General features: G+C 36.7%; 31 protein-coding genes, 1 long non-coding RNA gene and 1 pseudogene across 52 annotated transcripts; 16 read left to right on the top strand and 17 right to left on the bottom strand.

The window, feature by feature from the left end:
• The first annotated feature begins 38875 nt into the window (after window positions 1-38875).
• LOC112048843 (protein qui-1) lies at window positions 38876-188748 on the top strand. The gene is made up of 31 exons (XM_024086525.2): window positions 38876-39085; window positions 95357-95519; window positions 96076-96155; window positions 101558-101680; window positions 108442-108611; window positions 115123-115277; window positions 116124-116292; window positions 116787-116943; window positions 118294-119038; window positions 119164-119307; window positions 119880-120080; window positions 120782-120960; window positions 121537-121683; window positions 126149-126267; window positions 135771-135949; window positions 156270-156393; window positions 158369-158480; window positions 159604-159882; window positions 167541-167712; window positions 168182-168300; window positions 168822-169082; window positions 169814-169984; window positions 173092-173286; window positions 174198-174396; window positions 175395-175532; window positions 177965-178051; window positions 179063-179207; window positions 179803-179875; window positions 179964-180068; window positions 181682-181757; window positions 182158-188748. Exons 2-31 carry the CDS (start codon window positions 95408-95410, stop codon window positions 182172-182174), a joined length of 4953 nt encoding a protein of 1650 aa, XP_023942293.2. The 5' UTR covers window positions 38876-39085; window positions 95357-95407; the 3' UTR covers window positions 182175-188748.
• On the bottom strand, window positions 166394-166477 carry LOC112048848 (small nucleolar RNA U3; annotated as a pseudogene).
• Window positions 188749-224452: 35704 nt separating the features above from the next.
• On the bottom strand, window positions 224453-262324 carry LOC112048842 (folliculin-interacting protein 2). Of its 3 annotated transcripts, none has more exons than XM_024086522.2 (13): window positions 262108-262324; window positions 259344-259533; window positions 254392-254504; window positions 252701-252876; window positions 242499-242606; window positions 241722-241861; window positions 238530-238648; window positions 236768-236908; window positions 235521-235670; window positions 228660-230122; window positions 227494-227620; window positions 227030-227141; window positions 224453-226514 (listed from the first exon to the last, which is right to left on the bottom strand). In XM_024086522.2, exons 1-13 carry the CDS (start codon window positions 262179-262181, stop codon window positions 226308-226310), a joined length of 3120 nt encoding a protein of 1039 aa, XP_023942290.2. In that variant the 5' UTR covers window positions 262182-262324; the 3' UTR covers window positions 224453-226307. The 3 variants fall into 3 exon arrangements, with proteins under 3 accessions (XP_023942290.2, XP_023942291.2, XP_023942292.2); XM_024086523.2 differs by lacking the exon at window positions 262108-262324 and adding an exon at window positions 261589-262093; XM_024086524.2 differs by lacking the exons at window positions 259344-259533; window positions 262108-262324 and having other exon boundaries at window positions 254380-254504.
• A 359-nt stretch (window positions 262325-262683) lies between these two features.
• Window positions 262684-265197, top strand: LOC112048841 (lysine-specific demethylase 8). The gene has a single exon (XM_024086521.2). It carries the CDS (start codon window positions 262839-262841, stop codon window positions 264048-264050), a length of 1212 nt encoding a protein of 403 aa, XP_023942289.2. The 5' UTR covers window positions 262684-262838; the 3' UTR covers window positions 264051-265197.
• Window positions 265198-266272: 1075 nt separating this feature from the next.
• Window positions 266273-274237, bottom strand: LOC112047141 (isovaleryl-CoA dehydrogenase, mitochondrial). Its single transcript, XM_052882402.1, has 9 exons — window positions 274063-274237; window positions 272667-272793; window positions 271491-271569; window positions 270553-270658; window positions 269817-269978; window positions 269285-269440; window positions 268746-268937; window positions 267433-267601; window positions 266273-266473 (listed from the first exon to the last, which is right to left on the bottom strand). Exons 1-9 carry the CDS (start codon window positions 274186-274188, stop codon window positions 266340-266342), a joined length of 1251 nt encoding a protein of 416 aa, XP_052738362.1. The 5' UTR covers window positions 274189-274237; the 3' UTR covers window positions 266273-266339.
• A 2179-nt stretch (window positions 274238-276416) lies between these two features.
• Window positions 276417-314041, bottom strand: LOC112047158 (bifunctional 3'-phosphoadenosine 5'-phosphosulfate synthase). 2 transcript variants are annotated; one of them, XM_052882703.1, is made up of 14 exons: window positions 313781-314041; window positions 295697-295871; window positions 290993-291165; window positions 289282-289419; window positions 287394-287513; window positions 286927-287067; window positions 286107-286169; window positions 285402-285641; window positions 284651-284806; window positions 283773-283878; window positions 283050-283192; window positions 280017-280178; window positions 279497-279605; window positions 276417-278482 (listed from the first exon to the last, which is right to left on the bottom strand). In XM_052882703.1, exons 1-14 carry the CDS (start codon window positions 313817-313819, stop codon window positions 278373-278375), a joined length of 1875 nt encoding a protein of 624 aa, XP_052738663.1. In that variant the 5' UTR covers window positions 313820-314041; the 3' UTR covers window positions 276417-278372. The 2 variants fall into 2 exon arrangements, with proteins under 2 accessions (XP_052738663.1, XP_052738662.1); XM_052882702.1 differs by lacking the exon at window positions 313781-314041 and adding an exon at window positions 309028-309269.
• Window positions 281766-450376, top strand: LOC112047261 (18S rRNA aminocarboxypropyltransferase). The gene is made up of 2 exons (XM_052882708.1): window positions 281766-281776; window positions 448457-450376. The coding sequence occupies exon 2, from the start codon at window positions 448572-448574 to the stop codon at window positions 449295-449297; it is 726 nt and encodes a 241-aa protein (XP_052738668.1). The 5' UTR covers window positions 281766-281776; window positions 448457-448571; the 3' UTR covers window positions 449298-450376.
• Window positions 314217-328721, top strand: LOC112047174 (putative uncharacterized protein DDB_G0291608). 2 transcript variants are annotated; one of them, XM_024084199.2, is made up of 9 exons: window positions 314218-314572; window positions 315526-315603; window positions 317136-317274; window positions 318723-318858; window positions 319825-319990; window positions 320508-320561; window positions 323918-324225; window positions 325199-325336; window positions 327103-328721. In XM_024084199.2, exons 1-9 carry the CDS (start codon window positions 314464-314466, stop codon window positions 327199-327201), a joined length of 1227 nt encoding a protein of 408 aa, XP_023939967.2. In that variant the 5' UTR covers window positions 314218-314463; the 3' UTR covers window positions 327202-328721. The 2 variants fall into 2 exon arrangements, with proteins under 2 accessions (XP_023939973.2, XP_023939967.2); XM_024084205.2 differs by lacking the exon at window positions 320508-320561 and having other exon boundaries at window positions 314217-314572.
• Window positions 343548-368417, top strand: LOC112047200 (protein FAM13A-like). 5 transcript variants are annotated; one of them, XM_024084245.2, is made up of 11 exons: window positions 343548-343682; window positions 349560-350153; window positions 352029-352128; window positions 354438-354632; window positions 355262-355442; window positions 355944-356086; window positions 358115-358429; window positions 359956-360183; window positions 362408-362524; window positions 364568-364753; window positions 365318-368417. In XM_024084245.2, the coding sequence occupies exons 3-11, from the start codon at window positions 352096-352098 to the stop codon at window positions 365489-365491; spliced, it is 1572 nt and encodes a 523-aa protein (XP_023940013.2). In that variant the 5' UTR covers window positions 343548-343682; window positions 349560-350153; window positions 352029-352095; the 3' UTR covers window positions 365492-368417. The 5 variants fall into 5 exon arrangements, with proteins under 5 accessions (XP_023940013.2, XP_023940006.2, XP_023939998.2 ...); XM_024084238.2 differs by having other exon boundaries at window positions 354366-354632; window positions 358115-358396; XM_024084230.2 differs by having other exon boundaries at window positions 354366-354632.
• On the top strand, window positions 371430-382061 carry LOC112047232 (27 kDa hemolymph protein). Its single transcript, XM_024084273.2, has 7 exons — window positions 371430-371566; window positions 377597-377706; window positions 378641-378753; window positions 379603-379766; window positions 380426-380547; window positions 381190-381321; window positions 381955-382061. Exons 1-7 carry the CDS (start codon window positions 371527-371529, stop codon window positions 381961-381963), a joined length of 690 nt encoding a protein of 229 aa, XP_023940041.2. The 5' UTR covers window positions 371430-371526; the 3' UTR covers window positions 381964-382061.
• Window positions 382464-408429, bottom strand: LOC112047580 (27 kDa glycoprotein). Its single transcript, XM_024084722.2, has 7 exons — window positions 408274-408429; window positions 406034-406206; window positions 396057-396169; window positions 394873-395036; window positions 392417-392559; window positions 390979-391119; window positions 382464-389426 (listed from the first exon to the last, which is right to left on the bottom strand). The coding sequence occupies exons 1-7, from the start codon at window positions 408308-408310 to the stop codon at window positions 389325-389327; spliced, it is 873 nt and encodes a 290-aa protein (XP_023940490.2). The 5' UTR covers window positions 408311-408429; the 3' UTR covers window positions 382464-389324.
• Window positions 413432-414108, bottom strand: LOC112046559 (uncharacterized). Its single transcript, XM_024083243.2, has one exon. The coding sequence runs from the start codon at window positions 414076-414078 to the stop codon at window positions 413449-413451; it is 630 nt and encodes a 209-aa protein (XP_023939011.2). The 5' UTR covers window positions 414079-414108; the 3' UTR covers window positions 413432-413448.
• On the bottom strand, window positions 417781-496862 carry LOC112047247 (calcyphosin-like protein). Of its 5 annotated transcripts, none has more exons than XM_024084298.2 (8): window positions 496750-496862; window positions 442191-442286; window positions 425808-425961; window positions 424477-424573; window positions 423594-423674; window positions 423106-423230; window positions 421039-421123; window positions 417781-418749 (listed from the first exon to the last, which is right to left on the bottom strand). In XM_024084298.2, the coding sequence occupies exons 1-8, from the start codon at window positions 496814-496816 to the stop codon at window positions 418648-418650; spliced, it is 807 nt and encodes a 268-aa protein (XP_023940066.2). In that variant the 5' UTR covers window positions 496817-496862; the 3' UTR covers window positions 417781-418647. The 5 variants fall into 5 exon arrangements, with proteins under 5 accessions (XP_023940066.2, XP_052738665.1, XP_052738666.1 ...); XM_052882705.1 differs by lacking the exon at window positions 496750-496862 and adding an exon at window positions 448059-448095; XM_052882706.1 differs by lacking the exon at window positions 496750-496862 and adding an exon at window positions 447201-447338.
• Window positions 450851-678183, top strand: LOC112047239 (protocadherin-like wing polarity protein stan). 6 transcript variants are annotated; one of them, XR_008250991.1, is made up of 59 exons: window positions 450851-451073; window positions 461602-461632; window positions 530253-530284; window positions 615241-615296; window positions 616389-617572; window positions 619412-619613; window positions 620411-620551; window positions 628402-628628; window positions 629327-629452; window positions 631317-631483; window positions 631947-632089; window positions 632767-632937; window positions 633521-633708; window positions 634656-634893; window positions 635459-635663; window positions 636081-636233; window positions 636722-636942; window positions 637420-637591; window positions 637675-637970; window positions 638097-638229; window positions 638540-638739; window positions 639196-639363; window positions 639978-640152; window positions 640611-640736; window positions 641184-641424; window positions 642175-642397; window positions 643345-643487; window positions 643974-644111; window positions 644466-644620; window positions 645322-645488; window positions 645721-645993; window positions 646360-646473; window positions 646579-646753; window positions 647362-647504; window positions 648871-649057; window positions 649548-649640; window positions 649880-649989; window positions 651037-651246; window positions 651867-652053; window positions 652898-653197; window positions 654008-654235; window positions 654308-654752; window positions 655045-655186; window positions 655509-655730; window positions 656124-656344; window positions 659621-659767; window positions 660156-660353; window positions 660711-660803; window positions 664376-664492; window positions 665409-665527; window positions 666109-666285; window positions 666916-667017; window positions 667884-668106; window positions 669067-669312; window positions 669954-670117; window positions 671000-671065; window positions 671681-671735; window positions 672306-672404; window positions 673100-678183. XR_008250991.1 is itself a non-coding variant. In XM_052882691.1 (58 exons), the coding sequence occupies exons 5-58, from the start codon at window positions 616449-616451 to the stop codon at window positions 673137-673139; spliced, it is 10440 nt and encodes a 3479-aa protein (XP_052738651.1). In that variant the 5' UTR covers window positions 450851-451073; window positions 461602-461632; window positions 530253-530284; window positions 615241-615296; window positions 616389-616448; the 3' UTR covers window positions 673140-678183. The 6 variants fall into 6 exon arrangements, 5 of the variants coding, with proteins under 5 accessions (XP_052738651.1, XP_052738654.1, XP_052738652.1 ...); XM_052882691.1 differs by lacking the exon at window positions 672306-672404; XM_052882695.1 differs by lacking the exon at window positions 672306-672404 and having other exon boundaries at window positions 450852-451073; window positions 643977-644111.
• Window positions 453547-459065, top strand: LOC128198286 (uncharacterized). The gene has a single exon (XM_052882700.1). The coding sequence runs from the start codon at window positions 453773-453775 to the stop codon at window positions 458942-458944; it is 5172 nt and encodes a 1723-aa protein (XP_052738660.1). The 5' UTR covers window positions 453547-453772; the 3' UTR covers window positions 458945-459065.
• On the top strand, window positions 465539-472173 carry LOC128198284 (uncharacterized). Its single transcript, XM_052882696.1, has one exon. It carries the CDS (start codon window positions 465655-465657, stop codon window positions 472027-472029), a length of 6375 nt encoding a protein of 2124 aa, XP_052738656.1. The 5' UTR covers window positions 465539-465654; the 3' UTR covers window positions 472030-472173.
• Window positions 678184-678830: 647 nt separating the features above from the next.
• LOC112047269 (V-type proton ATPase 21 kDa proteolipid subunit c'') lies at window positions 678831-682997 on the bottom strand. The gene is made up of 2 exons (XM_024084339.2): window positions 682214-682997; window positions 678831-680990 (listed from the first exon to the last, which is right to left on the bottom strand). Exon 1 carries the CDS (start codon window positions 682860-682862, stop codon window positions 682245-682247), a length of 618 nt encoding a protein of 205 aa, XP_023940107.1. The 5' UTR covers window positions 682863-682997; the 3' UTR covers window positions 678831-680990; window positions 682214-682244.
• Window positions 682998-683598: 601 nt separating this feature from the next.
• LOC112047277 (protein dispatched) lies at window positions 683599-688266 on the top strand. Its single transcript, XM_024084350.2, has one exon. It carries the CDS (start codon window positions 683782-683784, stop codon window positions 687091-687093), a length of 3312 nt encoding a protein of 1103 aa, XP_023940118.2. The 5' UTR covers window positions 683599-683781; the 3' UTR covers window positions 687094-688266.
• A 1590-nt stretch (window positions 688267-689856) lies between these two features.
• LOC112047286 (IST1 homolog) lies at window positions 689857-701126 on the top strand. 2 transcript variants are annotated; one of them, XM_024084362.2, is made up of 7 exons: window positions 689858-690196; window positions 690679-690841; window positions 691237-691456; window positions 692561-692694; window positions 693616-693744; window positions 695046-695096; window positions 698164-701126. In XM_024084362.2, exons 1-7 carry the CDS (start codon window positions 690015-690017, stop codon window positions 698422-698424), a joined length of 1140 nt encoding a protein of 379 aa, XP_023940130.1. In that variant the 5' UTR covers window positions 689858-690014; the 3' UTR covers window positions 698425-701126. The 2 variants fall into 2 exon arrangements, with proteins under 2 accessions (XP_023940137.1, XP_023940130.1); XM_024084369.2 differs by lacking the exon at window positions 695046-695096 and having other exon boundaries at window positions 689857-690196.
• Window positions 701127-701487: 361 nt separating this feature from the next.
• LOC112047480 (phospholipase A-2-activating protein) lies at window positions 701488-715891 on the bottom strand. The gene is made up of 16 exons (XM_052882701.1): window positions 715664-715891; window positions 715335-715568; window positions 713768-713958; window positions 713363-713504; window positions 712374-712531; window positions 711422-711563; window positions 710454-710634; window positions 709317-709426; window positions 708289-708378; window positions 706541-706708; window positions 705345-705468; window positions 704981-705041; window positions 704233-704358; window positions 703396-703541; window positions 702556-702680; window positions 701488-701760 (listed from the first exon to the last, which is right to left on the bottom strand). The coding sequence occupies exons 1-16, from the start codon at window positions 715798-715800 to the stop codon at window positions 701586-701588; spliced, it is 2310 nt and encodes a 769-aa protein (XP_052738661.1). The 5' UTR covers window positions 715801-715891; the 3' UTR covers window positions 701488-701585.
• An 854-nt stretch (window positions 715892-716745) lies between these two features.
• LOC112052312 (calcium uniporter protein, mitochondrial) lies at window positions 716746-898615 on the top strand. Its single transcript, XM_024091330.2, has 8 exons — window positions 716746-716904; window positions 726237-726342; window positions 879724-879845; window positions 880252-880407; window positions 891463-891624; window positions 893263-893466; window positions 893870-893977; window positions 894544-898615. Exons 1-8 carry the CDS (start codon window positions 716800-716802, stop codon window positions 894697-894699), a joined length of 1119 nt encoding a protein of 372 aa, XP_023947098.1. The 5' UTR covers window positions 716746-716799; the 3' UTR covers window positions 894700-898615.
• Window positions 726366-864466, bottom strand: LOC128198285 (protein javelin). 2 transcript variants are annotated; one of them, XM_052882698.1, is made up of 4 exons: window positions 864192-864466; window positions 814260-814325; window positions 731688-732431; window positions 726366-731196 (listed from the first exon to the last, which is right to left on the bottom strand). In XM_052882698.1, the coding sequence occupies exons 1-4, from the start codon at window positions 864278-864280 to the stop codon at window positions 726630-726632; spliced, it is 5466 nt and encodes a 1821-aa protein (XP_052738658.1). In that variant the 5' UTR covers window positions 864281-864466; the 3' UTR covers window positions 726366-726629. The 2 variants fall into 2 exon arrangements, with proteins under 2 accessions (XP_052738658.1, XP_052738659.1); XM_052882699.1 differs by lacking the exon at window positions 814260-814325.
• On the bottom strand, window positions 739847-744836 carry LOC128198040 (uncharacterized). Its single transcript, XM_052882709.1, has 4 exons — window positions 744189-744836; window positions 743851-743910; window positions 743075-743185; window positions 739847-740871 (listed from the first exon to the last, which is right to left on the bottom strand). The coding sequence occupies exons 1-4, from the start codon at window positions 744248-744250 to the stop codon at window positions 740775-740777; spliced, it is 330 nt and encodes a 109-aa protein (XP_052738669.1). The 5' UTR covers window positions 744251-744836; the 3' UTR covers window positions 739847-740774.
• Window positions 898616-903226: 4611 nt separating the features above from the next.
• Window positions 903227-911109, bottom strand: LOC112052301 (uncharacterized). The gene is made up of 8 exons (XM_024091321.2): window positions 910900-911109; window positions 908169-908306; window positions 907549-907730; window positions 906485-906689; window positions 905232-905333; window positions 904745-904938; window positions 904090-904332; window positions 903227-903666 (listed from the first exon to the last, which is right to left on the bottom strand). The coding sequence occupies exons 1-8, from the start codon at window positions 911028-911030 to the stop codon at window positions 903338-903340; spliced, it is 1524 nt and encodes a 507-aa protein (XP_023947089.1). The 5' UTR covers window positions 911031-911109; the 3' UTR covers window positions 903227-903337.
• An 11992-nt stretch (window positions 911110-923101) lies between these two features.
• On the bottom strand, window positions 923102-950225 carry LOC112052293 (general odorant-binding protein 70). The gene is made up of 6 exons (XM_024091314.2): window positions 949996-950225; window positions 937482-937575; window positions 930131-930231; window positions 928347-928382; window positions 924656-924806; window positions 923102-924004 (listed from the first exon to the last, which is right to left on the bottom strand). The coding sequence occupies exons 1-6, from the start codon at window positions 950071-950073 to the stop codon at window positions 923916-923918; spliced, it is 549 nt and encodes a 182-aa protein (XP_023947082.1). The 5' UTR covers window positions 950074-950225; the 3' UTR covers window positions 923102-923915.
• A 4242-nt stretch (window positions 950226-954467) lies between these two features.
• On the bottom strand, window positions 954468-960053 carry LOC112052307 (facilitated trehalose transporter Tret1-like). Its single transcript, XM_052882632.1, has 6 exons — window positions 959948-960053; window positions 959061-959219; window positions 958206-958345; window positions 956457-956689; window positions 955612-955750; window positions 954468-954473 (listed from the first exon to the last, which is right to left on the bottom strand). The coding sequence occupies exons 1-6, from the start codon at window positions 960051-960053 to the stop codon at window positions 954468-954470; spliced, it is 783 nt and encodes a 260-aa protein (XP_052738592.1).
• Window positions 960054-963686: 3633 nt separating this feature from the next.
• Window positions 963687-992164, bottom strand: LOC112052292 (facilitated trehalose transporter Tret1). Its single transcript, XM_024091313.2, has 10 exons — window positions 991846-992164; window positions 982739-982983; window positions 981966-982124; window positions 980047-980186; window positions 974701-974933; window positions 971805-971946; window positions 969817-969943; window positions 968544-968734; window positions 966917-967055; window positions 963687-965679 (listed from the first exon to the last, which is right to left on the bottom strand). The coding sequence occupies exons 1-10, from the start codon at window positions 991857-991859 to the stop codon at window positions 965552-965554; spliced, it is 1518 nt and encodes a 505-aa protein (XP_023947081.1). The 5' UTR covers window positions 991860-992164; the 3' UTR covers window positions 963687-965551.
• A 7218-nt stretch (window positions 992165-999382) lies between these two features.
• On the bottom strand, window positions 999383-1003435 carry LOC112043515 (palmitoyltransferase ZDHHC18-like). Of its 2 annotated transcripts, XM_052882514.1 has the most exons (4): window positions 1003159-1003435; window positions 1002898-1002955; window positions 1000291-1001389; window positions 999383-999686 (listed from the first exon to the last, which is right to left on the bottom strand). In XM_052882514.1, exons 3-4 carry the CDS (start codon window positions 1001330-1001332, stop codon window positions 999469-999471), a joined length of 1260 nt encoding a protein of 419 aa, XP_052738474.1. In that variant the 5' UTR covers window positions 1001333-1001389; window positions 1002898-1002955; window positions 1003159-1003435; the 3' UTR covers window positions 999383-999468. The 2 variants fall into 2 exon arrangements, with proteins under 2 accessions (XP_052738474.1, XP_023934748.2); XM_024078980.2 differs by lacking the exon at window positions 1002898-1002955.
• A 1423-nt stretch (window positions 1003436-1004858) lies between these two features.
• On the top strand, window positions 1004859-1007017 carry LOC112043520 (solute carrier family 35 member E1 homolog). The gene is made up of 2 exons (XM_024078984.2): window positions 1004859-1005496; window positions 1005565-1007017. The coding sequence occupies exons 1-2, from the start codon at window positions 1005184-1005186 to the stop codon at window positions 1006170-1006172; spliced, it is 921 nt and encodes a 306-aa protein (XP_023934752.1). The 5' UTR covers window positions 1004859-1005183; the 3' UTR covers window positions 1006173-1007017.
• A 1896-nt stretch (window positions 1007018-1008913) lies between these two features.
• On the bottom strand, window positions 1008914-1018267 carry LOC112043586 (endoplasmin). The gene is made up of 6 exons (XM_024079070.2): window positions 1018077-1018267; window positions 1017721-1017810; window positions 1013548-1013708; window positions 1011830-1013170; window positions 1010636-1010792; window positions 1008914-1009585 (listed from the first exon to the last, which is right to left on the bottom strand). Exons 1-6 carry the CDS (start codon window positions 1018120-1018122, stop codon window positions 1009032-1009034), a joined length of 2349 nt encoding a protein of 782 aa, XP_023934838.1. The 5' UTR covers window positions 1018123-1018267; the 3' UTR covers window positions 1008914-1009031.
• Window positions 1013715-1017714, top strand: LOC112043587 (uncharacterized). The gene is made up of 3 exons (XM_024079071.2): window positions 1013715-1013913; window positions 1014432-1014573; window positions 1014971-1017714. Exons 1-3 carry the CDS (start codon window positions 1013760-1013762, stop codon window positions 1015098-1015100), a joined length of 426 nt encoding a protein of 141 aa, XP_023934839.2. The 5' UTR covers window positions 1013715-1013759; the 3' UTR covers window positions 1015101-1017714.
• A 218-nt stretch (window positions 1018268-1018485) lies between the features above and the next one.
• On the top strand, window positions 1018486-1020355 carry LOC128198210 (uncharacterized). Its single transcript, XR_008250943.1, has 2 exons — window positions 1018486-1019453; window positions 1020098-1020355. It is a non-coding gene; the product is annotated as an uncharacterized LOC128198210 (long non-coding RNA).
• A 2840-nt stretch (window positions 1020356-1023195) lies between these two features.
• LOC112043521 (uncharacterized) lies at window positions 1023196-1024197 on the top strand. Its single transcript, XM_024078985.2, has one exon. It carries the CDS (start codon window positions 1023445-1023447, stop codon window positions 1023835-1023837), a length of 393 nt encoding a protein of 130 aa, XP_023934753.1. The 5' UTR covers window positions 1023196-1023444; the 3' UTR covers window positions 1023838-1024197.
• The last annotated feature ends 12161 nt before the right edge of the window (window positions 1024198-1036358 follow it).

The raw sequence follows: 1036358 nt of genomic DNA, 5'->3' as shown, positions 1-1036358 counted from the left end.
TCATATTCATTTCCTTATTCTAAGGTACAAGGATAAATAGAAGCCGTGCTCATTCGCCGTGGAAATTGCTCTGTTTACAACCAACTTTACAGATTCCAGTACATTTTTATTCCGGACGCTTTCGAACATGTAAAATGTATACAAACTCAATTTCAGGAGATGAATGTTCTTCAATTTTGTTTACCTACAATATACTGAAAATGTAGGATGCTTATTAAGTACCCTACAGATATTTTACGGAGTTTTGGCAATTTTTTTACATATATTTATACTTATTGTATAACTTTTATTGAAAGTGTAGGTATCAGACGCTGTAACCTGTAACTACTCTTAGCACGGATATAAGAACGTATAACTTAATCAAAAACAGTTTAAGGTCAGTGGTAACTAGTGTGAGTGTGTTTATTAATTTATTTTCATAATATAAAACTGTACAGTTTGTGCAATTAACACTTATGGCCTGTAGCCCACACTAGGCACTTTGTTATTAAAGATCATTTTCACGAACTTTCTTGTCAAAGGAGATGGTCCATTTCAGGTCCACTCTTGTGCCCCGTATCATTAAAATTTAAAAAATACAAGGATTTTATTAAAATCTAAATAAATAAATAAAATTAAAACCCAAGCTTTTGAGTTATATCAAGATGGCGGCCTTAGAGCAACTATGACATGACAATTGACAGCAAACGTCAAATCGACTACTGCATTGAAAACATGACGTTTCAATTCGCCATTATTACCCATAATAGTGTTGCATTTCTTGGGAGAGAATGAATATTATATCGAAAGAATTAAAGTAAATTCGTAGATTTGTATAATCAAAAATTTCTTTTATTTCCGCCGGGGTACAATGCCTGATCCTGGGCTCCATACAAATTTGGACCAACTCCTTTGATTTTCAAACAAAACCGCAGACTATCAATGTGTTTTATTAGCCGATTTGATCGTTTACTGGCCCTTTACAGATAAGTGTATATTATATATATCGAGAGTTGTTTATTAGGTAAAAGTTGTATATTAGGTAAAAAATAAGTTGTATATTAGGTAGCTATGTGGGTAATATTTTAAAAACACATGAGCTTTTCGCTCTACATTTCAATACTTTTAAAAGTGAAATGCAAAAAAATCGCTTTTGTAAAAACGCCCTTCATCATGTTAAAAGCCCAACGCCGAACGAGGTCAACAATTTCAAAGAAATCAACTACGTTTCATTTGAGAGCCGTAGCGTAACGGTGTATAAAAAATCCGCAAAGAAATTCTGAAGCACAGCTGTTACATGTGGGTGCATAAATTTTATTCCACTTAAGGTTAGGAATTCTGAGGTAAAATACGAAGTCATTATAATATTTATGTTTCATTGTGAATACGATATTTTATATTGCTTCTAATAAGTGCGTTTAGAACGTACTCATATTTTGGTTAAGTTTTTTCAATATGGTCATCGGTAAGTTGTATTGAAGAGTCAGGTCCTGGGTTCGATCCCCGGCTGGGCAGATTGAGATTTTCTTAATTTGTCCAGGTCTGGCTGGTGGGAGGCTTCGGCCGTGGCTAGTTACCACCCTACCGGCAAAGACGTACCGCCAAGCGATTTAGCGTTCCGGAACGATGCCGTGTAGAAACCGAAAGGGGGATTTTCATCCTCCTCCTAACAAGTTAGCCCGCTTCCATCTTAGACTGCATCATCACTTACCATCAGGTGAGATTGTAGTCAAGGGCTAACTTGTAAAGAATAAAAAAAAAAGAGAATTAAGGTATCTAGTTGTCATCAACCCATATTCGGCTCACTGCTGAGCTTGAATCTTCTGTCAGAATGAGAGGAGTTAGACCAAATGTCCACCACGCTGGCCCATGCGAGAATTAGAATAGAAACATATTATGAAGAGATCAGCATTCTCTCTGAGAATGCTGATCTCTTCATAATATGTTTCTATTTCTCTTGTTTTTTTTATTGTGGTGTGCAAATCTATACTAATATTATAAAGCTAAAGAGTTTGTTTGTTTGTTTGCCCATTTATCGAGGAAGGCTATATATTATGCGGCATCAGCTACTAAAGTATAAATAAGCTTTTTATGTTAACTCGAAGTTTGTTTTTTTCACAATTTAAGGGACTGTATAACCGAGTATATGGTTTTAACCATCGATCGTAGATTTATATCTATGGTTTTAACTCAATACCTGCACGCATTCCCAAGATAATGGGTCTTGACAGACACATTTACAAACCGACAGACAACATAGTGATCCTATAAGGGTTCGGTGTTTTTCCGTTTAGAGGTACAGAATCCTAAAAAAATACTTTGATACTGGGAACAACAATTCATTTATCCCCAACCTACATAATATACCTACTCGTACCTATAGAATTATAGATAAGTACTCGTATCTACTTAAGTTAAGTGCTGTGTTGGCTGTTTCCCGAACAATTCCCTTAATAAATTCGATTCTGCTCACATATTAAATTACTAATAATGTTATTATGTAATACGATAGGTATGCACTACGCAATTTAATATGTATTACTTGTATTGTTAGTTATATATTTCTGTGATATTACTGCGGAATGTTGCCTAATTACAGGCTAATCTGTGAAATTAATCGTATCATAAGTCAAAGTCAAAATTAATTTATTTCAATAATTACGCTTAGTTTACAAGCACTTTTTTCACATCAAGTTGACATCAAGTTATGTCATGATTTAATTGATAGTGATAATTACAAAACTTACATTTAAACCAGCCGCATACGAGTACCTACACTCGTTTTTCGTATTCGTTTTCCTAATGCGCTATTTCGATTTGGAATTCCGTGTGACTGTCGCATACTTTACGTTTTTTCTCATTCGGAATGTAATGGAACACTATCGCAAGGGCTCGCAATTGTTACGTACGCGCGGAATTTGTTCCGATCGAAAAAAAACGTACATGTATATACCCTATATATTAATTCACTTTTAGATTGATGTCATCCATTCGGTTTTCCGAACACGGAAAACGGATTCGGAAAAAATGAATATTTGTGGCTGGCCTTTTCTAAACGCGCCTTGGTCCGAGAAGACCTCATAACAAACACTCAGCCAGTATTTATTTTTTTGTTTATCACAGTCAATCAGTTTTTTACAATTTTTATTCACAAAACATTACATTAGGTATCTATAAGTACAAAGTCATATACTTAAGTGCACAGTCTTATGGTCCTGAGAGTTTAGAAATATTGATATGCAGGTGCAGGTGCAGATTGGATGCTGAAGTGACAATGGGCGGGGCACATAGTCCAATGGACGTTGGGGTCCCAAGGTGCTGGAATGGCGACCGCGCATTACATAGAAATTACTAAGCTGATTTTCATGTAAATGAAATGGGACCAATCTGGAAGTATATTCTTTCAAACAAAAAATAATTTTCAAAATTGGTTAAGAAATGATGAAATTATAAGGTAACAAACATTTAAAAAAATCACACGCGTCGAATTGAAGTCCTTGTCCTTTTTTGAAGTCGTTTAAAAAACGCTTCGATATTTGAAGAAGATTAAAACTTACTTTTAGACCTATTCTAATATATAAATTTTTCTATTTGTTTTACATTTAAAATGGAAATTTATTCCAAGTAGGGTTCAAAATTACAAAATACAATAATATTATTTTTGTAGGAATACCTACATTACATGCAAAAAATCGTAAAAATCAGTTGAGCCATTTCTGAAGGAGGGTGACACAAGATTTTACGTGCAGGATTTATAGAAGAGGGAAACGAGAATTATTCGTGACCCAGATACTGGGGCCGGTCGAGAGGCTCTCGCACAGAGCTGACAGGAGACGTCGAGTAGCCTGCATATGTATGTCGTACATGAAGTAGGTACTAAACAGGGGCTTTAATTATTATTAAATAGCAGACGCCGCGTGGTTTTACCTACGTGGTTCCCGTTCCCGTAGAAATACGGGGATAAAATATAGCCTTTAGAACCCGGGCATAGAAGGTTATTGGGAAGTTTCAAATCGGTTTAGCACTTTCGGAGCCTATTCAATGCAAACAAACAAACGAATAAAAAAATAAAGTCATAATTCATTTATTTCAAAAAGGCTTCGTTATGCAACGGCTGACTTTTGAAACGTCAAGTTATGTCATGATTTATGGTGGTAAGTAAAGTCGAAAGTGAAAAGCGTTTGATATCTACCAATCATATGCGTTGGTGCACATAGCTTAGCACTGGTGGAAACGGATTCAACTAAGATATGTTTTTATATGGAAGGATGCGTGCTATGGATGCATTCCTGCTATCGATCATCGCATACTCGTAGCTCGAGCTGCGCATCTTTCTCGCACAGCTACATAGCTTAGTATTGGTGGAAACCGTCACATATTTCGTAGCGTAAATTTCACATCTTCGCACTAATAGCTGCATAGAACATCTCTGGTGAAAGAGCACCCTTAGCATTGATATATTCGTTTAATATGTATCCTGCTACTGCGCAAGCCCGAGACCTATCTATAGGTATGTATCTGTGTATAATAAGTAAGCAGTTTCGTGCATAACATTTGTGTAATGTAAACCTACATAAAGCAAACACATAAATACATATTATATATGAATGGTACCGGCGTCAGACTCATCTCCTGCCACCGGGAAATGGAATCAGATGCGATACGCTTCCAATGAAATTATTTTTGAAAATATACGTTGCTTTATTCGTACAAAACAAGCAACGTTTGTTTATAATTACACAATGAAATTATTACTGTAACTTTTCCTAATTTCTGCTAATTATTTCTTTCATCACAATTTAGCCCCAGTTTAGTTGAAAAGTAGGCCTTAAATTAAGACACAATTTAATGGTTTCCACTAAACAATATAATTTAACTACTGTACGTCATGACCCGAATAACTAACCACAGCTAAGTATAATATTTTAAAAAACCTTTGTAAAAAAATATTATACTTAGCTATGGTCCAAACTCTAATTTTTGTAATATTTTTTTTTAATTAACAAGGTATTTTTAATTGTGCTAATAACATGACCTAATAACTTTTAGCTTGGCACTTACTATAAGAAACGTCGCAGTTTTGGTATTATTAACATCACTTGTGTACACTATTTAATACCGATGGAATCCGATTTTACCTCCGACAGGCGACCCAATCTTAGTTGAAATATAATATTGTCTTTGATATTATACAGACAGACCGCGCCGACGATTATTACAGTGTCGTAAATTGCTACTTAATTCCCTGTGATTTGGATGGGACAATAAAAACATTTACTGCTGCCGAATTATGGGCTGACAATTTATTTTCTATTGGTATGGCGGATTTTATTGGTGCTGTAAAACGAGCTTATTCAGTATTTTTTTAAAATAGTAAAATTATTTGTTCCTTAGACTGAACACTCAATTTTTTAAAAGAATATTTGCTTTCTCTTTTAATATTCTCATTCCTCTCCAACTATAGATTGGCAAATTCTTTCGTAACACTCCCGATGCCCCGCGCGCTCGACTTCATACCCGTGCAGTCCTTCCCTCTCTCCCGCGTGCACGAATTCACACCCGCGCAGTTCTTTCCCCCCGTCGTCCGCATATCATGGGAGTGTCATCAACGAACTTGCCAAGCTATAGTCAGAAAATATTGTGTTGGACTGAGTACGAAAATAGTCCAGCAGGCGGGGATCGAACCACAACCTCTCGGTGATGAGTTCTAGCCCCTTTATCTTTGAACTATTGAGGGTTCAAATAAACTAGTCACACCAACGATATTTTATACTATAGATATGTTACGTGCCTGAAAAATCACCGCAAAAAGTCATCAGAATTTATTTACTCCACAGAGCGCACACATGCACAATTTTGTATTTATTTACAATATATATTTAAGTATTTATATTACATACTTAGTTCGAAGAGCCGATGGCCGTCGGGGTCCCAAGGGCTGGAATGGTGACCCCGCACTAGAAAGCGCAGTGTTGGTCGACCCCCCACCTGGTGGACTGACGACATCAAGCGAGTAACAGGTATTCACTGGATGCAGATGGCTCAGTATCGTGATGTAAGGGAATCCCTATAAAAGGCCTTTGTCCTGCAGAGGACGTCCATCGGCTGACATGATTATGATGATACTATTTACTACTACACTATTTACACTTAATGGACACACAACTCGACATTATAGACAATATTTAGGTATTATTTGTTTAAATAACTTTCGTAGCGAGTAAATGAAATTAAGGCAATTTTGCACATTTGCCCGTCTCAGTTTTGATCTCCTACATCTCTAGCACAAAATATCGTTGAGTTGCACCAATTACAAAAACAAAATCAAGATTGATCTAAAAATTAAAGCCATAAACATAGAATGGCCTCCGTTTCCGATAGAAAATCAAACAAAATTCATAGTAGCTTTTCATAAAACGAAACAGAATTGAAAATTATTTTATTAACTATTGTAATCTTACTTTATGGCGTCGGCAGGGAGTGGAATTTATGAAAATTTAATAAACCGTCTCAGGACCAGGCTGGTATGAGCGGGCACTTGCCAGTTTCAAATAATTTACGATTCGAGTCCTGAGGAACAAAACATTTTTGCAGCTAAAACATAGTAATCTTAATAAATTAAACCAACAAAATTAAAAAAAAACTTGCTTCCGTAGGCCCTGTAATACAATATGGGCTTTTAACTAGAAACCTCATCATCATCATCATTATCTCATTATCATTATCATCATATCATATTATTCTTTTCTAAAGAAAAAAAATACTGTATATCACACTAATATTAATAATAAAGGCGGAAGTGTGTCTGTTTGTAAGTGTGTCAGTATGTTTGTTCCTCTTTTACGCTGCGGGTACTGAAATGAGTTGGCTGAAATTTGGAATGGAAATAGATGTTACTCTGGATACACATAGGCTATTTTTCATCCCGGAAAAATCCATGATTCCCGTGGGATTTGTGAAAAACTGAATTTCACGCGAATGAAATCGCGGGCGTCCGCTAGTATAAAATAAATAAATAATTTTAATTGCATAAGTTGCTAAAAAAATGCTATGCAATAGCTTATCGCGGCAGTCCCCGAGTGCCCAACGAATTTTTTTCTGTAAAGATTAAGTACGGGCTTGTCTGCACTCACTCCTGATGGGCCTATGCCTATTCCCTCTTGACTTAACCACATTGTAGGTGGTAGGGAAAACAGACGGTGGAAGGCTATCCCATATCTTTGAACTATATGGAAAGACTAGTAGATGCCGCGCGGTTACACCCGCGTGGTTCCCGTTCCTGTAGGAATACAGGGATAAAATATAGTCTATAGCCTTCCTTGATAAATGAGCTATCTAACACTGAAAGAATTTTTCAAATCAGACCAGTAGTTCCTGAGATTAGCGCGTTCAATCAAACAAACAAACGAACTCTTCAGCTTTATAATATTAGTATAGATGAACAAAATCGCTCATTACGCATCCACGTAGTCTACAACCTAGCAGTATAGGTAGATAGTAATCTACCTATCTATCTACAATGCCTGGCAGAACTTTTAAAGAACAGTGAAGGAGGATGAAATTGTTACAATTAAATCTATATTTACAGTTAAATTCTTACTCAGCGTGTCTTATACAAAATCTTACTAACTTGTAAAAGTTGTCATTCTGTTTCAATACAAACACAAATACTTTAAATGAAATATATTCAATCGTATCCATTGCTTATTCGCTTCGTCTCAGTTTAATAAGATATTATACGATCAAAGCGTCAGAATTATTCCAGAACATTTATGTTCTTCGACATCGGCTATCTTGTATCTCGTGTTCCAATTGATTGCGTTCTCTGAATAAGTTTCCATTGGACCTTTTTTCTACTTATATCAAATTCGGTAATAAAATGGCACATTCGTAGACATTTTTAGGGTTCCGTAACCTTTTACTCAAAAGGAAAAAACGTATCCCATAAAAGATCTCTCTTCCGTGTGTCTGTATGTCTGATCAGTGTGCCTAGTGGGAGTTTTCAATGTTTTCATACTGTTACTATCGCGTTAACGTAAACGCGAATTTATATGGAATTGAAACAGCTGAGGAGTAGTTCCACTGATAGATGGTGCTGTTTCAATTCCTTAGAAATTCGTGTTTACGTTAACGTGATCGTCACAGTATCAAACTGCCACTAGGCCCTCTGATCTATATGTCTATCAATACCTCTATTTCAGGAATGAAAAGAGGTATCAAATTGAAATGTAAACCGTATACTCAGTTGTAAAAAAGTTAAACCTTTAAATTAAACATAAAAAAGATCGACAGTTTATTCAACAAAGAACGACACTCTTTAGGGAATCAAAACCTGTAGGATACTTTCCGTTGACCTAGAAATATGAAATTTTGCAAGAAAAATGGTTAAATAGACGACAAGTAGGTACACAAATAATTTTTAAAACTATATATTAGAAATCAAATCTATTAACCAAAAGGTAAGTGTTTGAAGCTGAATTATGGGAATTGCTCTGCAAAAGTGCGCAATTTGATTCTTGAACTATAAAAATCGTACCTGCGGAACCCTCGGTGGGCGAGTCCGACTCGCCTTTTGAAGTGATAACTTCTTATGGAAGGTTAAGCCTACCGTAACGCGTTACGGCGCCACTCTGTCTGGTTTCCCTTTCTGTCACGTATATGGCAGCGGGCTTAAGTTATCACTTTTGTTTAAACGTATTACTATACTTGGAAAATTGAGAATCTGGAGCCTTGAAAGCTGCTACCTCCCAAAGCCACCACAGTCCAAATTCCATAAGAGGCTACCGTAGTTAGGAGGTAGGTAGGAGCATGAACTGAAAACTTTCAGCCTTCATAAAATGCGGTATGTCTGGTCTCGCAGGCTCTCGGTCCATCACAAAATGCCCCTATAACTTAGAATACGATTCGAACTCCGTTTCCTTAGCCAAACTATTTAAGATAATCGGAAAATGGAAAATATAATGCTTCGCAATGCATGAGAATGCAAGTAATTTTCTGATAGGATCGACCATTGAATGGCTACCTCTGTTCTTTTTATTCTCTTGATATTTTTCTCATCTGCACTGATTGTAGTAATGAGTCTGAGAAATTTAATTTCTATTGAATATTTTTTTGAATTGGGATTCCCTTTTGCATCCTCGAAAGTTAAAGTGTTCATCACTGACTTCTATCAGGTATTACTGTCATATTTCATAGAAGACAACCCTTCCCGGATTTCGGTGTCCTTTTCTCTTAAGCAGAATATTCTACCATGGCATCTACGAGTAAGATTTCATAACTTTCTTCTATCAGGCATGCCAGCCTACGACACGATGACCTAGCCCTAGACCTAAAAATTTGTTTCTATACTATATAAACAATTGAACTAAAGTACCTACAGATAGATAAGACCGTAATTTCACCAGCTTCTTGGCGGCAGGAAACAGCATACTAGAAGCTAGTACCATCATAAGTTGTTCAAAGATAATGGCAATAAATCCTTGGATGGAATCCAGGACCTAATTTTTAACCTCCGACGCAAAAAGAGGGGTGCTATAAGTTTGACGTGTCTGCCTGTCTGTCTGTCTGTCTGTCTGTCTGTCTGTCTGTCTGTCTGTTTGTATGTCTGTCTGTGACATCATTGCTCCCGATGGGATGAAGCGATTTCAATTTATTTATTTTTTTTGTATTAAAGGTGACTTATGTGCGAATGTTCTTAGACATATTTGATGAAAATTAGTTGAGCCGTTTAAAAGTTCTGAAAAGGGTTGAAAGTGGGGAAGAATAACCGAATGTTTGCAAATATACCCAAGTGGGGTCTCAAATGAAAGCTCACTGAAAGAGAATATTGATGACTTGATCGAGAGTGTAATTAATAATAATAATTTCATGACCTTCGGGGGTTTTCAAAATTTTAAATTTTTTAGATAAATAGATTGATATACTTTATTTGCACACCACAAAGACAAATAAAGTGAAATAAAAACATATTAATAAGAGATCAGCATACAAAAGGCGGCCTTATAAGTAGCGATTTCTGCCAGGCAACCTTCGGATTAGGAAAACTTTTATGTTAAATGTTATGTTTTATGTTATGTGTGTATGTTTTTACCGATTTACCGTTGTTAACTCAGCGGTAAATAATCACATTGTGTTGATAACTTTTTCCGAAAAGCCAAAGCGCGCCGATGTATGTCACAGGCCACGAGTAGTAATTTAATTCTGCTCGAGCTCGAGCCAATAAGACCTCGTGAAAATACCGTCGCCTCACAAAGTCGGCAAAGCCCGCGAAGCTCTGGTTCGGCTCGTAAAATTTTATGTTTCCATACTGAAACATATACGGAATATACGATACAGGTTCTGTAATATATAGTGTTATTATGCTTTAATAGTGTTACGAGAATGTTATTCATGTGAAGTTTTATTGCATTAAAAACCATACCTTTTTTGGGAAGCCATAGAGCAGCCAGCAATGTAGATAAATAACAATTCATATGTCTAATGCTGATTCTAGAATAGCTCGATAGTTTGAGATTTTTAATTTGTTGGATTTTTATATGATATTAATAATAATTTACTAATAGCTGCAGTAGTATAGGAAACGTGGGTCAAAATGATGACCATCGGAAACTATTTAGCCTTATTATATTTTAATCTTCGCATACGTTAGCGTTGGTCTTTTCTACCGACGAAACATATTTTAGTATTTAATTCCTTACTGTATGATGTCACTAATGTTAACAAAAACTAGCAATAATATTGTTACAACATCATTGTACAATCACCTATATTCGGCTCACTGCTGAGTTCGAGTATCCTCTCAGAATGAGAGGGGTTAGGCCAATAGTCCACCACGCTGTCAACGTCACCCAGGTCCGACAAAATACTCTCTATTTTATTAAGAGAGTATTTTGTCGGACCTGGGTGACATTGTCGCATGGGTTCGTCGACTTTTCGCGGATGATAGCAAAATATATAAATCATTATATAATAAGTAGCTTTGTAAGTCTCCGTGTCCCGGTAGTAAATTGAAAATAAATAAAAAGCAAGTCCCCCATCAATGGAAGTGGTAGGACGCTCGTAAACGTCGGCTGTGCACGGGGGCTGGCGAAGGCATTTTCATTTGTGTTATTGAGCTTCCCTGCGTCTCTATTTCTCTTTATTCATTGCCCTTATCCATACTAATAATTTAAATCCGAATGTCTCTTTGTTACATTTTCACGATTAAGCCGCTGCACTGATTTGGGTGAAATTTGGCATAAAGATATTAGACCTTGGAGCAAAGACTACTTTCTATCGCGGGAAAGTCCATAGTTCCAGCAGGGTTTCTTTTTTTTTATTCTTTACAAGTTAGCCCTTGACTACAATCTCACCTGGTGGTAAGTGATGATGCAGTCTAAGATGGAAGTGGGCTAACTTGTTTGGAGGAGAATGAAAATCCACACCCCTTTCGGTTTCTACACGGCATTGTACCGGAACGCTAAATCGCTTGGCGGTACGTCTTTGCCGGTAGGGTGGTAACTAGCCACGGCCGAAGCCTCCCACCAGTCAGTTTGAAGAGAATTTCACGCAAACTGGTCATGGTCCGCTAGTTTTTCCATATATTTCGATAAGTTTTGTAAATGTTTGTAATTTAGCTGAAATAATGTGAATGTTCAATAATAAGAAATTCTTTCCGTCACAATATGAGAACGCTGTTATCTTTGGATTAGTTTCTACATCGTACATGGCTAAGAACCATCTCAAACTAATAAAAAAAAATCGAGACTTTCAAAAAATCCGCATCATAATCGGTCCATGACAGCCCTTTTTTAAGTCGGGGTTTGAAAATACGTTGCAGACAAAATAAAACTAAAGATTTTCTCACCTAATTTTATTAATGTACAAGCTATGTCTTACATTGTCACCCATTTATCCTAAAAATATACATCGGAATATATAAGTAATTTCAGTGGCAGTCTCTTTCCAAATTGGTTTATTGTGGTGTTTGTTATTCTATAACTCAACCAACACATGATTCTACAATACCATTGGCAATTCCTATACAAATCAAATTACATATTTAACTGTAGTTAGTTTCTTAATATACTTCTTAAATCAACTATAATTTCTATCATAAAACTAAAAAATAAATAATCAAAACGATCATACATATTTTTTTTTAATTTTAGCGAAGTAATGAAATGTTTGAGACACATGATATTTAAATTCTTAAAATGCACACAACTGAAAAGTTGGAGATGCATGCCCCGGACCTGATTCGAACTATCTATATAAATACACTGGGCTATCATGGTCTCAAACGGTGAAGGAAAAACGTCGTGAAGAAACCTGCATACCACAGAAAAAAGACTCTGCGTGTGTGAAGTCTGCCAATCCGCATTGGGCCAGCGTGGTGGACTATTGGCCTAAACCATCTCATTCTGAGAAGAGCTCAGCAGTGAGCCGAATATGGGTTGATAATGATAATGATTAAAATGTATTTTAGAGTTTGTTTAGGTATAAAGAAAGTATCGCTAATAATGAGACTACTAGTATATTAGATTTCTACTTAAATACGGTCCGAAAGAGCACTTGAATATGTATCGCATAGCGTATACGGCCCGAGAGGGTGAAATTCGAGACAAACTCGCCACAGCAACATGAATTCTCCATTTAGAACGCTCAGACTGCCAGTTTAAGGTTGGCGCACAATACAACGGACCACACTATAAGTTATAACGTATTGTAATGCAAAAAATCCTTTGACAACAGAGTAAAAATGATACACCACAAGCACCGTGGTGAAGCCGCTGAACCGATAAAAAAAACAAACATCACGCGTCTCCTTGACATTCGCTTATACAAACTTTTTTCATAATTTGTATTTCAAAATGTAAGTAACACTAACAACAATTACGTAAATTAATTTAACAATAAATAATTACTCATAGAAAAATACTCTATCTTATTTCTTTAGTTTTGTGAACAGTTTTTAAAATTTTTAAAACACAAGACGCCATTTTTCTTGAATAATATTGAAAGTTACTGATGCGCCGCTTCGTGTCGCACTGACTCGATATTCGTTTTTTAAAATAATATTTGGAGCGGCTGTTCGGCGGACAATTCCCCTCTGTTTAGTGGGGGGTATAAAATACCGTAGCCGTATAGAATATGAAACGTTTTAACTGCACCTTTTCACATCAACGTCGCTTAGTAATGGACTTCTTTTGTACCGCTCGAGGATAAATCGATTTTGATAACAGGAAATAGAGCGTATGTGTTGGACAAGAACGAATGACGTAAACTTTCGGTTTTTGTTTAAACGTAGGTTTAACTTTGATATTATAGCCTGGAAAATTCATTCGTAACACTCCCGATGGTCCGCGCGGGACGGGAGGCCGGGGGGTGTTTAGCCCCAAGCGTCTTCATACCCGCGCAGTCCTTCCCTCTGCCCCGCGCGTACGACTTCACACCCGCGCAGTCATTTCCCATATGAGTGGAGAGAGAGACGATTATCTTAGCATTTCGTGGATTCACCGTGCGGGTGCCGGGTCCATCGCGTGGATACAGAGAAAAAATCCGAGCAGAGTCGTGAACTTGTAACTACGGGATGTAGGGTTAAGGAATTCCTTGACGATCGATCAACACTCCCCGTTCTCTGCTCGTGTTGTTTTCCAAATTTGGTAAGATCCTATTAAAGCAGCTTTAAATACTCGTTCTAAAAAACTAGCTGACACTTCTATAGAACTAGCTGCACTTCTAGAGAGGCCAAGGTCTTTAAGCAAGTTATAGAGAGATTTTGCTGGTAATACTCTCGCACCTACTTCTACGTCGTACAGACTAACTACATAGCCATGTTAACAAATTAATAATCTCGTAAAACCGCAGCATAACTGCTCTTTATTCTAGGTGTAAAACTTTGTAATAATATCTTCTACAAAGTATTAATTTAAATTTGTTTTTTATCATACAAGCTAAAAGTCACTCGCGCAGTATTTTTGTCAATAAACGGTGCGTGTATCGGCAAATTAGGAGAGTTCTCTCATTCCATTTCGCGTCGCGCAAAATTAAATTGTCTCCCGGTAAAAAAAGCGAAATAATATTTTGACATGAGAGCGATAAGTTCACGTCGCGCGTAATTTCCTCCGCTTTCAGTGTTTCATTTTGGGAGTGATGTATAGGAAAATGGCGCTAAGAAAAATTATTTCACTTACGTCGACATAAATTTTTTATTCACGCAAAAGAAGACGGGTTTAAATACCTACTACGTATGTGAACAAAAATTATTTTACATTCACTTATTACTATCTATAGATTTGATTATATTTACTTAGTGGAGCCGATATACTTTGTTATATCCGGATCGTTGACTTTACAATTTAAAGTTCGGCTCATGAGTTATATTTAACACTAGCGGACGCCCGCGACTCCGTCCGCGTGAAACTCGATGTGAGCTTTCTACTACTCCAATCCTACCCCTACCCTACCCCTACTCCTACTCCTACCCTAACTTTTTATGATTCTATCTTTTATAGTTTAGGCAGCGTACGCAAAATAAGTAACTTTTCTGGTTCATTTTTTACACCTTGTGTCCGAAAAGCCCAAATATCTAACGGAACCCTATTTTTTTCCAAAATAAAATTTAGCCTATGTTACTTGTGGATAATGTAGCTTTCGAATGGTGAAAGAATTTTTAAAATCGATCCAGTAGTTTTTGAGCCTATTCATTACAAACAAACAAACATACAAACAAAGTTTTCCTCTTTATAATATTAGTATAGAAATGTCATCCGGTGCCTACTTACAACCCTTGTAGATATCATACAGTAGGTAAATGATTTCTTAGTTGATTTGATGTTTATTTTTGGTTGTTAAAAAATATCGAATTAGTGACTAGGGTTTTTGAAATATTGAATCAAACCTTCTCAAGAAAATCTTAGTAGCAACTTGAAGGTTGGTTGAAAGTTAGTGTAACTCGTACTTCTTAAAGAACGTTAAGGCGTTAGTTCCAGTCATTATTATCAGTATCAGTGTTCAATCAGACCAAACAACCCCTTTAGCCATGTGGCATGTCGATTCTCTTTCTACGATCACGGAATGACAGATCTTGATCACATGATAGCAAATGTCAATCCCATACATCCTTCTAGTTTTCGAAGCGTTAGCGATCGTAGAAAGAGAATCGATGTGCCAGTTGGCTAGGGGGCAGAGTCACCAGGAGATCTGCAGAGGAACCAAAGTCACCTACATAGCTCATCGAGTCGCGAAGCTCAAATGCCAATGGGCTGGGCTCATTGTTTGTAGAGCCAATGAACGAGTCCCAAGGCGCTGGAATAGCGACCCTGCACTAGAAAGCGCAGTGTTGGGCGACCAACCACCAGGGGGATTGACGACACCAAGCGAGTCGCAGGGATTCGTTGGATGCAGGCGGTTCAGGATCGTGATGTTTGAAAGTCCCTATAAAAGGTTTATGTCCTGCAGTGGACGTCCATCGGCTAATATGATGATGATGATGATGATGATGATGATGAAGTTGGCTATAGTCTAGTGTAGTGGTTGGCATCAGTTGTGACCGGTTGTGACACCGCCAAGCGATTTAGTGTCCGGGTAGGAGGATGCGTAGAAGCACTCAGAGAATAAACTCTTCCAAGTGAGCCCGTCACTTCATGTGAGAATGCAGTCCCATTCCCAGTGCAGTACGATTCCCGGCTAGCCGGCTGGGTCGGCCACGAGGTTTTGGAATTGGCTAGTTACCACTTTACCGGCAAAGACGTACCGCCAAGCGATTTAGCGTTTGGTTTATGTGTATGATTATGGGGTTTGGATTTTTATCCTTCTCCTATCAAGTTAGCCCGCTTCCATCTTAGATTCTATCACCACATACCATCTGATTGTAGTCAAGGTCGAACTTGAAAAGAATAAAACAAAAGTGTTATGATCCATCACTTTCATTTATTTTTTTATACCTACTACTTTACAGTAAACACTGCACTAAAACAGCATAGAGGATAAATACTCCGTATCCTGCTGAGCCATAAGTCAGGCCTTGTATCGTTGTATTGAGCCATTCAAATAGGTTGGATGATCCATGTCATATATTCGTTTATATCTAAACCATTAAAACTACAGTACAGCAAACTGACTGCCTGATTTATTATTCTCAGCGGGCACAGTCGCATATTGTAGCGACAGCTGTGTGTTGCTAGTCTTAATTACTGCGAATGGAGTATTCATGTTGGCCTGGTAGTTATATACCGGATTTTAATGGTAATTCCATAGCGGAACGTAATATCGAAGTTATTGTTTTGACGGTTATACGGATAACTACGAGTACGGACAGTATATCGAACGGTAATAGCTATGTTGAGGAAAATTAGATTAGTTTTTTTTATTTTTGCTAAATGTAACATAATGTCGTCGTCATCAACCCATATTCGGCTCACTGCTGAGCTCGAGTCTCCTCTCAGAATGAGAGGGGTTAGGCCAATAGTCCACCACGCTGGCCCAATGCGGATTGGCAGACTTCACACACGCAGAGAATGAAGATAATTCTCTGGTATGCAGGTTTCCTCACGATGTTTTCCTTCACCGATTGAGACACGTGATATTTAATTTCTTAAAATGCACACAACTGAAAAGTTGGAGGTGCATGCCCGGGACCGGATTCGAACCCACACCCTCCGGAATCGGAGGCAGAGGTCATATCCACTAGGCTATCACTGCTCTTTAACATAATGTATAAAACGTTAATTATGACATTTTAAAAAAAAGGGTTGAGAAATAATATTATTTTCTTTTAAATTATGATATAAAAGTAAAATAAAAATAGTTAAAAATCAAACTGCGAGCTTTTCTTGTTTTTGTATGTTTTTCAATCATAATTAAATAGTTATTACTTACTATATTTATAACTATATACTTACTTCGTCGTTATCAACCCATATACGGCTCACTGCTGAGCTCGAGTCTCCTCTCTCGAGTTCGAGTCTCGATACTTACTTATTATATGCATAAAGGTTTGATTTGTCAAACAATTCATACCGCAAAGCGTTATAAATAACGAAAATTATGTGTTTTGTTGTTTCAGACAACACGTATCAAAAACCGTTTAAAAAAACAATCCATCCAAATCCAAATTTCAATAGAACCGGTGAAAATCATTTTTTATTCTCAAATTACCTATAAATATCTCCCCAATCTCCATACATACATACGAGTAGAAAAGTGTTTAAGATTCTCTCTAGTTCTACTATACTATTAGAAATGGTCGAACAAAGGAAAGCTTTTAGCACGGCGCTATGAAACTCCCAGGTGGACTACTGCCTCATTTCTCATACCTGCCGCATAGCGTTAAAAGGCAAACATATTTTAATTAAACAAAATGAATCCCTACAGTTTAAAATATGGAAAGAACTATTTTAAAACATTTGATGGTTGGAAAATTAAATATGACCTACATGAATAATTAACTAAATCATAATCGCTACCTATGGGCCTCATAAGAAGGCTCAGAGTCACACAGCGGGCGATGGAACGAGCTATGTTAGGAGTATCTCTGCGTGATCGAATCAGAAATGAGGAGATCCGCAGAAGAACCAAAGTCACCGACATAGCTCAACGAGTTGCGAAGCTGAAGTGGCAATGGGCGGGGCACATAGTTCGAAGAGCCGATGGACGTTGGGGTCCCAAAGTGCTAGAATGGCGACCCCGCACTAGTAAGCGCAGTGTTGGCCGACCTCCAACCAGGTGGACTGACGACATCAAGCGAGTCGCAGGGATTCGCTGGATGCAGGTGGCTCAGTATCGTGATGTTTGGAAGTCCTTACAAAAGGCCTATGTCCTGCAGTGGACGTCCATCGGCTGATATGATGATGATGATGATGATGAAATCATAATTGACTGACAGTCTGCAATATTCAGACCTTCCACAGTTTAGGAGACGTGAAGGTTTGTCAGCCTTTGCTCGTATCATAATTTAGTATTATATATTTACCATAAACGAGTATGCATACGGTAAACATAAAACTAAACGGAAAGCTAGCTAAAAGGATTCAGACTCCAAACCCTCAACCATCCTAGTTTAAAGCTTATTTAAGCGAGAGGGGTTGAGTGGTGGGGAGTGAAGGTTCCACTCTCCGGTTCATTGATGTCATCTTAACTTAAATATAGTATATAACTCACAAATAACATGGCTTTCTATTTGTAAAAGAATTTTCATAATCGGTTCAGTAGATCCGGTGATACCTGCAATACCACGAACTTTAATACCTCTTTATAATACTAGTATGAACTTATAGATAATCGGGTACAATAATGACATTTTTATAATCAAATTTTACCTAATACATACAAAAAGCCGTGACGTGGTTGATAAATGGCCCCGCCGTGCGGAAACTCGTGGCTTGCAAGAAAGTTATGGAAATTGCTTTCCAATATACCGACGGAGATTTTGCATATCAAATAAACGAACTGTTTCATCACCGTCCTGATTTATGATAGCGTGCTACAAAAGGATTTCCTTCTTTTGGATTGTTTCGTTTACAAGATAACGATGGATTCGGGACTTTTTGCTTTTATTTATCGTTTTCCGTATAAAACATTTAGTTCTTCTTCTAAACCTCAACTTTTGCTACACTAGGTACAAAATAGCATAATCTATAACCGATTTAGACTATCCTAAATTAACCTGACCTATAACCGATACTTAGGGGTTGTGTTAATTTAGGATTTCGTATATGTATACTTGTATACTAATATAATATAGAGGTATTAAGTTAGTGGTATTGTAGGGGATAGGTAATTTCTAGATCAATTGAACGATTTTAAAAAATCTTTCATCAATAGAAAGCCACTTTATTTTTGAGTGTCGTAGGCTAAATTTTATCCCCGTATTCCCACGGGAACGGGAACTACGTGAGTGAAACCGCGGGTTGTCGACTAGTTTCCTATAGGTAAAGTTACTCCAATACGGTAGAAAAAATCCTATCGATGCGATCCGTATGATGCGGGTCTGCGGGTTGGACTTTTATAGTCTGGCATGTTTGTTGATGACACTCCCAAGATATGCGGGTGACGGGGGGAAAGACTGCGCGAGTGTGAAAACGTGCGTGCGAGGAAGTGAGATGCATCAGTCGTGGGTTTTTCATTCATCGGTACACGCCCCCCGGACCGCGCGTACCATAGTATACTTTCTGCCAAACGTTGGCTGAAAGCAGTCCATCTTTAAATAATTTCATTCTTTTAAATAAATATCGATTTAAAGTAGTAAGCACTCGAAGGATATCGCAAAAATATTTTACGATTTAAAATATTTAAAGTGCCGCTGGCTATTTTAAGCGTTTTGTAAATAAAAGCTTATTCACGCGACACGTTTCATTTAAATTACAGCAATACATCAACTGTAGCCGTACCTACACACTGTAATGTACCCATTTGAATGCGCACTGTACGAGAGAAATTCATAAGCCCCGCTGAATATGGACACGGCTTTATTCTCGACCCTCATAGTAATTAGGGCATAGAGACTTTCTTTGAAGCGCGGTTTTGTATAGTAATTCTTAATTGTGATTCATCATCATCATCATCATCATATTAGCTGATGGACGTCCACTGCAGGACATAGGCCTTTTGTAGGGACTTCCAAACATCACGATACTGAGCCACCTGCATCCAGCGAATCCCTGTGACTCGCTTGATGTCGTCAGTCCACCTGGTGGGGGGTCGGCCAACACTGAGCTTACTAGTGCTTAATTGTGATTATCCTACTAATATTATAAACGCGAAAGTTTGTATGGATGTTTAGATGTACGTTTGGATGTTTGGATGTTTGTTACTCTTTAACGCCGCTACTACTGAAGCGATTTAGCTAAAATTTGGAATGGAAATGGATTTTACTCTGTATTAACACATAGGCTACTTTTTATCCCGGAAAGATCCATGGTTCCCGAGGGATTTTTGAAAAACTAAATTCCACGCGGACGAAGTCGCGGGCGTCCACTAGTTTTTCTATATGATGCTCATTTTCAGCCTATTTTTGATGATTCAGTGCAGAGCATTATGAACTATTAGTCTAACCCCTCTCATTCTGCGAGGAGACCCTTGCTCAACAGTGAGCCGAATAGGGGTTTTTAATGATGATGATGAAGAACTGTTGGTTTTTCTGGAATAAAAGCAGCATAGGTTCTGCTTCAAGCTCCAATTTATCTGTATACCAATAGGTTTCGTGGTTAAGATATGAAAAGGCAACAAACATACAGACTTACTTTGGCATTTAAAATATTAGTAATGATTATATGAAGATCCTACTTAGTTATATTAGTTATACATATTATACCTAATAAATTATTAGTTATTACATTATTTAATCGATTATACAAAAAATTAACAAAATTAAAATTTAACCGACTTCAAAAACATAAAACGTACCGACTAAACTAAAACGCGAAAAATAAAATCGTATTAATAGGACACCGGATTAGCACCGCCTTCAAACTGATCAGTAGATAGAACATAATAAGATTTTATTTTTAGTTTAGTCAGTACGTTTTATGTTTTAGAAGTCGGTTGAATTTTTTTTATTAAAATTTTTTATTTCAAAATCAATTTTTAGTGTAACAAAAATTCCCCCTAGGTATGTTGCTCTGTGTAGTCGTGTTAAAACCCCTAATGACAGTCACAACCTATATCTAGGTGAAATGTCCTCATCAATAAAAATTAATCAAGCCCAATCACAAGATAGCTGCTGTTCATTACTCAAAAGGTTTTTATCTAGGCGCGATTCTTACGATTTTTGAAAGTTCACCTCTATTTCTCCAGGATCATCAGATGATTATTATGGGACCAATTGGAAAACAAACCCTTTCAAACAAAAAAATAATTCTTCAAATCGGTTCAGGCGTCTTCGAGTAATCGGTGAGCATACATAAAACAATAAAAAAAAAGATTCCGACTAATTGATAACCTTTTTTTGAAGTTGGTTAAAAATGTATATAACATTATATTTTAACAGAACTTCTCTAGGCAGGTTGCTCAAGTACCTAATAAAAGAAGAAAATAAAATACCTACATTTTCCTGTACAAAGGAAATGGTATCGCGGCACGCTATACGAAGTATTTCGTCACTAATAACTCACAACAGACAAGAGCCCATTTGAGGGCACTCGACCCTCAAGTGCCCTGAAACCCTGATTCTGTGAAGATTCTCACTTACTATGCCAAAAAATGTATTTAATGACGTCAAATTTGAAACCTCTTCTTACAAGAAAAGTAAGTGCTTAAAAGTTTGCGTTTTTTAAACATAATCGTTTTAGAATTTAAAACTATCGTGAGTATAGTTCATATTAATTTACTATGAAACATGGCTAAAACTCACGTGATACAATGTCGGAGTACCTATGCCAGACTAGTTTCGAACCCATACGGGGCCTTTAGTCATGTTCATGTTTCTTGCGACGTGGTTGGATAATAATCGCGATGCGGCGGCGCGTGCTGCCGCTTGCAGCGCGCGTTGGGAGAAGGTTGAGGGGTAGGGAGTGAAGCTACCGTTACACTCTCCGACGGATTCTGAATGTCATCTTGACAGCTTGTCAAGCTCATGACATAGGACCCCGTATAGGTTTGAAACGAGCCAGGCATACTCCGACGTTGTATCGCGTGAGTTTTAGCTGTGCTACATAATAACTTAATACTTACTCGTTATCATCACCATTATCAGAATATTATATCGGCCCACTAAAAAGTCAGACGTTTCTCTTTATAGGAGAGGGGATATGGAGCTCAGACCCACCACGCTGCTTCAATGCGAATTGGCGGGCTTAGGGTGATAATGTTAAATTCACTAACGAACTCAGATGTTAATGATAATGACCGGGACCTTCTGGGCACCAACTCGCAACTCCGGGCTGAGGATAGAAATATATCTTAGTTTGCATCTCATAGACTCTCTCCCAGGACCTCGTGATCAAAAACCACATAGACTAACCACCGAAGGATAAAATTTAGATGACGGTAAGCTATCCCAAAGAAAATGAAATTCATACAGAGTGATACTAACTCCGGTTTCTCATATATCTAGGTACAGTACGACAATGAATATGCATAGATTTTTAAAGGTATGACGGGAATCGGCTTGCATAACCTCTTCGGCGCTGCTAACCACTGGACCAACTAGGCAGTTATCATCATAAAACTAAATATTTCATATCCAAAACAGGGCCTTTCGATACGACACAGTCTACGTGACCCGGTGATTAAATCCTCCCATTAATGCCAACCCACGGACGAAGCATTGCTTCACCGATTAGACGCTTCGGAATTGTGTCACTAATATCTTACACCACACAACAGGCTATTGTACGCGCAGCCTTTTGTTCTGTAAGCTCCAGGCGTAGTGCCCTATTGTATTCCGAAACGACTGCGAGCTATTGAACCAATAAAAAGAGTCACTTTTATTTTACTGTAAATTTTCTATAAAAAATCTCATTATGCGATGGCAACTAGCAACTGGCAACATACTTGGACGATTGGGAATGTTTGAAATCTTCTACATCTCTAAGCCACTATAGCCTAAAGTCACTTAAGTTCTTAAGTATGGTAGAAGCAGGGCTGACGGTATTCGTGTGGTTTCTTCAGTCGTTGAAACCAATACTCAGTTGGTCGTTTAACCCATTAGCCGTAGCCACGTACTGTGCTGTCTGACCCAATCCTAACGCCGGTCTTGGCAACGACACAACGATCGACAATGCTTCCCAGGCAAACACAAGCTGCACAACGTCTGCGCCGGTAAAGACGAAGTTCCGGACGTGTTTTTTTTTTAACTCACGATGTCGCAAAAATCACGATGGCGCCCGGACCGATACACTCAGTCAGAAACACCTTTAGAAAGGCCCCCTAAGCCGAGGTCCGAGTCTCAGAAGAGATATCCTTAGAGAGTCGTTCCGCCCATCTCTTCTGCTTGTGCCTTCGGGCCCCATCAGGCAATGTTTCTGCGCCCACCAATAATCCTTGCTGACGCCGCTGAGGCCCTATTAGGGAGCCTTCGGCACTTACACACTGAGAAGGAAAAACAAAATGTACTAGGTCCCGTAGTTATTTGAAGGGCTACTTGAATATGGACTACTTGAACTTAAACAAATTAAATTAACATAAGTACTTTAAATAAAAAGCAATTGCCGCAAATTGTTACTGAAGTAATGGTCCAAAAATTGTTGCTGAAGCACTGCTAAATGATTCAGAAGATTCAGAAACTAACATATCAAATCGCAGTAATTTGAAGGGCTACTTGAATATGGACTACTTGATATCAAAGGGATGAAATTAACACAAGTACTTTAAATGAAAAGCAATTGCCGCAAATTGTTGCTGAAGTAATGGTCCAACAATTGCTGAAGCACTGCTAAATGGTTCAGAAGATTCAGAACTGTGTCACTAATAACTTACACCACACAACCTGCTATTGTGCGGGCAGGCTTTGTTCTGTAAGCTGCTCCGGGCGTAGTGGCCTATTGTGAGAAGCGGCAAGTTGCTCAATCACTGGGAGAAATTATTTTTGCGAGACCATTGCCCTCATCCGTGCAATTTCTATGACTGTTTATCAATATTTTGGAAAATTTTGTTAATGTACAATGTACGAGTAGTTCATCTCCGAATCGTTGAGATAGTATCATGAAACTTTGTTCTAAAATTAGAAACAGCATTAATAGCCCTTGGGTTAGAATATATTTGTACATAATACTAATTATTGTGTGATATTCATGGCGAGTCGGACAAAATTATGAATGTGGCGAATCATATTTGTAGGGCGTTTACCTTTCAAGCAATTTTCCAAACTTCGGTGCAACAAAACAACTAATAATATACCCCCAGAAAATTGTCCGACAAATCCACTACCACTTCTTTTATTGAGAAAGAATACAATAACGAACTTAAGCTAACTTATCCTAATAACCGTGCAAATCATACCCACGTGGTGGCAAGAATACTGCCTACATTTCCGCGCTAGACAGCCAGGCTTTGCGGAAAAAAATTAGCCAGCCCTTCTGTCACCAGTCATGGCAACTACCGCGGTGAAATTATTCGGAAAAGGTTACCACTTGACTTTAAATACCTTTCTTTATCTACGAGTATTCTGCAAAAATCTAGAATCCAAATAAATCTTGAATATTTATGAAATTAATATATTAATTTCAAACATAAGAATTATAATTAATTTAATTGATATAATACATATAATACCTTTTAAAATCCCTGTTTTAATTCATACCTCGAACATTTCCGCTAACCGTAAACCGATTTCCAGTGCGTTGCGGACCAAAGCTGAGGGTAAAACAATTTCACCTTGCACAAAGCTGAAGTGAAATTACATTGGCTTTGAGAAATTCGATGAACGTGCGGTCTAAAATTAACCTACCGGTACTTTGAGATCAAGTTAAAGTAAAATAGCATGCCGCCCTCTTCACTGCCTTAATATATGTCTAATTTACGACAGAATCAAGACCGGAAGCCGCAGCAGAAAAAGCTGAAACCGTTAAGTGGCTCAAGTATGCGTCTCTGACAGAGAGTTACATATTTGTACCTTTTGCCGTGGAGACCCTTGGGCTATGGAGTCGCAGTGCCAAAAATTTTTTCCGTACCATTTCACCGCGGCTTGTTGCCTCGACTCGTCGCTCATTTTTTGCGCAAAGGATCAGCCTGGCTGTCCAGCGCGGAAATGCAGCCAGTATTCTTGCTACCATTCCACGTGGGCATGATTCGTATAGTTATTAGGATAAGTTAGCTTAAGTTCCTTATTGTATTCTTTCTCAATAAAAAAAAAAAACTTAACTAAAATATATTTATATCATCATCAAGCCATATTCGGCTCACCAATAAGCACGAGTGTACTCTCAGAATGAGGGGTTAGGCCAATAGCTCACCACGATGGGCGCAATGCGGATAAGCAGACTTCACACGCGTAGAGAATTAAGAAAATTGTTTTTCTCAGGTTTAGGCAAATAACTGAAAAGTTGGGAATGCATGCCCCTGGGCGTATTCTAACCTACACTTTCCAAAGACGAAGGCAGAGGTCACATCCACTGGGCTATCACGGTTCTGTAATTTCTATAAGAACCCCATATTTAGTCTACTAGAGCAGTGGCAAACTTCTAAACATTTTTAGGACGGAAGAAAATAGACGATATTGATAAAATAAATGAATAAAAATTTGAAAAAGATAGCTAAAGCGGTAGCTTAAGTGGATGGAGAAGGATGTAATTTTTGCAAGCCAAAAATTGTAGTAAATCCTAACCTAAAAACGTTAATAAACCTAAGTACGTTGTCCCGTAAGAACGGGTTCTACGCGAGTAAAACCGCGGCGTACAACTAATGACCTAATAAACTGGATGACTCAACAACAAAACTAAATTCATCCAGCGGGAAACTTTATCCAACAACCACTTTTCATTGAAGTTCGGCCACATTGTGGAGTTTAAACAATTACTCAGCGCAAACTGTAAAACTATCCGGTATTGAACAAAGCCTGGCTTAAATTCAATGCTTTTTGGAAGTTTAACGTATGCTAAATTAGTTCAGTATTCCCAAATTTAGAGCTGTTTACTTGCCTACAGGGATTATGTTCAGAAACAAGCACTGCCATGTTGTGTCAGTGATTAACTATTAGCCTGTATGGCGGATAATGAAGTCCTCGGTTCGAGTCCTGGGTCGTGCCATGAAATAATGAACTATTCATTCTTAGGAAACAATCTGAGTTCTTCTGAGAAATAAGATTATTACCTGATGTTTCGAAAGTGCTTGTACAGTAAGCTTTATTGAAATAAATTTATTTTGGTTTGATTCATAAATCACAGTAATATAAATCTAATATAACCTCGTAGGTACTTTATTAAGTCACTAAAAATCTAAAAGCTATATCACCAAGATACACGAGGAAATTTTAACCATTACTAGAAGTTAGTTATGCGCTGTAAAGTTTCCCCATTACCGTCTTAAACATTTCCATTTAACTTTACACGAGTAATGCCTTAGATGGTGGAAAGCTAAGACGAGAATCGCTAACAACGAAACTTTTGTGTGGCGAGTGACCATCAATTAAGTAAATCAAATAACATATAGGTACTGCCAAAACTATTTTAAGGGAAACTGGCACTTTGTGAGATTTATATTAGGCTAGCAGACGCCTGCGACTTCGTCCGCCCTTAGACCTCCTTAATCCAGCCCTCTCGCAAAATCCGTTCTTAGCGGACCTCCAATTACTATAAACTACCTCCCTACCAAATTTTATTTCATAGTACGTCAAGCGGTTTTCGTGATGACCTTCCACATTTATATATTAAGATTTTAACCGTGTAGTTCCCGTTCCCTTGGGAATATAATATGCTCTATGTCAGGGATAATGTTGGATTCTGAATGGTGAAAGAGTTTTTCAAATCGGTCCAATTCAAAGAAACAAATCGACAAGTATTTCCTCTTTATAAGTAGTACAGATTACGGAAAAAATCCAGATTGATCTTCACATTTGAATTACACTCTGATCATAAAGATATCCATCCAAAAAGTCCATCAATATTAGCCTATTTTTTTTAGGATACGAAGTCACAGATACGTAAGCCAAAGCTACCTGAGTTATAATCTCTTTTTGCGTCGTTGGCTAAACAATATTTACAGACAATATTGAAAGGGAGTACGAAAGAAAATACTATATTTCATGCGACCCTCGATAGCAGGGTCTACAGGCGTCCGGGGACATTCCATCACTATATTGTGTTTGCCGACCCATCGCTTATAGACGTCAATAGAACAAGGCGCGGTACATTTTTTATACACTTCTGGGCCATTAATATCTATTCATAATATGATGACAAATATTTATAAAACTGTTCCTAACCATATTCCTAAGGTCAGAGTTCCTAAGATTTACATGATGGAAGGCCCGGGTTCGATCCCTTGTACTTTAGAAGCCTTTTTTAAAGCCTCAATAAATTAACTTTCTGCCTCTGTGGCGCAATGGTGTGCGCGGTGGATTTACAAGACAGAGGTTCTGGATTCCCCGGCTTGGCCGATAGAGATTTTCTTAATTGGTCCAGGTCTGGTTGTGCTTCAGCCGTGGCTAGTTACCACCTTCCTGGTAAAGAAGCGCCAAGCGATTTAGCGTTACGGTAAGATGTCGTGTAGAAACCGGGGTGTGGATTTTCATTCTCCTCCTAAGAAGTTAGCCCGCTTCCATCTTAGATTGCATCATCACTAACCATCGGGTGAGATTGTAGTCAAGGCTAACTTGTAAAGTATAAAAAATAAAGTTGAACATTTTGAAAACCTCCGAATGTCATGAAATCATTAGACTCTCGATAAAGTCATCAATTCTTTCCCACTTTCAACCCTCACAACTTTTAAACGGCTCAACCGATTTTCATCAATTAAGTCTAAGAACAGTCGCCGTAAATCAAGTTTTTAAGCGTCGGGGGTTAAAAAAAATCTTTGCGATAAATACTATGAAGGTAGAAGGGCCGGGTTTTCCATACCGACAAAGCCGCAGGCGTTAAGTATATGTATAAACGTCTCTATGTACATAGTACACTGTAACAAGAACATTAATCATCATGAGGCTCACGGATGAAGATCCATTGTAAGACGGTTTCACGGCGGTTTGACAGCGCCTGTCGTATTAGAATAAGCTATTACTCAGGCCATTATTAAATTATTTTACCTTAAACTTTTATTAAACTTTGGCGGTCTATAGGGATTTTAGGCATACGCCCTACCCGCAAAGACGTACCGCTAAGTGGTTCAGCGTACCAGTACGATGACGCGTAGAAACCGTCAGACGTGACTAAGCCCGGTTCCTTCTTACTTTACATCAGCTGAGGTCGCAGTCAAGGCCTAATAGAGTAAAATTTCCAGAGCTATCTGAGACAAAGATGGAACCTTTGGTTTTTAGTCCACATATTCAAAGCACATGAGATGCTACTGAAAACCTTTGTGAAAAAAAGGTGTCAGATCGCTCTGGGATCTTGGTCTATATCTTGTCATTGAATAAATAAAGTGATTATAATATAGGTACAGTGTATAATACGCTTTGCTTGAAAAGACTAAGCTGGCCTGTTCACTATTTTCGTATTTATTATTAACCTATTAAAATAAACAACAAATCAATTAATAAAATGTCATATTACATACTATTTGATATCCAAGTAAGCACTGGATGCCATTTGTATTTTGTATCACTGTATGTAGATGACATTGTCAATTGATTTTTTGTTTAATTTAATTGCTTGATAATAAAGACCAATATAGAAAATAGGCCAGATGAATGGACTAATTAATATTATTAACATTACATCGTGAAACCTGCATACCAGAGAATTTCCTTAATTCTCTGCGTGTATGAAGTCTGTCAATCCGCATTGGGCCAGCGTGGTGGTCTATTGGCCTAAACCCTCTCATTCTGAGAGGAGACTCGAGCTCAGCAGTGAACCAAATATGGGTTCATAATGAATATAAATTAAAACGTATGCATATTGCTTGTACTGTAACTGATTAAGATTTCTTGGAGAACGAAATCTACATTTTGTGACAAACACAAATGAATGTTTCTAACTTTTGTGTTATTCATTATTCAATATTCACCATAATTAATAGGTGTTTTGTATTAATTGCTAGTGTAATAGTCGCTAACCTGCATTGGAACAACCTGTTGGACTTTAAAGCTCTATTACAGGACTTTGCCTCAAGGATTGAGGCAAATTTGTTGATTGTAATATTGTAGTGACTAGTGGGCTGTTAAAATATGATAATAATGATAATGACTGAAATAGAGAGGTTTCCAGTTCCAGTCCTATAGTATTTGTTCTAATTAAAAACTTTTAATTAAAAATAAATTTACATAGACCATTCCTCTTACGTCGGCGTCGTCTCAATTACTTGCAAGAAATAAGTTCCCGCACTTATTCTCAAGTTGGAGTCGAACTTCTAAACGATCCGACTAACTTTTTTCATTCAAGCGTGTAAACAACAATTTCAAACAGAAAACTTTTAAAAAGGGCTTTCTTGGCGAGGACCAGGACAAGAAAAATGTTTACTATAAAACAGTTTCAGTAAACTATGAGACACTGAAAGGATTTCTTTTTTTTTCATTAAAGAGAAAGAACACAATAAACTAACTTATCCTAGTGACTATATAAATCATGCCCACGTGGAATGGTAGCCAGAACACTGGCTGCATTTCCCTATACAGCCAGGCTGATCCTTTGCGATAAATATGAGCCAGCCCTTTTGTCACCAGTCGAGGTGCCGCGGTGAAATAATTCGGAGAATTTTTTTGGCACTGCGAATCCATGGCCCAAGGGTCTGTCTCTACGGCAAAAGTACAAATATTTGAATAATTTTTATCAACATTAAATTGTTTAATTAAATAATATTAATTAAACAATTTAATGTTGATAAAAATAATAAATATCTACAGCTATTAAGCAAAAGATTACGTAACTTCTAAGTAGATACCCTATTACGATCTCTCAAAGGAGGATCCTTTTTTCAATTATCTATATTAATTTTGGAGACTGGGTCTCAATGGCCTTTTTTACAGATTGTATGCTCGTATTTGATAGTACCTTTTAATAGAATTTAGGAGGATTTTCATTGACATATTTCTAAGATTGGGTTTATAAAAAGTAACACTTTCTCATCCACCGTTTAATTGCCAAGTAAATTAATCTACTATTACTTGATAGAATCAGCAGATAGTCCATTCTATCAACCATCATCTACAACATGAAAGTTACACTTAGCAGGGTGTAGGTACACTATAGAAACTTGCTACTCAGCCCCTTAAGCCAAAACGTACTAGTTTAAACATTTATAAGTCATTTCATACCCTTTACTTGCCAATTTGCTCGGAGGAAGTTATATTTTTATGATTTTTTTATTTACTTGATGATTATTTTCAAAAAAATATGCTTGCCGGCTATACTCAGATGAATTTGCCTATCTACTAGTCCTTATTACGAAATATACAAATGGTTAATTGTCGCCAACCCTCATAGGAGCAGCAACGTAAGTTTTAACTACAATTTGGCTTTAAAACATTGGCTGATGAATTTCATTAAGCGTAAATAATAATACAAGCCATTATAATATTTAGTTTATCTTAAAATTGAGTAAATAAATAATTATAAAAAGTAAAGTGAATAAAAAAACATTTCGGGGGCACAATTAATTTCCGTTTAAAGCTATAAAAATTACAACAGTGTACTTTAAAGTTGAATACAATCGCTTTTTCCACAAGAAACTTAAAGAGGCTTTATTCGATAAATAATTCAGAAAGCGTTAAGGGGAGTCAAAGTTTATCCTTGATGGCGTCTTTTTGCGCTGAGGAATCCCAATTAAAGTCCAGTTTCGGAAGATCTCGGAGAGTTATGGCTGATGTTTTTATGGAATACGCATCAATTGTGATATCTTTAAATAACTTTGAGTGACAATTTTTTTTTTCAGTATTACTCGTAGTCCAGGATCCGTTCGAACATTTTTACAATGCATAATAGAATAGGGCTGATGACAATTTTTAAATCTATACTAATATTATAAAGAGGTAAAGTTTGTAAGTTTGTAAGTTTGTCACATTTTTTAAATGGGGTAATCTTTGGAACTACTGGTCCGATTTTAAAAATTCTTTCACCAGTAGAATGCTACATTATCGGGGAGTGCTATAGGTTATATTTTATATTGGTATCATATATATTAGCCGAGTTATCACAGTTTTTGTCATACAGGTCGGACTGAAAATCCTCTTATACAGACTTATTCGCATGCGCTGCCTTAACTATTGTGTAAAATTGAAATTAATATATGGAGACTTTATGTATCTTTAAAAGTTCTACAAAAAAGTCCGCGACACCATATATCTATCTTCTATATATTAGCTGATATATAGAAGAAAAAAGGCCTTTTGTGTTTTAAAAATTATTAATTTTATATACTTAGGTTTACGTCATTATTTATACAACTAAACTTTAATCCTTATTAAAATAAATTATTTAATAATCACAAGGGTATTATGGAGATAAGATTTGCCCTTTACAGTATGTTAATTACTTAAATAGTTTCGGAGATAATACAAAATTTCTAAAAGACGCAGAAATTCCACTATATGACGCCCGGCGCTTTCATTTACGTAGTTCCCGTTCCCGTGTGAATATGGGGATCAAACATAGCCTTGGACACTCGCAAATAACGTAGCTTTCTATTGGTAAAACAATTTTCCAAATCGGTCCAGTAGATCCAGAGATTACCTCCTACAACCACACGAACTTTACCTCTTTATATTATTAGCATAGAAGTCTCTATTTCCCTTGGTCATACCACCACTCTCGAAGGACTGGACCGATTTTGCTAAGGGTAGGAGTAAGATAGAGAAGTTACAGGGTAGGTTAGGGTACGGGTAGGGAAGCGTAGGGGGAGTGTAGGGGTAGGGTAGGTTTAGGGCCGGGTTTAGGGTAGTGGTAGGGTCGGGGTAGAGGTAGGGTAGTGGTAGGGTAGAGGTACGGGTAGGATAGGGAAGTGGCAGGGTAGGGGTAGGATAGGCGTGAGATAGGGGTACGGGTGGGATAGGGGTAGGAAAGGGATAGGGTACGGGGAGGGTACGGGTAGGATTGGGGTAGGGTATAGGTAAGGTAGGGGTAGGGTAGGGGTAGGGTTGGGGCAGTGGTAGGGTTGGGGTAGTGATAGGGTAGGGGTATGGTAGGGGTAGGGTAGGTTAGGTTAGGTTAGGGGGTAGTAGTAAAATTGACATCAAATTTTACGCAGACGAAGTCGCGGGCGTCCGCTAGTTATATATAAATTAAGTATGCTAATAGTAAAGGAATTTTGTAAAAGTAACAGGGTACCTGCGATCATTACTTTCGGACCTACCGGCATTCAGAAGGGTCAGATTTACGGCACTGTCGCGGATCCCTGAAAAAAGCCCCATACAAAATGGTACGAATTAACAACGTCGTAGGTACATAATGATCGTTAGATTTGTATGGGCGTTCAAACAAAATTTCTAATATCTTTGTTATTTGTGCGTTTATGTTTATAGTTCTTGTATTAAAAAATGTCACATTTAATGTAAGGAAACTTAAACTGTATGAATTTTCATCTAATTACGATAAAAGATTTTTAATAGATTTTGAAACTTTATAATCTTATTTATTTTGCAAATATCCAGACAATCTTGCTTTTTATGATAAATTAGTTAATTAGTTAACATTGACCTTAATTTACCCGAATGTATCATAAAAATCAAACCAAGTCATCATCCCCATTAAGCTAATTTTCCGTGAGTATCTTCATCTTGATGAGACGCTCAACTTTTTTATTTACTTAATACTCGTATATCAATTGTGGTAGCTAACAGGGGTACTAGGGAATAAAAATTAAGAGTAGGCCTTTTGTAGATAGGCGAAAAGTAAAAGTAATTATATTATGTTAATTTACGCCTGCTTTAAATGTTACTTGCTAGAGACATGTTCTAGTAGCTAAAACATGCCTAGTATATCCTTTTATCCTTTAGCAGTAGTAGAGCTCTTTGTTTCATAGCTCGTCCGGGGAAGAACTACCATCATCCTTATTACTGCCGACAAGCAGTATTCTGTACCGGTGTGGATGATTGCCGATGTTTTTATTTTAATCTTTACAAGATAGCCTTTGACTACACTCTCACCTGATGGTAAGTGATGATGCAATCTAAGAAGGAAGTGCTTGTCCGGAGGAGGATGAAAATCCACACCCCTTTCGTTTTCTACATAACATCGTACAACACTAAATCACTTGGCGGTTTCTTTGCTGGTAGGGTGGTAACTAGCCACGGCTGAAGCCTCCCACCAGCCAGACCTGGACCAATTAAGAAAACCTCAATCAGTCCAGCCGGAGATCAAACCCAAGACCTCCGTCTTGTAAATCTACCGCGCATACCACTGCGCCACGGAGTCCCCCTAATTACAGACACTTGAGGCTTTAATATCATTCTATGCCTCATGATGCAGGGCGGCGCATTGTAGGGTATATTCCTAGAAATTCCTGCGATGTATTATTGGCGAAGGTTTTAGATAGAACAAGACATAAATGTCGACCAATAGCGGCGCAATCTCTTGCGCGAAGAAAGCAATATTAAGTACATTAAAAAAAACCACCTTGCGGAATGAATGTCCAGTTTTTATAAACAACAATAAATTTATATTTTTCACTTTATAAATGGAACCATAATGAGTGCCATTCAATATTATTTTGTAGTAATTGGCTATTAAATATATGGGCAGAATTATATTGATTGACATATGAATGGGCCGTCCATAAAATAGCTCGATTCAGGTATCATATTTACGATGCGATATGAGGGCTGTTAAAACAGCTTTTGATTGTTATGCAGTATATTTACTTACAATACGTAAAACCTCATATATACTCAATAGCTTCACGGTAAAGGGGCTGCAGGTCGTGGGTTTGATCCCCGCCCGTTGGGTTATTGTCGTACCCACGCCTTACATAGTCTCTTTCGATTAATTAGGAGTAGAATGTTGGTCAATTTTGATATGCCAAATATTCTTTGTTAAAAAATAGTTCGACGAACCGTTCTCATGGGAGTATCGGCATTAAAATTCTTTATTTACAACCACATTCGTTTAGCCATTCTGGACCTTTAAAATAATGTTGTACTTATAAAGCTAAAGAGTTTGTTTGTTTGTTTGATTGACCGCGCTAATCTCAGGGACTACTGGTCCGATTTGAAACATTCTTTCAGTGTTAGATAGCCCATTTATCGAGGAAGGCTATAGGCTATATATTATCGCGTGGCATCAGCTAGTGTAGCAATGTTTTTGAAAGTAGCGGACTCAAATCCAAGAAGTCTGGATTTCCATTCCTATTCGTTCTTAAGAGCACCTATTGGCTTCTCCTAGTACAGACATTTTGCTCAGTTTTAGAAAAAAAATGAAATGGTTCTTTAAACCAATCAAAACGCCCTGCTAATAAAAGGAATATGACGTGGCCAATATTCTGTTAAGAAGCAAAAATAATATTTAAGCTTCGATTCTTTGAGCATTATTCCGAAGCATTTACAAAAGTTATATTGATCGGTTATTCCGTACATATGGGACCTTTGTACCAAATTCATATCGACATTGATGGACGAGTAAGTGTAGGCTCCATACATACGCATAACATTAATCATTCAAAGTAAGTACAAATTCATTTTCCAAAGTTAATTTAGCATACACGAATGTTTTCTATTAAGCAATTAAATTGTTAAGTTTAACGCAAAATTGCAAACGTATGAGCAACGTAGAAAGCGCTTAAGCGTAGCTTAAGTGGTGTTTTGTGGTTGGTCTGTCTATCGGATATAATAATTTATTTCGGAGAGGGTTTCGATGATCTAAAGAACTTTCTGAAGAAGTATATAATCATTCATCACGAGGGCGTGATAGCCCAGTGGATATCTCCTGTACCTCCGATTCCGGAAGGTGTGGGTTCGAATCCGGTCCAGGGCATGCACATCCAACTTTTCAGCTGTGTGCATTTAAAAAAAATATATATTACGTGTCTCAAATGGTGAAGGAAAAACATTGTGAGGAAACCTGCCCAGAGAATTTCTCAATTCTCTGCGTGTGTGAAGTCCGCATTGGGCCAGCGTGGTAGACTATTGGGAAAACCCCTCTCATTCTGAGAGGAGACTCGTGCTCAACAGTGAGCTGAATATGGGTTGATGATATAACTAATGAATGATGATATAATTAAAACTATAGTAGGTACCTCATTTTGCCATAGATCATAAAACTCCTATTCCCTTTAAAAGTGGTGGATTTGGAACTTGCCACTGGGACGAGTTATGAGACGATGAATAGAAAGGTCGTGAGAAATAGTCTGTAAGACTCTGTAGTCTCCTTGCCTCTCCGTGGCGAGAAGGTATTTCTAGGATTGCTAGGGACTTGCCTACGGAAAGAAGGATAATAATATCACTTACTATTTGACTTCGTAAATATCACAATCAGATTGTAGTAAGAATGGTGACCAAGATCAGCTTCACGCACCATTCAAGGTACAGAGATGTTTTGAGAGAATTTCTTGGAATAAAGAAAAGTACAGTATTTCAGAGTCCGACGTTGCAACGCATTCACCCCTCCCCGCCTCATCTCGGTGGTTGCAAGTCCGGTGCGACGCCGAAGCTCATCGTGTGACATGCTAATATTTCGTCGTTGCGACGTTGGAGCGGCACCGCTCAGCTATTTATGCGTCACAACATTACTTTATTAACAAACTGTCCTAGTTCAGCGCTGCTGCGACATAACAATGTTGCGGCGCCGCACTGCTCGTGTGCCAGCTGATACGGTGAAATCTTTGCGATGCGGCGCCGCAACCATTCGTGTGCCCCCACAAGCTCGCACAAGCTAAAGAGCGGATAGAGTAATTAGCCATAAGCTAAAAACGAATAATATTTTTGATTATTTTATTAATATATTAGCGATGAATGAAATACCCACAAGTGATGCACCTCACTTCCCCGCACACACGATTTCACACCCGCGCAGTCTTTCCCCCCGGCGCCTGCATATCATGGGAGTATCATCAACAAACTTGCCAGACTATAATCGATGGGCCAACGAGGTATTAATAGCAGGGATTATAATTATTGGAATTGCCTTTTGTAAACTCAGTGAGTCACAATTTTCCGATATTGTTTTTCACATAGCAGCACGATAAAACGGCAATCAACCGTTACTATCAGCAAAAATATCTACAATGTAATAGTGTGGAAGCCGAGTGTCTGTATATTGATTACGATTACCACATTAGCGTGATAAAAAATATTATAAGAGCACTTAACATCTGTTAGTACCTTCATAAACATTATAATACAAAGGTCACCACCGCGTCTGTCTGTGGTGAACTGAAAACTACTAAATAGATTTTCATGCGGTTTTCATCAATGGATAGAATGGATCGTTAATTGTCTTGTTGACGTTGTTAAATAGGTTGAAATATAACGTAAATCGTAAAGTGTCGCAAAATGTTAAGCAGCCAAGCATATTGATCGACTGGCGGGATTTCAGCCCCTTTGTTTTTTACTCGTTACAAAAACTTTATAGAAGAGGGACTCGAGGAAAGTCGAGGGTGGCTGCCAGTTAACTAGATATATTATGACTGTCGCAACGTATTTACTGTTATACTGAAAATTACCATATGGTTTCCTTTTGCATAGTAGGTTTTTTTTGTTAGGGGAAATGGGTTAGGAGAACTTTGCATGTCTTTGTTTTTAAAGGTGGAAACAGGAATATCTGAACTTTAGTTACTGAGCGTGAACTGACGATTTAAGTATTTCAGACTTATTTGCAGATTTTTAGGCAAATGCCAGGAAAAGAGTATTTAAAGGAAATCATTGTTCGTTGAATGTATCTAATTGTACAGAGCCGTCTCTGTGGAATGTTAAGAGCAAAGAATATTATGACCGTGATAGAATAAACGAAATATTGCTGTCGAAATACAAAGAGATGTTTACATAGGCAAGCTAAGACGATGTAAAGAAATAATTTAATTCTCTGTGGACTAACTAACGGAAGGAGCTCAAGGAACACGCTAAATATTGCGCTGTTAGTATTATTCAGAGGATCCTCGAGTACTTCGGTCACATTGCCAGGAGAGAAGGAGATAACTTAGAGAAACTTGTTATCACTGGCCAAGTGGAAGGAAAGAGACCTCGGGGACGTAGCCCGATGCGTTGGTCAGATCAAATCCGCACCACTCTTGATACAAAAGTACACAAAGCTCTACAAGTCGCGAAAAGCCGAGCCGCATGGCGTGACATCGTGCGGGAAAAAGTCGTGAATGTGAGATAGGGGTCACGACCCTCAGTAATGAGGAACACGACGCGGAGAGAGAGAGTATTATTGTGCAATATAATTTCGTTCTAAAACATGGATCGTTTGAATTCCCCCCATCATCAGACCCCGAAAGACAGTCATAATCCATCTTGGTACAAACTTCTAAAGCAATACAAATTAAGCCCAAGCACAAGGTAGCTACCGTAAACCGTTAAGGAGTTCCCTTAATTGACCTTGGTCTTCATCACCAAACCCCTAAATGACAGTCACAACCTATCTATATGGAAAGTTCTCATTAATACAAATTAATCAAGCCCAAACACAAGGTAACTGCTGTAAATCGCCGAGGAGTTCCCTCGTCTGTTTTATGGCTCCATCATCAGGTCGATTTTAAACCTTCATAAAATTGTAGTGCTTAAAAGTACTTAATGGAAAAGTTTACGAACACACTAGACACCCATATAATTTTTGAAAGTTCCCTTCAATTTCTCCAGGATTCCATCATCAGATCTTCACATGATGGCAATGGGACCAAATGGGGACTATACCATTTCAAACAAAAGAAGAATTTTTGAAATCGGTCCAGGCGTCTTTGAGTAATCGGGGTACATACATAAAAAAAAAATACCGACCGAATTGAGAACCTCCTCCTTTTTGAAGTCGGTTAAAAATAGGATAAAACTTTGTATGCGAGTCTGTCCTTTAAAAGGTCAGGGTTTCCATGTGGGTAAAGTCACGTGTGTCTGTTAGTCATAAAACAAATGACCATTATTGTGTATCGTTTGATTGATGGTCTGCTCGGCACGGCTATTAGTGCGCTCTGTAATGTGTTGCAGGAACGAGACCACTACCGTATGAGCCGTGCACTGATGGCTTTCCGTGTTTAATGGTTACAGTAATGTTTATTGGTTTTAAATAATCATTAAAACATGATCATAAAAGGGAAGAATAGTAGTGAAGAAATAGTGTGAGTCGGACTCGCCCATGAACGGTTCCGCAGGAGCAAGTAATATAAACTTCTTGCTCAATAATTACATATACACATTATATATATAATGGGAATAGAGCATATTTCCTCGACCTGCTCAGAAACAGCTCCAATTTTGAAGATTTTTTTTTGTTTAGTTTGTTTTTTGACATTATTTGAAATCAGAAACCTTTTGGAGTGGGGACGGAATGATTTATATATATAAACAATGTATATGCTATTTAAATAATAAATAATTAAAAAACAAAACACAAACTTATGCAGGAAACTAATAAGCAGAAGAAACATTATAATATTTTCTATTTACTGATTACTTTGAACCCGGTGCCAATGGTACAATTAATGCGTAGACAATCAATCGTACCCTCTTTTTTAACCGACTTCAAAAAGGAGGAGGTTCTCAATTCGGTACCTTTAAGATTGGAATTGTTTTCCCAAATTTATATGGGACCTAATTCAAAATATACCCTTTACAAAAAATAAAGTATTATCAAAATCGGTCCACTCAGTAAAAAATTACGCATAGTTTTACATTGCAATTAATTTGAAAACCATCAATCATCTTCTATTTTTCTACCCTTACGGTTAAAATTGCTTCTTCAAATTTATATGGTACCATTTTCGGATTATATTTCTTTTTTGAATATTTGTAACTCAACAGACGCCTTCGTCTTCGTCTGTTAGTTACAAATATTCTTTACAACATTATAAAAAAAAATCACACGAATTTCCCAACAATTTTCTTTTCCAGTATAACTGCTCCAGCTTATTATCCAGGGAAAGATAAAGGGGAAACGAAGGCCTGGTCGTAGACGTACATCTTGGCTCAAGAACTTACGCCAATGGTTTAATATGAGTACCAGATCACTCTTTCGGGCTGCAGTGAACAAAGTTAAATTAGCCTTAATTATTGCTGACCTCCGATAGGAGATGGCACTATAAGAAGAAGAAGAAGAAGTATAACTGGACACTGTTTGGATCGTTACATAAATATAAAGATAGGTCGGAAGCAATGACGCGTAGCGTGTTGATCCACCTAGGGCGGGCGGCGCGGGCTGGAGCCACGGGAACCCCGCACCTTGCCTGCCTTGCCGCAGTCTACCTCCGGCGCTTGAGTGGATATCACGTCTCGCTCGCCATAAAAACACGCGTATGCCGCGTAACTGAAAAATTCAACGTATGAATTAAAACCTATAAACCATCACATAAAACTAAGTGAAAAACATATTCTTTGTTCAGTGTTAGTGATTGGCGGAATATTGTAGTGAAAGTGTGCTTGTGAACGTCTTAAAAGCTCTTTCGGGCGGGATTTATGTAGGTAAGGATTTAGATAAGTAGCTTAGTTAGTTCCTTAGATTTACGTTTGCGTACGTTCTGTCTTTAGAGACGCACATTACACGTATATTTATTTGTTTATGTAATAAAACTACACGTATATAATCTCGAGATATTTTAGTTTTCTAAAACGCATCGCAGATTGTAAAATTTTTGCATTTTAATTGTTCAAATAAAGCGAATTAAAAATAAAACTTTTCTATTAAATTATTTTACAAATTCAGAAAGGAATAAGAAAGGGCTCATTATCATGATGGATTTTTTTTTTTAATTTTCAGTTTTTTCAGACTTACTGTAGTTTTTACAGCTTCGGTTTTAAGCTACATAATATGTATTACTTATGAATAATTATAGCGTCTATGTTATATTTTTTTGTTTTTTTTGTTACGAATAGGCTCCGAAACTACAGGACCGACTTTAAAAAATCTTTCACCAATGAAAAGCTACATTATCAGCGAGTAATCGGCTATATTTTATTGCTGTAATTTAACCTATATTACGGGAATGGGAACCACGGGGTCTACTAAGTACGTAATGTATTTGATTATTAAGTACTTAGTTAACTAAATGTATTCGTTCGAACTCGATTAAAGTACATAATATAAAAAAAAACTAAACAATGAGAACGCAAATTTAGAATAATAAATTATTGCCTTATCACTCAACACGAATTGATAAAAATGTTTTATTGTTGTGTTTTAGCTACATACCAGTACCAGTGCCTAATAACTGGGTCATCGTGGGTTAGAGATTCGGGTCAATTGTGATTTGCTAATCGGGATCGTCATCACGGTTTGTTTCGAAGCAAACGATGTTAAAATTATTTTGTGACCCTACTGACGTTCGATATCAATAGGCATTTTAGTCTAAGAGCCTGACATACCTATTGCGAACCTCGTCATTAGCAGTTCGTTAGCAAGGCAGCTAGACAGACGTGTTCTGGAGGAGAGACCAGACCAGATGGTCCGATAAGAAGGTATTGGAAAGTGGCTGGATGAGTAAGGCGTAGGATCATATGTGATGGCGCGCAGAAGTGAACGAATATAGGCTGAATGATGTTATCATAAAAAAACAACACTTTGTCTGACTATGGAATAGGCTCTTCTCGGACTTAGGTGCGTTTGGAACCCTCGTATCTTTATTTTAGACTTTACTTATCACCTAATTGTAACCTGGCAACTAAAATTGCTTGTAAAATAACCTAAACCATAAATGAAATTTGAATTTGAATGCAAGCCTCCTTTTTGCGGCCTTCGTGGCGCAGCGGAATGCGCGGTGGATTCACAAGATTCGTGGAGTTCCTGGATTCGATACCCAGTTGGACCGACTTAGGTTTTCCTAATTGGTCCAGGTCTGTCTGGTGGCAGGCTTCGGCCGTGGTTAGTTACCACCCTATCGGCAAAGGCGTAACAGGAACCGAGATCACGTTCCGGTGCGATGTCGTGTAGACACCAGAAGGGGAGTGCATTTTCATCTTCCTCCCAAGAAGTTAGCCTGCATCTTAGATTGCATCATCACTTACCATCAATATGAGATGAGTCAGGTGAGATTGTAGTCAAGTGATTTCTTGTAAATAATGAAAAAAAACTGTATGTTTAAGTATTAAAACTAGGAATAAGAGCTGACAAATCAACTTTTATCAAATGACAACGATTTATCTATCACCGACTCCTAGAGTAAAAGTTAAAATAATTTCGTGACGAACGTTTACGTTGGATATCAACAGGCAGTATATCCAAACATTTCACTGTCAGTATGTACTCGTACGAGTACAGACAGAGTTCCCGCATGAAACAAATTCAACAATTTCGTTTCTTTTTTGTTTTATTTCTTCCACGCCTACAATATTTTATACTATAGATATGTTTCGTTCCTATAAATTCACCACAAAAAGTGTTGCGAATTTAGCTACTCCACTGAGCGCACACATGCATAATTTTGTGTTAAATTTATTTATTTACTTATTTATTTATTAAAAAACAAAACATAAAAAGGTAAATTAAACGGACAACCACAAAAATCACAAAGATTTGACCTTGGTGTCCATCTGCAACTAAGCTTAATAATAACTTTAACTAGGTAATATTTTCTTAAAAGTAACTTTAACAATAATAATAAACTTTAACTATAATAATTAATTCCGTTATATATAGTTTTTACAGTTCCTAAACACACTACTCGACATTGTATACAATATTTAGGTAGGTATTATTTATTTCAATAACAGTTGTTGTTTACTATGCGACAAGTAGCCGCATTTGTTCCCTCAGCTTTGAAGCGCTAGTGCCATATCTCTATTACAAAATCTTTGGTTCACGGTAATTGTTTTATCAGAGACTAGCTGACCTGGTGGACTTTGTATATTAGAATTATTTTTACCAGCATTTTCATACGCTGTGCTTTGTGTCTATGTATAAAATCAAAAACACAAAATCGAAATTCGTTTATTTCAAGAATTTCGAAATTTCAGGTTTGAGTATTTGTTAAGATTCTACTACAGATTTAGAAGGCAGGTTCTGTTTTAAACTCAACTTTAATTTAAACTTTAATTTGTTCTTTTAGAATCATTATTCTTATATTATTATTTGTGTAAGTAACGTCCGTTGTTGATCACAACTAACATTGAGTTGACTATAAATTTAAATTTCCTCTTGTGAGCGTCTCATTTTTCATGTTCTAGTAACACATCTAACACTATTTAATATCATTGTTCTTGGAGTATTATTGTATTGAACATAGATCTAATCACACTAATATTATATATGCGAAAGTTTGTGTGTAAGTGTGTAAGTATGTTTGTTCCTCTTTTACGCTGCGGCCACTGAAGTGATTTGTCTGAAATTTGGAATGGAAATGGATTTTACTCTGGATTATCACATAGGCTACTTTCCATCCCGGAAAAATCCATGGTTCCCGCGGGATTTGTGAAAAACTGAATTCCACGCGGACGAAATCGTGGGTATTTGAATAAATTTCGAAACCGCCATGAAGCTTCACTGTGACGTGCCCATCCTGTGCCCATTCACCCTTTAACCGTCAATAAATGTCACAGCCAGACCTGACAGTGCCAGGTAAACCGAATGTTCGAATTATTACCGCATTATTGAATATCTGTCAATTTTACGTACATAGAACAAATTGACAAGTGGGAAGTATTAATAGTCTGTGTTTGTAAATATTTGTATGCTTAGTGTAAACCGGAGGTCCTAGGTTCTATTCCCAACTTAGATAGGTATGTTAATAAGAAATATAAATTTTGTTTTTATAGCTGTGTTTTCTTTTTCATCTTTTTGTTCAGCAACCCTACAAAGATAGCTGACGCAGCAATCAGCCATCATCATTATCGGCCTATTATAGCCCACTAAATTGCCAGTGGTGCTAACATGCGACCAATGAAGAGAAATATAGACAAAAAAAAATGTCGTCCAATGCTTCGGAGTTGTCCAAGTCCCATCTCTTTCGTACCAACGCAATGTGAGCGGTATTTCCGTTTTAAAATACGTAAACTTCGCTACGTCATAATTATAATGATGCGTATAAGGGAACACAATTTAAGATCTATTTACAAAAGACATATTTTTTACTCCGAAAATATTCATTTTAGAAGACATGATCCTTAGACATTTTTAATTAATTTTCCTTAAAGAATATATTTAATTTTCCTTAATGAATAACCCTAGAGCACAGTATACAAAGCCAAGAGTTATGGGAATTATTCTCGAGCATCCTGTATATTCGGTAGGTCTGAGAATAGGTTGTCTGTTTTTCAATTTATAAGGCAAAACAACGTCTGCCGGGTTAGCTAGTTATAATATACTCGTAGATCGAGACGAACTTATCGTATTTGATTTAAACTTATCGAGAATATTGAGGTCTGCAGGTGACGATGCTCTGTCGGTGAACTCAGAAGATAGATTGAACATTAAATCGAACTAGTGCCGTCTAGTGTTATTAATAACATACTATTTATAGATTAAATTCTAGTTTTATATTGTTCCCATTTATTTTAAGATTTATTTAACGTAATTGTTAGATCTTGTTTTAAAATTGTAAAAAAAATAAATAACTACATGAGTAAACAGCAAAGTTTTAAAAGCTAGTAGGTATATAGCCTGACCCAAATTATAATACGTCACTATATTCCGTTTCTTACTTTGTAGTTACTCACTATATTCCGTTTATTACAAATTTGTAGTTATATTAATTGATTATGAAACACGGCTAAAACTCAGTTTGGATCGTGCCGCGATGCAAGAACCAGCTCATGACTAAGGGCCCCGTATGGGTTCGAAACTAGTCGGGCATACTCCGACGTAATATCACGTGAGTTTTAGCCGTGTTTCATAATCAATTAATATGAATAACACTCACGATAGTTTAAATTCTAAAATTTGTAGTTACTTGAAAAACTAATACGTATGTACCTATTTAAAATTAATATTATATTTTTAAGATAAAATTAAAAATCCACTTAAATAATTTTCATATTTTTCTCTATACTTGTAGACGGTAGTATTTGCTAATACTTCTAGGTCAACGGAAAGTAAATTCCTACGTTATAAATTTTGTTTCATCTAAACAGCCCGCTAAATAAAAAATTGCACAGCCGGCTAAATAAAAAAACACCTAAAAATATAGTTATTTACGCAGGCTGTATAAAAAATATGTTACGTTATAAGCTACGAGTACGTATAGATAAAGTGATACGTACAGAAGATTGCACCCTTTGTCGCTAATGCCGCAGGGCATGGAAAACTGCGTACATTATTTACACACCAGCGAACATGTGAAGAGAATGTGGAACACATCCAATAAACTGTCACAGGGAATTGAAAACTTCGAGGCAGACTGGAACGAGTGGTTAGGGAAATGCTGTTAGCGGTATACCGATACATATATAAGAGAAAATACTATATTGGAGAAATAAATGAATACGAGCTGAACAATATTTTATACTAGCTGACGCCGCGCAGTTTTACCCGCGTGGTTCCCCTTCCCGTAAGAATATAGGGATAATATATAGCCTATAGCCTTCCTCGATAAATGGGCTATCTAACAAAGAAAGAATTTTTCAAATCGGACCAGTAGTTCATGAGATTAGCGCGCTCAATCAAACAAACAAACTCTTCAGCTTTATAATATTAGTATAGATTGGAGAAATAAATTAATACAATTGAACAATATTTTCTATTTAGTTTTCTATTTGTTGATAAAGGTTTTTCTGGGATAAAAACTAAAACATGCTCAAAAATTTCATTTTACTTACAGTGAAAGTCCCGTTAAAATTTTGTTCCAGAGATTAGAACAAATAGGCAGTCTGACATACGGAAAATAAAAAAATAAGTTCGTAAGTTTTAATTTTATTTTAAATTATTTAATAAATAAAATTAACATTATGATACGTGATAGCCCAGTGGATATGACCTCTGCCTCCGAATCTGGAGGGTGTGGGTTCGAACACGGTCCGGGGCATGCACTTCCAACTTTTCAGTTGTGTGCAATATAAGAAATTAAAAATCACGTGTCTCAAACGGTAAAAACATAGTGAGGAATCCTGCATACAAGATAATTTTCTTAATTCTCTGCGAGTGTGAATTCTGCCAATCCGCATAGGGCCAGCGTGGTGGTAAACTATTGGCCTAACGCCTTTCACTCTGAGAGAAGACTTGAGCTCAGCAGTGAGTGACTTGATATTCCAAGTTACAGTTAATACATACACATACATATACAGTTAATTTTAAATCACAAACAAACACTTCAATTTTGTTTATATTGTATTGATTAAACTACTCGTGTTTTATTTTACTAGATAGTCTTGCTACTCCAACCACTTGGACATGTTGTTCGTTGGTAGATAATTGACGTAAATATTCTACTATGATACGAGATAAGATAACGATTAGATTGTTTAAATATTTCTTTGCAGACGTCCGCGCCATCGTCTTTTGTTATAGTGCCTATTTTTAGTTCTGTTGAATTGAATATCGTCGTCATCAACCCATATTCGGCTCACTGCTGAGCTCGAGTCTCCTCTCAGAATGAGAGGGGTTCCTCTCAGAATGAGAGGGGTTAGGCCAATAGTCCACCACACTGGCCCAATGCGGATTGGCAGACTTCACACACGCAGAGAATTAAGATAATTCTCTGGTTATGCAGGTTTCTTCACGATGTTTTCCTTCACCGATTGAGACACGTGATATTTAATTTCTTAAAATGCACACAACTGAAAAGTTGGAGGTGCATGCCCCAGATCGGATTCGAACCGACACCCTCCGGAATCGGAGGCAGAGGTCATATCCACTGGGCTATCACGGCACTTGAATTGAATTGAATATAATGGAATATAATGTAACTTAGGTTTTCAGCTGAATGCTAAGCTTTAAGGGACATCTCTAATGACCTATAGAAAAAGAACCTAACTACCTTGACTCTATATATTACCGTCCATATTATTCCTTTTTTTTATTCTTTAAGTTAGCCCTAGACTACAACCTCACCTGATGATAAGTGATGATGCAATCTAAGATGGAAGTGGGCTAACTTGTATAGAGTAGGATGAAAATCCACACGACTCGTACGGGAACGTTAAATCGCTTGGCGTCTTTGCCGGTAGGGTGGTAACTATTGGCGGACAAAGCCTCCCACCGACCTGGAACAATCAAGAAAATCTCAATCGGTCCACCCAAGGATCAAACCCAGGACCGTCTTGTAAGTCCACCGACCACCACTGCGCCACACGGGCAGTCAAATTTCTTTTTGAAAGGGATTTCTCCCATAATGCAGCATCACTGTGGCTGAAATTATAGTCGCGTTAGATTTGTGCTTATACTTCAGGTTGACAGCGCAGTTTATTATGTAGAACCTATTTTAAGGCGGCATTGCATGATAGTGTTCAGATATTATCAGACCATTTTCAATTACCACCATAGCTCCAGATTTCTTTGCACCGATGCGGGTTGGGCGATTACTCCAATATACTGGGGAACTTACTCACTTTAGATCAGCGATTTGTTCCGGCCATTTATATCAAACAAAAGGTGAAACCCCCATTGAAATCCCATAAGCAGTATTTATGTGATATTAGAGAGACAGACTCTCTCATCATCGTCACAATTACGCAATATACGTATTTTTCAACCAAATAATATTGTATTGTGTCTCGAGAATGATTGAGTACTGAGGTCCATCTTCAGTCTTGTTTATGTTGTAGAGAGAGCCTGCGATAGCTAGACATGCCTCATTTTGTAGGCCGACACTTTGTCTATGCTCCTACCATGAGTAACCATGCCATCAGGTGAGATCGTCAAGTGCGAGCTTATTCCATGTAAAAAAGTACGATTATTATGGATCCAGATAGAATTTGGACTGTGGTACCTTAGAAAATTGGATCTGAATCCTCAATTTTAGAAGAAGCAAACGTAATTTATCGACAGGTTTAAACGGTCCAGATTCTCAATTGTCCAAGAAAAAAAAACCTTATTATTTTCAAAATTTTCAAAAAAATGCATTGTGCTATTTTCCAAAGCTTAAAGAAAGATAAAGAAAATTTATTTAACATACACATACACACACACATACGCAATATAGTTAAGATATTAAAAAACAGTAATTAAAATGAAAAGATAGAAAACGAAATAGAAAGATGATTAACAAAATGGCATCTACTCAGGACTACCTTAATCTCATCTTAAGAGCATATGCTGACAATGTTTCAGCCTTCACAAAATGAGGCATGTCTAGCAATCGCAGACAGGTCCATTATAAATGGCGAACAAAAATGACGGCGCGCTTTCAAATAAATTGAAATTAATCGCCGACGCATCAGCGGAAACGCAAACAAAGATGGCGGGGAGCAGGAAATCTGGTCACAATAATTTATTAAACGTTAGATAACGTTTTTTAAATGTTTTTGTTGTATCGCAGTTTATTTGCCGATTTGAGAATAATTTATCTTTATTTTATACACCACTAGCGGATGTTTTTGTCCGCGTGCAAGCTTAGGAAGGATTTTTCTACAAACTTTCATCCCTTTTTTCACTACCGTAACAGGTTAAACTACTTACTGTTTAAAGTGAACCGTTTGCCAATTTTCATAGTGTATTTAAAAAAAAAAATAAATAAATAAAAATAATTTATTTCAGTAACATTAATCAGTAACAAATAGTAAAAGGCTAGAGTCTTCTTTTAAGAGTTGTAAACTCCTGGCCGGTACTGTGTTGATATGTCAGTCAATTTCTTTGATAATAGTGATAAGTATTTGTATACATTAGTAGATTGTATTGGCTATTCATACAACTTTTTGAGTCCTGCCTGGGATATTATTGTGGATCTAATGAGATAAATCTAGACCAAGACGCCGTGAAAAATATTATACTTTTGTTGTCGACGTTTTTTTTTTATTCTTTACAAGTTAGCTCTTGACTACAATCTCACCTCAAGTAAGTGATGATGCAATCTGAAATTGAAGCGGGCTAACTTGTTAAAAGGAGAATGAAAATCCACACCCTTTTCGGTTTTTACACGGCATCGTACCGGGACGCTAAATCGCTTAGCGGTACATCTCTGCCGGTAGGGTGGTAACTAGCCACAGCCGAAGCCTCCCACCAGCCACGTGACGTGCAGTCAACCCGTACGATATGATAAGATGTGGAATGCCCTTCCGGCGCCTGTGTATCCTGACACGTAAAATTTGAACACTTTCAAGGGAATAGAAGAGTAAATAGGCATCTTCTAGGCAAGCGAGCCTAATCATCATTGCTTACCATCATGCATGATTATAATCAAGCGCAAGCCTAATATAATTATTACAAGTTTTTAAAAAATATGAATATTTTCGCGGTAGCGTCATAAACTGTACTAAAGATAAATATCCGTTTACGATTATTATCTGAAGATTCTTTGAAGTTTCGGAATCCATAATTATTTTTAATTTCTTACGATGAACGAGTGTCTGTTCCTATCATAAGAAAATCATTTTCAGTGTGTGTGTGTTTTGAAGATCTCCGTGGCGCAGTGGTATGCGCAGTTGATTTACAAGACGGAAGACCTGGGTTCGGTCCAGGTCTGGCTGGTGGGAGGCTTCGGCCGTGGCTATCTGCCACCCTACCGACAAAGACGTGCCGCCAAGCGATTTAGCGTTCCGGTACGATGTTGTGTAGAAACCGAAAGGGAGTGTGGATTTTCATCCTACTCCTAACAAATTAGAAGATGAAAATCTTAGATTGCATCATCACTTAGCATCAAGTGAGAATTGAGATTATGGTCAAGTTAAAAAAAAAATTAAAATAAAATGTTGACGACCTCTCTGGCGCAGTGGGTAGCGCTATGGTTTTCAACTGAGAGGCCCAGGTTCTATTCCCAGCTCGGGTCAGTTTAGTTTTTTAATATTTCTAAATTGGCTCGAACATAAAGCTTCTTTGTGGACTACGGAACCCTAAAATACATTTACAGAGATTGTACGCGATCAGTCGCTATCGTTAGTACTCAGTATTATGTCATGTGCGAATGTCCTCGGCTTTGATTATGTAAATTGAGATGGTAAATACATGATAATTATGTAAACCACGACGAGTAACTCGCATTGAATTGAAAATAGAGCATTCTCTGTAACAGTAAGTATATTTTATATCTTAAAATTATATTTTTGTTTAATTTGGTGAATAAGCTAGAGCTTAGCTGCAATCAGGCCTGTTGAAAAGCGATGATGCTGCCTATGATGGAATGCGCTTGCCTAGAAGTTACCTGTTTACTCGATTTACCCATATTTGTAGGTGATGGGGTAAATGGAAGCTGAGGAAGAGCATGAAAAGTTGATGGGTTATCTTTTTCTCTACTTTTCCTTTTTTATGGATGGTTGTTAGTTACTCTTTCACGCAAAAACTATTAAATGGATACGGCTGTTAGATGTTGAAATTAGAAATGAATATAGATTTTTGAGAATTTTTTAGAGAATTTGTGAAAAGTTCAATATTTGGCAGGCCTCTATACATTTTATTGAAGCTGCAATATATATAACTTGCAGATTCTGAATTCTTGCTTGGATATGAAGTTGAGTAAGGTGGTGCAGACGTACAATCAAATTATAAAGAGAATTTTATTTTTCTTTAAATTCAAAAATTTGATTCAAATTCATTTATTTCAAGTAGGCTTAATTTACAAGCAATTTTGTAAGGTCAGTGGGAGTTTTCATACTGTTACTATCGCGTTGACGTAAACGCGAGTTTATATGGAATTGAAACAGTTGTGTAGTAGTGCCACTAGATGGCGTTGTTTCAATTCCATATAAATTCGCGTGTACGTCAACGCGATAGTAACAGTATGAAAATATTGAAAACTCCCACTAGGCACACTGTTGACTATTTGTAGAGATTCTACCAACGATTCGGATTAATGTGTGTAAGCAAATAAGTCACATCCTCATTCCTCAGCCAGTCATTTGGCTTCCTAACAAAGGCTCGAATACCTTTAAGTAAAGGTATAAACTTTGAGTTTCTGTAGGTTTGTTACCTACTATCTCCGAAAGCCACCCTGAAACTCCATAGTTACTATATTCTCAATAGCTCAACGGTAAAGCCAAATTAATCACTGAGAGGTCCTGGTTCGATTTCCACTCGCCGGACTATTGTCGTACCCACACCTAACACAGCCTTCCCCACTAATTGGAAGGGAACAGGAATATTGGTTATATTAAAAGATATGGCAAATATTTTTTTTTATGTGACTCTTGTCCTATCATAATTTTACCATTCCGTACAATGATATTAAATACTGTTAGATGTGTTACTAGCGCATGAAAAATGAGGCGCTCAAAAGAGGCAACTCAATGTTAGTTGTGGTCAACAACGAACGTTATTTAAACAAATAATACCTAAATATCGTCTACAATGTCGAGTTGTGTGTTCAGGAAGTGTAAAAACTATATATACATAAATATATAATGGAATTACAGACAAAATTTTGCATGTGTACGCTCAGTGTTGTAGCCTATTATTCGGATACCTTTTTGCGGTGATTTTGTAGGGATGTAACCGATCTATAGTATAAAATTATCATCGGTTCCGTACCGTTACGTATGTTTCCACATGTAAAAAAACGTTTTGCAACATTTTTGAATGCACCTTGTATTATACGTATTTAGCTAGTTTGTGTGTATTCGGAGACTAGTGAACAATAAATTATGTATTAAATCCGCATATCGCATTCAAAGTACGAGTAGGTGTCGAATTTATTTTAAACGCGTAATCGCTACCCATACTAAGTATGTGGCACTTCCGCCTACAATCTACATACAACATCAAGTACATCAAAATCAACGTCATCAATATAACTAGTAAGTACTTATCTGCCTCCTTGTTCCAGTCCTTGGTTAGCCTATGTGGTTTGGGATCACGAGGTCGTGGGTTCGAGCCCTAAATCGAACTCTTATCTTTCTTATATGAAGTTTTCTGTAAAAAATTTCACTCCGAAGTTGGAAAATTTACACCTGTCCATCGAAGAGCACATTAAGCCGCCAGACCCGGTCATTATCTATGTTTGTGTTCATTAAAAGTTAAACATTTTTTTTTTTTTAAAGAATAAATTTAAAAGAATAAATGTAAGAAAACATTACCGCCAACCCGCATTTTAGCAGTTTGGTGGGTCTAAGCTCCATATACCGTTTTGGCAGTGCAGTTTAAGCAGTGGCGTGCAATTGATGGATGCAAAAGTGCTCTGCTTACCCCGAGGACTTTACAAACCTGTATTGGAGAAAGAAATTTCCATTTTGTACGTATCTACAGTGCCTTTAAGGAGGGAAGCAGAAATTTTTTGTAATACAAATAAGAAAAGAAATATCAAGAGTTTATCTCTTATAATGACGTTATTATAACCCACTGCTCGGTTTGCCTAATGACGGGAACTAATCCGAAGGCTGAGTCGGCGCCGAGCTGAATCTAGTTATCTCGTTATGTAATAATTTACCAAAGCAAGGAAGAATTGCCCTCATTTTAACAAACAAAATTGAAAAATAAAGGCTTTTGAAGGTTTATTTCATGCAACGTTGCACTCTCTGCCTAAGAACAACTACAGATGTTCCAATTAGCCATCCAATCAAAGAGTGGGGTGATTATGCAAGAAAAATCGTTGTTTATTGTTGCATGGCTTTAGTCATGAAAAGTTAATACCAAGCTTACTTTAATAATAATATCGATTATTGCGTGTTAGCCTTGCAACATAATTTAATGTAATTAAATTAATATAAATAATGTAGGGGAGACCGGGGCTGGTTGACCAAATTTCAGCTTAGACGCATATATTTTTTGAGTTTTAACATTTAGTACTATAAAAACCAAAACATCTGATAGGTAAACTATTAAGCTTTAAAAATCAATTTCACTAATCCCACAATCAATAACAATAAAGTGTATAGACATGATTTTGTAAAACAAGAAAAATTTGAGTCAACCTACCCCATATCTGGGGCAGGTCAACATTATCTCGGACTAGTTTTTGACAGATAGTCAACCTACCCCTATAGTCAACCAGCCCCGGTCTCCCTAATGTAATTTATCTTAATTCAGGGGAGCCTTCTTATTTTTGGTAGGTAAACATAGCAGCATCATTACTATGATTTGCAAACAATATCAAGATATCACACCTATTCATGAATTGTTTTTTTAATATTGGAGGACAGTTAAGTAACGACGCCCATACCAAAAAATTACACTGGAGACAGGTGCGAGCAACGATTTCAGAATTATAATATAATAGGTACTACTATAATAGGTACGAGTATTTTTTTAAGTCGAACCAACATTTAGACGTGCTAACAAGTTGCCTGCCATTTTAAAATAGACTGTAATGGCATGTCTGTAGACAGCGTAACGCCGGGAACTAATCTTATCTGCGAGGGTTGAGTCGCTCTGAATGGAATCTTATTATGTTCGTTACGTAATTTGCATTTGAATACCCCCTGTTTGTGCTTGTATGACTGTTAATACATCAGTAATTTGCTATTTACGTAGTTGGTAACAATAAATGAATGTTTAAATGCGAATTCAACATTTTATCTATATCCATATGGAAACTCTCTGTGTATAAAATTAAAAATACTCGTGTAATAGATCAATTCGTTCGTTATCAACCCATATTCGACTTACTGCTGAGCTCAGGTCTCCTCTCAGAATGAGATTGGCCTGCAATAGTCCACCACGCTGGCCCAATGCGGATTGGCAGACTTCACACTCGCAGAGAATTTAAGAAAATTCTCTGGTGTGCAGGTTTCTTCACGATGTTTTTCTTTAACCGTTTGAGACACGTGATATTTAATTTCTTAAAATGCACAACTGCAAAGTTGGAGGTGCATGCTCCGGACCGGATTCGAACGCACACTCTCCGAAATCGGAGGCAGAGGTCATATCCAGTGAGCTATCACGGCTCTCTTATTCTTATAATTATTATAAAGGGGTAAATTAGTTACTTTGTGAGGTTGTAGGGGGGGGGGTTGTTTTACTGTACCGATTTTGAAAATTCTTGTACTAGTAGACATATACGTCAAATTTTTAATAAAGATTCTAATGGAATACTTTCACTGGAAGATAGATATGTCAGTCAGTTACATAAGCTACTGTTTATCCCGAAAAAATCCATGGGATTTGTGAAAACCAGGGGTGTGATTCAGCTATTTTATACTCGTATATGTAATATCCATCTGTAACAAGTTTATTAGAATTGTACTTTGTTTCTATAAGATGCCAAAAACAAAATGTCACTAACAACGTACTTGCCATGGCAATGAGCGATGTCACATCGCTGAAACTCTACAGAATGCAGGGGCTCATTTTCACGCAAACGTAGTCACGGGCGTCAACTAGTCGTCGTTAAATAAACTTAAACAAGAATATGATATACTGCTATGAAATATTAAATTTCTTCTAAAACTTAGTCTAACTTAATTAAAGCTATCCGAGCTCACACAAAATTAATAAATGTCCCTTTCAAATAATAAACTTCGTCTCTACTTCTCAAAGGGGATACATTTTTAATAAAATGTGAACAAAGGAGTACCTATATCAGGAGGTATATCTCCAAAAACTCGAAGTAGGGCGAAGTAAATAAATGATGAGGTGGCACGGGTATAGCATGAGAGGGCGTGGACATTTTGGAGGGGGTGTTCAATAACGTTGAGACACTGTAATGTGCTCCTCTTACAGCCAGTTTCTTTATGTAAAGCTAAAGTAACAGTAAAGGTAGTAAGTAGTAAAGAAGACTTTATTTTTCCGTGATAAGACCGTCACTTTTGCTTTATGACGTTACTTTGACTGTTACTTACGATGAAGAAACTGGCCGTTAGTATTGATAACTTGCTTGTGAATGTTTCGCAATGCATCAAGAGTATCGTCTTTTTTCTGAATGAGAGATATCCTAATTCCTGACAACCTGTACCTATGTAGAATTTCAGTTGAGTATCAATATATTGAATTTTGATAGGTATATAAACAATGTTTAAAACAAATTTCAAATAATAGTTTTGAAATTTAAATAGGAGTATAAATTATCAAGTTACAGGTTAAGGAAAAATGCTGATTTCTTTTGATTGGTTTACTTTATCATAATATAATATAGCTGAACTACGACTATCTAAATCACTTCAGCTTTCAAAAAAACGCAACATAATTTGTCTATTCTTTTAGTAGCTCCTACACCACATACAGACAGAGACATTATGTCAATCTTTATTTTTACGTAGTTTAAAAATAAAGAACGAACAATAATTCCCCTAATTACGAGCCCATCTAATTATAATAATCATAACATAAAAATGTTTTATGTTTTTATAATAATTAAATAAATAATAAATAAATTGAGAATACCATTAGGACATAAACGACATTAAAAATATTTTAATAAAATGAAGTTTTAAACAGTATTATTTTATCACAAACGAAAACTACTAAATTCCACGTGGACGAAGTCGCAGGTGCGGACGCCTGCGACTTCGTCCACGTGGAATTTAGTTTTTCACAAACCCCGCGGGAACCATGTATTTCTTCGGGATAAAAAGTAGCCTATGTGTTAATCCAGAGTAAAATTTATTTTCATTCCAAATTTCAGCCAAATCGCTTCAGTAGCCGCTGCACAAAGGAAGAACAAACATACACACTTACACACAAACTTTCGCATTTATATATTAGTGTGATGTGATGTGAAGTGTAACGTGATGTGTTGTGATGTGATAACTCGTACTGTAGGTACTCATATTATAATGTAGAACACCATTCGACTTTGATCAAACACCCCTTCTAAACAGCCTGCGGGCTCTAGGAGCATCACATCAATTATGTACGGGGTACGGGAATAGGGAGTGCTTTATTTTAGCCACGATTCGTAATCAACGTGGGATTAGCCCGCTATTGTGTTGAATGCGGTGGCTCTACTGCCAACTGAACTCGTAAAAGCAAACCTTAATCAACGTATGATCATTAGCTTTAGGATAACTAACAAGGAAATAATAAATACTACGTAGCACGTGATAATATATTACTAGTGTTAGCTTTTAGCGATGTCTGTTCTGTGATATTACTTATGTTGTGTAACGCAAGACGTAAAATATCCAGCATCACAATTGTATTGTAATCGTACCTCGTAGTGATTTGCAAGTGTAGAAATGTGTTTCATAATATAACTCACTTGCTCCAAAAATTACCATTCACTCCAGTGTTTTCTTAACCATGTCTGTACCAAACCAAATTAGAAGCGATTTTCGTCCACCTCTACCATCTGTTTTTTGATGAAATGTTAATTAAAAGGTTACCTAAAACCTAGCCCAAGTATCAATCATTCAAATAGTTAATAATGGTTAAAAATAGTTCAGCCAGGACTATTTTCATAGTACACTGGGACGACAGACCGACACAACCGGAAAGAGAAATTAGACGCAGGTCCAATGCTTTACGTACTCTCCAAGGCACTAGGATGTACCAAGACCATCGATTGCCCAAGAGCTACTTTTGTCAATGTTAAGCAATGATATACCTATCTGGGAACAACAAAGGACAATGGTCTATTTCCAAACAAATTTTTGCTGACATTTTTTTTAAGCGTCTATGAATGAAAAAAATATAAAATAATAGATAATTTTTTTCTTAACAATTTATTCTTATGGTTTAATATTATGTGAAGTCTGGAATTCGAGATATTTATGTTTGAAGTTTTAGAGGTTATGTTTTGTCAACAACGAATAGAGACCTACTTTTTAAATTGAAGTCTTAATTATTCCATGATTATGAAGCCGGGTATATGGGTTCGATCGAAGAACACAAAAAGTAGGTTTGATCCCCATTTTTCTCTTAGACATGGATAATATACATACTTTATAAAAATGAACCTTCCTAATTAAATCTAAAAACCAACGTGGAATTTAATACAATAGTGTTTTAAGTCAGTAGTTTAGCGGGAGAATCGGTGTCCATAAACATAAGCGGTCGTTAAAAAAGAATGTAGGTACAGAAAATTAGTTGATAAGTATCGAAAAAATGCAACAAGATTTACAAGACGCTTAAGTACGCAAAACAACGAAATTACGACGTGATGTGACAACTGACTGACAGTTCACAGTTGAATTGTTAGTACATGACTTGTCATAGGAACACGTAAAAGTATCGATACTTTATAGTATAGATTAATGATTATCGATCTCATTCCGATACTGTTATTTTTGTAATCAATAAGTAATCTTCAGGAAATTACTTACTATTTTTACTTACGTTTTACCTTTATTTAAAATCATGACGAACATACTTAAACGATAAATACGTTTGTAAACACTTGTTCCTTTCCTTTGATTATTAAAATATATCATATGGCTTACTGTTGGTAATAATTGTTATTAACATGTTTGACTATTATATTTTGTTTATTTTATTACTTAAATGTAAATTGCCGCCATTTAAGAGTGAACTTTAGCAAAATTTTGTCATGATTAGAAATAAGTAATTTAAATTAAATAGGTGTACCTATTGCATTTAAATTAATTACTATTACTTGTTTGAAAATCAAAATATTTTATATATATTTCAAAATAATTATATTAATTCGTTATAAATATTAGTTTATATGTTTGTTCTACTGAAATTAAACTGATGTCATTGAATACGTGTAGTTCAATGACGATATTTTATTCGATTCGATACTGGCTTTTCGGTATCGTGCGCGTCCCTAGTTGTCCGATATATGCAATATTGGTATAAATAGTATGATTGCCATACTCAATTATTTAAATGTAATTGATGTGAATATATTTTAGTTTTTGGACTTAATTAGACCTTTTGCTCTGTTTCAAAAAATTAAATAAATTATTTTCTACAAACTGTAATAGTTTACATTAGTAGACGCTTATGAATTCTATCAACAAACACCAGACCATTGTCCTTTGCAGGCTCGGTAGCATTCTCTAGAGTTATCGTATTAAAAAACGCTGTGATTTGACATTACGGTCACTGTGTTCTGGTATATTTCTAACACCAGTTAATAGTGCAGCGTTCGGTCGAGAGCCAAATTAATGCCTCCTTCTTCTTCTTTATTGTTTTTTGAACTGGCAAACCTGCACAAAATGCAATTCTTCTTCGAGAAAGGAGACCCGAAGAAGATGACTACAAACGATAAGAATAATGTGATTCGAGTTTGTCTATATGTACACACGGCTGAAAGTGAGCAGTCTTCAATCAGCGGCTAACATTGCGTCACTTAAAAAACTCCCTAAGGCACGTTAAGAAAGTATCTACTATATATATATTTGTTCTTTGGAACGAGCGTTTAGACAAAGGGTGGAATTGTTTTTGAGGAAACAAACCCTGAAAACTCACAAAGAAATAAATAGGGGAAATAATTATCCTTTTAGACTGAAAAAGGCGTGCCTTCTTTTAGGTAAGTAAGTATAAATGGTGTTTCAATAAAATTATTTAGTTTCAATTAATATTATTAACCCATTTATTGTTTAAGTATTCAGTCAATAATAAGATCTCTCAGTTAAATTGACAAACAAAACATGTTAAAAGACATGGCCATTAAAATTACCAATTTCGCTGTCTAAAAGGTACATTATTTAATAAAGGAACTATAAAAGCATTCTTTAAAAAAAATCATCATCATCATCATTATTAACAACCCATATACGGCTCACTGTTAAACACGAGTCTCCTCTCAGAATGAGAGGGGTTAGGCCTCAGTCCACCACGCTGGCCAAATGCGGATTGGCAAACTTCACACACGAAGAAAATTCTCAGGTATGCGTTTCCTCACGATATTTTTCCTTCACCTCTTGAGACACGTGATATTTAATTTCTTAAAATACACATAACTGAACTGTTGGAGGTGCATGCCCCTGACAGGATTCGAACCTACGCTTTCCAATTCGAAGGCAGAGGTCATATCCACTGGGCTATCACGTCTCTCTATACATAGTAGTAGTAATAACTATAGTGCATACCAGCGGCGAAGAGTTCATGCAAGCCGCTTCCCGCCGGGTTACTTTTAAAAATCCATGCATATTCATTGTTGTACTGTATCTAGATCTATGAGAAACCGGAGTTTGTATCACGCTGTATGAATTTCCTTTTCTTTGAGACGGCTTACCTTCATCTTAATTCCATCCTTCGCCACTGGTGCATACACTAGCTACAAACCTTGTTCACGCCACTGCTATGCTTACAAGACTTGCCATCACACTCATGACGAAAAAAAACATTATGAAAATAAAAGTAAACAATAAACATCGCGACCCCACGATGTTTGTAGAGCCTGATACGTCACGCTTGGTGAATTCGTTGTACAAACAACATAATATATTCGGGCCATATACAAATTGATAATTTACATTTTATAATTTGACTTCATTTAAATTATGAATACAAATGAATGGAAATTAATCTTAGTATAATTGAAGCCTTAATAGCTTCACGGTTTACAATCCAAACTTTGGGAGAGGTCCTGGATTTGATCCTCGTCTGCTGGAATATTACCCGCTCTACAGACGTTCAGTTTTAACTATGCAGTTTTAATTAAATCGTCCGTATGTAGTGTTTGTCAGTTTTAACTGAACGTACAGTTTTTTTTAATGATTTTGATTGAAATTTCGATTAGATAAAATTGTACAGTTAAAACTGAAAGTATGTATGGTTATCATGCCCAGTAAAATTTTGTATCTTGTAATTTTGTATGTAATACTTTCACATTTATGTAGTACATATTTTGACGTATATTTTTTTACTGAATTCTTGAAAATTATAGAGCCTGCACAGCATGCATATCTCATTTTATGAAAACTGTTAGATCAGCCTGAGCTCCTAACATGGGTAACTACATTAGCTAAGAATTTCTGACTGTAGTGACTCTGTTAGGAGGGACTTTGAAGATCCCAGACTCTCAACCCAAAAGTACGAAACTAACCGTCGAAGTATTTGATCAGCCAACCAACCTGCGTCTACTTTCATATCCCCTCTTCTTTAAGGAGGAAGGTCTGTTAAAATAAACATCAAATCAATTGCGATATGTCATCTACCTTCTGAACGATAGCAAAATTAGCCTGCTGGTCCTGTATTGGGCTCTTAAAAAAGGTTAATAATGATACATAATAAATCTATTAAATTTTCTAATAAATATCCTTAGTAAAACAAACAAAGTCCACAACTTTAAAAATTCAACCCAAAAATGTCGCAAAGATGTTTCCAAATTGATAAACCATTAGGCGTGCAATTAGGCCTCCGCTAACAAAGGTCGAACGGATTCGTCAGTTTTAGACTTATTAATTAGTTCGGCCCGATAAATTCTTCAGCGGTTTTTCCGACGAAACTTAGAAACAAATTTCTTAAGGTCCCCGGTCACCCGACAGGGTGTGGATCCACAGGGTGTGGATTCGAATCCGATCCGGAACATGTACTTCCAACTTCAGTTGTGTGTATTTTAAGTAATTAATTATCACGTGTCTCAAGCGATGAAGGAATAACATCGTGGGGAAACCTGCATACCACAGAATTTTCTTGATTCTCTGCGTATGTGAAGTCTGCCAATCCGCATTGGGTTAGTGTGGTGGACTATTGGCCTAACCGAGCTCGAGTCTCCTCTCAGAATGAGCTCGAGCTCGGCAGTGAGCCAAATAATATAATATTTAGATGTTGATAACGATATTTAGAGTATCATCATCATCGTCATATCAGCCGATAGACGTCCACTGCAGAACATAGGCCTTTTGTAGTTACTTCCAAACATTACGATCCTGAGCCGCCTGCACTCAGCGAATCCCTGCGACTCGCTTGATGTCGTCAGTATACCATTGTACCAGTCCGATAATAAATTAGTCCACTGATAGTTAATTTTAGCCGATCTAACCGATCTTTTCCCATTGTTAAGTAAAAATATTTAAAACATTTTTCTTGTAGCTTTGAAGGTCTAGTTATTCCCCCAGTTAACACCAGGTTTTTATTTCATTATTACATATGCCTCACATCAATGTTATTTTAATAAACATACTTTTAGAATTGTAACATCGAATAAAAATGGCGATGGTACTCGGCGGGAGGAAAACGTAAGAGCCTTGCAATCCAACCTCACTTCAAAGTATCAAAAGAATTCTTGTAAAATCCTTTGCTAGCAACATCAAAAGCATAACATATAAAAGTTAAATAAATGGAATAGTTTCCGGAAATATCCAAGAGAAACATTAGCAAATATTATTTCTGTATTTATAAATACAGAAATAATAAACTATTGGAAAATGTTGTGGAAAATCAGCTATTCGAATGTTCTACTATATCTACTCGTAAATAGTTGATGGATCAAGCAGATGGCTCAACTAACATCAAGTGAAATGTTATTTCCTATACCAACACTTGGCAGAATACAGTAGCTAGAAATACCTCAAACGATGCTAAACTCCTTTCCTAAACCTGAAAAATCCTCGTGGACACTCGTGTTGGGTAGTGCCTGACTTTTATAAAACCCATTCTACCTTCTAAATACTGGTGTCCCTGCCATAGTGACTACAAAACGTAGCGAGTCTCTTTTACCTCCCATTCTCTCCTTCATTCTTCTCCTTGATCTTGATTATGACTTCCAGAAAGTTCTTAGCTACATTTAATTTCTCACTGCATTCCAGTATTTTATTGATTAGATTTTCTACTGTCAGCTCTTGTCACAGCCCCTTCGTTACTTCCTTTCTTTCAGCTCGAAACCGTGAACAGTAAAAACATAGTAGGTATGTACTGCATAGGTGTTAAGACTAATTTGTTTGTAATTTAACCAGATCACACCAATGCTGGGTAATTGGCGGCAGATTAATCAGAGGTGTACTATTTCCCCTGTCGAACTATCTCTATCTATCTCAAAGAGCTCTTGATTCATGTAAACTATGACGAACTATTTAGTTATCAATTCTAAAGAACTACCCTACTTTTACTTATTTTAAATACATATGTAGAATCAGACATACATTGCAAACAAACATGACGCAAACGAAAGTTCGTATCCACGATTTAGCAGCAACTTGGAAAGATCAAAGGATTATAGATTACACATCTTATCGGTCGTGCAAAGTCGTTCTGAGCCGAGCGAAATCTCTTTCCAAATATTTAATGCTAAAATGTTACGAAAAACGTACAACGCTGACCAGAATTAGCAATGTTAGGTCATTTACAGAGGACAAACATTCAAATATTGATTTTTCTTTAACTAGAAATAGATCTTTTGCATTGTAAAAAAGATATCTATTAAAAATATTTAATTCTAGTAAGTAAAAAATGTTTTAACATGTAACACTCAAACTCAAACTAGGGTTTATCTATTTTAGTTAGTCGTATGTCCAACTTACATCAGTACCTTTTTTTGTATACTTTATTGAAAAACATATTAATAATGAAATTAAAATAAATTAAATCTAAGAATTAACAGTACAATTTAAATTCATCAGTATTTCATTTTCACCGAAGATACCTAAGTATAAGCATACCGAAATTTGAGTCCATGCTAATTCAAATTTAGCATCCAAGATTTCTGTAAACGGCAAGTAAAATGAAAGTTTTTAAAAAAGTATGTAAAAATAGATTAAAAAGAACGTCAGTTAGGAAAAACAGCACCGTTTGAAAATCTTGAAAATGCATATTTTCGCAATGTATTCAACATAAAACTGAGAACAATTCCTCTGAATTTCCTATCAGTTTCGCTCTAGCGAATTTCTATTTAAATCTTCAAAAGATGCATTTCAGAAAACCATTCTCATGGATGCACTGCATCCCTGCATTAGCAATAAAACTAAAATAGAAATTCAGGATTCGTGTTTGCATACACCAACGAGTAGGCATAATATGTTATCCATATATTTATCTATTTATTATACCTACATACCTGCACAGGTATAGATGGTGGTTGGACTATGTGGTAATCTATAGACTAACGAGTATAATGACTTTTTTATATTTTCTTCAGCATAATATTAAAAAAACTATAAACAATGACCTTGAAATTTTCTTCGATCTTTTTTTTATATTTAGACAAAATCTATTACATAAATTCATATACCCAGAGAATTAAAAAAAATCTCTGGTATGTAGGTTTCCTGACGATGTTTTTCCTTCACCGTTTGAGACACGTGATATTTATTTTCTTAAAATGTACATAACTGAAGAGTTGGAAGTGCATGCCCGGACCGGATTCGGACACACCCTCCGGAATCGGATAGTTATGTTAATACCACCACTATTTTTCTGTTTTATAACACACTGTCTATCTAGATCTATATATACACTTCTATCTATACTAATATATAAAGCTGAAGAGTTTGTTTGTTTGATTGATGGAACGCGCTAATCTTAGGAACTAATGGTCCGATTTTAAAAATTCTCTCAGTGTTAGATAGCCCATTTATCGAGGAAGGCTATAAATAGCTAAATTTGTAAATTATCCCCGTTAACGTCAGCTAGTGTTTTATAAAATCAAAGTGTTTTATATTATAAATCATTTATTTAAAGATTTCAAGTATTCGTAGGCTAATATTTACAAGCACTTTTGAAACGTCTAGTTTGATTATTTGTAAAGACCCTATAACCGTACTTACTACATAGATACGTCATTAAATTTCCACAAGGATTGGGAAGGATTATTCCGCTTTGATTTCTAAATCCTCACTACGTGTGAGATGTATGCGCAATTCACGCTTAGTTACTTTTATCGTTGAATAAATATGAAACATCTCGGAGGCCTTATCTTGCAGGTATTCAAATATTACCACGGCGCTGTTGCGTAAAAGGCTTGTTTGTTTTGTATCTTTGTTAGGATGTTATGTAGGGAGAATTATACTATACTAGCGGACGCCCACGCCGCGTGGAATTCAGTTTTTCACAAATCCCGCGGGAACTATGGATTTTTCGGGGATGAAAAGTAGCTTAAGTGTTAATCCAGAGTAAAATCTATTTCTATTCCACATTGCAGGCAAATCGCTTTAGTAGCCGCAGCGTGAAAGAGGAACAAACATACTTACACACACACAAACTTTCGCCTTTATAATATTAGTGTGACTACCAGACGCCCCGTGGTTTTACCCGCGTACAGGGGCGTAGATACCGCCGTATCAATTCATATCAATGATACGGGGCCCCCGGACTGCAGAAGCCCCTTACGTGTGAAAGCAAAAATTAGTATAGTGTAATCCACAATCTCACTTAATCTGGTGCTTCGCGGAAAAAATCATAAAAAAACTAGAGAGTTGAGAGGGACATTCTTGACATTCGTATGCTACAAAGAATCAATATGTCAAGTATACATTATCAACCCATATTTGGCCCACTGCTGAGCTCGAGCTCTCCTCTCTGAATGGGAGAAGTTAGACCACCACGCTGGCCCAATGCGGATTGGCAGACTTCACGTACGCAGAAAATCAAGAAAATTCTCTGGAATGCAGGTTTCCTCACGATGTTCTTTCTTCACCGTTTGAAACACATGATATTTCCTAAAATGCACACAACTGAAAAGTTGGAGGTGTGTGCCCAGGGTTGGATTCGAACTGACATCCTCCGGAATCGGAGGCAGAGGTCAAATCCACTGGGCTATCACGGCACTATTTCTATGTCAAGTATAATAGCATTGAATCTTGGGCATTAAAGATACTTTGTAAGCGTGGTAGATTACCACGTGTAGATACGTGGATAGCGAGGAAAAATAGGAAGCAGTTTGTTAAAGTGGGAACTAACCTCGTTTATTTCGACCTACCCACCGTGATCTTATTAATCCTGCTCTCTGGACCGCGCCTGAGTGCTCTTGTAGTTCTTGAATGCCGGGCCTTGTTACAGGCAAAGAACAATCGAATAACGTAGAGAGCGAAACTTTATCAACGCAGTGAGAGCTCTGTAATTGAGTGAATACTTAAATAAACACTAGCTAACCCGGTGTTTTGCCATGCAATTTGATTTTCATACGATTTTTTATAAATTATGACTAAGGAATGGGGGGATATGAAAGAAAAATACAATAGGTTTTATGCGACCTAACTCGCACTGCCTCGTCACTAGGCGTCCATTTGTCGTCGACAGGTGGACCACGGGTGGACGCCGCATTGTCCACCAGTGATCCTCGCGTTGTCCACGAATTTCCGAGAGCGATCGAGGCGATCCGGTGATGGCTACATCCGTGTAGTGAGCGCGTGCCCATACAAATCCATACGAAGAATATCATCCCGGGTGGGTCTAATGAGCTACGACCTTCAAATTGTCAAATCGTTTAGCCGTGGCTCGTAGATATTAGATGATAATTTTAAAAAGCGACAAATTTATTGTTTTTTTTTATTATTTGCCGATCCGACAGAGAATCCTCTACGCCCGTTTAACCCTGAAACTAGCGTATGCTCAGAAGATATTGACTCTGCAATTAGTTTTTCGCGTAAAATAGCAAAATAAATAAGTCAGTAGTCTATCTTTTTACTCCGCTCTGTGGAACAGGACGCAATCAAGACATTGATGTCGCAGTAACTGTTTTATATTATCTCCCTAGTTGTTGGAACTATATTCTAGTTAAATAAAATGGTCTAATCTAATCATTAATAATAGCCCAAGCATCAGAGTGACCGAGGCAAATGTATTATAAGATATAATTTTAGGAAAGATTTTTTAAATTTAGACAGACAAAATTAAAAAAAAACTGCCCAAGTGCGTGACTGGCCACGCGCAGCGTAGGGTTCCGTAGAATAAATTAGCAGTTTAAACCCTTATTTAATGCACAAAAATACCGATAACGATACCCTACACTATGGAATACACGAAAAAAAAATCATCCTCATTTCGCATCATCATTTACCATTTTAAATAGACGAAATTAATATGTATTTTACCGTTAAATTGTATAATACGTTAGTTTACAATCTCACTCGCGATGTTGTAATCTGTCGTTATATTGTGAACTGAACATACCTACTGATTACAATTTAACGTGTTATTTTTCGGTATATTATAATCTATCAAAGTGTAATCGTTAAATTGTCAATCAGGATAAATTTACCATAGAGTTCCAAAAAAATTACAGCGGGCATAATAAAAATAGTATAAACAAAAACAAACACAACAAAGAAAAAAGAAAAAGAACGAAAATCGGAGGGGTGGCAAGTGCGTTTAAACACTGTTCTTCCATTAGTAAATTGTTGTTATTGTTAACTATTAGTATAATTTTGTCAAATCTAGTTAGGTTAGGTTAGAACTTAAAAATTCGGGTTAGGTTAGAACTTAAAACTTAGATCAGTTTTTAGGTATTGTAAATCTATCTATATCTATACTAATATTATAAAGAGGTAAAGTTTGTAAGTTTGTAAGTTTGTAACAATTTTTTGAAATGGGGTAATCTTCGGAACTACTGGGCAGATTTTAAAAATTCTTTCACCTGTAGAATGCTACGTTATCGGGGAGTGCTATAGGCTACTTTTTATATTTCTATCATATATAACTACTAAGATATCGCGGGTTTTCTCTTACAGGTCAGACCGAAAAACTTACATATTCGCATGCGCTGCCTCAACCATTGCGTATAACTGAAATAAATGTATAGAGGCTTTTTGAACCTTTAAAAGTTCTACAAAAAAGTCCGCGACACCATATATCTATCTTTTATATTTTAGCAGATATAGTACCTTAAGTACTTTAATAAATTATTTAAATTTTAAACTAAGGTTTACGTCATTATTTACACAACTAAACTTAAATTCTTATCAAAATAAATGATTTAATAATCACAAGGATATTATAGAGATAAGATTTGCCCTTTACAGTATGTTAATTAGTTATATAGTTTCGGAGATAATACAAAATTTCTGAAAGTCGCAGAAATGCCGCTATATGACGCCCCGCGGTTTCAATTACGTAGTTCCCGTTCCCGTATGAATATGAGGACCAAACATAGCCTATGACACTCGCAAATAATGTTGCTTTCTATTCTTAAAAGAATTTTCCAAATCGGTCCAGTCGTCATCATCAACCCATATTCGGCTCACTGCTGAGCTCGAGTCTCCTCTCAGAATGAGAGGGGATTGGCCAATAGTCTACCACGCTGGCCCAATGCGGATTGGCAGACTTCACACACGCAGAGAATTAATATAATTCTCTGGTATGCAGGTTTCCTCACGATGTTTTCCTTCACCGATTGAGACACGTGATACTTAATTTTTTTAAATGCACACAACTGAAAAGTTGGAGGTGCATGCCCCGGACCGGATTCGAACCCACACCCTCCGGAATCGGAGGCAGAGGTCATATCCACTTGGCTATCACGGCTCTTCGGTCCAGTAGATCCAGAGATTACCCCCGACAACCACACAAACTTTACCTCTTTATAGTATTAGCATAGAAGTCGCTTGGGAAGTTATAGTCTTTTGGTCATTGCACCACGCACAAAAGGCTGGACCAATTTTGCTGAGGGTAGGGATAGGATAGAGGTAGGGAAGGGGTAGGATAGAGGTAGGGTAGGGGTAATTTAGGGAAAGTATAGGGTAGGGTATGGTAGGGTACGGATAAGGTAGGGGTAGTGTAGGGTAGGGGCAAGGTAGATGTAGGGGAAGGATATGGAACGTATAGGGTAGGGGAGGAGTAGGATAGGGGTAGGGTAGGGGTAGGGTACGGGTAGGGGAGGAGTAGGATAGTGGTAGGGAAGGGTAGGGGTAGGGTACGGGTAGGGTAGGGTTAGGGTAGGGATAAGGTAGGGGTAGGGAAGAGTTAGGGTTAGCGGTAGGGTAGGAGTAAGGTAGGGGTAGGGTAGGGGGTAGATTAGGGGTAGGGTAGGATAGGGTATGGATAGGTTACGGGTAGGGTTAGGGTAGGGTAAGGTGGGGGGAGGGAAGGGTTAGCGTTAGCGGTAACTAGGAGTAAGGTAGGGGTAGGATAGGGTAGGGTTGGGTAGGTTTACGAGCAGGGTAAAGTAGAGGAAGAGAAGTTTACGTCAATTTTTACGCGGACGAAGTCGCGGGCGTCCGCTAGTAATAAATAAATACGTGACGTCTCAATTCTTGAAGTATTTTATTTGACTGACATATGTTTTTCATTCCTAACTCTATGGACACAGAACGGTCTGCTGTAAGGCCGACCAATCAGGGGCAAGTTCAGTCAGTTTACGTTTAACCTCTCATTCTAAGAAGAGACTCGAGCTGTGCAGTGAGCTGAATATGGGTTGATAATGATAAACACAGACTAAAAGACAATTTTAATGCCACTTTTGTTTAAGCCAGTTTTTTATTTCATTGCTTCCAACAATGTTCCAGAGTTTGCATAATCGTGTTATCAACGCTGTTTGAGCGCGAGACTCGGCTTTGTTTTGTATTCGAAACTTGCTTTGGTTATATTGCTGCGTATTATCGTAAACAAATATTGTATACTAGCGGACGTCTGTGACTTCATTCGCCCTTAGACCTCTTTTATTCAGCCCTTACAGTAGTATCGCTGTAAAAATGTAGTAACTTCTCCCGTTTTCCCAACATTTTTTTTCACCGTTCTGCTCCTATTGATCGTAGCGTGATGAAAAGTATACTATAACTTGCCCAGGAGTATGAACAATAATTACCAAGTTACGTTAAAATCCGTCGAGTAGTTTTTGTTTCTATAAAGAACATACAAACAGACAGACAAACAAAAGGAGATAGTCCATTTCAGGTCCACTCTTGTACCCCGTATCATTAAAATTTAAAAAAATATATAAAAAAAATGAAAAAACACAAGGATCTTTTTAAATTTATTAAAATGAATAAATGTAACTAAATAAAAAGTAATAAATAAAATTTAAACCCAAGTTTTTGAGTTATATCAAGATGGCGCCCTTATGGCAACTATGACATGACAATTGACAGCAAACGTCAAATCGATTACTGCATTGAAAACGTCATCAATCCGCCATTATTACCCTTAATAGTGCTGCATTTCTTGGGAAATAATGAATATTATTTCGAAAGAATAAAAGTAAATTCGTTGATTTGTATAATCAAAAATAGTTAAAAAAAAAATATTTTCTTTCATTTCCGCTAGGGTACAATGACTGGACCTGGGCTCCATACAATTTTGGACCATCTCCTTTTACTGATTGTATTTTTGGCATCAATATCGATCACTAATCACCCCCTGAAATTATTTTGGAAATATATTTCATGTACAGAATTGACCTCTCTACAGATTTATTATAAGTATAAGTAAGTAGATAATATAGATAGATGGAAAAAAATATTTCTATGTCCTGCAGTGGGCGCCGATAATGATGATCTGACGAACTTATGAGGAGACAAACATTCGCATCAAAATGATAACATTTTTTTTTGAAGTTGTTTGAAAATTACATAGTATGCACTAACTATTGATTGAAGGTGCCTAGCCGGTGGTATTGCTAAGCCGTTTATATCATAAACATATAGGTTTAACGGACAGTTTTTCTTATTTGAAACTCACACATACGAGTTAAAAAAACATCGTTACAAAACAACGCTACTGTAATACTAATTTGCACCGGTAACTCCACGTGGTAACAGTAATTAAAACTTGTATAAATATTTAAGTCGAGCTGGCTCAAACCCAAAACACGGGATATAGTAAGAATTATTTTTCTCGCTTTAATCCACGTTTTTATACACGCCATATTCTTTATACTTTTTATAGACACATTAAAAACTGAATAGATACACGGTAACCGTAAATGCAGGTGAAAATATGACTGTAGCAAAGATAAAAATGCTTGTGGACGGGAAAGAAAAGCCTCTTGCCATTTTTCACAAAAGTAAAAGTTTTCTTTTGTTCTAAAACAACATACGTACTCGTATGTGATCAAAGCTTTTCTTTTCTATTTCGTGAGATATTCTCGAGAGTAGTTGACCTAAGCCATGATTCCGGAGACTTATTGGTAAGGGTTCTTGTGTTTTTTTTGCTCTTGATTTTGTTATGGACGGGTATAATATATTCGACTGTCGGACAACTGTAGATTCAGTCCAAATAAATAAACTCAAAAACAACATCAGACCAATTTTACTTTTTAATGTTTAATATGTTTATTAGAAAGCCGTAATAGCCCAGTGTAATATGACCTCTGCCTTCAAATCAGAGAGCTTCATTCGAATCGGTCCGGGGCATGCCAACTTTTGAGTTAGATGCATTTTAAGAAATTAAATATATCACTTGTCTCAAATGGTGAAGGAAAACATCGCGAGGAAACCTGCATACCTGGGAACTGGCCAGCGTGGTGGACTATTAGCCTAAGCCCTCTCATTCTGAGAGGAGACTCGTGCTTTACAGTGAGCCGAATATGGGTTGTTAATGATGTTGATTATGATGATGATGTTTAGTAAACTATTCTCACGTTCAATAGTTTAGGCTCCAAATCAACGTCAATGCAATGAAAATTTTATATTTTTAATTGAACACCTATTCATTAACTAGGTAGCTGACGCCGTGCGGTTTCACTTGCGTTCCCGTTCCTGTAGGAATACGGGTATAATATATATCTTATAGCCTTCCTTAATAAATGGGCTATCTAACACTGAAAGAATTTTTCAAATCGGACCAGTAAGTAGTTCTTGAGATTAGCGCCTTCAACCAAACAAACAAACTTCAGCTTTATATATTAGTATAGATTAGTACACTTTTCACTATATTTCCGGTAGTAATAATCTAAATGCGTTAGCTTATATCGATGTCTGTCCTGTGGTAATACTTTAAAGCACTAAGTGTTATTTGTTGTATAAGTGTAAGTTGGTACATTTTTTATAGTAAGTACCCATAATATAGTTGATGGAACAAGCAAATGAGAGATGCAAAATGTTAACCCGTCGCTTATAACAGACCAATGCGCTGTCCTGTACCTGTCAAACTCAGGCATCGGCCTCATGTGCCTGAAATTTAATCCACAACCAATCCTTTGAAATTACAGAAATTCTGTTAGGCGGCAGAAATAATCATGGTCCATTTCACTAGCTCTAACAAAAAACTAGGTACTACTAAAATAAAGTGGGCATAGAAAAATATCATATTGGAATATTATTGACTTCCCGAGATAATAACATATCTACTGTTCTCAAAATCATGCAAAGATTGCCTACTGCAAAAACCAAAATTGAGATCCAAAATTCAAAAATAATTCAAGAATGGTCCAGTTTGTGTATTTGTATCAACTAGAGACCTTACCGTCGAAAGGCTGAAGGTATATGAAATGAATCCCCAGATATTTTATGATTTAATGTTATTTACAACTAAAGATTAGCTTTACGATGAAAACTCATGAATTATATCGCAGGGTACCCAGATAACCCTAGTAGCGAGCAGATTCCGCTTCGAAATTCAAAATTCGGTTGCAAAATCTTCCTCGAGCAAGCTATATTTCGGTTCATTTTAATGAATTCAATCATATGCCCGAAGCGTTAAAGTTTAATTTGGATTACTCATCGCATATGCCAGCGCAGACATTATTTATGGGCTATCTCCAAAGATTTATGGTAACCTTCTTTCAGTTTGTTTGTGTACCTTATATTTAATTCCGCAGACTGGGATAAATTCCGCATCAGTGGTCAAATGAAGACGAATGTAGATATTTAAAAAGAAAAATCGCTACGTGTTCGAATGAGTAAGAATATGCTCTTTGGTGTTGATGTGAGGAATTTATAGCTATCATTTAAGTGTTAACGGGCGGAACATGCAGCATATTAAATCTTTTGTATGCGTCTTTGAGAGTAATTGCAACCAAGATGCGTCTTCTATTTTTTCCTAGCGTCGTCCCAGAATGTGGGGTCTGGTGACCGGCATAATCTCACCCACTTTTCCCGATCTTGGGCGTCCGACTTCTTGAGTTTATTGGCTCTCAAGTCAATGATGTCAAGCCAGTACTTTTCAGATTGACTCAATGCTTATCAGGTCATGGGGTTGTTATCCAGTACATAGCTAACACGCAAGAAAAAAAGGAACTGCGCCAAATATACTGTAATAATAATGATATACTGTATAGATCCAACGACGATGCCGAACACTGTTTTGATGTCGGTGGAAAAATTAATTAATATTATGTTGGAATCAAACAAGAATGGGGGTAAAGGAGAAGCATGAAAAGAAACTTGCAAAGTCCAATGGTAGGCATACCAGCGTTCTGAAGGTAGGAGGATTTTTTAGCCGGTACTGCCCAAGCTGGTGTCCATGAGAATTTTCCTCCCTACAGAAAAAAAATGGGTCTGCGGTGTTAATACATTATTACCCACGTAGCTCTGCGGACGTCGTGGAACGTGACCGTACCATCTCAGACTGCAGGTTATCTCGTACCATCTAAAACGGACTCCCTGCAGCTTATCTCCGATGTCACGGACACTGAGCCTACTGCGGATGTGCTCGTTACGTTGTCTGTCACAACGTGACGTGTGACGTTACACATCCATCCGTAACATTTTCATCTAAGTGACTCGGACACTGACGATTGGCCTTATCCACAAATTTAAAGTCGCTCAGCGAGCTACGGAAAGGGCTATGTTAGGAGTCTCTCTGAAGGATAAAATCCGGGACGAGGAAATCCGTAGGAAAACGAAAATAATTGATGTAGCCCAAAGGATTAGCAAACTGAAGTGGCAGTGGGCGGGCCATATCTGCCGTAGAACAGATGGCCGCTGGGGCAGACGTGTTCTGGAGTGGAGACCGCGTACTAGCAAACGCAGTGTAGGACGTCCTCCAGCTAGATGGTCCGACGACATCAAGAAGGTAGTGGGAAGTGGCTGGGTGACGAAGGCGGAGGATCGTGTGTGGTGGCGCGCTCTCGGAAAAGCCTATGTCCAGCAGTGGACGAATACAGGCTGTTGATGATGACTCGGAGTTCCTACAATCAAGGCTGGTCAAATCTCACTACCGTATAAGTCAAGGCCAAGTCTGAATACTGTATACTAATAGAAGTTAGGTATACTTGCACTTACGAGTCTCTCTCGAGCCAGCCCCTCTAGCCAAGTGGCACGTCGATTCTCTTTCTATGATCGCTAACGCTTCGAATACTAGAAAGATGTATGGGAATGACATTTGCTATCGACAGGTTACGTGATCAAGATCTGTCAGACCGTAAAAAGAATCCCGTGGTACTTGGCTAAGGGGGCAGGAGTTAAATATTTGCGGTTAAATATTTGTTTCATTTTGAAGAAAAAAATGCCTAATATTTTCTCTCTCATTTCGTTAGTTAAAAGTAAAAAAAATTGTCTTTAAGGTGTGGTTTTCCTTACCGCTGAAAGCGAAAATATTATATTAGGGACCGTTTATTATTCCTTTCATCTTATCTACCAAATCTAATAGGTCACTTCGACGCTCGAGTAACTACATTGCACATTTAGCATCATGGACTCCCCTACCCGGCGTATGAAATAAAATAGGCGCCGCAAAAACGTTTGGGTTCTATTTTGGTTTTTTATGTAGCGCCGATTTCGTCCCGCGATGATTCACCATGTAACAAAACCCAGATGTAGTAGTAGATTATTTTTAAATAACTTATGATATATTACAACATAGACGATGTCTTATTTAAGCGATAATCTGTAACTAGGTCAATCTTATGCCTTAATATTCTTTAACTACCTTTAGCCTTGACACGCCTTTATTCGGATTGTACGAAAGAATATTTTCCATTGCAATTCCGGGCTTTTTTAATGAAGACTTTTTCAGTCCATTAAAGTAGTTTATTATCATCATTATTGTCAACCCATATTCGGCTCACTGCTGAGCTAGAGTCTCCTCAGAATGAGAGGGACCAGGCCAATAGTACACTACGCTGGCCCAATGCGGATTGACAGACTTCACACACGCTCTGGTATGCAAGTTTCCTCACTATGTTTTCCTTTACCGTTCGAGAAACGTGATATTTAATTTCCGTATTTTTAGTTTCTTAATAATTTAAAGTAGTTACAAAAAAATACCTAACGGTGAAGGAAAAACATCGTGAGGAAACCTGCATACCTGAAAATATTCTTAAATCTACGTGTGTGAAGTCTGCCAATCGGCATTGGGACCAGGGTGGTGGACTAATATCTAACCCATCTCACTCTGAAAGGAGACTTATGCTCAACAGTAGGTAAGCCGAACATGTTAAAGATCTAAGAAGATCTGTACGTCACTATGCAAGTGAAACAATGGCACTTCTACTAGCAATTTTATTTATTTAGCTTTAGGGGGAAAAAATGCACAGTATGCTGGTTCTACATTCAGCTTTAGGAGCAAAAATTTTAATCTTATTTTCGGGACAGTAATGGCCTTTTAGAGAATTGCACTGGCAGCGGCCGCAGCGTAATCCTATATATGCTTTTTGTGCTGTTCGCTAAAAACTGGGACTGATTCCATTAGAGAGATTGCAGCGCAAAACGCAAAAACGCCGGATCGTAAAAATCGAGCTATTCCGTGACATGTTTTATTGAACGCAAAACTGGAAAACATGAAATTTTTGGAACGCATTTTTAATTGTACTAAAATAATCATCATAATTTTAATGCAACGGTCATCCCATGATATGCGGGCGACGGGGGAAAAGACTGCGCGGATGTGAAATCATGCGTGCGGGGAAGTGAAGTGCATCAGTCATGGGACTTTCATTCATCGCTACACGCCCCCCATCCCACTCGGACCATCGGGAGTCTTAAGAACGACGTTGCCAAGCTATACTGTCTACTGTAATAAATATAAGATTTAGAGCTTATACCCACCACTCTGGTCCAGTGCGTGTCCAGTGGGTTAATAACAATCATTTTGATACCATATATCAAACACTAAGGTGTATCTAATAACGATTTGAACTGATGGCTTGCGCTTGGCAAGCTCTTAAAGACAAGACACATACCACGACTTTGATAATGTATGCCTAGGTACTTAAATTTTGTGGAAATTAAAAAAAAAACTGAATAATTTCATAGCCCATTAGTACCCAGGACCCCATGATTCTACGCCTAATGGCAAGCGTCCACAGATCAATATCAAAATGTTTAATTTTACAGTAGATAAAATACGTTCGATGCGGCCCGTACGACTCGGCACTTGTATGACTTTCTATACAAAGAATATTAAAATAAGTTTGATGCGATACTTCCGATACGTACGATGCGGATCAGTGGACGCCTGCCATAATAGATAAAACGCTAGACGCATTATATTTCTATCTATTCCGTGTTTCCGTCAATAAAATCGATTTCCCGTATTTCAAGCATCTGTCACCAACAAGTATCATCTCGCTGTAGCTAACATTACATTTTATATAAAATATTTCAGTCTAGCCTTTGACCTATTTCCACGTGTATTTTCGATAGATTGGACAGAATTTTAAATTGGTTTCAGCTGCAATGTTTTTTTTTTATTCTTTACAAGTTAGCCTTTGACTGCAATCTCACCTGATGGTAAATGATGATGCAATCTAAGAATCGGTCTAATTTGTTAAGAGTGGGATGAAAATCCACCTCTTTCGGTTTGTACACGATCGTACCAGAACGCTAAATCGCTTAACGGTACGTCTTTGTTGGTAGGGTGGAAACTAGCCACAGCCGACGCCTCCCACCAGCCAGACCTGGACCAATTAAGAAAATATCAATCGGCACAGCCGGGGAACGAACCCAGGACCTTTGTCTCGTAAATCCACTCAGACCAATTATTGTATAGGACCTGCCTCGCTAGACGTTACTTTTCTGTCAAAGTATATGATCAACGATCTAATGCGATTATAAAAACTGTCTCTATAGTATCGATGTTAAATAGGTCCTTCTATAATTGGTCTGAGTAAATCCACCGCGATTACCACTGCGCCATGGAGTCCGTTAATTTCAGTGGAACGTTCTGTTAACCATTTAAAACGACTGTTATGCAGACAACATAAAAAAAAATTAATAAAAAAATACAATCGACTTCAAAATTATAAAAATGATTTTACTAAACTAAAAAGCGAAAAATAACATCGTATGTAAGTACCTTCTCTGTTTGCTCAGTGCGATCAGTATGAAGACGGTACCAAGGTGCTGATTCTGAAAGAACTGTCTGAAAATCCTAAATCTTTATTTCGTCTCCAAACCAACTAATTTAGTAATTTTTTAAAGTACGGTGTATCTTCAAAGATACTTTGTCAAGTTAAGGGTTAAAATCAATGCGTTGAATCGTATAATTTTACAAATATATCACAGATGATAATAGTCAGTGCGGAGATGGCCTAGTTCGTCAGACCGACAGTCCGGTTATCACAGTAAATATCTCATTTGAATACAAAACGACCTGGACTTGCGTAGGCTTTATGTCTATTTATAAACTAACCTAGACAGATTTCGTTATGGCGTAGATCGTTTCCTAAAAAATAAGTAAATAAACAAAACAAAAGATTCTAAGGCAGACGATGTAGAGGTTGTGGTTGAGTGTAGGTATTATTGGATGACAATTTATAGTGTATGTCTGTCTGTGTGTCTGATATTTTTTCATGGCGGAACCATTGAACAATCATTATTATGATCATAATCAGCCTATTACAGGACCAGGGCTCCTTCATCATAGAAAAGAGGGCAATTATGGAGCTAAGTACCACCATGCTGCTGCAATACGTGTTGGCTGGCTTAGGGTGATAATATTGATAAATTAATTTATAAACTAATCACTTGGCCTATCTACTAATTTGATATTTATAAACAAACAATTATCGCCATTATAGGGGTCGCCATTCAAGCACTTTGAGACCCCAACATTCATCGGCTCTTCGAACTATGTGCCCCGCCCATTGCCACTTCAGCTTCGCAACTCGTTGAGCTATGTCGGTGACTTTGGTTCTTCTGCGGATCTCCTCATTTCTAATTCAATCACGCAGAGATACTCCTAACATAGCTCGTTCTATCGCCCGCTGTGTGACTCTGAGTTTTCTTATGAGGCCCATAGTTAGCGACCAAGTCTCGGAACCATAGGTCATGACTGGCAATACGCACTGTTCGAAGACTTTTGTCTTCAGGCACTGAGGAATTCGAGACGAAAAGAAGTCGCGAAGTTTCCCGAATGCAACCCAGCCGAGTTGGAAGCCCAGCCGACTACGTCAAGGTAGTTAGTGTATTAGCCTGCAGATGTTAATGATAATGACCGTGACCGACGGCTTTACTTGCATTCCGAGGTTCTGGGGTGTGAACATTTTGACTGAAATTTTCAGAAGAACTTTGTATCTTATAAGATCACCCAGAATTTAAACCCAGGACCTATTTATGCTAAATCACATAGGCTAACCACTCAACTAACGAGGCAGAACGAGATGCAATAAATAGAAATATTGAAGAAACAGTAAATATTTTTGCTTGACACCTACTTACGATAATATCTAGGACGCAATTCCATACACTCTTCTAGTCCTTCTACTGTAAGAAAAACAAATATAAGTAGATAAATACACTCAAGTTTTCTTTTATGAAGGTTAGCGAATGGCGACAGTGAAATAAAAACATAAAAACTTATCTTTCAGTTCTCATACTATTGAAGAAAAAGTTTCACGAAATGTATTTTTCTACCTATATGTAAATGTCAAGCTTAACTATGAGCCATAAACATGTGTGACGTCATAAATATGATCATAACTGAGACAAAACAAGCTCAGCCATTTTCAACCGGGTTATCAGTGAAACCTCTTTTTACGAGTATGTATTTTATACGGCTATGTTCTATATATTAGATAGGTACTTGAATTCTAGACCTGGATAACTGGATGGCATTAAGTGAAAATTCTTCAATGTGGACAAAGTTGCAGATGTCCTGGGCCTTTTTTTTACTCTTTTACAAGTCAGCGTTTGACTACAATCTCACCTGATGGTAAGTGATGACGCTAAATCGCTTGGCGGTACGTCTTTGTCGGTAGGGTGGTAACTAGCCACGGCCGAAGTCTCCCACCAGTCAGACCTGGACCAATTAAGAAAATTCGAACCCAGGACCTCCGTCTTGTAAATTCACCGCGCATACCACTGCGCCACGGAGGCCGCCTCTACTCATGTTACATCCTTACCCTATCACTTTCTACAAACTCTAACGCTTCGAAAACTAATGAATGTATGGGTATAACATTTGTTATTGATAGGTCACGTGATTAACCTATCAATTGAATCTATCTTAACAATTGAATCGAAGATAGAGTTGGTAGAAACAGATTTAAATACGTCCATCCATATAAAGATTCGCGTTTATAACATTAGTGGGGTAGTAAACAGTGACATGTTGCTGAATTTGACATAATTATTTACAACACAAGTGCGCCTTGAACACTGAAATAAGCTGAAATGGTAGGTATGAAAGCTACGGTAAAATTAGACTTAGAGACGGACTATTCGGACGGTAGATTTCCTAGAACGAAAATCGCGAAAGTTTGTATGGATGGATGTATGGATGTTTATTACTCGTTCACACAAAAAGTACTTAATAGATTTAGCTGAAAATTGGATTAGAGTTTTATCTCTTTTATCTCGGAAAAAAATAATGGATCCTGAATGATATGTGAAAAACTGAATTTCACGATGAAGTCGTCCTTCCTTGCGTCCTTTAGAAGATGCTCGCTCTCCTTTCCAAATTTCAGTCAAATCCATTCAGTAAATTTCACGTAAAAGAGTAACAAGCATTTATACTCGTACATCCTTCCATACAAATTTTCGCGATTTAGTCTAATTTTACCGTAGATTTCATAACTACCATTTCAATTCATTTCAGTGTTCAAGAGGCACTTCTGTTGTAAATATGTCAAATTCAGCATCATGTCACTGTTTGCCACCCCACTAATATTATCAACGCGAATCTTTGTATGGATGGACGTATGATCACGTTTATAATATCAGTGGGAAGTAAGATTTCTTCTTTTTTTTTCTAATTGTCTAAGTGCCGTAGGCTCCTTATGGGACCTTAGCGGCGTCTCCGGGGGATCTAAACCGAAAATCTATACTTACCTCTCAGATTCGAAAATTTATATTTACCCGTCTCTTAGTCTAATTTTAACGTAGTTTTCATAGCTCCACTATTAATATTTCAACATTTCAGCTCATTAAAGGGGCACTTCTGTTGTAAATATGTCAAATTCAGCATCATGTCACTGTTTACCAACCCTTTAAACTTATAAACGCGAATCTTCGTATGGATGGATGTATGTTCGCCTTTATAATATCAGGGAATCGAATCTATAGTTACCCGTCTCTTAGTCTAATTTTAGCGTAGTTTTCATAACTCCATTACAATCATTTCAGCTCATTTCAATGTCCAAGGAGCATTTCTGTTCTATGTCAAAGTCAGCGGTATGTCACTATTTACCATCCCACCATAGCTCGTACACTGTAGCATGGTGCGGGTAAACTTACCTGCACCATGCTACAGCACACGAACTGTAATATTATAAACTTGAAGCTTTGTATAGATGGATGTATGTTCGCCTTTATAATATCAAGGAATCGAATCTATATCGTCTCTTAGTCTAATTTTAGCATAGTTTTCATAACTCCATTACAAACATTTCAGCTCATTTCAATGTTCCAGGAGCACTTCTGTTGTATGTCAAAGTCAGCGTCATGTCACTATTTACCATCGGAATAGCTCCGTCGGGATCAATGGGAGTTAGCGTTTCAACGTAAATCAAACGTGTTTGCTTACATCAGTGAAATTCAGCTTTGTGTATTTGTGTTGCTCTTTTTGTGATAGACATACAGTGGTGTGTAAAGGTTTTGAACTAGGGTAAGCACAGATTATAAAAAAAATAAATATCTTTTGCCAGGGTAGGCAGAGTGTTGTTGCATGAGGCTTATTTTTGTTGAATTTATTTTCCAACCTATACTTAATACTTGTAGCATTTTAGAATTTAAGCTACCGTGAGTATTATTTATATTAGTTTATTATTAATCATAGCTAAGACTCACTTGGTAGAATATAAAATTTGGGGCCCTTAGTCATGAGCTGATTTTTGCAACGCGGCACAATCCAAACTACGAATCTCCGACGTTTTTCATAATAAATAACTTGTAGCATTATCTTGCTACTCTACACTAATATTATAAAGAGGGAAGATTTTGTTTTATTGTAGCGAATACAGAATAGCAAGACGACCAATTTTTTAAATGATTTCACCAATGTAAAGTTACATTATCTGTGAGTAACGTAAAAGTATAACACTACAATAGGAATCAATACTACTGGAGCGATTTAATATTCTTTCACTCTCGCTAATAGGTTTGACGACTTCCAGCCTCCCGAACAAGCCGGTTTCCGAAAAGGCTTTAGGCACATCCATACGCTGCGGCAGGTTATACAGAAGACTCACGAGTATAACCAGCCACTATGCTTAGCGTTTGTGGACTATGAAAAAGCCTTCGATTCGGTGGAAACCTGGGCTGTGCTAAGGTCATTGCAGAGATGCCGAATTGATTACAGGTATATCCAAGCGTTGAAGTGCTTGTACGAAAACGCCACAATGTCAGTCCGTATTCAGGATCAGACTACGAGGCCAATCCAGTTGCAGCGAGGAGTGCGTCAGGGAGATGTGATCTCTCCGAAGCTATTTACCGCCGCACTGGAAGACGTCTTTAAGCTTCTGGACTGGGGCGGACTTGGCATCAACATCAATGGCGAGTACATCACTCAACTGCGGTTCGCGGATGATGTAGTCATCATGGCACAGACTCTGGATGACCTTAGTACCATGCTCAATGACCTCAGCAGCGTTTCTCAACAGGTGGGCCTGAAAATGAACATGGGCAAAACAAAAATAATGTGTAATGCTCATGTATCGCTCCACCCAGTTATAGTTGAGAACGCTGCACTCGAAATTGTAGACGAATACGTATATGGGCCTCATAAGAAGGCTCAGAGTCACACAGTGGGCGATGGAACGAGCTATGTTAGGAGTATCTTTGCGTGATCGAATCAGAAATGAGGAGATCCGCAGAAGAACCAAAGTCACCGACATAGCTCAACGAGTTGAAGTGGCAATGGGCGGGGCACATAGTTCGAAGAGCCGATGGACGTTGGGGTCCCAAAGTGCTGGAATGGCGACCCCGCACTAGTAAGCGCAGTGTTGGCCGACCCCCCACCAGGTGGACTGACGACATCAAGCGAGTCGCAGGGATTCGCTGGATGCAGGTGGCTCAGTATCGTGATGTTTGGAAGTCCTTACAAAAGGCCTATGTCCTGCAGTGGACGTCCATTGGCTGATATGATGAATTGAAAATTACATTGTCAATAAATCACACAGGGGTATAACCACCAACTTCCTAACTCCGGTCTGAAAAATTTTGATCTCTCTATCCAGGTCTTTTTAGGCCTATGTTATTCAACGTCACTCAGCTAATAAGGCTATTTATAAGGATATTTATAGGTTTATTGCGAAATCGCAATTGTCATAAATCTAAACAGGCATAGGCTAAACATATAATTTTAAAGCCAGTAGAAACTGAATGAGAATTCATTTTATTTCTTACAAAATCCTACTAAACGACAAAGTATTACTACGCTTTAATCTTATCTGCCGATTTACATAATAAATATTAGCATAAACGAAACTCCCTAATTTCAAAATGCCTCCGCCTGTGAAGTTATAAAATATACGAAATACCAGAAAGTACATTAATTTTAATCGACATTTGAAAACCAACAGAACACGGCCCAATTTTCGGCAGGGCTCGCAAAACAATGCCTCTACAAAGGCGGATCAATATTTTATCATACACAACACGTTTCAGGTCAGGTCAAACTAAATTGAGCTCTTTAAATTTCAGATATAAAGAACACTTTCCTTTGGTGTACTGTTTGAGATTTGACCGTTTCATTTAAAGTTTTGCAACAGGTGCGCCGCAAGGACTCGCCGATAGCTCCAGGGCTGGCAAACCCTCGGTTTTATGTACAATCAAAAGTTGGATTACGGGCTTAGAGGTGGGTACAAAAAGTCTCAAATATTTGGGATTCATTGGGAACCGCATAATGGATTCTGGAGGTATGCCTTTCCTACTTATGCGGGCTTTATTGTTGTGATTGAGTTTAGCTAAAGGGAAACGGGTATAATTTAACCACCCGTAACGAAGGATCCATACTGAATAGAAAAGTTTTCTGATAGAAACTTTGTCTTGAACAGCTTTTTGTTAACCGTCAAAGGTATTCCTTCAAACAATATAAAACCTACTAGTTTTCCGTATTCCTTATTGATAGTTATAGATTTTACTACTGCGTAGCAATAGTTTATTTATAAAATAAAAATGTTTTATCTCTATTGTTTCTATTTTGACATGACAGGACAAATTAAACATACATAACGAGGCCACGTATTACATCTGCCTGTGTTTACTCGTGTGACTCAATAGACGTGATTTAAAATTCAATTTGGACAAGTTGTGCACACTGAGCGCTGTAATCGTATTCAAATGTACGTTATGCATACTAAAATGATTTACACGTGGTGTGTTTTCGAGTAAGTCATCATTAACTGTACTATATTATGAGTGCTCTGTCTGCATTACATTTATTTCCTTTTAGCATATTATGCTTACTTATATATTTTATGTAAAAGAAAATAAAATTGATGCAGACATGCCACTAGATGAGTGTCGTGACTAAAATAAATTTGAAATCGTTAATTGAAATCGTGAGTTAAAAGTTATTCAATATACTCGTAGTATTAAATAGTTAAAATGTTTTGTAGCCCTGAAAAGTTTATTGAGTTATTTACTTTGTCCATACGAAACATATGTACGTAAGTCTTTATTGACAAAATTAATCTGTAGTAAATATTATGACACGATGTTTTTTTATACTTTTTAACGTGTTATCTTTTGTCTGGTTCATCATGGAAAACATAGAAAATAATTAATTTTCAATCTAACGTATGGAAATGCTTTGCTATATCACTGAAGTCGTATATTTTCCATAGAACTAAGTAACGTCTGATTTCCTTATTTTTCAACACATTTTTTACGCACCTAATCACCCTGGACCGTCATTTTACAGCAAAGTTTCATACATAAAATACGAATTTATGGGCGGCCCTAATGACATCGGTTCGTTAGCCGTAAGGCCGCGTTTATAATAGAGTATGACACGAATGTAGGTACGATCATAAAGTACTTTTTCGTAATAAAGCATTTTTGCCAAGTACCGAAAGTCTAATCTGCCAATTTATAACAACTTTTTGGCTGGTGGGAGGCTTCGGCCGTGGCTAGTTACCACCCTACCGACAAAGACGTACCGCCAAGCGTTTTAGCGTTCCGGTATGATATCGTGTAGAAACAGAAAGGGGTGTGGATTTTAATCCTCCTCCTAACAAGTTAGCCCGCTTCCATCTTAGATTGCATCATCACTTACCATCATGTGAGTTTGTAGTCAAGGGTTAACTTGTAAAGAATAAAAAAAGCCTAGGTATTTCGAATAAGTATAAGAATAATAATAAATTCGCTAATTAATTATTTTTCCGGTTAAAAGACGAACTCGTGCACTAAGATCTGCTAAAGAGATTTTTGGGATTTGCCACTCGTCTATTAGGCCCCCAACTAACTTTGATACAGTGCTACAAGCTACGCCACTGGTTAGCGCTGCAGGCTCGTGGACTTATTGGATGGTGAGTGACTAGCATAGTGTTCCCACTAAAGGATGAGGTACAAATACGCCGGCATTGTGATCGTGGTCTAATACTTTGCCATGACTACAACATGAATACATTTTCGGTCACGCGACGATAGGAATTAGCAACACCCCAAATTATGCGTCATTTCCTTATTACTTTTCGGGTATTTCCTGTGACGTTTAATATCAATTACGTCTAATCATCACCTACATAATCGGGTAACTTAGTATTGATAGCATCTCATACTAATGGTGCAAGAGTAAGTGACCCGCCCACTTGAAACATTTCTTCAAAGTATTTTAGATTGATCGACTGAAATAACATGAAAAACTTCAGATTTTCTTGATTTAAAATTAGCTGTTATCTATTTGAAAAGTTATGTCGATATTTAATAGCTATATTCATCACAACCGCCCGCGGTTTCATCTGCGTAGCTCCCATTCCTCTCGGAATACGAGAATCAAATAAAGCCCATATAAATCGCTGATAATGTAACTTTCTATTGGTGAAAGAATTTTTAAAATCATTCCAGTTGTTTCAGAGCCAAATAAATAAACAAAAAAACAAATCTTACTTCTTTAAAAGGTTAGATATCTTCGTAAAATACATCTGAACCTGTGGTAGATAGAGTCTTTACAAATAGTCGAACTTGACGGCACAAAAGTGCCTGTAAATTGAAGTAAAAACTTAGGTTTTTATGCAATGAAAACCGTTGTTTTTTTAAGAAGGTACAAATATCTCTGGAGGTATTTATATGATCGATTATTACCTTTCTTTCGAGCGAGTCACTTAACACAACTGAAGATTTTACCACAGAGAACTATTCACCATCTCTCAGCCTATAAGTAACATGGCAGTGTTGAAACTGTGGCTAAGACTCAATCAATCAAGTGGATTAATTGGGTAGCCGATTTTAACTTTATCGACTGGACTTTAACCGCCGGTTCTTGAACATTTCTTGTACAAACTGGCTAATCTAATTTGCTTTGATCGAATAGAAACGCATTACTTTGGAAAGTCGATGATGTCAATAAATTAATTTCGAAGGTGTGATAGAGTACCCTCATTGGTACATTCAAGTGTTGAAGTGGATCAGACTACGAGGCCAATCTAATTGCAGCGAGGAGTGCGACAGGGAGATGTTATCTCCCCGATGCTATTTACCGCTGCATTGGAAGACGTCTTTAAGCTTCTGGATTGGAACGGATTTGGCATCAAAATCAATGGCGAGTACATCACTCAACTGCAATTTGCCGAAAATGTGGTCATGGCAGAGACTCTGGATGACCTTAGATGTTTTTTTTATTCTTCATAAGTTAGCTCTTGACCACAATCTCACCTGATGAAGTGATGATGCAGTCTTGATGAAAGCGGACTAAATTGTTAGGAGTAGGATGAAAATGGATACCTCTTTCGGATTCTACACGACATTGTACCGGAACGCTAACTTGGCGGACGTCTTTTGCCGGTAGGGTGGTAACCAGCCATGCCGGAAGCCTCCCACCAGCCAGACCTTGACCAATTAAGAAAATGTCAATCAGCTTGGCCGGGTTCAAACCGAGGACCTCCGCCTAATTGAAATGAATGAAATTTGACTTTAAATCACAGATGAGAGGTCATATCCACTGGGCTATCACGGCTTTAAAACTACTGGGTACTACATGAAAACTCAATAAGTAAACAAGACGGAATCTCTTGATTATGTTAACGTGGATAACGTAGCATAAAACCAAGCTTTTGATAAACAAAACAGATTTATCGGGGAGCGATGAATTTCGATGGATATAAATCAAATGTATGGAGTTAAATGAATACGAGTAAGACCTATATAATGGAACGAGAGCCTGCGGCAGTTAGACATCCCTCATTTTATGCAGGCTAATATTTTTTGACAGCCTCCGTGGCGCAGTGGTATGCGCAGTGGATTTACAAAACGGAGGTCCTGGGTTCGATCCCCGGCTGTGCCGATTGAGATTTTCTTAATTGGTCTAGGTCTGGCTGGTGGGAGGCTTTGGTCGTGGCTAGTTACCAACCTACCGGCAAAGGCTTACCGCGAAGCGATTTAGCGTTCCGGTTCGATGTCGTGTAGAAACCGTAAGGGGTGTGGATTTTTATCCTCTCCCTAACAAATTAGCCCGCTTTTATCTTAGACTGCATCATCACTTACCATCAGGTGAGATTGTAGTCAAGGGTTAACTTGTAACATGTATAATGAATAAAAAGGCTAAAGCTTGTGAGCCCATGTTCCAAATAAGTAAGTACGGTAGCTAATGAAGGAGTTTCGACCGTGGTGGCTTTAGGAAGGTCGCAATGAACATATCGCAGTTAACTCATATCAAATTGAATATAAACAATATTAATTTATGTAGTAAATACATGGACTATGTGTCCGAAATTAAATAAAAACGTCAAACTAAATTGGTAACTAATATTGTTGTCAAACGCTCCGGCTGTAAGGAATGTGTGACGTCACTACATCATGAAACAGTTGAAATATAGAGCATCATTGCCGACAGGCGTATTGTCAAAAACATATTCAACAACATAGTCAACAATAATGTACTAACAACAAATGACGAAGTTATGACGTAACAATCATTAAAAAAAAAAATAGAATACGCGTCCAATTGAGAACCATCTCCTTTTTTTGAAGTCGGTTAAAATAAAACAAAATTTTACAAAAATAATTAAGTTAAATATCTGGCAAAAGATATGGTGTAACGGATATCCAGGCAACCGACCAGTCGTAAAAAAGGCTTAAATTGGGGTATGTCTAGCTATTACATGCTCTTAGTTCATAATATACGAGGCTCACCTCTCGGATCAGTTGATTTCGCGTTTTTCATTCAGATTCCGTTCGAAAATATCGCGTCCATCAATCCAATCGGTTGTACTTAAAATAAATAAATCATTGGATCAACTGGAGTATTCAACACTTTTCACGTACTCTTTATTTTTTTCTTTTACGAAATACCTTTGCATTTATTATTTGCTTATAATGTGTACCTGTCGACATATATGTATTTTATTTCTCTAAACTAATATTATAAGGATGAAAGATTTGTATATTTTTATGTAACGGGTAAACTCAAAACTACTGGACCGCTTTGAGAAATTCTTTCAACAATAAAAAGCCACATTATCAGGGAGTAACATAGGCTATATTTTATCCCCGTATTCTCACAGCACTTGGTTACTACACGGGAGAAACCGCAAGGTTCTGCTGGTTATTACAAAGAAACTACAGGACCTATTTTAAAATACTTGTACCAATCTATATTTTCAACGAGGAACACAATCAATTTTTTCCATGTTGAGCTACTAGCTAAAAATATTTCACACATTCACATAATATACTTTGCTCTTCTAAGAAGTGAAATGGCTGTGGCATTTAATATATTGCAAATAATAAAGTCTGGTTTTGCAAATAAAGGTAACTTTGCCTACTACTTATTACATTCTACATTTTTTTTTTTGTTTCTTATTCTACAATAGTATAACTGAACTATTTTATAGCAAGAAAGCAATTATAACAAGAATTATTGTTTTAAAAAAGGTCAACTAAATGTAGGTAATTCAAATAGCGTGCCGCTAGGTCCATATATCGCAAACAGTTTAAGGATTTCATATACAGCGATAAATAAACCGTGACATGGCAATAAGCACGCGATACCGCCATTGTGAGATGTTTTATTGGTATAATTTACTTTAAAAATAAAATTTACCTGTAATATTCAACAGTAGGTAGGGCCCGCCTCGTTAGGCTAGCCTACGTAGTTTTGTATCAAAAGGCACTGGGTTCGAATCATAGGTCGGGCTATGCAATCCTGAGTATTACTTGCTCCTAAGTTAGTGTCCGACCGAAAGTTCGGTTTCAAAAAAAAAATCAAAATTCATTTATTTCAATTAGGCTTGGTTTACAAGCACTTTTGAAAAGTCAGGATTATGTCATAATTTAATTTAATCTAGTAGTGGTAATAATAGTCGAAAACTTAAAATTACAGTTACAAAGGTTCCAAACTTGCCTTGGTCCGAGAAGAGCCTACAACAAAGTCAGTTTCGGTTTCGGCCAAAAATCAAGTTTCGGCGGCAATTTCGGTTTCGGCCAAAATAGGCCGAAACTTTTGCCGAATCCGAAACTGATTTCGGAAGTAGTCGTGCACGCTCGCCTAATTTCGTGTGTAGCGGCAACGCTTTGGCGGCCGCTGGCGGCCCTGTTCGGGAATTGGGATGATGACAGTTTTTTAAATTGTATATAAATTAAGAGTATGCTAATAGTAAAGCAATTTTGTAAAAGTAACAGGGTATCTGCGATCATTACTTTCGGAGCTACAGGGATTTAAAGAGACAGATTTGCGGCGCTGCCGCGGATCCCTGAAAAACGCCCCATACAAAATGGCACGATTAAAGAGACGTCGGTAGCTCGCTGATCGTTAGATTTGTATGGGCGTTCAAACAAAATCGCTAATATCTTTGTTATTGCGTTTATGTTTATAGTTTATTTATTGAAAAATGTCACATTTAATGGAAGGAAGCTAAAACAGTATGAATTTTCATCTAATTACGATAAAAAAAAATTAATAGATTTTGAAATTTTATAATCTCATTTATTTTGCAAATATTCAGACAATCTTTGCTTTTTAATGTATAAATTAGTTAACATTGACCATATTTACCCGAAAGTATCATAAAAATCAATATATTCAAACCTAGTCCTCATCTCCATTGTCGTGCGCCGTTCGGATAGCTACAAAATGCTGTATGTAACAACAAAACTTAGTCAGTTCTAATTAATGCAGAATTTTGGGTGAAATGCACCAAACTTCAGTATTTTAAGGAATTTTATACTTGACCACGTAAGTTTCGGTTTCGGCCGAAACTGAAACCACGGCCGAATATTCGAATTCGGTTTCGGTTTAAAACCAGTTTCGGTCGGACTATAATTTTTGACTCGGAGTTGCAAAGTTAAGATTTAAGTTTTCATTTGTTAATTTGTTTGTTACGATTTAACTCAAAAACTATTCGACGATTATACAATTCTTGCAGTATAGTGTATTGCTAGTATTCGCTGTTAATATTTCATTTTACCGACTACAAAAAGGAGGTTCCCAATTTTCCGAAATCAGTTATCAATAGTAATTTTAATTATAAAAAATAAATTAATTAAAAAAAATAGATTGTCATCGTAACCTAAGACACAGTGGAAACTCAGTCCGCGTCGGAAAGGCAATTTAAGAGATAAACTGCGTCATTATTTCTGAACACAACGTTTTATTTATTTTGTACGTGTTTTATAAGCTTACTAAAGTTTTTAAAATAAAACAGCTGCCTCGACCGGATTTATGTTACTTTCTTTGCCTACAGTGAATGCATTAGCATACTTAACCGTTCTTACAGATTTTTTGACTGTTTCTATTAGAACAAGAGAATTTCTGTCTCTGATGAGCCAGAACTATTGTTATAAAAAGGTAAAATTAGTGGAAAAACATCGTGAGAAAACCTGCATACCTGAGAATTCTCTTAATTCTCTACGTGTGTGAAGTCTGCCAATCCTCATTGGGCCAAGTAGTGCACTATTGGCCTAGCCCCTCTCATTTTGAGAGTAGACACGTGGTCAACAGTGAGCCGAATATGGGTTGCTAGTGATGGGAGGACTAACTGTCTCATTGGTCCCGTGGTTAGCTGGTTCAGCTACGGACAATGAGGTCCAGGGTTCGAATCCCGGGTCAGGTCAATAAAAAAAGAGGTTATTGGGATTTTTCTTACAAGAAAAATCTTAATAGCAGCCTGGAGTTGGGAAGTCGGCTCCTGCGGTGTTAGTACACCCCCGTGCCTCGGAGAGCACGTAAAGCCGTCGGTCCTGCGCCTAATCTCTCACCGGTCGTGTCGGTCTGCCGTCCCATCGGATTTTGAGAGTGAGGGAAGAGAGAGTGCACCTGTGCTTACGCACACACTTGTGCACTATAATATCTCCTGCGTACATGGCTAATCTCACCATGAGTTTATCCGCCGTGACCGAAAGTCGGTCGCGAGCAAGTGATGATGATGATGAAAGTTTGTAGGTAATAATAGTAGGTAATCTCTGGATCTACTAAAGCGATTTTGAAAATTCTTTTAACACTAAAAATCCACATTATTTATGTTATAAATTATACATAATTTATTAAAAAAATATATATATAAGCTGAAAGTTTGTTAGCTCATGCAACTCTCATAGGTAAGTACCTACGGTTTGCAATCATAATGGAGTTTGGTAATTCGGGGGGTAGCAAATTTTGAGGGTCCTGACCCACAACCGCTCAAGTATAACTTACCTACACATTCTGTTGAATATAAAATTTATGGAAAAATCTGCGCCCGGGAAAAAGTCGCATTGCTTTTTGACATTATTCATAGAAGTTAAACCTTTTTTTACAGCAATCTTTTTCACTGCCGTAAAAGAGGCAAAACTCATCATGAATTTGCTGCGAACAAAAAATATGAAAGAGATTTATTCAAACGAATATGTAAGAGCAACTCAAAAGGCTTAATACTGTCGCTGACAAGGAAGCTAAATTATCTGATGAATTATTCATAGCGTTCAGTGCGCCGAAACAAACTACTATGAAGCATATTTTCACTTAAAGCTTGCGCGATGCATGAAAATTGTTTAAAACAAACTTACCGCTACACAAATTGCCATATAAAAGACTTAAAAACTTTCTTTAAAGATGTTTCTTGTAATTTTGCTGAAATAGTTGACGTATGTGAAGTAATTTGATTTGATTTAAGTAATTATGATGGTTGAGTCTTTGCGTTAAACAGCACGTAGTACTGTTAAAAACTCGAGAGAAATCGTGTTAAAGAAATCAGGTGTTCTACCCAAACGTTTACTTCAATACAATTTATAATTTTAAAAGGTCCAGGTTTATCCACGAAGGCTTTTAGCGTGTGATAATAATATACATTATTATCACATGCTGTGTCATAAAGCATCACACTAGGACCAAATAGGAGCAGTGTATTGGTGAAAAATGTGTAGGAAATAGGAGCAGTGTATCGGTGAAAAATGTGGTAAAAAAGGGAAAAAAATATTCCTTCTGAGAGTCTCCGCAGCGCACGCAGCGCTTAAAATTACTCAAAAATCATATTGTACGAAGGAATTGTTCATCTTCAAAAGTTCAAAAAAATATCTCTATTAATATTAATATTGTCAGGATACTGAGTTTGACTTACGGTAAATATTTTAGGGTAATCGAGTGTTTCAATGTTTACGAAATCGCAAACGTCCGCTACTTCATAATATTGAGAGAGATCCGTCGTGAATGAAATAAATAACTATATACTGTCATCTACTTTTATGTCAGAAATTCTTTCTAGCATAGAAAATGCAACAAAATTAAATAGACACTTATAAATTCGGCTCTCGTAGCTTATTGAATCTTCAAATCATACCTACGAGTAAAAACCATATCGATTGCGTCAGCAACGACGGCCTCCGTGGCGCAGTGGTATGCGCGGTGGATTTACAAGACGGAGGATCTGGGTTCGATCCCCGGTTGGGCAGATTGAGATTTTCTTAATTTGTCCAGGTCTGGCTGGTGGGAGGCTTCGGCCGTGGCTAGTTACGACCCTACCGGCAAAGACGTACCGCCAAGCGATTTAGCGTTCCGGTACGATGCCGTGTAGAAACCGAAAGGGGTTTGGATTTTCATCCTCCTCCTAACAAGTTAGCGCGCTTTCATCTTAGATTGCATCATCACTTACCATCAGGTGAGATTGTAGTCAAGGGCTAACTTGTAAAGAATAAAAAAAAAAGCAAATCTCATCAAAATCGGTCTATTATTGTAGAAGCTGCGATGCCACAGACAGACAGATACACATACTGATAAGTAAACTTAGGTACGAGTATATTTTGACGGCTTCCGTGGCGTAATGGACTTACAAGACGGAGGTCCTGGGTTCGAACCCCGGCTGTGACAATTGAGGTTTTCTTAATTGGCCCAGGTCTGGCTGGTGGGAGGCTTCGGCCGTGGCTAGTTACCACCCTATCGACAAAGACGTGCCGCTAAGGGATTTAGCGTTCCGGTACGATGTCCTATAAAAACCGAAAGGTGTGTGGATTTTCATCCTCTGCCTTACGAGTTAGCCCGCTTCCATCTTAGATTGCATCATCACTTACAATCAGGCGAAATTGTAGTCAAGGGCTAACTTGTAAAAGAATAAAAAAAAAGTATAGCACATCTATGTCGGGGCTTAGTGAGGATTTAACTTTTAAATTAACTCGTCTTTTTAAACATCTGGTATAATGCAGTGGCCGTTTCTAGCCCCTGGGATACATTATGGACGTATACTCAACATTATGAATAGGGACCAACGATATAAATGTCCACACTCAGGGGAAATTACAAAACTCGTCAATTCAATGACATTTCAAACTTTTCCAATGAAATTTAACGGGAAGGTTTGTATTCGACACTGTTACTGTAACTTTATTCCATATGGTTTTACCACTTTACATAAATTTAAATTAATCGTTCCATTCAAGAAGGTCTCTTTTTACACGCTTCATATTAACTTCTCTTGTAACTATGTATGTAAGAAAATCCTGGAATCTTAATTTGACTCACTTCCCGGTTTTCGATTAGGATGAAATTTTGCACACGCTCTGAGTTCTAATGACAATACATGACTAGCTAAGAAACGTCATTACAAATTCAATATGGCTGCCTCCCCAAGATGGCGGACTAGCTGTTTGAAATCCACCCCCATGATATGGATACTAAATTAAAGGGTTTGCTGTCAGAAATACGAAAAAAACAGTCACGTGATTAAAATCCAATATTTGTAATTTTTAGTGCATGCTAAAAGCGTTTTTTTTTAGTTTCTTAAACTATTTCAAGTTATTTATTTTACTAGCACTTAGAAGAAAATTGGAAGGTGCTGGCTCGCTTAGCTGGTCGAATGGTCTCCAATAACCATAATCATTAAGGAATTGCTCAGCAGTGAGCCAAATACGAGTTGTTAAGGATGATTATGATGGTACCATGTTTCAAGTGTCCAGATAGATAATCTCGCAAAAAAAAAACAAAAGAATAATGTTTGATACTCGGATAGTTATTCTATCTAAGATGTATTAAACGTATTTTTTTATTCTTTTTTTACATGGCAACTTGGCAACCCTTCGTTAAAGACTTGAAGATTGATTATTTACCGGTGTTTTTCGCTAGTAGTACAAAAATTTCTGTTCTTAATACTATTAACTACTGGGACACTGGACTTTATGTTAATTCAAAAAGGCTCTATAAAACACGGCATTGTTCCGTTAATTAATGTTAATTAATTACGCCAAACCACAACAATATCTCTATTGTATAAGCGCATTTTGTAATTGACAGACATAATTGGTTTTGCATAAATTCGCCGTTTGTGTAAATTTTACCGGCCGATATTAAAATAAATTACTGCGTAAAGTTGTATTTATAAATCATCCTACTCTTTTTAGTGTACCTATTCTAATAGATACTAAACGAATCTATAGTAGTAACTCCAAAATAATAAGCTGTAAAGTAATGAAAAATAATAAGTTTTATATCTATACTAATATTATAAAGCTTAAGAGTTTGTTTGTTTATTTTTTTGTTTGTTTATTAGTTTGATTGAACGCGCTAATCTCAGGAATTACTTCCGATTTGAAAAATTCTTTCAGTGTTAGATAGCCCATTTATCGAGGAAGGGTATAGGCTATATTTTATCCCCTTATTCTTACGGGAACGGGAACCACGTGGGTGAAACCGCGTGGCGTCTACTAGTCTAATATAAAAATTTCAACCTGGGCTACATAATATATGTATATTGTATATACAATTATACATGTTTAGAAGTCGCAGTCTTCCATTTAGAATAGCGGACTAACTAACTATTTGTACGCATCTCAGACAAATTATTGTATAGGACCTGCCTCGCTAAACGTTACTTTTCTGTCAAAGTATATGATCAACGATCTAATGCGATTATAAAAACTGTCTCTATAGAATCGATGTTAAATAGTTGTAATCGTGTTCGTCGGTTAAAGAGCTCCGTAAAAATACCTTTTTGTGTAATTGAATTGTGTAAAAAACGGGCAAAAACTTCTAGTTTAGTAGAAGATATATATACCAAATATAAGCTCGTTTTCTTCAGAAAATGACAGACAATTTTGTTCGTGACTATGAGTGCGATACAGGTCCTTCTATAATTGGTCTGAGGTACGCATAGACCGTTCTTTAAAAGCCGTCATTGATGAAATAGCTAGGCCGATGGTTGTTTGAACTATAATCTCTTAGCGTTAAAAACTGTGTAATAAAGACTCTACAGACCAGAGCTATGGTAACTATGAATTTCACCTAACGCTATGGGATATTACTGAAAACGTTTAATGAATGGCCTATTTAATAAACTGACTAATTCTACTATATGGCTGCGACATATATAATACCTATGTCGCGTTCAATCATGGCTTTTCTTCATTGCCACAACGCGTTGATATCGAATAGCATGTCAGCCACGACATGAATTTCGCCATGTGGGTGTTTTGCTGTGACGATAACGCGTTGTAAGCTATTTTTCCGCTCACTGAGCGTTTTCGATCTTTTAGCGTAACTTATATACATATATATATCAGTAGGTACACCACACGCACACTACCATAATTTATCATCATAATTAACAGCCGATGGACCTCCACTGCAGGGCATAGGCCTCTTGCATGGACTTCCAAACAACACGCTCTTGAGCCTCTAGCAACCAGCAGCTTCCTGCAATCCGCTTGATGTCCTCAGTCCATCTAGTGGGGGTCGACCAACACTGCGCTTTCCGCTGCGGGGTCGCCATACTTTATTGCGATTAAATTCTGAATGCATATTATCAAAGCACTGTCCATGCAAAACAAAGCAATACGATAACAGGATCACAAATCAAATAAATGATCGTTAAACCATGTTCAATGCGGATAGTTTGCAAGCCGTTACGTTTGTTTTAACAACAATGTACTCAATGTCTAATGAAAACAAACGGCGGTACTTCTATCTCCATTTCTCTCGCAACGATAGGTCGTAAGTACTTGCTATCGGTACTATCAATAAATCTTTGAGATACGGTGACCATAATGTACGACCTTTAGATACAAACTTTCTTTCTTTAGATAGATTTCTGTTTTTTTGCACTTTTCAAACTTAGCATATATTTATTCATATAAAAGTTGTGACATAAAAGCTTACTAATGCTTGGGTCCAGGAACAAAATTTTTATTCATGACCGAATACTGCTCAAACTTTATATTTTTTTAATTCTTTACAAGTTAGGCCTTGACTGCAATCTCACCTGATGGTACCTAAGTAGGTGTTTGTAATACTCATGGCGGTTCAGACAAAATTATGAACGTAATGAGCATTATGGTCATGAATAAATAGTTTGTTCAAGGACTAGTAAAAATAATTTACTAAAAGCTAAAATATAATTAGGTAGATTCAAGATTTCAGTCATAACACCACTCTCCATTAATATAGGGCAAATAAATAAGTACGAAACCAAGAAATAACCAAGTTTAAAAAGGGTCGAAAATGAAGATGCTTGCTCACCCTGCTTCCGAGATCGCTATTCAGCGAAGGAGGCTCGCTATAAAAAGGCGTATAATAATAGCCATTCGAGTTGCTTTTGATTAGAACCCCTTTGTGACTACAGCGCCATCTGTGAGATCGCTCCCTTGTTATCAGGCTTTTGTTGCATTCCGTCAAAATGAAACATTTACATTTTATATACTTTGGAAATTACACATTTGCTTGTATTATTTATGTAGTAGCAGGGGCGTAACTACCGCCGTATCAATGATACGGGACCCCCGGACCACGGTTACAAAACTGTAGGTAATAGGTACCTAACGTTTTTTTTCTTTCTAATCAGCAATCTCTTTTTCCCTGGTCAAGCGAGCGCCCAAAAGTTGAAACATCCTACATAGATTAAGTAACTATCATATTTATTTTAAGCGAGTATTTTTGTTTCTTTTGTGAGAAATCTTTACCTTGTATTTGGGCCCCCAATTAATTTTGGCCCCTCTTTTAGGGCCCCTCCAAGGCACGCTACGCCACTGTGTAGTAGGTACCTTTCTTTCCTTTATCTGTTCCGGTTTTCTACCGTACATCTTTCAAATGATTTTGTGTATTTAGTAATGTACGGAATATTTTTTATTTTCAATTATCAATGAGCGGGTGCTGTATTTTCGATTACGAATTTATTTCTGATTTTGTATTTTTTTTTTATTAACAACGCGCTTTTTTAACTGACTCTAAAGCTTTCGCCATTAATTTGTTCAAGCGTTCAAATCTACGCTTGTACAAATTAACATCATAAAATATTGATGGATTGACCACTTTTTTCGAATAAATATTAAATGTAATAATTTAGCATTTTAACATGATCCTATCAAATTAAATAATAATTAATCGACTCTATTACGAAAATAAATATTTAAGCTTATTTATAATATAATATGTTGCTAAACATTTTGATGGATCTCAGATTTATAATGTACTAATGTAATATTGAAATGTCTGTCTGTGATTTCAAAATACATAATTATGTAATTCTATCTAATGCTTTTTAATTATTTACACGATACTAAAACATAAATGAACTTTATTTTTATTTTTGCCTGTTTGCCAACTTCTAGAACGGCCGAACCGATTTAAATGGGACTTTCACTGGAAGATGGACAGGTTTTTTTTTATTCTTTACAAGTTAGCCCTTGACTAAAATCTCACCTGATGGTAAGTGGTGATGCAGTCTAAGATAGAAGCGGGCTAACTTGTTAGGACGAGGATGAAAATCCACACTCCTTTCGGTTTGTTCACGACATCGTACCGGAACGCTAAATCGCTTTGCGGTACGTCTTTGCCTCCCACCAGCCAGACCTGGACCAATTAAGAAAATCTCGAAAAGAAATCAGATTGACCCTGACCTCCGTTTTGTAAATCTACCGCGCATACCACTGCGCCACGGAGGTTGTGGAGCAAAATATTACTATTTTAATATCCCTGAAAATTAACATGGTTTCCGTGGGATTCGTTAAAAACTGAATGTCACGCAAACGAAGTCGTAGTCGTCGTAAAAATACGTCATAAAAATATTGTTTTTCAATATTCATTGAATATTATAAAATAATTAAAATTTCATTGACTTTATTCTTTGTCCCCAGAATGGCGTGGTGGATGAGCGCGGGGTGAGGTGAGGCGCGAGACGGGGCGCGATGAGCGCTCCAGAGCCTTTAGTGCTTCAAGCGCTGCAGGGCTACACCGAGCAAAGCGACAAGTGGCCCGGGCCTAGGGTCGTCAAGATATACGTCGCTTCCGTTTACAATGGTAAGCGCTTTCATCGCTTCATTATCACATAACAACAGTATATAAAAAGTAAAACATAATTTTTAAGCGATCGAAAAAAGCATGTTTTTGGAGCGTAGTTATTGGAATGTCAGAGTATCTTATGTTCTCAGTCGCGAGTGCTGCATTGACAATTTATGTGCAGTGGTATACAACGCTTTTTCTACGACCATGATTAAAGAACTTAAAGAATTAACAAAACTTGGTAAATAATATATAATTAGCATTGGGCATGATCTCCTCGATTTTTGTAATGTATTCCTTCTTTCAGAAGGTAGCAAGCACATAGGTAAGATGTTATTTTTTTGCTTTTTAGTTTAAGTTAATTTTTGAATTGGAAGTTGGTTGAATTTTTTATTAAATTTTTTTTATGCATATGAATACATCACGAGACTAAAAGACAATGTAATATTTAATACGAAAACTGCAGTTTATCGGTGCGATGAGCTGGGGCTTATTTTTAGTCAAACTTTTACAAAATCTTTTGCTTTTGAGTTTAGACGAAAGTTCTTATAATACTTAAGTATATTTCTAATAGATTTTCGGGAGGAAAGACGCCAAGTCCTCGAGTTGGTGGGCCCAGAGCTGCAGTCCACGTACGATGACCGACATATCGAGGTAAATATACGCCCTATGCTATATTAGGTAGTTTTACTGTGGATTTTTAGTTCTACATTTTTAAATACAGTAAGATGGTAATAACAAAACAATTGGTACCAGGTGATTTTTTTGTGGGCTTCTCAAAATGGGCGTATCTAGAATTGTTGTTCCAGATACGCCCATTTTGAGAAGCTTTAATTTTGAAAGATAATAATAATAATTATTATTATTAATGGTAAAAGCACCCAGTATACATATTACATAGTAATATAAAATAATAATAATTAATAATATAAATAGGTATAAAACTTACTTACTAACTGGGAAGGTTAAAAGACTCTTCCCAGGCGTCATTCTAGTCCGGAGTATTTAATATATAATATTACATGGTAATAATAAAACAATTGTACCAGGTGAGTTTTTATGGGCTTCTCAAAATGGGCGTATCTGGAACACAAAGCTTTAATTTTGAATTGAAGACTTTAGTTAAGTATTGTCATTTATTTACAACAAAATAAAAATTGACGAATCTATTTTTATATTATTGTATAGAATACTTTTGACTTTAAACTTTCATATCTTGATTAAAATTAATAAAATTGTATTTAATAAATATTCCTCAATAGGTAAACTCTCATTTGACAGATTTAAAAAAATGTGGTTAGATCGGACTCAGTTTAGAAATTCTTCTCAGAACAGATGAACTCTTCAACATTACTAAATTAGCAAAATTCGGACGCGTACTAAGCGATTTAGTTCCTCTTTCCTTATACGCACTGCAAAGATGTGGAATGCTCTCCCAGCTTCAGTTTTCCCCACCACCTACAATATGGGTATTTTCAAGTCAAGAGTGAATAGGCATCTTCTAGGCAAGCGCATTCCACCATAGGCTGCATCATCGCTTACCATCAGGCATGGTTGCAGCTAAGCGCTTGCTTATTCAAAATAATAATAAAAAAATAAAGTAGAATTTTCAAGATAAAAACACCATATAATTTTAAATTCTAGTGTAAAAGATTTTCACAAAACTTTATCCAAAGTTACCTACCTACATTACTGATACTCTCAACTACTAAGTACTCGTTCTATTTTTTCCATCGGATTAATTTTTAAAAGCGCTTTTAAGCTCTATGCTTCATAATGGAAAAGGAATTTCCTTGATAACCTGCACTTTGTGGAAGATAACGGGAAAACTTCATTACCCTCATGCACTCTGCATATTGAAAAGCGCTTTAATTCCATTTACTAAATTAATATTGCAACTTGCTTGGAATATTAGAATGGTTTAGCCTTCACAATATTGATCATATATGGCTTACTTCAGTAGCCTTTTATAAAAACTTCAAAAGCTTCTCGGTAAAGAGGTCGGACTCAACATCAAGAGGTCATGGGTTCGATATAGTGGCGTGCACAATGTTTCTAACTAGGGTATGTACCCTTATAAGAAATTTTAGTAAAAATTCTCAGCCCAGCCGTCGGCCCCGGTCATCAACATTAACATCTGTCAGTGGGCGTTAATTTAACTTAAAGTGTTGAAGACCATTAAAAAAAGTGTCAACTAGCCTATTAAACGCCTCTGACTTCGATCACTGCCCGCTATTGTCGTACGTTTGTTAGGCAGCGCAGACGCCGTCACGCTGCCAGTCGCGTTAGTGATTTTGTGCAAAATGTTTTGTGTTGTTATTATTGTTTATCATAAATTGTTTAGTATGGGCAGCGGCGTGCATAAGTTGTCGATCAGGGTATGCAGTAGTAAGAAAAGAAAATCTCCATTAAATAAGCATTAAGAAAACAACCCTTAGGGTATGCAGTACTTTAATGCATGTATGAAGTTCAAGCTACTGAGTATGGGCATGGAGAAGGACATGTTCTCCATGCCCAGCCAGCCAGCCATGCCCATGGCAGGGAAGGTGAGTATTGGCTAGTCGGAAGGGATCCCTTAAACCTACTCTCAAGGTCACAACGTCCTGGGACCTGCTCAAGGTGTATCTCTACCACAAAATAATGGTACAATCACTGGCGCTGCTACCCGTCACGACACACTAACGGTAAAAGGGAATGACATTCGTTATTGAATAGTCATGTGATTAACCTATCACTTCGATATGTTATTCTGACCTGACACGGTGCTGCGTAGAAACTGACAGAGGTATGGGTAGACACTTGTAACTCTTCCACCTTAGAATGCATCGTCATTTAACTGGTGATATCGCTATCAACGAATAACTTTAGGTCATTGAATAAAAAAATGACACACCCGAATGGAACGAAGTTCCTTTCGATTAATTAGTAAAGAAATTGTAATATATATTTTTTTTAATAAAATAATATTTTATTATTATTAACAAATATAATGTAAAATTCGCGACGATTATTTTTGGAACTTCGTTCACCACACTGTTAAATGCAAAATAGAAAGACGAAACGAAAATAACTGGCTTACTTTCTACGAGAGAGAAAGAGAGAGAGACATACAGACTGAGAAAGACGCACGGCTTACAACCATAGCAAAAAGTGTCGTTACAACTTTTGGTCTTAATTTCTTCCGTTTAGGCCCTTTTCGCAACGCGCGATAAGGAACTTCGTTCCAAAACTTATTCGTCTCTCAAGTTAGCACAGCTAGGAGGTAAATAAGGTAACATTCAGTTACTGGCGTGTTATTAGGTCGAGTGGTCCCGAACGTTATTGATCCCGCACCGCAGTTGTGACCGCATGCTCTTGCCCGGTAAAGGCATCCGTACATTTTTGACATGAGCGATCTCACGACGATGTAACTAAACGCCAGCCACTCACGATGAAGTCTTACCTACCTTACCTTCAAGTCTGCAGAGTGCTTAGGATATAACAGTGAAAAAAATTATTGAAATATTTTTAATTTTGTTTTCGGTATTTTTCCACATTTTACGGCAAACTCAATCATGAGCGGCTGGCGTTAGTATTGTTTTTTTTTTTCAAATAATATTTGACATATATATACTAATATTAAAAAGCTGAAGAGTTTGTTTGTTTGATTGAACGCGCTAATCTTAGAAACTGCTGGTCCGATCTGAAGAATTCTTTCAGTGTTAGATAGCCCATTTATCGAGGAAGGCTATAGGTTATATATTATTCCCGTATTTCTTCAGAATCGGGAACAACGGATAAAACCGCGCGGTTTCAGCTAGTCTTTCATATATCTGAATAGTTTTATATAGTACTAGCGGACGCCCGCGACTTCGTCCGCGTAAATTTCGATGTCAACTTTACTACTACCCCTACCCTACTCTACCCCTACCCTACCCTACCCCTACCCCCACCCTACCCCTACCCTACCCCAAACCTACCCCTACCCCCATCCTACCCCTACTCTCCCCGTACCCTATCCCTTTCCTACCCCTATCCCACCCGTACCTCTATCTCTACCCTACCCCTACACTACCCCTACGCTTCCCTACCCGTACCCTACCCTACCCTGTAACTTCTCTATCTTACTCCTACCCTTAGCGAAATCGGTCCAGTCCTTCGAGAGTGGTGGTATGACCAAGAGAAATAGAGACTTCTATGCTAATAATATAAAGAGGTAAAGTTCGTGTGGTTGTAGGAGGTAATCTCTGGTTCTACTGGACCGATTTGGAAAATTGTTTTACCAATAGAAAGCTACGTTATTTGCGAGTGTCATAGGCTATGTTTGATCCCCATATTCACACGGGAACGGGAACTTCGTAAATGAAAGCGCCGGGCGTCATATAGCGGAATTTCTGCGTCTTTTAGAAATTTTGTATTATCTCCGAAACTATTTAAGTAATTAACATACTGTAAAGGGCAAATCTTATCTCCATAATATCCTTGTGATTATTAAATAATTTATTTTGATAAGGATTAAAGTTTAGTAGTATAAATAATGACGTAAACCTAAGTATATAAAATTAATAATTTTTAAAACACAAAAGGTACTATATCTGCTAATATATAGAAGATAGATATATGGCGTCGCGGACTTTTTTGTAGAACTTTTAAAGATACATAAAGTCTCTATACATTAATTTCAATTTTACACAATGGTTAAGGCAGCGCATGCGAATAAGTCTGTTTAAAAGGTTTTTAGTCCGACCTGTATGACAAAAACTGTGATAACTCGGCTAATATATATGATACCAATATAAAATATAGCCTATAGCACTCCCCGATAATGTAGCATTCTACTGGTGAAAGAATTTTTAAAATCGGACCAGTAGTTCCGAAGATTACCCCATTTAAAAAATGTGACAAACTTACAAACTTACAAACTTTACCTCTTTATAATATTAGTATAGATTTGGAGGAGTGGGTACGATATCATTCCACCCTTTAACGTGGAAATAATAACTTTTCTTGTATAAGGAACCGTTTAGCTGCAATCACGCCTGATGGTAAGCGATGTTGCAGTCTATGGTGGAACGCGCTTGCCTAGAAGATATCTATTCACTCCTGAATTGACTTGATACCCATATTGTAGTAGGTGTGGAAAACGGAAGCTGGAAGAGCATTACACATCTTTGCAGTGCGTATAATTATTATAGTGGTAAGCATTATCTTGCAACCGTTCCCGTCACCAGACCGGCGTTCGACCTGAGTGGTCGTGCGCGGTCTGCTTTCCTTACCAGTGTCGAGATAAGCCAGTGTTTAGCTTCTCTTATAATAAGGACGAGGGTCCTTACAATGTCTATTTGTCTTGACCCAAGATTCAAACCCAAAACCTCAAACCACTTTCGTTACGAGATAACTCATATATCCCGTTTATAGATATGTTATTAATTTTGCTGGTAAAAATATCTACGAAATAAAATATATATTTTTTTAAATAAAATGTAAATGTACAAAACATGGACGGAAACCATGCAAAAACTACAATGTAGATACGCTTCGTTTTCGAAATTCAAAAACCGTATGATTGATTGTCGATACTGAAGTTAGGCGAACGAAATTGGTAAAAACAAAAAATAAAATTCAAAATTCGAACAGACGTGATTCGTGAATCCAAATCGAAATGGAATGTTTGTTGCATCCAAGTCCTACCTTTGTCTTTTTTAGGAATCCGTAACTCAAAAGGAAAACCTCTTATTATTATTTTGTTGTTAGCTGTCTTTATAGAGACAATTTTATGAAGTATGCTATATGGTATCAATATGAAATTAATTCCTTATTTTAACAAGGTTAATATATACGACATTTTTAGCCTAACTTATAACTTTTAGACTTAACAGTTTTCCCACCACTAAACACTACCCTTTAGGGTGTCCATGAGGATTTCCCCTCCTGAAGAAGAAAAAAAAAAAAAAAAAAAAAAAAAAAAAAAAAAAAAAAAAAAAAAAAAAAAAAAAAAAAAAAAAACAGTTTTCCAGAGACCAGAGTGGTGGGTTTAAGCTCCAAAATCCCCTTTTACATTTATATTGTACGTACAGTTTGAGTTCGTGGACATGCACTACGGGACGGACGGCGGGGACGAGACGAATCCGGCGCTGCTTCGACACCATCTGGATGAAATACGATGCTGCAACCGGACGTCGAAGGCCGGATACTTTCTGGTAATCAATATCTATATAAATTGTTAGATGGGCCCCTCCATACTAAAGAACGCACAATTTTATGTCATTACCCAAAGACGTGCACGCACATCTTATCTTAAGTAAGTGGCTGTGGCCTTAAAAAAATATTTACTGCTTTTTTTTATTTTAATGCCATAATTATGCCTTTGTGTTCATTTTGGGAGTGTAAAAACACAAACAAAAACATGAATAAAGAGAAATGTGTTACGAGTGACGACGTACTCAATGTGCTAAACCAATGAGAATTCTGCGACGCTTTGAGGCTCATCTAACGATCTACGATCGATGATCATAGTATAAACAAAATTGAAGTGTATATCTGTGAAAATCAGCGCTGTACTCTACGCCGATGCACAGCATAAGGAAAAACCAAAGATCAGAAGGATAAAGTGGCAAGCTTCCGCTAATCATTAATTAAAAGCGAACTTTACTTTGCCGAAGTTCGTTATTACAAAATCAATTCATACTTGAACTCTCCAAGTTAATCAGACATAGAACTCACCAGCTCTTTTTTTCAGTTTTACATTCTTGGAGATCTCGAACATTCTGAGAACTTTCCATTAAGCGGATATTTCAGGTGTTTTGAACGACGAAACAAGAACTTTGCTTCGACATATCGAATATTGTTGGAGCATTTTTTTCACTTAGTGTCTATAAACACAAATAAAATGCTTATAAATTAATTACTTCTTTTATCAATTATAAATTAATTATGTTGATAAAAAAAGAGTAGCCGAAAACAACAAATCTGTCTATGTTTTGGCACTAATTTATTTAATGGATATAGCAAAATAAATGAATTATATAAGATCAAACGAACTTAGTGAAGTTCGATCATTATTATATGAGTCGCTTTATTCGAAGATACAATATTAACTAGGTAGTTACTTTTATCCGATAGGCATAATTCGCACTTTAGAGAATCGATTTTCAATCGATACAACTCCTTTTTTTTTTTTTTTTTACACTGGCCACTCTAGCGAGCCGCCACTTGCCAACTCATTCTTTTTAGAGTTATTCGTAAATAAATAAATGAAAAATTTTCATTTTGGTTGTGGGTGGGTGGGTACTTTGTATCTTCGAATAAAGCGACTCATATAATAATGATCGAACTTCACTAAGTTCGTTTGATCTTATATTATATGTTCGTCGCTTTATTCTTCAGATACAATATTAACTAGGTAGATGTTCAGAGAAGAAGATGTTTTCAGATAAAACATTCAGTTATTGAAATGAAAAATCTTCTATTTATTTACCACTAGGACAAAAAACATTCGCGGTTACTAAGCGAATATTACATAAATAATGAAACCGAATGGGAGTACATTAATCAGAAAACTTACAAAGTTAAGATGAAATTAACATTAATCAACTATTTATGAAGTTTACAAACTGATCGAGCAAATGTTTCTTCATCGACCAATGGGCGGTTACATGAACCGGGCAAAAGTCGAGGAAGAGCTCGTCCAGTCAACAGACTTCCGTATGGTGTCTTATGCACACCCCTGCTAAGGCTGCCACCGAAGTGGAAGTGTGACGAGTGCTGTGTACGCCCAATATCAAGATAACGATGCCGTTCTCATCAACTTTCTGCTTTAATTATAGCATGCGACGTTACTTTTTAAAAATCAAATAACTGGTTATAGTTGACTAAATATTTCCGCATTATTTGCGTAGTAAGAAGGTAATTTTCTAATAAGGTTTAAGCAGGTCATAATTATGTTAGACTTTTCAATGAAATACGGAAAGAAACGTATTGGCTGCTTTAAGCTCTTTAAATTATTATTAAGTCCGATATAAAGATTTTTATACACGGCTTTTACTAAATTTACTGGTTTACTATTCAGTGCAAACTACACGCAACAATAAATTATTATTATTTGGATAGTTAGCTAATTCCAAAAACCAGCATTATTTTGCATTCATTGAATTTTATGAGCAATGTTACCACTACTTTGTGTGGTCGTGTCGAGTACTGCTTTATCGTATTGGCTGAAATCGATGGTAACATTCATTCAAGTATTATTTCAGGGGTTCAAAGTGTAACGAATGCAGCGCCCAGTGAAAGACTACAGCGAAGCCAATGACATGTTCTTTAGTTTAAACGTAAACGATCCCAGCGAGGTTCAAGAATTATATATTTTTTGTAATGAGCACTCTTTTTAAAGTACCAGGCTAGTAAGGAAAGAATAAAGTTCCCGTAGCTTTTTATTGCATTACAGATTAAATCATATTATGGAAATGCATTAAACAAATTAGAATGCTAGCATTTTATGGCGTCTGTAGACTTTGCTTAAGGTTAGGCTTCAATGAAAAATATTGACGGCACTTTACATTGGTTCAGCATGCAAATAAGTCGCGTTTGGTGTGTCTAAAAACAATAAACTATCTCTCATTAACAGTGGGGACTGCCCACTCAGATATAAATCCATTCCATTAAATTAATTTTTGTTGTGATTCCTGATCGGCTTCTGTACTTTTAAATTTATTGGTATAGAATGCAAATAAACATTTATTTCGCATCTCGCAAATTATTAAGTATCTATACTTTAAACTGACTAAAACTTTACGTCCTTATCTCTAGACCGGCATACTAACTGCGACATTAGTTCTTAACTATACAGGCTACAGTGTTGCTCCCAAATGAGGGAAGTGAATCCACCCCCCATGCGAGTAATTTTATATGTAAGCGGGTAAAAAACCTTGTTTGTCGCCAATGGCTTGCTTGCGCAATATGTCAACGCATAAAGAAATCGAGCATTAAGATGTCGTTCTTGCGAAAGTTTTTATCCTACAAATGAAAGAACAATAATTTTAAATGTATTTAAGTTGAAAGTTAATTCATTAAGAGTTTTTGAAGCATTAGTGAAAATTTCACATTTAGAATCTTTCAGATTTCTAAAATATTAGTCTAATTCATCAAGTCGTTCTGTTTCTACCAAAAAGACGTCTGGTAGTTTAATTTTTCTTCAAAATTAATGGATTGCTCATGAGCTCAATACTTTTGGCATTCGGGGCTCAAGTATATAACCAATACTTTACATATATGCAAACAGCTGCAATTACATAAAAATTGTGCGATGACGATGATGATTTTATTAATTAACTGCATAATATCCTAACGTTTTTATTAAAATCATATTAACGGCATTATAAAGAAAACCTCAAAGACCCTTTTGAGATTCTAGATTACTTTTAATATAAATAATAACAAAATGAACCCAGGCATTAAAGCAAACGTAGAGTTTTTTCTGATATTGCCTTGTACTTCTGCGTAAGTATTTTCTATACAAAGCTGGAAAACTTTCAATAAGTCTGACTTTAACCTGAATTCGCAATAAATCAAGCAATCTATTGATTGATTGATTTGATAGATACATAGTATATCGTCCAGATATACCTGTTATTATTGATTTAGGGTATTCCTTACACAAAAAATTGTTTTATTTTAGTAAAATTCTGTGTGCTTAAAAACAAGCCGTAAGGCATTGCAAGCTTTGAGGATCAAAATAAATCTCTTTCACATTGCACTTAGGAGCTAAAATATTTATAACGAAATAACATTTTTAAATCTAATGCATGTAGATATGGCACCGAGTTCTAGAAAATCATTAATCGAGTCGAACATATTCTCTATGTGATCAGTTTCTGCAAGTGTGTTAAAAGGAGTTAAAACTTGTTTTAACTATTTTGCAAAATGGTATAAAATAACCATCACACACTTCAGTATTTCATGATTTTAAGTAATGGAATATCTGGCGAGTTTGGGTCGCTGATTAAGGCCGTTGACCTAAGGTACTGTTGCCCCTCTGCTCCCCCCCCCCCCCCGTCGCTTTCTCGAGGAGAAGCGAGGATGGCCTGTTCAGTCTCCTTGCTGATGGAAACGATTTCTCAATTGATACTATGCAGATGTGGACTTGGGTGGTGTTTATTAACTGAAGGAGCCTTTCTATTTGCAACACTAGTTTTTCTTTAACAACTGTGATTAGCTATTATTTCATTATTTTTTGAAAAGTTAATTTCCTTTCCAGCTCCACATCTTGTCGAATATTAAGGAAAGATTAATTATTCCTACTGTGATTAACTTCTTTCAAACATCTGTTTCTGTATGATGCAGATTGCATAATATGAATGACAGCTGCCATTCAGACTTTAATGGCTAGAAGCTAAACTATCTTTTCCATAGTTCAATGTTAATTGTAAGCTATACCTTGCCCTAGTTGCTATTTAATTGTTTCAATTACACAATTGCTTTACTGAGGGCATTTTCAGCTTTTTTAATAGATATTCTATACTCTAATTGCTAAGTCATGTTATAATAGTGATCATCATATACGATCCACTTCCCGGTATAGCACTAATAATAGTAAACTCTCTGTGGCGGTGGTTATGAGAATCCCAAGTGTTCAACACACGGTTAACCTCATGAGAATATGACCCATCCCCAACCTCAAAGATATTTGAAACGAGCCTTTATTGAAATCAATAACAAGTTTTGAATGTGATAAGTAAAATCCGTATATACTAGCATTGCTTATACATACATACATGCATACAAAATGGCGATTCCTTCATTATGCAATATACTCATATTATTTTAGTGTTACATGATTGCTTTCGTGAGGGTACACGACCCACCTCTAAGCCACGTGTATTAGATATTATGAACTCTAAAGCTATGCTATATGAATTTACCATCGTGATCGTGGATACACGATCCACCTCCCGGAATATAATACAGTAATCGTAAGTATGATGGAAAGGCCTATGTTCAGCCGTGGACGAATACAGGCTGATGATTGAAGTATGATGGTACGATGGTTATTATAAAATCTAAGGTAGATATGCTATAAGAATTGACTTCGCATAGCATACGGTAATCATACGATAGTTATTATACAATCTAAGGTATGCTATAAAAAAAAAATTGCCTTCGTAAGTATACACGATACACCTCCTGGCATAGCATACGAGAATCATACGGTGATTATTATAAAATTTAAGATATGCTATAAAAATTGCCTTCGTGAGTATACACGATACACCTCCAGGCATAGCATACGGCAATCGTAAGAGTGATGGTATGCTATAAAAATTGCCTTCGTGAGTATACACGATACACCTCCAGGCATAGCATACGGTAATCGTAAGAGTGGTGGTATGCTATAAAAATTGCCTTCGTCAGTATACACGATACACCTCCAGGCTTAACATACGGTAATCGTAAGAGTGATGGTATGCTATAAAAATTGCCTTCGTGAGTATACACGATACACCTCTAGGCTTAACATACGGTAATCGTAAGAGTGACGGTATGCTATAAAAATTGCCTTCGTGAGTATACACGATACACCTCTAGGCTTAACATACGGTAATCGTAAGAGTGACGGTATGCTATAAAAATTGCCTTCGTGAGTATACACGATACACCTCTAGGCTTAACATACGGTAATCGTAAGAGTGACGGTATGCTATAAAAATTGCCTTCGTGAGTATACACGATACACCTCTAGGCTTAACATACGGTAATCGTAAGAGTGACGGTATGCTATAAAAATTGCCTTCGTGAGTATACACGATACACCTCTAGGCATAGCATACGGTAATTGTCATAAAATTTAAGTAAGGTATGCTATAAGAATTACCTTCATGTGGATATATGATCCGCCCGGCATAATATACAAAAATCTCACTGTTACGATGGTTAACACTAAGTTTTTAACGCCCGATTAACCTTAGAGGTTAGTAATGATACGTGGTCAACCTCTAAGATTTTTAAAACGAGTTCACTGGATTTAATAAATACTTTTGAATAAAAGAGGGTAGGAACTAACCTGATTCGCAAAAATCTTCTTTTTGTTCTCGAAAAAACAAACACATGCCATGGCTAAGAACCATGGTAAGTACGTTGTTACACTTAGACACTGCTACGCTTAGACACTGTTACATTATTACACTTAATTTTTTAGAATTTAAAAATGAGTACGTGCGAACGATGCCACGCTCGGAAAAAGAATGAGTTGGCAAGTGGCGGCTCGCTAGAGTGGCCAGTGTAAAAAAAAAAAAAAAAAAAAAAGGAGTTGTATCGATTGAAAATCGATTCTCTAAAGTGCGAATTATGCCTATCGGATAAAAGTAACTACCTAGTTAATATTGTATCTGAAGAATAAAGCGACGAACATATAATTTACTATTTATAATGAATTCCCAAAGTAAGGCTTGCAGACTAATTCACTATCTTTGACGTACGCTAGTTGATATACACTAAATTGAGATTCTATGTAACAAATGTCTTCCGGAGCCTACAGGTGGATATCATAAAGTCACATACAGTAGGTAGATGACACCTCTCAATTGATTTGATGTTTATTTTAATGTTTATTGGTTGATAATAAAGATCAAAAATAGAGAATAGGCCAGCTGTTTCTTCATTCATTTATTTTTTTTATTCTTTACATGTTAGCCCTTGACTACAATCTCACCTGATGATAAGTGATGATGCAGTCTAAGATGGAAGCGGGCTAACTTGTTAGGAGGAGGATGAAAATCCACACCTCTTTTCGGTTTCTACACGACATCGTGCCGGAACGCTAAATCGCTTGGCGGTACGTCTTTGTCGGTAGGGTGGTAACTAGCCACGGTCAAAGCCTTCCACTAACCGAAAAAGCCTCCCACCAGCCAAAATTAATAAATTATTTAATGAAATGCATCGTATTTCTAACAATTAATGTTTGATTTAGTGTTTTATCGGCGGTGAGGGGTCCGCTTACCAACCAGTCCTACCATTCAAGATACCTGAAGAAACGTTCGAACAGATGGTGAAGTCGGAATCAGCCCAAACAGCACTCCTCCGCGCGTGTTACCGACTCAACGGCGACGGTACTTACCACTTGGAAGGCGATGAGAAATGGTAAGCTTATTTTATTTGCCATATATTTTAAATGGCGACCCCGCAAAGCGCAGTGTTGGTAGACCTCCCACCAGGTGGACTGACGATATCAAGCGAGTTGCAGGGATTCGCTGGATGCAGGCGGCTCAGTATCGTGATGTTTGGAAGTATCTACAAAAGGCCTATGTCCTGCAGTGGACGTCCATCGGCTATGATGATGATGATGATGATGATGATGATGATGATGATGATGATGATGATGATGATGATGATGATGATGATGATGATGATGATGATAATGATGATGATGATGATAATGATCTTTTAAATGTGATCAATATTCCCTTTCCCCTTCAACTAGTCGGGAAAGACTGTATTAGGAGTGGGTACGACAATAGACAAACGGGGCGGGGATCGAACCACCACCCCTCGATGATGAGCCCAACTACTCTTACCGTTGAGCTGTTGAGGCTTTGATGGAAATTTTAAGAATCTAACTTAACTAACTGCACTGTGCCACGCGCCTGAAGATATTGTGCATATTTTCATGGAATGTGCACGGAACGATGGTGACAGACGAATTTTATAGGAAAATATAGTTTCAATTCTGTAGGTTATTAGGTATTAATATTATGCTGTCATTACCACTATCCTATATCCTATATAGAGCCATGATAGCCGAGTGGATATGACCTCTGCCTCCGATTCCTGTATACCAGAGACATTTCTCAGTTCTCTGCGTGTGTGAAGTCTGCCAATCCGCATTGGGCCAGCGTGGTGGACTATTGGCATAACCCCTCACATTCTGAGAGGAGGCTCAGCAGTGAGCCGAATATAGGTTGATAACGACGACCACTATCCGATAATGCGATAAAAATTGTACAAATGGTTAGGACTGCAATCGACTTAAGTGCTAATCTATTGCTATTACCGTTCTAAGAATAATTATTAGAATAGCTGTTTAACTGTAGTATTATTATGTTAAAATTATAAGAAGCTTCAGAGAGTCATATTCGCGCAGCTAAAATAATCTCTTTAAATTAAGAAAAAAAATTAGGAAAAAAAACCTTACTTACTACAAACGTATTTATTTTCCTGAGACAATCTTACGGACTCGCGATGCGCTAAGTAAATATTTTTTGGTTTTTTGAAAAAAAGAGATACCTAAATAGGTAACATAAACCACATTCGAAGTTTACAAGTGGCACACAAAAATTTCAGCGGCGTTGTCAACGCGATGACAGTGCGACGACTGAGCTGGTTTGCTAATTAGCATAGTTTTAACGTGCCGCTATCGGTCCGCGTATAACCTATCTACCTCTTTTTCTAACATCACTGACTAGAAAGCCACATTATTTGTGAGTGTCATAAATAAATAAAATAAAAAATAAAAAAGCCTTTTATTTCTTCTTATTAACAGTTTACAATTAATTAGATGCTAGGTATTTGAATTTCTTAATTGTTTAATTTAAGTAAGTTATTATAATTAACTGTTTAACAAAAGTTTCATTTTTTTCCTTTTATTTAAAGCCTTCACCGTAAAGGGTTCTTCCCTTTACGGTGAAGGCCTCCTCCAGGTGTTGTCATTTTGAACGGTCTTTTGCCTTCTGTAGTCAGTTTTTGAAATGTGTGAAATTCATTATGTCGATACCCATACTGACTGAGTGTCATAGGCTATATTTATCTCCTTATTACCATATTCTCACGGGAACGGGAACTAAGCGAGTGAAACTGCCGCTAGTTAAATATACATTTACGGTTCGGAAACAGCTGTTGATATAATCAATTCCGATTTAATGAAATTACAATCCTCTAAAAATTATAAGACGCGAGCGTTGAACTATAAATCCCCGTCTTTATTTGCGGAATAATTTACGATCGTTCGGACTTGCTATTTTTTTTTAATTAAAACCTTTTATTAATTTAACACGTTGGGGTAATCCAGCTTATCTTTACGGGGAATTGAATTAACTTATCAACGTCACAACGATTCATTGCTACATTCCTTATTGTGGAATTATGTTTTTGTACTGCCCGCCGGGAATTAGGTGCAATTCGTTGGAATTGAGGCTATTTGTCGGTAAAATTTGTTTACAAAAGTGTGTGAAAAAAAAACAATAATTAAGAGTGGATAGGGATATAGATACTTTTTTTACTTGTTCTGTATGAAAGTGTGGGTCTTTGAAATATAACTCGCTTGGTATATTGACAATAGATTAAAATAAAAGTAATATTCAGAAAAAAAGTTTCAGAATACTTCACTTCATCATCATCATCATCATCATCATCATATCAGCCGATGGACGTCCACTGCAGGACATAGGCCTTTTGTAGGGACTTTCAAACATCACGATACTGAGCCACTTCACTTCACACCACACTAATATTAGAAAAGGCGAAAGTTTGTTTTTTACTTCACGCTACTATAACTAAACCGATTTGGCTTAAATTCAATTTGGAATATAGATAGAATGAAACCCTGGATGAACACATAGACAAATATTTATCTCAGGAAAGTCTATGGTTCCCTCGGGATTTGTGATTTTTTGTTACACTGTTGTTTTGGACACACTAAAAACAGAAAAATAATACACCGCCTTCAAAGTGATCAGAAGGTAGCCCATACATTGTTGTTTTTCACCTTTTTGTTTATTTTTGTGATTTTGAAGTCGGTTCAATTTTTTTGTTATGTATATATTGAAAAAGAATGATAATTTTCTACAAATACTCGTACCTCCTATTTATTCTGTTTTATCTATATCTATTATATTTGTATCTAGGTAGATACAAATACAGTTACTGTAATAGGTTTAAACGACAGACGATACAAATATAAGTAACAAATTGTATATTTTACCACATTCGCCTCTCGAACCCTCTATTTGGCTGTAACAGTTTACGATCATTCTCTGGAATAAGATCCGATTACTCAGTGGGATCGTAAAGAAAGTAATTTATAGAACGACCAGAGTCCTTTGTACCTTAACAGGGTGACCAAAATTTATCAACGACATACAAAACTGTATCCTGATAATAATCCAATAAAGACCTACCTACATGCCTATATTATTTATTTAATTGTTTATTTATAGCATTCATGTACAAATACTACATATACTAAAACACAAGTAGTTTTAATGTTAATATTTTGGCCCTGTCAGGGCATTGCTAATGCTTATTAATATAATTTCTATTCACACAATATACTAGGTTGTACTAAATTCAGGTAACATTTTAATTAAATTGATTAGAAATTTTATTATAACTAAGATGTAGGTAATTATATTTAGTTGTCAATCTAACAATAATTATTAAGAGCCACACTCTTCTTTATAAGAGGAGATATGGAGTTTAGAACAACCACACTGCTCCAATGTGGATAAGCGGGCTTAGGATGATAATGTTTCTTTAACGAACACTCATCATCATTATTAACAGCCGATGGACGTCCAGTGTTGGACATAGGCCTCTTGCATGGACTTCCAAACAACACGGTCTCGAGCCAGCGCCTCCCTGCCACCTGCTCGATGTCTTCAGTCCACCTAGTAGGGGGTCGACTAACACTGCGCTTTCCGGTGCGGGGTCGCCATTCCAGCACCTTTAGCTGAGAATTGTATTGAAAATCCTACTTCCTACTATCATACTAATATTATTAACGCGAAAGTTTGTATGGATGTTAGTTACACTTTAACGCCGCTACTACTGAAGCGATTTGGCTGATACTGATAATACTGATATGGTACATAGGCTACTTTTTATCCCGAAAAATCCATGGTCTCCCGAGATTTGCGAAAACTGATGCTTTTGATGATTTGAATGTTTGTTACTCTTTCACGCCTGGACTACTTAACCGACTTAGCTGGAATTTGGTATTAACATATGATATAGCCTGGATTAACACACAGGCTACTTTTTATCCCGGAAAAATCCATGTTTCCCGAAGGATTTGTGAAAAACTAAATTCCACGCGGACGAAGTCGCGGGCGTCTGCTAGTTTCCAATAAAGAATCATAGCCTGACCCAGGACCTCGAAATCAGAAGCCACAGATGTCCAAAAAAACGTGCTACAAAATGCTGTTATGTATCCATCAACCTAAGACATAAGTGGTAAGTCTCATGAGGCTGATATTTTACCAGAAATCATGCCCTTTAGGCCGGAATACAGCACTGCTTACGAGCTTTGTCGCAAACAAGAAACTATTCATTCTGATTAGTTCAAATTGTTCAAATAAGTTCAAAATGTGCATCTAGCGTCCGCTAGTATAAGTTGAAAAAAATTTATCGGATTTGATGATAACCTAATAATATATCCATATTCGGGTGATATTTTAAACCATAACAGGGTAAAATAAAGACGTCAGACTATTTAAATAAATCCACTGGGTTGTAAGATTACGTGCATTATTCAATAAACGTTGACCCTTTTTAGGTAGTCTTAGGTATGTCTCATACTATATGTACGCAGGGTTTGTAAAAGGGGATCACGAATCGGTTCGTATAAACTATTTCGGTCACGAAGAACCGCGCGAAACATATAAATTTCATTCGACCTAGATGTATTGTACGAGGTATGAGTATATTAACATTTTACCCTTATAATACGGCTCGTAGAATGGCCAATGAATTGGCGGAATATTAATGTATTCTTTTGGAATGTTGCTACTTATAGACTAGGTCACAGTAAAGATATCTTTACTGTGACTAGGTAGAAATAAACCTGGATTTAGGCGCCACCTTTTCTTTTAGCAGTCTGAAATTTATGAATATTATTTAAACGGGTACATACCACGATAAAACGACGAGATTTTTAATGTCGATATTTCAACCCAGTTGCATGGATCGTGGTCACGACGGCACTGAAGACAAAAATCTCGTCGTTTAATCGTGGTATGTACCCGTTTAAATAATATTCATAATGAACAACCACGAAATAAGTTTAAAATCATTAGTCTGAACTTTGTTTGCTAGTCATCATCATCATTAAAAATCCATATTCGGCTCACTGTTGGGCTTGAGTCTCCTCTCAGAATGAGAGGGGTTAGGCCAATAGTCCACCACGCTGGCCCAATGCGGATTGCGAAAATGCGAAATTTCTTAATTCTCTGCGTGTGTGAAGTCTGCCACTTCACACACGCAGAGAATTAAGAAATTTCTTTGGTATGCAGGTTTCCTCACGATGTTTTTCCTTCACCGTTTCAGACACGTGATATTTAATTTCTTATACCTTAAGACTCGTTGGTCCAGTGGTTAACCTATATGGCTTAAGATCACCAGGTCTTGGGTTTCGAATCCGGGGTCCGGTCATGGAAATACCTACTGAGCTTTTCTTTCTTATAAGATATTTTCAGTACAAATTCCCGTGTCTTGCAGAGCAAGTTAAGCCGTCTGTTCTGGATACTATCATTAACATCTAGTGATAGTAAATAGTGGACGTTAACATTATCACCCTTATCCCGCCGACCCGCATTAAAGCAGCGTGGTGGGTCTAAGCTCCATTCGAGTACTTCCTCTTACTCCACTCTCCTTTGTGGAGGCAGATTTTTCCTTGTAATGGGCCGCAAATTAGGTTATTAGATTATGATGATGATGATGATGATGATGATGATGATGATGATGATGATGATGATGATGATGATAAGAACTTAGGGCTCAAAAGAACTACATCTATACCAACCTTTAATTATTGTCCTAACTCACAAAAGCGCGCAAACGATGGTCAGACTTATCGCAGCTTCTTGTAGATTAGCGAAACAGACCGGGGATTCCTTGATAGAATTCAGAACAAGGTAAAAAAAGAAAGTAAGGTGAAAGCAATTAGGTCGTGCTCGCTTAACTACAGTTCCAAAATGGCCGCACGCTGTCTGTCAAACTGACGTTCGTGGAGGCGATGACGGCAAATTATAATGATGTCATAATATTATTGAACTACCCACTAATGTCCAAAATATCTAATAAAAGTTACAATTTAGATACCTCGTTTGGTCACACTTAACACCCTTTCTAATATAGAAATAATATCCTACTAATATGATAAACGCGAAAGTGTGTATGGATGTTTGTTACTCTTTATCGCCGCAACTACTAAACCGATTTAGCTGTAATCTGGAATGGAAATAGATTTTACTCTGGATTAACAGACTTTTCATCACTGAAAAATCTACGGTTCGCAAAGGAATTGTGAAAATCTAAATTCCACGAGGACGAAGTCGCGGGCATCCGCTAGTAACTAAATAAAGCATTGCATAAAAATTGAAAAAAAAAAGAATATAACTAAACAAAATACGTTAATGTCAAAGTCAAAATCATTTTACGAGACATGGAAAAATAATGGCCACGCTCACGCAGCCTTGTGCGCGCAATGTTGCCAGCGTTAGCGATCTCTTTTACGCGCCAAGAGATAGATAGAGATGGACGGCATCTTTGAATAGTTCCGATTTTGGCCACGCGCAAAGTTATCGTGCGCGCAGTTTATATAGCCGGACACATTTCCTCCAACTACCTTCAATATCTAAACGAAAAATAATTCCACCAGGTACAGCGATTTGCTCGAGCGGGATGAACAGCGGAAAAAGCTTTTAACAGTGCAGAAAGTATTCAACTCTCTCGCGTTAGAGGTTCTGGAGGCGGGTGCTGATGTGACTGATCTACTGCGGAGTCCTTTGGAGATTCAGTGTGAGACTGCTCTTGGTAAGTGCTCTGTTTTTTCAATATCAAATCAGTCCTTTTCCAAGTTAGGCATTTCATCTTATGTTATGCGTCGATGCAGTGTAAAATGGAGGGTTTGTTTGAAGAGATTCAAGTTTGTTTTACCGTACATATGATTTCCACGCAGCGTCATACGGGGTGGTATCTCTTTACTTGAGCCAATTTAGAAAACATATATCCCCAAATGGAGGTGGTAATCGAACCCAGGAGTCAAGACTGTATATTGAAAACCACAGCTCATGATCATGATTATGATCATAAATGACAGTTTTCAATTGTTTATCGATACTTTTTATAATCTGTGTAGTTTAATATACATTTGTGGGTAGTCGTTTAAAAATGCCAGTGCTAGACAGCGCGCTACGAGAGAAGTCACGCGGCTAATACCTGAACTAAAATTAACAGTGCCCTACACAAATGACAATAAGACCACCATTATCAAATGACTATGAGCGCCATTATGACATTAGCGCCGCGTCTACGAGACTTATTTTGTGGCGCGGAGTATATAGACAGCTTGCCTGTTAAGCACAACATTGATTTGTCATTGCGTCCTTTAAAAACTCATTGTATCCTCTAAAGTGTTTTTCAGATAGCATGGGTATGGTGACAGTCACCTGTACGACGTTCATAATACTATTATCGTGAATCGCGGCAAACTTTCAAGAGTGAAACGAACTGTCACCCGCACCATGCTACATGAAACGAACGTAATTTCAAGTAAATATTCCTTGCAAAAAGAATGTGCGTTAGTGTCGGTGTTACTAAGTGAAACGCGGGTGTAGGAGCGTTTAAGATGTTTTCACGAACGGATCAAAATTGTTTCAGATTTGTTGAAAAATGGAAAACATTCGAAGGGTGTGATTGTTGTGTTCCGAGACATTCCAGATTTGGAGGCGGACGACTCCAAACTAACGGCATTAGTGCACGAAAGATTAAAAAAGTTAAGGAAAAAGTTGGAAGACATTTTACCAGAAGCTCATATTATTAGATTAGAGTAAGTATTACAGTTTTAACCTTTGTTATGATAGACCCAGGCTCACCTGGTTTATTCTATACCTCTGACGATATTTACGTGACATCGTACCAGAATGCTAAATACTCGTACATCTTTGCCTGTAGGGTGGTAACTAACCGCGGCCTATGCCTTCCCTCAGATAAGACCTGAGCCAATTTAGAAAATAACGCCTCGCTCTGGTGAAAACCACAGCACTACCTAATGCGCAAGAGAGATTGTCAAAATTGTAATTGTAAAATCGACCTCTCCTTGTTGAACTGAAGACATTAAGCGGGTTGCAGGGAGTCGCTGGATGCTGGCGGCACGAGACCGTTTTATTTGGAAGTCCATGCAAGAGGCGTATGCCCAGCAGAGGACATCCATCGATTGTTAATGATGATACAAAGTACTACAATATTTGATGCGATGCGTCCGATACGTACGCTGCGGTTATGTGGACGCTTGCCATTACTCAACAATTGTATAATTGTTAGAGCAACATCAGCGGACTCGTCGCGCGCGGACGCGTCAGACAACGAGGAGAAGCTGTCGCCCTTCAGGGAGCAGGTGCAAGCGGCGGTGTCGACGCTGGTGGACGACAGCCTCAGCACCGAGCCCGACCAGGGCAAGGGCAGGAAAAAGACTGTACAGGTATCCTGGGGATATCGTCTTTAACACCAACATCGTTATCAACCCATATACGGCAGCTGAGCTCGCGTCTCCTCTGAGAATGAGAGGGATTAGGACAATAGTCCACCGCCCTGGCCCAATGCGGATTGGCAGACTTCACAAACGCAGAGAATTAAGAAAATTCTCTGGTATGCAGGTTTCCTCACGATGTTTTCCTTCACCGTTTGAGACACGTGATATTTTATTTCTTAAAATGCACAACTGAAAAGTTGGAGGTACATGCCCCGACCAGATTCGAACCCACACCCTCCGGAATCGAAGGCCGAGGTCATATCCACTGGGCTAACACGGCTCTTCACCAACATCACATCACACTAGTATATAAATGCAAAGTTTGTGTGTAAGTAAGAATATGTGTATGTGTATGTGTAAGTGTGTATATTTGTTCCTCCTTTGTGCAGCGGCTACGGAACCGATTTGGCTAAAATTTTAAACGATAGATAGACAGATAATACCCTGGATTAACACATAGGCCACTTTTCATCCTGGAAAAATCAATGGTTCTCACGGGATTGGTGAAAAACTGAATTCCACGCAGACTCTAAACACCAAACACTACTAACACATAGTAGTAGTTGGTGTCTGAAATTAAAACAATAATAGGCTTCTGTACCCAAAAGGTAAAGCGTGAGCCTATTGTTAAGACTTCTGTCGGCCGTCCGTCACCAGGATGTATATCATGAACCGTGATAGAAAGTTGAAATTTTCACAGATTATGTATTTCTGTTGCCGTTATAACAATTCAAAAAAACATAATATTAAAGAAATACGCACTTGGCCGGATTTTATCAGATGGTAAAACACTCATGATGAGATAAAATAATAGTTCTTTTTTTTTTTTTATTCTTTACAAGTTAGCCCTTGACTACAATCTCACCTGATGGTAAGTGATGATGCAGTCTAAGATGAAAGCGGGCTAACTTGTTAGGAGGAGGATGAAAATCCACACCCCTTTCGGTTTCTACACGGCATCGTACCGGAACGCTAAATCGCTTGGCGGTACGTCTTTGCCGGTAGGGTGGTAACTAGCCACGGCCGAAGCCTCCCACCAGCCAGACCTGGACAAATTAAGAAAATCTCAATCTGCCCAGCCGGGGATCGAACCCAGGACCTCCGTCTTGTATATCCACCGCGCATACCATTGCGCTACGGAGGCCGTCTGGTGGTTTTACCTACAGAAAAATCATACTGGTTTCTTTAAGCTTCCAAAAGAAGTTCATGAATATTAACAAGTTATAATGTCAAAATAAGTGATGGAATTTGCGACTAGAACTAGGTCTACTATATTATTAAATTCATCTTTTGTTCCAGGAAGTATTTTTGGAACACATCACTCACCTTAGAATATGTATAGAACATAATAGTCTTTATAATGTAAATGTTAAGAAAATCGAAGACGCAGCTAGAGATATATTAGATAACGCCAAAGAGAACTACGAGAATAGATGCCGGCATCCCCCGGTGCTGATATACGGGCCCGACGCCTCGGGAAAAACTACATTGTTGACGCATCTTTATTACAAATGCGAGGAAATATTCCCGAAGCCAGTATTGAGGATAATTCGCTTCTCAGCTGCGACGCCGAGGTCGGCATACAATTTAGAACTGTTGAGGGTGATGTGCCAACAGATATCCATTATCTTGAACATTCCAGAAGGCTATCTACCGAAAGACGCGAGCTTCGATCCACTGTACATAAACAATTGGTTCCAAAGCTTGCTCAAAAGATGCGAAGAAATGAAAGACGAGATTTTATTAATATTCATCGACAATGTCCACAGAGTGAATCCGTTAGAATGCGACATTGTGACCGGCCTATCTTGGTTGCCGATGTCTTTGCCTAGAAACGTTTTTCTATTTTGTACGAGCGCAGTGTCATTAGAGCAACTGCAACTGACCCCGGCACAAAAGGAAAAGTTCAAAGTTCAGAATTGTTACTACTTGTTGGACGCGATAGAGGAGTCACCTGAAAATAATAGCTCCGGCGATAACATAGATGGGGTATTCGATAACTTGGAAGTCGTGTTCGGTTCAAAATCGTTTAGTAAATTGGCTGGTAATTGTTTTTCTTATCTTTTCGAGTTTCTCATGTTCCAGTAATTTTAGAAGTACGCCAGCGCACGAACGAACGTTCTACTTCACAAATGACATTAGTAGTTTGACCGGAGCTATACGTTTCAGGTTACATAACTTGTTCGGAGTTCGGTCTTACGGAATTCGAATTGCTGGAACTTTTGATGCCGACTAGCAACAGCGACGCAGTTATTACACTGAAGGATGCCAACTTCAACTTTTCCACTTTATGTGTCGCTAAATATATGATGAGTAAGTATGAAATACGTATTTAGATTTCTCCTTGCAAAGTTACTCAACTTAGATTGGATTCTTTTCAGAAGTTGTAGGTACTCGATTACTTGTATTCAGCGTACCCTTTTATGTTACCCTTTCTTGTTTCAATTTAACTTTTGGAATTTTACCGAATAATATGATGGAAATTTAGTTTAATAGAGTATTATGATAAACTCGATCTTTCGTTTGACTTCTCTTGCTCAATAAAATCTTCAATTTAGCGAACTAAAGTGGAGATGAAATAGAATATAAGCTTCAACATAATATAATGTTTTTAGGCTCACAAAAGAACAGTCTAGTTTAAGATTATAACAATAATGATCGCCGCTTTTGAGGAAATTGAACGTATCAGGACAATCAACTCACAGCCATTTTTTTTCGAAAGTGGCGATTCTATTATGCCAACTTCTAAACACAAAAAGTTCGAACCCTTTTATAGAGTTTTATTGTTTTTTGTGTCGCAATTAAAATCTTCCAAAAATACCTTATCAAATATTATATTTTACTTATAATATTTGACAAGGTATTCCACTCCTCACTCCATACAGAAACAATAATAGTGGAGAACGTAGTCTCTGGTCGCACAACATGGCGGTGGCGCGCGGCGGCTGCGAGCGCGCGAGCCAGGCGGCGCTACGTGAGAGTGCAAAGCGCATTGCGGGACGCGCACTCCGACCTCGCTGCACTGCACTTCGCCAACTTCCTCAACGACGCCGACGATACTGACACATCCGAGACGCATGAGCCTGGTGAGTTGACTACAGCAGAACATAGCGTCAGGTCACACAACATGGTGTCGGCGCTACGTGCGAGTGCAGAGCGCGCTGCGGGACGCGCACTCTGACCTCGCTGCACTGCACTTCGCCAACTTCCCAACGACGCCGACGATACTGACACCTCCGAGACGCATGAACCTGGTGAGTTGACTACAGCAGAAACAATAACAGCCGAGAACACAGTGTCCAGTCCCACAACATAGCGATGGCGCGAGACAGCGCTACTATCGAACGGATTGTACCACGGCCCCTTTATCTACTGTCTTACCCTATGTTGAATTATGGGTCTCAAAAGAAGGCTCAGAATCCGAACCTTCTTTTGAGGATTCGGAAAATCTATGCGTGATGGAATAAGACATGAGAAGACCCGCAGAAGAGTCGCAAAACTGTAGCACTGGGCGGGATAAGTACTTCGAAGAGTCGATGGACGTTGGGTACTCGGTACTAGATTGGCAAAGCGCAGTGCTAGTCGTGGCCCGCAACAGTGGACTGGATAGGTAGATTGAGAACATTAAACGTGCCACAAAGAGTTGCTGTTAAAGCTGGTGGCTTACATCGGCTGATGTGATGATGATTATGACTAGCTTTACTTCGCATCACCTGTATCTTTTAAATAGAGTATTTTCCAACAAATCTAATTTTATGTTCAAGTTAATATCATGAATATTGTCCAGGTTGTGTAGACGATGACGATGCTCTACTGGACTCTACGCCATTCCACTCGGCCAGTAGGACGGCCGCTGCGTTCACTCAGAGGCATGTAGAAGAGTCGTGGCTACACCTACTGCTGGCTGGGGACTTCTCCAAACTGAAGGACTTGACCGTCTGCAACTTTGACTTCTTGCTCGCTGCTGTAAGTTATTATCTTATAGCAGATTTTTATTTTGAATGGAAGATAGAAGACGTAACGTAGTTTCATCCGCGTAATTCTCGTTCCCGTGGAAAGACGGAGATAAAATAAAGCCTTCGTGGAAGATTTTTTAATATCAATCCAATATGCCTACACTGGGAATAATAGGCAGCAGCAGAATTTGGCATACAATTTATATACAGTAGCATCACAGAAAACATATTATGTACAAGTAAGCATGTAGAAACCGAAAGGGTTTTCATCCTTCCAACAAGTTAGCCCGCTTCCATCTTAGATTGCATAATCACTTACCATCATGTGAGATTGTGAGAGCTAACTTGTAAAGAATTAAAAAAAAAACATTATAAAGAAGCTTATATACAACATGGTGCCGGCTATACTAGCGTAATACCAAGTGTCTGGTTTGCTACGTATTTTAAATATGGTGTCGGTTATCCTGGAATTTTTTGTCAGTTTAGTTTTGGAGCCTATGTATAATCTAACAAACAAAAAATAAAATCTTACCTCTTTATAATATAAGTTCAGAACCGTAATATTCACTCAGCTGTACATGTGTAGGTACAGACGGTGACGATATCGTATCTCCGCTGCATCCTGGAGCACGTCCGGTGCTACATCCTGGACCGCGATGTGGAGCTCGTGTATGGCGCCGTCCGGAAATCCAGCGACATCCTGACGAGGGATCCGATGCAATTGGGTGCTCAGGTAACACTTATATATTTAAAGGAGATGATCCAAAATTCTATGGAGCCCAGGATCAGTCATTGTACCCTGGCGGAAATATAAAAAAAAAGAAAATATTTTTCGTAGCTATTTTTGATTATACAAATCTACGAATTTACTTTAATTCTTTCGAAATAATATTCATTCTCTCCCAAGAAATGCAAAACTAATGTGGGTAATAATGGCGGATTGATGACAGAAGTCGATTTGACGTTTGCTGTCATTTGTCATATCATAGTTGCTCTATGGGCGCCATCTTGATTTAACTCAAAAACTTATTTAGTTTTTATTTTACTTATTTCTTTTTATTTAGTAAGATTTATTCACTTATTTAGATTTTAATAAAATTTTAATGCTACGGGGTGCTAGAGTGGACCTGAAATCGACCATCTCTTTTCCGGGATTTTTCATAAAAAAAGAATAAGTCATACCGCGATGTCGTCTAATCATGTTTACTTATGATTCAAAGCTCAATTCAAAGATTCAGCTCAAAAAAAATTGGAATCTTATAGCTAAATATGAAAGCATCTAATAATAATTAATTGTATTCCGAGATGAATTCCGTCAAATTAAACGAAAGCTTAGCAAATTAGTCATTAAATAATATTCAGCAAATGGAGCTTCTGAAAATTAAATATTGATTGCCAGGAATATTCTCGTTCAAATAATTATGAAAATATCTTAATACTGATAGACAAGATTTTCAATCACGAGAAACCCTTTTGGTAAATATTAATTGCTTTTTAAATGAGTAAGTAAGATGAAAACATTATTGATGGTTATTTGTTAGTACAAAAGTTTAACTTCCACGGCTCAATTGTGGTAAATATTTTTAGTGTTTATGGTATGCATACTTGCAGTCTGGCTTGCGTAGTCTAAGTAATCATGCCTATATTAGTAGGTATATTACAAAGTCGATTCTCGCCACCCAAACGTAGTAGGTCTATTACAAAGTCGTTTCTAACCATCCAAATTTAGTAGGTATAGTACAAAGTCGTTTCCCACCATCCGAACGTAGTAGATATATTGCAAAGTCGTTTCTCGCCATCCAAACGTAGTAGGTATATTACAATGTCGTTTCCCGCCATCCAAACGTAGTAGGTATATTGCAAAGTCGTTTCTCGCCATCCAAACTTAGTAGGTATATTACAAAGTCGTTTCCCGCCATCCAAACGTAGTAGGTATATTGCAAAGTCGTTTCTCTTCATCCAAACGTAGTAGGTATATTGCAAAGTCGTTTCTCGCCATCCAAACTTAGTAGGTATATTACAAAGTCATTAAAGTGTAGGTGGCAACCCTAACAAGGAAGAACAAAGCTCCGGTAATATCCAATACATTAACTGTGTATTGGACATTACCTCATTATTAATTATTATCAATTCGAGCTTATAGCGCGGAATTACATTCAATAGCTATTGGTGGTAATTATCCAGTCAGTGTAATATCCAGCTATCATAGTCAATACACACTAACAAGTATATAATTTCAAATTACCGCGACTGCATTTCGAAACACCTCATAATATGGTGAATATACCTCTTTTGCTTGCGTAATCCGTAGTTTAACTAATTAATTTTGGAATTTAAAACGAAGGTAAAACATATTTAAATTTTTTTAAACCAAAACCTTAAATATCATTTACAATAATTTCAAAAACAAATCTTTCTAAAATAATAGCGACTTTAAGTTATTTAAAGAGCTATCACTAATTATAGATACAAATTCCTTGCGAAACTTCACCAATCTCAGGCTATAGATAAATCCAACCGACTTTAGGTATTAATTCAAACTTGGATCAGCCTAGAAATAACGGAGGCTGTCTAAGTAAAGCTTGCTTTAGTTCTGCCTTAAGATCGTAGCTCATTCGAACATCGGCGTCGCTGCCTTCACTCTGCAGTCATTGATAAAACACTAAATCGCACCCATCTACCTTGAATTCAATTAAAGAGTCTCACTTCGATAGTTCTTACTTACCTTTCTTGTTAAATGGCTAAGCTTTTCTAAACTCCCGGCGTTGCGGATGTAGTTCCATCTATTGTACTAAATCTAAAGCACAAATTCACAACAACAAAAATGTAAAATGATCTTATGTTGTCTCAGACCAACTATTGTATAAGACCTGCCTCGCTATACGTTAATTTTCTGTCAAAGTATATTATCAACGATCTAATGCAACTATAAAAACTGTCTCTATAGCATCGATATTTCATAGTTGTAATCGTGTTCGTCGGTTATAAAGCTCCGTAAAAATCCTTTTTGTGTAGTTGAATAATGTAAAAAACGGAAAAAAACTTATAGTTTAGTAAAAGATATATACCAAATCTAAGCTCGTTTTCCTTAGAAAATGACAGAAAATTTCGTTTGTGAATATGGGTGCGATACTAGTCCTTCTATAATTGGTCTGAGTATGTTGTACACACGACGAGAGCTAGCTGACAACTTACTATCAATGCGCATTTTAATCGTTATTCCGCTCGCGACTCTACTGCCGTAGACTCGAAGCCTTACTTCCTTTGAGAGTCCTTACGTCCTCCCTTCTGGCAAAATGTCTAAACTTCCCTAAACTCCCGGTGGTGCTGATGTGACTTCATCCCTTGTACTAAATCCGAAGCATCATACGCAAATAAAATGATCTTAATATGTTGTACATGCAACTATAGCTAAGACAATTTGTTGTCAACACGCATTTCGATCGTTATTTCGCTTGCGATTCTAATGCCGTAGACTCGAAGACTTAATTGAACCTCACGGTAAGTTAGTCCTCAATCATCACGTTTGAATGAACGTGGTGAAATTGCTGTAGACGAGTGAACTGTATTCGACAGCTCATTTGAAGTGTACAGTAAGCTGGTCTTCAACTATGTGCCATTTTCAGTTGTACGAGTAGAGTGATGTGTACATACCCAAAATCACGTGGTTAGAGCTCAAAAATTAAATATTCCTTAATTTACCGTGCGGTGTCGTCTAAGTCTGTTATAACCCTTATAATCCTTACGTTAAGTATCTAAACATAAATTACGAAGTTATGTATCGAAGATATTAATACTATAGATGGATTAGGTATAGGTATATCAATTGCAATGCTACAAAGTGGAATACTATAGTATAGGCGAAGTTAACATGTTGTTCCTAAAATGCTAACAATGCCAATTGGCTAGTCAATAAATAATCTGTTTATTTTTCTATCATCCGCGAAAGAACATCACCAAGTTCCGAAAGAGCATCCTCGCAGAATATGCTGACAGTACAAAGTTCGTTTACGAAGAACTGAAGAAATGCTTATTGGCCTAAGTGGCCGTACCTATATATCACACAAAGACTAGGTAGTCGTGGAGAGGCTCTCAGCTCAGCACATGAATAAAATAAGTGGGTACATTTCATAAAAAAAATATATACTTAGTTTCATAATTATGGCTTTATTTAATTTAATGAAGTATCATTAAAATAAAAACATCAATTATTGCCCGGAACATAATTTCAGAGAATTAAGTACCCAGCTCGAGGGCTACGTCGTTTAAATCAAATTTTGTGCTCTTTGAGAACAATTTCATTGTATTTCCCTTCCAAGATTGCTATTGTCCTTTCACAATTTAAGACTATTCCCATTGTATCAGATTGTTCCTCGTTTAAATCTTATTCGAGGCGGATAATTATATTGTACTCAGCGTTATTGCGAAGTAGAAAAGATTTGTTTATTTTTTAGTATATTAATATTACTAGCGGAAATCAACGACTCAGTCCGCTACCGAGATTCTTAGCTTAATGTGCTATCTGAGCCAATAGGAGAATACCAATTTTCTAATTCTTAACTGCTGTTGAATAATGTTAAATTCATCAACGACCATTATCAGGTGGTAATGATAACCGGAAGCGACGGCTAACGTGCTCTCCGAGTTTCGGGGTTCACACTTCCCAACTTTGTTTGGATGAAAAATTAACCTAAAAATTTCATACAAGAAATAAAAACACAGTATCTCATATAACCCGACTCAGGATTCGAGCCCAACACATATGCTAAACACTGGTCAAACTAGGCAACTTTGTATTATGGGTCGTCATCATCATATCAGCTGATAGACGTCTACTACAGGACGTAGGCCTTTAGTAAGGACTTCCAAACATCACGATCCTGAGGCACCTGCATATCATGATCAACACTGCGCTTTCTAGTACAGGGTCGGCATTCTAGCACCTTGGAAACCCAACGTCAATCGAATCTTCAAACTATGTTCCCCGCCCATTGCTACTTTAGTTTCGCGACCCGTTGAACAATGGCGGTGACCTTGGTCCTTCTGCGGATCTTCATTTCTGATTGGATCTCGCAGAAATACTTCTGGCATAGCTCGTTAAGCCCACTGTGTGACTTTGAGCCTTCTTATGAGGCCCATAGTTAGCGATCAAGTCTCGGAAGTGTTATGGGTACTAAGACAATATATTTGTTGCACAGATAATAGCCTGGCTGCGGCCGGCGGTGGCCCGGAGAGGCGTGCTGGCGACGTTGGTGACTGCAGCTATGGCGTGGTGCGACGGATATGACAAGCCTCTCTTGGTGCCACTTAACGGCTGGTGAGTTTTAGATAACTATGTCGTTATATATGGATTTACAAGACGTAACATTCAATCCCCGGCTGGGCTGATTGAGGTTCTCTTAATTGGTCTAGGTCTGGCTGGTGGATAGGGATTCGGCCGTTACTTTAGCTTCGGCTAGTTACAACCCTACCGACACAAGACGTACCGTCAAGCGATTCAACCGTATACGATGTCGTGTATGCACGCCATTAAGCACGGTGGTAACAGCCTCGGCCGATGCCTAAAACTACAACTAAAGATGAAATTTGGCAGGGAGGTAGTGTATACTTTGTAGGTATCCACTAAAAACAGATTTCGTGATAGGACCGGATTAAAGAGGTCTAAGAGCGGATCAAGACGCTGGCGTCTGCTAGTTATGTATAATGGTACTACATTACTAACAGTATTATAATATAAATATAAAATGTGTATTGAAATAACGCGAGCACGATTGTAGCATAATTCATCCATGCTGAGTGCGCAGAAAGCTGTGAGTGGAAATATGAAGCAGTGCTCAAATGTATCATTATATTCCGCAAAAACAGATTTAACATCTACTTTTCAAATTAAGCTGAGCGCACATTTTATCTGTTCCATAATGAAAAATGTTGTGTAACCGTAATAACATTTTTAAAAACGCCATTTCAAATATTGGATAGAAACAGGCGTTACTTTGCGGAAGTTCATCATGATTATATAATGATTGCTATAAAGTCGACGAACCCATGCGACGACGTCACCCAGGTCCGAAAAAATACTCTCTACGTACGTTTTACCCCGAAACCGGAGCATCCTCAGGAGATGTTGACTGTACAACGTGCAATTGCAAACATTGCACGGATGGACGGACCTGGGTGACGTCGTCGCATGGGTTCGTCGACTTTTCGCGGATGATAGCAAAATAAATAAATCATTATATAACGCCATTTCATATAACTTTAAATATCTAAAAAAATATAGTGAGGAACTTAAGTTACCTTATCCTAACAGCTATTACAAATCATGCTCGCGTGGAATGGTGGCAAAACTACTTATTGGCCGTATTTCCGTGTTAGAAAGCCAGGCTAATCCAGTGCGTAAAAAATGAGCCAGCTTTTCTGTCACCAGTCAAGGAAGTTAGCCGAAATATCTCATCAAATGATCGTTGTATCTTGTACATTCAACGATATTATACTATAGATATATTACGTACAAGCTACAAAATCATCACAAAAATATTATTATAAAAACATAAAACCGACTGCTTAATGAACTGAAAAAAAAAAATTAATAAAAAAATTCAACCGACTTCCAACTCTAAAATTAATCTAAACTAAAAAGCATAAAATAACATCTTACCTATGTGCTACCTTTTGATCAGTTTGAAGGCGGTGCCAAGCCAGTGATGTTTTAATTCAAGCCGTTTAAATTACAAAATTACTGTGGTTCTTTCAATAACGGTTTTAATTAGAACATGACACTGGATTGGCACCGCCTTCAAACTGATCAGACGGTAGCACATAGGTAAGATGTTATTTTTTGCTTTTTAGTTTAGATTAATGTTAGAGTTGGAAGTCGGTTGAATTTTTTTATTGAAATTTTTATTTTTTCATTTTTAGTGATAGCATACCTACTGAGTGTAAACAAAAATTAAAAAGCAATAAGCTAAAACGTTATTTTTTTATGATGAGTACTTAATTCGTACAATTCCAATTTTAATATACAAAATTTCACTCCCCCTTTATCCACACGTCAGACAATATTCAGGTATTATTTGTTTAAATAACTTTCGTTGTTTAATAAGCGACTAAATGAAATGAAGACAATCAGCCACTTTTTCCACCTCAGTTTCGATATCTAATAGTATAAAATTTCTTTATACATTCAGACTAAACTCTATGGAATGTTGGTAGAATTTTCTATTAATAAATATGATTTAGTTAAAATACAAATTCTCGGACAACCAGATATAAAATAAGTGATGCATTAAATCATTGTTTAAATGTGCGACCAACTTAAGAAGATTTAAAATGAAGCTGTATTTACTACAGTGCAATGTAAACCTCTTCCTAAACCTTTTACAAATGAAAACCTTACAGCTACGTTAACATAGACAATACATAAGTACCTACTGTAAAAGCTTTTATTCTCTAAAACTAATGACCTCCATTAGTACGTCTGGTAGAAAAACTGCTACATTATATTTACTACATGACATTTATTTTCAAATACACTCTATTCTGGTGTAGGTATTATGATAATTGTATGCTGTGTTTACTTGTAATTGTTTGGTATACTTCGTTCGTCATCAACCCATATTCGGCTCACTGCTGAGCTCGAGTCTCCTCTCAGAATGAGAGGGGTTAGGCCAATAGTCCACAACGCTGGCCAAATGCGGATTGGCAGACTTCACACACGTAGAGAATTAAGATAATTCTCTGGTATGCAGGTTTCCTCACGATGTTTTCCTTTACCGATTGAGACACGTGATATTTGATTTCTTAAAATGCACACAACTGAAGTTGGAGGTGCATACCCGCAACCGGATTCGAACCCACACCCTTCGGAATCGGAGGCAGAGGTCATATCCACTGGGCTTGGTATGCTTAGATAGATGAAAATTTAAAGTAATTGAATTACAATAACTTTGAATTTTCATGTTTTTTAAATTAATATAAGTGAACCAAATGAAAAAATAGCCCAAGATATGTACAAAAAATTGATTAATGTATCACTATTTTTTTTCAGTTAGATCTATATTATGATACTCTTTACCTTTCTACTCAACAATCGTACGGTAAAGGAGCATAATTGTATATCTAGAACTTTTGATCAAAACCGGCTGTGACAAAAAAGTTACACACAAAAACATTATTTCATGCGTACCAAGTTGTAAGCTGGTGGTGTTCTACTCTACTATACAGCGACATTTTCCTCGAATTCACGCGTAAGAACTAGTTTCCTAGAAATAACCCCTAAATAAAATCATTTTTGCGGCGTCTACGCGTCGAAACTTGGGAAAATAATAAAGGCCGCGATCGCCCATTCAGAAAAACCTCGTCGCTATACCGCCGTCTATATTCGCACACTGAAAAAGGTCCCATTTCGTTACCGAAACCTTTTCTTAGAAATGTTATATTATAGTCTTAGTGTAAGGGTATCAGTACCGAATCGTCGAAGCCTTCATTGGCCCGAAAAGGTCGATTGATTTCTTTTTTATCCACAAAAGGAATCGGTGGTACGAAGTTGAATTTAAGGTAAGTATTAACCTCAGGTTTCCTCACGATCAGGGCCGGACCGTCCATACGGCGAACGGAGCGGTCGCTCCAGGCGCCAAATCCTAGGGGCGCCTGGAGTGACATTCCGATATACGTTAGGCTACGAACTTTTCAAACGTCCCTAGTATATAATGTTAGGAGCAAACAGGAAAGGCGCCATAATTGGATCTCGCTCCATTCTAAAATTTACCTCGGGCCGGCGCTGCTCACGATGTTTTTCCTTCACCGTTCGAGACACGTGATATTTAATTTCTTAAAATGCACACAACTGAGAAGTTGGAGGTGCATGCCCCGGACCGGATTCGAAGCCACAATCTCCGGATTCGGAAGCAGAGGTCATATCCACTGGGCTATCACGGCTCAAACCAGACCAGATACAGACACAAGACTCTCGAAATATTTAGAGGCACTATTGACTTTTTAATAATTGAAAATCTTTTTAACATAAACATAAAAGTCTTTATTTTCTCTTTAAAGAAATCGCAAGGCGATTTCGATGCCTCCCATGACCAGAAGGCTGGCCTATATTTAGGTCAGAAAATCAGTATTGTCATAAAAAGTAGCCTCCTAGTCACTTTACAAATGAAAATCGAATGAATTCTACGACATCTAGATATAACATAAATCATCTAGATATAACATAAATAATTTAGATATAACAATCACTTAGATATAACATATATGTAAGTTTAATATTTCAGAAAAAACAAAGGACATAGATAAAGATAGTACATAGACAAAAAAAAACATACATACAGCCGAACGTAGAACCTCCTCCTTTTTGGAAGTCGGTTAAAAACATCATTATTCCCTTAGCGTAGCTTAATCTAGAGCATTCTATTCGTGGGCGGCACAAATAGTTTTTATTAATACATTGGGACAGAAAAACTGCGAAAGGCTATTATTAAAAAATATTTCCCTTGTATTACAACCCTCCAACCCTCTTGTAGTGGAGCTATCCTTTGAATCAATACTACCTACACTCGGCGTAGAAGTTTATAATAGGGTTGTAACTTTTTGGAAACATTTCGTTAGTCGTAATGTATTCTAAGAGCAGTGATAGCCCAGTGGATATGACCTCTGCCTCCGATTCCGGAGGGTGTGGGTTCGAATCCTGTCCGGGGCATGCACCTCCAAATTTTCAGTTGTGTGCATTTTAAGAAATTAAATATCACGTGTCTCAATCGGTGAAGGAAAAACATCGTGAGGAAACCTGCATACCAGAGAATTATCTTCATTCTCTGCGTGTGTGAAGTCTGCCAATCCGCATTGGGCCAGCGTGGTGGACTATTGGCCTAACCCCTCTCATTCTGAGAGGAGACTCGAGCTCAGCAGTGAGCCGAATATGGGTTGATGACGAATGTATTCTGTGGTCGTAGTTAATAAATTATTTAACGCAACGTGAAACGTTAGACAATCATTACTTGAATACCTATAGACTAACGGGCGCTCGCGACTTCATCTGCGTGAATTCCAGATTTTCACAAATCCCAAGGGAATAATGGATTTTTCAGAGATAAAAAGTAAAAGCCCAAAATGTTGCTCAATAATCTCCTCTGTGAAAAATCCGTTAAATTTTATTTGACAGACAGACAAAAAAATTAAGAGGTCCGGTGAATTTTATATAGGTATACTAATTACTTGAATACCTATGTAGACAGGCACCCGCGACTTCGACTGAAATCCATTTTTTCACAAATCCCGCAGGAACAGTGGATTTTTCCGAGATAAAAAGTAAAAACCATAATATTATGTCGCTTAATAACCTCCTCTGTCTTTCACTGAAAATTTCGTTGAAATTTATTTAACGGATCAAGAGATTAGCCCGGACAAAAAGACAGACAGATAAAAAAATTAAAAAGATTTTGATTGTGTCGTAATATCGTGTAAATAAATATAGCACTTCAGAAAACAGTGTATTGAAGTCATAGACAGACACTTCAGCTTATTTAAATACTACACGACGCCGCGCGGTTTCACCCCCGTGGTTCCCGTTCCCGTAGGAATAAGGGGATAAGATAGAGCTATAACTTTCCTCGATAAATGGGCTATCTAACACTGAAATAATTTTTCAAATCGGACCATAAGTTCCTGAGATTAGCGCGTTCAACCAAACAAACAAACAAACAAACAAACTCTTTAGCTTTAAAATATTAGTATAGATATAGGTACTTACTATTAGATTGTTAGTGGATGCTTATTGAATTATTCAACGCAAGAGGTCCATTGAACATTAAACAGAACCAATAATTACTTGAATAGGTATTCAAGTAATTATTGGAACACGAATACCTATAGTATTGTGATACATTTAATTTATTATTATTATTTTATTTTTATCTTTACCTATAAAAATTAGCCTTGATCTTGTTGGCCTTGACTACAATCTCACCTGATGTTAAGTGATGTCGCAAGCTAAGATGGAATCGGGTTAACTTGTTAGGAGTAGGATGAGAATCCAAACCCCTTGCGGTTTCTACACGACATCGTACCGAAACACTAAATTGCTTGGTGTCGTCTTTGCCGGTAGGATGGCTAACTAACTAACATGACTAACTAACCATGGTCGAAGCCTCCCACCAGCTAGACCTGGACCAATTGTATCATAAAGTATACTTTAAATAAATAATAATTAAATGTATCAATTTTATTTTAATTTATTAGATTTAATAATCAAGATATCGATTATCTTTCTAAACACGAACTTACACTTAGAAACCTTAAAAAATTAGTGCAGATATTGGTATATTTGGCTCAAACAAACGAAGTAAATTGAGATTCTCATGCAGAGAATATACTACAGAAGCTCAACAAATATGAAGGTAATATAGATACAATTTTTCGTGACAACAATTCGTACATTGTTCGCCACAACCCTGGCTTATAGAGATTGCGGTTTCCGACCCAGTTGCCGTCAGCTGAACAAAATTCTGACCGCACCTGTTTCTCCGCTCTTTTGTACAGAAAATAAAACCACATGTCGGCTGAAATTGTTCGGATAAATGTTTTTAATAAAACCAACGTTTTATTAACGTTTTGTTGTTTCTACATATTGATTAAAAAGTGAAACTGTCTGAAACTATGTGTGTGAGTTTCAAGGATCAATTCCTGATTGAGTGAGTGATTAAATACGGAACACATAGGTTTTTAATAAATATTATAAAAGCGAAAGTTTGTGTGTAAGTGTGAAAGTGTGTAAGTATGTTTGTTCCTCTTTTACGCTGCGGCTACTGAAGCGATTCGCCTGAAATTTGGAATGGAGATAGATTTTAAAGGATACTTTTCATCTCGAAAAATCCATGGTGAAAAATTGAATTCCACGCGGACAAAATCGCGGGCGTCGGCTAGTTGTTTATAAAAATACTTTAATAAAATTTTAGATTGATAAATAATAATCAGAAAATGGATTGAGTTATTAAATACGGGTATTTTTTATTGGTGTGGCCAATTACTTAAATGTTACGTGCATATAAAATCACCGCAAAAATGTATCCAAATTTTGCGACTCCACAGAGTGCACACATGTACAATTTTGTGTTTACTTACATTATATATTTATGTATATCTAGTTTTTACACTTCCTAAACACACACCTCGACATTGTAGACAATATTTAGGTATTATATGTTTAAATAACTTTCGTTGTATAAGCGCCTAAATGAAATTAAGACAATTATGCACATTTTTGAGACGTGATAGCCCAGTGGATATGACATCTGCCTTCGATTCGGAGGGCGTAGGTTCGATTCCGACCCGGGGCATGCACCTCCGACATTTCAGTTATGTGCATTTTAAGTAGTTAAATATCACGTGTCTCAAACGGTGAAGGAAAAACTGTGTAAAGTCTGCCAATCCGCATTGGGACAGTGAAGCGAACTGTGGCCTAACCCTTCTCATTCTGAGAGGAGACTCGTGCTCAATATTGAGGCGAATATGGGTTAATAATGATGATACACATTTTGTCCGCCTCAGTTATGGTGCGATAGTGCCCTATCTCTAGTATAAAATATCATTGGGTGTGGCTATAATAAATTAAATACTAATTGATTATGAAACACGGCTAAAACTCACGTGATATTAGGTCGGAGTATGCCCGACTAGTTTCAAACCCATATGGGGCCCTTAGTCATGAGCTGGTTCTTGCATCGCGGCACGATGTGCACGCGCCGTGTTTCATAATCAATTAATAAGAATAACACTCACGATAGTATAATTCTAAAAAAATTAAATACTCTATTAGATACACCGGCCTATAAATCTGACAAGATCATTAGGATATAGCAGCAATTTAGTCAGCTTTTGAATATTAATTTAACTAGAAAACGGATATACTTTTTAACTATTGTCACTATTAATTAGCTTAATAAGCTCGCTACTGGTTAGCTTGTTAAGCATGGCAAACATTGAAGTCAGTTAAAATTGTTAATCAGTAAATTGGGAGGAGAATATACCTACTTTTTTAATTGGTATAGCTATAATTAATTAGTAACCATACGAGGCAAACTTTTATACATAACTGGCTGGCTTTTATGGTGCCTAAGAGCCCGTGAACACCAGACCTTCGTCATTTTGTAACAGTTAAAAGTTTGCTCTACATACATAGGTAACATACATAAGTAAGTACGGTAGCCAATTATAGAGCCTTGGGCTTTGGAAGGTTTTAAGAATCCAGATTCTCAACCATCTAAGTATAAAGTGTAATTTTTTTATGTTTTCCTCGGCATAATATGAGAAATTATATTCCTAGTCGCCAGTCACTTAGATTCGCGATAACTCTTCGGAAAACACTAATTAATTTGAAACTGCAAGGTTGCAATTAAGCTTGAGTATCTGGCGAAAGGAGATATCTATCGGCAAAAAAAATATACATTATTTACTTAGATGGTCGAGGTTCTGGATCCTTGAAACCTGCTACTACGGTCCAAACGTCATATTTGGTTTCGGTACTCATCTATAGTAGGAGCATGAGCTGACAAACTTTCAGCTTTGACAAAATGACGAAGGTCTGGCTGTCGCTGGCTCTCCGTTTATATATAGCAAACATGTCAGTCGAGATCCTTAATGAACCGAAAATCGCAAGCGATCCATTACGAGCCATTCTAGTGTCGTGGTGTAATTAACTCGCTAATCGATTCTTTATCATCTCGTTAACTCTCGACCCATGTCGTCGGTGCTAGTGAACATCTATAATACATATACATTACACATGTACTTATTTGCAGAATTCGATCAGTAGTAACTGTGAGTATGATATTTGGGGCTTATGTTCGTAGCTCATTAGAGCTACCCCGGACCCTCACCGCCTCGTCGCTAGGCGTCCACTTGTAGTCGACAGGACGTGGACGCCGCATTGTCACCAGTGAACCAACTAATCTCCCTACTATAATCGTTTGGTCCTACGTGACGTGGTTTGGTTCACGCGAGGCAAGCATGAAAACAGTGAGCTATCATCGAGTGGTCCACTCGTTCGAGCGAGGCGATCCGGTGATGGTATACGAAGAATACTAGCTACTCGAGGCGAGGCGGTGTCGGTCGGGTCCCGGGTGGTTCTTATGAGCTACGACCTTTAGGTAGTACAGACTTGTTCCAACGTGATCTTTTTTGGAATTTGTTTGATGTATTTCGCTCAGCATTTTATCATATCTTTAAATTGTACTGTAGCCTTTTGACAACCTTCACAATTGACAACCATCTGAATGGTTTGGTCTAGTCCCAAATAGTTAGTCTTTCGAGATCATAAAGTTGCGCTGGTCTCTCGTCATAGTCAGACTTTGAAATATTGAACTATTCTTTATTCCAATAAATCCTCAAACAGCTCTTAAACATTTATTCTTAGCGGACGTTTCATAATCATCATCATCGTCATCAACAACAACCTATACTTGCCTCACTGCTGAGCACGGGTCTCCTTTCAAAACGAGAGGGGTTAATAGTAAAATAGTACACCACGCTGGCCCAATACGGATTAGTTGACCCTCAGGTATGCAGGATATCTCACAGTATTTTTCCTTCACCGCTTCAGATACGCGATATTTAATTACTTAAAAATGACTGCATTCAAACCTACGCCCTCTGGAATCGAAAGGTAGAAGTCATATCCACTGGTCTATCACGGCTTTAACGTTTAGCTCTAGCGGTTAGCGGACGTTTATTAACTATAAACTACCGTTCCTGCCCAACTTGGTACCTACATCAAGCGTTTTTCGAGATTTCGCTTTAACAGAATTGTTTTTTTTTTAACAGGCTCCACCCCCCGATAGCGTCCACAGTGCGGGTCGTGTCGGTGGGGGGGTCGACGCCGGGCGCAGGGGTGCGCCTGCTGCAGCTGGCGCCGTCGGGGCAGCACCTGGTGCTGGCGCCCTCTGCCGGCGACCCGCAGCTCTGGCACGTCATGTCCAACTCTAAAGTACACACTTTCAAAGGTAAGAGTTTATTATAATCATTATATTCAACCCGCATTGCGTTGACAGTGCACATGGTAACGGTGTGGGGTTAGGGAAGGGGGTGCTCGACGCTACTCATGTCCAACTCTAAAGTACATACTTTCAAACGTAATTTTTTTAAAATGAATATCTGCCATACGTTTTAAATATTACCAATGTTCCCGTTCCCCTCGAATTAAAGTGTTTTTCAGATAGCATGAGTACAGTGACAGTTGTCTTATGTCGTTCATAATACGTACTATTATCGTGAATCGCAGCAAAATTTCAATAGTGAAAAGAACTGTCACCGTACCCATGCTATCTGAAAAACACTATAGGCGGAAAAAACTGTGTTAAGAGTGGATACGACAATAGACCAGCGGACGGGGATCGAACCACCACTTCTCGGTGATGAGTCCGGCCACTTTAACACTGAGCTAAACATCATAATTATCACCATCATCACCATCAGCCTATTTAACCATTCGCTGCCCGCGAGTATTTTATCGGTGAGCCCGTCTGCGTTGAAGAGGCCGACAGTCAGGGAATGCGGTTTTAATCTACCGTTGTGAGCCATTTAAAAAATCTTTATATTCCTCTATCGCACGCAGCATGATACTGTGCTCGCCTATTGCCCTTAGTGGTTATATTTTTTTACATGTCACGTAACGGATACGATGGACGACCGGTCGTCCATTTAGGAGTCTAATGAGCCCACTAAAGGCCCAGAAGTATTCGTCAACGACATAATTCTCGTGAAGAGACAAAGATATATTGTCAACCAATAATCGCGGAATTGAATTATCGATTTTACAGTGATGATGTTTGGCTAGCAGATGTTAATGATAATGCTCGGGAGTAACACCTAAACGTGCTCTCCAAGGCAACTGACTTCCGGGGTTGTAACACAAAAGACTTTCCTACTCCAGTGCTGAAAATGTTCAGAAAAATAGCTCGCTAAGTGTTAAGTGCTCGCTAGTAACTCTACCGACGACAGCAGTCGACTGCAGTCAGCGACGTCTCGGCGGCAGTCAACGGCAGTCGACTGCAGTTGTCGGTAACAGCTACCGCTCGTGTAAATGAACCCTAACTTATTTATTGCTAATCTGCCTGGCTCTACATGGTCATCGTTCATAAAGTGATTCTCATTGCTTGGTCATCCCATATCAACTTAATTAACAACCTAAAATGCTCTGTTGGCGTTACTGGGCACATTTCATTGTGTGCCATCAAAATATGTATTATACGAGTACGCACATGATTAATTATATCTGCTCTTTGTTTAAAACAATTTGTACTATTTGAAATTAATTCTGCTGAAAATAATAATAAAATAAATAAAAACAGCCTTCAGAGAAACACACTGTAACGAATGTACCTATGTACACATATCCTCATCATACGTATCGAATGCTTCGCATATAGTGGATTATGACTTTCTGTACAAAGATTACTAAAATCCACTAGATGCGTCCACTGATCCGCATCATATAGATTGCATCTAATGGATTTTATCTACCGTAAAATTAAAAATACGCCGATACGCTAGATGCGGATCTGTGGACACCTGTCATATAATATGTGGAGTTTTAGAGTATTATATACTGCATATCTAAATAAATCAATTTTATTTCTATTTTACACTTAACCAAAAAACAACAATCACTACAGTAGCCGTTATTTATGTTAATAATCATCATCGAAGTTGTCGTCAAAGCCAAAGCAAGAAATGAGTTCTTTTGAAAATCTGATATCGTGTATTAAATACTAGCAGACGCTGCGCCATAACCGCTGCCAGAGCCAGGAATAGCGGGGCTGCCGGGGACTAGGGGCTGTGTTTTGTTTTTGCCGTCCATACAAAGTTTTGCCCAGTACTGACCACGCTGGGCATGCGGGTTGGTCAGCGCAGTGCTAGATTACTCGCGCCGGTGTCGCTGCTGCCCGACACCGGCCTGAGGCATTTCGTAATCTAGCCTGTGGGAATGGATATACCGCCATTCGTCGGTCGCCAGAGCCTCGTCGGTCCATCTGCAGGGTGCACCACGAGCAGGTGAGGTTGGCAGTTGGGGAGACTGACTGGTACTAGCCTCCCCCTTACACCCCCAAGGGCAAGGGGCAAGGGGTGTTAAGAATCTCCGGCAGAGATTCCGCTGCCAACCCCGACGACTAGACCTGGCAACATACAACGCACGCACTTTGAGGTCCGACGAAAAGGTCATCGAGCTGGAAGAAGTTATGAGCAAGTTGCACTGGGATATCATAGGATTGTCTGAAGTCCGAAGAGAGGGGGAGGGCTCGATAATCCTTGAATCCGGCAACATGCTCTACTACCGGGAGGGCGACCAACAGTCCCAGGGTGGTGTCGGATTTATCGTTCACAAGTCCCTCGTGAACAATGTTGTAAAAGTCGAGAGTGTGTCGAGCAGGGTAGCGTTCCTGGTCCTCCGAATTACCAAACGGTATTCGTTGAAGGTTATACAGGTTTACGCACCGACCTCGACACATCCCGACGAGGAGGTAGAGGTATTGTATGAGGATATTTCTAAAGCCATACATGCCTCAAACTCTTATTACAATGTTGTGATGGGGGATTTTAACGCAAAGCTGGGCGAACGTAGCGGTTCAGAGTTGAAAGTGGGACGATTTGGATATGGGCAACGGAACGATAGGGGCCAAATGTTGGCTGACTTCATGGAGAAGGAGGGCCTCTTTATGATGAACTCCTTCTTCAAGAAGCCACCACACAGGAAATGGACCTGGATGAGCCCCGATGGTTCCACGAAAAACGAGATCGACTTCATCTTGTCTACCAGACGGCAAATATTCAACGATGTTTCTGTGATCCATAGGGTGAAAACCGGTAGCGATCACCGAATGGTTAGAGGCACGTTGAATATCAACATTCAGCTGGAACGGTATCGACTGGTGAAGTCTACGCTCCGACCTACTCGTGCCCATATTCAAAACCCCGAGTCCTTTCAACTAGAACTGCAGAACCGCTTTGATTGCCTAGCAAATTGCGAAACTGTGGATGATCTGAACAACAGGTTCGTGGAAACTGTCCATTCCGTTGGGTCTAAGTTCTATAAGACCCACCGTGCGAAAAGAACCAAAAAGTTCTCGGACCAAACACTTAAACTCATGGAAGAGAGGCAAGAAATGAGATTACAGTCTTCAGCAGATGCGTCAAAATACCGACAAATCAGTAGACAGATCTCTAAGTCGCAAACCAGCGACTTGCGAAATTTCAATACCGAGCGTATTAAAAATGCGATTGAAAATAATCGAGGCTCGAAAGTTTTCGCCAGAGATCTGTCTATTGGACAGAGGCAGCTGACGCGTTTGAAGACCGAACACGGTAATCTAATTTCTTCCAAGCCCGAGTTATTAAGTGAGGTCGAGAAGTTCTATGGACAGCTATACACGACTACTCAGCAGCCTGTTGCCAATTTGGCTAAAGACCCCAGAGCCAAGTTGACCCGACACTATACCGAAGATATCCCGGACGTCAGCCTATACGAGATTAGTGTGGCTCTCAAACACCTGAAGAACAATAAGGCGCCAGGTGAGGACGGAATCACAGCAGAACTCCTGAAAGCGGGTGGAAAACCGATACTTAAAGTCCTTCAGCGATTGTTCAATTCCGTCATTCACGAGGGCACGACGCCTGAGGCGTGGCATAGGAGCGTGGTGGTTCTGTTCTTCAAAAAAGGTGACAACACCTTGCTGAAGAATTACAGACCCATCTCGCTGCTAAGCCATGTTTACAAATTGTTCTCGAGAGTCATTACGAATCGTCTCGCTAATAGGTTTGACGACTTCCAGCCTCCCGAACAAGCCGGTTTCCGAAAAGGCTTTAGTACCATAGACCACATCCATACGCTGCGGCAGGTTATACAGAAGACTCACGAGTATAACCAGCCACTTTGCTTAGCGTTTGTGGACTATGAGAAAGCCTTCGATTCGGTGGAAACCTGGGCTGTGCTAAGGTCATTGCAGAGATGCCGAATTGATTACAGGTATATCCAAGCGTTGAAGTGCTTGTACGAAAACGCCACTATGTCAGTCCGTATTCAGGATCAGACTACGAGGCCAATCCAGTTGCAGCGAGGAGTGCGTCAGGGAGATGTGATCTCTCCGAAGCTATTTACCGCCGCACTGGAAGACGTCTTTAAGCTTCTGGACTGGAGCGGACTTGGCATCAACATCAATGGCGAGTACATCACTCAACTGCGGTTCGCGGATGATGTAGTCATCATGGCACAGACTCTGGATGACCTTAGTACCATGCTCAATGACCTCAGCAGCGTTTCTCAACAGGTGGGCCTGAAAATGAACATGGGCAAAACAAAAATAATGTGTAATGCTCATGTATCGCTCCACCCAGTTATAGTTGAGAACGCTGCACTCGAAATTGTAGACGAATACATATACCTAGGACATATGATCCAGTTAGGTAGGTCCAATTTCGAGAAAGAGGTGAACCGTCGAATCCAACTCGGCTGGGCTGCATTCGGGAAGCTTCGCGACATCTTTTCGTCCGAAATTCCTCAGTGCCTGAAGACAAAAGTCTTCGAACAGTGCGTGTTGCCAGTGATGACCTATGGTTCCGAGACTTGGTCGCTAACTATGGGCCTCATAAGAAGGCTTAGAGTCACACAGAGGGCGATGGAACGAGCTATGTTAGGAGTATCTCTGCGTGATCGAATCAGAAATGAGGAGATCCGCAGAAGAACCAAAGTCACCGACATAGCTCAACGAGTTGCGAAGCTGAAGTGGCAATGGGCGGGGCACATAGTTCGAAGAGCCGATGGACGTTGGGGTCCCAAAGTGCTGGAATGGCGACCCCGCACTAGTAAGCGCAGTGTTGGCCGACCCCCCACCAGGTGGACTGACGACATCAAGCGAGTCGCAGGGATTCGCTGGATGCAGGCGGCTCAGTATCGTGATGTTTGGAAGTCCCTACAAAAGGCCTATGTCCTGCAGTGGACGTCCATCGGCTGATATGATGATGATGATGATGGAGACGCTGCGCGGTTTCACCCGCGTGATTCCCGTTCCCTTAGAAATACGAGGATGAAATATAGCCTACAGCACTCAGGGATAGTGTAGCATTTGACGGCCTCAGTGGTATGCGCGGTGGATTTACAAAACGGAGGTCTTGGGATCGATCCCCGGCTGGGCAGATTGAGATTTTCTTAATTGGTCCAGGTCTGGCTGGTGGGAGGCTTCGGCCGTGGCTAGTTACCACCCTACCGGCAAAGACGTACCGTCAAGCAATTTAGCGTTCCGGTACGATGTCGTGTAGAAACCGAAAGGGGTGTGGATTTTCATCCTCCTCCTTACAAGTTAGCCCGCTTCCATCTAAAAAAAAATAAAGCTTCCCAACAGTGAAAGATGAAAGAGAGTTTCAAATCGGTTCAGAAATTTCAAACAAACAAACATACAATCAAATATTTCTTCAATATTAGTCTAGAATAGACAGGTAAGTCGTAGCTTAGCTGTGGCGATTCATGACCTTAGAGAGAAAGTAATCTGAGAGTAAGACAGAATCTCTCCTTTACAAGAGACTCTGAAAGCAATTATATGATTGAGATCAGCTAGTTGGCACCGCCTCTCGAGAAGGCTTATTTATGTCAACCGTCAACTCGGTAAACACTTTTTTGCAAATGTCTCGAGAAAAGTGATCCTGACAAACAATTAATTTGTTTACGAGAAATACTTTTTTCGATCGTCTTATTTTCATGAATTTATCTCTTTTTAAGATTTTTCATGATGGAGCATTTTAAATAATCTGTTTTGTTCCGTAACTTTAGTGGATATCTGCAGGTATATATATGTATATTACATATACGAAATTGAGATTCTACAAAATGATATCCGGTGCTTACTGGTGTATATTACACAGTAGGTAAATGACATCATGAGGTCCCTATCTAGTTGGGTTCTGGGTAAGTACATCATTCGCTGAATGATCGTCACGGTCTAAATAAATAAATCTTTCTACCTAAGCCTTGATGGCTTCAGATCTCCTTTTCTATATTTAAAAGAGGACTGTTAGGTTAGAAGATATTGGAACATACCAATTTATAGGTTTAAGTGTGTTTTTAATTCCCTTGAAAGTGACACGCCACTGTACCATATAATTTTAATTTAATTAAAACACTTGCAATGTTATAAAGTTCAGACTGTTGAACAGTCTTAATTACGCAATTTGCACGTAGGTACGAGGTTACTAAGTAAGAACATGTCACAGATTATATTGCCGTATAGCATCGTAGTATTCAGTTACAGAGATTATTCGACACACTTTTTAATCTGCATTTATTATTATTGGATAATAAATATAGTTTTATTTTTCCTTTTTTCCCCAATCGATTGCCATGAAGTTGTTAAATACCTATGTGCCTTGCCCTAAAAAATTTGCACCAAATATTATCAACCCATATTCGACTCACTGCTGAGTTCGAGTTTCCTCTCAGAACGAGAGGGGTTAGGCCAATAGTCCACCACGCTGGCCCAATGCGGATTGGCAGACTTCACACACGCAGAGCATTGAGAAAATTCTCAGGTATGCAGGTTTCCTTACGATGTTTTCCTTCACAGTTTGCAACAAATGATATATAATTTCTTAAAATGCACACAACTGAAAAGTTGGAGGTGCATGCCCGGACCGGATTCAAACTCACACTCTCCGGAATCGGAGGCAGAGGTCATATCCACTGGGCTATCACGGCTTCAATAGAATCCCTTAACAGATATATAAACAGATGTTTATATAACAGATGTTGGTATGGGAGAGGTGAAATGATAATCTAAGTTCTAAATTCACCTTTACATTCATATTTCATTTCAACCTTACTTATACAAAACAAGCTTAACTTTAATCAACTTGATTTAATATCGTGCAAAGATAAGCCAGTCGTGAGCAAAACGCCTCACTGTCTGTAGAAAATTGACTTTTATGATAAGTATAAGACTAAAGCCGTTATTACAAAACGTTTATGAATAAGCAGTAGCTTATTTTCCAAAATTACATTAGCTGTGTTGGTGTTGTCTTAATATAGTCCTAATAGTAGTAAAATGTACTAGGGATTTGTGTAAATTATTAAGACAAAACTTATACTTTACATTACTAGACGAAACGGTAGTCTAAACCGAAACCGAAAGAGTATATTTTGAGGGTGATCTTAAATTTAAAAGAAAATAAAGCATTTAGAACCCTAATTGTAGGATAACAAAGGACGATTGATTTTCCCATTAATTGTATACCATTGTAACCGCCTTCAAAGTGATCAGTAGATAGAAAAAATTAAAATGTATTTTTTTCGCTTATTAGTTTCATACGTTTGTTTTTAAAGTCGCTAGTATTTTTAATTATTTATTACATACATGGCATAGATATTGTTTAAACAAAATAAATCATCGCACCGAAAGGTTTCTGATTTCAAATAAAACAAAAAACATCATTAAAAAAAATCATCAAATCGCAGCTGTTTTGAGGACTTCTGAAATGTGGTTGTTTTATGTTTTCATTGACTCTTCTGTCGAGATGGTTTGACTAATCTTCATTGTGCACAGCTAAATAGACGATAATGACCATTATATGTATCAATTCGATTGTAGATTATGAAAATTAAAAATATCCTCGTTCGTTGATATCGTCATCGAAAAAGTATCAATTCTATGATTTTCAATTTACGTTACATATACATACAGGTGCGAGTAACGAGCTAAAGCTTTAAGGTGCTATTCCACCTACTCAGGCCTTAAATGTTTTTTTTTAGGTGTGGGTGCACAAATTAAAAAAATGGCCGATACTCTTACATAATAGTGTGAAACGTTTATGTTACTCGTAATGTTACAATTCATACTATTTGCAATACGTCAATCTAAATATTTTCTATCATTTACTTCTTATCTGAAACTAGCTGAAGCCGCGCGGTTTCACCCGCGTGGTTCCCATTCCCGTAGGAATATAATAATATAAAGCTTATAGCCTTCCTCGGTAAATGAGCTACCTAACACTGACAGACAGACAGACAGACAGACAGACAGACAGACAGACAGACAGACAGACAGACAGACAGACAGACAGACAGACAGACAGACAGACAGACAGACAGACAGACAGACAGACAGACAGACAGACAGACAGACAGACAGACAGACAGACAGACAGACAGACAGACAGACAGACAGACAGACAGACAGACAGACAGACAGACAGACAGACAGACAGACAGACAGACAGACAGACAGACAGACAGACAGACAGACAGACAGACAGACAGACAGACAGACAGACAGACAGACAGACAGACAGACAGACAGACAGACAGACAGACAGACAGACAGACAGACAGACAGACAGACAGACAGACAGACAGACAGACAGACAGACAGACAGACAGACAGACAGACAGACAGACAGACAGACAGACAGACAGACAGACAGACAGACAGACAGACAGACAGACAGACAGACAGACAGACAGACAGACAGACAGACAGACAGACAGACAGACAGACAGACAGACAGACAGACAGACAGACAGACAGACAGACAGACAGACAGACAGACAGACAGACAGACAGACAGACAGACAGACAGACAGACAGACAGACAGACAGACAGACAGACAGACAGACAGACAGACAGACAGACAGACAGACAGACAGACAGACAGACAGACAGACAGACAGACAGACAGACAGACAGACAGACAGACAGACAGACAGACAGACAGACAGACAGACAGACAGACAGACAGACAGACAGACAGACAGACAGACAGACAGACAGACAGACAGACAGACAGACAGACAGACAGACAGACAGACAGACAGACAGACAGACAGACAGACAGACAGACAGACAGACAGACAGACAGACAGACAGACAGACAGACAGACAGACAGACAGACAGACAGACAGACAGACAGACAGACAGACAGACAGACAGACAGACAGACAGACAGACAGACAGACAGACAGACAGACAGACAGACAGACAGACAGACAGACAGACAGACAGACAGACAGACAGACAGACAGACAGACAGACAGACAGACAGACAGACAGACAGACAGACAGACAGACAGACAGACAGACAGACAGACAGACAGACAGACAGACAGACAGACAGACAGACAGACAGACAGACAGACAGACAGACAGACAGACAGACAGACAGACAGACAGACAGACAGACAGACAGACAGACAGACAGACAGACAGACAGACAGACAGACAGACAGACAGACAGACAGACAGACAGACAGACAGACAGACAGACAGACAGACAGACAGACAGACAGACAGACAGACAGACAGACAGACAGACAGACAGACAGACAGACAGACAGACAGACAGACAGACAGACAGACAGACAGACAGACAGACAGACAGACAGACAGACAGACAGACAGACAGACAGACAGACAGACAGACAGACAGACAGACAGACAGACAGACAGACAGACAGACAGACAGACAGACAGACAGACAGACAGACAGACAGACAGACAGACAGACAGACAGACAGACAGACAGACAGACAGACAGACAGACAGACAGACAGACAGACAGACAGACAGACAGACAGACAGACAGACAGACAGACAGACAGACAGACAGACAGACAGACAGACAGACAGACAGACAGACAGACAGACAGACAGACAGACAGACAGACAGACAGACAGACAGACAGACAGACAGACAGACAGACAGACAGACAGACAGACAGACAGACAGACAGACAGACAGACAGACAGACAGACAGACAGACAGACAGACAGACAGACAGACAGACAGACAGACAGACAGACAGACAGACAGACAGACAGACAGACAGACAGACAGACAGACAGACAGACAGACAGACAGACAGACAGACAGACAGACAGACAGACAGACAGACAGACAGACAGACAGACAGACAGACAGACAGACAGACAGACAGACAGACAGACAGACAGACAGACAGACAGACAGACAGACAGACAGACAGACAGACAGACAGACAGACAGACAGACAGACAGACAGACAGACAGACAGACAGACAGACAGACAGACAGACAGACAGACAGACAGACAGACAGACAGACAGACAGACAGACAGACAGACAGACAGACAGACAGACAGACAGACAGACAGACAGACAGACAGACAGACAGACAGACAGACAGACAGACAGACAGACAGACAGACAGACAGACAGACAGACAGACAGACAGACAGACAGACAGACAGACAGACAGACAGACAGACAGACAGACAGACAGACAGACAGACAGACAGACAGACAGACAGACAGACAGACAGACAGACAGACAGACAGACAGACAGACAGACAGACAGACAGACAGACAGACAGACAGACAGACAGACAGACAGACAGACAGACAGACAGACAGACAGACAGACAGACAGACAGACAGACAGACAGACAGACAGACAGACAGACAGACAGACAGACAGACAGACAGACAGACAGACAGACAGACAGACAGACAGACAGACAGACAGACAGACAGACAGACAGACAGACAGACAGACAGACAGACAGACAGACAGACAGACAGACAGACAGACAGACAGACAGACAGACAGACAGACAGACAGACAGACAGACAGACAGACAGACAGACAGACAGACAGACAGACAGACAGACAGACAGACAGACAGACAGACAGACAGACAGACAGACAGACAGACAGACAGACAGACAGACAGACAGACAGACAGACAGACAGACAGACAGACAGACAGACAGACAGACAGACAGACAGACAGACAGACAGACAGACAGACAGACAGACAGACAGACAGACAGACAGACAGACAGACAGACAGACAGACAGACAGACAGACAGACAGACAGACAGACAGACAGACAGACAGACAGACAGACAGACAGACAGACAGACAGACAGACAGACAGACAGACAGACAGACAGACAGACAGACAGACAGACAGACAGACAGACAGACAGACAGACAGACAGACAGACAGACAGACAGACAGACAGACAGACAGACAGACAGACAGACAGACAGACAGACAGACAGACAGACAGACAGACAGACAGACAGACAGACAGACAGACAGACAGACAGACAGACAGACAGACAGACAGACAGACAGACAGACAGACAGACAGACAGACAGACAGACAGACAGACAGACAGACAGACAGACAGACAGACAGACAGACAGACAGACAGACAGACAGACAGACAGACAGACAGACAGACAGACAGACAGACAGACAGACAGACAGACAGACAGACAGACAGACAGACAGACAGACAGACAGACAGACAGACAGACAGACAGACAGACAGACAGACAGACAGACAGACAGACAGACAGACAGACAGACAGACAGACAGACAGACAGACAGACAGACAGACAGACAGACAGACAGACAGACAGACAGACAGACAGACAGACAGACAGACAGACAGACAGACAGACAGACAGACAGACAGACAGACAGACAGACAGACAGACAGACAGACAGACAGACAGACAGACAGACAGACAGACAGACAGACAGACAGACAGACAGACAGACAGACAGACAGACAGACAGACAGACAGACAGACAGACAGACAGACAGACAGACAGACAGACAGACAGACAGACAGACAGACAGACAGACAGACAGACAGACAGACAGACAGACAGACAGACAGACAGACAGACAGACAGACAGACAGACAGACAGACAGACAGACAGACAGACAGACAGACAGACAGACAGACAGACAGACAGACAGACAGACAGACAGACAGACAGACAGACAGACAGACAGACAGACAGACAGACAGACAGACAGACAGACAGACAGACAGACAGACAGACAGACAGACAGACAGACAGACAGACAGACAGACAGACAGACAGACAGACAGACAGACAGACAGACAGACAGACAGACAGACAGACAGACAGACAGACAGACAGACAGACAGACAGACAGACAGACAGACAGACAGACAGACAGACAGACAGACAGACAGACAGACAGACAGACAGACAGACAGACAGACAGACAGACAGACAGACAGACAGACAGACAGACAGACAGACAGACAGACAGACAGACAGACAGACAGACAGACAGACAGACAGACAGACAGACAGACAGACAGACAGACAGACAGACAGACAGACAGACAGACAGACAGACAGACAGACAGACAGACAGACAGACAGACAGACAGACAGACAGACAGACAGACAGACAGACAGACAGACAGACAGACAGACAGACAGACAGACAGACAGACAGACAGACAGACAGACAGACAGACAGACAGACAGACAGACAGACAGACAGACAGACGTCAGATTATACCTAGGACCTTTGTGGTCTTAATCTGAAAACACCTTTTATAAACCGTTTCATTCTGTCATTAACAGATTGAAAACCTATGAACAACAATAAAGCTGATTTGTAACTATTAACTGTGCCATATTTGGTACAATTCGGAAATGTTAATGGAATAGAAGGATCTAAATAATTAATTTGTTTTTTTTTTTTTTACAATAATCCAGCCATTCCTTAAAACACCCATCGTTGATACGTGTTAATAGTTAAAGAAGCTCACATAATCTCGACTGAATTAGGTAACATTGATTTGTTTAATAAAGCTTGCCAGAATATGTCACGGCAACCAGAATAACCCTAGAAGAAATTTCAAATAAACTAATACGTGGACCAAAATAAATAGGATCTTTTACTGTATTTTTTTTTTTTTTTAAGGATAGGTTACCACGCTTGAGTTGGCCAATAGGGCACAAATACTTTGCCTTCTGCTTTATCGCATATTATTTTTTGTAACACTTTCAAAATAAAGGAGAACGGAGGGAATGCATAAAATGATAAATGAAACCATGAAACAGTAAAGGCATTGACAGCCCATGCATTGAGAACGTTTTTCGAGAAATGTAACGAGAAGTGGCACATACATTACATCAAGTAAAGAGGTCTATCTCTGATTTACCGAAAATATAAACTATTTTTAAAAGAAACATAAGAAACATATTCACAAAGTTCCTATGTCCCTATGCCTTATAGAATAGGCTTCAAGATTATCTTTATCATACAAGGGAAACTATTATAGTATACGAGACAATCACTGTTATATTTCTTGTTTCACACTACTGCCATCTTGCCATCTCTCTAGCAATTTCATTCAGATGTATGATATAGCAGGAACAATATCAATTCGCAGTAATACTTCGTTACTATTTAAGCTTTTTAGCACAAACTTTCAGACCAAAGCAAGCTACTTTCATTTCAAGATTGATAGTATTTACACTTATTCTGATTAATGTATTTTATTAATGATTCTTTAATCTCTTTTTTTTTTTTTTTTCAATAGGTAACTTTATAGTTATTTCTATCGCATCGAACATAAAACCTAAAAAATTACAAGTTGTGAGTTGTAAGTCCCAAGTCTTTCTAATAATTTAGAAAAAAAAATAGGCATGCTTCATATATCAATTTTTGTCATATAATAGTTGTGTGTAATAATGCTTGGAGATATTTCTATAATCCTCCATTTTAAAAATGTGATTACAAATCTATTTATGCAAAAGTAATCTTTTATCGCCATTTGGTTTCGGAACTAAAAATATGTTTAAAATAAATTCGCCATTAATGTGTGCGTGCATCTAGATTTTGCATTAATATATAACAGACATTAGATTGACAGATTTATATAGATATAGATATAGCAATTATATCTAACAGACATTAGATTGATTAACAAAGTCTGAAGTATTATTCCGAATACGAATTGGAAATGAAGTAAAAGGAATTTCATATCCATGTAACCACGATGAAATGATGGGATCATCTGTAATATCACTCCAACATTTAATATAGCGCTGCAATCTAACTAAATAATTTTAGAGGTACTGTCTCGGGTACTTGTAAGTTCTCGGTGCTGGCTGGTCGGATATCCCCCGCTGTTGAGAGCTGTTCAGCGCTACACGATGACCCTGGCTGCGGCGAGGCTTCTCTGTTTCAGACTTCAGCCCCGTTTTCCAAGGCAGGGTTTTCGAGATTAATCGATTATTATTAGGATTATTATTACTTCTTAAGAAATCTGAAAAACAAACATCTTCAATATTTTTGTGTGATTTTCCTTAGCTAGTGATAATTCAATAGCTTAATTAATAGCCGCAACGGCGTTTCTGTTTAGTCATTAGTGATGAATCCCTCTTGACCATTGCCTGCCTTAACCTCAGGGTTAAAGACGGGCGCGACCAACAAATCGCAATTTTCGGGTATTCAATATTCTTGGAGTATCTTATCTTTAACCTCCTTTTGTAGCCCCTTACTAAGTATTTCAAGCCATCATGATGGTCTTTAGGTCTTTATGGATAGCCTTCCCAAATTTGTTGTCTACAATACAATCACCCAATAGAGCGAGCATCTCTTCATCGATCTCTGGCTCCTGGGACTATGCCGGTGCATCACTTGAGACTAGCACGATCGCAGTGGCTGGTGTCGGGCTCCGGGCGCAAGATTGATTACCCGCTGAGCTTGGGCTCGGCGTACTGTTCGAGGTGGTCAAATAGGGATCGCTGAAAGATTTGTGGTAGAAGCCACAGGCATATTCTGCATGCTAGGGTTTGATTTATATTCGTCAGGCTGGTCAAGGAGTGAAGCCATATAAGCGATTAAAACCGAAATGTTTATCAATGCCATACCATTATCAGTTTTTTTTTTTTTTTGTGGTAACAAGAAGTATAAGAATGCCTAATAAGTGTTTTTTACGTGACCAGCATTTTTTAGCCCAGATGGCGTCCCGCACTAATTTACATTATAAAAATGTAACAAGAATCGTAAATATGATCTTTGAGAATGGACTTAGCCCCAGTTGGGCTAAGTGAAAAAAAGGTTTTGCGACAGGGATAGCCCAGTTGGCGTCCCGCATCACTAATTTACATTGTAAAAATGTAACAAGAATCATAAATATGATCTTTGAGAATGGACCTAGCCCCAGTTGGGCTAAGTGAAAAAAGATTTTGCGACAGGGATAGCCCAGTTGGCGTCCCGCATCACTAATTTACATTGTAAAAATGTAACAATAATCATAAATATGATCTTTGAGAATGGACCTAGCCCCAGTTGGGCTAAGTGAAAAAAGATTTTGCGACAGGGATAGCCCAGTTGGCGTCCCGCATCACTAATTTACATTGTAAAAATGTAACAATAATCATAAATATGATCTTTGAGAATGGACTTAGCCCCAGTTGGGCTAAGTGAAAAAAGATTTTGCGACAGGGATAGCCCAGTTGGCGTCCCGCATCACTAATTTACATTGTAAAAATGTAACAATAATCATAAATATGATCTTTGAGAATGGACCTAGCCCCAGTTGGGCTAAGTGAAAAAAGGTTTTGCGACAGGGATAGCCCAGTTGGCGTCCCGCATCACTAATTTACATTGTAAAAATGTAACAAGAATCATAAATATGATCTTTGAGAATGGACTTAACCCCAGTTGGGCTAAGTGAAAAAAGGTTTTGCGACAGGGATAGCCCAGTTGGCGTCCCGCATCACTAATTTACATTGTAAAAATGTAACAAGAATCATAAATATGATCTTTGAGAATGGACTTAACCCCAGTTGGCCTAAGTGAAAAAAGGTTTTGCGACAGGGATATCCCAGTTGGCGTCCCGCATCACTAATTTACATTATAAAAATGTAACAAGAATCATAAATTAATATGATCTTTGAGAATGGACCTAGCCCCAGTTGGGCTAAGTGAAAAAAGGTTTTGCGACAGGGATAGCCCAGTTGGCGTCCCGCATCACTAAATGTCATCATATTACGTATGAAATTAAATTATGATAGCAAATCGTTTTCTTACAAGAAAATGTGGGTATATTAGATGTTGAACTGACCTGACGACTTACTCCCTGAATAATGATGTTTTTCTTCTAACATTATCGCCCCTGAAGATACGGTTCGACGCCGCGTTGGCCTATCGAGTCTTGCCTCGATTTTCCGTAATTTTTTCCTAATATCTGCATATTTTTCATTACTTTCACGTTTACGTTTGCCTTTTGGCATGACTAACTAAATAATTTTATTTAAATTTTATAAATTCTAAGATTTCCACGATTAAAATTATTTTTATTTGAATTAGCGTGTCTAGGCTTTGAACACAGAAACACAGAATGAAGATGGCGACCTATGGCCGCGCGGGGGTGGTGTTTGGGTTACCATGGTGATATTTTGAAAAATTCCTATTAACTTTAAAAAACTGTGTCATTGGCTGTAGCATAGGAGTATACTACAATATGTTAATATAAAATCGGGTCGAGTGAAGCTGAGAAATATAATATTAGTATAGATAAAGATGAGGGTATAAATTTTTAATGCCGGATCTCGTACTACATGTACGTAGTTTTTGTTTGAATACCTACCATTTGCCGGCAAGGTCGTCTTCGTCGTTATCAACCCATATACGGCTCACTGCTGAACTCGAGTCTCCTCTCATTTTGAGAGGGGTTAGGCCAATAGTCCACCACGCTGGCCCAATGCGGACAGACAACTTGGCAGACTTCACACACGCAGAGAATTAAAAAATTCTCTGGTGTGCAGGTTTCCTCACGATGTTTTCCTTCACCGTTTGAGGTACGCGTGATTTAATTTCTTAAAATGCACACAAGTGAAAAGTTGGAGGTGCATGCCCCGGACCGGATTCGAACCCACACCCTCCGAAATCGGAGGCAGAGGTCATATCCACTGGGCTATATCGTATCTACTGGGCTATCACAAGGTATGGGCAAGGTATTTGATGCGATTTTATTAATAAAATGTAGATTTATTTATGTTCTCGACATTCAATAATCACTAATATGGGTCACCTTCAATTTAACTGCGAAAACGTTTACATTAACGTTAAAACGTCCGTGTGTAGGGAAATCTGAAAACAGAGGGCGTAGTGGCAGTTTGATACTGTTACTGTCACGTAACGTAAACGCCAATTTCTAAAGAATTGAAACAGCGCCATCTAGTGGCAATTCCATATAAATTTGCGTAAACGTCAACGTGATAGTAACAGGATGAAAATATTGAAAACTCCCACTAGGCACACTGTACAGTTAAAACTAAAGGTATATACGAGTATAGTGTCGCCCGCATTATGTGTCACCTGTGTAACATTCAAACAGCAGTGTGTAATGCAAAGACTTTTCATGTAAAAATGTTTATTTTAACACAATCAAAGGCTAAAAAAAGTTAAATTATATTAATTGTAAAACATGGCTAAAACTCACGCTACAACGTCGGTGTATGCCCGTCTATTTTCGAACCCAGATGAAGCCCTTAGTCATGAGTTGGTTTTTGCAACGCGGCACGATCCAAACTGAAATTAATATGAATAACACTTACAATTTTCTAAAAAAATTAATCGATCGAAGACTGAAGACTCGTATGTTACGTGTAGGTGGAACTGGTGGAAACACATCTTTATTTACCTATTGAAAATAATTGGAAACCCGTGAGTTTCGCCCTGGCTACACCGAAGAATCCAATAACATTAATCGCTTTAGGGCGGGTCGAAATTGTAATTTTACGCTGATATCGTTTTTCTATAACCATTTTAGAACATAAAGAGATTTCGTAAAAGACTTTTTGTCTCGTCTAAGTGAAACAACAAACGTATAATTTTAAAATACTTAATCTTTTTAGGTTTTTTTATGTTTTTCGTTTATAAATAGTAATAATTAACAAATAACATCCACTTAGTTGAGTTAGAGGGAGAATGTATTCGTAAGTATAACCCTGTTTACCCACTTTAGAAGAAGTAAGAGAATACTTTATTGCACACAATATAAATCAAATTGAAAATTAAAAAATAATAATTACTGAAAACTAAAAATTACTAGATACTAAAAATTAGCATGCACAGACGACCTTATTGCTAAAAGCAATATCTAACAGACAACCCCTGACGACAGGACCCACTTTATAACATAATGTACAATTATTCTGTTTCCTTAGTACAGTATATTAACAAGAAAGGGACAAACGTAATCCGGGCTAAACGTGTTTTGTGAAACGCAAACAAACTTGCCGAATAATGCGGATGAGAGATTTAGGCGGGCTAATTAAAGGAACGTGGGATGAGACAGCAAGAGCCCTTGCTGCTGTGTTGTCATCGCATAAACAATATTCTATACATTGCTTAGGCATTGTATAGAATGTAGGATTATACACATTGCCGGTAACATATACAGTGACAAGGAATATAATATTAGAAGTTGTAGGCAACTTTACGCAATACTAAGTTACTTAATCCCTTTGCAACGACCCCTCACTTCTCATAACGCTATTAAGTTCTCAATCTTCATTAAACGACGTAGCTACGGCACAGGCATAATTCATTTTTACGAAACTCAACTCTACGACGTTTACTAAAGCATTGAATAAAACATTTTCTTGTTGAGTATAACGATTTTAAAAGAGAAACAGTATATTTCTGGCCTTTCATAGCAGATCCTGCTTTCCAAACCAGTCTCTACAAAGTCAAACTTAACATTTCAAAAATGGTTTTGATTTGACTTGTATTATACTTCAAAAGCTTCATTTTTATACCTCTTTGTTAGCTGTGACTAAAACGCATGAGGAACTCTCAACTTATGGATCGGTTAATGAAACATGTATTTCCTTTTCTACTGTATCAAAACTGAAAGCTGAGACGTTTTACCGACTACGGCAAAGCCAAAAGGAAGAGCTTCTAATGATTTTAGCAAAATGTATGAATGTTTGTGTTTACGACTACGTTCTTTCGTAGCGTTTCCGTTATTCGCAGCACCTAAGCTATGCACCCGATTTTGATGATTAAGGTGTCATCCATTCGGCATATGAAGGCTCGAGTAACAGACTAACGTAGAGAACATTTGCAAGAGGTTTATGTCCAGTAGTGGACGTCCATCGGCTGATAATGATGATAGACAACATTTTAAAATGACTTCAACAATCGAAAACAAAGCTCAAGCAAATAAAACAAGACACAAAAATACTTCACCAATACGGATTATAAAATCCTGTAGTGCATGCAATGCTCTTTTAAGTGTATACTCGTACATATAGTGCATAGCGCTGTATTAGGTATATAATTATATGGTATCTAAGCGGTACGGCTTACATTTATAATTGAATGAATATCGATTTCAGAACTATCTTCATTAATATTTGATGATGCTGTTTGCGTCTCGCCTTGATCATCTTGGAATACAATACGAGTATGTACTTACCTACATTACACAGAGTGTAACATCTTTAGGTCTTCTAAATTAGCAAAAAGACTCCTTTTTTAATATAATTGTATCCAACGCAAATTGTATCCAAATAATCCCACAACGTTTTCGAGACAATATCATCAGCATCATCATTGGCCTTCTTCAAATTGAAGTCTGGCGGTAATGTGTAAAAAACTCTTACGGTCATTTACAAAATTTTCAAGCTGTGTGTTGTCCACTTAACTCTTTGACATTATCTATCCAATTTCTCCGCTGTCTTCCTGGACCACGTTTTCCGGATATCTTGCCTTTTAGGATCAACCTATGAAACTCATAGAGGCTACAATATAAACGGTCAAAGATTCCATTTGATCCCAAAATTAGCTTTCCAAATGTCGACACGTATAAAATGAAGAAATAAATCCCCAGTATTACGCATTTTGGAGCACATACGTCATTCGCGACGAAAGTTTGCACAATAAAGTTTGTTCAGCTGGACTTACTTCGTACCTAAACCTCAGAGCCACAAGTTGTAAACTATTTACGATCGCATAAAAACTCTGTATTAACGCCATTCGTCTAGATTTCTCCCAAAATTTCTCATATTGTAGTTACTATCGATCACGGATATTAATAGTGGAACTCAAGATGAAGATGTGTGTAATCTGTCTCGTTCCAATATCTACAATAACCTATTAATTGTTGATTTCCATTATATCACTCAGCAATATAATGCGGACTACAGACCTGCAGTTTTAATTGAACGGAACTGTTCAGTTAAATCGTCCGTGTGAGGCAAAACTGAGAACTGTACAGTTTTTGTAATGAAATTTTGATTGGATAAAACTGTACAGTTAAGACTGCGCATGTCTGTAGCCCGCATTACTTTGATATTTAAAATATAATGAGTAATTTTCAATTAAGAGTACACGAAAAAATAGCCCTTTGTCTTTTTACTTGAAAATTGGAAGCAAGATTTCTTCCAAGATTAAATAATTGAATTTTTATAACTATCATTTCCTTTTAGGTCACTCTGGGCGGATACTGTGTATGTGCGTCACCAGAGAATCTCAGTATCTCTTAACTGGCTCTGAGGACACCAGTGTCATTGTATGGGACCTACACACCTTGGCTGTCAAGACGAAAATTCTGTAAGTAGCCTCTGTGACAAGTTTTAATGGTGTAAATGTTTAAAGAGCATTATTATTTGTGTATTTTTTTCGGGATAATCAACTGTTAATATATTCAAGACCATGGTTATTACATTATCTGTAACAGTGAATACTTAGCTATTACCTAAATGATTTTAAAGCTTGCATAGTAAAAGCTAGAATAAGTCTTTTATTACTTAAAGTTAGCTTATTTAATAATGATTCCAACCAATAAGTTTATTTAAATAGCTCCCATACAAAACTTTATTGAAATTGTCATTTTAATCACGCGTGACCTTAGCGCGTGTGGACACTCGACGGAAGCCTCACAGATTCGCGAAATTGCGCGAAAATGAGTACTGTTTACCAACAGACAAACTAAAAATGAGGGTATGAATCACTAGTCATTCCACACCAAATAACAACTATAATTAACTTGTTCTTAAATAATGAAATGAATTTGATTAATAAGCTTAGAACAATTAGATATGGTTAATATATTTTAGATAACGTTTTATAAACAAACCATACATAATTTAAAATAAAAAGTTATGAAATGAGTGTGAGTATAAGTTTTCTACCTTCATTTCTAATTTCATTGTTGGTAGCAGATGAGCGAATATAACTTCTAGACAAGCGTCTTCTACTACAACTGCATGACTGTTTACCATAATGCGTGATACATAAAACGCTAATACTTATATATTACATATAGTTTAAAATGTAAAACTGCAGACACAAACAAATAAAATTAAAATAATTTTATGAAACGCTCTTGGTTAGCGGAATACTTTGTGACACAGCGAATAATGGATAGATGTAAAATAAATAGAACTTCTCCTAAAAGGGAAACACAATAGCGTAAACTCCACAATTTAATGGTTTTGTGTGTTAACTTATGAAATTTCCTTTGAAATGTAATCCGTATTTGACTTGCTGTTCAAACACCTAAATGAATACGTTAGTGTTTTCAACGATGAAGTTAAATAATTATTTTGTATTCGGGAATGTTTTTGTAAGTTGCTAATTAGAATGGAATTTAATTATAATGTAAATTATTTAAAACTATCAGAAGAGTTTTTGAGGTTCCTAAAGCCCAAAGGATATAACCAGTAGCGTAGCGTGCTTTCGAGGGGCCCTGTATCAAAATTAGTTGGAGGGCCCAAATGAAGGGTAAAGATTTCTAAAAAAGAAGTAAAAATGCTCGCTTAAAATAAATATGACTGTGACTTAACCTATGTAGGATGTTTACAACTATTAGGCGCACGCTTACCCAGGAAAAAAAAAGAGATCGTGGATTAACTTCATTTTACAAATTTTTGCTTTCACACTTACCTATGGGGCGCCGTATCATTGATACGGCTGATACGGCGGTAGCTACGCCTGGATAAAATGCATATTTACCCTTGGACCCTTTACTAAGACTTCGCTATCCGTCCGTCCGTCTATATCTAGCTGTAGGTATCTCATGAACCATGATAGTTAGAGAGTTTTCACAGAAGATGTATTTCTGTTACCTCTACAACAACAAATACCTACTAAAAACAGAATGAAACAGAAAGAGGGCTCCTATGCAACAAACGTGATTTTTTGTCTTTTTTATTAAAAAAAAGGAAGAGGTTCTCAATTCGCGCATATTTTTTTTTGTTTGGTACCCCATATTTACGTCATTTATTGACCAATTTTGACAAATATTTTTTTGTTTGAAAGAATTCTACTTCCAGACTGGTCCCGATGAACCACTCCATTGGTCCAATGAACTAATCTTCACGAATAGAGGTTTAGTAATTATGTGTTAAAATGAAAATAACTGAATTAAGGGAACAAAATTGCCCATACTGTGGTGCATAGGGTCACTATGCTAGACACACTAAGAACAAAAAAATAAAATCTTTTCTACAAATTCCTTTAAGCGTCTGAAAGTCTGAGTCGCACTTATCCGGTTTATAATTTTTTTATTTGTTGTTTTATTTAGAGAGCACATAGCACCAGTACTGTGTGTGGCAGCAATTGTGAATCGGTCGTTGGTCATCAGTGGAGGAGAGGACTCTGCGGTTATTGTTACGTCACTAGTTGATGGTGCATTGGTAAGTATATAACTATTAAAGTACCTATTAAACGTACATCCGTTGCCTACTGATAACCCTTCGTGGATATCATACAGTAGACAGATGACATTTCTCAATTAATTTGTTTATTTTAATAAAATAAAGACCAAATTAGTGAATAGGCAAGCTGGTCCAATTTCCACATCCTTCCAACTTTGACTAATGGATTTTTTAAACCATTTTTTTTTCATTTTAGTGAAACTGAGTTATTAAAAGGAAGCCATATACACCCTTGCAATTTGTATATACACTATTTTCATTCACTGAGCAATCAATTGCCAATACCAACAAGAACTCTCGCAGATATACAGATATAGGTTGGCCGTCCGTAGAATATACCAATAGGTATCACTTATATGTGTATATGCAAGCCCGCATATCTCCAACAAAATAATCAAATAAACACCAACCGTATCAGAATCAAGATTCACTATCAATTACGCACAAATTAATCGTTGTCCAGTAAAATTATAAAAGCTCTGAATTTAGTTGTTCGATATCCAGCCAACTCACAATAATTGTATGTCTGCTGGAGCTTTGGCCAAGGCCAAACCAACGAACGCGTCCAGTTCACATCGACGGCACGGCGTTGATCAGTGTAATATGCGAACTTGCAGCAAAATGTTCAAATCGACGCGTCCTCTGATTTTATACATTACATCTGCGGGCTTATTAGGTATGTATCTTGATGTACCATTGTAATAATGAGTCACATCCTTTTTTTATCGTATTTTTGTTTTTGTGATCATCTAACACAGTTATTTCAACGAAATAACCTTAACTGCACAATTTTACATTAAGCGGTATTTGTTTTTGTTTCAACGATTATCTACCACCATACCAGTTTTTCGTTAAAATAAAGTTACCTGCTAGCACCATCACTATACTAACGTTACTTTGAGTAAAATGACGATAATTGTGTTATTTCGTTGAAAACATAATGTTACATTAATGCAAAAACAAAAATACGATAAAAAACGATCTAGTGATTGATTACTTGAATGGTACACCGAGTTACATAATGAGGCTGTTGATCGCCACCGTGTAAGCTACCACGGACGCGACTCGGATTTAATATTTGCTGAAACATCTCTTTTCTTAGGTAACAAAGCTCGACCATCACCGTGGTCCTGTCACGACGATAAAAGTGATCCAAGATGGCGACATATTGGTGACGTGTTCCCAAGATGGCACCGTTTGCACGTGGAATGTCGACAGCTTCACACTGCTCAGCACGGTGTCGACCGGCGTTCCGATCCACGCTATGGAAGTCACCGAGGACAATGTATTCCTGGTCACGCTTCAAGGGGAAAACGAACTGCACATACGTACTTTCATTACTGGCACGCATTTACATGTACTGAAGAGGCATAAGGCTAAGGTGAGATTCTTTAGTGTTATTAAATTTCCTATAATATACTGTTTATTTATCTTGCAATCGAACTAATTTCTGTTCATCATCGTCAACCAAGTTCTGTATAGGAGAGGAAATTTGAAGGAAAGACCCAAAGCGGATTGGTGAGCCGGTGATAATATTTGATTCTGTGATAAGTTCTAAGTATATTAATGGCGGTTTAATGTAGGTACTCTCCGAAGTACATAAAGTGTCCTTCCTTCTAGCTAATATTTTTTAATTTAAGTAAACGCCATATAGACCGGCCCAGAACTACTAATTCACATTCTTCAGAAATAACTTCTTGATTGTTTGAGTTCTACGCATATTTTAATCAACGGACTAAAGAGGATGTAAAGAAATTTAATATGTTTGTTCTTAAACCGTTCCTCTATTTATTTTAAACTTTGACAACTTGTTCTGCAAACCCAGTTCTGCAAAGCCTCCAACCCAAAAAAACTACGCTTTTCGTGGCATTGTTGAAAAATATAATGCTTTTGTAAAGCATTCTAATAAATCATATAATTGAGAAATCAGTCTAACACCAAATTAGGAACGTGCGGTAATAATCCAAGAGCCACATTACAATCACAAATGTCTCAAACAAGGCAAATGAGGGTATAATGAGGGCAAATGAGAATTCCAGAAATTGTTCTCACAGTCATTGGCGGTAATTGAGGAATGCCGTATTGTTTCAAGACTTACTTACGGTTTGGGAGAATAAATTACTGTTGATTCGTAATAAGGCGAAGACTTCAGCAACATGGCAATAACGCGCAAATTTGATTCTGGCGTAAAATGAATAAGAGAATATTTAAATGAGGAGATCCGCAGAGGACCAAAAGCCATCGTCAACTACAAGTCAGCTATACGTCTCGCCCATTGCTATATGGTATGCAATAGGCGGGACGTTATAGTTCGAAGAGCTAATGGAAGATGCACTAATGGCCTACCCACACTAAAAAGCACAGTGTTCGTCCACTAGGTGGACCGACGACATCCAGCGGGAGCCAGGAAGCCGTCGGATGCTGGCCGAATCGAACCCAGAAACCACATTTACTCTATATTGAAAACCACAGCATCAGTAACCATGTGTAAGCAACTAAGGATCAAATACTCGCTATCATTTCAATCGTATACATCAATTTACGTAAACATTCTAGAAACAACAATACAATGTCGCAAAAATGGAAATATCAAAATTATTTCTGTCTTCGCTTTGACGTAGGTAACTGAACCCTTAAAAACGTTCGATCCAAAAACTCGAACGGGTGCTTTTATATTATGAGCGTTTTCATCAACTTTTGCCTAATTTTCGCTTTGAAGATTGTTGCACAATCATTATTTGACGAAGTAACTGTTTCTGAATGTTTTGGACCAAGAGCTGCCAGACAAACCTCATTTTAAAAAGGCTGAAAGTTTGTCAGTCTATCCTAATAAAATAGGTAAGTACAGTAGCTAGTTATTGAATTTGAACCGTTGTGCATTTGGAAGGTACCAAGTTGTGAGTTTTGTGATTCTCAATTAACTAAGCATAAAGCGTAATTTTTGGTATTTTACAGGGTATTTTAAAAAGGAAACATGTCTCACGTCGCCAGACCGTTAGCCTTGTGGCAATCCCTGTCTACCTTTAAAGTTTTCTTTAAAATTCTTTAACGGTGTTTTTCGAAGGGTTGCCGCGAAGCTCATCGACTGGCGACTGGGAATATGAATTTTCATATTATGCCAAGAAAAATAAGCTTTATGCTTGGACAATTGTAGGTCTGTATTCTTGAAACCTGCTACCTTCCAAAGCCACCACGGCCCGTGCGGGCTAGGGGACGTGTAGGGGTGAATGAAAAACCCACGACTGATGCACCTCACTTCCCCACACGCACGATTTCACACTCGCGCAGTTTACCCCCGTCGCCCGCATACCATAGGAGTGTCATCAACGAAGTCAGTCTGTAGAAGCATAGGCTGACAAACTTTCCATTCTAAAATGAGGTACGTCTCGCTATCGCAGGCTTTCGTTCTAAAAACTTTGTAATGCGAACATTATACCTACTCGAACTGGCGCAACTCAACTCCAAACTGAACTAAGTTGATTGTTGGTTTGGTCTTTGTTGTCGTCATTATTTTGTACCCAAGTGATTACGGCGTATATTGCAAAACGCTTCAAAAATTCAGTGGCCAATTAAAAAAACTTATAATGGGGATGGTAACTAGGTTTGAATACCTATATTGATTTTTATGATACATTCGGGTAAATAAGGTCAATGTTATCTCATTGATACATAAAAACCAAAGATTGACTGGATATTTGCAAAATAAATAAGATTATAAAATTTCAAAATCTATTAAAAATCTTTTATCGTAATTAGATGAAAATTCATACAGTTTTAGCTTCCTTACATTAAATGTGACATTTTTGAACTATAAACGTAAACGCAGAAATAACAAAGATATTAGTAATTTTGTTTAAACGCCCATACAAATCTAACGATCATTAATTGCCTACGACGTCATAAGTTCGTACCATTTTGTGTGGGGCGTATTTCAGGGATCCGCGGCAGCGCCGCAAATCTGACCCTTTAAATCCCTGTAGCTCCGAAAGTAATGATCGCAGACACCCTGTTACTTTTACAAAATTGCTTTACTATTAGCATACTCTTAATTTATATACAATTTAAAAAACTGTCATCATCCCTATTGTGATAAATATATCAAAATTAAATAAATATTCATGTATAAAATTTAATTTATACGTATATAGGTACGTAATGCATGATTGAGAAACTACCAAATTAAATTCTCGGCATACCTAAATGTATTTGGTCTGGTTGGCATTTTAATATAAAATAGAGATGAAAAGAAAATAGTTGTGGTTCTTTTAATTTAATTAAATTAATTTAAATTAATTTAACGCTTAATGACGAAAGTCGCCAATTAATTACAGGTAGATTAAAGAATAGTCTTTCAAATAACTTCTTTCACGTTCCTACGGTAAGCTACTTACTACATTTAATTTAATGTCCTTCAATTACTTGAAAAAACATGATCCAATTACGGAACGATTCTAATTGACTTGAATTCTCGGAATGTTGATTTAAAGATGAACGAGGAATTGGCTTCAATGGAAAAAGAAGAATTTAAATTCACATATTTTATGAAATTTGTGTGGAAGCTTTCCATTGCTAAACGTTAAAGATACCTACTTATTCTCTATCTATAGGTAATAATATTATAAAGATGATAGATTTTATTGTTTGCTTGTATTAAGTTCTGAAATTACTGGACTGACTGCAACTTTTTAATTGATCTACTCTTTACTCGTAAATCTATACTAACTATAAAGCTGAAAAGTTTGTTTGTTTGAACGCGCTAATCTCAGGAACTACTTGTCCGATTTGAAAAAGTCTTTCAGTGTCAGATAGCCCATTTATCAAGGAAGACTATAGGCTATATATTATCCCCCTATTCTTACGGGAACGGAAACAATGCGGGTGAAACTGCGCGGCGTCTACTAGTCTTCTATATAAGTATTTCAAATCCCTACTTTGTTGGTTCATCTGTTACGTTTTCACGCCTAAACCGCCCAATCGATTTTAGGGGCGTTCACTGCTGGACAAAGAGCTCTTTGATGGACTTCCAATCACCACTGTCTCCAGCTAGCATCCAGCGGCTTCACTGCGCTTTCTAGTGCGAGGTTGGCATTCCAGCACCTTGGTGCCTCTATATCCAGCAGCTCTTCGAACTATGTGCCCCGTTCATGCCACCTCGACTTTGTGATTCACTTGCTATTATATTGCCGGTGACTTTGGGTAATGTGCGATTCTCCTACCTACGCAGACAAAGCCAAGGGCACCAACTAGTGTCAAACAACCATGTAAAGAAAATGAATAAATCGACGTACCCTTGAACTGTTTCAATTAGTAATAAGTTAAATATGTATCGCAGATTGTTCGCCTCAGTCCAACTTTATTATTGATCGGTTGTTTGTTTAGGTATAGTTTCTTATTGAGATTCATCTTCTGTACCTACTTGAGTACAGTAATATGTTACTCCTACGCTTTAAATTACAAACCAAGACTACGAGTATTTGTAGCTTTAACCCTGTATCTCATTTCTGAACAATACTAAACTAACGTATTAGTTATTAGAGTAACGAAAAGTTTGAAGTGCAAATAATTGACACGACATAAATGTTTTTCTCTGATCTATTTATGAGTCCTTTTTTTTAAATTTTGAACAATTTTAATAAAATATAATACAGAACACTATCAAAAATGTTTATATTAATTGATATAAATAATATTCATCATCATCATCATCATATCAGCCGATGGACGTCCACTGCAGGACATAGGCCTTTTGTAGGGACTTCCAAACATCACGATACTGAGCCTCAGTCCACCTGGTGGGGGGTCGGCCAACACTGCGCTTACTAGTGCGGAGTCGCCATTCCAGCACTTTGGGACCCCAACGTCCATCGGCTCTTCGAACTATGTGCCCCGCCCATTGCCACTTCAGCTTCGCAACTCGTTGAGCTATGTCTGTGACTTTGGTTCTTCTGCGGATCTCCTCATTTCTGATTCGATCACGCAGAGATACTTCTAACATAGCTCTTTCCATCGCCCACTGTGTGAGTCTGAATAAATAATATTATAGATAGGGAAATAGAATTATATAAAATAGTTACATGAATTATTAATGAAATGTAGGTATAATATACATACAAGCTTTTTTAAATAATTTTTCTTCTAGAATTTAGGTTACAAATGGGGTTGTCCACTTTTCCTCTGGGAATATATTTCAAATGTTTTTGCTGTAAATGGTTTCCAAATAATGTCGCTCTTCTAACAAGGGTTTAGACCCAAAATCTTTATAATTTAATAGAAGCAATTATCACCTTTCCAATTCTATCTACTAAAGTTTTAGGGCTAAATTAGACCTAAATCGTAGAGTACAAATTATAAGAGAAGGAAAAACCTTCCTTTATAATGTTATCATATCTAGATACTTTATAATTAAAGAAATAATGAAATATAGTTGGACGTTTAACATTTGAAATTTCAATAGCAGTAAGATTTTTATGTAAAATGTATTTAAATGAATTTTTACAATTTGAATTTACTTTTCATTTCATAAGAAAAAAGGAAGCTTACAATATTAATGATGCTAAGAAAAGAGTAGGCAACTTGGCGAACTGCTAAATACTGCAAAAATACACAAGTTTCAATGTTGTTAGTACAAAGTTTATTACGAAACAAGCACGTAAAATCGGTAAATCACAAAGGGTTCATCAGATATATCATCTTTAACTGTGCTGGCGTAAAAACTTTTACCATCATAAAGTATTTGTAATAAATAACAAAGGGAAATTTGTAGGGCGAAAAGAAAGAGTTAGGTACGAAGTAATTACGTTGTCAATAAATTTTATAATAACAAAACAAAACATGGCTGGTGGGAGGCTTTGGCCGTGGCTAGTTGCCACCCTACCGACAAAGACGTACCGCCAAGCGATTTAGCGTTCCGGTACGATTTCGTGTAGAAACCGAAAGGAGTGTGGATTTTCATCCTCCTCCTAACAAGTTTGCTCGCTTCCATCTTAGATTACATCATCACTTACCATCAGGTGAGATATTAGTCGAGGGCTAACTTGTGAAGAATTGAAAAAAAAAACATTTTTATAATGATCAGTAGAGTGGAGACCACTTTATACTTGTAATGTTTTTTTATTACAATTACTATTACCCTATGCCCACAAACCTGTATTAAAATAGCATGGTGAATGTAAGCTTCAAATCTCGTCTGATATGGGGGGGAGAGACCAGATCAATTCACTAACTTTGAAGTGAAAATTAATTTAATATTTGTGTTTTTGGGCCTATGAATATAATGCTGAAGTCAAAATATATTCATTTAATTGCGAAAATTCCAAATCCAGTTTTCCGTATAGGTATGCAAAGCTGTGTGTGCCATAGCTTTTCACAGAAGTACTACAAAGTTCATTTCTGCTGGACAAACAACATTGCTGTGGTCCAATCTGAAAGGTTGACAACAAAACACCTTAATACATCATGTTCCTAGAGTATAGTTTGTGTCGCTTTGTTGTTTTAAGCGACATCATTTTACTTAACATCAGATGAGCTATTACATAAATTAAGTATTACTATAAAAAATGAGAAAGTTTTACTTCATAAAATCTCTTTAGGACTCCGTTATGAGCAGACTACGTCTCAATGATATAAGGGATGAAACGGCCTGAGAGGCCACTTACTTTATTTCTCCCATCCAAGTGTAAGTAAGAGCTAAAACAATTCAGTGATCCTCGATTACTATACCCAAGAGGGTAGGCCGGAATGAAATTATCGACTCTGTCAGTAGTCTTAGGGTGAATGCAGACAGTTAATAATAATATTATCTATAGTTTTAATGTGTAATCCCACTCCCATATACAGATGTCTTTCAGTTTTCTAACACATACCTACTGTACATTTATATTTTAGGTTAAGTTACCTACTTGTTAGGTTAGGTCTCACATATTGTGTGAGTCTCGTGAACAGCTTACTATAGAAATGATCCTATGAAGTAAGGACCAATAGGCATAAGGGAGAGAGGCCGCCCAGCTGCTAGATGGGCAGCTGAAATAGAGGCGACAGCGGGAGTCAAATGGCAAGCTGCAGCTAAAGACAGGGAAAGGTAGAAAACATTGGAAGAGGTTTTTAACCTCAGGGGGTCCACATAAAAACTTTAATTAAAAAGAAACAAAAAATCTTGTAAATAGTAAATTTAGATAAACAACTTTATTTTTTATACGTATAATTTAAGATCATGTATTAGTTTTTAGGATTATATGGAATTCAATAAAGCTTTGTATATTAAGTGGCTTTATTGGTATAAGCAATCACTAGCAGGCAACCCCTCATGACATAACTTGCGAAAAATAAGCGGTAGACTAAGCTAAGCTCAAAATCCCCTCTCCTGTAAGAACGGATATCTGCCCCTGCAACGGAAAACTATAGGCCTCATAAGAAGTCTCAAAGTCATTCAGCGGGCGATGGAGCGAGTTATGCTTGAAGATTCTCTGCGTGATCGACTCGAAAAGATCCAGTGAAGAACCAAAGTCACTGACATAGCTCAGCGAGTCGCGAAGCTGAAATGCCAAGGGCATAGAGCCAATAGACGTTGGGGTCCCATAATGCTGAAATGTCGACCCCCCCCCCCTAGGTGGATCGAAGACATCAAGCGGATTGCAGGGATCCGCTGGATGGTGGCGACTCGAGACTGTGGTGTTTAGAATTGTATGCAATAGGCCTATTTCCATCAGGGGTATAATAAAACGACCTATGTTGAACCGGAAGGGAACTAACTTTATTTCATTATCTTTGACACACATTATTACACAGATACAAAATAGCACAGATTAAATACATATTGGTAATATATGTTATAATAATATACGTTGCTAGTTATAAATAATAAATATTGTATCTCTTATATAGATTATTTAGATATTAAATTATAATAAGGGGACGTCCGTCAGCTATCAATGATGATGATGAATGGAAAACACTGCCTCTACCTTCCTTATTTCTTCTACTACTTTCTCCATGTTTCGATCATTCATCACAATATTTCATTAATGTCTTTTCTTTTAACAGATAAAGTGTTTCTGCGTTGGCCACGATTCGTCAAGGGTCTCGGTTGGGTGCGCTGACCAACGTATCTACATCTACAGCTTGCACACTGCCCAACTGCTGCGTACGCTGGCAGTTGCTCACGATCTCGCTGCTCTCGCTATTGCTGACAAAGACCACTTCCTTTTAGCTGCTGGTAAGAATACCAACGAATTGGCACCAGCAATTTTATACCAAGCTAACTCATTAAGGTATATATACCTCACAGTAGAGGCTTATAAAGATTTGTAAAGGTAAAAACGTGACAACTTGTTTCAGTTTTGGTTCTTTTTTTTTTAAATTGTTGTACCCAAAAATACTGAAACTGAAACAAATAAAACTACTAACGTTTTTAACTATAAAACACCAGTAACCTAAGATAACAAAGTTGCATTTTAAAAACAAAGATATTTAGTAAATAATCAGTAACAAATAGCGTAAAGTAAAAGCAAACAAATCACTAAATTTTTGTTAAAACTTAAAACGGTAAAAAACTTTTGGTAAAAAAACGAAGAGATACGAAGAACGAAGAGATATGAAGATTCTAGCAGAAAACAACATGCTCGTCAAAACCTCACAATTTCAATCGTTTCACCATGTTTGTTAAAACGTGTTTTGTCCCCTAGGTGGCAACAGAGTGACAATATATTCGTTCCACACAGAGGACAACTTAACCAACTTCAGGCCTACGAAACAGTTGAAGCGACGACAGACAAAGTCTACAACAAACATTACATTATTGCAAGTAAGTCAATACTCTATCATACAATTTTTACAATATTTTTTCTATTTGGAAAAGACAAAGGTATTAAGCCGTACAGCCATGTCTTCTATGTTACAAAGGATAACATTAAATATAGTCGTTAAATATAGGTAAGGCAAAGGCAATCTTACCAAAACTTTTTAGATAGAGTTCAGCGAAAAATCAAATTAATTACTCAAAACACTCTTGCTTAGCCTCTATTTCACTTTAAAAAACTTTATTGAATAAAATTATGTGTGCCACAATTTTAAAACAAATAAAGTAGTAAATCCGAATTAGAAATTACCTTCACCCATCTGTTTCATGAATGAAAGTATTTTATTTCAAATTTAATATGTTAAAGAAACTTGCATGCAGACAAAAGTCTTTAATGAGTATGTCTTGCCTGTGATGACGTATCGCTCGGAAAGGCCTATGTGCAATAGTGGCTGATGATGATGAAGCTTGCCTAAAAATTTTATTAACCATTATCAACTGTCTTACACAATTTTTCTTTGTGATAGGCAGAACAGAGCGAGCTTATCCCAATAAGCTGTTTGGAAGTGTCCCGGGACGGTCAGTTAGCGGCGAGCGGTTGTGCGCGCGGTTTGGTGCGTGTTTGGCAATTGTCCACACATCGGCTACAAACCACGTTGAACGGACATTTGGGCCACATCACATGTGTAACGTTCAGCCCGAATAATTTGCTCGTACTAAGCGGTTCGGAGGATCGCACTGTTGTTGTGTGGCAACTTGCAGATAACTCGTCTTCATTGACTTACAAGGTTAGTGTTTTTTTGTAAAAGTATGTAGTTTAATATAGGTATTAATTTATATACGTGATCTGCCCATGCATTTTGTAAAGCAACAGCGCTATGAAATTGTTCGTTTCCATGGCAACTTCATTGTTAGTGACAGTTTAATTTTGGCATCTTATAAACATAAGAGCTGTGATATCACCTCTGCCTCCGATTTCGGAGGGCGTGGGTTCGAATCTAGCCCGGGGCATGCACCTCCAACTTTTCAGTTGTGTGCATTTAAAGAATCACGAGTCTCAAACCGTGAAGGAAAAATATCGTGAGGAAACCTGCATACCAGAGAATTTTACTTAATTATCTGCGTGTGTGAAGTCCGCCAAATCCGCATTGGGCCAGCGTGGTGGACTAAGGCCTAACCCCCTCTCATTCTGAGTGGAGACTCGAGCTCAGCAGTGAGCCGAATATGGGTTGATAATGATGATGATGATAATAAACATAACGTTCAAATTCGAATAAGACTTTTAACACCTCTTGTTCGAATTAAATTAAAATAGATAGCGGAATTGCACCACAGTGTTGCTAAAATATGACTAAAACTTATTTTTGAGAAAAGCAGTGCATATTATTTTTAAGGAATGTTTAATTAAAAGAAAACCATTGACGGAAATCATCAATGAGGACAATAATTCCCATGGGAACGGGAACTACAGTGGGGGAGGTCTGGTAACAATATTACTGAGCAACATTTCTATACCCAGGGTCACCAGTCGGCGTTACAAACTTTACTGATGATGTCGGACGGTCGCCGGGCCATGTCCGGGGACCGTGGCAGGAACGTGCACGTTTGGCTCGTCGACTCCGGCATCGTGCTTCATTCTGCGACTTGCCCCACTACCAGTGTAGATGTTACTCTCAATATGAAGTTTGCGGTAAGTAACTGTAGTGTACAGGTAAACCATAGACAAGAATACGTAGACGGGCTATTAAAAAGTTAATAATATCAAGAGTAAGAAGGCGCGATTGAGAAATTATTAAGGTGTTAGCAGGACGAGACTTTAATGTTTTGTCTCCATTATCGTATGGGCTTTCTGTATCAGACAACTTTTTCGTGTTTCGAGTTTTGCTTGAGAAAACTTTAAGTTTGGAGAGTTTTGCTTTATAGCGATTACAGACAATATTATTTAGTAAACATGTGCTCTGCAGTGTTGGTGAATTGCAGTATAATTGACTGTACTAGCCGTGGTGAGCGAAAACATCCAAACATAACCTTTCATCAGTAATATGCATTTTTTGTCTCACCTGTATACGCTAGCACCGACTCCATAGTATTTTCTCTCCACGAGGTAAACAGACTGTAGAAGGCAGTCATAGATTAACAAGTAAACGTGCTATGTATGCAGTCCAAACCAAAGAGATTATAGAATTCTAAGATGACAGTCAGGGCATCACGTGACAAAAATGTTTGACATTCACCGGATAGTCAAATGCTCTGAAAAAGGGCATATATGACGGAACACCGAGCGAAGCGGGTTTAGTTGGAGTGAACCAGTGAGCAAAACATTACAATAACTGTATTGATCATACATTACTTGGGAATTCACTTTTATATTACTTTATTATTTCAGCCGATAGATGTCCACAGTTTGTTATAAGTCTCTATTAGATTAGACTTCCAAACAACACAGTTTTAGCCACCTATATCTAGCGGCTGACTTATTTAATTGACGCTAAAGGATACCGATTATTGTATACCATTGTAATGCACGAAATATTAATGTTTTCAAATCAGGATTCAGCTTTAGAATAAATCCACTATTGACTAGACAGTAGATTCATCAATCAAAGCACTGTACAACTTTAGTGTTATCGAATTTTTGCATAAACTCTCCCGAGCTCGATACCTAATAACAAGTGACGATCTTTAGATCCCATGCCATCAATCTCATAGATGAGTAATGGATGGGATTTTTATTGAAGAAAATGTTACCTAAATATTCGCTATTACATAATGTCATACTTCGTCATATACATTTACTCGTTATACGTTTCCTGAAGCATAATTCTGCTTTTATATGCCTCGGTGCTTTGTGTATTTCAAAGTAGATTTTTCGAACTTATCTTATATAGATATTATATTTTGACGGTAGATAGGTAAGGTGTAAAGCTAGGTAATGTTCATATATGTTTATTCTATTTTGCAAGACGGTTTGCATTGGTTGTAGACTATATGATGATAAGTTGTTGAAAAAAAAAAAAACACATACAGCCGAACGTAGAACCTCCTCCTTTTTGGAAGTCGGTTAAAACTGAGGCGTAGGGTGTGAAACTGATGGGGGAGCGGAACATATGTTTATCATGGGTTGTGTGTGTTGTTGTTTAGCAACCAGTTGTTTATGAAGTAAAGAGGTTTCGATATTATACACTTTCCCATGTATCATTTTAAATAATTGAATGCGTTTCTGCTGTACTGACTTAATTTAAAGGAGAATACCCACCGGCTAATACAACTGGTCGGTCTTTGAGAATATCCTGCATAGAAAGCGAGGTATAGGTAGAATAAACTTGTACCTCTTTCATAAGATAGCCCGCTTCCATCTTAGACTGCATCGTCACTTAACATCAGGAGAGACCGCAGTCATTCATCACTATCAACCTATATTCGGCTAACTGCTGAGCTCGAGTCTCCTCTCAGAATGAGTGGGGTTAGGCCAATAGTCCACCACGCTGGCCCAATTGGCAGACTTCACACATGCAGAGAATTAAGAAAATTCTCTGGTAGATTTCCTCACGATGTTTTCCTTTCACCATTTGAGACACGTGATATTTAATTTCTTAAATTGCACACAAATTGAAAGTTGGAGTTGCATGTCCCAGACTGGATTCGAACCCACACCCCCCGGAATCGGAGGCAGAGGTGAGGTATCCACTGGGCTATCACGATTCTAACCGGTTAATCAAGTCAACTTATCATTACTTATCATTTGATGAAAAAAAAGAACCTTTCGCGCACATTTGCATGAAAATAAATGACTAGGTACCGACTTTATGAAAAACATCTTTTTGTAAATAAAGTTTTACTATACTAACTTTGCCATTCTCACTGGATTAGTTGAATAAAACGTGTAAAGTCTGCAGGGAGGCAAAGTAATTTGTCTCTGACAAATTCACAGTAGAGTATTAAAAAGTGTTATTTGAAAAAAACTGAGTACGACACCAAAGGACTTCATTCGAGACTTTATAAAAAACAGTAATTTAAAAATCTCCATCTTGATGTAACGTTTCTGCTTTCCTCGGAATAATTTATCCTTTAGACCTCCTTAATTAATACCTTTGTAATCTTAAATACTGCTTTAGTTCTTATTTGAATATTTCGAAGGTTTTAAAAATAATTGGATGTATAACTTTTTTTGAATGTTGTTAGCAAGCTCTAAAATGTTTTCTGGTCCAAATAGTCTTAAGTAATTCTTAAAGTTTTCTTTTAAATATTTTTATGTTCGCCTTTACGCACGATTCGAACTTTTCCATTAATGTGGATTCAGACGACACTTTATGGGTCAGCTTTGAAAATTTCGCTTGTAATAAATATTTTATGTAGATGTTTAGTGGGATTGGTGTCTCAAAATTATTTTATTTCGTCTGAGGATTCTTTCCACACAAATAACTACTAAAAGGCGCTACGATAACGGATTATCCCATTTTTTTTATTTATTACACTGTTTTTATTTTTTTTTATTTTTAACAATATTATAACAACATTCGTGATCGATAGCTTACGTGATTACCAAACCCATACATTTTTTTTTAATTTCAAAAGCGTTAGCAATAACCTGTCGCCCTGACTTCCGGCCGTTTGGTCTCCCTGCCGGGGTTAATCCTCCGCCCGGTGAATGAGGCGCTGCCTCAGCTCTATGCTACAGCTAAGCGCTGATTTGCAGGCATTTATAGAAAGAGAATCGATTTATGAGATAGCTAAAGGCTCTGCTTGTATTTCTCGCTATTATCATACAACTTTCTCTTATCTATCCTTTTTCCTTAGGTATTATCTGATGGTGACAATTCAGTGCGGATCTGGGCGTTGGCTGAAGGCGACAGCGGGGAAGAAAAGCGCTCAGTCTCTCACGCAGAGCGAGTGACATGTTTCGCGTTGACGGCTGACTCGCAGCACGTTGTAACTGGCTCCATGGATATGTCCTTGAAAGTTTGGCAACTGGACGGTGGGAAATTGTCACAGGTATGTAAAACTTCTTTAGTTGGGTATAGGTAACAAAATACGAGAAGGATACACTTTCTAAGATTCCGCTGTAAACTATAAATTTAATTACATAAATTAAAACTAAAGAATGAATACTAAAATGATTTCCATTAATAGTTTCTGCTACAATTCTCTTGAATTAATTACTTCGCATAAAACTTGAACAAACAAAAGTGTAGTTTACCAGTTATAAGAAAACTTTAAGGGCTTTTACATACTGACGACGCGCGTTTTTTTTTGCGCTTTCACTGTGCTTTATGAGTGCACAATATCAGATTCTACTCGTATGCCTTTGTTATCGCTACAGACGCTTGTATCGATAAAAACGCGAGTGTCTCGTTCTTGTGCAAAGTTCACAATATGCCGTAATGCCGATTGCCTTACGTTACCTGAACTTCCTAAACGCGTACAAGGCGCGTCATCGGGACGTTTGAAAACGTCATGTGCAACGGATCTTGTAAAATCTCCGTTGCTGACATGTTTCTTCAAGCATTATCTACTTGTTAATGTACCAAGACCACGACTCTATCACGATAATTTTAGTACCTATACATTTCTCAATTTCCATCTGAAATATTTTCTTGTTTTGTCCTTTTTAGGTTTAGTACGAAGGAGAGTAATAGTTATAGACCTAACTAAAAATCAGTGCTGCACACTTTTTTTTATAGGAAGTATGTGGCAAAAAGCTGAGTTGGGGCCTTTTTCTAGGTTATGCCACATATTGCAGGGCGTTCTTCTTTTATTGTTCTAGCTATAAGCTATATAATTAGAATTTAACATTGTAATATGTGGCTACCTAAAAATAAAGATATTTCTTTCTTTCTTTCTTATAGTTATAAAATTTATTTTTATATATGTAGGTATTCTATTTTTACATACCTTTTTTGTAGGTTTTAGTGGGTCACTCAGACATAGTGACCTGCGTTGCCGTATCCATAACGAATAAGACGCAAGTGGTGTCTGGATCATGGGACTATAATCTGATTGTGTGGGACATTAACACCGGCTCCGACGTGCATCTGCTGTCGGGGCATTTGGGCAAAGTCACGTGTGTTAAGGTCACCGGTGATGGATCGATTGCTGTTTCGGGTAAGATTCTTGAATAATGCATGAAAACATCTGTTCTGAGTTGCTTACCAGTTACCTACTGTTTTGGAATTCCGTACCCAAACGTTAAAACGGGACCCTATTCATCATTATCAACTAATATTCGGCTCACTGCTGAGCTCGAGTCTCCTCTCAGAATTAGATGCGGATTGGCAGACTTCACACACGCAGAGAATTAAGAAAATTCTCTGGTATGCAGGTTTCCTCACGATGTTTTTCCTTCACCGTTTGGGACAGGTGATATTTAATTTCTTAAAATGCACATAATTGAAAAGTTGGAGGTGCATGCCCCGGACCGGATTCCAACCCACACCCTCCGGAATCGGAGGCAGAGGTCATTTCCACTGGGCTATCACGGCTCTCGATCCCTGTTACTAGTATAATTATTACTCCGCTGTCCGTCCGTCTGTACCTATATCATCAGCCGTGATAGTGAGACAGTTGAGGATTTCTGAGGAGTTTTAACACCAAATACTGAAAACAGAATAAAATAATTAATAAATAATTTAAGGCTCTCTAGATAGACATGATTTTTTGCCATTTTATAGGTAACAGTACCCTTCATAAACGAGTCCGTGGCACATAACGACAACATACTAAATTGAAAAATTTTGTTACTTAAGTAGAAACCCAAAGTTGTGGTATATAAAGGCAACATTACCTTTTTTTTACATTTTTGCTTCTTTAAAGTAGGTAATGAATTTACCAAAATCGTATGTAAGTTGAATTTGGTATGTCGAATGTTGAATTATGTATTTCGAATGCGCAAAAACTAGTATTCGGGTGATAATTAATAACGATGAAGTGCTACGCATAAACAATGTCAAACGACGTCAGACATCTTTAATTTTCTGGGCCCTACGCGTCTAACATATTTGTTTATAATATTTGCGCAGCCTACCCCCATTTTGTAAGTTGACTAACTTACTTACCATAGTCAGTAGGAAGTTCCTACTCTTAAAAACATGATATTCCATTAGGCGCAGAGGACAAGACACTAATAATCTGGGAGACGAAGCGTGGCTTGGCGCTGACGTCACTGGCTCTCCACGTGCCTTTGTCGGGCTTTCAGATCACCAGCGACTGCGCGCGCATCGTCATACATCTGATGGACCGAGGTAATGTAAAACATACAGTGGAATTCATAGACGTTGCAGGGGCACCCCCAGGGGACCATTCACCCGCAGTGTGTTGAATTCTCAAACGCATAGAAGTTAAATTCGACCCACAGCGGGTGAACGATCCTCTGGAAGCGCTTCCACGACATCTATGAATTCCACTGTAAAAGAGTTTAAAGTAATGGTATAAAGACGTAAGAGGTATTTGTTTGGTTGTTTGTTAGTCACGAATTAACGTATTATTATTTCAAAATTCTACAAGACTACTTTTCAAACACATTTTCGTTAAAATGTACATTATTATACGATTACCATTTAAACCCATAAGGGGTAGGAACTCCCTAAGAATAAGGATTTAGTACACGATCATTTTTTTTTTAAAGCATAATAAGGCGTGACGGGTAACATGACATAGACAGTGATTGTACCATCATTTTGTAGTAGAGGGAACACCTTGAGCAGGTCCCGGGACTTATGAACTTGGGTGTACATTTAAGGGTTCCCTTTAGAATGCATAAACTCTCACCTCCCCTGCGCGACATATTCTCCATGCCCACACTAAACAATTTATGATAAACAATAATTACAACACAAACAATATTACACAAAATCACTAACGCGACTGGCAGCATAACGGTGTCTACGCTGCCTAACAATAAACTGAGTTCAACACTCCTCTTATTTATACCAACACTGATACCTCCCCTCTACAATAACATAAATAATAAATATTAATACCACCTGTGATCGATGAACTTGTAACACTAGTTAATTGGGAAAATTCCCATGTATGACGGTTTCCCTACAATGTTTTTCCTTCACCGTTTGGGATATGTGGTATTTAACATTTAATATTATTTCAAAATTCTACAAGGCTACTTTAGACACATTTTCTGTTAAACTGTACATTATCATACTATTGTCATTTAAACCTAGAAGGGGTTTGAAGTCCCTAAGAATAGGGACATCGTACACGATTTTTTTTTTGTTTATATAGCATAGCATACTAATTTAATCGCAGCGTTTATCAAACATCGTTTGACAAGCAAGTATCATGAAAAGTTCAAGTAGGCACCTACCTACTGGCGTGCACTTCATACATGCATTAAAATACTGCATCCCCTAGGAATAATTTGTTTTCTTAATGAATAAATTGTTAAATGAAGATTTTCCCAGTTTGGTTAATTTTTCTTACAAGTCCATACCCTGATCGACAATCTTATGCACGCCACTGCTAACTAACCCCTTATGTTTCGTACATTCATCCAATAAGCGTAGCTCTACTATAAAAACTTGCTTTCACCTACCATTCATCCATTTTGTTATCGCAGAATTACTTAACAAAGCCAACACGAAAAGGCTCACGTCTGGAGATTTGCAAATGCTAAGCGATAACTTTTAGAATATTCTCTGAAAAGGCAAAATATTACCGCAACTTCTCGGGATAATCCCTCGGCGTCCTAGAAATACTAAAATGGAATTGCTATTTTACGAATCAATTTTCATACAAATATTCAATGTTTCATTTTTGTATCTTGCAGAATGAAATTCGATTTTCTAGTACGTAATATTTTTCTCCCATATTCTTTGGTGATTTAGTTGTTACAAGAGAAAGGCACTGAGTTCAATTCGTAATGCAGAATTAGGATTTAATAATAATATTTACTTACTCTAACCCAATATATTTAGGGGTAAAAACGTATCGCCACGTTATTTAGCGTTCTGGTACGATGTTATGTAGAAACCAGTCGGTTCATCGTCACTTCATATTAGGTGAGATCGTAGTCATTCGTTAACTTCTCGAATTGGAAATACTAAGTAAAAAAATCACCAGGGTCTACCTTCAAAGAAAACTAACACATATAAAAAAATAAGTAAATAAGTTTGTATAACAGCTTAAAATATTGTAAACTTCGCCCGTGAACAGATCTGGCAGTTGTAACACAAAATCTTTTAAATATTTTAGCGCAATACCCGCTTCGACCTGTATTTGTATGCAAAATGTTTTAAAGTCTTTGTTTTTTTTATTTTGAATATTAATAAATAATGATACATTATCAGCGAGTAATATCGGCTATATTTCGTTCGCTATCACTTACGAGTACGCTCCAATGTACATATACTCGTAAAAACTAAAACAAAACTGTACAAATACAATAAATTGTATAAAATAATCTTAGAAATAACATGTTAACATAATAGATACCAATATCACACAATCAGAATGTAATTCTAAATAATTTCCAAGCAAATATGAACGTTTGCTAAATTAAAACATAGACAGATAATATTTACAAGGGAAAATACACAATGTTTGCTCCCTTATACAGAACAAAGCGTTGTTATACACGAAGCAGTGAAATTATTTATTATGAACCATTAATAACAACTGCAACAACAACATTAATAACAACAGTGAACTGTATCAACAGGTTGCTTGCCGATCATATGCCTACACAACACCCCCGCAACCTACGTCAAAATACCTACCTACGCGGCGCCGACCAAGGACGTTGATGGTAAGTCAATTATCTTCTATATAAAGAGTGTCCCGATATTAATGGATGTATGGGAATTATGGGAGATAGTGAATTTTCTACATCATCATCATATCAGCCAATGGACGTCCACTGCAGGAATCAATACAAAAAGAAAATTTCAGAGTGAATCAAAATCGTTTATCGTAATTAAATGAAAATATTACATTTTTAACATGTGAAATATAAACTTAAATGCACAAAATAACAAAGATATATTAATTTTGTTCGAACATCCATACAAATCTAATGATCACTGTGATCGATGACGTCATTCATTTGTGCCATTTTATATGGGGCGTTTTTTAACGATCCGTGGCAGTGCCGCAAATATGATCCTTTAAATCCCTGTAGCTCCGAAAATAATGTTCGCGGATACACTGGTACTTCCACAAAATTGCCTTTATATTAGCATAGTTTAGTTTATATAGAATCTAAAACGTAAACATGCCATTAACGCATCGGGATGCAGTTCCGTTCGTTCAATAGCAAAATAATTTAATAATTCACTGTGCATTTCTACAATGTAACGCCTGATGCTATTGAATACATCTATTCTAATATATATAAGAGGTAAAGTTTGTTAGTTTGTAACAATTCTTTGTAAGGGGTAAATTTCTTAACTACTGATCCGCTTCTAAAACTTCTTTCAGCAGTAGAAATTAGAATGCTACGATATCGAGGAGTGCTATAGGTATGCTATATTTTATTCTCGTATTCCTGCGGGAACGGGAACCACGTGTGTGAAATCGCGCAATATCTGCTAGTCTATACTAGTATTATAAAGCTGAATTTGTTTGTTTGATTAATTAAACGCGCTAATCTCAGGAACTACTACTGGTCCGATTTGAAAAATTCTTTCAGTGTTAGATAACCCATTTATCGAGGAAGGCTATAGGCCTATATTATCCCCGTATTCGTACGAGAACGGGTACCACGCGAGTAAAACCGCGCGGCGTCAGCTAGTAACTTATAAATCAAATGTCTATGCAGAGTTACGGCCGTTAGCTCCAAAGCGACCAATGAGAAGGTTACTCAAGAAAGAAGTCTCCTTGGACACGTACACGTGGCAGAAGAAATACGGACATCTCACCTCGGCAGCCATGATGGCACAAGTGGACGAAAGACTGAAAAGACGGTAAAGACTTATGATTGATGACAAACTTCTCCCGTTTTTCCAACATTTCCCTTCACTGCTCTGCTCCTATTGATCGTAGCGTGACAAAAATTTTACTATACGGCGAAAGAGTATGAAGAGTAATTGTACCAACTTTCGTTAAAATCCGTGCAGTAGTTTTTGTTTCTATAACTAACATACAGACAGACAGACAAACAAAAATTTTATGATTGACTGATTGCATTTTTGGTATCAGTAACGATCACTAATCACCCCTGATAGTTATTTTGGAAATATATTTCTTGTACAAAATTGACCTCTCTACAGATTTATATATTATAATAGTTAAATTCATCCTACCAATAAAAATTAAACAAAGGTAGTTTTATTTTTGTGTAGCTTTTCATTTTATTTAGGTTTTTATAAATTCTGATATTTCGAATACTTAAAATTAACTCTACAGTACCTAGTCAATTATTTCTTAGATTAAAATTACATTTATTAATTAAAAAAAATTAAAATTGAAAGTTTTATGTAAATTATTTTTATAGTGTTTTGTTTTACTGTTGGTGCACCATCCATATATGTTTATTAAGCCAGATCTTCCTACTTTTAGATTCTCCGTATCAGCATCAATGGAAGAGATATCCAAGATACAGGAAGCGAAAAATAAAGACTTGGGCTCTCAGGTAATTGTTTTATCTACTAGTCGCTATAACAGTAGTAGGAATTTTAACATTGCGTAACTATTTATAATATTTTTTTTTAAATTCATAGGTAAGCCTGGGTCCTGAACAAGCAGCTATAGCACAATCTCAACACTTCGATCAGTTAGAAGCATTGTGGAATAAAATATCACCTCCGCGACGCCGCTCGAATAAGGTACCTACATGCACATGCATACGTACATACATAAATACATACTCACATAATATCACTGCGCCCCATTCATGCAAGGGTAGGCAGAGCACAAGTCTTTTCCCTTTCTATGATCACGGAACATCTCCCTTGCTTCTTCCATCTTCGTCAGTCTTTTCATGCAAGTTCATCGATTGAAGTATTCTTGACCTGGCTTATAATGTGAATGTCCTGGATCAGATTCAGGAATGTTCGCCTTGGCCCTCCCTACCAACATTTTTATTTACCCTTGCCTTATAAATCCCTAATGTTATCTCCTCATATCTCCATTCATTCATCCTCTACGTGCCTAAAGCAACTAAGCATGCCTTTTTCATATGGGTTTTTCTTTTTCCTTCTTACCATTCGGACAAATAGCTCCATATGAACCTTATCAACAATATTTTGTTTTAAATGAAATCTGTCTTTAGTAATTTCAAAACCGGATCGGATTTAGATTCCTACATTTAAGATGGACAGCCGAAAGTGAATTCCTAATTTTTCTGGTACGTTTAGGGTCTTGATGAAATAAAATCTAGTTGTTATGGTTGTTCCTACTACTACTAGGTACTACTATAGCAAAACCGTATTTATCGTACTCATAATCAAAACAAGAAGTATCTTGTTCAGGCTCAATAATATTTTCATTTTCTTATCAACTTAATTAATCTACATATAAAGAAACTTAAGGCATTACACACATACGTCTAGCCATTCGAGATATTTTAATATAACTTCATTTAATAAGAAATTTCTTCCAATAATATGGATACCTCCATTTTCTAAGAAAACTTATTGAATGCGTTCGATAAGTTCAAGCTGAAGCAATCGCTGAAGATTTCCATTGGAATTGAATAATAACTTTTATAACTGCTGAAAGTTTTCAGAAATATAATAACTGTGTTCAGTAGCCAATTAAAATGAGAAAACTTTTTACTTGCAAATTGAAAACTGAGTTTTATAATCTATTTTAAATCATACCTATTAAGTACCTACTAAGACATTGACTGAGATCTATAGATACATTGTGTGTTTATATTGTGCTAAAGTCTCACAGATGTCATCTTATCAGAATTTAACACGTCATAATTAATACTTACTAGCTTATGTACTACCAAATGTAATTTGATAAATTAAAAATAGGTATATAACTATTTCAGTCATATTCATATTATACAAGGACAATTGAAATAATTGAATTTTGAATTTGGCTTTGATTTTGACTTTGACTTGGACTTTATCAGTTTCTTTTTGGACTCATCAAAACCTGAATTCACTAACTCGGTGCCTTTTAGAAAATAAATATAAATCATACTAATCTATACTTCTATACTATTATTATAAAGCTGTAAAGTTTGTTTGTTTGTTTGGTTGAACGCGCTAATCTCAGGAACTACTGGTCCAATTTGAAAAATTATTTCAGTGTTAGATACGATTTATCGAGGAAGGTTATAGGCTATATTTTGTCCCCGTATTCCTGCGGGTGAAACCGCGCGGCGTCTACTAGTATAAATATACTTGGTTGGCTTAACCCTACGAAGGACACCGAATCAGAGAATTTTATTTTTCTTTTATTGATATTGAAATATTTGTTACAGTCGTTATCAAAACAAAGCTCACTCATCGAGAGGGTTGACTCATCTGACGAAGATCACACCCCAGTGGAAGAACAAGGTACGTGTGGTAGTCTTTAAAAACAACAAAGCTTACAGCTCGTACGGATTAACTTGACACTTGACTCGAATGATGTTTGTACTCTGTTTGTACGCACGAGTAATACATACTACATAGTCCAGCGATTTGAACTGTATAAATTGCAGTTACGTTTCATAAAAACAGCGCCATAAGTCGTTCTCAATAATAATAGCGGGGAGCTACTATTTGACAAGTTTTAACATAATCTTTCGTCAAATTTATGACCAAAGAGTAAATTAATTTAGAGGGTAGGTACATGAGCCGAGCGATTATCGAGTCTTTGGATATCTATAGTCCATAGTCCATATATATCTCTGTGATGATGATCAGAAACTAACTACAACAACGACTTTTATTGACATTTCTATTTCTTTTTCAGAACATATGGTGGAGTAATGTTAAACCAAATCGAATTAGCGTAAATAACTTTAATGAGCTGGTCTCGATTTATTTGCCAATTCATTAATTAACTTTGTTGTATGAATTGGATTACTTAATATAATTTGTTGTATAGCTGTTCTATTGAAATAAATTAATATTGTTTACCAATTATTATTAATTAAGCTACAAATAAATCGAATTTTTTGCTATATTATTTTAGAGTTTGTTGATATAAAATTATTGTGTTTAAATAGTAACAGATTATATTGAATATTAACTAAAATATGATATTTACTTGAATTGATTCTTCTTGATTGATTCTTCTCGATATTTCATTTTTATGTATGTTAACTTATTATGTACGTTAACATACATAAACGAATCTTAATCCTTAGCATTAAACTTGAAAAGTTAAGAGCGCGTGCAATAAAGCACAAAGTTTTTCTTTTAAAGCCAAAATCATATATCCGAGTTGTATTTATTATCTATACATACTTTATAACTTTGCTTTTTTAAACTTATAATAATTTTGTGCCATATTTTTATTGTTACCAATTCCATAATTTTGTCCATTTTCTATTTCTATTTACTTTGCTTTTCCAAATTTCTAATAATAATTGTGTGCCATATTTTTATTTTTACCATTTTCAATATTTTCTCCGTTTTCTATTTCTGTAGCTTCTTTTCTATATTTTTTTATATTGTCTTTATCTTTGCAACAAAACTTTTTGTAAATTATTGTCGAAATACTTTCCCTAATGTCTTTATATTATTAAAGTTCGTATCTGTTTCTGCTTTATGGCGTGTAATATTTAAAATAAGATTATAAGTCATTTAGAGTAGGTATCTAAGTAATTCTAGACTTCCAAGCCTCTATGCAATGTGATCTTGTAGTTTTAGCTTAGTTTTCAGACCAGTTTCAAATACTTGTATCTATCAATTTCATGACTTGATACTCGTAAAATAGATTTAACTTCATATTAAGAATATTAAGTCTCTTTTATATCATCTTATCCAGCAGCATATTTCCAAGTTACCGTTCTTCTGTTTTTCATTCAAGAAGGAATGAAAACTGTCTAACTGTTAACATGTTTCTTGTCTATTATTTTAGTGTCCAGGTATAAACTACTCTAGAAAGATAGTATTTACGCAAAAATAAATGTTGTGCATTTTTATAATCCGACGGAATTTCAATTTGGCACGAACGGAGAGAGATGTATCCCGCACAGTAGGTAACAAATTATTAAAAGTGCGTTCTATGAATGTTGAACATCTAGAGGCCAATCTGCGACAGTGAAGACGAGGTCCTCGTCTCACATTTCCCGAACGTATATTCTAACCACGATATCGCCCGTGGCTTGGCTATCAAATTATGAACTTTCATTATATTCACTTCCTTCAAATTCAAATTATTAGTTTGCATCAAAGCATGTGTACAATATGTCAACAATTTAAGATTAGGTAGATTAAAGTTAAGTTAAAACAATACAGCAGTGACTCGGTAAGTAGCCGGCAAGGAAGCGTACACTGAGAAAATTTTCCTGGAGCGGCATACGTAAAATACGTAGCAAACCAGAAAACACAGACGCTTGTAGCCGGCACCATGTTGCATACTGGTACGGGTCAAGTAATACAATACACCAATAGTGAACCTATCGGGGATAATTTTACAGAAGTTTTTACGTTTAAACTTACTGTTCTTATGCTACACCATACGAGTATCATGTGAACGCGAAGTTTTGAAGTTGGTCGTAATTCCTAAAAAATAAACGCATTTTCATGCTAATGTTTAGATTAGGTTCATAATGTAATTAAGTTAGTTGTATTGATAAGATTAATTAGAATAGATTCCAGTTGTAGCCACTAATCCTGACAAACACAAAAGTTGCTGAAAATTAAGGTTTATTAAGCTTGTCTTGGATTTTAAAAGTTGTATGAATACAAAAAGGCCAACACGGCTAATGGAGAGTAATTTTAAAGACCTTACGCATTAGCTTTATTCTATTGTCGTTCGTCGAAAGTGTACACTTCAGCACACGACTACAACATAACTAGTATCACTAACGTAAAATTAAATACATGATATGCCTTGAAAGCATCCTTTACAATATATTCTCAACGCATCATGTTAAATGACGATGTAGTCTAAATCTCAATTTACAATACTGCGGAATCTATGGCAAATGGAAGCATTAATTCATTCATTCTTCATTGCGTGAAAAGGCGCGTTTATTCGCGGGAATGCTTGATAATGCTCGAGAATTTCGCTTCCCTTTCGCTTGGCACCGTACTGCCGACCGACCGATCATCACACCGTTTTCCGTGAATGACTTAGACGTCACTGATAGTAATGACGTCACTGGTAATTGGAAATCTCGAAAATTCGCGAGGATTTCCCGGAAGACACACGAATTATTTTTTGACCCGAACTACTTAGTTTTTATGTTGTACATTGACATAGGTACTCGTAAAGTCTTTGATACTTTGTACAAAAAATTCGTTTCCATTGCATTCCACGGCAGTCAAAACAATACTCCGTTGTATTTGTTATGTGTTGATGAGGAAATGCAAATTTAAGCTAAGATGGTTAGTTTTACGAGTTATTCTACCCATACTCCTGAATGTTGTCTTCGCGAAATCATATGGATGTTGTCGTGTAGTCTGTTGGCACACTTTCGTCTAAAGTTCACATTAGAAAAACTAATGTGCAGGGGCTCTTACATGAAGCTCGACAGACAAAGCTTAAATTACATTTTTGTCAGAAAAATAGGTGTTTTGCAGTATTTACTTGTGTCTGACAGATGTGGATTTTGAAAAGTCGTATCGTAGCTAAATGTTATTTTAAAGTGTCATAATTGCAAAATTCAAAATTTCTATAATATTGAACAGTTTTTTAAAAATCCGTTCAATGCGGATCAGTGGACGCACTTGTATGACTTTCTATACAAAGAATACTAAAATCCGTTTGATGCGATGCTTCCGATATACGATTCGGATCTGTGAACATCTGCCTTAAACTATCATTATTGACTATTTTGAGATACCAGACTATACGTGTAACAGCCAAAACTAAATATTTAACTACCTAGCCACTTGAAATTCTTATTATTATTGTAATTTCACGCATTTTTTTCTAATTTCACCAGCTTTTTTTAATAAATTGAAAGAAGTACTAAACTTTATGATAAGCTTAAATAATAATTAATCTCCCCGATCATCGTATCGAACTAGTTTTCCAAACTGTGATCCCTTATAAAGACTTTTTATTAAGTACATTTAAAATGAAATAATGTTAGAGTACATTAATTCTAGTGAACACCTAGTCTATAGTTATTAATATTTACACTAATAAATAAAATGTCTTTTACAATAATATTAATTACTTAATTTCAAAACATTTTTCTTTAAATTTATTATTATACATCCTCGTTTATGTAAATATGATAATTTAATATTTCTCCTTGGATCGATTATTTAAGAATTATACACAATTGTGAAGAAACTCATAATTTATAAAAAATACAGTGTGTTGAACAAACAGCAAATGTAAGCACATTTTGTAGTCAACACACACTTACATATTTAATTTTAGTAATTAAAATTACTAAAATTACACACACACTTACATATTTAATTTTAGTATTTAATACCGATCTAGAATCGGTATTTATTATTCTGTAACGCTATTTTTGTAACTCGAAATTATGAGCTTAGGATTTAATTCTACATCACTATAATAAAAACGAGAGTAAATTGGAGGCTCACAGTTTCAAATTTTAAAAATTTCCTTAGAGAAAAGCGCTACAGAATAATTTCGAAATGTTCGAGTAACTATAAATTATTATTTATTTGAAATACGCAATGAAGGACAAAAACAACCATGATAAAGCTCTAAATATGCATCAAATATTTTTAAAACTCTTTACATATTGCTATTTTCTAGTATAAAATATTTTACACCAAGATGTTTTGAATACCGTTTTTGTTTAATAATTATATTATTTATATAACGGTATGTTTTATTATTGAAAAGTTATTTTTGACAGTCGATATTTTATAACTATTGTTGGTACTCAACTGATTTAGCTATTTGAAATATTTTAATGATTTTGATAAAGTTAGTTTTCATCTAAATTACTTAAATTTGAAATTAGATGTTATTAATTAGAAAATGCAATAATATCTTATAGGTAGTTGCACTTATTTGTAGATATTTAAGCTAGATCTTAAAATTATATTTTTAATTTGTTCTATAAATTTATTGTAGCAATGTATCTGATTTATCTCTTAAGAACTCTCCCGGGATATCGGCAGATCGCTTTAGCTATTGAAATCCTTATTGAATCTCATGTCCCCTGTTATGGAAGCGTTAGCTTTAGTATTTTCAAATTCAAAATTATTAAATAAAGATACAATTCTCGATATTCCATCTAACTTGTTCGTTTGTTTTTATATACAGAAATTACACAAAAACTATACAAAAATGCCAAAGGACATATTTAATATACGTTCGTATCATATTTAATACACACACATATATATATATATATATATATATATGTTGTTTTGTAACAGTGATAAAAAATGTTTCAATAATTGCAATATCACGGAAATAAAACTAAAACAAAGTAGAATTGCATGAGGCCGTAAGAAGATAATGGAAAAACAATGAAATTTAAATAAAGAAGTGCCATTAAAATCTAAAGTTGTCTGTCGATTCTATACTAAACTTGCATTGGATTCAGATTTAACTTTCATTTTATCTACATGATAATGGTTTATTTTTATTAAAACCACCATAGATAATATTATATGTAACAGTTTTACTGTAGACCGTCGTACGTTACACTGTAAACTCTATAATCTTGCCTTTAGTAAGCTAATTTTATAAACCTCAAGGCAGAGTGCACACATTAGAGTATCGCATGCGGTTACCGCTACTACATTGTCGAATAATCGTAATCCGTAATCTTTTGAAACGAGTACAATATTATGCATTTATGTTACCGTTCTAAAACACCTTTGACACCCTTGTGACGAAAGTCATCATTATCATCATCAACGTGATTTTATAAGATCACTGCAAGACACTCCTCCTCTCTTCAATATTAAAGGGGGTTCAGGCAGTTAGATTCACCACGCGACGCTAAAATTAAAATAGTTTATTTTCTTAATTCTTATGTAGATCGACACGTTCTGGGGATTATTTTTAACACTGTAAAGACCACTATCAAAATATAAAGATAGAAGACCAACCAGAATACGCTTAAGAGAAATAAGGTTATTAGAACCTCATGATCCGAAAGTCTAGATCCAAGTCTAAACCTTCATCCGAAAGTCTAGGTCCAAGTCTAAATCGCGTTGTAGAGTTAATCAGATCGATGCAATAAACGTCTCGCTTGTTTGTTAAAAACTTATAAAGTTTCTGTTCGCTATAAATTTCCGATTTACCTATGAATATTTTAGATGGAACTAACAGATTATCTCGCCATTATTCACGGTTCATTGAAACAAAACATAATAAATGTTGGAATTCAAAGGCACATTATACATTTTAAGTTTATGTTTTCAAAATATAATCAAAGAAATTGAAAGAAATTTTGATGATGCTCCCCAAAATGTTTGGTTTTCTATATCCATGAGTATTTTTAATAAAAATTCTAGATCTGAAGAACTTTTCTAATTCTATTAGTACTGAAAAAAGACAGAAGTGAAGGATTTTCACACATCACATTGTTTATTGTGCCAGCTGCAAATTAGCGATATATGCTTGGCTCAAACAGCATACTGCGAGTGGTTCTTGGTGCTTTTGCTTATTAGGTTCTGCAGCGTTATTATGTATTTCGATAGACCATTCAAATAATGAGTCACTGCATCATTTTTCATCGTATTTTCGTCTTTGTGATCATCTAACATAGTTATTTTAAGTGGCAGTGGTTTTTTGTTATTTCGACCATTTAACATGAATATTTCAACTAAATTACGTAAATACCGGTTTTTCGTTAAAATAACGTTCGTAAACTAATGCCACTTTTTGTAAAATGGCGATAATTATGTAATTTATTTGAAAACACATTATTAGATGATTTTTATTTAAGTGAGAATAGTAATAGTTCTTCTTCTAGTGCCTCTCCGACTAGCGTAAGTTGGTTTGTTAGATGATTGCAAAACAAAACTACGATGTAAAACGACATAGTGACCCATTATTTGGATGGCACACCGAGATACATAATAACCCTGCTGGTGTTGACATGCCCAAGTGGTGAAGGCAAAAGAAACCATATTGGAGCTAAGTTGGCAATGTATTGTGTGGCGCAGCTTTCATTTCCTCTACTTATATCCCAGCCCGTGGAATAGTTACAACCGCACGCGGTAAACTGATGTATGCACTCCACCTTATCTCTGGCGTAAGGTCACGTTTACACTAAGTACGCAATAAATTGTATCGTAATGTTAGACACTCACCTTGTTAACTATTTGTATAGAGTTTTATATATTCGTGGTTTCCTATTCCTCACTTGAAGTGAAGTGAGTTTTATTTTGGACCTGTCGTGATGTTATATCTGAAATATATTCTCTGTGTTTCTTACTATAATGGTTTTATTTCTTTAACTAAACCTTTCCAAAGTAGTATAAATACTATATAATATTAGGTACGTAAGTGATTTTAATAACCGTTCCATTATTGTTCTGTCGTTTCTGTCAATGGTATATAAAATGAACGTCAAGCAACATCTTAAAAATCTTAATAAAAAAATAACACATCATCTATACTAATATTATAAAGCTGAAGAGTTTGTTTGTTTGATTGAACGCGCTAATCTCAGGAACTACTGGTCCGATTTCAAAAATTCTTTCAGTGTTAGATAGACAATTTATTGAGGAAGGCTATAGGCTATATTTTATCCCTGTATTCCTATGGGAACGGGAACCACGCGGGTGAAACCGCGCGGCGTCAGCTAGTCTAGAATATATATAAACTTAAGTCTGTGATTTCACTTGGATTTCATCACTTCCTTTCATCGATAAACTATATTGTCAAGTAATAAATAATTAAGATTTGAATATAGGTATATCTATTTCAGAATACCTATATCGTATTTACAATAACATATATAACATCAATAGTGCGGTCTCAGTGCGTTTGCTGTTAATTGACGCTGCGGTGGGCGCGTGATACAATTGTATGTAGATGTTTTGCTAAATTGCATCGGCAACCGCACGTTCTCACGTGGTAATATTCAATTAAGTTGGCATGCATTGTGTCTTTAATTAAATTTTGACCTCCTGTGATTACGCACATATATACCTACTTACCTATTTACTAGCGAAAGACCGAATACCTGTATCATAACTAAATGGAACAAAGTTTTTGTAATATTTCTTAAACTAATGTAAAACAGGCAAGAATCGCTAGAAAACTGGTTTAGTGAGAACATTGTATATACTTTTAAATTAACAAAATTCATTAAAATTCATCTATATATATAAAAATAAATTGCTGTTCGTTAGTCTCGCTAAAACTCGAGAACGGCTGAACGGATTTATCTTATCGTGGTCTTCAAATGTTCGTGGAGGTATAGGGAATGTTTAATAGGTGAGAAAAATTAGAATAATTGCCGGGAAAATCATAAAAACAACCCTTTTCTATTTCCCATACAAACGTTTAAGAGTCAAGGGGTAGGGTATGGTAGGGGTAGAGTAGTGTAGAGTAGGGATAGGAAAGAAGGGTCCACTAGTTATCTTATAATTAACTGATACACTAATTTTCATTTTTACAAGAAATACGAAAGACCTACTTATTTACCTTATGAGCGAAATGAAAAGTTCTGAAACACGAATTTAAACAATTGCCTACCAGTCTTTGGACCCAATCTTCAGAAATACAACTCGCAAATGACAGATCTTGGTATAAACTTTTAGCTGTGTTAGTTCTGTGTTAGTATGGAGTATTAATTAATTAGAACTATACTCAAAACTAATTATTGAGGAGGCTATAATTTCTCAGGACTTTAAGATATAGTCTTTATGATAAAAATCAAATTGTCCAAATATAGTTTAAAAATTAGATAATTACTACACTCGTAGGTTCATCATCATCATCATTATCAACCCATATCGGTTCACTGCTGAGTTCCTCTCAGAATGAGACGGATTTCTTGGCAAACTTCACACACGCAGAGAATTAAGAAAATTCTCAGATGTGCAGGCAGAGGTCATATCCACTGGGCTATCACGACTGTAAAACTCGTCGCGTCGTAAGTTACCAGGTTCGCTGCGGCACTGATTTTTCTGTACTGTCCTCTGGTGCGTTATGAGGTTTTTGACCTCATACTAAAACGTTGTGTGATACGAGGTCCATTGACCTCGTAACTCTTGAAGACGCTAGACTTACGAGGTCAATTGACCTCGTACCGCAGCGAACGTGTTGATGATAAATTTTGATTATGTCAACAAAAAAAATAGGTTATTAGAAGCGTACGCTTTGTTAGGATCAGCGTGCTGCGGTGTTTCAGTTGAAAGCTGAGGGTAGATAGATGCTCTCGGCTCATTAAGTGCTGTTTGTTTAGGACGGGCTGGATGAGGCGAGGGCTTTCATGCCTGAGCACACATTTCAAAAGGAGGGCGCGATTCTGCAGAGCAGTGTGCACTATAGCTAATATATATTTTTTTATTTTACTCTTTTTTTTATTCTCTACAAGTTACCTCTTGACTAAAATCTCACGTGATGGTAAGTGGTTTTTGTAGTGGTTTGCAAAACTGACTTAACCTAACTTCTTAAGCTTCTATTCATCCTCATGTAATTGCCTATTCGAAACAAACACAATATTGCTGACATTGGGTACATATGACAAAATATTAACTTACTCTAAATAAAAAGAAAAAAGACAAACAAACAAAAAGATGAAGAAAAAACCAATGTGAAGAAGTAATCGATCAATAATATTTAAGGAAACCTGGTCCTAATATTACTAATTGAGTCACTGAAGATATATATACGGTCTCGGACACTGTTTGCAAAAGATTGCATACGGTACATTGGCCTATGCTGATCAAGGTAGGTCTTAGTACACGGCAAACAAAACGTTTTACGGTTATGTATTTATGTGATGATGCAATCTAAGATAGAAGCGGGCTAACTTGTTAGGAGTAGGATAAAATCCACACCCCTTTCGGTTTCTACACGACATCATACCGTAACGCTAACGAAGGTACGTCTTTGTCGGTAGGGTGGTAACTAGCCACGACCGAATCCAGCAGCCACCAGCCAGACCTGGACCAATTAAGAAAACCTCAATCGGCCCAGCCAGGGATCGAACCCAGGACCTCCGTCTTGCAAATGCACCGCGCATACCACTGCGCCATGGGGGCCGTCATATTAAACTCTACCAATAATACAGTCAGTGTTAATTAACTAGGATGCGTCCTATTCCTACTATACATTAACGATCTTCCAAAGATCCTGCAGGATCCGTGCGTATTGTTTGCGGACGACATTTCTATACAAACCACATGTAATAATATTGAGGGCTTAGATCTTAAATTAAATCATATTTTGAATAATGTTAATAGTTGGTTAAGCGACCATAACCTAGAAATAAATTTCCAAAAAACCAAAATTATGCAATTTAGACCTTATCAAAAACCACCACTAACTTTAAATATTTCATACGATGGAACTAACCTGGAATGCGTAAACTCGTTTACCCTACTCGGAATAGATATTGATAGTAATTTAAATTGGAAAACACACATTCAAAAAATTAAAACTAAACTATCTCGTTTCACATATGCGCTAAAAGAGCTAAAAAAATCGACTGACATGGAATCGACACTATTAGCCTACTTCGCGTACGCAAATGCCTACCTGACTTACGGTGTCATTCTATGGGGCAATAGCACAGATGCACAACAACTATTCACCCTACAAAAGAAATGTATTCGCATTATAAAAAACGTTAAAAAAACTGAAAGTTGTGTACCCCACTTTAAATCATTAAAAGTTCTTACCCTACCAAGTCTATATATCTTAGAAACATGCAAATTCGTAAGGAAAAATCCAGAATTTTTTCAAAAATTAAATGAATTGCCACGAAAAAATAAATTACGGAGCGCGCGTAATTTTAACTTGGTACAGCCAAAATCAAATTTAAAGATGCACAGTACTGGCCCGCACAAAATGTGCATAAAAATATATAATAAATTACCGCAAAACATTAAGAAAAAGGAAAACATTAATGAGTTTTTATTAACATTAAAAAACTTTTTGCTTGAAAAAGTATATTATAAAATTAATGATTTTTTGACCGAAAAACGATAAATCCGCCTCTCTACTTATCTTATCTTATGTTATGTTAAGTTAAGTTAAGTTTTACTTTGTAGTTACAACACCCTCACTGGGTTCCATTTGTAATAATTATAAAATTTTATTTATGACATGTGGAAATGTAACTTAAATGAATAAATAAATAATTTATAAACACGGCTAAAACGTGATGCAACGTCGGAGCATATGTCCGACTAGTTTAGAACACATACGGGGCCCTTAATCATAAGCTGGTTAACACGATCCAAACTGAATGTTAAGCACAGAAAACATAAGTAGTTAGCTATATTTTATTCCTGTACTACTAGGTACTGTTTACTATTCCACGAATTTGCTTAGAAGTAAGTTACAGCACGCAGTATCCAGTACACAGTAATCGGACCAGTAGTTCCTAAGTTTAGCGCGTTCAAGCAAACAAACAAACTCTTCAGCTTTATAATATCTATATTTTGTTTGTTTACTTGAACGCACTAATCTCAGAAGCTACTGGTCCTACTTGAAAAATCGTTTCAGTGTTAGATAGCCCATTTATCGAGAAAGGCTAAAAACCTCGTATTTCTACGGAAACGGAAACCACGCGAGTGAAACCGGCGTCTGCTAGTATTAAGTATACATTCCATAAGAAACTTGCAAAAATTAATAAATTTACAAGATAAGAATTAAGATTTTGAGCATATTATGCCTGACTAGGCAAAAAATTCTTTACAATAAGTCCTTTTCAATATTATATTCAGCGAACAAAAGCGACTGCCAAATTACAACATGCTTTAAGAGGCATTCGGGTTCGGATTTACTAGAGGGAGTAGGGTCCTCAATATGTACTTTACCAGTAGAAAAAAGGCCCCTTGATAGCTAATTTTGGCTTTAATTAAAAATAGCCTTTATCTTTCAGCTTTTAGCCTATTTGAACTGTACCTACGTAGGAATATACATATACTTGTATTTGTATATACCAAAAAAACATCTAACTTTGGATGTAGTAGTTTCTCAACCAGTGACTCTACCACTGGTTGAGAAAGCAGATGCAAAAAACTCACGAGTTGCTTTTTTCAGAAATACCTATTAAATCTAGGTCTATATACATAGTCAAATAAATGATTTATGTACCTTCTCTGATCAAACGTAATTGCCTGTGTAACTTTATGATTAACTTTATACCTAATTCGATTTAAACTAATTTCATTTACGAATTACGAGTTACGACATCATTAAAAAATACTATATTAAAGACAACAGGATAAAACACGGCTTAGCGTGGCGTTTTAATGACCCGGTACGATGCTATTTGGAAGTGGTTGAGAAATTTTACTTAAGTACGTGTAAAAAAATCCATAAAGCATTTCTTACTTAAAGTACATCATTATCAACCCATATTCGACTCACAGCTGAACTCGAGTCTCCTCTCAGAATGAGAGGGGTTAGGCCAATAGTCCACCACGCTGGCCCAATGCGGATTGGCAGACTTCACACACGCAAAGAATCAAGAAAATTCTCTGGTATGCAGGTTTCCTCACGATGTTTTCCTTCATTGTTTGAGACACGAGATATTTAATTTCTTAAAAAGCACACAACTAAAAAGTTGGAGGTGCATTGCCCCGGACTGGATTTGAACCCACACCGGAATCGGAGGCAGAGGTCATACCCACTGGGCTATCGCGGCTTTTACTTAAAGTATTTAAAGTACGTAGGAAATGAAAAAAATATGTTAATGCAAAATTAGCTGAACGAAAAAATGTTTAGGTACAGGTAAAATGGAGATGAAAAAGGTCAAGAATACTGAAAAAGACATCTTATAATCCGGGACATCCAATCCAGCCCCTGAAGTGTCCTTGTCACTCGTCTCCGGAGGCTGTAGAGCTCTTATCTAAATAAATTTTATTTAAATTCGCCCACTGACGAGGTATTAAGGTAACCAAAGGCCTGTCATAGCTTTTAACATCGGTGCGCACGGATTACCTTCCTGACGCTTGACGTTATAAGATTATTTCTGATTTAAATACACAAAAGAAGTGCAATGTTTTTAAATACATACCTACTTGGGCTTAGGGCTTGTAGTCTAATATTTCGTATATTAGAAAAAAAATACCTGTGAAATGAATCAACGTGAATAACGCTTAGAAGGCTGTTACTATAATATTTGTGCCTGAAAAATTCCATTCACTCGCGTACTCACCTGTACCGCTCAGAAGTGACGGCATAATGCTCAGAGTTATTTTATAGTAAAAGCCTTCTAAGCGTTATTCACGTTGGTTCATTTCATAGCTGAATTTTTTTCAAGGGCTTGTAGTCTATAAAATATAAAACAAAGTACTTGTTTTCAATTTAGTTATTGTCGAGAACGCACCACCACGAAAGATATCTGAATTGAATTAGTATTAGACGTATTAGCAAAAGCACAATGGCAATAAATTTGAATTGAACAAAGCTTGTGGAAAGTAGGTACTACTGAAAGTATGCACATTTTCCATTATATACACTTTAAAAATTTCAATAAAAACTGATAAGAGTAAATTGAACAGTAGGAAACTATGTGACAAAAATCTAAAACGCTGAGTACCCTACCCTCTTAGTTTGTAACAAAACAATGCATGGTCCTAATGGCATATTTTTAATTACGTAATACTTACCCGTATATAAATATTTATTTATTTTATCTTCCAAGAAGAAGGCCACGTTCAATTAAAGTTTACACTGAATTTCTCGTAAACGAAGTCGCGAGCTTGTGCCAGCTTATAATACTTTTACCATTTTTAACACAACCGTGTAATCTAAACAGCCATGCAAGCTAAAGTAACGTGCATAATAAGAGGATAAACCTTGATGCAAAATGGGTTCTCGTTCGCCTTTAAGTAGGTAAACATTATTCGATATTGAAATATCTATATTTTAGCGGTTCTGAGGTGGATGATAACCTGAAGGAGACAGTTTGCTATAGTCTGGCAAGTTCGTTGAGAAAACTCCCATGATATGCAGACGACGGGGGTAAAGACTGCGTCGGTGTGAAATCGTGCGTGCGGGGAAGTGACGTGCATACTGATGCACTGATGACTGCGTGGGTTTTTCACTCATCGCTACACGCCCCGACCCGCGCGCAATATCGGGAGTGTTACGAACGAAGTTGTCAAGCTATAGTGCGGTTTGCTAGTGCGACAGTATTATTATTACAGTGTGGGATACAAATACAATACAAAAAATTTGTAACGTCTGTTTCCATTCTACTTTTATCATTACTAGCTGACGCCGCGCGGTTTCACTCGCGTGGTTCCCGTTCCCGTAGGAATACGGAGATAGGCCTATAGCCTTCCTCAATAAATGGGCTATCTAACACAGAAATATTTTTTCAAATCGGACCAGTATTTCCTGAGATTAGCGCGTTCAATCAAACAAACAAACAAACTCTTCAGCTTTATAATATTAGTATAGATCACACAGAAACTCTAACTTTTTCTAGGATATAAGTATTCCAAATAAAGTTTCAATTAAAAAAAAAAACCCCAAGTACACTTTAACAATGTCAACCATACCCTGTACGTTTGACCGGGTGCAAAAATTAACGCAACGGCTTGCTCTCGCTTTAGCTATTTCGTGAGATGTGGAACACTACTTAGAGAAGACTAAATTTAATTTTACAGCCCAGTGTAGCACTCAGGCCATCGAAGGCTCTCACATCCACTTAGCGGCCGGGGTCGTCGCTGGCAGCAATTTGGCACTAATTACGAACCAATTTGGGTTGCCATTAACCGCATTTTCACTCTAGTTAAGACAGAGTGAAAATGCGGTTCTGTCCTTCGTAACTCTGAGCTCAGATTTTATAATGACACCAGCCCCTGTTGCCACGTCGATCCTATTTCTACGATCGCAAACGCTTCGAAAACTAGAAAAATGTATAGGAATGACAGATCTTGATCACGTGACCTATCGATAGCAAATGTCATTCCCATACATTTTTCTAGTTTTCGAAGCGTTTGCAATCGTAAAAAGAGAATCTACGTGACGTTGTAGTATTATTTGGTAAGCTTTATTCCATCCTTCCAAACTTATGTAAGTAAGTATATAATTAATCGCATCTAGATAACATTTAAAAATCTTAACAAATAAATAGATATTTTGATTTACCCATTATCCGGTCATAAAAATTTAAAACAGACTCTTTCCTATTTTATAATTTTTATTGATTAATTTGCAGATACAATAAATGTATTAAAATAACAGCAATTATTATTACAAAATTTACTATTACTTATTTATTATCTACTTATTTTTATTACAAAAAATTTAATATTTAGGCAGCTCTGCATCGGTTGACGTACATGACTCTTCCGATGTTTTCTCCTTCGAAAACCCCCAAATCGTTCTCGTCCTTTTGTTTGCGAACAACCAAAATATAATCGAGAAAGCACAATGATATACTGTTATTATATTTATAAACACGAACATTATTGGAGTATAGGGATGCGTGTACTCGAATTTGAATGTTACGTAAATAAATTTGTAAACGTCGCTAATAGCCTGTTGGAAACAGAACGTGAAAATCAGTATAATCATCATCAGAACGATACGGGGATTGTTCTCAGTTTTGCTTTTGTTTGTGCTTATAATATTTTTCAGAACTAAAACTAAGAAAATACCGTTAGCGAACAATACCGGCCATTTCAACAAGAATAAGTACATCACAAAAAACATCACATCCCGACCATCTTGCAGGTTGTAACCGATGAATAAAACACCAGCCACCAAACCTGGTATTAGCCATGCAGCCAGCGATACCTTCAACAAGCTGGGTGGTTCAACGTTGAACACTTTGACGAAACTTTCGTACATCAGTTTGCTAAAAATGCACATCCAAGTCACTAGAACCATTTCAGTATACGCTAGCGGGATCGCGTCCAAGTAAATGGGGTGGAAATATGAGGAGCGTATATCAAACAGTTGAGTCAGGTCGTACAAATATCTCACGGACGAGTAGAAAAATCTTGCTATCATAAACTGTATGAGGACTTGGTTCTTGTATATTTTTCTCCATTCGGTGAAAAGTAAGGCTGTCAGAAGCAACAACACTAGAGCGACAATGCTCAGTATCATCCCAAAAGTGCTTATTGCGAAGGTGAATATCGACAAGAACCGCGAGTGTTTTTGGTGTGACAACACTATTACCCAGTTGATTGATGTTTCGCATATTCTACACATTTTCATATTTTCATTAATATTCATGTACGTTAGTTATTCATATATTTACACAGTTTACTTCACTAATGTATCATGACACTGTATTTAAAGAAATGTCACGGTTGCCAATTTCAACCCGTTTTTGTCCGTTTATTTTGAATTCAGTAACTTTGATTGCGATAAGGTTAACAAAGATGGAACTTCACTTCTTAGAACGCTAATTATCAAGTCTGCCATTGTATTTATCAGATTTATGTTCTGATTTTTTACTCTTTTTTGATAAATAGTACACACAGTAGTAGACACGCGCTATTCTCGGATAGGTAACATACGTTATATTTTCCTCGTTAACGAGTATATTAGTAAACATAATATCTACATATACGAGGCTGCACAACAGTGTGTCTTTACGTAAATGGTTATTTAAAAAAATGATTGACTATGCAATTTCTAAAAGGGCACATGTCAGATATTCTGTACATAGATGTCACAATATCTAATAACATCTTAAGATAAATTTTAAAATTTTAATTTTAGTAATTTTCAAAAGCTAATTAACACCAAAATGTAACACATTAGTTACTTCTAGAACACAATAGTTAACTTTTTTAGTTTGCATAATAATTGGATTATTTTTTTAATTTTTGGACACTTTCGACACTTACATTTTCAGAAATGTGCCCTTTTCGAAATTGCATATTCAATTAAAACTGGCTATACAGTTGGATCTGTAACCAAAACGATATTTTAGTACATAGTGCGATAGCTTTAGGTCCAATTTAATACAAGTTATGTTGTTACTAATTCTTTTTACTACTGGAAATATCTACGCAAAAGCAGCCGCGGATAATAGGTAGTGTTGATAAGGATTATCATTAAAAGATTAGGAAGCTCTCGAAAAATTCATTATTGAAATTATTTGATGTTATGCAAACATTACTGGTGCGAACTTTGTAGTAAGTACCTTAACGTGGATGCGTAGTTATTATTCTTTGAAATTGTATTTGTTATTGTTTACATATAGAACCGACGACAGATCATTCGAAGAATTTGTTTGAATTGTTTTGAAACTTCCCAACTTTGACCTGAGAATGATTATTGAGAATTTCTTGGTAGAAAGAAAGGCTCAGGACTTTCTGATCTCTTTCTTTGATCTGTTAAGAAAGAAAAGTACAAACTTTCATAGCTCGTCCCTTCAGATCTAGGAAAACGTAACTTGGATAAAATAAGATGTTAATGATGATTTTTTTTAATTGTATGTAGTTTTTAATGGTTATGATACTTATTACCTACTCGTATTTTGAGTTTGAGACGAATAACTTTGCTATCCATAGATTCACCGTGTGGTTGCCGAGTCCATCGCGTGGCAGAGAGAAACCTTCGTGCAAAGTCCTAGGACTTGTGACCAATGGATGTAGGGTTAAGGAATTTTTTGACGATCGATTAACACTCCCCTCTTCCGCTCGTGTTGTTCTCCCTGTCTATCCAAATTTGGTAAGATCCTGTTGAAGCAGCTTTGGATTCCCGTTCTAATATAGAACTTGCTACAGTTCAATAATTTATCGAAAACTCTGTAAAGAGTGAGCGGCATTATCGGGTTTCTGCTCTGGTTCAAAAACATTCTAAATCCGCCTTTCTTAGTAGAAAACGCTGTGAATAATCATTTTCGATTAAACTACAAATGTCTACAGGAATCGCGGCGCTGAAATGGCTCGGATTTCTACACAGGTCGTGTTTTACAGAATTTATGAGAGCGAGACCTCCATTACAAGGGAGGAGCAGTCACTATCAGCAATTTGACTCTGAATAAGTGATTTGAGCTTGCTGAGCGTTTCTAATTACAGTGTCAGCATCTAATTCTTATTCATGCTTATTTAAAAACTAGTAGACGTCCCGCGGTTTAACCCGCGTTGTACCCGATTCTATGGGAACATTGGGATAAAAAATAGCCTACGATTCTCACAAATAATGTGACTTTCTATTCGTTATAATATAGTAAAACAATTTCGAATTACATACAAACATCCAGGTTTTTGTAATATAATAGAGATAGGGCATCAAAATCATCAATATCATCGAAGCCGTGATAACCCAGTGGATATGACCTCTGCCTCCGATTCCGGAGGGTGTGGGTTCGAATCCGGTCCGGGGATGCACCTCCAATTTTTCAGTTGTGTGCATTTTAAGAAATTAAATATCACGTGTTTCAAACGGTGAAGGAAAACATCGTGAGGAAACCTGCATACCAGAGAAATTTAATATAATAATGAAATTAAATACAAAATTGTGCATGTGTGCCCTTAGTGGTGTAGATAAATTCGGATCACTTTTTGCGGTGATTTTGTAGGAACATAACCTATCTAAAAACCTATCTAAAGTACAAAATTATCATTGAAAAAAGCTGAACAAATTAGAGGAAGATTGACGTGCCTTTGAACTTTGGGACGAGCTTAAGCTGATAAAATAATTTCAATCAACTTTTTGTTTATAGACAATTTGACACGAATTATTTTGCAATTCCTTTTTATCTTTATGTTAAAGCTAATTTTGCAGTCAACCCAATAGATAGTGAAAAATTGAATAAGCCATATTTACGTATATGTAGGTACAATTATTTGTTGGTTCATTATTATAAGTGAAGAATTTCCTCTCTTCGTACCTTTGGCTATTAGAATTAGGTTATACCTTTGTTAATACGAAATACGGTATTAGAAAATGAATAAAAAAAATATTAAAAAATTAAGGGTTATAATTTTAGCAGTCTATTTATGTATGTTTGTATTTTCGTAATGCCTAAATTATTCATCCAGTTTTGTTGAATAGTCGATTATTTTTTTTTTATTTCAATCGATTCATGATAACATAGACTCCATTTTGTAGTTTTTATTTATTTATTTCAGTAAAATAATGAGGTCTAAAATACTACTTATTTGTTGGAGTCCAACGACCCTCTGCCATTCTCAAGAGTATTTAATGGATACAAATCTTACAAGTAGTAGACAATAAAAGAAAACTATCATATCTAAGTTGGAATTAAAATAAAAAATGTTGGTCAACCAAAAACCACCATTTTGTCATTAGTGACGTTCACAACTTCACATAACCGCTTTTTGTTTTACTTAATTTAAGGCTATGCCTTAAAACCAAGGTTTCCATTGCTATATTATTGTCAGACTATGTAAAGTAACTATCAATATACCTTTCCATCTATCTTCATAGGATAAAATTAGACTGTGTCTGGCAGAAAACGTCTTGGGATCATCTGTTTGCACAACGGAGACAACAGTCCTTTGCTCAGTCCTGTTTTAAATGGATGCCTATTTGCATAATCAACATCTGTAGATCCGAACGACGTTTTGACTTTATGTAGATTTCTATCTCAGATCTTACTTACGAATCAGATAAACAAGGAAATTGAATTCTTTTATAATTAACTAATATTAGCTAATTTATTTCTTTGAAAAGCTCTTTAGGTGTTTTCAAACTGAACTATACAAAACTTTAAGGATTTATTCATAACGCCTTATCGAAATAAACTTACACCTTATTAGGGATCACGAACTGTCTAAAAATAGCCTTCAACCTTCCAGCCTTTAAGCTACCAGCCTTTAACCTTCTGTGTGTGTGAAAAAAAAGTTTTAATCAAATGGAAATGGTCCCTATACCAGCTAATTTTTTTTTTAGTAATAAAAATTACATTTTATATGGCAACGTTTACACTTATGTGGTGTGACATGTCGCGATGGGTTCTGATGTGCCGCATACAACACGACACGTCAGACAAATATAAATCCGGCTTTAGCGTGTATGTTACCGGCAATCTCTATAATTTAGGTATTTTTTACAATGCCTACGCAATGTATAGAATGCCCACCACTCTATACTAGCAGCGTGGTGGGTCTAAGCTACATATCTTCTATTCTATAAGGAGTGGCTGGCCCAGTAGTGGGCCGATAGTAAATTAAACCGATAATGATGAGGCTCCTTGGTATTATTTTTACACTTCGGCATCCTCCTACTATTCTCTTCTCTAATCATTAACAATCCATATTCGGGCTCACTATTGAGCACGAGTCTCTTCTCAGATTGAAAGGGGTTAGTCCACCACACTGGCCCAATGCGAATTGGCAGACTTTACACACGTAGTGAGTTATGAAAATTCTCAGTTATGCAGATTTTCTCACGATGTTTTACCTTCACCGTTTGAGACACATGATATTTAACTTCTTAAAACGCACATAACTGAAAAGTTGGAGGTGTATGCCACGGATCGGATTCGAACTTACGCCCTCGGTATCGAAAGCAGAGGTCATATCCACTGGGCTATCACTCTCTCGTCTCTACTGCCACTTAACCTCTCGCTTTGGAAACTCAACACCCTTTGATATTTTTAATTCAATAGCTTGCATTGTGTACACTCGGTACTCAAAGTTTTATTTTACGAGACCATTCGGAATATTTAAGCGATGTCATAAACTTTTATTGTAAATTCCAAATCTAAATAAAGCTCGCGTATAATTGAATTGCTGCAGCATGAAATGAGAAATTTCTGATTGAATCTGAAATAAGGTTTGCTTTTGGCGTAATTCTAGGCACTTTTATATTAGGTATACGAGTGCTCCGCAGTTTAGCCCACGTAAAAAAAACTTGAGAGGTGTCAAGCGACCCGGATGGAACGAAGTTCACTATAGCTATCATCGCTATAGCTATTATCCCTATCGCTATCGTTATTGCTAACGCTATCGCTATAAATATCGTTATCGCTATCGCTATCGCATCCCATCCCATCCCATCAAATCTTAACATCTTAAATAAAGACCTGCCTCGCTAGACGTGACCCATCTGTCAAAATATAAAGTCCACAATCTAACGCGTTTATAAAAATTGTGTCTATACTAATCCACCTTTCATAGTTGTTATCGTTTTCGTCGTGGTTGCATTTACACGAGCAGCAACTGTCGACTGCCGTTGCTTGCCGCTGAGACGTCGGCGACTGCCGTCGCCTGTCGCCGAGATGTCGCAGTCTGCAGTCGACTGCAGTCGTCGGTAGCGTTGCTGCTCGTGTAAATGAAAACTAAAGAGCTCCGTAAAAATGCCTTTTTGAATAGTTAACGATATTAAAAACGGTTAACAACTTCTGTTTTACTAAAAGGTGTTTCGTTTCATTATTTAGTAGGTAAGTATTTCTAACATATTTATTTTTTTACTAAATTTGTAATAATAAAAATATGTAAAAAGAATCGATTCTTTAGTCGGAATAACAAAACATCGATTAAGTAATCGCATGCTCTGTGTAACAGAATAAACGTTGTCTTTGTTTAAAAAAAATCACGTGTTTCGTGTGTGTGTGTGTAGTGTAAGGACACAAAAATATTTATTGGTGATATTATTTTATATATGTGAGTTTACCTCCTCCCCCCAAAAAACGATAGACAATGTTGTTCGTGAATTTAGGTGCGATACTACGTCTTACGTAATAATAATTAGTCTAAGCTCTGGAACTATGTGTAACTGACCTGATTTTGTTTAATAACATAACGAAGGTTAATTATCAGGGTGTATTGGTATTACCAAAGCAAAATTACGCGTATTGGAGTTAAAATAGCCATACCCAGCCCTATCACGTAGGACTATGCCGTTGTCTTAATTGCGAACCGTATCAAAGGATGCTATCGAGCTTGTTTCGTGTTCCTGGCACTTCAAACCGACGTACTTGGAAGTTTACTTACTTGCACACAGTGTACAGCAAACGGTATTACAATTATTGTATCACGTAAAATTATTAGCGGGACTTCGCTATCGATCTTCGATTGTGATCCACTTTTCAGAAGGATACAGAACTGAAAAATGTACGAAAAATCTTGTATATTTTACTAGATTACTCCATTACAATCTTAGCCGAAATAATTTGACTAGCTAGGCAAATATAGATTTCTTTGAAAAAATAAGTTTTCCTTAATTGTCCTAATTTCCTATAGCCAATTTTCAGCTCTGTGTCATTTGTATGATTTGGGCTCGAGTTTTTATGGAGACTGGGTTGCTCCTTTGGATACCGTATTCATCCTCTTATAGAAATTAGGGACTTCAGTCGTAAATCCGCGTGTGATGTTTGATCATTATTTTGGTGTGGAGTTATATTAAAACTATATCTCCTAAGATATTCATTGTAAGCAGATATATCAAGGGCAATTTTGTTAAAAATTGTGACAAATAATACTTATTTGGATAAGGATTAATACAATGTTAATGCGGATTATTAATGCCTACAAACCTTTCCTATATTCTAAATCTAAGGCGTTCCTGTCATAGGATAGAGCCTATAATATCAGCGTAGAAAGACTATTTTACATCACATTTTCTTTTTCATCCTGCATTGACACTTTATCAACCATAAAATAATATATTCCGAAATTGAATATACTTATTACATCTACACTGTGGTACCGGCGGTCAAGCGAAGCAATGACGGAACGGTTTTGAGTGCACAAGTGAATATTTCTACAAACAAGCCCGTCCGAACTCAGCGCAGTCACGAACCACTCATCTGTTTGGGACAGCTTCTCTCAAAGCTCAGAGTGCTTTGATATACAACGTCAGTAAGCTAGCAACATACCTATATTGGAAAAATAGGAATTTAATCGATCCAGTATCGACTTCTTTAAAAAACGGCTATTGGACCATTATGGATGCATGGAATTTTTACGACTCTCATAAAAGCTGAATCGATGCCGATGTGTAAATAGGTACAGCGTATACATACCCGTATATCAATCATAATTGGCCTACCGATGTCCGACTAAAAGCATTTTTTGAATTTGACATTACAATAATTCAAAATGTACCCTTTACTTGTACCTAGAAAATCATGAGGTTAGAATCCTAAGTACGAAATCTTCTGTCCGTGAAATAAGTCTTTTTTTTTTTTTATTCTTTACAAGTTAGCCCTTGATTACAAACTCACCTGATGGTAAGTGATGATGCAGTCTAAGATGGAAGCGGGCTAACTTGTTAGGAGGAGGATGAAAATCCACACCCCTTTCGGTTTCTACACGGCATCGTACCGGAACGCTAAATCGCTTGGCGGCACGTCTTTTGCCGGTAGTCTTCCAAGACATTGACAGCGACAACCAGGTACGACAACCAGCGCGTTTTTTGTTTATTTTTAACAATGTTAAAGTAGCCAGTAAAATTTATTATACAAAATACATATTGAAATTTTTTACAAAAATTAAATTAAAACTAAGAATTAAAAATTTATAATCTTAATTTTAAATTAATGAAATAATTAATAAACAAATACCATACATACATACACACCATCTAATTGTTCACCTATAGGCAAGGTACACATTTTGCTGGCGCTGTTACCCCTTTGGATGGCAAGACTTACCCTTTGGGTGAAATAAGCGCCAGCTCTGGGTCACCTGACGAATAGATCAATTTGTAGCCAGTCATATTTGAGAAGCGGGAGACCCACTAATTCACAAATAACCTCTCATCTCCTGGTCCTCTAAATAAGGTAGATCTTGGCCTGCAGTGATGGTAGAGATAAACTCTATAAAAAAGACTAACGCCATTACTTACAGTTACATCAGAATGTGTTCCAAAGCTTTTTAGTATATTTACTTTAGGTAAATAAACCTTTTCAATATTTTAGCATTTGTAAGGAAACAATTTTCATAATGCACGGCCCCGGTCCGGGAATACGTAACTGTCACCTAAAATATTGGATTCGCGAGCGAAAATAACAGTTGAGAATATTCACAAAACGCCAGAAACACCTTTCATGTTAACGTTTACCTGTTTGATTTTGTCGATAGCTGAAGGCTTGATGCGTGTAAGCCTGTTATAATTTAACTTGATGTTTACAGTGGAAGCTTTTTTAATTAATGGAGCGGAATCGTTTTTTTATTTTTCTTTACAAGTTAGCCCTTCTACAATCTCACCTGATGATGCAATCTAAGATGGAAGCAAGCTAACTTGATAGGAGTAGGATGAAAATCCACACCCCTGCCGCTTTCTAAACTAGCTAGGGCCGAAGCCTCCTCCAGCCAGACCTGGACCAATGAAGAAAATCCTCAATCGGCTCAGCCGGGGAGAAATAAATATCATAGAGAAAAAATAACTTGTCAAGATGGCATGGTGGTGGAATAATAAAATCTAGATCTTTCTCGATTAAATCTATATTGTTTCTCATATTAGACTCATTTCTTTTTCAGCAATAACGAACTGCCTTTTAATAACATTTTTAAAATATTTAAGTGCAAATAACGCAAACCTCATAGCCTACCTATAGGTACATCGGATCATCGCCTAGTTTTGTGAACGTTGAAGACTTACCAAGATATATATACAAAGGGTAAAATATTCCTAATTTAAGCAGTCGGTTAAAAAAGTTCGCAGAGAAAATGAGCAATAGTTTTGACAAAATTAAAACTTAAGGAATCGCGAAATTTACATACCTACTTATTGTTATTAATGAGGAAGTTGTGGAATATTCTCGTTTGTTGTACAATTCGTAGATTGGAGATATAGAGTTGACGTTAATGAAATTGTAGAGTTTTTTTCATTATTCATACGATCCTTTGACTACGATCTCACCTGATGTTAAGTGACGATGCACTTTAATTAGATATGAACGGAATTACTTGGAAGAGTACTTACGAGTTAATAACCCATACCTCTGACCGTTTCTACGCGGCACGGCATCATACCGGAAGTATCGCTTGCCGGTAGGCTGGTACCACAGCCGGAGCCTACCAGATAAAAACTGTAAGTACTTGTCACATGTACCTACGTCCTACATAAGTAGAGTACACTATTCTACTTGTACTTGTCATAATTTCCTGTCAGTAGGCATTCCTATTTGGTCGCGCCATGCGGTCGATACCGCACAATACCGCACTAATCGCGTTAGCCAGGTAATGGCTCTTGGTGGCATACCCCATTTGCACATCTATATAGCCATCCGCGGCTTTGACCTCAAGATGGCAAAATTACATAAAATCCGTCTATTTATCCTCTGATTACTCAATGACCTCAAAAGGACGCACAATCATGTAGAAAATTTCACTTAAAACTGGCTAATTTTGCTTTGACAGTTTTAGAATTATTAGTAAAGAAAATTATACCTAAAGGCCTTTAAATATAGTCCAATATTCAATAAAATCCCTACTACTTGAATTGAGTGCCATGAGGTTATGTTTGGCACTCATTGGTTTGTTTTTTTGGTCGCTGATTGCGCATCCACTTATTAATAGAGATCGATGTGATTACTACTATACTCAGACTACGTTATATGTGGATATAGGGACCTGCCTCGCTAGACGTTACCCCTATGTCAAAGTATATTAAGGTCAACGATCTAACGGGTTTATAAAAACTCCTTCTATAGAATCGATGTTTCATTGTTGTAATTGTTTTTGTCGTGAGCTCTTTACTCTCTAAAAATCTCGATTTGTGTAGTAAATGGCATGAAAACTGTCAACAACTTCTAGTTTACAAAAATATGAACTTACGTTTAGTTTTTAAGAATTAATAGGATAAAATATAAAAATTATATTTTGTCCTATTAATAGGATAAGATAAAATAGGATCCAAACGTACCTTGGTCCGAGAAAGCTCACAACAAACTCAGCCAGACTTTGAATCATGAGATCCCGGAACGAGCTATTCACGAGTATAATACTAAATTTTTTAGTAGAAGAAATTATAAATAGAAACGCATTCTAATCACTAATTTTAACCCTTTAATGTAGAAGTCCAAACTAGCTAAATACTGCCCAAAATGATTCCTTAACCTTCCTTCTTCAAAAGTCTAATCAAATACACATCGAGGGAAAGACAATTAAGAAAATTGTTTCGTAATTGGATTACCCTAATCCAAAGAATAAAAGAACATTAATTTAAACGAAGTACCGTTTTAATGGCTTTAGTGGATCCAGGTACCCTTTCAGCGCGGTAATTGGAGCGATCATTATTATATTCATAAATACTCTTCTTTGTTATTGATATATTCATTTCTATGTATATGTCTAAAGTAATATTATAAAGAGGTAAAGTTTGTAGTACTGTATCCTGGGGTAATCTCTGGATTTACAGAACAGATTTTAAAACTTCTTTTACCGCTAGAAAGCAACGTTATCTGTGAGTGTTATATACTATTTTTATCTCCGTATTCTCACGAGAACGGGACCTAAGTCAGCCACTGACGATCCAATAAGACTTGACAGACAAAACTGATCGTGTGTTGGTCGCTCTCGGCATGATGTCATGGACATCGCGACCAATACACAATCAGTTTTATCTGCTGTCAAATCGTTAGCGCTGCAGGCATGTGAGTTCATCGGATGGTGAATTGCTAGAACTACGTCGCGTCGACTAGCTATGTTTTTTTTTCGATTCGAAGAGATTCGTAGAACGAACTTTCTACGAAAGCCTACGCCAGTGATACTCCAATATAATCCGTAGGTATATCGTAGAAGTACCATTAATCTGTGGTTAGATACATTGTTGTGCGTTGAAACCGCTAATTAATTTACTTTGGAGTTACAAGTGACGAATTATACCAACACACATTAATTTACAAAGTAGCCGAGTTTCATGCAAACCATTAAACTGTGGATTCTAATTACCAGTAGTTGATACAACTACGGCGTAGAGGGCGGATTTAGAACTTTATGTATGTTTGCAACATTAATAATTATTTGTAGTTGAATAATGTTTTTTTTTTTATGCTTTACAAGTTAGCCCTTGACTACAATCTCGCCTGATGGTAAGTGATGATGCAGTCTAAGATGGAAGCGGGCTAACTTGTTAGGAGGAGGATGAAAATCCACACCCCTTTCGGTTTCTACACGGCATCGTACCGGAACGCTAAACCGCTTGGCGGTACGTCTTTGCCGGTAGGGTGGTAACTAGCCACGGCCGAAGCCTCCCATCAGCCAAATATAATATGTACTTAAGTATTTTTTTTTTGGTTTTATATAACAAACAAGTTCAAATTGTAAATTTTGAAAATCCTCCGTCACTCATATCCTACTAATATTATAAACGCAAAAGTTTGTATGGATTTTTGGATGTATGTTTGGACGTTTGTTACTCTTTAATGCCGCAACTACTGAACCGATTTGGCTGAAATTTGGAATGGAAATAGATTTTACTCTGGATTAACACATAGGCTTATTATACTTTTTATCTCGAAAAAATCCTTGGATTCACGAGATTTACGAAAACCTTATGATTTTGATGATATGAGTGTTTGTTACTCTTTCACGCCTCGGCAACTGAATCGAAATCGAAATTTGAAGTAGAGATAGATTATAATCTGGATTAATACATAGGCTACTTTTTATTCTGAACAAATCCATGGATCCCGAGGGATTTGAAAAAAAGTAAATTCCACGCGGACGAAGTCGCGGGCGTCCGCTAGTTATACCTATATATTATCTACATAATACAGACCCCAAATCAGCAATCTCTCTTTATCTTTTCAAAAACTGCTTAGCCTAAAACAGGCTGGGCTTTGTTTTATTAAGACCGGAAACAAAGACAGCTAGTAATAAAGAAAAAAAAAATGGTAGCTTTGATTATTGCAGCTTTCTTTGATCTGGTTAATTAATTTTCTCATTATAGGAGGTTTTATAATCCTCTCAGATTTTGCACCGGCTTAGCTGCCGATGTAATTAACGTCGACGCTTCAATAAACTGCTAGGGAGTATTCACACGTACCTACTATAACTACCACATCGCAATGATAAAAACTATATTTTTATGACTAGTTATCTATATTTAGTTAGTTATAGAATTATAGTTAGATCCTCAAAACAAATAAAAACCTACCAATGCAAGAGATTAAACGAATTACTTTGAGGCTAAATAGTGATGTGTGTATTGTTTAAGAATATTTATTTACTTAGTAACTAGCGGACGCCCGCGACTTCGTCTGCGTGAAACCCTACTACTACGCCTACACCTACTCTACCCTACCCCTACCCTATCACTACCCTAGCCCTATCTTACTCCTACCCTACCCCTATCCTACTACCCCTATGGTAGGGACCATGCGATGGCGACGGAAGCTTAAAAAATTGAGTAACTTCTCCCGTTTTCCCAACATTTCCCTTTACTGCTCTGCTCCTATTGATCGTAGCGTGATGAAAAGTATACCTGCCCAGGAAAATGAAGAATAATTATACCAAGTTTCGTTAAAATTCGTCGAGTAGTGTTTGTTTCTATAAAGAACATACAGACACACAGACAGACAGACAAAAATTTTACTGATTGCATTTTTGGCATCAGTATCGATCACTAATCACCCCTGATAGTTATTTTGGAAATATATTTCATGTACAGAATTGACCTCTCTACAGATTTATTATAAGTATAGATTAGAAATAAGTTATAAAGTTAATCTTAATCTTATAATCTTAATCTTATAATAATATTCTTCATTTACATCCACTGGGTTGTTCATACCGGAACTCGACATCATACCGTTAAAGCGATTTAGCGTTCCGGTACGATGCGGTGTAGAACTGAAAGTCGTGTGAACTAAGCCTTAAGTTAAACTATTCAATATCCACATGTATGGGTTCAAAATTAAGTTAAACTGATCGAATCAGGTTCGCTTTAATCATAGTGCCTTTTGTTTCACCGTTGGACGTTAATTTCTGTATAATTAATATTATAAATTTTCATCGTTAATGTTTAAGCAACATTAAATTATAAAATTCAATTCATTAAACCTGATTTCCGATAAGATACAGTAGATTTTGGTTTCGGTTATTTCATATCCATAAAATCTTTTTCTTTTTATAGTAGATAGTTATAATGATAAATTATTATTATTCGTCAAGAACTTCTTAAAACTTCGTCGTTATCAACCCCTAACCGGCTCACTGCTGAGATCGAGTCTTCTCTAAGAATGAAAGGGTTAGGCCAATAGTCCATCACGCTGGCCCAATGCGAAATGGCAGACTTCACGGAGAATTAAAAAAATTCTATGGTATGCAGTTTTCCTCACGATGTTTTCCTTCACCGTTTGAGACACGTGATATTTAATTTCTTAAAATGCACACAACTGAAAAGTTGGTGGTGCATGCCCAGGGCCGGATTCGAACACACATCTTCCGCAAACGGAGACAGAGATCCTATCCACTGGGCTATCACGGCTCTAAAAAACTCATTTATACTTTCGGTTAAATCTTATAAATAGAAATTGGAATACTTAAATAAATAAGTATTCCAATTTCTGGCTATAAGTACTAAGCTTTTTATTGTTAGCGAAGTAGGGTAAGGTTTTGTGTGATTATACCTACCAGCAACAATTTTAATGAAGTATCATTTTTTTTATTTTAGGGTTCTGTACTTAATAAAAGAAAACGAATTTTTTTAGTTATTAGACTCTATTAGTAAAATATAAGTGGACTTTTTTAAACTAACGTTAAAAAGGGGTATATTCATCCCTGTGTCCAACATGATTTATCAAAAAAGATACCAATTTAATTTATAAGTAGGCTTATTTCATTAAATGTAACTATAAATAAATATATCAAGTTCAAGGATTTGTTTGAGTAAAACCCGATTGTATAAGATTTTATGATCTTAACAAATGAGTCTGTTTCGTTCGATACAAATCTATCGAATCGAAACAGTCTCATAGGAGGTATTTGGTTTGATTCCCTGCCCTTAGACGAAATGTTATAGGTACCTGATAATAATAGTATACTTATGTAGAGAGGTAGAGAGAAAAGAGTTATTAAAAGAAATAAAGATATATAAAATATATAAAGAGTTATTAGCAAGTCAAAGGCTCTTAGAACTATATATTATGTCCCGCCATTGCCACTTAATCTTTGCGACTCATTGAGTTATGCCGGTAACTTTGGTTCTACTCATTTCTGTTTCAAGATATTCTCATCATAGTTCGCTGCATCATAATTGACTCTAAGCCTTCTTTTGAGGCGCATAGTTATAGCCTATATAATAAACCAGCTAATATTCAAAAAAAAAGTAAAATGTACCTACAACTACAGAACCCACTCAGATAATCCTAATCGCACTTTGCATCTGTTTTTCAATTAGACGCAGCAAGTATTGTGAGCTGCAGCATTACTCTGAATGCTAATTGGAAAGCCTCGTTCGGAAAACTGAAAGGGTGTAATAACTCTAACTTTCATAACCGGGTTTTTGTTTTTATTCTGTTCGCAGTTATGGGGAACGTTCGCAGTAATGAAGGGGGTTATGGGTTGTGAAAACTGTGCATTGTACTCTGCAATGGAACCCAACCCACCATGCTGCGATAATCTGGCCATATTATATCAAATAATATGCCTAATATGTCATTAATAATCTTAGAATGCTGCTGGTTTTTTGGTTACGATAACGATAACAGTTTCTTTTGGGATTTTGTTAGCAAAATCTTCTATTAGGTATATATCCTTACTCAACATTTTGAAGGATATTGTCAGTCCTTCGGGGCCCCCGTTCTCAGGGGGCCCCGAAGGACTGACAATATCCACGGTATACACGGGCCCCGTGTGCCTTTATATAGTATAAAGTATATAAGTAGTATAAAGTATGTATAGGTAAGGTAAAGACGGTATTGGTTGGTCGACCCCCACTAGATGGCCCGAGGACACCAAGCGAGTTGCAAGGAGCCGCTGGATGAGGGCGGCTCGAGACCGTTTTGTTTGGAGGTCTACACAAAAGTGTACATCAGTGGACGCCCATCGGCTGTTAATGTTGATGATTATGATTAATTAAATAATTGGAGTGTCTGTCTGTGATTTAAATATAAAACACGATACTTTTATGCCCAAAATAACTGTGTTTCCTAATTTCCTAAGAAAACATAGTTATTTTGAAATCACAGACAGACACTCCAATTTTTTTAAATAATCATAATCATCAAAAAACCTTTTTTTTAATTTCTGTTTATCTGTCTGTTTATTATGGCTAATCTGACAGAACCGATTTTAATCAGACTTTCAATGGAAGATAGAGGTGGTTAGTAAGCAGCATACTTTAATCCCGAAAAACTCCATGGTTCCCGCGGGATTTGTGAAAAACTGATTTTTTACGCGAACAAAGCCGCTGGGGTACCTACCTATAGTTAAATTATAAAAATGAACACAATGAAACACGTTTCTTTTTGAAGAAGGTTTTAAAATATAAAGATGAAATTATAGAATTGTTTATTTAATCTCAAAAGGAAATCCTTTCCGTTCAAGCGAGAAGACAGCGAGAAAAGCTCGGCTTTAAATACAATTTTATACTGAAGAAACGTTAAAGGAGGTATCAAAGAAGCCTGCCGGTTAGTGAGCCATAGCTTGAGATAGCGTTTGATATTGCATCCTAGAGGTTCATTCAATTTCCGGGCTGGGTCAAAGAGCTGTAGCGTATAAAATAAAATTATTTATAACTAGCGGACGCCTGCGACTTCGTCCGCGTGAAACCCTACCCCTACCCTACCCTACCATACCCCTATTCAACCTCAAGTACCTTACCTTTAACCTAACCTAGGGACCATATCCCTATCTTACCCTTGCCTTACCCCTACCCTTTCTCTATATTTAATATATTAAATTGAGTTAGTTTAGTACCTACAATAGAAATTTACAGTTTTGTTAGCACACCTGAGGATATGTTATAAACGCTGTAATATAAGGTATGAAACTTTTAATTTAATCGGTCGACCAATTAATTATCTTGATTAAAAAGGGAACAGGCGCATCCCTTTCGTTAATCCACACCAATTAATTTTGACGGTTCGTTACCATGCCTTTAAATTGAACTTGTGAATGAGGGTCCTTGAAAGTACCTACCCTGGATAACCAGGGGGTTCAAGTGACAACAAGTGTTGGACAATTCTGCTAATTTTCAGTTTGCACAGTCCAAGACAGTCAGAGAGAGAGATGAGAGCTTTGAGTTGTAGGATTAACACTGAATGTGATTGTAAGAAATATATATATATTAGTATTGTAGGAAATAGTGGTCTGAGACGGATATGACGTCGCTCGATCTCGTATTGGCTTGTGCCGACGCTAGGTGTTGCAATTTGTTTCCGTAAAGAGTAGGGAGTTAGAGAGGGGTAGCGATCGGTTGGCGGGAAAGTCTTGCTATATAAGGCGCTCGTCGTCTTCGGCTTCAATATGCTCGTGGTGTTCGAGCCATCCACATTTCTCGGTATTAGGATAAATTGGACCTTGGAGCAAAACTAATGCTACTTTTTATACTTACCTACTGGAAACTTCCGAAAAAATCCAGATCTCACGTTTTTTACTAATTTCCATGGGATTAGTAAAAAACGTGACATCGTCCGCCAATAGTAAGTATAAGAAAACGTTGCTGACTGCTGTAAAGATGTATGTAGTGAATAAAATCGAGTTAAAAAGGTATGCCTCGACCGTTAGAGCATGTAGATACGATAGCTTTCAATCAATCGTCTCGAGGTACATCTTTAAACCAGGTCTAAGTACTGATAATCTTCTAATTATCCGAACCAATTTTCCAGACACTTGATCTGCACAATATACCGAAGGTCAAGGAGATTCAACGACGCATTAGCTCTTCGCTAGCAGGGAATCACTGTCTTAATCTGTTAGGGGTGGCCATTGAGCGGTAGGTATCTGACGGGTTGGGATTAGGTACAATTTAAAGTACTTTGCTCTGTGGGAAGTTGGGAAACTATTTGAATATACGAGCCAGTCTATTTAGCTTGAAAAGGAATTATTATTTTATAGGTAGGTACATAATAACTTGAGAAATTAAATATCACGTGTCTCAACCGGTGAAGGAAGAACATCGTGAGGAAACTTGCATACCTGACCATTTTTTTTTTGGCATTACGTATTGAACCAGCGTGGTGGTCGACCAGTACCCACGACTATAACTGATCGTGTATTGGTCGCTGCTTGCATGACGGCTCGACTTATGAAACGTCTTCGCTGCCGTTTGCGCTACAGAAACGTGAGAATAATTGACCGTCAATGGCTGACTCAAGTAAGTCCGTTACCATCGTAAAAAAACTTGACCGACACTGAAACCACAGTAAAAAATTGTATATATTTTTACTGTGCTGAACCCAAGACTTCCGCGACAATCATTCTATAATCTAGTGACTTGAGTATAGTATATACAGTAGTATATAATATAGTGGTTCTTAACATGAGAACTCACACAATATAATATCATATATTAGACTAGACGGTCTAGTCTAATATATCCTAGTGACTTCAAGCTAAGAATGACACCATCTTACCAGGTAAAAGGTAGTTCTAAAGTGCTACTGTTATTTCATCAGTTTTCATCTCGCGAGTAGGTTCTCGTACAGAGCGCGGTGCGGGGAATTTAATATTTTATGAACCCGGCGCCCGACGCTCTTACATTATGAAAATTGTTTTCAAGCCATAACCAAAATGTAGGATCTACCGCGCGATGTTTGAAATAGTTGTGTAAAAATAAAATTCACTATGCTATTCCTTTTTATGGCTGCGAAGCCCAAGAGGTTATGTTATGACCTGTACCTATATAACTACCCTCGTAATTCTGATCCTGTTGGAATACGAGCATATAAATATAGACTCCGTACCACGGAAGAAGTCCTGCGGCTAAAACATAAACAAAAATCGACAATGCCTTACACAATAGACAATAAGAGCGCCATTACCAAATGACAATGAGCGCCATTGAGACATAAGCGACGATTACTACGGGACTTGTTTAATGGCGCGGACTCTATGCCATGTTCAGTTAGCTTCTGTCGACTGACGTTGATTCGACAACAGTCACTTGATAAGAACATGAAAAATTTTTCGATATTTTTAGCGACTGTTATGCAAAAGATATGTTTGAATAAATTTCTTTTGGTGTTTTAATGAAATTGTTAAATATGCATAAATATTTGGATAGCCTGGGGCAAATTTTTATGATATCCTTTATGTAAATAAGGCTTCAATTTTCAAATTAATTCTAATGAATTAGTACAGTTTGTGGGCGGTAACAAACCTGTCCCAATACTGACAATAGCACAGCTGACTCAATAATTAAGGGCACAATAGTTACCTCTCATCTATATTGAAATGGTGACCATGTATATAAGAAATGCGGACAAAACTGTTTTTATAGGGTTCTGTATCAGAAAAAACTGGACATTTTGTTATTCGACAGTCTGTTCGTTCGTTTTTTATAATAAGTCATTTTAGAGTTACTAGAGCTTTTTGTGACAGAGTTCCTCCGAGAAAATGCTTATTTCTGCCATTAAGTAGCATGGATGTGTTCGAACTGAACTGTGACATGTCTATAGTATAAAACAGAGTTTCCTAAACTTTTTTGTGTTGCAGGCCCCTTGCCATGTTTTTCCGCGTTGGGTAGACCCCCTAATTATTTGATATTGATTTTCTGTATCCTACAACTTACATAATTTTAAAGCAATTTTATAAACATAGATAATATATTTTTTACTTCATAGTTACTTTTAAAATAATGTATATGTTTTGATATAATAAGATATTATGATGAAAAAAATAGGTACTATCAGTGTATGTGTTATGATCCACTATCGTGGAAACTATTTTCATTTAATGCACCCCCAAATTTTTTTTCGCTGACATAGAACCCTTGCAGTTTGACATAGACCCCTAGGGGTCGATATAGACCACTTTGGGAATCACTGGTATAAAATATAGTTCCTATCACGTAGACGTGTCCGCGGCACCCAGTTGTGCCTTGAGGCTAGCCACTGAGGAGGTATTACACTATCAACCCATATTCGGCTCACTGCTGAGCTCTAGTCACCTCTCAGAATGAGGGTTAGGCCAATAGTCCTCCACGCTGGCTCAATGCGGATTGGCAGACTTCACACACGTGCGAGTTATATTGTTATATTTTCTTTTTCTTTTTTTTTATTCTTTACAAGTTAGCCCTTGACTACAATCTCACCTGATGGTAAGTGATGATGCAGTCTAAGATGGAAGCAGGCTAACTTGTTAGAAGGAGGATGAAAAACCACACCCCTTTCAGTTTTTATACGGCATCGTACCGGAACGCTAAATCGCTTGGCGGTACGTCTTTGCTAGCCAAGCTTAGCAACGTTTAACTAGCAAGCTGGGGATCGAACCCAGGACCTCCGTTTTGTAAATTTACCGCGCATACCACTGCGCCACGGAGGCTGTCAATTTTTTTTTCCGTTTCTTGTTTTTCTTTCTACATTTAACCTTCTTAATTTACCCAATAACTTTGATTCTAAACTCGAATCTTGTACATCACGATCCATTGCCGTACAAAGTAACTACTGGACAAAGTGAACTTTCTAATAGTTAAACATATATTAGGAAACACACCAATGCAAATAAAAAGATCCTGAACTTAACTACTAACCGTAATAAAATTTTATTTCCGACGGTATAATCTTGTCATGTAAAACGCCTATAAATTTGCATAATACGACATCGACGGAATATTTTTCCTAGAAACAAGCCAAACAAACGAGTAAATACTACCCGTACCTATAAGTACCTACTACCCTTATTTACGTGGAGAAATCTTCACGTACAGTTCGTTTCGATTAGGATGGTGCGGGTGACAGTTCGTTTCACTCTTGCAAGCTTGCCGCGATTCACGTTAATAGTAGTATTATGAACGTCATACAGACGATTGTCACCGTACCCATGCTACCTGAAAAACACTTTAGTATAGAAACTTCGTCATTATCAGCCGATGGACGTCCACTGCTGGACATAGGCCTCTTGCATGAACTTCCAAACATAACGATCTCGAGTCGCCACCATCCAGCGGCTCCCTGCAACCCGCTTGATGTCTTCGGTCCACCTAGTGGGGGGTCGATTAACACTACGCTTTCCGGTGCAGGGTCGCCGTTCCAGCACCTTGGGACATCAGCTCTTCGAACTATGTGGCCCGCCCATTGCCACTTCAGCTTCGCGACTCGCTGAGCTATGTCAGTGACTTTGGTTCATCTGCGGATCTCCTCATTTCTGATGCGATCACGTAGAGAAACTCCAAGCATAGCTCGCTCCATCGCCCGCTGAGTGACTTTGAGCCTTCTAATAAAGCCCATAGTTAGCGACCAAATCTCGGATCCGTAGGTCATCACTGGCAACACGCACTGTTCGAAGACTTTCGTCTTCAGGCACTGAGGAATTTCGGACGATAAGATGTCGCAGAGTATCCCAAACGCTGCCCAGCCGAGCTGGATTCGGCGATTCACCTCTTTATCGAAATTGGACAATGTGTACTTACCTACTACCAATAAAATACTAAAAATAATGTCAAAAAATAAAATCAATTTTAATAAAAATTCTACCCATATGAAGAAGGGGTTGAATTCATATAATTAGTTATATGAATTCACCCCCATCAATAGGGGTTGAAAGTTTACATCCATTTCCACGCGAACGAAGTCGCGGGCGTCCGCTAGTAAATAATAAAAGCATTTATTAGTTCGCGCGAATTTCGCTTTTCAAATAGTAGTAGGTAATTCCAATATAATCGGACCAGACTTTAATCCAATTATTCTGTAACAAATAGCCGTGGCCTCGTGCCTTTGTGCATTTAATGGACATGATATTTATTTAAGGATTATTGTTACAAATTTTGGCAGCGCTGTTTGTTCGAGCCAAATACCAATATGTACTCGACAGTACCTGCTATAGATTCCAGCTTGTATGTATGCATCTAAGTACTTAACCAGTGGCGGATTCAGTTAGGGGCTAAGGGGCGCAAGTTAAAAAAAGTCGTAACATTTCATCCGGGGCATAATTATCATGTACGAAGTTGATATTTATTATTTTAATCTATACTAATATTATAAAGCTGAAGAGTTTGTTTGTTTGAACGCGCTAATATCAGGAACTACTGGTCCGATTTGAATAATGTTTTCAATGTTAGATACGTAGCCCATATATCGAGGAAGGCTACATATTATCCCCGTATTTCTATGGGAACGGGAATCAAGCGGGTGAAACCCCGCGGCGTCAACTAGTTATATTATTGTTATGTGGAATGTTGAGTTAACCATTCGATGCGTATTGTTCCGATAGTCGTTTCAGTTTATGGTCACAGAGCGTGAACTGTTTAAGATAGAACTGTTTATTCCATCAATATCTTAATAATGTAATAAATTAAAAAAATATATGAAATTTATTAAATAGGTTCTTTTATTTAATTTTTTTTTTTATTTTTTAACATTAATAACATACCTATTGATCGAACAAACAATTCATATCGATCAAACATAATAACTAAACTTTTAAACAAGACACAATTCAAGTACGATATATATAGTAAAAGTATTGAGTTAGTATGTACCTAGTTACTACCTAATATTGTTTTTTTACTGTTCACTGTCAACATAGCCAAGCCACTCTACCGACAATCCAGGCTACGCCACTGGTTTTGAGAATAGGTTCGAAATCCACACTAATATGATGATGCACGTTTTGCAACGGTTAACTGAAACCACATAGGTACCTAACTGTTTCTACGAAAATTCGAATTGTAATAATACCATCTGATGCAGAGATCAATGGTATTGCAAATGATGGCAGATACTTTCTGTACTTACCTACTATAATTTATAGGTAGGTATGTACTTTCTTTACAATAATGTTAGAAGAAAAAAGAGGTAGATTGGTTGGACGCGGATCGCAAGTGGCACGTAACTATGCTAATTAGCAAACCTGAGCTCAGTCGCCGCACTGTCATCGCACCGTTGACAACGCCGCTGAAATATTTTTTGTGTGCCAGTCACAGAATGAGCCTTTACAAGCAGCGTGGTGAAGCCGGTGAAACCCATAAAAAACCCCACACGTCTCCTTGACATCCGCATATACAAACTTTTTTGGTAATGCAAATTAACACTAAAAAATTACCTACTTATTACGTTAATCTGTGGTGCCAGTTGTAAACATCGAATGTGCTCTATGTAACCTATCTATCTCTTTTTTCTTTTAACATCATTGTTTCTTTACATATAAACCTTCATCTTAAAAACACTATCTATAGAACTGAAAACCTACTCCTTTTTTGTAGGTGGTTGAAAATTGCATTAAAATTCATTGAATCGTTCAAAATATTTAGACAAAGAAGATTAATAGTATAAATACCTATATATCATAGCATTTCTTCCTCCAAAACAAGCTGATAAGCAAAGTTATCCTTTCCTCCAAGTTTATCTCGACGTTAATTACAATACTCACAATGTCTGGAGGCGTTTATTTAGATTTACGTCACTAATAGTGAGGACGGTGTTTGTGTACGCCATTAGACATTAAATACTGTGGATTTGTGGAATACGCCGGGCCGGAGCAAATCATGCTTATTTATGATACGGCTGTTGCAACTTGGAATCCAGGGATTATAAAGGGAAAAGCACAACCGCCTACCAGATTTGGGATGTGAAAATTAAAAATGTAGTGACAGTCACGGTTGTAATTAGCCAGGTAGGGTGTTATTGATTGTAGTGCATTATCACGCCTAGACAATGGGGAAGATGAGGTTTGAATATATTGATTTCTATGATACATTCGGGTAAATAAGGCCAATGTTAACTAATTTATACATAAAAGGTTGTCTGGATATTTGCAAAATAAATGAGATTATATATTTTAAAAATCTATTAAAAATCTTTTAACGTAATTAAATGAAAATTCATACAGTTTTAGCTTCCTTACATTAAATGTGACATTTTTGACGTGACAACGTCTTATAAATTGGTTTGCCGGGTGACATTTAAAGAAACTGCGTTACGCTCCGCTCACGTTATGCGCTCACAATGAGAGCGAGTGAATAAAATTTTGTTAATATGAAATTCAGTGCGAGATTCTTTGTATAAATTAATGTTTTAAATATAATTCTTTGTATAAATAAATGTTTTAAATTGTTACTATTATTTCATCCTTTTTCCTACTATACGAATGAATATTCACATTAAAATTATTTTACCACTCAAAGTCGTTGTCACGTAAAACTTTCGCCCGTATACCGACTTTACAGGCAACCAATTTTTTTTAATATTTGAACTATAAACATAAACGCACTAATAACAAAGATATTAGTAATTTTGTTTGAACGCACATACAAATGTAACGATCATTACATTGCCTACGACGTCATTAGTTCGTGCCATTTTGTATGGAGCGTTTTTCAGGGATCCACGGCAGCGCCGCAAATCTGACCCTTTAAATCCCTGTAGCTCCGAAAGTAATGATCGCAGATACCCTGTTACTTTTACAAAATTGCTTTACTATTAGCATACTCTTTATTTATATACAATTTAAAAAACTGTCATCATCCCTATTGAAAACACGCATTACTCATAAACTATTTTGGAATCAAAATCACGGTCGTAGATGCACAAAACAGGGTGACCACCCATGACCTACTGCTCCACAAAATTTTATGTCCTATGTTCTACCTCGTATAATAAACTCAAATCTTGCAATGTTTCATTTGCATTCATTCAGTAGTTTTAGCGTCAACCAAAAAGACGGATAAACAGACAAAAGGTAGCTTTCTTTTGTCTGTCTCCTTTGTGTATTGAGCTTCAAAAATTTTTTAATTTAAATTAAATCTTTAATGTCCTACCTAGGTAGGTACATAAACATAGCTAACGTGTACCCTACAACATAATTTTATCTGTAGATATTATCATTTGATAAATATGTTTGTTTATTAACCCCTCGCATTCTGAGAGGAGATTTGAGCTTAGCAGTGAACCGAACCGCCGCAGTTGAGTTTTTGTGAATGATGAATGGCCTGCCTATATATTTTTTTTTAATTTACAGGATATCACTCTGGAAAGCTTGCAGGAAATTTAAATTATGACTCGCCAAAAAACGTTGTCTGTTACATCGTTTTTTGGCGAGTCTTTCATCTTTGCGAGATGGTCGTATGCGTATTCTTACTGATCATCACGGTTTTGACTTACTGGGGCTAATGTACATGTCCTTTTATATGGACATTATAAAGCTAAGGTATTATTGAATTATTCTCCATTTTTACATAATTTATAGCTTTCATGTACCTATTAATTAGACGAAGACCAAAATTAGTGATGATTTGTTGATATTTTAGGACTAGGCGTTAAACCTATTTTAAATAGGGTTTTAAACAGATGTAACAAAATATTTGGATGAATAAAATGTACCTACTTAATGTAAATGTAGCTATAAGTTAATTTTTCGTATGTACCTATTACCTACGTAAATGTAATAATTGGTAAACATCAATTTACCCAGGACGCTGCATACTTACTGGAACAGGGTAACTTTTACGTTTTGTAATTAGCTTGGCTCAAAATTTCGTTCCAACTCCCTTAATTTCTGCGCACAATTCGTGAGTTCGCATATTTTAAATTTGGCGTAGATATTTTCCGTAGTATCCCGATCGAAGATATTTAAAGTGTAGATGAGTTGCACAGAATAAAGATCTTAAAGAACAAGTCATTACAAGCAGCTTGGTGAAGCCGGTGAAACCCATAAACGTCACGCGTCTCCAAACATTTGACATCCGCATATACAATCTTTTTTTAAAATTTGTATTTCAAAATTAACCACTACCAACTATTACTTAAATAATAATCACCAATAAAAAATATTCTATCACAATTCTTTATTAGTTTTTTTTAAATATTTAAAAACATAAGACGCCATTTTTCTTGAATAATATTGAAAGTTACTGATGCGATGCTTCGTATCGTACTGACTCGAGAATGTATTCGTTTTAAAAATGTTATTAATCTATTTAATCTGTGATAGCAAACTAGCAAGCAACTAAAACACACAATTTGTTGGATGTGTTTCTTGCGTAAAACGTCACATTTTCTCTGATCTTCGGTGAGGCCATCGTGTTTTATATTTTCGGCAGTAAGAGTAGGTAACGAGCATAATCCGAGGTAGTGGAATCGTAAAACTATCGTAAAACTTGTCTGCTCCACGCATAAACACTATAATGCTATCTTTTTACGGAGACCTATTGCTATAAAATTTACTATCTAATTAAAATAACTTTTAATTAATCGTCCGCTTAATTAAAAGAACTTCTATAGATAGACCATTACGATAAATAAATATATCTCGTCAAGCTTCTAGTACGCTTTGCAGGCTTATTCACTATCTTTGACGTAGTAGACGCACTAGTAAACATATAATATGTATTGAGATTCTGTGTAACAAATATCATCCGGTGCTCACTGGTGGATATCATACAGTAGGTAGATGACATTTTGTCAATTGATTTAATGTTTGTTTTAATAGATTGATAATAGTGTATAGACCAGCTGGAAGAGACAGGAGGCGTATTGATTGTAAGCTTTTTGACTACTTCAAAGCGGACTATAAGTTTGGCGCCGACTATACTCGACTTGGAGTAACGTTGAATAATATAATAGTTAGAATAATATAACAATCGTATTAAAAACAAGATCTTTGCAGTGTGTAATATTATATTGATTGAAATAAAAATCTTGGTTACTTTTGCCCCTCTTTTTCTTCAATATTATGGCAACACTGCAAGCTATAACGAACTATATTTTTATTCTGGCAAGGTGTGGTACTAGTAGCAATAAAAAGGCCGTATTCAATGTGAAAAAAATAATTTATTAATTGACTAAGTATAAAAAAATATTACTTCAAAATTACATCACAATAATAATAATTAAATTATTTGTAACGTTAACAATATCACGTTAATTAATTAATATCAATTATGCTCAAGATACGTAGGTACATGTAATTTTTGATTTTTTTTTAGAGTATTTTATTTTAGGGTGCTAAACATATGTACAAAATACAAATATATACAAAGTCATTTTATTGTGTGTCATTCACATTTAAATATCAAAAAGTTATATTCATTTAAAAAAGTTTTTTAACTATCACAACTGCGTTTATGTGAACTAGGTCTTGAAGGCGCACTATGTGACCTTATAATTTTATAAATTTACTCAGAGGCACAATTATCCGCCCACTTTAATATAATAGCGTCATATTAAAGAGGGCGGATTGTGCCAATTTTTAAAAACTTAAATTAAGCAATAAATAGATATTTAACAGTATCGAAGTTTTATATTTCAATGTATTTATTTATATTAAATTAAAAATATACAATTATGTGAATAATTTCATTTTTAATCAATTTCTTGTCAATCACAGATGCAAAATAATAAAGGGGTTACAATATTGACCAATTAAAATCGCGAAATCGTATTATAAACGCAAAAGTTTGTATGGATGTTTGTTTGGATGTTTGTTACTCTAACTTAAATACTGAACCAATTTGGCTGAAATTTGGAATGGAAATAGATTTTAATTTGGATTAACACATAGGCTATTTTATATCCAGGAAAAATCCATGGTCCCGATGGATTTGTGAAAAACTAAATTTCACGCGGACGAAGTCCGCTAGTATATTATTAAATATTAATTTTTGGAACAATTAATAAATTCATAATTTATTAATTGAACGTCATAAAATAACATCCGGCTGATTCACCAACTCAGTGTATTTTCTTTAACACTGAGCATTTTTGACAGAAGTTCATATTACATTGCAACTTGACTGATATAAGTGACACAAATATGTATTTCCTAGCATATAAATTTCAACTAACTTCGATAAATATCAAATATAAATAAAAATTAAAAACATTAGGCAAATATTTACTTAATTATAAACTTAATACTTTGACATAATAAAAATCACACGAAAATATACAATTTCACACTAATTTCATCAATTTTTTAAATAATATTTTTTACCAAAATAGACACTCTAAATAGGCGATCTCTCATTATTATAACCCATTTATTATTAAATAAGTATAACTTACATAATAAACATTAAAGCGATAAATTGCAAAAAAAGATCCACTCATTTGGGGCCATTTCAAAAATAATGTCACACAATCTTCGCGATATTACGTCACTCGTATAATTCCAAAAATTTATTGATGGCCCCTTTTACCTTGAACAACACTGAATGTTTCACACATTATAATACTTTTTACTTTAACGATATAAAACAATATTACATTATATTTGGCTAGTGGATGGAATAAATTAAAAATATACTTTATTAATAAAAACTCGTAGTATATACACTTGATTACAGACTTTAAGCAATAAATAATAATATTAAACAATCGCATTATTTAATAAGTTAGCCACAAGTTGTAATGAATGCTCATAGATACAAAGTTTAGACAGATTTCAAAACCCTTTCTTTATAAAACTTGATAAGTATTACCGTCCAAATAAACAAAAAATAAACCTGTGCTGAGAGTACTGAGTAGGGACAAAACAATAAGACCTCAACCATGAGTCTGACCCCTTAAATGTGCTTATGTAGCTTGTAGGTTATATTGGGAGACATTAACATAGGTTATATTGGGAGACATTAACATTTACTTAGTCGAGGTTACTACAACATTGATGAGTTCCTTAAAGATAAAAGCGCTTGGAGGCCATTGGATCAGCTTCCACCTTCACACAGGAAATAAAACTATAAGAAATTGTAATTGTTATCAATTGTAAATTATAATACTGTATGACTTTTCAAAAGAGCAACTGTTGAGTTTCTTGCCGGTATCTTCTCAGCAGAACCTGCCTTCCGAACCGGTGGTAGAATCTTTACAAATAGTCAACTGACGTGTCAAAAGTGCTTGTAAACTGAGCCTACTTGAAATAAATGATTTTTGACTTGATTTAATTTGAGACTCGGTTTTCCTCTAAAAACGCACCATTACTTATAACTGATGCCTTATACGAGTATCCTTGTGACAAAAATAGACCAGCGGAACCCAGGTCCTCTCAACATTTACCCTTAACCTTATCCTTTCCCTTTCCACTCTTTCCCTATCCACCCTTTCCCTTAACCGTCATTATGTGGCTTATACATATATGTGCGGTCACATAAGGAGACTCTGTCTTCCAAAACGATACCATTACTACTGAACTGATCCTACTGATGCCTTATCTCCTTGTGACAAAAATATACCAACGGAATACGAAACCTCTCAACATAGAGTCTGAACCGTGGCTATGAGGCTTATACGTTATATTGTGAAACACCGTAGTCTTCTAAAATCGCATCATTAACAAAACTGATGCCTTATCTCCTTACGACAAAAATGGACCAACACAGGACCTCTGAACATTGACTTTTGTTTCCTTAACTGTGGCTATGTGGTTATATTGAGACTCCATTCTTCTAAAAGCGCATCATTACCTACAACTGATGCCGTATTCCCTTGTGACAAAAATAGACCAACGGAACACGGGACATTTCAACATTGAGTCTTAGTTATGGTCATGTGGCTTACTAGTACATATTAAGAGACTCAATTTTTCTAAAAACGCATCATTACCTAAATCTGATGCCGTATCTCCTTGTGAGAAAAGTAGATCAACGGAACACAAGACATTTCAACATTGTCTTAACTGTGGTCATGTGGCTTACTAGTATATATTAGGAGACAATTTTTTTCTAAAAAACGCATCATTACCTACAACTGATGCTGTATCTCCTTGTGACAAAAATAGACCAACGGAACACAGGACATTTCTACATTGAGTCTTGAACAGAACTGTGTTTCTGTGGCTTATATTGGGAGACTCAGTTCTACCAAAAACGCACCATCACCTGTAACTGATGCCGTATCTTCTTGTGACTTGCGGCGTATGCGTGGTCGCCACCGCCAGCAGTAGCGGCACGTCGTTCTCGTCGATGTTCAGTGACCTGGTGAGAGTGGCGATGTCGCAGAAGTCCGTCGACATCAACATGTCGGCCAACGTTTTGGAAAGCACGCAGAACTCGCGAAGCTTGCTCTCCAGATATGTGAGACACTGTAAATGTAAAAAGTGGTCTATAAAGGAAAATAGCCGGAACAGTTCTTCAATCAAAAAGGCTGCTAGTTTCTAAAGCCACCTTTCTTTGTTTACTATTAGTTTACGGAACACAAATGGCCACTATGTGTTAAGTGGAAAACGCTTGCTCCACGCGAGGCAACTTGTTAGACACATGCCTTGAAATGTGCATTTCCTGCTCCCGTTAACTTTGGTCATACTCATTTGACCAAAGTCATACCCTGTCATACCCTGGCCTATATCTAAGATGCGCACCATGACAAATCTCGTGAAAAAAGTCATACCCTGATCCGCGCGGGCGAATACTCATATATGGTTTACTAATAGGCAAACCACACATGAATAAACTAAGCTAACGACATAACATCAATCAATCAATCAATTTATTTATTTGCGGATACATGAGTAGACATCGTAGCTTTCAGCAATCCGCATGTTAAGGTCGAAGAGCATTTTATCGGTCCTTCGAGCCGGATAAAGCAGATTATTATTACCTGTTGTGGCGGTATTTGTGATCTGCGCATGGCTGTGACCGCGTCCAGCATGCCGCCCACGAGCGGGGAGAGGCCGCCGCTACCGCACGCGCGCCCGATCAGTCGCACCTCCCTGATAATGCATTTCTATCAACGATCAGCTTACCCGACAGGCGATGTCTAACTCGCGGTTTTATCCATGTAGTTCTCTTTCCACGGAATTCGGGAATAAAACATAGCCTATGTTAGACACTAATAATGTAGATTTCTATGGGTAAAAAAATCGGTTTCAGAGTCTATTTTTCTACTTTTCTACAAGCAAACGACCAAAAATACTGTGTACAAAACAGTTACCTACAGCCCTAAGATGTGCGCTAAGAAATATTTCGATCGATTCGATTCGACCAACTTCGCGAGCAGTGTATAGGCCTCAAATAGGTCTACTAGACATTGATTTTATATTAAAACATCCATGACATTCTCACCACGTGTTAGTGTCCCCTACGATCGCGACGGACTGTATCGGCGCGTCCACACTCTTGTGCAGATACGACGACAAGTCCAGGTCTCGCCTCAGCTCCGCCTCCCATGTGCTAGGATTTGCTAACGTCCCTGCGGTAAAACACATTTCAATTAAACAAAACAAATATTCACAGAATTAAGTCATTTAGGGTTTCCCAAAGCTTGGCATTTTCGATTCCACCTCTACTGGTTTTTCTCTAATATTTTTTTTCACGAGATTTGTCATGGTGTGCATCTTAGACATAGGCCTTGTATAGCTATAATGACCCACTCTTACTTATGTATGTTGCAACAAAGGGTGAAAGGAATTGCACCGCTTTGCGTTGGAATTCGAGATACTCTCCCTGTCTGGCTGCCCAAAAATCAATCAAAGACATCAATCAAAAATCAACCAAAGACAGACAATTAGCATGAAGAGTTACATCAATGGACTATTCCTACTAGTAATCTAGCCGCTATCACTTAAATCTTCTCGGCGGACTCCCTACCGGCAAAATGCGAACTCAACCTAAACAAAATTTTCTCTGGAAATGCAAGTTCTCAGTGACTGTGAATCGCATAGTATACGGAACCCGCAGCAAAGAAAACGAACACATGACAAGTTTGAATTTATGCGTTGATGCTAATTTCAATAGTAGACTCGTGCGTCGCAAACTTTTTTGTATTTAATGTACTTTATCAATTAGCTCCACTTAAGCTTTTCATATAGCAGTGCGTAATAATGACTCAAGGAAAACAAACAATATGTTTGCTTTCATCTTATTGTTCGTTTTATTTGTATATTAAATAATGATGAAATTTCCTATATGAGTACGTCATTGTATTTAGATTCAGATATAATAAATTACGCACGTAATTCGAAAGACAGCATGTCTTAGTTGAATAAACTTAAACATATAGGTAACTTACATAATGAAACTACCTGACGCCGCGCGGTTTCACCCGCATGGTTCCCGTTCCTGAAGGAATAGGGGATAAAATATAGCCTATAGCCTTCCTCGATAAATAGGCTATCTAACACTGAAAGAATTTTTCAAATCAGACCTGAAATTAGCGCGTTCAATCAAACAAACAAACAAACTCTTTATAATATTAGTATAGATAGTAGATAAGTAAGACAACCCCTCACCTTGTAAAACTAAATCAGGTACATAATGGTTTGTGAGTCCACTGAATAGAGTGACGTCATAGCCGGAATGCATTTGCGTGCGGAACTGCGTACTCATCCGCGGCAACGGGAACTCTATCACTCGCTTCACTTCTAACTTATCGTCCTCCTCCGCAGCACTCTCGCCCTCTAATTTAACACTAAACGTACAAACGTTCCGCGAGACACATTTATCGACCTTACTCTTAACATTCACTACAACTGTGTTCTCTTTACGCTTCCTGATGAACGTTTTCGGTGACATCTCCCGATATTGTTCCGTATCACTCACTATGGTTTCCTTCGCGTACTGCGGTTCAGTTTGCCGCGGCATGTCGTTCATGTACTCCATTTCCGAGGCGTTGGTGGGCGTTTGCAACATCGACTCCAACAGCTGGCACTTGTAACAAGTCTCGCATCTCTCCTCCTGTATCGGGGGAACGAAGGTGGGGTCGAACTGAAAGTTCTCCAGCTTCAGATTCCCCGGCTTTCCTATATAGTGCCTATCTAAAATCTCTAAGTTTTTACTCTTCATATAATTAGTGACTATCTGCGGGTACTTATCGAACTCGAACTTAAAACCGGAATGTTTTATTGGCTTGGAATGTTGTAGTGTTTGCGCGCAGCACTTCGAAGGGCTGTCGGGACTCCTGGACTTCTCTTTGACGTGGTCTTCGGTACAGGCTCTCTCGGTGGTTTCCAATTCGACCTTAGACGACTTCTTAACGCACTTCCCTCCGTTAGACTTGTTCTTCAACCCCACCAGCTTTTCATCATCGCCGAGTACGAAAAGAACTTTATTATCGCTGTCGGCCGACGTCGACAAGTCTGAATTGGAGTCCGCAGAGTCCTTCAACGAGATCATCATCGTCGGCTGTCTCCGCAAAGTTTTGGGCTGACAATCAGCGCTAGTGCTGCCATCTATCGCATCCGAACTAGAGAGCTTCCGACTTAAATTCGCGAGCGTCGTCGACTTTCTCAGACCACTTTCACTCGACACTAAAGTACTAACACTACTTCCACTGCTTCTATTGAACGAGGGTACTCTTAAACTGTCTCTCGTGCACTCTTTCACTTCCAAAAGTTTGGCAGTCCTGTCCGAATCGGAACATTTTTTATTCACCGGCACAACTTTAGCTTCACCGAAAATGCAGTCTTGATACTCGTAACTGTTTTTCTCGACGTCGCCGCAACGTATGAAGTACGTTAGCACGGCGAGAAGTCTGTTCACGAATTGTACGTCGGTGGAGCCGATTATGATGGTCCTGGCGGATCGTGGTGGGAAGCCAACGCTGCCGCAGAGGTCGGTCAGCTGTGCCCACAGCGCATTGTACGGTCGTCGGCTTTCCTGCGTACTGTGCGGGTCAACAGTGTCGTACGGACTGACGGTCGTGACCCAGCCGAGGTGATGCGTGAGGACGTACGTTAGCAACGTGCTGATGAAGCTGAAACAATACGTTTAGAATTGAATACAATGTTTTTACATTCTAAAACTAGAAACATATTAAATAAACAGAATGATATTTTTAACATAAAATTGGAAATTTTCTACTGTATCTAGTAGTTGATAGTCTTACTACTACTACTCAGTACTCATCTTGCACATTTTAAACAGATAACATATCAACTGTCCTATTCAAGCGACTACAATCTCAACTGATGGTAAGTAATGATGTAATGTAAGATAGAAGCAGGCTAACTTGTTAGGAGTAGGTTGAAAATCCACACCTCTTTCGATTTCTACACGCCATCGTACTGGTACGCTATTCTGAAATGCCTTAAAATGTATTATCAAGTACATAAGGATAGAATTGAAAGAGTACAAAAAAAGTTTTTACGACATTTAGCATTTAAAGATAAAATATTGAAGGAAAGAACCAAGTATAATGATCTCTTAAAATTTTATAAAACGGCTTCACTATCTAACCGTAGAGATTTGATAGACCTTTGTTTTTTGCACAAAATTGTTAATTTTAAAATAGACAACTCGGAGTTGCTGAATAGGGTAAAACTTGCTGTGCCGAACAAAAATGCTAGATCTCACATTAAAAATAAACTAACTTTTAGGCCAAGAATCACAAAAACTAATCTGGGGAGAAATGCACCTATTGAAAGAATAGTGAGATCGTATAATAATATTTTTAAAATGGCAAATCTGGATATTTTCAATAGCGGTTCTAATTCTTTTAAAAGTAAAGTTAAAAAACATATGTCGATGAATAATGTACTTTAAATGCATTCTGTTTTTGTTTTAAATGTAATTTCTTATTGTTAATTCCCATTATTATTGTTGTAATTACATTTTTTTTATGGGTTCGAAACTAGTCGGGCATACTCCGACGTAATATCACGTGAGTTTTAGCCGTGTTTCATAACCAATAATCAATTAATACATTTTTTTTTCTTTCCTTCTTTTAGTTTCTTTTTTTTATTTTTAGTGGTAGGTAGATTTAGTTTTTGTTTCTTTTTTTTTAATGGTAAATTAAGAATTGTATTAAAATAAACGCATGTTGAATTAGCCTGTAAGTGGGGTGTACAATGTAGCATATTACTTTTTAATGCATGTTATGTTGAATTAGGTATAAGTTTTTTGTATACAACGTTGGCTTCCGAATAAATAAATAAATAAATAAATAAATGCCTTATTTCAGTAAATGAACCAAAAAACATTACATAGACAAATCCATAATGTTGTAATTTAGTACGAAATGCACACCGACCTACGTTACATAACTAGATCGCACAAATAGTAAGCGCGTGGATCCATTGAACGAGCGATCACGTGAGGAACGCGTATACACTACGCAAAAATAACTATTAAAAATACATGTACTAAAAATAACATGTTGCACTTGACTGATTTCATTCACACATGTCAGTAATTATCAGGGGGTACGTCCAAAGACAAAAGTTTGTATAATGGACGCCGACGCATATCAAATGGAATTCTTTCACTGTAAACAATTTGAGTCTTTATTGCGTCTCAATAAAAGTTGAAAATCAAATGGAATACTCCATAGCTTACTCCAGACACCATGGACGCACACTAAATAACAACTTTATGCAAATGGAATAAGAACAATTTTCCATTAGCTATGGCAAAAATCGTCTAATTGATCTGCGCTGACTCTGAGTCGTATACTGAAAGTGTTGGATGCGTTTCAAGAAAATGTCAGAAAAATATCTTCTGTCTTAGAGACGGATTAATGGTTCTATTAAAGCGATTAATATAGCAAATGTCAACGGATTTTTTAGGTTACGAGTAGATACTTATGTCTAGTTTGTTTCTTTTTTATTATTGCACCAAATAAATTCAAAACACATTTTCATTCTTTCGACTAATCTCCGTGAGCCGGGGTGAGAATTTTTGGATTTACTCTAGCGAGGCACGAATTTAAGGAAGGGTACCGTGCATGTTGTAGAGTAGGTAACTCCACCAAATATAAACCATTCATATAATTAGTAAGTACGTTTAGGACAACCCAAATAAAATACTCAACCAGCACATAGGTAGGGTAAGGTTCGTTAGTACAAACGTTATTAGAGCAACAAAGTATGCATTTCAAAAATCCGACGATTTCATCGTAATCTAAGGGAGTGGGAGGGTTACAAAGTTTCTAAATAAAGATTTTGTATTTGTGTTCTCCAGCATCTCATGCACAAATACAGAACAAGAATAGAATAACAAAAAACAATACTTTCTTCAGACTTCCGCAAAACGAAGTAATAAAAATGTCCTTAGAGTCTGTTGTTTTTGGTTCTAATCCACAGATATCTCTAGCTTTAGCGGTTTGTCTATGGAACCAATTACAACTACACTCATAAATCAAAAGTCTCTTTATCGCCATACTTAATCTATTCTATCTTTGTAATCATTAGTCTATCTTTGTCGCCATAATTAATAAAAATATTTTTAGAATTCTGGTCAGTTCGGTTAAGGAAATGTTTATTACCATTTAATTAGCATATTTAGCTATTACTAGTTGTTTTACCTACACCAACAAAAAACTATAGCATCTAAAAATATCATGAAAAATAAATATGATAATTGAAAGATACTCAAATTTTTTGGACAACCTTTTATAGATATTTAGCACTGACAAAACGATAGTAATATTTAAACCCTGTTATGTTTAGGAATCTTTTAGCGTCAAATTAGCACAATTGATCGCAAAGAATGTTTTTTTGGTTTTCACAGCTTATTTATAATCGACCTAAAAATGTAGAGTTAGAATAAGCATTTCTTTTATAGTAATATATAATTGAATATAATAATACATAATTGACGGACCGAGAAGTAGGTCTACTTGTCGGTAAGTGGAAAACCATTCCTCAACATGCTCTAAGAAATGATGCCTTGTGTCCATCAATCTGGGGCAGAAACAGACACAATATTGTATAGACTGAATTTACTTTTCATAGAAACGGCTCACAAAAGTTGCTCCCAATGCTAAGCGGTGAGCAACTATTTGACAAGTTTTCATATAATCTTCTGTCAGTTCCGCGAGCCGTGCGAATAACAGTGAGTCGAGTCTATGTACCGTAAGTACAGTGCCCGCCACAAGATATTATGTTTGTGAAGTTAGCAACAAATGACTGCGCAATTAATCAATAACGTTACGAACGGCAGGGGCGGGGAGCCGGCTCGACGCAACCGCGATTCATACCGCAGCTAACTTCACAAACATAAAGATTCTTGGCGAATTGTGATTATTTCAACTAGTAGGCCATACTAATTCCACTGGCAACAATGCCCTTCAGACCGGAACTCAACAATGGAAATAAGAACAGCAACGAATTCCACCCAGGAGTTCAGGCAAGGAATTACTGAACTTCTTTCTTGTAAAAAAATTTCAGTTAAAATTCTCAGGCCTCAAGTGGGAAGTTGATGATGTAATAGTCGGTCTTCGGACATCACGTGGAGCATCCAGCCCCGTTAATTACCATTAACATTAATAGTGGTCGTTATAGAATTTCACATTACTACCCTAAGCTTGAAAAGCCGAATCACTAAAGAATGAAAAAACATCGTAGCAGCGTAATAAATTAAGTTTCTATAAGGAGAAAGACTTGGCTCTATAGTGGGCGTTAAATTACGCTGATAACGATGAATATAACAACTTATTTATAGCACAACCTTATAATACAATAAACAAAAAAAATATGCTAATTGACTTGACTGATTTTAGGACTTCGTTTAGCATGTCATTGTGTATTGACTATATTGTTTATTTTGAACGCTTTCAATTCACACTTTAAATATAGGACGAGAGCCTGCAATAGCCATACCATACCATACTTCGTTTCCTGAAGACTGATAGACAGACTATTTTGGGCCCAGCACGTTGCAGAAATGAAAAAAAACGAAAAATCCCTTTATAGCCCATACTCCTGCTATAGGTAAGTACGGTAGCCAAATATGAAGTTTGGACTGTGGTTTCTTTGCAAGGTAGTGGTTTTTAAGGGACCAGACAGTGAGCCGTCCAAGTAGAAAGCATTTTCTTTAATGTGTTCCTCAGCATAATATAACGAATCATGTCTTCAGTCACTTAGCTTTGTCTAAGTATATTTAAGCTAGAACCTTTAGTTAACCTGCTTTCTAATGAATTTAATAATTAATAAGACACGGCCTTACCTAGTTTAAGGGTCAGGATACCATTGTAATTCTACACTGAGCTTCATTATCTTATCACAACTAATTGAATAATTAGTCGTTATTATTATAATTAGTAGTTGAGTAATTTATCTCATCTAATTTTCTGACCAAGGCGTATTTGGAAACCTCGTACCATTATGTAATTAACGTTTCAAAAATAATTGTAAACTAAGCCTTAAATTGAAATAAATAAATTTTGACTTTGACCTTGACTTTTGTATTTACTTTTGATTTTGATTTTTGACTCTGACATTAACTTTATTATCATTCGCGGCAGTCTGACTATCGCAGACTCTTAGTCCATGAGTCTTAGTCATGTGATTCGTTTTAACACCGGGTGTTAGACAAGTAGTAATAAAATTAGTAACGTCACTCAGCTAACGGTATAATGGTCTCGGTATAAAAGTAACGAAATATTTATATCAGCTTCTCACATCACGTGCTTTCTGTGGACTGTAACGTGGTGTCGAGTTAACGCGATTTGTATAAATTTAGCTCCATTAAATACATTTAATGACATGATGAGATAACTGTATTTTCAAATACTAATTACCCGACTGCAAGAAGGGTATGTTTTTCGCGCGTATCTTGTATGTATTACGTAAGTTTTTTTTTTTTTTTTTATTCTTTACAAGTTAGTCCTTGACTACAATCTCACCTGATGGTAAGTGATGATGCAGTCTAAGATAGAAGCGGACTAACTTGTTAGGAGGAGGATGAAAATCCACACCTCTATCGGTTTCTACACGGCATCGTAACAGAACGCTAAATCGCTTGGCGGTAAGTCTTTGCCGGTAGGGTGGTAACTAGCCACGGTCGAAGCCTCCCACCAGCCAGACTTGAACAAATTAAGAAAATCTCAATCTGCCCAGCCGGGGATCGAACCCAGGACCTCCGTTTTGTAAATCCACCGCGCATACCACTGCGCCACGGAGGCCTTCAAAAAAGTAAGTATGTATGTATGTAATGTTCTTTATTATCTCATATCTTCCAAACAGCTGAACGGATTTACGTAATTAAGATATTGTTAGATTTGCTTTATAACCCAAGTGTTCTTAAATAGGTGAAGTTAAAAAAATCAACACGATGACTGTGAGACTCAGACTCGTGGTAAAAAAAAAATTAAAAAAACACGCGTCGAACAGAGAACCTCCTCATTTTCTTGGAGTCGGTCAAAAACTACTCACAAGTTGGTGTGTTTGGTGTCGCCGACCGCTAGCACGGCGCACAGGTCGGCGAGCAGCGTGTTCGCGAGCTTGTTGGTGCGCTCCGGCGCGCTGCTGAGCAGGTCCAGCCACACCGACTGCAGCCGCGGACCGAACATCAGATCTGACAACCTGGAGTACAAGGAGTTATATTATATGAAAAGACCCGAGACCGGTCATGTGCGTGTCGAACAACGCGCATTTTTTTGGAGTTTACTCCTTGAGAATCGATTACTCATTAGCCCCCGGTATGAAAAAAATATGGGCAGTAATATTCGGTGAACTAATGACGCGTTACGTTTTTGTGCGCAACCTATTCTGCGCACCTTTCGGCGTGCGCAGAATAGCATGCATGCACACGTATGTGCACGCAGCGTACATAATGTAGGTATGCTGCGGTGCAAAATACACCTATTTAGACAGTCGATCTGAGAGAGTAAACTCCATTCGTGCGTCGGATCTGACACACACTTTTATATTTTATTAGTCTATACAATCAGATTGTAGTCAAGGGCTAACCCCTTGACTACAATCTCACCTGACGGCAAGTGATGATGCAATCTAAAATGGAAGCGGGCTAACTTGTTAGGAATAGAATGAATACCCACACCCATTTCGGTTACTACAAGACATCATACCGGAACGCTAAATCGCTTGGCGGTACGTCTTTGCCAGTAGACGCATAATTAACAACCTATATTCGGCTAACTGTTGAGCACGAGTATCCTCTTGGAATGAGAGGGAATAAATAGCCTACCACGCTGGGCCAATGCGGATTGGCAGACTTCACACACGTAGAGAATTAAGAAAATTCTTAGACATGCAGGTTTATTTACAATGTTTTTCTTTAACCGTTTCGCATGACACCTTCGCAGGCACAAGGCAGAGGTTATATCCGCTGGGCAATCGCATCACGCTTCTTAGTTGTGCTATATTAGCTAATGGTTGCTTTTGGTTTATCGACTACACTAATTCCTACTTGTATTAATTAATACTTGTTACTTTTCTGAATTTTTTCACATCTGTAAATAACCGTTTAGCTGGCTGACAATTAATAAAAACAATATTATCTATTAATTACAAATTTAAACATTAACATCTCACAAAGAAATCAAAAAATTCAAAACCAAACATGAATCATTTAAGTTTTTTTTAGCACCACCTTCCAACCGATCAGTGCATGTGATATGTATTTACAGATTACACCATAATGGGTTACATTAACTCACCACACCGCCGCATCACTGGCAGCCTTGTGTAAGGTGGACACGAATGCGTTCCCCACGCCCGCCGCCAGCGTGGCGAGCCGCAGCCGACACACTAGCGCCTGCAGCTGCGGCGAGTGCTCCAAACACCGACGTACTACGTCCCTGTCCACGAGGAACATGTGCTATCATCATTAACAGCCTCAGACCAATTATAGAAGGACCTGTATCGCACTCATAGTCACGAACAAAATTGACTGTCATTTTCTGAGGAAAACGAGCTTAGATTTGGTATTTAACTTATACTAAACTCGAAGTTTTTGCCCGTTTTTTACACAATTCAATTACACAAAAAGGTATATCACGGAGCTCTTTAACCGACAAACACGATTACAACTATTTAACATCGATTCTATAGAGACAGTTTTTATAATCGGATTAGATCCTTGATCATATACTTTGACAGAAAAGTAACGTCTAGCGAGGCAGGTCCTATACAATAATTGATCTGAGTTAACAGCCGATGGACGCCCACAGCTGAACGTAGGCCTCTTGCATGGTCTCCCAAACAAAACGGTCTCGAGCGGCCAGCATCCAGCGGCTCCCTGCTTGATGTCCTCGGTCCACCTAGTAGGGACTCGACCAACATCGCGCTTTCCGATGCGGGGTCGCCAATCCAGTACCTTGGGACCTCTATGTCCATCGGTTCTTCGAACTATGTGGCCTGCCCACTGCCACTTCAGCTTCGCGACTCGCTGAGCTGTCAGTGACTTTAGTTCGTCTGCGGATCTCCTCATTTCTGTTTCGATCACGTAGAGAAACTCCAAGCATAGCTCGCCCGCTGAGTGAAATTGGGCATTTGTTAGTATAATATAGCCATTAGCATTAAAAATATATAGTTTTGTATAGCATATTTTTTAATGCTAATAGTCGCGGAGCTGAAGTGGCAGTGGGCAGGCCACATAGTTCGAAGAACCGATGGACGTTGGGGTCCCAAGGTCCCTGGAATCTAACCCCCCACTAGGAGGACCGAGGACATCAAGCGGATTGTAGGAAGCCGCTGGATGCTGGCGGCTCGAGACCGTTGTGCTTGGAAGTCCATGCAAATGCCTATGTCCAGCAGTGGACGTCCATCGGCTGATAATGAACCTCAGACCAACTACTGTATAGGACCTGCCTCGCTATACGTTAATTTTCTGTCAAAGTATATGATCGACGATCTAATGCGATTATAGAGACTGTAAAAGATATATACCAAATCTAAGCTCTTTTTCCTTAGAAAATGGCAGAAAATTTCGTTTGTGAATATGGGTACGATACTGGTCCTTCTATAATTGGTCTGAGTAATGAAATCTGAGCCGCAAGAAAGAGTTTCTGACGGCCGGCCACTGGTCTCTTATCATAAATGTGCGTTTAGTTACCTATTTCAGCATTCTTTTAATTCAAAGTAATTTCAAAACGGATATACCTCCTAAGATATTCATTAAGAGCAAAAAATATCAAAGGCAATTTTGTTCATAATTAAATACTTTTGCCGAATATACTTATTTGGGAAAAGATTAATATAATTTTTATAAAATAATGCATTATTTCAGAACAAATTTTATTGTCATAAAAAAGATAGACGTACGCAGTACACGTAAGGCTCATCAAAAGTCATTGCATCGTTTGTCTATTATTGATTTCCTTCTTTTGTATCAGTTTTTTTGCCGAGAGAATATTTTAAGGTATAATAATTGTTATTTCATTCGTTACAACAAAAAATAATCAATACAAAAAGACTTACATATCGACAGTTTCAGCCACGCCGATGAGTAGCGCGAGGCCAAGCTTTCCCCTTCTGGTTGTAATCGGAGAACTTGTCAGATACTCCGTCGTGCCGCTTGAAGAGCTATTGCTATACAGCTGTGTACAAACATTCCTGGATTATGAAATCAAATCAAACCGAATTCATGTATTACATCAGATTTATCAGCCCACTCTGTAATGAGCCCTGTAAGCCAAGCCTTCCTCTCTATAGAAGATACGGATTGCCGAGCTTAGGGCGATAATGTTTGCCTATTGAAGATCAGCATGCAAGATTTAAGTTAACGATAACGCCCGGGGACGGAACTTATTATCTAAGGAAAACTTCTAGGAGGAAAAAAAGCTCAATTTATAGCCCAATCCAAATCTGGAACCCAGAGGCCTTGTGATTCGAAACCTAGCTAAAACTATGGGCTACCCACTGGAACAATAAGGCAGTCAAAGTCGTTTATTATAACCGGAAAAAGGGAGACGACTTTTTGACGTCGGTTTCATTCTAAATATTGTCACTTGGTGGTTATGATGAATAGTAAAGTTGAAAACTTAAAATTAATAGAACGGGGATTACAATAAATCGTTTAACCATGTGGTCCAATTGGTGTAAGAATAAGACATGACATGATCGGCATAAACTTATTTGATTTTCAAATAGTCAACACTTATTTTACAATGAAGATGTTTGTCACATAATATTTAACTTGTCAAGTAAATAAAGCTCCAACTTCGAGGTTGTCTAATTACAAGTCGCTGTGCAAATTATCACCGCTAATTATATTAGTATTGTCCAATTATCATCGCCCCTTGGACACTAATCTCGTGTTTTGTTCAATGGTGACATTTTGGGTGAAGGTAAAAGCAAAATTTACCGTGAATACGCGAAGTACTCGGAAAGCTCAGAATAACTTTGTAGGAGGCCAAGAGTTTTAGGAGGGAGGAGGAAATCAACAGGTTTAGGACGGAGGAGAAGGCCAAGACCCACTAAGGGTTGTAGTGCTGATGGAACTGAGTAAATAAGTATATAGGTATAATGAAATTAAACGGACATTCATACCTATAAGTAAATAAATTAGTTGACCAGCCAAAAATCACTGTTCTCATAGCGTCTCATTCTTATTTTAAGTCATTAGCGACAACTACGGAACGCGATACTGCTCGTGGTTTGAAAAGCACCTGGTCATCAATTTCTCCTAGTAATCTTATTTGAAAAAACACACAAATAAGATTACTGGAACACGGTATCCTAAAGCACTATCTTAAGAAGTTTCTCATATAAATCTGCACTCAACACGTAAATGCCTAGCTTAAAGGCGAAGCTCATTTGAATAGTGTCGCCGCTTGCACTTTTACAGCGGCGCAATGCGACATAATTATCATAATTACGAGCGCTGCACCGATAAACGGTCACATGACACAAGCGCCGGTCACTCATGTGACATGTACGTCACGCGCTAGATAAGGGACTGCATGTGCCAGTTCACACGACAGACCTGATAACTTTCGGCTGGCTTACCAACTTCCAAGTTCAAGTTCCTATGACTAATCCATACTCAATACTGTTCATGATTGACACTAGATAGAAATCCTCAGACTTACAGTAATAAAATCTCTAATATAACAGTAGAACGAGAGCCATTAGCCAGACCTATAATACTCGTATCATTTAATGAAGACTGAGAAATTGTCAGCAAATGCTTCATAGGTAAGTACGGTTTACAGCAGTCAAGTATGAAGTTTCAAGACCCCAGATTTTCAATTATTATTTAACTAAAGATCGTATTTTTTAAAATATTTTCTGAGGGATATCATAAAGAATCTTGTCTCCAATTGCTAGACACTAAGCCTCGAGGAAACCCTTCGCTAGAGATCTTTAAAGTTAGATTTCGGTGTTATAAAAGCTATGATTAAAACATTTAAGTCAAAATTAACAAAAACCACATTCATCGAGCGTGATCACTCACACACAATATTTGTCTTAAAAATATTATTACAGTTTGTCAAAACTACAATTCAAAAAACCGTAACATGAACAACAGATTGCTTAAAAATAAAGATGACGCTGTAGGGACTTGTCCATGAATTCCAATTATTTGTATTGACCATAAATTTTAACATAATCGACAAAAAGTAATCAAACAACAACATTTGGAGAGATAAAATTATTTCGCAAGGAATTCATCGAGTCTGAATTGTTCCACCTTTTTAATATGTATCTGGATTCTCAACGAATTCTTTCCTTGTGGTTTGGCAACCTACCAATTGAAGAATCGATACCGGTGAGAAATCAAAAAAAATTGGCAAACATTTACACATAAACAGTTCTTTTGGGCCTTCAATGGTAATGACCGTTGTTTTCTTTGGATCAGTATTATAGATCGGGTTACTGCTGCAATAACCACTAAAACTGCTTGCAGTTGGAGCGGAGTTGCGTTCTGTGTCTGTCCACCGGAGCGGAGTGAGGTTGCGGGGCAGAGTTGCAGACTATGCTAAGTAAACAAATGTTAAATTTAATTTATTTAACCCCGGTCCATTTCCCCGCTCCGCTAACCGGTTTTATATGAATTAAACTAGCTCGCAAGTCCCTCTCCACTTAAGAGGAGCGGAGATTTTGTGTAATCCTTTAGGTTAATATTTCTCCATTTCTCGGCTCCACTGTCTCGCTCCTCTTCGGTGGTCTGGGAGCCTAAGATTGTGTTTGCTAGGCTACTTAAAAGAACTATAGCATCGTCACCCCGGGATTTAAGTGATCACATCAATGCCAAAGTAACGCTCAAATACAAGAAGAACATTGAGGGACTTCCTAGTCTTATTAAAAAAAATCCAAGGCCTAATAAAATATAAACCTAATAAGATATTATCGTCGGCATCTATATTAATAGACGTCCTTCAATATCAAACTGGAAGTTTTAGCAACTTGAGTTCATAATTGTGATGTTTACTTATAACACTCAACACTGAACTCATATACGTGCTCTTAACACGTTCGCAGCGGCACTGATTTTTCTGTACTCACCCCTGGTGCGGTACGAAGTTCTTTGACCTCGTACTAAAACTTTCAGTGGTTCGGAACGAGGTTTATCGACCTCTTAACTTTTGAAGACGCTCTAAAATTCTTTTTTGCTGGTACGAGGTCAGAGCAACGTCTATTAATACAGTCCCAAATCAGCGTACTTACCTGAGAATCAGAACTCGAGATGGTGGTAGACGTGGGCACTTGCAACGAACTGTTAGTGAAGTCGAACCTCGTGGCCATGCTCTGGAAGGTTCTGCGCTGCCAGCTGCCACTGCTCGAGCTGCTGAGTTCACGGCTCGGCGCTAAGGACACCATACGCCTATTAATATAACACCCCCAATAGTCTACACAAGAAGTTAATCGAATACATATAGTGTAAAGCCTGATATACACTACTCGCTTCGACACTTCGACGAAGTCCTTAGTTAGCTGAGTCTTTTGACTTTGGCAAAAACCGACAAAAATTGAAGCTTGAGTGCCACGGAGATCACATTAAGCCGCCAGTCCTGGTAATTGTCATTAACATCTGATAGTTTTCAAACATCATCATCGCAAGCCCGCCAATATGCGTTGGGCCAATTAGAGAGAATGGCCTGGCCTTGTAATTTGTCTTTAAAATAGGCTACTAATGAATCAATTCATAATATTAGAGGACTTATTTTAAAACAATAAGTCCTCTAATACTCTGATATCGTCACTATTCAATTCGTTTATAAATGAGTTTAAGAGTACCTATTGCTTTTTAAAAAATGGGACTCGAGGAATATGGGAATTCGGTAATGTAAAACTAAAATATATCAGTTTCGTGAGCGATTGAGTTGTGATGTCAAAAATCTCTTTTACTTTTCGCTTGATCGCTGGTCATCTACAACACACGACAACTGTACTTTCCATAAGACTATGAATTGTCAAAGCTAAAATGAATAATTGAATACTCACAATAAAAGCAATAGTCATCGGACGAATTCTGCTCCCACGTGTCGAACATGGAGAAATAGTCGCACGTTGATCCCACACTGCTGTATGGCGATTGTTCACCATAAAATCCTGCAACAATGCTCTTTATAAATCAATCATCAACCTGAATCAACAACTGGACATGGGCCTTTCAGAGTTCGCGCCACCACCCATGATCCTCCGCCTTCCTCAACCAGCCTTTATAATTACGTTTGTACAACTTAATAATTATCGGATGTTTTTAAAAATGCATTAATCAATAAATTAATGCTTATGAATTTCTTGCAATGAGATCTACATTCCAAAGCATGGCAGTTTTATTATTCTGCAAGTAGGTGATGCTGTCTTAAGTGGACAAATTTATAAGAGAGGCTATGTACATCTCATATGATGGTCTCTGATCTAAACCACTGATTGATTTCTTCGCTGCTTCCATTCTTTTTATTTTTTATTTTCTTCCGTTCCACAAGAACGCTAAATCGGAGATACGTCTTTGAGGTTGGATAACTGGGAAAGACTGAAAAGTCTCTACTCGACCTAAGTAGCAGGCCAAGACCCATCTAGGACCAATCAGCTATAAAGCAAGCCATTCTTAACTGCGACAGAGGAATCCGAAATCCAGCGCATAATTTATGCTAGTAAATATCATTAAAAGAATGCAAATACCACAGTAACAATCATCTCAGTCGAGGAAATACTTTAATGTTTGTTTAGTAACTTGTGTGCTTATGGAAAGCATTATTTAGTGAAGTCAAACTGAGGAAGACCTTAATTTTTTTTTAATTGTGTTCATCATATCAGCCGATGGACGTCCACTTTGTAAGGACTTCCAAACATCACGATACTGAGCCGCCTGCATCCAGCGAATCCCTGCGACTCGCTTGATGTCGTCAGTCCACCTGGTGGGGGGTCGGCCAACACTGCGCTTACTAGTGCGGGGTCGCCATTCTAGCACTTTGGGACCTCAACGTCCATCGGCTCTTCGAACTATGTGCCCCGCCCATTGCCACTTCAGCTTCGCAACTCGTTGAGCTATGTCGGTGACTTTGGTTCTTCTGCGAATCTCCTCATTTTTGATTCGATCACGCAAAGATACTCCTAACATAGCTCGTTCCATCGCCCGCTGTGTGACTCTGAGCCTTCTTATGAGGCCCATAGTAAGCGACCAAGTCTCGGAGCCATAGGTCATCACTGGCAACACGCACTGATCGAAGACTTAATTGTGTTCAACTTACACTAATTCCAAAGCTGAACTTGAGAGTGTTCCGTCTGCATCTGAGGCGTCTGCGAGTAGGTCCGCGGCTAGCACTGTTCCCAATCCTAGTTCTAACTCGAATGCCGCTGGTACTCTTAGAACGAAGCGAAACCCGATTCAAACTGACCGCGCAAAGCGCAATAATAGAAAGTGATTAAATTATTTGGTTTAAAAGGTATCTATGGATAAATTACTATTTTTTGTTTTAGAAATAATTGTTTTGTAATTCACTTTGCAATATTTTGTTGTTGTACTTTGTGACGGTAATAACAATATTTTATTATTATGTTACCCTCATATTTAATGCTTAGAGTATTATCACAGATACTGTAGACAGAGTAACATAGAATCCATTTTATAATCTATGATTTGACTATGATATTATTTTGTTGATAAATGACAGTTGTCTATGTCCAATTAAGCGATGTTTACACATTCCAATTTGTGGTGTACTCAAAGTTGCCAGATTTATTATTGCTGATGCTAACAATGTTTGCTTACTGTTTTCTAACCAATTAAATTATTGATTTGTTATGCGTAGTGTTTCATTGCTTGATTGGACTATAGTTTATAATCTTAAAATTAGCATTGCAGCAGTAACTAAATAACAATAATATTTGTGTACGTATTTTTTTTAAGTGTTTACTGAGTTTATTTTTATATATATTGATTTTAGTAATCTGTATAAGTAGTAATTAATTTTATTTTTATTTTCTTTATTTCTCATTTATTTTTAATAGCTTTGTTTACTTTGCCTGTACTGTGATTAATATAAAGTATTTTCGTTTTAGTTTAGACTTTTTAATTATTATTGTAATATGTAGATTGTAAGTTTGTAGTGGTAATTTCTATTTATCTAGCTGGTGGGTGAACAAATTAGGGTTTTACTGTTTTTGTTGATTAATTTTTTTTTTTATATATATAAATATATATTTATAGTATATACATATATAACTATTGTGTATATTTTTATTTATATATTTTTTTTTTTAATTTTTTTTTTTATTTATTATTATATTACATTTGTAATATATTACAAAAATAATGGACAACCTAAGTAGTAACTCAGATGACGACAACAGTACGAGTATTTATTTCCAGTGTGGTTCCGATCCTTCTGAAGACAGTTTCAAAAGCACTGACATTCCTCTTAACGAATCGCTTGAACATGCTTTCTCGCCATACCCTAAAAGCTTTAATGTTGTTCACATTAATGCGCAAAGCATTCCCTCCCACTACCCCGATCTTTTAAATTCATTCGATGTAAAAGATATACATGCAATCCTAGTCTCTGAATCTTTCCTTAAGCCTTGCCTTCCTTCTACTTCATATGCTTTACCAGGATTTCATTTAATTAGAAATGATAGAACTGGAAAGGGGGGTGGAGGGGTTGCTATTTATTTACGCAGTCACATCCCTTTCTCAATTCTAGATAAATCTCCTTCTCTGTATACGGAGTCATTAGAGTACATATTTATTGAGGTTCTCTTTGGCACAAGAAAGCTACTGCTAGGAGTTTGTTATAGTCCATCTTTACACATTGACTATTTTAGTAAGTTTGAGGAGTTGCTTGAGAATTTTGTACCGGGAGTTGACCACGTCATTCTCATGGGTGATTTTAACACGTGCTTAATTAAAAACGACTATAGATCTAAGCGTTTCTCTAACATCATCAACAGTACTAATTTAAATATTTTGAATACCACATCCGCAACACATTTTTTCCCTAACTGCACACCATCTTTACTAGATCTTATGTTAGTATCCTCACCTGATCGTGTCAATGTGCATGGGCAAATGGCAGCTGAAGGTTTTTCATATCACGACTTGGTATATTTGTCATACAAAATTCGACCACCTAAAATTAAGCCTACAGTTGTGATGCGACGAAGTTTCAAGCACTTTGATAAAAATAAGTTTATGTCTGACCTCAGTATGATCGACTGGAGTACTATCCTGAATGCTTCGTCAACGAATGACAAAATTATTATTTTCAATTCTTTGTTGACGGAGTTGTTTGATGTTCACGCTCCACTTAGACCCATAAAACTGAAGCATCTACCGGCTCCATGGCTGACAGATGACATCAAGGCTCTCATGGCGAAACGAGATAGGTCTAAGACTAAGTACAAGCAGAATCCTTCTGCCGAGAACTTTGTAAAATATAAAGATCTTCGCAATAAATGCAATAGGCTTTGCAGGAATGCTCAGCGCTCCTATATTCACGCATCTGTAGAAAATAAGGATGCAGCAAAAGTCTGGAGGTTCTTTGACGCCTTGGGCATTGGTCGGGAGCGTAGAACATCATCTACTTGGAATCTCGACATAGAAGCACTAAATAATCATTTTACAAAAGTTACCTTAATAGATAATGCAGCTAAAGTACATACATTAAACACGCTTTCCTTACGTCCAAAACCAAATTCCTTGCCATTTCAATTTGCTTCTGTCACGGATGAGGAAGTAAAAAGAAATATTATGGCCATCAAATCAGATGCTATAGGGTGTGATCAGGTGAGTCGAAAGATGATCCTTTTAGCACTTGACGGCATACTAGATATCCTTTGTCATATCTTTAACCACTCTCTCTCTACAAATACATTTCCTAATACTTGGTGTTTAGCATACATTGTTCCTATTCCGAAATCTCACAGTCCTTCAACTTTCTCTCAGTACCGTCCTATTTCTATTCTTCCTTTTCTATCCAAAGTTCTAGAACGTATAGTGCACAAACAATTATTATTATATCTCTCTGAATTTAATATACTAAATCCATATCAATCTGGATTTCGCACTGGGCACAGCACTGTCACTGCACTTATCAAAATTTGTGATGATATAAGATACGCCATCGATAACCAGCTCCTTAGTGTTGTTACCTTACTTGACTTTTCGAATGCATTCAATACTGTCGATTTCGAGATTCTCCTAGCAGTTCTTAAGTCAATTAATATTTCTCCTGAAGCTTTGGGTTGGTTTCGGTCTTATCTTTATGATCGTAATCAATGTATTCGGGTTAATGAGAAATTATCTTCTCCGAGTATATTAAATGCAGGTGTTCCTCAGGGCGGTGTGCTTTCTCCGTTACTCTTCTCTATTTATATTAATTCTATTACTGATCTCCTCTCCCTCTCCTTCCATTTATATGCTGACGATCTGCAAATTTATGTATCATCACCCGCTGACTCGCTTGACAATGCAATAGCCAGTCTAAATACTGATCTTAATACAGTCAGTGCTTGGAGTAAATCCTACGGATTGTCGGTAAATGCAAGTAAATCACAAGCAATTTTGATAGGGTCACGTCAACAAATTTCGAAAATTAATACTTCATCTCTTCCTCCCCTTTTATTAGATGGAACTGAATTAAATTTTAACAGTTCAGTCAAAAATCTCGGCCTAGTTATGGATGAATGCTTTTGCTGGACACCCCAGGTTGCTGCTGTCAGTCGGAAGATCTTTGCGGTGATTAGCAGGTTGAGAAGGTGGAAGAACTTGTTTCCTCTTAAAACTAAGATTTCTCTTGCTCAATCGCTTCTTCTTCCATTACTCGATTATGCCGATTCTTGTTACTGTGACCTACCACAATATCTCCTTAACAAGCTTGAACGCCTTCAAAATTTAGTCATTAGATTCATATTTGGGTTAAAAAAATTTGACCACATTTCTGAATTTCGTGCTCAATTAAAATGGTTGACTATAGCTCAGCGTCGTAATTTTCACATACTTTCCTTGCTTTATTCTATACTTAATCACTATCATTCTCCTCCGTACTTAAAAGAAAGGTTTCACTTTCGCGGTTCTAACCACCTTCTCAATCATCGATACAGCAATGATAATAAGTTATCTATGCCATTTAGTCGGACTCACCGCTATAGTGAGTCGTTCACTGTTAAGGCGGTAAAACTATGGAATGCCGTGCCGCGGGATATTCGTCATTCTCAGTCGATTCATATATTTAGACGTCGTCTTAAAGACTACTTTTTATCACAGTAATATATTTAGGTATGTAATATCAATTTAAGTAAGTTTATTTTATTGTATATATATATATACATATATATTATTAATGTTAATATTGGTATTTATGTATTTTAATTTTCTTAGTTTATGTAAGTATATTTCATTTATTTTTTTTATTGTACAGTATTTTAAGTCGATATTTGCGCACCAACCACTTCTCTTTGTAAACGTGAACTCCTTATAATAACGGTTGCCTGGAAGATATCACTTTAGAGATAAGGCCGCCGTTACACCATTGTTTGTATTTTACTTGGTTTGTTTTTGTAAAATTTTGTTATTTTGTTTTTGGTGTAATAAAGTGTTTTATTATTATTATTATTATTACTAATTATTAACTGACGAAGTCGCGGTCGTTAATGTAAATTAAATTGATCGTAATTTATAATACCAATAAAATGGAAAATTGCGTTGTATTGGCGCGAGGCGACGAGTATGAGTCAACTTTCGTACACATCACGTGAGATCTACCCATCCGCCCGTAGGCTCGAATAGATCAGTGCAGTCAAGGCTGACACTAACTCACTAACTCAGCGTCATAAATCGACCATTAATCCATCGATACAAATAAAGAAAAAGGAAATTAAACTTTTTAATTTTGATTTAATTAACTAACAACAACTCTATTTCTGTTTGGTTGTATCTATATATTATATAAGACAAAGATTGTCTACTGTTTATACTATTTTTATTCCGAATTTAGCTACTCCACTGATCGCACACATGTACAGTTTTGTGTTTACTTACATAATATATATTTATGTATATATGCCGTTGCCGAGCGCCGTTTGTACCTGGTTATTACTTAAAGCATACACCTAGGCCTACAAATGTACTGGGAGGTCGAGGAGGTGGAGTGGGCTTTTACATTCGTAAAGGCATAAGTGTGCGCATTCGCCCCCATCCTCAACCAGTATCATCCTCAGTTGAACAGTTGTGGTTGAGCTTAACTATTAATAAATATCGTCTTATTATAGGTACTGCCTATCGTCCGCCTTGGCTTAATATAAATGAATTTTTTGAATCAATGATGCAATCAGTTAGTTCATTTTCAAATGCCGATTTTTTAGTATTGCTAGGTGACTTTAACATAAATTTATTGAATCGCGAAGATAACAAGGTAAAAATATTTGAAGAGTTTCTACATTGTACAAACTTAAAGCAAATAATCACTGAACCGACGCACTTTACCGAACACTCGAGTAGTGAAACGCTTATAGACGTTATATGTACCGATGCAAATATACGCAACGTTTCAGTTAATTATATACCCGAGTTGGGTAGACATGCGCTAATAACTACTACCTTAAACCTTAGAAAAGATAAAATTCCACCACATTATATTACAGTAAGATCACTAAAAGATATAAATTTATCAAAATTTAATAAGGACTTAATAAATGTAGACTGGAATAACTTAAATAATAGCAATGATGTAAATAATATAGTAACAAATTTCAATAGCACTATTTTGAAAATATTTGACCTTCATGCTCCATTCAAAAAAATTCTCATAAAAGAACAACACCCTTGGATAACTGCTACTATTAAATTGATGATTCGATTAAGAAATAAAAGTCAAGTGAGAGCTAAAAAAACTAAACAAGCATCACATATAAAATTCTACAAAGATATGAAGGCTGTGGTTTTAAATGCTATTGAATCGGAAAAAATAGCTTATCATACGACTTATATTAATACTTATATCAAACAGCCAAACGTATTATGGAAGAACCTAAAAAAATCAGGTTTGGTAACAGATAAAAAGAAATTAAGTGACATTCCCGCTGCACTAAAGAACCCAGATTTAATTAATAAACATTTTCTTGACGTACCCGGTAGTAACTTAGTTACTATGTCAGACCTCACTTTCTTCGAATTTCATAGATATTGCGATAGTTCCTTCAGTTTACAAGTTGTAAATGAAACTGTTATTGCTAAAATTATTCGTAACCTCAAATCTAATGCTTCAGGTGTTGATAATATTACACTTCAAATGATTTTGTTATCATTACCACAAGGTTTACAAACCATTACAAATATTGTTAATTTCTCAATACTAACTAGCACATTCCCAGACTTATGGAAAGTAGCCAAAGTGCAACCGCTACCAAAATGCAACAATCCTTCCTCATATAAAGATCTTAGACCAATTAGTGTTTTACCCTGTATTTCTAAGGTCCTAGAAAGAGTAGTCTCTAATCAAATGACAGAATACATTGAAAAAAATAAAATCCTTCCCGTTCATCAATCGGGTTTTAGGAAACATCATAGCACGGCAACAGCGCTTACTAAAGTCGTTGATGACATTTTAACAACGCAGGATCAGGGAATGTGTACCATTTTAGTTTTACTTGATTTTTCCAGAGCGTTCGATGCTATAAACATCACTCTACTTCTGTCTAAATTAGCTTTCTATGGATTTGATACTTTAACGATTAAATGGTTTGATAGTTACCTTACTGGTAGATCTCAGTTTGTTGAAATAAAAAATAGTGATAATACCAGTACGGTATCGGCTACATCTGGAGTTACGAGAGGAGTACCGCAAGGGTCAATATTAGGGCCGCTGCTCTTTGCTATTTATTCGTCGGATATTGTAAATTGCTTTCAATACTGTGATTATCATATTTATGCGGATGATGTGCAACTGTATATATCTTTTTATCCTAAAGACCGTGATGCAGCTGTCGCCAAATTAAACCATGATCTGAATCGAATAAGTAACTGGGCTAAAAGGAACTGTCTTGTTTTAAATCCTGAAAAATCTGTGTTTTTGCTTCTGGGTTCTAGGCATAACATTAGTACTTTAAATAATCTAAATTTTAATATAACTGTTGATAATAATAATATACGAAGGGTACATGAAGCTCGAAATTTGGGTGTCATTTTTGACTCTTCATTGCATTTTGAAAAGCACGTGTTAAATGATGTACGACTTTGTTTTTATAGACTTAAATTATTATACAGAATCAGGCAGTATATTGGCATAGAACTAAGGAATAAGCTGTGCGAGTCGCTGGTGTTGTCAAAACTTAATTATGCTGATACAGTATTTGGTGGTAGATTGCTAGTTAGAACTAAAAAGCTAATACAGCGTGTCCAGAATGCCTGCGCTCGCTATTGTTACAATATTCCGCCAAGGAGTCACGTTACACCGTATATTAACAACGCAAACCATTTAAAAATGGATTCGCGTCGAAAACTACATTTTGCTACTTTGCTCTTTGGCGTGATAAAGAACGGTGTCCCAGAGTACCTTGTAAATAAATTGAGGTGGATAGAAAACCGGACAACAGGTCGATTACGAAACACCTCTATAGTTTTATCGATGCCTCATCACAAAAGCGCTGTGTTTCGTGGTAGTTTCAAGTTTGCCGCCACTAAGTGTTGGAATGACTTACCTCCACCAATGCGAGATATACGTACTATTGGGTTATTTAAGACTAAATATAAAGCTCTTTTATTATTGGATCAGCAAACAAATAACCCCTAGTACTAATTCCTTTTCTCCTTACTACTACACTATGGTGGCGGCAGATCGTTCATTTTACAGGTTGACTCGTATTAATTATTGTTTGATTTTCCTTGTTAATTTAGTTTCCCATAAATGTTAATTTTGTTATTTTATTAATCTGTTCGTTCTTGTTTCATTATTTTATTTTACTTTGTATTCATGTATAAGTTTTAAGTTAAGACACGTCACGTAGACACGTCCGTGAACTCACAAGGTTTCACCTGAAAACCAGCGCCACAGCTCGCTGTGGCATCGTGCTGAGGTGGATACCTGTTTTGTCCACGACCAGATATTTGTATGTTCTGTTTGTTTATTTTATTTTATTTTATTACTCGTGTGTGGACAAATAAAGATATATTCTATTCTATTCTATTCTATTCTATATGTATATAATTTTTACACTTCTTGAACACACAAGTCGACATTGTAGACAATTTTTAGGTATTATTTGTTTTAATAACCTTTGTTGATTAAAATGCGACTAAATTAAATAAAGACAATTACCCGCTTTTGTCCGCCTTAGTTTAGACGCGCTAGTGACATATCTAATAGTATAAAATCTTAGTATACTATTTACTATTTAGATGTAATAGATACATGGTAAAATGAGCTATCTTGGTACTTATAACACAGGCTATGCTTAGGTAAACTGGAGCTAGATAGTGATGTGTGTTTAAGAATACTTATATTATTTACAAAATAGATTCAAAAAAAAACAAAAATATAGTTTATGTGGACAAGAAGTTGATTCTACGAGTATATTATTACCAAAAAAAATATTAATAAAACAGATTTCAAGTCCTCTGCAAAAAGGAAAAACGAACACACACTATATCGAAGTATCAATCTCGATGAATATTTTTACTTGGTGAAAGCAGTAATTCAAACAACAATAGTAGATTATTCTCGCGACGCAGTCTACCGCCTCTTTGGCAGAGTTGGTAATGTGTGGTTCTTATCAGACCGTTCCTGAGTTCCATTCCCGGCTCTCATTAGTATACGATTTTATATTTTCTAAATTGGCCTAGGTCTTCAACGGCCTCCGTTGCCCAGTGGTATGCGCGGTGGATGTACAAGTCCGAGGTCCTGGGTTCGATCTTCGGCTAGTTACCACCCTACCGGCAAAGACATACCGCCATGATTTAGCGTTCTGATACGATGTCGTGTAAAAATCAAAATGGGTGTGGATTTTCGTACTACACCTAACAAGTTACACAGCTTCCATCTTAGATTGCATCAACACATATCATCAGGTGAAATTGCAGTCAAGGGCTAACTTGTAAAGAATAAAAAATAAATTGGAAAATGTCTGTGACGATAACATGAATAACACTGTGAAGAGAAAATAGACAAATTGTCGTTCAAAAGCATGACTTCTTTTAAGAGACTTACCAGAATCACCTCTATCCAAAGAGAAGCTCAAAGAAACACCTTCCTCCTTCAACTGCGGCACGTTCAGTGGCTTGGAGCTGCCGTTGAGGTTGCCACTGCTTCTCGTCTCAGTGATCTTGCGCTCGTGTCGCGACGCGCGACGCGATGGCACACTGAACAACTTCGTGCACATCAACCTGGACAAAATCAATGTTCTTTAAGTTTCAATCTAATATTGCCTGAATGACAAAAATAATAATCGTCTTTATAGAGTTTCGTACCTCAAAAAGGCCAATAATCGGATACCTATCTACCAAGACCCTCTTGGGAACGCGTGGAGGTATCGAGTTGAAAGAAATATTGTTCTTAAACTCCTTGAAGGTGTATGCTATAGCTTGTGATATCTTTATTGAATGCTGGGTTGCCTTGTCAGGTTATTGCGAGATTTTTTATTGATAGGTACTCTACTCCTGGTTAACTTGAAGTTTCATATTCTTTAGTACTTCAATGTAGATTGTCGTCTATGTCATAAGCAGCATCATTATCAACCGTCCACTGCTGGATATAGGCGATTTGTCTGGAAATAGGCTTTTCAAAGGCCTTCATTTAACCCCTTTGATATCGTCATCCCACCCAGTGGTAGGATCGACCAACACTACGCTGTCCTGGACAGGATCGCCATTTCAGCAACTTGGGACCCCAACGTCCAGCTCTTGGAATTAGGTATGTTCCCTGCCAATTTCCACTTCAGCATAGCTCGCTCTATCGCGCGCTGAGTTATTCTGTGCCTTACGAAGCCCATATTTAGCGACCAAGTCTCGGATCCTTAAATCATCTATGTAAATGAAAATATTTTTTCGCGAGTTATACAAATAGCGGATGTTTAACTAAGAGACTTGATTATTATGATAAGCATCAAGGAAAATCTAGTACAAGTCGCTTCCATGCGGAAACAACAAGTACATATGTACGCAGTATTCAATGCTAAATACTCGTTGTTGGAAGACAACAACTTTTTGATTAAGAGATGCAATAAATAACATAGCAATATATGTATTATTAGCCTATTCTCGGCACCTCTCCGACTCGAGGTTGCTGAGAATTTCTTACAAGATGAAACCTCAATATGTTATCTACTTGAAGTGCCTCTTCATTACTGAAGGTCGGTCAGTTTTTTAAACTTCCCCTTGGCTAGGCATAACTCTTCTCTGACTGTCTCTATGCCAATCCACTGCATTATTCGTACCCTTATTCCTACTCTACGAGAATATTTCCCTGCGACCTTTTTTTTTCATTTATATTCTTTACATGTTAGCCCTTGACTCTCAATCTCACCTGATGGTAAGTTGTGATGCAATCTAGATCTAGATGGAAACATATTAACTTGTTAGGAGTTGGGTGAAGATCCACAACCCTTTCGGTTTCTACACGTCATCGTACCGGAACGCTAAATCGCTTGGCGGTACCACTGTGCCGGTCAGCCAGACCTGGACCAATTAAGATAACCTCGGCCCAGCCCAGATCGGATCCAGGACCTCTATATTGTAAATCCTACTATGCAGTATTGCGACACGATAGGTCGCAATACTGCATAGTCCGACGCATAATTCGAAAGCGGATAGACCATTGGAAGATCCAGCTTTATTTATTTATTAATACTGATACTAATATATACATTATATACGAATTTATGTGATTACCTAGTCAATTACCTTTTCGGGTCGTTCATAATGTGAATCTTCAATGATACGCTCTTGCAGTTCATGGCGACCGCGCCGAATATCATCTCACCGAGCACGCCCGTATCGCACGCTTGGCCTTTATACTGTACGGACAAAAAAACATATATATACTAATATTATAAAGCTAAAGAGTTTGTTTGTTTGTTTGTTTGTTTGAAAGCGCTATTCTCAGGAACTACTGGTCCGATTTGAAAAATTCCTTCAGTGTAAGATAGCCCATTTTATGACTATATTCAAAAGTAATATAACAATTAACTATTAATCATCATCATCATTATCAACCCCTATTCGGCTCACTGTTAACCACGAGTCTCGTGAGTCTCAGAATGAGAGGGGTTAGGCCAATAGTCCACCTGCACGTTGGCCCAATGCGGATTGGCAGACTTCACACAAGAAACCTGCATACCAGAGAATCAAGGAAATTCTCCGGTATGCAGGTTTCCTCACGATGTTTTTCCTTCGCCGTTTGAGACACGTGATATTTAATTTCTTAAAATGCACACAACTGAAAAGTTGGAGGTGCATGCCCCGGGCCGGTTTCAGTCCCACACCCTCCGGAATTGGAGGCAGAATTCATATCCACTGGGCTATCACGGCTTCATAATCTACACAAGAAACAATAAAGTACGTAACGGACGTAAGTACGGACGTAATCACGGGCGTCCGCTAGTTCATTATAAATCGACGATTTTAAGATTTTAAGTGTAAAGCACTTAGACAACCGAAATGATCAGAGTCACGTGATTGAGTCACCGCGACGCCGATGACGAACACCATAAATGTACGTGCTAAGTGTTAGCGGAGCGTAAAAAAAGGGATAGCAATATTTCTTGTTAGCTATTGGTCGACTGTTTTTTTTCACTAGACATGTTGCAGTTTGACATACAAACGCACCTTAGACATACAGACCTCCAATCAAAGTACTAAGACTAAGGCAAGCGAGGTCATGATGTCTCATCACAAATCGCTTGTAGATCCGCGATCACAGTGCACCTACACTCAGAAAGAGGTTGATAAACCGCCAAAACGCTTACCTACTTATGCAACCCTACCAGTCGGAGCGGGCTTATATCCATTTTTCACGCACACAAAATAAATCTATACTAATATTATAAAGCTTTATAATATTAGTATTATTATTTATTACAAAGGAAGAGTGTGTTTGTTTGGTTGTTTGAGCGCGCTAATCTCAGGAACAACTGGTCCGATTTGAAAAATTCTTTCAGTGTTAGACAGCTCATTTATCGGAAGGAAGGAAGGCCATATGCTCTATATTATCCCCGTATTCCTACGGCAACGGGAACCACGCGGGTTAAACCGCGCGGCGTCAGCTAGTTCACAATAAATTTATAAGGAAGTGACATTTACAGAATTATTTATCACAGTCACATGAGTTTGAATGAAACCGGTAAAGGTTTATTTACTTAGCAACGTGCAATGTCTGTTGGAAACGTAAATCGTATATACTCGTAAATCACAAAGATACTTCCGAAGGATAATAGCTGACTATTATAGAAATTGCAATAAAGTAGATCACTCAAATGGCATTTACTACAAAATTCATTGGCCGCACAACATACAGAATTTTATATAAAATCTCTGAAAGAATCATTACATTTGTTAGAAAATATATCCATGATGATAAACTATAACGTAATTTACCATCAGTGAAATACTTGAAATATAAAAGCCATTGAAATCGGTTCACACCAGATTTTCGCTAAACCTGAATCGTTTCAAAATGATCATACAGCTTATAGCTACCTGGGATCTATTATCTTCCGTTTGAGTTAAGTCAGTTGAGAAACTTAATTTCAGAATATTTTCCCGGGAAATTGCACCGCCTTGCCCCTGGGTAGCTACGCTATTGGATCGATCAATCCCTTTTTAATTCAATTTAATCTATACTTTAAATTGCTTTGTAACTATTTTATAAAGAAGTAAGAAACTAAAGAAGAACAGGCTCACAAACTACTGGACCGATTTAAAACAATCTTTCACCAATGGACAGGTACATTATAATTGAGTAACAAAGGCTATATTTTAAATCCGTTTTTCCATGGGAATGGAAATTACGCGTTTTAAACCGCGGAGGTATGCTTTTATAAATTGATTGCGCAAAATTCCATCCAAAAGTTCGCAGTTCGCGTCGCTTCTCTAACCTTTCGCGTCACGTGAGTCGCATAATGTAGGAACCGGTCCATTTCAAACGACACACACCTATACACGTAAACAGTACATCGGCATCGCTTCTAAAAACAGAGTCAAATTAATGACATCACGAGACTTAGGAATACGCGGTGAACTCTGAGACGACTTTCAGGATCTCATCTCATTAAGTTCAGAGCAATCGTGACATGTGATCGTTATGCAGAGGATATCCGTTATATTTTACATATTATATATTTTAATTAATTACCCTTCGCGACTCGCTGAGACAACGAGTCGCGAAGCTGAAGTGGCAATGGGCAGGCCGCATAGTTTTAAGAGCCGATGGACGTTAGGGTCCCAAGATGCTGGAACGGGGACCCCGTAAAGCGCAGTGTTGTTAGACCCCCCCACAAGGTGGACCGAGGATATAAAGCGAGTTGCCATAAGTACCATTGTGCTTAGATGTCCATACAAGAGACCTACGTCCATCGGCTGTTATGATGATGATGATGATGATGATGATGATGATGATGGTGATGATGATGATGATGATGATGATGATGATGATGATGATGATGATGATGATGATGATGATGATGATGATGATGATGATGATGATGATGATGATGATGATGATGATGATGATGATGATGATGATGATGATGATGTATCAATTACACAATATTAAGTATAATTTTGTTTTAAATTAATTGGATCTAAAGATAAATAATTCTAGAATATTAATTTGTTTTTACATAGTTGATCAACATCAACCCACTTTTAATGTCGATGCAGGGCCTGGCTACACTTTAAATGTCGATTACAGGGGCTAGCTACACTTTAAATGTCGACACTCCCCAATTCTGAAGCATTCTACTGGTTAAAGTATTTTTTAAATCTGATCAAAATTTCGAAGATTAACATCTATATTCAAACTTAAAAAACTAATCTCTATAATATGTTTATAGATTTAATCAAAATGAGACAACTATTCAAGATGATCAGATAGCAATACAAAGATTTATCGACATATTATTGTATTACAATATCGCAGATAATAAGAAATCTTATTACAATAATAAAAGATATTAAAATAAATTAATCAACACAACGACAATACTAATTGGTGCTATTCTAAAATTACAGTCCCACGATAGTTCGTTAGACCCACTTACTGTCTCGGTCTTAATAAATGGCTAACGTATAAAGTGGTCTAAATATAGAATCGCAATGCGAATAAACTGTGAATAGGAATCCTCGTGACGGCTCAATTGTTGTGTTATTTATAAATTGTTACAGTTACATTCGATAAGGTAGCCCACTGATAGTGTACACATAATTTATATTGTGTACATTGGCAATCAGTTTACGTTTCACAACGATTTCCGTACAAATAAATGCGTAATAGGCTACTTGCCTGTAGTACTAAAACAAGAATATTTTTTGCATATAGGCAGTTTACATGGCTAGAAAATCGAATCACATTTTTATTTATGAAAATAATCTCGTAACTGTAGGTAATATTTTAATAAAAGAAAATTGTATTTTTATCACGTAACCGCAAACGCCAATTATTAACTGTGACGTCATTCACTATAAGGCATCGGTTTGTGATTGGCCATTGCAATGACGTGATATATTACGCTGTTATCCAGTCTGCGTTCCATTTGGTTCCTAACGATCTTACTTTCGACTGCAGTTTTTAAAGTACGAAGAAGAAACTAAGCTTAAACGCTTAAGTAAGAAACGTAGCCTTATGAATGACGTCGATTGTTCATTTGTTGCGTTTCGGTGGCAAAAATTTCAACACAATTGCCGTTACACCAGCAAAAGAAAACATCAGAAGTGGGATCCAAGTAAGGGCTCTATATAGCTAATATCTCAAAAGGTCTTAGTTAATGATAGTAGAAGCTAAAAATATATAATAAGTAATTAATCATTACAGTACCCTTAAATTAAACGCAAGAAAACTCAATACCACATGTTCCATTTTTCAAGTAAAATAATTGTCATGTCAAACAAAATTAAGAAAAAAGTATTGTAAGACAAGGAATAATTTAGTTTGCTAATGTATGCATCAAAACTAATTGACATTTCCTGTTAAGATATATTCTGAACTTATTTTTCAACTATGGCTATGTTGAAAAACATATTTAAAATATAATACTGTTTTATCCTATTAAATGACAACAGAATATATGACTGCCAGGTTCAAGTAGGTCAACAGTAAAAGTCTATAATAGCTCAACGGTAAGAGCTGATTAATCACCACATGGTTGCAGTTTGATCCAAGCCCATTGATTGGTCTTTTGTCATACCCACTCCACTCCTAAAATAGTCTTTCTCGACTACTTGGAGGGGAATGAGAATATTGGTCATATTTCAAAGATATGGCAAATATTTTTTGAAAATAAAAATAAAAGTTACTATCTGCCACTAACATACATAAATTGAGATTGTTCCTAATGTTTGATTATATTTACATAATACATGTGAACTGTACATATTTGGAAAAATAAAAATCAAATTGGAAATAGTGTCTCAATCGAGCCAGGTAACTTATTTACAAACGATGACTCTGAAATGCAGACTCACCATAGTTAAGCCCACTTAGTTCCTGTTCCCATGGGAATACAGGAAAAAAATATAGCCTAGTTGTTGTTGAAGATGTAGCTTACTAAATATGAAACAATTTTTAAAGTGAAACATGAGTTGAATTGTAAAAAAATCAAATATTACCACTTAAAGAAAAAGCAACAATTTCTACTTACAATATATGTAAATCCCTCAGTAACCTCCACAATGCAGGGGACCTTATCCGTGTCTCTGAAGTCTGGTTTGTCATTTTTGGTCGCAGGCACTCTTTCAATAGTCGAAGAGTCAAACAAAACTTTTCTTCCTCTACGATCACACTCTTTGTACAGAAGAAGCCGCACTTGCTCCAAAGCTATGTCGCAAGACCTGATGACAATTGATGTAATTGTAAAACTAAGAATTCAATATTAAACAAATCAATGTATCAGTTATAAAGTGTAACTTTAATCAAATATTGTACTGTTATGCATTCTGTGGTACTATTCAATATTAAAACTTTAAGGTAGTTGGTTAATTATCTGATAGATTTCCAATGGAGAAGAAATGGCTGAATTAAACTATCATTATGTGAAATATGGTTAATTTTTTACGTCTTCATAGCTATATATTTAAGCTGATACACATTCCACCACTATTTTCAGCAAAAAAAATTTTTTCAGCAAGATAAATATATTATATAACTATAATCTGGTAAATTTTGAAGCATAAGGAACTAACTGATTTTTTTTAATACATTGACAACCAACCAACAAAATAGCAGCTGACTATTCTTAAGTTGAGTAGAACAACAAAGACAACTACAATTTTTGGGCTGGGAGGAAATGACTAAGGAAAACTATTTTATCATTATAAGTAAGTGGTCTACAAATAAGAAATTAAGACAAGAACAACATTTCTATAAAGGCTTACTAACTTTAACCACTTACTGCAAGACAAGATTTTGTTAACAGAAATTAAATGATAATTTTTAACAGTTGCAATACATAACAAAAAAATTACAATGGACATTTTTATTACAAAATTTTCTTAGCCAGCCCTTATACTTAATTGGATAATCATAGTTGATAATGTAATCAGTAAGTATTAATCAATATTGATAGCATTACTCACTCAAACTGTGGTATTAAACTAACATCAATACAATTTATAACACTTAACTTTTAGCTATGTGCTGTCACATGCCATCCTACTAATATTATAAATGACAGAGTTTGTATAGATTTTGTTTGGATGTTTGTTACTGTTTAACACTGCAACTACTGAACCAATTTAGCTGAAATTTGGAATGGATTAACACATAGGCTACTTTTCATCCCAGAAAAACCAAGGTACCCGTGGGATTTGTGAAAACTAAATTTCACACGGACAAAGCTGTGGGCGTTCACTAGTAATTATATAAATAGATAGTTTTAAACGATTTATACCCATTTGTCAAAAGATTAGTGAAATTTGATTTGTTCCAGAGATAACAATGTTCAAATGAATGAACAACAAAACAAACAGAAAAATTATGAAGCTTTACTTTAATATAATTATAAATAATACTATGTAAAACTACAGTTGCATATTTCTGTCATCAATGCAAATTAAATATAATGAACAAAGTAGATTTTAAAAACCTTTCTCAGCATTGTTACAGTATTGTCCAAATCCCGCAGGAACTTTTTTTAGAACTTTTAAAGGAGAACAACTCTGTCATACATGATTTTTGTGAAACTTTAACCTTTTAAGCAAAGTAAGCTCTTTAAGCTCTCAATAGGAAAAAATCCCCCAATTTTGACATATTCTTCATTGGTGGTCCGCTCCTATCCAGCCATCCTCAGTAAATGGGCTATCTAACACTGAAAGAATTTTTCTAATTGGACCAGTAGATTATCACATTCAACCAAACAAACAAACTCTTCAGCTTCATAATATTAGTGTAGATTTATTATAATATAAAAGACCTGCAACTTCTTCTCCATGATATTCAGTTTTTTACAAATTCAATAGGAACAATGTATTATCTGGAATATAAAGTAATCTGTTTGTGAACCCAGGGTATAATCAGCCTTCATTCTATATTTCAGACAAATAATTTTTGCATATTTTGTGTGAAAGAGTAACAAACATCCATACAAACTTTTGGTTTTATAATATTAGAGGGATTTCTATTTGTAGTAATAAATTTTGTGCTCTTTTTATTCATAAAATTAGCTTCAATCTTTAGCACAAGCCTCATGTAAATTTATAAATTGGCCCACATGATTTCTTTAATAGGCATAACAGTATACTCAAGACTGAACTGCTTTAAACCTATGTGCTTTGGTATTACCACACAAAATAACACTTTAATTCTTATAGATTCCAGAAATAACTCATTAGGTACCACTTTAAACATAGAACAGTTATCTAATGATATACAATCAGCTGTTGTTTTACCTAAATTTCATTTTATTTCATAGTTGCTTGAATATACACAGCTGTTCACTGAGAATGCAAACTGGGACAGTTCACCAACAAAACTTATGCCACATGCACTCACAGTACATGAAATGCAACAAAAGAGGTTTCACTTTAAATGCACTTAGACCGACAGACAATAGACAAACGGCCGAGTGGGTTGGAATGTGCGAGTGTACTAGCGCGGTTGTAAATAACAAGTAAACATTGGCCGAAGTGGTCGCCCCTCTTCCTTGATGACGTGATCGAGATCGCCTACGCTTCCCCCCGCGGCCACCGCGCTTATCACATGCTCTGAGCCTTCCTCTGAGCTAGTCGGTGACGGTGATGCCGCCAGCCACACTGCCAGAGTCGTCAGTCGTGTGCGTCACCGACTCCTAACTTCGCAACTCAAAATTCCGCCCTACGAATTGTCGAAAACATCGTGCGTCAGTCCCTAATAATGCCCCTCACACAGAAATAGAAAACAATGAATAATATGCACTCGTTAAGACGTACCTGACCCTGTTTTGTGAGTCCCAATAATCATTAAGTTTTCTCTTAGTTGAAAGGATTTTTTCTAACAATGCCATTGTGTCACACGCAACATTCCACCTCAAGCTCGGGCTCTGGGTCAGCAGGCATCATTATGGTTTGTTATCAGATCAACAAAATAGTAATAAATTAAAACTAACGATTTTGGATAGCATTTTGGGAAACACTTCAAAATTTTGATTGTAAATAATTTGTCAATTTGACAGATCATGTGCGAAAATCATATGATTTGCCATAGACAATTGTTTAAACTTTTACGCAAAGGTCAAGGTCAAAGAAATTTGTTGTTTTTAATCTGTAAATTTTTATAAAATACAAATTTGATTGTATTTTAAAAATGATAATAATTAAGTATTATTAATTGCAGATTCAGAGCATTAAAATATAATTTAAGTTCGAAAATTTTAAAATCAATATGTCATAGATATTAAAGACCAATTATAAAATGCGATCCTTTACATGCATAATAAGTAGATTCTATTACTCTTCTGTTGTAACCCTAGAACCAATAAGATGTAACTATTTCGGCTTGAAATGGAACATTTCTGTCAGACTTTAGAAGTCAAAACAAAAATAGGGCTCGTTTTTCTTAGAATTTATTATTTCTCTGGAAAACATAAATTGATGAAATAAATCATTTAATAAAAATGTAATTGAGAATTCATACACAGCTGTGCAACAAGTAATTGGTTATAATGTCGACACTAAAGGATATTTGTGAAAAAATCGAGAAATATAGATCAAAAGTTGTATCCTCTTTATCGGAGATTTCTGACCTAGACTTAGCATGTAAAACAGTGATAGAGCAAAATTTGAAAGATCCAAAGTTACCAAATCCACTGTCCGCTGTGAAAATTCAGGCGATCATTGACTATATGTATGAACAAGTTAACATTGGTAATTGGAAAGAAGTGAGGTTATTTTTAAGAAAAACTATTACAATAACTTCGTACGTGCGTCTTTTGGCGCACTTGAAATGCATTGATACCCTATCTAATGATAGTATTAAAGAGGCTCTTAGAATAATAGATTTTGGCATACTTTTTGGCTGCCCCGTTGATGCTGAACCAAAGTTGTTACAAGCTTGTGCAACAAGCCTACATTCCGCTCTAACAATAGTCTGCGAAACCTCTGGAGTCAGCACCAGGAGCATATTTAATAATGATATTGATTTAAAAAACAATTACCTTATTAACTTAACTATCTTGGATGTTATAAGTTGTCCTACAATGGAGAGTTTCTTCAGGGAACATATTTTAGCAGAGAAGCCTGTAGTGTTGGATAATTGTATAAGCCACTGGCCGGCTCTCACTAAATGGCAGGACCAGAATTATTTTATTAAGCTTGCTGGATTGAGGACAGTTTCTGTTGAGCTAGGAAAAGATTACACTGATTCCAAATGGACACAAAAATTGATGACAATTGAAGATTTTATAAAAAATCATATATTTGTTCCTAGTAGCACTACTGGATACCTGGCGCAGTACCAGCTCTTTGATCAAATCCCAGAGCTAAAGAATGACATCACTGAGCCTGAATACTGTTGTTTTTCTGACAGTGATGATTGTATCGACATAATGGCCTGGTATGGACCGAAAGGCACAGTTTCCCCGCTACATCATGATCCAAAGAAGAACTTGTTGGCACAAGTTGTCGGTGAGAAACAAATTTTTTTATTTTCTCCCCAGGAAACTGAGCGTCTGTACCCTCATAAGCATGAACTGTTGATTAATACCGCAAGAGTTGATCCACGCAAACCAGATTTGGAAAAGCATCCTAAATATAAGGAGGCTAAGGGTTACATCTGTGTGTTAAAGCCGGGCCAAATGTTATATATACCACCCAAGTGGTGGCACTTTGTTGAGTCATTATCTGTCAGTTTTTCTGTAAGCTTCTGGTGGGAATAGACTTTAAAAAACTTTGTGTGTGTCAATACTGTAAATTATTTAGTGTAAAGTGTCCTAATTCCTATACATTTATATAAATTTTGTTAGATATACTTAAATAATAATCCTATATTAAAAATCTGATAGTTACACATTTCAGATAGATTTATGATATTTTTTGCTTCAAAAGCAGTTTTTTTTTTATTTGTACATGGAAAAATTATTTTTGTATAATATAATATATTATTTAATGATAATAAATATTGAAACTAGATTATTTATATGAGTAATTTTGACAACTTTAGGTTGTGGAATAATTTTGCAGTGGTGTTTATAAAGTTAATCTATTGTATTTATATTATATATAAACTAATTGCTGTTTATTATCAGGTCTGCTATTTCATAATAAAATATACTTCAAAAGAGTAAAAACTATTTGCTGACAACAATACAAAAGATAATGTTATATTTCTACAGTCAGCTAGAAACATTATAATTATATTTTTTATAATATTAGCTATATTTGTTTTCTTCAAAAATTTGTACAGCCAAATAGCCAAGCTGATTTGCTTCTACTCTTTACACAGACTATTTGTTAAAATAGAGAGGAAAGACTAGGATGTAGACAGTTAAAAATTGATTAATTTTCATTGATTGATTTAGTTTAATGCCAGTAAACCTGTACAAGCTTGACACCACTGCATTTATGAGTCTATATATCCCACCATCTAGACAAACCATTGTACATCTTATCACATTAAGGTAGAAAGCATTCAAAATACAACAACAGGAGAATATAATATATGTCACAGACTACTGAAAGTTTGAGGCTAATGCCACCATAATTGACGGCCTCCGTGGCGCAGTGGTATGCGCGGTGGATTTACAAAACGGAGGTCCTGGGTTCGATCCCCGGCTGGGCAGATTGAGATTTTCTTAATTTGTCCAGGTCTGGCTGGTGGGGGGCTTCGGCCGTGGCTAGTTACCACCCTACCGGCAAAGACGTACCGCCAAGCGATTTAGCGTTCCGGTACGATGCCGTGTAGAAACCGAAAGGGGTGTGGATTTTCATCCTCCTCCGAACAAGTTAGCCCGCTTCCATCTTAGACTGCATCATCACTTACCATCAGGTGAGATTGTAGTCAAGGGCTAACTTGTAAAAAAATAATATTGTGTGTCACTTATTATTTTCATTATTTGAAAACAGCTTTCATGATTATTTTATATAGTGTTTTAGAATAAATTATTTAGATTATTCATGTAAAAAATAAATACTACTATGAATACTATATTTCTACTTAAATATAAGAAGGAAACTTTACTGAATGTAAAATATATTTACAAAGTATTGAAAAAAAAAAATAACATTTTGGGTACAAATGTATGTAATGTAATTTTTTCTCCATAATTTATATATTTTTTTCAAGTTACAAATTGTTTATTAATTTAATTTCTTAATTGTTTATAAAATAAAATAAACAAAAGCATTTTTCTTGAAAATAATCATAAAATGTCATTAGTGTAGGATAGTTTTTTATGATGTTCTAGTCCCAAACTACATATACATATAAACATTGGTGTATTGATGTTTGATATTACACAGATAATAATATATTAATTGTAATTTGTAAATATTTTGTGAATATGTGTGACAGGTAGTTGGTAGGTTAAAATATTCATAATATTATTCATTTAATTCTGTTAAGACAAGAAGTTTTCATCACTTAATTAAAAAGATCATTCCTCATGAAAATATTCAGCAACTGGAAAATGATTTAATAAATTGTTTGAACACACGAAACTTTACATTAAAGTCTACCAGTAGGCAAAAATTCATCTTTATTTTACTTTAATAATAATATTTTTAGTAATCTGTTGTGTTATAACAAACTTTTTTTTCTGAACCATTTATTATGTTCCAAAATAGACTAATTTGATTTGATCAAATCATATTATTATAATTCAGTGTTCAGAGATACCATATCTATATTTATATACTGGTAAAAATTAAAATTGTGAAAGTCCTATAGCAAGCATCCACTGATCAGCATTGTACGTTCCGTTTATTAAATCCGTTTGATGCGATGCGTTCGATACGAACGATGCAGATCACTGGACGCCTGCCATTAGCGAGTTGCACAGCTGTATCAAATTACCTAAGGAGCGCATATCAGGTAGTTATATGCTCTCCGTCCGTTCCGTCTACGTTTTTCAATTAGTCAGTGTATCAAAATCAATGTATGTAGTATTTAATAAATAATTATTTATTCAATAAAAAAATATATATTTGTGTCAATAATTTTGTTTTTTTCATTTATATTCACTATTCAAAGATCTTCCAATAAGCATTCTTCTGACCTCCGAAGTACCAGCACCAATTTCGTAGAGCTTCGCGTCCCTCAGTATCCGGCCAGTGGGATAGTCGTTGATGTAACCGTTACCTCCTGTAATAGATGAGATTTTTGACGACCTTTGGCTGAGTTGGTAGTCATGTGGTTCTTAGCAGAGCTACAGTGGTACCTGGACTCCTGGATTGCGCTAATTCTTTTTTATAGACTAAAACAAAATTTTCTCCCATACAAACGATTCGTATGTTCTATACAAAAATGAATCTTGAATCTTCCTAAGCGCAAATCTCGAGAACGGCTGAACCGATTTCGCGAATTACAAAATTTACTTAGTAATATTGGTATAGAGTATTCCATTATAACATCAGATAGATACTGTTATCGCAGTCAAGAATGAGTTAAATGTTATTCATTATGGGAGGTAAATAAAGCAAGCTCCAAACCTATTTGTACCTATGCTTCTACTACTCCTACTACGTCTAGTGCAACAACAAAGGAAAATAAGTCCCATGCGATCTTTTAAAGGGAAATAGAGCAAGACTTTGACGGCCTCCGTGGCGCAGTGGTATGCGCGGTGGATTTACAAAACGGAGGTCCTGGGTTCGATCCCGGCTGGGCAGATTGAGATTTTCTTAATTTGTCCAGGTCTGGCTGGTGGGAGGCTTCGGTCGTGGCTAGTTACCACCCTACCGGCAAAGACGTACCGCCAAGCGATTTAGCGTTCCGGTACGATGCCGTGTAGAAACCGAGAGGGGTGTGGATTTTCATCCTCCTCCTTACAAGTTAGCCCGCTTCCATCTTAGACTGCAATATCACTTACCATAAGGTGACTTCTAAAGAATGAAAAAAAAAAAAACTTGCTCTATCTCTAGAAGGTATTAAAGCGACTTTCAATGGGGTATAATAAACGAAGGAAAATGAGTTACATGCGATTCATTAAAGAGAGATGAAGCAAGTGCAATCACGTGACTTTTCAGCGCGCTATTAACTTAGGTATATAATATGAAAATGAGGCATATGTGATTCATTGGAGGAAGTTAGAGCATGGTCCATACCCAATATTTGAATAGCGTCTAGGGCAACTTGAGTGGCCTTTTCAGCGCAGTAGAGAATAGCTCCGGCGCAATCCTTGCTGTTGACATGTCCGTCGTCGCAAGCTTTAGCGACGTTGTACAAATAACTCCTACACGCGCTCAGTGTTGTGTACATATCAGCCATTTTACCCTGGAACCAAAATATAATTCACACTAATATTGTAAAGGCGAAAGTATGCCTATGTTTGTTCCTCCTTTGCGCTGGGGCTACTGAAGTGATTTGGCTGAAATGTGGAATCGAAATAGATTTTTCTCGGGATTAACACATAGGCTACTTTCATGCCGGAAAAATCTGTGGTTCCCGCGGGATTTGTGAAAAGCTTAATTCCACGCGGGCGAAGTCGCAAATGTCCGTTAGTATTAAAATAAACTTAAGTTGCTTAATTACAATGTTATCTAAATGTCTGCCCTTATACTAGTTAAGCCTGTATCTTGAGAGTCAGGGTCTGTTCAATTAAGTGTTGCACCTAGTACATAAACAAATGAAAATAATAATAAAAGAAACATCATGATTTATTTATTTTTTTGACTAAAAGTAGCTTCCGTACCTACCTATATAAAAAATAGTTCTTGTATGACAAACAACGAAAAAATATAGAATTAATCTCATTATGCGATCGTAACGGACTTGTCTTTAGGTACGTACCGTACCTACTCGTAGATCAAGCAAACGTGTCCAAAAGAGTACCTAGTGCTTATTTATGTTGCAAGCGTTTTTATATAAGTACGTATAAAAACGCTTTTTATTTCGTTTTTTTTTTAATTTTTAATGGACTTCACCAAGGTTTTTAAATTAGGTAGGTTTTTAAATTACCTAGATCAGCTCATCCTTGAACATAATTATACCTACTTAATCTGTAGGTATATATTCAAGAATTAAATGATCTAGGTATCTACCTAGATCTCAGACCAATTATTGTATAGGACCTACCTCGCTAGTCATTACTTTTCTGTCAAAGTATATGATCAAAGATCTAATGCGATTATAAAAACTGTCTGTATAGAATCGATGTTTAATAGTTGTAATCGTGTTCGTCGGTTAAAGAGCTCCGTAAAAATACCTTTTTGTGTAATTAAATTACGTAAAAAAACGGGCAAAAACTTCTAGTTTAGTATAAGATATATACGAAATTTAAGCTCGTTTTCCTCAGAAAATGACAGACAATTTTGTTCGTGACTATGAGTGCGATACAGGTCCTTCTATAATTGGTCTGAGACCTAGATAGATCTAGATATCTGGCACACTATCAGTACATAGAAGCAGAATTACTTACCTGTAATAGTTGGAACTCTCCTATTCTGGTTCCAAACTGTTTTCTGGTGTGAGCGTATTCAAACGCGACATCGGCGGCGGCTTGCATCAACCCTACTGGCCCGGCAGCTAGTACCAACCTCTCTAAATCCAGCCCTGACATCAGAACGTATACTCCTTTATTCTCTTCTCCTAGTAAATTTGTTGCTGGCACCTATAAAGGAATTTAAAGGTCACAAATGGCCGCTACTACAAAATGGCAAATTACAATTTTTTTCACAATTCTCGCAATATTTGTCAACCACCTATAATATGGGTATCAAAACATGAAAGAGCTTGACTAGTAGAATAGAGTACGGCTGCCAACCGTTCAATTGGTTTTTAAATAAATATTTTATTTGGTTTACTCCAAGTTTGACTTTGCTGCAGGTATGAGAACCATCGTTGTCATCACAGAGCCAGGACAATCCGGGACCTAAAACGTTTAGGTAAAGCCGTACTAAAAAACATTCATTCCTGGAATTAGAATAGGATTTCTTTACTTCAGTCATGTTTTATTACCTTACAATCTTCAAAAACTAATTCACCAGTGTTTGATCCCCTCATGCCAAGTTTGTCTAGTTTTTGTGCTGTAGAAAATCCGGGATAATCTTTTTCTATTAAGAACGCTGATATACCATGTTGGGGCTTGCTTGTAAAATTTGTTTTTGCGTATACCTGTAACCAAAAGCAACAATAAAGAATGAAATGTGTGAAGAAATGTGGTCTTCTGATTGGGTCTATTGAGTTTTATTTTTGATCAGTGCGCCAAAATTTATAATAATTTTCTATTTTTAATTGTTTCCTTTTCTTAGAATTATTCTCTCTTCTTAACCTATCTCAAATGACTAACTATTTTATAATTAGAATACATACTCACTTATGTATTCCAATTAATTATTTAGCAAAATGTTACCTACTTCGTACCTACCTACTAATATGTACGCTATGCATATACAGCTGATACTAATTACCTACTCTACGTCTTGATGGTATTCACCTGAAGACTAAAATCTCGTGTAATCTTCAAAGACAAAAGGCCATGCCGTCTTACCACCAAAACGTCAGCATCCGGTCCGTTCGTGATCCAAAACTTGCTTCCATTGAGGACGTAATAGTCTCCTTTCTTCTCCGCTCGCAACCTCATGGAGACGACGTCGCTGCCGGCGCCCGGCTCTGACATCGCGAGGGCACCCATGTGTTCGCCTGAACAGAGCTAAAATATTTCAAATTACAGATACTTCGTTAAAATCAGGTCTATTTTAACGTGGCCGCCACACACTGCACGAGTGGCGTGGGAAGTAGCGAAAAGTAGGCAGAGACGTCGTGTGGACACGTTACTCCTCCGCCCGCCGCTCCCTATTTTGTTGGTTTTGAGCGCGAGTCAAAGGGCTAGTGGCAGGACAAGGAGCATGACGAGTAAAGTAGCCACACTAGTTCACTTCCTTATTTTCTCGCTACTTGCCACGCTAGGTACTTGTCGATTGTGTGGCAAACACATAATTCGTTATTACCTCATATTTTCCAAGCCGCTGTGGGATGCTATACTAGACTATGTATTTTTTTTTCGAATACTACAATATGGGTATCAAATTAAAGGCCTCATCGTGACATGCATGACACGAGCAAATAACATACAATTCTCATCATCATCATCCCCTTATCCTTAACCACCAAAGGACCACCTAAATGGGTTAAGCGAAATATTAAGTATTTCAGTAATAAAGACGATTACTACTAAGATTTATATTTTAACTGTATTTTGTATATTAAAGTAAACTCAAACTTACCTTAGGAAGATATTTGCTTTTCTGTTCATGTGTGCCATTTCTGTTGATTTGGTTGACGCACAAGTTTGAATGTGCACCGTACGACAGCGCTATGGAACCACTGGCTCTGTAAAAGTAACTTTGCTGTAGACAAATGGAATACCTCAACATGGCTCTTAGATAAGTCCTCGTCTGCGCGATACAGTTGGGATCAACAAAGTGGAACGTGACGGAGACGTGCGGGCGGTTGGCGTGATCTTTATACATTGCCTATCGCAAACCGTTCGAAAACTAGAAAAATGTATGGGAATGACAGATCTTGATCACGTGACCTGTCGATAGCAAATGTCATTATACAGTTTTCAAGTTTTCGAAACGTTTGCGATCGTAGAAAGAGAATCGACGTGCCACTTGGCTACAGGGGCTGAAGCTTAGAAGGCGCCACACGTCCATTTGCAGCATAAACGTCTGCATCTTTTTTTATGTTAACTAAATTTAATTTTACAGATTCAATGCACTGTTGACCGGAGTATTTCTATGGTTTTCTCTTCTAACTCTTCAACTTCCGTCAACTTCCTCACGTTTCCGAGATATACAGACAGACAGACAGACGTCAAAGTAATGAAAGTTTCGGTTTATTCCTTTTGAGAAAGGTACAAAACCCTAACATCGATCTATGTACCAATCACTTAATTTTCATTGGTAACTTGAATTTAGTGTGGCCGTGATAGATATGACCTCTGCTTTCGATTCGGAGGGCGTAGGTTCGAATCCGGTCCGGGGCATGCACCTCCAACTTTTCAGTTAAGTTCATTTAAAAAATTAAATATCACGTGTCTCAATGACTAAGGCCTAACCCCTCTTATTCTGACAGGAGATTTGTGATCAACAGTGAGTCGAATATGGTTTGTTGATGATGATTATGACTTTTTCATCATATTGCAAGATAATGAACCAACCTTGACAACTCTTCCATGATGACGCAGTGGTCGGTGTATTTCCCGCCTGTTCCGCCATAGTCTGGATTTGCCGTTATACCTATGAAAATATTGTTAATTTTTTATAGATTAAGTAGGTACGATTTTAGCGGACTCAGAAGTGATTACAAAAATAACTAATGTCGAACAAAGGTTTCATTCACAAAATTTATCAGGACAACTTAATTAATCAAACTGTAACGAAAATAAGACACTAAAATGCCAGAGAGAGCACCTTGAGTGAAGTCACGCACTTGTGAACGATGTGTGTAGGGTTAAAGGCGCCTTTGACAGACATCTAACACTCCCCTTTTCCACTCAAGTCACTCTCCCCGCCTATCCCAAGTAACCCATAAAGAATTACACAACAAGAGATGTGGACAGCTGGATCGCCACGAGCAGTGAGCACACTGAAGCCGTCCGTACCGCAAGTCGTTGCAACGCGGCGATAACACTACGTGTGATGAAATTTATTTAAATTACCTATCGATAGGTTATAAAGTTTTAATGTTTTATGTGCATTAAACGTATGAAAACTATGGATGTTAGTAGTAAGTAGTACTAATAGTAGTAGTATAAAATGGAGGTATATATGTGGCACGTCGATTCTCTTTCTACGATCGCAAACGTTTCGAAAATCAAAAAAATATGAAAAATAATATAATAATAATAATAAAATGACATTCGTCATCGACATACCACGTATTCATGTTATAGATCTGATCGACGTGCCACATGGCTAAAGGCAACTGGTAGGTAAATGATTCTATGTGGCGTAGGTGAGTTTTTTTTTTATTCTTTACAAGTTAGCCCTTGACTACAATCTCATAAGTGATGATGCAATCTAAGATGGAAAGCGGGCTTGTTAAGAGGAGGAGGAGGAATCCCTTTCGGTTTCTACACAACATCGTATCAAAACGCTAAATCTGTAATCTGGCTGTGCGTCTTTGTCGGTAGGGTGGTAACTAGCCGATCGAAGCCTCCCACTAGCCAGACCTGGACCAATTAAGAAAACCTCAATCGGTCCAGCCGGGAATCGAACCCAGAACTGCGCCACAGAGGCCTTCAGAATTAGTAAGTATAACTATTTAGATATACTTACTTATGTATTACCTAATAAGTAGGTAATACGTGTGATAGATATAATCACCAACTAACCAAGCAATCCAAGGTTGCCGAGTTTCTTCCAAAAGTCTCTTAACTCTTTAAAGTTGTTCTCTCTGTCGATGTCAGCTGCTTTGGGCGCCAGTTCTTTTTGCGCGAAATCGAAAACCAGTTGCCGCAGCTAAAAAACAAAAATTAACAAAAAACATACTTAAAAATAATAAGAAGAAATATTTTATTCCACTCAAAAATTAGGTAATAAATAAAAACATTAAAACGACTAACTAACTAACTTAATAAGTTTATCAAACAAGCTAGGTATTAAGTTAAGGCTTAATTTGACATCATGAATACCTATCTAGATTAATGATTTAAGAGCCGAATTTCAAAAAGTAGCAGCTTTTATGTTAGACTGTAGGTATGTATGTTTGTTTTTCCTCTTTCTAGATATTTTCGAAAGACGGTTTCGATCTGAATGTACCTAGTGATGCGGTGTAGATAAGGATGTGTTTGATAGGCATCTTGGTATGTAATTAATTACTCTGCCTGTGAGAGGTTGTTAACGATGGCATCCACAGATCCGCATCGTACGTATCGGACGAATTGCATCAAACGTATTTTAGTATTATTTGTATAGAAAGTTATTCAAGTGCGTCCACTGATCATCCATACGATGATCGCATCTAGACGGTTTTATCTACCTTTAATTAAAAATCTGTTTAATGCGATGCGTTCAATACGTACGATGTGGATCAGTGTAGGTACATCTTCCATTGTGGCAGGCGTCCACAGATTTGCATCATACGTATCGGATGCTTTGCAGTAAAAGAATTTCAGTATTCAGTTATTATTTGTATAGAAAGTCATTCAAATGCGTCCACTGATCCGCATTGTATGGATCGCATCGAACGGATTTTCTCTACCGAAAAATTAAAAAATCGTTTGATGCAATGCTTCCGATATGCGGAATGCGGATCAGTGGACGCCTGCCATTAAGCAACGGTTTTTAATGAACAGATTTCAACGTCATAATTACGTTTCCCTTATCATTAAAAAAATCAAACAACGCGTTCCTACTGTGTTAATGTTCCCTTGTTACACTTATTACTTGCCTACTAGCTGATGCCGCGCGGTTTCACCCGTATGGTTCCCGTTCCCGTAGGAATACGGGAATATTATATAGCCTATAGGCTTCCGCGATAAATGGGCTATCTAACACTGAAAGATTTTTTAAAATCGGACCAGAAGTTCCTGAGATTAGCGCGTTCAAACAAACAAACTCACCAGCTTTAGATTATAGTTTATACATTTATGTAGAAAGTTTCGACTTCGTAACTATCAAATAAATTTTCCATACAAAATTCGGTCGTCACTTTATATTAGTTGGTAGTTGATTAAAAATCAGGAATTAATTTTCTTTTTATATTATGTATTGTAGTTAATACTTTACCTGCTGTTGGTCGCTATTGAGTCCAAATATCTGTTCATCTATAGGATAGTGCGACATACATCGAAAACCTGTTACATTGCCACATTTTACGAGTAATTTATTTATTTTAGCCAACCGCACGGCCATTTTAATAACGTACTTCCAATATAAACACCGAGCCAGTACTAAAGTAACAGAACTTATATGATTAGTTTACTTAAGTACATTCTTTTACAGTATTTTTATCTTTAATTCATTTTACATTAAGACTATTATCGCAAATCAAGTTTATTCATTAATGATAATTACATTCACGTCACATTGATAACATGATATCAATTTTGTTATGTACGAGGCGAGTTTATTTTTTTCGCGTGATAAGTAATTCGTTTCTTTTAAGAGTGTGCAATATGTAATTTGGTGGTTACAAATAGTTCTGGATCTCAGATTCTGGAAAAGTTAGGAGCCTGATATTTGGGTAGGTATATGATATTTCAAAGTGTTAGCTTCGTTATGACTATACAAAATACACAATTTGTAAAACTTTTCTCGATAGTTTATTTTTTTGAAAAATACATGTTTTGCTCACAAATACATGTTTGCTTTCAATCTCAGGAAAAGCAAACTTATTTTCTTAAATTTTTGTTTTGTATAGAAAATTAGGTACGTATAGATCTTGAACATGGCCATTTTGTTTTTAGTTATGTTGTTTAATTTACTTGCAATTAGGTAAAAATGGTTTTGGCGCTAACGTCATAAAATTTGCGTCGCGCGTCAATCGCCGTGCTTTTCACTCACGTGAAAGTCATAATTCGGCGTCTCGTTTGCTCTTCGAATTTTATCCATATCGTACCGACGCGCTGCGCGCTCTTAATACGCTTTATTTCAATATTGTCACAAAATGTATCAATTTCATGGACAGCGAGGCAATCATCGGTTAGGTGTCCCATCCACGATACCTATTACTACAATATTATTGTACGTTGAAAGCTTTTTGTATGGTAGGTATATGATATGGATAAACGGGTTACCATTTCTCGGACTCCTGTCCCGTTTTCTCCAAGAAAACCTCTGCAAAACAGTGAAAAACAACGCAATGGTTGGTAATATTACGTAGGTACTAATATAAAGCACAAATGATTAAAAATCGGGTAATGTTAATTTTTGTTCAAATATTTGGTCGTATAATAAAATATCGCCCGTGCGCAATTCACAATAATGCCTATGTTGGTGTTAGCAATTTTCAATAGTATAAATTAGATTAACTTTCATCTTCTACCAATTATAGCCTTTAATTGTTTATGTAGTCACCACATTCCAAACTCCATACGTAATTGAGAATTAAACTAATTTTGAATTCTTATGAAACTTTCGGAAAACATTACTAAATAATTCATCTTATATATAAAATTCTCGTGTCGCGGTGTTCGACATTGAACTCCTCCGAAACGGCTCGACCGATTTTGATGAAATTTTTTGTGCATATTTAGTAGGTCTGAGAATCGGCCAACATCTATTTTTCAAAACCCTAAATGTTAAGGGTAGTCCACCCCTAAATTTTTTTTTTTATTTTTTAGGCAAAATTTTTTGTTTTTATTTTTTTATGACACAGCATACAAAAATACATACAACCCTAAATTTTCACCCCTCTACGATCAACCCTTATATTTTATTTGTTAATTAAAAACGGTACGGTAGGGTAGCGGTAGTTGAAAGTTTACATCGAGTTTCACGCGGACGAAGTCGCGGGCATCCGCTAGTAGTTACATAAAAACAAGAGAGCTCTGATAGCAGTGGATATGACCTCTGCCTCTGATTCCGCTTGTAGGTTCGAATCCGGTCTGGGGCATGCACCTCCAACTTTTCAGTTGTGTGCAATAAGGATGATGACAGTTTTTAAATTGTATATAAATTAGGAATATGCTAATAGTAAAGCAATTTTGTAAAAGTAATAGGGTATCTGCGGTCATTACTTTCGGAGCTACAGGGATTCAGAGGGTCAGATTTGCGGCGCTGCCACGGATCCCTGAAAAACGCTCCATACAAAATGGTACGATTTAATGACGTCGTAATGTAACCATACAATTTGCATAAATAAATTAAAATTAGAACCGTTTAGCCGGTAGAGAGTGGGGACACTTGACTCTGACAAAAATTAACTCTTAAAAGCTTAATATTTTACAAACGGGTCCCTAAATCGAAAAAGATCGGGGTGAATTCTAAACTTGCGCTAGCGAATTATAAAAATATCGTTACAGAATAGAATAGACACCTGCCCCTTGTTAGAAACTTTTTTTTTTATAGACGTATCTATCAAATAATTATAGAAATATACAAAATACCCTTCAATTCACAGGACACATTAAAACAAACAATTAAATATCTCATCACATTTATTGGTATTGTATATTAAATAAAATATGTATAGCTAATAAAAAGCACCATAATCATTTTAAAAATTGCAACAATAAATTTTTTCTTTTAAATTCTCTTATAAATTAACAAACTCCTGCCTATTAAAAGCACTATGAGTAACTTTACTATTATAAAATAATACTATTTCATGTCGGTAACATGTTTCTAACACCCGACGTCGCCACGCTGCGGAACGCTACACGACGCCATTTTTAAACACCATGCCATTGTACAACATCACGCCATTGTAAAACACAATGCCATTGTACAACATCACGCCATTGGAAAACACCATGCCATTGTATAACATCACGCCATTGTAAAACACCATGCCATTGTACAACATCACGACATTGTGCAATACCACGCCATTCTAAAACATCGAAGTAGCAACGCGTAAGGCTCGGCGCTCACTGACGACTTGGCTACGAATATTTGAGTGATGGAAAGTAAGCATTATTTTTTTCAGAGCCTTATTTTTTCCAGTGGTAGGCCAAGATTCAGTCTAACATTTATATGTTTAAGAAGTCAAATTTGAAAAACTTGCTTGTTAAACTTGACCTTTTCATTAAGCAATGTTTGACAAATACTTCAAACAAAGTCGAAGACGATCAAATTATTTGACAAAATGAACAGTTTGAAGAAAAGTTTGGTCGTTTCCTCTTTTTTAACCAACTTCAAAAAAGAGGATAAATTATGATAATGACCAATACACGTTATGTATATTATGTGACATTAAACTTGAAGTTATATTTCAGTTATGAAAATGCCGCGCAGTCAGTAAGCGTAGACCCTTAGTTTATCCAGAACATTATTGTATAGGTATAAGAGACCGTTTATACTTTCATGCATTCTTAGACATATAAAAATAATAGGCATTCACTAAAATAACGTCACAAATCCGTCAAGAGACGACGAGTGTACACTTATACTAACTTAAATAATATGAAATTAAACAAATTAAAATAAAAGCTATATAATATATAAAACAGAATAGCTGTTAGTTTGTATGACTAAAACTCGAGAATGGTCTGATCAGCTAATTTGACAATATAATTTCAATCATTTGTACTGACTAAAAGTAGTTGAGTATTGTATTTGTGACAAATAACCGATTATGTACCTAATGGTAAACATTCAATTTTGTGGCGTTATTTATATATTTTTTTGTTACACATTATATTTAGAGATTTAATAATTAAAAAAAAAGGTTTTGTGCTCTTTGATCTCATTTAATATTTTATCATTGTGCATAAAATATATTTTCATTTTTCATTTATTAACAGTATAAGAAACAATATAATGTTTGTGTATTCTTAAACAGACACAGTTAAATTCTCGATAAAAATTGTAAATTCATTACTAATAAAATTCTATAGGAAAGTAAAATTGTACTTTTGATAATATTAACACAAAGTCGTTAAAAATGATCAGCATGATAGTATAAACAGGCCATAATATAAAAAAATCTTGATAATCTCACATTCAATAAAATATTACTAATAAATACAATAAAATTGGAATGTGTATTAATTACACATAATAATTAAATTAATTTATCCATAGTCAACACAGGAATGTAGGTACTTTGTGATTATAGTATAAGAGCAGTCATTCGGAAAACTGTATGAAACAAACACAAGCTCTTCAAATATTTTTTTTTGGAAGTATTGTATTATTTACATATATACCAAAACATAATATATAACCAGATATATTCCTTTTATTTAAGTATCGTCCTAAACCGATAATATTCAAAATTATTCATCCGATAGATATTCATCTATCAAAAAAAAAATATTGCACTATAATTTACAATTTAGTAGGCAATTTTTACATACTAAAATATTTTTTTTTGTTTTAAAATATTATTTGTTACGTAACTAATTTAACATGATATCGTTATAATAATTATATTAATTTGTGTCCATTTTGGATTTCAATGATTGGTAATATTCTGATAATACTTTCCATGCGCTTGGTGCCATGAATCCTTTGGGTGGTTCCTTACCCGATTTCGCCAGACCTACAATTAAAAATATTATTATTCTTAAATTTTTCTTTATTCTATACAAGTGAGCTTGACTACAATTTCACCTGATGGTAAGTGATGATGCAATTTAAGATGGAAGCGGGTTAACTAGTTAAGAGTACGATGAAAGTCCACATCCCTATCTGTTTCTACACGACATCGTACCAAAACGCTAAATCGCTCGGCGGTACGTCTTTGCCGGTAACTAGCCACGGTCTACCACCAGACAGATCTGGACAATTGTTGGTAGGTATGTATGTATATTCGTATGTCTTTATTTATATATATATTTTGATTTTGATTTAATATATTATTATCTAAGTGTAATGTATCTTCTACTTTTCTTTTTATGTGTACACCCGTCATTATTCATTATTCATTACTCCTTGTATTTATTTTCTCTTTTTCGATTGGTTGTCTGGAAGAGATCGCTCATTAGCGATAAGGCCGCCAATTGTACATTATTTTTTAAGTTAATTTATTGCTTGTTATTATTCTTTTTGGTGTACAATAAAGTATATTTCTTTTATTCATTCATTCATTCATCTGGACCAATTAAGAAAACCTCAAACGGATCAGCTGTACACTCGCAAAATAATTATGTAATAATAGGATAGTTGACTCATATCAAATTTAATATAAACAATATTAATTTGGACATGGAATAAGGGGCCGAAATTTTTTAAAATTTTCCAAACGTCAAAAACGCTGTCGTCCCTTTTGTGACGTCACAATGTTACTTGATGATACAATACAAACGAATTGTTAACTAATATTTTTATCAAACGTCCTGTTTGTAAAGGATTTGTTAACGTGACGTCATGAAACAGTTGAAATATAGACCATTATGGCCGACAGGCGTTTTGGCTTGTATAGTCAAAAAAAATTAAAATTTTCATGCTGACCTTGCAATGGTTGATTGAAGAATAAGTTAGGAAGGTAGGTAAGCTTAGGAAGCTTACTTAACTTATTCTTCAATCAACCATTACTATTTAAAAAATACTGTACCTCGCATCCTAGTTCCGGAGATGAAATCAAAATCTTCTTTGCGTGTGGGGTCGAAGAAGGCCATCTTGCCAACTGAGCAGTCATACGCTGCCACACGGAATGGGATTATCTGTGGACGTCAAAATATGTATTAAATATTTTTTGATGTTTGATCTTTAACCTGCCTTTCGAACCGGTGGTAGTCTTAACAAATAGGAGAACTTGACGCTTCAAAAGTGCTTGTATATTAGGCATACTTGAAATTAATTAATTTGGTTTTTCATTTAATTTTGAAAATTACGTGAATATGTGTGGTTTCTTCAACAGGTTTTCAACAGGAGGTTTCTAAATATAAATCTCAATCAAAAAATGTAAAGCTAGGGTGTTTTTTTCTGTCTTTGCTAAGAGTATCATTGGATAGGTCTTTTTGGCAGGATTTGGGCATTATTAACGTATAAAGTGCAAATTTAACTAACGAAACCCTACACCACCCGTGACCCGACTCGACTTGGCCGGTTTTTATCTCATTCAATATATTTACCTCTAAATCGTTAAGTCCGGGCGCCATCTTCAGAACCATAGCGCCGTGGCGGGGGTCGTATAGATCCCCTGAACCGTTGGGGTGCGGGAGACCCGCCGGGTCCCGACCCACTATGTAGTGGTTGGCACCTGCATTCATACGACACTTGGCGTGCCATTGGACCTGAAAATAAACAAAATTAAGATAATATATTCGAATTGCAACCTGTGACGCAGAGCGAAGATTTGACCAAGTTGCAGTAACTTTACACGTTTAAAAAAAAAAGAAAAACGGAACATTGTGTCAGTATTCTATAGAGGAAACACAACATATATATATGACTTTTGCTTATTTACATAGTTGGTGCTAAGTGTAGTTTCCTAAGTTTTATATAGCGTACACAGTCAAACGCCCCGCGGTCTGTCGTATATCATAGGTGAACCTAATGATGAGCCTATGGTGGAATGCGGTTGCCTACAAGATGCCTATTCACTCTTGATACCCATGTTGTAGGTGGTACGCAAAACGTAAGTTGAAAGGGCATTCCATAACTTCGCAGTGCGAATCTGGAATGAAGCCCCAAAACGTTTCGTACGTTTGCTTACCATCTCAAGAGTTGGTTCATATTCACTAATCTAAGTTGGCCCAGCGTACCTCGAAATTTACTTAGATGACTTTTTTACACAACAATAATGGCCGACTATGAATCAAAGACAATCAGTAGGGTTGAGAAGTTAACGGCGGGCATCGGAACGATATCAAGTAGGTATCGTTATAACTGAAATACCTAAACTAAAACATCCGTTACTATACTACGTTATCTTAAAAGGGAACGTATAGTAACGTTTGTCAGTTGTGTGAATTTTAAGAAATTAAATATCACGTGTCACAAACGGTGAACGGTGCACGGTTTATGCCTATGGGTACGCGTGGTTAAGAAATGGGGTAATCTTTTTTTATTATTATTATAAATATACTTAAACAATACACATCACTATCTAGCCCCAAAGTAAGCATACAGAGTAGCTTGTGTTATGGGTGCTAAGATAGTTGATATTATAGTATTAATATACAATTATATACTACATATAAATACTTATATACACTCATGCTCATCACACAAATATTTTCCAGTTGTGGGAATCGAACCCACAGCCGTGGATGCAAAAAGCAGGGTCACTACCCACTGCGCCACGCGGCCGTCTCTTTCTTTAATCTTTTGAGGACGTACTAACGTCCAAGATTTGCTTATACTTCAAAAAAGTGTGCACGTATCCACGTACATACTGGGTGTAAGGGACATGATACCGAAAACTGCGTGAAGAGGTTAAATTTAGTTTCCACAACGATATTTTAAATAACAATTACGTGGGAAATGAGAAAATTCAGATTTTGAAAATTTTGAGCACGCAATGTACAGCTAACAATGCGATAACAACGCTCCGCAATCTACTGTGTACGTACGAGTAGGTACGTACGCATCGACAGCAAATCGGCTGGCTACACTTACCTATCTAATACCTATTTTTTATACTTTACAAGTTTTTAACTAGGTACAGGTAATTAACTTACTTCAGGTTGTTTCTCGTTTACGAGACGTTCTGTCGTCATAGTAGGTACAATATTCATGAGTACTGAATTGATTTGATCTAAGCATTTCAAGACTTCTCAGTCAACACACACAAACACACACAATACAAACGACACAATTGTATGAGTATTCGTTACAGAAAATCACTACTAACATAACATAGAACATACACAAAGGTTTTTGAATTTTGGTTTGTTTGTCAACAGACCGCCGAATACGAACTAAAGAAAAAATAGCGTAGCGTCTAGCGAAAGGACCTAAAGTTTCAATATTTTGAAAATACCTATTAACCACGCCGCGCGGCTTAGGTTAGAGAGAGATAGCAATTATTTTCCTCGGCACCGGCGGCGGTCGGCAATACAACGTCGCGCACTTCCTATTAGTCGTGACCTGCCTATTTGACCTCTTGGAAAACAGCTGATCGCGCGCATTTTGCAAATTAAATTTACATTGCTAGTTTTTGTTAAAATCTTGATTTGACGATTTTTATTAAAAATCGTATTGAGATAATGTTATCCATACCAGTGTTTGAATAATGCTACTATTCGTAAGATATCTTTTACGCTATAGAATAACGTGAGCATATGTATTGTATAACATTTTTATTAAAAAACTATTTTTTAAAATAAAATGATTATAAAATATTTCATTTTCCCATCTTTAAACTAACAACATATCAATTATTAAAGAATCATTCATTATCATTTATCGATAAGTTAACGCTCGATGTTATTTACCCATCCTTGCTTTTCATAGACAATCTAGCGTTACGAAATGTCAAATTGCCGTAATCGTAGTTAAGCTGTGCAAATTAATCTCGTTGTGATTTTGTTTTTCAGAAAATAAATGTGAATAAATCGTAAATTCGGTGTAGTTTTTGGTGTAATTCGTACTGTATGCGTATAATAAAGGATTTAGACACTTTGTTCTTTAGAAATTACGTATAACGTAAGTGAAATATGTGATTTTAGTGACAAGACGGGTTTGTTTTGGTGATAAGACTTCTAAGAAAATTTTCGGTATACATCATGTATTCATGGGTGACGGGAACCTGATGGTGATGGTAAGCAATGGTGAGCCTATGGTGGAATGCGCTTGCCTACAAGATGCCTATTCACTCTTGATACTCATGTTGTAGATGGGAGGCAAAACGTAAGCTGGAAGAGCATTCCATAACTTTGCAATGCGAATCAGGAATGAAGCCTCAAAACGCTTCGTACGTTTCTTTACCTTGTTGTGAGTCGGTCCATATTCACTAACCTCAGTTGGCCTGGCATACATCATGGGTGAAGGGAACCTGATGGTGATGGTAAGCAATGATGCAACCTATGGTGGTACGCGTTTGCCTAGAATATGTCTATTCTTGACTTGATACTTATGTTGTAGGTGATAGGGAAAACGTAAGCTGGAAGAGTATTGCATAACTTGAGCCTCGAGGTCGTCGACAGTCCGTATTCACTAACCTCAGTGGGTCCGGCGTACATCATGGGTGAAGGGAAGATGGCGAGTACGGTGGAGTTGGGGTCCAGTATGCCCTCGTTGAGCACCGCCTTGTGTTGGTTTATGCGGGTCTCTAGCGGCACGTCGTCGTCCTTCGTCCAACCACCTGGTTATAAGCAATGACATTTTACTAATAGGTTATACGTTAACTAACTAACTCCTTGTGATAGTTGGAGTCATAAACTTAAATAGATTATGGAATGTTTTGAGCGTTGATATTTATTATTTATATTTATATCATCAGACTTTGAGCCTTTATACGAGACCTATAGCGATCAAATCTCGGATCCGTAAGTCATCGCTGGCAACACGCCCTGTTCAAGACTTTTGTTCTCAGGCTGGAGAGTGGATTTAAATAATACAAAATTCTCCATCCTTAGGCGACGACTTACCTCTCCAAATGGATCGAGAGTATTTCGTGAATCAAATTAATGACGTCATTAGTGACGTAATGACGTTTACGTTGCGACCACAAAGACCGCGGTCTTGCGGAATGGCTACTTTAGCCTACGTCGTAAATAGTAGTAATAATATTACTACCTTTCTACCCTTTTTTAATATTCAATGATATATTAACTAGTGGACCAAGTCAAACTTTGATTTGACAGTTACGCAAGCAAACACAAGAACGCTATCGGTGACAAACAGAGTTTATAGCCGCATACACATAAGGACATGAGTTTTACCCAATGGATGTAGAAGCAAGACTGGTTTCTGGTATCCCCGCTCTGTGAGCTGCCTTTGCGTATCTTGCATCAGCAATGCGTGCCCGTTGTGGATAGGGTTGCGGAGCTGCAACCAACGACAAACAATGATAATAGAGACGAAAGAGTTTATTAACGTAACCTTAAATTAATTTAAAAAAAAATCTCTAACAGCATTCTGGGAAATTCTTTAAGAATCTGTCATATTACATTTTTTGATGATCTCACAAACCTTCCAATCTAGATGGGGATAACTGTTTAAAAAAACAGTCGCATAATTTGCCCGAAATGAGGGTCATTACTTATCCAGTCATTTTCCAATTTCCTCCTTCAACATTAAGGTTAAAAAGTATACCCGGTGAAGATGACGATCATTGTAAGTATTCTTCTGGTGGTTTATACGAAACACTTAGCTTGCAACCTAGAAAATCCTGGCTCTGGAAAGTTGTATAAGAGTTTAAAAAAATGGTCGGTCCGAATCGGGTGTCGAGCTCTTTGAATGTGAGGCGGTATTTTATTTTCCATCATCAGCCTGTATCTATCAGTCATCTGCTGAAGATAGGCCCCGAGATCGCCCGAATCTACCCACTTTCAAATACGATAATGTGGTACGTAAGTTAAAATAATTTACTTATTTTCCTAACTTCAAGTGGTAGGGCCGGCATATGTCAGCAAATATAACAAACATTGTGTTCTTCAGTTTATTTACACATGTCAAACGCCTTGGCTTATAACTTAGAAAATCTGTATCTAGAACGTTTCAGAGCTTAATTATTTATATGAGCTTAATATAAGGATTATCTAAAATACTAGCTTTTATACAAGTTACATATTACAAGGCTTATAAAAAGATCTGTCACCTGGAATGCGAAGACCGCGTCAGCGTCGAGCTCCTTGAATTTGTTCCGCAGCTCGTTGGGCGTGAGGCGGTACGCGTCAAGTCCGTCATTCCAACGAACGCGCGCAAACACCTCTAGGTTGCCGCCCACCAACCAGTCGCCAGACTCGTCGATCATCTGTGGATTTTAAAAAAAAAAACGAGTGTGCTTTAGACCACACGAATAATAATGCGCCATCTATGAGCATCAGGCATAACTGCGTCGCAACAGGTTCACGAAGTGTACAAAAGGGATTGTTTCAAAGTTTTCTAAAAACGCCATCTACTGGTAGTTTAAAATAACAAACACTGTTTCACTATGCCTGTAGATGGCAGCACGCATCATTCGATTCCAATTTTCGAAACGCATTCAACAGCTCACTACCCAAGTGGTGGTTGAAGGTTCTAGTAATCTTTAACATCTATACTAATATATAAAGCTGGAGAATTTTTTTGGTTGAATGTTTAATGAAAAACAAATGGCATCCACATTGCAATATTCTGTCAGTGTTGGATAGCATATTAATTTTGGATGGCTTTAAAACATACGCGAGAAAAAGATATCAAAAAATCTAGTAGAATCCTCCTCTTGAGTGTTGACACATGTCTTAGGGACCCCTTAGAGTTATACTCATATCTTAAGTTTCTTAAGAGTCTGCTTAGAGTTTTTTCACGGAACAAAGGCACACGCATGGTGAATCCATGGAACGCAAAGATGCTCATCTCACACTAACCTTGATGTAAGGATGTCCAGTGTGGAAGATGCCGAACTGTCGCGCGCACCTCTCCTGCTTCCTGTGCGGGTAGAACTCTGGCGCGCGGAGGATAGCCACCGCCTTGCCAGAGTACAGGAGTGCTATGGCCGAGGCTCCAGCCAGGCGCTCCTTATCCTGTGTAGACACTGGCAGCACTACTGGCACCGACTGGTTCACCAGCGAACCGTCCGGTAGTGATATGCAGTTGGAATGGAGAGCCTGTTGATAAATATATGCTTTAAATGTTCATTAACAACCTGTTTTCAGCTCACTGTGGAGTAAGACTCTCGTCTCAGAATGAGAGGGGTTAGACTAAAAACGCTGACAAATACGAATTGGCAGACTTTACACATATAGATAATTGATAAAATTCTTGGGAATGTAGGTTTTCTCACAATGTTTTTCGTTCATTGTTTGATACACGATATTTAATTTCTTAAAATGCGTAATTGAAAGATTCGAGTTCAAGGCCCTGGACCAGATTTGAACCTACGCCCTCCTAAACAAATGCGGAGGTCATATCCACTATGCTATCACGTCTCTACCGGGATCAGTCTTTATCTGTCATTATTATAGGTCATTAAGTATTTTCACCCTCTCCTTATTATTATGCTCATTTAAGTATTGTTGTGAGGCAGAAAAGTTTACCAAATCAGCTAGTATATAATATGAATTTATACTCACTTGAAGGTACTCTGTTTCTCTCATAAAACCTTTCAGAGGATATGCCCAACCCTCGGATAAGACCTGTAAATTAAATTTTTAGTTATTAATGAGCCGTCGATAATGATACATTTTTATACTTAGGTAATGTTTTTAAGGCATGATCAATGGCAAAAATCCGTACCTAAATGTGAGGCGGTGTATTATAAAATATGTAGTTTTATTTGAAGTAATTTACGGGATTTCTCCTAATAAAATAATAAGAAGGCCTGAACCCTGCATGGGCCAATTATATGGTGATATGTGATCGTTAAGGGTAAAGAGGTACACAGGGAGAGTGCAAATAACATAATTTGCGCATGATTATTTTTGTTATTAAGGTTTGTTGTTAGGCTATCGCAGACACAGTCGATTGCCAAAATGGTACGAGCTCCTCCAGTACGTGTGTTATTAACATTCATTATTTATATTATTATAAACAGGAGGTATTTGTATGAATTTTTACAGCAATTATAGTATAAATAAGAGGGTATTTGATGACTTGAGCTCAATTCTTTGTTAGGCAGCGTGAACGCCGTCACGCTGCCAGTCGCGTTAGTGATTTTGTGCGATAATGTTTTGTTGTTTTTTTTGATAATGTTTTGTGTTGTAGTTATTGAACATAAATTGTTTAATGTCATGGAGAACATGTCGAGCAGGCAAGGTGAGTGTTAATGCATTCTGAAAGTATCCTTTAAACCTACACCCAAGTCACAAGTCCCGGGACCTACTCGGTGTGTTTCCTCTACCACAAAATGGTGGTACATTCACTGTCGTTTCTACTATCGTCATAAATACTCACTTGCACCCACTGTAGGTCGAGCGCAGTGATCTCCACTTGCGGCAATCTGCCGGCCTCCTCGATGGCGCTGCTGAGTCTATTGCCGTATATGAACAGTTCTTCCACTCCTGATACTGTGTTCTCCACTCGGGGTATGATGCCCTGTGAACAAAGAATATCAATACATCCTTAATCTCTGTCTGTTTGTCTGTGATTTCAAAATTGAGTTTTATCAAGTGCTTATATACTCAGAGGCAAAATTATCCGCCTACTTTAGTTTTAGGCTTTGTCGCTTCATATCTTACTGCTCAACAATCCACTAAATAAAAAAAAACAATCGAACCTATAAATAAAGTGGCCTGACGGTGTTTGGACTTTGGAAGTCCAAAATATGACTTACATCCAGTAGTTGACATCCACCGGCTTATATAATGATGAATATGATACCTGCGCATTATCCATCGAATTTATTACACATATAAACTTACCTGTGACTCCAATAACCGGATAACCTCCATGGTGGACTCCTCGATGGAGCGGCCGACCGTTTGTATGACCAGCTCGGGCGCTTCCGGTCGCTCATACTCTTGCGTAATGCCAGTGAAACCCTAGGAAACAAAGTTCAACAACTAAAATACTATATTTTGACCATAAACAATAGGAGCATAATTAACAACTTTTTCGAATTTCAATTACAAAACAATTCCAATTTATACTACAGCCTTCTTGATGAGTACTGTTAACTAACAAACAAATTAAAAATGAGGGTATAAATCACTAGTTTTTTCACACTTAATTATAATTATAATTAACTTGTTCTTAAATTTATGAAAATAAATTTGATTAATAGGCTTAGAACAATATATATGGTTAATGTATTTTATATATCATTTTATAAAAAACCCATACATAATTTAAAATAAATAAGTTATGAAATTACATGCGTTTTCTACCTTCATTTCTAATTTGTTTGTTGTTAAACAGTACTCATTAAGAACGGCTGTAGCATAGGTAGATAGTCATATTAAAATTTTAAATTGTATTAGTAGTTTAAAGACGCATTAAATGATTTTTTTCTTCTTAAATGAAGAAGTCAACAGCAAATCATTCTCATTCGCTAGAATATTACTGATCATTTTGACATTACTATTAGACAATTAAAATCTTCATAGAGGCCTACCTGGTTAATAAGATGAATGAATGAATAATTATTTAAAGTTTTATGAAAAGAACATTTAAATGTAAGTACAGAATGACAACTGCAATTGCCAGTAAACAATTGAAACTTGTGAAAGTTAACAGTAGAAAGTATAATAATTATATTATTATGACGTGGGAGCTTTAATTAAAATACTATTGTTCAACTTATTAACTACGTCAGTAAAAACTTCTATCCAAGCAATTGAGTATTAAGTACTATATGAAAGTTGAACTATATACGATACTCATAGATATGGCGATTGGTTCAATGCTCCCGCGGTTAGCTTCTGCTTCTTTGGTTATTTGCCAAACAAAAGCAACCCCAGTACATCACTGGGGTTGCTTTAGTTTGGCTATAAAATGTTGAGTATTTTTTATTTCAAAAAAGTATTTCGTGAATTTATCTTTAATTCAGTTATAGCGGTTTTTTTTTGCATTTTGATTATTATTTTTAAGACATTTACATTTATTTAATTTATGTGCAAAATTTCCTACTACACACTCCTACATTTAGTTCATACTGAAAATATCTTTTATAAAAGAAAAGCTCAGAAGCCTTAAGCCAAAGCCAGAAGCTTAAGCCAACGACTGGATTAACAAGACACTTATAAGAGCCGTACTCGATATGTACTGTTTACCAACAAACAAATTTAAAATGTGAGTATAAATCGCAACAAACAAATATAATAATTATAATGAATGAAAATAAATTCGATTAATAAACTTAGAACATTTAGACATAGTTAATATAATTTTAATAAAATTTTATAGGCAAAACAATCTCGTCATCAACCCATATTCGGCTCACTGCTGAGCTCGAGTCTCCTCTCAGAATGAGAGGGGTTAGGCCAATAGTCCACCACGCTGGCCCAATGTGGATTGGCAGACTTCACACACGCAGAGAATTAAGATAATTCTCTGGTATACAGGTTTCCTCACGATGTTTTCCTTCACCGTTTGAGATACGTGATATTTAATTTCTTAAAATGCACACAAGTGAAAAGTTGGAGATGCATGCCCCGGACCGGGTTCGAACCCACACCCTCCGGAATCGGAAGCAGGGGTCATATCCACTGGGCTATCACGCCTTTCATTTCTAATTTTTTTTGGTATACAATACACATCAAGCAGGGCTGTAGTATAGAAGCAGGGATTAGGAACATAGAATGAACGAACCTTAATTTGACCTTCCCTCGCCTTTTTGTACAGGCCCTTAGTGTCCCTCTGTTCACACACTTCCAGCGGTGTATCGATAAACACTTCGAAGAAGGGCAGGTCAGAGTCTGTGTGCGTGCGACGAGCAACTTCCCTGTCCTAAAATAAGCATATAATAAATATATTGTCATAATATAAATATATATAAAGGTAACTATATACATACTACTTCCTAACTACCTTCAGAAATGATATACATAATCTTTTTTACAAAACAATTGAACCCACTTCAAAGATGCATTACACTAAAAAAATCATAAAATAACATCGTATCTTTGTCCTTTCTAATGATCGGTTTGAAGGCGTTAATTTAATTTATCATAGTGTATTGTAGTATACATAGTGTGTATAGTATAATATATAGTATATATTTGAAATCCAATATGGCCAGTGCCACAAAATGGCAAGTCGCATTTCTTTTTAACCGACTTCAAAAAGGAGGAGGTTCTCAATTCGGTCGGTATTTTTTTTTTTTTTTTTATGTATGTACACCGATTACTCTAAGACGCCTGGACCGATTTCAAAAATTATTTTTTTGTTTGAAACGGTATAGTCCCCATTTGGTCCCATTGCCATCATGTCAAGATCTGATGATGGGATCTTGGAGAAATTGAGGGGAACTTTCGAAAATTATATGGGTGTCTAGTGTGTTCGTATACTTTTCCATTTAGTACTTTTAAGCACTACAATTTCATGAAGGTTTAAAATCGATCTGATGATGGAGCCATAAAATAGACGAGGGAACTTCTCGGCTATTTACAGCAGTTACCTTGTGTTTGGGCTTGATTAATTTGTATTAATGAGAACTTTCCACATAGATAGGTTGTGACTGTCATTTAGGGGTTTGGTGATGAAGAACAAGGACAATTAAGGGAACTCCTTAACAGTTTACAGCAACTACCTTGTGTTTGGCCTTGATTAATTCGTATTGCTGAGAACTTTCTACCTAGATGAGTTGTGTCTGTTATTAGGGGTCTGATGATGAAGACCAAGGTCAATTAAGGGAACCCCTTAACGGTTTACGGTAACTACCTTGTGCTTGGGCTTGATTTGTATTGCTGAGAATTTTGTACCTAGATAGGTTGTGACTGTCATTAGGGGCCTGATGTATTCATTTGAGATGAAATTTTACACTAAAAATGGAAAAATAATAAAAATTTTAATAAAAAAAATACAACCGACTTCAAAACCTAAAAACGTTCCCACTAAACTAAAAAGTGAAAAATAACATCATAATATATTCTACCTGCTGATCAGTATGAAGGCGGTGCTTAGCCGGTGTTGTCTTGATTTAAGCCATTTCTGACAGGACCACATGAAACAACACTGTCTGCAAAATCTAAATCTATAAGATATTCTCACATGGCTTGAATTAATACATCACCGGCTTAGCACCGCCTTCATACTGATCAGCAGGTAGAATATATTATGATGTTATTTTTCACTTTTTAGTTTAGTGGGAACGTTTTTAGGTTTTGAAGTCGGTTGTATTTTTTTTATTAAAATTTTTCATAACTTTGATACTCATATTTAGGCCGATATGGGTATAAAATTAAAGGGTTTGAATAGTAAACAGTATGATAAATTACATATGCAAGATGAACACCACCACAAAATGGAGGCTTTTAATTTTTTTATATATTATTTACTACGTGGTTTTAAAGTTTCCTACCTCAGCGAAGGGCGACACGAAACTGCACAGGCAGACGACGCCACTGTCGGCGAAGAGTTTGGCCACTTCTGCCACTCTTCTGATGTTCTCTTCTCTATCCTCCTTACTGAAGCCGAGGTTCTTATTGAGGCCCGTCCTGATGTTGTCGCCATCGAGACCGTATGCCGGTATACCTGGAGAGTAAAAATACAAGTAGGTAATTAAACGTTTTGATAACCTCAATAGTTTAGCTAGAATGACTACTTTTGTGCTAGAATGAAAAATGCTTTGACGACCTTTCTGGCGCATTTGTTTGACCTGTGGTTATCAGAGATGTCCTGGGTTAAATTTGCATCGCAGTCAGTTTAGGATTTTGTACTTTCTTGATTTGCTGAGGTCTGATGTGATGGTAAGCATCACCCATGGTTAGTTACCAGTTAGTTACCCTACCGTCAAAGACGTATCGCCAAGCGATATAGCGTACCCGTAAAATGCCGTGTAGAAAAGATATCTACCATACCGTCAGAGATATTGGTAGAATTAATTCATACCTCTTCCAAGTAAGTCTGCTTCCATCTTAGACTACAGCGTCACTTAACATCAGATGACATCGCATTCAAGAGCTAACTTGTCAAAATAGTGAAAACTCTTCCAAAAAGGTCTATTCGTTTGTAAGCTGGGTACGATGCACAGAAAGGCATACAGATACACAGAAATACACGGTATACTTGCAAAACTCCTTTCGCGTGTAGGTTTTTATTATGAGTCTAAACAAAACGGGTTTATCTTGTATAATTTAGACGTTCCTATGGCCAACTTCAGATTCCAGCGTTAGACAAGGTATTTGGTATATCAGAACACTCAATGGCTCAACGCTAAAGCGGCCTGAATGACGACAAGAGGTTATTGTTCGATGTCTGCCATTTAGACTATTGTCGTGGCCAGTCCTGACACAGCCTTTTCCGTCTAATTGCAGGGGATCCGGAACATCCGGTCATATTAAAAAAATACGTAAGTATTCCTTCGAGTTTCTCTCATATATTTTCCAAGAATTGACCCACACCTAAGTACTTCAACAATAGTTTGTAAAACAATTAACGATCAAGGATGGAGGAAGGGAATGTTATTGGGCGGTACAGACAACATTACAACCTTCTCTAAATAATGACAAACCGTAATTTTCCCTCCGCCCGATACTAATAGCAATATTGATAAAAAAAACCAATGCCAAATGAATGTTTCGGTATTTTCCGGATATAAAAAAATAAAACGCGGCGTATCTAAATGCATTAGAACGTATACAAAAGCGATAACTCGACCTACGAATTGGAGATAAGAATAACTGTTTACTATTTTATTTATTTTAATGATGATGGATTTTTAACTATTATTTCTAGTACTAGATGACTCGGCTAACATCTTTAAGCCCAAAGAAGAAATAAAATCGTTGGTTCAGCCATATTTTCGCCACCACGGTTTTTCTCACGTACGAGTAAAATCCCTATCCCAGATAAATTCTGGGAAAATAATTATTAAAAAAAAAATACAACCGACTTCGAAGCATTAGCAGCGTACCCACGAAAGGGAATAATAACATTATAATATTTTTTACCTATTGATCACTTTGAAGAAGGCGCTAAGCCAGTGATACTAATATTCAAGGCGTACCTATTATAAAGATTTTTGTTTGTCAGACATTCTTCTTTACTCTCATGTGTTTTGTCAAATCAACACCACACGGGGTTGGCACCGACTTAAACAAAGAGAAAGATTTTAAAGTTTGTCATGTTATTTTGAAATCACAGACAGTCACTTGTATTTTATTTGTATATATTGATTTGATTTGACGACCTCGCAGTAGGTGATGATGTCGTTTTCAATAGAGGTCCAGAGTTCGATTGCGAGACTCTAGCATTTTAAACATCGCTCGTAAAGTTGTATCATTATCAACCCATATTCGGCTCACTGCTGATCTCGAGTCTCCTCTTAGAATGGGAGGGGATAGGCCATTAGTCCACCACGCTGGCCCAATGCGGATTGGGAGAATAAAGAAAATTATCTGGTATGCAGGTTTCCTCACGATATTTGCCCTTCACAGTTTGAGACACGTGATATTTAATTTCTTAAAATGCACACAACTGAAAAGTTGGAGATGCACGCCCCAGACCGGATTCGAACCTACCTCCGGAATCGGAGGCAGAGGTCATATCCACTGGGCTATCAGGGCTCTTAAAATTTGTATATGAACGACGATTGATATCAGCCTCTTGTGACAGCTATAAATAGATCACTCACAGAGTCGTAAACATAGCTACGCAGCATATTATATAATTCTACAACAGAACAGCACGTGGACGGAAACCTCTGTATAAGTGCATTCACCTATTGCATATCGCATTTGTGTCAATGTAAATTGCATATTAATTGTTTCATCTATACTATACTAGCGGCTCGCGGCTTTGTCCGCCCTTGGACCTCTTAAATCCGACCTTCTTGCAAAATCCGTTCTTAGAGCTTGTCTACAAACAGTAAACTACCTCCCTGCCAAATTTCATCTTTGTACGTCAATTGGTTTTCGAGATTTCGTGATGAATGATTTTTCGCATTTATATATTAAGATTATAAAGAGGTAAATAAAGTTTTTGGTATTTTAGGGGATAATATGTCGATGTACCTACTTAACCGATTTTAAAAATTTTATTACCACTAGAAAATTACACGTTATTTGTGAGTGTGAAAATATAGCCTATGACACTCACAAATAAGGCTATCTATTGGTAAAAGAATTTTCGATATCAGTTCAGTAGATCCAGGCATTACCCCGTACAACACCACAAAATTTACCTCTTTATAATAGGTAGATTAAGCCAGCTCGATCTGCTGGATGAACTGGGTTCAATCCCCGGCTGGGCCGATTGAGGTTTTCTTTATTGGTCTAGGTCTTGGTAGAATGCCTCGACCGTGGCTAGATCCCACTCTACGGGCAAAATACGTACCGCCAAGCGATTTAGCTTTCCGGTACGCTGTCGTGTAAAAACCGAAAGGGGTGTGGATTTTCATCTTCCTCCTAACAAGTCAGCCCGCTTCCATCTTAGACAGCATCATCACTTACCGTCATGTGAGATCGTAGTCAAGGGCTAACTTTGAGAACCTCAATAGCTCAACGGTAATCGTCGGACTCATCATCGAGGGGTGGTAGTTCGATTCCCGCCCCGTTGGTCTATTGTCGTACCCACTCCTAATACAGTCTTACCCGACTAGTTGGAGGGGAATGGGAATATTGGTCATATTTCAAAGACATGGCAAATATAATTGACATTTTAAATATTTAATTTACATCGAAGTTTTTTATTTGCATTGCACTAATGTGTAACCTACTAATTCTTTAACATTAAATTATCGTAAGAGCATTTGATACAGTCATTATAATTTGTTTTTCTTATCTGGTTTGTTAGTGAACAAGAAACATGATTATTTAATGTGATGTATAATCTTTATGAGTCTTAAAATGTTAAATAATAAATAGCACATTTTAATGCATACGAGAGATATGTGAAGGTGACAATATTAATCGAACCTACAAGTGGTATGCACAAAGTTTTTATCTAGAGTAACTATACGTATTATTAAAAAAAATGGGAAATCCTCTTTCCAATACTTGGTGGTAATTTAGTCCTTGGGGTATACGCATTTTTGGCATCTATGAAGTGCAGTCCACTCATATGACCTTATTTTAATGGACCTCTGCAGGGGTAGGCTATCACCCTACAGGAGAGGGAGTTTGAAGCTTACACGCTTACTTAAAGTGGATTCTAATGTCGTCATCATCATCATCATGTCAGCCGATAGACGTCCACTGCAGGACATAGGCCTTTTGTAGGGACTTTCAAACCTCACGATACTGAGCCGCCTGCATCCAGCGAATACCTGCAACTCGCTTGATGTCGTCAGTCCCTGGTGTAAATAATTGTAACTCTGGTGGATTATAATGTGTAACTCAGTAAATATTACTATCAATATGATTGACAGGCAGGCCTCCACAGATCCGCATCGTACGTATCGAACGCGAACGAATATCTTAACATTCTATAGATTCCCCGTGCCGGGTCCATCGTGTGGTACAGAGAAAAACTCCGATTAGAGACCCCGAACTTGTGACCGTTGGGTGTGGGTTAAAGAATTCCTGTATAATAGAGTATACGTTACGAAAATATTCCTCTGGTGCGATTTGACCTCATGATCTTTGAGCCAATTGTTCGATAAACTCATTGAACTACATACATTACTATATAAACGAGGTAGTCCCGAACTCTTCAACTTGTCGTTGGATAAACAAAATAAAAACCGGGAAAATGCGAGTCGTATTTGCCCACTTAGGGTTCGGTACAAACCTTTATTCGTCGTAAATCGTAAACAATACAAGAGGTAAAGTTTGTGAGTTTGAGAGGTTGCAGGGTGTAATCTCTGGACTGAAAATTCGTGTACTAATAGAAAGCCACTTTTCTAGTTAGTAGTTAGTTTCTTTGGCTTTATTATTATTATTTGGTTTACTAGACCTATTCAGAATACAAAAAAATATATATATTACACCCGTATTTCCAACGGAACTACGCGGGGCTTCTACTAGTAGGTACCTCTATAAAGTTATACAAGTATACTCTCCATTCATAACTTATTAAGTTCTTACGAGCGAATCAGTTTTTATGAATAGACAGCAATACATACCTTTTGAAACGAGGTACGCCTCTAGGGCGAAGGCTATGCTGGTCTTGCCAGCACCGCTGAGCCCCGTGAACCAGACGGTGCTTCCTCTGAAGGCGCGACTACCCAACGCCCGGCTCCGTTTGGCTCTGGATACTTGGTGCTTCTGCTCTACCACGTTTGTGGCCACTTGAGCGCACTGTAACAAAACAGAGAGAGGTAAGAAAGAAAGAAAATAAAATTCAAATCAAAAGTTACAGACGTACCCTATCCTAATGTCAGCATAAATCTGTAACCCTTAAAAAAAAGGGTGTATAGCTCACAGTGGCGAAGGATGGAATTTAGATGAAGGTAAGCCGTCCCAAAGAAAAGGAAATCCATACAGCGTGATACAAACTCTGGTTTCTTATATATCTAGATACAGTACGACAATCAATATGCATGGATTTTAGGTAACCTGACGGGAATCGGCTTGCATGAACTCTTCGCCGCTGATAGCTAGCATATGTCGTGCACTACATACAAGCATAATACACGGCGCTGACTTTCAGCTGAGACCCTTGTGACGTCACAGCTCATATAAATCTATCCTAATATCATAAAGCTGAAGAGTTTGTTTGTTTGTTTGTTCGCTTGAACGCGCTTATCTCAACAACTGGTCTGATTTGAAAAATTATTTCAGTGTTAGATTGTCCATTTATAGAGGAAGGCTAAAGGCTAAATATATTATCCCCGCATTCCTACGGGAACGGGAACCACGCAGTAGCTAGGTAGCTAGTACGAGTTTTCTGAATAAATTCAAATTAATTACGAGTAAATAAGATTATGAATAGCAGGTGTTATTTGAGGTAGTTCATTTATACTAATATTATAAAGAGAAAAGATTTGTACATTTGTATGTAACGAATAATCTAACTATTGGACCGATTTGAAAAAATCTTTCACCAATAGAAAGCTACATTATAAGGGAGTAGCACAAGCTATATTTTATCCCCATATTATTAACTACGTGGGTAAACCGCGAAACTACTTCAACCTACTACACAAATAAATATTTATTTTATTAACTTATTCCTATAGTCATTATGTAACGTACTATTGAAAGTTTATAGCAAGTTGATAGATGACATGCCGAAATTTTTGTGAAAGTAAAATTCCACGGATTCAATCCCTGAGCACACATTAACCCAGTTACGAATTATGATTATGGCAGTAATATTTAATTATTCAATAATTACACTCCCCTGAGTATAATAACTTATCCTGATCAGCTGTTTAATTTTCTATTCATATTCATTTTCCATCATTTTTGTCGTTTGGTACAATGTTTTCAATAACTGTGTAGTACTTGCTGTTCGATCCTCAGACCAATTATTGTATAGGACCTGCCTCGCTAGACGTTACTTTTCTGTCAAAGTATATGATCAACGATCTAATGCGATTATAAAAACTGTCTCTATAGTATCAATGTTAAATAGTTGTAATCGTGTTCGTCGGTTAAAGAGCTCCGTAAAAATACCTTTTTGTGTAATTGATTGCGACAAAAACTTCTAGTTTAGTATAAGATATATACCAAATCTAAGCTCGTTTTCTTCAGAAAATGACAGATAATTTTGTTCGTGACTATGAGTGCAATACAGGTCCTTTTATAATTGGTCTGAGGTTCAATCATATATCTATACTTATAATAAACTGTAAAAGGCCAATTTTGTACATTGAAGATATTTTAAAAAAATTTGGTGGAGGGCATTATATAATCGATACTGAAGCCAAAAATATTTTTTTTTCGATTTTTGTCTGACTGTTTATCCGTGATTTTCTTGACCGGGCATCACGCTGAAACTACTGAATGAGTTCAAATGAAACTTGGCACGGTTTAAGACCATAATACGGAAAAGGTTACAAGATACTTTTTATTGCGAAAAGGGGGCGAAGGGGTTGAAAGTTGGATGGAAAGGATGGAAAGACCTTCATTTTTAGAGTTAAAGTTTTAAAAATTTGTTTATAAATCATAAAAAAAAATAACCCTAAATTGGTGAAATAGGGCCAGGTTGATGTTGTTCAAAGTTGATGACATTGATTTCGACGGACGAAGTCGCGGGCGTCCGGTAGTCTATACTAAAATCAAGATATACTTGCAATAAAACTGTAAACATTCAATTCCATGAGGAACAGGAAATCATCAGTATTATTAGTAGTTAACAATAAAGCTATTACCAAAACATAATAGTTTAGTTAGTTTATGTTAAGTTAACCTTTGCTTTAAGGTCAGGTTTAATAACGTTTACTGTTACTTCTGGTTGAAATGTTTAACGGTTAATTACGATTTAGCCATGATACATTATCATCAGCCTACTTCTTAATGCCCACTACGGGGCACTGGCTTCCTTTCTTTGGAGCTTAGACCCACCACGCTGGATCCAATGAATTTTTCTTCGCTTGGTACACAGATTAAAGAATAATATGCAGATAGAGCGCACGGAACACGGCGGCAAAACATTCTCGAGTCAGTACGACACAAAGCGTCGCATCAGTAATTTTCAATATTCAAGAAAAATGGCGTGTTATATTTTTAATGCCGTTTGATTGTTAGCATTTCACTCAAAAACTTTATAGATGTAAAAAAATTCACCGTCAGAAAGCTACATTTTCACCGAGCGACACCGAGGGTATATTTTATCACTGTATTCCCACAGGACGGGAGGAACTACGCGGGTGAAACAGCGAGAAGTCTGCTAGTGGTTTCGAAGTTTACATTACAACTCCTGCAATGTCGATATTTTTTTTTATTTAGACAGTAACATAAATAATCTTTTTAACTTATAAATGGAACCGACTTCAAAGACGTATTTTGATTTTAACACAAAATTACTAAACCGATTTTTATGAAAATGAAATAGGACCAATCTAAAAGTATACTCTTTCAAACAAAAAAAGAATTTTCAAAATTGGTTAATAAACAATCTATCTCATTCTATATTCATTTATTTCAAATAGGCTTAGTTTACAAGCTCTTTCGAAACGTCAGGTAATAATATTATACTAAAGATAATGGTGATAATAATTAGTCTAAAACTTAAAATTAAAGTTACGAGGGCTCCAAAGCGCCTTGGTCCAAGAAGAGCCCACAACAAACTTAGCCAGGTTTTTCACAAAACGACGAAGTTAACAGTTATCAAACATAAAAAAAATCATACGCGTCGCAAAATGGAGAACCTCCTCCTTTTTTTGAAGTCGGTTAAAACACGCTGCATTTCACAAGGTATGCGCAAACATTAACAAAAGCATTCAAATATTTTTCAAGTTCAGTGAATATTTAATTAACCGGTACCAAACAGTACGTGCCCGTTACAGATAGATGTAAACAATTCAAACGCAAATCGACTGTGAATTTTCCGCGTTCGAATTATATTGTAGTGGCCCTTTTTTATGTCACCTTGAAGGTAACGTTGAACGGAAAAATCGTAACGGTCGTAGTTTAGGGAAAAGGATTAGGTCTTTGTTAGGAATATACAATGCAACGTGACAAAAAGCTTAATAGATGGAGAGCTCGTCGACACTTTTGGGTACGTTTTGGAGTCAGACTAAAACTTGTCCTGTTCCATCTCTTAACGCAGAAGTGGAGACGGGGTATTTAATTATTTCTGCAAAATAATTTTGCGAGAACCTGACAATGTCAAGGAACTGACCGAACTCAAATTTGATTTGGACTCGTTGTAAACAAACCACAAATTACCAAAATAAGCAATCGGATGAATAATAATAATAATAACAAATAATAATGTCTAGTCTGTCCTCTCAACTGATAAATTAAAGCCTTGTCAGAAAATTGCAATGTCTAATCACCCTTATTATGAACCCTATTTTTATGGTACTTATCATCATAACATCAAAGGTTTTAATGCAACTTTGGTGCGCTGTGCTATAAAAAGTGATATTGTGTTAATGTATATTTTTATAACCTATCGTTTCGAAAGTGTTCAAAAACTAAGCCTACTTAAAATTTGAAATAAAACAAATATGAATACATAAGAGAGATAATTTGGAACGCAACTGTTCTCAAATATGGGATGGACATCTCCGGATCAAAAATCGAGTGTAAGAACACTAAACAAACTTCGTCTTGCTTTTGTTAATATAATAGTTATGATAATTACCTATTATAAACATCATTAATCATATTTTCATAACTTCCATGCAATCAAACAATGCGATCAATAACCCAGTTTTAAGACAAAGACCGCTTTGATTAAATGTTAACTAATAACGCCGATTATATCGACAAGATTATAATTTATTTATTTTAAAATTGCGTTAAAGTTAATTAGTTTTTAACACTATTTACTACAGCACAGATGCTGACCCTGGTAAATCGGGAATCTATATCCCAATCAAATTGAGGACATTCTTATCCTGGGCTTCAAGATAATGCTCTTTCGCTGGAAGAGGCGGTTCAATAAAGTAATTTTGGTTCATAAAAGCGACCTATGTCCAGCAGTGGACGTCCATCGGCTGATAATGGTGATGATCCAACTTTATCTTTCCGTTATATTTCCGTTCCACTAAACAACCATCAGCCTCTAGGGGCTAAACTATGTAATCTAAAGTAATTTAGTTATATTTTTGCCTACGATAAAACGAAAAAGGTTTAATTAGTAAATAGATAATCATACTAAAATAATGTACTCTATAAAACGAAGGAGAGAAATTTTATTTGTAAATAGAATCATCATAGGTACATAATAATGTAATTGATTTTTGTTGAAATTTTAAAAGGGAACGAAATGCAGCATTATTCTGTGGAATGCATTTTAGGATTCCTATAGTACGTAGTACAAAAACGGAACCCTTATTTTATTTGATGTTTATTGAGTTGCGAGCTGTGTCTGCAAAAAGAATTTAAACATTTAATAATACTATAGGTACTGAATTATTTTATTTTCTCGCAATCATATTGAAAAGTAGAGTGTAACAAGCGGGGCTAAAGCCATTATAAGTAACTCGGTTTCTATTTAAAGGTCCTCGCCTTACGGCTCGTGCCCCAAAAATACCTCGTATATAATGGGTCTTTTTAGCCCCTTGTATAACAATCTACTATTAATTAAAGTATCTTGTTAAGAAAATAATACTGTAACCACATCATAATATAGATAGATGCACGTGAATAATTATGTCGTTGAGATTATTTTTTGCAAAATAATTTGGGTTTTACGATACGTAGTAGATAAACAATCATTGAATGTCTGCTTATGTCATACTTCATGTTTAAAAGTCGGTTATTGGTCTCTTATCAGGTTAATAATGACACCTTATTATGGAAACATATCAATATTAAGATATCAAACGATATTACTATATCGCAGAAGTACGATCAACATGATCATCATTATCAGTCTATTTTAACGGCCTACTATTAGGGCCAGGTATATCTCCTTCGAGAAGCTTTTTCCGACCAAGTGAGAGAAAATTTACCTACTATTTTATTAGTCGCGGACGCTCCAACCTACTCGGGTCCACTTTTTGGAACGATACAGAAATGAAAAAATGTACTAAACATCCATTACGAGTATAATCTTGGCCGAAATAATATTCACAGTCGATTGGTTTAGTCGTGAAATAACAGACAGACAGACTTTTGTATTTATAATATTAGTATGGATAGAAGATTCTCGGAGACTATAACTTGGCATATGAAAACAATTAACCCTGCACAGTTATGACAATCATAATCATACCTATACATATATATATACCTATTAATTCAGTGTTTAGTTAACACTTTTAACAAATTATGGAAGTTGCATGATTTTTTTATCAATAAAAACAATTTTATCACCTACACAAATATTTAACTAAATTGTATCTTATAAAGCTACCGTAATACCGACAAGGTTACTGGTATTTTTTTTATTACAAGAAAAGCATATGGACTAACTACTCAAACAATACCTAAAGCCGTGGCCTAGTGGGAGTTGTAATCGCTCAGGCGTGCGTGCACTTCATAGATGCAAAACTACTACATACCCTATGGCAGGGTAGGCGAACCTTTATGCATCAACGTGCCATTTTTTCTAAAAAATGTTTAATGGGGTCATTGGCGTGCCATCAAATAATTTTGACTTTCTGATTATTTGGAGAATAACAATAATAAATACTATCAAAACTCTTTATGAAATAAAGTAAACAAAAGAGGTACATTTTGGAATGTTTTTATTACACGCATAAATTAAATTATTGTAAAATTAGTGTGACTTCTGTTGCTGCAGGTTAGATGACAAATAATTTATGTCAAATACCTACTTTACACATGTTTTATGATCGGCGACGTGCCCAAAATATTGTGTCGCGTGCCATTGGTTCGCCTACCCTGCCCTATGGACTTATGCGGGCAACAGACCTTCAGTTTTAACAGAGGGTCTAGTGGCAGTTTGATACTGTTACTATCGCGTTAACGTAAACGCGACTCTCTAAGGAATTGAAACAGCGTTATCTAGTGGCACTACTGCACAACTGTTACAATTCCATATAAATTTGCGTTTACGTCCACGCGATAGTATCAGTACGAAAATATTGGAAACTCCCACTAGGCACACAGTACAGTTTTAGCCGAAACTGTTGTAAATATTTCGATTAGATTGTGAGTTCAACTGTCAACTGATGCAGTTTTCTATTTTGGCTACACTCGGACGATTTAATAAAGTAAACAGTTCGACTTTAAAGTTAAAATTAAAAAAAAATAAAGACTACGCAGTTAAAATTGAAGGTCCGTTGTACTGGAGGAGGAATTTCCCTCTTAGTAAGAAAAAAAAAAAGAAAAGAAAGAAAAATGCATTTGTTTCAACATTATGCCATACAGCACAATATATCCATTACATCCAGGAGAATGCCCTGCAATGTGTAAAATACCCTTTTAAAATAGGTCATTTAGCGCTGATTTAGTACAATTGTACGTCTAGTGAAAACCCTAGTTAAAAACCTTGTGCACCATTCGCTATAGCTTGTCAACTTCGTTCGTAACACTCCGGATGGGCCGCGAAAACCCACGACTGATGCACCTCACTTCCCCGCACGCACGATTTTACACCCGCATAGTCTTTCCCCCCATCGCCCGCATATCATGGGAGTGTCATTAACGAACTTGCCAAACTATAGGCCTAACATGCGACCCATGACCTAATCTACTTAATAGCGCCGAACTGGAATTATTGCTCTCTCTTTCGTTGCGTTGGGACGAAATAAAAAAGTTCAATCGCAATTTGTCTTCATCAGATAAGTCGTGACGCGCAAGTTAGGCCTACAGGTGATAGTACTTTACGCTACGCATTGAGTCTGCATCATGCAGAGCGGCGGAGAAAGTAAGCGGTTTACGTAAATAAAGCCGATATAACTAGTGGTAATGTGTTTAGTTGCAACTACGAAGGTGCTTAGGGTTGTCAAAAACAATAGCGATCTTAAAATAACCGAATAAGTGCAAGTCGAACTAATATACTTGCTTGATGATTTATTACGTTACTACTTACCTTAAATAAAGACTATATTTTTTCAATATTTAATGTATACTTCTAGATTTTTTATAGTTGTAGTACTTATAGGACAGTACAGCTATTGCAAAGAAAAAGTCAACGGAATGTATCGAAACGTGCAGTTTTCCGCGGCATTAACGACTGTATCTTATTTACGTTGAAAATTTGAATTTTGATTTTTACACAGCTTTAAAGGACTGTAGACCTTAGTATACATATACGTACATATATGGTTTTAATTTCAACTCGTTACCTTTATGCGTTCCCGAGATAGATAACAGACAGACAGGCAGGCGGACAACAAAGTTATTCTATGTACATAAGATATATCTTTTAAACTACCTTCGCAATTGATTTTAACGCAGTTTTAATTATTAGATATAGAGTTTATATAGATATAGATTCACGAGAAAGGTATAAACGTATAGTTTAACATTTTTTTACATGCGAACAAGTCGCGAGCGCCAACTGTAATATAAATTTTACAAGTACATTAATACCCCTATCAAGGAATGTTCTATAATTGAGACTTGGCAAGTGGCAACCCTGGCTTTCGACGACATGCGTGCAGATATCGTAAACACAATATTACATACAATTACAAACCATTCCATATTATCATAAATATAATGACAAAAATACATACATATGATATTACTTATTCCACGTACATATAAAATCAACGATAGGTGTTATTATGTAAAATAACTTAAATGGAAGTATGGATGATGATACATGAAACGGCAAATATTTTGGTGACCTCCACGAGTAATAATAGAGATACAGTATGATTAGAACTGAATATAAAAGAACTTACTGCACACATAACGCTTGCCACTCACGATCAAGTTAACCGTCAAGTCATCAGGACACTTATGGACTACTTTAGTATTTTAGTTGAGTACGAACAATTTTTTACCGCCCAAAAATAGTTCGTAGTATGTACGGCCTCTAAGGGTTTCGGGCACGGGCAGTGAAAGAAAATATCCAAATACGTAACGGCAACATAATATTATATTGTACCAACTGTTTATACGTCGCTGGGTTATAGACATGGTATGGTTTTTCGAAGTGATAACTTCTTATGGGAGTGTAAGCCGCTTCTTAATGTGAGCCCCGGTCATTGTTATTAAAGTCCAAAGATCCACATCGTACGTATGAAATTGGTTTTCAGAAATCCCACTGACACCATGGATTTCTAGCACTATGTTTTCTAAGGTATCATTCGCGATAAAATATAGCTTATATTATTCGCTGATAATGTAGCTTTCTATTGTGTAAGAATTTTAAAAAGCGTAACAGTCCAAAGATTCACATAGTACGTATCGGACGGATCGCATCAAATGGATCATATTATTCTTTATATAGAAAGTCATGTCAAGTGCGTCCACTGATCCGCATCGTACGGATTTTATTAACCGCAAAATTGAAAATTTGTTTGATGCGATGAGTCCGATACGTACGATACGGATATATGGACGCCTACGTTATAGAAATAATACTACCCTAACCGCTCTATTTTTACCCATATTAAATAAATATACTTAAACAAATAAATATACTTAAACAATACACATCACTATCTAGCCCCAAAGTAAGCATACAGAGTAGCTTGTGTTATGGGTACTAAGATAGTTGATATTATAATATTCATATACATTTATATACTACATATAAATACTTATATAATATATAAATACACACAGACACTGGAAAACACCCATGCTCATCACACAAATATTTTCCAGTTGTGGGAATCGAACCCACGACCGTGGATGCAGAAAGCAGGGTCACTACCTACTGCGCCACGCGGCCGTCGATATTGGAGAAGCGTGGTGAATCTTTGCTCCATATACCCTGTTACCAAAAGGGAGGCCTGGCTCTGTAATCGGCCGTTACAATAGGCGAATAAATAATTATGATGAGATCCCTAAGCTTGTAAAACTTATTGGCTTGTTGGCATGACTTGTAAACTTGATCGTGAGTGGATGGCGTAACCTACTTTACCAAAAAAACGCAGTAACTTTAGAGTATTTTTTTAAGATAAGATTAGAACGTACGGTAATAAGAAAATATAAAGACAACGTGATTAGATAGAAAGATCCAAGATAGAGATAACAATTTTGGCATTTTCCCTTGTTTTGTTATTGAAAAAAAAAAACATTGTCACGGTGATGAGAGCTTATTTATTAAGTATTTATTTACTAGACGACTCCCGCGACTTCGTCTGTGTGATAGTGGTTATCAGAAATTCCTCACATTTATATTATATTTAAGGACTAGCAGAAACCCCGCGGTTTCACCCGCGTAATGTAGGGATTCGAGGGCAAAGCATTTACCGGTACAGCCAATTAACTCGGTGACGTTGCAAGCTTTCGAATGGTCAAATAATTTTTAAAATCGGTCGAGTAGTTTTTGGATTAAATCGCAACAAACAAAAAACCAAAAATCAAATCTTATCTTTGAACTTATATAAATTGCGGATTCCGCGATAACAATTTTTTCCCTTTGATCTATTAATTTTATCAGTGGAATTTACAAGCTGTCAAAAGCTATTGAAACTTTCACTAGCACAACTTTACCTGCGTAAAATGTAAGTAAGTCTTTACTTGGTCAAAGCCAGTGAAATAAAATTCTCATAACTGACCTAACACATGAAGTGCCGAGCGGTAATAGTGTCTTCACTATTTCTTATTTTTTTTATTAACCGACTTCAAAAAGGAGGAGGTTCTCAAGTTGACCAGTATCTTTTTTTTTTTAATGTATGTACATCGATTACTCGAAGACGCCTGAACCGATTTGAAAAATTATTTTATTGTTTTAAAGGGTATACTCCCCATATGGTCCCATATTCATCATGTCAGGATCTGATGACGGAAACTTGGAGCAATCGAGGGGCACTTTAAAAAATTGTATGGATGTTCGTAATTTTTTTTAATTGAGTATTTTTGAGCACTACAATTTAATGAAGCTTTGGAATCGATCTGATGATGGAGCCAAAATACAGACGAGGGAACTCCTCAATGATTTACAGTAATTACCTTGTGTTGATTAATTTGTAGTAATGAGAACTTTCCACCTAGATGGGTTGTGATTGTCATGAGGGGTCTGATGATGAAGACGAAGGACAGTTAAGGGAAGGAGTTCGACGGCTTAGGAATTTTCGAATTTTGTGTATGAAAGTATTTTTTTACATGTAGTATCTATATATTTTACACTAAAAATGGAACAATAATAAAATTTTAATAAAAAAAAAATACAACCGACTTCAAACCTAAAGACGTACCCACTAAACTAAAAAGTGAAAAATAACATAATATTATTATGTTCTACCTGCGGATCAGTGTTTTTAGGTTTTGAAGTCGGTTGTATTTTTTTTTATTAAAATTTTATTCAACGCCTGGTACCGCAAGCAACAGCTTTGTTGGTGCAGTGGTTAGTCTATGTTGCTTCGGATAAAGAGGTCCTGGGTTCGAATCCGGGTCGGGCTATATGACATGTTACTCTCTTCTTTTTACAGTATTAATTGTCAAGACGCAATTGGGAATTTGGAGATGTTACACCCCCGTGTCTCGGTTATTATCATTAATATCTGATAGTGATCGTACATTATCTCATACATTATGTATACTATAATCATCATCAAAGTCAAAGCCAAAATTAATTTATTTCCAATAGGCTTAGTTTACAAGCTCTTTCGAAACGTCAGGTAATAATATTAAACTTAAGATAATGGTGATAATAATTATTTGAAAACTTAAAATTAAAGTTACGAGGTTTCCAAACGCGTCTTGGTCCGAGAAGAGTCCACAACAAACTTAGCCAGGTTTATCCTTTTTTAGTTTATCACCATTTAACAATAGGTATATAAGTAGCCTGTCATGTAATACATTTCATTTCCAAGCAATTTTGTCATTTACGTAATCATTGACACTATAATATGACTTTTCTACAAGCTTACGTTTAATAAAAACTTTGAACTTATTGAGAGACTTGCCAGTGATTTCATGTGGCAGTTTATTATAAAAACGTATGCAATTGCGTTTAAAAGAATTACTAATTTTTTGTAACCTAGTGTGATGTGCAAACAATTTTATTTTTATTTAATATTATTGCAATCACACTTTCTTTTAAAATTGCCTACGTTTTTATGTGCATATACTAAATTTTCAAATATATACTGACTATGCACAGTCAACATTTTTTTCAACATCATCATTATCATCCAATGGACGTCCACTGCTGGACATAGGCCTCTTGCATGGACTTCCAAACAAAACGGTCTCGAGCCGCCAGCATCCAGCGGCTCCCTGCAACCCGCTTGATGTCTTCGGTCCATCTACTACTCCCACTATGTGGATGCATATAATATTAATGTAGATTTATTATTTTAGTTTATAACCAGTAACTTTACTCGCCATCGCAACCATAATCACCACTTACATGACAACTATATGAGTTAGACTCAATTGCACCGGCATTCACAACTAAACAAGGCAAACCAGGTCCTCAACAAAGTATAGCGGAAGTGACATTAGCATTGCAATGATGAGGCGGCCTCGGTTTCATCTGTAACTAGCGTTTGCCTGCGACTTCGACCGAATTCAATTACTGATTTCCCGTTATATTCAAAGTTAATGTCGCGATGGATTATAGATATACTAGATGACGCCCGCGACTTCGTCCGCGTGGAATTCAGGTTTTCGCAAATCCCGCGGGAACTATGGATATTTCCGGGATGAAAATGCCTATATGATAATATATCTCTACTCCAAATATCAGCCAAATCTACTGAAGCGATTTGGCTGAAATTTGGAATGGAAATAGATTTTACTCTGAATGAACACAGGCTGCTTTTTATCCCCGAAAAATCCATGGATTCCCAAAATTTGCGAAAACCTGATGATTTTTTAATTCTCTACGTGTGTGAAGTCTGCCAATCCGCATTGGGCCACCGTGGTGGGCTAAGCCCTAACCCCTGGCACTCTGAGAGGATACTTGTGCTCAACAACGAGCCGAATATGGGTTAATGATGAAGCGTAGTTAAGAGTGATTCTTGAAAAAATTATTATATTATTTTTTCAATGAAGATAATTGTTTGAAGTGTCGGAAAAGGTCAAGCTGCTGAGGAGATTCCATCGAAAATGCTGCTTATAAAATAAGATGCGGAATTTTAGTTAAAAATCTCACGTATTCGAGATGGTTTTTCTACATACGCTGTAGATCCGATCCGAAGATATCGGCATGTTTTCTAAAGATTTTCTAACATGAAAGTATTATATAAAGTCATTCATGACTAACAGGAGATTTTCAAAAATTAATTTGCAAAATTTCATTTTTAGATATTTTAAAAAATAATGCTATTTATGATAGTATAGATATTAGGCTCGAAGGCAGCATAATACTTAATTAAATTACCTAATTAAGCGAATACATTTCACAAATTATTATGAATACGTCGGGCGATCCCACACAAAAATAATGAACACGAGGAAATACAACTGGTGAAAGCAGAAACGCTAGTGTTAAATTGCGGAATTACGTCGCCATGTAAGTAATAAACCCACACATGCATCGTCCATCATTATAAACAACCTGTATAATACAAAATCATGTAAAAAAATAATAATAGCTATGGCTGAGTTTTGTTTTGTGAGCTCTAATTACGAATATGGAACGTTCATAACTTTGATTTAAGGTTCCGAATCATAATTTCAAGTTTCCGAACATAGTTAGAACCATTATTATTTATAAAAATGTATCAATAATCAACATATACTTATATTCACAAAAATAAACAAAGTTTGATTTTATAAAAAAAATTCAACTAACCGATCTTATCAGGTCGTTGCCCCATTGTGCGATTTTAAATTTTTCAAAGGTCTCTGCGACCTTTTTATTGCGTTGCTCCAAACTCATTTTAGAATTTGAATAAAGAAAAAAAAAAAGAAATGAAACTCGATGAACAACACTTTCCCGCCAAATATTGCGTTCGAAATTCAAAAACCGGTCGCAAACGGCAACACGCGCGCCGCGCTACAGAGCACTGGCACCGAATGATCGTGTTTGCTTACAACTGTTGGCAGTTTGCTGTTCTCGAATATAAATGTAATTTAATTGATAAAACCCACTGAACCGTATCATAGGTGAGGTACGTGCAGTTCAAATTAACTAGGTTGCAATTTTTACCTTGATTTAATTTGTCACCAGGACATAGACTATTGTTCCTATTATTTTCTCATTTCCCTGGCGTATCAATCTATCAGAAAAACAATCTACCAGGGTTATTCCAGATTCGGGCATTTGGTATTGATATAGCAAATACCTGATGGGATGCTGATGCTGATTCTTGCAGATCAATATCAGGGGATGGTGATAATAAAAAAGACATATCTATACTAATATTCTAAAGCTGAACAGTTTGTTTGTTTGTTTGAGTGAACGCGCTAATCTCTGGAACTAATGGTCCGATTTTAAAAATTCTTTCAATATTAGATAGCCCATTTATCGAGGAAGGCTATAGGCTATATATTATCCCCGTGTTCCTACGGGAACGGGAAACACGCGGGTGAGACCGCGCGGCGTCAGCTAGTCTTAGGATAAACTTGTTAGCAAATAGGACATAATATTATGCATGCCCATATTAGAAAGCTTTTTTAAATGCGATATCTCAGGAACTTCTTATAAAACATATGTTTACAAGTGAGGCCTTTATTACTCTTTTCAGGAACGCCTAGTTAAATAAAATTGAAATAATAATGCACACCATACTGTAGAGCTGTGAAAAATTTGAAAGATTTCTAAGACAAAACAACATCAACATCATCATCATCATCATCATCATCATCATCATCATCATCATCATCATCATCATCATCACCATCATATCAGCCGATGGACGTCCACTGCAGGACATGGGCCTTTGGTAGGGACCTCCAAACATCACGATACTGAGCCACCTGCATCCAGCGATTCCCTGCGACTCGCTTGATGTCGTCAGTCCACCTGGTGGGGGGTCAACCAACATTGCGCTTTCTAGTGCGGGGTCGCCATTCCAGCACTTTGGGACCCGAACGTCCATCGACTCTTCGTACTATGTTATGATTCAAAACATACAGCCGTTAAATGTCTCATAACAATAGTAAGGCACTCTAAATCAATAGAACTTTCCGTCGACCTAGTTCTTGATGTCCTAGAGTTTGAATTTGGCAAGAAGCAATGTGTACTGAACCCTCGACACGACAGTCCGACTCGCACTTGCCCGAGCTTTCTTGCTTAAGCTTAACGTACGCGGTACGCGTAACTTCGCGTAATGACGTAACCCTGTCTTCCGAACTAGTGGCAAAGACTACAAATAGTCAAACTTGAAGTTTTAAAATTGCTTGTAAATTGGACCTATTTCAAACAAAAGATATTTAATTGATATTGTAGTAGTCTGAGATGGATATGAAGAGACGTCGGGTCTTCTCCGACCCGTGGTACACGGGGCGGGGGTACGGGCCTCGAGGCAATGCCTCCTTGCCCGGGCGTGTCGCGTGGGAACTTTCTCCCCCGGTGATTTCTTCCAACCCCTCCCGGGGTTGAGGCTTTTCAGCCTAGGGGATTGGGCTTTGAGCCCGTTGACCCCGCGCGGACTGCGATTCCTCGCTATCCTGCGTCGGGGCAGAGCCGGGTTCAATGGAGGTCCCTGCGCGGACTGCGATGTCGTCGCTATCCTGCGCAAGGACGGTGTCAAGTCCGGTGGTTGCGGAGATGGATATGACGTCGCTCGATCTCGTATTGGCTTGTGCCGGCGTTAGGTGGCGCGACTTATTTCCGTAAAGAGCAGAGAATTAGAGAGGGGTAGCTATCTGTTGGGGAGAACGACTTGCAATATTAGGCGCTCGTCGTACGGTCGGCAGTATGCTCGTGGCTTTTGAGCCCTCCACATTTCTTGGGTAATTCTTTATAGGTTCCTTGGAATAGGTGGGGAAATTGACTTGAGTGGAAAAGGGGAGTGTTAGTTAACCGTCAAAGCGACATTAACCCTACATACAACGTTCTGTTCCCTTCTAAGGTATTATTTTGAAACCAATATAAGATTTGTTAATTAAGTTATCCTGACAATTATTGAGAATCATTTTGTAATCCACTTCTGAGTCTATTAAAAATATAATTTGTCTGTAATAGAAGTAAATAACATTTACAGTTAACATGCTTATTATTCTGACCTGCAAGGTGACCCACAATTTAATATCTAATTGCCCTTAATATCAGCAACCAGTTTTTGGACACAATCTACATTTCTGTGAACTGGTTAACTTTGTAAATAGAGGTACCTACATATAAAATTAGTAGAGCCACCCAGCACCTAATCAATACTGTGCCTAGTTAACTTAGAAATTCTTTATATACTCAGAGGCACAATTGTTATGCCTCTGAGTATATATTCTTAAAATACGTAGTGTGATCGAATCGCGATTGATAATTAGCCGTTATAGTTTTTATGGTAATTTTATTATATCCTGCTTTTGTAATTTTTTTTATGTATCCATAAATAACCATTTAGCCGGTAGAGGTAAAGGTGGCCTATCCAACGATACCTACAATGAGATAAATAGCCAAGTAAAAAAAAAATATTCCCACTTTACATGTTGGGGAGGAGTTTAGACTAATCTTAACTTTATTGACAATTAAACTAAAGCAGACTAAAGTTAGTTACTAAACATTTTATTATGACCATGAAGTTAAGATACCATTTTCAATGTTTTTACATTACTATTTCATACAAGAAAATATAAAAAATACATCTCTATTTTCATATTACAATATTGTACTCATTTGAAATTAATTTTGTTTTCATTGATTATTCATCAAATCTGTCTCATTGAAACTTTCTGTCAAACAGATCAAAACTTAAAATTCATTAAACACATCGAAGATATGTATTTATTACTTAGTGGAATACAAAATCAATTAAATTTATCACTCTATGATTTGCATAAATCTGTGATAATTATGCACATTTTGTGCATTTTATTATACAATTTATGCAAGGGTCAGTGACTGGTCAATGTCCTCTTTAATTCAATGTCAACCTCAAACAAGCAGGTTGCAGGTAAAATATGTAAACAAAAGTTGGCCAATGTAAGATTAAATAATAAAACCAGTAATACCGGCGCAATATTAACAAAGTCATTTTTTCAACTCACTATTTCTTTTTATTTGAATCAGGCTTTTATACCACCACTAAGAATGTCAAGTCTGTCAGTATGCTATGACTCTACCAGAGGTTTAGAAATCAGATTCTGCTGAGAAGAGCCAGCAAAAGCAGTTAGTTACTCTTGAAACAGTGAAAATTTTACAATTTTTCAATTACAATAAAATTATGATAATTTGCTATCTTGTTTTGTATCTCTGCGTGATCAAATCAGAAATGAGGAGATCCGCAGAAGAACCAAAGTCACCAATATAGCTCAAAGAATTTGCAAAGCTGTAGTGGCAATGGGCACATACTTCGAAGAGCTGATGGATATTGGGGTCCCAAAGTGCTAGAATAGCGACCCTGCACTAGAACGCGCAGTGCTGGTCGACCCCCCAACCAAGTGGACTGATGACATCAATCAAATCGCAGGGATTCGCTGGATGCAGATGGCTCAGTGTCGTGATGTTTGGAAGTCCCTACAAAAGGCCTATGTCCTGCAGTGGCTGTCCATCGGCTGATATGATGATGATGATGATTCTCTTGTATGCAGAACACCCACCTACTAATCTGAAGCAGTCAAAGTGACAAAAAGACTGCATGAAGATCTGCAGAACTGCTACATCAAACAGAAGAAGACTTTGAGAATAATAATAAGTTTAAATGCAAAAATGCAGTGCAACTAAATTGACTTATTCCCCAACAAACGTATTTTATTTCTTTCAACTAGTTCAATATTTTTACATAACAAACTAGACTCAAAAAAAACTATACAATTCTATCAATATAATAATAAAAAAAGTATTTTGGGTATATGTAAAGGGCGGCAAAATTTATCTTTGCCCGGAACAGAACTATTACTGGATCAGCCCCTGAATGTAAGTAAGTACAAAATTGTGCATGTGTACGTTCAGTGTGGAGTAACTAAGTTTGGATCACTCTTTGCAGTGATTTTGTAGGCACCTAACATATCTAACAGTAGAAAATCTTTGCTCAGCCATAATGTAGCTTTCAATTCCTGAAGGAATTTTTACAATAAATTTAGTGGTTTATGTGTAAAATCTTAACCAACAATCGAACTCACTTTCATAATATAATTATCAATTTGTATCTGACAAAAATTATAAACTGCATGAAAAAAGCAAATTTTAATTAATAATGAAATATTTTCTGGCAGATGGGACTAACTTCTTAACTAGTTTATTATCACTAACATTTCATTAGAATAAGAATAACTTAATCTCCCCCGTTTGATGAATAAACATTATACTTAGTAAACAGTTATCATTTGGCCTTAGCATAGAAACGATGTACCCAATAATGCTTTTAAAAAAATAGTACCTAAATGGAAAGTTTTCTAAAGTATTATTTAATAAAATAATTAATAATTTTTTGTCCACTTACGATTTTGAGCTTTTTCTTAGGTCTGGAAGGTCCGTCCATGGCTACGAAGTTCGATCAAATAAACGCAACGTCGACAGTGTCTTTATTTAAAATGCAGCTTAAACTGACCGCGCCTAGTTTACGCGCAAACAGTACATAATCTGAGCATTTGCTTGGATTGGAAACGATTAAAATTCTTAATTTATTGTTATATTATTTACGACAATTATTTTTATTGAACTTTTTGATTACGAATTTGTGACACTGTGACGTCAGACTCATAGAATATAGATAATACAAAAATAATAATGCAGCACAGATATATAATGCAGCACTGACACATAATGCAGAATACATAATGCAGCACAGACTACTAAATACTACGATTAAGCAGTATGCACAGACTTCATTTGACGTTTGTGGTGTCAGACTTTGAGAGTGCTCTAGGGCTGTCAGTGTCAAGTGTCACCAGAGAAATGAAGAAATCTCCAAATCAATCAAACCAAATCGAAATCAAATATCCTTGACCCTTGTTATAACTTGAAACTTGAATTTGTAATTTGTATTGACTTTTTGTAAATATTCGAAATAATCTAAATAATAGCTTTATTTGAATCAACAATACAAACTGGACTATAATAGCAGCCATATCTTGATAATCAAAGCACTAAAGTTCTAAACCCTCGATCCTCACTGCAGGCCAAATGCCCGCGGTCACATCTACAACGCCTGAAGAACAGAATGATGCAGATCAGAAAATGTGGAATGCTCTTAGAAGATACATAATACGAGAAAGGCAGAGAAAGAAAGAAGGTATGATTTCAAATTTTAAAAAAGCACTTCAGTTTTTTGCTACTTTGCCTTTTCAAATACTTTATATCTAGTTATCATAAATATAATGCATAGAAATGTGCATTTAAAGTCCATCATCCTATAAGTGTTAAATGTTTGTGTTTAGTCCATATTGTAGATTTTTATGTAAATATGTAGAATGTAATATGATCAAATGTGTTAATAGTATGTATAGCCATGATAGCCCATTGGATTGAGATTCCAGAGGGCGTGGGTTTGAATTTGTTCCGGGGCATGCAGTTCCAACTTTTCAGATGTGTGCATTTTAAGGAATTATATATCACATATCTTAAACTGTGAAGGAAAAACATTGTGAGAAAATCACAAAGAAAATTCTCTGGTATGCAACCAGAGAGTTTTCTTAATTCTCTGTGTATGTGAAGCCTGCCAATCCGCATTGGGCCAGCGTGGTGGACTATTGGCCCAACACCTCTCATTCTGAGAGGAGACTCGAGCTCAGCAGTGAGCTAAATATGGGTTGATAATAATGATGATGATGTAAATTGTTTTCTATGATCCTCAAAATTTAACTTGTCAGTCTTCAGGGAACAATCTCCTTTGTGCCTTCTCCATCTATTTCACACTGGCGAGATGAACCTTCTCCAGTTGGTACAAATGAAAGCCTTATAGACAAATTTTATTGAATGCATAGAAACATTTTTAGAGTCCCACTGAATGTTCTGTTTCGGCCAAAAATCAAGTTTCGGCAGTAATTTCGGTTTCAGCCAAGATAGGCCAAAACTTTTACCGAAATTGAAACCGATTTTGGAAGTAGTAATGCACGCTCGCCTAACTTTGTATGTCGCTGCAATGCTATGGTTGACGCTGGCGGCCCTGTTCAGCCCTTTTAAGGTTATGATTTGATGGAACTGATTTGTTTTTTTCATTTTTCTAAGTACAATTTTCTTTTTCAGAATATGAAGCTGAGGTGGAAGAAGAGCGATTGAAGAAAGAGCGAGAAGCTAGAGAGAGACAGGATGTTATGACTTTGGGTCTGTTAACTAGTTCACTACATCCAGTTTTATAATTAACAGGGAATGCCCATCCGTGGCCCTGGCACCCTAACCATTTGACAATATACTGATGTCTAAAAAATCTTGATAATTCTACTTTAATAATGAAATTATTACTTGTTATTTTTGTCTTTTTTATAATTAGTCCAGTCAAATTAGGGTTAATTTGAAATGGAAGTAAGGTTACAATAATTCCCATAGAGATAAAAGTTGGCATGAATGTTAAGTATAATAAAAATAAATGAATTGTGAAAAGTCCACATCAATCCCCCTTGTACAAAAAATTTTATTGATGGTGAAAGTTTGCAAAAATAGGTTTTTCGCGTTTTTCAACTAAACGGTAAGTTTTACAGCAAAAATAGTTCAGACAAAAATTGAATTAACATATCATCACAACCGTACACCAGACATCAGATGAGATTGCATTCAAGGGCTAACTATTTGTTTTCAGCTTTGTGTATTTGTGCTCAGCGACATAAATTATATAAACAGCAGTTAGGTGCTCAGCGACATGAACTGTATATATAGACTACAATTACATTTTATAAAAATGGCACACAAAAATTGTTTCAAAATTGTTACATTGTTCGAGAAATTCACAATGAGGGGCAACTATTTGACAAGTTTTAATATAAGCTTTCTTCAAATCAAAGAGCCAAGCGATTGAAATGATCATAGAGTCTATGGACCACAGTGTAATTTATTATGTTGGTGTATGTGCATGTGCTATACCAAACTATCAATATATGTTTCAAGAAACATTCCATTGTGTTTTTTGAGTAATAGTTATAAAACTTATCTTATTATGAATGTATGTCAATTACACTTACATACATTATTAAGTTTATAAAATTTTCCAATTTTATGTGCAATCATCACATTTTCTTTTCATTAAAAAGTTCTACAAATTAATTATTGAAAACAAATAGGAAAGATGAATGAAATTGGTTAAATTGTTCTTCTTAAATTGTTGTAAAGTTATGGTGTGACCAAGGAAAATAAGGATTATATTTTGTGTACATTCATTATATTTATGGTTCAATTGACAAGAATACATGACCATTAATTTAATAACTAATTCATAGATATCAAGCTCAAGCTAAGTGATAGAAGCAATACAATAATAACAAGCTAATATTTGGGTAGCCAAATATTTTTTTTATTATTGTATTGCTTCTAGCACTTAGCTTGAGCTTATAAATACAAACAAACAGTAATACAAATACAAACAGTATCAAAGGAGGGCATTTATTCATTTGTCTTTTAGGCTAATATAATTGTTTTTAAATATCATCATCATCATCCAGCATTCAAAACCATGAATGTGAAATTTGGTTACAAAAGAGAAAAGACTGATATTTCAAATGTACACTTTTTTTGGACAGATTTTTTTCGATTTAAGAATAACATTTTATTTGTCCATGGCATTAATTTAAGAAACTGTTTTGTGACAAATTTTCACATTCTGTTTTTGAATGATGAATAAAAATAATAAGAAATATAAATTATAGAAGAAACAAAAGAACAAATTGATCAGCTGGAACTGAAACTGAAGCAGTTGGAGAAAGAGAAGCAGCAGTTATTCATGCAACTAAAGAGAGTGCTCAATGAAGATGAAATAAGGAAACGCCAACAACAGAAAGAAACCAAGTAAGTGGGTGAACAGTATCATAGCATGTAGGCTTGATTATTTTCAATATATTATAAATTATCTTAGAGTGTCTCTCCATTACTGAAGGTCCTCAATCAGTTTTCTAAACTTTTCCTTGTCCATGGCTAGGCGGACAAGTTCTTCGACTGTCTTAACGCCAGTCCACTTCGTTTCGCCAGTCTTATGTTTCGTATCCAGGACTTCTTTCTTCTTCCTACTCATCTTTTGACTGCAATCTTGCCCATCATGATAGTTTGAAGCAAACGATATCTATCGTGTCGCAAAATATGCCCTAGGTACGATATCTTCCGCTTCTTGGTGGTTTTAACCAGCTCAGTCTTCTTCTGCATTAGGGCAAGAACTTTGGTATTAGACACCGTCGCCGTCCAGCTTATGCGGAGCATTTATTCAATATATTATACATGGACAAACAACATTACATTTGATGACATAAAGCCTGACAATGCTTCCCAGACACCACAACCCTTTTCATGATAGAAGCCTCCCAGATGCGGTGCTAATGTCTTAATGGCGCTCACTGTCATTTGGTAAAGGCGGTCTTATTGTCATTTGTGTAAGGCGCAGTCAATTTTAGTTTAGGTTTTAGCCGCGGGACTTTTTTCATGAATAGGACTCTACACAGTGTATTCGCTGGTGATGACGAGGTCTCCAATATCTGACGTCACCCAGATGTCACCCACAATCTCGAGGTTAGGCGGCCCTCTAAGCTGAGAACCTAGTCTCAGAAGTAATTCCCTTAGAGTGTTGTTCTACCCACATCTTCTGCTTCTGCCTTTGGACCTCATCATGCGAAGCTTCTGCGCTCGCCCAAAATCCTCGGTGACCCCGTTGAGGTCCCATTAAGGGGCCTACGTCACTTACACAATCAGAAACAACAACATAACAGTGTCAGTTTTGTGGGGCACTCTTTTTATTGGTGGCCATGGTTACGCCTCCTGAGAGCTAGCCATGGTATGAAGTTAACTGTGATTGGCTTTAGAATATAGCATGTTTCAATGGACCACGAACAAAGCATGTATTTTTTTATATTTTCATATTATGAGACATTAAGTCCCCAGTTATCAGTCATTTAACTTTGCGGAATAACTTCCACTTCCACTGTCGAAGATTTTTTGAAAAGAACTCTAGCGAAGGGTTGTCACAAATCCATCAGTCCCGCGACTGGAGACATGATTCCTGTAGAATATATTATCCATAAATTATGTTTTATACTCGGACAAATGACGATCTGGACTTTGAAACCTGCTACCTTCCACTATGATCCAAGTTCCATAATTAAACTCTGTGTTTATGGTAAAAGCATGGACTGACAAACTTTCAGCCTTGCCTTCCTAAAATGTGGTTAAGCCTGGCTATGGCTCTCGTGTCTTTAGGAGGGTCAATTATTAAGGTCCACTTATTTATTTAACTTTATTTCTTTTTCCAGTGAAATGCAACCAATGAAAATACCAATGGGCAACATGCCTATGCCGATGTTCCCAATGCCAACGTCTACCGGACAGGGTGAGACGCCTCAGACTCAGGGCAGACCTCCACCCCTTACGTCACATGGACTCAATAAAGTAAGATTAAACATCCCAGTACTTAGTAACTTTAGTCATCATCAGCTTTCTTTAATGGCAGAGAACTACCTCTCTATGTAAAGGACATAGATGAGGGGCTTAGACCAACTGCACCAATGCAGGTTGAACGGCGTAGGGTGAGAATGTTCAATTGTTTAACAATCCATTATCAGATGTTAATAGGGTAGTTGAGTCATATCAAATTCAATAGGTATAATATTAATCTCGTGTACATGGAATAAGGGTCTGAAATATATTAATTAATCTGAATTAAGGATTTCATAGAAAACTTAATTTAAAAATTATCTATGTCCTGTCATAGGCCTCTTGCATGGACTTCCAAATAAAACGGTCAAGAGGCCTATGTCCAGCAGTGGACGTCCATCGGCTGACAATGATGATGTCCTGTCGTCCATTTTGTGATGTCACGATATCACAAACGAATAAACGTCAAACTAATTATTAACTAATAACACACACTCCGTTTGGTTAAAGTTTAGTGTATACGTGACGTCATGAAACAGTTCAAATATAAATCATCATGGCTGACAGCGTTTTGGATCATTTTGTCATAAAAATTCAAAAATTAAAATTTGTATGTATTTATCTCAAAAAAAAAATTATTTCAATTTAGTAGAACGCTAATAAACAATTTAAGTTTCTTGAAAAATGTGTCACCGGAATCAACGGCTGACCGTGCTCTCCTGAAAAAATTCCGTTCTGACGTCACAACACCACACGTCACACAAATATAGACTCCGCGCCACGAAAGAAGTCCCGCGGCTAAAACCTGAACTAAAATTGACAGCGCCTTATACAAATGACATTAAGACCGCCATTACCAAATGACAATGACCGCCAATAAGACAATAACGCCGCGTCTACTTGATTCGTAGCGCGGAGTATAATTTCGGCCTCATTTTACTTTGCACATATTTATTCACGCCATGTTTCTCTTTGTTCTAGAACAAGCACTCGAACTATATGTTCGTTTCGCAACAGCAGAACATGGTTCGGGGCCCGATTCAGTCAAGTGTGAAACGTCCCCGCAGCCCGTCACCTACATATGCTCTGTATACACACAGGCTGCACCAACCTCCGATAAAGCATCACCAAGTTTACTCTGACCATAGTGAGTTACGTATACCATCTTATGACTTTTATTAAGTTAATTATATGAAAAAAAAATGTATCTTATTGCTTCCAAAATAGTATAACAAAATATCTGTGAGTTACAAAATCGTAAGTTCAAAAGATAGTAATATTTCTCACATTTTTATAAAATTATTTTTTGTATAACACTCATGCGAATATTTTTATAATTTGGTCAGAATCACATAATGAGAAGGGAATGAACATGTACCATTTTTATAATCCCTTTTCAATCATACAAATAAAAGTGTTTTATTTATAATTGGTATTAGTAATGACAAAGTAAAACGAAAATCAAATACAAATAATCAAACTACAAGATTTTGCACATTTAATGTCACAATTATCAACTATCTTCACAGATTTTATGCCACATATTCTGTGATTACATATGTATAAGGCGAAATGTACGAAAAATAATAAAATTGTGTAAAAAAAACCATCGAATGTGTGTGTGGCGTTATTTTTGATGCTACTGTAAACTATATTTTTTACAGAGGTAGAGGATGGTCGAATGGGCCGCCAAATGGCGCGCGCAGTTCTTTGGAACAGTGAGTTACATTCACATAGGATATCACTGTCGCTTGCTATGCACGCAAATCATCCATTTTCCTATTTCACCCATATTAGTTAATCGATTAACCTGTATGTGAATTGTCCCAATGTGCATAGACCAATCAGATACAAAGTGGATGGTGTTATTATATCACGTGATATAGATATTCTATTTTGAGATGATGACGGTTTGGTTTTCATTGTAGTAGTTTTTTTTTTGTAATGTAAGCTCGTCTGATGGCAAAAAGCATTAATGCGGTCAAGTTGTACGCGCTTACCTAGAAGATACCTATTCACTCTAGCTTTAACAGTAATTTAAAGTTATCTTTAAATTTTATATATTTAATACTACTTCTTTGGATAATAATAATTTGTAAATATTTAATTGATACAATATTATAATCCTTTAATTAAAAAAATATATATTTATACATAGCAAACAAGTAGCTTGATAAAACTGAAACAATTAGATGTATGTTAGAAATACTTTTTTTTATTTATTTAGTTAAAAATATTAATAAATTAGGCAAAACCATCACTGTTAATTAACATTGACGGTTACAAGTGAAGTGAAGTACAGTATTAAACTGAAACTCAAACTGTTTGAACTTAAGGAACGTCAACAAAGCAGACATTTTTTTTAGATTTTGCGTTATTTTTAATTGTTTTGAGTAGAAGTAATTACTTGATTTCGATTCACTGAAATTTTCATTCATACTCATCAAAACAATTAAAAATAACGCAAAATGTAAAAAAATATCTGCTTCGTTGACGTTCCTTAAGTTCAAACAGTTTGAGTTTCAGTTTAATACTGTACTTACAACTAAAACCAATCCTATATTTTTAAATGGAATAAATATATCCCAATATTCTGATTGGTTTACAATGCACTTTTTACTTTCACTATTATTTATATAAACTGAAACTTAACAGTCAATTTTTCTTAACATTGGCGTGGTTTTAACATTTTCATAAATTCGCCATTTCGTGCTCACAGTAATTTTCAGTAATCTGGTTTTTATCTTCAATGCTTTGTTTCTCTTGTTGTGATCATAACTTTCTTTTGTTCACATATGTAGCTTCTTCCTGACCAAACCATGATTAGCTTTTCATGTTTTTGTATTGACTTTTCTGTCTTTTTGTATAGTACGTAGTATAAACATGTAATATGTAGAACATCATGACCAGCCGGAATAACGGCCCATTACAGGCCATATTCCTTGTAGGAGAGGAGATATGGGACTTAGACCCACCACGCCGCACCAATATGGTGATAATTTTTAATTCTATAAAGATCACTATCAGGTGTTAATGATAATGACCGAGACCAATAGCTTAAGCATTACCAAATTCCCAACTCTGGGCTCAATTTTTACTTGCAATTTCTTAGAAGAAAGAAAGCTCAATATTTTTTAGGCTAGATCTAGTACCTCGCGATACAAAACCACTTAAGCTGACTGGACCAATGACATGAGTATAACCTCGTTGAACATGGAATCAAGGCGATATCATTAAAATGTACCTACTTTGTTCAATAAAATATTTATTTATTATAATATAAAAATCATTAATATAAAAAATACATACAGTCGAACATAGCTCCTCCTTTTTGGAAGTCGGTTAAAAATGAATTAGAGGTACTATAAACAGCAAGTTACTTTGTATAATTTCTTGCTAAATATCAATATATTATAACGATCTTCATGGCACAGATATTTTAAATGTTAATGATTTGTCTTATAAATGTGTCCTTTTTAAATTTCGAAAAAACTCCAACACAAAGTCAATTAAGTAAGAACTTTCGAGTGTTTTAAATTGTCTCTGGTCTGGTTTTTTTCATTTTCGAATAATGGTTAATATCGCCGAGTAATTTATGTAATAGTGCCGCGGAACCATTCAGGCATATTTAGGCAGGGTTGAAACTCCCCCTAAAATCTATACCCCTCCTAAGATTGCGCTTGATCTTCAGACTGCATCGTCATCGACTCACTTGATGTTTATTTATAGAATTCTAGCACTCCTTAGAGAATTGTTCTTTCCATTGCTGTGATGCTGTAATTTATTAGGTTGATTGTGATGTAACTGAACTATTTTATAAGCTCTCTTTGGCTACTCGTAACATTATCACTTTCTTACTGTTTCTTCATATTATTAACCGTTCTAAACTTATGTACATGTTATAATGCATTTTAATTACATATGTTCATAATTTTTACTGCTATCAAATAGAAGGAGGTTATTCAAATAGAGGTAACGAACGTGAGTATTTATATACATTTCTAACTAACCTGGTGGACTTCACAACCTGAAATTCCTGAAATGCTATGAAAAAAATAGCCGCTTGAAATTGTGGAATAAAAGCTATCCTATCTCGCAAGCACACCAAACTGCACAGTGTGCAAAGTTTCATTCAAATCGGTTCATTAGTTCACGAGTTCATTGCGGATAAACGACATGAAACTACTTTTTTTCATACACTTGAGTATTGAGACGAATATCTTAGCATTCCATGGATTCACCGTGCGGGTTCCGGGTCCGGAAAAACACCAAGCAAAGTCCAGGACTTGTGACTACTGGATGTAGGGTAAATTACTAAAAAAACTAAATAGACTAAATTCTAAACCCTATTCCGAGTAGAGTCAATTTGTTTATTTAAATATGCGTATCTACGTTTCCAATGTACTTGACATTCTTATTTGTTTTATTGAGACACAATATATTTAATTCGTTCAATTAAGGATTTGCAAGATTTTCCTATAAAATAAACTTGAAAATTATCGTAACTTGATCTATCAGTACAAATATGTTAATATATTTTCTCCTATGTCTAGACAAATAATAATGGTTACCTGTGTCTCAACATTGTCTAGATTTAAACTTTTCTAGTAAATCTACAATCGACGTGACCATTAGGTAATTGAATATTATCTATAACTATATCATCATCATTCTTAGTAAATAACTCATCTTATCAATGATAACATTATGATGACAATACAAAATATATTTATGAAATACTAGCTGATGCTGCGCGGTTTCACCCGCGTGGTTCCTGTTCCCGTGGGAATACCGGGATAATATATAGCCTATAGCCTTCCTCGATAAATGGACTATCTAACACTAATAGAATTTTTCAAATCGGACCAGTAGTTCCTGAGATTCGTTCAATCAAACAAACAAACTCTTCAGCTTTATAATATTAGTATGAACAGAGACTGAAATTTTTTATACACTGTTTAATAATCTGTATAAATTACATCAGACAACATGTACGTAAATGTAATTTATCTGTGTGGGGTCTTGTGATATTTTATGAGTACTATTCTAATACAATCATGTTGAACATTAACAGAATCCTCCCAATACGGGTCGGGCGTGAGCGGATCCAGTGTCCAATCAGGAGCGTACTACGCAATGCCCACGTCGGGGGTGGTGGTGACGGAGCGGCCGCCGCCATTGTTGTACGCACAGCATCCGCACACGCCGCACCCGCACACGCCGCACTCGCCGCACACGCCGCACACGCCGCACACTCCGCACACGCTGCACCAGCCGCACCACTCGGGCCTGTTGTATGCACCCGCGCAACAACACATGTACTTGGACAACATGCTGAAGAGAGAAGGGCAACAACAGCCGGAACCGAAAAAGGAACCTCAGGTATTTTTTACAAAGCAATAGGGATGATGACAGTTTTTTAAATTGTATATAAATTCAGAGTATGCTAATAGTAAAGCAATTTTGTAAAAGTAACAGGCTATCTGCGATCATTACTTTCGGAGCTACAGGGATTTAAAGAGTCAGATTTGCGGCGCTGCCGCAGATCCCTGAAAAACGCCCCATACAAAATGGCTCGAACTAATGATGTCATAGGCAATGTAATGATCGTTAGCGCATGCGCACTCAAACAAAATTACCAATATCTTTGTTATTTGTGCGTTTATGCTTATAGTTCATATATTAAAAAATGTCACATTTAATGTAAGGAAGCTAAAACTGTATGAATTTTCATCTAATTACGATAAAATATTTTTAATAGATTTTGAAATTTTATAGTCTCATTTATTTTGCAAATATCCAGACAATCTTTGCTTTTTATGTATAAATTAGTTAACATTGACCCTATTTACCCGAATGTATCATAAAAATCAATATATTCAAACCTAGTCATCATCCCCATTATATTTCTCGGGTAATTTTCTGCAACACAGCAGGTGATGAATGCAACTCATTTTTGTACACACACCTCACTATACTATACACTAGGCATAAACTATCACCTAACCACCACTATCAAAATAATGTTAACTTTAAGTAACTTGGGCAAATTTTGCCAAAATTGTGCAAGTCATATATTTCTCAATACATGCATTAATTTTACGCAACTTGGGCAAATTTATGTTGATGTTCTCAATACACCCACCACTACACTATACACTTAGCATGATCCACTGCGATGTCTACGTAACGGTGGTAAAAAATCGAATATGAATATCATGTCGTTTTGTCGTCGACAGTGAATGCCCTTGCCCTGTGCGCACATTTCCCACCCCCCGCAGTCATACGTTCCCCGTCGCCAGCATACCATGGAAGTGTCATCAACGAACTATAGTCAAGATTTTCATATTTGCAGCCGCAAGTATTGATAGGTTTGAGCGAGGCGCACCACCCATCGGTGAGCAGCGGAGTGGTGTACGCGCAGCCGCCGTCCTCCAGCAGACATCTCTCCATACACCCCACTGCGCCCGCGCAGCAGCATTCCAACATTCAGGTACCGATATAATTTATTTACTAGCTAGCAGACCCGGTCAAGCTTCGCGTTGACTTGTGTGCACTTCTTCGCTATCCCTATCCTACCCGTACTCTATCCCGTTCCTTACCCTACCCTACCCCTACTCTTAAATAGAAAATTGCGGAATGTTCCATACAAACTTCCACCCTCCATTTTAGGGAAGTGGCGTGTTAGAAAGAGACAAAAAGTAGTTCAACTATCTCCACTTAAAAAATGACGTCAATTCGTCGCTCCGTTTTGCCGTGAAAGACGGACTAACAAACAAACAGACAGACACTTTCACACATTTATAATATTAATATAGATGTGTAACTCTACTGAGTTCTTTATCAGCCTATTTTATTGGCCTACTATAGGGCTTGGCTTTCCTCCTTATAGGAGAGGCGATATGGAGCTTATAGCACTAGTTGGCAGGCTTAAAGTGAAAATGTTAAATTCGTTAACCACTAATGACCGGGTACAACGCCTTAAAGTGTTCTCCGAGACACGGAAGTGGAACATCATCAACTTCCCAGCTCCGGGCCGAGAATTTAACTAAAAATTTCTTAGAAGAGAGAAAAACTCAAAATCTTTAAATCAAAATTCAACACAAAAACATTTGCCCGACACAGAATTTGAACCTTGGACTCCAGGACAGGATCCACTGGACCTAGACAACCAATAAACAATAAAGTACTTGTATTACTATAATATTGTAATTATAGGCCCTTTAAGAAGACCCATATAGACAGGTTCATAGTAATAGAGAGTCACTGAAGCGAGCTATGCTCGGAGTATATATGCGTGATCGAATCGGAAATGAGGAGATCCGCAGAAAAAACAAAGTAACTGACATACTTCAACCTTCCTAGATGCAGGAATGTCACGATTCATAGACATCAACTTTTATCAACTTCAGCTTTACGACTCATTGAACTTTTTCGGTTTTTCTGCTGATCTCCGCATTTCTGATTCGATCAACGCTGCGTTTTGACCCCACACCGAAAGACGTAGACGTTCGACCCCTCATTATGTATACATAAAACGAATTGCATAAAGCGCTTGTATGCAAGCCGCTCAGTGATGTTTGGATGTGTATGTCGCAGGGTGTAACTTAAACAGTGCCAAAAATGGTTTTAGTAGGGGAGCCCGGGATGCTAAATTTGCAGTTACTCGAGCGTCATTGAGACCGATTACATTTGGTAGATTAAATTATAGGAAGAATAAATGGTTATTTACTTTTTCCGCTTTTAGCGGTGGAAAAAAAAACTACAGACCTTAAAAACAATTTTTATTACTTTGGCTTACTGAAATTGTAAGAAAATTTTAGCAATTAATTAGGAGATTATTTCCATAAAAATAAGTAAAAAATTAATCGCACTCGTACCTCGAGCACTAAAATATAAGAGTTTAATTTTGTAACTTTGAAACTCTCCCATTCCATTACGTTACGCTCAAATCGTCAGATTTTCGAAATGTGCAGTTTTTAGCTATCAACTCACCTACCTTATCTTAATCTGACGTGCTGGTTGAGTATTTATGAAGTTAGTTTTTTTTGTTGGTTGCCCTAAACGTACCCACCAATATTAAGGGCTCATACTCGGTGGAGGTACTCGACAAAGTGTAAGGTATAGTCCCTTATGTTTATCTGCCGCGCTCGAGTAACTGCAAAAATCCCCTCTTCGGCTCTTCTACTATTTGATGTTATGTGAATGGCTTCTTTACTGTGGAGCTTTTGTGTATTAACACTTTACCTCTTTTTCCAGTCCGCAAAACCGGGTAGCATAACCCAGGGTTACCCAGTGCAGCAGTCTAACCCGAATGTACAGAACCCGAACATGTATCCCAACAGACACCGTTACTAGCAGCAACTTCACAGGCGCCACCACAAACGCTTCAGGCGGTGCGCTTATAACTGATACAATATTAGGAAATGGACTTTTACAATACTCTTTTGAAGTGTTACTGAAAAATTGTATCAGTTTTTGATAGTTGTTCATGTTGTAATCTCAAGATATATACAGGATGCTGGGGAAAATTTGTCATAACTTTGGGGTTATATTCTTTACCGAAAATTATATAATATGATCAAGAAACACGTGTTCTAAAATGGGGTAAATAATATTTCTTTTGTAAATAGATCTTAAAATGTGTCCCTTAAAATGGATAGTCAAAATTATTTTAAATAATATAAGTGGACTCGTCAACACCTTAAAGTTATGGGAAATACTCCCGAGCACCCTGTATATCTCAAAATATATATAGAAAGTATTTTGGAGTGCGCAAATTTTTTAATTTTGCATATAAACGAAATTTAATAGACACGTATTTTATTAACTAAAATATATCCAATATGTCGTTAACTGAAGATATTTACTTTAAAACGGGTTTTTAGGAGGCCCGCCGCGGCGGTAGCGGTTGAATTTTTTTTTTATTATATTATTTTTGGATTCAGAATTTGAAATAATACATTATAATATAATAAGTACTGTAAATCTATATAATAATAATAATATCTTATTAACGATACAGAAGCATCAAGAAAAATTTGCACACTGTAAAAGGTATCTCCCTGTATATCATATGATATATTATTCATTTTTATAGTATGTAGTTTATTGAGAATAGGGTAATTTCCAAAATAAGAAAATATCTATAATTGTACATTGTAAAATGAAATAGTTTTAGTAATAAGCTATCGGAAAATGTAAATTTTAGTTTACAAAACCATGAATAATTAATAAATAGTTGTAAATAAATGACGTCATTATTTAGTGTTTTTGGATATGGAATCTTTAAGGTAAGGGAAATGGGAGTAGGATGTAGGTAGTGTTTTGTTTATTTAGATTTCATATTTATGTTAATTTGAATATGTATAAATAAACAAAGACGTTATTTCTATAAAATTAAACTTTTCAGTTACGTGCATTTTATGAAATTAAATATCACTTGTCTTCTTGTTGACCAGCGTGGTGGACCATCAGCCTAACCCTCTCATTCTGAGATTAGACTCGTTCTCAACAGTGAGCCGAATATGGGTTGTTAATGATGAAGACGAAAAGAATAAAGTTATCTGAATAACTTGTATTTATAGAAGCAGAAAAGAAATCGCGTGAGTCCACTTAATAGTGTTATTAAAGGTCTATAAAAAGTTGTATAAAACTATATAGATTATAATTATATTTATTGTAAGATGATACTGTAAGAACAGTAAAATGTTAATTTCATAGTAATTAAAATAAGTTCAAAAGTGATTAGGAAAGTTAGTTTATTAGTAGTAAGTGTAGTAATTATAATTACATATTTAAAAACATATAAATATATTTCACTTGATTATGTAATTAACATTAAATAAGTAATTATATACATTTTATAACTGTATAAACGAACTCTTTTATTTACGACCCATGGTTCTTTATAAATATGAAGATTTGAATTGTTTGTTTATTACGATTTAGCTAAAAAATACTTGACCGATTTTAAATTCGTCCACCATTATGGAATGCTACATCTACAACGAGTAACACATGTACTCGTAGGTTATAATTTTGTCATAGCCTACATACAAGTATTTATTTATTACAGGCTGTATTCTCACGGGAACGGAAATTACGCGGGTAAAGGTAACGATGAAACTCTCGGTTTCATCTAAAATTCAAATATTCAAAACAGGAATTAACTAAGCCAAAGTTTCTTTGCACATGGCATGGATTTGTAAAAAACTAAAAAAAAAAACTGATAAACGCAATATATAAAAATGAATTGCTGTTCGTTAGTCTCGCTAAAACTCGAGAACGGCTTAACGGATTTATCTTATCTTGGTCTTGAAATGTGTTCGTGAAGGTATAGGGAAGGTTAAAAAGGTGAGAAAAAATCAAATAATTTCCGGGAAAACCCTAAAAACAGCCCTTTTCTATTTCCCATACAAACGTTTAAGAGTCAATCGGTAGGGATAGGGTAGGGGTAGAGTAGGGATAGAGAATAAGTGCACTTATGTCAAAACGAAGCTTGACCGGGTCCGCTAGTAAATAATAAAACATCCATTGAGATAGGCATTGCAAAGCTTTTGAAGCCTAAAAACTTGAATGAACTCAACGGAATACAGGGTTGGCAAACGCTTTTTATTTGAATTGAATTACAAATCAACATCTGTTTTAGGCTTCCGTAGTCAACGAGGTATTTTTAATAGTTTCGTAATATTCGTCTGTCCGACCGTTTGTTCCGGCTTGGCTCTGAAACTATTCGGTACTACTAGAGAGCTGTAATTTAGCATGAGTATTGAGCCGTGATAGCCCAGTGGATATGACCTCTGCCTTCGATTCCGGAGGGCGTGGGTTCGAATCCAGTCCGGGGCATGCACCTCCAACTTTTCAGTTGTGTGCATTTTACAAAATTAAATATCACGTGTCTCAAACGGTGAAGGAAAAAGATCGTGAGGAATCCTGCATACCAGAGAATTTTCTTAATTTTCTGCGTGTGTGAAGTCTGCCAATCCGCATTGGGCCAGCGTGGTGGACTTTGGCCTAACCCCTCTTATTCTGTGAGGAGACTCGAGCTCAGCAGTGAGCCGAATATGGGTTGATAATGATGATGTACTCGTATATTGTGTAGTCGGATGCAATTTTCATGACGTCTTTGAAATAAGGTGCCGGAGTCCCTACACGCAAGTCAGACATAAAGTACATACGCTAAAATCAAGACGCGCGGGGTGACGCCTCGCCGCCGCGCTCCTGCGCTACCGGCGTTACCTAAAATCTTATATTGCTTTCGGTTTCTACACGATATCGTACCGGAACGCTAAATCGCTTAGCGTTACGTCTTTGTCGGTAGGGTGGTAACTAGTCACGGCTGAAGTCTCCCACCAACCAAAGAGGTATGGGCATAATAACTAATATTATTAAGCTGAAGAGTTTGTTTGTTTGTTTAATTGAACGCGCTAATCTCGCACTACTGGTCCGATTTGAAAAAATATTTCAGTATTAGATAGCTCATTAATCGAGGAAGGCTATAGGATATATATTATTATTTTTCCACATATTCCTACGGGAACGTGAACCACGCGGGTTAAACCGCGCGACGTCAGCTAGTACCTTATATAGTTATACGAGTATACCCACCTTCCTACATACGAGTAGGTAGATAGGTATTATGAGTATATTTAATTTTTTTTTAAATTAAAGTTAAATTTTAACTGCCTCATTGGTCTCGTGAATAGCTGGTTCAGCTACGGACAATGAGGTCCAGGGTTCGAATACCTGGTCAGGCCAACAAAAACAAAATAGGTTATTGGGATTTTTCTTACAAGGAAAATCTTAATAGCAGCCTGGAGTTTGGAAGTTGGCGGTGTTAGTACACCCCCGTGCCTCGGAGAGCACGTAAAGCCGTCGGTCCTGCGCCTGATCTCTCACCGGTCGTGTCGGTCTGCCGTCCCATCGGGTTTCGAGAGTGAGGGAAGAGAGAGTGCACCTGTGCTTGCGCACACACTTGTGCACTATAATATCTCCTGCGTAATTGGTTAATCTCACCATAAGATTAACCGCCGTGACCGAAAATTCGGTCGGGAGCATATTATATTTAAATTTAATGGTTAATAATAGTTTTAATATGATCTCCGCCAGCCCTTACGGCTCGGTGCGGGGGTAGAAAGTTGCAAGGGAGGCGGTTTGACCTGCAAGTAGGTCGTGCGATCGATGCACCTCTGCATCTTGCTACCACAACGCTACAACCTGACTGTGCAATACTGTATCTATACTAACATTATAAAGAAGAGTTTGTTTGATTTAACGCGCTAATCTCAGAAACTACTGGTCCGATTTAAAAAAATATTTCAGTGTTAGATCATCATCATCATCATTATCAACCCATATTCGGCTCACTGCTGAGCATGAGTCTCATCTCAGGATGAGAGGGGTTAGGCCAATAGTCCACCACGCTGGCCGAATGCGGGTTGGCACACTTCACAACCACAGAGAATTAAGAAAATTCTCCGGTGTGCAGGTTTCCTCACGATGTTTTTCCTTCACCGTTTGAGACACGTGATATTTAATTTCTTAAAATGCACACAACTGAAAAGTTGGTGGTACATGCCCCGGACCGGATTTGAACCTCCCTCCATGCCCTCCAGAATCGGAGGCAGAGGTCATATCTACTGGGCTATCACGGCTCTCTCATGGGAAGAAAGAGCGATTTGTTCGACTCCGCCGCCATTGGACGACGACATGACCACTCTCGCCACGATCACAATTTTGTTCATAACGCATCCTTACAGGTTCGGTATAGTGGCAAGCTTCAATTATGACTAAAGTGTTTTTCAGATAGCATGAGTACGGTGACAGTCGCCTGTATGACGTTCATAATACGTACTATTATCGTGAATCGCGGCAATCTTTCGAGAGTGAAACGAACTGTCACCCGCACCATCCAACATGAAACGAACTGTAGTTACCAGCAAAGATTAAGACAAGCAGACGCCGCGCGGTTGTATCCTCGTTGTTCCTGTTGCCATAGAAATACGGAGATAAAACATAGCACAGTGCAGCTTTACATCAGTGAAAGAATTGTTCAAATCGGTTTAGTAGTTTCAGAGCCTATTCAATACAAACAAACAATAAAATCTTTCCTCTTTATTATATTAACCATCATCGGCAATCCATATTCGGCTCACTGCTGAGCTCGAGTCTCCTCTCAGAATGAGAGGGGTTAGGCCAATAGTCCACCACGCAGGCCCAATGCGGATTGGCAGACTTCACACACCTAGATAATTAGGTATGCAGGTTTTCTCGCGATATTTTCCTTCACCGTTTGAGACACGTGATATTTTTTTCAGAAAATGAACATAACTACTTTTACATATCTATGTTTTTTGTGACATAACTGAAAAGTTGGAGGTGCGTACCCCGAACCGGATTCGAACCTATGCCCTCTTAATCGAAGGCAGAGGTCATATCTACTGGGCTATCTATTGTATAATAATACAGTATAATTATATACCTAATATTAATATATTATAGAATAATCAAAGGGTTCCGGTATGATACAGCGCCTAAACAGGCAGAAGTATGAGTAGGATAAACTTGTATCTACATCTTCGAAGTGATTTCCATTTAGCTACTAACATTTACTAATAAACTAAGAGCCCGTGAACCCTCGATCTTCATCATTTTATATAAATAAAGCTGAAAGTTTGTCAGTTCATGCTGGGCCAAAGGGCAAAGCCACCACGGTCCAAACTCCATAATTGGCTATCGTACTAACTTATGGTAGGAGCATGAGCTAACGAACTTTCAGCTTTTAATAATGACGAATGTCTGGCTGTCGCTAGCTCTCCGTCTACAACAAGGCAAGTCAAATAAACAAGCCTGTAAAAGCAAATACAATACCAACAATTATATTTAATGTCGAATACGAAATTTCACATTCACATTCATGTAAGTTGTAATGGTTTGGACGAACTACAAGGCTTGTCTGGCTCGGTTCCAGCAATAGCTGTCAATAAACTTGCTAAAACAACGGTCATGGAGAAACAAAACAAGGCTGAATTAGGTACAGTTACTTGCCTAATACCATATTATCTATACTTATAATAAATCTGTAGAGGTCAATTCTGTACATGAAATATATTTCCAAAATAACTATCAGGGGGTGATTAGTGATCGATACTGATGCCAAAAATGAATTCACTAAAATTTTTGGCTGTCTGTCTGTCTGTCTGTATGTTCTTTATAGAAACAAAAACTACTGGACGGATTTTAATGAAACTTGGTACAATTATTCAACATACTCCTGGGCAGGTTATAATATACTTTTCATTACGCTACGATCAATAGGAGCAGAACAGTGAAGAGAAATGTTGAGAAAACGGGAGAAGTTACTCAATTTTTTAAGCTTCCGTCGCGTGTACAGCCTTAATGGTTAAAGCTACATAGAAATCATGTATGACGGAAATGTTCTCCTTAAAATTATGTATAAAAACACAACAGCATATATAAGTCTATTTTTTATGGTTGACTCACAATAACACGTGTAACTGCCGATAGCTTAGCAGTTCGGAGCTTTGTGCTAAGAAGTGCAGCCTTAATGAGTAGGGTAGGGGTAGGGCAGGGGTAGGGTAGGGTAGGGATAGGTTAGTGGTAAGGTAGGGGTAGGGTAGGGATAGGGTAGTGGTAGGGTAGGGGTAGGGTTGGGATAGGGTAGGGTAGGGGAAGGGTAGAGGTAGGGTAGGGTAGGATAGGGGTAGTTGAAAGTTTACAACGACTTTCACGCAGACTAAGTCGCGGGCGTCCGCTAGTACCGAATAATAAAGACTAGCAGTTTCCATTCCCGTGGGAATACGGGGTTTAAATATAGCCTATGTTTATAGCCTATATTAGTTTAGATATGTCAAATACATACACGTCTGTAGGCATCGCGGCAGAAACATTTTCACGGTCAAGGGCTGGTAAGGCCATACGGCAAAAATCCATGGGGAATTTGGCAATACATAATAGTACAAGTACTTGGGTTTGATATCCTCCCGTTGGCGGTTTGACCTTGACATGTACCTACTAACTCCTACCATTTTCTTTACCATTCGCTTTTTGTCTAACTGGAGGAGAAAGGGGAAGATTGACCACGTTAACAAAATTTTCTTGATAATTAAACTAGGAATAATTTAATGAAGAAATAATTAGTAAAAAACACATACAACTACGTATATAAGTAACTGTATTGAAAGTAACTAACTAACGAAATCGACAATGAAGCAAAAATAGGTACAAGTAGCGTCCATAGACATTTATATGAATGGTCGATTCAATGTTAAAAGTTCCGGTAATAGGTAGTAAGTACAAATACATTTAGATAAGAAACGAAGCAAATGCCTATGTAATACTTGTAACCTACAGTGCTATGCTGACTGATATCCAGTATCTAAATGTCACCTAGATAAATTATTACCGTGGAAGTTTAGAATTAATAAATGCTATATTTATAAGAAGCAACCTAAACATACTTTTACAAGATTCATTTAAGTCATCAAACGGTAGCTAAACGACATAATTTAATATTAACCTACAGTAATATTATCCAATACAACGCATAACTCTCCAGTAAATATGATTCATAAATTAGGTTTACAAACGCAATTCTCCTAAACCTATCATCCATGGTTCAACAAGTTTACCGTCAATATGAATTCAACCCTAATTCTATGGAACAGCGCCTCTGAAAGGCCTATCGAGCATTATCTCATTTGATATCTGATACGGCGGAGGATACGGCTAGTACGCACGCGCGACGGTATCGACTTGCCCCTTCCTCCCCCCGGAACATGAGCGTAGTGCTCACAGGACTCTGATAAGCGCAGGGATAGGTATAGCCTATGAGGCCTAACTGGCGCTATCATATAGCTAGGAGTTATCTATCTAGGTAAATGTAGGCATCTGTAGGTAGGCGCGACGGAAAAGCGGTTTAGTACCAACAATACTTTTGTTGTTGTTTTTTTTTTAAAGTTCAATCTCGCATTTTTTTTAAATGCGAATACAATTGCTCGAGACCGATTATAGTAGTAGGTGAGTCACAAGGAGGCCTACTGCCTTTCTTTTACAATCTCACCTAATGGTAAGTGATGATGCAATCTAAGATGGAAGCGGTCTAACTTGTTAGGAGGAGGATGAAAATCCGCACTCCTTTTGGTTTCTACACGACATCGTACCAGACATCGCTTTGCGGTACGTCTTTGCCAGTAGGGTGGTAACTAGCCACAGCCGTAACCTCCCACCAACCAGACCTGGACCAATTAAGAAAATCTCAATCGGCCCACCCGTGGGATCAAAGTCAGGAGCCCCGTCTTGTAAATACAAAGCGCATAGGTACCACTGCGTCACGGAGGCCATCGTTATCAACGGTTAGAAAAGTTTATAAGGTCCAAACTTCGCCGTATTTTCGAATGCTTTTTTCGCGAGAGAACCTGGATTCGCTGATCGGTACAACTCGGATCAATTTATATTTTTATATTTTCACAATTGGGGTTTTTTTCTAATATTGCCAAGCGATTTAACGATTCAGCAGGATGCTGTGTAGAAACCGCAGTCTTACACACAGTCAATAGTCATACAATATGGGTAGAATGAACTTGCACCTCTTTCTATTATTTCCCTAACCCTCCATTATTTTTTCTCTTTCTACAGTCGTTCCTACATTACTGAAGATCGTGGTCCTGGTAAGATCTCAACCTTACCTTAAATCTTCACTTCCCTTGTGAGATTCCAGTCAAACTTTAAAAATCAACAAATAGGTTGGCATCATGACATAATCATACGTCTTTAGGTTATCCTTATGTTATACCTAGTAATAATAAATACCTACCCAATATACTAAAGCTCCTAAATTTAGGTATTCTCGTGAGATGTAATTATAGGTACCTCGGTAGAGGCGAGCGTAGATTTATCTCGGTATAGCAGGTAAAATTAAACGCCCTCGATGCAACTCCCGAAATACACCAACATTCCCTAGATTATATTGATTGGCTTTACTGTATTGTTGTGCTTCTACTTTTAGTTTAATCCATTACTAGCTGACGCCGCGCGGTTTTACCCGCGTGGTTCCCGTTCCCGTAAGAATATGCGGATAATATATAGCCTACAGCCTTCCTCGATAAATGGTCTATCTAACACAGAAAGAATTTTTCAAATCGGACCATTATGCAGCATGCAGTAGTTCCTGAGATTAGCGCGTTCAATCAAACAAACAAACAAACAAACAAACTCTTCAGCTTTATTATATTAGTATAGATACATCATTTTAGCAATCATCAAGTCTACTAAGCGTTAAGGGTCCACTTAGGTATTATACCTTTTTCTAAGGACCGTGAGAGGGGTAAACGATACTTAAAGAGATTTAGTAATTTACGAATTGCTACTACAAGCAAGAACTTTTTAGAATTAACATGCGACTAACGCTGGAGCTAAATTATATCTCATGAAGAGAAACAGACAAATATTAACCAATAGCGGCGCAGCCGGAAATATCGCAATATCTTTCATTGCCTTGGGACGAAAGAGATGAGTATGCGACAACTCAGCCGCTATTAATCAATTATCTATTTCTCTCAACAAGATAAGTCGTTGGTCGCATGCTAGGATACTCGTAGAGGATTTCCTGTCGAATTTGGTTGGGATTTGGGTTTTGATTCGTCGGTTTTTCACCGATAATAAACAACAACAATAAAAAAAAAAATAGGCCTCTTGCATGAACTTCCAAACAAAACGGTCTCGAGCCGCCAGCATCCAACGGTTCCCTGCAACCCGCTTGATGCCCTTCATTGGTCACCATAGTGGGTTCATATAATAAGTATTATATGAGCAAGATAATATTACATACCAACGTAATGTCTGTTACCTAATCACAGATCGTCTGAGCATATCGAGTACGAAGCTATAACAGTTGTTCAGCTGTATAGTTAGGGTTGCCAGGTCGCCAAACCTATTAGCCGGACAGACCGGCTTGTTTGGCTGGACATTTGGGTAAAATGCCCGGACACTCTAGTCTTAGTAGGTAACTGTATAAAAAAATCAAGCTTTTGTAAGACTACCAAAACTCTGATTAAATTCTAATAAAATATCAAAAAAGACCCATATATGAGGTATTTTTAGGGCACGAGCCGTAAGACGAGGACCTCAATGTTAAAATTATTTTTGCAGACGCAGCTTGCAACTCAATAAAAATCAAATAAAAAAATACGCATTCCACAGACAAGAACGCTGCATTTCGTCTCAATTTCAAAATGAGGGGCTTACTTTTCTTTATAATATTATGTTCTTACTCGTACCCACCTATGATGATTATATTCACAAATAAAACCTACTTCGTTTTATAGAGGTCTTTATTTCAGGCTGATTAAACTATTAACGAAACCTTTTTCGTTTTATAGTAGCCTTTTTCGTTTTATCAAAAATTAAAAAAAAAACAAATTTACTTTAGCCCCTAGAGGCTGAAATGCTTGTTTAGTCCCGCTGTGGAGTGGTAATATGACAGTGTTTTTGAAAGTAGTGAAAATAATATTGGGTTAATCAGTCAAATAAAAACATCAGTTAAAATTAAATTCTTGAAAATTTTAAATCTTAATTTGATAAACAATCGAATGACCTGCGCTCAGTCACGCTCGTTAGCGAAATATAAAAAGCCTAACAAAAGCTGGACAAGCCGGACAAGCCGGACAAGCCGAAATAGCTGGACACAGTTTATTTAGGCCGGACACGCAATCAAAAAGACCAACTATGTCCGGCGTTATCCAGACGCCTGGCAACGCTATGTATAGTATGATCCCGGCGCACTGCCAAGGTCACATCGATTATGCGAGCGAGAAAAGAATAAGCCCCTCTCCCTCTAATGAAAAACCCCAGCTGAGTTTCCCTAATGTTTGTAAACAATGGAAAACTAAAAATACTCGGCTTTTTTGTACAACTTTTCTTTGGTGGTTTATTTTTGGCACATCTTTATGTGCATTATTTTTAAATTCCATCGAAATTAAGTAAAGCTCCAAAGAAGAAAAACAACATCATTAACAACCCAAGTTATGCTCACTAGTGAGCACGAGTCTCCTCTCAGAATTAAAGGGGTTAGGTTAACACTCCACCACGCTGACCCAACGAGGATTGGCAGGCTTAAAGAATTAGGAAAATTATTAGGTTTGGTTTCCTCACGATGGTTTTCCTTCACCGTTTAAGACACGTGATATTAAACTTAATTAAAATGCACTTAAGAAAAGTTAGTGTGGGATGCCCTGGATAGGATTCGAACCTACGCCCTCCGAATTGAAGGCAGAAATCATATCCACTTCCACGATATAAGGGCAATAAAAAAATAAACATTATTCATAACTTACCTACCTTGCGTAAGCTGTTAGAAACGGTTCAACGATTAAATTTTTTTTTCTACATAATAAACATAACAACATTTTTCTCGTTTTCTATTTAAAGTAAGTCGTACTTATCTATAGGTAAGTACTAAGTAGATACATAAGCTCATTAACTGCAAAGTAGGTACTCCCACAGTACTTTAGTAGGTTTCTCTTACAAATCTACGTTATTGATATTAAAACTGTGTAGTCTACGCAATCACAAATTGGGGTAGTAGAGGGTAATCTCTGGATACACAGAACTGCCCCTGTAGCCAAGTGGCAAGTCGATTCTCTTTCTACGATCGTAAACGCTTTGAAAACTAGAAAAATGTATGGGAATGACAGATCTTGATCACGTGACCTGCCGATAGCAAATGTCAAAATGTTGGTTGGCTACAGGGGCTGACTTTAAAAATTCTTTTACCAATAGACAGCCGCGTTATTTGCGAGTGTCATAGGGTATACTTTATTTCCATAGTCTCACGGGAATGGGATCTATGCGGGAGAAACCGAGGGACGTCTGCTAGTATTTAATATAGTTGTGAACTTTCAGTAACTTCCTAAATCACAGAAACAAATTAGCCTTTTTATTGAAGAGGGAAGTTTGCAACTTCAACATCAAACAACTTAAATATGTGTTATCAATTATCATTCCGGAATCGGTATTGACGAAAACGTGCTAATTAAAACGTGGAGTTATGTATTCCACCAACTCCTTAATTCCATGCTGGTATGTACTGAAATATGTATGTACGTACAATAAAAATCTACTTCACTATCTGCCTCAGAGGCGTCTCTAGCTCTCGTAGCGCCCTCTCGCACCTAAGCGTGCTGAGCACTGTTAAAATGGAATATGTACAAACATCAGTAGTTACCTATTTGCCTCTCTCACTATAGACACATTTATTTAAGAAGAGCTCTAGATTCCATGCAAAATGTAGGTGTGCGAACCAGAGTATTTTTACGTGAGGTTACGTTTGGTTAAGTTAGGGCCAGCCATCATTTGCGGAAGATTAGTTTTTGTGTTCCCGGAACTCAGGCATCAGGCGAGGCGATGGAACCTTGCTGGGTTTTAGTGGGTATTCTGGCTGACTCGCAGCCGGTGAGTCCCACATACTCCCTCGAAAATAGTGCCAGCGTATGCCGCTCTATTTCTGGGGGAGATGCGTAAAAGCATTTCCCAGCATGAAAAAAAAAGGGCCAGTCATCAAAACCCGCGCGGTGAGTAGCTCTTGGCCGCCCCCGGAAAGCACCCCCTGCACCATAGGTAAAGACGACTCTGATATGCCTATTGCAATATAGGCCCAGACTATCTGTTGTTTCTGTTTAATATGAGGATATCCAGAGGGTTGCAGGGAGCCGCTGGATGCTGGTGGCTCGAGATTGTTATGCTTGGAGGTCCATGCAAAAGACCTATATCCGGCAGCGGACGTCTATCGGCTGATAAGGTAAGGTAATAAAATGAGAAAGATATAGCGGTGAATTCGAAACTCGCAGTTGCGAGTTATACAAAACATGCATGTTGATAATAATGACAGGGACCGACGCGACGTATGCTCTCCAAGGTATAGGAATGTACTCTGTGCCTTCACCAACTAAACCCACTCCGAGCTAAGGCCACGTCCACAGAAGCCTCGTAGGCTATCTGGACTGGACATGGGCAACATGGCAATGAAAATCTTAGTATTTTTATATTAATTAAGTAGGTTACCTACTTACTTATCATTGACCCGGTCTAGGAGTCAGTTCCAGGACGTCCTGATCCGCAACTGAGGCCAGACACGTACTTACTTACTTAAATTATTTAAGTAAAAACATTTATATATAGTTTTATAGAGTTAACAAGATTTTGATGACTAAACAGATGAAACCGTACATAAATTAAATATTGAGTCATAGAAAACGAGACCTGAAAATGTTTCTTTAGTGCAACAAACCTTATAAAGACATACCTACTAGCCGCTGTCTCGCAGTGTCACCAACATTTCTGTGAGAAAATAAGTATGCAAGTAAGTATGTACTATTTCAGACTCTGGGGCAAATTGTATCAAAATCGATTCAGACGTTCTTTTATAAAGATAGAGCGAAGTTTTGAAGTTAAAATAAATAATAGTGATCTTTTGCCCCATTCCTTTATTGGGGTACCTACCTAAAACAAACAATTATTGTAGGTATGCCTCATTATACAACCCAGCAGGCAGGTCATCTCCTCCCAAATGATAAATCTGGGTGGGAGTACGCCGTACAGGCTTCGAGGCTTAGCCTATTTGCCCGGGTAAGACACCTACAACCCGGATAAGACAGAAGAAACTTTCGTTTAATTGTTACGAACATGCATCAAAACACTTGGACCGATTTTAAAAATTCTTACACTAATGAAAAGCTACATTATCAACGAATAAAATAGGCTTTATTTTTATACATAATAGGTATCCAATTCCATACGGAAACGGAAACTATCCCGTGAAACCGCCGTGCCGGGCGCCTACTAGGGTAATAAAAGGAAGAATCGTTTACGTAGAGATTTGTTTTGCGCAGCTCACGAGAATTTCAAAGCTTCGCTGTAGAGCTTTTCACTTCTTTGTTAGTATTTCGTGGCTGAATGGTTCTACGTTTATTCAGTAACGAAAATAAATAAAAACGTAAACATTTTGGTAACCCTTGAACGAATTTCACTCTGTAAAATTTTCACATCGGAAGCCTTGCCAATCAAAATGGATTTTTAAAGAGAAGAATTTTTAAAGTTCAAAATAACGATTGATTAAAAAGAAAATTATGCTAACTGTTGTAATTTTAGTAGATATCTAGTATAACTTGTGCTCGTTCGAAAATAATATCGCCATGTTTACCTATTTCCATTTTCCGCAAAGAACTGTTGTTTCGGACTCATTATCATTATCATTGACAACCATTTACCTCTTACTAAATACGAATAGGAGATCGGTGTTAACAACTCATATTCGGCTCACGTTGATCACAAGTCTTCTCTCAGTATGAGAGGGGTTTGGCTAATACCACCACGCTGACCCAAAACGGATTGGCAGACTTCACACACGTAGAGAATTAAGAAAATTCTCAGGTATCCTCACGACGGTGATATTTAATTTCTTAAAATGCACATGCTTAGCTGAAAAGTTGGAGTTGCATGCCGTAGACGGTATTGAACCCACGGCTCTGTGCTTACGGCACTGTGTTTCGGACTAAGTATTTTTGGATGGATTTCATAGAAGGGTTCGATCCCCGGCTGGACCGATTGAGGTTTTCTTAATTGGTCCAGTTCTGGCTGGTGGGAGTCTTCGGCCTAGTTACTAAATACCGACAAAGACGTACCGCCAAGCGATTTAGCGTTCCGGTACGATGTCGTGTAGAAACCGAAAGGAGTGTGTATTTCATCCTACTCCTAACAAGTTAGCCCGCTTCCATCTTAGATTGCATCATAATTTACCATCAGGTGAGATTGTACCTACACAAGGGCGTTACGTAGAGAATAAGAAAAATCAAAGATTTCAGTTTCCATTGAAATAACAGGCACTGCCAGGCCAGTTTTGGAACTGTTAGTACTGCCAATAGCCTCTGCCTTCCAAACCATTTGACGTTTCAAAAGTGCTTAGAAACCAAGCCAATATTATTACAATACAGAAGTGGTGTAAATAATTAAATAAATAACACGAGATTACATTAAGTATCACCGTCTAATTAATCAAAACAATTCAATAATATTTTAACGAAGACAGAACCTTAAAGTAAAGTAAGTATGACCGGCTCAAACATTCGCATCCCACTTCTGATGTTAATTATATTATTTCCCTAGCATTGCTGTTCATTGAAAGAGCATAATAATATAGCCTACCCCTATAGCGAAACGAGCGTGCGTTCCACATAATACTAAATGTCGTCACCCGGAGGCATTTATAGTGCGTAGCCTTTGCCTATTAAGAACACCTGTTTAACCACCCAGTAAGAATCCTCTAATAGAGTGGAAACACGTAACAGAAAAGTAAATCTACCCGCGAACCTCCTAACTCCATTTTAAAACGATCATACTCCGATGAAAACCAAAAGTCAAGTACTAATTAATTAAATTAAGTAGGAATGGAGTTTTCTGACCAATGTTTTAGGATGCACACAATCTGAACGAACGAATTCTGACAGTTAATTTCCATTCCCAAGGCAATATGATAAATCATCGTGCCGGTTGTCATGACAATTTGTTTGTGTGATTATTTTGCTTTACATAATGGCTCATTATGGTTACCTCTTGAGAAGTAAAAATATTCATACTTCGTCAGGTTTTTTGTTCTATTATGTTTATAACAGCTACTGTTAAAACAAAGGCTGATGTTTGAAAGAGGTTCTGTAGTTGGTACCTACGAAACATTTGGTACGTGCTACGCCGACCGACACTAGGCGTACCTATTCAATGGGTAAGTATGAGTCGATGAGAGATGGGAAAATCGATTTTTATCGATAACTAGGTACCTAGTCCCACGCAAACACTAAAAATAAACAATGAATAATATATTTATTTGGCTATTCTCTTCTGGCTACTTCACTAAGGCTCGACAAAGGAAATCGTAGCAGCCTCAGGGGATGTTGATTTTGTTATTGATTGATGTTCAGTTGTAAAGTTCTTGTAGAATCTCTTTAGTTCACAGAAGGTAGTAAGTTTCTTAAATTTCATACAAATTATAAGTATAAAGTAAAATTAAGAATGATTAAACAAATTGGGTTAATAATAATACAAAAAGAACAATAGTCATAACATGCACACCATGATATTATATCTCTAGAAAAAATAAAGACAAATGTCGACCAGTAGCGGCGCTGTAGAAAATATCGTTCTTTTTTGAATGAAATGAAAGAGAAAGCGATATAATGCGCTGCTATTGGTGGATATTTGTTTTCTTTCGACACGAGTTGTCATTATAAAAAGATAAGCCAATTCATGATTATCGAAGTAACATAATAACAGTTATTTTGATATACGTAATAATAATCTAACAATGAACACGTAAAAAATTATACTATGCAAAACTGGCCAGTTGGACATAATAACTATATTACTTAGCAATTTTACAACAGATTATTGAAAATGAATGAACAGGGGAATGACTCACTTACTTGTCTCGCTAGTCTTTATCCAGGAAAATGTGATGGGAAACTTAATCGTATCGTGTGCAGCGAGTTATGAAGTTTAACTATCTATCTCCATCTTTAAAACCGCAAGTCCTTAAATTGAAACGCAATTCCTAGACAATCTTATCGTCGAAGCTCTTCCCATCACTACGCTCACCCCGCCCACCGAACCTCCCTCGACCCTCAGTTTCAGTCACTCTACCCGAGCGTTGCGGTGTGGACATTTTCAGTCGCCATTTCGTGTTGCAACGCCATTTTCAATTCCTCTTCCTTGTTTATATTTGAGTTTTATCGACAAATAATCACCAGCACCGCCCTAAAATTGGATAACCGGTAAGATTTTTTGAATTTATAGTTTTTACACCATATATTCTGAATGTAGCTAGCTCTCAGTTTTACGACTTGTTCAAGGACGTCTTTCTCTACGCCACTACGTACTGTAAATAGTACGCAGTTGCCGGCTTCCAGCTTCCTCATTGTTTTAAGTGGCATCTTATTGAAAAGATGTCTTTATTAGCAAATAGAAATGCTCTCAAATAATATTATCTTCTTTCTTATTTCAATTTACAAATATTTCGCGTATTTTATAGTCTTTATCTCGACAGTAGAACGTCGGATTCAATGTTTTTTTTTTGATAGGGCGTGCCGTTTGCCGTTGAATTTTTGAGGGTATTTGTATAATTTAAATATTTGTATTTTATGCGTCGTTAGGGCATCTCTGAAATATTGCAAAAATGTCCTACAACAATAATAATATTTTGTTAAGTAAATAAATAATCAGAAACTTGATCTGCCTATTTAGCTATCACAGAATTTATTAGGCATGCTTTGAAATCAAACTAGGTATTGCAAGCGGATTCGCTCGCGTTACTAAGTTTTTTTATCTACCCTGAAAACGTGTACCTATGCAAGGTTTTGTGATCATCAGTTGAGTAGTTATTATCCCTGGAACACTAAATCGCTTGATTATTTGCCTTGGTCGTGAATAATGGGCCTCATATAAAGGCTCAGTGTCACTTAAAGGGCGATGGAGCGAGCCATCGGAGCAAGCTATATTCGGAGTGTCTCTGCGTGATTGAAACGAGGAGATCTGTAGTAAAACCAAAGTCACTGACATAGCTCAACTGTTGCAAAGCTGACATGGCAATGGGCGGGGCATTAGCTTCGAAAAGCCGATAAGAATATGGTCCATAATATTCCAAGACGCTGGAATGGTGATACCGGAAAGCGCAGTGTTGATCGACCATCAAAGAGGCGGACCGATGACATCAAGATCAAGAGGTTTACAGGGAATTGCAAGATGCTATGCTTATGCTTAAGACTGTGCTGTTTGGAAATCACTGAAAACTTATGTCCATCAGTGGATATCCATCAGCTGATGATGACGTCATTGCCATTGGAGTGGTACTAGCGACAGCCAAAGCTAACAGCAAATTTTGAAAAATGCAAGTTTTTTTTAAGAATACATATTTGCGTTAACCAACCAAATTTTTAACCGATTTCAAAAAAAGGAGGAGGTGCTCAATTCGACGCATATGTTTATTTATTTTATTTTTTATTATTTCGCCATTTATTAACCAATTTTGAAAATTATTTTTAAACAAGTAGGTAGGTATACTTCCAAATTGGTCCCATTTAATTTTCACGAATTCTGTTGACTAGTTGTGTTAAAATCAAAATAAACGAAATAAGTGAACGGAATTGACCTTATACTGTGGTGTTTAAAACCAACATGCTAGGAAACACACAAACACAAGTTTTGAAGGCGGTGCCAAAAAAACAAACTGAACGTCAACAGCCTTTTTGGCATAGCACCGCCTGTAAACCGATCAATAGAAACGGTAGGTACGGTGCTATTTTTTGAATTAAGGAAGTTAAAATAATAATGCATCAAGTCGGATTATTTTTTTTGCAAAAAAGATTTTATTTTTTAAATAGACCAAATTTTCCCTTGGCTTTACCTCTCCGATTAGACAGACTTTAGAATGAAAAGTGTTAGGACTTATGAGTACCACAATGGTCTACGGGCGGGGTTCGAACCCATCACCTATCGGTGTAGACCGTGGAGGTACTGAGACTATAATTATTCTTAATATAACCGATTGGAATAAGAGCCGGCGTACAATACAAATTACCTACTTCCAACTGTATCGGGGTTGCCATGCTCGATTGAGATCTCGTTTGATGTTAGATGATGCTATAGTATGTAAGATCCTAGGTTAATGCTTGCCACTCACCATCCAATGAGTCCACGTGCCTGCAGCGCTAACGACAGGTTCGTGTACTTATTGAATAGTGAGTGACTAGCTATAATTTGAAGAGGGTACAGCTTATTTAATACTAGCGGAAGCTTGCTACTTTGTCCGCTTGCAATTTAGTTTTACACAAATACCGTAGTAAGCCTAAGTAGCCTATAATAGGGATGATGACAGTTTTTTAAATTGTATATAAAGAGTATCTTTATAGTAAAGCAATTTTGTCAAAGTAACAGGGTGTCTGAGATCATTACTGGCGCTGCCGCGGATCCCTGAAAAACGCCCTATACAAAATGGCACGAGTTAGTGACGTCACCGTTGGCTCACTGATCGTTAGATTTGTATGGGCGTGCAAACAAAATTACTAATATATTTGTTATTTGTGCGTTTATGTTAATAGTTCATGTATTGAAAAATGTCACATTTAATGTAAGGAAGCTAAAACTGTATGAATTTTTATCTAATTACGATAAAAGATTTTTATTAGATTTTAGAATTTTTATAATCTTATTTATTTTGCAAATATCCAGTCAATCTTTGCTTTTTATGTATAAATTAGTTAACATTGACCTTATTTATCCGAATTTATTATAAAAATCAATATATTCCAACCTAGTCATCATCCCCATTATGTTGTTCAATAACCTTTCAATAAACTTTTAGTAAAAGTCTTATAAAAATCGATACAGCCGTTCCAAAGATTACCCCGGAGAAAAACATATTAAGTAGTTGTTTTCCGCAGACAAATCCGCGAATAAAGTTATCTTTAACCGCAAATATAAATTTTGGGATCATCATCATTATCAGCCGATGGACGTCCACTGCTGGACATAGCCTCTTGCATGGACCTCCAAGCACAACGGTCTCGAGTCGCCAGTATCCAGCGGCTTCCTGCAACCCTCTTAATTTCGTCGGTCCACCTAGCGAGAATCGACCAACAACACTGCGCTAACCGCTGCGCTCTGCTACCCTAACTCTACCCTACAACTGTCCCTATCTTTCAAGTTGGATCAAACTGCACACGGTGTGCAAATTTAATTAAAACTGGTTAAGTAGCTTAGAAATCCATTGAGGGCAAACAACGTGACACGTAATTTATATATGACTAGCCGACGCCCGCGACTTCGTCCGCGTTAAAATCGATGTTAACTTTCAACTATCCCTCCCCTACCCCTACCCTACTACTACCTACCCTTACCCTACCCCTACCCCTAAACTGAAAAATTCAAGATTTTTAAATAAGAAAATGATTGTTGTGCCTCACTCGACATAGATTGGGATAGTGTATTGCGGATTTTTTTGTAGATATTTATAAGATCTACAATTAATTTGAACATTTTATGATTCTATCTTTTATAGTTTAGGCAGCGTACGCAAAATCAGTAACTTTTCTGGTTGATTTTTTACACCTTGTGTCTGAAAAACCCAAATATTTTGCGGAACCCTATTTTTTTCCAAAATAAAGTTTAGCCTATGTTACTTGTGGATAATGTAGCTTTCGAATGGTGAAAGAATTTTTAAAATAGGTCCAGTAGTTTTTGAGCCTATTCATTACAATCAAACAAACAAACAAACAAACTTACAAACAAAGTTTTCCTTTTTCCTCTTTATAATATTAGTGTAGAAAATGAAAAATGAAAAAATCTTTATTCATTTACAAAGTCTTATAAACAAGTAGCAATATGTATATTAAGATATAAACATAAATGATATAATAATATTAGTTTAAATGACGTATTCTTAGGTATAAACACCGCATGACCCGATTCCTTGGGTTCGATGATCGCGAGTGGGCGTGTCCTGACTACGTCGACGTCAATGAAACCCTTCAGTTCGCTTCAGGCAGAATTGCGAAAATTTGTTGTTTTAAACTACTAACTAGCAACCTAGGTTCTAATAGTATTACAGTCTAAGATCCTAATTAAAAACGACCTTCACCCATCTGTTTAATGGAAGTGTTTAGTTCGTTAAATACATTGCCAGTAGGTTGCCTAAAAAATCTTCTGGTCAAATTATCATTAACTGTCGTTAATGATAGTTTGGCAATGGGTTTTTAGGCAACCTACTCGCAACATATTTTTAACCGACTTTAAAAAAAGGAGGAGGTTCTCAATTCAACCCGTATGTTTTTTTTAACATACTAAGTATTACCTATTAGAAACGACCCTTTACTTGTACATGTATGTTTTCTCTGCCTTTACCATTTATTAGATGGATGATGATTTATTGGATGAAAAGTGTATATTTTTAAGGGAGATTTCGTGGAGTTTTTATTGCTGAGCCCAAAATTTGATGAATGAACCGTTACAATGTCCAATTTAGTGTCATTTATTAATTTATAACACATTTGCTCGTAAAGTATCGCTTATTTCACTAATTTCAATATCCTAATGTATCTCATTACGCACAAGTGCCGTAATGTAATATAAAACCTTTATCATCCGTCTAAAAACGAACGGTACTTTTTTAAATCTTGGTAAAGAGCTTTTATGTCAGAAAAGTGCTCTACGTTTTATGAATAAAATAACTTTGTGAGATAAAATATAATAAAAGAACATTTAATTATTTCATTTTAATAATTTTGACAATAAATGTCAACCATTTATCTGTATCAGAAACACAAAAATATTAATTTACTTTATTAGTTATACTGGCTGTTTTTGGTACATTTGTCTAAATAAAAAAACAAGCGCTGGTGTGCGCACTTCGTTATCTGTGCAAAAATGACAAGCGTATCAAAATGACATCAAAAGGAAAACAGGCAAAGATGCAAATTCATTTTCAGAAAGTGTGTTCAAAGTGTGTTTTCTCCCAAAAGTGTTATGACATATGTGCGCTTTATGTGCAACACACATAAAAAAATGAGAAAAAAGCATACATACAGCTGAACGTAGAACCTCCTCCTTTTTGGCAGTCGGTTAAAAAAATATTCTTCTGTCCATTCCCTTTTTAAACGACTTTCTTTGGCAACATTCACTTTCCATATTATGTTGGTCGTCAAATGGAATTTCAGCTTTTTCTATTGTATTCGAAAAATACAATAGAACTTTAGTTGAACACAACAGAATGGTTGAAAACTTTACCGGTGCTGTAAACATAGCACTGTGACATAGCGCATGAATAGTTTGTACCTACCTTTATAATTAGGTACAAACAAAGAGAATAATTCTGAATGAGTGCAGCTTTATAAAATAACTCGCAGTTTTACGCGCCCCGCGGTTTTACGCGCAGTTTCTGTTCCTGTAAGAATTAGGGGTTACAATATGCCTATGTTACTTGGTGAATAGTTTTCTGAATGGTGAAATAATTTTTGAAACCGGTCGAGTTGTTTTTGTATAGCCGTTCGCCTCGTTTTCGTAACCCATTCACCAGCAACTTCCCAAGTCGAGCGTGCGTCGAGAAGTTTTAATTCATAAATTAAATCTTACCTCTTTACAGTTTTAGTTAGTTAGTTTAGATATTGCTGTGAAATAATATTAATTTTACTAGGTATATTTTTTTATTTTACTAAAAACTCTTTCAGTTTTCTACTTGTTTGCATCTCAATACCTACTTATAGTATAAGTAGGTATTGAGATGCTGGGATCTGTACTACAAAGTAAATGACAGATAATATTCACAGTGACACATTGCAAATAGATTGCCTAGTTAAATTGCAATGTGTCAATGTAAATATTTCCTATAATTTATTTCTTATCTCAATTAAATAACAGATGAGGGTATATATTTCTTATGCCGGATCTCGTACTACAATAAATGCACGCTAGCTATTAATAGAGCGTATAGACTTGCTAAAGCGTTAGCTTTAGCGTTCTACACTTATTTTGTGGTGTAGCCCAATCAATACCCATGTCTATTTCCTCCGCGACACTTTACCTTATCACATTTTTTTATTTGTGTATAACATCTTAATAGTCCAAATATTTTTGAATAAAAAAACGTTCTTTTGTTTCAGATTACGTCAACGGCAAAACTTCACGAGTTCGCCGGTTGTGATCAGTGAAACAATTCGCAAAAATGATAGACGATAATTGAACAAAAGACCATCTCCATATTTTTTCTAATAAATAAAAAGAAATAAAATCCAACGAAAATGAAGATAGCGCAACACAATTGTTGAGAGCTAAACAGCTCGTAATAACTTCGTCCTAACTTTCAATGCTGAACTATAGACTGGTGTCAACGCATTTTCTGAAGCAACCGTAAATTTGCAAACCGCAAAGACTTTGTACAGACTGTGTGTGTCGTGCCAGCATGTGCAGAGATCGCGATATGTCGGTGCAACGTAGCGACATCGTCAAATAAATCGGCACAGCCTATTCACAGTTTTCCGTCAAAACGGCGCGCGTTTACGCGACACCGTTTCGTTTTGTTTCTTTCAATTTGTTTTATATCAAAGGTTAAGCAATAGCCCGGGTGTAAGTGTTAGTTCTCTTCGTTAGGAGGGTCTCGGAGAGCTTCGGGACCCAGCAGTACCCTGGCCAATCAGAGTCGGCACAACATATCCAGATTCTTCGACTCTTTAGTGGAAGCTGCTAGATATTGCATTGTGAGTATTCAATAGTATTTCACTATTCATATGACACACTCTCAGAATACAGAAAACCACCAGAAGGAGTGATAGCGCAAAGAAGTGAAGCCATTTAAACTACACATTTTACGATTACTCACTCTGTGTTTGTCGTGTTGTTTGACGTGCTATACAGGTGACAAATTTAATTAAATTAAGCCGTCTTGTGCCATTTCTTCGTGTAAAAATGCCGTTGGTAATAAAAAGAAACTGAATAGGATCACATTTCACGTATAAGTAGCACAAATAAATATTCTTATGTTAAAATAATGAATAATTTTTACGTGAATTTAGTTGTCATAGAAACCGATGACTTCATTTTGTAAGTGTTGCCAATGTAATTGTTTTGATTTTCCCTACTTTTAATTTCAATTCAAGGATTTATTATTTATGTAAAATATTAATCAACTAAATAGGTAGGCATAGGTTCCGGCAATTAAGTTGAAATAAAATTGTGGTAATCAGCGCAGATAAAGAAAGTGTAAAATAATCTTAAAGCTTTAAAATTTTACAAATAACAATGGCGTGCTATACTATAGTAAGTTCGTTCGTTCTTGTCTGTTTGTGTGTTTGTTTGCACATTTGTTTGTTTTCGTGTGCTTGTTTGGTCTTTTGTTTGTTTGTGTACCTACTTGTTTGCTTGTTTGTTTGAGCAAGAGGATTAAATAAAATATTTTTATCTTCAAAACACATTCTTAAAAGATATTAAACCAATTAAATGGCCTTATTTATACTTGAATTTTAAGAGACATAAAAATTAGAGAAATAAGACGAGATAATAATAACTGTGCACGCGATTGAAATACATATTTATAATAATAATATAATTATATGGAATATATAAAATTATTATTGTAAATATGTATTTCTTTAGTTTGTTAGTTGATAAGTTTTATAATAACCGTCTTATTATATCTATTATTTATTTGTCCTTGTCTTAAATTTTTTAGAGTTCATTTCCTTGCTGACTCTTAGCAATCACTAGAAAACCGGTCCCACTGTTTTTATTATTTACCATACAAGTTAACGTTTAATGTGATGAACTGTACACTTATTGTTTTCCTTTTAACATTATAAATTTTTACCACAAAATAGGGAAAAATTTAACAGCCTCATATACTAGCAACATTACGCGGGCGAGAAGTGCGACGAGTGCAGGCTGTTGTGTACAATTTTTGGACCCACTGCGCACTATAGAATGACATCTAAACGTGGCTTCTGGTGGTTTTCTGTATTCTGAGGACACACTGAACACTTGAGCTAATCGTGTGCTAATCAATCGTACATTTACACTGACGTCAATAATATGCATTTACCTAAAGATTTTATACTATAGATATGGCACTAGTGCGTCGCAACTGAGGCGTACAAAGGCGCCAATTTGTCTTAATTTCATTTAGTCGCATAGTAAACAACGAAAGTTATTGAAACAAATCTAATACCTGAATATTGTCTACAATCGAATTGTGTGTTCAGGAAGTGTAAAAACTAGAAATGTACATATAGAAATCTAAACAGTCCGCAATTAGAAACTGTTCAAGCGGACTGTTTCGATTTATTTGATGAGAAGTTACTTAATGTAAGTAAACTCAGTGGAATAGCCAAATTCGGATGACTTTTTGCGGTGATTTTCATCTACATATAATATCTATAGTATAGAACATTGTTGTATTCACCCGATTCTCAGAAAATTATAAATTTCATATAATGGACCATGCACGTTGCATTTCCGTATCATGCATTTAATATAATAAGCATACTTAATATGCAATAAAAATCTGAAGTACCTTATTCAAATAAGTAGGAAACTAGATAGTAGATTTCGTGCTCCAAATCAGGTCAAATATTTTTCAGAGTCGCGTTACGGCTGAATCCGTTTTGGATATTCAAAAGTTTCTTTACTTTAAAATCAGAAGTTAACATGGTTCTATCGAGACTCCTGCTGGAGCAGCAGGTATTTGTAAACATTACTAGGCATAGGCAGTGGGGTTTTCATTAGACAGATAATATCCATAATGCTAAATAGCCACACACCATCCGATAAGCCCACATGCCTGCAGCGCTAACGACTTGACGTCTGATAAAACTGATCGTATGTTGGTCGCAATCGACATGATGTCATGCACATCGCGTCCAACACACGATCAGTTTTATCGGCTGTCAAGCCGTTAGCGCTGCATGAATGTGAGCGTCATTGATCGTCAGTTGCTGACATTAGATAGTGGCTATTCGACTGCGCACAAATCTCTCTACCTATACCAAACCTATACCTACCATATTTTTTTGGACTTGCAAAAAAGGTAAACAAATATAATATGACTGTACTGCCGGCCTATTATGTATCTTGGTGTACCATTCAAATAGTCAGTCACTGTAGTGACTGATTTTTTTTTAATGTTTTGAGATCATCTTACATCATTATTTCAACGAAATGACCTTGATTACGTAATTTTACATCAAGTTACAGTGATATTTTGGTTTTATGATCATGTAATATGATTATTTCAACGAAATTACGTAAATACCAGTTTTTTGTTTCAATAAAGATATACTAGGTACGTGACTGCTACCAAAGATTATTATAGTGTATTATACTGCTACCACTACTACTATTGCCACTTTACATAAAATTATTATGCCATTTCATTGAAAATACAATGTTAAATGATTGCAAAAACGAAAATACGATGAAAAACGATGTAGTGACTTTTTCTTTCAGTGGTACACTAAGATACATAATAACCCTACTGAACACTGTGACGTGATATTATTTTGACAAAACCTCTAGAGATGGGCCTCTATCGAAAATTTTTAACTGGCCTTATTTTCAATATAAGTTTTTTAGATTCGTTCCATTGTTCCTAACGATAGTCGGTACTTATTTTTAAAATGAATTCGTCATAAAATGTTTCAAAATACGGAACGAGAAATAAGAACTTGGGAAAATAAAAGAAACATGCACCACCTCAGAACCTTCGTCCGTCTGTATTTTAAGTACGTACGTACTTCAACTGGAGTTCAAGTGAAAAGAAAAATAAATTTTTGGTTTGAATGTTGAGATTTGTGTGCAACTAATATTTGAAATCTAGTTATAGTATTGTAGTTGTTTGTGATATTGTAAATGTAATTTTCCGAACAAAATGTATATAGCTTTGTATTCGCTTCGCAGTAAAATGATGTGTCCATGAGGTTACTAAAAGAATTATAGTATTAATAAAAATAACCACTAAATATTGAGTGAGTATTATAACACGAGCTTGTCTAGTCGGCAGCGAATCCAAATAGGTATTCGTTATTAGTGACGTGTGTATCATATGAATGAAATGAATAGACTCGATAGAACTTTCAGTAGCCTTGCTTAATATTAAAGTCGTGTAAAATATTTACGAAAGCTTAATAAACTGTTTGAGAAATCGAAGCTAAGCCACAATAATAGAGTCGCTTTAGTCAGATTTTAATCACACTTTTACCCTATTTACACTACACTAAACATCCAGTGTCAAGGATATCAGTCATTTTCTTATTATACCGCTACCGCAGGCTTTTTCATCGCCCATAAACAATGAAAAGCGTAGGGTTGCCAAAACTTTTATTGGAGTTTTATTTTGTCGTTAGCTATGGCGTCGGAATTATTTATTTTTAAGCTTCATTCTAGCAGACCCCCGCGGTTTAACCTGCTTTCCCATACTCGTACGAAAACAGGGATAAAATATTTTACTCGCTGGATATGCATTCTGGCCTTCCATTGGTTAAAGAATTTTTAAAATGGGTCTAGTTTTGGAGCCAATTCATAACAAACAAATGAGGAAGATTACAATCAACGGAAACAAACTCTGAATTTTAGTTCAGTCCAACATTGAACATGTGAACAAAATACTGCGATATTTTTATATTATTTCAACAGATTATTTTCTTTGTTATTAATATTTTTTATGTTCAGTAGACCTAACATACGCACCGCGAAATATCTCGAATCTAGAAAAAGATAAATGCCGATCAATAACGGCGCTACCAGTGGTATATCGCTCTCTCTTTCATTGCATAATAGATGGTATGCTACTTCGCCGCTATTTGTCTATTTCTTTTAACGAGATATGTCGTTGACGCATGATGGGCCTAATTGGCAACCCTATTTTAAGGTTACCACAGCCTAGCATACAGTACACTAATACATTCGCATCCACATGTTAGGGTTACGGGCACGATTCCGAGTGCTCGAGCCAGCGTCGGGTTGTAATATCTGGACTCGGGTGGCGTGCGCAGTGCTGCGAGCGGAGCGAGGCCGAGAAAGAGAGGGAAGATATGGCGGCGCCCGAGTGCGAGCGGGAGGCGCGCAAGCGACGCGAGCGCAGGGACTCTGGCTGCGCGCACGAGCGAAAGGAGCGCAGGCCGCATAGCGAGGAGCGCCCGCCTCCGCCACCGCCTCCGCCTCCGCTACACGACTATAACCGCCTTGAGGTCTGTCCTTCCACATGTCACAGCCAAGCTCCTAGTCCTCTCTGTAGTCCTATTACATGTCTCGGCCTATCATCTATACCGAGATAGATGAAGAAGGTTACAGATAGTTGTTGGATGTAGGCTCAAACCCCTGATGTTTGGAAATCTTTCATTAGGAGAATGAAGCTTAGATCCACCATGCTGCGCTAATGCGGGTTGGTGGAATTAGGGTGATAATATTGAAATAACGCAAGCTTCTAGTCCGCTCTGTATGTGTATTATGTACATAATAAGCTTGCAGAGCAGTGTACGATGCAAATTATAAGTCATATCGTTTTTCACCTTCATTTTGTTTTTGTAATCATCTTATATTTCAACGAAATAACGTAAATAAAGATTTTTTGTTAAAATAACGTTAGTATTTGCTACTACTGCCACTACTGTATTAATGCCACTTTGCGTAAAATGACGATAATTATGTTATTTCGTTGAAAATAGAGGATTGCAAAAAAGGAAATACGATGATAAACGATGTAGTGTCGGCCCTTAAGGATATAAAGCTTAAAAATAATTTTTAATCACCTACCCCCGAGTTCACCGTAGCACAGTGGTGTAACGGTCCCTAAAAAATTTCAATTGCTCATTCGCAGTCGGAACGCCGTGCGGAGCGGTTGTCCCGCGCACGCCGGCCGCAACACGGCGTCAAGCGGCGCCGCGCCACGGCGCGCGTGCCCCGCCAGCCCAAGGAGAACGACTGCAGCGTACACGCCGATGACATTCGCAGCGGCACTCCGCCACACTTCGAATATGTTGTGCAGCAGAAACCAGAGAGTTAGTAACACAACCTCTTTTGACAACCTTTATTGGTGCAGTTGGTGCTGCTTGATTCTCAACACAGAGCTTTCAATTTCCAGCTCGGGATAGTGTAGGATTTCATAATGTCTTTGGTCTGCTTTGCTGGTTGGCAGCGGGAGTGGCCGTGGCCAGCTCAAATGCCGCGTAGAAGGTATGAGTAGAATAAACTTGGAGTCTCTTACAAGTAAACCCGCTTCCATCTTATAGTTCTTTCCATCATAACATCTTAAAGAATCATCATCAGATGAGAAGGCAATCATCAGGTGAGAAGGCAATCAAGGGCTAGCTTGACATTGAATGAAAGAAACATTTGGAGTACCGCCCAATCTACTTGCAATTTTCAATATCATTATTTTTGTAAATGTGTGACAATCTATTCGCACAATCATGACAATACCAAGGTCAAACGTAGCATATTTTCGCGTTTATGATACATATTAGTAAAGTATGGATGACGGATGTATTTTGGCGTCACAGTATGCGAGGAGACGGAGACCTCGCCCCTGGACGGCAGCGCTCGTCACGAGGAAGCCGAGCGAGCGCGCCGCGGCGAACGCAACGAGCCGCAGCGCCGCGCCCAACCGAGCCCTGACCGGCGCCTCGACAAGATCATCAAGAAGGTAAATACATATTATGTGAGGTGTCTGAACATACGTGTCTGAGCGGCAGCGCTTGGACGAGGATTAGAGCTACGTTTAATTGCTTGACTACTTTAATAACAACTCAAGGCAAGGAGTCCTTCTTACCTTGAGTTGTTATTAATGTACAGACAACGCTTTTAGACAAGACAACTCTTCCAAATATGCCCAGCATAGACCTTTGTTTTCACATAAAACAATATTCTTTGTCTTGCTTGTAGAACCACAGCCAGCGATAGCTTCGAGGCAAGCTTTCGCAAGAGTACCTTAAAGTTTGATCCTGAACTGTGTTTTTCGAAGGGCGCGTAGCTAAGTAATTGGCGACTGGGGGCATAATTTTGTCATAGAATACCTACAGAGGAAATTATGAAATAAAATACGCTTTTTTTTGGATGATTAAGGGGTTTGAAGCCTTCCAAGGCCTAGCCTAGATAATACATATATTTATATTATAATTATTGGATAGCCACCAGTCTAAACTCCATAATTGGCTACTGTACTTGCAAGATAGCAACACAGACTGACAAACTTTTAGTCTTTATAAAACAAGGTACGAATAGTAAGGCTATCACAGGTTCTTGGTCCATTATTCAAAAGAAAAGATGAATAGGTTAGGTACTACTAATACCAGAGAATTTCTTAATTCTCTGCGTGTGTGAAGTCTGCCAATCCGCATTGGGCCAGCGTGGTGGACTATTGGCCTAACCCCTCTCATTCTGAGAGGAGACTCGAGCTGAGCAGTGAGCCGTATATGGGTTGATAACGACGACTACTAATAGGTTATATACTTTTAAACTGTATTGAAGAGATAAGATGAATATAATATAAGAAAGTAGGTACGTAACGTTCGTGCTTTTATGACCAATTTCCATTTTCATGAAAACTGCTTTTTAGCTTTGGATTGTCGGTCCCAGTTACGTAATCACTTATTGTTGGAGGCAATCTAAGAGATAAGAGATCACGGCCATCGATTATAAGTTGTCATTGTCTTGCCCTTGACCTCGTATCATGTGCGTTGTGGTAACGAATCGATGGCGTAACGATGTATTGGGTTTCCTAAAGGTAATAAAATACCATTATTATGACTACGAGTTACATGAATTTTCTCTACTTACATAGAAACAATTATCTACGTTATTTAGAATCGATGATCTTATTAAATAATTGGTAGATAAAATACCCAGTTTAGATACCTATATTTTATTTTGATTTTCGTTTTATTTTGATTTTGATATTATATTCAGTGATTTTTGATGTTTTGATTTGTTTTTTTTATATTTTTGTAAAAGAGCAGCTGTTGAGTTTCTTGCCGGTTTCTTCTCAGCAAAATCTGCCTTCAGAACCGATGGTAGAATCTTTACAAATAGTCAACTGACGTATCAAAAGTGCTTGTGAACTGAGCCTACTTGAAATAAATGAATTTTGAATTTATAAAAATGGTGGTATTTGGTTTATTGATTTGTTTCGCATAAAATACGGCTGTAGTAAATCTCTTCGTATGGGAGCAAGAAACAACAGTTTTTTCTTTATTTTATCACTTCTATTAAGAACTAGCGGACGCCCTCAAATTCGTCTGCCCTTAGACCTCTTTAATCCAGCCCTTACAGTAGTATCGCTGTAAAAATGGAGTAACTACTCCCGTTTTCCCAACATTTCCCCTTCACTGCTCTACTCCTATTGATCGTAGCGTGATGAAAAGTATACAATAACCTGTCCAGGAGTATGAAAAATAATTGTACCAAGTTTCGTTAATATCCGTCGAGTAGTTTTTGTTTCTATATCGAACATACAGACAGACAGAGAAAAATTTTACTGATTGCATTTGTGGCAGGTTATTGTAGGTTCATTATTTTAATTTCCACGTATTATTATGCTTTTTTCGCATGAAGAATTCCCGCCCCATTACGGAAAGGCTATTATTATTTAACAATTCTCTATTCAGAGTTATAAAGCACCTAAAAATATATAATAATACTACAAACAAAAAATGACTTAAATATTTTGTTCCAGATCAACACTCTAAAGAAAAGCATCACCAAGTATGAAACCGAGTTCGAGTCCCAAAACGGTCATCCAGTGACCCCCGGCGACCGCATGACAGACGCGCAACTAATTCGCATGTACGAAGCGCTCAGGCGGTTGCAGGCCGAAAAGCGCTGCATCAAAGCGGACCCCGTGGAGTATGCGCTAAAAGTTCAAGCGGCCAAGGTGCAGAAGGAGAGAGACGACAAGTTGGATGCAGCGCTGAAAAGTGATAAGCCCATGACTGATGTCGTGAAGGATATTGAGGAAGTTCGTATTATGAAAGAATTTTGTAGTGAATTGGTAATTTTATAAGTTATCTGCTCGTTGTGACCCAGAAAATATACGTAACAGTCCTATCATATTCATCTGACATTGTGTTTTCAACTAAATTGCTAATTTATCGCCATTTTACGTAAAGTGGCATTAGTATAAAAGCAAGCAGAAACATTATTTTGACGAAAAATCGTTATTCATGTAATTTCGTTGAAATAATGATGTTAAATGATCGTAAAACCTATAAACCACTATAAACCATTGCCACTTGATATAAGATGCGGTAGTCAATGTTATTTCGATATAATACAATGTTATAGATTAAAAATTAAAAGTTAGATTCAAAATTACGATTTAGTGATTTATTATTATTTATAAATTGCACCTTACGTCCTGCAAGCCTATTAAGTACCTATATCTCGATTCAAATTATGAGTCACTACATCGTTTATCATCGCATCGTATTTTCGTGTTTTAAATCATCTAACATTGTGTTTTCAACGAAATGACATAATTATCTTAATTTTACGTAAAGTGGCTTTAGTATAGAAGTGACAGTAGCAAGTAGGCCCCGAAACTACTGAGCGATTTTATAGATTTTTTAAATGATCTCCATATTCCAAATGGAATGGGAACTACTGAAATCACGGGGGGTCTGCTAGTACCATGTACCTATTCATTAATCTACCCCATGGTTCGAACCAAGACTTGATCCGTAGCAGAAAAGATATGAACTGAACTGGCTGGCTGACTGAACTACGGATTATGTATCTCAGTCTTAGACCAATTACCATAGGACCTGCCACGTTATATCGTGATCATTGATCATGATATAACGTGTTTATACAAACTGCGTCTATAGCATCGATGTTTACAGTGTACTGTGTACTGTGTTTCGTTGTGTGTGTAATACACACACGTGTAACTAACACTTGTGTGTATTACGATTTAAAGGAGATCATTCATTTTGGGCCCTTTTTGAAAGTGCCGGCTAACGAAAAAAATGGCACGAATCGTTAGAACTAATCATTTGAAGTAATAGCTAATATGGCATAAAAGTTGTCAGGTGACTCTGAACAAAATTACACAGGTTCGATGATTCGTTATTTCCATACATTTTGTCAACTTTTAAAAGTGCCCGCTGAGAAAAAAAAACTAGAAATATAAAAATAGGATATTTGTGCCATACTCCAAATGGGCAGTTCTAACGATACGTATCAGTTTTTTTTCTTGGCGGGCACTTTTGAAAATCGACGAAATGTATGGAAATAACGAATCGTCGAACCTGTATAACTTGGTTCAGAGCCCTCCTACAACTTTTATGCCATATTAGCAATTGCTCTAAATGGCTAATTCTAACGAGTCGTGTCATTTTTTTTTGTTGGCCGGCACTTTCAAAAAAGAGCCCAGAAATGTATGGAGCGTGAATGATCTCCTTTATAAAATACAGGTGAAATTGAGTGCGATACAAGTCCAAAGGTCTGAAATCTCGATGTACGATTCAAATATTTAATCACTGCATCGTATTTTGATTTTTGTAATGATCCACTTAGTGGGTGGACGGGTGTCGCGCGGCGACGGGTCGCGCGAGCGTGCCCGAGAGCAGCTGGTCGCCGGCGCAGCTCGCGGCGGAGAAGTCGTGCGTGCAGCGCGCGCTGCTGCGGCTGGAGGCGGCGCGCGGCCGGCCCCCCGCGCACTCGGCGGAGCGCGGCGCGGCCCGCCATCTGTACGAGCGGTACCGACTCGTCAAACGGGCTCTGGCGACCTTCAGATCTGATGTTGTAAGTAATAACTCAAAGTCAATTTTATTTTTTTTATTTTTTTTTTTTAATGAGAAAGAATACAATAAAGAACTTAAGCTAACTTATCCTAATAACTATACAAATCATGCCCAAGTAAAATTCATTTATTTCAATTAGGCTTAGTTTACAAGCACGTTTGAAAGGTCAAGGTTATGTCATAATTTAATTTAATTTAATGGTGGTAATAATAGTCGGAAACTTAAAACTAAAGTTACGAGGGTTCCAAACGCGAGGTCCGAGAAGAGCCCACAACAAACTCAGCCAAGGTTTTACCACCATTTTACAAACTTATTTAAAACTAAGCACACAGTTTAACGCCAAGCTTTTTTATCATTAATATAATCATAAACACTATAATGAGCCTTTCCCAAAAGCTTGCGTTTAATAAACACTTTGAACTTTTTGAGAGTATAAGTAGAATAAGTTATCGTATATGTTTATACCCAGCCTGGATATGACCTGTGCCTCCTATTCCGGAGGGTGGGTTCGAATCCGGTCCGGGGCATGCACCTCCAACTTTTCAGATGTGTGCATTTTAAGAAAATTTAATATCACGTGTCCCAAACGGTGAAGGAAAACATCGTGAGGAAACCTGCATACCAGAGAATTTTCTTTATTCTCTGCGTGTGTAAAGTCTGCCAATCTGCATTGAGCCAGCGTGGTGGACTATTGGCCTGCGGCCAGCGGTGAGCCAAATATGGGTTGATAACGACGATATGGTTTTAAAAGCTACGTATTTTATTAGAAAACGAGTTTTGTTACTTCCACGACGAAGAATATACCCCAAGGCATGTGCACTTTGAATGGTCAGGGCCTGTAGCCATGTGGCACGTCTATTCTCTCTCTACACACGTTAACGCTACGAAAACTAAAAAAAAATATATGGGAATGACAGATTCGATCGATAACTTGAGCACATGACCTGTAGATATAATATGTAAGTCCTATACATTATTTAATTTTCGAAGTGTTTGCGATTGTAGAAAGAGAATCCACTTGCCACATGGCTACAGGCCCAGGTTGTACAGACCTAAGAACAACTGCCAAAGGAACAATCAAGGCTAAACTCACGAATCTTCATTGAGCACATGCTGGCGAGCAAAGACAAGTGGCAGAAGTATGCCCGTATGCTCAGAGCCATATGAGAACAAAAAAGAAAGAAAATGAAAAATCACACAACCCCTAGCCAAGTGGCACGTTGACTGTCTTTCTACGATCATTAACGCTTTGAAAACTAGAAAAAAGTATGGGAATGACAGATCTTGATCACGTGACCTGCATTGCCATATATCTTTCTAGTTTCGAAGCGTTAGCGAGTGTAGAAAGAAAATCGACGTGACTCTTGGCTAGGGGGAAGGCCAGCACGAAGTAATGTTACGTGCTGACCAAGGTTTAGGGGAAGTTATTTTTTTTCTCCGTACAAAAGAAATGTTTTTCATCTCCAGCACAAAAGAGGCTTACCGTGTGATGTCTGTTGACTGCTGTGTGACCATGTGTAGATGTGTCCATGATATTTCTTTATATGTAGTACAGTAGCGTCATAGCTCCCGAATGATAAGTGAATTTCTGTTAGCTAGGAGATCGGATAACAAAATTTGCTTATCTAAAAACTGCCTACTGGACTTGATATTCATTGTACATTGTAGGTAGCTATTAGAATATACGGGAAAGTCCTCTAGGGCAATGCAAAATAGGAATAACAAACCAAATCAACAATGCAGATCTCGACTACGTAAGAGTTGTTACTTTTCGTTATTAGTTTAATAACTATTTTATATTTTGACGGCCTTCGTGGCGCAGTGGTATGCGCGGTAGATTTACAAAACGGAGGTCCTGGGTTCGATCCCCGGCTGGGCAGATTGAGATTTTCTTAATTGGTCCAGGTTTGGCTGGTGGGAGGCTTCGGCCGTGGCTAGTTACCACCCTACCGGTAAAGACGTACCGCCAAGCGATTTAGCGTTCCGGTACGATGCCGTGTAGAAACCGAAAAGGGTATGGATTTTTATCCTCCTCCTAACAAGTAAGCCCGCTTCCATCTAAGACTACATCATTACTTATCATCAGATGAGATAGTAGTCAAGGGCTAACTTGTATAGAAAAAAAAAAAAAAACTATGATAATCGGGTAATAGAGAAACTAAATCGAATAGTTGCTAAGAAAATAAATATTTTCTTTATATTTAGTGGTGAAATTATCATTACAGCTGATTGGCGGAACAAACGGCGAGCTGGCGACCATACACGAGCACGAAGCCATGCTGTTCAACAGCAGCGTGGACAGCTCCAGCGACTCGCAGGAGAAGCCTTCTGACTCTTCGCAGGTCAGTATAACTCACTAAATTGCCAAATACGAGTACTTATACTACAGCCTTTCTTGAGGAATACTGTTTATATTTTATTTATTTTTATTTAATACACTTTATTTGTACACCACAAAAATAAAAGAAAACAAGCAAAACAGAAACACAAGAAAAAGTAGAATACAAAAGGCGGCCTTATCGCTTAGTAGCGATCTCTTCCAGGCAACCTTAGGCTTAGGAACTTATTAGGACAACTGTAGGTGGTGTGTACGTAATAATATTGTACATATACATACATACAAATAACTACACACTAATACATAAACCATAATACACAAATTATATAATAATTATAAATATCATAAAATAAACTAATATATAAATATATCATTATGTCGTATGATAAATATTCTAATAAAATAAAATATGTAACTATATTTATAGTAGAGGAGCCGAAGAGGGGATTTTTGCAGTTACTCGAGCGCGGCAGATAAACATAAGGGACTATACCTTACACTTTATCGAGTACCTCCACCGAGTATGAGCCCTTCATATTGGTGGGTACGTTTAGGGCAACCAAAAAAAAAACTAACTTCATAAATACTCAACCAGCACGTCAGATTAAGATAAGGTAGGTGAGTTGATAGCTAAAAACTGCACATTTCGAAAATCTGACGATTTGAGCGTAACGTAATGGAATGGTTTCAAAGTTACAAAATTAAACCCTTATATTTTAGTGCTCGAAGTACGAGTGCGATTAATTTTTTACTTATTTTTAAGGAAATAAATCGCCAAAATACTTACAATTTCAGTAAGCCAAAGTAATAAAAATTGTTTTTAAAGTCTGTAGTTTTTTTTTTCCACCGCTAAAAGCGGAAAAAGTAAATAACCATTTATTCTTCCTATAATTTAATCTACCAAATGTAATCGGTCTCAATGACGCTCGAGTAACTACAAATTTAGCATCCCGGGCTCCCCTACTATTACCAACAAATAAATTAGAAATGAAGGTTGAAAACGCATGTCATTTCATAACTTATTTATTTTAAATTATGTATGGTTTGTTTATAAAATGTTACATAAAATTTATAAACCATATCTAATTGTTCTAAGCTTATTAATCAAATTTATTTTCATTATTTTAAAAACAAGTTAATTACAATTATTATTAGGTGTGAAATGACTACTGAGTTATACCCTCATTTTGAATTTCTTTGTTGGTAAACAGTACTCATTAAGAACGGCTGTAGTATAGTAAGACTATTAAGTACAAAGTGAAGTTAAATTAAGGTTGTATGTTCACTTTATTGTCCTTATTTTACGCTATCTCAGTGATCCATTGATGAGTTCCTTAATGATAAAGATGCTTGGAGGCCGTTGGATCAGCTTCCACCTTCACACAGGAAGTAAAACTATAAGAAATTGTAATTGGTATCAATTGTAAATTATAATACTGTATGACTTTTTCATTTCAAAAGAGCAACTGTTGAGTTTCTTGCCGGTATCTTCTCAGCAGAACCTGCCTTCCGATCCGGTGGTAGAATCTTTACAAATAGTCAACTGACGTGTCGAAAATGCTTGTAAACTGAGCCTACTTGAAATAAATGGATTTTGATTTTGATCCTTCTCTGACATATGAAATCCTCTTTCACACACTATAACTATGTCATCTATACTCCTTCTCTCTTCCAAGTCTTTCCACTTGACAAGACAATAGAAAAAGAAATATACAACCTTAATTTCATTATAGCCCTGGACCAGAAATTCAGAAAATCCGGGTTGATGGTGCCACAAATGCCTACTTTGTAGCCAACTGACCTTAGTGTGCTAGTAGAAAAGTTAATTCCTTTTATAGTTGTTTTTTTCTGGCCTACTGGCCTTAAACGTTTCATCCAATAAAAGCTCGGTGAAGAGCAACATGTATACTAGAATCCTTTATTATATTTATGTTACAGTATTAAAGTATGTATATACGGAAACATTGCCTATTGCATATTCTAAATCAATTGTACTTACTTGACTTTTTTTCAGTTTTTTTTTTTATAATAAGTTATATTTTTTTAGGAAACCATAGAAACTCCCCTCCAGTCGCCTCCAACGCGCGAGGTTTTGGAGGAGATGCCGTCATCCACTTCGTCTGCGAAGTCGGCCACTACCAGCGAAGAAGTCACGCCTTCCAACGAGGGCCTGCACTGTATGGGGCTGGAGGACCTCACTCGAGCACTCTCAGAGGCCAAAACGCTTAAATGTGTGAGTTTAAATTGAGACTCGATAAATTTGGATATTTCTGTAGCTATAATTTCAGCCTATTTTAGCCTAATACATGTCCAGGCCTCTCGCCCAGTAGGGGAGGGGATATGGGTCGACCATGCTGCTTCAATGCGGGTTGGCGGAATTAGAGTGATAATGTTAAATTAACGGACACTATCAGGTTAATGATGGTGACCGGGTCCGACGGTTTAACGTGCTCTCCGAGGTACAGGAGTAACACCACCAACTTGGGCTCAGATTTTTTACTGAATTTGTCTTAGATGAAAGAGAAGCTCAGTAGGTGTTCTATAATCCGACCCAGGATTTAAAGTATTTTAAATTTAATGTTGTAGTGAGATATTTTTAATAGTACTAATTAATTTATAACATAGAATTTATTTTTAGTAATAGAATATATTTAAATCTCATAATAGAATATATTAGTTTAAAGTAAATATATCCTCGCTAAACGATAAGTTCGGTATTTTTTCAGTAAATAAAAAAAATATAAATAAGTGTCTATTAAATTTATTTTAAGAACAAAATATATTGAACTGTAAACAGGTACTTCGGCGCAGTATCAAAGAGTACGAGGTGAACTTCGAGCTACTCAACAGCAGGAAGGCTCAGCGCGACGACAAGCTGGGCCGAGAGGAGGAGTACAAGAAATACAAAACCGTTAAAGCAAAAATTAAACTCATCAACGCCTTGATCAATAAACAGAAGTCAGCCACTTGAATGACCAAAATGTTTTGTGCTGTATATTACAAAATACGCTGATGACATTTATCTTTTCATATAAATTTAAAGTCTATAATTATTAATAATGCTCTGGATTGATAACGAAAATGGGAATATTCTGAAAAAGGTTTTGTTTAGTAAATTAGTAAATAAGACCAATGAAATGAAGTCATAAATGTTTTTATTTTTTAACACAGCAAAAAATATTTCCTTATTTTTGTTATTTCTTCAAAGCGCCTCAAAATGGTTTTCTATTTATATAGGCTGATATTTTGAGACTGCCATAATGGTCTAAGCTGGCATATGACAGTTTCCAAAAAAAAAAATATGTCGACAATTCAACTGAGATTTTTTTTTAGATTATATTATTTAATCGTCTCAAAAACTCACTCTATGTAAATAATAGTTACATACTAATTAATTATATTATATTATAATTATTATAAGGAAAATTGGAAATGGTGGACATAACATTATTTTAGCATTATGTAGAATGTTAAAATTGCAAATTATATAAAGTGATAAGTAATTTCATAATACCTTTTGTTTGTGCTGTTCAATACTTACCTAAATTGGAAGTGTTAATCGAATTTAGTTGTAAAATAATACTATGGTAGCCAACTAAGAGAGACATCCTGTATAAAGCGATTATTTCAAAACCATTTTAGCACTTATTTAAGATTTTATTAAACGACGTAAAACTTGTAGAAATTCGTCAAATTAGAAATAAAAAGAACTGCAACCCGACTACGGTTCTGGCAATGTTTAACCAATAACATAATTTTTTATCTCCGTAGTCAGGTATGTACGTATAAAGATTATCAGTATGTACGAGTAAAAATAATAAAAGATTTTATGTTCGTACACCAATTTCAAAGTGTACAAAAGAATGGACAAATTGAATTTTTTTTATATATGTTATTTATAATATTCTTCCCATTCGGTTTAAGATTGTCTGCGCAATGAACAATTTTTGCATCTACCAGTAGTATCTATTTACCTATGTAATTGTAAATGCATGTTAACTTATTGTTTAGTATTTATTTATTTCATATTATTATGAAGGAGTTAGATGGAAAGTGGACAAAAGCTATCAAACTGAAAACCACATTGAAAATTATGTGCGTAGACTTAATCTACGCTTCCTTTAACTACTAACAGGCGTCGCAGCTCGCATTTACGTATATATGTATAGTCGAATGCAATATTTATGACATCTCCGAAATGAGCTACGGTCTCAGACTAATTACCTAAGGACTACTAGTAGTATCGCAAGTAAATTCACGATCAAAATTGTCTGTAATTTTTTGTGGAAAACGAACATTAGGTATCTTATATTAGAAATTGTTGACCGTTTTTTCACATCATTCAACTACACAAAAGGCGATATTTTGAAGTCCACCGCTATTGGTCGAACTTTGTATTTGTTTTATCTCGAGATACGAGTATGTCGTGGTACAGACCTGCAGTTTTAACTAAACAGTCGAACTGTTTAGTTATATTGTCCGTATGTAGTGTCCGTCAGTTTTGACTGTATTTTCTTTCAAATGGTTTTGATTGAAATTTCGATTAGATAAAATTTAACGTCTGTAACGCCGGTTAGGTCTACTGATCTCCCACCAGTTGTGTTGTTCCTTCAGACTATGAGAGTTAGGAAAAAAATTGTACCTGTATAAACTTATATATCTCTTTCGGAAATGGCTAGAGATTTGCCAGCGTTACCGAAATTTGGACAAAAATACGTCACCCATGGAGTTTTGTAATTTGTAGTATTAGTTTAGTAATATCTTATATACCTAGGAATTAGGTAACATTCTTTAAAATATAACACATGAAAAAAAAAACAAAATTTAGCAAAAATCGGTCAGTGCGCAGAAAAACCATTTAAAGACATTTTCGTTAACTTCGGTACCTACTTTTCTCAGAGAGAAAATGTGTATTTTAAACGTGTATAGTCATAAGTAAAATTACCTGTGATTTATAAATTATTATCTTAGTAATTCTTGTACGACAAGACTTTGTTTAGAGTTACATATATGCCTATTAATAATATATTGTATTGTGTATTCTATTTTGATTATATTTTAATAATTATTACTTAATTATATAATAATTATTATTAGTTTAATGCAAAATATATCACATATATACTCAGAAGCACAATTATCCGCCCTCTTTAATATGACGCGAGTATATTAAGTGGACGGATAATTTTGCCTTTGAGTATATATTAGGTCGCCGAGGCATGTTCTCGCTACAGTTAATACTTGGAGTAAAAATTACTACATAAAATCGATTCATATTTAAATATCTAATCTAAAATCATTTATATATACCTACCTTCAGGTATAACTTTAGCCTGAATGTGCCTTAATGAGGAAAATTATAATTTTGCGAAATTGGCTGTTTTTCGGAGGGAAACCCATTACCCATAACGATGTTATTGTCGTCCAATTCATTTGTTCTATTATATCAATAATTTTAATTAATTCGTAGAGATTACACGGAAGTAACTAACTAGTTTTAAATAACGAACCGTCAAGTTAATCGCAATTGCCAAAGTTACAAAAAGTATTAAAAAGTTAAAATTTTACGCTGACAAGTGTTCTCAGCTAGTGTCGACGATAGATATGACTGGCGTCAAAGTGACGTCTGATGTCAGCACGTCAAAGTGACAACTTTGCGTCAATGACAAGTCACTTCTCGCTCTGCTTCACTGACGCGTCAGTGACGAAGACGCTAGCTGCCTGGTGTCCTTTTTATATGACAAAACATCGACTGGCTAAGTCTGTGCCGAGGATAATATTATATTATACTATGAACCTACCTATCACATTTACAGCAATATAGATAATATACAAAAACATATGTAGCATTTCATCAATTTTATTATTGGATGTTTAAAATAAAAACATTACCATCATTTTGTGTATTTTATTTCAAAGGAGGAAGCTCGAATATGGTCAGTGGCGGATTTACAAATTTGCCGCCAGTAGGCTATTGAATTTTTGTAGCCCCTACTCCAAAATTCGATAGGTCTCCTAGTTCGCAATCAATACAACTACCTACAAGTTCACACTTGAATCTTGCCGCTTGGAGATAACTCCAAGCGGAAAGATTCAAGTGTGAACTTTAGAAACTATAACATATTTTTAGTGTTCCGTTAACACAAAATGTCTGTCTGTCTGACAAACCTATCTCGGGAACATCGAGTTGAAATGAAAACCACCATTATACTAGATCTACAAAACCCTTGAAACTGAAAATAAAACTTCCAATTTAACATAATAAAAAAAATCATCATCATCATCAACAAGCTATATCCGGCTCACTGCAGAGCTCTTCTCACAGAATGAGAGGGCCAATAGTCCACCACGCTGGCCCAATGCGGATTGGCAGACTTCACACACGCAGAGAATTAAGAAAAAAATAATATTCAATATTATGTAATCAATATGATTACGTCTGGAAGGTTTGCAATCGCTAGTCAATGAAGTACCTATCCTCCGCCAGCAATTCTTATGACATCAATATTAACTGCAGAAAGATAAAATCATAGATTTACGATTCGGTACAAGGATAAAAAACAATATGACCATCAGCCGAAAGCCAATAAGGTGGAAGTCTGTGTATGATAAAATAATAGAAAGAGTATACCAATATCGGTACTTATGATGTATGTTTGACGAAACCGGGGATAGTCTGGAAATACGATGCCGAAAAAATGCTTTTGTTAAATTAAAAAAGTTCTCTGTGACCGCAATTTAAAAATATCCCTGAGGATGACAGTAGAGCGGTGTTTCGCTTTCTCTGTGTTACTTTATGGGGTTGAAGCTTGGACACTAACGCATGCGATATGTAGTAAGCTTGAAACGTTTGAGATGTGGGTTTACCGGCGGATGCTGCGAATATCATGGAGGGATTGTGTACGCAATGCTACTGTGCTGAAAGAATGGCAAAGCCAACAGAGGTTCTGCAGTAAGTTTAAATTAGGAAGCTTGAATATGGTCAGTGGCGGATTTACAAATTTGCCGCCAGTAGGTTATTGAATTTTTGTAGCCCCTACTGAAAATCTGGAAATTCGATAGGTCTCCTAGTTCGCAATCAATACAATTACCTTAAGTTGCAAGTTTTAATATTTTAGTAAGAGAGGACTAAAATATTAAAATTATCGATACATTTTCTTTATTTCTGTAGAAGAGAAAGTTTTTTGGGTCAAATTTGCCACCCTAGGCTCCAGCCTACTGAGCCTACTGGCAAATCCACCACTGCATTTAATGCGAAACTCCGAATATGACCTGCTTCAGCTTTTCATCTAGGGAAAGATAAAGGGGAAACGAAGATTTGGTCGTAGACGTACATCTTGGCGCAAGAACTTACGCCAATGGTTCAATATGAGTACAAGATTACTGTTTCCGGCAGCAGTGAATAAAGTAAAATTAGCCTTAATGATTGCTAATAGGAGATGGCACTAACAGAAGAGAAGGTATACACATATACAGGGTGATTCGGACTTTAGTGCGGACATTTTTTTTCGTGGTTCTGTATCATTAATAGAACATAAATCTACAAACAGTTCGATACATTTTATGTAATTTTTTTTTTCAATTTATGTCTCAGAAATAACAAAATAATGGACACATTCCCAAACAAACTGCGCAACTGCTGGCGGCACTTTGTAAGACGCCGACAAAGAAATACCGGCAGTAGTCATATCGCTTCGGCTTCGGCTGACGGGGGTGGCAGGGGTGAGGGGATCGAAAAATCCCTGAGGACGCCTGCCGAATTGCCGATGGGCGACCAGTGACAGACAATCTGCCGTCGCTTGCGCATTTAAGTCGAATCATCCTTTAATGCAAAAGTTTGCGTAATAATAATCATCATTTGTATTTGATTATTCCAATCGAAAGTTTATAATTTTTATTATTACTACGCATTATTGATGGTCCTAAGCCCAATAAAGTATGAAGGGAAAATCGATACTCAACTCAAAAGTGACGACCTTTAATTATTATAAAAAATAATAGGTACAAAAATAAACGTAGAAAGGTCAACGGCCCTCGGCGCGGGCGCTCGCTAACCTAGTACCTACCAGCTGATTTTGTAGTTGCCTATTACTGTGCTATTACTTAGTACAGCGATAGGGTGACCCTTAAATTCTGTTTAAATGTTTAAACTTTAGCTAACGATAACTTTGTTATTGTTGAGTTAAAAAAAAAAAGAAAAAATACGTGTTCATTGAATTTTGTTTATGTACAAAATATAAAAATATCCGTACTTGAAAAAATTTCTTCCTGTATATACTTAGGTATATAATATATTATGATGTTAAGTGAATACAGCCACCCATATTACTTCCAACACGAAAGGCTTCGTCAATTAGGTAACCCCATAATAAAACTGTTGGAAGAAGCAGCGGAGAAAATTGTTTCTGAGTGATCATAATTATAAGGTTTCCGTTTTTGTAATCGGACGTACGGAACCCTAAAAATGATAAGGTTATTTTGTTTGTTAAGAATAACTGAGAAACTCAGCTTTATCGGATTATAATAACAACTGTATGTTTGTTAAGGCACCTTCAGACTGATGACGGCAATTTGAGCAAAATGAAATCCGTAATTTATCTATAGGTAATTCTTTATTAATACTTTATAGAGGTCATGTTTGTGACTGTGAGGTTGTAGGGGGCAATTATTTTTGGATTTAGTGATCCGATTTTGTAAAATATTTTACTAATAGATATTCCCGTTATCTGTGAGTATATACTTCGGCTATATTTTATCTCCGTATTCTCACGGGAACAGTAAATAAGCGGGCGAAACCGCAGGTAAGTATAATAAACAGTTTGGTCTTCCTTGAAAAAAATAACAATTTGAATACCAAACGTCGCGTGTGCTAACATGACGGTGTGAATGCGTCTTTAGGTACTCTGCCCACGAGTTTACTATGTAGTTTATATAGTGTTTGGTCATATGTAGAGCTTCAGTTAGCGACGACCATCGGAGAGACGCGGTTTATAACAATCCAACAAAATGTTCTGGAGAGCGATCCTGATAACCACCCTAGCGATTGGTAAGATTTCTCATACTTATCAACAATTTTATTTCCTGTTTAATTTGAACTTATTTCATTTTTAAAAACCTATTTTAATTATCAATAACTTACAATTATATAAGTTGTGATAAGTAAAAAAATCAAGTTGTGATTATTCCAAACTTCTTCGTCTTATTATAATTGCCAACGTGGGCCAGCGTTGTGGGCCTATTAGCCTAACCCCTCTCATTTTGAGAGGAGATTCGTGCTCAACAGTGAGCTGAATATGGGTTGTTAATGATGATGATAATGATCATTATAATAATACCAGTGTAGACTTTCACCCCTTTTTTAACCATATTAGGTACATTTTATTGATAGATAAAGGACTAAGCAATTACCGTTATCGAAACTTGAAAATTGACAAACTTTCATAATAAAAAATCCACTTTAAAAAATAACGATACTAAATATGTTTTTTAATTTTTGAAACAATGTTTTCTTATCTATATAGGTACGTATCAATCTAGCAGTTTTCGAAAATATAACTTGAAAAACGGCTGGTTAATATTTATAGACTTTTCAACACCTTTCAATTCTTTAATGGTGGAATTATAAAAAGTCTTGCCCACATCACATTCACAAAGATGTTATAACCTACGAGTACATTTCTATAAAAGTATTACTTGTAGGTCGTTGTCAACCCATATTTGGCTCACTCGCTCGAGTCTCCTCTCAGAATGAGAGGGGTTAGGCCAATAGTCCACCACGCTGACCCAATGCGGATTGGCAGACTTCACATACGCAGAGAATTAAGAAAATTCTCAACTGTGCAGGTTTCCTAACGACGTTTTTTCTTCATAGTTTGAGACACGTGATAAATTAACTTCTATAAATGCACATAACAGAAAAATTGGATGTGCGTGCCCCGGACCGGATTCGAACCAACGCCCTCGAAGGCAGAGGGCGTTGGTTTAACTAGTTTCCTACATTCTATCTAGACCGACTGAACAAAGCTAGATATATCAAAGTATATAGATAAAAGGCGATCAATATTTGGGCTGATACCATGACTGATACCTCATGGTGTTAGAGATAATGCACTGCAAAATTACAAAGTACTTACTACCTACCTACCTTGGTCAAAAACTACTAAAATATAGAAAACTAGCAGACGCCCCTCGGTTTTATCGGTGTAGTTCCGGTTTCCGTGGGAATTTGCGAACGAAATTATATACCTGCGACATTCACAAATAACGTGGATTTCCATTGGGAAAATAATTTTCAAAATCAGATCAGTAGCCCCAGAGATCCCTACAACCTCACAAACTCATATCTCAGCATTAGGTACCTACCTACTAGCAAACAACCCGTAGGAACCATGAATTTTCCGAGGTGAAAAGTAGACTATGTTCTGCTTCAATGTCCAATTTATCTTTATATACCAAATTTCATCTAAATCGGTTCAGCGGCTTAACCGTGAAAGGTAACAGACAGATTTTATGTTGCATTTATAATATTAGTATGGATACATTCAGAAAGAAATTATCATCTATCTATTATCTTTAGCGTTTTCTACACGAATGTTAGCGTTAACTGTAGCTTTTTCTACACGGATGCAAGCGTAAGCTTTAGCGTTTTCTTCACGGATGTAAGCTTTAACTCTATAGCTTTTTCTACACGGATGTAAGCGTTAACTTTAGCGTTTTCTATACGGATGTAAGCGTTAGCTTAAGCGTTTTCTACACGGATGCAAGCGTTTTCTGTAGAGTTTCCTCACGGATGCAAGCGTTAGCTTTAGCGTTTTCTACACGGATGTATCTAAGCTTAAAAGTCTCCTATGTTTTGTGGTTATATCTGTTAACGCCTTCTTGTTGACAAATTGATCTTATTTTATACATTCTTTAATTTATGTAATGACTAGTAGGTAGGTATACATTTATGTTCTAAGTCTAACATATGTACATATTAATCACAAAATGCTGCTCAAATAGGTATTTATTGATATAGATTTTCCTTAGAGGAAATATTTTATCTCGTAGCTACATTCTCATACATAATTAGGTATATATACAAGTATGTATTATATATAAGCTTCCAGTTAAATAACAACAATTAGAACGTTTTAATTATTATTATCAGCTCGGATGTTTATTGGTACTTTTCCTATCATCTTTATTGTTTCGTTTGAACATTCTCTTATCTTAGTGTAGTATTACTACTATCTTAGTAACCCGATAAGCTCATACAGTGGCAGCATTTCATTTAAGCGTTGTGGGCTTTAACTGCATATCCTGCTATAAAAAGAGGCCATCAGTGGATAGACAATACCCACTGGTAAGATTTACTGCCTGCCTCGTTCGTGCAGTTTAAACCACGAGGTCCTGGTTCAAGCTATCATACTGAGTTTTTTTTTCTTCTAAGAAATTTTTATTATCCGTGCCTCAGAGAGCACGTTAAGCCGTTAAACATCTGTCAGTGGTCGTTAACAATGATTAAAACCTACTTACTTATCTTTGATTGTTAACTAATTTACATTATCACCTCGCCAACCCGTATTCGAGCATCGTGGTGGGTTTCAGCTCTGTATCCCCTCTCCTGTAAGGTGAGGCTAAGCCTCATGATTAGGCTCCCTCTTTAAAAAGCACTTTTGAAAGGTCAGGGTTTATCAGTTTGTATCCAGTGGCGGATTTGTAGTCTTGGCCGCCCAAGGCCCCAAAGTACTGCCGCCCATTCATTCAGCACTCATCATAATTTACGACATTTTAGTGCCTTTTATCAAAATCAATTGATTTTGTAATATTTTTTGAGGTCTTGGAGTTAACTGCACATTTAAATACTCAAAACGATTTTAAGTGTTAAAATTAGAAATTGTAGGTACCTAATAGGTGAAATTTAGTTATTTTTCATTAGGTAGGAACTTATTCCTAAATTTTTTATCACCGCTAACATCTGGCCTCCCTAGGCCCGGGCCTGCGGGGCCTTAGGGTAGATCCTCCACTGTTTGTGCCTACTGACTAGTAGCTTTCGGACCGGTTCGGAAGGCGGGATCCTGATCCTTGATTGTGTCTATACAATACGCTGTTAACATGCGGAACCACTTCTCAGGACGGTGACACGCTCGACGTACGAATAGGTATATACAGGTATATACCTATTACCTACCTATGTCTATGTATGTAGGTATATCCTACATTAGTCTACCGCACAATCGATGTTTCCGGTAGTTTCTCGTATACTTTAGCCTTACGGTTAAAAATAATACTTTCGACGGCCTCCGTGGCGCAGTGGTATGCGCCGTGGATTTAGACGGAGGTCCTGGGTTCGATCCCAGGCTGGGCTGTTTGAGGTTTTCTTAATTGGTCCAGGTCTGGCTGGACGTACCGCCAAGCGATTTAGCATTCTGATACGATGTCGTGTAGAAACCTTATGGGGTGTGGATTTCCATCCTGCTTCTGAAAAATTAGCCTGCTTCCATCTTAGATTGCATCATCACTTACCATCAGGTGAGATTGTAGTCAAGGGCTAACTTGTAAGCAATAATAAAAATACTTTCTTCTCTCGAACTTCGAAGTTCAAAGTGATGCGCAGACGATAAAAAACGTCAAGACAGAAAAACAAAAATTACAATTTTGTATCGATTATAGTGATCTCCAATAATTTCAAAATATATTCAATGCACAGAATAGTACCTACAGATGTTAAAAGTGTTTGAACGGACAAAGGGTCAAGGAAATAGCCGTAAAATAGTCCTGTTTAGCCGTTCGGAGAGCATTAGGCCGTCGGCGTCGTTTTGACGAGGTAAATTGGTAAATCGTCCGATCAGTTGCACAGGAAGAGGGGACGTCGGCAATATGCAGCGCCGACGAGTGACGTCACCGTCAGTGCTGGTATTCTCAACGCAGTCAACGGCGAGCTCGACTTCGAAATGCGTTCACGTTCACATAATAACTTCTAATGTTTGATATTTATTAAATTTGATTTATGTATTTATGTATAAAGATCTCAGGTATTTTCAACGCAGTCGGTATTCGACATGATTTATTTTTAAAAGTGCGCCCAGGAATTTTTCGAAAATTTTTTTTTAGTGAATTTTCCTTGAAATTTTCATCATCAAACTGTCAGGCAGTATTGTACATCCATATGATGATAATATATCCCTTGGACTCGTAGGTATGAAGCCTTTCGGCTCTTCGTTCCTGATTAGCATTGCGAGGTTTTAGAATGCCATTCTAGTTTCCGTCTTCCCTATCAGCAACTACATGGATAACTTTAAGTCACGAGTGAATAGGTAGGCATCTTCTTTGCAAGCGCTTTTCACCATAGACATGCTAATTCAATGACTTGCAGCCAAGCACAGGCCTTGCCTTTGGCCTGGCTTTGATATTTAAAAAAAATCTACGGCGAGCTCGACTGCGAACACGTCGACAGAATAACTTTTAATGTTTTTATATTTATTCAAATAGATTTACATAATAATCTTGCCCTCGGGTATTCTCAACGCAGTGAACAGCGTGCTCGACTGCGAAGTGAGAACGTTTACAGAATAACTTCTGTTTACATCCTTCCTGGCTGTCAATCATGTTAAACCCAGACAAACTGAGTCAATTTAGAAAGTACAAAATCCTAAATTGAGAATCCCTTTTTCGGGAACCTCTCTGTTGTTAACCATGGATCTACCAACATAACTAGCGGACCCCCCGACTTCGTCCGCTAACTTTGGAACTGGAAATACTTGATAACCATAAAAAAGGTTATAGCGAGTCAATCATAACAGATAAATATAAACATACTGTCACGGTTTCTTTAGACCTTTTTTAAAGAAACAATTACATCATACAAGATTTTATTGTATGAGCGCACGTAACGGAACAATATTTTTTCCCATTCTGATGATATGAATGTTTGTTACTCTTTCACGCCTCAACTACTGAACCGAATTAGCTGAAATTTGGTATTAAGATATATTATATACTGGATTAACACTACTTTTTATCCCGGAAAAATCCATGGTTCCCGAGGGATTTGTGAAAAACTAAATTCCACGCGGACGAAGTATTCCGCTAGTATTACAATAATTAGAATCAGTAGTTCCTGAGATTTACGTGTTAAAACAAATAAACAATCTCTTATTTTTTATACTCGTTGACAAGTAAACACTTGTTGTTGATCCATAACCATAATTCACAGAATCGTACACGATCGACAGACGTGGATGTTTGTTGGAATAGATAATTAAGCAATTACAAAGGTTACGAGGTTATAATATTCGTATTGTTTACAATTAAAACGATAAACCATTGTTGCTACAACGAATTGATAACAAGCTTTACGATGGAAAGTTATCACGGATTTAGGTATTTATTACATAAGCTGTTAATATATTTAATTAATGATTGGCGTAAAACATGCAGATAATAATTAATAAGCATTTGCGGGTAGTTACCTAGTTATCACATATAAATAAGTGCGTACATGAAGTGTACAAAAAGTTGCGTAAAACACACGGAAAAATATGACGTCACGGGTAGCAGCGACAGTGATTGTACCATTATTTTGTGGTGGAGAAAACATCTCGAGCAGGTTCCAGGACTTGTGACCTTGGGTGTAGGGTTGAGGGATCCCTTTAGAATGCATAAACACTCACCTCACTAACGCGACTAGCAGCGTGACTACGTAATCGAGGAACTTGTAACAGAAAGTCGCGGGCGTCTAGTCAAAGTCCTAGTATGTGTACTTAATATAAAGCGGCCAATGTTTTTGTCTACCCATTAGCGGTGAAAAGGATCAACAGCCTCAATACCTCAGTGGTAAAGAGGCCGGACTCATCATCAGGGTTTATGGTTCGATCCCCGCGTGCATATATATTTTCTTACTCACTCACCATTCACAAGTAGGTAAAGAAGGACAATTAGCTACCTGTATATTTACATAAAGTTTGCGTAGTTCAACGTTTTGAAAATTACACCTTTAATGTAGTTAAATAGTGGATGAAAGTTGAAACGGAAGTTAGTGGTTAAGCAGGGGATGAAAGTTAAAAGAAGAAAGTTTATGCTTGTTTACTTTCAGGGGCACTCGGGCAGTACCAAATCACTGAAGATCAGAAGAATCAGTTCAAAGAAGTGCTCACAAAATACTGCAAACAGAATGGCGCCGAAGATAAAGTGGAAGACGTACAAGTACGTGTTATTATTAATAATCTATACTTATAATAAATCTGTAGAGAGGTCAATTCTGTACATGTACCTAATATATTTCCAAAATAACTATCAGTGGGTGATTAGTGATCGATACTGATGCCAAATATGCAATCTGTAAAATTGTCGTCTGTCTCTCTGTATGTATGTTCGATATAGAAACAAAAATTACTCGACGGATTTTTAGGCAACTTGGTACAATTATTTTTCATACTCCTGGGCAGATTATAGTATACCTACTTTTCATCACGCTACGATCAATAGAAGCAGAGCAGTGAAGGGAAATGTTGGGAAAACGGGAGAAGTTACTCCAGTTAAGGGCTGGATTAAAGAGGTGTAAGGTCGGACGAAGTCGCAGGCGTCCGCTTGTAGATAATAAATCAATCTAGACAAATAGCCTATTTATTGCCTTATTGCGTTGAAAACTACAAAAGGCCTATAAGTTAGGTAACATCGTAAAATGGAAAAGGGAAACGTTTGCGATTGTAGAAAGAGAATCGACGTGCCACATGGCAAAACGAACAAACAACAAACAGCCAACCAACCAACAATTTAACAACCTGCAGACGTACTGACTACTGGCGACCGACTAATGGCGGTATAACTATTCTTAAATGGCTGGAATTTGCAAATGGCACAGACCATCAGCACTGGCGTGGAAAAACACAGCCCTGCGAATGACCACACCACGTGCCCAGGCAATAACTATATGGATAAACAAACAACATAACATACAAATAAGAAAAAAAGAAGGCAATCTCTGGAACCTGGAATCAAGACAGTTTATAATCACGAATAGTTAATGTAATAATGACTAATACCTTTGCGTCTACTACTAGGTACTAGTAGTACCTACTTACTATGAATACTCAGCCTACAGTCAACCTACAGTATAAAAATACCTTAAAATTTACAGAACGCAATAAAGAGCTTCGTGGACTGTGTAAAAGGTATCTTCGATGCTGAGACTTTGAAGAAAGAGATCGAGGACGCCAAGCCCAATGGCGCTCTTGATGAAGTGTTTAAAAAGTAAGCAGATTATTTATACCTATATCTTTTTTAATTTTTTTTTCTTTACTAGTTAACCCCTTTTCGGTTTCTACACGACATCGTACCGAAACGCTAAATCGCTTGGCGGTACGGTGGTAACTAGCCACGGCCGAAGCCTCCGACCAGCCAGACCTGGACTAATTAAGAAAATTTCAATCTACCCAACTGGGGATCGAACCCAGGACCTCCGTTTTGTAAATACACCGCGCATAAAACTGCGCCACGGAGGCCGTCAAATCTTGCCTATCACTAATGGACTAGACCTCTATTAAGCAGAGTAGAAATTCCGGAGCGGGTTAACAGACTTAGGGTGAATTTGAATATTGAATGTTAACATTGATGATTATCCTAATAGAAAATATACTTCTCATCAAAAAAACCGAAACAGTCCGTCTAAACAGTACTTGGGGACCATTAAACATCGAACACTATAGCTAAATGCGGACTGTTTCGACTTTCCAATGAGAAGTATATTTTCTATTATGCGAAGGTGAAGCACCATCGACTTGCATTTTTTTTTGCACGATTAACTGAAAAGTTGGAGGTGCGTGTGTTGGAAAAACGAGTTGACATTAGAAGCACATTTACAGCCAGTTTCTTCATGTAAAGCTAAAGTAACAGTAAAAGTAGTAAGTAGATAGTAAAGAAGACTTTATTTTTCCGTGATTAATACCGTCACTTTTGCTTTATGACGTTACTTTGACTGTTACTTACGATGAAGAAACTGGCCGATAAAGAGCAACACGCGGTTATTGATAGGGAACATCGTACCAGAATGCTAAGTCGCTTAAGTTTGCATCAGACTGACAGACAGTTTACTGGTTGCAGGTACTGCGCAAAGTCGCCTCAGCTCAAGACCTGCATCCACAACGCGTTCACGGGCGTGTCTCCATGCCTGGACAGCAACGTGCGCGACAGGATTAACATCGCCGACAACGCCACCGACCAGCTCATCGACTTCGTGTGCTACAAAGACGGTGACAGGATAGCGCGTGAGTAGTTTCTGCATTTGAACTGTCAATCATTATCAGCCTATATTATTAACTAGTGGACGTCCGCAACTTCGTCCGCGTGAAAGTCGATGTAAACTTTAAGCTACCCCTGGCCCTACCCCACCCATACCCTTCCCCTACCAAACCCATTAAGGCAGCACACGCGACGGAAGCTTAAAAGATGGAGTAACTTCTCCAGTTTTCCCAACATTTCCCTTCACTGCTCTGCTCCTATTGATCGTAGCGTGATGAAAAGTATACTATAACCTGCCCAGGAGTATGAAGAACAATTATACCAAGTTTCGTTAAAGTCCATCAAGTAGTTTTTGTTTCTATAACGAACATACAGACAGATGGACAAAAATTCCAACGATTGCATTTTTGGCATCATTATCGATCACTAATCACCCCCTGATAATTATTTTGGAAATACATATTTTCATGTAGTACAGAATTGATCTCTACAGATTTATTATAAGTATAGAAGACAGAAGATGGTTCCACTACAGGGCCAAGCCCACGGATTTACAAACATGCCGCATGACTGTTCAATTTTTGTCTTCCTCTTAAATTCGCTACAGAAGTCACGCAATTCCGAGCCGTATAATTAAAAAAAGTAAACAAAACAATAGCAATACTTATACCCGTCATTATTCCAGTGTTCATCGCTGAAGGCGGTCCCGAGTGCTTCCAGACGAAAACTAATGAAATCCGGGAGTGTGCTACCACTGCGAGAGGATCCATCTCGTCCGTAGAGGACGCTAAGAGACTTACTGTCAGCGTAAGTACCTATTGGTACATAACTATCGTTTAGGGAGGTTTCAGCCGTGGCTAGTTACTACCCTTTCGGCAAAGACGTGCCGATAAGTGATTTATCGTTCCTGTAGGATGCCTTGTAGAAACCGAAAGAGAACTTGATGTGGATTTTCATCATACTCCTAACAATCCGTCTTAGATTGCTTCATAACTTACCAAGTTACCATCAGGTGAGATTGTGGTCAAAGGCTAACTTGTAGAGATACGTATTGAACTACGTTAAATGTACGGTAAGCTTACCATACGTACCATACCATACAAGCGTACCACAGCAACACCTTCGGACTTAACATGTGACCGACATATCTCTTGAAGAGTCACCTAAGCCCGTCCCGTATATGTTCAATACTCGTCAGCGGAGAAAAGGTCCTAAAATGATTAATAACAAGAGCCTGGAGCTATGTGGCACGTCGATTCTCTTTGTACAAACGCTTCAAAAATTAAAAAAAATATGTATGGATATGACAGAACTTGCTCACGTGACCTGTCGAACCAAATGTCATTCTCATACAATAATTTATTTTAAGCGTTTGCGATCGTAGAAAGAGAATCAAGGTGCCACATGCCAAGGTTACTGTTTCTATTCGTTTAAAAACGTCGGTTACAGGAGCAATGCGCCAAGTTCGACGAGATGACATCGTGCATCGTGACCGCGCTGGAGGGCTGCGAGACGCCGACACCGGGCAACATGGCCGAGTCTCTGTTCCGTTTCGTGCGCCGCAGTAGCCCCTGCCCCACGGTAAGTATCACGACTTAGGATACTGAACGCTCTAAGAAAATTGTAATCGGACGATTCGTGCTGCCATCTACAGGCATAGTGCAACAGTGTTTGCTGTTTTAAACTACCATTAGATGGCGTTCTTAGAGAACTTTGAAACAATCCCTATATACACACGTTAAGAACCTGTTGCGATGAAGTTATGCCTGAGGCTCATAGATGGCGTTTTGTTTTTTATCTTTGAAAGAAGTTTTACTTCATTGGTGTGGTCTAAAACACTCATAATTTTCCCGAAATCAAGATAGAGCTGGAATTTTCTGAACCAGAGAAATATCTATTCCCCGTAGAAGTCTTGTAGCGACCATTTCCCTGTGGTTTAGGTTCACGAGGGTTCAAATCCTGGATTGGGCTGTGAGATACTGAGTTTATTCTTATTCAGAATAGAAATTTTCAGTTAAAATTCTCAGCCCGGAGTTGAAAAATTGGTGGTAATTCCCGGTCATTATCATTAACATCTGATAGTGGTCCGAGTTCCTTATCGTAGTGGGTACTTAAAATAGGCTGATGATGATGATGATGATGATGATGATGATGATGATGATGATGATGATGATGATAATGATGATGATTAATTGTAATTATTTTCTATTTCAGGCCAACTAATTCGTGCCAGACTACCGTCATACCTACATACTTATTAGGTACTTGAAGATATTTGTGCCATTCATTAATTTTACTGCTAATAAATAATTAAAATTGTATTTACTTTTTCTTTAATTCCAGCATATCCTACCAATTTTATAAACAAACAGACAAGTACTTGAGACATGAATGAGAATTTAAAAAAATGGAGGATTTTTAACTTTTTTTAGTGTCGTAAAAACTGAGGCTTGACAACGATATAAAATACATCTATTTGATGTCAGTCAGTAACCCATAATTATTCGACTAATCAATTCAGGGTGTTGTTACCTCATAACTTCAGTTCACCATTGATTAGCAAATTTTGAGTTGCTTTTTCTTTAAAATGACATATTTCACCCGAATTAGTTCGCAATAGTTCCGTTTTAAAATCAAAATTAAATAATAGTAATTGTGTATATCAACATATCTTACCTCTTCTTAATCTGTGGTATCAAGATTTTAATAAATAAAACACAGTATAACATTTAACACCATTTTTTTATAGCAAACTTAGGTACAACATTCGGATAACAAATCAAAAACTACACCAATTACAATTAATATGATTTATGTGAAAAGGCATTCATATAACTCACTAGGCATAGAATATAATTCAAAAGCCAATATACAAAAAATATTTAACTAGGAATGTATAGGTAAATTCAAATTGCATTCATTAATATAAAACAAGAAAATAGCTTATAATATAATTGAATATGCAATTTCGAAAAAGACACATGTCGGATTATAGTACATACTTCACACAAATATAAAATAGCTAATATCATAATATAAATAAATTTAAAAATAAATAATTTTAGTAATTTTCGAAGGCTAATTAACACTAAAATGTAACGCAATAGTTACTTTTAGAAAAAGTACACTGGTTTGGAAAATAATTGTTTTTTTTTAAATTCCTAGACATTTTAAATTTTCAGACGTGTGCCCTTTTCGAAATTGCAAATAAAATAAATAAAACTTGTGTACCTTATACATAATTAGGTCATGTTGTGCATACTTGACTAAGAAAAATGGCAAGCACCATAAAAAAAATCATATCACTATGTCGCGTATCTTCACAGCATATTATGTCGCAGTCAGCGCAGTTAAATTGGGCATACTTAAGTTATATGGCTTAAGTTTACCAAAAAACAAATTAAAAAATGAGGGTGTAAATCGCTAGTCATTTCACTCCTAAATAATTATAATTAAGTTGTTCTCAAATTAATGAAAATAAATTTGGTTAATAAGCTTAGAACAATTAGATATAGTTAATATAATTTTGAATAATCAATTAAAATATTTTCGATCCACCGCTATTCGTCATCAATTTGTCATATTCTTTTCACGAGTAAAGTCGTGGCGCAAGTCTAAGAGTTTGTTAAACGTCAAGTGATTCTAGTTAAATTAACTATCAGCCTTGTCATTTCATTGGAAGCCGCCTTTTAATGAACAGCCTAGGCGTTTATTTAACTAGCTAATTTAACTGCATGGCTACGACATAATTTACTGGATATATCGGCATAATAAAAATTCTCGAGCAAATAATTTGGGAAGAGTATTTTTTTCCTTTATCAAAAAAAAAAATACCCTGAGAAAACTAGTATAGCCGTACCCTAATGTAATAAAATATTGAAGCTTATACGAATAATTGTTTGTATTGGATAGATAGGTTAAAAACCAGTTAATTATTTACTAATATTTAAAATTAAAGCAATTTAAAATTAATATTTAAAATTTTAATTTATATTAATTATAATAAAATATAAGTCTTTCAAATATACCCTTTATAAATAATATGTATTATGTAGTTTATCTCATGACAGACAACAGAATTACTATAAAAATATTTTAGTCTCCAGTCATTTGGTAGTCAAAGTGGGAGGTAGTTTTGAAAACAATTTTTTTCAAGTACACATATTGAAATGGCAATTCGAATGTCAAAGAGAAATTCTGAAAATCTATAAAAAGGAAATAGTGGAACACATCACTTTGAAACAACACAACACACTGTTAAGTTAATACAGGTCTTAAAACCATAAAAGTTTGGACCAATTACATTGAAAAGAGGCACATCTCAAAATAACTTTGAAATAAATTACCATTTAGAATAGAATTGTTATTTTATAATAACAGGCTTTAACTACAGTACATTTTTAGTTGCCCCTCTGTTTGCATTAACCAAAGACAAGTTAAAATACATTTTTAGTTGCCACATTGCATTAAGCTGCCAAACTCAAACCTATACCTAAACCAAATACCTACATGTATTCGTCAATAAATAAATGCTAAATGCAACCACGGTGTCGATCAGATGAAATGTATGAAATCAAAGAACGCATACACATCTGTAGGGTTATTAATTATTATGTATCTGGGAGTACCGTTCAAATAAAGAGTCACTATAAACATTTCGTTGTTATGATCAACTAACAACGCTATTTTACATCAAGTGACATTAATTTTTTATTTTTACGATCATCTAACATATTTATTTAAGCGAGATGTGCTTTCACATTCATTTTAAAATAACGTCACTACTTGCTACGTAAAATGACGATAGTTATGTCATTTCGTTGAAACACAATGTCAGATGATTGTAAAAAGGAATCACGATGAAAAATGATAGAGTGGTTCCTCATTTGAATGAAGCACCGAGATACATGATAACCCTGCAGATCGCCACCGCGGACGCATTAGTTTGGCCTTGCTTTAGGCTAGGTCTAGAAGTTTCATCTATAAAAATACCATTTTTAAAACACCTAAAACCCTTTTGATGTTAACCACCAAATGACGACTCAAATATTGATTTTTTTGCCACACCTTTAGCAAGATTTTGTCCACACTATAATATCTATAACTGACTCTTCCCTACAGATGTAAATATATGAATCTGCCTCAAACTTAAATTAAGCTTATAATTAAAAACCTTACTTATAAACAATAGTAATAAATCAAGAATCACTTAAGGATAATAGACTAAATTTCAAGGGGCAAAGAACAATTTTAAGCACAAAATCAACCCCATGCCATTTAGATTCATTTTTCATTTCCATAAGCCCTTCAGATTATTTTATACATTATTTATAAGTAAGGCGGTAAATCTGTACAAAATAATTATAAAATCTTATACCACAAAGCACACGAGTGATTTAAAAATGTATGAAAAAATATAGCTTTAAAATGCGATTACTTATTCTAGTTCGGATGGAGGCGAAGATTTGGCGATACATTGGCAATACGATGTCACAGTTCAAGAGATGACCGTTAAAGTCTTGTTTGTAACGAAAATAATAAAAATCATTGAACGTTTCCATGGAAATCTTAATAACAACTAACTAGGCTTTTCTTTTATTTTACTGTTATAATAGATTTAGGAATTTAATTTAGTTAATAGTTTTAGTTAGTGTTAATAATCATTAATTGTACATATTTGATAACAGAATTAAAAAAAATGTGGAAGGTAAGAAAAATTAGGCTAAATAAGTGGCATGCACGCTAAACAGACGAATATCGCTGAGATATCTGGCTCTAGAATCTCAAGCGCAGAAACTCGATGCAACTTCAGAGCGGACTAGAAGCGTGGCGTATACGAGGTGTAATGTATATTTCATCATCATTAAGGCCTAATTCGGACTACTTTAGTATTTTAGTCGAGTGCGAACGATTTTTGGATTTACCGCCCAAATATCGTTCGTACTCGACTAAAATACTAAAGTAGTCCGAACTAGGTCTAACTATTCGGCTCATTGGCGGCACGAACTGGGTCCTAACTGAAAATCAGTGCTGCAATTTTTTTTTGTATTGAAAGTATGTGACAGGGCTTTCTTTGTTGCTTCACTGTTTGAGTGGACAGTTAAGCCATAATAATTTAGATTTTCATAATCTGATATGTCGCATTACTTAAAAATAAAGATCTTTCTTTCTTTCTATTGGGCACGAGTGTTCTCTCTGAGAGGGGTTAGGCTGATAGTCCACCACGCTGGCCCAATGTCACATAATGGTAGGCGTCCACAGATCCGTACGCATCGCTTCAAACGGATTTTAGTATTCGTTGTTTAGAAAGTCATACAAGTGCGTCCACTGATCGGCATTGTACAGATCTCATCAAACGGATTTTACGTAACGTAGAATAAATAATCCCTTTGTTGCAAAGCGTTCGATACGTACGATGCGGATAAGTGGACGCCTACAAAGAGGCGAGAGAGATTACCCGAGAAAACCGTTTTAAATTATTAGGTTATATATATTTATTGTTATTTTATATTCCTGTACTTTGTTTTACTTTCGAAATGTTAATGTATAAAATAATAATTTAGATATTTAACCATTCGCTGCCCGCGAGTATTTTATCGAAAAGCCCGTCTGCGTTGAAGAAGCCGACAGTCAGGGAATGCGGTTTTAATCTACCGTTGTGAGCCATTTAAAAAATCTTTATATTCCTCTATCGCACGGAGCAGGTTACTGTGCTCGCCTATTGCCCTTAATGGGTTTTATATTTTTTCACATGTCACGTAACGGATACGATGGACGACCGGTCGTCCATTTAGGAGTCAAACAAATAATTTAACGGTCACCTTATGTTACACATGAAGTTATCATGGATATGTTAATTATTTAGCTCTATAAACTTACTAGCAATATATTGTACGCATTGATATGTAAAAACTAGATGCAACATCGACGCTTATAAGAAAAGTTGCCTAAATATTAACAATTAATTAACTCTCTCGTCAACTATACTCAAGAATTTTAATAAATAAAGTGCAAAAATATATTTAAATTTGATAAAGCCAAACAGTTTAGAAATGATTACAAAATTACATCAATTAACAACTTCATTATCTTGTTCAACTTCTTCATAACATAAATAAATGTAATTTTTTTTCATCAAAAATAAAATTTAAGTTTAATACCTTTTTCTCCTCTGTATGCTGATTTTCATTTTTAGGTTATATGAATAAAAAAATAATGTCAATTAATATTTTTTTTGAAATGGTAAACATTCAGACCATTCCAGCATATCTATGTCTGTACGAATCAAATAAATAATTTGGCTCAAATATTGGAAGTTTTCAAATATCAAATTGTAGCGAAGCTTTTGTTCGAAACAACTACTTTAAACAAATAAAAAAAAGAAAAAAGTATTAGATATATTCAAAATAAGCATAGTCTGTGTTATGGGTACTAAGATATTAATTGATTGCTAAAACTGTCGCTTCGCAGTTTGGATCGTGCCGCGTTGCAAGAATGCTCATGACTAAGGGCCCCGTATGGATTCGAAACTACTACACTACTCGGGCATACTCCGACCTTATATCAAGTGAGTTTTAGCCGTGTTTCATTATCAATTAATATGAATAAAACTTACGATAGTTTAAATTCTAAAAAAGGTACTAAGATAGCTGATTTCATCATATATATTTTTATATACATACTATAATATATACTTACATTACACACCCAAACAACCATTTTAAGCACACAAATATATTTTAATAGCTACGCGTTAAAAAGCTTCGCTTCACAAATTAACTATTTTTCATCATCCTTTTGTTAGATGCTTCTATGGAATGCGCGCCATTGCAAATGAGGCTTAGTGTTTTCGCACAAGGGAACCACGCCACAGCCGAAAAACGCCGCAACCGACCTCCAACAATAACTTTCATACATTTTACATGGACTCGCAGCACACGGCCGGTGACGCCGGTGCCCTCACCATGCCATGAAACGTGGCTTCTAGCTATAGGGCGTATTCACAATGAAAGCAGATTGCCTTTTTTTTTAATTCATCATAGACTTGCGCTTGACTACAATCATGCCTGGTGGAAAGGAATGATGAGATCTAGGCGGGAGCGCGCCTAGAAAATGCCTATTCACTCTTGTCTTGAAGGTGCACAAATCATAAGTGTTAGGGAACACAAAAGCCGGAAGGGCATTCCACATCTTCGCTGTTCTTAATAGAAACGTCGATGCGAAACGTTTTATGCGAGTCGACTGAACATCGACAATAAAAGGATACCTGCGCCGAATAAGCGTTTATCGGTATTGGCCCGCCCAGGACCAATATAGCACTGGTAGCAGGCATTAAAACTGGACATTGTCCGCTTAATAGACACCTGAAGATACTGAAAATCAAAAAAGGTTTTTTTTCGTGTTGAGAAAATCAAAAAAGGTTTTTTCTCGTGTTGAGTAAGTGCCGATGGCTCCATGTGGGACCACTACGACGTCACTGGGGGTTGTGGTGAGCGCAGAAGCATCGCCTGATGAGACCCGAAGGCTGAAATAAAGATAGAGGACGGAACGACTTTCCAAGGGCGTCTCCTATGAGACTCGGACCTCAGCTAGAGGGCCAATGGAGCTAGCCAGAGGAGGTGAAAAAGGTTACTCGTGTCCAGATTGAGGTAAGGAGACCTGCTATCATTTTATAGCTGAGTGTCCCATGTTCGCGCTGTTACTAGGCAAGGATAGATTAAATAAAGCAGACCCAACGAATCTATAGGGGATAATGTTAACATTATCCCCTATAGTGAGTGAGTGAGGATCACGAAGGCTACAGAAAGGTTTGAGTAACGCTGTCGAGAGACTGAGATAATTGGGTGGAATAGTCCCTTCTTAGGACTGGCCTCGTCAGACTTCCTGTCTGGAAATACCTATATATTAGTCTGCACAGAAAGTCGTCACTGGTAGTCCATACTTGTGCCAAACCAGCACTGAACGTGGCCGACAAGCTCCGACCTGCCAATCGGCGTTGACGTTGCCGTTAGCGTTGACTTGCTTAAGTGGTCGAAGTATCAGTTTTTCTTAACGTTAGTACGCTACTCAGACCGCTATCTGTACATATCCGCATGCTTTATGTAGCGGTTATCTGCGAGGACTAGTGCCGATAAACGCTGGTCGTGCAAGTAACCTACTTTCCATGTGAATACGCCCTCAGGTGGACGCCGAAAGGTTGCCTGTCTATCGGTGATCTACAAGATATATTTCGGGGAGTTTGCTCAGGAACTGTTTGATCTTGTGCCACCTTCGCCGTTCTACCACAGTACTGCTAGGCATCGCAGAGATCTACACCGCTACATCATCGATATTCCTCGGATGCGTACTAAGCGGTTTAAATCCTCTTTTCTTATACGCACTGCAAAGATGTGGAATGCTCTTCCAGCTTCCGTTTTTCAACATGAGTATCTTCAAGCCAAGAGTGAACAGGTTTTTCTAGGCTGCATCTAAGCGTGATTGCAACTAAGCGCTTGCTTATACAAAATAAAAAAAAAATCTTGGTGGCGTGGCTCCCGTATGCGGCGACTTAAACGCTAATGGAATGTTAGCGGAGACAATAAAGCTTATACAAGTAACGCGAGCGCTACTGCGCCCATTGCGAATGACCTCACTAGCGGACTGTTGGCGGCGCTCGGTGCGTTCTTGGCTCTTATTTCGTCGACGTCCTGTAATACATAACGGTAATATCTTCATATAAAACTAATAACTAATAGTTGTTTGACTTGCCGCTCGAAGTTAGTAGTGATATGCCAGATATAATATGTATCCGTATCCGCGGATATCCGAAAAATGAGAATGATCCGTATCAGTTACTTTTCTGCTTATCAGATCTTTATGCGATCTTGTTTATTTATTTATTTTTATTTATCTTTACTTTCTTGCCTATATCCGTGGATCTTGACACGCAATATCTACATATTTAACGATCCGGCACATGACCAGTACTTATTACTAAGTATAGGGAATTAAAAAATCGAAGCATAAATGAGTCTAATTTTAAATACTTGCAAACAAACCAACCAATCTTTTTCGAGCTTCTTGAATTGAAAAAGAAATTGTCATGAGAAAAAATAAAAATATACGAAAATACTATATTATTTTGTTACACATACAATCTATATCTACATTAATATTATAAATGCGAAAGTCTGTCTGTCTGTCTGTCGATCAAGATAATTTTTGGTAAATTTATCTTGATCGGTTAAAAACTGGAAAAAACATTGGACCTTGGAGCAAAACATAGGGTACTTTTTGACTCTAAAATAAAAATAGAAGGTGAAATAGGTTGAAAGTTGGTCCTTCTTCCTTCATTTTTAGAATTACAGTTTTAATAATTTTCATGTTCATAAATCATGAAAAAATACGAAATATGTGAAAGTGATTTGTGACTAAAGTGGTGAAATAGGGGTCCGATACTAGCGGACTTAAAAGAGCCTGATTAGCTCAACGGTAAGAGCGGTTGAACTCATCACCGAGGGGTGGTGGTTCGATCCCCGCCCCGTTGGTTTACTAGTCTTTCCCGACTAGTTGAAGGGAGGGGGAATATTGGTCATATTTAAAACAAAACGGCAAATATTCTTAAAAAAAATATAGACTGAAAAAGTAGAACTACAGTCTACAATCTACATACACTACAAGTGCTACAAACTTACGCTTTCCTCATCGTCTTCGTCAGCGTCCTAACAGAAATTACAAAATAAGTTGACATCACTGAAGTTTCTGTGCAAAAATGTTAAATCTTTGTCTTCAAATTGCATTTCTTGTATTAGCTTAACTTTTATATTTGGAACTAGCTTTTAGCTAACGCTTCAGAAGTCAACGGGTCCAGAAGTTTGTGACGTAACAACCCTGTAACTAGAGACTGATAACCATCAGACTCGGGCCACAGATTAATCAATAATAGGCAGGGAAAAAGTTTTTTCAGCCAACTTTAATATTTGATATCTACTCACAGCAATTGATTCACAAATTAATTTATTTAGAAAACTCCCCATTCTGTATGTAACCAGATACGAAATGTATCTGGTTACATACCGTCGACCCCAGCTTCCAAATTGTGAACTGCCATTTTTTGTCACGTCAACGTTGACCCCCGCCGAGTCTTCCGTAGACCCCTGGGGGTTCACCTGGACAACTTTGGGAATCGATGTTCTACATCAAGAAGAAGAATCACTAGACCAATGAAGCAGGCAAATGATGAAGAAGAGTCCAACTCACCGGTATATCCTTGCAAGGCGTCGCTTTGCGCGCGAACTTGAACAGAGACTCCACGATGTTGGCGGAGGTAGGCGCCGAGCATGTCTCGAGAGCCGACACGATGCATATCTGCAGCTCACCCAGTTTGTTGCACTGTTCCTCCTGACATATATGTATGATGATCAATAAGGATGATGACAGTTTTTTAAATTGTATATACATTAAGAGTACGCTAATAGTAAAGCAATTTTGTAAAAGGAACAGGGTATCTGCGATCATTACTTTCAGAGCTACAGGGATTTAAACGGTCAGATTTGCGGCGCTGTTGCGGATCGCTGAAAAACGCTCCATACAAAATGGCACGAACTAATGACGTACTAGATAATGTAATTATCGTTAGATTTGTATGTGCGTTCAAACAAAAATACTAATATCTTTGTTATTTGTGCGTTTATGTTTATTGTTCATATATTAAAATATGTCACATTTAATGTAAGGAAACTAAAACTGTATGAATTTTCATCTAATTACGATAAAAGTTTTTTATTACATTTTGATATTTTATAATGTTATTTCTTTTGCAAGTATCCAGACAATCTTTGCTTTTTATGTATAAATTAGTTAACATGATACATTCGGGTAAATAAGGTCATTAATTTATCCGAATGTATCATAAAAATCAATATATTCATACCAAGTCATCATCCCCATTATTTTAGAATTTAAACTATCGTGAGTGTTATTCATATTAATTGATTATGAAACACGGCTAAAACTCACGTGATATTACGTCGGAGTATGCCCGACTAGTTTCGAACCCTTTAGCCCTTAGTAACCAAACTAAAGAAAGTTTTCCTTGGGGACCCCATCACTGACGGATTTACTTAAAAGAAATTGTTTTGCACCTTTTGTATTTTTTTTGGTATTATTTCATTTTATAATATTAAATTCCTAGGTTACCTTAGTTTTAATTATCTTATTAAGATTAGATTTAGCAATTACTTTTAAAAAATAACTAGAATAATGAGCGTCAACTCGCCAAAAACTGCCTGTACAGTTTGGCGAGAGTATCGATATGTAAAATAATTGTTATATCTTATCAATAAAATAAATTAAAAAAAAAAAAAAAAAACTAACGCTATCTTGTTCTAACATATATTATAGTTCGGTTTGCATACAAGAAGACGAGTCTAATGAAGAAGACATTAATGAACAGTCGGAGAGTGTAACGGAACCTTCACTCCCCACCATTCAACCCCTCTCCCAGCGCGCGATGCGAGCAGCGGCGCGTCGCGCAGCCGCTTCGCAGTTTGGATCGTGCCGCGATGCAAGAACCAGCTCATGACTAAGGGCCCCGTAAGGGTTTAAATTGGCATGCTAAACCAATATCTTCGGAAGAAGGAACTACGCGGGTGTAACCGCGAGGAGTCTACTAGTATGAATAATAAACATTACTTACGTCGAATTTGATAGTAGGCAGGTTGTCGAGGCTCATGTTTTTGGCGTCAAACTGCATTTTGGTATCTATGGTACTGTTGAGACACTTTTCGATCTCTGCTTGCTTCTCTTGAATGCACTGCGGGCCGTTTTCTGAGATGAACACTGAAATCGATACATATGAATGAAAATTTAAGTGTATATTTGTGATATCAAAATAATTTTAATTTTAATTTAATACACTTTATTTGTACACCACAAAAATAAAAGAAAACAAGCAAAACAGAAACACAAGAAAAAGTAGAATACAAAAGGCGGCCTTATCGCTTAGTAGCGATCTCTTCCAGGCAACCTTAGGCTTAGGAACTTATTAGGACAACTGTAGGTGGTGTGTACGTAATAATATTGTACATATACATACATACAAATAACTACACACTAATACATAAACCATAATACACAAATTATATAATAATTATAAATATCATAAAATAAACTAATATATAAATATATCATTATGTCGTATGATAAATATTCTAATAAAATAAAATATGTAACTAGTGACTAAGATAATATGTCTTAACGGATTTTTTAAACATATCAAGGGATTTGGATTTCCGAATGTCGACTGGGAGTGCATTCCATAGCTTAACAGCACGAACAACAAATGAACACTTATAAAATTTACTCCTATGGAAAGGCATACACAGAGTAAGAGCACGACATGTTCTTAGCTCTGATTGCACTCCCAGAAATGTGAATTTCTCCTTAAGATAAGGAGGATATTTTGGATTAAAGAGCACACAGTACAGAAGAGAAAGTACATGCAGATCCCGGCGACGGCGAATAGGAAGCCACTTGAGTTTCTGACGAAATTGAAACTGTATTTTCTGAACATTATTTTTTGAACATTATTTTTGAGTTTACATGATACTAAGCATCAGCGCCGACCCGAGGTAAATTTTAGAATGGAGCGAGATCCAATTATGGCGCCTTTCCTGTTTGCTCCTAACATTATATACTAAGGACGTTTGAAAAGTTCGTAGCCTAACGTATATCGGAATGTCATACATTTTTAACTGACTTCAAAAAAGGAGGAGGTTTCTCAATTCGACCATTCGATTCAAGCCGTTTAAATCATAAAGATTTTAACTGGATTTTCAGACACTTCTTTCAGATACGGCTTTAATTAACACAGCACTAACTTGGTACCGCCTTCAAACTGATCAGAAAGTAGATGTTATGTTTCGCTACAAAGATCGAAAAAACAAGATCGAAAAGAAATAAATTTCTTTTCGATCTTGTCTTTACCATTTCGGCGCCCCCTAGGATTTGGCGCCTGGAGCGACCGCTCCGTTCGCCGTATGAACGGGCCGGCCCTGCTAAGCATGAAGGCACGTCTGTTGGCATGGCATGACCGTTGCCGTGATTTCCCAGTGGATAGATCTGCCTCCGATTCCGGAGGGTGTGGATTCGAATCCGATCCGGGGCATGCACCTTCAACTTTTCAGTTGTGAAATTAAATTTCACGTGTCTCAAAAGGTGGAGGAAAACATCGTGAGGAAACCTGCATACCAGAGAATTTTGTGAACTCAGCCAATCCGCATTGGGCGAGCGTGGTGGACTATTGGCCATACCCATCTCATTCTGAGAGGAGACTCAAGCTCAGCAGTGAGCCGAATATGGGTACCACTATCACGGCTCTTGTGATCCTTGCTTGCTTCATGTGATCCTACGATATCTAAACTTCGCCCTCAAGTCGCCTTGAATTATTTCGCAGTACAGTGAACTCAAGTATTATTATCTCACGAGAAAAAAACTTTGCTATCAAAAACTTGAACAATTAATTTGTGTAGAAACAAATTAGTATGTAATTATTGTCGGTTTAACTTGTACTCGTATACGTACGCGTGACCTTTGCACTTGGATAACAGAACCGGTCGCTGTGAAATCTAATGTTATTCTGTTAATTAACTATGATTTTATAAAAAGTCTGAAGGTGACATGCTATTTTAGTAAACGGAAAACTCTGTAGCTGACTTTGACTTTATTGATTGTCAGTGATTTTTCAAAATTATTAATTTTAATTAGTTTATTGTATATAGGTTTGTATATAGGTTACCGAAACCTATATACCGATAAGGTATATAGGTTTCGGTTTTCGGTATGTAGGTTTCCTCACGATGTTTTCTTTCACCGATTGAGACACGTGATATTTAATTTCTTAAAATGCACACAACTGAAAAGTTGAAGGTGCATGCCCCGGACCGGATTCGAACCCACACCCTCCGGAATCGGAGGCAGAGGTCATATCCACTGGGCCATCACGGCTCTCATCGGATCTCGGATATACCTGGGTTCCTGGGGCCGACGTTGTATTGGCCGTTGGGCATTTCCCTTTCGTGTAGTCCTCAAAGTTAATGAATAGGTCTGCTGGTGTTATTTCTGATAATAATTTCAAAGTGTTCAAAAACTTACGCGCAATTCTGTCGCCTTCCTTGAAACACACAAACTCGGCGAGCTGCTCGGTGATGTTGTGGACTGTCTTCAGGTGCTTCTGCTCCTCAGCAGAGAAGCATGGCTTCACAGTCTCCGTTATGTTATTGAAGCAACCCTTGAACTGTGGCGTTTTGTGGCAGTATCTAGAATCAATAAATATAAAAATGTAAGTCTGTCTGTGATATCAAAAGTAACTTTTGTTTTATCAAGTACTTTTTTTTTAATTGAGTAAGAATACAATAAGTAACTTAAGCTAACTTATACTAATAACTATACAAATCATGCCTACGTAGAATGGTAGCAAGAGTACTTAATAGTTATTTGCGCGATACTAAAACACAATCGGACTTTTTAAGGTCGATACTGATCGACGTTACGAAGCGTAATGTAACGTGTTACATAGCGAGCGTCCGTGCAGTCTGTTTAGTTTACAAGGCGCTCGCAGCGAGCAACGAACGGCTCGGTGGTCCGTTGTCGGTTTTTAGCGAATCCTTTTGAGTGTTACGCGCTTCAGTCAGTACGTTGCAGCGAATCTGGATGAATGGTTTGCAAATCTGGAGCACGGAGCAACGAGCATGTTACACGGATTTACAGATATTTAGCAAACGGCGTAACGTTACATGCTCGCTGCAAATGGTACATTACGCTGCGAAACTTTGGTCAGTACCCACCTTTAAAATTTTTGCTTGTGTGTGTGTTCGGCCTTTGGAACGACTGAATCAATTTTATTGGGGACTTTCCCTGGTAGATACAGAAGGTTATTGATTTGTGAAAAAAATAATTTCACGATGATTTCAAGCTGTCAAATTGGCAGACTTCTTATCACATCACAGTAATATTGTAAAGGCGAAAGTTTTTGTGTGTGTCTAAGTGTGAAAGTGTGTAAGTATGTTTGTTTCTCCTTTGCGCTGCGACTACAGAAGCTATTGGGCTGAAATTTGGAATGGAAATAGATTTTACTCTGGATTAACACATAGGCTACTTTTCATCCCAGAATCCATGGTTCCCGCTGCAATTGTGAAAAACTGAATTCCACGCGAAGTCCGCTAGTTTAAAATAAAATATAAGGTATGAAATGACATGCGTTTTCTACCTTCATCTTTATTTTTTTCGTTAAAAATTTCCCATTAAGTTTGGTTTTAGTAAAGGTACATTAGGCTTACTCTTTAAACACCTCATCTACTTTGCCATTGGGCTTGGCATCCTCTATCTCCTGCGACAGTTTCTCGTAGTCCACCAGAGATTTCAGACAGGTACTGAACTCCAGGAACGCTTTCTGAAATTAAAAAATAAGCCACATTAGTGAAAAATTTGAGAAAAAGGGCAAGACTTCCATAATGAGACCGTCTTATCGTCCAAACAACGTTCTAAGATTAATGCACGCCATTGGCGATCAATTATTCTCACGTTTCTGCAGCACCCACGACTATAAAAGATCGTGTATAGACTCGACTTATAAAAGTCTTAGCTGCCGTTTGCGCTGCATAAATGTGAGAATAATTGACCGTCAATAGCTGACTTAACAGTAATACTTCGCGTTATAAAGTCAGTAGCTTGCATTCGAGAATTATCATAAAGGCGTAACTATTGTAGATCATCATCATCATCATCATCATCATCATCATCATCATCATCATCGTCATCATTATCTGCCGGTGGTCGTCCACTGTTGGACATAGGCCTCTTGCATGGATTTCCAAGCACAACGGTCTCGAGCCGCCAGCATCCAGCGGCTCCCTGCAACGGTCCACCTAGGGAGGGGTTGTCCAACACTGTGCTTTCCGGTGCGTGGTCGTCATTCCATCACTTTGGGACCCCAACGTCCAACGGATATTGTAGAAGCAAGTCTTATTATGTAACCCATTAACACCTACATTCTAAAGCTAGACTACAATTTGAAAACACCATTGAGGTGCGTGTCACAGTGTCTGTGGTCACGTTAGAAGTAGGGTAGGAGTAGGGTAGGGGTAGAGTTGAGTAGGGGTATGTTAGGGTAGGTGTAGGGTAGAGGTACTGGTTCACGCGGACGAAGTCGCAGGCTTTCGTTAGTATTATTATTGAATAAAGATGGTACCTAGAACTAAGCTAGCTTCATTTTAAGTATTTAAAATAGTAGATATATATTTTTTATAACTTAATCTCAAAAATACTGTATTTCTATTTAAGAAAACTTGGCAACCCTATCTGCGACTAAGGTAAGATATTCGCAATTCTAGAACACTTACGCTTACGTAAAGCGAATGCTATAACAGAGTTATAACATTATGCGCGCACAAACTAGCAACAACTCTGTAAACGATAACAACGATCATTAAGTTAATTAGTTGGTGCTGATTTGATTACTTATTACTTAGAATAAAGGCGCATATTCACTAGGCGACATTCACGTATGTAAAAATTGTCCGACAGGTGGCGTAGCGTGCCTTGGAGGGCCCTGTATCAAAACTTTAACCTCTATGTTAGTCCTGATTCAACCTTCTATAACTTTGATATCTTTATTTGCCCTGATTCAACCTTTTAAAAGTCACTCGAAAATAATATGTTACTTATTAATAATATCCGGTTTTGATATGCGGAAGCATCAATCAGTGTTATATGTATATACAGGATGTTATATGTTTTTACAGGATGTACTTACATATAATAATTACTTACAAAAGGATTTTTTTATTTGCTTGTATATCTAAATATAAATACATTTAATTTCATACATAAGCGAAAATATATAAAATTGCACAGCATCAATTTACACATTTCTTTAAAAAATCATATTAATATGTAATTTTATCGCACCAATCTTTCGTGACAGATAAATAATGGTGTATACTAGCTTCTTGAAATATTATTAAAACCATTCATCATTATCATCATTAGCAACCCATTTTCGGAACACGAGCACGAGTCTCATCTCAGAATGAGAGGGAAAATGGGAAGAAAATTTTCAGGTATACAGGTTTCCGTTCTCAGATATTTTCCTTCACCGTTTGAAACACATGATATTTAATTTCTTAAAATGCACATAACTGAAAAGCTGGAGGTACATGCCCCGGACTGGATTCGAACCTACGCCCTCCGAATCGAAGGCAGAGGTTATATATCTACTGCCACTGGGCTATCACGGCTGTATAAAACCATATAAATTAAAACCATTATCTGCTGGTTAAGACATTGTAAAGCAAAGTAAGACAAAAACTTTGTGTAATTTTTATAATATTTGTGTAATAGCCATTAAAATTACTGACATCACTTAATTTTATGTTGTAGGTACGAGTTACTTAATTCTATGCAAAATTCTTGTTATGTAACAACAAATAAAGCCATTATAAAAACGCAATTAAAACTGGTTTTGTGTTTGTGTGCCGCGCGTACATAGTCCAAGTACCAACACAATATTTTTTTTTACGTAAAATAATAATTTAACAGCACTTTATAATGATGCCATGAGAGAAACTATCGATTACTAACGGACCCGGTCAAGCTTCGCTTTGACTATGTGCACTTCTTCCCTAGCCCTACCCTACACTATCCTACTCCTACCCCCATCCTACCCCTACCCTACACCTACCCTACCTGATAAAATTGTTTGATAATGATCAGACACTATTATTAAAAAATACATATCAAGTTGAGAACCTCCTCCTTTTTGTAGTCGATTAAAAATCACGTCAGATAATAAACAGTATAATATCATGACCATCTCGTCTGCCGATGGACGTCGACAGCTGAGAGCTTTTGCAGGTATATACCACTCCATTGGGCTCTGAAACTGATTTGAGATTTCATTGACCAATGGAAATGCTATATTAGGCTCTGAAACTGCTAGACCAACTTTAAAAATTCATTGACCAATGGAAAACTATATTAGGCTCTGAAACTGCTAGACCAATTTCAAAAATTCATTGACCAATGGAAAGCTATATTAGGCTCTGAAACTGCTAGACCAATTTTAAAAATTCATTGACCAATGAAAAGCTACATTATCAGCGATATTACTAGCTATATTATATGCCTCGTATTTCCACGAGAATGGGAACAACACGGGTGAAATAACAGTGGATCTGCTATATACGTTAAAGTAACATCCTGTATATACCTCCTACGCAAATTATAGTTAAATATTTGTACATTATGTTGTTATAGTTACGTATGACCGGCTTCCTGTATCATATCACAGAACCAAAGGGCGTCAATTATTATTGAACTTTGACTCGTTGCATTCCTACTCGGACAGTTAATTATAGTCACTATCTCGACTTCCTTTCTTTATTATTATTGACCAAGAGAACGAAGGTCTTGGAAATTGGGTCCATTCGTTTTTACGGTTCCGTAATGTGTGTGTAATGTTCCGCTAAGTTCGTCTTTCTGTCCGTCTATCCGTCGCGGTTTATAAAGGGACGAAGTATTCGAAAGCTGTAATTAAAAAAAATACTAACGTCAAGTGTTTCACAAGACTTGATTTTTTTTTTAATTCTTTACAAGTTAGCCCCTTGACTACAATCTCACCTGATGATAAGTGATGATGCAATCTATTGTAAGATAGAAGCGGGCTAACTTGTAACACCCCTTTCGGTGTCTACATGACATCGTCCCGGAACGCTAAATCGCTTGGTGCGCCTTTGCCGGTAGGGTGATAACTGGCCACGGCCTCAATCCGTCTAACAGTGTATACACAACAGTAAAAATACCTTTTTAAAATGTTTGTCTCTTAGTCTGAATTAATTAATTAACTAATTCGTTTGTCTCTTTGTTCGGGCTAATCTTTTAAACGGCTGAACCGTTTTGAATGGGACTCTCACTGGAAGATAGATGACATTATTGAGCCACACAATTATAAACTACTTTTTATTCTAATCCATGGTTCCCGCGGGATTTGTGAAAAACTGAATTTTCGGAGGCAAAGTCGCGGGGCGGCCGTATGCTAGTGTATGATATAGTTGATATAAATATATGTCATAAGCTATTCGTATTATTAAGACACAGTAGAGTTTTAGCGACATTTTTGTCCCACTGCATAGCATACGTAGGTAATACAGAGGCTTTCAGTTTTCCGGTGAAAAGGCATTTGGAAACGAGCCAAAACCTCCCGTGTCTAGCTAGATAGAATATCTTTGTACGGGCATATATGCTTTAAAATTGCCTAGGTAGTTATTGCTTACTTTGTGTGTTGATTAAAAAGCAAATTCATAGCCTTTTGTATGTGCCAACTAATGTCTTCGGTATAATGGTTTTGTTTATTCATGAAGTGAGATTATTTTATTATTACTATTATCAAACAATTTTTAATGAGAGTCACTCAGCGCGCGATGGATATATGCTCTATGAGTATCTCTGCGTGATCGAATCAGAAATGAGGAGATCCGCAGAAGAATGAAGATGCAGGCTCAAAACATTCTATATAGGTTATATTTTATACCCGTATTCCCGGGAATGAGAACTATGCGGGTAAAACCGTGGGATTCTACTTGTAGAAAATAAAGTCACTAATAAATATTTTTATGGTATATACCTGATGGTAAGTGATGATGTAGTTAGATGGAAGCGGGCTAACTTGTTAGGAGGAGGATGAAAATCCACACCCCTTTCGGTTTCTACACGGCATCGTACCGGAACGCTAAATCGCTTGGCGGTACATTTTTGCCGGTAGGGTGGTAACTAGCCACGGCCGAAGCCTCCCACCAGCCAGACCTGGACCAATTAAGAAAATCTCAATCTGCCCAGCTGGGGATCGAACCAGGACCTCCGTTTTGTAAATCCACCGCGCATACCACTGCGCCACGGAGGCCGTCAAAAAAAAATATTATAGTATAATAAATATTAATAGTACCTAGACAATTAAATTTTTTTTTAAATAATTAATGTGACAGCCTAATTTTGTCCACCGAATCATGCGTGACCCTCTTCCATATATCGTTAGGGAGTGTCAGCAGTGACCTACATTTTTGTTACCTACCAACTGCCTAAATGTTTTCTTTTGTCACGCTACCTATGTGTATACAACTATCTAGAGATATTTATTTATATTGTCCTCATAATTTATTTCCGACCATAAAAATATTTGGGTACTGTAGTGTCTCTGGTCTACCCACATTGTCGTGGATGTAATAGAAGTCGAGCACGAGTGACAATGAAGTGAAAATTTTACCCGTGGTATGGGACATAGTACAGTAACGAATTAAGTAAATCACTCTAAATTAAATATTCTATTATATACCTTAACTGACGCCGCGCTATTTCACCCGCGTGGTTCTCGTTCCCGTAGGCGAACGGGGATATAGCCTATAGCCTTCCTCGATAAATGGGTTATCTAACACTGAAATATTTTTACAAATCGGACCATTAGTTCTGAGATTAGCGCGTTCAATCAAACAAACTCTTCAGCTTTATATATTAGTATAGTATAGACTATAGAGTATAGATATAGATGCAATATTTGAAAGCCTTTTAATTTCCGTAAGAATATTATTTTTTCGTTTTAAATAACTTTTAATTTAAATAAAATTAAGCCTTATTTGCATCATGTGAGCCACTGACGATCAAATCTCACATACCTGCAGCGCTAACGGCTAACCGATAAAACTGATCGTGTTTTCAGACAGGATTAAAGAAATAATGAGTCTCGTATAACCTCGATATTTAGTTTCAGGGCAAGTAATCGATAAAAATTTTAGGTATTTTTTTAAGATCACGAATTAAGATAAGATTAATATACCTATCGCACCTTGCAATAGATAACCATGTCGATTAATTGTTACGTTGAAGTAATTTTTAAATGACCTAGCTACAATTAATTTGTATATGTAGTAAATATTACAACACTGACTTAGAGGGTTATATCTTCAAAAGAGAAAACCTCTGGTTTAGTTGATAAAATAAAATTTATTTAGTTAGATTTGTTAACTTTAATAAATTTTAATAAAATCCTTGTATTTTTTAAATTTTAATGATACGGGGTACAGGAGTGGACGGTGGACCTGAAATGGATCATCTCCTTTCATTTAATTCCATTCACACGAAATAATTACTTAAAAGCCACCCAGCAATTAGTAAGTGGGCGTAATATGACACAAACACACCTTTATTTGATGTCATTATTTTTTTTGTTAGTTTAGTTTAGTACTTTGCGTGTATATCATATTATACCATTATGTAAATTAGTTTATACTTATTTTATTGTTTGTACGTACATACTTGCTTATTATATTCACCTAATGAAATGGTCACTTTTATGCCTCATTTATTTGGTAGTTACATTATATCAGGAAACGAACTTTGTATGTGTAAACAGCCTATCTAAAATTTTAATTATATATTTAGTACTAGCGCACGCCCACGTATTCGTCCGCGTGGAAATCGATGTAAACTTTCAACCCCTATTTCACCCTCTTATATTTCAGCATGTTTTATTTTTCTGGTAGTACACATACCAATGAAAAATGAAGGACTATCCATACAAATGTCACCCACTTCTGCATTAATTTTCGCGACAAAAAGTATTTCTATAACCTTTTACGAATCATAGTCTCAAATTCTGCCAAGTTTCATTTGAATTCATAGAGTAGTTTCAGTCACACTCGGTCAACAAAAAAGTAAAAACACGGATATAATTTTTAAAAAAATATCTTCAATGTACAGAATTTTACCTGTTACAGTTATAATATAAGTATAGATGTGGGTAAGTAATTTATAGTTTCTATGTATAAGAACGCTTCTATAAACTAGGAATAATTTCGTTATTTTTAGGGTGCCCTTACACGGGCATTTTATGAAGCAATTATTGCAACACCAATGGATCAATCTAGCAGAGCAATCTAGAGCAATTTCAATAAAATTCGGCATAATTGATTCAATTGCTCCATGTATTCCATATTGCTCGGAGTAGGAGCAATATGGAATACATCGGCTAACTTGTTAGGAGTAGGAAAAATCCTCACCCTGTTTGGTTTCTACACAACATCGTACCGGAACGCTAAATAGCTTGGCGGTACGTCTTTTTCCAAATTGCTCGATGTCGTGTACATTTACAACTTTTTAATCAATCATCTACATTTTTCTTCAATAAAAAGTAAAGGTTGAAAATATTCAAATGGGCCTGCTACACACTCGTCAAAAAATATAGAAAGTAGCGAGGAAAGGAGGCAGAGACGGATTGCGGCATTGTTACCCGAGAGGGGTTAGGCCAGTAGTCTACCACGCTGGCCCAATGCGGATTGGCACATTTCACACACGCAGAGAATTAATCAAATTCTCTGGTATCCTCACGATGTTTTCCTTCACCGTTTGAAACACGTGATATTTTATTTCATAAAATGCACACAACTGAAAAGTAGGAGGTGCATGTCCCGGACCGGATTCGAACCCACACCGTCCGGAATCGGAGGCAGAGGTCTTATCCACTGGGCTACCACGGCTCTATGACTATCTCATCATGACTATCGTTCTCTATTTTGTCGGTTTTGAGCGCAGACAGTGTGAGAGGTCAAAAGAGAGGACAACTTCGAGGCAGCGCAAGAAGGATAATGTGGTGGGCTCATTAGAACTAAAATCTTATAGCTATAGTCTGGCAAGTTTGTTGATAACACTCCCATGATATGCGGGCGACAGGGGGAAAGACTGCGCGGGTGTGAAATCGCGCGTGCGCGGAAATGATGTGCATCAGTCGTGTGTTTTACATTCATCGCTACACGCCCCCCGGCCCGCGCACGGAGTGTTACGAACGAAGTTGCCAAGCTATAACTACAGTTTCTAGTCTCTACTATGTACAGTATATCTGTGAAGTCAAGAGTAGCTAAGATCGCTACTGGACATCCCGTATGCATTTCAATGTGTCACATTTCCTCCAATCTATTTGAGTCACACGATATCTTCGTTCGGTATGATGACTTTATTCACTTTAATCTTGTTATCCCTCACATGGTCATACAGAGAAGTACTTTTTTATTAATTTACAAGTTATCCCTTGACTACAATCTCACGCGATGGTAAGTGATGATGCAATATAAGATGGAAGCGGGCTAAATTGTCAGGAGGATGAAATCCACACCCCTTTCAGTTTCTACACGACGTCGTAACGGAACGCTAAATCGCTTGGCGGTAGCCACGGCCGATACCTCCCACTAGCCAGACCTGCACCAATAAAGAAAACCTCAATCGACCCAGCCTGGAATCGAACCCAGGACCTCCGTCTTGTAAATCCGCCGTACATACCACTGGGCCACAGAGGCAAGTCAATGTTACGTGGACATACCCGTTTGCATGATCTTAAGTGGATAATGTATATGGACTGTGCCGATTGAAGGTTTCTCAATTGATCCAAGTCTGGCTGATGGAAGGCTTCGGCCGTGGATAGTTACCACCCTACCGACAATGACGTACCGCCAAGCATTTAGCGTTCCGGTACGATATCGTGTAGGAACCGAAGATAGTGTGGATTTTCATCCTCCCCTAACAAGTTAGCCTGTAGCCAGCGTCCATAACTAAACATAAAAAAAAACATATAGGTCGTTTTGGTTGTTTCATCAACTTTAGTAGGTAGGTAAATAAAAACCATTTTTTTTTAAATAACTCAAGATGGAGATGTTATTTAACAAAGATAAAATAATTTAAAAATCCCTAACTAAAACTAAATCTTTAGGTAATATAATGTTTTCTAAATAAGTAAAATAATATCAATAACCTTAAAAAGCATAAAATATACTAAACAAATGTGGTTTTATTGACGTCACACTTAACTTACTGGTTAGACTTTTGGCCGCAAGGTTACATTGGACAATTTACTGTGACTGGTTTTTTTTTTTGACAAACGCCACAATCTATACCTATCTGTACTGTAGCAGGTACAATTCTGTTTTAATGTGATCAAAGAATTTTTAAAATTTAACCCCTAAATGGTCGAAAGCGGTTGAAATTTGTCAAAAAATAAAAATCAGCAATTTTTCAAGTTATATTTTGCGCCTTACGCCTTTAGTTTTGACGCCCGAGTACATATCTATAGTATAAAATATCGTTGCCAAAATGCCTAAGTATAATAAACATTAGCTAAAATATAAACAAACAATTAATTAACTAACAGAATGATAAAATATTTATAATTACAACAATTAATGATAATGAGATTATTGCCATTATATTCCATGTACAATAAACTGTATAGTTCAAGAGACATTGAAAATTTTGTCCCATAGTTAATTTTTCTTAATCAATTAGATTAACATTTCATTACCAAGAGTTAATGTGTAAACAATTAAGTTTTATCACTAAACCTTCACTGTGTAAGTGTAAAATGCAAATACAATTGTCCAGCGCGGAAATGCAGCCAGTATTCTTGCCACCATTTCACGTGGGCATGATTTGTATAGTTATTAGGATAAGTTAGCTTATGTTCCTTATTGTATTCTTTCTCATTTATAGAGTAAAAACTTGTCTATCTAAAGACTCGTATACATACAAGTATAATATAGCAAAAGGTCACTCATCACGATATCTCAAAAAAAAGCTTACCATACAAAAATGAAATTTAGCAGGGAGCTAGCTCACTAGCTTGCCTATTCACTAATTCAGTCTTTATTAAAAAAAGACATCCAATCAACTGAGAAACGTCACCTACCTACTGTATGATATCCACAAAGGGTTGTTGGTAGACACCGGATGACATGTGTTACATAGAATCTTATTTTCATATGTAAACTAACATACACCAAAGATAGTGAATTAGCCTGCACGTGGACTGATGACATCAAGCAAGTTGCAGGGATTCATTGTATGCAGGTGGCTCAGGATAGTGATATTTGGAAGTCCCTACAAACGGCCTATGTCTTGCAGTGGAAGCCCATCGGCAAATATGGCTGGGGAGGTTTCGGCCGTGGCTAGTTACCACCCTACCAACAAAGACGTACCGCCAAGCGATTTAGCGTTCCAGTACGATGTCAAGTAGAAAACGAAAGGAGTGTGTATTTCATCATATTCCTAACAAGTTAGCCCGCTTCCTTAGTTTGCATCATCACTTACCATTAGGTGTGATTGTAGGCAAAAGCTCACTTGTAAAAATATGATGATGATAAATGTAGGATATATTTTATCCCCATATCCCCACAGGAACTATGCGGGTGAATCTGTCTGATATTTAGTATGACATTCAACTCACCTCAGCTTTTTGGTAGGCACCAGCTCCAGCGTTCTCCTCACATTTCTTTTTGAACACTTCTACTGTTTTGTTCTTCATTTCAGTGACTTGATTCTCATCAAGTTTCCCTTGAAGTTGTGGAGGTGCTTTGTTTAAAAGGTCAGCTACTGATTCTGTTTGCGCCCACACTATACCTGGAAGAACAGAGCCTAATTATTATTATCATTCATCATCATTATCAACCCATATTTGGCTCAATGATATCCACAAGTCTCCTCTCAGAATGAGAGGGGTTAGCCCAGTAGTCCACCACACTGGCCTATTAAGGATTGGCTTAAAATACATACAGAATGCTCAGGTATGCAGGTTTCCTCATGATATTTTTCTTTTACTCTTTGAAAAACATAATATTTAATAGATAAAATTGGAGATACCCATTAGCCATATTAGAATCACATTGAGCAGTTCTTCACACTGTGAATTTGAAATATTAAACCATGTGCCTCGTGGTCCTATTGAAGCAATAAGCTGAGGACTTTTTTCCAGGTTGCATAGTAAATATTCTAGTGGTGATTTTGTTGCCAAATATTCTTAGTAACAAAATCACCAGCAATTAAGTGGTAGAGATACTTGGTTGAGAGGTAGAGCCTGTGAAGAGAAATTGTCATTTGGCACTGTATAATGTATATTAATGTTATTCTCTTTATAGAAGGTTGATGGTAAAATATGCATATGAGGCTTAAAACCAGTGACTCATGTTGAAGATGTATTTTAGTTTTCAGCATAGGATTATGTGGTTCCCTCAACTAAGTAATAGTAAGAGCCTCAATAGCTCAACAGTAAGAGTGGTCGGACTCATCACTGAGGGGTGGTGGTCTTCCAAGCAGATATATGTTATGGCATATAGCAGACATGACAATTAGACATTGTTTGCTCAATAGACACCTGAAAATAATGAAAATCAAAGAAGATTCATCATGTCCAGATTTTGGTGAGACCAGCTATCAGTTTATAGCTGAGTGTCCCATGTTCGTGCTGGTAAAATAGGAGTTACCAGGTAAGGATTCATTAAATGATGCAGACCTGACAAATCTCAACATAAGCGATATTATCATGTCCACAAAGGCTAATGTTTGAGCGGCAAAACATCGAGACACCAGTGAACCTGTGTCCTATACCACAGGAATTGGGTGGAATAGTCTCTAGTTAGGATTAGGACTAATCAACCGTTTGTCAGAAATGCCTTTTAGAAATATACATATACTAGCAGACGCCCACGACTTCATCCGCGTGAAATTCACTTTTTACAAATTCCGCGGGAACCATGGAAAAAGTAGCCTATGTGTTAATCCAGGGAATTATGCATCTTCGTTTTAAATTTCAGCCAAATCGGTTAAACAGTTGCCGCGTTAAAGAGTAACAAACATCCATACAAACTTTCGCGTTTATAATATTAGTAGAACCCTCTCTAACAAGAAGGGAGGCCTGGGCCTGAAGTGCGCCTTTGTGGATATGACCTCTGCCTTCGATTCGTAGGGTGTATGGGTTCGAAACCGTTCAGAGGCATGCACCTCCAACTTTTGAGTTACATATGTGTAAAATACACTTAACACAAAAGTTAAATTTCACGTGTCTCGAACAATTAAGGAAAAACATCTAAGAAAGTTAATTTTCTGTGTGTGAAGTCTGACAATTCTCATTGGGCCAGCGTGGTGGACTATTGGCATAGCTCCTAGCTCATTTTGAGAGGAGACTTGCTCAACAATGATGATGAATGATAAACCTACCTAAGGTGACTAGACAATCGAGTAGGAATTACATTTTAAGTGTGAATCAGTAACACATAGGTAATAGAGAGATAGCGCTTGGCCTCTTGCTATAATTAACAAAACTGTCTGATGCCTCAAAAGGAAAAAAGTGAAACAAACGAAAGAAACCAGCATCACTTTGTTGTCCGACTGTTTGTGTGTATGTTTTGTAAAATATACCTACCTACTTTTTAAAGACAAATATTTTTTTTCTGTTCTGAGGATAGCTGGTATTTTAATTTTTTATTGTAATGAAAGTTTTATACACAAAAGTATGTTATCGGCACTCACATAAGCTTATTCATAATTAATTTTCTTGTTATTTTTAAAGCGCTAATTCCTATTTGCTACTTTTAAACACGGAAACAAAACAATCATTTGAATTTAGAAATATACGAAATTACGAAATATTCAAAAGTACCTACGCAACAAAAATCATTTTTAAAAGCTTACCAATGCACATAACGAAGATGATGGTTTTTAAATCCATTTTAAATGTTGTTACACTAACAAACAAAGCCAACAATTATTAAATAAAGTTCTAGATTAAAATCCAATGCACAAGCAACAGACGTGAAAAATAGCGATTGACTGAGTGAGATTGAGAATTGAGATTGTAAATTGTAATTGACTGAACGGCTGAACGCGAGTCGCGATCGGTGAACGACGAACCGAACGTAACTGTAAATCGTGAACTGAAACCTCAGACGAGTTATATAGGGACCTGCCTTGCTAGAAGGCAAAGTCAAATCAGACCGTGCATTAATTAAGATCAGATAGAAAACATGTCAAAGCCTAAATTTTAGCCTAAAGTTAATAAATTCATACCACATTGATGTTAAATGAATCGCATTATAATTTTTAACAAAATATCTTTCTACAAATAACAAATATAAATATAAACGGACAGAGACAAGCAAAAATACACAGCATATGAATACATTGACAGCAAATACAACAACATTTACAACAGTCTTCGCATACATTCGTAGAATTTATTTTAGAGTGATGATTCACTAATAGTTCGTTGCAATCGATATAGCCTTCCTTAGTTTCTCTACGTCTATATGTACTTTTGCAACCACGGTGCCTGCATTGAATTTTTTTCGGAAAACAAATCAATGCACAGCAAATATTCTCTTTCCAGGTCCTATTACACTTGGTTTTTTTTTTACAAGCATGTTGCAAACAACTCTTTGATGTACATTTCGTGCAATTGTTTCTTGGATGTTTTTTACATACTGGTTTTATATTTATTTTATGGAGTTTTCTAGGTGATACAGATTCAGAACATTGATGACTTGGATGCTGTGTATGACATTTTCTATGAAAATTTATTTTGGGCGTTCGAGCCTCACAATTTTTGTGATTTATCTTACAGGTTTGAGATTTGATGGGAATTCTCCTAACATTTCTTAAATATATATCATCACAATCTCCACATTGTGCTTCAGTAGAAATGACTTGAGTTTTCGAGTACGTAGAGTGTTGAGTGTAAAGAGATTTGGGATTATTCATACATTTACAGCACTTGTATTCACACACATTGAGATTCATCAAAGAGTTTCTTAGATTTACATTTGATTTAATTTTATTGCAGAAACTTATATCATTAGTTTTAAACACATTTTTAGCATTATTGCTTTCTTTAAATACTGGTTGGAATTGACTAGATTTTGATCTCATTATAATTTGTTTTATCTGCTTACAACTTCTGGGATTTCTTTTAGAATCTGGTATTTCAAAAGTATTAGTATATCCTTTGCTGTGTCTGATGTTAGACTTTGATTTATTGTATACTGTACTATTTCCTAATTGGCGTGTATGTTTTTGTCGATGATTACAGTTAGTCCAATGTTTAATAATGTTTATTAGTCTAGGCTCCAAATTATTTTTTGCATACCCATTACGGGCTTTTATATACTTTACATCGAAACAGGTTTTAGAAATCTTATTCGATTTGATTCTCTCAGCACGTTCATGATTTTCATGTAATTTTGGACAATTAATATGTTTTTTATTGAGATCACTACCAGTTTTAGTCATATTACCAAGTTTCAATGTTTCGTTTTTTGTGCATTGACAATCGTCGTGTTCTAAATTTTCAATATGTTCGTTTAGTTTTTTCTTATGGTGATTTACATGATTACGTTTGAGCTTTTTTCTGGTTTTAAATTTCTCACTGAATTCTATTACCTTACTATTTGAACATTCTTTACTACACGATTGTAAAAGCCTACTGGTATTTTTCTTAATATTATTTCTAGGATGACCATGATGATGACGATGATGATGTTTTTTTGTAATAGTTTCACATATTTTAGTAACTCCACTCGATTCAATTGGTTTGTTACATATACAATCGTCATGAAGTTCAAAACATTTTCTAGTATTATTTTGTATATTATTGCCATGTCCTATTTGTTGATCCAAATCTTTACATTGTTTGGTAGTTTTACCATGTTTGCGCGCATTAGCATTTTTAAATCTACAGCAATTACATAATTTACAACTTGTTTTATTTTTAACTGTACTCTTCCTCAAATATTTCTTGTTGTTTTTTCCAATAATATGTTTATGTTTAACTTTTACACTGTTTGTCTTATGTTCAACTTTATTTACACATTCTGTCTGTGGTAATTGTTTTTCCCTAAAACTAATTTGCCTGTTTAAAGTTCTAGTAAACATATTAGAAAGTGAATGTTTGTTTTTCCTTAAATGTTTACATTCGTTTGCAGTTTCTATAACAGCATCAATGCTTGTGGACTTTTGCTTTTTATTATATTTTTCATTATTATCACAAATATTTAGGATTGACTTTTTAACTTGCTTGCCATTGTTAAATTTTTCTTCGTCACTCTTAGACCGATAACAATCACACATTGTGTTCTTATCCGAGAGCTTTTTACTAATTTTTAAACATGATCTTTTGGATTGGTTGCTTCGTGGTGTACATATTTTATCTATTAATTTAATCAGAACATCAAAGATTTTTGATGTTGCATAATGAATATCACAGTATAATAACTTTTTTCTATTACAATTACAACATGGTATTTTATTACCAAATGTACATACTTTGGAACCTAGCTGCTCTGATAGTAGGCAAAATTTCCGTGTTATTTGGTATATACATTGTGGTAATTTTATATTATTTAAGTTTTGCTGTGTCTCTTCCTCGGTTGCAGGAAAGTCAATAACTGGAATGTTTATACAATTTTGACTTATTAATTCATTACTTTTTCTTATTACTTTTTGACGTTTGTTGTATTCTATTAACTGATTTACTTTAACAGACTTCAACATAGGAGAATCGCTATAACATTTTTCATATATATCGTCATTTTGACTTTTACAATGCATAACCAAAAAATTATTTCTCAAGATTCTTAATTTTGTGTCGAAGATAGTGCTTCGTGTTTTTTTATTTTTAACACCTAAATTATTCCTCCTATTTGAACTATTTGCATTGTATCTTACTTTTGAATTTGGATCTAAAATATGTATTTGACTTATTGTTTTTGTTAAAGACATCATCCGATGTTTTATCTTCTTCCAAAGACTTTTACCAGTTATCTGCATATGCTTACAAAAAATTACTTTATTTTTTTCTTTAGTAACTCTATCATTAGCATCAACTTTTGTGCTTCTTTCTAGAAGGCCTGATAGACTATGCATGCTTTGTAGTTTTTCTCTTCTTCTTTATCTGCTAATGGCTATTTGTTAATATTTCTGCACTTTTCTTATAGGTAATATTCATTCTGGCGCTTTTTGGCCTCCTCCTATAACTGATTGATTAATAATGACAATATAAATCGACAGAAACATATTGTAAGTGGTTATTATTTATTTCATATACATACTGGGCATTAGAAGTTCATTACTCATGTATTATCAATGAGGTAATATTGAAATTGTTTTTACATAAATTCCTGTAGAATAATCAATAAATTATGTAGCTATTGATTCTTTGAATAAAATTGTTTCATACATCGGTATATGGTCTCATAATATAAAATCCTTGTAAATTACTGTATTTGTTCGTTCTTTTAAGCCACGTTTAGTTTAGTTGTAATATGATATTCTCATTGTATTGAAAAACTTCCGTGATAGATATATTTTAAAATAAGGTAAAATAATTTTCAAAATAAAAAAATTGTAAGTATTATTTCATAATAACATTGACAGGAATAATATTGCCCACAGAATAATGATATAGAATTATTGTCAAAGCAGTAAGCAGATAAGTTAATGACGTTATTAATATAGATCTAACAAGGATACTAGGTCCAGAGGTCCATGAAATGTATGTTAAGGTAAATGAGATACGAAGAATTCATTCATACACAAAAAAAGCATTTTTACGGAGTTCTTTACAAACTTCGGACAAAAACGATTACAACTATGGAACATCAATTATTTAGAGACAGTTTTTAAAAACGCTTTAGATCGTTGAGGCGTTAGATCGCGAGGCAGGTCCCTATGTAATTAGTCTGAGCACGAATCGTAATAAGCCGTATAGTCGAGTACGAACAATTTTTGGGCGGTAAATCCAAAAACTGCTTGTACTCGACTAAAAAATACTAAAGTAGTCCGAACTAGGCCTAGATAAGTGACCTTACGTTCCAAATCCAAAGGCAATACGTGGGAAAAAGGTAGTAAAGTCATAGACATCCATACACAGGGTGCTCGGGAGTATTTCCCATTACTCCAGAGTAAAAATCTTTAAAAATGTCTAAAGAACATGTGTTCTAAAATGAATATGTTCGGAGTGAAAAATATTTCTTTTGTAAATAGATCTTATATTGTTAATTGTGTCCTCTAAATCGCATCCATAAATTATGACCTATCCAATGATTATTCATTGCTAAATATCATGAAGTAGCTTACTAGTGAAGTGCGAAGTGCCAGTTGCAATATCTCGTCGATATCAACAGTCTTACCTTTACGTATTTTAAAATGCAAGTATAAATAAAGGCGTGGATGATCGGAACCACAGTAGATTTTACTGTGTCGGAACTATGTACCTATTTGAATTACTTCGTATAACAACATAAAATGTTTTTTTTTTAGTTATATGGACTTGTCAACTCCTTGAAGTTATGGGAAATACTCTCGAGGACCTGTATAATTCCAAGATCTATGCTTGTAGGTATGGTCATAGAGCATGATCCATACAATTGTTCTGCCGCAGTGAAAGTTAACCCATAGAAATGAATTTACCTTATTATACCTGAGAGGTCGTCGATTCGATTCCCAGATTAGAGCAATTTAAAGTTTTGTATGTACATATTTAGTGAGTCAGGTCTACGGTGATGAATACGGTCAAGACGTATTGCCGCCGCTGGTACGATGCCGCATACAAACCTTTTTTTTTCATCATCATTATTATCAGCCGATGGACGTCCACAGCTGGACATAGCCCTCTTGCATGGACCTCCAAGCACAACGGTCTCGAGCCACCATCCAGCGGCTTCTTGCAATCCGCTTGATGTCTTCGGTCCACCTAAGGAGAGGTCTTAAGTTTAGGTAAATTAAAAAAGCGACATAAAATAAAAAAAAATATAACAAACTTTTATTTTTGAAGATAAAAGACCTAAAAGACGTTTGGTATTCTGCTGGTTTACATTAACCCGCTGTAGGCACTTCCGCTTGAGTAATGGTGTTAATGATTGTAATTTCTGTGACATTGACGATATCAGTCGGTAGAGTTATCAAACCCTCTATGGTACTTATCGTAACGTCTTCATCTGTCAGATACGTCGCAGTAGAGATCTCAGTGTAGTCACTCCATTCTTCACGCATTCTAGTGATTTCAGTATACTCGCTGTCATTTCTGGAACACTCTGTGATGTCACCTGGCGTTGGCGAGAATTTGTACGTCAACGTTTTCGCTTTAGTGTAGCCGAGGCTGTAGAATATCTTGTCGAGAACTCCAGTCGCCCGGAATATGAAGAACATAATGATGATCGCGACAGCTGACATCAAACAATCGCAGGCGCCGCCACCTCTGTTATTAACCGGACACGCTCCTCCACCACCACACACAAAGCATTTCAGTCTAGCCGCTACAAGGAACACCGCGCAGATTGGTATTAGCGACAGCAGTTGTAGCACAAATGATACGAAATTGTATAAAGTTTGCAGTATCAAACGTAAGAGATTCTCTATCATTAAAATGGTGGTCATGAAGACCCGTGACAACATCTGAAGTCCGCATACTAAGGTTTGCAGCAATGAATAGATGCTGTGACACATTTTGAGGCTTCTTGGGGTAACCTAAAAATATTGATAAGGTAAGACTGGTTTTTTGAATACATTCAAGGTGCTTTACAATTATATCTCACACGCGTCAGAAATTAGGAACCAACTTTGATCAAATCCCTGGTTTTGTACAAGTAAGTACTAATAGATATTTACGTGTCTACAAAATAAGCTAATATGCGCCCACATGCACAATTTTGTGTTTACATTATATAAATAAATACCTATATTTTTCTTTTTAATTCTTTACAAGTTAGCCCTTGACTACAATCTCACCTGATGGTAAGTGATGATGCAGTCTAAGATGGAAGCGGGCTAACTTGTTAGGAAGAGGATGAAAATCCACACCCCTTTTAGTTTTCTACACGACATCGTACCGGAACGCTAAATCGCTTGGCGGTACGTCTTTGTCGGTAGGGTGGTAACTAGCCACGGCCGAAGCCTCCCACCAGCCAGACCTGGACCAATTAAGAAAATCTCAATCGGCCCAGCCGGGGATCGAACCCAGGACCTGCGTCTTGTAAATCCACCGCGCATGCCACTGCGCCACGGAGAGTGTGAATACTTATGCAAATATAGTTTTCAACGCTGCGCTGGCCCAATGCGGATCGGCAGACTTCACACACCTAGAGAAGAAAATTCTCAGGTATGCAGGCTTCCTCACGATGTTTTTCCTTCACCGTGATATTTAATTTCTTAAAATGCACATAACTGAAAAGTTGGAGGTGCATGCCCCTGATCGGATTTGAACCTACGTCCTCCTTATCAAAGCCGAGGTCATATCCTCTGGGCTATCACAACTCTCACTGGCGAGCGAGGCTCACTGCGATATTAATTTGAAATAAGTACTTACGGGTTAATTTAACTTCAAGGGTTGTTTGGTTTTAGTGAAACTTACGGAGCTTTAGTCATTTATATATTTTGTAGAAAGTGATTCTACATTAAATCAAAAATACTTAATAAAATAATAAATATATTTCATCACAATTTAGGTACCTAATATTAGATAACCTATAAAATTAATGACATCAATATTTTTTTATATTGACAGAAATTAGTAATAAGGTTCTAAGGTACACCCAACGATATTTTATACTAATTATGCTACGTGCAAAATCACCGCAAAAAGTGATCCGAATTTAGCTACACTGAGCGTACACATGCACAATTTTTTGTTTACTTTCATTATACAAAAAATCATCATAATTTTTAAATACAGTTTTTACACTTCCTGAACACACAAATCGACATTGTAGACAATAAAAACTTTCTTTATTTACTATAAGACAATCTTTTGTTGGTCTGAGTTTCGCTAATAGTATGAGATCTTTGGGTACACCTAATTTTTAGGAATTTTAAAAACAATAAAATCAATAGGATGGTTATCAACCATTTTGTTTGACATGATATCAGGCTGTCTGTGCTTTTGTACTTTTCATATACACTATAGCTTGGCAAGTTCTTTGATGATACTCCCATGGTATGCGGGCGACGGGGGAAAGGACTGCGCGGATGTGAAGTCGTCGCAGAGGATTAGACGTCAGTGCGATATCCTTTGACAATATAAAGGCGATATCCCTGAACTCTATTCCGCAATTGGAATTGCTGAACAAGCACGCTCATAATATTTAATAGAACCTTGTCTCGAATACTAAAGGTAATCGATCATTTGCACCAAAATGCCCAAGCACTCGATTTTTCAATTACAAATCGAGTGCTTGGGCATTTTTGGTGCAAGATTTGTCATTTACATATCGAGTGCTTGGGCAGTTTGGAGCAAATGAGCGATTAACTTTAATATTCGAGACAAGGTTCTATATTTTTTTACCAAATACTATCGTGTGTTATAAAAAAACGGGTCATTGGGTTCTGTACAAATTCTAGATTTTTTAATTTAAATATTAGTAAAGATAATATTTTTTAAGACTTATTCTTTAGGCTAAAGTACCTACCCCTATTTAGATTCCCTTAAGAGATGTTTTTTGCGAAATTATATGAGGTATGTTTTTTTAAACAACCGTATCTTTTTAACTTGAAATAGGTATATGGTATTTTAATTTTAATATGACACCTCTACTCGTTGTCGAGATAAAGGATCTTGACAGACATACAGACAGACAAACAACCTACAAAGTGATCCTAAAAGTCACCAAAACTTTTTCCTTTTTGAGGCACAAAGCAGGAAGATTAGGGCATAGGAAAAAATAAGATTGGATAGATAGGTAAATACGTAGTTTAATGTTTTATACATAGGTATATTTCAGGCACCACAATACTTTATTATAAGGAAAAATAAATCAAATACCTTTTATACTTTCCCTTACTTGCTTTCTTGAATGTAGGTAGATTTAAGTAAGCCTGTAAGTTGAACTATGTGGAGTAATACATTTTCGAGTTTTATACTAAGGCACGCGTTATATTTATACCTGATCATTAATGGTCTAAGACCTGATCAGACAACTGTGGTTCAACTTACTTGCCAGGCTCTATACCTACCTATACCAAACTTTGTGAGTTTCTTATTAAAAATTCACAAACGCACGTTTATTCACTTGCATGTTTTCATCCTTAGTATATCCGAGATAGGAGAAAATTTCTTCCAGACCACCTGTCGCTTTGAGTATAAAATACACTATCACTAAAATACCTATCGAAATAAAGCAATCACAACAACCGAATCTGTGTGGCATACGAAACCCACTGCAGAGCAAACATTTTAACTTCGATGTTAAGATGAACACACAACATATTGGTATAATCGAACATATTTGTAATATGAACGATATGAAATTATATATCGACTGCAGTATCATTCTCGTTATGTTTTCAACCATTAGCAAAACTGACAAGACGATCCTGTTAAGCATTTGTAAGCTGCATATTATAAATTGTTGTAGCAGATATACGATATCACACAAACACATCGTTATATCGGAATCACTTGTAGATGCTGTGCCAACAAAAAATAATGTTTTTTATACAATAAAACATCTATTAATCTTAAAAAATAAATTCCAATAAATCCAATAAACAACTAACGTGACATTACTATTTTTTACGGTTTTGATCATTTTGATGTTGTTGGAGTAAGGTTTAATCTGTGGCCCATGATGTTGTTTTATCGAAAACTGTACCGAAGTCTCGTAAATCTATGTTATAAACCCATATTGGGCTCTCTTCTGAGCTCGAGTCTCCTCTCACAATGAGAGGGGTTAGGCCAATAGTCCACCACGCTGACCCAATGCGGATTAGCAGATTTCACGCAGGTAGAGAATTGAGAAAATTCTCAGGTATGCAGGTTTCCCTACGATGGTTTTCCTTCACCGTTCTGAGGCACGTGAATAAAATGCACACAACTGAAAAGTTGGAGGTGCATGCTCCGGACTGGATTCGAACCTACGCCCTCCGGAATCGGAGACAGAGGTCTTATCCACTGGGCTATCACGGCTCACAAACGAACGAATATGCAATCGCATTGTATCATTTATTTTCGGAGTCTTATAAATAGGGAGTAATAACTGGACCATCTTAACAGATTTTGATAATTCTTTTACCACTAGAAAGCCACAATATTTATGAGTACCATAGGCTATATTCTATTCCCGTATTCTCGCGGGAAGGGGATCTACGCGGGTCTACATTAGATTCAGTTGAACCAAACAATATTGTTTTCTACCAAATTAAAAAAAAGCACAAGACGTTAAAATATTTATTGAAATGCAATAATCATCACCATACATTTATTTTTTGTTAATAAAATATTATTATAATACATTAACAAGAAACAAGAAAGCAGTGCCTTTTAAACAACACAATAATATTATTATGTTTCGTCTCTACCACTCACGTTCAGTGCATGTTTTATGTGAAAGCAAGACAAAGATTATGGTCGCAACTTACCTACACAGCACCATTCAAGCACAGCACCACAGTCAAATGCGAGCTTGGTTTAACCAGTTTTCAGTAACCCAGAAATTTTGCGTGCATATTGGGTAAGTCTTTGAATCGGTCATCGTTCATTTTCATGCCCATTTGAGCATAATTTGTAAAGCAAAACAACGATTTTAATAAATATTTTGGGACAATACACACATCGCTATGTTATAGAGTTCTAGACCTAAAGTAAGCTTACCTTTATGGGTACTAATATATCTGACGAATATACATTACATAATTCCTAATACTTGCCCTAGGTATGTGTATAAATCACCAAACACTGGAAAACACCCATAATCATCATACAAATATTTTCCAGTTGTGGGAATCGAACCCACGGCCGTGGATGCAGAGAGTAGGGTCACACTACCCACTAAGCAACGGGGCTGAACAATTTATTTCCAAGGTTTAAATTTTGTATAAAGAAATTGATCTTAAAAAGTACGCCCCATTAACAAAAAAACAATAATTTTAGTAAATACAAGTACCTAATAATGACATATTAAAGAACTGAAAAAGTTAATAACATTTTGCCAACTGGGGTTAATTTTTTTCGATCATGTATAAAAAAGCTGTGCTGTGCTTGGTTGGAGCAGCATGGGCTAGTGGGTGTAGACCTTTACAAAGTTAGAGCTTGTAGGCCTGACGCATCATCAGGTCGAAATAGCAGTCATTGTCGATAGACACGCTGATACCGCTGTAGTAGTTCATGAATTCTTCCAAAGTAATCTGGAAATATAGAAAAGTATGGGTAAACGGCCTGTAAGTTGAACTATCCGCAGTAGCACATTATCGGGTGTTAGCGACGTACGGTAAGGTGCCACGAGTAGCCATATTAATAAGTTGACACTTACAGTTAACAGTAATTACAGTTAACAGTAACTTAAGTTGACAGTAATTATGTACGAAATTTTTATTTAATTGACTTTTTGATTATTTTATTTTATTTATTTTGTAATTGATTATTTAATGTAACATGGAACACGCATTTAACACTTGTTTATAAAACTTACGCTATATACAGGGTGTTCGGGAGTACTTCCCATAGTTTCGAGGTGTTGATGAGTCCTCATATAGGGGCCGAACTGCATAACTAATATTTTTTAACTAAAAAATAAAAACTTGTTATGTTTTCATACAAAGTAATTCAAATGATTCCTACTATCCAAGTAACACACGCCTTTATTTATCATGCATTTTAAAATGCGTAAAACTTAGCTACATCATAATTCTAAGGATGCGTTTAAGGAACACATATCAAGATCTATTTACAAAAGAAATATAATTTACCTCGAAAATATTAATTTTAGAACACATATCCTTTGAACATTTTTAATTAATTTTCGATAAAGAATATAACCCCAGACTTATGGGGTTTTATTATAATACTCCCCAGCACCCTGTATATAATAGGCATTTTGGTTGATCTTACTTGCCGGGGTCTATACCTACCTACATGAAGGATATTGCAACGATCGCACGTTTGACAAACGCTTCAAACAAAGCAGAAAAATCCATAGTTTGGATTTGCGAAAACTGAATTGTCATCTTCATCCTCTAATATCTCTAATATAATAAAGACGCTGTATAATGCGTATGTGCGAAGTAAACTCGAATGTAATGCCATCATTTGGAGTCCGTTTGAGTACAAATACATAGATATGATAGAGAAGATTCAAAAAAAGTTCGTCCGTTGGCTTTATAGGAAACAATATGGGTACTCAGTGGGTTATCCTACTATTTATCCAAGCGTCTTTCTTCTGGGTATGACAGGGTACAATAAACTTGAGATAAGACGTAAAGTAGCACTGCTACAGTACATAATAAATTTAATGAGAGGTGAAAAAAGTAACTCTGTTATATTAGGGTCAATAGATTTACATGTTCCCGACAAGTATGTAAGTTGCCGACGTCGCCAGTTGTTTGCGGTGCCGTGTGGCAGAACTAAAGTGAGCCAGCATGCGCCGCTGGCTCAAGCGCTGCGCCTGCTCAATGATCTCACTAGTAGAAATTTAGAATTAGACATTTTTCACACACCTGTTTATCAGCTTGTAAATAAAATTAAATTGTTACTAGAATAGATTTTATGTTTAGGATATTTTTAATTTTGTTTTTTGACTAGTTAATTTTTTTTTTTTTTTTTTTGTGTATTCTAATTCTTGATTATTGTTATTAATTTATTTGATTTGTTTATTTTAATTTATTTGACTTGGTTAATGTTAATTTATTCTTAATTTTTAATTTGAATTGAATTTATTATTTTTAAATTATTTTGATTGTTTAATATTCATTTTGTAATTTTAGATTTATTGTTGTAATTATTATTTCTGTTTGCTCGAGAAACGAATTGGGAAACTGTAATGTTTCTCTGGGCATATTTCATGTGTATAAATAAATAAAATAAAATAAATAAATAAAATAAATATATATCTGCTAACATTATAAAGTGATAAAGTTTGTGGTTTGTGGAATTGTAGAAGGTTGACTGGATTTACTACTATTGAACCGATTTTGAAAATTCCCTAACCACTAGAAAACCGTATTTTTAATGTAAAATGTAAAAACGTTATTTTTAAGTGTACCTATATATTTATTCCCGTATTCTTACGAACGGGAACGGGAACTAAGAGGGTAAAACCGCGGCTTGTTGGCTAGTACATAAATACTTGGATATTCATATACATTTTTTTTAGTCTAAAATAAAAATAATAATTTGTATTTGAAAATTTAACACTAACAACAATTACGTAAATTAATTTATTAATCAATAATTACCAATAAAAAAATACCTCATGTTATTTCCTTACTTTTTGTAAACAGTTTTTAAGATATTTAAAAACATAAGACGCCATTTTTCTTGAATAATATATAATTTACTGATGCGACGGTTCGTGTCGTACTGACTCGAGAATGTATTTGGTTTTGAATTTTGTATTTGGAGCGGCGGCACCATAGGTTCCGTACGCTCTATCTGCCTTTTATTGATTGATCTGTGCATATACGCTTTAAATTCCTCACCTTTCCATCTACGGTGCCCTCTGTCTCGAAGTTAGCGAGGAACCTTTTCAGGATCACGTCAGCGCTCTCCTCGCCGCTCATGTATCTGGAAAATAATACATTAATGCATAGGTACATATAAAAAAAATTTAGTGACTGTCTGTGATCTCTAGAGACCAAACTCACTACCCACTATGCCACATGGCCCTCAAATGACCGCGATCAACGATTTAATCTTAAGTCAGCCACTGACGATCAAGTAAGCTCACATGTGATCGGCATGATATCATGCACATCGCGACCAACACATGATCAGTTTTATCGGATGTCAAGCCATTATGGTAAAGGCAAGTACAATGCCTCGGGGACCACATTAAATCGTCGGTTCCGGTCATTATCACAGCGGTGCGTTACAGAATTAGTTGCCGGTAGACCTGGCATTTGTCCTATTATTTCGTGAAGAAAAGTAAAATATTGTCGACCAATAGCGGCGCAATTAAAATATAGTAACTGGTGTAAATAATTGACTAATCTATATCTATACTAATATTATAAAGAGGTAAAGTTTGTAAGTTTGTAAGTTTGTCACATTTTTTAAATGGGGTAATCTTCGGAACTACTGGTCCGATTTTAAAAATTCTTTCACCAGTAGAATGCTACATTATCGGGGAGTGCTATAGGCTATATTTTATATTGGTATCATATATATTAGCCGAGTTATCACAGTTTTTGTCATACAGGTCGGACTGAAAATCCTCTTAAACAGACTTATTCGCATGCGCTGCCTTAACTATTGTGTAAAATTGAATTTAATGTATGGAGACTTTATGTATCTTTAAAAGTTCTACAAAAAAGTCCGCGACACCATATATCTATCTTCTATATATTAGCAGATATAGTACCTTTTGTGTTTTAAAAATTATTAATTTTATATACTTAGGTTTACGTCATTATTTATACAACTAAACTTTAATCCTTATTAAAATAAATTATTTAATAATCACAAGGATATTATGGAGATAAGATTTGCCCTTTACAGTATGTTAATTACTTTAATAGTTTCGGAGATAATACAAAATTTCTAAAAGACGCAGAAATTCCGCTATATGACGCCCGGCGCTTTCATTTACGTAGTTCCCGTTCCCGTGTGAATATGGGGACAAACATAGCCTATGACACTCGCAAATAACGTAGCTTTCTATTGGTAAAACAATTTTCCAAATCGGTCCAGTAGATCCAGAGATTACCTCCTACAACCACACAAACTTTACCTCTTTATATTATTAGCATAGAAGTCTCTATTTCTCTTGGTCATACCACCACTCTCGAAGGACTGGACCGATTTTGCTAGGGGTAGGAGTAAGATAGAGAAGTTACAGGGTAGGGTAGGGTACGGGTAGGGAAGCGTAGGGGTAGGGTAGGTTTAGGGCCGGGTTTAGGGTAGTGGTAGGGTAGAGGTACGGGTAGGATAGGGAAGTGGTAGGGTAAGGGTAGGATAGGCGTGAGATAGGGGTACGGGTGGGATAGGGGTAGGAAAGGGATAGGGTACGGGGAGGGTAGGGGTAGGATGGTGGTAGGGTGTAGGTAAGGTAGGGGTAGGTTTGGGGTAGGGGTAGGGTAGATGTAGGGGTTGGGTAGGGTAGGGTTGGGGTAGTGGTAGGGTAGGGGTAGGATAGGGTAGGGGTAGTAGTAAAGTTGACATCGAAATTTACGCGGACGAAGTCGCGGGCGTCCGCTAGTGACTTATATACGTACTTGTATATACTGTGCTCATATGAAAGTATGGTCAACCGTTGCTTGAGACCATAATTCCTATTATTATCACACCTCATCATTGCAGTCAATTCACTTACCATCGGTAAGTGATGATGCAATCTAAGATGGAAGCGGGCTACTTGTTAGGCTTAGGATGAAAATCCACACCGTACCAGAACGCTAAATAGCTTGGCGGTACATCTTAGCCGTTAGGGTGCTAACTAGCCACGGCCAAAGCCCCCCACCAGTCAAAACAGTTCCAGAGGAGATTCGGGAGACTCAGAGTGTCGTTTCGCCCATCTCTCCTGCTTCTGCCGCAATAGTAGAGCTCACCGAGGGTTGGAAGCAGCCGAGTACACTCCACGCACGTCCTCGATGCTGATCTCACCGTCCCCGGTCTTGTCCAGCTTCTTGAAGGCCTGCTCCACTATAGCGCGGCGGGATTCTGACATCGGCGGCTGAAAGAGCAATCGTTTAGTCAATAACACAGGAAGATTATTTATGTTGTACGCAAATTTTTATATTTTGTATAGAAATGTTTTTATGCTAGCCACTCATCATCCGATAAGACCACGTGCCTGCAGCGCTAAGAGCAGAATTCCAATAAAATAAATGGTCGTGATCTGAATGATGTAATGCACATTCCACCAACACACGATCAGTGATTTAAAACGGATATTCTGCCGTAAGCGCCGCAGACACGTGGACTTATTGGTTTGTGAGTGGCTGGCATAACACTCGTATTTTTATTTTTTATATATTTATCTACTTATGATAATATCCACGTATTTAACTGTTTGCTTCTTTATGTAAGTACTTACTCGGATCTGCCTTAAAAATTCATCAAGACTAATCGATCCACTTTTGTCGACGTCGAATTTTTCAAACAGCTCGTCCGCATCCTGTATAAAATGAATAAAGAGGGTAGATAAAAAATATATAATTAATTTTGCGAACATTTGTGGTTAATTGCTATTTAAAACCTTCTTCAATTTCGAAAAGAAGCATGCGTTACTTTAAGGAAATTCATTGTGAACAGTGTCACAGAATATAGATAACTTATATTTTTACTGTGACAGTGTATAGTAAGTTTATTTTTTTTAATACTTTAAGTACGAGTATGTTACCGCATGTGACAAACATAATTTTGGTAGATCATTCTTTGTTCGTAGGTAAGAAAGTATTGTTTGTACCCGCCTACAGCATCATAAAGTATTTAGTTAGAATCTAATACAGATATTGTATTTCTTGTTTTTTCAGTTTATTACGCATAGCAGTCGGATTTTATTGTTTTAATAATAAAAAAAATTCGGGCTTTTTAGTTACTTCAAGATAGAACTTCAATTTGAATTATAACTTAGTACAGACAATAAAATTCCTGACTTGAATACATTCTTGCTAGAAAATGTTACTTCGAAGTTTGATGGTCCCAATATAGGTAATCGGTCCGTTTTTTGACAATTTGTGTTAAAACAGAAACATGTACGTAATACGATTTACATTCGCTATTTTAAAATTACATAGCCTATGTCACTACCACAGTTTTGACGAACTTAATGACACCTCATATGTCCGTCCGTCCATTTTGGGGTGTAGGGCGTGCCAAAGAAATGGACATACATACGCTGGAAAAACATTAAGTAAAAAAATACAATAGCTCGCTGAATAATGAACTGTAACAACATATTAATAAACAAAATATACCTCTTTTGGAAGATCTAAGCCGGTCTCTTTGATGCCGTTGAGAAACTCTTCCTTGTTCAGCTGCTTGCTGCCATCGTCGTCCATCCTTCGAAAGATTCTGTGAGAAAACAATATGGAGCTTGCAATATGCTTCATTTTATAAATGTTTGTCATTTATTTAGTGTAATATAATATATATGTAATACATACGTAAATTATGATTACATACGTAAATTAAATATTTATATTTAAAAATATAATTATATTCCCTTCCCGCTCTTTCTTCGCAAGTTCTCTCGTCAGGAGTTGCCTGGGTAATAAGGTAGCATGGGTATACGTAGAAATTGTGCGAAATGGGAAATACTTGATACACTTTAAACCTTCTGAAAATTTGTTATAAGCAAAATGTGTAATAAGGATAGATTCTTAAAAACTAGTTTATTTAAAAATGTAATTTTCAGAGCCAGATGATGGTCTGGTGATCTTCAATTCTACCTTAACCTATTTATTAACCTACCGGCCGGTCAAGATTTACCGTCGATCGTTTTGGTAAACTAATATGTAGAAATCATACATAAGCGGTAAATAAAACGTAACAATACAATTATTTTAAACTGCATCTTCACTTGGCATCAGATGGAGGTTATCGCTAAAATAAAGGTCGCTACATACGGAACGGTAACTACATTTTTTATTCCGAATACATTCAAAATTTATGTGATAAATTATACAAAGACGGTCAAAATATGTTGACCTATTCAAACAATTTTGGGAAAATCCCTTTAAAGTAACACTACGTTAATAATGTCAATATTTATGATAAATATACTGAAAAAACAAAATGTGAAAATTATTGTGATTGCACTAATACCACGAAGCACGAAACAAAATTTGTGCAGCAATTTTATCCTACAAATCACAACTCGAAATACGTATCTATATATTTTTAAGACATTTATGCGAAAATTTTATCATTTGTCTCCTTACACGAAATTATCTCAGAAACTATAGCAGACACTCGGAGAACAATGTGAGCTAAATCAATTTTTGTTATATTTTTTCTGATAATTTATAAGAAAAATCTACAAACTGGGTACAATTCAACTTAAATCACTCTTCATAAGAGGCACAGATTTAGTTTGGCGAGAACTAATAAGAGCGTTAATTTCTCAGCAGAGGCGTGCACAAGGTTCTTAACTAGGGTAGGCACTGTAGTACAAATTGTACATAATGAGAAATTCCTCCTCCAATACATGTACGTAATAAATCCTCAGGGTATTTTGCGTTTAACATTGCGTTTATGCATCTATGAAGTGCACGCCACTGTTTCCCAGTGTATGTAAAGAACATACCTCCCCAGACCAATGATGCCGGACGCGCCACGGGACAGACATAGCAGACGCAGCTTCTCCAGCGGATCAGTGGTAGAGTTGATGGCTCTAAGACTCTTCTGGATGAGCTCTTCATCCACGCGAGAGGACGGAGACTGCGGACGGTGCAGTGCAACTGCAAAAAAATGAAAATAATTCAAATTAGCAGCAGCTGCAGCAATAGCCATTGCCAGTAGGAATACAAGCATACCTTAAAATCTCTAAAATAACTCTAAGTTACTTGTATGTAGAACTAGCAAACGCGGTTTCGCTCGCGTAATCCCAATTCCCGTGGGAATAAAATGTAGCCTTTGTTACTGTTATAGTTAAGCTTTATAAAGATGAATTTTTTTTTTAATCGGTCTAGTAGTTTCGGAGCCTATTTGTAACAACCAATCAAATAATTACATCCCATATCTTTAATATTACTTTAGCTGAAACTGTAGATGGCCTAATAAAACTGTTGAACTAAGTGATCCGACAGTCGCGCCGCATACCGCAAGGTCGGTAGTAATCGCACATGTGTAGCAGACCTTATTTCCAGGAAATCAATAGGTATACGTTACCTATTTCTATGCCATCGCTTCATTATATATTAACAATACGATACGACTGTCAAGGTTTGTACAACTGATTCCTTCTAACATAAAAGACGTAATTTTTTATAAAGCAAAAAAACAGCAAACTCATGGAAATACATAGCACATTATGTATTTACTAGTGATCCGCCCCAGCTCTGTTCGGACCTTTTAATATAACCTTATTTTTTCAAACATAACATCTTATAACCTTATTTTATAAAAATAACATCATATGTGCTACCTTCTGATTACTTTGAAGGCGATGCCAAGCCAGTGACGTATTAATTAAAGTCGTTTCTGAAAGAACCACGGTCTTTAAATCCTAAAAGTTTATGATTTAATCGGCTTTATTTAATGCATCACTGTGTTGGCACCGCCTTCAAAGTGATCAGAAGGTAGCACATACGATGTTATCTTTCGCTTTTTAGTTTATTTGTGTGATTTTGAAGTCAGATAAATTTTTTTGTAAAAAAAGATTTTGTTTTTCTGTTTATCGTGTGCCCTACCATTTAATATTCATAAAAATTACTTCAGTAATTATGCGTTCAAATGAATATTTTTTTCATTTTTGATTTTCATGAAAATTAAAAGGGGTTAAACTGGAAGTATACTCTTTCAAACAGTAAAAGAATTTAATTAATTTTAAAATTGGTTAAGAAATGACGAAGTTATGCGGTAACAAACATAAAAAAACAAGAGAACCTCCTCCTTTATTTTGAAGTTGGTTAATAAATTGGTGTGATTTTAACTTCCTTTTCTGAACGAATTAAAAATTAAGTCATAATAATCATATTTAATCTGTAAACGATGACGTCACAAACTGCAGTTACAATTGCGTTAAAATTTAAATGTTGGAGGTTTTCGTTAAAAAATATTAGGTTTATAGCAAAAAAGTATCATGAATTTTCAGGAAAAAAACGAACTAGAACTATTAGCATTAAATATGAATATTTTAGTAGGAATATTGTAGGTACCTACATCACATAAATAAATACAATAATATCTTTGATAAAATAAATTGTTAATAAATTAAATCGGTGCGCTTCTAAGCAGACAGATAAGTTGAATATTTTTGAGCAAAATGCACTTTTAGTAGGATTTCATTTCCAAAAGCCGGTGAGAATTTTGTCCAACCGGTACAACCATATTATTTACACTAATACTTACTATTCGAATTTGTCGTACACTTATACATTGTTCCGGATATTATAACACTAATTAACAACACGCAATTTATTTGTATATCACAGTAACTGACGGAATGTTTGCTATTTAATTAGTTTTTAATACATTTTTACAGTTAAAACCGCACGTCTCCCCTCGTAGCGTTCGCGACAGATGGGATGGGACAGATGTCAGATGATCTATACTATTTATTACGCGAGCAAAGAGAATGTAGCTATTAGGCCGAGTGCGACCAGCCAACTGCCGGGTTCCGAGTTTTAACCCCAACACAGGCTGCGGCGGCTCGATTCTGCGCAAACTATGTATACCACAGAGCATTTATGACCTCACCGCTTATTGGTCGGTTGGTTATGCGGATACGAAGTCCTGGTTTCGAATCCTGGGGCTATAGATTGAGTTTTTAGCCTCGATAGCTCAACGGTGTGAGTGGTCGGACTCACCGAGGGGTGGTGGTCCCCCGTCCCGTTAGTCTATGTCCACTCCTAATACAGTCTTTCCCGACTAGTAGGAGGGTAATGGGAAAATTTAAAAAGATATGGCAAATATTCTTTTTAAAAGAAAAAAAAAAGGTTTTCTTTGTACCGAGAAATTCTCACAATTTAGGTACTGCCTATTGGTCCTTTGGCTAAGCAGATACGATTATAGAAGTTCTAATTTCTAGTCCTGGAGCTATTATTTAGGTGTTTCGTTGCTGCGAGAAATTCTAGTATACACAGGGTGCTGGGAGTATTTCCCATAGGTTCAAGGTGTTGACGAGTTTACTTAGGTATAGGAGCCAAACTGGATAACCAATATCTTATTTAAAAAAATAATAGAGAGTTTTAACTACCAATAAAACTTACCTATTATTTTTTCATCAATGTCCGGAATCCATCTTGAGAGAAGCACCCGTCTTTCCTTGCCGGATGTCAGCTAAAATCACCTCTCCGATGGTGGCGCCCCCTTGCCGCAACCTAATACCTATGTACAAGTGACCGTAGCGAGCCGAGTGAATGTTCGCCATTATTATACTCATGATGCACCAGGTAGGCCTTACCTGGATTCCGGACATTGATGAAAAAATAATAGGTAAGTTTTATTGGTAGTTAAAACTCTCTATTATTTGTTTCGTATCAATGTCCGGAATCCATCTTGAGTGAAGTGTTTGTTATCACCTGGTGCTCGCAAGGTTGACGCTTTAATGTGAATTATACTGAAAAATATTTTTGAATAAATGAAAATTCTCAATTTTGAAGAACAAATATACTCTTAATATGTATGTTAAGGAATTTGATAGTGGCCTAGGTAATCCAGTTATGTATACCTATTTTGGAATTCATAATCAGTGATTTTCTAGAATTCTAGATGTTAGTAATTAAATCTGACTTCCAAATCCGTCCGAATTTCTAGAAATGGATAGAATCTGATGAAAGATTTGCTTTACAGATCTTGTAAAACAATTTTATTTAACCTATTATTGTACAAGATGCATGCGTAACATAGCTCCTAGTATTATTAAATTAGTTATGTTTTGTCATTCAGTTACAGCAATACAAAGCAGTTGCTTAAACCCGTAAACCATACTTGGATTTTTTACTTTAAAACTCTATATGAATTGCTTCTTAATGATACTCTGCACACACAGAGTCCAAATATGTTAGCTAACAGTGACACGCCCAGGAACTAGGATATGTACCTATAAATAATCTACTTACCACAACCCATCAGACAGATTGTGCCACATCGAAATGTAATTTAATATCATTAGATTCATCATTCTGGCGATAAATGAATTTTAATTACTTTTATTTAAATAATAGACCTCACTGTAGCAGCATGGTGGATTCAAGCTCCATATCCCATAAGTAGGCAGGCCCGGCTGATTATGATGACGGTAAATGAATCCGGTAGAAGCGAATCCTTTGCATGTATGAGGTGTATGATTGATAAAATTATGACAATCCATGTTCAACGGTGAAGAAGCCCTTGCTAAGCTGGGTGTAGAAATTATTGATTTTGTCAGGATCATGTGAAACTATATATGTAATACGGTGGTAAGTTTAGGATACCAATTTAACTTCTCTTCCGATACTGAAATAGCTTTGGAAGCTTTGAAGAAGCATTAATATAAGCCCATCTCACCTACTAGTCAAATTAGTAAATTTTTTATATTAGGTACCGATTTCTGTATTGGCATACTTTTGTCATCCAAGACCTCAGACCAATTATTGTATAGAACCTGCCTCGCTAGACGTTACTTTTCTGTCAAAGTATATGATCAACGATCTAATGCGATTATAAAAACCTGTCTTTATAGAATCGATGTTAAATAGTTGTAATCGTGTTCGTCGGTTAAAGAGCTCCGTAAAAATACCTTTTTGTGTAATTGAATTGTGTAAAAAACGGGCAAAACCTTCTAGTTTAGTATAAGATATATACCAAATCTAAGCTCATTTTCCTCAGAAAATGACAGACAATTTTGTTCGTGACAATGAGTGCGATACAGGTCCTTCTATAATTGGTCTGAGTCCAAGACAGATAGCAAACTATTTGTTTAACATTTTAGAATATAAATTCAATGGTTTGTGGGATACACCATTTCTTTACATCTGTCTCAAACTGGCTTTATCATATGATTGTAGCGCCGGCTGGATATTGATAACTGCTGCCCTTGATCAGGTCAATGGATCAACATTTCTAGTCACTCAAAATCGGTGAGGCTCAGTAGTTATAATCTTGAATCACTGGGGCATGTGCATCTGTTTGTTTTGTGGTGTGTGTGTGATCGCCATATTTAAAAAATTAAAATTTTAATAGCTTTCCGCTCGAAATGATTGGAATGATTCCGGTGGCCGTGTACGATGAGGTTTGGTGGAAGAGACAACCAGTTGTGCTTCTTTAGTACACATAACGTGTTGTTGTGTATAAGGCTTACTAGTCCTGATCATCTGCTCTCGAAAGGCTATTCAGCATGAGTAGTTCCTACACAAGACGCTTGTTTTGGGCGTGTCTCACACTTGAAATAATATAGCTGTCGCACGTCAAAAAGAAAAATCATTCTGACTAAGTTTGCTGACTCGAGAGGACAACTCTGTATTAAACTCGTCCAGGAAATATTGAGCTATTATATAAATATTTTATTTGTCTAATTTTGTTAGGACCTGATGTGACTGCTAGATAACTCTGTTCTGTTTATATAAGCAATCCACGTATCGGTTATAGATCTGAAGAAGCATCTAAGCACTTTGCAATCGACAATGCTGATAAAATATCGCAGCACATTTTCTTGTGGTGTGCGTACCATGCGAGTCATTCGTCCAAGACATCGTGAATTTCATGTCATTGAATTGCGTTTTCAATCCACATCTGAAAGCCAATATGAGTGTGTGTTGGCATGGCCAATAGGTGTTTTGCCATGTGTTCTATAGGTATTCTTGACCTATTAATCTATATCTGGGCACAACGGTATAGGAATAGTCGCCCTGCTCCACCTATGTTGACTTATCGGCAGCAGTCGGTTGTAGTATTGCATTGTCCAACTATGTAGCCTGCTTATCCGTCCTAGGCAGTGCAACAGGCGTGTTGTAAACGTAACCTGTTGACTTAGCTGCTCGAAGGACTGTGGCCCAACACACACAGGTCGCAAAGGTCAGCCTCTCTTTAAGAGATTGATATTTGTCAGAGAGACCACCTACGACTAAGAAGCTGTTGCTGAAGCGCTGTTGCGTAGCGTTAAGCACTTCGACTCCGACAAGGGGACTTTGCGTTGCGTCTTGCGTCCCAGTTTGCCAAGAAACTTGAGGCAAAGTATCGGAGTCAGCACAGACTTCTCGGAGTTGGTTATCCATTCTAATGTTTACAGTCCCTATTGTGAAAGGGTCAGTCCAGTCCATATGAGATTAGCATTGCTTTACCTCTTACGTTTAAGAAGATGTCGCTCAAGTGTCTTGCATAGCGTTAAGCACATACGACTCCTTGCTTGTATCCAAGTTATGCCGACAATCCCGAGGTATTGTGTCAGTACCAGGACTTACAGTCTAAAGGGTGTATTCTAGAAAAGGTACACTTGTTCCTCGATTTCTTGGAATCGTGCAACCCAATTCGTTGTTATTGCAAAGGTTTTTAGGTGCTTATGGACCGAATGTCAATTAGGCCAGCTGAAGTAGCTGCTGTTTGTCTAAACTTCAGTGCTAATCGAGCCTTAGAAATATGCGGTGCAAAATTGGTTGCATAGGCGAAAGCGGTTTTTCTCTTTCCATCAGTTGCGTTCAGTTAAGTCAAGTTTAGGATTGGTCGGAATGTTTGGTTCAGTCTTGGTACCAAAACCAAAATGGACAAAGCTGTGTTGCGCCAGTTCTAAAATAAACATTACGTATACCTGTGTAGCAAAAGTTAATAGGTATTGAGTGTACGTTTTATTTCTGAAACGTTGCATGAGTAGAAACTAAAACTGAAATAGGTATATGATATGGTCTGAAGATATGAACACCATTTAAAAATATACCACCACATATTTCAAATCTCAAATTTTTTTAAACGTCCGTCTTAAAATGTAAAATATTTTCGTTACGTTAGTTTGAATTATCGGTAAGTATAATAGATGTTGTTCTTAAAATGTCACGCTAAAGAAACAAGACAGTTTTGCTCTGTTTCTGGAACTAAATGTATCAAGGGTAAGTTTTTTAGCCCCCGCCCCCTTGTTTTGAAAATCGCTTTGTACTTGGGAGGAATTTTATACAAAACATCATATTTAAAATTTTCATTTCACGTAAAAATAAATTGATAAAATCATTTCATCTACCATTGCTTTGTACTTGTATGGATAGATGACCTTTCAGAATAATAAGTCTAAAGTCTACTAATATTTGTCACGCTTTCTTGTAAAACAACTATTTGGCAACTTGAGAAGTTTTACAAAGCTGCGAAAGAACATTCCAGTATATTTGAATGCAATTCTTTCATAATTATGTACCTCTAAACGTTTTCTTTCGTACTAACTCCGGGTGTGAATGATAAAATGTGGGTACCCACATTTTTCTTTTAAGTGAAGAAAAGTCGTAACAAAGGGAAAATCAACAATATATAGTTTATCAATACTCGTATTTAAAACGATGTTTGAATAAATTCATGAGGTTTATGACTCGCTTTAATAAATAGATTCCTATAAAGTTGCAACAATTTCGTACTAATTTGCAGCCAAGATCAATCGTTACTACCGTCGCTTTGTCTGTAATTGTACACGTATTTTCACTATTTCTATTCATAGGATTTGTTGAAAATGTGTCGTGTTGTAATAAAATTTAAACTGTACGTAACTCACGGTTTGCAAAGCCTTACATGCTCTGCTCTTTACTTCTCGTAGGATCACTGCCACCGCTGCCGCTGGAACTCGACGATGGAGAACGTGCACGTTTTAATATCACTTTTAACAGAATCACTTACGTTCTCCATTTTCGGAGAGGTTTATTCACACAGAAAATATAAAATGTGCACCTAATATGTAGGTATAATTGTTTTTTCCGTGATCACAATGGCTGACATGTGAACGGCGTGAAAAACGACGCTTAATGGCGAACATTCACTCGGCTCGCTACGGTCACTTGTACATAGGTATTAGGTTGCGGCAAGGGGGCGCCACCATCGGAGAGGTGATTTTAGCTGACATCCGGCAAGGAAAGACGGGTGCTTCTCTCAAGATGGATTCCGGACATTGATACGAAACAAATAATAAAAAATACAACCGACTTCAAAATTATAAAAACGTTTTTACTAAACTAATAAAAAGCGAAAAATAACATCGTATGTGCTACATTCTCAGTTTGCTCAGTGCGATCAGTTGCGTAGAAGGCGGTACCAAGATACTGCTGTGTTAATTAAAGCCGTTTTTGAAAGAACAGTCTTAAAATCCTAAATCTTTATGATTTAAACGGCTTGAATTAACTAATGAATTTACTGTCCTTAGATAGCTAGATTAATATAGTAAAGCTCAGTATATTATTTTAGTTCAACCACAGAAAACATTTGTACAAGAAGTTCAACCATGAAACCTCGTGATTCGAAAACGTAATAACCACTTTTCCAAAGAGGCAGTCAGCTACAGCTACGAATTAAAAATTAAAAAAAAAACACAGAAATCTACCTGAAAAATTTAAAGAATGTAGGTGTACTATTGATTTAACAAAACATGCGCCAATGCGGTTCAAGAAAATTGTATCTATTTCCACAAAAGTTGCCAGCAAGGGCATGACTCGGTAATTTTGGACGGAAAAACGTGGAAATACATTTACCTCTATCTATTTCAATCAGGGTGTCAATGACATGCCATAAAGGACTGCGACAGCGAGACATGCCTCATTTTATATTTTATGAACCCTCTTCGTCTGACCATGCTTACACCATAGGTACTTATTAGGCTTTAGCAGGTAGCAGGTTTTCAGGGTCCCGACCCGCGACCGTTCAAGTATAAAGCATGTATTTTAATACTAGCGGACGCCCGCGACTTTATCCGCGTGAAACTCGTTGTAAACTTTCAACCCCTATTTCAACCCTCTTCTATTAATATTGTCGCATGTTTTATGTATAAAAAGTAGCCCATTAATTATTATATAACTCAAAACATGAACGATTTATATGAAAGTAACTTCAATCCCTTTTTAACCCTCTAAGAGTAAAATTTTGAAAAGAACATTATTTTTAGTATTTTTCTAGTAGTTTTACGATTTAGCGTCCCGGTACAATGTCGTGTATAAACCGAAATGCGTGCGATTTTTCACCTCCTCCTAATTCCTTGCTTGCTTGCATCATCACTTACCATCAGGTGAGTGAGGTGTAAAGATTGTATGATTGATCTTTACAAGTAAAGAATAAAAATGGACGATTGAGGATCTGAACCCTTGAAAACTGCTACATTTGAAAACCAGGCACACTTAGCTGTGATAGGATCATAACAAGCTGACAAACTTTCATCATCATCATCATTAGCAACCCATATTCGGCTCACTGCTGAGCACGAGTTTCCTCTCAGAATGAGAGGGGTTAGGCCTTAGTCCACCAAGCTGGCTTAATGCGGATTAGCAGACTTCACACGTAGAGTAATAAGAAAATTCTCAGGTTGCAGGTTTCCTCAAGATGTTTTTCCTTCACAGTTTGAGACACGTGATGTTTAATTTCTTATAATGCACATACAACTGAAAAGTTGGAGGTGCCTCAGACCGGATACGAACTTACGCCTTCTGGAGACGGAGACAGAGGTTATATCCAATAGGATAACACGGTGAGAGCCGTGACAAACTTTAACCCATAAAAAATGATGTATTGGCCCCTTATAAAATGAAGTATTGAAGTACCTTTTTTTTTTTTTTTTTACGTGGGGAAATCCTCATGGATACCTTCTCGCCACGGGGAGGCAAGAAGGTTATGTCGGACTTCAACCGACTAAAACCCCACGGTGATCCGACTCGCCGCCTGATGACTGAGCCACGGGAACATTTCGTAAACTACCGCAACCCAGCCAGCGACACTCGTAAATTGAGCTCTCCTGTAGTTTTATTAAGATCGCTTAGGAAACACTGAAAGCGTTAACGACTCGAGGACTTATCTCCGGTGGGTGACAGATTCCCCGTATCTATCACCCGGAGGTCCTCGTCAAGGAGGCAAATGACGGTCCTGAACGAGCCGCCTGCGTCCGGCTCTCTTACGGCGGATAGGATGAGAATCCACGTCGACCTCTCTCAACCTTTCCGCTGCCTCTTTCTGTGACATCACAATCTCACAGAAGGAGACAACAGCTTCCCAGGACTTCTCATTTTCCGTCATGGCTTTTATGACGCATGGCAGAGATAGATCTCGTCCGATTACAGCCACCAGCGCCTCGCGTGGCTCCTCCCAACTGGAACATTCAGCCAGAGTATGCTGTGCGGTATCAGAAGCGCAGCCACACTCATGGCAAACCTCTGTAGGCTCTCTACCGGCCACCTTCCACAGGTATCTTCCGAAGCAGCCGTGCCCCGAAATAACCTGTGTAAGGTGAAACGTAATTTCACCGTGCCTCCTTTGTATCCACTGTTGGAGTACAGGTCGAATCGCTTCAATTGTTTGTCGACCTGCACCTGGCAACTCTAGCCTCTCTTGCCACTTCCTAAGAACTTCGCCGTGAGCTTTGCGCTTCCACTTGGTTATTATTCCCCGGGAAATTTGTTCTCCTCGTGATTGGGCTTCCACCCTGAGCAGGTGCATTGACGCCAATACCTCCGCATCCAGATCCCATGGAGGCGTCCCAGCCAAAGCGCAGGCAGCTTCGCAGGAGATGGTTCGATAAGCTCTGACTACCCTGGCAGCCATGACCCGCTGCGGCCTCTGCAACAGTGTTCGGTTTTGAGCAGTCAGAGAGTATACCCATATTGGCGCCCCATACAATGCCATCGATCGCACTACTCCAGTGTAAAGGCGACGGCAGGCGACGTTGGGTCCACCCACGTTTGGGAGAAGCCGGCTCAGCGCCCCGGTGGCACCAATTAACTTTGGGACCAGTCGTCGGAAGTGTTCCGCAAATTTCCATCGACTGTCGAGGACGAGTCCAAGGTACTTCATAGTCGACTCAACAGGGATAGATACTCCTCCAACGACGAGGTCAAACTCAACCGAAGGTAACATCCTTGGGCCATGAAAGTATAGAGCCTCAGATTTATTAAGGGCCACCTCCAACCCCAATCGCCGGATCCGTGCCACTACCTGAGCCACACCAGCTGTCGCAAGTATACGCGCCTCTCTGAAGGTTTTGCCACGGGCAGTAACAAGGGTGTCATCTGCATAACACGTGACGTCAACGCCCTGCACGTTAAAGCCCCGTAACACCCAGTCGTATCCGATATTCCACAGAAGTGGACCAAGGACCGAACCCTGTGGAACACCGCATGTCATCTCCCTCCGCGTCCATCCACTGTTAGCTGGGTATGTCACTACTCTTTCAGAAAGGTAATTTTCCACGATTCGCCGTAGGTATCCCGGTATCCCGTGATACCTCAAAGCCTCCCGTATGCAGCTCCATGGGAGACTATTAAATGCGTTTGAAATATCAAGAGATACCGCTAAAACCACTTCGCCTTGGGAAAGTGCGTCTTCCGTCAAAGCCCTCACCCGAGCAATAGCATCGATAGTGGACCTGCCTCGACGGAATCCATACTGGTTTTCGCTCAGGTTTGGCCCCACCTCCTCCAAATGCTTGACAAGCCGATTTGACACTATTCGCTCAAAGAGTTTGTTTACCTCATTCAGCAAGACAATCGGCCTGTATGCTGAAGCTGAGTCAGCAGGACGACCTATCTTTCGGAGTAATACAAGTTTTCCAATTTTCCAAGTACGAGGATACTGTCCCTGCTTTAGACATGCGCTAAAGAGAGCTCTAACTCTAGGTTCCAGAGGGCCAAGGGCAAACACCCACGCCTTCCCAGGGACGCCGTCGGGACCCGGGGCAGTGTTTTTGGATTGAAGCCGTTTCACCGCTGCTTGAAACTCTCCCTCGGAAACTTCCGAAAAGGATGTATCTCCTTCACTGATGTAAGGTGCCATGCTTGGCGGGGTCACATCTTCCCTATTAGGGAATAGCGTGTCCACTACTAATTCCAGGTGCTGGGGCTGGAGAGTTTCCGTTAGTGGTGGCGCCTTTGGACGTAACTTGCGTCTTATTATTTTATAGGGCCTACCCCAGGGATCGGCATCAAGACTGGCTAACATTTCCTCTTTGGCTAAGTTTTTAGCTGTTCTTATAGCCACCTGGAGAGTCACGACAGCCTCCCGATATACCGCGTAAAGTCGCTCTTCTTCTCGCTGATTACGAGTTCGCCGTCGCCTACTCCTCGTGAATTGGCGTCTAGTGGCCACACAGGATCTGCGCAATTGAGCTAGCTCCTCAGACCACCAGTATACAGCATCTCTCGGGGGAATAAAACCGGTCCGTGGCATAGCCACATCGCAAACTTGCGTAATAGCCTGACCGAGCCACTCGGTTTCTTCTTCTACTACTATGGTATCTGCAGGTACCGGAAGCCACGCTTGTACCAGCGCCGCCTCAACTAAAGCATCACGGTTAAGACGCTTAATGGACCAACGAGGGCCAATATTCCGCATGGTTTGGGTTCGAGGTCTTATTGAAATCGAATGGGTAAACACATCATACCTGATATATCGATGATCTGAAAGTGACACCACATTTTTAAAAACCTTCCACCCACTAACACAACGCGCTAGGCAAGCATCGGCGAACGAAACATCTACAATAGAGCCGCCATTTCGCCGCACGCACGTGAATGTTGACCCTCGGTTCAGCACTTCCAAGCCTGTCAAAATTGCCCAATCTTCAAGAGTCTCGCCAGGTGCATCGGTTGCCGGGGATCCCCACGCTACAGATTTAGCATTGAAATCGCCAGCAACAAGCACGCGACTTGGACGGCTACTGTTGATCGTTGTTCCGATCTCCAACAGCAACTGCTCGAATTCGGCCAGAGTACGGTTCGGAGAGAAATACACCCCAATCACAGACACACCGCCAATTAGCGCTAAGACATATCCTCGCCCTCTTACTACTTTTTCAATTGCTGGGGAACCGACAGATGTCCTACTGACGATGGCCACCAAACCGTCTCTGTCACCTACCCAATCATCACCAGAAGGTACAAAATATGGCTCTGAAACCACAGCAACGTCTATGAACCACTCTGCCATAGTCTGGAACAGTAGATCCTGAGCTGCGGCACAGTGGTTGATATTAGCCTGTAAAAATTTGAGAGCCATATTAACACTATCCTACAGACATCGTAACATCTTCGGCCGCACTTGTGGTCGGACGAGCAGACTGCGAGGAGGCCCGGGGGCCATCGTCAATCTTTCCACTGCTCTTCTTTTTTGTGTAGGTGCTTTGGTTGCAAGCACGACTACCTCCCAAATGATTTGCCGGTCTACCAGCATCTTCACATACCCTGCAGTGTGGCGCAGCTGAACACTCCCTCGCTTTATGGCCCGCCTGACCGCAACGGTAACAAGTATCGCTACGGTCAACCTCAGCTGAGCACTGTGCTATTAGGTGTCCTGACTCTAGACATCGGTAGCAACGGCGGGGTCTTTCATCCAGGATTTTTATTTGGACTGAAACCCAGCCCACTAATAGTCTACCACCTTCTGCCACTTTTTTTGCAGCTGTGACTGGGCAGCGTAACCAAAGCGTCCCTAAGCCCGAAAAGCTCCTTTTTATTTCGCCAAACCGAATCTGATCGGCAGAGCAGCCTCCGCGTGACGCTATTTCAGCTACTACGTCATTGTTGGATACAGAATCATCCAGCCCTGAAACACGCATGTCGACGCATTTTACAGGTCTAGAGACTCGAAGGAATTCCTCGCTGATAACTTCCCTCAGTTTGTGCGCGAGAGAATCTGCCATCTTTTCACTTGTGGCTCCCGGAACCTCCAAAATGCGTCCTCCTGTTGCCGCTCTCCTAAACCGCAAAGCAGTAATTCCAAGATCTGAAAGATCTATTTTTTCTTTCGCTTCCTTAAGCACAGCAGCATATGTGGCGCCTTTCTCCTCAGCACCGGGTTGCAGCGTTAGGACTATGGCTGCTGAACGCGGGGAGCGAAGCTTACGAGATTTGTCAGCAGGCTGCCGCTTGCGTTCTTCATTCGCCAGCGATGATGGTTCTTCGAGCGAACCACTTTGCTTTTTCTTCTTCTTTGTTTTACGGCGGCTAACTTTCGCCCACTGCTCCCCATCATGCGCAGAAGGTTTAGCTGTCTGTTCTACTTCAGCAGGACGCGTAAGTGGATTCTCATGAGTGGATTGCTGGCTACTACCGGCTGTATGTTCTGTTGTGCCATGAGTCTTCTTTTTATCCCCAGATAATGGCGGACGCAAACGCTTCTCTGGGAGAAGTCTGTCTTCTAATGAAGCAAGGCGGGCATTGACCATGTCTCCGACCTGTAACATCACTTTGTGACAGATCTCCTCCATGGTAGGCTGCGTCGATATTTTTGCAGATCCTTTGTCCTTCTTTTTAGAATGGGCTACAGCTTGCGGCTCCTCAGTTACATACATAGGGGAGCACGTAGTCTCCTGATTGCGTACCCTATCCATATCTTCTTTTAGTTGGGTTAGTTCCTTACGGAGTTCAACCAATTCAGCTTGCAGACGAACATTGTCAGCCTGCAGCTGCCGAGTCTCTTCTGCGATGGTGCGTGAGCTTAGGACTTCCACGGCCTCCTGAATAGAGGCGGCAGCGTCCCTAAGGTCGCGCACAAATGTTCCCTTTAGGTGGGAGGACGTTTTAGCGATTCTATTAATCAATTCCACATCCTCCGAAACTTGCTTCTGAATTTGGGCTGCGGTCTTATTTATGGACTGCACTCTTTCCTCGCGCCGAAAATTTTCAACAACTGAAGCCCTCAAGCGCTCATCTTTGACTTTATTTCTTTTCTCCTCTTTCTTTTTCTTGAGGGACTCCTTGGCTTTGATCCAGCCATAATTAGAGATCGTAGGCCTGTTTTCTCTTTCGTTAGGCATGGTTGACCCAAGTCTATCCTCATCGGAAGTACCAGAACTTTCATCATTTTCTCTACGAGGCCGTTTGACACCTTGCCATAAGCGACTAGAACCTGACGCAGCCGCAGAAGAGTCAGAGCCTGATCTAAGCCTACTATCCTTCCTTCTATTGCTGCAATCTGACTCCATCATAACCTCAGACTCCTCCTTTTCCTCTCTTATTTCTTTTTCTCCTTCTACTGCTTTCACATTCGTTACTTCTAAAACTACATCCATATCCGCCACTCCCTCTCCCCCCTGCGCATTTCCTATTTCAATCCCCTCCCCATTCTCTTCTTCTCTGTTGCGACAGTTGGCCCCCCCGTATACGATAGGGCCGATGCACGGGCTTCCCAGTGCACCAAGGGATTCCCCGCAAGCGGGACCCTCCCGGGTAGAATTTTTGGCTGATCGCAATTCCATATTATGTGTTTTTTTTTTTTTTTGACGCCCTAGCGGCTGAACTCCCAACAGCCATTCATCTCATCGGCGGGCGACGAACCTTAAGATTGGGGTAATTTTTATAGAGGTTGACTTCCTCGTGACCTCACGCTCCATGATTGAGGCCTCCAGTTCTGCTCAGTGCAGATTACGGGTTGCCCGACGGTGGCCAAAGCCAGTGCTCACGGACCTTTAAGGCCCGCAAGCCCGCCGCGCAGGGCGTTCCCACCCATACTGGTATTTTTAACGAGGTTTCTTTCCTCGGGACTCTAAAGCCTCCCTCCTTGTGTTGCCGTCTGACGCAGATAAGTACTAGGAGCATCTAGACGGCAACTTACAAGCGCAAAGCGCCGCACCCCCCTGCTAGTTTTGGTTCGCGCCGGGTACCTCCCAGGTGTGGGAGGCGTTCCCCTATCCACCACCCGGGGACGCGCCCGATGGGGGACTAACAACCCCACACGGGAAGTATTGAAGTACCTACTCTATTTCTAGGTCGGCACCGTTTATCATAATTCAACAAATACGTTTCATTATTCCCCCAATGTTTGGCCCTCATATTTGGCTTTACATACTAAAAGATACATAAATTAATGAAGGTACCGTACGCAAAAATGAAATCAACAGTCAAGTGACACAAATGTTTTTAATGTAATGCGGGTGTTGGGCTTATAGTTTTGCTAGACTTTGATGAACAGTTAAAAACACAACCGTGCTGTTTTTGGAATTGCCGTAAAGTCCTGGGTTCGATAGTTCATAAAAAATCTCAATAGCAATTAATGAGAAAGTTGGTGTCATCACTTTTATGGCTCGGGGAGCGTGTTTGCATCTGATAGTGATTGTTACGGAGTTAATCTCCTACCAACCCGCTTTGTGGCAGCCTGGTGGAACGAAGCACCTAATCCAGAGCATAAAGTGATTATAACGAGGCTGATTTAATCATCATTATTGAGACGTGATATATGGATCTGACCTCTGCCTTCGATTCGGAGGGCGTAGGTTCGAATCCAGTTCGGGGCATGCGCTTCCAATTATGTGCATTTTAAGAAATTAAATATCACTTGTCTCACACGGTGAAGGAAAAACATCGTGAGGAAACCTGCATACCTGAGAATTTTCTTAATACTCCACGTGTGCGAAGTCTGCCAATCCGCATTGGGCCAGCGTGGTGGACTAATTAAATTAAATTATGACATAATCCTGACTTTTCAAAAGTGCTTGTAAACTAAGCCTAATTGAAATAAATGAATTTTGAATTTGAAGGCCTTACCCCTCTCATTCTGAGAGCAGACTCGTGCTCAAAAAAAAAATTTGGAAGTACATGCAACATGCCTATGCAAGTACCTACTATACTATGCAGTGGGATGTTAATAAAGTAAACAAAACATAAGTAATTTAAAACTTCACATTTCAGAAGGGATGGTCCGTATCAGGTAAATCTACCTATCTTAAAGCTTTTTTTCGAAAAAAGAAATGCCTTATGGCATAACATTTACCTATACTGAAACATATTAGGTACAAAAACAATGCGAATTCCGAAATGCGGGATTTTTTGCTTTTATCCTGTTTCTAAGTTTGAAGAGATGGCAACCCTAAATAAAAAGAACATTATTTTACCAGAGTTCATGATGTTGAGAGTGTTGTCCTTGTCCTTATCCTTGGACTTGTCACCCTTGCTTGCAGCAGGGCCACTGTTATCGTAGTTGAAGCAGGCTGCGGACAAAAAAAACTATTATTAATAATAGTAATAAATAATAATTATACTTAAACAATACACATCACTATCTAGTCCCAAAGTAAGCATACAGAGTAGCTTGTGTTATGGGTACTAAGATAGTTGATATACATTTATATACTACATATAATTATATAATGCTCATCACACAAATATTTTCCAGTTGTGGGAATCGAACCCACGGCCGTGGATGCAGAAAGCAGGGTCACTACCCACTGCGCCACGCGGCCGTCAAAACATTATTAACATGGGTATCTGGTTAGTTCTATGCCATAGAAGTGGTTAGTTTCTATGCCATAGAACTAACGACTGCTAGCAAAAACTATTTAGTCTAAGATACTTACATGACAAACATTTTAATTAGTATGTGTGTATTTTAACAATTAACCTAATTTTTTAAACGTTCGCCGAGGGAAATTATACCTACCTTTGTCACCTTAGTTTCAGTATGTCCGAGCGAAATGGAATATAGGTATTATTTCGTTTTTCATTATTTCATTAATTATTGTAAAGAAACGTTTATGTAAGTGACGTTGCTTTATAACTGGGTGGGGTGGTTCTGGATTCGATTACCGAAATAATTATTAATGAATTAGGTCAGATATATTAAGGAACATACAAGTACCTGTGTGTATTATGTAACTATTATAGTTGTTAAAAAAGTCATTATAAATACAGGAAAAATTTGTCTAGTGAAAAGGGTGTTTCAAAATCACTCCAAAAGATTATTGTTTTAGGAAGATACACATTTGTAATTTAACTTTTTCATTCATCTTGTAAGTAAAGTGGTAGGTATCTACTCGTGAACTAAAATCTAATAAAATCAAACCTAAAAACTGATTTATGAAGGAGTCTCTAATTGTAAGTAGTGACTAATAAAAACAACTTCAATATTGAAATAAAATAATTTTAAGTGTAGAAAATTTAAAATAAATAGGCACCTACTTATATTAAAATTATATAGTTTAAAGTTTCATAACAAATTAAAATTGAAATTGATATGACCTCAGAAAGTTTAGTCATTATAACTTTAGTGACGCGCGCCACAACAAACGGTACCTACCTGTCCTCGTTGTAATTCAGTTTTATTATAGGTAAACCTATCACTTAGGACAAACATTGTTATGTAAATGTAAACCTTGTTTTCAGTGACATAACTGCAGTTTTAAATAACATAGCCACTAACATAACCGTAATGAATTATTAACGATGCCTTCGTATCCTAAATAAATGTCCATATTGGTAGGTATCACGACTGAAGCCTACCACCAATGACTAGTACGGTACGGTAGGGTAGGGTACGGTAGGGTAGGGATAGGGTAGGCATAGGGTAGAAGTAGTTGAAAGTTTACATTGGACTTTCAACTAAAAAATATTCATTCAATTATATTAGGTACTGTAAACTCACTTATTAATCGCTCGAATTTCATCTATTCCAATAATACTTCTATCGATGTATACCATAATATACTATAGATGGTTAATCGTTTAATTTTTACTTAAATCCACAAACCTAGATTTTCCATAAAATCACAAAGTATTTTCGTTCCTATTGTTTGAGCTATGACTCACCAAATATCTATTTTCATGTATATGAGGCTAAACTCGATGATTAGCTGCCACGTTAACTATGTTATTATAGCTATAACTAATTATACTACAATCTAGATTGTAGATAATTGATCTAGTTTTTAAAACAACTAGCTAGACATGTGAGCTTGTTTGCATGGTCTATTGTAGGGTTGTCAACTAAGGATGAATTTCCCGAAAAAGGTTAACGGAATTCAATTTTTTATTTCATATTCTTTTTCTTTTCTCCTGAAGAGAAAATGAATCCTTTATTTATCTCTGATGCAATATCTGTGCTAAGGTGAAGATTAATGTATGCTGTTATGCTGACAATGGGAAAATTCACTTGAAAGAATACTTTTGCATTATTATATACCTTTGCAGAACGATATCTAGGACAGAACTACATCTTCCATATACGACTTGAAAATTTGATACTTACAAGTTATCTTACTCAATAAATATGTTTTATCGGGAATGATATTTATCTACTATACATATCTATAGGTGGTGCAGTACCTAGTAGATATACAGGTATACAGGTATCACGGGAAACAACTAGAAGGCACATGAAGTTTAATGTTTAAGGATGTATTGTTTGTCAATTGGAGACGGTCTATTCATAGTCACGGTCTAGCGAATCTCACTAGGTAGGCACCCAATAGGTATATGAGTAAGCCAAGCCCACGCAATTAATTCCAAATAGGTCAGTCGATATAATGTGGAATAAGGCTAACATACACAATAATTATAAACAAAGCCTCATGTAGGGATATAATTACGAGTATTAAATATGTATGTTACTGAATGATTAAAAAAATTATATATATTATTTATCTATTAACCTTATATTATGATGGAAACCCCTAACATCAGTTGGGATTAGTGGCCTTAGTGGTAGACTAAGTAGGTACCTATATTTATGAATATTATAAAACGAAATCCTCCGCCGCGTCCGTCTGTCTGTATGTTTGCGATAAACTCGAAAGATACTGACCTGATTTCAAAACAATTTTTTACCATGCACCAATAGATAGAGTGAATTATGAGGAAGATTCAAGTAAAATAATTAATTTGTTAAGGATTGATGTAGTTGGGTTTGGATGGATAAGGGTTAAGATATGGCTACTATATAGTTATAAAGTAAATCGATGTTCCAAATTTCAATTTTCTATCTCTAAGTCATTTGAACATGTGCGTTGATAAATTGAGTCAGCCAGGAGAAGTAATATTACGTATTATTGTAAAATATAGTTATTATTTTTCTTATAGGTATATAGGTATTTTTTTATTATTATAGGTAATTAGTTAGGTAAGTAATAACAAAAATAGTCTTTACTTTTGTAAAACCTACTTATACAAAACTTACTATACTACTACAAAATTGTTTCAAATATAAGATTTCGATATTGATACAGATTATTCAACGTGGTTTGAACTTGTAAGTTGGTGTAATGGGTACATATAAAATATTTTTTTAATATTTAACAATTTCAAAATCAAAAAATAAAAATAATAACAAAAATATCCAATTTCCGGGTGCGGAGCTAGATGGCCCAACCAACCAGTCGTGGCTTAGCACAAACTAATTGCATTAAAACAGCTTATATCTAAAATTGTTTAGATACATATTTTAACGTATTTTTTTACATTTACAATTTCATTTTAGAACATCCTGTATAGTAAATAAATAGTACTTAAATATCCTTCAATCACGAGATCGACACAAGAAAAACTAGAGGCAACTAATAAAAAGGCAGCTGATAAATCCTTAATAGCTCAACGGTAAGTGGGTAGAAATTATCACCGAGAGGTAGTGGTTCGATCCCCGTCCGCTGGACTATTCCAGTATCCAATCCTAACACAGTTTTATCTGTTTGTAGCTGAGTGAGCCGAGGGGCGTGTAGCGATGAATGAAAAACCCACGACTGATGCACCTCACTTCAACGCACGCACGATTTCACACCCGCGCAGTCTTTTCCCCCGTCGCCCTCATATCATGGGAGTGTCATCAAAGAACTTGCCAGACTATAGTTGGAGGAGAATGGGAATATTGGTGTATTATATTTGACGGCCTCCGTGGCGCAGTGGTATGCGCGGTGGATTTACAAAACGGAGGTCCTGGGTTCGACCCCCAGCTGGGCAGATTGAGATTTTCTTAATTTGTCCAGGTCTGGCTGGTGAGAGGCTTCGGCCGTGGCTAGTTACCACCCTACCGGCAAAGCCGTACCGCCAAGCGATTTAGCGTTCCGGTACGATGCCGTGTAGAAACCGAAAGGGGTGTGGATTTTTATCCTCCTCCTAACAAGTTAGCCCGCTTCCATCTTAGACTGCATCATCACTTACCATCAGGTGAGATTGTAGTCAAGGGCTAACTTGTAAAGAATAAAAAAAAAATTAAAAGATATACCTAGCTAATAAATAATCTTTAAAAAAAACATTTAAATAAAAGTTGTAACAACAAAATAATATAATCCGTCTACTTACAGGATACTACCAGTATACCATGAAACAAGACCCACTTGCCACGGCAATCGCCCTAGATGTAATGATGGTATACCAGTCCATATGACACATTAAGTAATGTCACACGGCAAAACCGTGTCATCGATCGGATTTTAATAATGCACGCTCAATTACGATTCGGTCTTGAATTGTGGCCCGTTATGTTTTCTATGCAATTAGATAGACACACAGATAACTAAAGCATTGTCAATAACAAAGTCTCTCACTAATAAATGTTTTTATTTGACCGATTATGATAATGGTTTAATACAGTTATAGATAACTATTTATAAGTAAACTCTTCTATAAAAGCAAAATATTAGATGAAAACTTCCCGACGGCTTTACTTTTTCCGTAACTTCAATAACATCCTAATATAAATCTATACTAATATTATAAAGCTGAAGAGTTTGTTTGTTTGATTGAACGCGCTAATCTCAGGAACTAAGTATTGGTCCGATTTGAAAAATTCTTTCAGTGTTAGATAGCCCATTTATCGAGGAAGGCTATAGGCTATATATTATCCCCGTATTCCTACGGGAACGGGAACCACGCGGGTGAAACCGCGCGGCGTCAGCTATCCTAATATAAATATAAAACTTCTACAACGTAACTTTACAAATACCACTATAAATTTGAATAGCTGTATCAATTTTGAAGGAACTTTCACGCGTAAATATAGAAATTAAGTAAAAAAAATCAAGACAGTTTATTTCCGATAACCTAAGTAGAATAGCGAACTATTTTAATTAATTGAGTAATATTTAAGAAAACATATAAGAAGGAGAAATATAACATTCTGATCTATGTAGACCTACCTCACTAAAATTGCCTTGAAGATAAAATCATTATTTTTCTCACACACATAAAAACTATTAACAGGTAAACTTGAGAGTAACGTTTATTGCACAACTGTATGTCAAGACTGAGCCTTTAGATTGACGTTGTATGTTCTACATGACGCATAGTACCTGAATCGCGAATGAGAGGCGGGGGATAAACTCTTTAGGTATGCACTAGGTAACCTTGTTATGTATTTGGTGTAGTCATATTATTCAGAGGAAATATTTGTATATTTTTTATATGTAACGTATAATGAAAAAGCCTTTGATTCGGAGGGCATGCACCTCCAACTCTTCAGTTAGTGCATTTTAAGAAATTAATTATCACAAAACGGTGAAGAATAAACATCGTGAGGAAACCTGCGTACTTGAGAATTTTCTACGTGTGTGAAGTCTGCCCATCCTCATTGAGCGTAGTGGAATAATAGCCTAACCCCACTCATTCTGAGAGGAGACTCGTGCTCAACACTGGTCACTGTGATCCAACGAATAAATTCAAAAACTACTGGACCGATTAAAAAAAATTTAAACCGCGAGTTCTTATCAATCTAAATAAAATGAAAAATATAAATAAAAATCAAGTGGCTGTCTGTGATTTTAGAATTACCTCTGTATTCTCAAATGCTAGTATTAAATACTAGACCACATACTTTTTCTAATGGAACTTTCAGTTCGGTTCATCCGTTTCAAAGATATCTATCGTTATTTTGATAGCGCATAGGTAGTTACACTTGAATTATAATATGTTGATGTTGATTTTTAGCGTGCTAATCAATCAATCTTGTTTAAAAGGTATTTAATCTAATTATTTTATACAATAAAAAATCACATTACCCGCCATGGAAGCGCTGCTCATTCTGCCTCGTGTAAAATCAATCTTGATATTTTTGAATTAATATTATTTTGAAATTAAGTTTATCTGGATCTGGATTAATGCTAGAAAATATTGGAAATTTCAATAAAATTCTCAATATTTTTAGAGAAAAATAAAACTTTCATTGTCACTCTAACATATATTGTTTCCAAGTATTAAATAGTTTTTATACAAACTATAACTACTATGGTTTCTAAATTATTTATGGTGTAAAATAAAAGCTCAAAAAACTAGAAGCCACAACTGTAAAAGCGTTTAAAAGGGCAAAGTCCATTTCATTAGTGTCAGTGTCAGTGTCAATGTTAAAGTGAGCTGTCACCTCAGCTGTCAGTGTCAGTGTCAATGCTGATTCACTTAGGTTTGTTTATTTTTGTTTTGTATCAGTTTTTTCCATACAAAATAATTATGTTTAATTAAAAAACACAACGTAAATTGAGATTTACATTTATATCGTGGATCGTGATAGATTTTCAATGGCACCAGGTAAAAAAAGTTTTCGAGGTAAACGTTCTAACCAACACGTCGAACGAAACTATGCAGAACGTCTTCAAGATTTAAGAGTCCAGTCATCGGACGAAAGTAGCGGTAGTACAGATTCCGAGGATGAAGGCGTGGAAGCCACTTTCGCTGTTAGCATGTGGGACCTAAACCATTGCGACCCGAAAAAGTGCTCGGGTAGAAAACTTTCAAGACATAACCTCATTAAGAATTTGAAACTCGGGCAGAAGTTCCAAGGGCTTGTATTATCGCCTGTAGGAACACAGTGCGTAAGTCCGAATGATAAGGAAGTAATAGAAAAGTATGGTTTGGCTGTCATAGACTGTTCCTGGGCTAAGATAGACGAGACACCTTTCGGTAGAATGAAGTCGCCTCATCCGAGACTATTGCCATTTTTAGTAGCAGCGAATCCCATAAACTACGGGAAACCTTATCAGCTGAGTTGTGTAGAAGCTTTAGCAGCAGCAATGTTCATCACTGGTCACAGAAAAGAAGCTAAATTTTATCTATCAAAGTTCTCATGGGGTCATTCGTTTATAGAGCTCAACAATGAAGCCTTGGACATGTATGCTAGCTGTACAGATAGCAAAAGTGTTATTGAAGCTCAAACAAAATACTTGGAATCAGCGGAAAATGATAAGGATACTAGAAAAATGTGGCCGTCAAGTGATTCTGAATCTGAAAGTGATTCTGATAAATAATTGTGAATACTGCCACATTTGTCCCAGTGTTAGCGTGGCTTGAGCATGAGGTCCTGGGTTGGCCTATGAAATATTAAGCTTTTCTTTTCTGAGAAAATTTTCAGTTAAATTTCCCTGCCTGTAGTTGGGAAGTTCTTGATGTTACACTCCTGTGCCTCAGGGAACACTTATCTATTGATTTCAGTTACTATCATATATTTTGACGGCCTCCGTGGCGGATTGGTATGTGCGGTGGATTAACAAAACGGAGGGCCTGGGTTCAATCCCTGGCTGGGCCGATTGAGATTTTCTTGATTGGTCCAGGTCTGGCTGGTGGGAGGCTTTGGCCGTGGCTAGTTACCACCTTAGCGACAAAGACATACCGCCAAGCGATTTAGTGTTCTGGTACAATGTCGTGTAGAAACCGAAAAGGGGTGTGGATTTTCATCCTCCTCCTAACAAGTTAGTCCGCTTCCATCTTAGACTGCATCATCACTTACCATCAGGTGAGATTGTAGTCAAGGGCTAACTTGTAAAGAATAAAAAAAAAAAATAGTAGTTCTTAAAGAATTTAACATTATCACTCTAATTCCACCAACCCGCAATTGAGTAGCATGCTGAGTTTCAGCTCCATATCGCTGCTTTGATGCATGCAATAAAATTTTTATGATAAAGAAAATTAATATTTCTGTGTTTTGGGGCATAGATAAATAAAGGATCATATAAATCAATCAACTTTTCTTGGGTTGATTTGTGAGAGATAAAAGTGTAAAATACACAGTTTATATCTCAACTTAAGAATAAGCCGAGTATGCTTAGCATGCTACCAAACACATAACTTGACGAGAAATGGACAAAATCTCAACTAATGGTGGCAGATTAGATTAGTTCCAATACCATCTCTTTCGTCCCTATGCAACAGAGATTGTAATATTTCTAGTTGTGCTGCTATTGGTTGACATTTGTCCATTTCTCATCACAAGATAATATATTGTTTGTTTGCATGTTAGCACTGAATTGCCTACTGAACCCAAATTTTGTTTTAGTATAATTATATATATTTATTATATAAATAAAATGTTTGTAAGTTATAAAATTAATGTTTCTTTTATTAATATAACCCAGCCACAGTAATGCATACTTGCAACAGCCAATATCAGTAAATAATGCTAACTGAATAGAATAAGTTGATGATCAAATCGAGTAACTCTTCCTTCCCTCAGCGAAGGCTTATTATTTGTCGTCTGACGATCAACCTTTATCCATCGCTTGGTCAATAATCAATATAAAAAAAACTCGTAAAAACTACTACTTATTAGTTGAGTATTTGAGCAACATTTTGTAATTTAATTTTAGCAAATATAAATAACAACGCCATCTATTGAGGCCCTTGAAAACTCTGTATAGTGAATAATTTGCGGCAGTCGCTGTCTTTTTAGTAAACTAACAGTTACTAAGTGCTTATAGTATCAGCCGCTAGATGGCGGGTATATGATTTTGTATTCAAGTGAAGTAGCTTTCGATACAATGCAACCTGCAAGTTTGAAGTTGTGCTTGGGAATACGATCGCTCGTTTAGCTTTGCGTCTAGTTGGCCGGCTTGGCTTGCCAGTTTGAGTTGTTTCGGTCGGCGGAGTGCTGGTGTGGACTTTTCTGTGCCGAGTTTCGTCATAACTCTCGTTATAACTTATTTATGACTTACTTTTAAAGTGTATATGTGTTGAGATTATTAGTGTAGTGTTTATTTGTGAGTGCATAGTGCTGGAACATTATGGACTACAACTTTTAAACTTTTATGGTAAGTTATTTGGAGGCTTTACTTTTATGCAACCTGTCACGCAGGTGTCTTTACAATGCTTACAAGTTACAAGTCACTAACCTCTAGGATGAATAAACAACTTGAATTTTAGATAAATTTACAATAGAGTTTATTATTTTTAAATATATTATGTCGCTAAATCGCTAATTAAGAATACCTACTTCATTTTATTAAGGCTGAAAGTTTGTTAGCCCATGCTCCTACCAACTTTTTATTCCGGAAAATACATGATTCCCGCGGGTTTCTGAATAACTGAATTTCCCGCGGACGAAATCGCGGGCGTCTGCTAGTAATTAATATTTTTTTCTCAGCTGAATTACCTATAAAGTATTCTTCTATGTTTTTTTTTTGTATTAAGCAGTAAGCAATAAGCATATTTTTAGTCAAACTACACTACTACTACTTAACTTACTTTTGAAATTATGAAAATCCGTTTGTACCGTACCTCGATTTGACTTTAATAAGGCCCAAAGATCTCTTATAATAGTAGGGGAGCCGAAGAGAGATTTTTGCAGTTACTCGAGCATGGTGGATTTACATAAGGGACTATCCTTGCACGTTGTTGAGTACCTTCACCTAGCATGAGCCCTTAACATTGGTGGGTACGTTTAGGGCGGTTTAGGAAAAAAAACTCAACCAACATGCCAGACAAGGTTAAAGTGTGCATTTCAAAAATCTACGATTTGAGCGTAATGTAATGGAATAGGCAAAGTTACAAAATAAAATTATACATCTCGAATTATGAACGCGATTAATTTTTTACTGATTTTGAAGGAATCATATATATATATGATTCCTTCAAAATCAGTAAAAAATTAATTAAATTAATTAGTAAATATTATATAAATATATATATTATTAATCGCTAAAATTTTGCGACAATTTCAGTTAGCCAAAGTAATAACAATTGCTTTTAAAGTCTGTCGTTTCTTTTTCCACCGCTAAAAGCGAAAAAAGTAAATAATCTTTATTATTCTTATCATCTACCAAATGTAGCATCCCGGGCTCCCTATACTGTACTAACGTAATGATTAGCAAACTCTTTGGTAACGCCTAGCATAGTTAAAAGAGTTTGATCTTTTTCTTAGATGATCTTTTTACTGGCTAAAAAAAATATTTTTTCAATGTTTTCAATAAATTCTCAAAATATTGACATGTTTGAAATTCAGATATCTGCGAAAGTCTTGAAATAAATTATTAAATTATTGTGTTTCATTTTTATAGTGTGGTAAAATCTATAGGGAGAAGGATGAGTTGACGACGGAATGGTTTAGTCGAGAACTTTTTGTGTTTATGTGGTGTTTTGTGGTGTTTTTGTGGTGAGAATTTTGTACATACCTACCTAGTTTTTCTGCTGGAAAGGATTATGAAATACAGCAGATGGTATATGTACCTATATGTCTGAGGCAGTGTCATTATATGTATACTGTTGGTGTATAATACCTAGTCAATAGACGGCATTTACGTTTCAAAAAAACGCCGCACATAATAAATTTTTCCCAATGAGCACGGGGAGCAAGTACTTACCTATTTGTTTTTTTCAAATTGTAAGTTATCTCTATGAAATTAAATATCACGTGTGATAATAAAACGGTGAAGGAAAGCATCGTGAGGAAACCTGCATACCAGAGAATTTTCTTAATTCTCTGCCTGTGTGAAGTCTGCCAATCTGCATTGGGCCAGCGTGGTGAACTAAGGCCTAACCCCTCTCATTCTGAGAGGAGACTCGAGCTCAGCACTGAGCCAAATATGGGTTGATAACGATGAAGTTATCTTCCGTGAGCCAAGCGAAAGACAGTGATCATCGAGTCATTGGACCGTAGGTACAATGCATGTCGTTGGTCTACTAGGCCTAGGCCTAACTTGTAGCGGGTTACAGGCAATGGTAAACCAGCAAGCTACTCGTTATACACCCTTTGCTTTTAAGGTTACACCACTTCTGTACCACTTCTTACATTTCAATATATTTATTCTCATTTTCTGCCATGACCCACACTGTAAAGTTACTAACACAGTTTGCAACTTAGCAATCAAATTACTTATTCCTACTGAACATGGGCCTTATAAGAAGGCTCAGAGTCATTCAACGGACGATGGAGTAGCTGGGAGTAGGTATTTCCGCGTGATCGAATAAGAAATGAGGAGATCCGCAGAGAACAAAAGTCACCGATATAGCTCAACAAGTCGCGAAGATGAAGTGGCAATCAATGGGCGGGGGCACATAGTTCAAAGAGCCTATGGAAGTTGGGATCCCAACCCCAAGGTGCTGTTGTTCGGCCCCCAACTAGGTGGATCGATGACATCTGACCGACACAAGTAGAAATGTTCTTTAAATAATGCCCATAAGTCTGAAATATTTCTGAATTGATTACCTATCAAAAATTTTAGCGACATTTATACTCCAGAGTTAAATGATATTTGCAGTTACTTCGTGCGGAAGTTAATTGAAATTATGATTGTGTTTTGTACAGACATTGCATATTATTTATTTATGTCGAGCGGTGAGTCGTCCATTTGGCTTTTTTATGCCCAGCCAAACACTAGTTAGAACTTTATTTATTCCATAACTGAACATGATATAACATATTGAATCATACTTTCAGGTGTATCAATGCTGTGACGTCTTGTTCTAAATTATGTGGGTGGATGTAAAATTTGAATGATCAAACTGTTTTGTAATGTTTTGGGTGGACAAAGAGCAACACAATATGAACACTGTACCCAACAAAGCCGAAGATGAGAGTTGCTTCTGTACAACTAGTTTGAAGAGTGAATTAGACGACGTATCTTTGAGGCGTATGGTTGATTTAGGTTCGCGAATAGATCGTCTTTATCTTGGAAAATATATTCCTCTTCGAGAACAAAAACTTCTGCAGAGATTGGCACGAACAAGAGCGGTATACGATGATATTAGAGCTCAAATAATATCTGATAGTACAGTCAGTCATACAGTCAGTAAAAGCACGAAGTGTGATGACTGTTCTAGACACGAAGTATCTGTTAGAGATTTAGATGACACGGAAATAAGTAGTGCTGTATTAGGCATAATTAATATGGCGGATAGAGGCGAAATTGGAACAAAGAAGCTGCATCATGGTTGCAGCTGCTGTAGTTGTTCTTCTGAAATAAACATTCATGAACCGTATTTTAAAAGAAGAAAAATTAAACGACCATATATTTCTGGAAATGGGAGTAAAGCCAAGGAAAAGCGACGATCTAACAAACAACAGGCAGTGCGGCTTAAGACAAAACCCATAAGGTCAGATCCTTGTACTTGCACATTTGAATCATTTAAAAAACACTCAAAACAAATTCAAGACGCGCACCTCAGACCTCCATCACTTTTTGATTTACAGCCTACGACTGACGAAGAAGCTAAACAAAAACGTAGAACAATTAGTGAGATTGTACGAACGTCGAATCATAACTTAAAACAATTAAATATATGCATCAAAGATAAAATATCAAAAGGAATGACTAAAGTCAGAAAGTCCCATACACGACTGCAAGAGCTTCTGACAAAAAACCAGCCAAAGGATAATATACCATCAAATGTAACAAGAGGAACAAAAGAAAAGATTGTACAAAAATACTCACATGATATAGCTTCGGATCATGAGATTTCTTTACTAGTTAAAAATGATTCTTTTAAAAAATCTAAGGAAGGAGGAAAGAAACAAATTATAAAATACTGCAATTGTGATTCAGAGCCTGAGAAATGCATTCTTAAATTGAAACATAAAAAAATATCTCGTAACAATCAGTATCTTAGAGGAATTAATTATAACATTAGAACAGAAGGGCGAAAAGCTGGAGAGTCATTGCGTCAAATGAATCATAAAATTCAAGCCCAGAAATTACCAAAGGGTAAAATTATCAAGACACGAAAGCCAGCTTTGTTAAACAAACAAACACGACAAATGAATAACATAAGTTTTACCAAACGTCCAAAAATTAAAAAGGTACAAACTTTAGATATTCCAAATACCAAAAAAAACGAATTAAGACATAAATATATTCAGTCTGATAAAAATATACCAGGACTTGAAATATTAACAGATGCCAGTTTAAGGCCATATCAATATTCAAGAGTCACAAATGGTCGCAAAGAGCCGCTTAAAAATACAAAATGGTATTTGCAACAACAGGGCTCCCAAATAAAATTATTGAATGACACTAAAACTCGTGGTAGTGCATTGAAGCGTTGTTATTGTGCCTTGAAACTAAAAGTCAAAACATCCAAATCAAAAAATAAGGGACAAAGAACAAACAAGTTCACGTTCGAAAAACCAGCTTCGACGTTTTTAAATGACGGTCAAAAGATCACTGGCCATAAACGAATGCAAGGCAAAAGCGTGCGTACGAAACCAAACTGTGTATGCCAGTGTGATTCGCATCAAAATATTCAATTAAAAAATGCGCGGAAGGCCAATGACCTTGACTCTATTTTTCAAGTACAAGATATCAGATCGACTTCGAGCTTAACAACAGATTTCAAAAAATCTGAAAAAGATAAGTACGCCCAATCGTTGATCACATTTCATGATAATACTCCTATTCCTGTAGTAAATGGAAAAAATTCTAGACAAGGAGATTCGAGCGGTATTTTATACAAACAGGCTGTTCGAGTTGATTCAAGTGTTAGTTTTAATATAAAGTTTGATAAAGTTAGCGCTTACGGAGACCAAAATGTTACAAAATCTTCAGATATAAAAAGCTTGATAACACCGAAACAAAAAACATATCAGATACCGAAGCTGGATAATTATAAAGAAAATTTAGAAACTTTATATATAGATAGTGCAAATCAAATGAATAAGCGTTACTTTCATACTGGTTTTTCACTTAGAAGATGTTGCAATAAACTAAAATTACATATAAAGAAAACTATAAAAAAATTTAGAAAAAAAATGGTACAAAGTACAAAACGCTCAGGGGTAAAATCAATCGATACATCAAATAAGAGTACCAAAATAGAATCAAAATATTTAAAATCTTCAAAACCGTGTGAATGTGAACCTATTACGTGTATTTCAGGAGAAATTAACCCTTATATTTGTATACAAAGAGCTGCACATAATAAACGTCTGATTGAAGCTGGCTCAAATACAACTCGCTCAAAATCAGAATCAACCTCTAGTGCTACATATCCAGAAAATAAAAAGTCTGTTGAAGTTCGATATAAATTGAGAGAAAAAGAAAAAAAAATGTTGACTAACAAGCAAGACCAAAAGAGATCTATTGAAAATGAATTTATACCAATATTTTCTTCTGTAACAAAATCAGAACAATCTATTAAAATAGGTTCTACGTTGAGCTTCAAGATTGAGTTGTATAAAAATAAATTACCTACTAAAGAAAATAAACTAATGTTAAAAAATACAACAAAAAGAATAAATAATAAGGAAAAAATCAAAAGATTCAAAATTATTAATGTTGGTCAAATAGAAACACAAGTTCAAGGGCCATGGACACATAAAGGTTCTGTTGCAAGTTCTATATTAAAAAGATGTAACTGCTCATTAAATTTACAAAAAAAGAAGCAAATGTCTGTAAGTGAAACAAAAAGAAGCAAAACATTTTTGTTCCAAACTCCTAGAATTTATACAGTAGCAAGGGTAATGATTAAAAATAAACACAACTCAATAAAATCTGGCACAATATATTCAGCCCATTCAATTAGTAGGCCAGTTAGCCAATTTAAAAAATATAGACAGCAAATAAAAGAATTAGTGACGCCCAATAAAGAGACTTTTGAAAATAATCAAGTGGTTCGTATATGCTCCAGCTTGAAAAGAACAGTAAGAACAAAAGTAATACAAGACACTAATAATAAAAGAAAAGTAAAAACAAATACAACAACTACATTATCACCTTTGTATGTTCACCAATCCTCGCAACAACACACAATTACTCGCTTTCTACCTCGATCTAATAAAAGTGTTAGTGCAAGGAAAAGAAACTTAAATTATCAAACGAATCAAACTAATTTTATAAATACAGACGGTAGTGGAGTCCGCAATATTGTCGAAATGCCAAAATTTAGAGGCATTAAAGGTAAACGTGATATAGGAGCTGTTAAAATTGGATCTAATGTTAGTTTTAGTATAGAATTTAACAAGAAAAAATTTTTACCACAGTCTACTACGACTACACCAGTTTTCGATAATTTTTTTTCGATAAAACGAATAAAAAGAAATAAACTTCATGATCGCAGCAAAAATAGTTTCAAACAAACCAATTCACGGAAAACACCATTAAAAAGATGTTTTTGTTGTTTAGACCTTAACAGTAATATGAAACCTAAGGTGCCATTTCATCAAACTATCAAAGTCGGGAGAGTATCTGTGCAAAACAATCCTAAATTGATTACGAAGGAGTTATATTATGTTAGACCACAATCACTTGCAGCAAACCTAAATCAAAAAATCAAAAATGTTACCTTTTCAAATTCACGTAATCAATGCCTCTGTCAAGATAATGAAGATATAGTATCTGAAGACATAAAGACTATTTTACCTTATATGCCTAAAAAAATTAATGGAACTAGTAGTACAACAATACTACCTCCACATAATGAAATTATGAAATCTAAAAAGAGAAAGAAAAAAGGTGGTAAAAGGCTAACCCGTAAGAGATCTCATATTTATTTAAATAACATTCAAACAAAAGGGACAAAAGGAAGAAAAAACATTTTTGGCATCAAATATTTTATTCGTTATTGTACGCAAATATTGCGTAAGAATATTAACAAGAATAATAAAATGATGTTTTCCAATTATGAAAATTCAACCAAACCTAATCAATGTTTGTCTAAACCGAGAATATACGAAAAGACGTTTCATACAAATCCTATTGTTAATTTATTACATCAAAGTATATACACAAAACAAGAGTGTAATGCGAAAACTTGTAAACTAAAAAATATTAAACCTATCTCGTTAAATGTGGAAACGAATACAAAAAGAAAGACTGTCAGTAATAAGAAAACCGGAGCTAATCTAGCTAAAGTAAGGAGTATGAAAGACGTTCACGTTCAGAGGAACAAAGTCCGCTTTTTAAACACTGCAAACCCTACTATAAATCTGAAGAGAGAAAAAAAGAATATCTATACGTTGTCAAACACTAACCATCCCCAGCCAGTTAAGTCGAAACACACACAGCTTGGTCGAATTAAAATAAATAAAGAAGAGTTGTTTAAAGGAGCGGGTGATCGATATTTAAATAATAAAAGAGAGACCTGCTTTAGTAAAATGCCATTATTTGAAATGCAATTAGATTCAGGTAATTATAATATTTTAAACAAGGATCAAGTTATCGATAATGTTATACATTCAAATACAAAATGTAAGAAAAAGCCTTTAATTGAAGTTCAGCTTGACTCGAAAAAATTTCATATACTAAATAAAGAAGAAGTTTTTGATAAAGTTATCAAAACAAAAACAAAGAGAGGTGGGTTTATTGGATCACTGCTGGACGCTGTTAGTGTTATCCATAGAAAGTCATGTAAGTGTCAACGCTGTGATTGTGCATCGCGCAAAATAGTTGGAGAAAAAGCGAAAGGTAAAAGCTACGATTCTTTAAAACACCAAAAATACAAGAATAGGAGAGTCGGTGAACATCTCGACCATACCTGTGATATCTACATGGCGTCCTTGAGGAAACGGCGTTTCCTATCAGTTTATAGAATGTTCCCATCGTTTTACCCACATTTCTTGTCTCTGCTCCACGCTTGGAAACAGTTTATGGAGATTTTAATGTTCATACTTGCAGCCGTTGTGTGGAGTCCTTGTATATTGTGTATGGAGTTATGTCGCGCTTGTATGTGTTGCTTTTTCTGCACAGGGTGAATTTTGTATTGTCGATAATAAAATTTTACATTCTGAAATGGACTTTTAAATTACCCGATTCAAAGAAAAGTCAAACTATGATATTATATTGATGTTTAAACATATCCTGGGAATAGCTGTGAAATACTGACCCAAGTAATTTTCGTTATAAGCTTTCTGCCAAGAGTGGGAAAGTTGATCGTGTTAAATCCCTGTGCTTCGGAGAGCACGTTAAGCAATCGGTTACTATCATTAACATCTGATAGTTTTTTGTTTTTTCTTGTTCTTTTTTTATGCAATATAGGCTTGCGCTTTACTACAATTAAGCCTGATGGAAAGCACTAATGCGATCTAAGTTGGAGTGCACTTACCTAGAAGATGTCTATTCACTCTTGCTTTGAAGGTGTTCAAATTATAAGTGTCAGGAAACACAGAACCTGCCAACCCCTATTGGATCAACGTGGTGGGTCCAGGCGCTATATATTTTCATTCAAGGCCTGACCCTGTAGGAGGCCAATGATAATTTTATACTATAGATAGGTTACGTCCCTACAAAATCACCGCAAAAAGTGATCCGAATTTAGCCACACCACTTAGCGCACACATGCACAAGTTTGTTTTTAATTCCATTATATATTTATGTATATAATAGTTTTTACATTTCCTGAACACACAACTCTACATTGTAGACGATATTTAGGTTTTTTGTTTAAATGACGTTCGTTGTTTAATAAGCGAAATTAAGTCAATTTTCCACATGTATGTCCGTCTCAGTTTTAATGCGCTAGCGCCCCATCTATACTTCTATACTAATATATAAAGCTGAAGAGTTTGTTTGTTTGTTTGATTGATTGAACGCGCTAATCTCAGGAACTACTGGTCCGATTTGAAAAATTCTTTCCGTGTTAGATAGCCCATTTATCGAGGAAGGCTATATATTAACTCCGTACTCCTACGGGAACGATAACCATGCGGGCGAAACCGCGCGGCGTCAGCTAGTCTTTAGTATAAAATATCTTTGTAGTAGACCGTTAAACTAGGCTGATCATGTTATTTCAACTTGATGTCTGTTACTGTTGTTGATTTAAAAACGTTAAAAACATTCAAACTATTTTACAAATTAGAAGGAGACGCGCCTAGTTTGGTGTGCGAAAACAAAAGAGAGCCATATCGACCAAACCCTCAAAAGTGAGAGGGTGGCACCCTCTTTATGACTCAGAGGGGAGGACCCTTGCACGTAGCGCGTGTACCCTCGCCTCAGTGTACGGAGCCGCATGCACTCAATATTGATCTGGACCCAAATTATACTGTTTTTGACCTTTCGGCGTGGACGTACGCATTTTTGAAAATCCTATCGAAGTCTATACTAATATTATAAAGCTGAAGAGTTCGTTTGTTTGGTTGAACGCGCTAATCTCAGGAACTACTAGTCCGATTTAAAAAATTATTTCAGTGTTAGATAGCCCATTTATCGAGGAAGATATATATTATCCCCGTATTCCTACGGGAACGGGGACCACGCAGGTGAAACCGCGCGGCGTCAGCTAGTTATAATATAAACTAATATTATAAAGAGGTAAGATTTTATATTGGTTGTTTATTTGTTACGAATAGGTATGCTGCGAAACTAATGGACTGATTTAAAAAAATCTTTCAATAATTGAAAGCTACATTACCAGTGAGTAACGGGCTGTATTTTATCCCCGTGTTCCCACAGTGAAAATAAGCGGGTGTAATGTAAATGAACCAACAAACGCAAACGCGTTTGTGGTGATGTAAGGGGGTAATATCTGGATCTACTGAACCGATTATGAAAAATCTTTTACCACTAGAAGGCTACGTTATTTGTGAGTGATATCTTTCTACATAATATACTAATATTGTAAAGAGGAAATAATTGGTTGTTTGTTTGTTTACATTGAATAGGCTCTGACTCTACTTAACCGATTTGAACAGTTCTTTCACTGTTGTGAAGAGCTACACTATCCCCAAGTGCTATAGGCTATATTTTATCCCCGTATTCCTACAAGAACGGGAACCACGCAGCGTTTGTTAGTACTAAATAAAGAGGCAAATGTGGTATTGTACGGGTAATCTCTGGATCTACTGAGTCGATTTTGATAATTCTTTTACTCGTACCACTAGAAAACCACGTTATCCGTGAGTATCTTAGGCTATTGTCATAACGAGACTACGCGGGTAAAACCGCGGCGCGTCGTTTAGTATACAACCCGATTGGTAGTCCAGAGATTAGCCGGTTCAAACAAACAAGCTATCTCGTTAAGTATGTAATACGCCACCTGCTGATGTCCTTAAGATTTCCTTAACCGAAGGTTGCCTGGAAGAAATCGCTACTTAGCGATAAGGCCGCCTTTTGTATGCTAATCTCTTCCTAATTTGTTTTTTATTTCACTTGTTATTGTCTTTGTGGTGTGCAAATAAAGTATATTTATCTTTATTTTTAATAATATCAGTACATTTAGGCGGTAATGGCAAAACAAAATACAAGTAGTTTATTAATTTAGTTATTTACGTATGCTGTATTGTGACCTCAATTACTAGGCCGATTTTAGTATGGGTTTATTATTCAAATTCAGTTTGTTATAGCTAGTGTTCTTAACAAAATAATTATTAGACTATACCATAACTTTTTCTTACCTTTAAACTTTTTCTTTCAGATTTTGACTACGTTTACAGATCCATTGCAAGGTAAGCATAAATCTAGTAATTGTAAAAATTGTGTGTAAGTATTATAAATTTTATGGTAGAAAAAATATCTTGATTACAGAATTATTATTTACATTGGAGTATTATCGTTATATATCGTGTCGTATTAATATATAATTCCCTCGTAATATTGACAGAGAAACTTTGAGACAATTTGAAAATTCGAGACGCGGTCGCGCGTCCAGTCAAGTACATGTTACAGTACAAATTAACTTTGTCTGAGAAAATTAACACTCTTTACTCTGATGATAGGTAATCATCGATATAGAATACTAACGGACCCCGTCAAGCTTCCCTGTGTCAGTTACGCAAGCTACCAATCGGAAGAACGTTATCGGTGACAAACGGAGTTTTTAGATACAAAGATACAAACAATAACAAACCATCAAATCTTTCCTCTTTTATAATTTTAGTATAGACTAGCTGACGCCGCGCGGTTTCACCCGCGTGGTTCACGTTCCCGTAGAAATACGGGTATAATATACCTTCCTTGATGGGCTATCTAACACTGAAAGAATTTTTCAAATCGGACGTAGTTCCTGACATTAGCGCGTTCAATCAAACAAACAAACTCTTCAGCTTTATAATATTAATATAGTTATAGATAAGAGAAGAATTAGTAGTCAGTAGTAGAAGATGTCAAGTAACAAAAAAATCACATACTTATCTATCAAATAAACATGAAATGTTCACTTAACTCTGACTCGTAGAGATGATCAACTTTAAAAAAACCCCCAGGCGAGGTGACAAAATGCTCCAATTCAGATTCCCCCAAGTTGACAAGGTGCTGTCGGTTATTCAAACGAATCACGTCAAAAAGAACTTTCGCAAACTTCGTCAGGGGGAAGTCTTTAACCATAACTGAAAGTATAAAGGAGGGTGTTAAAAGGCACTTGGGATGGATATTTTTTTAACAAAGTAAAGGTGCATTAGGTTAACAAAATATCGGTAAATTGTTTTTATAAAAATATGTATATGTATATCCTCAGACAAAAATCTTCTGCAGAGAGCCGTGATAGCCCAGTAGATATGACTTCTGCCTTCGATTCGGTGGGCGTAGGTTGGCTACACCTCCAATTTTTCAGTTATGTGCATTTAAGAAATTTAATATCACGTGTCTCAAACGGCGAAGGGAAAACATCGTGAGGAAACCTGCAAACCGGAGAATTTTAAATTCTCTACGTGTGTGTCTGCCAATCCGCATTGGGTCAGCGCATTGGGTCAGCCTAACCCCTCTCTTCTGAGAGGAGACCCGTGCTCGCAGGTTTATTAATGGTGAATTATGACGTACAATGGAAGCTGTTCTAAACATGTCGCAACATAAGAACAGCGCTGCGTCAGCGCAAGACTACCTGATTGAAATATTTGCTGCAGCGCCCTTTGAGTCTACCCTTACTATTTAAATATTCAACGCTTGATCGCTTATACATATATACATACAATATACATATTCATATATATATATACATATATATACAATATACATTTCTTGCGATCAAAGCGTTTCAAGCGCCATGAACCACGAGATACTGGACCAACGAGGTAGTTAGAGATACTCATCAAGTCATCATCATATCAGTCGATGGACGTCCACTGCAGGACATAGACCTTTTGTAGGGACTTCCAAAAAAGGCGATCCTGAGCCGCCTGCATCCAGCGAATCCCTGCGACTCGCTTGATGTCGTCAGTCCACCTGGTGGGTACCAACACTTCGTTTTCTAGTGCAGGGTCGTCATTCCAGCACCTTGTGAACCAAACGTCCATCGGCTTTTCGAACTATGTGCCCCGCTCATTGCTTCAGCTTCTCTCGTTGAGCTAGACTTCGCGCTACGAAAGAAGTTCCGCGGCTAACATTGACAGCGCCTTACACAAATGACAATAAGACCGTCATTATCAAAAGACAATGAGCGACATTAGCGCCGCGTCTACAGGGCTTGTTTCGTGACGCGGAGTATATGTCGGTGACTTTGGTTCTTCTGCGGATCTCCTCATTTCTGATCCGATCACTATGATAAACTATAAGCAGTTTAATATGCTCGTAAAACTGTTACTGTCCCGTCATTCATATACTCGTTCGCGTAAACATGAACTGTTTTGAATAAAGTCTGCATGGAGGCAGACGAGTCTATTACATGTCCACCCCTGCTATCCTTTATTTCAGAATCCCATTTGAATAATTTCCGCGGGGAATATTAATGCTGGCTTAATCCTTATTAAAATCGAGTCTGGAACTGTGTGGAAGCTTGATTAGTGACACTTCGCCGATTCGAAGATTAATGAATTGTGCGCGGCAAAAATTTCATATTCATAGTTTTGTGGAAGCGCGGGGGATTCGCAGTTCTTTGTCGTTTTCGTTTCAATGATGAAGGGAATAAATTCTTTTTTGTATGTGGCGTTACGAATGATGGATTGTTTCTATTGGTTTATATGTATTCTCAATGTAAATAAGCAAGCTGGGTACTGTTCGTGGTTTAACAGCCACCGTGCTTAGAGCTCCAATCAGCATTGCTTTGTTTTATATCATCATAACCATCATCGTCATCATCATCATCAGCATCATTCTTGAATGACTAGAAAATTGACAACTATGTAGTTTTTTGCTACACACCTTCAGTTTGAACTGTACATTTTATTCAATAATATTTCTATTAGATTGTCAGTTTAACTGTACAGTTTAGATTTGCCTACACACGGACGATTTAACTGAACAGTTCGGCAGTATAGTTTATACTGGGCAGCTAAAACTGATGTAGCCCGCATTATGCATTAAGAGTAAAATATACTATAGTAATATAGTATATTTTACTCTGAAAATCAAAACATATCTATGTGAAAATCGCATAAAAAGACATTTGTACCCATATAGACTTCTTAGTAACACGTATCATAGTTCAAAGAGTTTGATCTTTTTACTGGTTAAAAATATTCTCTCAATGTCAGTAAATTGCAAAAAATTACGTGTTTGTAATTCAGATAACTGCGAACGTTATGAAAGAAATTATTGTGAATTGATCAAAGAGTTAAATAATAGAATTGATCTTCATGTTATGGAGATATCTATACAGACTAGAATGAGTTGACGGCGAAATGGTATCGAAAACTGCGTTTTGTGTCAGAGTGGTGTTATTGTCGGTGAGACTTATACATAAAAGGGAATGCCCATCCCCGGCCCTGGTCTACCCTGACCCCCTGGCTATTTACTTAAATATTACAAAAATCTTGATAATTCTTCTGTAATAATTAATTAAATCACTAAGTACTTTATCAAAAAAAAGTTCGTTACAATGTTTTACGACAATTTTAATTCCTGTAAATATGTCCCCAACGAGGACAAGTTAAGATCGTTGACTATACAGCCTGAGTTTTGTGATATTTTTTAATTTAAGACTTATGATTGGTTTGTCTGTTCGTTTTCTTGTTTATTGAGCTTGTTGATGAGAGAAAAAATTAGAGGCACAGCTTGAAATGTTCCTTCGCCGCTTTGTTACACCGGCGAACATTATGCGCTAGAAGAGATATAATAAAAATAATAATATAATATTTATAAAAATAATAATATAATAATATAATAATATTTTTCTTCAAGAAACATACTTTTATTAAGCCAATTATTTAACCAGATCCTTATTTATATATTATGTACTTTTATACGGTGGTATACCTGGGCTCTTGGGGCCGATATTGTATTGGCCGGTGGGCATTCCTCTTTGTTTTTAGAATGTTGATTGCGCTGTTGTTATACTCGTATTGTAGACAAGCCAACGCCCGCAACTTCTTCCGCGTTATTCTGAGTCGCGCGGCATGGTAGATACTTTGTAGAGCTACCCTCGGGCGTCCATTGCACTCTCATCATAACTGCATAACTGAACATGATATGACATATTGAATTATACTTTCAGGTGTATCAATGCTGTGACGTCTTGTACTAAATTATGTGGGTGGATGTAAAATTTGGATGATTAAACAGTTTTATAATATTTTGGGTGGATAAAGAGCAACACACTATGAACACTGTAATTAAGAAAATTGGAGATGAGAGTTCCTCCTCCACAACTTACTCGTATGTGAAGAGTGAATTAGGCGATCTATCTTTAAATATGATTGACCAAGGTTCGCGGATAGATCGTCTTTGTCTTGAAAAATATATTCCTCTCCGAGAACAAAAGCTACTGCAGAGACTGGTACGAACAAGAGCAGTACACGATGATATTAGAGCGCAAATAATATCTGATAGTACTGTCAGTCAGAGCACGAAGAATGATGACAGTTCTGGACGTGCAATATTTGTTAGAAATTTAGATGACTCGGAAATAAGTAGCGCTTTATTAGGAATCGTCAATATGGTGGATAGAGGTACAATTGGAACGAAAAAGCTGCATCATTGTTGCAGCTGCTGTAGTTGTTCTTCTAAAATAAGCATTCATGAACTGTATTTTAAGAGGAAAAGACTTAAACGGCCCTATACTTGTGGAAACAAGAGTAAAGCAAGAGGAAAGCGACGATATAACAAACAACAGGCATTGCGGTTAAAGACAAAACTCATAAGGTCAGATCCTTGTACTTGCACATTTAAATTATTTAAAAAACACTCAAAACACATAAAAAATGTGCACCTCAGACCTCCATCACTTTTTGATTTACAGCCTACGACTGACGAAGAAGTTAAACAAAAACGTAGAAAAATTAATGACATGGTAGGAACGCCGAATCATAACTTAAAACAATTAAATGTACGCATCAAAGATAAAATATCAAAAGAAATTACTAAAGTCAAACAGTCTCAGACACTACTGCAAGAACTACCAACAAAAATATCATCAGGCGGATACAACCAGCCAAAGGATAAAGAAGTATCATCAAATATAAGAAGAGGAGTAAAAGAAAAGATTGTAAAAAAAGATTCGCAAGCTATAGCTATGGATCATGAGATTTCGTTTCTAGATAAAAATGATTCTTTTAAAAAATTTAAGACAGATGGAAGGCAAAATCAAACTATAGAAGACTGCAAATGGGATTCAGAGCAAGAATGTGTTGAAGATGATAGTTTTTCTGAAAAATGCATTTTTAAATTGAAACATGGAAGATATTTTAACAATGATGTTCATAAAGGCAATAATTATAAAATAAAAACACAAGGGCGAAAAGCTGGTGAGTCATTGCGTCTAATAAATCAGAAAAATCAAGCACTGAAGTTAACAAAGGGAAAAATTATTAAAACAAAAAAACCTGTGTTGTTGAACAAACAAACACGAGAAATAAATAATAAAAGTATTACCAAATATTTAAAAAATAAAAAGATACAAACTTTAATTATTAGTGATAGCAAAACAAAAGAAATAAGTCTTAAACATATTCAATCTGATAAAAAATTATCAGGTCTAAAAATGCTAACAGATGCCAATTTAGGGTCATATCAATATTCAAGTGTTAAATATAGTCACAAACAGCCGCTTCCAAATAAAAAAAATAAAAAACATTTGCAACGACAATGCTCCAAAATGAGATTTGTAAAATTATTGAATAACACAAAAACTCGTCGTCAGGTATTGAAGTGTTACTATTGTGCCTTGAAACTAAGAGTTCAATCATTCAACACTAAAAAAAAGGGCCAAGGAACAAAAAAGTTCGTAATGATAAAAAAATCAGCTTCAAAGGTAAATTTACATGACACTGATCATAAACGAATAGAAGACAAAAACATGCGTACGAAATCAAACTATTTGTGCCAGTGTGCTCCGCATCAATATATTCAATCAATCAATGCGCGGAAGGCTAATGATATTGACCCTAATTTTCAAGTACTAAAAACCAAATCTACCTTGGGCTTTATATCTCATAATGAGTTTGATAAAGATAGAGACGCTTATGGAGACCAACATATAAAAAAACCTTCAAATATAAAAAGCTTAACAACAACGAAACAAAAATCATATCAAAAACTAAAGCTGGGTACTGAAATGCAAATGATTAAGAAAAGCCAATTCTCGCGTATTGGATTTTCACTTAAAAGAAGTTGTGATACACTAAAATTACAAATTAAGGAAATTATGAAAAACTGTAGAAAGAAATTAGTAGGAAGTACAAAAGTTGATTTAAATACACGTCGCTCAAAATCAGAATTAACATCTAGTGCAACATATCCAGAAAAAATCAAGTCTATGTTAGTTCAATATAAATTGAAAGATAAAGAAAAAGAAATGTTGACCAACACTCAAGACCCAGAGAGATCTATTGAAAATGAATTTATACCTTCATCTCCGTCCATAATAAAATCAGAAAAAGCTAAAATAGGTTCTACGTTCAATTTTAATATTGAGATAAATAAAGGTAAATTATCTACTAAAGAAAATAAGCTGATGTACCCTACGAAAAAAAGAATAAATTATAACAAAAAAATCAAGGGATTGAATATGAATAAACTAAATGTTGGCCAAGCAGAAACACAAGTTCAAGGTGCATGGACACATCAAGGTTATATTACAAATTCTTTATTAAAAAAATGTATTTACTCATTAAATTCACAAGAAAAGAAAGAAACGTCTGTAAGTGCAACACAAAGAAGCAAAAAAAAAATATTTCAAACTCGTAGAGTTTATACGGTAGCCAGGGTAATGATAAAAGATAAACGTAACTCAATAAAATCTGGCAATGATTATCAATTCCAGCCAAGCGGTAGAGCTAGGCCCCACAGACAGACTTTTAAAAATAATCAAAAGCAAGCAGTTCGTATAGGCTCCAGCTTCAGTTTGGACGTAAAATTCTCAAAGAATTTATCAACTCCGAAAAATAAAGGTTCATCGAAATATTCTTCACATGTAAATCATTTTCAAAAACCTGTAAAAAGGTTTTCCAAATCGAATAAAGCGCAATCCGCTTTTGTTAAAACTTTGGAAACGGGATCTGTTACGAAGACAAACTTGGAACGATGTTTTTGTACCTTGAAATTACAGAAAAGAGGAAGATTCCATAAACAACTACAAAACCAACAAACAGACAGCCCACCATATTTTAATGACAACATTTATGTGAGCCGAGGACAAAATACAAAAAAGGTTAAGCCTCCTAAATTACCATACGATGTTAAACCTTATGAATGTGTTCCTAATATATGTATTCCGGGTCAATGCGATCCTTATCAATGTTTAAAGATAATGAAAAACATGGGGTATTATGAAGTTGGAACAAGTACCCAACAAAACTACATAACAAAATCTACATCAAGCTTGGCAAGAAATAATCAGGGGAAGTATATACACAGAAGTCAGGGTGTAAGTTTTAAACCCAAACAATACAATAACCCATTACCAAACCAAAAATCCAAACGTAAAGCAGTTCGCATAGAATCAAATTTCAGTTTTAATGTAGAATTTCGTAAAGATCATCAACCGCCCTCACATTTCGATGAACAACGAGAGTCCGAAATAATGAATATAGAATCGAGAGATAATGAATATGTTGAACCATTTCCTCATTTAAAAAAACAAGAAAGGAATAAATCAGAAAGAAGTGCATTCATTACAAAATGTATGTGTTTTTTTAAAAAACAGAAACGTAACGCAGCATATAATACTAATATGAGTACTCGTACAGTACAAACTCAGTGCAAACCAGGTATATGTGTAGCTGGTCAATGTGATTCATATATTTGTAGTCAAATTATGAGCAAATACAGAAAAAAGAACTTTAAAATGTCTACTGCTGATCACGCTAGATCTAAGACACAGTCTGTTTATGTCAGACCTCATAATATTGAAAAGAAAAATGTCAAAACCCTAATAAAAGAGCCCGATAAAGTTAACTTTAAGCAGCCAAATTTTAACGAGAGTGCCCGCATGGAGGAGGAGGAGGAAGAGGCAAATACAAATACTTATCCAAGCCATAATGAAAATGCTGTAAGAATAAGTTCTCAATTTAAATTTGATATTGAATTTTATAAAAATCACCCTGCACCAAACTATAATAGCCAAAAACCAAACAAAGCAATATGGGACACACACAATCACAAAAGAATAGTAAAAACAAAAGGAATACAAGACACCGGTTATAAAAGAGTAGCAAAAACAAATACAAATACTACATTATCACCTTTGTTTGTTCACCAATCATCACAAGTTAAAAAAAAGGGCAAAAAATCGTACGCACATGATCACATTGGGTTAGACAAAAGTCCCGCGAAATTAAAAATACAATCTGGCCAATTGCATGAATTTGAATGTGAACCATTTTCGTGCGTACCAGGGGAATGTGATCCATATGAATGTCTTAAAAGAATTAAAATGAGGAAAAAGAATTTTAAAACACAAGACACTATTACTCGCTTTCAACCTCGATGTACTCGTAATAAAGGAGTTTGTGTATTGAAAAACAACTTAGATTATCAAACGAATCAAACTAATTTTATTGATACAGACACTCACGGTAATAACGGTGTCTCTAATATCGTCGAAGTACCTAGATTTAGAGGTATTCAAGATAATATAAGAGCTGTTAGAATTAGTTCTAATGTTAGTTTCAGTATTGAATTTAACAAGAAAGAAATTCAACCACAATCTACTACGAATATACAAGATTTTGATGAAACAATGAAGCGAAATAGACTTCATGATAGTAGTGCAAATGTTTATAAAACCCATTTAGATCGTGAAACTAATGCACATAAAAAATCACGGAAAAAACCATTAAAAAGATGTTTTTGTTGTTTAGACCTTAAAAATAATTATATGAGCCCAAAGGTGCCATTTCATCAAACTATTAAAGTAGGAAGAGTATCTGTGCAACACAATCCTAAAGCGATATCGAAGAATTTTTATTATGTTAGACCACAACCGCTTACTGCAAAACTAAATAAAAAAAATATTAAAAAAAATACCTGTTTAAATTCACGTAATAATTGCCTCCGTCTAGATAGCGAAGCTATATTTTCTAATGACATAAAGACTATTGCACCTTATTTGGCCGAAAAACAAAATGGAACTAGTAATACAGCAATATTTTCTCCACATAGTGAGTTTCTTAAAAATAAAAGGACATTGGTAAAAAGTGGTAAACGGCTAACTCGTAAAAGATCTAATATTTCTTTGAATGACATGACCACTAAAATAACTAATAAAAGAAAAAGTATCAAACAACTTATTCGATGTTGTACGCAAATATTGCATAAGAATAATAACAAAAATGATGAATTGATATTTTCTAAGAATGAAAATCCAACTAAACTTAGTCAATATTCGTCTAAACCGAAAATGTACGAAAAGACGTTTTATACAAATCCTATAGTTAATTTATTACATCAAAGTGTATATATGAAACACGAGTCTAAAGCGAGAAGTGTTAAACTAAATACGGCAAAAGGAAAAAATGTGTGTGTGTGTATTAAACCGACATATTTGGGAACGGATTTGAATAATAATTTTAACATTAATAAGAGAACGAGAGATCTAGCTAAACTAAAAACTATGAAAGACCGAGCGAACAGAAACAAAAAGCAGCCGTTTCCTACAAAAGTTGGCTTTTTAAAAACTGCAAACCCTACAACTACAATAGATTTTATGAGAGAGAAAAATAATATTTATACGTTTGCAAACTCTAATGAAAAGCCAGTAAAGTCGAACCAAAGATCAAAGCCTGGGAAAGTTAAACTAAATAAAGAGGAGTTGAATAAAGCAGCGGGTGATCAATATTCAAATAAAAAAAATCAAAAAACAGAAGTGTGCGGTGTCCTAAAGGATAAAAAGCCATTATTTGAAATGCAATTAGATTCAGGTAGTTATGATATTTTAAATAAAGATCAAGTTATCGATAATGTTATACATTCAAATACAAAATGTAAGAAAAAGCCTTTAATTGAAGTTCAGCTAGACTCGAAAAAGTTTCATATATTAAATAAAGAAGAAGTTTTTGATAATATTATCAAATCAAACTCAAAGAAAGGTGGCTTTATTGGATCATTACTGGAAGCTGTTGGTATTAATCATAAAAAGTCATGTAAGTGTCAACATTGTGGTTGTGCTTCTCGCAATATTGGTGAAACAGCGAAAGGTAAAAGGTATCATTCTTTAAAATCAGAGGGTAGAGGTGCGTCTATGAAACAAGAACCAAAAAGTTCTAAACTTAAACACAAGAAAAGGAAGTCGACGAAAATTAATGTCGTCGGAGAAGATCCCTGTAATTTCTACATGTCGTCCCTGAGAAATCAGCCTTTTCCATCTGTTTATAGAAAGTTCCCATCGTTTTACCCACATTTCTTGTCTCTGCTCCACGCTTGGAAGCAGCTCACGGAGATTTTGATGTTCATACTTGCAGCCGTCGTGTGGAGTCCTTGTATATTGTGTATGGAGTTATGTCGCGCTTGTATGTGTTGCTTTTTGTGCACCGGCTGAAGCCGGCTTGTCGACAATAAAAATTTTTGTTTTATATTTGACTTTCATATTACCCGATTCAAATTCAAATTATAGATCTTTAAATGCATTTTGTAAAATAGTAGTAAAGATATTAGCCGTGTTCTTACTTTTTGATCATGATCAATATATATCCCTTTATCTTCGCGATGCCAGATGGATATACGAGCCCTATCATCATCATCATCATTAACAGCCGATGGACGTCCACTACTGGACATAGGCCTTCTGTATGGACTTCCAAACAAAAGTTCTCTTTGCCTAGGGATAGCGGGGTAAGTCCCTTATCCACTGCAACGACATCCTGATACATACTCACATTCATCTTGAGAAAATGATCTCTGAGATTGCACACCTCACGATTATGGAGGTTCTTGGCGTTTAAGAAGCCACGTCCTCCACACTTGCGTGGGAGGTACAATCTTATTACAGATGAACGGGGGTGATGCATCCAAAGACTAAAGCATCCAGCTGTTCCCCGCAACCCGCTTGATGTCCTCGGTCCACCTAGTAGGGGTTCGACCAGCATTGCGCTTTTTGGTGCGGAGTCGCCATTCCAGCACCCTGGGACTCCAACGTCCATCATCCATCGAACTATGTGGCCTGCCCACTGCCACTTCAGCTTCGCGACTCGCTGACTATATCAGTGATTTTGGTTCTTCTGCGGATCTCCTTATTTCTGATTCGATCACGCAGTGGTACGAGCAGGGTACCACCCGTAGGAATATTTGGTGGGGATCGTACCCTTGGTTTTGAGTCTGGCACTGAAACCGTAAAGTTATTGAGTCTTTTAAAATTTAAGTTTACACGCTCACAGCCTCCATACAAAATTATCTTCCACAAGTCCCAATAGGTATTTGTGATTTCACATTGGGCTCACGGAATTGTGAGTAGAAACTGGCATGAGCCCACGTTGGGCTCACTGGGCTGTGTACGTGTTAAAGGATAGTGCTTTCCCTATAATACTCAGACCAACTATTGTATAGGACCTGCCTGGCTAGGTGTTACTTTTCTATCAAAGTATATGATCGACGATCTAATGCATATATAAAACACGACGAATACGTGTTTGTCGGTTAAAGAGCTCCGTAAAAATACCTTTTTGTGCAGTTGAATTGTGTAAAAAACGGACAAAAACTTCTAGTTTAGTATAAGATATATAAAAATGACAGACAATTTTGTTTGTGACTATGAGTGCGATACAGATCCTTCTATAATTGGTCTGAGTTATAATACATACAACATCCATCAACTATTAGCTGTCTTGTTATAACCAACTAAATTACACCCTAGGCGGGTTTGATACAAAAACTTTTCTATTTAATAGTTGTTGTTAATTTAACTCCAAGAATTTCTTACTTTGTAAATATCGCCCGGGGAATCAAAGGTGAAAGTAAAGCTCATTACTAACAAAGTTTGAGTTGGTAGGTTTGTGATGTACTAGCTTTTGTCCCCAGCTTCGCCCGTTTTATGCTCCAATTTAGTGATTTGATTAGATTGATCCAAGTGATTTTAAATTCTATTAATAACATAATAACCATGATTTGAAACGTAACTTTTAAGTGAAAGAAAAGCAATTCTTGCACTTAAATCTTCTTGTACAAAACAAAACTACAAAACCTTATTAGTAAACATAGTATTATATTACATCGGTAACTTAAACCGTAATGTATAACATTTAAAAATAGCTATGAGAGTAGATCGACCCAGTTTGGGATGTAAGGATATTCTCGCATGTCTATAGTCTGACAAGTTCGTTGTTGACACTGACATGATATGCGGGCGACGGGGGGAATGACTGCGCTGGTATGAAATCGTGCGTGCGGAAAAGTGAGGTGCATCAGTCGTGGGTTTTTCATTCATCGCTACATGCCCCCCGGCCCGCGCGGATCATCGGGTGTGTTACGAACGAAGTTGCAAAGCTAAAGGTACTCGTACTTATGTCAGTACAATTAATGACACAAAGCTTTCCCGCCAAAACGTAGCCAACATTGCGAGCGCGTCTTTTTACGATCCCACGAAAATTATGACCCCGTACGTATACGTAAAACTTTTATATCCTCGTTCCGGATCCGCGTGGGGTGTTAAAATTATATTATTGCTGTCACCAGAATGCAATATAGTAATTTTCCTTTTCATTTTATTATATTACAGCAACTGTACATCTACTATTTAAATTACATTTGCCAACACCATCTGAATAAATTTTATTTTAAGCTGATGTCAAATGATTTTGGAAATAATTAGGTTCCTTTTAGCGTGTTGCACGCTCTAGAGCTGATAGGAGTTAGGCCTAGGCTAGGTAATAAGATTTTTTTTTACCGAGGGAGAGCTATGTGAGGCGAGCTTGATTCGAAAAAGATTTGATGGTTGTATTCTATGAAGGTATTCTATATATTGAAAAAAAATAAATTGAGTTGAGACATGGATACATAAAAATTTTAACTTTTTAAATATTTTTTGACAATACGAGCCAAAACGCTATCGGCCACGACTTTATATTGTTTACCTGTATCATGACGTTAACACTAAACCGTAAAATCAAAAAAATTGGGCACGCCTTAGTTTGACGTTTATTCCATCAAATAACATCGTGACGATCCAAAATGGAATAAAATTAAGTTTTTTTAAGAAATCGTTAACTTATATTAATTAATATCGAAGTATATATTTCTGACTCCTATTTCATGTACTAAACGAAATTAGTATTGTTTATAATAAATTTGTTATCTATACTAATATTATAAAGCTGAAGAGTTTGTTTTTTTGAACGCGCTAATCTCAGAAACTACTGGTCCAATTTGAAAATTTCTTTTAGTGTTAGATAGCCTATTTATCGAAGAAGGCTATAGAATATATGTTATCCCCGTATTCCGACGGGAACGGGAACCACGCGGGTGAAACCGCGCGGCGTCAGCTAGTTTGTTATAAGACAACTACTCTATTAATGTTTCTATACTTATTACACAGCTGTGAGAGATTATGAGATAATTAAAACTATAAATTAATCATTTAAGTTTGAATATAGAATTTATCTATCGTAATATATCACCGACTTTGCGTTTCTAATGTTAATCTCGAACGTGAGCATTAGAACGGTGGAGTAAGAACAACTTTAGATTTACGCGCAAACTTTATTTACAAGCTCCATCGATTTTTTGTGATTCATTCAGGGCTGCGTGTGCCAACTTTTACGGTTTCAATAAATAAGTTCTTGCTGTCTGCCCGAGTACTTTTGGAATGTTTTCAATGTTTTTCTAGTATTTACTATGAAGGCAATATAATTTGATTTGAATATGAAATAACTGACTCTATTTGTTTTAACGAAATTGTTGAATAGCTGAGTCGTTTGATGTTTCGGAGCAGGTTGTGCTCCGTATTTATATTTTTAAATAATGCAAAAAATGAACCCACTATCTTTTGACCTACTTGAATAGTTGTATTGAATTGAAAAAAAATATATTGTATTAAATTGAAAAAAAAAAATCACTGAGTTATATAAAACAGTAATTAGGAGCGATAAAAGATAACAAAAAACAGTTAGTTTTTTCTACGTTAATTCGCGTTCTTTGTTATGGTATGATATATTAACACTAACTTTATTTTCAAACCTGTAATCAGAATGAACGCGAACATTAGACAGGTAAAAGTAGAAAGACTTTAGATTTACACTCGAAGTTTGTTTACAAGTAGTCTGCTCCATCGATTTTTTGTGACTCATTCATGGTTGGCTCTCGTGCCAACTTTCACGGTATAAACAAATTGGATTCCGTTCAATGCAGTTTTCTTTTGTGCATATTTGATGCCTTTTGTATTTTCCATTCGAAATTTGATTCAGATTTCAGGCTTGAGTAGTTTTGCATCCATTTGTTGTTAAAAATAGAGCTTCTTGATTTTGTCTATCTACTAGCAGATGCATAAGCCCTCTTCGCACGAGAGTTTTTTTAACGGACGTTAAAAAAGCGTTCAAATATAGTATGAAGTTAATTGAAGGTCTGTTTCCAACGCAGATTGAAAATGCAACACAGCTCGAAAAATAGCGTCGTGTTTTAAAAACGCTGTCGTCTCATTTACTTGGGAATGCATTTGTTCTATTTGAACGCTTTTTTAACGTCCGTTTAAAAAGCTCTTGTGCGAATGAGGGCTAAGACTATCGGAATGTAACCAATCCACTTGTTATTGTTATTGTTACTCTTATTGAATCACTCTATATTACACTCGCAGAATAAAGAATCTCTCTACCTGCATGCTATGCTGGCGTAGATTTAAAAAATAAAGGAACGATGGGAAGCGACTTTGTTTGCTATGTTCAGATACTTTAATTCGAATTTGACAAATCTATTGTTAATATTTATGTCTAAGATCCTAATTAGAAAGGGGTAAACTACAGTCCATCAATAACATCCTCTAGACGCCCACTGCTGGACGTAGGCTCTTGCATGGACTTCCAAACAAAACGGTCTCGAGCCGCCAGCATCCAGCGGCTCCCTGCAACCTGCTTGATGTCCTCATTCCACGTAGTTGGGAGTCAACCAATACTGCGCTTTTCAGTGCGGGATTGCCATTCCAGCACCTTGGGGCCCCAACTCTTCGAACTATGTGCCCAGCCCACTGCCACTTCAGATTCGCGACATGCTGAGCTATATTAGTGTCTTTGGTTCTCTGCGGATCTCCTCATTTCTGATTTGATCGCACAGTAACTCCGAGCATAGCTCCCACCATGGCCCGCTGAATGACTTTGAGACTTTTTATGAGGGCTACAGTTAACGATCAAGCTACTATTAGTTGTGTTTAATTCATAACATTATGTCGATGCTTTTTGTTTGCTGTTAATTTCAAATTTATTATTAGTTTAAAGTAATGGGATTGGATATAAGTATATTAATTCAATTAAACTTTAATATATATCGATTAAAATTTCACACCTTCGTGTTCTAAATTCTCTTTCACTGTGTACTTGTATAGTTCTCATGGCATTTCAATACCGGCACTGATATTTGCGAATCGGTATTGGCATTCCAGAGCTTTGGAGCCCGAACGACCATCGGTTCTCTGGCATGTATTGGCCAAGCGATAGCAAATTGTTACTTTGTAGATTTCTAAGATACTTTACACATGTGCTCATATTTGATCATGTGGATATATTGAATTGAAGTTCTCAAATTCCACGGGAACTATGGATTTTCTTGGGATTAATAATAGTAAAGTTGTAATCCAGGTTGTAATAATATCTTCATTCCGTATTTCAGCCAAATCGTTGTAGCAGTTGTGTAGTGAAGGAGTAAGAAACACAAACGCGCACACACATACACACACATACACACACACATACACACACACGTATACGCACACAAACGTTCTCTTTTATAATATTAGTGTGATTATCCGTGAAATACTAACAAAGCCAAGAAATACTGCTTGTCAAACTTGACAATAAGTTATTTTGCGTATGTTTCATTCTAAAACCGGAGCGTCCACAAGACGTTGGTTCTACAACATCACTATCAACCCATATTCGGCTCACTTCTGAGCTCGAGTCTCATCTCAACAACAGGGGTTAGGCCAATAGACCACCACGCTGTCCCAATGCGGATTGGCAGACTTAACACACGCAGAGAATTAAGAAGATTCTCTGGTATGCAGGTCTCCTCATGATGTTTTTCCTTCACCGTTTGAGACACGTGATATTTAATTTATCAAAATGCACATAACTAAAAAGTTGGAGGTGCATCCCGGACCCGTCTCGAACCCACACCCTACGGAACTTTACTTAATTGCAATAATTCGTTGCTGTCGTAATTTCTCCTAAAATACGAGTATAGGGAGGTCCGTTAACGATCACGATAGTAATTACAGCATCAATAAATCTCGAGTTCCATAATCTATTGTCTACAAAAAGCTTCGCCAGTTAATCGGCAATGGACCCGAATAAATGTAACTAAAAGGTAAGAAAAGACACATTTGTCTTTACAATTTTATTACTGCTTTATGACTTATCTTTATTGCCTAGTATAACCGTTGGACTATTTGCTGAGGTTATATTCATATTCATATCCTACTAATATAATAAACGCAAATTTTTGTATGGATGTTTGTTACTCTTTAACGCCGCAACTACTGAACCGATTTTGCTGAAACTTAAAACGAAAATAGATTTATCCCGAAAAAGATTATGGTTTTTGCGAGATTTGCGAAAAACTGATGGCTATTTATATTATAGTTTGTAACTCTTTCACGTCGCGTCTACTGAAACAAATTCGCTGAAATTTGGAATTGAGATAGAATATAGCCTGGATTTACACAAAGGCTTCCTTTTATCCTGCAATAATCAATGATTCCAGCGAGATTTGTGATAAGGTGATAGTTATGATGTTTGTTATCAATGGTATGAATATTTGTTACTGCTTTAAGCAAAAACTACTGAAAGGATTTGCTGAAATTTTAATGAATACGATTTCACGAAAAGCGAAGTCGCGTGTATCAGCTAGTTCATATTATAAATGCGATAGGCTTGTCTGTCTGTCTGATACCTTTTTACGGCAAAACCGCTGAACCGCATTGGGTGAAATTAATTTTTTAAGGATAGAGAGCAGAAAATTGGCTCTTTTTAACCCAAATAAATAATGGTTTGTAATACATATTTAACGCGAAGTCATAGACGTCCGTTAGTAGGTACTTCAAAATATGTGATCACTGTTAGTTTTTCTGTATTCTGAGATTAATTATCTTGCTCACAATATTTTTTAATACATGTTCTTCTCGTTTAATTTTAAAGCTTTATCTTATAACTACTTGGACTATTCAATTTATGAATATTAAACGAGCGCGGCGCGTCCTAGTTTTCGTTTTATTATTGTTTTAATCTTTTCATTTTATTCCTCAGAGCTTATAACAATTTTCTGTTAAATACCCGCAATGAAATCAGAGCATTTTGCCTTGAATTCTATTATCATTATCATCATCATCATCATCATCATCATCATCATCATAATCATCATTATAATTAGGATCCACTACAGGACCAGGACTCCCTTCTTAAGAAAATAAGCGATAAGTTTACTCGTATCTTGTAGAAGAATCAATAACCAGTAATCTTTAGTAAAGACTCGGACTGGACTGACGAGACATAAATTTATTTATTTTTAACATAAAATACAATTTGAAAACATACTTTTTCGCAGAATATAGGTATGTTTTAGTGATGACTACCAAACGTCAAATAGGTTCTAATATAGCCTCCAAAGACCCACACATTCTAACTGGGCAAGATAAATAAAAGCTTGTAACAACTCGTAAAATGATAAACGCGGAAGATAAATACGCGCATGTTTGTCAAGACATCGAATTTATAAGCCGGAAAATTTATGACTTGCGATATTATGTTCGCAACATTACGCCCAAGTGCCGTAATGGCCAATAGTAAATGGTGGTAGGAAATAATGAATAGCCCGTCAAGTAACCGTGCCGGCTCGAGTTGACGCCGAGCACATGACTAACGACCCCGGTTGAGTACACATGTGACTGATGAATTTCGAAAGGGATCAGAATTGAATAGACTCTCGACAAATATTCTGGTGTATTTTGAATGAAAGTGGTAGTCACTACAAACAATCAAACCTGACGTTTCTAAATGCTTTTCTTTACCAGCCTACTTGAAATTCATTTTGAATTTAGAAATGTTGGAATCATTTTAAATACTAAGGGATGTATGTGATACCACTGGCTATCGTTTTTGAGGTTTTACAAAAGAGTATAAGATAAGATAATTCCGCCAATTGATGGATATAAATTGCAGAATGTTAGGAAGCTAATGCTAGCCACTCACCATCCAATAAATCAACGTGCCTGCAGCGCTAACGGCAGGACATCCGATAAAGGACATTAGTTATTTTACTTATTACAAAGACATTAAACAAGACTAAGACTAAAGACTAACTACCCCACAGTTATAATTAGGTGTTTGAATAGTCCATAGGTACAACAGCCCTACGTGTTAACGTCGACGTACAGTCACATGAAAAATGTCACAAAGGCGTTGAAAGTTAACAGAAATGAAGGAATTGTAATAACATTCGCAATAAAACAGTAATGGCGGACGTTAAATACAAAAAATATCGTTATTTCACACGTGACCGAGAGTTGTTAACGCCTGGCCATGACTTTCGGTTGTTATATGAGCGGAGCGGGAAACTGATGCGGATTTGCTAGCGTTTGGACAGTTTAAGAGTTTATTTTAATTGAGGCCTTCCTGAAGGTGATTAGCGAAAAGTATGACTGTCCCATACTGAGGCACTGGATACACACACATACCTGTGTGCCCGGTGTGTCAGTATGTAGGGGCAGATATCTTAAGTAAGTATTATACCTAAATATGTATTGTTATTATTTCTCTTTTTTTATATTATTTTTTTTGGTCTGTATTTACTTTACTAACATATAATTTAAGCTATTGTCTTTTTTTTTGTACACTAACAACTCTGGGTCAAGGCCTGAAATAAACATATTTTATTTTATTTTATTTTATTTATTTATTTTATATTAATGAACTTGCCATAGCTTATATATAGGTCCTCGGGGTTTTGGTAATAGGTACTGACCGAGGAACAAAAATAATTTCTTTATACGAGCAAAACTTGTATGCCATTCTTACAGCTACACGTATAGCTTTGTAAAGCTATAATATAATATTTCGTATAGTCGAACAGAAATATAATGATTTGGATAAAAATTTGTATATTAAGAATTTGATTTTTAAAAGTAATTCTCTAAGCTATAATATAATATTACTTAATAGTCGAACAGAAATGTAATGATTTGGTACAACATTTGTATATTAAAATTTTTAAAATAAATATACGTCTTTACTCATTAACCCGAAATCGGAAGGTCCACTTCAGTCTATTGCAAATAATTTGAAATTTATTACTTGTTTCATGTAGAGAAAGTCCATCACGATTGTTTTTCAGCGTTGTAGTTCGCGGCGTGCCACGAAGTATTGTATAGAGTCTGTTCAACACAATCCATTTATTTTCGCTGCCGCTTTTATCAACACAGTCGTGGCTGCACAGTTCCGAGCACACCGGTGGCAATGTTACGTAATTAACGCGTGACCCCTGCCGTATTCGTTATGATTTTCGTAATAAATTTTGTATAAGCACAAAGGTTCAAGGGCCGCTGGGACACGGAAATTGGTCGTTTCTCATTGCTAGTTATTGTTTAATGGTCCTATTTTCATTGTAAGCATTTCGTTCGTATAGTATAGTGTGTGTCGAAATATGATGAGATTAGGAGATTGCTCGCCGTTTGAAGTCTCAATCCTAGCGGTAGAAGATTCACTTAATAGCAGATGCCCTGCGGTTTCCGTGGGAATACGGGGATTAAATATAGCCTATGGTAATTGGTGAAGATATCTTTTTGTAATGGTGAAAGAATTATTAAAATCGGTCGAATGGTTTTTGTGTTAAAACGCAAAAACATAATAAGCTTACGTCTTACAAATTGCCTTATTTGTAGGCACTTTGTAACCAAATTGTAAGCTTTGTAACAAGTATTTTAATTGTATTAAAACAAATGTAAAATAATTATCACCCGCTGCGTCTTACCATTTAAATAAACTACTACGTCTGTGTTTTCTTGTAATATTCTATTAAGCAGGTTTACCAGTTGTTTGATCAGTGGGGAGTGATGCATGAAGAGTGATTATAAATAGTCATTCAATTCAGTGGGAATTTGTCAGCATAATCGTAATAATTAGTTAAAGACAGTAAGTACTGTGCCTTTCGTAGATGCAAAAATTCACTGCCTGTGCCTGCCCTGAGGACTCTTCACCTAAGGAATGTTCCATTAAGTGCAATTTATATATATGCAGTGTATAAAAACCATGTGCAAAACATTTCTTGTCATTTTATAAAACGATGATGACCCGCGCGAAATCCTCCTCTCCTAAATTGTTCCTAACCAGACTAGCTTATTTTGTATAAACCCGTCGTCCCGTGGATTCACCCGCGTACTTCCCATGAAAATACGGGGATAAAATATAGCCATTCACAAATAACGTGGTTTTCTAGTGGTGAAAGAATCTCTAAAATCGGTTCAGTATATCCACACAGATAACCCAAAACAATACCACAAACGTTACCTTTTTAGAATATTAGTAGATAACGCGTTGGGTAGATAAAACTAGTCTTCAACTATACAAAACTAGTAACTGCATAAAACTGGTCACACCATAAAGGAAACTAGAAACAAATAGAAAACCTAGGAATCCTGCTCGTTACTAGCAGCTGATTCTTGGTGCATAAAACATAAAGTCTACAACAATATCTTTAGATCTTTCTTTATGTAAAGCTTTACTTATTTCCCCACCGCGTTTAGCATCTAAATCATCATTTTAACGCTTCGAGATTTAGTATAAGTACAGCTCTGAATATAAACAGTACTTTATAAAATGAAAAGAATCATATTTAGTTTGAGTGCAGGGTTGTGGTGTTAGGGTGGCGAGGTTAAGCATGGCGTACATATTTTGTCAAGGATTTAGAAATATATAAACAGTAGACACCCACAGTTTATTCTAAAGACTAAGTTTTCATTATAGTATTTCAAAACTATTATCATCATTGTCAGCCATTTGAATTTTTAACTACAAAGCTAGACCTTTAAAAGAGAGGGGATATGGTAAAGGAGCTTACATCCACCACGCGTCTAAAATTAATGTTTCTCGCCTACTCAGTAGTGTGCACTTCATAGATCCAAAATGAACTTTCTACCATGTTAACCTACGCATCTGAACTAGAGAAGGAACTTCTTGATTTGTACAATTTATACGTATAGTGCCTACTCTAGTTGATGCACTTATGCACGCCCCTGATTCCAGCATGCAGTTTCCAGTTTGTTGGCTTTTAAATTAAAAACTGTACGCAAGGGATTGTCTAGCATTCGATACAAGGGATTCGTCTGTCGGCATTGAAATTGAATGTTGGTTCCGCAGATTTGTTCTGCTTCGGTTGGTGGATTTTTAATAACATTTACGCTATTCGTACTCGGGTATGTGGATAGAGTTTTTATATTTTAGTTTTTTGAATAGCCGATATTTTTTTTAATGCAATGTAGGCAAGGTTTGCGCTTGACTACAATTGTATATGCAATTTCGAAAAGGGCACATGTTTGAAAAAAAATGTCCAGGAATTGAAAAAATCTAATTATTTTCCAAACCGTGTATATTTTTAAAATTAATTATTGTGTTACATTTTGGAGTTAATTGATCTTCGAAAATTACTGAAATTATTTATTTTAAAATTAATCTATATATGTTATCAGATATTTTATGTTTGTGAGATGTATGTACAAATTATCCGACATGTGCCCTTTTCGAATTTTCGTTTCGGATCACCTCTTGAGGTTATTTTGTAGGCACGTAACATTCTAATCTATACTAATATTATAAAGCTGAAGAGTTCGTTCGATTGTTTGGTTGAACGCGCTAATCTCAGGAACTACTGGTCCGATTTGAAAAATTATTTCAGCGTTAGATAGCCCATTTATCGAGGAGGGCTATAAGCTATATATTATCCCTGTATTCCTACAGGAACGGGAACCACGCGGGTGAAACCGCGCGGCGTCTGCTAGTAGGCAGTATAAAATAAACATGTTCCTCTTTCAAGTTAGTCCACTGTCATTTTAGACCTCATCGTCACTTTTCAGGTGAGATTGCAGTCCAGTACTGTCTTTGAATAAAAAAGGAAAGAATTTATGATTGGAATTTTCCGCGTGTAAAGTTGATGGTGACAGTTAACTAAACCTAACTACAAAATCGTTGCGGTTTAGTGAAAAGTAGTTAAACTTCGCTGCTTGTTGCCGTGTTCAAAGGTTCTCACGCACAAAGGCTTAACTTTATGTTAATGTTACTCGCAGTTATACTTTGTTAAGTAGTTAATATATTTGGAATTGATTAGGTGTTTTTACTACTTTGTATTTATGTATAAGCCGTGATAGCCCAGTGGATATGACCTCTGCCTCCGATTCCTGCCATTTCCAATTTTTCAGTTGTGCATCTTAAGAAATTAAATATCACGTGTCTCAAACGGTGAAGGAAAACATCGTGATCTCTAATTACTGTGTCTTTTTATTTCATTATTTTAATTTTGTTTTTTTATCTTTTCTCATGTAACTGTACTTAATTATAAAGAAAAATAGAGCCAAATAGGCTGAAATATAAATGCTTAAATGAATATAGACTACTCGTATAGACATAACGACGGTCAAACGACACATTCTACCCGGTAATTGCAACCATGACTTCGACCCAATGTGGCCATGTCTGGTACATTACGCAAATGTAACCTTTATTCGTATACCAATAGAGACCGTTATTGTGTGCTTATAAAAAGGTTTGTGTACGTAATTGCATGCACTCATTTGATACAAGTATTGTAGCCACAAATTTGTGCGGCATTCGGATAAGTCCTCATTTAAATCAAAGGCTTGTTGTTTTTATGTCGGATTGTAAGTTTGAAAAAAGCATTTTTAAAAACATATATTATAGCAAGTTGTTCAGTTAGATTTGGGTATATTAGCGTATTTAATGTGACAAGTCACAATTTTTTTGTTACAGGATACAAATAAAACAGCTTAGGAATTCATTACACTACACTACATAGGTCTAAACAATACTGATTTAATGGTGATAAGAGAACAGGTATGTTAGTTTCAAATATTTTAGATTTTAGATTTGAGAGGTTCGCTTTAATTAGACTACGTTTTATTTTTTTTCTTCAGGGGTTGCCTGGTTTGATTGCTTACAGTAATAAGGCCGCCTTTGCTTGCAAGTTTTAATTATACATTTTGAATTTTTTCAATTATTTTTGTGTGCAATAAAGTATATCTTCATCTTCTTCTTATTGTATCTTCCATTGAAACTATCAGCAGATGGTTACCCTACTTACGGCTAATATGTTTGCGTGGTGAAACCACGGGTCGACGCGTGTATTGTCAAAGGGACAATATTGTAAAGGCAGATGAAGCCTGTTACTGATGCTATAGCTGATACAGTTGCGTGTGTTAATATGTTAGTTAAGTTAATTAACCCGATCCGTATGTGTGCTCTTTGTACAATAGCAATTGTTGTGAAAAATTAAAAAACTTAAAATAAGTATAAAAACGTGTATCCCACGATACTAATAAGTACTTAAAAGTTATTTAAATTGTCTTTATATGTTTCTATTTCATATAAGAAAGATACAGTATACTAGCTAACGCCCGCGACTTCTTCCGCCCTCAAACTTCCTTAATCCAGCATTCTCCTATGAACTACTTCCCTGCCAAATTTCAACTTTGTACGTCAAGCTGTTTTAGAAATATCGCGAGGGTGGGTGACCTTTCGCATTTAATATTAAGATTCTTGGTTTATTTCATCATCAAATCAACTGATGGGTGTCGTTCAGCAGAATAATTCACTAACTTTTCTACCTATAACGTATGTTGACACCTACGATATTGAGATTATAAAAAAATAAAATAAAAAAAATAAATGTTATCCGGTGCCTACTGACAACCCTTTGTGGTTTTTATTTTATCCCCGTATTCCCACGAGAATAACGTTAAGTTATAAATGTAATAGTTAAGTTTGTTTTAAATCATAGTTTTTACTAAAAATGTGAAAAAAATCACCAAATTCTTAACTTTTTTAACCTGTACTGTTTAAAATGATTAAAAGAACGCAAGACCAGCTGCTTTCCACCCCAACCCTCATGAGGTTAAACGAGGGTTGTACGCTGAGGTACAGTCTCGCTTGGACGATCACCACCCTCTCGCGTAAATACAGACTGATTTTTTCAACTCTAACCGTAGATTTCTATATAAGGTTTTGTAAAAGAAAAAGTTGCGTGCATTTTATTCCCTCCCGTTTGTTATAATTACAGATACAAGGTTATAATTATTCTTGGAAAAATAAAAAAACTAAAAGTTTGTTTGCTGGACGAACCTAACCTCTTTTGAGATAAAAATTATATGTATACACGTTAATAAGTGCTTTGTATCTAGCTAAACATCTGACTTTTAGGAGAGAGATGGACTGTGCCTTCAGGGCATTCAAATATACTCGAAGATGGTCATAATTGATTTAAGATTTATATTGTCAAAACAATTTAAGTAAATTTTCCATCTAGTATTTTATTATTAGTTTCTGTGACAAATAACAAACATGTAAAAAGTGAAAATTCAAATTGAAGAATTATTATTTATTGGTGTAAGTTTATGTACACAATATTTGGTTTGCATGGGATTGAAATTAAAAGTCCTACGATCTATATACTCGTAATTTAATAATATTATGTCCCTAAAGGCTGAAATTATAAATCCTTTAAGCATACGTGTTTGATATTTCCAACATTATCCCAATTCTAAAACGTTTAAATCTCCATAGAAATTAGGCTTAACTTAATCCGACCCAATTCTTGTTTGGACCCCAACAAAGGGCAGAATGGGTCCATTCGATAAAGGGATTATAATTTTCAAAATTTATAGCATTGAGTATTTAGGTACGGGAATTGACAATAATCTAGATGTTTTTAATTTGGGCTTTTAAAATTCTAAATGACATAAATATACATGTAACAACATTAAACTTAAAACAAAAAACGAGTGAGATTAAAGGAAGGCTTTTTGTCTTACTATCTAATGATGATCAAATTATGTTTCTGTTTTATATAAAAAGAAAAAAGCAGAGGTCTGACCTTTACGCAATCATTACTTCGACGTTATCGATAAACACATCAGTACCGGTTTTATCTTCAGCTCAGCTAGTTTTATTATGATAAGGATGTATTAAATCGAACAAAGGTATCTCATATCAATTTTGATTATATCCCTTAAGAGAGGAGTGTATATACTATAATATCTTATTTACTCTGTTCCTTTTTGTTTCTTTTTTTTATGGTTTATAGTCAGTCAGTTAGTTTATAGTGTTATCATCAGGTATAGATTTGGTTTGTTGTGAGTTTTAAGTTAACCATAGTCGTAGACACGTCCGTGAACACACAAGGTTTCACCTGAAAACCAGCGCCACTGCTCGCTGTGGCATCGTACTGAGGTGGATACCTTTTTTGTCCACGACCAGATTTTTGTATAGTCTGTTTGTTTATTTTATTTCATTACTTGTGTGTGGACAAATATAAATATTTCCTATTCTGTTCTATTCTCTTAATGTACTATTCTAAATTCTCAAAACTCAATGAATTTGATTATGTTGAAGACGAAGACTTTACCATTTAAATCAAGACAGAGCTATCTGATATCATTTCTGGTATTATATTCATTGATAGGGATATGAATGCTATAGTATTCAACCAGAAGTTCGTGCCCAGTTTGCTCATAAGTTATTTAAGTTCACTCAGCTTTAATATTAATCGAAACATTCAGTTCATCCCTCGAAATCACCCTACCGCGATGGACCCTCCTAATTTCCTTTGTAACCTAGGCTCTCCGTATAATAGGAATTTGGGAAATGGACCCAAACCTAAATTCCGTTAAGTGCCGCTCGAATGCGTGCAGCATGTGTACGGAATAGCCAAGCACCAGATTAAATGGCTTTATCATTTCGAAGATTACGTTGTGTGTAAAAACATTCTGAAGCAAAAAGGTTTAGAGCAATGCTAGTCTATCTTATACTGTTTATCCTTTACTTTCAATTGCTTTTGCGGAGGGTAGGCGGTTTTATAATTTACGCGTGTTTCGTAAGGAGTCCCCTGATGTTGTTAATACATGGAGTTCGTACTTTAGTAGAGTCGCGTCGAACACTTTTTGGCTAATTCTAAACGATTCAAGATTTGTATCATACAAATATGTTTTTAATAATTCCGTATTTTTAGTATTTTACAGCGTTTTGATTAGAGCCATCTCTATTGTATAACTTCGTCAATTCCAATTCAAAGATTCTACTTTGATGATTTATTTTCCATTTTGTGAATTGTTTTCTGACTTCCTTTAATTTAGTTTGTAGTGGTTTGTGGAATCACTTGAGGGTTTTGAAAACGCATCATACTGGCCATACGGCTTCGTCTCCTTTCATGTAGATTTTGTCAATCAAACATCATCTGAACGTTAATTTTCAAAAGTACTTAATAAACAAACTGATATTTGCATTTATAGCATTTTTTTATCACACACTTGTGTTATTTATTTGTTATTTAGCATATTATTATTTATTACATATTGATTACCTATCCATAAATGCTAACGCTTCAAAATTAAAAAGTGTATCGATATAATTAGCGAATCGATATCTAAAATGGCTAGAGCGACAGATATTATCTTAGGCGTCATATATCAAAGGCAGGGGTCCTCAGAATCCCTTCCCAGTAATAATCTCAGACGTACTTGATCTTGTTAATTTACGCAATTTACCAATCTCTTTGACGTGGTTAACTAGTTAGGTATCAAGAGGCACCTCAGCCTGGTCTCATCAATTAGAACTAACAAGTTATGGGGCAACCCTTTATGAATCCTAAATAGATTGGGCAGATTTACCTTTGTAGTTTCTAACGGATTTGCTAACTGGTTTGAGAAAGGCGTGTAGTAACCAGGCGTTATGTCTAGTAGGTAAACTTCAGCGGTTTGTAGGTAATATAGGCAGGCAGGCATTCGATCTGGTGGTAGGTAGGTAGGTGACATTGTCTGAGGTTAATTTCCACCCTACCGGCAAAGACGAATCGCCAAGCAAGTTAGCATTCCTGTACGAAGCCGCGTAGGAACCGTCAAAAGGCACCTTGTACTTTCTCCAAGTAAGCTCGCTTCCATTTTGGACTGTATCATCACTTACTACCAGATGTATATTTTAACTTAAATTGTAGTAGTCTATGATTCGATTTCCGCCCTTTAGAACATTGTCGTACTAACCTTCATCTCGTTTTATTACAGGGGAAAAAGGAAAAAATGGTCAAGTTTCATTTAAATTTAGTATAGCTCTGTCTTTTTTTTTGTAAGATGCCTACGATAAAGAAGAGCTATATAGGTACGTTTGATTTATTAAATATATTCAAAATAAACAAACATATTAATAAAGACAGTGAGATATGAACATAAATGCATCTGCATATAGATACGTAGAAATATTTAAAAACGAATAATCACGAACGAATTTAAAGTAGTCGTTACCAAAAACAAAAAAAAAAAAAAATTCTATAAAAAAAAGATTTATGAAGACCTACGAGGTGTTATTTAGGAGGAATGAAGGTAAGACCTACGAGGTGTTATTTAGGAGGAATGAAGGTCGTCATTAATTCGAGACGGGTACAGGAAGATGATGAGGTGGGATAGGGTTCGGGTAAAAAACAGCTCGAACCTTTAAATTAAGTGGGCGTGGTACCAGATAGTTTTTAATAAACTTTAAAAGTTATAGAGGAATTTTAGGGTTCAGGTACCTTGTACCTGGGAAACCTTTTATACAGTTATCATCAGGTAAAAATGCTTATGTTCCAAATATATTCTCCTTCATAGATACTCTTAGATAATAGTTCTTTTCCATTTGTCATAGTCATATTTTATTCATAAACGTTCATATTAATCGTCACAAAAAATGGCAACTAAAATTTGGTAAATATTAACTTTTAGGAAATGGTCAGGTTTTAGGATAAAATATAGTATAACCTACGTTCATCAGGGATAATGCAGGATTGTATTGGTGAAAGAATTTTTCAAATCAGGTCAATATTTTCAGAGCGTATTCAATGCAAACAAACAATCAAATCTTTCCTCTTTGTAATATTATATTATAGATTAAAAAACGTTTTGGAAACCGTTTCTAATAGTAAATTATTCAAAATGCCATACAATTTCTATCTCTATTGTTAAAAAAGTAATAGAATCGAAAACACTTAATTTAAAGTCACAAAATCGATATAAAGTTGAAAACGCCATCAAATGTCAGAGGAATCAATTATGTTATCACCAAAAGTATCGAGTAAACGGGTTTTGATCCACGTCTTCTTATTGACTCCTCAAAGTTTATTTTATGTGTTCACTATCCCTTACTATCTTGTATCGGGTCGAGCAGGACAGAATGTGTTTAAGCTAGTACCCGTATCAATATTGAGTCGTCAGTTTTAGAACATGACTTCCGATGAAATAAATAGTGGTTGTCAACTGTTCAGTGTTACTTTTTACTCACGAGCAAAAATATTACAAGTTTGATGTGTCAGTCTGTCTCTGACACCATAGCTCCCGAACGGATGAAGCGATTTCAGATTTCAATTTAGTTCGTTTTGTATGAAAGGTGATTTATGTGCGAGTGTTCTTAGACATGTTTGATGAAATCGGTTGAGCCGTTTAAGAGCGCGCAGCGCGTCGGTACGATATGGATAAAATTCGAAGCGCAAACGAGACGCCGAATTATGACTTTCACGTGAGAGAAAAGCACGGAGCGATTGACGCGCGACGCAAATTTTATGACGTGAGCGCCAAAACCATTTTTACCTAATTGCAAGTAAATTAAACAACATAACGAAAAACAAAATGGATATGTTCAAGATATATACCTAATTTTCTATACAAAACAAAAATTTAAGAAAAGAAGTTTGCTTTTCCTGAGATTGAAAGCAAAATGTGAGCAAAACATGTATTTTTCAAAAAAATAAACTATCGAGAAAAGTTTTACAAATTGTGTATTTTGTATAGTCATTACAAAGCTAACACTTTGAAATATCATTTACCCAAATATCAGGCTCCTAACTTTTCCAGAATCTGAGATCCAGAACCATTTGTAACCACCAAATTACATATTGCACACTCTTAAAACTTCTGGGGGTTAAAGTGGGGAAAAATAACCGAATGTAGGCTAAATACATACTCGAGTGGGGTCTCAAATATACTTGTTAGCGCACTGAAAGATAATTCTTGACTTGATCGAGATTGACTAGATCGAGAGTGTAATTAATAATTTCATGACCTTCGGGGGTTTTTCAATTTTATGTTATTTTAAGTACTGTTTCTTTATTAAAAAGATTATTCATTTAGAAACTTTGCCATACACACGTAACAAGTAGTATCATCATCATCATCATCATCATCATCATCATCATCATCATCATCATCATCATCATCATCATCATCATCATCATCATCATCATCATCATCATCATCATCATCATCATCATCATCATCATCATCATCATCATCATCATCATCATCATCATCATCATCATCATCATCATCATCATCATCATCATCATCATCATCATCATCATCATCATCATCATCATCATCATCATCATCATCATCATCATCATCATCATCATCATCATCATCATCATCATCATCATCATCATCATCATCATCATCATCATCATCATCATCATCATCATCATCATCATCATCATCATCATCATCATCATCATCATCATCATCATCATCATCATCATCATCATCATCATCATCATCATCATCATCATCATCATCATCATCATCATCATCATCATCATCATCATCATCATCATCATCATCATCATCATCATCATCATCATCATCATCATCATCATCATCATCATCATCATCATCATCATCATCATCATCATCATCATCATCATCATCATCATCATCATCATCATCATCATCATCATCATCATCATCATCATCATCATCATCATCATCATCATCATCATCATCATCATCATCATCATCATCATCATCATCATCATCATCATCATCATCATCATCATCATCATCATCATCATCATCATCATCATCATCATCATCATCATCATCATCATCATCATCATCATCATCATCATCATCATCATCATCATCATCATCATCATCATCATCATCATCATCATCATCATCATCATCATCATCATCATCATCATCATCATCATCATCATCATCATCATCATCATCATCATCATCATCATCATCATCATCATCATCATCATCATCATCATCATCATCATCATCATCATCATCATCATCATCATCATCATCATCATCATCATCATCATCATCATCATCATCATCATCATCATCATCATCATCATCATCATCATCATCATCATCATCATCATCATCATCATCATCATCATCATCATCATCATCATCATCATCATCATCATCATCATCATCATCATCATCATCATCATCATCATCATCATCATCATCATCATCATCATCATCATCATCATCATCATCATCATCATCATCATCATCATCATCATCATCATCATCATCATCATCATCATCATCATCATCATCATCATCATCATCATCATCATCATCATCATCATCATCATCATCATCATCATCATCATCATCATCATCATCATCATCATCATCATCATCATCATCATCATCATCATCATCATCATCATCATCATCATCATCATCATCATCATCATCATCATCATCATCATCATCATCATCATCATCATCATCATCATCATCATCATCATCATCATCATCATCATCATCATCATCATCATCATCATCATCATCATCATCATCATCATCATCATCATCATCATCATCATCATCATCATCATCATCATCATCATCATCATCATCATCATCATCATCATCATCATCATCATCATCATCATCATCATCATCATCATCATCATCATCATCATCATCATCATCATCATCATCATCATCATCATCATCATCATCATCATCATCATCATCATCATCATCATCATCATCATCATCATCATCATCATCATCATCATCATCATCATCATCATCATCATCATCATCATCATCATCATCATCATCATCATCATCATCATCATCATCATCATCATCATCATCATCATCATCATCATCATCATCATCATCATCATCATCATCATCATCATCATCATCATCATCATCATCATCATCATCATCATCATCATCATCATCATCATCATCATCATCATCATCATCATCATCATCATCATCATCATCATCATCATCATCATCATCATCATCATCATCATCATCATCATCATCATCATCATCATCATCATCATCATCATCATCATCATCATCATCATCATCATCATCATCATCATCATCATCATCATCATCATCATCATCATCATCATCATCATCATCATCATCATCATCATCATCATCATCATCATCATCATCATCATCATCATCATCATCATCATCATCATCATCATCATCATCATCATCATCATCATCATCATCATCATCATCATCATCATCATCATCATCATCATCATCATCATCATCATCATCATCATCATCATCATTAACAGCCGATAGACGTCCTCTGCTGGACATAGGCATCTTGCATGGACTTCCAAACACAACGGTCTCGAGCCGCTAGCAAGTAAACTAATATAGTTACAAGTTATAGGTGACTATTTATAATTTTAATTTATCATCTATGGTGAATTATATATTTCTTCTGTTTCTGACTCCAGAAGAGAGATTCGAAATCGCTTCCAAAAATAATTCAACGGTAAAAAAGTGCGTGTCAGCTCCGACGCACGAATGGAGTTTACTCTTTCAGATCGACTGTCTAAATAGGTGTATGTTGCCCCGCGGCATACACTATGTACGTCTCAATACTTACCTGAAAGTGAAAGGTGCGCAGAATAGGTTGCGCACGACGTAACGCTATCATTCGTTCATCGAATTTTACTGCACTTATTTTTTTTATACCGGAGGCTATATATGAAAATCGATTTATATAGTAAACTTCAAAAAAAATATGGTTTTGTTTTAGTTAACTGCGTATGCCGTCGCTTTTAATACAAAATTCCTATCACAAAAGGTGGCTTTAAGCATTTCGCATTACAAGTTTTTGCCTCGTAAAACATCGGGTTCCATGGGAGGGCAATTTATATCGCGTTAGACCTCCACTTTTGGCTTTTTTTCACCCGTACAATACGCATCGCAAAGACACGTTAATTTTGGACCCTTATTCCCATAAGCATAGGGGTTAGATTTGAAAAAAATATGGGATAGAATATTCGGCAGAGGTAAACACTTCCTCGGGGCAAATGTATCCCTTTTTCACGGTATAGGATTGTCGGTGCTACGTTTACGACGTAAATATTGATAGCTTTATCGTGTACTCGGGCATGCAAATTCGTAAAGTATCTACGGACTGAATATAAACCTTTTTGGAACTTACAATTTATATGTATGAAAATATTTAACGCCATTCTGTTTAGTATGATCAAAACATCAGGCATTTTTGGTTACTCATCGTCATCAACTCACTGCTGAGCTCGAGTCTCCTCTCAGAATGAGAGGGGTTAGGACAGTAGTCAACCACGCTGGTCCAATGCGGATTGGCAGACTTCACACTCAGATAATTAAGAAAGTTCTCTGGTATGCATTTTTCCTCACGACGTTTTCCTATTATTTGAGATACGTGATATATAACTTCTTAAAATGCACACAGCTGAAAAGTTGGAGGTGCATGCCCCGGACCGGATTCGAACCCACACCCTCCGGAACGGAGGCAGAGGGTATATCCACTGGGCTATCACGGCTCTCCCGGAACCGAAGGCAGAGGGTATACAGTTACTCATACTTACAAGTATTTATTTAAATGGAACTGTATTTGTTATGAATACTCGTAATGCTTATCAACAACTAAATCTTATATATTAACATAAAATATCCAGTTACCTAAATTGATTTCGTCGCGTTGTGACGAAGTATTAAATAGCTAAACTTTTTTATTTATTACATTCTAAACTGTCAACAAAGATGTAGAATACAAGATGTTCTAACAAGTTAGTTTGTCCAAATATATTTGGATAGTTTAAGTTATTAAATAAGTTATTAAGTTATTAAATTTATAATATTTGGTTGACGAGTGCCATGGTAGAAACTTGGTATAGGTATTCTAATATATAAGCTATTGCATACCTTTTAACGCGGGTTTTGAGCGCGTTGACCGAATCAAGAAATTCCGTAACGAAAATAAACCTAACACCCAAGCCGTTAAGTTAACACATTTCGACGTTATCATAATATCGACTTAAATCGACAAGTGGTGTGAAACTGAGGGGCAAAATTTATTAAACCAGAGTTCGATTCCAGCGCAACGTAAAGACATTTTTTTTTTAATTTAAGTATTTATTCTTTTATTTTTTGTTCTTTTCTAAAAAAATACTGCTAAATAAAATAAATAAGTAATTATAATTGCATATGATAATAAATAATACTATGCGATTGCTTTACCGCGGCAGTCCCCGAGTACCACACGTATTTTTTATTTATTTGTTATCTTAACTTAAAACTAGTCTTACATGAATAATTTAATTCGCTAGCTTAGCACTATACCTATTATAATATAATAATTCTGTAGATACCTATACCTATACATTTTTTGCATTGAAATACAGCCTTGTAACTGTAATTAAAAGAAAAAAAATACCATTTAACCCGACGCTTTGGCATGTCTACAGATGTTTTAACGTATAACGGTACCATAATTGCGTTTTTTAATAGAGCGCTCTCAATTTAATCCGGATCAGAACTTACTCAATATCTTTAATCGCAGAAGTTTCTCAATGAACCGACAAAACCGGTTGCAATCATATATTTTTATCACAACATCTCTGGAATGAGATCGAAACCTGTTCGAACGTATCAAATATGCAGGAGCATCGACCAGTGAGTGACTGCTTCTGAGCAAATAGTGAGGGTTTGAGACACCTGCCTCTGTGACTCTTGGTATGTACTAATTATACTCGTAAATCTTTCGTTGATAATTCACGGCTAATTGAACACTATACTAGCTTAAGCGGCAGCTTTAGAGTTATATATTATGTTATGTAGAATGTGAGAGCCGTGATAGCCTAGTGGATATGACCTCTGCCTCCGATTCCGGAGGGTGTGGGTTCGAATCCGGTCCGGGGCATGCACCTCCAACTTTTCAGTTGTGTGCATTTTAAGAAATTAAATATCACGTGTCTCAATCGGTGAAGGAAAACATCGTGAGGAAACCTGCATACCAGATTATTGTCTTAATTCTCTGCGTGTGTGAAGTCTGCCAATCCGCATTGGGCCAGCGTGGTGGACTATTGGCCTAACCCCTCTCAACCTGAGAGGAGACTCGAGCTCAGCAGTGAGCCGAATATGGGTTGATGACGATGTAGAATGTACTGTATATTAAATGTACTAGTAATAAATAGCCGTTTATCTAATTTATTTATTGGTTTCATTTCAATGTATTTCATTTGTTACTGCAATGATAACTAAAGCTGCTGAGGTCCCATTAAGAAGTCTACGACATCAGAAAAAAAATTATAACTTTTACAAAAAATAATAAAAACTTATAATATTAACTGGAACTTTTTAGTGGATCACATCTTTAGTATATTTAAATTTAGTATATTTAAATCAAAATCAGTTACAGTACACAGGTTAAAAATTGAGTTTCTATCCATAAAATTGCAGTGCATAGTACCTATATATATATATACTCAGAGGCACAATTATTCGCCCTTTAATATACTCGCATCATAATAAATTGGGCGGATTATTGAGCCTCTGAGTTTATATAGACAAACTTATGTTAGTCTTTTACATATCTACGAGTACCTACATACATTTTCAAATAAGTTTTCCTCTTACTAAGATTGGATAAGGATGTTCCTCGAACCTGAATCATTGAACTAATGACGCTTGAACAATGAGCAATTGAACCGTAGAACATCCCTCAATGTGTGCATTAGATTAACTCACGGTCATTTGGAGCGGCCGCGCAGGCTGCCACCAACGCAAACACCACAATAACTTGTAAAGGCATCATTTTCACTACTACACTTGTGTTTACTAAATAAGCTTTATATATAACGGCCGTCACTGCCCACGGCTATTGTTGTGGCTGAGTTCATCCCATAAAGCAATACACCATACAGTAGACAAATGTACATGTATGTTTCGCCTTTCTGTGGATTACTCGTAACTCGAAATAGATTTTCTAGGTGTCACTATTTTTAACTGTACTGTCAATAATTTTATTAGTTTCTTTATTTGAAACTCTGATAAACTTTGTTACATATTTAGAAATGTTATTAAATTGCTTATACACTGCTCTCAAATGACTTAAACTCATTGAAGCCATGATCAAATTATTGCTGAGATTTTACAGCAGGCTAATTCTTTTGACGCAACACATTTTAAATTTATCAACTTGCTTAAAAGTTTTTATCGACATAACCATATTGTAGTGTTCGTGTATATATACACCGGTAGTGGGGTAGTGTTCGTGTATATATACACCGGTAGTGGGCGAGAGCGGCCAGTCTATGGCTGGCATCGAGAGGAGGCGGACGTGTGCAGCTGGCCATTATAGTGTAGTGGTGAGACGGTGACTTACTGCTATTACGGTAAGGACAAGGGACCTTACAAATGGCGACGAGGTGAAAAAAAAAAATAAATAAATAACTGTAAGTAGTTATAATTATTATCCGTAAATTGCTGTGTTCTGTTACTTGGTAATTGGCAAAATCGCTTGCCCAGACTACGGACCCGGTTCTTGCCTGCCGGTCTGGTTTGCAGCGATTGAGCTTAAACTAAGTCGCTGTGTAGACTATGGTCTAGGTTACAGCGACTAAAAAGAAAAAAAAAAAGAAAGAGAATAAGTAAAAAAAGTAAAATGAATACAGCAATGCGGTTAGTCAGTTTTATTTTTGAAAAGGACAGAAGGTCGAAGTAATAATTGCCCTTTTAATACTGTTGAATAAATTTAATGTTGTTTATCAAGACATTGTGTCATTGGTGCCAAATGACATGGCATTTTATGAGTGTACAAGTGATAGACATGTCGTAGCGTGGCAATTTCGTTAAGTGGGCAAGTGATAAGCCAAATAGCTAAATTAGTTACCTTCGTTGAGTCGAGCGATCCGTAAGCCGGGACAATATCCCGCAGCGATTAGCTGGAATAGACATATTCCGTTTTGTGGAGTACGCCTTGCCGATTTGCCTGCTAGACTGTCAAGTTCACTATACCTGAGCTGGTACGGCCAGTACGGTAAGACGGTGTTGTTTGCCAGTTGGAGTGACGGTCGGAGTACGTATTTACTAAATGACGTATACAGGAATTTAAATTTATTTATCGTCACATCAAGTATTACCCTCAAAATTAAAGTTTAATGGGTATCGATATTCGTTGCAGGTATCACATTGTACAAACTTTATGATAAACATCGGGTATGGCCATATTAGTTGTAGTGTGAATTAGCGTTTGAATAAGCGATAGCCTTGTCTCAACGTTTTATGATGAGGAAGGCGGTATTCGTGAGCTCCAACGTTATTTAATGGTGGTCCAGTATTACAGCGATAGCAATACGGTGCTACAGTACACAATTAAGTGAAAGTAATTAATTGAGTGAACAAATTAGTGATTAGGTAAATCGCTAGAGATACTGAAAAGTAGTAAAATTAATAAAATAAGGAGTCGGTTGTGCCATTTAACGGCGGTCAATCTCGGACTGATTTATAAATGTTTTATGTTTACCCTCATAACATTTCAGCTAATACATTACAAACGTGATCTAAAACTAAAGCCATGGTTGATGGTTTGTATAATTTGAAAAGGAATAGAAGTGATAAACTGTGTCAAGCGCATAAGTCGCCCGCGTCGATAAACATTGGCATATTGCAATTTGCGCACGGGTTTGTGCGTGAATTGAATCTATCGTGTGAAGTGTGATAACAAAATATTGTGGGTGCGGCGTGTAAATGGATATGTAGTGTTGGTATATAAGTATGTATGTAAGTGTGTATGTATGACGATGGTGTGGAAAATATTAAATTAAATATTTCAAATAATAATAATATTATAAATAAATAAAATAAATAAATAATGGATATAACCTACTCGTACATCGATCTTTGAGATAAGAAGGAGATTTGATGACAAAAGGGTGTGTAAGTTTTACTAGTGAAAGATAAGAATAATCGAGAGATTTAATTGGGATTTAAGTTGAGCAAAGCTAGTGATTAAATAAAATGTTGGTATGGGGAGTGTTGTGAGGTTGTTGCAGTTGTGTCGTGGTCAAAGGGGTCACTCCACTGCGTCGTGGGTGTTGGTCCTGAGCATAACATGGGGTATGCTGTGATAGAAGGGGACGTTCAACTTGTGGTTAAGGTGGTTAAGTGTTGTGAACGCAAAATGGTGTAAAGGATCTCATAGTAAGAGACCATTCTGAACGAATGTGGACACGGAGATGTCACTAAGAGTTGCTGTTCGATGGTGAGGTGGTGCAGAATTGTTCTGTCATCGTGCAGGTGACACTCAAATAATAATTATTTGTCATTGTATTAGGGTATTAATACTAAATCACTGTGTTAGTTTGAAGTTATAAATAGCCAAGGAACATCCGAAGTCAGGCGGCGTGTTATGTGAGCGACATTGAGGGAGTCGCTAAAAGTTGTAGTTGTTTTACATTTGAGTTATTTAGTATCATTCGATTAAAGATTTGTTGTTGAACGTTGAATTGAAATTTGTTGTCGTTTCACCCTTATGTGTGTGTTATGGTGTATTTGATAGACTTCTTAATTGATCAAGCAGATGCCATTGTTTAACCTGCAAGTTTGTACAACTTGATGAAATTTAGTTTTCTTATTTTCAAAGAGTTTTTATGATGGTGCTCGCAATGCGTTGTGAAGTGAAATTGCACAGGATCATCATTTGGTCGGATTACAACAAGCTATAATTATTGATTAGTCATTTTGCAATGTAGGTTGGTGGAAATACTTTCATCAAGACCTAGCGCAGTTAAGTTTAAGTTTTGACGCAACTTAACTATGTATAGGTGCATGATTGAGTTTAGCAGGTGTTAGCAGTGGACTGTGAATGGCAGGGAGAACAGTCCTATATATATATATTAGAATGAAAAACAATAGCCATTGGTTTGAAGTCAAACAACATTGAGACTAACAACGAATGAGCGGGTCAGCGTAAGTTTCAATTTTACAAAACTATTTGGTACAATTAAAAATATAACAAAGTAAGAGCATTGCGGCAAAGTTAGAATTATCTGTCAATTATTGTGACAGCTTTTGACGGGTACTTAATAATACTTGATTAATGAAAACTGACACTTGTGACAGGTTCAACCAAACGAATGTTCGAAATATCATCAGATTTGCTTTATATGTTGTCTTCTACACAAAAAAAAAAAAAAGATAGTCAAAATGTAAGACCGCTATGTAAAAAAAAAAAAAAAAAAAAAAGAAAGAGAGAGAGGAACTGTAAAATTACAGAAATATAGTCAAAATGTAAGATTTTGCACCGCTATGTAAAAAAAAAAAAAAGAAGAGAGTGAGAGAGAGGGAAACTGTTGAGTTCTCTGTCATCATTGCTTCCAAAGTAATAGTATTAGAGTGCCGTCCAGTGTATTGATAAATCTGACTGCATTAGTGTCACTTGTGGAGCAGGGGGTTCAATTAGTGGTCGATCCTACGATGCTTACAGACTTTCTTACGAGTGTCATCTGTAATACGGAAATTAGTAAAAACAAAAGTATATTGAATTTGAATAAGGAACTCTTAAAGTATAAAACTGTCATCTGGTTTAAAAAAGTACACAGCTTTTGCCTTAACTGGAACTATGTGGTACGGACATCTCTAAAACCAAACAAAAGGATGTTCTTATTTTGTGATGTTAGTAAACATACTGGAATTGTAACTTATGCCTGGTTGATAGTTACGTTCCGTTATGCGAAAATCGCTATCTTAGCGATGTATCATAATGCTCAACAGACTATTTAAGGCGGTGCTGGCGTAATTAATTTTATTAAGTTGCAGATAAACATGTGTGATGGTGCGTGCTCATGCAGACGCATGCTCGTGCAGGCGAGTGCTCATGAAGGCAATGCTGCAGAAGTTTATGCAGAGCGCGGAGGACCGTGTTGTTCGCAGTGGCTCTGGTACATGCTGTGGCACTGGATTACAATGGGCGTGATGAACTCCAGACGTATGCGGTTTATCTATTTTTGCAGTAGGCAGTTCTCTGCCCAATGATCACACAGTTAACTGATTTGCCAGTTCAGTCCAAAAGTCAAGTCGGGCCAAAAGAAGAAGGAATCGGAAGAAGAAAAATGTATTTGGAACTTTGGAATTTCATTAAATTGAAATTGGGTTAAAAGCTTCGGAATTCCATTAAATTGGAATTGGATTAAAACCTTCGGAACTCCATTGAATTGAAATTTGCTTTGGAATTCCATTAGATTGGAATTTGCTTCGGAATTCCTTTAAATGGGGATTGGCTTCGGAATTCCATTAGATTGGGATTAGGTTAAAGACTTCGGAATTTCGTTTAATTGAAATTGGGTAAATAAAACTTCGGAATTCCATTAGATTGGAATTAGCTTTGGAATTCCATTAATTTGGAATTGGCTTCGGAATTCCATTAGATTGGAATTAGGTTAAAGGCTTCGGAATTTAATTTAATTGAAATTGGGTTAATACAATTTTGGAATTATATTCGATTGAAATTAGCTTCGAAATTCCATTAAATTAAAATTGGGTTAATAAAACTTCGGAATCCCATTAGATTGGAATTAGCTTTGGAATTCCATTAAATTGGAATTGGGTTAATAAAACTTCGGAATTCCATTAGATTGGTATTAGGTTAAAGGCTTCGGAATTTAATTTAATTGAAATTGGGTTAATACAACTTTGGAATTACATTAGATTGGAATTAGTTTCGAAATTCCATTAAATTGAAATTGGGTTAATAAAACTTCGGAATTCCATTAGATTGGAATTAGCTTTAGAATTCCATTAAATTGGAATTGGCTTCGGAATTCCATTAGATTGGAATTAGGTTAAAGGTTTCGGAATTTCATTAAATTGTAATTAAAACTTCGGAATTCCATTAGATTGGAATTGGCTTTGGAATTCCATTAGATTGGGAATAGGTTAAAAGCTTCGGAATGTCATTATATGGAAATCGAGTAAAAAACTTCGGAAAGGAAAAAAAGAGGGAGAGTATTGGAAGGAAGATACTTTCGACTACTTTAATCCTGAACAACATGTGGTTGGAAATCAATAGGTGGAGAGCATGGTAGGAGTAAAGGAAATATAACAATAATTAAATTTGTTAAATAGGAAGGGATGTAGTGTTCGTGTATATATACACCGGTAGTGGGGTAGTGTTCGTGTATATATACACCGGTAGTGGGCGAGAGCGGCCAGTCTATGGCTGGCATCGAGAGGAGGCGGACGTGTGCAGCTGGCCATTATAGTGTAGTGGTGAGACGGTGACTTACTGCTATTACGGTAAGGACAAGGGACCTTACACATATAATATTAGACCCAATGGTCCGGCACTTTGATAAAGGAAAATTGAGCATTAAAAAGCGTCTCCCCTCGAAGGTTCAGCAGCATTGCAGATCTAAATCGGCCTTCACAATTGGATAATCGCATCTCATTGTGTTAACATTGTTTAGCTCTGGTTAGGTATACTGTACATCTGTACCTGACCTTTGGTTTAATCATTTGTTTTATACTTACATTGTAAATCGTATCATTCACGCTACAGCTTTTATTGATATAAATGGAACAATCACAGAGACTCAATGAATGAACAAAAACCGAACAAGTGTGAATCTCGCTCACCGAGGTTACGTAATCAAGTACGGAACCCTCGGTGGGCTAGTCCGCTACGCACTTGTATTCTATTAGTGCGCTTGGCTGCAATCATGCTTAACAGTAAGCAATGATGCAACCTTTGGTAAAACGCGCTAGAAAGATGCCTATTCACTCTTAACGTGACTATATCCATTATCCATGTTGTATGTGGTAGGGAAAACGGAAGCTGGAAGGAGATTTCCATAACTTCGCGAATTTATTTCTAATGTCCTTATTAGTAACTCCCGCGACTCTCCGCCCTTAGACCTCTTTATTCCAGCTCTATCCTGAAATCCGTTCTTAACGGATACCTACTAACTATAGACTACCTCCCTGCCAAATTTCATCTTTGTTCGTCATGCGATTTTCGAGATTTCGTAATGAATAAAACCTTTCGCATTTATATATTAAGATTTTAAGCGATAAACTTGTTGTCTTTTGGGAAGGTAGAAAGCTAAAACTTTGTTGAAAACTTTCGTTGCCTCAGTGGGTTGACTATGAAACGATAAGGCTGCAAATTTCTAGTATCCAACTTGCTCTAATACCGAACTGTTCAACATTTAAACTAATATAAAGAGATAAGATTTGATTTCTTGTTTGTTTGTTACGAAGGCTCTAAAACTATTGGACCGATTTTAATAATTCTTGCACCATTTAAAAGCTAAGCTATCAGCGAGCATCATAGGCTTTATTTTATACCTATCGTCGTTATCAACCCATATTCGGCTGCTGCTGAACTCGAATCTCCTCTCAGAATGAGAGGGGTTAGGAAAATAGTCCACCACGCTGGCCCAATGCGGATTGGCAGACTTCACGCAGAGAATTAAGAAAATCTCTGGTATGCAGGTTTCCTTACGATTTTTGCCCCTTCACCGTTTGAGACATGTGATATTTACGACTCCGTTCGAGTAAAATTCTGTGTTATATAAAATCCCGCGGGAATTATGGATTTTTCCGGGATAAAAAGTAGCCTTTGTTTCGCTCCAAGGTATATAGGTACCATATTTCATACGAAACCGTACAGTGTTGTAGCATTGAAAAGTTAACAGACAGACATACTTTTGCATTTATAATATTAGTAAGTAGGTACTAGCGGACGCCCGCGACTTCGTCTGGCCTTAGACTTCATTAATCCAGACCTTACATTAGTATCGCTGTAAAAACGGAGTAACTTCTCCCGTTTTCCCAAGATTTCCCTTCACTGCTCTGCTCCTATTGATCGTAGCGTCATAAAAAGTATACTATACCCAGGAGTATGAAAAATAATTAATTATACCAAGTTCCGTTAAAATCCGTCGAGTAGTTTTTGTTTCTATAACGAGCATACAGACAGACGAAAATTTTACTGATTGTATTTTTGGCATAAGAATCGATCACTAATCACCCCTAATAGTTATTTTGGAAATATATTTCATGTACAGAATTGGCCTCTCTACAGATTAATTAAGTATAGATAGATGGGAGGATTTTTCAAAGATAATTTGAAATAGGATGCATATTTAAATGCTGAATGTTTTAGTACACGCGTTTGATCATTAGCTTGAAACCGGGGTGGGCAGAATCGATACGTATGCGTTGCCAACATCTTTTGTTGTTAGGGATCATCCCCCAGTCGCCACCCTACGCGTAAGGGCTAGCAATACAATGGAGATTGGGGTTTACTTCTGTTGCTGAATTATAAATGTCCGTTAATTTTTTAGTCGTCGGGTTAATGGTTACTATATGTTATCGTTATGCGTGACGTTTATTTAATAACGTCTGCCTTACATTTATGTAAAGAAAGATGGATAAATCATTGTAATTTACAAGTGGACTCTGATTTGCTTTGTGAGTTAAGCGACAGCTATCAGCGACAAACAGAGTTTTTAGCCGCTTAAATATGAGAAGAGGATTATTGAGACGAAGTTCCTTACTTGTGTAACACAAGTGATGAGACTTTTTTCCGACATACGTCGCAAACATCTTTCCGAGCGCCGAAAGACTCGACGACTGTCTTCTTTTCGGCTTTCTTCGTTTAGAGAAAAATAACAACCGTTAGGAATACAACTTTTTTACACCTTTTGGTGTCATTAGAATAAAATTCATAAAAACTACATTTAAAAACACGTTTACAGATGAATACTTAAATATTGTGAAGAACTTCGTTCTTGACGGGGGGTCCCTCGACCGTACTTTTTTTTAGTTGTGTCCTTTTTACATAATCCTACGAGTACTTAGTGACAGCAACAAATCAATGTCCAATACTAAACTAACAAAAAATAACGTTTTGTAATAACAAGAACATTCTAGTATGCGAATTAAGTTTTTGCGCCGCTTCGCGTTTTCGCCGTTTGGATAGTCGTCGTTAAACCTGAAACAGAAATAACTTTTTATCGGTGCTATTTTAGGAGCAATAGTTTAAGAGCTAAGTGAGTAGACGGACAGGTTCTGGCTTGGGGCTTTCAAATTAACTCTACGACTGGTTTCGCAATGGCTATCTGATGGCGGCTATACTGGGACACCGTATATGGGCAATCTCCAGCAGCTAATTGACTCGACGCTTTAGAGAACCCCCCACTGACTCCTGCGGCGTTCACTTCACACAAAAACTCTGCTTTACTTAAAAGAATTATCTGATTTGTATGATCTAATCTTATGTACAAACTTAGTGATATTGGAAACTACCTATTCAGGTAATGCAGGTTTTGCTTTTTAAATTATTATTTATTGGTGGATTTCTTTACAACGAGAGTGAAATGAGGGCTTATCTAGCATCATCTTATTATAATAATTATAATTATTTTGCATTAAGGGTCTTGCAACTTAGACATACCATGCTTCTCCAATTGACGGGCTTAGGGATAAGGTCATATCTAATATGATTTAAATCGAAATATTTTGCTTTTTTTCAGACTGCGAGTGCGAATGACAGAACACTCGGTGCTGTCCAATAAAAAAAGTCAAAGTTTTGCAATTTCCTATAACAAATATCTAAACGTATTGTTTTGTTAATTATGTAATTTAGCGACTAAACCGAAAAAACCTTTTTCGACATGACGACTGATGCTTGGGGCTTAGGACCCGAAAAATTTATTTTAAGCTCCCCTGATGATGAAACAAAATAAAATTACAACATATAATTTGCCAAGGCCCAACGTAACTTTCAAACGGACTAATTTTAAACCAGCCAAGCCAATTTTCAAAACCTATGGTTTTCATAAAAGCCGTAACGTATTCTAGATGCGGGTTTATTGCCCCCCCTCCAGGGAAATGACTCACAAACGCGTAAGTACTGTTTTACGAGCACCCCGTGGCTACGTATTACTGGCGCAACATTTTATCTCGTTTTGCTCGCGTTTTAAAAATATCCTTTTGCTATGAAAATTTATTATCACTTATGTCGTTCCTGATATCGCCCTATTATACCTACCTGCTATATGTACACAAATTCAATAAACACAAAACACATAAACACTCTTTTATTCATAGTGCGTAGAATTTTTCTTCTATCCGGCCTTCTAAAAGGAGGTGGTCTCATAAAATTTTGTAGTTTTACAGTGGGCTATGTTAATTTTGATACTTCAATGGAAAAAAAACATAGATAAGATCACTTTCTTGTCTGTCTCTGCTATGGTTAATCTCAACATGAGATTGACCGCTGTGGTCGAAATATTCGGTCGGGAGTATAGAATGACATTACAGTAAGTACCTAATAAGTAGGTAAATAAATATGTTAAAAATTTAATTTATGTATATAAAAATGCTACTTTTCGTTGTAATTTTATAACTCAAGAACGGGCTCACCTATCTAAACCAAATGTAGGCTTTCGGAAGTTTACACGAAATTGGTCGAGAGGTTCTTCATTTATCACAGTTTTGTAACAAATGTATTCCAGGGTAGGGTGGGGCTACCCCCTACCTACCTCTACAGGAAGAGGGGTTTTAGGGTAGGGGTAGGAGTAGAGTAGGGATAGGGAAGAAGTGCACATAAGTCAAAACGAAGCTAGACCGGGTCCGCTAGTTGTTAATGTAAATAACATGAAAACAACATAATATTTATGTTTAGTTAAGTTTGTGATGGTTGTTCAGTCCGATTTTAAAAGTTAGGTATTCAAATATTAACTCAATAATAAATGTAAAAATCCTCTCTGTTGGATAATAATTTTTAAAATCTCATCGTAAAAAAAGTTCAGGATGCGCCCTGATTCACGACGTTACAGCTATAAAATATTTTGTTTCTCCCCATTCAAAGTTCGCGAGTCAACTTTATCCCATAATTCTGTCGACGACGGAAAAAGTTTACAACTTCACAAGTCAAACTCCACGTTTTCGCTGGAGTTTTGTGTACTTTTTGTATACTTGCTTACGTTCATAATGCATTACCTTTTTACCTATTCTTGGTGGGTACAGAGAGGTCTAGTAAACTTAACTTACTGTTTTCATTGAATTGCTTGACAATACCATTTAGTTATTTTGAACAAAACTCATGTTTGTCTTGTCTTTCCTTTTTCCTTTTCCCTACCCTTTCAAATCTGAATATATCTCAAAACTTTTCGCTCCAATAAAACTAAAAAGCCACACAAATTAATACCCCAATAATTAAAATTAAACTTCGAATAATTATATTAAAAAAATCCATAAATAATATCATTACTACTTATAATATATATCTATACTAATATAATAAAGCTGAAGAGTTTGTTTGTTTGTTTGTTTGTTTGATTGAACGTGCTAATCTCTGGAACTACTGGTCCGATTTGAAAAATTCTTTCAGTGTTAGATAGCCCATTTATCGAGGAAGGCTAAAGGCTATATATTATCCCTGTATTCCTACGGGAACGGGAACCACGCGAGTGAAACCGCGCGGCGTCAGCTAGTAAATTATATAAATCAGCGAAAAGAAGTAAAAATAGTGAATACCAGACCAGTGCGCGGGCGGCAAAGGACCACAATCTCTTTGGATCTCTTATCGATAGTTTCTCAAGTAAATTCATTTTGAAAATCAGGATTAATTTTTTTTTTTGCCAACCAATATTCCCATTTCCCTCCAGTTAGTCGGGAACGACTGTGTTAAGAGTGGGTACCTATGACAATAGACCAAAGGGGCGGGGATCGAACCACCACCCTTCGGTGATCAGTCCGATCGCTCTTACCGTTGAGCTATTGATGCTGCTAGACATAATGATGTATCCGCTGTTATTTCTAGAAATAGAAGAAACTTATTTCCAATATCGTTTTGTATCTTCCCTCGGCATGCACTTCCTAATCAATTCGTAACCGTATCGAAAGTGTTGTTCAAACATTTTGTCAGTTTTAGGAAAGCAACAAAAAGTAGTGAACGCACGAGTGGTTTTGGAGCAATGTACCGGTCCAGTGAGCAACGTCCCATCGCTAATACAGCTACAAATTGCAGTGACACTGCGGATGGAGACAACAGTTTTATAGTTGTGCTAAAAACTTGCCATTTTATTTGATTTTGCGAAAGGAGTTGTTTGTGAAAAGGCACTAATAGCCCAGCCAGCCTGTAAAATAAATACCCCAGTGGATATGACCTCGGCCTCCGATTCCGGAGGGTGTGGGTTCGTATCCGGTCCGGGGCATGCACCTCCAACTTTTCAGTTGTGTGCATTTTAAGAAATTAAATATCACGTGTTTCTAACGGTGAAGGAAAAACATCGTGAGGAAACCTGCAACCTTTTTTTTATAAAGAATATTTGCCATATCTTTTTATAATATGACCAATATTCCCATTCCCCTCCAACTAGTTGGAAAAGACTGTGCTAGGAGTGGGTACTACAATAGACCAACAGGGCGAGGATCGGACCACCACCCCTCGGTGATGAGTCCGACCGCTCTTACCGTTGAGCTATTGAGGCATTTTCTTAATTCTCTGCGTGTGTGAAGTCTGCCAAACCGCGTTGGGCCAGCGTGATGGACTATTGGCCTAACCCCTCTCATTCTGACAGGAGACTCGAGTTCAACAGTGAGCCGAATATGGGTTGATAATGATGATACAAAAAATATCTGCCTGCAGTTTATTGCAGACTTCTCAGAAGATGCTGTTTGGAACACTCATAGCTTTCGCTTATGCTCGTAGGTACTGCACAATGACGAACTTATAGATGAGGACCAGTTACCAATAAGTCTAATATGCGAAGAGGCCAAGAGAGCCGACTAATGGCAGCCGAGCCGGCTATTGCAATGAAAGAGAAAACGATATTTTTCATATAGGCGCAATTGGTCGACGTTCATTGGTTGTCATTTTGTCTTTACGATTTATGTTGTGGGTTGCATGTTAGTTCTACTGGTTAACAAATGAACATGGCGCACATAAAAATGGCTGAATGCATTTGGCTCACAGATGCAGATGATGAATATTTAAACTGGATTAATGCACGACTTTTTATCTGCATCTATTCCTCTTCACGACATATATCATTGGTGGCATGTTAGCACTACAGAAAAAGCAACTTTGATGTGGTTCTAACATTGGCCCCCTAAACTAATGTATTGCATAGTTGCACGAATGTTTGACCACCAAATAAAATTTCGTGTATCATTAAAATATCCCGCAGTTATAATTCAATAAAATCACGCGATGTAGGACCATTAAAATCCGTAGGGCATGGAATTACTTAATTAATTGAATTTCGTTGCTTCCGGCACCCTCGTCTCGATAATGGCGTGTCACATATCGTCAGAGGTACTTATCTTATTATTCTTTACAAATTAGCCCTTCACTACAATCTCACCTGATGGTAAGTGACGATGCAATCAAAGATGGAAGCGGGCTAACTTGTTAGGAGGAGGATGAAAATCCACACCCCTTCCGGTTTACACCATGCTCCTTTAATAGCTATGGATAGCAGACTCCTCGCGGTTACATACGTGTAGTTCTCATTCCCGAGGGAATACGGGGATAAAATGTAGCGTATTTTACTCGGTAATAATATAGCTTTCCATTGGTGAAATAATTTTTAAAATCGGTCCAGTAGTTTCGTAGCCCTTTCGTAACAAACAAAAAATCAAATCTTACTTCATCGAAATCTTGAAAACCGCTTTACGTACAACGATGAAATTTGGCAGGGAGGTAGTCTATTGTTAGTAGGTAACCGCTAAGAACGGATTTTGCGATACGGTCGGATAAAAGAGGTTAAAGGTCGGACTAAGTCGCGGGGGTAAAATATAAATCAAGAAAGATAATTATCGTCTCTACTTTTTGCATTTATTTCAAGTGAATAATTTGATGTCCTCTCGACCAAAACATTACTGTTTTCGACTTTAAACTAGCTAGGTAGTTAAATACATGTGCGGTAGTAGGTACACATATTAAAATGTAGTCTACGCCCCCATATTCCGATGGTACCCCGACACTACCGGAGAGCGGTCCGACGTAGCATCGACGGCTTTACGAGCCCTTCGAGACACGGAGATGTAGCAATATGCCAGACTTCTATACTCGGGCTGCTAAGATAACTACCAACTAACCCTTTTATAACAGACTATATAAAAGTCAGCCGTGATAGCCCAGTGGATATGACCTGTGCCTCCGATTCCGTAGAGTGTGGGTTCGAATCCGGCCCGAAGCACGCACCTCAAACTTTTCTATTGTGTGCATTTTAATAAATTAAATATCACGTGTCTCAAATCGTGAAGGAATAACATCGTTAGAAAACCTGCATATCAGAGAATTTTCCCAATTCTCTACGTGTGTGAAGTCTGCCAATCCGCATTGGGCCTGCGTGGTGGACTATTGGCCTAACCCCTCTCATTCTGAGAGGAGACTCGAATAGGCGTATTATTATATATGTATTACTTATTATCAATAAAGTATTCTGTACAAGTGCAATAAATATAGGTACCTAGCTAAATTTCATCCGTGTGGAGTTTAGTTATTCATAAAACCCGCGGGAAACATGAATTTTACCGGTATAAAATGTATACATGATGTTCAATGAACTTCCCTATCTTTTAGTGAAAGTCTCATTAAAATCGGGTTAGTCGGTACAAAGAAAAGACAGCCGAAAATTAAAAAATACTTGTTTGTATTTTGCTATCGCATAAATAGCTAAAAGCACTTGTGAGAACAAATTCATTTTCAAATAAAAGACACATTGATGTATTGTTTCAAATTGAACTTTTAGGTTTTTTATTTAAATATTTTGAAGCCGAGTTAATTTAAACTTTTTTTCTATTGGCACGAACCGGAGCCTAAATCTCATATTCTATACCCAAATCTAACCACTGAATCATCCAGACAGCAAAATTATCATATCTACTAAATTACCATTACTATCTAGTACATGACGTGATTCCTACGGAAATACGGTGGAAATACGTGCATTTACGGCAATAGCGTGGGTTTGACGGTGACTCATTCGGGATTAGTTTGTTTACCTTCCAAATGTTAAGCTAATAAGTACAGCAATTAGCCTGCACAATGTGCTTAAATAGTAGATTATAAAACGTTTGCATCAGTGGCGTAACTAGACAATCTGGGGCCCTTGGGACTCCAGAAATATCGACACGTATTTTGTTTTTAATACAGCCGTTATAGGCCAGTGTGTATGACCTTTGTCTGAATCGGAGAGAGGGTTTCGAATCCGGTCTGAGGCATGTAAGTTTTCAGTTATGTGCAAAGAAATTTAATATAATGTGCTCCAATCGATGAAGGAAAAACATCGTGAGGAAACCTGCTTGACTGTGAATTTTCTTGATTATTTTCGTGTGTGAAGTCCGGCAAACCGCATTAGGGCTAGCGTGGTGGACTATTAGCCTAACCCCTCTCATTCTGAGAGGAGACTTGTGCTTAATGAGCTGAATATAGGTTTTTAATAATCGCGGACTAGATGCTTGCAGCTGGGACATTTTGTACGCTACTGGTTTGCGATAAGATATTTTAAACCAAGCTACTTGTATATGCCGTTTCATACTTTATTGTATCTTGTGTTAAAGTCTCCATGAAACTTTTAAGCAATACCAATATTATGTTACTTAAACCTATTCCTGTTAGTAAAAGCATGTGATGTTAGGAATACCCTAGTAGGTACTTCAGGAAAAGCGTTATTAAGCAACTATACTGACTTTAATTAACCATTAGGATGTTACAAAGAATCTTAACTAGAATTAAAGTTAACAATAAGCATTCAAACTCTAAAAAAGCTCTATAAAAGCTATTGCCTTCTTTTATACATCTTCTACACTCTTTGTCGTATTTGAAACAATCACAATCCTTTTCTTAGCACACAATTAAAGTCATTACTTTAACATTCTTTATTTCAATTCAATGGCTTTATTTTATTCTACTGTCTAATTCGTTGAAAAATCAATTTAAATATAGCATAACTAGCGACTTCGTCCGCGTGAAATTTAGTTTTTCACAAATCCCTCGGGAACCATGGATTTTTCCGGAATGAAAAGTAGCCTATGTATTAATCCAGAGTAAAATCTATATCCATTCCAAATTTTAGTCAAATCGGTTCAGTAGTTACGGCGTTAATGAGTACTTAATAAACATCCAAACAAACATCCATACAAATATACATACAAACTTTCACGTTTATAATATTAGTAGGATATGTAAGCTCTTGTATTTTATTCAGAAAACTAAAATGAAAAAATCCACTCTCGCTATTGAAATTTGATCAATACGAGTAGAAAGATCGAGTAAATACTGCAAGATGAACTTTAGTCGGTATTCGTTTCCCTAACCTACCCTTGTTTTTTACACACTGTAGGGAAGGGAGACGCCCTTAACATAAAATTTAAATTCCTAACATTACGTCAAGGTTATAAATGATCCCTCATCTAATATGATTAAGTGAAATTGAAATTTCCACTTCACTCGTAAATACATTTTTAAAAAATTGACAACTTTATAAAAATGTACCTACGAGTGAAGTAAAAGTAACAATGAATTACTAGTAATGTCGTCACATTTATGATTTCAGTTATATTCCTTTTAACTTTTCTTTTGTCCGATTTCGATGAAATAGAGTAATTCTCCATGTAAAGTTTAATATAATCGCGAAAACTGTATGAAAATCTGTCAATTACTTTTCAAGTTATGCAGGACCAAAGCTAACACTTTTAAGGACGGAATGTGGTTGCGAACGAAGCCGATAAAATTGTTTTATCGATTTCAAGGAAACCTTTTGTTTTGGTAACCCTAGTGGTCGTTAGGGGGTGGTTAGGGTTGTAATTGCAACGATTCATGGCCAGCGGAGTGTAGACGAAGTTCGATCGATTAGTGTTTTCGAGTTTCTGTTCACTTGAAAATTGTTTACGGGCATATTTTTTAACTGACAGTTAAAAAAGGGCAAGGTTTCTATATTTGAGCGGTGTCTGTTTTCTGCATTTTGTGTGATTTGTAAATCTGATTATTATTATTTTCATTCTTTACAAGTTACCCCTTGACAACAACCTCACCTGATGGTAAGTGATGATGCAATCTAAGATGAATGCGGGCTAACTTGTTAGGCGGAGGATGAAAATCCATACTCCTTTCGGTTTCTACACGACATCGTACCGGAACGCTAAATCGCTTGGCGGCACGTTTATCGGTAGGGTTGTAACTAGCCACTGCCGAAGCCTCACACTAGCTAGATCTGGATCAATTAAGAAAACCTCAATTGGCCCAGCCGGAGATCGAACCCAGGACCTCCGTCTTGTAAATCCACCGCATATACCACTGCGCCACGGAGCTCAACAAAACCTAATAATTAATTATTATTGAATTATTTACGAGTTATATACAGCTACTACTAAAAATATTTCATTAAATTTTTTAATTAATTTCGCTAAATCAGGAACGAGCGTAATTATACTCGTACCCACTAAGAAAAAATTATTTTTATATTTAATAAATAATGCATGATAAAAATATTTTTAGGTCGAGTTAAGAGCTTGTCCATCGTTTTCTTTTCTCATTAAAATAGTATTTATTATTTTATGTAGTCTGTTTTTAATTTTATGAAAAAGTTCATTTGATAAAAATCAAATAAATATACTTACCTACATTTAAACAAATATGAAGTTGAAGTGAGCCTTATACCGCGAATTTTTTTTTTAAATTTTAATGAATACGTCATTAAGCTTTTCGCAAAAATCCAAGGTCTACGTAAATCTTAACAATTGAACATCATGATGAGGGTTTATCATCGGGTATTTGTGTTGCTATGGGTTAGTCGGTTTTTCGCGGAGAATATCAAAAGAAATTAATTACAAAATTGATTGCCAATAGACGAATTCCCTAATGATAAATACGAGTAAGACCTCTACTTGCATATTTGTATATTTTGTTAAAATGCCTTTTTAGTCGGGTATCCATATCCAATAATAATTATCCATACTACTATTACAAATGCGAAGGTAAGTCCGTCTGTTTGTTTGTAAGTTACCTGGTCACGGCTAAACCACTGCACCGATTTGATAGATCATGGAACTAAATATGTAAATTTTTATCCCGAAAAAATCTATGGTTCTTGGGATTTAAAAAAAACAGAAGTTCATTAGTACCTTATAAAGAGTCAGGATATCATTTCTCAGTGTAGCAACTAAGAGTACTAAGTACCCTTCAACTTTATAATCCTTGGCTTCACGAAACACATATCCTCCAAAGGAGTCATTGAAAAATTACTCAACTAGAGGAGCTTTAGGCGTAGGCTTTGCTCTTGAACGCTAAATCCCCACTGAGACTCAGGTCTCTGATAGTGTAAGCGATCTTTTTTTGGGTTCCGCACCTTAAAAGAATCAGAATCATTTATTTGCAAGAAACATTACGTGAACTAGTAAAGGTATCTAGTTGCAATTAATATAAGTAGCACCGTTAAATTAAAAATTAAAATTAATTTTATAGATCCAGTATGCAAATTTTAAAATAAACAATTCGAAACAAATATTGAAATTGTCGATGTAAAGAATAGTCTCGCGCTGCCGCTCTACCATAGATAATAATACCACAGATAATAGGCGGCGATAGTCGAATCACATGACGGTCTACCAAAAAAGTTACTCCTTTTTTGGATGTTGACTCGTAACCTTAAATATGTTGATGTCATTACAACCTGGGCCTGTACCTTGTACCTGCAGATGACCGCCATTTTGATTCAACTGACGTGTCGGGATCTATGCTATTCTTGTAGTGAAACATTTTAGTGTCTGCTTAATAATCGACCACTAGCTATCTTTTTTCTAGGACATGCATAGTCGAGACACTGATCTTTTTCCGATACGTAAAGGTAAATGATATTATAGCCTTCCAGAAGACGTCATAACCATAGAATGGAGTAGACTCCGCGCCGACGCATACTCTTTGCGCGCTGGCTGCATACAAATTGCTTTGTGCCCTTGACGTGTTAGGGTTGCTACTTTTTAACTCGTATTATTCTAACTTTGGCGAAGTTTTTGGCGGAGTTAGTATAACATGTCTTTAATTCTGGGGAAACTTATTCTGGTTTTTGGTTTAGTGGACGGTAATCTAACGCGGTCTCGGTAAAAAATGCAGCTTTTTCGTGTAAATTGTTATCAAAAAAAAATTGATAAGGCTAAACGGAAACAGCTGAAACGATCTTAACGGGACATTACCTGACAGATAAATGATGTTATAAGGAGTATATTTAAAACAAATCACGGATAATAACTAGTAGGACAATTATACTTATACTAGCTCACGCCGCGCGGTTTCAACCGCGTGGTTGCAGTTCCCGTAGAAATAATAATAATATACCCTATAGCCTATATAGCCTTCCTCGATAAATGGTCTATCGAACACTGAAAGATTTTTTCAAATTGGACCAGTAGTTCCAGAGATTGGGCGCGTTCAATCAAACAAATAAACAAGTACAGCTTTGTAATAATAGTATAGATTTGTGCGTGACAACCCTAGAGTATTACAGAAGTTCGTTACTTTTGAAACGCGTCTCGAAACTGAACGACAAGGTGGGAATTATGATTGCCGGCTTTTCTACTTAGTGTGGCGACGAGGCTACTTCGTCTGCAGTCTGAGCGCCTGGTAACTTTGAAATGATTTTTCGAAGCGATTTAAGTTGTAGCAAAAGATTAAAAATCCTTGTCTCCACTACAAATTATAAAATGTAGACATTCGCAGCTTCTCTATCGGTATTTGTTTTAATAAATATTTAACTATTTAGCATTCGGTTATGTCCAGTAGATGACTAATTCAATGAGAAAGTGTTGGATGTATAAAATGAATCTCTTAGGAGTTATTATGAATGAAAAACTACTAAACCCGAAAAATAAGAAAATAATTTTAAATATTATAAACCCGAAAGTATAAATCTGACTGTCATCTTTTCATTTCATTTCAATCGCTGAATCGAGTTAGATGGATTTTGGTCTAGTAATAGATGGGGGGATTTTTATCCCGGAATTTATAGCTCATGCGGGATTTGGAAAAACTTCACGAGAACGAAGGCGCTAGCGGTCGCATAATTAATTAGTAGGTCCACCTGCGTAGTTGCTGTTCTCGTGGGAGTACGGAAATAAAAACCTATGCTATTCGCCAATAATGTAGCTTCCCATCGGTGAAAGAATTTTTAAAATCAGTCTAGCATTTTCGGAGTATATGCGGCGTTACAAACAAATATATTCTCTTTATAATATTAGTGTAGAATACAAAGATGTATTACCACTCTACGTATTTCCAGGCACTATATTAAATTACGGCGAGACAATGTGACAAATAGGTAAGCGGACAGTTTCCAAGACAAATCTCTCCTTTGGGGACACTCTCTATATTTATAACTTGTTTGTTACAGGGACCGTTATAAAGGAGATATATTTACAGATACAATACTATTCTGATATATTTGGAGTAGTTCAGTGTTATATTTATCATCGTAATTATATATTCGTCACCGTAAAATTGTAAATACCGTTAGATTATAATCTATCTCGCAAGATTGTAAACTGTCAATAGATTATGAACCGCAACATAATGCTTATAATTTAACATGTTTTTATTCGGTAGATTGTGATGATTTTTTAATACTTTATTTGTACGTTTACCAAAGAGTTAATGACGTTTACAGATAAAAACATACCTAACCTAACCTAACCTTTGGTTTCTGACAATCTATCGGCACTCGGCGGGTATTTATAATTTTACGGTGTCATTTGCAGAAGCTGTCTAAACAATAAAACAAAATTTAAATCGCAATATAAAAACAGGGAAAGTATATGTAACAATAATAATAAATGTACAACCTTAGTAACTCGATAAGAAACAGCAGGTTGGTAATTAAAGTTCCCGGAAGATTCCCAGTGCGTCATATTCCCAGGCACCGAACCGCGACCGTTGCCCTCTGCGCCATTCGATCTACGTGCATACGAGTATTATGTATGTTTATTTTATACTTCTTGTATTTTATCTTCAGAAAATTCATTATTACCTGAAGACACAAGTCTGCGAACACTGCGTGTTGCCAGTGACGATCTACCCATTTGAGACTTGGTCGCTAACTATGGGCCTCATAAGAAGGCATAGTTCCTCTGCGTGATAGAATCAGGAATAGTCACCGCCATAGCTCAGCGAGTCGCGAAGTTATCGTTTGAAGAGCCGATGGACGTTGGAGTCCCAAGGTGCTGAAATGGCGACCCCGCACTGGAAAGCGCAGCGTTGGTCGACCCCCCACTAGATGGATCGAGGACATCAAGGATTCTGGCGGTTCGAGACCGTGATGATTAGAAGACTATACAAGAGGCCTATATCCAACAGTGGACTGCGGCAGCCCGACAATTGGTCGCTTCACGATCGGTCATGGTCATGAGAGCAATTTATCCCGCAGCCTAATCGTATCTTTAGCGACCACGGCCAACGTTTAGTGGTCGTAGTCGCCTAGTGCGATAGGTGTCTTAAAGTTCATCATTAAATACAGTCTTCATCATTGTAACACGATATCGGCACGGAGTAGTAAAATGTTATCACCATAGTTAAAACGTTAAAATATTCAACAGCACTAATAGCGCGCCATACACGTCTTCACTTGTTCACTACACCCGGCACATACCTTACCTTGCCTTATACTTCTGCATTGTCGTTTTACTTTACAGTTTACACTATCATTTGTGGAATTTCTACCGGAATGTACCAAAAGTATGCGGGTTTTAAACCAACTAAATGTATAAACATTTTTTGTTACATTTCATGTTACATGATCAAAATCAATCTATCTGAGACATCTTAGTGCCTATTTGAGGCACTAAGATATATATAAAAATATATAGATATATATATTTTTTACGGGAACACCCAGTTTATTGAGAGGTGCGAGGTGGGAAACTTATAGCACAAAATGATAATTTTGATGATGAATAATATCCTAAAAGTAATAGCATATTTTAAAATCAATATTTTCTATTAGTGTAAATGCAATGCACTACTACTAGTTACTGTTATTAAAAGTTATTTTATAGAAAAATCTGCTAGTAACTATAATAAATCACCATCATACTACTTACGTAGTATAAAATAAAGTCGCTTTTTCTGTCCCTATGAGTGCTTAAATCTTTAAAACTACGCAACGGATTTTGATGCGGTTTTTTAATAAATAGAATGATTGAAGAGGAAGGTTTATATATATAATAACAAACCATGATTCCCGCGGAATTTGTGAAAAGCTGAAATCCACGCGGGCGTCCGCTAGTATTACTATAAAACATTGTTAATTAGTAGTTTAAACGTCTGTACTTACAGTATTTTCAGCTTGAAGTTGAAAAAATTCCAATGGTGGTCCGCAAAAGCAAAATTGCATGCGAAATGAAGTTTAGTATTGTCGACATTCCTTAGTTCTATGCAGTGTTCCGGCTGCTTTGCCGCGTCGAATACAAATCGCTTGCTTCTAGCGAATACCGATGCCAGGCTAGAGACTTTGCATTTTGCTGTGTGAACGTATTCTAACTAAACTCTCAAAGAATGCTTTGTAGACAACTAGCGGAGGCCCGCGACTCGGTTCTTTTGTAATTCTGTTTACAAATACTTCGGGAGCTATGGATTTTTAGCCTATGTTCTGCTGCAACGTCCAGTATTTTTTTTTTCTGAATAGACTTGCGCTTGACTACAATTATGCCTGGTGGAAAGCAATGATGATGTTTAGGTTGGAGCTCACTTGCCCAGAAAATGCCTATTCACTCTTGCCTTGAAGGCTCAAATCGTAAGTGTTAGGAAATACAGAAGCCGCTGTTCTTATTAGAAACTTAATTATTTATCAAATTACATCCGAATCAGTTCAGTGGTTTAGCCCTGAGGTAATATACAGACAGATAGATTTACTTTCGCGTTTATAATTTTACTATGGATAGCCGTAAGCCGATAGATATAATGGCCGTCCGTCTGTCTTAGACTGACGGGCAAAGACGTACCGCCAAGCGATTTAACGTTCCGGTACGATGTCGTGTAGAAACCGAAAGGAGTGTGGATTTTCATCCTCCTCCTAACAAGTTAGCCCGCTTCCATCTTAGACTGCATCATCACTTACCATCAGGTGAGATTGTAGTCAAGGGCTAACGTGTCAAGAATAAAAAAAAAAAGACTGAGAGTTCGTAGAGCCAGACCGTCGCGTTTGCAAAAGTTGACAGTTCGTCAGCCCACATTGCTTCCATAGGTAGAGAACTACTGGTCGTGATGTCTTTGGGAGGTAGCAGGTTTCAAGAGCGTATACACTAACATAAAGTATAAAACTTTTTTATTATAATTTCTACAATCAAATCTTGGAATCTTAATTTGACTCACTTCCCGGTCTTCGATTAGGATGAAATTTTGCACACGCTCTGAGTTCTGATGAACAATACATCACTAGCTAAGAAACGTCATTACCAATCCAATATGGCAGCCTCCCCAAGGCGGCGGACTGGCTGTTTGAAACCCCCATGATATGGATATCAAATGAAAAGTTTTGCTGTCAGGAATACGAAAAAAAATAGTCACGTGACTTAAATCCAATATTTGTATTTTTAGTGCGTGCTAAAAGCATGTTTTTTTGTATTTAAACAATTTAAAGTTATTTTTAACATCATTTACAAACAAGATCTCGTCCATCTTTAATTTAGTTTCGCCAAGAAGCAATTCAACAAGTAACTACGTCATTGAAGATCAATTTAAAGTTGATGTGGCAACTTTACGAAACTAGAGCCGGTCTAGATTCAGATGCAGGCAGCGTAATGGATGTTTTCAAAACTAATAAAACTTGCACACTCAACTCACTTTTGGCTTTGTGTTTGGTTTAAGATGCAACATGTTTGTTCCTGTTGAACCTAACTTTAATATATGCACATATTTATCCCCGTATTCCTACGGGGAAAGGAACCACGCGGGTGAAATATAATCGATACTGAAGCTAAAAATATATTTCTTTTCGATTTTTTGTCTGTCTATCTGTCTGTCTGTCCGTGTTTATTTGTTCTTCGGGCATCACGCTGAAACTACTGAATGAATTCAAATGAAACTTGTCACGGTTTGAAACTATAATACGGCGAAGGTTATAAGATACTTTTTATTGCGTAAATAAAATAAGAAGGGGTTGAAAGTTTGTATGGAAAGTCGTTCATTTAATTTCGAGTTAATATGTGCACATATTTAATGGCGTGTGTGGAAATGTTTATTTATTATTATCAGATTCCCAGCGGTTTAATCCGTGTACTTCTCGTTCCCGCAGGTGGATAAAATATAGCCTATGACATTCACAAATGTGGCTTTATATTGGTAAAATATTTTTCACGTTTGGTTTAGTAGATTCAGAGATTATCCCCTATAACCTCACAAACTCGCTTTGCCTCTTTTTAATTAAAGCGAATAAAACTCTTATTTCGTCACCTATAACTTGCTAGAGTAACGGTAAAACGGTAAAGCGAAGCTTGACTACATTCGCTATAGAATACAAGTAGGTAAATGTTTTTTCTAAAAACTGACACAAGAATAGGCTACGTAACAATTTTTTATTGTATAGTATTTTTAACCCCCAACGTAAAAAACGTATTTTGACGTGAGTAGATCGCCAGGCCGAGGTTTTAATTTGATTCCGAGATGTGATCTTAGCTTAACTAACATAGGAAGTAAACCCGGTGTTATTTTAAGTTGGTAGAATGAAAGATGAAGGACTTTCACATAAACATGCGAGAGCTTTAAGACCTCCTTAATCCGGCCCTGTTAAAAATTGGTTTGTAAATAACACTTGTTGGAAGTGGTTATGTGTCTCCTCGGTACCTACAGTGTCTGGAGTCCCACAAAGTTATAACTTGCTCATAGCACATAGTTTCACACGTCTTGTTCAAAGCCTGGGAGCACAAATGTGTTAGGAGTTTGCGGATCATCTTAAATTTGTAATCAAGATTGTCTATATAGCTACTAGCTTGAGACAAGTTTTAAGATCGAAACAGACTTACTTGTATACACGGGGTGTGAGTGAATATTATTTCATCTAACTTCCGAATCCGGAAGGAAGAAATTCCGAAATAAATCGGATAGAGAACGTTGTGGGCGATAGCTTTCTAGCGTTTGGTTGTTTGCGTAACTGTCAAAGCGAAGCTTTTTTTGATTGGGTCTGTTAGTATTATACTAGCGGACGACCGCGACTTCGTCCGCGTGGAATTTAGTTTTTCACAAATCCCTCGGGAACCGTGGATATTTCCGGGATAAAAAGTAGTCTATGTGTTAATCCAGGCAATAATATATCTTAATACCAAATTTCAGCTAATTCGGTTCAGTAGTTGAGGCGTGAAAGAGTAACAATCATTCATATCATCAAAATCATCAGTTTTTGCAAATCTCGGGAAACCATGGATTTTTTCGGGATAAAAAGTAGCCTATGTGTTAATCCAGAGTAATCGCTTCAGTAGTAGCGGCGTTATAGAGTAACAAACATCCAAACATAAGTTTTCTTCTTTAAGCTATTGTTTTAAAATTGTATACTATTTTATTAATTTTAAATTAGGTAATAATTAATTTTGACATTTAATCCTTTCTATAAATCTGACATATTATAATTAGTTAAGTGTTGACATATAATTATATAAATGTTATGTGCGCCTATTGTTTATATGCATATCAGAATTCTTTAATATGTGTTATTTTATGTTTTAACGTTTAATATGTGTATTGTTGGCGTGCTTTATAAATAAATAAATAAACAAACATCCATACAAACTTTCGCGTTTATAATATTAAATACGATAGGATTAGTAGGAAGTAGGATAGAATTGCTGGCCAATAATGATCGGTATCGGGAGAGTATTTAAGTAGATAGATTCATTAGGAAATTGAATTATTTATATAATTAGCACTTATGTTTTACTTAATCACGTACGTACTGATTTTTGTGATGTACCTACTTACCGAAAATCACATATTAATTGTTGAAAGCATAAAATTTTTGCGAATAACCAATAAATCTTTCGGGTTTTCAGATCAATGGGCACAAACTCAACCCTCGTCAAGACACCTGCCACCTGTCACGCATTTATACCCAATTTAAAGCAACGATGTGTATATTCATAGAAAAATTGTTTTCGCTGTTTTTACTGTTTTAACTTTTTATAATTCTTTAAGAAATCAATCACAACTTTCTCTACATAGAAATAAGATTATTTGTTATTCTTTGGTTCTTTACATTTATCGACTACTTCAGAATAGACATCCATGCACCCCATAGATGCAAAAATGCACTGTCTACTCTGATTCAAAAACTTGGAGAACGAATTTTCCATTTTTAATTTTATAGGTATATTGTCTACCCTAGCTAAAAACCTCATTGACGCCATTGGTTATCCAATTTCTTAAAGTACTTATAGTAGGGGAGCCCGGGATACTAAATTTGCAGTTACTAAAGTCATGGGGACCTTTACCACCATGGGGAAATTAATAGCGCTCGTAACTCGAGAACTATAAATATAAGGGTTTTATTTTGTAACTTTGGGACACGCCCATTCGCTACGCTTTACGTTACGCTCAAATCGTCAGATTTTTTAAATGTATACCTATTCGCTATCAACTCACCTTATCTTAATCTGACGTGCTAGTTGAGTATTTCTGAAGTATTTCTTTTTGGTTGCCGCGCTTGAGTAACTGCAAAAATCCCCTCTTCGGCTCCCCTACTATTAGTAGGTTACTATTAATGCACACGATATCAAGTGCAAAACCATATTTTACATTTGGGATTGAAGATACGACTGATTAGCGCAAAATATATCAATTTACATCACCATAAATTAATTATTAAAAGCGGAGATAAAATCCCCGAGATCAAAATCATAAGGAATCATGAAATACAATATTCAAATTTCGTCCCACTTATGTGGAACGACGGATCTTTCAGAGCCACATTTATATTTATGATGAAAACATTACGACTAAAGCTCTCATCTAATTATGCTGTATCAGTAAATATCTTCGTCGCCTTCGAAGATTTGCCCCGGACGAATTAAACAGTCGCTTCAAACCCGAAACTGAGATGGGAATGGTCAAAGATTAAACATCGACTTGTAGCTTTTCGCCGTTTAACAGGCGATTCAATACCTACTAGGTAATATCATAAGGTAAGGCTAATTGCCCGTTTTATCGATTTCCCTTGTACGAGTACACCTGGATAATAGTGCACAGACTGCTATAAATATGTTTAATTCTCAAATGTCAATCTGACAATAGGCCGAGACAGGAGTTGAGAAGCTATTTCTGAGCAACGTCTGTACGAATTAGTTATATTCAATGCCTATCAAAGTGCGTAATTCATTGGATATGAAAGACATTCCACATTACGCGTGTGCAATAATGTGGAATGTAGATTACTTACGTACTTCGTGGAGCACAAATCGGTCGGCCAATCACTGGAAGACTGAGAATCCGCGACGCCAGTAGACAACGCGAAAGCGCGTAACTGCTCCATACCATTTGCCATTCGCAGACCACAAGAAACTATAAATCAACAATGCGACACTTGTACTTTTTGTTCGTGTTCACACAGTCATTAAAACACAATACCTTACGAACGTTATTAAAAACCATTTCACTGGTACATAATTGATAGATTTCTTTTTCATTTAATTGTGTGGCGCCGCTAAGCTTTTCTGAAAAATGATAAAATCTATGTTTATATTGAGATATTCTAATTTGATAATGTGCGACCCATTCTTTCATTTCATTATGATTGTTTTGATTAAGCTTCTTATATTAGTTCCGTTAGCTTTTTGCTACTGTTATACGTATATCTCATTAGATTAGATTAGATTTTAATCTCACGCTTGATATGATTTTTTCAATTAAAATGGATTTTAATCAGATTTCTTACTACACGGCTACTAAACAAATATGACAATAAAATAATTTCAATATAAACTGTGGTTTGTTTAGCTTTGCTTCTGTATTTTAGGTAACTTATGTAATATTTAATCCTTATACAACATCTGTTTCTTTTGTTATACTATGTCATCCATTTTAGTCGTTTGGAAGTTGCAACTCCGTAGTCTTGCCAAGCCGCTTATGTTTCGGCCGCAAAATTTGCGCTTAACTTGAAAATTTAATGAACAACCCGAACGTTCCTAGCGAAATTACTTTTTCTCATTTAACTTTTTTACGTGTTTTGTTTGTTATGTTTCGTGCACATTCTCTAGGTACAATTTCGTAAAAATACTATTTCGAGATTGAGCCCCATTTGGGGAGAAATATGATTAAAAAGGTTAAGAAGAACCGCATAGTTTTTTTTTTAATTTTCTTTAAACTAAAAGTATTGCTATTAATTTGCACCTAATGTCCCATGTTTTAAATTTTGGTTGAGCGTAAATAATACCTTTAGAAGTCTCTAAGTTAATAAAGATACAAAGTTTGTACCTACCCCCACTTCATACCCTAGAAAGTAGGAATAGATAGGAATCTGTTTTTACACACATATTCAGTTCTGATTCTGACCTTCTGTATTGCTTATTCTGTCAGCACTGCTGCAGCTTTTATTTATAAATTGGCGAACGCCGTGAAATTAAATTTTTCGCAAATCCCGCTAGTACCATAACTTTTTTCGGGATGAAAAGTATCGTATATATCGCTCGATGACCTCATATATCTTCCAGTGAAGTTTCAAAGACAAGCAGACAGACAAAAATTTAAAATAGTCTGATTGTGTTTTAGTATCGTGTAAATAACTATAAACACTTGATAAACACAGTTATTTCAAAGTTAGAGACAGACACGATTTTATTTATATGTATTGATTCCCAAAACCCGTGGAATCTGTTATCACAATCGTAAATGCCTGTACATAAACATTAAACATACATAGTTATACCTATTTACCTAAATGTGTAACAATGTAAGCCGCTTACCGCACCGCTAAGCCCGGCCAGGCTGTATGGCCACACTAAACCTTCAGTACATTAACGCGAACATAGTATACATTAATATACTAGCTACCAGGTAGGTAAGTACTAAACGATTAGCTACCCATAGTCACGCAGGGTAGCGTGCGAGTAAATCAACCCCGTGGTTCAATAAATTGTTGAATTCTTGGAATTATTTTATAATATCCATTTACTTATTTTTCATGACCATTACATTAATATCGACCTTCGACACAATGTTTTGTTTCAAAACATTGAGAGAGTTATTGACGAAATATTCTTTTTCTTATAAAAATTCAAGACTAGAAAAAGGATATTATTAAATACTTCTAAATTTTTTTCTCTCATTTATTTATTACTTCTTTTTTTTTTAAATTTTTAACAGTAAGTTAAGTATAAAATACAAAACATTATTAAAAATTTATAAAAAAAAAAAATTCACCCTCCCGCTGCGGGACATTTGAGTGTCCAAACAACCGGTGGTCAGGGCTCCAGAGTGAGGAACCTCCTCACAATACGCGCCGTCTCAAGAATCACTGCCTTTTGTATCCGACTCTTGATCCAACAGTTAAGCGAAAGCTTCTTAAGGTGTTGTTCGAAGCTTTTCGCTATAAGACCATTGACTAAAACAACTATCGGAACAATAATAGTTGACTCAACATTCCACATGGCGGTAATCTCGTGAGCAAGGTCCAAGTATTTTGATACTTTTTCCTTTTCGGCTTTAACCAGATTATCGTCATGTGGAACAGTAATATCAACAATTATTGCACGACGCACTGACCGATCGACTAGCACTATATCAGGTCTATTGGCTACAATATACCTGTCAGTGATAATCGTTCGGTCCCAGTAGAGCAATGCACTGCTATTTTCAAGAACTGACGCTGGGTCGTACCTATAGTAAGGCATCTCAAAATCGATAAGGCCATATTGAAGAGCAAGCTGTTGGTGGATTATCTTGGCTACTTGATTATGTCTGTGCAAGTATTCGCCGTTAGCAAGGTGAGAACACCCGGACACAATATGCCTGAGGGACTCCCCAGGACGATGACACGCTCGACAGATGTCTAGAGTGCCATCTTTCATAATGTGTTTCCGGTAGTTTCTCGTCTTTATAACTTCGTCCATAATTGCACAGACAAAACCCTCGGTTTCCCCAAAGAGGTCACCGAATTGCAACCAAGACACAGATGTTATTTGATCTACATCCGGCCCAGTAAGGGCCTTGTAGAATCGTCCATGCAACTCCTTGCTCTTCCATATTGCCACACGATCTGAGTTACTGATTACTATAGGCTTGCGCCAGTTCTCTTTGCCTAGGGATAGCGGGGTAAGTCCCTTATCCACTGCAACGACATCCTGATACATACTCACATTCATCTTGAGAAAATGATCTCTGAGATTGCACACCTCACGATTATGGAGGTTCCTGGCGTTTAAGAAGCCACGTCCTCCACACTTGCGTGGGAGGTACAATCTCATTACAGATGAACGGGGGTGATGCATCCGGTATGACGTCAGCAGTTTGCGGACTTTACAGTCCAGGGAATCCAGTTCGGTTTGAGTCCACTTTAGAATGCCAAAAGTGTATATGAGTAAGGGCATGACCCAGCTATTGAAGGCACGCACCTTGTTACCGCCTGATAAAAGACTTTTTAGGACTTTTTTCAGGCGGCCAAAGAAGCGTTCCTTCACTACCTGTTTCATATTCCCTGCCTCAATACAAAGTGCTTCTGTCATTCCAAGGTATTTATAGGTCTCGCCTTCAAGGAGTGATCTGAGAATGACAGTTTCTGAAATAACTATATTCTCGGAGCTCACTATCCTTCCTCGCTCTACATTGATGACCGCACACTTGTCTACACCAAATTCCATCCTTATGTCATTGCTAAAGGTTTGAGTAATCTTCAGCAATGACACTAGGTCTGTACGCTTTGATGCATACAGTTTGAGGTCATCCATGTAAAGCAAGTGGGATATGAGCTCACCACCCCTGCGAAGGCGAAAGCCTAGCCCTGAATCCCGCAGTAAAGTACTGAGAGGATTAAGAGCTAGACAAAACCATAGAGGGCTCAAACTATCGCCCTGGAAAATACCTCGCCTAATCCCTATCAGTTCATTCGATTCAGAACACTCAGAAGCGCCTGGGTGACGAAGAACTGTCATCCACTGTCTCATACATGACTCAAGAAAAGAGCATAGTGTTGTATCGACCTTGTACAACCGCATGACCTCCATGAGCCATGAATGAGGCACTGAATCATAGGCCTTCTTGTAGTCTATCCAAGCAGCCGTGAGATTTTTTCTGTTTCGCCGAACCTGTTGGCAAATAGCAGTGTCTATGAGGAGAAGTTCCTTTGTACCACGAGACCGGGCCTTACATCCATTCTGTGTTGGGGCCAAAATATGATTTGCATTTATATGCATCGTTAATTTTGATGACAGAATGGATGTAAGGAGCTTATAGATGGTGGGTAAGCATGTTATCGGTCGGTAGTTTTTGGGGTCTGTGGTACTTCCGGATTTGTGTAGCAGGAACGTGACACCAGTTGTTAAAAATGCCGGTAGCGATCCAGTGTCTTTTGAAATTGCACTGCCAAGATAGAATGGGCGCTACGAAACCATTTTAACCAGAAGTTGTGCAATCCGTCCGGTCCTGGGCATTTCCAGTTTGACGCCGGACGAATTGCACAACTTACATTTTCTGTAATAATGGATATCGGAATCATTTTTTCCACCATTGCACACTCTTCCTTGACAGTACTCATCCAATCGCCTTCTGTGTGGCCTACGGGGGCCGACCAGATGCTACGCCAGAAATCTGACATAGCATCAGAAGTCGGAGGTTCCCCATCTGTCACACAGACACTGGATCGTTCCCAGTTCCTGTACACTTTCCGTTGGTCACTTTGGAAGATCCTATTCTGATTATACCGGTCAATACGCTCTTTATAACGCCTAATGCGTTGTGCCCATGCATAGACTTTCTGCTTCAAGAAGTCAATGCGTTCGGTGACACAAGCCAAGTACTGGAACGGACGTGTGTCAGTCCCAGCAAAAGCCTGATTCACAAATCGCATAACTCTAGGGCGATTGTTGCCCTCCTTGAAGCAGATTAGCTTAGCTATGAGAGTTCTAGTCAGTGTGATACGCCTTTCGATTCTGGTCCGCCAAGCTGGTGCTTGACCCGTCCTCTGCGGAGCCGTGCGTGGTTCAGGGAATTTGACACCCGCAATACGACACGCCGCAACGGCTCCACAGAATAGAATCGAATGCGTATCACTTAGGTCCTCAGATGTTACGAGATATTCACCTAAAATCTGATCTAGAACCCCCACTAACGCCATATTTCGTCTATGTACAGGCAAACGAGGCAATTTTGGTCTTAAATTAAGAGGCATGTACCTGTATGTCATAATAGAATCCTCCAAAGTTCTCCTCAATTGCTCATAATTCTGGCTACTTACTTGCATATCGATACCATCCTGTAGTACCTCTGGGATGTTGGTTTGCAATGTTTGCTGGGGTAAGCTACGGATGGTATCGATTTGCACTGAAGTAGAGCGCAGTCGTTCAAGGTTAGCTTCATCCAGCAGATGACGTCGCTGGATTGCTCGCACCTGATCCGATAGTCGCTGCGCAGTCACGGTCACTGTTGGCTCAAGAGTCTGAAACATAGACAACATCCTTGACCGGTACGCAGTAAGGTTAGTTCCCCCCTCTGTTGCCCCATAGTACGCACGCATGACGCTCTCATTGAGTGGACGAGACCATCTCATGCGGCGCACTATACCACCGGTAGCGGGAGCACTCACTGGAGCCCGTAGCTCCACTTGCCCCAAGCTCTCCGGTAGTATATCCTTCTAAATAATTATTGTGTACTTATCTAATTAGTATTGATTATCATATTTTACTATAGTTATCTTCATCAAGTTTTATTCCGCATCAATCGTAAGATTTAAAGTCGGCACCAAAGAATAAAATCTTTGGTCGGCACAATACTTCATATTTTCCATTCACCTCCGTCGTTCATCAATAATTCCTTTTACATACGTATCTTCTTTCACACACTCCAACCATCTCTTCTTACCTTACACCGAGTCTCAGAGGAGACGCGTTTAGAGAGTCGTTCCGCCCATCTACTTTACTTATGCCTTCGGGCCCCATCAGGCGATGCTTCTGCGCTCGCCCAAACCCTCCGGTGATGTCACTGAGGTCCCACAAGGAGCCTACGGCACTACACAATCAGGCAAAAAAAAAATTCTACCTTACAATAATTGGTATATACGGATGCAATTATACCTACATATTAAATACATAAAAAATATATGATATTATGTAATCACCAATACCTGCTTAATAGATCAGTACAGACTTTTTGTAAAGATCGTATTGTAATCCTAGTTTAGGATTTATAGAAAAAAAGTTATGTTTGCGGCTTACATTACAAATATCAGAAGTTGTCGGTGTTGCATAAGCTTTTAGTTTTCGGGATCACGCTTACCATTGGAGTTTGGAATTATTCGATTAAAATGTAGAGATGTTGTTAACTTGGAAAATATATCCGTTAAAAACGGCTTTTCCAAGAATTATCCTTAGCTTACCTTACCTTATCACCAGAGGTCTACTGCTGGACATAGGTCTCTTGCATGGATTTCCAAGCACAATGGTCTCGAGCCGCCAGCATTTAGCCGCGCCCAAGAATGATTAGAGAGTCTAAATCATATAGCTGAACGAACTATTTTTATCATCAGAAAAGTTCCAAATATTACTTTATAAAATAAAAATATAAAAAGACTAATTAGATAAAGACCTGCATCGCAAGACATTATTTTTCTGTCAAAGGATATGATCGACGATCTTATGCGATTATAAACACTGTCTCTATAGAATCGATGTTTCATAGTTTACAATCGTGTCCGTCGGTTAAAAACCTCCGTAAAAATACCTTTTTGTAGTAGTTAAATGGTGTAAAAAACGAACCAAAACTGCTTGTTTAGTATAAGATATGTATGAAATCTTAGCTCATTTTCCTTAGAAAATGGCAGAAAATTTTGTTCGTGAATTTGGGTGTGATACTAGTCCTTATGTATTTAGTCTGAGTCTGTAGCCATTCGCTAAACTCTAAAAGCTCATGTTCTAAGAAATATGAATAAACCGTAAGTTCAAGGGCGAGCGTACCCAAGGTTACTCCCAGGGAAGCCGCGGCGGTGAATTGATGTTGTTTACTTTCTTTTTGTGTTCTTGTCGACCGCCTACTTATTGTGTATGTTTTATTGTTACAGGTTGTGACGTGAATGGTGCTTCTTTTCTAAAGGTAAAATTATGTTTAACTATTAAAGCTGGAAGCTTAATTTATGCGTCAATATATTCGTATATGGTTACTTTTTGAGGTTAGTTTCGTATTCTGTAAAGTTTGGATTGTCAATAGATTCATTTCATTAGTTAATTTATTTATTTGTCCATTCTTTTATTTATTGGTTCATTCATTAAATAATTTATTTAACACACCTTTAACTCTTATTGAAGCTGCCTTAAGAAATGTTAGCTCTACAATAACCTATTCTACAAATGTAACTACTGAAAACTTTCTGGTCAATTAATCTCGAAATGTTATGGAATAGTATGAACACTTTTTTTTTAAGAGACTGGCTGTAGTGTACATACACTGCATGCCAACAGCCTAGACTGTCAACAGACTAGTCTATAAATACATGCCTCTGATAAGAGTGGGTGAGTTGCATTTCGGTGTTACAGTAGTACGTACCACGATGATACTAATTAGATACAGTGTTCAACCAAGTGGAAGTGATTAACCGAGTGATCAAACTGACCACCAGAGTGTGCGCTAACATTACACTGACCATGACTTGACAATATCAAACATTCCACGACAAGAACAAATACAAAATCCCATTTCCCTTCAACTTGGCTAAAAGATATCCACTTTGGACATAAGTCCAATGGATTACTATTAAAGCATCAACCATATTATATCGAAGAATAATTATTGTACGTTTACAACTAATTCTTAAAACTCCATTGTCTGTCGGTTATTGAGTAAGACCAAGAGATTATTTTGAACTTTGCCGACACGATCAAGTATAAAATAACAATTAACGATTACACATTTCACGGATTTTACCATAGACGTAGAATTAATGATTGCATCCGATCGTTATTTGAAACTTTGTCTTCATTGTTTGAAACCTTTTAAAAGATGAGCTTGAAGTTTGAGAAAATCTTTTATAGCCAAAATAAGCTAACACCGATCCGTTAAAACAGGCAACTAACGGGGAAACTGGTTGTAGACTGACAATAATCTTTTAAAGCTTTCTTATATATTAATATTAATGGTGCCTATACTGTAAAACTATACACATCTTTTAAAGCCATATTAGAATCATTTTCTGAAGTTCAGTTGGATACAAAGGGAAATGGCCAATACAACTCCATTCCAGGTACCCCAGGGAAACCCCGTATATAAAAGTATATGGAGATGATCTAGTTCAATAATTGGCTTAGTAAAAGTATGTATTTTTAAAGAAAAATAATTTTTTTTATCACTCTTCTAGGGCAAATTGTTCGCCGGTTTACCAAAGTGGCGAAGTAACATTTGAAGCTGTATTTTTTTTCGGTTACCAACAAGCTAAACAAGTAAAAAAACGAACAAACAAATTAATCATAAGTTTTTAAAAAATATCGTAAAACTGAGGCTGTATGGTCAACGATCTTAGCTGGTACCCGTTGTGGACAAATTCAAGATGAATTAAAAATGTTGTAAAACGTTATAGCAAACTTTTTTTAATAATTAAATTATTATAGTAGAATTATGAAGATTTTTTTTTAAATATAAGTATTTAGTGGTTAGGGTAGGCCTGGGCCAGGGCTGGTCATTCCCCTTTGGTATACTTGCACGTCTTCGTCTTCGGTTAAAATGCATTAAGTAAATGTCTGTGAAATAGGATAAAAATGCTTAAAAGCTCAAAGTGTCTGACACCTTTACCTATGGATTCTGGTTATTTATTTTCAAAATAAATAACTAAGACAACGTGTTCTTTTGCGTTTTTGATTTTTATAATGACGTAATATTTGTTTGTTTTTGTTACAAATAGTCTGAAACAACTGAACCGGCTTTTAATAAGGGTGTGGGTGAAACCGCGGAGGTCTGATAGTTAACTACTACTAAGTATATACTAAGCTATAGGTACATATTATATAGATAGCAAAAAAGACAGTATCGAATTATCTGGACTGCATCCCATTACACTTAAGGCTTCATCAAAGGCTTCGCTTTAATTAAACGACACTTAACACTTTTATGGGATATATAAAGGGAAAAAAAACGATCAAAAACACATATAAAGCTCTAGATGACTAGTATAAGGTCCTAAATGGTTTGTGAAATAAAAATTTCAAGTGGGTGATATTTACCTAGTATCTTTTTTACTAATATAAAACTTTATTACTTGAGCTGTATCACGTATTATAATTGGCTTCTTTTACTGGCTAATATTAAAAAAAAAAAACTAAATACCAACTGCTGAAAATTTACGCTCAACAATATTCTTATCCGTATAAAATATTTAATATATTATTGTATCTAAGTATTTATAACACGACCTACAATCTCTTAATATATAAATGCGAAAGGTCATTCATCACGAAATCTCGAAAACCGTTGACGTACAAAGCTGAAATTGGGCAGGGAGGTAGTTTATAGTTAGTAGGTATCTACTAAGTACAGATATTGTGATAGGGCCGGATTAAAGAGGTCTAAGGGCGGACGAAGTCGCGGGCGTCCACTAATCTTGTATATTTTGAAACGTGTAATCCAGATTATTATTATTTTGTACATATGTATTCTGTTGTAATGTTCATGCTAGCTATATACTAACTACATAATAAATCAAAAGTAGTTACGACTTGCGGATTTCAAAACTATTTTATGTAAGTATAGATTGCGCATTTGTGATATTATGTATGTACTTACAGACTAGTTTTTGATAAAAATTTATATTTTTATGGTAGTTATGGTTTTTTTTTATTCTTTATGAAAATCCATACCCCTTTCGGTTTCTACACGACATCGTACCGGAAAACTAAATCACTTGGCGGTACGTTATTGCCGGTAGGGTGGTAACTAGCCTCCCACCAGCCAGACTTAGACCAAAAATAAGGAAATCTCAATCAGCGCAGCCGGGGATCGAACCCAGGACCTCCGTCTTGTAAATCCACCACTTACACCTCCGCGACAAGAAGGTCATCAAAATCGTCGTTATTATGACCGGATATTATAATGCAATTCACCTCTATAAAGTAGACTACAAAGTTCTTAAGTTATTTACCTATATGTCTTTGTAGCCCAGTAGGTACTCGCAGCTCTAATGTATAAAGGCCTACCGTCATAAACTCAATTTGCTTCCATTTTATCGTATTACAGTGCGTTCGTTCAAGCTACGGTAACTTTGTTCGGTTTTGTAGATCTGCACCTAGATAGAGTTACTGGTACAGTTACTGACCAGTATTTATTTAATTCGAGCTTAAAGCTTGAACTTTGGAACCTACTTAAACAGTCAAAAGGCTCTCAATTCCATTGTATTTTCAGTGTTTTAAGTTTTGCAAAAGCTAACTTAACTTTGTCGCTTTCATTAGACCATAGTTTATGAAAACTTCAGTAATGTAAGTAACTTTGCTGAAGTTTTAATGAACTAATTACTTTTAAAGTAAAGAGACTCATTTTCACTAGCAAGGAATTATACTTTTAAAACATTTACGGATTCCTAAAAAAACGACAAGCAACATATACTTTTGGGAAGTAGTATAAAACCGGCCAAGTGCGGGTTACTGCGTTGGTTTTTGGTAGAAACCAACTTTGCGTGTTTTGGAGTTGAAGTGAAAAGCAGCACGGAGCTTACACACATATTAACCAATAATGGCATAATATTTACTTCTTATATATAACTTACTTCCTGATGATGATTCTACTACAAATCATGAGTTACGTTATACTTTTTTATTGAGAAAGAATACAATATGGAACTTAAGCTAACTTATCTTAATAACTATACAAATAATGTGGAATGGTGGCAAGAATACTGGTTGCATTTCCGCCTTTCTGGACAGCCAGCTGATCCTTTGCGCAAAAAATGAGCCAGCCCTTCTGTCACCAGTCGAGCCAACTCTCCGCGGTGTTTTTGGCACTGGGTCTCCACGGCAAAAGGTACAAATATGTAACTCTCTGTCAGAGAGGCATACTTGAGCCACTTACCGGTTTCAGCTTTTCTGCGGCGGCTCCCGGTCTTGATTCTGTCTCCCTGACATGACACGGTGCTAATGTGTCGATGCATGTAGCGTCCCACATTAGGGCCCGCCCCATTTCCCAGGGAACCAGCGTCAATCGATCAGGTCTCTTGCCATCATCCCGCAGGATGCCGCATGGCCGCAGCGCAGGAATATTTATAGTAGGTAGCAAGAGCCCTTTTTATTATATCATTAAGAGAGCCATGCCGAAATAGCCTGCCGCCAATCCTTTGGCATGAAAGCCCGTGGATTCCAAATGTACTCACCTCTTTTGACCACCGTTATACTTGAATATGCTTACAAGTATGAGCGTTATATTATGTGGGACGTGAGGACGGAACAAAAACCGTTGATCTAAACAACTATTCTAAACATACAATGTTCTTTTGGTTTGCTCATGAATTATATTTATTATTTTTTAATTATGTTTCTATGGATTGTGGTCACACGTGTCAGACTCGCGCAGGGTTCCGTATTTATAAAAACGGCAAATTAAAATCGCGTTTATTATAAGAGAGCTCCCTTAAACAATTTTTTTTTAAATATAGGTAAGTATTCAATTTTGAAGGTGAACAATATACCTAAGTCAATATTGTACTAATATTTTAAACGTCTACCTTTTGCCGTTATTAATATCGAGCAAAAATTAGCAAAAATTACACGTTTTTTGTATGGGAATCTCTTAATTTAATTTGTTTCTTTTTTAGTATGTTATAGCGGCAACAGAAATACCTATATGTTCTGTTTAAATGTCTAACTAAGAAGGTTCTACGAACCTGCTGGCCTATTTCCTATATTTTGGGCTTAATTATCAACCCATCAAAATTAAAAACAAATTAATTGACAAAATGTCATCCACATACACAAATTACAAATGTCTTGTCTTACGGTGAATATCGTAGAGTGTGTATATGACACTTTGTTGTCCACTTCATTAGGTTGATATTAAAGACCTAAAGTGAAAGAAAGAAAGACCTAAAGAAAGTGTATCGCTGTATGGAAATCTATCTAATATTATAAAGCTGAAGAGTTTGTTTGTTTGTTTGATTGAACGCGCTAATCTCAGGAACTACTGGTCCGATTTGAAAAATTCTTTCAGTGTTAGATAGCCCATTTATCGAGGAAGGCTATAGGCTATATATTATCCCCATATTCCTACGGGATTTAGAACCACGCGGGTGAAACCGCGCGGCGTCAGCTAGTAGTGAATAGGCCAGCAGAAAGGAGCCAGTATTTAGATACTAGTAGATGTGCCCTGGCGTTACCTTTTAGCGATGTCTGTTCTGTGGCCCTGATTGATTTCGCTGTCAAGTTGTCCCGCGGACGATCAATCAGACGCACTCGCTGCGTTTGTTTTCCGATCAATTACGTTAAACGTTCTACAATTCAGATGTACCCCACCTAACCATTGTGTCAATGAAACAATGAAATACATCGGCGTGGTATTATCTCCTTAGGCATGAAAAGTTATGTTCTTAATTCTCCGATTCCGGAGGGTGTAGGTTTGAACCTGGTCCGGGGTATGCACCTCCAACATTTCAGTTATATGCATTTTAAGAAATGAAATATCACGTCTACGGTGAAGGAAAAACGTGATTAAACCTGCATACCTGAGAATTTTCTTGACTCTCTGCGTGTGTGAAGTCTGCCAATCCGCATTATGCCAGTGTGGTGGACAATTAGCCTAACCTCCCTCATTCTGAGAGGAGACTCGAGCTCAGCAGTGAGCCAAATATGGGTTGTTATTGATGATGATGATGATTCGCATTAAATATAAAATACCGCAAAATAAAGGTCTGCTCTGTTATAATTTCCATAAATACCATAGTCACTACCATGACGGAAACTTAGGTGTCGAAAGTGGAATTCAAGCCGTGATATATGCTTGGTCGGTTAAGCGAGAAAGCCTTCTGACGTCACCGCATAATGCATTAAACTGTGACGTCACGCTGTCAGAGATCGATGTCCGAGAGCCAGACGGGTAAATCCATTTATTACTAGGAAAGCTATTTACTGTAGAGACTAGTGCTCGTAACCATAGATAGTAACGTACGATAGTAATAGATGAGCAAACTGAAGTCATCTTGTTAAGATTATCGTATTTTTTTGTTTTAGTTTCAATTGTTTTTAAATGCGTACGGAACCCTCGGTGCGTTGTCGGACTCGCACTTAACCTTTTTTTTTGCATCTAAGCCATTACGAACTAATGGAGATGGAGTATTTTTCGCAAAAATAAAATAAATAGAGGCGATAAAAATTTTTGAAAACCACTTTTTCTCAAGCATTTCTATTTACTTGTCATTCATATTTATAATTTTACTAACTAATTTATTATTCGTTATTGAAATATATTTAATCCAAAATTTATATTATAATTCAAAATAAGAATTAAGGGGCGTAAATATTAAGGAAAACAATTGAATAAAGGTTAAAAAAACTAACTTTTGAAAGGAATTTGAACACATCTTTTGGACAATTTCTAAACATGGGAAACTGAGCCATCAAACTAAATCAAGATTCGTACTTTGTACTCTATTTAAATACTATAAACTTATCTGTGGTCTATGTAAAGAATGTAAAAGTACATTGATCAAAACTCGAAAAAAAAACATTATATTATAATTTTTTTCAATTATAATATTTATATAAAGACGCTAAAGGGTCTGTACATTTTATAACGTTATAGAAAGTGGTCGTTATATGGAAAGAAGAAAAATGTACGAATAAAACTTTTTTGTCAATACACAGTGATTTTCTTTTACTAGCCATGTTTACTATTTTAAAGTTAGTGGGAAACTAAGAATATGATCTTCTACTTATTAGTCATGGTCAAGGACAGTGTACACGTGAATTTGTGAACAAAAGAACAAATTTCTTGTAAAGTGTTTTTTTTCACAATGCCGATAGTCGAATTTACTACGGGCTAGGATAATAAAGCCACAAAAGAACGTAGACAGCTGCGCGGTTTTCACTAATTCGCAACTTAGAAGGTACTTTTTATTACTTAATTGTCGTTATAAAGAGTAAGAGTAACACTTTATAGAGTATATCGCTGTATGGAAAGCGAGCTAAACCAATCAAAGCCGTGTGATGTCGACGCTTTATCGAGTTTGGCGTTAAATTGAGTGACGTTACATGGAGTTTCCTCTGTATATCATAATGTATGCTATCGTATTGTGATAACAACAATACAGCTGAAAGCAAGAGTAAATCCATGCACTGCTGACCATGCGAGGCATATAGCACGCGACCTTCATTACCTTCATTACGCTATAAAACATTTCACAGTTATATCACTATTATTAACGGGAGTATGCATATGTTTATTTTAATTTCTACAATATTCCTGACATTGTTTTTGGCCAAAATAAAAGTAAAAGCTTCAATGGCTCCACGGGGCTAAACTCAGCACCGATAGGTGGTGGTTCGATACCCGCCCGATGGACTATTGTTGCACCCACTCCTAACAAAGCATTTACGAAGGGAACAGGAATATTGATCATAATAAAAATAATTTATCAATATTCTTTAAAAAAAATGTTTTAAAGGTTGAGGCCTTGTAAGTAATAGAAATGTCAGACACCTCGCGATTTTACACAGCGATAAAATATAGTTAGTGTTACTCGCTGATAATGTAGCTTTACATTAGTGAAAGAATTTTCAAATTCGATCCATTAGATTCGGAGGTTCTTCCTAGACCAAAAAACACATTTTACCTCTAGAATATTATAAGTTAATGTGATTTCATACGCGTAGTTTCCACTCCCGTTGAAATACGGGGATATAATATAGCCAGTGTTACTCGCCGATAATGTGGCTTTCCATTGACGAAAGATTTTTTTTTAATAGTCCAATAGTTTTAAATATGCTCTTACTAACAAACATAAAACTCATTATAATATTAACTTTAGGTGAACACTGTAAGTACGCGTTCTGAGAATTCACTATGCCGCTCTTGTCGAGGTCTCGAAAAACATTAACACAAGAAAATACAAATCGTTTCCCTTATCTTCAGGCAGGCACAAATAAGGTGCCGAGTGCCTCAGAGCTGGTTTAATTAAATCCTGCTTACATCTCCAGTTGATCCTAGGTTAACGCTGTGCCAACTACTTGTAGCGACCTAACAGATTTACTGAGCAAATGCGCTTATTTTCCGGTTTCTTGGATTTTAACTGCGCCGAGTGTGTTTAATTTAGGAAATGGATTTATTTAGTCTTTGTCGTACAAATGTTTGGATTCCAGAATTGTTTCCTTACCGGAGTGGATGCTGTTTGTATGGTTGTTTGTTCGCATTTAATTATGTTTGTTTTTTGATTTGTTTTATTATGTAGTCGCCGTAATTACTACCACCGAGTTTGGCGGGAAAATCGTAGGAATCGCATGTAGCTCTTGTTTTATTTTCATTTATGCTGCTTTATTAAAGTATGCATTTTATTCAATACAAGTCCGTATGTAATTGGTCTGAGTTAAATACTCAAGGTATCATCCGCTGTCAGTGACGTTTCGTTTGAGTGGCTATGTGGCTATTATTATGACGACTGGAATTTACACAATCTTGGCACTTACACAATCAGAAAAAAAAAATGTAACGTCTTCACACATATATTAAATTACGTTCCAGGGGATTGAGGCTTTTTATGTGACCTTTATTAAGTTATTTAAAAACGGTTACCTGAACTTTCGCATGAAATTATTTTTCACAAATACCGTGGGAACCGTGGATTGAAGTGAATAGATTTAGATGAAAGTAGACTAAGTTCCAAGGTCCAATTAATCTCTAGTAAATTTCATCTAAATTGGTTCAGTGGTTTAGTTGTAAAATGTTAACAGGAAAAACAGACAGAATTACTTTTTCTATTTATAATATTAGTAAGAATTCATAAAGTATCATTAGACGCTCATGTATTTGTTGTTGAGTCAAACAATCCAACGTAAGTGTCCAAATAAATAGAACAGTCTTTTAAAATCTTAGTTACTCCGTAATGGGATAGAGAAAACTAATCTTTTTCAATGCTTTTAAGTAATTATACACTTCAGCAAATTCCAGTGCTTAACATTTACACGTGCGTTTAGCCGGACATAATCCGGTAGCTCGGACGTCTAGAAAGAGCTTATCCGGCCGGCTTAGAATAGGCTTTTTAAGGGTTGAGTTTCTGCTTCATTATTTCCTTACTAAAGGTTGTAGTAATATATTAACTAACATTTACAATTTAATTTGCCTTGTCGGTATGGGTTGAATCTTGCAACTGATTTTAAATCATAGTTCTGAAATGACGATTCAAACCACGTTTAGTTTGAACGACAATGACAAGTAACGTCATTCTAAATCCAATAAGGCAACTTGCATAGTTGTAAGTTCGTTTGCTTGTCACGCCTAAACCGAATGGATTAAAAAGACTGATGGAAAGCTACATTATCAGTGAGTAACATAGGCTATATTTTATCATCGTATTGCCACATTGGGAATGGGAAACCGCCTCCGCTAGTGTATAATAATAATATCAGATGGACGGGCAATGCAGGACATTGGCCTTTTGTAGTGACTTCCAAACATCGAGATTCTGAACCTGCATCTACATGAATCCCTGCGACTCGCTTGACGTCGTAAGTCCACCTTGAGGGGTGAGGGGTCGACCAACACTGCGCTTACTAGTGCGGGGTTGCCAACCCAGCACCTTGGACCCCAACGTCCATCGGTTCTATGTGCCTCACCCATTGGCACTTTAGCTTCGGGAATCGTTGAGATATTATGTCGGTGACTTTGCGGATAGGAGATCCGCATCCTCATTACTGTATTCGCAATAATCACGCAGAGATATTCCGAACATAGACTCCGCGCCACGAAAGAAGTCCCGCGGTTAAACCTGAACTAAAATTGACAGCGCCTTACACAAATGACAATAAGACCGCCATTAACAAAAGACAATGAGCGCCATTAAGACATTAGCGCCGCGTCCAACTTGACTTGGACTTGTTTCGTGACGCGGAGTATACTTCGCGGACGACTGACTCTGAGCCATCGTATAAATAGTAGTAGTAGTATAAAAATAATAGACAGCTAATTGTTTTAGTTTAGCTAATGCTTTTATCTCGCAAGTGAACTCAGTTCAGTAATGCTTTCTATTTACTTGGAAATCCAACACATCATTAAGCCCTCCTAATGTGAAAGTCGATCCTTTAAGCCGGATAGTCGGAGCGTCCGAACGAGATTATCCGATACACACCCTCTGCGTGATGACTGGCCACTTTTCTAAGTTAAACAATAAACTAGTTGGGTATCTTTTTTTTTATTGTTACCTATTTGAAGAGGCAGGATTTGGACACAGAAGCTTATTATATCTACTGTGACAGAAGTGTCGGCAACATTCGAAAATATTACAATACAGGACAGGGCCAAGGCCAATACGGAGCTGGGCCATCCTCATCAAAGGAGATGAGATATAGTCCCTAAAGTCAGCCATTGACGGTCAATTATTTTCACGTTTCTGCAGCGCAAACGGCAGCGAAGACGTTTCATAAGTCGAGTCGTCATGCACGCAGTGACCAATACATGAACAGTGATAGTCGTAGGTGATGCAGAAAGGTGAGAATAATTAATCGTCAATGGCGTGCATAACACGCTGCTCTAATGCGGTATGGTGGGCTACACAAAGATTTAATACTATTAGATATGTTACGTGCCTAAAAAAACACCACAAAAAGGGATTCGAATTTAGCTACTCCACTACTACCTACTCGCACACATGCCCAATTTCGTGTTTACTTACATTATAGATATATTTATGTATATTTTTTTTACACTTCCTGAACACACAACTCGACATTGAAGATAATATTTAGGTATTATTTGTTTAAATAACTCGTGAAGATAAATATACATATTTCAACCAATGGCGGTGCAACCGGAAATACCGCTATCTCTTTAACTGCGTTGGGATGAAATTAGTTAAGACTGGGACAACTTGACCGACATTGGACGATATTTTTTTTATTGCTCTACACTTTGGTCGCATGGTTGTATTGGTCCCGATCGGCATGATGTCATGCACATCGATCAGCATTATCGGCTGTCAAGCCGTTAGGGCTGCAGGCATGTGAGCTTACTTGATCGTCAGTGGTTGAAATTACCTATATCTAAAATTATAGTAGCGGTAGTACCTACCTACTTCCCCAGATAAGGTCTGTTCTAAAGAAGAACAGTACTAAACTAAACTCGAACAATAAACTAAGTAATTCATCGCTAATTAATTTATTTATTCAAACCGGTTGTGCTTGTACAAGGGTCAATCAACTCTTTAATTTATGAAGTCGATTTGAAATTCTTTAATTAATGTTGTCACATCGGCTGCCACTCAAACCGCGCTAAAAATGTCGTCGTCTCGTGTCGTACAAAAACATTGTTCAATTTGCGAATTCATTATAAGCTTCTATATTTGGATTCGTAAGGCTGGCTTTTCCATCTGACATAAGCGAAGCCAAAATTTAGGCTGGTGGGAGGCTTCAGCCGTGGTTAGTTACCACCCTACCGACTAAGACGTACCGCCAAGCGATTTAGCGTTCCGGTACGATGTGTAGAAACCGAAAGGGGTGTGGATTTTCATCCTCCTCCTAACAAGTTAGCCCGCTTCCATCATAGATTGCATCTTCACTTACCATCAGGTGAGATTGTAATTAAGGGCTATCTTGTAAAGAATAAAAAAATGTTAATGGGCAACATTTAGACTTTTAAACCCAAAAAATCTTTGGATCCCACGTGATTTGTGCGGACGAAGTCGCACACTTTCGATAGTTTTAGATATATCACAAAGATTCGATGGTTGTATATACATATAACACAAAGAGGCAAAAAAAGATAATGCTTTTTAAAGAAAAACTATCCTGCATGGCATTTAAAAAACGTTGTTATTATAGTCTAGGAAAAAAGGCAGGCAAGTAACTGTCGTGGAAATTTATACGAAGCTGTCCTTTTAAAATAACTTCGGAAATAAAGTCCTATATTATTCAGCCGTGAATTGCTTAATTTCCGAGCTCTATATAATGCTTTATTATTGAACAAGCTGCATTTTCATTACAATAAGAAGAAAACATAGACGTTGATCCTTTACCTTTGCCTACCTAAACTTACTACATCAGTTTTAGTAATTATATCGTAAATACTGAGAGCCGTGATAGTCCAATGAATATGACCTCTGCCTCCGATTCCGGAGGGTTTGGGTTTTCACACAACTTTTCAGTTCAAACGGTGAAAGAAAAATATTGTGAGGAAACCTGCATACCAGAGAATTTTGTCTGTTTTGTTTGTGTGGGAAGTCTGCCAATCTTCATTGGGCCAGCGTGGTGGACTATTGGCCCTAACCCCTCTCATTCTGAGAGGAGAATCGAGCTCAGCAGTGAGCCGAATATGGGTTGATAATGATGATCGTAAATACTATTCATTTAGCTTGAACTTTTAGATGCGAACCATGTAATACAAAATTAAACAAAGAACCCCAAGTCCCTTTAGTTACCAAATATGGTAGGTTACCAATATATGTAGAAAGTTTGTAACTCGATCGGGTCTAAATATGCCGAACGGGTTTGAATATTTGGTACACATAACCATTGAATAGTTTTCATTCTGAATAACATTTTATTCCCTCGAGAAACAAAATTCTAACGTTTGAAAACTATTTGTGTTTTAGATATAAACTGGTAGACGCCCGCGATTTCGTCGCCGAGAAAATCTATATAAACGCTCTTTGTAGCCTGTTGATGAAGATTTTTATAAAATGGATTTAATAAGTTACCTTTTAAAGATAGATAATTATAACAATTTTGCGTAGATCTATAAAAGATGAATATTCCTCCATGCACTGTAATACTCGTATATCGAAGGAATTAGGCGATCTCGATGAAAGCTTAAAGGTGGGTTTACTCAATACACATAATATCTATATTTCAAAATCTTCCTTATAAATCACTCCATTTATTGGTGAAAACATAATCAAAATTCATTTAGAAGTCTTTGAATTATTGTGAACAGACTGACAGACGCGATAGAGGACTTTGGTTCATCTTTACTTAATATTACAAAGAGGTAAAGTTTGTGTAGTAGGCCTGTAGGGGATAATCTCTGGATCTAGTGAACCGATTTTGAAAATTCTTTTACCACTAGAAAGTTAAATTATTTGTGAGGGTTATGGGCTATACATATATCATCCCAGTATTCTCACGAAAATCTGCTCAGCAGAGTTTCCTAACAGGTGGGCCTGAAAACGAAAATAATGTTTAATGCTCATGACCAATCGCGTATACGTTGGGGTCCCAAGTTGTTTGAGTGGCGACCCCACACTAGAAAACGCATCAGGTGGACTGACGACATCAAGCTAGTCGTACGGATTTGCTGGATGCAGGCGACACAGGATCGTGATATTTGGAAGTACAAAAGGCTTATGTCCTGCTGTGGACGTCCATCGGCTGATATGACGGAACGACGCGTCGGCTAGTAATATTATATAGAAGTTATCATCCCCTCAGTTTGCGTATGTGTGCTTTAATGTAGTTATTACTTGTTAGCAGGCGTGGGTCAGTAACGTTAATTCCATATCGACTGTACACAGCGGCGCTGTGTCGACATTATTCAAATTAAGCTCTTGGCGGGTCCGGGCTTAATGGAGACATAATTTTTGTGCGTGGTAATTTGTTATTCTCATGATATTATTTAATTACTAGAGGATAATATAAATTTTGGCGATTTTTGTAATGGCAGATTAAAGGAAACAATCGGTTGTGCTTTGTTCTGCTCACAGAGACAATGTGTCAAAGACAATGATTAATATTCATAAAAACTTCGAAATTTACACTTTTTTAGGTTCATTGCTCACTTTTGGGATGAGTGGAATGTAGTGAAGTGCTAAGAACGTAAAAGGATGAAGGCGGTAGACCGGAACATTGACGTTCATAAAAAGAGAATTTTATGTAGAAAAATTTGCTCGTATGCATTATAATTGTCTACCCTTAACTAAATAAAATTAGGTAAGGGTCGTCGTTATCAACCCATATTCGGCTCACTGCTGAGCTCGAGTCTCCTCTAAGAATGAGAGGGGTTAGGCCTTAGTCCACCACGCTGGCCCAATGCGGATTGGCAGACTTCACACACGCAGGGAATTAAGAAAATTCTCTGGTGTGCAGGTTTCCTCACGATGTTTTCCTTCACCGTTTGAAACACGTGATATTTAATTTCTTAAAAATTCACAAAACCGAAAAGAGGTGCATGCCCCGGACCGGCTTCGAACCCACACCCTCCGGACTCGGAGGCAGAGGTCATATCCACTGGGCTATCACTGTATTCATAGCTAAGGGTAGACAATTATAATGCATACTTTATTGTTACATCTATTTATGTATAGTTAAAAGCTAAAACCATCTCGGAGCTTATTCCATATTCGGGTCAGGCCTAGCTGAAATGAAATTTAGTATAAATCTACAGTCCCCCGATTGGTAATTGAAGTTATACGGATTGCCTACGTGAGATACATGCCGAGGGCCAAATAATACTTAACTTTGTAATATTTTATAAGCTAACTTATAAAATGTTACAAAGTTAAGTATTATTTAATATAACTATTGAAAAATTAAAACCATTACACAAAATTCGCTGTAAAAATTATGAAATAAGAAAATATTCTCAATTGTGTGTAAACTATTCAATATTTATTGTTTAACAAACAACAGCTTATACGTTAGTCTCTTATAAGCGGCTAAAGTTTCTGTTTGGTTGCGTTAGCTTAAAGGTTGCTTGCATATCTGTTCTAACCAATGGGGTGAAGTTGTCAAGTTGATCAAGTCGAAGTGAATTTTGTGACTGAGTCTGCTATTTTTACCCGACTGCAAGAAGGTTTATTAATACAGGGTGTCCCGTAAATATTGAGACATACTGTGTAAGGTTTTTATTATTTATCTTGACAAAACCAACAAAAAGCTTAAACATGAATAGCTTAATAATTAATTAAACATTATGTACCTCATATATTTTATTATATATGGCTCAAAAACAGGCTATATGTATATATATTTTTTGATTCTGAGTTATTGTGATCCTGTTTATAGTCACCCCCCATTAAATAGCATTATAACAACATCACACCAAAAATGCTAAAGCGAGTGCTAAAGATGCAAATGGTAATAATATTCAAATCCCGTTCCAAATCTCTACTATGCTCGTACATTCCAAAGATGATTGCAGATGGGCTAGTTTTTCAGCAATTCCTAGATCAATCATAATATAACCGTCATCTTTTACCCTCGATTTAAAAAACTGGTGTTGAAATGTCCATGTTTCGGACGAAGCTCCTAAATGGATGGATTGAATATAATATAATATTTTGCAGCTGCTTTTTTTGATAGCTGTCGAGATCAAAATGATTATCTACAGGTACGAGTATATTATAAAGCTCTGTAAATTATGTATCTCGGTTCAATTTTAAATATAACTTACTATATCGTATTTTACTTTTTGCGATCATTTAACAAAGTTATTTCTACGAAATAACGTTAATTGACGGTTTTTGTTAAAATAGCTTTATTACTTGCTACTACTACTTACTTACAGCCAGTTTCTCCATGTAAAGCTAAAGTAACAGTGAAAGTAGTAAGTAATAAAGAAGACTTTATTGTTCAGTTAATAAGACCGTCACTTTTGATTTATGACGTTACTTTGACTGTTACTTGCGATGAAAAAACCGGCCGTTAGTGGCGTTTCTGCTGTTGCTGTTTGTGGTATCGATGATTGTTTTCTTAAAAACGAAAAAAATGCTCAGAAAGCCTTCTACAGCAATAATTATACAGCAAGTACATTGTGCAACTTTGAATTTCTTGGTTAGTGTTGCTGCAATTGTATAGCCCGTCTACCCTGCTTTCCGCCGGCGGCGCTAAAACAACACTCCGTATAAATAACCCGATGACGTCACGCTCTGTTCAGCTAACACTCTGCTGAAAAAAATGTTTAATCCACAGAGCATTGTGTTCGCGATGGTTCGAAGGCTTATTCTGGTAAATGTTTTTAGCGACTCGCATCTCCATTATTTTACGTAAACAACGGCTGAATCTTGGTTGCCAATTGTTTTAGTTAATCCAGCAAAAAATATGTGACACAAAATTTCTTTGAAACACCTTTCTTTGCCGCTTTCTTTTTGTTATTTTTGTAACACAAATATTGATTAAATAATATATTTTTTTTCATAATAAAATACCTTCAAGGTAACTAGTACATGAAGGTTAGAAGAATATATAGTTTCTGGCCTCTTTACTTACATAAAGGAAGGAGCTTAAAAACAACCAACGCCGCTTCAGTGCGAGTTGGCGGGCTTTGGATGATTTTGACTGTATCTCGATGAACATTAGGTTTTAATGTTATGTGATCGTCCTGATTTGTTTTTTTAGGGTAGTGCCGGACTCCTACCGGCTAAAAACCGCTTCTACCCTTCAGAACGTTGGTGTACCTGCCTATCCCTACCACCAACGTCCGATGCATAAAACATTACCGACTGGTGAAGAGAATTTATTAGAGGATTTGCAATTTTTTAATATTTTATATCCTCGTTCCAGGACTCGAATCTTGGACTTCAAACTCCAAAGCCGTCAACGAAGCAGAAGCGTTACATTTACACAAGAGAATCCTTTCAGAAATCACGCAAAAGTTTGCTTCACAAAATGTTATTGTTGTAAAACAAAAAGAAACACTCAGAGTAAACGCACCGTATGAGTTTCCATGAATAATTCAGACACGGCTCCCGTTAACGAATACGAGCGGCAATTTTCAGGGACACCGGCGTGCAATGTTTTATTTTTTTTTTCAAAATAATAACGAAATTTTCCTTAGTGAAAATTCATTTTACCACATAAAAAGTTATCTACCATTCCATTTCTGCTTTGAATGTAGTTCGTGCAAAACGCTGCATATTAAATTTCACATGCGAGGCTAGTTTTTCAAAAATTGTGTGTTGAAAACCTATTTTTAAAGTATTATTTTAAAAAGTACTATTTCATAGGGTATTTTAGATGAAAACCTGTTGTCATTACTATGTAGGTTTACACCGTTTTTTTTTTTAATTTATTTTCATCATAACTTAAAACTAACTTTTGCTTACATAGGGCTAAATGCCAAATTCGCATAATGAGGTTAGTCGTAAATTTTTGGATGGATGATTCAATTTGAATTCACATCGCATGTCTGTGGTGGTCAGTAGACCCAAGATACTCACCAAGACATATCACGAGATAAAAGAAAGACAAATATCGACCAATAGCAGCGAAATAGAAAACCTCTTTTGTTGCGTCGATTCTCCCATATTGGTCGTCATTTGTCTTTTTCTTGTCTAGAAAAATTATGTCGTTGTGCGTATCTTAGGCCCACTGTAGACTTAGCATGCGGCAATGATGTATCCCATGAAAAAAAGAAGACATGTTCGACAAATAGCGAGTTTAAATATCACTCAATTCGTCCCAATGCCAATAAAAGAGATAGCGATATTTCCGTGTCCGCCGCTATTGGTCGACATTTTGTCTTTCCGCCGTCTCGAGATGTAGTGAGTATTTAAGGCGTGAAAGTCAGCTAAAGATATATGGGTACATTTTTCCCGCTCTGATATTTAATGATGCCTATCATACTTGTAGAAGTACCCTTATCGAACTCTATAAAATACGATGGCAATGTATCTAAAGCCTTTTCTTTGTGAGCAAATGCCTGCGGGCTTCATTGAGCCCGTATCTGAAGGCTGGTTTATGTAACCACAACTCTGAGTAATGTAGAACGCTTCCTATAACTTTTGTTATTAAGACTGTAAGATGCGGATTTATTTACATCTTCGAGTACATTTGTGTTTAAACGGTTTTATTTAGTTTGCTTGGCTGAGTCAAAAGTAATTCAAATGTATACCTACGATTTGTTGTCAGATTGATCTGATATTTTGGTACTCACCTTAAGTGCTGATGACAATACAATTTAATGTATTTATTCAGTGTAACTGTGAAACACAGATGGTGCCGGTAAAAAATGGTGGGTTACATAATTATTTCACAATTAAACAAGGTATTCAACTAAGGTATGCATTGTACGGAAAAATTGGATTGGATGAATTGGAAATTCCTTACATTCCTGCATCATCTTTCCTTTGATACCCATATTCAGGTAGCACACCCCTGAATATGGGTATCAAAGAAAAGAGCTTGACGACATCGCGGGCTTCAGCAAGTTTTTATATTTATAGATTGTAACTAATGACTTTCGGAAAATAAGGCTGGCTTTAAATACTGCAAAACCTATTCAAGCGAAAATATGCCACCGACAAAACAAAATAATAAACTACAAGCATCTGCTAGTTATATAATTTTCCGAACCGGTTCGATCCATAGCGTCTCGCGGTCGTGATTGTGGTTTGAGCAACCGATAGTCGGTTATTTGCTGTCACTGTTATCTTATACAATGGCACTGTAATTATTTCTCGTTGACTTACTGTCGTTTGTACAGCGGAGTGCACTTAGTTCTGCGGCGCACTTCGGTATTATTGTCTTTGTATTACAACGACAGACTGGGATAGCCAGACAAACTTTTTTTAATGAATGCTGAATGCTGAATGTCGCTAAAGAAGCTTCTCGAACAAATAAAGCGCACGAAGTGGAACTGGATAGAGCATGTCTTACGCCGATCATCTGGTGTTACACGGGAGTCCTTCCAGTGGCATCCTAGTGCGGGCCGCAGAAGACGTGGTAGGCCAAAGGCAACATGGAAGCGGACTGTTGAGGCGCAGTTGAAGGCAGTTTGTCCTGGAGTACGCTTAAGAGTGCAGTCCACGTTAGATCCTGGTGTTGAAGGACTTGAAGAAGAATGTTAATAACCCCGCACCGGAAAGCGCAGAGTTGGTAGACTCCCCACTAGGTAGACTGAGGACATCAATCGGGTTGCAGGGAGCCGGCGGCTCGAGACCGTTTTGTTTGAACGTCCATGCAAGATGCCTATGTCCAGCAGTGGACGTCCGTTTTTTTTTTTATTTTTTTTTATGGTATTGACCGTGACCAACGTCTCTGCACGGAGTTGTAGGGGAATACCACCAACTTCCCAACTCCGGGCTGAAAAATTCTGAGCTGATAGAAAGAAAAGCAGTTATACAACTAATTAGTGAGCAATTATTGTGTGAATAAGATATTATCTTATAATTAGTTTTCACAGGTTAGCACTTATGTGGTATCGTTGTATAGAAAATTTTAATTAAAGTTACAACTTCAATGACTATAAATGTCGCAATTTTTAGACAAATTTATCCCGGAATTTTAGGTAAATTTATTGCGTATGCGTAATATATTTCAATATAGAGAAGATTTAATTAATTTAAACATTATCCTGCTTTGCTTGTTGGATTTTTAAATTAATTCATACCCATTTATAGAATAGCTTTTATACAAATCAACGAAATATATAATAACATGCTCGAACTGATAACTTGTAGGAAAAGTAATTTGACAAGCATGTATGCCGCATAGGGAATTCAGCAATCGAGGCAAAAGGTAAGATGGTATCGATATCGGCATAATTTGTACCCTTTCTCGATAGTCCCGGAGCATCGAACAATAGTACTGTAGGGGACGTTACAATATCATTGGGAACTTTGGGTCTCGGGAGATATGGAGATGGCCCTGTTTTATTGTCAAATACACTTTTTTCTGTTATTTTAGTGCTTAGTTCTTTGCCATTTGATTACATGATGAAAAAGAAAACAATTGTAATTTGTATTATGATAATTGCGTAGTAGATTTTCCTAGGACGAGTAGATACCTACTATGCGGTTTCTTATTAATCAAAAACACTGCAAAGATCTGAAAAGCACTTCGGCTCTCTCACCCAGCGTTGCCAATGCGTATTGTACGAATTCCCCACAAAACTAAGCGAAATTCCACAAATTCGGGGAAAAAAAAGAGAAAAATATTCCTATTCCCCTAAATTTCTCACACGTAGAAATGAAGGAAAAAAGTGAAAACAATGCCATTTTTACTAATAACAATATAGTTTAACATTTTCTTGGAATATATATTGCATATTACACTGATGCTATCGAAAATAGATGCAGAATTAAATAAATCCTCACATTAGGTTAATGGTCCAAATTTCAGTTCAAAATCCCCGCAATTCGGGAAATTCGCCACAAATTGGCAACGCTGTTCTTACCACTACATCCAAAGCCAAACGGACTTTTCGAAATAGATCACTTATATAACGTCTAACCATGCATTTGGTATATTTTATATCAGCATTTATACTTCAATAAGAATAATTTTCCTTGCAAAATAAACTTCCGCATTAAAACAATAGAAAAGTTCTGCGAATATCGAAGCTTTAGAGGACTATTAAACGGCTGTAAAATATAAAAGTTTCCAAGTTTCAAACCGGCAACTATTCTCGACGCTTTTTTATAAAACTTGTGCACTAAACTTACTAATTGGAGTGGGTATTTTCCACCCGATTTGACGTGAAGTTTATTTTATAGGTAAGAAGTTCCTTCATGAAGCTTTGATCAAGTTTCATCGGAAGTTACGAGTAAAGTTACCCCATACATATCTACATTGGTGTACGTACTTATTGTTAGTTATTATTGTACGTAGGTATCTCTACATTTTTTCAAAATATTTCGGCTTTTTGGATTGAAGCTCTGCGTTTCAAAAAAGACTGGATAAAATCGTCACGTAGCAAAAGCTTGAAATACTATGCAGCAGATAATATAGGAAGATGATATATTGTACTCGTATTTTAAATGTAGGATTTTAATTGTATCATAATGTATTTGATGGAATTCATTTCAAAAGAATATATCACAGATAAACATAGTAAGAAATTACATATCACGCGTCTCAATCGGTGAAGGAAAACATCGTGAGGAAACCTGCATACCAGAGAATTATCTTAATTCTCTGCGTGTGTGAAGTCTGCCAATCCGCATTGGGCCAGCGTGGTGGACTATTGGCCTAACCCCTCTCATTCTGAGAGGAGACTCAAGCTCAGCAGTGAGCCGAATATGGGTTGATGTCGAAACATAGTGCAAAAGTAACAAACTAAGTATCAATAGGTACATATAAATAAAAAATGTCTCTCTGTGATTTCAAAATTACTGTTTTCAAGAGCTTACAGTTATTTACACGATATAAAACAAATTCATTTTTTTTATACTTGTGTCTGTCTGTTTGTCCGGGCTAATCTCTGGAACAACTGAACCGAGTAGTATAAATGGGAATAAAGTGAAGCTTATTGAGCAGCGTATAGGCTATATTTTATCCCGGAATTAACCACGGTTCGCGCTGAATTTGTGTTAAACTGAATTTCACGCGGACGAAGTTCCAAGAATTCGCTAGTAGGTATATACAATAAACACTAAAGCACTTTATGTGGAGTTTAATTAGCGACTGGAATAGGCTTTCGCCGTTTACTCCTGCCGGCCCAAGTTTTACGGTCGGTAAAAGGAGATTACAATCGTAAACCCGAAAAAAGACAAACGTCACAACAACGGATTCGTATTCAAGGCAGATGGGCCGGAGGCCGGCGGGTCACTATTATGGAAATTGTGTTGTTAAACGAATTAAAGTTGTGTACTTTCTTATGTTTTCCGTAGCTTTAGATGGTAAAGTTAAAACATATAAAAGTATTATTATCGTCCTACTTCGCCCGAACTTATATTGTTTGTTCCTATTAATTATGTTAGAAGAAAAAAGAGGTAGGTAGGTTACATTTACCACATTCGATGTTTACAACTGGCACTCAAAAATTATTTCAGCGGCGTTGTCAACGGCGCGATGACAGTGTGGCGACTGAGCTCAGGTTTGCTAGTTAGCATAGTTTTAACGAGCCACCTGCCGTCCGCGTTTACCCTATCTACCTTTTTTTTCTTATAACATCATTGGTTCCTATGGCCACCTTTCGACTTCATCATCAGCAGACTAATTCAGTAACTTTGACATGTTAGCTGACATATACGAAGTTGAGATTCTATGTGACAAATGTCATCAATGATGTCATGAAAGATGAAACTTTTAGGATCGCTAGTATAACATAAACATAGAAAGCAATGGATACTCGCTAAGCCGAAAGCGAGGCTGTTTTACAGATTATCTATCTCAGATTCTGGAAAAGTTAGGACCTTGATATTTGGGTAAATTATGTAACATAGTGTTAGCTTTGATTGAGCTTATCAAAAACACGATTGGTAAATTTTTCTCGATTGTTCTTACTTATATTTTTTTGAAAAATATACATTTTGCTACATACGAGGGGTGTTCAAAAAGTAAGGTGACTTTTTAAATTTTTCACGGGCAACGTACATTCGATAATTGATTTTTTGTTGTTATTGTGCTGCTACACATCTCCCGAACTTACGTTCAGAGTTTCAAATATATAGCATACTTAGTTTGTTTTTGACAGATAAAAAGGCTGCTCGGCGATTTTCTATTATTATAAAAAAGTGGAGCAATGAATTTCAATCAAATTTTTGATAGAGAAGCGCATTGAAGATTGGGAAAATTGTTGGCACAAGTGCATTGTATCTGCGACAATATAAATTTTGATGAATATATAAATATTTTTTCATAAAAATATAAATTCATGATGCGGTAGGAACGCTAGTGTGCAGGAGCTGTTAGTAATTAACATGAACAATACCTGCTCTCCCGAGGGAATACATCACCACACACTGAGCGAAGTTTCTGTCTGGGCCGACATCATTTTTAACCGACTTCAAAAAGGAGGAGGTTCTCAATTCGGTCGGTATTTTTTTTTTTTTTTTTTTTTTTTATGTATGTACACCGATTACTCAAAGACGCCTGGACCGATTTCAAAAATTCTTTTTTTGTTTGAAACGGTATAGTCCCCATTTGGTCCCATTGCCATCATGTCAAGATCTGATGATGGAATCCTGGAGAAATTGAGGGGAACTTTCGAAAATTATATGGGTGTCTAGTGTGTTCGTCAACTTTTCCATTTAGTACTTTTAAGCACTACAATTTCATGAAGGTTTAAAATCGATCTGATGATGGAGCCATAAAACAGACGAGGGAACTCCTCGGCGATTTACAGCAGTTACCTTGTGTTTGGGCTTGATTAATTTGTATTAATGAGAACTTTCCACATAGATAGGTTGTGACTATCATTTAGGGGTTTGGTGATGAAGACCAAGGACAATTAAGGGAACTCCTTAACAGTTTACAGTAACTACCTTGTGTTTGGCCTTGATTAATTCGTATTGCTGAGAACTTTGTACCAAGATGGGTTGTGACTGTCATTAGGGGTCTGATGATGAAGACCAAGGTCAATTAAGGGAACCCCTTAACGGTGTACGGTAGCTACCTTGTGCTTGGGCTTGATTAATTTGTATTGCTGAGAATTTTGTACCAAGATGGGTTGTGACTGTCATTAGGGGTCTGATGTGTTCGTTTAAGATGAAATTTTACACTAAAAATGGAAAAATAATAAAAATTTTAATAAAAAAAATACAACCGACTTCAAAACCAAAAAACGTAACCAGTAAACTAAAAAGCGAAAAATAACATCATAATATGTTCTACCTGCTGATCAGTATGAAGGCGGTGCTTAGCCGGTGTTGTCTTGATTTAAGCCATTTCTGACAGGACCACATGAAACAACACTGTCTGCAAAATCTAAATGGCTTGAATTAATACATCACCGGCTTAGCACCGCCTTCATACTGATCAGCAGGTAGAACATATTATGATGTTATTTTTCGCTTTTTAGTTTACTGGTTACGTTTTTTGGTTTTGAAGTCGGTTGTATTTTTTTTATTATAATTAAGCAGCTTTAACACTATTATACTAAAATAGCTACGTGTTTGGTAATAAGTAGTTAGTCTAAACTTTAAACGGATTTTAATATTACGGAAATATGCCGTGTCTACTTTCATTTGGTTCTACAGAGGTTTGTGTTTGTATTTTTTAGATTGTAAGTAAATACTATAACAATCACTAGTGGACCAAATAAATTAATTAACTGTGCGCAGTAAAACATATTCGGTTGATAGCGACGTACAGTGAGTAACCATAGCAACATGTTGACGCCATTACAATCACGTACGATACTTTCTGTTATTATTTATTACACTTTTGTTTGTAATTGTACGTACGTACTTGCTGGGGTTTATAATCAGTTGCAGATAATGATGAATGTACCTAAATTTTCGATAAACACCTAAAATGTACGATACTTTTCGCTATTACTTCGAATGGAGATGAAGTCGTCGAAAACCTCTATCTTATTACATGACTATATGTATTATAATTTTCAGTTTTTTACGTTATCGTACAATAATAGTGATAGGAAAATTTGATATGCTTACTTGAATTACTTAAAACTAAACTTATGATGGTTTTAAGTGCGCTTAGTCTAAAAATTTCACAACTATGTTTTAAAATTACTAATTTATTATCAATATATTTTGTTTACCTTTTAAAATTATATCTATATGTTCCACACTTACATACTTTTGCGTAAACTAACTTCAGAGAATTTACAATAGAAGTGCTCTTTGAAAAGTAGGTATGAAGAGCACTTTGTTGTACAAACTGTAGTCTACTGCAGAGTCAAAGAGAAATAATAACAGTGTGGATTATGTTTAAAACAAACATCCTTTGTATTTAATCGTCAGTTGTTTATTTTGTAATAGAATTTAGAAGAAAAACACTGGAAACAATACTTTATTATAAGTACAAACACATTACGCATCGCATTAAAAACTTTTGAAATACATACTTTTAAGTGGTATTACGTATATTTTATGCAGGCTTTACAAATAAAAATATTGTAACAAACCATTAAATCATCATATCAGCCGATGGACGTCCACTGCAGGACATCCAAAGGTGACGCCGATTAGTTACCATGTATTAATACGGCAATTATGCGTCCGACGTCAAAATTCCAAATTTGTAGGTAAATACATATCGCACTAACACATCTCACTATCACATCACACTATCACATCACACTAATCACACTAATATTATTATTGCGAAAGTTTGTGTGTAAGTGTGAAAGTGTGTAAGTATGTTTGTTCGTCTTTTACGCTGCGGCTATTGAAGCAATTTGGCTGATATTTGGAATGGAAATAGATTTTACTTTGTAATAACACAAAGGCTACTTTTCTTCCCGGAAAACCCATGGTTCCCGCGGGATTTGTAAAAAACTGAATCCCACGCGTTCGTAGTCGCGGGCGTCCGCTAGTAGGTACATAAACGTATGCGAAGTCTCGATTAGAAGCAAACTTACTTATATGTGCCTCGGCTTCGTCTCGGCCCACATTCACACGTTCGTCTATCAATGGCTCTCTCGCCGGCCGTTACAGTAATGTACTATAGCAGACATATTGTCTATACTAATATTATAAAGCTGAAGAGTTTGTTTGTTTGTTTGTTTTTTTGATTGAACGCGCTAATCTCAGAAACTACTGGTCCGATTTGAAAAATTCTTTCAGCGTTAGATAGCCCATTTATCGAGGAAGGCTATAGGCTATATATTATCCCTGTATTCTTACGGGAACGGGATTCACGCGGGTGAAACCGCGCGGCGACAGCTAGTTATTAATATAATACCGTGTGGTAGACCTTACTAAATCAGTAACACAATCAAACGCAAAGTTAGATAATCAGTTCAGGCAAATCAGATTTCAGATAACGAGATTTGAGGTCCAGCTTAATGCTAGACTGATCTTATTAGGACAGTGACATGTGGACGGACGGAAAAGGGTTGCCCATTAATCAGGTCTGGCGGAATTCGACAGAGAAAGGGATTAGGGTAACGAAATGTCCTCGGTGATAAGTTTCTGCCCTGAATACTATACACAAATAATTATTTTAATGTTGGTTCGGAGTTGTAAATTATTTAATACTCGGATCTGTTTCTGAAAGGAAAAGTTTTTAAAAGGATTTAATGATTAATGCTGCTGGAATGTACGATGGATTACTTACATATGGTAGAATAGAGATTTAACTTTTCAAAATGTGTACGAATCACTGTACATACGAAGTTATCGGTTACGTTTCTCGTAAAGATAGTAGTGGGTTAAATTGAAAGGGGTAACATGGACTGGATTTTTGCCGCGTAAAACCGTCAGAGGTATGGGTAGATAAACTTTTCTTTTTTTTTAATTCTTTTACAAGTTAGCCCTTGACCACAATCTCACCTGATGGATAGTGATGATGTAATCTAAGGTGGTAGCGGGCTAACTTGTTAGGATTAGGAAGACAATCAACACCGCTTTCGGTTTCTACACGGCATCGTACCGGAACGCTACATCGCTCGGTACGTCTTTGCCGGTAGAGTGGTAACTAGCCATGGCCTAAGCTTCCCACCAGCCAGACCAATTAAGAAAACATCAATCGGCCCAGCCGGGAATCGAACCCAGGACCTCCGTCTTGTAAATCCACCGCATATATCACTTCGCCACGGAGGCCGCCAAACTCTTGTAAGTTGATACAGTTATTTTGGAGTAAGCCCGCTTCAGCTTTCTCTTCTACTGCATCGTAACTTTCAGGAGAGATAGCCAAGGGCTAACTTGTCCTTGAATATAAAAAGGGATATACGAATAAATAAAACCCCTCCTTCAAAGTCGATAAAAATTTTTTAACTTCAGCTTGCCGTTTAACTTCAGCAATCAACGTTGTCCCTTTTGCGCCGGTCAAATTCATTAGTGAAAAATTAAATATCTCCATCGGGTTTGGAAAAATATGGCAGGAGTTTCCGACGTCCTTGAGAGCATAGAATGTTCGTTAACGCGGAGCCGGTATGAATAATTTATGGACACTCGCTGTGTGTCGTGCACTTATTCTGGAATCTTATTTATATTGCCACAATTCGCAAAATTCGCAATTGATTTACGAATAAATTGCGAATTGAAAATCATTTTCGGTTATCAAAATATTTAAACAGTGTAGAACACAAAACATAGATATCTATATCTTTATAATTTTTATTATTAGTTTCTTCGTTAGGTTGCCTGGAAGAGATCGCTTTTTAGCGATAAGGCAGCCTATTGTGCATTTTCTTTTTTTCCATTATTTTTCTGTATTGTATGTTTCTTTGTGGTGAAAAGTATATTTTCATTTTATTTCATTTCATTCATTCATTTCATTTCATTTCATTTCATTTCATTTCATTTCATTTTATTTCATTTCATTTCATTCATTCATTTCATTTCATTCATAGATAAAACTAGCGAATCCGATCAAGCTTCCCTACTCTACACTACCTACTCTAGTTAACTTACTTACGTAACTTTAGTTTTAAGTTTTCGACTATTATTACCACCATTAGATTAAAATAAATTATGACATAATCTTGACCTTTCAAAAGTGCTCTCAAAACTAAGCCTAATTGAAATAAATGAATTTTGAATTTTGTATTTTGAATACCCTACCACTACCATTACCCTACCCCTATTTATAGATAGATACGGAATGCATTGCCAGTCACATCACTATTGCTCCGTCGCCGACGACTCGAGTATTTTCGTGCCTATTCGCTAGCGCTGTGAGGTTCGACGCTTTCGCCCGGCTTATGTATCAACATCGTATGTTTCAATAGGTAATTATTGCTGTATACCTTCTTTTTTTCTATATTTTTTTTTTCTAGTAAAAAGCGGATATATCTCCAAATATACCGCAATAATGTTATTTCATTACGTATTAATTTTTATTACGTTTGTTAAATGTTAAAATTTAAATAGTTATAAGTACATAGACGTTAGCTAAAATAGGTGTAAGTTAGCCTTAGTTAGTACCTAATTCTAGTGTTATGTTAACTGTATGTTATTTGTATATAACATGCTTGTGAATAATATTTCTATAGAATAAAGAATTTTGAAAAACAAAAACAAAAAAAACAACCCTACCCCTACCCCTACCATAAGACGACAAAGGGGTACGAGATGAGTGCAGGTGGCATGCACGTGTGTATATGAGTGAAGAATATCCCTGCTGCTTGCTCCATGATTTTTCATATTGTTCTCAGGACCGGTCCAAACTTCATAATTGGTTACCATACTTACTTATGCTAGTAGCAAAGTCTGGCAAACCTTCATAAAAGGTATGTCTACCTATCACAGTCTCTCGTTTTAAGACCTATAACTTGTGCGCATTAACTTGACACCTGGCTATCAAACAACCAAACAAACACAGTACATACATCATTCGAGCCAACTGTCAATCCGCACGAGCTGTAACTATATGTGCTCGCGCGTACAATAACCAAAAGTAAATAGTAAGAAATTCCACCAACAATACATTTTCATTGTAAACGCAATTAAAATGCTACGAAAATGTACATGGGATAGACATTCATCAACTGCCAGGGATTATGGCGGGGTTAACTTTTTTGTGCTCATCCAGAATAAGCCTTCACGTCTGAGAGACAATGGTCAGTGGATTAAACATTTTTCCACTCCCGACATACCCGAACAAAGAGTGACGTTACGCTAGCCACACACGTTCAAGTATACCCTCAATTTTGCAGCGCGCTCAGAGATGTGAGAGTGAAAAAATGCATCTGAATCGTAACTGTAATCATATTTCGATATCCTTTATCACTTTCACATGCCTCAGCGGAACGGACGGTATACTTGATCGTGTATGGCCGACATTACTGGCTTGCACATAGTATTGTTTTAACACGGCTGCGAAGAATAACAGAACAATATAACTGTTAAGGGTAATTTGACCATATTAAAAGTTACTTTATCATATTAAAAGTTGTCTCTGGCCTACGAATATTTTATGCTGTTTCCAATACCGGAAGTATTAAAATGTCTGCTTGTGATTTCAATATAACTGCCTACGATACTAAAAAACAAGCAGACGTCTTTTAAAATTTTTGCCTCTGTATGTCCGGGATTATCTTGGTAAGTATGAAAAATCTGAACCCATTTTAATAAGTGTTTCTCTGGAAGATAAAGGAAGATGTTATTGAGCAACAAGGCTACTTTTAATCCCGGAAAAATCCATGGTTCCCGCGGGATTTGTATAAAAGTTTATTTCACGCGGAAGAAGTTGCTAGTTATAATAAAAAAGATTCCGAGGAATTGATAACCTCCACCTTTTTTTGAAGTCGGTTAAAAATAAACTTATGTAGCAGTGCTGTACCGCCTCCATGAGGTGCAATTTATTGCAATTTCACGTTCCATGTTTTATCGTGGAGGCTTAGTGAAACTTTGAGAAGCGTAATAGTACCCCCAATTAGGGCGGGCGGACCTAGCAGTTACTTGCATAATTTAATGTCTGTATTAAATGCTTGCCGCTCCGTTTAGTATAATAATTTTGCAACAATGTAAGACGTTCTCGGGAAACTCTAAAATACAATGATATTTTATAGTAAAGATAGGTTACGTGCTTACAAAATCTCCGGAAAAAGTGATCCGAATTTAGCTACATGAGCTGAGCGTTTATGTCAAGTTCGTGTAAAATTCTTATTAAAACTGTCTCCTGTTAGTTATACACAGTTAATGCGATGAATTTTATGTCAAAAGGAATTTATTTATTTATGTCAAAACGAATTATTGTCCACCTGTAATAAGCAATTTAACTGATTAGGCAAATATAGATTTCTTTGAAAATTTGGTCTCATGAATTCTCCTTAATTGACATAATTTATGGCGAACTTTTAGCTCTGTACATTCGTATTTTTTGGGCACGAGTATGTATGGTTTTCTCTTTTATATGCATATCAGGTAGGTCTGAAAATTAGTCATCATCATTAATATGAATAATTAAGGCAAAACAACGTTTCCTGGGCCTGCATGTTATCGCCGCGTTGTAACGACTTGCGGTACGGACGGCTTCAGTGTGCTCGTGGCGTTCGAGCCGTCCACATCTCTTGTGTAATTCTTTATGGGTTACTTGGGTTATGCGGGGAGAGTGACTTGAGTGGAAAAGGGGAGTGTTTGTTAACAGTCAAAGGATCCTTTAACCCTACACACATCGTTCACAAGTGCGTGTCTTCATCTCATTCTCTGCCATTCTATGGTCTTATTTTGGTTACAGTTTGATTTGTTAATTAAGTTGTCCTGACAAATGTTGTGAATCATACCCTTTGTTTGATATTAGTTTTCTTATTTTTGTAATCACTTCTGAGTCCGCTAAAATGCAAGTATATAAAATCTAGAATTGACGGGCTTACGCTCCAAATCCCACATTCATTAGAAAAGCTTGTGCCCTACAGTGGGCCATTAAAATGGGCTTTTGATTATGAAAAATATCTTTTAAATACTCGTAACAGGTAAAGTCACCATTTTTTGTACAAAGAAAATTTCATAAATACATTTTCATGGGTCTAATTGGAGAGCGGACTGAGTAATCTTGAGGTTTCTATTGTTGATATAAATGTACCCTCATTATGCGGACATTTTGTGGTCGAGGACTGTCAAACGGTAATTTAACGTTTTGAGTGATACAAAATATGTTCTTATAAAATCTATGGACTTTCAGACCATTATTCATAAAAATAAGTATTGAATAATTTATAATTTGTAAAGTAAAGCCTTACGAATTCTATGTTAGCCGAATCAATAGAGCATATCCTCGACCTGCTCAGAAACAGCTCCGATTTTGAAGTTTTTTTTGTTCAGTTTGTTTCTTGATATTAATTGAAATCAGAAACCTTTTGGAGTGGGGAATGCTTGAATATGCTTGTTGTATGTATTATTTGACTCCACTATATTATGGTAAAATATTTAAAAAAAGATAAGTTATCATTAAACAAACTATTCTTTGTAGACTTCAATGTTAGTCACGTATCCCTTAATATAATACAAACCAATTGATTACGAAACACGGCTAAAACTTACGTGATACAACGTCGGTTTGGATCGTGCTGCGTTGCAAGAACCAGCTCATGACTAAGGAGCCCCTATGGCTTCGAAACTAGTCGGGCATACTCATATCCTCACGATAGTTTAAATTCTAAAATTCTTAAACAACACAAATCATAATAAAATGAAAACTTAGTTATTTGCTTTAATTAATACAAAAATTAGTTTTCATTTCAGTAATGAACCAAAATATACAAATAATAGAAGTCAGAGACGGAATGTACAAAATTTTAGCATTCGCGGCGCGAATTTGATTATGAAATCCGCCGCCCCGCGACGAAATTACGACATTAGCTGGAAAATATAATCAGCTTCCCAATTTTAACCGTGCTCTTTGTGGCTCGGCTAAATTAAGTAAGCTGTTTTTGACTGTGACCTACCTGCATTTTTAATATCTGTACAGGCAGGTATCATTATATCAGCCCATTTTTAACGGCCCAATATAGTCTGACCTCCCTCTTACAGGAGAGGGGATATAGAGCTTAGACCCACTACGCTGGCAAGACATAATTATCGTCATTCTACGTAATGGACCATAAGTAGGTAGTGGTAGTAACTAGTTTTTAACGTTATTTCTGCAAAAAATCGTTAAAAATCATAATTTAGTCAAAATTACCATGTGTCATTATCATATGTATGATACCATGATATGTATGATACCATGATATGATTGCAACAACAAAACTATGATGCAAACTACTTTATTAACAGGCACGTCACTGGATACGTTAGCATACTTGACATTTCAAGACACTGGACATAAACGAACAGCAGATCAATTCACTAACTTTGACGTTTCGACGTCGACAACGAAATTTATCAAGTATTGTTAGTAATTCTCAAATCACGTAATTTCGTATTCACTTTATTTATTTAATGATATCTAATTAATAGTGAAATTAAAAAAATGTTAACTCATGTCTAGATATCCTAGAGTAGGTACTTGACATTTCCCAGATGACATTGGGATTTTTATTAACAATGAGATTTACATAATATGAAAAATGCTGTAATTATTGATTTCATGTTAAATCTATTAGGTAGCTAAATTACGTCAATGTTAGTGAATTGACCGGCTGAAATACCGCAGCATCAATATAATTCAAGTGTTTCGTTCCCGACGCTGTGAAATTTCCCAAATGAATCTTCATTTGTTTACTGAATATCAATGAAGCGAAATTCGTACTGAGTTTTTCGTCCAAATTAGGTTCGAATAAATAATAATCACGTTAAATAAATAATTAGGTACGGTTAGCAGTGATGATAAGAGTCAAAAAAATAAGTAAAAATTCTTTGCTACTTTCAAAGCTGTCTACTGAGTATTCTTATTTTGAACAAAATTTAAAAAAAAGTTTAAGTTTTAGCATCGTTTAGATAACTTTAAGCACTTAAGAAAACACAGTTGTTTTAAAATCACAGACATACACTTTAATATAACATTAAAGTGTAAGATATGCATTGATTTATTTTGTTATGAAAATTATTTGGCTTCCAAGCAAATGAATCGTTTGCTATCTTATGAAACAGAGCAAAACAGCATCATAAATAGGAAAAACTAAGAAAATTAATCATCATCATCATTATCATCATCATCATCATATAAGCCGATGAACGTCCACCTGGTGGGGGTCGACCAACATCGCGTTTTCTAGTGCCCCCACCAGGTGGACTGACGACTGATAGCCTCAGTAGCTCAACGGTAATAGCTTACTTTGGCACACGCAAAGAATTAAGAAGATTCTCTGGTATGTAGGTTTCCTCACGATGTTTTTCATTCACCGTTTGATATTTAGTATCTTAAAATGCACACAGCCGAAAAGTTGGAGGTGCATGCCCACACCCTCCAGAATCGGAGGCAGAGGTATATCTGGTGTCATTAGAATTAATGCAATATTTGTGATTTTATTTGTCTAGTTGTAAACATCAACTTTTTCCTCTGACGGTACAAAAAGCCGGTGTTGATATTGAGTTCGTGGTTCAGTAATTAGCTAACATCAAACCTGTACAGTTTACAGAAGGTACCAACCTACCAAAGCTAACAATTTCCAATTACGCCTCGCGCATCTCTCGCGGGTATTTTTATGTAATTTATCGCCAGCTGTTTATTCTCATTCATTTTTAATTCTTTTTTTTGTATAAATGTTTTTTTAGTATACCTCAACGGCTCTTTGTGGGAAGAGAACACTTGGGAAATATAACAGCCCGGTTAATATGAAATTAAATGAAAATTTAACATGAAAGCCTCTTTTTGAAAAATGTAATTGAAAGAACGCGTTTGTTTAACTCTAAATGGACGCAAATGACGACAAATGCAACGCTTTGTTACCTAAAAACAACTTCGTGACAACACTCAACACCTGGACGTAGATTCTAGCCACGGTTCAGTACGTCAAGAACTCAGGACTACAAACTCATCTCTGAACACCCCTCTGGGACATAAGTCGGTATCGTCATTCATCCTCATGATCATCATCAACCGATAGACGTCCACTGCTGGACATAGGACTTTTGCGTGGACTTCCAAGCACAATGATGTACCTTGATTTGAAGTCGATACCGCTTGATGTTACGAGAAAGTCGATGTACAAGTCATAAAATGCCCTTACAGCTCTTGCTCGACTTTGCCAGAGATTCTGCGCTCGCCTAAAAGCACATTAACAGCTTTTTTACAAAATACAGAATCATCAAACAAAATCAATTTTACAGGAAAATGTTTTCGGTCAAAGAAACTGCTGCCATTTGTAAACATTGTAAGTTTCAACAAAATCGGATTTATATCTCACAAATAGATAAAGCACAAATATATTTGCATAGCTATATTTCGTGAAAAATATGAATTTAGAAGTACGTATAAAGAAAATTCATAAAACACAAAAATGCAAAAGTTTTATTATAGTTTAAAGTTAATAGATTCTACGTTTTATCAGTTCACCGGTTATATTAATTTTAGATGAGTATTTTTTACCCTTTGCAAAAAGAACCCTTGCTATTAATTAAAAACATATATACGTGCTTATCGCTCATGCAATTAATATTGAAGGGGAAAATTTTCAATTAAAAAAATCCCACGTATTGTTTTTGTGGAATGAACATCGTATTTTCTGTTAGCGGGACAATTAAATACTATATTTATTTGCTTTTAACTTGCATGCACAAAATTTCCATTACTAAATACCTCTACATATGATAATGATAGCATCAATAGATCTGCGGTAAAGGGGACAAACTTTAAATCGAAAGGTCGTGTGTACGATCCTCGCCCGCTGGACTGTTAACTCCTTGCTCATTTTTTTAAATAATAAGAAGGAAGGAATATTGGTCATATTTAAAAGATACGGCAGAAACTATTGTGAAGTGTAAAAATTTACACTTTACAATAAAAAGTAAAAAAAAAATCAAATCAAATAATACGGTTTATATTTTACACTTAAACGATTTACAGTTATTGTTCATTTACACGAGAGCGGCAGGTGCTACCGAAGACTGCAGTTGGCGACGCCGTCGCCTGCCGCCGCGACGTCGCCTGCCGCCGAGACGTCGCTGACTGCAGTCGGCGACGCCGTCGCCTGCCGCCGCGACGTTGCCGACTGCAGCCGAGTGCCGTCGCCTGCCGCCGAGACGTCACTGACTGACTAGAGTTGACGCTCGTGTAAATGAACCCTTAGGGTCAATGTTACCTCCCAAGTCCTTATACCTTTCATATTTAGAAGCTCCCCAGTACTTAACTTTGGTGATAGAATGAACCGACTAACTACTTTTACAAAATTAAGGTGTGGCCAAGGCGTTCGCAGTAAATTGATTACGAGTCTCAGACCAATTATAGCAGGACCTGTATCATACAGACATGCACTCATAGTCACGAACAATATTGTCTGTCATTTTCTGAGGAAAACGAGCTTAGATTTTGTATATGTCTTATACTAAACTAGAAGTTTATGCCGGTTTTTTACACAATTCAATTACACAAAAAGGTATTTTTTGGGAGCTCTTTAACCGACGAACATTTTACAACAAACAAAACAACGAATTTAACATTGATTCTATAGAGACAGTTTTTGTAATCGCATTAGATCGTTAATACTTTGACAGAAAAGTAACGTCTAGCGAGGCAGGTCCTATACAATAATTGGTCTGTGATTACGAGTATAAGATAATATAGTTTTTATTTACAGATGTACAGGTATGTCATTACTTAAATCGAACTTCTACCATATATTTTGAGCAGTCGACACATTCTAGTGTTACCGGTTCGTGCTGTGATCTTTGGCTTTTTTGTAATATTTTACAAAGTAGCAGTGCAATAAAATGTTTATGTTTATTTCGCTACCCAAAATATGGTAAATCTTTCCATTTAGAATCCATTATGAGTAACATTTTTCAATAGATAATAATTAATTCTAAACAAATTATGCAAACAAGAAAGCATGACTAAGTTATCTCTTTTAACGATTTACATTTGAATCGTTTTAAACATTGACTATAAATGAGTTTCCAGACACAGTCTCGTAATAAACCGAAATATTTAAAGAGAAATATTTAAATATACCTATTAAAATGTCCTACGTCGTCGAATAATAAAATCGTCAATTTACTGCTGCTCGTTTTATTTATACACAATTAAAATTACATAAAGCTGTCGCTGTTACGTGATCGACTTTATTTATGGAATCACGTTATTGTTTATTTCATTACTAGCGGACGCCCGCGACTTCGTCCGCTTCTAATTTAGTTTTTCACAAATCCCACGGGAACCATATGTGTAAATCCAGAATAAGGAGGAACAAATATAGACACTTACACACACTTGCTCACAAACTTTCGACTTTATAATATATTAGTGTGATTAGTTTGGTTCTAGATGCGAATAAATTTATGAAATGAATTTTGACTTAAAAACTAATTAAAAATTGCTGTAAGTTAGTTTATAGGGCGTTGAAGTGGGTGTAAACGGATAATCAGCAAAATATCTTTATGCTTAACGTCTTTGGGCTCGCAAGAATTGCAATAAGTTCTATATTAGAACGGGTATCCAAAACTGTTCTAGATCATACCAAATTGGGCAGGGAGAACAACATGAGCAGAGTAGGGGAGTGTTAACTGGTTTTAAAGGAGCTCCTTAACCCTACATCGGTGGCGACAAGTCCGGGCTTGCTCGGAATTTTTCTTTCCTCCACACGATGGACCCGGCACCATAATAGAAAATCCATGGAGTGCTAAGATATCAGGCAGATCTCTCATTTCATTAAATTTGTATAAATTACCAGCCCCGCCGGTTTAACCCGCGTAGTTCCTGTTCCCGTGAGAAACTGAGATAAAATCTAACCTACAACTCTAACAAATAACGTGGCTTTTTAGTGGTAAAAGAATTTTCAAAAAAAAAAATTCAGAGATTACCCTACAATACCACAAACCTTTATATCTTTATAATATTAGTAATAAAGAAAGATTCTACAACCAATTTAATTGTCATCAACCTTAACGGTGTTGCTATAAAATTATTGCTGGGTACACTACATCGATATAAAATAAGTCTCGCTACCATTTAATAATGTAGGGCCTAGGCTACTATTAGCTATTATTTTAGCTCGGGGTATATAAATATTCATTGTTCAAATCCAGTTTCACAGCTGGCCAATTAGCTAACATCAACTTGCACTGTTTGTTCGAGCTATATTCCGTTCCGGCTTTGAGTGCCTTCACAAACATACGCACGACGGGTACTGACGGGTATCTTTAGACGATATCGAGGGAGAGATATTCTTAAGTCATATCATAGACGGAATTAGGGACGCTTTTACGTTAGGAGCTTTTGTTTTGAAATGTTGACGAGGATGTCTACAATCTAGACATCCTTGGAGACTATATAGACTCTAGATAGTCTTTTGGCACATCATCATTTATCATCATTATCAGCCGTTAGACATCAGACATCAAGCGAGTCGCAGGGATTCGCTGGATGCAGGCGGCTCAGTATCGTGATGTTTGGAAGTCCCTACAAAAGGCCTATGTCCTGCAGTGGACGTCCATCGGCTGATATGATGATGATAATGATGATCAGCCGATGGACGTCCACTGCTGGACATAGGCCTCTTGCATGGACCTCCAAGCATAACGGTCTCGAGCCGCCAGCATCCATGTACAATGTACATCACAATATTATAATACGTACGGTATTATAATATTGTGAATATTGATAATGTCAATTGTAAGTTTAGAAAATGCCGTCAATGATTACAACTAATAAATACATTTAGCACTTTAAATTTATCCAGCGTAAGTAGTGTCTGGATTAAAAAAAAATACAACATGAACCATATTACTGATAAACGAGATATTGAGAGAGCAATTGCCAATGTATTTACTCGTATAAGATATAGCTAGGCTAGATAAAGTAAGTGCATCTCTATGTAACTCAATCTCCTTGCCTTCTAAGAAAGCTGTTGCAAGATATAATGAGGTAAAGTACAGCGTTAACTTAATACCGACTGGGAGGCGTTGAGTATCAGATTAATTTGAAAACCGGTTACGTTCAGCTGGGAACCATAAATGCATATAATGCAATACAAGTTACAACTGATGATGGAAAACGAACTATCTTATATGTACTGTAATGTAAATGGAAAAACGGTTAACGACATGGGAAATACGATTTGAATTTAATTTCTTCTATTTTCCTTCTCCTTTATAAATTAAGAAAACAGATAGATCTTATTTGCATGTTTTAGGCTGTGTTATAGGTACACGTACTTATAACAAGAACAAAAGAGGTTTAAGGCATTAAGAGTCTAGCACTAAATACCTACTCGTATATGTCTTTGACACGAATAAGTGTGAAGACACCCTAACAATTTTTAATTCCGCTCGTTTACCTACCCTCCACTTCAAAAATTTCATGTAATTTATCTCCATAAATTTTATATGCACTTCAAAATTTTTTTTATTCCAGCAGAGATGAATTTGATGTCGGCATTTTATAGCTCTTAGAGCTTTTACTTTGGATGATAAAACTTGGCAGATTTTTTGCTATTCATCATATTATTTATTAAAAGGCAAGATTCGACCATAATTTTAGGATATTGGTTAGATAGACCTTTAGAGGAAGCAAACTTTTTATTATGTAATTTGTTATCATACCTAATATTTATTAATAATATCTGTTATTGTTCCAGGTACCATCAATTATATTGATCTTCAGCATTTTCTGTTGACAAAAAAAGGTAGGAATTTAGTTAATAACGTCGCAAACCCATTTTGATTTAATACAATTTCAACCTTCACAAAGAATAGAGCAATAATTACGACGAATAAACATAAACCAAGTCTAAACTAATATTATCATACTTTGGTATTGAATTTGAGTATTATAGGTTTTGTTTATGTTACAGGTAATCTCCGAAATTACTCATGAGATTTAAAAGAAATCTTTCAGTTATCCTTATGTTTATACAACTAAGATAAGATTAATAAGATAGAAAATTTCCACCAGGCTATTGTATGGCAAAACGTTTTCAGAACCGACAGCCATAGGAAAGAAATCTCACAAACACTCAATGAAACAAAAAAGAGAATCGTTACTACTAAGGCAGTTTTAATAAATCAAAAGATAAATGATCCCACTCCTGTCCAATTACATGCAAATTGGTAACCGTCTCAACTTATCCGGGTTGGCTGGATGACATATTATTCCTGGTAGCCATCCAGTGCCATCGTAAAAAACGACAGAACCGTAACTTTTCCTTAGCAAAATCTGAATAAGGGACTTTGATCAAATAACTTTGCTTCATCTAACTCGATTGCGTTTTTTGCTTCGAGTAACGGACAACTTGTATGTTTAATTCAAAACTTGTTTTACATTCTTCATGAGTTTTTTTTATTAGTTGAGCAGTAAATTCTACAAATACTTTGTCTGGTGGAAACCGTTTACCGTATCATTAATACCTTGTGTATTTTTTACTACTATACATATAAACTATGACTAAGACGCCCACGACTCTTTTCACGAAAATTCTATTTTTGACAAATCCTGCGAAAAAGGCACTTTTCGGGATAGAAAGTATTAATATCTAAGTTTCAGCCAAATCAGTTGTAAATCTATCAACTGAATTCCATAACTATGACGTTAGATGACATATACTAAATTGAGATTCTATGTAACAAATGTCATCCAGTGCCTTAGGTCATTAGGTCATAGGTCCTTACTTAATACTTACTTACGAGTACTTACGAGATTTTTTCAAAATATTAATAAATAGAATTTTTAAGTATGTAGTTAAATATTCCATAAAAATCTAATTATCTAAATAATCTAATATTATGATCATTAAAGCTTAAAGACTGTAAAAATCGTACTGCGTAGTGCTGACCAATAATTTTATGTAGAGTTCTTAGCAGTAAACACTTTGACGGCTGTTATTGAGAAAGTGGTATCATCTCGTATTAATAAGCCTGTGACCTGACTCCATCCTGTTTGCCAAACTGGCAAAGATGCGGGCTCTCACATTCTGATAATTGCAGGATATGCTAACAATTGGCTAAAGGCCCTTCCTTATATTGGCTTGTTTGAATGCGAACATCATTAATTAAGGTCAGGTAAATCACTTATCCATTGTCAAGCCAATAGACGTCCATTGTCGGACATTTTGTAGTATCCTCTATGAGTTACCACCATCCTAGAGATTCTCTGTTAATTATTTGATATAATCAGTCCAAACTGTAGGGGTTGACCCACACTGCGGTTTCCGGTGGTAGAGTTCTACATACAATCAATAATTTAGGTAAAATTAAGGGGAGACCCTTGTAGTCCTCTTTGAAAAGTGTTGTCGCAAAGCTAAGTGACAAGTGATTAGGTATATGATTTCTCATAAAACATCCAATAAAAGAATATACGTTTTATATTTGGAAGGGTCCTGGACCCTTAAAACCTGCTATCACAGTCCAAACTCCAATTGGCTACCGTAGATACCAATTGGAGTTTGGTGCATTTTACTCGTCAATTTTTAGCAGGCTTTCAGCAGCATTTCCAAATTGGAATATATGGACAATAAAGTGCTCAATAAAAATAGATTTAAGCTAACAACCTAGAACATTGTTTACTGCGTAATAAAGCTTGGCGCTCATTCCGGTTTGAAACGCTCGTATATGACCGAGAGGCCTGCGACAGCAAGACTCATTTTAGGAAGGCTTAAAATTTTGTCAGCCTATTCTCCTACAAGAGGTGAGTACTAAGTACTGTAGACAAGTATGGAGTATGTGGATTGTGGTGGCTTTAAAAGATATCAGGTTTAAAGGTCTAGTCTCCAAGTACAAAACGTAGCACCCTACTAATATTATAACGAGAAACTTTGTATGGATGTTTGTTTGTTTGATTGTTTATTACTCTTTAACGCCGCTATTACTAAAGCGATTTGGCTGAAATTTGAAATGAATATAGATTTTACTCTAGATTAACACATAGGTTACTTTTCATCCCGGAAAAATCCATGATTCCAGCGGGATTTGTGAATTCCACGAAGACGAAGTCACGGGAGTCCGCTAGTATATAATACTTTCCTCAACATAATATAATCATTTTTAAAAGACATAATTATATTATTATATGCTGAGGAAAATAACCGTTAAAGATGTTTGTAAGAGAAATTTAAATGTCTCTATTAAAGGGTTGCCACTAAGCTAATGGTTTGGCGACTAATGGCATGATTGTTTATGATATCTGTAGAAAATATAAAAATTACGTTTTGTGCTTAGACAATTGAGGATCTAGAGCCTTAAAACCTGCTACCTAAAGCCACTACGGTCCAAACTCCACAAATTCCACCAAACTTATGGTAGGAGCGACTCTCTCTCTCAAATCGGTCCCTCATGACTCGACTCGACTCGAGGATCGTGACCTTGGCGAGTTATCTTTCGATAAAAAATGATCCTCCATCTAGTACCTATAGGCAGGCCATTTGGATGGCACTATTAAAGGGACATATGTTTCTTTGAGAAAATAGGAACGTGTCCGACAACATGTTTAGCCTAAATTGAGGTTAGAGAAAGGAGCCCAAAATTTTGCTACTTGTTTAATAGCTAACTTAACTTTTGTTACTTTTGTTTTAACTTTTGTTACTTAATTAATAGTTAAATTAACAGCCACAATGTCTTACAAATTGCGTGGTACATTATCTCGTTTAATTAATAATTTTGACAGACAATAATACAGATTGACAGAGACTTATATGGGTTATCCTATAATGATTCCGTATCTTCCTTTTGAGGTACGGAATCAAACAGCTGTGTCATAAAGTAACATAACTAAGATACTCGTAAAACAGACTCTCAGTTATTGACTAAGTTTCTTACAGATACGATAGAACTTAATGAATGGGTTCATTTAGTTCTGTCCGTAGTTTATTTGCACGTATTCATAATATTATGAGAGCGTGCCGTGTCGCAGTATCAGGGCTGGCAAAACAACTTTTTCGGTTTTAATAATGTAGATAACTGATTTCATTACGTCCAATTGCGTGATATGAATAAAACAAAATTTAAAAAGATCTCAGAAATGTCTCAGCCCCATCTCTTTAGTACCAACGCACCGAAATAGAGAATTTCCTGGGGCTCAAGCGATCGTCTACGTATCGTCAATCAACTTCGACTTTAAATCGTAAGCGCTTATTAAAATTGGTACTTGGCTACCACTTAGCGATCTCTATTTATAGTTTATATTTGTACTAGGAATTTCGTTGGAATCGATATCCAACTTTGACCCCCATACATCTTTTATATTTTCGTGAGTGTTTTCGATCGTAGAAAGTCAACATGGCTAGGCCAGCTGTTGCGCTGCTATTGGTCGACATTTGTCTGTTGTCGCGAGGTATGCATGGTATGGTATGTCACCACGTATATGCCTATAGACAATAAAAATCAGGTATAATTTTATATAGGATATTGACAACCCTAACTAAGTCTATGAGTAGACCACAGACAAATCCACTCGTGACGTTATCCATAAACTATTAATGGTCCCCGCGCGACGTGCCGTGCTGTAATTGAACTCGGATCTATTATACCTGCGCCGGCTATTTGATTAATACGCGATGTGCGGTCAAGTGAGAGTTGTTTACTTCGTAGTGCCTTTCATAGTACGTGGGTAAATATTAGCGGGTAAACATATTGTGCTGCAGACTCTGCTTGGGTCTAGCACGGCTATTCTGTAACGAGATTTTGTATAACTCGTAAGTGCGAGTTTTGAATGCGCCTCTATCTTTCTCTTTCTATAGTATCGTGGTAGACAGAGAGAGATAGAAGTGAATTTGAAACTCGCACTTGCGAGTTATATATGTGTATCGTTACAGAATAGCCGTCCTTGGATTTAGGTTGAGCTAGAGTCCTCGGAGGAGCTATTTGGGCTTTTCCTCTTACAAGAATTTCCTATTCATGTGTCTACCTACTGTCTGTTTAGTTTGTGGTGTAACAACCCTGTGCCTCGGAGAGCACATTATTGTTACAGAATGAAATAAGGCAATAAGCCTGAGAATAAGCCTAATACATTGGAGTTAAGTTGGAGAACAAGCCTAATACATACTATAAAAAGATACCGCGTATTAGGGTGCGTTATTTTTTAAAATAAAGGTCTATTTATTTGGTACATAAATGCTACGAACATCACCCCGTCTTTTGCTTTGTAAATTAATTTAAATAAATAAAAAATATAGATATATTACTTATATGACTTCTTTTTGCATTTTACACTATGCCTATTTCGTAAAACAACCCCCATCTATAAGCCCACAGACTACAAAATCGCTCCTCAAAATACCAACCTGGGGTCGGCGAAGAGCGAGCTCGCAAAGCTACTTAATTAAAGAGTGAATTTGAGAGACTGCTTTTAGCCTGCCACTTTATCATGAGCTCCGACCTAACACATCTTTTGAATGCTTAAACCTAGTAATTACCTTGGTAGAGCACTGAGTGTGATCAAATTAGCTGGACGTGGAAATTCAGGTGAAATTTTGGCTTTTCCTGTCCGCTTTCGACATTTTCTGCTATTCTTTGAATTTGTACGTATTTCTTTTCAAATCTATGCCTTAGTTCTTTGAGACATTCAGCTGATGATAGATACAATCATAGATAGCTAGATAGTAAAGCGTGTTTGGGACAGTTTTAATATTAAATTTTGACTACCTATTCCCACAATAACATAAGCTGACGTTTCAAAAGTGCTTGCTAATTGAAATAAGTGAATTTTAAAATTGATTTTATTATGTATCGGAGCTAGTTTTAGTCATTAAATGAAACAAGTTTTGTAATAGAGTTAAACGCCGGTACCCTAAAAAGAGTTTACAATGACACTTTTATTATTAATGATGTTTTAATAATTATCATCATCAATCCATATTCAGCTCACTGCTGAGCTCGAGTCTCAGAATGAGAGGGGTTAGACCAATAGTCCACCACGCTGGCCCAATGCAGATTGGCAGACTTCACACACGCAGAGAATTAAGACAATTCTCTGGTATGCAGGTTTCCTCACTTTGAGACACGTGATATTTAATTTCTTAAAATGCACACAACCTATACCCTCCGGAGACAGAGGCCGTATCCACTGTGCTAAGTAAGTAAGAAATATTAAAGCATTTAAAATCATCGTTCGAAACCCATTATTCTGGTTACATTCCGAATAAATAAAGAACGATCCGGTCCATTCCATTTTATCATGACCTATGTCTGAACACATCCTTTGCATGTTAAAACCGAGTAATTACCTTACAGCTCTCGGAGTGCGAATTAATTACCACGTCAGAGGAAATGCACTGAAATTTTATGACCACTTTTTAACGAAGTCTTTCTGTTTTTAGATAATGCGTTAATGGGATGATTTTGTCAATCAAATTTTGTGGTGGGAACATTACTCTTTTCTGGATACAAGCCTTTTCTGCACCCCTGAAAATGTGTGTGCAATGTTTTTTCATAGCATTAGTGAGGATGGCCTGCCTACAATAGGGTCAAGCTTCCCTCCTATATTCTAGGGGAGGGTTATATTATTATAGCGGGTTGGCAGGATGCAGGGTGGAGGGTTATTTGATTATGTCACTATCAGTTAGTGACGTGATAGCCCTGTGAATATGACCTCTGCATTCGATTCGGAGGGCATAGGTTCGAATCCAATCCGAGGCATGCACCTCCTTTTCAGTTATGTTCATTTTAAGAAATATCTCAAACGGTGAAGGAAAAACATTTAGAGGAAACCTGCATACCTGAGAATTAATTACCTACGAATGTGTGAAGTCTGCCAATCCGCATTTGGCCAGCATGTTGGACTAAGGCCTGACCCCTCTCATTCTGAGAGGAGTCTCGTGCTCAACAGTGAGCCAATTATGGGTTTTTAATGATGATGATGATGATGATGATGACTATCAGTTACTTGAAGTAAGGATAAATATTTCATTGCAAGACCTATGATTCGAACCAGAACCGACGATCTGAAGTCCTTTAAGCTAACCACAGAACCAAAGAAGCTCATTTACATTTCATCTCCACCATCTAAATTGTATAGATTTTTTTTCTCATGACAGTTATCATTTGGAACATAAAGGAAGGAATGAGGAGCCAACAATAAAGCCCAAATAACTGTGATTTTCTCTTGTTTGTAACAAAAAAAAAATCAAAGAGATTCTCTTTAAAAGTAATTTTCTTGAGATTTCCTTGGAAGTAACTCCGTTTTCCTTTGCGCTCCAATTTACAAGCTTCTTTTAATCAAGTGACGTTTTATTCCAAAGTGGAATGTATAATAGTAAAATAACTATTTAATTGCGACCTGAAGACCTGCCTCGGCATACCTACCAGACGCTCATTGCAGTAGCTCCAGCGAACTTATTTTAGTACTAGCAATTTTCCACTCCCCCTATGTGAAAAATAGCCGAAGAGATGGTCAACGGTTTTGCGACTTCATCTAGTATGATACGTCATTGATAAAGTCACACCTTAACGTTTAACTGGGATCTCATCTGAAATTAAGGAACGACGTAGTCTACTATGGTAGCGCGGTAACTAAGAAGGGGTACAGTTTATTCAACCAATACCACAGAAAACATATGTACAAGTACCAATACTTCTATTTAGTACGCGGCATTTTACTGTTAAAACTAAATTGTGTTGCAGTACCATTTTGACGGTAGTCATGACAACCACCAATCATAAACGTGACGACGATTACACATTTAAGTTAATACGAAAGAGCAAGCGTAGATCCAATTAATGAGAACTTAGAAATAATTCAGAAGTCCTATAAAACAAACATCTCGCTCGCTTTACATTGTAGGCTACTGTCAAAACTTTGTATTGAGATCGATAGGCTCATTATAGTACATTTGTTATGTGTTTTGAGTTTTTTTTTGTACAAACTAAAAAACGAACATTGGAGATCATCTTCACTGTGACCCTAAGTAGGTACCTAATTTGTTTACTGTGTGTATATTGTGTTTGTAAATATGTAAAATGTAATAGACTACATTGAGTCTTACGGAATGCTTTCATACCGTCCTTTCGGGAAATTCAATATAGGGGAGGAGGGGGAAATACGGGCTATCAGTCACAAAACGTAATATTAATAAATCAACGCTAAGCGTTTCATGTCACGCGAATTTTGTGCTTTTTTTGTATCTGAGAGAAGGTGTAGAATGTGGAATGTTACCAAGTCCATTGTTTAGCGATATTTTTGTTTTTTGGTTTGATAGGGTACGTCCGTTATTACTAATGCCTTGTTAGGTTTTTAAAAGCGTTGATTTTGTAAATTTAACCTAGTAACTTCAATTAATTTTTTCGACTAATTATTACCAATATCTAATAACCTGTCTTTTCAAAAGTGCTTGTAACCTAAGTCTAATTGAAATGAGTGAATGTTGACTTTGACTTTTACGTACTCGTATGTATGTGTATAGGATTTTATTCTATAAAGGAAAATGTCACAAATAGGTAATAATGGCCAACAGTTATGGCCATGAGGTTACGAGAAGAATTTCTGGTAATGATTACGCGTAACGGACCGTCTGTTGTTCGCTGCTGATCTTTGACTCGTTAGAGGCTTTGTGGACGTGTTCGTATGTTCCACAATAGACCCAAGCCTTTTGATCAGCGCTGATGTGTAAAATATAACTGTTGTTAAGATTATGAAATCGTATAGTTTGCATGGTTTGTTCCGTCTTCCACCTTTGTAATATAAGATAGTGTAAGGACAGTATTTTAAATGTATGCTTATGTAATGTATGTGGCACGCTCTACAATTTATACCGATTAACGGTTATTTACATGATATGTCATTAAACTCGCCTACTAAGAGTGACGTGGCTATTATTTTCAAGACGTCCCATTTATGTAGTCAAGTTCTTTATACTACTTAAATAATTTTTAGTTAATTTATTTCTTGTTTCCGGTTGATGCTCGTTGTGTTGCCCACTCTTATGGATCTGTGCAGCCATGTTCATCACTCGTACATTATTTTTGTTGTACTCGTGTTTTTAGCTATTGCAAATAATATAGCGCCCATAGGCTTTCCTTACTCAACCTACCCTTTTGTGTAAAACAAACAATTTACATAATAATCATCAAATCATTATCAACTTATTTTATTTTCTAATAGTTACTGTAAGGACAGACCGCGGTGATGGCTAGGTTATTTGTAGTTCAGACCCACCACGCTGTTCCTTTGCAGAGCGCTTGGTGATGATATTAACCAACGATCACTGTCAGATGATTATGAATACCGACGACCGACGGCTTAAGAAAGGCGTCCAAAAATAATAATAGACGAAATAATAAAACAACAATCAGATTATTTCAGAATTCAGCCAGATTTTACAACGTCACAATAAATGTGACAGGCGCCGCAACTAACGCCGCAGGCATCTCATAACGGATATATCACGTAGGATTGGCTGAAAAAACAAAAAGTCAACCAAAAATGCATCCTGTGTTCATGGTAATAACGCATCAATTCAAGTTTTCGAGACGTGAAACATGTTTCAATGTTTCGAATTTCTACGTGAAATATTGTAGTGGAAATTTTGATATGTTATAGAGTAGTCGTGTATGTTGGTGGGCAATTGCGCAACGCAGTTACAATCATATAAATAATACCTATTCTTTCAAACAGAAAATTAATTTCAAATTATTTTTTTGTAATTTGTAATAATTATAATAAAATGTAAAACGACTAAAATTTAATATAGCAAAAATTTACCTAATTTCGCGGTAAAACTCCTAATATAGTATGTATTTTATTCAGCGTGACAATTTGTTATCGGTTCATTATAATTGTGTATTTCATAAATACCTACTGCTCTAACTTAACCAAAACATTTTGTTGATAGAATACCTAATACCGACATAATTAGATGATTTAGAATTAATTTTATTCTTATATAATGATTTATTTATTTTGCTATCATCCGCGAAAAGTCGACGAACCCATGCGACAACGTCACCCAGGTCCGGCAAAATACTCTCTACGTACGTTTCACCCCGAAACCGGAGCATCCTCAGGAGGATGCTCCGGTTTCGGGGTGAAACGTACGCCTGCTTCTATCCAATATTTAATTTTATTCCACATGTCTTGACCAATTAGATCAGTAACATTCACAGTCCTCTTGTATGCAACTGCACTGCGCAATAAAACCCCAGTTGTACTCGGATACACACATTGTTTGATTGCGTTGGAGTAAACTCCGACTGTAGTTATTTGATTAAAATCCTTGTTGAATTGCAAAGTTGGTTTTATCTCTATTATACTGACAGCTTTATTGCAGTTACAATTGCTTGTGTTTTTAGTACCAGTACCTATTTGTATCATACAACAGTTAAAGTTAGTTAATAAATTATGTTGTTTTTGTAATCTTTCTTGCCCCTTCTCCCCCCGACAGACAAAACTATGAACTAGCCGAACCATGATGGTTCTATCTACATAGTTCGTTTCGTTAGTCGTTCATACTTTAGTCCGACTCGAGTTTGAGTTTGATGGCCATTGATCATAAATAAATATTTTGTTTGTAAACAATTTTTGCCGAATAGTAATAATAAACATAAAAAAAAAAAATTCGAGTGGCCGCGCGCGCCGCTCTGCGTCGCAGTTTGGATCATGCCGCATTGCAAGAACCGGCTTATGACTAAGGGCCCCGTATGGATCCGACGTTGTATCACGTGAGTTTCAGCCGTGTTTCAGAATAAGTTAACTTAGATAATCTGTTGGTAAAAATCATGAAAGTTCTTTCAATTATTTTTAGAACTTAATTTTTTTTGTAGATTTTAAATTATCGTGTCGTAAGTTTGGATCGTGCCGCGTTACAAGAACCAGCTCATGACCAAAGGTCCCGTATGGGTTCCAAAATGTTTTAAACTGTTGTAAAATTTATATTCTTTCAACAATATTTACGTTTATTACGAACAGACAGACAGAGTACAGACAGAGTACTTTGTGTTACAATATGTATGGTTTTGAGTATGTGCGGTAGCAAGGGTTTTGAGTATGTGCGTTTACGAGTGGCCCAGTACTCTGAACATGCACACGTTAAAGACGCAGCCTCCTAATTACACACACATATCAGCGGTAATGGAGCCCCTACCACGGGGCGCTCTCGCCGGATGCTGCGGCGTCCCATCCCGCATTTCCCGTCAAACCCGCTCGGCTTCTTGTCGGGACGCGTTTATTTGTGCTGCCTGTGTTTGAATAAACGTTATTGCTTTTAATGGTGACGATTGGTTTGAACAAATAAGTAGCCGAACTGATTTTTGTCTGTCTTGTAACGTGACACATTTTCGACTTTACCTAATCAGATCTGAGGGCCTAGTGGCAGTTTGATACTGTTACCGCCACGTAACGTAAACGTGAATTTCCAAGGAATTGAAACTGCGCCATCTAGTGGCACTATTGCACAACTGTTTCAATTCCATATAAATTTGTGTAAACGTCAACGTGATAGTAACAGTATGAAAATATTGAAAACTCCCACTAGGCACACTGATGATCAAGAGTGCGCATATACGCGAACAATCATAATTTAAAACTGGTAAAATGTTATTTTAAGGGGGAGAATAGCATTAGACAAATCAAACGATCCCAAGAACGGGTATTTTTGTTTAGTTAAATATCCCCATGAACATCTACCGATTCCGTCTTATGAGTAAAACCCTTGTATCACGTAGCAGCAGAATGGTAGTCAAAACATAGCATTACATAGAAGCTTATAAAATAATGAAAATATTGTACGTCCAGGGTACGACATGAACGATGTTCTTCATATCTTATGTTAACCTGGTACTTTTTCATCAGTCTCCCTAGACACAGGCAGATACTCCGACTACGTCAACCTCTTAATATTCTCTGCTAACCTAGTACATTGTTTGAATCTTTTGCGTGACGTAACATTTCTGCCATTGAACTCACTCTAAAGCCATCTAAGAACATCGTTCCAAAAAGAATCCGTAATGTGTAGAGTACACACGGAAACCATAAACAATTTGGTACACCCACAGACCGCAAACATCGACGGGAGAAATCCTCAATTTGTAACAACTCGAAGCCGGGCGACGGTAACTAGCTCACGTTCAGGAGAAAACCAAACAGGGCCACCGCGAACCGGCCTCGACAACATGTTAATCGATAAAAAGTTTTTAGAAAAAATTCTACTCAAAGGCATCAAAGCGTGCAGCGCGCAATCACTTCGTAGGGATCCGTACACTTTATTAAATACTAGTTTTATTGTTTTACTCCGAAATCATTTAAAATAGAATATTATCTAGGTATATTATTAATCCGTAAAGCGAAAAGTTTTCGTACATTTTTAAGACAATTGCACGAACAGATGAAATTGAAATTTGTTGATTTAGAGAAGAAGTGCTCTAAGCAAATTTTTTAATGTTTATGTGAATGCATTAGAAATGCTGTGAATTTATAAACATAAACATTGCACACTTCTGTTTGAATACTACTCAACAACAATGAGTAGGTAATAATTAATCATGTATGTGTGTATACACATACATTATTAATTATTACCTACTCATAAATGTCAATATTAACAATAACTTTCATTGAAATACAGATTAATTTTTAAAATCGAATTTCATCCTCGATTTCGTCTCCTGTATCATGGTTAAACCCTTTATGGTTCGTGGCTTAAGTTTCCCACAGCCCTTCCTTAGTTCTAATTTATTGTGTAAAAGGAGAAAACAAAAAAAGTAAAAAAACCAACATTAACAAATAAAATCAACAAAATGACACTACTAAGGACACACTAAAATTAATTTCTTTGTAAACGTACCACCGACATTCCTTGTGGACATAAAAATAAGTAGGTTTATTTTTCAATGTGCGACGGAACTCTAAAATAATAAATAGAGTAAGTATTCGTGCAGGTAAACGTAGGCGCAACCGGTCCGCGGGGCTTGTATTAACGGAAATTGCTTACCAAATTACTTCAACATCATTCCAATCAATTTTATACCTTACTTGTGTTATGTTAGAACCAAGTATTCATTAATTCGATAGTCCCAAAGGATTCGCGTGCAGCTTTTTGCATTCTTTTCCGGAATTAAAAGCTTTTAGTACAGCCTTCAAAAGAATCCGATTCGGTTCTCAAGCTGACATCTGCTTCCTTCTTTGATCCTCTTTCTGACCCTTTTACTGGTGTCTACCACCTTTTGCTCTACATTTGAGCTCGCAACCTATTAAAATAATAGTTATTATAGTTTGTATTTAGTTTATTGGAGTAAAGCTGAGAATTATTGTCAAGCAAATTGAAAGTTATACGTGAAAATCGACAAAATATTCGCATCTTAATACTTATTTATTGTCGCGCTATAATTTTGTTTCTTCGGGTAACTTTGTTTGTCAATTTTTCCGATCTTAAAAGCCAAGTAAATATCTTGCTCAAAACAAGCAACTGAAATTCCGTTTATTCGGTTTTGGTAAATTCATTTCATTACCTACATGTTTAGATAACGAGTACGTAGCTATTCGAATTGATAGCGTCCTTCAAACTAATTTTAAAAGTTAATCAAGTAATAATTCATGCAGTTGCAGTTAAAATCTCGTTTTACCAATACTCGAATTACGTATTTAATTTGTTGCGGCGAAGCGACTCGCGAGTGACACGTCTCAGGCACATTATACGTAATTTACTGGCATTTACTTCTGCGCAATCCTGCCCAGTCCCTGTAATTTAAGTGCCAATGTGCAATTACTAGATTGCTAGAAATACAAGAGAAGGCTTTACTTCGCACGTCAAGTTATTTCATTCCGGATAAAGAATTTTGACGACATTTTCTGTGCAGTCCGTATGTTCTTATTGGTGTAGAGATTTGACATTTTCTGTGCAGTCTCATTGGTGTAGAGAATTCTCCGATTTATTGCTCAGTCAGGTTTGGAAATTCCCTTTTCAGAATTTAAGTGAACGTCAAAATTGTTGGTAGAGTTTTAGACACGTACAAAGCGCGGTGCGTCGACGTTTTCGAACTTAGAGTTCCGAACGTCCGAGCACATTAACGAAAGCCATTTTCTTATAAGCATGGCTTCTGCCTGGAATGCCTGTCCAGAGGTCTATGTTTTTCGATTCTTACGCTTGTGACCAACGGGTGTTGGGTTAAGGAATTTATTAAAAGTAAACTAACGCTCCCCTTCTCTGCTCGTGTTGTTCTTCCTGCCTAGCTAAATTTGGTAAGATTCTACTAGAGCAGCTTTGAATACCCCTTCTAGTGCCTATAGGACTTACTGCAGTTCTAGTGAGGCTAAGGTCTTTAAGCAAATTACAGAGATTTCTACGGCTTACAAACTACCTACTATATCCATTTACCCACCATAGCCATTTTTAGTAAGTTGATTTGGCAGGTTGATCACAATATTTATTTACTTTTATACTGTGGTCCTTCGGGATGTTAATCATAAAGTTTCAGTAAGAAATAAAGAAATTTAAAAATATATAGGTAATTCAAAATTTTATATATTGGTTTTTCTTTTTATCCAACAAAAATGTCTCAGACCAGAAAAGCAGAAAGTGTTTAGAAAGAAACAACATCAACGACTGTTTCCTTTGGACTTATCTACTTTCGACACTATTTCAGACGATTTAAAACTAGCTCCAAGTTTCTAAGTTTGTTGCAGCCGTGAGCTTCCTTCTAAGGAATTTACACTTGTTTCAAACTAAGTGAAAAGGCAGAAAAGTTAGGGGACGTTAAGAGGTTTACGTCTTACCTGGCTTAGAAAAGCGTTCAACCAAAGTGTTAGTGATGTCAGCATGGTTAATTCGTGCATCGAATCCTTGTAGCGTTGACTGAAAACCAAATGTTGATGAAGTCGGTACGGTATGACACCGTGTAAGAACATAATAAGCAACATCTAGGTTAACTTAATCGCGATGTCCATATGGTTTCTTAAGTTCTTGGCCAGCGTAGACTAGTCTTTGTGACCAAGCTACGTATAGTTTGTTATGAGCGTTCGCGTTCTAGTTCTGTGACAGCGAATGCGGCCCGGCCAGCCAATGCTTCGCAGGCAGACTAACTTACCTTACCTTACCTTATCAACCGATAGACGTCCACTGCTGGACATAGGCCTCTTGCATGGACTTCCAAGCACAACGATTTCGAGCCGCCAGCATCCAGCGGCGGCATCCAGGCAGAATAACAAGTAACAAATTGGTCGCTTTACCATCGGTCGTGGTCGTAAATCTGGCCACAGGCTATCCGTAGCTTTTCCGACCACGACCAAAACTTGAGCCACCTCTAAGTTGCAAGCAGCGCGTATTGGTAAAATATTTAAATATAAATGTTATTTCCTATCGGAGGTTATAACATCATTAAGGGTTATTTTACTTTGATCTCCGCTATCATATAGTGATCTGGTACTCATTTTGATCCACTGGCTTAAGTTCTTAAACTAAGATGTACGTCTACGACCAGGTCTTACTTTTCCCTTTATCTTTCCCTGAATAGAGAGATGAATATCTTAGCATTCCATGGATTCACCGTTCACAGATTCACCGAGAAAAACACCAAGCAAAGTCCAGGACTTGTGACTACTGGATGTAGGGTTAAGGAATTCCTTGACGATCGATCAACACTTCTCTGCTCGTGTTGTTCTCCCTACGTTTCCAAATTTAGTAAGATCCTATTAGAGCAGCTTTGGATACTCGTTCTAATATAGACCTAGCTGCACTTCTAGAGAGGCCAAGGTCTTTAAGCAAGTTATAGAGAAGTTTTGCTGGTAATCCTCTCGCACCTACTTCTACGGCGTACAGACTAACTACATAGCCATTTTTAGTTAGTTCATTTGTTAGGTCATAATATTTATTCACTTTTAAACTGTGGTCCTTCGGAATGTTAGTCTCCCACGGCACAGTAAGCTCTACAAGTACTATTCGCTTTGTTTGTTTGGACAAAAAGAAAAAAGGTAAACTTTGCCAAATATTCGAAATTCCTCCTTTGAACGTGCTGCAGAGCCTCTGTTAGCTTTGTGTATTTAATCTGATAAGCAATTTTATTTATAAATAAATTCCTTTACTTCTTGTTTCATAAACAATCATACAATGTGACTAACATAAACACTAATAACTTACTTCAAATACCACGACGTGGCGCAGTAAAACATTGCATTTCGCAATTTACTAAAGTGTGAAAAGGAAAAAGTTTTAACCTGTCGCAATAACTCCGACGTGAGTCCCCAAGTTTTAGCATCGGGTAGGTTCGTGTTGGATTCACTTTAGCCAGTATTTAATTAAAACTTCGTTCTCTCTGGCGATGTATTTCAGTAACATAGTCACAGAATCAAACTGGAACTCATATTAAAGTTACTTTATTCTAACTGACTTTTGCGAAGTCGTTGTACAAGCTTTTAAATCGACCATTTTGTCTGAAATGAAACTAACTTACATGGATATCAAATGGCAATATAAAACGGAAAGATTTCTCAAACGGTGAAGGTAAAACATCGTGTGGAAACCTGCATACCAGAGGATTTTCTTTATTCTCTGCGTGTGTGAAGTCTGCCAATCCGCATTGGGCCAGCGTGATGGACTATTGGCCTAACCCCTCTCATTCTGAGAGGAGATTCGAGCTCAGCTGTGAGCCGAATATGGGTTGATGATGATGAGGCTCTGAAACGAATGGACCGATTCATCTTTCATCTATGGGAAGCTGTATTATAAGCGAGAAATATAGGCTATATTTTATCCTCGTAATCTCTCAGGAAGGGCAACTACGGGGGTGAAACGCCTATATTTTTGGATTGGTTTATCGGATCTTTATCTACAGCTAAGAAAACCATCTCCAACCTATAACATTTATATTTGTCACATTAAGAGTTAAATGAATTTTTTTAACAAAAAAATTGAACCGACTTCAAATTCTCAAAAATAAACTAAAAAGCGAAAAATAACATCGTATGTGCTACCTTCTGATCACTTTAAAGGCGGTGCCAAGCCAGTGATGTATTAATTTAAGCCGTTTTTGAAAGAACCACGGGAAAGACTGTCTTTAAATCCTAAAACTTTATGTTTTAATCAGCTTTAAATGCATCACTGTGTTGGCCTTCAAAGTAATCAGAAGGTAGCACATACGATGTTATTTTTTATGTTTTTTAGTTTATTTTTGTGATTTTAAAGTCGGTTCGATTTTATTGTTAAAAAGATTTTATTTTTCTGTTTTTAGTGTCCTAGAACGAAAGCGTTACAGTAAGGGCAATTTCGTTATTTTAACACAAATATACTGAACTGATTTTCATGAAGATTTAATGGGACTAATCTGAAAGTATACTCTTTAAAGAAAAAAAAATAAAATTGATTAAGAAATGACGAAGTTATGATGTAACAAATATTAAAAAAGAACATACGCGTCGTATTGAGAACCTCCTCCTTTTTTGAAGTCAGTTAAAAAGAATTCGATTTCCAGTAACAAGACGAAAATCAGAAAGTATAATAATTGTGGATCGGTGCTCAAATGAGTTTCGGCTCAGTAGAGCGGTAATTGAGAACACTCGACGGATAATCCCGGCCCCAATTTGTCAGGCCCTTGACATAAACACACACTACGTCATTGAGCTTGCAATATACGAGTACGCTTTATATATTCCATACATACAAATAAAATTGTAGTGTCTGTCATCGATATAAATCGTTAGATGGGGCCCTCCATATTACAGAACGCACAATTTTATGTCATTACCCAAAGACGTGCACGCACATCTTATCTTAGTACGTAACAAGCGCATGCTGTGAGTGGACGTGGACATAAAAAAATATTTACTGTTTTTTCTTATTTTAATCTCATAATTATTCCTTCTTGTTCATGCCACAACATGAATAAAGAGGAATGTGTTACGAGTGATGACGTACTCAATGTGCAAAACCAATGACAATTCCGCGACGCTTTGAGGTCCATTTAACGATCTACGATCGATGGTGTCTGTGATTTCAAAGTAGCTGTTTTCTAAAGTGCTTATAAAGAGATAAAGTTTTTGAGTTTGAAATTAAAATAGACGCGACCAAATCCCGCGGGAACCAGGGGATTTTCTGGGATGAAAAGTACCTATGTGTTAATCCAGAGTAAAATCTATTTCTACTCCAAATATCAACTAAATCGCTTCAATAGCTGCAGAGCAAATTAGGAAGAAACATACACACTTACACAATTTCATACTTAAACTTTCGCCTTTGTAATATTAGTGTGATTAGCACATGAAAACATAAAGAAGATACAGAAATTTTTAAAATTAAAAACAATAGGCGGTCTTAACCTTTGTGCGGTTGTAGGGGGTAATCTCTCGAACTATTGATACCAAATTTAAAAATTTTTCTACCTATTGACTACCTACTTAATATTACGAGTATAAGCGCGAAAGTTTGTATGTATATTTGTTACTCTTTGACGCCACAACTACTAAACCGATTTGGCTGACATTTGGAATGTAAATAGATAATACTCTGGATTAACACATAGGCTACTTTTAATCCCGGAAAAATCCATAATTCCCGAAAAATTTGTGAAGAACTAAATTTCACGCTGACGAACTCGCGGGCGTCCGCTAGTAGGCTATATTTTATCCCTGTGTTTTCAACGGGAACGGGAACTACTAATATAATAATAGATTGAATAACCCTGGCACTCGGCAGGTTCTATTAAGACGTTTGTCACGTCTAATATACACCGCGCTACTTCCGTTACTTAAGCCACGGAGTATCAGATTTCTTGACCCCATTAGTAAAAAGGACACATTACGGAAAGGAAGTCGCCGTCACTGGATACTCATTTACCTAATTAGTATAACAAGTGGCGAAGACATAACACACTTCCCCCGCTAGGATTTCATTTGATTAAGTCATACAATGAGTGTTTCTAAACTAATATTATAAAGGGATTTTGATTTCATTGTTCGTTTGTTACGATTTAAATCAAGAACCGCTCGAACGATTTTAATAATGATTTCAGTATTAGATACTTAATACTTCACAGAGTAACTTAAAAAAAGTTTTATACTATCAGATACTAGCGGACGTCCGCGACTTCGTCCTCGTTTAATCAACAAATCCCACGGGAAACATGGATTTTTCCGGGATGAAATGCCTATGTGTTAATGAATAAAATCTATTTCCATTCCAAATTTTAGCCAAATCGCTTCAGTAACCGCAGCGTAAAAGAGGAACAAACATACTTACACACTTACACACAAACTTTCGCCTTTATAATATTAGTGTGAAGTGTGATAGTGTGATGTCACTAACGCGTCGAAACTGAGGCGAACAAATGTGACTAATTATTTTAATTTTATTTAGTCGCACAGTAAACAAAGAAAGTTATTTAAACAAACAATACCTGAATATTGTCTACGATGTCGAGTTGTGTGTTCAGAAAATCTAAAAACTATAACTATTTAGTAGATTTAGATAATATAAAATATAAGTAAACACAAAATTATGCATGTGTGCGCCCAGCGGTGTAGCTAAATTCGGATAACTATTTGCGGTGATTTTGTAGGCGTTTAACATATATTTATAGTATTTTATTAACGTTGGCAACATAGGCTATATTTTCTCCAATCTCCCATAGGAACGGGAACTACGCGAGTTAAACTGCAATCTATTCTGAAATAACAGCGACAGTATTTTTTTTCTACGCAATAATGCCACCACAATAGCTATACAAATACCATATAGATAAATATTTTGTTCTTGGGCCCTCTGACTAACATGCAATCTTTACTTTCACCGAAAAAATATACAAATTTATTTTCTTTCTGTCCCTCTTTCACTCTATTTATCAAAATATGACTTATTTTCTCTCCACCACACAAATTAATAGGAGTATTTTCGTAATATATCAAATCTGTCCAATAAAGCTTTCATAAATAACACTCAAGGAACAATGTTTTGTCATAAGCCAAATTAATAAGCTACGGTACTCGGAAGAGCTGGAGTAAAGAGAATATCGTATTATAGACCCACCTGTTACGTAATGCGATATCTAACTTAAATTGTGGGGAGTATTAGGAGCTGCTTAGCAAAATTATTACCTACAGGCTATATTATATTATTACCTACATGCTACATTATATTATTACCTATAGGCTACATTATATTAATAACTGTCCTGAGGTCGTAAGGTCCGAAAACGTTTGATTGTATTTGTTATTTTATCTCCGGCGAACTTTTTAAAGCAGCGGAAGCAATGATAATTTTATACTATTGATCGGTTACGTCCATACAAAATCACCGCAAAAAGTGATCCGAATAATAGGCTAAAAAATCGGTTGTCTATAAAGTGGGTATACTGACGATAGTTGTACGTGACAACGTCTTAGGAAAATAGTGATGGAATGGTTGTATTTTTCATAAAATCTTTCTAAAATACTGTTTAATAATCTTCATAGACCAGAATATACTTTATTTCTTGTAAAAAAAGTTGGCAACCCTAGAGCGAGGGAACGACGCATGACGTCATCTTTTTTCACACATGCACATTTTTGTCTTTAATTCCATTATTTATTTATGTATATATAGTTATTGAAATGGCGACAGGTCTCAGGTGTACTATGTGACCCGCGAATGCCTCTTAGACTTAAGGGTAAAATATACAAAACGGTTGTAAGACCTGTCGTGCTGTGTGGATCAGAATGTTGGGCGGTGAAAGGGACGGATAGTAAACGAATGCATGTAAACGAAATGCGTATGTTGAGATGGATGTGTGGTGTGACAAGAATAGATAAAATAAGGAATGAGTATATAAGAGGAAGTCTGAAGGTGGCGCCAGTGACAGAAAAATTGAGGAGTAGCTTGGTATGGACATGTAATGCGTAGAGAGGAAAGTCATATTACTAGAAAAATGTTGAATGTGCAAGTGGAAGGTCATAAGAGGAGAGGAAGGCCAAAGAAGAGATGGTTGGATTGTGTGAAAGAGGACATGTGTGTAAAAGGAGTGGATGATGAGTTGACGAGTAATAGAGACGAATGGAAAAGATTGACATATTTTTCCGACCCCACTTAAGTGGGATAAGGGTAAGGAGATGATGATGATAGTTATTGCAGTTCCTGAACACACAACTTGACATTGTTGACGATATTTGGGTATTATTTGTTTAAATAACGTTCGTTGTTGATCACTACTAACATTGAGATGTGGAAATTTCCTCTTTTGAGCGCCTCATTTTTCATGACCGAGTAACACATCTAACAGTATTTAATATCATTGAGCGGAAGTAATAAAATAAAACATATTTTTCTTGAAAGAACTAACTCTTATTAAAGAAATTATTTAACAAAATCCTAATTTATTATGTTGTCTTCTTTATACTTATACTTGTAGAGGGGATATACCAGCACCAGGGTTAATAGGTATTGGCTGGTGGGCATTCCCCCTTTTAAAATGTATGACAACTTTTTTGTGGGGTATTTACGAGTAGGGTATATTATTTCTCGTGTTTCCCAATTATTTTTAAATCGTAATACTTTTAGTCACCTATTAAGTGAACTAAACGGGGCATTATTACTTGAGTCTCGAAGTTTATTGGTCATAATCGTTACTGTCCAATTGAATCTCTTTCAGTGGGCGTTCATTTGAGACCCCACTCGAGTATATTTGCAGACATTCGGTTATTCTTTTCCACTCTTAACCCCCGACAACTTTTAAACGGCTCAACCGATTTTCATCAAATATATCTAAGAACACTCGCGCATAAGTCACCTTTAATATAAAAAAACTATATTGAAATCGCTTCATTCGTTCGAGAGCTATGGTACCACTGACAGACAGACACGTCAAACTTATAACAACCCTCTTTTTTCATCAGGGATTAAAAAAGAAAACCTTTATCTAGGAACTTTATCCTAGATAAACTTATAAATATGCCTGTCTCAACTTTATTAAGCGTGAATATAAGCTGTTCACGGATGCCCTCCCACTTAACTTGAGGGGGAAAATCTCTTGACTTTTAAAGGAGTTTCGACGGTGCTTTAGCCTTTAAGAAAGTCTTCGTGAGGTTTTATATAATCTTTGATCCAAGATAGTACGGGAAAATTTTTAGATTACTCGTGATTTATGAAGAAAATCTCTGAAGAATGGATGACCTCTCTGCGTCAGTTGGTAGTTTCAACAAAGGTTCGATTCCCAACTCAGTCGTTTATCCTATCCTACTAATATTATAAACGCGAAAGTTTGTATGGATGTTTGTTTATTTGGATGTTTGTTACTTTTTAAAGAAATATATGAAACTCTGGATTAACGTATAGGCTACTTTTCATCTCGGAAAAATCCATGGTTCCCGCGGAATTTGTGACTGAATTCACGCGGACAAAGTCACGTGCGTCCGTTAGTTGTTTTATATTTTCTAAATTGGCTCACGTCTGGTGTGGTGGTAAGCATAAGCCGTGGCCAGTTACCACCCTACCGGCAAAGACCGCCAAGCGATTTAGCGTTCCGGTATGGGTAGAATAAACTTGTGACTCTTCCAAGTAAGCCCTCTTCTATTTTACTGTGGAATCCATAGTCATTGTAGGAGCACCCCATCGGGTTCATTCAGCCGCTGAGTGTCGAGTTTAACCTCTACGAACGTTGAACGATCCCCTGGGGGTGGCCCTACAAGGTCTATGAATTCCACTGTTAAACTACATCCTTACTTAACATCAGGAGAGATCGCAGTCAAGCGCTAGTTTCCAATTGATAAAAAAAAATAATAATACTAAAATGTGATCCATCAAAGTTGTTTTAAAATTTCCAACATTTTATAGCCAACAATCCCCTGAAAGCTATTTGATAAATGTGTTTACTAGTGAAAAAGGTTTATGAGATTGGTCAGAATGGACCGCGCAGCTGCGGTGCTGCGATCAACTTATTTTTAAGGCTTTTTTCGAATATAGTAATCGATTCGCTATAAGTCTTTAAGATTGTTCATCAAGGAACGTAGATATTTCAATTGTCATCCTGATATTTCTGTTTCTTTGTCACATACGTATGTATGTAACAAATTATCGATTGTATCGAAGGCATTAGTTTATAATGTCCGTATTTTATGTTTTATAATAATACTAGCGGACGCCCGCGACATCGTCCGCGTGGAATTAAGTTTTTCTCAAATCCCGCTTGAACCATGGATTTTTCGGGGATGAAAAGTAGCCTATGTGTTAATCCAGAGTAAAATCTATTTCCATTCCAAATCGCTTCAGTAGCCGCAGCGTAAAAGAGGAACAAACATACTTACACACTTACACACAAACTTTCGCCTTTATAATATTAGTGTGCTGTGTGCTATAATGTGATAGTTTGATTAGTGTGATTCCATAAATAAATTAGTTTTTTTTTTCTCTTATCAGGTTTTTAAGGATTCCTCAGAATAGGCAATGCATTTTTGCATTTATGAATTGCACACCACTGACTCCGATTCACCAATTCCGCGAATTAAAAAAAAGGAATGAAGTCTGTCGGGGCAGTTAGTATATACTAGTATCTACAAAAAATAAAATAGAAGAGAACAAACTTAAAATTGACAGCTTTTCACTAAATCAATATGTATACACGATACAATGTTCTGCGGTTGGTCTTCCTAAATAAATAAATAAATGCTTTGTTCCTATTATTATTTTATTATATTTTTTTTAAAAAAGAATACTTATTTGCCATATCGTTTTAAATATGACCAATATTTCCCATTCCCCTCCAACTAGTCGGGAAAGACTGTATTAGGAGTGGGTACGACAATAGACCAACGGGGCGGGGATCAAACCACCACCCCTCGGTGATGAGTCCGACCGCTCATACCGTTGAGCTATTGAGGCTATTACTACTTATCTGTCCTATATTTTAACAGGTCATCAGTTAATCGCATACAATAAATGTGTGCTATTCACGATAAATATAATGCAAAACTTTCAAATGAAAGCATTCGAATTGGAAGCAGAGGGCGCACAAAGCGAAGATACGCAAAAACTCGTGAATGCCGCACAATAATGGCGGACTTTTCAAATTTACCGGCGCACTGAGCTCTCACAGTTTTACATAGACATTTCCATACGAATCCGAATACGCCCCGCTCTGATTTTTATTCAAAAAGCCAGTCAGTGACCCAGTTTTATAATTTTTTTCGTTATAGGTAATCGCTGTCGTCTATTTTGTCGTCGTGCCTAAAGGAATGAACGTCAAACTATTTAAGTTTGGTTTGATTAAAGTTTAGTGTTTACGAGAACGTCATGAAACAGTTAAAATATAGACCATCATGGCCGACAGCATTTTGGCTCGTATTGTCAAAAAATATTTAAAAATTTAATTTTTTACGTATGCACGTCTCAAAAAAATATAATGTGTTATCGCCGCGTTTGCCGCTTTTAAATTTACATGTTGTTAATAAATAGTGTAGGAAATAGTAGTCTGTGACAGATATGACGTCGCTCGATCTAGTGTCGGCTTCAGTGTGCTCGTGGCGTTCGAGCCGTCCACATCTCTTGTTGTGTAATTCTTTATGGGTTACTTGGGATAGGCGGGGAGAGTCACTTGATTGGAAAAGGGGAGTATTTGATATCAGCAAAAGGCGCCTTTAACCCTACACACATCGTTCACAAGTACGTGACTCCACTCAAGGTCATTCTCTGCCATTCTAGGGTCTTATTTTGGTTACAGTTTGATTTGTTAATTAAGTTGTCCTGACAAGTGTTGTGAATCATAACCCTTGTTCGACATTAGTTTTCTTATATTTGTAATCACTTTTGAGTCCTATAATAAATGATTTTCAATCTAGTAGAATAACGAACAATTTAAGACCCTTTTTAAAAAAAATTGTGAACTAGCTTATTGTGGATATGGACCCTTGAAACCTGGTTCCTTCCAAAGCCACCACGGCCCAAACTCCATAAATAGCTTACCATTAGTATCACTAGTGTCGGTTTGTAACGGAATAGTGAATTGGGTTGGTTTATAACTAATTTTATAAGAAGAAAAAATCGCGAGGAAACCTGCATACCTGAGAATTTTCTTAATTCTCTACGTGTGTGAAGTCTGCCAATCTGCATTGGGCCAGCGTCGTGGTCAATACCTAACCCCTCTCATTCTGAGAGGACACTCGTGTTCAACAGTGAGCCGCATCGTCGTTGTCAACCCATATTCGGTTCACTGCTGAGCTCGAGTCTCCTCTCAGAATGAGAGGGATTAGGCCAATAGTCACTCACGCAGAAAATTAAGAAAATTCTTTAGTATGCTGGTTTCCTCACGATGTTTTTCCTTCACCGTTTGAGACACGTGATATTTAATTTCTTAAAATGCACACAACTGAAGAGTTGGAGGTGCATGCCCCGGTCCGGATAAGAACCCACACCCTCCGGAATCGGAGGCAGAGGTCATATCCACTGGGCTATCACGCCTTACCGAGTGAGCCACATAATATAGGTTGTTACTGATGATGACGATACTAACTAAGTAAGTAATAAAATATTATAATGAATTAGCTCTGATCCCTCGACGTCAGATTACAACACACATCCCACGTCGAGGTATTAAGATAATACCGACTCTTTATATAGGAGTCTTTTGTATTACAACAATGAGTTTTAATATAATCTTTGTAATAATTAATTTTACCTTTTGTCTTGATAACAGGGAATTTCATATTATGAGCAGATTTCTGTATATTTTGACACTAGCAGACGCCCTGAGGTTTCACCCGCGTAGTACCTGTTCCCGTGGGAATACGGGGATAAAATTTACCCTATATACTCGCTGAAGCTGTTGCATTCTATTGGTAAAAGAATTTTCAAAATCGTTTCTGTTGATACAAAATATTAATCAAGACGCACGGAAGTGCTTCAGCCGCAGTGCAATAGAGAGAACGGCTGACAAAGGGAATCAAGTGTAAAGTATAATGTCTTTGCATTTTACTTAGGTGGATTCTTTTTTACAGAAATATACTTAGTCTCTAGCCAATATCCATTTGCCAATAAGAGCCTTTTTGGTGGAAGTCGGTTAAAATCACCAACTCACCATTATTCACAAATATTGTAAATGCCAACCAACACAAAAAAAATCCTATTGTGAGGTAAAGACGCGGATACATTTTGCACCTTTTGTATTGTGTAGGCCGAACAAATTACACGGTGTGATTCCCCAATCTCACTGGACCCCTGAAAAGGCTTGTGTTTCCCTTGTTTCATGTCAAATTGGCCCCTGATTTGGTCAAGCAAGGGTCAGCTGGGCTGGTCGGTGGGGAAATTGCGGTGATTCACGAACGGACAATACATTGAATAGCTCGCACAAAACACAATGGACAATACGGATTCCCGTATAGATCGGGTTTCAGATGAATTTTGTATTAGATTCATGTGAAAACATAACATATTTCTAATACTTACAAAAGTTGGATTTTGGGCAAAAAAAGAAAAACACACGCGGTTTCATCTGCATGAAATCACTGACACTTGGAATTTGAAAGACAGGCAAAGCTTTAAATTCTTCCTCTTATTTTTTCCTTTAAAGTCAATATTTAAAAAAATCCTTTCTATTTAACTACAAACTACTGGTTATAATTTATTTCTGAGTAATCTTTACCTAATCTAATATTACGTACAATAACTATAACTATAACGTTTCTATTTAACTCAATTTTCAGATGTTGGTTCAGCAGGGTTATTATAAAACTCGGTTATTATGTATCATTCATAACCTAACCTTAGGTAAATTAAATTAGTATAGTTGTAGTAGTAGCCAATAGTAACGTTATATTAACGAAAAAGTATTAGTATCTACGTAATTCCGTTGAAATAACTATATTAGATGATCGTAGAAACTAAAAATTATTACGATAAAATGGTGCAGTTAAGGTTATTTCGTTGAAATAAACATTTTAGATGATCACTAAAATAGAAATACGATGAATAAAATAACTTTAAAAATAGTTTAAAAACTAAAAAACACGCTTTTAGCACGCTCCTAAAAATTACAAATATTGGATTTAAGTCACGTGACTATCTTTTTTGTTTTCCTGATAGCAAACTCTTTCATTTGATATCCTTATCATGAGAGTAGATTTCAAACAGCCAGTCTGCCATCTTGGGGAGGCCACCATATTTGATTTGTAATGACGTCTCTTAGCTAGTCATGTATTGTCATCAGAACTCAGAGCGTGTGCAAAATTTCATCATAATCGAAAACCGGGAAGTGGGTCTAATTACGATTCCAAGATTTTCTTACATACATAGTTACAAGTAAAGCTAATATAAAGCGTGTAAACTATGTAGCGACTCATTAATTGAATGATACACCGAGATACATAATAGAACCGCAGGTGGGCGGTGTCTAAGATACTTTAAAAACATTTCACTTAAAAAAAGCATCATTACCAACCCATTAACCTATCGTCGCTTGTTACGAGTAGAATATAAGACGGAAATCCTACCCTACATTCTCGCTTTTATAAAAGAACAAAATACACCTTTCCTTATAGCAAAAGGAAAATAAATGAGAAAAATACTCTCTAACCCATTAGTTAGACAGCACAAAGGATGCTATTGAATGCTCGTCTTGGTGTAGCGCCAGGAGTAAGTAAGGTGAATGAATGAGATCGTATATACTTGTAACTTCTTACAGCTATTCAGCGGAAATCTTTTATCTGATCATTATTTTGCTATAGGTAGGCCATTGATGCATTTATGGATGAAAGAGGAAAATAGATAACTGGAGTCTCGTGTGCAATGTTGAAAGACTTGCAATCGCTTCGATTATGGCGAATATTGTAAAATGATTTTACTAAATCAAGAACCTTCTGAAGTTTCATTACATCGAAAAGATTGAATAGCTTAGAAATAAAAGTTGGTAGAAAGGTTTTTGATATTTATTAAATTTAGAACCTTCTGAAGTTTTTTTTCTTTTACATCGAAAAGGTTAAATAGTTTGGAAATGGTTAAAGTTGATAGAAAGGTTTTTTTGATCTTTATTAAATTAAGAACCATCTGAAGTTTCATTACATCGAAAATACTGAATAGCTTAGAAATGGAAGTTGGTAGAAAGGTTCTTGTTCTCTATAAACAAACGTAGAAAGAAATCGCCTCTTTGCTACAAAAACGTGATATCTCAAAAATACTAAATAACTTTACAAAATAATGTTAAAAAATAGCCTGCTGTAAAATTGTTTGTCGAGATAACACGTTATTGAATCAGAAAAGCGAAATAATGTTCTTTATTTACATAGACAAGATAACGGTAAGATTGTAACCTTAAACTGTAAAACGTGTCTAGAAACCTGTTCTGAGGCGATATTACGTGTATACAACAATGACAATAAATATAAACGACTAAGTATACTGATTATAGGGTAGTTGCAACGAGTCGCGAAGCTGAAGTGGCATTGGGCGGAGCACATACTTCGAAGAGCCGATGGACGTTGGGGTCCCAAGGTGCTGGAATGGCAACATCGCACAAGAAAGCGTAGTGTTGGTCGACCCCCCACCAGGTGGACTGACGACATCAAGCGAGTCGCAGGGATTCGCTGGATGCAGGTGGCTCAGGATCGTGATGTTTGGAGGTCCCTACAAAAGGCCTATGTCCTTCAGTGGATATTCATCGGCTGATATGATGATGATGATGAATTCTACTTTTTTTTTAAATGGTCTTAAATTGTTCATTATCGTTCTATTAAATAGCTTAAAAAAAATAATATGTTTTTTGAGACGTGATGAAAATTTTAATTTTTAATTATTTTTGTTAACAAAACGTGCCAAAACGCTGTCGGACATAATGGCCTATATTTTAACTGTTTCATGACGTCACGGTAAGAAATCTTTTACTTTTATCAATAAATATCGATATATTTCGGGAACTTATTCCATGTACTATACGAAATTAATATTGTTTATATTAAATTTGATATGAGTTAACTACCCTATCAGTTCCCATTCTATAGTAAATAAACAGTTTGGTATACATGCCACTGCACGAAGCTTCTGATGAATTCAGAAACTAGTCAGCAATAGCCGATATGTATTTAACTGTAACCTACATACATACGAGTATTGTATCCTCAACTAAACCAACAGAAAATCTCTTAGCTTACGATTACCTATCTACTAACAATGTACTCCGCAGCGCAAATAAAAAACAATCTACTTTTTTCACAATATAGATAGCGACATTCAGACTACGCGTACACACACCCAGTTTAATCAAGCAGAATTTGCCGCACAAGTGGAATTATTGTGCGAAAACACAGATAAAAAGTGAAAAAAAAAGGAACACAAGCGGAATAACCGTCGAGAGAGGTTCGTTATCTTGTCGCAGACGGCATGTGTCTGAATGGGGCTATTCGACGCGCTTGCAGCATTTGAGTATTGCCCCCCTTAATTAAGAGGGACGTTGAGTGCTTTGGAGCGTCTAGGCGGCGAGGAACTCCTATACGTGTAGGGGTATTTTTGCCTGCATTGTCCTGGGACTCGGTAGTGATGTATTATCGCTATAGCATTGCTTTAGTTTCGGAAGTGCGATTATACTCGTATATTTACAAAGTAACTAATATAACCTGCAATAGCCAGAAATACGTCATTTAAGGAAGGCATTTTTCTACCCACTACCACCCTACCGCCAAGCGATTTAGTGTTCCGGTACGATGTCGTGTAGAGATCGAAAAGGATGTGGATTTTCGTCCTACTCCTAATAAGTTAGCCCGCTTCCATCTTAGATTGCATTATCGCTTACCATCAGGTGAGATGGTAGTCAAGGGCTAACTTGTAAAGGATACAAAAGACTTTTTTCCTGAAAAAAAGAGTCCAGATCTTTAACCGTCTAAGTATAAAGCCTCAATAGCTAAACGGTAAAGGGAATCATCACCGAGGGGTGGAGGTACGATCTGATCGCCGGTCTATTGTCGTACCCACTCCTAACACAGTCTTTTCCGACTAATTGGAGAGAAATGGGTAATGTAAATATTGGTCATATTTAAAAGTTAAGGTCATCATCATTATCATCATACTAGCCAATGGACGTCCACTGCAGGGCCTCTTGGGCCTTTTGTATAGGTACTTCCAAACATCAAGATCCCTGAGCCGCCTGCATCCAGCGAATTCCTGCTCGCTTGATGTCGTCCGTCCACTTGGTGGGGAGTCTACCAACACTGCGTTTTCTAGTGCTACCCTAACGTCCATCGGCTTTTCGAACTATAAAATCGATATTCAAGATGATGCGGTTATTGTATAAACGCTAACGAAGGAATAAGAAGGTGCTTAACTATGATATACGAATTCAATTTGAAATATCTTTTACTGAGTTTACTATCTCTATACAGGAAGAAAATTTTTTTAGTGCGGATATTTTTATATTTTGTACATAAACAAAATTTAATGATCACGTATTTTTTCTTTTTTTTTTTAACTCAAAAATAACAAAATTATCGTTAGCTAAAGTTATTTACTTTTGAACAGAATTTTAGGGTCACCCTATTGTGCGTTTATTTTATTTTCGTTTGATACCTAAAGGACGTCACCAGATCACTTTTAAGCTGAATATATCTTGTTTAGTAATAATATGTACATTATTTTGTTATTTTAGAGACATAAATAAAAAAAAAATTACATAAAATGTACCGAACTGTTTGTAGATTTATATTCTATTAATGATACAGAACCACGAAAAAAAATATCCGCACTAAAGACCGAATCACCCTGTATACTCATTCATTCATTGTTTAAAAAAAACAAATACGACTTCTATTTTGAACGTGACCACGGAATTATATTTTTTGTTGACTTTGTGGTACCGCTCGTTATACACACAACACAAGTGTTTTGTTTGATTGCATCTGTGTTATAATATCAAGTCTTTATTGCGGTTAAACTTGATATTATTGACCGTGAACGATTTACAAATCGTACAATTTGTTCTCAGAATATTAAAGGCAGTCTTAACGAAAATTCTAAAATGTGCTTGTCATTTGAATAGAATATTTCTAAAATATAGGTTACTAGCGGACGTCCGCGACGAACCATGGATTTTTCCGGGATGAAAAGTAGCCATTGTTTTAACCTAGAGCAAAATCTATTTCCATTCCTAATTTCAGCTGAATCGCTTCAGTAGCAGCGGCTTTAAAGAGTAACAAACATACATGCATACAAACGTTCGCGTTTATAAAATTAGTAGGATTTATGTACTGAAGGACTTATTTTTCTTCAAGAAACATACTTTTATTAAGCCAATTAAGTATTTAACCAAATCCTTATTTATATATCATATTATCACCTGGGTTCCGGGGGCCGATGGACATTCCCCTTAATCATCTGAAATTACTCAGGTTTCATATTTGCTCAACGGAAAACTACTCGTTAAATTAATTTTGAACGGAAAATTTAATACAAACTAATCTATTCTAATATTATAAAGCTGAAGAGTTTGTCTGTATGTATGTTGAACGCGCTAATCTCAGAAACTACTGGTCCGATTTGAAAAATTCTATCAGTATTAGATAGCCCATTTATCGAGGAAGGCTAATAGGCTAATTATTATCCTCGCATTCCTACAGAAACAGGAACCACGCGGGTGAAACCGCGCGACGTCAGCTAGTATATCATATTATCATCTCCATATTATATTATTAAACGTGGGTATACCAGGGTTCCCTTGGCGGTGGGCATATCCCTTAATCATCTGAAATTACTCAGGTTTCATATTTGCTCAACAGAAAACTACTCGTAAAATTAAACTTTTGAACGCAAAATTTAAGACAAACTAATCTATACTAATATTATAAAGCTGAAGAGTTTGTCTGTATGTATGTTGAACGCGCTAATCTCAGAAACTACTGGTCCGATTTGAAAAATTCTTTCAGTGTTAGATAACCCCATTTATCGAGGTAGCCTATAAGATAATTATTATCCCCGTATTCCTACGGAAACAGGAACCACGCGGGTGAAACCGCGCGACGTCAGTTAGTATATCATATTATCATCTCCATATTATATTATTAAACGTGGGTATACCTGGGTTCCCGGGGCGGTGGGCATTCTCCTTAATCATCTGAAATTACTCAGATTTCATATTTGCTCAACGGAGAACTAAAGGTAATTTTAAACGCTATATTTAAGACAAGCTAATTGTATACATAAAAATGTTATAAGTTTTAATCACTGGTTCCGCACTGTCGTAATTCCTGTCCTTATAAGGTTATTTGCAATTAAATATTAAACTTATGCAAACGATTATTAAGAGCACTTAAAGCCAAGAAGCAATGAGGAGGCTGTTACAATAAACCCTACCGAGATGACCGCCATGTAAGGCCCGTACTAAGTTTTTTTCTCGTGTCATACCAGAGTCAGCTTTTTTGCTCGATCTTAATTGGTTTTAAATAAAATTACATTCTTGGAAGGACAGACGATACTTGTACATTGGAATTGCTAGGAACCTTGTAGTCTAAAAGCTAGAGACGATATATATCAACTTCTTGAAAACTCTTATTAACCTGCTCGATGCTATTCAGCAGTTTGATGTCACGTATAGTAAGGGTTTTCGGAGCTTCATGGTATGGGATTGCCATTCCACAAGATATACCATAGGACCATTAATATCTACCATTTGTATTTCATTTCCAATGGTTAACTTATGTTCCCGGGTGCCGCTGGATGCTGACGGCTTGAGACCGTTTAGTTTGGAAGTCCATGCAAGAGGCCTATGTCCAAAAGTGAACGTCCATCGACTGTTAATGATGATGATGATGAGCTAGGTGACTTTGGATCACGAGGTCCTAGGTTCGAATCCTGGGTCGGGGTATGTGACAATAAGCTTTTATGTCTTCTAATAAATTTTCAAGAAAAAAATTCAGCCCAAAGTACTCAGTGCCTCAGAAGCCGTCGGTACTGATCAATATGATCATTACGATATTACATACACTGAGAAAAAAATTCTGGAGCGGCATACGTAAAATAGACAGACAGACATTATTACGCTTGTAGCCGGCACCATGTTTTATACTTGTACGAGTCAAGTACAAGAATAATGCATCCTACGTATGTAGATATGTCGCTCAGGAAGCGTAGGTACTGGCTCGCTTCTAGTAAAGCATGGTGCATCCTACGTATGTAAATATGTTGCACAATAATTTTCTTGATGCGAACTAGTACACCACCTTGCTACTACATGCGTAGTAAGCACCAAAATTTACTAAAAATATATTCTGTACTCTGTATATACTTTGCCAGTCTATATTAGCATATAACATCTGATAGTTGCAATTAAAGAATTTAACGTTAACGACCTAAGTTCGCCAACCCGCAAACGCCAACGCGATAAAACTGTACAGAAAACTGCACGTTTGTAGAACTGGTTAGGATAGTTTGACAATGATGATGATAATCGACCCGATACAAATACCAAACTCTACAGTTCACCAGCTCTTGGCCTACACGTGTTACCGTTACGCCTAGCTACACGGACAGGTATGCCGAGCGAGAGCCGTAAAAACCCCTATAGTTTTTACTCCCGGCCGTAAAGCCTTCCTTCGCAGTACAGTGTACAAATAAAGCTTATAGTAAGGGAGACTGGTGGATCAAAAGGATTCCTCTGTTAAAATAATACGAATAGGAAGGACAATAGGCTACTTACCTCTTTTGTAAACAGTGTTTAAACTGAATTATGGAAGTATTATATGTTATATTTTATTTTGTCCCATAAATAATAACCAGTAAAAAATTTAATATAAATGAAAAAAATAAAATTTTTGCCGCCGAAACCCAACACATTAGCACGTGACGTCATTCATAGATTATATAATGATTTATTTATTTTGCTATCATCCGCGAAAAGTCTACTCGAAGATCAACATCTCCTGAGGATGCTCCGGTTTCGGGGTGAAACGTACGTAGAGAGTATTTTGGAGAGTATTTTGTCGGACCTGGGTGACGTTGTCGCATGGGTTCGTCGACTTTTCGCGGATGATAGCAAAATAAATAAATCATTATATAATCATGATGAACTTCCGCAAAGTAACGCCTGCTTCTATCCAATATGTCATTCATAGAGGTAACAGCGTGTTTGGCGTTTGCAGTGATGTGATATATCACGTCACCGCAAGCGCCAATCACAAACCGATGCCTTGTAGCGAATGACGTCACAGTTTATGATTGGCGTTTGCGGTGACTTAATAAAAATACTATTTTATTTTATAAAAATATTACAATTACGAATTTATTTTCACAAATAAAAATGCGATTAGAGTTTCTAGGCATCTAAACTGCCTATATGCAAAAAATCTTCTTAGTTTTGTTCAGCAGGCGAGTAGCCTATTGTTTATCAAAATACATAATTAATAAACAGTAGAAACCAAATGTCAGTAAATAAATAGACCAATAGTTAAGAGAATCATCACAAAAAACAAAAGCTCGTCTGCGTGAAAGCTCCCATTCGGCTTGTTTATTTTCGACACATTCAACTGATTTTCACAAAATATTAAGAAATTATATACTTACCTAAACCTTCCTCATAAATCACTCTGTCCATTAGTGAGATGATTGGTGAGGTTGTCACCGCATGAAAATGTAGGTATATAATATAGACAAGATGCAGAAGACTCCTTAAAAGAATTCCTACCGTCTTCAAACGCTGGAAGTCAGCAAAGCAAACGAAAATGATAAATATTCGTCATTTAACGCCTCGTTTCACATTGTCTCAAAGCGGACGTCGACAAAGAAAAACATGTTTCTCTTTAATTAAATGCAAAATTATTGTTTTGCTCAAATTAGGTAATTGGCGGAATAACATTCGCTACTTTTTACTTGTTACGTAAATTGTGTTTCTGTAATTTCTAAAAGTAGGTAATTATACTTTTTTTTTTTAATTAAAACATTTATAAACCTTGCTAAACATAATAATTAACGAATGTACATCGTTGATTCGTAAGTTAATACGTAGTGCTACAGGCTACAGATCGTGAAGTCATACCTGCCTTTCTCATGAATTAATTATATCTATTGGTGAGAATGGTATGAAAATTTTTAAATTTATAGCGAATAGACAAAGACGAACCTTGTTATATAATTTATGCATAGACTAGCTGACACAGCACAGTTTCACCCCAGTGGTTCCCGTTCCCGTAAGAGTAGGGGGATAATATATAGCCTATAGCCTTCCTCAATAAATGGGTTAACTAACACTAAAAAAACTGTTAAAAAAAGACTTGTGCTATAAAACACTCGAGATAAAAAATTCCAAACAGTACGTATTTGAATGCTGTGGGGTAGAAATATTAGACTATAACATCATAATTATTTGTATATATAGAACACCCTCATCCAACGCAAATGATTTCCTTTATGAACTATCCTCTCTTCTTGAAACTCTAATGCGAAGACGTAATAAAAAAAATATTCTTTGTGGTGATTGGAATATCGACATATTAAAACAAAACTCAATAACGCAAGACTTTATCGATATTTTACATAATAACAATCTACATAATCATATTCTTAAACCTACAAGGCGCAATGCCTGTCTAGATCTTATAGCGAGTAATCTCTCTGATGTTAAAGCAAATATACATTATTTGGGGTTGTCGGATCACGAAACGGGACAAACTATAACAGTTGACGTTATTAAAGATCCCAAGATTAAGACAAAGCCAAAGTTTTGGTTTGAAAATAGAAGGGACTTTTCACGAGAAAATTTAAAAAAATTTAAAGAATGTATGTCAGCACTATCATATAGCGATATGTTAGCTGAAAATAATTTAGACGTTGCGTTTAACACATTCCATGACTTAATAACTCTTTTTTACGATCTATGTTTTCCAATTATTCGAGTAAAAATACAACAAAAGCTTTTAAAAAATAGCTGTATGACCAAAGCACTTAAAAGGGCATGTATAGTGAAACGAAAGATGTACCTCAAATATCTTTACACATCTACCAATAAAAACCTAAATAAAAAGAAGTACCATAAATATACACAAATTCTAAAAAAATGTCTGCTTCAAGCGCAAAAAATTGGAGCTACCAAATATATCCAGAAATCCACAAATAGCAGTGTCTAGCATCTTGGAAACTTATAAAAAATTCTTTTCAAAACGATACCGTGAAACATGAAATTGACGAAATCTTAGTAGATGGAGAAGTGCAGACAGATCCTGACTCTTTATGTGAACATTTTAATAATTATTTTATTAATTTGACTAACAAAAATACAAATACGATTAATGATTCCGCTAATGTAGTCAGGATACCTAATCATAATACGAGTCTATATTTGACACCTATTAATGAATTAGATATAATAAAAATTATAAAATCACTAAAAAACACAAAATCAGTAGGTTACGATATGATTAACACTACAGTATTAAAAGAATGCGCACTAGTCCTAGCATACCCGATTACTTATTTAGTGAACCTATCATTCGAACAAGGAATGTTCCCAACAAAATTAAAGAAATCTGTTGTGAAACCCATATTTAAAAAAGGTGATAAACAATTGCTTGAGAACTATAGACCAATCACACTTATACCAATTTTATCTAAAGTATTTGAGAATGTTATGAATAACAAAGTATATCATTATCTTAACACATTTAATTTACTAAAAAATACACAATATGGTTTTAGAAAAGATAGCTCGACAACTTTAGCTTGCTTTTCTTTAATAAAAAATGTAACAGAATGTTTTAATAATAAAATATATCCCCTGGCATTATTTCTGGACATGACAAAGGCTTTTGATTTCGTGTCCCACAGTTTATTATTGGAAAAGTTATACAGGTACGGCATACGAGGAAAACCTCTTGACTGGGTTAAAAGTTATCTAAAAAAACCGGGAACAATGTGTAGAGATTACTAAGACAGTTGGGAACAAAAGATGCCAATTTTTATCTAAATATAGACATAACGCTTTTGGAGTTCCCCAAGGCAGAATTTTGGGACCTCTATTGTTTACAATATATATTAATGACTTGCCAGATGCGATATCTCATGACTGTATTCAATTTGCTGGCGATACTACATTGATCATTAAATGTAAAAACAAGCATGACATTGAAAAAGAAGCTAACATTTCATTGACTAAAGTAATAGACTGGCTAAATGACAACAACTTGCAAATCAACTTAAATAAAACTAATTACATACATTTTCAAACATATAATAATACTGCTACTGACCTTAATATCAAATATAATGACATTGTTATTAATAATATAGAATCAACAAAATTTCTAGGTATTAATATTGACAAATTCTGTAACTGGAAAGCTCACATCCATGGGGTATGTTGTAAACTAGAAAAGTTTGTTTATGTTCTGAAACGTGTCAAACAAACAACTACTCACGAAGCCGCACTGATGGCCTACCATGGATATGTGTCTTCACTGCTTAGATATGGTCTGATACTTTGGGGAAACTCGGTAGATTGTGATAGAGCATTTAGAGTACAAAAGAAATGTATCAGGGCACTCTTCGGTGTGGATATGCTCCACAGCTGCAGACCCCTGTTCACATCTTTAAAAGTATTGCCACTACCTAGCTTATATATTTTCGAAATGTGTATGTCTGTAAAAAAAAATCCAGAACAATTTATAAGCTATAGATCAATAAAAAATTTGAACACCAGGTACAAATACAAGCTATGTATACCTATGCAGAGGCACAAAGTTACCAGCAAAAATATATACTGCATGGCGGTAACTTTATTCAATCACCTACCTGAATACATAAAAAAATTAGCTGTAAATAAATTTAGGAAGACATTATTTGATTTATTAATGAAAAAGTTGTACTATAGCGTCAATGATTACATGAATGAAAAACTTAAATAGGGACATTGACCATAAAAGTGACATTTATATTGACATTTTTTATTGACATTTATATTAACATTAATTAATTCGAACTTTGTTTTATTTTTATTGTTTGTAAATTTGTTATTTGTAAATTAATTTGTAAGATCTGTTAACTTTTGCACGCCAACTATGGCAGGATATGTGTTAAAATATAATATAAGACCTATGTAAATATACCATATTCTGGCGAAATAAAAATGATTGATTGATTGATTGATAAAAGAATTTTTCAAATCGGACCAGTAGTTCCTGAGATTAGCGCGTTTAATTAAACAAACAAACTCTTCAGCTTTATAATATTAGTATAGATAAGAATAGATCATGAAATAATATCCGATGGCTGCCTACCTAATAATACCAGCGTCGATCAAATCCCTAAAAACCTTCTACAGTCGGACTTTAATTAGTCTAATGATGAATTCAGATCTCTTATTAAAACATTTTCCCAGACTTCAGAATTAATTAATAAAGTGTAGGGTTATTAATAATGGCAGGCACTGTAGCAAACTTGCACACCGCATATGATATGCAAATGACCGATGCATTACAAAATAAAAGCATAAGTAGACTATCGACCGCCAGGTCGCCGCCCTATGATTGCGGCCTGATGACTATGTTGTTATGACCAGTTCATCGCAGACTGACATTGTTGCCGCTACCCGCAGACCGCATAAACAGTGGAAACATTGAAATCAGGAAATCAGCAACATTGTGCATTCTTCGTTACTGAAATGCGTTTAAAGTTAACTTTGCGTTAACGTTTTGTATAAGCAAAATACGCATACATATTATATTCTGCAGCGTAACACAATACAGTAGTTCTCAGTAATAATGTCCTCAGTTATAAAAAATCGATATAGTTAAAATATATAATAACACTGCAATAATGTTTTAGAGAAGCTTAATTGTCCTCTAGTATTTTGGTGTTTTACTTATATATTTCTAGCAAACCAATAAGACCAGAGAGAGAACAAATACAGGAAAGGCTTTACAAAGTATATGCTTACATGAACTACCAACTACAACATAACAACTCACCAAATAAGACAACTTACCTCGATCGACCCATACGAAAATGACCTTATAGGAAATACTACGGCTAAGCAACTTTTTTCGGTTTCGTATTATTGCAGTTTGTGGTAGTCTGCAAGCACATTTAGCGGGAATTTTAAAATAAGTCCATTAGAAATAGTTTCCCAGTCTTCCCAGTATCGATTGCTAGTATTTAGGTTACGCGACAACCGCAGTCCCTTTGGCTATTTGTGTCGACTGTTGTTGAATAGTTAAATTTTAGTTTAAACGCGGTCTACCGCAGTATTGGTAATGTTTCATTAAAACTAAAGTCTATTCTAACAAAGCAAATACATTGATAATTGAAAATATCTATATTCGGTCATAGATAAAATAGATATACCTAGTTAGGTAGGTACGTATTGGAATAAAAATCAGATTTAATTAAAGACGGCCATATCCTGTTGTACTTCTAAATTTAAAAAAGTCTGGGGTTCTATTTACGGTAAAGTTTTGTTAAAACTAAAGAGGCTGATCTAGTAAAGGAAAGTTTGATCTTATATTTTTTAATTAAATTAATAAACAATTTAAAATTACAAAGCCGGTAATGGAAGCTCTCGAATGGAATATTTTTTCTCGGTACTCCACATTTTTCATTGTTGATGAGATTAGTCCGGACAAACAGACACACAGATGAAAAATTTAAAAGTTTGTTTGTGTTTTAGTTTCATATATAAACTGCACTTGCACTTGAGAAACACAGTTGTTTGAAATCACTGACAATTTAATTATATTAAGTGTACCTACGTAAGTGTAAGGAGTAAACGACATAATCTAAGATCTGTTTTAGAAACGACCTTCACCCACCATGGGTGAAGGTCGTTTCTAATACGGATCTTCTACTAACAAGTTGACGAATAATTAAAGAATCGAGTGGTAGAGACTGACATATATTGCCGACCCCACTTGAGTAGAACAAGGTAAAGGAGATGTTGATGTATGGATTATACAGATTAAAGCCGCCTGTTTATAATCTTAAACAAGCAAATAACTGAGCGTCATGTTCGGCGCAGACACCACGTGCACAAGAACTCGTGAGCAATGAGATAAATCAGCACCGTTAATCATCCTACGTCACTTCACGTAGTACTAGCGCTCAGACCAATTACCTTTGAACTTGTATCGCACTCAACCAACGAAATTGTCTATCGTTTTTTGAGGGGGACGAGGTAAACTCACACATCCTACTAATATTATAAACGCGAAAGTTTGTATGGATGTTTGTTACTCTTTAACGCTGCTACTACCTAAGCGATTTGGCTAAAATTTGGAATAAAAATAGATTTTACTCTGGATTAAAACATAGGCTACTTTCATCCCGGAAAAATCCATGGTTCCCGAATTTCACGTGAACGAAGTCGCGGGCGTCCGTTAGTCGAAAATATTTTACACCAAAATATATACCCTGTGTATCACACTACACACAAGTATAAATTTAAATCGTAATTACACACATGTGTAATTTTAAGACAATGAAACATCGATTCTGTAGACGCTGTTTGTATAAACACGTTAGATTGTGATCATATACTTTTGACAGAGGGGTAACGTCTAACGAGGCAGGTCTATGTTAATTGGTCTGAGTACTACCAAGGCTGTATGAGGCATCACGCCTCACGGTGAGTCATTGACCGGTGCTCGGCATTCTCGTAAGGCTCTAGCGTAAACTAGCTTTAGCCTTTGTTTTTAAGTGTTTTCGTACGGAGTGGTAAAGTGTAATGTTTGTCTCTTTGTATCAATAACTCCACGGTAAAAACGCCGGACTCACGCAGATATGTCATAGGTTCGATCCCTCATGGAATGTTTCACATTTTAAAGATGTGGCATTATTTATGTTCCATATAACTAATGGACTTTCACAGCTATACATAATACTTGCGAGCATCACTGTGCTATTTACATCTTTAATTATACTAGTTAGTTTGGTAAGCCTATGATGAAGGCTTATAGTGTATAACCTAGTGATGACTAGGTTATACACTATAAGCCTTGACCAATCATATCACACACATCATGATAACATCAGGTGAGATCGTAGTTAATAAGAGCTTACCTTAATTTATCTATACTAATATTGTAAAGAGGTAAAGTTTGTGGTATTTTAGGGGGTAATCTGGATCTACTGAACCGATTCTGAAAATTCTCTTACCACTAGAATTTAGATTATATTCACTAGAAATTATAATTTAGATTATTTTTTTAGCCACGTTATTTGCGAATGTCATAGACTATCCTCTCAGCTAATGAAATTCCACAGCTATTCATATTGTGAACACGACATTCTTGAGTCGTTTCCATCTTTGCTTATACTAGTATTGTACTAGTTAGTAAGTTAAACCTCCAGCTTTGGCTGTATACCTAGTCATCAGGACTAATATCACACTAATATAATCAGTGGCGTGCACTTTATAGATGCAATAAAACACTGTCTGTAACTGTAAGGACTCAATACAAACCTATGTTGGACCACAGAATACATAATTGGAAAACGAATTTTCCAATTTTTACTTATATTTCATATCCAGTTAAAAACCTTGTGCATGCCACTGCACACACATCACTATAACATGAGAAGTCAGTTAAGTTATTTATTCAATGACTGAGAACTTGAGTGAGATCTCACCTGTTGTTATTGACGATGCAGTCTAAAATGGAAGCTGGTTAACTTGTAACAGGTACAGATTTATTCTACCCATACCTACCTCTAATAATGGAATAAAAATAAAAAGAATACTAAAGGTTCATCAAACAAATGCATATGCATGGCGGCATATCTTTGCTAGTAGGAATTGGAACTGGTATTAATTAATTTAGTACAGATCGTTCCCGAGCTTTTAGAATATTACCAGTGTCGCGACATCGTAAAAGCCTTGCACAAATAAAGCCGTCAAAAGCTCGTAAAACCGAACTGTCGGTGGCGATTAAAACGGTATGCCCGCTTGATATTATAATTATTTGAATTTCCACTGCCGATGCCGGCTCAACGAGCTTTTTTACGTTTTTATTTCGTTCTCGTTGAAATAAACTACTTGTAACCATACTTTAGTGTTTGCTTTTGCTTAATGTAAGGACCGGTTTCAAATGAAATCCACGTTTTGATTGTAAACATTACCGGTAAATTGTTTTAATAGAGTCCATTTGCATGACCATTTGTAAAACCCATACTACTGTATTTGTAATATGATTATTATGTTTATTGTATGTATTAACAACGCGATCTCGTATTCACACATTTCTGATACTATCTTGTACATCTGTATACTGTCAAATTATAGACTTAAATTTAATGAATAAAAGAACTAGATTACAATATAAGTGGGCCTCATAAGAAGGCTCAGAGTCACACAGCGGGCGATGGAACGAGCTATGTTAGGAGTATCTCTGCGTGATCGAATCAGAAATGAGGAGATCTGCAGAAGAACCAAAGTCACCGACATAGCTCAACGAGTTGCGAAGCTGAAGTGGCAATGGGCGGGGCACATAGTTCGAAGAGCCGATGGACGTTGGGGTCCCAAAGTGCTGGAATGGCGGCCCCGCACTAGTAAGCGCAGTGTTGGCCGACCCCCCACCAGGTGGACTGACGACATCAAGCGAGTCGCAAGGATTCGCTGGATGCAGTATCGTGATGTTTGGAAGTCCCTACAAAAGACATATGTCCCGCAGTGGACGTCCATCGGCTGATATGATGATGATGATGAAAGCATCCATCAGTTTTAATACAAGTACTTGGCTGGTAGGTAGGTAACTGTCTAGGTAATTTTCTGAACCCATTACTATTGTAAAGTTTTAGTAATTTGCAAAGTTCAACGAAAGCGTGTCCTATCGATTCGTCGCCACCGGCGTCGTGGTGCCGTTTAGATTTCAGGATTGTGATAGCTGATGATTGATACGCCGTTCCTAATACACACTTTATCTATCTTTTATGCCTCGTTTATTTTGAGCTTGTTTATCTTCATTTTAACTGATGGAAATCCAATGGTAATTGCTCTTTCTAACGGTATCTAATCACATACGGTTATCAATGCAAATCTTAATGACTCCACGACAGAGTATTCAAACCAAACCTTAAATTTCAAGTGAAACTCCTCATCCACGTAGGAATTACGATGTTGGACTCTCTTAAAAGCGGTCGAGAAATCTATTTTTGATTATTTGCAGGGGGAAGAGAAATATTGGTCATGTCTTCAACATGGCTATTCGTATGTTACTTAAAACACTCTTTAAAGTTGAATTTCATTTATCTCTCAAAAAAGATTCTCCAGAAAATTCAATTCAACCCCTTCTGTACCCAAATCGTGGCAGTATTTCTAAATTATGGCAACTCTTAACGCAATCTGTCACTGCATACGCACGGGGCTCAGAGAAATCTGATAATTCAAGGGGGAGATATAACAACCCTGCCCTCTATCAAAGAATACGACCACCGGGTCTTAAATTCCAAGGATAAACCGACATCGTATTTTCGATGTTTGTTTAAAGTACCAAAGTATTCTTCTATTACAAAACTACGGATGAAATTTCAGTTAATATTGTTGTAAGGTTGGTAAAAACTAGCAAAATACATATTTAAAATATTGGTTGGTGAGGGGTTATTATATTCTGATGTATATGTGTATATCCAGATACATTAAACAGATTAATAAATAGAGAACAAGATCCAAGTCACAACGTAACCTATTGAGTCCAAATAAGAACATAAACCACCAGATGCAAACAGATAAGACCGCCTTTTTGTATTTCGTTTTCTTTCTTATTTGTTTGTTTCCTTGTTTTGTATACAGATAAAATGTATAAATAAATAAACCTATTCAAATTATCACAAGGACATTGATCTGCCACTCAGGTTTTGATGTTAGGCGCGTAAATGCTTTAGGCAATAGTTAAATACCACAATTTATAGTTAACTATTAGAGTATAATATTCATTGATTTTACAGACTGAACGTGATCTATTTTTAACCCCCGAAAAAAAGAGAAGAGGGGTGCTATAAGTTTGACGTGTCTGTCAGTCTATCTGTCGCACCGTAGCTCCTGAATGGATGAAGCGATTACTATTTAGTTTTTTTTTGTATGAAAGGTGACTTATGCGCGCGCTTAGACATGTTTGATGAAAATCGGTTGAGCCGTTTTAAAGTTCTGGGGGTTGAAAGTGGGGAAGAACAACCGAATGTGTGCAAATATACTTGAGTGGGAGAGCGCACAGAAACGATTTTGATGACTTGATCGAAAGTGAAATTAATAATTTCATGACCTCCAGGGGTTTTTAAAATTTTCAATTTTATGCTATTAAGTCTTCTCACCGTATTGCTTGTCGCAGGGTGGGTGCGTGGCGATGTGATATTAGTTCAATTCGAGTCGGCTTAGATCGTTCGCGTAAGCTTGACGAATAGTATCCCACAAATGGGAGAGGAAATTTAGAACTCGTTTGTCACGGAGCGTGATTTACTTGCTTATTTCCTACGTCGTGGGAAGGATTGATTTCGATTTTGTAGGATTTATGTAGTGAATTGAGCACGTAGGTAATGGCTGGGGTCTAGAGATTCGTTTTCTAGTTTACTATTCTATGCCAATGTTTGCTCTTACTATTGTTGATTGCGACGCGAAAATACAATACGATTGTTTATAAAAACATTGAATTAACTTTTAAAAGCAGTACATTGTCTCTATGAAAAAGTCGTTTTCTAATGTGCTATTTTTTTTTAGTCGGTTAGTACATGGCGTCACCGCTTTGTACCGATAACTTTTGCGTTAGAAAAAAATATTCGAAATAAATAAGGATTACCGGCTAAAGTAAAATGAAATATGTTGCAAAAATATAATAATTCAGAAAACGTACTATAAGAGCCCAGTAGATGTGACTTCGATTCGGAGGTCGTATTTTTTTTGAATCCGGTACGGGGCAAGGACCTCCAACTTTTCAGTTATGTGCATTTTAAGAAATTAAATATTACGTGTCTTAAACGGTGAAGGAAAAATATCGTAAGGAAAACCTGCATACCTGAGAATTTTCTTAATTCTCTACGTGTGTGAAATCTGTCAATCCGTTTTGGACTATTAGCTTAACCCCTCTCATTCTGAGAAGAGACTCGTGCCCAAAAGTGAGCCGAATATGGGTTGCTAATGATGATTATAATAGTTTCACAGACCTCCAAATTTACCAATGACGACAAATAAAAATTCAGCTTAAGTGTTACCATAAATAAATGGCCGTAATTTATATAATAATAGTAGGACAAGATAATTTCAAATTTCAAAACCAAGAATGATAATTATATAGCTGTAGGGCGATTTAGGGCTTTGACGTGGATGTAATAGAACCAGTGTTAGTAATTACAGTACAGACACGTAACGTAAGCCTTGTTCACACTGTGCATTCAAGGCTGCGTCATGCATCCAACTAAAAGCGTCAGATTTTGGCGTTTGCAGTTCTAGTCATACAATATTAGGCTTTTGATCTCTACCCCTCTCATTCTGAGAGGAGACTCTCAGAATGAGAGGGGTTAGGCCAATAGTCTACCACGCTGGCCTAATGCGGATTGACAGACTCCACACACGCAGAGAGTTAAGAAAATTATCTGGTATGCAGGTTTCCTCACAATGTTTTTCCTTCACCGTTTGAGACACGAAATATTTAATTTCTAAAAATGCACTCAACTGAAAAGTTGGAGGTGCACGCCCCGGACCGGGTTCGGACTCACAGCACCCTCCGAAATCAGAGGCAGAGGTCACAATCCACTGGTCTTTACGGCTCTCTTATATTAGGCTTAGTTTGCATCAATAAATATTTGTTGGTTTTAGAGTCATCAATTTATCAAAATACTTTTAATGGCCCATTGGACTGTCCTACTCCATATTGGAAAAGAGATTTGTAATTTCCATCTCCTTCTGCTTCAATGCGGCTTGGTGAGCTAGCAACCCATTTCACCACAGCTCACTGTTGAACACGACTCTCCTCTCAGTATGAGGGTTAGGCTATTATAGCTTGGCAACTTTGTTCGTAACACTCCCTATGGTCCTTGCGGGCTGGTGGGCGTGTAGCGATGAATGAAAAACCCACGACTGATGCACCTCACTTCCCCGCACGCACGATTTCACACCCGCGCAGTCTTTCTCCCCCGTCGCCCGCATATCATGGGAGTGTCATCAACGAACTTGCCAGACTATAGTCCAACGCTATGCGCTGGCCCAACGCAAATTGGCAGACTTCACACTCGTAGAGAATTAAGAACATTCTCAGGTAAGCAGGTTACTTCACGGTGTTTTTCCTTCAGCATTTGGAACAAATGGTATAAAATACACACCCCAGAATTCGAATCTAAGCACTCCAAATCGAAGGCAGAGGTCATATCCAATGGACTATAACAACTCACACTACCTATCAAAATATAATATTCAAACTTTCGCTAAGTTTCTGTAGCGGAGTTTCGATATAATCTTGTTAGAAGCACCAATAAGTAATTACTTCCAATCTTCATTTCTGTTTATTCTGCAAGACATTATGCTCGCCGCATCATTAATTATTGTCAAAATCTTTCGTTCTTTGTAGTAACTTCTTGTGAACTCTCGCCTTTATTAGTGCTGTGTAGGACAATTTTACGTCTGACAAAATTTTGGTATCAATCATACTGTTAATTTTGGCAAAATTTTGTAACCTAAGTAAAATTTACAAATCAGAAATTCCAGATGCTCAATGGCTTCCTCAATATTACCTTTTCAAGGTTAGTCAACAAGGAACCCTTTATAGTTTCGCAGTTTTGACATGTCCGTCCGTTGATGATTTATACTAGAAAGTACTATTATTAACAGTCTTCAAAAAAGGAGGAGGTTCTCGTGTATGTTATTTTTTATAATGTGTGTTACCTTATAACTACGTTTTACGTTACGTACTTTTTGACGGCCTCCGTGGCGCAGTGGTATGCGTGGTGGATTTACAAGACGGAGTGCCTGGGTTCGATCCCCGGCTGGGCAGATTGAGATTTTCTTAATTTGTCCAGGTCTGGCTGGTGGGAGGCTTCGGCCGTGGATAGTTACCACCCTACCGGAAAAGACGTACCGCCACGCGATTTAGCGTTCCGGTACGATGCCGTGTAGTAACCAAAAAGGGGTGTGGATTTTCATCCTCCTCCTAACAAGTTAGGCCGCTTCCATCTTACTGCATCATCACTTACCATCAGGTGAGATTGTAGTCAAGGTCTAACTTGTAAAGAATAAAAAAAAACTACGTCATTTATTAACCAATTTTGCAATTATTATTTTGTTCTGTAAATAACAATATGTATTGTTAATAAACATATTACTAGTAATTACTATGACAACAATCGAAGAAAAAGAATGGCGGTCTTATTAAAGACGTCAAAGAATTTTTATTCGTTTTTACTGACGGTGTTTTCGTGATATCTTATAAATTAAAGTAACATTTATAATTTGAAAAAATTAATTATATTCATGAAAAACTTGTGACATAACTTCGATTTACTCAGTTCAGCGATACCGCTTTTGCAAATTGTCCTTTAGTGAAATGCAGAACAGAACAGAGTTGGAGTCGGAACAACAGTTTAAAGTTTTAACTAAACGAACAGAAAGACAGATAGACAGACAAACGAAATTAAAAATAAACTTGTTTGGTTTTTTTAAGCGCTTGAGAAAACAATTACCTTCAAATCACTGACAGACACCTTAATTTTATTTGTATGTATTGATTTAATTTTAAAACTATTTATCTTTGTTACAGATGATTCCAACGAAGTAAAAGAAGCGAAGAATCCATTAGTACTACGTTTATAAAAGGTAAAGTTCAAATCTAAATATAAATAACTCAAAGGTGACTGACTGACTGACTGACATAGTGATCTAACAACGCACAGCCCAAACCACTGGACGGATCGGTCTGAAATTTGGCATGCAGATAGATGTTATGACGTAGGTATCCGCTAAGAAAGGATTTTGATCAATTTTACCCCAAGGAGATGAAATAGGGGATGAAAGTTTGTATGAAACTTTGCCAATTTTGCGGCAATTTGGCTGAAATTTGGAATGAAAATAGATTTTACTCTGGATTAACACATAGCTTCACTTTTCATCCTGGAAAAATCCATAGTTCCCGCGGGAAAGGAAAGCGTTTGTGCAATGCTCCATCAGTAAATTCAATGAAGCCGGAAATTGCTAACGTGCCCTCATTAATTGCTGCCATTAATCTTGGACCTTGGCTGATTTTGCCCGAAACTGTGGATACACCCCGTTACGAGCACCAATTATTCGCAAAGTATTTATAAGGTGGAACAAGGATTTCGCTGGCGTGTTGATCTCGGCTTAGCTTTGTTCGCTTTAGCCGCTTGTTGTTTGCTCTCAAAAAGCTATTAATGTTTTATCTTTTAATGTTCCATCTGAGGTGCTTAAACTCATTCTTTTGGGATTACATTTTTAGTATCCTAACAGTTTTGATATTGTGTGTAGCTTCTGTTTTCTTACTGAAACCGATATGCATCTAATATCTAATATAATTTCTTTCATTAATTTCAAATGTGTATTATATAAAGAAAGAAAGCATATCTGTCTGTAACCTTAAAAACTATTAATGGGCTATCTAAAAAAAAGGGGCTGGTCCGATTTGAAAGAATTTTTCAAATCGGACCAGCCCCTAGCCAAGTGGCACGTCGATTCTCTTTCTACGATCGCTAACGCATCGAAAACTAGACATGTATGGGAATGACATTTTGCTATCGACAGGTCTCGTGATCAAGATCTGTCATTCCCATACATTTTCTAGTTTCGAGGTTTTGCCAGTTCCTGAGATGAGTGAGATTAGCGCGTTCAACCGGACAAAGAAACTAACTATTCAGCTTTATAATATATTTGTTAATTGTTGTTTTGTTCTAACAGATGGGCCACGAGCACGTATGTCGGACGAGGCGGCGCTGCTGTAGGTGAACAGGGATCACAATGGCGCGGTGGGCGCACGCCGTGCTGACCGCGCTGGCGCTGTCGGCCGCGCGCGCCTACCTCATCATCGTCCCCGACACCGCTCCGCCCGGCTACGTCATCCTCGACGCGGCCGTCTACAAGCTCGGCTCCGAGCGCGCCTACGCCATCGACGTCCATCGAACCGCCAACTTCGTCCACCACATCCTACGAGTCAACCGAACGTCCGGTCTAGTCACGCTGCGAAAGAGATTACGGTGCGACGGCGTCCTCTATCCGAACCTCTTCACTTTCTACGTCGACTCTACCTCAGAGCGCATCAGGGACATCGATTACTACAGCTTACCCGTCAGAATACTCGTCGCCGGGGAAGACTGCAGCAGACGACACGCTGATCTGTACGATATAGACTTCGATCGAGTGTACGATCAAAACGATGCAGCTCTGCAGTACGAGGACGACCACGAGAGAGATAAGAGAGCGGTTAATTATCAAGAGAGTATAGACTGGAGGTTGTTGGAAGAAGAGGAGTTGGGCGCTAGTCAATATAGTGTACTGTCCACGGCCTATCCGTGGTCCAACGCAATGTTCGAGGATTTCGCGTTTAGAAATAGAAGTAGGAAAAAACGATCTCCATTAGTACCCTTCGACATGGCCATAGATGTTAAGATAGCTGAAGCGAAGCAGTGGATTTCGGAGACGTACGCCAGCTTCGCGATACCGACGACGGATCGGTGGCAGGGAATTTGCCTGAAGAATTCCCAGTTCATTAATTCTCTGACAGCATTTCTGCCGCGGACAGTTCAAAAACAGTGTAGAGTTCAATTCTTAGATGTAAGTGATCCTCGATTTGTTATCGAGAACAGTCAAGGCGATTTGGTGGCGAGCGGTGACGTATGCATTCAAGAGCCTATGTGGAAAGTGTCTGTGTTATTCACGTTCAACTGTGAACGGACTAATATAATTGATTCGGACCACCGATTGAAAATAGTTTATCATCACCAAGAGCTGAATGACACGGATATAGCGAGGCGAGTGAAGAGGGAGCTCCGGAACCAGTCTCCTTATTTTGAACAAGCTCTTTATGTAGCGTCCGTGGCTGAAGAACAACCACCAGGAGTCATTGTGACTACAGTGAGGGCTCGGTAAGTTGTTACTTAAATATTACCTATATAATAAAGAAACCATAAGTCTATAATTTCTTGTACTCTGCAACTGCAAATACGACCTGTCACATAGGTTTAAAGTTCAAGAATGTGAATTCCCTTTCCGAAAAGCCCTCGAACGGATGAAATCCTTTCGAGCTTTGTACGGAACGAAGCCGAGGTCGAAGTTTCATTGAAGACGCCCATACTGAGCCGTTCCGCTTATATTTTCTTCTGCTTCTGCCTTCGGGACTTATTATACCATGTTAAGGCGCTTTCCCAAACTCCCCGGTAACGCCACTGAGGTACCATTAAGGAGCCTGCAGCAATGACACAATCAAAACGAAAAGAACGGTTTCTCCAATATAATAGCTTCTGAAATAATTCGAACACTTAACTAAAATGACGACTAAAATGAAATGGACTATCATTAACGTGCCTCAAGCCCCTCAAGCGATCTGTTGTCTGACATTTTTTGAGCTACTATTAGAAGTGAACGGCGAACCCAATATCGATAAGCTTCGATAGCCAACCGCGATTATACTCTACCGCACCTTTATTAACATTCACGGACACGCCAACTTTCAATTACAATTTGAGTAGCGAGCCAAGTTTTTACCTAATTTTGTAATCAACTTACAGAAATCAAGCAATTCCTGCGACTTATAATACTGGCTTGATTTATAATGCTGCGGTTTGAAGTTTGAATAATCTCTGTAGGTACTACAATCTCGTGTTTACTAAGATCAATGTTCCACCAGAGAAATGCGTCTCAACGATAACGAAGCTTAGCAGTGGAAATTCCCTAACACAAATTATAAACATCATTTAATTTATCCATACTCAAGTTTCGAGCAATCTCGTCGCTTCCATAGATACTTATTGAAATGTCGTTCCAGTAGTTAAGCAGAACAGAAATCTTCCACATTAAATTATCAAGTCGGCCCCCTACTTTAAGGTCATAACAGTCGACAGACTTGTTGGCACATCTGTCAATGCGTTTTCAAATGTCGTTCCAGTACTTAACCAAAATTACCTTAATCAATGAGTCATGAATGTCACGGATCTAACACCCGTCTATAAACCATCTGGCCCGCTTTAATTGACTCTAAGCTGGCTCGTTGAGCTTTTATGATCTCATCTATTTCATGCGGTCCGGAAACAATGTAACGTGACGAACAATGGCCGACGGGCCGTAAAGCTAAAATACCTCAATTACTGCGACGGCGGTTATTGTGACTGGCGTGAACAGCGTAAATGGAAGGCTTTTCTTTTTTTAGAGTCTGCGCTATTTAGCGTACACCTTTGAGTACGTTTATTATAATGTTATTGTCTGACAACGTTTCTCATTAATTCCCCTCAGCTATGATATGAATATGATTCCTCTACGTACGATGGTGGTGCTTCTTTAAAGCATAATTTCATTGGCATCTTCTAGGTCAACGCGTGTTAACTTAGGACTTCATGTCTTATTACGCTACGCTGAAGCTACCGCTTTCATTAATTAAAAGTTTAGAACACTTATAGTTAAGAAACTTTGTAAACCTCAAAAAATCTGTCAAGTAGATAGTTTTAGTTTAAAACTAACGCAAAGGTTAATAACAACAGGTGTCCGCTATAGGAATTATTAATTAACAATTCAAAATTCATTTATTTCAAGTAGGCTCAGTTTACAAGCACTTTTGATACGTCAATTGACTATTTGTAAAGATTCTACCACCGGTTCGGAAGGCAGATTCTGCTGAAAAGAAACCGGCAAGAAACTCAACAGTTGCTCTTTAAAAAAAAATCATACTTTATGTCAGAGTTGTCTAATTATTACTTGTTCTCGTTCCCCAGTGATCCAGAAAGCAGCCCAGTGACTTACTCCATATCGAGCTTGCTGGACTCGCGCTCGGCGGGCATGTTCGCCGTGGACACGCGCAGCGGTGTCGTGACCACGCAGGCGCGGCTGGACCGCGAGCGGCTCGACGTGCACTACTTCCGCGTGGTAGCGCAGGATGACACCTTTCCTCCCAGGAGCGGCACCACCACGCTGCAGGTTCATGCTTAACTCCCCCTCCAGCGCCTAGACAACGAGAGATACAGCGACAGCTTTCGAGAAACTCGGCGACATCTTTACGCCCAAAATTTCTCAGTGTCTGAAGACGAAAGTCGTCGAACAGTGCTGTTGGCAATGATGACCTACGGATCCGAGACTTGGTCGCTAACTTTGGGCCTCATTATCAGAGGAGGCTCAAAGTCGTGTATTGTGATCGAATCAGAAATAAGGAGATCTGCAGAAGAACTAAAGTCAATGACATAGCTAAATGAGTCGAGAAGCTAAAGTGGTAATGGGCAGGCCACATAGTTCGAAGAGCTTTTGGACGTTGGAGTCCCAATGTTCTGGGATAGCGACCCCTCACCGGATTCAGCGCACTGTTCGGCCATCCACTAGGTGGACAGAAGACATTAAGTGGGTTGCAGGGAGACCCTGGATGTTGGTGGCTCGGGCTGTGGTGTTTAGAAGCCAATGCAAGAAGCCTTTGTCCAGCCGTGGACCTCTATTGTGATGACGATGATCTCTGGATCTACTGAACCGATTTTCAGAATTCTTTTACCACCAGAAAGCCACGTCTAAACTACGTGAAACTACGGGGTGGGCTAAATTCCATATAATTTTAAATGAGCATTGCCTTAAACATTGTGTCTTCACAGGTGACGTTTCAATAGACGACAGACTCATTTGTGTTATATCCCCCGCGCCTCACGCAGTAAAGGATGCTAAGCCTTGAGACTTACAGATAACTGGTTCAAATTCTACTCGCAGTAACAAATATTTACGACTTTTATTTCCAGATTAACGTATTAGACTGCAACGACCACGCGCCCGTGTTTGAAATGCAACAATACGAAGCGTCAGTGAGAGAAGGCGCCAGCACCGGCACTACTGTACTCACGCTGAAGGCCACTGATCAAGACATCGGCAAGAATGCTGAGGTACATTCTCTATCACTTAGCTTAGCTTTTAGACCCAGTTTATTTACACTTATTTTAATTTTTTTTTTAAATTATTATTTATGTATTATGTTTATTTTTACAATTTTTCTTTGTGTAAACTACATAATATAATACTAAACAAATTAAAAATTTATATAAATAATCCAGCCCTCCCGTGGGTATTTTGAGTGCCCAAGCAAACGATGGTCAAGGCTCCAGAATCAATATATCAAGAATCAATATAAGACCCGATCCTTGATCCAACAGTCAAGCGAAAGCTTCTTAAGATGTTGGTCGCAGCTTTTCGCTATAAGACTATTGACTGAAACAACTATCGGAACAATAATGGTTGACTCTACATTTCACTTGGCGATAATCTCTTGAACAAGGTCACTATTTAGGTGATTTTAACATTATGATACTAAACACATTTGAGCAGAATGGTGTGTTTAAGCTCCATATCCCCTTTCTTATAAGAAGAGAGGCCTATAGTTAATAGGCTGATAATAATGATAATGATGGATATATGATACTTTATCATCTACTAAAATTTAATCAACAATGAGTACTGCTTCAATTTATGTAAATCATTCAATTAAGATTTCATTATTCTATATATACCATTTAATCATAATGTTCGTATTCCATTAATTTTATGTGATAAAGGAGCCAATGTTACAGAGGCGTAGCTAGCACCGTATTAGCCGTATCAATAATACGGGGTCCCTGGACTACAGGGTGTACCCCTTACGTGTGAAAGCAAAAATTTGTAAAATGTAAACCACAATCTCACTTAATCTGATGATTTCCGGAAAAAAAAAAACATATTGTTAAGAAACTGCAGTTTTCATTAGAGAAATGACAAATGTAAAAAAAAAACAATCTGTTTATTCCCGGGATACGCGTTTTTAACATTCCGGTACGATGCCGTGTAGAAACCGAAAGGGTTGTGGTTTTCATCCTCCTCCTAATAATTAGCCCACTTCCATCTTAGATTGCATCATTATTTACCATCAGGTGAGATTGTAGTCAAGGGCTAACTTGTAACAAATAAAAAAAATACGCCAATATTTGGAAACATCCTCTATACTCGTATATGTTAGGACACTGTCATATTTATTTAAAGCAATCATTTTTGTTTCCTCTGTGAGAAATTTCCCTTCATTTGGGCCCCCAACTAATTTTGACACAGAACCCCTCCAAGACATGCTACGCCACTGCAATTTTACGATAAAACCGGACTTACTACCAGTCACTGACATTATCATTATAACTACGAAGAAACATTTGCATAGGCACCACATAATGGAAACGACTCATCAGATAAAATGAAATTTATAACTTGCGATGAAAAAGCTGAAGCATCGCCCCCTGGTGGTCTATTACATAAATAACATAACAAAAATAATAAAGTCGCTACTTATTTACATTTCTATAGCGCTTTAGTATACCTAGTCTAAACTAATTTTATAATTTAAAGAGTTATGTTAAAAGAGGTAAGTACCTAAGATATGATTTTCTTGTTCCTTTGTTAATCAGTGTAACAATGGGCTCCGAAACTACTGGATCGATTTAAAAATTTATTTCACCAATGACTACATTATCAGCGAGTAACATAGGACGATATATTTCATCCAACGACGTAAGAGGTACAATATAATGTCGTTGATTTCATCCTTGTATTCCCATGGCAATGGGAACAATATTGATGAAACTGCTAGTATTTATAAGCTACAGAACGTTGATGCACTTCTGAAAGTTCTAAGCTTGCAATCGGTTAGCAAGTGGCACGCAATATGCAAATAATCATGGAATTTTCTAGTAAGTACATATACGGTTCTACTAATATTTTTAGGTACACCCATGCAATTTAAAACCTTCAACATAACACCATTATTATAGCTCCACTAGATATACCAATTCAAAATAATATACTCGTATCTATTTACTATAGCTTGGCAACTTCGTTCGTAACACTCCTTCCCCCCGTTGCCCGCATATCATGCGAGTGTCATCAACAAACTTGCCAGACTATAATTTAAGTACATAAAACTTTTCGAAGGTCCCACCGTCATGAATTCTTCATCGACAAATTTGTTACAGTTTTAAATATTATCTTCTTAACAAACTTTTTATCGTGTCCGGTATTTATACATATAATTAAAAAACATGGCCTTTCTCAAATATCTATGAGATCGTTGACTCGAGAACCTTATTTACATTAAGTACGAGTGTGTGATTAGATTACTAAACCGAAGTATGCGCTACCTTATTAGAGCAAAAGACGTATCTGTATGTTAATTAGGAAATGATAGTTAATCTGTTTTTACCGACTTCAAAATAAAGGTTCTTAATTCGACGCGTATGTTTTTTATGTTTGTTACCTCACCTTCATCATTTATTAACCAATTTTGAAAATGATATTTATTTTTAAAAAAGTATACTGTCAGATTAGTCCTATTTAATTTTCACGAACATTGGTTTAGTAGTTTAGTGTTAAAATAAAATTAACTGAAATAAGTCAACGAAATTGCCCAGTGACCGTAAACGCCACACTAAAAACATGTAATATGCTGATTGCTGCTTATTGAAACAAAAGTAAAGTTGTTGCTCTGTAAAGAGAAATTTATTTGTTTTGAACATCAAGTCATTCTTGCAAATACAACTTATTTTTACGGTACAAACAACTAATAATTACAAACCTGTAAAGAGAAACAACATTAAAAGCTATTGCTTCAAATATTCTTTTACAATAGAATTATTTCCAATAAAATTGTTAACGCTTCACTTGTACAAAATAACTTCGAGAATTTTCTGACAGATGAATTATAAACTAAACATAGAATAAAAAAGTGCTGCCACCACAGATAATACTTTGACGTTGATTAATGCGCGGGAAATTCAATTTAAATGTAGTTTATAAGAACTTCATTTACATCTCCCTCCCCCGGGTTTACAAAACTCCTCCGGTACTGGTATTAGTTTTGTAATATGGAACAAGTTTGATTCTAACTTTTTGTAACCCGTACTAATTTTATAAATTGAGTTAGATAACTTTTCTAATATTTTATAAGGTCCAATTTTTAATTCATCTAGTTTTTTTCTATTTAATCGGTTACCATTTTCCACATATACCAAGTCTCCTACATTTAATTGGTTATTTATTCTATTTTTATCAAACTGTTGTTTATTATAATTGTGTGAATTTATAGTTCTCTGCAAAGCTATTTTCCTATCTCTTAATAATTCATTTTGTGTTTTATGTTCTTTCAGCTCATCTGGTAAGATATCAATAACTTTTCCTTCCATTAAATAAGTTGGGGAAAATCCTGTTACTGAGTGTTCGGTATCGTTATAACTCTGGGTACATTTATGAGCGATAGTTGTCCAAGCTATTTTATAATTTTTTTCATTAATTGTACATCTTATCTTGTTTACTAATGTTTGATTTAATCGTTCGTTTAATCCATTGGAGAAAGGTGCATTTACCGCAGTGAAGATGAGACTTATGTTCTCTTTTCCTAAAAAGCTTTTAAATTCCTTAGAATTTATACCTGGGTATTGATCCGATAGAATCATACCAATTTTATTTTGAGGAATAACTTTTTTTATGAGTTTTATAAAATCATCTGCGTTTTGCGTTTTTGATGTCAATATGTAGGCATATCTGGTGAAATGGTCTACCAAAAGATATAGATATGTTTTAGTAGAGCGGGAGCCACCAAACCCACCAATGGTATCTATAGAGACAATTTCAAACGGATAAGTAGCGGGACCCAAATGGGACATCAAACCATATTTAAATTTAGTTCTAGATTTATTTTTTATGCATATTTCACAATTCTCACACATTCTTTTTATATTAATTGTTAAATTCTTTGCCACAAAGAATGGTTTGATTTTATTTCCTGTTTGTATCACTCCTATATGGCAATAAGTATCATGTACATTCTTTATCAATTTTTTACTAAATTCCTCCGTAAGTATAATTTTGTTTTTCTTTCCTATCCTTTTGAAGTAAATTTTATCTTTAAATATTAGTTTATTTTTATATAGTTTTATTTCCTCATTTTCCTCTTGATCGTTTTGAATGTCTTCTAGTTTGATAAAATTCACAACTTTCAAGATTTCTTCCTGATTTATATGTGATTCTAATACTGGATTTCTACTTAGACTGTCTGCTTCTAAATTGTCCTTTCCGGGTGAATAAATTACCTCAAAATTAAATTGAGATAAATAGTATGTGAGGTCTCCTAGTTCCTCATCTGTTCTAGCCTTAATATTCAGTTTTTCTAGGGGTTTATGGTCTGAAAATACTTTAAATTTTTTTCCTATTAGCCAATGTTGCCAGTATTTTACCGCCTCTTTTATCGCTAAACATTCTAAATAAATAGCTTTTTTTCTTTTTTGACTGTCATTTAATTTTCTCGAAAAATATGCACATGGCCTTTCTTCTCCGTCTTCCTGTGGTTGTTTTAAAATAGCCCCTAAACCCTGTATACTAGCGTCTGTATATATATGAATAGGAAGATCTGGATCAAATATTTCTAAAATAGGTTTTAAACAAAGTAGTTTTTTTATTTTATCAAAAGATTTTTGACACTCTACTGTCCAAATAAATTTTTGGTCTTTTCTTAAAAGATTGTGTAGAGGATCTAATATGATTGATATGTTTTGTATATATTTTCCATAGAAGTTTATTTTGCCTAAAAACTGTCTGACATTTTTCTTTGTTTTTGGAACAGGAAAATCTTTTATGGCTATTAAATTATCCTTTAGTGGAGTAACTGTATTATTTTTTATGATGTGACCTAAGTATTTTACAGAGTCTTGTGCAAATTTACATTTAGAAAATTTCAATCTAAAACCTTCTTTTGAAATAGCTTCCAATAGCAAAGATAAGTGTTTAATGTGCTCCGTGAATGTCTGGGAAAAAACTAAAATATCATCGATGAAATTTACTGTAAAATTGGATAATTTGTGTTTTCTAATAATGCTACTTAGTATTCTTTGAAATATTGCAGGTGATGTCTTTAAACCAAATGGAAGACAAGTCCACTGAAAATGATTTTCTTGAGTAACAAAAGCTGTTTTTTTTCTGTCTTCCACTTTTAAAGGTATAGACCAGAAAGCAGAATTTATGTCCAACGTTGAAAAAAATTTACAATTTCTTGTTTTTATCATTAAATCTTCTATAAGTGGAAATGGTTGCGACTGAGGAACCACTATTTTATTTAAATCACGGAAATCTATGCATAGTCTACATTTTCTTCCTTCTTCTTTTTTATAGGCTAAAGTTACAGGAGCTGCAAAAGGACTGTAAGATTCTTCAATTAATTTATTTTGTAATAATTTTGAAACTTGCTGTTCTATTTCTTTTTTGTCTTCAAAATTGCATCGATATGGTCTTTTGCTACAATATGTATCTACTAATAAATCAATATGTGCCTCATAGCCTTTCACTGAGCCTACATCATATTTATCTTTTGCAAATAGGGAGTTATATTTGCTTATTAGTTCACCTATTTTTTTTTGTTGCTGACTGTCTAAATGATTTACTGTAATGTTGAAGTTTGTTACTTCTATGTGTTCATTAAAGTTAACCTTAAACTTATCACTCATATGGAAATTATGTTTCAGTGTTAATTCTTTAACATTATTATCATCAATGAAACAGTGTTTGTTTTCAATATTTTTAACTGTAAAACCAGGTATATTTTCATTATTTTGTGTTATTTCTTTGCCTAGTTTTTGTGTGATCTCTAAGTTTTCATTTTGAATCAGTTGAAAAGATTTTATGCAATCCAATCCAATTAAAAAATCATAATCAAAATTTTGTTTGTCTATAACAAAAATATTCATTTTTTTTTCTATTTCAAAAATCTTTATTTTTAACGTTACTATTCCCATAGATTTTTTTACACCATTAATCGTTTTTAAATTTGCTCGATTACTATTCATGTTGTTGGGCTTGTCTTTTAAGGATAATAATTTCGAATTAATTATGCTTACATTTGATCCTGAATCATAAACCCCGAGCGTTTCTATGGAATCATTTATAATTAACTTAGTTTTGATTAATGGTGGAATAATTAGTTTTTTGGATCTATTTCATTTAAACTCATTTCTAACTCAGAATTATTAACACTTCTAATTAGCTCTTTTTTAGAGTGATCATCAACTTTATTTTTAAACCAACATACAGATTCTGAATGATATCGAGTCCCTCTCTTTTCTTTTTCACAGATTCTGCATGGTCGTTTGTCATGCAAGCTATTTAAGTTTTTTTCTTTTGTCTTATTTTCCCATTCTACTACTTTTTTACCCACTATCTTTTTATCCCTTAAATGTTCTAGGCCCCGGATACTACTAAATAAATCCTCAGTATCTTTCAATGCATTTCTGTCAATTTCATCTGCTATGAAATTAGGTAACCCAATTACAATTAAATCTATTAAAGTACGTGTATCAAGAGATTTATTTACCTCTAACAAAAGCCTTTCTTTCTTTAAAGCATATTCCAGTAATGTACCCTGCCTGTATTTAAATAAAAAAGCATACCTTATTGGTGACCAGCCTTTGTCCTCATATGTTTTACAAAATTTAATTTTCCAATTATCCCATTCTGAATTGATTGTATATTTTATAAGCATAGAATTATACCAATCTTGACAAGAATCCTCTAAAAATAACCGAAACACTTGTATCTTTTCAATACTATCCTTTATACCTAAACGATTACATTCAGCTTCGAAGATATCCATCCACTGTGTTACACTTGATGTTTTTTTTGTGAATTTTTCTATTACAAATTTTTCAGATAACTTTTTTAAACTAGACTGCTTTGACTCTTTGTTTGATTCAGCAAAACTTTCCAGGATTTTAGTAAGAGTTTCTGTTGACATTTCATTCGTTGAAACCTGTTGAATTTTAGATGTACTCTCCTCTAGTAAATATCCGTTGAACTGCATATTTCCATCTTCATCCGCATATGTATCGCGTAATTCTGGTGTTAATGAAATCCATACTTGTCTTTCTTCATGTCTTTTTTGCAGTGTAGCCTTTACTTTTTGAAAAGTTTGAGTTTTAATCAACTCAGTATGCAGTTTTACCGGTTGTAATTTTACCGGAATTAAAAACCTGTTTTTGTCGGCGTCCATAATTGAGGTTATGCAGATGACATTTGTCTTCGGATCTTCACCAGTTTTCACAACAAATTCGAACTTTAACTTCTCCATAGTTTACAACAGCTATAAATAATGTTGTTTTGTAATATGCTGATTGCTGCTTATTGAAACAAAAGTAAAGTTGTTGCTGTAAAGAGAAATTTATTTGTTTTGAACATCAAGTCATTCTTGCAAATACAACTTATTTTTACGGTACAAACAACTAATAATTACAAACCTGTAAAGAGAAACAACATTAAAAGCTATTGCTTCAAATATTCTTTTACAATAGAATTATTTCCAATAAAATTGTTAACGCTTCACTTGTACAAAATAACTTCGAGAATTTTCTGACAGATGAATTATAAACTAAACATAGAATAAAAAAGTGCTGCCACCACAGATAATACTTTGACGTTGATTAATGCGCGGGAAATTCAATTTAAATGTAGTTTATAAGAACTTCATTTACAAACATAAAAATGAAATCTTTTTAACAAATAATTGCCAAAGTGACTCTAAAAGTTTATTTTGTTTGTTGGCACCGCTTCCAAACCGATCAATATAAAGTACATAGTTATGATAATATTTTTCTTCTGTGCTAAAACTAAACTCTTTGTATATCAGTTTTGCAGTTTTGTTGTTACCATTATATTAGTTTCATAAATATAAATATGTTTGCAGGTGGAATACTCAATAGATTCTGTCAAAGCAGAGACCCTGAGCCTGGAACTTCTGAACGATTCTATAGACGCTGACCAGATCGACGCCAGAGAAGTGTTCAGGGTTGATGGTAGAAGCGGCGCGCTGATGACCAGAGCTTCACTGGACAGGGAGAAGGTGTCCAGATACACTGTCATCGTAAAGGCTACTGACCAGGCTAGCCCACTGTCTGATCGGATGTCCAGCAGGTTGGTATATTGGAGAAACCCAGTCTCGATACAAACTCGGGCCTAAATTATACGAATTATACAGAGCTGAAAATTGGCCATAAATTAAAATAATTAAGGAGAACTCATAAGGCCAATTTTCAAACAGATTAACATTAGCCTAATCAGTTAAATCGCTAGTTAGAGGTGAGCAATCATTCGGATCCCTTTTACATAAAATTCATTGCATTATCTGTGTCTAACTGACTGACGACAGTTTTGCTAGGGATTCGAGACTAACTTGACACATTTAGTCAAATTATGGCAATATATAATGTCAAATTCACTGTCAATTTGATAAACAGAATGAAAAGAAACACTTTTCCTTACGCACAAATACGAAAGGCGTATGACTATAATGATATTTGACAATGACATCTCATTCATTGATTGACATTGACAGCACGCGTTTGCAAAGACAACTAACAACCAATAACTATCAGTAAAATATGCATCAAAGAGTATAAATCACTACGATATGCATTTGCAAAGCCGGATCGGTGTGAAAATAATGAATCTTTTTTTTATTATTTACAAGTTAGCCCTTGTCTACAATCTCACCTGAAAGCAGGTTAACTTGTTAAGAAGAGGATGAAAATCCACACGACATCGTACCGGAACGCTAAATCATGTTGAGTATTTGATTCTAATTAATGCTAGTTACATTGTTTTATCTTTAGTGCGACGATTCACGTAAACATCTTGGACGACAACGACAACTACCCTCAGTTCAGCGAGAAGACGTACACAGTCAACATCGACGAAGACATCAGCGTCGCTGACAACCCTGTTATTGCTAGGATAAAGTAAGTAATGCTGTATCTCTCAAAGCATGTATATTAATATTACAAAGAAGAAATATTTGATTGTTTGTTTGTATTGTTCTGAAACTACTGGGTCAATTTGATAAATCCTTTCACCAAGGGGTAGTTACAGTCCTTATCGTGAAGGAAGTCCGCCAGACGCGCTGCTAAAGTCTTAATGGCGCTAATTGTCATTTGGTAATGGCGGTCTAATTGTCATTTGTGTAAAGCGTCAATTTTAGTTCTGGTTTTAGACGCGGGACTTCTTTCATGAAAAGGACTTTACACTATCAAGGAGTAACATAGGCTTGTCATGAATATTTAGCGTTCTAACTTTAAGAATCGATCGAATAGTTTTGATTAAAATCGTAACAAACAAACAAAAATAGTATTAATTTATTTCACAGTCAGTTTTTCTAACCTCCGGCCTTTTCCAGCGTTATTTTTTAATTTTATTATTACAAAGCATTCCATTTCTTATTTTCCATTCTATTCGATATTGCGCCATTTTAATTAACAACTGATGCAACTTTAAAATTGAATTGCAATTCGAAATTTAAATTGCAAACTATAAGAAAACTAATATTTTCGCACCGTTTCCCTTATTTCCTGCTTCTTTTAAACGTTACAATTCAGACGTCTGTGTTCCGGAATTTATAAGGCTGGGAATAAATCCTTGTTTATGGATATTGTGCTTCCTCGATATGTTGTAAAGTGAAATATGTAGCGTAAACTGCGAACGTAATGTAAAATGTCTGTATCGGCATAAAATACTGCTTCCATAGTACTTACGAGTATCTAAAATGTTAAAAAAAGAAATGGACAAATATTAATACTAAAGAACGCACCGCTGTTTCATGTTCTTGTGGGAATAGGGGCATACAGCCTATGTTACTCGATAATATTGTAACTTTCCATCGGTGTAAGGTTTAGTAGCTTAGACGTTGAAACTGGAAGCGTAAGAAATTCATAATAATTGCATAGTAAGCGGTTTTCGCGAAGATTTACAATTTCACGGGAGGGCTATATTTTACACCTGTTTTACTAAAAAAACTACTACTAAATCCGCGGAGCGTCAGTACAGAAATATTTTTCAACCCAGGCAAATTCGAGGCGGATAACTAATAAATATTCGTCCTTTTCCCTAATATATTAATTTATATACGTCTAAGTGCGTTCAGCGTTATGACGTCACGCGCGATGTTTCAACAGACCTCTGTTGCGACGATGCAACGATTCACTTGTTTGATCCGTTGTTGAGAGTGACTTGGTGCGTGCGTCGTGCTCTTGTGCTGTAACGTCGTGTGTCGTCGCAACGCATGTGTGGCATACAATGTTATCTGTTGCAACGTCACAATGGCCGTTTTTTGACTTTGTTGGTGCGGAAGCGGTGCGGATTGGTTTCGCTCGGTGTACGCGGTACCGAAAGCTTGTCGATTGCCTTTATTTAATTGATCGCGGTATATACGAGAGCGGGGATTGATCGCTTCGTTTTACCGTGTCTCGAGATGCGTGTGCAGGCGCCACTTCACATTTGTCGTGCAGTCAAGCAACCAAGATGATGGAGCTATATATTCACCTCGTTTTAGTAGGTACTAGGAATTAAAAAGTATACCGAGAACATACAGATAGGTGAGCAGAAGGCAACGCGATATCGTTTCGGATCAGAGTGCCTAGTGGGAGATTTCAATGTTTTCATACTGTGACGATCGTGTAAACGTAAGCGCGAATTTCTAAGGAATTGAAACAGTTGTGCAGTAGTGTCACTAGATGGCGCTGTTTCAATTCCTCAGAAATTCGCCTTACGTTACTTATAGACGTTAAAGTTCCCGCACTTACAAGACAACTAATGAGGTATCTCCCTTAGAGCCACGGATGCAGATGTTGGCGCCAACGCCGCCATCCGCTACGCTATCATCGGCGGCAACACGCAGATGCAGTTCTCCATCGACAGCCTGAGCGGCGATGTGTCGCTCGTCAAGCCGCTCGACTACGAGCAGCTGCGCAACTACCGCCTCGTGATACGAGCTCAGGGTGAGTGCTTCAGCGATAACATTGATAGACTTAAGCCTCATACTACTCGCGTCGCCGTTTCGACGACGTCTTGAAGTGAGTGTAGTAGGTACCTATAGTGAAGTTGTGAGTTATAGTATAGCGAGATGTGAACCTCGGATCGTTTCGAGTTCTTTGACTCGGCCGCCAAATTCATAAGGATCGGAAGTTGAAGGAAGTGGACGTTTCTACACTATTGTATTCGATTAACTACGATCAACTTCGCCAGTGGGTGGTTAGAGAAGAATAAAGTTCTTTTATGCGTAGGCTGAAATTACAGAATCCTAACAAAACGCAAAAGCTTCAAACAAAATATTAGGGTAGCAGAGAATATTAGGAGAGATACGTAGACGATTATTGATCGCACACCATTTGCGCAACGGCCAACGGCCAACGACTCCGACTAGTCATGGTAGTGGTCAAATTATAATTGTACGTTCTGCAGATGGTGGCAGTCCATCCCGCTCCAACACCACGCAGCTGCTGGTCAACGTGAAGGACGTGAACGACAACGCGCCGCGCTTCTACACCTCGCTGTTCCAGGAGTCCGTCAGCGAGAGCGTGCCCACTGGATACAGTATTGTTAGGGTGAGCTCTTCGACTATATTTAACTAGCTATACCACAGTTGGTCCCAGTGGGTCTCATTGATATTTGAATTTTGAAACAAAAAGTGGCTTATGTGCTATTGCAGGCTAAAATCTATATCTGTGCCAAGTTTTGCCCAGATCTCTTTATGTAACTATCCTGTCTTTGTTTCATATCATATATATATATATATATATATATATATATATATATATTTATCAGCCCATGGATGTCCACTGTTGGACTTCCAAATACCATAGCCCCGAGCTGTGCTTAAAATTATCGTTTCACCTGTAGGCTATGTGAAAATAAAACTTTCTATTTATTTTAGAAAGATTGTGGTTTATGTAATAGGTAGTTGAAAAATGTCATGGAATGGAATTGGAATGACAACCATTACCTGTAACAGAGAAAGATCGTAGGGTATGCGAGAAATATCTCCTACAGTTTTACGCCCTGTGCCTTTAACTTGAGACATGCAGGTTGGCTCTAATGACTCTTATTCTACTGGTAACTATAGCCTTCATATCTGAACAAAGCAAAGCAATGTCAAAGCAAGTCAGTCACGATAAAAATTACCCAAGATCTCTGTCCTTCTAATTCTAAATCTATCTATATATATTTTTTTTGTTTCTAAATTGTGATTCCATTGCGATAAAATAACATAAATAAATTACAGGTGCAAGCTTACGATGCGGACGAAGGCGTGAACGCAGAACTGACGTACACTCTGCAAGACAAAGAGTACAACGGCAACAACGATCTGCCCATCTCCATAGACCCGCGCTCTGGATGGGTCTACACGGCCAGACAACTAGACAGGGAGATCCAGTCAAAATATCAGCTTCAGGTAACAAATAGAATTGAGAGCATTTGTAGCCGTAATGTTGGCTAAACTAAAATTCTTGAAAAGTGATGGATTTTTGGTACAAACTTTGCTCTCACCACAAAGATCACTGTCTTCAAAGTTCATTGTTGCACTTCCAACTAACTATATCTATCATTAAGTAATGTGTGAGTGATACGGACCATTGCCTTCTCATTACTGGGTATGAATGCTGTAACATGCCCTGCCTACGGTATTGATATACGAGTACTTGGCGCAGCATAGCAAAACATAGTCTGTTATTTTATTGGAAACCGTAGGTACACTTCGAACAAAAACTTAGCTATGCCTCTCGGCAGCAGAAATAAACATAGCAAGGTTTACTTCCTTCTTAAATTCACAAATAGTTAGAGATATTTATGAGTTTGTTTTACCTCCTCTAAAAGCAAAGTCAACATGAATAATTTATCAACAATTTAGATTAGTATCAAGCGCAAGTCATGAAAAGTATTGCCTTTATGGTAAGAGAACTAGATGGGTGTGTAAGAGATAGATTTAGATGTACTCGTTTGTAGCTAGTACCTTATTTACTGAATTGTGTTTGCAGGTGACAGCAACAGACAACGGTACTCCGCCGCGATCGGCGACGGCATCCGTGGTGGTAGTGGTGCAGGATGTGAACGACAACGACCCCGTGTTCTCCCCGCCGCAGTACGAGGTGGAGCTAGCAGAGGATGAGCCGCCCGGCACGCCCGTAGTCACTGTCACCGCAACTGACGCTGACGAGGACAACAGGTGAGAGCACTGCCCTGTTCACTGTTAGCACGTGTCTCCTCTCAGAATAGGCGCTAATACCTCGCTAATGCGGATTGACAGACTTCACACACTAAAGAATTAAGAAACTTCGCATAGCTCAGTTAGACTCTCGCCTGGTACTTCGTTTCGCACCTCGCCTCACATCCTCGCCTCGCATCTCGCGATAATGACTTTCATATCCACACTCTCGCGATGCCTTCAGTAGTCTTTGTGTCAGCAATCATGGAGGACGTCGAAATATTAGCGGCATCTACAATTTTTGACATTGGTTATATAATTTTGGCATTTACTAGTGCTGAAGGATGGAATTTAGATGAAGATAAGCCGTCCCAGAGAAATGGAAATTCATATAATGTGATACAAACTCCGGTTTCTCATATAACTAGATACAGTAATACAATGAATATACATGGATTTTTAAAGGTAAATTATGCAAAAAATGAAAAAAAGTAAAAAGAAGAAGTCGCACATTATCACGTTATTCATATTATTACGTTATAGTGTTTAAGGTCCCAAATTATTGACTGTTTTTGAAACAATTAAATCAGGGTTTCTCAAAGTGGGGTACGTGAACCCCTAGGGGTTCGCCATTTGACGGCAGAGGGTTCGCGACAAAATTTACGTAATGGTGACTTGATAACTGATACCGAGTCAGAATTAAGGGTAAAATTTCCAAAGTTACTCCTAACATCGAATCCATTTGCGAAAAAAAAACAAAGACTCCCATCACATTATTATTACAAAGACATTTCTTTTGCTACTTTATGTCCTTTTATTTAAAAAAAAAAATCCTTTTATTTAAAAAAAAAACCTTAGTTTGGGGGGGTTCCATTAGTTAGTAAGGGGTTCGCTGTCACTTGGAAATTTTAACAGGGGTTCGTGGAGTCGAAAGTTTTAGAAACCCTGAATTAAATGAATAATTCCAGGTTGCACTACGAGATCACCGGGGGGAACACCCGAGGCCGGTTCTCCATCACATCACAGAATGGGCGCGGGCTCATCACCGTCGCTCAGCTGCTGGACTTCAAGCAGGAGAGGCGATACGTCCTCACAGTCACCGCCACAGACTCCGGCGGACGGTCCGACACTGCGATGGTCCATATTAACATCACTGACGCGAACAACTATGCGCCCGTATTTGAAAATGCACCTTATACTGCTTCGGTATGATATTTTTATATAAGGATAACCTATATGCAATATGTCAATATAAGTGTGTATTTTATAACCCAACTAGCTGACGCCGCGCGGTTTTACCCGCGTGGTTCTCATTTCCGTAGGAAAACGTGGATAATATATAGCCTATAGCCATCCTTGTTATATAGGCTATCTAACACTGAAAGAATTTTTCAAATCGGACCAGTAGTTCCTGAAATTAGCGCGTTCAAACAAAGTCTTCAGCTTTATAATATTAGTATAGATTTCTTCAAATGATTAATAAATATCCAGGAAACTAAATTAGAACTATTTATGTCGTTAAATTAGTCTTTAATTAATTTATTACGAATCTTGACAATGACGACATAGTCTGAAGGACTATTCTAATCAAGATAAACGTATCTAGTTTGCGCAAATATGACTTAGCAGACTCTGGTGCTCCATATATGAGCATTTTATACCCTTGAGTTAGCAGTCATTTTTTTTTAAATAATTGCGTGAACATCCGGCTCTCAATCAGGTAGCTCGTGAATTACATCTAGTTTTCGAAAGTATTTTTTTTTTATTGTAGGTATTCGAAGATGCACCCGTTGGTACCACAGTGCTGGTCGTCTCAGCCACTGACAGTGACGTGGGAGTGAACGCACAGATCACGTACACGCTCAGCTCAGAGATATCCAACGAGGCGGTGGCTCATCATGAGCAGGAGTTCCTCATCAACCCACAGACCGGGGCCATCACCACTAACAAACTGCTGGATAGAGAGACTATGAGCGGTAAGTAGATCTTTATGAGGCTTTAATGTAGTGTTATAGGGGCTGGTTTCAAGGCTATTGAATCTATATTATCTAAATAAGTAAAAAGAAATACGCCTAGAGGGCAGAGCACAATAAGACTGTTGTTGTGCTCTGCCCTCTATGCGTATTTCTGTTTACTTAATAAACGAGAAAATTTAAAACAATTCGTGATGTTTGAGAAAAATGCTTGAAGTTTTTAAACGCACGCACGAATGGAGTTTGTTATGTTGCCCCACAGTGTACACTATGTATGTCAAATACTTACGCTTGAAAGTGAAAGGTGCTCAACCGAGGAGCGACAGCGCACGGTGAAAGGTGCGCAAAATAAGTTGCGCGCAAAAACGTAACGCTGTCATGCGTTCATCGAATTTGTAATAGTAAAACAATAATTTTCAGGATATCTCCTCACTGTAACGGCTCGCGACGGCGGCGTCCCATCGCTGTCAGACACCACCGATGTGGAAATATCTGTGGTAGATGTGAACGACAACGAACCGATCTTTAAACAGCAACTTTACACTGCTAGTATTATGGAGGATGCTTTAGTTGGTAAGATTATGTTTTTAAATAAGGATATAACAACAAAAATCTATTAGTAATGGTACAACCTCACCTCTTTAACTCTTTCCGAGACACAGAGGCCACTGACTTACCAACTCCAGCCTGCTATTAAAAATATTGTGTGTCGGACTGTACGGAACTAACCAGCTTAACACAGACTCCGCCACTGGAAGCTTTTTGAAGGCCTAGCTACCGGCACATACTACCTCGGACGTTATTCACATAACGTAATGTCATAGGAAAGCGGGGCACTCTCGTTTGTGGATGTTGTGCTGGGGTTTTCCACGATTTCGTAGTCAGAAACTTAAACCCAATAGTTCATAGTCCGATCCAGGATTATGGACTCCCAGGAATTGCTCCCAGGACTGCCAAATAGATTAACTACTAGAATTACGTAGCATTTAAAAAAATATTAATATCTACCCAAATTAGTTTTGTTTTTTCTTAACAATTTCGCTACCATTTGTTATCCACAGGTACATCAGTAACACAAGTGAGTGCGAGCGACGCAGACGTAGGTCTCAACGGTCGAGTGCATTACGAGCTGGAACCTAAAGACAGGGAGGAAGGGTCGTTCGTCATCGACCCTGCGTCTGGTGTTATCAGGACTAACAAGGCCTTAGACAGAGAGTCTGTGGCTATATACGATCTAAAAGCGTTGGCCATCGATGGAGGAACACCGCCGCAGAGTTCCACTGTAAGTGTTTCTTTCTGTTTGTCGCATAGCCAACAAATGATATAAAACATTTTGTGGATTTAGTACCAAAAAGCTTTACTTGCCAGTAAATCAATAACAAATGCCGAAATGCAAGTGTGATTCAAAAAGTAATACTGCTTTATAATTCTAGATCACCCATGTAATTAACGCTTCACACTTCATCGTGGGCACTATTTAACAGATATTTTCAAATTACTATATAGTAACTGATTATCATTAAAATCCGTTTATTCAGTCGTGTAATAGGAGTAATAATCATCCAAATTCTTCAGATGTATCTCCAATGTATACAGATGTAAATTAAATTCAGTATTCGGAAAATATATCGCACGATTAATTTTCACTTCTTCTTTCGCTCTTGTTGATGTCATGGGCGATAAAATAGGAGATTAATTATAGGTTTATATATTTGTGGGCAGATTACTAATTAAATTTTTTTCGGCGTGTCTTTTATAGGTCATAGTCCATATAAAGGTAGAAGACATCAACGATTCCCCACCGGTGTTTGAGAGCGATTGCCTAACATTTTACATTCAGGAGAACAGCCCGATTGGCACCACTGTGGGGGAAATATACGCGCATGATCCCGACGAAGGCGCTAATGCTGTAGTACATTATTCTATTAAAGGTATTGATAAATCCAAGCCTTGTGAAGTTTTTCAGAAAATTGGGTCAATTAGACTCAAGCCAATAACTTGAATTTTTATGCAGGTGGCGATGATTCCAACAGTTTCTCCCTGCAAACCCACCAAGGATCCGATAAAGCAGAACTGATAACCATGGTTGACCTTGATTACGAGAGTCCAAGGAAGAAGTACGAGCTTATCATAAGAGCTGCCAGTCCTCCACTGTGGAATGACGTCAGAGTCGAAATTCTCGTGACCGATGTGAACGACAACGCGCCCATGCTGAAGGACTTCCAGATAATATTCAATAACTATAAGGATTGTTTTCCTGTCGGACCTTTTGGTAAAGTCCCGGCTTATGACGCTGATGTTACTGATAAGGTAAGTAAGATTCCTACTAAAGATACTCGTTTGTGAAAAAAGTTAAAGATCTTCTTGATATGGATACTTTTAGCAGCCTATTTTATATGTAATAAAATTATTAACATCCTGATGTATTATTTGCAGCTGCAATACAGGATTTTGTCTGGCAACAACGCGAATCTCGTACTGTTGAACGAAACCACCGGATCCATGACATTATCGCCTCAATTAAACACTAACGTACCCAAGCTCGCCACTATGGAGATATCGGTCACAGGTAAGTTGAAGTAACACTCATTTTTGGATTTGCAGTTTACTTTAAAAATCATACGTTTGGACCCCGTCCTGCCCTGGCCTCTAGTAGGTCTCTAATCCCACTCAAAAGATTTTGTCTGCACATAGGCTTTTAAGGCCTAGCAGCAAGATCCCTGTGACGTTTCTTGTCCATGGAATAGACTGACAGAGTACACTTCTTTAGATGTCTCTCCATACCGGGGTCTAGGCTTTTCTATTCTCTAATCAGTATCAATTATATCCTGTTGGTCTCAGCGATCAGTGGTATTTTAATCTTAACTTTACTCCAACAGATGGCGTGAACGAAGTGAAAGCAATGATGCAGCTACTCGTGAGGCTCATAACTGAAGAAATACTGTTTAACTCCATAACCGTCCGCCTGAACGACATGACAGCGGAACAGTTCCTGTCGCCACTGCTGGCCTTCTTCATAGATGGGCTTGCAGCCATCATACCCTGCCCTAAGGAGAATATATACATTTTTAGTGTCCAGGTAAGAATTTAGTGGCAGTATATCATTGCTTACATAACCTATCTTCTTTAAAAGCGAAGTTAAATATTTGCGTATGATGATGATCTACCAATACAAGATTTGAATTCTCTCTTATAGTAGGTATACCCACTACGATACGGGGGTTAGAGGTCGAAAGGAAAATACAGCCATTAGCCTTTGATGTTATGCCTAATTCTGCCGCCTGAAATTCTAGGTTTCTATTCTCTTCTAGGTTTAGGTTCAGAATTAATTAAATTGCTGTGTTCCTTTTCTGAAACAGAATTGCCGGTAGCGGTAGCACTTGGCGGACGCAAACCTGTAAAGTTTTGCTCTGTTGTACTTGTACGCGATATTTTTCCTTTTACCACCATGTATACTTTACTGGAATAAAATCTTTCTTCGACGCTTATTCTTCAGTAGCAAATAATCACATAAATATGCATTGCTTCCTCTCAGGATGACACAGACGTGACGGGCAACATCCTCAACGTGTCGTTCTCGGCCAAGAGACCAGACGCAGAGGTCGGCATCGGAGGCGAGACGTCTCCGTACTACTCGCCCACGCACCTGCGCGAGCGGGTGTACCTGCACCGCTCCACACTGGCGCGGCTTGCTACTGTACAGGTGATTATCAGCCTGTTTTAACAGACCTTCTACAGGGTTATGCACAATAGCTAGCCTAGCCTAGCATACGTCAACGACATGTGTCTTTTTGTGGTCTCGAGATATGTCGTGGTGCGCATCTCAAGCATCCTTTAAGGAAGAAGACTTGTAGCTCAGAGCACCATGATCCAATGCGTGTTGGTAATACAATTTTTTTATGGGGTCAATGACAGCTTTGCAAAGATAACTTTTCAAAAGTTTTTTAAAATACTGTATAATTGTAAAATATTAAGGTGGGTGTCATTATTGCGAGCAAATTACGGCAACCTGCCCCTGTAGCTAAGTGGCACGTCGATACCTTTTCTACGATCGCAAACGCTTCTAAAACTAGAAAAATGTATGGGGATGACAGATCTTGATCACGTGACCTGGCGACAGCAAATGTCATTCCATTTCCTTACATTTTTCTAGTTTTCGAAGCGTTTGCGATCGTACAAAAAGAACCGTCATGTCACTTGGCTACAGGGGCAGCTTTTGTACCACGCAAGCATGTACGCGGATTACAGATAATATGTGTTACGATTCAAAATAGCCATTAAATTTAACTTTATTGAATACTCACGATTTAATTCAAGGTTTTACCGTTTGATGATAACATCTGCGTGCACGAGCCGTGTCTCAACTACGAGGAGTGTCTCACCGTGCTCAAGTTCGGGAACGCGTCCGGCTTCATCAACAGCGACACCGTGCTCTTTCGCCCCATATACCCCGTCACCACCTTCACTTGCCAATGTCCGCAAGGATTCACCGGTATGTCATTCCATTAATCAATACATACCTACTATAATTTAACAATAGAAACCAAGCAGGCATTATGCATGTACTGTACATCTTATCTAATGTTGGTAACCGCATTACTTCAAAACTGGACGATGATTGTGTGATTTAAGTGTTGGATAGTCTAATCGTAATTTTTGTCAATTTCTTATTTTATGTCAAATGACTAAAACAAAACTTGTGATTAAGCCATCAAAACCGGTGAAAAAAATCTTTAATCGCAATGTTGACATTGACTTGTTAACAGTTTTTTTTTGTATACCTTGACTATTATACCTACAATCCCAAAATACTTCAACTAATCGAGTCGACTCTGCGTGTCTTTGGAATTTCTTAAATCTTAAACCTGCTGAAGACAAAGATAAATTAATATTTTGGGACTTGCGCTACCATTTCTATTCCATCAATTCCATACAATAGTATTCCATCAGGATCTCGCGAACACTACATGTGCGACACGGAAGTGGACCTGTGCTATTCGTCGCCATGCAAAAACAACGGAACGTGCGTGCGTCGGGAAGGCGGATACACCTGCGTTTGCGGCGCTGGGTTCACAGGTAATTTATTTTTTCTGATTGAATGTGCCATACGCTCCTTAATCACCGAGGGCGATACTATCATTACCTGATAGGACTGGAAGTAGAAGCAAAAGAATTTCAAACCTTACAAGACAGGTGTCACATCAAAATCATTTGTAACTATTGAAGAGCTCTTCATTCTCGTCGCTTTTTAGATTTTCCGTGAAGCTATCTATTTGAATTAGTGTCCGTAACGCAATAGATGACGGAAGGAGAGTCTTGTATAACGTTACAATGCATTACAGGGGCGGGAAGGGAGTCCAAACGTCATGTTCAAAAATGTTTCTAAACTATGTTACTTAATACATAAGGGAACACTTATTAGACGCGACTTCGTCACGTGAAAGCCATTAGCCCAAAAGTCAATATGCTGTTTCAGGCTTTTTTGAAATGTTAAAGGCGGTAGTAATTTTATTTTTTTTATAGGAATAAACTGCGAAACAATCCTCACGAAAGCGACATGCGACATGAACGGCGACGGCAGCGTGTGTCGCAGCGGCTCGCAGTGCGTGGCCAAGCGCGAGGGCGGCATCTTGTGTCAGGGCTGCACCATCGACGTGGCCTACACCACTGCCATGTGCGAGTTGCGCGCGCGCAGCTTCCCCACCACTTCCTTCTTGACATTCCCGGGGCTCAAGAAGAGGCATCGCTTCCATTTGAAACTCAAGTAAGCAATCCAAACCAAAAATTTGATTTTCTGAAGCGCGTTAGGTAAGCCTAAGGAATCATTCACCAGTGTAAAGTACCTCCAGTAAGTAAGCATTTTAATATTAGTGGGTTCGTCTCGCCCTAAGACCGACAGAAACAAATGTTTGCGAGTTCTGGTTTATTGTATATCAGTGTAAAGCTCTTAAAAACCAAGTTATTTTCGGATCACTGACAGACGGCTCAATTCATTTTTAATATATGGATCCAAGTGCCAGCATGAAACCTAGAGTTTCATTCTGGCACTTGTATCCGTATAAGCTGACTGACCGTTATTCCGGAGAAATCAAAAGTAAGGTATCGTGGGAGCTAGATGCAAGGCAGACATGAAGGACGGGCGTGTGTAGTGGTTAATGACATTGCAGTCGTATTCCGTCTCCCATACTGATACGACACCCTGTTCACACATTGCGTGTGCGACAGCACCAATGCGCAGCTATAGTGTGGCAAGTTTGTTGATGTCACTCCCATTATATGCGAGCGACGAGGGGAAAGACTGCGCGGGTGTGAAATCGTGGGTGCGGGGAAGTAAGGTGCATAAGTCGTCGGTTTTTCATTCATCGGAACGAAGTTGCCAAGCTCCATACCCTTCGCGTTTCGTTCAGCGCTAGGCTTACACGCCGCTTCTTGTAAGTTTTGTATAACAAAAAACTTATTCATGTCCTTACTTCTAATGTGTCTTCTAAATCTAAAACAAATATTTTGTTTCCAGATTTGCAACACAAACAACATCTGGTCTCCTGCTCTACAACGGGCGGTACAATGAGAGGCACGACTTCGTGTCGCTCGAGGTGGTCAGTAGCGGCGCCGGCGCCGACGGGGGGCCGGGCGTGAGGTTCACGTTCGCGTTGGGGGGCGGCAAGACTGAGGTCACGGTGGAGGGCAACGTCGCTGATGGGGTCTGGCATACCGTTGAAGTGGACTACTTTAACAGGGTACGGATATGTTTTTTTTTATAGCTAGTATCTATGATTAATTTCCATTGTCCATAAATGTATCCGTTATGGAGAGGGGAGCTTAAATCCACCACTTGGTAGTCAAATGTGGTTTAGAAGGCTTAGGGTGATCGCTAGAAAATTAAAGATCTCAGATCAGATTGTAAGAACGGCGTTGTAACAATTTCCCTACTCCGATAGTGGGAATTTTTCTTAGGATTTCTAGAGAAAATTTTTACTGAGAATTTCTTGTAGGAAAGAAAAGCTTAATGTTTCATAGCCAAATTTAGGACAAGGCCTCGTAATTCAGATAAGCAGTAATCTTTTCCCGGATTATCGCTTCTATCAAAGAATTTCCCAGTGTGCCTACCAGCATCAACGACATAACATATCGTGACGAAAAAGAGATATTGTTAACCAAAAGAATATATTTCTCGCTCTTTTGTTATCAACGCAACGAAAGAGAGAACAATATTTTCGTTTTTGCCGCTAGATTTCGTCACGAAAAATGTCGTTGACGCATGCTAGGTGAACAGGACACACATTTGAGGAAAATCCGGGCCAGTTTCACTGTCTTCTGATAACCTGCGTTATAAGATAATTAAGACAAGTTTTGTCTTTGTCATCTTTACTAATACTATAAAGCTGAAGAATTTTTATTTGTTTGCTTGAACGCGTTAATCTCAGTAACTACTGGTTCGTTTTGAAAAATTCTTTCAGTGTTAGATAACCCATTTATTGAGAACGGCCTTATGGTATATTTTATCCCTGTATTCCTACTAGAACGAGAATCACGCGGGTTCAAACTGCGCGGCGACATTTACTTTGACATGAAATAAGAAAGTGACAAAACCACCTTCTGATAAGTGTTAATTAGTCTAACCGTAAGACTATTTAACACTTATCAGAAGGTGGTGTAGCCTTAAAACTCCTCGTATTATCTACAGACAGCAACAATGGTATTGGACGAATGCGACAAGGCGTTGTCGCTGGCGGGCGCGGCCGAGTTCGGAGTGAAGTACGCGTGCGCCAACTTCACGAGGAAAGCGCTGCCTCCGCGCTGCGACATACCCACTGAGACTTGCCACAGGTATAAATAAGAAAATTATTGCTTTAGTACTTTAAACATTTTCAAATCGTGTATTTCAAGTACTCTTTTAAAAAGCATTTTTTTAAACGACAACTTTTCTATCACATATGCATTGTAGACTATACATTATACAATGCAATATTAATGTACATTATACAGTTTATTTTATTTCTCGTGTTACACAAAGTAGATACAATATCGTCCAAGCCTTTTTGTCAATCAACCAATCAATTTAGAAATTCATCAAATTGCATAGTAATCTTTACTTACTTACAGCAATATGATCGTCATTAAGAAATTCATCAAATTGTTTAGTAACCTCAAAGGCTCAAATTCGACATTATCATGGTCATTAAAAAATTCCAAGAAATTGTACGAGTATAGTAATTCTACTTATTTACAGCTATATCAACTGAATTTAACGTTACTTGTTTTGTAACGGTATCTGTCTTATTTATTTTGTCCCTTATCCTTTAAACTCTCAAGCAGATTTCTCGACCTAACCGGACCTCTGCAAATCGGCGGCCTACCCAACATCCCGAGTAGTTTCCAAGTGAAGAACAAAGATTTCGTCGGCTGCATATCGGATTTGTACATCGATCACAAATTCATTGATTTGAACAGGTAAGAACTATTCAGTAATAGCTGCTAGCATGCAACTTTGTTATGATAGATAGACGGAAAATTTTAAGCGATGGAAAAAAGTTACACATACAACAAATAAAAGAAATGAAACAGTTCTCCTGTCTTTTTATAAAATAGGGGATCCACCCACGTACTTCCAATTCCTGTAAGGATACAATCAAATACGTCCATCAGGGATGTAGGATTGATGGCCAAGAAGAAAAGAAGAATTTTTCAAATCAGTCCAGTAGTTTCAAAGCCAACTCAAGTAAAACAAACAATTGAAACTTTCCTTTGTATTTTAGTACAGATTGATATATTACAAAACCATAATACTTATGAAACGTTTCGCAGTTACGTGTCAGACAACGGAACGTTAGCGGGGTGTCCCGAGAAGCGGTCTCAGTGCACCAGCGCTCCGTGCTATAATGACGGCGAGTGCCTCGACCTGTGGGACACCTTCCTGTGTAGATGCAACGAAGGCTACACGGGGAAAGACTGCGCGGACTGTGAGTTATCAACTTTTTTTTTGATAGTGTCATTTCTCATCGGCGTTTTTGGCAAGGGCAGAAGCATCACCTGTTGGGGCCCAAACTCTTTAAGGGTGTCTTGTCTAAGACTCGAATCTTCGAGATCAATCCAAAAATCCCTGTGATTGTAGATCGAACCCATGGATAATTGTGTTGCCTGAGAATCTTAGACTGTAGTTACATCATCGTCAGGATCGTATAGGATGTATTTCGGGCGTCTTTTTCTGTAATTGGGGTCGGGGTTACCTATAGTTGTCAGCCTCAACCATTGATTGGTTGGGGTGAGTGACGGCTCTTTCAAAATTGTTTTTGAGAGCTTCATGTAATTGAGCTATTGTTGGGTGATCTAAGTCGCTGTGTAGGTCGTTGTTGCGTATGAACTACGGTCTAGCTGTGGCCTGGTAGCATGAATCTGTTTTGGAGATTGTGGACATTGAATATGTATGCTGTAGAGTGCAGGGATTCTACTACCCTATAATAATTTGCAATTCACACGTTCATCATATTTTTAATTAGTCTGAATTTTTATGCTGGCAAAAAATGTAGAGTACTTATAGATTTCAAGCATTTCTGAGCTAGTGAAATAAAAGAAGATGTTTTAGTAAAGACTTAACATTAGTTTATTAACGTGTTTTTTGTAGAACACTTTTTTGTGAGTTTTATTTTTTCATGTTTTATAGCCACATCACCCCCATGGCGCTTCAGCGGCGATGGTATGCTCTCGTTCAATCCCCTGCTCCGCCCCATACAACTGCCGTGGCTCAACGCGCTATCTCTGCGCACGAGACAACAAGACTCCTTTCTCATGTCCGTACAAGTTGGACAAAATAGCAGTGTTGTTGTCACCGTAAGTATTTAATGTCATTATTTTTAAACATCCTTCAGGTCCTTAAGGACCTTCGTCAACCACGTTGTTATTGGTATCTCTTTGATAAAAAGGCACTTCTTTACGCCGTCATCATTTAGTCTCCGTATCATATGACCGTACTAACTCAGCCTCCTCCAAACTCCTTTGCTTTTTCAGAAATTTCTGCGACCTTTACCTACGAAAATTAGTCATTTTACATTGAACTTTACAGTTGAAATCGGGTCTCTTGCACTACTCGTACAACGGTGAAACAATGTTCCTTCCGTCACCCACACTGGCCGACGGCTCCTGGCACCGCATCGAGATCAAGTGGCTGGGCAGCGATATATCCGTCAGCATTGACTACGGCCTTCGCAACGCGTTGCTGCCGATGTTGGCGAATAAAATACAGGGACAGTATATTGGGAAGATACTTATTGGTGGATTGGATACAACAGCTGGTTTATTGGCATCCGATGTTGGGTATTTCGAGGGATGCATTCAGGTGAGTTAATATATTTTATAAGAGTATTATTTATTCACTTGTCAGATTAAGGATATAACTCTTAGTGTTGAATCTCTATCACTTTATTTCGTCCACACACAAACCATCTATTCACCTGTTTTCACTCAGTTTGAAGAATAGAATTGCCTCTTATCATTCCCTTCTCTCATTAATATCAAGAGGTAGCGGTAATTGCTTAAAGTTAGATGATCATGCACGTTGGCTCAACATATAGATAACAATGAATTAAAACTTCAATATATTGATTTAGTGTCTGTACATAGACCATTCTCTAAACTCTTAATTTTCTTGAAAACAATGAACCTAAGAAGAAATTACCTTTTTATATACGTTTAAATTTTCTAGGACGTTCGTGTAGGAACAGCTCAGTCGCTACTAAATCGACCCACTGTTAGAGAAAACGTTAGAGATGGATGCCAGTCGCGAGCGGACTGTATGCTGTCTATTTGTCCGCCTTATGTAAGTACGACTTCTCGCAGCATATTACGCTATCCCTTAAGTATCCTCTGGCTTGTTTCATTAAGATCTTAATATGTAAATGTTGCCCAAATCTTGTGTTTTCAGAGTAAATGCGTTTCGTCGTGGGACAACACGCAGTGCGTGTGTGAGCCGGGGCGGCTGGGCCCGCAGTGCGTGGCGGCCTGCGACCTCAGCCCGTGCGGCGAGCACGCGCTCTGCGTACCCAACGACAGTGCGAAGGGGTACTCCTGCAGCTGCTTCGTGGGGTATATGATGACAGGTATTTCTCATCTGGTTTTGCTATTAAACAAAAGTAGCAGATAGGTATTTATTTCAAAATTAAAATTTCAAAACTTGAGATTTTATATTACTTTTATGTGGTTGTAGTGATCGTAGAAATGTTAATATTAAAAATGATGTTTAGATTTATTGTGAAACGAAATCACTAATCCTTTTACATTTCGTCCTGTCAGGAAACTCCTGAGTGGACTGATAGGTAAACGAGATTAGAGTAATCTATAAGACGAGGCTTAAACGTGATCTATTGACATACTGTCATATATATATTATCATAACATGTAAGATGTATAAGTTATTTAAAAAATGTTTCTTCTTTTTATTCCTTTTCCAAAAAATATTGATGTATAAATTCAACTGAAAAAAATCGGTTGTTTTTTGTTGTTTGAAAAATATTGGTTTCTAAAAATCTCTCAAACTATAGCTAGGCAAATTAGTTGATCACACTCCCATGATATGTGACGGGAAGGGAAGGACTGCGCGGGTATTCCAGCCCCCGCGGACCATCGGGAGTGTTACGAATAACTTTGCCAAGCTATACCTCCGCAGAGGAAATAGAACTTTCAGGAAAGACGTGTTTATTTTGTGCAGCTCAAGGGTGCGTGGAGGAGGACGGCCAAGAGTGTCCCAGCGGCTGGTGGGGCGCGCGGCGCGGCGCGTGCGGCCCGTGTGCGTGCGACGCGCGCGGCCTGCACCCGCACTGCGACACCGGCACCGGGAAATGTCGATGCAAGGTACCCTCATTAAAAATAACCTAAATAGAAAAAGGGAGATGACAAGAATTATATTTAAAACACTTTGAGACCCTTAGGCCATGGAGTCGCAGTGCCAAAAAATTTTACCGAATTTCACCGCGGCTAGTTGCCTCGACTGATGATAGAAGGGCTGGCTCATTGTTTGCGCAAAGGATCAGCCTGGCTGTCCAGCGTGGAAATACAGCCAATATTCTTGTCAGCATTCCACGTGGGCATGATTTGTATAGTTATTAGGATAAGTTAGCTTAAGTTCCATAATGTATTCTTTATCAATAAAAAAAAAAAAACACTTTAACTATCAACAATTGTTAACCCGACATATTCTAAAAGTTTCGACGTCGCTGTCGAACGAGTTTTGTCTTATCTGTAAGGGTGAATGACACCACAAACGCAGCAATTTTTCTTGAAAAATTGCAATATTTTGATTATATTTTGTTATTCATTGACCATAATGGAATTCCGGAAAGTTTGGATATTAAAATAAATATGTAGTGATTGTGAATATATAATAATTTATGTATTTTGCTATCATCCGCGAAAAGCCGACGAACCCATGCGACAACGTCACCCAGGTCCGACAAAATACTCTCTACGTAATTGCAAAAAAATTTACAATAGCACGTTGTAGAGTCAACATCTCCTGAGGATCTCCGGTTTCGGGGTGAAACATACGTAATAATTTGAGTATTTTGTCGGATTTAGGTAACGTTGTCGCATTGGTTCGTCAGCTTTTCGCGGATGATAGCAAAATAAATAAATTTATTATTTATTCATGATGAACGTCCGCAAAGTAACACCTACTTCTATCCAATATGTAGTGATTGTGTTGAATAATTGAAAAATATTTAAAAGAAAAGAAAGAAAGAAAGAAAGAAAAAACATTTATTTCAACAATTGTGCCACTCAATACAATAATTGTAGTGACTAATACTCAAACCGCTTAGTCTAAGCATCAGAACACCACTATGTCATATTTGGCACAACCTTGAAAAAGGTTCCAGCTCAGCATTGTGCTGCATGTACCAAGGAAATATTGGGCATACAGCGCTGATTTTTAGCTGACAACCTTGACCCAAGTGACACCACGGAAGTGCGTAGTCACATAGCGACATAAAACTAAACTAAAACCAAAAACCAAACTAAAAATAATTATTAAAACCGAACTAAAAATAAATGTTACATGATGCGTTAATGTTACTAAACTAAAGTTAATTTATAACACGAAATGGAACTACAAAATAAAAAGAAATAAAAGAAAGAAACATATATATGTACAGAATTAATTACTATAACATTTTAATACAACTACGAGAATAATTTATTTAAAATGTTAATGGTACTGTAGGAGAACCACTACAAGCCGCTGGGCTCGGAGCAGTGCGTGCCGTGCCAGTGCTACGCGGCCGGCTCGGTGAACGGCTCGTGCGAGGCGCTGTCGGGCCAGTGCTACTGCCGCAGCGGCGTCATCGGCCGCGCCTGCGACTCCTGCGCCAACCTGTACGCTGAGGTCACGCCTAACACTGGGTGCAAAGGTACGAACAACAAAACGGGGCACACGATGCGTTGCGGCGGCGGTGCGGCGCCAGAGCGGTGTCGCTGCGTCGTCTTATATAGAAATATTTGTGGCATGTCACACGATGCGCTCCGGACGAACTATAGATATATGATAGATATGTTGTCAATAAATTAGTTTATCTTATCTTTACAGTCTTTATAGGTGTCCCAACTTGGGTTCGATTCCCACAACTAGAAAATATTTGTGTGATGAGCATGGGTGTTTTTCAGTGTCTGTGTGTATTTATACATTATATAAGTATTTATATGTAGTATTTAATTGTATATTAATATTTATAATATCAACTATCTTAGCACCCATAACACAAGCTACTCTGTATGCTTACTTTGGGGCTAGATAGTGATGTGTATTGTTTAAGTATATTTATTATTTATTATTATTATTAAAAACTATAAACCCTATAACTTCAAAGTGTCCCGATAAAATATTCACATTTACCTTTACAGTTGTGTACGACGGATGTCCACGGTCATTTTCACACGGCGTGTGGTGGCCGCAGACGAAGTTTGGTGTCGAAACTATCACTGACTGCCCTCCAGGTGACTTTAAAAATAATTACTTTTGAATTTCCTGTAAAGTTCGATTGATGAACTCAATTCTTGCGATTCTTCAGTGAGAATTCAATGATTTTAAGAAACTGATTGAGGCTAAAGCATAATAAAAAAGTTGCCTTAAGTCTGAAGGTGGCTATAAGAAATCCTGTTTAATATATCCATTAAATATGGACTGACTATTAATCTGTGCCAGATTTTAAATATATATTTGTTTATTTCAATAGGATCTAGCGGCAAAGCGACGCGCATGTGCGACAAAACTCAAGTGATTCCTTGGCAAGAGCCGGACATGTTCAACTGCACCACGTCTACTTTCTACCAGTTGCGGAAGCAGGTTTGTTTGATCACTTTTGCTTAAGGTTCATCAGAGCTACCCAAGCAAAGTCTGTGAAATCTAGCCTCATGTATTTTTCATGACATACATTCACTTCAACTTGCTACAGCTATCAGCTACGGGATTTACGTATAAATCCCGTAGCTGATAGCTGTAGCAAGTTGTCTAAACGCAAGTCTACTTGCATGATTGTATGCATTAATCGTCACCATCGCAAGGGACATGAGTTTGCTGCAGATCGTTGCTAACCGCTGACAGAATTATAAAAAAAAGAAGAAAGACAGAAAAAATCTTTATTTACAAGTTTTACCACACATTACAATATTCTGAATTAAAATTCCAAATTTTAAATTCATATTCAATCAGAAAAAATACTTGCGATGTGTCTAGAAAAAGACCCCAGCTCAGCTTTTTTTGTACTACTTTATAGATACAAGATTATGCAGCACTGATTGTCAGTGACCCCGAATCGAATTATTGAAAATTTAATCCTTAACTAGATACAACATAATAAAAGACAAAGTGCATTTGTGTGCATAAACTGAAGGTTCGTGTAATTAAAGGATGTCCCTTGAGATTTACTTGCCGACACACCAACGTGCTGTTTGTCAACTGTCTACTGTCAAACGCTTGTGTAACGCAATTGCCTTCTACCACTACATCCAAAAAGTTGTAAAATGATACTAACCTACCACTTGTCATCATTACCAACCTAATTTTTAGCTCACTGTTGAGCACGATTCTCCTCTCAGAATGAGTGAGTGTTAGGCTAATAGTCCACCACGCTGGTCCAAAGCGAATTGGCAAACTTCACGTACGAAGAAAATTAAAGAAATTTTCAGGTTTCCTCACGATGTTTTTCCTTCACCGTTAAATGGACGTGATATTTTAATTTCTTAAAATGTACATACCTAACTGAAAAGTTTGCGGTGCATGCATCGAACCTATGACCTTCAATCAAAGACAGAGGTCATATCCACTGTTGTTATAGATACTACTACCATTACTACTACTAAACAACTACTAATTCAAATACTCTTCTCTTAGTTACACAAAATAGAAACAGGCGAGCTTCAAGTCAACACGTTCGTCGGCGTCCGACTCGCTGAAGACCTGGCGACTGCGTGCGCGAACACGCCGCAGCTGTTCGGAGCTGATGTGCTGGTGGCCGAGGGGATCCTGCTGGAGCTGATGCAGTACGAGCTGCGGCAAGCTGGACTGAACCTCACCCACAGCCAGGATAAAGACTATGTTCGCGTAAGTTTTGTATTTGCATTTACAAAGTACCAGACCATGTGATATCACCCGTGTAGTTCTCATTTCTGTGGGAATATGGGGATAAAATATAGACCTAATTACTTGCTGATAATGTAGCCATTGGTCTCTATTGGTAAAAACAGCCTAGTACTTTTACGGCTTACAAAAAAATACAAACAAAAGGTCAAATACTATTAAACTGTTAGATTCTCACTCTCTCTTTCACTATATCATTTCTGAAGATCATGTCCCTGGTAAGACCTCGAATAGGTCAACTTATACCACTGGCTTCTATTAATGATCATCTTTGCTAGCATGTAGAAATTTGTATATTCTGTCTTCCCTCAACAATAGGCCTAAATATGCGCGGCACGATATTTTGTGAAGATAAAATGATATTATCGACCAATAGCAGTAATATCGCTTTCTCTTTCGAAAAAGATCTATTTCAAGGCTCTTTCGTTGCGATAGGACGAAAGAGAGAGCGATATATATTAGGCCTATTGGTCACTATTTATACAAACTTTTCTGAAATACTTCATTTTATAATTTATTTATTTATTTATTTATTACTTAATCAATCAATAATAAATAAATAATTTTTATATTTCATGTTTTAGAACATAATAAAATCGTCGAACACGATCCTAAACGACAAGTACGAGAAGCAATGGCGTCGTATCAGAGAGCTGACGGGCCACGGCGTGGAGCATTTGCTGCAGCAGTTCGACCGGTACATCGCAGTGCTGGCCGAGAGCCAACACGACACGTACACCAGCCCTTTTGAAATCGTCACTTCGGATTTGGGTAAGATTTTTCAGCCTAAATCTGTGCACGATAAAGTAACGCGAATGAATGTTACTTTAAGGTAATTGGGTAAATGGAGACATTCAAAATGTAAGTTCGTTGATGACACTCCCATGATATGCGAAAAACTGCGCGGGTGTGAAATCGTGCGTGCGGGGAAGTGAGGTGCATCAGTCGTGGGTTTTTCATTTATCGCTACACACCCCCTGACCTTCGTGGACCATCGGGAGTGTTACGAAAGAAGTTGCCAAGCTATAGTAATATATTATGACTGAAGTTAGGATGATTAAAATTATTCGGCACATATTGACTAATTAGATACTGAATATTCCCATTTTAATAATTACCACAACATACATCCTATACATATAGTACCTATAACAATTAACAACATTATCTTGAATTTTCCAGGCCTTAGATTCTTTTCTATTGACACATGATCTAATTATACTGTAAAGTATAGTATATTATCTATGGTGTAAAGAATAGATAAGAAAACCCCAAATCTCTAATGTCTTGTCATATATCTATCATAACTACATATTATGTTCAAAAACGACCATGTCCATAACAAAATATGTTTATTCAAAAAATATAATCCTTCTAAATTACGTTTTATTAGACCTTTTAGCATATTCACGTGTGTTGCCTTGTATGCCTAATTTGCTTAACATAAAATAAAAAGATGATAGTTAAATTATGTAACAAAAAGATAAAAGAATTCTTAACTCGCCTTAACCTAGACGCATAAATAATATGTAAATTCTTGTATTTATAATCATTACTATATTTATGGAACAAAATCCAAATTTTGTCAACCTATAATACCTGATAAAATTTCCAGTAATCGGCGTGGACATAGTCACAGCGGAATCTATCTACGGCTTCGAACCCACTACACTGAACCGTTACGGCGACACCTACACCACTGAGCGAGTAGTGCTACCGGACACCTCTTCCTTCATACACTCTCCCATACAAACGCCAGGGTACTACGGCATCGGCAAATCAAAGAACAAAAAGCCTTCAAGTCCTGCTGTCTCGTTCCCGAAATATAATAATTATGTCAAAAATAAAAAGAAGTTTGACAAGTTCTCCAGAGTTCTGCTGCCGTTGGACTTGATTGGAATCAATAGCGCACAAGGTATGTTCAAGTCGTAGTTGCAAATTGGTAATAAAACTTTAAAGATAGGTAGGATTACTATACTTTACCAAAAATATATAACAATAAGTTTCCAGTTACTTCAATTTCTGTGTTGTTACAATTTATTTAAAACTAGCCGACGCCCGCGACTTCGTCCGCGTGAAACTCGATGTAAACTTTGAACTACCCCTATCCTACCCCTACCCAACCCCTGTCCTACCCCTGTCCTACCCCTAGCGTACCCCCAGCCTACTCCTACCCCTACCCTACTCCTACCTACCCCTACCCTACTTTTCTGGTTGATTTTTTACACCTTGTGTCCGAAAACCCAAATATCTTACGGAACCCTATTTTTTCCAAAATAAAATTTAGCCTATGTTACTTGTGGATAATGTAGCTTTCGAATGTTGAAAGAATTTTTAAAATCGCTCCAGTAGTTTTTGAGCCTATTCATTACAATCAAACAAACAAACTAACATACAAACAAAGTTTTCCCCTTTATAATATTAGTATAGATGAAATCAAATGTATGCATTTAGGAGATTTGAGGAAAGGAATTCTTACTTATAGATAGAAAAATACGGAAACAGTAAAAAAACAGATTACCTGCTTTGAATTAAATAATATATTGTCCATAAATCCCCACAATGTATTTTGATGCTGTATGGATTCAATTGTAAGACAAAAAGATTAGTCCATCTAGTTGATTTTCCAGTAACATTTATCAACATTCATTTTATATTACTTGCTAATAAACTATAAAAAATGTTAATGTCTTAATCCTTAATTAATTTTGACCCAAAATTCTAGACACGAACTACGAGTCCAGAGCCGTATTCTCTTACCTACAATATTCACGGAACAGCTCCCAATTAATGCCTTTACGAATGGATGAGTCCGTAAGTCGACGATGGGGAGTCAATATTACGTTAGGATCGCCAATACTGCAAGTGGCTTTATTTGTACCTGAAAATGTGTGGCTCAGGGAAACGAAGGAAAGCGATGAAAATGCTAATGACATAATGGATGACTTCGAAGGTTTGTAGCAAACGTTTTGTTTATGCTTTTATATTATCTCTTTGCGCCTTTTAATACTTCGTAATTTCTCAGGTATAACGTACAGTAATAAAGGCCATCCCCATCCAAACCATTTAAACAACCAAATAACACCCAACACACATTCAAAACAAGATACATGGCCTCAAACAGACGAAGAAACCTCAAATGATAACCACGGTCCAGTAGTAATACAACCAGCGTACAAAAAATCAGACAAATCATACAACGAAAATTTCCAAGAAAACGATTCGTCTTATGTTGCTGAGAGATTAGATAATTCAGAAGGGCCTAAAGTATTAGCTCTTATTATGGATAACGATAAAAACAAGGAAGTTAATTCAACAAAGGAGGTCGGGAAAAAGAAGTTGCTATACAAAGGTTTGAACAACGTTAGACTGAAGAAGCCGATCAGGTTGCAGTTGTGGTTGGATATCAATAGAGAGACTTTCGGTACCAGAACAAATCCGCAATGTGTTCACTGGTCTACTTTGAGAGGGTAAGTGATGTAACCAAAAATTAACCAGCACTTAACGACTAAAGCGTTTAAAATTGATGCAGAACATTGAAATCCGATTTTTTTTTTGAGTTGTTGGTCCCTACTTTTAGCTAGGAGAAGGAAAAAGGAAAAAAGATTAGGGATTACTCCTAACAAAGGCTTTGGTGAGGAAAGATAATTATATCGTTAGGAAACATTTGTGGATATATTTCGCCCTAAAAATTGGTGAACACATAAATAACTCTTCAATATCTTCGTTGGTCATCTTAATTACCTTCATTTTCAATTTCAGGACCGGGGAATGGTCGCGAGTCGGTTGTCACACCGAAATTGACTACGACTGGTCCCCATACTCTGACGAACCCTTGCTTATCAACTGCACTTGCAATCACCTGTCCACGTTTGCTGTTTTAGTCGACGAAGTTGACATTGAGGTAAGCAAATCTCAAAAATCTTGGATCTATGATTGACTCTACTAAATTTTTGGCTTGAGATGAGAAGTAAATAACTTATAGTAGAAAATTTACTCACTCAACTACTATCTAACTATCAATTATAACTATCAATATCTAAATACAAAGTAATTTTATGCAAAGGAAGGTTTATGCAATTTTATGCATTTGTGTTTTTATTCATTCGACTTTTGTAGAAAGAAAAGACATTGTATTTTTCGTTTAATTTACATATTGATTCAGATTTTAGAGCTTTCCTTATCTGCCACGATCGCAATACTTACACTATTGTTTTGTTTTTCAGTTTATTCCAGAGCCTTCTCTCCTAGAATCGGTGACATCCTACACTGGGTTTAGCATATCCCTCCCATTGCTGCTATGGACTTGGGTAGCGTTGTGCCTTATGCGCGGCGGAGCAGCTACTGTATCTAACTCTATACACAAGCATCTGATATTCTGCGTGTTTATGGCTGAATTACTGTATCTAATTGCTCTGAAAGCGCGGAGCTCTTTAGTTCAGAATGAGGTATCTCTTTTTATTAAAATTTTAATCTTATTTAAAAATATTTCTAAAAGTTGAATAAATTTTTGATAGTCAAACTTGTGCCAATCCCTGTTTGATTACGAATAAAAGATTACTTTAAAAAGCGAAAAATGGCATTGTACTTATGTCCTTTCTATTGATCGGTTTGAAGGCGGTGTCAAAAAACAAAATAAACTTCAAGAGTCTATTTGGCCTTCAAACCGATCACCAAAGATCATATTATTATATCGGTCGGTCGGTCGGTCGGTATAAGGTCATATTAGGTTATTTTACGCTTTTTCGAGGAATGCACCTAAATGCATAAATTCGGGTCAATATTTTTGTTAACAATAAAAAGATTTAATGTGTACAAGCCCTAATTCGTTGTTTGTGTAGTTCCTGTGCAAGGTGGTGGCGATGGGGCTGCACTACTGGTGGGTGTGCGCGCTGGGCTGGGCGGCGTGCGACGCGTGGCAGCTGCGCCGGCTGGTGCGCGAGCTGCGCGACGTCAACCACGGCCCGCTGGCCGCGCAGCTGGCGGCAGCATACGCCGCGCCCGCCGTCGCGCTAGCTCTCGCCGCTGCCCAGCACCAGCATCAATACGGGAACGCGCTGTTGTGAGTTCATCATCATCATCATCATATCAGCCGATGGACGTCCACTGCAGGACATAGGCCTTTTGTAGGGACTTCCAAACATCACGATACTGAGCCAACTGCATCCAGCGAATCCCTGCGACTCGCTTGATGTCGTCAGTCCACCTGGTGGGGGGTCGGCCAACACTGCGCTTACTAGTGCGGGGTCGCCATTCCAGCACTTTGGGACCCCAACGTCCATCGGCTCTTCGCACTATGTGCCCCGCCCATTGCCACTTCAGCTTCGCAACTCGTTGAGCTATGTCGGTGACTTTGGTTCTTCTGCGGATCTCCTCATTTCTGATTCGATCACGCAGAGATACTCCTAACATAGCTCGTTCCATCGCCCGCTGTGTGACTCTGAGCCTTCTTATGAGGCCCATAGTTAGCGACCAAGTCTCGGAACCATAGGTCATCACTGGCAACACGCACTGTTCGAAGACTTTTGTCTTCAGGCACTGAGGAATTTCGGACGAAAAGATGTCGCGAAGTTTCCCGAATGCAGCCCAGCCGAGTTGGATTCGACGGTTCACCTCTTTCTCGAAATTGGACCTACCTAACTGGATCATATGTCCTAGGTATATGTATTCGTCTACAATTTCGAGTGCAGCGTTCTCAACTATAACTGGGTGGAGCGATACATGAGCATTACACATTATTTTTGTTTTGCCCATGTTCATTTTCAGGCCCACCTGTTGAGAAACGCTGCTGAGGTCATTGAGCATTGTACTAAGGTCATCCAGAGTCTGTGCCATGATGACTACATCATCCGCGAACCGCAGTTGAGTGATGTACTCGCCATTGATGTTGATGCCAAGTCCGCCCCAGTCCAGAAGCCTAAAGACGTCTTCCAATGCGGCGGTAAATAGCTTCGGAGAGATCACATCTCCCTGACGCACTCCTCGCTGCAACTGGATTGGCCTCGTAGTCTGATCCTGAATACGGACTGACATAGTGGCGTTTTCGTACAAGCACTTCAACGCTTGGATATACCTGTAATCAATTCGGCATCTCTGCAATGACCTTAGCACAGCCCAGGTTTCCACCGAATCGAAGGCTTTCTCATAGTCCACAAACGCTAAGCAAAGTGGCTGGTTATACTCGTGAGTCTTCTGTATAACCTGCCGCAGCGTATGGATGTGGTCTATGGTGCTAAAGCCTTTTCGGAAACCGGCTTGTTCGGGAGGCTGGAAGTCGTCAAACCTATTAGCGAGACGATTCGTAATGACTCTCGAGAACAATTTGTAAACATGACTTAGCAGCGAGATGGGTCTGTAATTCTTCAGCAAGGTGTTGTCACCTTTTTTGAAGAACAGAACCACCACGCTCCTATGCCACGCCTCAGGCGTCGTGCCCTCGTGAATGACGGAATTGAACAATCGCTGAAGGACTTTAAGTATCGGTTTTCCACCCGCTTTCAGGAGTTCTGCTGTGATTCCGTCCTCACCTGGCGCCTTATTGTTCTTCAATTGTTTGAGAGCCACACTAATCTCGTATAGGCTGACGTCCGGGATATCTTCGGTATAGTGTCGGGTCAACTTGGCTCTGGGGTCTTTAGCCAAGTTGTCAACAGGCTGCTGAGTAGTCATGTATAGCTGTCCATAGAACTTCTCGACCTCACTTAATAACTCGGGCTTGGAAGAAATAAGATTACCGTGCTCGGTCTTCAAACGCGTCAGCTGCCTCTGTCCAATAGACAGATCTCTGGCGAAAACTTTCGAGCCGCGATTGTTTTCAATCGCATTTTTAATACGCTCGGTATTGAAGTTTCGCAAGTCGCTGGTTTGCGACTTAGAGATCTGTCTACTGATTTGTCGGTATTTTGACGCATCTGCTGAAGACTGCAATCTCATTTCTTGCCTCTCTTCCATGAGTTTAAGTGTTTGGTCTGAGAACTTTTTGGTTCTTTTCGTACGGTGGGTCTTATAGAACTTAGACCCAACGGAATGGACAGTTTCCACGAACCTGTTGTTCAGATCGTCCACAGTTTCGCAATTTGCTAGGCAATCAAAGCGGTTCTGCAGTTCTAGTTGAAAGGACTCGGGGTTTTGGATATGGGCACGAGTAGGTCGGAGCGTAGACTTCACCAGTTCACTTCACTTGTTGTGAGTTATATCTATACTAACCCAAAAAGTGACCAAACTACGGGACGTATTCTACGATCCGCTGGCCAACGACAATACACAACGCGCTGTTGTAAGTTATACATAAATAGGGATGATGACAGTTTTTTAAATTGTATATAAATTAAGAGTAGGTATGCTAATAGCAAAGCAATTTTGTAAAAGTAACGGGGTATCTGCGATCATTACTTTCGGAGCTACAGGGATTTAAAGGTTCAGATTTGCGGCGCTGCCGCGCGTTATTAAAAATGTCACATTTAATGTAAGGAAGCTAAAACTGCATGAATTTTCATCTAATTACGATAAAAAAAATTTAATAGATTTTGAAATTTTATAATCTCATTTATTTTGCAAATATCCAGGCAATCTTTGCTTTTTATGTATAAATTAGCTAACATTGACCCTATTTACCTGAATGTATCATAAAAATCAATATATTCAAACCTAGTCATCATCCCCATTCTGTACTGTTGGTATAAGAAGATCGCAGATAAAAGATAACACTGCTCGACTGTCTCATTTATTAATTAATAAAGTATACTCAACAGATCAGCAAAAGAACAGTGAATGCACAGATTAATGTGATACTTGAATGTACGAGAATGACAGATTGAACAAACAACAGACACTTAGTCACTGGTTACTATTGTACCTATATTGCAACATGCACTAGCCCAAAATGTGTCCAAAGTGTCCATACTGCGCGACATATACCATGATCCGGTGGTCGCGCGGCACCAACGACAATACGGGAACGCAATGTTGTGAGTTATCGTTAGCGTCCTCGCTAAAGCTGCGAAGTAAAACTACCAATGTCATATTCTTGTATATTTAGACATTTTAGCTCCTTAAACCTATAACAGTCCACTATTTAGGAGCTCTTAAAAGATAGGTAGTTACTGTTTGTCGTCAGTAGCTATCTGTTACTAAAAGCAGGTTATTGAGACAGGCAACAAGGAATTATTGTTGACATTGGTGATGTTGGTTGAAAGAAATGTAGTCGACATTGGTCATGTAGGTACGAAATACCCCTGCATTAAATAAAAATATTTTTTCCGTCAAATGTGTAAGATTTCCAACTCATAGTTATAAAATTGATCTTGGGTAATGATTGTTGGGTACGATTGTGTTGTAGCTGCTGGGTAAGCTGCCACGAGGCGGTGGTGTGGTGGGTTGTAGTCCCAGCGGGCGTGTACGCGTTGGCGGCGCTAGTCTTCCTGGCGGGAGCTACGCGCGCCGCCTTCACCGTACGCGACCATGTCATCGGATTTGGAAACTTAAGGTATTATATTCTATACTGCCATTGTCAGAAACGTTAAGGAGTAAAATGTTAGCTTGGTATGGGCGTACAGGTCCTCCCTCCCTCCGCATTACATTTCCATCATGATGTAAATCATAGAAGAATGTTTAAATTGCAAGAAGAAGGACACAAGAGGTAAAGGAGATGATGTCTACGTTCCAAGTTTTTAAATGCGTGCTGTTGAAATCGAGTTTATTATTTTAAACTACCAGTAGATGGCGTTCTCAGAGAACTTTGAACCCTATTTGTAAACTTGAACCTGTTGCGATGCAGTTATGCCTGAGGCTCATAGATAGCGCTTTATTTCTATATTTGAAAGAAGTTTCACTTCAGTCTCGTGGTCTACAACACACTCGTTGTTTTCGTGTAGGATGCTGCTAGCAGTGAGCATAGTGTGCCTGCCACTACTGTGTGTGGCCTGGGCCAGCGCTCTCATACTGGGCAGCGAGGCGGGCGCACGCCGCAACGTGCTGAGCTCAGTGTTGGCGGGCGCGGTCGCTCTGCACGCTGCCGCTGCCTCGCTGGGCTACATCGCCTTCAACATACGAGTGCGGGACAACTTGAAGAGGTAAGAGTATTCTATCACGAGACACTCATCATTGATAATGCATTATCACTCTCTTTCGTCCCTACACAACAAAAGAAAGCTATATATTGTTAATTCCGCAACTATTAAAGTATTTTTCAGATAGCACCTTATGACTTTCATAATACATAGACTTTCATAATTCGTTTCATATTACCTACTATTAAACTTTCAAGAGTGAAAAGAACTGTCACCGTACCCATGATATCTGAAAAACACTTTTTCTTTCTCGCGTCTCGAGGTATGTCGTGGTGCACATTTAAGCCTACTTGCCTGGCGTTATTATTATCAGCCTACTTCAATATTTTTTTTTAATATTCTGTTTTATTTTTCAAACAGGACAATTTTGAGGTGTCTCGGGAAGAAAGTCCCTCTTGCCGACACTTCTGTCATTATTAGCACGAGTGCCCAAAATCTCTCACAAGTGAACAGGTTTGTAAATTGTATAAACTTTTTAACTAAACTAGAGACTATTTAAATACTAAGAGCTATGTTAAAAGTTAGGCAACTTGACAATACCTTTGTAATATTAATTTTATTAAAAACATAATCCTCCTTTCAATCCATATTCGGCTCGCTGAGCTCTAGTCTCCTCTCAGAATGAAAGGAGTTATAGTCAGATTGAGTAGGTATTTTAAACTATGTAAACAAACAAAAACAGCTGACTCAGGTTTGCTCAACATTTTATCATTATTTACGAATATTATCATGAAATAAAACTTCCTGTGGTAAACAAATATTTTTTTAATTTTATATTCCTATATAATATATCCTGTTATTTATCAAACAGATAATGCTTCACTTATATTAAGGGTTCCGTAGGCAATAAAGAACTCTTATAGTTTTGTTTCTTTATTATGTAGAAGCAAGCATAAGGTTTCCTCGACATATTTAAACACATTAATCAAAACGGTTTTCTCGGAGGACGATAAGGGTGATTGATTCGTACGTTTCTTTTTTGGTGACGGAAACAATAGCAACGCGGAATAACTGCTCCGGCTAGTACCAGGCTCCGGTTCACTAATTTTCGTACTAAACTAAATAAAATTAATTAATTAAACTGATAAAAAACCCGACTGCATAAATGATAAAAAAACTGAAAAGAAAAAAAAAGCTCAGTCCAGAAGTGTAGAAAACAATTAGAAAACAGTCGGGACCTATTATATTGAATAGAATTTCGTCTACATTTTTTATTAGGTCCCGACTTTAGTTTGATCAATTTTTATATCATTTATGCCGGGTTTTTATATTTGTTTAATTAATTAATTTATTTCACACTTTTTAGTTACGATAGATGGTGAATTTCGGATTTATTGGTTACGTTTGTTACAAAGTACGATAATGTATACCTAAGTCCAACCGAAATTAAGTAAATATTCAAAAAATCTACGCAACCCTCGGTGGCCGAATCCGACTCGCACTTGTCCGATTTTTATAATCAATATATTTCTTTTAGTCTATTTTAGGTGTTTTATAACTACACTTCATAAACCCCGCACCTTATAGTCGTCCGCCTCGCGTATTATGTATAGACTTAATTAATATTAGAATTAATAAATAACGTTTTCCTAATTGTAGTTTTTTTAACATGGCCATGATATACTATTTTGAAATTCTCACAAAAATCCCTTGAATTTGATTCGCATGTTGAAATATTCACAAAAAAAAAAACTTCACCCCGATTCTATAGCGTCTCACAGTCGTCTTGTTGGTTTTTTTTTCTAATTTCACCTATCTAAGAACACTTGGGTTATTAAAACAAATCTAACGTTATCTGAATTACGTAAATCCGTTCAACGGTTTGGAAGATATGAGGTAATAAAGAATATTACATACATACATACAAGATACGCGCGAAAAACATAACCCTTCTTGCAGTCGGGTAAAAACAGTAAACAAACAACAAATAAACTATAATTAACAATAACAACGAAACGAGAACAAAACGAAATAACAAAAATTACAAGGGAAGAAAATACGCACGACAGACTGGATTTAGTTAAAGAATCATTAACGAATACTGATATATAAGTAGGAGTATTAGTCATAGACAGCAAATAAAGTAGTGTTCTGTGCTGTGAAGTGTGAACTGTCAAATGTCAAATCTTCTTTCACTTATTAATACAAAATCAAAAAAATTATCATAGTATATGGTAATTCTGCAATAAATGAAAGGTTAAATTCACATTAAAATAAAAGAAATCATCGTTTTAATTACAACTTCTTTCTTCTTTTGATATGAAAATACGACATTTATAAAATAATTAAAGTTATAATTTAATTTTATAAATGCACATTTAATACCCATAAAACTCAATATCTTTATTTTTCATAATGGTTTGTGACTCATGTCTGCTTGGGTTCTTTTTATGTCGTTTGTATTGTTTTTGTGCAAACTCTATATATTTAACATAGAGGAATTAGAAATGGAAATGGATCGCACCCAAATGCAGCAACAAATTTGTCTGTCGTTTTTGAAGGGTACGAGGTAAACTCAGTCATCGATAATATTTAACAAAAATAAATAATAAAATATTTAACAAGAATAATATAATCTGTACACAGAATATTAAATTAATGGATCGATGTTTTGCTGTTTGTTCGTTCGTTAGAAGAATAGTATCTATTTTTCTTTTAGATATGCTTGTTTTTATTACAAATTTATTATTTATTATAATTATGTTTTTGATGACCTCCGTGGCGCAGTGGTATGCGCGGTGGATTTACAAGAAGGAGGTCCTGGGTTGGATTCCTGACTGGGCTGATTGAGGTTTTCTTAATTGGACCAGGTCTGGCTGGTGGAAGGCTTCGGCCGTGGCTAGTTACCACCCTACCGGCAAAGACGTACCGCCGAGCGATTTAGCGTTCCGGTACGATGCCGTAACCGAAAGGGGTGTGGATTTTCATCCTCCTCCTTACAAGTTAGCCCGCTTCCATCTAAGACTACATCATCACTTACCATCAGGTGAGATTGTAGTCAAGGGCTAACTTGTAAACAATAAAAAAAAAAATCTTAGATTGCATCATCGCTTACCATCAGGTGAAACTGAAATCGAACGTCACGTCATCTTTTAGTGAATTAGAAGTTGTTGACCATTTTTCATGCCATTGAACTACTTACTACACAAACCGGAATGATTAGGGAGTTTTTTCAGTCGACGAAAACGATTACAACAATGAAACATCGATACGATATAAGTATACACGCGTTAGATCGTTGATTGATTGACAGAGAGGTAACGTCTTGCGAGGCAGGTCCTTCTATAATTAGTCCAAGATAATTAATTAATTGTATGTGAATCCGGGCTCAAAAGGGCTAGAACCCAGAGCCGTAAAGCTTATTATTAAAAATAAAATGTATGTAAATCGAAACGAAAAGTGTCGCTTAAAAGAACCTTTTTGAGTAGTATTATTGTTGTGTAAAAAACCTAAAGTTGTGGACTATAGGCCAAATAGTCTACCACGCTGGCCCAATGCGGATTGGCAAACTTCACACACGCAGAGAATTAAGAAAATCTGATATGCAGGTTCCCTCACGATGTTTTTCCTTCACCGTTTGGGACACGTGATATATAATTTTTTAAAATGCACACGACTGAAAAGTTGGAGATGCATGCCTCGGACCGGATTCGAACCCACACCCTCTGGAATCAGAGGCAGAGTTTATATCCACTGGGCTATAACGGCTCATAATAATATAAAGATATTTAATTGTATATTTATATATAGATTGACGGCCGCGTGGCGCAGTGGGTAGTGACCCTGCTTTCTGCACCCACGGCCGTGGGTTCGATTCCCACAACTGGAAAATATTTGTGTGATGAGCATGGGTCTTTTCCAGTGTCTGTGTGTATTTATACATTATATAAGTATATAATTGTATATTAATATTATAATATCAACTATCTTAGCACCCATAACACAAGCTACTCTGTATGCTTACTTTGGGGCTAGTTAGTGATGTGTATTGTTTAAGTATATTTATTTATTTATTTATTTATTAGATCGGCGTTGGCCTACCATAGCAGTACGGAGCCAGGCAGACAGCTCCGGAACATAGGGATATCGGCTTCTTCCACCACCTCCAGATCCACCACCAAGACCAGTTCTAGCCCATACAGGTCAGAATTTTAGTAGGCTTCATTTACGTCGTAGGTCCATGTACCAAGAAACGAATCGCAAATAACAGGAAAATCATGGACTCACATTTTCACAAAAAAAAAATAACTTGCTAAAAGTGTACTTACTCGTACCTATTCGATTTGGTAAAAGACAGGAAATGGAAATGGTCATTGTACTAGTTTAGCTTCGAGCTGTGGGGAAATAACTACAGAATTGTAAGACAATTTTTATTACTTTGCCTTGCAACAACACAAAATACCGGCTCGAGAACAACAAGCATTATTTAGCAACCTCGTAACTCCCTCCCATTCCCTTACTTAACGCTCAAATTAGATTTTGGAAATAAACACTAACTTTTAAGTTAACTACTGCTTGAGTATTTCTGTAGTTACTTTTTTTAGCATAGGCATACCCACCAATATCGAGAGTTCCTACTGGACGTACTCAACAGCATGAAATTCTTCCTGTTTATCGAACGCGTTTGATTAAATCCGATATTGCTCCTGGGATTTTTTTTCGTGTTGAGTAAGTGCCGATGGCTCCATGTGGAACCATTACGACGTCACCGGGGGGTTTGGGCGAGCGCAGAAGCATCGCCTGATGAGACCCGAAGGCTGAAATAAAGATAGAGGACGGAACGACTGTCTAAGGGCGTCACCTATGAGACTCGGACCTCGGCTTAGAGGGCCATTCGGGAGGGTGTAACCGTGACCTGAGTGAATCAGTCCGGACGCCTCCGAGATCGTGAGTTAGAAAACCCACGTCCGGGCGACGTTAGATATCGGGGAGCTCGTCTTCGCCGGCTAAGACGCTGTGTTGCTTGTGATTGTGTTTCCCGGGAAGCATTGTCCTTTGGCTCCTGGGAACCCCCAAGCTATAATTGGTAATATGTTAACGCTAGTATTCTGTATGCAGCCGCAGCGACGGCCAACTGCGTCACACCAGCACTTCCACCTCTAACTACAACACCAGCGCGAGCGACATGCCGGCCTACCTGCGCGGCTTTGACTCGTCGCTGCACACTCGGAAAGAAGGTAGTTTATTTAACTTTTTGAAGTAAATGATCTTCGCAAGGTTGACTTGAGGAGTACGTTGGTGAATGCGTTTCGAAAACTATAATCGGGCGATGCGTGCTGCCATCTACAGGCATAATGAAACAGTGTTTGTTATATTTAAGTACCAATAGATGGCGTTCTTAGAATACTTTGAAACAATCTCTTTGTACACTGAAGAACCTGTTGTGTACCTGAGGCTCATAGATAACGCTGTTTCGCTTTCTCTGCTTCACTTCACGCACTTCAGAAGCGTGGTCTACGCCCGTTTCTTTTTATTATTTTTTTTGTATTGGATGGATGTGGGCTTACTTAGAAGAGGTACAAGTTTATTCATACTTCCGACAGTTAGTACACGGCTTCGTATCGGGACGTTAAATAGCTTAGCGGTACGCCTGTCGGTAGGGTGGTAACTAGCCACGGCGAATATATACCACCAGACCAGACCTGAGCCAATTTAGAAAACATAAAATCCTAAACTAGGAGTCCAACTCAGGACCGCTCCGCAGTACTAACTGCTCCAGAAAGGTCGTTAGATCAACTAAAAAAAATTGGTTCTGCAGACGAAGGTCGCCGGCGTCGCAAGAACCGCGGTGAGGCAGAAGAGGCCACAGAAGGCACAGAGGGCACCGACAGCGAGAGCGAGGCCTCCGCACGCAGTCTTGACCTCGCCTCCAGCCACTCTTCTGACGACGACGACACCACTTCTAGGAGATCCAGCCATCCGCCTTCTGCGCACCGTGAGTATCTGTCTTAAATCCATACTGATATTATAATAAGAAAATATGTTTTTGTTTGTTTGTTTGTAGCGAATAGGCTCCAAAAGTACTGAACCGATTTAAAAAAATATTCTACCAATGTGAAGCTACATTATCAGCGAGTAACCTGGGCTATGTTATATCCCCGTATACCCACGGGAACGGAAACTACGTGAGTGTAATAGCACAATACAATACAATCATGGTATCATGGGGCAGATCTTAAGATGGAGTCAGAAGGTGGCCATAGCAACTTTATTATAGCTTGGCAAATTCGTTCGTTTTCAAACAAACACTCCCGATGGTCCGCGCGGGCCGGGGGGCGTGTAAAAAACCCACGACTCATGCACCTCACATCCCCGCACGCACGATTGCACACTCGCGCAGTTTTTCCCCCCGTCCCCCGCATATCACGGAAGTGTCATCAACGATCTTGCCAAGCTACAGCTACATTTTATAGCATTTTTTAAAGTTTATTTTTTATAATATCAAAAGAATTATAATTAATTTATAATCTTTAAATTGGAATTTGTGCTTTGTAGACATAAACGTCGAATGCTGTTAAAATTCACATCAACGATTGAATTCTCAAAGAGTGTGCTTACTTTGTAGGAGACCGAGGTACGACTGGCACGGGAGGAGGCTACCTTCCAAACATCACCGAGGGAGCGCCCTTAGCGATTCCACCGAGATGGCCGTCGCACATTAGAGAAGGTATCATTCTTTATTTATACCTACTCATAAATAAAACATTTGCGGTTAAAACACACAACACACAATAAAACGTATTTTGTATAGAGGCAAATTTACCTTGGAGCAAAACATAGGGTACTTTTTATCCCGGAAAAATCTTTGATCATATAACGAAAAATCCAGGAAATTTCATGCGATTTTTTTTTATAATACTTATTTGATCATTTCATCAGATAAGCACGACAGTATAAAAAGGTGTCAGTAGGATATTAGTCTCTCCCTAATTTCAACAGCTGTTCTGAAGAATCATACCACAGGTATAAAATAAATAATTTGAACTCGTATTATGAAAGTAAACATTGTATGTCTACAGTAAGTTATTTATTGCCTAATTATAAAAATTTTTCCACAGCTACTAATCACAAAAAAATATATATGTAGCAACACTATAATCATCATCATCATATCAGCCGATGGACGTCCACTAAAGGACATAGGTCTTTTGTAGGGATCCTATCCAAATCCCTGTGACTCGCTTGATGTCGTCAGTCTACCTGGTGGGGGGTCGACCAACACTGCGCTTTCTAGTGCGGGATCGCCATTCCAGCACCTTGGGACCCCAACGTCCATCGGCTCTTCGAACTATGTGCCCCGCCCATTGCCACTTCAGCTTCGCAACTCGTTGAGCTATGTCGGTGACTTTGGTTCTTCTGCGAATCTGCCTATTTCTGATTCGATGACGCAAAGACATAGCTCGTTCCATCGCCCGCTGAGTCACTCTAAGCCTTCTTATGAGGCCCATAGTTAGCGACCAAATCGCGGAACCATTTGTGTCATCTCTGGCAACAACATATTGATTCTCCCTAATCCCATTAATTCTTCCACAGAATCAAACCGTCCAGACATGGGCAGATGGTCCCAAGAGACGGGGTCCGAAGATGGTGGCAACCCTGGCGCCGCATCACCATCCCCCAACCCGCTGCCCAATCCAGACCTCACGTCGGACGTGTACCAGCTCAGTCGACACCGTCTCAAGCCCTCCATACTGGAGAACGTGCATGACACTTACGTGGCGAGCGTCGATGCGTCGAGGCTGCCTCTTGATAATAGGTGAGGCTTTTGTTTATTGTTCACGCGCAGACGAGCGACGGGAGCGGTCATTAGGAGCTGCGGGAGGGGGTCATCGGCGCCGGCACCGGGAGGCGACCGGCGCATTCAACATCAAATATTCCAGCCTACCGTACTAGGGTAAGGGTAGGGTAGGGGTATGGTAGGGGTAGGGTAGGGTAGGGGTAGGGTAAAGGTAGTTGAAAGTTTACATCGAGTTTCACGCGGACGAAGTCGCGGGTGTCCGCTAGTTTATTATAAAAATGTGCACTAGGAAGAAGACTGCGAACGAAGTGGATGTGGATGATGTGGATGGACCAAGCTGAATAACATGAATTCACAAGACCGGAAGAGATTTCGTACCTGACAGACCAAATTTAATTGGAAGAAGGCACTCGACGATGATAAATGATAATAATCTATACTAATGTTATAAAGAGGGAAGATTTGATTGTTTGCATTGAAAGGGCTCTGAAACTAGTGAACCTATATAAAAATTCTTTCACTGTGTAGCTTCCACACTATCCCCGAATGATATAAGCTATATTATATCCCCGCATTCCTATAGGAACGGGAACCGCGCGGGTAAAACCACGCAGCGTCTGCTAGTAATTTGCAATGCTCAATGATATCTTGTACTTTGCCTAAATACGCTATTTATCTACAATAAATATTTTATTAACGGTTGAGTTAAGTTTAACTCTGAGAACGGTAAGCCGTTCTCGGTCAATTTCAATAACATCTGATAGCGCTCGTTGAATTGGCAAACGCCTATTCTACATTACCGTCCTGAGCCCGCCAATCGGCAGATAATCGAAAATGTCGCTCTTTGTCTTTGTCCCAACCCTACGAAAGAGCGATATTTTCAACTGCGTCGCTATTGTTCGACGTTTTGTCTTTATCTCTTCTCGAGATATGACGAGGCCTACTTGTCTCGTCTAATCGTCGATACCTTTCTTCCAGATATGGCGCAATGGAAGAGGAACTAATGTACGGGGTGATGCCCAATGATGCAGAGAAGCAAATGCCGTACGACTCGAGCTACCCCATCTCCCCCAGCATGTACCGGCTGCCGGCCAACCCCTACGGCTCCAAGACGTATCTGTCTTCGCGCACTTCAGACTACGGATACAGCCCCACCAAGTACATGACTACTGAACCCAGTGTGTATGGTTCACGAGATTTCCGCGATTCCAGTGTAACGACAAGGTATAAAATAAAAGCTCTATCATCGCCTTGACCTTATCCCACTGTAGTGGGGTTGGTACAATATGTCATCCTAAGGCTAGGTAACTTGCCAATTTAGCGTTCCAGTACGATGTCGTGTAGAAACCGAAAAGGGTGTGGATTTTCATCCTCCTCCTAACAAGTTAACCCGCTTTAATTTTAGATTGCATCATCGCTTACCATCAGGTAAAATTGTAATCAAGGGCTAACTTGTAAAGAATAAAAAAAAATCTTGATGTCACTTATTCCTTATACACAAATCTTCTGTTACTCTCCAACTATCTTCTTTGGTTATCCTCTTGTGTTTTTCTATTTGCAGTTTTAACATTCTTCTTGTAATGTGACTTTTGACCCTCTGAATTATGTGCCCTTATCACGGCTATTTACTGTCACTGGCGCCACTTTCAGAGTAGTTCCATAAGTTGTTCACGAAAATAGGTTCAATAATTTGATGCTAAAATCAAAATAATTTATACTAAATTAGTCCCAAAGTTGAAAGTATGCTCTACTTTCTTGTTTCATCATTATCTGATGAGCAAAGTTATTTTGGGACACACAAATGATTTTTTTTTTGTTATCACGTCATTGAACTTTATTTCATTAAATTCATTAAATTATTAAAGGGATCACGACGGCTACCCACCGCGGGACTTCCGTGACTCCGGCATAGCGACGATGTTGAAGAACGACTACCAGAGGAACATGGAGCACTACGAGTACAGCGACCGCATGTCGGACGCGTCGGACAAACACCAACCACACGACAAGTACCACTTCCCCTACACCGGTGAGTGGCAATTGTTAATGACACGCATTTACTGTGTGCTGTAGTAGACATTTAGGTCCGTACACTGAGAAAAATTTGATACTTACGAGAGGAGCTTGTAAAGTACTATTTACCAGTGATGTATCAGATACCCTGTACAAAGTATTTGAAATACAAGATGCTAAAAAAAGCATTCCAGATACCAGATACAAATACTTTTCTAAATAAGTATCTGAAATACTAGATACAACATACCTATCTTTCAAATAATTTTTAAAGATAAAATTGTTTTGTAAGAAAACAATTTTCACCATATTTTCGGAGACAATATCGACTAAGTTTTTAAACATCGCGCTGCGTTCAGTTGCGTTCGGAAAAAATAGTTTATTTTAGTAAAAGTATCTTGGGGAATAAAGTATCAAAATACTAATATACCAGCAAAATCAAAAAAATCAAAAGTAATTCAAATACAAGATGTAAAAATACGTATTTTGTAACTTGTATCTGTATTTCAGATACTTTTATCTGATATAAGTCACTGCTATTTACTACTGGTGCAGCATACGTAAAATAGATGCCGTATACTTAGTCGAAATCGATAAATAAAAAAAATACTTATGCATAAAATACTGGACGGATTTTAATAAAATTAGAAAAAGGTACATTATAATCTGGAATAACTTAAATTTTATCACGAAGACTAAAGAGTTTTTGTAGGATAAAAATCCTATTTTCACGCAAGTTGTGAATTGTATTATAGTTAAAGAGTTTGCGTTTATTTTCATTTTATTTGCAAAACACGTTTTCTCTTTATTTATGCACATCGATCAGTTTGAGTTTATTATTATTTGCCTCACACAAAAGCTTATTAACTTGGCCTGTTGTTGGTTTTGCTTTGTATAGCGGAGGAAGATCACATGAACGTTCGCGGCGCGCAGTCTCCACATGTCGGCGGTGATTTGCACACAGGTTTGTACAAAGTATTCTAATACCTAAATAAAAAATTGTCGCAGGGTTCCCTTAAATAAGTTATCCTTATTCAAAATTGATAAATGAAGAATCGCTCGACCGATTTTGTCCCAACTTCACTTATACCATCTACTAAATAGTCCGAACAAACCCTAAACATTTTGTTTGGATAGATGAGCCCGTTCTTGAGTTATAAAATGACAAAGAAAGGTGGCATTGATCTTTAGATAGATTTGCAATATCTTTTATATATATGATCAATATACCCGTTTCCCTCTAATATGTTTAGAAATAGACTGTGCTGGGAATTCATACGACAATAGTCTAGCGGGCAGGGGATCGAATTTACCATTTCTCTGTATTGTGTCGGGCATCTTTAGCTGAGCTGTTGAGGCTTTTTTTGAAAAGCAATTTGTTAATTGAACGGTGTTATTGTTCTCAGAATAACTATTTTCCCCATCTTTTTAATAAATATTGTATCTACCAATGTAAACAAAGAATAAAGTAAAACAAAAAAAATCTTCTTAATCTTGAGAAAATTTTGGGAAATTCAATCATTTTTAATAGCTTGGTTTTACGTTTACTATAACTAAAAATTGTAATTTTTTATTTTAGCCGACGGCCAACAACAAATGGGAGCGCCACTAGCGAGCATGGGGGAGACTAGCGAGTAAGTACTTACCACAAAAGATAAAATATACTTTTCCTAAGTTTATTTTCTACTTATTTAATATTTCTGTTCTAAAACACATCGCATGTTTATTATAAAAAATGCATGACAAAAAACTTTTTACATATTAATTTTTATTTCATAACTTCTAGCCATCTCGTTAACAAGCTAATTTTATTTATTTATACACTTTATGTGTACACTACAAAACAAGAGAACAAATAATAAAACACATTAAAAAAGGAAATGAAGTACTTACCTATGTTAATATATAATTTTTTTCTAAATTGCTCAAATTCAAGATGGCTAGAAATATTATGTGTGAGAGTCAGTCAGTATTTTAATTATTAATTTGATCAAGGAATAATAATTAATAAAATAATTGTATTCATTCAGTATTTGTAGACAAAAAGCCTAATAAGCAGTCTACTTAAAATATGCAATTTGAAACGAACTGCATATTTTTAGGGTTCCGAACGTACGTGATACAAAAACGGAACCCTTATTTTTTGATTGGCTGATTTTTACACGATTCGTGTATGTGTTTAATGTAAATCGATATCTCAATAGATGGTGGCGGTTGTATGAGAAACACTCATTATAAAATCATCTTTTGCTTTGCTAACCGGTGGTGTCGCGCGCACAATCATCTGTCGCCGTAGGGAAGAGGTAAGGAGATGTAATTTTAAGCATGCTTTATGTATTCCAATTGATTTTTTTTTAATTTACTCTGGCACTTAACAGAAAATTTAAAAAGCATATAAATATGTATCTACCTAAGTAATTAAGAGAAGAGAAAAATACTTTTTTAATATTTAATTAAATCACTAACATTACGGCCTCCGTGGCGCAGTGGTATGCGCGGTGGATTTAATGACGGAGGTCCTGGGTTCGATCCCCAGCTGGGCCGATTGAGGTTTTCTTAATTGGTCCAGGTCTAGCAGGTGGGAGGCTTCGGCCGTGGCTATTTACCACCCTACCGACAAAGACGTACCGCCAAACAATTTAGCGTTTCGGTACGATGTCGTGTAGAATTGGAAGGAGTGTGGATTTTCATCCTCCTCCTAACAAGTTAGCCCGCTTCCATCTTAGATTACATCATCACTTACCATCAGGTGAGATTGTAGTCAAGAGCTAACTTGTAAAGAGTAAAAAAAATCTTTAATTGCAGCCTTAATTCCTTAATAATTTAAAAAAAGAAAGATTCCACCAGTTTTTGTTTTTTACTTTATAGGTACGTTGGTGTCATGATAGGCCTACTGTAGTATCAAAACTACCTCACATGTTTTAAAGACGTCATATTAAAAAATAATTTTAGACAAGTTTTTAATCAATATTCATCGGAGCATTTTATTACATTACAGGAAATCTACTACTGAAGACGACGCTGAGACGAGAGTGTAAAGACCACATAGTACAAGATTTCCAATGAATCTCAATTAGTTAATTATTTATTTATTGTATTTTATTATGTAAAGTGTAATAGTACTAAACACATACCTACTTGTTATGTTAGTATCCTCTGCGAATATTAAGACTGTCATAATTATAATTCAGATTTCAGTGGTCACTGCCAATATAGACACCTCTGGCTTGTAGTACTGTTTAACCAATTAAAAGTTTGAAATTACACTGTGCGTTTAATGTAAATTTAATTTAATGTAATGCTAGTGGTTTGAGTGTATTGAGAATATTTTACAAGTTTATAGGTATTTCGATTTGGAATTCAACCTACTTAAATTGATATTTCGACCTTGTAATTATGTAACAGTGCGGCCATTTTAGTAGGTCATCGGTAACTGGGATTTAAAGGTGTTATTGATAGATGGAATTGAAAAGTACATGGAAAGCTGTATATTATTCAAATGGCGGTACTTTTCGTTCTATACAATGGCTGAATTTGACCTTGGCCTGCTGTAACGGATATTTTAAATACATTGTCTATGCTTTAAGTAGAATCGTTGCCATTATACAATATGGTAGTTTTAAGATTTAAATATTCTATCTTTAACATAAAATCCACCACTGCACTCTATGCTCAAATATGACAATGAAATTAGATCTCAATTTTTTTTTATTTGAAATTTTTGTAACTAAAAATGCTTTTAAGTAGAATTTTAAATACTAATAAAGTCTGTTCATTTAGTAAGATTTAAATAAACGGGTGTTCAAAATATTTTATTAAGATGTAAATGTAGTATTAAATTAATATTTAAGACTTATTATTTGTAAATAGGAAACAACAGTTTGTATTGTTTGTTAAAACAAAAGAATTACAGTGTTGCCATCTTTCCACACTGCTCTTTTTTTACTACTACCAATTTCATTTTGTGTACCAATTTGGTAAATTTTTATTTAGAAATTAATATTAGAATATCCCTAACATTTATATAATAATGAGACTTCGGCTTTTTAGATTTCGCTTTAAAAGGTTTATTCCAAAGTCAGTAGGTAAATGTATATAGAATAACTACCGTATTTGCAAACATAACTATAAAAAATGTAAGAAATCCTAAAATCTAAATAAATTGGAAAGGCAAATAAATGATGGCGTTATCAGAGCATCACGTCGTCGTCTGTTAGGTCTATAGATTGGTGGAAGTCAAAGATAATACAATATGTACGAGTTGGGTAGTTGAACGTTTTCAATGAAATTTAATAAATATATCTGTTTTTTAGTAATGTTTACGAATGCAACGCTGATATAAATGATATTATGTAGATCTTATGTATTCTAGTTGTAGATTTACAAGATGTGAAATATTTTTATAAGATACCAAAACTTATTTAAAATATGTAATAATTAATGTTTATAAAATAAATGTTTAATTTGTAGATTCAGAGGAGGTATTTTATTAAAAATAATGGTTTGCAAAACTGGAATTACAATTTTTTTTTAATAGTTTTGCAATGAATAGTTAAAACATCTTTTAACTTAAACAGAAGGAATTCAAAAACTAGACCTTAGAATAAAAAAAATATTATAACAAATTTATTACACGCGTAGTTAATCAGTCTTGTTCAACTTTACACAATTTCGCTGTATTATTTAAGGCAATAAAATCTTTGATACAAGGCCTATTTTACTGGCAATTTGAAACGAAGAATCTTTTTTAGTTTAATATTATTACCATCTTATTATTTATGTATTTTATCTCCTTAGGATGGAATTATATTTGTCTGACGTGTCGTGTCGTGACGCATCAGAACAGATTAGGTATCATACATTTTGTACACATAAGAATTCATCACGACATGTCACAACACATAAGTCTTTAAACGTTGCCATACTAAATGTATGATACCGATTATGTTCTGACGCCTCACGACACGACACGTCAGACAAATATAAATTCGCCTTTAAAGTACCTATTTGTGACTAAATTTAAACTAAATTTTTGAATGCTGTTTTGCAATTTTGCCATTAAATAGCAGTGGCGGTCTTACCCATTGCGAGGCTCCGGGCGGCAGGATTTTGCGAGGCCCTTTGTCTTCCATAAAAAGTACTCGTATGTAGGTTTAGGCATTTGTCATGTTTTACGAGAAATGCATAAGTTATAAAAAATATGTAAAAGTTCAGTTTTAAAACATTTTAGAAAATTTAAAATATTTTATAGATTACTAGCGGACGCCCGCGACTTCGTCCGCGTAAATTTCGATGTCAACTTTACTACTACCCCTACCCTACCACTACCCCAACCCTACCCTACCCAACCCCTACATCTACCCTACACCTACCCTATCCCTCCTCTACCTCTACCTTACCTACACCCTACCCCCATCCTACCCCTACCCTCCCCGTACCCTATCCCTTTCCTACCCCTATCCCACCCGTATCCCTATCTCACGCCTATCCTACCCCTACCCTACCACTTCCCTATCCTACCCGTACCTCTACCCTACCACTACCCTACCTCTACCCCTACCCTATCACTACCCTAAACCCGGCCCTAAACCTACCCTACGCCTACGCTTCCCTACCCGTACCCTAACCTACCCTGTAACTTCTCTATCTTACTCCTACCCTTAGCAAAATCGGTCCAGTCCTTCCAGAGTGGTGGTATGACCAAGAGAAACAGAGACTTCTATGCTAAAAATATAAAGAGGTAAAGGTCGTGTGGTTGTAGGAGGTAATCTCTGGATCTACTGGACCGATTTGGAAAATTGTTTTACCAATAGAAAACTACGTTATTTGCGAGTGTTATAGGCTATGTTTGATCCCCATATTCACACGGGAACGGTAACTACGTAAATGAAAGCGCCGGGTGTCATATAGCGGAATTTCTGTGTCTTTTAGAAATTTTGTATTATCTCCGAAACTATTTAAGTAATTAACATACTGTAAAGGGCAAATCTTATCTCCATAATATCCTTGTGATTATTATTTTAATAAGGATTAAAGTTTAGTTGTATAAATAATGACGTAAACCTAAGTATATAAAATTATTAATTTTTAAAACACAAAAGGTACAATATCTGCTAATATATAGAAGATAGATATATGGTGTCGCGGACTTTTTTGTAGAACTTTTAAAGATACATAAAGTCTCCATACATTAATTTCAATTTTACACGATAGTTAAGGCAGCGAATGCGAATAAGTCTGTTTAAGAGGATTTTCAGTCCGACCTGTATGACAAAAACTGTGATAACTCGGCTAATATATATGATACCAATATAAAATATAGCCTATAGCACTCCCCGATAATGTAGCATTCTACTGGTGAAAGAATTTTTAAAATCGGACCAGTAGTTCCGAAGATTACCCCATTTAAAAAATGTGACAAACTTACAAACTTTACCTCTTTATAATATTAGTATAGATAACTTTTATAATTGATGTTTGCGGCTTTTTCTAAAACTAAAATCTTTATTTAAGCCCAATATATGTGTATAACGAGCTATTTTTTCAATCAAAAAAATTTAAAAAATAGCAAAAGCTATCTATCCCATCTTGTGTCATCAAATTATGTTTTAATAATTTTTAAGCCTCGAAAAACTCTTTTCAGCAGACGCAACTGTAACAGGTGTCGTGGCAATAATTATCTCCCTCCGTATAAAGCTAACGCTTTATAAAACCACGATCCGTCCGATCTTAACCTACGCTAGTGTAGTATTTGCCCACCGTCCCAAAACGACCCACAATACGTTTTTAGGCACCACTTTTTTCATCCCACATTTTGGCAACATTAATCCATGACCTCTGCAGTTTTGCAATGACATACCTAAGTAACTGTTCTAATTCTGTGATTATAATATTATTCATCAAACTCTCAGCAGTGGTTTTTTCGACGGCTTAGAAACCAATAAAATGTTTTTCAATTTTGGTTGTATTTGTATTAAGAAATTCTTTCATAATAATTGAAAGTTGCTCAACACAATCAATTATTTACGTAATTGAGTAATATTTATTATTTTTTTTTTTTTCATAAATTTGAGTCACGTGATTTGCTTTTGGTGAATTCACAACACGCACTTGCGCATTGAACAAAAGATCATTACAGAATAGCACTCCTGATCTGAGGGCTATGCAAATATAAAACAAAACAAAAACAGACCTTCAAGTGTTTTGTGTCGCGATGTTTTAGCACTAAATAATAAATTTTCGAGTATGTTTTGAATTAGTTAACTAAAACTATATTTTAATTTATCTTAATAAATAATTAAGCATTAAAATCAAAAGTTTTAAATAAGAAAATTTACTTATTAGGTCTAGGCGCGAGGCCCTTGCAAGAGCGAGGCCCCGGGCGCTTGCCCCGTTCGCCACCCCCTAAGACCGCCACTGTTAAATAGTATTTCGAAATGTAGACAAGATGCATAAAAATAAAAAGTAAAAGAGAAAGTTTAAAATAGATATTACCTACCTATTATAATTTTTAGAATGAATATATGCAATGTAAATACTGACCGTCAAGAGTGTTGTGTGTATTTTGAGCGATTTAACGAAGAGTCCACCTATTTTGTAAATAAATAGACTTTTTACACGTTCTAGTAGTTAATTAGTTTAATTATAAAATACTTATTAAATAGGGGAAGAAAGCTTTACTCAAATTTTCCCTATATTCACTTTGCCATATTAAATAAATGGGTTTATTAAATATGTAGTAAGTAAAGGCTAAAGAATTTTTATTATAATTTGATTGAATATAAAATAAAAATTCTTTAAGTTATTTATGATAGGTCCGCTACAAATTAATTGAATGAAATGAAACCTGAATTATCAATTTTCGTTAAAATTATAATTTCATTATTACCTATTCAAAGTTCAGAAACGATGGATATAATAGCTACATCAGATGTCAGCTCAATTAGGCATTTTAGCATTTCGCTCAGTGACTACATTCCAGTTGTGTAACGAAATTGATTATTATTAGTAGCAGTAGAAAACTACTTAAATAAGTAGCGTCTGAACTGTTTTATATTGAAATAAAATATTTTATTGCTAAAAGTTGTTTTCATTTTTAAATAGGTACCAAGTCCTTTTTATATTTAAATAAAATAAAATATTAGGCGTAAGAATCATTATTACCATTCTAACAGCCTAGTTAAACATTACAGAGCCAGGCCACTCTATACGAGAGGGGATATGAAGCTTATAATGTGTGTAATGTGGTGTATAATGCGAAGTGATAATGTTAAATTCATTAACGACCACTATCAGATATTAATGGTAACGAACGGGACCGACGACCGTGCTCTCCGAGGCACCTCCACACCACCAACTCAGGACCTTTTCTTCTTTACTTTTTTTCCTGTCTGTGAAAGTGCCAAAGGCTCTACACGGGACCGGCGTCTTCGGGTGTAGTGAGCGAGCGGAGAAGCATCGCCTGATCAGACCCGAAGACTGAAAGAGAAAGAGGACGCACGACTCTCTACGACTATGGGCGTCTCCTGTGAGACTTTGACCTCGGCTTAGAGAGCCGTTCTGGAAGGGAGTTTTGGCCTCAGTGATTTCTTCTGCTTTAAAGGCAACTACACAGGTAATGTGATTGTGTAGATGCGCTTATGCGAATTATAATGCTGCTTCAAAGCTAAAATATTGTCTAAATATGATCGAATTGGACATTATCGGGAAGTATAAATAAAGAACACGCAAAACTTTTAGCTATTTATTCATCAACATACATAATATCTACATTTGCACAAATATGTTTTAAATTATAAACGCTTCTGTAAACAGTACATAAGCTGATACCATAATACATCCATCGATTGTTCTGTTCGATTTGCGCACAATTTGTGCCCACGGGTGACGCTAGCTCCTTGTCTATAAAGGCAGCAGTCACATGGCAGCTAATCTCATACAAAGATTAAAGGAAAAAGAGACGTTTACGGCCGTTTTCAATAACCTACCCAAGATCACGGATCCTATCCTCGATTATCAGGAACAGCCAAACTATCTTTATATAGTCAAACTATCTGTCAGTAGGTTATTGAAAAGCAGATAAGAACAGAAAGATAGATTTTTTTAACTTTTGTAAGCGAAATGGCGGATAGATAGGTTATTGAAAACGGCTGTTAGTGTACAAATAGATCTTCAGTAGCCGATTTTGCAATAAGTGCCGATTTATCAGTCTACTTACACTATGCACATGACAATATTTTTATAGCAAAACTAGTGAGTCTTAAACCTTTAATCTGTGATTCAATTTATTAAAAATATTTTTTTTTAATTAATATGGACATAAAATAGAAATAAATTACGAAACATCTTATTTTCATTATAATTCAAAGAAGCAAACTAATATTTACAAATAACAATAAGTTTCATTAAAAATGACAAATTTCCGATAAAAAGTTGTTTAGTTTCTGGAGCACAATTCTAGAATTTCAAGTTAATGTATTTACTTACATTCATGAATGATATGATACTTATTTTTATATCCAACAGTTACAACTAAATGGTTGTAAACAGACAAAACATTATTATTCTCAATCTAAGGGAGTTAGGACATATTTTAAGGAAGTGAAAAAAAATACTACAAGACATGTCGTCTCATAATAGTAGAACCTGTGACTACAGGAGAAGGAGAAGAGACTATATGATATACAAATAAACTTCCTCTACCTTACAGATTGTACATTTTGCGATTGTACTCTCAAACGGCAAAAAACAATTATTACATAAGTGTCATTTATTTATATATACACAGGCTATTACCAATCAAAGCGTTCACAAATGTTGTATTAACATTTCATGGAATGTTTAAGCCTTAAACAAAATGACTACATACATCAGTGCATCCACCCTGGGTGCTATCCCATGACATAATACTTTGGACATGTAAAATATTTTTGTGACATTATTTAATTAAAATTAAAAGTTTCTCCATACAAATGTTATTAAATAATATTGCAATTATATATCTGATGTTAAACTTTACTCACATAATTTGTAAACACAAATTCAAGGTAACTATGACATTTGTTAATATCATAATACTGAGTTAAATGCATAATAAGGATTTTATGAAATTTGACATTAATTCACGGCCTGATATAGGATGTTTGAAATATTATTATAAAATACAACAATGACACAAAATATATTATATAAAATGCACTATTATATCTAGTCAATTTAATATAGGACACTGTGATATGGTATTCAAAAACTATTATTTATTGGTTATATAATTCAAAGTTGTCTAATAACAATCCAATACTATCTAAACTGTAAAATTAAACATCTTAAACCTTAGCACAAAATGCAGAATGAAAAGTTAATTGATTGTAAATTATATGAATTTAAGATAAATAAATACTCTTAGTTATTACGTAGCACAATACAAATGTACCTAAATTGTTAAATATTTTAAGAAATTTCAAACTTCATTTTCATATTCACAATATAAGTTGTAGATAAATATATTAGCTACAATATGATTGAATTACTTTTGGGTATGTGTTCTTAGACTTTCATAGTCATACTAAATATTTGGCATACAGTACAGTAATCGCAGTACAAAAATTCTGTACTGTGTTAAAAATAATTACATTGACAGTATTATCAAAAGAGGTGTGAAAAAATATGTTTCTGAGTAAGTGCTAAGGTAATCAACATTATACAAACAGAAAATAATTGTAAGTCTCGCACCAATTCTGTGATACAGCATTCTGAAGTATAGATCCTATAGTATACAAGTCCAACACTTATTCAAAGCTATGTTGCTTCTTAAATAAATATATTTTTGTTCAAGCACTGGCTGCGTTGGGTCAGGTCAAGGTTGGGGTAGGACTACCAGTGCTCGTGTACTGAAATTAGAAAATAAACATCTTTATATATTATGATTGTGATCAAATAAAATAAATTTTCTACCACATTTGCAGGAACTTGTGAAAAATCCTTTCGCACAGAATACTGTCTGTGTATATTTTAATGCAATCTGTTCAATGGTTTAACTTGTGGATTAATACATCAATCGGTAATCACTTTACTATCATAAGTTAGTTTTATAATTACTAAAAAAACAATATACTAATAAACTGCATCATTGGCAGTTAACAAGTAATGAGTTGCAATTATGCTCTTAAAATGGGGCAATCTTTCCACCTAAGAGATGAATATCTTAGCATACAATGGATTCAGTGTGTGGTGTTCTCTATAACAGTCCATAGGCATAACTGAAACTGTGCTCTAAAGAACTGTGTTATAGGCCATAGAGACTACTTTAGTATTTAAGTTGAGTATGAACAATTTTTGGGCGATAAATCCAAAAATTGTTCGTAATGACCAATCCATAATAAAGTAGTCCGAACTAGGCCTAAGTGTAACATTCTTAAATGATGGTTCAAGAGTGAACCATTACCCTAATCACAGACCACCTACATTTGCTAAGAATATTTATTTATATTCATCAAACATAAATACATACCAATATTAAGAGTTAGTGAGTTATTTTAGAATTAAAACTTTAGGTTTTAAAATTGTAAGTGTTATTAATTAATTATGAGATACAGCTAAAACTCACGAACCAGCTCATGACTAAGGGCCCCATATGGGTTTGAAACTAGTTCGGCATACTCTGCTGTTGTATCACATGAGTTTTAGCTGTGTATTTAATCAGTTAATGACTCTGTGTGTTTCTGAGGTTATAGGGCATAATCTTTGGATGTACTTAACCGATTTTGAAAATTCTTTTACCAAAGCCACATTATTAGTGACTAGGGCCTCTGCTAATAATCATCCAAATTTAAAGTTAACCAATACATAGCAGTATAAAGATTAATGATTTTTCATTTACTTTTTTGCAAGTTTGTCTTCTGGACACAGATTTTGTATGTACTATTAGATATTTAATTAGAATATTTACTATTGCCATTGAAATTATATGCATAACTAACATTAATACTGGATTATTACTATAGTTAGGATGTTATTTTTAAATAAATATGAATTAATAACTCCGACAGAACAACCAATATTTATTAGAATAAATAATACAATTCGCAACATTTCACTAACAAAAAATACTTACACTTAAATTCAAGTATGACTTTCTTCTTAAGTTACTGGTTGCCCATTTTCACTTTCGACGTCATATAAATGCCCACAATAAGGCCAAACAAACCAATAGCAGACCCAAAGATTTCCACAATCAGGATCTTCACAAACAGCGCTGCATTGGCTGCGTCCGCGAGCGCCGCCCCGGAGCCCACGATCCCGACAGAGATGCCGCAGAACAAGTTCACCAGTCCCACGGCCAGACCAGCTCCGAACATCACGTATCCAGCCATCCAGTTGTTTTGCTTGATTGATATATCCAAGAACGGCTCTTTGTACTGCTCCAACATGCCCGACAGCACGATGGCTGTGATCAGACCGTAAATCGCCACAGCTTCACAGAAAATAACGGAGATCAAGTTCTTGGTCTTAATTCTAGGCGCTTTGACACCACCACCCACTATGCTCACTCCGGTGGTGTGGATCCCCATGGCGGCGCCCACGACCGAGAACGACACGGCGAACGCTATTCCCAACGTCCCCCACATGTAGGGAGACGTGTGCTCCAGGAACCATCCGAAACTGATCTGCTCACCCTTTCCATTTAGAAGATAGTATAACGAAAATATGGGTATGGCGAGCGACAACAGCAACACAAACAGGTACGTCAGGAAATATCTCATCTTGATGGTGGTTTTCGTCGGATGGAGCTTTTAAACCAGGAGATCCCGAAAAGGGACGGCCTTTTTTCTCCAATTTCTACCTTGACAGAAAACTCAAAAACGGAGAAGTCTTGTGATCACAAGATGTCAGAGACAAGAAAATGTTGCCATATTTTAATAAAAATACCATAGATTAAAGTAAACTTCTTTATTGGTCAAATCTCAGAATCTTTAAAAGTATTGAAAGCTTAGATTGAAATTATGTGTATATTAAATTTTTTGGTACTGTTTACAGTTTTAGTTTTTGGCCCTTGCTGACAAAATAAAGCAAAATAACAAAAAAAATCAAATACTCAAAAAAGTCAGGTGGTCTGAATTTTTTAATTATTGGTATATAAATTTAAATATAATTATAGAATTTTGAACAAACATACAATTAAAATAATCAAACGATAAGAAACTGCAATAATTGTAATTTAATACATTAATTAAAGTCGTCTTGTGGAATGACTGCTGCAATCTTTTGGACGCTAACGTATGATTTTGAACGTTTAGTGGAATGTGATCACTAACTGCTGTAAAATGCGCTTCTTACCGAATCTATAAAGATTTTTGTCTGTTTGTATCTCTGACGAATTTTTGACATTTGTAAGCAAACTAATATATAATCTGTGTCTGTAAGTTCAAAGTTGCTTATAGACAACTGACATTGACGTTTGTTTATCTTGAGTCATGGACATGAAATTGTGTTCACTGTTCAATTTATTTCAAACCTAAACATAGATTTTTAGAAAAACATTCAAATATTAAAAAAATGTGATCACATAATAACATGTGAAGTCGTCGAACAGCTTTAAGGACATGTATTGGTTCCACTTAAGTACAAAATGGAGTAAGAATGGATTGATAAATATGAAATCAATGAAGTCAAGGTCTAAAAATGTTTTCAGCTTATGCGAGGTTTATTGTTCGTTACTCCTACTTTTTGCTGTTTGCTATCTTAGTCACTTCCACGATCCTCACTGTAATACCTCTAGTGTGCCACGACTTTCCTTCATTTTCCGACCCTATAGTTGGTTTCGAAACGAGAGGTACAACGTTAGCGCACCGTTTCATAGCCTGGGAAAACCTTATTGAGGAGACAAGACCGTCCAAAAGGCTCGCCGTAAATCCTAAAGAAATAGAAGATCAAATTCGTATGAACGAAAGTTATTACAACAGGGACAAAACGAGGTCTGGCCGCAAACATCCTCGAAAACACAAGAAAAAACAGAATTACAATAATACAGGATATGCTACAACATTTTATAGTTCCCCTGATACAAATCTCACTGTCAACCATGTTCATTGGGGATTTGGGAAAAATGTTTCATTTGAAGATGAAAATGCAGTTTATTTAAAAAATCATACAAGGAAACAATGGAAGTCTCTAAAAAACATGCAGCGCACATTTGATAATTTTCACCACAACTATGCTTCTGGTAGTTGTGGGGCCCCAGTTGCTGACTACGCTCACTTGGTGGTCACTTCAAATGACAATAAATCAATGCTCACTTTTGAGAATGTACAGAATGTTTGTCAACTGCAAACCTTCCTTATTGATTTTACTAAAGATGACTTTTATAATCTATGTCAGCGATCAATGCAAGCAGAAGAAATATGTTGCCCCATATGGAGTGTGCCAAACTACATAGCTTTAATGTCTGGTAAGAATTCTTGTGAAAATTTAACCAGAGATGATGTTACTTATGCTGTAAATATACTAAAGAAATGTGCGGGCTACTTTCATAACTTTTCCCTGATGGCCTCTTGTGAAATGGATAGATGTCATGTGCCAAAGTATTGCTCCCAGTATGATGCTGTATACAATTTATTATTTTACATTATAGATTCAAATGCATTTTCTCCTCCACTGTTTTCAGAGACATTTGTAAAAAATGTAATGATATTTTTGCCCTTGCCGACTAGTAGCACCACTCTACCATATTATTTAAAATTACAAGAATCAAATATGTCTTTCAATATTCTTAACATCCCAGCAATGGATTTTGGATTGAAAAATGCTCTGTTTGATTTATGGATTATTGAAGACACTTGGCTCATAGGACTTGGTGGTTTCTTTGTGTTCATATGTGTTTGGGTTTATACAAAATCTTTGCTTCTAACATTGCTGTTGTTTACAGCTATTACTTATTCACTTGGTGTTGCATATTTTTTTTACATATATGTGTTTAATTTGGACTTTTTTCCATTCATGAATCTGTTAGTTATAGTTGTTGTAATAGGAATTGGGGCTGATGATGCATTCCTCTATGTCAAAGTCTGGAATATGATAAGTAAGCAGTTAATAAGAGATAATGTTGTTACAGAAAATTTAACTGATATTAAGAATGTTTCTAGTGCTGGTGAAACTATACTTGTACAAATACTTGAAGAAACTTTAAAGCATTCTGTTAGTGCTATATTTGTCACCACTTTGACGACTGCTGTTGCATTTTATGCATCATATGTTAGCTACATTCCAGCCATCAATTGTTTCAGTGTTTTTGCTGGGACTGCAGTATTAGTTAACTTTTTACTTATGGTGAGTTGGTTGCCAGTGTCAGTATATATATTAGATGTAAAATTGTCTGTAAGTAGGTGGAAAACGTTAGGTGCAATTAGTAAAGTTGTTAATGAAATTGGAGAAGATATCAGTGTTATATTAAATCGATTTATTGTCACTTGTATAATGAGGCTGCACACAGGTTTTGTAGTTATCTTGGGTGCTATTGGAATCTACAGTATAGTTGTAGTATTTTACTCTCCTGGACTTCGGCTTCCTGATTCAAAGCAGTTCCAACTTTTTCAAACATCACATCCCTTCGAGCAATATGACATGAATTATAAAGACAAGTTTCTATTTGAAAGATTTGGAAATGATATTGGAACAGGTGGTAAAATGCCTTTAAGGTGGATATGGGGAATAAAAGCTATCGACAATGGTAATCATATGGATCCATTCTCTAAGGGTAAATTGATTTTTGATGACAGCTTTAGTGTATCAAACCCAAAATCTCAATTGTGGCTGTTGGAATTCTGTTCTAAAATTAAAATTCAACCATTTTATCAGCAAACTTTAGGTCCTTTGTTACCTAACTGTTTCATTGAAAGTTTCAAAATGTATATGAGCAGGAGATGCATTGATACTATTGACAGGATAAATAGAACACCATGTTGTGAGTCATCCCATTTCCCATACACTAAAGAAGTTTTTGATTTCTGTATTATAAAAGCAATGGAGTCTCTTTATGAAACACCTCGCGAAATTTTTATACCAGGTGTGGCTGGGCCTAAATTCTCAAGAAGTGCATATCCACCTGCTGTATCTGCAATCGTAATAGAATTTGAAAGTGTCATTCCCTATTCAATGTCCTATAAGGTTATGGATGATTTTTTTGTTCAAGTAGAAAATTGGACCAAAAATGAGTTAAAAGATGCACCCCCAGGACTCAAATGTGGGTGGTTTCTCTCTGATTTGCAATTTTATGATCTCCAAGCCACTTTAGCAAGTGGAACATTGTTGGCTTTATTTTTATCTGCTGGTTTAGGTTTCATAGTACTTGTACCATCTACATACAATTTCACCGTTAGTATCTGCTCTCTTTTAGCTATAGTCTTCTCTTCTACAGTAACAATAGCTGTGCTTGTTCTGAATGATTGGAAATTAAATATATTAGAAAGTGTAGCAATATCAACATCAGCAGGGTTAGCTGTAGATTTTAGTCTCCATTATGCACTAAGTTTTACAAATGCTTGTGGCACAAAGACTAATAGAGTTAAGTGTGCACTTTCAACATCATCTGGCCCGACTGCTGCTGCTGCATTGACTACTGGTTTTGCTGGAATATTTTTATTACACTCAAATCTTCTTCCTTATTCCCAAATAGGCACTTTCCTAGCTTTAATTATGTCTGTAAGTTGGATATATGCTACATTCTTTCTCTGTTCTTTATTACTACTATTTGGCGGAAATTCTTTTAAAGAAGTATCAACAGAAGACAGAAAATCTTTGTCAAGAGTAAGTTCTGTTTGTTCTGCAGTCCCTAATTTGGAAAGTCATGAGTTGGAGCATTTAGCAGACAGTAATAGGACTAATATCACTTCCCATAGCCCTTCAAGTATGAGTGCAACAACAGTAGTTATTCATGACGATTTTGAAACATTACAGAGTAAAACTGAAAAAAATTCTAGTGAAATAAATAATGACTGAACATTTAATATTTAGATGTGTATTAAGATAAACTCATTTTTGAAGTATTATTGATGAGTTACCCAACAGTATTAGAACCATGTATTTTTTATATTGCTCTGTTTTTAGATCTGTAATTTGTATCTCGTAACTGTCAGTATTTTTTTTTACATCTTTATTGAAATATATTTTGAATATCTGTATTACTATAAACGATTATTGTGACAATAATTATCAGGTACTTATTAGATTCACAGGACAATACAAGATCTAAACGAGCTTGTTACTGTTAAAATATTATATTAAGTTGCTTGTTTCTAATGATCAGTATTTCTTTAATAAACCTCAAGTCATCGATGTTAAGGGAAATGTGTCAATTTATCCCTAGTAAAAATATGGTAAACCTAAGGTATTGTCATAGATCATTTACTAAGTATGTATTTAAGACATGTATGTATGTATGTAATTAACTTTTTTGTCTTTGTATGTATCTTGAATGTTATTAGTTGATTGTAGAATTTGATGTATTTTCATACCTTTAAATTGAACAAAAATCATCTTGTTCATTAAATAGGTAGCATGTATTATGTGTTGTGTCAACATATACCAACCAAAAAACCAAGGGCATTCAATATAAGTACATAACTATTATAAAAAGCCTGAGGGTATTTAGATAAAAATTCATTCAAACATTTTATTTAAGTAAGTACTTACTCAATAGATGTATGTATGTCTACAAACCACTCTGCTAATAAGAATAAAAAATATCACTGTCTCAATGTATTCAAGTGGTGAAATATTTTTGTTATTATTATACAGTGCCATACAAACTAAGATGATATTCATCATTCTCGTTAGATTATTGAGATGTTGAAAAAGATTTGAGGGCACTTTACATAAAGTTATATATTTTGACATGGCCTTTAAAATTAAAGTGCCCTAAAATTTCAAACGTTCGGACATTCTGTGGTTAATAGATTACACAATTATGTAAATAGTGAATAACATATAATTTAAATTTGTGAGATATTTAATATTATTTGCATTTACAAAAAATATTGATATCAGTTATATTGGTGTTAATATCTGTAGAATTTATGTAACTTCTTTATTTTTAAGATTATGTACTTAAGAAGTAAGAATTTGAGATGTAAACGAAATAAAAAAAAAATGTTAATTTTTTAAAAAAAATAATAGTTTTTTTAATTTTCACATATAAAATATAGAATGTAGTATTTACATAGAATAAATTATAAAAACTGAGCTTAGCTCAGAAGAAAATAGCACCTGCCTACCTTGTAAATTAATTTACTCTTTGCACCTGCCTGCAACTCCAGCAGTATAATGTAATTGGAGAATTGGAGTTGCAAGTAAGTGGTTATGAGTAGGGTGTTATAACGTTTGATTCCAATAATAATTATAATCAAATGCAATTATGACTGGAAATTAATGTAATATTGACTGGGACCAACAGGTTAACATGCTCTCTAACACAGGAGTGTAATGTATCTTATTGAAAATTTCGTAAGTATAAAAAACATCAAATCATCAAGGAATCCAGGGATTCAAATCCTGAACTTTGTGATACTTAAAGGATTGAAGCCACCTGCTATTTAAGCAGGCCACTGGGCAACGAGGCAGTTCAATTAGAGTTTGGAGTACTTGTATAATGTACAATAATTATTATCCATGCAATTATGACAATACATAATTTTTGGAAAAATATTATTTATAAACAGGTTTTTTATTCCTCTTACAAATTAAAATGGTTTTCAATAATCTTTTTCAAAAAGGTATTAATAGAAAAATAAAAAAATTAATAATCATTAATTTTAAATTCAAAAACCAACGGTAACCTCGGAAATACACGGAATACTTTAAAATAAACAATAGATAATTGATGATTGATGTCTTTATATATTTTTTTACCAGTGCACAGTAAAACCAACTGTGGTTTTTGTTGCATCATGGTTAAGCTTAATCTAAATATGTATTTTGTAGAATCATAAAAAAATAATACTATGTTTTGTAATACCCGCTATTCATGTGCAAATAGCGCGCGAAAAAACAGTTTCACGCATACTTTGCGCCCACAGAGTAAGTATATAAATAATTTAAACGAGTACATACCACGCTAAAACGACAAGTTTTTTAATGATTTTTTCGACCCAGTTGCATGGATCGTGGTCACGACGGGACTGATCACTGAAGTCCCTTTTTTTCGTTCTTTTTCTTTTTTTGGTTTACAATTCTAAGAGGGCGATTTATATTTTATGACAAACAAAATACATAACCGTAACGTATTCCGACAAATCGCAATAAAATCGATATTTAAAAAGGTCGATTTCATAAAAATTTATTATTTTTCAAGTTTGCCTATGAAATTAAAACATAATTCTATTTTATGAAATACAAGATACATAATCATCTTAGACCATTAATATTATTAATGGTCTAAGATAATCATAAATAACCTGATAAATCGAATACAATATTATATAGGAAAATAATTATTAAATGCAGAAATATAAGATACGTATATAACGGTAACGAAACCTGAAAAATCAATTTACAAAGAACTTTTACTTTTTGCTTTTTTGATCGAGAAAAACAGAAAATGTCGAATGTCGATTTTCAAGTGTGAAATATCGATTCACTGGATTGATTCTCGCTCGAAAATTCGATTCTTCGATTAATCGATCTAAGATCGCCATCACAGACCACATCGCCATCCCTATCTGACAGCTGACAATGACAATTGACACTGACAGTAAGTAAATTATTAAAGTCAAAAACAAAATGAGATGAGTTAATTTATTTTATAATTTTCTATGATTCATGTTCACGATCACTTTACAAACAAGTCGATTGTATTACTCATCATAGAATAATTTTATATCAATAGTTTTTTGTTAATTTCATAGTGCGTGGTCACGAACAAAATGTTTTCAACAAATCCCAATTACACTAAGCTAAAAACTCATTTGAGATTAGCTATAAATCGGCTCAAGTTATTAGAGAAGAAAAAGACCGAATTAGCTCAGAAAGCACGGAAGGAAATAGCCGAATATATCGCAGCTGGAAAAAGTGAACGTGCTAAAATTCGTGTGGAACATATAATAAGGTTTGCATCGAATGTGTTATAATTATATTTGTGACGTCAATAAAGGCAGCTCAGAAAGTCGCCTGTAGGCCATATTTATTTATGATTACATGTTATCATGTATCATTCCTCTATTTGTTGTTCCGTACTTTTAGGAGATCTGTGTATGCTAAGGCCTAGGTATTGTAACAAATTCCAATAGTTACCCTCTTGGAAGGTACAAATCCTAGAGCTGTTGTTCTATGCTTTAGGTTCAACTGAGACAGGTCACTCGTAAGCCCCTTACAGACCATTTTATTTTATGCAATGTATGCACATTTATTTATATGTATTTGGACATAAGCCTCCATCTTTTCCATATTCCCAGATTCTTTGCAAATTTTGCTCAGTTCTATACTATCTGGCTGTGGCATGGTGCATGCAGTTGGCACCACAGCTATAATTTAAAAAAAAATTTGCAATCTAATAAACTCCAGTATAACAAATTTTATTTTGGTTTCAAGAGAGGATTACATGGTGGAGGCAATGGAGATAGTGGAAATGTACTGTGATCTGATACTTGCGAGGTTTGGGCTGGTCACACAGATGAAGGAACTGGACGAGGGCCTGGGTGAAGCCATCTCCAGTCTCATATGGGTCGCTCCAAGGATGCACACGGATGTTCAGGTGCTTAATAACTGTAGCACAATGTTTTATATTTTGAGTGATAATGATCAATGGTGCAAAACATAGTAATGGGCTCTTTTTTTTTTTTTTTGAAATGTTATGAATATATTGTGATTGATATTTATGATATTTGTACTAGAAACTGCAGTATAAAACAAAAAAATTTTGAAGCTCTCATGATGTAAAATTCCAATTAAAAAAATTCAAATATGATGTAAAATTATCTAAATAAAAGTAAATATGAAAACAAATTATTATTTATTTAAATTATGTATGTAATTAAACAACAAATTTAACTAAATATGTACCAACTAATTTGTACAGGATCGTCAGTGAGCCAGTCTGTCTTGTGCTTGTCAATTTTTTTTTAAATTAATTATTATTTATTAATACAGGAACTCAAGATAATATCAGACCTGCTAACAGTGAAGTACGGCAAAGTGTATGCGGACGCTTGCAGGAGTGAGAGTGTGAACACAATAAGTGAAAAATTGAGGCACAAGATGTCAGTGCAGAGTCCACCCAAGATACTTGTTGAGAAGTATCTCATTGAAATAGCTAAGAACTATAATGTTGCGTATACACCTGATGAACAGGTCATGCGTGAGGAAGAAGGTAAATGGCATTGTTTTTTATTTTTAAAGTGAAACTTTTATTACATACCATTTTGACGGCCTCCGTGGCGCGGTGAATTTCCAAGACAGAGGACCTGGGTTTGATTCCTGGCTGGGCCTATTGTTTTCTTAATTGATCCAGATCTGGCTGGTGGGAGGCTTTGGCCGTGGCTAGTTACCACCCTACCGGCAAGAGATTTAGCATTCCGGCACGATGTTGTGTAGAAACTGAAAGGGGTGTGGATTATCTTCCTACTCTTATCAAGTTAGCCCGCTACCATCTTAGATTACATCATCACTTTCCATCAGGTGAGACTAGTCAAGGGCTAACTTGTAAAGAATAAAAAATAAAAAAAAACCTTTTTGCATTATAGTTGGCTGCAGAGTAGGGGTAAAGTAAAAGATGCTCTGTATAGTTAACTTTTTTTAACAGAAGGAACATTTACATTTAACTTTCCTTTTCACTTTACTGTGATGACTTTGATGTCTGTCTACTTTTATGACGTTTAGTTTTTGGCTTACTATAATGTGAGGAAAAGCAGCAACAGGTATTGCTTCCATCATTTTGTAGAACAGGAAACAACTTGAGCAGGTCCCAGGACTTGTGACCATGGGTGTAAGGTTTAAGGAATACCTTAAGAATGTATTAACACTCACTTCCTTTGCCCGATATGTTCTCCATGCCCACACAACAATTAATGGTCAATAATTACATCACAAAACATTATTGCACTATATCGCTAACGTGACTAGCAGCATGACGGCGGTCACGCTGTTAGGTAGTGGAATTTACTAAAATCCTCAAATACCCTTTTATTTATACTATTACTTTCGTAACCTCTTTTTACAAATACATTCTTTTAATAATAATACAAATAATGCATGTAAATACCACCATGTACCATGATGATGGCCGAAGAACTTGTAACATTATGACAAACTAGTTGACTCCGCGTGGTTCCCGTTCCCGTAGGAATACGGGGATAATGTATGTAGCCTATAGCCTTCCTCGATAAATGGGCTACCTAACACTGAAAGAATTTTCCAAATTGGACCAGTAGTTCCTGAGATTAGCTTAGCTGATTTGTACCCATTTGTTCTCCAGCTAGAGACGCGATGCTGATAGACATCAACGGGCCGCCCAATCCGCCCGGCTTCATCGGCTACCCGCAACCGCCCCAGTTGCCGCAAATGCCCAGCCTGCCGCCGCCCACCGTCACACCCTTCAACTATCCATCGGTAAGCTATTCTTGGTGTAGAGGCTATGCAGTTCAAAATCGAAAAATCAATCAAAATTCATTTATTTTAAGTAGGCAAATTTACAAGCACTTTGAAATATCCAGGTTTTCTATTTGTTACTTTGCCCCCAGTTCAGAAGACAGGTTCTGCTAGAAGAGCCCGCAGTCTGTCAGCAGTTTCTGTGTGACTGACCATTAACTAATTTAAATATTGTGATCACATGATCTTACTTGGCCATTAGTTACTTGTTGTGCTTAGGGTGGTCTCGTCAATCACGTATTCTTTTGCGGAAAAATACACCACAGGTGCAGCAAAATAATTGCTAGAAAATTTCATTAAGTTTTGTAACTGCGATTATGATATTGGCTGTTTAAGGGAATCGTGTTATATCTCTCGATATCACACCAGTGAGCCTAGTAAAATGACGAAAATTTTGACCAATGCAGACGATGGAGTTGTCCCAGTCCCATTTTTTCATCCCAACGCGTTGACTGAGATAGTGGTATTTCCGGTTGCTCCGCTATTGGTTAAAATTTGTCTATTTCTCTTCACGATATCGATATGTCGTTGATCGCATGTTAGGCGTGGCAAGTTTGTAAAGTCAATATCTCTTGAGGATCTCCAGTGTCAGAGTGCATTTCATACATGCAAAAATGCATTGCTTACCCTGAGGACACAATACGAACCAATGTTAGAGCACAAAATACATTGTTTGACAAGGTACTTTCCAATTTTGACACCGATTGTTTAGTTTGAAGTGAATCGGGAAGCCCATCAAACTTATTTATCAGCCGATACCAAATCGTCATAGTGTGCGCACTTGCATACTGCCTGCGTACGTGATTAAGAGCCCAACTAAACTATCGGCTGATAGTAAGTCTGGTTTGGGGGACTCTTACTTAGCAAAGTGTTAATATCCAGCAACCTTCGGGGGGCAAGGCGGGCGGATTCATCGCAACGCACCCAACGTACGGTGGGCCCAGCTCACCCATGAACTACAACATGCCGCCCGGCGTCGACTCCAAGTCTATGAACAACAGCTTCTTGCAGGTGATTTCATACTTTGTTTATTTAATAGCTAATTTCACTTTGTAATTAAATATTAAATAGTTGTGTAGTACTAAAGCCTAATTTAATTAAAAAATACTCAATTTGTTTGTAGTTAAACAGTACATATTGAGTATGGCTTTTTTATAGGTGTAGTTGTTTGTTATCGAAATGTCTGTATGTATGTAGTGCCGGATAGACCATGATTAAAAGATTAGTTAGATAAGTTAATTGTAGTTAATTGATATAATATTTTCACTAAGATGGCATGTCACATTTATTTAGTTTAGTTTTAATTGTTATTTTATTTGTACTATACTAGGTATAGTTATTCTATTTCAGAAAGTCTGTTTTTAGTGTCTATGTTATGTTTTACACCCAAATGTGTTGCCAGTTAACTGTGTACTGACAAATGCTTGTTTATACACTTTACCTATATATCCAAGTAAAATGTCTGCCAAAAGTATTTTTCGAAATGTTTTTTTACTTTTATTTTTAGAGCAGAAGTTAAGTAGCTTGATGAATGTTATGCTTGAAATGCTTTAGAACCCTTTTGTTTAAGAAACCATTTTTTTTGAATGTACTGAAATATTATACAATTCAGACTTCTTGTTACTAATATAGGATTACTATGTGACTAACATAAACACTGCATACATTATTTATTTTTTATTCTGCAAAATACACATTGAAATTATGTCTAACCATAATGCAAACAACAGTTGGTTTTACTGTGCACTGGCTATTATAATTACTTAAGTAGGTATACAATATCAAAAGCTAAAAACAAACAAAAACAGAGAAAAAAAAACATATTTTTTTACAAATTTATTGTAGACCAAATGACAAATGAGAGAGCCCTGATAGCCCAGTGGATATGACCTCTGTCTCTGATTCCGGAGGGTGTGGGTTCAAATCCGGTCCGGGGCATGCACCTCCAACTTTTCCTTTTTGAGAAATTAAATATCACATGATGAAACCTGCATACCAGAGAATTTTCTTAATTCTTTGCGTGTGTGAAGTCTGCCAATCCGCATTGGGCCAGCGTGGTGGACTATTGGCCTAACTACTCTCATTTTGAGAGAAGGCTCGAGACAGCAGTGAGCCGAATATGCGTTGATAATGAAATGAAAAATAATAAAAGAGGTTTTCTCTTATCACCAGAAATATTATTTTTTTAATTCTGCACTTTACAAACTATACACAACTATATCGCACAAAACTTTTTGAATGTGAGCTCTATGTCATGCTGTGTAAGAAACATTTTCCAGTGACACGAAACGAAAATATGTTGCCTTTTACAGGAGGAAATGCACAACCTACCTCCCGCTTATGACAGCATTGCGCATGACACGGTAATTTGTACTATGTTTTTATTCAATTTATTTCATGATTCATCATTATTAGTTTCATCAGATACTTGTATTCATTTTGTACTTACTTATTCTTTTGTTTTTCTTATTTTGTGGTATATAGAACTAGATTTTATGTATGTAGTAAAACATAGTTTGGATCATGATTTAGTTAAAGAAGAAATAGAATTGAAATAAATTGACTCGTATTAAGAACCTCCTCCTTTTTTTAAGGTGTTTAAAAATGCTACACATGGAGCATTTTTCAAACAAATTTTTTGGAAAACATGTTACTTTTTTTTATAACAATATCCTTTGTTTAGTGTTTTATGATTCTACGGGCTGGTTTGAATGCATTCTGATAAGTATTAGATATAGATAGCTTATTCACAAGTTTTATCTTTGTTATTTGACCTAAGAAAGTGACTAAGTTTACATTAAGAATATTCGACGACAACTAATGGTAGGCGTCCACTTGCGACGATTCATGACGTATCACATCAAACGGATTTTTAATTTTACAGTAGATAAAATCCGTTTGTTGCGGATCAGCGGACGCACTTGTTTGGCTTTCTATACAAAGAATACTAAAATCCGTTTGATGCGATGCGTCCGATACGTACGATGTGGATCTGTGGACGCCTACGTTTTTCAGACGGTGTTGAAACCAGCTTTAAATTTTCTAGTACTATCTTGCTTACGCAGTCTATGTTTCTAAAGCATTTTGCTGATAACTATTTCCTTTTAAGCATACTAACACAAATTTCGCTACACTATTACTCTTCGATTTATCTCCACTTCTTTATATCATTCAATCTCTCGGATTTATCAGATCTTTGATTCATCTTTTACCCTTCTGGAAAAGCAACAATGTAATTTCATCTGATCTTCAGAATCAGTAATTTTTTGACGCTTGACAATGTCTTGTATGCGCCTGATAGCTATAAAAGTAGAAAGCACCGTAGAATCATAAAACACTAAACAGTGATAGCCCAGTGGATATGACCTCTGCCTCTGATTCCGGAGGGTGTGGGTTCGAATCCGGTCTGGGGTAAGCACCTCCAACTTTACAGTTGTGTGCATTTTAAGAAATTAAATATCACGTGTCTCAAACGGTGAAGGAAAAAATCGTGAGGATCAGATTTGCATATCAGAGAATTTCTTAATTCTCTGCGTGTGTGAAGTCTGCCAATCCGCATAACGTGGTGAACTATTGGCCTAACCCCTCTCATTCTGAGAGGAGACTCGGGCTCAGCAGTGAGTCATATATGGGTTGATAACGACCATAGCTATAAAAATGTTTAAATTAAAGATGGCTTATCCTATAATTATATTTAGATTATGGATTAAATTATATAGGATAAACAGACTATTTATTTGAAACTAGCGGACGCCCGCGACTTCGTCCGCGTGAAAGTCGTTGTAAACTTTCAACTACCCCTATCCTACCCTACCCTAACCTACCTCTACCCTACCCCTACCCTACCCAATCCCAACCCTACCCCTACACTACCACTACCCTACCCCTTCCCTACCCTACCCCTACCCTACTCATTAAGGCTGCACTTCTTTATTTATTCCTCCCACCGCGAGTCGCGTCGAGCGCGGCAACCGTTACACAAAAATAATCCATATAGCATGAATTAGTATTCACGCGCAATGGCTCAGCGTATTTCTTGTATAACTTTGGTGTTTCTTTACCGATTTTTATGATTCTTTTTTTATTGAATAGGTAATAATGTTAACTTTCTTATAAGGGATGAGTGATGAGTGTTATAAACATAAGAGTAAACAAATATAATTAGAAAGCTCCGAACTGCTAAGCTATCGGGAGTTACACATGTTATTGTGAGTCAACCATAATAGATAGACATATATATGCTGTTGTGTTTTTATAGATAATTTTAAGGAAAACATTTCCGTCATACATGATTTATATGTAGCTTTAACCATTAAGGCTGTACACGCGAAGGAATCTTAAAAAATTGAGTGGCTTCTCCCGTTTTCTCAACATTTCTCGTCACTGCTCTGCTCCTATTGATCGTAGCGTAATGAAAAGTATACTATAACCTGCCCAGGAGTATGTAGAATAATTGTACCAAGTTTCGTTAAAATCCGTCCAGTAGTTTTTGTTTCTATAAAGAACATACAGACAGACAGACAGACAGACAGACAGACAGACAGACAGACAAAAATTTTACTGATTGCATTTTTGGCATCAGTATCGATCACTAATCACCCCCTATTGTTATTTTGGAAATATATTTCATGTACAGAATTGACCTCTCTACAGATTTATTATAAGTATAGATAACGCAAGCCATCCATGCAAATTAGAGATACAAGTCATTCTTTTTTTTGAGTGCAATACGAAAACGAAACTAATGCAATTGAATATTGCTCTAGTATTGAAAAGATGCTTTGTTGTCGTCCCGAGTTCGATTCCCAGTTTGGGTCGGTTAAGGATTTTATATTTTTCCAAGTTGACTTATGTCTGGTATTTGGCAAGTTAAACACTAGGCTTTGTTCGTAGCTAGTTACCTACCAGCATTCGAGCAAAATAAGAATACACTTGTATTTCTTCCAAGTTAGGCCGCCACCATCTGCATGCATTGTCACTTCAACATCAGTAGACCTAACATGGGATCCACGACATATCTCGAGACGAGAGAAAAACAAAATATCGACCAATAGCGGCGGACTCGAAAATATTGCTGTCTCTTTCTGTCTTTCGTCCTGTCGTAATGAAAGGGCGATATTTGGTTCGCCCGCTATTGGTCGACAATATGTAATTTTGTCTTCATGAGGTACAGCGCTGGGCAAATATCTTAAACAAAAAGTAGCATAGTGGGGGAAAGTTCGCGCAGGTACACTTTATGACAATGGACAAGGCAGACTGATTGACCAATAGCAGGCGCGCGCGCGCTCTGTATTCCCCGCGTTCCCTTCGCCCCACCAAAGAGACCGACAAATCGACATCTGCGCATTTAAATGGATTGTTCAAGATGTTTGCCGAGAATTATATGTGGTTGTAATCAAGGGTTGACTTTATAAAAAAAAATTGTTGCAGCCTTCACACGTCCCAACTCCATATGTGCAACCACACGTGCCGACTCCACACGCCCCGACCCCACAGCCGCGCGCCCGACCGCCGAACGCGACCAATTACTTCCCCGAACTACCCGAGCTGCCGTCCGTGCCCTCCGACCTCATCCTCCCCTCCGTGCCTCAGAGCAACAACTCCAACACGACCAACGACGGCAACGCTCCCGACGAGATCGACTTCGACGAGCTGAACCGACGGTTTGAGGAGTTGAAGAAGAAGAAATGATTTACTTGTAATCTCTATTTACAAATACATTATTATATTATGTTAAAATATAAAGGCACGTTTATTGGTGATGTTTTGGGTAAATTTTGATGTATAATTTTTGGAGGCACTAAAATATTGGCTCATGAGTACCTACATTAAATCAAAAACGGAATTGACTCTCTAAACTAACTACGAGTAAACTTTTCTATCGTTCTATACATGGGTGCTCGAAAGTATTTCCTATAAAAACAGGGTGCTCTGGAGTATTTCCTATAAATACAGGTTGCTCGGGAGTATTTCCTATAAATACAGGTTGCTCGGGAGTATTTCCTATAAATACAGGTTGCTCGGGAGTATTTCCTATAAATACAGGTTGCTCGGGAGTATTTACCATAACTTCAAGGTGTTGACGAGTCCACTTACAGGAGCCGAACTGCAAGTACTAATATTTTTTCATACAAAGTAATTCAAATAATTCCGACTATCCATGTAACAGGGTAATTTTTTCTATCCTTGCATTTTAAAATGTGTCAAACTTGGTTACGTCATAATTATAAGGATGCGTATATGGGATGCGTTTTTACATCTATTTACAAAAGAAATCGTATTTACCCCGAAAGTATTAATTTTGGAATACATGTTCCCTGAACATTTTAACTTACTTTTTGGTAAAGAATATAACCCCTGAGTTATGGGAAATACTCCCGAGCACCCCGTATAATCAAGGTATTACCGGGACCACTTATAGGAACCAAATTGCATATACTTTATTAAATCCAAAAAAACAAAATAATTTTTCCATATAAAGTAATTCAACATAACTGCTGTCGCCGCGCGGTTCCATCCACGTGGCTCCCGGTCCCGTAGGAATACGGGGATAATATATTATATAGCTTATAGCCTTCCTCGATAATTGGGCTATCTAACACTTAAAAAAAATTTTCAAATCTGACCTGTAGTTCCTGAGATTAGAGCGTTCAACCAAACAAAGAAACAAACTCAGCAGCTTTATAATATTATTTATTGATAATATTTTCCTAGCATATTTTGAATTAACTTTTTTTTAAGAATATAACCCTAGAGTTATGGGAAATACTTCCGAGCACCCTGTATACAGGTAAAATGCAATACATGCATGTATCTTTGCTTATCATACAATCCATGCAGTATGTATTGTAAATAGCGTTTGTGCCTTAATTATGTTATGTACTTGTATGAAATAGCATTCATACTTTATGTCCCTGTAATTACACCATAAACCATACTACCATAACCAAAGATTTTATACTATTAGATATGTCACTAATGTGTCGAAACTTTGGCCGACAATTGTCTTAATTTCATATAGTCGCATTGAAAACAACGAACGTTATCTAAACTAATAATGTCTACAATGTCGAGTTGTGTGTTCAGGAAGTGTAAAAACTATGAATATAAACTGTAAGTAAACACAAAATTGCGCATGTGTGCGCTCAGTGAAGTAGTAAAATCCGGATCACTCTTTCCGGTGTATGAAGTAGTAAAATCATTGTATTTGTAGGCACGTAACTTATCTATAGTAGAAAATCTTTGACCATAAACATAAATACCATTCAAATGAAACGATCGATGCTCCTTGACGTTTGAAAGCTAAATGCGACAGTTTATATAAATAGCAGACCGCTTACGACATTTCACTCGCGCAGTTCCCATTCCAGTGGGAATATCTTCTCGAACCACGGCGCGTTTGGAGCCTTCGTATGTATTTCAAGTTTTCGACTAATTATTATCACCATTATTTAATAATATTAGTAATATATTACTTGACCTTTCGAATGTGCTTGTAAATTGAAACCTTATTGAATAAACGAATTTGGAGTTTTAAATACAAAATAAATAATATGTTACTCGCTGATAATGTAGCTTTCCATTGAAGAATCTGCCCATAAGTTACTGAGAGTATTTGTCACAAACAAACAAAAAATCAAGTGTACCTCTTTAGAATTTTATAGTTCTAGAATCTTTTTTTCGATGAACGTCACGCTGATGTATACACAGAAAGAATAATAACTATCGAATCTAGCAACTGCAAGTCTTGTCTAGTTGCATCTTGAATCTAGATTCTATATGTCGAGTCTAAATTCTAGATCTAGAACTAAGGTGACGTAAATGTTTTTATTTTATCGAATTATCCTTAAGTAATCATTATTAATATTCATATTATAATCATTCTCCCAAAGCATTTAGTGAACTTGACACGCCTTTTCAGTTATTAATTACTAATATTTTATACATTTTGTATATATTTATGTTATGTCTATTTGTAAGAAAATATAATTATTTTTTTAAATTACTTATTGTAAAAATGTGATATGAAAACAACAAATATTATCAGTTTTATTGAAGTAAATTACCGATATAATTTTGCTGTAGCATTATAACATTTATTGAACATATTATATGAACTATAGTTACATTAATTTAACAATAGTTTTTATTAATTGTTATTGTATAGATATAAGTTTTTTTAAAATAAATCATTACATTAATAATGACTTTTTTTAAGAGAGCCTTTGTCAGTCGTTGATAATGTAGCTTTTCATTGGTGAAACTATTTTAAAAATTAGTCCTGTCTAACAAAGATGAATTGAAAGGCGCCTTAAAGTCTTAGGGTCAATTTCATCCAATTCTAACAAAAGTTTTTCTATTTCAATATAACCATAATCTATATATATATAAAAGAAAGTCGTGTTAGTTACTCCACTTATAACTCAAGAACGGCTGAACCGATTTAGCTGAAAATTGGCAGGGAGGTAGTTTAGAGCCAGGAGAAAGACATAGGATACCTTTTATAAAAAAAAAAATAATAAAAAAGTCGGGTTTTCCTTCCTGACGCTATAACTCCAGAACGCACGAACGGATTTCCACGGTTTTGCATTCGTTGAAAAGGTCTCGGGCTCCGTGAGGTTTATAGCAAAGAAAATTCAGGAAAAATTTCAACGTATGGTAGGGGTAGGGTAGAGGTAATTGAAAGTCTACATCGAGTTTCACGCGGACGAAGTCGCGGGCGTCCGCTAGTTATTTAATAAAAGAGGCACAAAATGCATAGAGCAGATAGCTTTATTTATGTTATAATAATTATTGTTAATACATTAAAAAAACCAGCCTTATATTCATATAGTTAAGGTCGTAATTCCATTTCATAACATTTTCAATATCTGTTGGGAGCAGACGCATATCTTCTTGAAGCTGGGATCGACGTCGGAACTGTCTCGCTTCAGTTTGTTATGAAGCTGTATGTTGGAGACTATTTTCGTTTGAACAACTATTTTGTTAGGAGATTCCGCTAATATTGTTCCTAGAGCTACTAATCCTCTGTAAAAAAACGAGATCACTTTAGACATACCAAATGTAGTAAAACTACCAAAAAATAAAAAACACTGAGCCTCAGGCGTAACTGCATCGGTTCTTCAAGTGTAAAAAAAGGGATTGATTCAAAGATCTCTGAACGCCATCTTCCGGTAGTTTAAAACAATAAACAATGTTTCACTATGCCTATGGCAGCACGCATTTAAAAACCTTTTTAGACCTTACAATTGAAGTAAAACTTCTTTCAAAAATAAAAAACAAAGCGCCATCTATGAGCCTCAAGCTTAACTACATCGCAACAGTTTCATCAGAGGATAAAAAAGGATTGTTTCAAAGTTCTCTGAACGCCATCTACTGGTAATTTAAAACAACAAACACTGTTTCACTATGGCTGTAGATGGCAGCACGCATCTTAAAGTCTCGCCCGATTAGTTTTCGTAGCTCACCAAGTCAAGCGTGCCTAAAGAAATTTTAATATAGCTTAGACCTACGCTGTTATAATGTTGGTCTCAAGTGATTATGTAAAATCTTAATAACCACTATCTGGTGTTCATGATAATGACCAAGGTTGACAGATTAACATGGTCTTTGAAACTCAGGCATGTAACATAACATAGCTTTCCAACTTAAGGTTGAGAATTTTTACTGATTTCTTGGAAGAAATAAAGGCTTTGCGATTCGTAGCTCGACCATGGACCTTGCTATCTAGAGCCACATAAGCATTGGACTAAACAGGCAGTTCGTTTCGCCCATAACAGCGAGATTAGTATACTAGAGACTAGTAGTCAGGTCGAAACAAACCTAAAGTAGGCTTCACTGTCGGTGATCCTAGTCAACAAGTGCACTATACACTCCGCGAGCTCCACGCTGTCCGTCTGTTGCGCCAGCGCCACCGACAGGTTCAGGAGGAGAGATGTCGCAGCGATCTGAAACATATTATAGTATTGGAAGAGGGTAGTCTGACAAAATCGCCATAACATCAGCAGGTCTCGGATCCGTAAGTCATCACTGGCAACACTGGCACTGTTCGAAGACTTTCGTCTTAATTTTGGGTAAGGCAGAGAGAATCTCCCTCTGTCTCGAGCAGTAAATAATAATAATAATAATAATTTATTTCAGATTTCAAATCCATACATTGTTAGCATATTAGTAACATTTTTATCTTACTTATTAAATTAGTATAGTTAGTAACATTGGAAATTTTAATTATATCTTAAACAAACAATCATAAACGCTCTATAGCTACTTCCACACAGTGGCCTAGTATCGGGCAGTCGGGCCTAGCAGCCAATACCCTTAGGATGCCATTGCTGCTAGCACGTAATCTCTGTAGGATAGACACCGCTTTTTACACCTTATTGCAAAAAAGTCATTTGTATGCGCGTCTGCGAACATTTTAGAGGCGCTACAGCCTCAACAGCATCCTAAAGGCATTGTTATACTGAACACGCAAGGCGTTATAGGCCCGGCGCGTATATGTCACGCACAGGTCACCCGTATAAAAAGGACTGACAGAACGCTTTAAATAACGTAATGTTCACGTCTGCAGTGCTCCGGGAGAACCTGCGGGCAAGCATATTACCCCTCAGTAAAGCCTGTTTCATTTTGGTGGCTAAGCCACTGCTCGTAGCACTCAGTCACCTGCGTGTTGTTGTTAAGCTGTGCTAGCGAGACGAGCGCGTGCAGCACGCTCTCGCGCGCCGCCAGCACCAGCATCTCGCCGGCCAGCGCGCTGAACGCGTTCACCAGCACGCGCATCGCGAGCATCTGGTTCGCTGGGAGATTATCTGCAAAAAGTAGACATAGTAGTCATCATCATTATCAACCCATATTCGGCTGAGCTGGAGTCTCCTCCAGAGGGGGGGGGGGAGGCCAAAAGTCCACCACGCTGGCCCAACACGGATTGGCAGACTTCACACATGCAGACAATTAAGAAAATTCTCTGGTATGCAGATTTCCTTACGAAGGTTTTCCTTCACCGTTTGAAACATATGATATTTAATTTCTTAAATAAAATAAAAATGCACACAAATGAAAAGTTGGAGGTGCAGTGTCAAAACTAAAAAAAAAGTAAACTCAGGGTTGCCCTACGTTACGATAGACAAGTGACTACAGGGCATCAATCTCCTATTAAAAAGTGGATGCACAATCGGCGACCAAAAAACGTCCCCACTCGCCAACCTGCCAAACACAACTTCTTGGCACTCAATTCAAGTAGTCGCATTTGCAAATTCAACCTTAAACTCAATACTTAAGGTTGAATTTACTCTGAATTTGGGATTTTATTGAATAATGGAGTATATGTAAAGGCCTTTACGTATAATTTTCTTTACCAATAATTCTAAAACTGTCAAAGCAAAATTGGCCAGTTTTTAAGTGAATTTTTCTACATGATTGTGCGTCCTTTTATTATTAAAGGTACAGGGCCCTTATTTATTATCTACTCTTTTGTGTCGCACTATATAAATATTAACTTACCAGGTGTGAGTAAAGACAGCAAATATCTAACAAAGTTAGGTCCGTGATTGGTATCAAATATTTGACCATTGATTTCTGCGTTTCTAACCGCTAGTCTGGTGACATCCAGAACCGGGAATAATATATCTGAAAACAAAATGAAAATATTTTCATGTCAAATATCCTGATATTATAAAATGAAAAAGTTTGATTGTTAAAATAAGTCAATCTCTGATTCATTATATCCATATTCATAAAGATGGACTAAGATGTTGACCTCATTTTTTTTTAAATTAAAGTGAACTTAATGTATTTGTATCAAGGTCCACTTTACTTTAAAGAAAATTGAGTTTTAACTCTTAATTTATGTTTATAAGTATGACCTCAATATTAACAGTTTGATTGTAATAATATCTTTTGTATAACAGGCAGATTAATAACTCTCAACTCTGTTGGCGTGAAATTCTGTTTTTTACAAATCCCGCGAATACCATAGACTTTTCCAATAAACGTCTAAATAGCTAAAACAATTTTATGAATTCTTTAAAAAGGTAAGTTGAAGAACATAATATAATTTTTATATCGGAAAAACTCATGATACCCTCGGAATCCGTGAAATACAGAATTTCCCACGAACGAGTAGATTGCGAGCGTCGACTTTACACATTTGAGATTTCATGTCTTCAAGCTAAACAATATTATAGCATTAAATTTTTAAGCTCTGTAGTATTTTTTTAAGCAAAAATAGGAAAAATTATAAATCAACAACCTTTAGGCCACTCCAACATTCTCTTCAGTAAAGTTACTGTTTCAGCATTGTATATACAGTTCTGAAATCAAAATACAAATTAAGGTTATTGTATCATATTTAATGATAAAACTTCATATAATATGATCATTTATAATTTGAATCTACTCTCTATCTGGTTGTTTGAAAAGGTGATCACAGTACCATCAGCATTAGCATCACTGGTTGAAGCAACTGCTCTTAAACTCTCCAAGAAACTATCCATTTTACCTGATTTAACAATGCTTTCAATATGCTGGTTTGAGAAGACGTTCAGAGCATCACCAGCTGCTGTGACTGTGACTGAAGAAACCACTCTAAAAAATATCTACATAAAGAAACTCACCATTTCACCTAATTTGACGATATTCTCTATTTGCTGGTCCGAGAAAGCGTTAAAGCCGTCTCCCACTTTACTGTTGAATTCCTTCAGCTTATCGTGTATTGCTTTCAGGTTTGCTTGGTCGAATCTGAGGATAAGAATTAGAATTACAATTTATTAGTATTAGATTTAGAATGCCTCAGTGGTTCAATGGCTAGACTGTACAGATTCCCGGGTCTAAGTTCTGGATCGGGTTTTCTTTTTTCCAAAAAATATGGGATGATTCTCACCTGTAGTAGAGAAAATACCTCAGCGTTGCATGGCGCGTTAGGTCATCAATCCTGGTTATTATCATTAACGTCGATGATGATGATGATGATGATGATGATGATGATGATGATGATGATGATGATGATGATGATGATGATGATGATGATGATGATGATGATGATGATGATGATGATGATGATGGTGATGGTGAAAAAATTTTAAAGAAATTAAAGTAATGACTGTGCATAGTCAATATATACATGAGAATTTAGTATATGTACATAAAAACACAGGCAATTTTAAAAGAAGATGTGATTGTAATAATATTAATGTCAGAAATAAAAATAACTCTTGCACACTATACTGGATTACAAAAAATTAGTAATTTTTTTTGGGCAATTGCATACGTTTTTATAATAAACTACCACATGAAGCCACTGAAATGTCACTCAAAAAGTTCAAAGTGTTTATTAAATGCAAGCTTTTAGTAAAGTCTTATTATAGTGTTAATGAGTATTTAAATGATAAAAAGGCTTTGTGTTAAACTGTATACGACTGTGTGCTTAGTTTTAAATAAGTTTGTAAAATGGTGATAAATAAAAAAAAATAAACCTTGGCTAAGTTTGTTGTGGGCTCTTCTCGGACCAAGGCGCGTTTGGGACCCTCGTAACTTTAAATTTTTTATTATCACCATTATCTTAAATTATTACCTGACGTTTCGAAAGAGCTTGTAAACTAAGCCTATTTGAAATAAATGAATTTTGACTTTGACTTTGACTTTGATGGATGATGATGATGATGATGATGATGATGATGATGATGATGATGATGATGATGATGATGATGATGATGATGATGATGATGATGATGATGATGATGATGATGATGATGATGATGATGTTGATACTGATGACGATGACGATGATGATGGTGATGATGATGATACGTACCTGATGTAAGAGTCGTGCGGCACCAGCGGTTTGTCAGTGGCAGCGGCGGCGGCCGTGGTGTAGGCGCCGGCGCCGGTGAAGGGGTCGGCGGCGCTGGGCGGCGGCAGGCCGGCCACCGGGCCGCTGCCGGGCACGTACCGGGCCTCGCCTGTGAACGGGTCTGCGAAACTGTACACCACATACGAGTTTTACGATCATTGTCATCAGTATATTGCAAGTGTTTGTTTAACTTGTATTCAATGCAGGATGGTAAAATGAGATGGTAAAACTAGAGAATGAGACCAATTAAATTTAATTTGAAAACTTTTGGGATAATTATTCACCGTGCTAGTTTCACTGTCTGTAAGCTGTCCCATTAGTCCAATACAAGAAACCCCATAATAGTATTAAAAATGACTTAAAGCTAATTCACACCCTAGGAAAAAAAAAATTTAATTTATGACAAAATTTCAACATCTTGGTTAATTCTATTTTGTAAACATGAAGTCATTGAACTTTGATCTAGTTTAGGCTAAAGTGGATGACCTCAAAGGTACCGACAAGCCACGTAGCGGCATCGCGGCGTACAATTAGGTGTTTCAAAATACAGGGCAAGGCTGCTGATATACATTCTATATTTGTACTTCAAAAAAGAGCAATTCGAGCAATATATCAACTAAAATCACGCGAGTCCCTTCGTCAAAAGTTTAAAGAAATAGGCATTTTAACAGTAGCCTGTCAGTATATATATAACAGTATAGTTTATGTAAGACAAAATATTAATTTGTACAAACGAAAAGGAGATCTAAACCCACGTCTTACTAGACACGGGCATAAGTTAGTTATTTCTGCATATCGTCTCCAAAGAGTTAAAAAATCTTTTGTGGGTTTGGGTGTACTCTTCTATAACAAGATCCCCAAGACTGTGATGGACTTGCCAATGCACAACTTTAAGCAATGTGTTAAAAAACATTTACTTAGTCGAGGTTACTACACTATTGATGAGTTCCTTAACGACAAAGGTGCTTGGAGGCCATTGGATCAGCTTCCACCTTCACACAGGAAATAAAACTATAAGAAATTGTAATTTAATTGTTATCAAATGTAAATTGTAATACTGTATGACTTTTTTCAAAAGAGCAACTGTTGAGTTTCTTGCCGGTATCTTCTCAGCAGAACCTGCCTTCCGAACCGGTGGTAGAATCTTTACAAATAGTCAACTGACGTGTCAAAAGTGCTTGTAAACTGAGCCTACTTGAAATAAATGAATTTTGAATTTTGAATTTTCAGGATGTTCTAAAATAGTCCAGTTTTTAAAGTTTATTACAATCCTTGAATCGTACTGTTTTTTTTATATAATAACACTAATGGAGTAATGGATAATATATATTGGGTACATTATGTGGGATTAAGACCAAGGAAACTTCATAGTGTATATTCTGTGCTATAAATCTTGTTTTAGTCTTCAGTTAAACATTGTTTTGGAAAAACATATTGAAAATCGTTATTTTACGAGAAAGTACTATTTTTCATGAGGTCACTAAGCCAGGGAGTGATTGTTCTGTAAAATCAGTGGCCTACGAATATTATAAACTAAAGATTATAAACGAAAGACTAATGAGTGTCCAGTTTACTGACCACTTTGTATGAGCTATCCTAAAAAAACAGCTAATGATTCTCCAGTCTTAGTATTAAGTATATATAAAATTTGAATAAAAGTATAGCAACTTTATATAGTACAGCAAAATATAATAGAATTTTATACACACCCATTGCTTGAAGCGGGCAAGGAATCCAGTTTGGCGTTCTTTATTATAAAATTAGCAACTTCATCCAAATATCCTTGAGATAAATCGTGTCTGAAATAGTATAACAATGTACAATTATAATAGGGTAGTGGACTCATCAAATTTAATGGGATATGGAATAAGGATCCGAAATATATCGATATCAATGAATAAAAGTTAAGGATTTCTAATAAAACTTAATTTAAATATCACCATTTTTTTAAAATATTCCAAACGTCAAAAACGCTGTCGTCCATTTTGTGAAGTCACTAACACACTTCATGTACTAAACGTCGAACTAATTGTTAACTAATATTTTTGTCAAACGCTCCATTGATATGGGATTTTTTAAAGTGACGTCATGAAACAGTTGAACTGACAGATATTTGGCTCGTATTGTCAAAGACACTAAATTTTTAGTTCAAAAACTAAAATTTCCATGTAATAACGTCTCAAAAAAATATTAAAAAAAAAATTGAAGAACAATCCTACTAATATTATAAACGCGAAAGTTTGTATGGATGTTTGGATGTTTGTTACTCTTTAACGACGCTACTACTGAAGCGATTTGGCTACAACTTGGAATGGAAATAGATTTTACTCTGGATTAACACACATAGGCTACTTTTCATCCCGAAAAATCCATATGAATGTTTGTTACTCTTTCTCGCCTGGACTACTGAACCGAATTAGCTGAAATTTGGTAATGAGATATGGATTAACACATAGACTACTTTTTATCCCGGAAAAATCCATGGATCCCGAGAGATTTGAAACTAAATTCCACGCGGACGAATTCGCGGGCGTCCGCTAGTAATGAATTAATTAAGACCATTTAAAAAAGTGTCAACTAGCCTATTGGTGACACATTCAAGCTTGTTACTATTTTAGATTGAATCATCCTCAACGTCAGGTCAGATTGTAGTCAACTTATCTAACTACTAACTTGTCAGTGAACAACAAAATATAAATGATTATGAGATAGATAAATAGAAAGTGTCAGAGCATACTTGTGAATGAAGGCTTGTGCTACGACCCATGGGTCTTCATTTCTGTTGAAGGGCAGCTTTAATGCCGGAGCACCGTCCTTGATATCCACACTGAACACGAAGTCGTATTCCTGTAACATCATTAAACTGTTATATTACAAGTCAATAGTGGTAGACACAAATCTTAAAAGACTTGGCTTGGAACCAACTTTAAACAAGGGTTTTATTTTGTAACTTTTCCATTGCCTTAGGTTACATTCAAATCGTCAATTTTCGAAATTAACACTTTTTAGCTATTGACTTACGCACTTTACTTTTATCTGACGTGGTGGTTAAGTAAAGGATATGTCCTAATATTGTATGGAGGCTGGGCCTTTATTTCGAATATGAACTAAGCAGAACAAATTATTTTTATATTAAAACACCATAATATATAGGGCTTCAAACCCAAAATAAAAATTTTTTTAGAACCCCCCTTTTTTTATTACTTATATAAAATGTATTTTTTTCATTAGCTGACAATATCAATTAAGAATTTTTATTATGGTAACATGCATAACTCACACCCTGACAGATTGTCAGTGATTTTCGCGTTTAAGGCATTTCTAAAGCAATTTAAGGATTTTTTTTCGTTTACTGCTTCTCAGACTATGATTTAATGTTTTTTAACTTGTGTCTTAATGACATTTGACAATATTACATAACATTGACAGCTTACACTGGATATTAATTCTATTCCAGGTGATTTTATTAGCTGTTTTGAACACTTTTACTGTATTGTCATGTTTAATTACTAGACAAGGGAGCCAAACAAAAAAAAAAAATATCTAATTAATGCGGGTTCAAAAAATTATTAGAATAATTTTCTGAACAGCAATTTGTATCTTGTATCCGTAAAAAATACTACCGACCTGCTTATATATTATAAATAATGGGACATGTTGTTTAAAGTTATATTTTTAGAAACATACTCCTAAGTATCCCTTCAATATCGAGCGCTCATATTTGATGGAGGTAATCAACACTAAGAAAGGTTCTCTCTTAGGCTTATCAGACATGCCCAAGTAAATCCCAAAATTTTTGACGGTACATACTAATTACATATGGTTCAAATTTAATACCAACTTTTTTTGAAATAGGTTAAAATCAATATCAAACCTTTCCCTGATACATAGTCTTCCCATCACTGGGCGGGCTGGCTCCCATCACATCTCCAATCTCATTCCACGTGTTCTGTTCAACGCTCCAGGAGTAACACTTGACATTGGTGCCTCGCCTCACCAGTTTGGTCTGACCGTCTGATTTGCCCGGCTCCAGTAGCACTTCTGGGCCGGGTATCCTGAAAATTAAGGTTCAAATTTTTTAAAATAACAAAATGACCAACACCATTGACCTCTTATAATAAAAGGATGCACAATCATGTAAAAAAAATCACTTGAGAATTGGCCAATTTTGCTTTGACAGTTTTAGAATTATTGGTAAAGAAAATTATACCTAAAGGCCTTTAAACATAGTCCAATACTCAATAAAATCCCAAATGCAGAGCAAATTCAAGCTTAAGGTTGAATTTGCAAATGCAACTACTTGACAGTGCCAGAAAGTTGTGTTTGGAACTCATTAAGTGGGGACGTTTTTTGGTCGCTGACTGTGCATCCACTTTTTAATAGGAGATCGATGGTCAACACATATAAATAATAATTGATTGTTGATGTCTATATACTCGTATCTGTGTTTTCCTATACTTATTTGGTATTGTCAAGCAAACAAGCTTTTTTAAAAAAATTGTCTGTCTATTTGTCTGGGCTAATCTTTTGCTAAAGCCTGAACCGATTTTAATGGAACTATCACTGAAAGATAGTTTATTGAGCAACCTCAATGGTATTTGCGGGATTTGTGGAAAACTGAATTTAACGAAGATGAAGTCGCGGTCGGTCGCGGTCGCGCGGTTAGTCTAAATATTATAGTGATAACATTTGATTTTTGTTTCGTTTTAACTCAAAAACTACTCTACCAATTAAAAAAAAAATCTATCACTATTAGAAAGCTAAATCTTTACAGAGCAACAAAGGCTTTACTTCATAAACTATAGGTATAGGGCCTCTGCTAGAGCAAAATTAAAGACTTACTCAGACAGTTTGAAACCCCCAATCTCCTGTTGTGAGGCAGCTACAACTTTCTGCACCTCATCCTCAAACTGACTGAGGGTAGTTTCTTCCGCGTACCGGTCTGGTTCTTTGGTGAACACGCGTACTATACCGTCACTGGAACCTAAGAGAAAAAGCTCTAGTATGTATATCTAAAGCAGGTATGGGCAACCTTTGACATGTTGTGAGCCAAACTTTAGCATGCAAATGAGTTTGCGGGCCACTTTTAAAAGTAGTGAATTTTAAAGTAGTGTATATGTGTAATTTTGTGCGATAGATCAATGAAATAGTAGGAGAATTTTATATAAGTCCATATTATTAAAATAACAAAAATAAAAAACTACGAACGTTAAACACTTACACTGAAATTATTAAGACACTTGAGGAGACTTATTCGATCACTTAATTCTGTGAGTATAAGTAGTGTAATATTTTTCTATTGGGTGTTTTCAAAATGTCTTGCGGGCCTGTGTAACATATTTTCATCTTCCTAGTAGTTTCAGAGCTCGCTACAATCCCATTAGTGTAGACAAGTATACCAATATAATAGGCTAACATAATGATTAATATAAGTTATATAATAGTAATATAATTTGACGGCCTCCGTGGCGCAGTGGTATGCGCGGTGGATTTACAAGTCGGAGGTCCTGGGTTCGATCCCCGGCTGGGCAGATTGAGATTTTCTTAATTTGTCCAGGTCTGGCTGGTGGGAGGCTTCGGCCGTGGCTAGTTACCACCCTACCGGCAAAGACATACCGCCAAGCGATTTAGCGTTCCGGTACGATGTCGTGTAGAAACCGAAAGGGGTGTGGATTTTCATCCTCCTCCTTGACAAGTTAGCCCGCTTCCATCTTAGACTGCATCATCACTTACCATCAGGTGAGATTGTAGTCAAGGGCTAACTTGTAAAAGAATAAAAAAAAAAAAAAGTTACCAGTGACAATGTCCCCATTGTTTAAGCAAGTCACACTCCACACAGACTCGACAGGCAGCCGCAGCTCTCTGATGCAGTCTCCTGCTGACCACACCCTCACTGCACCGTCCTCACCGCTCGTCACAAACCCTTGTGGGATGGTCGGGTTTATGCAGATACTGGAATATTAAAAATGTTTATTAGAAAATAAATAATAGGCTATTTCACTGACTTTACTACTAAGTACTAAAATTGGCTATGTAGTTAGTCTGTACGCCGTAGAAGTAGGTGCGAGAGGATTACCAGCATAATCTCTCTATAACTTGCTTAAAGACCTTGGCCTCTCTAAAAGTGTAGCTAGTTCTATATTAGAACGAGTATCCAAAGCTTCTTTACCAGAGGATCATACCAAATTTGGCTAGGCAGGGAGAACAACACGAGAAAAGAATGGGGAGTGTTGATTGATCGTCAAGGAATTCCTTAACCCTACATTCTGTAGTCACAAGTTCAGGACTCTATTCGGAGTTTTTCTCTCTACCATGCTATGGACCCGGCACCCGCACGGTGAATCCATGGAATGCTAAGATATCATCTCTCTTTGCTTTTTACTATCACAGAATACATATTTAATATAAGTTGGTTCTATGTTCAATAGCATGTGCATGTATTTTTAGGATTCTGTACTTCAAAAGGAAAAAATGGAGCACCATCTGTCTATCAATCAAAGCCTATTTCTGGAATGGGTATTTAGTTGAAATTAAAATCATATACTCAGTTCTAATTACTCCACATACTCAGTAGTAACTTCTAAGTCTAAAAGATACCGCCATTTGAAATTACATTTTCTGTGGTATTTTTCGACACTCCATGGCAATCAAAATTTATAGGGTAGGGGTACTTACCGTTAATATTCAAGGATGAAGGAAACTATGAAGGAATTTTGCGACAGGGCGGTAAAAAGATAGAAAAACGATTTTCACGCAGACAAAGTCACGGGCGTCCACTAGTACCTGTATATGTAATTTGTGTGCCCATGAAATGTGTTGAGGCATTCTCCGTTGTTGGTCCACAGTCGCACGGTCACATCATTTGCACAACTTAGGAAGGTGTTCGAACTCGCCACTGCTAAACCTCGCACGCAGTCTGTGTGACCTGGAATAATTCTTACTTATATTATGGACTAGCAGTGACAAACATACTTACACACACACAAACTTTCGCCTTTATAATATTAGTGTGATAGCATGATTTCTCTTGTCTCGAGATATTATATTGTTTACACATGCTATGCTTCAGGAGATGTGTTTTATAATGTCATGATTCTTGTGTGTTGCTTATATTTTGCAAATATTAAATATGTGAATAAAGTAAACCTTAATAAGAAGCTTCCACTGTACTTAAAATACTATAATCACCTGTAAGTGAATTGATCTTTCCACCGTCTCTCCTCCACAAATTGATGTGTTTGTCTGCCGATGCTGTAGCGAAAGCGCCATTTGCTAGTTGTATGATGGCCCACACAGCTGCTTGGTGGCCTTTCAACACTGTTGGTGTCATTTGAGGTTTGTTCACATTCCATACTCTAGCAGTGTTATCCCAGCTTGAACTGGAAAGAGTTTTGATTGATGATGAAAAAGAATACATAAAGGAACTTGAGCTAACTTATCCTAATAACTATACAAATCATGCCCACTTGGCAAGAATACTGGCTGCATTTCCACACCGGACAGCCAGGCTGATCCTTTACGCAAAAAATGGGCCAGCCCTTCTGTCACCATTGAAAATTGAACATTTTTAATTTTAAAATGAGTCTTTCAAAGTTCAAAAAACAATTAATGATTATGATTTCATTGTTTTAATTACAAAACAATAAATGTTAAGTTTAAATTATAAATTTCAAAGCAAACTTAACTGGAGAGATGTACCATACCATACCATATAATTTAATAAATTAAAAATGAGGGTACATGAATACATTGCTAGTCACTTCACACCTAATAATAATTATAATTAACTTGTTCTTATGTTAATGAAAATAAATTTGATAAATAAACTTAGAACAATTAGATATAGCTACTATAATTTTATAGCCCTATAATTTTATAGTGATAGCCCAGTGAACCGTGATAGCCCAGTGAGCCGTGATAGCCCAGTGAGCCGTGATAGCCCAGTGGATATGACCTCTGCCTCCAATTCCGGAGGGTGTGGGTTCGAAACCAGTCTGTGGCATGCACCTCCAACTTTTCAGTTGTGTGCATTTTAGAAAATTAAATATCATGTGTCTCAATTGGTGAAGGAAAACATCGTGAGGAAACCTGCATACCAGAGAATTATCTTAATTCTCTGCGTTTGTGGAGTCTGCCAATCCGCATTGGGCCAGCGTGGTGGACTATTGGCCTTACCCCTCTCATTCTGAGAGGAGACTCGAGCTCAGCAGTGAGCCGAATATGGGTTGATGACGACGACAACTATAATTTTGAATAATATTTTAGCAGAAAGCAATACATAATCACACAATCACAATAATATTATAAATGTGAAAGTTTGTGTGAAAGTATGAATGTTTGTTCCTCCTTTGTGCTGCAACTTCTGAAGGGATTTGGCTGAAATTTAAAATGGAAACAGATTTTACAATTTTACACATAGGCTACTTTTCATCCCAGAAAAATCCATGGTTCCCGTGGGATTTTTGAAACACTGAATTCCATACAGATGAAGTTTTGGGCGTCCACTAGTTTAAAATAAATAAGTTATGAAATTACATGCATTTTCTACCTTCATTTACTAGTAAACAGTGCACAGTATGGCTTTATTATAAATACATATTGTTATAAACTTAGTAAGATTGAACTTTGTAATGATAGCTATGATCACAGTGAGATAATATGATTATAATATGATAAATCTTATGCTCAGTACATTGTTAAAAAAGACAAGTTGTAGTACAAGTTGTCTTTTTTACCAATAAAATGTAAAACAAACCTCATAAGTATGCCAGAGTCATTGCTAGGTGCTACAGAACACACAACATTCTCGTGTCCTGTCAAATGGATTTGAACTTTCCCGTCCTGCAGATTGTAGCCCAGTATAGTGTTGTCGTTGCTTCCCGTGATCACCAAGCCTTCAGGGAACGCTTCGCAGGGCGGTAACCAACAGACACATGACACGAAGTTTTTATGGCCTTTATATGTTACCACATTGACAAAGTCTTTCACTCTATTGTGGAATAAACGAAATAAAAATTTATTAAATGTAACTAAAAATGATTAGGACTTTACGTGGATTAATATCAAAAAATATTCTATACCAACCCTTCCGGGTGCCAAAGTTTCGCAGTTCTGTCTCGAGAAGATGATAATATACAAGACTCTGTAGTTGTGGCCACACATCTTACATCCATAGAATGGCCACATAAAACAGAACTCAGTTTATAATCTGGTACAGCCATGTTAAATTACTTTAGAATTAAATATAATAGAAAATAGAAATTAAATTCGAAACAATCACAATCACAACGACAAGAATTACAAATCACAACTGTCAACTGTCAGTTTGACAATAATTACAATGACAAGCTAAAATAAATTATCATTCAAGATAAGCTTCATTTATTATTGTCTTAGTATAAATAATTGATTGTACTATATGAATTAAATAATAAAAAAACCCCCTATTCAAGATAAGTATTATAATTTAGTAGTTATACAAAATACATATTGCAATTTTCACATAAATAAAATTAAAGTAAATTTAAGATAATAATTTTATTCATTAATCTTATACTCTGAATTTGTAATCAAAATACACAATATACTATTTAAATGAAATTGAAATTTTGCTACACTTCTTTGATTTAATTATGTATCGAAAATCAAGTTTCTTCATACAAACTTGAACTTAATAAAATAATTTTAAGGCACGTAACATTTTAATAAGCTCATTTTTCTTCTTTATTAGTTGAAACTATTTATACAATAAACAATAAAGTAAAGAGTATATTTCAGGTTTGTATACATCCCTTTTATGAATATAAAAATATAAAATGAACGCATTTTAAATTGTTTCCATTATAACCAACATTACTGAAAAACCGCGCCATATTCAAACTATTTATGATTAAAAATTGAAATATATTTTTATAAAAAGCTTGAGATTAATTTCGTGAAATATTTATTTCTTGTCTTTTGTTGTATTTTTAATTTTAAATGATCTTGTATACAAATAAAAGGCGCAGGATTTTTTTTACAAAAAATCCAATATAATTGTTCATACATCATTTTATTCGAGAACTACAATAATTTTAGCAACTATTAAAATATTTAGTGAAAAATTAAATACCCTCAATTATTAATCAGTTAGTCTTGACATTGATACCAACCATAGATGACATATACTTGCAGAGGTTATATGATTTGGGCGGGTGTTATGTTATATTGGTAGTGTAAAAATGGCGTCGACGGTGTGTGTGTCTAGGTGCCGACTTTTAGCTAAATTAGAAATAAATCGCGGTTTGTGTTTATCTCCAATATTTAGGGATTTGTCCAATAACAGAGTAAGTACCCATTGGTTTAATTATACCAGCCTATTATATGGTTTACAATTTCATTTAAGATTGCGGCTTTTTTCCTATGCACGTGTATCTAAAATTGTTATGTTCCTTCAGATATTTATTTATAAGCTGTCAAATGTCATTTAAAAGTGGAACTTGATTTAATAAATTGATAGTGTAATAATACCGATACCCTCTCCTGTTTTACCGGTTTAACTTTTACTTAATTTAAAATTTAAATGATATTATTTAAACTTCATATACCAAGGGGCCAATTGATTATAACATTTATATTTTTTTAATGATAAAATATCCACTGAATTAAATATATATATTTTTAATCACCGCCAAATTAATTTATAGGGACTTATTCTTAGAGTATTCCTAAGATTTTAATTTTTAAATGCTTTTTTTTTCTGGAGTATTTGCATTGTATGTGATTTAAAAACAAGTCAAATATTTTGTAAGTAAGTAGTTAAATTATTTTTATTGTTTATAAAATATGCATTTCCTTAAACTCTGTGAAAAATGTAACTTTAATTTGAGTTCATTGTTTTATGTTTATCAAGTGTGTTATTTATATTGATGCATTCAGTGCTCCTTATCTTTCAAGTTATATGGTATAAGGTTGATAATTAAGTAAATATTATTTGATTACCTATTTTGTTGTTTATAATATTAATTCCTATGATATACCCTTTTGAGTTTACCTTTAAATAAGTTAGAGTTTTAGGAACATAAGGACAATAAGTATTGGTTTTTATTATTTTTAATTTGATTTAATGACAGAAACACTTCTGGGCAGCAATTTTATTTGCAGCTAAATTATGATGCACCCTGAAGATCATGGTACGCTAATCAGGCTGCACCTAATAGCTCAGTGTTCATGTTACTAATGCAGGTGTAATCTTTTTCCTTACTAATATCGTCTAATGGCACATAATTCTAATATAACCTGTAAGAAATTAGTCTCAGGACAGGCTAATTTACTGATTTACTTCTCAGAGGCTGTACCAATACTATAAACTTCTCAAATATTGACTTTAATTCGAATTGAAAGAGCAACCCAGTAACTAGGTTTTTTTTTTGCCCTGACCAGGCATTTGAAACTTGCACCTCATTATATGAACATTATCATATATCATCATCCTAATGTCCTAACCCTGAATAAAGATTTACAAGAGAAACTTACACAGCTTATTCCCACCATGTTGTGTCGATACAGTTTAGCAGACCCATAGTTTACTGCAGCTGTTACTCTGTAAAGAGTGTATTTGTCATGTGACATAAATTTGGCTCAATAGTGAGACAGGATAATAATGATTGGTTAGTCTAGCATCATTAATTGCCTGTTGCTGTCATAATGAGCAATTTTCAGTAGTAACTATAATAGTAGGGGAGCCGAAGAAGGGATTTTGGGATTCACTCAAGCATGATAGATGAGCATATCCCTTATGTTCCTCTACCACAATTAAATCCTTATTACCTAGCCTGTAGGTTGTCGAGCACCTCCACTTAACCCTATAATATTTATTGGTGGGCAACCCAAAAATATCAATGTCAGAAAAATTAATCAGTACATCCTATTATGGTTAGGTAGGTGAGTTTATGCTTAAAAACTGGCCAAGTGCGAGTTGGGCCATGGGCAGTGTAGGGTTCCATAGATTATATGAGCAGTTTAATTATGTAATGCACAAAAAAAAAACTGATAACTGCCCCACACAGTGGGATAGACGATAAAAAATTCATCCTAATTTACATGTTAAATGTTTTGAAACACCAAAAAAAACTATTTAATTTTCTCTTTGCCACTTTACAGACGTAATTAATATTATTTATACCCAATAGATTCTGAGTTATCTTACTTACAACTTTATCTTTACACACTATGAAATAAACGTGTAAAAAAAAATATTCAACCTTAAAAAAAAATTCATAATTTTATTTTACGACTTCTTTTTGATGTACATACTCATGCAAATTTACAGCTTTCTAGTAGTAATAGCCTCTGCGCTAAGCCGCGGGCAGACGGATGGACAGACAGACATGGCGAAACTATAAGGTTCCTTGTGGACTACGGAACCCTAAAAAGTGTGCAACTGCAAGTCCAAAATCTGAAGATTTGAACGTTTTACAGCCCAACCTAAGGGAGAGAGAGAGTTACAAAATTAAAAAAAACCGTTGTATTTCGCATCATTATTTTTTTCATTTTGAAGACCATAATAGTCATAGAATAACAAAAATAATTTGTAGTTTTTTCCACCACTGAAAGCAGAAATATTATAAAACTATTTATTCTTCTTATCATTTACTCTACCAAATCTAATTAATTGGTCCTTCCCTGCAATGCTCTACTAAATCGACATTTAGCATCATGGTCTCCCCTACTATAATGTAGTATTACGTATTATAAAAATCATACCGGTTTAGGAAAACATGTGCTATTGATATAAATTACTGTTTATGAAAAAGTAAAAAAGGACAATCGAAGTTGAAATATTTCAATTTGTTCATCCAAAGATTGTCTAGAAGAGATTGCTTTGGCAATAAGACTGCCTTTGCACAATTTTGTGAACTTTCATTGTTATATTTCATTTTTTATATTTGAATATATAATAATAATTTAAACGTAACGAGAATAAAACATTTTTGGGTATTAGAACTTATTGAAATGGGTATGGGTAATGTACAAGGAGATATCAGTTACCTGAATTACCTATGGCATCCTTAAGATGTTATGTTTAAAAAAGAAAAAAAGAATCCAAATTCATTTGCTAAATTTGCAGATGAGATCAATATTCCCGTTCCTCTCCAATTAGTCGAAAGGTCTATTTAGGAATGGGTACGATAATAGTCTAGCGGAAGGGGGGGGAGTCCGGCCCCTTTAGCGTGGAGCTATTAAAGCTTAAATTATAGATAATGGTCTAGCTTTCGACACTTCTCCCTATCCTTAATCAATTAGGCAGCAATATGCACAATACAGTACGAGCAATGATTTTATTCTATTAGATACGTTACGTGTCTACAAAATCACCACCAAACGATTTCCGAATCAGCTACTCCACTGACAATATTTAGGTATTATGCTCAGAGAATTTTCTTAATTGCGTGTGTGAAGTCTGCCAATACGCATTGGGCCAGTGTGGAGGACAGCCTAACCCCTCTCATTCTGAGAGAAGACTCGAGCTCAGCAGTGAGCCGAATATGGGTTGATAATGATGATGATGCTCAAGTAACTTTCGTTGTTTACTATAAGACTAAATGATATTGGGTGAATTTGTCATCATTTGCCTAAATTTCGACGCGTTGGTGCCATATCTAAAGCATAAAATACTTAACTGCAAGCAGTTATCTAGTAATTTGTGCGACTATTGTCTCGCAAGGCACATTATGCCGACAGCATCTGAACGACATCCCGACGAGTCATTTGCATGAACGACCGGCAATTTGTTGTACCTAAGTACTCGTATACCCATAAGGTCGCAGCTATCATATCTTCTTTTAATAAAAACATATTATGCTCTGCAATTTTGTTCATGCTGATCGCGAGAATCGGTAATATTTTGATAATATTTATTTTGCGTTTTCAAATATTTTCCAATGACAAGGAGGAAATATGTTATCATCATTTTTATATCAATCACTTCACAGAATGCAGACGCAGTTCCTGCATTTTGTGAAGGAATTGTGATGTGACATCGCTAATTTCCATGATAAAGTCGTCAGTGACATTTTATTTTTGGCAACCCATAGAAATAAAGTTCCAATTCTAATAAAATTTGTTAAAAGCGAATTACATCGATGAGTATTTAAAATAGCAGAATCACACTTCAGTTTTATCGGATGTCAAGCCTTTAGCTAATTTTTTTAAAAATACACATGGTTACTGTTACCTAACAGTAACTACAGCGGTTGAATTCCTTAAAATATCATTAAGTGATGTAAAACTCAATTGGAGTCACCTGACTAAATTCAGTGCAGAGAATTTGCATGACTGAGCAACTGCTCATTTCATTCATTACAAAAGAGCACAATGACGGTTACTTTAAGAGCCCATGTGCTGTTACTATGCGGGGCTGCATAAAAATTTAATTTGTGATAAAACTATTACACACTTTTCCTAATTTAGAAATTACAGCTAGTACTAGTACTTGAACCATTACTCGTATTATGTTCGTAATTTCTGTATGTAGTATTTATCTGTAAATTACTTAATTATAGTAAGTTGTATTGGACCGTCACGCATGTTTGCACTAGGAGTATATAAAATTCAACAGGAGAGCTCGATTTACGAGTGTCGCTGGCTGGGTTGCGGTAGTTTACGAAATGTTCCCGTGGCTCAGTCATCAGGCGGCGAGTCGGAACACCGTGGGGTTTTAGTCGGTTGAAGTCCGACATAACCTTCTTGCCTTCCCGTGGCGAGAAGGTATCCATGAGGATTTCCCCACGTAAAAAAAAAAGGAGTATATAAAATTAGTTTAAATTAATTTAATCAAATATTTTAATGTAATAAGCTGCATTGTGATATAAAAGTAGTTCTAAAATTTGATACATAACTCAATATATAAACAAAATGGTAGGTAATCGATTCTACCAAGATGAAGTAGCTAAAAATCATAAGTCGTGAAGTTTTTCATAGAGCCGTCTAAAGTCAGAAGATAGCGGGCAGGTTTAAGAATGATTAATGTTAGCACGTGACCGACTCATCCAGGGCTCTTCACATAATATATGTTCAAAAAGTTTTGGAGCATAAGAGTAGCTCGCGTCCGCCACGAGTCATGCATCATCCCTAAGTAACTCTATTATACTAAGATCACGCAGACTATTTATTAAGCACCTCCTGATATATATCCACCAGCTCTCAGGTTATAACTATAAGGAGTCGTCAACCTGTAATAGAGAATACCAATGCGCATTGAAACCATGATGTTTGTGTAAAATACAGTCGCTTTTAAAGAGATACGTGTCTTTACAATTCACATAGATCGTGACTAATTACACGAACACGTAAGTCGTAAGACAAACATACATTCGCGTGCAAACAGAAATGACTATAACAGTTTGGCGAAGCCTACATTAATCACATGACGAGTCCATAATATGCGTTAAGTATTACTTAACTAACTAATACTTAATGCAAAGCAAGATCGAGTAACAAGGTAAAATACTGGTTTAACTAATGACTTTTAAATGCATCATCCCTAAGTAACTCTATATACTTGGTTCACACAGACTATTTATTAAGCACCTCGTGATATGTATCCACCAGTTCTCAGATTATAAGGCGTCGTAATACGAATGCGCATTGAAACCATGATGTTTGTGTAAAATACAGTCGCTTTTAAAGAGACTCGAGAGTCTTTGCAATTCACATAGATCGTGGCTAATTTGATGAACACGTAAGACAAACATTTGCGTGCAAACAGAAATGACTAGGACAGTATGGCGTAGCCTATATTAATCACATGACGAGACCTTAATATGCGTTAAGTATTTAGTTACTATTATAGCAAGATCGAGTAACAAGCTAAAATACTGGTTTTACTTATGACCTTACTACTAATAAGTATTATTCATTGTACTAATTATTTTACTGATGTTAAATAACCTGTGTTTTACATTAGATGTACTTATTTGTTCTAATCAATTTTAAAGGGATTTTGAACTTTATATTTATAAATAATAGTCTTTTAAAAGTAAATAAAATATGGTGGTGTTTTCCATGAAACTTCAACGGGTTTTTACCCGCGTAGTTCCCACTCCCGTGGGTATACATTTCATAAAATATAGCCTATATCTCGTTGATAATGTAGCTTTCCATTGGTGAAACAATTTTTAAAATCGGTGCAGTACTTACTGAGCCTATTCGTAACAAGCAAACAAAAATAGAAATCTTTTCTCTTTTTAATATTAAATTGTAAATTGGTAATAATAATATTAATTGATAAGGAGGTAGGTAATTAAGTATTTTATTGTCATACATTATAATCACATTATTACATATGCGGATAGTGTGTGGTGGCTGCCAGGAATTTAGTCTTTATAATCAAATAACAGATTACAAGATATTTATATTGTCACCTACGTAGTTTTGTCATGTAAAGCTTGCCAAGTACGAACAATACACTCCATGAATACTGGACAGTTGTCTTCTCATACATTACAATTTAAAACGAATCGGCTAACGTATGGGATGTTAGGCGCACTATACACGCAAGCGAGTTGAGAAATTGGCACAGGTTTCTGAAATTGACTGACGGCAGAAGTCAGAGTTTCTGTAGATAGAGTCATATTTCAATATGTACTACAGCGTTGTAATAATAGATAGATACTACTACTTCTTATCATTTTTGAATAGTTTCTGAATGTTATCGTAATTTTTTTTATCTACACGCTATTTTAATTGCCAAGGATAAACTATAGGTAGGTATAACTTGTTAATCAATATCGATTAATTATCGCCTACTTATATCACAGCTAGCAGACCTGGAACTGGCATAAGGAATTTTTCAATTGGATCCCGTAATTCCCAAGTATAAACTTTTTTTATTATTCCTTACAAGTTAGACCATGACTACAATCTCACCTGATGGTGTGTAAGTGATGATGCAATCTAACATGGAAGCGGGCTAACTTGTTAGGAGGAGGATGAAAATCCACACCTTAATTGGTTTCTACACAATATTGTACCGGAACGCTAAATGCAGAATCTCTATTATTTGGTTGGTTTTACTAAACGGTTGTTCATAACAGCATAGTTAGTTGTGGGTACAACAATGCTAATTCCTCACCCGCATAGTGTGTAACGCTCCTAAATATCATAAAAATGCATAAGCATTGCATTGTAAAAAAATATTGTACCTATATCAAGAACAATGACCTTAATGCCTACGTATTATACGCGTAATAGGTATTACTTTGAACTCAAGTTTTTGTATATGTAACACCCCTGACTGTTTTTAAGTGACTTGGTTAACGATGCACGTAGATTGATACGAGTAGAGTAGAGTTTACTCCATGCGAATTCCTCACTCGCTTATGTGTGTAGCGCTCCTAAAGTTCATAAATCTGCATAACCATTGCAATGTAAAAATATAGTGTACATATCAAGAACAATGACCTCAATGCTTACGTTATGAATAATACCTAAGTACTCGTAATTTGGCTCAAGTATTTTTGCAGTCAATTTATGCAGTCGCCCTCTGTTTTTTACGCGACTTCGTTACAGTTTCGCGCACTATGATAACTAGCAACGGCCAAAGCCCAACTACCTGACCATCAAGTAGTCAGCAAGTAATATAATTGGAAATTACTGGGGTTTACTCCAAGAAACAACTATCGTATGATACGGTTGGTGTGATTTTTTTAATCTATACTTCTATACTAATATTATAAAGAGGAAAACTTTGTTTGTATGTTTGTTTGATTGAATGAATCAAACAAACAAACAAACAAACATAAAAAACAAAATAAATGAATAAGCTCAAAAACTATGGACCGATTTTAAAAATTCTTTCATCATTAGAAAGCTACATTATCCACAAGTAACATAGGCTAAATTTTATTTTGGACAAAAGTAGGGTTCCGTAAGATATTTGGGTTTTTCGGACACAAGGTGTAAAAAATCAACCAGAAAAGTAGAGTAGTGGTAGGTAAGAGTAGGGTAGGGGTAGGGTAGCGGTAGTTGAAAGTTTACATCGAGTTTCACGCGGACGAAGTCGCGGGCGTCGGCTAGTAAGAAATAAATTCGTTCAAGAATTAACAAAACGAAACGAGTTTCAGTCAGCCATTGACGGTCAATTATTCTCACGTTTCTGCAGCGCAAACGGCAGCGAAGACGTTTCATAGGTCGAGCCGTCATGCACGCAGTGACCAATACACGATCAGTTATAGTCCTGGGTGCTGCAGAAATGAGACAATAATTGATCGTCAATGGCGTGCATAAGGGTACATACATATCAACTCGGAAAGAGATCTCTTCATTTCTGCTCGATCCATCGTCCGCTGTGTGACTCTGAGCCTTCTTAAGACGCCCATATTTACCAATATCATTTTATTTCGAGGTCATGTCATGTAAGTATGCTTGGAAGGTTGAGGGTCTGAAACTTGCGATCTGCGAAAGCCACTGCAATCCAAACTCCATAATTGGCTTCCGTACTTACCGAAAGGAGAAAAACTTTAGTCTTCCTAAATTGAGGTATAGTCCTTTTCATGAAAGAAGTCAGACGCGTTAATGTCTTATTGGCGCTCATTGTCTTTTGGTAATGGTACGGTCTTATTGTCATTTGTGTAATGTTGTGTCTGCTGCTGTGATTTTGGTTCAGTTTTGAGCCGCATGACTTCTTTCATGAAAAGGACTTTATCAATATCAATTTAAGACTATTGCAGGCAGACTATTATATATACCAAGATATACATGCACATGACATTTGCTATTATACACATATACTACAAGTATAGGGAAAACATCTGAAATTCTAATAAAGTAAATCACAAAACATTATTACGTATAGTAATTTTGTACGGGACCCTCGGTGGGCGAGTCGGACTCACACTTGTCGGGTTATTTTATTTATTTTTGATTACGTCTTAGATTATTATAATTATCGAACGGAAATCTTGCTTGATATACCTATAGGAGTTCCCCACAGCTCCACGTAGAAAGTGCCTGTGATAAACCGATAACTAATGTTGACATTTGCTATCTTATCATGATAGATCCCATGATATTTTTATTTGACTTCTTAACCGATTATTATACTTGCTAACACCTTGTAAATTATTGAATATTTATGTACCTAGGTATCTTTAATTATCATGTATTGATATTATATACTTGAATTACACTGAAATTGAAGGTTTTAAAGTATATCTCTTTGTAGGCTCTACATATTTTATAATATTAGGTATTAATTTAAAACCTTATATTTCTTACAGCACGAAAACGATACACGCTTCAGTATTTGGGGTTAAAGTTTATTCAAAAATTATAAATTTCCAAATTAAAAAGTGATGAAGTGTAATCGAAACTCTGACTTTAAAACTGACCAGTGTGCCTAGTGGCAGTTTTCAATGTTTTCACAAATAAAAATGTGATTCGATTTTCTAGACAACTAAACTGTCCATATGCAAAAAATCTTCTTGTTTTGGTACTGCAGGCAAGTACCCTATTGATTTAGAGGAAAACAAAGATCATTGTTTTCACAAGGAAACGAAAATACGATGAAAATCGATGTGGTTCAGATTTTAAATCGTTTATCGAAATACATAATTGACAGGTTTTCTTGTTTGGAACTGGCGTATTTTTTCTAAACGTTCAATTCGATTGTCAACAGGAATCATGGTGTCGTCGATGGCGGCCGATGCGTCGCTCTTTGTTCACGAGCGTATGCGTGCACGGATCCAAAGCTACTCCCACCAAAATCGACCACGAATCTGACGGTAAGGATGTAAATAAAATAGTATTATCGGAACATTAAACGTAATTTATTACAAAGGGTTGGACCATCACCAGGACTATAGCGTTAACTAAAAATATAAATAATTATAGACGTTTAAATTAAACAGTTTACATAAAATTCTAAATCTAATTAGTTGAGACACTGAAATACTAAAGATATAATTAGATAAATAATAATTATTATTAAATTTACAAGTAGGTAATAAATTAAAAGCGTTTGAAACAGGCACAGATCACAAAGTAAGCGAATAGCTTTTGAATTAATATACTATTTCAAAGACTTATTACTGTTTAAACTATCGTAACAGTTTTCTAAAACTTCGAATTCTTCGAACACCATCTCACCAAATTTTCCGGGTGACACCTTATTCAATTCAATATTATCATTGAGATAGTAAAACTTTTTTTCAAAACTATTAGCGTCGTTTGTCTGTTTGGCTTCTGTTATATCTTGCACGGTATTAAGCACTACTTGTTTCGTTGATTCTTGTTCGTCTGTTTCTGGTATTGTAATGGTATCGTTTGATTTGTTTTCTATGTTACCGTTAATTTTTTTATCTTTTTTGCTGTATGCGGTGATGTTATTATCATCACTGTCCTTGTCCTGAAAAGGACTTTTAACGATACCTTTGTTATAGCTTTCTAAACGGCATATTTTATTCTTTACAGAGTTTTCATCTTCATTTATTAATGGGGGATCTTCTTTAGAATTCTGTTTTCTAAACTTGATTCTGGGATTTTTACTCTCATCAGCACCGGTCAGCTCAAGTCGACTGCTGCAACTATTAGATTTCACAAGTTTAAACTTAAAACCTGGAAAACTATCTGAGCGTTTATTTTTCTCTTGGATTTGATTCAATTCCAATTCTGTTGCGGGGCTATTTCCAACTTTTTCCGACAACATCTGTTCATGTTTGTCTGCTACTAAACAAGAACATTTTTCACCTCGACATTTGGTTTGACATGAATAACAATCCCTACTACAATTTTTTTGCAAACTTTTAATTTCCTCCATTATAGCCTTAGTCATAGGACTAACTGTGGAACCAGGTTTTGAATTTAGAACTTTACCGCCGTAATATGTAACAGATGTTCCACAGTCCCGTATTTTTTTAAGGATGTCTGGACTTACGTATTGACTTTCGCAGCAGAAGTCTTGACTTCCTGAATCGCAAAGATATTCGTCACTAGAACTGTAAACATTATCCTTTAGAGTTTTTTGTGAATATGGACTAAGGCCATCGGTTTCGTATTCGTTGTTTGAACTAAGATCTCCACTAGATACCCCACTCGATAAGCTAGCGTTGTCCCATTTTTTATTACCAAAGTTTGTATCGATAGTTAATTGTCGTGTAATTTTTTTTCTTCCTCCAACTTTACTGCTTTTCGTTTCTTCGCTTAAATTTCTGTAAGATGTAGCTCTTCTTGGAAGGCCGGCATTTTCATCCACCAAAGGAGGATCGTGAGTCATTGGGCTTTTCATTTTTAATGTAACTTCAAATAAATTTCTAACCTTTTTAACTGTATCCGGATTTGGGAGCTCTTCTTCAATTATTTCCTTATTTACTCTTATAGGATGATAAAAAAAATGTCGTCGAACAGCATTTTTTGATTTTTCAAATTGAGAAGATTGTTCATTTTTCTTCAGTAAAATAGGTGAAATTTTACAGGTATCTGTTTTTGTATTCTTCCTTGGAGCTGGTTCGACTTTAGTTCTAACAGGCTCAATTATTACTATGTTATTGTTGACTAATAATTCTTGAAAACTGTAATCTTGTAGATATTGTAAAAGTCCATCAAATTGAGCCTCTTTACGATAATTTGCTATCATACTATTTTTGAATAGCTCTGATTTCATTACCTTATATCTCACGTGATCGAATTCGTCGCATCCTTTTTCATAACCTTTAGCTTTAATAAGAGTTGCTTGGGTTTTTTGATTCTGATTGTCATCACTACTTAATTCAACGATTTCAATTTCTGGTGTATCTCGAGAAACGTCTATCTCAGGTTTCTTAATATATTTAGGATTATCGTATATAGTACCAGTATTTTCTTTTACTATCTTTTCTACAAGCGGTTCATCGATTTCTGAATCACTTTTAACTTTTTCAGTTTCATCCTTCCACAAATTAAGTTTGGTTTGACTTATTTTTCTAATGCTATCTACGATTTTAACACTTTCTAAAGATTTAATAATGCTACCAACTGATACTTCCTGTACACATTTATTATTTTCTTCACAATCTTGCTTAGATTCCCTATTCATATTATCTTGTTTTGTTCCATCTGTAGCTTCTGGCCAGACCGACATATCTGTTTGTTTATTTTGAGTTTTCTCATTTTCTGGAGATTTCTCATTTAATTTGGACCAATAACTCTTAACAGAATTAATTTTTTCTTGATATTCTATATCTGTTTTTATAGCATTATTAAGTTTATCTTTATCATGACTACTGTCACCTTTGTATTCTTTGATATCTTCTTTAGCTTCTCGTTCGGGTTTTTGATAGTTGATGATTTTTTTAGCTTTGTCTGTGTATGTATTACTAGTCTGTTTTTTATTTCTCGAGTCAATAACCTGCAAGACTTGTGGCCGCGTCATTGTAATTTTATTATTCTGTAAATTATTGTTTGCCACGTTCTTTTTATCGCTTATTATAAGTTTTGGTGGTGGTCTTTGTAAATGTTGTTTATTAGCTAAAGTCGTTTCATAAGATATGCTATTCAACTTTGGAATGGTCTTTTTCACAACTTTATTGAGTTTAATTGTTATAAAAGGGTCTTTTGCGATATGACTAATTTGAAAAGAATTATTACCACTGTGACTTACGTTGTTGCCTTCTTCGATTTTTATTAGACGTGGTTCTAAATTGGTCTCTGTTGGAGATTTGGTATCTTGTTTTATTTCTGGTTGTGTGTTTGCTTCTTGATCGATGTTTATTGTATCAGGTATTTCTTGAGTTACAGGTGGATTTATTACAATTGTTTGATGGCCACTTAGTGGTACAATTGAAATATTTGATTCAGCGCAAGTTTTGAAAGATTGCACTCGTGATAGTAATGAATGGTTTTTAATTTGTTCACTAAATGATAGTTTTGAGGTTAATGGACAAGATTTAATTATTTTTTTATCTACACTGTTGGGACTTGGAAGACGAAAGTTTTCGTCTTCAGCGGGATTTCGTTGACGTAAAGAATAATGTTTCTTTATTGCACAATTTATTTTCTTTTCTTTTACTGATTTATTAATGTTATCATTTGAAAGAGATTTTAATATCCTAACTTCAGGCTTGTAAGAAAGATTCTGAGCGATCTTTAAACTTTCCGATTTTGTTATTATTTTATTGTTTCGAATAGTACCTTCGATTTCGTTTATTTCTCTTTCGTTCTGGTGGTGGTCCAAGTGGTAGTAGTGTGAATTTTCATCCGGATTTGAACTGTCAATTGTTACAATAGATTTTAAATCGTCTTCAAGCTTCGAGAAGTTTTGTATAATTTGAGCTTCAGAATTGTCAATATTATTATCGTTATTGTGATAAGTTATGTTTATTTTGTTTAATTGGCCATAGTTTTCGTTGCTTTTATGTGATAATATTTCTCTAAAATGAGTTTGTGCTATTTCGAACGTATTTTCACAAGGTATGTCTTCAGGGTCTTCTTCTCTAAGTTGAGCATCAATTCTTTCTGATTTTCGTAAACATTTGCTTATGTTTAAATCAGGTAAAGAATAGTACTGATTTTCTATAAGAGTAGTCACAAATGGTTCTGTAGTTATATTTTTGGAGGATGTACAATACGTATCTTGGCTGTAATCATTACATCCAATAAAGGTATTGGTTATATAAACTTCATTGGTAGGTGTTTTGATTTTATCTTTGTTAGATGAATTGCTAGCTTTGCTTAAGATAGAATCGCGTCTCAAGTCTGCAAATGTTGTTTTCTTATGAACTGTCGTATAAATTGGATCACTTTCAAGGTTTTGATTTTCAGAAGTTGTGGTCTGCGAGTGCACCAAATTGTTTTCTTGAAATTGTGAATCACAGTACTCATCAATTTTTTCAGCAAGTGAATTTGCCAAGTATTCTAGCTTATGAGACTTGTCTGTAGAAGAAGCTATTGAAATAGATATGTACGATGTTATACTATCAGCAGGACTAGATATAGTTTCATCGTTTTCAGAAAGTACAGACTGTATATCACAATCTTTATTTTCTTCAGATGTAGGGTAAATTTCTGTTTTTATATGTATATCTTTTGAAGGACTAGCACTTGTAATATCATAAGTGTTTGAATCAACAACTAAATCAGATGGATTTGATTTTATTTTACTTCGTTCAGTTTTTGTGGTAGGGATGTTATCATTATTGTCAGTGTTTATAGGTATAGATGTCTCTTGAGTTTCGTTTTCACTATCAGGATCATCAGTAGTTATGTACAGTTCTTTGCAACTGTTAGGAGACCTATCGGTTTCAGGAGAGCTATCTTTGTAATTTTTTCGATGTGCCTCAAAATTATAGTGTTTTCTAACGTAGTTAGAATCCAAGCTATCAATTTCACTAGGATTCCGTGAATGTCCAATACTATCTTCTGAAAGATTTGTTTGCTTATTTTCCTCGTTTAAATTTGGCCAACTGTCTGCTCTAGAGTGTTGACTTTCGTCGCGTGATAAAACGTCTTCTTTATCTGACTTGCTTCCTGCGTTATTTGTTTTTGTAGGCGTGTCTTCGTCTACTCTTGCTTGGTTGATGTCTGCGAAACACGATACTGTACTATCAATATAAATTCCCTCTAATACTTCTTCTTTTGTTTGGTATTTAGCACGTCCGGTTAATCTGTAAAAATAAAAAAATGAAATATTAATTAATATTATAATTTAGGATGTAAGTTTGGATTTGGACAAGCGATTCATTTTTGTTGTGTTTATAGAATACCTTTAATGGGGATCACTTACAATTACAAGGGGATCGGATATAAATATAATTGTAATAGTATTATAGATCAACTGCCTCACGAATTCAGTGGTTAGTCTATGCAGTTTCGAGTCATGAGGTACTGGGATCGAGTCCTGAGTGGACTTATGCAATATTGAGTTTTTCTTCGAAGATAATCTCAGTCTATATACCCCGTTATTGAGAAGTTGACAGGGTTATATACCTGTGCCTCCAAAAGTGCGGTGCCGTCACTTCGAGATAGTATCATTAATATTTGTTAGTGATTGTTACAGAGTCAAACATCATCACCATATGGTCGGGAATCCGCATTGAAGCATCTTGGTAGGAATAAGTCATTACAATGTCATATTAAAATAATAGAGTATATTTACCTGTCTCTGAAGCAAGGCTTGTCAAATAGGCGAGCACGTGGAATGAGCTGCGACCTTTTATTTTTAGTGTGATTTTGTATTTGGAGGTCAGTAAAGGTTTCTTCTCTTATCACTGCCAAGCTTCTACTACGACGTAAGTTAGAACCTTCTATTTCTTTATGCTTGCACAGCCTCCCGTAGCTACCGCTGAATTCAGTGTCCGAATTTGAAAATCGTTTTTGCAAAAATTCTTCTGCTGCTTTCGACCGTGTCAAGTGTTGATAGAACTCGTCCTGTGGTAGTTGTACTGGTAGCTTGTAGTAATCGGCGAGCTTGCTTTGATATTTTTCGTTTTTCTTGCCTTTACTGTCGCACTCTTTGCTCTTCGACAATTTCCGCTTTTTAGGTCGTTCGTCTTGATTTTTCTTTTCTAGAGAATTTCGTGGTTTATCAAATTCCAAGGTTTCTGTGGGGTTCTCAAAATATTGTATGTCAGCGACGGTGTTTGCCGCGGGCTTGTGCTCGTCCTGGCTCGATTTCCTTTCGACGAATTCTCGAAGGCGGCTTCTTGTTGAACTTGTTGAGGTGACGCTCTCCGGCCGTTTGACTGAATACTCTAAATTCGAGGATGACCGTCTGAACAGGCTGGTCTTGATCGACCCGAAGTCACTTTCGTCTTGACAAGAAGCCGCTGAGAAGTTCTGAGTCCTGATACGGTCAACGTGATTCTGACTAGAATACGACGCGACCGAGTCCACCGAGTGCCTGGAACGTAAAAGGACGGTGATTAGATTAAGATGTTTGGTTTCGGACTAAGGCGGAGATACAGCTGTTTGCCGAAGATATGGGAATATTTGATACGATTTAACTCAAGGCTATGGCATATTGTGGGTTAGTGGACTACGAAGGCCAGTTAGCTAACGAAGTGATGATTGATGTAAACAGTCCGTGTCTACTGTCTACGTTTATTTACGGGCGTATTGCCTCTCTATCAATTTATCATATTGGCTTTCGAGCGTAAGCTCGTGTTCATGTAATGTTTGCAGTGACAATGTTGGCAACTAGCCAGGAGCGTTGTGGACGTACAGTTTACGCATATTTACACTAGTGAAAAAAATATATATCTATATTTATCTTCAGAGCACTGACCAAATACATTAGGCGTAGCAAGAGATCATTCTTACGTACTATCTCGGATTTTTAGGGCGTAAACCGTGTCGTTTGCTTTAACAAACTGTTTATTTTATCTTGATATATTAAACATTATAAATAATATCACTACATAATATAAATCATAGTCTTCTCTTTTTATAAATACGAGCACTTCACTTGCATAATATTTTTTAACCCGGTCTAATAATTTTAAAAGGCATGAAATATTAAAATCATTATAGTTTTTTGCATAGGTAAATGTGATGTTTTTAACTCCATAGCATACATCCATAGTAATACATATGTACGTGTAAATACGTCAACTTTGTCAGTTGATCGCGTAGGAATTGCTATTCTCTCCCTGAAGGGTATGATGGACCCTAGTGAAGTTAAAGACATATGAGTTTCAGCACTTTAGCCTCTGGTTGACGCGCAGTGTGTTGTGTTTCATGACGTGGTGTAGATGACACATCGGTGGAGGTGTTCTGATACGTTAATTTTCCACTTAGAGGCCTGTGCGTAGCGGTAGGATAAATATTTATGACTTTATTTATAATACTTAATGTAGGTACTTGGTTTGGTTCTCTTCTATGTTAATGGACTGTCCGCTAGCCTACAATTTCGTCCGTATAGAATTCAGTGTTTCACACAACCAACCAAACCATGGATTTTCTGGGATAAAAAGAAGCTTGTATGTTGCTTAGTAACATTTGCGTAAAAGTCCCATTTATTAGTTTTAAGAATTCCAGAGTCTGTCTGTTTGTTTGGAATATTTTTAAATTTAACCCTTAAGGCGATTAGGGGATAAAAGTTTGTATGAAAATCCTAAAATAAAAAATAAATTACACGCGGACGAAGTACCTGGCGTCTGCTAGTAATTACCTAAATAAAAAAGCAAAGCCAAGCGCTCCAATGATTCAGAAGCATTCAAAGTTTAGTCAGAACGTTTTGAAAGAGTGCCAAGATTGTCGCGCATTCGCTAATGATCACTTGCTTAGCGAACAGCGAGTAACTGGAGGGCACTCGGCTACGAGTGTGTGTTACATAGCAGGGGAGCCCGTGATGCTAAAAGTGTACACACTCGAGCGTCGCTTGGACCTGTTAGATTTGGTAGAATTAGATGATAGGAAGAATAAGTTGGTTTTTTTTTTACAATTTCGTTGTGGAAACTTCAGAATTTAAATACCATTTATTTTATTTCCTCTGAAATTGTTATTTTTAAATTATAAATGTCAAAACAGATTAAATTTAACCGCACTAGTGGCTCGAATACAGAAATACAAGAATTTCATTTTGCATCTTTATAAACTTCCCATTCTCTTAGTGTTACGCTCAAATCGTTAGATTTTCGAAATGCACACAGTTTAGCTTTTAACTAACCCACTTTAACTTGAAGCATATTACGAGCTATTGAGTATTATTACAATTTTTCTTTGGTTGCCTTAAGCGTACCCACGTAACGTAAGTTTATTGAGGGCTCTCAACAGCATGAAAGATTTTTCCCTTAAGAGTGAAACATTTTGTCGCATAACTGTACACATGTGGTACGCGGCGCCGCAACGGTGCCGTATTGCGGCGCCGCACCGAAGCAAAAAGTGTGGCTGCGGTACGGCGCCGGAACGCACCGTGTGGCATATCATTGATTTTTATATGCAGGACGCCGCAGCGAAACCGCTCCGGCGCCGCACCGCTACCGCACCGCACCGTGTGGCTTCTCCCTAAGACCAATCTGACACGTCCAAGTGAATCCTAAAATCCCTTCATCGGCTCCGCATCTAACAGGGAATATGACGAATCGTGTACAATTAGCGTAATTGTTTTAGTGCAACTTTAACATGGCGGACAAAAATAAAGTACTCCATTTATTATTTATAATGTATGTGTGACCTGTTTTCACTGAGCGTGTTCTTTTGTTAATCTTATTTCTAACCGATTTTAATAAAAAGAGGAAGTTCTTACTCGACACATAAATTTTTTATAATGTTTGTTGCTTCGTAACTTTATCAGGTTTAATTAGAAAAATTAGTTTTTTTTTTATATAATATGTAATATCAACGGAAGATTCTTGTAATTAATTTAAGTAGCTTTGTTTTTATCATGTTATTGTCATTGTTAATTAGGGTACGATGGGACTGACATGTTATTTATAATAAAAGTCCCTTAAAACTTATAGATTAAAAAAAAAAAATCAGGTTTAACCGATTTTAAAAATTGTTTTTTTTTTGTTTGGTAGGGTATTCTTTCAGAATGGTCTCATTAAGATTTAAAGATTCAAAATGAGTTTTGTTGTTAAATTGATAGAACTGAAATAACTTAACGTATACTGTGGTGTTAATAGTCATTACAATAGTCCAAATTAACCTATCAGATATCGTCATTATCTGACGACAAAGCTGGAAGCTGACCGGAAACTAATAACTTTTAGAGGCTTTTTGCAGTATAGTTATCCACTAAAAAGAAAAAAAAATATTTTTAACAAAAAGTATCTTATTTTTTTTTGTAAAGGACTTTTTACAACTGTCAGTTCGTCGATAATATATTTACTCTTAACACTTTAAACTCCCAAAATGGTTTCAGCAAGTTATCAGCGATAACTTGCGTAGTTGCATGTAAATACCTTGTTTTACTAGAAACACTGGTCGTCGATTTTCCTCAATAACAATACTATGTTTTTATAGACACTTTCCTTAAAGTTTAAATATTTTGCTCTACATCAACAAACTCAATAATTTTTAAATCATTTGTGAATACAAAATATGAAAAAGGCATTATTTAATTCCCGTCAGCTAGGCTTACGCTGATAGTTAATTGTATAAACCTACCACTTTCTGTCAATGCGGGTTGGTAGGATTTTTGGTGGTTTAATGATAATGCTCAATTCTGTAACAATCATTATTATCAGATGCTTAGGAGTTAAGACAATGGAAGGACATGGAAGAAAGAGAGAGAGAGAGGCACCAAGTTTTTTTACCTGACCCAGGACTATGACCATATAATCCGAACCACGAACTAGACTAACAAGCTAAATGTACAGCAATCTCCAGAATTACCTACTCGTACTAAAGTTCCTCATATCATAATAATTCAAGTAGGCTTTCAAGCAGGTTCTGTTGAGAAGAGCAAGAAACTCAACAGTTGGTCTTTTGAAAAGAAATCATACATTATTATAATTTACGAGTGTTAAAATCATTACAATTTCTTTTATTTTTACTTCCTGTGTTTTTTTTTATTCTTTACAAGTTAGCCCTTGTCTACAATCCCATCTGATGGTAAGTGATGATGCAATCTAAGATGAAAGCCGGCGGAGGAGGAGGATGAAAATCCACACCCCTTTCGGTTTCGACATCGTACCGGAGCGCTAAATCGCTTGGCGGTACGTCTTTGCCGGTAGGGTGTTAACTAGCCGCAGCCGAAGCCTCCCACTTATATACCTAGACCAATTAAGAGATCATCAATCGGCCCAGCCGGGGACGGTGGATGCTGATCCAGTGGCCTCCAAGTATCTTTATCATTAAGAAATTCACCAATTGTGTCCCTCGACTTAGTAAGACTTTTGTTCTGCTGATACTTCAAGGATCAGAAAATGCGACTAACAAAATTACTGCGAAGAAAATACATTATTCAGGCCCTAAGAAAGATGTCTCAGCTAGGAGGATGGTATAAATATTCATAGCCCCTAAAACCGCCTAAGGACACCATACTCCGATAGACCGCATCCGAATCTTGCCGGAAAGATGTCCCCAATTTTGGATACAAACTTAGTTTAGATTTATAGGCAGACCCAGTTTCTTATCAAGCAACGGAACCTATTTCCTCTTGAAATAGCGGTTTTAGAAATCTGCGTTCCTACATTTATGTAGGTATATGTTTTTATGCTAGTATTAGCTCTCAAAAATGCTGTAATAAAGATTTGTTTTTTCTTTCTTTCTTTCAAATATTTTGAAAATTTAAACATGTCATTTAAATTATTATTAAAAATACAAAAAGTTCAAATACGTCAAAGTTTCATTAAAACTTTAAGCTTAAATTATTTTAAACTAGCGGACGCCGGCGACTTCGTCCGCGTGGTATTTAGTTTTTCACAAATCCCTCGGGATAAAAAGTAGTCTATGTGTTAATACAGGCTATAATATATCTTAATAAAAAATTTCAGCTAATTCGGTAGTTGAGGCGTGAACATAATGACACATGATAGAGTAACAAACATCCAAACATCCATACAAACTTTCGCGCTTATAATATTAAGTAGGAAGTAGGATATATTTCGTTGAAAATATAGTACCTATTTATTTTATTTGTAGTAAGTATTTAAATTTTTGAATAAATTTCAAATTAAAATTTTCATTTTCATTTCGATTCCTTACATTCAAACATATAAACATACACATACTCATTGATTTAAATTATAGGTTCGTATCGTTATCAACCCATATACGGCTCACTGCTGAGCTCGAGTCTCCTCTCAGAATGAGAGGGGTTAGGCCAATAGTCAACCACGCTGGCCCAATGCGGATTGGCAGACTTCACACACGCAGAGAATTAAGAAATTCTCTGGCGTGCAGGTTTCCTCACGATGTTTTCCTTCACCGTTTGAGACACGTGATTATTTAATTTCTTAAAATGCACACAACTGAAAAGTTGGAGGTGCATGCCCCGGACCGGATTCGAACCCACACCCTCCAGAATTGGAGGGAGAGGTCATATCCACTGGGCTATCACGTATCAATTATAGGTTAACTAACGTATTTTAAAATCCCTCATTTTAATATTCCACTATTATTGTAATTCTACTATTGTACTACTAATTTATTTAAGGTAAACCGTCGAAAAACGGTTTTGCTGTGAATGTTGTTCATGTATTTCGAGCAATACTATATAGCAAAAAGTTTGCCAAGTTGTTGCTACGAGGCGCGCGGGTTGTTTAAGGCGCTATGAATAGACAATGTTTAGGTTATTACGCGGGGTGCGGGGAGATACGAATTTATCGCGCCAGTCTCGCCCGCGGGCGGTGGCGCGGGGACGCGTCGCTTGAAAAATTCGCGCCTATTCGTCAATGAATAGGTTCCTACATATTATCATTAAAACATTTCCGTAATTTTATTTATAAGAAAATTTTAACTACATAATTTTTAAATTAAATACAAAACACACTTTTTCATCACGACTTCACACACGTAGAAAATTAAGAAAATTCTCAGGAATTAAAGTTTCCTCACGATGTTTTTCCTTCACTGTTTGAGACAAGTGATATTAAATTTCATAAAATGCATATCACTGAAAAGTTGGTGGTGCATGCCCCGGACCGGTTTTGAACCTACACCCTCCTAATCGAAGGCAGAGGTCATATCCATTATTCACCTACTTACCTATTTGGACAATACGCACATTGCGATCAAGTCCCAAAGTAAGCGTGTGCCATGGGTACCTATTTAGTTGATAATACCTACTTGGGTATAAATACTTATACCTAATACAATATTATGTAAACACCCAGACATTGAAAATGCATCACACATATATTTTTGTAGTCGTGGGAATCGAACCACTACCTTGGATCCAGAAAGCAGGGTCATTACCCACTGCGTCATTCGGCCGTCGCCATGAAATAGGTACCTACTACAGGGCCCTTTAGCATTTACCCATTACAAAAGGCTGACCAATAAAATTAACCCTGATAATATTGTACACCACTATAACTACAATGGGTGTAAATACACCCAGATTTAATAATTGGACTAAACTTTTTATACAAATATATTTAACATTTATAATGATGTATACATAAATATTGGTTCTTGCTCTTTGGCCTTTTGATGTATTGATTTAGTTTTTTAACCGACTTCAAAAAGGAGGAGGTTCTTACGTACACCAATTACTCAAAGACGCCTGGACCTATTTCAAAAATTCTTTTTTTGTTTGAAACGGTATAGTCCCCATTTGGTCCCATTGCCATCATGTCAAGATCTGATGATGGAATCCTGGAGAAATTGAGAGGAACTTTCGAAAATTATATGGGTGTCTAGTGTGTTCGTAAGCTTTTCTATTTAGTACTTTTAAACACTAAAATTTCATGAAGGTTTAAAATCGATCTGATGATGGAGCCATAAAAAAGACGAGGGAACTCTTCGGCGATTTACAGCAGTGTTTCGGCTTGATTAATTTGTATTAATGAGAACTTTCCACAATAGGGGTTTGGTGATGAATACCAAGGACAATTAAGGGAACTCCTTAACAGTTTACAGTAACTACCTTGTGTTTGGCCTTGATTAATTCGTATTGCTGAGAACTTTCTACCTAGATGAGTTGTGTCTGTTATTAGGGGTCTGTTAATGAAGACCAAGGTCAATTAAGGGAACCCCTTAACGGTTTACGGTAGCTACCTTGTGCTTGGGCTTGATTAATTTGTATTGGTGAGAATTTTGTACCAAGATGGGTTGTGACTGTCATTAGGGGTCTGATGTATTAGTTTGAGATGAAATTTTACACTAAAAATGGAAAAATAATAAAAATTTTAATAAAAAAAATACAACCGACTTCAAAACCTAAAAACTTACCCACTAAACTAAAAAGCGAAAAATAACATCATAATATGTTCAACCTGCTGATTAGTATGAAGGCGATGCTAAGCCGGTGATGTATTAATTTAAGCCATGTGAGAATATCTTATAGATTTAGATTTTGCAGACAGTGTTGTTTCATGTGGTCCTGTCAGAAATGGCTTAAATTAAGACAACACCGGCTAAGCGCCGCCTTCATACTGATCAGCAGGTAGAACATATTATGATGTTATTTTTTTATTGAAAAAAAAACCAGTTAATTAATTGCCTACGAAAAAATGGTTCTCAATATTATAGTTATTTTAAAGGGGTATGTAAAAATTAAAAACATATATAATTTAAATTAATCGGTCTTTATATTTGGTTAATATGCATCAATAAGCCTTTAAATTGACCTATTACTTATCTTCAATCTACAAAGAATCAACATTTTTATATCTTATTTCTAATGATCATTTTTATATCTAAATAATTTCTAAATCATTTCTATATCTAATATCTAGTATTCTTTTTCGAAGATAGTACAAAGTACAGTAGAATAAATATAACTGAGATATATTGGAAGTAATTATTGTCGACATTTTATATATGTTGATATTCACAATAGACACACAATATCCACTTCCTGTGCTAACTCTATATAAAACGCCAATGCATATTCTACCTTTTCTTCGACCGATCTAAAATAAAAATGGCATATAAATGTCATGAGACTTATGAAATAATACAATTAATAAATAAAGATAAATACAATACATTCAATTATATTATTACATTATTACCTCCATTATTACGCTTTCCAGTAGTATTATAATTCGTTAAAACTAAGCAGTCTGCTGTTACAAGGGTAATTTTCTTTTTTATCACAGAGTGAATTAGGAGGAGGAGGATTTTCTTCTCTTGGCATACCTCGCGCTCTTCGTAAATCAACCAATCCTGGCAATAGCCAATCCATATAAAAATTGAGAAGTATTTCTTTCATTTTTTTTCTCCCAGAAATCATCATCTCTTAAGATCGTTTCTGTTTTGAGAGGCTTATTTTCACTACTCCATACTCCAAATAAACACTTTGCTCTTCGTGAAACGTGTAACTGCCCTTGTATCTGATAATATCAGTTACTATTCTTATTTATACGTTTAGTTTTCTTATTGTAATTCCATATTTGTATCTTATTTTGTTGAATGGATTCTTTAAGCCCATTCTTGAAGGTCACTATCGGACATTTTATTTCCACAATTGTGTCATCTCCTATTAATCTATCGGGTGTAGCTCCAATAAAAGGAAAGTCATGGTCCACGAATAGACCACAAGGGTCAATAACGACTTAATCTTGTAATGTAAGTTGTTTAATGGCAATGTGTTCATTTTTCACACCATGGGCAATTGCTGCTATATTATTTAAGTGAAATGCATAATATTTATGATTCTTCGACCTTGCACTGGTTCATATGTACCTCGATCGATCTTAGTGTATAACTGCTCCTCGGCAACTTCTCTAAAACATAGTAAAATTACATCGACTTTCAGCTAAATTGTATAAATAGTTATGTGTTCTAAGATTTATGAAAAATATCTCACTACTTATTGTTATATTTGAAATTACTTTAGTAGAAGAATAGGTAGAAGTAAAGTAACCCTAAATTTTGTTTATCAAACCATCCCTATTTTTTAATGCCGGCAAGGCAAAACAACTTTTGCCGAGTAGTATTTAATAATAGTCACCAATAAATTGCGACGACAACCCCCAAGTCTAAATATGGCACTGATTAGATCAGCGGTCGATGTCCTTTTTCCTATCCACGACGACTTCTGCCGGATTGCAGAAGATGCTTCTCAAACAGTTGAAGTGACTACAGAAGAGATCAAGTCAGCTGCAAAAAGCCTGAAATTAAAAAAGGCTCCAGGGCCCGACCTCATTTACCTCGAAGTGGTCAAAATCGCGGTTGAGACAATCCCGGAAAAAATTAAGGGCGTTCTAGACAAGGTCTTTAAATCTGGCATTTTTCCGTCAACTTGGAAGATAGCCAGTCTGGTGTTGCTCAAAAAAGCAAACAAACCTGCCGACGACCCAACCGGATACAGACCTATCTGCCTACTAGACAGTTACGGAAAATTGACGGAACGAGTACTCCTAAACCGAATTGAAAACCTACTACCCGAACACGGCGGACTTTCTAATAATCAGTACGGTTTCAGGAAAGGTCGCTCAACCCTGATGGCGGTACAGGAAATAGTACGAACTGCTATAAAGGCGAAGAGTGGTACACAAAAAACCCGAAAATTGTGTGCCCTAATATGTCTAGATGTCAGAAACGCTTTTAATTCTGCCTCCTGGAGAGAGATAGTTCTCGAACTTAAAAAGAGAAAATTCCCCGGGTATATACTAAACCTTGTAAGCAGCTATCTTGAAGACAGACGCGTCAAAGTTAAAGATTGTACGGGAAAAGAGGATGTTATTAAAGTCAGCAGTGGGGTGCCCCAAGGATCAATCCTAGGGCCGACTCTCTGGAACATTCTATACGACGGGGTTCTTCACCTTAAACAGGAAGAGGGCATCCAGCTAGTGGGTTTTGCCGACGATCTGGCGCTAGTAGTTGTTGCAAATACAGAGAAATCTCTCATGACTAGGGCAAACACAGCGCTCCGACGAATCAATGCATGGATGAAGGAAAAGAAGCTTGCTTTAGCACCTGAGAAGACTGAGGCTATTGTTTTTAGCGGAAGGCGGAAACTAGACCCAATAAAGTTTGTAGTTGATGATATGGCAGTTGCTCCTAAAGAGCACGTTAAATACCTCGGGGTGTGGCTCGATAAAAGCCTCAACTACAAAAAACACGTTGAAGAGGTCGCCAAAAAATCCCAAAACTTGGTCGAGGCACTGCACAAACTGATGCCAACAAGAGGGGGACCTAGAGCGAGCAAGAAGAGAGTACTGGCTTCGGTAGCTCACTCCGTTGTTCTCTACGGAGCGCCGATTTACGAAAATGCCATGAGAGTCGAACTGTATCGGAAAAAATTAGAGGCAGTACAGAGGCGGATGGCAATAGGCATAACTGGAGCATATAGAACTATCTCCACAGACGCAGTACTTGTTTTAGCCGGTCTTGTCCCTGTAGACAAACTAATTAGAGAACGCGCGCAATCTTTTCTGGATAAAGAATCGAGTTCACATGAACTACGCGAAAAGACCCTGACGGAATGGGGAACAGAATGGTCCGCGGGCGGAAAAGGAACGTGGACGAGGGAGCTAATTAAAGATCTAAAAAGCTGGCATCAGAGGAATCATGGAGAGATGGACCGATGGCTCACGCAGGCTCTGAGCGGTCACGGAGTGTTCAACACCTACCTCTTCGCAATAGGGAAATCTCCCTCCGAAAATTGCTACTTCTGTGGAAAAGAGGACACTCCGCGACATGCCATATTCGAATGCCCTGCCTATGACGATCTGAGAGGGGCGACACATGGGGTAGATGGCCACGTAGACTCCGGCAGCCTGATTTCGCGTATGCTGTCAAGCGAAGGCGAGTGGCAGAAATATGCACAAATGCTCCGGAAAATAATGATAAGAAAGGAAGAAAAGGAAAAAGAGGAGAAAAAGAAATGGGAAATACCCTAGAGGCAGTTAGCACGATGTAATGCCATGCAGTTCCGTGCTAACTCTGACGATAAAAAAAAAAAAAATTTAATAAACCGTTTACCCATCATAATTTGGTTTCTGCATAGCTCCTGTATCTATTGAGATTGGTGTTGGTTCAGCTGTTGGTATTGTCAGCGATTTTGCAGGGCATTCGTGCTGAGAATTCTGTATTCTAAAATTAAAAAAAACGACCTTTGAAATTGATGCGAAAACTCTTGTAAGGATATTGTTTCTATGTCATTCGTTAATATGATTTTTGACGAAATTGCTATTGAGACCTGTATGTTGTTGGACAATTACTTAGGTGATCAAAAAAGTATAATACTTAAGTAATTTTGTGATTTATTATTATAATTATTTATTTATTAACTGATTAAGATGGGGTGCGATGTTTTGAAAACTATTCAAATAAGTTTTAGATAATTAGGTAGTGTATCTACCATTGGCGTTTTATACATTGATTACGTGACACCCTGTATAAATATTTATTGTGGGTGTTTTTACACCCATTTTAATCATAGAACATGTATGTATTATGATTAAAATGGGTTATAGCATTTAAGGGTTAAAGAATTAGAACAAAACTTATATTAATGGCTTCAGCAATTCAGCCGTGAAAGGTAAAAGACAAACAGACAGATTCTTTTGCATTCATAGGCTTTTGCCAAGGTAAAAAATTGAGAAGTTTGTACGTATAGTGCCCTATCTGATCCAGGTTCGCAAGGAGTACTCAGGGTAGGCTATGCATTTTTGCATCTATGAAGTGCACGCAACTGAGAGTGAACAGGTGATTCTTTTGCATTTATTTAGTTTAGGTCATCGATAATAAAAACTTACTCTTGCAAAACTGGTCGAATTGATGGATTTTCAGAATTAATCTTCAAAAGTCTTTTCCGACTGAAAACAAATAAATATTAAAATAAAAAAAAGGAAAATATGAAAAAATTAAATTACTTTATTAGAAAAATTAAAAAAAAATTATATCATGTAAGTGTCCAAGGCTCGAACTCGCAGAATATAATACTTAGTGTAATCGACATCCCCCTATTCCACGAAACTACTATGAGAAAATTTGAAAAATAGGTACAGTACTCGTGTACATAGACATTCACACATCACCAAATATGTTATTTGTTAAAAAATCATTAAAAAAAAATAGATAAGCAGGTACTTACACAACTTCGAGCATATGCTTTTGTTGTTTTTTATATTGTATATTCTTCAATTTCGGGCGCATTTTAAATAATTTATACTATAATATCAATTTATTACTTATATTTAATTATTATTAACACTATAATTATGTCTATAAAACTTATGCTACACGAATGTCTCAAACTTATAAAACTAAAACAATTTTTCCTGAATAAAATATTATACGTCCGAGAGCACAACTTAGCGCACATCCGTCTAGCAGCGCGATTCAACGCTCACTGTCTAATGGAATACGAGTAACAGAGAAGACGCGATTCAGAATACAAGGACCTAAGTGCCAAATCAATAAATATTTTTTTTTAAATGTAATATTCTTTGTATTTAAAATATCGTTTGGCCAATTTCTTTAGTAACAGATGACAAATAATTATAATATTTTGTAGCGAAATTACTTTAGGTATAACTGAGATATTAAGAGTTTTAAGTATTTTCAGAGGCAATTTTGCAATTATTTTCGATCGAGGAAAGTTCGTAAAATCGTGTTTTGAGACTGGCCATTAGGTCAGAAATACGATCTATTACAACCACAAATTTATGCAGAATCATATGAGTTATACATTTTACAGACAACCCCAATCATTCAGCGTGATTTAGCTGTACATAGCGCCTTAAATATTTAAGTTATTTATGTCGCAATGTGCGTGCATGCGTACATTTTCCGTTTCCGTTTTGCGGTAGATTTTTAGGGATCCGTAGTCAAAGCTTTTGTTTCTTTGGTGGTCACTATCTTATATATTACATTTTTAATAATAAAATAATTGTGTACTATCTAACGTTTCTGCTTAATTTTTTACTTTACTTTCCTTTTTGTAATGTATTTCTTTTTGTAATTAGTCCTAGTCCAACGGAAAGCATTAGAAAATCTTACCTGGTCTCCACGATACAGATCAATCTAGTGTGGAGACCACAGGCAATGTTATGTTTTTTTTTTTGTATCTATTTTTGGTCAATAAAGATTTTATTATTATTATTATAACCTATATTAAGTATTTGAAAATCGCTGTGGACTTCTTTTGAAACGTGCTGAACTTGGACACTCCGTGGAACAGATATAAATACCTATGTAGTTGAAAATTTTGAAATTTCGCGTAATGCAGAATAACGACTTTTACACTCTGTTTTCTCTCTCTCTCAAAAGATCTTTGGATCTTCATTGTATATTTTTTAACACCACATCGTTCATTCGCTTTTCGAGTGAAAAATGGGACTTAATGAAAAATGTTTTACAAAATATAGTGATAGAAGGATAAGGATAAAAGGGATCTCGGAAAGTGAAAGAGTCTGTGACGTTGGTGGTAGGTTAAATGATATACCAGCGTCTTTAGAATTAGAACGGGTTTTAGCCGGTAGGAGTCCGGCATTACCCAAACGGTTGTCAATGAGGACTTTCCCCCCTAGGAAAAAAAAGTTAGCTTTCTAGCAAATAAATATCATCATATTTAGTCCATTATGCTTCAATGCTACAGATATACACATGGATGGATGGAACTGAAAGACAGTAATTCAGTTTCTTCAAGAACATACAACTTTACAATGAAAAAGAAACGAACTACACAGTGAATAAACTTCATTTTAAGATTTTCCTTCTTTATGGATATTTCTGCGGAACCCTACCATGTTGTATCACGCACTTGTCAGTTACTTTTATTTTTATGCGTTGAGCTGGTAATGGCGGAGATATCATAATTCGTTTATTCGAGGCACGCGAAAAGCATATTTTGAGTGAAAATATGGCTCAGTCAATACGTGTTATTGCTATTCCTTTCAACGTAGTACACGTTCTATGTCCACTTACCATCGGATAGGCAATTTACTTTTTGCTAGTGGGAATAATTATCATTTTAATAGATCAGAGTTGTAAAACTTTAGTTTACGTTACTTAAACGTAAGCCTGTCATAGCCAGAGATACCCTATTTTGTGAAGTTTGCCATGACCGTAATGCTCACCACTCACCATCCAATAAGTTCACGAGCCTGCCTCACTAACGGCAGGACATCCGATAAAATTGATCGTGTGCTGGTAGCCGTTAGTGCTGCAGGCACGTGATCTTATTGGATGGTGGGTGGCTAGCATGATTCCTATCGAGTTTGGACATCACGGTCCAATGATGGCTTTGGAAGGTAGGTTTTAAGGGTCCAGATCCTCAATCGTCCATGTATAAAATGTAATTATTTGTTTTTTTTTTCTACGAGGTATCATGAGGAATCATCTCTCCAGTCTGGGGCCTGGGGATGGAAAACATGATTTCTCATAAAATTAGCTTGCGACAAGCCTAGAGACCCTTAAAGTTTTCTTATAAACAAACAAATCTTTATCAGTCATAGGGTTGCCAGGAAGCTAATTGACTGGCGATTGGGGACTTATTGGGAATTATGCCTAGGATAATAATATAAAACACTATAATACAATACAATATTTTCCAAAATCCGCCACAATCCAAACTCCATAATTAGTTTTAGGCTTTATAAAATAAAATATGTCTGGCTCTCAGTTCAGGCCGATTCTAAATAAAATTCTTATTTGTAAAATTATTTAGTAAATGAAGACTCAGTGATTTGAAATGAAACAAAACAAACATTTTTAAATCAGACAAATCTAAAGCTGACTTCACATATAGAAGGCCGACCTATAAAGTATTCTGGTAGATGTCCGATCACAGTTTTATATTTAGCGATGTAGGGTTGCCACGTCGCCAAAACTAATAGCCGGACAAACCGACTAGTTTGGCCGGACATTTGGATTAAAAGCCCGCACACCCTACATTATTGCGGATTTTGGGTCTCAGTAATAATTGTATGAAAAATCAAGATTTTTATTACTAAAACTCTGGTTAAATATAAATAAAATCAAGTTAAGTAATCAAATAAAGTCATCAGTTAAAATTCAATTCTTGAAAAACAATCGACTAACAAAATCCGGACAAGCCTAAAAGCTGGACACAGTTTATTTTGGCCGGACACGCAGTCAAAAAGCCCAACTGTGTCCGGCTTTATCCAGAGGCCTGGCAACGCTATGGAAATACTTTTAGTGTGTGGGCACTGTCTTATTTCTAGACACGGGCGAATAAAAGTCGTTTATGTAAACATTCCGCATTTTCATTGATGTTGGCTTTATGTCAACTTGTTTATTATTTCACTGGTAAATCTCGCCGCCAATGTCAATACATTGTGAGTATGCGATAATTGTTAATCGATAATCTATCATATTTTTAAATATCTTCATCATTTTCATTAATTAATATTCGTTGAGTTCGAACGGAAAGAATTAATTCACTAAACTCATGAATATCTTGAGTGTACAGTACAAGAGTAAATATGTTTCTATCGTGCTTTTAATTTGATTGTAATCGTCGTAATCAACCCATATTCGGCTCACTGAGCTTGAGTCTCTTCTCAGAATGAGAGGGGTTAGGCCAATAGTCCACTAGCCTAATGCGGATTGGCAGACTACACACACGCAGAGAATTAAGAAAATTATCTGTTATGCAGGTTTCCTCACGATGTTTTCCTTCAGAGTTTGAGACACGTGATACTCGTATTTAATTTCTTAAAATGCACACAACTGAAAAGTTGGAGGTGCATGTCCCGGTCCGGATTCGACCACACTCTTCGGAATCGGAGGCAGAGGTCATATCCACTGGGCTATCACGGCTCACATTTTACTTTACTATTAAATTAAAAAAATATTGTAGATGTTATGGGTTGATAACAAACTCTTTCGAGCATATTATTTATTTATTTATTTATTTATTTATTTATTTAATGTACTTGGAGAGCAATATTTGTTATACCGCGGTAGCTTATACTCGTAGATTACACATCAAAGTGGTTGTTAACAATGTGGTAATTTCGATTTTCTCATCGGTATCCGAGTGGCCGACTTTCCTTCGTAATACTCCATTTGCTATTCGTGTTCGCGCTGCATTTCAATCCATCAATTATCTCGTCGATGGCTAACAATTACAATGTTATGTGTATTGGAATATTTACATGTTAGCTACACGTGAAAACGTAACTCAAAACCGTGTTGTTTGGACGTCCTTATAAGAGGCCTATGTTCAACAGTGGATGCCCATCGGCTGATAATAATTAATAGTTATAATGATGACCTACATGTAGACGGTTTAGGTTATTAGTCTTTGGATGACTCGACAGAAGGCCTGTCAACTGAATAAAGAAGCCTTGATTGGAAACTTTATCACCATTACTTTTATTTGTTTTAATGTAAAAACAATAAAATTAATCAAGATTATTTAATTAAGCAGATAAACCAATGTGAGAAAATATCCTCAACGCTCAATTGACTGACATCTCCGTTCATCTTTATCATCATCATTGTTACTCGTTTACTGTTGGACAAGGACAAGGCCTCGTGTTAAGAGCCACCTCCATCCATCGGCTCCTTTACTCTGCTTAATGTCATCGGTCTACTTAGTAAGGAGTCGACCGACAATACCCGTGCATTGTCACTATTCCAACACTTGTCTATTATTCCTGGAGATTTTCCATTGTATATTATAGATATTTTTTTAGATTTAGGTATTTTCATCAAATAGATTTGTAAGAACTAAGCCAAAAATTAAAAGGTTTTCTTTTCTTCTATTTTCTTTCTCTGTTTCTAGTAAACTTTCTCAGTCACGTTTCATAAACATCAACTCTTCCCTATCATTCATGAAAATAGAGGCAATTTATGTCTTAAGTACAATTATAGATATTCAATACAATATATTTTTTGGTATTCAAGGAAATCTATTGAGTTCTGTATTTAAGGTCATACCTTTTTTGTTACGGAAAAACATTCTTCGTCGATTCGTCGCTTGTTTTTCTTATTTATTTTACTCACATTTATCATTGTCGACGTTTTGGATGCAGAGTTAACAAATTTAAGTTGTAAAACACATGTTTGGACACATTTTATTCTGGCTATGTAGCTTTGTTAGGTGAGTATATCTTCAAAGAAAGTTTTACTGGAGCTGTAGACAATGGCCACTAGAATTATAATGCAATCAAATCAAAAATTTAGTAGAAAATTAGGGATATGCAAACACATCTACGAGTAACATTCAGATCCCCCTTTTTAAGTCACTTAGTAACAAAAACAATCAATCTAACAACGAGCTTTAAAGAATATCTAAATACATATAAGCTTGTCTAAAATAATATTATAAAGAGGTAAGATTTTAGTTTTTGTTTGTTGCTAATTAGCTTGGTAACTACTGGTCCAATTTAAAAAAAAAAAATATCAACAATAAAAAACCACTTTATCACAACATTGGCTATATTTTATCCCCGAATCCCCACGGGAACGGAAACTACGCGGTTGAAACCGCGAGGGATTTGCTAGTTTCCAATATCTAAATTAACTTGTAACTTGTGAACACGTAAACGGGTTTAATCTGCATTGATATCTCTCGACTCTCGAGTCAGAGGTGCGGCAACTATTGCAGAACTTTCAGACAGTTTGCAGCGATGACAAACATTTTCAAATGACAGTCTATCTAGATAAGTTTTAGAACTTCGATAATGGCTTGGAAGTCTAGATATCAGTCCGTTAATAGCACGTTAGAGATGCTAGACGAAAGTAGGGCACAATATTAGGACTTAACACTTTAGCTTAAGGAATTGAACGTGTGATATTCAACTGTGCTTATTTTTTATAACTTACGATGACGTCTCACCATCATAGTATCTAAGGAATGCCACGAGCTAAATAAACATTTTAATAACTGCACTTTAAAAGGGTTGATCAATATTAGTAGTTTTAATTTTATAAGATAAAAATTATAAAATTTTATAAAATTGAAATAAAGATAATTTGCAACTTAGTAATTTGGGGCACGCTTGGATAGACAGCTAGGGGTATTTAGATAAGTCCTTGGTATATTATCAAGTGTCTATACGTGGTTTAAAAGTTTTATCGGCTTTCTTTTCTTAAACAATTAACTTGTTTCCAAACAAGTGGAAGAAAGATCTATTATTGTCACGACATTCTAGTAAGTTTCGTGCTACGCTGAGAACCGTTTCAGACAAAGGCAACTAAAACTTTATCGTCCAGTATTAACTAAGAAGAAAGCGACTGTAGTTTCAGATCTTTTTGCGCTCATTGCAAACTGTCAAAGTTCTTTAATATTTCCCACAAGTTTGCTTACGGCCCTTAATTTGATAGTGTTTCTATTTCATAGGCTTTTGAAGATTCTATTGTGGTGTTTTAGAACCTTCAAATATTGAATTGTTTATTTTTTGTTTTTCTAATTATGATGAAAATAAATTCTAATAGTCGTTCTTCCTAGTTTATTGGCATGATTTAAATTTAAAATTTAACTTGTTTATCTAAATTTTTTACCCATTCGGAATTTCTGTAATGTTGATTCCTTACATAAGTTTGTTTATGTACTTTACTAGTTTTAAAATGCATGCATTTATCGCTTTTCAACGCGGAACTAATTCCATCTTGTTTCTTTATTTATTGGCATGATATGTGGAGGACTTTTAAATTTAAAATTTAACTTATTTTAAGTATTTTACGTAGTCAGAATTTCTGTAATGTCGATTCCTTACATATTTTGGTTTATGTACTTACTATTTTTAATATGCATACGTCCTATGATTTATCGCTTTTCACCGCGGAACCGATTCTATCTTATGTTTCTGTCTGTCTCTCTGTTTACGATGATTTCTAAAATTCAGCCGATGGACGTCCACTGCAGGACATAGGCCTTATGTAGGGGCTTCCAAACATCACGATATTGAGCCGCCTGCATCCAGCGAATTCCTGCGGCTCCTAACATGTTAGCCCGCTTCCATCTTAGACTCCATCATCACTTACCATCAGGTGTGATTGTAGTCAAGGGCAACTTATAAAGAATAAAAAAAAAATTGCTCTCTTGATGCAACTCGCTTGATGTTGTCAGTCCACCTGGTGGGGGGTCGACCAACACTGCGTTTTCTAGTGCAGGGTTGCTATTCCAGCACCTTGGAACGTCCATCGGCTCTTCGAACTGTGTACTCCGCCCATTATTACTTCAGCTTTGAACTATGCTATGTCGGTGACTTTGATTCTTCTGCGAATCTCTTCATTTCTGATTCGATTACGCAGAGATATTCTAAATAAACTTAGTTTAAGGCATTATGTATAAGTCTGCTTTTGAAGTTTTTAACGTATAAAATATATCGACTTAAAAATGTATGAGTATATAAAACTACATAGGCTTGTACGAAATTAGCAGCGCTTATTGATCGATCCAGACAGCAGTGTTAGTGCCGACTGCCGACCTGTTTTATCTTGATTAATGGACCATTGGAAAACGTAGAATTCAGCTTTGATTTCGGCTTTCCGAATCATTATCTGAGGTTTGTTGCGTTTGAAATCCTATGTGGCACCTCGCAGTGGTATGCGCGGTGGATTTACAAGACGGAGGTCCTGGGTTCGATCCCCGGCTGGGCAGATTGAGATTTTCTTAAATTGTCCAGGTCTGGCTGGTGGGAGGCTTCGGCCGTGGCTAGTTACCACCCTACCGGCAAAGACGTACCGCCAAGCGATTTAGCGTTCCGGTACGATGCCGTGTAGAAACCGAAAGGGGTGTGGATTTTCATCCTCCTCCTAACAAGTTAGCCGGCTACCATCTTAGACTGCATCATCACTTACCATCAGGAGAAATTGTAGTCAAGGGCTAACTTGTAAAGAATAAAAAAAAAAAAAAAAAACCTCCAAAATATTGTGGACATGTTGTGTGGTATTTCATTGAGCCGCATAGTAAACAACGAAAGTTATTAAACAAATAACATCTAAATAGTATACATATACAATCGTGTTTTATGTGATTTTGTAGGCACGTAACATGTCTATAGTATAAAATGTCGTTGGCGGTACCTACTTGTTGTCAAACCTCGTATAATATTAATGCTTATCCAGCACAAGACACGCTTTAATCCCCACATTCCCTCGACTATGAATTATAATAATTATTTCCATACAAAGCGAAATTTCAACGGAATGGGTGCTTTATAGTATGTATGGCTAAAGTTTCGTGCTCACTGAATCTTTATTATTTTGCGTACCGCTTACTAAGTTTCTATAAATCACAAAGCTTGACTAACGTTTATGGACATTTTGGAAAAATACGATACAGGGTATGATGATATATTATGTGGAATCTTTTAGGTTGTCTATTATTTTTTTATGATTTTCTTTAAAACAATTAATGCTACATGTGAAGCTAGGTTCAATACCATATATAATATATAAAATTCTGTCGCGGTGATTGTTATCAAAGCAAATTTTATGAGATTTTGTGTACATGTCGGGTAGGTCTGTAAATCGGCCAACATCTATTTTTCATACCCCTAAATGATAAAGGTGACCCACCCCAAAATTTGCAAGACAAAATGTTTGCTGGGTCACTTAATTAATTTAATAATAACAAATCTTTAACTTCATTTATACTTCAACATATAATTAATAAAAGTGTCTATCTGTGATTTTAAAATGATTTTGTTTTTTCAAGTGGCTAAAGTTATTTATTAGCGATACTAAAACACAAGCTATATTTTTGTTATAAAAATTTTTGTACTATAATAAAAATAATTTTTGTTACCAAAAAGATTTACCCAACGGTCCGCCACGCTCGCGTGATTTCAGCTCTTTACTTGAGATTAAAGAAATTCTTCCCGAAAAGATCCCTGAGGTATAAAGAACAATGGGAGAAAATCTCGACAGAAATGTTGAAATGTTTGTAGGCGATGCACAATATAATAGAAAATTTACACTCTTATAACATTTTTTTAAATATCACACCATTAAAACTTGTTACATATACCTGCGTATGAAATATACTTAAATAATTAAATTGAAATATCTGTAGGTGATTTTAAAATAGCTGTGTTTCTCAAACGCTTATGATTATTACTTATTTACACGATAAAATAAACGAACGATTTTTTAAATTTTGGCTCTTGTCCGGGAATTATTGGATTTTAATGGTATTGGCATTTCATTCAAACCTGCGCCCTCCAATTCGAAGGCAGAGGTCATATCCACTAGGCTATCACGTCATGTCAGCAAATTATAGTAGGGGACTAAAAATAGCGAACTGCGATTACTGTGAATATTTTATGAATACGGTGTTTCGTCACAGTACGGCAGTATTCGTAGATAGCACACATACGATGCCGGGGCAGATCGCTAGTACTGCAGCAATATACCACCTGCGTGTATGTCGTCAAATTCAATATAGCTTTATGCTGTATATACTTAAGTGTACGCTTACCTTCACCTCGTTCATTTTTAATTGCAACTTCAAAGAGCTTTGAGGCCGTAACGAGATCATTTGTACAGAAAATGCTTAAATTATTTATGGATTTGACCGCATTTATTGTGTAAATTAAATAACAAACAATATATTCGAACAATATTTTTCTTTAAAGTTTAATCTCAGACCAATTATTGTGTAGGACCTGCCTCGTTAGACGTTACTTTTCTGTCAAAGTGGTCAACGGTCATGATCAACGGTCTAATGCGATTATTAAAACTGTCTCAATAGTATCGATCTCAACAGTTAGCCGAATATGATAATTGGTTCTATAATAATTGGTCTGAGAGTCTGGCTCTGGTCTAATCTGATGGTAGGCATCGGCCGTGGCTGGTTACCACCCTACCATTGAAGACGTATTGTCAAGTGATTTAGCGTTCCGGTACGATGTCCTGTAGAAACCACCAGGCGTAGAATAAACTTGGACCTCTACCAAGCCCGCTTCCATCTTGACTGTGTCGTCAATTAACCTCAGGTGAGATAACAGTCAAGGACTTGCCATTCAATAAAAAAAAATACTATGGTTTTTGCTAAGTTAATAGTTTTAAAGTCTAAGTAGCGCTTAGGGAAAATATATAACACAATGTCATGTAGTTAAATTAATGTTTCTTTGTTTCTAAAAATGTACAAGAGATTCACACAAGAACAAATATTATAAAAGGAAAAGGAAAACATTATAAAAGGAAAGATTTTTTTGTTTGTTTATTCAAACAACTGAAAGAAACTGGAAACTGGATTCATTTTAAAAACTCTTTCACCAATAGAAAGCTACATTATCAGAGAGTAAGATAGGCTATATTTTATCCTCGTTTTCCCACGGAAAAAGGAACTACGCGAATGAAACTGCAGGTGTCCTCTAATTGTGTATAAACAGCAGTTTCCACTTTTCTTTGTTTCTTACTTAATTAAAGAAAAGTAGATTACAAGGTTCATGCTCATTTGTTCAGGTAATTTAAAAATATTACACAAGATGTCACAAAGACATTTACCTCATTATAAAAATAATAAAAAAACATGTTACGAATTACTCTCCTTGAAATTAATGCTCGAAATGGCCGACTCGAAAAACCTGGTGACATGTTTAACCTCAATTTACCTTCTGACATAGTGGACCGACGAGCCTGCGGTGGCCACACATACTCGTACCTACCATATTTATGAAGGCCAAAAATTTGTCACTTACCATAGTAAGTACGGTGGCCAATTATGGTGTTTGGGACCTGCGATTGGAAGGTTTAAGAATCCACATTCTTAACCGTCCAAGTGTAATGCGTTTCTTTTTTTAAATATTTTCCTTTATTTTTTTATTTTCCAATAATTCTTATGCTGAATAAGAATTATGAGAATAGTCCTCAGTCGTAGTCACTTAATTTTGTGGCAAACCTTCGAATAATACTGTAAAAGATTTTTTACAAGGAGAACTTTAAGGGTCTCTAGAAACTAAGGGTCTGGCGATTGAAGACGATATTGTTTATGATAATGCCGTAGAAAAAATCAAAAAATAAAAGAGATCCGATTTATACTTGGATATTTTAATTTAAGACTTGAAACCTGACAACTTTCAAAGGCACCACAACCCAAACTCTATAATTTAGTAACGTAATTATCTATAGTAGGAGTAAACCTCCCAACCTTCATAAAATGAGGTATATGTGGCCACCGCATGCGCTCGTTCTATAGCCTAAAGGAATTATCTCGGGTATGAAAATAGCTGGAACCGTGTCGCTTAACTTATGCTGGGTTATTAACGTCCGTAATTGGATTCAAATCCGACCTCGATCGATTTGAAGCGGGAACAGCAGCGCTTTGCTTTGTGATTAATTAAAGCCAACAGCTCTTCTGTGTACTTCTGCGTTTTTGATCTCGTTTTTTTATTCGTTGACAAGGTAACGCTTGATTGCGGATTAATTAGAACAAGGCTACCCAATCTAATTTTGTTAAGTCTGAAAATAATCTGAAAACCACAGTTCAAGCTCTAAAATTGCCTATCTTTACCTATGGTACGAGCATGGCTTGACAATAAAGCTTGGTATTGAACTGTACTGTATTGTGTACGACTATGAAATTAGTTAGAGGTAATTTTGTAAAGTGTTGATAAGCAAAAAAAAATAAACCCCGGCTAAGTATGTTGTGGGCTCTTGTCGGACTAAGGCGCGTTTGGAACCATCGTAGCTTTAATTTCAAATTCCACCACTAAATCATGGCATAACTTGACGTTTCAAAAGCGCTTGTAAACTAAGCCTAATTTAAATAAATGAATTTTAAGTTTGAGTTTTGAGTTTTGACAAACTTTCGGCCTTCATAAAATAAGGTAAGTCAGGCCATCGCAGTCTCTCAATCCATATAAAGGATTTTGATGTATTAGTAATGTTAAGTTCCTCATTGGTCCATTGGTTAACCTGTGGATCGTGAAATCCAGGGTCGGACTGACCCACTGGGGGTTACTTTCATAAAACCATCACGGTGCTACAAACGAACAGCTCGACTTTCAAGTGTTTGTAAAAAGTGCTTATGTAAACGACTTTTTTGCATTTATTATTTTTTTTAATACAAATACAAATTTAAAATTTTATTTCGCAACAAAATTAGAAACGTAACTGATGCTGAAATCTGTTGAAATATTATATTTTCTAGAACACCATTGCCGGTTGTTGCAATGACTCATAAATACGGTGATGCTGTGTCAAATCAATATTTTACGCCGATTGTGACATGACGACGAGCTTTCTTTAAGTGCACTCTCGGTTTCAATATACAACAAACAACAATCTATATTAACTGACGGCCTTCGTGGCGCAGTGGTATGCGCGGTGGATTTACAGACGGAGGTCCTGGGTTCGATCCCCGGCTGTCCAATTGAGATTTTCTTAATTTGTCCAGGTCTGGCTGGTGGGAGGCTTCGGCCGTGGCTAGTTACCACCCTACCGGCAAAGACGTACCGCCAAGCGATTTAGCGTTCCAGTACGATGTCGTGTAGAAACCGAAAGGGGTGTGGATTTTCATCCTCCTCCTAACAAGTTAGCCCGCTTCCATCTTAGACTGCATCATCACTTACCATCAGGTGAGATTGTAGTCAAGGGCTAACTTGTAAAGAATAAAAAAAAATAAAAAATAACTTATATTAAGAACGTACCTACCTATTTGAAACTTTGTCTATATTAGATACGTCTCAGTTGTTACAGTTTCACAATCAAATAGCTGAACCAATTTTGATGTATATACTGGTACAGATGTAAATTAGCCTACTAAGTACATATTGGCGTTCTCCGTGGCGCAGTATTTCATATTTTAAAAAAAAAAAAATTTTTGATGTATGAAAAAATCGTTTTTGCCCGTAAGGCAAAGACACAAAATAGATGATAATACGAGTACAATTTTAAATTTATAAAGAAAGTAATCGTCTTTAGGTTAGTCTTTCTGTGTCTTGCTCCCTTGCATTGTTGATAAATAATAATAATCATGCTATTTTATAGAAAGATATTAGGCGTGAAATAACACAGCATTCAACTTTTTCTTTGCACAAAAAGTCTGCTACCGATGATTTTTTACTAAGCGACAATGGAAAAGACTTTCGATTATATTTGAAGAAAACGCATTCGTCCTACTTCTTTTTATTTATTGAAATCACTATAAGTACACGTATCTTTCATTTATTTACACACAATACTGTCGATTAATTAATTTATTGTCTTCTCTTTTTATTGTATGTAAGAATTAATAGATAGTAATAGTAATCAGTACATAGTTGCAATAGAAAGTTTTGCGCTAGTTGATTGAAGAGGCCGTATTGAAAAGTAAATATTTGTTTTGTTTGAATGTGTGTTTTTGTTACAGAACATCTAAAACGCTTAAGCTGTCGTTTCATCAAGTCAATAAATTAATTTAATTGTATTCCTGTTAAAAATAGTGTAAACATCAAGGTTTCTAAGGGTAGCTTATTTTTTTGTGTGTCAGAAAGTTTTTTTTTCAATCGACGAAAGACAGAGAGAAGGTTAACAATTCGACATGTATATTTTTTTAAATGTAATTTGTAACTGTTTATTGTCTGTTGTAACTGTTAGTCCGATTTTTAAGTTAGAAAGGGCACATTTCGAATTAGGTCGCATATAAATTTGGAAAAAAATATCTAACCTTAAGGGTAGGAAAACAGGGGATGATTGATTGTACACCCATTCATTTTAAAGTAAAACCACGCATAACTTTTTATAGTGTTGTCCAATTTTAATAATTATATTTTTATTAAATGGTTATAAAAAATGTTTCTACAATAAGGATGGGAAAATAGGGGTGACTCGCAGTTTTACTCGCGTAGTTCCCGTTTCTGTAACAATACGAGTATGAAATATAGCCTATAACACTAACAAATAACGGGGATTTCTAATAATATAAGAGTTTTCAAAATCGGTTCAGTAGATCCAGAAATTTAGAGATAGAAGCCAACATGTCACAGACGGACACGTATAACTTGTAACACCACTCATTTTTACGTCGCGGGTTAAAATAAAAGAAAGTAGGTCTGTCACCAAAAATAAAAATCGGTGTTAAACCCGCATGTATCAAAGAAATCACCCACCTACATAAATCTCGAAGCCTTTATCAAAAGGACACGTCGGGACTGTTCCATGAACCGTCAAATTTAATCACCCGCATCAGCGATCATTTATTGAATAATTGTGACCGCGCAAATTCACAACGGTGCTAAGGTCGGCGCCGAATTCGATTCGTAAGCGATTCACAATGAGAACTTGCGATAGCGAGACATACCTCATTCTATGAAGTTTGTCAAAAAGAAAAAAAAAGAAAATAACTTTATTTCAATGTAAAAGTTACAGACAGTACTCCTATCCTAATGTCAGCATAGCTATCTTTAACCCTTTAAAAGAAAGCGCCTAGGCTTCTGCCTCAGGTAAGGACGGTAGAACGATTGTGGATTTTGGACTGGTGGTGGATTTAGAAGGTAGCAGGTTTCAGGGATAGACAAGTATGTAATTAAAAAGCGTGTTTTTTTATAATATTTTCTTTCGCACAATAAGAGAAATTATGTCTCATCAGTCAGTGAGAATCGCGGCAACCCTTAAATTAAAAATGTTTTTTTTTCAAGTAAACTAAGTAGTAGTAAGAAGTTTTTAGTCGTTAAAGTAAGAGAAGAGTTGCCAAACAGGTCAAGCGACTGGAAACATGGATTATTCATTATTCGTTTGTAAATATCAAAAAATCACGTTTTATGTTTGGGTATTTTAGGGTATGGACCCTTGAAACCACGGTCCAAAGATAATTGGTTATCGAACTTATGATAGGAGCAAAGGCTGACAAAATTTCAGCCTTCATAAAATGCGGCATGCCTGGCCATCACGAGCTCATTCCACAAGGCTTGTTGTTGTGTTTTTTATTCGATTTTACGATTTTATTTCTCGGCCGCACTGCGGAAATCTTTGCGCCGTAAACCTGAGAGGTTTTTGTGTCAGAAGCTTGTCACCAATAAGATGAGTTTATACGCCTTTGGCTGGTGACTAGTTTCCTGGTTGCTGGTCTGAATTAAAATTTCCGTTTGTCCTTCGAGTCAAAAGTAAAATAGCAGTGAAACTAATTGTTTCAGAAATTTCAATTTGACTTTGTATGAACGAAATAAAAAATTATTGTCTTATTTTATGTATGTTTGTGCTTAACGGCTCAATGAATATGGATAAATTTTGGAACAGTAGTAGGTGTAGCATAGGAACGTAAGTTCGCGGGTGTAACTGCGGGTTAAAGCTAGTTGTATAAAAAAATCGAATGACATAATTTTATCTAGATACATGAATCAATCAATTCTAGTTAGGTACTTATTAGAAACCTGTATCGATTATTGTCTTATGCTAACAGTTATATAACATAGGTTATTATTAGGTTTCGAAGGAGTAACTACAGAGATTAGTATTAATAAAATCTATTAAGTCGACCTTAGAAAGTAGGCCGTGCTGGGATTAATTGGTCGTGTGAGCTTATAAAATAAATGTCCAATACCACGGACTTATATTTAACTAGAGACAGGTTGTTAGCTCAGTAGTAATATATCTTAACGAGTCGATGATGTAACGAGAGTGATATATTAGATACCAAAAAAATATATTGGAAATAAAAAACCTGATGGCGTAAAATTTATTTCAATCAATCAATCAATCAATCAATTTATTTCTTTGCAGATACATGCATAAAAGAAAAATATAACCTTTGTCAGTGCCATATCTGAAAATCATCTAATTATACCACATATTTTGAAATACCAAATAAAATTTTATATAAGCATGCAAACTAATACATTCTCGTGTAAAAAGTCTTCCGCAGTTTGTAAAAATTATGTCCACTCGTGTTCCTACTGTAGAACTGTAAGCAACTATAGAGATTAGAAATATGGCGTTTTTGGGACGTAGCAGGTTCAAAAGGACCAAATCTTTAATCACCTGTGTTTTTTTCATATTTCTTTTAGAATAACATAAGAAATTGTGCCCTTAATAGTTAGACACGGCTTCATAACAACCTTTCTCTGGCAACCCCTATGATAAAGCTCTGGTCGTCACAGGGTAACATAGAACGCAAACTGAAGAATATGCACATGAGTATTGCATATATGATGCGGTATCTATCTATATATAATATAAGTTCGTCATTCAACGCCTAAGACCTTGTAGGTTATTATGTTTAAAATGTGACTATGTCAATAACATATTTACTGAAAGTGTTGTTTTTCTAGCGTTTAGCATAACCGTGATCTACGCGAGGCTCTTTATTGTGTACCTACCTTCATTTACGAGTACAGTGTGTCAATACAATATTAGTAACTCACGAATATCGATATTGCTCATAGCTAAAAATAGTTACGTAAACTAACTAGCAGACCCCCGCGGTTTCACCCGCGTAGTTCTCGTTCCGTGGGAATACGGGGATATAATATAGCTTATGACACTTACAAATAACGTGTCATTTTATTGGTAAAAGAATTTTCAAAATCGGTTTGTAGGTCCAGAATCAGAGAGAGATTGTAGTAGCGAATGGAGTCGCGGGCGTCCACTATAATAAAGACAACAAGGCCTTTAGCCATGTAACACGTCGATTCTCTGTCTACAATCGCAAACATTGCGAAAATTCAAAATTGTATGGAAATTATATTTGTTATCGACAGGTCACGTGGTCAAGTTATCGATCGGATCTGTCATTTCCATAGTTTTCGAAGTATTAGTGTTTGTAGGAAGAGAATCTACAAGCCATCATGGCTAAAGGCCCTAAATTCGAACCTGACTTTCTAACCGATGGTAGAGTCTACAAAGTCTTGATATTTCATTTTCAGAAGTACTTATAAGCTTAGCCTTTTTTTTTTGCTGCAGTACATAAATATAGAAATACATCTGTACTAATATAAAAAATAGCCGCGATAGCCCAGTGGATATGACCTCTGCCTCCGATTCCGGAGGATGTGGGTTAAAATTCCCGAGCCGGATTTTAACCCACATCCTCCGGAATCGGAGCATCGGCATGCACCTCCAACTTTTCAGTTGTGTGCATTTTAATAAATTAAATATCACGTGTCTCAAACGGTGAAAGAAAACATCGTGAGGAAACCTGCATACCAGAGAATTTTCTTAATTCTCTGTGTTCTCTGAGTGTGTGAAGTCTGCCAATCCGCATTGGGCCAGCGTGGTGGACTATTGGCCTAACCCCTCTTATTCTGACAGGAGTGTCGAGCTCAACAGTGAGCCGAAATTGGGTTGATAACGAATATAAAAAATATATAAAGAGGTAGAGTTTGTGAGGTTGTAGTGTAGGGTTTAATTTCGTTGGCTGATGTAATATCGCAACAAGAAAATAGTTAAAATGCTCGACACTGTGTTTAAGTTACGTAGATACCCGTATAACCTTACGATGAAGTTCAGACGAAGTAGTTAACATTCTAGCACCGTAGTACAATGAAAGTAAAAGTTCCTCTGGCCTGTGTCGAACAGTAGGTATTTAACATGAGTGCTATACGTGATTCAAATCTGAAATAATATCATTTTATTCGTTTCACGATGTTCTGTGATAGGTTGCCCCTAATGCGAGTTTTTATAGTTTTTCAGAACGAAATTTCGTCTGATGTTCTCGCGACTGCAAGGGTCTTCAAGACATTTTTTTTTATTGCTATATATTTTCAAAATTTTCTCTATTATTTATAAAAAGCAAAGATTGGATTTGATTAATTTTGAGACTAAGACAAAGCTATATTACAAAGGATAACATAGGCTATATTTTAACACCGTATGTAGGAATGGGACCTACGCGGGTGAAACCGCGAGGTTCTGCTAGTGACTACCGTTTTTTTTTTATTATTTACAAATTAGCCCTTGACTACAATCTCACCTGATGGTAAGTGATGATGTAATCTAAGATGGAAGCGGGCTAACTTGTTAGGAGGAAGATGAAAATCCACACTCCTTTTCGGTTTCTACACGACATCGTACCGGAACGCTAAATCGCTTGGCGGTACGTCTTTGTCGGTAGGGTGGTGACTAGCCACGGCCGAAGCCTCCCACCAGACAACTATCGTTTCCCTCTAATTAGTTAGTAAAAAGGTCTTTAGCCGAGGTTTGTTTTGTATGTAAAACGTCTAGCCGTAACTTAGTTCGTTTTAAAATTGGTTATTTGCAATTTTCTATCTAACGTATAAAATTTTTGAAAATAAATTATTGTCCATGTTATTATTTCCAATAATGTTTAGTGAATAAATTGTTAAAATATTGGTTCAGTAGTTTTGCAGTCTATTTGCTACAACTAAACAAATTTTCCCTCTTTATAACGTTAGTATAATAGTATGCTAAATAAAATAAAAACCACAATGTACGAATTACTCAATATTGTTACTTAGCCTTGAAACTGAGTCAAGATAACATGTTTTCAATGATAAAGCTTTATGCCGGTGAATCTCTCCCATGAATAACAAACAGTACCTACTTACAGAGGAAAACCTTTCACGGTCATTATGACCAACTGACAGTGTTGTACACGAGGTTTCCAACTAGGGTATGCACTATATATACAGTTGGTACTAAATGGAAAATTCCTTCTCCTGTAGGTACAGGTTCATAATAAGTTTTCAGGGTAGGTAATTTCTGCATCTATGAAGTGCACGCCACTGCCAACTGATGATGACGTAATGTATGACTTTAAATCTTTGACGTAATAAAAACCATTCAGATATCTTAGTATTATCTTATTTTAACAAAACACCATGATTAGCGTTATCACTTCAAGAGATGCTGAGCCTTCTAACCGTTTCGTTTACTATTTGTTAATATTAGAGATATTGCGAATGCTGGTATTCGACTATTAAATATTCACACTAATAAATGCATCATCTTATTTAAATAGAATCGGATTCATATATCTTGAACTTCATCTCTTTGATTACATAATAATTAGAATTACATAACCGATAATAATAAAGTTTGCTTGCTGATTTGTCTGTGAATTTCGGTATTTTACGGCTCCTTTTACGATTCATGTTATCAAGCTGTAGTAGTAGAATGGTAAGAGGTGGTAGGATGTTCAATTTAGCGACGGGGCTTACGGAATATTTGAGGGTTAAGTACATATTTGTGGGTACGAAGTACCAAAGGACTTAAATAAAAAGTCTCAATCAATAACTGCGGGGCGTCTGCCTGTTTAGTATACAGCCATAGCCCCGTTACAGCAAAATACTCGCAGTGAAATGATGCCTGTAAAAACAGTTTCGGCAAACAATTTGGCACAGATATTCGCATTGGTTGCAGTGCACTTGCAGACGATAAGCAAACTAAAAAGTGTGTTAACTTTTTTTAACAGACCGCCCGTATCTATTGAATTGAAAGTCAACGGTGTCATTGACCCAGACACAGCTGTTAGGCGGTTTATCGTGCAGTTTTAAATTCGTTCTAATGTAATGTTTTTATTGTTATGCGACGTGAGTTTTGATAACAAAAACGTTGTTTTACATATTTGTATGCATTTTTGCATAAGTATATTTTTGAAGAGTTTAAGCGCGTTTGGAACCCTCGTAACTTTAGTTTTAAGTTTTCGACTAATATTACCACCATTAGATTAAATTAAATTATGTCATAATCTTGACCTTTCAAAAGTGCTTGGAAACTAAGCCTAATTGAAATAAATGAATTTTGACTTTGACTTTGATTAAACGCCTTGCAAAATTGTCCCTCTTTGCCTGCGTTTATTAAGGGGTGAACTTTGAAACATGTTTACCTATTGTCTAAAAGAAAGTTTTAGAGTCTAGATCATACTCTACGTACTCAATACGTATTTATGTAATCTATACTTCTTATAGAGGTAAAGTTTGTAAAGTTGTTAGTGGTAATTTCTGGATCTACTGAACCGATTTTGAAAATTCTTTCACCGATTTAAAGCCAAGTTTTTTGTGGCTGTATTTTATCTTCCACGTGTACAGAAACTACCTACTCAGTTGAAACCGCGGAGGATCGGCTAGTTTATATTAATATTGAATAGTAAAGAGAAGAGCAGAGTTTGTCTCTAATTACTTAGGGAATGACAGTGTCAAGGATATCACGCGGACGAAGTCGCAGGGATCCGCTAGTATATTCATAAAGTTATACGAAGAGTAAATTTTGTTGACTTAATGTTACATCGTACAATATACTGAGAGAGCTAGGCCTTGAAATCACCCATCCAGATATTAAACGAGCCTTGGAAAAGTGTTACTTTACCTTCTGGTGAGAGGGTCATGATTTCTTAAGTAGCATTAAAACCTGTTACGAGCATCCTTTTTAAACGAACTATAAAAACGGAAGCTCAAATCGTTGAGTATTTTTAAGGGTACCACAGGAAAAATCGTTTATAGAATCACTTTCTTGTCTGTCTGTTAATCTGTCTGCCTGTCTACAGAAATCACTTTTAGTAATTTTATAGAAGTAGCATATTTTTTATATTAATAATAGATTGATTATTTTGCTTGTGAAATTAAGATGAAGGCAACAGTTCTCTAAAGTCTGATAATAGTGATAAGAGTCTTATCGCGGCAGCGTCGCCGCGTCGGCTGCGACGTGCTATATCGCCCTTATTTGACCAGATAACGTCTCTAAATCTGATCTTTGTGATTTTATCTCAGCATGAATAACTTATAAAATATATACTCAATAAAATGTACGAGACAGCATTTATTCGAAAAATTTAGCTAGAATTACGACTTTAATGTCAGCAAATCCTTTTGTCATGAGAAATGCAGGCATGAATCTTTATCGCCCGTAGATATGGATCTTCTACCCAAACCGGCTTTCTAGTTAAAAAACACGCAGCCAATAGGTTGATTTATTTGGGAGCTACGTTGATATGTTACAGAGAGACATTACTACTAACAAGATTTCCGTATAATTATAGGAAAAAGTGTTTAATATTCTTTCTACTATACTAATAATTTTCTTTTTTTTGTATCTGTGAAATGTAAAAAAAATACATTTCACAGATGTTCGAACGATTTCGTTTACGACAAGTAGGTATCTATTGATCGCTCAAGTCGGTACATACAGATAACAGTAAAGTCTAGACCGACTTTTGAATGTACGGGTATATTTGGCTTACAAACGTAAAAGATGAGATACGGGGACATCTTATTTTATGACTTTTAGTTCTCTACGATGTCCATTTTGATATTGGAGTTTTGAAATATTTGTGTAGGTGACACTATGAATGTCAATTTCATTTTGAACTAGCTATGCCCCGCTGTTATTTGCGTAATTCTTGTGGGAATGTCAGGATTAAAAGTAGCCCATGTGCCAGACTGTAATCTATCCCATTAAATATGTATTTGTTTTGTTCTTTTGAAATACGGAACCCTAAAAAGATGCCCATGACGTGACACAAAGTGTATACGAATTCACATACACCAAGGTATACAGCTGCTGTGCAATGGGCATCACGGCATGATAGCGTCGTGCTGTTTGCTGTCACGGTGTTCAAGTCGATTTAACAGGGTATATTATATATATTTAAAAAACAGAGTTCGATATATCTGAAGTGAAGTGTCTGAAGTGTGAAGTAGAGTTGTCGTCTTTGTCTGGTTTTTCCTTTTGTCACTGAAGCACTGTCTCAAATTGCTATAATCTAGAAAGCATTTGGCAAATAACACACACATATATAGGTATATTAAGCAAATAAAAAGACTTCCATTCCCCGGTACGCAAGTTGCTTCGCATTAGTAATCTAATGCAGAAGACATCTGCAGAGCGCGCCAAAGCCTAATGATGCATAAACGATGTGGAAACGCACGGCGAAACACCTGATCTATATAGCCGGCCACTGTTACGTCTGAACGGGGCTTTCGTTATTTACAAATACGGACCTTCATGCTCAGTTTGAATTAAGATATTTTATACTTTCAATGATATAATATCGGCAATATTACTAAAATGGATTGATCGATGTGGACATCGTGAAATCTAAACTAATGTTATAAAGAAGTAAGGATTGGATATTTGTTTGTTTTTTTAAGATTTAACACAATAAATACTCAATTGTTTTTAAAGCTAGTAAAATAGGCTATATCTTATCCCTTATGCCAATTGGAACGGGAAATACGCGGATGAAACCTAGGGTCGTCTGCTAGTAGGTATGTCATATAACCTGACGTTTCAAAAGTGCTTGTAAACTAAGCCTAATTTACGAGTAATTAAATGATTTTTGACTTTGACTTTATATATAGGTACTCGTAAAAAGAACGTACAGAAGTATTTTTTTTTTAATTTTATTAGTTTTCACAGTAATAAAATACATTGAATCACTCTACTCACTTGAAGCTTACTTAGTCTTGTTTAAAGACACACTCGAATAAGATCATTTTTGTTGGGTATGGATTAATTTTACGATACGAAAAGTTTGCGTACATAGTGCTGAATATTATTATTTTATGTCCTTGTATCTTGCTAAATAGGCCTCCTGGCAGTTCAAATAACCCATCAATTTTTGGGCCTGTAGTCTACAACAAAATTATATGATGTAAGTAAAATAACTGAGAATTTAAAACAAAGATTAACCCCGGGTGGTTTGTACTAATTGTTTTTGTTTAACCTACGTAATATCCACATCTCACAGCCGGTAAACTGCTTTTGCGCATTCGCATCGGAAAATTCTAGGAATGTCTATATTATACAGGAACTTTCCGGTCGTATTAAGAACATTTCTGGGAAAGTTCTAAAAAGGATGTTACATAACTTATTTCATATTTCTCGAATAGGCAGCAACCACGTACGTAACTCAGCTTATTAACTTATTAATTGCAGCTAGAATTCATTTCCTGAATATATTTTATACTTAACTTTGATTCGCTTGTAACAATTTCGGGTCATGTTGAATTTCGCCACAATGTAAGGTTCACTTTGTTCACTACTTCATTGTTGTGGATTTTTGTAAACCTTGTATATCGATTGGACACACAACATTTCTGCTGTTACGTATACTATTTTAATTATTATTATTTATTAATATTTAATGATTCACGGCTCTTATCAATCCGCATTGGGTCAGTTTGATGGACTATAATGCTATACCCTCTCATTTTGAGAGGAGACCGGTGCTCAATAGTGAGCTGAATATGTTGATGATGATGATGAATGAATTATTGGTTTATTTGCTATTGTCTGTGACTAACTGACGAATCTAAATGAAAATTCAGACCCGACAAAAAGCCCTTTACGAAACTGAAATATCATCAGAATGTACCTTTTGAATCTACCGGGCTTTACAATATATGTGAAATTGTTTTGCGACAAGAATAATAACTCTTGGTTGCGATTTCACTTGATGTTAAGTCCAAAATAAGTAGCGTGCTAACTTGGCTGGAGTAGGTACACTTCGTTAAATTGATGTTCTGGATGCTTAGTCTCTGCGTAGATGTCTTTGAGGATCATAACTAACAACTGAAGGCTAACACCAAAGCAGACCCAAACCATATGAATTCTTAAATTAATCCTGGGAATCAGCCTAGGTTACAAACTAAGCCAAAGAAATCTAAAAAAGAAACTCTTTAAGATCGCAACGGATATACATTCAAAGATCTTTAAAGAACAATTATTCCGAAAAAATCTATTGCAATGCGGGAAGTTAGCGTCTCAAAATATATAAAAGCAACACTTAATTTTTACAACTATTTAGCTGTATAGTTATTTTGTAACGTTACCGTATTCGGTAACTTTATAGTCGGTAATAATTTTCGAAATATTTAATAACAATATCGCTGTCATTGTACTATCAATCAATGTATTGGAAGTAGATTTGGCACGTATATGATATGGTATTAGTATTGCTGGGCAGTGTTTGTGTAATGCGGAGCTTATGTAAATGTTAGAGATTATGTTGCAATGTAGACATTGCGTACATCTAGACTTAAGTGTAAAGACTTGAACACACTGATGCGTATTTGATATATAAACTTCGTTTTTGGTTTACATATAGTATAACTAGCGTATGCCCTGCTGTTTCACCCGTGTAGTTCCCGTATCCGTGAGAATACGAAATAGAATATAGCCTATAACACACATGTAAAATGGCTGTTTAGTGGTAAAAGAAATTTCTAAATCGGTAAATTAGATCTCGAAATTAACCTTAATGAAATTAGTATAAATATAGAATCATTGATTATTATAATGTTTTATACAACGTCATAAAGTTTACAAAAAAAATAGGTTGTGTTAATACAAGACAGAGAACACGAAATCTGGTAGTTATCTAGTAAATAATGTACATGCATATACGTATTCTGTGATAATACGTGTAATGTGTGTTATATAGGTACTTTAAAAATATGTATGTATCTAATTTACATAGATTAATTTCGAGTTCTGTAAAGACAACAGCTAAAAAGGTAGGTAAATAAAACATCGTTATAAAAGTTAATACGACGCTAATACGTAATTTATGTAGACCTACAAAATGTTATTTTTAAAAAGTGAATTAATTTATCTATTATTAAATAATACCATACACGTGAAAGTGAAAGAGAATTTTAATATAAATAGCTAATGTGATAAAAACTGTAAAAGGTAGTTGAAATTGAATAGAAAATTAAATTGAAAGCATTGACTTAAACAAGCACACGCATAGCAAAAGAACTTGATTGACTTAAAAACACTGAAATAGAGTAATGAGATTATCTTTGTACAAAAAATGTACTATAATATTATTATGTGACAATGAACTGATGTTTTGATGATGTTAACTTACTTGTTAACTCTAACAATAAACAAAACAAAACAATCATCAAATAAGATTGTTACATACTAGCAGATGCCTTCGACTTTGTACCGACGCGATATACGAAATATATTTTTAATGTAGTAAAAGAATTACCTATTTTTTTGAAATTGGTTCCGTTGTTTTGGACTAACTAACAAATATTTTTTATTTACTTGCTGTTGTTAAAATAAAATACAAATATACAAAATAGCCACAAAATCCATTTTACCTATGTGCTATATACTTACTTATCGGTATGAACATGGTGCGAAAAATTTGGGAAATATCACAAAAACGAAAATAAACTTTTGAGTTGTGCCAAGTAGATTGTCATAATATCAGTAAAAAATAGTATTCAAGTTGAACGAACTGTTAAACAAAACAAATTGCTCAATTAGTTAAGAACCGGTACAAACAATAGTCTTTGACATCAAGAAGCTAATGTGATGTCATTGAAAATTAAAAAAAAACATAGTCATTTTAACAACATGAAACAAATACGTATAATTAACTAAAAAAAAGTTGCAAACAATAATAGTTATTAAAATAATTGTAATAAGATTCAAATTTGCAGTATAATTTTCGCCAGTCTTTCGGTTTCACAGCGTAGTTCCTGTGCCATTGTTTCGAGCGGACCCGCCATCGATTATGTGTACGATAAGGTTACGTTATCAAATGTATGGTAAAATTTTGACCATGTGACGCATATAATTAACATATAATTATTTCGAAAAAGAGGTCGTTGTTGTTTGGGTTCACTTTTGTACATAGAACTTTGGCTTTATACGATGCAGCACATCGTGTAAAAAATGTTTTCCGTTTAAATCTAGGAATTAATGAAAAGTATGAAAAGTGTTATATATCAAATTAAGTGTGTTATTAAATATGTTGCGAGTAGGTTGCCTTAAATCTACCATTAATGTTAGTTAATAATCTATACTAATATTATAAAGCTGAAGAGTTTGTTTTTTAAATGCGCTAATCTCAGAAATTACTGATCCGAATTGAAAAATTATTTTAGTGTTAGATAGCCCATTTATCAAGGAAGACTATAGGCTATATATTATCTCCATATTCCTACGAGAACGGGAACCACGTAGGTGAAACCGCGCAGCGTCAGCTTAGTGAGTTAATAACAGATTGGCAATGAGACTTAGGCAACCTACTCGCAATATATTTTGTAACGTACTTTTGATATAAAACAATTTATTATATCCGTTAAAATGATGGGTGAAGGTCGTTTCTAATTAGAATCTTCCACTTGAGTAGTCTTAATTACCAAAGATTGAAGGGTTTGCTTATTTAAAACAACATGCACTTCATAACTATCTATATAAAACAAAGTCATGCGGTTGTCACTAAAAGATAGATTGATTCTTGAGGAAGGTTTAGGTATAAAAATTATCATGGTCTTGTGTAAATTGGTTCAAATATGCCGATAAAATTGTTGGAAATGCCGGAAAAAGTCAAGCCTCCTAGGAGTATTCATTGAAAACCCTACTCTGAATTACTTATTTTTATTCATTATCCACTCACTGCTGAGTTAGACGCTTCTCTCAGAATGAGAGGGGCTAACTAGGCCCTAATGTTTTCGTTCGAAATTCGATGTGTGACTGGGACATCACACATCAAGTGTGGAAGATCGTTAAAGGACGTCTTTCAGGCTCTATTGTGAGATCATCAAATTACGAGTCGATGTTGTATATCAAAATAATTTTCACCAATCTAGGCTTTAATAATACACCCTGGTGGTCAGCTGTTCCACGTCGGTTAACCCTACCCCGTAATGATTCAGTGGATTTCAATGAACGAACAGCGTGCCTAATCAGTTTCATGCGTAAGTAATCACCGAACCACATGTTAGGGGTTAATTGAATTTGCAATTAATAGTGATGTTTTTTATTCGACGTAGCACTTAATTAAGCAATTAATTGAGAGGTTATTACTGAGATAGCTTACAATTAAGCTTTTACATCATCATTCTCAACCCATATTCATGAGAGGGGTTATGCCAATAGTCCACCACGCTGGCCCAATGCGGATTGGCAGACGTCACACACGCAGAGAATTAAGAAAACTCTCTGGTATGCCGGTTTCTGGATGTTTTCCTTCACCGTTTTTGAGACACGTGATATTTAATTTCTTAAAATGCACACAACTGAAAAGTTGGAGGTGCATACTCCGGACCGGATTCGAACCATCCGGAATCGGAGGCAGAGGACATATCCACGGTTTTTTTTATTTATTTACATATAAATACGTATTGTTAAAATTTTTCTTAGCTGAAAACGCTACATGTTCTGTGGTCTTAATTAATATAAAAATATATAATTTGATTTTTTGTTTGTTTGTCACGATGTAACTGAAAAATAAACTCCGTATTAAAAAAAATCTTACTCTATTAAAAATGTACATCTTCACCGAGTAACATAAGCTATGTTTTATCCCCGTATAGGAACGGAAACAACGCGGGTAAAGCCGTGAAGCGTCTGCTAGTTTTACAATACTTATTTTGTTTATAAGCTTCGACGCAGGTTCAATCAATTTAATGAAATCATAGCAAAAAGTATGTACAGTAATTAGCCGGGTCTCGAGGTTTTTTTTTTATTCTTTACAAGTTAGCCCTTGACTACAATCTCACCTGATGGTAAGTGATGTTGTAGTTTCTACACGGCATCGTACCGGAACACTAAATCGCTTGGCGGTACGTCTTTGCCGGTAGGGTAGTAACTAGCCACGGCCGAAGCCTCCAACCAGCCAGACCTGGACAAATTAAGAAAATCTCAATCTGCCCAGCCGGGGATCGAACCCAGGACCTCCGTTTTGTAAATCCAACGTGCATACCACTGCGCCACGGAGGCCGTCAGTCTCTCTCAATCAAACTAAGTAAAGACGATGTTGCCCAAGCTGTGACATCATGTCAATAAATGTGACATACTCGTGTAGTATCAAATATCCAGAATACGCCTTGTTATTAAATTCGGGAATGCAGCCAGCTTTCTTGGCACTGTTCCAGGCGGACCTGTTTTGTATAGCAATAAGTTTAAGTTACATTTTAAGTTCGTTTTAAAGTTTTATTAAAAACAGAGGTCACGTAAAGTATGTAAGTGTTGTGTTACGAAGAAATAAATTAGGAATTTATTTATTTGTCTTTCGGATTTTGGTTCTCAAAAGGAAAAAAATAATCCTTAATAAGATCACTTTGTTCGCGTGTAGATATCGAGTCGATATTAACACTATGTACACTGATGACTGTAAATAGCTGGCCTATTCGCGATCTTGATATTTATTAACAACCTATTAAAATGAACATTAATTGAGAAATGTCATCTACCTGTATGATATCCACCAGTAGGCACCGGATGACATTTGTTAGGATTCAACAAAACAAAACAAAACACAAAATTCTGAGTTAACGTAAAAAATCATTAACGCCTCAAAACTTATATTTCGACACACCCAAGGGAACTAAAATTTATAGGATATATCTAAGCACTAAACCATTGATGCAGGATAGAGGTCTCGCGCCATTCGAGAGACCTATCTTTTATCGACGCACAAAGACCAATTGACCCGTATTCGCGTTTGTCAATGCGAAAAGTTTGTACATTAAAGTGAAAAGTCAGACATTGTACATAGAAAGTACGTTCTCTCTATGCACTTTCAGCGTGCTCTAATTTCCATGTGTAATATTTAATGGAGTAACAATGGAAAATCTTGCTCATTGCTTCAATTATTATTGGAAAGATCATTAATGTCTATTGAACAGTGACAAATCACTTCATATTTTCTTTTGTGTTCGTTGTATGTTTCGTATTAGAAAGCTCAACTTTGCAAGTCATTATGTACTGTTTGATTAAAAATTATTTCCGTTTCAGTTGTTTATTGTTTAATATTTATTCGATCTAATTGGCATTTAGGAAGTTCTATTCCCTGCTCAGGAATTTAGAATTGTTATGTTTGGACCGGTGGTAGATTTCGGTTGTATTTTGAAGTTTACTGGTAAATATGTACCTATCACATTGAACCACCACGAGTGAATTTCTTGTTATCGCTGCATTGCAACGACTTGCGGTACGGACGGCTTCAGCGTGCTCGTGGCGTTCGAGCCGTTCACATCTCTTGTTGTGTAATTCTTTATGGGTTACTTGGGATAGGCGGGGAGAGTGACTTGAGTGTAAAAGGGGAGTGTTTGTTAACAGTCAAAGGATCATTTAATTCTACACACAACGTTCACAAGTGCGTGACTTCACTCAAGGGTCATTCTCTGCCATTCCAGGGTCTTATTTTGGTTACAGTTTGATTTGTTAATTAAGTTGTCCTGACAAATGTTCATCATTGATCATAACCTTTGTTCGACATTAGTTTTCTTATTTTTGTAATCACGTTTGAGTCTGCTAAATTCTATTTTTCACAATCTCGCAGGAACCATTGACTTTTCCAGCATAAAAATTACTTTGTTCTGTTCCAAGGTTGCCTTTGTTATTACTGTACTAAAATTCATCTAAAAAAATCCGTTTAGAGGTTAGACTACAGACTTTTTTATTATAAATTCCCATTTATAATATCTAGTATGAAATATGGATTATTAGAAGCGTTTACGATACAAAGTTGCATATAAACCAATTATGTGCGTGTTATAACTTTTTTATAGAAAACAATTATGGCTTTGACGCATTATCAAGTAAGAATATGTTAAAACTTCTTGTGCACTAAATAAATTCCCAAAAAAAAATCAACCCCCATCATAAAACATAAATAAGTATGTACTACCTACCTACTTACCTACTAAAACGATAAGTAATATCAAACCTATGTCCCATCTACTAATAGTTTTGAAGTAATAGGTCCTCTTTAAGTTTTACTTTGTCATTGTATTCTGCCTTCAAATCAACTTGGGAATGAACAGGTTACAGAGATCTTACATAATTAAAGTACTTATTCTTCAATTATGTAAAAAAGAGCAATCAAACTTGGAAGTTTTCATGCCAGAGATTAAATTTTAATGGAAAAGTTTTTCCTGGTATAACAGAGATTTCAAACAAACTGGCAGCTACTTGGCGTTAACCGTATTTTCTTGAAGTCTACGTAATTATTCATCATTAATTACATCATAATTTTCAAGAGTTAGTATTACATGTTTAGAATGACTTAAGTGTACAGTTCGTGCCGATTAACTTGACGCTCGAATGATATTTGTGCTGAGTATGTTTAGCTGTACCTATTTTGTAGCCAGGTGTCAAGTAAATGTGCATACCCTCTCGGAATAGAAGGCAGAGGTCTTATTGACTGTGTCAACTGGCTTTAAAAATATGTTACTCGGTGTAAATGTAGCTTTATAATGGTGAAGTAATTAAAAAAATCGGTCGAAAAGTTTCAGAGTTAAATCGGAACATCTAAACAAAAAAAAAGTGTTTGTAGCTGCGACGCACCAATGGAGTTTACTCTTTCAGATCGACTGTCTAAATAGTTGACCTGCAGCTACACTATGTAGGTACGTCTCAATACTTACGCCTGAAAAGTGAAAGGTGCGCAGAATAGGTTGCACACAAAAACGTAACGCTGTCATTCGTTCATCGATTTTTACTCTCCGTATTTTTTCCATACCAGGGGCTATATATGAAAAATCGATTCTTAAAGAGTAAATACAAAAAAAAATCGACTTTATAATAGTAGCTTAGATCCTAGATAAATCTATTTAGAGGAAACGTTATAATTTTTCAACGATGAATTTTAATTACATTTAAAATTATCAATTAAAAAGTAATGTAATGATCTTATTAAGCGGAAAATTCAGGCATGACCTAACTTCAAGCGATTTATATTCTGACTGAAGGCAAAAGTGCGTAACACACGGCAGTAAAAGTTAAAACTGTCTACGCATTGGAACTAAATAATTAGCTCGATTGCAATCTACCTCTTCATAAGGTTTTTATTTGATACACGTACGTTGAGACTTTTAATTAAAATTCAATTTAGGTCGTGGCTTGGTTCCACCATACAGGACTTTTTACTAGCAAATTGTTCAATATTAACTTAACCATAAAAAAAAGTTGGTAAAATATGTAAAGGGTGCATCTCGAGCGGCAGGGGAGGGTTCGCAGATGCACTTCGCTAGGGGACAAAGTTAGGCATTATAAAATATGGTGCCTATTTGTGTCCCTTATGTGTAGGTAAGTTTATTTTATATAATAACTTAACATAGGTAATTGTGAACTCGCTGTCCTCACAAAAACGTGAAGTTTATGAGGATGGCTATTTATGTAGCTAATTGTGTAACACTTTTTGTATTTTGTACAATAAAATAAAAAAAAAAATAAAAAAAGGACACGTTTAGCCAACCGTTTTAGCGTTCCGGTACGATGTCGCGTATAAGCTACTAGCTGACGCCGCGCGGTTTCACCCGCGTGGTTCCCGTTCCTGTAGGAAACAGGGAATAATATATAGCCTATAGCCTTCCATTTTTCAAATCGGACCAGTAGTTCCAGAGATTAGCGCGTTCAATCAAACAAACAAACAAACAAACTCTTCAGCTTTATTATATTAGTATAGATACCACAGAAAACATATGTACAAGTTGGCTATATGCATACGGATTGTATAAACTGTCTCTCATATTAGCGCTCTAGCTGTCTCTACTCGTATCTTCTCCAATCTAAACAGTAAACAAATATTATAAAGAGGTAAGATTAGATTTTTTTGTTTGTTTGTTATGAATTAAGCTTTGAAACATTGGTCTGGTTTTAAGAATTCTTTCATTAATATAAAACTACATTACCAGCGAGTAACATAAGCCGTTTTTTATTCTTGTATTCCCACGGGAATGGAAACTACGTGAGTTACAATTGCGGGGCGTGAACCAGTCTCTTGTAATTTGCGTCCAAGGTCCTTAACAGTAGAAGAAGTTAAATAAGTAAGTAGTTAAGGCTTCTATTTTCAAATTTTTTGACTATTATTGACTAGGTATTCGAAAAGTCACCTGCTGAATAAGTTTTCTATGTTCCTACTAGTCTCTACTAGTATTTTGTCGTAATTTTATTTGTCAGCCGTTCCATCTAATTTGGCTGACGCTCTTTTGCGCGTCTCAATTCCACTTGAGTTTACACTTGAGGAAATTAGAATCCTATTTTGATTAATATCTCAAAGCATATCATCAATCATATTTAGTAATGCAAGAGCTATGTATCGTGATCGTTCAAGAGGCACAAACCTCTATTTCTACCCTTGGTAGAATACGTCACTCACGAATTTCAAGATTAATTAAACAAACAGTCTGTAGCAATCACTTTACCAGGTGTATCATACCAGTAACTTTGAGGTGTAATTATCGAGTGTTCATAACCACAAGGCTACCTCAAAGTTACGAGTAGCTTTGATCATTGTATTGGATAATAGATACGTCCTCAAAAGCCTCTTACGGCCTACGTGGCGCAGTGGTATGCGCGGTGGATTAATAAGACGGAGGTCCTGGGTGCGATCCCCGGCTGGGCCGATTGTGGCTTTCTTAATTGGTCTAGTTCAGATTGGTGAGGCTTCGGCCGTGGCTAGTTTCCACACTACCGGTTCCGGTACGATGTCGTGTAGAAACAGAAAGGGGTGTAGATTTTCATACTCCTCTTAACAAGTTAGCCCGCTTCTATCTTAAATTGCATCATCACTTACCATCAGGTGAGATTTTAGTCAAGGATTAACTTGTAAAAGAATAAAAAAAAGCAATTAATGACTAGCCATTGACAATGTGTGTAAATAAGTGATATCGTGGGAACTACTATTATTATAGCGAATCTTTTACGTGAAGGAAATGATAATTAGTATGTTGGAAGACGAAGTAAAAAGCTAAATAAGGTTTTGATTGTTGTGGTGACACCTTGAAGCATTAGGCATTATGTGTACAGTCACATGCGTTTTAAAGATGAATAAATTTATATACTTCCTATATTAAGCCTTGGATCCTGGTTCTTTAAAAAAAATGGTTTATGGTACCTTTTTACTATACAAGTTTAGTGTGTACATGGTTGTAAAATTGTTGGCAAAATTACACGATGATCATTGACGTAGCCAAAGTGTGTAAACAATAGATCATCGGAGCGGGGATCGAACCACCACTACTGTGATGAGTGCGACCGCTCTTACCGTTGAGCTATTGAGGCTCACTATAATTAACTTGGTCTTAAATTAATGAAAATAAATTCGATTAATAAGCATAGAACAATTAAATATAGTTAATATATTTTGAATAATTCGTAATTAGTTCGTAATTAAAACAATTGTATGATTGTGGATAAGTAATGTCTACTCGAACAATTATATATATTGTAAAATTTGCGCACTATTTATATGGCAATACACTATGACTTAATATTTGTATGACCATCTTGTATATTTAAGTGTATTATGACAAATAAAGTTCATTTCATTGGAATAACATTTTATAAACGCACAATACATAATTTAAAGTTAATAAGTTATGAAATGACATGTTTTCTGCTTTCATTTATAATTTGTTTGTTGGTAAACAGTACACATCGAGTAAGGAGTATGTATATACGTATATGTAGTATGTAGTAATAGGTCACACAGCACATCATTCAATTCAATGGTGTATGCGTTTTATATGATGCATCGCAAAATTTGGAGTTTAACGTATCTGATGAAAACCCTAACAAAGTGTCGCTGATTACATATCATAGCTATTATTAATCCGCTAACAAAAAAATACTTCCTGCACGTAATAGTTCAAGGCTTAACAATGATGAGAAAATTACATGTATAGGTATTGGAAAAACGAAAGTTTGATGCGGAGTTAAACAAATAAATACAATTGAAGTGTCTGTCTGTAATTTTAAATTTAAGATTTCACTAATTGCATTTTTTTTTTAACTTTTTTTTATTGAGAAATAATACAATAAGGAGCTTAAGCTAACTTATCCTTATAACTGTACAAATCATGTCCACGTGGAATGGTGGCAAGAACAGTGGCTACAAAAAAGTACTTATATCAAAATAACTATTTTAATATTTTTGTCTATCTGTCTGTCTGTTTGTTCCGGCTAATCTCTGAAACGGATGGAAAATCTGTTGCACAGTGGCTTTCGTACGATTACATTGATATTTCGTTCTAATTTAACCGAGTTGAAAGTTCTGCATTCGATCCGTAGTTGTAAGTTGGTGAATTTCTCAAAAACTGTTCATTTAATTTCTCAAGGTTTTCTCTATTTAAATGAACAAATCAAATTTTATAGAAATACTTACCTTATTTTTATAAAATTTTAAAGCGGTTCGATTTTCATTGAACATTATTGTATTATACATATATCATAGGTACCGTTTTTATATTTATTTAAATTTTGTACAAAATAGCTTGAATTATCAAATAATATTTAGCTACTACAAATTAATCAATACTTTTGTACGATAAAGCGGTTTTTTTGACCCTTTTGATAAATTATTCATGCAAATGAAATGACGTCATACCATATTCGGAAAGGAAAATCTTGCAATCTTGACGATACGTTTAGATAACAGATTAGTAGAGATAAGTTACCTGTGCAGAATATGAGAAAAATTCGATAACATCTGTGAATACTCATTGACATGGATAAAAATAATCAGTTTTATTTAGCGACAAATCCAATGATTCTATACTATTTTATAGTATAATTAAAATAATATCATAAAATATCTATACTAGTATTATAAAGCTGAAGAGTTTGTTTGTTTGATTGAACGCGCTAATATCAGGAACTATTGGTCCGATTTGAAAAATTCTTTCAGTGTTAGATAGCTCATTTATCGAGGAAGGCTATATGCTATATTTTATCCCCGTATTTCTACGGGAACAAAAACCGCGGAAGAAAAGAAAATTTTCTACTAGTATAAAATAATCATTGGGCAGACCGGCCAGTCCGCATTGGAGTTGGTGGGTGTAGTTTTTATAATAACTTTTAAACTATAGGGCTGAATCAGTAAATAACAACCCTTGACCTTTCATTCATAAAAAGGGTTTCTTTAAATTTTCGTGAGTAAAAGTGATTATTTAAATTATATCCGGTATTTGCGACCTAGTCCGTATTGTCTTGATTAACACGATCACATAATCTACTAAAAGTATATTACTTAATAATACAACAATAATATAGTACCGTTATTGTGATTTGTTTTTGTTATTCGAAAAATATTTGCCATATCTTTTAAATATGACCAATATTCCCGTTCAAATAGTCCAAATAGTCCGAAAAGACTGTGTTATGAGTGTGTATACGACAGTGTTCTAACAACCGGGATTAGAACCTAAGACTTCTCGGCATTCATAACAAATCTTTCTCACGATTTGGTGATTTATTGCATAGATTTAAGATTGATAGTGCAGTGCTCGACTGTTCTGAAACAAAAGCACTTACAAAGTGTTCTTGTATTGTTTCGTTCCAATATTTCTACTTTGATCTCAGTTTCGTTTATGCAGGGAATGGTTCTTGGAATTTTTTTCCATACCAATTCCTTCGGATCAAAGGAAGTAGCATAAATTATAAAATGTAAAAATATTTATACCGTCGAAAATTCATTATCGTCCTATTTAACGGTCCACTACAAGGCCAGGCAGCCCTCATTATAGGAAATGAGTTATGGTGTTTAGACCCACCACGCCGTTCCAATGCGGGTTGGCGGGTTTAGGGACTCCACTATCAGATGTTAATCTTACTGACCGGGACCAACAGCTTAATGTGCTTTTAGATACACGGAAGTCTAACATCACCAATTTCCCAATTCCGGACTGGGAATTTTTCCTTTTTTTTTTTTTAGATTAAATAAAGCTCAGTATGTCATAGCCCAACCAAGGACTTGAACCTCGGAACTTACGATCCGAATCCACATAAACTATCTACAAGATAGACCTTAATTCTAGTTATTTGTATTTTCTATATAACATGTATTATTTATAAAATTTGTCTTTTTGTAAATTTTTACCAAGAATAATATTAACTATTGTAAAATAATTTTAGAAAAAGCCTTAGGTTGATTTGAGATATTATTATTTATACTAAACTTTAATTAATAAATCGGTTAATCATTTATGATCACTTAGTTATTTTATAACATCAATAATGAAACCTTAATTCAATAAAGTTAAATATAGAATTTAACTTCAAAGTTAATTTATTCCACAACACATTGTAAGTAAACACCCACTTCGTTAGAATAAAAAAATCAACTGAAAACCAGCAAAGAAAAATTAAAAATCCGTTACAATATTTTTTACACAAAAAGTCAGAGATTAATTACCATGCTAAATATGTTTATAAAATGCAAACACAACCTTGCTCCAGTCAAAGCCAAGTGCGAGGTTATACAGTCCACATAATCCAATTAGCGAAATATTAATTAATTTACCTTCAACAACATGTTGGTGTTCACTTTCAGACACAGTTACACTTTTGGTTATTAATTAAAGAACTGTTTTCACTTTTTGTCACGCGCGTCCAAGTTTGTGTGTGCGGGCGCTGTGCGCGAGGCTTTCGCGCGGCGTCGCTTGTTACTGTGACGTCTGATAGCGGACGATAGGTTGCGCGGGCGCATGCATCACGTGCAGGGTTGCCAGATGTGTAAATGGGAAATAAATTTATTGTATTTATTTTTAAGAAATTAAATATCACGTGTCTCAAATGGTGAAGGTAAAACAAGGAAATTCTCTGGTATGAGGAAACCTGCATATCAGAGATTTTCTTAATTCTGAGTGAGTGTGTGACAATCTGCATTGGGCCAGCGTGGTGGACTGTTAGCCTAACCCCTCTCATTCTGAGAGGAGACTTGAGCTTGGCAGTTAGCCGAATATGGGTTGATAATGATGATGATGATTTATTTTTAATTGAGAAAGAATAAATTATCCTAATAACTATACAAATCACACCCACGTGGAATAGTGGCTAGAATACTGGCTGCATTTTCGCGTTGGACAGCCAGGCTGATCTCTTGCGCAAAAAATGAGCCACCCCTGCTGTCTTTGTCTGTATTCAATTAGTTTATTTTCATGAGCTATGATAGCCCAGTGTATATGGCTTTCTGCCTTAAAGAGCGTTGGTTCAAATCCACGTAATTTCCACGTGGGAATACAGGGATAAAATTTCAAAATTGTAAGAATTTTTCAAAATACAAAATATATAGTTTTTGAGTTCGTTACATACAACAATTTAAAAATACAATTCTTTATTTTTTATAATGTTAGTATAGATAGTAACTGCCTCATTGGTTCAGTGGTAAGCTGGTTCGGCTACGGACAATGAGGTCCAGGGTTCGAATCGCTCAACCAACAAAAAATACGTAATTAGGTTTTTCTAACAAGAAAAATCTTATTAGCAGCCTGGAGTTAGTTGGGCGGTGTTACTACACCCCCGTGCCTCGGAGAGTACGTAAAATCGCCGGTCCTGCTCCTGATTTCTTACCGGTTGTGTCCGTCTGCCGTCCCATTGGACTATAAGAGTGAGGGAATAGAGAGTGCATCTGTGCTTGCGCACACATTTGTGCAGTATAATATCTCCTGCGTATATTCGTTCGGTTCGGTTCGATTGATTGGCCGCCGTGGTTGAAAAATTAGGTCGGGAGCATATTATAAACTAGAGTCCGCTCGTGACTACATCCGCGTGGATTTCGGTTTTTCTCAAATCCCACAGGAACCTTGGATTTTTCCACGATGAAAAGTAGCCTTTTTTATAATCCAGAGTAAATTCTATTTCAATTCCAATTCAATTCAATTTCAGCCAAGCTTCAGTAGCCGCAGCGTAAAGGAGAACCAAACATACTTACACACACAAACTTTCGCCTTTATAATATTAGTATGATGTAGATATAATAACATCTGGCAACCCTGATCACGTGCCCAGTGGCGCTGGCGGCCCGACGCGGCCCGTCGCGGAACTAACGGCGCTTTTCACGCTCCAGCGACAATCGCCGATGAATGATTGCTCTCTAGAAGATACGTACGAGTAACTACTTTATCTGCACTTGGGTTGTAAACGTAAATTGAGTTTTTTATGGTTCCGTACAGGCGAATCTGCCATTGTTAATTATAATTGCAAATTAATCTATTGTGATGTCTTTATTTTATTGAATCTTTTGTTTATTGTTCCTGGACTAGATTCGCGGTCGAGGTCAATTGGAAAAATTGCATGGTACCATTACAGTGAATACCCTCACTAGTAATAAGACCCATATGCCGACGCACGTTTAAATTAATATTAATAATTATAAAGAAATTATTTCATTTTCTGTTTTTTTATTCGTTAAGAATATGCTCCGTACTACGTATACACTATCAGCGAGTAAGATAGGCTATATTCCTGGAACGGGAACTACGCGAGTGAAATAGCAAGAGGTTCGCTAGGAGTATAAATAAATACTAAATATAAGTAAATTGAATCATATCTTAACTAATCATCATCATCATCATTAACAACCCATATTCGGCTCACTATTGAGCACGAGTCTCCTCTCAGAATGAGAGGGGTTAGGCTTTAGTCCACCACGCTGGCCAAACGCGGATTCGCGGATTTCACACACGTAGAGAATTAAGAAAATTCTCAAGTATGCAGGTTTCCTAAGATGTTTTTCCTTCACCATTTGAGACACGTGATATTTTTTTTTTTTTTTTAATAAACATAACTGAAAAGTTGGAAATGCCCCGGACGGGATTTGAACCTACACTTTTCTCAGATAATATCCTCTGGGCCATCACGGCTGACATAGGCTATAATTATGTTATTCCCGTACTCCCACCGGAACGGGAACTACGCGGGTGAAACAGCAAGGGGTTCGCTACGAGTAAACGCAATAAAATTATCATTCTTCATATCTAAGCAATGTGTCTATTTTTGTACTGCAATGTACATTGGACAAGTAAGTAATATTAGTTATATTAGACTTTACAACAAAATATAAACATTATATAATACAATTTAATAATAAAAATTACTAATTCGGGTGCTAATGTTAAATGCATACATGCATTATATATATACACGGAAGGCACTTCGGTATACGACTCATATTGTTAAGAAGAACCTTACACTTGAAGTCTAACCATCGATTGCTTGGGATCAAAATCTCCACCCAAATTGTTAAAATATTTAAAGAATATTATACACAAGCAGACGCCTTATAGTTTCACCTGTTTAGGTCTTTTTCTCGGGATGAAAAATAGCTTATGACACTCTTACTTAACTTAACTGTTTCAAAATCGGTTTAACGGTTTGGTTCAACAACTTTACATACTTTACCTCTTTATATAATTTTAGATAAGTAAGTAAGTAAATAAATAAGTGAATGTGCTTAAGAGTTTCTGTATGTAAAGACCTATTACATACAGAAACTCTTAAGCACATTCACTTATTTATTTAAGCTTATATACAAAATTGGATAAGCGGGACGCGGGCTGTTTGCATTAATTTAACTCTTCACAGCAGCTGAAGTGGAAACGAGCGCCGTTTGTTCTTGTATTGGCAAAGCTTCAAATGCAAATAAGGGCGCCTCTATTGACGTAGCATATCGACTCTACTTTTCATACTGTATATTGGAAAATCTGTTTGAAGGTACTTCAAACATAACTTAATACTTATATTATTACGAGAAAAGTTTGTGAGGTCGTACTGAACCTTATGTATGAGTATCTATTCGACCGATTTTAAAAATTCTTTTCTTAATAGAAAGCCACATAGATTATTTTCGTAATTTAAAGAAAGCCACATTGTTTATGAGTGTCATTGATTAAATTTAATCCCTGTTTTCCCCCGAGAAAGGGAACTTCACCGGTAAAACCGCTGGGCGTCACCTAGTATGACTGCTGATTATAATATTAGTGCTGTAAACAAGTGGAATTGGATTTTTTACTTGCATAAAAATCTGTCCATCCTGTCTGTAAAGCTACGAGTAAGTATAGCTACTATATTGCTCGTATATGGCTGGTGGCAGGCTTCGGCTGCGGTTAGTTACCACCCGACAAAGACGTACCGCCAAGCGATTTAGCGTTCCAGTACAATTTCGTGTAGAAACCAAAAAGAGTGTGGATTTTCATCCTCCTCCTAACAAATTTGCCCGCTTCCATCTTAGACTGCATCATCTGTTTCCATCAGGCGAGATTGTAGTCAAAGGCTAATTTGTAAAGAAAAAAAAAATATTGGCGGCCCAAAGTATTAGTAAACAGTGAAGCGGCTAGTGCAGATGTGTTCTGGAGTAGAGACCACATACCAACAAGCGCAGTGTGGGACGCCCTCCACCTAGATGGTCCGACGACATTAAGAAGGTAGTGGGAATTGTCTGGATGAGGAAGGCTGAGGATCATGTGTGGTGGCGAGCTTTCGGAAAGGCCTATGTCCAGCAGCGGACGGATATAGACTGATGATGATATTGCTCTAAACTAGGCTACTAATTACCCTTTAAAGTCAGGTGACAAACGTTTTATGGTTTCAGAAAAAGACAAACCGAAATAGATATACCGCTGGCTCTTAGTCTATAGGCCCGTGATGGACCGAATGTCTTTTGTCGTCAAGGATATTTCTTGTTTGTTAATTGTCTTCGTTAATGGTCCTAGGGTAATCAGAGGCAGATTCCTCGCCTTAACGACACTGGACATTTCTCCGGCGTTTATTTTCATTTCGCGGAGTTACGGAAATTGAATTGTATTCCAAAAGGAAAAACGGCATGAGGTTGTCACGAAGTTTTTATAGCTTTGTTATAACGCCAAGCGATTATAATGAGTCGAATAAAAACGGAGTTCTTTCAGTGCCCATTAATTTTATTTATAATTCGATAAACGAGTGTTATTTTGTTGTTCTTCCTTGTTGCTTTTTAAATGTACAGTTAGTGTTTTTAATACATGGTTTCTTTGCATCAAAAACAACTAACGTATATAACATCGATAACATGGAGCCGTCAGTCACTCTAATAATAAAATGGTAAATTTTCATTCAGGAAGAAATTATTGACTTTTTACATGTCTTTAAGGGACTCAACAGCAAAATTCAGGAATGGCAACTGACTATTTTCTGGCTGCATAAAACAACATGGAAAATGACTGTACAAGGTTGGCCCGGGAGGCTATTGACCTTGAAAACTGCTCCTGACTCGAGAATTTTGTCCCAGATAGAGTTACCAGGTGTCCGGATAAAGTCGGACGTAGTTAGGATTTTCTATTCCGTTTTTGCTTGCTTGCTTTTGTTACATTTATGACTATGACTTTACATTTAGCAAATGAGCGAACGACGAGTGTGTGTGGGAAAAAAAAAATACGGTAACAATCGTAAATGCTTGATATGACATAAAAAAACGTTGTCATACTTATTAATACTGATGTACACAAAATAATCAATAATGTAGACTGTCCAGCCTTTTTACCCAAATGTCAGGCAAAAGTGGCTGGACTGTCCGGCTTTTATTTTCTGCGACCTGGCAGCCCCAGTCCCAGTCAAAGTATCGATCTACTAGACTCGATTAGATGTTTAAAATCAGCGGATACCTTTTCCTTTTAAAATGTCATTCCACAGTACTTGTAACAGAATTGTTTTATTAAGTACTGGACTGATTTATTTTATTACACAATAATGTACTATTGTGTGTACTTCACAATAGCATATTTGCAATAACACATACATAATTTTATATTATATATTTTGTATGCACTGAAAGATTGTCACGTTTTCATTTAGACGGTCTTCACGTGGCTCACGACCATAAAATACATATACAACATATATATACGTATATATGTAAAACTTACATATGCACGTACATATATTTGTCATTTAAATGTTGTAACCACAGTGCAAGTAAGTTAACATTATATACGAGTGTATATAAATAACAACGCTTTGCCATTTCTTGCGGAACACAGTCATGTCAACATAATTAAGTCCGAACTAGTTGTCGTGAGTGTTTCAAATTTACATAAAGTCGGTCATATTTAATAATATCATTGCATAATAAGTTAACTGTAACTCGCAAACGACACTACGGTTCAAGGTTTTGTACAAACTTACTGAGGTAGATCGCCTTAAGTAATAAGTTAATGAGCAATTTATTTTTGTATTCACTTTTTAGACCATAGCCTGTTGGTAAGCGATGAAATACGGGCACAACTCTAGGTTTTAAACTCAATAAACAATAAAATGTTAAAATATCAGATTTGTCTTTTTGTTTATTACGAATAGAATCTGAAACTACTGGACCGATAAAAAAAATCACTCACCAACGGAAAGCTACATTACTAGCGAGTAACGTAGGCTATATTTTTATCCCCGTATTCCAACGAAAATGGGAACCATGCGGGTGAAAGCCCCTGATGGTCTACTAGTACCACAGACCACAGTACATATTATTTTTTTATGCTAGGGAAAAGTTGAGCTTGAAAATAGGTGCTTAACGGTTTTCCACGCAGAGTCGCGGTCTAGTGGTTGTAAATACAACAGCAGTGGAATACAATTACAAAAAAAATACTATAACTCAAAGAATTTTATGATTTTTGTAATAATTCGGACGTGAGCTTTTGAAACATGCAACGCCGATGGCGTCGAGGCGTTTAACCTCTCGAATGAGGGGAGAAAACAGAAAGTTCACAAATACCTTGAGTAATGAAACGTTATTGCAGGATTATATAATGATTTATTTATTTTGCTATCATTTGCAATTGCACGTTGTATAGTCAACATCTCCTGAGGATGCTCCGGTTTCGGAGTGAAACGTACGTAGAGAGTATTTTGTCGGACCTGGGTGACGTTGTCGCATGGGTTCGCCGAATTTTCGCGGATGATAGCAAAATAAATAAATCATTATATAATCATGATGAACTTCCGCAAAGTAACGCCTGCTTCTATCCAATGTTATTGCAGGATTTAACATGTAACCAAGGCCGGAAAAGAATGACCCTATTTACTTTATTATTATTTTATTACACGCCGAAATATTAAATGGACGGTATAATTGTCAGTTTCTGTTTTTTAGTTCCTTAATTATAAGATTGAACGTGAATTTCTAATGTATAATGCTTTTCTTTATTCATGGTTTTACGGTAGACTTTAAACTTGCAAGTAAAGGCTTTGTTCTTGTTTTAATTAAGGTACGAAAAGCTAAATTATTACTAGGCATCATTTTGACGGGTAGGTACAGGGTACGTAGCACAGTTCTTAACGCGTGTGCTTCGTAGGTCAAAGATGCAACCAACTATCGTGGAAAGAAATAGACAAATGTCAACCAATAGGGTACCTACTTGACTTATATTAAATTTAATATAAAGAATATTAATATCGTATAGAACTTGGAAGACGGGTCCGAAATATACCAATTCTAATAAAAATAGTAAAAGATAATTTAAACAAAAAATAGTTGAAGAAAGTTAAAAATTACTATTTTCCCAAACGCCAAAAACGCTGCTGCCATTTCGTGACGTCATTGCATTAGTGAATATTTACACATCCAACTAAAGGGAAACTAGGTCCAATTTTTTTGCTATAAAACGATCTAAATGCTTTAAGTCACAGTTTTCCTGGATTCTCTCTAAATACAGAGATGGTAATTTCTATAATTTCGGTTAAAATATTTAAATTAATGGGTTTTAATAGAAAACTGTAAGTACTGGAAACTAGTTAACAAAACTTCCTTGACATAATGTGACAGTGGCCGACAGCGTTTTTGGACGTTCAGTCAAAACTTTAATTTAAAATTCAAATTGCGGAGGACTCAAAAAAATTCAATATAATTTTTTACGATCTAATACAGCGATAATGAACAATTTAAGATCGATTTTAAAAAAGTCAACTAGCCTATTGCGGCGCAATACCTTGCGGTGGGACAAAAGAGATGCGACTACTCTGCAGCTATTGGTTGACATTTTGTCTATTTCGCATCACGAGATATGTCGTTGGTCGCATGCTAGGCCTACTGTTGTATTTGAGAACTTGATCTAATCCAAGATGTAAGTGCTGAGTTGTTCTTACCCACAGTCGGTATTTATCTACTTAATTCCTCCTTACTTTGAAGAGCTTCCTTTCCGAGTTCAGAGTGTTTATCTTACACTAAACCTATTTTACTTTCGTTAAGGAAAATCGGTTAACAAGATAAAACGTGACTAATATTTGTAGGCTGATTAAGACCGTGTAGCCATCTTTAATCTGGTGTAACATAACTAGTAGGTAGGTACATACAGTAGTAGGCAAATTGTACAATATACAGGGTCGGGTAGTGGGATGCACCTAATTAGCTACATAAAAAAATATACTTCCTAAATGCATTTTGTAATCCAGCTTCTTGATTAAGTTTCGTAAGTCCTTTGAGTTCACTTTTAATTTTGTTGACTGTTAACACAGTCCTGTTTGTGTATGTTTTTTAATTAATTCAATGTTGTTGAAAAACCTTGGCTGAGTTTGTTGTAGGCTCTTTTCGAACCAAGGCGCGTTTGGAACCCTCGTTTAGTTTTAAGTTTTCGACTATTATTACCACCATTAGATTAAATTAAATTATGACATAATTTTGACTTTTCAAAAGCGCTTGTAAACTAAGCCTAATTGAAATAAATGAATTTTGACTTTTTTTGTTGGCGTCCTCTAAAGTTTTATGTGCCCGTTTTTAATTGGAAAATAGTACAACATACTAAATAACTTTTAAACATTTGTAGTGTACATTTTACCTAATCGTTAGCAGATATAGGTCATCCAAACGCAAACGGACTCGCAAAAGTGGATAAACTACTTATAACAAGCTATAGCCAAGCTATAACTACAGTTTGATTGATTTCAAAGTCCAAGGCGTCAATTATAAACACACGTTAGAAGAACATGACCCTCCTTCTGCAAACGGGTAAAGCCTACAATTAGTGAAACTGTGAAATCTCGGAAAATCTTGAATTTTTAGATAAGTACCTACAGAAGGCGATTGTTTGCCGTGTGATTGTCGGCCGCGAAGGACATCTCTGATGCGAGAAATAAGCGGCAATGACTAGTAAATTAACGATTGCCCCCCTAGCCTGTTACTAACTTGTTATCTTCTTTGATTGATAGGTATACATAAAAACCGGCCAAGTGTGTGTCGATCTTAACCGAAGTCACTTCTGATATGATTTTTTTAGACTAGCGGACGCTCGCGACTTCGACCGCCCTCTTTAATTCAGCCCTTACAGTAGTACCGCTGTAAAAATGGAGTAACTTCTCCCGTTTTCCTATCATTTCCCTTAACTGCTCTGCTCCTAATGATCGTATCGTGATGAAAAGTATACTTTAACCTGCCCAGGAGTATGAAAAATAATTGTACCAAGTTACGTTAAAATTCGTTCAGTAGTTTTTATTTCTATAACGAACATACAAAGAAACAGACATACAGACAAACAGACATAAAATTTTACTGGTTGAATTTTTGGCATCAGTATCAATGACCAATCACCTCCTGATAGGTATTATGAGACCTTCAAAAATTTAGTTTTAAGTTATTAAAATTTAAAAATTATTATCCGATACCAATTTAAAAATATATAATTTGAATTCTATATTTTTACTTAGGAATGTTATAATAGCCGACTGTGAATCTGTAAGTATTTAGCTCTATATTCTATAATCTAGTTCTCTCGTCCTGCGATTGTTCGACATACCTCGTTTCATGAAGGTTGTAATGCTATTAAATATATTTTTTGATATTTTCTACGCAATATAATCAGGTATCATGTTTCCAGAGCCTTACTTGGTGGCAACATTTCGCTAGACCCTTAATTTTTGGTCTTGAAACCGTAAAACGGTTGGATTAGAGACTTGGGACTTTATTCCTCGTACTATGCCGAAGAAAGTATTGAAAAAATACAGGTTATGTAGTTTAGCGTTTGAACCCTTGAAACCTGCTTGCTACCTTTTAAATCTACCACAGTCCAAACTACATTACCTTTGGTAAAAGCACGAGCTAGCCAACTTTCAGCCTTCTTAAATTGAAGTATGTCTGGCTGTTGCAGGTAGTCTACTATGTGGTTAACGTCATATAGATGATCTAATCGCGTGTCATCTTTGTACACGCAATAATAAAATCCAATGACACGACGGAATGGCGGCAGGATTTTTCGCAATTACGCAGTTTTCGAGAGAGTATGCTTTCATCTTTTTTCTCTCATGTATTGTTTGTAGGCCATTAATCAAAGTACTTATTAAGAAAGAATAACTGTTATTGCTATTCAACAATACATCATCAGCGGTTTCGCCGCGTAGTTCCCGTTCCCGTGGGAACACGGGGATAACATATAGCCTATGTTACTTAATTTATATGTAGCTATCTAATGGTGAATGAATTTTTATAATCATTTGAGTAAATTTTGAGGTAAATCGTAACAAACAAACGAATGTTAGTTCTATATAATATTAGTTTCGGTATGCTAGCGAACGACGCTAGGAAGTCCAATCGTATGAAATTCTTATATTTTTTCCAGAATAGCCTATTTGTCATTTTAGATAATCTATTTCCCTGCCAAACTTAATCGAATTATATTCTGTATTTTTTGTGTAATTTAACAAACATATTTGTTTTTTATTCTTAATAAGTTAGCCCTTGGCTACAAACTTCCCTGATGGTAAGTGATGGTGCAGTCTTAGATGGAAGCGAGCCAACTTGTCAGGAGGAGGATGAAAATCCACACCCCTTTCGGTTTCTACACGGCATTGTACAGAAACGCCAAATCGCTTGGCGGTACGTCTTAACCAGCCAGACCTGGACCAATCAAAAATATCTCAACATGCTCAGCCGGAGATCGAACCCAGAGGACCTCCGTTTTGCAAATCCACTGCGCCAAATCCACATGTCCATCAAAAACTTTCACGTTAGTAATGTTAGTAGGATAACGATTGCAAAAACCATAATTCATTCATAGTCGGATAAATGCATCCGCAATGGAGCAGCATCAATATTCATCAGACATAAAATTTAAATTGAGTTCACGTCAAACGTTTAATTCTCGCTTTTTGAGCGCTTTTCAGCCGCTGAAATCAAGAAGCGACTCTGGATTTTAGGGTTCCGTATTTCAATGGCAAAAACTGAACCCTTCATAGATTCGTCATGTCTGTCTGTCTGTCCGTCCGTATGTCACAGCCACTTTTTTCCGAAACTATAAGAGATACACTGTTGAAACTTGGTGAGTAGATGTATTCTGTGAACCGCATTAAGATTTTCATACAAAAATAGAAAGGAAAAAAATATTATGGGGGCCCCCCATACTTAAAACTGAGACTCAATTTTTTTTCATCGAACCCATACGTGTGAGGTATCTATGTCTTATTATCTTATATCTTCTTTTGTATAGTTCTTCAAAAATGATATTGAAGTTTCCAATATCATCTTTTTCTAAACTGAATTGTTTGCGCGAGAGATGCTACGAAAGTGGTAAAATGTGTCCCCCCCCCCTCCTGTAACTTCTAAAATAGGAGTATGATAAAATAAAAAAAATGTATGATGTACATTACCATGTAAACTTCCAACGAAAATTCCTTATTTTAATACATCATAAATCGCAATCGTAATACGAGTATATGTAATATGTATACATATTATATATAACGTGTCTAAGTAATTAATGAGCAAGAAGTTTATGTTACTTGCTGAACGGAACCCTTCATGGGCGAGTCCGACTCGCACTTGGCCGCTTTTATTTCTATCATGAAAAGATTCCTATTACGATTTAATTTTCCGGTTTTTTTGTCTGCACGATCACATAAAAGTCTTTCCCCTTATGAAGACAATAGTCACATCAGAAGAAAAAATGTGAGGATGCAACCTATATATCATTAACCTAGTTATTGTCTTTCTGATGCATACAATCTTCATATGATATGATAGCAGATAAATCACAGGCTTTTCATCGCCTCACGAAGATTACTTGTCGTGAAAACTTTTATCCATTTATCAAATTCTACTATGGCAGCGCAATAAAACGTACTTGGACTGTGATTGGACCAAGTATTTACAACAGAAGCGAAATTCAATTTAATAGGGATGATGACAGTTTTTTTTTAAATTGTATATAAATTTAGAGTATGCTATTAGTAAAGCAATTTTGTAAAAGTAACAGGGTATCTCCGATCATTACTTTCGGAGCTACAGAGATTTAAAGGGTCAGATTTGCGGCGCTACCGCGGATCCCTGAAAAACGCCCCATACAAAATGGTACGAACTAATGACGTCGTAGGCAATTAATGATCGTTAGATTTGTATGGTCGTTTAAACAAAATTACTGATATCTTTGTTATTTCTGCGTTTATGTTTATAGTTCATTTAGTAAAAAATGTCACATTTAATTAAGCTAAAACTGTATGAATTTTCATCTAATTACGTTAAAAGATTTTCAATAGATTTTGAAATTTTATAATTTTATTTATTTTGCAAATATCCAGTCAATCTTTGCTTTTTATGTATAAATTAGTTAACTTATTTACCCGAATTTATTATAAAAATCAATATATTCAAACCTAGTCATCATCCCCATTATTTATGAAACGATCAAATAATGTCATTACACGTCACAATAACGCATTGAAAATAACGCATTTTTCATTGAATATCGCAACATATTTTATATGTCTCCAAAGCGCAAAATTTAAACCGAATACTACCACACAACCTGTAAATAGATGCGTTTCTGTGTGTTAGATCCAAACAATATTGTCAGACTAGCGGACGCTCGCGACTTCGTCCGAGTGTAATTTAATTTTTCACTAATCCCTTAGAAATCATGGATTTTTCCGAGATAAAAAGTAGCTGATGTGTTAATCCAGAGTAAAGTCTATTTCCATTCCAAATTTTAGCCAAATCGCTTCAGTAGTAGCGGCGTTAAAGAGTAACAAACATTCATACAAACTTTCGCGTTTATGATATTAGTAGGATAAACCTAAAAACTTATTGTTTCTTGCCTGACCGCGTTATCTGCTTTTCTTACCAACGCGCGAAATAAAGAAATAAAGAAAGTGTTTTTCGAGGAAGTTTCCCGTTCCGCTTCTGGGAAGTCCTAGTTATCGTTGCATTATTAAATTGGCCTCGGCCTACAGCTATCAATGTTATTATTGATTTTTTATGATAACAGATCGCTTGGATATAATATTGCTATAAAACAGCCTCTGAATAATAGTTTGCCCCAGTTACCTGCGCTTACAATTTTTAATTTTTGTTGTGGGCTCTTCTCGGAACAAGGCGCCGTCGTAACTTTAATTTTAGGTTCTCGACTATTATTACTACCATTAGATTAAATTAAATTATGACATAATCCTGACTTTTCAAAAGTGCTTGTGAACTAAGCCTAATTGAAATAAATGAATTTATAATTTTGAATTTTTTGATTTTTTTTTTAATGACATTTTTTTCAGAATAGGAAAAGCTCATGTTTCATAGCCCGGCCCATATAGGTGCATTTTAAGGCGTTTAGTTGTTTCAAACGTCCCTATTGTGGGTTATATCACCATATTAAATAACCTCTTTTAAGTGGTCTGACTTTGAGAATAAGCCCAAGAACACTAAGATATTGATTCAAGCCATGAATATTGAAAATTTTTCAGACAGTTCTTTCACCGGCTTAGCACCGTCTTCGAACTGATCAGCAGGTAGGACATAATAATATTATGATGTTATTTTTCACTTTTTAGTTAAGTGTCTTTCTTTTTTTAGTCTTCAGGTTTTGAAGTCGGTTGTATTTTTTTTGTTTCTGAAACCTTAGGGCATATTTGTAGGCATGCGTGATTTTGTCGCATGATGCGTGTATGTTTAATGAAACAGGTCAATGTATTAACAGTGTTATTAAACGTGACCCACTGAACTAAGCTTTGGCATGATATTTTCAAGGTGAAAAGGGAAGTTATAGAAATTCAAAAGCCTTTGGCGTTTTCTTTCATACTGGGAATATTAATGAACGGTGGAAATTAATTAACGTGTAGTTCTCAATTTATTTAATTACGTGAAATTATTATTTTATTCTACCACAATAGCCTATGTTACTCCCCGATAATGTAGCTTTAAAATAATTTTGAAAATTGGTTTAGTAGTTTTGGAGCTTATTTGTAACATAAGAAACAAATATCTTAGTTTTCACAGTATTGAGTTACGTAAGATTGTTTTATTCTAAAAGCTGACACGGTTTCACACATTACTTTCATACCCCATGGGAATTTGGAATGTAATTTAGCTTAATATTACTCGCTGGTAATGTAGCTTCCCATTGTTGACAAAATTATGAAAATCACGGCAGTAGCTTTAGAGCCTTTTCGTGACAAAACAAATAAAAAATCTTACTTATAATATTACTCAATGATGTTTTAATATTTATATAGATAATTAATTAATTAATTTATTTTCTTTACAATTTTGCTTTACCTGACTTCGATTTATAAATGACTCTTCGATAGCGATTTGCGAGTGTGCAAACCTCATTGCGGTTTGAATATAAATTGGCAATTAACTTTAATGTTAGCTATTAATTCGCTCCCTATACAATTATTATTGATTAAGCAGAGAAAATTATATATATCAATTGTCCATTTCAGTTCAGATTTCGTGAATTTTCAGCATGCAATTATGTAAATACAATTAATTACGATATCAAACAATGTGCTAGTTACAAATAATGAGTATGAAATTCGCATATCTCTTTAAATAACATACTCTGTGGTGGCAGTAAAATAAACTGAAATAATTTTATCTCCGCCGATTGGTAATAATGATGACAATGCCTACAAGTGTTAAATGTTAATAGTTAATAACCCATAAATTGAGTTAGAAATTCACGTCTTTTGTCTAATGTCTATGTTGTTACAATTTCATGTTAAACTTCGTACCGAGTATTTTCTTCATCGATAAATCACGAAATATACATATATCTGTTTCTGTACTAATGTTTTAGGAAATGTTCTTTATTAATATACTAGCGGAAGTCGCTTCGCTTTGTTTTATTAAACTTGACAACTTAACCCCATTTGCTGGTGTAGTTACACAAGCAACCAATAAGTAAAAGAAAAGAATATATGTTTTTTACCCGACTGCGTTAGAAGGAGGGTAATGTTTTTTAAGATATCGCTTACAAGATAGCTTGTTTAAACTAAAGCGTACCATTAAATCCTGGTAGGTTGAGAATTTGAAAAGAGGTGCATGCTTCGGACCGGATTTAAACCTACGCCCTCCGAATCGAATACATATCACGGCTCAACGTGAGGAAACCATATATACCTGAGAATTTTCTTAATTATCTAGGTGTGTGAAGTCTGCCAATCCGCATTTTGCCTGTGTGGTGGGCTCAACAGTGCGCTGAATATGGGTTGCTAATCATGACGAATCTCTGGACCTACTGAACCGATTTTGAAAATTCTTTTACCACTAGAATGCCTCGTTATTTGTGAGTCTCGTAGACTATATTTTGTCTCCACATTCTCACGGGAACGGGAACTACGCGAGGCGTCGGCTACTATTAATATAAATACATATTATATGGTTTTTAAGATAGCTTTTTTGAGCTAAAACGTCTCGTAAAGTCCTGGTTGGTTGACAACCCTACTTACCTATACTAATTCTATACTAATATTATAAAGCTGAAGAGTTTGTTTGATTGAACGCGCTAATCTCAGGAACTATTGGTCCGATTTGAAAAATTCTTTCAGTGTTAGATAGCCCATTTATCGAGGAAGGCTATAGGCTATATATTATCCCGGTATTCCTACGGGAACGGGAGTCATGCGGATGAAACCACGCAGCGTCTACTAGTATTGATAATTTTAACGGTCTTGAAACATCGTCTCTGTGCAGTATATGTGTACGGCGTTATACGGCCGAAGGTTGCGCCGCAAGTTAACGTATATTTATGTAATTGCTCTTATTATTCTGAAGGCGATTCCACTCCACGCGTGGCCATTATACCCTCTAAATTATTGTCCATTGTAACAGTTTCAGTAAATAAGAGTTGACCCTAAAATATAAGAGGGAATTGTAAGGTATATGGAACTATTTAAAAAAGGATATAATCGGCTCTTTGCTACAATAACGTGATATCTTGTAAAACACAATTTAGTAGGAGGCTATTCTCTTAACGTATAAAAAAATTTCGTGTGAAATCAAATGTGTTTATTCAAGTGTTATAATCTTAAATTTACTTGAAAAACTCATACATTTAAATATATTTTTTTAAAACATGTGAAATCGCGTGGCTAGTCCTACTAATATTATAAACGCAAAAGTGTGTATGGATGTTTGTTACTCTTTAACGCCGCAACTACTGAACCGATTTGGCTGAAATTTGGAATGGAAATAGATTTTACTCTGGATTAACGAATACCCCGAAAAATCCATTGTTCCTGAGGGATTTGTGAAACACTAAATTTCACGCGGACGAAGTCGCGTCTACTAGTAGATCATAAATTGTTGGTTGGATTTCATTTAGGCTGATTTTTTGTTCTAGAAAAATTGTGAGATTTTTTCTATACTTAATAATATAAAATATGGAAAGGCAAAAACGTATTTATGATTGTTTTTCTTTTGTTTCAGGTAATCTCGCAATTCCAAAGAAGGCGTACTGTTCCGTAGACTTTTCAATTTCATAGTGTCATCACAAGTATAGACAATGTATAGAAACTTATATGACACAAATCAGGAAATTTGTTCCGACGTCTCCTCACACGCTGTCAGCTGTCAGCTGTCAGCTGTCGCTTGTCAGACAAGAGCCTCCTTCTTCTTCAAACGCTCAACGCGGCAAGTCGGCGTTCTTCATAGTATCATTACATTCTGAATAAGACAAGTGATTTAAATATTACATTCGTCATTCTTATCGTGCCAGCCATTATTTGAAATTGCCAAGCCTGCAGCTATCTACTAACAGAGGGGTACCCCGGAAAGAGGACAGCGCCAGCAATACAAGGTACGTCGAACATTTTTCCTGGTTTCTCCTACATAAATTCCTACGAGCCGGATCAAAATTACCATGGCTTTTAAATACTTGTGCTGGCACTATATTTCTACATAAACTCTTAATATTTCGTATCCAATTCGTATCTTTCATGTGACTACCTACCCGCATTCCGATCATATTTATTCTTTAATTTTAATTATTACGTATTATTTCTTGAAAATACCTATGCGTGCAGTGTTTTTAATCCATATTCTAACTAATTAAAACAATATTTGAACTTAACATTACTTATTTCCAAATTTTCAATAACTTTTTACCACGACGCGGGTACACGTTTCCACCGCTAGCGTCGTGTCATAAAGGTGGTGTCACACATGCCGAGTAATGAATATACATTAAAATTATATTTTATAAATATTACATTTCGCAATATTTCGTATTGTAACACGTAATTACAATTTAACATACTAGTTTCATACTCCGGCATTACTTACGTACTCATACATAATTACACATCATATCACAAAATTATATTTGTATTTTCGTACAAATATTTATCACATAATTCGCAATACTACATTCACACCCAGGCATTACATGCCGATTTCTTACCCAATCGTAATTTACGAGTAGGTAAATATCGTATCGTATCACAAATCTTACATCGTTTCTGCATCTTCGTGCAGAACGATATCATATCTGTATTTTATACAAATTATTATCGTATCTAATATCGTTTCTGTATTTTCGTACAGAGCGACATCGAATCTGTATATTCGTACAGATTCCTATAGTACCATATTATATTGCTTCTGTATCTTCGTACAGAGCTATATAATATCTGTATCTTCGTACAGATTATTATCGTATCTGAAATCTATATCTCTTTCTAGATATTCGTACCCTTTTGATATTTTTTCATACAGGATATTATCTTAGGTATATCGAATATATATTTCGCACAAATAAATAAAATATTTAGCATAATTGTGACAAATAAACATAAATATTCATTACGTTTTTGTTCTTATTTTTCTATATCAACCTAATTAAACAATTTATAAATATTTATTTTTGAAATATGGAGTTAATACAATTAGTCTTTGAACGAGACGTTTGTATAAATAGTATCCAACGCATGGCTGATTGCATAGACAATGAAGCAGAGTTTCGAGTTCGATCTCGGGAATTAAATAACATAAAGAAACAATTTCAATCAATCCAAGGTAAAATCGAAAAACATACTGCAAAAAAAGGTGAGTTTAACCAAGAAGACCACTTAGCTATTCGCGATAAATTTGACAATTTGTATTACCTGGTTCAAATAGCATTGGACAATTTAAAAATAAATATCAGAAAAAACTCCGCTCATGTAGCTACACCTTTATGTCATAGTCTTCCATCGAGATTAAAGTTACCTACTATTTCGCTGCCAACGTTTAGAGGCGATGTAACTGAATGGAATGCATTTTATGACTTGTTCAAATCTTTAGTCCACGATAACGAGGATTTATCAGATGTTCAACGTTTTCGTTACTTATTATTGTCGTTGCGTGACGAACCATTAAATTTAATAAAATCTTTTCCTGTGACTGATTCAAACTATCAAAACGCCTTGACGGTGTTAATAAACCGCTATCAAAATAAAAGAATCATCGCGACAAAACACTTTGATAAAATTTTTGATGCTGAGCCAGTTAATGATAAAAACTTAAAACAAAGTTTAAAATCTATCATCAATATTTGTCATGAGAATTTAACTGCTTTAGATTCGTTAGATTTTCCAGTACAACAGTGGAGTTTTCCACTTTTAAATATTTTACTTCGGAAAATACCATCTAGTATTCGTCGACGTTTTGAATTATCTTTAAAAACGCCAAGCGAGGTTCCACTGGTTAGCGAATTGCTTGATTTTCTTGAAAAAGAGTTAGCGGCTTTAGAAGTAATGTCGGCCGCCAAAGATAGTGCACCTCTCGCGACTACGTCCGGCAACTTACGCCAACCCGCTGCTGCAGCGCGCATGGTCGGCGGCTCAGCTCATTCTATTTCATCACAGCGAATCGTCTCTTCTACGCCTCCAACATTTACTCGCGCGCATTTTAATTCTAAAATTAATAATAACTTGTATACAAAGCCTCCCGCGCACAGCGTTAGTTTTCATAGTACTACGAAGTCTAACTCAAAAAGACCTTGTTATTTCTGTAATGAATCTCATACATTAAATAATTGCGAATCATTTCATAATTTAGATTTAAAAGATCGTAAAAGTTTTATTAAAGAAAATAAAGTTTGTTCAAACTGTCTTTTCAAAAATCATGACACTGACTCGTGTACATCGCGTTACAACTGTAGAATTTGTTCTCAGCGCCATCACACTAAACTTCACGAGACTAATGACAATCCTACACATAACTTAGTTGCTGAAATTTCTCAATTTTCAAAAAATACTTTAAATTCTTCGACTGTCCTCCTTACTACTGCATTAATTAATATTAAACCTATCAATTCTAATTCTCAGTCGAATGTCATCCGCGCTTTAATTGATCAGGGATCACAGGCGACTCTTATAACCGAGTCTTGTGTTCAACGACTTGGTCTTCAACGGTTTCGCACTTCTACGAGTGCAACTGTCACAGGAATAGGTGATAAGGATAACCAACCTCGTGGTTATGTAATGTGCGAGATAACTCCGTACAACAAATCCGAACCTAAACTTTATATCGAAGCGCTTATTTTACCTAAAATTACTAGTTATGTACCTACAATTCCTAGTTCATTCGAAACTATAACTCATTTACAAAATTTACCGTTAGCAGATCCTGAATTGCGTTCATCTCGACCTATAGAGTTGCTGTTAGGATCGGATTATACTGATCGTATACTGCTTCATAATATTATCAAAGGGCCCTTAGGTACACCCGTTGCCATCAATAGTATCTTCGGTTTTTTACTTAACGGTCGAATATCATCAACGGTTCCTTCACAAGTTTGTGTGAATGTTAGTACTTATCAATTGGATATGCAAATCCAAAAGTTTTGGGAAAGTGAATCTGTGCCTGAAACTCAGCCCCTCACTAAAGAGGAGGTTCTATGTGAATCAATTTATCAAACCACTTATTCTAGAGACTCAACCGGTAAATACACTGTGTCTCTTCCATTCAAAGAAAATGCACCTCCACTTGGTGATTCTCGTGGAATTGCTCTTTCACGTCTTCATAGACTTGAGTCAAAACTCTCAAATAATCATGCGTTGCGAGCTGATTATATCAAATGTCTCCAAGAATACATAGACTTGGGACATATGGAACTTGTTCGAAATCCTTCAACTGCAAATTGTTACTACATACCACATTTTCCAATTGTTAAACAATCTTCAACCACAACAAAGGTCAGAATTGTGTATGATGCATCTTGTAAGACCACTTCTGGTCATTCTCTCAATGATAATCTGTTGATTGGACCTAAGCTTCAACAAGATATTGTTCAAGTTCTTTTAAAATATCGTCTTCATAACATTGTGTTCACATCTGACATCAAAATGATGTATCGTTACATTCAAATTAGAAATGAAGATCGTGACTTTCAACGGATTCTTTGGCGAAATTCAGTAGATGATCCTATACAAGAATATCGCTTATGTACTGTAACTTTCGGCGTCGCATCGGCACCTTTCCTTGCGTTACGAACACTTCGTCAATTGGCTCTAGACGAATCATCAGTTTTTCCTCTTGCATCGCAAGTGTTGTTAGATGACGTGTTTGTCGATGACGTTGTTACTGGAGCTGCTACGTTGGAAGATGCCTTGAAATTACAACGCGAATTGACTGGTCTTTGTAGAGCAGGAACATTTGAACTTCGTAAATGGACTTCCAATAATTCTGAATGCTTATCTTCTATCAGCAAAGAGGATCTTAATCAGGATGATGCACTCATTTTATCTAGCATTGATGATGATAACTCAGTTAAAATCTTAGGACTCCAATGGAACCCTAAAACAGATACATTTTCTTATCATGTTAACATACCTTCTCCTAAATGCACCAAGCGCATTATGCTCTCTGAGATTTCTAAAATCTACGATCCATTAGGTTTTGTTTCCCCTATAACATTACTTGTAAAGCATTTAATCCAACTACTTTGGATATCTGGAGTAGGATGGGATGAACAACCGCCCCAATCTATTTGTGAGCTATGGGCTAACTTTATTTCAGAGTTCTCACTTATCAAAAATATATCTTTACCACGCCATATTCTTCCTTCATACAAGGAAGTACAAATTCATGGCTTTTCTGATTCCTCTGAAAAAGCATATGCTGGTTGTGTTTATTTACGTGTGACGGACCACACAGATAATATTCACACATTTCTTATTATTGCAAAAACAAAAGTCGCACCACTCAAAAGGATTTCTCTACCCCGTTTGGAACTATGTGGTGCAGTACTTGTTGCGAAACTTATCGAAAAGGTTCTCATAACATATGGAACTATTTTACCTTTCCAAAATGTCTATGCCTGGAGCGATTCTTCGATCTCTCTTGCATGGATTCGTTCACCATCTCATGAGTGGCGTACATACGTCGCTAATCGTGTTACAGAAATCACAAGTCGCGTACCGGCTTCACAGTGGCGACATGTTCGTTCAGCAGACAACCCTGCCGATGTAGCATCTCGAGGCGTTCTGCCGTCTCAGTTGAACCAAGAACTATGGTTCACAGGTCCATCGTGGCTTAAACTTTCACAACGTGATTGGCCTGTTTCTCACATAGACTTACAAACAAATGAAGAGCGTCGCAAACACACTTTGGTGTCCCAAAAGGAACCTCAAGATTTAGATTTCATAGAAAAATTTTCATCCCTGTCAAAGCTGCTGCGAGTAGTTTCTATGTGCTTTCGATTTTATCATAAATGTCGTAAATCTAAATCATTTTCTACAGATCAAATTACAGTCCACGAAACCAAATTCGCTCTCCACAGAGTAATTTCACTTGTACAACATGATCAATTTTCAGATGATATATTACAAATAAAAAATAACAAAAACTGTTCTAATCGTTTACAAAAGCTAAAACCATTTCTTGATACTACTGGAATTCTCAGGGTCGGCGGTCGAATTCAAAACGCTAAAATTCCATATGATGCTAAACATCAAATATTGTTACCTAAAAAACACGTTTTTACTAATTTGCTTATCGATCACTTTCATAAAATTCATTCACATGTCGGACCACAAACTTTACAATTTTTACTCTCTCAATATTACTGGATTATATCAGCGCGAGATGCTATTCGCATGCGAACACGCCGTTGCATACGTTGCTATCGTACTCGACCTACAGCACTGCAACCAATTATGGCTCAACTTCCAGCCGCAAGAGTACGTTCTCTTCGACCTTTTCTACACGTAGCTGTGGATTTCGCCGGTCATTTTTATTTAAAATCTAGTCCAATGCGTCGGGCTAGTGTTTACAAATTCTATGTTGCTGTCTTTGTGTGCATGTCCACCAAAGCAGTACATCTAGAATTGGTACCTGATTTATCAACTGCCTCATTTATTAATTCTTTACGTCGTCTAATATCACGTCACGGAATTTGTACTGATGTCTACAGTGATTGTGGTAGAAATTTTGTCGGTTGTGACAGGTATTTGAAGGAACTCGTCCAGTATCTTCAAAACCAATCTCATCAAAACGATATTCAGCGAAAATTAAGTGATCTTTCTATCACATGGCATTTCAATCCTCCATATGCTTCGCATTTCGGAGGTATATTTGAAGCCGCGGTAAAAAGTATGAAATCTCATCTTTATCGCGTTATTGGTAATCTTACTTTATCACACGACGAATTCAATACACTCTTATGCCAAATAGAGGCAGTCCTAAACTCAAGACCCCTGTGTGTGTTAAGCAATGATCCTTCCGATCCGTTGCCACTGACACCAGCACATTTTCTCATCGGAGAACCCTTTACCTCTCTTCCAGAATACGATTTTTCTAACAATAACACCAAACGGCTTGTTCGTTGGCAAGTGCTTCAACAAAGTGTACAGCATTTTTGGAAACGCTGGAGTGTAGAATACTTACAGCAGCTACAACCAAGAGGTAAATGGTTCAACGATAGTAAGCACTCACCCCTCCGTGAGGGTTCCGTAGTAGTGTTGATTGACAACTCGCTACCGCCACTGCAATGGCGTTTAGCACGTGTACACCAACTTCACCCTGGCGTCGACGGTGTAACGCGCGTCGTAACTGTACGCTTGGGTAATACTTTAGTCAAACGATCTGTGGTCAAGGTTTGTCCCTTGCCCATCGAATAATTTATTTTCATGCATCTAAATACTTTATCATTTACTATATATTATTTTATCATATTCATTTTATCATATTATATTATATAATCATTCATTCCTTAATCAGGTATCTATCATTCATTATGTATGTATCAATCTATCACTTTAAAATAAGCTGGGTTATTTTAAGGTCGGCGGCATGTTCCGTAGACTTTTCAATTTCATAGTGTCATCACAAGTATAGACAATGTATAGAAACTTATATGACACAAATCAGGAAATTTGTTCCGACGTCTCCTCACACGCTGTCAGCTGTCAGCTGTCAGCTGTCGCTTGTCAGACAAGAGCCTCCTTCTTCTTCAAACGCTCAACGCGGCAAGTCGGCGTTCTTCATAGTATCATTACATTCTGAATAAGACAAGTGATTTAAATATTACATTCGTCATTCTTATCGTGCCAGCCATTATTTGAAATTGCCAAGCCTGCAGCTATCTACTAACAGAGGGGTACCCCGGAAAGAGGACAGCGCCAGCAATACAAGGTACGTCGAACATTTTTCCTGGTTTCTCCTACACGTACTTTCTCTATTTACGAGTAAGCCTGAAGTTTCAGAGAATCTCGTTTAATAACAACTTTCTCTTATTGACTAGCTAACGGGCAAGCGGCAGGCTTTGATTGAACACCAAAGAGCCTTTACTTAATTAACTTGGAATTTTATTCGCTTACTTATTTCCCGGGAGGGAACTAAGTGCGGGAATTTAAGTCTTAAAAGCAGATTGATAGATAGTTAGTCAAAGAAATTATTAAAATAATGTTACACAAAACGAGCCACCCACGATCCGATAAAATCAAATGCCTGCACATAACAAAGACATGATGAGTTTTACCGGACATCATGCCGGCAGCTCTGCAGGCATGTGGGTATAACGAAGCGTGGGTGGCTAGCATAAGAGGACACTCTTTGTATGTCTGTCAAATGACTGTTGTATATTCGTTGTGGCCATGATTTAGGAAGATTTTCTTTAAATTCATTTTCACGTTAGCCCTTGACTACAATCTCACTTGATGGTAAGTGGAAGCTGGCTAACTTGTTAGGAGGATGAAAACACATCCCATTCGGTTTCTACACGACATCATACCGGAGCGTTAAACGCTTTGCCGGTAGGGTGGTTACTAGCCACGGCCGAAGCCAGACCTGGATCAATTAAGAAAACCTCAATCGGCCCTGCCTGGATCTAACTCAGGACCTCTGTCTTGTAAATCCACCGCGTATACCACTGCACCACGAAGGCCGTCAAGGTGTTGACACTGTTCAAATTGTACATTATTACCTATTATCACAGAAAACATATGCTATTATCAACTTAACAGCTTCGGTGGTCTTACTCGTGTGGATTCCTGTTGGCCTATTCACTAATGTGGTCTTTATTAACAACCTATTAAAATGAACATGAAATCAACTGAAAAATATCATCTACGTACTGCATGATATCCACGAAGGAGTTTCAGTAGGCACCAGATGACATTTTTTACGTAGAATCTCAATTTCGTATGTCAACTTACATGGCAGTAAGTTAGTGAATTCGCCTGCTGGGTTAGACTATGTAAAACTGAGCTTGTCATTCTTCTAAGAAATTTTTGTGCCCTCGGTTCTTCGGAAAGTCTTAGTGAAGGCTAACTATTAAGTAAATATTACGAGACAGCAAATTATATGTAGAGGCAGCTTTCCTTTGCCTCGATGAGCTCGATTTCCCTCTCATTCTGAGAGGAAAATCGAGCTCAGCAGTGAGCCGAATAGTTGATAATGATGATGATGATGAATTATAGAGGCAAATCTTAAAAGAGAGAGATAGAAAAGGTTATGATCTAAAGGTAAAAAATATATTTCTGATTTTAATCCAGCACTCCTGTTGAGCTTTTGAGTAAGAGGAAGATATTGCATTTATCTACTTGCGTCACCGGACATGACAGGAAATTGACGAAGTCTGCCCCAGACTCTTAGCCGATTGCTAGTTATCAGCGGGTGGTTCATATGAATACTAATATTTTTTACCGATTTAAAAAAAGGAGGAGGTTCTCAATTTGACCCGTATTTTTTATAATGTTTGTTACCTCATAACTTCGTCATAATGCTACCGTGTTCCCAAAAAAATTTGATAAAAAAATACAACCGACTTCAAAAACATAAAACGTACCAACTAAACTAAAAAACGAAAAATAACATCATATTATATAGGTATATATAGGTTAGCTAATTACGTAATAACTTGAAACAGAAGATCCCTTAATTACAGACAATAAGGTATCGAATCAGATAAATTTTAATATCTCAAAATCTATTTGTTACAGCTCGGTTATAGCCGTAATATCGGCAATGCCCGTTGGCTATTTTACCGATAAGTTATCTGCCCGCAAACGATTGTGAGTTACACGTATTGTCTTGGAACTCTATCATATAGTGAACATACAGTACGTGATGTTGTGTGAAATTGGTAACTCGGCAGAATTCGGTAGCATAACCTGCGAAGTATTAAGTAGGTAGGTACTCGTATGTGCACTGGTTGTTCCACTGATTATCAGAGTAGCAGACTCCCGCGAATTCGTTCACCCTTAGACAACGGCCCTGTCACAAAATCCGTTCTTAGCGGACGTCTATTTACTATAAAATACCTCCCTGTCAAATTTTTTTCTACGTCGAGCGATTTTAGACCTTTCGCTTTTATACAGGATGTCCCGTTATTAATGGATAAAACGCAAATATTAGAAATATTAGATAGACGCGGGGCGTCGGCTAGTTTAAAATAATCTTTTTAACACTAAAATAGAACCGACTTCAAAGAAGTCGGTATTTCAGTTATTTTGATTTTAACACAAATTACTAAACCGATTTTCATGAAAATTAAATGGGACCAATATGGAAGAAGATTCTAACAAACAAAAAATTTATTTTCAAAATTGGTTAATAATTGACGAAGTTACGAGGTAAGAAACATAACAAAAAACATGTGCATCGAATTGAGAATCTCCTCCTTTTTTGAAGTCGGTTAGTAAAGAAAGAGAAATATATTTTGGCCGTGGCTAGTTACCACCCTACCGACAAAGACGTACCGCCTAGCGATTTAGCGTTCCAGTACGATGTGGAGAAACCGAAAGGGGTGTGGGTTTTCGTCCTCCTCCTATCAAGTAAGCCCGCTGACATCTTAGATTGCATCGTTACTTGCCACTGTAAACAATACAAAAAAAAAGAAAAATATATCTTATGCATAGTTTCGAGATTGACTTAATAATGATTCTTCATCCAGCAAAATTCCTCAGACGCTATGAAAGTTTATCAAAGTCGAACAAAATGTTATCTTTATTTGACAAAGCCGGAGGACTGACGACAATATTAAGTTTACGACTCTAATCCATCCGCCCTACTGTTTCCTTGAATCCAATAAAATTTCCAATGAAATTCGTCCTAAATCCTGCTTCGTTTTATAGTAGGTACGACCGGAAACCAATCATAGAAATTGCCATAGAAGTTGAAATTGCAAAAGCAAGTGGATTTATTGTGTTCTATTCGTTTACTTTGTAAACGTGTTTGCTTTCGACACTAGCTTCACTAGCTTATTTTCTTTGAGATCAAATCAAAAGACAGATTGATAAAATAACTAGTTACCGACGGTTCATCTAGTACGAAAATAAAATGAAAAAAACTGCCACGAGTAGTGTAATGCCACGTAAGCTCCCGTGCCTACAGCGCTAACGGCTTGACAGCCGATAAAACTGATCGTGTGTTGGTCGCGATCGGCATGATGTCATGCATATTAATAGGGCTTACTTCTGTGCTAATAATTGAGCTCAAGACTTCCGGTTGTATAAATAAGTATACTACTTCATCAAAATTACTGATATCAAGAAAAATACACACATGTACGTATCGTTTGAAAAACAGCAAACAGCTTTCACCTTGCTTCTCTTCTTCAAGAGAGCCGTGATAGCCCAGTGGATATGACCTCTGCCTCCGATTCCGGAGGATGTGGGTTCGAATCCGGTCCGGGGTATGCACCTTCAACTTTTCAGTTGTGTGCTTTGTAAGAAATTAAATATCACGTGTCTCAAACGGTGGCGGAAAAACATTGTGAGGAAATTTTAGAATTTAAACTATCGTGAGTGTTATTCATATTAATTGATTATGAAACACGGCTAAAACTCACGTGATATTACGTCGGAGTATGCCCGACTAGTTTCGAACCCATACGGGGCCCTTAGTCATGAGCTGGTTCTTGCATCGCACTAGTCGGGCATACTCCGACGTAATATCACGTGAGTTTTAGCCGTGTTTTATAATCAATTAATATTGTGAGGAAACCTGCATACCAGTGAATTTTCTTAATTATCTGCGTGTGTGAAGTCTGCAATCCGCATTGGGGCAGCGTGGAGGACTATTGGCCTAATCCATTTTTTTCTGAGAGGAGACTCGAGCTCAGCAGTGAGGCGAATATGGTTTGATAATGATGACCTTGCTTTTATTTACAAAATACAGTTTATTTATGCAACAAAAACAGAGTTCCGCAAAGCATATAAGACTATTTTGCCTCTTTATATTATTTGAATTAACTTGAAATTCTGTTAGCCCGTTCTTGCTTCGAATAAGAAACGAAATTGTTAACTATGTGAATTTTATTCTCAATGTTTCCGTAATAAATTCTTCGGAGGCACGATTTTAATTAAAATCCCTCCGTGATAATATTTGTACAAAATTTGTTTTATACCGTGATTTTTTTAAAGAATTCCTCGTTAATTCGTCTTAAAGTAAAAAGCTCGTAAAGGGTTTAATAAATCCTTTGATAATAATTATTTACCTTGTGAAACTTGATTATTATTTTGTTTTATCCTGAAGTTATCGCCTGACCGATTATGTAATACAAAAATATCTGATGTTTTCAAGCCCGCCAATTGTATCGAAGCCTAAATTCAAATCTCGTCTAAATAAAGTGAGATCTGATCGTTCAGTCGATTTAGATATTATCTAAACAACCCTATTTTTTAAACATACATATAATGGTGGACCCTACACTACCCTGGTACAACGTTTAGGCAACAGAACGTCCCCTCGCGGTCATCATCATCATCATCATTAAAAGCCGATGGACGTACACTGCTGGAGACAGGCCTCTTGCATGGACATCCAAACAAAACGGTCTAGAGCCAACGCGACTACCTGCAACCCGCTTGATGTCCTCGATCCACCTAGTGGGAGTCGCCATTCCAGCACCTTGGGACCCCAACTTTCATAGGCTCTTCGAGCTATGTGCCCTGTTCATTGCCACTACAGCTTCGTGATTCACTGAGCTATGTCAGTGGCTTTGGTTCTTCTGCGGATTCCTCATTTCTGATATGATCTCGCTGCATATCTCTCTCTATCGCCCGCTGAGTGATTTTAAACGTTCTTATGAGGGTCTCGTGGTGCATGCCTTTAAATCTACGCCCAACAAAGGTTTTAAGCCTCATTTTTAGGTTATTACATCTGAGCCATCTTTATCATTACAACCAGCAGACGCCCCGCGGTGTTCCCGTTTCTGTTGCTATACCTTATATACGGGGATAAAATATAACCTATCTTACTCGGTGAAGATGTAGCTCTCTGTTGCCAAAAAAAAATCGTTTGAGTAGAACCAAAGATTACCCCCTCCAACCTCATAAAACTTTTCCTCTTATTAGTAAAGATAAAACTGCTAAGTCCTTTCATGACACGGACACTTTTTTGAAAATGTCTAAATACGCGTTATTTCGTTCTAGTCAGCTGAATAATGATACCATTACAGTGAAGCGAAGGTTGTAAGGCAGATAAATTTCCAGTAACATCAGAATAGGCTATTATCAATAATAATTGGCGTCTCACGATCGGTTTTCGTGACCGGAAAATCTCAATCTGTTGTCATGTTCTCATATGCTGCCGACGACAGTCTGTCGTGTGTTGTCATGTGACGGAGACAATATGTGATTACGATAGGTATATTATCAAGTTTCAAGGATTAGAGTGATTTCAGACTAGCGTATTTTTTTGCGCGTATATGCACGGACTCGCGTAAGCGGGTATATTTCGGCGTGTTTGCTGAACCGGTGGTATCGTGTCAGTATCAACATAACATATACGAGCTTAGAAGCGCGTCAACGCTCGTATGAGTTGAGCGTACTTGCTACATGCGCTTCCGAAGACGAGCTCATACGCGCGTATAAAACGCTAGTCTGAAACCGCTCTTATAGAACATCTAAGACCGGCGCTACGTATACGTAGTTCAAATCACTGTCAGTGTTATTTGAAGCTATGTCTGGTACTGGACTTTGAATCTTTAGGTTCAAAGAAATGTTCTTTGCAGAGCAGTGTTGGTTTTGTGCCGGCGTTACACATAGCTTCAAATATTTAAACACTGAATTACTTGTACATATGTATTCTGTCATGAAGGTATATCTAGCATGGGATTTTAAATCTTTGTTCATGTAAATGCACAAAGAAATACGTGTAGCTATGTCTGGTACAGACTCTGGACTTTGAATCTTTGTTCAAATAAGTGCACAAAGAAATGCACTTTGTAGAGCAGTGTAGGTTTTTATGCCGGCGTTACACTTAGCTTCAAACACTTGAACACTGAATGAAGCTATGTCTGGCACGGGACAATGCACAATGATATTTAACTTAGGCGCTACACATAGTAAAAACCAACACTTCGAACAATTGAACACTTCGATGAAGCTTTGTCTGGTACAATACTTTGAATATTTTGCAGAAAGAAATGCCCTTTGCCGAGAAGTGTCAATTTTATGCCGGCGCTACGCATTACTTCATACATTTGAATTGAGTGAATCAGTGAGTCTGGCACGGAACTTTGAATTTTTGTTCAAACATATCCGCAAAGAAATGGAAAATTATGATTCCGATGCAAAAGTAATAATGTAATAGATAAACGGAGCACGTGAATTTGTTGGAATATACCCAACTATTTTCAATATTTTTCAAGACACTCACTTCACGCAGAAATTAGTTACTAAATCCTCAAACGATAAACTTGTCTGTGTTCTAGAAACAATGTTACCTACAGCATAAACAATGTAAAGCCAGCAGAAAGACATTAGTTAAGAAAACTACGGTAAACACCCTATATATAGTGATTACGTCATAATTAACAAAGACTTAGCGCAATCCAAAACATATCTAAACTGAAGTAAATATAAGGTTCAATTTTGACTGAAAAATGGCAGTTAGTATCTCCTTAAACTGTTCCCTGGCGTGTCAACTTTGTAAGCACGTCGTTTGTTACTTTGCAAGGCTCTATTATCTTAGATAAATATGTCATTGCAAAGTTCTTTCGTGTTAGAAGATCACAAAGTAACTATAATTTACTGTTAAATGAAACAGGATATTGAAAAATTCATACTAATATTATAAATGCGAAAGAAAGTTTGTCTGTCTGTGACTTTTTCAAGGCTAAACGGCAGAACCGATTTGGATGAAATTTGGTATAGAGCAGAACATAGGCTACTTTTTATTTCGCAAAAATCCATAGTTCTTGCAAAAAATCCACGCGAACGGAGTCACGATCTTCCGCTAGTCTTAAAAAAGTATGTCCAGTCTAGTCCAGTCATCTTATTTATTTATATTGCAAGAAGCAGATTATTCTAGTTTGAAGGGACATTTGACACCACCTAACCATAGGTAGAAGACGCCGGGCGTCGCGTTATAATACCTATAGGATGTCCTTTTGTTCTACGAAGTTTTGCTTTAATATAAGCGATGGTGACTCCACGTGGTGAATCCACTTAATAGTTGCCCATCTGTGATCTGTATATTCCGTCACCACACTAACTTGTTGCTGAAAGTTCTTAAAGTCGAAGTCGAACGATATGTATAAAACATTTGGCTGGTGGGAGGCTTCGGCCGTGGCTAGTTACTAACCTACCGGCAAAGACATACGATGTCGTGTAGAAACCGAAAGGGAGTTTCAACCTCCTCCTAACAAGTCAGCCCGCTTTCATCTTAGATTGTATCATCACTTACCATCAGCTGAGATTGTAGTCATGGGCTAACTTGTAAAAAATAATTGAAAGAAACATCTATTAGTACAATATTTTGTATTTTGTTCTTTACATTCTACTGCTTTTTTAATAAATCGTGATGGAAAATGTGGCGACTCGATGGCGACAGTTAACCCTACTCGCTTAATCGTATTTGACTCGACGCAGCGAGCGAGGAAAATTATCATACTTAGATATAATATCAAAGGACCTTTAGATAACGTCCCTTTACTCTATTAAATCAAAGATTTTCCGTTGAATTTTCCGTTGTGTTGGATTTTTAATGTCTATGAACCCTTTTTAGTTAACGCTGGCATAACAATCACTATATAAGTCAAAGTATTATTAAATATATGAACTTATTTTAGTCAGTTTTATGGAAAAATAAAAATACATAAATAACTTCACTTTAATGATAGCTGAAGCGCCGTTAACAGAAACTTCGTAACGCTGTGTAATGAAGTTTTATACATAAACTTTAAAAACATCGAAGAAGAAGTTTTTGCTGGCAATTTATCATAAATAATGTATTTATTAGCTTTTACTCCTTAAGAATCAATTTTTATATAAGCCGCTGATCTGAAAACTTGAGGAGTGAAATTTGTTTTGCGTTACCAAAAATCGTTGTTTTTCTGGCCAACGACCCCTTTCTCAACTTTCACTTTTGAGTATTTATTTTATTGTACAACTTGAGGAGTAAAATCATGTCCGTTAAAAATAAAATATAGATAAGAATATCCTTTTAATTTATTTATTAATTTTTAATTGTCCCCTTGATATGTGTAATGTTTGTAGTGTGATCACAGAAACAACATTGGGTAACACGTAATAAGATCTCCGTGTGGCATGTTAATTCTTTTTCTACAATCGCTAACGCATCGAAAATGCGAGCATAATCTAAGGGATAGCAAAATCTATGGGATTGATCCGATCGGTAACTGGATCACGTGACCTGTGACCGTGACCGTAACGAATGCCATTCCCATACATTTTGTTATTTTCGAAAGGTTAGCGTTTGTAGAAACAGAATCTACGCGCCACATAGCTACAGGCCCTGCTCTGTCAATACAATACAGAGGGCCTAGTGGCAGTTTGATACTGTTACCGTCACGTAACGTAAACGCGAATTTCTAAGGAATTGAAACAGCGCCATCTAGTGGCACTACTGCACAACTGTTTTAATTCCATATAAATTTGCGTAAACGTCAACGTGATAATGATGACGTAACAGTATGAAAATATTGAAAACTCCCACTAGGCTCACAGTTCAATACGCGATCTACTGCAGTCATACCCTTCTTTCAAATCGCAACACAGTAATGGCGCGTGGCGGTAAAAGTAAGTGCTTCCCCTGACGAGCTCGCACTTACAAACTCTCTACTGATGATAAACTATCTCCGTATAGATATAATTATGTAAGTTTTTTCATTGCAGTTGAGTTCCATCGAGAGCATTCCGGTATGATGGTGTTAAATAGACTGTAGCGTTCTATTAGTGCTTTCCATCGACAGATCCAATTATCACTTACTGCTCAGAATATATAGATTGTAATACGTAGTGATCATGTGATAATATTTAATGTCTCGTTCGTCCCCGTTTTAGGCTTCAGCTTCGTATTCTTAGATTCGAGTCCTGGGTCAGATTGGTGTGGTGTGTCTACTCTCAAAATTCTGACACTGTGTCGTTTAATATATAATGTTGTGGTGTTTTGTGTCCTTTAAAGTGATAAAGTGCGATTTCTACTTGTAATGACAAGCACAATATTCTTATGGGAGTTACATTGTTTAAGTAAGTGTATTAATCACTAGCGACAGCCCACGACTTGGTCCGCGTGGAATTCTGCTTTTCACGAATTCCGCGGGAATATTTTCCCGGGATGATGTTAATCTAGAGTAAAATCTATTTCCATTCCAAATTTCAGTCAAATTGCTTCAGTAGGTGCAGCGTACAGGAGGAACAAACATACTTACACACATAAACTTTTGCCTTTATAATATTAGTGATAAGAATTTAAAGAAATTAGATCAACCCAAAAGTACAGATGATGACCAATAAAAAATCCATCTAAGGTTAGGTTAACCGTCTTTTCGTTATGTTAATTAGTACCTATTATACAGTTATAGTTAATAGTTAATATTTTAACCTTTTTATATGTCGATACCTAAAAACATGTTATTGAACGTTAGGTAAAATGCATTTAAATTAAATTTAATAATTTCACCTAAAGCTGTCTGTAGGGAGATGATAAAGCTGGCGCGATGTGCGATGTTTTTCATTTAATATTTCACCGTGGATAAATGTCCGGTGGGCGGACATTAATTTTCATACAAATGGATGTCCCAGGTTACGCCGGCAGAGCAAACTTTGTGCATAAATGTTAAACAGCAATTTTACTAGTCATTTTTCTTGATGAATTCAATTGTATGTCTAAACTTAATACTATAAAGATGTAATTGTTTGTAATTTTTTTATTTAAAGACAGAAAATTATGAAAAATGAATTTATTTCAACATTATGAGCTAACTTTGTGCATAAATGTTAATCAGCAATTTTACTAGTCATTTTTCTTGGTGAAATTGATTGTATGTCTAAACTTAATATTATAAAGATGTAACTGTTTTTTTACTTTTTTTATTTTAAGAATGGAAGAAAATAAAAGAAAAATAATTTTTTTTTAACATTACGCTACACATCAGAATATCTCCAATAATTTCAAGACAATACCCTGCACTAGGGTATGGCATAACCTAGAAAATGTCTCCAACTGAGCATAATGTTAATTGACCTATGTCATGCAGCGCTTATTTTGAGGTGATATAACTCGACTGATTTTGAAAAACCTTTTAAATTTGAAAGGCTAAACATCAGCGAATAACATAGGCTATAGCCGAAATAAAGTAAATTTTTTTTTAATAAATAAAGAAAAAATATATACAGTGGGGCGTCGGCTAGTTGCTCTATACAAATAATTGTAAATATAATAAAATGCAGACTGTTTATTCAGAACTGAAAATGTTCTGTAGCTTATATGCCAGTCAAGTTTGTATGCGTTGCTTTATAGCTGTGAGTTTGTGGGTTCGACATACCAGATCTTCCAAGTTTACATCTTAAACTGCATCGTCACTTAACATCGTATCATCTTTTGAGATCGCAGTCTTCTCTAGCTTCAGTAGGTACAGTCGTCTATAAAACTTGGCACAGAAACAGCACTTTGCATTTGGTCATTACCATCTTAGTACAAACTAATTATGTTTACTATTACCTATTAGCTTTGCACAAATGCGAGATCATGTAGAGCAGCCACGCTCGTTCGAAATGATACTTGTACCTGAAATGAAAATTAAGAAATAAATTGTGTTGCCTTTATGCTAGCCACTTACTATGCGATAAGTCCACATGCCTGCAGCGCTAACGGCTTGATAGCCGATAAGACTGACCGTGTGTTGGTCGCGATATACATGACATCATACCGTTCGCACCATCAGTTTTACACTAGCTTACTTGATCGTCAGTGGCTGACATCACGTGTTTATCTATATCTATATTCTATATATATATCTATATATATATATATAAAAATGAATTGCTGTTCGTTAGTCTTGCTAAAACTCGAGAACGGCTGAGCGGATTTATCTCATCTTGGTCTAGAAATGTTCGTGGAGGTATAGAGAAGGTCTAAAAGGTGAGAAAAACTAGAATAATTGCCGGGAAAACCATAAAAACAGCCGTTTTCTATTTCTCATACAAATGTTTAAGAGTCAAGCAGAAGAAGTAGGGGAAGGGAGGGGTAGGGTTAGAGTAGGGATAGAGAAGAAGTGCACATAAGTCAAAGCGAAGTTTGACCGGGTCCGCTAGTAAGAAATAAACCAAAATAACTTAAAATAAATATGCTCGTAAATATTAACAACTCGCGGAATGCCACATCAGCTGGCTTATTCACTTATATGATTTATATTAACAATCTCTTAAAATAATCATTAAATCAACTAGTAAATGTTATCTACCTACTGTGTGATATCCACGAAAGGTTGTCAGTATGCACCGGATGACATTTGTTACATAGAATCTCAATTTCAAATATGTAAACTAACATACGTCCAAGTTAGTGAATTAGCCTGCAGTCCACGCATCTCCAACGAGATATTGGGTATTATACTCGTAGATTTTCTACTTTTAGGAGATGGTTTTATTTTGTTGTACCTAGTTGTATTTAAAATGCGTTTGTACTTATATGAAACTGAAGGAGCGTGAGAAGAAAAGAAGTGAAAACTTTTATAATTTAGTGGTAGAGTGGTTTCTAGGTAGTGGATTTTCGGTTAAACTCCACTAGTTTCGGCAGCACGCACTTTCCTCTGTCGTCGTCATCAACCCATATTCGGCTCACTGCTGAGCTCGAGTCTCCTGTCAGAATGAGAGGGGTAAGGCCAGTAGTCCACCACGCTGGCCCAATGCGGATTGGCAGACTTCACACACGCAGAGAATGAAGATAATTCTCTGGAATGCAGGTTTCCTCACGATGTTTTCCTTCACCGATTGAGACACGTGATATTTAATTTCTTAAAATGCACACAACTGTATAGTTGGAGGTGCATGCCCCGGACGGGATTCGAACCCACACTCTCCGGAATCGGAGGCAGAGGTCATATCCACTGGGCTATCACGGTGATTTTCCTCTGTAGCACTCTAAATAATTTAGGAAAGCGTTTCTGCTGTGCTGGCGGTCAATCAGTTTACACACACAAACGAAAGTAAAGTATTTCGAGTTTTACAAGGCAATGAACTCATTTCTAAAAGTTGAAGCTATAAACCAACATGCAAATGATAATTTCCATTTGAAATAATATTTTCACTTATCCAAAGTACCCCATTGCGTTTTATTAGGCAGTAAATCAAGTGGTACACTGAACGTCTTTCAGCGTTCATAAAGCGTGAAGCTATTTGGTGAACTAAAACATCACTATTTATTAACTTTTTAGTGGGCACGAAGACCTGCACTCTCTATATTCGACTTTTTTTGTTATTCTGCGTCATGGCAATCTGCTTTTAAGCAAGCCACTTTTCTGCCTGATGGTATTATCTTGGATTACTTTTTTTCTTTATACATTTGTACATTTGGTTTAAATTTTCTATCAGCGACTCCCTCTTCGGCTGGTTAAACGAATCTCTTCTTTGGGTCAGGGATGCTGTGTGTCTGTACCCGAGCGAAACAAAGTCCACCCTCACAACTCAGAGCCCGCACTATCTCATTTGCATGGACTGAAAGTTTCTCCTGATACCTCAGGCTGCACTGGGTTATTTCTTCACAAACAGATCGTATGCCGATATCGAAGTACTTATTGCTGATATATAGTTATGCTAAACATTTTGTATATTATATACTCGACTGGCGAAGAAAAGATAGGTGTTTTTCGAGTGTATTGTACCTATATCGTGATTATAGCGATTATTCATATATATAACAAATTTTCAGCACACTCAACCTACAACAAAAATATTTTAATGTCATTTAGATTCGTAGTTCTTTCTCGTAACAAACATTTCAAGAACATCGCTTTAAGCGACACTTTTATTTAAATGCCTTACGCAAAATTAGTGGGATTTTATGTCCTGGAGGATCAACCGTTGTACTATATGTTTACTTTTGATTCTTTTATTTAAATTTAATTTTTTATTATAATTTTATCTTGTTTGTGACAGATCACATGGTCGGTTTTTGAAAACTTTATTACTTTTCCATACAATATACAATGATTTCTTGTTCTGTGAATAAAATATTTATTAGGTCTGTCAATGTTTTACTCCTTAAAAACTAAACCTCCCAAAATTTTTCCTTTTAGGTTACTAAGAAAAAAGAAACGTATTTGACTTTTGAAACTAGTCTTGCTATTTTTTGTTTGTGTTGGAAAAGTTTAAAATGCCAGCTCGTAGAGTGTTTGCAGAAAACTTTGGAGCGTCAAGACGAAATAAATTCATACTGGGAAAGAGAACATTCGGCGTTAACATAAATCTCTTTCTATACTTATTGAAAACGAAAAGTTGATGAGAATTACTTATTTTCGTTCTCTGAATGCTAAACAGGACACAAATTGAATCATTTTAAATACATTAATTTGTTCTGATTCTAATGGAATTTGTTCCCATTGAATATTTGCAAAAAAATATTTAACTTGCTTTAGGCTGAGACCGCATTACGATTTTTTTCAGCAAGCAATTAATCGCTATAACCGCGAAACCGCGATTAAAAATCTTGAAACGACCCGCAGTTTCAACTTCACTATTGGTCGACAATATGTATATTTCTCTTCACGAGATATATCGTTGAAGTTAGGCCTACAGATGTTAGCATACTTTTGTTAAAAAGTAAAAGCTTGGTTTATTTTAAAAATAATATCAGATTCCCCGCGGTTTCTCTAGCGTAGTTCATTTGCGTCTGAAAACGGGCATAAAATATAGCATATGTTATTTGGTAAAGATGTTGATATTTAAAATGGTGAAATATTTTTTTTAATCAATCGAGTAGTTTACGAGTTAATTAAAAATATCAACTTATATCAATGTATTCATATATCTTTATAATATTGGTTAAAATGTACGCATTCGAAACTCTCGATGTTTGTCTTAGAAGCAATGTTTCGACTTAATATATTCGCGACATTTGTAGCATCCATAGTGATTAGTTAGTTGATTGATTGCCAACGGTAGTTTATTTAACAAAGTAGCTAATTGTTGATTAACTCGAAACGTTAATAGACAATTAGCGACTTTATAGCTTTAATTCGGACACAGTCCATTTACCAAACTGTCGAGTGAGATGCGTAATTGGTTTCTAAACAATAATTGACACGACGTCTACAAATAAATGTCGTTTCATTTTACATTTGCGACTGATCAATTAAATATTAGTAAGTTTACCTAGTGGCAGTGTGATTATTATGAGCCGTGATAGCCCAGTGGCCTCTTGCCTCCGATTCCGGAGGGTGTGAGTTCGAATCCGGTTCGGGGCATGCACCTCCAACTTTTCAGTTGTGAGGGTTCACCTCAGAACTCTGTTGGGCACTTTTCAGACAAAACAGTGTTTGTAATTATGACTGACTTTAGTTATTATAGTGTAGAGAATTATAACAAGATTAATGACGATTGTTCGTCGTTTAATGGTAGGCGTCCACATATCCGCATCGTACGGATCGCGCGAATTTACATTGCATCCGATACGTGGACGCCTACCATAATCGTTCTTAGTGAATTTTAACTTTGATAGTTATGGCAACGCGCTAACAGAGATACAGTGTTTAGGGTTCTGTACCCCAAAATGAATAAAAACTTATTTTTTATAGGATTCTTTTGTTGTACGTCTGTCTGTCGGTTGAATCAGGCCTACCAAAGGCAATTCAAAAAATATACATTCCTTATGTTACTCGAGCTATAAAACTACGATTAGTCTAAGACTAGTCTATATGCGCATTAAGCTAGGTACATACTAGTAAGGTTACAATCTGCATCATTAAGATCGTGGAAATAGTGCATTTGCATTGCATTTCATTAATCTACATATGAAGTGCAGATTTAACTTGAAATTCATTTGAATATATTATTTAGCTCTAAAGAATATTTTTATATTTCAAACGGAATATAACTTTTCACGTATTATACTCGTATTTCTATATTTATTCATTCCTCAAAGAGGCGTTGAAACTCGTAACAGTTCGAGCCGTCATACAAACTGAATGGAACTTTCCATACAAATGTTTGGTGCATTTGTATGAAAGATTCACACATTCGCATGTTTCTTGGCTCTACAATTTTTCTCGAATGGATCGTTCGGGGATAGATTTTTAACGGATATCGCTGGATAAGCGTGAATAGTAACAAAATCGTGAAAGATTTTCCGTCAATGTATCGTATCATGTAATTGCATTAAGACCATGATACCATTTGGATTTTAATCAAAACCTAAACGTATCTATCGGAATGACAATTGGATGGCACAGTTACGTAATTACCTATCTACACTAATGTTATAAAAATAAATGATTTGATTTGTGTGTGTGTGTGTTGTTTGTATGTTTTGAATAGGCTCTGGAACCACTAAACTGATTTGATTTGACACTAAAATTCTTTTCATTTCTCATACTCGGAAAGTAGTGTTGTTTTGATCTGAGTATTGGGTGGAAAATGCTCCCTCCCTACACAGGGAGGGAATAACTCACATAAATTATTTCCCACCTAAGGGCCGGAATGAACTTTAAAAATAGAACTGCTGTCATTAGCTGTGAAGAGTTTTATGTTTTTTTTTAATTTGTCCCCAACTAAATTAGGGGACAGGCAAAGATCGTTGACCATACATAGCTATAGTCCGAGTAGGAATTTCGACTTTCCACCCTCGGTTAACAGTCTACTATTCACTGTTGGGAAGCTACACTGTCCCCGAGTTCTACATATACCTACAGTGTTATATTTTATACCCATATTCCTACTACGGCGAGAACCACGTGGATGAAATCGCGCGGCATCTGCTAGTTGTTTTATGTCTCCGTTAAATTGTAAAATCCGTTAGTTTATAATCTCACTCGCGATATTGTAATCTGTCGTTTATTGTGAACTGAACATACTGATTACAATAAAACGTGTTATTTTTCGGTATATTATAATCTATCGAAGTGATACCGTTCATACATAAGGTAATTTCATACATGTACAATGAATGGGTATTAGCCGACAAGACTCGTATTAATACAAATGGTATCATCCCGCACTGGTGCGTACGTTGTTTCATTAATGTGTGACGCGGTGCTTGACTTTAAGTGATATTGTTTGCGTAATCGTGTCGGACTGGGGACGATGTGACGACGATATTGCCGAGGTTACAGAATAATTATGTCAAAATTTAAATTGATATTTTTTTCCAAAAGAAGTACCTATTGTCCGTTTTGAAAAAAAAAGACTGAACTTATGTAATATTGTTTGGGTAATCGTGTCGGAATCGTGTGAGGACGTAATAGCCCAATGGGTTTGACCTCTGCCTCCGTTTCCGCAGGGTGTGGGTTCGAATCCGGTCCGGAGCATGCACCTCCCACTTTTCAGTTGTGTGCATTTTAAGAAATTAAACATCACGTGTCTCAAATGGTGAAGGAAAATCTACCTGAATACCAGAGAATTTTCATAATTTTCTGAAATCTGCTAATCCGCATTGGGCCAGCGTGGTGGACTATTGGCCTAACCCCTCTCATTCTGAGAGGATACTCGTGCTCAACAGTGGACCGAAGTTGGGTTGCTAATGATGAATGATTACTTTAAGATCGGTTGTACAGTTAAGAGCCAGTCTACATTTTCCTGTCCGAAATTGGGATTTTTCAAGCGCCTATACGAATTTAAGAATGTTTTTACACTAGGGTATGGAAAGTACCTAAGAGTAGATTAGTATTTCAAGTTGATTAATCAATAAAAAAAATCTAATACTTGATTATTCTTTAAAAAAAAATGTGTCCCTTGGACAACCTGTGAGTAACAAAAAAAGTTTTCTAAAAGGGTTCCTAATTTACGAGTCATTTTTATCTTGAATACATATTAAAGAGAACCGACCCTGAGGTAGAATTTGACGATGGGATCGTTTTATGGGAGGGTCCTGTGGTAAAATACATTCCCTGTAAAATTGTTGCCATTTTGTGATTTTACTCGTAATATTATTTTTACTGAAAGTGCCTTTTATGGGGTTCTCTATGGAATGGTTATTTTTTGTAGATGTGCTCCATAAAGCAAGTGCAGTACCGGTCTTTAGAAATCATTTGCATCTGAGTAAGTTACAACTCAGAAGCAAATAAATTAAACTTCGTCACCTGAGTTCGCAAACCAGACTTAGAATAGAGTGGTGGATCTAAGCTCCAAATCTCCTTTCCTTAAATTAAAGAGCCGGTGGAAAACATGGACTCGTTCGGATTGGATATTACTCCAGGACCACGATCTTCAGAAATGAAGAAACGAATCCAGTGAGAGACAAAGGTAAACCTCTATCTATAGCACTACCCTGCCATTTAATGGTGAAGGGAACCTTTTTTTTTATCACAGCACAGTTAAGGATTCAAATGTCGGGCATAATTTAACTAGAAGCCGTACCACTTCTACCATTCTACCAGCATTCTGTTCAGAAATGAAGGACGAACTGCCGAAAGACATACATAGAAATGAGCTATGGTAATGAATGAAACCTATTATATTTTAATAGCCCAGCCAATTGCTCGAATATTACGTGTTTTAAACGGTGTAGGAAAACATCGCGAGGAAACCTGCATACCAGAGAATTTTCTTAATTCTCTGCGTGTGTGAAGTCTGCCAATCCGCATTGGGCCAGCGTGGTAGACTATTGGCCTAACCCCTCTCATTCTAAGAGGAGACTCGAGCTCAGCAGTGAGTCGAATATGGGTTGATTTTTAGCCGAACAACTACAGTTCGTTTCATGCAGAATAGTGCGGGTGACAGTTCGTTTCACTTTTGAAAGTTTGCCGCGATTCTTGATAATGTTCACCGTACCCATGCTATCTGAAAAACACTTTAAGTCAGCGTGAACGTTTTACGAAATGCTAACACCGAGTTACTATAATTGTTATCAACCCGGTGGCGGCACGTAGCGCGCAATCTGCTTACGACACGATCCGAAGTGCCGTTCAATTATGTAAATTTCGTATACGAGTATTGCCGTACGATTGCAGTGGCAGGGAAATTTGAATATCTATCTGCACATTTTACAATACACGCCACCTTTTATTTTCATTGTTCAATGGTATGGTAACTTAATCAGAGAAGCTTGGAAAATTTCATTTTGTCTGCCTTTGTTATTAAACAAAAAAAAAACCTTGGCTGAGTTTGTTGTGGGCTCTTCTCGGACCAAGGCGCCTCGTAACTTTAGTTTTAAGTTTTCGGCTATTATTACCACCATTATTAAATTAATTATGTCATAATCTTGACCTTTCAAAAGTGCTTGTAAACTAAGCCTAATTGAAATAAATGAATTTTGACTTATTTTCTTTATGATGGTATAGTGGGCTCCTTAATGGGACCGCAGCGGCGACTTTGGGGGTTTTGGGCGAGTGCAGAAGCATCTCCTTATGGGGCCCAAAGTTGCATGTCTGCCGGTCTGTCGGTCAAGAATATTTATTTCGTGAATGCGTAGAGATATCAAGCTGGGATAAAAACCAAGTAGGTGTATGGTTTTTATTGAAAGAAAGAAAGAAAATTATTTTATTTGGACACACACACATAATAAACAAAAGACAACAAATACTTAAAAAAAAGAAAGAAATTTTAAAAACATAGTAAACTAATAATTTAAAGATATTAAACTAATAATTAAATAAATCCAAAAAATATGTGTGTGGTACCAAAATGGTCACCACTCAGCATGTGCTACGCTAGTGATGGATGCACCAGCGCAGCGCTGGTCTTCAGTGGAGCCATGTGGTGCTGGTATTGCAGCTCGTTACCTCTACGTCTCTTCTTATTGTACGATACGCAGGTCCTTACAGTCCCTTGAAGATGTGAAAATATAAAAACTTTTAAGTTAACGTAAAAAAGATGTGGCTGCTGCAAAAAACGTATATTTTAACACTCTCATGAGAATAAAAATTTATTAGAGTACTTCCCGTTGACTTAGAACCACATTTGTCAACTAATATATCTTATACTGTAAGAAGGTACCTACATAGGTAAAAAATACAACACGTTATGTATTTTTTTTAAGTATCAAATACCTGTAATATAAATTTGTACGGAACCCTCGGTGGGTGAGTCTTACGCGTAATAAAGATAGAACATGGAGGTGAAAAAAAATACGATTCCGACTTCCGATTCTAATCGTGTCACCTCTTCAGTGCAAGTGACTTGCAAAGGACGTGGAATCGTGCCAAGAATAAGAAAATAGGCAAAGATTTTTCGTCGAGTGTAGGTATTAAATCCCAATAATGAGTATAATTTAGTGTCTTCTGTTTTAAACGACTTTGGCTACTTTCAGTCTTAATTATTACTAATTACTGTGTGCATTTGTACTAAAACAACAATCTATATCTCAATAGCTCAGTAATGGGGTCGGACTCATCACAAAGAGGTGGTAGATCGATCCCCGGCCGCTAGTCTATTGTCGTACTCACCCCTAACACAGTTTTTTCCGACTAGTTGGAAGGTTTTGCCGGCCTCCGTGGCGCAGTGGTATGCGCGGTGGATTTACAAAACGGAGGTCCTCGGTTCGATCCCCGGCTAGGCCGATTGAGATTTTCTTAATTGTTCCAGGTCTGGCTGGTAAGAGACTTCGGCCGTGGCTAGTTACCACCCTACCGGCAAAGAAGTACCGCCAAGCGATTTAGCGTTCCGGTACGATGACTTGTAGAAATCGAAAGGGGTGTGGATCCCTTTTTTTTATTGTTTACAAGTTAGCCCTTGACTACAATCTCACCTGATGGTAAGTGTAGATGCAGTCTAAGATGGAAGCGGGCTAACTTGTTAGGAGGAGGATGAAAATCCACACTCCTATCGGTTTCTACACGACATCGTACCGGAACGCTAAATCGCTTGGCGGTACGTCTTTGCCGGTAGGGTGGTAACTAGCCACGGCCGAAGCCTCCCACCAGCCAAAAACACAAATCCAAATATCACAAATCGCACCAGCTTTCTGAAAGATGCATCAAGATATTCGTAACATTAATATCTTCCGATACAATGTAAATTCTCTTATTAAATGATTATGAAACACGGCTAAAACTCACGTGATATTACGTCGGAGTAAATTCTCTTCTGTAGGTATCTCAATAGATCCAACTTAGTCATTGTTACTGTACCGCCTTGCCGGCTAGTCAACAGAATAAACGCTTTTACTCGATAAAAAGGTTTTGTATGAAAGTCTTTAAGAATTCAGCTCGGGAAGTGCAGCTCTTGAGCGTTGTGACTTGCAAAAGATATGAAGACGTGTCACGGGTGAGGGGACGGTAGAACGGCAAAGAATTTTCTCCTTCCCCGCTGGTATTAAGTTTTAATACGGGGTAGTATTCGTAACTTTTACTTTGAAAACTTTACTTACAACTTAAGTTGGAGTACGGTGTGACAATAGCTTAATGAACTTCATTGTCAAAGTCAAATTCAAAGTTTATTTATTTCAATTAGGCTTAGTTAACAAGGACTTTTGAAACGTCAGGTAATAATATTACAAGATAGTGGTGATAATAATTAGTCAAAAACTTACTTAAAATTAAAGTCACGAGTGTTCCAAAGGCGCTTTGGTCCAAGAAGTACTTACAACAAACTCAGCCAGGGTTATGTAAAAGTAAGTTAAATGTATTAAGTGTTTTAATCTTTCTGACATTATCCCACGTTGAGTGAGTGGTATTACAATAACAGATCCTCTTCGATTTACTTTTATCATACGTCTCTTACACACATTTCTTACACACTTCTGCTGCTAGTTACCACCGTAACGACAAAGGCAGTACCGCCAGGCATTACAAGTCATACAAACGTGTCTATACTGATCCAGATCGTACGGATTGCATCGAACGGATTTTATCTATCGTAAAATCAAAAATCCGTTTGATGCTATACGTACGATGCGGATCTGCAGACGCCTACCACAAGCGTTCGTATGATGCCGCATTGAAAGCGTCAGAGGTTTGAATAAACGTATCTCTTCCAAGTAATGGAAGGCGTCCACTAATCCGCATCGTATTAAAATCCGTTTGATGCGATGCTTAATTCCGCCATGGCATTTTCATTTATTGAAGTCGGTTAAAAAGGCTTAAAATTCAAGAAAAAATAACAGATAACACGTAAATAAATTGACGAAAGTAATTAAACCTGAAAAACGTGAAGTGCAAATAACGCCTCGTACTGTTACGGATATTAACTCAAACAATACGAGTATGCCGGGCATTGACCCGGCAGGCCCAGTGCAGCCAATTCGTTTATTTGATTTAAATATTAAAATTGGATTTTTTTATTTAGGTATAACGGAGTGCATCATGGCACTGGATGGATTTTGGCGCAGTTTGAATACATTGGTAATAATAGACATGTCCTGGATTCGATTTTCAGCTCGATTTAGTTGCTTTTTTTATTCTTTACAAGTTAGCCCTTGACAATGATCTCACCTGATGAGTGATAATGCAATTTAAGATGGACGCGGGCTAACTTGTTAGTTTCGGTTTCTACACGACATCGTACTAGACGCGGGCTAACTTGTTAGTTTCGGTTTTTACACGATATCATACCGGAACGCTAAAAGCCTTTAGGGTGGTAACTAGCCACGGCCGCAGCCTCCCACCAGCTAGACCTGGACCAATTAGGGAAACTTCAATCGGGCTATGGGAATCGTACCTAGGACCTTCGTCTTGTAAATCTGCCGCACATACCACTGCACACGGAGGCCATGAAAAATATTAAGAAGTAGTAAATCCAGCCACCCCACAGGCAAAGACGTCCATGCCGGTACGAAGGCACATAAAATCTAGTCTGGGCTAGTCTGGCTGGTGGGAGGCTTCGGCCGTGGCTAGTTACCACCCTACCGGCAAAGACGTACCGCCAAGCGATTTAGCGTTCCGGTACGATGCCGTGTAGAAACCGAAAGGGGTGTGGATTTCATCCTCCTCCTAACAAATTAGCCCGCTTCCATCTTAGACTGCATCATCACTTATCATCAGGTGAGATTGTAGTCAAGGGCTAACTTGTAAAGAATAAAAAAAAAAAAATGTCTTCATATGGTTAAAGGGAACGATGTTACCTACATGTGCTACATGTCTCTTCAAACTAATAATAGTTTGTATGTTTGTATATTATATCGTATATCAATATGAGCGTGGCTTGTATGACAATATTAGTCGGGAAGTAATATAGAACTAATATAAACCGTTGTCTGGTTGTCCGGGCAACAGGCGCCGGTTTTATTAAGTTTGAGCGACACGGGGCGTGGGTAGAACCACTAACCCTGAACCTTGTGTTTACTTCGTTGTTTACCATTTTTATCGTAATACTATAGGTAAGATTTGATTTTTGTTTATTTTGCGAATAGGCTCCGAAACGTCTGATCTTTTTTGCGGGATGGAATGCTACATTGTCAGTGAGTAACATAGGCTATATTTTATCCAAGTATTCCCACGGGAGTAGCTATGCGGGTGAAACCGCAAGGGGTTGTTATCTAGTAAACATTAAACGAGAACCTAGGTACATAAAATTGTACCTTATTCAATATATTTATCCACTTTTATTATCTGGCCTTTGGGGATGTTTGTTTCCCAGAGCACAGTTGGTGCTAGAAATAATATATTATACGTTTAATTCGCTTGGAAAAGAGGATTTTGGTCCAGTCTAGATATCATACCCAAGGCTTGTATATATGTTTGCAAATAGTAACTAAATACTACTTTACACTATAGTTACCTACTGTTATTTCTTTGCGCGGTGGATTTGCAAGACGGAGATCCTGGGTTCAATCCCGGCTGGGCCGATTGAGATTTTCTTAATTGGTCAGGTCTGGCAGGTGGGAGGCGTCGGCCGTGGCTAGTGGCCGTGGTAGACCACTCTACCGGCAAAGACCAAGCGATTTAACGTTCCTGTACGATGTTTTGTAAAGACTGAAAGGGGTGTTGATTTCATCATTGATTGTTGATCAACAAGTTAGTCCGCTTCCATCTTAGATTGCATCATCACTTACCATCAGGTCAGATTGTAGCCAAAGGGTAACTTGTAGAGAATTAAAAAAATCTATAATTTGAGGTAGTTTTCAAATAACCGATCCTTTGCGAATAACCTTGGAATTTTTTCAAAAAGACTAGCTATTTGATAATCCCTACGACAAATACGATTGTTAGCTCCTGTATATCAAAAAATCTATGAAGTTTGTTGGCACATATTCTTAACAATGTGAACGCTCAAAGCAATTGTGTGTGCAATTTAAGCCCATTCATTTCACCTCCGATCCATTTGATAAGCAATCCAGTTAGCCTGCAAATTGGTCACGCGATGTTGTAGGAAAGCAAAATCTTAAGTTCAAAGTTGATCACACATCGCTATTTTAGACATTATAGAACAAGAGCTTCTGACAGCCAGATCTCCCTCATTTTATAAAAGCTGAAAGATTTTCACACCATTTTTCAGTGACGTCGTTATCAACCCATATTCGGCTCACTGCTGAGCTCGAGTCTCCTCTTAGAATGAGAGGGGTTAGGCCAATAGTCCACCACGCCAATACGGATTGGCAGACTTGATACACTTAGAGAATTAAAAAAAATCTTTGGTATGCAGGTTTCCTCACGATGTTTTCCTTCACCGTTTGAGACACGTGATATTTAATTTCTTAAAATGCACACAACTAAAAAGTTCTAGACGCATGCCCCGGACCGGATTCGAACCTATGCCTAAATGCTGCTGCTTTGTTGACGTCATTTATTGCTACTCATACTGCACTGTGTGTGTATGAATGGTACATTGTTTAAAAAGGAAATAATATAATTAATCTGTCTATGTATAAAAATCTTGTGTAACTTCCAGTAACGGTCGGCCATTTTTTTAAATCGGTCCGATTTTAAAGATTCTTTCACCAAAGGGAAGATACATTATCGAGCGAGTAACAAGGACTTCACATTTCAACCCCGTATTCCCACGGGAATGATAACTACTCGGGTCAAACCTCGGAGGTGTATAAATAAATGGCAAACAGTATCAGTGGCGAAGGAAGGAATTTAGATGAAGGTAAGCCGTCCCAAAGAAAAGGAAATTCGTATAGCGTGATACGAACTCTGGTTTCTCATATATCTAGATACAGTACAACAATGGATATGCATGGCATTTTTAAAGGTAACCCGGTGGGAATCGGCTTGCAACTCTTCGCCGCTGGTGTGTATATCGTTGTTCTGTTAAGCACTTAGCTCGCGTGCAGCGCACGGCTTGTTGATTCTCAAACGCAAACTCAACGGCACGTGCTATTGCTACTTTACTTTATTTGCGATATTTCAAAACACTAAACGAAAACAGTTTAGAAAATATCGTTCAGTTTTTATAGTTACTCGCTGGGTGGATTTATAATGTGCTTACTTTGCAAAATTGGTATAATTATATTCATTTAAGAAACTATAATTTAACTTAACTTCTAGTAATTTTACTATTATCCAAAACTCAAATCTTCAAAAATAAAAAAAACTTACTCTACTGACAAAGATGTATTATAATACATGTATTAAAATATAATACATGTATTTAAATATAATACATGTATTTAAATATATGTATATATACTATCAAATATTAAAAAAGTTTAACAGACTTCATAAAACACAAAGATGTTACTACACTTAAATCCTTATCTACCTACTGATATATGTCTTACGATGTTGTTTTTTCGATGTTTGGTGTAGTAGGTCTTAGGTTCGTAAGTAGGTAAGTTCAAAATCGTGTTATTTAGAAGTCCTTAAGAGAGGCAGGAGTGGACTTTCATTCGCTGATAATGATGAGAGAGCCGTGATAGCCTAGTGCCTCCGATTCCGGGTTCGAATCCGATCCGGGGTATGCACCTCCAACTTTTCAGTTGTGTGCATTTTAAAAAATTAAATATCACGTGTCTCAAACGGTGAAGGAAAACATCGAGAGGAAACCTGCATACCTGAGAATTTTCTTAAGTCTCTACTTGTGTGTAGTTGCCAATCCGTATTGAGCCAGCGTGGTGGACTATTTGCCTAACCCCTCCCATTCTGAGAGGAGATTCGAGCTCAGCAGTGAGCCAAATATGGGGTTGATAATGATGATTATGAGGGCGTATTTTATAAAGCCTGTTCAAATTAAAGAAATAGATGATTTTTTTATGACACTGTTTCGTTGCAAGTATTGAACGTAAAATTTCATGTGGATACAAAGTTCAGTAAACTGGAGCTTGTTTTGAAAGCTTAGGCTGCTTCAGTTTGCTTTCAAAACAAATTTTAAAAGTAAACCGTAAGCCGAGAGGGGATTACGAGTTATGTTGTGTTCTTCGAATAAGTTAGTAGGTAAACATTTTCAAAGCCGTGAAATGAAAGCTTTTTGCCGAATATTTTTCTAATGAAAATATAGAAGCTAAGGTGGAAGCTTCTGTCATGGCTAATTGGCTAGTCACCACATTACTAGCAAAGACGTATTTACAAGATGTATGTTTGTTTAATATTTGTTAAGTGACGATACAAGTTATGACGGTGGCACACTATCGTAAATTTTTCTTTGCCTTGCGCATTTTTATTCTATTTTCTGTTTTTTGCAGTCACAGTCCAAATATTTTGCGTATTTTTTTTTTTTGTTTTTAGAAGTGGAAAGTTTTTTACAGCAGACAAATAATCTTTCAAAGGCCTTACTGAATTATTTTCTATTATGTTACCCAAATATTTTGCGTATATTTCCGCAAAAGTACATTTTGAAAATTTCAGTTTTAAGCCTTCCTTTAGTATTGCCTCAAGTAACTTAGATATATGTAATATATGTTCTCCAAAAGTTTTAGAATAGTATATTTTTCCTAAAATTTTCATTGATGCTCCATTCCCATTGGCCGTAGCACCATGATCAACAAATAGTCTATCTAACAAAAAAATAACAATTTTCCAATTCGATCCATTATTCTTAATAACTTAAGATAAATAGCGTTCAAACACAAAAAAAACAAAACTTGCAGAAAACTCTAGCTTTATGATAATTTTAGTGATAATTTTTAGCTCTATATCCAAATTAAAAACCTTTTGAAGAGCATGTAGATTTGTAAATAAATGAGTAGTACATTTGTGTACGGTTTTAAAGCAAAGCCTGGCTCACCTTCAACCTTTTTGTCAATAAGTCGTATGTTCCAGCTGTATACTTAATGAGAGGAATCCCGCGCTAACGACGTTGTGCGGTTTCTGGTGACGCGGATTTCATTCGAATGCTTTAGGTATGTTTTGGATTATGCAGCCAAGTTTCTAGAGGGTATATACGAAAGATAGCAGTAGTGCATCGGTGCATCGTACTGGAACGATATATCGCTTCGTTGTACGTCATTGTCGGTAGGGTGATAACTTCTCTTCTTGGTCGCATTCTTCATTGCTGAAGGTCGTGTCCGCACTGCAGTCCCTTCGATGCGTTGTTAACAATTCGCCTCCACACAGTCCGGTCCTCAGCTTTTCTAATGGCTGTTGTTACAGGAATCCAGTGAGTGACTTAACCTGGTCAGACCAGCGGATAGGTGATCGGCCGCGTGGTCGTTTCCCTTCCACCTTGCCCATCATTATTACTTTATCCAAGTTATCGGTAAGGCGACGGGCTATATGGCCAAAGTAACTCAAAATCATCTGATAACTAGTCTCAGCCTAATGCCTACCACTAGTCCAGATCAGAGTGAATTTAGAAATTATAAAATCCTAAATTAGACAGAGCTAGGAATCGAACTTGGGATCTCTCTATTGAGAACCGTAGCTACCATTTGTAACAGAGAGGTGTTCTACGCCGCTATGCTATTAAGACCTTCAAGCAGTATGGTTATTACGGGCACTTGATGCATAGTACCTACCCATGTCTTTGACCGAAAGCCTGCGATAGTCAGATATGCCTCTTTTATAAATGCTGAAAGTTCGTCAGCCTATACTCTCACCATAGATAAGTCATCGTCATCATCATCATATCAGCCTGATCCTGAGCCGCCTGCATCCAGCGAATGCCTTCGACTCTTTTGATGTGATGATTGACCAACACAACACTGCGCTTTAGTTTACTTTTGCGTTTGGTGCGGGGTCGACATTCCAAAACCTTGCAACCTCAATGGAAGTTGGGGTCTATAAGTACTGCTAGCCAATTATGATGTCTGTACTATGGTGGCCTTGGAAAGGAAGGCAGGTATCAGAATGGTTTCAAGGGTCCAGATCTTTTTTCATTAATAATTGAGAAAATAAACGTCGTGAAGCATACATTTACTTATATCTTTATAGTGTTACAATGTCTTTCTTTTTAAGGTCTGCAATAATATCGAGTGAAAACCCCATTAAGAAATTTTACTGCATTTTATATTGCATGCGGATTGCGGTCCAAAGAGTAGCAGATTGCTTCAATAATATAGCTAATGCCTTTCCTCGGTAAAAACGTTTAAAAGCAATGCGGTTGTCGTTGGTCCATTGAAAAGTGCAGACTTGAATAGAGTCTATTCCAATACCACTAAGTCTATAGAATTGAAGGAATTTAATACGTATTGTTTATGCATTTATTCAAATTCTTTTGAATCATGAAGGAATTTAATACGTATTGTTTATGCATTTATTCAAATTCTATTGAATCATGAAGGAATTTAATACGTATTGTTTATGCATTTATTCAAATTCTATTGAATCATGAAGGAATTTAATACGTATTGTTTATGCATTTATTCAAATTCTTTTGAATCATGAAGGAATTTAATACGTATTGTTTATGCATTTATTCAAATTCTTTTGAATCATGAAGGAATTTAATACGTATTGTTTATGCATTTATTCAAATTCTTTTGAATCATGAAGGAATTTAATACGTATTGTTTATGCATTTAATCAAATTCTTTTGAATCATGAAGGAATTTAATACGTATTGTTTATGCATTTATTCAAATTCTTTTGAATCATGAAGGAATTTAATACGTATTGTTTATGCATTTATTCAAATTCTTTTGAATCATGAAGGAATTTAATACGTATTGTTTATGCATTTATTCAAATTCTTTTGAATCATGTAGGCTTGCGAGTTCTTTTGTTTGTTTGTAGTAACTTAAACATCGGCTTCAAAGGAACATTGTACTACGAAATGAAATTCGGCAGTGGGTCTTTCCATAAATCAACTTAATTTAAATACGCTAAATATAGGTCAAACTATAGGATAAATTTCCTAGTAGTCGCTCCACAGTATTTTAGTTTAAAAATCTTTAACTGGTATTTTAAAACTACGGAGTTTCCGTGTGAAGAAAAACTTGGCACAGTAAAAGCGGGTTGGTACAAATTACAAATATCTGTCTCTAATTCGTTCACTTGCATCGTATTTTAAACGCAAAACACTTTTTCACTTAATGGTAAATAACGCTCCACTAGTAACTACCGAACAAAGATGTTGGTAATACTTCTATGTATGTATGCTGAAATTTGGGCAAGTTTAGTTTAACATGAAATTATTAAACTTAATAGGCTTCTAGAAGATTTGAACACGATGTATAGTTAATGTTATTCTAAAACTACAGTTTAAGGTCAAATGTATTATAATTTTACGATTTACCGGCGAAATTCGTCAGCTTACACGTCTTACGTAATATCTAAAAGTATGTAAATTATGTATTATTATTATAGTATTATAGTGCTGGGCACAGTAATTTAACTGCGTTGAAAAGTTCTGTTAGTCAATCACTTACTTACCCTTTTATGTATTGAAATTTTAAAACAAATTACTGTAAGTTAAAATCTTTAACTGTTACAAGAAGTTATAGAAATAGCCCAACCGGCCTTCCAAGTAACTTGGCACAGGCTTCGGTACTAAACCGAGATGTACGAGCTACGACGAGCTACGAATGTTCGCTACAACTTGGCTATTATTCTACGCTATTTGCTACGACCTCTACGAGTGCACCGGCAAATTGATAAATGGGAGAATATAAATCAGTGTATTCCATATAGATCTAAATCGTTCTTATTCGCACTTCTTTGACACACAATTATCAATCCATATTTGGCACACTGAATGAGAGGGGTTAGGCCTATAGTCCACAACGCTGGCCTAATGCGGATTAGCAGACTTCACACACGCAGAGAAATAAAAAAATCTCTGGTATGCAGGTTTACTCACGATGTTTTTCCGTGAGACACGTGATATTTATTTCTTAAAATGCACACAACTGAAAAGTTGAAGGTGCATGCCCCGGACTGATTTGAACCTACGCCCACCTACCTATCTAATCAGATATCACACTATATACACAGAAGGGTATCATGGCTATCACGGCTCTATTTGATACTACAGCAGGCTAATTCACTAACTTTGACGTATGTTATTTAACATATACGAGATTGTATGTATAAAATGACATTTGGTGCCTACTGACAACCCTTCGTGTATCGTACAGTAGGTAGATGATATTTCTCAATTGATTTGATGTTTATTTTAATATATTGTTAAAAAGACCTAATTAGTGAATAGGCCAACAGAACCGGTTTCTTTTAGATAAAACTGAATAGAGTAATTTAGTTGACTTTACGTTGTTGTAAAATATTAATGTTGTATTATTTGTAGCAGAAAAAGAATATCTTGGATTGAGTAAGCATATTCTAGATCCCAGTAGACAGAATTAAATAATACACCGCGATTGTCGGTGGACATGGGATTATTTATCAACGTCAAGAAATTACCTCGAATACGGTCTTATTTTCCTTGCTTGCCTTGAAATAAAGAAAATAGATTGATATCACAAAAGGCATGATTGGATCACGATTCATTATTTACGTAAAAGTTATCATAACTTGAAATCGAACACGCTACCCGAAAGTTATGTCAAACAATTTTTACGAAAACTTAATTATCTTTGTAAATTATTTTTCGTAATACATTTTGGAACACGGGATTTCTTTGTGATAATACTTATTTTATTCCCTTTAGAAGATTTCTGAATTTATTTTATACATTAAAGTAGAAAGTATTAGTTATACGTAATATATGAAAGATTCAAACTACATTTAGGTCAAAATTTGGTAGTATTTGGCAGTGAAGTAAACGATTTAAACCACAAGTTATTTTGCCAAGTCGGTTGGGTCATTTCGTTCTGTCTGCAATGTATAAACCCATCGATGTAAATCGACTTTAATTCCTTGGAAATATACTGGTTTCAACATTCCTTTGTCTCTTTTTGTACAATCTTCGAGAAAAATACAGTGGAGCATTTTTATTGAAACTCTCAAGTGTCCAAGTAAATTAAGCTTCGTAGCGTTTGATTTAATATAGACCGAGAGCCTGCAATGGCCAGACCTACCTCATTTTAGATAAACCGATTATTTTTTTTTGCAATATTAGACGACGATTAAGCCTCAAAAGCATTAATGTGGTGTAAATTGGAGCGCAGTTGCCTAGAAGATGCCCATTCACTCATTTAAATTATAAGTGTCAGGACTCAAATCAGGACTCAGAAAACACAAACGCCAGAAGGGCTTACAAAATGAGCATGTGGCATACTATACTCTACTTTATCTCCGGTAAAAAGAAGTTCGCGTGTTATCTAACAGAGGTTCAAGTCGTTATTATTATTGTTAATCACAGACGGATACTTAAATTTATTGTATACGTACGACGTACGTATTGTAATAACATCACAGCAGTGGCTTGGAGTGCCCTGCTTTTGTGCTTTAAATTACTGTTAAAACTTTTGCACCAAATTTCATTGCTGTCGCGGCATATTATGCGGCTAATTTAAATTGGTCCTTTTGAAAAGCGAAGCTAGGTTTTAATACTTATAGCAGGAAGTGGCTGAGGAACTGAACTGTGGGTACTTTAAATGGCTTTAGCAGGCTCCCAGGTTTTATTGAACCTTTCTTTTTCGTTGTTAAAACACAGGAATATTTAAACTTAATATTTTAAAGAGGTAAACTATATTTTTTGTTTGTTTGTTACGAATAGGCCCCTAATGTACTGATCGATATTAAAAATTCTTTTACCAACAGAAAACAACTTTACAAAAGAATATTATATTTTACTGTAGTATTTTCACCCGCGTAGTTCCTGTTTCTGTGAGAATACACTCACAAATAACGTGGTTTTCTAGTGGTAAAAGAATTTTCAAAATTAGTTCAGTAGATCCAGAGATTACAACGCTACAAACTTTATCTTTATAATATTAGTAATAGATTCACACTAGAAAAGAAACTATGTGATGCTATGCTATGCTTCTATATTGTTCCCAGCCACATGTCAGCTGGCAAATGGGAGCGGATTGTGTTGTATACATAAAGGATTTTTATATCTTTTGTTGTAAACTAAAAAACGCCTGTCTAGCTGAAATATGACGTTGGCTGAAGTGTGTAGACGCTCCGCAATGCGTAATATTGATGCTGCGGCGTAGCCAAGTGACCGACTTTGTGATAAGTTTATTTTTGAGGGCCGCGTGGCGCAGTGGGTAGTGACCCTACCCTCTACATACAATGCCGTGGGTTCGATTCCCAAAACTGGAAAAATATTTGTGTCATTAACAATGATTTCTAGGTGGTTTATACCTAGTTTATACCTAACCTAACCTACATACACCCTCTAGATTCGGAGGCAGAGGTCATATCCACTGGGCTTATGGGATATCAAAGCTCTGTCGGCTAATATGTTACATACTTGAACAAAATCTAGTTCAAACAATAAATATATTTATTGATGAACTAAATTTTATTCATGTCTAAAGTTAAAAGATAAGATGCACGGCATAACATAATGTATGTAAACGATTATATCAATGTGTATCTAACTAGAGAACACTCCGCGATTTCACTTGCATATAGTTCTCATTCCCGTGGGAATACGGAGATAAAATATAGTCCGGGGTACTCGCTGATAATGTAGATTTTATTAATGAAAGAGTTTTTAAAATTGGTCCAGGAGTTTCGAAACCCACATGAAAATCTTTATAATATTTATATCACATGTAATGGATTATATCAACAGTCTGTTGCATGATTTTATAACATTAACCTAAAAATATTAGGTATTTCTTTTGAATTCACTTATATTGAAAACTTTTCAGCCAAAAGAAACACGGTCACGGTATGTTCAGCTCATAAAAGAAACATATAATATACCTATTGTATTTGTTTTGTAGTTGTTTCATCTTGTAGATAGGGTTAAATTAAAATCTCCAACTGTAATCGTATTCTACTAGCCGACCCCTGCGGTTCGCATATTTACCATTCCCGTGGGAATCATTATCAATTCATGTTCGACTCACTGTTGAGCTCGAGTCTCCTCTCAGAATGAGAGGGGTTAGGTCAATAGTCCACCACTTTGGCCCAATGCGGATTGGCAGACTTTACACACGCAGCGAATTAAGAAAATTTTCTAGTATGCAGGTTTCCTTACGATGTTTTTCCTTCACCGTTTGAGACACGTGATATTTAGTTTCATAAATGCACACAACTGAAAAGTTGAAGGTGCATGCCCCGGACCGGAAATGAACTCACACCCTCCGAAAACGGGGGCAGAGATGACATCCACTGGGCTTTTAAGGCCTAGCCTATGTTACTCGGTGATAGCTTTCCATTACTGAAAGAATTTAAAAAACAGTCTCGGAGCCGATAAGTAACAAACAAAGTACCTACTTACGTATTAGGCATTCTATAGATTGCCTAGGCATTGTATAGAATACCTGAATTAGGTATATATATTTTCGGTAACATATAAATTTTAGTGCTAGTTTAAAAATAACTATGATGTACACAGTGCACAAGGTTTTTAACTAGGGTAAGCGTTATACGTAAATAATGTACATAAAAATTTTAATAAAAAAAATACAACCGACTTCAAAACCTAAAAACGTACCCACTAAACTAAAAAGTGAAAAAATACATCATAATATGTTCTACCTGCTGATCAGTATGAAGGCGGTGCTAAGCCGGTGATGTATTAATTCAAGCCATGTGAGAATATCATATAGATTTAGATTTTGCTGACAGTGTTGTTTCATGTGGTCCTGTCAGAAATGGCTTAAATTAAGACAACACCGGCTAAGCACCGCCTTCATACTGATCAGCAGGTAGAACATATTATCATGTTATTTTTCACTTTTTAGTTTAGTGGGTACGTTTTTAGGTTTTGAAGTCGGTTGTATTTTTTTCATTAAAATTTTTATTATTTTTCCATTTTTAGTGTAAAATTTCATCTCAAACGAATACATCAGACGCCTAATGACAGTCACAACCCATCTTGGTACAAAATTCTCAGCAATACAAATTAATCAAGCCCAAGCACAAGGTAGCTACCGTAAACCGTTAAGAGGTTCCCTTAATTAAACTTGGTCTTCATCATCAGACCCCTAATAACAGACACAACTCATCTAGGTAGAAAGTTCTCAGCAATACGAATTAATCAAAGCCAAACACAAGGTAGATACTGTAAACTGTTAAGGAGTTCCCTTAATTGTCCTTGGTCTTCATCACCAAACCCCTAAATGACAGTCACAACCTATCTATGTGGAAAGTTCTCATTAATACAAATTAATCAAGCCCAAACACAAGGTAACTGGTGTAAATCGCCGAGGAGTTCCCTCGTCTGTTTTATGGCTCCATCATCAGATCGATTTTAAACCTTCATGAAATTGTAGTGCTTAAAAGTACTAAATGGAACAGTATATGAACACACTAGACACCCATATAATTTTCGAAAGTTCCCCTCAATTTCTCCAGGATTCCATCATCAGATCTGGACATGATGGCAATGGGACCAAATGGGGACTATACAGTTTCAAACAAAAAAAGAATTTTTGAAATCGGTCCAGGCGTCTTTGAGTAATCGGTGTACATACATAAATAAAAAAATAAAAAAAATACCGACCGAATTGAGAACCTCCTCCTTTTTGAAGTCGGTTAAAAATGAATTAAATTAATAAATTGATGAAAATTCCTACTCCGATACACTTTTCTAAGAACTTCACAGGGTAGGCAGTGCATGTTTGCATGTATGAAGTGCACACCACTGGGCGTACACCATTAAATATTATCATAATTTCTTTAGGTGTGGTTTGCGTTATTTAATAAATATACAGAACATTAGACCCTTGGCAAGGCCTCAGGTAAACAGGTCATTTGTATAAATAAACGCTTACATTTGTAGAGAATTGCCGTGAACAACAAAATGTTGACTTCTAAATCAAATAAAGTTTCCTTTTATTTTAATTAAAGAAGTCATTTTAGTAGATATTGCTAATGCTTCAGTAAAAGATGAGTAAAAATGTATTAACAATTTTAAAATATGTAATGGTGTTGTGTGTAGATGTCGTAAATTTAAACATATGAACGCGCTGAAGTCAGAGGGCCTAGTGGCAATTTGATACTGTTACCATCGCGTTAACGTAGACGCGAATTTATATGGAATTGAAACAGCGCCATCTCGTGGCACTACTGCACAACTGTTTCAATTCCATATAAATTCGCGTTTACGTCAACGTGATAGTAACAGTATGAAAATATTGAAAACTCCCACTAGGCACACTGATTAAGATCAAGAATTTTGGGTCAGTATACTCGTAGTTTTCTTTAATTATTATCAATTTGTAACTGTCAGATTACAAATATTACAATCTCAGAGCTGATTTTTGCAGAAGAGAAAATAAAAAGATTTTTAAAACTAGTGTAATCTCACATAGAGTAGTCCCTGCCAAAGTTAGAGGTATACGCTCGAGAAACGTAAAAGGTCATAAAAAAAAACTCGAAGTCATACAATAAACGTAAAAGGAAAGTTTCAATTTCCCGTAATATTTTTGAGCGCATGGGAACCGGGTGATAAATCCTCTAGAAGTAGCACTTATTTACAGGAGCTGCGAGGTTTACGAGCCAGATGGCGACATCGATACATGAGGTCACACCCGATTTTATATTGCCGAAAATAGTTACAGATATTGTAGTGAAAAACGCCTCGTTAGTCTAAGCAACGCTAAAACCTGTTTGGCAGCAGCCAGGCTATTCTGTAACAATATTTTTATATCTCGCAAATGTGAGTTTCGAATTCACCTCTATCTCTATCTCTGTTTAACACGATACTATAGAGTGGGAAAGATAGCGGTGAATTCGAAACTCGCACTTGCGAGTTATACAAAGCACCGTTAGAGAAGCCGTGATCCTGAGCTCGAAAGGTCGGGTCCTGCGCATACGTAATTCAATGCATCTGAGTTCAATGCAAAGGAAGGAGGTCATTTAAACTAAATTATTGTAATCAAAGTTCGCAATAAAAACTGTTGTGATTTAGTTGTTAAAGAAAACCATAAACGGAATAAATTTTCTTCTTTTTAAAGTGCCCTCAGTAGATTCAAGGTCTGCAGCTGCTATATCACTACGGATTTCGAATATGTGAACATTATCTATGTCGTATCAATCATTAAATTCGATCAAAAAATACGTGTGGCAGCCGGGGACTGCCGCGGTAAAGCATAGCATTTTTTATCAACTTACGCTGTGTTGGAGTGGGGGGTGTTAGGTTTATTTTCGTTACGGAGCTTCGTGATTCGGTCGCTGCGCTCAAAGCCCGCGATAAAACTATGCAATAGCTTAAAAACAGCTGATGGACGTTCACTGCTAAACGAGTAGATCTTATGTTAATAGTTCTAAATACCTAAGTCTTGAGCCGCTATATCTAAGAACATGATTAATATTCTAAAAAAATCTATATTCTTTACCATATAAGTCTTTGTTCTCAAAGTAAACCTACTTTTTTGTTAAATAATGAATTTCGTCGTGTTAAATCTTGTCAGTCACAATACCTTGCCTTATTGTTTTATACAATTATTCTGGCGCGTGTTAGAATCTCATATGATCTCGTAAATATTCATAGCCTTTCTTTATTCTCTTTGAACAATTGCGTCAACAATTTACATAACACCTTTCGAAATTGGAACATTGAAACACAATTTACACATGTGATTAATTTACGCATAGGTAACACTTGTCTCGAACATTTATACTTTTTATGAAATATAAATATTTTCTTCTTTCAAAATATTAACTACAAATATTGGACATCTGAGATAAGGTTATACAGTCAGCTTTCGGCGACATCGACCCGTATCTCTACTTGCCCGGAAAATTCAATTTCGTTGTTGGAAAGTTTCCCTGTTTTACATGATGCGGATCACAAGATTTGCTGCAGGTTTAGAATGTTTGAATATTTTATACTATAAGTAGCTTCAGTACAATAAATGCTGGAATGCATAATGTGATCTTAGGTCATTCTCCCATGAGACTAATCGACTAGCGACTTGTGTTTTGTACGTGAAGGTAAGTTACATGTTAAGTTAAATTTGAATTTGTTATTAAGGAAGCGCGAGACCTTCTGACACAGGTTTTTACTTAAAAGAAGGTCTCAGCTACATCATTGATAGTAAAACTATAAATTATAAATTTTCATTTTATTTCATTTTATTATTGTTCGTCTATTAATAATTATAAAATTTCGCTATGTTCCACGACGCGATTACGTTGACTATCCGTTTGATTGACATTAAACGGATAGTCAACGCGTAAGCGATTGATCACACACTACCTACTGGATGTGCTGCCCCTGCATTCTGTAAATTAACAGCGATGTGGCATCGCTCATTTAAATGGCTATTTCGTTGTTAGTGAAATAAAGTTCAAATTCTAATAAAACTTGTTGTCGACGAGTGTAAAATAGAATCACACTCCTGGTCACACGCTATAAGCTAACATTCGGTTCTTAGCGACCGACGACAGTGACGCGACCACGACTCACTGCTTTGTATGAAATTACGACCACGTCGCGCGACTGAAGCAGTTGTACGTCCACCGATCACGCGACTTGATCGCTCCGGGAGCGCGACGCAGTGTCTTCACAACCGAACCATCGCTTCGGTAGATGATATGAAAGTGGATAGTTTAAAAAACTAAATTATTGATGTTTGCTAAGAAGTGTTTCCTCATGGTAATATTTTTGTTTAGAAATACAAACGTCTTTGTGTTCGAGGAGTATGATCGTCATTCTACATCAAAGGCTATTGTGTCGTCTTTATGGCGTGCAACGCGCCACTAAAGCTCTCTTTGTGGACACAAACGCCAGTCATTATGCTGTACAATGTACACGCCTTCCTAGTTTACCCTTCGAGCTCGATTTGTACAATTTTTACTTTATTAAAAGTGTAGTATCAAAGAGAAGGATACTTTTAGGTCTGAACGTCCGAGGACGAAAATGAAACCCTTATTTATTAAACTTTTCCTGTGATATTTAGCGATTGCACTATGCATCGCATATCCTGTTGGAATACATAATTGATGTTCGTTAGTCTTGCAAAACTCAAAAATTGTTTGACCGTTTTGAATATTTCGTTTTTATTTTGGTTGCTCTAACACTGGATGGTATAGCAAGTGAAAAATAGGAAAAGCTTAAAAACAAACGAAAAATCGATACAATCAATAATGGTAATTTTGTATGGGAAGAGCGGTTTTCAGCTTTTGTTTTATAAATTCATTGAAAATTGAATTTTTTTAGAAGGTCGATGCTCTTTAGTATGGTATTTTGGTTATATAGAAGGACAAAATTGTCAAGTAACCTATAAACATTGATATAAGTTAACATATTACATATGGATTATGTAATATGTTAACTTATATCAATGTTTATATTATATAATTAAATATAAATAATATTATATAATTAAAAAAAAACTGAGCTAAAATTTTATATTTTTTGTAGCTACGTTTGTCACTTAACCCCTTCTAAACGGAAGGACTGATTTGGTTGCGAGTGGTTTTCTGGATGGTTTAAAAATAAAATTACACCCACGGAAGTAAAGTTTTCAGTAATTAAAACCGATAGATGGCGACCTAATCGTGTTTTCATGGAAAAGCTGTTTTTACAAATTTAGGACAGCACACAGATAGTCTGTCGGGTCCACTAACATTATTATATTAACACACATGCCCACCTCATAAATCAATAACACGGATAGACCATGTTAATGTATGTAGATCATGTAAATACATTAATACACCGTATTTGCGAACTTTATCACAATTAATTAATTAGCTTTTCCACCGAAAATACACGACTTAAATTCTGTGTCCGTTATAAATGAATCTGATTAGCGCTTTCGGGTATTCATTTGCTTAATGTCGGAATAACCCCACCCTTGTTCGTTGTTCTTTAGATTTGTTCATTGAGAGACATTGTTAATTAATTATTTTAATTAGAAAAGACATTTTATGTTGTTACCTCTTAAACAGCTGTGTGTAACAAAAAGGATCAAAGGGGATAACCTTGGGCCCACTATTCAGAACGATACAGAAATGAAAAATGTACTAAAAATTTTGTATATTTTATTAGATGACTCCATTAGAATATTAGCCGAAATAATATACGCTAACGGGGAAAATAAGCTGATTTCATTATTTTCACATTAATGACTGATTGTCAGTTGTCTTTGCCAACGCGGGCTGTCAATGTCAAAGTCAATCAATGAATGAGATGTTAATGTCAAATAATTTGTCAAATGTTCTGTTTATTAAACTGAGAGTTTTCCTAGGGATTTGACATGATATATTTGACTTGTTGTGTTTTGACTAAATGTGTCAAGTTACTGTCAAATCCTGTTTAAAACTCTCGTCTATCAGTTTGACACTGATAATAATTAATACAATGAATTTTATGTCAAAGGGATACTAATTATTGCACACGTCTGCGAGAAGAGCCCGCAATAAACTCAAACCCATGAGGAGCGATTCCTTGCTAAAGTACTCAACTTCCCGATTTATTGCAATAATCGCCCGCGAATTTAAATTTCTGTTTCCTCTTCTATAAATTATACTTTTTTTGTTTCAGGTAAAAATGTTTAACATTTAAAAAAGATTGGCGGTACGTATTTGACGGTAGGTAACTAGTCACGGCCGAAGCCCCAAGTACCTATCGAACTCAAGACCTTTGTCTTGTAAATCCACCGCGCATACCACTGCGCCACGAAGTCTAAAACAGGTTTATGGGGTACGTAATTTGGAATTCTTTTATCAATTGAAAACTACGTTATTTGTGGCTGTGGTATTTGAGGCTTTAACCTCGTATTTTCAAGGGAACTGGAACTACGCGGGTGAAACCGTGCGGCGTCTGCAGTAAATGATAAATATATGGATGTTGGGTGGTTTTTAAATTACTCGTAAAATACAAACGATAGATACTAGTATAGGTATCTACGATTGAATGTAATAAAGTATAATTATAATGCTGTTAGTGCAATAACCATAATTTATTGAAATACTCGTACATATTTCGAATTTCAAATTAATTAATATGTCGGGAAAATGTGAGCAGAATTCCCCGCTCAGTGGCCATTCGTTTGAATCGACAAACCATTAAATGGCTCATGGCTGTGTTAGAACATCCTTAATTTATTTATGAACACCATTAAGGAAATATAAATGCTTTTAAAATATTGACTTTTTCATAAATTTCATGTTAAATAGAGGTTTTACAAGAAATAATGATTAAACAATAATAAAGCTTGTTTTGACGACCTCTCTGGTGTAGTGGTTTCCTGTTGTAGGTATTAGGCCGTGGCTAGGTTACCACCACGCCCAATGACGTACCGCCAAGCGATTTCGCGTTCCGGTACGAAACCGTCAAAGGTACGGGTAGAATAAACTTGTGAATCTTCCAAGTAAGCCCGCTTACATCTTAGACTGCACAAATCAAGAGGATAGTTGTCATTGTGTTTTAAAAGTTAAAACATAAAACTACTATACTACAGCCTTTCTTGATGAATACTGTTTACAAACAAACAAATTAAAAATGAGGGTATAAATCACTAGTCATTTCACACCTAATAATAATTATAATTAACTTCTTCTTAAATTAATGAAAATAAATTTGATTAATAAGCTTAAAACAATTAGATATGGTTAATGTAATTTATATAACCATTTATACACAAACCATACATAATTTAAAATAAATAAGTTCATAATGACATGCCTCTTCTACCTTCATTTCTAATTTTTTTGTTGGTAAACAGTACTCATCAAGAAATGCTGTAGTAATAGGATATTAGCAAAATTCCCAGTTTCTTGTAACTTGCTTTCTAAATCTATACTAATATTATAATCTATACTAATATTATAAAGCTGAAGAGTTTGTTTGTTTGTTTGTTTGATTGAACGCGCTAATCTCAGGAACTACTGGTCCGATTTGAAAAATTCTTTCAGTGTTAGATAGCCCATTTATCGACGAAGGCTATAGGCTATATATTATCCCCGTATTCCTACGGGAACGTGAACCACGCGGGTGAAACCGCGCGGCATCAGCTAGTGTTACATATTTATGCGGGTAAGCTTAGAATAACCTTGTTTAGAAAATAAAACCCATCATCAAACTCTTTTGACTTAATAAAAAAAATTAAAAAGCAAAAGTTTGTAGCGTCACGGCCGCTAGGTTTTGGAGTACCAGTGACCTCGTTACGTGCAAAGTTTTGGGCTTATTGTGCGGTTTTGAGACTATATTTTTGCATGCGGAAGTTAAATGAGGTTTTATGGGCCTTAGGAAAAAACAACTGCGAATAATTCTTTGTTTAATTGCCTTTAAAAACGGTTAGATTGTACGGATGCGTATTATCAAGTTATCATCACTATCAGCCTATTATAACGGCGCACTACATGGACAGGCGTTGCTTAGATATTCTGGCAAGTTTGTTGATGACACTCTCATGATATATGCGAGCGCCGGGGGGAAAGACGTCGCGGGTGTGAAATCATCGCTACACGCCCCCCGGCCCGCGCGAACCTTCTGGAGTGTTACGTACGAAGTTTGCACCACGTACCAATGGAGGTTAAATTCTTAAAAGACTTCTATCTGGAACGACAGTTTAACGTGATTTTCGTGGTACGGGCACAGAACGCAAAATTTCATAGTAGCTCGACCCAGGAGTCGAACCCAGGACTTAATGATCCGAATCCATATAGACTAAACACTTGACCAACACGGCAGAGAGCGTAATAGACACATCAAACTAATAAAGACAAAAGTAGAATATACCTACACCGGTACAATCATTTATGTTGACATACTCATATGTGTTACAAAGAAAGGTAAGGCTACGTTCACACTGCAGTGTCCTGCATACCTACCATCAACTATAATAGAGACTCAACTGCAGACCTAGACTGCCCCTTATGATAAACTAACAATTTAAAGTTAAAACCAAAATTAATTCAAAGTTCGCGCTTTTCTCTTGACTATTTGTAGCGTTGTCTTCCTCAAACATATTGCTATTCAACCGCAGATCAAAGACAAACGCCGATCATTCATTCACAATAGACGATTCAAATGCTATTCAGTTTAGGAGAAGTCATGGTACGAATTAAAAGCGATTCAATATAGGCACCGAAGTTGAATAGCGTCGGATTTGGATCGCTAGGTTAAAGTTGATAGTAGCCCTCCTATACGTGTATTGCGGTGTTCGATTTTAAACATACAATAAGTCGGATTTATAGAGTAGACATCTATGTGTCGCTATTTAAACTTAAACCGAATATTTAATTCGGTTTGTTTGGCAGTTCGGTGAGTATTCGTTTAAACGTATTTAAGTTGTACATGGTAGCGTATACTGTATACGCTACTATGTACAACTTATATACATTTTGGTAGTCCTTGCCACCTTTCTACGTGGGTTAAATTTGTACGTAAATTCGAAAATTTGACTTCATGGGACCGAAGACCTAAAAGTATACGGTTTACAGACAGACCACGTAAAAGACAATTCTGTGTGAAGCTACCCTTACTCATACACGTGTCGCGACGCACTGGCATCATTTTCCTGATATATCGCGCCCCATTGTCACTCTGATGCCACAATAAGCCTCTTTGAACGCGGGAAGTGCTTCCGAGGCAATACAGATTGGCCGATTTCCGTTCAAACCTACGCTACGCATCGTTTGTAAGAATTGTATTACGATTTTCTTTTTTTTTCCGGAACATGTAAGTAATTTTATACATTTTGAAGGTCAAAGGTACGCCGTACTTACGTGTAAACATGTAATCAAAAGAGTTGGTCAATAAGAACTCATAGGTAATGGAGTAAGTAGCGAATTGTTTCAGGGCACGTAGCCATGTGGCACGCCGATTCTCTTTCTACAAACGCTAACGCTTCGAAAACTAATAAAATGTATGGGAATGACAGATCCGATCGACAACTTGATCACGTGACTTGTTGATAGTAGGTCTTTGACGGTACGGTGGTACCTAGCCACGGCCGATGCCACCAGTTTATACCAAATTTCATAACTATATCTAAATTGACTCAAGTCTAGTTTGGTAAGATAAGCTTACGGAATTTAATTTGTAAACCAATTTTCGTATAGATTTTGAGTTGTTAAGTAGACAAAAGTGGCATCAAATGGTTCTGTAAAGACCATTGTCGATTGTCCGATCATACCGTTACCGTAATCTAGAATTGAGCAGTAAAGTGTGGCATGGTGTTGTCTTTTTTTTTCATTTCTTTCTTTATTTAAGGAAATTAATTTCGCTGGTGTTTAGTGAGCGTGAAGCGATGCAGCCGGCCACATGTGTCTCGAGTGGAAAAATGTAGTGTGGAGAAACGCGCGCGGCTTGCACGGTCTGCTGCGCACTTTTTACTGCGTTGTGTTGAGGATAGCTGCGAACGTCTTATCTCGTCATCTGCCTATACTACACAGTTCTAATTCAAAATTCATTTACATATTTAATAAAAATAATAATAATAAACGTTTTATTTAGCGTACCTACACAAAAAACAAATATATGAAATGAAATAAAAAACGCAAGACTCGGTTAAAATAAAACACAGATTAACAATTTAAGAAAGGAAAGGGCTCCTTGGATGGTTCCTCAGAGCTTGGCTCCGGTCTCTTCGTCCATGCTAATTCGATTCATATTCCAATTAATCTAACTTATATACTACTATATATATTACATCAGCTAAAAAGGTTAGTAATGCTACAGTGTTTGCTGCAGGGCTAGTATTCTGCAACCTTTGAGGGCGTTGCGAATCAATTTCAAGTAAAGTTAATTTTCAAGCACCTTTAAAACACCAGTTTATGAAAAAAACCTGGTAGAGTTTGTTGTGGATTTTTTCGGTACAAGGCGTGCTTGGAACCCTCGTAACTTCAATGTTAAGTTTAAAATAATGACATAACATAACCAAGTCTAAACCAAGCTAAGCTAAGTAAAGCACGTAAACTAAGCTTATCTTCTTTGAACATTGACTTTATGTTTTGATGGTTATACTGTTGAAAACCTAAAATTAAATTTACTAGGGTTCCAAACACGCCTTGATCCGAGAAGAGCCCACACAAACTTAGGTACGAGTATCTAAAAGTAAAATTAATTTTGTAACATTTCTGATGAGCATAATTTCTCATGGGATAGTCTAACAATGCTAAAGTTCACGTGTAATCTACTGGTACTTTATAAGGTTTTCAACCCTCGATCTTAAATGAGGAGTGTTATTAAGTTTACGGTATATGTCTCTTTGTGGCATTGTAGCTCCCGAAAGATGGATCGATTTAAACATGATTTTATTTTCAATACTTAACTGATTTTTGAGAGATAGTTCTTAGCCATGCCACAGAATACGTCATATTGCAGATATGTTTTTAATTTATTTAATCTCCTTCTCTCATTAGTTAATTAAAAAATCTAAAAAAAAATAGTGCTAGAGTCTGGCTAATAAAAGTAGAGACAGAAATCGAAATTTTTTTATAAATTTAAAAAAATCATTTAAAATAATTAAAAAAGACATGCGTTTACATAATGTGTTTAAATTATTTTTTTTTGTTTGTGAATACATTACTACCTATAAGTATTAAACTCAGTTATTCCAATATTTGCACTATAATTTTCAGAATTTACTCCTTTTTTTTATTTGGCGGGCTATTTCAGTCTCTACTTTCATTAGCCAAACTCTAGTAGTAAATAGTTTATAGACTATACCCAAAAGAATTGAAAAAGTTAAGTAATATTATTTATATACCCTCATCAGTTATTTAGTCGTCTAATATGTCAGATAAAAGCTTATTATATGCTTAATTTAACTGTTATAGGTTAACCTTTGATCAAGTTCATGGTTTTCTAGATTTTGTATGAAAAATGTGTTTGTTTGTATGAAAAATTTGCTATGTGTCACTGTGAACATTACTCGTATCTATCATTTATTTCATAGCACTAATGAATAACATATGAGATTATATTTCTAATGCCGGCTCTTAGACCAAAATGTACAAGTACATACAATGAAAATTGGATAAGCCGCCAACCTGATGATATCAGAAATTCAATTATGTATCACGAGACTAATTCCTGACAGCGGCGTCGTAACACTAGCTAGATTACCTTACAAACGTAAACCCAAGTATAAATGAGATTATTTTTCCAAGAATACTTGTGGTTTGTGGAGGATCCAGCTACAGCTGAGTAAAAATTCCTGGAGCGCCATATCTATACCAATATTATAAAGAGGAAAACTCTGTTTGTATGTATGTTTGTTTGTTTGTTTATAATGAATAGGCTCAAAAACTACTGGACCGATTTTAAAAATTCTTTTACCATTCGAAAGCTACATTATCCACAAGTAACATAGGCTAAATTTTATTAAGGAAAAAAATAGGGTTCCGTAGGATATTTGGGTTTTTGGACACAAGGTGTAAAAAATTAACCAGAAAAGATGTATAAGATTAGGGTAGGGGTAGCGTAGGGGTAGCGTAGGGGTAGGGTAGGGGTAGGGTAGGGGTAGGTAGGGATAGGGTAGGATAGGGGTACTTGAAAGTTTACATCGAGTTTCACGCGGACGCGTGCCGCACGTAGCCTCCTGCACCCTGTGCTAGCGTCTCATCTGCCTCTCCGTGCGAAGCTGGGCGTCTACAAGGCGTACATCCGCACGCGCCTCACATACGCTGCCCCGGCGTGGTACGCGCTGGTCTGCGAGTCGGGTCGCAAGTCGCTGCGAGCGCAGCAATCTTTAGCGCTGCGCACAATTACAGCCGCCCCACGCTACGTACGCAACCAGGTCATCTCCAGAGACCTGAACATCGAGAGCCTGGACGATCACATTCGCCGCCTGAGCACCTCAATGTTCGCACGCGCCGACGGAGCGCAATCCCAGCACCTGCGAGGGATCGCGCCATACCATCGACGACCATCGGACGTACGAGGCCTGCCACGAGACCTGATCTCATGAACCCCCCAGACACGACCGCTCCCTCGCTGCTGGCTGACGGGCGCACTCCAGCACACATCTGGTGGGCTCCACCTCGCCGAGCAGTGAGAGAAGCCCCACACAGAAGACCATCACGCCGCAGCTCCGCAGATCGCCGGCGACCTGCGCAGGCTCGATCGCAGCGCGGCGTAACACACCGGATATGACACATCCATTCTGGCACCATGGACCGCGACAGTGGTCCCACCCAGTGACCCGCCTGTAGTCGCAGGCGGCGTTTGCAACCACCGTAAGAGGCCATCGCCGAGCCGGTAACCCCGAGACCCGTGAGGGTCTGCGTGGATGATCTCTCGTCGACGCGGACGAAGTCGCGGGCGTCTGCTAGTTTAAAATACAGAGCAAACCAGACACTATTACGTTTGTATCCGGCACCACGTTGTATACAAACTCCTTATGTAACATGATATTGCTTCTAAATGGCACAGTAAGCTGCACCATTACTTGTATATATACTCGCATGTATTTTACATAAATGCTACATCCGTAGTAAGTTGTCATTTCAAGCTTTTTACGTAATTTTTGTCTGTGTAAACAATTATATCTGCTTATTACTATTCAATCTATAGTTCTGTACTGTCTATACTAATTTTATAATGAGGTAAAATTTGTAATCTCTGGATCTACTGAACCTATTTTGGAAACTCCTTTACCAATGGAAAGCCACATTATTCGTGGGTATTATAAGTTATATTTTATTTGAGCAATCCCTCAGGAACTCGAACTACGCGGATAAAACGATCGGGGCATCTGCTGATAATTATAAAGTCAATGCATTGATTCTTTTTATCAGTGGGACCTCTTCTAGACATGGCCAGCGATCCTAAAACCTGCTATCTTTCAAAGCCACCAAGGTCCTCCATAATTGTCTACATTTACCTATAGTGGGAGCATGCATGCATACTTTCAGTCTACCTAAAATGAGGTATGTCTGGCTGTTGTAGTTGTTAAAACGATAGTAATTAAAATTCTCGCTCTGCAAGTGGATGAATGTAATGAAATGTTATCTGACGTTTTGTATTCTAAATGCATGTTTTAGATAGCTATGAATTAAATTCATACTTGGGAGCGGAATAATAAATTCATTACCTGCCACTTCCCCGTGCGTCTCTAATTTGACTTGTTAATTACTTTCGAAGTAGGCTCATGACTGACTAAAGTGAACATCACTTTGGTCGTAACAATAAAATTACTGTAAATTATACTTTGATGTTTATTATTAGTGCGAAATTAGTAAAAATATGTTTTTCCATAGGGAATTTACGAGCTTAACCCACCATGCTTATCTAATGCCGATTAGTATACTTGTGGCGATAATGTACTACTCTACGATAGTACTATCAGATTTTAATAATAATGACCGATGAACGAGATTACCGCCATGTGGAATGTTGACTCAGCTGTTATTGTTTCGAAAGGCTTATAGCAAAAAGCTTCGGCTTTACTGTTGGATAAAGGGTCGGATACAGAAGGCAGTGATTCGAATTGTGACGAGGTTCCTCACTTTAGAGCCTTGACCATCGGTTGCTTGGGCAAAATGTTGAGCACCGTGAGGGCTGGTTTTTTTTTATAGTTTTTTCCCAAATAAATGAGAGACAAAAAAATACCGATGAAAATAAATGAGACGGTTTAACGTGCTTTCTGAGGCTCGGAGGATACCACCAAGAACTTGTCAAATCTGGACTATTTTCTAACCTGATCCAAAATATACCCAGAACCTTTGCAATAATACTTAACTGGCGGACGTGGAAATCAATGTAAATTTTCAATCCCTATTTCACCACTTAAGGGGTTTTTTGAAATTTAAAAATTCTTGTATTACATTCTATTTCGTATATTTTTTATGATTTATGAACAAATTTTTAAAATTGTAACTTCAACAATGAAGGACTTTCCATACAAACTTTCACCCCACTTTTATTTTTATTTTAGGTCATAAAGTAGCCGTCTGTTGTGCTCCAAGGTCCCCTTTACCATTATACCAAAATTCATCTTGATCTGTTCAGCCGTTTAGCAGTGTAAAGGTAACAGACAGACTTACTTTCGCATTTATAATTATAGTATATCGCATTAGTATAGATTAAACTAGCGGATGCCCGCGACTTCGTCCGCGTGAAACTCGATGTAAACTTTCAACTACCGCTACCCTACCCCTACCCTATAAAATATAAGGGTTGATCGTAGAGGGGTGAAAATTTAGGGTTGTATGTATTTTTGTATGCTGTGTCATAAAAAAATAAAAACAAAAAATTTTGCCCAAAAAATAAAAAAAAAAATTTAGGGGTGGACTACCCTTAACATTTAGGGGTTTGAAAAATAGATGTTGGCCGATTCTCAGACCTACTAAATATGCACAAAAAATTTCATCAAAATCGGTCGAGCCGTTTCGGAGGAGTTCAATGTCGAACACCGCGACACGAGAATTTTATATATTAGATAATACCAATACTGTTACAGAAGGTCTAGCTCCAAGTATTCGCCTCTTACACAGAGAAACTTATTCATCCGCAATGCAACTAATATTTAATGAGAGAAAATATTATAGTTGTATTGGATTCAGTTGCGCAAAGCTTTCTGACATGGCGCTCATATTTTGCAGTGTTGTATTTTTCGAATTTCAATCTACAACATTGTTAAATATTTACGGTACATTGTTTATACCAAACATTTCTAGCCAACAAAAATTTCATTGGACGCGAGCAATTACAAAAATTAAAAGAAAATGCACGAAATATAATCCGAAGAAGAAGAAGAAGAAATGCTTTAATGCACACAAAAATACAAAAATAAATAAAAATCATTAAAAAATTAAAATAAGAGTTAGTTTGCAAAGGCGGCCTTATTCTCTATTCTCTATAATCTCTAATACAATCCGAGTAACTAGCAAACTTATAAAAGGTTTCGAACTCGAAAAAATCTGTGCGAAAGTTATAAAGTCTCCTAATAAGAAAGTAAACGTTAAGCTAAAGATAGGATTTATAGGTTATCCCGAAAAGTTTGTCCGTGGAGTTTCACCACACTGCATTTTAGGCAAGCGTGGTAGGATCCCTTAGCTTATTAGTTAGGGTGTGGTCACATAAGACGATATCCTTAGCGTAGTGAAGAATCAACCAAAGAATTACCACTTTGATGTTATTCCAGATTGGGTCGACTTGGAATTTTATTGGGATTCAAATTCAAAGTCCCAAACTTTTCAAAAGTCAACTCTGTCAGTGATTAAAAATGGAAACACGATTTACGTAAAAGTGGATTCTGTCAATAAAAGCTGACAAGAACCTCAGCAGAGAAGAGTCTTTATGAAAGAGATTTTATGAGACTTGAGACAACTTTTAGAACACCAAAGTAAAGGTGTATACGAATTTGCAGCTAATTATCTCTCATTCTGGAGGTAATTTATTTAGTTTCCTTATTTGACTGGGCTGGGTTGCGTTTCAGGCGCATTGATTTGAAATATCTCTGACACGACGCGTCTATTTATTAATTCATATGCAATCAATATAAGTATTTAATATTTAACGATTTTATAAAAAACCCCATGCAAACGTAACACATTCCGTATAGACGAGCTATCTCAATAATAAGCGAGTAATGAATGTAATAAAAAGCTGTTAACGGCGCGCCGCTGGCTCCAGTTAGGATTCGCTCCAGTTGCGTTCGTACCGCTCATATCGAGCTAATCGCATCTCGGCTATATAAAACCTAGTGCACAATTATGCTTTATTGTGGACTGCTGACGCCCCGCGGTTTCACCTGCGTAGTTCCCGTTCCCGGAAAGAATTTTCAAAATCGGTTCAGTAGACAGAGAGAGTACCCCCTACAATACCATAAACTTTATTAATATTAGTAGATATAGAAAGAAATATATCCATTGATCATCACAGATGTTAATGACTCCGAGTATTATGTACCATAAAATAATTTGATATATTACAGTTCGTTGCATGTAGGATGGTGCGAGTGACGGTTCGTTTCACTCTTGAAAGTTTGCCGCGATCCACGATAATAGTACGTATTATGAACATCATATAGGCGACTGTCACCGTACCCATGCTATCTGTCAAACACCTTAGGGACGAAAGTGGTCAAATGAAAGTCCATCGTCCGTCATTGTCCGTTAATCCGTCCTAGTCAAGTCATGTCATGCTCTTAGAAGGCAACTGTATACTGATGAGTATAAGGTTATATATGGTAGGTTCTGATGAGTTCACTGAGAAAATCGAATTAATCACTTAAAACACTTATTCAACCTTCGCTTCACTTGTGCATTACAGAACTATGTTGAATAAAATGCAAAATACTTTAAGAAATGCAGCATATCAATGGAATTGAAACGAGAGCTACTCGTATGTACATGTAGTTCCTTCGATTTTTCCGCCAAAGTCCTCTGTACCGTTTTTCAGAAGCAGTTAGGTGTTAACCCGTATGTGCCTGAAATGTCACATGCGACATTCAGTTCCAACTACGGGTTTTTGAGCCTCAATAGCTCAACGGTAAGAGCGGCCGACATCGTCACCAAGGAGTGGTGGTTCGATCTCCCTGTTGGTCTATTGTCGTAACCACTCCTAATACAGTCATGCCCGACTAGTTGAAGGGGAATGGGAATATTGGTCATATTTATAAGATATGGTAAATATTATTTAAAAAAAACTAATGCATTGCTACTTAGCAGACTAAATAAACATAGTGATTGTACAGTACTGTGTACACAGCATAAGATCTCTTTATGTATACAGGTACGTATTGATTCGTTACGAGATCTCGTAAATTGCGAAGTGACAGCTTTATATCCCCTCGGGTAGTAAAATAAGTGTCCGATCCACTTAAAAACATTACTAATGTATCGTGACGACAGTAAAACGCAGTGAAGTTGTCATCAAAACATTAAACTTCACACGCACTCTACAGTTATCATAAACTAGTAGAACCTACGTGGTTTCATCTGCGTAGTTTTGATTTCAGTGGTGACATAAAATACGGGGGTGATATAAAGCTGTTACTCATAGATAATTTAGCTTTCCATTGGTAAAGAAATTTAAAATAGGCTCAGTAGTTTCTATAATTATCCTCCTCCTAATAAAACTAGTTTATGTACTTATAAATTATATGATATCAGAGAAGTAGTTGTACCTACTGTCTGAGTTTCTGTCATGTCAGGATAAAAACGCCTTTGCCGAATGGCAAACGAATCAGCAGAAAATAAGTAAGATGCAAATACAGGAAATAAGTAAGAAGTAAATAGAATAATGAGCCGTGATAGTCCAGTGGATATGACCTCTGCCTCCGATTCCGGAGAGTGTCAGTTCGAATCCAGTCCGGGGCATGCACCTCCAACTTTTCACTTATGTGCATTAAAAGAAATTAAATATTACTTGTCCCAAACGATGAAGGAAAAACATCGTGAGAAACCTGCATACCATAGAATTTTCTCAATTCTCTGCGTGTGTGAAGTCTGCCAATCCGCATTGGGCCAGCGTGGTGGACTATTGGCCTAACCCCTCTCATTCTGAGAGGAGACTCGAGCTCAGCAATAAGCCTAATATGGGTTGATAATGGTGAAAATACTAAAATAGAATAAGTTTTTTAAGTTTTATTTTTCTTTTAAAATAAAAAAAATGTTATTAACTTATTAGTTAAAATTATCAATACTAATAATATTTTTATTACTAGATTAGAATGCAAAAAAATCTTATTTATCTACTAGTGCAAATGGAAATATGCCAAGCCAGACGTAAAATACTGTATTTCGACCACGGTCGCTAATCTCAGGATTAGCTACGCAAAAGTGTACGTAAACACAGATGTACCTACATTTTCATCCTTCATTCTCATTTTCCGTTAGGACGGGCACACTGACACGACCAACAGCCAAACTTAAAGTATAAATGAAAGTTATGTACTTAAAGGTGAAAATAAATATATCTTTTTGATACGGCACTTTGGGTGAAGTTAGAATAGACCTTAGATTATGATACAGATTAACATCAAGGCAGTGACAGTTTGTAAGGTAAACATGCTTTACAAAGATAAATTATTTTTTTAAGATAAGTAGGAATCTAGGAATCTCTCTCGCAGGAATTATACCAAAAGCAAAAAAAAATCCTTATGTTAAATGAAAATTCAATGATTTTCGAAATTTTCGATTTATGAATTTTTCGCCTATATTTACCAAGGACCTCTTATAATTCATTTTTCTTAATTTTCAGTGTTACGTGTATTAGGAGATCGTAAAGTTTTCGTGGCAGATTGAACTTTTAATTCTTGCTGAGTCGTTAAAATCTCTGTGGACCATTAAATAGTCCCACCTAAAGACAGACCTTCGAATTTTAACGACGTAACTTGGAGTCCCAGTTTTAAGTTGATTCAATTTATTTTATTTGAAAGGGGATTGTTAACCCAAACGTTTTAATTTCCCGCCCGCTACTGCCCAAGATTTCCAATTTCCCATAGGACTAAAGTTCTTCTCGCGATGAAAATTTATTGGTCACAGATAGACAATAATCTGAACTAATCTTAATATATAAATGCGAAAGGTCATCACGAATTTCTAGTATTATAATAAATGCAAAAGTAAGTAGCTATGTCTGTCTGTCTATCGGTTTGTCTGTTACCTTTTTACGGCTAAACCGCTGAACAAATTATTAAAATTTTATCCCGAAAAAGTGCATAGTTCCTGCGGGATTTGCGAAAATAGAAAATGCAAAGTCGCGGGTGTCCGCTAGTGCGTTGTAATTATGTATTTCAGGACACAGTGCATAGACCGTTTTTGTGGCTATTAGGCTTGAACTTAACTACAGTTATGTCATATAAAGGGTTTAAGTTAGGACGTGATTGCAGCAGACTCTTTACAACAAAGATCGTTTGGGGAAGTACTGCTGCAAAACATATCTAAACTAATAAAAAGGGGAGAATTTGATTTTTTATTTGTTGCGATTTCATTCGAAAAATACTCGACCGATTTACAAAAAAATAGACACCTTCAGAAAGCTACATCTTCATCGAGTAACATAGAGTATATTTTGTCTCCATATTCCTAAGAGAAGCGGGAAATACACGGGTGAAATTATAGGACGTCTGCTTATATGTAGGTACGTTGTATTTTCAAAATAGCTTTCAATATTTGGTGAGTGTGCTCAGGAACTTCATCTAGTTCCTCCTTCTCTTTTCTACCACAGAAAAGCAAGACGTCGAAAACGGTGGCATCCATATATTGTGGACATCCAGGCAACTCGTACGAAACGGTCTGTATCTACATTTGTAATTTCTACTTCGTACAGCGTAATTTTGGAATGCCCTTCCGGCGTTTGTGTTTCCTGACACTTATAATTTAAACACCTTCAAAGCAAGAGTGAATAGGCATCTTCTAGGTAAGCGCTCTCCAACTTAGACCGCATTAATGCTTGCCATCGGGCTTAATTGTAGTCAAGCGCAAGCCTATATTGCGTAAAAAAAACTATTTTTAATTAAATACTAGTTTGTGTCACTGGTCGTGACTTTCATCTTAGCAAACATAAACGAAAATTCAATTAATTTATGGAACAAAGCATTAACAAAACTGTCACCAAATCGTAACTTATAGTCGTTCTTTAGCAGCGAGAAAATAAACAAATAGTTTTCCACAGTAGAATGCGCTGTACGAATTTCACAAGCAGTATTTATGTGAAGACGTGTACATATGTGTACAAACTTATATATCTGGTGGAAAATCTTTTTCGCGAAGACATATTACGTTCAATGTGTGCCAACGCCATCCGTTACAGTTTCGAAAGTTGTGGTGCGTCGTAATAAGTGGTCTATGTTTTACTGACGTTTAAGTTAACACTGACTTAGTAAAGTTCATTATTGTAGTTGAAGCATTGCTGTGAAGTGTGAAGTCAAGCTGAGTTAGTTCGTGAACTGTTGCTATGATAGCATAACACCTTTTAACATTTAACATTTGACGGCCTCCGTGGCGCAGTGGTATGCGCGGTGGATTTACAAGACGGAGGTCCTGGGTTCGATCCCTGGGAGATTTTTTTAATTTGTCCAGGTCTGGCTGGTGGGAGGCTTCGGCCGTGGCTAGTTACCACCCTACCGGCAAAGACGTACCGCCAAGCGATTTAGCGTTCCGGTACGATGCCATGTAAAAACCGAAAGAGGTGTGGATTTTCATCCTCCTCCTAACAAGTTAGCCCGATTCCATCTTAGACTGCATCATCACTTACCATCAGGTGAGATTGTAGTCAAGGGCTAACTTGTAAAGAATAAAAAAAAACACACACTTTCCATTAAATTTTGTCATTTCAACTGCTTATCTTATGATTATAAAAACCAAATATCACCTGCTTATTATCCAGTGAAAGATAAATCGAAAACGATGGCCGGGTCGTAGACGTACATCTTGGCTCAAAAACTTACGCCAATGGTTTAATATGGGTACCAGTAACAAAGTGAAATTAGCCTTAATGATTGCTGACCTCCGATAGGAGATGGCACTGTCAGAAGAAGACGATCTTATGATTCAATGTAAATTCTTTTGTTATTTAGGTGTCAGGAACACATTTTAATAAGTAACCATATTTTGTGACGAAGTTTTTGAAAATAATGTACTGATATTTTACATATCATGTTTTTAAGCTAGATGTACAACTTTGCTCAGTACATTTTTTTTGACAATGACAAGCATCGCCCTCTTTTGCCCGACGGTTTGCGCTGTGCAAAGCGGTTTAAGTGATATTAAATATTAGCGTGATAATAATAAAAGGTTAATAAGAAATAAAAGGATTTTATTATAAGAAAAACCACAATAATACAGTTTGAATAGAAAGAAATACGTTTACAAATGCACATTAAAATAAAGTTTGTAATAAGAAAGTATCAGGGGCGAAGAGTTCATGCAAGCCGATTCACCCCGGGTTACGTTTAAAATCCATGTATTTTCATTGTTGTATTGTATGTAATATGTTATTTGAGAAACCGGAGTTTGTATCACGCTATATTAAAAAATTTAGAGACCCCTGCCTCCAATTTCGGAGGGTGTGGGTTCGAATCCCGTCCGGGGCATGCACCTCCATCTTTTCATTTGTGTGCATTTTAATAAATTAAATATCACGTGTCTCAAACGGTGAAGGAAAAACAACGTGAGGAAACCTGCATACCAGAGCATTTTCTTAATTCTCTGCATGTGTGAAGTCTGCCAATCCGCATTGGGCCAGCGTGGTGGACTATTGGCCTAACCCCTCTCATTCTGAGAGGAGACTCGAGCTCAGCAGTGAGCTGAATATGGGTTGATAATGATGATGATGATGATATGAATTTACTTTTCTTTTAGACGGCTTCCCTTCATCTAAATTCCATCCTTCGCCACTGGAAAATATGGTTACATTCAAGAAATTCTCCACCCGTCCCGCGGCTGTGGAGTGAAGAGCTACTCCACGGCAGATTACACTCGAGCGCTCTCGTTATGAAACACTTTTCCCAACGTCTTGTAATGTTGTGGCAAACTTTGCGTTCTTCATCTTTGAACTTTCTTTGGGATAACATCTTTAATTTTTGAGGAACTCTTGATTAGCTCAAACTTTGTAGATTGTAGATATATTACAGTATAATTTAACCAACGTTCATAAACATATACTTAATGGGACTAAAATATGGATATATAACATTTTTGTACTGCGTAGCGCAGTGTTGATCGACTCTTCACGTCACAGTAAACTTTACTCTGACTTGGTGGACTGACGAGTGGGACGACTGACAGCCGATGAATGCTGAAGGCCCGATACTGGAGTTCGGACTTCGAAGTCCAAACAAGAAGCCTCTGTCTAGCAGTAAACGTTAACTGGCTGATGATATTTTTATAGAAAATTAAGGAAACTTAAAGGAGAAGAAAATCATAAATATCTATATTTGAAAAGTTTTAAATAAGAATTTTTTTTATCATTTATTTATATGTCCTTTTTTAATTTTTAGCAATGTTAATACAAAACAAAAAATCAATACAAATACAAAATATAATACAAACATTACGCGCCGTCTCAAGAATCACTGCCTTCTGTTTTCGACCCTTGACCCAGCAGTTAATCGAAAGCTTTTTAAGGTGTTGGTCAATTTAATTTAATTGTACAGCCATTTAAACCATTTAAACCCTATTCCTGTAAAAGAGAAAAGGAAGAAGTTCCGTTTTTATAGAGGGTTCTATTGTATCATAGAAGAACATTTATGCTTCTACCTATATAAAATATCGTAAAATGAAAAAAGCTTGTAATAAAATATCAATATTAGTTCAAAAAAAGGATATACAAATATGAATTTATTTGTGATCCCTTGTCATAGAAGTTATCTAGTTTTGACACCGTGAAAAATGAATTTGGCCCCAAACTATTTGTAATTTCGCTCAAGCGGATACACTTTTTTGTCCCCCGGCACGAAAATTTATAGTTGCTGTCAAGTTAGCGAATAGATATTTGTTATTTCATAAGTAACTGACTGCTTTTGTCCAATTCGGATAATATGCAATATTTAGAGCCTCAAAAGCTCAACGGTAAGAGCGGTTGGACTCATCACCGAGGGGTGGTGGTTCGATCCCCGCCCCGTTGGTCTATTGTCGTACCCACTCCTAATACAGTCTTTCCCGACTAGTTGGAGGAAAATGGGAATATTGGTCATATTAAAAAAAATATGCATTCGTTTATATGCAATAGTTTCAGCTTACTCGAATAAATTCAAACTAACCTTATTAAGAAATACTTACAAAGAAGTCTATGAATTTGTGAGGTAGTAGGGGGTTATCTCTCGATCTACTGAACCGATTTAGATTTTTTTCCACCAATAGAAAGCCACGTTATTTGTGAGTGTCACGGGTTATATTTTATTCCCGTTCTTGCTAGTTCACAATGTTCTCAGAGGCGTCTGAAGTCTACCTAGCCGCACGTCAGATGTAGGACTTTTCCTCCGAGAAGAAATTCGTGTAATGAATAATAATGGGTTGATAAGACGACGATGAGTTAATTATACTCATCGTGTTAACTATTCAATCAATAAATAACATAACTATCTCATAGAATGTACAAACACTTCTGAATCAGGTTTCATAAAAACCACGATATTATGATAACACAATGCTATTCATACACAATGTAATGCGAATACAGTCCTTATTGCTATTGTATGTTGGGTTCATTTTTCCTTGAATTAAAATATCACATACACGTTGTGTACTCTCCCCTTATATCAGTAATTACCAACGTTGAATGGTTGATTGATATCGAGTAGAAAAAGCTAACGCTTCTAACATTCCGTTGACTCGCGCTGTGGAAAATTCTATTTAATTTAGTTCTGATCCACTTAATAATTCCTGGAGTGTACTTTGCTAGTGTTTGTTGTAAAAGTTTGTCTTTGTTGTAATATTGAGTTAGAGCTTTTGAGATCGCGGCAGAAATAACATCATACAGCAAACAGCGGCTTCTATAAAGCCAACATATATTTTTTTACATCTAAAAGTTGTAATTCAACATTTCCGTAGATACTTCGGTTTGAGGATGAAATGTGCGTAGATGGTTTTTCATCGGATCAAGGTGAAGTCGCATGGATTTGTCGGTATTTGGCGCAAACTGAAATGCAAAAAGTACCGCCTCAATTTGCAAAAATAAAGAATTAGATTTAAACACAATTTTGTGCAGTTTTTAAGATTGGTAGTTAATTTACTGAATTCACTGAAAATGTGCATTTTAACAACGAAAACTTTATTTTTATGAAGCATATTATATGAATACATTCATACTCATATTATACAAGACACGCAGAAAAAGATAACCCTTCCTTGCAATGACCTAGAGATTCTGAGAGATAACTGACAGGTTATATAATAAGGCCTATGCAACCTACAACTATTCTCGTAGCACTCTCGCAAAATTCGTAGCGTACACAAAATAGTACACGTTATCTACAGTATGATATTTTTATTAAATAAAAAAAAATACATATTCATTTTATTTGTTTGTTTTTAAGGGATACGATTATTTATTTTATATTATTGGATTTTCTAATTTTTATTCATAACTAGCGGACGCCCGCGACTTCGTCCACGTGAAACTCGATGTAAACTTTCAACTACCTCTACCCTACCCCTACCCTACCCCTGCCCTACGTTGAAATTTTTCCTGAAAGCGTCAGGAAGGAAAACCCGACTTTTATTTTTTATTTTATTTTATTTTTTTATAAAAACTATCCTATGTCCTTCTCCTGGCTCTAAACTACCTCCCTGCCAATTTTCAGCTAAATCGGTTCAGCCGTTCTTGAGTTATAAGTGGAGTAACTAACACGACTTTCTTTTATATATATACTTACCTACTGTTATATTGCTTGTTGCGTTTCATTATACGTTTATCTATACAATATTAATTTTTATGTAAGTTAATTGTATCTTAGCAAAAATATTTCCATATTTAGTTTACCAATGCATATTGTTTGCACTGTAAAAAAGTTAGAGACAAGCTTTTAACTGTACAAGCCTTAACTTAACACTGTGTAACCCTCACGTGTAGTGCTCTACGGAATTCTAGTCTATAGTTCTCAACACGTCATTGTCATATATTGTCTATAGTTCTCAACACGTCATTGTCATATATCTATAGCACCTCGAAAGGAACTTTATAAAACCGGCCGAGATTTATAAATCGGGCCTCACGCAGTGTAGGGTTCCGCAGCTTTACGCCGCTATTGCCGATATAGGCCTATATATTTATAGTGTCCATATTTTACGCAAAATAACCGTTTCGCTGGGGACACTTCTAACAAAAATTTACCTAAATATTGCACAGATACCTAAATCGAAAATTAGTGTATTTGACAATAATAAAATTGTAAGAAGATAGATTCTATCAACCCCACAATATGGTCTAAATGAATTAAAAATATTCATGTATAACAGGTACCTGAAAAAATAATTTATGAAGATTTTTGTAGGACTTTGTCGAAGTTAATGTACATACCTACTTATGCTAAAATACAGCTTTCTAGTACTAATAGCCACTGAGTTGAACCACGGACAGTTGGAAATGGCGAAACTAATGGCATTTGCTTGTTGACTATGGAACCCTAAAAAGCGATGCGATCATAAACAATATTGATTTATGAGACCGATGAATTATTTGATAGGTGGATAATGAACATTTAATAGTTACAAAGTATAAGTAAAATTATATCTCGTACTTAAGCTAAGTTCTCTTTATCACGAATTCAGTCATGCACGATGATGAATGACTGTTCGGTATTTTAAAAATAAAACACTTAACACGAAAATTTAGCAAAAAGAGACACGAAAGAAAACAGATCGTTACAGGTATGCACGTAATAGACTAAAACGAAACATGAAGAGCGAAACATAACTTTTTCTCTCAAACTATGAATCATCGCAGACTTTACAAATCTAAGATAATGACTATCCCTAGTCCCTACGTATATTACGAGTAAATTACTAGATCCTACAATATTCGCTTAAATATTGAATATTCGAAGATGTTCCGGTTTTGGAGAGCAATTTCTCTTCGGAACCAGAGCATCCTTCTCATAGCTTTCAAATAAATCTAGACTATAAAGCTTAGAACACTAGTGTGGGTTAAACAACGAATATTTTAATTGCTTTAAGTGGTTATTTTTTTTAGTAATGTTTATAACTGAAGTCTCAATTAACGGTCACGGCCACTCCTAATAGTCTTTTCCGACATATTGGAGGCAAACGGGAATATCCTAGTAATATTATAAACGCGAAAGTTTGTACGTATGGATGTACGTACAAACTTTCGCGTTTAAATTCGACGTATGTTTGTATGGATGTTTGTTACTCTTTAACGTCGCAACTTCTGAAACGATTTAGCTGAAATTTGGAATGGAAGTAGATTTTACTATTACCCGAAAAAATCCATGGTTCCCGAAGGATGTGTGAAAAACTAAACTAAAAAAAAATTTCACTATTTCACAGAAAAACTAAATTTCACGCGGACGAAATCGCGGGCATCCGCTAGTATTCTTTAAAAGAAGATCATACTGTATAAGATTGTGAAATAGCTGTACAAAAACCATGCATACGTATTTAGAGTAAAGTCATCCGACCGCATGCCCGTCTGTTAGAGAAAGCGCTTAATTGCTCTCTCATTAATTGCTGAATAAATTCTATTCAAGTTTTCCGCAACAGAATGTCTCCTGCAATGCGTTTTGGCCATTGTGTGCCACGACACCTGACACTTCTCCGAGTGTCTGAGAATTTATTAGCCGATTGTAATTATTGTGTTAGGTGTTATTTATTTGCTGATTATATTAGGTATTTATATAATAGTAAGTTGGTAATGATATTAAGTGTTGTACTTATACTGGTACCTATGTAAATTTTATAATATACACTTCCACTTACATTTACATTTAACACTTTTTTAACACTCTAAACTGTTATAATTTCTTCTTCTTCAGATATACACAATACTTCTAATTTATTTGCTGATTGTATTAGGTATTAATATATAAGTTGGCAGTGACAATAATTGTTGTACATACCTATACTGGTAACTATGTATATTTTATAATATACACTTCCACTTACATTTACAGTTTTAAATGTAAGTTTAGGCTAATAAATTATCAGACACTTCTCCGAGTGTCTGATAATTTATTAGCCGATTGTAATTATTGTATTAGGTATTATTTATTTGCTGATTATAGTAGGTATTTATATATAAGTTGCTAATAACAATAAGTGTTGTACATATACTGGTACCTATGTAAATTTTATAATATACACTAATTTACAGTTTTTAACACTCTAAAGTGTCATAGTTTCTTCTTCTTCAGATGTACACAATACTTTTAGTTTATTTGCTGATTGTATTAGGTATTTACATATAAATCGGTAGTGACAATAATTGTTGTATATATACTGGTAACTATGTAAATTTTAAAATATACACTTCCACTTATATTTACAGTTTTTAACACTCTAAAGTGTCATAGTTTCTTCTTCTTCAGATGTACACAATACTTTCAATTTATTTGCTGATTGTATTAGGTAATTACATATAAATCGGTAGTGACAATAATTGTTGTACCTATACTGGTAACTATGTATATACACTTCCACTTACATTTACTTACAGTTTTTAACACTTTAAAGTGTCATAGTTTCTTATTCTTCAGATGTACACAATACTTTCAATGAGATTGTTTAGAGTTATATACATATAGTAAAATGTAGTATAGCCCTATAACGAACATATATATAAAAATCCTTACCTTCGCCTTCTGCAGTGCGATTTCCTGCGACTGTGGGCGGGCGGGTCGCTAGTCGCGCCATCGCACTCCGCGCTATGTCCCGCGCCCATCCTCCATGCCACAACACACACCGTCACTGACACAGACCGTCGACACCCCGGTCTCCCTCTCCCGGCCCTCGGACACTGTCAGACACTGCACAACAAAGTGACACACCATGGGGTGTCGCGGTATACCAACTGGGCCAACGTTGTGCCCGAGCGAGTTGCGATGCGAATGTGAAACGTACCGTACCGCCGCACGCGCATACCGCACGCCCGCCTTACGGTAAGGGTGAGTACATGTGAGCGGATGTCTGGTCAATGAGGCAGTGTTTTTTATATATATACTAATAATATAAAGCTGAAGAGTTTGTTTGTTTGTTTGATTGAACGCGCTATTCTCAGGAACTACTGGTCCGATTTGAAAAATTCTTTCAGTGTTAGATAGCCCATTTATCGAGGAAAGCTATAGGTTATATTATCCCTGTATTCCCACGGGGACGGGAACCACGCGAGTGAAACCGCGCGGCGTCAGCTAGTTATTTTATATAACTATACAAGTTTATTTTAAAATACTAATAAATCTACCTACCTAAATTGGCAGTATTTGTTATATTTAAGCCTCAACAAAAAAGGTTTTCGTGCAAGCGTCGCGTATCGGTGTGCCTGTATGTGTAGTATTGTAATTCGTAGACGAATGTATTGATTAGAATGAGTTTTTTTTTAATAATAAGCAGATTTCAGGAAGATTGTTAGTGCGTACTATATGAAGTTCGGATTTCCAGTATTTTTCCATTAATAATATATTCTGACTTTCTGTCCTCATTCTAGCAAAATCGTAAAATTTACCTATTCTATAACCTTCTACATATTATAGTCTCAAATCATGGCAAGTTTTACTTAAATTCATTCAGTAGTTTTAGCGTGAAACCCTGTCCACTGGAATAGACATACAGACAGAGAGACAGACAGACAAAAAACAAAATAATGTATATTTTTGGTTTCAGTATCGATTAATAGCCCTCCAACAAAAAAAAAAAATATCTTCAATGTACAGAATTTTACCTGTTACAGTTTTATTGTAAGTATAGATAGATTATTATTTTACCATTTTATCAGAATATTTCATGTATTCCTAACTTTTATTTCTTCTATAACTTCATAGCTTACTCTATGTCGCTCCTATTCCTTGCAGAAAGATAAAGTTGAAATGGATTTATTTGCATAATACGAGTATGTATAATGTACAACATTGGAACTACTAGCTAAGTTATCCTAGTTTCATACACTTTATAGTAGGTTTGTGTTACTAATCTAAACTAATATTATAAAGAGGTAAGATTGGATTTTTGTTTGTTTGTTACGAATTGGCTCCGAAACTACTACACCGAATAAAAACATTCTTTCACCAATTGGAAGCTGTATTATAATATTTTTTTTATTCTTTACAAGTTGGGTCTTAACTACAATCTCACCTGATAGTAAGATCTCAATCGACCCAGCCGGAGATCGAACGCAAGACCTCCGTCTTGTAAATCTACCGCGCACACAACTGCGCCACAGAGGCCGTCAATGAGTAACATAGGCTATATTTTATTACCGTATTGCCTAGAATGGGAACTAAGCCGGTGAAGACGCAGGGACGAAGGTAAATGTATTAAATAAATTAAACAGTGCATCGCCAGTGTGAACCGAAGCTTACATTGCTTTTAATTACTCCGAATATTAAACGATGACGCTTCTTAGCTTCTATTGTGCAAATTGAATTATCTTTCGGATATTGAGGGCAATAGTTAATACGTGGGACCAGAATAGATGTTCATGTTTATTATTTATCTTAATATACTATACTAAGTGCAGACCTCTAAGAGCTCTGCCTCATTAAGACGCCATGGCGACGTCGCCAGCGGCGCAGACCTGGCTACTTCTGGCATCCCATGGTCGCCAAATCTCGACAATTTACGTCGTCAGAAATGCTCGTAGGATAAATCGCACTTCTTTGTCATCTACAAACTATGTCCTGGGTCTCACAATCGTCATGTTAGTTTTTCATTCAATTTCATCTATCTAAGAACACCCCAAAATTTTCCATGTATAAATATTTTCTTTGAAGAATGTAAAACTTGTGTGATATTTCAAAAACTTCCCACAAACGATGCAAAGTTGAGTATTAACAAATTTCTGAAAAGAAATATGTCTTTATTTTGATAAAATTACGTTTTCAAAGTGAAACATGAAATTTCCTGCTTTAAGCAAGAACGCGGAGAGATCTCTCTCTCCGCATTTCCCTCCGATTGAATATAATATTGCGGCGAGCGTAATATTTTTCAACATGGTGCCTCCTAATTGAGCAATTCGGATTTGTGAGGGTTTACATTTTTTTTAATTAAATATTTTTCGTCGTTTACTGACTATTGCAGAATTTTTCCAGTGAGATAGTAAAAAAGTTTTCTTTTTGTAACCCAGTTTTAAAGTCGTGTGGCGCAGTGGGTAATGCCTCTGCTTTCTGCACGTACGGCCGTGGAATCGATTCCCACATCTGGAAGATATTTGTGTGCTGATGATTATTCTGGTCGGGCTGAATTTGCTGTCACAGTATATAGTCCGTAAACGCTCATAGCAAACTAGTATATACGTAGCTTGGTCGCAACGTTCAGTAGGCCTAACATGCAATAATAATAATAATAATAATTTATTTATTCATCAGAAAGCAGGTTTACAAAGATTACTTAAATATAATAAGACCCTGATACTTTCTACCATAATAATTTGGTGTATGAAAAATTTAAATAGACTATGTATAATCCTAATTTAAAAGCAAACAAATAAAAAAGAAAACATATGTAATAGCTTATACAATTTAACATTTTAAGATTCAATGATTATGACAAATCTAACTCAAAACTACTATGACAGATAAAATAAAATAATAGTCATAATATATACTGTCAAAATTATTAAACCATGTTAAATTTAGTGCAAAGTCAAGTAATTATTACCAGTTAAATGTTAAAATGTCAATTAAAATTATGTCAAACACACATGTCAATTAAAATTATGTCAAAATATGTATCATACATCAAAAAAAAAAAGAATATCATTAAAATTTGTAATTTAAATACTCATTTAAGTTATAGAAACATTTATCCATAAGCATTTTAGAAACCTTACTCTTGAAACTATTTACATTGTCAATGTTATAGATATCTGGTAGTTTGTTATATATTGAAATTGCACTACAATGTACACTTTTAGCGAACATGTCAAGCCTTTTTGGCGGCATTATTAGCTTATCTTTTCTTCTTCGCCTGACATCACTTAACTCATTGTAACTTTTAAAATATTTAGGATATCTTTTAACTAGTAATAATATTTCTAATATATACAAACAAGGCAGAGGGAGAACATTGAACCTTTTACACGTTTTAAACAAAGGTATGCAACCAAACAACGTATCTCATCCGATGCGGCCAAGCGCGATACTCATGGTTTCTTCAGTTAATCTAGATGTTGCGACCACGTATTCGATGTAGTATAGTGCGTTAGATTTCATATACAGCGTTGATAGTCGCTATACGCGTATCACTTGCACCACGCCGCCGCGGACGGCTAATTGTTACGCGATGCGTTAGAAATCGCTTCGCTCTCGTTTCTACTAATTACACGATCTGCTGCTTTCCCGGTGAAGAGCTAAGCGGAAGGAACTGTATGGCGCCTTGGTCATTTTAGTGTTATATATTGATTGTACCTTTGTACTATTATTATTATTCACAAAATTTTCGTGAAAATATATTTGTAGTGCCTTTACAATATGGTAAGGAATGAAAGAGTATCAAACGGTTTTCGGGCCAACGGGCTTATTCACTATGTTGGTTTTTGTTATCAACATATTAAAATAAATATCAAATGAATTGAGAAATGTCATCTATCTACAGTATGATATCCACCAGAAGGTTTGTTGCATAGAATCTCAATTTCGTATAGGTATGTCAACTAACATATGTTCAAGATAGAGAATTAGCGTGCAGGTCTGTATGGTCAGGTTTATTAATAGATCTTAATGCTTACATTAAAAAAAAATAAACGTAGGGTAAGCACTAATTTACACTTGTAAATTATACGTAAGCAGTTAGCTTAAAATATATTGGTGAAAAAATTGGAAATGTGAAAATCACGTCAAAACCGCCTCTTTTGACTGACAACAGCATGCTAATCAGTGGTCCATTTATACTCCGTCTACGTCGTTTTATATCAGTTGAGCAATATCACGAGTGTGTCTCGCTTCAGAGACCGCTGCTTGCGGAAACCTTCCGCATTATGTTTCGTCTCACACACGCCAGCGATCAAACACTGATGTGCGATAGAGAGGGTGGAGTGCACCGTATAGATATACTGTTAAACTATATATGTGCGATTTCATAAGTGATTTATGCTGGTTACCGTTTGTTGGTCAGTAGTTACCAATGCTTATGTTACAGGCACGTATAGTGAGCGGCATGTAAGTTGAACTATACGCAGTAACACATTTCCGGGTGTAAAAAGAGTTCAGGGTGTAAAAAGGAAGACAACTGAAAGGCAAATGTAGACCTATATGTATCTATGAATGTCAATGAATGCAACTGAAAGGCAAATGTATGAATGTCTATGAAAGTGTCATACTTACATCGTTAGCAAATAGCGTCAGTACTGTCCTTGTTTATGATAAATTACTGAATACCGCAAGGCTTATCTCAAGATTAAGACTTGAGATGTTCCAAATGGTGAGCACTTAATTCGCTGAGGGGAATTTATCGTCCCGCTGAACATTCGGCGTACCGACAATAACGCGGTTAGTAACTTAACGACGACTTACATTTGTTACGACGAAATCTGACAAATACGAAGTGCCGCGGCGTCACGTACCTAAATTATGTCTCTTTCTTACTTAATAATCAAGCTCATGATCATGACGAAGACAAAAGGGCCCATCCTCGGCCATGGCCTACCCTAACCACCCGGAATTTTTCTTATACGAGTATCTAAAAAAACTTGATAATTTTACTTTAATTATGAAAACCTTACTTTATGAAAAAAATGCAACGTTTTACGTCATTTTTAATTTTTCCCCGACAAACAAACAAAACAATCGGCAATCTGTTGACCATACAGCCCGAGTTTTAAGACAACGAGATAATCTTCGTGAAAAGAAATAGACAAAATCCAACCAATGGCGGTGCAACCGGAAATACCGCTATCTTTTTCATTGCGTTGGGATGAAAGAGATGGGACTAGACAACTCTGCTGCTGTTGGATGATTTTTGTTTATTTATCTTCACTTGGTCGCATGTTAGCGCCACTGGTGCGTAATTAAGGCCTACTGGCGACAAACTAAATGCCACAAATTTTGTTGTAATATGTAATTTTTGCTTTATGTCAATTAATATTAAAAATTATAAATTCTTCGAATATACTTTGCCTTCATTTACTCAAACTGCGGATGCAATTTACTACCACTTATATTTAATGAGGAAACTGCACCAAAGACCGGCTGCATTGAGATTTTAATAGTAAAGCATTCAGAAAACACAAATTCAACTTCACTGTTATTGTATTTATCTACACTAACATTATAAAAAGGAAATATTTTTGTTGTTTGTTTGTAGCAAATAGGATCCGTAACTACTGAACCGATTATAGTAATTATTACACCTGTAGATGTATTCTATTGTTTGGTGTGGGCTCTTCTCGGACCTAAGCGCTTTGGAACACTCGTAACTTTAGTTTTAAGTTTTCGACTATTATTAACACCATTAAATAAAATTAAATTATGACATAACTTGACATTTCAAAAGTGCTTGTAAACTAAGTCTAATTGAAATAAATTAATTTTGAATTTGAATTTTATGTTCTTATTTTTAGGTGTCACAGAAATTCATAAACTATGTACTTGTGTACATAGTTTATGAATTTCTGAATTTCTGAAAAAGTGTAGTGTGTGAGGGGAGGGAATAGCTTCAAGGAAGTGGCTTTTAGAAAAAAAATGTGTGAATATTTAATAAAATTATTTCCATGATAATGAAAAACTAACCCACGTTGTTTCTAGTTTCTCTGCTAAACCACGGTTACAAGGATATGGCGAAACTATAAGATTTCCTTTTTGACTACGTAACCCAAACATGGTCACGTATAGTGAAAGTTTACAACGATATTATAGCGGACGAAGTAGCAGGTGTCGGCTAGTTAATAAATAAAGTTAATAAACTCGTAAAATGCCGCGCCTTCGAAAAGTATCTGAAATTCTCGCTCAAACCTGAAATTCAATAATTTCCCAGGTACAATTGTACGATGCATTTTTACACGACGTAAGTGGTTTTCCGTGGGCGATGAGTTAACTTATTTAACGCCAAACGAAAATATGAAAATGTATTTTCAATATTTTCTGCGGTTCTACAGGATTTTTTGTGCTGAATCTATGAAGTTGTTCGCACATGATTTAAGTCTTTAAACGAATGTTGTGATACCGCTTGTGTCTGGAAACTGCTTCGTTGGCCCTTTATTGGGTATCTTCTTAGTTCTCTTGAAATTTTCAGTTTATCAGCGAAGTTTCAGTTAGTGGTGTTGCGCCTCTAACCTCGGAGAGTACGTTAAGCCTTCAGTCCTTGGTCATTGTCAATAACATCTGATAGTGATCTTTTAACTTTATCACACTAAGCCCTAACCCTAAGCCAACCACACCTGGAGCTGTGTTTTGAGTGTGCTTCGCTCAAAGAAAATAAATAAATAAAAGATTATTTTATTTATAAGTGAAGCCACATATCACATTATTAAATTAAAAAAATAAATAAATTATGGCTTAACTGTCTACTCAAAACAGTGGAGCAAAAAAGAGTACACCCTGTGCATTGTATGCGACATGTAGCATAACCTAGAAAAAGACTCAGCATTCTGCCTAACAAAAAACACTGATTTTCGGCTAATTTCATTTAAGACCTGCCTTTCTAGCCTTGATACATATTGATTATATCTTTCAACGCTCCGAAAACTGAAAATGTATGTAAATGTATGGAAATCGGTATAGAAGCAAATAGTAATATCGTATTTGCTACCTGTGTCCTGATCTGTATGAAAGTGGTGCCAAACCGGTGTTGTATTAATCAAGCCTTTCTTAAAAGACCCATAATAAAGAACTGCCTCAAAAACTAATATTATGAAGATGTAAGGTTTGATTCTAGGCATGCAGTGAATCTTTGCAGCTATGAAGTTTCCGCCACTGCATAATTGAGTATTTCCGAAAACAATCAAAACTTTTTAAGATGCTCTGAAAATATCCATTTCCATTAGCTTTTTCCAGGCAATTTCCCTTATTTTTAGCTCTATATCCCGAAACCATTGTTTTACGATCTTACCGATCGGGGAAACTTTTACTCGTTATATGGTGTTTTCCCCAAAGCCATTTTCTCAAAAGCCATAGGGACTTATTAGCTTTTTATGTGAAAGTCGTCGGTACCGTGTACACTTACAGTAAACTTGATCTTTTAAATCTTTTCAGGATCTTTATGGGCTCAGTCACAGTCAAAAACACTCGAATGCTTAATAGCTTTACCACTATGCTTTCTGTCCACATCATGATGTAGGTATTTTGAGCATTTTCTCAAAAGCCATAGGGAATTATGAGCTTTTTATGTGAAAGTCTTCAGTGTCGTATATTCTTAAGGTTAACTTGTATCTTATAATATCTTTTCTAGATCTTTATGGGCTCAGTCACAGTCAAAGATACTCGAATGCATATTAGCTATACAACTATGCTATTCACGTCATGATGTATTTTGTGCACTGGGAGAAAACATTTTCAAGAGATAACAGCGCGGATATTTTATTAGTGAGTGAAATGAGAACTGTCCCCTTCACTTACATATATCAAAAAGCCATTTTGAGGGCTGTCCACAGAACAAAACTCAGAGCAATATCTCAGAATCACACGTATAAGAGTTAATTAGTTAAACTAACTCTTATTATACGTGTCATGATTAGTCGTGTCATGATATACGTCTTATACGTCTTGTCTTTTGTATTTCGTGTCATATTCGGAGGGCGTAGGGTCGAATCCAGTCCGGGCATGCACCTTCAACTTTTCAGTTATGTGCATTTTAAGAAATTAAATATCACGTGTCTCGAACGGTTAAGGAATAAAACGTCGCGAGGAAACCTGCATACCTGAGAATTTTCTCAATTCTCTGCGTGTAAAGTCTGCCAATCCGCTTTGGGCCATCGTGACTATTAGCCTGATGATCTCATTCTAAGAGGAGATTCGTGCTTAACAGTGAGCCGAATATGGGTTGTTGATGATGATTAAAAGATAGAGCGTTGTTTATTGATATGTGACGTCACAGATCACACATTTCACGCGAGTGTTTTCGCGCGAATTTCATATAAATGTCATAAGCCTACGAAAATTTTAAAGTACATTATATATGTTTTCGAAAACTGTCAAGTAGCCAAATTTACGCGAGCTACACTAGCTTACAAGTGTTATAGTGTCCATAAAATATTAGACAGAATACAGAATTGGTAAATCCAAATTTCCCAGTTTAGGTATTTCATCTACGTCCTACATTGTATCTATTGGTTATTGTAATACAAGCCTTATTTCAACGTAATAAACGTTAAAATCTTATAGCAAAAAGAAATGTACGATGCATAATGTATCATAGCCAGCTGTAGTGTTTTAATATCATGACATACGAGATACGAGAACCTCTGCTAACCAAATTAGTTTTTAACTCGTTTACTTTCTGTTTGAATTGCAAACGTTGGTTTAGTTGCGACTGCGGGTAGAATGCAAATAGTCTTTTTAGTCTGTCTGTGGTATTTTGTTTCAAGTTTTAACTGTATTTAATTACATAGCTTATTTATTATGTCAGCCACTGACGATCCCGATTTTTGACGGCCTCCGTGGCGCAGTGGTATGCGCGGTGGACACGCGGTTTACAAAACGGAGGTCCTGGGTTCGATCCCCCGCTGGGCAGATTGAGATTTTCTTAATTGGTCCAGGTCTGGCTGGTGGGAGGCTTCGGCCGTGGCTAGTTACCACCCTACCGGCAAAGACGTACCGCCAAGTGATTTAGCGTTCCGGTATGATGTCGTGTAGAAACCCAAAGGAGTGTGGATTTTCATCCCTCTCCTAACAAGTTAGCCCGTTTCCATCTTAGACCGCATCATCACTTACCATCAGGTGAGATTGTAGTCAAAGGCTAACTTGTAAAGAAAAAAAAAAAGATCAAACGATCAAAATGTTCATGACATCATGACGATCGCGACCAACACACGATCAGTTTTATCGGACGTCAAGCTGTTAGCGCTACATGCATGTGGTCTTATCTGATGATGAATGGCTAGCATTAGGAAACACTTGCTAATATATCAAAAAAAGAACTACAGAATTGGACATTCTCTTGTTTCGTGTTTTAAGCCATTTTCAGGTCTGAAATTGCTATAATGTAAATTAGCATAATCCACATTGATTGATGCATACGAAATAAAATCAATTATTTAAAAGTGTCTGTCTGTGATTTAAAAATAACTGTTTTCTCAAGTTGGTATAGTTATTGGCACGATGTTAAAATACAAACTTTGTAACATTTTTGACTGTCTATTTGTCCGGAACGGTTGAACCTTTTTTGATAGAACTTATACTGAAAGATAGAGGAGGATATACTAAGCAATATTCAAAATACTTTTAACTCGGAAAAATTCATAGTTCCTGTGGGATTTATGAAAACCTGAATTTCACGAACACGAAGTCGCGGGCGTCAGCTAGTATATCAATGAACGCGTCGCAAACTGTAATATCTCTGTAACATGCTATACTGAACATTGAACTTGATGTTATTAACGTATGCAAATCGATGAATGTAGCGTGTTTTAGACTATCTGTAGTAATTTGTCATTGATACGAGCGAGAGTGACGTTCGCGGTGTAATGTACGCGTGTAGAGATGAAGATAAATTGTACTTATTTTGTCTGTAGACTGTGTTGTTCACATATGCAAGAGTAGCTATTAGTGTAGCGATAAAACTTTGACGCAGTCTCATTTGTTCGGTTGCAATGCAGAATTTTGTACGGAACTTTCGGTGGGTGAGTGCGACTCGCATTTGTCTAGTTTCTTAAATTGTATTTTGACTAATCATAATATTCAAGTAGGTGTTATGATAAGGAATTACATTGTAAATCCTTCGATATAGTATATACCTTTGATATCTTGCAACACTCAGTGGATGAAAGTTTTATGCATTGTAAGTACCAACGCACTCTTTACATTCGCTTTCTTACTTAGCACTGCACAAATAAATGGCTAGGAATCATGGACGCACTATCGATAAATAAGATGTAATGTTGGCTAGGTGTGATTATCACGAGTAGAAACTTTTCTTTTTTTTTTCTTATTTTTTTTTTCTCTACAAGTTAGCCCTTTACTACAATCTCACCTGATTGTAAGTGATGATGCATTAAAAGATGGAAGCGGGCTAACTTGTTAGCAGTAAGATGAAATGCACACTCATTTATTTATTTCAATTTGGCTTAGTTAAAACTTTTGAGGTTGTCATGATGATAACAAATTATACCCTGGATTTAACACAAAGACCGCTTTTTATCCCGGAAAACTTCATGGTTACCGCGGGATTTGTGAAAAACTGAATTTCACGTGGACGAAGTCTTGAACGTCTGTTATAAATTTTCGTAACATTTAGACTTTTCAATTACAGTGATATTTATTATCATTCCGACGGCAGTCAGTGGTTGGTTAGTTATGAGATATGACGCCATTTGTTCGGTTTACGCTGGATGCGCTCCAACTTCAGTTTAAATGCTCTGCTTGTGACGGGCGTTAAAAAAAGAATTCAGTATAGTCGTGAATAAATTATTTTAATGACTATGCTTAGCTTAAAAAAAGCGTGTGTCAGCTCCGACGCACGAATGCAGTTTACTCTTTCAGATCGACTGTCTAAATAGGTGTATGTTGCCCCGCAACATACACTATGTATGTTTCAAAACTACGCCTGAAAAGTGAAAGGTGCGCAGAATAGGTTGCGCACAAAAAATGTAACGCTGTCGTTCGTTCATCGAATTTTACTGCCCATATTTTTTTAATTTCATTTTCTATATGAAAAATCGATTCTTAAGGAGTAAATTCTAAAAAGGATTTGTTCTCAAATCGACGGTCATATTTTTTTTACGTTAACTTAGAAATTTGTATAACTTTTATTTCAACTCGATACCTCCATGCGTCGATATCTGCCTTCGCTTCGGATGGCGTAGGTTTGAATCCGGTCCGGAGCAGGCACCTCCAACTTTTCTGTTATGTGCAATTTAAGAAATAAAATATCACGTGTCTCAAACGGTAAAGGAAAACATCGTGAGAAAACCTGCATAGGTACCTGAGAATTTTTTTAATCCTCTAGGTCTTTGAAGTCTACCAATCCGCATTGGGCGAGCGTGGTGGAGTATTGGCCTAACCCTCTCGTTCTGAGAGCAGATTCGTGCTCAAAAGTGAGCGGAATATCAGTTACTAATGATGATGATGATGATGACCTCCCTGCGTTCCCGAGATAAAGGGTCTTGACAATTAAGATTGTCAATAAAGTGAACGAATATGGTTTGCGTTTTTTACGTTTTGTGATACGGAATCCTAAAAAAGAGAATATTAAAAAAGGCACTGCAAATACTTAAAATTGATTGCATTGTTTGTAGTTCCCAACTATTCTAATGAATCGATATTCGTAACGTACCAGAATGTAGTAAATATAAGTCATGTATTTGATGGAGGTTTTGGGGTTCATTGTGTAGCCTCAACGAGCTACGTCGTTGAGGCTAGATCGATGGTTATTGCTTCGTGATAGCTATGAAGTATAGGCTCGTCCTACACTTCAATATTGAGTGATAAGATTTGATATTCATATTTATACGAAATAGATATCGGTGTGGTAGTAAATATTAGCATTAAAAGTAAGTAAATACTAGCAAACCGGGTTTCACCCGCCTAATCCATTTCCCTAAGAATATGGGAACAACCCATATTCGGTTCACTGCTGAGCTCGATTCTCCTCTCAGAATGAGAGGGGTTAGTCCACCACGATAGCCCAATGCGAATTGGCAGACTACACACACGCAGAGAATTAAGAAATTTTTCTGGTATGTAGGTTTCGTCACGATGTTTTTCCTTCACCGTTTGAGACACGTGATATTTAATTTTTTTAAATGCACACAAAGCTTACTACTTGATATTGTTACTCGCTGATACTGTAGCTATCGATTTGTCTAAGACTTTTATAAATAGGTCGAGTAATTTTTTAAAATTCTTTGGCCACATGTCCAGAAATCATGATTCAATAGAGCGGTTGGTAGTGCAAGGGCAAGTCCAAGGCAAAAGATCCAGAGGCCGATCTCCAACCCGCTGGACGGATTTAGTTAAAGCTGCTTCACAATCATCTTTTTCGGAGTGTACTCAAAATGCAGCCAATCGCCAAAAGTGGAGGAGCATTGCACAGAAGGCGTCGCTCATCGCTGCAACCACGACCACTCTGCCAAGAGTGTACGATTAAGAAGAAGAATTTTTTTAAAGTTAAATCGTTACAAACAAAAATCAAATCTTTTTTTCTCTTAGTTTAGATAACCAAACTTCAGTTGTTCTAATAATATTTAGATTGAATTCCAAATACCACAACAAAGTAAGTGGGCTTTAACGGCGAGAGTCCCAGTGGACCTCTTCACTTGGAGAGCCATCCAGGCGTTCAGGGGTCGCCGGGTATCGGACTGCTCCTCGAGGGTCTCACTTGCCCTATATCCCAACGGTCTTGGATATGGGGCATATTGGTGTTATCTTTTCTAATATTATAGAGAGGTAAGATTTGGTATGTTTGTTTGTTACAACTTAATGCTATGGGGATGATGACTTCGTTAATCATAAAATAATAACACATAAAAATCAATGTCTCATAAAATCAATGTTTTTTATAAGACATTCGGGTTAATATTATCAGTTAGGATGTTTGCAAAATAAATAAGATCATAAAATTTCAAAATTTACTAAAAATCTTTTATAATTTTATAGATACGGGGGTGTAACACCATCTACTTACCAACTACCTGCTGATGATGTTTCCTGAGAAGAAGAAAGAAAAGCGCTGTATTTCAAAGCCTGACCTGGGATTCGAACCCAAGAATTTGCCTTGATCTGAATCCACATAAGCTATGTAGTATAGAGGTGTTTACTTATTTATTACCTTATGTATCATTTGTATGAAAGGCATGTTACTAGAAGCTGCAATTATACGGTTGCATATCAAAACAATTGACAGGTGTGATAGATCGGCCGGAGAAACATCGGAATGGCGATAATTAGGAAAGTGACGAGTAATTACAACATGTCCCGCGCGTTTGCGCCTGAGCAGAGTGCTGGTATTGTGGTGCAAGTTACGGAATGTACGTGTGTGAACTTCATCATAGTGTTAGCTGGTGGGAGGCTTCGGCCTTGGCTAGTTACCGCCTTATAGGCGCACCGCAAAGCGATTTAGCGTCCCGTTACCATGTCGTGTTAAAACTGAAAGTGGATTTTCATCCTACTCCTAACAAGTTAGCCCTCTTCCAAGATTGCATCATCACTTCCCTCCAGGTGACATTGTGGTAAAGTAGCCCTTTACTTTACTTGCAAATAATAAAAAAAATCATATTGTGGTGCAAGTTACAGTAGGTAGCGTGTTGTGAACATCATCATAGTGTGGTGCAAATTACAGGAGATAATGTGTGGCGGGGCACATAGTTCGAACAGCCGATGGACGTTGGGGTCCCAAAGTGCTGAAATGGCGACCCCGCACAAGAAAGCGCAGTTTTGCTCGACCCCCCACCAGGTGGACTGACAACATCAAGCGAGTCGCAGGGATTTGCTGGATGCAGGTGGCTCAGTATCGTGATGTTTGGAAGTCCCTACAAAAGGCCTATTTCCTGCAGTGGACGTCCATCGGCTGATATGATGATGATGGTGATGATGACACCATCATTGTCATCTATAGTCTATTTTGAATGATGATGTGATAAGTGATTTTATAAACTTGTACCTGAGCATCATGTGTGCACTAAGGTGTAAGCTCCCAAGGAAACAAAAGGAAATGTGTTAATCGTTGACACAATTTTCCACTTGATTATGGTGTAAGTTAAAGGAGGCAAAATGTAATCCAAACTATTAAAATCATTATCGCCAGCCTATTTTAATGGCCTAACAACGGCAACAAAATTAAACTAAATAATATTTTTTTTTTATTTAAATATTTAATATATTTTTGTAAACGTTATGGCATTAACTGTACGAGCAGGCGAGTTGGTAACTGGAGCGAGTAATTAGACCGGCTCCTGCACATTAAAGCAATTTCGTAGCGACAGTACACTAGGTGATATAAATCTTGGGTGCCATACCAGTACAAGAAAACAGTTAAAAAATGTACTAAGAAAGTAAGCAATATAATGTTAATGAGAAAAAAGTCATGTACTTTTGTTTGTTTTCGCTTCTTTGACATCCATATACCATCAAGACCATAACAAAGCAATGCTGTGAGGTTGGAGAAACAAGCAAAACTGTGGCACTTTGCCGGACGAACTTGGCCATAATGAGCTGTACTATCTAGTCCAGGATCCGGGGAGCATTTTTACAATTGATTGATTGATTTGACGTTCCTACGCTCAGAAATTTTCATTACCCTGAAACCCTGTTAGCTATCAGAATCAAGAATTTTTGTAAATATTAAGGTTGAGCGTCTCTCAAGATGAAGTTACTCACAGAAAATTTACTTGATAGTAATCAAATGTAAAAATGCTCTCCGGATCCTGGACTATTAACTATACCTACATTGACGTATTATTAATGTCAGTAAAGGATACGGTAACAAAGGCATACCATTTTTCACCCTCAATCCTTATTTCCACCTTGCACTACGTATACCCACGCTTCATTACGTTTTTCATTTATTATATATATCGGAATCCCTAAGTCTTTGTGTTGGTCCTAAGCTGAAGTTCACACGAATTTCAGCATTAACGAGCTATCAATAAGGTCTAAAATGTGATGCATAGAATACGTGTGAACGACAACACTTGCAGTTTATGTTGCGTGAAATAAAATCCGTTCGAAACATTTGGCGAGTACTTGCACATACGAGTACGAGTGTATCACCTGTATACAAATAGAATATTTGTTTTATTTCTTTCAAAACAAGTAATTTTGCCACATTTGATGATAAGTGATAATTCAATGTACTAAATTTAAAAGGGTATCGCAACTCCTACTCCGTGACTTCGTTAAGAACATAATAAAAGATTCATTAAATAAATTTCATTATATACCTATGTAATTTCTCGCTTTCTGTCTACACGCGCCCTAAAATGTATTATTTGTATTTTAAACATAATAATTTGTTTTTAAATGACGTATAGGTAAAACGTTTGTTTATAGAGATAATTTAAATGATGATTTTTCATTGTTACAGAAGTGTCGGTGACGTACCGGCGCGGACTACCTGTGATAACGGTGCCGCTACCGTCGCGTCGAGAGAAGTGCCGCTTCACACTCCGACCTGTCTCGCAGACCGTCGGCGACCTCCTGGAGCAGGTAACGCGTAAACTATCATTGTTACAGAAGCGTCGGTGATGTATCGGCGCGGGCTGCCTGTGATAAAGGTGCCGATGCCGTCGCGCCGAGAGAAATACCCCTCCACACTCTGGCCCGTCTCACAGACCTTCGGCGACCTCCTGGAGCAGGTAACGCGTAAACTATCATTGTTACAGAAGCGTCGATGACGTACCGATGTGGGCAGCCTGTGATAACGGTGCCGCTGCCGTCGCGCCGCTTCACACTCATTGAAACACGTAACGCGTAAAGTGCACGGTCTTTGATATTGCCTTGTCTTAATGACTATGTAATAATTTTTGGACTATATCACTGGTCGGATTACACCAGATTTTAAAGAAAATGTCAATTTCAAAGGCATATTTTTAATATTGTATTAAAATCGCAGGTGAAGGCGGAAGACCGCGGCGTGGAGCGCGCGGTGGCGTTAGCGGCCGAGGACCGCGTGCGCATCGCCGCCAGTGACACGGTGGAGGCGCTGCTGGAGAACGACTTCCGGCTGCTCATCAACGACACCGAGTACTACGTCAAAAGCCCGGCGCAGGTACATCAAACTCGTTACATGTTTGGCGTAGGCGGAAGACCGCGGCGTGGAGCGCGCGTTCTTACTGACGAGTCATTATCGTGTGCATATCGCTGCCAGTGACACGGTGAGGCTTTGATGGAGAACAAATTCCGGCTGCTCATTAACGACATCGAGTACTACATCAAGAGCCTATCGAAGGTGCATTGTGAGGCATCACGCTTTGTGGAAGTTATCCTGGATTGGATCGTCTTTTTCTACACGGAGAAAATATAACAGTGACACGGCGTAGGACGGCAGATAACCATCGAGCTATGACGTTCCCGTCACAACTTGACGGATAACCGCCGTCGTCGTCGTCGCCGTCGCCGTCGCCGCCGCCGCCGCCGCCGTATAATGGATGGAAAGCCAGAAGGAAGTTATAGCACACAAAGGGTCAGGGATGGCGAGAAAACCGTAATAATATTATAATCCGTCCACTCTTATTTTATATCGTAAATATAAAAGTAGGTTGTCTGTTACCTTTTTACGCCTAAACCGCTGAACTAACTGGCTTTTGGTTGATATTTGATGTAAAGATAAATTGTACCTTGGAGAAAAACGTAATCTTCTTTTTATCCCGGAAAAAGTTTCCTGCGGGATTTGTAAGAAACAAAATTTCAGGCTAACGGAGTCGCGGGCGTCCGCTAGTTACTTATAAAGTCATGAAGGCCACACCAGAACACACTACGGTCAAGTTGGTTTTTCTGGGTTTGACTTGAGTAACCGCCAAGTTCATGGGTCCATGAGAGGTGGTGGAGATTGACTTCGAGTCCTTAGTCCCTTGACACACGCCACAGATCCCAATTTATTTCATTACTAACTTTTATTTAACTTGCAATATTTGCTTAGGCTTAGGTGAAATCTTGTTAGTGAATTTTAAAACAGTTCTCCCCAAACGATTGGTCAGAAATTTTGGACATGTTATGTTATTATGCCAATTTAATTAACTAGCCGTCGCCCTGCTGTTTCTCCCGCATAGTTTATGTTCCTGTGAGAATAAGGGGATCAAATATATAATGAGATTAACAAATAACGTGGCTATCTGGTGGTAAAAGAATTTTCAAAATCGGTTCAGTAAATCCAGATATATCCCCATACATTACCAGAAACTTTACCTCTCTATTAAAGGCATAGATTAACATAGTGATGACGTTCTAAATATAATAAGGTGGACTCCTAGAAATGTTGAATTTTGTTTTGAACATTTATGTACAAGTTAATTATAATTATCATATTCCACGAAACCTACCACCTATTCGCGAACAAAACCAAAATTTTCAGCGTATATTAGAAAATGTTTTCCTGGAACAATTTTTATTCAACATTTTCCCAGGATTTTCTTATAACATTCGTATCAAGGTTAAAGTGATCTTGAACATTGATAAATGGGCACTTACACAACACAGGTCGAAGTTCTTACACCTTTGTTCGATGTGTTCGATAAGAAAATATATTTTCTTTGTTTTATTATTGGCGTCCTTTTTTTTTTAATTTATTTTATTATATATACTCTCGCCAAACTGTACATACAGTTTGTTGGCGAGTTGACGCTCATTATTCTAGTTATTATTTAAAGCTAAATCTAATCAGATGCTTTGATGATTTTCGCAAGTTGTTTCGTGTACATCGACAAATTTGCTTTTAGCGGAAATTATTGTCGTATTAAAGTCTAAAACTAGGCTTTAGAAATGCCTAATTTGTATTCAGTGTTCCTCTGTTAATGAAAGCTTTTTTGGAGCTCATAATATAAGCCCGTTACCGAAACCCACTGTAATAGCTTTTATGGTGATTTGTTTGATTGTTTATACGCGATATTTTCCCGACAAAAATTTAGTACATTCCAACAGCAAGAGTAGAAGAATTTCTTGTAAATGTAACAAATAAAGCTGCCGTAAAAACGGATTTATATGAACAAATTCTAGCCGCTGGTGAGTTAAGTTGGTCCTTACAAAGCCAACCCGTCACCTTACCCTACTTATATACTAAATATTTTAAGCGCATGCCATTAAAGTTAAGATGAATACATACCTGTAGCGCTATAGCTTGGCAAATTCGTTCGAACACTCCCGAAGGTCCGCGCGGGCCGGGAGGCGGGTAGCGATGCCCCGCTCGCACGACTTCATACCCGCGCAGTCCTTCCCACTGCCCCCCACGCGCTTTACTTCACACCCGCGCAGTATTTTCCCCCGTCGCCCGCATATCATGAGAGTGTCATCTACGAACTTGCCAAGCTATAACGGCTTGACATCCAATAAAACTGATCGTGTGATCAGTTATCTGATGGTGAGTGACAAGCATTAGGCGTTAGATGATGCCAAAAAAACAAAATAAATCTTGAAAGAGCGTATTTCGCATGACACTGTCTTCAATATTTTTAGTTATTTTTTTGTCTTTGAAGTTATTTGAATTATTTTGTTGAAAAGATATTTTAGTGTAATAGGTACATGGTACATTTTTGTGTCTTATGAAGTCTGATAATAAATTATCAGAGGTTATAAAACACAATAACTACTAAATCCGATTGCATAGCTACTTTCTAACATTGTCTAGATAGTAATCGAGCTTCTAAACAACATTAACATTGTAAACCTCGTGAATATTTAAAAGGGCGGTCTTGTTTAGCAGTAATTCATTAATCAGGTCACTAGACACCAATTACGTGAAAGCTATTAGCTTAAGTACAGCTTTCACATGCCCACACATTTTTTCCGCCTCTGACCCGTATTAAAATATTTGTAGGTTCATTTCTGTGCTACTCCAATTGAAACGTTAAGTCTAATATAAATTACTCTTTGCTATTATTGTAATTAAATTAAAGTTCGTTAAAGTATTGGTAGCCCAACTCTACCTTCGATTCGGAGGGCGTAGGTTCGAATCCGTTGAAGGGAAAACATCGTGAGGAAACTTGAAAATTTTCTTAGTTCTCTATGTGTTTATTTTGACGGCCTCCGTGGCGCAGTGGTATGCGCGGTGGATTTACAAGACGGATGTCCTGGGTTCGATCCCCGGCTGGGCAGATTGAGATTTTCTTAATTTGTCCAGGTCTGGCTGGTGGGAGGCTTCGGCCGTGGCTAGTTACCACCCTACCGGCAAAGACGTACCGCCAAGCGATCTAACGTTCTGGTACGATGCCGTGTAGAAACCGAAATGGAACCGGGGTGTGGATTTTCATCCTCCTCCTAACAAGTTAGCCCGCTTCCATCTTAGACTGCATCATCACTTACCATCAGGTGAGATTGTAGTCAAGGGCTAACTTGTAAAGAATAAAAAAAAAATGTGTGAAGTCTGCCAATCCGTATTAGGCCTTTATGGACTATTAGCTTAACCCCTCTCATTCTCTGAAACTCGTGCTCGTCAAATGTAAAGTTGGAATGTAAACACTAATCAGTAATTAAGGTCAGCAATTGTTTCAAGCCGAGCTCAAGATATTGATATTAAAGCGCTATTAAATTGTTCCAGCCGGCGAGCTCCAGCTCTCGGAGATTATTGGAATTTCAATTGAGATATAAAATGGATAAGGACGTAATCGTGACTGACTTTTAAATTAGGGCTTTAGAGATTGCTAGAAGGTTCCCGCGACTTCGTTCTATGGTGCTATTTTTAATACCCGACGCAAAAAGAGAAGGGTGTTTTAAATGTGACGTGTCTGTCTGTCTGTCAGTCTGTCAGTCTGTCTGTGGCACCATAGCTCCCGAATGAAGCGATTTAAATTTACTTTTTTTTTTAATTTAATGCGAGTGTTCTTAAACATGTTTCATGAAAATCGGTTGAGTCGTTTAAATGTTCTGGGATGTGTGAATGTTCTGGGAAGTGGCGAAGTTCGAATTCGTCTGTACATCTCTGTCTAATACGACACTATCTACAGTGTCGTATTAGACACGTGTCGAGAGCGATAGACACAAATTCGTAACTCAACCCAAGTTATAAAAATATCGTTATATAATATACGGATATAATTAGCGCTACTGATATTGCTGATAATGCAATGTGTTCGTTAGTTTGTTCGGGCTAAATTAGATTCCCTGGCTTAGGTTTTGGGAGTTTGTATTTTCTTTGGTTTTAGTCTAGTTTTTGTGATAGTAAGCTTTGACTTTGAGTTAAGCTTTCGTGACCGCTTGTCTTTGGGCACTTACAAAGTCCTCCAAACGATTAAGTGTTATCTAGGCATCTAACGTCAATCTGGCGCGACTATAATTATGACCAGCTAGCAAACAACCGCAATTTCGTCCACGTGATACCCGTTCCCGTTGGAGTAATACAGGGTTAAAATATATTTTAGGAAAAGTTAAAATAAAGTGGTTTTCTATTGACAAAATAATTTTACAAATCGGAACAGTAGATCTAGAGGTTATCACAAACTCACAAACTTTACCTCGTAATATTAATATAGATGAAGCTTATTAATTAATTAATATTCAAAATTTTTTTACCCGTAAGCGTATAATAGTTTTCCCTCTTCAATTCGTATCAGCAATCCTATCAGATATGATCAACATCTATACATTCACCGCAATGATGAATACGGGATATTCAAAATGGATCCGATATCTGAATAAGTAATTCAATTTAATGTAAGTAGGGTAAGGTACGGCTTTTAGGTCCAAGATTAATCCATCTCTGAATGAAACGAAATTTGTATGGTAAATGGTAATCCGCAAATGTATTTCTAAGCTTGAAAATATTGCCCTCCCGAGTTTTTCTGACTACACTAGACTGCGGTCAAGTGAAAGAGGGAAAATGTAGAAAAAATAACAAAACTACGCACGTTTCGTTAAAATGAAATTCTTTTCTACTTCTTATTCTTATTATATTGCTAACGACTTACGCTGCGTTGCTTTGGTTCACGGTGATTGGCTAAATAAAATATAAACTCGATTGTGAGCAGAAACAATCTTTGCTGAAGAAAACGAAACACGTTGTGTATCACGGAAAATTCTACCTTCGAAATTTTTCCTTTTATATTGAATATAAACTCCTTGGTTCCCAATAATACTATAGGAATACGGATATGTTTTCTTACTCAGGAAATCTTGGAAATTTATGTTCTCTTTTTGATTTAGGTACCTATTTCTTACTATACGTCAACACTTCATTAACTACTTTTATGCGGGCTACTAATCTGAGGTTTTCGTACAGTTGTACTGTTCACTGGCAGAGAATACTGAGAACTGTACAGCTTTTAGGGTTCCATAGTCCATAAGGAACCCATAGAGTTTCGCTAAGTCAGTCCGTTTGTCCGTCTGTCCGTGCTTTAGCGCAGAGACTATTACTACTAGAAAGCTGTAAATTATAATGAGTATGTACATTAAAAAAATGTAAATATAGTCGTAAAATAAAGTCTCGAAAAATTTTTTAGGGTACCTCCCCTACATGTAAAGTGGGGGATGATTTTTTTTTTCATATTGTGGGGTATTGTTGGATAGGTATTAAAAGATATGAGGGGTCTTCTACAAAAAATTCAATTTCGAAATCCGTTTGTAAAATAATAAGCTAATTTTTGATAGAGTCAAGTGTCCCCACCCTCAAATCTCGAAAGTAGGATCTATAATTAAATTACAAGGAAAACTATAACATCTAAGTAGCAATTGCTATTTAGAGAGTAATAGTCAATCAACTTATAAAACGTAAACCCAGCACCCGTACGGTGAATCCATGCTAAGATATAAATTAATCTCACGAAAAAATTCGTTCCTGACGATCGACCGCACATTTTTGTTTTACAACTGTTTACTTGTTTATTTACCGCAAAGAAATGTATTCACCGTGTGCTACTACCACGCGAACATGTCCTATAGAAACATTTCAAAGCGCACAACTTTAAGAAGATTGCGGTAACGCCGCGTGCCTTTTGACTTAGCAAGTGCCACTTGTCTTCTGTCGAAACTGAGACTCAAAATAGGACTTCCGAGCTTTGCATTAACTTTGCCTCTGAAAGTCTTAAGTGTTGCGCCACACTTGGTGCTTTCTACTAGTATAAGTTTTGTATTTCATTTGCTTTAAAATTTTAGTTTTTAGGTTAATATTTCGGGCATCTATTTCGTTTAAATATACCTATTCAATTACTCTGCATTCATCTTAATATTATAAAGTGTGTGGTGTTGTAGGAGATAACCTTTGGATCTTCTGAATCGATTTTGAAAATTTTTACCACGTTTTACCACTAAAAAGCCACGTTATTTGTTAGTATTATATAGGCTATAATTTATAACCGTTTTCTCACGAGAACGGGAACTGCACGGGTGAAACCGCGGGGCGTCAGCTTCTCTTATATTATCATTTATCAACCCATATTCGGTTCGCTGCTGAGCTCGAGTCTTCTTTCAGAATGAAAGGAGTTAGGCAAATAGTCCATCACACTGGCCCAATGCGGATTGGTAGACTTCACACACGCATAGAATTAAGTAAATTCTCTGGTATGCAGGTTTCCTCATGGTGTTTTTCCTTCACCGTTTCAGACCTTCCGCATTCATCTTAATCTATGCTAATATTATAAAGTTCGTGGTGTTGTAGGAGGTAATCTCAGGATCTACTGAATTTATTTTGAAAATTCTTTTACCACGTTATTTGTGAGTGTCATATAGGACACAGGATCTTTTATCCCCGTATTCTCACGGAAACAGTAACTGCACGGGTGAAACCGCGGGGCGTCGGCTTGTCTTGTATAATAAATAGCAATTTTTGCTACGCTTCCTTTTATTTGCATCTGTAAATATGTTTAGCTTGTTTTAATGTACCGCATTGCACCTTTTTATATTTTTGTAGGATTTTAGTTATGAATTTAATGTGGAAAACCTAACATTAAACGTGTTTTATTGTGCACCTGCATTGTGAACGTAACTTCTTCACGAGGACGACAATTGTCTAAACTTAAAATGTACGATTTTCAAAGTAAACTCGAGTTTTCTCTTAAACATAACGTTTGAAAACTAAACCTTATCTATTGTATGAATAATTTCAGTAATCTTTCAGTTTATATAATTATTTTCCTGTTACTTAACCGAAATTCCTTTATTCTGTTTAACTAAGTTGAAAGGATTGAGCAATTTAAACTAAAAATGCATTGAAACTAGACATCATTTCTCATCGACACTGGCTCAGCTTAATGTTGAGACTTTAAGAATTGAGTCTTTAAACATATAGTAGTAGAATTCACCGTCAGCATTCAGACAAAGGAAAACGCAAAGCAAAAGCTGTACTGTGCTGCACCGCGAGATTTGATAGCTTTGTTAAATTTCTTAGCAAAAGACGATATAAAATCACAATTCATCTCAATGTAGCTGACTTTCAGGAGCTGAAAGCGCTTTGTGAGATAAAAGTTAAAATGCAAGCTTGTAATTTTCAACGTTCCTTGGATGCTCTATCTTGGTTAAAATTTATAATTGTAGGTAAAAATTGTCTTTAGCTTAACAAGCTCGAAGTCCTTGAATTTATTTTAAATATTTAAACTTTAAGCATCAACCTAATTTTTCATTACAAAAAGATATTGTTCATTGCAAAAATATTTTCAAAGTTTTAGAGACTCGCTCCATCGCGCGCTGAGTGACTTTGAGCCTTTTTATGTGGGCCACAGTTAGCGACCAAGTAATACTTCTACTACGTTATATTTCTTGAAATACATAATTATTTATCTGATGTATGTAAATGTTTGCTTGCTCTTATGTAAATTTAATTGGGTCTCGGTTCTAGTGTGTGATCCTACACTACACGCCCCGAGGTTTCACCCGCGTAGTTCCCGTTCCCATGTGAATCGGTTAATCGGTATCCATATATAGTAGATCCAGCAATTACCCCTTACAACCCAAAGATTTTATTTACTACCTACCTATACCTAGTTATAATATTAGATAATATATGTGGTATAGACGTATAAGAAAATAATGTTCATTGCAAAAATTTTCATACTTTTAGAGGGATTCATCATTAGGTTTCTTGCAAGATGTTTCCGCTTACGCTTTTGGTATGTTTTCATTGACAGATAGATATTTCTTTAAATAAAAAAAATATCACAGAATACATTATTTATTAATCTTATATATATATATATATATATATATATATATATAAGATTCGTGAGGAAACCAGCATACCTGAGAATTTTCCTAATTCTCTGCGTGTGAAGTCTGCCAATCAGCATTGGGCCAGCATGGTGGACTATGGCCTAACCCCTCTCGTACTGAGAGGAGACTCGTGCACAATAGTAAGCCGAATATGGGCTGTTAATGATGATTGTATTATATTTGTTCCCATTTCCCCTAGTTTTGGTCATAAATAAATATTGCATTGTCAGTCGCCTACACAGCTGGTTACCTTCAGTTATACGGTCAATGCATCTGCTTCCTTATTTTATCAGCATGCCCGGTGAATAGAAGTAATCTGTCTTTAACTATACTGGCCGTCATCCAAATACGTGTACCTATGTTATAGAAGGAAAGCTTGCGACAGTCAGACATACTTCATTTTATAAAGGCTGAAGTTTGTCAGCCTATTCTGCTACCATAGGGAAGTAAGGCAGGCAACTATGGGGTTTGTACCGTGCTGGCTTTGAAAGGTCCATTAGTGTCCAGATGCACCTAAAAAGAAATAATTGTGATGTGTGGCATAATGTAGCAATAAAGGTATTTTCTTTCTTTCTTTCTGTATTTCTCTGATTGTCAGTCGCCTTTGCAAAAGTGCGTTTTCAATGTCAAAGTCAATCAATGAATGAGATGTCAATGTCAAATATCATTAATAACAAAATTTGATTAGATGTTTCAAGTTACTGTCAGTCAGTTAGACACAGATAATGCAATAAATTTTACGTCAACGGGGCTTTGAATTATTGCCCAGCTATATCAAGTAATTTAACTGCGTTTAAATTTAATTTAATTTAAAAATTGGCCTCATGAGTTCTCCTTAATTGTTCTAATTTATGGCCAATTTTCAGTTTTGTGGCATTCGTATATTTTGGACCCGAGTCTGTATGGAGACTAGGTATCTCCTTTTCATCAGCCTTTTTATTAAATGAGGTATATCTGGCTACAGCATTCTCTTATTCTATTGTGTAAGACTCGATAATTTATTAACCATTATGTCAATCCTATATCATTGTGATGTCATTGGCGTAATCTGCGGTATCACAGCTTTCAATAGCATCATTAATTATAGACTCGGCAATCAACCATAATACAGTAATTAATGTGAATTTATGTGATAAATCAATGAAGGATTAAAAAAACGTCAAGTGGATTTATGACTAAACTAGGCGACGCTCCGCGGCTTCAATTGCGTAGTTACCGTACCCGTAGTGCCAATACTGGGATAAAATATAGCCTACTAGCGAACGCCCGCGACTTCGTCCGCGTGGAATGCAGTTTTTCACAAACCCCGCGAGAACCATGGATTTTTCCGGGGTGAAAAGTAGCTTATGTGTTGATCTATCTCCATTTCAAATTTCAGCCAAATCCATACAAACAAACTTTCGCGATTGTAATAGGTATTAGTAAGTAATAGGATAGGGTGACACGATGATTAATTGGTGAAAGAATTTTCAAAATGGGTTCAGTAGATCCATTATTTTAAACCCAGATCCAGCGATTACCGTACAACCTTACACATTTTTTTGTTTGTCGTATCATTAATTCCTGACTTTATCTTAATTTGACCAGCTTTCGCTTTTGGATTTATGCCAAATATGCTTGTTGCATTTTAGTCGTCTTCGATAACCCTATTTGATAGGTATATTACTATAGCAGACTCGGCGCAGTTTCACCCGTATTGTTACCGTTCCCATAGAAATATAGGAATAAAATATAGAGTGTGTTACTTGCTGATAATGTAGCTTTCCACTGGTGAAAGAATTTTTAAAATCGGCCCAGTAGTTTCGAAGCCTATCCGTAACAAACAAAATATCATACCTTATCTCTTTTCAATATACTCGTAATATTACATACTATATTTATACAAGGGAATCTACTTTAACCAGCTTTCAACCGAGGAGACAATTTTGCGGGAAATAATAATTTGAGCTCTGGCGACAATTTATACGGTATTCTGCACATGGCAAGAATTTTCAGTGTAATAAGATAACACGTGCAACCTCCTTTGGACCATTTTATAAAGTTACATTTTTTTTTAATTTCAAATATCTTTTCAATTTATTTATTTTAAAAGATTATGTTCTAATGGAATTATTAATTTGGTTCTTGTCTTTCCCAGAAAGTACCTGAAGTTCTCGATTTCGTCTATAACTTGTTTTGATTTGACGTCCTTTTTGACTTTTTCTATAACTAGCATATCTTTGCAATACGTCCTTGTTCCACTTTCCATCTATCCTCATTATTGACATATAATTGAACAGGTTATAACATCTGATAGTGTTAAATAGTTAAATATTATGAAAACCTCAATCAGCCCAGCCGGGGACCGAACCCAGGCCTCCGTCTTGTAAATTCACCGCGTATGCGTCACGGAGGTTGTCAAAAAATACGGGTTATGGACTTCGATGGGATAGGAACGGCTATCAGACTTGTCGCTATTATATAGAAGCAGAAACTTTAGAAAAACTGAAATCGTGAATACATGATTTAATAAATAAATTTGTTGTAAATAAAATTTGTAAATCATTTGGGACCCCAAATAATTATAATACCTCTCCAAGGTACGCTACGCCACTGGGGCCTGGACCTACAGTGGACCGTTTAAATCTAATAGCTGAAGAGTTTGTTTGTTTGTTTGTTTGTTGCTTGCTTGAACGCGTTAATCTCAGGAACTACTGGTCCGATTTGTAAAATTCTTTGAGTGTTACATAGCCCATTTATCGAGGATGACTATAGGCTATATATTATTCCTACGGGAACGGGAACCACGCAGATGAAACCGTGTGGCGTCAGCTTGTAGGTTGAACAAGTTATTAAACAGTTTGTATATATTTTGCCAATCGGCATTGGGCCAGCGTGGTGGACTATTGGCCTAACCTCTCTTTCTCTTTCTGAGAGGAGACTCGTGCTCAACAGTGAGCCGAATATGGTTTGTTAATGATGATGATATATATTTCAGGAACGCCTCAGCATGGAGGAGATCACGCGGCTGAGCGACGTGAGGAACTTAGTGAACCAGCTGTACGAGGCGCTCAATGTTAGAGAGCACCAGGTCCGCAAGGAGCGCGAGCTGAGAGCGCAGTTAGAAAAGTTATCCGCTGAATTGCAGCCGCTAGAAGAGGTAAGACTAGAAATCTACAAGGTGTTTAAAATTGCATTTTGCTTCAAACGGTGTGAATGATCTGATAGTCCACCATTGGTTGTGCAAATAGCGATTGTTTGGTACATCGTATACATTAACATACAGATGAGGCGGTCACACTGACCCCGGCTGTGGTTTCGCATTCAGTGTTGGATGTTTTGTTAGTTTACTGAACGGTAAACATTCATACATCCACCTGTGAAACCTGTGTCACTAATTAAGAAAAATATATTCATTTAGGTACATGATAGCCCAGTGGATGTAACCTCTGCCTTTGATTCGGAGGGCGTAGGTTCCAATCCGGTCCGGGGCATGCACCTCCAACTTTTGTTATGTGCATTTTAAGAAATTAAATATCAGGTGTCTCAAACGGTGAAGGAAAAACATCGTAAGGAATCCTGCATATTTTTTATTTCTTAATTCTCTACGTGCGTGAAGTTTGCTACTCCGCATTGGGCCAGCGTGGTGGGCTACTGGGTGTAGCCCCTCTGATTCTGAGAGGAGACTCGTGCTCGTGCAACAGTGAGTCGTGCAAAATGGGTTGCTAATGATGATGATGATGATGATATCCATTTTTTGTTTCAATATTGCGCAAAAACCAATTTTTAAAATTCTTTCACTAATTGCAAACTACATTATCAACGTACTCGTTGGCAATATTTCAGCCCAGTATTTCCACGGGAATGGGAACTACGTGGGCGAAACTGCTAGTGCAATATATTTAACGTGTTGATCTTCCGAAAGCAGCAATGAATTCGCAAACTGAATTACCTTCAATTTTAATCACTTAAGTCTCCTTCCTTTAAAACAGACTAAACTTTTCGAAAGAGCTTGCGAAGCAAGTTAAGTAAACGAGTTTGTATTTGAAACTCGATCCATGAGCAATTTTACAATATTACATTTAAATTGAGACATATGAAATTAAATAAATTTAAATTAAATACTTTTAAATTATATAAATTTAAATTAAATAATGTCAGCTGGAAATTAACGCTGTATCCAGCATGCAGCTGCTCCAGCATTTGCTTGGTCCATGCAGTATGCTTCAGCATATTTCGTTTTTGATGCTTTTAGTCTTGCCTTGCCCGGGTTGTTGAGACATCGGGCACTACAATAGTGACATTGTGGTGTGTGGCATCATTTAGAAATAATCGTTTTTATTTCTTTCTTCCTTCCAAATAGTCAAACGGTTGACACTCCAGGCTATCTCTGCAACTTTCTGCTAATTTTAAGTTTAAAGCGTTCGAAATACTGCTTATAGCAAAAATGCAATTTGCGGACGGTTGCATCTCATAATTAGTTAACCGTCCTTGCAAAATGTGATAATAGCTTAGGCTGACAAAGTTCCAACCTTTATAAAACGATAGCCTGGTTATTAGAGCCTGTGCACACCACGTTTTTCAAACGCGTGGTCGACGCCAGTTTGTAGCGATACAGTCGCGATGCTAACGCGCGTGTGTGCCGATGCAAACGTCAACAAACTTTACTGTAAGATAAAAGCGCGCAGTCGTCGTACGTTTCTATAAAACGCGCGTTATCTGCGCCTTTAAAAAACGTGGTGTGTACAGGCTCTGAGGCTTAAAACTCGAGGTTAACAAAGTTACCTTAAATTTCCAGAAGCGCCTGTCACTAGAGGTGGAGACTACCCGCAAGACGTCAGCGCTGACGTGGGTGGGTCTGGGGCTCATGGGTGTACAATTCGGCGTGCTGGCGCGACTCACCTGGTGGGAGTACTCCTGGGACATCATGGAGCCGGTCACGTACTTCGTCACGTACGGCACAGCCATGGCCGCGTACGCGTACTTCGTTCTCACTAAACAGGTTGGTAGTCGAGTAAACTTCTTACGACTTATCTTATACTTATCCATACTTTCGAACGCTTAATAAACGAAGATTCTAATCTCAGTTAACGCAAAACGAGTGATTTTTCGAACTTGTACCTCTCTATTTATCTTTTATTTACAACAATCTCACTTCACTCCCTTGACGACTACAATCTCACCTGATGGTAACCTGATGATGAAATCTAAGATGGAAACGGGCTAACTTGTATATCAGGATGCTCGGGAGTATTTCCCATAACTCTAGGGTTATATTCTTTTAGTAAAGTAAATTAAAAATGTCTATGGAACATGATGTGTTTTAAAATGAATATTTTCGGAGTATAAATATTTCTTTTGTAAATATATCAATCTAATATATTATAATCTTTATTACATTTCAGGAATATATCTTGCCTGATGTAAAGGATAGACAACATCTGATAACTCTACACAAGAAAGCGAAAAAGATCGGTCTCGATCTAACTCAATACAACCATCTAAAGGATGAGGTAAGATTTTTCATTTTCTTTCAAATAATTATAATCTTTCAATACTGACTTGTTTATTATCAACCAATGGACGTCCACTTCTGAACATAGGCTCTTAACGATTTCCAATCAACATGGCTTTGAGCCGCCTGCATCCAGCGGCAATTGCGGCGCCTGTATTCAATACCAATGATATTTTATACTAAAGATAGGGCATTAGGGCATCAAAACTGAGATGACAAATGTGCATAATTGACTTAATCTCATTTAGTCACTTATTAAGCAACGAAATTTATTTAAACAAATAATACCTAAGTTTTTTAGTTTACCTACAACGTTGAGTTATGTGTTAGTGTAAAAACTCCTACTTAAATATGTAACTTGAGTAAACACAAAAATGTGCATGTGTGCGCTCAATAGAGTAGCTAAATTCCGATCACTTTTTGCGGTGATTTTGTAAGCACGTAACATATCTGTAGTATAAAATATCGTTATTCAGTACTGTATTCGACTGTTCTTAAATAATTATTTTATGCAGCAAAGCCAAGCATAGAACATAGCTAATATAAGAAATCAACGTGTTACAGGTAGACAAAGTCCAAAAGGATCTCGCCAGACTGCGGGACCCGCTGCACATCCACCTCCCGCCGCTGACCGGCAAGTCGGAAGACTCCAAGCGCTCACCCTTGACCAAAATAAAGGACATGCTCGAAGAAACCACCAAAAAGATGAAAATCACGTAATATATGCTGTAACTGACGCTGCGAGGCGTTCCATAGACTAACCTGTTGTCAAAGGTTTTCGTCGTAGATATGTTCATTGAGGAAACTCATCGATGAGCACTGACCGACTTTTTACTTGTTGAGACGAATAATATATATTATTAAATCCTACTACAAAATATAAGGCACCTAGCACACTAGATTGCCACGCCACGACGAGGGCAGCAACAACCAAGTTAACTAAAGAAACCACATGACTGGTCGTTGCGACCAAGGTACGTATACTTTGTTATGACAATTCGGCGGCCCGATCAGCCAGTATTGAGCACGCAGAATAACCATGACAATTGGCTGCTTTACGACCAGTGCTGGATTTAGGCAACTTGATGCCCTAAGCAATCATCCCCTGTGGGCCCTTATAATAATTAAGTAAACAAAATATAAGTAGGTAAAATATGTATAATCAATTTAAAACATTCATGGGCTCGTTATATTTTCAGATCGTCTCTGATACCCCCCTATAAGGAAAGCCCTTAGCAATTGCTTAAATAGCTTATAGACTAATCCAGGACTGTTTACGAAGAGTCGTGGTTGTGCCCGGAAATCTGGTCGCAGACAAACCGTAGCTTTTGTGACCACGGACTAGCATTATCCGCATAATGTACAAGGTCCCTTATATTGAATGAGATTTAAAATGAAAACTCTAATAAATAAATACGTCTCGTATCTGTTATGCTTTATTCGTGTTAGCAAACAAGCTCATGAATCAGGACGTGATTCAATTTACTTTGTTACGACTGTTTATGAAAACAAGTTGTGAAATAATGACAGGAATGATATAAATTCTTTGTTGGGACATATCTACGATTGAAAACTTTGATCTGTTGTTCATTGATCGGTGCATTTTTTATTGATTTTTGGATGTTGAACTGTATTGTAACACATGTGTGAAGTCTGCTAATCCGCATTGGACCAGCGTGGTGGACTATTGGCCTAACCCCTCTCATTCTGAGAGAAGACGCGAACTCAGCAGTGAGCCGAATATGGGTTGATAATGATGATGATGATGCTGATATCAATATGTCTGTCTTATGATAATGGTGAAGGAGGAACACGCTCAAAAACTAGCTCAGCACGCTCCCTGAAAATACCGATAGATAGGCAACTTAACTGCAAAACCTTCAGCACTCTTACTGCGATAGTACATTATGGTTCAACATGCCGAACTAGATTTTTACATACATTTGCTGTAATAGTTATTAAACAAAGTTACGTGCGGAAACGGAGGTCTGTTTGAATATTAAAAAAAGAAACAGTTATGACGACGACGAGATACCGACCTACAATAACCTTTATTAAAAGCGACCATTCCGATGCTGACGACCAAGTGTCAGACTAATTACATAAGGACTAGTCATCATATCGGCCGATGGACGTCCCCTGCAAGACATAGGCCTTTTGTAGGGACTTCCATATATCACGATATTGAGCTACCCGCATCCAACGAATACCTGCGACTCGCTTGATGTTGTCAGTCCACCTCGTGAGTGGTCGGCGAACACTGCGCTTTCTAATGCGGGGTCGCCATTCCAGCACTTTCGGACCCCAACGTCCATCGGCTCTTCGAACTATGTGCCCCGCCCAATGCCACTTCAGCTTCGCAACTCGTTGAGCTATGTCGGTGACTTTGGTTCTTCTGCGGATCTCCTCATTTCTGATTCGATCACGTAGAGATACTCCTAACATAGCTCGTTTCATCGCCTGCTGTGTACTCTAAGGACTTATATCGCACCCAAATTCACGAACAAAATTGTCTTTCATTTTCTGAGGAAAATGAGCTTAGATTTGGTATACTAAACTAGATGATTTTGCCCGTTTTTTACACCATTCAATTACGCAAAAGGGTATTTTTACCGAGCTAATTAACCGACGAAAACGATTACAACTATGAAACATCGTTTCTATAGAGACATTTTATATAATCGCACTAGATCGTTGATTATATACTTTAAGACAAAAGTAACTTCTAGCGAGGCAGGTCCTTATCTAATTAATCTGAGGACCAAGCCGATTGACAAACGCGACAGACGACTGCGACAATCGCGGTTGCCTGTATAAGTTATTAGTTTTATCTAAAAGTTAGACGATTGAAGTGTATTGTAGGTCGGGAACGTTTTTAATTACATATTTAAAAATTATAGCTATTGTTCATGCACAAATTGCTTTTAGTCTTTAGTGGGTCGAATATTTTTTGTCATATTTTTCGTCATATTTTGCCTTTTATTATTTTTATACCAAGTTTTGATTTGAAATGTTGAATAACTATTTGCAATTTTATAAATTACGTACGTCGTATGTCTTGAGATTGAAATACACGCAATAATAAAATTGTTTTCTTTTAAAATTATAGTATTTTTTTAAAATTATAGAATTATAGTATTCTTGAATAATAAAGCAGTGGTAAAAATATCTGAAAAAGATATTGGCAACCGTTGTGTGTTTGTTTTGTAGTGAAAATATATTTAGTTAAATTTTATTATACTAATTATTTTATTAATAATATTAATTGTTTGTTGGTATTTTTGTAAACTGTGCTCAGATATATTGTTTCCTATAAATGTTAAGGACTAACACAAATAGTTTAACTGTGCCAACACAAAACTGAATCACGTAGACGTAAGAATTTACTGAAATGCAAAGATTGTTGACATACCTAAATGTATTTTAAATTTAAAATATTTTACTTTAATTATTAAAATAAACATTAGTCATATTTTTAGTGAACTCGCGTATATTTTTTGGGAATTTAGTTAATGGTTATTGTTGAGATTTTTATCATAATTATTACAATTGAACTGAATCGATATGTAAATGATAGAAGTAACATCGGCGCCTTAAAAATAACAAGTTATGTACAATATTATTTTCTTGTGACCAAAACGTCCTAAGAGCCGTGAATGCCTACAACTCGTGCGAATCAACTTGACATCTGGTTCGAATAACGTTTGTTTATGAACTGTGGTACGTAGTGCAAAAAAGTATTGAACTTTCTGATTGAACTTTCGGTCTCAGCCAAGGTTCGGTGAAATGGCTCCACTGTAGTTATGGGTATAATTATTAATATTAGCAAAGTATACTTTAACAAAGTGCGTCGATCGCTGCTTAGACAAATCGGTTTATTTATTCTAGTCCTTTTAGATTAAACTAACGTTGGTAAAATGACCCCATGGTTATGTGGAAGTTTTGACTGTCAAGTTAACTCGCACGAGTTACACGTGGCGGTTACACGTTTCGCTCAACAAAGTAAGCTAGACGGCTAGCTAAGTGCGGCGATATCGCCGCAGTTTCAGTACCTACACAATTGTGATGAGTTTTGTCTTCTGTAATACTTAGTACACGTAAATCATAACCAAAATCAATCTAAATGAAATTCCAATATACCTAAATAATAAAAAAAATATTATGTATTAGGCATATTAAAGGTGGTAGTGGACGCTTTTGGGCATGATTTTGTATTGTGATGTTGTTTCTATCTATTTATATATGTGTTTAAACCTGACTTTACTGAATACTTTTAATATTATCGACAAAGGGACCATCTGTCAAACACAAAAAACGTTAGAAAATTATAATGGATGGCCCTTATTATAACAATTTATGTATTTATTTGTAGTTAGTAATTTCTAGTCCTATATAAAACTGAAAAGTAATTTTAATGTGTTCCTTTTTGGCTTGCCCTAAAATATATAAAAAGTAAAATGCATGGCTTTTTCATAAGGAGTGACTTATTGAGTATTAAATTTTTTTTATAATTAAATACTTTAATCGCACAAAATGGAGATTGTGCTTGGAATTTATTTGAATTTGTATTAAATATTGTTATTATATTATTAAATTATGTCATCTGTTTATTTGATTAATAAATTATACATCAATTTTTGCATTTTTTTATCACTAACATGTCTTTTATACTAACTGAATTTAAATACGTATATCTCAGACCAATTAGACACCTTCTATCGCATTCCAAATTCACCAACAAAATTATGTGTCGTATTTTGAGGGGGACGAGGTAAACTCACACATTGAAAAAATTCAACACCAATAAATCTATCCTGTGTGCTTACACTACACATAACTATAATTTTTAAATCGTTATACACACTCGAAGACGAAGTTTGTATGAACACGTTAGATCATGATCATATAGTTTTGACAGAGGGGTAACTCTAGCGAGGCAGGTCCTATAAGTAATTGGTCTGAGACGTATATACGTAAATGATTTAATAGTTCATTATGTATTATATTTGCGCTTTTTGCACTTGTTAATTTTTAAATTTCTATTTAATTACACAAATTAGTATATTTTGGGATAAATCTATATATTATGTTCCTTCAATTATTTTAATTTGGAAGGAATATGTGTGAAATTATTTTGTTGCCCCTTGAACCTATATGACTTGTATAAGTAAGTTCTAAACATTATACATCCATGTTAACAAGGATGACTGTTAATCGGGTTTGCAAAAAGCTTACTAGTATAAAAGGGAATGCCTATCCCCGGCCCAGGCCTACTCTAACCACCCGGTAATTTACCTACAAAAACCTTGTTAATTCTACTTTAATAACGAAATTTTTAAATCATCTTTAACTTGTCCCCATCAAGCAAAGATCGTTCTTCATACAGGCTGCGTTTTACGACATTTTTTGAATTATACTTTTTGTATTGGCCGGTGGGTTATTCTCCTTTTCTACTTAAAAACATTAGCAACAGATGAAGATGATAAAATCAAAAAACTGTTGATTTCTTCAACAGTAAGTTGCTGCAACTTGTTTAATGTTTATAGTTAGATATAACAAAAAAAATCTTTATTAAAATCAACAAGCCGTAGGATTAATAAAGGCTGTGAATAAGAATATGAAAGAGCCATTCTGTCATTAGGAAGATGACTTCACTTTCATGCTTTTCCATTTATTTTTATATAAATTTATATGTGGGATCATTCATTAAAGAACTCAGAAACTAAAGCTACGTATTTGCCAGAGACGTTGGTTTTTTTTTTTCAAAATATCCAAAATATTTGCAAATTTGGTTTTACATTAGCTAAAGAGAATGGATGATCCTTTAAGTTTTAATTTCTGCTTAAAGCTATTGCTTATACTCGTATATGTTAGTTTTTTATCTATTGCACTGTCCATTTTTGAGTCCTCAAATTATCCTAATCTAAGCAAAAATTGTAATCTAGAAGTTTCTTATTAAAAAACTGTTGTATACTTACTTAAAATGTATCTTCACTCTAAACTAAGTTAAATGGCCTTGATATTATGGTCTAATATACTTTGTACATATTCCCCGTAAGTCTAGCTATAAGCACGCACATATTACTATTAGTGTAATCATTTATATTACAATACAAGTACATTTTAAACTATAACACACAAAGCTCCTAGCTTTTTTTTTTTTTAAATTTTGTTATAATCTTTTTTTAATATGACCAAGATTCTTATTCGGAAAAGACTGTCTGAGGAGAGTAATTTCGATCCCCGCCTGCTTGACTATCGTCGGGATCGCCGATCGAAATTACGACCTGTCTGTGTGAGTCCGGCCGATTTATCGTTGAGCTATTGAGGCATACACATTGAACATTATGTTATGTTTTTAAAAAAAAAAAGCAATTTTAAATGTATATTGTATAATATATATAAAACGCATATTTTTTACATTGCAATGTTTTAACATTGGGTGTGGTATGAAAATGCACAAACCTGCTTCAATTATTATTTTATTAATTGTGATTCTTCTTATTAAGAGTGTTGGTGTGAAGTCAATTGTCCTTCTTCCTTTCCTCCCTAAAAATCAGGAATAAAATAAAAACAAAGTCAAAATTACCTTTATAGTCAAAACTTACCGTCGCGTCGGTTCTCTAATGTTTGATAAGTATTGAACATTTTAAAACTACTTTAGCAATTTTCCTCAATCTACTACCTACTAAACCTTTTTCGATGTACGAGTACTTTCACTATTAAAATTATAAAATCTCCTCCTTCTATATCTTACATTGACTTACCAATTTCTATATATCTCACTACCTATTTTTTAATATCGTAATTGTATTGTAATATGAAAAGCTTCCTCTTGTGATTTGCTGGTTTGCCTTTTAGAGTCTTCTCAAGTGTTCTTTCTGATATAACGTTTTTATATGCCTAGATACTAAGTCGGAGCGAAGCTTCTGTTCACTTGGATACTTGTTATTTACTGTAGGGTTATGTATCACCCGGGCTACATACCTTCAGTTTTAACTGTGCAGTTTTATCTAATCGAAATTTCAATTAAAATCAGAAAAAACTGTACAGTCAAAACTGACGGAGACAGATTTAACTGAACATATGTACACTTAAAACTGCACGTCTGTATCGTATTATATACACAAACTGAAATAAATTGACAGGTGTGAAAGATTTCGAACGAACAATTTTTTTCCACCAGAAAATTTTGCTGTACTTAGACAAAACACTGTATCCTTAGATACACTGTTTTTTAGTAACATTCAAAAACGAGGACCTAGCACGTTGTTACTTTTTTAATACTTAATAAAAATGGAAATGCATTGTAAATTAAACAGTACAAGGTATATTTTTCAAATAATAGAGATAAAAAACAAAGAATAGCGCATAAATAACAATATTTCTCAAAAAATTGTGTTTTGACTGTAATTTCGCTTAGCGTTGAGTGTCAATATTAGCGCACTTAATGGTTACGAGAAATATTTATTATATTAAAGCCTTAATTCAGTACGAAAAACTGAATCGCTTTGTTGTTTTGCCAGTTTGACCAAAACTCAATTAAAAATTATAAATGACCAAATTCGAATTTAAATAGAACCTAATGAGTCCTAGGAAGGTTTGTTAATATTATCTAAAGCGTTTTCACACCTGTCAATTTAACACAGCATAAATGTTTGTGTAATAAATGAATACATTTTTGTGTGTTATTTTGTGAATTAACTATATCTTTATATATTATATTTTTGAGAGAGTAAATCAATGTTAGTTGAATTCTAAAATGAGCCGTCACGTCGTTACGTAATTATTATAGTATTATTAATATTTATTTTTACTATTAATATATTTTATTGTCTGTAACTATTAAACACTTTATTGTTACGTGTCTTAGATAACTAGTTATTTATTGTATTTAGTATATGTTTAATTGTTTACTAACAATTAAATTAATTATTACAACTGTTGCGCAAATATAGTTAGTTAGAAACATAATATTTTTCTTTGTGATGATTACGTTTACATGAAAAGGAATTTCAAAAAAATGGAAAACCACCTACTTTCATAAACTCGATCGCTTTCATGTCAAACACACTCAATTGGATTGCGAAATATATGTACTTAATCATTGTATAAACCACCTGAAATATCATTTACTTGCTGGGAGGTCTATGATAGCCGAGATTAAAATACTTTACAAATGTAAATGAAAAATTAATGGTGTGTAAGACCTGACCTAAAGACAACCGGCAACTTTATAAAAGCTCACTTTCAGCCCTAGTGTGCAAGTAGTGATATATAACATAGATCACACTATAGTGGCGTAGTAGAACTGTAGGCACAGCCACCCAGTGCAAGTAAAAGCGTAACAGGTGCGAACGAAAATCTTGTAATGTCATTATCATTAAGATTCATTTTTAAGTGAATGTAACTAACATAATTTCTGTTCTATATTATATAGGGTTATATACAAATATTTTTTTTATTGTATTATGATAATGTAAAATCTAGGCACTGTTCGTTCAATCTCGCAAGTAGTTAGGGTACTTATTGATAAAATATATATTATTATTATAATTATATTTAGAGTTAATAATTTACCCACATATTCAACTTTCCTGTTTATTCACTAACGAAAATTTGCCAAAGTAACCTTCCAATTAAAGCATTTCTTGTTAAAATTAACACCATTCGTAGTGCATGTCTCATGAATATTATGACCGTCTCCACTTGCATAATCTTAGACTTGTATGCAAATAGTTAATGCATCAATACGGAAAGCCATAATACAAACAATTGATTCTGCTCATTTCTATCAAAATTATGCTTTCTAACATACACAAGCAGAAGCCTAGACTATTTCCCTTATCTTCTAATTGTTGCATAAATCACCTTCATATCTTATTATAGAACATATACTTCTGAAAAACGTTCTGTGTCTTGCTACAATATTGTCTTTTAAAACTCTTAATTAGTTGGAGACTGTTTTTTTAAGCTTTAAGTTAGTATTTTGTTTTAAGAATACTACATATTGCTTGCGTTCTTTAAGTAAGTAATGAATATTCGTGAGACACTACTTATAAATCGTTACTGGTGGTAACATATAACAAAACACCGACAAAGCATTACCACCCAGGTCCCTTGTAAAGTTACTGTTTTGCATTTTTGTTAAATTTACAGTCGTGTTCGAATAAATTTATAAAGAAACATACCCCATCTTTCAGTTTATTGTAAATCCTTGATACTATCCTAAAATTAAACGCAAACAACAATATAAAATCTTTATTCACATAATTATTTCGTGGCTGAATGTTTTACAAATTGGATGTGAACCTACCTGAACTTTTGAAACAGACTTAGATGATTTGGTAATGGAGAGTTATGTTTTATCGTTTTCCAGAGCTTCGGAAGGTGAAAGTGGCTTTGAGTTAAAAGGATATAAGTCAATACTTTGTACATGTGCCCTAACTGACACACCAGGAGGTATCCCAAAATAGTCTTCACCTATATTTCTAATGATAGTTGCACCGGGCCTGGTGTGTTGTATATTGAATCCTACCGCAAAATCTGGTTTACTTTGCTCGCCACTCTCAACTTCGAAATCTCCGGGTGTAATAATCGTCCCTTGGGAAGGTTTTACCGGTACATAAGGTTTCTTCGTCGGCCTATAAGGTTTGGTCGGTTTGCTGGTCGGACGCCACGGTTTGCCTGCAAGTTGTAATCATTACTAAGTTCTATGAATTGTTTTGCGTGCTCTATCGCTGTGCGTTGGTGCCGTGAGGTAATGGTGTAATAAAAACCAGTTTGTCGGTGAACAATATTTATTGCGATCAAGCAATTTCTTATAATGTAGTCATTCCAAGTGCTCTCTCCAAACGCTCTGTGCTATTTCGATTGAATATTGTGATCTTGTTATTTAACAGTAAATGGCACATTTCTGAATGTTATTTAGCTTATCCGTCGATCTTTCTACGGAGAAAGAGCGCTGATGTTCGAGGGAACTAATAGTGGCAAAAAGCAATGTTCATCGTACACGATTGTCTTAAACAAGAGTTGATGAAAATCGGTAAATTCGTGTTTCAAACAAGATCACTAACATCAATATTTGCCAACATCCGTGCTATGCATCACCTGGTCCTTGAGTTGGATTTGGGCCTGCGAAACTAGAGGCATCCTCGTCCACATAGCCTAAGTCTTCGGATCCGGTTTCTTGGACGTAGGTAGGTCCTGGCCCGTAACTCTCACCGCTATGTCCGTTGTCTGGTGGGGATTCTTCTATTTCAGATGGGATAATGACCTGACTACTCGGCCTTTCTATTTCGGATGGGAACGGCGGTGGTTTGACATGTCCCGATGCAGCAGTTCCATCTGGTCCTGCAAAAGTTAAGTAGAATCATTCCCCTTACAAATAGTTTATGTTGTCATACATAGGAGAGGGGATATGGAGCCTATACCTACCATGCTGCTTTAATGCGAGTGGGAGGACTTAAAAGGCGATAATGTTAAATTCTTTAAGACCTACTATCAGATGATAATGATAGGTAATGACCAGGACTGACAGCTTAACATAAGGAACAGTAACGCTATCAATTTTCCAACTCTGGTCTGATAGCATAATACTGGAAACATCTTTGAATAAAAAGCTCAGTCACAGATTCGAACCCATAGGACCCCATGATTCAGAGCCACAGACTAATCGCTTTACCAACGTGGCAGTCATAGAATTAGAATAGTTAGTGTATTACAAAATAATCTTAGAAACATCATTTAGCTGCCAAAAACTTACCTTTAAAAACGTCATCCCCTCCTTCATCATTAGAGGTATAGGAAGGAGACACGGACCCACCACTACCGCCGACTGCGTTGAAGGCTGGGTCGAAAGCGCTGGGCAGAGTGGGGAAGTATGGTGGGATGATGGGGTCATTGCTGTTCTTTACGATACGGTACCCGATGCCGGGGCCGGCTATATAATGAACTGTCCTGTAAATGAAAAAAAGAAGACATAAGGATTTTGTCAATACTAGTAGAAATCCGGAGGTTTATCGATTAAATATAAATAGATCTACGTAGACGTTTTTAATTTTTTTTATTGTTTTTCAATTTCAATCAAAATTTTTTTTTATATTATTACCTACTTATAATTGATTTTGGCGTCTGGCTTAATTGAAAGTGTAAATTGTAATTAATTCGTAAGAGGAACTCTTTCGAAATCTTGGTAACAACGGAAATTAGACTATCTATTTTTTTGATACTATATTCGGACGTATTTATACCTTTGTACACCTTTGTCATCCAAAAATGTGTAGGAACCTCTGACGTTACCGTGCGAGTCGCTGCTTTCTGTTCTTCTCTGATCAGGACCAGCTGATATGAATCTAAAATTAGTAAGTATGTTATAATTATAAGTAGTCTGCCCATATATTCTCACATCTGCCAATCATGACCTTTTCATCAGTATTTAATTTAATAACCCCAGCCCAGGACTTGGATTCACGATCTGAATAATCCGAAGTCACATAGGCTACCAAGGTGAACCAACAAGGCATTATCATTATTTATGAGCACGTAGAATTACAGTACCTGTACAGAAATGATTCCAGTTTTTTTTAGTTTTTTAACATAAAACATTAATACAGAGAATTTACTACCTACATCAAGGCTTTCTCAAGATTAATGTTTTGACTCAGTCAACATATTTATCGTCGGTTTCTATCATGTTTCTTAAAATTTAGGGTTAAATTTATTCCTTCGAAGTGGAAAAATATTACGAACACTCAAGTCCTAACGGCAACTGTTACCGTGCTATGACATTACACTGTATCTTTATATACGGTGTTTTATAATATTACCTACTCATCAATTAACATTCTACATTTTCTAGTAACACTCATATTTTACTCCACCCTTATCGCATTTATTGGTATTTTTAAATTTAAAAAATATTTATGTAAATGCCAGTGGATAGGTGCGAGGATATTTAGCAGATGGTACCTAAACTGGCATTTAAATAAACATACTGAAAAAAGTACCTATTAAATAATAGCACTGAAACAAGAACTGCGAACTCAAAGTGGATGTTTTTAGATACAGTGTTTTGTCATACACGACATCGATAGCACGACAGTGTAAAATTAGATCATAAGTAATCTGAAATTGTCTTAATTAGCTGTGCGCAACAAATTCTATATCGCAAGTAGAGACCTGAGATTATTGAGGCAAGGTAGGTCCTGAAAGACTGATCCCGCGTATACTGTTCAGTGAGCAAGAATGGCAGAGATATGAGCAAATGGTCAAATGGATAATATTTAGAAAGGAAGAAAGAGAAAATAAAATAGATATAGAGAGTGGCATGAAAAAATACGTCGCGATACCATGCAGACAGAGTTGAGAAATTTTTAGTCCCTGGGAAATGGACACGCCTTGTCTCAAGTCGTCAAAAGTCTAAAAGGCATTATTCCTCCTCGAAAAAAAGAAAAAAACTGTATAGAGGCGAAATCGTCCACATACCTCCGAACACCACTAATACCTGTAAGAGCCGTCAAGTCCCCGCTGGACAGCGGTCTTGCCTCTGGGCTTGTCCTCCCCCCTGACGAGCGGCGCGCGGTGGAAGGGAGACCCGATCAGGTTGGGCGCGTCCGGGTGAGCCGAGGACACGTGGAAGCCGGTGTCGCGCCCCGCTATGTATGACACGTCGTGTCGCTCGCCTACATCGTCGACGAAAGAATAGTGGCCTGAAATAAATATTGCATTTTTTAAATCTTGAAATTTTTCGCCCTGTAATTGTTATCTATCTATACCAAAGTGGACCTAACACTAAAGGACGCATTATCTCGTGAAAATAATTAGACTCTTTTCAACCAATAGCGGCGCAACCAGAAATACCGGATATAAATAGACTAAACGTCGTCCAATGGCAGCGGAACTGTCCCAGTCCCATGTCTTTCGTACCAAGGTAATGAAAGAAAGAAAATAAATTTATTCAAATGTAAAAGTTACAGACAGTATACCCTACCCTAATGACAGCATGTCTGTCTGTAACCTTTAAAAAGAAAGGGTGTACAGCTCAGCATATGCTGTGCACTACATAGTTATAAGATTATTACATGAAAGAGATAGCTTTATTTCCGGTTGCACCACCATTGGTTGATTTTCTCTATTTCTCTTTACGAGATTATCTTCGTCACCACTGGTCACAAGGTAAGCCTACACTAACTATTTACCCTCTTTTAATTTTGGAGTGTACGAGTTCTCATAATAGGCAGAGGAAAATATTTAAAAATACGCTTTAAATTTGAACTGTTAAGGGTCTGGAGTAAGGATACTTAGGTACTTCGTCTCCCACAAACCTGTAGAGCGGAACTCTACAGGTTACGAGAGGTAGGTACGATGTCATAAAGAAACCAAAAGGACTGTGAATTTATATCCTACTCCTAACAAGCTAGTCCGCTTCCATCTTGGATTGCATCATCGCTTACCATCAGATGAGATTGTGGCCAAGAGCTAACTTGTATAGAATAAAAGAAAGCTACTTCACGGAGAAAGTAATTGCTCTAAAAATGCAGTTATGTATTTCAACATGCAGTTATGTACCTGTAACGTCGCCTCTACTGTCTGCATTCTCATTTTTCGAATACGTCTGTGTGTTTAGCTTGTAGGAATAGCTGGGGTCTTCGCTGGGGTCGAAGTAAGGGTCGTCCTTGTTACCGATGTTGCCTCGCGGTCGCTGATCCAGATCTATCTTGCGGTGGACGTTTGGACCTCTTGCGCGAAATCTGTGAAACACAGCTTAAGAATAACGTCGTACTTTCGATTTCAAAGTTTTTCGAACGATCCGATAGTGTCAAATGTAAAAGTCCAAAGTTTGCCAATTGTTAGTAATTGTAAGTTCCCATTTAGGTCATCTATGGAATATTTGCCATATATCTTAAATATTCCCGTTTCCCTCCAAATAGGCGCAAAAGACATATGTTAGGTGTGGGTACGACAATAGTCTAGTGGGTACGGATCGAACCCACGATCTTGGCGTGAGTCCATCCCCTTTGCCGAGGAGCTATTGAGGCTTTTTGTTGTATTAGCACGGGTTTAAATACATTGTTTACTGTTATTTATGCGTATAGTATTTACAAGTCTTCTTACTTTACATATAAAATCGTTATTAGTAAGTACACATCATTATAAAATAATAAACAGCTGGTAGAATTTCAACTCACCCTCTAGGTCCGGCAGTATAAATGGTTTCTTTGACTTCATTGTTCCCAGGATCCCTCGCTCCGAACCTACCGCCCACGACTCCGTTAACGTTGCCCTGAGCCAAATGGTAGCTACCGCCGACGTCTTTGTTCGTATACCTGTGAACGCATGTAATAATTATATTAGGTGTTATAGATTGATACACAAATTATTATCTAAAACTAATCAACCGCATAAATCTCGCATCGAACTGTCCTCGCATCGAAAAAGCAGACCACAATCCTGTGGTCTTAAGTTGCTAAGAGCAAACCGCATCAGTGTCGCATCGAGCTACAAAGAGCAGACCGCAACACTGTTGCATCAAGCTGCAAAAAGCAAATCGCAACACTGTCGCATCGAGCTGCAAAGAGTAGACCTCAACACTGTCGCATAGAGCTGCAAAGAGTAACCCTTAGCAGCCCTTAGCAACCCTTAGCAAACCTTTGCAAAAATTGTGTGCAATTTAAGAAATTAAATATCACGTGTCTCTTAATTGTCTGCGTGTGTGAAGTCTGCCAATCCGCATTGGTGGAATATTGGCCTAATCCCTCTCATTCTGAGATGAGACTCGAGCTCAGCAGTGAGGCAAATATGGGTTGATAATGATGATGATGAATTATTATGACCTTTTTGATTTCATTACATGAATATAACTTGGTAACTAGGATAGGTCTAATATCGATCTTGACGTGCTGATATCGTAATGAGAGCGCAGGAAGGAATTACGATAAAGCGTTTGAGTTCCATTTTGAGAATTGTGTTTTAAATAATATGATCCTTAAACGACACCGGAAAGAGGGTATCAATTAAATGGTATTACACTTAAGGATGAACAAAACTACAGAGTAGTTACTTACGAGAATTCTGTTACTACTAATCACTGATGTTTTAATTGCTGGCATGGCGTTTTGTATACAATCAAGATGCGAATTAATTACCTACAGCGTAATAAGGCAGATTAAAGATAACTAAAATATGTACACGTAAATAAAAACATACCGCACTAATGGCTGTTAATTTTACGTTGTAATTGATGTAACTATTACCCTCCTAATATATGTTTTGCAAGAGTGAAATGACTCTCGTAACGTTACATAACTAGGCTGGTAGATACCTCCTCGGAGGTTTTACCTACCTGCTATAAATTCAAGTAGGTAGGTGAGCCGTGATAGCTAAGTGGATATGATCTCTGCCTTCGATTTCGGAGGACGTAGGTTGAAGGTTCGAATCCATTTCGATGCATGCACCTCCAACTTTTCAGTTATGTGCATTCAAAGAAAATTTAATATCACGTGTCTCAAACGGTGAAGGAAAAACAACCTGCATTACCTGAGAATTTTCTTAATTCTCTGCGCGTGTGATGTCTGCTAATCCGCATAGAGTGATAGACTATTTGGCCTAATCTCCTCTCATTCTGAGAGGATATTTGAACTCCGCAGTGAGCCGAATATGGGTTGATAATGATGATGATGATGAGGTAGATATATACGAGTAGTTTGAGAATTTATTGAGTAAATATAGAGGCAAATTACGGAATTACGTTTAATAATATTCTTTACTGGCGGACTTAGCCCACAACTTCGTACGCGTAAAAATCTATGTAAACTTTTACCCCCTTCTATTTATAATTTTGAATGCTTTATATACATGTATATTATATATATATATAATAAATAGTCCACTAATTATTTGACAGGAAAAGGATTTAAAATCTTGAATTACATTATTATTCGTACTTTATTTACAATTTTTACAAATTTATTTTAATAAACTAAGGACTTTCCATACAAACCCCTACTTGACCCCCTTCATCTGTTTTTATTTTCGCAAAAGTTTCCCAAAAACCTTCATCGTATTATGGTCTGTAATTGTGCAAACTTTCATTTAAATTGATTCAGTAGTTTCAGCATGATGCACGGTCAACAAAATCAAAGACAGAACTATAGACATAAAATAAAAAATATATGTTTCTGGCTTCAGTTTCAATTATATAATGCCCTCCAACAAATAAATAAATATCTTCAATATACAGAGTTTCACCTATTACAATTTTATTATTAGTATAGATTTTATACTTTCAAATCTAATACTTTTCAAAAGTGTTTATAAACTAAGCTTACATTATACCAAAAGCACAAAATTCTTAATTCGTCTAGAATTCTTAATTCGTCTAGAATTAAGAATTTTGAGCTTTTGTTACGATTTATGATAAAATTTATCCTATTCTACCGTAAGTAACCGAAAACTTATTGCATAAGTATCTATATATTAAACACTAAAAATTTATGAATCTATATATTAAACACTAAAAATTTATGTTTATTGTTATATACTTGTGTAAAATTAAAATAAATATATGTATTATCAACTTAATTAAAAAATAATTTTAATGAAAGTTATTCTCAATGTTAATGTACCCGATCTGAGAGTCAAAGCTGATTAGTTTTTACACTTGATCGATACAATACAACAGTTTAAATTATGAATGATTGTCAGTTTTACGAAATCCAGTTTTGCTGAAACCCTTTTAAATACCTATTTAGTTTAACTGTACTCCAAAGTATAAATATATGTATAATGCATTCAACTAATAATTGACTTCATACTTATATCCTACTTATTTGTTATATAATAGTTATTATGTTTTAGGTGGGTAGTATTCTTTAGATTTATTATGTATGTCTGTGAAAGAAAAACATTTATGGTACTTGCCCAAAATCAAACGATCCATCCGAGTTCACATTGTTAAAATCACCATCATTCGTCCTGGACTTGCCCGGTATCACCTGAGTCCTGACCGAGCACACACAAACAAAACACACGGCATACAATGTCCAGGCCATTTTGTCACTTTGCACTATCGTATCACATAAACAACATAGAGGTCTATAAGACAACAGTTTCGGGGTTCGACTATGGAAATAAAAAAACAATGGCTTCTTATATATGGCGCTAAAGAGGAGCGTTCGCCGCGCGAAAACGACCGGACATCATTGTTATTAATATTGGCCGTGTGAGCCAGTGGTAGCGATTGCTAGCTTTGTATCGCAGCTATTACAACTGTACAAATAAGCTTGCTTTTATATACTAAAATCGGTTCATTTGACCTAAAGAATAACCCTTACAAAATTCAAAATTCATTTATTTCAATTGGTCTTAGTTTACAAGCACTTTTGAAAAGATTATGTCATAATTTAATGTAATTTAATGGTGATAATAATAGTCGAAAACTTAAAATTTAAGTTACGAGGGTTCCAAACGCACCTTGATCCGAGAAGAGCCCACAACACACTCAGCCGAGGTTATTTTTTTTGTTTACCACTATTTTACACACTTATTTAAAACTAACTAATTAACTAATACAGTCGTATAATACAGTGCAACACCAATCTTCAATATACAGAGTTTCACCTATTACAGTTTTATTATTAGTATAGATTTTATACTTTCAAATCTAATACGTTTCAAAAGTGTTTATAAACTAAGCTTACATTATACCAAAAGCACAAAATTCTTAATTCGTCTAGAATTAAGAATTTTGAGCTTTTGTTACGATTTATGATAAAATTGATCCTATTCTACCGATCGTAAGTAACCGAAAACTTATTGCATAAGTATCTATATATTAAACACTAAAAATTTATGTTTATTGTTATATACTTGTGTAAAGCAGTGTGTGTAGAGCAAGTTACGAGGGTTCCAAACGCACCTTGATCCGAGAAGAGCCCACAACACACTCAGCCAAGGGTATTTTTTTGTTTACCACCATTTTACACACTTATTTAAAACTAACTAACTAACTAATACAGTCGTATAATACAGTGCAACACCAAGCTTTTTTATCTTTTATATACTAATTAACACTATAATAAGACTTTTCTAAAAGCTTGCGTTTAATACAACACAACACACTTTACATCTTTATAATATTAGTAATGAGTTTAGATAACATGGGTTTTACTTTATTCCCGTATCCTGCACGGAACTGTAGTCTACACGGGTGAAACCGCGAGATATCGGCTAATTCTATATTATAATCTACGCAATCGTTTATCTGAGGCAGTATTTCGTATGTGTCTGTAATTAAAATTACAACCATACCATTAAGACTTGAGCAGAACAATACTTGTGGGCGACAAACATATGCTTGATAATATAATTTAAATCCTCAAACGAATTTTATTACAGAGTTCTCACTACTATTTCTCATGTAGGTACACCTCCACTTGCATACCCCCACAGTTTCAGCTGCGTAGTTCCCATTCCTGTGGGAATACATGAATAAATTAATATAGCCTATGTTACTCGATGATATGAAACTTTGTATATAGCTTTTGATGTTGCACAAGCTTTATGGCACAGAGATGCAGCCGCATGAGGGCCGCAACATCCTCATCGTCTCCAACACTAGCAAAATGTTGTGAACTTATAAATATGTATGTTTTCGTCATTATAAACGGTCACAGGCCAAAAAACGTGTGCATAAGCAATGATTATGTCGAGCTTGGATGTTCATTGTATCTAATTTCAAATGGTTTTTATTACAAAAAACTTCATTTACAAAACTCGGTTACTTTCGAAGGGTTTGCGAGATACCATAATTATTTCTGCTGGTCGACGCCCACTACGTGGATTGATGACATCATACTGGTTGCAGAGAGCCACTGGAATGTTCCAGCCCAAAACCGTAGAGTTTGAAAGTCCTAACAATATTATGTTGATGATAATGATGCTGATTATGATGATGATGATGATGATGATGATGATGATGATGTTTCTTTTTCCAATTACTGGACCAGTTGGGATTATATGGACGCCAATATAATCACATGAGGAGCTATCATCCTCATGTGAATAGTAATTTTATTCTCTACAAGTTAGCCCTTGACTACAATCTCACCTGATGGCAAGTGATGATGCAATCTAAGATGGAAGCGGGCTAACTTGTTAGGAGTAGGATGAAATCCACACTCCTTTCGGTTTCTACATCGTACCGGAACGCTAAATCGCTTGGTGGTACGTCTTTGTCGGTAGGGTGGTAACTAGCCACGGCCGAAGCCAATTTAGAAAACCTCAATCGGCCCAACTGGGAATCGAACCCAGGAAAAAAATACCACTGCGCCACGGAGGCAGTCAATTTTAAGAGCGCAAGGCATTGAAAGTCCATACTCGCGTGGCCTGCGAACTTTTTTTCACTCTTTCGGTCACGTACTAGGCCACGACCATAACCGACAGTGAAAATCGATGGCCGTGGTCACAAAAGCTACGCTTAGGCTGCAGCAAGAACTTCGACCACGATCCCGGCCGTTCGTGAATCGGACAATTCGGGCTGTGCGTTAGTTGGACCAATTTTAAGATTAAGAGAAAACTACATTACTAGCAAGTAATACAGGCTATATTTTATACCCATATTCCCACGAGAATGGGAAATATGCATGGGATATGCTAGTATTAAAATATTAATGAATATTAATGATTGTTAATATAATGTAAAGATTTTTTGTTGTTGGCTACTAATTCAGTCCGTTCTCTGGTTCGCTAATATCCGCGTCCGGCGTTTGTTTCACTTCCTGGTGCCTTGGGGATGTTTCACAACGTTGTAATAAATGTCTAATTGTGATGAGATCTGCACCGCTCGTTTCCATTGTGACACGTCGGAATGGAACGTCGTGCCGGACCGTTTTAAACGGCTTGGCGGGACGTCTTTTCCGGCAAGTGGTGTGGTTTTTTTATAATTTACATCAACATTTTCAAATAAATTCTGATATCTGATAAATTATAGTATTTATAATAATAATAATAATAAATATACTTTATTTGCACACCACAAAGACAAAAACAAGTGAAATAAAAAACAAATTAGGAAGAGATCAGCATACAAAAGGCGGCCTTATCGCTAAGTAGCGATTTCTTCCAGGCAACCCTCGGTTTAGGAAAACTTAAGGACATCAGCAGGTGGCGTAAAATAAAAATAACCATAATATTAGTAATACACATACATACGAATAATTTACATCCTAATACATAAACAATATTACACAAATACCTACAATAATGAATAAAATACATATCAAAATATACTAATAAATAGATCGTCTTTACTGCATCAGATAATGAGTCTTTACGGCATTTTTAAAAATGTCCAGTGTCTTTGATTGCCGTATGTTTAAAGGGAGAGCATTCCATAACTTAACGGCTTGCACAACGAAAGAATGTTTATAAAATTTCGTCTTATGCACAGGTAAATATAGAGTTAGTAATCGACACTGTCTCAGTTCAGACTGCTCTCCCTGAAACGTAAATTTCTCCTTCAGATACACAGGAGATTTTGGATTAAACAACACACAGTACAAAAGTGAAAGTACATGCAGATCCCGGCGACGACGAATAGGGAGCCACTTGAGCTTCTGACGGAATTCAGAAATATGGTCATATTTGCGTAGGCTAAATATGAACCGAATAGCAAGATTTTGAAGTCGCTCAAATTTATTGAGTTGGTCCTCAGTTATATTTATATAGCTCGCGTCCGCATAATCTAAAACCGAAAGAAGAAGAGAATGTGCTAACATAACTTTAGTAGGAATTGGTAAAAATGATCTGAAACGTCTCAGTGAGCCAAAAGTAGCAAACATCTTTATTAATTTCTTTAGTCAAGTTTATAAATTTATTTGCGTGCCATTTGTTCTGGAAATCGAAATTGGCTAAGTAACATAAATATGATAATCAATATTAGGTATATCAATTGCATTTTGCACATCACGTCTTTTGCTTCGTAGCACACTGTACACAAACATACTCGCTGCGTATAATATTAGTAATACTTGTAGGTATGTAGGTACATATGTTTTTTGTGGTGAGGATTACCACCGCGTCACCGATAACACAGCATGTGTGCACTAAACTGATTTCAAAAAATATTTCACCCAAGCTACATTATCAGCGAGTAACATAGACTATATTACCACAAGACGGAGAAGTTAAAATCGGGGTGAGCGTTAGTTTAAATTAATCTAAGTAATATACTCGTCAGAAGTGAAGGATGGAATTTAGATGAAGGTAAGCCGTACGAAAAGGAAATTCATACAGCGTGACAAACTCCGGTTTCTCATAATTATATCTACTTATACTTGGTTATCAACCCATATTCGGCTTACTGCTCAGCTCGAGTCTCCTCTCAGAATGAGATGGGTTAGGCCAATAGTCCACTACGCTGGCCCAATGTGGATTGGCAGACTTCACACACGCAGAGAATTAAGATAATTCTCTGGTATGCAGGTGTCCTCACGATGTTTTCCTTCACCGTTTGAGACACGTGATATTTAATTTCTTAAAATGCACACAACTGAAAAGTTGGAGGTGCACGCCCCGGACCGGATTTGAACCCACACCCTCCGAAATTGTAGGCAGAGGTCCTATCCACCGGGCTATCACGGCTCTCACTTATACTTACATATTTATATTCATTACAACAATAAATATGTATGGAATTTTAAAAGGTAACCGGTTCCTTGGACTCTTCACCGCTGATACTCGTATAGTAAGTAGTCAGTTATACATAGTTAAAGAGAGACGTTACATAAATGCACCGACACCATGACGGCATCAGACAATGGAAACAGCGCACCCAATGCCCGTTCCGGTGCGATCATCGCTTACAAACCGCCGAATTGTACTCACTGAGATGGAACACCTCCCAAACTTGACCTCTCAAGTGCAACGTCTCACGATCAATTCCGACCGGGCCAGGGCTCAACATACACTGGTTAATAAGACCATTAGCATACGTCCTTCCATCTGACTATTGTTTTGTAACGATATATTAGTTTGTTGGGAGATAGGTTGTACTGGCAGTTGGACCTTTCCGAGACAATAAGCCGAGATGATCGGGCACTGTACAGCTGTATCAATTATGCCTAATTAGGCTTTAATAATAATATGTTTTAGGCCTATTAATTACAACCGCTATGGCTACGGTCCAGGAGGTTATAACTGGCTCGACTTTGAAAGGCATCGGTAGTTAACCACCCTCAGACGTAGCGATTTAGCGATCCCGCACGATGCCGCGTATGAATAAACTTGTACCTCTATCAAGTAAACTCGCTATGCAAGTAAGATAGATCTTAGACAGCATCATCACTTAACATCAGGTGAGATCGCAGTCATAGTCCTGTCATTTTAGGTTTTATATGGGGAAAAATTCCTAATTAGCTAATTTTTTGTATACCTTTATTGGTATTATTAAGAAGATGTGAAAAATTTACATCGATATCGTGGCGGCTAAAAAAGTTACAAAGGTCACGAAAATCAATTTTTGGCACATATTTCGCGACAATTTTATGAGGAACAATTTTTATAATGACCTCTATTGACCTCCGAGCTTGGTGTGCGAAATACGACCTTTGTAGCTTTTTAAGCCGGCACGATATCGATGTCGATTTTTCACATATTTCCTCTTTAACGCCTCTACTAAAGCTATTTGGCTGATATTTAGAATCAAAGTAGATTGAAAAACCATGAATTCCCGAGATTTGCGAAAACCTGATGATGATTTTGATGATATGAATGTTTTTTACTCTTTCACGCCTCGGCTACTGAACCGAATCACCTGAAATTTGAAGTAGAGATAGATTATAGTCTGGATTAACACATAGGCTTCTTTTTATCCCGGAAAAATCCATGGTTCCCGCAGGATTTATGAAAAACTGACGTAGAACGGACGAAGTCGCGGGCATCTGCTAGTATTAAATAAGGCTTGCAGCACTTAGTGTAATCAGCGCAGGCTGTGCAGGAGTAGGGAGTAGGGCGGAGGTCGGAGGGCATACAATGGAGCGGCGAAGGTCATCTTTAGATCTTCACGGTGGCTGCGTCACAGCCTCATAGCTGAGATCGTTGAACAGTTTTTGCGCTTGTTTATTTCAAATTATTTTCCGCCTTACAAGACTGCTCAAAAAAGGAGTGCATTGTTTTCAAAATTCAAAAATTTCAATTACCTATAGAACGAGAGCTTGTGGTAGAGAAAAAATTCAATGAATAAAGAAAAAAAAAAACATCTTTAGGTACTAGATTACTAAGATTGCCAAACATTTTACGAAGATTGAATGTTTATCATTTCGTTTAAAACACAATGTTAGATGATTGCAATAACGAAAACACGATGAAAAACGATGTATTGATTCATTATTTGAATGGTACACAGATCCATAGTCCAAGTCACTTCTGAGTTTCTCTCAGAATGAAAATGAAAAAAGAGGGGTTAGGCTAATAGTCCACCACGCTGGCCCAATGCGAATTGGCAGACTTCACATACGCAAAGAATTAAGAAAATTCTCTGGTATGCAGGTTTCCTCACGATGTTTTTCCTTCACCGTTTGAGACACGTGATATTTAATTTCTTAAAATGCACTCAACTGAAAAGTTGAAGGTGCATGCCCCGCACCGGATTCGAACCCTCCGGAATCGGAGGCAGAGGTCATATCCACTGGGCTATTACGGCTCACCTCTCACTTTGCTCCTATTTTCACATATTTTTTCTGTTTTATTAGCTGCGCCCCACGGTTTCACCCGCAACCCAGTTCCCATTCCCTTGGGGATGAAATTTAATCTATGTTACTCGCTGATAACACACTCTCATTGGTGAAAGATCGGTTTAGTGGTTTAGAAGTGACACAAACGAACACACATTCGCATTTATAATACTTTAAAAATTTAGGATGTGAATTTGATGTTATTTATTACTCTTAACTTATCATTTAAACCCTACGTAACAAATATAACAAAGATAAAAAAACATACATTTTTAGAACAAAATAATGTTGTAGTGTTTATCTTTGAACACTTAATTGCATTACCATGAGAACGTTCATACAAAAAGATGTCGGGAAAAAAATCGCAGTTAAAAATCCTGGATTTATAACCAAAGTGTCTTGGTAGGTAGGCGCAGAGTAATTAATGGTTGTATGTTCTTATCTTCCATACATACAATTGAATTTAGTAGGCAAATACAAACGAATTGGGGAGGTCGTGGGACACACGGACAGACAATCGCTGATAAGGATCGTCAATTTTGTTCACGCTTTGTACCTACCTAGGTACGTACTTTGCGATGCTAATTCTAAGCTAAGAGCCCGCTGAAAAACTTTGGCTGTTTCACTAACTTCTGAAGATTTAAGGATTATTGTTTTTTTTTTAATATTCTGAAAATAAGGTCCTGAGTTTAGTGATATTTTACAACACAAGACAAAAATGTCTACATTAGATAATAGAATTCTCTTACTCCTATATTTATAAAACTTTGAGGTGTTAATAATTCTCCTCTCCGATGTTACACAGGGTGAAAGTAAAAGGTTGGCTGTCTATAACATCACGCATAAGAGCAGATTATCAATGAAAAATGTGGCGGAAACGGAGAAATATTTAGTAGTTTCAGAGCTTCCTTTCCGTCACGTAAACTCAAAATTCATTTCCATTTAAAAGTTCTAAGAAATAATCTTCGACATTATAGGTTTATTTTTTTAAATTCCTTATAGTCTTTCTTAGGAAATTTCTAATAAAAATACATTATTTGTGAAGGTTTTTTTTTATATAAACTAAACAAAGCATCTTGTATTCGATTGATTCCATCGGCCAATCAAGCCTGTATTAGTCTCACAAGAGATATTACATCGGTCTCTTTGCCTATGTGCTTTATGAGTAGGAACATGTAGGAAGCCGTGCTGATTATGAAAATTTTATAGCGTTGTGAATAATGAATGGCTTTGTTGGTACATTATTATAATTAATTAATTGCCTTTGGCGACTACTAATGCTTGTTAAGGTTTATTGTTTGGTTATCTAGGGTTCTCAATGGCGCTATAAATAATAATGTTTGTCATTACCCCTATTATAATCAGAGCCTGCGATAGTTTGACATACTTCATTAAGAATTATTAAGAAGGAAGCCCATTCTCCTATAGACTACAAGCCCTTGAACAAAAATTACCTATGAAATTAACCAACGTGAGTAAGAAGGCTTAGAAGGCTGTTACTATTACAGAAAATAACTCTGAACACTATGCCGTCATTTCTGAGCGGTACAGAGGTGCGTACGCACTACTACTAGCCGATTATGGAGTTAAGAAGGTAGCAGGTTTCAAGGGTCTAACTTTTTCACATGATCTACGGGATATCATGAGCAGTCATAAAGTATTTATTCGCCAGACATATACTTCGTGACAACCCTTTCACGTGTAACCGTACGGTTACATGGACCTACTTTATGGTAGGAGCATAGGATAGGTTAACAAACTTTAAAAAATTAGGTACATCTGGCTATTGCAGGCTCTTCATGAAAATTCAGACTATAAATAGCTTCGATAGTGTTCTAGACACAAGCATTTGTTAGGCTGCTTGTTTCACGAAACTTGTGTTTTTAAATAATGGTTTTAAATTTGGTTAATAGTCTTTAGAATATATCTACTTTATTAGAATATATCTATGTTGTCCTTAGCATATTTGTTGTCTTTAGAATAATTGTTGTCTTTAGAATATTTGTTGTCCTTAGATTATTTGTTGTCTTTAAAATATTTCTTGTCTTTAGAATGTTTGTTGTCTTTAGAATATTCGTTGTCTAGAATATTTGGGTAGGTACTTGTACTACTGTTACGTATTCTGTACCTATGTCTGTATGTGCCTGGTACTTTTAGAGTTCTTTGTACATAGTTATTTAGTTTATTTGACGGCCTCCGTGGCGCAGTGGTATGCGCGGTGGATTTACAAAACGGAGGTCCTGGGTTCGATCCCCGGCTGGGCCGATTGAGATTTTCTTAATTGGTCCAGGTCTGGCTGGTGGGAGGCTTCGGCCGTGGCTAGTTACCACCCTACCGGCAAAGACGTACCGCCAAGCGATTTAGCGTTCCGGCACGATGTCGTGTAGAAACCGAAAGAGGTGTGGATTGCATCCGCCTTCTAACAAGTTAGCCCGATTCCATCTTAGATTGCATCATCACTTACCATCAGGTGAGATTGTAGTCAAAGGCTAACTTGTAAAGAATAAAAAAAATAAAAAAAAAATAGTTTCATGTGTTTTTCGATTGCCTATTATTGATGTTGTATACGTGTATATTGTGTGAATAAATCTGCCAACGCTGCTCGAGCGGTTTACACTGCTTTAGAAAGAAGTTAAGTTTGTAAGGTTGTACGGGTAATTTTAAATATTATGTTTAGGTATCGCAGACTTTTAGACCAGGTATAATTTAATATATAGATTTTAAATTCTTTAATAAATTTGTCAAATGACTCAAAAATCGAATTATATAACTCTTGCGCCTGATATTTTAAATGCAGCAAATTCTGAACAAGAACATGTTGCTTAGTGAATTCCATTTAATGTGAAATGTCACATCGTGAAAGCTTAAATTACTAACTAAAAATATATATGAATGACGAGGGCTACTCCTTCTCAATCCACTACCAAAATTGCACCTATATATAGAAACACTGGAAACGGAAATAGAAATGTCAGAATTCTACGGAATGTGTAAATGGACTATAACTATTTTTACGCTGCTTAAAATATCGTCTTGGACTGTATAAGTTCTGGACTACAAGGGACAGAAATTTTCTTTCTGAATCGGACCAGTGCTAAACCGATTTTAGAAATTCTTTCCAATATTTCAATTCACACTCGCCATAGAAATAAATCCTTTCATCCATTCTCTCGACGTTCCAAAACCATTTAAGCATAACTTTGAAAAAAATAACAAGCTAGGGAATACTAGGGAAACAATAAAATCAATATATCGTGCTATTTACAGTATTTATTGAAGTTAACTTAAAAGTAAATTAATCTATCAGTTCGTTATAAAGCTTTAGGATCTAAGTTAAGATTAAGTAAATTCTAGACGTGCTTTTATTTTCATACATTTATCGGAAAATTTCTACAAAGAAACACCGTAACGTTGACCTCTGAACCTTGATAGTGCTTTCATAATGAGATTATACATTTTAGTTAGTAGGTATAGCCTGACCAGGAAAATAAAAAAATCACCATGATATAAAGAAAAAAACAATGTTTTTTTCTACTACGAGTAGTATACACAGACCCAGACAGCTTAAAAAGTATCTACATGTGGCGTTCTCAATCCAGATTTTTATTTTTCTGGTCAAGCTATTAAAAATTATTAATTATGTAAGATAGTAGGTATAGATGTGCAAATGGTCTAGGAACAAAACCAATTTGATAGAACAGTTTTTTCAAGTTTAAAAAGTTTAATTTTTTAGGCATAAACATTAATTGCGCTCTACACTCGCGGCGCGCATTCACGCCGTGTATTCAATTCCCGCGAACACCTGTAAACACATAGTTCACAGTGTTCGCGCTTGGAGTGCAAAGCGCTTAATAACAACATTACAATAGTTTGGTACTTTGTTTGAATAATCTCTTTAATGGGTAATTTAGTGTGCACACAACTTAGAATATGAAATGAAATGAAATGAAAATATACTTTATTGTACACCACACAGAAACATACGATACAGAAAAATAATGGAAAGAAAGAAAAATGCACAATAGGCGGCCTTATCGCTAAAAAGCGATCTCTTCCAGGCAACCTAACGAAGAAACTAATAATAAAAATTATAAAGATATAGGCTAGGGTGTACAGAAGTAATATATAAAACAAAATAACGCATAAAAAAGAAAATAGTTAAATACTTATGTAACAAAATACTAAGAAATATCAACATATATAATATACAATACCATATAATACAAATTGTATATTTACAATATTTATACATACGTATACGAGTATATATATAAATATAGATATATAAATAATAAATATAAATGTATAAACATGTAAAAAAATATACATAAACATGTCATAAACACAACAAACCATGACGATAATTATTTAAAAAAAAAAAAAAAATATACAAAATTTAAGGTGGAAAGTAATGTTTACCAATGAGCCCCTTGTAATATGTAGTAATAATTTAATTAATATGTAGTAATAATTTAATAGGTAGGGACTACAGAGACAGAGAACGTTTGGGAATCTCAATAGTTTCACTTTAAGACTTGACACTTGATGACGTGCAAGGTTACTGATGTACCTATCTACAAAGTTACTCTCTGCCATAGGGTCGCTAAATATCTGTGTGTATTTTAGGTAGGTATAGTTAGGTAGGTAGGTATAGGTAGGTAGGTACTGAAGATATTGACACATTGTCACGAAATAACTACCTAAATCAATCATTTAGTTTTTATTTTGTTTTTGTTTATGTTGAACTTGGAGTTTTTTTTTTCATTTTGTATATTTTATTAATTTTAAGGACACGTCTAAACTTATAGATAAAAATGGTAAAGCATCACAATTTAGTAGTTTTTAAAACACTTGTTTACAGCTATCTTATGAACTAATGCATACCTACACACTTGTAGAAATAATTGAACAAGTAAGCTTAAAAATAGTAAACACTTTGAAAAATATAAAATACAATTGGTAGCTAGGTAATTGTATGTGAAGTAGGTAGGTACTTCACATACTTTTTGATAAGTGTCTACATAAAAAACTAGGGATAGACCAAGAAGAATAAAGTAGCTAAGAAAGAGTAATAGGTGACATGATCTAACTACTTAAACGAATATCTTTTGGTAAGGTTGGTTAATTTTTGAGCATATAGCTTAACAAATCGTTTCGATCCTAAATCGTAATCTAAGCTGTTTGCTCAACATAGGTATAGATACGTAGGTAGGTACACATCTTATAATTATTTTATTGGTAACTAAAATAAAATATAAAAGTAGGTATGTACTACACCTACTCGCAATATTGATAATGTGGATTACTTATAAGTATCCCAAATTAGTTAAAGTATGTACCATAAAAACATCTTGATTGTGATAACACTGACATAGGTACCTACCTATGTCAGTGTTATCACAATCAAGATGTTTTTATTAAAGTATATGCTTTCAATGTAACTTTGGCAGAATTTCTTTTATTTTTTTTAAATTATTGTCTTTTTCCTGCGTCTGTCAAAATTACATCGAAAGAGTTTCACCAAAGTTATAGGATAAAAGATGTATACATTGCCTGGCACTTAATATTATGTACCTACTTAAAGAAGAGATAATTTAGTAGCTTACTGTGCTTTCATTGATCAAAATGATGTTTTCACTATTTTTAGTTTATATTTTGTCAGTTTTAATAAGCTCATATACCTAGCCGTGTTTCTTTGTTAAAAACAATGTCACAAGCGCGCTCTACACTCGCAAGTAAACTCACACTTGCGATATTTCTCTCAACAACAATGGACTACTATAATTTGGCAGCTGACAATTTCGCTAAAGATCTTATAGCTCAGATACACTCGCGCCTTGTACATCGTCTCATACCTCGACGCGACGAGACGAACTACAAGCGCACTGTTTACACACTCGCCCCATACTTCGCCTCACCTCGTCTCGCTGCAGGCGCGAGAGTGTAAATGAGGTATTAAAGATAAAATTCATAACCTTCGAACGCCTTTAAACTCGCGCTTCACGGCTTTAGCGCCGCGAGTGTAGAGCGCCCATTAGTCAAAGAAATTTTCCTACATTTTGCTAAATGAAGAATTTTTTTCATGCACCGACAAAAACCATAACTATAAGGTAACCGTACATATTATATGTGTTTGTTTATCTATAATGGTATCGTAAGTAGGTATATAAACGATAAGGAAAAGGCAAGGAAGGCGTGTTACTTTCACAATCCTGAGTTCCCGCAGTATTCGCCGATGCGATCGGAGATGCACTCAAATATATCGAAAGAAATGTCGCAATTGCGGCCGTTATCTGAAAAAAAAATCAAATAATTAAGAATTATTAATGATTATTACCTAAGTAATGTTTTACATTTATATTTAAATGATCATGTTAGTAAACAATGGCGGATTTACCAGCAGACCAAGTAGGCTGGAGCCTTGGGCGGCAGGTTTTAGGCAACGACAAAATATTATGTCATAAAAGTTTGTTGTCTTACACTAATAATATGAAAGAGAAAAGGAGTCTTGTAAATTTAATGAAATATAAGGAAAAACTGATGTGATAAAGACGATAGGGCAAAAAATATTAAGTTGCAATTTATTGACATAATAAATGTGTACGGAAATAGCTCTGAATAAGGTTTAATCTGAAGGATATTGCATGTATTCTAAACGTAGGCGGCCACAGATCCGTGTCGAACGCATCATACGGATCGCATCAAAGAGATTGTTGATGATACAACCCGTTTGATGCGATGCGACCGATACGATCGATGCGGACCAGTTGAGGCCTACCATAAGTCGGCAATAGTAACATACAACAGCAGGACAGTACACCGCGCGTTGCCCGACACGCACTTGGCTAGTACATTTATAAAATGTGAGTATGTTTAATAAAAAAACTTAGTAGAGGAAAGTAAGGGAGCTATTGGGTAAAGTTCATGAAGTCATCAGTCCTCACCCATAGGCACAGTTCTCGAGAACTTGTCATGGTTCCTCATGAGGCACTCCCGCGAAGCCTCCAGCACCGCCATGAAGTAGCCTCGCTCGTTGACCCCGTCGGAGTACAGCCCCACCAGCCCCTCCAGTGTCGGGAACCCGTAGCCGTCGACCTGAACACAAATAAACCATACATTTGTCTGGTCTGGTGGTTGGCATCTGCCGAGGATAGTTACAGCCCGACCAGCAAAGACGAACCGCCAAGCGATTTGACGTTCTGGGGCAGCCATGTCACGTCGATTTCTACAATCGCAAACGCTTTGAAAGTTAAAAAATGTATGGAAATTACTATTTTTATCAACAGGTCACGTGATCGCGTTATATATTGGATCAATCATTCCCTTATTATATATATAACTCTAACACTTTCCATATGCGATACCGCATGATGGAAAGCGTTAGAGGTAGAATAACATTGTATCTCTTCCAAGTACCTAAGACCGCTACCATCTTAAGATCGCATCGTCACTTGACATCTGGTGAGATCGCAATCAAGAATAGTATAGAGTGCAGTGAACCGTGTTAAATAATATAGTTTGGAGCCGCCTGTATCCAGCCGCTACCTGCTACGAGTAGATATCCTCGTTCCACCTAGTGGGGAGTCCACTAACAGTACGACCCAACGTCCATCAGCCTATATGTCCCGCCCATTGCAACTTAGCTTAGCGATTCGATGAGCAATGTTGGTAATTTTGGTAAGTCTGGGGATCTTCTCAATTTTGATTTGATCACGCAGAAATTCTCCAAGCATGGCCCACTCCATCGCACGCTAAGATATTTAAGTCATACGAACATTTGTTTTTATTAAATGTAATTGTCCAACAGCTTGTCCAAACAGAAAATAACGATGGGCGTACATATATGCCATAAAAGTCTATAAAAAAACCTTAATAGTTAGGTATTCGTACGTTAATCTCAGGGCTTTTTTACGGCTAATGACTGTCATTTTACCTATTCTTTGATTCTTGGTCAGTTTTTAATAATATAATTGATCAATTACCTATCATTAATATTTAACCCTGGAGAAATGACATGTTTTATGATAATTTTACGACCAAGTGCGCAATAACGAATTTAAGCTGTTTTATAATCCTCGCTTTAGGTTTTATGGCTGCATTTATATTCGTAGGTCTAGTGAACGCTCGCGACTCCACTCGCAAGAATTTCTGTTTTTCTTAAATCCCACAGGAACCAAGGATTTTTCCGGGATAAAAAGTAGAATATATTCTACTCTAGCGTTCCATTTAACACTGTATACCATAATAATTCATCTAAATCGGTTGAGCGGTTTCATCGTTAAATGTCATCAGACAAATAGTCAGTCGTAGTATTTATAAAAGAGCTTTACGTGTGCTAGGTTTTGGAAAATTACGAAACCACCTTCTTCTTCTTGAAATATAAATCGGCCATTGTAAAGTGTACTAGCAGACGAATCGTGATTTCCCCGCGAAGTTCCCATTTTCATGGTAATACGGAGATAAAATAAAGCCTTGGTATAGTTTTCAAATGGTGTAGTTTCTAAAATCGGTCTTTTTCGTTTCCTAAAGTAGTTTTGGAACCTATTCTTAACAAACAATCAAAAAATCGAATCTTGCATCTTTGTAATATTAGTTCTGATTAACTTAAGTTAAGTAACCAATTTTAATGAAACATGTCAAAGGACCATAGCTGAAAAACCAGTTTCCAACTAAATAGGTTTACACGTTTAAACGCTACGGTATTTTAGACAGACATAGAGTCAAATGTATTCCTAACACCCCTCTGTTTGCGTCGGGATTCAAAAATGAAACGGACAAGAGCGAGTCGGACAGTCCACCGAGTGTTTCGTACAAATCATTTTTCAAAAAGTACATACTACTTCCTGTTACATACTACGAGAACCTAAATACTAACTCCTACAGCTTGCTGTATTTCAGTCTGAATTACTGCAGGTGAAATTACAGGCACATGAGGTGTAGTGAAATCAATGATTTGATGTATTTTTATTTGTATTTTTATGGTTTTGAAAACCAATTTAAATTGCAGCAGTTTTTTCGTTTCTTGTAAATCCATAATGCGTGCGAGACCTTGGGCTGGCCTCGCAATATTAATTCAATCTCTTGCCCTAATTACAGGCCGGCTTCAACAGTTTTATGACAGTAATATTTCTGAGGGGATTTTCAAGAACCACAATAAATCTGCGAATTTGTTTTTGAATTTTACGAGCCTACCCAAGTACCCAGGGGCTTATGAGTAGCGCATACTTTCCTACTCGGAGATGGGCTATAGCTTTATGTTCGACTGCCAAAATACATGACCACTGGGTCCAGAAAAATAGACATTTTCACTTGCCCGGTTATGTACGGGTAGTTACGTACTTTGTAGGTAAATAATATTTGCCTAACCTCGATGGTTGATTGATTTCCTAAATAAAGACTATATTTTTTAGGATTTAACACGTTTTTGCGGCATAAAAAGCTGTATCTTTTTTTAAGTTAACCTAGAAGTTTGTTTTTTCTCAGCTTTAAGGGACTATAGACCTGAATGTACTGTTTATTTAATTTTAACTCGCTTTAATTAATTACAACTTAAACTCCACGCGTTCCCGTGACAGACAGGCAAGGTACAAGGACAAGGTAGTGATCCTATTCGATTCCGTTTTTTCCTTTCATGGTACGGAAACCTAATAATTGATTATGCTGAGGCAAATACAAATTACCACCAAAACAACAGTGACAGGCAGTGGCAGTGGTAGTGGTAATAGGTAGGTAAGTATATCGGTGTCGGTACTAGTGGAGATATAAAGAAAGAAAAAACGTTTATTTTGAAATTGTGCCGCACACCACAAAGCCTCAGTACTATTATAGTGTCCGATGCCTGAACCATCTGAGCAAGGCAAGACCAAAATTCAAGTAGTAGAAGCATCAAACACCACACTGTCATGTTTGGCACAACCTTGAGAAAAGTACCAGCTCAGCCTTGTGCTGCAAATGCTGGAGCATATAGCGCTTATTTTCAGCTGTATCCCCTGATCTACCTGACCCTGACTTAGATACATAATGAAGAAAATCATCTCTGAGCCGTGTGTCTCGATGTGAACAGTGAACAAATTGTGACAGGCCACCATAAACCGTTAAACTGGCAAACGGGAGAATGATCGCCGCACCAGCGCGACCTTGGATCAGATCTACATTTTTTAGGGTTCCGAAAGGCTAAGTACTAAACGGTACCATTATAGGATCACTCGTGATCACCTATCTACATTAATAATACATATAAATAATCTAAATCAATAATCTCTTGGAAATAAGGAGATATTATATAGGCTACGTTATTTGCTACTTATTAATACAGCTTGTTATTAGTGAAAACATTTTCGAAGTTGGTGCAGTAATTTCGGAGGACTCCAAAAATACTGCACCGACTTCAAAAAATATTTCACTATAGGCCAACAAACACATGCGTTACAAACATACAAACCAAAACTCAAATCTTACACCTACATTATTATAGTTTAGACAAAACAGTGTAGGTAAGTAATAACCACTAGTATAACCCAATTCCATCCGATCGCAAAACAATAGTTTTCTCTCAAACTAGAGTAAATAAGATAGAGATCACAGTAACAAGTGATTCACTTTTACTTTAAAACAAAAGTAGAAGTAGGTACTTACAGCTTTCACTTTTCTGTACACGCACTGCAGTAGGCACTGGAAAATAGAGGAAAATATTATATTAGTATTGCATTGTTTTCTATGCACAACAGATAACAAATATGACTTGACAATGATTCAGCCCATACATTATTAACTAGTGTCATGGACTTGTATATAGCTAGACACCGCACCAACATTTGGTAACATAAAACAGTAAATCCAACTCCAACATTTAATTCAGATTACTTACCTCGTAACACGGACATATAAGTAGGGCATATAGTTTTTCATAATCATGCCGAAGAAAATATTAAAAAAACGATTTATACTTTAGAAGGTTGACGGTCAGGACCCTTGAAACCTGGCACCTTTTAATAGCTTAACGGTAAAGTGGTCGGATTCATCACCGAGGGTTGTTGGTTCGATACCCGCTCCGTTGATTATTGTCCTACCTCTAATGCAGTCTTTCCCGACTAATTGGAGGGAAAGACTACCAAAAAAAAATTTAAAAAAATAAAAAAATCTAAAAAAAAATCCACCACCACAGAACAGACATCGCTAAAAGCACAGTCTAGGAGCATAGACATATATTTTCAGCCTTCATAGAATGAGTTAAGTCTGGCTATACAAGCTCTCATAACATTGGTTTGCGCGAAATTGCAGCTTACTTAAGGTAGGTATTACTTAAGACTTATTTGCGATTGGATTAACAGTTTGCAAGCTTTAAATAGAATGCAAAATGAAATATGAAATCGTATTCAATTCGAAATTATGCTCAATTCAATTATTTACGAGCTGCCCTAAATAGTTTATCGTTGGCAAATGAATGAATGCAATAAAGTGACGAGTCTGTTAGCTTGATAAGTGGTCAATATAAAATTGGTCAAGTTGACGATGGTATTATATGAGGTATTAGCATACCATCGAGCATACGTACAATTTATTATGATTGCCGCAGATAGACGCCTGGATTAAAGTTTTGTGCACATTTCTTTAGCACACAATACAAAGCGATAGCATCCAAGCACTACGTATACCTACTTGACGTTTCAGAGTATTATTCTTTGCTTATTTTTAACCGATTTAGGTTCTCAAGTTAATGGTATATTTTTTATTTATGTAGATAATTTCTCGAAGACGTCTGAACATCTTTACTCTGTCTGAACCGATTTGAAAAATTAATTTTCTGTTTAGGTATCAATAGTAAAAATGTGCATTGTTATTCTGTAGTTAGATATCTTAGAACCGTTTATTTATAGTTTATTCATCCTCCTGAGAGTTATGGTTATTGTTTTACTGGCAGACTTCCGCGGTTTCACTCGCGTAGTGCCCATGGGAACACATGGATAAAATATAACGTATGTTATAAGTAAGCAGGTAAGTAGAAGTAGTAAAAAATAGTAAGTGCGCTAAAGAAGTTTAACTTCAGTCGTATGGTTTATTTTGTTCGTTTGTTTATTACGAATAGTCTCCGAAACTACTGGACCGAATTTAAAAATTCTTTCATCAATGGGAAGCTACATTATTTGCGAGTAAGATAGATATTTCATCCCAGTATTCCCACGAAAATGGGAATTACACGGGTGAAACCGCATGGTCTGGTAGGAGCCTTCGCCATATGTCACGTCGAATCTCTTTCTACAAACGCTTCGATTATGGGATTGACATAAACTATCGACAGGTCACATGATCAAGTTTTCGATCGGATCTCTCATACATTTTATTAGTTTTCGTAAATAGAATCGACATGTCATATGGCTACATGCCCTGCTTCTATATAAATAAATGAACATGTTATTTACCCCGGCGATCCGCTTCTCGTCATGTGTGAAGGGCACCTCCCGCTTGTTCCGGCGTCGCTGCGTCGGCATTGTGTGCTCTTCCTTGATCACGTCGAGAGCCTCTGAAATGTACAACAAAGAACTCTTTAATTTAACCGACTTCAAAAAAGTAGTTTTCCCAATTAACTCAATTTTTTTTTGTTTGAAAAGAAATTTCTATATGAACCAGATTTCCACGGTCACATATAACTGGTCACATATAACTGGTCACATATAAGTGGTCACATATAAGTGGTCACATATAACTGGTCCCATATAAATTGGTCACATATAACTGGCCACATGGAATTTACACAAAAATTTGTCTAGATACGTTTGTTTTCCAAATAGAAATAACTGAAATAAATATGTCATCCATGTAAAACAAATTGTGTACAACTTTCTGACTTTTCAGTTTGGTGTTTATGATCACTAAAATAGCTCAACTTTCCAAATTATTCACCATTTTTTTTTCAAAAGACAAGTTAACCCTTGACTGCATCATCACTTATCACATTCAGTTACTCACACATATAATTACATGTAGGTACGTCAACACATGGGTACAGCCTAAAATTATATATTTCATCATCTAATTTTATAAAAACCGTCGAGTAGTTTTTGATTCTACATATAACGAACATACAGACAGACAAAAGTTTTACTGATAGCATTTTTGGCATCAGTATCGATCATTAATCACTCCCTGATAGTTATTTTGGAAATACATTTCATGTACCTACAGAATTGACCTCTATACAGGTTTATTATACGTATACCTAATACAAAATTACATGGTTCACGATTTCCGCGAACGAAGTCGCAGGCGTCTAGTACATATATAATCTCGTAATTTCAATGAAATGTTGCACCTCATAGGTCAGTTAGGTATACGTGTTCATAGGTAACACATGAATGAATTCGTTATGCAAGTGGCTATATGGGTCAGGCAGGCAGGTGTCGCAAACAGTTGGTGTGTCCCAACTAGCCGCAACACTGGCCCGAGTGTTCCACTGCAAAAGGAAATCTTATATCTATTGACTAACTGGCTTATGTCTGCATGGATTTACGAAATTGGTTACATTATTCAATAAACAATTAATTGATCCTTTTTACTTGTATAGACAAATTTCAACCAATTGCAGCGCAACCGGATATACCGCTAGGTATCTCTTAAAATTAAACTAAAACTCAGGTTGTCTGTCCGAAGAGCACGTTAAAGTCCGTTTATATCTACAGACACAGTGCGTCGCAGACACCCACAGACACCGCCTATTCACATAGCCCAGCAGGTAGCTAGAGACACTTAAAGTCCTTTTTAAGAAGTCCCCCAGCGGCACTAACGTCTTAATGACGATTATTGTCATTTGGTAATGGCGGTCTCATTGTCATGTGTATAAGGCGTTGTTAATTTTAGTTCAGGTTTCATGAAAAGGACTCTACAGATATGAACCGCACAGACAAAATATTCTTTTCGCGAATACTGGTGAGGCGCGGCCCGTGTCTGTCAATGTCTTTGCGGCTCCCGTTATGATAGATATAAATACGGTAATAAACACTGTATAAAAGAATATTATTTTGTCTGCCACGGCACGTGTCTGCCATGCTAAATGTCTGTAGATATAAACGGACCTTTAGAAGACGTAGATTATATACATAGTAAGTCAACCACAGAGGCATTATATAGCACATAATTATGATACCTTTTAATATGTAGATATAAAACACATTCCGCGATACAATCCGGTTTGTGGTGACATTTCCTCATTAGAGTTCTATTCGAATCCATTGTTTGATAAATAACTAATATACAATAGATAAGCTCCATACTAATATTACAAATAAGGAAGTAAGTAGGTAATGTCTGTCTGTTTCTGTGTTGTTTTGATGACATTTGGTACAGAGATAAATTAAACCTTGGAGCAAACCATACGCTACTTTTTGTCAGAATATAAATAGATAGGGTTCACCCTTATCTATTTATAAGGGTTAAATATTTGTAACATTAAGAAGTAGCTTTTGGCATCCACGACCGTGGTTTCGATTGCCACAACTGGATTTTTTGTGTAATGAGAATGGGAGTTTTCCAGTCAGCCTATGACACTCGCAAATAACTAGGCTTTCTATCAGTGAAAGAAGTTTCAAAATCGGTTCATTAGATCCAGGTCTGGCTTGTGGCAAAGACCCTACTGACAAAGACGTACCGTCAAGCAATTTAGCGTTCCGGTACGATGTCGTGTAGAAACCGAAAGGGGTGTGCATTTTCATCCTACTCCTAACAAGCTAGCCCGCTTCCATCTTAGAACAAACTTTACCTCTTTAGATTATTCGATTCGCTGAATAAATACTTTACCAGTAACACGTTATAGTTCATTAAACCTTTTGATTACCCTTAACGGTTTTATATAACAGAAACCAGTGTTCAGTCAAAAAAATGACACACATAAGCTAATAACTACGCGAAAATGCACTAATGAATGTAATGGCGGTAATTAAAAAATGGTGGATTCCCAAACAGAAGTGGATGACCGTATCAAGCCTTATTCGGTTACTCCAAGAGGGCGTATGACCTTATACGTGACGTCATATCATGTGATGGCCTGAGATTTAGCTTTGAAATATCGAATCTACGTGAATTTTAAAGAGATCTGTCTCCATAATATTTGTCTCGTTGAACCAGTCTGGAATCGAGCTAACAACATCTTTATATAGTATTTCATGCTTTTGAAAAATATTTAAGTAGTAGCAACTGAAAATTGGAAAGTAGAAAGTAGAAGTACAAAATTGGGCCTATTTTTCAGAACGATACAGAAAATAAAAATGTTCTAAAAATCCTGTTTATTTTATTATATTACTCCATTAAAATCTTAGCCGAAATAATATTCGCCAACAGGGAAAATAAGTTGAATTCATTATTTTCACACCGATAGTGATTTATATATTCGTTGATGCGCATTTCACTGATTGTCAGTTGTCTTTGCAAACGCGGGCTGTCAATGTCAAAGTCAATCAATATCAGCTCTGTATCATTTGTATAATTTGGGCCCGAGTATGTTTGAAGACTGGGTTTCTTCTATAAGTAACAGTGCATGGATACTTATGATACCTCCCAAGTTGCCTAACAATCTGATTGATAGATACTTGGTATCTGAAGGCACATAATGTTTAAGAGCTATGCCTCAAGTTGGTCGGTACAGAAGGCTTATTGGTCAACTATATGTCTTTCTCTCTCAACATATTCATATATCTATGAGTTTTCCCGCGTCAAAGGACAAATCTCGACAAAAAAATACATAAATAGTCGACCAATAACGGTAGAACCGAAAAATTATTTGCGATTTCGCCGCTGCTGGTTTGCAGGAGAGCTCAAAATTCAAAATTCAAAATTCATTTATTTCAAGTAGGCTCAGTTTACAAACACTTGATACGTCAGTTGACTATTTGTAAAGATTCTACCACCGGTACGGAAGGCAGATTCTGCTGAGAAGAAACCGGCAAGAAAGTCAAGAAACAGTTGCTCTTTCAAAAAAATCATACAATATTATAATTTACAACTGATGACAACATTACAATTTCTTATAGTTTTACTTCCTGTGTGAAGGTGGAAGCTGATCCAATGGCCTCCTTAACATTGAGGAACTCATCAATGAACCTAGAGATCCATAGGAGTGTTAAGGGTTAAAATTGGCACTTAAAATTTAAATAACTTGAAATTGTCAAATAACCTATTTACAATCTGAAGATAAAGCGTAGTAAACAAGATACAACTACGGAAGCATTTATATTATGTACATAATTTCATTGTAGCATCTAGTTTACATGCAAGTTTGTTTGTGCAGGCTTTAGCAACGTCCGATAATTCGCCGCAAGGTTGTGTAATGTAAACGAGTGTTGCCAATGAGGCCGTTTGATTGAGTTGGTCCTTTCTTGGCAGGATTGCAACTAACGTTTTAATCTGCAAACGATATTGTAATTCTACGCTGAGGTAGGCTGTTATGTTGTAATTAGCGAACAAATAAGCCTGCGATAGTCAGACTCACTTTATTTCAGGAAGGCTGAAAGTTCGCCAGCCTATGGTCCTACTATAAGTACGGTAGCCAATTATGGAGTTTGGACCTTGTTGGTTTTTTAGCAGGTTTCAAGGGTCCAGATTCTAGACCGTCCAAGTAAAAGCGTATTTTTAATATTTTCCTCGGCATAATATGAGAAATTATGTTTCCAATCACCAGTCACTTTTGTTTGTTGACCTTGAAGTTGACCTTCGAAAAAGTTTATTAGGTAAAAATCTTTTAAAAGAACTTTAAGGAAACTCGCTAGAGACAAAGGATTGGCACGGTTGGATAGCGACTAGAGAGTCGCTAGACCGGAGAAAAAATAAAAAAAATACGTTTTTTATTTAGACAATTGGGGGACTCTTGAAACCTGCTTCCTTCCAATGCCACCATGACAAACTCTATAATTACCCTGTACATAACCTATCTATAGTAGAAACATAGGCTGACGAACTTTCAGCCTACCTAAAATTAAGTGAGTCTAGCTATCGCAGGCTCTCCATAAGGTTACTAAATCTGTTAGACCTGCGACTTGGGCTTGTTATCCTAGTCCTACCAATTGCAATCAATAAAATTTCATCATTATGAAAACATTGCTGTCTCTTTCGCCCTATATTAACGAAAGAGCACAATATATACACGCTATAGGCGTCAACTGATCCGCATCATACGAATCGGACGCATCGCATCAAACGGATTTTTACTCTAAATAAACTCCGTTGGATGCGATCCGTACGACGCGGATGGACGCACTTGTATGACTTTCTAGACAAAGAATACTAAAATCCGTTTGTTTTAAAATGCGTCCGATACGTACTATGTTGATCAGTGGACGCAAATGTTTATACGATAAGTTTAGTATGTGGTACATCGACTATACGACTCGGTTTCTACTGTTCATTATGCAAATGGTGAATATTTCTAGTAGTACGAGAGCCCACGACCAAAATTTTTGTCTCATATCAATACGGCCAAAACCGCATCAAATCGATAGATACGATTATCCTGAACTCGAAAATACCAATATCAGACATTTTCCGCGTAGCGTTTGATCTGACCGAATTTTCAAAATTGTCAAAGAATTTTACCGAACTACATTATAGCAATATGTCTGATATATAGACAATGTATTCGAATAGATACAATTTCAAGTTACAACTTACCGCATATTTGTATAAAGTGATTGAAGTGATCAAGTATAACAAGTTAGGTAACAGTTCAATAGTCATAGTATTACGTGCATATGCGCCAGTGTTACTTTCACTCAACCTTGAGGACAAGCACTCAGTTCAAGTTGCGATACAACTATACCAGACTATACTGTCTTTGCAAAAATGTTTTTAGCTCATTGCTCAGTTACACTCGCGCATCGTATATCTTCTCGTACGTCGTCTTGTACCTCGAAGCGTCCTCGCCTCACGTGCCCGCTCTAAGGCCTATTTCGCACTACTTTAGTATTTTATCCAAAAATTGTTCGTACTCGACTAAAATATGTATTAAAGTAGTCTGTACGGCCTTTAAAAGAGTGGCGAGATGAACTACGAGCTTACTGTTTACACACTCGCCCCGTATTTCGCCTCGCAGCTCGTCTTGCCTCTCGCGCGAGAGTGTAAATGAGGTATACCAGCTCAACGGTAGGTGACACACTCATAACGAGAGGTCATGGGTTCGAACCCGGCCCGCTAGACTATTATTGTACCCACTCCCTAAGATTTTATGCTGTTAGATTCATGCCTACAAAATCACCGCAAATAGTGATCCGAATTTAGCTACTCCACTGAGCATAATTTTGTGTTTACTTACATTATAATATGTTTATGTATACATAGGTATTACTTGTTTAAATAACGAAAGTATTTAAACAAGTAATACCTTTGCGACTAATTGAAATGAAGACAATAAGCCACCGTTGTTCGCCTCAGTTTCGACGTGCTAATGACATATCTAATAGTATATTTGCCCACACATACCACAGTTTGAGTGACTAAATTTTGAAAAATAAAAAAGATTTTTTAAAGTCTTTACTACAGAGTTACCCAAGGTCTACAACACCTATAATCTGTCGCCCACCGGAGATAAGTCCACGAGTTGTTAACGCTTTTAGTGTTCCTGACGCGATTTCATTAATATTAAAGGAGACGAGTGCCGCTGGATTCTGGTAGTTAACTAAACGATTCCGTGGTTCAGTCATCAGACGAGATGGAACACCGTGGGGTTATAGTCTTTTGAAGTCCGACATATTATAACCTTCTTGCCTCCCCGTGGCGAGAAGGTAACCATGAGGATTTCCCCACGTTCCCAAAAAAAATGTTCACCAACCCCCTTTGGAAAAGTGTGATTGTCAAACTATTCCTCTCGTTGGTCCAGTAGTTAACCTTTTTTTTTTTAATTTATTTTATTGATAAGATATAACAATTATTTTACATATCGATACTCTCGCCAAACTGTACAGGCAGTTTGTTGGCGAGTTGACGCTCATTATTCTAGTTGTTTTTTAAAAGTAATTGCTAAATCTAATTTTAATAAGATAATTAAAACTAAGGTAACCTAGGAATTTAATATTATAAAATGAAATAATACAAAAAAAAAATACAAAAGGTGCAAAACAATTTCTATTAAGTAAATCCGTCAGTGATGGGATCCCCAAGGAAAACTTTTGGATCGCGAGATCCTGGGTCGGGCTATGTAATACTGAGCTTTGCTTTTTAAGTAAGGAGATGTCCCAGAATGGTCCCAGGTAAAAAAAATACTAAGAGACTTAGGTAATTATGTAATGTATAAACAAGGTCTTAAAATAATTTTAATTTTTAAAGTCTGAGTATGTAGTGAGATGCTATGGTACTCGATATTACGCTATCAAGGCCCTTATATTTATTTTTAACTAGCGGACGCCCGCGACTTCGTCCGCGTGGAATTCAGTTTTTCACATATCCCACGGGAACTAAATTTTTCCGGGATGAAAGTAGCCTATGTGTTAATCCAGAGTGAAATCTACTTCCATTTCAAATTTTAGCCAAATCGCTTCAGTAGCCGCAGCGTGAAGGAGGAACAAACATACTTACACACTTACACACAAACTTTCGCCTTTATAATATTAGTTTGATCTAGGCAGTAAAATAAACCCAAAGTTTATAATTTAATTGTGACGCATTAACTTTTTTATCGAGGCAAACAATGTATGGTAAGCGGGCCACCTCTTTTGCAGTGAAAATTCTCAGCCTGAAGTTGGGAACTTGGTGGTGTTACACAGTAGTCTCGGTGAGAACTCAGACTGTACGTACCTCTCAGTATGGACACTTTGATCTCATCTTGGCAGCGAGTTATCACTTGTTCTATCTTCTGCGGCGCGGTGGACGGACTCCTACATCTTGTTTCCTGGAAATAAATCATTAAAGTTAGGTAAGCAGTAGAGCCTTATGTGACAGAGCTCGTCGGGGAGTACTGCCGCTAAGAAGCAAGTGTTAAGAAATTAAAGGTCATTGTCAGCAGTGGCAGACATGTCCAAACGATAAGGGTTTCTCTTATTGACTAATGACAAATGCATATTGAAAACTTACAGAACCATCCCACTTCTGAGCCACATCTATAAGCTGTTTTCGAGGGTGATTACCAATCGCCTCTCCCGAAGATTCTACTATTTTCAACCTCCAGAACAAGTTGGGTATCAAAAAGGATATTAAGGCAGATTGTACAGGAAACCCAGGAATTCAATGCTCCTCTCTGCTTAGCGTTTTTGGACAACGAAAAAGCTTTTGACTCTATCGAAACCAGGGCCGTTACGATCCTTTACTTGTGCTCTCGAAGATGTGTTCAAGGTTTTGGACAGGAAATGTCAGAGTGTCAACATAAACGCCGAATATATACACTTAGATTTTGCAGATCACATAGTAATATTGGCAGAATCGCTGCATTTCTTGAGGAAATGCTAACCGACATTAGTCATTCCTCCAGGCAAGTAGGTTTAATGATGAATGATGAATATAATATACATTACATTCTATCGCAATTTGAGATTTTACTTATACCATTTGTAGCACCAAACCAAAATGAGCACTTCATTACGATGCCCTAAATTGTCGATAATGTCCGCATCGAAGTTTTTCAGGAATATAACTATCTCGGTCAAATGATATCGGTAGGAATAACTTCGACAACGAGGCTAACAGAAGAATTCAGCTTGCTCGGGCAGGTCGGGAAATTGCGTCGGGTCTTCAAAACAAAAGTGTGTCTTGCCTGTGATGACGTACGGAAACGTGGACACGGACGATTGGCCTTATCCATAAATTTAAAGTCGCTCAGTGAGCTATGGAGGGCTATGTTGACAAAAACTTATTAAATAATTTAATCACTAGATAGTATAAAACAAAGTCGCTTTCACTGTCCCCTTGTATGCTTAAATGTTTAAAACTACGCAACGAATTTTGATGCGGTTTTTTTAATAGATAGTGATTGAAGAGGAAGGTGTTGGTTACCGCGGGATTTGTGACTAGCGTCCGCTAGTATAAATATAAAATAATATTCAGTCTTTATGCAGAAACTACTAAAGTCCTCAATCCCAAACGTTTGGTCTATTTAACTCACATTATGCGCAGGTAACTAAAAGGTGCATCATTCATTGTTGCAATTCCACACGCGTCGAGAATGTAAGGTCAGTGTTAGAGACCGACTGCAGTGAACTGCGAAGATCATTTAACATTTTCAATCCTAACCTAAATAATTTCGTTCACATAATAAGTTTCAATTTAATAAGCGTTCCTCATTTTATTTAATTCCCGATTTATTATCTTAGAAATCGCCAATAATGTCTAAGAATCTTACTATATAGACTAGCGAGCGCGTGTTTTGTTTTTCACAAATCCCGCGGGAACCATAGATTTTTCCGGGATAAAAAAGACTTTACATTGCTGAATGACCTCTATCTTCCATAAAAATTCCCATTCGCCCGTTTCAAAGATCAGCTCGGACTTGCAGACAGAGAAGAATTAAAAAAAATTGTTTAGAGTGCTTATAGTTCGATATACGAGTAGGTACCTACTCGTATATCGAACTTTATAAAACACAGTTATTATCACAGTTAGTTAAAATCACAGATTTAGACACAATTTTATTTATATCATTATTATCAACCCATATTTGGCTCACTGCTGAGTTCAAGTCTCCTCTCAGTCCACTACGCTGGCCCAATGCGGATTGGCAGACTTCACACACACAGATAATTAAGAAAATTCTCCGGTATGCAGGTTTCCTCACGATGTTTTTCTTTCACCGTTTGAGACAAGTGATATTTAATTTATTAAAATGCACACAACTGAAAAGTTGGTGGTGCATGCCCCGGACCGGATTCGAACCCACGCCCTTCGGAATCGGAGGCAGAGGTGTCATATCCACTGGGCTATCACGGTTCGGCTTTATTTCTATGTATTGTTGTATTGATAACCAATACGCCTACGTCATACCTATTCCATTTTACCTCGACAATCGACATGGGAGATTGAACACGGCCATAGACAACTAGGTAGATAAGTATTGTGCGAAACAACTATTAGCTTTATAGGCATAATAATGGTAGGCGTCCACTGATCCGCATCGGATGAATCGCATCAAACAGATTTTTAATTTTACGGTAGAAAACATCCGTACAATGCAGATCAGTGGACGCATTGATATGACTTATTATACAAAGTATACTAAAATCCGTTCGATGCGAAGCGTCCGATACGTCCGATGCGGATCAGTGGACGCCTACCATAAGGCTATCTATACTTTTATATACGTACAGCTACATTCATAGATTTGTAAGTAGAGACCAGTGGATCTCATCGAAATGGAGATGACCCGATTCAGTCAAGATTTTTGCTGATACAAAATTAAAACCGCACTAAAAACACGATAACGTCGTACCTACTTTTAATTCAGATCAATACGAACGTCATTTAGAAAGTCTAGACTTTTTCTCACCTTTCCTACTTTATTCGTTACTTATTTCGTTCATTACGATAATAATATTCATACACCAGTTAGGACTCCTGCCCCCCGCGATGTCATTCCCGTGGGTATTCGGATAAAAAAATATAAGCATAAGTTACTCGCAGATAATGTTTACATAGGTGAAAGATTTTTTAAAATCGGTCCCGTAGTTTCGAAGCCTCTGCGTAACAAACAAACAAAAAACGATAGTGCGACAGGACTGGACAAGACAGAAAAGTATGTGTTGGAAAATCTAATCTTAATATATATATAAATGCGGAAGGTCATTCATCACGAAATCTCGAAAACAGCTTGATGTACATAGCTGAAATTTGGCAGGGAGATAGTTTATAGTTAGTAGGTATCCACTAAGAACGGATTATACGATAAGGCCAGATTTAAAAGGTCTAAGGGCCGACGAAGTCGCGAGCATCCGTTAGTTTATTATATTATTCCGTAGATTTTGTCGTAATTTACTTTTAATGATAAGTTGAATCAATAAGTAGGTACTCTAATCTGATGGATCTTGGATGAACTTTGTATGCGCAGATGAAAAACCTTTATACCATAACATTATGTAGGTATTTACTAATAACCCACCCATGAATGCTCAGAGTATCTCTAAGCGATCTAATCAGAAATGAGAAGATCCACAGAAGAACCAAAGTCCCTGTTATAGCTTAACGAGTCCCGAAGCTGAAGTGGCAACGGGCGGGGCACATGTTTGAAAGAACCGATAGACGTAGCTCGCAAGGTGTCTCAATGGTGACCCCAGAAAGCGCTGAGATGCTCGGTGGACCCCACAAGTGACGGTATAAGCGGGTAATAGACAGGGAACCGCTGGACGATTACGGCTAAAGTCAACGGTGTTAAGAAATCCTAAAGTACAAGAGACCTATGTCCAGCATTGGACATCCATCAATGATAACGACCACCTTATAATATATTTTGCGTAATTATCTATATTAATATTATAAAAAGGTAAAGTTTGTGATTTAGGAGGTAATCTTTGGATCTACTATATCGATTTTGATAGTTCGTTTACCACTGAAGAGTCACGTTATTTGTGAATGTAATAATTTATCCCCATATTCTCAAGGAAACGGGAGCTACGCGGGTAAAACTGCAGGGCGGTTAATTCATTCCTGTAGTCAAAATAAATATAAATAATAATAAGAATCACATAGACCAGCGTTAACCGCATCAGGTGGGTCGCGACCCGACACTGGGTCGCAAAAAAAATACGGGGTCGCAGCATTATGGAGGCAATACTGGGACTAATAATAATAATAATAATAAGTACTAGTAGATGGTCGATTTTATTTATTGACTAACGAGACAATAATAATCGCTCGACGGGCGGATTGTAGGTACTCATTATCAACCCATATTCGGCTCACTGCTGAGCTCGAGTCTCCTCTCAGAATGAGACGGATTAGGTTAATAGCTGGCCCAATTGGCAATTGGCCAATTGGCAGACTTCACACACGCAGAGAATTAAGAAAATTCTCTGGTATGCAGATTTCCTCACGATGTTTTCCTTCACCGTTAGAAAACACGTGATATTTAATTTCTTAAAATGAACAAAACTGAAAAGTTGGAGGTGCATGCATACCCCGGACCGGATTCGAACCCACACCTTCCGAAATCGGAGGTAGAGGTCATATCCACTTTATGGGTCCAAAAAAAAAAAAAAGTAAGTGGGTCACGAAAGAGGAGTATTGAATTTACCGGGTCACAGTAGAATAAAGTTTGGGAAACACGTTAGAACAACTCAGAAAGTGTGTGGGCATGGCTATTTACTAAACTGGTGAAAGTAACTATGCACCATTACTTTAATAATAATAATAATAATAAAATGTTTTATTTAGCTGATTACAACACAAACATACAATATGAAATAAATAAAAAAAAACAATGAATAAAATTAACACATAATTAAAGTAAGACAAAAGTTTACAAAATAGTGACTGCACACCTTGGGTAGTGGCTCTGCAGAGCTTTGCTCCCTGGCGTGCGGTCTCTTCTTATATCTAGATTACACTTATGTTACAATTATTAAATCTACATTGCTTACATTCATGTTAATCTATACAGATAATCATTAAGTTTCATCAGCTAAAAAGGTTACTGCCTCAGCATAATGCTGCAGTGTTTGCAACTGCAGCGCTGATTTTCAGGCGCAACCTTTGGTGGCGTCACGACACGATAGGATAACGGTTGGATACCAATTTGACTAAATTAAATAATATAATACAGTAACTTAAAATATATAACTGGATAGGAAATATAACAAAAATAAATGAAAAGAAAGAAAATCAAAAGGAATAAATTGTAAACAACCAAATCCTAATTTCCATAAAAAACATATACCTAGTCTTTAACTTGCAGTAAATGAATTTTTTTAGGTACGTAACATTAAAAGGTTTGTTTATGTTTGGTGTTTAGGTTTTGTCACACTTCATTAAGGTTAATGTCGTATTTTACTTATCAAAATTTTTGTTTAAATATTTAAATGATAGGGATTTAATTACACAATCTGGTTTTCCATTTTTAAATTAACAGACGTCCCTCGATTTTACCCGCGTAGTTAATAGTTCCCGTTTATAATAGTGAAGACACTAACTTTGTTTATTACACAAGATTTGAACACTCCAGAAGCTTATAAAATACCAAAAGGGGTGTAATTTTTCATCCTATTCCTAACAAGTTTGCCCGATTCCATCTTAGATTGCATTATCACATACTATCAAGTGAGATTGTGGTCAAGGGCTAACTTGTAAAAAATAAAAAAAAGCATTTGTTTTGCCACGCATTTCCATTCCCATAGGAATACGGGTATATGTTTTTTTATTAGAGCATAAGATACTCTCTGATAAAATACAGAAAACATTTTTAAAATCGGTTGGATAGTTTCGGAGGCTATAAGTAACAAACAACAAACAAAAAAATCAAAACTTTCCGTAATAATTTTAGTTTAGATGGTGTATTAAAGTAAAACAGGTACCTGGTACTTACAGAATGGGCTTAAGTCTTGCCTAAGACAGTTTACGGATTAATTCTTAGGTAACCCGTCCGGTTACATTGGCAAAATACCTCGGGATTAAGAAAACTTTGATTTATTGCAGCTTCTTGCAGTCTGCAACTGAGCAATCCGAACCGATACGGCCTTGGTTTATGATATTAATAAATGCTACTCAGCTTACCTACTTTCGACAATATTTACGTAGCGAGTAAGTAACATTTTATGCCATTTTCATCAAAACTGAAGAGGTAAGATTTGATATTTAGTTTATATAGTACGATTACGAAAAACTAGTGAACCAATTTTAATAATTCTTTTAACATTACAAAGTTACAGCTTCACTGAGTAACATAGGCTATATTTTGTCCCTGTATCCCCATGAGAACGGACACTGCGCGGGTGAAACCGTGGGGCGTCTGCTAACAAATTACAATAGGTAAAGACAGTATCTTCATCAGTCGGTTTCTGCATCTTCTGCAAATTGTAGTCTCGATTCCCACAACATGCTTACTTACTTACTATTGCAAAAATGTTTATGCAAGCATGGGTGTTTTCCTTTAGTTCTAGATAGCGATGTTGCAATATTTATATTTATCTATCTTTTAATTTTTTTCCAAAATTTAAAAAAGAGATAAAATATATATTAGATTTCAAACGCCTCAGAGAGGCAACAGGCGAACCTCGGGCGGGCAGCTTTCTCGCGGAAAGAATTTAAATCGCAATTCAACGCGCGAATGCTGCCTGCGTGATGGGCACCCTACCAAGGGCGGCAAATTTTGATAAGTATTTTTAGGTAGTTTTAATTTTAATTTTTTATTTTAATTTTGTAGTTGTTGTTGTATTGATCATCATCATCTCCTTACCCTTATCCCACTTAAGTGGGGTCGGAAAAATATGTCAATCTTTTCCATTCGTTTCTATTACTCGTCAACTCATCATCCACTCCTTTTACACACATGTCCTCTTTCACACAATCCAACCATCTCTTCTTTGGCCTTCCTCTCCTCTTATGACCTTCCACTTGCACATTCAACATTTTTCTAGTAATATGACTTTCCTCTCTATTTGTTGCTGTATTGATATTTCCTTATATTTTATTTTTATAATAAGTTTAGCCTATTTAAGTATTATCTTCATTAATAAAATAAATATATTAGATTTCTCATATATCAAACGATATGTAAAATGTTTTTGAAATATCAACTGTATGCGACATTATGTATTGCTTCGATTGAGTCAGCGAGTGTGGGCGCAGCCTTGCTAACTCATTTATAGACATAAGCCTATATACGGTAGGCTGTGGGATGGTGACGTTAGTTTTGGCTGTCGGATCCGCTACGTTGATGGCTAAAGATCGTGTGATTTTATTATATTTTTTGGTCTATTGCGGGATTTTAAATGTCTAGCCCAAAAAGTAAACTGAAATATATAAATCAGTTATAATAAAAAATAATATATTCATATTATATATGTCTGGATTAGGTGGCAGTGAACCATCATTATGATGTTTGCATACAAACGTTGAAAAAAGTTAAGTGTATTCAAAGATACATTACACTAAAACAATTAAAAAACGAAAAATAACATCGGTGGTAGCTATCCCACTACTGATCGGTTTGAACATATAGGTATCGTAGTGTGTGTGTGTGTTACAAAAAAAATATTAACACAAAATAATATGGTATTATGTCTGGATCAGTAAGATTAGGTGGCAGTGAACCAGCATTATGATGTTTACATAGAATCGTTAAAAAAAAATAATTGTATTCAAAGATACATTACACTAAAAAGCAAAAAATAACATCGTCGGTTCTATTCTACTATTGATCAGTTTGAACAAAAGTGATCAGTACCGTTCTAGTGTGTAGGTGTTACAAAAAAAATATTACGAAATTTCCTGTCATACCTTCCAGCTTTTTATCAGCTGATGATGAAACTGGAAAGTTCATTACGTATAGCATGGTCACTACTGTAGTCTAATATAGTAACCGTAGTATCATTTCAAACAAATAATAATTTTAAAAATTAGTTAATAAACATCGAAGCTATGAGACGACAAACATAAAAACATACGATCCTCCTCCTTTTTTTTTAAGTCGGTTAAATAATTCATTCAGTTAATTATTATCAAAGTCATAGTTCATTTCATTTAAAAAACTAAAATAATACGCAATAATAAAGCCGAAGAACAGTTTGTCAATAGAACATTGCCTTTTACGTAAGCTGTCAGTTACATCAGGCCATGTCAGAAGTCTTCCTAGCTGTGAAATTGCCAATTGCCATTTTACCTACTTCGACTAATTGTATAATTTGTGTGGTGTACCACAGTTTAAATCTTCATGGTGTTTAAGGTGATAGCTAGTAGTAAGATCTCCATGATTCGTACAGACGAAGTTGCCAGCGTTTCAAGCGTAGAATTGCTGATATTTCCTGGCTTGCAATGGCCAGACATCCCTCATATTATGAGGACTGAAAGTTTGTAACATTAGGCCCATGCGACTAACAAAGGTAAGTAGGTACTACAAACCCGTCCTAAAAATTACATGCGCACGAAGTCGAGGGTGTCCGCTAGTTTTTATTATCAAAAAATGCATTAGAAAAAAAATGAAGATCTTTAAAATCTTAATTACAGTAGATACAGCATTGAAAAATCTGATACAAGATAGAAAATTTTGTAAAATCCGAGAAAAACAAATATAACTTGGTCAACCTAACTCCATTTTTTCAAAACTATTAAATTAGTTTTAGACAATTAGGTGGAGTATGGTATAGTATCTACGATTTGCGTTTTGTCCATTTATGGGTCAACTTGCATATATATTTTTTTAATTACAAAAAATATTGATCGACTAACATGGGAGTGCGCTGACTGGCCGTTTAGTTATCCATAAGAACAAACTAGCTGAAGACTGATGGATAAACTACCTATTTACAATTCTTCTAAAATATTTAATGACCCAGTTCGAAACTGACTTCCGGCATTTTTAATATATTAATGTGAATATAAACGATGATAAGGCCTTAAGTGAAACATTTAGAACCGAGGATCGAACTCGTAACCTTTTGTTTTGGAGGCCAATATTAAAAAAATCAAACAATCCGACTACTTAATAATTAAAATAACCTGACCAGTGCGAGTCGGACTCGCTCACCGAGGATTCCGTATTTTGTAGGTATGGGTATATATCCTATGAGATACTGAGCTTTTTTCTTTTAAGAAATTTTCAGTTGAAATTTCTCAGCCTGGAGTTGGGAAGTTGGTTTTATTTTCTACAAGTTAACCCTTGACTACAATCTCATCTGATGGTAAGTGATGATGCAATCTAAGATGGAAGCGAGCTAACTTGTTAGGAGGATGAAACTGCACACCCCTTTCGATCTCTACACATCTTATAGTGCTGGGGAATGAATTTAACATTATGAATCTAAGCCTGCCATTGGAGCAGTATGACCTCCATAGACTAGATCCCCTCTTCGATATATGTGGAGGCAGTATTCCTGTAGTTAGTCGTATATAGGCTGTATATGGTGATGATGGATGAACCGTTTTAGTAAGCAAACAAAACGAACAAGGTCACAACTCACAACACAACATACACTCATAGTAATATTCATAACGCGTTCACTTTCTCCACATTTCCACGCACCAGTTGCTGTGATATCTCACTTTACCAGTGTATCCATCTATAACATCGCTTCCATCAACCAGTGGTCAAACAGGTGGTATATAAGCGCTAGTCCATCACTTCGATCAAACTACTAGTGGTCAAACAGGTGGTATATAAGCGCTAGTCCATCACTTCGATCAAACTACTAGTGGTCAAACAGGTGGTTTATAAGCGCTAGTCCATCACTTCGATCAAACTACTAGTGGTCAAACAGGTGGTATATAAGCGCTAGTCCATCACTTCGATCAAACTACTAGTGGTCAAACAGGTGGTTTATAAGCGCTAGTCTACATTATTATTATAAAAAGGGAAGTTTTTTTAATTATTTGTTTGTAGCGTGTAGGCTCCGAAACTACTGGACCGATTTTATAAATTGTTATACCGATGAAAAACTACATTATCAGCGAGTAACATTTATAGACTATCAACTGTTGAAATGTAGGTACACCATTTCTTACAGTGTTGCAAAAAGGCTTATTACACTTTTTTCGATCTCTCTCCCATCAGCTCATGTGTTTAACGCGCCGTTAGGAACTTTATTCCAAAAATAACTCCTAGGAGTCAAACATTTTTATTTTATTTATTTACTAATAGTAGTTAGAATATGGCGGACCTGATATTACTATTAGTGATAAGGTCGCCTCTTGCACTGCATTTTATCCGTAGTTCTAAGATTTTGTATGTTTATGTTTATATGTTTGTTGCAATAAAGTTATTTAATAAATAAATATTAATAAAATTTTATTATTTTTTATACTAATGTTAGTTAAAGTACTACATTAAAAGGCGGCAGAGAAAATTTTTTATAGGTAGATCAGTAAAATCTGTACTAATATTATAAAGCTGAAGAGTTTGTTTGATTGAACGCGCTAATCTCAGGAGCTAATGGTCCAATTTGAAAATTCTTTCAGTGTTAGATAGCCCATTTATCGAGGAAGGCTATATGCTATATTTTATCCCCCTGTTCCTACGGGAACGGGAAACACGCGGGTGTAACCGCGCGTCATCAGCTAGTATCTAAATAAGTGAGAAAACATTCAGCCTCCTGCGGTGATACTAATTGTGCTAATTAGGTACCACACATGTGTTGTCGATTAGCATTTCGGCACAATAGCTTAAAATTCTAAGCGTTGGTGTTAATATGAAGAAACTTTTAATATTCTTTCAAAAGTCATCTTGTTCTTCACAAAACACAAATATGTGCTAAAAATTAAAAATTAACATCGTACTCCTGTGTGTGTGAAGTTAATTCGCATTAGGTGCATTCCAGCGTGGTGGACTATTGGCCTAACCCCTCTCATTCTGAGAGGAAACTCGTGCTCAGCAGTGAGCCGAATATGGGTTGATAATGATGAGTTTACTTGAACCACGTACCACTCAGACATTACAACGTATGGGCTATTGAGGCATTTTATTACAAGAACATCTAATACCTATATTTTAAGTTAGTTCATAAAGTGCATATTGCTAACAGTATGAGACATACTTCTGAGAAACTAAGTTAACCTTACAAATACCAAAACAATAATGTAGTCAAGATTATATCACTTCACAAGTGTGAGTAAAGTGTCTCAGCCGCGGACTTGCATTCACTAGACGCCGCTAGTTATGCTATAAGTTTTCTTTAGCTAGTTTCACTATGAGTACATTTTAGATTGGTAACATTACAGAGGTTATGAAATAAATTTGTATATACCTACGATTTGAGTATGTTTGTATACTTCCTAGGATTTTTTCAAAAGTCTTATAGAATCATGCATATCTGATTTGGGAGAAATATTCGTTATTTAAATTCATATTTTTAAAGAAATTTTAGAGTATGATTTGAAGGAGGTTTGTTGTACTTATCCGTAAAAAATAGATAACGTTCAACTCGAGTGATATTTTTTTTTAACATATGTATTCTTAAAACAATTCCCGTAATTGACCTATATATGATTCATGTTGCATTGCATATTTTTCAGTTTAGTAATTCACTTTTTCCCTATAAAAATACATTTCACCCACTATAACGGCACCAACGTTAACGTCAGAAGTATTTAGAATACAAAAATAATTATAGTCATTTTAATCGCCACGTGACCCTAGGGAAGTTTGATATGATACAGAATAATTTTCAGCATCGATCAAAAAATCTAAATAAGCGGTAATTTAAAAACCTTGAGATAATTTTAGAAGATTCTGCCTATTTATAATGCTTAAATATTATGAAAGAACGAAGCGTGTGCGGTATCTAATTAAATGTAGATCCGGGGTCACAACAGCCTCCACGTCGTAATTTAAAAACCTTGAGATAATTTTAGATGACTCTGCCTATTTGCAATTCTCAAATATTTTGAAAGAACGAAGCGTGTGCGGTATCTAGTTAAATGTAGATCGGTGGTCACAACAGCCTCCACGTTATATACGCGGCAATCTACCTACGAGTCACAGGCTTTCAAGGTCACTTAAGAAACTAGAGCAGTATAATCTTAAACTACTTCATCTATTTTTAATAGATTTAAAATCAATATTTAATTAGTTCTGTTCGTTTGACCTTCGTTCGGTTTAAAGCTAATATTTGTATAAAAAGGTAAGCACTTAGCCCGAAGAATAATCTAAAAATATTCGCTTACATTTTTTAATATTTTTAAAAAGACATTAGACTGAGGTTTCTATTGATTAAATTCTATCTCAATAAACATTTTGTATTTTATACCACCCCTAAAACTCCAAAATAAAGATATTTAAGTTTAATAAAAACAAGATTTTATTCACAAAAATTAATAAGGTCAATATTGATCCAAGGCGGATTGGTTGTAAGTGAATTTTCCTTATAAATATAAAAGCGATTTTACACACTATGTGTTGTGTAAGTGTGTGTTGTATTTAGTTTAAATCTACTCCAGTTTAGTCGACAATGTATGTAATATTAAAGAAAATATATTATTTATTATTTTTTTATATACCTATTTACATAAATAAAATTTTTAATTAGTATAATATCGTCACAGATTTTATGTTGACTTTGCGTGAAAATTATGACTTTTGAAGTTAAGTTATCATTTGTATAGCAAACATAGACAACCTCTTCAATTTTATATTAATGTATTATATCGACTGCTAATAAGTACATAATCTATTTGAAATACTCACACTTTCGCCCGAAATAGCACTATCACTCAGGAGTACGCCAAAAAATACATAGAGGCAACACAGAACTTTGCGAATCATTTCGAATTTCGAACACAACACATACAACCTTTTACTATTATAATTGCAATCTGTGTAGGTACACGATTTTTAAATATCGAATATTTCCGCACGAAGCGAAAGGCGCGCGAACTCAATATGGAACTCGGGTCGTGAGTGCGCTGATTTTTGAAAGGCCCGCGTAGGTTTCGCGCCTGTATGAAACAGCCTTATTATTATCTGTGGGGACATTGCGTTTTGTTTCTGCAGTACGCAAGAGATTCTGATCTTTTCATGGGAGCGATGCAGTGTTGATGCGATTATGATACGTAATACACTATTGTAACACAACTTGTTATTTACACACAATTTTGGAAAATAATATAATCTGATTATAATTTCCACATCAAAGTAACTAAATCTGTGAATCTGTTTTACTGAAACCTTGACTGAAAAAGACATCAAGTTGACGTTTTTATTAAACAATACGTAAATCCCTGCCGACAATAGTTGGTTCCCATCGATATAGAATAAGTTTCTTTGCCGTGGTTATTACACAACTGGTAGTTTGAAGGAAAAATTGGGGTTAGACATAACTACCACCATATCATCATTTCAACCCATATTCGGCTGACTGCTGAGTTCGAGTCTCTCTCAGAATGAGAGGGGTTAGGCCAATGGTCCACCACGCTGGCCCAATGCGGATTGGCGGACTTCACATACGTAGAGAATTAAGAAAATTCTCTTTTCCTTCACCGTTTGAGACACGTTGTTAATTTTTTTTTATGCTAAAAAAGGTGGAGGTAGACCACCATAGGTTAGTTATTAATACCCCCTTTTTATCCCTAGGGGAAGGGGATGAATTTAATGAATTAAGCGAACATATCGGTGTGGAGTACCTAATTGGGTTGATTTGTATAAATAAATAAAAATACACTAGTTAATAATATTCTTTGATGCAGCTCACTCGACGCAACATAATTTAAACTGATAAAACGAAAGAGTTTCTAAAGATAATTCTCCAAAGATTTTTTATAAATAAATAAATTCGTCGTAAATCTGCTATAAGTTTTTACCTTTAAAATGTCATAAATATATTAAGTAATTAAATATAAATATTAAATATAAATTCAAGAGATTTTTCAAATTGAAAAGTTCGAGTAACAATAGCTGGTAGATACAAAAGAGTCTTCCCAAGATATCTTGATGTGTCTCACAATACGTAAAAGAAAATTGTTAGTATGGGAAAGTTATCAAGTAACAATAATCTCATTGCAAACTAGCAACCGCGGTTTCACCTGCGTAGTTTTCGTCCCTGTTGAAATACGGGGATAAAATATAGCCTAGGTTACTCAGTGAATATGTAGCTTTTTATTAGTAAAAGAATTTTCAAAATCGGTTCAGTAGATCCAGAGAGTACAACCTCATAAACTTAATAACCTGGCCTCTGTATAAAACTATTTTTTTTATTCTTTAAAGTTAGTCCTTGACTACAATCTCACCTGATGGTAAGTGATGATGCAATCTAAGATGGAAGCGGGCTAACTTGTTAGGAGGAAGATGAAAATCCACACTCCTTTCGATTTCTACACGGCATCGTACCGGTACGCTAAATTGCTTGGCGGTTGGCGGTGGACAAATTAGAAATCAATCAATCGGCCCAGCCGGGGATCGAACCCAGAACTTCAGACTTGTAAATTCACCGCGTATACCACTGCGCCACGGAGGCCGTCAAAAACTAGTACACATACTAATATTATATTATTATCATTCTTTCATAATTCTCTTTATTTTAATTAGGTAACGGGATAAGCTCTTCTTCCTTTCTTTCGGATATTTATCGAACATTCCACTAACCTATGAACTTGAATTAACACAGTAAAAGTTTTTAGGAACTTACCTGACTGACCTACTGACAATTTTTAGGGTTCTGAACGTCAGAGTATAAACACGGAACCCTTAAAGGATCATTCACGTGTCCCTTTGTCCTGTTCTCTTTTCTCCAAATGGTCTGGACCATTTACCAAGTATAGATTTTTAAATGTCATCTATACCTACATGTCAGTCGGCGAGCTTAAATTAAGTTTTTAGGACTTTATTAGCTACAGATACCTACACCTATTTACTCTTCGACACTTGGCTGTATCATACATAGTTTTTCCATTGTTGGCTTGCAACTAACAATTTTATTTTGAAGCACCCTATAGGTATGTGTTTACAAAGATTTTACAAAATTTCAGAAGCAATAGTTAGGACGTCTCACATGTTTCAAACCTATGCCCCTATATGTATGTATATCGAAAAAGCTAACAAAATGTATTACATTGATGGTAAATTACACCTTTACGAAATACATAATACATATAACTTAGTAGATAAAAATCGTTATGTATGTAGTAAGAACCGCCTTAACTAGGGCATACATGAAGTCTAGATTTTCTCCTTGTGAAACCTACGTTTATTTAGATTATAGATATGAGCAATATAACACGCGATGATATACCGATAAAACTATGTAATTTAATATTATGGTTACCTTCGTAAATTCTATGTTATCTGTAACGGAGCAAAGTTTGTAATACTTTTACCCATGTTTATTTACATTAATTTAATTTATTCTTAATATTATACGAATCCTTGAAAACTTATGTCTAAACCTTCCTCGTGAATCACTCTATTTATGAGTGAAAACAGCATTAAATTCCGTTAAGCAGTTTCAGAGTTTGTCGCAAACAGACGGACAGACAGACGCGGCGGAGAAATATGATTTATAATATGAACAGTACTAGCATAGTACTATACATATTACGTGTATTTTACTATAAATTTATAGCATGTTTAGTTAAACTCGCGGTTTTACTCGCGTAGTTCCTGTTTCCATGGGAATACAAGGATGAAATACGTGATACATATAGTGATATGTTACTCCTTCATAATGTAGCTTTTCACTGTTTAATATTTTTTTAATCGGTCCAGTACTTTCGAAGCCGGAGCCTATTCGTAACGAAAAAACTTATCTCTATAAATTTGTAAAAATTAAAATACAGACAATGGAAGACATTATTTAATATTCTGTGATATGGTTGAGTGTGTCTTTATCGTTTTTGGATCTGAGGTTTGTGTCGATCGGTAATTTTGGCACTGCTCGGTGTTCTCATGCTCAGATTGCTCATCGCCTGTATAGACCTGAGCCTTCGCTCCGAGGTCAGAGTTGAACGTCTAGAATTGTAGTACTCTTCGATCTCTTGAAGCGTTAGGTCTTTAGTTTCTGGCAGGAAGAAATAAAGGTAGACGGCACCTGATGAAGAGAAACGATATTTTGTATTAGACGACACCTAGTAAAATGTATTTTTCAAGATATTCCCAAGATATTACCTAAGTTCCTAACCTAACCTAACCTAGGTTTTGGTTCCAAGATATTCTTTGTTGAATTTACGTTTAAGTTTACGCCTTACGAAGTTCTCTTCAATGGTGTCCCGTTTGTTAGACGTACTCGAGTTAACTATTTTTAACGCATCTTACCCTATGTGCTAGATCAATTTATCTATTGATAGGCACATAGGGTAAAATGATACTGTATGATCATATTTATACAGTAGGAAGAAGGTAGAACCGAGGGTTTCACCCTGTGATACACCTTACAAAGCAAAAAGTAACAACTTACAAAGCAAAGAAGAGGAACCAAAAGCGATGATCAACTGCGCAAATCCGAGGGAGTTTTTGAGGTGTGGATAAGATTGATTTACAGTAAAAATAAATATATTTAAATTAGAAATCGATATGCCTCCAAGTAAACCTCGAACCTGAAAAAGATTGGGAATTTTACATTTTGACTGTTGTATAGGTACTAGATTATCAAAGAATGCTAATACTAGAGCAGTTTTGTAAAAGTAACTGTGTATCTTCGATCATTGCTTTCGAAGATATCTTTGTGGAAAACGTTTTTGAGCGATCTTCTGTCACTAACACAAGATCACAAAATTGGGTCTGGTTGAAATTTTAACTACGTATAAATTGGGTTAAAATCGGAAAATAGACGTGGCTAAATTGAAGTTATATTCAAAATGTCTATTTAGCTCTATTTAATAAGTAAATTAACTTACAAGATACTTGTAATGAAGAAAGACCACAAAAATTCAGAAACTCGCGATCAACCATGCCAGGCAAATTATTGTTTTAGGATTGTTGACATATATTAAGGCTCAACAAAAGACGTGATAAAGGTTGACGTATGTACAAAGAATAGTAGTAGTTAAATAGTAAGAATTAATAACTCACTTGTAAAGGATAAAGCTCGTACAGAATCAAAGGTGGCAATGTATAGAAGCACATCCCAGCAAACAGCACATAGAACATGAAGAGAATCTGCGGTATTATAGTAGTTTCCATCCAAGACATCGTAAGCACCCCAAGCGTTACGTACGATATGCCAGCGCCTAGAGCTGGAAATCAAAGTCAATTTTAATAATTTAAAAAAAAAAGGGTCAAGTGCGAGTTGAACTCACGTGAAGGTTCCGTACGATCTACCATGTTTTAAGGAATGACCTAATAAATTGTCAATAAAGGTAAAGACTGGACATCTGTCATAAATACTAATATTACAAAGAGGTAAAGTTTTTGCTGTGATTGGTTGGAACTACGCGGGTAAAACACCGATGCATCTGCTAGTCTTACATAATACGTGGCTGTTCTATACCTGAAGTAATGGCCAAGAGTCGTCTTCCACTATGGAATATCAAAAAGCCTCCGAATACTCCAGCAATGATTCTCGTGATGCCCAAAATAAAGTTCCCAATGTCAGCGTTCACGGATGAATAGGTATTCTGTAGACACGAAATTATTATTCTGTCAACTATTTTTTATTATCAAGTACCACCGAGCATTGCTGTCGGTGCCTAACCACGACAAAACACTGTAGGTACTTATCTAAAAACAATATAATACGTATTTGCGAAACTGCAGTTATTTTAGTCCCCTATAATTTGCTAGATGCAATGTACATACTTCTAATTTTCCCTTATTTTTTAGCCATATAAAATAATCCAATTCCAATTTACGTAACCATATGCGATATGAATATCACTATAAAACAACGTATCTTGTTTACCGTGTTTTCTTGTTTTGTAATATCATAGAACGGCAGTTTCTCTGCGATCATTCATATCATTGTGCGTCAATCATTATTATCTTATTAAAAACTAACCAAATGCGTCGGACTACGCGTACTCTATCGTTTCGTAGTTGTATATTATCTGTGATTTTTTTCACTTATCTATAAACAACCTAATAATAATTAATAGTAAGTAAGTATTTCAGCTAATCAGTGGACGGACGGGCAAACAAACAGACACGATGAAACTGTAAAGGGTTTCTTGATGACTACGGAACCCTAAAAATTGATACCCTTCACTAAAGGAGACACACAAGCTAATCAGTGGACGGACGAGCAAACACAAGGTGAAACTGTAGAGGGTTTCTTGTTGACTACGGATCCCTAAAAAATGTTAATCTTCACTAAAGGACAGACACACAAAGAAAAAAAGAAACTAGATAGGTATGTTTTCAATATTATTCTCTTACTTGTAACATATCAACGGTCCATAGTGACACAACGGATGCCCCAGATAGCTCGCCAAAAAGGGTATAGGTTGTCATCAACAAAAACGGTTGGCACGACGAGCGGCTGAATAGAGCTGCCATCTGTTGCTTAAACGTCAATCTAAAATCACAATTAATTTTATAATCATAAATTTATACTATACTAGTGCTTCTTAAATATGTGTAATTGATTAAAAGGAGCACCATATATTTCTTTTGTCGATCCTAAACAATCCTAAAACGTTTTTCATATCAAGCTATAATACACCTGTTAGTGGCTGGACACAATGTCCACGATCATTGTGTACTATTTTTTTATAACATGTACTGTGTACTAACTAGTTGTAGGTGTATCAAATAAATAAACTAATATATAAAGAGGTAAGAGTAAGGTTAGTGGTATTATAATGGCCAAGGGGTAATCTCTGGTTCTACTGAACCGATTTTGAAAATTCTTTTACCACAAGAAAGCCACATTATTTGTGAGTGTTATAGGTTTTATATTTAATATTTAATCCCCGTACGGCTTTCCCCGTTTTACGGCAACTGGACCCAATCAGGTGAAACCGCGGAGCGTAAAAAATATATCATAAATCTTCTTTGCAGCTTCGTATCTTGGGATCAGGGTTCGAGTCCTGAGTCTTATATACCGAGCTTTTATTATTTTAGGAATTTTTCAGTCTGGCAATGGCGGTGCTACAGACAGCTAGCTATACAGAAAAACAAACAGACGCACGACAAAGTGATCTATAAGAGTTCCGTTTTACCTTTTGTGACACGGAACCCTAAAAAGAAGAAAAAAAATAAAAATAAAAGGCACTTTATACTTGCGGATTTCGTTATCGTTTTTGAAGTCTATAAGATCTTCAATTTCTGGTTGGAAATTGTAGTCTTTGGCTCGGAACTTCCTGAGGCAAACTTCTGCCTCTCCCACCGATGCTCGCTTGAGCAGAAAATACGGTGACTCGGGCAGTCGCCAGTTGACTATAAACAGCGTCAGTGAATACACAGCATTGATTGAAGATATAGATGTCCACTGTATGATAGAACCTAAACCGGCCTGAAACATTAAAAGTCCTATTGGCGTATCTAGCATTATATCCTGGGGAGCCTGGTAAGCGGTAGCCCACATATTGAGCAGCGTACGTACTAAACAAATGTTTAGAGGTTATTGGTAAATGACTGAAACTAGACTAGACTGCTAAAAAAAGTTAAAAAACTGTGTTAAGCTGTCAGTATTTTGGCGTCACTAGCGCGCACTTCATAGATGCAAAATGTACTGCCGACCCTAAGGAATAAAAAAGTATGTTGGACCCGCTTAATACTTATTTGTACAATGAATTTTCCAATTTTTACGTACAGTGCACACCCTAGTTAGAAACCTTATGCACGCCACTGTATAACGCCCATCAAAGAATTTTAAATCGGTAGCCCATAATCCTAGGACTGGTCCATTTAAGCGCTTTATAATATTAATTTAGGTAAATCAGTGTCAAAATTAGCTATAATCACAGGGTTATATATACTTCAGGATCTACTGAAGCTTTATCTATGAAATTTGGCATACAGTTTTAGCACTAGTATATGGTTACGTAGGTACAGTTTTAGGGATGATGACAGTTTTTTAAATTGTATATAAATTGAGAGTATACTAATAGCAAAGCAATTTTGTAGAAGCATAAGGGTATCTGCGATCATTACTTTCGGAGCTACAGGGATTTAAAGGGTCAGATTTGCGGCGCTGCCGCGGATCCCTGAAAAACGCTCCATACAAAATAGCACGATTTTGTGACGTCGTTGGCTCGCTGATCGTTAGGTTTGTATGAGCGTTCAAACAACATTACTAATATCTTTGTTATTTGTGCGTTTATGTTTATAGTTCATTTATTGAAAAATGTCACATTTAATGTAAGGAAGCTAAAACTGTATGAATTTTCATCTAATTACGATAAAAAAAATTTAATAGATTTTGAAATTTTATAATCTTATTTATTTTGCAAATATTCAGACAATCTTTGCTTTTTCTGTATAAATTAGTTAACATTGACCTTATTTACCTGAATGTATCATAAAAATCAATATATAACCTAGTCATCATCCCCATTGCAATAGGCACTGAGCTACAGTGGGTCGGAACGGTTCGTGTAAATAGTGCACGACATGCACGCGGCCTGTTGCTAAAACTTGGCCTGCGCACTGCCGTGCGCTTGGATTCCTTAACTAACGCGAACTGGGAATCGAACCCTGCACAACGGCAGTATCCATTTTTACCCAATCTGTAGTTCCAATTGAAAATCAGCGCTACGTGTCCAAATTCAAATGGTCACGTAGCATTATGCTGAGCTGGGGCCATTTTCTGGGTTATGCCACACATCGCAGGGTATTGTCCTGGATGTCATGGTGTACTGGAGAAATTGTGATGTGTGGCATAATTTTGAAATAAACGCATTTTTCTTTCTTTCTTTCTTTCTTTCAATTTTCATAAGAACATTCCGCTTCTAGTTTTATTTTTATTCTTAGTTATTTATCTTTATTTTTAGTAGTTATAATTACTTGTATAATGAGAAATACTTTACCTGGATTGTGATACCAGTAGCCATGGCCAGGTTGGGGAAGGAGCCGACGATGCCGCGCATGTTTGGAAGGCACACCTCAGTCATGTACACTCTCGGAGCACTCAGCGCTAGACCAATGCCGAAACCAACAAAACCTCGACCTACAAATAGTCGTCCAAAATATTTTTCATTACGAGTAATATGACAACCAAAACGAATAATATCTATACTAATATTATAAATGCGAAAGTAAGTCTGTCTGTCTGTTACCTTTTGACGACTATACGGCTGAACCGCTCATGATGATTTTGGTAAAATGGAACTTTGGAGCAAAATAAAGGGTACTTTTTGACTCTAAAATAGGGTGAAATGAGAGTTAAAAGTTTGAATGGACAGTTTTAGAATTTTTTAAATTTGTTTATTAATAATATATATCAAAATCAAAAAATAAATCAAAAAATACGAAATATAATGTGATTCAATAATATTTAAGTGGTGAAATAGGAGTTAAAAGTTTACATTGTTTTCACATGGATAAAGTGGCGGGCGTCTGCCAGTACATAATAGGTATATATCTCTTTTTACAAAAAAAATATATAATATATCCATCGTATATCTACAAATCCGAAAATAAGTCTGTCTGTCTTTTCAAAACTAAACCACTGAATCGAATTGATGAATTCTGGTAAATTGGAACTTGGAGCAAAATATAGGTTCCTTTTTAACCCAAAAAATATAGTAGTTTCACGCTTAATTAAAAAAATAATTTCACGCTTTTTTCCACAAGCACGCATTTCAAAATGGGAATCGCGGGCGACCTCTAACTATATGTTAAATTTTGAAAAAGAAAATTCTGATTTCATACATATAAAGTACCTAAAATAATATCTCCCGGAGTGCTTGCTACAGCGGTATAAGCCCATCCAATAATAAGAGGAACATGTCCGCAGATGAGCATGCTGCGCCGCCCGTATTTGTCTATCAAATACCCGCCCAGGATGCAGCCGATGGGAGCAAAAAGTGTTATAGTGCTAGCTGCAAACAAACATACAGTATTATAAATTATATTCTACGGAAACATGAAAATGCAGCGACATTTTGACACGCTGATTTGAATAGCATCACACTGTATATAATAATAAATATATCAACCCATATTGGGCTCACTGATGAGGTCAAGTCTCCTCTCAGAATGAGTGGGGCCAATAATCCACCACGCCGGCCCAATGCGGATTGGCAGACTTCACACACGAAGAAAATTCTCTGGTATGCAGGCTTCCTCACGATATTTTTCCTTCACCGTTTGGGACATGTGATATTTAAAATGCACACAACTGAAACGTTGGAGATGCATGCCCCGGACCAGACTCAAACCCACACCCTCCGGAATCGGAGGCAGAGGTCATCTCCACTGGGATATTATCCATATGAAAAGCCATACTTGATGTTCACTCTTTACTAATAAACTTTAAAATAAGGGTATAAATACGACAATTTTTGTTTTATTCTTTACAAGTTAGCCCTTGACTACAATGGTGAGTGAAGATCACCTGCTGGTAAGTGATGATGCAATCTGAGATGGAAGCGGGCTAAGTTGTTAGGAGTAGGATGAAAATCCACACCCCTTTTGGTTTCTACAGGACATCGTACTGTAAAGCCGCTTAACAGCACGTTTTTGCCGGTAGGGTGGTATCTAGCCAAAGCCGAAACCTCCTATCAGCCAACAAAATTAAGTAAGCAACAAAAAGTTAACATTTACCCACCGATCCAAGACTCGACAGAAATCGACACATTTATTTTCGAGTCAACTGCTCTCAACTGAGGGATGACAACCGCAGAGAACCCATATGCAAAACCAATGGTCACCATCGTTAAGTTAACCCAAATACCGTAACCCAATTGTATTAAGGAAGTTTTTGTCCAAAAACCGGGATCTGGATAGGTCACATCTAAGCCTCTTGTCGACATTTAGCTGCTTTAGGAAACACATATTAAACCTGCATTTTAATACGGTAAATTACAAATCCTATGATAAGTAATCAACAGATTTCTTCTTTATTTTGACAAATAGAGTCTTGTGTCACATCTTTGTTTTTCTCAAAGAGTATATAATCATGACATGATTTTTGTTCTTTCATGACGCTGTCAATCATCTTCTGGTCTGTAATAGACAGACATTTTATACTACCGAGACCGAAAGGGGTGTGTATTTTCATCCTACTCCTAACAAGTTAGCTCGTTTCCATCTTAGATTGCATCATCACTTACCATCAGGTGAGATTATGGTCAAGAGCTTACTTGTAAAGAATAAAAAATCTCTCTGGCACAATTGGCAGTGCTATGGTTCCCAACAGAAAGGTCTTGGGTTCGATTCCCAGCAAGGGCCAGTTTAGGATTTTATAATTTCTGGTCTGATGGTAGGCATCGGCCATGTTATCACCCCAATGGCAAAGCCGTACCGCCAAGCAATTTAGCATTCCGATACGATGTCGCGTAAAAACTTTCAAAGGTATGGGTAGAATAAATTTGTACCCCTCCCAAGTAAGCCCGCTTCCATCTTAGACTGCATCGTCACTTACCATCAGGTGAGATCGCAGTCAGTCAAGGGGTAGCTTGTCATTGCTTTAGCAGGTGTACCGTGTATCATAAAGCATGTATTGATTGCGAGAAAAGACCTGACTGGGCCTGTCCGAAATGTAAGAGCAAAATTTCAAAAGGTGATATGCAGCGACTCCGGTGAAAGGGTTAACGTCTTTTCTTCATTTCTTCACATTTTTCCAATAGGCATTTTGAATGACATTCACAAATACATTTGTAATTTTTACTCGCCAGTTAGCTGTTACAATAATTACGATACGTATAATATAACATGTTATCGCCGCTTTCCAACGACTTGCGGTACGGACGGCTTCAGTGTGCTAGTGGCGTTCGAGCCGTTCACATCTCTTGTTGTGTAATTCTTTATGGGTTACTTGGGATAGGCGGGGAGAGTGACTTGCGTGGAAAAGGGGAGTGTTTGTATACAGTCAAAGGTACCTTTAACCCTACACACATCGTTCACAAGTGCGTGACTCCACTCAAGGTCATTCTCTGCCATTCTAGGGTCTTATTTTGGTTACAGTTTGATTTGTTAATTACGTTGTCCTGACAAGTGTTGTGAATCATAACCTTTGTCCGACATTAGTTTTCTTATATTTGTAATCACTTTTGAGTCCTATAATAAACAGGAACAATACCTAATCAGAGACCGAGTCGGTCACATAACCGATTTATTACTAAATTACCCACAAACAATACAACTACTTACACATAGGATAAAACATGTGACGTGAACATCGCGACGTGAAATCTACCCACTGTGTGGGTAGATTTCACGTCGCGATCATTTACCTAAGTTTGATATCCAATAATAATAAAAACAATAATAAACGTAAACTATATTTTATTGCACAATATATGTTCATGTATTTTTCATCTGGCATTCCTAAAAGAAGATCTAAGCTTCATATCCTCTCTTCTATATGGAGGAAGGAAAGGTCGAAGGCACAAGGACGCGTTGAAGGTCATCAAATCGAAACTGCTATCCATGGTACGCTCCACGAATGTGCTACGAGAGCTTAACTACGGAAGGAATGGCGAGGGATCGTAAAGCTTGCCACTACCCGTAAATAATAACCACGACTGAAGGGCCAGGCTTAATAAAAACACAGATATTTCTTTGTAAAACGGCTTAAATCGGAAACGTATATGGTGACGATTAGGCACTTGGCGTAAAAGTCAGTTTGTATGTTTAAAAGGTTGTCATAGTATGACGTACGCTGTCACCATATACGTTTTGTCTATTTATTAGAAGGCACAGATTAACCAAAAATAGTGGCATTTCCGTCGCTAACAACGACCACTTTGTCAAGAGTGTACCAACGAAGAAGATATGCAGGAAGGCCTGTCCATTATGTGAGCTTTAAAAATAGACTTTAGGTGTTCCTAAAGGAAGTGTTCCTAAGTCGCTTCTTAGATACTTCAGGATATATAAAAGGCCGTGTATACTTGTTGTTAGCAAAATTTGCTGTAATTATAGGTTGCTCCTTTTTGTTCATACTTCGAAGGTTCTCGTCAACTTCGGCTAAGATTTGTAGAAGAGTGCTTCTAGATATAGAGTCGAATTCGATGCCATCTGCTTTTGTCTTTCCTTGTAAAAAAACAATTACAATGAGTTGAGTTGAGTGAGAGTTTTCTATATCTATTAAAGTAAAAGTTCCTTATTGTATACAAGCAGACCCGCGTGATCCCGTAGGTACTAATAGCCCACGCAATTTGTAGGACATTGTAGCTGTTAAGTTGTAGGTAGGTATAACTATGAATTAAGCAACAGTAAAAAACATCTGGTTAGTAACCAGTTGTTACTAACCAGATGTTTTTTACTGTGTTATTAACTGGTTACAATTTAACAGCCACAATCTTCAAATTGCGTGTCTTCAAAGTGGTATATTACCTCGTTCCGATGCTCAGAAATTTACCCAGGTAGCTACCAGAATCAAGAATTTTCGTAAATAAAAAAGTTGAGCGTCTCATCAAAATCAAGCTACTCACGGATTATTATTAACTTGATACACAATTAATGATGATGAACAAACAAATGATTGAACAATTAATTAGTATAAAACTTACTTCGATTTACAACGTCTATCAAATTCCCATTGCACCATGTAACTATAAACACACAAAGGAAAACAATGGAAAACATGTGTGCTCGATAATAGCTGATTAACGATTGAATCGAAGCCTATGAAAAATCATCGTATTTTTTGTTTTATAAAGATAACATTAACATTGTTCAATTGTCGAATCTGGTCCGGGGCAAGCACCTCCAACTTTTAAATTGTGTGTAAACTTTGAAGGAAAAATCATCCTGGAAAAGGAAACCTGCATACCAGAGAATTTTCTTAATTCTCTACGTGTGTGTAGTCTGCCAATCCGCATTGGGCCAGCGTGGTGGATTATTGGCCTAACCCATCTCATTATGACAGGAGTCACGAGCTCATCAGTAAACTGAATATGGGTTAATAATGAGTGAATGAATACCATGTTTAAATAGTACTCTATATATGTCACATTCTGAGAATTTCGGCTTTCTAGCAGGATATAGATCGAATTTGTCAGAGTACAGAAATACTTCGAGTAGGAACTTACCTGTGCGCTTCTGACCTTCTGTTATTGTGTCTTTGCAAGAACTTCGAGATACCTAATGCTGATACTATATGATTAACATATTGAAGGTACTTACTAGAATATATTTGACACTAGCAGAACCCCGCGGTTGCAAATATAGCCTAGGTTATTTCCTGATATTGTAACTTTTTATTGGTGAAAAAAATTCAAATCGGTCTGCAATAGCTTCAGGACCTATTCAATGAAAACAAACAGTCATACAACCAAATTTTCTCATTATAATATTAGTATGGCTTGCTTACGTTTGTAAAATAACACGACCACTTTATTAAATATTGCTTTTATTATTTAAAACAACTACATTGAAGGCACTGTACATTTGCAAATAAAGCATTTCTAAGTCTCAATATTATATCAAATTATATAAATACAATTACCGCTACTTTGTTCACAAACTATTTAATTAACATAATAAGCTTAGCTGCCATTTTCACTAAAGATAAAATTATCTAAAAATAAATTATTCTTGATTATTTCAAATGGCACCAATTATACTCTCTTTACCTATAAGTATTATAATATACCTATTACCCAAAGATTTATACTATTAGATATGTCACTAGCGCGACGAAACTGAGGCGAACAAAGGTGGCTAATTGTCTTCATTTCATTCAGTCGCATAAGCAACGAAAGTTATTCAAAGAAATAATACGAGTACCTACATATTGTCAATATCGAGTTGTGTGTTTAAGTGTAAGAACTATATCATTATCATCATCATCATCATAATCATCATCATATACATCATCATCAACATCATATCAGCCGTCCACTGCTGAACATAGATAGGCCTCTTGCATGGACTTCCAAACAAAACGGTCTCAAGTCGCGAGCATCCAGGCGGTTCCCTGCAACCCGCTTGATGTCCTCGGTCCACCTAGTGGAGGGTCGACTAACACTGAGCTTTCCTAAAACTATATACCTACTTATACATAAATATATAATGTAAGTAAACACGAAATTGTGTTTACTTACATTATATACTGTGTGAAGTAAAATTTGGATCACTTTTTGCGGTGATTTTATGGCACGTAACATATCTAATAGTATAAAATATCATTACTTAATACCTTTATACAAATTGCAACTATAATTATAATATATATACAAAATCATAATATAACCTTTCGTAGTCGGATAAAAATATTACAAATATAGATAATACTCTTTTACTCTCTTACGATCTATAAAACTCGATTTAGCAAAAATAAATATTAAAAATATTTTCACAGAAAAATAATTAATTATATATTACAAATGTATTTTTTTTTTTAATAAAAAGGTTCATCTATTTCAAGCATGAACAGAATTTATATTAGCACTTCTCGAGTAGATTTTTACAAATGCATAAAAACGTGACATTATTATTTACAAATAATACTATTTTCATCTCACTAGTAAAAGTGTATTTTGCTCAGTGAAATCAGCAAGCAAAAATAATTTTTTGCCTAGTAGTAATAAACATACATAGCACCTAACCTTTGCAGTCGTTTGTAAAACGGGACGAAGTGCGAGTTGAACCCGCGTAGAAGGTTTCGGACGATTTTAATCTATCATGTTTTTTTATAAAATGTGATTTGAAATTCGTAATTATAATTGGGCTCATTTTGAGGGTTCCGTAACTCGAACACTATCGATAGAACTATGAAAAACTCATAACTCGTCAGTTTTAACTGTATAGTTTTTTCCAATGATTTTGATTGAAATTTCGATTAAATAAAACTCCATCAGTTAAAAATGAATGTGTGTAGCTCGGGACCGGGTTATATTGATTTATACCTACTACAAGTATACAGAAACATATAAAAACTATACATTTGTATTAAAATCACAAAAAACTAGAGTCTTCATGCAAGGCGGTCATGTGAATTGTAAGTAAACCGTATATAGACTATCATTTATGAAAGGGCTTCATTGGCACACGCCTATACATATTTTTAATTATTTTTATGATTTAGTTTTCGATTTTATACGGAACCCGGTAGGCGAGACCGATTCGCAGCTGTCCGTTTTTTACATACTTTGGGCGGCTCTTTAATTTGGTATATCTAGCTCATACCCTCTTTATTAGCGACTTATACCTACTATGATTAACAAGTTACATACGAGTATTTCACTATATTCAAAATGCTTGCTTTTCACGCAGTTTCGGTTGGTGGCGTTTTCACTTTCTTTAAAGTTTTCGTTCTACCGCAGAAGTAATCTTCGATCTCTTGTAGAGTTCTCCCTTTAGTCTCTGGGAGGAATATGTAGAAGAACACCAACCCTGAAACATAAACAATTTGTTTATTTATTCATACAACAGCTTAGAGCCTCAATAGCTCAACGGTAAGAGCGGTCGGACTCACCACCGAGGGGTGGTGGTTCGATCCCCGCCCCGTTGGTCTATTGTCGTACCAACTCCTAGCACAGTCTTTCCCGACTAGTTGGAGGGGAATGGGAATATTGGTCATATTTAAAAATATGGCAAATATTCTTTTTAAAAAAAAAAATAATAAAAGAAAAAAAAAAGTGTACAAGTAATTGTCCCTGTGAACCACAGGTTTCCTCACTATATTTCTCCGTCACTGTTGGAGACACGTGACAATTAGTTTCTTAAAATGCACATAACTGAAAAGTTGGAGGTGCATGCCCCGGAGCGGATTCGAACCCACATCCTCCGGAATCGGAGGCAGAGGTCAAATGGGCTATCAATCACTAACTCAATCTGCCACTACATAACTTTAAGAAAGGTGTAAAAAAAACATTTATTTAGTCGACATTTCTAAATGATAAAGGTGCTTGGAGGCCATCTGGATCAGCTTCCACCTTAACTATAAAACTATAAGAAATTCTATGTTAACAATTGTTATTATTGTAATTTACAATTTATTTTATTTATTTATTATTCAACAAAAAACACATTTAAATTAAGCCTAACCATAGTGCAACACAAACCACAGTTGGTTTTACTGTGCACTGGTTATTATTACATAATACAATATTTAGGAACAAAAGTAATTAACAAACAGAAGAGGATAAATACCAAGAATAATCATTATAGGGTAGTTAAATAAAAGTGTGAACGAACCGGTACTGCGACGCTACACAGGCTGTCCCAAAAAATAATTATTTAGATTCCGCTTATGTACGTTCGTCAGTATATTGGTATCTTTTAAAAGATTCTTTACCGCATCCGGAAAATCGTTAAAGATGGTTGGAACAATATATTCCAGCCTTCTCTTACCATACCCATTTATGAAGTACATACATACAATTTAGATTTTTTTGAACTTCTTAGTTGTTTATTGTATGTAATTTCCTGCAGTTTAGATTTTATTTGTTAACATACAATTTGTTTAATTTTTATTGACTTCCTTCCTTACGAGCCGGTGGTGGAGTCTTTACTAACAGACAAAAGTCCTTGTAAACTGCTTAGCTTACTTGAAATAAATGAATTAAACTAGACCACCCAGATTGGGAGTGTCAATGCCTGGCCCTGTAGTGCTATCCAGTATTTTTACCTGCGAGAGATATAACGCCATACAAGCCGAAGGTGCCGTAGTCGTGGATGCCGTACTTGATGTAAGGGAAGGTCTTCACCACGGAGAAGATGGACAGGTGAGCCGCACAAGTCGTCATGCCGCCCACTACACCACGCACCTGGAAAATATTTTATTTTCTACTATTAATGGGGATGATGACTAGGTTTGAATATATTGATTTTTATGATACATTCGGGTAAATAAGGTTAATGTTAACTCATTTATACATAAAAAGCAAAGATTGTCTGGATATTTGCAAAATAAATAAGATTATAAAATTTCAAAATCTATTAAATGTTTTTTTATCGTAATTAGATTAAAATTCATACAGTTTTAGCTTCCTTACAATAAATGTGACATTTTTCAATAAATGAACTATAAACATAAACGCACAAATAACAAAGATATTAGTCATTTTGTTTGAACGCCCATACAAACCTAACGATCAGCGAGCCAACGGCGTCACAAAATCGTGTCATTTTGTATGGAGCGTTTTTCAGGGAACCGCGGCAGCGCCGCAAATCTGACCCTTTTAATCCCTGTAGCTCCGAAAGTAATGATCGTAGATACCCTGTTGCTTTTACAAAATTGCTTTGCTATTAGTATACTCTTAATTTGTATACAATTTAAAAAACTGTCATCATCCCTATTACATTTGATTTTTGATAATAATAAAATTCTTTATTCAGCAAAAAAAAAGTGAAATTACAATCTACTAGCTTACAAACTAATTAAAAATTTCAAACTTATTATTGACTAATATTTATCAAACGTTCCGTTTAGATAAGGTTTATTGTTAACGTGACGCCATGAAACAATAGAATATAGACCATCATGGCGACAGTGTTTTGGCTCATATTGTCAAAAAATATTTAAAAATTGAAATTTTTATGTATTCATGTTGTATGTTATATTTTATTTTACAATCTAGTAGAACGTTTAATGAACAATTTAGGACCTTTTTAAAAAAGTGTCAATTAGCCTATTGTTAGTTCTTTATACAGGATGCTGGGGAAAATTTCCCATTACTATGGGGTTATATTCTGTACCGAAAATTAATTAAATATGTTCAAGGGACATGTGTTTTAAAATAAATATTTTAGGGCTAAATAATATTTATTTTGTAAGTAGATCTTAATCGAGCTCATGGACGTTGGGGTCCCAAGGTGGTAGAATGGCGACCCTGCACCGGAAAGCGTAGTATTGGTCGACCTCCCACTAGGTAGACCTAAGACATCAAGCGGGTAGCATTGAGCCACTGGATGCTGGCGGCTCGAGACCGTTTTGTTTGGAAGTCCATGCAAGAGGCCTATGTCCAGTGGACGTTCATCGGTTGATAATGATGAAGTAGATCTTAAAATGTGTCCCTTATACGCACCCTTATAACTTTGACGAAGCCAAGTTTTACGTATTTTAAAATGCTAGGAATGATAAAGACGTGTGATGTGATACATGGATAGTAGGAATTGTTTGAATTACTATGTATGAAATATTAGTTATGCAATTCGGCTCCTATAAGTGGACACGTCAACGCCTTGAAATTATGGGAAATACAACCGAGCACCCTGTATAGATATATCAAAAATTTTAAAACATATTATATCACCTGCGTAGGATAAACTTCTCCAATCATGATCCAAGGGACGATCAAGTAGCCCAGGGTACAGAATATCGTGAAGAGGTACAGACTGGCCACTGGTATCCAGGACTGCTGCGGCGGCAGGTTGTTGTCCTTCCAGTATTGCACGAAGTAGAGGTACACCGCCAGGGTGATCATGGTGGAGCCACAACCAATGGCTGTAACAGTAAGATGTACATCAACAACCATGTAGGTGAAGTTACAGTTCACTGAAAATGGTGAAATTAGTAGAATACGAAGTTATTTGTATGTTGGAGATTAGACAAAAAGCGCGGTCTATACTTCGCAAACGACAGAATGCCGTGAACTGCTAGTGTAGCTTCGTACTTTATTAATTATCTTTAAAATCTTTCATGAATTCAATGTACATCAACAACCATGTAGGTGAAGTTACAGTTCACTAAAAATGGTGAAATTAGTAGGTATAACAAGTTATTTATATGTTAAAGATTAGATATAAAGCGCGCTCTACACTTCGCAAACGCCACGAAAGTAGTAAGCCACTAGTGTAGAGGCATTTGTCTTTATTAATTATCTTTAAAAACTTTCGTGAATTCGTCAACAGCCAAAACGTAGTCCATTTTCGTTGAGACCGCGAACGACACCAAAATTTTGGACACAAAACTGTGAACCGTTGAGGAGTTCCGTCATCTGTGTTTCTACAAATCCTTCTGTAGAAGGTGAAGGTGTGAAGTTCTATCATCAGATTGACTCCATACCTTCATTACATTGCAGTGCTTTAAAATACTTAATTTAAAAATTAACAAACACACTAGTCATCCTTACGATTTTTGAAAATTTCTTCAGGATCCCATCATCAGATCCTAACATTATGACAAAATGACCACCTCAAGAGTATACCCTATCCAACAAAAAATAATGATACAAATCGGTCCAGGCATCTTCCAGTAGTTGCGTAACATTCATGCAACTTTCTTTTAGTTACCTTTCTTACCTGGTACATGCCCAGCCCCCCTAGCCAAGTGGCATGCTGATTCTCTTTCTACGGTCGCTAACGCTTCGAAAACTAGAAATATGTATGGGAATGACAGATCTTGATCACGTGACTTGTCGATAGCAAATGTCATTCTACGTGTCACAGAGCAAGTCTCCACAAACACGCAGCTATTCAAAGCACATGAAACGCTATTGAAAACCTAAGTTTTCATCTGTGTGAAAATAAGATATTCCAGATCGCTCTGAGATCTTACTCTATAATACCATTATCATTGAGTCTTACCAGAAACAAAGGTCAAAGGCCGTCTCCCGCATCGTCTGCAAAGAATGCATCCGACCACAGTGAAGATAACTCGCAACACTCCCATTGATATAGTGAGCCAGTACTTGTCTAATTGTGCTCCTGAGGCCTGAAAGAAGATTTTTTTTTTATTTTATTTAATATTCTTTATTTGTATACCACAAAAAAATTAAAGAAATCAAGCAAAACAGAAACATAAGAAAAAGTAGAATACATAAGGCGGCCTTATCGCTTAGTAGCGATCTCTTCCAGGCAACCTTAGGCTTAGGAACTTATTAGGACAACTGTAGGTGGTGTGTACGTAATAATAATGTACATTATACATACATACAAATAACTACACACTAATACATAAACCATAATACACAAATTACCTATATAATAATTATAAATATCATAAAATAAACTAATATATATAATATATCATTATGTCGTATGATAAATATTCTAATAAAATAAAATTTGTAACTAGTGACTAAGATAATATGTCTTAACGGATTTTTTAAACATGTCAAGGGATTTGGATTTCCGAATGTCGACTGGGAGATTCCATAGCTTAATAGCACGTACAGCAAATGAACACTTGTAAAATTTACTCCTATGGAAAGACATACACAGAGTAAGAGCACGACATGTTCTTAGCTCTGATTGCACTTCCAGAAATGTGAATTTCTCCTTAAGATAAGGAGGATATTTTGGATTAAAGAACACACAGTACAGAAGAGAAAGTACATGCAGATCCCGGCAAAGTCAAAGGTTTATCAAAGTCAAAGTCAAAATTCATTTATTTAAAGTGGATTTCGATATTTGAAACGTCAGATTATGATAATATTTGATAGTATCAAGGTTCAAATTCATGTAGGAATGACGGTTTTTTATAATGTATATAATAGTACGCTAATAGTAAAGCAATTTTGAAAAAGTAACAGGGTATCTGCGATCATTACTTTCGGAGCTACAGGGATTTAAAGGGTCATATTTGCGGCACTGCCATACGGATCCCTGAAAACCGCCCCATACAAAATGGCACGAATTAATGACGTCGTTGATCATAATGATCGTTACATTTGTATGGGCATAAACAAAATTACAAATATCTTTGTTATTTGTGCTTTTTTGTCTATAGTTTATTTATTAAAAAACTAGTGGACCCGATCAAGCTTCGCTTTGACTTATGTGCACTTCTTCCATATCCCTACTCTACACTACTCTACCCCTACCATACCCTACCCCTTGACTCTTAAACGTTTGTATGGGAAATAGAAAAGGGTTGTTTTTATGGTTTTCCCGGCAATTATTCTAATTTTTCTCACCTTTTAAACCTTCCCTATACCTCCACGAACATTTGAAGACCAAGATAAGATAAATCCGTTCAGCCGTTCTCGAGTTTTAGCGAGACTAACGAACAGCAATTCATTTTTATATATATAGATGATACGTTTAATGTATGGAAGCTAAAAATGTATGAATTTTCGTTAATTACGATAAAAGATTTTTGATAGATTTTGAAATTTTATAATTTTATTTATTTTGAAAACATCCAGATAATCTTTGTTTTTTGCGTATTATTTAGTTAATATTGACCTTATTTACTCGAATCTATCATAAAAATCAATATATTCAAACCTGACTAGGTCATCCCCATAGTATGTTTTTTATGGTCCAAACCTCAAACTCTTATAAAAGGGAGTTGAAGTTAGACCTATCAGGCTATCAATCTACTCCGATGCTGGTCGGTTCGTTAGCCTAGCCTCACAGACATAATATTTTAAATATATTGTCAATAAAGTAGAATAGGAGTTCCTAAACTTTGAAAAGTGAGCGAATATTGAGTGATCAATCGGGCTGCCACGTAACTATAACTAAAGTTATTAAATTACAATAATTATTACTTTATTGTGTGACAACGGGCGAAAAAAATTGAAGCGATGTAATAAAAGTTGCATTAAATAAAAAATAAAAAAATGTACCTCAAAAACTTCAACAGCGTAGAACGTGATAGTATTAACTCCACACCATTGGTATATGAAGAAGTACACAGCAAGAATTCCAAATGGCTTCAAAGTTGATGGTGACAACAGAGCTTTCAATATTTCCTTCGGCGATTTCAAGCTGAAAACATTATGAAAAAAATTGTTTTTATTTTGGTTTAATAGAATGTTAGATTATAATCTTACTAGGGAACTGCATCCGAGAAAATGCATCATCATCAACCATATTCAGCTCACTGCTGAGCTCGAGTCTCCTCTCAGAATGAGAGGGGTTAGACCAATAGTCTACCACGCTGGCCCAATGCGGATTGGCAGACTTCACACTATACATTCTCTGGTATGCAGGTTTCCTCACGATGTTTTCCTTTACCGTTTGAGACACGATATATTTAAATTCTTAAACTGCACACAACTGAAAAGATTGAGGTGCATGCCCTGGACCGGATTCCAACCCACACCCTCCGGAATCGGAGGCAGAGGTCATATCCACTGGGCTATCACGGCTATAAAAAATGCACGCAATTGAGAAAAGCTTGAAAAAGAACTGCGAGACAAATTACGGAACCCTCGGTGGGCTAATGCGACTCGCACATGTCCCGTCTTATTAGATTTCGTGGAAACTCTATAGTGTTTCATATATTGAGGATATATCTGTGTCCGATAAAAGCAGTTCAACTGTTAAGCCAAAAAATTATAATATAGGTATATGCAAATCTATCTAAAAGCAAAAATACATACTAACAACTTTAAAATATCATTGACATACCTAGCCAATGATATTTTTGTTAGTTTAAATGATGATGTGATAATTACTGTATCACTCGGATTCTTTATCAAGGTTTTACGAGTGTATGTACTCAGTCAATAATGTATGGCATCGTGACTTGTGAACTTCATAAGTAACCGAACGCATTATAGTCGACATCTTTAAATAAACATTAATTTCTCATATTGCGAAAAAAAAATACGTATGGTAGTCCATTAAACTCGTGACGTCTAGAAAAATGTGCGAAAATTTCGAACATAATCATACAACACGATCGAAATAGTTATAAAAAAAAAGAATTTTCTACATTTATAGAAACTCAAAATCTATTGACATTAGAATTTTCTACAATAATTAATTTAAATTATGATAGGTACCTACTGCGAATAAAAATACGTATGGTATTCCATTAAACTCGTCATGACGTCTAGAAGAATGTGCGATAATTTCAAACCCACACATAAACCTAACACACTATCGAAAAAGTTCTAAACACAAATATTCTTCTACAATAATGGAAACTCAAAATCTATTGACATTAGAACATTTTTACAATGACAATTTTAAGCAGAGCTGTCATACGTATTTTACCAGTATCAGTAATTAGCACGTTTTTAAGGATGTCGACTAGGCTATTAGCGAAAACCACGGAACATAGATTGCTAAAGCTAACGTAACGCTTGAAAACAATAACAATCCATACAACGTCATGTTTCATGCTGAGTAAATCATGAGCGTGTAAATTGAATTAAGAACAACTACGTCAAAAGGGAAACAATGCGTATGAATTTGTACACAACAAACTATCTGTGAAGCCGTGATAGCCCAGTGGATATGACATCTGCTTTCGATTCGGATTGAGTAAGTTCGAATCCGGTCCGGGGCATGCACTTTTAGCCGCATTTTTCGTGTAATTAAGAAATTAAATATTGCGTGTCTTAAATGGTGAAAGAAAAACGTGAGGAAACCTGCATGTCTGAGAATTTTCTTAATTCTCGTGGAATAACCTACTTAAGAGAGGTTTCTTATTCTGAGAGGAGACTCATGCTCAACAGTGAGCCAAATATCTGTATTATAATCGCATCGTCTCAATTGTTGGTATTTCTATTTATTTCTAGCAAACTCCCCGCGGTTTCACTGGCGTAATTCCCATTTCCGTAGGAATAAGGTGATAAAAATGTAGCTTACTTTACTCACTGAAAATGTAAGAAATGGTCTAAGCTGGCTGGTGGGAAGCTTCGGCCGTGGTTAGTTACCACCTTACCGACAAAGACGTACCGCCAAGCGATATAGTGTTCCGGTACGATGTCGTGTGGAAACCGAAAGGAGTGTGGATTTCATCCTACTACTAACAAGTTAGCCCACTTTCATCTTAGATTGCATCCTCACTTACCATCAGGTGAGATTGTAGTCAAGGGCTAACTTGTAGAGAATAAAAAAATGAAAAAAAGCTAAAAACGCACTGTGCGTATCTTATTTGTAACCTTCCTAAACGCAGCGTTGATGTTGTAGTTGTTAATTTGGTTTTAAAATACACAATCTGAAATCCCAATAGACCTTCCGGTAGATATTTCTGGTTCTGGTGGTAAGCTTGGGCCTTGGTTAGTTACCATGGACCACCCTACCGAAAGACGAACTACTAAGCGATTTTATGTTCCGGTACCAAGCCGCATAGAAATTGTCAGAGATGGGTATGGGTAGAATAAATTTGTACCTCTTCCATCTTATCAGGTGATATCGCAGTCAAGGGTTATTTTTTTTTATTCTACAAGTTAGCCCTTGACTACAATCCCACCTGAAGTCATCCCACCTGAATTTGTCATAAAGTAAAAAACCAAAACACCATGATAATGTTACAGCTGAAAATAGATGCATAAACGCGATGAATACCCTGAGGATTCATCACGTACCTGTATTGGAGGAGGTATTTTTCTATTTAGTACAATTTGTAACCTATAGTGCATACCCTAGTTAAAAACATTGCGCACGCCACTGATGGTGCGGTGTTTATGGCTCCAACGATAGTTCCAATCCATCCTTCCGGTTCATCATATGATGACAGAGCTAAGCAGAGAAATAAAGCAGAATTATATGGAAGAATACACTTACGGCTCAACATGATTCTTCTCTTTAAAAGAGATCATCTTCTGTATTTCATCCTGCAAGTCACAAGTTGATCCCCTCAGTTTCGCCAAAGCTTTTTCAGCCTTTACCGCGTTGTCCTGAGTCAGAAGGTAGTTGGGTGTTTCTGGTAGAAACAGCATTCCCAGAAGAGATAGTATTGGTACCGTTGCACTCAATCCTGCTAGAATGTTCCATGAAGTGACGCTGCCTATCACGTACTGTAACAGAAATATGACTTTTTAACCGACTTACAAAAAGGCGGAGGTTCTACCTTCGGCTGTATGTATGTTTTTGGAGTTTACTTCTTAAGAATCGATTTTTCATATATAGCCCCCGGCATGTAAAAAAATATGGGCAGTAAAAATCGATGAACGAATGACAGCGTTACGTTTTTGTGTGCAACCTATTCTGCGCACCTTTCACCGTGCGCTGCAGCGTACATATAATAGTGTATGCTGCGGGGCAACATACACCTATTTAGACAGTCGATCTGAAAGAGTAAACTCCATTCGTGCGTCGGATCTGACACACACTTTTTTTCATATGTACAGCCATATTTCCGTCATTTGTGGTCCGATTTTAAAAATTCTTTCCCGTCCCGTTCCTGTATGTATGTATGGGGATAAAGTATGGTCTATCACAAAAACGTGAATTTGAAATCGGTTCAGTAGATCCAGAAATTACCCCTTCAACACCACAAACTTTGAACTTTGAAGGCCTCCGTGGCGCACTCCGTGCACAACCCAAATTATTTCGATTGTGCACAATGTGTCATGCAGTTATTGTTTTCCGTCACATGATTAAATAGCTAATAAGATATCGTTAATCTTTTGTTTAATGTTCTAGCATCAGCTGACGATACCGTAAAGTTTGCTATTTCATTATTGTACTAACACGCTTATTATCTAATGAAATAGCCACGCAGTAGACTGTTTGCATTGCTAGCAATTCTAATTTTACGCGAGCAAACATGCGCGCCGTTCAATTACCATTTATCAGCATATGATTATGTTTACACGGAACAGGAGCGTCAATGTACTGTGTACAATTGTCAGTAAACTTGGGTGGCGTGACAAAAATTAATTACCAACTGATAAGTACTTATTATGACAACGAGATTGATTGTCGTAATCTATATACTAATATTCACTCATATATGAGATTGTCAGGTTTTAGTGGGTAATCTCTCGATTAACCCCATATAATATCAATGTTGTCCATCTGTTTATCTCACGAAAAAAAAGGATACGGTCGTTTATGCCACAAAATAATATTCAGAGGGTACTTCCTGTTGACCTACAACAATTATGACAACGAGAGGTTGATTGTCGTAATCTATATACTAATATAGATAGATATTGAGGTTTTAGTGAGTAATCTCTCGATTGACCTTATAATATCAACGTTATCCATTTGTCTACCTCTACAAGACACAGAGAACGCGTGAAGGTATAGAGTTGAAAACCTTATACTCTGTTTTATAGTCCCTTGGAAAAAGTCGAATTTCCAAGTTTACGTAAAAAAGATACGACGGTTTATGCCACAAAAAACGTATCTTTCGACACTTTCAAGGGAATTAATATTGAGAGGGTACTTCCTGTTAACCTACGACAATTATGACAACGAGAGGTTGATTGTCGTAATCTATATACTAATATTTACTGGTATATGAGATTGTAGGGTTTTAGTGGGTATCTCTTTGTTGTCTGTCTATCTCTGCAAGACTCTATTTAGAGAACGCGTGGAGGTAAGGAGTTGTAATTAAAACCATATGCTTCGTTCTACACTCCCTTGGAGCACTGAAAGAATTAAATTTCCAAGTATACGTTTTAAGACTAGCGGACGCCCGCGACTTTGTCCGCGTGGAATTTAGTTTTACACAAATCCCTCGGGAACCATGAATTTTTCCGAGATAAAAAGTAGCCTATATATATAAGCTAAATCGCTTCAGTAGTAGCAACGTTATAGAGTAACAAACATCCAAACATCCATACAAACTTTCGCGTTTATAATATTAGTAGGAAGTAGGATACGACCATTTATGCCACAAAAAAAATATCTTTCTACACTTTCAAGGGAATTGAAATTCAGAAGGTTGTCGTAGGTAATCTATACTATACTAATATTTACTCGTATATGAGATTGTGGGGTTTTAGTGAGCAATCTCTCGATTAACTTTTATAATATCACTTTGCTGTCCATTTGTCTATCTCTATCTAGACTATGTAGAGAAATCATGGAGATATAGTGTTGAAATTAAACCATATACTACGTCCCTTGGAAAAAATCGAATTTCCAAGTTTACGTAAAAAAGATACGTCCGGTTATGTCACAAAAAACGTATCTCTCGACATTTTCAAGATAATTAAAATTCAGAGGGTACTTTCCGTTAACCTACAACAATTATGACAACTCGTATATGAGATATTGAGGTTTTAGTGAGTAATCTCTCGATTAACCCTTATAACATTATCAATTTGCAGTCCATCTCTCTATCTCTATCAAGACTATCTAGAGAAGTCGTAGAGATACTAGTATAGAGTTGAAATTAAAACCATATACTCCGTTCTACGTTGGAAAAAATCGAATTTTCAAGTTTACGTAAAAAAAGAAACGTCCGCTCCACTGTGAAGCCGAATTTCGAAGAACGGCGTACATCCGGCGATGTGGAGCCATCTTTAAAAGTCGAGCGTTCCAAGGTCACGCGTGTTTAAAACGCCCGATTGCATTAAAATGTATTATAGGAGCTATTTAAATATAGTTTTTTGTTGGAATGTTATTAAACAAGCTAATTTTAATTAATAAATGTAATAACGCAGTAAAACAAGTCATTTTCGCGCGCGCGATAGTTGCCCGAATGTCGCACAAAACCCGCTATAATTTGAATTTTTACCTTTATTTCTAGATTGTCTTTGGTTTTTTTACTTTTTCTATACATTATTTTACTCTACCAAAGAATAAAACACTCATAATGTACAAAGATTTAAAAAAAATATGATTTTGAATTGCCACCAAAAAAACGTATCTTTCAACACCTTCAAGTGAATTAAAATTCAGAGGGTACTTCCCGTTAACCTACAACATTTAGCACGTAATATCGTCCTATATTAGATACTACCTATATTAGATACGGAAAAATCTAAAAACTGGCTTTTGCTTGATATTTAATACTATTTGTAATCAAATCACAAACAAACAGGGTCTTTATGCAAGGAGCGGCATTGAGTTAACCGTGTCAAGTGGGGTATCGTATAAAAGGGTTCATTGGCACAAGCAAATAGTTTAGCTATATTTATTACTCATCAAGGGGTAAAATTTTTGTATTGTATTTTTTTATTTCTGAAAATACATGGTACTTACCGACCAATTTATTTCAATGCAACTTATAAAAAGTAAGATAGCTACGGTACACATTTTGGCAGACTGACAGACAGACAAATATTATAAAAAACATCAATATCTTCAATGTATAAAATTGGTGCTGTCACAGTTTTGCGTTGGTTGGTGAAAACGCAAATTATATATTTGCGTTTTCACCCGCGTAGTTTCCGTTCCTGTGAGAACACGGGGACTAAATATAGCCTATTCATAGGAATAGGCTATATTTAGTCCCCGTGTTCAACACAAATAACAAAAGTTATTTGTGAGTATAGACTCACAAATAACTTTTGTGGTAATAACTGGCTTTTTAGTGGTAAAAGAATATTCAAAATTGTTACAGTAAATCCATTGATTATCCTACAATACCACAAAGTTTACCTCTTTAAAACATAAGTATAGACATAGATAAATAGTTTTTTTTAAATTGTAGAAAGATGGTATTGTTTTTACACAGATGTAAACCCAACAATAACATTTAAGCATTGTATGAAATATAAACAGAGATAGAATAGTTTTGTGTTCCACGATCCCGATATTTATAGCCGCACCACGCGTCACACACCTGTAAAATGAGATCTATTTAGAGACGACAAAATACTCATTTAATCGTTTGAACGGGAATCGCACGTGAGTGGAATAATCGATACTTAGACGTGTGTGACGTAAAATCAGCTGACTGAATACGCACGTCAGATTTGTTTGACCTAACCAAATTACTCTATATGTTCTGGTTATCACACATTTTATCATTTTCAAGTGTTATTCGATTTTCTGTCAGATTAGTTTTGATTGAAGCTTATTGGAAAAGCTCATCACGTACAAGTAGGTCCTTATTTCAAACAGTACAAGTCGATTGTATTTATTTTTTGCTACAACAAATGCAATGTTTTATTTAGGTTTATTAAAGTCGTAATTCTATTAATTAAATACAGGGTGCTTAAACAAACTGCAAATAAGAATTTTGTATGTTTAAACATTTACAATAGATACTCGGATTCTTACAAAATTGTATGATTCTAGCTCAACAAAAAACGTAAAATATCCTATTTGATACCCTGAGTATCATCATGAGGCAAAGGCATAGATAGATATCGAAATGGACAGCAAATTATGCTAATAATTAATAAATTTTATCCAAATGTTATAAATCAAATTATCGTGCGATGTATTAAAGAAAAATGTGTCGAAAACAAAAAGAAAATATTCCTTTTGAGAGCTTTCGTTGCATGTGCTGAGTAAAGTAAGTATCTTATTTAATTTTCTTTCTTTCTCTCATTTTTTCTTCTTTTTCAGTTAATAACACTAGTGTGTATGTTCTTTATTTGTGATATTTAAGTTATCTTTTATTTACTGTTCTTCTTTATTTCATGCTGTGTTTATTTGTAAGTAATCACTACACTTATAGTAATTTATAATTTAGTTACATTTTATTATTTTAGTTAGTGTAAGTTATTTTTTTTTATTCTTTTATTCTTTACAAGTTAGCCCTTGACTACAATCTCACCTGATGGTAAGTGATGATGCAGTCTAAGATGGAAGCGGGCTAACTTGTTAGGAGGAGGATGAAAATCCACACCCCTTTCGGTTTCGACACGGCATCGTACCGGAACGCTAAATCGCTTGGCGGTACGTCTTTGTCGGTAGGGTGGTAACTAGCCACGGCCGAAACCTCCCACCAGCCAGACCTGGACAAATTAAGAAAATCTCAATCTGCCCAGCCGGGGATCGAACCCAGGACCTCTGTTTTGTAAATCCACTGCGCATACCACTGCGCCAGGGAGGCCGTCAAAAAAAGAGGAGTGATTGTAAATAAACCTAATAAATAAATAAATAAATAAACAAATACATCAGTCACCTACGCCTAGAGTTATGGGAAATAATTCCGAGCACCCTGTATATTGGTTTCGGAATATGGTAATACGTACATATGTTCTCTGTGGTAATACATACCTGTATCAATACACCAGTAGAAACTCCAACAGACGCCATGGCACCCAGCATGCCGCGGAGATGTGGCTGGGAGACTTCACACGTGTACACTCTAGCGGGAGCGCCCACCATGCCTGAACCAAGACCGACCAGCAATCTACCTGTGGAAATATTCATCATTAACAAATATTCGGCTCACTGTTGAGCACGAGCCTCCTCTCAGAATGAGTGGGCTAGGTCTTAGTCCACCACGCTGGCCAAATACGGATAGGCAGACTCAAGACACGTAGAGAATTTAAAAATATCTCAGGTATGCAGGTTTCCTCACATTCCTCACGGTGAAAAACAACTCTTGTTGATCAATATACCTAAGACACATCTCAGGCATACTATCAATCAATCAACGTATTTAGAGATACATCGTACGAGAGGAAGACATTATGTCAACCAATAGTAGCACTGAATCGGAAATATTGCTTTCGTTGCGTTGGAATGAAAGAGTAAATACTGGGAGGAGGAAAATGGACTGGTACAACCGCTATTGGTCGACTTATTTGTCTTTTTCTTTTCAGGAATACGAAATATGTAAATTACTATTGGATTCGAGTAACTGTAAGTATTTGGTCGGGCTACGAAAAAAATCTCAGTAACAGCCTAGAAAAGGGAGTTTGATATTGTTTTTGTCGCCTCGCTTCAAGGAGTAGGTCCCTGTCATGATTAGGTACTATCATGTCATCCTAAAGATTATCGCCTTAATGCATATTAGACAGCTATGATATGATATCTTGGTGCTTAAAAAATGCATATTCACTGTTATCTTGAAAGATATTATATTTATTCCTTAGAAAGTAATTTCAACTATCTCTTGATAAATATTATTATAAAACTGAAGAGTTTGTTTGCTTAAACGCGCTAATCTCAGGAACTACTGGTCCGATTTGAAAAATTATTTCAGTGTCAGAAAGCCCATTTATCGAGGAAGGCTTATATAAAATAACTGTATTCCTACGGGAACGGAAACCACGCGGGTAAAACCGCGCGGCGTCAGCTAGTAACAATAAAAGCTGTACGTACAGTGGCGGACTTAACAGCAGGCAAAGTACTCGTAGGTTGGAGCCTTCGATATACTCGTATAGTAGATTGTAAGTTTTGTCTTAAAAAAATCGAGTCTTTAAACTTTAAAGTTTTTAATATTTTAGTTTTACTGTACGTACTATACCTATAATATCAAAAACTTAAAGTTGCAATTTTACTTAAAGAAAAAAAAATAATACCAAAATAATTTATTGAACTGTAACCATGGTATCGGATTTCAAGGGTCAACAAGTTTTTATGCTATTAAGTGTCACTAAAGCTTCGAAACGCCAAAGGCAAACAAAGGTCGTCGCATGGTGAACAACGAAAATTGTTTAAACAAATAATAGCTAAATATTGTCTACTAGCCGACGCCTGCGACTTCGTCCGCGTGAAACTCGATGTAAACTTTCAACTACCCCTACCCTACTCCTACCTACTCCTACCCAACTTTTCTGGTTGATTTTTTACACCTTGTGACCGAAAAACCCAAATAACTTACGGAACCCTATTTTTTCCAAAATAAAATTTAGCATATGTTGCTTGTGGATAATGTAGCTTTCGAATGGTGAAAGAATTTGAAAAATCGGTCCAGTAGTTTTTGAGCCTATTCATTACAATCAAACAAACAAACAAAGTTTTCCTCTTTATAATATTAGTATAGAAGTATAGACAATGTGTGGAACTGTAAAAACTTTAATGTAAGTAAACACAATATTGTGCATGTGTGCGCTCAGCGGAGTAGTTAAATTCGGATCACTTTTTCCGGTGATTTTTTAGACACGTAACATATCTATAGTATAAAATATCGTTGAATAAAGGCGATAAAAATACACAGTTTGTGTAATGTATGTGCTACTGCTTACCGACATAAATCATAGGAACGTTTTGTGCAAAGGCAATCAAGATCCATCCCAAAATAAGTGGCACTTCTGTGAGGATGAGTGTTCGCCTTCTCCCGATGTTGTCCATGAGGTAGCCGCTGAGTATGCAGCCAATTGGTGTTCCAGCAGAGCTCAAACTAGCTGCATAAAACATGATTTACTTAAAACATACTCCAGGTGCTTGATTCTTTGTAGGTATAGTATTTGACAATGACATATATGCAGGGACGGAGCTATACCGTATTAGCCTTCTCAATGATAAAGTGCCCCGAATTACAGGGCCCCCTTACTTATTAAAATTTGATCTTATCGGTATTTTTCGGATAGATGCCGCGAAGTTAAGTGACTGTGGACATTGCAGTTCTTAACTAGCTGAAAATCAGCGCTGTATGCTCTTTGCTTTTGGGAAGCATATAGCGATATACTGAGCTGGGACAATATTCTAGGTTATGACATATATCGCAGGGTATTATTCTTAAATAATTTTGATATATGTAGCAATAAAATAAAGATATTTTCTTTCTAACTTTTTCTTCTATTCAAACTCAGCAGGAAGTTGCAGTGATTGCCTGGAGTGTCAACTATTTTTTTTAATTATTTCCCAGTAAATTTCTCATGCATATTACAATTTCGAAAGCGGGACTTGATCTTGTCTAAAAACATTGTTCTGGATCAACTGGCAATGTGCCAAAAAGCTTAACCACATTCGCAAGATACTAATTGGCCAAAATCTTATAATTATAGAAATAGCTTACCAATCCAACTGGCTTCACTATCAGTGACGTGTATACTGGATGCAGCACTCTTCAACTGAGGTAGAGCAGTTGCGGAAAATCCAAACGCCATGCCAGTGTTAACTGTTCCCCAGTTTGCAACAAATGCCGCCAGGACCTGTCGTAAGGCTTCCCCTCTCCCCTCTTTGCCTGTCTTGACAGTTTTCTCGGGAGTCTTTGTGATGGTCGCCGACGTTCCATTTTTGATGAATGGCGCTGAATCACTTCTGAAAGCAAAATATGCTACTTTTATATGCAACTAAACAGAATATAAGCCATGATAGCCCAGTGGATATGACCTCTGCCTCCGATTCCGGAGGGTATGAGTTCGAAACCGGTGCGGGGCACCTCCCTCCACCTCCAACTTTTCAGTTGTGTGCATTATAAGAAATTAAATATCACGTGTCTCAAACGGTGAAGGAAAAACAACGTGAGGAAACCTGCATACCAGAGAATTTTCTTAATTCTCTGCGTGTATGAAGTCTGCCAATCCGCATTTGGCCAGCGTGGTGGACTATTGGCTTAATCTCTCTCGTTCTGAGAGAGACTCGAGCCCAGCAGTCAGCCGAAAATGGGTTGATAATGATCATGAAACAGGATATGCTATTATATCACTTTTCTACTATCTTCGTATTACGTAACGTACGTAGTCACTTTTTTTTAATCTCTACAAGTCTACGAGTTAGCCCTTGACTATAACCTCACTTGGATGCAATCTAAGATGGAAGCGGGCTAATTTGTTAGGAGTTGGATGAAATCCACACCCCTTTCGATTTCTACAAGACATCGTACCGGAACGCTAAATCGCTTGGCGGTACGTCTATCACGGTAGGGTGGTAAGTAGCCAGACATGGACAAATTAAGAAAACCTTAATCGGCCCAGCCGGGGATCGAACCCAGGACCTCCGTCTTGTAAATCCACCGCGCATACCACTGTGCCACGCAGGTCGTCACTACTCACTTGTCACTACAAACACACAGAGTGCCTAGTGGCAGTTTGATATTGTGACGATCGCGTTAACGTAAACGCGAATTTCTAAGGAATTGAAACATCGCCATCTAGTGGCACTACAGCAGAACTGTTTCAATTCCATATAAATTTGCGTTTACGTTAACGCGATAGTAAAAGTGTGAAAATATTGAAAACTCCCACTAGGCACACAGATCAGCCTGTCTTCATTTCATTTTCATTTGTGATTCATCTCGGTGTACGATTCAAAACATAAGCCACTGCCCACTATACATAGTTTTTCGTATTTTTGTGTTTGCGGTCACCTGACATGGTTATTTCGACGATGTGACCTTGACAATGTAATTTTACAACAAGTGCCTGTGACATTTTTACAATCACATGATTATTTAAACAAAAACTAATGGAGAACCTCCCACTTATTTTGGAGTCGGTTAATAAATTACGTTTTTCGGTAAATAACGTTTACTACTAGATACTACCATCACTATCTATACTAATATTATAGAGCTGAAGAGTTTGTTTGTTTGTTTCCTTGAACGCGCTAATCTCAGGAAAAGTGGTCTGGTCCGATTTGAAAAATTCTTTCAGTGTTAGATAGCCCATTTATCGAGGAAGGTTATATGCTATATATTATCCCTGTAATGCTACGGGAACGAGAACCACACGGGTGAAACCGCGTGGCATCAGTAATAAATACGATAAACATGTCATTTCGTTGAATAAACAATGGTTTGTATAATCGCAAAAACGAAACTACGATGAAAATCGATGTACCTACCTAGTGTTTTATGTTTTGAATAGGTACACCGAAGTACACAAAATAAAATTCGTCCACGCGGACGAACTCGCGGGCGTCCGCTAGTAATATATAAAGATAAAAATATAAATGAAATTCGAATTTTTAGCTTTTCTAACTATTTTAATTTTATATGTTGTAAAATAAAAAGATCACAATAAAACTAATTGTTAGCAAAACATATCACGTGAATCGTGAATGAGACAAATACTTCAAAATTAATACCGACTCGTGTGTTACTGATAACTTGTTCTTATCACAATGATACTAAACAAGAAACGAGCATAAGCCCCTCTGTAAACATTTATACTAATTTTTACAAATTTACATGTACAAGAAACTGGTAACTTGTGACAATTTAACTTCATCGTCATATTTTGTCATCTTTTGTTTTGATTCACAAAAAATGTCTTTGTACAAATTTTAAATAGAGTAAATTATCTTTTAACAATTAACATTGACGTGTTACGGACTTTTTAGTTTCACTTCATTTATAACCAAAATCATTACCCTTCGTTTTGACTTCGTAGTCGGGTAACTATTGTGTTTTGTTTGTCAATTAGGATGTTGATAAACATTTGTTTTGACGTTCAAGGTATATCTAGGGTTATCGGACGAGTACATTGCCTCAATGACTAACAATGCAATAACCGACAGATAGATCTTTCTAATAATATTAATCATAATATGAATGGTAGATTTTATGTGTGTGTTAGTGTTTGTAGTTGACGCCGCGCGGTTTCACCCGCGTGGTTCCCGTACCCGTAGGAATATGGGGATAATATAACCTATAGCCTTCCTCGATAAATGGGCAATCTAACACTGAAAGATTTTTTCAAGTCGTATCAGTAGTTCCTGGATTGGTGGTTTTTATGTTAGTGTTAGTTACTAAAAACTATGTCAAAAAGTAACACGTGTGGTTCATAACTTGGATTCACAACTTGAAACACATACGACACTTCCTGGTATACATCTTCATCATTATCAGCCTATGACGTCCCACTAAAGAGCCCTGCTTTCAGCCAGTAAGAAAGAAAACCTTAATATCTCATAAAGATTACCCAGTATTCGAACCCAGGACCTTGTGATCCGACACCACATAGGCTTGGCACTGGATCAACATGGCGGTTTTAGTAGGTACCAATAGGTACCTAAGCCTGTAGCAGTGGCATAGCGTGCCCTGTATCAAAATTAGTTGTAGGTACACTATTTTCTGTGCCATGGTAAAAAAATCTCAAAATAGAAACAAAAATGCTACATGGCGGTTTTAGTAGGTACCAATAGGTACCTGAGCCTGTAGCAGTGGCATAGCGTGCCCTGTATCAAAATTAGTCGCAGGTAGGTACATATATTTTCTGTGCCATGATAAAGATTTCTCAAAAAAGAAACAAAAATGCTTGCTTAAAATAAAGATAACCGTGACCTAACATATGTAGGATGTTTAAATTTTAGGCTGCACGCTAAACCCGGGAAAATATTGTTTTTTTTAATTCTGTCATTTTTGAAGTGAAACTATATAGGCATGCTTTTTATGATTATTTTATGGGAAGCACCAAATTAAGTGACATTGTGGATTACATTTTACCAATTTTTGCTTTCACACGTAAGGGGCCCTGTAGTCCGAGGGCCCCATATTATTGATACGGCGGTAGCTACGCCTCTGGCTTGTAGCCATTTCTACAAATGCCAACGCCTCGAAAACTATAAAAAAATATGGAATCACAGATCTTGATCACGTGATCTGTCAATTGCAAATGTCATTCGCATAGATGTTTTAATTTTCCAAGCGTTTGCGACTGTAGAAAGAGATTCGACGGGTCACATGGCTACAGGCCCTGTTGTGAGTTCGTAAAGCTATCGTTCTTAAGCTTAATCTCTAACCGTTTGCGTCAGATCAACACATCCTCAAGTATTGTTATCTTTGCACTTATTTGGAGAGATAAGGAAAATATACTTCACTACCTTACCGACAGACGTTGTCATGCCAAACAGCATAACATAATACCTATGTAAAAGACTAGCGAACGCCGGTGACTTCGTCCGTCCGACCCTGTCACAAAAACCATTCTTGAAAAAATTACAAGATTTCATTATTTTTACAGAGTTCCTCTTTGTCATTTCCGTTTCTGATGATGAAGCTGGACTGCTGCAACGTATGACAACAAACGTCGCAAAAAAAATTACAGTCTGAGTTTACAATATACGTTTTTGTCATAAATGCAATAAAACGTATATTTCAACCAGCGGCGTTACAAAATTAGTGGGGGGGGGGGGGCTAATAGATGACTCTATAGTCGTACTTTAGACTAAGTTATTTTTTGTTTTTTAGTTTAAGTTAATTTTTGAGTTGGAAGTCGGTTGAATTTTTTTATTATTAATTATTTTTATGATAGGTACCTATATAATTTTTGATTTCTGATGAAGAATGATTTGCATGGAACCCTCGGTGGGCGGTGTCTGTACCAACTTTGTAACAAAATTGCTAACATTATTAGACATAAAGTGGTTACTCAGTAGTTTTGATCTTATTATAGAAATAGCACTTCTAGGTAGGTAAGTACACAAAAATCTAAAAAATATATACTCTACTTATGTTTTATTTTACCTGAAATGTTAAAAAATAGATTCGCTGGTAGGAAAGGGTAAAGTCGTAGTCGACCAAACAAAACAACCATTCTTAGTCGACATTGGTGGCACAATGAACTGTGGAACCTTACTCTATGCGTGACCGACTCGCACTTGGTCACTTTCCAGTTAAACTCACCATAACAACATTGACAAGCGTTAACTACTTGAACGTCAAGGACCGTCCAGGGTTTAAAAGAAAAGGTAAAAATTTTAATAAAAAAATACAACCGACTTCAAAACCTAAAAACGTACCCACTAAACTAAAAAGTGAAAAATAACATCATTATATGTTCTACCTGCTGATCAGTATGAAGGCGGTGCTAAGCCGGTGATGTATTAATTCAACGAAATCGCGGGCGTTCGCTAGTATTTGAAATTAAAATATTTTTGAATGAACATTAACAACGAAATGTCTTTCACTGCTAGTATTTTTAGTAAGTGACCTTCAAGGACATTGTCAGATTTGTAAAATAGGAAATCTCAAATCCATCAACGTCGGTCACGTGAACTAATTACCTTCAAAACCTACCACATGTCTACCGAAATAAATTGACCGAGAGCCTGCGATTGCCTGACTTACCTCATTTTATGAAAAAACTGATAGTTTGTCATCCCATGCTCCTATTAAAGTTAAGTAGGTACCTACTACGCACTAGAGCGTTTGGAAGGTGGCAGGTTTCAAGGGCCGCGAACCTATACCTATTGTATAAACATAAAATGTATTTTTTTTTAGTCAGTATACCTAACATGAATAATCGTGACTCCATTTGCCGGATACTTACTTTAGTGGCAACCTTTCGCTAGAGACTTTTAAACTTCTCTTATAAAAAAAATATTTAACTACCACTATACACTAGTTAGTTATGAGCCGTGATAGCCCAGTGGATATGACCTCTGCCTCCGATTCCGGAGGGTGTGGGTTCGAATCCAGTCCGGGGCATGCACCTCCAACTTTTCAGTTGTGTGCATTTTAAGAAATTAAATATCACGTGTCTCAATCGGTGAAGGAAAACATCGAGAGGAAACCTGCATACCAGAGAACCATTGGGCCAGCGTGGTGGACTATTGGCCTAACCCCTCTCATTCTGAGAGGAGACTCGAGCTCAGCAGTGAGCCGAATATGGGTTGATGACGAAGCGATACACTAGTTGCCACGAAAGTAAGTGAGTGGTGACTGGAAACATGATTTCCCTTATAATTTGTTAATATTATAAATTGTAATCGATTGAAAATAATAAGCTTTATTCTTGGACGGTTCAGGCTCTGGACCCTAGACAGCTGCTACTTACTCGTACAAAAAGCCTATGATTAAAGCCAATTACGGCTACCGTAGTTACCTTTGGTAACAGTATAATTTATAATTATAGTACCTTTACCTTTTGCACAGAAAACATATTGCCTTTGGTAACTTAACTCGTCATTTTTAATCTTCATAAATTTAGGTGTATCTGTCTATCACATGCCCTCAGAAAAAAGAAAATACCTACATTTTTTGACGTGAAAACTTTGAAGTGAGATAAATTCTATTAGCAAATATTTAAAATGTCCAATGTGTTTGAAAATAAATATTACGTTATTTTTCTTGTATACAAAATACAATAACGAATTGGCAACAGTTGGTAGTGAGCGACTCGAACAGTTTTGAGACTTGAAACGCTAGTTTAATACTGTGGTTGGTTGTGGTATAGTTGTAATATAAAAACTAAACTTTGAAATTAAAATATTTTAAATTAAACTATTAATGTTGTCCATTGTAATTGATTTCAAAAAGAAGAATGTTCATAATGAATAATGTTAACTAGTTTTAAATGTTATATTTCTGTATTCTCCGTTGAAAACAAAAAATACTCGTGAAAGAATTATTTCAATACGTTAATTAATTACCGATATATAGAATTTTAAAGTGAGCGCGCGGTGATCAGCTCGCGTTTAACGCCGTGACCACAAATTATTTTATTTAGAAAACTCCTATGAAAACTCGGTATGAAATCAGACAAATTTTCGTGAACCCCCATTTTTATGTCACGTCAACGTAGACTCCTGGGGTATATATAATAGAGTCCACCTTGACCACTTTGGGAATCAATGTTCTAAAACAAGTCTGCTACAGCATGTCTATCTTTTAAGGTGAACTCAATAAATCTTTTTAAATTTTGCGAAGGTCTTTTTATGAACATGATATAAATCCTTATCCAAATAACAATGTTCATCACAAGTATTTCGTTTTGAACAAAATTGCCCTTGACTTCATTTGTGTGACTTGGATATTAAGATATTCATTGAAAGTCACACATCCTCAAATACCTCTGTCAACTGTGATATCTTCTAATGGAGATAAAATAGTCAAGACTCGAGATAGATTTTATAGAGCCTCAAACATTCGAGATTCAATTTTCGAAAAACAGGGTATAATCAATATCTTCCCTTCTTCGTGCCTACTAAATAGGTATGGTATCTATAGCGTAAAATGAAAAAAACATACATACATATAGCCTAACATATAGAACCTCCTTCTTTTTAGAAGTCGGTTAAAAATATTAGGTAACAGTCATGTAGGTATAACATTAATCATCATCATCATCATTATCAGGCGATGGACATCCACAGCTGGGCATAGGCCTCTTGCATGGACTTCCATGGACAACGGTCTCGAGCCGCCAGCATCCAGCAGCTCCCTGCAACTCGCTTGATGTCCTCGGTCCACATAGTAGGGGGTCGTCATCAACCCATATTCGGCTCAGTGCTGAGCTCGATGCTCCTCTTACAATGAGAGGAGTAAGGCCAATAGTCCACCACGCTGGCCTAATGCGGATTGGCAGACTTCACACACGCAGAGAATTAAGATAATTCTCTGGTATGCAGGTATCCTCACGATGTTTTCCTTCACCGATTGAGACACGTGATATTTAATTACTTAAAATGCACACAACTGAAAAGTTGGAGGTACGTGCCCCGGACTGGGTTCGAACCCACACCCTCCGGAATCGGAGGCAGAGGTCATGTCCACTGGGCTATCTCGTCCTTTAGTAGGGGGTCATACTGCGAAAAGACCCGTGATAGCCTAGTGGATATGACCTCTGCCTCTGATTCCGGAAGGTGTGGGTTCAAATCCGGACCGGGGCATGCACCTCCAACTTTTCAGTTGTGTGCATTTTAAGAAATTAAATATCACGTGTCTCAAACGGTGAAGGAAAAACATCGTGAGAAAACCAGCATACCCGAGAATTTTCTCAATTCTCTGCGTGTGTGAAGTCCTCATTGGGCCAGCGTGGTGGACTATTGACCTAACCCCTCTCATTCTGAGAGAAGACTCGAGCTCAGCAGTGAGCCGAATATAGGTTGATAATGATGATGATTGATCAAATCAATGAAGAGCGACATAGGCCTTGTAAAGCCTTAATTGATTTCTTCCAAGTAGTCAAGTACCTAAGTTGGAGTAAAAAGAACTAAGTATAGATAGTTACCCACGTGCGCTGCTTTAGTTATTCATCTAAATATTTTTACGTTCCTAGGTACCAAACCTCTGCATGTAGACTTTTACGTTCTCCATTCCTCCTCTACTCTTCCATATGCCCTCCTTCCTTATAATACGGGGATAAGGAGCTTAGACCCACCACACTGCTCCAATACGGGATGGCGGGTTTAAGGTTATAAATAATGTTGAATTCATTGACGGCTATTATCATATATTACTTAATCTTAATGATCGCGACCAACAATATAACGTGCTCTCCGAGTCACGGGAATCTACCTACCACTACTAACTTCTAACTTTGGGTTGAGAATTTTGGTTGAAAATTTCTTAGAAGTAAGAAAAAGTCAGTAGAATTTTTAGTTACGCTTACTATTGATAATTCCTCCCCTCTTCCACCCCATAACTATTAAACGGCTGAATCGATTATAATCAAACATAGCTTAGAACACTCCCGTATAAGAAATGACGAAGGTCTGGGCTTCACGGGCTCGACGTCTATAGGTCTATATAACAGACTGTGTCTTGTCTCTCATATTTTCTGGTGTCTAATGTAATTTATGTTTCAGGCATCCAGAAATCCCAGGGAAGAACCCTGGGACATGAAAAATCTATCAAAGAAAATCAACAAAGTTGAAGAGAATCAGTTTATCCGTTGAAGATTTAGTTTAGACAAACAGAACGCACGTCAGACTTACAAGTATGCCCCTCGTATTTGCGTTGGGGTTTAAAAATTAGAACTATTAAACTTAATCCTAGGTAATTAATAAAAACTAGCTGATGCCTATGACTTGGTCAAAGTAAAATTCAGTTTTCCATAAATCCCAATGGAACCATTGATTTTTAAGCACAAAAGTAGCCAATATGTATGTTATTCAATAACCTCCTCTACCTACCAGTGAAAGCCCTATTTAAATTCGTTCAGCCATTCAGACAGTTAAAAATGATCAGCTCGATTGTGTTTTAGTATCATGTAAACAACTGTAAGCGCATGAGAAAACATAGATAAGTATTATAAAAATAGACGGACAAACAAATTAACAGACAGACACTTCCATTTTATTTATATGTACCTAATTATACTCTTGATAATAACATATAACTAGTACGTACCTACTGAAAGTATCTGTTCTAAACCGTTGTTAATTCTACATCCCTAAAGTTTTTTAGGGTTGCACCATAATTACAAAAACTAAAAGAAAATCTTAAAAGCAACTTACTTTTCGCTATCCATTTTTATATATAATTTAAATTACTATCAAATATATTAAAGTCCACCACAATATCACAGAAATTATTTACTTATGATATAAAGTATTAGTTTTTTTCTCCAAACCACTATTACGCGCGTAAATTTGTACACATTTTTAATAAACACATGTCCTCTCTCTACGAGAGTTTGAAATGAACTGGAGATATATGCAAATATAAGATTACCACCATATACGAGTATGCACCAAATGTGTAATACACTGCGCGAAAGCGCTTTTGGCGAGTTTTCTTATTCCGCGTTTTTCGTGCCGGCGCTATCAGCAGCGAATGCGGTCGACTCTGCGCCCTTGTCACTAAACTATAAATAACTCGTGTATGACAACGAAACCATACTAATATTATAAATGCGAAAGTAAATGTCTGTGTGTCTGTGAGTTGCCTTTTCACGGCTGAATGCTGAAGCGATTTTATAAGACGGACAGATTCATACAGAGGGCGGAAATCACGGGGCGGGCAAAACTTCCATTGTCTTAATACTTAAAGAAAATTACCGAGGGTTCCGTACAAATCATTCTTCGTCATAAATCGAAAACTATAATAATTAGAAATCTGTATACCTAGGCTATAATCAAACCCTAAAACACGAAAAAAGCATTTTTAAAATCGGTCCATGACTTTACAGGCTGACATCAAGGCCTATTAAAATAACGCAATTGTTAGCCGAAATTTTAAAGTTTTTAAGATAAATTGATTTTTGCACAAAATATAAAAATCCCTACCTTCAGTGCAGTTTAGTCGTACCATTTAAAAATTACTCAAGCGTTGATTATATACTTGTTAATTATTATTTTTGAGTAGTTGTTTCAGCCAATGAAACTTTGGATTTTTCTTCTACGAAGTGAGTTATTTCAATTACTTTTTTCCTGTTTAAAAATTTTTTTTATTTATTTAAAATTTACTTTTAACGATCACGTGGAAAAAAAATGTTATAGGCAAAGTTGTATATCTAGCTTAAAAACATGCTCATTTAATAAAGGTTTCTTTTTTTATTCTTTACAAGTTAGCCCTTGACTACAATCTCACCTGATGAGAAGTGATGATGCAATCTAAGATTGAAGCGGGCTAACTTGTTAGGAGGAGGATGAAACCCCTTCGATTTCTACATACACGACATCGTACCGAAACGCTAAATCGCTTGGCGGTACGTCTTTGTCGGTTTGTATAAAGATTTCGAACATGTAAGATAATAGTACATTATTTTTAAACACTTCGTCACAATTGCTATTTTAGTTCCGAAAGGGGTATCTATATTGTCAAAGGGTGAATACCCTATAAATTAATTTACTCTTTGGGGTGAATACCTATTTTGTATCATATATTTCATATCCCAAATAAACAATACATGAGGGTGATTATTGTATGTCTTATGCCGGATCTCGTACCTACTAGTGGACCACCACAACGGCTAGCTTCGCAAAGATATTTAAAAAATGATTTTTTGAGCACTTTTCATTATAAACAGCAGTACCTACTTACTTAATATAAATTAAAAAATACATTTAGTATTTCTTTTGTTTTTGTTTAATTGCTTCAGATTGTGTCAGTATATTCGTCGTAGCAAAGTCATCTGCAAATGCTGAAGTAACTATTGTTAATTTTAAACCAATAGCGCCATTTATTTTTTATGGCTGATTAATTTGTCTATTAGAATATTAATTTAACTATCTATTTCTATGTATTGAAAACTATTGGAGATAACCGTCTTAAGTATAAAGTGTAATTTTTTTCATGTTTTCCTCGGTGATCACTCACCGCGAAATAACACACTGCACAACTTTTCCGTGTAAAAACTTTTATTATGAATAATTTCTGTGGCCTTATACTACTAGGTGAAAATCATCTTAGCGCGATACAATTTTGGTACAAGTGGTAATAACGCCATCTAGTATGCGACTCGGCAACTACATTTACAAGGTCTGAACATTCCGGCCCCCAAAGGACGGATGGTCCTTTATAGACAAAAAATGCAGTTACAGTTAAACAAACTCTGGTGATATGAATAGTGCAGAAACACAACAAAACCCTAAGAATGTTAACTTTCACAATTTGTAATAACTATAAAACATACAAAAAATAAACATCAGATCCAAGGGATCTAATCTAACTACTCTAGTGGGTAAACAAACAAAAAACAAATATTACACATCGTACAATGTCCGTTGGCAGACTTCATTTTAAGATTTCAGATCATTTCAGAAAACATTTTAAATGAACTGAATCATAAACTACAACAGTGATAAAATCAATCTACCAACTGAGTTGATAGGTGAAGAGTAATGCCTAAATAGGTAAGACATTGTAGAATAACCTTCCAACTCGTAGATTCTTTGCATTATACAATAATTACAACTTAAACTTAAGTGTTAGTTATGGACCGCCACGTAATGGTTGTATGTGAGCATCCTGTGCAATTAAGAGTAAAATGACAATTAAGTAGTGAAAAGACAAACAGGAGTTCTTTTACCTGAATTAATAGATGCATTACGTAGACGTTCCTCCAAATCATACCTCCTTTCGCAGTAGTTAAAGACTATTTATTTTCCAAAATAAAAGACTGTGAGAGACGAATGTGTATACAAAAAGGTTTTCTCAATTCAGATACGGTTTAAATAGCGAGGAAAGGAGTATATGTGATTTTTTTCTAGTATTTACGAGTACTTGTGCTATATATAATTGAACAAATTTAAAACTATTTGCAACAACATGTATTAGTTTAGTACTTTGTGTTGTACTTAAATTCTGTTTGAAATATTGCCAGAGTTTAATTCCAATCCATAAAACCTTAGGTTGTGTTTTACGTTCCAAAGTTACATAAGGTAAGGTACAATATTAACTGAATTTCAAAAAAGTGTGGCCATTCCACCATAGTTTCAGATTTTCTAATCAACAAGAGTTGATCCGCATGAATCGCAATCAGTTGAATTAACTTGTGTGTTTACATGATGCTACTGGTTACTGCTGAGTCTATTAAAATTTCCATTGTGTAATTATCCATAAATGTTTTCAATTATTTGGAGTTTTTCGAAACCAGGCCAAAACTATGGTTGAATCTGTCCAGGTAACAATACGATGATTAGGATTTTTTAAGCTAGTTTTAACATCGTTTAACACATTAGCTAAAAAGAAAATGTTTGACTGGTGCTACTCTCGTCCGAGCGGCTCAAGGTGGGTATCGGTTTCAGTGATTCCTAACCAACGTAGTAAATTTATACAATTCATATTACATATAAACTAGTAAGGTGAGTTTCCATTCAAATTTTAAATCATACAGAGGTTCATCATCCCAGTCTAAGCCAGCTTGCCATAGATTTTGCATAAAAATCTTTAAAAGAAATAAGAGTGGTCCAAGCCAACCTAACGGGTCGAACGTTTTAGCTATCACAGACAGTATGTTTCGTTTCGTCAATGTGAAGTGAGATTGATATTGTGTGTGATGTGTCAGTGATGATTTATAATTCACATAAGTCTTTACTTCAAAAACATCCAATTGTGGGTTCCAAGTTACTCCAAGTGCCTTTACGGATTCGTCTAATTTTATATTAACACTGTTCTGTGATACCTGAAGCGTTTGTGGTATTTTACTTAAGACTAAATTACTATTAGAGGCCCATTTGTGAAAAGGAAGGCCGCCTCGAGCATACGTTTCAATTAGCCGTGTCTGTAATTCTACATCATCCAGTTCATTGTATGTACCAGTGAGCAAGTCATCGATGTACCCATCAGTTTTTAAAATGTGTGATTCATTGGGAAAGTCTTTGCTTTCATCTTTCGCTAACGGATGCAATGAAGTTCTAATAGCAAGATATGGTGTTCTCTCATATGAAGTTCCATAAGTTACAGTAAGTAGTCGATATTCCTGTATCTTGTCATTTCGATGTTCTTCTTTGATAATTGGTATCTTTTGGATTCTTTGATAATTGGTATCTTTTATTTGTCGATACATGCTTTGAACTTGTACGGCTAAACATATTTTGTGACTTCGCCATCCAGTGACGAGGCTTCTCAAATCTTGTTGCAGTGAAGGACCAATTGATAGTTCATCATTGAATGCATTACCATTCACAGGACGAACACTTGTATCAACACTTACTCTGTGCTTCGTGCTAACTTGAGGATCATTAATTACAGCATGATGAGGTAAGTAATATTTCTTAGTGTTTCTTACTTTCTCTTTTACCTCATTCTCTTTTTTATTTTCAGGTTCAGGGATTTCTTTCATGTAACCTTGTGACTCATAATGCTGCAAAAACTGAATGTATGGGTCTTCAAATCTAGAATCATGTGCAAATCTCTTTCCCATCTCAAGCAAACGTCTGACAGCAAGAGGTGTGGGCTCTCTTAGGTTTAGTGTATTTTCCTCAACGTTGAGTAAGTGTTTTTCATTTCCGAAAAACAAGTGTATTTCATTATCAAAAGTCAAGTGTGTCTCATCTTCGACAGATAAATGTATTTCATCTTCGACAGGTAAGTGTATTTCCTCGTAGTGTTTTTCTTTAAGTTTGTGAGTTTCTTTATAGTGATTTACCTTATTTGTGTGAGTTTCTTTGTAGTGTTTTTCTTTGTGAGTTTCTTTATAGTGTTTTTCTTTAAGTTTGTGAGTTTCTATATAGTGATTTTCCTTGTTTGTGTGAGTTTCTTCATAGTGTTTTTCTTTGTGAATTTCCTTATAGTGACTTTCCTTAATTGTGTGAGTTTCTTCGTAGTGCTTTTCAGATTTCTGTTCTAATTGTGTTAAGGGTTTATCCTTTTGTGAAGTTTCTTCGATCTCCCAAAACCTTCTTGGTGAATGATCTGCCTCAACTAGTGTGTTAGTAACTGTGATATGGTGTTCAGGAAGATCATTTAACGATTTAGTGTTGCCGGAAACTAACCAGCCCATTCTAGTGTTTGGTGCAATGAGAGATCCATATTTGTGTAACCCTTTCTGTAGTATTGCTCCTAATAGAACATCAATTGGCCCAGGGCGCTTAATGTGTGGGTCTGAAGGTGTAATTCTTGTGAGCTCTGGCCAATTTGTTGAGTTGAATTTTCTTGGTAGTAGTGTAGGTAGCTCGGTGAGCACGTGTGCACTGATTTGCATAACGTGCTGTACATCTATGGGTGAATAAATATCTAAGCGGACTGTATCTTTGAATTTAACAACGTCTTTGGTGATGCCGGTAACCTTTACTTCGAATTGTTTCTTAGTCAAGCCTAAAGATTGCACCGCTGATTCTGTAATGAAAGTGGCCATAGATCCTTGATCGACTAGTGCTTGGAGGTAAGTCATAATACTATTCTTATTCTGAATTCCTAGTCGAGCAGTAGGTAAACTAACTTGATTATCGCCAACAGCAACTTTCGTGCTAGTCATTTCTTTATCAGGGCCTATTGGTGGCTTGACGTTCTGTTCTTGTGCTACAATCACTGGCTTCTCAACCAGTTTATATTGTGGACATAAAAGTGTGTGGTGTTTTCGGTTACAACGGCGACAAACTGTATTTTGTCTGCAGTTCTTAATTGAATGAAATTTAACCAAGCAGTTAAAACAAAGGTTGTTGTTCTTGACAAAATCTCGACGCTGTTCCATGTTGAGTTCTGTGAAAGTTGGGCAGTGGCATATGTAGTGATTTTTAGTGCAATAAGTGCATTCGGTATTTATTTCAGTAGTGAGGCTTTTAACCAACTCAAGTTTAGGTGCCTGTGTAGTAGATTGTGAGTGAATAACTTCTTTTCTCTGAGTAGTGTTCATCATTTCAATTGTGTTACCTATAATTCTTGGGTTACCATACTTATTAACCAAGCACATCCACGCATGTTCGTAATTCTGTGCTGTTAATTCAATGTGTTGTAAGAGTTGTTCGGCTTCGCCTTTTATACTTGAGCGCAAACATTGATGTTTTTCTATATCACTTAACGTAGGATTGTTATCGATGAGTGAAGTAAACATGTCGTTAAAATAGACCCAATCTCGATAATTTCCAAAAAATGTGGGTAGTTCGATTGGTGGTAAATTATACGAGAAAGCGTTTTTGTTAGTCGAACTACTATCCAACTCTTCTAACAATTCGGTTTTAAAATCTAAATAGAATTCTTCTACGGATCCAAACACGTCTTCGCTAAAGTAATCAGTGCTCAAAGTACGCCGTTTTTTTATTAATTCTACATGATTTTTTGTAAAATCTTCATATTTTGACTCGAGAGCTTGTAATTGGATTTCAATATACTGTTTAGTAATTCGTTCTTTAGCACTATTCTTAAAATTAAATTCAAGTTGGTGAATTTGTGCCTTTAATTCTTCCTGACTTTTTAAAATATCCATTTTTCAAACAAGTTTCCAAATCTTCTTTAAGTATTTTCAAAGTGATCGAGAATAAACAAATGTAATAAAATTTATTCATCAATGGATAAACTAAATTCCATTCATCTTCATCAAAACTTCAGTGAATATTCTATGTGTTTTGCACTTCAAATAATTTCTAAGTTGGAACAGTAATGAATTCTCCAAGTGTTCTGCGTGTTTAGTATGAAATATTTTAAAGTCCGAACTCCGAACACTTGTAAATAAACTAAGTCTTTTGCGTTTGAATATTTTCTAAGTCTTTGCACTGTACCGATTACCGAACACTAGTGAATTTACTAAGTCTTTTGCGTATGAAACATTTTCTAAGTGTTTGCACTTTACCGAATACTAGTGAATTTTCTAAGTCTTTTTGCACTTTACTGTTTGTTGTGTATCACTGTTCACTTTACTTACAGTTTATCCGGCTATCGAACAGGACCAATGATCACTCACCGCGAAATAACACACTGCACAACTTTTCCGTGTAAAAACTTTTATTATGAATAATTTCTGTGGCCTTATACTACTAGGTGAAAATCATCTTAGCGCGATACAATTTTGGTACAAGTGGTAATAACGCCATCTAGTATGCGACTCGGCAACTACATTTACAAGGTCTGAACACTCGGCATAATATGAGAAATTATATTCCCAGCCTTAGTTAGTTTTTCACGGCAACCTTTCGAAAAACACAATTATTTCAACAGAGATTTCAGTCTCTACTTTCATTAGCAAAACTCAAACAATGATTCCTAAATTTATATAATTTATATAATAATCAATAAAAAAATACTCCCATCTTATTTCTGTAGTTTTTGTGAAGAGGTTTTAATATAATTAAAAAAACATAAGACGCCATTTTTCTTGAATAATATTGAAAATTACTGATGCGACGTTTGTCGTACTGACTCGAGAATGTATTCGTTTTTGAATATTGTATTTGTACAAGCGGCTACGACACCGTCGTATTCCGAGTGCTCTAACTGCCTAGATCATGATGCATTTATTGGGGTGAAGCAGCGATATCGTATCAGTATCGATTATATAATGCCCTCCAATTAAATATTTCAAAATATTTTCAATGTACAGAATTTAACCTATTACAGTAGTATAAGTATAGATATACATATTGTTAGGGTGAAGAAGAACAAGAAAAGACAAAATGTTGGCGGAACCATTTATTCTATATATCGGGGGTAGTCGCGGGACATATTTACAAAAGAGTAGCGCCGGGCGGCGCGGGCGTGCGTCACACGGACAGGGCGAGCGCGGGGCGCGTCGCGGGCGGCACCGGCGGCGCCAGCGGCGCGCGCGGCGGCTCGGGGTCGTCCAGGTCCAGCGCCGCGTCGATCATGGTGGTGTCATGCAACAAGCGCAAGCGGGACGCGCTGAGAGCGCCGCCCGCCGCTACCGCCGCGCCGCCGCCGCCGCCGACAGTGCTGCCACCACCCACCTTCAGGCACACCTCTGTGGAGAAGAACGCGTCAATGATAAATTTAAAAACGAATTTTTTGAAGTTGTAGAACTTTTTTATAAAATAAAAAACAAAGCGCCATCTATGAGCTTCAGGCATAACTCCCTCGAAACAGGTTTTTGAAGTGTGCAAAAAGGTATTGTTTCGAAGTTCATTATTAACGCCATCTACTGGTACTTTAGACTGTTTCGCTATGCCTGTAGATGGCAGCACGCATGTATTATTAAAAACCTTGCTGGATTACACTTTTCAATGATATTGCCTTGTTAATAACAACCCATATTCGGCTCACTGTTGAGCACAAGTCTACTTTCAGCATGAGAGGGGTTAAGCCATTAGGCCACCACGCTGGCCTAATGCGGATTAGCAAACTTAACACACATTGTGAAAATTCTCAGGTATGTAGGTTTGTTTCCTCATGATGTTTTTCCTTCACCATTTGAGACACATGATTTTTAATTTCTGAAAATGCACATAACTGTAAAGGGTATGACGAAGGTTGACTGCCCTGGACGGACTTTGAATGTTGTTTTTTATTCTCAGCTACTTTGCAGAACTAAACAACTCTTACAAAGATAAATAAATAACGTCACTCACCGTGCAGTGGCACGGGGTCGAGGTCGAGGCTGTGGTTCATGTACGCGTGGCGCGCGGGCGCGGGCGCAGGCGCGGGCGCGGGCGCGGGCGCGGGAGCGGGAGCGGGCGCGGGCGGCTGCAGCTGCGGCTGGGCGCACAGCGCTTGCGCGAAGCGCGGCGGCAGCTCGTCGCGCGGGTCCAGCACGAGCCCGCGCCGGTCGATGAGGCTGGGCTGCAGCGGGCCGCACAGCACGTGCCAGCAGTTGGCGCACGCGTTGCCGCGCGAGTAGGGGTTGGTGTTGGGCGCGCCGCGGCGAGACGCGAAGGCGCCCTTGATGTCCTCGTTGGTGGTCTGGTCGGTGGAGGCGAGGTAGGTGTGGAAGCCGGCCAACCCCAGCACCGACCACACGGCCAGGAAGCACACGGCGGCCGCAAGCGCGGACGCGGGCGACGCGCGCAGCGCCGCGCCCAGCCCCGCGCCGCGCGCCAGCAGCGCCAGGTGCGCGGCGGCGCACGCCAGCACGAACACGGCGAGGAAGGCCAGCGACACCACGAACAGGTAGAAGTGGCGGTAGTTGCGCTTGCCCACGCAGTTGCCCACCCAGGGGCAGTGGTGGTCGAAGCGCTCCACGCAGTTGTCGCACAGCGAGCAGTGCGAGGCGCGCGGCGGGCGGAACATCTTGCACGTGAAGCAGTACTTGAGCTTGACGGCGCGGCCGCGCACCAGCACCTCGCGCGCGCGCGGCGGCGGGCGCGGCGGCGCGGGCTCGTCCTCGGGCGGCAGCGCGCGCGGCAGGATGCCGGGGTCGGACAGCGCCGTGCGCAGCAGCGCCGCCAGCGTCACGCCGCACAGCGCGGCGCCGGCGGCGGGCAGCGCGGCCGACACGCGCGCCGCCAGGTAGGGCGCATCGAAGGCGAAGTGCAGCGCGCTGGTGCCGCAGATGAGCGCGAGCGTGAGCAGGAACACGCCGGGGTGCGGCGCCGTCATGAGCCGCCCGTCGCACCAGAAGCGGTTCCGGCCCGCGAACACCTCCCACTTGCGCGTCACGCGCCGCCCGGCCATGGCACCATCACCGCGCGGGCGCGCCCGCCCGCACTGCCTGCCCGCACCGACTCACTCCTTCAATGAGATAAATATTGAACAATTACCAGACTACAAGTCTTCAAGATGTACAGGAAATCTTCAAAAAATGAAAAAATCTTCACTACTTCTATATATCAATGAGTATCAAAAGCTGCGCTAGTATGATTAAATATCAAATCTTGCTGAATCAAATCAAATCTCTTTTTTTAAAATGGCCTAAAAGTTAGAAAAATTATGCATAGGTTAAATCATATTTATGCAAGCATTTTTGGTTATTTTGTGAGAAATTTTTACCCTTCATTTGCTTCCCAGCTCATTTTTATTTTGATGCCTCCATGGTGCAGTGGTATTCGCGGTGGATTTACAAGACGGAGGACCTGAGTTTGATCCCTGGCTGGGCCTAATGAGCTTTGAGGTTGATTTCTCTTAATTGGTCCTGGTCTGGCTGGTGGGAGGCTTTGACTAGTTACCAACCAACCAACAAAAACTTACCGCCAAGCGATTTAGCATTCCAGTACAATATGTAGAAACTGATAGGGGTGTGGATTTCATCCTACTCCTACTTACCATCAGTTGAGGTTGTAGAAAAAAAAAACATGCTACACCACTGATCAGATGGTAGTGATAATAGTAGGGACCAACAGCTGGACATGCTCCCTGAGGAAATGTAGAGCTGTAAAACCTAGGTGCCAGTCTGAGAATTTCATTGAAGTAATAAAAAGCTCAATTTTACATTGTTGCAAAATTGCAGACTTTGCAACACGTTTGCAATGTTGCTTGTCTGTTGTTCTTTTACCTGACTGGTTAGTGTGCACAGGAACTTCACCATCTTGTTACATCTTCTTTCTAGGATAGTACAGCAAGACACCAAAAACAGAAGAATCCTTACATTGTGATATCCAGGCCACTTGCATTATATGTCTTTTTTTTTATTTTTCTGATTTTATTCTTTACAAGTTATCCCTTGACTATAATCTCACCTGATGGTAAGTGATGATGCAATCTAAGATGTAAGCGCATAACTTGTTAGGAGGAAAATGAAAATCCACACTCCATTTGGTTTCTACACAACATCATACCATTTCTAATTCGCATAGCTAAAATTTCAAATGCCCTTGCAGTGTTTGTGTTTCTTAACACATTACAATTTAAACACCTTCAATGTGCATAATAAGTAAGTGTTCTTTTAGGTAAGCGTGCTCCAACTTAGGCCACATTACTGCTTTCCATCAGACAAAATTGTAGTAAGAGTAAGTCCATCCTTCATAAAATAAAAACAATAAGGACTGACCAACCAAGTACTAAACCTCAGAACCCTGTGAGCCTAAGCAACATAGGCGAACCATCGGGCCAACAAAGCAGTTCAACAATACATAAAACTTTTAACAATTCATACACTTCAGCCATTGTACACTTGGCGTATATCTAGTTAGATATACGCCAAGTGTACAATGGATGTATGGATGATGGATGGTGTGTATATGTGTAAGTTATGTTTGACATGTTTCTCAGAACTAGTGTTACTGTCTAGTTGTCTACTCTACCTTCTATGATAAGGGGCGGCGGCCCAACTATTGGCTTCTGGTTCTGGCACTGCTTTCACTAAAGAAATTTGGATATTATGTTACAGAAATAGTATCTCATATCTACAACCCTAATAGTACACCAACCTGACTACACAGTTATAGTTATATGAAACACATTGAAGCAAAAGATTATCACTTCCAAAAATTATCTTGGAACCAAGATAAAAGCCGCAATCTACGATGAGTCGGCCGTGGCGCAGTCTCCGGGGTGACACTCACCTGCTCGCGGCTCCCGATAAAATAATCAGATTCCGATAAAAAGTTACTTGTGACCACTTTTATGTTAACTTTGCAGGAAACTCGTAAACTTTTCAGTAGTTTATTCGTAAGTATATAATGTTTTCTGAGGAGTTAATGTTCAAGAAACGTACACAATATACAATCTTGAAAACGAAAATACCACTGGAATAAATATAGAAAACTAAATTTTTGTTAAATAAAGTTGGGGCAATTGCAAACTTTCTCTTGACAAGTTGACATTTGACAAATGAAAATGAAGAATTACGAATGAAGATGAAGAATGAACGAAATGTCAGTAATCACAGAGTAAAGATTCTAGAGATGTTCTCATGTTGTTTTTGATAATCTTGTTGAGTGTTGTTGTTGGATGTAGACACCTCAGACTAAATACATAAGGACTAGTATCGCACCCAAATTCACGAACAAAATTTTCTGCCATTTTCTAAGGAAAACGAGCTTAGATTTTATACATATTTTATACTAAACTAGCAGTTTTTGTTCGTTTTTTATACCAAACTACACAAAAAGGTATTTTTACGGAGGTTTTTAACCGACGGACACGGTTGTAAACTATGAAACATCGATTTTTTAGAGACAGTGTTTATAATCGCATAAGATCGTTGATCATATATACTTTACTTTGACTTTGACTTTGATACTTTGACAGAAAAATAATGTCTTGCGAGGCAGGTCTTTATCTAATTAGTCTGAGGTAGACACCGACGTTGTATCCTTATGCCTCTCGGACCAATTACAAAAGGACTAGTATAGCACCCAATTTCACCAACAAAAATGTGCTTCGTTTTTTGAGGAGGATGAGCCATATTCAATTATGGTATTTATTAATTAAAATTTTAAGAGCTATATAATAATTATAGTCAAAGGGGACGAGATAAACTCACACACCGAAAATATTAAAATAATATTAAAATAAATACATATATGTAGTGTCCATATCTTACAGTACACAATACTGTAAAGATAAGCAATAAACAAACGTGTATAATGTTTACTCAAATTCACAAACACCTAGCTTAGCCTATGCGCAAAATATATACACAGAATATTCGATTACATGATCGATCTTTTGCTATTGCCTGTTCCACCTGAAGAATTGTTTTTTAGACGTGACAACGTCTTATAATTCAATGGGGCCAGCTCTCCCTCGCTCTAGGGCTACACACTTTTTTACAAGAAATAAAGTATATTCTGGTCTAAGAAGATTAAACAGTATTTTAGAAAAACGATCATTTTCTATTGAAAAATGCAACCATTCCATCAGTATTTTCTTACGACGTTGTCATGTTTAACTATCGTCAGTAAACCGACTTACAGACAACCGATCTTTTTAGATATTGTTTATTTAGTTAATATAATTAACTTAGAAATACAAATGAAACGTAGTCTTTTAGTAAAGTAGAAGTTGTCAACCGTTTTTTTGCCATTTTTAGGGAGCTCTTTATACGATGAAAACGATAACAACAAATAAACATCAATTCTATTTAACTTTTTTTTATTAAACATTTTTCATAATATGTAATTCTTGATTTAAATCGTCTAGCCAAGAAGCAATTTTACTCTCTGCGTCTAGCGAGGTCCTTTTTATTTAGTCTTGAGTTTGCAGTAGACACATATGACAATGACGTGACAGATGTGACATGTGACAAGTTGACAACTGACATTTGACAGATTGACAGTGACACGTCGGTCGTTGGCTCGCAGTTTATTTTATTGAAAAGAAATTTAAAATTAGAATTTTCTTGAATTAAAACAATCACACTATATTATTATTATAGCACAAACATCTTACAATAAAGCAAATCCGAATGCTGGAGATTGATACTTTTTATTTTAATTTATTACTTAGCTTATATTTAGAGAGAACAAAATGAGTGCTATGTCTAGAATATGATAAGTATCGCAAGACAAATATCTATAGAAAATGACTTGATAGAAAAGTGAAAAATAATATGTAAAGCTAGGTGAGTCGAACGCGGAGCGAAGATGTCGCAGAGCGAGGTGCTGGTGGTTGGTGCGCTGTGCGCCGCGTGGTACGCGCTGAGCTCGGCCAGCAACGTGGTGGGCAAGCTGCTGCTGACGGAGCTGCCGCTGCCCGTCACCGTGACGGTGGCGCAGCTGGCAGCCACGGCGGCGTTGAGTGTGCCCGCGCTGGCGGCGTGTGGTGTGCGGCGCGCGCCCTCCTTCCCGCGCGCTACCGTGCTGCGGGTGCTGCTGCCGCTGGCGGCCGCCAAGTTCCTCACCACCGTGTGCACGCAGATCTCGCTGTGGAAGGTGCCCGTGTCCTACGCGCACACCGGTCAGTGCCTGCCCGTCGCGTGCACTTGCGCGCTTTCTGTCAATAACACTGTGCGTGCTCGTGTGCAGTGAAGGCGACGACGCCGCTGTGGACGGCGCTGTTGGCGCGCGTGCTGCTGGGCGAGCGCTTGGCGCGTGGTGTGGCTGGCGCGCTGCTGCTCATAGCGCTGGGCGTGGGCGTGGCGTCGCTCACGGAGCTGCAGTTCGACGCTCTGGGGCTGGGCGCGGCGCTGGCGGCCGCCGCGCTGCTCAGCCTGCAGCACCTGGGCGCCAAGCACGCGCTGCGTGACGCGCGTGTGCACCACCTGCGCCTGCTGCAGCTGCTGAGCGCGCTGGCGCTGCTGCCCCTGTTGCCGCTGTGGCTGAGCGTGGAGGGCGGGGCGGCGGCCCGCGCGCCGTGGACGCGACGCGCGGCCGCTCTGTTGGCAGCGGACGGCGTGCTGGCATGGCTGCAGGCCGTGGCCGCCTTCAGCGTGCTGTCGCGTATATCGCCGCTCGGCTACGCAGTGGCATCGGCCGCCAAGCGAGCCTGTGTTGTGGCAGCCTCACTGCTGCTGCTACGCAACCCTGCACCACCACTTAACTTGGCCGGCATGGCGTTGGCGCTGCTCGGCGTGCTAGTCTACAACCGTGCTCGTGTAGCTGCCCGCCCACCGCGCCCTCTACTGCCCGTCTGACCCGCTGGGCGGTACATCACTGATCATTAGCTCAATCAATGTTGTAGTGGTATTTCATCAACAACTATTTATCAAACATAGAAGAATTGAAAGGATGAAAGACCAAAAGACAGAAAATACAAGATGTTTTATCTGCAAACTAAATTATTTTCTGTTTATCCATATCTAGATAAGGAAGGAACCACATTTTTACTACAGAACCAATAGGCCATTTTCACTTAAGTCTACTTCCTGTATTCTATTTACTAAATAGAAACAGCAAGTTCAGGACTTTTTCATTAATTACATGTAGAGTCGTTTCCTTTCTTTCCATTTACACCATAACACTATCAAATGCCTATAGTGCCTGCTGCCAAATACTTGTTGGTAATTAACCCTACATCAGTGTAGATTATAAATTGTTGGGCGACCTCTAGTAAAATTGCTTGACAAGAAATAAATTTTTCTTTAAAACATGAATATTTCGTTAATATAATGCTATAATATAGTGCTTTTTCGAATATTTTGCTAAAGATAGAAGTGCAGCAATATGAATTTATGATTTTACTTATTATTAATTAATTTGAATGCTTGAATTCAAAATGCTAATTATTGTATTTCTTATGATGAATGTTAAAACTGTACACATAGCAGAATCATACATAATATAATGAAAGTACTAGATAAACAGTATTAACAGATTGTATTAACTGAAAATTAACAATGTAAATCTGTGAAATAACTTGAGATTAGTTAATAAGGAATGGTTGGATGTACAACATTCAATCAGAGCCGGGAAGCTTATTTATTCTTGTTGTAGTAGTAAAATATTTATATTTTTTAATATATTTTGTCAACAAACATCACGTTTGTTTACTTTATTTCTTTGAAATTAAAAATGCTGCCCTTGACTTAAAACAGTAAGTACTTAGTCAGCAATGTACCATCCACTCCACTGTGCCTAACCATTTTTTTTTATTTACTTAATCTTTAGACCCTATTATTATACTAGCTGACGCTGCGCGGTTTCATCCGATTCCATGATGAATGGGCTATCTGACACTGAAAGAATTTTTCAAATCGGACTAGTAGTTCCTGAGATTAGTTCGTCGATTGTGTTCAACCCAACAAACAAACTCTTCAGCTTGATATATTAGTATAAAAGAGCTAGTCCTCACCAAGAATAACCAAATATGTCTAAACTCGATGGAATTGCTTCACTTAATTACAGAGTTCCTATGGCCGTCTTTCAAATTACCTTTCAGCTCCATCATCAGATCTGCTCCGTGCTCATAATATTGCATTGTCACGCGATATACAAACGCTTGCGAAATTTCAACTCAAGCAGAAACTAGGAAGAGATTTGATTACACGCAGACAATAGACATCAATAGCCTAATTTTAACTGTCTTCAGGACCATATAGGAGAGAGGATATGGAGCTTGGATTCACCACACTACTCAAATGTTTTAACGGCCTCCGTGGCGCAGTGGTATGCGCGGTGGATTTACAAGGCGCAGGTCCTGGGTTCAATCCCCAATGTCGATTGAGGTTTTCTTAATTGGTCCAGTTCTGGTAGGTTGAATAGTCCGTGACCTATCTAACCCTATCGGAAAAGACGTACCGCCAAGCGATTTAGCGTTGCTGTATGATGCCGTGTAGAAACCGAAAGGGATGTGTATTTTCATCCTCCTCCTAACAAGTTAGCCCGCTTCATCTTACATTGCATCATCACTTACCATCAGGTGAGATTGTAATTTGTAGTCAAGGTCTAACATGTAAATAAAAAAAAAGTGTGTTGACTGTCTAATGGTTAATGGTTATAATGTATATAAATATTCACTTGTTCAGCCCCTCTACCTTGTAAGCAGCTAAAATGATTTTGATGAAACATTTCTGAGAACCATCATTGTAAAACCAGTTTTCCGTGAGTAACTTCATCTTGATGAGACCTCAACTTTTATATTTACGAAAATTTCTAGAAACACTTTTATTATTATAAGAGTTGGGAGGACAGTTCATCAAAATCTCCCTCACATCAGATAATTTGTTCAAGAGCTCTCATCCTTATCAAATTTAACAACCTATGTTTGGCTCACTGTTGAATACGAATCTCCTCTCTGAATGAGAGGGGTTAGGCTAATAGCCCACAACGCTGGCCCAATGCGTATTGGCAAAGTTCAAACACGTAAAAAAACTCAGGTATGCAGGTTTCCTCACTATGTTTTTTCTTCACCATTGGAGACATGTGATATTTAATTTCTTAAAATGCACACAACTGAAAAGTTGGAGGTGCATGCCCTAGACCGGATTCGAACCTACACCCTCAGAATCGAAAGAAGAGGTCATATCCACGTGTCCATCACAGCTCTACCATAACCTATCTTGTTGTAAGTTTTTTTTTTATGTACAGCACACTTAGACCATTAATAATCTAAGACAGCACAGTACATTTTTTTAAATCAGGCTTAATGAAACATTATTTATAAAAATAGTAGTATTGTAGTAATTGTAAGATGGTAATTTATTTCTTAATGTTTTAACAAAAATCAGATTTTTAAAATCTCAATTACAACAGCTGCAGCATAGAAAATACTGATACATATAAAAATAAGAAAAATCCTAAAAAAAATATATAACTTAGGAATTTTTCAAAATTAGAGAATATCCATCCATACTAATATTACAAAATGCAAAAGTTATTATCTATCTGTGTTCATATACAGTAACAGCACAAGGAACCCAAAAATTAAAACCACACATAAATAAATATTAAAGTTTATTTACACTAAAAACGTCACCGGCGCGAACATCGAACCGAACTTATAAAACACGCAGTCTCATATCGCGAGCGTTCGCTCGCAGGCGCCCGCGGCGCGCCTACAACTCCTCGTGGGCATCAGCGTCCACCTCGGGAGCGTCCGCCTCCGCCTCCGTCTCGACTTCTTCGACCTCGTCTTCCACCTCGGGCACAGCATCGGGAGACAGACCCAGCGCACGTTGCAGCATGCCCTCCACACTTTGCGCGAAGTCCGTAGCTTGTCCCTCTTGTAGCAAGAAGCCAGAACGCAGCGCCGCGGTACGGTAAAGCGTCCGCGCAGCATCGCGCGCCAACGGGTCGTCGGGGTCCTCACGCACGCGACGCAGTAACTCACGCACTACAGGGTGGCGAGGGTTGATTTCTAACAGCTTCTTCTGTGCTAGCTGGTGGCGGCGTTGGGCGTCGTCTGCCTTCTGGTGGGCGTTGGACAGTGCCAAGCGCTCCATGTTGCCGGTCCAGCCGAAGGGCGTGGCGGCGAGTGCGGCGGGCGAGCGTGCAAGACGCCGCGATACGGTCGCGCGCGTCACCCACTCGTTAAGCTGCGTGCCGAGCCATGACGTCAGCGGCTCGAACTCGACGCGTGCTGCTTCCAAACGTGCCTTCTCTGCCTCACCTGCACATAAAACAACAAGCTATATAGCAAGCAAACTATATATGCACATAAAATAACAAGTGGTGTACGCGGTGGATTTACAAGACGGAGGTCCTGGGTTCGATTGAGATTTTCATAATTGGTTGGCTGGTGGGAGGCTTTGGCCGTGGCTAGTTAGCACCCTACCTACAAAGACGTACCGCCAAGCGATTTAGCGTTCCGTTACGATGTCGTGTAGAAACTGAAAGGGGTGTGGATTCTCATCCTCCTCCTAACAAGTTAGCCTGCTTCCATCTTTGATTGCATCATCACTTACCTTCAGGTGAGATTGTAGTCAAGGGCTAACATGTAAAGAATAAAAAATAACAGTGCTATACTCGTTGACGACTTCTTTCTGACGCAGTTGAGTGCTTTGGTTCTCAACAGAAGTTCTGGGTTTGATTTCTAATTCAACAGCTTGTTATATAGCAACAGTGGAATAGTCGTTGACGACCTATCGGGCGTAGTTGGTAGAGTTCTTAACAGAAGTAAAAAGAAGTTTTGGATTTTTTTAGTTGGATCATTAACACTCTACTGGGACCTACAGTCGAGCGATTTAGCGTTTCAGTACTATGTCGTGTAGAAACTGTCACGGGTATGGGACAAATACACTTGTACAAGTAAGCCCATTTCCATCTAAGATTGCATCGCTACTTGATGTCAGGTCAGATCACAGTCAGCTTGTCAATTTGTCATATAATAATAAAAATCAGATATGCTGCACATATGAAGTAAAACATTTAAAAAAAAACAAGATTCAGACAAATTGAGAACCACCTCCTGTTATTGAAGTTAGTTAAAAATAAAAAAGCGCGATCTATGACCCTCAGGCATTGGATTCTTAAAGTGTATAGAAAGGGTTTGTTTCAAAGTTCTCTAAGAACACCATCTACTGGTAGTTTAAAATAACAAAAACTGTTGCATTATGCCTATAGATGGCAGCACACATCGCCCGATTACAATTTTCGTAACGCATTCACCATCTTACTCCTCAAGTCAAGAGTGCGTATAGAAGTTTAAAAAAAAACTCACTCTGGTCCAGGTCGAAGATCTCCTTGGCGATGTTCTGGAACTTCTTTCCGTCGTACTCGGGCAGCGAGGACAGGCAGTACTCGTCCACGGGCTCCGTCAGGTACAGCACTTCGTAGCCCGCCTGCACGAGGCGCTCAGCGAACGGCGACTTCTCCACCTGCACATTGCGATTTTTCTATTTTGTACAATTTTCATGTATAGTGCCTAACCCTAGACAAAAGTCCAGTATGGCTTGGAGCTGTGGGGCACAGCCAGTCACTCCAATACTGATATACTCCAGAGATACCAGAACATAGTATTCCGCACAATACTAAACGCCCCCTGGTTCACCAAAACAGCAGACATGCATATCTTCAAATGCCGACAGTCAAGGAAGAACGCTATAACAAAGAATGCTATAAAACACAAAAGCAGACTGAAAGAACACACAAATAGTCTTGCCAAATTGCTAATCACGCCTGGTAAGAAACATTATCTGCTATGAAAAGTTTATAGTCAAGCTACTGATCACTGATAGATGTAACTGAACCTCAGACCAATTATTGTATAGGACCTGCCTCGCTAGACGTAACTTTTCTGTCAAAGTATATGATCAACGATCTAATGCGATTGTAAAAACTGTGTCTATAGAATTGATGTTTTATAGTTGTAATTGTATTCGTCGGTTAAAGAGCCCCGTAAAAATACATTTTTGTATAATTGAATTGTGTAAAAAACGGGCAAAAACTTCTAGTTTAGTATAAGAAATGTACCAAATCTAAGCTCATATTCTTCAGAAAATGACAGACAATTTTGTTCGTGACTATGAGTGCGATACAGGTCCTTCTATAATTGGTCTGAGAACTGAACACAAAAAAAACCCCTAGTCAAAAGCACAAAGTCATTGTGCTTTTGACAGAAGGACCTGTATCGCACTCATAGTCACGAACAAAATTGTCTGTCATTTTCTGAAGAATATGAGCTTAGATTTGGATAGAGTACAAGCAGTCAGTAGAGAATGAGGTGGCCAGTCTCGAGAAGCTGTCGAAAAAATGCATTTTGGATCTGTATTTATTATTATTAGTCTTTAGCCAATATTCAGTACACAGAACTGTTTTTTTTGTAATAAACTCGTAAAAGCACGATTTTCTCGATTTTCACCTGTTAGAAGGTAGTCATTATATTATAATTTGCAGGGTGCAGGGTGCTACTCACCTCAGCGCGGCTGGCGCCCGCGATGTAGTAGATGTGGCTCTGCTTGGGTTTCATGCGCGTCACGTAGTCGGCCAAGAACGTGAGCTCGGAGCCGCGCGACGACTGGAAGCGCAGCAGCTTGGCCAAGCGCGAGCGGTTGGACGGGTCCTCAATGACACCAAGCTTCACGTTGGTCGAGTACTCCTTCCAGAAGTGGTCGTACTCGTCGTCGGGAATCTTCTTCAACATATCGAGCGCCTTCCGCACCAACTTCTTCTTGATGATTTTGATGAGCTTATGCTGCTGCAGCGTCTCTCGGCTCACGTTTAACGGCAAGTCGTCAGAATCCACGATGCCCTGAATGAAGGCTAAGTAGTTGGGCATGAGCTCGTTGAACTCGTCCGTGATGAACACGCGGCGCACGTACAACTTGATGTGGTCAGTCTTGGTGCCGTACCGGTTGAAGGATTCGGCGGGCTGAGCGCGCGGCACGAACAGCAGAGCGCGGAATGTCACCTCGCCCTCGGCCACAAAGTGCGCGCGTGCGAGCGGTGCAGCCGTATCCTTTGTCAGGCTCTTGTAGAACTGCGCGTACTCGTCGTCGCTCACGTCGGCCGGCTTGCGCGTCCACAGCGGCTTGTTGTCGTTCATGATCTGCCACTCCCACACCGTCCGCTCCGTGCGCTTGGGTTCCGCAGGCTCGTCGGCCGCCGCGTCCTCCACCTTGGCGTCCTCGTCTGCGTCCTCATCCGTGTCTTTTTCTTCTTCCGCCGGTTCTTCTACTGTCTCAGTGCGCGAGGCCCACAAGTGGATGGGGAAGTTGATGAACTGAGAGTACTTCTTGACGAGCGCGCGAATAGTGTCAGGCTGCAGATAATCAGCCGCCTCTTCTTTGAGATGCAGTGTTATATGCGTGCCGCGGCCCAAGGTATCACCGCGTGGATCTTCCGCAACGCTGAAGGATGTAGCATCCGAGTCCCACACGTGCTGCTTGTCGTCATTATGCTTGCTGACCACAGTGACGCGGTCGGCTACGAGGAAGGACGAGTAGAAGCCGACACCGAACTGTCCGATCATATCGTTCATCTCCTGCGCGCCACCAGCCGCCGCGCCCGAGTCCTGCATCTTGGATAAGAAGTCGGCGGTGCCAGACTTGGCGATGGTGCCCAGGTTGTTGACCAGGTCAGCGCGCGTCATGCCCACTCCCGTATCGATGATGTGCAGCAGGCGGCGCTCAGGGTCAGCCTTGATGCGGATGCTGAGGTCAGGGTTGGCGGCCAACACGTCTGTGTCAGTTAGAGACAGCAGCCGGATCTTGTCCAGCGCGTCCGAGCCGTTGGAGATCAGTTCACGCAGGAAAATCTACAATAGAAAGATGAGCATTTCTTCAGGGCCAGCTGGGTATAGTGTACATAAGGCCTGGTTCTAGCAAGCCTTAATTACCACTACTAATATTTAAAAATCTTGTTAATTTTTTTAATGTTTTTACTTCAGTTGTGTGGTCTAAAGCACACTAGTTTTTTTATAACACCATATAAGCAACTTTACGTGATCGATTGATTAGATCGTCAATGTGATCTTACAGTCATTTGCTAGTTTACCAACGCTTCGATTTGTTTTTAAATAGTCTGCGTATCAACTAATTAAGTTTGATTAATTTCTGAATAATTTTGTCTTTCAATTTAAATATTTCAATAAATACAACTTGTGACTTTATTTAAATTCTCCTAACAGTGTACCTCCTTGTTCCGGTACAGCGAGTTGATGATGAGCTTCATCATACGGTTGACCTCCGTCTGGAAGGTAAAGTTCTGCGCCTTGTCGCGCAGCTCTCGCTGCTGCGCCACGCTCAGCCCATCAGGGGAGATCGCCTCCTCCTCGCGCAGCACCGCCTCCGCGTCTGCGCAAACAAACAGTCAGACAGTCAGTCAGTGCGGCAGTGCAGCGCAACATGTCGGCCATGTCGGGGATGTCGGCGACGGCGAGCGAGCCCGGGGACGCCGCGCCGGAGCGCTCGCGGCCCGCGCGCTCCTTCCGCCTGCGCTTCGCCGCGCAGCGCGAGCCGGGCCGCTCCGACGTGTCCGCGGTCAAGCCCCTCGGCCTGCGTGAGTTGCTATCGCTTACATCATTAGCTGACAATACAAAGCTTTTGTGACCCGAGCAGCAGAAAGCAACTAACATCATAGCGTGGAATCGTTTTAAGAAATCACTAAAATGACTAAAGTTTCAGTGTCGCCGCACACGGGCCACACGCGACAGTCACAAACGCCGCTACAAGAAGGGGCCACAAAATATGTAGCTGAAGCACGCGACAGCCACTTGTAGCCGGTGGTCGACACTTGTGTTCGGTGTCTGCTACTTTTTAACCCATACATGCAGTATCAGGATACAGCATGGCTGCATTTATACATGATATGAGTGGCGATGTTTGGGGCGGGTGTGGGCCACAAACGAGCAGCGACGATTGTAGCGTGTGGAGTTCATATAAATTGTATGAAAACTACATTAAATATGCCGGTAGCGGCGTTTTGTGGTTGTGGTGGCCCGTGTGCGGGAGCCCTAATTGATGTATACAATGTATCCGTTGCCATGACCACATAGCTACAGTATCGACCGCTTGCAGCGACTGTGGTGCGCGGCGGGATGTACGGGCGCGAGTCGCGCGAGGACGAGGAGCGTGTGCAGAGCGCGCTGCGGCGCGTGCAGCGCATGTTCGACGCCGGTCCTCGCGACAGGCTCGCCGAGCCGCTCACCACACAGCACGAGTATGCACACACATACAGTTTACAGCTCTAGCCGTGTTTCATAACGCTTTGTAAATAGCTTGGTGGTACGTCTTTGGCGTTAGGATGCTAACTAACCACGGCCGCAGCCTCCCACCAGCCAGACCTGGACCAATTAATTAAGGGATCGAACCGAAGACCACCGTCTTGTAAATAAAAACAGAGTGATAGTTTGCCACAAACGGGACTTAACCACAAAAGCTGTCAACCTAAAGCTAGAAGTGACGTTATGTGGCTTGTAGCGGCTACTGGTGTCATCCATATAAAATGTATGAAACCACAGAAAAGAGGTCAATGACCGCATTTTGTTTTGTGGCTGTTGCGACAAAGGAGCCATTCTTTGTGTGGAGACATAATAACAGAAGGTACTGTCGTGCAGGTATGGCTGGTGGGGCGCTCCCCCGCCCGCGCCCCGCGACCCGCGCCTGGAGCACCACATCCGCGACTCGGCCTGGCTCAAGGAGCGCCTGCGGATATTGGCCGCTGACCATGGCCTGTGTCGCCGCTGACTGCTGGACTTATGTACAGCACAAATATACAGTGGACTTTCGATAATGTAGCCCCTACCTAATCTAGCACCTCTTGTTAATAATGATAAGTATTTTCAATTTAACATATTAATTGGTTCGTACAAGATCAAAGATGCTGCTGACTGGACCTTCAATAATCTATTCCATGTATAATCTGGCACTACTTCATCATTAACTCTTCTCAGACTAAATTTTTTATTTTATTAACATTTTTATAAGAATTTAAAAAAATATACTTTGATTTTTAAAATAACTGTGTTTTATTAAAACCCGAGTTCACTGACTTCCATTTAAACGGCGTACGTCCGTCCGTCGTAATGGTCCGTCAAATAGTAAACGTAGCTTAAACATGGAACGTTTTTTTCCTGTTCACCAGACGCTTTTTGACTCTGGTATGTAAACCGAGCGATTGAGAACGGCGAGTAAACGATCTATGAACAATTTATTTATTATCTGTGACAGCATTGCCAACTTGCGAGGAATTCCCGAAATGGCGAGGAATTTCCCAAATGGCGGGGATTTTTCGGGAAATTGAGATATTATCTTTCCCCAATTTGGGAAATTTCCACTTCGATTTGTAGGGATTTAATAAAATACGTATTGACAATTAATGACAATGGTTGATAATTATTTGCCATAGTGATAATTTTTTTTTTTGTTTGGAAATTGAAGTTGGTAGCCTCCAGTTGCATAAAACCTCATAGGAGTATTTGATTTACGGGAGACAATGAATTATTTCTGAAGTGAAAAATGATAAATACTCTTTTATAATTTTACTGGTCCTTTGCATTTGCTAGTAGAGACAGTAAACTTCATGAAACTCTAGTGTTACAAAAAAAAAAGGCCTGCAAATATATCTGTCAAAGACGTCTTAACCAAGGAATAACCGGAGTATGCAAACTCAGTTAAGATAAAACATTATAAAAAAGAAAACGTGAATAAAGGTAGCGTGAATAAGGAGCTTTTACTGTACATATGATATGAATGTGTTAGCACTACAGAACCTAAAAAAAAATATTTTTGCAAAATATTTGTCAGATTACAAGTATAGTCGGTATTTAACTGTTTAACCTTGTATTTCCTGGTATTATTAATTGGAGGAGTAGTTATCTTGTAAGGAAAATAAGACCTATTGACATTTTGTTCATGTGTTCATTGAAATTATGAGGTGTTAATTTATAACAGATTAAGTATATTTTATGATACCCAACTGATACTATTATGATAAAGTATAAAAAAGATAAAATGTGCCTACTTTATCCATTTAGTTTAATCCTTATTTATAATCACAAATTTTTCAGTTTGTGGCAGTGACATAAATGGCATTATCTGTTTTATGTTAACTTGGAAGTTTTGTTTTCACAGCATCAAGCTACAGTTTTAGGAAACTTGATACTCTGGATTCTTAAGATTGTTATCTTGACAGGATTCTGTTTGTCTTTTTGTAGTTTGAAATGCTAAAAAGTAAATTCTTATTCAAATTCAAAATTAGGCTTAGTTTACAAGCACGTTTGAATCATCAAGTTATGTCATGATTTAGGTGAAGTTAATTTACACGAGCAGCACATTGCCAACAGCAGCTGTTACTGCCACCATCAATTGCAATTGGTGGCAGTTGACAGCAGTCAACTGCAGTCGTTGGTAGCAGTTGCTGCTTGTTTAAATGAACCCTTAATGATAGTGGGTTGCAAACATGCCTCAGTCTGAGAAGAGTAATTTAATAAAATTAAACTGACTTCAAAAAGGGTGAAATAAGTTTATATGCAAATTACAATTTGAGGTAGGCAACAACCAAGTAACACAGTAAAATTTATCTTTACTAATGATCTGATCTGGCATTAGAAATATATATGCATATCTGTTATTTATTAGTGATAACAAATAAATCATAGATTATTAATTGCAAATTGTGATAGCCCAGTGGATATGACCTCTGCCTCTGATTCCAACCCCTCTCACCTCTCTCATGATCAATCAAAGATTTGTTTTTGTATGTGACAAATAAACTCAAAAACTACAGGACCAATTTGAAACATTCTTTAACCGATAGAAAGCTACATTATTAGAAAGTAACATAGCCAATATTTTATCTCAATATTTTATCTCTGTATTTTTGTTATTTGGAATGGAAACTAAGCAGGTGAAGCTGCAGAGTTCAGCTAGTTCCAAATATGAAGTCTCATCTGGGCCCCTCCTCTAAAAGATTGTTTGCATATTTACTTATAAACTGGCAAAGTTTTGAAGTCACTTAAATGGTTGTAAATGACTTGTGTGCCAACTTTCATAAGTGTATGTCTGTTTGCAATGCATGTTTCCTCAAAATGAGAAATGAAAGAGAAGTCATATCCACAGTAGGAGAAAGTTAATTATGTTTGTCTTATTATTTGGCCATTCCTTTAATAAACCAAGAATACATAGGGCTCATGTCACTGGATGTGATGCCCTCCAAGTCATGACAACATACAGACCATTTGCTGAATATTTTTTGAATAACAGATTGCAAAAAAAAAAAAAAATTGCTGTCGCAGTAAAAGATATCATTCATTATGTTTGCCATAAATACGCCCAGCATGCGGGCGTTCGGGCGGCGGTCACTCACCAGTGCGTGAACCCTCGCGCGACGCTCCCAGGTCCGCGTCCACCGTCACCTCCTCCACGCTGGGCACGCCCTCCTGTGCGCGGCACCATCCTGTAACATTGTACACAACAAATCAAACTCCTCGTATTCCATGCAACACACTAAGAAACTTCTAGAAGTCGGCATTCTAAGATGTATCGACGTAAAATTAAATATTACCAAGTTTTACCTACAGTTACTGTTATTAGTTGCTTTATAATTCAACACCAATGGTTTAATACTGGGTTTTGTAGGTTTTGAGTTTGTCGAGTTTACTATCGCTATAGCATCGTGGCTTGCGTGGATTTACTGGTAAATGTTGTTTTCTAAAAGCTCACCTGAAAGAAGCAGGACGCCCACTCCGAGCAACAAATAGTTCTTCATTTTTAATTCACAATACTCAGTTTTGTGACAACTATACTAATTACACAAAAGACCGGCGTCGGCCGCCGCTACAAACTTGCACCTCGAATGCGACAACAGAATTAATGGAAGTTTGCCAAAATTCTTCCTCTATAATCCGGTTTCATAGACGATATACGTATGAGGACAGCACAGAATTTCATTTTCTATTGGTTCAAATAAATTTGATGACTGTACGTCCTCCTATTAAATCTATCCACGACAGTATTCCGACAAATAGGAAAAGAGAAAAAACAAATGTCTTTATATGATTGGTTAAAATAGAATCTTAACTCCAAAACCTTTTGAAATTTGAATCAGTTTTGACACTGACATATGTTTGGTGTTGTCAATTACAAATAAGGTCTAATTTATTTTTTAGAGAAGAAAATAATCAAAGAAGTTCCTATCTCGTTTCAGTTTTGTAAGAACATCGTCTTTTGAATCTCAATCATGCCCTCGCAACTTACGAACAAAAGAAAATAGGTATTTTTTAATTTTTTAGAATAGAAGTAATTTGTCGGAAAAAGCGTCACCTTGTGTACAAGTTAAGTTAATAGGTAGTTTTTAAAAACACTAATAGATGGCACTAGAAGTCAAACGTGCCACCAAACGCTTTTAGCCAACGGACGTTAAAGTGGTTAAAAGCACCAAAATTAATTATTGAAATTATAAATTTTTGAGTAAGAATCACTACGATATTTGTTTATTGTAGTTAATTAGTAACAATGTTAGTTGCCAGTCTCTGGGGCTAATTGTCTAACGCAAACGATTGAATTTGACAGTTGAAATCGTACGTTTTTACTTGTCAAACGGCTATTTCGGATTGTGTAAGCCAATGGAAAGCCATCGGTTGGGCATAGTTAGTTCATTACGATTAGATCGTTATTTTTATACGAAGAGTGAATGATTTGTTAAGATTTGACAGTTATTTGCGATTGTCTTCGAATTGTGTAAAGTTTTATGTTCATGGCTTATGTCAAAAACTTACGATGGGTCTTGAGTCACCTTTGATCGTAAAACGGACAAATTGTGGATGTCCAAAATTCCAAAATAATTATTTATATTTTATTAAATATCTAAAATTAATATTTTTTTCCATTCTAAATCTCTCAATTCAGTCTCCCCGTCCACAGTTAGCATTTTTAGGACGAAACTTTGCGAAGTGTTTTGTTTGTAAACAATGAACTCTGTTAAAAAGAGTAATAAATAATATATTCTTTGCAATGAACCTATAAAGTCAAAACAATGAAGTTAATTGAGTGCTATTAATCGATTTATATAGGATGCTGAGACTTGGACTCTGAGAGAAAGTGAGAAAAAGAATATACAAGCTCTAGAAATATGTTGAAGAAGAATGCTTGCATATCCTGGACTCCTCCAAGAACTGGGGATCAAACAGCATCTTTCTTCCAGCATCCAATGTCTTCTTACACACACTTTCTTTGGACGTACCAGAGAAAGAGACGATAAGTCCATAGAGCGACATAAACTCAATACCTACGATATTTAATACCATACCATGTTTTAGATTTCAGCGACATCTTGCATGTTGTTGTATCCAATGTGTTGGGATCTGTGTTCCAGGGCTTATGTGTGTGGTTTAGTTAAGTTTGCTGGTTATTAAGCAAAAAGGAATCGAATTTTATTTTTAAAATTATGATTATGGCGAACAAACTCTTTCGTCATCGCTCATAGGTACATTTACATTTTCCATTGGTGCATGCCCACCCAAGGAATCCTAGGATTCTGAGCTACCGAATAGGAATTAGGAATAGGAAATAATAGTAGATAAGCCAATGGGTGGGAGTAGAATAGGATAGGAATAGGGAATGAGTCAAAGCGAAGCTTGTCTGTCTGCTATATTATCTTAGTACACAAACTACACTTACATTGAGAATAAATGTTGATGTGTGTATTTTATAATATGCTCAATATCAACAATTTTGCTTTACAGGATATTTGGAATATGCCCTATAACTGCAGACTCCAATATTGCAAAAAGCACCTGCAATACAGTGGAATAACATATTGGTGTGCTGAAGAAAAGATGGCAAAGGCTTTTAGCTGATAGGACATTGTACTGATGACCCTGTTATCTGGTCAAATCATAAATGTGTGTGTATTATCAAAATATTTGCATAGATTGTGAAATGCTGATGATATTTGATTTGGTCTTTGATATTTGAAAATAAAAGAATACTTACTTCGCTGAGTTTGTTTTTTGTAGTCTTTTCCAAAACTAAAGCTTTCAGTTTAACATTTTACTATTAATATTTTTTTTACCATTACAATAATTAAATAAATTATTCAAAAAAGTGTAGTTGTAAAAATACATTTATAATACCTGTGTATGTTCACCCCCCTGCAGTTTCACCCACATAATTCCTGTTCCCGTGGGAAGGAATACATGGCCTATAATACTCAAATGTGGATTTTTATTGGTAAAATAATCTTCAACATTGGTTCAGTAGGTCCAGTGTTTACCCCTACAATCTCACAAACTGTATCTTTTTATTACAGTATCTTGACTACTAGTATTCTAAGAATTATGAAAATGACACCTCTGAGGGTGAAATAGGGGTTGGAAGTTTATAAAAAAAGATTTTTTTAAGTTTATTTATTATAATAATAATAAATACAGTAAACATAGACTTTCAGTTAGACATTTTTTAAACCCTGAAACCACAAAGCTTAAAAATAATCAAATATATACTTCTCATCCAAACAGTCGGCCTGTACAGTACTTGCAGACACTGTTTTGATGATTAGTATATTTTCTTAAATCAGAAAAAGAGTCATCATCATGGATTCAGCCCTGCCCACTGTACTTGACAACATATTGGCCATACTTAAATGTTAAAGCATGTTTATTTTTAAATATGTTTTACCGTAAATAAACTATTACAGATGCTATCTTTCTAACAGCTAGCAGAATAGGTACAATGAAGTTACACACTAAATAATCAAATTTATTTTATAATTAACAAAAATGAGTAAGAATATAGATGGATGGCTGACATAGAGAGCTCCTGGAATTAGACACACACACACCACATAATTCTTAAGCTGGCTCAGCTAGTCAGTCTTGTTGTCAAAGCACTCATCTTCATGTCTCTGAGTCAATATCAGTGGTTCATCATAATGGTCTGTTCATAATAATCAATTTAGTCTGAAATTAAAAAAAAAATTAATATTTCATACCAAAAGTTAGATAGAATCTTTGAGAGAAAAACATTAGCAGTGGTGTCCTGGGTTTGATCCCTGGCTGGGCCGATTGAGGTTTTCTCAATTGGTCTAGGTCTGGCTGGTGGGAGGCTTCGGCCAGTTACCACCTTACTGGCAAAGACCTACCACTAAGCGATTTAGCATTCCGGTACGATGCCATGTAGAAACCAAAAGGGGTGTGGATTGTCTTACTACTCCTAACAAGTTAGCCCGTTACCATCTTAGATTACATCATCACTTACCATCAGGTGAGATTGTAGTCAAGGGCTAACTTGTAAAGAATAAAAAAAAAACCTGCTCCAATGTGGATTGGTAGTTATGGTGTTAATATACCACTATCAGATGTTAATGATAATTAATGTTCCGAAGGTCCTGTGTTTGATCCCCGGCTGGACCAATTGAGACATACGGCCAAGCGATTTAGCATTCCGGTGTGATGACGTGTAGCAACTGAAAGGGTTGTGGATTTTCAGTTTAACTTGTAAAGAATAAAAAATAAAATAAAACAGTAACTTTTTGCTCTCAGTAGAGGATTTTGAATGGTATATCTAAATGCCTAGATAAACTAACTCTGCGAACCCATTGTAATTATGGCACTGTTGTTGGCTGGTGAAGGAATAAAACAACCTAAAGAGCTAGAGAACTGTTCAAATCCTTTAATAATAAGTCTGTTTGTGAAGTCACTCATCACACACTTAGGTAAACTTATGTATATTAGTGCCGATTCATACGAGACTTAGAGATTAACACTGGGATAAAAATAACATGCGGACTTTTCTAAGAGACAGAGGAAATGCCCACCCTCTCCTTTTGCGCAGCCCGGATGTGCTAAATACTTCCAAACAAAGAAATTACTGCTATAACTAGTGCAGGGACATATAGTAGACAAGCAGCGCGATCTCTTATTAATCGGGCATTGTTGATTGTTCTTCAGTTGGCTTACTGTAAGTTAACCACTTGTAGTTACACTAACCACCTTAGCCCTGCCTTGCCTGAGTTAAGGGTTGTTTTAATGAGAAACTTCTTAAGAAATGGACATCGACAAAATTAGATAGAGGTAGTTTTCTTTTTTGTTTACTTTTATATTTTTGATTAACAATAACACAAACGAAGTAAACTTTGCTCCTAAGATCACTATAATTTATTAAAACTTTGCTCAATTTCTAAATTCTCTTTAAAACCTGAAAAATAAAAATTTTGTTTTGTTTTGTTAAATTAAAATTTCTAATCCACAGGTTATTAATATGCTATGTTTTACCACAGACTAATAGGATACCCCGTTATTTTGACACTAGCCTACACAGACAACAGGGAGATTACCAAATAGTCCAAATAGCCCTTGGTTAAATTCGTTAATTGCGTTTTGTTACTTGAGTTGCATGTACCATTTTCTCACGCTATTTTCTTCAATAGTAGATATTTTTCGTGAAATTTAATGCTTCTTTAATGTTTTAAACAAAAGACATAAAACTTTGTTAAAATATATGCATTATTATGGAGTTTGACTTAAATTTGATAATATTATTAACGATAGTTTCACTATCGTTTTGCATAAACAATACGCAATCTTCATGAATGATTTCAGTTCATCGTTCACCATCCGGTCTTCATATAATGAACTAAATTAGACAATACCAATGTAAAGTTACGATTGATCGTTGATCGTAGCCGATCGTATGAACTTTACGATCAATGAACTCCGTTAGACAATTAGGCCCTCTGAGGCTGTCTACAATCTCAGTAAAAGACTGGTGTCCAGGGCTGTAATGAAAGTTAAAAAAAAGCAGACATGATTGACAAAAAAAACAAAATGTCAAATCAAATTGTCAATGTCAAATAATGTCAAGTCAATTGAACTGACGTTTGTTTGTTTTCTTTTGTAATTTATTGAAAATAATGTAATATTGTAATACAAATCCAGTTTTTTGATATAAATACGTACAGATATTACGTCCATTCTTTACATACAAAATTCTTCAGATATTTAACTTCGTGTTCGTGCTAAATTTGCCACCAAAGCGGTTATAAGGACAACCGGTTGAAATCAGCTGGTGCAATCAACAACGGTTACTGAAGATGGAAGCTGGCAGCTCCCCGAAGCGGCTGACGACGACACGGCGCGTGAAGTACCGCGAGAGCGCGTGGCGTGTACATGAATTCGAGGTGTGGAGCGGCGAACTGCTGTGCCGGGCGGCCGTGCTACGCATGGATGGATCCGCGCTGGTGTGGCTAGGCGCACAGGATGCACAGCTGGGTGACATGGCGCTGGGTATGCCGCACGAGAACGGCGCCCTGGCCACGGCGTTGCTGGGCTCTGCTGACGACGCAGTGCGACTGGCTAGACGCCTGGCCGCAGCGCGCGCTCGCCCCGCGCACGTGTGCTGCTCGCTGGCGCTGAACCGCTTTACAGCGCCGCTGGTGGAGCGCGCTCTGGCGGCTGAGCTTAAAGCTCACCCTGACTGCTTCTGAGCTGCGGAGCGTGCTGAATAACAGCTGCTGATTGTGTGACTGTACAAAACTTATAGTGTATATGTTGTGTTACACCTTGTATTGTTACATGTTTCAAGGTGATGAAATATCATTATGTTGTATGGTGTAGTAGCCTTGACAGACAATCATAAGTTTCCAGAAGGCTGATATTTCCAAATGCTATCTCTCTCATTCCCCTGACATTATGAGTTGAGCTTAATATGGCATTTTTGGTGTCTTTTCAGTTATTTGTGTTCACCCATGACTGCATGAGACAGTAATGTATTCTTGCAAAGCCATGTTACTACAGCCAGTTATTGTAAATTAAGCCTAATTGAAATAAATGAACTTTAACTTTGATCCTATCACCTTCATTACTTGAGATTGTGTCCCCTCTGATGTTGCCTGTGTTCCCAATTCCCATTGACCACCATTACCAATTTTAACCGACTTCCAAAAAGGAGGAGGTTCTACGTTTGGCTGTGTGTCTTTTTTTTTTAAGTGACATTACTTGTATGTGTTAATATTGGTAATGCCATGTGGCAATTACAGATTAGCTTTGAGGGCAAAGTGTTTATTTAGAGCTTTAACTTTACTTAGCTTAGCTTACAATTTTTACATTTATAGTGCAAAAAGTTTACAGTTAGAAACTTTTTGCATCTCACTGACATAACCAACCAAAGTCAATTAGGTTCACCTTTCATCGTTCACCAGAACGAATCTAGTAAATAAAATGTTATTTAGTAGATTCAGTACTAATTTGTGTACTGCCAATAAAGATGTATATCTCATGTTATTTTTAATTTTGAAGTTATTCAACTAAAGAAAGTGTGTGTCAGCTCCGACGCACGAAAGGAGTTTACTCTTTCAGATAAATAGGTGTATGTTTCCCGCAGCATATACTATGTATTTCGAAATACTGACTCCTGAAAAATTAAACTTAGAAGTAATGCTGTCATTCGTTCACCGAATTTTAGTGCCCATATTTATTCTTATGGAGTAAACTCCAAAAAACCTATTGGTTTTTGAAATTTGTAGCCTGGGTCAGTAGCTCGCCATAAAGTTCTATCGATATTATGTTAATGTACTATATAGTTTTGGGTGCACATCACTATTTTGAAATAAAAATCTTAATAAGCTCAATATTTTATGATTTAACCCAGGATATTGCCTAAAGTTCTCATTACATTGTATATTCCCTCTCGACTTGAGGGTGTTTAGGTGGGAGGGAAAATGCAAGGGAATTCGGCACTCCATATCCGTAGCTTAGCCATAGGTAGAGGTAGGTATGGTCTAAGTTCCGTTATTAGAAATATATACCCTCATCTGTTATTAAGTTGTGATTAGAAATAAATAATAGATAATATTCACCTTGACTCATTGCACATAGGTTGCCAATTGTTACCAAACAATAAAAAATTATTAAATTTATAAATGAAAATTTTTGGTTAGCTGCCAAGCAGATGAGGGACAACTGATATTTGAAAAGTCGTTCACTAGGTATAAGAATATACCAAAACAGAACTAAAAACCTGAAACTGAAAAGGTTGCAACTGTAGGGTTGCCTAGATTTTGTATTTTCCACCATCTTGAAAAAATATTTAAATCCAGTTTTTATTTACTATTATATATATTCGGTTCTCCGTTGAGATACGATACTATCCTATGTGTTTTCAGTGAACAAAGTTTTTATTGTTTGACCACGATTTAACTAGGCAACCTATTCTACTAGGATATTGCACATTGCACATTGTGCAACAAGTCAAGGTGAATATCGTCTTTCATTTAATTCTAATCACTATTAATTAACAGATGAGGGTGTAGGTACATTTCTAATAACGGATCTATTATCTCGCGCATCGTAAGTGCCATACGTTCTGTGGGTATCACTATTTAGTTAATAGGCACCTACTATTACCTAAATAAGGCAGAGTAGTTTAAGTATTAAGTAAACAAATAAGTATTAAGATTTTAATCTCAAAATAGTGATGTGCACCCAAAAACTATTTAATACATTAACATATCGATAGAAGTTTACGGCTAGCTACCGACCCACGCTACGAATTCCAAAAACCAATAGGTGCAGTGTAAGCGCAAGCGTCTCTCTCAACTCAACACTAATTAGACGTATCATCTGCCGCCCGCGTCATTCGTGGCCACCCACGACCGCACTAGATTCCTTCAGTTTTTTACACCCTAATTAAGCTAATTTATCGGGAGTCGGGGGGAATTATCGGCTCGACCCGCCGCTACCTTCGCTTTACGAGAGGTATTAAACCGGCGGTTTTAGGGCTACCGCGCTACCCACTGCTCTTGACGCTCCAATAAATACGACAGATCCTCGCGATAAACGGTGACGGACGTGCGAGCGATGTGCGAGTATAGCGGCAACGGTCCACTGGTAGGAGCGCTACTGTTGCATAGCTTAGCTTCGCTCTACTTAGGGTTCGGGCAGCTAAAATAATACTAAGTACAAGTTCCTTTATTTAACTAAGCTATATGCATAGCTTAGCCCTACTCAAGGATCGGAGAACCTAAAATAACAGCAGCTAACTACAGGTAGGTTACCTACACTTAGCGAAAACTCTAACTTACTAATTACATTGTTTATATAACTAACTCTACTTAGTCAAATAAACAGCGTTTTCCGGTGCGGGATTGCCATTCCAGCACCTCCGATACAGGGGTGCGTAGCACTAACACCACCAACTTTCCCATGCCAGTGATCTCAAGGTTGAAAATGTTTAGGTACTTTTTTTTTAAACTCAGTGGTTCTTATCTCAACTCAGAATTTGAACCTAGGATCTAGGCTAACCACCGGAGTTGGTATAAAATATCTACAGGTAAATGTGAGTCCTCAGGGTATGCAGTACATTTTTGCATCTATTAAGTAGGTACTGACTATCACATAGCAACAGCATCGCTATAATATCACGCTTCGTGTTCTGTGGTCGCTTCCTGTCAAATAGCCAGTAAAGAGTGGCGGCTCCACAGCTCGTCATTAGATGTGTATTTTACGAGCCTGCAGCGAGCGCAGCCGACAGCCTGTGAGCGACTCAACACGGATTCCTCACAGTTTATCTAAATGCTCAGTCACAGCCAACACGTTATCAGTATCTAGGTATGCGGGTATTTGTCACCTGCAGGCGCGCTCGTATTAGAAGGCATTCGTGTAAATGATAAACCTGCTAAAATCAGTGCACGGGTCAATCGTACTTGCTATTCATTTTTTGCTTTGAGATATTTTTGGAAAATTCATATGCGATTGAAGCTCATGTTGACTCCGAGCAAAGAGTTGACGCTGCTCCAATACGTAACATAGGGTGATAATCAATGGCGTGCACTACATAGATGCAAAAAGGCACTGCCTACCCTAAGGACTCGATACAAACCTATGTTGGATCACAAAATATATAGTTGGAGAAGGAATTTTCTAATTTTTACTTACAGTGCATACCCTACTTAAAAACCTGGTGAACCACACCACTGGTGGTAGGTAATGCTTGTCTCCGTAACGATAAATATCACATGTTACCAAATGACAATAGGTGGAACTGACGGCCTTAGCACAGTAGATATAACAAGGCCTTAGCTTATGAATAGCTCAATATTAGGTACCTACTTAGCCGGACCCAGTATAGGTGGGTACCTACTTGAACGCGGAATTTCATGATCCGAAGCGCCTAGGCTTACCGCCTATAGAAAAGCAATGGCGTCACTGTCCCAGGGGCTAGGCGGTGCAATGGGGCCCTCAAGCTCAGGGTCAGGGATCCTCAAACCTTACCACAAAATCAATCGAGTCAGGTTAGAAAATTTTCTACCCATACTTAAAAAATTTCGAAAACGAAAAGGAGATGATGATAAGGTAACTTACCAATAACATTTTTATGTATTTTGTCCTATTGTATATTTAATATTTTTACTTTATAAAACCTAACCAGTCTAGATAGTGTGGGGCCTCATTTTATCATTTGCACCAGGGCCCTTGGTTATCTAGCTACGACTCTAAAAAGGCTATTTATTATGTATATTAGATATGTAATTTTGAACCTTGGTCCAGCCTCCTGAATCCCTCAGCTATTGTGGCTCGTTCAAAGGTTCAAACCTTTAAAGTTTCAACGGGTTTTTTATTGTGTTTATGACGAGGGGTCACGCGGCTACCTGTCGACGGGCGGCGGGTAGCGGGTAGCGGTAGGTAGGTATAACAAGGGACAGAACTGTAAATTACTCGTATCTCGGCCGGATCTCCACAAACGAGTGTTGTAAATTACCTTCGATGTCTCGATGTTGTCATGTTATAAACGTCTTTAGTTTTTAATTTGTGGATCAAAATGGGTTTCGTTTGTTATTTGTTTTTTTGTTTAATTTTAGGGTTCATTACCTGGAAAGGAAAATATCGAAACCTAGCTACTTAACCCTTATAGGTACTCGTAGGATTATCTATTTTGTTGTCCTTTTGTCTGTCTGTCAAGAAACATCACGAGAACGCGAAGGTATTGAGTCTAAACCTCAGATAGTTGAAGCTGTGAAAAAATCAAACTTCTAAGTTAACTTAAAAAATAGTAGTTATTTTGACTTATTAATGAAATCACAATTCATAGGGTACATACAGTACCTACAGTAGTTTCCTTTTAGTAATTAGTACCTACAGTACCTAGTTAGTCTAGATTCTAGAGGCTTGAATTATGAAAGATATGTACCTACCTAAGTAATAACGTCCCATACTACAAGTAGGTATACCTACTGAGGGAAAAATCTGAAATAATACCAACGGTTGAATATGAAGAACGAAAAAAATCATATTTTTCACTCTACTTACTTAAGTAGATATCAATACCTACATAGAAATTGTTACGGAACCTTCGCTTCGCTGGGCGAGTCCGACTTGAGTTTATCAAATATTTTTTTCGAACTACGTCGTGGGAGAATGTGGCTAGACAAAATTACAACTATTTAAAGATAACTTGCACAGTACCTACCTAAGAGGCCAAACCAATGTAACGTGTTATTAAACTTCGGCTTTAAACTGATAGTGTACCTATTACCTATAACCAGCTATAAGTATGTAAGTCTGTGATATATAGATAGGTAAGCACCTATACCTACTGGTAGTGAAATGAGTGGTAAAATCATAACCTAAAACCTCATGGATTTCTTTAGTGCTGCCAGAGAAAAGGTCGTTACAATAGGTAAATGAGTTACAAATAGGTAGATGTCTCACCTATTTAGGTAACTAAATTGGTACCTATATTAGTTAGTACATACTAAGTTGGTACATACCTACCTACTACCAATCTAAATGGAAGTCTACTTACTAGGTACATAAATAATACCTACCTACTTAGAATGTCATTACCTACTGTATGTACTTACATAATCAGGATTTACCTACACAATAACAAAGTTGCTGTAATTAGATAAAATATGTTACAATATCAATAATATTAAACTGCGTGCCTTCCTGACTTCTTTCAGAAGCCGCTTGCGCGTTATTGAGAAACCTATCTTTAAAATGTTTGTATTAGATTACCATACACAACCGCAGCGGCCGATTACACTTTGTTCCATTTTTGATCATCGCTCGCTTAAAAAATAATAAAAACGCCCTTTAAAATAGTTACGGCCATTCCACAGTTATCAGTACAAGTTTACGAGTCGCTCGCTGGCGCGGCCGCAGCGCGCCGTAAATAGGCCGTAATTGGGCCACGACCACATAAATATGACGGATACTGTGACGGAGGCGACCGCCGGGCCATAATTCACGCGATGAGTGCGCGGCGCTAAATCACGTTGTCTGCGATAAGCACTGATAAGACGGAGATAGTGTCGCGTTTATGGCCGTTGCGCTAGCGATGGACCTCGCATAGACGAGGCGACTGCAGTCGTAGCGAACTGACTCCATACTTGCAAATGAATACCGAATTAGCTCGTATGCATAATATGCCTAAATTGTCTAATAAATAAAATAAATAAATAAGCCGTTTTATCCATATTTACATTACATTTCTGAATTACGTTTCAAAAGTTCTTAAATTATGTAAGTAATATTAGTTTTTTTTTATTCTTTACAAGTTAGCCCTTGACTACAATCTCACCTGATGAGTGATGATGCCGTCTAAGATGGAAGTGGGCTAACTTGTTAGGAGGAGGATGAAAATCCACACCCCTTTTCGGTTTCTACACGACATCGTACCGGAATGCTAAATTGCTTGGTGGTACGTCTTTGTCGGTAGGGTGGTAACTAGCCACGGCCGAAGCCTCCCATCAGCCAGACCTGGACAAATTAAGAAAACCTCAATCGGCCCAGCCGGGATCGAACCCAGGACCTCCGTCTTGTAAATCCACCGCGCATACCATTGCGCCACGGAGGTCGTCAAAAGTTAGTATGATCTTTTTAAATACGGACCCCTGAAAGGGAAAAGGAATCCTCCATCTTCTTCGACAACTCCCTGTCTTTGCCAGGTTTCATCCTTTCGTTTCTGGCTATCTGAGTGATATCATCAGCCCACCGTCTGATTGGTCTTCCTACATTTCTTTTTCCTAATGGACCTTTCCATCGTGTTTCAATAGTCCATCTTTTGTCCATTGTTATGTAAATAAACCGGTCCAGGACAGTCTCTTCTTAATAGAGAAGGAATTACGGCCGTAGACAAACCATTGTACTTAGGATTTACTCACAGTTTAGTTCAATTCAAAATCATGACATTCATAGATTGGACTTTTCCACACTCTGGGTGGTTACTTACTGAGAATTTCACAATTACCTAAATGATGCATTGTGATTATGATACATAACATCTCTCTTGGTGGAACAAACCTAGATTGTTGGCAACTATGTATTGGTACCTACCTTACTAACTGTAGTTTTCAATAAGCTATCTATCCGCCATTTCGCTTACGAAAGTTAAGAAAAACTATCTTTCTGTTCTTATCTGCTTTTTAATAACCTACTGACAGATAGTTTGATTATGTAAAGATAGTTTGACTGTTACTGAGAATCGAGGATAGGTATCTATCTGTAATCTTGGGTAGGTTATTGAAAACGGCCGATAGATGAGTAGGTTAGTAGTCACTAACAGAAGTCGGCACGTCTGTAAAGTTCAACTTGGCGACATCGAGTATGAGTGATGGCGTCACGCGGCGTGTCACGCATGTCACGGCGAGTGTCACCGCACTGGGAGAAGCTCAGTGGCGTAGTATGGAATAATATACGCACTCAATACCTGTGGCCATTGGCGTATCTAGGATTATTATCGCGTGGACCTGGCCCCCGATATCAAGTCTATTATTAGTATCATAATAGAATTTCTTAGCGGTAGCCCAGAATCCTAGGGTGGGCACAGGTCCATTATAGGGTGGGCACGGCCCACTTGAACCCCCCTCTATAAACGCATATATGCCTGTGATGTGGCGCTATTCTTTAACGTTGTTTACAACTTGAGGATGTGAAATTCGAATTCATTTCTATCGTTAATCATGGTACTAAAATAGACAAAGAGATAGACAGTAATTCGAAAATCACATTGTCGAATTATAAAAACGTTATTACTGAATAGCGTTACTTTTCCCAAAAATCCACCTAAGTGATAGAAAAATAAGATAGAATTAGTTAGGAACTAGTCGGTTCATTTCATTTGAAAGGCGAAAGCTCACAGTCCCATACAACGTCAGCCCAGGGAACCCAGGTATACTCCCGTATAAAAGTATAAGGAGATGATAATATGATGTAGGTATAAATAAGGATCTGGTGAAATAATTGGCTTAATTAAAAGTATGTTTCTTGAAGATAAATGCATTTATTATCACTGTTCTAGGGCAGCGTTTCTCAACCTTTTTTAGCCACGGAACCCCTAGGAAATCGAGCACAGTTTTCACGGACCCGCTCAATAATATGAACAGCAAAAAAAGTCGATTAGATATTTATTTTAGTTATTAGATACAGATCAAAATAGGTAGGTACTTATTACTGTTTATTTTAAAAAATATGGAAAAAATTTGATGTAAAGGTTGGTGTTGTTTTTTTGCAAATTAATCAGTGATATTTTGTTGATGTTGCTAATAAGTTGTAATCTCAAATCAGTGCAGTAAGCGTAGCGATTAAGAGACATTAGCATTTATTCAACATACTCGCGGACCCCCAGGGGTCCGCGGACCACAGGTTGGGAGTGATGTTCTAGGACAAAGTGCCGGTGTAGATACCAAAGTGGCGAAGTAACAAAGTTTTTTTAACCAACAAGCTTAACAAACAAAAAACGAACAAACAAATGAATTATAAGTTTTAAAAAATATCGTAAACCTCAGACTGTATGGTCAACGATCTTAGCTTGTCCCAGTTGTGAACAAATTAAACATAAATTAAAAATGTTATAAAACGTTGTAGCAAACTTTTTTTGATAAAGTAGGTAATAATTTCATTATTAAAGTAGAAATTTAGAATTATCAAGATTTTTTCAAGGCCCAGCCTTGATGGGTTTAAATAAATTGCCGGGTGTTAAGGATTAGCTTGGGCCGAGGATGGGCATTCCTCTTTCTTCAATCTGACGATTTTAAAGTGAGTTAAATCAAAACCTTTTACTTACCTACTTACCCTATCTACTAGCTACTATAAAGTAGGCTACTTTACCTAGCTACGCCACTGGTCAGCAGTTACGCGGGACGCGCGCGCTATGCGGCTGGACGAGTGAATTAGTGCGATGACAAATAGCCGCTGAAATAGACGAGCGACGTTGTGTGAATGAGACCTGGAACATGCCTGGCAATGCCGTGAACTTCTCCTGACTATGAGAGATAGATAGGGCCTAATGGATCATAAAAAAAAACAAATCAAATCAAATAATTACAAGGATTGATACCTCTGCGTCAAGTTTGTCTGTTCATTGTTTAGGTAAGTAGGTACTTCATACTTGTTTGTAAGCCTGTTTTAGTCACTATAAATTTTTAATTTGGTCTTAGCAGTGCCGGATTTGCCACCCCTAGTGTCCTCTTAAATGAGATACACTGTTCACAATAGCGTTAATTCTTTTTTTTTGGGAATACCTATTTAGTTTCTATAGATTATTTTTAACATCTTGGGTGTGTGTTATAAGCTAAGAAAAGCAAAGCTTTGGTTTACTACATAGGTAGGTATACCTACCTAAGGTGTGGGTGGTGGACAGATAGACCGATAGTGATATCAATGCAATCATACCGACCTAAGAAGCTTTGGCTTTTACAGCTTTTATTGTAAATCCGGCACTGTCTTAGTGAGAAGAACCGAATACAAACTTTAGCAGTTGCTCTAGGAAAACATAGGTAGCTACAACGTAAGATATACCTATAGGTGAATTGGATCTTCGCAAAATTATGACAAAATATTTTTCATACTTTGATCTAAATTACCGTCCACACCTCACTGAAATCCAAGTCATTAAATACCTAGTACACCTACCTACCTACATGCTTACGTACGTAGGTAAGTAGCCTCCGTGTGAACAAGCTAGGTAGGTAGCGATCATGCAGCAGACGAGTTCGCCGTCGGGTCAGTCCCGCTTCTCAGAAGCCGTACTCACAATTACCCATTGAGCTAAACGTGATGCCTCCATAACTCGGCGAGGCTTTATTAGCGGCGGGCGCTGTGTGCGTGCGGGGCATCGCGGGGCAGAGCGGGGCGGCGCGGGGCATCGCGGGGTAGAGCGGGGCAGAGTGGGGCGGGCCGCGGTGAGATGAAAGAGCTCCGCCCGCGCGCGCGCAGTCCCGCCCGACGACATACAATGTTGCTTTGTGATTCTGTGAACAACATGGGTACCCAAGTACCTACGTACACGTGATAAACAAGTAGATACCTATATTATAATTTATTTCATCCATCTTTCACTACCTACATGATCTAAAAATGTTTTTCTAGATCACGACTTTCGCATTGCTTATGTAGCTACTTAGGTAGGAATACTTATGCTAAATTAGGTAGGTAACAGTTTTCTATATTCGCCTACCTGCCTAACCTATTAATAGTCCGCCTACTATAGCTACCTAGCTAATAGTCTCTAATCAGGGGCAGTCAGGGGTTTTTGTTTGAATAGGTATAGATTTACTTCCTACTTAGATAAGGACTTACCTACTTCCGTTCCGTATGTAGTACCTACATAATATGTATTCTGTGCCTATAGTAGAAGCGTGGACTGACTTTCAAACTTTAATAAAAATTAAACTAAAAATAGTCTAGTTACCAACGAATAGGTATGTCAGGTTGTCGTGGGTAAGTAGGTACTTATACCATTAATTTCCGCTTCGGTTGGAACACCTCTGAGGTATCTGGATGCGGAGGTGTTTGCGTCAATCGCCTGCTCCGGGTGGATGCCCAAGCACGAGAACACGTTTCTCCACGAACAATTTCCAATTCTAAACGCACGGTGCACGCCCCAGGTTCTTCGAAAGTGGTAAGAAAGGCTAAAGTCGCCAAATGCAGGTCGTCAGCCTATTGAGGCGATTCGACTAGTTCACTTCAACAGTGGGTTCAAAGAATTCACGGAGTATTCACCTTTCACCTTACACTTGTTATTTCGGGGCACGGCTGATTTGGAAGATACCTGTGGAGGGTTGGCATGTAGAGAGCCTACCGAGGAGTGCCATGATACCACGCAGCATACTTTGGCTGAATTTCCGAGTTGGGTGGAGTCACGCGAGGTACTCATGACTGCAATCGGTCATGACCTAAGAACGAGTGCACACGAGCGGAGCGAAGCCGCAACGTTCTTATGTCGCGGCGGTGCCGTAGCCGTGTTGGACATCATAATCAACCCATATTCGGCTCACTGCTGAGCTCGAGTCTCCTCTCAGAATGAGAGGGGTTAGGCCAATAGTCCACCACGCTGGCCCAATGCGGATTGGCAGACGTCACACACACGCAGAGAATTAAGAAAATTCTCTGGTATGCAGGTTTCCTCACGATGTTATTCTTTCACCGTTTGAGACACGTGATATTTAATTTCTTAAAATGCACATAACTGAAAAGTTGGCGTTGCATGCCCCGGACTGGATTCGAACCTACACCCTCCGGAATCGAGGCAGATGTCATATCCACTGGGCTATCACGACGCGTTGGACAATCTGTTAATAACTCATTGGCATAAACAATTGAGCGGTGCCGCTCCGATGTCGCAACGCATTCACACCTCCCCGCCTCGTCTCGGTGGTTGCAAGTCCGGTGCGGTCCGGTTCCGGTCCGGAACTCTGTCAGGAATCATTAAAGTTATGACGCATAACGAAAAATGCTGGGATGCTGTGGTCTCTTTTGTGAGACTGTAATGTCACAAGAGGCGGCGGAAAGGTCAAGAGAGGTTGACGTAGTTTGTCACCCTATCTGCCTTCGAAGAGCCGTGACGAGGACCTCCGAGTGATGGATACGGGGAATCTGTCACCCACTGAACATAAATCTTCAAGTTGTTGATAGTGTTCCGGTGCGCTTTGAACACTAGAGGAGAACCTGATGTGATACGGGTTCCGCTGGCGGGTTGCAGTAGCTTACGGAACATTCCCGTAGCCCAGTCATCAGGCCATGAGTCGGAACACCGTGGGGTTTTAGTCGGTTGAAGGTTGACATAACCTTCTTACCCCCCCTTGGTGAGAAGGTATCCGTGAGGATTTCCCCATGTAAAAAAAGGTAAGTACCTATACTAGGAACCTTTTTGATGAGTAGTCTGTTTACCCACAAACAAATTAAAAATGAGGGTATAAATCACTAGTCATTTCACACCTAATAATTATTATAATTAGCTTGTTCTTAAATTAATGAAAATAAATTTGTTTATTAATAAGTATAGAACAATTAGATATGGTTAATATATTTTATATAACATTTTATAAACAAACCATACATGATTTAAAATAAATAAGATATGAAATGACATGTGTTTTCTACCTTCATTTCTAATTTCTTTATTGTTAAACAGTACTTATCAAGAAAGGCTGTTGTATAGGTAAGCATTAATTTGTTATAGCATAAGACACTTACAAATTGGTTCAGTAGATCCAGATTTTGTATCGTATAACGAACTTTAAGTACCTCTTAAACCTAATATCTACCTATTATAGTATAGGTAGTATACCTAGATTAGTAGTAGTCCGAAGTAGCTTTTGGCATAGTAGGTACGATGAAACATAGGTATGTAAGTACTTACATATTTACTTATCACTAAAATATTTAATTTTTTAAGTAGACCATAGGTAAGTATTATTATACTTGCCACTTTTAAAACAATATTAAGTCTACTAATTTATATACCTACTTAAAAAAAAAGCTCCTTGCAAGATCATGCCATGTTCCAAACATTTTATAGATGGTACAAATCTATAACTCAGATCTATCGAGTTTAAATTAATTTATTTTCATATCAGGGAGACAGAATCAAGACCGGGAGCCGCAGCAGAAAAAGCTGAAACCGGTAAGTGGCTCAAGTATGCCCCTCTGACAGAGAGTTACATATTTGTACCTTTTGCCGTGGAGACCCTTGGGCCATGGAGTCGCAGTGCCAAAAAATTATTCC

The sequence above is a fragment of the Bicyclus anynana genome, chromosome 7 (genome assembly GCF_947172395.1).
Source record: "Bicyclus anynana chromosome 7, ilBicAnyn1.1, whole genome shotgun sequence".
Lineage (NCBI taxonomy): Eukaryota > Metazoa > Arthropoda > Insecta > Lepidoptera > Nymphalidae > Bicyclus > Bicyclus anynana.
Note: the sequence above shows the minus strand (reverse complement) of the source record. Positions and strands in the feature narration are given on the sequence as shown.

Bases quoted from the DNA above. Each gene is read 5' to 3' on its own strand.
- LOC112043521 (XM_024078985.2), top strand. From the start codon at position 1,023,445: ATGGAAGCTGGCAGCTCCCCGAAGCGGCTGACGACGACACGGCGCGTG.
- LOC112047141 (XM_052882402.1), bottom strand. From the start codon at position 274,188: ATGGCCGTGCGGTTGGCTAAAATAAATAAATTACTCGTAAAATGTGGC. The intron at 271,570-272,666 runs GTTAGTTGGTGA...ATATTTTCATAG, and splicing joins CGGCAACCTTGGATTGCTTG to GTATAACGGCAAATCCAGAC. The intron at 267,602-268,745 runs GTAAGTAATTCT...TTTTGGTTCCAG, and splicing joins GAGAGTTCCAACTATTACAG to GGTAAAATGGCTGATATGTA.
- LOC112046559 (XM_024083243.2), bottom strand. From the start codon at position 414,078: ATGTGTCACAGCATCTATTCATTGCTGCAAACCTTAGTATGCGGACTT.
- LOC112047200 (XM_024084230.2), top strand. From the start codon at position 352,096: ATGGTTCTATCGAGACTCCTGCTGGAGCAGCAG. The intron at 352,129-354,365 runs GTATTTGTAAAC...TCCACATGTTAG, and splicing joins GACTCCTGCTGGAGCAGCAG to GGTTACGGGCACGATTCCGA. The intron at 362,525-364,567 runs GTCAGTATAACT...ATATTTTTTTAG, and splicing joins AGCCTTCTGACTCTTCGCAG to GAAACCATAGAAACTCCCCT.
- LOC128198286 (XM_052882700.1), top strand. From the start codon at position 453,773: ATGTTTTGGGTGGACAAAGAGCAACACAATATGAACACTGTACCCAAC.
- LOC112047158 (XM_052882702.1), bottom strand. From the start codon at position 309,114: ATGAGTTTGGAGCAACGCAATAAAAAGGTCGCAGAGACCTTTGAAAAA. The intron at 284,807-285,401 runs GTTAGTGTGAGA...TAAAATCCACAG, and splicing joins CTGGACATCCTTACATCAAG to ATGATCGACGAGTCTGGCGA. The intron at 283,193-283,772 runs GTAAAACTCATG...GCTTATAACCAG, and splicing joins CTTGCTTCTACATCCATTGG to GTGGTTGGACGAAGGACGAC.
- LOC112047174 (XM_024084199.2), top strand. From the start codon at position 314,464: ATGCCCGCGGTCACATCTACAACGCCTGAAGAACAGAATGATGCAGAT. The intron at 315,604-317,135 runs GTCTGTTAACTA...TATAAATTATAG, and splicing joins ACAGGATGTTATGACTTTGG to AAGAAACAAAAGAACAAATT. The intron at 318,859-319,824 runs GTAAGATTAAAC...TCTTTGTTCTAG, and splicing joins CGTCACATGGACTCAATAAA to AACAAGCACTCGAACTATAT.
- LOC112052301 (XM_024091321.2), bottom strand. From the start codon at position 911,030: ATGGCCTGGACATTGTATGCCGTGTGTTTTGTTTGTGTGTGCTCGGTC. The intron at 908,307-910,899 runs GCAAGTACCATA...ATGCGTTCACAG, and splicing joins GATGGATCGTTTGATTTTGG to GTATACGAACAAAGACGTCG. The intron at 906,690-907,548 runs GTACATAACTGC...TATTTATTTCAG, and splicing joins CAGTAGAGGCGACGTTACAG to GCCACTATTCTTTCGTCGAC.
- LOC112052312 (XM_024091330.2), top strand. From the start codon at position 716,800: ATGGCGTCGACGGTGTGTGTGTCTAGGTGCCGACTTTTAGCTAAATTA. The intron at 716,905-726,236 runs GTAAGTACCCAT...GATTGTCAACAG, and splicing joins GGGATTTGTCCAATAACAGA to GAATCATGGTGTCGTCGATG. The intron at 893,978-894,543 runs GTAAGATTTTTC...AACGTGTTACAG, and splicing joins ACAACCATCTAAAGGATGAG to GTAGACAAAGTCCAAAAGGA.
- LOC112047239 (XM_052882693.1), top strand. From the start codon at position 616,449: ATGGCGCGGTGGGCGCACGCCGTGCTGACCGCGCTGGCGCTGTCGGCC. The intron at 638,230-638,539 runs GTAAGTTGAAGT...TTACTCCAACAG, and splicing joins TATGGAGATATCGGTCACAG to ATGGCGTGAACGAAGTGAAA. The intron at 670,118-670,999 runs GTGAGTGGCAAT...TGCTTTGTATAG, and splicing joins GTACCACTTCCCCTACACCG to CGGAGGAAGATCACATGAAC.
- LOC112043520 (XM_024078984.2), top strand. From the start codon at position 1,005,184: ATGTCGCAGAGCGAGGTGCTGGTGGTTGGTGCGCTGTGCGCCGCGTGG. The intron at 1,005,497-1,005,564 runs GTCAGTGCCTGC...GCTCGTGTGCAG, and splicing joins CGTGTCCTACGCGCACACCG to TGAAGGCGACGACGCCGCTG.
- LOC112043587 (XM_024079071.2), top strand. From the start codon at position 1,013,760: ATGTCGGCCATGTCGGGGATGTCGGCGACGGCGAGCGAGCCCGGGGAC. The intron at 1,013,914-1,014,431 runs GTGAGTTGCTAT...GACCGCTTGCAG, and splicing joins GGTCAAGCCCCTCGGCCTGC to CGACTGTGGTGCGCGGCGGG. The intron at 1,014,574-1,014,970 runs GTATGCACACAC...ACTGTCGTGCAG, and splicing joins CCGCTCACCACACAGCACGA to GTATGGCTGGTGGGGCGCTC.
- LOC128198285 (XM_052882698.1), bottom strand. From the start codon at position 864,280: ATGGGCGCGGGACATAGCGCGGAGTGCGATGGCGCGACTAGCGACCCG. The intron at 814,326-864,191 runs GTAAGGATTTTT...TTTTCATTTCAG, and splicing joins TCGCACTGCAGAAGGCGAAG to GTACAAGTATCATTTCGAAC. The intron at 731,197-731,687 runs GTAAATATACTC...TTATTTTTACAG, and splicing joins AAGCCTTGCTTCAGAGACAG to ATTAACCGGACGTGCTAAAT.
- LOC112052307 (XM_052882632.1), bottom strand. From the start codon at position 960,053: ATGGTGACCATTGGTTTTGCATATGGGTTCTCTGCGGTTGTCATCCCT. The intron at 958,346-959,060 runs GTACTTTATATG...GACTATTTGTAG, and splicing joins TCCGGGAGATATTATTTTAG to GTCGAGGTTTTGTTGGTTTC. The intron at 955,751-956,456 runs GTATAAAGTGCC...TTGTGATTTTAG, and splicing joins AACGATAACGAAATCCGCAA to ATTGACGTTTAAGCAACAGA.
- LOC112047261 (XM_052882708.1), top strand. From the start codon at position 448,572: ATGGCACCAGGTAAAAAAAGTTTTCGAGGTAAACGTTCTAACCAACAC.
- LOC112047247 (XM_024084298.2), bottom strand. From the start codon at position 496,816: ATGATGCCTTTACAAGTTATTGTGGTGTTTGCGTTGGTGGCAGCCTGC. The intron at 423,675-424,476 runs GTATATTTTGTT...CATTTTATACAG, and splicing joins GCTTAGATCTTCCAAAAGAG to GATGCGGACGAGCTGTTTGA. The intron at 421,124-423,105 runs GTGAGCTCTACT...ATTATTTTCCAG, and splicing joins TCGGCTGCTTCCAACCCTCG to ATACATGAGCGGCGAGGAGA.
- LOC112048841 (XM_024086521.2), top strand. From the start codon at position 262,839: ATGTCGACACTAAAGGATATTTGTGAAAAAATCGAGAAATATAGATCA.
- LOC112048843 (XM_024086525.2), top strand. From the start codon at position 95,408: ATGAGCGCTCCAGAGCCTTTAGTGCTTCAAGCGCTGCAGGGCTACACC. The intron at 120,081-120,781 runs GTGAGTTGACTA...AATATTGTCCAG, and splicing joins ATCCGAGACGCATGAGCCTG to GTTGTGTAGACGATGACGAT. The intron at 174,397-175,394 runs GTAAGATTCTTG...ATATTCCATTAG, and splicing joins TGGATCGATTGCTGTTTCGG to GCGCAGAGGACAAGACACTA.
- LOC128198284 (XM_052882696.1), top strand. From the start codon at position 465,655: ATGAACACTGTAATTAAGAAAATTGGAGATGAGAGTTCCTCCTCCACA.
- LOC112047269 (XM_024084339.2), bottom strand. From the start codon at position 682,862: ATGAGATATTTCCTGACGTACCTGTTTGTGTTGCTGTTGTCGCTCGCC.
- LOC112047580 (XM_024084722.2), bottom strand. From the start codon at position 408,310: ATGGATTTAAAAACCATCATCTTCGTTATGTGCATTG. The intron at 396,170-406,033 runs GTGAGTTGAATG...TTTTAATTTCAG, and splicing joins GTGCCTACCAAAAAGCTGAG to AAAGCGTTCCTGGAGTTCAG. The intron at 395,037-396,056 runs GTAAGCCTAATG...TATTGATTCTAG, and splicing joins GTAGATGAGGTGTTTAAAGA to ATACTGCCACAAAACGCCAC.
- LOC112043586 (XM_024079070.2), bottom strand. From the start codon at position 1,018,122: ATGAAGAACTATTTGTTGCTCGGAGTGGGCGTCCTGCTTCTTTCAG. The intron at 1,013,171-1,013,547 runs GTACACTGTTAG...TTTCTATTGTAG, and splicing joins CGCTGTACCGGAACAAGGAG to ATTTTCCTGCGTGAACTGAT. The intron at 1,010,793-1,011,829 runs GTGAGTAGCACC...CGCAATGTGCAG, and splicing joins CGGGCGCCAGCCGCGCTGAG to GTGGAGAAGTCGCCGTTCGC.
- LOC112052293 (XM_024091314.2), bottom strand. From the start codon at position 950,073: ATGATTCGCAAAGTTCTGTGTTGCCTCTATGTATTTTTTGGCGTACTC. The intron at 930,232-937,481 runs GTACGTACAGTC...TGTACATTTCAG, and splicing joins CAAAGTGTCCATACTGAGAG to AGGCTCTCGACGTGATCAAG. The intron at 924,807-928,346 runs GTAAGTACCTAC...ATTTGTGTTCAG, and splicing joins TGTACAGAAAAGTGAAAGCT to GTCGACGGCTACGGGTTCCC.
- LOC112047232 (XM_024084273.2), top strand. From the start codon at position 371,527: ATGTTCTGGAGAGCGATCCTGATAACCACCCTAGCGATTG. The intron at 371,567-377,596 runs GTAAGATTTCTC...GTTTACTTTCAG, and splicing joins GATAACCACCCTAGCGATTG to GGGCACTCGGGCAGTACCAA. The intron at 377,707-378,640 runs GTACGTGTTATT...TAAAATTTACAG, and splicing joins ATAAAGTGGAAGACGTACAA to AACGCAATAAAGAGCTTCGT.
- LOC112043515 (XM_052882514.1), bottom strand. From the start codon at position 1,001,332: ATGGCCGGGCGGCGCGTGACGCGCAAGTGGGAGGTGTTCGCGGGCCGG. The intron at 999,687-1,000,290 runs GTGAGTGACGTT...TCTTCTCCACAG, and splicing joins CGACCCCGTGCCACTGCACG to AGGTGTGCCTGAAGGTGGGT.
- LOC112048842 (XM_024086522.2), bottom strand. From the start codon at position 262,181: ATGGCATTGTTAGAAAAAATCCTTTCAACTAAGAGAAAACTTAATGAT. The intron at 252,877-254,391 runs GTAATTGACTAG...GATTTTGTCCAG, and splicing joins ATTATGAACGACCCGAAAAG to GTTGATGTGCACGAAGTTGT. The intron at 238,649-241,721 runs GTAAGTACGCTG...GTTTGTACACAG, and splicing joins TCTCGAGTTCTGATTCTCAG to CTGTATAGCAATAGCTCTTC.
- LOC112047480 (XM_052882701.1), bottom strand. From the start codon at position 715,800: ATGGCTGTACCAGATTATAAACTGAGTTCTGTTTTATGTGGCCATTCT. The intron at 706,709-708,288 runs GTGTGTATAAAA...TGTGGTGTACAG, and splicing joins TTGCCCGCTTCAAGCAATGG to TTTCGCAGACCCGTTCACAG. The intron at 705,469-706,540 runs GTACGTATCATC...TCTTATCCTCAG, and splicing joins CCGCACGACTCTTACATCAG to ATTCGACCAAGCAAACCTGA.
- LOC112047277 (XM_024084350.2), top strand. From the start codon at position 683,782: ATGTTTTCAGCTTATGCGAGGTTTATTGTTCGTTACTCCTACTTTTTG.
- LOC128198040 (XM_052882709.1), bottom strand. From the start codon at position 744,250: ATGCGCCCGAAATTGAAGAATATACAATATAAAAAACAACAAAAGCAT. The intron at 743,911-744,188 runs GTAAGTACCTGC...ATTTGTTTTCAG, and splicing joins AAGCATATGCTCGAAGTTGT to TCGGAAAAGACTTTTGAAGA. The intron at 743,186-743,850 runs GTAAGTTTTTAT...TTTTAATTTTAG, and splicing joins ATTCGACCAGTTTTGCAAGA to AATACAGAATTCTCAGCACG.
- LOC112052292 (XM_024091313.2), bottom strand. The intron at 967,056-968,543 runs GTGATATAATAT...AATATTTTCCAG, and splicing joins GAGAAGTTTATCCTACGCAG to GTGCGTGGTGTAGTGGGCGG. The intron at 965,680-966,916 runs GTAAAAATACTG...TTTATGTTTCAG, and splicing joins TGGCGTTATATCTCTCGCAG to GGTTGGTGTTCTTCTACATA.
- LOC112047286 (XM_024084362.2), top strand. From the start codon at position 690,015: ATGTTTTCAACAAATCCCAATTACACTAAGCTAAAAACTCATTTGAGA. The intron at 690,197-690,678 runs GTTTGCATCGAA...TTTGGTTTCAAG, and splicing joins CGTGTGGAACATATAATAAG to AGAGGATTACATGGTGGAGG. The intron at 692,695-693,615 runs GTAAGCTATTCT...GTTAATATCCAG, and splicing joins CACCCTTCAACTATCCATCG to CAACCTTCGGGGGGCAAGGC.